This window comes from Pogona vitticeps, chromosome W (assembly GCF_051106095.1).
Source record: "Pogona vitticeps strain Pit_001003342236 chromosome W, PviZW2.1, whole genome shotgun sequence".
Lineage (NCBI taxonomy): Eukaryota > Metazoa > Chordata > Lepidosauria > Squamata > Agamidae > Pogona > Pogona vitticeps.
The window spans coordinates 1,893,240-3,014,981 of NC_135798.1; the positions used below are offsets into that span (position 1 = coordinate 1,893,240).

At 44.4% G+C, this 1,121,742-nt stretch overlaps 19 protein-coding genes, 10 long non-coding RNA genes and 1 other non-coding gene across 64 annotated transcripts in view; 18 read left to right on the forward strand and 12 right to left on the reverse strand.

Annotated features, from left to right (window-relative positions):
- LOC140704269 (uncharacterized) overlaps positions 1-26,399 on the forward strand; it is a 44,161-nt gene extending 17,762 nt beyond the window's left edge. For 2 of the 11 annotated variants that reach the window (XM_078382352.1, XM_078382353.1), the window contains exons 3-5: positions 2,402-2,494; positions 18,917-19,017; positions 22,759-26,399. In XM_078382352.1, coding sequence (XP_078238478.1) covers positions 22,852-25,311 — 2,460 coding nt within the window. In that variant the 5' untranslated portion in view covers positions 2,402-2,494; positions 18,917-19,017; positions 22,759-22,851 and the 3' untranslated portion in view covers positions 25,312-26,399. Of the gene's footprint in view, positions 1-2,401; positions 2,495-18,842; positions 19,018-22,124; positions 22,230-22,758 lie in introns of all 11 variants that reach the window. The other 9 variants (XM_078382359.1, XM_078382361.1, XM_078382360.1 and 6 more) reach the window with 7 other exon arrangements.
- Positions 26,400-69,553: 43,154 nt separating this feature from the next.
- LOC140702920 (uncharacterized) lies at positions 69,554-107,667 on the reverse strand. 6 transcript variants are annotated; one of them, XM_078382420.1, is made up of 3 exons: positions 107,603-107,660; positions 96,356-96,866; positions 69,554-72,997 (listed from the first exon to the last, which is right to left on the reverse strand). In XM_078382420.1, the coding sequence occupies exon 3, from the start codon at positions 72,791-72,793 to the stop codon at positions 71,777-71,779; it is 1,017 nt and encodes a 338-aa protein (XP_078238546.1). In that variant the 5' UTR covers positions 72,794-72,997; positions 96,356-96,866; positions 107,603-107,660; the 3' UTR covers positions 69,554-71,776. The 6 variants fall into 6 exon arrangements, 5 of the variants coding, with proteins under 5 accessions (XP_078238546.1, XP_078238547.1, XP_078238545.1 ...); XM_078382421.1 differs by lacking the exon at positions 96,356-96,866 and adding an exon at positions 105,588-105,676; XM_078382419.1 differs by lacking the exon at positions 96,356-96,866 and adding an exon at positions 105,588-105,681.
- Positions 107,668-118,209: 10,542 nt separating this feature from the next.
- On the reverse strand, positions 118,210-146,032 carry LOC144585004 (uncharacterized). Its single transcript, XR_013539511.1, has 3 exons — positions 143,603-146,032; positions 133,639-133,759; positions 118,210-118,562 (listed from the first exon to the last, which is right to left on the reverse strand). It is a non-coding gene; the product is annotated as an uncharacterized LOC144585004 (long non-coding RNA).
- On the reverse strand, positions 140,776-605,377 carry LOC144584981 (uncharacterized). The gene is given in 4 exon segments (XM_078382381.1): positions 140,776-141,579; positions 141,581-143,545; positions 166,846-166,966; positions 605,292-605,377. Coding segments are annotated over 2 exon segments (1,839 nt in total). The 5' UTR covers positions 143,207-143,545; positions 166,846-166,966; positions 605,292-605,377; the 3' UTR covers positions 140,776-141,366.
- On the reverse strand, positions 195,965-199,801 carry LOC144585036 (uncharacterized). The gene is made up of 2 exons (XM_078382475.1): positions 199,613-199,801; positions 195,965-197,041 (listed from the first exon to the last, which is right to left on the reverse strand). Exons 1-2 carry the CDS (start codon positions 199,799-199,801, stop codon positions 195,965-195,967), a joined length of 1,266 nt encoding a protein of 421 aa, XP_078238601.1.
- LOC144585037 (uncharacterized) lies at positions 244,293-258,107 on the reverse strand. Its single transcript, XM_078382477.1, is given in 3 exon segments — positions 244,293-245,501; positions 256,985-257,085; positions 257,088-258,107. Coding segments are annotated over 3 exon segments (2,055 nt in total). The 5' UTR covers positions 258,007-258,107; the 3' UTR covers positions 244,293-244,466.
- LOC144585003 (uncharacterized) lies at positions 275,105-285,036 on the forward strand. 2 transcript variants are annotated; one of them, XR_013539510.1, is made up of 3 exons: positions 275,399-275,875; positions 277,952-278,063; positions 284,546-285,036. It is a non-coding gene; the product is annotated as an uncharacterized LOC144585003 (long non-coding RNA). The 2 variants fall into 2 exon arrangements; XR_013539509.1 differs by lacking the exon at positions 284,546-285,036 and having other exon boundaries at positions 275,105-275,875; positions 277,952-278,565.
- Positions 314,322-314,528, forward strand: LOC140702996 (small nucleolar RNA SNORA73 family). The gene has a single exon (XR_012082280.1). It is a non-coding gene; the product is annotated as a small nucleolar RNA SNORA73 family (small nucleolar RNA).
- Positions 321,238-341,452, forward strand: LOC144582994 (regulator of chromosome condensation-like). Its single transcript, XM_078382434.1, has 10 exons — positions 321,238-321,575; positions 326,613-326,682; positions 328,509-328,696; positions 330,626-330,805; positions 331,498-331,621; positions 332,934-333,056; positions 334,832-334,987; positions 336,131-336,250; positions 337,566-337,718; positions 338,959-341,452. Exons 2-10 carry the CDS (start codon positions 326,625-326,627, stop codon positions 339,129-339,131), a joined length of 1,275 nt encoding a protein of 424 aa, XP_078238560.1. The 5' UTR covers positions 321,238-321,575; positions 326,613-326,624; the 3' UTR covers positions 339,132-341,452.
- On the reverse strand, positions 353,398-369,580 carry LOC144584987 (delta-type opioid receptor). Its single transcript, XM_078382415.1, has 3 exons — positions 369,079-369,580; positions 355,863-356,212; positions 353,398-354,576 (listed from the first exon to the last, which is right to left on the reverse strand). The coding sequence occupies exons 1-3, from the start codon at positions 369,303-369,305 to the stop codon at positions 354,044-354,046; spliced, it is 1,110 nt and encodes a 369-aa protein (XP_078238541.1). The 5' UTR covers positions 369,306-369,580; the 3' UTR covers positions 353,398-354,043.
- On the forward strand, positions 392,750-399,848 carry LOC110070716 (uncharacterized). The gene is made up of 3 exons (XR_012082209.2): positions 392,750-396,109; positions 397,373-397,420; positions 397,828-399,848. It is a non-coding gene; the product is annotated as an uncharacterized LOC110070716 (long non-coding RNA).
- Positions 427,302-605,346, reverse strand: LOC144584976 (uncharacterized). 4 transcript variants are annotated; one of them, XM_078382369.1, is made up of 3 exons: positions 605,292-605,346; positions 455,660-455,763; positions 427,302-449,255 (listed from the first exon to the last, which is right to left on the reverse strand). In XM_078382369.1, exon 3 carries the CDS (start codon positions 448,993-448,995, stop codon positions 446,887-446,889), a length of 2,109 nt encoding a protein of 702 aa, XP_078238495.1. In that variant the 5' UTR covers positions 448,996-449,255; positions 455,660-455,763; positions 605,292-605,346; the 3' UTR covers positions 427,302-446,886. The 4 variants fall into 4 exon arrangements, with proteins under 4 accessions (XP_078238495.1, XP_078238497.1, XP_078238496.1 ...); XM_078382371.1 differs by lacking the exon at positions 605,292-605,346 and adding an exon at positions 458,319-458,448; XM_078382370.1 differs by lacking the exon at positions 605,292-605,346 and adding an exon at positions 458,078-458,096.
- On the forward strand, positions 463,745-482,101 carry LOC140702912 (uncharacterized). Of its 2 annotated transcripts, XM_078382379.1 has the most exons (3): positions 463,745-464,234; positions 465,250-465,338; positions 479,092-482,101. In XM_078382379.1, the coding sequence occupies exon 3, from the start codon at positions 479,095-479,097 to the stop codon at positions 480,976-480,978; it is 1,884 nt and encodes a 627-aa protein (XP_078238505.1). In that variant the 5' UTR covers positions 463,745-464,234; positions 465,250-465,338; positions 479,092-479,094; the 3' UTR covers positions 480,979-482,101. The 2 variants fall into 2 exon arrangements, with proteins under 2 accessions (XP_078238505.1, XP_078238506.1); XM_078382380.1 differs by lacking the exon at positions 465,250-465,338.
- On the forward strand, positions 570,158-584,197 carry LOC140702921 (uncharacterized). Its single transcript, XM_078382377.1, has 2 exons — positions 570,158-577,780; positions 578,688-584,197. Exon 2 carries the CDS (start codon positions 578,779-578,781, stop codon positions 580,816-580,818), a length of 2,040 nt encoding a protein of 679 aa, XP_078238503.1. The 5' UTR covers positions 570,158-577,780; positions 578,688-578,778; the 3' UTR covers positions 580,819-584,197.
- On the forward strand, positions 592,909-611,851 carry LOC140702938 (uncharacterized). 2 transcript variants are annotated; one of them, XR_013539500.1, is made up of 3 exons: positions 592,909-597,904; positions 601,280-601,398; positions 611,503-611,851. It is a non-coding gene; the product is annotated as an uncharacterized LOC140702938 (long non-coding RNA). The 2 variants fall into 2 exon arrangements; XR_013539501.1 differs by lacking the exon at positions 592,909-597,904 and adding an exon at positions 598,778-598,904.
- A 14,812-nt stretch (positions 611,852-626,663) lies between these two features.
- On the forward strand, positions 626,664-886,141 carry LOC144584997 (uncharacterized). Its single transcript, XR_013539502.1, has 3 exons — positions 626,664-626,984; positions 880,762-880,843; positions 885,819-886,141. It is a non-coding gene; the product is annotated as an uncharacterized LOC144584997 (long non-coding RNA).
- On the forward strand, positions 628,392-675,406 carry LOC110070899 (uncharacterized). Of its 10 annotated transcripts, XR_013539473.1 has the most exons (6): positions 628,400-628,494; positions 631,676-631,721; positions 640,408-640,517; positions 654,932-655,552; positions 656,857-656,989; positions 657,445-660,330. XR_013539473.1 is itself a non-coding variant. In XM_078382406.1 (4 exons), exon 4 carries the CDS (start codon positions 670,438-670,440, stop codon positions 671,719-671,721), a length of 1,284 nt encoding a protein of 427 aa, XP_078238532.1. In that variant the 5' UTR covers positions 628,400-628,494; positions 631,676-631,721; positions 640,408-640,517; positions 670,325-670,437; the 3' UTR covers positions 671,722-675,406. The 10 variants fall into 10 exon arrangements, 5 of the variants coding, with proteins under 5 accessions (XP_078238530.1, XP_078238532.1, XP_078238531.1 ...); XR_013539472.1 differs by lacking the exon at positions 654,932-655,552; XR_013539475.1 differs by lacking the exons at positions 654,932-655,552; positions 656,857-656,989.
- On the reverse strand, positions 634,713-639,047 carry LOC144585002 (uncharacterized). The gene is made up of 2 exons (XR_013539508.1): positions 636,780-639,047; positions 634,713-636,260 (listed from the first exon to the last, which is right to left on the reverse strand). It is a non-coding gene; the product is annotated as an uncharacterized LOC144585002 (long non-coding RNA).
- LOC144584994 (uncharacterized) lies at positions 661,910-663,823 on the forward strand (the record flags this gene model as incomplete). The annotated part of the gene is given in 2 exon segments (XM_078382429.1): positions 661,910-662,532; positions 662,534-663,823. Coding segments are annotated over 2 exon segments (1,002 nt in total), but the record flags the coding sequence as incomplete, so codon positions are not given.
- Positions 715,411-732,814, forward strand: LOC144583015 (uncharacterized). The gene has a single exon (XM_078382389.1). It carries the CDS (start codon positions 729,887-729,889, stop codon positions 731,522-731,524), a length of 1,638 nt encoding a protein of 545 aa, XP_078238515.1. The 5' UTR covers positions 715,411-729,886; the 3' UTR covers positions 731,525-732,814.
- On the forward strand, positions 754,750-765,582 carry LOC144585001 (uncharacterized). Its single transcript, XR_013539507.1, has 2 exons — positions 754,750-754,805; positions 755,888-765,582. It is a non-coding gene; the product is annotated as an uncharacterized LOC144585001 (long non-coding RNA).
- LOC144585007 (uncharacterized) lies at positions 782,475-821,775 on the forward strand. The gene is made up of 2 exons (XR_013539514.1): positions 782,475-794,004; positions 803,199-821,775. It is a non-coding gene; the product is annotated as an uncharacterized LOC144585007 (long non-coding RNA).
- Positions 790,106-803,205, reverse strand: LOC144584989 (uncharacterized). The gene is made up of 2 exons (XM_078382417.1): positions 799,770-803,205; positions 790,106-798,428 (listed from the first exon to the last, which is right to left on the reverse strand). The coding sequence occupies exon 2, from the start codon at positions 798,222-798,224 to the stop codon at positions 797,124-797,126; it is 1,101 nt and encodes a 366-aa protein (XP_078238543.1). The 5' UTR covers positions 798,225-798,428; positions 799,770-803,205; the 3' UTR covers positions 790,106-797,123.
- Positions 830,752-871,997, reverse strand: LOC144584974 (uncharacterized). The gene is given in 3 exon segments (XM_078382363.1): positions 830,752-835,281; positions 854,522-854,613; positions 867,230-871,997. A coding segment is annotated over 1 exon segment (2,460 nt). The 5' UTR covers positions 835,189-835,281; positions 854,522-854,613; positions 867,230-871,997; the 3' UTR covers positions 830,752-832,728.
- A 5,070-nt stretch (positions 886,142-891,211) lies between the features above and the next one.
- On the forward strand, positions 891,212-896,483 carry LOC144583052 (uncharacterized). The gene has a single exon (XM_078382390.1). The coding sequence runs from the start codon at positions 891,281-891,283 to the stop codon at positions 892,874-892,876; it is 1,596 nt and encodes a 531-aa protein (XP_078238516.1). The 5' UTR covers positions 891,212-891,280; the 3' UTR covers positions 892,877-896,483.
- A 10,582-nt stretch (positions 896,484-907,065) lies between these two features.
- LOC144585038 (uncharacterized) lies at positions 907,066-919,218 on the forward strand. The gene is given in 2 exon segments (XM_078382478.1): positions 907,066-908,154; positions 918,348-919,218. Coding segments are annotated over 2 exon segments (1,932 nt in total). The 5' UTR covers positions 907,066-907,093.
- Positions 919,219-961,952: 42,734 nt separating this feature from the next.
- On the reverse strand, positions 961,953-972,181 carry LOC144584959 (uncharacterized). Its single transcript, XR_013539459.1, has 2 exons — positions 970,641-972,181; positions 961,953-965,637 (listed from the first exon to the last, which is right to left on the reverse strand). It is a non-coding gene; the product is annotated as an uncharacterized LOC144584959 (long non-coding RNA).
- Positions 972,182-975,315: 3,134 nt separating this feature from the next.
- Positions 975,316-1,010,815, forward strand: LOC110070444 (uncharacterized). Its single transcript, XM_078382386.1, is given in 4 exon segments — positions 975,316-975,427; positions 979,219-979,340; positions 1,004,742-1,006,614; positions 1,006,616-1,010,815. Coding segments are annotated over 2 exon segments (1,758 nt in total). The 5' UTR covers positions 975,316-975,427; positions 979,219-979,340; positions 1,004,742-1,005,072; the 3' UTR covers positions 1,006,832-1,010,815.
- Positions 1,010,816-1,069,483: 58,668 nt separating this feature from the next.
- On the forward strand, positions 1,069,484-1,099,716 carry LOC144584988 (uncharacterized). Of its 5 annotated transcripts, none has more exons than XR_013539477.1 (2): positions 1,069,484-1,069,539; positions 1,072,470-1,075,357. XR_013539477.1 is itself a non-coding variant. In XM_078382416.1 (2 exons), the coding sequence occupies exon 2, from the start codon at positions 1,094,148-1,094,150 to the stop codon at positions 1,095,246-1,095,248; it is 1,101 nt and encodes a 366-aa protein (XP_078238542.1). In that variant the 5' UTR covers positions 1,069,484-1,069,539; positions 1,093,944-1,094,147; the 3' UTR covers positions 1,095,249-1,099,716. The 5 variants fall into 5 exon arrangements, 1 of the variants encoding a protein (XP_078238542.1); XR_013539479.1 differs by lacking the exon at positions 1,072,470-1,075,357 and adding an exon at positions 1,071,562-1,071,727; XR_013539478.1 differs by lacking the exon at positions 1,072,470-1,075,357 and adding an exon at positions 1,071,567-1,071,727.
- Positions 1,091,400-1,098,514, reverse strand: LOC144585009 (uncharacterized). The gene is made up of 2 exons (XR_013539516.1): positions 1,098,375-1,098,514; positions 1,091,400-1,091,790 (listed from the first exon to the last, which is right to left on the reverse strand). It is a non-coding gene; the product is annotated as an uncharacterized LOC144585009 (long non-coding RNA).
- Positions 1,099,717-1,121,742: the final 22,026 nt, after the last annotated feature.

A 1,121,742-nucleotide genomic window follows, 5' to 3' on the forward strand; every position in this document is an offset into this window, starting at 1 on the left:
CATCGGTATGCGGATTCGTCGTTCTACGGTGTGCTCGTTAAGCGAGGCACCACTGTATTATTGTAAATAGATATTCTTGTTTTGCACAGAATTATTCAACAATCTCATTTATACATTTTTGTGCTCCATTAATAAAGTTTTTTCAATTATCAATGACTCTATGGCGTAAAAGGTAATTAGACATATTATCAGCATTTGAAAGATTTAGCAAAAATGCAAAATCAACAATAAAATTATCGCCACTATGAGAATAAAGAAGTTGACCATGACTCGTTAGCCCTTGCAAAACTCCAGCTTCTTATTCAAAATGGTAAAATATGCAGCCGTGCCCAGTTTGCCAGCCTATTCCGTGCCCAAAACAGCGTTGGGCCAGGCAAAATCCAAGTAGGTCATATGTAAGTGACCCCCCTCTGCTGGTTTCTGGTGTCACATTTGTGGCCCAAGGCTAATTAACCCTTGCAACACTCCAGCTTCTTATTCAAAATGGTAAAATATGCAGCCGTGCCCACTTTACCAGCCTATTCCGTGCCCAAAACAGTGTTGGGCCAGGCAAAATACTATTGTAATTTGTGTTAGAGTTATGATTTATTTATTTATTTATTTATTTATTTATTTATTTATTTTATTTATATCCCGCCTATCTGGTCGTGTGAGGACCAGATTAATACACTGATATTTGAGTGATCCAACTTGGTTTAATAGTTGAAATACAACATGTTCTGAATAAGAAGCTGGGACACGAATAAGAAGTGAATAAGAAGCTGGCCGAATAAGAAGCTAACTTCAGCCTCGTCCCCCCCCTGAGTATTTTTCTCCCTTTCCGTGGGGGGGAATATCTTTCTAGGGACACCCCTCCCTGTCCCTCTCTTCCCCCCCCCAAAAAAGGCCCCAAATCCTCTCAGGCAGGAAAGAGGTTGGGAGGGGGAGGGGTGAGAGAGAGGGAAAAAGGGGGAGGGAAGGGGGGGATGCAGCGCCGGAAGCAGCCCCCTCCTCCTCCTCCTCCCCGGTCCTCTCACACTTTCGTAGCTCTATGTTCTCTCCCCGCCCTCCTTCCCAACCAATCGCCACTGAGGAGGGGGGAGGGTTTTTTGTCTCTGTGTCCAAGGGGGAGGGGCATCCTGGGGAGGGAAGGGAGGGGGGAGAACGTAGAGCTATGAAAGCTGTAGAGGAGAGGGAGGAGGGGTGCTTCCGGGGGGGGGTGCGTCCCCCCCACAGGAAGTGGATGCTGTGCTCCCTCCCTCCCCCCTTTTTTCCTCTCTCTTGCTGTTTCTTTCCGGCCTCTTTTCCCGCTTCAGGATCAGGACGGAGGTGGGGGCGATTTGGGGCTTTTATTTGGGGGGGAGAGAGGGAAGGGGGAGGCAGGAGAACAGTGGGGGTAGGGGCTCCTTAGAAGGTTTTCCCCCCCACCAAAAGGAGAAAAATACCTGCCCGCTCCCCCCCCCACTCGATTGGGGGGGTTATTTTGGGGGGGGAGAGAGCAGTGGGGTGGGGGGGTCCCTAGAAAGAGGTTCCCACTCGCTGCCCCCCCCACTGACACTCCTCCGGGGGAAGGGGGGAGAATCTCCGGCAGGGCTTGTGTGTGTGTGTGTTGTTGTGTCTCTGTGTGTTTGTGTGGGGGGGGAGAGAGGCGGGAAGTCAGGGCGCGGGGGGCGAGATCCCGGTACCCCGAAGGGGCAGGAGGGCCGCCCCCCCAGCAAGGCCCCCTCTTTGTGTGTTTCTCACAGAGTCCCTTCACCCTTTGTGTGTGTGTGTGTGTGTCTGAGCAGGATCCCCCCCAGGAAAACCCTTTTGTTGTTGGAAAGCTTTGGGGAAAGGGGGTCCTGGAGAGCCCCAAGTGAGAAAATGGGGGGGGCTTTTTGTGGTGGGGGAGAGAAATGGGGCTTGGAGGAGGGAGAAGACAGGGGGTCCAGCTGGGAAGGAGGGGTGTGGATGATGAGGATGATTCTTCATTTCTATGGCACCCAGGGCGGCTGCTGATGCTGCCCCTGCAAGGGAGGGAAGTTCCTGGCCCTTGAACCAGGCCCTGACCTGAACCCAGACCCTCCATCCCCCCCATGCTTTTCCCACCCAGAGCTCTGTGTCTCTCCGTATGTGGAGTCTTGTGTGAGATTGGCTGCTGCTGATTTGGATCGGAAACAATATTCTCCGGGATCTTCTCTCTCCTCCCTCCCCCCCCTTCTCAGGGGCGCTTGGTTGGGAGGGAGGGGCGGCGTTGTCCCCCCCCCCGAACTTCTCCTTCCACTTTCTTCTCTCGTGACCCTCCATCGATGTGAGAAAGAGGGGAGGGAGCCCCCCCTTCGATAGGAGCACGAGGAAGGCAAAATCTCCCGAAAGGAAAGATTTTTTTCCATTTGCTCTATGCATAAAAGCCTCCAGGATGATCTTTTCTCTTTCCTCCTAGGAAGGGGGCGAGACTGAATTCCCTTTGCCTTTTTTTGGGGGGGGGGGACCGAAAACAAAGAACCACATCCCAGATCCCTCCAACATTTGCAAGGTAAGTGAGATTTCAAGAGGTGGCTGAAGTAGCCTTGCCCCCCCCCCCACACTATCTCTCTCCTCTCAGTTTCCCTGGCCTGGCAGGGATTTGAATCCAGGTCTCCTGGTTTCCAGTCCGGTACTCCATCCACAGCACCACACTGCCTCTCTGAACATGTGCAAAGTGCTGGTTTGGGGGGATATGGTTTTCTTTGCATCTTATTTTAAAGTTTTTATTTAAAGATCTCAATCCTGCTCACCCCTCAACCCCATCCTCGGTCCTCTTGACAAGAGGCAAACCTTGGTTGTCCTGATTTGGGGTGTGTGTGGTTCCTTCCCCTTCCTGCCTCTTCTTTTGGTATCATCATCCTCTCCCACATAGGAATCCATGCGTTCTCCATCCCTTCTAGCCATTGTAAACAGCCCCGCATCTCCAAAGAGATTTATGGGGGTGCCGGAAATCGGGCGAGTTAGAAAACTAGACAAACCTCTAACTGCTGAGCAGAGCCAATTGAAACCCAGCCAGGTTCTGCCTAAATTTTCTTCCTCAGAGGCCAATCTCCTTATTAAGAAAGCAACACAGACATAACCATGAGATATATTCAGAATGATTTGGCTCTGAAAGTTTGGTAGCAAACCCACGTGGCCAATTAGACATTCAGCTGGTCCGTTCAAGAAACAAAGCTTCTACATAGAAATCAATCATTACTGTTTTATTAAAAAGAATTACTTTGGAAAAGATTTCAGTTGATAGTACAATAAGTCAGTAGGTACATTTTCATTCAAGACTAACGGAACACACCACTCCCCCACTCCAGCTAAAAAAATAAAGAAATGAAACTATGCTAACTAACAAAAAGCATAAATCATCCATCTCACGTGTCTTGGGTCTTCAAAGGCTGATGCTAGATGAAAACCAGTCCATTATGGGAAAAACACGTGTCTGCCCCTTTCTCAGGCAAACTCCATCTTTTTTCTCCTTTCTCTTCACTTCTTCTTCCCAGAATGCCTCCTGGGTCTTGTTGTTCCGCCTAACTTTCTCAGGGAGCTTCAGTTGTTATCATTCTTTGTGGCAGAATTATTTTGACTACGAAACTCTCTGCTCTCTGCTCATCTTAGCAACGAGATAACCAGAGAGCGAAGTTTCTCTGGAACAGCATGTAAAACTTTCCTACTACAGAACAGACTTTAAATCAAAATGGATGCTATTGGGACAATCTTAGGACTACATATCCCATTCTAATACACATAAAAACACAAATCATCACATGCCCCCCCTGATTATCGTTAAAATTCAGAGCAGTTAATCTGATCTAATTTTAAGAAATCAAGCAAAAGTAACTAAAAAGTAATTCAAAGTAATTAACTGGCTACATCTCAAAATTCAACTACAGATTAACTATTACAATACTGAAACATAGCACACTGTTGAATACAGTGTTTCAACGTTCAGGTTCATAAGAATCTTCACAGTACATTCTAGAAAGACCATCTGCCACTACATTCAATTTTCCAGGAATGTGTTGAACTTCAAAATCAAAATCTTGCAATGCTAGACTCCATCTCAACAATTTTTGGTTGTGAGATTTCATCTTCTGCAACCAAACTAAAGCTCTGTGATCTGTTTGGAGTGTAAACTTACGACCCCATAGGTAAGGTCGAAGTAAATTGAGAGACCAAAATATAGAAAGAGCTTCTTTTTCAGGTACTGCGTAACTTCTCTCTCTATCCAAGAGTTTTCTAGAGAAGTATGAGATAGGGTAAAGGTTCCCATCTTCTCCTTGCTGTAACAAAACAGCTCCCAGTCCTAATTCAGAAGCATCAGTTTGTAAAATGAATGGTTTGTCAAAATCAGGGGATTTCAGTATAGGCGCATCCATAATCTTAGCTTTTAAAGCTTCAAAGGCACCTTGACGCTCTGGTGTCTACTTTACCTTGACAGGCTGTCTCTTCCTAGTGAGCTCTGTCAGAGGTGAAGCCAAATGACTGAAATCAGGAATGAATTTTCTGTAGTAGCCAACTAGGCCCAAAAATGAGCGTACCTGTTTCTTAGTTTTAGGGATAGGCCAATCATTAATAGATTGTACTTTAGCTTGCAAAGTCTGAATTTCTCCTTGCCCAATCAAATGACCTAAGTACATGACTTTTCCTTGCATCCACTGACACTTGCTGGCTTTGACTGTCAGTCCTGCTTGCTGAAGTCTGGACAAAACAGTTTCAATGTGAGACATGTGAGAATCAAAATTAGAACTGAAAATGGCAACATCATCAAGATAAGCACTTGCAAAAGGTAAACCCTGTAAAAGTTTGTCTATCATCCTTTGAAATGACGCACCTGCATTCTTCAAACCAAATGGCAATCTGCGGAAACGGAAAGTTCCCACGTGCGTGATGAAAGCGGTCTTATCTCGTGAATCTTCAGCCAAATCTAGCTGCCAATAAGCATTCTTTAGATCGAGAATGCTGATAAACTTAGCCTTTGAAAGATGTTCAATTAAATCATCCATTCTAGGCAATGGGTATGGATCTGGAACAGTAACACTGTTTAACTTTCTGTAATCAACACAAAATCTTACTTCCTCGAGAATTTCACCCAAAGCGTTACGTTTTGGCACCAGAACCACCGGAGAAGCCCAAGGGGAGAATGACGGTTCAATCACCCCCAAAGATAACATCTTTTGTATCTCTTGTTCAATTTGGATAGCATGATTACCAATTGCTCTATATGGGCTAGACCGTATGGGCTGGGCGTTGTTCTCAGTAGTTATCACATGACTGATCAATTTGGTGTAACCTGGTTTATCTGAAAACACATCTTGGTATTGTTCTAAAATTTGAAACAACCTTTCTTTCTGATCAACGGTACCCATTAAAACAAGATTATCAGACCAGGTACCTGCATCTCGCAATTCAGACAACATATCAATAGGTTCATTTGCAGCATGAAAATATTCAGCATGACATTGGAAAACCATTGCAGATCTATCTTTGTACAGTTTCAAACTATTGACATGGTAAAGAACAGGTTTCTTATTAGAATCCAACATTTTGACAAGATAATTGACATTTCCCAGTTTTTGCACAATTTCACCTGGACCTTCCCAGACAACTTCTAGCTTAGAAGGTCTGAGTGGGTTCAGAACAAGTACCAAATCACCCACAGAAAATTCCCTGTGTCTGGATCTCTTGTCATGGAAGAACTTCTGACTTGCTTGAGCGTCCAACAAATTGTCTCTGGCTAACTCCTGGACAGCCAAGAGTTTCTCTTGAAGTTTTCTAACAAAATCAGCAACTGGAACAGTACTACTTTTAACCACACCTTCCCAATTGGATTTCAGGAAGTCCAATGGTCCTTGTAGATTTCTTCCAAACACCACCTCACTTGGAGAAAAGCCACCTAGTGAAGAATGAGCTGAGCTACGGTAAGCAAACAAAGCAAAAGGCAAAAGCTCATCCCAAATGTTTCCATATTCTTGGGTCAAAGTTTTAATCATCCTAAGCAAAGTTTGTTGACCTCTTTCCACCATACCGTGAGATTGAGGATGATGGGCCGTGGAAAAACTGATGGTTATTCCACTTATCTCGCAGATCTTACGCATAAGTTCACTTGTAAAGGCTCCTGCTTGATCACAAATTATTTTGGATGGTACTCCAATACGCGAGCACAAGTCCACGATGATTCTAGCTATGGTAGTAGCTGTCAGGTTGCTAATAGCGTAAGCCTCGATCCACCTACTGGCAGAACAGATGAAAGAAATGATGTATTTCTTCTTAGATTTAGTAGGAACAAAAGGTCCTAGCACATCCATTTGCAAACACTGGAACACTTGGTCAGGAATTTCCATAATCTGCATTTCGGCCTTTACCTTGTCAGTTTGATGGCCTGTGCGTTGGCAATAGTCACAAGAACTGACATAGTCCTTTACAGTTTTTGAAATACCAGGCCAGTAAAAATGTTGAGAAATCCTCTTTAGGGTTTTTTGTATTCCCTGGTGCCCACTACTTGGATGGTCATGAGCCATTTCTAGTATTCTCAGTCTATATTCAGTAGGCACGACTAACTGTTGAACAGGTTGGGCGTCCAAGTTGGATTTGGGGAAATATTCTCTGTACAAAAGTCCATTTTCTCCCCACAGGAAACTAACTTGCTGATGCGCAGGGCGTTCAGCATAATTGTCTGCTTGTGACCTCAAAGAAGCTAGAGAGGGATCATTAAGTTGCTTCAGTCTAAAGTCCTCTGATCCCTTAGGTATCACCTCCTCCATTTTAGTTTCTGTTGTAGCTGCATTATCAGGTTCGGTCACAAGAGGCTGCTGTTGGGTAAGGTCTCCATCTGAGCTATCCTCAGTGGATTCCTGCTCCCGTTCAGGATCATGCATCTCCCTACTTTGAGAACGCGTAACTACCGACATTGAAGTTGCATTTTGACTCTGCATGTGATCCAAAAAAGCAAGATCATTTCCAAGAAGAAAATCAGGTTTTCCCTCATGGGTTAAAATATGTTTTGCCCCTGACCAGCTCTTATACGAAATTTTGACATAAGCTAAAGGAATAAAACGCTGATCAGTCTCTATAGATCCATAAGTTTTTACTGGACACCTCAGGTTGTTCAAGATTAAGGTGGGGTCTAGAAAACGTTTGCTTATCGAAGAAATGTCGGCACCCGAGTCACGAAAAGCACTTAAAGCCATATCACCTCCAGGTGTGTGAAGAAAAACCACCTCAGAAAATGTGCGGGTTGCCCAGTCCCTTTGCGCAGTTGGTACTATGCAATCAGGATCCATAACAGAAAACCTCTCTCCTGATGCAGTCTCTTTTACAATTTCTGAGGAAATTGAAGCAATTTGTAAGTCCAAAATTCTAGGCACATATTGGTTTACTGCTGCCTGCATTCCACTGGCTTGCGAAGGGGTTACAGTTAGGTTAACTCCTTCCTGACTCTGTGAAGGCACAATGCTTGACTGGTGAGGCACAGAAACTGCATTACTGGCAGCTGGCACTTGCTGAGTTCCTGCTGGCACAGAACTTACATACGCCATCTTGGGTGTGCCTGCTTTAGATCTGCGTGGAGCTGGCACAGGTGTTTTCCTATCTGGCTCCTTAACTTGGCTAGCTGGCACATTCAACCTTGGGCAATCTCGTCGCAGATGAGAGCCACCACATTCAAAACATTTAAGAGGCGTTTTACTCTGGCTAGGAGCTAGACTCCTGCGTTGCTCAAATGAACTTTGCCTGGGCTCTTGAGGAAAAGACTTTCTAAATTCAGGCTGACTCTGTCTCTTAGGCGCTACTGGTGCAGTCTTTGGCCTAACAGCAGGTTCATGCGTTTTAAAGGAGAGAATTTCATCAGTCTTTAAAGCAAGGGTTTGCAAGTCTTTGTATCCTCTCTCCAACAAAGTACTCCTTATTTCTGAAGGCACTAAATTAAGAAAATGCTCCATGTACAACACAGTTCTTAAATCCGCAAAAGTACTGGCGCCCAAGGAGCTCAACCACTGATCACCTAGATGTTCTATTTTGTCAGCTAGTGCAGAATAACACTCATTAGGCTGCTTTTTCAGTTTTCTAAAGTTCTGCCTCAGTATTTCCGAAGTGAAACCAAATTTTCTCTTTACCACCTCTTTAAAAGTAGGCCAGTCAGGGTCCTCATCAGATAATTTGGCTACCAAGTTGGCAAGTTGCCCAGAACACTGAGTACGCAGTAGCTTAAGGTGCCAGGCCTCCGGAATCTTAAGATCTCGACACGCCTGTTCAAATATCGATAAAAATGCCAAGATATCATCGCCATCATGGTAGTAAGGTAGATTGCTTCTATCAACACTGGCTATCGAGTTCTTAAACTCCTCTTTTTCCTTCAGCTCATTAACCAAACGCTCCACCTTTGCCTCTCTGTACTGCTTCAATAACTCATCAGCCATGCTCTGATTACGAATAGTTTGAGTGTGACAAGCAACAAAATCAGCAAACACCATTGTTAACTTATCCACTGGTGATAGACTCTTGTTAGGATCAGGACCCACAGCACCGGCTGCTGCTGCTGCTGCTGCTCCTGCTGTCCCATCAGAAATGCCTCTGCCTGGCACTCCCCTCCCTACTGGAGTGCTGGCACCCGCCATTTCCTCTGCCTGATCCATCTGTTGTAACTTAGTCCAAGTCTGATCTGAATCAGATCTAAGTAGATCCTGGACGTCCTGTGCTGGGAGTTTAGCCATTATATTTCCCTTTTGTAATTCCCTTCTCAGTTGTGAAGAATCATAAGTAATCCTTTGCTTAGCACCACTTGGAGTCAAGACGTCCTGTTCAAGAGCCTCCAAAAGCTCTTGGTGCCAGGGCTTCGTATCTGTCTTAACCAAAGACAACTTAGCAGATGCACTACCAATTTTAGCTTTTCTCTGAGTCACAAACAGCTCTCCAGGCAATTCCAAAAATTCTTCTCCTGCTAAGTGTTGATCCATATAAGCTTCAACCAACGCAAACACCGAGCTGACCCAAAAAGTAAAATCTCTCTCTGCCCATATAGCCGAAACTGTAGGGCGAGAGCAAAGCCATAAAACACTCTGGCAGGAACAGCCCTAAACTGGAGCTTCAGAAGGGCGACCGTTTACTTGCATGAAAATGCCCACTCATTAAACAGCCCAATTAAACAGATTTTAATGTCTGTTAAAACCTAAGCGTTGTTGCTTATCAGACCTCACTGCAGCTAAGTCTTTCCGTAAGATCCTTAGCTGGAAAGAGAAAAGCAATTTGGCTAATCTACAGCCTGTCAGCATGCACGCACTCCCTCAGCCAAGGCTTCCGGAAGAATGCCTGCAGCTTCACTTACAAAGCAAGCACCATAAATCCATAAATCACACTAAAGCACGTGTTTCATCCCACCGCTGCCACCATGTAAACAGCCCCGCATCTCCAAAGAGATTTATGGGGGTGCCGGAAATCGGGCGAGTTAGAACACTAGACAAACCTCTAACTGCTGAGCAGAGCCAATTGAAACCCAGCCAGGTTCTGCCTAAATTTTCTTCCTCAGAGGCCAATCTCCTTATTAAGAAAGCAACACAGACATAACCATGAGATATATTCAGAATGATTTGGCTCTGAAAGTTTGGTAGCAAACCCACGTGGCCAATTAGACATTCAGCTGGTCCGTTCAAGAAACAAAGCTTCTACATAGAAATCAATCATTACTGTTTTATTAAAAAGAATTACTTTGGAAAAGATTTCAGTTGATAGTACAATAAGTCAGTAGGTACATTTTCATTCAAGACTAACGGAACACACCACTCCCCCACTCCAGCTAAAAAAATAAAGAAATGAAACTATGCTAACTAACAAAAAGCATAAATCATCCATCTCACGTGTCTTGGGTCTTCAAAGGCTGATGCTAGATGAAAACCAGTCCATTATGGGAAAAACACGTGTCTGCCCCTTTCTCAGGCAAACTCCATCTTTTTTCTCCTTTCTCTTCACTTCTTCTTCCCAGAATGCCTCCTGGGTCTTGTTGTTCCGCCTAACTTTCTCAGGGAGCTTCAGTTGTTATCATTCTTTGTGGCAGAATTATTTTGACTACGAAACTCTCTGCTCTCTGCTCATCTTAGCAACGAGATAACCAGAGAGCGAAGTTTCTCTGGAACAGCATGTAAAACTTTCCTACTACAGAACAGACTTTAAATCAAAATGGATGCTATTGGGACAATCTTAGGACTACATATCCCATTCTAATACACATAAAAACACAAATCATCACAGCCATAACTTTCCTACTTTGTCCCTGTGGCGATTTCCTCTGAAGCCCCTGTTCTCCCCCCCCCCAGGCCTTCACGAGGTTCTCGCCCTTCTTTCTTCTTCGCTGCCACCAGATATTAATTCTTTAATACCAAATATGTTTAGAGACAAGTGTGCTGTTTAAAACTTAAGGCTCTTATTTGATTAGGGAAGTTATTAGGTGATAAATATTCATTAGATCAATCACAGGTTGCCAATCACTTGTATTGGAATCAAATCTGATATAACTTTAAAACTCTTTTCACCCTCTGTTTCAATCTAGGCTCTTACAGATCTCTAACTCACTCTCTAGTCACTTTCAAGATACACACAGCCTCTCTTTCTCAGCATCTTCTCCGTCAGACCCCATCCACCAGCCTTTATATATCCAGCTCCCTCCCGCCTTGGCTCCGCCTTCCGCCCACTCATAGGCTCCTGCTATAAGGTTCTGCGGTGACGGAGAGGTGAGGACAGGGCTGTTCGCTACCATCCCCTTTCCCCTCTTCCCTGGCTTGGGCTCCCTCCACTTTCTTTGGGTGGAGGGTAGGACCCTTCCCCCCCCCTTTCTGTCATGGGGCTCTTGTGAGTCTCTTCTTTCTCCTTTTGGGATCTTGAAGATTGAACTAAAGAAGCCACTTCTGCTTTGGGGAACTTTGAAATGGGAAAAGCAAATGAAAGATCCAATTATTAATCTCAACGTGTGGAGGGCTCTTTAATCCATGCATCGACCTCGGAGTTGCCTTGACAAACTCCCACAGGCTGGCTGGCGGGTCTCCTCCATTTAGAAAGAGCAAGGGAGTGATTCCAAATTAAGGAATTAAAAATGATGTAAGAAATAGCTGGAGAGTTAAAAATACTCCTTCACTTTGACCTGGGCCAGTATTCTTCTGCTTTCTTCTCCTCCTGTTGCTGCTCCTGCTTTATTGGGTTAGCAGGGCTTTGATCAGACCTAAATCGACTTTCCGGGAAGAAAGGAGTTGTTGGGCATTTGTATCTTTTGATGTAAAAACAAAACAAATGAAAAAACCCTGCTAACTCTCTGGAGAATGAAGCAAGTGCTCGTAATGACTAGAGTGGTCGTAATGACCAGATAGACGGGGAATAAATGAAATAAATAAAATAAAAATAAAATAAATAAGCAAAGAAGGAAAGTGAATAAGTGGCCCATCGGCCCGCCCCACAAAGAATGGGGCAAGTATTTTTTTCTTTTGCTTTTAGGGCTATGGCGCCCAGATGTGTTAAAAATACATCTTTCTTCAGAAAAGGCATCACACACCAGCTTCTTCCCTCTTCCTTGCCTTCGATGGTGAGGGATGTCAAAGCCTGAGAAAGAGCATCGGTCAGCTCTTGGTCTCTCCCTCCGTAGGCTTCGTGGTGCCATCAGAGCCTTAACCCATATCATCTCTTCTTTAGGGTGGAGAGCCCTTATGGATCAGGCCAAAGGCCCATCTAGTCCAGCCTCCTATATCTCACAGTGGCCCCAACAGAAGCCCCTGGGAGCGCATGAGACCACGAGATCCCTGTCTCCTGATCCCCCTCTCTTGCATCTGGTCTTTTGAGGTCCCTCCCTTCAAAGCCTGGAGATTATACATCCCCATCATGGCTTGTCACCTCCGATTGACTTTTCTTCCAGAAATCTCTCCAGTCCCCCCTTTTCAAGGCATCTAGGCTAGATGTCACCAGCACATTCTGTGGCATGGAGTTCCACAGACTAATAAAATGCTCTGTTCTCACTTTCCCAACACTCCATTGGGGTGGACGTCCCCTGAGAGTTCTGGTATTGTGTGAGAGGGAAAAGACCCCCCGTCTAGGCACTTGATCCATCCCCTGCAGACTTTTATACGTCTCCATCATGTAACCATCATCTGGCACCTTTTCTCTAGACTCAAGAGCCTCAAACGCTGTAGCCTTTCCTCATCAGGGAGGGCAGCCGTCCCCAGTCATTCTTTGAGTTGCTCTCTAGTGCACCTTTTCCAGTTCCACTCTGTCTTTTTTGAGGTGCATTGACCAGAACTGTCCGCAGTACTCCAGGTGTGGCCTTACCAGCCTGTTGTATAATGTTGGCTGCTTTGTTTTCAGTCCCCTTTTTAATTATCCCCAGCATGGAATTGGCCTTCTTCAGTGCCGCCGCACACTGGGTGGACCCTTTCATCGAGCTGTCCGCCAGCACACCAAGCTCTTCTTCCTGATCCGTCACGGACAGCTGAGAACTCATTCGCTCATGAAAAAAAGATTCAGTTTTATGTCCCACTGTGCAGTACTTTACATTTTTTTCATACTGAACCGTATTTGCCATTTTCCACCCATTCTCCCAGTTTGGAGAGATCCTTCTGCAGCTCTTCACAATCCCTTCGGGTCTTCACCACCCGGAAAAAGTTTCATGTCATCTGCAAACTTGGCCACCTCACTGCTTATCCCTGTCTCCAGGTCATTGATGAACCGGTTGAAAAGCACCGATGGCAGGACCGATCCCTGGGGCACATCGCTCTTCCCCTCTCTCTATGGGGAAAATTGCACATTGACATTTCCTCTCTTGTTTCCAATGCAAAGTCATTTGGAACTTCTCTTAAGCAGAGAATACCCCCAAAATACAGTGTACAGGGACTTCATACCATAACAGAGTCTTAGATTTCTACAAACCCATTGGCTAAAATCTACTTAATATTGAGATCCTACATCTAATTGGTACACACATGTGCAAAACAAACACATGGGTCCCCTATAGATACTTGGGGTGTGCCCACCTCCCCTTAATGACCTTCTTTTAGAACATGCCACACTGTCCCAACTTCCTTATCTTATATCACCTGGTAGATCTGCTTTGACTGTATTCCTGCATTGAGCAGGGGGGGGGATTTGATGGCCTTGTCGGCCCCTTCCAATTTCACTTTTCCCTGATTCTATGATTCTATCTGTGTTTAGCCTCTGGGCAGCATTCCTAAATCGGCCATCTGCTAGTTCACTGGTTCTGAACCTTGGGTTACTCAGGAGATTTGAACTGCAACTCCCAGAAGCCTTCACCACCAACTGTGCTGGCTGGGGTTTCTGGGGGTTGCAGTTCAAAAACATCCGAGTAACAAAGGTTAAGAACCTAGGCACTAGTTGAAAGGTGAGGAAGGTGTGAAATACAGGCATTTGATTTGATACAAAGGTCAAGAGAGATGTAATGCTGAAAACATAATACGTAGAATAAAATGTTCTACTCCAAGACCAAGAATAAAACTAATTTTGGCCATATCCAGGTATCACTCCCCCCTTTTTAAATTCTGACAATAGAAACAATGCTGAATTTAAATCTTCTCATTTTTGTTTAGCCTTTCCTGGGCTTTGAGTTGAACAAAAAGCAACACAGAGAGGCAAAAGTCTAGATACAACACATACAAATAATCCCAATATAATAACCACAGTTGGAATTACAAGATATATAGTAGGGTGGAGAAGTCCAGCATCTATGAAGTTATCCAAGACCAATCCCATGAACCTGAATTCAGCTCTTCAAAAGTTCTCTCCCTATCATCACGATTCCTGCCAATCAAGTCTGCTAACAGACAGACAGACAAACCTTTATTGGCATAAAAGAGAATAAAACATAACCAAGCTGGTTCATTAAGTGCCCCATGCATACAAAATCCTGGAGGGAGGAAAGCAGAAGACCAATCCCTAAAAAGATTTAATTGAAAGCGAAACTTCACTTTCTGACAATTGAGCTGATGAAATCTGCAATTCTTTCCAGAATGTCAGGCACCTCCACAGATAACATAAAATGGACTTTGTCCACATCAGATTTTCTCTCCAATTTTATCAGGATCAGTGCCACAAATTTGGAACGACCTCTTTGGTGGTGTGGACAGCGCAGACACATGTGGGCAAGGGTTTCCAATGCACCCTGCTGGCATGAGCAATGTCTTTTGAGGGACGGGAATCCTTTGAACCTACTGTATAGTAAGGTTGCAGGCATGACATTGCATCTGGCTAGGGAGAATGGCCCTGCGTTTTTGTGGACATTTAAGCAGGGAAAGGAAAGCAGCTGGTTTTCCAATCATTTGGAAGGCTTTCCCTTGATTTAGTGAGCCCAAGGAGTCACTACCTAAGCCAATATATATCAGTTTTTTAAAAAGGGCAGTAGTCCCAAAGGGAGGTTTAGAGTCCAGAAATAGTTGATATAATAAACTATCTGGGTCAGAGTTTTAAAAAAGCCAGAATTGAATTGAAATGATCTCAGCCAAGCCATCGTTTCCAAAGAGGAAAATCCGGTCTTTAGACAAAACACCGAATAGGGAAGATAATTTGGTAGCACCAGCACTTTATGTAAGTATAGAGATGACACCCGTTCAATTGACCTATCCATGGCATTTAACCAGAGTGGGATGCCATGCATAATTTGTGGGATAATTTAGGATTTAAAAACCTGTAAAGCCACCAGAACATAACAATTGCCAGGATTATAGTAGAAACAAGGTATTGCCTGACCAGTGAGCCTAGCTCCATATATAACCATTTTCTGATGGGGAGACCAGGAATGTTTGTAATGGAATAGGATGCCTAGGTCTTTATACTCTTTCACCTGTTCGATTTTCAGCCCATTCAGATTCGATTGCAATAGCTTCCACGACTTTGAGAAAACCAAAATTTTGGATTCATCATAATTTAGTTGCATTTCTCTTTGTCCAGGTATTCCACAGTTGTCTTAATTAAACATTTCAAACCTGGATGGAAGTGCAAGATGATAGCAATAACATCCGCATAAAGCAATAACGGGACACAATGTGTCCCCAGTTTTGGTGGATGGCCCTCCACACTGGCTAGAAAGGGGGCTAGATCATTCGTAAATAGGTTGAATAGGGAGGGAGCAAGAATAAAGACCTCCTTCACTCCCTTGTTGGTTGGAAATTGATTAGTTAACTCCACTTTCCAAGAGACACAAACTTGGCATGTTGTGCTAGAGTATAACATTCTTATGAGGGAAAGGAGTCTTTTATCTATGCCCATATTTTCAAGTTTTTCCAAGAGAAGCTCTCGGTCTACCGAATCGAAAGCTGCCTTTAAGTCAAGGAAAGCCACATCCAATTTAGAATTTTCATGCTTAATTGTTTTGTTAATAAGATGCGAAAGTATTTAGCAGTTCATTTACTGTGGCCTTAGCTTTCCTGAAAACAGCTTGCTCAGGGCCAAGCGATGCCTGATTATTCCTCCAGGAATTAAGTTTAATTAGGAGATGTTTTGCATAGAGTTCCCAATAAATGGATTGGTCTCAAGTTTTCTGGAGGCAAGGTTCCTGTTTTTTTATAAACAGGGGCAAGAATTGCATTGGTCCAGAATTTTGGCAAGATCCCATATTATCTGTAGGTGTGAAAAGGGAAGCCCACCAGTCCGGTTTGCATTTCAATAGGTCCAGTGGGATAGCATCATGGCCAGCTGCTTTTCCAGCTTTTAATTGAGTGATTAGATCTTTGGTCTCTTCTATGTTTCTTTGTTGTTTAGTCATGAAGTCGTGTCCAATTCTTTGTGACCCCATGGACCAGAGCACTCCAGGCCCTCCTCTCTTTCACTTCCCCCTGGAGTTCTGTCAATTTCATGTTGGTAGCTTCGGTGATACTGTCCGACCATCTCGGCCTCTGTCATCCCCTTCTCCTCTTGTGTTCACATTTTCCCAACATCAGGGTCTTTTCCAGGGAGTCTTCTCTTCTCATGAGATGGCCAAAGTACTGGAGCCTCAGCTTCGTGACCTGTCCTTCCAGTGAACACCCAGGGTTGATTTCCTTCAGAATTGATAGGTTTGTTCTCCTTGCAGTCCAGGGGAGTCTCAAGAGTCTCCTCCAGCACCACAATTCAAAAGCATCATTTCTTCAGCAGTCTGCTTTCTTTATGGTCCAGCTCTCACATCCATACATCACGACAGGAAAAACCATAGCTTTGACTATTCGGACTTTTGTTGGCAAGGTGATGTCTCTGCTTTTTAAGATGCTGTCAAGGTTTGTCATCGCTCTCCTCCCCAGAAGCAGGCGTCCTTTAATTTCGTAGTTCCCAGGAGGTGATGAGGCCAGTGGCCATGATCTTAGTTTTTTTGATGTTGAGTTTCAGGCCGTTTTTTGCACTCTCCTCTTTCACCCTCATTACAAGGTTCTTTAATTCCTCCTCACTTTCTGCCATCAGAGTGGCATCATATACATATCTGAGATTGTTGATATTTCTTCCGGCAATCTTAATTCCAGCTTGGGATTCTTCCAGTCCAGCCTTCCGCATGATGTATTCTGCATATAAGTTAAATAAGTCGGGGGACAATATACAGCCTTGTCGTACTCCTTTCCCAATTTTGAAGCAATCAGTTGTTCCATATCCAGTTCTAACCGTTGCTTCCTGTCCCACATATAGGTTTCTCAGGAGATAGACAAGGTGGACAGGCACTCCTATTTCTTTAAGGACTTGCCATAGTTTGCTGTGGTCCACACAGTCAAAGGCTTTTGCATAGTCAATGAAGCAGAAGTAGATATTTCTCTGGAACTCTCCGGCTTTCTCCATAATCCAGCGCATGTTAGCAATTTGGTCTCGAGTTCCTCTGCCCCGTCGGAATCCAGCTTGTACTTCTGGGAGTTTTCACTCCACATACTGCTGAAGCCTATCTTGGAGGATTTTGAGCATAACCTTGCTAGCGTGCGAAATGAGTGCAATTGTACGGTAGTTGGAGCATTCTTTGGCACTGCCTTTCTTTGGGATTGGGATGTAGACTGATCTTTTCCAATCCTCTGGCCACTGTTGAGTTTTCCAAACTTGCTGGCATATTGAATGTAGCACCTTAACAGCATTATCTTTCAAGATTTTAAATAGTTCAACTGGAATGCCATCGCCTCCACTGGCCTTGTTGTTAGCCAGCCTTTCTAAGGCCCACTTGACTTCACTCTCCAGGATGTCTGGCTCAAGGTCAGCAACTACATTGTCTGGGTTGTCCGGGATATCTAACTCTTTCTGATATAATTCCAGTGTGTATTCTTGCCACCTCTTCTTGATGTCTTCTGTGAGGTCCCTCCCATTTTTGCCTTTTATCATGTTCATCTTTGCACAAAATGTTCCTCTAATATCTCCAATTTCCCTGAACAGATCTCTGGTTTTTCCTTTTCTGTTCTTTTCCTCTATTTCTTTGCACTGTTCATTTAAGAAGGCCCTCTTGTCTCTCCTTGCTATTCTTTTGAAATCAGCATTCAATTTTCTGTAACTTTCCCTATCTCCCTTGCATTTTGTTTCCCTTCTCTTCTCTGCTATTTGTAAGACCTCGTTGGACAGCCACTTTGCTTGCCTGTATTTCCTTTTCTTTGGGATGGTTTTTGTTGCTGCCTCCTATACAATGTTACAAGCCTGTAGTCAAAGTTCTTCAGGCACTCTGTGTACCAAATCTAGTTCCTTAAATCTATTCTTCGCTTCCACTGTGTATTCATAAGAGATTTGGTTTAGATTACAACTGACTAACCCAGTGGTTTTTCCTACTCTCTTCAGTTTAAGCTTGAATTTTGCTATGAGAAGCTGATGATCAAAGCCACAATCAGCTCCAGGTCTTGTTTTTGCTGGCTGTATAGAGCTTCTCCATCTTTGGCTGCAGAGAATATAATCAATCTGATTTCGATATTGCCCATCTGGTGATTTCCATGTATAGAGTTGCCGCTTGATAAATAAATAAATAAATAAATAATAAAACTCTCCACTATGACTTGTCCATCTTGGGTGGCCCTACACGGCATAGCCCATAGCTTCTATGAATTACTCCAGCCCCTTCACCACAACAAGGCAACAATCCATAAAGGGTCTAACAGCTCTATCTTTGTCAAAAAGAAGGTATAAAAAATATTGACCCATATTTGTGGAGATATTATGGCAGTGTCTTGCACTTCTAGCCTGGAGGAGCCAGCCACAATTGCATCAAATGTTTGTTTTTCTGGGTCACTTCCTGTTGGAGCTTGCTCTATTATTCGCAAATAAATGTCTGCCTTTTGTTCTTTTACACCAGTGGTTCTTAACCTTTGTTACTCAGATGTTTTTGAACTGCAACTCCCAGAAACCCCAGCCAGCACAGTTGGTGGTGAAGGCTTCTGGGAGTTGCAGTCCAAAACTCCTGAGTAACCCAAGGTTAAGAACCAGTGTTTTACGCAACTCTTTAATTGAGTTTTTAGGAAGAGATATTTGTGCCAGCTTTGGACAGAGCCAGTCCTCCTATATTCCCTATATGAATGGTGGATTTGTACTTTCACTATAATTAGGATCAAACCCAAGTTCTTTGTTTTGAGGGATTGCAGTGCTTTCGGGCGGAAGGAGTTTGTCCTAATTCCCAGTGGAGATGTTCCATTAATCCATCAAATGCTTTATTTTTATCAAGTGGTTCGATGGAATTTGTGATGGAAATCTGAAGGTCCTAACACTTGTCCCTTAATCGCAGACTGCTAGCGCCTTATGATCCCATGCTAGTCCTTTTGAGGCTTCATGGTACATACGACGTGTTTGATTTATATACGCACACAGGCCGCCATGATGCAGGAGCATCCTACGAGTGGCTAACCTCTTCTGCAAAACCATATTCTTCAGGGAAACTACTTAAGCCTTTAATTTTGCTTGTATTTTCCTAGTGACATTCCCCAAGAGATCTATGGCTCCTGAAGTCTTATATACAAATTCAACCAAGGTGTGAATCTCTTTATAGGCTTCTGCCACCTCTACTGCTGAAAAAAGGCTCTTTCCCATTTGAGTCCCAATTGACCATTTCCAGGCCTCCAGAGAAGACCTCCTGGTGACACGTGTGGCGTGAGTAGAATAACTTGTATCTGATTTAATTCATTATTCAAGATGGGCCGTTCAGGAAGCAGAATCTGCCCAAAGTCTGTCATAGAGACAGTTGCAAAAAAAACCTCACTTAATTTCTCTGCAATTTTCATGTACCCCTTTCCCTCCCCTTTCCCTCTCTCACCATCCAGACAGATAGCCGCTTCTCTGGCAAGTTTCCTACTTCTAACATATTTAAAATATCTTTTATTATTCCCCCTCATATTGCTGCCCATATGTTCCACAAAGTCTTTCTTTGCGTTTTTATCATCTTCTTACATTTCTTTTGCCAGAATTTATGTTCCTTTTTATTTTCCTCATCTGGGAAAGATTTCCATTTACGGAAGGACCCCTCCTTTCCCATTAAGGCCTCTGTAACTTTGCTTGTTAACTATTCCAACACTTTCTTGGACTTAGTTGAGCCCCCCCTTTCCTTTTTTGCGGTATACACTTCCTGTGGGCCTCTACTACCGTTGTTTTAAAAATACTAGGCACTCTTGAGATATTTTTTGTAAACTTCCCTTTCAACTTCTTTCTTACTTGCTTCCTTGTCTGAGGGAAGTCCACACTTCAGAAATTAAGGCTTTTTGTGTCAGATTTCCATGACACTCTCCCCCCAACATGCACGGCAAAAGAGATGGCAGCGTAGTCGCTATTCCCTAGTGACTCAGCGACATTCCCACCCCTAACCAGATCCTGAGCATCACATGATATTCGATCCAGAGTCACCTGTCCTCTTTTGGGCTCCATGAGAAATTGCTCTAAGATGTATCATTTAGCTTGTCAAGAAACCCGGTCTCTCTTTCTTGACCTGAGCATGCCTTGGCCCAGTGGATGTGAGGATGATTGATGTTCCTCGTGTTTACAATCCTGTCCATTTTGGACACCTCCCTGATTTCTCTCCACTCCATTTTCCCCCTCAAATTTTTCCCAACATTTCCCCCTCAGGTTTTTGATCTGGAGGATGATAGCAAGCCCCCCCCAACTATCACATTACTCCTTGGGGCTGGCAGTTTAACCCACAGTGATTCTATGATGGAGTCAGACCCGCCGTCCATCTCCATTTCTGCTGGATTCTACCCCTTCTTTGACCTTGACGGCCACCCCGCCTCCCACACACTCCTCCCTGTCCCTCCTCTAGAGTTTATCGTCTTGGATTGCAGTATCCCACTGGTTCTCCGAATCCCACCAGGTTTCTGTTATGGCCACTCTCAATCTTCTATCTATCCTCCCAATGTTCCAATTCTCTCATCTTTGCTTCGAGCATTTGCCTAAAAGCACCTGCCTCTGGGGTCCCCGAAGAAGGGCGGCTTGTTTGCTTCTCCTTCCAGTGGAACAACAATCCCATCCCATCATGCTCCCAGGCCTAATTCCTACACTATCATCACTTTGTTTTTTTCTATCCTCTCCACCCTCATTCCACAGGGATGAGGAGTCCCAAAATGAACGCCTCTTGGCTCCTGTCTGCTTTCCCCCGGGATTCAGTTTAAAAGCTGCTCTGCCACCTTTTTAATGTTACGTGACAACAGTTCAGTTCCGTGTGCATTCAAGTGAAGCCCCTCCCTCTTGTACAAGCCTGGCTTGTCCCAAAAAATTCCTGAGTGCCAAATGAATCTAAACCCCTCCTCTTGACACCATCGTCTCAACCAGATGTGGAGACCCTTGAGCTCCACCTGTCTGAGGACACCCAGCTCTACATCTCCTTTTCTCCAACCACAATGGATCCCGTTCCTTCCCTTCAGCGCTGCCTGGAGGCTGTACTGCAATGGATGCAGAAGAATGGACTGAGGCTGAACCTAGATAAGACGGAGCTCCTGAGGGTGGTCGTCCCCTCCATCGGTGGTTTGGGAAACTCCCTCTCTTTTGGGGGAGTGACTCTCACCATCATTAGTGAGGTTCACAGCTTGGGGGTCCATCTGGATCCAGCGCTCACCATGGAAACCCAGGTGGCGTCTGTGATCCGCTCCGCCTATTTCCATCTGTGGCGGATTGCCCAGCTGCGTTCCTATCTTGATGTTGGGGTGCTCACCACTCTGGTCCATGTGCTTTGAGTCTCGAAATTAGACTACTGCAATGCACTCTAACGTGGGGCTACCTTTGATATTGACGCAGAAGCTTCAAATGGTGCATAATGAGGTGGCCAGACTTCTCAGTGGGATGAGAAAATATCAGCATATTTTCCCCACTCTGGCTGCCTTGCATTGGCTGCCTGTTCATTTCCACACTGATTTCAAAGTGTTAATGATGACATAAAGCACTAAATGGTTCAGGACCTCGATATCTAGCAGAATGCCTCCTCCCACCTAGATATATCCGAATCACTTGTTCTAGCCAGGAAGGATGATTGTGGGGCCTAACACAGAGGGAGGTCCAGAAAGAAAGAACAAGAAACCGGGTCTTCTCAGCAGTGGCCCCTCGGCTTTGGAACAGTCTCCCCTCCGAGATCTGTCTGGCTCCCTCGCTGGGTGTTTTTAAGAGCAAATGTAAGACCTGGCTATTTAGGCAGGCCTTCCCTGTTGTCATCACTTGAATTTCTTCCCCTCCATCTTGAACTATATTACTATTGTTGTTTTTTATTTTATTATATTCTTTTTATTCCTTTTTTAGTGTTAGCTGCCAGAGTAGACTTTGGTCTAGATGGGCGCGGAATAAAATCAATCAATCAATCAATCAATCAATCAATCAATCAATCAATCAATAGCTGGCCCTGTGCGATTAACAGGTAGCACTTCCAAGAACAATACCTTTGAGGTACAGTAGTATGTCATTTTATGTACACCTTGGCTTACATAATTTCTGGGTTATGAACAGAAATCAGTTCAAAAGAATGTCTTGGTTTAAATGTCTTTCCCCCCCATTACTTTCACTTTGTGATGGAAGTTTCCCTGTGCCTGGAGGCTTGTAGCGCCACGACCATCCCTATGACAACCTATGTTCCAGTTTTTTGTTTTTTTGTTTTGCATAACGTAATGTCCTGGAGGTACAACTTTAATATGTAGCCTCTAGATTTTGTAATATTTACAGTATTTTAGCTGGGGTCAAATACCTTCTGAATTTCAATGTTTAAATTTTTGCTTTTATTCTCACAGATGTGATTTATCAAATTCTTCGCTCCCCTCTTTCCATACACATTGGTTTAAGTACCTAACTCTGGAGCCAGATGTTCGGAGTTGACTTCCCTTCTAGCTCTCCAGGTCTAAGATTATACTAACTATTTCCTTTACCATCTCTGCTTCCTATCCTGTTTTCAGAAGTTCCTGATGATTCTCTACACATAATAGCATTTTATAAATTCTACATCTCATCCCTTTCTTGGACCTGTCCTTTCTCTTCACCTTTTGAATAATAATCTCTGCAGACGTTGTCAGTTCCTGGCATTTGCCACTAATTTCTCTTTACCAGTTCTCGAGTCTAATAATCTAACTACATTCATCAACTTTTATACTTCCTTTCTAACTGTCCTTCTCCCGTTATTCTTTTTTTCTTATAAAATTCCCTTAATTCAATTACTTGTTTTGTCTGTAATCAACTTTGAGAAATTCCTTTCTAATTTTCTGGAAACTTAAGTACAATCATTGGGGAGAATTTGAGAAGGGAAAAAATTAAAATACTTTGAATTTGATGTACTTACTTGGGTGTGGAAATGATCCTACCTGAACACCTCATTCTTGATTCCTCCAGATTTTGGAAGTGATTGTTTCTCTTCTTTTTCGAATCTACCAGATGATGGCCAAGAGAAGAATTGCCCAGTAACATCTGGGGCAACCTGGGCAGGAACTCGCAATCAAGCAAGAAAACAGAGAACTGAAAATAGGAATGACCAGGCATGGACTTCACATGAAAGGAGTAACGCAGGGGAGAAACCACGTAAATGCATGTCACCTCAGTAGATGTCAAAGATCACATGAAGGGGAGAAAGTATATCCATGTACGGAATGTGGAAAGAGCTATAGTCACAGTGGTAATCTTAGGTTACATCAAAGGACCCACACTGGGGAGAAACCACATAAATGCTTAGAATGTGGAAAAAGCTTTAGTCGCAGTGGTATTCTTAGGTTACATCAAAGTGTTCACACTGGGGAGAAACCACATAAATGCATGGAATGTGGAAAGAGCTATAGTCACAGTGGTAATCTTAGGTTACATCAAAGGACCCACACTGGGGAGAAACCACATAAATGCTTAGAATGTGGAAAAAGCTTTAGTTGCAGTGGTATTCTTAGGTTACATCAAAGGACCCACACTGGGGAGAAACCACATAAATGCATGGAATGTGGAAAGAGCTTTAGTCGCAGGGATGCCCTTAGGTTACATCAAAGGACCCACACTGGGGAGAAACCACATAAATGCATGGAATGTGGAAAGAGCTTTAGTCAGAGTGGTGAACTTAGGTTACATCAAAGTGTTCACACTGGGGAGAAACCACATAAATGCATGGAATGTGGAAAGAGCTTTGGTAAGAGTAGTCATCTTAAGTCACATCAAAGGACTCACACTGGGGAGAAACCATATAAATGCTTTGAATGTGGAAAAAGCTTTAGTCGCAGTGATCACTTTAGGTCACATCAAAGAACTCACACTGGGGAAAAACCACATAAATGCATGGAATGTGGAAAGAGCTTTAGTCAAAGCAGTACCCTGAGATCACATGAAAGAACTCACACTGGGGAGAAAACACATAAATGCATGGAATGTGGAAAGAGCTTTAGTTGCAGTGCTGTTCTTAGGTTACATCAAAGGACTCACACTGGGGAGAAACCTCATAAATGCATAGAATGTGGAAAGAGCTTTAGTCGGAGTAGCACCCTTAGGTTACATCAAAGGATTCACACTGGGGAGAAACCTCATAAATGCTTGGAATGTGGAAAGAGCTTTAGTCGAAGCAGTACCCTGAGGTATCATCAAAGGACTCACACTGGGGAGAAATCACATAAATGCTTGGAATGTGGAAAGAGCTTTAGTCGCAGTGATCACCTCAGGTCACATCAAAGGACTCACACTGGAGAGAAACCTCATAAATGCATAGAATGTGGAAAGAGCTTTAGTTGGAGGAGCACCCTTAGGTTACATCAAAGGACTCACACTGGAGAGAAAGCTCATAAATGCTTGGAATGTGGAGAGAGCTTTATTTCAAGTTCTGAACTTAGGTTACATCAAAGGACTCACACTGGGGAGAAACCTCATAAATGCATAGAATGCGGAAAGAGCTTTAGTCGGAGCAGCACCCTTAGGTTCCATCAAAGAACTCACACTGGGGAGAAACCACATAAATGCTTGGAATGTGGAAAGAGCTTTAGTTGCAGTGATCACCTTAGGTTACATCAAAGAACTCACACTGGGGAGAAACCATATAAATGCATGGAATGTGGAAAGAGCTTTATTTCAAATGGTGAACTTAGGTTACATCAAAGGACTCACACTGGGGAGAAACCTTATAAATGCATAGACTGTACAAAGAGCTTTGTTTCAAGTAGTGCACTTAGGTCACATCAAAGGACTCACACTGGGGAAAGACCTCATAAATGCATGGAATGTGGAAAGAGCTTTGGTAAGAGTAGTCATCTTAAGTCACATCAAAGGACTCACACTGGGGAGAAACCACATAAATGCTTTGAATGTGGAAAGAGTTTTATTTCAAGTGGTGAACTTAGGTCACATCAAAGAACTCACACTGGGGAGAAACCTCATAAATGCATGGAATGTGGAAAGAGCTTTAGTTGGAGTAGCACCCTTAGGTTACATCAAAGGACTCACACTGGGGAGAAACCACATAAATGCATGGAATGTGGAAAGAGCTTTAGTCACAGTGGTGACCTTAAGGTACATCAAAGGACTCACACTGGGGAGAAACCACATAAATGCATGGAATGTGGAAAGAGCTTTGGTAAGAGTAGTCATCTTAAGTCACATCAAAGGACTCACACTGGGGAGAAACCACATAAATGCTTGGAATGTGGAAAGAGCTTTAGTTGGAGTAGCACCCTTAGGTTACATCAAAGGACTCACACTGGGGAGAAACCTCATAAATGCTTGGAATGTGGAAAGAGCTTTAGTCGAAGCAGTACCCTGAGGTATCATCAAAGGATTCACACTGGGGAGAAATCACATAAATGCTTGGAATGTGGAAAGAGCTTTAGTCAGAATGGTCAGCTTAGGTCACATCAAAGGACTCACACTGGGGAAAGACCTCATAAATGCATGGAATGTGGTGGGAGCTTTAGTTGCAGTAGTAACCTTAGGAAACATGAAAGAACTCACACTTGGCGGAAACTATAGAAATGCACAGAATGTGGAAAGAGTTCCTGATAAGTTGAGTACGCAGTAGGAGGTCATTCTGTTTTCTTCTGGTTTCCTTTGAAAATACTAAGCAACCAAATGCTGACATAATGCAAAACTGAAAGAAAATAGAAAAAAGGAGTGTATTTTGAAGTACCACTTGTGATTCATTTTACTTCTATCGTTAGTTGACAGAGATATCACAAAATACACTTGAGCCTTGTGATAAAAAATGAAAATAAGCATATATTGTGCCATGGAAACTTTTACAAAATTAGTGTAAAAAGAAAAAGGTGGATATTCTAATGCTAACTTGATAAAAGAAAAGCAAGTAATGAAGAGAGAAAAGCTGTCATTTGTTTTATAAGGCTTTACCTTCATAAATAATAACAGGAATTGAGTTTTTAAAAGGGTACCATTTAATATGTATTCTGTATTGTTTATGAAGAACTAGGCATTTCTATGCTATTGTAGTGAGAGTTTTCTGCTTTGTATTGGCAAGGATTGTTGGAGTGGAAATTTTGGTTTTTCAAGCTCTGGTCTCTTTGGGCCCTGGACTGCACTGGGTCGGAGGTGACCAAATCCTTTGATCTTTAACGTCTGAGCTTCTCAGAGGCTGGGAAACCCAAGCCTTGGGAAGATTTGGTTTTGCTGACTTAATGGAGGAATATTAGCATTGGGAGATATCTCACAAAAACTGTTATTAGAATGGAACAGAGTACCGTAGATGTTTGTTTTCAAGGAGTACAAGAAAATGGAACTGATGCTGGATGATAACCATGAGGCACTGACAGCCAGCAATGGATTTTACTCATACCTGGGAGAGAAGAACAACCTAGAGGCAAGCAGTGCTTTTTTTTTTACTTTGTACATATTTATTTTAGAAATTTTAATACTTTTGCATGTCTTTTATTGAAAATTATAAGTTTTTTTCCTTTTTATTATTGTATTCTTAGGAAGTTTGAAGTGTTCTGAAGAGGGCAGTATTCACAAAGGGAGGTTTAGAGTCCAGAAATAGTTGATATAATAAACTATCTAGGTCAGAGTTTTGAATTTTGTTTAGCCAGAATTAAAATGATCTCAGCCAAGCCATTGTTTCCGAAGAGGAAAATCCGGTCTCCAGACAAAGCACCTAATAGGGAACACATTTTGGTAGCCCTAGCACTTTATGAAAGAATTGAGATTGTATCCATTCAATTGACCTATTCATGGCATTTAACCAGATTGGGATGGCATATAAAATTTGTGGGACAATTTTGGGTTTTAAATCTGTAAAACCACTAGATTGATTATGTTCTCTGCAGGCAAAGATAGAGAAATTCTATACAGTCAGCAAAAACAAGACCTGGAGCTGATTGTGGCTCTGATCATCAGCTTCTCATAGCAAAATTCAAGCTTAAACTGAAGAGAGTAGGAAAAACCACTGGGCCACTCAGGTATAATCTAAACCAAATCCCTTATGAATATACAGTGGAAGTAAAGAACAGATTTAAGGAACTAGATTTGGTGGACAACTGAACTGGGCCTCACACAAAAAATCGGTCATTTCCACATCAACATCCCAGCTCAATGCAATTTCTAAATTCCATTACTTCTCGGGCAACCAGTTTGTCCCAGCAGCCTTGCATATTTTCCAGTGCAAACTCCTATCCTACCTTCTTTATGGGGTCCCCATATGGATAGAGGCTGTAAACCACGACATTGACTCCATTGCCGCTGTCTTCTTTAGAAAGATCTTAGGTGTTCCCAATATGATTCGCCTCTCCACCATGGTACTTGAATTGGGAACCCACCTTCCTTCTACTCTTGCCTGGGTCTCCACTTTCAAATACTGGCTCCGTATTCATCTCCACTCTAATTCCAATTCTCTTCTCTTTGACCTTCTTAGTGACTCCTACACTTCGAATTGGTTTAAACTGATTGACTCCAAACTTCTATCCCTAGGACTGAACTTAGAATCCCTTTTCGACCTGGGATTACAACAGGCCCATTCCTTGATCAAACACAAACTTTGGCAGCTTGAGTTTGAGTCACTTTCAGCTGACTTAAACCCCACTTGTTCTCCCCTTTTTTTCAGTCTTCCTCCTTCCCTAGGACACCCTTCTAACTATTTCTCTTCACTGACCAACCCTGGTCAGAGAAGAGCATTTATGTTAGCTCGCCTCAATATCTTCCCTTCGGTGGTTCATGCAGGCCGATTCGCTAAGATCCCCCGTGCAAATAGTCTCTGCTTTTTCTGCCATACCCTCCCAGATTCCCTGGACCATATTTTATTTCATTGCCCGGCGCATTCATCTCTGAGAAAGCTGTTTCTCGAACCATGGCTTTCTCTTTTGCCCAACTCCTTATCCTTTTTCCTGAAGGATTCCTGCCCGCGGATTACATCTGCCGTTGCAAGATATCTTTTGGAAATTTCCAATTTAACCCATTACCTATGATACTATTTGTTGAGTGTATCTCCTATTTTACATTTACTCTGATCATCGCTTGGCTTGTACCTATGTTTTGTTGTTGTCCGTTTATATGCCAATAAAGGTTTCGAAATCGAAATCGATTTGGTGGACAGAGTGCCTGAAGAACTTTGGATAGAGGCTCGTAACATTGTACAGGAGGCAGCAACAAAAACCATCCCAAAGAAAAGGAAATGCAAGAAAGCAAAGTGGCTGTCCAACGAGGCTTTACAAATAGCAGAGAAGAGAAGGGAAACAAAATGCAAGGGAGATAGGGAAAGTTACAGAAAATTGAATGAAGAGTTCCAAAGAATAGCAAGGAGAAACAAGAGGGCCTTCTTAAATGAACAATGCAAAGAAATAGAGGAAAATAACAGAAAAGGAAAAATCAGAGATCTGTTCAGGAAAATTGGCTATATAAAAGGAATGTTTTATGCAAAGATGGACAAGATAAAGGATAAAAATGGGAGAGACCTAAGAGAAGCAGAAGACATCAAGAAGAGGTGGCAAGAATACAAACTTGGTGTAAAAAGGGGAAATGATTGACTTTTTTAAAAAATAAACATTTTATTAGTTTTTCAACCTATCTACATTAGTTTGCGCTTGTCAAACATCGTGTTACATCTTTGCTTACAGTTATTTGTTTTTAACATCTCAGTGTCTTCCCAATTATCCCCCAAATTCCAAACATCTTTCAAACATTCAAACCATTCACATACATATTTTGATATATAGTATGGCTATTATCATAACGCTACTTTCATAATATACAATATTCTCAAGTCTTCTAATAGCATTCTTATTAAAGGTAGTTCCAGGTCCATACTCCAGCTTTATATCTAGTTTAGTTTACCTAAAATGAAAGACCACCATATTACATCTTTATCCTGATTAGGGCTCCCTTGTTTCAATTTAGTTCTACTTTTTAATATAAAGAATACAGTATACCCTTTTACAATTCTTAGTGTTAAATATATACATGTTTTCCAACATTAAAGGGCCCCTTTTCGTTTTTCCCTTTCATCTTTCTAAGTAATTCCCTCTCTCATTTCCCTATTTTCACTTTGTGTTCTTGTATCTCTAAGCATTATGCCATCTTTCATGCCCTCTGAAACTATTTTGTGCATCTGGTTTATGTCCACTAGCTCTTTAAGCACTTGGTCTATCTTCGATGGTTTTTCCAGGCTTTTTTAGGTTAATTTTACTATGTTTGTCCCCTTGTCTTCCCTTAGTACTCTCCTCTGGTCCAAAATTGAGGTTTCTTTTAGGTTAGTTTCCTCCGGCTCCTCTTTTGATTGGTATACATCGTCTGGCACATTTCCTTCTTTGTTGTTCCCAATTGCTTGTTGACTATAATTTTCCCGATGTTGATTGGATAATTTTGCCTCTTGATAGTGGGATCTCACTTTCTCTAGTATTGTTTGAAGAGCAGATTTTGTTTCCTCCCAAAATTGTCCTTGTGCCATTCTGTTCCAGATGCCCACCAGCTTAAGCCAAAGTTCAAGGCCCCCAAGTCTCACAGTCCAATTCAATGTAGAATGCATTAGTTGTATCCGCGGCCAGATGGCCTAATTTCCACGGGTTTATGCCAGCTAGTCAGTTTGGCTAAATAGGCCTGGACCAAAATTCAGAAGCACCAAGTCTTACAGTTCAATTCTGTGTTTGTAGCCATGTCCTGGTAGCCTAATTTCCACATTTCTGCATCGACAAAAACTGAGATTCCAAGTCTCTGGAGATAGTTCCAAAAGGTTTACTTTGGGCCAAGGTGCAGTTTAAAGAAAAAACCACTTTAGGGTTAATTTTATCCAGCCGGGCATAAAAAAAATCAAAGAGAGATGAACAGGAATGTTCAAGGTCAGTGTTTCTAGGCGTTATGCCAAAAGAGTTCAGGTAACAAAACAAGAGTCGGAACATGAATCAAAACTTGTCTAGTAATAACTTATGAGAAAATTCCCAAATTATAATGTTCTTAAAGTATTTAAATGTATTTGAATGATTACAGTAGTTAATTTCAATTAATCTTCATAATATTTTTCCATATCAACTATCCTCTCTCCAGATTATCTGCCGCTAATAATTCATGAGAGCGATAGAAGGTTCTTTTTCCTATATATAGGAATTGTATTGTCCAGGGGTAATCAGAAGCAATTAGTTATCTCACCCGTAGTAACGTTGATGTTGTATCGCTTGATTATTGTTCTTATTAGTCGGCTGCCGACGACTCGCAAGCAAAGATTGCTTGTTTCTGCCCGTTGGCTGATTAGGGAGTTTCCTGGATCGAACGGGGTGGCCGCTGCCCCCCCCATGAGCAACAGGCTTTCCCCCCCCCCAGTTCACCACCCCTCCAGGGTGGTTCCGACCCCGTATGGTGTCCCAAGCAGGTCAGAATTTCAGCCCAGGGGACAGAGCTCTGTCCTCCTGTTGCTGTCACGTCGCAGCATCGAGACGGAAGTCCTCATGATTGACGTTTTTAAGGCCAACTGATGAAAGAAAAACAAGTCGTGAAGAGAGAAAAACTAATTTATTTTATCCTCCTAAATAATAATAGTAATTGAATTTTAAAGAGGGTACCAATGAATTTGTATTACTTATTTTTTATGAACCAAATTTTATATATTTTGTATTATTTATGAAGAACTAGGCTCTTTTATGCTATTACAGTGGTGCCTCACACGACAAATGCCTCGCGGGATGAGAAAAATTGCAAGATGAACAGGTCTTGTGAGTTTTTTGGTGGCTCGCAAGACGGGCCGTCTTGCAATATTTTTTGTCTTGCGACGTGGGTATCCCATAGGAACGTATTGAAATTTAATTAATGCATTTCTATGGGGGGGGAAGTCAGAAAAAAATCACCTGGTAGTAAGACTGAGTAGACCCGGAACAGTTGGACTTTAGCGCTGAACAGCTGACAGTCAGGAACCAGCAGAGAGGCGGCAGCCAGTTTGGAGAGGCGGTAGCCATTTTGAGATGGTCACGATCCGCCTCCTCTAACGGAATCCTTGACCGGTCGGACCGAGAGTAATTGGAAGTCTGTGCACCCTCATGCAGCTGGGTTGAGTCCTAGGTGACCTCAGCCAAGGCATGCAACAAACGTCTTACAAGTCTGCCCTAAAAAGATACTTGCTCAACCATAAGAAAAACAAGAAGAAATTACCGATGAGCTTTGTATTTCTCAGACCCACTTTGCTCAATAAAGTAGGACTCAGTAGCTTAATGTGGCCTTGCTTCCCCCTCAGGGTATTGCTAAGACAGCTTCACTGTTCAAGCAGAAGACATAAAGCCCCCCTTCCTCTCTTTCCTGTCTTCCTACATCTCCCTCAGTCCTTTACCTGCGCCGGGCAGCAGGCAACCAGACCTAGAAAAACCATGATGGAAAAAGCAGACCAAAAATTGTAAAACAAAGAAGAGATCTCTGCACATAGTAAAAGTTCATTTTTCAAGCTTCTTTGGAGCCACCCTTCTCCGTCTTTCAAGCTGTCATCCAATCACAGCATGAGGTAATGGAAACAGTCCCTCCTTCTCATGAGAAACAGGTGTTGTTTTTCTCAGTCCATCTCCTTCTACGCCACAACAAGAGTCTGGTCTTCTTATCTTGTAATGGCTTATCCTGGCCTAAAGGAAAACATTCCCACAGCCCTCTGGAAATACACTCCCAGCATGCAAAATCACTTCTACAGAGAACCAATATGGAATCCATTTTACATTGTTCACAACTACACCTGCATTTGCAAAAGTGCTTTTTAATAAAGGAGAGCTGCTTGAATTTGTGGTTGTCTGATGGCAGTTTGTTGAGCAGGACTGTGAGCGTTCCTCACACCCTGTTCCCTTAGAAATGCAATGTGAGGATGCTACCGCTGAAACGGTCTCTCTCTCTGTGTAGCCTGCATTTTGCTGCATCTCTCAAGGCTGGAACTTGGAATTTTTGGATGAGCTGAATCACTGAATTCCCCAAGGATTCAAGGGGCCTCCTCGAGTGTACAGTGGGGTCTTGACTTACGAACGGCCCGAGTTGCATACTTTTCGATTTATGAACTGCTCTGAGAGGAAAATATTTCCTCGACCCACTAACTTTATTTCAAGTTACACACCCCTGCCAAGCTTTGCCTCTGCTCTGGCTGCCGCTTTTCCGTGCTCAGGCAGTCCCTCCCCACACAGCCACACCCCACCCCTGCCGTCTACTCTCTCCCCCTGACCTGCTCCTGCGGTGGCAGTGGGGCAGAAGCCCTCCACAGGGGGCTCCGCTCCCTCCGCTCCCACGTGCTTTGCCTCTCTGCTCCCGGCAAGGAATCTGGCCGCCCACGGTTGCAGGGAGCCCCTTTCGCTCCATGGCCACCCATGCCTTGCCTGACTTCCCTCCCCGGCCGTCTCTTCTCTCTCCTCTCCCCTCACCTGCACCCAGCAAGGAATCTGGCCGCCACCGGGAGCTGGAGCAAAGTCCCCCCCCCCCGGCAGCCAGGTCCAAACGGAGGCAAGAGACCAGCTCAAAGGTAGGAGAGACTGGCACGGGGGAGTGGGAAGGAAGGACCGAGACTGGGAGGACTTCTCTAGGCAGAGAGCGATGTGGTGTTTGTTCTGGAAGGCAGGCATTTTTGTGCTGGAGGAATGGTTGCTGGATTCTGTGCCTTGCTGTGTGTGTGCGTGGGGGGTTAAGGCTTGGCTTGGCTGAAACGTGTTTTCCAAACTGTTCTGTTGTCTGAAAAGTGCTTGCTTTAAAAGGTGTTCCCTCCCTCCTTTGCTTGCCCCAAACGGGCTTGGCTTGGCTGAGATGTGTTTTGCAAACTCTTCTGCAAACTGCTTCCCCCCTATTGACGTAAGAAAAAGAAAAAAGAAACAAAATATCCCCCTCTAATGGCAGAAGGCGGAATAGCAGCTTCCCATTAGTTTCTATGGACGGAAAAGAGCAGATACGGATTAAATGGTTTTCAATGCATTCTTATGGGAAATGCAGATTTGACATAAGAACTTTTCAACCTAAGAACCACCTTCTAATATGGATTAAGTTCTTAAGTCAAGACCCCACTGTACCTTAAAACACTAAGGGACAGGATTTTGGCCTGGGAGTGCAACCACACGCCCGCCCACCGTTCTGATGGGCTTCCTGTTGGGGCTGGTGGCTGATCCCTGCCTGGACCAAATGCTAAGGTCAGTGTGAAGGAGTGGTAGGAATAGAGGAAAAAGGAGTGAGTGAGCCATCCCCTCAGACCACAAAGACTGAAAAGAAAGAGGAGACAGCAGAGGGTGGAACAGAAGGGGGAAAAGACCTGAACCTTAAGGAAGAGAGAGAGGTGGGGTCAAAGAGGGAAGAAAGGGGAGGGTAGAGGTTTTCCTAACTGGGGAGGAGAAAAAAGGTGCAGGGAAGGTGGAGCAACTGTCAGTTTGGGAAGAGGAAGAGGAAGGAGAAAGAAAGGGATCCCAAGTGTATGGAGCACCAATAAAACAGAGATTAGAAAAAGAGGTTAATAATGAGACAAGAAAAGAGAGAGAGGAAACTTATGTGAAGACTCCAGAGTGGCTAGAAGATTTTCCTAATTTCAAGGTGGGGAGAACAATTGCCGGACCCCCCCTAAGGTGAAGGCTGAAGAGTTTTTGCCAGATCCACTGGAATGGACAGTGGTAGTCTCTCCACATGGCCACAGTCCTTGGAGGAATGGGGTTCTGCCGGGACCCATTCATACCAACATCAAGCCGGAAGGCGACAGGGCCCGCCACCCATGCTGCAGGATGATTTGTGCAATCCAAAGCATTCCCTTGGGGAAGCCTGCTGACCAGGAGCAGTTTGGACCAGCTCCCCCCCCGGGTCCCCCCCCCAGGTAAATGAAAAGTTAAACAAAGATGTTGGCATAATTGATCCTATTGAAGTTGTTGTGGACTCTCCTGATGTTAAGCTGAATAAAAAGTTAAGCAGACATGAAGAGACTCCATTATTTATTCCTGCCAAAAAAAGAGGCACTTCTCAAACTGTTTACTGAACAGTAAACAAAGAAGGGAGGCTGCCTGGATTACTCTTGTTTGCAACTAAGTAGTTTAGCTGAGAATGTGTCCTTGGTCAGTGATCAGGAAAGTGGGAGTCCAACCGCCCGGATCTGGGAGGGGTGACGTCTGCAAAACCTCCTTTCTCTCCTCCCCCGCTCCCCATCCTTTGCTTCCCCTTACTCATCGCTGAGGAAACCTACTGATCAAGAAGGCTTTGGACCAGCCCCAAAATGAATGAAGGGAAGTTAAGGAAGAACTGATGTTATCTTGGACTGAGTCCCCTTTAAATGTTAAACCAACGGACCCTGTTGAAGTTATTGTAGATTCTCCTGATGTTAAGTTAAATAAAGAGTTAAACATGCATGAAGAGACTCCGTTGTTCGTTCCTGCCGAAAAGGAGGAACTGCTCAAATTGTTTATTGAACCCAATCACAGCCAGAAAGATGACCTGATCCTCTTTCAGGGCCTTTCCTGTGTTCCCATCCATGGAGCCATCCTGAATGTTCTAGCCCAGGATCCCATTCCATTTACTTCAGACAGGTAATCATTTTCTCCGTTCAGGAAGGTGTTTGTCTGTTGCATGGCTGATGGCACATCCAGTTCTGCAACCAGGTGTACACCAGACACACACACCCTGAGATACTGGCCTTCAACTGGCCTTCCTCCTCGTCCCTTCCAGGTTCTTTCCAGGCTTCTCCACAGCTGGGTCAGGATCCCTGAGCAGGCTTCCATGCTCGCAGTGCAATGATACTGGTCCCTCTCCTCCAGGTCAATCTCAGTACTGAGCCAGGTGTGGAAGGTCCCGTCTGAGTTAGGAACCACGTCCCTGTGGAGAGTCTCAGCATCCAAGCCCCCTCCGTTCTTCCTCTACGTGGCATGAGTCGCTTTGTGGTAGAAACCTCGAATGTGGCCAATGAGGGTCTCGACACCATAAATGGCCATTTTTGTGAACTACTTTCACTCCTGGAGCCACTGCAAAAACAGCAACCTCTTAACCTGGACTCCTAAACCAACACAACATCAAAAACTGTTTTGACCCCTTCCCCATCCTGACAAGACAATCAATCAATCAATCAATCAATCAAAATACAAACAAAACGTGCAGTGGGCCCAATTTGGTTTTTTCTCAAGGAATCACACAGCTGTCTTGCCTTATTTCCTCCCCTCCAAGGGCAAATCCCTCACCTTAAAAAGAAATCAGAAGCAGAAGGAGATGTTTTGGAGCCTCGTGACGCAGTGGTTAAACCGCTGTCCTGCAGCCAAAACTGTGCTCATGACCTGGAGGTTCAAATCTCAGGTAGCTGGCTCAAGGTTGACTCAGCCTTCTATCCTTCCGAGGTCAGTAAAATGAGTACCCAGCTCGCTGGGGGGCAGCGGGGGCAATGTGTAGCCTGCATAATTAATTTGTAAACCGCCCAGAGAGTGCTTGAAGCGCTATGGGGCGGTATATAAGCAGCAAGCTTTGCTTTTTTTGCTTTGCCACCACTTTTTTTGGCTATTTCCAGATGTAGCGAAAATCTGACTCTCTTTCTGACCAAAGTTGCCCGGCCTTTGCAACAGGAAGTAACATATATCGCTGTTGGCTTTTATTTGTGCCACGAGTTCAGTTCGTATTTTCTCAGCGCTTGGACCGTGACAAGCTTTGGAACAAAAGGGGTTTTGGGGGGGCATACACAGACTTTGGATGGAGAAGGTGGGGGGAGACAAACAACCACAAGCCTGAATGGACGCACCAAGAAAAATACACAAACACACGTGCACACAGAGGGCCCAGGTGCCTTTCTTGGGGGGTCCCTCCTGCCCCTTCAGAGTATCAGGATCTCGCCCCCACCCTGACTTCCCATCTCTCTTTTCCAACACAAACACACAACACACATAAACACAAACAAGCCCCACTAAAGATCCCCCTCCGCCCCAGGAGGAAATGAGGAATGGAGAGCCCCCCCGCCCCCTGGAGGAGTGGGGGGGTATATTTCTCCCCTTTGGGGAATATCTAGGGACATCCCCCACTGCTCTCTCCTCTCTCTCCCCCCGAGGCCATTGCCCACCTCAATCTGGGTCCTCAGGCAAAGTTCCTGTGTAGGGGGTGGGGGCATACGAGGGGCCCCAGAGAAGTGGGGCTTGGAGGTGGGGAGAAGATAAGGGGTCAACTGGGAACGAGGGAGGCTAGATCCAGGCCCCTTAGTCTGCCCTCCGGCCAGGTGGCCTCTGCCTCTTTCTCCCTCAACCCCCTCCAGCCAGCACTGGAGGGGTAGATCCTGCCGGCCAGTTCCTCTGGTTCCCCCAAGAAAGGGGATCTCTGCTGGAAAGTTTTCTCCTGGCTGCCAGGAAGAGCCCTTTCCGGGGGTCGGGTCCCAAAGGCCCCCTCCAGGGCCAGCCCGTTTCCCAAAGGCCGGCTCCTTGTTTCCATAGACGATCCACCTCTCCTGCGGCCTCTGATTTTGGAGGCTCCTCTTGATGGACGGAGGGGGCTTTGGGAAGGGTCAGAAGAAGACTCGTCCCTCCTATATGGAGGGCTGGAGAAAATAAACAGAGAAATGCAACCCAGAAAGAGTCCCTCCTCACAGGGATCATTTCAGCCTTTGCATCTGGGGGTGGGTGAGAGGCAGGTCTTTTGTAAAGCCAATGGCTCTGAAGCGTCCATTCCAAAACAACCCAGGCATCACGATAGGAGGGGGGGAGCCAGCCACAAGACCCCACCACCTGCATCCCTCCCAGCTCCTGCCAGGGTTGTGAGTGAAGTCAGAGGGAAGAGCAGGAGTGGGTAGGTTGGATGATAGCTGGGAATGTTGTTGATGATGGATACTTCATTTCTATGCCACCCATTTGGCAGCCAAGGCAGCTGCTGATGCCCCTGCAACGGAGGGAAGTTCCCTGCACAGGAACCAGGCCCTGACCTGAATCCTGACCCTCCATTCCCCCCCATAGCAATGGGGGCAGGAGAGCCCCTTGGGAGAGGGGCTGCCCATTTCCTACACTAGGAAAACTGTGTGGGTGGGTGGGTGGAGTCTTGTGTGAGGTTTGGTAGTGATGATTTTGGGTTAAAAAATATTCTCAGGAAATTGTCTGAATCTCCTCTTGGTTTCCCCTTTGCCTGTATATCTCATACTGTATATATTGTTGTTGTAAGCGATCAGCTCCCCTAGAGCAGTGGTTCTTAACCTGGGCGATAATGCCCCCCCAGGGGGCGATTTCATTTTTCAGGGGGGCGGTAGAACGAAAAGGTGCGGCATGGGGGCACTGGAGCAGAAGGGGGGCGGTAGGGGGTCGCTGGAGCATGCCAAACCTGTGAAGATGGCTGCAGCCTTTTTACAATGTGCATGAATATGTATTTTCCTCCAATCTTAATTTAGTTTCAGAGTTTTCGTCTTGAAATTTTTAGTTCCTGCATTGCGGTTTGTTTGTGTGCCCTTTTTATATTTCTTTTTGAGTCTTAAAATTCCCTTGCAACTAAATCATTAAATGTTACTTTTTGGGGGCATTTCATTTTCTTGGAATTGAATTTTGTTTTCAGGGGTCATTGGATTTAAGTGTCTTAAATGAATGAATGAATAAATAAATAAATAAATAAATAAATACTGTAAATAAATAAATAAATAAATAAATAAATAAATAAATAAATAAATAAATAAATAAATAAATAAATAAGATATCATCACCACGGGGAGGGGGCGATGATAACTTCCTCAATGGCTCAAGGGGGCGTTTCTTTCAAAAAGGTTAAAAACCACTGCCCTAGAGGATGCTAGATCGTTTGGACAGAGAGTAATTAGGAGTTTGCACACCCTTAAGTTGCTGGGTTGAGTCCTGGTAACTCAGCAAAGGCCTGTGCCAAACACCCGCTTACAAGTCTGCCCTAATAAGAACACCTCTGTACCTTAGGAAAATTCAAAAAGCCAAACATATGAGCTTTGTAGTCCTTAGACTCAATATGCTCAACAGGTTAGGACTCAGTAGCATGAAGTGGCCTAAGTTTCCCCCTCAGGGTGACACTAGGACAGCTTTACTGTTCAAGAGACCAATTGATTTTTATAATTATTATTTTATTAAAGAAAATAGAAAATTCCATAAAGAAGAGTAAATTTATGCATAAGCAAGCAAAAGATCATTTTCCAGGTTGATTACAAAATACTGTAGAAATGAAGCAATTAATCCATTAAAATACAAAAACACTGAAAATCCCCCAAATCCCCCAAAATTATAAAAAGCTACCTAAGGGAAGGCAAAAAAGCAAAAGCCCCCCTCCTTCTAAAATTCCCTACATTTTGCACTGTCCTTTTACTTGCACTGAGTAGCAAGCAACCAGACCTAGAAAAACTACATAGTCCAAAAAGATAATCCACAGGAAAGAATCCATGAATGAGTCAAAGTATGTCCCAAAGAATGTCCATAGTAAAAGGAATAAATCCAAGTGAGAAAAAGAATGAATAATGAATCCTGAACCCCGAATCAATGAATCCCCCTGTCCATAGTAAAAAATAAAAAAAAATTCCTTTTTCAACCTTCGCTGGCACATCCCTGATTTCCCATCTCTCACACTGTCATCCAATCACGGCATGAAATTAAGTAAACAGTCCCCCTTTATCTTCTTTCTTCTATGCTCTGTCTTCTTCCCAAGGGTAACAGGTGTGGTTTGTCCTGGCCGCATGCAATTGCCACAACAAGGTCCATCCTTCTTATCTAGGAATGTTCTTCTCAGGCCTACAGAAAAACATTCCCCCCTCTTTCTGGAAAAATACACTGTCAGCATTGCAGATATCATTTATACAGAGAAACAAAATGCCATCCATTTTATATTGTACACTACTACAAATCCCATCTTCAGTACAAGATCTAAACCACATAAACCATCATCATGACAGTTGTTGTTTAGCCGCCAAGTCGTTTCCGACTCTTCGTGACCCCATGGACCAGAGCACGCCAGGCCCTCCTGTCTTCCACTGCCTCCCGGAGTTGTGTCAGATTCATGTTGGTAGTTGTTGTGGGTTTTTCGGGCTCTCTGGCCCTGTTCTGAAGGTTGTTCTTCCTAACGTTTCACCAGTCTCTGTGGCCGGCATCTTCAGAGGACAGGAGTCAGAACTGCACCAGAGCAAAGAGTTCTGAATCCTGTCCTCTGAAGATGCCGGCCACAGAGACTGGCGAAGGAAGAGCAACCTTCAGAACAGGGCCAAAGAGCCTGAAAAATGCACAACAAATATGCAAAAGTATTTAAACTTTACAAATATATATATAGAAAGTTTAAAAGCACTATTTGGCTGTGTGTTAACACAGAGAAAATTTTGTTCTCACCCAGCCATGTGTAAAATCCATTGCCGGCTGTCACCTCCACATGGTTATCTTTCCGCTCTTCCAAGGACTTTCACCCGGCATCAGTTCCATCATCTGTTGTACTCCATGAAACCAAAAATCTACGGTTCTCAGTTCCTTTCTAAGAACAGTTTGTGGGAGGTCTCTCCCAATTTTTATATCTCTTTGTTCTGCATCAGTCAGCAAAACCAAATCTTCCCAAGGCTTTGGTTTCCCAGCCTCCAAGAAGCTCAGATGTTAAGGATCAAAGGATTTGGTCACCTCTGACCCAGTGCAGTCCAGGGCCCGAAGAGATCAGAGCTTGAAAAACCAAAATTTCCACTCCTTCCAACAATCCCTACCATTACAAAGCAGCATACAGTTGTGCCTCGCTATACGATTGCCTCGTATAACGACAAAACTGTATTACGATGATCTTTTTGCGATCACAAAAGCGATCGCAAAACGATGGTCAAAATGTTTTGTTTGTTTGTTTGTTTTTGTTTTTGCTTTGCGAAGATCAGTTCCCTGCTTTGGGAACCAATTCTTCACAAAACAACAATCGCTGAACAGCAGATTGGTGGTTCCAAAATGGCCATCAAAAAATGGCTCCCTGCTGTTCCTGTGACGGATTCCTCACAAGACAGGCAGCGAAAATGGTTGCCGTATGGAGGATCTTCGCTGGACAGTGAGTTTTGACCCCATTGAAATGCATTGAAGGGGTTTCAATGCGTTTCAATGGGGCTTTTCTTTTCGCTTTATGGTGTTTTCGCTTAACAGCGATTTTCCTGGCATGGTTTAACATCGTTAAGCAAGGCACCACTGTACTGTCAATACGATATATTTTTTAAAAATAGAGAATACAGATTCATTGGTACCCTCTTCATGAATATTTTATTCATGAAGAACCAGGTATTTCTATATTTTAAAAATAGAGAATACAAATTCATTAGTATCCTCTTTAAAACTCAATTACTATTATTATTTTTGAGGAGCTTAAAAAGATGGCGCTGTGAGCAGACACATTTCTGTACAGCTCCGGCATAATCTCTATTACTTGGTAGATTACCAAGCCAAACAGAAGTTTCTTCCCTGTTTTTCTGCTTCTGTTTCTCCTTTTGGATAACGTTCTTTGAAACTATGGGGAAGAAGAGAAGATCCAAACACCCTCTCAGGCAAGAGAACTTGCCAATAAAGACATCAAAACAGAGGCGGCTGGAAGACTGCCCGGCATGGTCAGACGCTGCAGACCCAGAGGGTGAGTTTGTTAGACCTGGCTCTCCTGGTTCCCTAATCAGAGATTTCGCAGAAGACCAGTTGTCACCCTCCTTGACTTCACAAGATAACCAGTCCGCACAGAGTGAGAATTCTTTTAGCAATTACTTTTTAACTCTGCTTGGCGAACACTGCACAATTACTGGAAAGACAATTTTATATATATGTCAACAGCTTAACTCTATCATAGTTCAGCTGGACAAGCTTAACAAGGCTATTCTGCCCATATCTTTATGCCCCGGACAAGACACAGGACCTCACTCCAATTGCCCAGAAAGAACCAGAAAATTAACTGTACCTGATACTCGGATGTGTGCAGAGGTTTCCAAGGAGACAAGCCGCTCCCTAATGAGAAATCAAACTGTGTTAGAGGTCTGGGACACTCCGCTAAACAAGGGTAGATGGACAGACAAACAACATGTGCTCAATTCACTGGGCAGCCTTTTATGCTTGGATAGTCGTAAAATTGATTTATTAGAAATGACACATCTCCCGTGGTGCTTCCAGTGGCCGCGCTGCTTCCGTGTGCTGCTGAAGTTCAAAAGTCTCAGAATTCCCCATTTACTTCATGAGAAAAAAATATCTTCTTGAATTTTACAATATATTCTTGCATAGAGTGTTCAGCGACATGTCTATTAAATCACTGATACCAAAGAACATGCTGAAATGCTCCTTATCAGCTTCCTCTGAAACTCCAAGGCCAAGTCTTGTACAGCTGCCCAGCCTGCAGCTAAGAGACAACGGCCGTCAGAATACAAGCATCAGAGCTGACTCTCCATCTGCTAAGAGCCCAGGTGTTCCTTCTCTATTATCTGAACTAAAAGCAGCAACTAACAATATCGGAAGCTCCTTAGTTAAGCTAAAATCATCTCATCCTGAGCCTTGCGTGGAAACACACCCGCCCCGTCCCAGTTCAAGCAGTGCCCAGGACATCGAAAAAGGCAAAGGGAAGAGGAAAAGTAAGGAATTATGCAGTGATTCTCCTCTTGACCCTTCAGTATCCATGTCTACAGCTGATGCATTGGGAAATACACTCCCTGGGCCAAAGCCACCAAGCCTCTCGTCCGAACAAAAGACCGCCACTAAGGACCTGACCATTCCTGATCCAGACACATCAGTAGATCTGATGTCACTAGTATCGCCAGCCAGACCCTCAATCGAAACACCGGGACAACCGGAAACAATTGGCATTTCCTCAAAAAAAGTTGCATCGAGGGAGAGACTGCCTATGATGAAGCCCAAACCATTCCGACCTTGGAGCACCTCTCTTGGAAGTCCATTGACGTGTGTCCTCAGAATGAGCCACTGTCCACCTTATCACTCATACGGTCCAGCTCCAGCTCCACCAACGGTCCCGACCTAGGAGAACTTCTACTGCAGCGTGATATTGATATAGACAGCGAGACTTTGCCTAACAAGGCCATTGATGGGTTCAAAGTGCTGCCACGGGAAAACCAGAACCTGGTGCTCAAGAAGATAGAGGCACTAAGGCAGGAGATGAGGACCCTGGTCGAATCCTCCCAGCCTAAGAGCACCCTTGAAGGACCCTTATCCCCTCAGGGGATGAACGTCTCTATCATGAGCCTACAATTAGGTTAAAAGCCTGCAAGGGCAGGTCCTCCCCATATAAGGAATATATCCAGGCAGAGTTGCCTACAACTACCTACACACCAGTGGGCCCCATGTCGTTAACCACCAGAGCAGCACAGAGACTGCAGGATGACCAGCCAGGACATGACACCAGGGACCACAGTAATTCCTCTCAGTCCTCAACTCTCCCTCAACTACTTAATATCCAAGAGTCTAGGCAGAGCGAGGAACTACTGACACCACTGCAAGTGCCCTGCTCCTCATCTAATCCAGCTAAGGTGAGTGTGGACATTCACAACCACAAGAAGCTCAGTGACTGCCCTATGGTCCTACTGGTTCTGCTAGAACCTTCGGCTACCTTGGCTGCAGACAACCTATCCAGGGTGGTCCCCTACGCAGACAGCCTGCCGCTGAATACGATGATGTGTGCCCCACTGCTGTCTGCAAACTGACATACAGCCAACTTGCTCTCCGTTGGCCCCTCTGCTGACCTTAGATTGATTTCCTGGAATGTGGCGGGGTGGTACAGGAAACTGCAGGACCCTGAGTTCCGTGATTTTCTCCGAGGCTTCAGCATTATCCAACTCCAAGAAATTGGCAGTTCATTCTATACTACTAACAGGAAATGCCTCATACTCCCTTCCCCCACCCATCTGGGGGCCTAGCAATATTAGTTGCTGACTCCCTATCTTCAGATTCCGTTCCCACAGTTGATGGTAGCTGTAAAATCCAGGGTATAAAACTTAAAACCAGGAACCAAGAAATCTTGATAGCCAATGACTACATGCCCCCAGACTCTTCCAAGTCTCACAGGGCCTGTCAATGGGAAGCCTTGAGCCACGCCTTAGACAATCTTGATCTTAGGTTTCCAGGGATCCCTTTGCTGTTAGCAGGAGACTAGAGTAGGCCAGGGTGAGGTAGTATTCAACTGTGTCCTGGATACATTTCGTGATGCTTCCCTCTTACATCCTTATGTTTCAGAGAGGCAGTCTAAAGACCACCAAATTAATGACGCGGGGATTCATTGGCAAATCTCTGTCTACTTAGAGGTTTAATCTGGCTAAATGGCCTTACAGAGTCCGACAGCGAGGGTGAGTTCACGTACATCTCCCCCTACGGATCCAGAACAATAGACTATATTCTGATCCCTGTTTCCCTTTTATCATGCGTGGCTGAGTTCCGGGTGGGTGAGCCCTTAGCTAGTGACTATTGTGACAAACCCAGACCTACCGGGATCTGCCACAGTTTCACTAAGCTGCCACCAACCATTCCCTATAAGAAGTCACACAGACCAGGGATGGATTTTCAACAAATAAAAGAATAAGGTTTATTTAAATACAACACACAGGGAAAATAAAATGATCCGGTGAATAAGATATAGTAACGTGGCTTAGTCTCATTCATACAGGCACACAGTTTGGTTCACACAGAACACTTAACTTGAAGCACAGACCCTGAACCTATCAGTTCTGGCTAACCAACAGACACCTGAACCTATCAGGTTGGCACTGACTGACACACAGTAGTACCCTGTCTGACACACAGACTCCCACACCAGCTTCTTCTTCCCAGCTGCTGCTTCTTCCCCTCAGCTTCTCACATATATATACAGTACAGCCCCTCCTCCTGATGTCCCGCCTTCCACTCCCCATAGGATGGAACTTTCCCTCCAAACCCATGACAGACAGGTAACATCAGTGCTGTATGTAACACCTCCCCTCTTTATAAGTTGTTTTGTAGGGGGAAAGCTAAGGTGCTTTTCACCAAAAAAACAACCTGGATAAAACACACAAAAACAGTTATACATACAATATCATACTTACTTATACTTACATTCTAAGTTAACCATATCAGTTAGGCATTTAAACATTTACCATATACATTACATCAATTTACCTTTATTCATACAAACCAAATTCAAAAAAACAGGTACATTTAACTTTTTGTCATCAATTTATATACATAGTCCATGTTTCTTTCGCCGTCTTCAATCTTCAGGTCTTCTTGACAAGGCGTCAGCAACACAGTTCACTGACCCTCTGACCACCTTCACTTCAAAGTCATAGTCTTGCAAGTTTAAAGCCCACCTCATAAGTTTACTATTGTGGGTTTTCATTGTCTTTAACCATTGCAGTGGTGAATGGTCAGTGCACAGAACAAAATGTCTTCCCCAGATGTAAGGCTTGGCCTTCTGGATCGCGTAGACTATCGCCAGACACTCCTTCTCCACAGTTGCCAAATGTCTCTCACCTTTCTGGAGTTTCCTACTCAGGTAGGACACTGGATGCTGGTCACCATTCTCATCCTCCTGGCAAAGAACTGCTCCTACCCCGCTGTTAGACGCATCGGTGTAGATGATGAACTCCCGGTCGAAGTCTGGAGCACGCAGCACTGGATACTGGACGAGCGCCTCCTTCAACCTCTGGAACGCCGCCTCACAGTCGCTGGTCCACGGGATGTGGTCATCAGTCTTCTTCCTCGTCAGATCGGTCAGCGGAGCCGCAATCTCGCTAAACCTCGGGATGAACTTTCTGTAGTAGCCCACCAACCCAAGAAATGATTTGACTTTTTTCTTGGTGTTGGGTCTAGGCCAATCACGAACTGCTTCTATTTTGGCCTCCAGGGGTTTTATCACTCCTCCCCCTACCATGTGACCCAAGTATTTTATTTCTGGGCTACCCAGCTGACACTTGCTCTCTTTACAGAGCCTAGGCCAAAGCACTTCCTCCCCTGGGTCAAAGCGCCTCTCCCCGGCTCTCTGGACACACCAGGCTTTCTTTCTGACCTTTTGAGCTTGCAGGGTCTCTGTTGCTAGCTCTAGGTTTCTCTTTAGGTCATTCCTCAAGGTGTCTATGTATGTCACAACGTCTTGTGGGTCATCCTGGGTGATCTGCTCCCAATTTTGTTTGATCAAATCAAGGGGCCCTTTCACCCTTCTCCCAAATAAAAGTTCAAACGGACTGAACCCGGTACTGGCTTGTGGCACTGATCGATAAGCAAACAAAAGGGGTTGCAGCTTCTGGTCCCAATTGTTTGGATTCTCTGCCAAGTAAGCCCTAATCATGCGCATTAGAGTCCCATCGAACTTCTCAGTTAACCCATTACTTTCAGGATGATAGGCAGTGGTTTCCTTGGGCTTAATTCCACAGATTTGCCATAAGCGTTTCATGAGCTTCGATGTGAACGATGCTCCCAAATCTGTGATTATTTCTGAGGCAAATCCCATCCTGGACATATACCCCACCAAGGCATCTGCCACTGTGTTAGTTTCAATGTTAGTCAAGGGTATGGCTTCAGGGTACCTCGTGGCATGGTCCACAATGGTGAGAATGAACCTGTTCCCCCTCTTTGTGGCCTTGGGCAAAGGTCCCACAATATCCACCCCTATGCATTTGAACGGAGTGTCAATCACAGGCAAAGGGCACAACTTTGCTTTGGTCCTGTCATGGCTATTCCCCTGCCTTTGACACACATCACATTGTTTACAGAACTCCCTGATCTGCTTCCCTATGTCAGGCCAGTAAAAATTCTGTGTGATTCTCTGCTGTGTTTTGTTCACTCCTAAGTGCGCAGCAAACATGTCAGAGTGCCCCCTTTGTAAGATCATGGGGCGATACTTTTCAGGTACCACTAGCTGACTTCTGATCCCATCTCCCCCTTTTGAGATATTCCTCAGGGTCTCTCTATACAAAATCCCCTTTTTCTCTAGAAATCTCACTGGGGTTTCAGGTGTTGGCTGGGCGTCAGTCACCTGTTCAAAACACTTTTGGAGAGTGGCGTCTGCCTTTTGCTCTTGGCCAAATCTGCTGTCTGTGGTTAAGGTTTCCACCACAGCTTCGGCACTCCCCTCTGCTTCCGTCTCGGGCTCATCAGTACCCCCCTGAACTGTCCCCGTGGTGGCTTGTGAGCGTGTAATCACTAGCACCCGTTTCACATGTTCAGCCAGGTCATTTCCCACGAGCACGGCTGCTGGCAGAGTCGATGAAATTGCTAGCCGCCAAACTCCCCTCCAGCCTTGAAAGTTCACAGGTACCTCTGCTACTGGCAGTGAGATCACCTGCCCCTCAATCCCTGCCACCTTCATGCTCTCATTTGGGATTACATACTCCCTAGGAATAATATCTGGATGGCACAGGGTCACCTGAGAACAAGTGTCCCGCAGCCCCCGATACTGATGGTCAAGTATTCCTACGTCCACCCCTGCTGTCTCAAACAACTGAGAATCTGTTCTCACCAGTAGGCAGCGCCTGACCTCTACAAGAGAACCATTTTCCTCAGCCTGATCAGCAGATGTAGCTGTTCCAGATTGAGTAGCCATGGCAACAGGCTCCCTCAATGACAATGAGCCTTGCTCTTTCTGGACACAGAACACAGCTTTTGGCTTGGTTCCACTCGAATCCTGAGGCACAATTCCTTTTAGCTGCTTTAATTTCTCACACTCTGAGATTAGATGGCCCTTTCCCTGACAGAAATAACATTTTCTGCTGTATTTTGAGTCTTTCTCATCGTGTTTTGGTTTTCCCTCCAAAATCTGAGGTCTTGGTTTCATGTCTGAGGGCTTCCCTTCACCATGGGCCCCTCCCCCTTGCTGGCTTTTCCCTGGTCCCTGATAGTACTTGCTGTAGGTTTCTTTGGGTTTTCCTACAGATTTCTCCTCACCTAAGGGCTTTCTTATCTGGTAAATAAAATCTGTGATCTCGGCTGCTTCTGCCACAGATTTCAGTTTCCTTTCCCTCACCTGGAATTTCAGTTCCCCATGCAGGACTGAATAGAACTGTTCCAGCGCTATCAAGTCTTTGAGCTGCTGAAAGGTCTCTGTTCCCTCCTGAGATAGCCATTTCTCTAGCAGCCTCACCAATTGGGCCCCCACTTGGGTAAAAGTTTGCTCTGGTTTCTTGGTGATTGACCTGAATCTTTGCCTCAGCTGTTCCGCATTTATCCCATGTCTTGCAAACACCAGTTTTTTAAACTCTGCAAAATCTTTCATCAGTTCCTGTGGCATCTCTGCATAGACTTCTGCCAGGCTGCCACTGATTAAAGATCGCATGATGGTCATCTTCTCAGTTTCCCTTACTGAGAAGTCCACAAACGCTCTTTCCACTAGGGAAAAGAACACCTCAGGACAATCTCCCTTGTGGTACACAGGGAATTTCTTCAGGTCAGCTTTAGACAATTGGCCTCCCTCTGAATCCCTATTGTTATTATTGTTCTGATTCATCAGTTCCAATTTTCTTAATTCAAACGCCATTTTCTCTCTCTGCAATTCCAATTCAATTCTCTGTCTCTCTAATCTTTCTTCTTTTTCCATTCTCTCTCTCTCTAATCTTTCCTCCATTTCCCTCACCCTCAGTTCATGCTGTTGGGCTAGGAGCAATTTCCTGAGTTCTGGGTTCTGTTCTCCCGTGCTGTCACCCTGCAGTGAGCCAAATTCATCCTCAGAACCTTGGTCAACCTGGGGGTCTTTCACTTCACCCATTTCTGCCATTTGGCTTTGAGTCAAGGGCATACTCCCCCCCAGAACAGGCTGCTTTAAAAAGTCAAGCCTCAAAATAAAACGACTTTTTTTTTCTTTTGCCTCAGAACCAGCTTTCCCTATAGATTGCTGCTGTCCTTCAGCACTACTTGCAACAGTTGCGAGCTAGAGTCTACCCCCCTCTGCTGGGCCTCTCAGCAGACAACTGCTATTTCACAGTTTTGCCTCCGCTTTTTTCCCGCCAAAAACAGGTTGCCTCAGAGCTCCCTAATCTAGCCCCCAATCTGAGGTTACACGTTCTTCTACTAGTGCACCTCCCCGTGAGGCACACCTAGAAGATTACCTACGCGCTCTCAGATTGTCCCTGACTAGACCCCCCTTGCTCTGGGCACACTTGCCAAGGCTTTGCTGGACCCCTGGACAACTGGACCAGTCGTATCCCACACGCTGGACACCAATCAATGTGACAAACCCAGACCTACCGGGATCTGCCACAGTTTCACTAAGCTGCCACCAACCATTCCCTATAAGAAGTCACACAGACCAGGGATGGATTTTCAACAAATAAAAGAATAAGGTTTATTTAAATACAACACACAGGGAAAATAAAATGATCCGGTGAATAAGATATAGTAACGTGGCTTAGTCTCATTCATACAGGCACACAGTTTGGTTCACACAGAACACTTAACTTGAAGCACAGACCCTGAACCTATCAGTTCTGGCTAACCAACAGACACCTGAACCTATCAGGTTGGCACTGACTGACACACAGTAGTACCCTCTTTTTCTCTTTCTCCAAACCTTTATTGGCATAAATACAGCTGGGATTACTAACAATAAACACAACGGGTTATAATTTGGAAGTTAATTTAAGAATCTCAAGCAGAAAAATAGAAACAGCTTCAGTGATACGGGAGGAAGAATCATTCAGAAAAATCTCAGGGGTGTTCGGCAGGGAAGATAACCAGGGTTCTAGTAGTGCCTTACGAATGGAAAAATGAACTGAGCAGAAAAACAATATATGGTCAAGTGTATCCGGAACCAAATGGCAGAACAGGCATAATCGATCCTCTTTAGGAATATTTGCAAATCGACCGGTATGGTTCGCTGAGGGAAAAATGTTAAATCGGGCTAACATAAATGCTCTTCTTAACCTGGGGTTGATAAGTGAGGAAAAATAATTTGAATGATAACCAAGTGAAGGGAAAAGACCAAAAGAAAGCGGGGAACAGGTAGGATTCAGTTTGGCTGCAAGAACCTCAAACTCATGCTGCCAGAGTTTAGATTTAATAAGAGCATGGGCCTGTTGAATTCCTAAATCATTTAGGGATTCTAGATTCAAATCAAGGGATTGAAGTTTAATCTCAATCAACTTCAGCCACTTGGAAAGGAAATTGTCTCTGAGTAGATCGTATAGTAAGGAATTGGGCTTAGAGTTTAAATGTAAACAAAGCCAATATTTAAATGTGGTGGACCAAGCAAGGGTAGAAGGGAGATGGGTACCCAATTCCAAAACTAAAGTTGAAAGACGAATCATGTTGGGGACTCCTAAGATTTTCCTGAAGAAGGCGGCTGCCAAAGTGTCAACATCGTGATCTATGGCCTCAATCCAAATAGGAGCTCCATATAGTAAGTGGGAAAGCAATTTAGTCCGAAAAATAAGCAATGCTGCAGGCACAAATTGATTGCCAGATGAGTAGTGAAATTTTGAGATGGCATTAAGATGGAGGCTAGAGGAAGATAGAACCAATTTTTTGTGGGGACGCCAACTGAGTTTATGATGCAGAGTGATACCTAGATATTTAAAGGATAAAACCTGCTGAAAGGTTTGTGCTCCGATTGTCCAGGGAGATAGTGATACAGAGTTGGAAAAGTTAATTATTTTAGTCTTGTCAGCATTTATAACCAGGTCGTTAGCTGAACAAAAAGTTTGAAATTTGGATAGGGTACGACGGAGACCAGCTTTTGTTAGAGATAATAGGACTGCGTCGTCCGCGTACAAAAGCACAGAAATTGGGGAACCATTAAGAGAGGGTGCAGCATTAGTAGAAGCAGAAAGAGAGGAAGGCAGGTCCGCTAAAAATAAATTAAAAAGTAGTGGGGCTAAGACACATCCCTGCCGAACACCTTTGTCAACTAATAATTTGTCAGAGAGCTCATAGGAATTTGGCAGCCGAATCTGACATATATTGGAGGAGTGGAGACGCCTAAGCAAAAAAAGCAGTCGGGGTTCAATACCCCAGTTGTTAAGTTTATCCCACAGTAAATTCCTATTAACTGAATCAAAGGCTCCTCGTAGATCGACGAAGGCGGCAAAAAGTCTAGCTTTGTGATAAATTGAGTATTTTTCGGCAAGGTGATACAAAAGCAGAATATGATCCAGAGTCGAGGCTTCAGAGCGGAAGCCTATCTGTTCCTTCCCAGGGAGGTTTTTAGAAGAGGCCCAAGCTGATAGTTTTGATAAGAGAAATTTAGAATAAAGTTTGCCTATATGAGACAATAGGCTGATTGGGCGATAGTTACTAGGAAGAGAAGGGTCGCCCTTTTTGAAGATTGGTATCAGAATAGAAGATAGCCAAGAGTCCGGAAATACACCGGAGTGATTTACTATGGTAAATAATTTGGCAAGCAGATGGGACCACCAAAGAGGATTGTTAGACAGAATCTCTGAGATAACATGATCAGGCCCTGGGGATTTGCCAGGTTTAAGGGTGGAAATTAACTCTAGTACCTCATCGGAGGTAACCGGGGGCCAATCTGGGAAGTTTTGAGAGGGATTGATAGAATAATGGGGAGAGCACGAGGAGGAGAAGATTTTTGAAAAATGGGTAACCCAAGAATCAGAGGGTATTGGAGAGTACGGAGAGAGAGCATAAGATAAGTTTGTACGAGAAACAAGGGACCAAAAAACCTTAAAATTCCGAGAAAGAATGGCTTGCAGCAGATTGGTCCATTTGCGTTGGGCGTGTAGATGTTGTTTCATATCCAGAAGGGTGGTACAAGACCTTCTGGCTTCGAAGTAAATTTTAAGAGCATTAGGGGAAGGGTAGGCTCGAATAGAATGAAAAAGGGATCTGACCTGTTTCTTTGCCAGCCAACAATCGGAGTCGAACCAAGAATTAGCTCGATTGTGGGAAGAAGACCGATAAGGCCTACTAAGAGCTTGAACCAAGGAGGCCAAGAGACAGTCGTAAGTGTCTATAGCCTGGGGGGTAGAGTTGGTTGAACCTATAGTATTAATAAGGTCAATAGTCTCTGGCAATTGTGACCATGATAAAAAGTCAGTGTCAGTTTGAGGGGACCATTTAAGGCGTGGTGTGGGGCTGAGAGGGGGGGGAGTAATAGGAGGGGGACGGACTGGGAGATTTAAGGATAGTCGAAGAGGCAGGTGGTCACTGTCAGTTCGTGTTTCAACAAAGAAATCAGATATAAATGGAAGGAGAATAGGGGAGGCAAGGGCATAATCGATTACACTGGGGCCCTTGACAGAAAAATGAGTATAACCCCCAGGAATGTCTCTCCCCACAGTTCCATTTAATATAACAACTTGGAGACTGAGACTAAGGTTGGCTAACAAAGCAGCATAAGCATTGATAGAATGGTCTTTAGAGGATCTTGCAAGGTTGAACCAAGGAGGGGTTGATGTTTCAAGATCCCACTTCAAATGGCTAGCCAGTTTGATGTTATTAGGTCCTATTCTGGTATTTAGATCACCCATAAGAAGAACAGAAGCTGTGGAGTGAGTCCTTAAATGGAGATTTGCAAGATTCTCAATCTCGGTCCAGTAATTATTTGGGGAAGGAGCAGAAGGTGGTATGTATAAATTGAAAAGTAAAATAGTAAATTTGTTACACTGCAATAACAGAATCTGAATATAATTGGAATGGGAAGGGATAGAAGATAGTGTAAACAAGGAAGAGGATTGAAAAAGACAACATAGTCCAGCTGCAGGGCGACCCTTAGGGTTAAGTTTAATAGCGGGTATATGAAACGTAGAGAAACCCGGAATAAACGGAGGTGTTAATGACCAGGTTTCTTGAAGAATAATAATATCATAGCCGGATAGAAAACTGGTTAAATCCTTATCTAAGGCTTTTCTCTGCCACCCAGAAATATTCCAGGAGAGGAATTTAATATGAAAAGGGGAATTAGGGGGCAACTGAGAAGTATCATCCAGTCATGAAGAGGCTGGAAATCTAGGATTAGGGGTGGATGGAATGGGAAAGGGGGGGGAACAAGCAGATTGGAGGCGAGGGGAAGTTATCTGGGGTGGGCTGGGGCTAGATTGTGGTAAGGAAATTAGGGGCATAGTATGACAAATACCTAAAGAGGAAGAACAATTTGAATCCCTACAGGGTTTTGTGCTATTAAATGTAAGTTTGGGATTGACTAAATCAAACTTTAAAGGGGGAGGGTCTTGAGTAAGAGCATCAACCAGGAGAAAAGCGTCGGGTGTTACACTACGTTTGATTAAACAAATTGGGGATAGCGGGATAACGGAAGAGGGCTTGGAAGAGTTGGTAGCTATAAAATTACAATCGGAAATGTCCAGTTGTTTGGGAAGGTCAACATCAGGTTGTGGATCCTGGGAGGTTCCTGAGAATGTCGTGGGTAGATTCATGATGTTATCAGAGGGAAAATTTTGGAGAGGCAATGATTGTATTTTAGGCGAATTAGGAAGTACTCCTGTAGTCTTCTGGAAGGGAGTTGGGATCAGGATGGAGTTCTGCAGGGGGTCCAGGGGCAAATCAAGAGGATTGGTAGAACTCTTGCAACATGAGGTCCGGGCAACTGAAGAAACTTGCAAAGAGGCATGCAAAGGCAATGTAGATATAAGAGGTCTGATTGGAATAACATCTTTAAAAAAACGATGGGGAGTAACTCCCCAAGTGCGTAAAAACTGTGCAGATGCAAACAAAAGTCCCGGGACAAGATGAGAGTCAAACTTCAAAAGTACTCTACTCTCAACATGAGACTTAGATAATAATTCAATGTTGACCAGATCAATCTTCCGAATAGGCATTCTGAGAAGAGCAGCGAGGTGTCTCTTGGCCAATATAATTCTGTTCCAGCATAGGTAGCTTGCAGAATTGCCAGAAGGACGCACTGTGATGACAGCCACGTGTGGATCGTAGACTAATTGAGTGGCTGGCTGCATGGAAGTCCGTTGAGTAGCATTATCTGGCGAAGGATGATGAAAAGCAAATTGATGAGAGTCAAAAGGAATATCTTTCAGGCTTTTAGGAGGATTAACCGATGTCTGGGGGTGTGTGTGGCAGAGCTCCCTCACAGCAGCCGTGAGGCAAGTAAGCTGCGTAAAAATGCGAGAAACCGTCTGGTAAGTCAACAGTGAATGATGTTTCAAAAGTTCAAGGGTATCACAGTCCAAGGATTCATCCGCACAGGAATTCTCATTAGGCTTCTGCGTTGGGGGCTTAATTGGAGAAGAGGAATGTTCTGGAAACGCCCCGTCCGAGGAACACTCATTCACAGGCAAGGGTGGTTTATTAGACACTGGGGGCTGAGATGAAAAATAGGACTCCAGCCTCGACTGTTTGAACAAAGGCAGCAATCTTGCAGAATTAGGGCTAGGTGGCGAAAGAAGTCTCTTGGATTTCCCCATGGCAGTAGGCAGTTGGATAAGGGGGCAGGGTGAGAATAACACACACTCTCTTCTCAGAGGAGCAATGGCGTCAGGAGAAGTCCTTTCAGCTGGGAGCTGTATCAACAACGCCGTAGGAGCAGATACATTGGCAGGCCACCAAACAAAATAACCAGAACAACAAATGACTCCCCAGCTGATAAATAGAATTTGCAGGGAGAGAAAGTAGCAACTCAAGGAGAGAGGAAAAAGCAAAAGGATTACCGGAGCTCCGATTCCAGCTGCAGTCGGCTCGGACTCTCCTGAGCAGTTGCACAGTAGTACCCTGTCTGACACACAGACTCCCACACCAGCTTCTTCTTCCCAGCTGCTGCTTCTTCCCCTCAGCTTCTCACATATATATACAGTACAGCCCCTCCTCCTGATGTCCCGCCTTCCACTCCCCATAGGATGGAACTTTCCCTCCAAACCCATGACAGACAGGTAACATCAGTGCTGTATGTAACAACTATCTCCCCTTATGTTGTAGCCTTGCTCTCAACACAGACTCTACTGTTATGACCAACTTGGCCCTTGAGGAGTGCACATTGATCCTGCCCAGAATCAAATGGAACCATAGAGCAAAACATCTCTTTGAAAAAGTAATTAATCTAGAGATGACATCGCAAGGCTTCCTCAACTGGTGATCTTCATCAAAGCCCGAAGATCACATCAAAGGTTTTGAGAACCTAATAGACACCATATTAGTTAGCCTTGGCCAGCTTCCTCAACAACCTCAGAAAAGACAGGCCCCCGCCACATGTCCTAGGTTAGACAAGGATTGTCTTGCCTTGAAGCAGGATATGAGGAGGATCTATAATAACTATAGATCCTCAAAGGCCTTCAAGCTCCCCTCTCAGTATTTCGAGTTGAAAAACCACCTCAGAATAGCCATTAAGAAGCTCCATCATCGCTCTATAATGGACTGTTGGTCTCATTTAGCTCAGGTTATCAACTCAGGTAACAAAAATGTTGGGAGTGGTTTCAGGTTCTTTCATTTTTCATAAGAACTCACAGGACCTCCCCTATATACCAGCTGAGATGTGGGAACAGCACTTCTTGGCCACAATGCCAACCGACTCGCTCCCACCCAGCGATCTTCCGGACTGGGCCCCAGTTACAACTAGTGAAATAACAAAACTTATAGGACACCTTAGAACTGGAAAGGCTCTGGGTCCAGATGCCCTTCCTCCGGAACTGCTTAAGGCTTACCCCGATTGGTGGGCGCCTGTGCTTGCTGCTTTATTTACCACCATTAATTGATCTGGTATCATGCCTAGAGCATGGACACAGGCCATAGTTATTCCCATTTATAAGAAGGGCGATAAGAAATCCTCTGCAAATTATAGACCAATAAGCCTTCTCGCTATCATTGGGAAGATGTACGCCAGTCATTTACTCCACAAACTACAAGACTGGCTATTAAATCAAGATATTCTGGGACCTGAACAAGCGGGTTTTAAGGCAGGGAACTCTACATTAGACCATTGCTTGATTTTATCCCATCTGATTTCTAAATACACTTCACAGCATAATACTTGCTTTTATGCAGCCTTCCTAGATCTAAAAGGGGCCTTTGATTCCATCGATAGAGATATCCTATGGCTAAAGCTCACCAGGCTGGGTATTGACAGGAGGCTCCTTTTCTTAATCCAAAAACTCCATGAGGGCTCCACATGTCGCATAAAAAAGTCGACGCAGGGGGCACTTTCCAATCAGATTTTCGCCAACAGAGGAGTGAAGCAAGGCTGTGTTCTGGCTCCAGCTCTGTTCAATTTATTTATTAATGACCTCACCCCACTCCTACTTAATATCAATGGTCATAGCCCCAAATTAGGCCATTTACAGATTCCAATTCTATTATATGCGGACGACATGGTTCTCCTCTCCCGCACAAGGGTTGGCCTAAAGCGGCTGGTTACCGGTTGCTATGACTATTTGATGCACAATAATCTCCAGATAAACTTTGAGAAATCTAAAATTATAGCTTTTGGCAAAGCTTGGAAATCCTTCTCGTGGTCCTTCAGTGGCAATTATATCCAGCAGGTAGAGAGTTTAAGTACTTGGGTGTCTTTTTTCATTACCGACACTGCTGGACAACTCACCAACGGGCAGCGATTAAGTCTTCAAACCTCTCAGCACAGGCTATCTTACGTTTCCATCATACGTGGGGCCACTTTTACATCCCTGCCGCACTGCAGATTTTTAATGTGAAATCAGCATCACAGCTTCTATATGGTGTCCCCATTTAGATGTCTGCATTACACAGCTCTGTGGAAAGAGTCCAATCTACATTTCTATATAAAATCTTTGGCCTCCCCCACTGTGTGCCTTATGCTGCTCTATGCCTTGATGGTGGTCAACACAGGATCAAGACCCAGGCCTGGCTCAGATTCCTGAAATATTGGATCAAAATCTGTTTCTTCTCACCCAAGGACACCTTATGCCAAGTGCTACTTGCCGACAGTCTGTTTCCAAAAGGTCTGGCTCTATTTATTAAGAAAATCAAGACCCTGGGGCTGTCACCAGATTTACTGGGCTCAAGACCCCCCCATCCAGGGTGCTTCAAACAATTAAAAAAGGGTTTTGGATATAGAAGGGCAAACTTTGCATAGGGCTGCCCAAAGAGTTTGTTCTCCACTTCACTTTGCCCCTCACCTATGGCTGTAGACCAAGCTATCTTTATCACTTAGAACAGCCACAAGATCAATGGGCATTTACCCTTGCCAGATGCAATATAGTACCATCGAGCTTAGCGCAGGGCAGGTATAAGGGCTGACCAATAGAACTGAGAGTCTGCCTGTGTGGTCATGGAGAGGTTGAATCCCTGCAGCATATGCTATTTTATTGCACTCTGTACTAGGATATTCGCCTGTCTCATCTGAGTGCTTTTCTCTCCTCTCATTCTGGATGGGATGATTTGAGGAAAATGCAACATCTTTTAAGTGGCAATATTAAGGAACTTACCCTGTCAACTGCTAGATACGTATATGCCATTATGCAGAGACATCATAGTGTGCTCTCGCAGAATAAAGAGCCCTAAATAGGCTGGAGGAGTGAAGGTTTTCTCAGAGTCATTGCCAAGTGCCATAGAAGTTGATGGTGGAGCGGTTTTGCAGCATGGACTTTCACATTGTTTCAATAGTACAAGTGAATGTGGGGCTAATTCTGTAAGCTTGCTTAAAGATAAGAAATTGCATTTAAACCTGTCGGGTTGTGGGACTGTTTCTAACACAACCAATGAAGGGGGAAGCGCTAACTTTTTGGGATTACAAAGTATTGATGTTTCTCCAGAGACTGAAATCATGTCTGGAAACTTTGGCCCAGTACCACAGTTAATCTTCTCAGAAAGATCTTTAGAAAGAAAAGCAGAGGTTTGGGACCATACTTATTTTCAACAGCCTATTTTCCAAGGAAGTGGTGAGAATGCTGATACTGTTTCTGAGGCTATGCAGAGTACTCCCGAGGGAACTTTGATGCAACAGCGGCCTCTTGTGACCAAACCTGATAGCACAGCTAATTCAGCAATACAGGTATTCAGGGGTGTGGCATTTCTGGACCAAGGCATTCCCAATATTGTACCTGTGGTTGCAGAGGTAGACCAAGAGAATAATGAGCAAGGTGGAGGAAGTGATATGGAGGTAGATACTGGCGTGGAAGGCTTTGATCAATTTAGCCCAGGACAGATATTGGAGTCTGTGTTAGCTAATCACCAAAACGTGTTCTCGACTTCACCGGGAGAAACTCATGTGGTGAAACATTTTATTACAGTCAAGGATGGTTTGACTGCTGTTTCTGTTCTTATGGACCTAGAAGGGACTAAGGGCAATTTAATGTCTGGAACTGTTGAAAGTCTTATTTCACAAGGAGTGATTGAACCATGTAGAATAGCTGTATTCAATACTATTTCAGTGTGTCAAGGCAAACAGGATGGTCTCAAAGTGGAATTAGATTTTAGCCAGTTAAATAAGTTCACGGAGACTGAGACAATTCCTACAATCAATGTTGAGACATTGGTAGAAATTGTTGCAAACACTGAATACATTTCTGTGGTTGGAATAAAAGGAGGTCTTTATCAGATTTTAATTAAAAAGGAACATCGCCCTTATACGTCATTTACTTGCCCTCAGGGGATTTACCAACTCAGAAAACTATCACCTGGAATTAAAAATACCTATGTTACTTTTCAGAAAATGGTTGATGAATTGTTTGGTGATTTATATTACGTGATTGGCTATGTAGACAACCTTGTAATTTACAGCCCTGATCCAATTCAAGCAGACAAAAATGCTTTGACATTCTTAGAGAAGCAGAGACATCGAAGCCCAAGATTAATGCAGTGGTATTTCAGATTGCAAAAATATAATTTTGATGTTGAACATCTACCTGGAAAGGAGGCTTTAATTGCCCACTGTTTATCTAGAATGTTCAGTGCAGATGCAAGGGGAGAAACTGGCTAGAATTGTTAAAGCTCTGATGTTTAATTTTCTTGATATTCTGTATGACAATGTTCCTGAGCATACATAGAGTGTTTTATCCATTATTACTTCATATCAGTATATTGGTTTGTCACGTTATTATGATGTTAACCCTGGTTTCACTATTTTACTGTTGGATGACTAGAGTATTATCTGAGCATATGCAGAGTGATGTATTTGATTAATTATACTAACATGTTTGTTCTTCTGTTTTTCAGACTAGTAGAAGTGTCTAATGCAATTTTCTCTCATGTATGGTAAATGCTATAATTATAATAGTTCTCATGTAACAATTGTTTTGCTGTTTTAGAATCATATTTGAAATGTATTACCTTAGGTTCAAGTTAATATCTTTCTCTATTTTGTTACTGCTTAATTATGGCATCTCATCTTATTCAGTTATCAAAATTAAAACTTAAATTGTTTGAGAATTTTGTTAATCTTCCGGGGGCTTGTGATGAGATGGGATTTTGAGTAAATATCTTTTAAGGCATATGGGTTTTGTAATTAAGAAATGAGCCAGAGAGGTTCCATCTGTTACATACAGCACTGATGCTACCTGTCTGTCATGGGTTTGGAGGGAAAGTTCCATCCTATGGGGAGTGGAAGGCGGGACATCAGGAGGAGGGGCTGTACTGTATAAATATGTGATGCCTGTGTGGTGAGAGAGAGACACTGTGAGACACTGGGAGACACTGGGATGTGACGAAGCAGCAGCTGGGAAGAAGAAGCTGTTGTGGGAGCCTGTGTGTCAGACAGGGTACTACTGTGTGTCAGAGTACCAACCTGATAGGTTCAGGTGTCTGTTGGTTAGCCAGAACTGATAGGTTCAGGGTCTGTGCTTCAAGTTAAGGGTTCTGGGTGAACCAAACTGTATGCTTGTATGAGTGAAACTAAGCCACGTTACTTTATGTTATTCACCTGATCGTTTTATTTTTCCCTGTGTGTATTTAAATAAACCTTATTCTTTTTATTGTTTAAAAATCCATCCCTGGTCTGTGTGACTTCTTAAAGGGAATGGTTGGTGGCAGCTTAGTGAACGTGTGGCAGATCCCAGTAGGTCTGGGTTTGTCACATTGATTGGTGTCCAGCGTGTGGGATACGACTGGTCCAGTTGTCCAGTGGTCCAGCAAAGCCTTGGCAAGTGTGCCCAGAGCAAGGGGGGTCTAGTCAGGGACAGTCTGAGGCGCGTAGGTAATCTTCTAGGTGTACCTCACGGGGAGGTGCGCTAGTAGAAGAACGTGCCAACTGGGGAGACTTAGATTAAGGTGCTCTGAGGCAGCCTAGTTTTGGCGGGAAAAAGCTGAGGCAAAACTGCGTAGTAACAGTGATCTAGCTTGCCAGCTGAGAGGCCCAGCAGAGGGGGGTAGGCTCTGACTCGATACTGTTGCAAGTTTAGTGCTGAAGAACAGCAGCAATCTCTATAGGAAAGCTGGTTCTGAGGCAAGAAGGAAAAAAGTGGTCGTTTTATTTTGAGGCTTGACTTTTAAAGCAGCCTGTTCTGAGGGGGGATTATGCCCTTGACTCGAAGCCAGATCGCCGAAATGAGTGAAGTGAAAGACCCCCAGATTGACCAAGGTTCTGAGGATGAATTTGGCTCAGTGCAAGGTGACAGCACAGGAGAGCAGAACCCAGAACTCAGAAAATTGCTCATAGCCCAACAGCATGAACTGAGGATGAGGCAATTTGAAGTGGAGGAAAGATTAGAGAGAGAAAGAAGGGAGGAAAGGGAAAGGCAAATTGAAATGGAGGAAAGGGAAAGAGAGAAACAAAGGCAATTTGAATTAGAGAGAGAGAGAATGGAGAGGGAAGAAAGAATGGAGAGAGAGAAAATTGCTCTGGAAAAAGAAAGAATGGCGTTTGAATTAAGAAAATTGGAAATGATGAACCAGAACAATAATAACAATAGGGATTCTGAGGGAGGCCAACTGTCTAAAGCTGACCTGAAGAAATTCCCTGTGTACCACAAGGGAGATTGTCCTGAAGTGTTCTTTTCCTTAGTGGAAAGAGCGTTTGTGGACTTCTCAGTGAGGGAAACTGAGAAGATGACCATCATGCGATCTTTAATCAGTGGTAGCCTGGCTGAGGTTTATGCCGAGATGCCTGAGGAACTGATGAAAGATTTTGCAGAGTTTAAGAAACTGGTGTTTGCAAGACATGGGATAAATGCGGAACAGCTGAGACAAAGATTCAGGTCCCTCACCAAGAAACCAGAACAGACTTTTACCCAAGTGGGGGCCCAATTGGTGAGGCTGCTTGAGAAATGGCTATCGCAGGAAGGGACAGAGACCTATGAGCAGCTTAAAGACTTGATAGCACTGGAACAGTTCTATTCAGTCCTGCATGGGGAATTGAAATTCCAGGTGAGGGAAAGGAAACCGAAATCTGTGGCAGCAGCCGCAGAGATCGCAGATTTTATTTCCCAAATAAGAAAGCCCTTGGGTGAGGGGAAATCTGTAGGTAAACCCAAAGAAACCTACAGCAAGTACTCTCAGGGACCAGGGAAAAACCAGCAAGGGGGAGGGGCCCATGGTGAAGGGAAGCCCTCAGACATGAAACCAAGACCTCAGATTTTGGAGGGAAAACCAAAACAAGATGAGAGAGAATCAAAATACACCAGAAAATGTTATTTCTGTCAGGGAAAGGGTCATCTAATCTCAGAGTGTGAGAAATTAAAGCAGCTAAAAGGAATGGTGCCTCAGAATTCTAGTGGGACCAAGCCAAAAGCTGTGTTCTGTGTCCAGAAAGAGCAAGGCTCAGTGTCACTGAGGGAGCCTGTTGCCATGGCTACTCAGTCTGGAACAGCTACCGCTGCTGATCAGGCTGAGGAAAATGGTCCTCTTATAGAGGTAAAGCGCTGCTTGCTGGTGAAAACAGATTCTCAGTTGTTTGAGACAGCCGGGGTGGACGTAGGAATACTTGACCGTCAGTATAGGGGGCTGCGGGACACTTGTTCCCAGGTAACCCTGTGCCATCCAGATATTATTCCTAGGGAGTTTATAATCCAAATGAGAGCATGAAGGTGGCAGGGATTGAGGGGCAGGTAATCTCTCTGCCAGTAGCAGAGGTACCTGTCAACTTTCAAGGCTGGAGGGGAGCTTGGCCGCTAGCGATTTCATCGACTCTGCCAGCAGCCGTGCTCGTGGGAAATGACCTGGCTGAACATGTGAAACGGGTGCTAGTGATTACACGCTCACAAGCCACCACGGGGACAGTTCAGGGGGGTAATGATGAGCCAGAGACGGAAGCAGAGGGGAGTTCAGAAGCTGTGGTGGAAACCTTAACCACAGACAGCAGATTTGGACAGGAGCAAAAGGCAGACGCCACTCTCCAAAAGTGTTTTGAACAGGTGACTGACGCCCAGCTAACACCTGAAACCCCAGTGAGATTTCTGGAGAAAAAGGGGATTTTATATAGAGAGACCCTGAGGAATATCTCAAAAGGGGGAGATGGGATCAGAAGTCAGCTGGTGGTACCTGAAAAGTATCGCCCCATGATCTTACAAAGGGGTCACTCTGACATGTTTGCTGCACACTTAGGAGTGAACAAAACACAGCAGAGAATCACACAGAATTTCTACTGGCCTGACATATGGAAGCAGATCAGGGAGTTCTGTAAACAATGTGATGTGTGTCAAAGGCAGGGGAATAACCGCGACAGGACCAAAGCAAAGTTGTGCCCTTTGCCTGTGATTGACACTCCGTTCAAATGCATAGGGGTGGATATTGTGGGACCTTTGCCCAAGGCCACAAAGAGGGGGAACAGGTTCATTCTAACCATTGTGGACCATGCCACAAGGTATCCTGAAGCCATACCCTTGACTAACATTGAAACTAACACAGTGGCCGATGCTTTGGTAGGGTATATGTCCAGGATGGGATTTGCCTCAGAGATAATCACAGATTTGGGAGCATCGTTCACATCTAAGCTCATGAAACGCTTATGGCAAATCTGTGGAATTAAGCACAAGGAAACCACTGCCTATCATCCTGAAAGTAATGGGTTAACTGAGAAGTTCAATGGGACTCTAATGCGCATGATTAGGGCTTACTTGGCAGAGAACCCAAACAATTGGGACCAGAAGTTGCAATCCCTTTTGTTTGCTTATCGATCAGTGCCACAAGCCAGTACCGGGTTCAGTCCGTTTGAACTTTTATTTGGGAGAAGGGTGAAAGGGCCCCTTGATTTGATCAAACAAAATTGGGAGCAGATCACCCAGGATGACCCACAAGACGTTGTGACTTACATAGACACCTTGATGAATGACCTAAGGAGAAATCTAGAGCTGGCAGCAGAAAACCTGCAAGCTCAGAAGGTCAGAAAGAAAACATGGTATGACCACAAAGCTAGAGAGAGGCACTTTGACCCAGGGGAGGAAGTGCTTTGGCTTAGGCCCTGCAGAGAGAATAAACTGCAGCTCAAATGGGCAGGACCATATAGGGTCATTTCCAAGATGTCAGACCTGAACTACCTTATAGAGCAGGAGGAGAACCAGGCAAGGAGGGTGGTTCATGTGAATGCCCTAAAACCCTACTACAGAGGGGAACAGAGGGTTTTATTCGCGATAAAAGCAGCTGAGAGTGAGGAAGCGGAATTACCCTTCTGGGAGGGTAGAGGGGAAGTAAAATACAACCCAGAGGAGGTAAAGATCAGTCCTGCACTCACCCAAGACCAGCAGCAAGAACTAAAAATGCTGCTTAGTAAATATCAACAGGTGTTTTCCAACAAGCCGGGGATAGTGAAGGGAGTGATGCATCGGATCCACACAGGGGATGCACCCCCGCAGGCAGTATCCCCATACCGAGTAACGGGACCCTATAGGGACAAGGTGCGGAAGGAGCTGGACGAGATGCTGAGGGAGAACATAATCGTCCCCTCTTCTAGTCCTTGGTCCTCTCCGATAGTCCTTGTGGACAAGCCTGATGGGAGCATTAGGTTTTGTGTCGATTACAGGAAATTAAACCGTGTAACCACTCCTGATGCCTACCCAATGCCCAGGCTAGACAACCTGATTGAAACCATAGGGGGTTGTCGGTTCATCTCATCATTGGACCTGGTAAAGGGATATTGGCAATTAAGAATTGATCCCAGGGATCAAGAAAAGACTGCCTTTTGCAGCCCTTTTGGTCTCTATGAGTTTCGAGTCCTGAGCTTTGGTCTCAGAAATGCACCAGCCACATTCCAAAGGCTGATGGACCAGACCTTGGCAGGGCTCAGTGACTTTACAGTGGCCTACATTGACGACATAGGGATCTTCAGTAATACCTGGGAAGATCACCTGATACACCTGGAGTTAGTGCTGCAGAGGTTAAGTGCAGCAGGGCTAACAGTAAAGGCCAGCAAGTGTCAGCTGGGTAGCCCAGAAATAAAATACTTGGGTCACATGGTAGGGGGAGGAATGATAAAACCCCTGAAGGCCAAAATAGAAGCTGTTCGTGATTGGCCTAGACCCAACACCAAGAAAAAAGTCAAATCATTTCTTGGGTTGGTGGGCTACTACAGAAAGTTCATCCCGAGGTTTAGCGAGATTGCGGCTCCGCTGACCGATCTGACGAGGAAGAAGGCTGATGACCGCATCCCGTGGACCAGCGACTGTGAGGCGGCGTTCCAGAGGTTGAAGCAGGCGCTCATCAACTATCCAGTCCTGCGTGCTCCAGACTTCGACCGGGAGTTCATCATCTACACCGATGCGTCTAACAGCGGGGTAGGAGCAGTTCTGTGCCAGGAGGATGAGAATGGTGACCAGCATCCAGTGTCCTACCTGAGTAGGAAACTTCAAAAAGGTGAGAGACATTTGGCAACCGTGGAGAAGGAGTGTTTGGCAATAGTCTACGCGATCCAGAAGGCCAAGCCTTACATCTGGGGAAGACATTTTATTCTGTGTACTGACCATTCACCATTGCAATGGTTAAAGACAATGAAAACCCACAATAGCAAACTCATGAGGTGGGCTTTAAACCTACAGGACTATGACTTTGAAGTGAAGGTGGTCAGAGGGTCAGTGAACTGTGTTGCTGACGCCTTATCAAGAAGACCTGAAGAATGAAGACGGCGAAAGAAACATGGACTATGTGTATATAATGATGACAAAAGTTAAATGTACCTGTTTTTTGAACTTGGTTTGTATGAATAAAGGTAAATTGATGTAATGTTAATGGTAAATGTTTAAATGCATAATTGCTATGGTTAACTTAGAGTGTAAGGATAAGTAAGTATAATATGGTATGTATAACTGTTGTTGTGTATTTTACCTAGGTTGTTTTTTTGGTGAAAAGCACTTTTAGCTTTCCCCCTACAAAACAACTTATAAAGAGGGGAGGTGTTACATACAGCACTGATGCTACCTGTCTGTCATGGGTTTGGAGGGAAAGTTCCATCCTATGGGGAGTGGAAGGCGGGACATCAGGAGGAGGGGCTGTACTGTATATATATGTGAAGCGTGTGTGGAGAGTTTATGAGATGCTGAGAGACACTGGGATGTGACGAAGCAGCAGCTGGGAAGAAGAAGCTGTTGTGGGAGTCTGTGTGTCAGACAGGGTACTACTGTGTGTCAGAGTACCAACCTGATAGGTTCAGGTGTCTGTTGGTTAGCCAGAACTGATAGGTTCAGGGTCTGTGCTTCAAGTTAAGGGTTCTGTGTGAACCAAACTGTGTGTATGTATGAGTGAGAATAAGCCACGTTACTTTATCTTATTCACCTGATTGTTTTATTTTTCCCTGTGTGTATTTAAATAAACCTTATTCTTTTTATTGTTTAAAAATCCATCCCTGGTCTGTGTGACTTCTTACAGGGAATGGTTGGTGGCAGCTTAGTTAATGTGTGGCAGATCCCAGTAGGTCTGGGTTTGTCACATTGATTGGAATCCTGCCGACTACTAGCACCCGTTTCACATGTTCAGCCAGGTCATTTCCCACGAGCACGGCTGCTGGCAGAGTCGATGAAATCGCTAGCCTCCAAACTCCCCTCCAGCCTTGAAAGTTGACAGGTACCTCTGCTACTGGCAGAGAGATTACCTGCCCCTCAATCCCTGCCACCTTTATGCTCTCATTTGGGATTATAAACTCCCTAGGAATAATATCTGGATGGCACAGGGTTACCTGGGAACAAGTGTCCCGCAGCCCCCTATACTGACGGTCAAGTATTCCTACGTCCACCCCTGCTGTCTCAAACAACTGAGAATCTGTTTTTATCAGCAAGCAGCGCTTTACCTCTATAAGAGGACCATTTTCCTCAGCCTGATCAGCAGAGGAAGCTGTTCCAGACTGAGTAGCCATGGCAACAGGCTCCCTCAGTGACACTGAGCCTTGCTCTTTCTGGACACAGAACACAGCTTTTGGCTTGGTCCCACTAGAATTCTGAGGCACCATTCCTTTTAGCTGCTTTAATTTCTCACACTCTGAGATTAGATGGCCCTTTCCCTGACAGAAATAACATTTTCTGGTGTATTTTGATTCTCTCTCATCTTGTTTTGGTTTTCCCTCCAAAATCTGAGGTCTTAGTTTCATGTCTGAGGGCTTCCCTTCACCATGGGCCCCTCCCCCTTGCTGGCTTTTCCCTGGTCCCTGAGAGTACTTGCTGTAGGTTTCTTTGGGTTTACCTACAGATTTCCCCTCACCCAAGGGCTTTCTTATTTGGGAAATAAAATCTGCGATCTCTGCGGCTGCTGCCACAGATTTCGGTTTCCTTTCCCTCACCTGGAATTTCAATTCCCCATGCAGGACTGAATAGAACTGTTCCAGCGCTATCAAGTCTTTAAGTTGCTCATAGGTCTCTGTCCCCTCCTGCGATAGCCATTTCTCAAGCAGCCTCACCAATTGGGCCCCCACTTGGGTAAAAGTCTGTTCTGGTTTCTTGGTGAGGGACCTGAATCTTTGTCTCAGCTGCTCTGCATTTATCCCATGTCTGGCAAACACCAGTTTTTTAAACTCTGCAAAATCTTTCATCAGTTCCTCAGGCATCTCGGCATAAACCTCAGCCAGGCTACCACTGATTAAAGACCGCATGATGGTCATCTTCTCAGTTTCCCTCACTGAGAAGTCCACAAACGCTCTTTCCACTAAGGAAAAGAACACCTCAGGACAATCTCCCTTGTGGTACACAGGGAATTTCTTCAGGTCAGCTTTAGACAGTTGGCCTCCCTCAGAATCCCTATTATTATTATTGTTCTGATTCATCAGTTCCAATTTTTTTAATTCAAACGCCATTTTCTCTCTCTGCAATTCCAATTCAATTCTCTGTCTCTCTAATCTTTCTTCCTTTTCCATTCTCTCTATTTCAAATTGCCGCTGTTTCTCTCTTTCCCTTTCTTCTCTTTCCCTTTCCTCCATTTCAAATTGCCTCATCCTCAGTTCATGCTGTTGGGCTATGAGCAATTTTCTAAGTTCTGGGTTCTGCTCTCCTGTGCTGTCCCCTTGCACTGAGCCAAATTCATCCTCAGAACCTTGGTCAATCTGGGGGTCTTTCACTTCACTCATTTCGGCCATCTGGCTTCGAGTCAAGGGCATAATCCCCCCTCAGAACAGGCTGCCTTAAAAAGTCAAGCCTCAAAATAAAACGACCACTTTTTTCCTTCTTGCCTCAGAACCAGCTTTCCCTAGAGATTGCTGCGCACTTAGGAGTGAACAAAACACAGCAGAGAATCACACACTTTCTTTGTATACAGTAACTTTGCTATGCTGACAGGTTGTTTTCTAGGCGAGCAGAGAGAATGTTATTCTGAAAGCCTGAGAAAGGACTCGGTGTGATTAGATAGATGGGAATTGTTGTGACTCTTTGATAAACCACCGTAACCCAAATAACATCTGGTGCGTATGGGAAAGAAGTCATGGGGTGCAACAGGACTGTTTGCCTAGTAACGAACTCTGATTGGATGACATCGTGGGAAGGTGCGATAAGCCCTTGCCAGTTACTCTTGGAAAAGGAACTTTTTGCCTATGGACATTGTCTTTCAAGACCGACCCTTCATTCATTCGTGACACATGGGACTAACCTTTACTATGCTGGATTATCCTTGGACTTATGGGATTTTTCCCTAAGGACTATGCATGGACTATTTTCTATGGACTGTTCTATGGAATATTCTTTATGGACTTCTTTTCTTGGAATACTCCATATGGACTATGCTCTTGTAATTTTGTAAGGACTATGGTACATTTACTGGATTTGACTTTTCTAAGGATAATGGGACTTTTACTGAATTTTTCTTTTGAGTACAGGATTCTTGTTCTACAGGATCACTGAGGACTATAGCCTTTTTATAACCTACTTGGATTATTTTGTTTTTACTGATGATTTCCTGGACTGGAACTGTTTTTATTCTTTTTAATGGCTTTTTGTGTTTTTGTAAGGTTTTTGAACACTCTTCTATTTTTCATGTTTTCTTTGCCTCACTACATCTTTGTAACTAACCAGCACAATGCTAGTTTATTCGCTTTGGTTTAATTTGGCTTTGATACTTAGTAACATGCTTATTCTTTAATAAAATAAAGATTATAAAACCCATTTGGTTTCCTGAACAGTACACTTGTCATAGGGTCATCTGAGAGTGCTGCCTCGGCCTAGCTTACTTAGAGTCCTGTCAGTGGTGCAAGTTAAGTCTAAGGACTACAAAGCCCACTTGACCTTTTCAAAATAATAACTGAGAGTACCAGGGTGTTCTTATGTGGGCAGATCTGTGAGAAGGAGTGATGTATCTTGGCTAGCTGAGTTTGGACTCACTCAGCCCATTTTAGCATGTGCAAACTCCTGATTGCTCTCTGTCCAGGCTTACACGTGTTTTTGGACCCGTGTTTGCTGACACATGTGATTATAAAGAAGCTAGGAGGTGGAGGTTACATACAGGAATTTTATGTCAATATATTAATATAAATCAGATCACTGAGAAATACAGTAAATTAAAGTCTTCAACATACATAGGAAAATTGCATGTAGGTCAGCCAAACCCCTGAAGTTGATTCACTGGGAAAGTTTGAGGCTGCCGTAGCCACGGGAAGGTGCCTGGGATTGTAGGGGCTGAAGTTGGTATAAAAGAAGCTCAGGTAGGAGCATTCGTTGCTGCCCCTTTGCTTAAGGGCGGTCAGGCTGAGAGTGGGATCGTGAGCAAAAAAGTCATTATATGCTCTGTACATGCTTTTATAGTGAAGTTAAGCTATTTAAGTTAAACGTTTAAATACAAAGTATTTTTATAATTATGTTTGCCTGTCACAAGTTTTTGCATCCAGAGAGAAAGACAAAGCATGGAGTTTCTGTCAGGTCTCTCTCATTCCCTCTAGAGGTGCAACATCTACGTTTCCACCAAGGACACTGTTTGTCTCCACGTATCAAAAGTTTCTTGATATTTTACAACATAAACATAAACTACTGATGGAAATAGAAAAAAGAATTGACAGAAATATGGAGGATAATTTGTAAGAGAGGTTATTAAGCAAAGCCTAGTTTAATGCACTATGAAATGTGTAACAAAGGCTTAGTGCCTAATTTTTTTTTCTTTAGGTTGAAACCAGTAAAGGAAGATTTGAAAGACTGGCAAAATATAATTAACAAATTTTGAAATGGTGATGAAAAAGCAAGAATTAATAAAAAGTACTGGTATTAATATCAGAAACTAGAAGGATTAGGTTTACCAAGAATGGAACTAGCACCTCATGGGATTTGGAGACTCTCCTCTTTTAATGCAGCCTAAATAGCATTTGTGATAATATGTGATTTTGATGTGCTATAGTGGGTCTAGTAGATGGATTATGTAGTCATGTAACTGTATTCAAGGAATCCATTTTGAATCAATGCAAGCGTCTGTGCTAGAAGTTCAAGATGCTGTTTTTGTCCACTAGCTCTCAGCCCTTATCTCGTTGCTAGGAGGCTGAAGAGAAGAGTTTTTGCAGTCAAAACATTCCTGAGAGATGTGTAAAGAGGCACCTGGCAGTTCATGGGAACCGGAGGCGGGAAGTAACATTTTTCCTTTCGTCCTGATTGGTTCTTAGCTAGAAGAAGGACAAGGGGGGTTAAGAGCCATGGGCTGTAAAATGGAGTTTGGGAAGACAGAGAAAGAAGGAGAAAGAAGAGAGAGAAGCAGGGCCTATTTTCCTTCTATGAATTAAGATGGCGATTCATCATCATGGACTATAATGGACCTTACAATTCCTGATGGACTATGAGATTCCTGGATACGTAAGAATGTAGTTTTTTTTAATTAAAATAGAAGGAAGGCCTAGCCTTTCATATAGACTAGTGTGAATTTTATTTTTCTTTTATTTTTCTAGCTGGAGTTTGTCAAGTATTCCAATGACTTATTTGGAAATGTTCTTTAATGCTGTGCTTTTGCAATAAACTGAATTCTTTCTAGAACTTTATTTTTCTAATAAAGACAATAATGGTTAAGATCTTAAGTTTGGTCTCTTGAACAGAAAAACTTGATTATACCGCTACCTATTTCTTGGCCACGTACTTATTGAGCCCAGTATTTTCCTTGAGTGGTTTATGGTGTGGTTCTTTGTGATCCTCAATAGGGGATAGACTTGAGGAAAGGGGGGTCAGTGTGGCTGCCTGGCTGATATTGGGCTCACATCAGCTAAATTGGAGGGCGCTGGACAGTGGAATCTCTCTATTCCCGGCTTGTCTATTTCTCCTTGGAGATGGGCAAAGCTCACAGCATTGGCCTTTTCTGCAGCCAAATCACACTGCTGGCTTGTGACCTAAGTTGATTCCAAGGTCCTTCTCGCTCCTAGCAGTGCTGAGCCAGGTATCCCCTGTCTTGTAACAGTGTGACCAAGAGGTCAAAGGGTAGAGCAGGCGTCCCCCAGCACCACTACCGTTCACAGAGCGACATCCCACAAGGGGAAATCCCAGAAGCTAACAGTCGGACAGTCCTCTGCTTCTCTCCCAAACCCAAGTCAAAGGTCAGGGCTGTTTTTCAACAAGTGTGGATGGCAGTGAGCAGAAGAGAGAACCAAAGCTAGAAATAATGAGTTTTAAAGTCTGTCAAGACAAACAAAACTCACGGTAGTAATGGACTCAAGTAGCATCTCTGTGGGCTATCACTTAATACTTGCAGATTTGCTGTCCAAGAGACCAAACTTAGGATTTTAAGTATTATTGTTTTATTAGAAAAACAAAGAATTCAGAGATATTCAGTTTGTTGCAAAAGCATAGCATTCCAGTACATTTCCATGAATAATACAGTTAGAATCTTAGCAAATTCCAGCTACAAAAATAAAATAAAAACCCTCTAAAAATAGCTTAGAAGGTAGGCTAGGCATAGCCCCCTTTTCTGTATGCTTTCTCTGAACTACATCCTAGCATAACAGTAAAAACTAGCATTTGGAACTCAAAACTCCATCCTAAAATCAATACTAAAAATCATTCTAAAAATCCAAGCTCTCTCGGTCTCCATTCTCCATTTTTCTTTCATGCTGGGACCACCCTTCTTCTCCACTGTTCTGTGATGTTAACTAATCCGCATAAAGGGCTGTCTCTTCACACTTCACCTTCATTTCCCACGGGATATGCAGGTGTTGTTGTCCTTTGTCCTGATGATGTGTCTTGGCTCCTTATTGTCTCTGGCCAAGGCAGCTTCATGGAAAATTCCAGTTAGCTCTAGGAGAAACAGCTTCTCAAAGCATCCACTTATGCTAACACAGACCAATATGGATTCCTTCTACAAAATTCCACAACTACAAATCCCATTAGTAAATTATATTTTAGTCTTAATAACCTAAACCATGACATGCCACCTCTGGGAATTCCAAAAATATGAAACAGGAAATCTAGTTTCCATTTTTGGCTACTAGTTACAATAATAAGCAGTAATTAGCTGATTTCATAGTGCAAATACTAATGATTAACACATTCAAAATTGCATTTAATCTAGCAAAGCACTGAGGTAGAAAAACATTCTGACAGCAGCATGTAAATACATTCTTTAGGTTAAGCACTTCTACTTTCTAAACAATAGAAAAACAGTCATGTTAGTAATACTCAATACAGTACGCACTCTACATGTGCTCAGGAACATATCAGTAGTGAAACAGTGAAACATTAACAGTGTTTCAACAGTCTGTCATATCTTGATCTCATTTTATTTATTTATTTATTTATTGGACTTATAAACCGCCCCATAGCGCTACAAGCACTCTCTGGGCGGTTTACAATTTTAATTATAAAGGCTACACATTGCCCCCCCAGCAAACTGGGTACTCATTTTACCGACCTCGGAAGGATGGAAAGCTGAGTCAACCTTGAGCCGGCTACCTGGGATTTGAACCCCAGGTCGTGAGCACAGTTTTAGCTGCAGTACAGCGTTTTAACCACTGCGCCACGAGGCTCTTCACAATACATTCTGGAAAGACCATCTGCCAGAACATTAAACTTTCCAGCAATGTGCTGAACTTCAAAATCAAAATCTTGTAATGCCAAATGTCATCTCAGCAATTCTGATTGTGAGATTTCATCTTCTGCAACCAAACCAAAGCTCTATGATTTGTCTGCAGAGTGAATTTACATACCCACAGATAAGGCCTAAGAAGATTAAGAGACCAGATAATAGATAAGGCCTCTTTTTCTAGAACTGAGTAATTTCTCTTTCTAAGCGTTTTCTGGAGAAATATGAGATTGGATTAGGAATCCCATCTTCCCCTTTCTGTAACAGTACAGCTCCAAGACCCAAATGTGAAGAATCTGTTTGTAGAATGAATGGTTTGTCAAAGTCAGGTGATTTTAGTACAGGTGCAGCACTAATCTCTGCGTTTAAGGCTTCAAAAGCACCTTGACACTCAGGTGTCCATTTTACCATGACAGGCTGTCTTTTCTTCGTTAGCTCCATCAAAGGCATTGCCAAATGACTGAAATCAGGAATGAATTTTCTTTAATAGCCAACTAGGCCCAAAAAGGATTGAACTTGCTTTTTAGTTGTAGGAATAGGCCAATCATTTATGGCTTGCAAAGGCTGAATTTCTCCGTGTCCAATTAAATGACCCAAGTACATGACTTTTCCCTGCATCCACTGACACTTAGTCACTTTGACTGTCAATCCTGCTTGCTGGATTCTAGACAAGACAGTTTCAATGTGACATGTGAAATTCAACATCAAAATTGAAAATTGTAATATCATCAAGATACACACTAGCAAATGTGTGTAAGACCATGCAAAAGATTGACTATCTTCCTCTGAAATAAAGAACCACTGTTCTTTAACCCAAATGGTAACCATGACAAAGCTCTCTCCACATTTCATGCATTTATGTGGTTTCTCTCCAGTGCGGGTTCTTTGATGTAACCTAAGGGCATCACTGCGACTAAAGCTCAATCCATGCATTTATGTGGTTTCTCCCCAGTATGAGACCTTTGATGTAACCTAAGATGACCACTCTGACTAAAGCTCTTTCCACATTCCATACATTTATATGGTTTCTCTCCAGTGTGGGTCCTTTGATGCACTCTAAGATGACCACTCTGATTAAAGCTCTTTCCACATTCCATGCATTTATGTGGTTTCTCCCCAGTGTGGGTCCTTTGATGTAACCTAAGCTGACCCCTGCCACTAAAGCTCTTTCCACATTCCATGCATTTATGTGGTTTCTCCCCAGTGTGAGACATTTGATGTATCCTAAGGTTGCTACTGCAACTAAAGCTCTTTCCACATTCCATGCATTTATGTGGTTTTTCCCCAGTATGCGTTCTTTCATGTATCCTAAGGCCACCAGTGTCACTAAAACTCTTTCCACATTCCATGCATTTATGTGGTTTCTCCCCAGTGTGGGTCCTTTGATGTGCTGTAAGGGCATCACTGCGACTAAAGCTCTTTCCACATTCCATACATTTATGTGGTTTCTCCCCAGTGTGGGTCCTTCGATGTGACGTAAGGGCATCACTGCTTCTAAAGCTCTTTCCACATTCCATGCATTTATGTGGTTTCTCCCCAGTGTGGGTCCTTTGATGTAACCTAAAATGACCACTCTGACTAAAGCTCTTTCCACATTCCATGCATTTATATGGTTTCTCCCCAGTGTGAGTCCTTTGATGTGTCGTCAGCTCACCACTGCGACTAAAGCTCTTTCCACATTCCATGCATTTATGTGTTTTCTCCTCAGTGTGCGTCCTTTGATGTAACCTAAGGACACAACTGAGACTAAAGCTCTTTCCACATTCAATGCATTTATATGGTGTCTCCCCAGTGTGAGTTCTTTGATGTGAACTGAGGCTATTGCTCTGACTGAAGCTCTTTCCACATTCCATGCATTTACATGGTTTCTCCCCAGTGTGAGTTCTTTGATGTGAACGCAGATTTCTTCTCCTGCTGAAACTCTTTTCACATTCCATGTTTTTGTATGATTTCTCCCCAGGGTGAGTTCTTTAAACTAAACTAGTGGCACTGGTCTGAAGCTGTCTTCACACTTCAGGTGTTTAAGCCATTTCTCCTTTAGCTGATGGGTTTTTCTAAGCTTTTCTTCCTGGCTTCACCCTTGTCTCTTTTCAGGGCCAGAAGAAGTGGCTCTGTATAATTCTGGCCAACGTCTTTGGTACCTGATAGAGAAAAAAGAAGGCATATGTCTCCTGAAGGCTTTACTGGCAACATTTGAAAATTTCCCGTATTGTGAAAATAGCATGGACACACCTTGCCTGAATGGATACTTCCAAAGGGACAGTGATGGGAAAATATATTTCATTAATATTAACCACTATCTGAAATAATATTAAACATGGGCCATCAAGTCAATTCTGACTGATGGCAACACTTTTTTGGGGGGTTTCTAGGTAGAGAATACTCAAAAGTCGTTCCCCATTCCCTGTTTCTGGGACCCCGCAGTTTCCCAAGGCCCACACAAGCTGACCTTATCTGTGGGAGACACAGCAAGGAACCTCGGGTTCTGCAACCAGATATTTAAACCACAGAGCTATCCAGCCAGCTTACTCAGAAATACAAGGAGAGGGTTTGATTAGAATTGAGGTTTTACTGGAAAAGTTCCATGGTTTACTTGCAAATTTACTCCACTGTACAGTACTTAATTTAAAGGCATTGCAAATCCATAAATATATTGAAAATGGTGAACCCATGAAAGGAGAAAGGGAAGGAAGAGCTGGAGAACCTGGATCAATAAAAAGCCACTGTTGGCCCACATTTAGCTTGCGATCTACAACAATTCCAACATTCCTCTCACTCGAACTTTTGCTGAGCAATGTATCCCCCATCTTGTAACTGTGCAATTGGTTTCTTTTTCCAAGGTGCAGGAATTTGCACTTGACCGTGGCCAGGTAGAATCTTGCAGAAAAGGGGGAAAATATTATTAAATATAGCTGTGAGGGTTTATGGGTTAGAGTTCTTTTTTACAAAAATATCTGAAGTTTGAGGATTTCTTACAATTGGGTTTTGCTTTTCTGGGGTATGTCATCAGTGTATGGTGCCAAATGGAGATGTGATGCTAAAATGGATTGGTTTAATGTCTTGATAAATAAAGATAAATGTTAATGGATGAAGAGGAAGAGAAGTTAAATCCTACCAAGGATGTAAGAAGGTATAATATTGCCATATGAAATAAACTGATAAATAGAACTGACATGCAAGATGTTTGGAAAGAAGTGAAAGGAGATGTAAATAAATTTAATTTTTATTCATCAGCATATAAAATTTATTGTAGGATAGATTATATATATTTGCATCTAGTGATTGTGATTTAGAGTTTGTAAGACAGACATAGGGTTAATAAAAGTAGCAGATCACACATTGGTAAATATGGATTTTAAGGATACATGTGATTATGAAGAAACTAGGAGGTGGAGTTACGTACAGGAATTTTATGTCAAAATGTTCGTATATATCAGGTCACTGAGAAATTCAGTAAATTTAATTCTTCTACATACTCACATAGGAAAGCCGGAGAAACAAACTGCTTGTAGGTCAGCCAAACCCCTGAAGCTGATTCACTGGGAAATTCTGATGCTGCCGTAGCCACGGGCAGGCACCTGGGATTGTAGGGGCTGAAGTTGGTATAAAAGCAGGTCAGGCAGAGCATTCGTTGCTGCCCCTTTGCTTAAGGGCGGTCAGGCTGACAGTGGGATTGTGAGTAAACAGTCATTATATGTTCTGTACACTCCAGTGGCCAAGAGGTGGAGCAGGAGTCCCCAAGTACCACTACCGTTCACTGAGCGACATCCCACAAGGGGAAATCCCAGAAGCTAACAGTTTGACAGTCCACCGCTTCTCTCCCAAACCCAAGTTCAAAGGTCAGGGCTGTTTTTCAGCAAGTTTGGATGGCAGGGAGCAGAAGAGAGGGTGTCCTGGGTAGACCATCTTCACTGCTGCCAATCTTGCTGTCAATATTCAGGCTGCCCTTTCCTATGAGAACCTTTGCAACTTTTTCTCCTGCTAGCAACACAGGCATGACATTGTGCAGTAATTCTGGATGATTTTTTTAAATCGCATCTACAGAGGCACAATATCCCACATTCAGACTGTCAGTTTATATAAAATAAGCCAAATAAAACAGAACCTGAATTTTCCAGCCATGAACATTCGGTACAGAGACCATGTACACAGTGTCAGCAGGTGTGCCCGACAAGGACACGGGAATACACAACCTGTGATGATGACGTCAGGTCTCTGACCACTGACTGGACAGTGTGGGATAGTCTATATGGACACTGGGTAATAACTTCTTTCTCTTGGCCCATGCAGATGATTGTGGACTGTTATGCTGTTGCTGCTGTACATAAACGTCAATAGACTTAGTTGCTAGAAGTCTACTGTCTCTGCCTGATTTTCTTGACTGCTGGGACTGCAACAAGGGGCTTCGGCAACAGTCGCTGCTAAAAACTGTGCCACTCTGACATAAGCACTACTGAGGCTGATGAAGAGTTCTGGAGGTCTCCAAAGCTTACACACCAGGCTGGAATGAAGGAAAGCTTACCCGACCAACCACCAACACCCTGTCCATGGAACAGACCTTTTTTATTTTCTTCCCAAGCACACTTGGGTAAAGATTACTTGGAAATTACAAGATGAAATTAAAATTAAATCAGATAGGTTGAGGAACAAGATAAGTCAAAAGATAAAGGAATATAAAACATTTTGTGGTTTGGCAGAAGTCCATTATTTAAAATGAAATTGATCCCTAAATTATATTTCCTTACTGGGTGTTACCAATAAAGATTTCGGGTAAGTAGTTAAAATAATGGCGAGTGATGATTAATATAAACTGCCATAACAGTAAGAAAGCTAGGAGTAATAAGAAATGTTGGTAGACATTAGAAAAAGAAGGTTGTCAGATAACCGATATTAAATGTTATTATATAGCAAATCAATTAAGATGTATTTCAGGTATTATAACCAACAATAAATATTTAATATGAAAACAATTGAAAATGCATGGAAGGGAAAGAATTTTGGATTACATTTTTTAAAAGAAAACATGGGGGAAGAGGATAAAAAGATTGAAAAACCTGTATTTTGTATTTATAGTATACCTTTATTTATAAGACCCACACAGACTCTTTTCTAACCCCAAAATTAAGAAAACTTAGCTTTGAGTATTTAGCCTCTGGGTTCAGAATGCTCGGACATTCGTAGTCCCTGTTGCTTCTGAGCCTGCAGTCTCCACCTCCAATGAGGTGTGTCCCAATTGATTTGAAGAGCATCAGCTGACATCAGTTCCACAAGACTCATAATTGGAGCAAGCTAAGTCTCCTGACTGTAGGAAGCAAAGCCTCGTGATTGAAGGAAACCTGTTTACACAGGCCACATACGGGCCCTTTTTTTGTTCTCTCCGTGCTCTCAGTTTACTTCTGTGTAACCAGTGAGCTGTGGAAAAAGTACCATCTTATACATGGAAAACTACAGCTTGTTAGGAAGTTGGTAATGTTACAGGGGAGTATTAAGTCCACCAATCTCCCCTCTGACCAAAGTGGTTGAGAAATTCTCCAGAAAATTTTAAATGGGTTTTTTAAAAATTGGATGAAACAGATACAAGATAGCAAGCAAACAGGAAAGACAGTGGGAGAAAAGAAGATGACATGACTAAACATAGTTCAATTAGAAAAATGGGCAAAAGAATAGGAAAGAAAGGAAAGAGAAGGTAAAAAAATTAGGAAAATTGAGGAGACTATTGAAAAAAGACTGAAGCTAGAGGCAATGAAAAACAGAAAGGGGATCATAAATGAAATGACTTGCATCCTATTTTATTTTCCTTCTCTCATTTTTCCCCTCAATAATGAAGTGGTCCATCGGATCCTATACTCTCTGTCTCCATGTATCTTTCACCCCTTCATCTGATGCTGGGACTCAAAATGGAAACTTTTTCTTTTGATATCCTCTTCTTATGACCAAAGATCATCATCCTCAAACTTTATTTCAATGACGTTTCTGCAACAGATTCAGTAAGTTTTGGGGAAATGGTGGACAAAGATCTTGACAAATTTTTTTAAAAAACTCTTTGGGAACCTTAGGGAAGAAATCCTCAATCCACATTTATGTACGCATGCATGTACGTGTGTATATATATGTGTGTGTGTGTGTGTGTGTGTGTGTGTGTGCATGCACTCCATCACTTGCTTAAAGAAAGTGGCACCTTCTCTAAAATCCATGCCTGGGGCCTGATAAATGCACAAACGCCCACCAACTCAGTCTCCTTTGCACTGTCACGCCCATCTCGGAGGCAACTCTTGCCCTCACCAGGCACCACGGAGGGTCTGGTAGAAGGCGCCCTTCAAACGCTTCTCAAAAAAACAAAAAAAAACACCCTCCGGTTTATGAATGTGGGGGAGGGGAGATTGTGTGCTTCTATACCCACGATGCCAAAAGCCAGGAAATAGCCCAAAAATGCTGCATAATCTTGTGCCCGCCTTGCCAGCAGGAAAAAGGAGGCCGAGCCTGACAGAGCAAAGGGCAGCTGAAGGTTGACAACCACCCAAGGCAGCCATCCAGGGGGTCTACATCAGGGGGTCCCCCCCAACCTTGGGCCTCCGGATGTTCTTGGTACTTCTGCTCCCAGAAATCCTGGTCAGTAAAAGGGGTGATGAAGGCTTCTGGGAGTTGCAGTCCAAGAACCTCTGGAGGCCCAAAGTTGGGGACCCCTGGACTCTGCGGGAGACCCTCTTCTGCTCTTTGCCCTTCACAGCCCTGACCATGGCTTTGTGTCCGGGGGAGGAGTGGTCAATTGACAATAAGGGGAGTCAGCTTCTGGGATGTTCCCTTGCGTGGTGTCGCTCTGTGAACGGCAGGGGTGCTGGGGGGGAGACTCCTGTTCAACCCCCCAACCCTCAGCCTGTGGAGTGTTTCAGTTTTCCATTAATTCCCCGTACTATTTCACAGAGGCATGAAAAACCGGAAAGAGGCTATGGAGAAGAATGTGGTGGTCCGGCACCTCCCCCCCCGCGTGTGATGATGACACTCGACGTCCTCCTGCTTTCTAAGACCTTCCAGGAGGCCCTTCGCTCAGCCTCTCCAGCCCCCAAGGTCAGGCCATCCAGCCGACCTCCGTCCCCTGCGCCATCGAAAACAGCAAGACATAAACAAGCAAAGAGGAGGAAAGTAATTTTGAATGAATGATTTCAAAGCTAATTAAGAATCTAATGACTGAATTTCCTGCTTCTAAGAAAATCTCTTCCTGGAAACCAAGAGGAGATTCAGACAATTTCCTGAGAATATTTTTATAAACCTAAAATCATCATCAGCAAACCTCACACCAGACTCCACACAGACACACACACAGACACACACATAGTTTTCCCAGTGTAGGAAACGGGCAGCCCCTCCCCCTAGGGGCTCTCCTGCCCCCCCATTGCTGTAGGAGGGAAGAAGGGGGTGGGGGTGGGATGGAGGGTCTGGGTTCAGATCAAGGCCTTGCAGGGGTTTCAGCAGCTGCCTTGGCTGCCATAGAAATGAAAAATCATCATCATCCACATCCCTCCCTCCCAGGTGACCCCCAATCTTCTCACCCAGCCCGATTTCTGTGTGACCCCCGTCCTCCTCCCCCCACCCCCTACTCCCACGACCTTGCACCCACCACCACAAAAAAGGCCCCCATTTCCCACTTGGGGCTTTCTAGGAAATTCACGTTTTCCTGACTTTGGCTGGAGAAGGTCGTGGGTGGGGGAAGGAGGAGGAGGGGGAAACAAGCACAACAACGGTGCAGGGGGGGGAGAGGAGAGCCTCCTGAGGGGACTCTGCGAGAAGCGCACAGACACACAAAGGGGGCCCGGGGAGGCCTTGCTGGGGGGGGAGATGGCCCTCCTGCCCCGCCCTGACTTCCCACCTCTCTTTCCCCACAAGCACACAAAGAGACAAACACACACAAAAGACACGCCTTAGATTTTCACCCTGCAGGAGATGAGGAACGGAGTGTGAGGAGGGGGGGGCAGAGAGTGGGAACCTCTTTCTGGGGAACCCCACACTGCTCTCTCTCTCCTCCTGAAAAAGGCCCCAAATCAAGTGTGGGAGGGAAGCGGGCAGGTATTTTTCTCCTTTTGGTGCTGGTGGGGAAATATCCTTCTAGGGACCCCCACCCACCCCACTGTTCTCTTGCCTCCCCCCCAAAAAAGGCCCCAAATTGCCCCACCTCCCTCCAGATCCTGAAGTGGGAAAGAAACAAAGATGGTGGTGTTGAGGAGGGTTTTAGATTCATTTGGCACTCAGGAATTTTTGGGGACAAGCCGGGACGGGCTTCACTTGAATGAACTTGGAACTGAACTGCTGTCGCGTAACTTTTAAAAGGTGGCAGAGCAGCTTTTAAACTGAATCCTGGGGGAAAGCCGACAGGAGCCGAGAGGCGTTCATTTCGGGACTCCTCATCCCTGTGGAATGAGGGTGGAGAAGATAGAGAAACACAGAGTGATGACAGTGTAGGAATTAGGACTGGGAGCGTGATGGGATGGGATTGCTGATAGACTGGAAGGAAAATGGTGCCTGATGCCCTTTTTCTTTCCCTTTCCTATCGTTTTTCCCATCTTGTTTAATGTTTCTGTTATGTAAAAATCATTTTATATATATGTATTGTACTATTTTATGTTATTAGCCACCTAGAGTGGTCCTAATCCGACCAGATAGGCGGCATATAAATAAAATAAATAAATAAAAGCAAACAAGCCGACCTTCTATTAGCCTTCGCCCTGCTTCATTTTGAACTCCAAGACCAAACTTACCTGTTGTTCCATTCATCTCTTGACGCCCCTCCTTGTCCGCCCTCTAGAATTTATTGTCTGGGATTGCGGTATCCCTCTGCTTCTCTGAATCTCACCAGATTTCTGTTATGGCCACTCTATCAATCTTATATCTACCCTCCAAATAAAAGTTAAGTAAATAAAAAAGCTAAATAAAGAAAATGTTCCAGTTCTCTCATCTTTGCTGAGATGCTTCGGGCATTTGCCTAAAAGCACCTGCTTACACCTTTCAACATCACAGTAGTCCAAGTTATGCATCAACCACCCATGCTGAAGAGGCTGAAATTGACCAATTCTATGAAGACTTACACCTTCTAGAACTGACACCAAAGAAAGATGTTCTTCTCATTATAGGGGACTGGAATGCTAAAGTAGGGAGTCAAGAGATAAAAGGAACAACAAGAAAGTTTGGCCTTGGAGTTCAAAACGAAACAGGGCAAAGGCTAATAGCGTTTTGTCAAGAGAACAAGCAGGTCATCACAAACACTTTTTTCCAACAACACAAGAGGCACATGGAAATCACCAGATGGGAAATACTGAAATCAGATTATGTTCTCAGCAGCCAAAGATGGAGAAGCTCTATACAGTCAGCAAAAACAAGACCTGGAGCTGATTGTGGCTCTGATCATCAGCTTCTTATAGCAAAAGCTTAAACGGGAGATTGTAGGGAAAACTACTGGGATAGTCAGTTGTAATCTAAACCAAATCTCTTATGAATACACAGTGGAAGCGAAGAATAGATTTAAGGAACTAGATTTGGTACACAGAGTGCCTGAAGAACTATGGGTAGAGACTTGTAACACTGTACAGTACGCAGCAACAGAAACCATCCCAAAGAAAAGGAAATACAGGCAAGCAAAGTGGCTGTCCAACGAGGTCTTACAAATAGCAGAGAAGAGAAGGGAAACAAAATGCAAGGGAGATAGGGAAAGTTACAGAAAATTGAATGCTGATTTCAAAAGAATAGAAAGGAGAGACAAGATCTGTTCAAGAAAATTGGAGATATTAAAGGAATATTCTGTGCAAAGATAGACATGATAAAGGACGAAAATTGTAGGGACCTAACAGAAGCAGAGGAACGAGAGACCAAATTGCTAACATGCACTGGATTATGGAGAAAGCTAGAGAATTCCAGAAAAAATATCTACTTCTGCTTCATTGACTATGCAAAGGCCTCTGACTGTGTGGACCACAGCAAACTATGGCAAGTTCTTAAAGAAGTAGGAGTGACTGATAACCTTATCTACCTCCTGAGAAACCTATACATGAGACAGGAAACAACAGTTAAAACTGGATATGGAAAAACTGATTGGTTCAAAATTGGGAAAACAGTACAACAGGGCTGTATATTGTCCCTCTGCTTATTTAACATATATGCAGAATACATCATGCGAAAGGTCGGACTGGAGGAATGTCAAGCTGGAATTAAGATTGCTGGAAGAAATATCAACAACCTCCGATATGCAGATGATACCACTCTGATGGCAGAAAGTGAGGAGGAATTAAGCTTCCTTGTAATGAGGGTGAAAGAGGATAGCACAAAAAATGGTCTGAAGCTCAACATAAAAAAACTAAGAACATTTTTATTTATTTATTTTATTTATTTTATTTTATTTATATCCCGCCTATCTAGTCAACTCAGGACCACTCTAGGCGGCTAACAATCGGCAAATAAGAAAAATAAACATATATAAAACAGCATAAATAATAAGAACCTTATAAAGATAGAAAACCAGTGGAGAGGGAAAGAAGAGGAACATCAGGAATTGTCTGGTGGGAAGGCCTGCCGGAACATCCATGTCTTTAATTGATTCTTAAAGATACCCAGCGAGGGAGCTCCGCGAATCCAAGGAGGTACAGTGGTGCCCCGCACAGCGAGGTTCATCCGTTCCGGATGAACCTTCGCTGTGGGAAACATCGCACTACGGAACACAAAAAGACATTGGAATGCATTAAACAGTGTTTAATTCGTTCCAATGCCATAGAATACTCACCGTAGTGCGATGCTTCCCAGGGGCCGGCAGCCATTTTCGTGCCCTCCCCTCGCACAACGAGGGTGCCAAAATGGCTGCCATCAGCTGTCCGGCGGGTCCAAAATGGCCGCCGGAACAGCCAAAAGGGGCCGGGGCGCAGCGTTTTCGCGCCCTTGGTGAGCAAGGGGAGCACACGAAAACGCTGCCGGAAGCCCCGAAATGGTTGCACGCAGCCATTTTGGGGCTTCCGCAGCGTTTTCGCGCACTCCCCTTGCTTACCAAGGGCGCGAAAACGCTGCACCCCGGCCCCTTTCAGGCAGCCATTTTGGAACCGCCGGACAGCTGATTGGCGGGTCGCAAAGCGAAGGTCGGTAAGCAAGCAGCTTACCGACCTTCGCTCTGTGAATTACCGCCTATACGGGCATCGTTTTGCGATCGCATTTGCAATCGCAAAAACGGCCTCGTAGAGCGAATTCATCGCTCTACGAGGCACTCGTTGTGCGAGGCACCACTGTAGATTGTTCCAGAGGCGAAGAGCCACCGCCGAGAAGGCCCTGTCATGAATTTGATTATGAAATTAGAATAGAATTGTATTTCATAGGATTTATTTCAGAGCTGCAACGAAAAAAACTAGAAATCTGCTTATGCCCAGGTGCTAATTAGAGAGAAAATGTACAAGGTCAGTTCTTCTCCAGCTAAAAAAAAAAAGTTAAGAAGAGCAAGCTGACCTTATCTTATCTCAACTCCTCGATGGACAAGGACATAGCTTCTTAATTTAAGGAAGATGGGCAAAGAAGAAAGAAGAGGACGGAGAAGATATGGAAGGGAGTGAGACGACACCGAGCGAAATGCAGCCGACAGAACTTTAATCAAAAGGATTGCGTAAGAAAGCTTATTTAAGATCTAGTTAGTCATTTTATTGTTTTCACTTTATAGAGGAAATGTCTGGTGGCTAAGGCTGGGGGTTATTTTATAAATGACGTCAAACTAAGCTTGTTGAAATGATATCTTTTGTAATAAAATATAAAAAGACAAATTGTCTGTAAGCTGTCTCCTTGTTTAGACCAAGCTACTGTAGTAAATTGGATATTTTAGAACTAAGATTGTTTTGATCTGGCTACATTACGCTACCAAAAGAGGGTCCTGAAGTAATAAAAGAGGAAGAGTAGACCTTCCAGATTGTTTATTTAAAATCGAGACAGACTTGGGTGAAGGAGTGTGAAGTCGCCTAGAGCAAAATTATAGGACCCGATTTTGCTGGCATTAGGGACTAATCATTCTGAATCCCTCTCTGTCTCGTGTAAAGGCAGTTCTAAGGAACGCTTTTACCACATGGTGGCAGCGGTGGGATCTGAGCCTTACGTGCTGTGTTTACAGTATAGTGGCAGATGGGATTTGGTTTGCGCTTTGCTCAAGGGCTGAATTAGCGCCGGTAATTGTTTTATGAAGGCAGATGTGTGAGCAAGCAGATACACACTGCTAAATAAAGGACAAGAGAAACTTCTCTGGCGTGAGCTTCAGAGCAAAGCAGGGAAGGTTGTAAATTATTGTGACTGGAGAAGACTCCTATGCAGAAAGCTCAGGCTAAAGTAATGCAAGGAGAGATTCTGCCAGTGGCTTAAGAGTTCTAAGGAACAAGCATTGTGCTGTTTAAAAAGTGCCAGCTCATTTCACTCAGGTGACAGAGTGGCAAAATTGTTTTGAGTGTAGCAGGAGTCTATAAGGAGCAGCCAGGATAATAAAAGTAATTTAAAAGTGATTAAATAAAGTTAAAAAAGGGAAAATTTCCTACCCCAAGCCAGAGCCAAAAGGATTTCCTGGAGGGAAAGTAGTATCAGTCAAAGCTGACAGTTTAATTGTTTTATTGCTCCTCCCGTGCTTCGGCCAAGGCTGCAGGGAGGGAGAGAAAGAAAAAAAAAGAAAAATGGCTTTTAGCAGTCGGTTTTCACTGCCTGAGGTATCAGTGGATAAGGAGATTTTGGAAGCAGTGGAACACTGGGAAGTAGATAACCCAGAGGATGAAGAACATGACCAAAGATTAATAGAAGCAAATCCTGAAGTTGTTAAACCAAAAGTGAAGCCAAGAAGGATACAGCAGTACACTGGGGCGGAACAAGTTCCAACTCAGCAGGACCTGCTAACAGGAGAAATAACCATGCAGATGGGAACAGCTGGAGCAGAGGCCAGCAGCAGTCCAGTAGATGCAAAGGATATAAGTCTCAAGTTGCAAGAACAGCTTACCCTGATGATGGCAGACTTCATAGAGAGCCAGAAACAATGGGTGAATGCACACATAGCTAGTGAACTTGAAGCAAGAAGATACCATGAATTGAAACTACAAATTTTACAGAGCAAAACTGCTGAGAGAGAGCAGGCCAGAGGTTCCTTAGGGAACATGGATAGTGGAAACCTGACTTGTGAACAGGAAGATGAGGGATTTATTTCCTTCAAGCAAAGTGAACCTACCACCACAATAAGGCCTATTCCAGAAGTGCCTAGAAGGCGGAACCAATATGAAGCCAAGAAAACAGTGGTTCCAGAACCAGGACAGTCAATAGCGGAAGAGCGCAGAAGCATGGGCCCTAGCCAGACTAGGTCACCCTTGACTTGCTTTCAATGCGGAGGAGCCCATTTAAAAAGGGATTGTCCACGACTGGCGGGATCAACTAGTCAAGAGGAGAAGCCAGTTGGCAAAACCCCGTTTCCTGCCCCACGGAGATTTCAGCAGACACCCTTACCAGCACCAAGGAGATTCGAGAAGGCACCCATACCGGCTCAACGGAAATACAAATCAACAACCCCGAAGGTCAACTATCTCAGTGCAACATCGCTAGAAATACCAGAACAACCAACAGAACCACATGAAGTTAATCAACTAAGGAATGTGCCACCCCAGAGACAAGGAGGATTCAAGCCAAATTTTTCTGAAACCAGTGAAATGCAAGCAACGGAGCCAAGGATTGTGCCAAGGATAATGGGCTTACAAGTAGCTCAAATCTTTACAACAGTAAACCAGCAGACATCCTCAGGGGAGAAATTTTCAGTTATAGAGCCCAGTAGCATCCTACCGGAAGAACAGTTATATTGGTCACTAAAAAGTTTCTCAGAACCGGTAACCCTACATTTTTCTACGGGAGATTTGACCATAAATGCCTCTAGGGATACCGCTGCCGATATCTCATCAATTAACAAACAGTTTGTGGATCCGGCACTAATCTTGAACAACCTGAGATGTCCAGTGAAAACATATGGATCAGGAGAAATAATCGAGCGATTTGTACCACTCGTGTATGTGCAAATTAGCTACAAGAATTGGAAAGGTGCAAAATATTTATTAGTGCATGAAGGTAAACCTGATTTTTTATTGGGAAACGATCTAGCATTTCTTAACCACCAACACACTTTAAAATCAGCTTCCATACAAGCAGTGACACGTGCGCGAAGCAAGGCAATAGAGCAAGTCCCAACTGAAGATAACTCTGAGGAGCAATCAGATGGACATGTAACGCAACATCAACCCCTTGCAGATGAAACGGATAGTACAACTGAGCTAAAAACTGAACCAGAGGATTTACTAGTACCAATGGGATCAGAGGAATTCAAACGAAAACAGATGGAAGACCCTACATTGGATTCTTTGAGGTCTCAAGCCGACAGTTACGCAGTACAACCGGTACAACAAAAAGTAACCTTTTTGTGGGGACAAAATGGACTATTATACCGAGAATATTTTCCCAAATCAAATGATCAGGCGGAACCAGTACAACAACTAGTCATTCCAAGAGAGTACAGGGGAAAAATTCTACAAATGGCTCACGATAATCCAAGTAGCGGACATCTGGGAATCCAAAAAACGTTAAGCCGGATTTCACAACATTTTTATTGGCCCGGAATTTCTAAAACCGTCAAGGACTGTGTTAGTACCTGTGATTACTGTCAAAGAACAGGGAAACAGACTGATTGTACAAAAGCTAATATGCAACTAACTGAAATTCCCGATCAAGTGTTCCAAATTCTTCAAATGGACGTACTAGGACCTTTTGTACCCACGAAGTTGAAGAAAAAATACATAATATCGTTCATCTGTCAAGCCAGCAGATGGATCGAGGCATACGCCATCAGCAATCTTTCGGCCCAAACTATTGCTAGAGTTGTAGTGGATTTATGCTCTAGAATAGGGATACCAACTCAAATTGTTTGCGATCAAGCCGGTGCTTTTAAAAGCGAATTGATGAGCCGAATTTGTGAGATCAGCGGAATTAAATTAAACTTTAGCATTCCTTATCATCCAGAATCTCACGGAATGGTGGAAAGAGGACAACAAACCTTGTTGAGGATGATTAAAACCCTAGTCCAAGAATATGGGAATATTTGGGACGAACTATTACCTTTTGTTTTGTTTGCGTACAGAAGTGCACCTCATGTTTCTCTGGGAGGTTTTTCGCCGAGTGAGGTAGTGTTTGGGAAAAACCTACAAGGACCATTAGATCTACTACGATCAGACTGGGAAGGTGTGGTCAGAAGTAGCACGGTTCCAGTCGCGGATTTCGTCCGGAAACTACAAGAAAAACTTCTAGCAGTGCAAGAATTGGCAAGAGACAATTTGTTGAAATCCCAAATAAAACAAAAATACTATCATGACAAGAAGGCCCGTCACCGAGAGTTTGAAGTGGGTGATATGGTACTTGTACTAAACCCGCTCAGACCTTCAAAATTGGAAGTAGTTTGGGAAGGTCCAGGGGAAATCATACAAAAAATGGGAAATGTGAATTATCTGGTGAAAATGTTAAATTCATCCAAGAAACCAGTTATGTATCATGTAAATAGTTTAAAAATGTATAGAGACAGATCGGCTATGGTGTATCAGTGTCATGTGGCGTGTTTTAATCCAGATAATGAACCTACTGACATGGTAACTAAATGGGGTAAAAGTCAAAAGATTATTCCTAATAATTCTAATTGTAACAATGTGGGGAGAAAAATCGAACATAATGTAACAGATCGTTGAAAATGCTATGCTGATGTAATATGGTTACCTTGAATTTCTGTTTAAAATTAATTAACTTATTTTCTTTTTCTGTATTTTTCATAGAGATGTATTTAGCCATAAGAAAAGATATATTACTGTTATGAATTTAATACTTGGTTAAGATAATCGTAAGTACACATGTAGTCTTGTTAACCTTTCATAATCAAATGTTAAGTTAGTAACAAAATAAGAACTGTAATAGTCCTATATTTTGTATCTTTAAGGGGGGGCGTGTCATGAATTTGATTATGAAATTAGAATAGAATTGTATTTCATAGGATTTATTTCAGAGCTGCAACGAAAAAACTAGAAATCTGCTTATGCCCAGGTGCTAATTAGAGAGAAAATGTACAAGGTCAGTTCTTCTCCAGCTAAAAAAAAAAAAGTTAAGAAGAGCAAGCTGACCTTATCTTATCTCAACTCCTCGATGGACAAGGACATAGCTTCTTAATTTAAGGAAGATGGGCAAAGAAGAAAGAAGAGGACGGAGAAGATATGGAAGGGAGTGAGACGACACCAAGCGAAATGCAGCCGACAGAACTTTAATCAAAAGGATTGCGTAAGAAAGCTTATTTAAGATCTAGTTAGTCATTTTATTGTTTTCACTTTATAGAGGAAATGTCTGGTGGCTAAGGCTGGGGGTTATTTTATAAATGACGTTAAACTAAGCTTGTTGAAATGATATCTTTTGTAATAAAATATAAAAAGACAAATTGTCTGTAAGCTGTCTCCTTGTTTAGACCAAGCTACTGTAGTAAATTGGATATTTTAGAACTAAGATTGTTTTGATCTGGCTACATTACGCTACCAAAAGAGGGTCCTGAAGTAATAAAAGAGGAAGAGTAGACCTTCCAGATTGTTTATTTAAAATCGAGACAGACTTGGGTGAAGGAGTGTGAAGTCGCCTAGAGCAAAATTATAGGACCCGATTTTGCTGGCATTAGGGACTAATCATTCTGAATCCCTCTCTGTCTCGTGTAAAGGCAGTTCTAAGGAACGCTTTTACCACAGGCCCGATTACTTGTCTTCTCCTTTCAGGCCTCGCTCGGCGTTAGGCTCCGCAGCCTCACCTCCTGGTTTGCCCGAGTGACACGGGTAGATCTTGGTGGGAGTAGGCGTTCCACCAGATATCGAGGCCCTAAACGGTTTAGGGCTTTATATGTAAGCATCAACACTTTGAAATCGATGAGGAATCGGATGGGCAGCCAATGCAATGCAGCCAGAGTGGGCGAAATATGTTGGAATTTTTTCACTCATGGCCACTGGTCTGATCAGCTCCTGGCAAATAGAAGGCGAAGATATGGACGCAGTGACAGTTGGCGGTGAAGGCTTCTGGGAGTTGGAGTCCAAAACTCCTGAGTAACCCAAGGTTAAGAACCAGTGAACTAGCAGATGGCCCATTTAGGAATGCTGCCCAGAGGCTAAACACAGATAGAATCATAGAATCAGGGAAAAGTGAAATTGGAAGGGGCCTACAAGGCCATCAAATCCACCCCCCTGCTCAATGCAGGAATACAGTCAAAGCAGATCTGCCAGGTGATATAAGATAAGGAAGTTGGGACAGTGTGGCATGTTCTAAAAGAAGGTCATTAAGGGGAGGTGGGCACACCCCAAGTATCTATAGGGGACCCATGTGTTTGTTTTCCACATGTGTGTACCAATTAGATGTAGGATCTAAATATTAAGTAGATTTTAGCCAATGTGTTTGTAGAAATCTAAGACTCTGTTATTGTATAAAGTCCCTGTACACTGTATTTTGGGGGTATTCTCTGCTTAAGAGAAGTTCCAAATGACTTTGCATTGGAAACAAGAGAGGAAATGTCAATGTGCAATTTTCCCCATAGAGAGAGGGGAAGAGCGATGTGCCCCAGGGATCGGTCCTGCCATCGGTGTTTTTCAACCGGTTCATCAATGACCTGGAGACAGGGATAAGCAGTGAGGTGGCCAAGTTTGCAGAGGACATGAAACTTTTTCCGGGTGGTGAAGACCCGAAGGGATTGTGAAGAGCTGCAGAAGGATCTCTCCAAACTGGGAGAATGGGTGGAAAATGTCAAATACGGTTCAGTATGAAAAAATGTAAAGTACTGCACAGTGGGACATAAAACTGAATCTTTTTTTCAGGAGCGAATGGGTTCTGAGCTGTCCGTGACGGATCAGGAAGAAGAGATTGGTGTGCTGGCGGACAGCTCGATGAAAGGGTCCACCCGGTGTGCGGCGGCACTGAAGAAGGCCAATTCCATGCTGGGGATAATTAAAAAGGGGACTGAAAACAAAGCAGCCAACATTATACAAATGGCTGGTAAGGCCACACCTGGAGAACTGCGGACAGTTCTGGTCGACGCACCTCAAAAAAGACAGAGTGGAACTGGAAAAGGTGCATTAGGGAGCGACTCGAATGATGACTGGGGACGGAGGCCCTCCCTGATGAGGAAAGGCTACAGCGTTTGAGGCTCTTGAGTCTAGAGAAAAGGTGCCAGAGGATGGTTACATGATGGAGACATAAAAGTCTGCAGGGGATGGATCAAGTGCCTAGACGGGGGCTCTTTTCCCTCTCACACAATACCAGAACCCTCAGGGGACGTCCACTCCAAAGGAGTGTTGGTAGAGTGAGAACAGAGGAAAGAAAATATTTCTTTACCCAGCGTTTTATTAGTCTGTGGAACTCCACGCCACAGAATGTGCTGGTGACATCTAGCCTAGATGCCTTGAAAAGGGGGGACTGGAGAGATTTCTGGAAGAAAAGTCAATCGGAGGTGACAAGCCATGATGGGGATGTATAATCTCTAGGCTTCGAAGGGAGGAACCTCAAAAGGCCAGATGCAGGGAAGGGGTATCGGGAGACAGGTCTCTCGTTGTCTCGTGTGGTCCCACAGGCACCTGCTAGAGCCAATGTGAGATATAGGAGGCTGGACTAGATGGGCCTTTGGCCTGATCCATAAGGGCTCTTAATTACGTTGCATTTTATCTCCAGAGACAACAACCTGAGAACAGGAAAAGCTGCCAGCTTCCCCTCCACACTAAAGAAGAGATGATACGGGTAAGGGCTCTGATGGCACCACGAAGCCTATGGAGGGAGAGACAGCGGGGAGCTGAACGATGCTCTTTCTCAGGCTTTGACATCCCTCACCATCGAAGGCAAGGAAGGGGGAAGAAGCTGGTGTGTGATGCCTTTTCTGAAGAAAGGCGTATTTTTAACACATCTGGGCGCCACAGCCCTAAAAGGAAAAAAAAAACTTGCCCCATTCTTTGTGGGGTGGGCCAATGGGCCACTTATACACTTTCCTTCTTTGCTTCATTTTCCAGAGGGTTAGCAGGGTTTTTTCATTTTTTTTGTTTGGGTACAAATTCCCAACAGCCTCTTTCAAGACGATCAGAGGGACTTTCTTCCTGGAAAGTCGATTTGGGATTGCCACCTAAAGGTGGGGTCCTTCCCCTAGTCATGCTTAAAAGAATGAAGGGAGTGTTTTTTTTTAATTTCGTTTATTTCAACGGGTCTGATCAAAGCCCTGCTAACCCAATAAAGCAGCAGCAGCAACAGGAGGAGAAGGAGAAAGCAGAATACTTCAAAGTGAAGGAGTATTTTTAACTCTGCAGCTATTTCTGGGTACTTACATCTCAGAGGACCTCTCATGGACTATAAATGCCAACATGCTAATAAAGAAGGCACAGAAGAGGCTGTATTTCCTGAGAATGCTCGGGAAGTTAAATTTATCACAGCATTTACTTCTGTCCTACTACCGTAGCACCATTGAGAGTGTCCTAACTTATGGCATTCTGGCATGGTTTGGGAGTAGCTCTGTAGCGGACAAAAAAGCTCTACAGAGAACCATTAAAATTGCCCAGAATATCATCGGGCTCCAGCTACCAACCCTGGATGACATCTTCACATCCCGCTGTCTGAGGAAGTCACACAGCATCCTGAGAGACTCTTCCCATCCTGCTTATAACTTTTTTGAACTGTTACCGTCTGGCAGAAGATATAGAATAATTAAGACTCAGACCACACGTTTTCTAAATAGTTTTTATCCTAGAGCTATAATTGCAATTAATAATGAGCTTAAAGACCACCAGTAGTGAATAATTAGTTGGACTGTGTTACTTGGCCTGAGGTGTGGATGTTTGTATTTTTAGTGGGGGACTTCTAGTGGGTGGGGAGTGTTTGGGGAATGTTATGTGTGTGCATGTGTCTGGTCTCTGGGTGTCTGTGAATTTCGTTGTATGGTATACTGTGTATATACTTACAATGACAATAAATTATATTATTATTATTATTATTATTATTATTATTATTATTATTATTATTATTATTATTATTATTATTATTATTATTATTATTATTATTATTATTATTATTATTATTATTATTTCTTACATCATTTTTAATTCCTTAATTTGGAATCACTCCCTTGCTCTTTCTAAATGGAGGAGACCCTCCACCCAGCCTGTGGGAGTCTGTCAACACAACTCCGAGGTCGATGCATGGATTAAAGAGCCCTGCACTTGGTGAGATTAATAATCAGATCTTTCATTTGCTTTCCCCTTTTAAAAGTTCCTCAAAGCAGAAGCGGCTTCTTCAGATCAATCTTCAAGATCCGAAAAAGGGGAAAGAAGAGACTCACAAGAGCCCCATGAGAGAAAGGGGAGGGAGCTTAAGTCAGCAAAGAAAGTGGAGGGAGCTTAAGTCAGCAAAGAGGGGGAGAGGATGTGGGGGAAGGAAAGATTGCTCAGCCAGGAAACCTTTCTACTGGGCCAATCGGGAGAGTAGAGGATGGAGCCAGAAGTTAAGAGTGGAGGCAAATGGAGAAAAGAGAGAACGCAGAACGCAGAACGGAAGATCCATCGCCCACGCAGAATTGTGGAATCGCCTTCCCAGAGGAGACGACCGGAGGGGGAGAGCGGTGGACTGAGGAGATGCTGCCCCTCTTGCATCGGCTGGTGTCAGTCTCAAGGGAAGCCCCACAGAAAGAGGATTACGGTAGTCTATTCTTGAAACTATCTGAGTGTGGACCCATCTGGGGAATGATAATTACATCCAGGCAGGGGCCCAGCTGCAACACCCGTTTAAGAGGGAAGTAGGCGGATCAGACCATGGGCGCCACCTGGTTCTCCACTGACAGTGATGGCTCCGGAAGGACGCCCAGCGTGCCTTGGGAACCACCCAAATCACAGACATCAGGGGCACCCAGTTGGAGGACCCCCGTCTTCTTTGGGTTCAGCCTTAGTCTACTGTCCCTTTTATGCTCCCAGTGAAAGAAAAGGTGGGAATAGAAATGTTGTTCCCTGTTAATCAATTATCATCAGAGTCCGAAGTACAGTGGTGCGCCGCTTCACGATTACATCGTTAAATGATGAATCCGCTTCACAACAATGTTTTTGCGATTGCTTTTGCAATTGCAAAATGTTTAAATAGTAAAAATTCACTTTACAACGATCGGTTCCCTGCTTCGGAACCAATTCTTCACTAAACGACAATTGTAAAACAGCTGATTGGCGGCTCTCAAAATGGCCGCCCGCTGTGCAAACCCCGCTGTTTTTAGGAGGGATTCCTCACTTAACAGGCACCGGAAAATGGCCGCCTATGGAGGATCTTCGCTGGATGAGCAGGTATTTTGCCCATTGGAATGCATTGAACTGGTTTTCAATGCATTTCAATTGGATTTTTTATTTCACTTGATGATGATATCGCTTAACAGCGATTTTGCTGGAACAGATTATTGTCGTCAAGCAAGGCACCACTGCACAGGTGGAGGGTGTGATGAGATGGGATTTTGAGTTAAAATCTTTTAAGCCATATGGGTTTTGTAATTAAGAAATGAGCCAGAGAGGTTCCATCTTGTTTCTTTGTATACAGTAACTTTGCTATGCTGACAAGTTGTTTTCTAGGCGAGCAGAGAGAATGTTATTCTGAGAGCCTGAGAAAGGACTCGGTGTGATTAGATAGATGGGAATTGTTGTGACTCTTTGATAAACTACAGTAACCCAAATAACATCTGCTGTGTATGGGAAAGAAGTCATGTGGTGCAACAGGACTGTTTGCCTAGTAACGAACTCTGATTGGATGACATCGTGGGAAGGTGCGATGAGCCCTTGCCAGTTACTCTTGAAAAAGGAACTTTTTGCCTATGGACATTGTCTTTCAAGACCGATCCTTCAGTCATTCGTGACACATGGGACTAACCTTTACTATACTGGATTACCTATGGACTTATGGGTTTTTCCCTAAGGACTATGCATGGACTATTTTCTATGGACTGTTCTATGTAATATTCTTTATGGACTTCTTTTCTTGGAATACTCCATATGGACTATGCTCTTGTAATTTTGTAAGGACTATGGTACATTTACTGGATTTGACTTTTCTAAGGATAATGGGACTTTTACTGATTTTTTCTTTTTAGTACAGGATTCTTGTTCTACAGGATCACTGAGGACTATAGCCTTTTTACAATCTACTTGGATTATTTTGTTTTTACTAATGATTTCCTGGACTGGAACTGTTTTTATTCTTTTTAATGGCTTTTTGTTTTTGTAAGGTTTTTGAACACTCTTCTGTTTTTCATGTTTTCTTTGCCTCACTACATCTTTATAACTAAACAGCACAATGCTAGTTTATTTGTTTTGGTTTAATTTGGCTTTGATACTTAGTAACATGCTTATTCTTTAATAAAATAAAGATTATAAAACTCAATTGGTTTCCTGAAGAGTACACTTGTCATAGGGTCATCTGAGAGTGCTGCCTCGGCCTAGCTTACTTAGAGTCCTGTCAGTGGTGCAAGTTAAGTCTAAGGACTACAAAGCCCACTTGACCTTTTCAAAATAATATCTGAGAGTACTAGGGTGTTCTTATGTGGGCAGACCTGTGAAAAGGAGTGTTGTATCATGGCTAGCTGAATTTGGACTCATTCAGCCCATTTTAGCATGTGCAAACTCCTGATTGCTCTCTGTCCAGGCTTACACATGTTTTTGGACTCGTGTTTGCTCGCAAAATCCCCTAGTGTGGCTTGTCTGAGAGGGAAGTGAACAGATCAGACCACTGGCACCATCTGGTTCAACACTGACTGCGTTGGGTCCAGAAGAATGTCCAGCGAGTGTTGGGAACCCTGCAAATCACAGACATCAGGTGCACCCAGATAGAAGACCCCTGCGTCTTGCTTGGATTCAGCCTCCGTCTACCGTCCCTTTTATCCTCCCATTGAAGGAGAAGGTGGGGACAGAACTGAGGTTCCCTGTTGATCTATTATCATAAGAGTTTTAAGTAAAAGTTGATGGTGCAAATCAAAATCCCCCACTCTGGCTGGTCTGTTCAGGGGGAAGAAGGAGGGAGCCTTGAAGGGAACCCCCCCATGCCCCAAATCAGGATGACCAAGGTTTGCCTCTTGCCAAGAGGACCTGACCTTGGTGAGCATGGGGTTGGGGTGAGCAGGATCGAGATCTTTTTTTTAAAAAAAATACACCTAAATAAGATACAAAGAAAACCGTACACCCAAATACCACTGCTGGGCACATGCTCAAAGAAGAACTGTGGTGTCATGGATGGAGTACCAGACTGGAAACCAGGAGACCTGGATTCAAATCCCTGCCAGGCCAGGGAAACTGAGAGGAGGGGGGGCAAGGCTACTTAAGCCACTTCTTGAAATCTCACTGACCTTGCAAACGTTGGAGGGATCTGAGATTTGGTTCTTTGTTTTTGGTCCCCCCCAAAAAAGCAAATGGAATTCAGCTCAGTCTTGCCCCTTCTTAGGAGAAAAGAAAAACATAAAAGATCATCATGGAGGCTTTATGGATAAAGCAAATCAAAAACATTTCCTTCCGGGATGTGCCTGGGAGGGAGGGAGGGAGGGAAGGAAGGAAGGAAGGAAGGAAGGAAGGAAGGAAGGAAGGAAGGAAGGAAGGAAGGAAGGAAGGAAGGAAGGAAGGAAGGAAGGAAGGAAGGAAGGAAGGAAGGAGCATCTCATGCCAGGATCCAAGATAAAACCTCCACCAACCCAGGGAGGAGGGGGGGCAACATCAGGGAACCAGAGAGCAACAGGAACCATGCTTCCCACGGACACCTGCGATGAAAGCATCATCATGCAAGAGGGTATTTCTCCCACAATTTATTTAAAATATTTTTACCCCACCTTTCTCCTTAAAAAAAGGTCACAAGGCAGCTTATATAAAACTTTAAAACACAAGATTTAAAAGTTAAAAACAGCAAGTCTATAAACCTTAAGGAGAATCAAACCAAAGCTACACTAAAAACGGTAAACAAAATCAACATCTAGAAAAGTCCAGAGCCCGTGTGATGTGGTGGATTTCTGTTCTCAGGGGACCCTTTGTTATTTCTTGTCATTTCAGGGATCCTAACGCAGAGTGTGTCTCCAAAGGCGCCCCTCGGCCTCCGCACCCCCTCTGTGGGCCAAGGGCCCCGTGTGTCGTGGGGTTGTTGACCCAAGGCGGGCAGAGTTCAGGTCTCAGGACTTTTCTCGCTGTCTCTCTTCCAACCCCCAACCTTGCTTAACTTCCCTTTGAGCTCACTGCCAACCTCGCAGGACTGGGAAAGGCTTGGCGTGGGCTGCCCCTGCTGGAAAGCAAAGCGTTTTGTGATCACTTGGTCTGGAAAGGACCCTTCAGAGCCATTCACTCCACAAAAGACCCGCCCAGAAAGGGAGATGCCCCAGAAGGAGAGGCTGGGTTGCCTTTTCTGGTCCTTTTTTCCTCCTGCCCTCCATGTGGAAGGACCGGAGCCTCTTCCGGCCTCTTTCCAAACCCCCTTTTTTTGCTCCACCCCACGGAGAGCCCCGAATGGGAGGCAGGAGGGCGAATTCCTTGGAAGGAGGAGCAAGGGGGCAGGTCTTTTGCAGAGCTGATGGCCCTGAATGGTGCCTTCGGGACCCAAAGACCAGAACCATTTTGGCAGTGGGGGGGGAGAACGATTTCCAAGAAAAGACTGTTCCTGGGGAGATGGATGTCCTTTTCAGCCTCCACTCCAGAAAGATTCCGTGGAGGAAAGTTCACCCCCTTCTCTCTCTCTCTCCTGATTCTCTCCTGCCTGCCTTTTGGGGAAAGGGGGGTCTGTGTTCACACAAACAACACAACAACGAAGCCGCCCCCCCTTGCAGTTTATCCTCAGCTCAGGATCTGGTCTTGAGAGGGATCCAATCAGCCCTCCTCTCTGCCGGATCATCCAGGAAAATACAAACACAAACACACACAACACACGCAGAGAAACAAACACACTGTGTGTGTGTGTGTGTGTGTGTGTGCAAAAGAGTAAGAGGTCCAGCAGACGTTCCCCCCTCGCAGGGAAGGGGCAGGGAGGACCCCCTCTCTCGCCAGCCCCACTTCTCCCACCCCCCATGTTGCCGGGGATGGGGCCTCCTCCCTCCTGCCCCCCCAGTGCTGCTTCCCCTTTTCCTGTCCAGCCCTTTAAGAAAGGCCTTCAAGCCCTTTAAGGGAGGGAGGAGGCACCCCACATCCTTAGCGGGAGGCATGCTTGGGGGGGCAAGATGAAGCCCTCCTGCTAGGGCCTTGCAGGGGCAGGGGGGTCTCCCTACCCGTGGGGGGGGTCTCGGATCTGGACCCCAGAGATACTCTCTTTCTCCCCCCCCCTTTGAATCACCTTCCCCCTCGAGGAGACCCAGAAAGGAAAAAATGACCTTGCAACCCCAGGAGGGAACCTCGGCCACTTCTCACTCCCCCCCCGTGCAGATCCCATCCCCCACCCGACCAGCCCCTCCATCTCCCCACCTCCGTCCGGGTCCCGATCCGGGAGGCGCCCCCCTGAGAAAGAGCCCCACTTCTTCTCTCCAGGGGACCAAGGGGGGGGAAGAGGAGGAGGAGGAGGAGGAAGGCAGGCGCTGCAGGTCCCGCTTCCGGCTCCCATTCGAAGGGGCCTCCTGGGGGGGAGCTCTTCTCCCTCAACTTCATAGCTCTAGGTTCCCTCCCCCCTTCCCCCCCGCATGAACGGTGTGTGGGGGGAGGGCAGAAAGGACCGGCGGGGGGGAGCGGTTGGAGGGCAGGAAGGCTCCAAAGGGGGGGAAGGGGCTCCCCAAGGTCTCCGTCCCCCCCAAAGTCTGTCCACAAAGAGGCAGAAAAAAGGAGAGAGAAAAGGAGACCTGAGGGACGGGCAGAGCCAAGGAGAGGAAGGGGGGGTTCCATCAGCTTCTTCCATCATCTCCCTCCACAACAGCCGGACTCTTCACTGGGTTTCTTCTTCCCAAGCTGCAGGACTTTGCACTTCACCGTGGCCAGGCAGGATCTGGCCCAAAAAGAGGGGGGTGGAAATATTATTAAATGTAGCGGTGAGGGTTTATGGATTAGGGTTTTTCTTAGGAAAATAGTTAACGTTTGAGGATTTGTTACTATTGGGTGTTGCTTTGCTGGGGTATGTCGTCAGAGTATGGGACCAAATGGAAATGTGATGCTAAAATGGAATGGTTTAAAGTCTTGATAAATAAAGAAAAATGTTAATGGATGAAGAGGAAGAGAAGTTAAACCCTACCAAGGATGAAAGAAGGCATAATATTACAATATGGATGTGAAGGTGTAGAAAGAGAGAGTGTGCCGTCCGCAGAGAAGAAAGAGGAAAAAGATAATGGAAAGAAAGAACAGCTGAATAGCAGCGAAAGTAATAAAGAAGAGAGGAAAGAGTTAACAAATAAAGAAGGGGAGGTAAAGGTGGAAGTGTGTTTGGCTGAAGGGGAGTGGGAGGAGTCAGGAGTGACAGTTGGAAGTGGAGAGAAGGAGAAGGGGGGAGTAGTGTGGTTTAGTGCGGTGGTGGAGGAATATGAGAGAACTAAGAGAGATGAAAAAAGACAAGCATTTGAGAAAGTTCGCACCCAAGGTTTAATAAGAGATTTCCCAAACCTGCGAGTGGGCGGACTCTTGCCAGATCCCTCACCTCACCAATATCCACCAGTGCGTACACCAACCCAAGAGTGGAAAGTAACCGTGGCTCCGTGGAAAGAAGAAGAGCAGCGAGAGCGCAGTGGGAAGAGAGGGGAGTTCGAGGAGGGTCTGGATGAGAGGGGGTGGATTCGGCACAAATGCTGTGGGACAATCTGTGCCAAGAGGAGTCCCCCACCCCCTCATTGGGGTTACAAGAAACCCTTTGGGGACCATCGCCGTTAACCCCTTGGGACTATGTTCAATGTTTGGAGCACGTTGATGAGGCTTTGTTACCAAGTTGTAAACCGTTGGAACCGTTAAAGGAAGTGCTGGAGAGTGGAGGTGGCAATAAAAGTTCTGTTGTTAAAGTTATAAGGACTCAACCTTTATTATTTCCTGCTGACATGGAGGGGCCGCCTGAAGGGAAAGGCGAACCTTTTGACAGTGACGCCCAACGTGGGGCGGCCCCTATGGCAGGAAATGAAGAGATGAAAGAGTTGCGACAAACGATTCAACGCCAAGCGAAATTGATCGAAAATTTAGCGGAACAACAAACGTTGTTAACACGTCAATTGTTACAATTGAATGTAGGAGAAGAAAAGGCCAAAAGTGAACAGAAAGATGTGAAGAACCCATGGGTAGCCGGTCCCACACCAATACGTATGCAGAAGATGAGTGCCTCAGATGACCCAGAAGCTTATCTGCATACCTTTGAGAGGGTAGCCACCGCAGCTGGGTGGCCAAAAGAACAATGGACATTGATTTTAATACCCTGCTTAACCGGAGTGTTACAAGAAGTAGTGGATACGTTGTCCACCCAAGAGGCAACTCAGTATGAAACAGTCAAAGGTGCCATCTTACAAACTTTAAATTTGACAGAAGAAGCCTATCGCAAAAAGTTCCGAGAGCTCAAATTCAAAATGGGGATGCATCCGCGCCCAATAAGCCAGCGTATGAAAGCCAATGTAATCAGATGGTTAAAACCAGAAGAAAAGACGAAGGACGAAATAATAGAAATTTTTGTTATGGAACATTTAATATCCACTTTATCTGTGAACATGCGCAGTTCGGTACAAAGAAACAGACCGAAGCGGTTAGAGGAAGCCATCAGCCTAATTGAGAATTACTGCGCGGCTGAGGAAGGAGCGAAAGAACATACCGGAACTACTTTTGAGAAGACACGCCCGCAAGACAAGATGGCGACCGGGAACAGCCACGCGCCACGCAGTCCGTCTTCTTTTTCAGTTATTGGCAGAGGAAGGCCTCATAATTTCGAACCGATGCGCCCAAAACCAACGCGCCCTATCACGTATGACCAACGGCTGTTCGAACCGGGCACCGGGTTGAAGGAAGGAAAGGACGGCAAGCCTGTGTGTTTCGATTGCGGCCGTGTCGGCCACGTGAAGAGGCAATGCCCCGGACTGGACTGTTCTTGGGTAGGACAGAACAACGAACGAATTAAGATATTGGGATCAGAACAAGAGGGTTGGGAAGTGATGGCTACAGTAAACGGACATGAAAAAAGGGCTTTGATTGATACGGGGTGTAGCAAGACATTGGTTCGGCAGTTGGAGGGAGTGGTAATACCGGATGATTTAACTGTAAGATGTATACATGGAGATTCTAAGAAATACGCCACTACTTGGGTAGATGTACAAATTGGTAAAGATTGTAGGAGAATGAAAGTGGGGATTGTGCCAGGGCTTTCGAGAGAAATGTTATTGGGATGCGATTGGGAGGGGGCGAGTGAATTGCTTAAGAGTAAAGAAGGGCTAGCCGGGGATTGCGACATTAGTGAATCTGAAACTGACTTTTTAAAGGGAGCCTCACGGGAACAAATGAGGCTATGGTAACAAGACGACCCAACATTACAAAAATTATTATATGAAGCTCAACCTATGGGATCTATTATATCTGGGAATACGGGATTTGAAATAGATGAAGGCTTATTATATCGAGTAAACCGAGAAGGGGAGAAACAGTTAGTGGTGCCCATGAAATGGAGAAAAGATATATCAAGAATAGCCCATGATATACCCACTGCCGGTCATTTAGCTATGGATAAAATGATTGCTCGCATAACTCAAAGATTCTGGTGGCCAGCGTGCAATAGTGATATACAACAATTTTGTAAAACATGTAAAGAATGTCAAATGACTCAAACAAAACCTAGGCCAGGTGCTCCGTTGATGCCAATGCCTCTAATAGACCGCCCCTTCGACAGGAGTTGACATTGTAGGACCTTTAACGAAATCAACGGGCGGACACACTCATATCTTGGTCTTAATTGATTATGCAACAAGGTATCCGGAGGCAATACCACTACGATCCACGAGTGCTAAAATAATTGCAAGAGAGTTGATGCAGGTTTTCACTAGGTTAGGGTTTCCCAAAGAAATATTAACATATCAGGGCAGCAATTTTATGAGTTTAACGTTGAAAGAAATGTGGAAACTCTTAGATGTAGAACTGATACATGCCTCAGTTTACCATCGCAAACAAACGGATTAGTGGAACGGTTTAACAAAATGTTGAAGGGCATGTTACGTAAATTGGTGATAGAGAAACCCCGAAAGTGGCACTTGCTGGTGGCACCGCTTATGTTCGCAATCAGAGAAGTACCACAAGCCTCCACGGGATTTTCTCCGTTCGAAATGATGTACGGTTGGAACCCTCGAGGAATTTTAGATCTAATTAAGGAAAAATGGGAAAGCGGAGCAGATAATTCTCAGATGACGGTACAGCATGTATTAGAAATGAGAGACCATTTAAAGAAAGTAGCAGAAATGGCTAAAGGTCATTTAGAGCAAGCTCAAGCCGGGCAAAAGAAAAGATATGACGCAAAAATATCACCAAGGTCATTCGTAGCAGGCCAGAAGGTCCTATTATTGCTGCCTGCTGACAATGCTAAATTGTTTGCACGGTGGCAAGGACCTTATGAAGTCATCACACAGATAGGTAAAGTAGATTATGAGATAAAAACACCTGACAAGAAAAAGAAGACCGGTATTTACCATGTTAATCTATTGAAGGAATGGCATGAAAGAGAAGCTTTATGGGGTGAAAGTATAGAAGAAGATTTAGGGCCAGAATCATCCCTATATCAAGGGGAACAAGTGGAGATTCCTTTGGGAGAAAATTTAGACGTATCACAGAAAACACAAATAAAAGAGATAGAGAAGGAATTCCAAGATGTTTTTTCCACCAAACCGGGCCATACCCAAATGGCAGAACATTGTATTAATACCAAAGAAGGAATGGTGGTACGTAGCGGAAGTCGAAATTGGCCTTTCCACTTAAAAGATGTTACCAACAAAGAAGTAGAAGAAATGTTAAAATTAGGAATAATCGAACCCTCGAATAGTCCGTGGAGAAGTTATCCAGTAGTAGTCCCGAAACCTGATGGGAAAGTGAGATTATGTATTGATTTTAGGAAACTCAATGAAGTATCAAAATTTGATGCATATCCAAGGCCACGCATTGAAGATTTATTGGAAAAGCTAGGGGGCACTAAATACCTCAGTTTGTTAGATCTTACGAAAGGTTACTGGCAAATTCCCGTGAAGGCTGAAGATAAAGAAAAGACAGCCTTTGTCACCCCAAAAGGGTTATACCAATTTATGAAAATGCCATTTGGGTTACATGGGGCAGGAGCCACATTCCAACGCTTAATGGATAGAGTTCTAGAGCCTGTTAGCACCTTTGCGGGAGCTTATATTGATGTTATACTTATTTTTAGTAAGAGCTGGGAAGAACACATAATTCATATTAGACGAGTACTAGAAGAACTCAAGAAGGCAGGATTAACTGTTAATCCTTCTAAGTGTAAGGTCGCCCAAGAGAAGGTAAAGTTTCTAGGTCATGTTGTAAGTAAAGGGGAGATACGCCCATCAGAAGAAAAAATTGACAAGCTATCTGATTGGCATGCTCCCAAAACAAAGAAAGAAGTACAACAATTTTTAGGTTTGGCCGGGTATTACCGACAATTCGTACCTAACTTTTCTGGTATTGCAGCCCCACTAACTGATCTTACTAAAAAGAAAGTGAATAAATATATTAAATGGGGTAAATTAGAACAAGAGGCTTTCGATAAGTTAAAGATTATTTTGAATGAGTTACCTAAGAGATACGCTCTAGATTTCTCTCTTCCTTTCATTGTACAAACAGATGCATCAGATAGAGGTATTGGGGCAGTGTTGGCTCAAGAAAAGTCAGGAATAGAGTACCCAATTATGTATCTTAGCAAAAAATTAAGTCCTCGCGAACAAAAATATGCAACTATTGAAAAGGAAGCATTAGCAGTAAAATGGGCCATAATATTTGTTGGGAGCACCTTTTACGTTAGTAACTGATCATGCACCCCTTCAATGGCTAAATAGAATGAAAGATGCTAATCCGCGACTGACACGATGGTACTTGAGTTTACAGCCATATGCATTTCAGGTGAAATATTAAAAAGGGACCAACCATGTTAATGCTGATTATTTTTCGCGACAGGGAGAAGGAAATATGCATGGTGATGAAGAGCGGATGGCCCACTCCTCCGGGGGGGGCGTGTGAAGGTGTAGAAAGAGAGAGTGTGCCGTCCGCAGAGAAGAGGAAAAAGATGATGGAAAGAAAGAACAGCTGAATAGCAGCGAAAGTAATAAAGAAGAGAGGAAAGGGTTAACAAATAAAGAAGGGGAGGTAAAGGTGGAAGTGTGTTTGGCTGAAGGGGAGTGGGAGGAGTCAGGAGTGACAGTTGGAAGTGGAGAGAAGGAGAAGGGGGGAGTAGTGTGGTTTAGTGCAGTGGTGGAGGAATATGAGAGAAAGAAGAGAGATGAAAAAAGACAAGCATTTGAGAAAGTTCGCACCCAAGGTTTAATAAGAGATTTCCCAAACCTGCGAGTGGGCGTACTCTTGCCAGATCCCTCACCTCACCAATATCCACCAGTGCGTACACCAACCCAAGAGTGGAAAGTAACCGTGGCTCCGTGGAAAGAAGAAGAGCAGCGAGAGCGCGGTGGGAAGAGAGGGGAGTTCGAGGAGGGTCCGGATGAGAGGGGGTGGATTTGGCACAAATGCTGTGGGACAATCTGTGCCAAGAGGAGTCCCCCACCCCCTCATTGGGGTTACAAGAAACCCTTTGGGGACCATCGCCGTTAACCCCTTGGGACTATGTTCAATGTTTGGAGCACGTTGATGAGGCTTTGTTACCAAGTTGTAAACCGTTGGAACCGTTAAAGGAAGTGCTGGAGAGTGGAGGTGGCAATAAAAGTTCTGTTGTTAAAGTTATAAGGACTCAACCTTTATTATTTCCTGCTGACATGGAGGGGCCGCCTGAAGGGAAAGGCGAACCTTTTGACAATGGAATAAACTGATAAATAGAACTGACATGCAAGATGTTAGGAGAGAATGAAAGGAGATGTAAAGAAGTTTACTTTTTATTCATCAGCATATAAAAGTTATTTTAGGATAGATTATATATATTTGCATCTCGTGATTGTGATTTAGTTTGCAAAACAGATGTAGGGTTAATAAATGTAGCAGATCACACATTGGTAAATATGAATTTTAAGGGTACATGTGATTATAAAGAAGCTGGGAGGTGGAGGTTACGTACAGGAATTTTATGTCAAAATGTTCGTATAGATCAGGTCACTGAGAAATACAGTAAATCAAAGTCTTCAACATACATAGGAAAACCGGAGAAACAAATTGCATGTAGGTCAGTCAAGCCCCTAAAGCTGATTCACTGGGAAAGTTTGAGGCTGCCGTAGCCATGGGCAGGCGCCTGGGATTGTAGGGGATGAAGTTTGTATAAAAGAAGCTCAGGTAGGAGCATTTGTTGCTGCGCCTTTGCTTAAGGGCGGTCAGGCTGACAGTGGGATTGTGAGTCACCAGTCATTATATATGTTCTGTACACACTGTTATGCTGAAGCTAAGCTATTTAAGTTAAATGTTTAAATACAAAGTGTTTTTCTAATTACATTTGCCTGTCATAGGTTTTTGCATCCGGAGAGAAAGACAAAGCACGGAGTTTCTGTCAGCTCTCTTCTCATTCCCTCCAGAGGGGCAACATCTACGCTTCCACCAAGGCCACTGTTTGTGTCCACATATCAAAAGTTTTCTTGACATTTTACAACATAAACATATATTAGAGAAAACGGAGAAAGAATTGACGGAAATATGGAGGATAAGAGAGGATAGTAATTTGATATACTATGAAATGTGTAACAAAGGGTTACACATTTCTTTAAAATGAAACCAATAAAGAAAGATTTGAAAAACAGGCAAAACATAATTAACAGATTTTGGTGATGAATAAGCAAGGATTAATAAAAAGTACTGGTATTAATATCAGAAACTAGGAGGAATAGGTTTACCAAGGAGAAGGGAACTAGCACCTCATGGGATGTGGAGACTCTCCCTCTCTTAATGCAGCCTAAATAGCATTAGCCTTTTCTGCAGCCACATCACACTGTTGGCTCATCTTCGGCTTCTGCCAAGGGACCCAAAGCGGCTCACAACATTAACACTCACACAGTTAAAAACACAATATGTTAGATATTAAAAGATAAATTAAACAATGTATGATTTAAAACACAATTAAAAGATTAAAACAGGAAAAAATTAAAATTATCTGCCAAAATGGGGTTCAGGGATTCTATTATAACTTTTAAAAGCCTGCCTGAAGAGATGGGTGCTTAGCTCTTTCCAAAAGGATAAATGGGAAGGGACCATCCTGATCGCCCGAGGGAGAGCGTGCCACGGCCTGAGGGCTGCCACCGAGAAGGCCCTCCTTTCCCCGTGTCCTTATAAGCTGGGCTTGCACTTGCAGTGGGAGCAAGAGGAGGGTCTCCTCTGCTGATCTGAATCACCAAGAAGGTGTCTATAGGGAGAGACGGTCCTTCAGGGAGCCTGGACCCAAGCTGTAGAGGGCTTTCTAGGTAACAACCAGCGCTTTGAATTGGGCCCGGAAACGGAGCAGTAACCAGGGGCGTTCTATGCTCTTCATAGCTGCCCCCAGTCAGTAGTCCCATTGCAGAGTTTTGCACCAGCTGAAGTTTCCGCTGCCCCAACACAGAGCGCGTTGCAGTCATCCAAACAGGGTGGAACTACGGCATGAGTCACTGTAGCCAAAACCGACATCTCACGGAACGGGCGCAGCTGGCGCACCAGCTTCATCTGTGCAAATGCACTCCTTGACACCGCCGAGTCCTGGGCATCCAAGCTTAGGGATGAATCCAGGGGGACACCCAGTGTACCACCACGATGATGATGAGGGGGCTGGAACCCAACCCTTCGGAGGAAAAACGGAAAGAACTGGGCATATTTAGCCTTGAGAAAAGAAGGCGGAGGGGAGATAGGATTGCACTCTTCAGAGACTTGAAAGATTGTCATACAGGGGAGGGGCAGGATCTGTTCTTGATCATCCCAGAGTGGAGGACATGCAACGATGAACTCAAGTTAAAGGAAACCAGATTTAGGTTGAATATCAGGAAAAACTTCTTAAGTGTTCAATGAATTGAAGAACTTTTTGAGAAGCAGCCAAGCCAATTCCTGGAGGGTGGGCTGTCGGCGCACAGGGTCCCACCTCTCAGCTGAGCCACATGCACAGAGGCAGCCGCTCAAATTTTTTAAAATTTATTTTAAATTCATTTCCTTTGGAGAAAGACTCACTGTGCATGCGTGAGTCCCCCTCTTAGCAGAAGGGCAGGCACATGCACACAGGCAGCCCAGCCTCCGGAAGCAGCTGCTAGCCTTCCTCTCAAGATTGCAGCCTTAATGTTTATTAAGGAGGCCAGAGGGGTTGTGGGAACAGAGGGGAGCGGGGGAGCCTGTTGGGGCAGGAGGGAGGCAATGGACCAGAAAGGTCAAGAAGATGCTAAAAATTGTGTGATGCCAATCCGTTTGGGTTCTCCGGTTCAGAAGCAACCCAAACCAAGGAACCAGCTCTTTTGCACACATTTCCTGGTGGTTGTTTTTTGGTTTGTGCCCATATCTCACTAGTTCCCCTCCATCTGTCACCTCGCCCTGAGTCCTCTCTCTAATTCTGAAGATGATCTTTTAAGGATGGCGAGAAAGATGAGGCTGGAAAAAAAAAACCCACCTGAGGCCACCATCTGTTAACTTGGGTTTTGATCCTCTCCCTGAGCAAAGGGTTGAATCCGACGGCCGAATCGGCCCCTTTTCATTCTGCTGTTCTAGAAAACAGAGACATCCGTCAGAGGAATCCGGAATCTCCTTCACAATCTCTGCTCGGGAGGCCAGAAGACCCTTCCTTGAGGTGACCTTCTTTCCCCAAAGCCTCCAGGAGACGGTCTTTGCCCACAGCTCTCCAGCCTGGATCCTGAGGGTCCCTCTTTCCACTGAGGAAATATTCAGCCACCCCCTCAGGGAACACCAATTGATGGGAGCCACCTTGGGTCCTCTTGTAAGGCAGAAGGCAAGGTAAAAATGATATTAAATGAATATATTGAGCAGAACTCACCCAAAATATGATATATCTACGCTTTCCGCCCTTATTGCCTTCTGCCCATAGTATGGTCGTGCTTCTGACTCAGAGAAATGAAGGTTTCACCTGCCTTAATGTTGTAGGGAAGGATCCCCCCCCCCCCCACGGGAGCGGCTTCTTCCGTTCACCCTCCTGGATCCCAAAAGAAGGAAGGGGGAATTCAGGAAAGCGCCCCAACGAGGTGTCTCATCCTCAGCAGTTAACGAGAGCAGCTACGGGATTCTTGGGGGTGGTGGCCCCCTCCCGAAGAGGCTTCTGGGGCTGCCGGCGATGGGGCTCAAATGCTCGGACCTCCTTATCCGAGCAGCACAAGGAAGGGCATTCTGCTGACAAGAGAGTAGCTGGCTAGAGAGCTCTGGGGCTCCGGATCAGTTGGGAGTTCGATTCTCCCCCCCCCCCATTGGATCGCCTCCCGCGAGAAGAACCAGCCGGGGCGGCCTTGGGCCAGCTCCACCGTCCCTGGAGAAGGAAGATGATTAATGTTTGAATAGGATGGAGGTGCCTCTGATGGCAATTAGAAAGAGCTCACCTGCCTGGCAAAGGCTGGAGGGATCTGGCGTGTGATCCCTTCTCTTTCGATCCTGGGAGGAATCTCTCCTCCCCCTCCCTGGGAGAAGAGAAGAAGCCGAAGGATCCCTCTGGAGAGATCCCGGGGGGGGGGGAAGGAAGAGCAAAAGGCTTTCCCTTTGGAGGGCTGCCTTTCTCCTTCTTCCATCCAGTGGGGCAGAGAAAGCAGGGAGGGAGGGAGGGAGGGAGGGGCCTTTTGCAAAGGGGGGGGGAGCCCAGGAGAAGCCCCCCCCCTTGCAGCCGGGAGAGCCGGCCAGGGGATCCTCTCCTTGAAGGGGGGGCAGGTATATGGGGGGGAGGAGGGGAGCCCCATCGCCCCCAGCTGACCCCCACTCTTCACCCCGAAAGGCCCCAGTTCTGGGACCCCCCCTCGTGTCCTCCCTTTGCAGCCCCCCTCCCTCTCTCCTCCCCCCATATCTCGCTTCCGACCTGGAGGGGTGGAGTTTGGGGAGGGGTTTCCTGGAGGAAGGAGAAATTGGGGGAGAGAGAAAGAGCACCGGGGGGGACGCTCCCCACTTCCCCCCCCTCTGCCACCCCCCCAAAAAGGCTGCCTGCAAGATCCGGGGAAAGAAGGGGGTCGAGAAAAGGGCCCGGTGTCTCACTGGGGGTGGGAGGACGCGATCGAGGCCCCTCCCAGATTTCCCATTCGGCCCCCCTCCCAATTTAGCCCCCCCCCCAATGCGAGGAGGAAGAGGAAGAGGAGGAGGAGGAAGGCAGGGAGAAAAACAAAGAGACCCCCCCTCCCCCCTCCCTCAAACCGGGCAAGGCCTTCCTGCATTGTAGGTTGTGGGGGGGGTCTCTGCGGTTGGCGGGGGGGGAGAGAAGAAGCGTGCTTTTCTCCATCTCTGCAATTCGTGAGCCCCCCCCCCCCAAAAGCGGTCCTGCACCAACCCCCCCCCCCACCGAATATGGCTCCCCTCCTTGCCGGTCCTCTGGAGGGAAACTCGAGAGGAATCCCCTCCCCTCCCCCCTTGCAAAGCGGCCTCTTCTTCCCGGGGGGGGGGATCCTAGAGGGTGGGGGGGCAGAGAGCGGGGCTTCCCACCTCCGGTTCCCCTTCGACGCCGCTCCTGCTTCTTCTTCTTCTACCCCGTTTTTTCCCCCTGAATGGAAAGGGGGGGCGATGGGGGGAGGGGAGGGGGAGGACAAAGGGAGGGAGAGGCTTCTGCCTGGACACAGGTGATGCGGAAGGAGCAGGAGGAGGAGCAGAGCTCTCATTGGGTCTCCCTTGTCTTCTGGGCGGAGCCAGAACCTCTCCCCTGCCCGTCGCCGGGTTGCCAGGCAACCCCCTCATAGACGCCATAAAAACCGGCAGGGGGAGGCCCTAGCCTAGAGGTATTCCTCCCAGCAACGGGTGACGCGCAAGAGGAGCGAGCTCTCATTGGGTCTCCATTGTTCTTCCCTGGGCGGAGGCAGAGGATGCAGCCTCCCCCCCCTTCAGCCTTGTCCTCTTGAGACCCCAGGAGTCCGGGCGGGGGGGGGGGGGGAGGGGGGGCGTCTGGGTCGGTCCGCCGTTGAGGAAGAGGAGGAGGAGCGCCCCCCCACAGGCCATTAAAGGGGGCGAAGGGCTGGAGGGAGAGGAGCGAGTGGGGGGGGACTCCAAGGCAGGGGGGGGGGTCGGGCTCCCTTGTCCAGCACTGGCTCCCCTCAGCCACCAAAGGCCCCCTCCTGCAGAAAAGGGACGAAAGGGGGAACAAGCTGGATCAGGACAGAGGAAGGAAGCTCCCACCCCCCCAAAAAAGATACAAAAAAGGGGATCAAGAGTGGGACCATGGGGGTCTCTCAGCAGGAAGGATGGGGGGGCAAAAGAGAAATCTGGGCCGCAAGGTCACCTCCCAATTGACTCTGGGCAACCACCATCACCCGCTCCAGTCTCTCCCAGTTTGGTTGCATGGCGTGACCCCCCCCCCCAACGGGTGGTTTTGATTCGTCTCGTTATGGCCTGTTGCCAGAATTGAGCATCTTTGATCCTCTGAGTAATGGGCTGGAAGAGATTGGTGATAATAAAAGAGACCGTTTAAAGGTTATTAAGACGTCTCCCGTTTTATTTCCCGCCAAAAATGAGGATTTGCCCAAAGAGAACTCTGAACCCAATCACACTTCAGAACTCACAACAGCTCAGTAAGGTAGGACTTCTCTAGGGCAGCCAGTTAGTGACCTTTCCACTCCACGGGATTTAAGTCGAACCCTGCTGTTCCAAGAGACTAGTCCTCATTTAAGATTTTATAATTATTTTTTATTAAGAAAATATAGATTAATAGAAACACTTTGCTTGCAAAAGCATAGCATGAAACATATCCAAAGATTCCAATAGTTAAATAAAGCTGCTATTTCTCATTAAAATATGAAAAACTAAATTCTGTGCTAAGTAGCTTCTAAGAAGGGCTATTCACCCCTCCTCTTTCTGTCTCTACCTTCTGTAAGCATTCTCTCACATAGCACTTTCTGTTCCAAAACTCCCCTCTCCAAGCTTCCTTTACAACCCAACCCATCTTCCATCTTTTTCTACATCACTTAGCCCTCCTTCTTCTTGACACTTCATAGCTGTAAACCAATTAACTTCAAAGAGGCTTAAGACCATTCTCCAGTCCTGAATTCCCATGCTGGGGCCAGCTGTGTCATCTCCTTCCCAATTGGGATGGTGTTCTTGTTTGGTCTCCTGGGCCTCTTGCTTCCTCCTTCTCGGAGTTCTCTCTGTACCAGCCTAGCTGTAAATGAGGAAAAAAAGTCCGGGAACGACCTGGGTAGGCGGCGCGGAGAGGCTTCAAGCTCCCCGGTCCACCCCCCAGCCTGTTCTCCGATGCCTGTAGCCTCCCCCGCCGCCTACCCAGCCCGTTCTCGGACACCTAGGTGTCCGAGAAAGGGCTGGGTAGGCGGTGCAACGAGGCTTTAAGCGGCGGGGACAGGCTGGGGGGTGGATCGGGAAGCTTGAAGCCTCTCCGCGCCGCCTACCCAGGTTGTTCCCGGACTTCCAGAAGTCCGGGAACGACCTGGGTAGGCGGCGTGGAGAGGCTTCAAGCTCCCCGGTCCACCCCCCAGCCTGTCCTCGATGCCGGTAGCCTCCCCCACCGCCTACCCAGCCCATTCTCGGACACCTAGGTGTCCGAGAACGGGCTAGGTAGGCGGCGCAAGGACGCTTTAAGCGGCGGGGACAGGCTGGGGGGTGAATCGGGAAGCTTGAAGCCTTCCCACGCTGCTTACCCAGGCTGTTCCCGGACTTCCAGAAGTCCGGGAACGGCTGGGGTAGGCGGCGCGGAGAGGCTTCAAGCTTCCCGGTCCACCCCCCAGCCTGTCCCCGGAGCTCGGAAGGGAATTGTCGGCAGGGGACGGTGGCTTCGGGGTCCTTCCGAGGCCGCAGCCCACTGCCGACATTTTCCCCCAGGTGAGCAGCGGGGCTTCAAAGCTTCCGCCGCTCAGCTGGGGGAAAATGGTGCCTATGGGGAAAAATCGCAAAGCGATTTTTCCCCATAGGCAAGATCGTTGTGCGATCGCAAAAGCGATGGCAACGAAGCCATCGTTATGAGATTTTTTCATTAAACGGGGCACTCGTTAAGCGAGGCACCACTGTATACCCTACCAGTAAAAATTTTTTTTCCAGAATTGGTTCGACTTAACAATAGTAGTAATTTCAAAAGCAGAAAAAAACAAATATATATAATGGCAAGCATACATTATGGCATGTTCTAATATTGTACTAATATCGTGTGTCCTCTGGTGAGATAATCCAGTCAGAAGGTCTGGCTTCTTTGATCTTCTAGCAGCTTTCTGGAGCAGTTGGAAAATGGGTTATGCTCTCAGGTACAGGACTTTTAGTTTGATTAACCTGTCGCTGCTTGATTTAAACCCAGAGGTAAACATGCAAATACAAGCACAAAACAGGCGAGCCCTCAGTTACTTTGGAGTACTTGAGTAGTAATAGGGCATAGCATTCATCAAATCACAATTTTGATAGCTACAACAGTCCTGGAAGGTGGGACTTCTGGTCAAGAATCGACCCAGGCCCCTTCCGGTGGAAGGGGCGGGTTTTGGGGTGACGTCAGGGGTTGTGGAGGTCATCATGCACCTATAGGTTTACCTAGAGTCTGGGGTCCCCCGTGACCTGGGGGAGGCCTGAGGATTGGCTCCCGAAGGGTAGGGCTGGCCTGCGTCCCTGTAGACCAATGGAATTGGTTGGAGGGGTTTGGTAGAAAAGGGGATGGGCCTAAGGGCATGGCTTGGCATGCCCAGAGGCCTCCTGGGTCTGAAACCCCACAGCGGCGATTTCGGGGCCCTTCTGCACGCGCTTGCCACTCTTTACAGAGACCGGACGGTTTAGAGACAATGGCCATCAAGGAAAACCTGGAATAAGTTCAAGTGTACAGAAAATAAAAACCCACATTTGTAGTAAAACTATTTTAAGAACTGTCCAGAGTAAAATATTTCCCACATTTTTATACTCATGGTCTTTTCCTAGAACCTGTGTGTGTGTTTGTGTTTTAAAAAAATTCTTTTTATTATATAAAATCCATGTATGATGATTTAACATTGTGCCACCTGGGTACAGCTAATAATCATTTGTTAAAACAACTACCATACACATTACGCTCCTAATCTATACAACATCTTTCTAACCATTGATAGAACAAGTCCCATGTTTGATAATATTTTGTATCTTCTTTTCCTTTGATGTTCAGTGTTAGTCTATCCATTTTGGCACAGTCCAATATCTTTTTAGTTACTGTATTTCTTAATCTGTAGGTGTTTCTTCATTTTTCCAGTACTGTACATATATAATCCTTGCAGCTGTTAAAATATGCAGTATTACATATATATTTTGTTTATCAACACTTTCTGGTATTATACCTAACAGAAAGAGCTCTGGCCTAAAATCTACATGCTTTTTGATTATTTTAACAAGCCATGTATGTATTTTCCTTAGGAGGCTTAGGCCTGGATGAAGCTCAGGTGCGTTCTCTTTGGATGTCTTGCTGAAGCCTTTTGTTCTGTGGGGGGGGGCCTGCTTGTTCTCTCTCTTATCACATGGGCCAAGAGGGAGGGCCTACTTTTTTTTTTAACTGGGAAGTTTCCGGACCTTGCCTTCATTTCCTTAGGAGGCTTAGTCCTGGATGAAGCTCAGGTGCGTTCTCTTTGGATGTCTTGCTGAAGCCTTTTGTTCTGGGGGGGGGGGCTGCTTGTTCTCTCTCTTATCACATGGGCCAAGAGGGAGGGCCTACTTTTTTTTTTTTAACTGGGAAGTTTCCGGACCTTGCCTTCATTTCCTTAGGAGGCTTAGTCCTGGATGAAGCTCAGGTGCGTTCTCTTTGGATGTCTTGCTGAAGCCTTTTGTTCTGTGGGGGGGGCTGCTTGTTCTCTCTCTTATCACATGGGCCAAGAGGGAGGGCCTACTTTTTTTTTAACTGGGAAGTTTCCGGACCTTGCCTTCATTTCCTTAGGAGGCTTAGTCCTGGATGAAGCTCAGGTGCGTTCTCTTTGGATGTCTTGCTGAAGCCTTTTGTTCTGTGGGGGGGCGGCTGCTTGTTCTCTCTCTTATCACATGGGCCAAGAGGGAGGGCCTACTTTTTTTTTAACTGGGAAGTTTCCGGACCTTGCCTTCATTTCCTTAGGAGGCTTAGTCCTGGATGAAGCTCAGGTGCGTTCTCTTTGGATGTCTTGCTGAAGCCTTTTGTTCTGTGGGGGGGGGGCTGCTTGTTCTCTCTCTTATCACATGGGCCAAGAGGGAGGGCCTACTTTTTTTTTAACTGGGAAGTTTCCGGACCTTGCCTTCATTTCCTTAGGAGGCTTAGTCCTGGATGAAGCTCAGGTGCGTTCTCTTTGGATGTCTTGCTGAAGCCTTTTGTTCTGTGGGGGGGGGCTGCTTGTTCTCTCTCTTATCACATGGGCCAAGAGGGAGGGCCTACTTCTTTTTTAACTGGGAAGTTTCCGGACCTTGCCTTCATTTCCTTAGGAGGCTTAGTCCTGGATGAAGCTCAGGTGCGTTCTCTTTGGATGTCTTGCTGAAGCCTTTTGTTCTGTGGGGGGGGCTGCTTGTTCTCTCTCTTATCACATGGGCCAAGAGGGAGGGCCTACTTTTTTTTTAACTGGGAAGTTTCCGGACCTTGCCTTCATTTCCTTAGGAGGCTTAGTCCTGGATGAAGCTCAGGTGCGTTCTCTTTGGATGTCTTGCTGAAGCCTTTTGTTCTGTGGGGGGGGGGCTGCTTGTTCTCTCTCTTATCACATGGGCCAAGAGGGAGGGCCTACTTTTTTTTTAACTGGGAAGTTTCCGGACCTTGCCTTCATTTCCTTAGGAGGCTTAGTCCTGGATGAAGCTCAGGTGCGTTCTCTTTGGATGTCTTGCTGAAGCCTTTTGTTCTGTGGGGGGGGGGCTGCTTGTTCTCTCTCTTATCACATGGGCCAAGAGGGAGGGCCTACTTTTTTTTTAACTGGGAAGTTTCCGGACCTTGCCTTCATTTCCTTAGGAGGCTTAGTCCTGGATGAAGCTCAGGTGCGTTCTCTTTGGATGTCTTGCTGAAGCCTTTTGTTCTGTGGGGGGGGGGCTGCTTGTTCTCTCTCTTATCACATGGGCCAAGAGGGAGGGCCTACTTTTTTTTTAACTGGGAAGTTTCCGGACCTTGCCTTCATTTCCTTAGGAGGCTTAGTCCTGGATGAAGCTCAGGTGCGTTCTCTTTGGATGTCTTGCTGAAGCCTTTTGTTCTGTGGGGGGGGCTGCTTGTTCTCTCTCTTATCACATGGGCCAAGAGGGAGGGCCTACTTTTTTTTTAACTGGGAAGTTTCCGGACCTTGCCTTCATTTCCTTAGGAGGCTTAGTCCTGGATGAAGCTCAGGTGCGTTCTCTTTGGATGTCTTGCTGAAGCCTTTTGTTCTGTGGGGGGGGGGCTGCTTGTTCTCTCTCTTATCACATGGGCCAAGAGGGAGGGCCTACTTTTTTTTTAACTGGGAAGTTTCCGGACCTTGCCTTCATTTCCTTAGGAGGCTTAGTCCTGGATGAAGCTCAGGTGCATTCTCTTTGGATGTCTTGCTGAAGCCTTTTGTTCTGTGTGGGGGGGGGGCTGCTTGTTCTCTCTCTTATCACATGGGCCAAGAGGGAGGGCCTACTTTTTTTTTAACTGGGAAGTTTCCGGACCTTGCCTTCATTTCCTTAGGAGGCTTAGTCCTGGATGAAGCTCAGGTGCGTTCTCTTTGGATGTCTTGCTGAAGCCTTTTGTTCTGTGGGGGGGGGGCTGCTTGTTCTCTCTCTTATCACATGGGCCAAGAGGGAGGGCCTACTTTTTTTTAACTGGGAAGTTTCCGGACCTTGCCTTCATTTCCTTAGGAGGCTTAGGCCTGGATGAAGCTCAGGTGCGTTCTCTTTGGATGTCTTGCTGAAGCCTTTTGTTCTGTGGGGGGGGCTGCTTGTTCTCTCTCTTATCACATGGGCCAAGAGGGAGGGCCTACTTTTTTTTAACTGGGAAGTTTCCGGACCTTGCCTTCATTTCCTTAGGAGGCTTAGGCCTGGATGAAGCTCAGGTGCGTTCTCTTTGGATGTCTTGCTGAATCCTTTGTTTCCTGGACTGCGCGCCTAAAGGCGCGCGAAATTCTCAAATACTCTCTCTATCTCCAATCCTAATATGGTAAATAGAAATCACCTGAGCAAAGGCAGAGTCTCAGCTGTAAAGGACGATGAGCAGGAGAGTGTGTCTAACGGCATGTGAAACTCTCTAATCCTACTTTTTACCCAAATTTGGTAAATAGGAAAACCAACTAACATCTCGTACACCTGGGGGGAGTATACTTTTAAAGGTCAGATCATACTTCCATACTATTAGAGATAAGGCCGGGTAGGTGGGGCTCGTCAGCCCTGGAAGGCAGCCCATCTAGGAGAAGGACCACTCCGAATTTAAACCTCCACTGCCTTGTGGCTATATCCACTTATGGAAAGGGCTTCAGGAGATAACCTCGAGGCAAAATCTGGAGCCGGAGTCCCGGAGGCATTTTCTTTCATTCTGCCAACTCCTGCGACGTTGCTGGAACCAGTTGTATTGGCTCTTGCCTTTCCACTGGACCATTTCAGCGATGTGGAGAGGGGGGATTTGCTGCTTGGGTAACAGCCTATCCTCCATACTATTTTACCCAGGCTTCGTGCTCTGGAGAGGACACTCCAGCTTCGCATACAGCGTCGAAACAACACGGGAAGTAGCAGTTACCGGTTATAAGTCTCTGCTCAATTGGCGTAGAGCAGGACGCCAGGGGCTACTTCTGACGGTGGGAGAGGTCATTGCACCTCACTAGGTAGATACCGCCCGCCTTAAGCTGGGCAGCCCCCAGCCAGTAAGGTGCTACCTCGCCACGGTCTGTTAACCTCACGGGGTGCGTGGGGTTTAGGGTGAAACCTGACAAGCAGATCGACAACCGTGCACCATGCAACAATCATAAGAAAACTTCTGCCCTAAAGCTGGGCACCTGGAATGTACGGACAATGACCCCTGGCTTTCCTGACTACGGCTTTCCTAACGACCTGCAAGAAATAGACGATGTGCGCAAGACAGCTGTCATTGACATGGAACTGAGTAGACTGCAGATGGACATTGTTGCCCTGCAAGAGACAAGACTGCCAGACTTGGGATCTGTCAAAGAAAAAAACTTCTCATTCTTCTGGCAGGGAAAACCATCGAATGAGACCAGGGAATATGGTGTTGGCTTTGCAGTCAGAAACACTCTCCTGAGATGCATTGTTCCACCCACTGTGGGGAGTGAAAGAATCCTGTCTCTGCAGCTCCACTCATCAGCAGGACCAGTAACCCTCATTAGTGCATATGCACCAACACTGTCATCCACTCCAGAAGTGAAAGACAAATTCTACGACGATCTGGCAGCTACTATCAAAAATGTCCCTGAAAGAGAGTCACTGTTCATTCTTGGAGACTTTAATGCTAGAGTTGGTGCTGATCACAATTCTTGGCCCACTTGTCTAGGCCGTTTTGGCATTGGAAAGATGAACGAAAATGGCCAACACTTACTGGAGTTTTGCTGTTACTATGGTCTCTGTGTCAGCAACACATTCTTTAATACGAAGCTGCAACACAGAGTTTCCTGGAGACATCCAAGATCCAAGCATTGGCATCAGCTGGATTTGATCCTCACTAGACGTTCTAGCCTTCCTAGTGTTACGATCACACGCAGCTACCAGAGTGCTGACTGCGATACTGATCACTCCCTGGTGTGTAGTAGAGTAAAACTGCGAACAAAGAAATTGTATCACATGAAAAAGGAAGGAAGACCACGTATTGACATCAACAAGACTCGCGATCAAAGAAAAGTGAAGGAATTTGCCCAAGCACTCGAGGAAACCCTTCCAGGTCCAGCTAATGTAAATGCACCTGAACGATGGGAACACTTCAAGAACACTGTCTACAACACCGCCTTGTCCACCTTCGGCAAGAAGACCAGAAAGATGGCTGACTGGTTCGAAGCCCATTCGGAGGAGTTAATGCCAGCCATTGAGGATAAGAGAAGAGCTCTAGCAGCATACAAAGCCTGTCCTAGCGAGTACAACCTGCAAGCTCTTCGAGCCGCTCGTAGCCAAGTCCAACAGGCTGCCAGGAGATGCTCCAATGACTACTGGCTTCAGCTTTGCTCTCAGATACAGATAGCAGCGGACACAGGTAACATCAAAGGAATGTATGATGGTATCAAGCAGGCCTTAGGTCCATTACAGAAGAAATCTGCTCCCTTGAAGTCTACTACAGGTGTGATCATCCAGGACCGAGCACAGCAGATGGAACGCTGGGTGCAGCACTACTCCGAGCTATATTCCAGAAAGAATGTAGTAACCAAAGAAGCATTAAATAACATTGAGTGCCTGCCTGTCTTGGAAGAGCTGGACAGCGAACCAACCCTAGCAGAAATAAATGCGGCCTTGGATTCCCTCACCTCTGGCAAGGCACCTGGAAGGGACAACATCCCTGTTGAAGTGCTGAAATGCGGTAAGGAGATCATCATCACCGAACTGTATGAAATCTTTTGTCTCTGCTGGAGGGAAGGTGGAGTACCACAGGACATGAAGGATGCAAACATTGTCACGTTGTACAAGAACAAAGGTGACAGGGGTGACTGCAATAACTACCGTGGTATCTCTCTTCTTAGCGTTGTAGGGAAGCTGCTTGCCCGTGTTGTGCTGAAGAGGCTCCAGGTGCTTGCAGACAGAGTCTATCCGGAATCACAGTGTGGATTTCGACCAAATAGATCCACCACTGACATGGTATTCTCCCTCCGACAGTTGCAGGAGAAATGCAGGGAACAACAACAGCCACTCTTAGTGGCCTTCATAGACCTTACAAAAGCATTTGACTTGGTTAGCAGGGATGGCCTTTTCAAAATACTTCCCAAGATTGGATGTCCACCTCGTCTCCTTAACATCATCAGGTCCTTCCACGATGGAATGAAAGGCACTGTAGTTTTTGACGGCTCAACATCAGACCCCTTTGACATCCGAAGCGGAGTGAAACAGGGCTGTGTCCTCGCACCAACACTTTTTGGGATCTTTTTTGCTGTCATGCTGAAGCATGCCTTTGGAACTGCAACAGAAGGTGTCTATCTCCGGACTAGATCAGATGGAAAGCTCTTTAATCTCTCTAGATTGAGAGCAAAGACCAAAGTCCAGCTGAAATGCATGAGGGACTTCCTCTTTGCAGATGATGCAGCCATTGTTGCCCACTCTGCTGAAGACCTCCAACAACTCATGAACCGTTTCAGCAAGGCCTGCCAAGACTTTGGACTAACAATCAGCCTGAAGAAAACACAAGTCATGGGCCAGGGTGTGGACTCACCTCCCTCTATTACCATCTCCACACAAGAATTGGAGGTTGTTCATGACTTTGTGTACCTTGGCTCAACCATCTCTGACACCCTCTCTCTAGATGTCGAGCTGGATAAACGCATTGGGAAAGCAGCCACCATGTTCTCTAGACTCACAAAGAGAGTATGGCTCAATAAGAAACTGACAACACATACCAAGATCCAGGTCTATAGAGCCTGTGTCCTGAGCACACTCCTGTACTGCAGCGAGTCCTGGACCCTTTGTGCCCGGCAGGAGAGGAAGCTGAACACCTTCCATATGCGTTGCCTACGACGGATCTTTGGTATCACCTGGCAGGACAGAGTTCCAAATAGAGTAGTCCTAGAACGAGCTGGAATTTTCAGCATGCATACATTACTGAAACAGCGACGTCTACGCTGGCTTGGGCACGTTGTGAGAATGGCTGATGGTCGGATTCCAAAGGATCTCCTATATGGAGAATTAGTGCAGGGAAATCGCCCCAGAGGGAGACCACAGCTGCGATACAAGGATATCTGCAAGCGGGATCTGAAGGCCTTAGGAATAGACCTCAACAGATGGGAAACTCTGACATCTGATCGTTCAGCCTGGAGGCAGGCGTTGCATCACGGCCTCTCCCAATTTGAAGAGACCCTTGTCCAGCAGGCTGAGGCAAAGAGGAAGTCACAAAGGAAGCAAAACCAGGGAGCTGGACAGGGGACAGATTGGATTTGTCTCCAGTGTGGAAGGGATTGTCACTCTCGAATTGGCCTCCTCAGCCACACTAGACGCTGTTCCAAGTCCTCCATACAGAGCACGATACCATAGTCTTTCGAGACTGAAGGATGCCTACTAGAGTATGTATTTTGTTCCAAGTGTGTGTTTGTATTAAAACCCCATTTTAATTGTCTAGGAACCATCCCATATTTTTAAGCCATAGGATTCAGATAGAAGTTGATCAGCCATTAATAAGACACAAAATAGACAGCTCTCATAAGGCCTATAGACTTTTGAATAAAAGCTTGCAACTTAAAGACAAGGTGTAACTTTGAACATCAGGCAGCCCTGTAGACCAAAGGGATTGGTTGAAGGAGTTGTGTGGGCCTAAGGCTGCCTGTCTTGGAAAGGCCCCAGCAGGGTTTTTGGAGAGTTCTGCGCGCTTGCCGTTCTTTGCAGAGACCTGGACGGTTTGGAGACGATGGCCGACAAGGAAAACCTGCAATAAGTTGAAGAGTACAAAAAATAAAAACCCACATTTATTAAAACTGATTTAAGACTATCCAAAGTGAAACATTTTTCACATAACAAGACACAAAATGGACACCTCTCACAAGCCTAGAGACTTTTGAAAAAAGCTTGCAACTTAAAGACAATGTGTAACTATAAAAAACATCAGGCGGCCCCCATAGTCCAATGGGAAGTGATTGGTGGGTTGGGGTGGGGTGGGGTGGGGAGGAGTGGTTTGGTTAGAAAGGGGGTGGGCCGTAGGGCATGCACTTAGGCTGCCTGGGTTTGAAAGTCCACAGTGGTTGCTGAAACGCCACAGTGGTGATTTCGAGGCCATTCTGTGTAGCCTGTACCTCTTTGCAGAGATCGGTGTGTCTTGGAGGAGATGGCTGACAAAGAAAACCTGATCCCTGGAACAAGCCAAAAGGATACAGGGAAACCCAAAAGGCGTTTGTGACTCCTTGGTTACTACTATGGGGCTCTGTTTTTTTTTCAGCCCTTGTGCCCCTTAGGCCCCCCTCCAAGGCTCAGGGGAAGGCTGCCTGAAGACAGAGATGCCTTGAAATCAGCAGAGGATATGGATGGCTGTGTGCTAGCGAAACCAGATTTTGTGGCAGATGCCTATGGTTCTGAGGACCTGACCGTGGAAGAGGTTTCATATGAGGGCTTTGAGAGTGATGCCAAAGGCTGCCCGGTAAGCACAAATTTCTAAACGGCATATAAGGGCTTTAAAACCCATAGTTAGGGTTTTATGCTAGGGTTGGGGGTTTAAGATCTTTTTAAAAATTATTAAAAGCTTGTTTCATTATCAATCACAGGAGAGAATGTTTCAAGCTGAAACACAGGAGAACCCTGGACATGAGGGTGATATGATGATGATGACGGGCTTGAGTGCGACTGTGGATATGGGGCACAAAGAAATGACCTGAAAGCGGCAGAAAACAATGTTTCAAACACATCCACCGGAGAGGGGTGAGGCTGTTGATGATGAGAAATCACCCTGCAGGAATATACAGACTGTAAATCTGTCCTGTATTTCATGTGTTTATACAACCCCTGAGGTTTAGATGTATGTTTTACAATACCCTTGTAATATACTGTTTTTAATAAAAAAAAATTATTCTACCATACCTAGTGCATATTTGTATATATTTATAAAAGGTTAAAACAAAATTAAGCTAATCTGAATGTCATGTGCTTCTACTATCCCTGAGGTTTGCTTTACGATACCCTTGTAATATGTCTTCTAATAAACAGGTTTTATTGTACCATAACTTGTGTATACAGTGGTGCCTCGCACAACTATGTTAATTGGTTCAAAAAAAAATTCTGTGAAAACATCGTTCTGTGAAACACCATTTCCCATAGAGATGCATTGAAAACTGGATAATCGTTCCAATTAGAATGGATTGCCGTCCTTAAGCGAAAATCCCCATAGGAAACATCGTTGTGTGAAACAATGTATCCACCATTCAAATGCATTGAGTAGGCTTCAAGGCATCTCAATGGGGGAGAAAAAAATTCACCAAAAATTAACAAAGACTCAGAACAAAGCCAGATTAAGTTTGCAAAGGTTTCACAAGCTGCACTAACGAGTCCAAGCATTTAAAACAGTTTCTGAGTCTTCATTAATTTTTGGTAAAAAAATTTATGCCCCATTGAGATGCATAGACCCCCCCCCACCAAGAAGCAGCATGGCAGCAGTTAAAAAAATTTTAAAATCAGATTTGAACTTGGGCATCCAAATCCCACAGGCAGGCATGGCCACAAGAGAACAGCAACCATTTCCTTGCAGAATTCCACACACACAAAGCATAACGCCCCCAACCAAGAAGCAGCATGCAGGAAAAAAAATTTAAAATCAGGTTTGAACTTGGGCATCCAAATCCCACACAAATCCACAGAAACCCCCAGCCAAAAACCCCCCTGCAATTTCCCCAATGAAAAAAACCCCATAACCAAAGCCAGACAGACCCAAATTCCCCCTTGCAAAAATCATCAGAGTTTTACAATACAGTAGAGTACAGATACACTGTAAAACCCACCACCCACCCAGGAGAAGAAATGCAAGCTTACCTTTGAAAGTTCTCCAGCACAGAAAGCACCCACAAGACAGAGCAAAGAGGCAAAGCCAACCTTTGAACTTCATGTGGGAAAGGAAACCCAGGATGCATGGGGAAGGTTTTTTATTCCTTCCCTGCACAGGTGCAATGCATCCTGGGTACAGGCAGATAGAAGAACAAATTAGCATTGCCAAACAGCCACCTTTCCTGCTCTTTTTTGAAAACATCGTTAAGTGAAACAGGGGACCCAAAATGCAATCGTTCTGTAAAGCATGGTCCCAAAATCGTTGTGCGAAAATTCCCCATAGGAAACATCGTTGTGTGAGGCGGCAAATTTTTCAGAAAAAGCCATCGTTGTGTGAATTTATCGTTGTGTGAGGCACTCGTTGTGCGAGGCACCACTGTATTTGTAAACATTTAGAACAGGTTAAAACATTTATTGTAAGGTTTTAGAAGATTGACAGTAGGGGGAAAACAAAATAAGTCATTTCTGTTTCCCTGTGAAAATTGAGGTTTCAGACATTTGAACCCACATCAGAAGCAGGTCAGCTTTTGAAACACCCCCTTGAGCCATTGAAGAAGTTATCATTGCCCCCCTCACCATGGCGATTTATTTATTTATTTATTTAGTTAGTTAGTTATTTAAGACACTTAAATCCAATGACCCTGAAAATAAAATTCAATTGCAAGAAAATGAAATGCCTGAAAAAAACAGTAACATTTAATGATTTAGTTATAAGTGTATTTTAAGAGGCAAAAAGAAATATAACAAGGGCATAAAAACAAACCGCAATGCAGGATCTAAAAATTTCAAGACAAAAACTCTAAAATTAAATTAAGATTCGAGGAAAATACATATTCATTCACACTATAAAAAGGGTTAAAAAGACACAAAGAAAAATTTTACAGAAGTAAAGCAACAAAAATCAGAGAGACAAATTATATATATATATATATCTCCACACAAAAAGTTTACATGAAGAGCACAAAAAAAAGAAACCATAAAACTGAGAAATCAAAATATAATATCGAACTGGAGTGTACGTTAAAAAAGTACAATACAAAGAGACACACAAAATGTTTCACAGAGCACAAGAATAATTCAAAGATGAAGCAAACATCGTCACACTGTATAAGAACAAAGGAGACAGTGGCGACTGCAATAACTACCCTGGCATCTCTCTTCTCAGCGTTGCTTGCCTGTGTTGTGCTGAAGAGACTCCAGGTCCTTCCAGAATCACAGTCTGGATTCCGAGCTAATAGATCCACCACTGACATGGTATTCTCCCTCAGACAGTTGCAGGAGAAATGCAGGGAACAACAACAGCCACTCTTTGTGGCCTTCATAGATCTCACAAAGGCCTTTGACTTGGTTAGCAGGGACGGACTTTTTAAAATACTTCCCAAGATTGGATGTCCACCTCAACTCCTTAACATCATCAGGTCCTTTCATGAGGAAATGAAGGGCACTGTAGTTTTTGATGGCTCAACATCAGATCCCTTTGACATCCGAAGCGGAGTAAAACAAGGCTGTGTCCTTGCGCCGACCCTTGTTTGGGATCTTCTTTGCTGTCATGCTGAAGCAGGCCTTTGGAACTGTAACAGAAGGTGTCTATCTCCGGACTAGATCAGATGGAAAGCTCTTTAATCTCACTAGATTGAGAGCGAAGACCAAAGTCCAACTGAAATGCATGCGGGACTTCCTCTTTGCTGATGATGCAGCCATTGTTGCCCACTCTGCTGAAGACCTCCAACAACTCATAAATCATTTTAGCAAGGTCTGCCAAGACTTTGGACTATCAGCCTGAAGAAAACACAAGTCATGTGCCAGGGCATGGACTCACCTCCCTCTATTACTATCTCCATGCAAAAACTGGAGGTTGTTTATGAATTTGTGTACCTTGGCTCAACAATCTCTGACAATCTCTCCCTAGATGTCGAGCTGGATAAACACATTGGGAAAGCAGCTACCATATTCTCTAGACACACAGAGAGTATGGCTTAATAAGAAGTTGACGGCATGCACCAAAATCCAGGTCTATAGAGCCTGTGTCCTGAGCACACTCCTATACTGCAGCGAGTCCTGGACCCTTTGTGCACGGCAGGAGAGGAAACTGAACACCTTCTATATGCGTTGTCTCCGACGCATTTTTGGTATCACCTGGCAGGACAAAGTTCCAAATAGAGTAGTCCTAGAACGAGCTGGAATTTTCAGCATGTATACAATATTGAAACAGCGCCGTCTACGTTGGCTTGGGCACGTCGTGAGAATGGCTGATGGTCGGATTCCAAAAGATCTCCTGTATGGAGAATTAGTGCAGGGAAGCCGCCCCAGAGGGAAGCCACAGCTGCGTTACAAGGACATCTGCAAGTGGGATCTCAAGGCCTTAGGAATGGACCTCAACAGATGGGAAACCTTGACGTCTGAGCGATCAGCCTGGAGGCAGGTGGTGCATCATGGCCTCTCCCAATTTGAAGAGACACTTGTACAGCAGACCGAGGCAAAGAGGCAGTCCCAAAACAAGCAAAACCAGGGAGTTGGACAGGGGACAGATTGGATTTGTCTCCAGTGTGGAAGGGATTGTCACTCTTGAATTGGCCTTCTCAGCCACACAAGACACTGTTCCAAGACCTCCATACAGAGCACGATACCATAGTCTCTCGAGACTGAAGGATGCCTACAGAATAATGTTACCCAGACCCTTAGATTTGATTGGGGTTTGGGAAGTCGGTCTAGCTGAGATACAGTATCCTCGGAGCTGGTACACAATCCTTAAAAATGCCCCGTTTACCCTTTCTGAGGGTACAAATAAATGGTCCTTTCAGTTACACAGGGGCTATTACAAGGACATCCCTGATCTTCTGAACAACATGAATGATACTATCAAACAAGCTATAGATCTACAAGAAGTGTGGCTGACCTACGACACGTTCATGGGCAAAGTTAGATTCACGGGTCCTGAAAGTTACTTCTTCGCAGCTGGTGCTGAGTTAGCCCGGATTTTGGGTGTCCCTCCAGATGAACCTGTCAGAGAAATACATCATGCTGCAGATCTTGCCGGAGGTTTCAGCTCTTTGTACGTCTATACTGATATTATAGAGCATCAGATAGTGGGAGACCACTCTGTACCTCTGTTACGCTGTATCCCTGTTAGGGGAGAAACCTACGAATGTATCACAATTATCTACGACAAACCGCATTACGTGCTGATGAGTAAGAATCACATCAACACGATAACCATTGAAATAAAGACCGATCAGAACCAAAATGTGCCATTCACTTTGGGGAAAGTTGTTGTGAGGTTGCATATTCGCCCCAGAAAAGGTTGTGCTTAGGAAGAGAAAAGAAGAACGTGAAAATGGTGGTGTTAAAAGACTACAGAGATATAGAGCTTACTATAATGCACAGGCCGGTCGTGGACTTTCATGGGGCTGTAAATATGTACGGTGCAGGGCTGGGGGGGATTTTTCGTGGGCTGTTCCGAAAGGCCATCCTCCTCTTGAGGAGAGGCTTTGAGTTTATTAAACCCCACATTAAGACGGCTGTGCATAATATAGCGGGAGACGTCGTGGGGCATGTCATGAAAAAAGCAAGACCCCAAGAAGGCACAGGACTCACGTACCTTAAAAGGGGCGGAGTTAAACGAAAAGAGGGCCATCTACGCCTAGGTCCTCCTAAACGGTCTAACAGCGGCTTGCCACCCTAACTCTTGACTCCCTACTTTAGCATTCCAATTCCTTAGAATGAGAAAAACATCTTTCTTTGGTGTCAGTTCTAGGAGGCGTTGTAAGTCTTTATAGAATTGGTCAATTTCAGTCTCCTCAGCATTGGTGGTTAGTGCATAAACTTGGATTATTGTGATGTTGAAACATCTGCCTTGGGTTCGTATTTGTATGAATCCAAGACTCTCTACTTGCAGAATAGCGAAACAATATTGGATAGGAGTGCATTCTGTGTTACAACAAATATTGCTTTGTAAGGTTAAATTAACCCCAGAACTGTTTTTATTGAATATGATACCAGATAATATAGAGAAACCAAAGAAGTGTATAGTTTTATATATATAGTCACCACAGCCAGAATTCTCTATGCCAAAAATTGGAAAAGTCCAGTGGTACCGAAGCAAGAAGAACTTACAGAGAAGATAGGGGAAATGGCAGAAATGGACATTCAATCAGAAGTGATGAAGGACTGTCCTTTACAAAAGGCAACTGAAAGACGGGACCTATTCTACAAATGGCTAGAATCACCAGACAGTGGTTGAATAACATAGATTAAAACGTGTACTAAAATCTGGAAGGCAGAAAATAGTAGAAAAGCGGAGTTTGAATTTTGATATTGCAATATGAATGGAAAGGATGTTAGTATATTTTTGATTCTCCTCCCCCCCTCAACCCCAACCCTTTTTTCCCCTCTTACCTTCTGTATCCCACACCCTAACCCAAGTTATCAAAACAATTTAAAAATGTAAACAATGCAGTAAGAACCGAAAGGCAACATAGAGAGACTGGGGAAAAATTCTTCCAGCAGAAAACAGACTCATCTAGTACCTGTCCGTCTCGCTAAGGGCAAAATGAGCCCTAGCTAGCATATGGAATCTCAGGGGCTGGGTGTATATATGTATATGCATATATACATGTATATATCTAGAGGATTACGGCACAATTTCTCACCTGCAAGCTAGTGCTGCTGCACAGAATCCGGCCCCTTTAATCGTTACTGATGGACACTGGTCTGCCAGCAGATAACTCGTATAAATGCTGTAAGCCGCCCAGAGACCTTTGGGAAGTGTGGGCAGCATATAAATTAATTAATTAATTAATTAATTAATTAATTAATTAATTAATTAATTAATTAATTAATTAATTAATTAATTAATTAATTAATTAAATAAATAAATAAATAAATAAATAAATAAATAGTACTCTCATCATCTCCTCCAGGGATGCTTTGCAAAATTGGAGGAATACAAGTGTCACAGAGACCCGTGTAGAAAGAACAATACAACAGAACATGGCCAACCGTCTCCCCCACACCAGCCTCACAAGGACGTAAGCGCTCTTCGTAGGGAATGTTCTTGTGTCTGCCTTCCAGCCAGGACAGAAGGAAGTACATTAAACTCTGCTCATGTAAAAGCTTTTCTCTATTTTGGGTCAGAATATTCAGATAGCTTGCAGGTAAAAATGCTTGACCATCATCTCTAAAGCCAGGATGGGCCGTAGCTGTGCTGACAGGGTGTTGCAGCTCACAATCTGTGATGCGCTGGGGTTGGTCCTGTTTTGCTTTGGTATAGCCCATTAACAATATAGCATTTCCCGAGAGGCCCAAATTATTTAATTTCTCATCCATAGATCTTTCCCATCTGGATTGAAACTTGTCAGTTAGCACAAAGGGAACCCAACCCCACAGGGGTGAAGAACATTTTTAACCAAAAATGTAACTTAAGTATCCATGCCCAAGACTCTATCAACATCTGGCCTGTTTCTAATCGTAAACGTACATTTGGCACACAACTCGGGACTCCAAGAACGGTTCTCAGAAATTTCGTTTGAACGGACTCCACTGCAGTAAAATTTCTGTATCTACACCACTGTGCACCATAGAACATCTGTGCCAACACCTTGGCATTGAAGACCTATATGGCCGATGGTATATACTGACCTCCTTTTGCAAAGAAAAAATGTATGAGTGACTCAATACTTCTCTGAGCATTTGCAATAGTGTTGGATAATTGAGTCTTCCAAGATCCTGAGGACTGAAAGATTACAAGATTTGACTTGCTCAATTGGATGGTCATTTATTTGCCATTTATGTGCGATCCATAGAGTTTTGGGTTTTTTATTTGCCCCAATGTGCATTACTTTACATTTTTTTTAGATTGAAACATATTTGTCATTTATTTGCCGAGTCTGTTGTAAGCCACCCAGAGTATTCAACGACTAGATGGGCAGGATATTATTATTATTATTATTATTATTATTATTATTATTATTATTATTATTATTATTATTATTATTATTATTATTATTAATAATAATAATAATAATAATAATAATAATAATAATAATAATAATAATAATAATAATAATAATAATAATAATAATAATAATAGCAATAGCAATAGCAACAGCAACAACAACAACAACAGCAACAGCAACACAAAACGCAGCATCCACACTAAAATTAAAGAACATGAGAGACACTGCAGACTAAAAGAACTGGAAAAATTGGCAGTAGCTGAACATGCCCTAAAACAATCTGAACATGAAATTCTATTTCAAAGCACAGCAGTACTGGATAACACCAGCAACCATTTTGTTAGACTACACAGGGAAGCCTTTGAAATCCCCAAACATCAGCACAGTTTGAACAAAAAAAGAAGACAGTCTAAAACTCAATAAAGCCTGGCTCCCAGTACTAAAAATACAGCCTGCAAAAAGGTAAACAAACTCTACCCAGCCACAAGGACGGGTGATCACTGCACACTGAAGATTAGCTAATGACACCCATCAATGACAGTGACAGATCATCTCTGCTCCTTATCACAACAATATGCTCATAACAAAAAAAACCTGATCACCATAATCAACAAAGCTCCTGAAAAGGACGAAAGGTATCCCACAGCTACAAATAACCAACCATCCCATGAGCTACACCAGAACACAGACAGAGTTTTAACTCTTGTCCTCTGAAGATGCCAACCACAGAGACCGGTGAAACGTTAGGAAGAAAAACCTCCAGAACACGGCCAAAAAGCCTGAAAAACCTACAACAAAGGATGATATTGTAATAACAACTGAAACGATTAAGGGGCAAGGAAAGGCTGTGAAAAACTGGAGTGCACCTGGTTGAGAGGAGCTGCATGGAGTTTGGTTAAAGCATCAAACACGTCTCCATCAACATATAGCAGTGCCGTTTAACCACTTCAAAATTTGACAACTGAAGACTAGATGACAACATGCCACACATTTCTGGTAATAAAAAGGGCAACGAACCCAGTAATTATCGACTAATTACATGCCTTCCAACAATGTTCAAGCTCCTCACACGATTGCTGGCAAGATCAATATCTAAGCATTTAACTGAAAACTCCCTCTACCCAACTGAAGAGAAAGGGAACTTTAAAAAAGTCAAGAGGCACAAAAGATCAGCTGCTTATTGATAAAATGATACTAAAGAATACAAAAAGGTGAAAAACAAACCTTAGCATGCCCTGGACAGACAATAAAAAGTCATCTGACTCATTGTCACACAGCTGAATTAACACCTGCCTAAATTTATAAAAACATGGGATTAATAAAAACATGGTCAAGAAATTGAGGAAGTTAACATCAAATGAGGAATATTTCAAGGGAATTCTTTGTCACTACTGCTGTTTGACATCTCACTAATCCTTGTGTCAATAATTTTAATTAAACCTGGATTGGACTACCATATTTCACAACAAGCAGGAAAAAAATCAATCATCTGTTATAAATGGATGACCTAAAACTAAATGCAAAAAGTTCCACAGAGATAAAATCACGGGTAAACAGTGCAAATATTTAGTTAAAATATCCAGAGGAAATTTGGAATGGACAAAAGTGTCACTCTGTCTATTCACCGTGGCAGGATTAAAAAAACCTAGATGGAATATAGAGTTTTTAAAAATGGCAATATTCTAAAATCACTTTCAAGTGGTGACAATTCTAAATACCTTGGAATACTAGAAGCAGACAACATCATGCAGACAAAAATTAAAGAACTGACAGAAAGAGAAACTACCAAAAGAGTTTTTTCCCTTTCTTTTCCCCATCTTGTGCCACATTACAATTGTTGTTTTTTACTTTATTATATTGTTTTTATTCCATTTTTCATTGTTAGCCGCCCAGAGTAGACTTCAATCTAGATGGGCAGGGTATAAATCTAATAAATCAATAAATAAAAATACTGTGGAAAACCTTAAAATCAAAATTAAATGGGGGAAATGCAATCAAAGCCATAAACACATGAGCTGTTCCAGTAATTAGATACCCAGCTAGAATAATAGAATGGAATCAAAACAAATTAGAAGAACTGAATCAAAAAAGGAGACTATTTTGAAAACCACAGAAACCAAGGCTCAATAAAAGAAACAAGAACTTGAAAAGAAACAGTTAGAAAAATAAACCACTACATGGACAACACCTGAGAAATACCGATGGAAAACGTGATCCTAATTCAACGTGGGCATGGCTAAAACTGGGGACCCTTAGGAAAGAAACCGAAGGCTTGATTTTTCCTGCACAAGAACAAGCACTCCAAAGCAACGTGATGGAAGCTAAGATCCAAGGGGTTAGTGCTAACAGCACATGTCGACTCTGCCAAGACAAAGATGAAACCTTATCACACCTCATCGGTGAATGTCCAAAGATTTCACAAACAGATTACAAGGCTAGTGCACTGGTCATTATGCAAAAAATAGAACTTGCCAGACTTCAAAAACCTGTGGGAACATCAGGTAGAGAAAGTGTCAGAAAACGAGGAAGTCAAGATCTTGTGGGATTTCTGGATCCAAACGGATAGACACCTTGACCAGAGATGGTAGGAACAGAAAAAAGAAATGCCCGGATTATTGACATTGCCATTCCACGGGAGGCCAGAGTTGAAAATAAAGAATGGGAAAAACTAACAAAGTACAGAGACCTGGCCATCGAAACATCTTGCCTCTGGGTGCTGCCAGTTTGGCCATACTAAAAAATACTGAGGACAAGAGAAAGACTTGGAGATCAGGGTCATCCCAGGATTAGGAGGAGAGATGTCCTTGGGGAGAGACTGGCTTCAAATAGGAGACCTGGCTGAAACAGCAGCAGAAGGACAAACTGGGGAGGTGGAGGAAACGACACCAGAAGAAGAGGTGTTGCACGTTTCGCACAAACACACTTTTCCCAGTGTAGGAAATGGGCAGCCCCTCCCCCCAGGGGCTCTCCTGCCCCCTTTGCTGTGGGTGGGAAGAGCCCAGGGGAGGGGGGGGTGTTGAGGGTTTGGGTTCAGGTCAGGGCCTGGTTTGCGAGGCCAGGAAACTCCCTCCCTCGCAGGGGCATCAACTGCCTTGGCTGCCAGATGGGCGATATAGAAATGAAATATCATCCTCATCATCCACATCCCTCCGTCCCAGCCAGTCCCGTCTTCTCCCCCCTTCCAAGCCTCCTTCCCGAGGGGGGGAGTATTGGGGGGAGGGGGGACCGCCGCGGCTTTCCCACCCTCCAGACCAGGAGCGATGCCAGCGAAGGGGCCACGATCCGCAACCCCCCCAGAAGCCTTCTCGGAAGGGAGGTCAAGGGGGGGTGCAAGGGGGGCAGTCCCAAACCTCCCTGCAAACACAAACACGCTCACTCAGAAGCAGAAGCTAGGCAGTCCCAAGCTGCCTCCTACCGCACACTCTCTTAACTCAGTGGTCAGGGAACAGGGTTAAATTACCCCAAAAGGGGGTAAAAAATGAAAATCCTGGGGGTAATTTTGGACGTGACCCTAACCTGTGGGGAAAATATATGCTGTTATGCTGTTACAATGTATATATCTGTGGCAATGGCAGGCCTCATGCTAAAACTGACTAGTTTCCAGTAAGGATAATCATCAACCTGCTGTCTATTGTCTCTGGGTAATGTAGTTAAAGTGTCTCCCTCAGGAATGTTTACATTGTCTGTATATTTGGAGTTATCTATGCCTGTTTACTATTAACTGTCTGTTTACCAGCCTGTCTGTTTACCAACCACTCTGTTTACTGATGCCTGTGTATTCAAGGAAATTAGCTGTCTCTGTTTACCAGCACTCTGGTTATTCTGGCTGTGTATTCAGGAAATTAAATGCCTCTGGTTAAAATAGTATTGATTAACTAGAGCAAATGTAGTAGGGGATACAATAAAAGAAGAGGAGGCGGGGGAACAGGAGATTCCGCCTCTGAACAGCTGCCATACACTCGAGTGTCCCGTCTTTTCTTTTCCCCCTTGCTGGGCGAGGGGGAGGCTTCATCTACAAATTCCTGTACTGAGACTTCATCTGCAAGACCCCTACTTCCCCTCATCTTGCAGATCCCGACACTAACCCCCTTCCCTCCTCCTCCTCTTCTGCCCAGAGGGGAGGTCCCCAGCTCCCCGATCGTCCCCTTCCCGCCCCCTTCATCGACCTGGCTGGGAAACTTTGAAGTACACAAAACCTTTCATAGTTAAAGATCACCTCCTGAGGCTTATTTCCTAAACTGCTAGGCTTTGGTGAGGGTGGATACCAAGAACAACTGGGTAAAGAAGGGGACTTCTGACAGCTAATTCTCACCTAAAAGAGCTGGCCTTCCGTTGTGCATTTTATTGGAATGTAAGCAAGTGCCCAGAACTCTCAATAGAGAGTTGCAGAAAGATATTTTTTAAAATACCCAGAAAAAGAGCCTGGCCCCCAAAGCCCAGAGACCATATAAAATTCAGATTGGGCCCCTCCTCCCACTTGGTCTGCAATGCATGGAGGCCTTGCAAGTGGAGGGAAGTGGGGGCATCTATTTTTCTCTTGTGCTTCCTCGTCTTCCTCCTTGAGGGGGGAAATTTGGAGGGGGGCAGATGGGACGTCTGGGAGGGGTCTCGATCTCCCCTCCCACCTGAGCAAGACACCAGGGCTCTTTCTCCGTGCATGTCCTGGGTCCTCCTTGGCTTTCATGCGAGGAGACCCCCTTCTTTCCCCAGATCCTGCAGGCACCATTTTGGGGGATGACAAAGGCGGAAAGGAGGGAGCGTCGCTTGGAGCTCTTTCCCTCCCCCCCATTTCTCCTTCCTCAAGGTAACCCCCCCTCCAGCTTCACTCCCAGGTGGGAAGCGGGCTATGCAGTGCAGGGGGAAGGAGGGAGGGAGGGGGAGAGGGGGGCTGCAAACGGGGGACAAGAGGGGGTCCCAGAATTGGGGCTTTGGGGCAGAAGAGGGGGTCAGCTGGGCGCGACGGGGATCCCTTCCTCTCCACCCATGCCTGGCCTCCCATCTTGAGCCTCCTCAGGAATCCCCTCCACTTGTCTCCCCTCTGGATGCCTATATAATGTATGTAATTACTTCACAAACCACTGTAACTATGTCCAATGTTTACTTCTGCCAATAAAGGATCTATCTATCTATCTATCTATCTATCTATCTATCTATCTATCTATCTATCTATCTATCTATCTATCTATCTATCTATCTATCTATCTATCTATCTATCATAACTCCTATGAGGCTGGATGGAGAAAGGACTCTTAGATCTGCCCATTATTTAAAGAAAAACTGTTCTTCTCCTAAAAAGATTTCTTTAACACAAAATATAAGGACAATATACTCGTGCCTGGTGGATTTAGAAACAGGCCTCCCTGTAAGGACAGACTGGGTGTGGTGAGGGAACACAAATGGGGCGTTGAGATCTGGAAGCGGGACCGGTCCAACAGGGTTCAAAAGGCTCCATTGAAGGGTCAACCAGGCAGAAATGAAAGAACCTGCCCGGGAAATAAAGTGCTGGAGAGCGAACGGAGCCTCCATGACACGGGGCTGGAGTCGATGATCCAGAGGGTCCCTTCCTGCTCAGCAGTTCTAAGAGGATGGGCAGACTCCAGAAGTGGCATCTCGCACCAGTGAAGTTATGATTTCTAACGCACCTCTCTAGTGGAAAAAGAGGTTAGTTTCAGGATTTCTGAGGGCTCTGGAAGAAACCTGAGGCATTTTGAGAGATTTAATGAAACCGGAATGATTCCTAGGCAATCCGTAATCAAATCTCCAGAGTTAGCCTTACAAATCACTTTATGGAAGGGCTCAGCAAATCTACTTTATACACCTTTTATAAGCTACGTGTTAGATGGCCAGTGTGATGAAATGTATTTTTCTAATTAGAGATGGGTTATGTAGTCATGTCTTAACCATAGAGGAATCCATTTTGAGTCTGACACAGGCTAAGTTCTGGAAAATTACTAGTAGTTATTTTCAGCTTTTCTTATCGCTGCAGCTGGAGAGAAAAACACGGCAGAGTCAAAATATCTCTAACCTGAATGATAAACAATTCTTTGGTGTTGGTGGAAAAGTAGTGCGTACCCTATGCTAATTCTTGCCTTCGTGATTGGTTGAATATGTCAGGAGGGGGCAGGTTGGAGAAATTTACTGGAGGTTGGAAAAAGTAACTCAGAGAGGGAGAAGAGAGTTTTGGGATTCTGAAAACATGGCGTCGCATTTCTTTGATCCAAGCGAAGGAACCTAATTCCACAATATGGACTGCGTAAGAATATCGTTTGTTTACCTTAGTTTATAGTTTAGTTTTTGTTTTGTTTAATAGTTAATTTTTATAGAAGGTGCTGAACCGTTATGCTGTTGCTTAGAAATGAAACTGTAGAGAAATGCTTTCTTTGTTCACTTAAATAAACTTATGTTGTTTAATAATTGGCCTTTCTAGTCCTTTGAACAGAACAGTTTCCCTATAGCTAATTAATTTGGCTTACGTTACCAAAATTGAGTCATTAAACAGTAAAGATGCGGCATTAAGTGGTTTCTTTTTAGTAAAATCGAAACAGACTTTAAATGCAGGCTGCCAAGAGTTCATGTCCCGGGAACTGTGTTGACTCAAGCAGTTAACTTCAAATGGGAGTGAATGGAGCCTGGATTTTCCTGTTTCGTGGTTTTTGATCTCATTTATGGGACCAATAACTCACAGCCAGAATATCACACTAGAGGAAAAATTAACAAAAAACCCTTCAGGCAGCCAAAGGAATGAAAACTCTTCAGCTCCCCCCCCCTTTAATTTATTTATTGAGGAGGGGGAACCTTTCATAGATATTGAGGAGAAGCAAAGCTAAAATCAGTCTCTGAGGCTCTTACATTTGGGGGGATCATGAGCCAGGATGAAATGTGAACATTTTAAGAGCATGTTTTGAACCTCTTATATCCCACATCTGCAATGGGACAAAGAGTGGGGTGGGAGGAGGGAGTAAGTAGTGGGAATGGCTATTGCATTGTGTATGTACTAGACATTTTTTTAAAAAATAAAGTTACCTGGAGAGATGTCGTTCCCAGAAATCTCCAGCAGGAGGTCCTCGTACAAAGATCTCGAGCCTCGATCCAGAAGATCCCACGCTCTGTTGGGGTCAATATGGGGTCACCTCCTCAAAGGCCACTGGAAGCGGGAAGGAGAAAAGAGTCTTACTAGGTGGAAAAGATCCCACAAAGTCCCAACTCTGTTTAAAAGGTTTAAAAATAACAGGCATGCTCTGAAGTTCAGCTTCAGTAACGTGAGTCACACATCCAGTTTTCTGACAAAGAGGACAGCTGGGACAATTACATCTGACTGATTTTGAAACACTGGGCCAGTAGAAACAAGGAGTAATTCTATGCAACGTCCTTTGGAGACGAAGGTGGCCAGAAAAAGCAGCATCACTGGGGAGGAAGGCAAACCAGAGTCAGCCGCGTCCCTTTATGACGTCAGAAAGGGATCACTTTTCTGCTCCAAACAGAAACATCTGGGGAAAATGACCTGACTCAGAGGCAGAAACCTCTGCCTGAGCAGACAGCACTCCCTCCCCCACTTTCGGAGTTTACAACCTCAGGGTTAATTAATTGTTCATCAGGCTCCGGCTGCCCATCAGTCCCTTCAGCATGTTTTGAAGGCAACGAACTCCACTTCCCCAGCTCAGCAATTTCTCTGTTTTTAAGCATTCTGTGCAGCCATGGGGCCTTGATTTCTTTGTCGTGCCTAATCAACCGGGCAAAGCAAACATACCCGTTTCTCTCTTCAGGATTTAGGAATTCTCATTCGTAGCCCCCTTTCCTCCTGGTCAGAGGGCCTCAGGCCACCCAGAATGTTAAAAACAGTCCTATGGGTTTTAAAAGGCAAATGGGCAGAGTGTGTGGAAATGCTGGTTTAAAAAGGAGAAAACAGCATCTCCCGCACGACACGGCGGTCGTGGCAAAAGAGCCACAGAGCAGACGGGCGTTGGAGAAATCAGCTTTCCCGAGGATGACCTCCCTTTCCTTCATCCTTTCCTTCATCCGGCCTAAAGGCTGACAGAAACAGGCAGCGACTCGGGTTCAGCAATGAATGACGGCGGCTTCCCTTTAGCTACAGAAATCATCCTGTCAGAATGCAAAATGAACAACTCTGGTGACATGGAGTGGTATCTCTTCACCAGAATAGCCTCATTCTGTCATTTCTCCCCCCAAAAAACGTGCTAGCCGGTTGCAGAAAGAGTCGCCACCTGAAACGCACCGACTCTCACAGGCGCCGAAGCCTTGCAGACCCTGAGGGAGGTTGAAAGAACTCTTTACCCCCTCACACGAAAACACGAAAAGGCTTGTTTCAAAGAGCCTTTCCTGACACGTCTCAACCGCCCGGTTCCTCTTATGTCCTGTCATGATCTCCCCCTGCCCCAGGCTGGACACTGCCCGGGCCCCCCCCCCCCCGCCACCCATCGGACATGTTTGGGGTGAGATTTGTCATCTGGCTTCCTTTTCTCTTTTCTTTAAGGGAAATGACTTGGAGGAGAAGAAGGAGAAGGCGGGAAGACGCCTTTTTGGCCTTCCTGGCAGGCAGAGCGGGAGGGAGGCCCTGTTGTGTGTGTCTTTTGTGGATATGTGTGTGTGTGTGTGTGTGTCCCTTGCACAAACTGACCGGGGGGCCCCCACCACTCCTTTTTGCAAGCAGGAAGGCTCGTCGCCATCTTTCAACTTGCCCAGAGAGAGAGCCGGAGCTTCCTTCCTTCCTTCCTTCCTTCCTTCCTTCCGAGAGAGCCGGGCGTGTGAGTCGGAAGGCCCAGCCGGGGCTCCTGCCTCCCCCTTCTTGGCCCCCCCAAGAGACCCCCTTCTCCCCTTTGAATCCCCCCTCCGCCTCCCTCTCGAGGAGACCCAGAGGGGGAAAAGCATTGCCTTGGCTTCCACTGGATAAACAGGGCTCTCTCAGCCTGGAGGCGCTCAGCCAGGGAGAGTCCGTGCCCCGGGGGGGGGGGCACCCACAACCTGGGGGGGGTCCCCTCCTCCTCCTCCTCCTCCTGCTCCTCCCTCTGACAGGCTCTACTTTGAAGGGACGTTTTAAGCCTCCCGCTCCTCCTAGAAAAACCCCTTGCCCGCGATTCTGAAACCTGTTGGGGAAAACTCAGCCCCCCCCCACCCCCAACTCTCCCAGGGACGGGGGGGGGGATGTTTCTAAAACTGCCTCTAAAACCCGCCCAACGGCCTTCCTGAGGGGAGACGTTCTGGCCGCCTTCTCCACTGCGCAGGCGCTACAGGTCCCCCCACCTCATGCCCCCTCTGTGGCCAAGAGGAGCGCATGCGCAGTAGGGAGGGCGAGCCGAGCAGCCAGGGAGGGGATATCGCGCGTGCGCAGAGACGAGCAGTGGGTGGGCTTGGAGAGCAGCCCGTCAGTCACTCGAGAGGAAAGAAAGGGGGGTTCTTGCCCAGCCAGCCTTCCAGAGGGAGGCGCTTCTGCCCGGAGACAGGTGACGCGTAAGGAGCAGGAGGAGGAGCAAGCTCTCATTGCGTCTCCATTGTCTTCTGGATGGAGCCAAAACCTCTCACCTGAGCGTCACCGGGTTGCCAGGCAACCCCCTCATAGACGCCATTATTAGACGCCCTGGAGGGCTTCTGCCCAGCAACGGGTGACCCGTGAGAGGAGCGAGTTCTCATTGGATCTCCATTGTTCTTCGGGGAAAGGCCACTTTGCAAGGGGAGGGAGCGGATTCCGCTTTTTTTGGGGGGGCTAAGGACTTGCGGAGATGGAGGAAAAACGATCTCTTCTCCTCCCCCCATACCTGGCCTCTTCAGGATCCCCCCCTCCCAGTCTATGGGGTTTGAAGGGGACTCTTCAGAGGCTCTGGATGGAGGAGAGGGGAGGGCCGACAAGATCCCAGGCTGCAGGAAAGGGGATGGGTGGACGGATTGCCTCCCTCCTTGTGCCTGTCTGTTGGGGGTGTTTCTCTGTGTGTGTGTTGGGGGGACTTCTTTGTTGCATTGCAGGAAAAGCCTTCTCCCCCCCCCCCCCAGGAAAGCAGGGCAGAAAGAGAGAGAGGCCCAGGAAGGCCACGGGTTTGGGGGCAGAGGCGGAAAGGAGATCTCCCCCCCTCCCCAAGATTGCTTGCCGTTCAGAGGCTGGGATCCAGAGACAAGACTTCAAAGTTGGGCTTAGGGCCAGGAAATCCGTCTCAAAGCAAAAAAGGAGCACATCTGGAAAAAGAGGCACAAAAGGCACCCCCCCGCACACCATCACTTTCTCCTTTTCTTCAAGGTTTCTCCATGTTTGATTTTTCCCTTTTTTCCTGCAATGGGATTCCTCCAACATTGGCTTCTGTGACAAATCCAAAGTGCCAGGGTCCCGTTAGCAAGCCCGCCACGATTTGGCCCCTCCTGCCCTTTGCAAGGGGGGGCACCCCAAGAGAGGCCTGGAAAACCACCCCCCAGGAGCCAGGCTTTCTCCGTGATGGCCTCCAAGCACTGGAAGTGGATTTCCTGGGGATCAACCTGCCTGCCGACCTTCAGGAAAAAGGAGAAGGAAGGCTGAGCTTCTCAAAGAAAGCCTTTGGAACACAAGGGTTTTTTAAAATGTATATATCAATGGTGGGTCTCTCTCTTATCTCATATCCCCTCCTTTCTCCTCAGAAAGGCCAGAGGTGGCTTACATCATAAGAAGGTAATATTTAAAGCTAAAAACAGGAAATAGACAAATAAGGAAAAAAAAGAATCAAACAAAATAATAATAATAATAATAATAATAATAATAATAATAATAATAATAATAATAATAATAATAATAATAATAATAATTTATTGTCATTGTAAGTATATACACAGTATACGCATACAACGAAATTTACAGACACCTAGAGACCAGACACATGCACACACATAAAATTCCCCAAACACTCCTCACCCACTAAAAGTCCCCCACTAAAAATACAAACATCCGCAGGCCAAGTAACACAGTCCAACTAATTATTCACTACTGGTGGTCTTTAAGCTCATTATTAATTACAATTATAGCTCTGGGATAAAAACTATTCAGAAAACATGTGGTCCAAGTCTTAATTGTTCTATATCTTCTGCCAGATGGTAACAGTTCAAAAAAGTTATAAGCATGATGGTAAGAGTCTCTCAGGATGCTATGTGATTTCCTTAGACAGCGGGATGTGAAGATGTCATCCAGGGTTGGTAGCTGGAGCCCGATGATATTCTGGGCAATTTTAATGGTTCTCTGTAGAGCTTTTTTGTCCACTACAGAGCTACTCCCAAACCATGCCAGAATGCCATAGGTTAGGACACTCTCAATAGTGCTACGATAGTATGACAGTAAATGCTGTGATAAATTTAACTTCCCGAACATTCTCAGGAAATACAGCCTCTTCTGTGCCTTCTTCATTAGCATGTCGGCATTTATAGTCCATGAGAGGTCCTCTGAGATGTAAGTACCCAGAAATTTAAAACTACCAACTCTCTCCACTTCCTTGCCATTTATGTACAGTGGTAAATGTACATTTCTCTTCCTCCTAAAATCAATTATGAATTCTTTAGTTTTTTTGATGTTAAGTGTGAGATGATTTTCTTTACACCAAAGTAGACTCATTGTTCTTATTTATGAGCCCCACCACTGTCGTATCATCTGCAAATTTGATAACTGCATTGGTGTTTTACAGTGGGGTGCAATCATGTGTGTACAGGGAATAGAGGAAGGGACTTAGCACACAGCCCTGGGGAGCTCCTGTACTTAGTACCAGGGTAGAAGAATGGTGACATCCCATCCTTACTGACTGTGGCCTATCTGTCAGAAAGTCCTTTATCCACACGCAGATCTCTTGAGGTAATCCCAGGTTGATCATTTTAAAAAACAACCTATTTGTTAGAATGGTATTAAAAGCAGAGCTATAATCCACAAACAACAGCCTCGCATAAGTTCCCTGTTGTTCTAAGTGGCTCAATACAGTATGGAGTACAATGGACAAAGCATCATCAGTAGATCTATTTCTCCTGTATGCAAATTGCCATGGATCCAAAGAAGGTGGAAGACTAGCCTTAATGTAATCCAGCACCAATCTCTCAAAACATTTCATAATAACAGATGTTAAAGCTACTGGTCTATAATCATTGAGAGATACCACAGCTGACTGCTTGGGGACTGGCACTATAATAGATGTCTTCAGGCAAGTGGGGACAGAACACTGCAACAAGGATAGATTGAAAATATCCATAAAAACTCCAGCTAATTCTGCAGCACAGCCCTTAACAACTCGTCCCATGATTCCATCTGGTCCAGCTGCCTTTCAAATATTAATATTCCGGAAAGCGCATCTCACATCTGAAATCTGCAGTACTAGTGGTTGTCTGTCGATGGTAGATTCTAGTGATGTATTATAGACAGTAGGTGCTGGAATAATGGTTGTTCCTGTTTCCACCTCAAAACGGCTGAAAAATTGATTTAACTGCTCAGCCAAAAAATCACTGCTGCTGCACAGACTTTTTGTCACTCTGCCCTGTGATTTGTCATAGGCCATGCCATACTCGACGAGTGTCAGAACTCTCAAGATGTTGCTCAATTCTCTGGCTGTACATAGCTTTGGCATCCCTAATGCTCCCTTTCAGTTTAGCTCTGGCCTCTCTATACTGTAGTTCATCACCAGAATGAAAAGCAGCATTTCTGGCTTTTAATAAAAGGCGTACTTCTCTATTTAGCCAAAGCTTGTTATTAGAAAACACTCGTACTTGCCACACTAAAAACAGTATAAAAATGAAGCAACAACCAAGAAAGCACAATAAACCTTTTTAAAAACCCTATTGAAATCATTCATAAGGGGCAAAAGAGATCCCTGAGGAATGTCACAGGTCAAAGGCCAGGTTGTCCAACTGGACTCCCCCAGCATCAGCTGCTGAGTTCTCCCCTCCAGGAAGGACCGGAGTCACCTTTAAAAAGATCCCCCAAGTCCCATCTGAGAGAAAAAGACCCCGAAGGAGACCGTGGACAATGTTATCGAAAGCTCAGGAGAGGGTCCAACAGAACCCAAAGGGGACACACACCCTCCCCTGGTCCAGATCCCAGTCGAGGTCATCCCCCAAAGGGGACCAAAGCTATCTCTGTCTTGGAGGGGTTTCATTCAGGGTTTCACAGTGGTTGCGAATTCAGGTAATTTCCCAGAGGTGCCTCCTGGATGCCATGGATCCGGAAGGTCACATTCCGCTCTGATGCTCTTAAGATGATTATTATATTATTGCACTAAAACCTCTGTGTGGATGGCTCTAAGTGTGGGTGGCTTTCACTGGGCCTTGAACAGCTGGGGTCAGGAGGGGAAGCCCTCTGGAAAAGGCAGACCTCTTTCCCGTCCTTCATGCCAATCAGTCAGCTGCCCATCATCCATGTGCCTTGCATGTCACTATCCTTGCTCTGTGATTGGTTGCTGAGAGGTAAGATCAGGCATCCTTCAGTCTCGAGAGACTATTATAACATGCTCTGAATGGAGGACTTGGAACAGCATCTAGTGTGGCTGAGAAGGCCAATTCGAGAGTGACACAATCCCTTCCACACTGAAGGCAAATACAATCTGTCCCCTGTCCAGCTCCCCGATTTGGCTGCTTTCGGGACTGCCTCTTTGCCTCAGCCTGCCGGACAAGGGTCTCTTCAAATTGGGAGAGGCCGTGATGCACTGCCTGCCTCCAGGCTGAACGCTCAGAGGTCAGGGTTTCCCATCTGTTGAGGTCCATTCCTAAGGCCTTCAGATCCCACTTGCAGATGTCCTTATATCGCAGCTGTGGTCTCCCTCTGGGGCGATTTCCCTGCACTAATTCTCCATACAGGAGATCTTTCAGAATCCGACCATCAGCCATTCTCATGACATGCCCAAGACAACATAGACATTGCTATTTCAGTAGCGTATACCTGCTAACTATTCCACCTCATTCTAGGACTACTCTATTTGAAACTTTCTCCTGCCAGGTGATAGACTCTGTCTGCAAGCACCTGGAGACTCTTCAGCACAACATGGGCAAGCAGCTTCCCTACAATGCTGAGGAGATGCCACGGTAGTTATTGCAGTCGCCCCGTCTCCTTTGTTCTTATACAATGTGACAATGAGGAGGCTAGGTAGGACCTCTCTATAGAGTAGCATTTAGTGATCTTTCCAATCTCCACTGGATTTAGTTGCAATCCTGCTGTTCAATCCCTTTGTTGAAGAATAATTGGTTTATTAAGAAAATAATATAGTTCCACTAAAATACAGTCGCAGCATTAAAGCATAAAGCATAATTATATCCAAGCAATTACCATGATTACAATAAACTTATTATACCTTGGTTAAAATAAGAACAACTAAACTAAGCTAAATAATCATCATGACTAACAGTCTATATCTTAGCATTCTAGAGCAGCTGGGCTAATTTCTCCTCCTTCTTGTTTTAAAAACACAAAACACTTTCTTCTCTCACTCTATCATCATCAACGACCATCTGTCACATATATGAAACAACAATTTTTCTATACGTCTCTGGACCACCTTCGTTGTGACACTTCTGAGCTGTCAACCAATTAGGATTAGGCGAGTGTAAGACAGTTCTCCAACCCTATTTCGCATGAGATCTGCAGGTGTCTTATCCCAATTAAGACGAATGTGGTGTTCGGTCTCCCTTTTGATCTTCTTAACCTTGCTTCTTATCTTGGTGCCAGGCAGAGCAAAGTTGGAACAACACTCTCTTGAAACATTCAGGGATTTCAATCCAAACTATAGAGTAAACCTAACAGACTCCATTTTTGTATGACTACACATGCCAGTTGCCTTCTAATTCTTTACGCTCCCCAGTGTGAGTTCTTTGATGTAAACTCAGGGAACTGCTGTGACTTAAGCCCTTTCCACATTCCATGCATTTATGTTTTTCTCCCTGTATGAGTTTTTTATGTGAACTCAGGTGACTGCTTTGACTGCTATTTCCACATTCCATGCATTTATATGGTTTCTCCTCAGTGTGAGTTCTTTTGATGTGAACTTAGGCTACTGTTCTTACTGAAGTTCTTTCCACATTCCATGCATTTATATGGTTTCTCCCCAGTGTGAGTTCTTTGATGCGAACTTAGGCTACTGTTCTGACTGAAGTTCTTTCCACATTCCAAACACTGATATGGTTTCTCCCCAGTGTGAATTCTTTTATGTGTACTCAGGTGACTGCTGTGACTAAAACTCTTTCCACATTCCATGCATTTATATGGTTTCTCCCCAGTGTGAGTTCTTTGATGTAACTTCAGGGAAATGCTGTGAGTGAAGCTCTTTCCACATTCCATGCATTTATGTGGTTTCTCCCCTGTGTGAATTCTTTGATGTGATCTAAGGTTACTGCTATAATTGAAATTCTTTCCACATTCCATGCATTTATATGGTTTCTCCCCAGTGTGAATTCTCTGATGTGATCTCAAGGAACTGCTTTGACTGAAGCACTTCCCACATTTCATGCATTTATATGGTCTCTCCCCGGTGTTAGTTCTTTGGTGTGAACTCAGGACACCTCTCAGACGGAAACTCTTTCCACATTTCATGCATTCATATGGTTTCTCCCCAGTGTGAGTTCTTTGATGGGAACTGAGGCTGCTGCTCTGACTAAAGGTCTTTCCACATTCCATGCATTTATACGGTTTCTGCCCTGTGTGAATTCTTTGATGTGAACTAAGGTGACTGCTGCAACTGAAGTTCTTTCCACATTCCATGCATTTATATGGTTTCTCCCCAGTGTGAGTTCTTTGATGGGAACTCAGGAGACCTCTCAGACGGAAACTCTTTCCACATTTCATGCATTTATATGGTTTCTCCCCAGTGTGAGTTCTTTGGTGGGAACTGAGGCTACTGCTCTGACTAAAGGTCTTTCCACATTCCATGCATTTATATGGTTTCTCCCCTGTGTGAATTCTTTGATGTGAACTAAGGTGACTGCTGCAATTGAAGTTCTTTCCACATTCCATGCATTTATAAGGTTTCTCCCCAGTGTGAGTTCTTTGATGGGAACTCAGGTTACCACTCTGGCTGAAGCTCTTTCCACATTCCATGCATTGATATGGTTTCTCCCCAGTGTGAGTTTTTTGATGTGAACTCAGGTGAGATCTGTTACAGAAGCACTTCTCACATTCCATGCATTTATATGTTTTCTCCCCAGTGTGAGTTTTTTGATGTGAACTCAGGTTACCTCTATGACTGAAGTTCTTTCCACATTCCATGCATTGATATGGTTTCTCCCCAGTGTGAGTTTTTTGATGTGAACTCAGGTTACCTCTGTGACTGAAGTTCTTTCCACATTCCATGCACTTATATGGTTTCTCCCCAGTGTGAGTTCTTTGATGTGAACTGAGGCTATTGCTCTGACTGAAGCGCTTTCCACATTCCATGCATTTATATGGTTTCTCCCCAGTGTGAGTTCTTTGATGTGAACTGAGGCTATTGCTCTGACTGAAGCTCTTTCCACATTCCATACATTTATATGGTTTCTCAACAATGCGAGTTCTTTGATGGGAAAAAAGGCTACTGCTCTGACTGAAGCTCTTTCCACACTGTAGGCATTTGTACTCTCTCTCACCTCTCAGAGGGTTTTCACGGAAAGTACAATCACTGTGCATCATGACACTCTTTCTTTTTTCTATGTATTGACTTTGTTTCTCCTCTGGGTGGACTTTGTCAAGTCTATTGTCATCTGAGGCACCCTTGAATGTTTATCTGCCCAGGGAACCTTTTCTCCTTCCTTTTCCCTGTTGATTTTTTCAGGTGATCAGAAATGCATCAACATCAACAGCAAGAGAAGATGGATATGTCTTTTTTTCTCTTTTTCTCTTTTTCCCTTGCTTCTCTTCTTCCCTTTTCCTCCTTTTAAGTGGCTTGAATTTTTTAAACCGCTATATACATGGGTTTTTTCACTGAAAGAACAACTGGCTCCACAGAATTCCCATTGTCCTGTTCATCACCTGATGGAGAGAAAAAAGGAGATGAAATAGGAGTGCAACGTAAATGAAAAACCTTACTTGTCTCGATGAGTTCAAATCCCCAGGGCCAGATGAACTGAAGAAATTGCAGAAGCACTGTCTAATATTCTCGTGTCATGGGAGATGGGTGAAGAGCCAGACAGGTGGAGAAGAGATGACATTGTCTTTATCTTCAAAAAGGTGAACCAGGGAACTGCAGACCAGTCAGCCAGACATCCACCTCAGGGGAAATTCTAGAGCAGATTACAAAGCAGACACTCTGCAAGCAGATTGAAAACAATCCAGTAAGAACCAAAAGCCAACATAGAAAGAAGGAAAGAACTGGGCATGTTTGGCTTTGAAAAAAGAAGCCTGAGGGGAGATATGCATTTTTTCTGTCTTTATTTTTTCAACATTGTGGACGGTTTATATTTTGTATTGGTTCTGGTCCATTTGTGGTTTGTTATTTGTTTTCTTTTGTTAAATTATGTCTAATTATTTTTTTACCTTACTTGATCCTGATTTCAACCAGTCTTATATAACTGCAGAACTCATCTTCACCCTCTTATGGAACAGCTTCTAGCAGAAATTAGCCTGAGCTAATCCTATGGTCTTGTTACCTAGTTAGGGAATGAATAACACCAGGAGAGACCTGATAGCACTCTTTTATAAAAATGGGCCTGAATTAATTTCAGCCCAACTGACAAAATTCATGGGTACAGAATCACAGGTGCAGCACATATCCTCTCCACACCCCTGCCATGCCTCCTCCTGCAGTCAACCAATCATTAGCTCAGTGGGGATAATCCTTGTCTCGCTTCCTCATTGGAGCTGTCAGCTGCTAGAGGAGGCAGGGAAGGGCTGAACCACTTCCCAGACTGGAGCACCAACAGAGAAGACCCTGGTAGTGCATGATGAAATTTTGAGTGGCTGAGTCAGCCCAGGGGCTGGGGAGAAGTTATGAATTTTATTGGGGAGGTTGGAATTAATTTGAGTTCATCTCTACTTTTCTGATATATCATTGAGCAAGGGGTGGGACTTGATGGCCTGATAAATCAAATGATTCTATCATTCGACACCATGACTGGGAGACTTGTAGGTGCATGAAGGGAGATGTCAGGAATATTCTCTTCATTCCTAATCATCTTTGCTGCCCCATCTGGCTAAGCAAAATAACAAACGGGGGAAGTTTCCACTGTGCTCATTAACCTTAAGAATAGCAGTCTTCCAAAATGCAGTTACAGCCTCTTCCATGTGCCACCTCAGATGCAAACTGTGGCAAGTTCTAAAAACTTCAAACAAACACGTGCGCACACACAGAAAGAGTAAAACACAACAAGACTGAGGGGAAAAATGATTCCAACACTGCCACCATGTCAGGATTGCCCCTCCTTAAAGGTGCTATTCCACTAGGGGAAGGGGCCAACTTGAGTTTCCAGTTTCACCAGCCTTTGAACCCTAGGCTGAGTGAAACCTAGAAGGTGCGGAAATGGACAAATGTGGGCAAGCTTCTAACCCTAGATTCCCACTTATCTCCTGATTTGGGGACATTATACTGTTGACTGTGTACTTTAAGCTTTGCACACAAGCCTGACCAGGTACGACTCCCGAAGAGCAAAAATAGCCCACATTGCTCTGTGGCTAAAGCAATATCTTTAGACACTTAAACTCTTGTTCCCCTAAGCATCACACCTGGGTAAAATATACGATGAAATTAATTTAAAAGATTAAAAAGTTGTAATGCGTTAGATATTCAAAAGAGGTACCATATTTTTTGCTCCATAAGATGCACTTCCCCCCTCCAAAAAAAGTGGTGGGAAAAGTGTGTGCATCTTATGGAGCAAATACTGTTCCCACCGCCGGCAACAAAAGCTCGCCTCCCGTCTTCCACGCCACCGCCTCCAGCTTCCCCCTCTCATGCCTGCTGCCGATATTGCTTTGTTCACCATCTATCATCAGTTTATCATCGTACGCCTGATCCAACATGGTGCAGCGCAGGCCATGCTTCAGTTTTCTATCTGTGCCAGTGAAGGCCGAGAGGGGGGAAATAGCTGTGTGGACTTTGTGGGTGTGCATGCAGGGGGGGAGAGGAGTGGTCCTCTCAGTGAGGCTTCCTATGCGGTCGTGAAACGTCAGGTGGGCACCCTCTCTGGAACGGGCTCAGTCTCCTCCTACTCCTCCATGTGCAGCTGCAGAGTGTCATCCTCAGGCTTACCATCTGATCCCGTAGCTTGTTGTCCGTTTAATTTTTTGCTGCTTTATTTCTGCAATGCTGAGGGACAACTGACGAGATGATGAGCTGGCTGGGGTGGTAATGGAGCTGGTGGCTGCCTACCCCTGATGCCTTAGCATTTTTTTCCTGTTTTCCTTCCTGCATCTTATAGTGAGATGTGTCTTATGGAGCAAAAATACGGTACAAGGTATTATTAAAATGCCAAGCTTCCAAAGATTAGCTGAGGTTTTGGAAGCCGTTCCTCCCATAAAACAATAAAGGCTAGCTAATAACCAAGAGTATCTGGGTATAGAATTAATTATAGCATTAAATACAGTATAGCATTAATTATAACACTAAATACAATGCTATGCTATGCTACCATTGCTACATCTTCCAGTCAATGAAAAGGCTGGAAAACCTATCACTCCTCCTCCTCCTTTGATACATACTTAGTCCCCCTTCGTATAACTTAAATCAAAGTGTCTGCATTGTGATGGTATCCATGCCCAAAGTCCAGTTCCTCGTTTCCAGACTTTTTAGCAATTATAATAGAACCCAGCGGTTCTCACTCTTACACTGCAACCCTGAAGAGGACTTTGGGCAGATGAAACAAAGTTACTCTCCAGGCAGAGATACACCACCTGTAGAAACTCTGAAAAACAAGTACTTTTGTTGTAGTACAAAATCAAGTATTACAAAATCCATTTCCTCACAAAGACCAATCAGCCTAACATCAATTCCAGGGAAAATTCTTGAGCACATTATAAAGCGGATCCAATGGTGCCTTGACTTATGAATGTCCTGACTTGTGACCAATTCAAGTTATGACCAGCTCTGGTCGCAAAAAATTTTCTTTGACGTGCGACGGCGCTTTGAGTTATGAACGGGGCAAAAAAGGTGGGAAGGCGGGGAATTTGAACTGCTTTCAGTTAACCACGGGTCAGGGAAGAGGTTGCTTCTCTGTAGCTCCTTCACCCCAGTGGTTAGAGAGTGTGGGTTCGGAGAGAGACTTTGGACTGCCTGGTCCAGTACTGCATGGTCCTGTACTGAAGTGTTTGTTTTTTCTTTTGTATTTTTGTTTTTTAAAATTTTTTGCTTTTTGGATTTTTGTTTTTTGACTTCCTTTTTAAAAACAGAGACACTGCCTGTTCTGGGTCAGTACTGTGCAGGGTTTTATAACGTGGGTTTGTTCTGGTTGGGTGGGTGGGGGATATGTTTCTGTGCTCTGATGGGTCTTGCAGTGTGTAATTTTAGCATTTTTTAGTCCCTGCTGGAATTGATTTTTTTTAATTCTGTGGCTCCTCGGGTTTGTGTACTGTGATCTCTCTTTTGTTTTAAAATGTGTTTTGTTTGAAAGGTGTTTTAGACTCCAAACCCTCCCCCATTGTCTTCTCTCTCTCTCTCTCCTTTCTTTTTGTGCCTAAAAGCACAAACCGTTGTCTGAGGGGTCTGTGTACCCCAGTGATGACCTTCTTTCTTTTCTCTTTCCCCCATGGTTCCCTCCCTCCCTCCCTCCTTTCCAGCCCTTTTTTAAACCTAAGTAATCTTAGGTTCTAAAAAAAAAAGTCTCCCCCAGTGGATGGATTAACCGCTTTTGCATTAGTTCCTATGGGAACTAATGCTTTGAGATACAACCAGCACCCTGAGATACAACCAAAAAAGGGCTGGAACAGATTAATCTTTTTTTAATTTTAATTTTTTTATTTTCACAGAAGAAGAGAAAAAAGAGGGAAAAAGCAAAGGAAAAGAAAAAAAAACAAACTAACTAATCCCTCAAATTAAACTAAACCCTCCCCCCTTTGGAGTCAGAGACTCCAGCCTCATTAACCCCTCTGCTCTCCCCAATTTGATTTCCAGTATATACTAAGTAAATATACATGTATCATAAACTCTGCCCCACACTCCTGTCTTCTTCTGGGCCCAAGAATATATTAGTTTCCAGCTTTGTTTTACATAGTCTCTTGGTTGTTCCCGTAGTGCTTCTGATAAGAGTGTCCAGTTCTGCTGTATCCCATAGCTTCTTTAACAACTCTTCTATCGTTGGAACCTCTTCGGTTTTCCATTTTTGGGCCCAGAGTAATCTGGCTGCTGTGAGTATATACATAAGACAATGCTTCAATTTATTATCATTAATTCCTGGTATGACATTCCATAATGCCATTTCAGGTTTTATATCTAATTTCTGCTGGGTAATTTCTTTTGCTAAAACCCATACCTGTGTCCAATAATTTTTGACCTTTTCGCATGTCCACCACATATGATGATAAGTTCCTGCATTTTTTTACACCTCCAACATATATTGCTGTTACCCTGACATTTTTGCTAGTCTTACAGGTGTGTAATGCTATTACTCAAGCCCCTTCATGGATTACTGCCTTGTTGTGGCAAAGGGCTTGAGTAATTCAGAGAAGCTATGGGCTATGCTGTGCAGGGACACCCATAACGGACAGGTCATAGTGGAGAATTCTTCCTGGAGAAGGAACTGGCAAGCCACTCCAGTATCTTTGCCAAGAATGCCCCATGATCAGAAACAAAAGGCTAAAATATATGACGCTAGAAGATGGAACCCTCAGGTCGGAAGGAGTCCAACATGCTACTGAGGAAGAGCAGAGAACAGGTAGCTCCAGACTTAATGAAGTGGTAGGGCCGAAAGGACGCTCAGCTGTGGACGTGCCTGGAAGTGAAAGGAAAGTCCGATGCTGTAAAGAAAAATACTGCATGGGAACCTGGAATGTAAGATCTATGAACCTTGGGAAGCTGGATATGGTCAAACAGGAGAAGGCAAGAATAAACATTGACATCCTGGGCAACAGTGAACTAAAATGGACAGGAATGGGCGAATTCAATTCAGATGATTATCATATATCACTCACTAATTAAAGGTAACAAGCTGAATGAAAGTGAGGAGGAGGTAGACACAGCTGCGAACATTCATCCTGGGAAGCGTTGTTTTTCCTGTGGCTCGAGACAACATCTAATAAAAAGTTGTAAATTTAAGAAAGGAAAAAGAAAACAACCAAGACACGAGAGAGATGCATTAAACCTGACTGAGGCTATTTATAACTCTGACCACCAAGAAGAATGGATTGTTGATTCAGGAGCAACTGCCAACATGAGTAAGGACAAAAAGCTAATATTTAATTTTCAGCCAGTATTTAATCAGCAAGTATGTTTAGCTGATGGTATAAATGCTAAAATTTTGGGAAGAGGTAAAGTTAAATTGCCGTGTTTAACTCAACCAATAGATGTTATATACGTGCCAAAACTCAAACATAATTTACTGTCTGTTAGCTCTTTAGCTAAGAATGGCTTCATCTGCACTTTCTATGAAAAACAAATGTATAATAACTGGTAAAAACAATGAAAAATTGAATTGCTATGTTAGAAATAACCTATATAGACTGAACTGTACAAAAGCTAACAATGTATATGAGAATATATGTCCACATAGGGATTGCATTCATTTGTGGCATCTGAGATTAGGGCATGCAAATTATAAAACTCTGCGCAAAACAATAGAAAACTCAGTGGGAGTAAATTTAAAGCAGTGTGATAAATATGTGAACTGCCAAGCATGTCAGTTAGCTAAGAGTAACAGTGCTCCTATAAGGAAATATAGTAATATACAAGTTAAAAATATTTTGGATATCACAAAACTGGGTGGACTAGACAATAAAGTGGAAGACAGAAAATATTCAAAATGATCTCAATAGGCTGGAGCCCTGGACTGAAAACAACAGAATGGAATTTAACAAGGAGAAGAACAAAGTATGCACCTTGAAAAAAGAAACCAAACACACAATTACAAGATGGGGTATCCCTGGCTCAGCAATGCTATAAGCAAAAAAAGATTTTGGAATCGTCATAGTTCACAAACTTAATATGAGCTAGCAGTGTGATGTGGCCACAAAAAAGGCAAACACTATTTTAGGCGGGATTAACAGGAAGAGTCTCCAAATCCTGCAAGGTCCTGGTTCCCCCCTATTCAGCACTGGTTAGGTCTCATCTAGAGTACTGTGTCCTGTTCTGGACACCGCACTTCAAGAAGGATACTAACAAACTGGAAAGAGTTCAGAGGAGGCCAAGAGTGTTCCACCAATGGAGGCATTCAAGAGAACATAAGAACATAAGAGCCCTACTGGGTCAGGCCAAGGGCCCCTCTAGTACAGCTTCCTGTGTCTCCTAGGGGCCCCTCCAGATGCCTCTGGGAACACTCGAGACAACAAGATCCCTGCCTCCTGATACCATTCCCCTGCACCTGGGATTTTGAAGTACGTTTGTTTTAAACTTTGAGATGGTACATCTCCATCATGGATTGTCACCTGCGATGGACTTTTCCTCCAGGAATTGGTCCAATCCCCTTTTCAAGGCATCTAGGCCAGATGCCATCACATCTGGTGGCAAGGAGTTCCACGGACTAACAACATGCTAAGAAATATTTTCTTTTCTCTGTTCTTACTCTAGCAACACTCCATTGGAGTGGATGTCCCCTGGTTCTGGTATTGTGTGAGAGGGAAAAGAGCTACCCCCTATCCACTTTATCCCTCCCCTGCATAATTTTATATGTCCTAATCATGTCCCCCACTCAGGCGCCTTTTTTCTGCACTAAAGAGCCCCAAAACCTGTTGCCTTTCCTTATCAAGGAGGTGACCCAGCCCAGCCATCATTTGAGATGCTCTTTTCTGCACCTTTTCTACTTCCACTCTGTCTTTTTTGAAGTGCGACAACCAGAACTGTACGCAATACTCCAGGTGAGGGCTTGACATTTTTTTGGTACAATGGCATTATAATGTTGGTTGTTTTATTTTTAATCCTCTTTTTAGTGATCCCTAGCATGGAATTAGCCTTCTTCACAGCCGCCACACACTGGGTTGACCCTTTCATTGATCTGTCCACCAGCACACCAAGCTCTCTTTCCTGATCCATCACAGACAGCTCAGAACCCATGGGTTGATCACTAAAGTTTTGAATTTTTGCCCCAACGTGTATTACTTTACATTTTCTTAGACTGAAACACATTTACCATTTTTCCATCCATTCTCCCAGTTTGGAGAGATCCTTCTGGAGCTCTTCACAATCCCTTCTGGTCTTCACCACCCACAAAAGTTGTGTATCATCTGCAAACTTGGGCACTTTGTTGCTTATCCCTGCCTCCAGGTCATTGATGAACAGGTTGAAAAGCACCGGTCTCAGGACAGATCCCTGGGGCACACCGCTCTTCACCTTCCTCCATGGTGAAAATTTGCCCATTCCTCTCTGTTTCTTGGTTCTCCACCAATTCTCCATCCATAAGAGGACCTGCCCTTTTATCCCGTGACTGTGGAGTTTTGTCAGCAGCCTTTGGTGAGGGACCATGTCAAAAGCCTTCTGAAAATCTAGAGACCATATCCACTGGTTCTCCCACATCCACATGCCTGTTGACCTTTCCAAAGAACACTTAAATGCTTGTGAGGCAAGACTTGCCCTTACAGAAGCCATGATTTCCCCTCAGCAAGGCTTGTTTTGTCAGGATTTGTTCCTAACCTATGAACAAAGGGTTAAATTTAATATTATAGAGGAAATGTAAAATAGATGACATATGCAAAGTCATCCCTGTAAAAGTCAAAGTGAAATGGTTGACTGATCACATGCAGCCGAAACAAGCTTAGGCAGTGCTTGTTAACCACATTCAGCTGCATGGTCTACAATGGTAGGCTGCTCTCACTATATAAGCAGAGGAGTGAGAACGGCATATTGCCACTCAGTTGTGAGTCTGGTGGTCTTTACTTCACTTCTTTGAATGTCTGTGTTGCTCTAAGTGATTTATGCACAAGCTATATTGTGACGGACAGCTCACACGTCACTCCTGTCTGTCAGGTTAGAGCTCTTGTGTGGAAGCCTATGACAGGACAGGAGAGGTGGAACCAACGGAACTAGAGGAGAAAAAAGACAGTTTGGGACAGTTAGAGCAGTTAGGGCAGTTAGAGAGTTAGAGAGAAGAAGAGACAGAGATATAGAGAGAGATTGAAAGAGTTAAAAGGGTTAGTTAAGGAACGATTGAAAACAAGAACTAGGAAACTTAGTGTGGTCAAGAATGGAAAGAGTTAAAAGTGCTAAGAAATAAATAGTTGAAAATAGTAATACCATGATTAAAGTGAATCTACATAAGCCAACATAAATGTAATTAAAGCAACGTTTATTGAATGAATAATAAAAGACCATCCATGATTTTCTTTATGTGATTTACCTACAAACCCATAAATAAACATTGTTATGGTTGTTGTGGGTTTTTCAGGCTCTTTGGCCATGTTCTGAAGGTTGTTCTTCCTGACGTTTCACCAGTCTCTGTGGCCGGCATCTTCAGAGGACTGGAGTAGAAACTCTGTCCATGCTCTGTTGCTCTTTGTTGGATAGTGGAGTATTTTTAGCTGTGGGAACAGTTTTTGTCCTTTTCAGGAGATAGGGTGATCAGCGTGTTTTTGTTGTGGATCGAAGAAAAGTGGAGGAATTTGCCCAAGCGCTTGAGGAAACCCTTCCGGGCCCAGCTGATAAAAATGCACCTGAACAATGGGACCATTGCAAGAATGCTGTTTATGACACCACCTTATCCAAATTTGGCAAGAAGACCAAAAAGATGGCAGGCTGGTTTGAAGCCCCTTCGGAGGAATTGATGCCAGCCATCGAGGAAAAGAGGAGAGCTCTAGCTGCTCGTAGCCAAGTCCAACAGGCTGCCAGGAGATGTTCCAACGATTATTGGCTTCAGCTCTGCTCTTAGCAACAGAACAGGTAACATCAAGGGAATGTATGATGGGATCAAGCAGGCTTTAGGTCCAATACAGAAGAAATCTGCTTCCTTGAAGGCTGCTACAGGTGTGATCATCCAGGACCAAGCACAGCAGATGGAATGCTGGGTGCAGCACTATTCTGAGCTATATGCCAGAGAGAATGTAGTAACTGAAGAAGCATTGAATAACATTGAGTGCCCACCTGTCTTGGAAGAGTTGGACAGTGAACCAACTTTAGCAGAAATAAAAGCAGCCTTGGATTCCCTCGCCTCTGGCAAAGCACCTGGGAAGGACAGCATCCCTGTTGAAGTGCTGAAGTGTTCTAAAGAGATCATCACCACTGAGCTGTATGAAGTCTTTTGTCTTTCCCGGAGGGAAGGTGGAGTACCACAGGACATGAAAGATGCAAACATGGTCACACTGTATAAGAACAAAACAGACAGGGGCAACTACAATAACTACCATGGCATCTCTCTTCTCAGCATTGTAGGGAAGCTGCTTGACCGTGTTGTGCTGAAGAGGATCCAGGTGCTTGCAGACAGAGTCTATCCAGAATCACAGTGGGGATTTTGAGCTAATAGATCCACCACTGACATGGTATTCTCCCTCAGACAGTTGCAGGAGAAATGTAGGGAACAAAAACAGCCACTCTTTGTTGCCTTCATAGATCTCACAAAGACCTTTCATTTGATTAGCAGGGATGGCCTTTTAAAAATACTTCCCAAGACGGGATGTCCATCTCGACTTCTTAACATCATCAGCCGCCTAGAGTGGTCATCTGACCAGATATGCGGGGTAAAAATACAACAAACAAACAAACAAATAAATCAGGTGATTTCATGAGGGAATGAAGGCCACTGTCATTTTTGATGGCTCAACATCAGATCCCTTTGACATCCGAAGCGGAGTGAAACAGGGCTGTGTCCTTGCACCGACCCTGTTTGGGATCTTTTTTTGCTGCAATAAAGGACATCTGCAAGCGGGATCTGAAGGCCTTAGGAATGGACCTCAAAATGGGAAACCCTGACATCTGAGCGTTCAGCCTGCAGGCAGGTGGTGCATCATGGCCTCTCCCTTGTCCAGAAGGCTGAAGCAAAGAGACAGTCCCGAAAGCAGCACAACCAGGGAGCTGGACAGGGGATAGAATGTATTTGTCTTCAGTGTGGAAGGGATTGTCACTCTTGAATTGGCCTTATCAGCCACACTAGACGCTGTTCCAAGACTTCCATACAGAGCATGTTACCATAGTCTCTCGAGACTGAAGGATGCCTACTACTACTACTATACGTATGATCTGAAGTCTGAATGTATCTTGCCGTAAGTTTCTTATCAAACTCTCTCTGTGTTTTTCCTAAACTTTCCATGTCTTTATTCTGCTTATTAAAGGGGAGGATTTGAAGCTGCCTGATAAGAGCCTCTGTTTAATTTGTTATCTTGGGCTCCAAGGTTTCTTTTCACTAACAGAGTGCTCTTGTAGCTTCAATATCCAAACGCTGACTCCAAGCTTCTGGAGAGGCAAATGCCACATCTGTGTTTGGAGTTGGCGCCCCGACAACATGTTCTTCTCGGTGTTTTAAGATTTTCTCTTGGACGAGGCTTTCCATCACCTTCCCTGGAACAGACATTAGGGTAACTGGCCTGTGGCTTCCCAGGTCCCTGCTCCTTCAACTTTTTAATAAATTAGACAACCACACTGTGTTGGGTGTTGGGGCAGGAGGGGGGCAAAAAATGACAAAGTTCAGGAAAATGCTAAAAAATTGTATGATGCCAGTCACTTTGGGTTCGCTGGTTCAGAATCAACCCAAACCAATGAACCAGCAATTTCCCACATATTTCCTGGTTATTGTGTTTCATTCATGCCCATATTTAACTAGTTCTGCTCTATTTGTCACTGGACAGGCCTCACCTTGAGTCTGGAAGATGAGGCTGGAAACCCCATCAGAGGCCAGTCTGTGTGGGCGGGTTTTGATCATGCAATTTTTTTCCTTAAGTGTCATGGTCATATGCAAACCTGACCTCCTACTGGGACACAAGGTCTACAGAAAATCCACCCACACAGACCAGTACTTACATGAAAACTCCAATCACCACCCATGATAAAAAAGAGGCATAATCAAAACACTGGTACACCATGGAAATCAGAACTGTGAAGCTCAATTTTTCAGCAATGAACTCAATCATGTGAATTGGGCCCTACAGGCAAATGGCTGTTCCAAGAATGAAATCACAACAGCCACCAAACTGAGAAAACAACACTGAAATGAAGAAAAATAACAGCCACCCACAAATAAAGTATTTCTGCCGTACATCAATGGAGTCATGGACCGTGTGTGGAAACTTTTGAAAAAACACAACCTACAAACAGTATTCACGACCACCACAAAAATACAACAAATGTTACGGTCAGCAAAGGACAAAAGGAACCCCCTCACCACTGCAGGAGCATACCGGATACCTTGCAATTGTGGCCAGGTATATATTTGGACCACAAAATTCAGCATCCACACCACAATCAAAGAACATGAAAGATACTGCAAACTGAAACAACCAGAAAAATCAGCAGGAGCTGAACATGTCCTGAAACAAGCTGAACATGAAATCCTATTTCAAAACACGGCAGAACTGGACACCACCACTAATCCTTATGTTAGACTATACAGGGAAGCCACTGCAATCCACAAAAAGCAGCAGTTTCAACAAAAAAGAAGAAAGTCTAAAACTCAACAAAGCTTGCCTCCCAGCACTGAAAAATACAGCCTGCAAAAAGGTCAATGAACTCTACCCAGCCACAAGGACTGGTTAAACGTTTTAAAAGAAAAACCTCCAGAACACGGCCAAAGAGCCCGGAAAACCTGCAACAATGGATGATACTGTAATAACAATTGAAACGATTAAGAGGCAAGGAAAGGCTGTGAAAAACTGGAGTGCACCTGGTTGAGAGGAGCTACACGGAGTTTTGTTAAAGCATCAAACACGTCTCCATCAACATACAGCAGTGCCGTTTAACCATTTCAAAATTCGACATCTGAAGACTAGATGACAACATGCCACACATTTCTGGTAATAAAAAGGGCAACGAACCCAGTAATTATTAACCAGTTACATGCCTTCCAACAATGTTCAAGCTCCTCACAGGAGTGCTAGCAAGATCAATATCTAAACACTTACCTGAAAACTCCTTGTACCCAACTGAAAAGAAAGGGAACTTTAAAAAAGTCAAGAGGCACAAAAGATCAGCTGCTTATTGATAAGCAGCTGTCTAAGTGACTCAGTACAGTATGGAGTACCATGGACATAATCAGTAGATCTATTTCTCCTGTATGCAAATTGCCATGGATCCAAAGAAGATGGAAGACTAGCCTTAATGTAATCCAGCACCAATCTCTCAAAACATTTCATAATAACAGATGTTAAAGCTACTGATCTATAATCATTGAGAGATACCACAGTTGACTGCTTGGGGACTGGCACTATGATAGATGTCTTCAGACAACTGGGGACAGAACACTGCAACAAGGATAGATTGAAAATATCCATAAAAACTCCAGCTAATTCTGCAGCGCAGCCCCTAACAACCCCTCCCATGATTCCATCTGGTCCAGCTGCTTTTCTAATGTTAATATTCTGGAAAGCGCGTCTCACATCTGAAATCTGCGGTAGTAGTGGTTGTCTGTTGATGGTAGATTATAATGATATACTATAGATAGTAGGTGCTGGAATAATGGTTGTTCCCGTTTCCACCTCAAAACGGCTGAATAATTGATTTAACTGCTCAGCCAAAAATTCACTGCTGCTACACAGACTGTTTTTGTTACTCTGCCCCATGATTTGTCGCAGGCCGTGCCATACCCGGCGAGTGTCAGAGTTCTCAAGATGTGGCTCAGTCCTCCGGCTGTACATAGCTTTGGCATCCCTAATACCCTTTTTCAATTTAGCTCTGGCCTCTCTACAGTGGTGCCTTGCTTAGCGAGCGCTCTGTTTAGCGATGAAACCGCATAGCGACAAATTTTTTGCAATTGCTTTTGCAATTGCTTTGCGATGTTCCCTATGGGGGAATTTCGCTTTGCAATGATCGGTTCCCCTGATCATCGCAAAGCAATGATTTTTAAACAGCTGATTGGTGGTTTCAAAATGTCCACCAGGTAAACAAAATGGCCCTTTTTCAATTTAGCTCTGGCCTCTCTATACTGTAGCACATTAACAGAATGAAAAGCAGCATTTCTGGCTTTTAGTAAAAAGCACACTTCTCTATTTAGCCAAGGCTTGTTGTTAGAAAACTGGTGGTAGCAACAACATTGATGCAGCTTTTGATATAAAACAGTACTGTCGGGGTATTTGTATCAGCATTGTCCTCCTCAAACAGTGCCCATTCAGTGCTCCTAAAGCAATCTTCAAGTTGCTCAGATGCACCCACTGACCACACTTGTATTTCTCTAGTTGGTCTGATTCTGTTAACAAGAGGTCTGTTTGATGGAATCAAAAAGAGAGAGATATGATCTGACTGTCCCAAACTAGGCAAAGGCTTTGTCTTATATCCATGCATGATATTACTATATACCTGATCCAAGGTATTTTTCCCTGTAGTGGGACAATCCACATACTGATGAATCTTAGGGAGGACAATCTTTAAATTGGCTTGATTGAAATCACCTGCTACCACCAGCACTCCATCTGGGTAGGCCTGCTGCTGCTTGCTGATAGCAGTTAACAAAAAACTCATAGCTGTGATTATGCTAGCATCAGGAGATATATATATTGCAGTTATTATAACAACATTAAACTCACGAGGCAGGTAAAAGGGGCGGCATTTCACTGCTAAATACTCCAAATCAGGAGAACAGTGAATGTCCATTATTTTAACATCTGTGCTCCAGTTATTGTTTGTGTAAACACAAACCCTCCACCTCTGCTCTTTCCTGTCTGCTCGATGTACTCTGTGTAAAGATCATAATGCCACAGTCCCGAATATTTTTCTGCAGGGAGATAGTGTGATAAATGAGATGAGAGCATAGAGGCTCTCGTCGGAATGCTGTCCTCCATTAGAACCTCCAGAGAGGTACAGACTACTCCGCCGCCAACGCCCCCCAAAAGAATACACCAGGGGACTGACACAAGCCTGCGGGGTCTAATTGTAGTTACCCAGATCAAAGGAGAATTGGTGGGAAGAGGAGAAAGGGGGAGGTCCATGGCGGAGGCGGGAATGGGGATTATAAATAGGGAGGACGAGAACATCCCAGGTGGCTGGGAACTTATTTGGATAGAAGACCCGTGGACTGGGAAATGGGAGCGGGTAAAGGTATCCAGAGAGGAGGCAGACTATCGCCGAAGAGAGGACTTCCCCAGTGCCCATCTTACTGGGGAGAGTCTGAGGCAAAGGAGTGGAGGAGACATCTGAGAGAAGAAAGGGAAGCGGTGGCGAGAGAAGCAGAGGAACGCAGAGCATGGCGAGCTGAGGAGGCGAGGAGAATGATGAGCCTCCGGGACCGTGGGGAGAGAGACCCAGTATGGCGAGGGGACGAAGACGATGAGACCTCCCCATTACTGAGAGACAAAGGGGTCGAGAATGAAGGGGCGGATGAGGATCCCTTTCTAGCAGGACCTTGGGACTTTAAATCTTTGAATCCGTTTGAGTCAGAGTTATGGTTACCCCGGCACGCCCCACTGGCGCCACAGAAGTTAAGACCAGCATCGTTTAAAGAAGTTCTTCCTTTACAAAAAGAAATGAACACCAATCTGGGTTTTGAATTAAAATAGTCTTCTGGTTTATTTGAGCAAACGGGAGGGAGGAATACCGAACCTTCACAGATAGTACGTTCCGACTCCTCAGTCTTGTTGGGTAGAGATCTAACATTTGAAACAAAGACTTGGCAATGCAGGCTTGTGAGAATTTCTGCCTAGCCCCACTCATATTCTGGCCCAGCAACCTCTTTTCTGCTTGCGTTTTCTCCGTGTTCTTTTCTTCCTGACAGGGAGAGCAGGGGGAGTAAGCCATCTAAAGAGCTCAGCTGGAATGTTGTACGTTGAGAGCCTCAGTCCAAAGTTGCAGCCTTCTCTGCCCATAGCTAATCATTCTTGTCGTCAGTAAATTACTTGTGCCTGAGCATGCAGAGTCCCTAATAACAAGTACACAATTAAAATATTAATTAAACGATACCGATCTCTGGAGTGCCTAGCCATTGCAAATGCTTGTGTCGCCATCTTCCAAAAATTACTAAAAGGAGTGGAAATGAAAATATTTTGAAAACAACAGAATCCAAGGCTCAATATAAGAAGCAAGAATTTGAAAAGAAATTAAGCAGCTGAAAAAATAAACCACTACATGGACAACACCTGAGAAATAGCGATGGAAAGCATGATGCTTATTCAACATGGGCATGGCTAAAACTGGGGACCCTTAGGAAAGAAACCGAAGGCTTGATTTTTGCTGCACAAGAACAAGCACTCCAAAGCAACGTGATGAAAGCTAAGATCCAAGGGGTTAGTGCTAACAGCACATGTCGACTCTGCCAAGAAAAAGATGAAACTTTATCACACCGCATCGGTGAATGTCCAAAGATTGCACAAACAGATTACAGTACAAAGTTAGACATGAGAGAGTGGCAAAGTTAGTGGACTGGTCACTATGCAAAAAATATAACTTGCCATCGTCTAAAAACCCGTGGGAACATAAGGTAGAGAAGGTGTCAGAAAAAAGGAAATCAAGATCTTGTGGGATTTCTGTATCCAAACAGACAGACACCTTGAACATAACACACCAGACATGGTAGTAATAGAATGAAGAAATGTCCCGATCATTGAAATTGCCATTCCAGGTGAGGCCAGAGTTCAAAATAAAGTATTGGAAAAACTAACAAAGTACAGAGACCTGGCCATCGAAACATCTTTCCTCTGGGTGCCACCAGTTCAGCCATATTAAAAATTATCAGGGACAAGAGAAAGACTTGGAGAACAGGGTAGTCCCAGGATTAGAAGGAGAATTGTTCTTGGGAGAGACTGGCTGGGAAGAGAAGACGTGGCTAAAACTGCAGCAGAAGGACGAACTGGGGAGGTGGAGGAAATGAAACCAGAAGAAGAGGTGTTGCACATTTCATGAGAACAATTACGAAACTGGCAGCGAGAGGATTCAGAACTGGAGGATATCAGAGGCAAAGTGGGACCCAAAGGGACTACGTAAACAGAGCAAAATATTGAGGGATTGGCTCCTATACAGGGTAGTAAAGTCAGAATGTGTGTGCAGAAGAAGGACAAATGGTTTTACCCCATAGGTTACAGAGGGTGGTGCTTCAATTGGCTCATCATCTACCCCGAGCAGGACCCACCTGTACAGAAAACCCTGGCCAGAGGAAAACGGCGGTTCTTTTGGCCAAACAAGGAGGAAGGAGGTGGAGGAAGGCTGCCAATCACGTCCCCAAGGCCGGTTCGCTCCAGTGAAGGCCACCCCCAGCAGGGCCATGAACACCGAGGCCCCTCCTGGACAGGCTTTTCTACAGAATAGGGAGATTTTTGAGAACAGGTTTCCCTCAAGAGGTCTTCCCTGACCAAGGATCTCACTTTATGCATCTTTGAACCGATGTGGAAATTGTAAGGGGTGAAGCAACCAAAGGATTCCATTTATCATCCCCAAGCAAATGGGCAAGTGGAATGGTTTAATCGGATACTGAAGGGAACATTGAAAAAGTTAACTCAGGACAAACCCAGATATTTGCATACACTGAGAGTCCCCCCGCCCCCCGAGCCTTCCACCAAACTAGCAAATTGGAGGAAAGGTTTTGATTGTGGGGTATTTCTTCAAAGTCGCAACTTGGTGGGAGGCCCTTTTCCAGACCGGGGATGGGGCACCAGAGGCCCTCCCAGTAAACTCCACCTCTGGAACCTGGGATTTGTAGGGTCTGGGGAACTAAAAGATGGCCAGAACGCAGGACTCAGGAAAACCCCTTGGATGCTCCATTTCCTCTTGAATGCCTGGAGACAACCCCACCTGGGGTCGCCTCCAGGCTGGTTGGGAAAAAGGATCTCTCCCACCTTTCGCTCTCCAGAAGAACCCTGCATGCAGGAATGGTTTCTTCAGTTCACCCTCCTGGATCCCAAAAGAAGGAAGGAAACATTCGGGAGAGGCCCCATGCCAAGCAGCGTCTAACACACAGCAGTTAACGCAGGGTGGAGCCCAGCAGGATTGGGCTAAAACAATAAGAACACTCTGCACATGTTCAGAGAGGCAGTGTTAGATAACTGTGACGTTTACTCACGTGGCCCCTGCTTGTTTCACCCAACACAGAGCTCACACGTCCTTTATCTCGCTGCCACCCGCTGACCTCTGTCAACGCCCTTTAATTAGAAAGATTGAGGTCCAAGCTGAGTATAAAGTTGAACAACAGAGGTTTATGGATTACAGTTGGCTTAAACGGGTTCTTCACAGACTTTAATGTATTCATTAGATTATTAATAACTTGTTTCACTCTTAACTCTTTTAGCTCTCTATAAGTTCCACACTCTTAACCCCTAACTTTGCCACACTCTCTGAGGACCACAGACTGACCTCCCCTTTTGACTCACTCACTCTGCTCCCGATCTGACTCCTCCTCCTCCCGCCAATCCTCAGGTAGCTGCAGATGCCACCTCTCCAGCCCTCTCATAAAGGTAAAGGTTCCCCTTGACATTTTTAGTCCAGTCGTGTCCAACTCCAGGGGGTGGTGCTCATCCCATTTTTCAAGCCATAGAGCCAGCTTGTCCGAAGACAGTTTCCATTGTCACGTGGCCAGGTTTACCTTCCTACCAAGGTGGTACAGTGGGAACGTTTCAACTTACGAACCGCTCTCATAGGAATATATGGACTCGACTTGCGAACTTAGATTCAAGTTACGAACTCTTTTTTTCCCTTTTTTTAAAGCTAAGTCATCTTAGGTTAAAAGGAAAAAAAGAAAAAAAATATCCCCTTCTAGTGGCAGAAGGCGGAATAGCAGCTTCCCATTAGTTTCTATGGATGAAAAAAGCAGATACAGATTAAATGGTTTTCAATGCATTCCTATGGGAAATGAAGATTCGATTTACGAACTTTTCAACCTGAGAACTGCCTTCCAATACGGATTAAGTACGTAAGTCAAGCCCCCACTGTACCTATTTATCTACTTGCATTTACATGCTTTCGAACTGCTAGGTTAGCAAGGAGCTGGGACAAAGTGACAGGAGCTCACTCCGTCACGTGGATTCGATCTTATGACTGCTGGTCTTCTGACCCTGCAGCACAGAGGCTTCGGCGGTTCATGCAAATCAGCTAATGAATATGAATGTGATGAGTGACATGGATGATAGCCAATTCTCCCTCCCCATAAGAAAAACCCATCCCAGACTTCCTGATGGCCCGCCTCCCAATTTAACCCCCATGCAAGGAGGAAGAGGAGGGCAGGGACAAAAACAAAGAGGCGCCTCCCCCCCACAAGATCTTTGTGCAGAGCAGACTGAGCTGATTCTAAGATCTCTGGGGTTGGCGGGGGGGAGGCTGTTTTTTTAAAAAATGTATCTCTCTGCAACCCCTTTTTACCCCTTAATCCACCACCTTGCAAAAAAAAAACACCCTTCAACAACGCATCTCGTCTTCGCCCTTTAATAGTTCTACATTTTGCTGTTTTTCCGGAAAGGAAGGAGGGGCGGGGGAGGCCCCACAAGAAAGCGGGGGGGAGTAAGGAGGAGCAGAAGGGGCAGAACCTCGAAGGGGGGCAGAAAAAGGAGAGAAACACGTGTGTCTTTATCTCTTCCACCACCACCCCCGTTCTGCCAAATCCTTCCACACTCTCCTCCTGGGGGGGGGAAATATATATATAACCCGACGGGTGTCCTTTGCTTTCTGTTGGCTGGATCTGGAGGGGCCAAAGGAGGAGGTCTGGGCAAGGGCTGCCCCTCTGGGCAGCCTTCTTGGAGGAGGAGGAGACCCTTCCCTCCCTCGGAGGACAGAAGGGCCAGGAAGCCTTTCTGGCCTGAATCTGACCCACGTCCCCCCTCCCGAGAGAGGAAGAGGAGGAGGAGGAGGCCGCGAATAGCCATGAACTCCTCTTATTAAATCTGACATATGGGTTAAAACAATTGTGTTTTCCTGCAATCAAGACCTGCTAGTCCAAGGAGGGGGAGAAGGAAGGGGGGAGGAGACGAGAAAGCCTCCCCACTGAAGGAAGGGAGGGAGGCACCCCCCAAGACTCTCTCTGCACGTTTAAGCCTTGCAGAAGGGCTGGCTGTGTTACTCTGTGCAAGTGACACACGCGTGCGTGCATGCGCACAAACACTCTTCCCAGTGTAAGAATCAGGCAGCCCCTCTTGCCAAGGGCTCTCCTGTCACCATTGCTCTGGTTGGGAAGAGCGGGGGGGATCAACGGTCAGGGTTCAGGTCAGGGCCTGTTTCGCGTGCCGGGAACTTCCCTCCCTTGCAGGGGCAGCAGCAGCAGCCTTGGCTGTCATAGAAATGAAATATCATCATCATCATCATCCACATCCCTCCCTCCTGGCCGATCCTCTATCTTCTCCCTACTCCAAGCCCCATTTCTCTGTGGACCCCTCCTATCCCCCCCACCTCCCAACCAAGCGCCACTAAGCTACCCCCGTCTCCAAGGAGATTTAGGGCAGCCGGAGATAGAGAGATTCCAGAAATTCAGTCAGTCCTTATGTGGCTAAGATAAGCCCAAATTCCAGCCAGGCCCTGCACTGAATCTCTTTCCTCAAGTCCATCCCCTTTGTTAAGAAAAAGCAAGAAACACAGACAATCCATGAGTTAACATTCAAGTAAAATCTGGGCTCTATGTGGAAGCAAAATATTCGTGGCCAATTAGTTAGGCTAGTTTGTACAAGAGACCAATGCATGCCATCTTAAACATTATTGCTTTTATTAAGAAATATAGTTCTAAACAGAATTCAGATTATAGCAAAGTAATTCAGTAAGTAACATTTCCATCTCAAGTCAGATAGACCACCCCACAAACTCCAGCTAAGAAAAATAACACAAGAAAAACATACTAAGCTAGAATAATGCATAGGCGTTGTCTTTCTTACGTATCCAGTGTCTCCATAGTCCATCAGGAAAGGTTAGATCCAGTTGTATCCAAAAGTCCATGTTGGCCAATAGGCTCCATTCAAAAGTTATAATCCATTTTGGGAAAACTGCATGTCTCTCTCTTCTCCTCCTGTCTTTCTCAGTCAAACTCCATTTTACAACTCTTCCCCCTCCTTCTTCCTCCTCAGGATGACCAATTAGGAACAAGCAACAAGTATCTTGTCCCGCCTAACTTTCCCATGGGAGTTTTGCAGGTGCAAGGGTTTGTTATGACTACAAATTCCTCAGCTCTCCAGCAACTCTTAGCAACTAGATAAGACGGAGAACTATGCAGTTGAAAACAGCATGTAAAATTTCCTTACTACAGACACAGACCTAAAATCAATATGGACGCTATAAAGACAATCTTATGACTACAAAACCCATTCTAACAAACACAGAAATAGCTTTAAAAACACATATTACAGGGGGTTCTTCTCTCTCTCTCTCTCTCATTGTGTCCGGGCAGAATCAATAAATTTTAGTCTCCATCCTGGAGGGAAGGGAGGGGGAGAGAACGTAGAGCTATGAAAGTGGTAGAGGAGTGGAAAAGGAGGGGCTGCTCCCAGCGTTGTCACAGCATTGTCATGCAATGCCATGCCTACTGCTATATTATATGGCAGATCTAATGCAGTTCCCTATTCTGAAAGGCACCAGCCATATGAACCGGGGGTGCTGGAAACCCTTGTTTTTTGCACTGCCCACTTCACTCAATCAGCCGACCAAGGTTAATAGCCCCAATTTTATTAAAGCTGGAAAGGAGGTCAGATCTGGATACAATTCACTCTATGCTGACGGCCGAAATGACTGACACAGTAGAAAGAGTCGCAGACTTCCTTGATTCTATTGTTAGAAGACGAACCGTTGTCCTTCTAAGGATGTCTAACACTTTCCTCCCCTCTTGATGCCTACATATGTAGTCACCGAATGAACCACCATGACTATGTCCAATTTTTACTTGTGCCAATAAAGGTTTTAGCTATCTACAGTGGTGTCTAACTTAGCGATGTTAATTCGTTCCAAAAAATCGCTGCTAAACGAAAACATCGCTAAGCGAAATAAAAAAGCCCATAGAAACGCATTAAAACATGATTAATGCGTTCCTATGAGCTTAAAACTCACCTTTAAGCGAAGATCCTCCATAGCGCTGCCATATCTGGTGCCTCTAAAGCGAGGAATCCATCCCAAAAAACAGCAGGTGGCCATTTTGTTTACCCAGTGGCCATTTTGAAACCGCTGATCAGCTGTGTGAAAATGGGGGCTTTGCGATGATCGCTTCCCTGCGATCATCGCAAAGCGAAAATACCCCATAGGGACCATCGCAAAGCGATCGCTTTTGTGATTGCAAAAAATACGCCACAAAGTGATTTCATCGCTAAAGCGAGCGATCGCTATGTGAGGCACCACTGTATCTTATTATTTATTAATTATTATTTATTCCTTAAATTTATACCCCACCCATCTAGACCCAAGTTTACTCTATCTATCTATCATACCTTCTTTGAGGCCGGATGGAGACAGGACTCTTAGCTCTGTCCACTATGTAAACAAAAACTATTGTTCTCCTAGAAAAAATTCATTAACAAAATATATAAGGACAGTATACTCTTGCCTAGTGGATTTAGAAACAGGCCTCTGTGAAGGTGTAAAAAGTAGAAGTGTGCCGTCCACAGAAATCAGAATGAAAGACAATGACAACGAAAAGAAACAACGAGCTAGCAATGAAAACAGGAAAGAAGAGGGAAAGGAGGAGACAGGAGAGCAGGGGGAAGGGAAGTTAGAGGTGTGCTTAGCTGAAGGGGAGTGGGAGGAGTCAGAAGTGACAGTTGGGGAGGAATATAGAGATGAGGAGGGGGTCGTATGGTTCAGTTCAGTAGTGAAGGCTTATGAGGAGAGAAAAAGAGAGGAAAGAAGGAGAGCATTCGAGAAAGTCAGATTTCAAGGATTAGTGAGAGACTTTCCGAATCTAAAAGTGGGCGGTTTATTGCCCAACCCTCCTGATCCTCGAGGAGTACCTCAGAAAATAACGGTGAGAGAGTGGGATGTGATCGTGGCCCCTAGGGAAAGTGAATTACAAAGGGCAAGGGAGAACACAACATCATCATTCCCAGAAGGCCCTGATGAAAAAGGCTGGGTCCGCCACAGATGTTGTGGGACGATTTGTGCAGTGAGGAGTCTCCCAAGCCCTCAACTGGCGCCCAAGGAACCGTATGGGGAGCCACATCACTAAACCAATGGGACATTAACCAAAGTTTAAATCTTGTTAAAGAACGCACGTTGTTGTTGTTGGAACCTTTGTTATCATTTGAAGATGTCCTGGTGGAAGTTGGAGAAAGTAAAAGTTCTGATGTTAAGTTTTTGAAAACGCGTCCGTTGTCATTTAGTGCCAAAATGGAGGGATCGCCTGAGGGAAATAACAAGCCTTTCCACAGCCTCCCTGTAAGGACAGACCGGGTGTGGTGAGGGAACACAAATGGGGCGTTGAGATCTGGAAGTGGGACCGGGCCATCATGGTTCAAAAGGCTCCATTGAAGGGAGTCTCGACCAGGTGGAAATGAAAGAACCTGCCCGGGAAATAAAGTGCTGGAGAGAGTTAATGGAGCCTCCATGACACGGGGCTGGAGTCGATGATCCAGAGGGTCCCTTCCTGCTCAGCAGTTCTAAGAGGACAGGTAGACGCCAGAAGCGGCATCTCGCACCAGTGAAGTTATGATTTCTAACGCACCTCTCTAGTGGAAAACGAGGTTAGTTTCAGGATTTCTGAGGGCTCTGGAAGAAACCTGAGGCATTTTGGGATATTTAATGAAACCGGAATGATTGCTAGGTAATCCGTAATCAAATCTCCAGAGTTAGCCTTACAAATCACTTTACGGAAGGGCTCAGGGAAATCTACTTTATACACCTTTTACAAGCTATGTGTTAGACGGCCAGAATATCACACTAGAGGAAAAATTACCAAAAAAACCTTCAGGCAGCCAAAGGAACAAAAGCTCCATTAATGTATTTATTGAGGAGGGAGAACCTTTCATAGATATTGAGGAGAAGCAAAGCTAATATCAGCCTCTGAGGCTCTTACATTTGGGGGCATCGAGAGCCAGGATGAAATGTGAACATTTTAAGAGCATGTTTTGAACCTCTTATATCCCACGTCTGCAATGGGACAGAGAGTGGGGTGAGAGGAGGGAGTAAGTAGTGGGAATGGCTATTGCATTGTGTATGTACTAGACATTTTTTTAAAAAATAAAGTTACCTGGAGAGATGTTGTTCCCAGAAATCTCCAGCAGGAGGTCCTCGCACAGAGATCTCAAGCCTCGATCCAGAAGATCCCACGCTCTGTTGGGGTCAATACGGGGTCACCTCCTCAAAGGCCACTGGAAGCGGGAAGGAGAAAAGAGTCTTACTAGGTGGAAAAGGTCCCACAACGTCCCACCTTTGTTTAAAAGGTTTGAAAATAACAGGCATACTCCGAAGTTCAGCTTCAGTAACGTGAATCACCTGTCCAATTTTCTGACAAAGAGGACAGCTGCGACAATTACGTCTGGCTGATTTTGACACACTGGGCCAGTAGAAAGGAGTAGTAATTCTATTCAAGGTCCTTTGGAGGCGAAGGTGGCCAGAAAAAGCAGCAGCGTGGGCTAAAGCGAAAAACCTTTTCTCGGTAAGGCTTTGGCACTGTGTCCAGGGAGGCAGGAGCTCCTCGTAAGAAAGTCCCTGACCAACCTTGACATACCCACCCACAAATACCCACACTGATGGGGTGGGGCATCGCCGCCGCCGCCTCCTGGATGCCCCCCTCCCACCTGAAAGGGAATCCAAAAGGCTTCCCAGCCAAGCATTGGCAAAGGAAGGCCTGGGGGAGTCACCCGGAGACTTGCTGCCTCTCGTTCCCTTTGGAACCCCCCCCCCCAAGGAAAGAAGGAAAGCAAAAAAGGAAAAGGGAGGTCTCTATGAACAGGAGAAACAGATTCCCTGCACGCTCACACACACACATGCATGGAGGAGAACCTTGCGAAGCTTCCTGCCTCCAAGGTTGGTATTTTGACCCTCCCTCTCTCTCCCTCCCCATAAATCATCCCTGTAAAAACTACATATGAAGAAAGACGTGCTCTGTTTAAATGTCTTTATCATTACAGGGGCATGGTCGATTTTCATTCGGTAACATCCCTCTAAAACTGCAGATGGAAGGCAGTTAAATCTAGCTCCTGAAAAGGCCTGCCGGTATTTTGGGATGGTTAGGTTTTCCAGGTAGTTCGCTCTTTGGTGGAATTTGACATTTAGACCAAAGTTCACGGGTGAAATGTTTTTCCGGACATTGTAAACACCTTTTCTTGGTAAGGCTTTGGGACGACAAGCTGATGCTTTTGTTCCAAATCCAAACGGGATTCCTGGGCAAATGCCCTGAACGAAAGTCCCTTTGCAGCCCGAGACGACCTGAGAGGTTTCACTGGGGAGGAAGGCAAACCAGGTCCCTTTGAGTCTGCAGAAAGGGATCACTTTTCTGCGCCCAACAGAAACATCTGAGGAAAATGACCTGACTCAGAGGCAGAAACCTCTGCCTGAGCAGACAGCACTCCCTCCCCCCACCCCACCCCCACTTTCCGAGTTTACAACCTCAGGGTTAATTAATTTTTCATCAGGCTCCGGCTGCCCATCAGTCCCTTCACCATGTTTTGAAGGCAAGGAGCTCAACTTCTCCAGCTCAACAATTTTCCTGTTTTTAAACTTTCTGTGCAGCCTTTAGGCCTTTGATTTCTTTGTCATGCCGAGGCAACCAGGCTAAGCAAACATACCTGTTTCTTCCTTCAGAATTTAGGAATTCTCATTGGTAGCCCCCTTTTCTCCTGGTCAGAGGTCCTAAGGCTGCCCAGAATGTTAAAAACAGTTGTATGGGTTTTAAAAGGCAAACGGACAGAGTGTGTGGAAACGCTGGTTTAAAAAAGAAGAAATAGCACCTCCCACACAAAAGGGCCACAGAGCAGACGGGCGTTGGAGAAATCAGCTTTCCGGAGGTTGGCCTCCCTTTCCTTCATCCGGCCTAAAGGCTGACAGAATCAGGCAGCGACTCGGGTTCAGAAATGAATGACCATGGCTTCCTTTTAGCTACAGAAATCGTCCCATCAGAATGCAGAAGGAACAACTCTGGTGACATGGAGTGGTATCTCTTCCCCAGAATAGCCTCGTTCTCTCATTTCTCCCCCCCAAACGTGCTAGCCGGTTGCAGAAAGAGTCACCCCCTGAAACGCATCAACTCTCACAGGCGCCGAAGCCTGGCAGACCCCGAGGGAGGTGGAAAGAACTCCCCCCCCCCAACACGAAAAGGCTTGTTTCAAAGAGCCTTTCCTGCCACGTCTCGCCCGCCCGGTTCCTCATCTGTCCAGTCATGATCTCAACTCCTTCCCATCTCCCAGGCTGGACACTGCCTTGGCCCCCCCACCGGATGCTGAGCCTCTCCACCCACCGCCTGGGATCGGGGCCCCAGAGGCCCTTCCTTCCTTCGTTCGCCTTGGCTTCTTTGTGCCTTTGTTGGAGGGGACCCAGAAGAAGGGAAAGGCCAGCCTTGACCGAAGGGAGGGAGGGTGTGTGGGTGTGTTTGGGGGGGGGGGGGAGATTTGCCATCTGGGTTCCCTTTCCCTTTTTTTGGGAAATGACTCCCTCTCTGTCTCTGCCCCCCCTCCACATATGCAACGTCCTGGTCTCCCTCCCTCCCTCCCTCTCTCCTCCCCCCAGGAGATCAGCCCCCTAACCTGCAAACCTCATTTCTGGTACCCCACCATCACCCCCTTGCTCCCCGCCTTTTGCAGCCCCCCTTTGTCCTCCTCCTCCTTCCAACCTCATCAGGCTCGCTTCCCCCCCAAAGACTTGCAGGCTTAAAAATAACTTTTCAATCGGAGGGGGGGAATGTTCAGGTCGGGTTTCCCCCCCTTCCCTTGGGGGTCCCTTGAGGTTTCGGCTGGAGTTGGGGGTGGGGAGAGAGCCAGGCCCCTTTCTCACCTTCCCCTTTGAAACCCACCGGGAGAAGGTGTGATTTTTTGGTGGGGGGGGGTATTGACATGCAGGAAAACCTGGGACTGACCCCCACCCCCATAGCTGCCTTGCTCGGAGGGGGATCTGGACTCCTCTTCCCCCCCAAAGCAGCCCTCCTCCCTCCCCTCAAGACAGACACCCCCCTCCCGCCACGCAGAAGAAGCAAAAGGCCTCGAGGGGGGGGGTTGGTCACTATTTCCCCTCAGGAGGGGAACTGAGGCGAGCGGGGGGGGGGGGAGAGGCTCTCCCTCCCCTTTGAAGGCTCCCCGTTTGAAGCCTCCTCTGAAAAGGCGCTTTCTTTGCCAAGGGAGGGATTTTTCTGCCCTCACCTTTAACGTTTGATTTTTCTATATATAATAATATATGGGCTGAAAGGAGGGGCGTCGAACTAACTCCGCCCCAAATATATACAGTATAGAGAGAGCGGGGGGGGGGGATATTCTGCCCAGAGAGAGAAGCCCATAAGCATGTGGTGGAGGTGGGGGGGGGAGACGGGGGGGGGGAAAGACGGGGGGGGGGGAAGAGCGCGCCTTTTTGGCCTTCCTGGCAGAGCCGGAGGGATGCCCTTTCGGTAAAACGGAGCGGAGCCATTAATTCACACTGAGGTTGTAAACTCGGAAAGAGAGACGGGTGGAGGGTGGGGGGGGGCCGTTCTCGTTACTCCTCAAACCTTCTCTCGCACACAGGCCAACCCCCCCACCATTTTGCCCAGAGAGAGCTTCTTTCTTTCTGAGTGGAAGCGCTGGTTTAAAAAAAAAACGGGGGGGTTTGAGGGGGGTGAGACCCGGGCCCCAGAGGTCCCCCTCCTCCCCTCTGAATCCCCCCTCCGCCTCCCTCTCGAGGAGACCCAGAGGGGGGGAAAGCATTGCCTTGGCTTCCACTGGATAAACAGGGCTCTCTCAGCCTGGAGGCGCTCAGCCAGGGAGAGTCCCTGCCCCCCGGGAGGGGGGGCACCCACAACCTGGGGGTGGGGGTGGGGTCCCCTCCTCCTCCGCCGCCTCCTCCTCCTCCTCCTCCTCCGCCTGACAGGCTCTACCTTGAAGGGTCGTTTTAAGCCTCCCGCTCCTCCTAGAAAAAACCCCTTGCCCGCGATCCTGAAACCTGTTGGGGAAAGCTCAGCCCCCCCCCACCCCCATCCTCTCGTGGACCGGGGGGGGGCTGCTTACCATAAAGGCCACTAAAACTCCCCCAACCGCCTTCCTGAGGGGAGACGTTCTGGCCGCCTTCTCTACTGCGCACGCGCCACGGCGCCCCTCCCACTGGCTAACCCACGCCCCCTTTGTGGGGGGAAGAGGAGCGCATGCGCGGGAGGGATTGTGAGCCGAGCAGCCAGGGAGGGGATATCGCGCGTGCGCAGAGACGAGCGGTGGGTGGGGGGCTTGGAGGGCAGCCTGTCAGTCACTCGACGGGGAAGAAAGGGGGTGAGGGGGAAATGGTTTTTTTTTGCCCAGCCAGCCCTCCAGGCTTCTGCCTTCCAGAGGGAGGGGCTTCCGCTCGGAGACAGGTGACGCGAAAGGAGCAGGAGGAGGAGCGAGCTCTCATTGGGCCTCCATTGTACTCTGGGCGGAGCCAGAATCTCTCCCCTGACCGTCGCTGGGTTGCCGGGCAACCCCCTTCATGGACGGCATAATAACGCAGGGGGACGCTGAATTGCTTGAGCCCAGCAACGGGTGACACGCAGGAGGACCGCGTTCTCATTGGGTCCCCATTGTTCTTCCCTGGGCGGAGCCAGAGGCTGCAGACGGACTCGGAGTGGGGCGGGGGAGGGGCTGTGGCGCCTGCGCAGTGGAGAAGGCGGCCAGAACGTCTCGCCTCAGGAAGGCGGTTGGGCGAGTTTTAGTAACCGCTCATTTTTGAAAAATTCCTCCCTCAGGGGAGAGAGAGAGAAAGAGAAAGAAACGGGGGGGGGGGGAATGCGCTGTTGTTCTCCGTGGGGTTCAGGGGTTCACTCGTGCCCGCCTCTTACCTGTGTGTCCTCCTGTCCACACCCTGCCCTTCTAAAGGCTTCCGTGACAGGCAGAAGTTCAACAGGGCGGGGCTTTTCCTCCGGTCCCAACCGTCTCCTCTTTCCCCACACGTTTGAATGGGGCAAGAGAACAAATCCCTCTCCCCCAGGGACGAGGCTGGGTGGAAGAGTTGTGGTACGAAGGAGACGTGGGCCAGCCCTGGGCTTTGGGGGGGGGCATTGACATCTCGGAGTTTGGGGGAAAAGCCCCCCCCCAGAAAGGAGGCCAGGAGTGGAGAGGGAACTCACTGTGGAGAAGGACCAGTGACTCCAGTCAAACTGGACCAGGTTTTTTGGGGGGGGGTGGGGGTTCTTTCCCAATGACTTGGGGTCAACTACCCACCCAAACCTCTCCCCTTTTTCTGAGGGAAAAAAAAGCTTATTTTTAAATAGGGACTCCAAACTCTGTACCAAAGATTCAGACTTGAACTTTAGCCAACGTCCTTGGAGGAGGCCTTTCCTCCCATAAAAAGGGGGCCCCTTCCCCCCCCCGATCTCTGCAAAGAGGCCAGGAATTCTGGCAAGGGGTCTTCGGTGGGGAAGAAGAGAAGGTGGTGGGATTGACGGCAAGGAAAGGTGCAGGAGGTGAGAAATAACAGGTGACCATTAGCCACTCAATTCTTTTTTTTCAATTCTTTGGGAAAGAGAGGAAAGAGGAGCAGAAAGGCATGGCAAGCATTTGCAAATTAACAGACTCTTTTTAAAAATTAAATCTTATTTTATACAAAAAACACAGGAAAAAAACAAATACATAACATCAAAAATACAAAAACATACATGTAATAGTGCTTATTATAAACTAAATTCTAACGTGCACCCCATACCCACGGGACTCTATTTACTATAATTATTTTTTTAATTTTTTTTTACATATTACCTCTCCAAAATTGTATTGAGTATTCTTTAGAGGCTTTCCCCCTTCCTGTCACTAACACAAATTCCACAAATTTACCCCAAATATCATATAAATTGTTACAACTTATTTCCCCTCTTTTTATTTTAATTTCCATAGTCAATTTATCATTTAATGCTATGTCCCATACTTCACAATACCAGTCTTCAATTTTAATATCATTCTTGTCTTCCAAAATCTAGCTATTAATATTCTAGCACCTGTCATAAAATTAGTGGTTAATTCTTTCGACTGATGGTCCAAATCTGTGTTATCAAAAATTGACAATAAAGCAATTTTGGCATTAAAATCAATATCTTTACCAAATATATCACACATTTCTTTAAAAATCAATTCCCAAAATTTCTTAACCATTTTACATTCCCACCACATATGAAAATATGTATCAATTTCCTCATCACATTTCCAACATGCTTTGGGGTATGTTGGATTTATTATATTCAATTTTACAGGAGTCAAATACCACCTTAGACAATTTTTTTAAAAAAATTCCTTTATTCTTGTTGACATTAATCTTAACGCTCTCATCCTCCACATTTTTGTCCAATCCTCTATTTTAATTTCTGTTTTTAAATCATTTTCCCAAATTAATTTTAAACCTTCTATTTCCCATTCTTTTTCCTCTTGTTCCAAAATTATATTATATATTTTACTTACTATTCCTTTCAACATTGTATCTTGCATATCTTCATGTGATGACAGAAATCGTTCGTACTTAGTAAGTTCTCTACATTTACCATTAGTTTTCAACCAATCCTTTATAATAATGCAAATTAACAGACTCAGGAGCTTTCTAGGAAAATATTCTGCTCCATTCAAAATGGTGCCACTCATGCCAAGCTCAGGCCATGAGAGGAAAGGACACGGGCACTTCCTGGTGAGTGACGCCCAGCATTGTTTAGTCCTCCATTTCAGCCACATCGAATTAGGAGACAAACTGGAATCTGCATCTGCTTTTCCAAAGATTAGTCACATGCTGCCACTGTATGCAATTCAAATATTGAAAGTCCTTGCTCATTAGAAGATTCACAATGTAAGAACATTATGGCAATTAACAAAATGATCACCTATCATTAGGGACTTCTGTATGGGTTCCCCAGTATTGATTTTCAAGAGCTTCCTCAGATCAATTTCACTTCCACCTACAGCATTTTTAGCAAAATGGTGCTGGATTCCCATTTGGGCAGCTAGGTTTTCTTTCTGTCCTTGTTGCTTAGGGTAGCTAAAGAAAGAAAAAAAGCAACGGATGGTGACCTCGTGATTCCAGACAGCCCTTTTCACCCTCTTCCTAAACTTGATCTCCTACCTTTACCTGGACTACAAGTGTTTCCTGTGGGAAAATCCCTGAAATGAGGTTCCTGGTACGTTGCAAGCCCTTGGCAAATCCATTCATGCATGTGTTGATCATGTGCAACTTTTAGGTCAAAAGGGTACCCTGGGGAAAAGGTCCCTGGACAGGTGGACTGAACTGGCCTAGATGTAAGGCCTGTGAACTAGATTCCTGACCAGCCTGTGGAATGGCGCTTTGTCTTGTTTCATACACAGCACAATTGACTGTTTCCTGTTGGCAAAAAGGGCTGAGGATTCCGTCCAGTCTAGACGTTTTAATGATGGAACAAGCAAAAACAAAACATCACTGCTGGGGGTGGAGAACCCAGCCCACCTGTGGCTCCCAAATCTTTTTGCCCGGATTCTGCCTCAATCTCAGTCGGAAGGGACTGGCCCCACAGGGTCTCCCAAGTTTCTCTGTACATCTCTGTCGTTCTCTCCTTTGAGACTCTCTTAGGTGGCTTTCTATATGTTTGTCTTTTCACCCCTTCTCTGAACAAATTCTTGGTACTTTGAATTCCACCCATTCCTCCATCCAGGGCCGTCTTCTATTATTTCCACTAAACCCTCTTCCTTTTCGATTCTTTCCTCCTGCACCCAACAAACTTCTTCCTCCTCCACCTTTGAACTAACTTCCCTCCTCCTTTCATTTCCTTCATATCTGTTTCCTTTCCCACCAAAAGGATGCACTCCGGTGTTTGTGACTCTAAATGCAGCTCCTGGAACTCTCCCACAAGATTTGTCCATTCTTTCTCAGTCTTTCTGCTGTTAGAGACAGACAGTAAACACTGTGGAGTGCCTTTGGAGGTACTCCCAGCCTCACACACCTCTCTAGTGGAAAAAGATTTGAGTTTCAGGATTTCTGAGGCCTCTGGAAGAAACCTGAGGCATTTTGGGATATTTAATGAAACCGGAATGATTGCTAGGCAATCCATAATCAAATCTCCAGAGTTAGCCTTACAAATCACTTTATGGAAGGGCTCAGGCAAATCTACTTTATACACCTGTGAGTAGAAAATTGCTGAGAGTTTGACTTCTTCACCAAAGGGAAAAAGGGAGTAAGGGGCCATTTGTGCATAGCTTGTAAATTAATTTCCAGAGCTGAGTGATGAGAGTTTAACTCCTTCGCTAAGGAGTGTGTGTGTTATAATTAAATTCCTGAGTAGCCTGAGCCGATAAGATATAGCTGACTTAGGGTAAAAAGAAAATGCAGACTCCGTAAAAGCGAGGCTGTTCAGTAGAAATAGAATGTTTTGCAACTTAATGAAATTGTAGTAAGTTTGTGAGCCGTAACGGACTGCCCGGACGGACAGCCTATATAATGTGTACTCTTCCTTTGTTCCCCAGAGAAACCAACGCCCTGCATGGCTTGGCTTGCTTTCTCTCCGCTTTCTGCAGCAGCGAATAATAAATAGCCTCCACTTTGTAGCCTTCGTGTCTCTGTCCATTTCTGTTGGGGGGAATTCATAAGGGTCTTGAATTCCGATTAACAGATTGGTGTCAGAAGTGGGATAATAGAAGCCCCTTTTGGGGTCAGGCTCAAGTCCGTTGAGGCTGTGGACAACGGCGGCAGCCTTGCGGAGAACCGGAGGGCCCCCGTCTTGTTTTCGACGGCCGTTTCCCACCTGGCGTCCCGGCTACACAGTCTCAAGAACTCACAGTGAGACACGAACGTGAGGAGGACGGGTGAGACAGCGCCTGGGTAATCGTGGTATTGAAATATTGAACTGTGGTTATTGGGGCGGGCGTTGTCAGAGTGATTATGAATGAGTGATTGAGCCTGCAGTTCTTCGTGGTGACCGTTGGAAGTTCCGGCGCCCGGAGTCAGGCTGCGTGTTTGAAGTCTGAAACCTTTTTTTGTGTGTCTGTGTTGAAAGGACCCCTTACCTTTCACAAACCTCCCTGATCCCTTTGTGTTTTGTCTTCCCGCAGGATGGGCAATCAGACGTCTAAGGGTAAGAAACGGTCCAGTGGGGGCCAAAAGGAAAAGGGGGATTCCATTGGGGACGCCCAGACTTGTCGAGGGAAAGATGAGTTAGGAATCCCGGGGAACAGTCCGTTGGTGAGACTGCTCCTCCATTGGGAACAGGTAAAGGTGCAAGATTTTGAAACCCCGGGTGAGATGGTTAGGATGTGCACAGAGGTTTGGCCACAGCTTGACATCGACCCAAGGTGGCCAAAATTCGGGTCATGCATGTTTGAAGATATTAAAAGAGTGGATGATGAGTATGTAAAACATCCCCCGCGTTCCGCGTATGTGGATTCGTCGATGTGGTTTGTCATAAAAACTTGTGGTGGGGTTCGATTGGCCGTAAGAAGAACCCTAGTAGAAGAAAAGCTTCAGGGCAGCGAGATGTCGAAGTTCAACCCCCTTGAGTTTTTGAGTCAGCCTCCACTGACCGCCCCACCCTTAGCGCCAGCCCAAGGTCCTTTAGATCCCCCTCCAAGATACGAGGATCAGGATGATGGGACGGTTGGTGAACGTCGGGAGGGTGGAGAGAGAGGGTTAGGCGATGAAGAAGAACGACTATCCGAGGCCAGTACAGTCGCTTACCCGAGTCCCTCAAGGGCACTTGCACCCTCTTTCAAAGGGGTAGAAGATAGGATAGATAGGCCGAATAAAGAGCTAAGAGAATTACTCAAAGATCAGGAAAGGTGGGGATCGGCCAGCACTCAAAAGAAAAATCCTGAAGCTGAAGGGGGAGGGGGTGCTACTAAAATGTTACCCCTTCGACAGGTCCCTATGGGGGACGGAATTGGCTACGTGGAGGTTCCCCTGACTAGCACGGACCTAAGAATAATTAAACAACAGCTACCCCAATTGAGTGAGGACCCCTTGGGATTTGTTCAAGGAATGGGAGATGCCTTAGGGCTGTCTGTTTATACCCCGTCGGAATTCTTGCATATTTCCCAACAATTGGCTGGGGTAACATATACCAACCAAGCCTTGATCAAGGCTCGGCAACTGTGGAAGGACGGAAATGGGCAGCGGACAGACGCTGAAGCAACAGCCGCGTTCCATGAGCGGACCCCTGTGGATTGGAATATCCAGACGCTAGAAGGAAGGGAAAAATGTGACGAATTTAGGAAATATATGTTATTGGCATTTGAGAATATAATTCCTAAAAATATAAGCGTCACCAAAGCATTTGGGCAACCTCAGGGCAAAGATGAGAGCCCTGTATATTTGGAAAGGTTACGGAAAAACATGCGACAATATACCGGGCTAGACCCAGACCAACCCACCAATGAACAAATCTTAAAGCTCCAGTTTGTAGCTGGAAGTTGCCCTGACATTAAAATAAAGCTACAAAAGTTTGATGGTATGCTGGTAAAGCCCATAGGGGAACTATTAACGGAAGCTCAGAGAGTGATGCTGAGGCGAAAGGATGAGAAAGAGAAAAAGAAGGTGAAATTGATGGTCCAAACGGTCAACCAAGTGTTGACCCAGAAGGAACAGGGAAGGAATTCCTCCAGACCACCATGGTCTGGACAAGGACAAGGTGGCTGGAGAGGCAGTAGGGCTAGAGGAAGAGGAGGATATGGAAATCAGGGAGACAGGCAGGCAAACTGGGGAGCTCAGGGAAGAGGGGCAAGCCAACAGGGGCAGAGGAGACCCTGCCCCGGGATGTCTGCGCGGCCTGTGGCCAGTCCGGCCACTGGAAGAGAGAATGCCCACAGAGGAAAGGGAAGGAAACTGAGGAACTTGTACGCATGGCAGCATGGACAACTGATGCATGATTTTTTGTGGACCCCCGAGTCAGGAATAAATTTGTTAGGACGGGACTTAATGGGAAAAATGGGCCTAGTGATCACTTTAAAGGACCAAGTGTGTAAGGTTACCTTAGCAGCTCTCCGGGAGGCAGATGAACGAGAAGTAAATTCAATAGTGTGGGCCAAGCCAGGTAATCCAGGTAATCCACCCCGTGAAAATGAATTTAAAAACCGAAGTGCCCGTGTATCGTCCTCAGTATCCCATCCGGCCCGAAGCTGAGGAAGGTCTTAGGCCAGTAGTGAAAGAGTTATTGGATGACGGTCTAATAGAACCCAGTGATTCCCCTTATTGCACCCCCATCCTGCCAGTAAGAAAACCAAACGGGACTTGGAGAATGGTGCAGGATTTGAGGGAAGTGAACAAAGTGGTTATCCCCAGGGCCCCCATTGTCCCAGATCCACATACCATATTGAAAAGGATCCCTGATTCGCACACCTGGTATACTGTAATTGATTTAAAATCAGCGTCCTTTTGTGTGCCGGTTGATCCAGTATCCCGGCCGATATTTGCATTCCAATGGCCACACCCAGATACAGGAAAACTCATGAGGTGGCAGTGGCGAGTCCTCGCGCAAGGTTATGTAGAATCTCCAACGATTTTTGGGGAAATCCTGGAAGAAATACTCCAAAACTGGGCACCACCTCCTGGAGTGTTGCTTACCCAATATGTGGATGATCTGTTATTGAGCGCATCAGAAGGAAAGTTGGTAAGGAAAGCTAGCGTTGGTTTGCTCAATTTCCTAGGGCAACAAGGCCTTAGAGTGTCAAAGGAGAAACTTCAGTTTTGTGAGGCAGAAGTAAAGTATCTGTGATTGATATTGAAAGGAGGGAAGAAGTACATTAACCCCAAGAGAACTGAAGGCATCCAAGCCCTGGAAATGCCCAAAACCAAGAGACAACTGCGAAGCCTATTGGGGACACTAAATTTCTGTAGACAATGGATAGAGGGATTTTCAGAGTTAGTTCAACCATTCTTGAAGAAATTAACAGGGGATCAACCGGAGGTGTTGGTCCTAGAAAGGCCTGATAATCAGCTATTGGAAAAACTGAAGAGAATTTTGGCCTCAGCCCCAGCACTAGGTCTATCAGACCCCAAGAAGCCGAGTCACCTGTTTGTCACCATAGGAAGTGGTGTGGCGAAGGGGGTATTGGCCCAAAAGAAGGCTGGGAGATACCAAGCGATTGGGTATTTTTCTAAGCATCTGGACCCGGTGGTCCTGGGGTGGCCAGCTTGCTTGCAAGCCTGTGCCACTGCCGCCTCAATGGTAAAGGTGGTGCGCAAATTATACCCCTTTGAGGTAATCATACTCCATTCACCACACCAGCTTAGGACAATCTTGACTCATACAGCAAGGCGGTGGATGACCGACAGTAGACTTATGCAGATAGAAGCTATTTTGTTAGAAAAACCAGATCTACTGTTGACCACCACCGATCATTGCAGTCCGGCCAAGGGCCTTTCAGAAAAAGTTTGTTTGGAATTCAAAGGAGAACATGACTGCGTGGCAGTTACAGACCTCCAAACCAAGTACAGAGAAGACTTACAGGAAGAACCTATTGAGGGAGGTAGAAACCTGTATACGGATGGGTCCTCCAGGGTGATGGATGGAAAAAGGAAAACTGGGTATGCAATAGTGGAGGACGGAGGGTTGGAAGTGGAATTGGGCCCCCTCCCTCCCGGTATGTCAGCACAGACAGCTGAGCTATATGCAGTAAAAAGGGCCCTAGAGATTTCAAAAGATGAGACGGTAAATATTTGGATGGATTCAAAATATACTAGCGGAGTGGCACATGTATATGGAAAACTGTGGTGTGAAAGAGGATTGTTAACTTCACAAGGGAAGAACCTAGCCCATCATAAGCTTATAGCGGAAACTTTAGAGGCTCTCAGTCTTCCCGCCCAGGTGGCCATAATACATGTGGCGGGCCATCAGAAGGGAAACAGCCCTGAAGCAGTAGGGAATAGGTTGGCAGATGAACTGGCAAAAAAGGCAGCCGATAAAGAACTGCAAACAGCTTTACAGGCAGTACTAATTCCGCTAGGGCAAGAACCGGCACCCCCTTATAGATACAACCAGAAGGAGTTGGAACTAGTGGAGCAGCAAGGAGCAGTAATGAAAAACGGAGTGTTAACTTTGAAGGATGGCAGACAGTGGCTCCCCAAAGGGGTTGTAAGAGAAGTGTTGAAAGCCCTACATGAGGGGGGGCATTGGGGAACTAAAGCCATGACTAGTGCATTCTCACAGCGATATGTGGGGAAGAAAGTCTGGTCTCACGCAAACACCATCTTAGCACACTGCATTCCATGTCAACGAGTTAACAAGAATAACCCAAGAAACAGCGAGGGGGGGGAAACCTTTGGCAGTTCACCCATTCGAAAACATTCAGTGTGATTTTATCGACATGCCAAGAATGGGAACCTTGAAACACTGTTTGGTCATTACGGACCAACTTACAGGATGGGTAGAGGCATACCCTACTTCTAGAGCAACAGCAAATGTTGTCTGCAAGTTAATATTGGAACAAATTATCCCTAGATATGGGATTATAGGGTCCATAGATAGCGATAGGGGGTCCCACTTCACCCAAAAGGTACTGCAACAGGTGATGGAGACATTGGGGATCAAGTGGAAATTACATACCCCCTGGCACCTGCAAAGTTCAGGAAAAACGGAAAGAATGAATCAAAGTCTAAAGAATCAGGTTATAAAACTAATGCAGCAAACTCAGTTGTCCTGGACGAGGGTGTTGCCTCTGGCCTTGTATTCTCTCAGAACTAAGCCTAGCCAAGTAACTGGGTTATCTCCCTTCGAAAGTTTGTATGGGATGAGCATATGGGATGTAAGTCCTAGGAGAATAGACCCTAATTTGGATATGTTCAAAGATGCTTTTATTAGAAAACACTTGCTGGCACTATTCTCCATTTTATTAACCAACAGAGAGAAAGGCATTTCTACCCAAAGGACACCCCTGGAGACCCCGGTGCATTCATTCCAACCCGGTGACTGGGCCTACATTAAAGCATGGAAAACTGAACCGTTAACTCCCAAGTGGTCTGGACCATATCAGATACTGTTGACAACAGAGACTGCCATCCGAACTGAGGAAGCTGGTTGGACGCACCACACTAGGGCAAAACACTCTGCAAATCCCGAAGGACAGTGGGAAGTTGTGGCATCGGGAGAGAGACTAAAATTGGTGTTAAAAAGAAAAGTGTAACCTATTATGCCTTTGAGAAAAATCTGTGACAAACCATGTCCTTTCTTTGAGATCCAGCTGACACGTAGATCATTAAGCAGGGACGTGGATGAGTGGGATGTGGGTTTAGATGTTGACACTAATATAGGTTGGGTTGTGTTTTTGGGATTTTCCATCAAGAACGAGGCTGTGCTGGTAGAAACAGGACCTAAAGGAGCTGTAAAGGGGTTTGTTCACAAGGAGGTGGAGAGCTTGTGGGACCCCCGCTGGTGGCACACTAAATTTTGCAGAGGCTGCCCATTAACCACAAAACGAGTCCCTGAGTATTTGGAACCTGAATTAGAGGAAGGGGAAGAAACTGATTCCCACCGTGGTAAGAGCAATAGTGGATTCGACTCAGATAGTGAGGACCCCGAAGAATACTTTGAAAACCCTAATCCTTTCTACCCCTGGTGGCACCCTAAACAGTGGGAATGATATAAGAAACTTGAGAGATCCCCTGCTTGGACTAGACCCATTTGAACCCCTTGTCTATTGTACTGTCATTTTTGCCCTTTCAACTGGTGTGCCCGACTTAGCAAATTTGACGAGGACCCTGACACTAGGTGGTACGTATAATACACGGGATATCAAACTGGACTGTGGGTGGAGAGCTTGTGGGCTGTAGACGCCGAGGCAGCAAGTTATTGGTGGAAACCGTGCGAAACAGAACCTGCAGGAGCAGTGACCATCCCCAGAGGATGGATCCGCAACGCATCTTCGGTGCACCACGAGACGTGCTGGAAGTGTCGGAAGGTAAGCCCTTGCTGTCCACCCGAGCCCGATCCAGCCGAAGAGGATTGGAATCCTCTGTACCATTACCTGTGAGGGCCGTGCCCCTAGTGTCATGGAGAGGTATCATTGGAAGACTGGTCGGGAGAACCAAGGGAAAGGGTAAACTAATCCCCATCATAATCACATTGTTAGGTGTTATTACCCAGGTTAGTGGAGCTACCTGCCCGTGCATCACACAAACCCGGCAAGGAAGAAAGGAGACACAGACTCTTGAGTATAAATCAGCCTACCAGTGTCTCGGGAATATCAAAGAGTGCAGCTTTAACAATATAAATTACAAGGTGTGCTACGAAAAGGACAAACCTCCTATTTGCTATGACCCCACAAAAGAGCCAGAAAGGATATGGATAGAGATGAGGGCAGGGAAATCAGGATATGGAAGCATCATTGACAGGCAAATGCGCAAGTCTAATGGCCCGGTTTCTCTAACATTTGATGCCTGCAAACTGTTGTCCTATGATTATTGGGGAAATTGTGGGAACCTGGGCTGGGAAAGAACCTACCAAAATAATGATAAGTACATTGGGTATGGAGTCCCACAACAGAGGGTAAGGGCTTGGAGTTGTAACAAGGAACAATATTACTTGTCCCATTGGTCATGTGTAGTGTGGGCTACTTGGCCTGGAAAGTTTGACCCCTCAGCTGTACTTAAAAGGGGGAAAGGGTCTAATTCTTGTAAACAAGGGGAGTGTAATCCGGTTAACTTCACCATATTGAAACCAAAGGAATGGGATACAAAGGATCTATGGTCTAAAGTTTTTGGATTGCGGATCAATGGGAAAGGAAAGGACCCAGGGGGATATTTTATATTAAAACAAGTCAGAGAAGGCATAGTAGGAGAGGATATGAGAACTTATACGACATTTTGGAAAGAGTTGGAATCTGATCCCTGGGAACAATCCGTCACCACAAAAAGAATAAATTTGTTCGTAGAGTTGGCCCAGACAGTAGCCACTACCATGAACGTCTCTAATTGTTACATCTGTGGGGGGACTCTGACAGGGGACCAATGGCCTTGGGAGGTCATAGGATGGAATCAGACAGCCCCCTATAACACATCAACATATCCAACTCATAAAGTATCCTATAGATGGGAGTTAGCAAGTGAGTTGATAGGAGAAAGCTGTGTTCAACGAACAGAACAAGATATGGAATACCCTTCGTTTCTCGGGGATTCTACATGTAAATTCATCAAAGTATTTAATGGGAGTAGGGTTAGTACATGGGGAAACTCTACTCTGGGGTTTGATTTAAGGAACCCCTGGGAAAATTTAACTGAGGTGGCAAAGATCATTTGGCACAATGGTACAGTTCTAGATGGCGGGGTTGCACCTGCCGGTTTGTATTGGGTTTGTGGGACCATGGCCTACTCTCATTTGAGGACAGATTGGACAGGGACTTGTTACTTGGGACATCTGCGACCCTCATTTTTCATGATTCCCCTGTCCAGGGGAATGAGACTAGGACAACCTGCTCAAAACCAAAGGAAGAAGAGAGAGTTGAAAATAGGCTCATGGAAAGATGATGAATGGCCGCCTGAAAGAATCATAGCATATTATGACCCAGCATCCTGGGCCCAGGATGGTTCCTATGGATATAGGACCCCTATCTATTTACTAAATAGGCTCATTAGACTGCAAGCCGTGGTAGAACTCCTCACTCGAGAGAATGAATTGGCTCTGGAGGTGTTAGCCAAACAAAACATAAAGATTAAAAATGCTATCTATCAAAATCGACTGGCACTCGATTACCTTCTGGTGACAGATGGCGGGGTTTGTGGAAAGTTCAATCTTACCAACTGTTGTTACCTGTCTGTCATGGGTTTGGAGGGAAAGTTCCATCCTATGGGGAGTGGAAGGCGGGACATCAGGAGGAGGGGCTGTACTGTATATATATGTGAAGCCTGTGTGGTGAAGGGAGACGCTGGGATGTGAAGAAGCAGCAGCTGGGAAGAAGAAGCTGGTGTGGGAGTCTGTGTGTCAGACAGGGTACTACTGTGTGTCAGAGTACCAACCTGATAGGTTCAGGTGTCTGTTGGTTAGCCAGAACTGATAGGTTCAGGGTCTGTGCTTCAAGTTAAGGGTTCTGTGTGAACCAAACTGTATGCATGTATGAATGAGAATAAGCCACGTTACTTTATCTTATTCACCTGATTATTTTATTTTGCCTGTGTGTTGTTTTAAATAAACCTTATTCTTTTATTTGTTTGAAAATCCATCCCTGGTCTGTGTGACTTCTTACAGGGAATGGTTGGTGGCAGCTTAGTTAACGTGTGGCAGATCCCAGTAGGTCTGGGTTTGTCACACTTACCAACTGTTGCCTTGAGATAGGAGATACTCAAGAGGTGATTGCAGAGATTACTGGCCGAATGAGAGAACTAGCCAATGTACCAGTCCAAACTTGGACTGGGATATTAGATTCAACAGGCTGGCTGGGGGGGGATCTTTAACAATTGGAAACAAGCCTTATTCTTTCTCTGCATGATACTGCTTGGCATGATGCTCCTACCTTGTCTCATTCCTCTAGTCCGCAATATGATAAACTCTGTGGTGCAGGCAGCTATGCCTAAAACTGTGCCAATGATGGTGATTAGAGCCCCGGAAGTACAATACAAGATACTCCCCATCCAGGAGGGAGAGTCAGGTGAATAAGTCAAAATTAGTAAGAAAAGAAAAAGGGGGAATTGTGAGTAGAAAATTGCTGAGAGTTTGACTTCTTCACTAAAGGGAAAAAGGGAGTAAGGGGCCATTTGTGCATAGCTTGTAAATTAATTTCCAGAGCTGAGTGATGAGAGTTTAACTCCTTCGCTAAGGAGTGTGTGTGTTATAATTAAATTCCTGAGTAGCCTGAGCCGATAAGATATAGCTGACTTAGGGTAAAAAGAAAATGCAGACTCCGTAAAAGCGAGGCTGTTCAGTAGAAATAGAATGTTTTGCAACTTAATGAAATTGTAGTAAGTTTGTGAGCCGTAACAGACCGCCTGGACGGACAGCCTATATAATGTGTACTCTTCCTTTGTTCCCCAGAGAAACCAACGCCTTGCATGGCTTGGCTTGCTTTCTCTCCGCTTTCTGCAGCAGCGAATAATAAATAGCCTCCACTTTGTAGCCTTCGTGTCTCTGTCCATTTCTGTTGGGGGGAATTCATAAGGGTCTTGAATTCCGATTAACACACCTTTTATAGGCTATGTGTTAGATGGCCAGAGGAAAAATTAACAAAAATTAACAAAAATACAAACACACACAGCTTATGAGACGTCCTGGTCTCCCTCCCTCCTCGCCCCCCCGCCGTAGCCCACCTCCTGCCCAGATCCGATGGGGGAAGATCCTCGGAGCCCCATAGAGGTGGGTGGGAAGGAGAGGGAGAGAGGAGTGGGGCAACCTTTGGGGCTTCTGCTTCCTGTTAGAGCAGCGCCTCTTTTGCCTTCATAGCTCTAGGTTCCTCTCTTTCCCCCCACCTGCTTTCTCCCCCCCAAAAAAAGAGAGAGAGAGAGAGAAGGGGGATGTTCTCTTCCTTTTACATTCCTTCCTGACAGGGAAAAGTTCAACAGGGGATGATGAAAACAAAGGAGAACACCACCACCATTTCTTTCTCTAGGATGATCAAAGTCTTAATTTAGCTCGTGACTCCTCATGAGGGATTTTTCTCACACTTTCTTTGAAGCTCAGAGGACAGAAGCTCTCCTCAAAAGGGATGTGTTTTGGCGAAGGAAAGGGAGAATTCTTCCATTCTTCCTACTTGAAAGAATTTATCTCATAGATCTGAACAAAAGTTCAACTTCTGTGTCTTCAAATTCAATTTTCCCCCCCACTGGGACTCCTTGGTCTCTGTGGCAAAATGGCATTACATGCAGGCCGTTTGAAGCCTCTGAGGGGATTTGCCCGAGGTTTCCCTTCAGGAGCGAGAGGGGCTTCTTTGCCAAGGGAGGGATTTTTCTGCCCTCACCGTTAATGTTTGATTTTGCATATACTTGTACTGAAAGGAGAGAGAGAGAGAGAGAGAGAGAGAGAGAGAGAGAGAGAGAAGGGGGATGTTCTCTACATTCCTTCCTGACAGGGAAAAGTTCAACAGGGATAATGAAAAGGACACCACCACCACCATCTCCTCTTTCCCTAGGAAAGAACAAGGTCTTAATTAAGATCATTACTCCTCAAACCTTCTCTCACACTTTCTTCCAAGCTTAGAGGACAGAAGTTCCCCTCAAAATGGATGGGTTTTCAGGATTATCTCATAAATCTGAGCAACAGTTCAACTTCTGTGTCTTTGAATTCATTGGGGCTCCTTGGTCCCTGGCAATTTCTTCCAGCCCTCCTTAGAATATCCTACAGAGTTCACTTTCCAGCTTTTAGATTTCTTTAAAGTGAGCTTTGTGACTTCTTGGTGTCTGTGTGCGGTGGACACATGGGCAAGGCCTTCCAGGCCACCCTGTTTAGACACCCACCATGCTTCAGGTGAAAAGCCAGAGGAGTCTTGGAAAGAGAGCTGGATTCTGGCACAGAAAAAATGGCTCCTGCTTGTGGGTTTTTCAACTTGCTTTTCCCCCTGCAGTCAGGTGGGAGAAGAGCTCAGAGGCGGGTTCTTGTGTGATTATTCATTCCTTGGATTCATTCTTTGTAAAACAGCCTCTCCTCGAAGAACAGGGAAAAACAATGAAGACCCAATGAGAACTCACTCCTCTGGCGCGTCACCCGTTGCTGGGTGGAAGCCATCCAGGGCTGGTCTCCTTGGACCTCCCCCTGCCGTTTTATGGCATCTATGAGGGGGTTGCCTGGCAACCCAGCGACGCACAGGGGAGAGGGTCTGTTTCTGCCCAGAAGACAATGGAGACCCAATGAGAGCTCGCTCCTCCTCCTGCTCCTTAGGCGTCACTTGTCTCCGGGCAGAAGCCCATCCCTTTGGAAGGCTGGCTGGGCAAGAACCCCCATTTCCCCCACCCCCTTTCTTCCCCCTTGAGTGACAGACAGGCTGCCTTCCAAGCCCACCCACTGCTCGTCTCTGCGCACGTGCGAGATCCCCTCACTGGCTGCTCAGCTCACTCTCCCTCCTGTGCATGTGCTCCTCTTCCCCACAGAGGGGGGATGGTTTAGCCAGTGGGAGGGGGTCTGTGGCCCATGCACAGTGGAGAAGGTGACCAGAAGGTCTCCCCTCAGGAAGGCGGTTGGGTGAGTTTTAGTGGCCTTCTGGTAAGCAGCCCCCGTCCATGAGAGAGTGGGGTGGGGGTGCGTGAGGAGGAGTATAAAGAAACAGCAAGTAGTGAGCCGTCCCCTCAAGTAATTGTTATAGAATCAGAGATATCAGTGAAACCTGAGGCAAAGAAACAACCTGAAGAGATAGAGAAAGGGTCGCGTGAGCAGAATAGAAAGAGCTTGTGAGGAAGGAATGCACGAGGGAGAGAGGCAGTTGGGGCCGTTAGAAAGAGCTGAGGCAGGAGCGAGAAGGAAGGTGTACCGAGAGAGAGAGCAATTAGATATATTCCTGACAACTAAAGAGGGAGCGATCTCTAGAGAAACTGAGAAAGTGACCGTATTTAAAGAAAGTGCGTCGGGAGGATCAGTTAGAAATGCCCAAGCCTTTTCGGTTCCCATGAAGATGTTTGCTCACGATCCGATAGAAGGAGAAGCTGAAGACCGCGGAGCCAGAAAAGTGAGACCCATAATCCCCGGTCTAAGTCCTGAAGAATGGACCGTGCTGGAGAAAACAACAACTTACTATTAAAGGGTTTAAATGAAGAAAAATCCTGTTGTGGTTTTGGGAGAACTCCCCTCCCTAGTTATCTGTTCATGGTTCCAATGTTAAAAGCAAAGAAGTTATAGTTTTGTCAATAAAAATTCTTTATTGAACACTTCAGAATCTTCTCTTGTGTCTCCGAGTAAGGAAATGCCCATTGGTAACAGAGAACACACTCACATTGGCACCCAGCGCAGGGCAGTTCCAGAGACACCAACGGAGAAAGATGGGGACGTAAAACAGACGATCGTGAGACAAGAAAGGATAATTAATCTATTAGTAGAACAACAGAATCTAATATTATCTCAACTAGCAAAAAGTATAGACAGGAAAGAATTAAAGGAAGAAATCGCGAAAAAGAGTACATGGGTGGCAGGTCCAGCTCCTATCAGGTTACAGAAAATGACAACCGATGATGACCCTGAGGTGTACTTAAATACATTTGAGAGAGTAGCACTCGCTGCTGGATGGCCTGAAGAGCAATGGACCTTAATTTTAACACCTTGTTTGTCCAGTAACCTACAAGAAATAGTTGACACCTTACTTCCTAGCGAAGCGTTGCAATATAATAAAGTAAAATTAACCATTTTGCAAATGCTTAACTTAACAGAAGAAGCTTATCGCAAGAAATTTTGCGGTTTGAAATGGAAAAATGAACTACACCCCCGCACCTTAGTCCAAAAATTAAAAGCTAACCTGATGAGATGAATCAGACCTGAAGGAAAAAGTAAGGAGCAAATACTGGATGAAATCATCTTGGAACAATTGGTAACCAAGTTACCCACGAGTATGAGAGCTTGGGTGCAAAGAAACCACCCTTGTGACTTGGAAGCAGCGATACGATTGGTTGAAGACTTTTGCATTCCTGAAGAGGGATCATGCGATAACAACTGGGCATACACCGAGAAGGCAAGGGTTAGAGAGAAAATGGCATCTGGGAGCAACGTGGGTGCTTCACAGTGTCCTGCACAAGATATGAAAGTGGAAATCAGCAAACTGGGAGGCTCAAAACACAAGATTATGGAAGCCTATCCAAATTGGAGAGAGCCCAGAGAATTCAAATGGGCTTGTTTCCATTGTTGGTCCATAGAACATCAGAAGAAAAATTGCCCAGGAGTAGATTGTTCCTGGATTAAAGATTGGAGTCAGGTGACTGGGGGTAATGGGGAACGGAAAAATGGATGGAAAGTTACTGCTTATGTGAATGGTGAACTTAAAAAGGCTCTAATTGACTCTGGAAGTGGGAAAACTTTGGTGAAAGACTTGAAGGGGATTGTGGAAAAGGGGGAGGTAACTGCTAGATGTATACATGGTGATATAAAAACATATCAAACTGCTATTGCGATGGTTGAAATTAACAATGTGAAAGGGGAATTGGAAATTGGTATTGTACCTGGTTTGGTTAGAGAAATGATTTTAGGAAGAGATTGGTTAGAAATGAAAGAATTAATGACTTCTACGGAAGTTATGCAAGGAGAATGCGGTAAAGAAAATATAAATGAAATGTTTGAAGGTGTATCCAGACAAACTACCCGACTTCGGCAACAAGATGATGATTCCTTGGTTAAATTTATGGAAAAAGCAAGAGAAGAAGGGGCGGTGATAAATGGAGAAGTAGGCTTCGAGTTACGTGATGGTTTATTGTATAGGATATCAATTGATGGTATACCACAACTAGTGGTGCCTAAAAACTGGAGAGGAAATATCCTACAATTAGCTCATGATGTACCCCTGGCTGGGCACTTGGCAGTCCAAAAAATGAGTGCTAGAATCTTACAGAGGTTTTGGTGGCCCAATATTTGGGCGGATATAGAAAAATATTGTAAAACATGCAAGCAATGTCAAATAACTCAATCAAAACCAGAACCTGGAGCTGAATTGATACCAATGCCTTTGGTTGATGTACCTTTTGAACGGATTGGTTTAGACATAATAGGACCTTTGACTAAATTGAATGCAGGTTACAATTAGATTTTGGTATTGGTGGACTATGCGACAAGATATCCTGAGGCAATTCCCTTAACCACTTCTGCTAAAGTCTTAGCTAAAGAATTAATGCAGATTTTTTTCAAGATTGGGATTTCCTAAAGAAGTAATCACTGACCAGGGGTCAAATTTTATGAGTCAAACCTTTAAAGAAATGTGGAAGTTATTAGATGTAAGACCTTTAAAAACTACCATATATCACCCTCAAACTAATGGTCTTGTTGAAAGGTTTAATAAAACTTTAAAAAGCATGTTGAGGAAATTAGTTATAGATAAACCAAAGAATTGGCACTTACTAGTTGCCCCATTATTGTTTGCCATTAGAGAAGTGCCACAAGCTTCTACAGGGTTTTCTCCATTTGAATTATTATATGGAAGGAACCGTAGGGGAGTTCTAGATTTGGTAAAAGAAAGTTGGGAATTTGGCAAGGATGTGTCTCAGTTACAAATTAAGCAAATTACTGAGATGAGGGAACATCTGAACCATGTGGCTAAAGAAACTAAGGAGCAGTTAAAAAGGACTCAAATGGGGCAAAAACAAAGATATCATAGGAAGGTGAGAAAGAGAGTCTTTGAAGCCGGTGATAAAATTTTGTTGTTACTACCAACTGAACAGTCAAAATTATTTGCAAGATGGCAGGGACCATACGTAGTAATTAGAAGATTGAATGAAATTAATTATGAAATAGCCACTCCAGATAAAAGAAAAAATTCCAGTATTTACTACGTAAACCTATTAAAGGAGTGGATGAAAAGAGATAGTTTTGTAGGGGAAATAGAGGATGAAGATTTTGGGCCAGCTGTTCAGATGTGAAAATTACCAGAAGAAGAGTTAAAATTGGAAGAAAATTTAGATGATCTGCAAAAAAAAATGGAAATTAGGAAATTGGAATCAAAATTTAAATATGTGTTTTATAATAAACCTGGATTTACCAATATGGGAGTACATTGTATTAATACAGAACCAGGAAAATTAGTAATATCTGGAGCACATAATTGGCCATATCATCTTTAAAAAAATTAATAAAGACGTGGATGAAATGTTCGCGTTAGCTGTCGTCGAGGCTTCTTATAGCCCTTGGAGAAGTTATCTGGTTATGGTACCTAAATCTGATGGGAATATTAGATTGTGTATATATTTTAGAAAGTTAAATGATATATCTAAATTTGAGGCATTCCCAATGCCTAAGATTGAGGATCAGTTAGAAAGAATAGGAGGAGCTACTGTACTAAGCTCTCTAGATCTAGTGAAAGGATACTGGCAAATTCCATTAAGAGATGAAGATAAAGAGAAGGCAGCTTTTGTCACTCTTAAAGGCTTTTAACTGAGCCTCATGGCGCAGTGGTTAAAACGCTGTACTGCAGCTAAAACTATGCTCACGACCTGGGGTTCAAATCCCAGGTAGCCGGCTCAAGGTTGACTCAGCCTTCCATCCTTCCGAGGTCGGTAAAATGAGTACCCAGCTTGCTGGGGGGGCAATGTGTAGCCTGTATAATTAAATTGTAAACCGCCTGGAGAGTGCTTGTAGCGCTATGGGGCGGTATATAAGTCCAATAAATAAATAAATAAATAAATAAATAAATAAATAAATAAATTTTATCAATTTTCAAGAATGCTGTTCAGATTGCATGGAGCCTCTGCTACCTTCCAGAGGGTAATGGATAAAGTTTTAGAACCCGTGAAAGAATTTGCAGCCGCCTATATTGATGATATATTAATATATAGTAAAACCTTCGGAGAACATGTGATACATTTAGAAAAGGTATTAACCGAGTTAAGGCAAGCTAATCTGAGAGTTAGTCCTTCTAAATGTAAAATAGCTCGTCGAGGAATAAAATATTTAGGATTTTTGATAGAAGAAGGGAAAATTTGACCAGTGTCAGAAAAGGTAGACAAGAAAGAAGTGCAACAATTTCTGGGGTTAGCGGGGTATTATAGACAATTCATACCAAACTGTTCAGAATTGACAGCTCCCTTGACAGATTTAACTAAGAAAAAGAAATGTAAAAACATAATATGGGGGCAATCAGAACAAATTGCTTTTGAGAAAGTAAAGAATATATTAAGTGGATTGCCTCATCGATATGCCTCAGATTTTCAGAAAACTTTTATTGTACAGACTGATGCTTCTGACAGAGAAATTGGAGCTGTCCTTTCTCAGAATGAAGGTCAAAAGGAATAACCAATTATGTATATTAGTAAGAAATTAAGCGAGAGAAAGACGATATGCTACCATTGAAAAGGAAGCATTAGCTGTAAAATGTGCTATTCAATCTTTTAAATATTACTTGTTAGGCGCTCCTTTTATTTTGATGATTGATCATGCGCCATTACAATGGTTAAACAAGATGAAGGATTCTAATGCAAGATTAACTCGGTGGTATTAATCGTTCGAGTAAGGAAATGCCCACTGGTAACAGAGAACCCACTCACAGGGGGGCTGAGTTTTCCTGAAGAGGTTTCAGGATCATGGGCAAGGCGTCTTTTTTAGGTGGAACGGGAGGCTTAAAACGTCCCTTCAAGGTAGAGCCTGGCAGGAAGGGGGAGAGGAGGAAGAGGGGACCCCCCTCCCAGTTGTGGAAGACACCCGGGGCAGGGACTCTCCCTGGCTCAGCACCTCGTTTAAAGCTTTAGAGAAAGGTTTGTTTTCCCACTGGAAATGAAGGCAATTTTTTCCTCTGGGTCTCCTCCAGAGGGAGGCGGAGGGGGAATTCAAATGGGAGAGGGGATCTCTGGGGCCTGGATCCCACTCCCCTCTTTTTTAAAACCAGCACTTCCACTCAGATTTCTGGGGCCTGATGAAGGGGGAAGGAAGAGCCCCGCTCTCTCGGAAGGAAGGCTCTCTCTGGGCAAGTTGAAAGATGGCAAGAAGCTTGCAAAAGGGGGGTGACCTGTGTGAGAGAAGGTCTGAGGAGTAATGAGAACTCCCCCACCCATCTCACTTTCCGAGTTTAAAACCTCAGTGTTAATTAATGGTTCAGCTCCGTTTTACACACACACACACACACACACACACACACATAAAAGGGCATCCCTGCAGCTCTGCCAGGAAGGCCAAAAAGGCACACTCTTTCCCCCCCCCTTTTTTCCACACCTCCATCACATGCTCACGGGCTTCTCTCTGGGCAGAATATTCCCCTTCTCTCTCTCTCTCTCTCTCTCTCTCTCTCTCTCTCTCTCTCTCTCTCTCTGAAGCCCGACTGAAATGGGCCCAGAACGTTGGTTTCGTCCAGAAGCGCCTGAAGCTGATCTGCCACCACCCTCTCAACCACTTTGCTGAGGAAGGAAACATTGGCGACAGGCCTATAATTTCCAATGTCGTCCGCCACCAAATTTGATTTATACCTAATAGGCCTAATAAGTGTCTCCTTGAGGGAGAGGGGAACCTTGCCCTCCTGGAGAGACCCATTAATTATTGTCGTGGCCCATTCAGTTGTTACCGGCCTGGCAGCTTTGATTAGCCAGGCCAGGCAAGGGTTGAGAGAAGACGTGGTGGCCCGACAGCGATCAAGCGCTTTATCCACCAAATCTGGTGTTACAGGCTAAAAAGGAGTCAAGAATTACCGGGCAAGGCGGAGCGCTGGACATCTCTGCTCAATCCATTGTATTTAAAAAAGGAGAAAGGTCACGGTGGATGGCCTCCACTTTTGATTTTAAAAATGCTGCAAATTGGTGAGGTGAGATGCTAGTGGGAGGCCCTTCACCCAGACCAATTCCGGATAGAGTGTGAACTATACGGAAGAGTTCCGCCTGCTGATTGGAAGCTTCGCTTATCCAGTCAGTGAAGTGAGATCTTCTAGCAGCCAGGTAACGGTTAGTTGCGATCCTGACAGCTATCTTATTATAACCCATCAGGTCAAACCCGGGGCCACCAGAATTCCCGTGTAAGTGCAGAGTTTTTTACTGAACAAAGTGTCCTGCAGGAGGGGAATCATGGGTCAGATAGAGCACGTTGGTTCGGAGGGGCATCTGGCTGGTGCTCCTGTCGAGGCTCTGGTCCACGGCTGGTTTACCGCCATGACTAGCGCCGTAGACACGATCACTCCTAAACGCCCTCTCCACCACAGAGACCGCCCGGCGCCCTGGTATAACCAGGATCTCCAGCGTCGAAGCGGGTCAGGAGACGGCTAGAGCGCAAATGGAGAAAGAGCCCGACGGATTTCAATTGTATAGCTGTCAAGGTCGCTACTAACCTTTACCTGGCGAAGGTAAAGGCTGCTAGTCGAACATATCTCGCTAACCGGATAAGCGAAGCCTCTAATCAGCAGGCGGAATTATTCCGTAGAATGCGCGAACTATCTGGAATTGGTCCGAGTGATGGGCCTCCCCCTAGTTTTTCACTGGACCAATTTGCAGCCTTTTTTAAATCGAAAGTGGAGGCCATCTGCCGGGACCGCTCTCCTTTTTTGAATACAGTGAGTCAAGCTGAGATGTCCAGCGCTCCGTCTTGCCCGGTGATACTTGATTCCTTTCAGCCTGTCACGCCCGATACTGTGGCCAGGGTGCTTGATCGCTGTCGTGCCACCACCTCCTCCTTGGACCCTTGCCCGGCCTGGCTAATTAAGGCAGCCAGGTCCTTAACAATGGAATGGGCCACTGTAATAATTAATGGGTCATTCCTTGAGGGCAGATTCCCTTCTGCCCTCAAGGAGACACTCATTAGGCCCATTAGAAAGAAACCTAGTTTGGTGGCGGACGAAATTGGCAACTACAGGCCCGTCGCCAACGTTTCTTTCTTAAGCAAGGTAGTCGAGAGGGTGGTGGCCGATCAGCTTCAGGCGCTTCTGGACGAAACATATGCCCTGGATCCATTCCAGTCGGGCTTCAGGCTGCGCCATGGTACAGAAACGGCATTGGTCGCCCTGTGTCATGACCTATTGAGGGAGGCCAAGAGGGGCAAAATGTCTCTGCTGGTTCTCCTAGATACGTATCTCAGTGGCCTTTGATACCATTGACCACGGTATCCTCCTGGGGAGGCTCTCCGAGTTGGGAATAGGTGCCCTGGCTTTGGCCTGGCTCCGTTCCTTCTTGGAGGACCGTCCCCAGAGAGTACAGCTTGGGGAGAGTGTCTCGGCCCCGTGGATCCTCAATTGTGGGGTCCCACAGGGGTCGATCATCTTCCCAATGCTGTTTAATATCTATATGAGGCCGCTGGGTGGGGTCATCAGGGGGTGTGGAGCATTGTGTCATCAGTATGCGGATGACACACAGCTCCACAGCTCCTTTTTACCAACCACAGGAAATGTCCTCCTGTCCCTTCAGCGCTGCCTGGAGACCGTACTGGAATGGATGCAGGAGAACGGGCTGAGGCTGAACCCGGACAAGATGGAGGTGCTAAGGGTGGGCGCCCCCACATCAGGGGATCTGGGAAACTCCCTCACTTATGGGGGGTTGACCCTGCCCGTCAGGGATGGGGTCCGCAGTCTGGGGATCCATCTGGACCCGGCGCTCACTATGGAACCTCAGGTGGTGTCTGTGGTCCGTACTGCCTTCTTTCATCTTAGGTGGATAGCCCAGCTGCGATCCTACCTTGATGTTGGGGCGCTCACTACCTTGGTGCATGCGCTCGTAATCTCAAGATTAGATCACTGCAATGCGCTGTACGTGGGGTTGCCTTTGAGGCTGCTGCGGAAACTACAGGTGGTGCAGAACGCGGCAGCCAGATTACTCAGTGGGGTGAGAAGATACCAACATATTTCACCCACTCTGGCCGCACTGCATTGGCTGCCCATCCGTTTCCGCATCGACTTCAAAGTGTTGATGCTTACATATAAAGCCCTAAACGGTTTAGGACCTCGATACCTGGCGGAACGCCTTCTCCCACCAAGGTCTACCCGTGTCACTCGTGCGAGCCAGGAGGTGAGACTGAGGAGCCTAACGCCGTGGGAGGCCCAGAAGGAAAAGACCAGAAATTGGGCCTGCTCGGCGGTGGCTCCTCGTCTCTGGAACAACCTTCCCCCTGAGATTCGCACGGCTCCCTCGCTGGGTATTTTCAAGAAACAATTAAAAACATGGATGTTTGGGCAGGCCTTCCCAACAGATAACTCCTGACGATTTTTTTCTTTTCCTATAGCTCCCCATTTTGTTTAGTATATATATATTTTTTTTTTGTTGCATAAAATGGCTTTGTGTATATTATTGTATTTTTTTTTATGTTGTTAGCCGCCTAGAGTGGTCCTCATACGACCAGATAGGCGGGATATAAATAAAATAAATAAATAAATAAATATTTACACTAATTTTGTAAAAGCTTCCATTGCACAATATATGCTTATTTTAATTTTTTAGCACAAGGTTCCACATCTATTTTGTGATATCTCTCTGTTAATTAACAATGGAAGTAAAACACATCACAAGAGGCACTTCAAAATGTACTCCATTTATTCTCTTTTTTCTCTGTTTTGCATTACTTCAGCATTTTGTAGTTTATTCTTTCCAGTGGAAACCAGCACAAAATTGAATGAGCTCCTTATGCCTTCTTAACTTATCAGGAGCTCTGTGGTTTTCATGTGGTTTCTCCCCAGTGCAGGTTCCTTGATGTAACCTAAGGGCATCACCCCGACTAAAGCTCATTCCATTCATTTACGTGGTTTCTCCCGAGTGTGAGACCTTTGATGTACCCTAAGGTGACCACTCTGACTAAAGCTCTTTCCACATTCCATGCATTTATGTGGTTTCTCCCCAGTGTGGGCCCTTAGATGCGGCGTAAGGTCACCACTGCGACTAAAGCTCTTTCCACATTCCATGCATTTATATGGTTTCTCCCCAGTGTGGGTCCTTTGATGTACCCTAAGCTGACCACTCTGAAAAAAGCTCTTTCCACATTCCATGCACTTATGTGGTTTCTCCCCAGTGTGGGTCCTTTGATGTATCTTAAGCTGACCCCTGTCATTAAAGCTCTTTGCACATTCCATGCATTTATGTGGTTTCTCCCCAGTGTGAGACCTTTGATGTGACGTAAGGGCATCACTGCGACTAAAGCTCTTTCCACATTCCATGCATATATGTGGTTTCTCCCCAGTGTGGGTCCTTTGATGTGACGTAAGGTAACCACTGAGACTAAAGCACTTTCCACATTCCATGCATTTATATGGTTTCTCTCCAGTGTGGGTCCTTTGATGTAACCTAAGATTAGCACTGTGACTAAAGCTCTTTCCACATTCCATGCATTTATGTAGTTTCTCCCCAGTGTGGGTCCTTAGATGTGGCGTAAGGTCACCACTGCGACTAAAGCTCTTTCCACATTCCATGCATTTATATGGTTTCTCCCCAGTGTGGGTCCTTTGATGTACCCTAAGCTGACCGCTCTGACAAAAGGTCTTTCCACATTCTGTGCATTTATGTGGTTTCTCCCCAGTGTGGGTTCTTTCATGTATCCTAAGATGACCACTGTGAGTAAAGGTCTCTCCACATTCCATGCATTTATATGGTTTCTCTCCAGTGCGGGTCCTTTGATGTAACCTAAGATTAGCACTTTGACTAAAGCTCTTTCCACATTCCATGCATTTATGTAGTTTCTCCCCAGTGTGGGTCCTTAGATGTGGCGTAAGGTCACCACTGCGACTAAAGCTCTTTCCACATTCCATGCATTTATATGGTTTCTCCCCAGTGTGGGTCCTTTGATGTACCCTAAGCTGACCGCTCTGACAAAAGGTCTTTCCACATTCCGTGAATTTATGTGGTTTCTCCCCAGTATGGGAACTTTGATATGAACGCAGATTTCTTCTCCCGCTGAAACTTTTTTCACATTTCATGTTTTTGTATCATTTCTCCTCAGGGTGAGTTCTTTAAACTGAACTAGTGGCACTGGTCTGAATCTTTCTCCACACTTCAGGCATTTAAGCCATTTCTCCTTTAGCTCATGGGTTTTTCCAAGCTTTTCTTCCCAGCCTGACACTTGACTGTTTTCGGGGCCAGAAGAAGTATAATTCTGGCCATCGTGTGTTACCTGATAGAGAAAAAAGGAGATGTCTTGAGAATATAGCAGAGAGCAGAATCTAACTGGAGGTCAAACCAAAAATTTGCTCTGTCTTTGACTCCTTTGAAAGGCATATGTCTCCTGAAATCTTGACTGGCAACATTTGAAAAATTTGCCGTATTGTGCAAACAACATTGGACTCCCCTTGCCTGAATTGATACTTCCCAAAGGGCCAGTGACGGGAAAATATAGTTGATTAATATTAACCACTATCCAAAATACTATTAAACATGGGCCATCAAGTCAATTCTGACTGATGGCAACCCTTTTTTGGGGGGTTTCTAGTTAGAGAATACTCAAAAGCCGTTCCCCATTCCCTGGTTCTGGGACCTTGCAGTTTCCAAAGGCCACACAAGCTGACCTTATCCGTGGGAGACACAGCAAGGAACCTCTGGTTCTGCAACCAGATATTTAAACCACAGAGCTATCCAGCCAGCTTACTCAGAAATACAAGGAGAGGGTTTGATTAGAATTGAGGTTTTACTGGAAAAGTTCCATGGTTTACTTGCAAATTTCTTCCACTGTACAGTACTTTATTTAAAGGCATTGCAAATCCATAAATATATTGAAAATGGTGAACCCATGAAAAGAGAAAGGGAAGGAAGAGCTGGAGAACCTGGATTAATAAAAAGCCATTGTTGGCTCATATTTAGCTTGAGATCTACAACAATTCCAACATCCCTCTCGCTCGTAGTTTTTCTGAGCCAAGTATCCCCCATCTTGTAAGTGTGCAAGTGGTTTCTTTTTCCAAGGTGCAGGACTTTGCACTTGACCGTGGCCAGGTAGGATCTTGCCAAAAGAGAGGGGAAATATTATTAAATGTTGCGGTGAGGGTTTATGGATTAGGGTTTTTTTAAAGGAAAATTGGGTGTTGCTTTGCTGGGGTATGTCATCAGAGTATGGGACCAAATGGAGATAGGATGCTAAAATGGAATGGTTTAAAGTCTTGATAAATAAAGATAAATGTTAATGGATGAAGAGGAAGATAAATTAAACCCTACCAAGAATGAAACAAGGTATAATATTATCATATGAAATAAACTGATAAATAGAACTGACATGCAGGATTTTTGGAGAGAAGTGAAAGGAGATGTAAATTAGTTTACTTTTTATTCATCAGCATCTATGTTATTTTAGGATAGATTATATATATTTGCATCTAATGATTGTGATTTAGAGTTTGTAAGACAGACGTAGGGTTAATAAAAGTAGCAGATCACATATTGGTAAATATGAATTTTAAGGGTACGTGTGATTATAAAGAAGCTAGGAGGTGGAGGTTACGTACAGGAATTTTATGTCAAAATGTTCGTATAGATCAGGTCACTGAGAAATTCAGTAAATTTAATTCTTCAACGTACTCACATAGGAAAGCCAGAGAAACAACTGCGTGTAAGTCAGCCAAAACCCTGAAGCTGATTCACCGGGAAAGTTTGAGGCTGCTGTAGCCACGGGCAGGCGCCTGGGATTGTAGGGGCTGAAGTTGGCATAAAAGCAGGTCAGGCAGAGCATTCGTTGCTGCCCCTTTGCTTAAGGGTGGTCAGGCTGAGAGTGGACTCGTGAGCAAACACTCATATGTTCTGTACACTCCAGTGGCCAAGAGGTGGAGCAGGAGTCCTCCAGCACCACTACCGTTCACAGAGCGACATCCCACAAGGGGAAATCCCAGAAGCTGACAGTCCGACAGTCCACCGCTTCTCTCCCAAACCCAAGGCAAAGGTCAGGGCTGTCTTTCAGGTAGTGTGGATGGCAGGGAGCAGAAGAGAGGGTGTCCTTTGCAGACCATCTTCACTGCTGCCAGTCCTGCTGTCAATATTCAGGCTGCCCTCTCCTATGGGAAGCTTGGCAACTTTTTCTCCTGCTGGCAACACAGGCACAACATTGTGCAGCAATACTGGAAGTTTTTTTTTTTTTGAATCCCGGCTACGGAAGCAAATATCCCACATTCATGCTGTAAAGTTATATAAAATAAGCCAAAGAAAACAGAACCTGAATTTTACAGCCATGAACACTCAGCATAGAGATCATGTCCAAAGTGTTCAGCAGGTGTGCCCGACAAGGACACGGGAGCACGCAACTTAAGGGTGAAGATGACATCACAAGAGGCACTTCAAAATGTACTCCATTTATTCTCTTTTTTCTCTGTTTTGCATTACTTCAGCATTTTGTTGTTTATTCTTTCCAGTGGAAACCAGCACAAAATTGAATGAGCTCCTTATGCCTTCTTAACTTATCAGGAGCTCTGACTAAAGCTCTTTCCACATTCCATGCATTTATGTGGTTTCTCCCCAGTGTGGGTCCTTTGATGTGATGTAAGGTTACCACTGCAACTAAAGCTCTTTCCACATTCCATGCATTTATGTGGTTTCTCCCCAGTATGGGTCCTTTGATGTGAACGCAGATTTCTTCTCCCGCTGAAACTCTTTTCACATTTCATGTTTTTGTATCAATTCGATTTCGATTTCGATACCTTTATTGGCATATGAACAGACGACAGGAAAACATAGGTACAAACAAACAATAATCAAAGGGAAAAGTAAGGTGAAAAATACTCTCAAAGCAACGGGGAATATCATAGTTTATGGGTTAAAATAGAAATTTCCAATAGATATCCAGCAACGGCAGATGTAATCAAAGGATAAGAATCGCTCAGGAAAAAAACTAGGGAGTTGGGAAAAAGAGAAAGCCACGGTTCAAGACAGAGCTTTCTCAAAGAAGAATGAGCCGGGCAGTGAAATAAAATATGATCCAGGGAATCTGGTAAAGTATGACAGAAGAAACAGAGCCTATTTGCACGGGGAATCTTGGAGAAATGGCCTACATGGACCGCCGATGGGAACATATTCAGACGAGCTTGCATAAATGCTCTTCTCTGGTCAGGATTAGTCAGTAAAGAGAAGTAGTTGGAAGGACGTCCTAGGGAAGGAGGAAGACTGAAAAAAAGGGGAGAACAGGAGGGGTTCAAATCGGCTGAAAGTGTCTCATACTCGAGCTGCCAAAGTTTGTGCTTGATCAAGGAATGGGCCTGTTGTAATCCAAGATCGAAAAGGGATTCTAGATTCAGTCCTAAAGAGAGAAGTTTAGAATCGATCAGTTGGAACCATTTTGATGTGTAAGAATCACTAAGAAGATCAAAAAGGAGAGAGTTAGAGTTAGAGTGGAGATGGATGCGGAGCCAGTATTTGAAGGTGGTAACCCAGGCAAGGGTAGACGGAAGGTGGGTTCCCAATTCGAGTACCATGGTGGAGAGGCGGATCATATTGGGAACACCTAAGATCTTTCTGAAAAAAGCAGCAGCAATGGAATCAATGTCATGGTTTACGGCCTCTATCCAGATGGGCACCCCATAAAAAAGGTGGGATAGGAACTTACACTGAAAAATATGCATGGCTGCTGGGATAAATTGGTTGCCCGAAAGATAATGAAATTTTGAAATTGCATTGAGTTGGGTAGTTGATGTGGAAATAACCATTTTTTATGTGGAGTCCAGTTTAGTTTGTGGTGAAAAGTGAGCCCAAGGTATTTAAATGTTGGCACTTGCTGGTAGGAGTGTGTACCGACTGACCAAAAGGACAAAGGACTAGATTTAGAAAAAACAACTATTTTTGTTTTGGAGGAATTTATACAAAGATCATTAACGGAACAGTAATCTTGAAATTTGGCTAAAAGGAGACGCAGGCCGGCTTTGGAAAGGGAGAGCAGGACTGCATCATCTGCGTAAAGGAGGACTGAAAGAGGGGCACCATTAAGAGAAGGGGAAGAGTTGGCAGCTTTAGATAAGAAAGGGGGAAGATCTGCTAAGAACAAGTTAAACAGTAAGGGGGCTAATATGCACCCTTGACGGACACCCCTGTTGACTTGAAACCTATCAGATAGAATATTGGAGTTTGGAAGACGGATCTGGCATGAGTTTGAAGAATGAAGGCGCCTAAGCAGAAAGAGTAGTCGAGGGTCAATGCCCCATTGGGATAGTTTGTCCCATAAAAGAGATCTGTTAACGGAGTCAAAGGCACCTTGAAGATCTACAAAAGCGGCGAACAATCTAGATTTATGGTGGATGGAGTATTTTTCTGCTAGATGAGACAAAAGAAGAGCGTGATCAAGGGTGGAGGCTCCAGAGCGAAAGCCTATTTGCTCTTTCCCCGGAAGATTGATGGAAGAGGCCCAAGCAGAAAGTTTGGAAAGAAGAAGTTTTGAATAGAGTTTGCCAATATAGGATAAAAGACTGATTGGATGGTAGTTACTGGGTAGGGAGGGATCACCTTTTTAAAATATTGGGATCAGGGTGGAAATTAACCAGGAGTTGGGAAAGATACCAGAGTGGTTAACTAAAGTGAAGAGATTGGCCAAGGAGTGAGACCACCAGTGAGGGTTACTGGTCAGAATCTCAGTGAGGATTTGATCTGGGCCTGGAGCCTTACCAGATTTCAATGAGCTGATTAAATCCAATATTTCATCAGAGGTAACGGGAGGCCAATCAGAGAGGGCCTGCAGTGAGGAATCGGGAGAGGGGTTAGAATTCGGGGAGAAAAAAATTGTAGAGAAGTGGGCTATCCATACCTCCAAAGAGATAGAGGAGGAAGGATCGGGAGAAAAGGAAGTAGTGGAGGAAGAAACCAGAGACCAGAAGGCCTTGTAATTATGTGATAGAATTGCTTGAAGCAGGTCAGACCACTTGCGTTGGGCGGAAAGATGTTTTTTTTGAGTCTAGGAATAATAAGCAGGATCTTCTGGCAATAAGGTAGAGATGTAAAGAGGCTGGGGTAGGGTTAAGGCGGAAAGAGTGAAAGAGGGACCTAACTTGCTTCTTAGCCTGCCAACAGTCAGAATCAAACCAAGAGGTAGCTCGGTTATGAGAAGGGAGGTTAGTTGGACTGCTAAGAGAGATAACTAAGGAGTCAAGAAGAGTGTTGTAGGAGGTAATAGCTGTACAGATAGAGTCAGTTGTGTGGTAAAAGCGTTCCTAAGAACTGCCTTTACACGAGACAGAGAGGGATTCAGAATGATTAGTCCCTAATGCTAGCAAAACCGGGTCCTGTAATTTAGCTCTAGGCGACTTCTCACTCCTTCACCCAAGTCTGTCTCGATTTTAAATAAACAATCTGGAAGGTCTGCTCTTCCTCTTTTATTACTCTAGGACCCTCATTTGGTAGTGTAATGTGGCCAGATCAAAACAATCTTAGTTCAAAAATATCCAATTTACTTCAGCAGCTTGGTCTAAACAAGGAGGCAGCTTACAGACAATTTGTCTTTTTATATTTTATTTACAAAAGATATTATTTCAACAAGCTCATTTTAACGTCCTTCAGTATTTCCAAAATAACCCCCAGCCTTAGCCACCAGTCATTTCCTCTATAAAGTGAAAATAATAAAACAGTCTAACTATATCTTAAATAAGCATTCTTACGCAGTCTTCTGATTAAAGTTCTGCCAGACGCATCTCTCTCCATGTGTCGTCTCTGGCTGTCGTGAAAGCAAACTCTTCCCCCATCTCTCTTCTCCGTCCTTCTCCTTCGTCCATCTTCCTTAAATTAAGAAGTTATGTCCTTGTCCATCGGAGCTGAGATAAGATAAGGGTCAACTTGCTCTTCTTAACTCTTTTTTTTTCTTTAGCTGGAGAAGAACTGACCTTGTACATTTTCTCTCTAATTAGCACCTGGGCATAAGCAGATTTCTAGCTTTTTCGTTGCAGCTCTGAACTAAATCCTATGAAATACAACATTATTTTCATAATCAAATTCATGACACGCCCCCCCTTAAAGATACAAAATATAGGACTATTAAAGTTCTTATTTTGTTACTAACTTAACATTTGATTATGCAAGGTTAACAAAACTATATGTGAACTTACAATTATCTTAATCAAGTATTAAATTCATAACAGTAATGCCTATCTCTATCAATATACAGACAAGTAAACAAGTTGATTAATAGTAACCAGTAACACATTTGTTCTTATAGCTAAATATCTCTATGAGTATACAGAAAAATAAGTTAATTCATTTTAAACAGAGATTCAAGGTAACCATATCATATCAGCATACAACTTTTCAACGATCTGTTACATTATGTTCGATTTTTCTCCCCACATTGTTACAATTAGAATTATTAGGAACAATCTTTTGACTTTTACCCCATTTAGTTACCATGTCAGTAGGTTCATTATCTGGTTTAAAACACGCCACATGACACTGATACACCATTGCCGATCTGTCTCTATACATTTTTAAACTATTTACATGATACGTTATTGGTTTCTTGGATGAATTTAACATTTTCACAAGATAATTCACATTTCCCACTTTTTGTATGATTTCCCCTGGACCTTCCCAAACTACTTCCAATTTTGAAGGTCTGAGCGGGTTTAGTACCAATACCATATCACCCACTGCAAACTCTCGGTGACGGGCCTTCTTGTCATGATAGTATTTTTGTTTTATTTGGGATTTCAACAAATTGTCTCTTGCCAATTCTTGCACTGCTAGGAGTTTTTCTTGTAGTTTCCAGACGAAATCCGCAACTGGAACCGTGCTACTTCTGACCACACCTTCCCAGTCTGATCATAGTAGATCTAATGGTCCTTGTAGGTTTTTCCCAAACACTACCTCACTCGGCGAAAAACCTCCCAGAGAAACATGAGGTGCACTTCTGTACGCAAACAAAACAAAAGGTAATAGTTCGTCCCAAATGTTTCCATATTCTTGGACTAGGGTTTTAATCATCCTCAACAAGGTTTGTTGTCCTCTTTCCACCATTCCGTGAGATTCTGGATGATAAGGAATGCTAAAGTTTAATTTAATTCCGCTGATCTCACAAATTCGGCTCATCAATTCGCTTTTAAAAGCACCAGCTTGATCGCAAATAATTTGAGTTGGTATCCCTATTCTAGAGCATAAATCCACTACCACTCTAGCAATAGTTTGGGCCGAAAGATTGCTGATGGCGTATGCCTCGATCCATCTGCTGGCTTGACAGATGAACGATATGATGTATTTTTTCTTTGACTTCGTGGGTACAAAAGGTCCTAGTACATCCATTTGAAGAAATTGGAACACTTGATCGGGAATTTCAGTTAGTTGCATATTAGCTTTTGTACTGTCGGTCTGTTTCCCCGTTCTCTGATAATAATTGCAGGAATTAACATAGTCCTTGACATTTTTGGAAATGCCGGGCCAATAAAAATGCTGCGAAATCCTACTTAAAGTTTTTTGAATTCCAAGATGTCCGCTACTTGGACTATCATGGGCAAGTTGCAGAATTCTTTCTCTGTACTCTCTTGGAATGACTAGTTGTTGTACTGGTTCTGCCTGATCATTTGATTTGGGAAAATATTCTCGGTATAATAGTCCATTTTGTCCCCACAAAAAGGTTACTTTTTGTTGTACCGGTTGTACCGCGTAACTGTCGGCTTGAGACCTCAAAGAATCCAATGTAGGGTCTTCCATCTGTTTTCGTTTGAATTCCTCTGATCCCATTGGTACTAGTAAATCCTCTGGTTCAGTTTTTATCTCAGTTGTACTATCCGTTTCATCTGCAAGGGGTTGATGTTGCGTTACATGTCCATCTGATTTCTCCTCAGAGTTATCTTCAGTTGGGATTTGCTGTATTGCTTTGCTTCGTGCACGTGTCACTGCTTGTATGGAAGCTGATTTTAAAGTGTGTTGGTGGTTAAGAAATGCTAGATCGTTTCCCAATAAAAAAATCAGGTTTACCTTCATGCACTAATAAATATTTTGCACCTTTCCAATTCTTGTAGCTAATTTGCACATACACGAGTGGTACAAATCGCTCGATTATTTCTCCTGATCCATATGTTTTCACTGGACATCTCAGGTTATTCAAGATTAGTGCCGGATCCACAAACTGTTTGTTAATTGATGAGATATCTGCAGCGGTATCCCTAGAGGCGTTTATGGTTAAATCTCCTGTAGAAAAATGTAGGGCTACTGGTTCCGAAAAACTTTTCAGTGACCAACATAACTGTTCTTCCGGTAGGATGCTACTGGGATCTATAACTGAAAATTTCTCCCCTGAGGATGTCTGCTGGTTTACTGTTGTAGAGACTTGAGCTACTTGTAAGCCCATTATCCTTGGCACAATCCTTGGCTCTGTTGCTTGTATTTCACTGGTTTCAGAAAAATTTGGCTTGACTCCTTCTTGTCGCTGGAGTGACACATTCGTTAGTTGATTAACTTCATGTGGTTCTGTTGTTTGTTCTTCTGGTATTTCTAGTGGTGTTGCACTGAGATAGTTGACCTTTGGGGTAGTTGATTTGTATTTCCGTTGAGCCGGTATGGGCGCCTTCTCGAATCTCCTTGGTGCTGGTAAGGGTGTCTGCTGAAATCTCCGTGGGGCAGGTAACGGGGTTTTGCCAACTGGCTTCTCCTCTTGACTAGTTGATCCCGTCAGTCGTGGACAATCCCTTTTTAAATGGGCTCCTCCGCATTGAAAGCAAGTCAAGGGTGACCTAGTCTGGCTAGGGCCCATGCTTCTTCGCTCTCCAGCAAAAGACTGTCTTGGTTCAGGAACCACTGTCTTCTTGGATTCATATTGACTCTGCCTTCTAAGCACTTCTGGAATAGGCCTTCCTCTGGTAATAGGTTCACTCTTCTTGAAGGAAATTAATTCATCGGTTTTGAGCGCCAACGTTTGGAGGTCTGTGCAATTTTTCTCCAATAAGCTACTCTTCAACTCTGGTGGTACTAAATTTAGAAAATGTTCTATATACAGTAGCATTCTTAAGTCCTTGAATGTATTGACTTTGGCAGCCTCTAACCAACAGTCGCCTAACACCTCTATTTGATCAGCAAGGGCAGAATAACTCATTTGAGGGGTCTTCCTCAATTTTCTAAACTGTTGTCTTAGCAATTCCGGTGTAAAACCTTCTCTTTGGTAAACCAAAATTTTAAACTGTTCCCAAGTTAAATTTTGGCTGGAACTTCTTGCTAAAATGGTGGCTAACTCCCCGGAAACTTGTGATCGTAGAAGTTTTAAATATAATTGTGTTGGCACGTTCAGATCAGCACACGAAGATTCAAAAAGTGATAAAAATGAAAAAATGTCATCGCCCTCTTGGTAATATGGTAGGTTTCTCCTGTCAATGTTAGATATTGAGTCTCTGGCTTGTTGTTTCTCAGCAATTTGCTTCTCTAAAATCTGTAGTTTCATTTCGTGGTATCTTCTTGTTTGAAGTTCATTAGCTGTGTGTGCATTCACCTATTGTTTCTGGCAAGCTAATAAATCAGCCATCACTTCAGCTAACTTATTCTCTAGAGTTGACCGGTCTGCAGCATTGCCACTAATGTCAGCCTCTGCCCCAGCTGTTCCCCTCTGTGTGGTTATTTCTTCATTAGGAATTTTTTCTTGGGCAGGCAGGCCCGTTTGAACTGCTTCTACTATTTCTTCTTCCTCCTCTGGAAGTCCTGCTTCCCGTAATTTGGACCATGTGTCATCTGGATCATTTGCCAAAACTCTCAGGACAGCGTCTTCTCTTTGGTGACTCAACAATCTGTCAGTTTGCAATCCACCTGGTAACTGGAAAGAAGCAGCTCTTTCAGCCCGAAATTGATCATCTGTGTGTTTTAAAATTCCTCTTCCTATGACTGACTTCTGGACATCCACAAGAATCTTCTCTGTTAGCAGGTCCTGCTGTATAGGAACTTGTTCTGCCCCAGTGTACTGCTGTGCCCTTCTTGGCATTACTTTAGATTTAACTACTTCTTGATTTGCTTCCATTAACCTTTGGGCATCTTCTTCAGTAAATCTTGTGACAGCACTCCTCATATGAAATTCTTTGGGTATCTGTAGCGATCTACTAATAGTTGTTGATCTTGCTCCACTCTGCAGTAAAGAACTATGCTCCATTGCTGACAAAATCTCCTTATCCACTGATACTTCAGGCAGTGAAAACCGACTGCTAAAAGCCATTTTTCCCTTTTTTTCCCCTCTCCCTCCCTGCAGCCTTGGCCGAAGCACGGGAGGAGCAATAAAACAATTAAACTGTCAGCTTTGACTGATCCTACTTTCCCTCCAGGAAATCCTTTTGGCTCTGGCTTGGGGTAGGAATTTTTCCCTTTTTAAATTTTATTTAATTACTTTTAAATTACTTTTATTATCCTGGCTGCTCCTTATAGACTCCTGCTCCACTCAAAACAATTTTGCCACTCTTCACCTGAGTGAAACGAGCTGGCACTTTTTAAACAGCACAATGCTTGTTCCTTAGAACTCTTAAGAATCTCTCCTTGCATTACTTTAGCCTGAGCTTTCTGCATAGGAGTCTTCTCCAGTCTCTTCGGAGGCGTGGGTTCGAATCCCACCGCTGCCACCATGTGGTAAAAGCGTTCCTAAGAACTGCCTTTACACGAGACAGAGAGGGATTCAGAATGATTAGTCCCTAATGCTAGCAAAACCGGGTCCTGTAATTTAGCTCTAGGCGACTTCTCACTCCTTCACCCAAGTCTGTCTCGATTTTAAATAAACAATCTGGAAGGTCTGCTCTTCCTCTTTTATTACTCTAGGACCCTCATTTGGTAGTGTAATGTGGCCAGATCAAAACAATCTTAGTTCAAAAATATCCAATTTACTTCAGCAGCTTGGTCTAAACAAGGAGGCAGCTTACAGACAATTTGTCTTTTTATATTTTATTTACAAAAGATATTATTTCAACAAGCTCATTTTAACGTCCTTCAGTATTTCCAAAATAACCCCCAGCCTTAGCCACCAGTCATTTCCTCTATAAAGTGAAAATAATAAAACAGTCTAACTATATCTTAAATAAGCATTCTTACGCAGTCTTCTGATTAAAGTTCTGCCAGACGCATCTCTCTCCATGTGTCATCTCTGGCTGTCGTGAAAGCAAACTCTTCCCCCATCTCTCTTCTCCGTCCTTCTCCTTCGTCCATCTTCCTTAAATTAAGAAGTTATGTCCTTGTCCATCGGAGCTGAGATAAGATAAGGGTCAACTTGCTCTTCTTAACTCTTTTTTTTTCTTTAGCTGGAGAAGAACTGACCTTGTACATTTTCTCTCTAATTTGCACCTGGGCATAAGCAGATTTCTAGCTTTTTCGTTGCAGCTCTGAACTAAATCCTATGATATACAACATTATTCTATTTTCATAATCAAATTCATGACAAGTTGTAGCAATGGTACGGTTAAGATTGGAAATCTCTGGTAGTAGAGTCCAAGAAAAGAAGTCAGTTTCTGTTTGAGGAGACCATTTAAGACGGGAGGAAAGTTGTGAAGGGGGGGTTAGAGGGGAGGGAAGCGAAGAGGGAAAGGTTAGGGACAAAAGAAGAGGCAAGTGATCAATGTCGGCACGGGCTCCAACAGAGAAATCAGAGAGAAAAGGGAGGAAGGCTGGAGAAGCAATGGCGTAATCAATTACGCTTGGTCCCCTAATAGAAAGATGGGTATATTAAAAAGGTAGCATGAGGAGTGATAATCTTGTCTCTGGAAGTCCTTGGGCAATTGAGCCAGGGGGGAAACGACTCATCAAACTCCAAATTTATTTGTTTGGCTAGAGCAGAATTATTGGGTCCTAACCGGGTATTAAAGTCCCCCAAGATCAAAATATGGGCAGATGGATTAGCTTCCAGATTAAGATTGACAAGATTCTCTACCTCCATCCAGGTGCTATTCAGAGAAGAGGATGGAGGCGGGAAATAAAGGTAAGTAGAAAAACCCGGGATAGATGGAGGGGCTAATAACCAGGTCTCCTGTAGGAGAATAATATCAAAGCTAGAGAGAAACTTAAGCAGATCTTTATCCGAGGCTTTATTTCTCCAGCCACCTATATTCCAAGAGATCAGTTGGAGGGAGGGTTGGAGAGATGGGGGGGCCAGGGGGGGAACAGTCAGTCAGCAGGAGGCAGTGTTAGAGTCTAGAAGAGGGGAGGAATTCACAGAAGGCAGAATGGGGTCAGGGACTAGAGGACGGGCAGGGTCAGAGGGTGAGGCTGGAGCATCTAGTGCAGGAATAAGGTTGGTAAAATCAAAATTAAGTGGAGGGGGTTTCTGGGACATCGCGTCGACCAATGCGAAAGAGCTGGTTGAGGCACCCCGGTTGACAATACATGCGGGAGATAGGGGAATATGGGGAGGAGAAGCAGCAGGAGGATTGGAGCATGCAGGAAGGCAGTCACAAGCTTCCAGTTGGATTGAGGCAGACACAGTGTCCGGCTGGAGATCTGAGATGAGGTCTTGAGGCTTCTCCTGAGAAATAGAGGAGTGTTGCAGGATGGAGGAAGAGGGGATCAAGGGAGATGTCAGGTGGTCCATCAGCCTAGGGGCATGGGGTGCTTCATCACTCGTTGGAGATGGAGGGATCGGCGAAGTAAAGGCAAGCAGCAAGGAATCCGAGGGAGGGTGAATAGATCTGAGAGTTCGAGACGAGTTTGTCCTCTTGGGCGAGGGAGAGGCGCCAATGGAAGGAGATTGCAGGGAAGCTTTCGTTGAAATAAGCTTGGCAGTGATGGTATTCTTGAAGAAGCGGTGAGGGGTAACACCCCAACGTCGTAATAGGTTCACAGATGAGAACAGCATCCCAGGAACATAATTCGAATGAAAGGTCAGCAGTAGTCTAGTTGAGTGATAGGATGTTGACAAAGTCTCAATCCTGGAGAGATCGATGTTCCGGGTATTCACTTTTAAAAGGAAGGCGAGATGTCTCTTCGCCAGGAAGGTTCTAGACCAGCGTGGACAGCTTGTGAAACCGCTAGGGGGACAGACTGTAATAACAGCAGCGTAAGGAACATAGACCAAGTGCATTGTGGATTTAGGAGGAGCTTGAGGAAGACATCCATCAGGAAGGAGGCAAGGAGGAATTGCCTTGCAAACGTCAGAGTTAGGTTTGTCCGATGTTCTATGGAGGCAAGATGGAGACTGTGGAAAACTAGGGCGTGGGCCCTTTAAGAAATCTGTAAGAAAAGTAAGCTGAGAAAAAATCTGGGAAACCCTTCTTGCAGTTAATGTAGAGTAATGTTTCACAAGTTCTATAACATCACAGTCCAGGAGAGAATTCTCACTAGGCAGCTGCTTGGTACAGGATTGTTTGGGAGGAAGAGTAGATGAAAGGATATGGTCCTTCTGGGCCATGTTGGTAGAAGGAGCTCTTCGTGACGACGGTGTTGTAGTCGGTGTTGAAGGACGGGGTGAAAAATATGAGTCCAACCGCAGCTGTTTGGATGAAGGTAAAATCTGTGACAAATCGGGACTGTTTTTGTATCATTTCTCCCCAGGGTGAGTTCTTTAAACTGAACTAGTGGCACTGGTCTGAATCTTTCTCCACACTTCAGGCGTTTAAGCCATTTCTCCTTTAGCTCATGGGTTTTTCCAAGCTTTTCTTCCCAGCTTCACCCTTGACTGTTTTCGGGGCCAGAAGAACTATAATTCTGGCCATCGTGTGTTACCTGATAGAGAAAAAAGGAGATGTCTTGAGAATATAGCAGAGAGCAGAATCTAACTGGAGGTCAAACCAAAAATTTGCTCTGTCTTTGACTCCTCTGAAAGGCATATGTCTCCTGAAAGCTTGACTGGCAACATTTGAAAAATTTGCCGTATTGTGCAAACAACATTGGACTCCCCTTGCCTGAATTGATACTTCCCAAAGGGCCAGTGACGGGAAAATATAGTTGATTAATATTAACCACTATCCAAAATACTATTAAACATGGGCCATCAAGTCAATTCTGACTGATGGCAACCCTTTTTTCGGGGGTTTCTAGGTAGAGAATACTCAAAAGCCGTTCCCCATTCCCTGGTTCTGGGACCTTGCAGTTTCCAAAGGCCACACAAGCTGACCTTATCCGTGGGAGACACAGCAAGGAACCTCTGGTTCTGCAACCAGATAGTTAAACCACAGAGCTATCCAGCCAGCTTACTCAGAAATACAAGGAGAGGGTTTGATTAGAATTGAGGTTTTACTGGAAAAGTTCCATGGTTTACTTGCAAATTTCTTCCACTGTACAGTACTTTATTTAAAGGCATTGCAAATCCATAAATATATTGAAAATGGTGAACCAGTGAAAAGAGAAAGGGAAGGAAGAGCTGGAGAACCTGGATTAAGAAAAAGCCATTGTTGGCTCATATTTAGCTTGAGATCTACAACAATTCCAACATCCCTCTCGCTCATAGTTTTTCTGAGCCAAGTATCCCCCATCTTGTAAGGGTGCAAGTGGTTTCTTTTTCCAAGGTGCAGGACTTTGCACTTGACCGTGACCAGGTAGGATCGTGCCAAAAAGAGAGGGGAAATAGTATTATTAAATATAGCGGTGAGGGTTTATGGATTAGGGTTTTTTTAAAGGAAAGTTGGGTGTTGCTTTGCTGGGGTATGTCATCAGAGTATGGGACCAAATGGAGATAGGATGCTAAAATGGAATGGTTTAAAGTCTTGATAAATAAAGATAAATGTTAATGGATGAAGAGGAAGATAAATTAAACCCTACCAAGAATGAAACAAGGTATAATATTATCATATGAAATAAACTGATAAATAGAACTGACATGCAGGATTTTTGGAGAGAAGTGAAAGGAGATGTAAATTAGTTTACTTTTTATTCATCAGCATCTATGTTATTTTAGGATAGATTATATATATTTGCATCTAATGATTGTGATTCAGAGTTTGTAAGACAGACGTAGGGTTAATAAAAGTAGCAGATCACATATTGGTAAATATGAATTTTAAGGGTACATGTGATTATAAAGAAGCTAGGAGGTGGAGCAATCATGGATTGCTGCCTTGTCGTGGCGAAGGGGCTTGAGTAACTCAGAGAAGCTATGGGCTATGCCGTGCAGGGACACCCAAGACGGACAGGACATAGTGGAGAGTTCCGACTAAACGCAATTCACCTGGAGTAGGAAATGGCAAGCCACTCCAGTATCTTTGCCAAGAACGCCCCATGATCAGAAACAAAAGGCTAAAAGATATGACGCTGGAAGATGGGCCCCTCAGGTCGGAAGGCGTCCAACATGCTACTGAGGAAGAGTGGAGGACAAGTACAAGTAGCTCCAGAGCTAATGAAATGGTTGGGCCAAAGCCGAAAGGACGCTCAGCTGTGGACGTGCCTGGAAGTGAAAGGAAAATCCAATGCTGCAAAGAAAAATACTGCATAGGAACCTGGAATGTAAGATCTATGAACCTTGGGAAGATGGAGGTGGTCAAACAGGAGATGGCAAGAATAAACATCGACATCCTGGGCATCAGTGAACTAAAATGGACAGGAATGGGCGAATTCAGCTCAGATGATTATCATATCTACTATTGTGGGCAAGAATCCCGTAGAAGGAATGGAGTAGCCCTCAGTCAACAAAAGAGTGGGAAAAGCTGTAATGGGATACAATCTCAAAAATGATAGAATGATGTCAATACGAATCCAAGGCAGACCATTCAACATCACAATAATCCAAGTTTATGCACCAACCAGCATTGCTGAGGAGACTGAAATTGAACAATTCTATGAAGATCTACAACACCTTCTAGAACTGACACCAAAGAAAGATGTTCTTCTCATTCTAGGGGACTGGAATGCTAAAGTAGGGAGCCAAGAGATAAAAGGAACAACAGGGAAGTTTGGCCTTGGAGTTCAGAACGAAGCAGGACAAAGGCTAATAGAGTTTTGTCAAGAGAATAAGCTGGTCATCACAAACACTCTTTTCCAACAACACAAGAGGCGACTCTATACATGGAAATCACCAGATGGGCAATATCGAAATCAGATTGATTATATTCTCTGCAGCCAAAGATGGAGAAGCTCTATACAGTCAGCAAAAACAAGACCTGGAGCTGACTGCGGTTCTGATCATCAGCTTCTCATAGCAAAATTCAAGCTTAGACTGAAGAGATTAGGAAAAACCACTGGGCCACTCAGGTATAATCTAAACCAAATCCCTTATGAATACACAGTGGAAGTAAAGAACAGATTTAAGGAACTAGATTTGGTGGACAGAGTGCCTGAAGAACTTTGGATAGAGGCTCGTAACATTGTCCAGGAGGCAGCAACGAAAACCATCCCAAACAAAAGGAAATGCAAGAAAGCAAAGTGGCTGTCCAACGAGGCCTTAGAAATAGCAGAGAGGAGAAGGGAAGCAAAATGCAAGGGAGATAGGGAAAGTTACAGAAACTTGAATGCAGACTTCCAAAGAATAGCAAGGAGAGACAAGAGGGCCTTCTTAAATGAACAATGCAAAGAAATAGAGGAAGATAACAGAAAAGGAAAGACCAGAGATCTGTTCAGAAAAATTGGAGATATTAGAGGAACATTTTGCGCAAAGATGAACATGATAAAAGACAAAAATGGAAGGGACCTAACAGAAGCAGAAGACGTCAAGAAGAGGTGGCAAGAATACACAGAGGAATTATATCAGAAAGATTTGGATATCCCGGACAACCCAGACAATGTAGTTGCTGACCTTGAGCCAGACATCCTGGAGAGCGAAGTCAAGTGGGCCTTAGAAAGCCTGGCTAACAACAAGGCCAGTGGAGGTGATGGCATTCCAGTTGAACTATTTAAAATCTTGAAAGATGATGCTGTTAAGGTGCTACATTCAATATGCCAGCAAGTTTGGAAAACTCAACAGTGGCCAGAGGATTGGAAAAGATCAGTCTACATCCCAATCCCAAAGAAAGGCAGTGCCAAAGAATGCTCCAACTACCGTACAATTGCACTCATTTCGCACGCTAGCAAGGTTATGCTCAAAATCCTACAAGGTAGGCTTCAGCAGTATGTGGACTGAGAACTCCCAGAAATACAAGCTGGATTCCGAAGAGGCAGAGGAACTCGAGACCAAATTGCTAACTTGCGCTGGATTATGGAGAAAGCCAGAGAGTTCCAGAAAAATATCTACTTCTGCTTCATCGACTATGCGAAAGCCTTTGACTGTGTGGACCACAGCAAACTATGGCAAGTTCTTAAAGAATTGGGAGTGCCTGACCACTTTATCTGTCTCCTGAGAAACCTATATGTGGGACAGGAAGCAACAGTTAGAACTGGTCATGGAACAACTGAGTGGTTCAAAATTGGGAAAGGAGTACGGCAAGGCTGTATATTGTCCCCCAGCTTATTTAACTTATATGCAGAATACATCATGCGGAAGGCTGGACTGGAAGAAACCCAAGCCGGAATTAAGATTGCCGGAAGAAATATCAACAACCTCCGATATGCAGATGATACCACTCTGATGGCAGAAAGTGAGGAGGAATTAAAGAACCTTGTAATGAGAGTGAAAGAGGAGAGTGCAAAAAACGGTCTGAAACTCAACATCAAAAAAACTAAGATCATGGCCACTGGTCCCATCACCTCCTGGGAAATAGAAGGGGAAGATATGGAGGCAGTGTCAAATTTTATCTTCCTGGGCTCCATGATCACTGCAGACGGAGACAGCAGCCCTGAAATTAAAAGGCGCCTTCTTCTTGGGAGGAAAGCGATGACAAATCTTGACAGCATCTTGAAAAGCAGAGACATCACCTTGCCAACAAAAGTCCGAATAGTCAAAGCTATGTTTTTTCCTGTCGTGATGTATGGAAGTGAGAGCTGGACCATAAAGAAAGCAGACCGCCGAAGAATTGATGCCTTTGAATTGTGGTGCTGGAGGAGACTCTTGAGAATCCCCTGGACTGCAAGGAGAACAAACCTATCAGTTCTAAAGGAAATCAACCCTGAATGCTCACTTGAAGGACAGATCCTGAAGCTGAGGCTCCAGTACTTTGGCCATCTCATGAGAAGAAAAGAGTCCTTGGAAAAAACCTTGATGTTAGGAAGGTGTGATGGCACGAGGAGAAGGGGACGACCGAGGATGAGATGGCTGGACAGGGTCTGCGAAGCAACCAACATGAACCTGACACAACTCCGGAAGGCAGTAGAAGACAGGAGGGCCTGGCCTGCTCTGGTCCATGGGGTCACGATGAGTCGGACACGACTAAACGACTAAACAAACAAGGAGGTGGAGGTTACGTACAGGAATTTTATGTCAAAATGTTCGTATAGATCAGGTCACTGAGAAATTCAGTAAATTTAATTCTTCAACGTACTCACATAGGAAAGCCAGAGAAAGAAACTGTGTGTAAGTCAGCCAAAACCCTGAAGCTGATTCACTGGGAAAGTTTGAGGCTGCTGTAGCCACGGGCAGGCGCCTGGGATTGTAGAGGCTGAAGTTGGTATAAAAGCAGGTCAGGCAGAGCATTCGTTGCTGCCCCTTTGCTTAAGGGTGGTCAGGCTGAGAGTGGACTCGTGAGAAAACACTCATATGTTCTGTACACTCCAGTGGCCAAGAGGTGGAGCAGGAGTCCTCCAGCACCACTACCGTTCACAGAGCGACATCCCACAAGGGGAAATCCCAGAAGCTGACAGTCTGACAGTCCACCGCTTCTCTCCCAAACCCAAGGCAAAGGTCAGGGCTGTTTTCAGCAAGTGTGGATGGCAGGGAGCAGAAGAGAGGGTGTCCTCTGCAGACCATCTTCACTGCTGCCAGCCCTGCTGTCAATATTCAGGCTGCCCTCTCCTATGGGAAGCTTGGCAACTTTTTCTCCCGCTGGCAACACAGGCACAACATTGTGCAGCAATACTGGAACTTTTTTTTTTTTGAATCCCGGCTACAGAAGCAAATATCCCACATTCATGCTGTAAAGTTATATAAAATAAGCCAAAGAAAACAGAACCTGAATTTTACAGCCATGAACACTCAGCATAGAGATCATGTCCAAAGTGTTCAGCAGGTGTGCCCGACAAGGACACGGGAACACGCAACTTAAGGGTGAAGATGACATCACAAGAGGCACTTCAAAATGTACTCCATTTATTCTCTTTTTTCTCTGTTTTGCATTACTTCAGCATTTTGTTGTTTATTCTTTCCAGTGGAAACCAGCACAAAATTGAATGAGCTCCTTATGCCTTCTTAACTTATCAGGAGCTCTGACTAAAGCTCTTTCCACATTCCATGCATTTATGTGGTTTCGCCCCAATGCGGGTTCTTGGATGTTGTAAGCTTCAACAGTCCTCCTAAGAGAATCTGAAAGCCGGAATAGAGAGGTTATAAGTCCAATGTACCCCTATTTGGATTGAGATGAGTCCTTGTCTCACCCAGGGTGTCCCACTGGCACTCATACACCAAGTCTATTCCCAATTTAAAATCATTGAGAAACCAAAATATAATCATGAGTCTTAGAGTCATTCAGAACTCCGAGAACTCAAGAAAATGCTGGACTCAAAGCACCATAGTTTGTGGCCTGTTAGAAAATCAAATTAAGTATGGTAACTACTGTGACTAAAGCTCTTTCCACATTCCATGCACTTATGTGGTTTCTCCCCAGTGTGGGTCCTTTGCTGTGATGTAAGGTTACCACTGCAACTAAAGCTCTTTCCACATTCCATGCATTTATGTGGTTTCTCCCCAGTATGGGTCCTTTGATGTGAACGCAGATTTCTTCTCCCGCTGAAACTCTTTTCACATTTCATGTTTTTGTATCGATTCGATTTCGATTTCGATACCTTTATTGGCATATGAACAGACGACAGGAAAACATAGGTACAAACAAACAATAATCAAAGGGAAAAGTAAGGTGAAAAATACTCTCAAAGCAACGGGGAATATCATAGATTATGGGTTAAAATAGAAATTTCCAATAGATATCCAGCAACGGCAGATGTAATCAAAGGACAAGAATCGCTCAGGAAAAAAACTAGGGAGTTGGGGAAAAGAGAAAGCCACGGTTCAAGACAGAGCTTTCTCAAAGAAGAATGAGCCGGGCAGTGAAATAAAATATGATCCAGGGAATCTGGTAAAGTATGACAGAAGAAACAGAGCCTATTTGCACGGGGAATCTTGGAGAAATGGCCTACATGGACCGCCGATGGGAAGATATTCAGACGAGCTTGCATAAATGCTCTTCTCTGGTCAGGATTAGTCAGTAAAGAGAAGTAGTTGGAAGGACGTCCTAGGGAAGGAGGAAGACTGAAAAAAAGGGGAGAACAGGAGGGGTTCAAATCGGCTGAAAGTGTCTCATACTCGAGCTGCCAAAGTTTGTGCTTGATCAAGGAATGGGCCTGTTGTAATCCAAGATCGAAAAGGGATTCTAGATTCAGTCCTAAAGAGAGAAGTTTAGAATCGATCAGTTGGAACCATTTTGATGTGTAAGAATCACTAAGAAGATCAAAAAGGAGAGAGTTAGAGTTAGAGTGGAGATGGATGCGGAGCCAGTATTTGAAGGTGGTAACCCAGGCAAGGGTAGACGGAAGGTGGGTTCCCAATTCGAGTACCATGGTGGAGAGGCGGATCATATTGGGAACACCTAAGATCTTTCTGAAAAAAGCAGCAGCAATGGAATCAATGTCATGGTTTACGGCCTCTATCCAGATGGGCACCCCATAAAAAAGGTGGGATAGGAGCTTACACTGAAAAATATGCATGGCTGCTGGGATAAATTGGTTGCCCGAAAGATAATGAAATTTTGAAATTGCATTGAGTTGGGTAGTTGATGTGGAAATAACCATTTTTTTATGTGGAGTCCAGTTTAGTTTGTGGTGAAAAGTCAGCCCAAGGTATTTAAATGTTGGCACTTGCTGGTAGGAGTGTGTACCGACTGACCAAAAGGACAAAGGACTAGATTTAGAAAAAAACAACTATTTTTGTTTTGGAGGAATTTATACAAAGATCATTAACGGAACAGTAATCTTGAAATTTGGCTAAAAGGAGACGCAGGCCGGCTTTGGAAAGGGAGAGCAGGACTGCATCATCTGCGTAAAGGAGGACTGAAAGAGGGGCACCATTAAGAGAAGGGGAAGAGTTGGCAGCTTTAGATAAGAAAGGGGGAAGATCTGCTAAGAACAAGTTAAACAGTAAGGGGGCTAATATGCACCCTTGACGGACACCCCTGTTGACTTGAAACCTATCAGATAGAATATTGGAGTTTGGAAGACGGATCTGGCATGAGTTTGAAGAATGAAGGCGCCTAAGCAGAAAGAGTAGTCGAGGGTCAATGCCCCATTGGGATAGTTTGTCCCATAAAAGAGATCTGTTAACGGAGTCAAAGGCACCTTGAAGATCTACAAAAGCGGCGAACAGTCTAGATTTATGGTGGATGGAGCATTTTTCTGCTAGATGAGACAAAAGAAGAGCGTGATCAAGGGTGGAGGCTCCAGAGCGAAAGCCTATTTGCTCTTTCCCCGGAAGATTGATGGAAGAGGCCCAAGCAGAAAGTTTGGAAAGAAGAAGTTTTGAATAGAGTTTGCCAATATAGGATAAAAGACTGATTGGATGGTAGTTACTGGGTAGGGAGGGATCACCTTTTTTAAATATTGGGATCAGGGTGGAAATTAACCAAGAGTTGGGAAAGATACCAGAGTGGTTAACTAAAGTGAAGAGATTGGCCAAGGAGTGAGACCACCAGTGAGGGTTACTGGTCAGAATCTCAGTGAGGATTTGATCTGGGCCTGGAGCCTTACCAGATTTCAATGAGCTGATTAAATCCAATATTTCATCAGAGGTAACGGGAGGCCAATCAGAGAGGGCCTGCAGTGAGGAATCGGGAGAGGGGTTAGAATTCGGGGAGAAAAAAATTGTAGAGAAGTGGGCTATCCATACCTCCAAAGAGATAGAGGAGGAAGGATCGGGAGAAAAGGAAGTAGTGGAGGAAGAAACCAGAGACCAGAAGGCCTTGTAATTATGTGATAGAATTGCTTGAAGCAGGTCAGACCACTTGTGTTGGGCGGTAAGATTTTTTTTGAGTCTAGGAATAATAAGCAGGATCTTCTGGCAATAAGGTAGAGATGTAAAGAGGCTGGGGTAGGGTTAAGGCGGAAAGAGTGAAAGAGGGACCTAACTTGCTTCTTAGCCTGCCAACAGTCAGAATCAAACCAAGAGGTAGCTCGGTTATGAGAAGGGAGGTTAGTTGGACTGCTAAGAGAGATAACTAAGGAGTCAAGAAGAGTGTTGTAGGAGGTAATAGCTGTAGAGATAGAGTCAGTTGTAGCAATGGTAAGGTTAAGATTGGAAATCTCTGGTAGTAGAGTCCAAGAAAAGAAGTCAGTTTCTGTTTGAGGAGACCATTTAAGACGGGAGGAAAGTTGTGAAGGGGGGGGTTAGATGGGAGGGAATCGAAGAGGGAAAAGTTAGGGACAAAAGAAGAGGCAAGTGATCACTGTCGGCACGGGCTCCAACAGAGAAATCAGAGAGAAAAGGGAGGAGGGCTGGAGAAGCAATGGCGTAATCAATTACGCTTGGTCCCCTAATAGAAAGATGGGTATATTCCCCAGGAATGTCCTTACCCCATGTGCCATTGAGGATGGCAATATGAAGGTTGAGGCAGAGATTGATTAAAAAGGTAGCATGAGGAGTGATAATCTTGTCTCTGGAAGTCCTTGGGCAATTGAGCCAGGGGGGAAACGACTCATCAAACTCCAAATTTATTTGTTTGGCTAGAGCAGAATTATTGGGTCCTAACCGGGTATTAAAGTCCCCCAAGATCAAAATATGGGCAGATGGATTAGCTTCCAGATTAAGATTGACAAGATTCTCTACCTCCATCCAGGTGCTATTCAGAGAAGAGGATGGAGGCGGGAAATAAAGGTTAAGAAGTAGAATTTTAAATTCGCCGTACTGAAGGAGGAAAATTTGAATATAGGATGAGGGGGAAGGGATGGAAATGAGGTTAAATAGGGAGGAGGGTTTAAAAAAGCAACAAAGACCCGCGGAGGGGCGCCCACTTGATTTAGATTTAACAGCCGGGAGATGGTAAGTAGAAAAACCCGGGATAGATGGAGGGGCTAATAACCAGGTCTCCTGTAGGAGAATAATATCAAAGCTAGAGAGAAACTTAAGCAGATCTTTATCCGAGGCTTTTTTTCTCCAGCCACCTATATTCCAAGAGATCAGTTGGAGGGAGGGTTGGGGAGATGGGGGGGCCAGGGGGGGAACAGTCAGTCAGCAGGAGGCAGTGTTAGAGTCTAGAAGAGGGGAGGAATTCACAGAAGGCAGAATGGGGTCAGGGACTAGAGGACGGGCAGGGTCAGAGGGTGAGGCTGGAGCATCTAGTGCAGGAATAAGGTTGGTAAAATCAAAATTAAGTGGAGGGGGTTTCTGGGACATCGCGTCGACCAATGCGAAAGAGCTGGTTGAGGCACCCCGGTTGACAATACATGCGGGAGATAGGGGAATATGGGGAGGAGAAGCAGCAGGAGGATTGGAGCATGCAGGAAGGCAGTCACAAGCTTCCAGTTGGATTGAGGCAGACACAGTGTCCGGCTGGAGATCTGAGATGAGGTCTTGAGGCTTCTCCTGAGAAATAGAGGAGTGTTGCAGGATGGAGGAAGAGGGGATCAAGGGAGATGTCAGGTGGTCCATCAGCCTAGGGGCATGGGGTGCTTCATCACTCGTTGGAGATGGAGGGATCGGCGAAGTAAAGGCAAGCAGCAAGGAATCCGAGGGAGGGTGAATAGATGTCCCGCCTTCCACTCCCCATAGGATGGAACTTTCCCTCCAAACCCATGACAGACAGGTAACATCAGTGCTGTATGTAACACCTCCCCTCTTTATAAGTTGTTTTGTAGGGGGAAAGCTAACGTGCTTTTCACCAAAAAACAACCTGAATAAAATACACAAAACCAGTTATACATACCATATAATACTTACTTATCCTTACACTCTAAGTTAAACCATAGCAAATAGGCATTTAAACATTTACCATCTACATTACATCAATTTACCTTTATTCATACAAACCAAATTCAAAACCAGGTACATTTTACTTTTGTCATCAATATATACACATAGTCCATGTTTCTTTCGCCGTCTTCATTCTTCAGGTCTTCTTGATAAGGCGTCAGCAACACAGTTCACTGACCCTCTGACCACCTTCACTTCAAAGTCATAGTCCTGTAGGTTTAAAGCCCACCTCATAAGTTTGCTATTGTGGGTTTTCATAGTCTTTAACCATTGCAATGGTGAATGGTCAGTACACAGAATAAAATGTCTTCCCCAGATGTAAGGCTTGGCCTTCTGGATCGCGTAGACTATGGCCAAACACTCCTTCTCCACGGTTGCCAAATGTCTCTCACCTTTTTGAAGTTTCCTACTCAGGTAGGACACTGGATGCTGGTCACCATTCTCATCCTCCTGGCACAGAACTGCTCCTACCCCGCTGTTAGACGCATCGGTGTAGATGATGAACTCCCGGTCGAAGTCTGGAGCACGCAGGACAGGATAGTTGATTAACGCCTACTTCAACCTCTGGAACGCCGCCTCACAGTCGCTGGTCCACGGGATGCGGTCATCAGCCGTCTTCCTCGTCAGATCGGTCAGCGGAGCCGCAATCTCGCTAAACCTCGGGATGAACTTTCTGTAGTAGCCCACCAATCCAAGAAATGATTTGACTTTTTTCTTGGTGTTGGGTCTAGGCCAATCACGAACAGCTTCTATTTTGGCCTCCAGGGGTTTTATCACTCCTCCCCCTACCATGTGACCCAAGTATTTTATTTCTGGGCTACCCAGCTGACACTTGCTGGCCTTTACTGTTAGCCCTGCTGCACTTAACCTCTGCAGCACTAACTCCAGGTGTATCAGGTGATCTTCCCAGGTATTACTGAAGATCCCTATGTCGTCAATGTAGGCCACTGTAAAGTCACTGAGCCCTGCCAAGGTCTGGTCCATCAGCCTTTGGAATGTGGCTGGTGCATTTCTGAGACCAAAGCTCAGGACTCGAAACTCATAGAGACCAAAAGGGCTGCAAAAGGCAGTCTTTTCTTGATCCCTGGGATCAATTCTTAATTGCCAATATCCCTTTACCAGGTCCAATGATGAGATGAACCGACAACCCCCTATGGTTTCAATCAGGTTGTCTAGCCTGGGCATTGGGTAGGCATCAGGAGTGGTTACACGGTTTAATTTCCTGTAATCGACACAAAACCTAATGCTCCCATCAGGCTTGTCCACAAGGACTATCGGAGAGGACCAAGGACTAGAAGAGGGGACGATTATGTTCTCCCTCAGCATCTCGTCCAGCTCCTTCCGCACCTTGTCCCTATAGGGTCCCGTTACTCGGTATGGGGATACTGCCTGCGGGGGTGCATCCCCTGTGTGGATCCGATGCATCACTCCCTTCACTATCCCCGGCTTGTTGGAAAACACCTGCTGATATTTACTAAGCAGCATTTTTAGTCCTTGCTGCTGGTCTTGGGTGAGTGCAGGACTGATCTTTACCTCCTCTGGGTTGTATTTTACTTCCCCTCCACCCTCCCAGAAGGGTAATTCAGCTTCCTCACTCTCAGCTGCTTTTATCGCGAATAAAACCCTCTGTTCCCCTTGGTAGTAGGGTTTTAGGGCATTCACATGAACCACCCTCCTTGCTTGGTTCTCCTCCTGCTCTATAAGGTAGTTCAGGTCTGACATCTTGGAAATGACCCTATATGGTCCTGCCCATTTGAGCTGCAGTTTATTCTCTCTGCAGGGCCTAAGCCAAAGCACTTCCTCCCCTGGGTCAAAGTGCCTCTCTCTAGCTTTGTGGTCATACCATGTTTTCTGTCTGACCTTCTGAGCTTGCAGGTTTTCTGCTGCCAGCTCTAGATTTCTCCTTAGGTCATTCATCAAGGTGTCTATGTAAGTCACAACGTCTTGTGGGTCATCCTGGGTGATCTGCTCCCAATCTTGCTTGATCAACTCAAGGGGCCCTTTCACCCCTAAGTGTGCAGCAAACATGTCAGAGTGACCCCTTTGTAAGATCATGGGGCGATACTTTTCAGGTACCACCAGCTGACTTCTGATCCCATCTCCCCCTTTTGAGATATTCCTCAGGGTTTCTCTATATAAAATCCCCTTTTCCTCCAGAAATCTCACTGGGGTTTCAGGTGTTAGCTGGGCGTCAGTCACCTGTTCAAAACACTTTTGGAGAGTGGCGTCTGCCTTTTGCTCCTGTCCAAATCTGCTGTCTGTGGTTAAGGTTTCCACCACAGCTTCTGAACTCCCCTCTGCTTCCGTCTCTGGCTCATCATTACCCCCCTGAACTGTCCCTGTGGTGGCTTGTGAGCGTGTAATCACTAGCACCCGTTTCACATGTTCAGCCAGGTCATTTCCCACGAGCACGGCTGCTGGCAGAGTCGATGAAATCGCTAGCCGCCAATCTCCCCTCCAGCCTTGAAAGTTGACAGGTACCTCTGCTACTGGCAGAGAGATTACCTGCCCCTCAATCCCTGCCACCTTCATGCTCTCATTTGGGATTATAAACTCCCTAGGAATAATATCTGGATGGCACAGGGTTACCTGGGAACAAGTGTCCCGCAGCCCCCTATACTGACGGTCAAGTATTCCTACGTCCACCCCTGCTGTCTCAAACAACTGAGAATCTGTTTTTATCAGCAAGCAGCGCTTTACCTCTATAAGAGGACCATTTTCCTCAGCCTGATCAGCAGAGGTAGCTGTTCCAGACTGAGTAGTCATGGCAACAGGCTCCCTCAGTGACACTGAGCCTTGCTCTTTCTGGACACAGAACACAGCTTTTGGCTTGGTCCCACTAGAATTCTGAGGCACCATTCCTTTTAGCTGCTTTAATTTCTCACACTCTGAGATTAGATGACCCTTTCCCTGACAGAAATAACATTTTCTGGTGTATTTTGATTCTCTCTCATCTTGTTTTGGTTTTCCCTCCAAAATCTGAGGTCTTAGTTTCATGTCTGAGGGCTTCCCTTCACCATGGGCCCCTCCCCCTTGCTGGCTTTTCCCTGGTCCCTGAGAGTACTTGCTGTAGGTTTCTTTGGGTTTACCTACAGATTTCCCCTCACCCAAGGGCTTTCTTATTTGGGAAATAAAATCTGCGATCTCTGCGGCTGCTGCCACAGATTTCGGTTTCCTTTCCCTCACCTGGAATTTCAATTCCCCATGCAGGACTGAATAGAACTGTTCCAGTGCTATCAAATCTTTAAGCTGCTCATAGGTCTCTGTTCCCTCCTGCGATAGCCATTTCTCAAGCAGCCTCACCAATTGGGCCCCCACTTGGGTAAAAGTCTGTTCTGGTTTTTTTGTGAGGGACCTGAATCTTTGTCTCAGCTGCTCTGCATTTATCCCATGTCTGGCAAACACCAGTTTTTTAAACTCTGCAAAATCTTTCATCAGTTCCTCAGGCATCTCGGCATAAACCTCAGCCAGGCTACCACTGATTAAAGACCGCATGATGGTCATCTTCTCAGTTTCCCTCACTGAGAAGTCCACAAACGCTCTTTCCACTAAGGAAAAGAACACCTCAGGACAATCTCCCTTGTGGTACACAGGGAATTTCTTCAGGTCAGCCTTAGACAATTGGCCTCCCTCAGAATCCCTATTGTTATTATTGTTCTGGTTCATCAGTTCCAGTTTTCTTAATTCAAACGCCATTTTCTCTCTCTCCAATGCCAATTCAAATTGCCTTTGTTTCTCTCTTTCCCTTTCCTCCATTTCAATTTGCCTTTCCCTTTCCTCCCTTCTTTCTCTCTCTAATCTTTCCTCCACTTCAAATTGCCTCATCCTCAGTTCATGCTGTTGGACTATGAGCAATTTTCTGAGTTCTGGGTTCTGCTCTCCTGTGCTGTCACTGCTTCCGTCTCTGGCTCATCATTACCCCCCTGAACTGTCCCTGTGGTGGCTTGTGAGCGTGTAATCACTAGCACCCGTTTCACATGTTCAGCCAGGTCATTTCCCACGAGCACGGCTGCTGGCAGAGTCGATGAAATCGCTAGCCTCCAAACTCCCCTCCAGCCTTGAAAGTTGACAGGTACCTCTGCTACTGGCAGAGAGATTACCTGCCCCTCAATTCCTGCCACCTTCATGCTCTCATTTGGGATTATAAACTCCCTAGGAATAATATCTGGATGGCACAGGGTTACCTGGGAACAAGTGTCCCGCAGCCCCCTATACTGACGGTCAAGTATTCCTACGTCCACCCCGGCTGTCTCAAACAACTGAGAATCTGTTTTCACCAGCAAGCAGCGCTTTACCTCCACAAGAGGACCATTTTCCTCAGCCTGATCAGCAGAGGTAGCTGTTCCAGACTGAGTAGCCATTGCAACAGGCTCCCTCAGTGACACTGAGCCTTGCTCTTTCTGGACACAGAACACAGCTTTTGGCTTGGTCCCACTAGCACTCTGAGGCACCATTCCTTTTAGCTGCTTTAATTTCTCACACTCTGAGATTAGATGACCCTTTCCCTGACAGAAATAACATTTTCTGGTGTATTTTGATTCTCTCTCATCTTGTTTTGGTTTTCCCTCCAAAATCTGAGGTCTTAGTTTCATGTCTGAGGGCTTCACTTCACCATGGGCCCCTCCCCCTTGCTGGCTTTTCCCTGGTCCCTGAGAGTACTTGCTGTAGGTTTCTTTGGGTTTACCTACAGATTTCCCCTCACCCAAGGGCTTTCTTATTTGGGAAATAAAATCTGCGATCTCTGCGGCCGCTGCCACAGATTTCGGTTTCCTTTCCCTCACCTGGAATTTCCATTCCCCATGCAGGACTGAATAGAACTGTTCCAGTGCTATCAAGTCTTTAAGCTGCTCATAGGTCTGGGTTTGTGGAAAGAGCGTTTGTGGACTTCTCAGTGAGGGAAACTGAGAAGATGACCATCATGCGGTCTTTAATCAGTGGTAGCCTGGCTGAGGTCTATGCCGAGATGCCTGAGGAACTGATGAAAGATTTTGCAGAGTTTAAAAAACTGGTGTTTGCCAGACATGGGATAAATGCGGAGCAGCTGAGACAGAGATTCAGGTCCCTCACCAAGAAACCAGAACAGACTTTTACCCAAGTGGGGGCCCAATTGGTGAGGCTGCTTGAGAAATGGCTATCGCAGGAGGGAATAGAGACCTATGAGCAGCTTAAAGACTTGATAGCGCTGGAACAGTTCTATTCAGTCCTGCATGGGGAATTGAAATTCCAGGTGAGGGAAAGGAAACCTAAATATGTCACACAGTTACTAAGCTGCCACCAACCATTCCCTTTAAGAAGTCACACAGACCAGGGATGGATTTTTAAACAATAAAAAGAATAAGGTTTATTTTAAATACACACAGGGAAAAATAAACAATCAGGTGAATAATATAAAGTAACGTGGCTTATTCTCACTCATACAAGCATACAGTTTGGTTCACACAGAACCCTTAACTTGAAGCACAGACCCTGAACCTATCAGTTCTGGCTAACCAACAGACACCTGAACCTATCAGGTTGGTACTCTGACACACAGTAGTACCCTGTCTGACACACAGACTCCCACAACAGCTTCTTCTTCCCAGCTGCTGCTTCGTCACATCCCAGTGTCTCTCAGCATCTCCCTCTCACCACACAGGCTTCACATTTATATACAGTACAGCCCCTCCTCCTGATGTCCCGCCTTCCACTCCCCATAGGATGGAACTTTCCCTCCAAACCCATGACAGACAGGTAACATCAGTGCTGTATGTAACACCTCCCCTCTTTATAAGTTGTTTTGTAGGGGGAAAGCTAACGTGCTTTTCACCAAAAAACAACCTGTATAAAATACACAACAACAGTTATACATACCATATTATACTTACTTATACTTACACTCTAAGTTAACCATAGCAATTAGGCATTTAAACATTTACCATATACAATACATCCATTTACCTTTATTCATACAAACCAACTTCAAAAAACAGGTACATTTAACTTTTTTTTCATCATTATATACACATAGTCCATGTTCTTTCGCCGTCTTCAATCTTCAGGTCTTCTTGATAAGGCGTCAGCAACACAGTTCACTGACCCTCTGACCACCTTCACTTCAAAGTCATAGTCCTGTAGGTTTAAAGCCCACCTCATAAGTTTGCTATTGTGGGTTTTCATTGTCTTTAACCATTGCAATGGTGAATGGTCAGTACACAGAATAAAATGTCTTCCCCAGATGTAAGGCTTGGCCTTCTGGATCGCGTAGACTATGGCCAAACACTCCTTCTCCACGGTTGCCAAATGTCTCTCACCTTTTTGAAGTTTCCTACTCAGGTAGGACACTGGATGCTGGTCACCATTCTCATCCTCCTGGCACAGAACTGCTCCTACCCCGCTGTTAGACGCATCGGTGTAGATGATGAACTCCCGGTCGAAGTCTGGAGCCCGCAGGACTGGATAGTTGATTAACGCCTCTTTCAACCTCTGGAACGCCGCCTCACAGTCGCTGGTCCATGGGATGCGGTCATCAGCCTTCTTCCTCGTCAGATCGGTCAGCGGAGCCGCAATCTCGCTAAACCTCGGGATGAACTTTCTGTAGTAGCCCACCAACCCAAGAAATGATTTGACTTTTTTCTTGGTGTTGGGTCTAGGCCAATCACGAACAGCTTCTATTTTGGCCTCCAGGGGTTTTATCATTCCTCCCCCTACCATGTGACCCAAGTATTTTATTTCTGGGCTACCCAGCTGACACTTGCTGGCCTTTACTGTTAGCCCTGCTGCACTTAACCTCTGCAGCACTAACTCCAGGTGTCTCAGGTGATCTTCCCAGGTATTACTGAAGATCCCTATGTCGTCAATGTAAGCCACTGTAAAGTCACTGAGCCCTGCCAAGGTCTGGTCCATCAGCCTTTGGAATGTGGCTGGTGCATTTCTGAGACCAAAGCTCAGGACTCGAAACTCATAGAGACCAAAAGGGCTGCAAAAGGCAGTCTTTTCTTGATCCCTGGGATCAATTCTTAATTGCCAATATCCCTTTACCAGGTCCAATGATGAGATGAACCGACAACCCCCTATGGTTTCAATCAGGTTGTCTAGCCTGGGCATTGGGTAGGCATCAGGAGTGGTTACACGGTTTAATTTCCTGTAATCGACACAAAACCTAATGCTCCCATCAGGCTTGTCCACAAGGACTATCGGAGAGGACCAAGGACTAGAAGAGGGGACGATTATGTTCTCCCTAAGCATCTCGTCCAGCTCCTTCCGCACCTTGTCCCTATAGGGTCCCGTTACTCGGTATGGGGATACTGCCTGCGGGGGTGCATCCCCTGTGTGGATCCGATGCATCACTCCCTTCACTATCCCCGGCTTGTTGGAAAACACCTGCTGATATTTACTAAGCAGCATTTTTAGTTCTTGCTGCTGGTCTTGGGTGAGTGCAGGACTGATCTTTACCTCCTCTGGGTTGTATTTTACTTCCCCTCTACCCTCCCAGAAGGGTAATTCAGCTTCCTCACTCTCAGCTGCTTTTATCGCGAATAAAACCCTCTGTTCCCCTCGGTAGTAGGGTTTTAGGGCATTCACATGAACCACCCTCCTTGCTTGGTTCTCCTCCTGCTCTATAAGGTAGTTCAGATCTGACATCTTGGAAATGACCCTATATGGTCCTGCCCATTTGAGCTGCAGTTTATTCTCTCTGCAGGGCCTAAGCCAAAGCACTTCCTCCCCTGGGTCAAAGTGCCTCTCTCTAGCTTTGTGGTCATACCATGTTTTCTGTCTGACCTTCTGAGCTTGCAGGTTTTCTGCTGCCAGCTCTAGATTTCTCCTTAGGTCATTCATCAAGGTGTCTATGTATGTCACAACGTCTTGTGGGTCATCCTGGGTGATCTGCTCCCAATTTTGTTTGATCAAATCAAGGGGCCCTTTCACCCTTCTCCCAAATAAAAGTTCAAACGGACTGAACCCGGTACTGGCTTGTGGCACTGATCGATAAGCAAACAAAAGGGATTGCAGCTTCTGGTCCCAATTGTTTGGATTCTCTGCCAAGTAAGCCCTAATCATGCGCATTAGAGTCCCATTGAACTTCTCAGTTAACCCATTGCTTTCAAGATGATAAGCAGTGGTTTCCTTGTGCTTAATTCCACAGATCTGCCATAAGCGTTTCATGAGCTTTGATGTGAACGATGCGCCCAAATCTGTGATTATCTCTGAGGCAAATCCCATCCTGGACATATACCCTACCAAAGCATCGGCCACTGTGTTAGTTTCAATGTTAGTCAAGGGTATGGCTTCAGGATACCTTGTGGCATGGTCCACAATTGTTAGAATGAACCTGTTCCCCCTCTTTGTGGCCTTGGGCAAAGGTCCCACAATATCCACCCCTATACATTTGAACGGAGTGTCAATCACAGGCAAAGGGCACAACTTTGCTTTGGTCCTGTCGCGGCTATTCCCCTGCCTTTGACACACATCACATTGTTTACAGAACTCCCTGATCTGCTTCCCTATGTCAGGCCAGTAGAAATTCTGTGTGATTCTCTGCTGTGTTTTGTTCACCCCTAAGTGTGCAGCAAACATGTCAGAGTGACCCCTTTGTAAAATCATGGGGCGATACTTTTCAGGTACCACCAGCTGACTTCTGATCCCATCTCCCCCTTTTGAGATATTCCTCAGGGTTTCTCTATATAAAATCCCCTTTTTCTCCAGAAATCTCACTGGGGTTTCAGGTGTTAGCTGGGCGTCAGTCACCTGTTCAAAACACTTTTGGAGAGTGGCGTCTGCCTTTTGCTCCTGTCCAAATCTGCTGTCTGTGGTTAAGGTTTCCACCACAGCTTCTGAACTCCCCTCTGCTTCCGTCTCTGGCTCATCATTACCCCCCTGAACTGTCCCCGTGGTGGCTTGTGAGCGTGTAATCACTAGCACCCGTTTCACATGTTCAGCCAGGTCATTTCCCACGAGCACGGCTGCTGGCAGAGTCGATGAAATCGCTAGCCGCCAAACTCCCCTCCAGCCTTGAAAGTTGACAGGTACCTCTGCTACTGGCAGAGAGATTACCTGCCCCTCAATCCCTGCCACCTTTATGCTCTCATTTGGGATTATAAACTCCCTAGGAATAATATCTGGATGGCACAGGGTTACCTGGGAACAAGTGTCCCGCAGCCCCCTATACTGACGGTCAAATATTCCTACGTCCACCCCGGCTGTCTCAAACAACTGAGAATCTGTTTTCACCAGCAAGCAGCGCTTTACCTCCACAAGAGGACCATTTTCCTCAGCCTGATCAGCAGAGGTAGCTGTTCCAGACTGAGTAGCCATGGCAACAGGCTCCCTCAGTGACACTGAGCCTTGCTCTTTCTGGACACAGAACACAGCTTTTGGCTTGGTCCCACTAGCATTCTGAGGCACCATTCCTTTTAGCTGCTTTAATTTCTCACACTCTGAGATTAGATGACCCTTTCCCTGACAGAAATAACATTTTCTGGGGTATTTTGATTCTCTCTCATCTTGTTTTGGTTTTCCCTCCAAAATCTGAGGTCTTAGTTTCATGTCTGAGGGCTTCCCTTCACCATGGGCCCCTCCCCCTTGCTGGCTTTTCCCTGGTCCCTGAGAGTACTTGCTGTAGGTTTCTTTGGGTTTACCCACAGATTTCCCCTCACCCAAGGGCTTTCTTATTTGGGAAATAAAATCTGCGATCTCTGCGGCTGCTGCCACAGATTTCGGTTTCCTTTCCCTCACCTGGAATTTCAATTCCCCATGCAGGACTGAATAGAACTGTTCCAGTGCTATCAAGTCTTTAAGCTGCTCATAGGTCTCTGTTCCTTCCTGCGATAGCCATTTCTCAAGCAGCCTCACCAATTGGGCCCCCACTTGGGTAAAAGTCTGTTCTGGTTTCTTGGTGAGGGACCTGAATCTTTGTCTCAGCTGCTCCGCATTTATCCCATGTCTTGCAAACACCAGTTTCTTAAACTCTGCAAAATCTTTCATCAGTTCCTCAGGCATCTCGGCATAAACCTCAGCCAGGCTACCACTGATTAAAGATCGCATGATGGTCATCTTCTCAGTTTCCCTCACTGAGAAGTCCACAAACGCTCTTTCCACTAAGGAAAAGAACACCTCGGGACAATCTCCCTTGTGGTACACAGGGAATTTCTTCAGGTCAGCCTTAGACAATTGGCCTCCCTCAGAATCCCTATTGTTATTATTGTTCTGGTTCATCAGTTCCAGTTTTCTTAATTCAAACGCCATTTTTTCTTTCTCCAGAGCAATTTTCTCTCTCTCCCTCTCCATTTCCATTCTCTCTCTCTCCAATCTTTCCTCCCTCTCCCTTTCCTCCATTTCAAATTGCCTCATCCTCAGTTCATGCTGTTGGACTATGAGCAATTTTCTGAGTTCTGGGTTCTGCTCTCCTGTGCTGTCACCTTGCACTGAGCCAAATTCATCCTCAGAACCTTGGTCAATCTGGGGGTCTTTCACTTCACTCATTTCTGCCATCTGGCTTCGAGTCAAGGGCATAATCCCCCCTCAGAACAGGCTGCTTTAAAAAGTCAAGCCTCAAAATAAAACGACCACTTTTTTCCTCTTGCCTCAGAACCAGCTTTCCCTAGAGATTGCTGCTGTTCTTCAGCACTAAACTTGCAACAGTATCGAGTCAGAGCCTACCCCCCTCTGCTGGGCCTCTCAGCTGGCAAGCTAGCTCACTGTTACTATGCAGTTTTGCCTCAGCTTTTCCCGCCAAAACTAGGCTGCCTCAGAGCACCTTAATCTAAGTCTCCCCAGTTGGCACGTTCTTCTACTAGCGCACCTCCCCGTGAGGTACACCTAGAAGATTACCTACGCGCCTCAGACTGTCCCTGACTAGACCCCCCTTGCTCTGGGCACACTTGCCAAGGCTTTGCTGGACCACTGGACAACTGGACCAGTCGTATCCCACACGCTGGACACCAATCAATGTGACAAACCCAGACCTACTGGGATCTGCCACACGTTCACTAAGCTGCCACCAACCATTCCCTTTAAGAAGTCACACAGACCAGGGATGGATTTTTAAACAATAAAAAGAATAAGGTTTATTTAAATACACACAGGGAAAAATAAAACGATCAGGTGAATAACATAAAGTAACGTGGCTTATTCTCACTCATACAAGCATACAGTTTGGTTCACACAGAACCCTTAACTTGAAGCACAGACCCTGAACCTATCAGTTCTGGCTAACCAACAGACACCTGAACCTATCAGGTTGGTACTCTGACACACAGTAGTACCCTGTCTGACACACAGACTCCCACAACAGCTTCTTCTTCCCAGCTGCTGCTTCGTCACATCCCAGTGTCTCTCAGCATCTCCCTCTCACCACACAGCTTCACATTTATATACAGTACAGCCCCTCCTCCTGATGTCCCGCCTTCCACTCCCCATAGGATGGAACTTTCCCTCCAAACCCATGACAGACAGGTAACATCAGTGCTGTATGTAACAGGGATCAAGGGAGATGTCAGGTGGTCCATCAGCCTAGGGGCATGGGGTGCTTCATCACTCGTTGGAGATGGAGGGATCGGCGAAGTAAAGGCAAGCAGCAAGGAATCCGAGGGAGGGTGAATAGATCTGAGAGTTCGAGACGAGTTTGTCCTCTTGGGCGAGGGAGAGGCGCCAATGGAAGGAGATTGCAGGGAAGCTTTCGTTGAAATAAGCTTGGCAGTGATGGTATTCTTGAAGAAGCGGTGAGGGGTAACACCCCAACGTCGTAATAGGTTCACAGATGAGAACAGCATCCCAGGAACATAATTCGAATGAAAGGTCAGCAGTAGTCTAGTTGAGTGATAGGATGTTGACAAAGTCTCAATCCTGGAGAGATCGATGTTCCGGGTATTCACTTTTAAAAGGAAGGCGAGATGTCTCTTCGCCAGGAAGGTTCTAGACCAGCGTGGACAGCTTGTGAAACCGCTAGGGGGACAGACTGTAATAACAGCAGCGTAAGGAACATAGACCAAGTGCATTGTGGATTTAGGAGGAGCTTGAGGAAGACATCCATCAGGAAGGAGGCAAGGAGGAATTGCCTTGCAAACGTCAGAGTTAGGTTTGTCCGATGTTCTATGGAGGCAAGATGGAGACTGTGGAAAACTAGGGCGTGGGCCCTTTAAGAAATCTGTAAGAAAAGTAAGCTGAGAAAAAATCTGGGAAACCCTTCTTGCAGTTAATGTAGAGTAATGTTTCACAAGTTCTATAACATCACAGTCCAGGAGAGAATTCTCACTAGGCAGCTGCTTGGTACAGGATTGTTTGGGAGGAAGAGTAGATGAAAGGATATGGTCCTTCTGGGCCATGTTGGTAGAAGGAGCTCTTCGTGACGACGGTGTTGTAGTCGGTGTTGAAGGACGGGGTGAAAAATATGAGTCCAACCGCAGCTGTTTGGATGAAGGTAAAATCTGTGACAAATCGGGACTGTTTTTGTATCATTTCTCCCCAGGGTGAGTTCTTTAAACTGAACTAGTGGCACTGGTCTGAATCTTTCTCCACACTTCAGGCGTTTAAGCCATTTCTCCTTTAGCTCATGGGTTTTTCCAAGCTTTTCTTCCCAGCTTCACCCTTGACTGTTTTCGGGGCCAGAAGAACTATAATTCTGGCCATCGTGTGTTACCTGATAGAGAAAAAAGGAGATGTCTTGAGAATATAGCAGAGAGCAGAATCTAACTGGAGGTCAAACCAAAAATTTGCTCTGTCTTTGACTCCTCTGAAAGGCATATGTCTCCTGAAAGCTTGACTGGCAACATTTGAAAAATTTGCCGTATTGTGCAAACAACATTGGACTCCCCTTGCCTGAATTGATACTTCCCAAAGGGCCAGTGACGGGAAAATATAGTTGATTAATATTAACCACTATCCAAAATACTATTAAACATGGGCCATCAAGTCAATTCTGACTGATGGCAACCCTTTTTTGGGGGGTTTCTAGTTAGAGAATACTCAAAAGTCGTTCCCCATTCCCTGGTTCTGGGACCTTGCAGTTTCCAAAGGCCACACAAGCTGACCTTATCCGTGGGAGACACAGCAAGGAACCTCTGGTTCTGCAACCAGATATTTAAACCACAGAGCTATCCAGCCAGCTTACTCAGAAATACAAGGAGAGGGTTTGATTAGAATTGAGGTTTTACTGGAAAAGTTCCATGGTTTACTTGCAAATTTCTTCCACTGTACAGTACTTTATTTAAAGGCATTGCAAGTCCATAAATATATTGAAAATGGTGAACCCATGAAAAGAGAAAGGGAAGGAAGAGCTGGAGAACCTGGATTAAGAAAAAGCCATTGTTGGCTCATATTTAACTTGAGATCTACAACAATTCCAACATCCCTCTCGCTCCTAGTTTTTCTGAGCCAAGTATCCCCCATCTTGTAAGTGTGCAAGTGGTTACTTTTTCCAAGGTGCAGGACTTTGCACTTGACCGTGGCCAGGTAGGATCCTGCCAAAAAGAGAGGGGAAATATTATTAAATGTTGCGGTGAGGGTTTATGGATTAGGGTTTTTTTAAAGGAAAATTGGGTGTTGCTTTGCTGGGGTATGTCATCAGAGTATGGGACCAAATGGAGATAGGATGCTAAAATGGAATGGTTTAAAGTCTTGATAAATAAAGATAAATGTTAATGGATGAAGAGGAAGATAAATTAAACCCTACCAAGAATGAAACAAGGTATAATATTATCATATGAAATAAACTGATAAATAGAACTGACATGCAGGATTTTTGGAGAGAAGTGAAAGGAGATGTATATTAGTTTACTTTTTATTCATCAGCATCTATGTTATTTTAGGATAGATTATATATATTTGCATCTAATGATTGTGATTTAGAGTTTGTAAGACAGACGTAGGGTTAATAAAAGTAGCAGATCACATATTGGTAAATATGAATTTTAAGGGTACATGTGATTATAAAGAAGCTAGGAGGTGGAGGTTACGTACAGGAATTTTATGTCAAAATGTTCGTATAGATCAGGTCACTGAGAAATTCAGTAAATTTAATTCTTCAACGTACTCACATAGGAAAGCCAGAGAAACAAACTGCGTGTAAGTCAGCCAAAACCCTGAAGCTGATTCACTGGGAAAGTTTGAGGCTGCTGTAGTCACGGGCAGGCCCCCGGGATTGTAGAGGCTGAAGTTGGTATAAAAGCAGGTCAGGCAGAGCATTCGTTGCTGCCCCTTTGCTTAAGGGTGGTCAGGCTGAGAGTGGACTCGTGAGCAAACACTCATATGTTCTGTACACTCCAGTGGCCAAGAGGTGGAGCAGGAGTCCTCCAGCACCACTACCGTTCACAGAGCGACATCCCACAAGGGGAAATCCCAGAAGCTGACAGTCTGACAGTCCACCGCTTCTCTCCCAAACTCAAGGCAAAGGTGAGGGCTGTTTTTCAGCAAGTGTGGGTGGCAGTGAACAGAAGAGAGGTTGTCCCGGGTAGACCATCTTCACTGCTCCCAGTCCTGCTGTCAATATTCAGGCTGCCCTCTCCTATGGGAAGCTTGGCAACTTTTTCTCCTGCTGGCAACACAGGCACAACATTGTGCAGCAATACTGGAACTCTTTTTTTTTTTTTTTGAATCCCGGCTACAGAAGCAAATATCCCACATTCATGCTGTAAAGTTATATAAAATAAGCCAAAGAAAACAGAACCTGAATTTTACAGCCATGAACACTCAGCATAGAGATCATGTCCAAAGTGTTCAGCAGGTGTGCCCGACAAGGACACGGGAACACGCAACTTAAGGGTGAAGATGACATCACAAGAGGCACTTCAAAATGTACTCCATTTATTCTCTTTTCTCTCTGTTTTGCATTACTTCAGCATTTTGTTGTTTATTCTTTCCAGTGGAAACCAGCACAAAATTGAATGAGCTCCTTATGCCTTCTTAACTTATCAGGAGCTCTGACTAAAGCTCTTTCCGCATTCCATGCATTTATGTGGTTTCGCCCCAATGCGGGTTCTTTGATGTTGTAAGCTTCAACAGTCCTCCTAAGAGAATCTGAAAGCCAGAATAGAGAGGTTATAAGTCCAATGTACCCCTATTTGGATTGAGATGAGTCCTTGTCTCACCCAGGGTGTCCCACTGGCACTCATACACCAAGTCTATTCCCAATTTAAAATCATTGAGAAACCAAAATATAATCATGAGTCTTAGAGTCATTCAGAACTCCGAGAACTCAAGAAAATACTGGACTCAAAGCACCATAGTTTGTGGCCTGTTAGAAAATCAAATTAAGTATGGTAACAGGTTGTCTGTTCAAGACACCAAACAAAAGTTCTTAAGTATAATTGTTTTATTAGAAAAATAAAGATTTAGTTGAATTCAGTTTATTGCAAAGCATAGCATTCAAAATCATTTCCATAACTAAGGCGATTAGAAACTTAGCAAACTCCAGCTACAAAAATAAAATAATAAAATCACTAAGAAAAATACTCACTAGATAAGGAATAGGTAAGGCAGAGCCCTCCTTTCCATTCTCCTACTAAGAACTACATCCTAGCAAAATACTGGAAACTCCCATAAGAAACCCCCCTTCTTCTCTCTTCACTCTGTTCACCAATCAGGACAAAGGACTGCTCGTCTCTCTCTCCGCCTTCCTTTCGCATGGGACTGCAGGTGCTGTTTCCATTTTCCCTACGTTTTGGCTCTTTCTTCGGCCTTGGCCAAGCTAACTGCAAGATAACATTGCTAGCTGGCTGTGAAGAAAAACAGCATCTCGATGCTTCTAGTAAAAATGACACAGACCGAAAATGGATTCCTTCTACATCATTCCATGACTGCAAATCCCATTTAGAAATTACATTCTAGCTTCAATAACCTACTGTACATCATGACAGATGTAACCTAAGCTTACCACTCTGACTAAAGTTTGCGAGCAACCAGGGGCTTCTAAAAGAACACCTGATGCTTGAACAGAGAGGTTCCAGGTGTAAGTGTACTCCTAAAACATTTGAGCAGAGTCCAGGCAACCCAGCCAGGCAGTACCACTTACCCTTTTCCCAAGTCTGTTCTAATGAGCAATTAATTGAGAACAACCAAAGCTAGAAATCATGAGTTTCAAAGTCTGTCAAGACAAACAAAACTCACGGTAGTAATGGACTCAAGTAGCATCTCTGTGGCCTGTCACTTAGTATTTCAGATTTGCTGTTCAAGAGACCAAATTTAGGATTTTAAGAATTATTGTTTTATTAGAAAAATAAAGAATTTAGAGATATTCAGTTTGTTGCAAAAGCATAGCATTCCAGTAGATTTCCATGAATAACAGCAGTTAGAATCTTAGCAAATTCCAGCTACAAAAATAAAATAAAAAACTCTAAAAATAGCTTAGAAAGTAAGCTAGGCATAGTCCCCTTTTTTGTATGCTTTCTCTGAACTACATCCTAGCATAACAGCAAAAACTAGCATTTGGAACTCAAAACTCCATCCTAAAATCAATACTAAAATCATTCCAAAAATCCAAGCTCTCTCGGTCTCCATTCTCCATTTTTCTTTCATGCTGGGACCACCCTTCTTCTCCACTGTTCTGTGATGTTAAGCAATCAGCATAAAGGGCTGTCTCTTCACACTCCACCTTCATTTCCCACGGGATGTGCAGGTGTTGTTGTCCTTTGTCCTGATGATGTGTCTTGGCTCCTTATTGTCTCTGGCCAAGGCAGCTTCATGGAAAATTCCAGTTAGCTCTAGGAGAAACATCTTCTCGAAACATCCAGTTATGCTAACACAGACCAATATGGATTCCTTCTACAAAATTCCATGACTTCAAATCCCATTAGTAAATCACATTTTAGTCTTCATAACCTAAACCATGACATGCCACCTCTGGGAGTTCCAAAAATCTGAAACAGGAAATCTAGTTTCCATTTTTGGCTACTAATTACAATAATAAGCTGTAATTAGCTGGTTACATAGTGCAAATACTAATGATGAACTTTAACACATTCAAAATAGCATTTAATCTAGCAAAGCATTGAGGTAGAAAAACATTCTAACAGCAACATGTAAATACATTCTTTAGGTTAAGCACTTCTACTATCTGAAAAATAGAAAAACAGTCATGTTAGTAATACTCAATACAGTACGCACTCTACATGTGCTCAGGAACATATCAGTAGTGAAACAGTGAAACATTAACAGTGTTTCAACGGTCTGTCACATCTTGATCTTCACAATACATTCTGGAAAGACCATCTGCCACAACATTCAACTTTCCAAGAATGTGCTGAACTTCAAAATCAAAATCTTGTAATGCCAAATGCCATCTCAGCAATTTCTGATTGTGAGATTTCATCTTCTGCAACCAAACCAAAGCTCTATGATCTGTCTGCAGAGTGAATTTACATCCCCACAGATAAGGCCTAAGAAGATTAAGAGACCAGATAATAGATAAGGCCTCTTTTTCTGGAACTGAGTAATTTCTTTCTCTTTCTAAGAGTTTTCTGGAGAAATATGAGATTGGATTAGGAATCCCATCTTCCCCTTTCTGTAACAGTACAGCTCCAAGACTCAAATCGGAAGCATCTGTTTGTAGAATGAATGGTATGTCAAAGTCAGGTGATTTTAGTATAGGTGCAGCACTAATCTTTGCCTTTAAGGCTTCAAAAGCACCTTGACACTCACGTGTCCATTTTACCTTGACAGGCTGTCTTTTCTTAGTTAGCTCCGTCAAAGGCGTTGCCAAGTAACTGAAATCAGGAATCAATTTTCTTTAATAGCCAAATAGGCCCAAAAAGGATTGAACTTGCTTTTTAGTTGTAGGAATAGGCCAATCATTTATGGCTTGCAAAGGCTGGATTTCTCCTTGTCCAATTAAATGACCCAAGTACATGACTTTTCCCTGCATCCACTGACATTTAGTCGCTTTGACTGTCAATCCTGCTTGCTGGATTCTAGACAACACACTTTCAAAGTGTGACATGTGAGATTCAAAATCAGAACTGAAAACTGCAATATCATCAAGATAAGCACTAGCAAATGTAAGACCATGCAAAAGCTTGTCTATCCTCTGAAATGAAGCACCGGCGTTTTTTAAAACAAATGGTGAACCATGACAAAGCTCTTTCCACATTCCATGCATTCATGTGGTTTCTCCCCAGTGCAGGTTCCTTGATGTAACCTAAGGGCATCACCGCGACTAAAGCTCATTCCATTCATTTATGTGGTTTCTCCCGAGTGTGAGACCTTTGATGTATCCTAAGGTGACCACTGAGACTAAAGCTCTTTCCACATTCCATGCATTTATGTGGTTTCTCCCCAGTGTGGGTCCTTTGATGTACCCTATGCTGACCACTTTGAGAAAAGCTCTTTCCACATTCCATGCATTTATGTGGTTTCTCCTCAGTGTGGGTCCTTTGATGTATCCTAAGCTGACCCCTGTCACTAAAGCTCTTTCCACATTCTATGCATTTATGTGGTTTCTCCCCAGTGTGAGACCTTTGATGTGACGTAAGGGCATTGTGACAACCCCAGACCTACTGGGATATGCCACAGTTTCACTAAGCTGCCACCAACCATTCCCTGTAAGGAGTCACACAGACCAGGAATGGATTTTTAACAAATAAAAGAATAAGGTTTATTTAAACAACACACAGGGAAAATAAAATGATCAAGTGAATAAGATACAGTAACGTGGCTTAGTCTCAATCATACATACACACAGTTTGGTTCACACAGAACTCCTTTAAATAAAGCACAGACCCTGAACCTATCAGTTCTGGCTAACCATACAGACACCTGAACCTATCAGGTTGGTGCTGACTGACACACAGTAGTACCCTGTCTGACACACAGACTCCCACACCAGCTTCTTCTCTCAGCTCTCCTCCAGCTTCCCACACAAGCTCCACATATATATACAGTAGAGCCCCTCCTCCTGATGTACCGCCTTCCACTCCCCATAGGATGGAACTTTCCCTCCAAACCCATGACAGACAGGTAACATCAGTGCTGTATGTAACACCTCCCCTCTTTATAAGATGTTTTGTAGGGGGAAAGCTAAGGTGCTTTTCACCAAAAAACAACCTGGACCCAAAACATACAAAAACAGTCATATAATAACATACAATACCATACTTACTTATACTTACACTCTATTAGGCATTTAAACATTTACCATTTACAATACATCAAGTTACCTTTATTCATACAAACCAACATGTTTAATAAACAGACACATTTGACTTTTTGTCATCAAAATATATACATAGTCCATGTTTCTTTCGCCATCTTCATTCTTCAGGTCTTCTTGACAAGGCGTCAGCAACACAGTTCACTGACCCTCTGACCACCTTCACTTCAAAGTCATAGTCTTGCAGATTTAAAGCCCACCTCATAAGTTTACTATTGTGGGTTTTCATTGTCTTTAACCATTGCAGTGGTGAATGGTCAGTGCACAGAATAAAATGTCTTCCCCAGATGTAAGGCTTGGCCTTCTGAATCGCGTAGACTATGGCCAGGCACTCCTTTTCCACGGTTGCCAAATGTCTCTCACCTTTCTGGAGTTTCCTACTCAGGTAGGACACTGGATGCTGGTCACCATTTTCATCCTCCTGGCAAAGAACTGCTCCCACCCCGCTGTTAGACGCATCGGTGTAGATGATGAACTCCCGGTCGAAGTCTGGAGCACGCAGCACTGGATAATGGACGAGCGCCTCCTTCAACCTCTGGAACGCCTCCTCACAGTCGCTGGTCCACGGGATGCGGTCATCAGTCTTCTTCCGCGTCAGATCGGTCAGCGGAGTCGCTATCTCGCTAAACCTCGGGATGAACTTTCTGTAGTAGCCCACCAACCCAAGAAATGATTTGACCTTTTTCTTGGTGTTGGGTCTAGGCCAATCACGAACTGCTTCTATCTTGGCCTCTAGGGGTTTTATCACTCCACCCCCTACCATGTGACCCAAGTATTTTATTTCTGGGCTACCCAGCTGCAGTTTGTTCTCTTTGCTGGGCCTAGGCCAAAGCACTTCCTCCCCTCGCTTAAAGTGCCTCTCTCTGGCTTTCTGGTCATCCCAAGTTTTCTGCTGCTAGCTCTAGGTTTCTCTTTAGATCATTCATCAAGGTGTCTATATATGTCACAACGTCTTGTGGGTCATCCTGGGTGATCTGCTCCCAATTTTGTTTGATTAAATCAAGGGGCCCTTTCACCCTTCTCCCAAATAAAAGTTCAAACGGACTGAACCCGGTACTGGCTTGTGGCACTGATCGATAAGCAAACAAAAGGGATTGCAGCTTCTGGTCCCAATTGTTTGGATTCTCTGCCAAGTAAGCCCTAATCATGCGCATTAGAGTCCCATTGAACTTCTCAGTTAACCCATTACTTTCAGGGTGATAGGCAGTGGTTTCCTTGTGCTTAATTCCACAGATTTGCCATAAGCATTTCATGAGCTTCGATGTGAACGATGCTCCCAAATCTGTGATTATTTCTGAGGCAAATCCCATCCTGGACATATACCCCACCAAGGCATCTGCCACTGTGTTAGTTTCAATGTTAGTCAAGGGTATGGCTTCAGGGTACCTCGTGGCATGGTCCATAATGGTGAGAATGAACCTGTTCCCCCTCTTTGTGGCCTTGGGCAAAGGTCCCACAATATCCACCCCTATGCATTTGAACGGAGTGTCAATCACAGGCAAAGGGCACAACTTTGCTTTGGTCCTGTCACGATTATTCCCCTGCCGCTGACACACATCACATTTTTTACAGAACTCCCTGATCTGCTTCCCTATGTCAGGCCAGTAAAAATTCTGTGTGATTCTCTGCTGTGTTTTGTTCACCCCTAAGTGCGCAGCAAACATTTCAGAGTGCCCCCTTTGTAAGATCATGGGGCGATACTTTTCAGGTACCACTAGCTGACTTCTGATCCCATCTCCCCCTTTTGAGATATTCCTCAGGGTCTCTCTATATAAAATCCCCTTTTTCTCTAGAAATCTCACTGGGGTTTCAGGTGTTAGCTGGGCGTCTGTCACCTGTTCAAAACACTTTTGGAGAGTGGCGTCTGCCTTTTGCTCTTGGCCAAATTTGCTGTTTGTGGTTAAGGTTTCCACCACAGCTTCTGAACCCCCCCCCCACCTGCTTCCATCACGGGCTCATCATTACCCCCCTGAACTGTCCCCGTGGTGGCTTGTGAACGTGTAATCACTAGCACCCGTTTCACATGTTCAGCCAGGTCATTTCCCACGAGCACGGCTGCTGGCAGAGTCGATGAAATCGCTAGCCGCCAAACTCCCCTCCAGCCTTGAAAGTTCACAGGTACCTCAGCTACTGGCAGCGAGATCACCTGTCCCTCAATCCCTGCCACCTTTATGCTCTCATTTGGGATGATATACTCCCTAGGAATAATATCTGGATGGCACAGGGTCACCTGGGAACAAGTATCCCGTAGCCCCCTATACTGATGGTCAAGTATTCCTACGTCCACCCCTGCGGTTTCAAACAACTGTGAATCTGTTCTCACAAGTAAGCAGCGCTTGACCTCCACAAGAGGACCACTTTCCCCAGCCTGATCAGCAGATGTAACTGTTCCAGATTGAGTAGCCATGGCAACAGGCTCCCTCAGTGACAAGGAGCTTTGCTCTTTCTGGACACAGAACACAGCTTTTGGCTTGGTTCCACTCAAATCATGAGGCACATTTCCTTTTAGCTGCTTTAATTTCTCACACTCTGAGATTAGATGGCCCTTTCCTTGACATAAATAACATTTTCTGGTGTATTTTGAGTCTTTCTCCTCTTGTTTTGGTTTTCCCTCCAAAATCTGAGGTCTTGGTTTCGTGTCTGAGGGCTTCCCTTCACCATGGGCCCCTCCCCCTTGCTGGTTTCTTCCTGGTCCCTGAGAGTACTTGCTGTAGCTTTCTTTCGGTTTACCTATCGATTTCCCCTCACCTAAGGGCTTTCTTATCTGGGAAATAAAATCTGCGATCTCGGCTGCTTCTGCCACAGATCTAGGTTTCCTTTCCCTCACCTGGAACTTCAGTTCCCCATGCAGGACTGAATAAAACTGTTCCAGCGCTATCAAGTCTTTGAGCTGCTGGAAGGTCTCTGTTCCCTCCTGAGATAGCCATTTCTCTAGCAGCCTCACCAGTTGGGCCCCCACTTGGGTAAAAGTCTGCTCTGGTTTCTTGGTGAGTGACCTGAATCTTTGCCTCAGCTGTTCCGCATTTATCCCATGTCTGGCAAACACCAGTTTTTTAAACTCTGCGAAATCTTTCAGCAATTCCTCTGGCATCTCTGCATAGACTTCTGCCAGGCTGCCACTGATTAAAGATCGCATAATGGTCATCTTCTCAGTTTCCCTCACTGAGAAGTCCACAAACGCTCTTTCCACTAAGGAAAAGAACACCTCAGGGCAATCTCCCTTGTGGTACACAGGGAATTTCTTCAGGTCAGCTTTAGACAATTGGCCTCCCTCAGAATCCCTATTGTTATTATTGTTCTGATTCATCAGTTCCAATTTTCTTAATTCAAACGCCATTTTCTCTCTCTCCAATCTTCCATTCTCTCTATCTCAAATTGCCTTTGTTTCTCTCTTTCCCTTTGCTCCATTTCAAATTGCCTTTCCCTTTCCTCCCTTCTTTCTCTCTCTAATCTTTCCTCCATTTCCCTCACCCTCAGTTCATGCTGTTGGGCTAGGAGTATTTTTCTGAGTTCTGGGTTCTGTTCTCCCGTGCTGTCACCCTGCACTGAGCCAAATTCATCCTCAGAACCTTGGTCTACCTGGGGGTCTTTCACTTCACCCATTTCTGCCATTTGGCTTCGAGTCAAGGGCATAATCCCCCCCCAGAACAGGCTGCTTTCAAAAGTCAAGCCTCAAAATAAAGCGACCACTTTTTTTTCTCTTTTGCCTCAGAACCAGCTTTCTATAGATTGCTGCTGTTCTTCAGCACTAACTTGCAACAGTTGCGAGCCAGAGTCTACCCCCCTCAGCTAGGCCTCTCAGCAGGCAGGCTAGATCACTGCTACTACACAGTTTTGCCTCAGCTTTTTTCCCGCCAAAACAGGTTGCCTCAGAGCTCCCTAATCTAGTCCCCAATCTGAGGTTACACGTTCTTCTACTAGCACACCTCCCCGTGAGGTACACCTAGAAGATTACCTACGTGCTCTCAGATTGTCCCTGACTAGACCCCCCTTGCTCTGGGCACACTTGCCAAGGCTTTGCTGTACCACTGGACAACTGGACCAGTCGTATCCCACACGCTGGACACCAATCAATGTGACAACCCCAGACCTACTGGGATATGCCACAGTTTCACTAAGCTGCCACCAACCATTCCCTGTAAGGAGTCACACAGACCAGGAATGGATTTTTAACAAATAAAAGAATAAGGTTTATTTAAACAACACACAGGGAAAATAAAATGATCAAGTGAATAAGATACAGTAACGTGGCTTAGTCTCAATCATACATACACACAGTTTGGTTCACACAGAACTCCTTTAAATAAAGCACAGACCCTGAACCTATCAGTTCTGGCTAACCATACAGACACCTGAACCTATCAGGTTGGTACTGACTGACACACAGTAGTACCCTGTCTGACACACAGACTCCCACACCAGCTTCTTCTCTCAGCTCTCCTCCAGCTTCCCACACAAGCTCCACATATATGTACAGTACAGCTCCTCCCCCCTGATGTCCCGCCTTCCACTCCCCATAGGATGGAACTTTCCCTCCAAACCCATGACAGACAGGTAACATCAGTGCTGTATGCTGACCACTCTGAGAAAAGCTCTTTCCACATTCCATGCATTTATGTGGTTTCTCCCCAGTGTGGGTCCTTTGATGTATCCTAAGCTGACCCCTGTCACTAAAGCTCTTTCCACATTCCATGCATTTATGTGGTTTCTCCCCAGTGTGAGACTTTTGATGTGACGTAAGGGCATCACTGTGACTAAAGCTCTTTCCACATTCCATGCATATATGTGGTTTCTCCCCAGTGTGGGTCCTTTGATGTGACGTAAGGTAACCACTGAGACTAAAGCTCTTTCCACATTCCATGCATTTATATGGTTTCTCTCCAGTGTGGGTCCTTTGATGCACCTTAAGGTCACTACTGTGACTAAAGCTCTTTCCACATTCCTTGCACTTATGTGGTTTCTCCCCAGTGTGCTTCCTTAGATGTGACGTAAGGTCACCACTGCGACAAAAGCTCTTTCCACATTCCATGCATTTATGTGGTTTCTCCCCAGTGTGGATTCTTTCATGTATCCTAAGATGACCACTGTGAGTAAAGGTCTTTCCACATTCCGTGCATTTATGTGGTTTCTCCCAAGTATGAGTCCTTTGATGTGACGTAAGGTAACCACTGAGACTAAAGCTCTTTCCACATTCCATGCATTTATATGGTTTCTCCCCAGTGTGGGTCCTTTGATGTAACCTAAGATTACCACTGTGACTAAATCTCTTTCCACATTCCATGCATTTATGTGGTTTCTCCCAAGTATGAGTCCTTTGATGTGAACGCAGATTTCTTCTCCCGCTGAAACTCTTTTCACATTTCATGTTTTTGTTTCATTTCTCCCCAGGGTGAGTTCTTTAAACTGAACTAGTGGCACTGGTCTGAATCTTTCTCCACACTTCAGGCATTTAAGCCATTTCTCCTTTAGCTCATGGGTTTTTCCAAGCTTTTCTTCCCAGCTTCACCCTTGACTGTTTTCGGGGCCAGAAGAAGTATAATTCTGGCCATCGTGTGTTACCTGATAGAGAAAAAAGGAGATGTCTTGAGAATATAGCAGATAGCAGAATCTAACTGGAGGTCAAACCAAAAATTTGCTCTGTCTTTGACTCCTTTGAAAGGCATATGTCTCCTGAAGGCTTGACTGGCAACATTTGAAAAATTTGCCGTATTGAGCAAACAACATTGGACTCCCCTTGCCTGAATTGATATTCCCAAAGGGCCAGTGACGGGAAAATATAGTTGATTAATATTAACCACTATCCAAAATACTATTAAACATGGGCCATCAAGTCAATTCTGACTGATGGCAACCCTTTTTTCGGGGGTTTCTAGGTAGAGAATACTCAAAAGTCGTCCCCCATTCCCTGGTTCTGGGACCTTGCAGTTTTCCAAAGGCCACACAAGCTGACCTTATCCGTGGGAGACACAGCAAGGAACCTCGGGTTCTGCAACCAGATATTTAAACCACAGAGCTATCCAGCCAGCTTACTCAGAAATACAAGGAGAGGGTTTGATTAGAATTGAGGTTTTACTGGAAAAGTTCCATGGTTTACTTGCAAATTTCTTCCACTGTACAGTACTTTATTTAAAGGCATTGCAAATCCATAAATATATTGAAAATGGTGAGCCCATGAAAAGAGAAAGGGAAGGAAGAGCTGGAGAACCTGGATTAATAAAAAGCCACTGTTGGCTCATATTTAGCTTGAGATCTACAACAATTCCAACATCCCTCTCGCTCATAGTTTTTGTGAGCCAAGTGTGCAAGTGGTTTCTTTTTCCAAGGTGCAGGACTTTGCACTTGACCGTGGCCAGGTAGGATCTTGCCAAAAAGAGAGGGGAAATATTATTAAATGTTGCAGTGAGGGTTTATGGATTAGGGTTTTTTTAAAGGAAAATTGGGTGTTGCTTTGCTGGGGTATGTCATCAGAGTATGGGACCAAATGGAGATAGGATGCTAAAATGGAATGGTTTAAAGTCTTGATAAATAAAGATAAATGTTAATGGATGAAGAGGAAGATAAATTAAACCCTACCAAGAATGAAACAAGGTATAATATTATCATATGAAATAAACTGATAAATAGAACTGACATGCAGGATTTTTGGAGAGAAGTGAAAGGAGATGTAAATTAGTTTACTTTTTATTCATCAGCATCTATGTTATTTTAGGATAGATTATATATATTTGCATCTAGTGATTGTGATTTAGAGTTTGTAAGACAGACGTAGGGTTAATAAAAGTAGCAGATCACATATTGGTAAATATGAATTTTAAGGGTACATGTGATTATAAAGAAGCTAGGAGGTGGAGGTTACGTACAGGAATTTTATGTCAAAATGTTCGTATAGATCAGGTCACAGAGAAATTCAGTAAATTTAATTCTTCAACGTACTCACATAGGAAAGCCAGAGAAAGAAACTGCGTGTAGGTCAGCCAAAACCCTGAAGCTGATTCACTGGGAAAGTTTGAGGCTGCTGTAGCCACGGGCAGGCGCCTGGGATTGTAGGGGCTGAAGTTGGTATAAAAGCAGGTCAGGCAGAGCATTCGTTGCTGCCCCTTTGCTTAAGGGTGGTCAGGCTGAGAGTGGACTCGTGAGCAAACACTCATATGTTCTGTACACTCCAGTGGCCAAGAGGTGGAGCAGGAGTCCTCCAGCACCACTACCGTTCACAGAGTGACATCCCACAAGGGGAAATCCCAGAAGCTGACAATCTGACAGTCCACCGCTTCTCTCCCAAACCCAAGGCAAAGGTCAGGGCTGTTTTTCAGCAAGTGTGGGTGGCAGTGAACAGAAGAGAGAGTGTCCTGGGTAGACCATCTTCACTGCTCCCAGTCCTGCTGTCAATATTCAGGCTGCCCTCTCCTATGGGAAGCTTGGCAACTTTTTCTCCTGCTGGCAACACAGGCACAACATTGTGCAGCAATACTGGAACTTTTTTTTTTTGAATCCCGGCTACAGAAGCCAATATCCCACATTCATGCTGTAAAGTTATATAAAATAAGCCAAAGAAAATAGAACCTGAATTTTACAGCCATGAACACTCAGCATAGAGATCATGTCCAGCAGGTGTGCCCGACAAGGACACGGGAACACGCAACTTAAGGGTGAAGATGACATCACAAGAGGTACTTCAAAATGTACTCCATTTATTCTCTTTTTTCTCTGTTTTGCATTACTTCAGCATTTTGTTGTTTATTCTTTCCAGTGGAAACCAGCACAAAATTGAATGAGCTCCTTATGGCTTCTTAACTTATCAGGAGCTCTGACTAAAGCTCTTTCCACATTCCATGCATTTATGTGGTTTTGCCCCAATGCGGGTTCTTGGATGTTGTAAGCTTCTACAGTCCTCCTAAGAGAATCTGAAAGCCGGAATAGAGAGGTTATAAGTCCAATGTACCCCTATTTGGATTGAGATGAGTCCTTGTCTCACCCAGGGTGTCCCACTGGCACTCATACACCAAGTCTATTCTGTGGTAAAAGCGTTCCTTAGAACTGCCTTTACACGAGACAGAGAGGGATTCAGAATGATCAGTCCCTATTGCCTGCAAAATCGGGTCCTGTAATTTTGCTCTAGGCGACTTCTCACTCCTTCACCCAAGTCTGTCTCGATTTTAATTAAACAATCTGGAAGGTCTGCTCTTCCTCTTTTATTACTTTAGGACCCTCATTTGGTAGCGTAATGTGGCCAGATCAAAACAATCCTAGTTCTAAAATATCCAATTTACTACAGTAGCTTGGTCTAAACAAGGAGACAGCTTACAGACAATTTGTCTTTTTATATTTTATTACAAAAGGTATCATTTCAACAAGCTCATTTTAACGTCATTCAGTATTTCCAAATTATTTCCAAAATAACCCCCAGCCTTAGCCACCAGTCATTTCCTCTATAAAGTGAAAATAATAAACAGTCTAGCTATATCTTAAATAAACATTCTTACACAGTCTTCTGTTTAAAGTTCTGCCAGACACGTCTCTCTCCGTGTGTCGTCTCTGGCTGTCGTGAAAGCAAACTCTCCCCCATCTCTCTTCTCCATCCTCTCCTTCTCAGTCCTTCTTCGCCCATCTTTCTTAAATTAAGCCTTTGTGTCCTTGTTAGTTGGAGTTTTGATAAGATAACGGTCATCTTGACTTTTTTTTTCTTTAGCTGGAGAAGAACTGACCTTGTACATTTTTTCTCTAATTAGCACCTGGACACAAGCAGATTTCTAGCTTTTTCGTTGCAGCTCTGAAATAAATCCTATGAAATACAACTCTATTCTATTTTCATAATCAAATTCATGACACGCCCCCCCTTAAATATAGAAAATACAGAACTATTAGAGTTCTTATTTTGTTACTAACTTAACATTTGATTATGAAAGGTTAACAAGACTACATGTGAACTTAAATCTATCTTAACAAAGTATTAAATTCATAACAGTAATGCCTATCTCTATCAATATATAGACAAGTAAATAAGTTGATTAATAGTAACCAGTAACACATTTGTTCTCTATGAGTATACAGAAAAATAAGCAAGTTAGTTAATTTTAACCATAGATTCCAGGTAACCATATAACAGCATACCATTTTTCAACGATCTGTTACATTATGTTCGATTTTTCTCCCCACATTGTTACAATTAGAATTATTAGGAACAATCTTTTGACTTTTACCCCATTTAGTTACCATGTCCGTAGGTTCATTATCTGGTTTAAAACACGCCACCTGACACTGATACACCATTGCTGATCTGTCTCTATACATTTTTAAACTATTTACATGATACATAATTGGTTTCTTGGATGAATTTAACATTTTCACAAGATAATTCACATTTCCCACTTTTTGTATGATTTCCCCTGGACCTTCCCAAACTACTTCCAATTTTGAAGGTCTGAGCGGGTTTAGTATCAATACCAAATCACCCACTGCAAACTCTCGGTGACGGGCCTTCTTGTCATGATAGTATTTTTGTTTTGTTTGGGCTTTCAACAAATTGTCTCTTGCTAATTCTTGCACTGCTAGGAGTTTTTCTTGTAGTTTCCGGACGAAATCCGCAACTGGAACCGTGCTACTTCTGACCACACCTTCCCAGTCTGATCGCAGTAGATCTAATGGTCCTTGTAGGTTTTTCCCAAACACTACCTCACTCGGCGAAAAACCTCCCAGAGAAACATGAGGTGCACTTCTGTACGCAAACAAAACAAAAGGTAATAGTTCGTCCCAAATGTTCCCATATTCTTGGACTAGGGTTTTAATCATCCTCAACAAGGTTTGTTGTCCTCTTTCCACCATTCCGTGAGATTCTGGATGATAAGGAATGCTAAAGTTTAATTTAATTCCGCTGATCTCACAAATTCGGCTCATCAATTCGCTTTTAAAAGCACCGGCTTGATCGCAAATAATTTGAGTTGGTATCCCTATTCTAGAGCATAAATCCACTACAACTCTAGCAATAGTTTGGGCCGAAAGATTGCTGATGGCGTATGCCTCGATCCATCTGCTGGCTTGACAGATGAACGATATTATGTATTTTTTCTTCGACTTCGTGGGTACAAAAGGTCCTAGTACGTCCATTTGAAGAATTTGGAACACTTGATCGGGAATTTCAGTTAGTTGCATATTAGCTTTTGTACAATCAGTCTGTTTCCATGTTCTTTGACAGTAATCACAGATACTAACATAGTCCTTGACAGTTTTAGAAATTCCGGGCCAATAAAAATGTTGTGAAATCCGGCTTAACGTTTTTTGGATTCCCAGATGTCCGCTACTTGGATTATCGTGAGCCATTTGTAGAATTTTTCCCCTGTACTCTCTTGGAATGACTAGTTGTTGTACTGGTTCCGCCTGTTCGTTCGATTTTGGGGAATATTCCCGGTATAACAATCCATTTTCCCCCCACAAAAAGGATACTTTTTGTTGTACCGGTTGTCTGGCATAATCGTCAGCTTGTGACCTCAAAGAATCCAACATAGGGTCTACCATCTGCTTCTGTTTGAATACGTCGGATCCCATTGTTACAGGTAGATCCTCTGGTTCTGTTATTGTTTTGGTTGTACTATCTAGTTCGTTCTCAAGGTGCTGCTGCAGCTGTGTTAATTGTTCCTCTGAGTCATCCTCCGAGTCTTCTTCAGTTGGTACATGTTGCATTGTTTTGCTTTGAGACCTTGTTACAGCTTGTATTGATGTGGATTTTTCAGTATGTTGGTGATTAAGAAACCCCAAGTCGTTGCCTATCAAGAAATCGGGTTTACCTTCATGCACTAATCGATATTTTGCGCCTTTCCAATTTTTGTAGCTAATTTGCACGTAGACTAATGGTGCGAATCTCTCGATTATTTCTACGGATCCATAAGTTTTTACTGGACATCTCAGGTTATTTAAGATTAGTTCCGAATCTACAAACGGTTTGTTGATTGATGAGATATCTGCGGTGGTGTGACGTGTGCCATGACGTCACCTGCCTGTCTTGGCTAAGGCTGGAGTTTCCTAGCCTATGGCAGGGCAGGAGGTGGGTCTTAAAGGGGTGGAGTTTTTGTATATAAGGGGGGAGTGCAAAGAGGGGAAAGTTAGTTGGGAGAGTTGGAGAGTTAGAGAGAGAGAGAGAGAGAGGGCTTGAAAGAAGATCTGTAGACAGGGTTAGATATAGGTTAGGTAATTGAGTAATAGAGTGTTAAGTAACCAAGAACTGTGCAGGGTTAAGGTCTGAGAAATATAGTGTGACAAGTGATTCTTTTACTCAGTGATTTCCATTTTATTTTTGTATTCAATAAATCATCATTTTTATTTTGAAATCCATACTAAGTCTGAAGTGTCAGGTTTATGTGTGGTTGGTGGCAGCGAAGTTGTGTGTGTGTGTGTGAAGGATCGTGACCTGTCATCTCTTGTGGTGACGTAGGAGGAGGTGGCAGTCGCAACAGGCGGTATCCCTAGAGGCGATTATGGTCAAATCTCCTGTAGAAAAATGTAGGGTTACCGGTTCCGAAAAACTTTTCAGTGACCAATATAACTGTTCTTCCGGTAGGATGCTACTGGGCTCTATAACTGAAAATTTCTCCCCTGAGGATGTCTGTTGGTTTACTGTTGTAGAGACTTGAGCTACTCGTAATCCCATTATCCTTGGCACAAACCTTGGCTCTGTTGCTTGCATTTCACTGGTTTCAGAAAAATTTGGATCGACTCCTTGTCTCTGGGGTGGCACATTACATAGTTGATTAATTACATGTGGTTCTGCTGGTTGTTCTTCTGGTATTTCTAGAGATGTTGCACTGAGATAAATCACTTTAGGGGTCGTTGGCTTGAATTTCCATGGAGTGGGTATGGGTGCCTTCTTGAATTTTCTTGGTGTGGGTAAGGGTGTCTGTCGGAATTTTCGTGGGGCAGGTAAGGGTGGTTTACCAACTTGCTTCCCGTCTTGGTTATCTGATATGGACAGTCTTGGACAATCTTTCTTTAAATGGGCTCCTCCACAATGGAAACAAGCCAAGGGTAAACTAATCTGGCTAGTGTCCATGCTTCTTTGCTCTCCAGCAAAAGACTGTCTTGGTTCAGGAACCACTGTTTTCTTAGCTTCATATAGGCTCTGCCTCCTAGGCACTTCTGGAATAGGCCTTCCTCTGGTAATAGGTTCACTCTTCTTGAAGGAAATTAATTCATCGATTTTGAGCGCCAACGTTTGGAGGTCTGTGCAATTTTTCTCCAATAAGCTACTCTTTAACTCTGGTGGTACTAAATTTAGAAAATGTTCTATATACAGTAGCATTCTTAAGTCCTTGAATGTATTGACCTTGGCAGCCTCTAACCAACGGTCGCCTAACACCTCTATTTGATCAGCAAGGGCAGAATAACTCATTTGAGGGGTCTTCCTCAATTTTCTAAACTGTTGCCTTAGCAGTTCTGGTGTAAAACCTTCTCTTTGGTAAACCAAAATTTTAAACTGTTCCCAAGTTAAATTTTGGCTGGAACCTCTTGCTAAAATGGTGGCTAACTCCCCGGAAACTTGAGATCGTAGAAGTTTTAAATATAATTGTGTTGGCACATTCAGATCAGCACACAAAAATTCAAAAAGTGATAAAAATGAAAAAATGTCATCGCCCTCTTGGTAATATGGTAGGTTTCTCCTGTCAATGTTAGATATTGAGTCTCTGGCTTGTTGTTTCTCAGCAATTTCCGTCTTTAAAATCTGTAGTTTCATTTCGTGGTATCTTCTTGCTTGAAGTTCACTAGCTGTGTGTGCATTCACCCATTGTTTCTGGCAACCCAGGAAGTCTGCCATCATCAGGGTAAGCTATTCTTGCAACCTGAGACTTATATCCTTTGCATCTACTGGACTGCTGCTGGCCTCTGCTCCAGCTGTTCCTCTCTGCATGGTTATTTCTCCTGTTAGCAGGTCCTACTGAGTTGGAACTTGTTCCGCCCCAGTGTACTGCTGTGCCTTTCTTGGCTTCACTTTAGGTTTAACAACTTCTGGATTTGCTTCTATTATTCTTTGGGCATCTTCTTCATCCTCTGGGTTATCTACTTCCCAGTGTTCCACTGCTTCCAACATCTCCTTATCCACCAAAGCACGGGAGGAGCAATAAAACAATTAAACTGTCAGCTTTGACTAATCCTACTTTCCCTTCAGGAAATCCTTTTGGCTCTGGCTTGGGGTAGGAAATTTTCCTTTTTAAACTTTATTTAATCACTTTTAAATTACTTTTATTATCCTGGCTGCTCCTTATAGACTCCTGCTACACTCAAAACAATTTTGCCACTCTGTCACCTGAGTGAAACGAGCTGGCACTTTTTAAACAGCACAATGCTTGTTCCTTAGAACTCTTAAGCCACTGGCAGAATCTCTCCTTGCATCACTTTAGCCTGAGCTTTCTGCATAGGAGTCTTCTCCAGTCACAATAATTTACAACCTTCCCTGCTTTGCTCTGAAGCTCACGCCAGAGAAGTTTCTCTTGTCCTTTATTTAGCAGTGTGTATCTGCTTGCTCACACATCTGCCTTCATAAAACAATTACCAGCGCTAATTCAGCCCTTGAGCAAAGCGCAACCCAAGCTGCAAATATTTAAGCTGCCAGCATGGCATAAACACAGCACATGGATTTGTATCCAAACACAGCCATGATGGCTTGTAAATCAAATCCCATCTGCCACTATACTGTAAACACGACACGTGAGACTCAGATCCCAAGATGCCACCATGTGGTAAAAGCGTTCCTTAGAACTGCCTTTACACGAGACAGAGAGGGATTCAGAATGATCAGTCCCTATTGCCTGCAAAATCGGGTCCTGTAATTTTGCTCTAGGCGACTTCTCACTCCTTCACCCAAGTCTGTCTCGATTTTAATTAAACAATCTGGAAGGTCTGCTCTTCCTCTTTTATTACTTTAGGACCCTCATTTGGTAGCGTAATGTGGCCAGATCAAAACAATCCTAGTTCTAAAATATCCAGTTTACTACAGTAGCTTGGTCTAAACAAGGAGACAGCTTACAGACAATTTGTCTTTTTATATTTTATTACAAAAGGTATCATTTCAACAAGCTCATTTTAACGTCATTCAGTATTTCCAAATTATTTCCAAAATAACCCCCAGCCTTAGCCACCAGTCATTTCCTCTATAAAGTGAAAATAATAAACAGTCTAGCTATATCTTAAATAAACATTCTTACACAGTCTTCTGTTTAAAGTTCTGCCAGACACGTCTCTCTCCGTGTGTCGTCTCTGGCTGTCGTGAAAGCAAACTCTCCCCCATCTCTCTTCTCCATCCTCTCCTTCTCAGTCCTTCTTCGCCCATCTTTCTTAAATTAAGCCTTTGTGTCCTTGTTAGTTGGAGTTTTGATAAGATAACGGTCATCTTGACTTTTTTTTTCTTTAGCTGGAGAAGAACTGACCTTGTACATTTTTTCTCTAATTAGCACCTGGACACAAGCAGATTTCTAGCTTTTTCGTTGCAGCTCTGAAATAAATCCTATGAAATACAACTCTATTCTATTTTCATAATCAAATTCATTACATATTCCCAATTTAAAATCATTGAGAAACCAAAATATCATTCTACATCATTCCATGACTACAAATCCCATTTAGAAATTACATTCTAGCTTCAATAACCTACATCATGACAGATGTAACCTAATCTTACCACTCTGACTAAAGTTTGCGAGCACCCAGGGGCTTCTAAAAGAACACCTGATGCTTGAACAGAGAGGTTCCAGGTGTAAGTGTACTCCTAAAACATTTGAGCAGAGTCCAGGCAACCCAGCCAGGCAGTACCACTTACCCTTTTCCCAAGTCTGTTCTAATGAGCAATTAATTGAGAACAACCAAAGCTAGAAATCATGAGTTTCAAAGTCTGTCAAGACAAACAAAACTCACGGTAGTAATGGACTCAAGTAGCATCTCTGTGGCCTGTCACTTAGTATTTCAGATTTGCTGTTCAAGAGACCAAATTTAGGATTTTAAGAATTATTGTTTTATTAGAAAAATAAAGAATTTAGAGATATTCAGTTTGTTGCAAAAGCATAGCATTCCAGTAGATTTCCATGAATAACAGCAGTTAGAATCTTAGCAAATTCCAGCTACAAAAATAAAATAAAAAACTCTAAAAATAGCTTAGAAAGTAAGCTAGGCATAGTCCCCTTTTTTGTATGCTTTCTCTGAACTACATCCTAGCATAACAGCAAAAACTAGCATTTGGAACTCAAAACTCCATCCTAAAATCAATACTAAAATCATTCCAAAAATCCAAGCTCTCTCGGTCTCCATTCTCCATTTTTCTTTCATGCTGGGACCACCCTTCTTCTCCACTGTTCTGTGATGTTAAGCAATCAGCATAAAGGGCTGTCTCTTCACACTCCACCTTCATTTCCCACGGGATGTGCAGGTGTTGTTGTCCTTTGTCCTGATGATGTGTCTTGGCTCCTTATTGTCTCTGGCCAAGGCAGCTTCATGGAAAATTCCAGTTAGCTCTAGGAGAAACAGCTTCGCGAAGCATCCAGTTATGCTAACACAGACCAATATGGATTCCTTCTACAAAATTCCATGACTTCAAATCCCATTAGTAAATCACATTTTAGTCTTCATAACCTAAACCATGACATGCCACCTCTGGGAGTTCCAAAAATCTGAAACAGGAAATCTAGTTTCAATTTTTGGCTACTAATTAAAATAATAAGCAGTAATTAGCTGGTTACATAGTGCAAATACTAATGATGAACTTTAACACATTCAAAATAGCATTTAATCTAGCAAAGCATTGAGGTAGAAAAACATTCTAACAGCAACATGTAAATACATTCTTTAGGTTAAGCACTTCTACTATCTGAAAAATAGAAAAACAGTCATGTTAGTAATACTCAATACAGTACGCACTCTACATGTGCTCAGGAACATATCAGTAGTGAAACAGTGAAACATTAACAGTGTTTCAACGGTCTGTCACATCTTGATCTTCACAATACATTCTGGAAAGACCATCTGCCACAACATTCAACTTTCCAAGAATGTGCTGAACTTCAAAATCAAAATCTTGTAATGCCAAATGCCATCTCAGCAATTTCTGATTGTGAGATTTCATCTTCTGCAACCAAACCAAAGCTCTATGATCTGTCTGCAGAGTGAATTTACATCCCCACAGATAAGGCCTAAGAAGATTAAGAGACCAGATAATAGATAAGGCCTCTTTTTCTGGAACTGAGTAATTTCTTTCTCTTTCTAAGAGTTTTCTGGAGAAATATGAGATTGGATTAGGAATCCCATCTTCCCCTTTCTGTAACAGTACAGCTCCAAGACTCAAATCTGAAGCATCTGTTTGTAGAATGAATGGTATGTCAAAGTCAGGTGATTTTAGTATAGGTGCAGCACTAATCTTTGCCTTTAAGGCTTCAAAAGCACCTTGACACTCAGGTGTCCATTTTACCTTGACAGGCTGTCTTTTCTTAGTTAGCTCCGTCAAAGGCGTTGCCAAATAACTGAAATCAGGAATGAATTTTCTTTAATAGCTAAATAGGCCCAAAAAGGATTGAACTTGCTTTTTAGTTGTAGGAATAGGCCAATCATTTATGGCTTGCAAAGGCTGGATTTCTCCTTGTCCAATTAAATGACACAAGCACATGACTTTTCCCTGCATCCACTGACATTTAGTCGCTTTGACTGTCAATCCTGCTTGCTGGATTCTAGACAACACACTTTCAATGTGTGACATGTGAGATTCAAAATCAGAACTGAAAACTGCAATATCATCAAGATAAACACGAGCAAATGTAAGACCATGCAAAAGCTTGTCTATCCTCTGAAATGAAGCACCGGCATTTTTTAAAACAAATGGTAAACCATGACAAAGCTCTTTCCACTTTCCATGCATTCATGGGGTTTTTCCCCAGTGCAGATTCCTTGATGTAACCTAAGGGCATCACTGCGACTAAAGCTCATTCCATTCATTTATGTGGTTTCTCCCGAATGTGAGACCTTTGATGTACCCTAAGGTGACCACTGAGACTAAAGCTCTTTCCACATTCCATGCATTTATGTGGTTTCTCCCCAGTATGGGTCCTTTGATGTACCCTAAGGTTACCACTGTGACTAAAGCTCTTTCCACATTCCATGCATTTATGTGGTTTCTCCCCAGTGTGGGTCCTTTGATGTAACCTAAGCTGACCACTGCAACTAAAGCTCTTTCCACATTCCATGCATTTATGTGGTTTCTCCCCATTGTGAGACCTTTGATGTGACGTAAGGGCATCACTGCGACTAAAGCTCTTTCCACATTCCATGCATTTATGTGGTTTCTCCCCAGTGTGAGTCCTTTGATGTGACCTAAGATGACCACTGTGAATAAAGCTCTTTCCACATTCCGTGCATTTATGTGGTTTCTCCCCAGTGTGGGTCCTTAGATGTGACGTAAGGTCACCACTGCGACTAAAGCTCTTTCCACATTCCATGCATTTATGTGGTTTCTCCCCAGTGTGGGTCCTTTGATGTACCCTAAGGTTACCACTCTGACTAAAGCTCTTTCCACATTCTGTGCATTTATGTGGTTTCTCCCCAGTGTGGGTCCTTAGATGCGGCGTAAGGTCACCACTGCGACTAAAGCTCTTTCCACATTCCATGCATTTATATGGTTTCTCCCCAGTGTGGGTCCTTAGATGTAACGTAAGGTCACCACTGCGACAAAAGCTCTTTCCACATTCCATGCATTTATGTGGTTTCTCCCCAGTGTGGATTCTTTCATGTATCCTAAGATGACCACTGTGAGTAAAGGTCTTTCCACATTCCGTGCATTTATGTGGTTTCTCCCCAGTATGGGTCCTTTGATGTGAACGCAGATTTCTTCTCCCGCTGAAACTCTTTTCACATTTCATGTTTTTGTATCATTTCTCCCCAGGGTGAGTTCTTTAAACTGAACTAGTGGCACTGGTCTGAAGCTTTCTCCACACTTCAGGCGTTTAAGCCATTTCTCCTTTAGCTCATGGGTTTTTCCAAGCTTTTCTGCCCACCTTCACACTTGACTGTTTTCGGGGCCAGAAGAAGTATAATTCTGGCCATCGTGTGTTACCTGATAGAGAAAAAAGGAGATGTCTTGAGAATATAGCAGAGAGCAGAATCTAACTGGAGGTCAAACCAAAAATTTGCTCTGTCTTTGACTCCTTTGAAAGGCATATGTCTCCTGGCAACATTTGACTGGCAACATTTGAAAAATTTGCCGTATTGTGCAAACAACATTGGACTCCACTTGCCTGAATTGATACTTCCCAAAGGGCCAGTGACGGGAAAATATAGTTGATTAATATTGACCACTATCCAAAATACTATTAAACATGGGCCATCAAGTCAATTCTGACTGATGGCAACCCTTTTTTCGGGGGTTTCTAGGTAGAGAATACTCAAAAGTCGTTCCCCATTCCCTGTTTCTGAGACCCTGCAGTTTTCCAAAGGCCATACAGGCTGACCTTATCCGTGGGAGAAACAGCAGGCATCCTCTGGTTCTGCAACCAGATATTTAAACCACAGAGCTATCCAGCCAGCTTACTCAGAAATACAAGGAGAGGGTTTGATTAGAATTGAGGTTTTACTGGAAAAGTTCCATGGTTTACTTGCAAATTTCTTCCACTGTACAGTACTTTATTTAAAGGCATTGCAAGTCCATAAATATATTGAAAATGGTGAACCCATGAAAAGAGAAAGGGAAGGAAGAGCTGGAGAACCTGGATTAAGAAAAAGCCATTGTTGGCTCATATTTAGCTTGAGATCTACAACAATTCCAACATCCCTCTCGCTCATAGTTTTTCTGAGCCAAGTATCCCCCATCTTGTAAGTGTGCAAGTGGTTTCTTTTTCCAAGGTGCAGGACTTTGCACTTGACCGTGGCCAGGTAGGATCTTGCCAAAAAGAGAGGGGAAATATTATTAAATGTTGCAGTGAGGGTTTATGGATTAGGGTTTTTTTAAAGGAAAATTGGGTGTTGCTTTGCTGGGGTATGTCTTCAGAGTATGGGACCAAATGGAGATAGGATGCTAAAATGGAATGGGTTAAAGTCTTGATAAATAAAGATAAATGTTAATGGATGAAGAGGAAGATAAATTAAACCCTACCAAGAATGAAACAAGGTATAATATTATCATATGAAATAAACTGATAAATAGAACTGACATGCAGGATTTTTGGAGAGAAGTGAAAGGAGATGTAAATAAGTTTACTTTTTATTCATCAGCATCTATGTTATTTTAGGATAGATTATATATATTTGCATCTAGTGATTGTGATTTAGAGTTTGTAAGACAGACGTAGGGTTAATAAAAGTAGCAGATCACATATTGGTAAATATGAATTTTAAGGGTACGTGTGATTATAAAGAAGCTAGGAGGTGGAGGTTACGTACAGGAATTTTATGTCAAAATGTTCGTATAGTGGCCAAGAGGTGGAGCAGGAGTCCTCCAGCACCACTACCGTTCACAGAGTGACATCCCACAAGGGGAAATCCCAGAAGCTGACAGTCTGACAGTCCACCGCTTCTCTCCCAAACCCAAGTTCAAAGGTCATGGCTGTTTTTCAGCAAGTGTGGGTGGCAGTGAACAGAAGAGAGGGTGTCCCGGGTAGACCATCTTCACTGCTGCCAGTCCTGCTGTCAATATTCAGGCTGCCCTCTCCTATGGGAAGCTTGGCAACTTTTTCTCCTGCTGGCAACACAGGCACAACATTGTGCAGCAATACTGGAACTTTTTTTTTTTTGAATCCCGGCTACAGAAGCAAATATCCCACATTCATGCTGTAAAGTTATATAAAATAAGCCAAAGAAAACAGAACCTGAATTTTACAGCCATGAACACTCAGCATAGAGATCATGTCCAGCAGGTGTGCCCGACAAGGACACGGGAACACGCAACTTAAGGGTGAAGATGACGTCAGGTCTTTGACCACAGACTGGACAGTGTGATAGTCTATATGGACACTGGGTAATAACTTCTTTCTCTTGGCTAATGCAGATGATTGTGGACTGTTATGCTGTTGCTGCTGTACATAAATGTCAATAGACTTAGTTGCTAGAAGTATAGTGTCTCTGGGACTGCAACAAGGGGCTTCGGCAACAGTCACTGCTAAAAACTGCGCCACTCTGACATAAGCACTACTGAGGCTGATGAAGAGTTCTGGAGGTCTCCAAAGCTTGCACACCAGGCTGGAATGAAGAAAAGCTTACCCGACCAACCACCAACACTCTGTCCATGGAACAGACCTTTTTTATTTATTTTCTTCCCTAGCACACTTGGGTAAAGATTACTTGGAAATTACAAGGTGAAATTAAAATCAATTCGGATAGGTTGAAGAACAAGATAAGTAAAAAGATAACGGAATATAAAACATAAAACATTTTGTGGTTTGGCAGAAATGCATTACTTAAAATGAAATAGATCCCTAAATTATATTTCCTATTCTGGATGCTACCAATAAAGATTATGGGTAAGTACCGTATTTTTTGCTCCATAAGACGCACTCCCCCCCAAAATGTGGGGAGGAAAGTCCATTAGTCTTATGGAGCGAAGGCAGCAATTCGGTCCCAGCTGGCCCCATGGAGGGGAGCGTCGCAAGGGTCCAGGTGAGCCTTCCAGGACCCATACGATGCTCCCCCCACCCCACGGGGCCAGCGTGGGCAAAATCACCAGCTTCCAGGTGGGGGGAGCGTCGCAAAGGTCCTGGAAGGCTCACCCGGTCCCTTGCGATGGTACCCCCACCCCCGCACAGGGCCAGTGCCGGTGAAATCGCCAGATTCTGGGCATCTTTTGAGGCTTGGGAAGCCTCAAAAGACTCCCAGAACCTGGCAGTTTCACCCCCCTGGCCCCGTGGGGGATGTGGCGGGAGCGTCCCAAGGATCCGGGTGAGCCTTTCAGGACCCTTGTGACGCTACCCCCACCCCTGCACGGGGTCAGCGCTGGTGAAATTGCCACCTTTTGGGGCTCTTCTGAAGTCTCACAACTCTCAAAAGAGCCCCAAATGGTGGTGATTTTGCCCCCTTTGGACCCCGGGGGGCAGGGCGAGTCTCCAAGGGACCCTGGAACACACCCTAGGACCCTTTGGAGACTCCCTCTGCCCCCTGGGGGCCAGAGGGGGCAAAATCACCACCTTCTGGGGCTCTTCTGAGGCTTGGGAAGCTTCAGAAGAGCCCCAAAAGGTGGCGATTTTGCCCCCTCTGACCTGTGGGGGGACAAGGTTAGTCTCTAAAGGGTCCTGGAACACACCCTAGGACCCTTTGGAGACTCACCCTTGCCCCCCCCCGGGGACCAGAGGGGGCAAAATTGCCACCTTCTGCGGCTCTTCTGAGGCTTGGAAAGCTTCAGAAGTGTCCCAGAAGGTGGCAATTTCACCCCCTCTGGTCCCTGGGGGGGCAGGGTGAGTCTCCAAAGGGTCCTGGAACACACCCTAGGACCCTAGGGTGTGTTCCATAAGATGGACCTCTCCATAAGGCTCACCAAATTTTAGGAGAAGAAAGCAGATTGTTTTCTTCCTGTTTTCTTCTCCTAAAAATTTGGTGCGTCTTATGGAAAGGTGTGTCTTATGGAGCGAAAAATACAGTAGTTAAAATAATGGCGAGTGATGAATAATACATATTGCAATAATAGTAAGAAAGCTAGGATTAATATGTCGGTAAATATTACAAAAAGAAGGTTGTCAGATATCAAATATAGCAAATCAAATAGGATGTATTTCAGGTATTATTTATTTATTTATTTATTTATTTATTTATTTTTATTTATTTATTTATTTATTTATTTATTTATTTTAGTTATACCCTGCCTATCTGGTCAAAACGACCACTCTAGGCTTATAACTAACAATAAATATTTAATATGAAAACAATTAGAAACGCATGGAAGGGAGGGAATTTTGGATAACATTTTTTTTCAAAGAAAACATTGGGGAATTGGTTAAAAAGACTGATAATCCTGTTCTTACAAAATACTGTAATTTTCCATTTATAAGACACCTTTGTTCATAAGACCCACACAGACTCTTTTCTAACCCCAAAATTAAGAAAATGTAGCTTTGAGTATTCAGCCTCTGGGTTCAGAATACTCGGACATTAGTAGTCCCTGTTGCTTCTGAGCCTGCAGTCTCCACCTCCAATGAGGTGTGTCCCAATCGGTTTGTAGAGCATCAGCTGACGTCAGTTCCATAAGACTCGTGATTGGATCAAGCTAAGTTTACTGACTGTAGGAAGTTAAGTTTCATGATTGAAGGAAGCCTGTTTACAGAGGCAACATACGTGCCCTTTTTTGTTTTCTCCATCCTCTCAGCTTACTTCTGTGTAACCAGTGAGATGTGGAAAAAATACCATCTTATACATGGAAAACTACAGCATGTTAGGAAGTTGGTAGGGAAGTATTAAGTCCACCAATCTCCCCTCTGACCAAAGTGGTTGAGAAATTATCCAGAAAATTTTTAATGGGTTTATAAAAATTTGGATGAAACAGATACAAGATAGCAAGCAAATAGGAAAGACAGTGGGAGAAGAGAGAATGTCATGACTAAACATAGTTCAATTAGAAAAATGGGCAAAAGAATAGTAAAGAAAGGAAGGAGAAGGTAAAAAATTTGGAAAAATGAGGAGACCATTGAAAAAAGACTGAAGCTAGAGGCAATGAAAAACAGAAAGGGGATCATAAATGAAATGACTTGCATCCTATTTTATTTTCCTTCTCTCATTTTTTTCCTCAATAATGAAGAGGTCCATCGGATCCTATACTCTCTGTCTCCATTTATATTTCACCCCTTCATCTGATGTTGGGATTCAAAATGGAAACATTTTCTTTTGATGTCCTCTTATGACCAAAGATCATCTGCAAACTTTATTTCAATGACGTTTCTGCCACAGATTCAGTAAGTTTTGGGGAAATGGTGGACAAAGATCTTGACAATTTTTTAAAAAAACTCTTTGGGAACCTTAGGGGAGAATTCCTCAACCCACATTTATGTACGTATGCATGTACGTGTGTGTGTGTGTGTTTCTGTGTGTGCATGTGCTCCATCTACCACTTGCTTAAAGTGGCACCTTCTCTAAAATCCATGCCTGGGGCCCGATAAATGCACAAACACCCACCAACTCAGTCTCCTTTGCACTGTCACGCCCACCTCGGTGGCAACTCTTGCACTCACCAGGCACCATGGAAGGTCTGGTAGAAGGCGCCCTCCAAACGCTCCTGATGCTTTCTGTGATTGGGCTAAAATTCTCTGAAATACTGATGTAATTCAGGATTAGCATCCTGTTAATCATAGGGTTATCATTTAATAAATAAACAAACACAGTGGTGCTTCTAGTCCCAAAGAATGAAAGAGATCTCACCTGCTATTCAAGTTTTTTGGGGGCTTTGGAGTTTGATTCTTGTCTTTTCATCCAGAGAAAAGCCGGAGAGCATCAGCTGAGTCTCACCTCGTCCTTGGGAGAGAAAAATAAAAATAAATCATTCTGGGGCCTTCTCGGATGGACAAAACCAAAAGCCTTCCCTTAGCATAAAAGCCTTTGTCTTTTTGACAATCTGGAGAATTCAATTCTTCAAAAAATACCCTTTAGTTTATGAATGTGTATGTGAGGGGGGATGTGTGCTTCTATAACCAAGACGCCAAAAGCCAGGAAATAGCCCAAAACTGCTGCACAATCCCGTGCCCGCCTTGCCAGCAGGAAAAAGGAGGCCGAGCCTAACAGAGTAAAGGGAGGCTGAAGGGTGGCCACACCCAAGGCAGCCGCCCAGAAGGTCTACAGCAGGGGGTCCCCCCAACCTTGGGCCTCCGGATGTTCTTGGAATTCCACTCCCAGAAATCCTGTCCAATAAAGGGGGTGGTGGAGGCTTCTGGGAGTTGCAGTCCAAGAACCTCTGGAGGCCTGAGGTTGGGGACCCCCTGGACTCTGCGGGAGACCCTCTTCTGCTCTTTGCCCTTCACAGCCCTGACCATGCCTTTGTGCCTGGGGGAGGAGTGGTCACTTGATGAAAAGGGGAGCCAGTTTCTGGGATGTTCCCTTGCATGGTATTGCTCTGGGAACGGCGGGGGTGCTGGGGGGGGACTCCTGTTCACCCCTCCACCCTCAGCCTGTGGAGTGTTTCAGGTTTCCATTAATTCCCCGTACTATTTCACAGAGGCATGAAAAACCGGAAAGAGGCTATGGAGAAGAATGTGGTGGTCCGGCACCCCCCGTGTGATGATGATACACAACCTCCGCCTGCTTTCTAAGACCTTCCAGGAGGACCTTTGCTCAGCCCCTCAAGCCCCAAGGTCCGGCCATCCAGCCGACCACCATCCCTTGCGCCAACGAAAACAGTTAAGACATAAAGAAGCAAAGAGGGGAAAGGCAGGATAAAAGTAATTTTGAATAAATAAATGACTTCTAAGCTAATTAAGAATCTAATGACTGAATTTCCTGCCTCTAAGAAAGTCTCTTCCTGGAAACCAAGAGGAGATTCAGACAATTTCCTGAGAATATTTTTATAAACCCAAAATCATCATCAGCAAACCTCACACAAGACTCCACGCACGCACACATACACACACACTTTTCCCAGTGTAGGAATCGTGCTGCCCCTCCCCCCCAGGGGCTCTCCTGCCCCCATTCCTGTGGGTGGGAAAAGCATGGAAGGGGGGTGGAGGGTCTGGGTTCAGGTCAGGGCCTGGTTCTCGTGACAGGAACTTCCCTCCTTTGCAGGGGTTCAGCAGCCCCCTTGGCTGCCATAGAAATATCATCCTCATCATCCACACCCCTCCCTCCCAGCTGACCCCCTGTCTTCTCCCTCCTCCAAGCCCCATTTCTCTGTGCCCCCTCCTCCCCCCACCCCCTCCTCCCACTCCCTTGCACGGCCTCGGCTTCCGGAAACAGCCCCTCCTCTACAGCTTTTGTAGCTCTACGTTCTCCCCCCTCCCTTTCCTCTCAACGAATCACCGTTGAGAAGAGGAGGGGGGAGCAGGAGTGGGAGGGGCATAGATTCGGTAACTTTTAGTCTCCATCCTCCGGAAGGACGTAGAGCTACGAAAGTTTTAGAGGAGGGGGAGGAGGGGCTGCTTCCGGCGCTGCGTTCCCCCAATAGAACCGGAAGTGGGGGACCGTGCCCCCTCCCTGCCCCCACTTTTCCTCTCTCGCTCCGTCCCCTCCCCGACCTCTTTCCCCGCCTGAGGATCCCAATGGAGGGGGGGCGATTTGGGGGCCTTTTTGGGGGGGAAGAGGGAGGGGGAAGGGGTGTCCCTAGAAATACATTCCCCCTGAAGGGGAGAAAAATACTCGGTGGGGGTGCAGGAGGGGGGCCTTTCTGTGGAATCTTCGGCGGGAGGGGGGATCTTTAATGGGGCTTCCTTTGTGTGTGTGGTGTGTGTGTGTTTGTGTGGGGAAAGAGGGGCGGGAAGTCAGGGTGGGGTCCGAGATCCCAATACTCCAAAGGGACAGGAGGGACTCCCCCCCCCGAGCAAGGCCTCCCCCCCTCCGGGGGCCCCCTTTGCGTGTGTTTCTCACGGAGTCCCCTCAGGCTCGCCTCTCCCTCCTCCCTGCCCCTCCCCGCACCTTCTCCAGCCTGAGGCGACTCAGTCTTTGAGGACTTTCTTTTCTTTCTTTTCTTTCTTTCATGTCTACTCTTGTGGGCAAGAATCCCGTAGAAGGAATGGAGTAGCCCTCATAGTCAACAAAAGAGTGGGAAAAGCCGTAATGGGATATAATCTCAAAAATGATAGAATGATGTCAATATGAATCCAAGGCAGACCTTTCAACATCACAATAATCCAAGTTTATGCACCAACCAGCATTGCTGAGGAGACTGAAATTGAACAGTTTTATGAAGATTTACAACACCTTCTAGAACTGACACCGAAGAAAGATGTTCTTCTCATCACAGGGCATTGGAATGCCAAAGTAGGGAGCCAAGAGATAAAAGGAACAACAGGGAAGTTTGGCCTTGGAGTTCAGAACGAAGCAGGACAAAGGCTAATAGAGTTTTGTCAAGAGAATAAGCTGGTCATCACAAACACTCTTTTCCAACAACACAAGAGGCGACTCTATACATGGAAACCACCAGATGGGCAATATCGAAATCAGATTGATTGTATTCTCTGCAGCCAAAGATGGAGAAGCTCTATACAGTCAGCAAAAACAACTCCTGGCTCTGATCATCAACTTCTTATAGCAAAACTCAAGCTTAAACTGAAGAAAGTAGGAAAAAACCACTGGGCCACTCAGGTATAATCTAAACCAAATCCCTTATATATACACAGTGGAAGTGAAGAACAGATTTAAGGAACTAGATTAGGTGGACAGAGTGCCTGAAGAACTTTGGATAGAGGCTCATAACATTGTACAGGAGTCAGCAACAAAAACCATCCCAAAGAAAAGGAAATGCAAGAAAGCAAAGTGGCTGTCCAACGAGGCCTTACAAATAGCAGAAAAGAGAAGGGAAACAAAATGCAGGGGAGATAAGGAAAGTTACAGAAAATTGAATGCAGACTTCCAAAGAATAGCAAGGAGAGACAAGAGGGCCTTCTTAAATGAACAATGCAAAGAAATAGAGGAAAATAACAGAAAAGGAAAACAACAAGGCCAGTGGAGGTGATGGCATTCCAGTTGAACTATTTAAAATCTTAAAGGATGATGCTGTTAAGGTGCTACATTCAATATGCCAACAAGTTTGGAAAACTCAACAGTGGCCAGAGGACTGGAAAAGATCAGTCTACATCCCAATACCAAAGAAGGGCAGTGCCAAAGAATGCTCCAACTACCGGACAATTGCACTCATCTCACCCTGCTTATTTAACTTATATGCAGAATACATCATGCGGAAGGCTGGACTGGAGGAATCCCAAACTGGAATTAAGATTGCAGGAAGAAATATCAACAACCTCCAATATGCAGATGATACCACTCTGATGGCGGAAAGTGAGGAGGAACTAAAGAACCTTGTAATGAGGGTGAAAGACAAGAGTGCAAAAAACGGTCTGAAACTCAACATCAAAAAAACCACAATGATGGCCACTGGTCCCATCACCTCCTGGGAAATAGAAGGGGAAGATATGGAGGCAGTGACAGATTTTACTTTCTTGGGCTCCATGATCACTGCAGATGGAGACAGCAGCCACGAAATTAAAAGACGCCTGCTTCTTGGGAGGAAAGCTATGACAAACCTTGACAGCATCTTAAAAAGCAGAGACATCACCTTGCCAACAAAAGTCCGAATAGTCAAAGCTATGGTTTTTCCTGTAGTGTTGTATGGAAGTGAGAGCTGGACCATAAAGAAAGCTGACCGCCGAAGAATTGATGCCTTTGAATTGTGGTGCTGGAGGAGACTCTTGAGAGTTCCCTGGACTGCAAAGAGAACAAACTTATCAATTCTAAAGGAAATCAACCCCGAGTGCTCATTGGAAGGACAGATGCTGAAGCTGAGGCTCCAGTACTTTGGCCATCTCATAAGAAGAGAAGACTCCTTGGAAAAGACTTTGATGCTGGGCAAGTGTGAAGGCAAGAGGAGAAGGGGACGACCGAGGATGAGATGGTTGGACAGTGTCATCGAAGCAACCAATATGAATTTGACACAACTCCGGGAGGCGGTGGAAGATAGGAGGGCCTGGCGTGCTCTGGTCCATGGGGTCACGAAGAGTCGGACACGACTAAACGACTGAACACTCTTTCTGGTTCCTCACAAAGAAGCCAGCTGCTTCCTCCTCCTCCTCCTCCTCCTCCTCCTCCAAAGGCCACCAGATGTTTTAAATTAAACACCAATCAATTCAGGGACACACCAGTGAACAAATGTATTCAGTTCATTCATCAGGGCGGGCTTAAATGATTGGTTGGGAATAAAAGGAGTCCATCACAGGAAACAAATCCCATTGAGATAAACCGTTTATGTATTTAAATAACGCTTCAAATCCTGACATTTCACACCAACTCAGTCTCCTTTGCACTGTCGCGCCCATCTCGGTGGCCCCTCTTGCCTTCACCAGGCGCCACGGAAGGTCTGGTGGAAGGCGCCCTCCAAACGCTCCCGATGCCTCCTGCGATTGGGCTAAAATTCTCTGAAATACTGATGTCAGCTTTACAACATCTCACGTCCTGCTAATCATAGGGTTATAATTTAATGAATAAACAAACACAGCGTCGCATCTGATCTCAAAGAATGAAAGAGATCTTACCTGCTTTAAAGGGGGGGCTTTGGGTTTCTCTTTTTTGTCCAGAGAAAAGTTGGGAGAGCATCAGCTGAACCTCACCCCGTCCCTGGGAGAAAAGGGGAAAAATAATCATTCTGGAGGCTTCTCGGATGGACAAAACTAAAAGCTTTCCCTTAGCACAGAAGCTAACAATCTGGCAATCTGGAGAATACAATTCTTTTAAATAATATCCTCTGGTTTATGAATGTGGGGGGGGGGATTGTGTGCTTCTATACCTATGATTCCAAAAGCCAGGAAATAGCCCAAAACTGCTGCACAATCTCGTGCCCGCCTTGCCAGCAGGAGAAAGGAGGCCGAGCCTGACAGAGCAAAGGGTGGCTGAGGGGTGGCCACACCCAAGGCAGCCGCCCAGAAGGTCTAAAGCAGGGGGTCCCCCAAACCTTGGGCCTCCGGATGTTCTTGGACTTCAACTCCCAGAGATCCTGGCCAGTAGAGGTGGTGGTGAAGGCTTCTGGGAGTTGTAGTCCAAGAACATCTGGAGGCCCAAGGTTGGGGATCACTGATGTATTTAACTCCTTCTATTACTTCAATATATTTCCCAGTCTCTGATCTCTCATCTACCTCAATCAGTCCCCCTTTGAACCTCTGATCTCAATCTCTTTTCAATCCTCTCACTCTCCTCTCTCTCTCTCCTCACCCTCACACCTCCTTTTCTCTCTCTCTCTCCCCCCCCCCGGACCCCTCCTTTTGTGCCCCCCTTCTTCTCTCCTGCTCCCGCCTTCCTTCCTCCTCATTGGCTCTCCTGCCAAGGTTCCCTGGTGACGGACAGGTGCTGACTGGGGCACGAGTTACACCCCCTTTTTGTGTGTGTGTGTGCTTCTTGCGGAGTCCCCTCAGGCTCGCCTCTGCCCCTCCCCCCCCCCAACCTTCTCCAACCAAAGTCTGGACACAACCCCCCCTCCTGAAATCACTTTTGTTGGAAAGCTTTGGGGAAGGGGTCCTTTTTGTGGGGGGGGGAGGAGAAGGGGGAGAGGGGGGCTGCAAGGGGTGGGTGTAGGGGGTGGGGTGGGGAACCGGATGGGTCCCAGAGAAATGGGGCTTTGAGAAGGGAGAAGATAGTGGGTCGGCTGGGAGGGAGGGATGTGGATGATAAGGGTGATGCTTCATTTCTATGGCAGCCTGCAAGGGAGGGAAGTTTCTGGAACGGGAACCAGGCCCTGACCTGAACCCAGAACCTCAACACCCCCCTGTTTTTCCCACTCAGGGAGGAGTGGTCACTTGATGAAAAGGGGAGTCAGCTTCTGGGATGTTCCCTCGCGTGGTGTCGCTCTGTGAACGGCAGGGGTGCTGGGGGGGCAGATTCCTATTCAACCCCCCCCAACCCTCAGCCTGTGGAGGGTTTCAGGTTTCCATTAATTCCCCGTACTATTGCACAGAAGTATGAAAAACTGGAAAGAGGCTATGGAGAAGAATGTGGTGGTCCGGCAGCCCCCCCATGTGATGATGACACACAACTTCCGCCTGCTTTCTAAGACCTTCCAGGAGGACCTTTGCTCAGCCCCTCAAGCCCCAAGGTCCGGCCATCCAGGCGACCACCATCCCTTGCGCCAACGAAAACAGTTAAGACATAAAGAAGCAAAGAGGGGAAAGGCAGGATAAAAGTAATTTTGAATGAATGAATGACTTCTAAGCTAATTAAGAATCTAATGACTGAATTTCCTGCCTCTAAGAAAGTCTCTTCCTGGAAACCAAGAGGAAGATTCAGACAATTTCCTGAGTGGGAAGAGCGGGGGTGTGTGTGTGTTGAGGGTCTGGGTTCAGGTCAGGGCCCGGATCTTCCCTCCTTTGCAGGGGCATCAACTGCCTTGGCTGCCAGATGGGCCGCATAGAAATGAATCACCATCATCAGCATCCCTCCCTCCAAGCCCCGTTTCTTTGGGCTTCCTCCTATCCCCCCACCCCCTTGCAGCCCCCCCCCTTTCCCCTTCTCTTCCCCCCCCCAGAAAAGGCCCCCAATTCCCACTTGGGACTTTCCAGGAACTTCCCCCCCCCAAGCTTTCCAACAAAAGAGGGTTCCGGGGGGGGGGGGGCTCAAGTTCAGACTTCGGCTGGAGAAGGTCCGAGGGGGGGGGAAGGAGAGGCGAGCCTGAGGGGACTCCGGGGGGGGGGGGAAACCAAACGCACACACACACACACACACACACACGCACACACAAAGAGGGCCCAGGTGCCTTGCTGGGAGGGGGGGGCTCGGATTATCTGGATCTCGGCCCCCCGCCCTGACTTCCCATCTCTCTTTCCAGATACACACACACAGAGAGAGAAGGAACGGAAAGGCCCCTCCTGCCTGCCAGCCCCCCCCCCGAGGAGTGGGGGGGGAGCGGGGGTCTATTTTTCTACTTTTGGTGGGGAATATCTTGCTACGGCGCCCCAACCTCGCCCCACTGCTCTCCCCCCTCCCTCCCTCCCTCCTTCTGCCCCCCCTCCCAAATAAAGCCCCCCCCAATTCACCCCCACCTGCGTCCGGATCCTCGGGCGGGAAAGAGGGCGGAAGGAACATCGAGGGGGGGGAAGAGGGGAGGGAGGGGGCACGGCCCCCACTTCCGGTTCCGGTGGGGGGGAAGGACACAGCGCCGGAAGCAGCCCCTCCTTCTCCTCCTCGCCCCCTTTCGTAGCTCCTCCTCCTGCCCGTCCATCCCCCGTTTAGTCCACGAGGGGGGGCGCCGGGAGAGGGGGGCCCCCCAGGAGATGGTGTGTCTGTGTGTGTGTGTGTGATAGAGAGAGAGAGAGAGAGAGAGAGAGAAGAGCCCATGGACAGCCCTCCCCTCCCCCCCCTGAATCCTCTCCCGGCTTCTCAGGATGATGGGAAGAGAGCCCCCCCGCCCCCCTTCCTCCTCTCCAAGCCCTCCCCCCCCCCCCGCCGAGAGAACCCCCCCCAAAGAGGGCTCGGAAACCCTCCCCCCCCCCGTCCTGCGCCTTCTCTTGCACTTCTCCTGGTCCAATTTCCTTCTGTTGCTTTCGGCCCAGGGCTCCAGCCTTTCAAGTTCATTTTGAATTTCTTCTGTCGTCCAGTGTATTAGCTACTCCACCCAATTTTGTCATACAGCATTTGCAAGTTTGATTAGCATCCCCTGCATCCCCAATCCACATCATTAATAAAAATGTTGAAAGGCACCGGGCCAAGGACTGAGGCTTGGGTAACCCACTTGTGACCTCCTCCCAATTAGTGAAGGAGCCATTAATCATCATCCTCTGAGTACGATTATGTAGCCAACTGTGTATTAATTAGAAGATTGTGGACCACTTGGTCAAAAGCTTTACTGAAGATAACAAAGAATATGTCTACAGCATATAGCAGGGAGGTGACCATCTTCTACCATCTCCACACAAGAATTGGAGGTTCTTCGTGGCTTTGTGTCCCTCGGCTCAATGATCTTTGACACCCTCTCCCTAGATGTCGAGCTGGATAAACACATTGGCAAAGCAGCCACCATGTTCTCAAGACTCACAAAGAGAGTATGGCTCAATAAGCTGACGGCATGTACCAAGATCCAGGTGTATAGAACCTGTGTCCCGAGTACACTCCTGTACTGCAGTGAGTCCTGGACCCTTTGGGCTCGGCAGGAGAGGAAGCTGAACATGTTCCATATGTGTCGTCTCCGACGGATTTTTGGTATCACCTGGCAGGACAAAGTTCCAAATAGAGAAGTCCTAGATCGAGCTGGAATTTTCAGCATCTATACATTACTGAAACAACAACGTCTATGTTGGCTTGGGCATGTTGTAAGAATGGCTGCTGGTCGGATTCCAAAAAATCTCCTGTACAGAGAATACAGAAATACACTTTCTCTGTGTCCCAGTCAGTGGGAATTCCTAGGCTTTCCCGTGATGAAACCCCCTCTTTCCTGAGATTCTGCAGGCACCCTTTTGTGGGGGGGGGGGCAGAGGGGGAAAGGAAGGAGCGTCGCTCAGAGCCCTTTATCCAAATCAGTTTCTTCTTCCTTTAGGAAACCCCCCAAACCTCACCCCCAAGTGGGAAGCGGACTATGAGATGTAGGGGGAAGGAGGCAGGGGGTGGGGGGTTGCAAAGGGGGGAGTCCCAGAAATGGAGCTTTGGGGGATAAGGGGGGCAGCTGGGGGCAATGAGGCTCCCTTCCTGCCCATCATGCCTGGCCTGCCATCCTGAGCCTCTTCTGGATCCCCCTCCCTCTCTGGTATTTGAAGGAGACTCTTCAGAAGCACTTGGTTCAGTGGTTCTGGATTGGGAAGAGGGAAGAGGGAAGGGCCGACCGGATCCCTCTCCCGACCAGATCCCAGGCTGGGGATCCCCTGCAGGAAGGAGGTGGGGTGGTTGAATAGAGGGATTTCCTGCCTCCCTCCCTTCCTGTGTGTGTGTTTGTGTGTATGTGTGTGTGTTTTGGATAAACGCATTGGGAAAGTAGATACCATATTCTCTAGACTCACAAAGAGAGTATGGCTTAATAAGAGGATGACGGCATATACCAAGATCAAAGTCTATAGAGCCCATGTCCTGAGCACACTCCTGTACTGCAGCGAGTCCTGGGCCCTTTGTGCATGGCAGGAGAGGAAGCTGAACACGCTCCATATGCGTTGCCTCCAATACATTTTTGGTATCACCTGGCAGGACAAAGTTCCAAATAGAGTAGTCCTAGAACGAGCTGGATTATTCAGCATGAATACATTACTGAAACAGCGATGTCTACGTTGGCTTGGGCATGTTGTGAGAATGGTTGACGGTCAGATTCCAAAGGATCTCCTGTACAGAGAATTAGTGCAGGGAAATTGCCCCAGAGGAAGACCACAGCTGCGATACAAGGATATCTGCAAGTGGGATCTGAATGGACCTCAACAGATGGGAAACCCTGACCTCTGAGCGTTCACCCTGGAGGCAGGCGGTGCATCATGGCCTCTCCCAATTGTTCAGCAGGCCGAGGCAAAGAGGCAGTCCCGAAAGCAGCCAAATCAGGAAGCTTTTCAGGGAACAAATTGGATTTGTCTTCAGTGTGGAAGAGATTGTCACTCTCGAATTGGCCTTCTCAGCCAGACTAGATGCTGTTCCAAGTCCTCCATACAGAGCACGTTACTGTAGTCTCTCGAGACTGAAGGATGCCTAATCGAAAGGTGACAAATCCACCCCAAGTCATCCCTGGGTAGAAGCAATAGCTCCTCTCTTTACACACCTCCAATACAGGAGAGAAAATCCCAGTCTGTTCCACTATAGGAGGGCCCCAGTGCTGATTAAATGGGTTGCCTCTCCCAGATCCCTGCTGAGGGAACGGGAAAAAAATGGAGAGAGAGAGAGAGAGAGAGAGAGAGAGAAGGGGGCAGGGGGTCATGAGGGGCCGGCGACCTCTTCACCCCCCCAGTGGGCGAGAAGCCAAGTTGGCCACACCTGTAATTGATTTGTGAGGACATGGAGGGTGGGATGTGGAAGCATTATGTCCACAACCCCTGAGTAGAGTGTAAGATCACCCGTGGACTGGAAGCTGAGGCACACAAGTGGCAACCCTAAAGGCCTGCATGTTGGTGTAATGCCATTTTGATCCTGAATCTCCTTGGTGGGTGAGCAGGTGAGCCTTGGGATGGGGTGGGATTCAAGGACCACTTGGAAGAATGGCATGAATACAAAGAATGAATATTCACACACAAAAACCGCCTCCGAGCTCTTCTCCCACCTGACTGCAGGGAGGAAAGCAAGCGGAAAAACACACAACCAGGAGCCATTTTTTTCTGTGGCAGAATCCAGCTCTCTTTCCAGGACTCCTCTGGCTTTCCACCTGAGGCACGGTGGGTGTCTAAACAGGGTGGCATGGAAGGCCTGCCCGTGTGTACACCACACGCGGACACCAAGAAGTCACAAAGCCCACTTTAAAAAAATCTAAAAGCTGGAAAGTGAGCTCCGTAGGATACCCTAAGGAGGGCTGGAAGAAATTGCCACAGAGACCAAGGAGCCCCAGTGGGGAAAAATTGAATTCAAAGACATAGAAGCTGAACTTTTGCTCAGATTTATGAGATAATCCTGAGGGAAGAAGAGCCTCCCTCACGGGGGGAATTTAAAAAATTCTCTCAAGAGGAAAGAATGGAAGAAATCCCCCTTTCCTCCTTCCAAAAACACGTCCCTTTTGAGGAGAGCTTCTGTCCTCTGAGCCTGGAAGAAAGTGTGAGAGAAGGTTTGAGGAGTAATGAGCTTAATTAAGACCTTGGTCATTCTAGGGCAGGGGTCAGGGAACTTTTTCACCTTTTACCCCCTAAAAAATGTATATATGCCGACATTACCCCCTTGATTTGAAAGGAAGGATCTCGGTCACGCGCGGCCAGTCAAGCACCGCCGCTGAAGCCTCGCCACCCACGCCCAGGCCTCCGTTGCTGCCGCCTGGCGGGGCGCACTCAGTCCTTGGCCCCATGGGGGCGGCTCCCCTTCTCCGCCCGCGGGTGGCTCCTGGGCGGACGTTGAAGAGCAGCAGGTGGCTCGCCCTCCGGGGCCACCTCCCGCTCTCGCACTGGCTCTGGCAGCTGCTCGCCGCGGTGGCCGTGTTGGGCCTCGGCGTCAGGGCTCCCGCAGGCCTTGCCATCGAAGCGCTGCGACAGCTGCCGCATGGAGGGGAAGAGGCTCCACCAGGCCTGGCCGGCGCGGAGGCACTGCCGAAGGAAGCCACGCAACCGGGCAAGCGCTGCCGCTGGCGCCCAACAGACTCCTACAGGGCCCGTCGCCGGCCGCCATCTGCCGTGGCTTGGTTGCAGCTGGGCTGGAGAAGGGGGCGGGAAGGGGGAAACCGGGGACCCCCCTCCAGGCAGAGGAGGAGCGAAGGGGGTTATGGTCGCGTCCTCATTACCCCCAGGATTTTCATTTTTACTCTATTTGGGGTAATTTACCCCTGTTCCCTGACCACTGTTCTAGGGAAAGAGATGGTGGTGGTGATGGTCTCCTTTGTTTTCAAACAAAGTTCCTGTGGAACTTTTCCCAGTCAGAAAGGAATGTAAAGGGAAGAGAATATCCCGCTTCTCTCTCTCTTTCTATATATATATGTTGTGTAGTTAGTTCTACGCTCTCCGTTCACCATATATATATACAAAAACGAAACGTTGACGGTGAGGGCAGAAAAAACCCCTCCCTTGGCAAAGGAAGCGCCTCCTCCTTTCGCTCCTGAAGGGAAACCACCTCGAGCGAATCCCCTCAGAGAAGGAGGCTCCGAACGGGGAGAGCCTTCCAAGGGGAGGGAAGGGAGAACCACCCCTCCACCCCCGCTCGCCTCAGTATCCCCTCCTGAGGGGGGGAAATAGTGACCGAACCCCCCCTCAGAGGCCCCGCCCCCTTCTCTCCCCCCCCCCCACTAGAGGACGGTTGGTCCCTGACGCGCCTGCGCCCTTTGGGGGCTTTCTCTTCCTTCCCGCCCTTTTTCTCCTCCCCTCCCCCCCTCAAGGCCGGCGGTTGAAGAGAAGCCCGGAAGGAAGGAAGGAAGGCAGGCGGGGGGGGGGGCATTCTGGAGAGAGAAAAGAGGAGAGGCGCCTCACCCTCCCCCCCCTCGGAAGTTCCTGCCCCCCCTCCCTCAGCGACGATACCCACCCGGTCTCTCCTCCTTCTTGGCCTCAGGTATGCACAAATTGGGGGGGGGTGTGAAGAGGCCGCTGGCCCCTCATGACCCTCTGCCTCCTTCTCTCTCTCTCTCTCTCTCTCTCTCTCCATTCTTGGGGGGGAGAAAGCGGGGGGGGGGGGAAGAGAGAGGAACCTAGAGCTATGAAGGGGGAAGAGGCGCTGCTCTAACAGGAAGCGGAAGCCCCCCCCCGGAGATCACCCCCCCCTCCTGCCTCCCTCTCCCCCCCCACCTCTATGGGTCTCCGAGGATCTTCCCCCCCCCCATCGGGTCTGGGCAGGAGGTGGGCAAAGGCGGGGGGGGGCGAGGAGGGAGGGAGGGAAGAACGGGACGTGGCATAAGCTGTCTGTGGGGTGGGGGAAGCAGAGACAGAGGGGGGGGTCATTTCCAAAAACAGTGGAAAGGAACCCAAATGGCAAACCTGACCCCCAAAACACCCCCCCCCCCCACACACACACCCTCCCTCCCTTCGGTCGAGGCTGGCCTTTCCCTTCTTCTGGGTCCCCTCCAACAAAGGCACAAACAAGCCAAGCCCAAGGAGGGAGGGCAGGGCCTCTCTGGGGCCCCGATCCCAGGCTGTGGGTGGAGAGGATCAGCGTCCAGTGGGTGGGTGGGGGGCCAGGCAGTGTCCAGCCTGGGGGGGGGGGAAGGAGTTGAGATCATGACAGGACATAGGCGGGCAAGACATGGCAGGAAAGGCTCTTTGAAACAAGCCTTTTCGTGTTTTCGTGTGAGGGGGTAAAGAGTTCTTTCCACCTCCCTCGGGGTCTGCCAGGCTTCGGCGCCTGTGAGAGTCGGTGCGTTTCGGGGGGGGGCGACTCTTTCTGCAACCGGCTTGCACGTTTGGGGGGGGGGGGAGAAATGAGAGAACGAAGGTATTTCTGGTGAAGAGATACCCTTCCAGGTCACCAGAGTTGTTCGTTCTGCATTCTGACAGGATGATTTCTGTAGCTCAAGGGAAGCCGTGGTCATTCATTGCTGAACCCGAGTCGCTGCCTGTTTCTGTCAGCCTTTAGGCCGGATGAAGGAAAGGATGAAGGAAAGGGAGGTCGACCTCGGGAAAGCTGATTTCTCCAACGCCCGTCTGCTCTGTGGCCCTTTTGCGCGGGAGGTGCTCTTTCTCCTTTTTTAAACCAGCGTTTCCACACACTCTGCCCGTTTGCCTTTTAAAACCCATAGGACTGTTTTTAACATTCTGGGCGGCCTGAGGCCCTCCGACCAGGAGAAAAAGGGGGCTACCAATGAGAATTCCTAAATCCTGAAGGAAGAAACGGGTGTCTTTGCTTAGCCCGGTTGATTAGGCACGAGAAAGAAATCAAGGGCCTAAAGGCTGCACAGAGTGTTTAAAAACAGGAAAATTGCTGAGTTGGAGAAGTTGAGCTCCTTGCCTTCAAAACATGCTGAAGGGACTGATGGGCAGCTGGAGCCTCATGAAAAATTAATTAATTAACACTGAGGTTGTAATCTCTGACAGTGGGGTGGGGTGGGGGAAGGGAGAGCTGCCTGCTCAGGCAGAGGTTTCTGCCTCTGAGCTAGGTTATTTCCCCCCCCCCCGGATGTCTCTGTTGGGAGCCTCAAGGTGGGTGTGGCATCTCTCTTTTGCTCCACCTCTTCTTCCTTCCCTTCTCCGACTCACCCACCCCACGTCCTTCTCTCCTTGCACTGAGGCTGGGGATCCCCTCCAAGCACTGTCCCCCCATAGGTGTGGGTGGCTGTGTCAGGGTTGGTCTGGGACTTTCTTACGAGGAGCTCTTGCCTCCCTGGACACAGTGCCAAAGCCTTACCGAGAAAAGGTTTTTCGCTTTAGCCCACGCTGCTGCTTTTTCTGGCCACCTTCGCCTCCAAAGGACCTTGAATAGAATTACTACTCCTTTCTACTGGCCCAGTGTTTCAAAATCAGCCAGACGTAATTGTCGCAGCTGACCTGTTTGTCAGAAAACTGGAGATGCGACTCAGGTTACTGAAGCTGAACTTCAGAGGATGCCTGTTATTTCCAAACCTTTAAAAAAAAACATCTGGATGTTGTGGGGCCTTTTCCACCCAGTAAGACTGTGTTTTCTCCTTCCCGCTTCCAGTGGCCTTTGAGGAGGTGACCCCGTATTGCCCCCAACAAGAGCGAGGGATCTTCTGGATCGAGGTTCGAGATCTCTGCACCAGGATCTCCTACTGGAAACGAGGTCTCTCCAGGTAAGGATCCCGTTGTCTCCTGGGCTGAGACTGTGAAGGATGATGGTTGGCAGCCCCCCCCCCCAGAGATGCCTCAGTCAATGGAAGCACCCCGAGCGTGTGTGTCGGGAGCCCAAAGCTCCAGTGCCACAGTCAAAAACAGGACCGGATATTTAAGAAAGCATTTTGTTCTGCTGCTCCACACAACTGAAGAGTTGGGATCCGGTGCAGGTTTTGGATTTAACTTCATTTTTTAATAGTCAATTGTCTATTAGAAATTGTCATTTAGAAACGCAATAGCCGTTCTCATTACTTACTCCCCCCTCTCACCCCACTCTCTGTCCCATTGCAGACGTGGGATACGAGAGCTTCGAAACATGCCCTTAAAATGTTCACATTTCAACCTGGCTCACGACACCCCCAAATGCAAGAGCCTCAGAGGCTGATACTAGCTTTGCTACTCCTCAGTATCTATGATGAAAGGTTCTCCCTCCTCAATAAATTCTTTTTATTGAAGATAAAGGAGATTCTTTGACTGCCTGAAGCCTCTTTATTCATTTTTCCTGTACTGCCGTCTGCCCTCTTTCACTGTGTCCGGTTGTAGCCAAAACCCCTCGAGGATTCGTCCCAAATTGATCAGTGGCTATTCTGGCCATCTAACATGTGGCTTATAAAAGGATTGTAAACCACATTTTCCTGATCCTCCCACACACACACACAGACACACACGCACACATGTGATGTGTTGTGTGTGTGTGTGTTTAGTCGTTTAGTCGTGTCCGACTCTTCGTGACCCCATGGACCAGAGCACGCCATGCCCTCCTGTCTTCTACTGCCTCCCGGAGTTGTGTCAGGTTCATGTTGGTTGCTTCGCAGACACTGTCCAGCCATCTCATCCTCGGTCGTCCCCTTCTCCTCTTGCCATCACACCTTCCTAACATCAAGGTTTTTTCCAAGGACTCTTTTCTTCTCATGAGATGGCCAAAGTACTGGAGCCTCAGCTTCAGGATCTGTCCTTCAAGTGAGCATTCAGGGTTGATTTCCTTTAGAACTGATAGGTTTGTTCTCCTTGCAGTCCAGGGGGTTCTCAAGAGCCTCCTCCAGCACCACAATTCAAAGGCATCAATTCTTCGGCGGTCTGCTTTCTTTATGGTCCAGCTCTCACTTCCATACATCACGACAGGAAAAACCATAGCTTTGACTATTCGGACTTTTGTTGGCAAGGTGATGTCTCTGCTTTTCAAGATGCTGTCCAGATTTGTCATCGCTTTCCTCCCAAGAAGAAGGCGCCTTTTAATTTCAGGGCTGCTGTCTCCATCTGCAGTGATCATGGAGCCCAGGAAGATAAAATTTGACACTGCCTCCATATCTTCCCCTTCTATTTCCCAGGAGGTGATGGGACCAGTGGCCATGATCTTACTTTTTTTGATGTTGAGTTTCAGACCGTTTTTTGCACTCTCCTCTTTCACTCTCATTACAAGGTTCTTTAATTCCTCCTCACTTTCTGCCATCAGAGTGGTATCATCTGCATATCGGAGGTTGTTGATATTTCTTCCGGCAATCTTAATTCCGGCTTGGGTTTCTTCCAGTCCAGCCTTCCGCATGATGTATTCTGCATATAAGTTAAATAAGCTGGGGGACAATATACAGCCTTGCCGTACTCCTTTCCCAAGTTTGAACCACTCAGTTGTTCCATGACCAGTTCTAACTGTTGCTTCCTGTCCCACATATAGGTTTCTCAGGAGATGGATAAGGTGGTCAGGCACTCCCATTTCTTTAAGAACTTGCCATAGTTTGCTGTGGTCCACACAGTCAAAGGCTTTCGCATAGTCAATGAAGCAGAAGTAGATATTTTTCTGGAACTCTCTGGCTTTCTCCATAATCCAGCGCAAGTTAGCAATTTGGTCTCGAGTTCCTCTGCCTCTTCGGAATCCAGCTTGTACTTCTGGGAGTTCTCGGTCCACATACTGCTGAAGCCTTCCTTGCAGGATTTTGAGCATAACCTTGCTAGCGTGTGAAATGAGTGCAATTGTACGATGTGTTGTATAGAATGACATTTCCAAGGAGTGAGCTATGGATCCCCAGAGGATTGGAAAAGGTGTGAAAGGGAGGCAGAGAGGTGTGGAGGAGGAGAGGGAGAAGGGAGGTTGGGCCCATCAGCTGCCCCACCCTTTGACCCTTTCCTGGCTGGCTGGCCCCATCTCCATGGGTCTCTGCACATGCAGAGGTCCCTTGAGGCACATCTCATCTGTGTGTGTGTGTGTGTGCATGCAAACCTCCCTTCGTCTCGGGGGAGGGCTTCCCCCAGGCACTCCCCCTTCTCTCCCTCTCCCCTCTGAATGCTGAGCAAAAAGTGGGGAAAGGCCTGGGGGGGTCACTGTGCCTGTGCAGTTGGGAGGGGCAATGGGGGGCTCACTTGGAAGCCATTTCTCCCCCCCCCCTTAAGGAGAGGAAAAGAGGCTCCTCCGGGCAAACGGTGACACTTCGGGTGGTTCTCCTTCTGGGGGGGGGGGAATCCCTCAGGTTTTCTCTCTAAGTGCAGTCAAGGAGAGCCCTGCCCTCTGCTCCTCCCCTCCCCAGGAGGGAGAAGAGGGAGAGCTTTTTCTGCCTTTTTCAAGGCTTTGTGGCAGGTAGAATTTTGCTTTTTTCTTTACTTTTCTCCTCCTCCCTCTCCTTTCCTTTTTAGCATTTTTTTCATTCTCCCTGTTTCTTTCTCTCTCCTTCACCCTCCTGAGGGGGAGATTAGACACTGAGGAAGGCAGCAGGAACACTTCCACCCCAATGGCAAAAAGTAAAATACGGGGTAGGAAAAAAGCTTTTCTCAGGGCAGTCGGCCATTCCAGCCGCAGGAGCCACTTTCTTGATCAAGCAAGGTTTTGGGAGTGTCGGAAGGAGGGAGGGGGGGAGAATAGATAGACAAGGGGATGGAAGGGAGGAAGGAAGACGCTGATGATGGAAGTGTGACAAATGCCCACCCCTTGCTACTTAAATGCAGTAACCGGACGACCACGAATACAAGCAGCTCTCCTTTATTAAAAAGCACTTTTGCAAAAGCGGGCGTCCTAGCTGGGTAGACACACCCATCATTACATGTCCTATGATATTTAATCGCCTACTTCCGGCTGCAGGGGCCCTCCCTTGCTTCCCCATTGGTCTGGGCAATCCAAGGTGTACAGCCTATCCAGTGCGCCTAAACTGATCACAGGAAGCCCCGCCGCTGTTTACATCTCCCACTCCCCTCTTTTCCTAGACCCCAGACCCTTATTTAGGTTCACTCACTTCATCCTTTTGTCAGGACCATGGGGCACCTCCCGTATCTGCACATTCTCTGTTGGCTTCCCGGATCTCCCCTAAACTTCCTAATGTCAGCTACATAATTAACAAATGCATGTACTAATTGGTTACAGAAGCAATCTACTTAATCATTATGTCTCTACAAGATCCTGCCAAAGCAGCCCTGATTCCTCTATTTCTCACACTCCCTCCTTTTCTTATTTCAGAATTTGCTGCCTTTTGCGTTACTTTTCTTTGCCGTTAGCAGCCTCAAAGGGTTTTAATGTTCCCTCTCTTTCAATCATAGTTTCCTTCCCAATTTCTGGTAGCCCATAGGTCATTTCCCTGATTGCCATCATTGGAATAAACACCCCCCGATGTGTCTCTTTTATGCATCCACAAAGCATGGGACCACAGTGTAAAATGCAACAACATACTAACCCTCTTACTATCATCATTACTGCTCCCAGAAAAGCTGTCTTTAAACACCCTAAATTTGGTAGTCAGCTCCTTAACCAGGATAATGGGTTCCACCCTTCTTCCACCCTTCTTCCACCCTCAGCTACTTCCTCTATATGATTTATATGTTCCTCAATATTGTTTCCCATAATCGGGAACATACACACAACACTCCTTTCCAATACATTTACACGTTCCTTCTTGTAACAGCCAAGATTATGTCCAAGGCCTTCCTGTTCTGCAAAGATAACTGTCTCAAGTGGCTCAGTTCTATTTTTATTAGCTCCAAGGTTCCCCCTGTCTCGTTTGCTAATATTTCCACCACCGCTTGTATGCGGTACATGGCATGGTTGAGGGACCTTAGACCCTCAAAATGCGACAATGGACTGTAATCCTTGACATACTGACGGGACTGGACAAGATCTCTTTTCTTTCTTGCACATATTTCTGGCAAGTTTGTCAGAATTCGCAGGGCAGGCATAACTGTAGCTACGTAACAATTTCTGCTCCATTTACTCGGCAGTATCGTGTATGCTCTTTTCCCACAAATAAAGTAATGCCCCCGTGGTACGGGAAAGACCTTGCTACACTCTTGTCTCATAATCCATTGTAAACAGTATCCTGCAATATTTAGTGCCATGATATTGTGTGGCCTGTGGCCCAAGTTCCATTTGACATTCTTGCACCACTCATTTTGAGATCTATCCTGCAACTACTCTATCCTATTGCTGGGCCGGTTCCGTTACACCCCCAACACCAGGTACCAGCACCAGGTTTTACCACTTTAAGAAAGCCTCTCGCTGAAGGTTATTTTATATCCCAGGTGGCATCATCTGGAAGATCAGTTGCTATAGGGTTTAGTTAATTCTGTTGAATTTGCATGTTAAACATAAAAAGGCCAGCCTGTCTGAGAATCCTTTGGCAGGTGGTGGGCACATGTAACAATTGGAGAGATTCCACGAGTCTGCCCGCAGCTGTGTCGCTTCAATTACCACATTAGCAGAAGGGGCTCTTGGTGACAACTGTCCTTCTGTTAGGCTAATAACCCAACAAAATATTGCCAACATGGCCATAGGGTTCCCTGGGGAAGTACAGTTGATGTAACCTATACGCCCTAACTACTCTCCTTTCCTGTGAGATTATGGAAGGGTGTACTAACAAATTGTATTCCAGCCGGTGACACACACGACTGTGTGAAATGTGTGACCCACTCGTAGTGTGTGTGTGTGCTCTTTTGTATTGAACTAGTCCCCAACCTTCTCCCTCTTCTGCCCACAGTGGTGTGGTCCCTGAGTACCAAACACGATACCAACTCCAAGTACAAAGATTACCCTGATCAGTTATATCAGGCCCATCAGGTGTCACCGGGGGATCCAGAAATTCCTGCCCAAACACCTCCCACCGTTCAGTTATTGTCCAGTAGTGGGATACACTTTGTCTTGGTTGGAGCATGCATCCATACGATTTTGCTTCATTCTGTGTTTTTGGGTGGATTGACTGGTCCTTTTACTCTGGTATGATGAGTCCACCCTTTTCCCGCTATTCGGACCATGATCTCAGTGACCAAGAGTGCTCGGAGTGGGCCGTCCCAATCAGGTTTTAGTTTCTGGTCTCTCCAGCACTTTATCCACACCCACCGTCCGGGCTGGTCCTTGTGTACAGCAGATTCCAGTGGTGGAGTTTGAGCCAAAAGCCCTTTTGATCGGAGAAAAGAAAAAGAGGTGGACAGGCCAAGTGTCTATTGTTTAAGAAACTTGTCATTGGTTTCCAACTGTGGGTATTCTACCTCCCCCCATGCATGGTAAGCCAAACAACATCTCCTAGGGTGATAAACCGATATCCTTCCGGGGGGCAGTCCTGATTCTCAATAATGCAGTTGGCAAACATCTGCTCCATGGCAGCTTTGTTTCCAGTACTGCTTTTTCAGCGTTTGATTCATCCACTCCACACGCTCAGAGGAAGGACGGTGCCCTGGAGTATGAAATTCCCATGTTATTCCCACACCATCCATTATTCCCTGTAGTAATACTTTAGAAGTGAAATGACTTCCTTGATCTGACCCCACTGTTTCTACTAACCCATGTCGAGGTATTATCTTTTCTAATATGATTTTTGCTACACCTGCGGTCGTTGCTGATGCCATTGGATATGCTTCCACCCATCCTGTCAGGTGATCTACTAAACCCAGTAAATACTTCAGTCTCCCCAATGGCAATAATTCTGTGAAATCTATCTGCATAGTCTGGAAGGGACATGATCCTGGATATCTGCCTCCTTGTGGCAGTCTTCTCAAAATCTTATTTATTTTCTTGTGCACCACCACCTCTTCTTCCCCCTCGAGTGACTGACAGGCTGCCCTCCAAGCCCACCCACAGTTCGTCTCTGCACACGTGTGAGATCCCCTCACTGGCTCGCTCTCCCTCCCGTGCATGCGCTCCTCTTCCCCACACAGGGGGCTGGGGTTAGCCAGCAGAGTGGGGGGTTTGTAGCACCTGCGCAGTTGAGAAGGCGGGCAGAACATTTTGCCTCAGGAAGGTGGTTGGGCGAGTTTTAGTAGCCGTTCATTTTTTAAAAAAATTCCTCCCTCAGGAGAGAAAAAACGGGAGGGGGGATGTGCTGCTTTTTCAGGGTTCAGGGGTTCACTGGTGCTCGCCTCTTATCTGTGTGTCGTCACATCCACACCCTGCCCTTCTAAAGGCTTCCGTGACAGGCAGAAGTTCAACAGGGTGGGGCTTTTCCTCCGGTCCCAACCGTCTCCTCCTTCCCCACAGGTTTGAATGGGGCAAGAGAAGAAATCCCTCCCTCCCCCCCCCGGACGAGGCTGGGCGGGCCAGTTGTGGTACAAAGGAGACGTGGGCCAGCCCTGGACTTTGGGGTGTGTGTGTCACATCTCGGAGCTTGGGGGGAAAGCCCCCCCCCAAATGGAGGCCAACACGATCTCTCCCCACCTCTGCAAAGACTCTCTACAATGCTTTTTGTCAATAGTGGTTGTGCGAACATCTGAGAGAAACCCCACCACCACCTTTAGCTGTGAAAGTGCTAAATAACTCAATCCAAATCTTCCAATTTCCCTGCTTGGTAGAGGTCATCTTTCAAGCAAATCATCAAACATCCTGCCTTTAATAGCAGAATGACCGAGTTCCACCACTGAGGTGCTTGGTAATACTTGATGTTTTGGAATTTATGCACATTGTGGCTCTTCATATCCATAGGTTTCAGTTTATTTCATTAACCATAGACTTCAGTAATGCTGAATGTATTTTAGGGCTCTTTTATTTATTTGTTTGTTTATTTATTTATTTATTTATTTAGGAAACGTGTCACAAAACATCTTGTTTTCCTTGTATGTGCTGTATAATCATTTCCCCCTTCTCTTTTTTCCATTTTGTGGTTGGATCTAACACTAACTGGATTGTTTTATGACATCAATAAAATGGAGGAGGATAACAAAGTGCTCTCTGTACAGATGACAGCTAATGCCCAGTCTCTGCAATGCATTTTGTCAGAAGTAGTTGTGCGATTGTCTGATGTTCGCCAATGAAACCTTGGGTTCCTAGAGGCCTATTGAGCAGCAGTATAGAGTGGTGTGATCCATCCTTCTAACATGTTCCTGCTCATCCTGCAAAATCTGAAGAATTCCCAGTATCTTCTTGTTCCTGGTGGCTCAGAAGTAAGCTCCACTGAGTTTGGCAGCCATTAATTCCAGGTTAATGCCTTTGGGAATGCAGACTTCATCGGAGAGGACTGCGGACGGAAAACATAGGCCTCTCTCTGGAAGCAGGATTGCAGCCTGCTTGGATGGCATGAAACCCCCAGATCTTTCTTTCTTTGGGCCAGAGGCAACACAGAACAACTAAGAGATTTGTCAGATCGTCTCTCCCCCCCCCCATTAACAGGCAACATCAAGAAGATCTGAGGCAGCCAGCATTAAATCTTTCCTAAATACACGTTGAGGGGCCTCGAGGACACTGACCGAGGTGTGAAGGGGCCGCCAATTCCCCTGTGAATGTGGGTGCAAAAGCCCTCTTTTCTTAGATTCACTCGGTTTCTTCTTCCCACTCCGTTCCGTAGCCGGCTCTAAGTGACTTCCAGGTAACCCAGTTCTCCGTGTGGCTGAGGGCTAGAGGTTTCCCCGAGGTTCTACCCATTTTAAGGGTTGAATTGTTCTTTCCTTCCACATTATAGTCCTGGCATCCTCTGCTATTTCTACAAGAGTCACCAAGGTCGTGAAAAACGTTTCCTCAATTTTAATCGGGGAGGGGAAGGGGAAGAGCCAAAAAGTGGAGGCACCTTTTGAGGCAGAGGCTTTTCGGTATTTTGTTCTTAGCTGCCACCTCCCTCAATAGGTCCCTCTGAGGCAACGCCTGCTAGGTAAGAGATTTTATCTATAGGGGTTGGTTTCAGGGATCCTGCAATGATTCTGTAGCTTTAATAGCAGAAAAACTTGCTATGTAACTGCACCAGCACAACCCTGATCACCCCTTCATGGATTGCTGCCTTGTCGTGGTGAAGGGGCTTGAGCAACTCAGAGAAGCTATGGGCTATGCCGTGCAGGGCCACCCAAGACGGAGAGGTCATAGTGGAGAGTTCCGACTAAACGCAATCCACCTGGAGTAGGAAGCAGCAATTCCACTCCAGTATCTTTGCCAGGAACGCCCCATGATCAGAAACAAAAGGCTAAAAGATATGACGCTGGAAGATGGGCCCCTCAGGTCGGAAGGCGTCCAACATACTACTGAGGAAGAGCGGAGGACAAGTACAAGTAGCCCCAGAGCTAATGAAGTGGTTGGGCCAAAGCCGAAAGGACGCTCAGCTGTGGACGTGCCTGCAAGTGAAAGGAAAGTCTGATGCTGCAAAGAAAAATATCGCATAGGAACCTGGAATGTAAGATCTATGAACCTTGGGAAGCTGGACGTGGTCAAACAGGAGATGGCAAGAATAAACATTGACATCCTGGGCGTCAGTGAACTAAAATGGACAGGAATGGGTGAATTCAAATCAGATGATTACCATGTCTACTATTGTGGGCACGAATCCCATAGAAAGAATGGAGTAGCCCTCATAGTCAACAAAAGAGTGGGAAAAGCTGTAATGGGATACAATCTCAAAAATGATAGAATGATGTCAATACGAATCCAAGGCAGACCTTTCAACATCACAATAATCCAAGTTTATGCACCAACCTCCATTGCTGAGGAGACTGAAATTGAACAATTTTTTGAAGATTTACAACACCTTCTAGAACTGACCCCAAAGAAAGATGTTCTTCTCACTCTAGAGGACTGGAATGCTAAGGTAGGGAGCCAAGAGATAAAAGGAACAACAGGGAAGTTTGGCCTGGGAGTTCAAAACGAAGCAGGGCAAAGGCTAATAGAGTTTTGCCAAGAGAACAAGCTGGTCATCAAAAACACTCTCTTCCAACAACACAAGAGGTGACTCTACACATGGAAATCACCAGATGGGCAATATCGAAATGAGATTGATTATATTCTCTGCAGCCAAAGATGGAGAAGCTCTATACAGTCAGCAAAAACAAGACCTGGAGCTGATTGTGGCTCTGATCATCAGCTTCTCATAGCAAAATTCAAGCTTAAACTGAAGAGAGTAGGAAAAACCACTGGGCTACTCAGGTATAATCTAAATCAAATCCCTTATGAATACACAGTGGAAGTGAAGAACAGATTTAAGGAACTCGATTTGGTGGACAGAGTACCTGAAGAACTTTGGACAGAGGCTCGTAACATTGTACAGGAGGCAGCAACAAAAACCATCCCAAAGAAAAGGAAATGCAAGAAAGCAAAGTGGCTGTCCAACGAGGCCTTACAAATAGCAGAGAGGAGAAGGGAAACAAAATGCAGGGGAGATAGGGAAAGTTACAGAAAATTGAATGCAGACTTCCAAAGAATAGCAAGGAGAGACAAGAGGGCCTTCTTAAATGAACAATGCAAAGAAATAGAGGAAAATAACAGAAAAAGAAAAAACAGAGATCTCTTCAGGAAAATTGGAGATATTAGAGGACCCTTTGGTGCAAGGATGGACATGATAAAGGACAAAAATGGAAGGGACCTCACAGAAGCAGAAGACATCAAGAAGAGGTGGCAAGAATACACAGAGGAATTATATCAGAAAGATTTGGATATCCCCAGACAACCCAGACAATGTAGTTGCTGACCTAGAGCCAGACATCCTGGAGAGTGAAGTCAAGTGGGCCTTAGAAAGCATGGCTAACAACAAGGCCAGTGTAGGTGATGACATTCCAGTTGAACTATTTAAAATCTTAAAAGATGATGCTGTTAAGGTGCTACATTCAATATGCCAGCAAGTTTGGAAAACTCAACAGTGGCCAGAGGACTGGAAAAGATCAGTCTACATCCCAATACCAAAGAAGGGAAGTGCGAAAGAATGCTCCAACTACCGCACAATTGCACTCATTTCACACGCTAGCAAGGTTATGCTCAAAATCCTACAAGGTAGGCTTCAGCAGTATGTGGACCGAGAACTCCCAGAAGTACAAGCTGGATTTCGAAGGGGCAGAGGAACTCGAGACCAAATTGCTAACATGCACTGGATTATGGAGAAAGCCAGAGAGTTCCAGAAAAAGATCTACTTCTGCTTCATTGATTATGCAAAAGCCTTTGACTGTGTGGACCACAGCAAACTATGGCAAGTTCTTAAAGAAATGGGAGTGCCTGACCACTTTATCTGTCTCCTGATAAACCTATATGTGGGACAGGAAGCAACAGTTAGAACTGGTCATGGAACAACTGATTGGTTCAAAATTGGGAAAGGAGTACAACAAGGCTGTATATTGTCTCCCTGCTTATTTAACTTATATGCAGAATACATTATGCGAAAGGCCGGACTGGAGGAATCCCAAGCTGGAATCAAAATTGCCGGAAGAAATATCAACAACCTCCGATATGCAGATGATACCACTCTGATGGCAGAAAGTGAGGAGGAATTAAAGAACCTTGTAATGAGGGTGAAAGAGGAGAGTGCAAAAAACGGTCTGAAGTTCAACATCAAAAAAACTAAGATCATGGCCACTGGCCCCATCACATCCTGGCAAATAGAAGAGGAAGATATGGAGGCAGTGACAGATTTTACCTTCTTGGGCTCCATAATCACTGCAGATGGAGACAGCAGCCATGAAATTAAAAGACGCCTTCTTCTTGGGAGGAAAGCAATGACAAACCTTGACAGCATCTTAAAAAGCAGAGGCATCACCTTGCCAACAAAAGTCCGAATAGTCAAAGCTATGGTTTTTCCTGTTGTGATGTACGGAAGTGAGAGCTGGACGATAAAGAAAGCTGACCGCCAAAGAATTGATGCCTCTGAATTGTGGTGCTGGAGGAGGCTCTTGAGAGTCCCCTGGACTGCAAAGAGAAGAAACCTATCAATTCTAAAGGAAATCAACCCTGAGTGCTCACTGGAAGGACAGATCCTGACACTGAGGCTCCAATGCTTTGGCCATCTCATGAGAAGAGAGGACTCCCTGGAAAAGACCCTGATGTTGGGAAAGTGTGAAGGCAAGAGGAGAAGGGGACGACAGAGGATTAGATGGATGGACAGTGTCACCGAAGCAACCAACATGAATCTGACCCAACTCCGAGAGGCAGTGGAAGACAGGAGGGCCTGGCGTGCTCTGGTCCATGGGGTCACGAAGAGTTGGACACGACTAAACGACTAAACGAAACGAAACCCTGATCAGGCCCCCAAAGCATTTAATTCAAAACAATTAAAAGCTTATATCCTCTCCTTTCAGGTTTTGAGGATTCCTAAACCATTGGAATCCTCAAAACCCTTCATGGATTGCTGCCTTGTCGTGGCGAAGGGGCTTGAGTAACTCAGAGAAGCTATGGGCTATGCCGTGCAGGGACACCCAAGACGGACAGGTCATAGTGGAGAGTTCCGACTAAACCCGATCCCCCTGGAGTAGGAACCGGCAATTCCACTCCAGTATCTTTGCCAAGAATGCCCCATGATCAGAAACAAAAGGCTAAAAGATATGACGCTGGAGGATGGGCCCCTCAGGTCGGAAGGCGTCCAACATGCTCTGAGAGCCTGGGACAAACCGCTCCGCTCGCCAGCATCCACAGCAAACGCGCAGAGAGCCACGGGAAACCCAGTGATTTCCGGCTCCAGACTCCAGTCTCAGGGAGACTCCTAGGTCTCTCCCCAGCCAAGGTGGGACGATGTCCTCCGGGGGGTCGAGCGAGGAGCTTCCGAGCTCTGCTGAAAGCCACCGCAAACTTCACAGGCTTCACGTTCTGAGCTCCGGCTCCAACGTTCTCCACACCGCCTGGTCTGCAGCTCTTCTTTTCAGGGGAAAGGACCCAAACCACTCGCAGGTTGCTCCCCAGTGAGCTGTGTCAGGCAGAAGATCTTCCGCTCCCCCCAATGCAGGAATGCTGGTCTGGTAGGGCCATGAAAACACCTTCCGCTTCAAAAGTCCTCTCTCCCGTGAGCCAGGTGGCTGATGTTGGGAGGGGGTGAGGCAATCTGGAGTAGCAGGGCTCAGTCCTGAAAAACAGAGGGAGATTGAGCCAAACTCCGGATGGTAGTTGGTAACAGCCCAGCCACAGTTCTTATTTGTTGGGACGTGTTCCCTTGTTTGGTAGTCAATCATGACACTGCAAGTATACAGATGGATTTTTCAATGGCTTGTGGGGAGGGGGAGGAAGTTTCACCTTGCCCCCACCCTGAGGGCACCCATGCGTTTCCTTCAGGCTCTGTGGAACAGCAGCCGAGCAATCCCTTGGCCACTCATCAAGCCCGACCCCCTGCTCAATGCAAGAATACAAATCAAAGGATATCTGCCAGGTAGGAGTCTAAATTTCTCTTGACTGCCTCCAGTGTTGGAGCGCTCGCCAGCTCTCGAGGTCATTGGTTCCACTGTCTTACTGCTCTAACAGTTAGGACGTTTCCCCTGCCTTTCTACCAAAATCTGGCTTCCTGTAACACGGTTGCATGTCCTGCACTTTGAGTTGATCGGGAACAGGTCCTGCTCCTCCTCTGAATGAAAGCCTTTCCAGTCTTTGAAAAGTGCTCTCAGATATTCCCTCAGTGCTCTTTTCTCAAGGCTAAGCAAGCTCGGTTTATTTCAGTGTTTCCTCCTACGGATTGGTTTCCAGTCCCCTAATCATCCTAGTTTACCCTCCTCTGAATTTGTTTCATTTTTGTCAGCATCCTTCTCGAAGTGCAGTGTCCAGAAGTGGACACAGTCCTCTAGATGAGCCCCAACTCTGGCCCGAACACACGGGGAACTAGTACATTGAGGATTTGGAGACTATACTTCCATTAACGCACCCCAAAATAGCATTGGCCTTTTTCGTAACCACATCACACTGTTGATTCATGTTTAGCCAGTGATCTATTTCTTGCTCCTGAAGTATCCCCCATTTTGTAACTGTGTGTTTGGCTTCTAACTCACCCTGAGTTAGGGTGCTTTGTCACTCCTATTTCTAACATGGCTTCTATCTCCTCTTCCATGAGCCTGGCCTGCTGGCCTACATCTCTCTCTAAGGAGCAAACTGAACAGGTGGATGCTCTCCAGTTTCTACAGAACGTGTAATCCATGAAGTTCTACCTGGTTAACTAGAAAAGAGAGACTAAAATTGCTGCATGAAAGCTAGCAGCTTTTCCTCTTCAGAAGCTGATGGCCCTGGAGACTTGAACAGCTCCTCCGCTCCTCCTGCCTCTTGAAAATTAGTCAAAAATCAAGCAACTCCTGCTTTGCCTGCCTTTGAGCCAGATACATGAACATCCCATGTTGCCCGGCTATCCTGAGGCCCACAGGGAACACTGGCTAGAAGGAAGGGAGATATGAGGGGACCAGGGAGGAAGCACCCCCTCCTGCCGACACCCCGCTCCTCTTAAACAACCATCAAGGAAAGGGGTGAGGGAGCAAGGAAGGGACTGGGGATCCCATCGTGTGCTTGCACAGAGAAAAGGGCAAAAAAGTGGAGGTTGTCAATCTGGGTGGCGCATGGAGTGGAGTACTCCTTGGCATCTAAGAGGGAAACAGTGCCCAGTATGGTGGACTGGGGAGAGTGACAAACTAGGACACTGGAAACTAGGGTTCAAATCCCCATTTCCCCAAATGGGAAACTCACTTGGAATTTGGTGATAAAGTCTACTGTAAATGTTGCCACAGAGGACAGAAAGCCAATAATCAGGCAAAAGCAAAAGAGGGGGGAAAGGAAGTTGGTAGGATCAATCTAAAACCCAAGTGGGTTGGTGAGGGAAGAAAATATAGGAATAAAAGTAAATGAAGACAGCAGAAGAACCATATGTGTTAGTAGAGGAAATATTTCATTTCCCCCCTCACGTGGTTGAAGAAGAGAGTGTGATCTGAAAACCTCAGTTTTGTCTGTTTTAGTTTTGTCTCATTTTGCATTGTTTTATTCCTCTGGATTTCACCCAGCGTGCTTGCAGAGACGAAGTCGGCTCTCTTCTCAAAGGACAAGGGTGGGTAGTGAGTGATTCGTCTTGCCTTCTGCTCTCCTCTGGAGGGAGTTGGGGAGCTTTCTCTGACCTTTGAAGTCGGTGGTAGTGGCGGTGGTGGTTGTAAATATCAGGCACACTCAATCTCTTATAGTTGTTGCGGTTGTTTTACTGTGGTCGCTGTGCTAGACATAAGCTGGTTTGTTTCCTTTAAAGTGTTGTTTGGGATTGTTCTGTAAATATGGTAAATGAGGAAAGTGGGAAGCTCAAAAAAACTTGGCTCCCAGCTCTCGAAAATACAGCATGCAAAAGGTCAACTCTACCCAGCCACAAGGGCAGGGGATCACTACACACAAAAGACCAGGTAATGACACCCATCAACCACAGTGACAGATAATCTCTTCTTAGCACAACAATACACCCACAACAAGACACACTAATCACCCATCTACAGAAAAAGACAAAAGCCTATCTCACAGCCATAAATACTTCACTCCCAAGCTAACTACACCAGAGCACAGAGTGCTGTCCTCTGAAGATGCCGGCCACAGGGACTGGCGAAACGTTAGGAAAAACGACCTTCAGAACACGGCCAAAGAGCCCCCAAAACCCACAACAACCGTTAACTATTTAAAACAAAAAACAAAAAAAACCCACTAGCCCCTAAACCCTCACCGCTATATTTAATAATACTATTTCCCCTCTCCTTTTGGCACGATCCTACCTGGCCACGGTCAAGTGCAAAGTCCTGCACCTTGGAAAAAGAAACCAATTGCACAGTTACAAGATGGGGGATACTTGGCTCAGCAAAACTACGAGCGAGAGGGATCTGGGAATTGTTGTAGATCGCAAGCTAAATGTGGGCCAACAATGGCTTTTTCTTAATCCAGGTTCTCCAGCTCTTCCTTCCCTTTCTCTTTTCATGGGTTCACCATTTTCAATATATTTATGGATTTGCAATGCCTTTAAATAAAGTACTGTACAGTGGAAGAAATTTGCAAGTAAACCATGGAACTTTTCCAGTAAAACCTCAATTCTAATCAAACCCTCTCCTTGTATTTCTGAGTAAGCTGGCTGGAAAGGTCAGTGGTTTAAATATCTGGTTGCAGAACCAGAAGTTCCCTGCTGTGTCTCCCACGGGTAAGGTCAGCCTGTGTAGCGTTTGGGAAACTGCAAGGTCCCAGAACCAGGGAATGGGGACCGACTCTGAGAGGTTAGTCCACCTCTCCCTTTCTCACTTCAGCTAGCGTGCCTCTCTTCTCCCTGATCTTTCTCCTTCATGTTCTAACCTCTTTCTCTCCCCAATAGGAGGGTTTCTCTGGTTTTCTATCCATCTCCTATCTTCCCCTCATGACGTATCATCAGGTTCTCCCACTGTTTGGTCCAGGGTTTCTCCATTCATATCCACTCCCAGCCTTTGCAGTTTATCTTCTTCTTTCTTTGTGGTTTATCTTCCATTTTTTCTTGCCCATCTTGAAGTTTTGACTACTTAATATAATAACTCTTCTTCTTCTTCTTCTTCTTCTTCTTCTTCTTCTTCTTCTTCTTCTTCTTCTTCTTCTTCTTCTTCTTCTTCTTCTTCTTCTTCTTCTTCTTCTTCTTCTTCTTGTTGTTGTTGTTATTGTTATTGTTATTGTTATTGTTATTGTTATTACTATTGTTATTGTTATTGTTATTGTTACGACTCTGTAAGCTGCCTAGAGTGGTCATAACGACCAGATAGGTGGGATATAAATAGAATAAATAAATAAATTAAATAGATACCCCTGAAAAAAGGGTTGCCATCAGTCAGAATTGACTTGATGACCCCATGGACCAGAGCATGCCAGGCCCTCCTGTCTACCACTGCCTCCTGGAATTGGGTCCAATTCATGTTGGTGGCTTCGGTGACACTGTCCAACCATCTCATCCTCTGTCGTCTCCTCTTGCCTTCACACTTTCCCAACATCAGGGTCTTTTCCAGTGAGTCTTCTCTTCTCATGAGATGGCCAAAGGATTGGATCCTCAGCTTCAGGATCTGTCCTTCCAGTGAGCACTCAGGGTTGATTTCTTTCAGAATGGATAGGTTTGTTCTCCTTTCAGTCCAGGGAACTCTCAAGAGCCTCCTCCAGCACCACAATTCAAAAGCATCCATTCTTCAGCGGTCAGCTTTCTTTATGGTCCAGCTCTCACGTCCATACATCACTACAGGAAAAACCATAACTTTGACTATGTAGACTTTTGTATTGTGATGTCTCTGTTTTTTAAGATGCTGCCAATGTTTGTCATTGCTTTCCTCCCAAGAAGCAGGCATCTTTTAATTTCGTAGCTGCTGTTACCATCTGCAGTGATCATGGAGCCCAAGAAAGTAAAATTTGTCACTGCCTCCATGTCTTCCCCTTCTATTTCCCAGGAGGTGATGGAACCATTGGCCATGATCTCAGTTTTTTTTGATGTTGAGCTTCGGTCGGTATTTTGCACTCTCCTCTTTCACCCTTATTGCATGGTTCCTCACTTTCTGCCATCAGAGTGGTATCATCTGCATATCGGAGGTTGTTGATATTTCTTCCAGAAATCTTAAGTCCAGTTTAGGATTCCTACAGTCCGGCCTTTCTAATGATGTATTCTGCGTATAAGTTAAATAAGCAGATTGAAAGAGTTGGTAGTGTGCCAGGTGGTGCTAACAAGTAGAATTTCCCAGATTGATGAAGTCACCAAGCAAAAAGACATTATTGATAGCAGAAAATTATATTAAATCAAGTTTGTTGCAGGATAGATACATACAGCTTTGTCCTCATTCAGTCCAATGGTCATTCACAGTAATAGCAACAGAGTTTAGGCATAAATCAGTTCACAGTCCTTGTAAATCAGTCCAGCAGTAGGAGAGACAGTGTGCTGTCCTCCATGGAACAGAGGAGAGCTACGGTTGCATGGAGGGCATACTAGTAGAAATAGAACAGGGAGTAGAGGAAAGGAAAGAGTCACTTGAGGTGTGCGTAGCTGATGAGAAAGGGGAGGAGCTGAATTGGATTGTGTGGGAGGAGGGTATAAAAGGGGAAGAAAATGCGCGAAGTTTTACTATTCTAACAGGCAAATCACCGCCCATGAGAGATCAGGCAATCCAGACAGAGTGGAGCGCGGGACAAGAAGGATTTGCCACACTGATGAAAGAGTTCCTGAACCTGCAGCTGGGAGGAGGTCTGCTGCCTGAGCCCAAGGACGCGAGCGCGAAGTGGGAAGCCTTAGAGCTGCTAGAATGGACAGTGGTAGTATACCCTCGCAACGAGCGTGGGGAGAGGAGGGTGATCCATCCCAGTCCCTCTTTACTCCAGCCACAATGCGAGGGGGACTGGGCTAGACACCCATGTTGGAGGATTTTGAGCATGACCTTGCTAGCGTGTGAAATGAGTGCAATTGCACGGTAGTTGCAGCATTCTTTGGCACTGCCCTTCTTTGGGATTGGGATGTAGACTGATCTTTTCCAATCCTCAGGCCACTGCTGAGTTTTCCAGACTTGCTGGCATATGGAGTGTAGCACCTTAACAGCATGAGAGCTGGACCATAAAGATATCCTGTGGGCTGGATAGATCAAGGGTCAAAGCGGATACACAGTTGGCTACAGAATCGTACTCAGAGAGTGATGAGAGATACTCTCTTCCTGTTAATCCTGCCTAAAATAGTGTTTGCCTTTTTTGTAGCCACATCACACTGCTGGCTCATATTAATCTTTTTTGCTTATAGTATTGCTGAGCCAGGGATATCTTGAATTCTGTATATTTTCAGCAAAGGTTTTGACAAATGGCAATATGGTATCCTGATTAGCAAGCCAATTAGGTGTGGAATGGATAGATCAAGTGTCAGGTGGATACACAGATGGCTACAGAATCATACTCAGACAGTTATGATTAATGGGTTCTTCTCTAACTGGGAGGAGATCACAAGTGGGGTACCCCAAGGCTCAGTCCTGGGTCCTGTGCTCTTCAATATTTTTTATTAATGATGTGGATTAGGGATGCAGGGAAGTTTGTCAATGTTGCAGATAATACCAAATTGGGCTGAATATTCATTTATTTATTTTATATCCCGCCCATCTAGACTGAGGTGGCTAACAATAGAGAAGAAGAATAAAATAAAATAAACAACATTTAAACCATAAGGATAACAATAAATCAAGTATTGACAGGAGGGAAGGCCTGCTGAAAGAGCCACGAGTTGGCTCTTAAAAACACCCAGCAAGGGAGCCAGACAGATCTCTGGGGGGAGACGGTTCCAAAGGCGAGGGGCCACTGCTCAGAAGCCCCGGTTTCTTGTTCTTTCTCTTCGAGCCCCCATCGCCATTAGGCCCCTCAGCTGCCCATCTTGACTAAAGCAAGTGATTCGGGTAGATCTAGGTGGGAGAAGGAGGTGTTCCATCAGATATTGAAGTCCTAAATTCGTTTGGAGATTTATATGTCATCATTGGTACTTTGAATTCAATGTGGAAATGAATGGACAGCCAATGCAGGGCAGGCGGAGTAGGGGAGATATGTTGGTGTTTTCTCACTCCAGTAAGAAGTCCGGCTGCCGTGTTCTCCAACATTTGAAATTTCTGCATCAGTCTCAGATGTAGCCCCACGTAGAGCGCATTACAGTAGTCTAATCATGAGACGACAAGCACATGGACCAGAGACAGGGACGCAACTGGGCAATCTGCCAAATACCAAAATAGGTGATACGGACCACTGACACTATCTGGGTCTCCATAGTGAGCTCCAGGTCAAGATGGATCCCCAGACTGCGAACTGAGTTCTGGGAAGAGCTAATACCCTAGAAGACAAACAAAATTTACAATGACCTTGATAGGATGGAGCCCTGGGCCGAAAGCCACAAAATAAAATTCATCAGGGATAAGTGTAAAGTCCTGCACCTCAGAAAAAGAAACCAATGGCACAGTTACAAGATGGGGGAGACCTGGCTCAGCAAAACTGCAACTGAGAAGGATCTTGAAATTGTTGCAGATCAGAATCTGAATATGAGCCAACAGCTTGATGTGGCTACAAAAAAGGCAAATGTTATTTTAGGCTGCATTAATAGAAGTAGAGTTTCCAAATCCCGCGAGGTGCTAGCCTCCCTCTATTCAGAACTGGTGAGGCCTCACCTTGAAGATTGTGTCCAGTTCTGGACACTGCACTTCACGAAGGATACTATCAAATTATAAAAATTTCAGAGGAGGGTGAAAAGGTTAATCAGGGGCTGCAAACCAAGTCTTATGAGGAAAGGCTGAAAGACTTGAGCATGTTTAGCCTTGAGAGGAGAAGACAGAGGGATGACATGATAGCATTTTTCAAATGTTTGAAAGCCTATCATACAAAGGAGGGGCAGGATCTCTTCTCGATCTTCCCAGAGGGCAGGACATGCAACCATGGGCCCAAGTGAAAGGAAGCCAGATTTCATTTGAATATCCAAAAAAAAACTGTTTGGAGCAGTATGACAATGGGATCAGTTACCTCAGGAGTTGGTGAGTGCTCCAACACTGGAGGCATTTGAATAGAATAGAATTTAATTATTGTGGTCAGGTGACCAGCCCACGAAACATATCCATGGCTAAAATATACAAAATACAGTTAAAAATATATATCCAAACAATTCCCAAAACATGCCATGTGGCCAGAATATACTAAATACAGTTCAAAAGTGTATAGCCAATCCGTAAAACACACTACATGGTCAAAACACACAAAATGCAATTTTAAAAAGTGCACAACAGGTAATCAACCGTGCACTGATTGTAAAATGGGGGGAGAATAAAACATAGCACCTCTACATTCAAGAAAAAAATTAGATCATCACCTTGCCAATATGCTTTGACTGAATTCCTGCATTGAGCAGGGAGTTGGACTTGATTGCCTTCTAGGCCCGTTCCAACTTCATTTTTCCATAATTCTATGATTCATTTTATACTTTACCCACAACAACCCCTCATGCAGTTCCAACCCACTTTGTCCCCTTACTATAGTTCCTGCAGGCTTAGCCTTCTGTCGATGTTCTTGTAGAGAGGGGTCAACTTGCTGCCACACCCTCATATGCTCCCGTGACGCGTCCTGTAAAAAAATCCGTCTTATCTTCAATAACTCTGCAATCGCCTTGCAAACCTTCTTTAAGAGTCTCTACCGAAATTAAAATACCCCTGTTTCTTGGGAGGAAAGTGATGACAATCCTAGAAGCATCTCTACCGTGCGGTCTCCAACCCAATCCCTTCCCAATAGCATTTCCCTCATCAGGCCAGGCACTCCCCCAATGTTCATCCATCGTTCATCTCTCCCCACCTTCACATCAGCCCACACAGTCTGATACTTCTTAGCATCTCCATGTATACACTTCACCAACAGCCCCTCCTCCTTCTTTTCCCCCTTAAGATTTCTCACAAGCGTTTTACCACACCCAGTGTCTATCAGAGCCCGTTTCTTCTCCCCATCCACCCACACATCCAGCTCCCAATGTCCTGCCATCGTTGTTTTCGGCAGAGTCTCCAGCACTTGCTGCCCCACCCAAGAACAATCCGTCCCCGGGCAGTTTTTTCTTACATGGCCGGCGACCCCACATCCATAACAAATGGGTCACCCATCTTTCCCTTCACGCCACCCTATGCGGGGAGACTGTTCCAAAAGCGAGGGTCCACTGCCGAGAAGGCCCTATTTCTTGTTCTTTCTGTTTGGGCTTCCCTCAGCATTTGGCCCCTCTCTATCCTTCTCCTACTCCTTAGAGCTGTGAAATGGGTAACAAAGCATCCACCCACAAAGGAATGCATGAGACTGTACTGGAGTCCATGGTTCAAATTTTTATGACATTTCAGGGCAAGAAACCCCAATTTAAAGGACAGCGGGCGCATTTTTGTGAAACAGGACAGCCGTTGGATTATGCTATAAATACTTGATACTGGGAACAAATTCCTTTGTTTAAAGACAGGGTTAAGCCTTTTAGCCAAGCGACCCGGAGGGTTAACATCTGCACCAGAGCGACTTTGTACAGTCATGATGACAAGATCCCAGGGAAAGACACTCTCCCCATTCAACCCGTATTCTGATGAAAGAATACTGGTCTCATCAGAATCTAACCAGAACCCTGACGAGAGGGAACGAGGACTGACAGGATGTCACCAGCAAGAGAAAACCCCTCGGCCATAAGTCTTACCAGAGATACCACAACCCAGCAGAGGACGGAGCAGCTTCTGAGCAAAAGTCCAGGATTGGGATCCCCAGAGGAAAACCTCCCCAAGGTGACCAAAACTACACCAACCCCTGGGGACACAACCATCATGGGCTCAAAGCCGGACTTTGGTTTATATATATCTGGAAAATCTTCGTAACTGTTTGAGCAGTACGGCAACGGAATCACTGACTTCCCCTCATGAAAAGGCCTTGGATGTGACAGGAACCCAGTTCTGACTTGGGTGACCCTTTTTCCAAGGTTTCCCAGGTAATGAGTCCTCAGAAGTGGTTTCCCCTTTCCTTCTCCTGGAATGGTGGAGCTGGCCGAAGAAGACAAATATGTCACCCCCGCCCAGTCCTCTGAGAGGGGCGGAGAAGAACCAGTCGGATCAAGCCCATTTCTGTGGCCTCCTGGTCCCTCAAGAGTGGCTACAGGAGACCTGGGGGTGGCGCCCCCCCTCCCCAAAGGCTCCTGTGACTGCTGGCGATGGGGCTCAAATGCTCCGACATCCTTATCCAAGCAGCACAAAAAAGGGTGTTCTGCTGACGGGAGTGTAGGTGGCTGGTAAGCTCTGGGGTTCAGGATCAGTGCCTGCAGAGCTGGAGGTTGGGAGTTTGATTCCTCCCCCCCCCCCCATGGGTTGCCTCCTGTGGGAAGATCCAGCCAGGGCGGCCTTGGGCCAGCTCCACCGTCCCAGGAGAAGGAAAGGAGAAACCCCTTCTGAGGACTCTCTCCCTGGGAAACCTTGGAAAAAGGGTCACCCAAGTCAGAACGAGCTTGATGATGATGATGACTGTCTTAATCGTATGGTGATGCCTCAGATGGCAATAAAAAGAGCTCACCTGCCTTGCAAAGGTTGGAGGGATCTGGCGTTTGATTTCTTCTCTTTCAGTCCTGGGAAGAACCGGGAGAGATCAGCTCCGTCTCCCCCCCTCCCTGGGAGAAGAGAAGAAGCCAAAGGATCCCTCTGGAGAGATCCCGGGAGGAAGGAAGAGCAAAAGGCTTTCCCTTTGGACAGCTGTCTTTCACCTTCTTCCATCTGGTGGGGCACAGAAAGGAGCAGCCCATGTTAAAAAAAAAAGCTGGGAGGGAGGGGCCTTTTGCAAACAGGACGGCTCTGAATGGTGCCTCCAGGAGAAAGGCCCCCACCCGGAGAAGCCTCTTCCTTGCAGCCAGGAGAGCAGGCCTGAGGATCCTGTCCTTTGGGGGGGGGGGAGATCTCCTTTCTGCCTCGGCCGAAACCAGTGGCCTTCCTGTATTTCTTTCTCTTCCCTCTCAGGAAAAAAAGGCTTTTGCCTCAATGGCACCAGGAAGCTCCCCACTACTATCACATATATAAACACAGAGGGAGGGAGGAAATCCCTCCACCCCCCTTCCTGCAGGGATTCCCCAGCCTGGGATTTGGTCAGGGAGGGGGATATGGTCGGCCCTTCCTTCTCCTCCATTCAGAGCCACTGAACCAAGTGCTTCTTAAGAGTCCCCTCCATACACCACAGGCTGGGAGGGAGGGGGATCCAGAAGAGGCTTGGGATGGCAGGGCAGCCATTGGGGGAGGGAGCCCCGTCGCCCACAGCTCACCCCCTCTTCTGCCCCGAAGCCCCATATCTGGGAGCCCCTCATGTCCCGCCCCCTTTACAGCCCTTTCCCTCCCTCCTCCCCGCTGCACCCTATAGCTCGCTTCCCACCTGGGGTTGAGGTTCGGGGGTGTGTACAATGCCTGGAGGAAGAAGTTGGGGGAGAATTCAGGTAATGCTCCCTCCTATCCCCCCCCCAAAAAAGGTGCCTGCAGGATCTGGGGAAAGAAGGGAGGTTTGCTCGAAGGAAAGCTGAGGAAGACCCACAACACTCTCAGAGAAAGGACCTGGGTGTCTTGCTTGAGTGGGATTGGGACCCCTTCCAGACTCCCCTGCCCTCCAAATCCCCCCCCCCCACAGAAGAGGAGGTGGCACAAGAAAAAGAAAAGATGCCTCCCCCTCCCCTTGCAAGGCCTTCGTGCATTGCAGAGCAAGCGGGAGGAGGGGCCGATCCGGAGTGCAAGATCTTTTTTTTTAAGATTATTTTAAAATTTCCATAACAAAAACAAATGCAAGATAACAGAATATTTACTACTACAATCTAAACCACAGTGCACCCCCATACCCATGGGACCTTTTGGAACAATACATTTAATACGAACCTCTTTTCCAAAATAGTATTGTTTGTTGTTTAGAGGCTTTCCCCTTTCCTTTCACTAATACAAATTCAATAAATCAACCCCAAATAGCATAAAAAAAATAATTGAACTTATTTCCCTTCTTTTCATCTTAAGTTCAGTAGTCAATTGATCATTTAGCTCAATGTCCCATAATTCATTGTACCAATCTTCTAATTTAATATCATTTTTATCTTTCCAGAATCTAGCTATTAATATTCTAGCAATCAATTCCTTTGAGCAATAATGAAGTTCTATCTTATCAAAATTTGGTCTACGTCTTGGAGCCTCAGCTTCAGGATCTGTCCTTCCAATGAGCACTCAGGGTTGATTTCCTTTAGAATTGATAGGTTTGTTCTCCTTGCAGTCCAAGGGACTCTCGAGAGTCTCCTCCAGCACCACAATTTAATGGAGCAACAATTCTTTGGCGGTCAGCCTTCTTTATGGTCCAGCTGTCACTTCCGTATATCACTATAGGGAAAACCATAGCTTTGACTATTTGGACTTTTGTTGGCAAGGTGATGTCTCTGCTTTTTAAGATGCTGTCAAGGTTTGTCATCGCTTTCCTCCCAAGAAGCAGGCGTCTTTTAATTTCGTGGCTGCTGTCTCCATCTGCAGTGATCATGGAGCCCAAGAAAGTAAAATCTGTCACTGCCTCCATATCTTCCCCTTCTATTTCCCAGGAGGTGATGGGACCAGTGGCCATGATCTTAGTTTTTTTGATGTTGAGTTTCAGGCCGTTTTTTGCAATCTCCTCTTTCACCCTCACTTTCTGCCATCAGAGACGTATCATCTGCATATCGGAGGTTGTTGATATTTCTTCTGGCAAACTTAATTTAAAATCTTAATTTTTTCATATGACAATACGTGCCAATCTTTAATTTTACATAAGATGATATGTGCCAATTTCTTCATCACATTTCCAGCAGGCCTTAGAATAGTCTGAGTTTATTATATTCAGTGTCCCTGGTGTCGTGTACCATCTTAAACTAATTATAATTTTTTTTTCTTTTATTCCTACTGACATTAATCTTAAAACTCTCATGTTCTAATTTTTTTGCAGTTTCAGCCGGGTCTCCTTTTGTCGGGAGGGGGCGGGGTGAGAGGGAAAAGTGGGGGAGGGAGGGGCACGGTTCCCTCCTCCTTTTCCTACTCCTCTACCCCTTTCGTAGCTCTACGTTCTCCCCCCTCCCTTCCCTCCCCAGAGAGAGAGAGAGAGAGAGAGAGAGAGAGAAGAATCGCCCCTCCCACCTCCCTCTTCTCAGCGGCGATTGGTTGGGAGGGAAGGGACGGGTAGAACGTAGAGCTACGAAAGCTATAGAGGCAGTGGGAGGGGGAGGCAGCTTCTCCCCCCGGAACCGGAAGTGGAGGCCGTGCCCTCTCCCTCACCCCTTTTCCCCCCCTCTCGCTGTTTCTTCCGACCTCTTTCCCCGCCTGGGAGTTTTTTCCGCTTTGAGGATCCGGACGGAGGTGGGGGGGGGGAGAGGGAGGGAGGGGGGAGAGAGCAGTGGGGTTTTTTGGGGGGGGCGTCCCTCGGAAGATGCTCCCACTCGCTCCCCACCCACTCCTCGGGGATTCCCAGAGGACCAGCCAAGGGTTTGCAAGACTGAGTGGGTGGATTAAGGGGTAAAAAGGGGCTGCAGAGAGATGCGTGTTTTTTTTGGGGGGGGGTAAGACCGTCTCTCTCCCCCCCCCACCAACCCCAGAGACCCTCACAATCCGCTCGGTCTCCTCTGCACGAAGGCCTGGGGGGGGTCTCTTTGTTTTGGTCCCTGCCCCCCCTCCTTCCTCCTCCTCGCATGGGGGGGGACTAAATTGGGAGGGGGCCCCCCGAATGGGAAGTCTGGGAGGGGTCTCGTTCCCCTCCCCCCCGAGCAAGGCACCCGGGCCCTTTTCTCTGTGCGGGTCGGTGGGGGTCCTCCTCGACCCCCTTCTTTCTCCGGATCCTTCAGGCTGCCTTTGAGGGGGGTGGCAGAGGGGGGGGGAAGAGGGGGAGCGTCCCCCCTCCCGGTGCTCTTTCTCTCCCCCCTCCAATTTCTCCTTCCTGCAGAGAAACACCCCCCAAACCTCACACCCCAGGTTGCAAGTGGGGCATGGGCTTTGGGGGAGAAGGGGGTTCCACTCCTTCAGGCTGCCCCCCCCCGATGCCTGGCCTGCCATCCTGAGCCTCTTCAGGATCCCCCTCCCCCCCTCCCAGTCTATGGGGTTTGAAGGGGGCTCTTCAGAAGCATCTCTTGGTTCAGTGGATCTGGATGGAGGAGAGGGAGGGGCCGACCAGATCCCAGGCTGCAGGAAAGGGGTTGTGGGGGTGGGTGGACGGGTTGCCCCCCTCCCTCCCTGTGCTTGTGTGTTGGGGGTGTTTGTGTGTGTGTGTGTGTGTGTGTTCAGGGGGGCTTCCTGGTGGCATTGCAGGAAAACCCTTTTTTTAATCCAGAAAGGAAAGCAGGGCAGAAAGAGAAAGAGGGCCCAGGGAGGCCATGGGTTTTGGGCAGAGGCAGAAAGGACATCTCTTCCCCCCCCCCCCCCCATGAAACAAACTTTTTCTTGGGGGGTGGTGGAGGAATGTGGCGATCATCCAAGTCACTCATCCCATTCATATTTATGACCTGGTGTGCATGAACCTATCAAAGGGCTGCAGAGGCTTGGCAGGAGGAGGAGGAGGAGTCAGATGGGGAGCAGAGAGAGAGTGAGCCTGAAGGGGTTAAGAGTGTGGAACTTATAGAGATCGAAAAGACTTTATTGTTGTTGTTGTTGTTTTGTTGTTGTTATTTTTATTTTTATTTATTTATTTAATTATTTAATTTATACCCCGCCTATCTGGCCCACCGGACCACTCTAGGTGGCTTCCAAATATAAAATCAAATAATAAAACATAGACAAATATATAATAATCAGACAAGAACAGCAGTAAAGATAAAAAGGAAAAGTAAGAAAAAAATCAAGAGTTGGCTGGAGGGAAGGCCTGAATAAACAGCCATGTTTTTAATTGGGTTTTAAAGGTGCCCAACGTGGGGGCCGCACGAATCGCCGGAGGGAGATTGTTCCAGAGGCGAGGAGCCACCGCCGAGAAGGCCCGGTTTCGTGTCTTCTCCTTCCGGGCCTCTCTCGGCGTCAGGCTCCTCAGCCTCACCTCCTGACTCGCGCGGGTGATCCGGGTAGACCTTGGTGGGAGGAGGCGTTCCGCCAGATATCGAGGTCCTTGTGACGAACACGGGTTCGAAAACACACGTGTACGCTTGGACAGAGAGCAATCAGGAGTTTGCACATGCTAAAATGAGCTGAAGAGTCCAATTCAGCCAGCTATGCTACAATACTCCTTCTCACAAGTCTGCCCACATAAGAACACCCTAGTACTCTCAGATATTATTGTGAAAAGGTCAAGTGGGCTTTGTAGTCCTTAGACTTAACTTGCACCACTGACAGGACTCTAAGTAAGCTAGGCCGAGGCAGCACTCTCAGATGACCCTATGACAAGTGTACTGTTCAGGAAACCAAATGAGTTTTATAATCTTTATTTTATTAAAGAAAAAGCATGTTACTAAATATTCAAAGCCAAATTAAACCAAAACAAATAAACTAGCATTGTGCTGTTTAGTTACAAAGATGTAGTGAGGCAAAGAAAACATGAAAAATAGAAAAGTATTCAAAAACCCAAAAAGCCATTAAGATGAATAAAAACAATTCCAGTCCAGGAAATCATTAGTAAAAACAAGTTAATCCAAGTTGGTTATGAAAAGGCTATAGTCCTCAGTGATCCTATAGAATAAAAATCCCTAAACAAAAGTAAAAATCCATTATATGTCCCATAGTCCTTAGAAAAGTAAAATCCAGTAAATATACCATAGTCCTTACAAAATTACAAGAGCATAGTCCATATGGAGTATTCCAAGAAAAGAAGTCCATAAAGAATATTCCATAGGTAACAGTCCATAGAGAATAGTCCATGCATAGTCCTTAGGTAAAATCCCATAAGTCTCAAAGTAATCCAGCAAAGCATAGAAACCAGTCCATGTAGGTAGGCCACCACACTCTCTCTCAAGACATCAGGGTAAGTCCCATATGGCTGAAATGTAGGTCACGAATGACTGAAAGGTCGGTCTTGGAAAGACAAAGTCCATAGGTAAAAAGTTCCTTTTTCAAGAGTAACTGGCAAGGGCCTAATGCACCTTCCCACGATGTCATCCAATCAGAGTTCGTTACTAGGCAAACAGTCCTGTTACATCATATGAATTCTTTCTCATCCCAGCAGATGTTATTTGGGTTACGGTGGTTTCTCAAAGAGTCACAACATTTCCACCTATCTAATCACACAGAGTCCTTCTCAGGCCTTCAGAATAACACTGTCTCTGCTCGCCTGGAAAACAACTTGTCAGCATAGCACAGATACTATATACAAAGAAACAAAATGGAACCTCTCTGGCTCACTTCATAATTACAAAACCCATATGCCTTTAAAAGATTTTAACTTAAAAACCCATCTCATCACAAGCCCCCTGAAGATTAACAAAATTCCTAAACAATGTAAGTTTAAATTTTGATAACTGAATAAGATGAGATGTCATAATGAAGCATTAACAAAACAGAGAAAGATATTAACATGAGCATAACGTAATACATTTCAAATATGATTCTAAAATAGCAAAACAACTGATACATGAGAATTATTATAATCACAGTATTTACCATACATGAGAGAAAATTGCGTTAGACACTTCTACTAGTCTGAAAAACAGAAGAACAAACATGTTAGTATACTTAATCAAATACATCACTCTGCATATGCTCAGATAATACTCTAGTCATCAAACAGTAAAATAGTGAAACCAGGGTTAACATCATAATAACTTGACAATCCAATATACTGATATGTAGTAATAATAGTGAAAACACTCTATGTATGCTCAGGAACATAGTCATACAGAATACCAAGAAAATTAAACATCAGAGCTTTAACAATTCTAGCCATTTTCTCCCCTTGCATCTGCACTAAACACTCGAGATAAGCAATGGGGAATTAAAGCCTCTTTTACTGGTAGATGTTTAACATCAAAATCATATGTTTGCAATCTGAAATACCACTGCATTAATCTTGGGCTTCGATGCCTCTGCTTCTGTAAGAATGACAAAGCATTTTGGTCTGCTTGAATTGGATCAGGGCTGCAAATTACAAGGTTGTCTACATAGCCAATCACATAATAATATAAATCACCAAAGAATTCATCAACCAATTTCTGAAAAGTAACATAGGTATTTTCCATTCCAGGTGCTAGTTTTCTGAGTTGGTAAATTCCCTGAGGGCAATTAAATGATGTATAAGGGCGATGTTCCCCTTTAATTAAAATCTGATAAAGCCTTTCAACAGTTCCAGACACTAATTTGCCCTTAGACCCTTCTAGATCTATAGGAACAGAAACATCAGTAAATCCTTCATTGACTGTAATAAAAAGTTTCACCACATCAGTTTCTCCCGGTGAATTCGAGAAGACGTTTTGGGGTTTAGCTAACACAGGCTCCAATATCTGTCCTGGGTTGAATTGATCAATGCCTTCCACGCCTTGGTCCAGAAATGTCACACCTCTGGACACCTGTATTGCTGAATTAGCTGTGCTATCAGGTTTGGTCACAAGAGGCCGCTGTTGCAACAAAGTTCCCTCGGGAGTACTCTGCATAGCCTCAGAAACAGTACCAGCATTCTCACCACTTCCTTGGAAAATAGGCTGTTGAAAATAAGTATTGTCCCAAACCTCTGCTTTTCTTTCTAAAGATCTTTCTGAGAAGATTAACTGTGGTACTGGGCCAAATTTTTCAGATATGATTTCCGTCTCTGGAGAAACATCAGTACATTGTGATCCCAAAAAGTTAGCGCTTCCCCCTTCATTGGTTGTGTTAGGAACAGTCTCACAATGTGAAAGTTCATGCTGCAAGGTCTCTGTACAAATAACTCCTATGGCACTGGGCAAAGACTCTGAGAAAACCTTCACTCCTCCAGCTTCCTCAGCTGACTTTTCCGGTACCTTGAGTAGGCCACCCCCTTGGTCTTTTTCTTTACTTCCGAACTGCCATGAATTACATGGGGTCTTTGCCAACCTAACAGGGTCTGCTTTCGCTGTTCCCTCTGGGCTAAGAGAAGGGGGGTTGTTTGAGATCTGACATGCATCAAGATCTGCTGACACAAGTCCTGTTGCTTCTAAGCTCTCAGTCCCAGCAATTGCTTTATTACTTTGGAAAATCCCTTGCTCTCCTTCTTCTAGCAAACCCATAGTCTCCTCCCGAATTATTTCAGAACTTCTCACCTGTCCTGTGCTTTGAAAAGGAGCTGTAGATGGTTCTGAGCCGATTTCCAATGCACTGCAATTCTCTGAAGCACTGCAGTTTTCCCTTGGGTCGCTCGATGTTAATTTCCTCAAGGACACCGCTTCTCGGGAAATTTTTTCCTGCATTCCTCTCTCTGCGCGCGTCTCCAGGGCCTGTAAATCCTCTGTTTGGACGGACGATGAATCGCTGTCTTCTCTGGAATGCTCCTTAGCATTCCACTGGGCCTCGTTAACTCTTTCCACACAAACATCTTGCATCTCAGGGTTGCTTCCAATTGTATGAAGCGTCTCAGTGCAGTAATCCCCAAAGGAACCCTGCCGAACTTGGAAAAACCTTTGCATCAAGCCAGGTTCTGTGCTAAGAAAACGTTTTAAAAGGATGTTTTCCTGATAAAGCTCACGTATCAGGAAATCTCTTTCCCTAATTTTCTGCTTGGCTTGCTCGAAAAATCTCGAAGCCATTTCTAAGAGTATATCTACGGTTTCTGACTGTTTTTTCTCCTCCATATCTGCTGGCCCTCTAGCCTTGGCTAGGTCAGCGAAAACAAACAAAAAGGAGAGAAAAAAAATTTAAAAATCTCCTCTGCACTTCTGACCAACTGCTGTCCCTTCTGCTATCCTAAGATAGGCGAGAGAACAAACAGCTGCCAAACCAAAATAAAATTAAAAATCTCTTCTGCACTTCTGACCAACTGCTGTCCCTTCTGCTATCCTAAGATAGGCGAGAGAACAAACAGCTGCCAAACCAAAATAAAATTAAAAATCTCTTCTGCACTTTCGACCAACTGCTGTCCCTGTGACCCTAAGGTCTGTGAGAGGCCAGACAGCTGCCAAAACCAAAATACTGAAAAATCCAAAAGGAAGAGAAAAGAAAAACTGTGATGACTCTGTGAACCCTAAAGTTACAGAGATGATCAATGACTGAACTGGGTGCAGATAGATACCTCTAGGGCCAGGTCATCCCGACAGATGCTGAGATCATAGGGCATGACTCTAGGCCAAGCCAGATGCAACTAGGTACTCCTGCCAGATCCTAAGATCGTAGTGGGGAGACCCAGAGCTAGTCTGGAACACGGCCAGGTGCTCCGGCAAATCCTAAGATTATAGGAGTACACTTAGGCCAAAAACAAAAACAAAATACTTGGATGCAAGTTCCAAAACAACATAGCCAGAACAAAGTGGCCAGAGTCATTTATGCAATCCTAAGATTGTGAAATGACCTGCTCAACTAGGGTGCAATTACAGAGTGCAAGCACTCTAAAAATAAAGGACATGCATCTTGGAATTTCTTCACTACAACGTTGTAACAACCTGCACATGCCTACTGATTAAATCAAATTGTTTCCTAACAGTTTGCTTGTCCCACTGGGAATCTCTTTCCTAAAAGAGCACCCCAGATTCTAACACACATTACCACAGCCTGAAGATTTAACACCTCTCACCACAGCCTTTAGATCTAACTGCTGGCAAACAGCGTTTCCTAGGAAGCAACTGTTTACACCCAGGGAAGCACCTAGCTCCTTGAAGCCTCAGTGTCCCACTGCAATCAAAACTTAGCTTGTGGATCAGAGTCACTCAAGCTGTTAGATAGAACAAAAATTGGTCATCCTGAGGTACTACAAAACCCAGCACGTGGTTCATCGCGCAGCTGCCACCATGTGACGAACACGGGTTCGAAAACACACGTGTACGCTTGGACAGAGAGCAATCAGGAGTTTGCACATGCTAAAATGAGCTGAAGAGTCCAATTCAGCCAGCTATGCTACAATACTCCTTCTCACAAGTCTGCCCACATAAGAACACCCTAGTACTCTCAGATATTATTGTGAAAAGGTCAAGTGGGCTTTGTAGTCCTTAGACTTAACTTGCACCACTGACAGGACTCTAAGTAAGCTAGGCCGAGGCAGCACTCTCAGATGACCCTATGACAAGTGTACTGTTCAGGAAACCAAATGAGTTTTATAATCTTTATTTTATTAAAGAAAAAGCATGTTACTAAATATTCAAAGCCAAATTAAACCAAAACAAATAAACTAGCATTGTGCTGTTTAGTTACAAAGATGTAGTGAGGCAAAGAAAACATGAAAAATAGAAAAGTATTCAAAAACCCAAAAAGCCATTAAGATGAATAAAAACAATTCCAGTCCAGGAAATCATTAGTAAAAACAAGTTAATCCAAGTTGGTTATGAAAAGGCTATAGTCCTCAGTGATCCTATAGAATAAAAATCCCTAAACAAAAGTAAAAATCCATTATATGTCCCATAGTCCTTAGAAAAGTAAAATCCAGTAAATATACCATAGTCCTTACAAAATTACAAGAGCATAGTCCATATGGAGTATTCCAAGAAAAGAAGTCCATAAAGAATATTCCATAGGTAACAGTCCATAGAGAATAGTCCATGCATAGTCCTTAGGTAAAATCCCATAAGTCTCAAAGTAATCCAGCAAAGCATAGAAACCAGTCCATGTAGGTAGGCCACCACACTCTCTCTCAAGACATCAGGGTAAGTCCCATATGGCTGAAATGTAGGTCACGAATGACTGAAAGGTCGGTCTTGGAAAGACAAAGTCCATAGGTAAAAAGTTCCTTTTTCAAGAGTAACTGGCAAGGGCCTAATGCACCTTCCCACGATGTCATCCAATCAGAGTTCGTTACTAGGCAAACAGTCCTGTTACATCATATGAATTCTTTCTCATCCCAGCAGATGTTATTTGGGTTACGGTGGTTTCTCAAAGAGTCACAACATTTCCACCTATCTAATCACACAGAGTCCTTCTCAGGCCTTCAGAATAACACTGTCTCTGCTCGCCTGGAAAACAACTTGTCAGCATAGCACAGATACTATATACAAAGAAACAAAATGGAACCTCTCTGGCTCACTTCATAATTACAAAACCCATATGCCTTTAAAAGATTTTAACTTAAAAACCCATCTCATCACAGTCCTAAACCGTTTAGGGCCTTATAAGTAAGCATTAAAACTTTGAAGTTGACACGGAAACAGATGGGCAGCCAATGCAATGTGACCAGCGTTGGAGAGATGTGAAACATGTTATTAATAATCTAATAAAGTCTGTGAAGAACCCGTTTAAGCCAACTGTAATCCATAAACCTCTGTTGTTCAATTTTATCCTCAGCTTGGACCTCAATCTTTCTAATTAAAGGTTGTTGACAGAGGTCAGCAGGTGGCAGCGAGATGAAGGACGTGTGAGCTGGGTGAAACGAGCAGGGGCCACGTGAGTAAACGTCACAGTTATCTAACACACTGCCTCTCTGAACATGTGCAGAGCGTTCTTATTGTTTTAGCTCCCAATCCTGCTGGGCTCCACCCTGCGTTAACTGCTGTGGGTTAGATGCTGCTTGGCGTGGGGCCTCTCCCGAATGTTTCCTTCCTTCTTTTGGGATCCAGGAGGGTGAACTGAAGAAGCCGCTCCTGCGTGGGGGGTTCTTTTGGAGAGATCCTTTTTCCCGACCAGCCTTGAGTCAACCCCAGGTGGGGTTATCTCCAGGCATCCAAGGTGAAGTTGAGCATCCAAGGGGTTTTCCTGAGTCCTGCGTTCTGGCCATCCTTTAGGTCCCCAGACCCTACGAATCCCAGGTTCCAGAGGTGGATTTTACTGGGAGAGTCCCTGGTGCCCCATCCCGGTCTGGAAAAGGGCCTCCCACCAAGTGGCTACTTTGGAGAAAGACTCCACGATCAAAACCTTCCCCCCAAAAAACCCTTGATGTGTGCCAATATCTGGGTTTGTCCTGAGTTAACTTTCTCAATGTGCCCTTCAGTGTCCGAGTAAACCTTTCCTCTTGCCCATTTTGCTTGGGGATGATAAATGCAAACCTTTGGTGGCTTCACCCCTTACAGTTTCCACATTGGTTCCAAGGTCCAACTCATAAAGTGAGATCCTTGGCCAGGGAAGACCTCTTGAGAGGGAAACCTATTCTCGAAAATATCCCTATTCTTTCAAAAGGCCCGTCCAGGAGCGGCCTCGGTATTCATGGCCCTGCTAGGGGTGGCCTTCACTGGGGCGAATGGGCCTTGGGGATGTGATGGGCAGCCTTCGTCCACCTCCTTCCTCCTTGTTTGACCAGAAGAACTGTTTTCCTCTGGCCGGGGTTTTCTGCACCCCCAGGTGGGTCCTTCTTGGGGTAGGTCACGAGCCAATTGAAGCACCACCCTCTGTAACCTATGGGGTAAAACCATTTGTCCTTCTTCTGCACACACATTCTGACTTTACTACCCTGTATAGGATCCCATCCCTCAATTCAATCTTTTGCTCTGTTTACGTAGTCCCTTTGGGTCCCACTTTGCCTCTAATATCCTCCAGTTCTGAATCCTCTCGCTGTCATTTTCGTAATTGTTCTCTTGAAACGTGCAACTCCTCTTCTTCTGATGACATTTCCTCCACCTCCCCTGTTTCAGCCAGGATTTCTATCCCTGGCCAGTTTCTCCCCAAGAACATCTCTCCTCCTAATCCTGGGACAACCCCGATCTCCAAGTCTTTCTCTTGTCCTTAGTATTTTTTAATATGGCCAAACTGGCGGCACCCAAAGGCAAGATGTTTCAATGGCCAGGTCTCTGCACTTTGTTAGTTTTTCCAATTCTTTATTTTCAACTCTGACCTCCCCTGGAATTGCAATGTCAATGATCCGGACATTTCTTCGTTCTGTTACTACTAATTTCTTCTGCTCTGCATGTTCTCCTAGTGACCTATAGAATTGTGTTATATGATTTGCTTACAGTTATTTGTTTTTTACATCTGTGTCTTCCCAGTTGTCCCCCCAAATTCCAGACATCTTTCAAACATTCAAACCATTCATGTACGTATTTTAGTATATAATATTGGCTACTATCATAATATTACTTTCACAGTGTACAATATTCTCAAGATCTTCTAATAACATATTTAATAAAAGTAGTTCCAGATCCATGCCCTAACCTTATATCTAGTTTAATTTACCTAAAAAGAAAACCCACCATATTAACGTCTTTACCCTGGTTAGTGTTCCCTTATTTCAATTTAATTCTCCTTTTTAATATAAAGGATATGATCCTTTACAATTCCCAAAGTTAGATATATACATGCTTTTTAACATTAAGGGCCCCCTTTCTATTTTTCCCATTTTCATCTTTCTAAGTAATTCCCTCTCTTATTTCTCTTTTTTCACTTTTTGATTCTGTCTCCCTAAGCATCCTGCCATCTTTCATGCCCTCTGAAACCATTTTGTGCATCTGATTTATCTCCACTAGATCTTTATGCACTTGCTCTAACTTCAATAGATCTTCTGGGCTTTTTAAAATTAATTTTGCTGATTTTCTCCTCTTGTCTTCCTTTAATACTCTCCCCATTAATTTCCTCCAGCTCCTTTTTTGATTGGCATACATAATCCAGCACACTCTCATTTCGTTTTTCGTTATTCCCTGTCTCTTGTTGACTATAATTCTTCTTCAGATGTTCGTTGAATAATTTTGCCTCTTGGTAGTGGGATCTCACTATTTCTAGGATTGTTTGAAGGGTAGATTTTGTTTCATCCCAAAATTGTCCTTGTTGTGCCATTCTGTCCCAGCTGCCCAAGAGCTTAAGCCAAGATTCGAAAACCCCAAGTCTCACAGTCCAGTTCGATTATTGTATCTGTGTCCTAGTTGATCCCTGGTAAATTGATGCCAGCCAAACAGATATTCCAAGTCTCCAGAGTCAGTTCAAAGAGTCCGCTTTGGCTAAATAGACCTGAACCCAAATTTAAACCCCCTAAGTACCAAGGTACAATGCAATGGTTGTATCCATGGCCTGATGGCCTAATTCCCACAGGTTTATGCCAGCTAGTCAAACACAAAAACTTCCAGCTCCCAGGGTAGTTTCAGAGGATCAACTTTGGCCAAATAGGCCTAAACTGAAGTTCAAAACCCCCAAATTTCACAATCCAATTCAGTGTTTGTATCCATGTCCTGGTAGCTTAGTTCCCGCAATTCTGCATCGTCCAAAACTGAAATTCCAAGTCCCTGGAGGTGGTTCCAAAAAGTTCACTTTGGCCCAATATACTGATTCCCAAAGTACAGTTTTAAAAGATCCACTTTAGGGTTAATTTGTCTATGTTCGAGCCAGTCTATGCTGTATAGATCCCTTCCACACTGATCCCTTCCAAAGATCTTTAGAACTTTGGATTGCAGCTGAACAGATAAGCCATGGGAGTGTGTGTGTATTTTTAACTAATTAATCTTCATTCTGTGAATAGTTGATGAATGTCACAATGCCAGCTGGGTTCCTGCATTCCTAAAGTTTTGAAAGTGTCTGATGCATGGTTGGATTGATTGTTATTGACACGAGTGAATAAGATATTTAAAAGTTTAAAGTTTTTATTCTTCTACTATTATTTCTTCCTTTTCTTCTTTTTTTGCTTTACATATAGTGATGGCTGATCAACATAAATTCACCCAATGGGGATACCTGGAGAGGTTGCGCTCTCTCAGCTCTGTCCATGTGGCGTGTGGGAGTGTAGGCCTTTGCGCTCTGTGACATACAGTCCCCTTCCACACCATTGGAGAGAAAGCCGGGCCCTGAGGTCTGCAGCCTGCATATTCCTAATTCTTCTCCAAGTCCTTGGGCTGTGATGGAGGAGATAAACCATGCAGGAGACATTCAGCTAAGAGATCTTTTAATGGCACCTTGTTGCATACACTTTTCAAACTGATCTCAGTTGGTAGTTGTTGGTATCATAGTATCCCTTATAGATCACAGCTAAACTTTATGTTGTCCAGGGGTGGAGAGTCTCAGTTCTCTGGAGCTCTTAATACAGCCTGCTAGGCTTCCCCAGACTGCTGTGTCTCCTTCCTTGTGATACTACTGCTGGGTCACTTTAAAGCTTTTGTTTTCATTTTTCCATTCTGAAATGTCTCTTTAAGGCTTTGCTAAGAGCTTTAAGTTAGTATAGTTTTGGATTTGGATGCAAGAAATGTGAATATGAATAACACAACTTAAAATGTTCTAACTTTTGAATATGATCCAGAGAAACATAACTATTAGGCTACAAGTAAGTGACATGTACAAAACACCTTAATAAAATCTACATTAACAAAAAGCATTAACTTTAATCTAAAGCAGTGGTTCTTAACCTTTTTGAAAGAAACACCCCCTTGAGCCACTGAGGAAGTTATCATCGCCCCCTCTTATTTCTTATTATATCTTGTTTGTTTGTTTGTTTGTTTGTTTATTTATTTATTTATTTATTTATTTATTTATTTAAGACACTTAAATCCAATGACCCCTGAAAACAAAATTCAATTCCAAGAAAATGAAATGGCCCCAAAAAGTAACATTTAATGATTTAGTTGCAAGCGAATTTTAAGACTCAAAAAGAAATATAAAAAGGGCATAAAATGCAGGAACTAAAAATTTCAAGACGAAAACTCTGAAACTAAATTAGGATAGGAGGAAAATATATATTCATGCACATTGTAAAAAGGCTGTAGCCATCTTCACAGGTTTGGCTTGCTCCAGCGCCCCCTACCGCCCCCTTCTGCTCCAGCGCCCCCACACCGCCCCTTTTTGTTCTACTGCCCCCTTGAAAAATGAAATCGCCCCCTGGGGGGCATTATCGCCCAGGTTAAGAACCACTGATCTAAAGCATGTTAATAAAATATTACAATTTTTGCCCTGTCCAGAATGCTTTTCTCCCCTCTAATGATGCTTGTCAAGTAATATAATTGCTGCTTAAGCTAACTAGCTGCTTCAGTTTTATTTATCCTTCATTAATTGCTGCCATTTCTTTATCATAAACAAAGCTCACCACCTGACTCAAGCCTTTATTACAGAGAAATTTCTGGACATGCAGCAACAGTGAAATTCTAATTACTTGTCTCCTCGTTATCTTAGATTTGAAACTAAATTCTTATCTTATTTTTGACTAACATTAGATACAAGAAAACGCCATGGACAAAAACAAAAGGCTAAAGGATTTGCTGGAAGATGAACCCCTCAGGTTGGAAGGCATCCAACATGCTACTGAGAAAGAATGGAGGACAAGTAGCTGCAGAGCTAATGAAGTGGTTGAGCCCAAGAGAAAAGAAATCTCAGCTGTGGACATGCATGGAAGTGAAACAAAAATCCGATGCTGCAAAGAAATATACTGCATAGGAACCTGGAATGTAAGATCTATGAACCCTAGTAAGCTGGAGGTGGTCAAACAGGAGATGGCAAGAATAAACATTGACATCCTGGGCATCAGTGAACTAAACTGGACGGGAATGGGAAAAATCAATTCAGATGATTATAATATCTACTATTGTGGACAAGAATCCCATAGAAGAAATGGAGTAGCCCTCATAGTCAACAAAAGAGTGGGAAAAGCAGTAGTGGGACACAATCTCAAAAATGATAGAATGATTTCAATACGAATCCAAGGCAGACCTTTGAACATCACAGTAATCCAAGTTTATGCACCAACCTCTGATGCTGAAGAGGGTGAAATTGACCAATTCTATGAAGACTTGCAACACCTTCTAGAACTGACACCAAAGAAAGATGTTCCTCTCATTATAGGAGACTGGAATGCTATAGTAGGGAGTCAAGAGATAAAAGGAACAACAGGGAAGTTTGGCCTTGGAATTCAAAACGAAGCAGGGCAAAGGCTAATACGGTTTTGTCAAGAGAACAAGCTGGTTATTGCAAACACTCTTTTCGAACAACACAAGAGGCGACTCTACACATGGAAATCACCAGATGGGCAACACCGAAATCAGATTGATTATGTTCTCTGTAGCCAACGATGGAGAAGTTCTATACGGACAGCAAAAACAAGACCTGGAGCTGACTGTGGCTCTGATCATAACCTCCTTATAGCAAAATTCAAGCTTAAACTGAAGAAAATGGGGAAAGCCACTGGGCCAGTCAGGTACCATCTAAACCAAATCTCCCATGAATGCACAATGGAAGTGAAGAACAAATTTAAAGAACTCAATTTGGTCGACAGAGTGCCTGAAGAACTATGGATGGAGGCTCGTAACGTACAGGAGGCAGCAACAAAAACCATCCCAAAGAAAAGGAAATGCAAGAAAGCAGAGTGGCTGTCCAATGAGGCCTTAAAAATAGCAGAGAAGAGAAGGGAAGCTAAAGGCAAGGGAGATAGGGAAGGTTTCAGAAAATTGAATGCAGACTTCCAAAGAATCGCAAGGAGAGACAAGAGGGCATTCTTAAATGAACAGTGCAAAGAAATAGAGGAAAAGAATATAAAGGGAAAAACCAGAGAGTGTTTGTATAGACCAGTTGGGCGGGATATAAATCAAATAAATAAAATTCAAGAAAATTTGAGATATTAAAGGAATATTTTATGCAGAGATGGACATGATAAAGGACAAAATAATAGGAACCTAACAGAAGCAGAAGACATCAAGAAGAGGTGGCAGAAATAAACAATTATACCAGAAAGATGTGGATGTCCCAGACAACCCAGATAGTATGGTTGCTGACCTTGAGTCAGACATCCTGGAGAATGAAGTGGGCCTTAGAAAACACGGCTAACAAGGCCAGTGGAGGTGATGGCATTCCAGGTGAATTATTTAAATCTTAAAAGATTATGCTGTTTAGGCTCTACACTCAATATGCCAGCAACTTTGGAAAACTCAGAAGTGTCCAAAGGATTGGAAAAGCAGTCTACATACCAATCCAAAAGAAGGGCAATGCCAAAGAATGCTCCAACTATCGTACAATTTCACTCATTTCACACACTAGCAAGGTTATGCTCAAAATCCTCCAAGGTAGGCTTCAACAGTATGTGGGCCGAGAACTCCCACAAGTACAAGCTGGATTTCGAAGGGGCAGAGGAACTAGAGACCAAATTGCTAACATGCACTGGATTATGCAAAAAGCCAGAGAGTTTCAGAAAAAATATCTACTTCTGCTTCATTGACTATGCAAAAGCCTTTGACTGTGTGGACCATAGCAAACTATGGCAAGTCCTTAAAGAAATGGGAGTGCCTGACCACCTTATCTATCTCCTGAGAAATCTATATGTGGGAGAGGAAGCAACAGTTAGAAGTGGATATGGAACAGCTGATTGGTTCAAAACTGGGAAAGGAGTACGACAAGGCTGTATATTGTCCCCTGATTTATTAAATTTATATGCAGAATACATCATGCAAAAGGCTGGACTGGAGGAATCCCAAGGAAAAATTAAGATTGCCAGAAGAAATATCAACAACCTCAGATACGCGATGCCAACTGGCCTGGCAGCATACTGACTCCATTCTAAAGTGTATCATACTGATGCTAAACTAACTTGTTCTCTCCGGCAATTATACTGTATTTCAATTTAAATGATAATTCTAATCTAATTACAATGATAGTTGCATATATTAATGTAAATTAGTACTGTATATACAAACTTAATGCAGACTTTTTTGAGTAAATAATTTCTTTGGTAACCAAGCAGTGGCCAGCCTAAAAGTCGATCAGGAAATTGCTTGCAAAGATCTAGTGCCATTAGTCTGTTCCATTGTGTTGACCAAATTTAATATTGTGGGGGAGAAATAAACAGCAAAATGTTGTGATACCCTAAAAAAGTAGCAGATGTCTTTGTGATTTGTGGTGGATCAAAATCACATCCTCAGTTATATGGAATATTGGGAAACGTCAGTCCCTGCTCACACTTCAGTGGCTGCTTAGAAATGTTGCTGCCATGCTTTCTTAAGTGCACTTCTTTGGATTATAACACTATTTCTCCAGTGCTAAAAGTGAGTAGTACTCCTGAGCAGTAGTTAAACAGTACCCACACAAGTCTGGTGGCAGGGGATTTGTGAAGAAACATCATTACAGCCCTCCTTGTATTGTGGTCCCACTGGAGAAGAAGCGGGACTCTTCGTTTCTCCAATGCACATAGAAGCATGTACTCTTGCTTCCCTAATAGAAAAACTCCATTACGATTTCCTATTAATATAGTTCTTCTATGCCTCTCTGTTGACTTACTGACACATGAGAAGCACCGCTATCAGAGGGAGAAGCTAGAGTATGTCGCTTGTCAGCAAAGCTTTACACTTTGTGGTAGTAGTGGGCATGAGTATTTAGCATGACTGTTTGCACTAGCGGAACTTGATGAAGGGACTGGAAGGGGTCATTAGCATCCCTGATGGCCAGGGTAAGATGGCTAGTGCCTTCCTGCTCCTCAGTGGGAAGTGGAGTAGCCCAAGGTTTTCACCTCATTTCTGACACCATCTGATGGCTTACAAACAAACCTGGGAGATCTTTTCGAGATATGTGGCAGTCAAGTCTGAAGTTCAGTACCATTCTGGCATCTGACAGGTCACTAACTGAAATTGTAATTTTTTAAGTGTACAACATGGTTTTCCCAGCAAAGTTACTGACAACATCTTGGACTCCTGTAGGGAGTTCACTACTATAGTAGCATTCAACTTTCCTAGAGGGCCTTCTTTCTATATTGCCAAAGAGAGGGCTTAACTCCTTCATGCGCCAGAACTAGGAATGATGGGATACCATGCACTGTCTTGTGTTATGAGAGATCAATTTAAACACTGCCCTAAGGTGTGGTTCTTTATACCCAGAAAACAGGTTCAGCTGCCTTCGAAATCAGAGAACACGCCCTGAGATTTGCAGGGCTGGTGCCTCAAAGTTCCCCTCCTTCAGGCATTACCCAGTACATGATTTTGCTTCTATCAAAGCATTTTGACAGGAGGGTTTTGCAGGTGGTAGCAGAACTGTGACAACATTTTTTCACAAATGGTTGATTTTGTTTTGATAGGAATGAGCAGCACAGGCCCACTTGAGAGTACTAACTTTGGTATGTCTCACTGTTGCTTCTGCTACAAAAGACCATTGGTATTTGCTGCGATAAGCATATATTCTGTACTGAGAGGAGATACATTCTTCCTGCTCAATGGACCTTTGTACTGCTGGATAAGGGAGGAAATGTTTTTTTTTCTCCTCCCATTTTTATTATGGTTGATTTTGTCTCTTAGGATTTCTTCTACCCTCTGTTCTTTCTGGCAGCATGGAGATGATTGGTTGCTTTGCATCATTGTTCAAACAGATGTAGAGCATAGTAGACCAAAGGTTGAGTTATTTAAGAAAAAACACTTAAGTATAGAAATATTAAAAAGGAACAAATAACACTCCGAAATGGTAAAGAAGCAATACTAAAAACAGTCAAAGCGGTAATGCATAACAGTCAATCTAAAATCCCAGCCAGTCACTGATAGGCAGCCTGCCTGAAAAGAAGGGTGTGCTTGTTTGCAGAAGGACAGCTTAGCTTCCTGTGGGAGGGAGTTCCAGAGTCTGGGAGGAGCAACAGAGAAGTCCCTCTCCTGTGCCCCCACCAAACGCACTTGTGACGGTGGTGGAACTGAGAAAGGCTTGAAGCCAGATTGAAATTGATCTAGATCAGGGATCTCCAAACTACTGCCCCTGGGGCCACATGCAGCCTGCTTTGCCTTTTTATCTGGCCCAGGCATAGGAAGGGGGACCCAAGCAATCCCCACCCCTCCTGTCTGCAAACCAAGCCAGTTTGAATCAGAAGAATCCATGTCCTTTGCTGTGGTTACATGACACATTCCCTGGTATGTGTGGTGTGGCAATATGTGGAGTTGCATGGATATGCCTTTGTTCTGTGCCAAACAGACTGACAGCAACCCTAATACAACTTTTGTGGTAAGTAAGATACTGAAGGTGTGGTTTTACCAGTTCCATTATCAAGATAATACGGTAGAAAAGATTTGTCTGCTTTTCCATGTCAGTTTCTCTGGAATAGCAGCAAGGCAGAGTTTCTGCAGTGGGCGATTTCCAGTGGAAAGTGGCCCAGGACATGTTTCGGTGTTTCTATTATTTTGGAACAGAAAAGAACCTTTTCAGCCTGGAAGTGTCAGCTGAGCAACTGTTTGGCCTCATCCAGCCCTTTCTACTTTGGGCAGTCTGGTCACAGCTGAAGTATCACTAACTGGGACAAAGTTGGGAGGAACAAAGACTGTCTGGAGAGGCCCCCAAAGATGAGGAATGTTGGCAGGTTACTTTTGCATGGCCTTGAACTCACTAAGAGAAGTTCCTGCAATTTTCCTACCACTGCATTAGTGTGGTGTAGTGGGAGTGGCTAGAGGGTGGAGAACAAGGGTTCGAATCCCCACTTGGCCAGGGAAACTCCCTGGGGGAACAGAGCGGGTAAAGCCACTCCTTAAATTTAAATATCTCCTTTACCTCGAAAGCCCTCTTCGGGTGGCTCTAAGTCAGTTCCGCCGTGACGGCACAGAACCCAACCATACACAAAAGGGGCTACTTCGCCTTGCGGTCCAGCAAGAAGCACCACCCCGAGGGTAAGCAAACCTGTAGTATTAGCCTTCGGTCTAGATGGGCGAGGGATAAATTTAATAAAATAAACATTCAGTTGCCTCGGAATATCCCCAAAGGGCGTCAGCGGGCTTTCCTTCCGGGCAGAAACGTTGCAACCTGCTCAGCAAACCCCAAAGGCTGGCGCGGCGCCTTCCAGACCGGCGGCGTCCTCCTCTTCCTCACGTTCCCTCCGGCATAAATTCCCGCGCGTTCGCTGAGAGAGAGCGGAAAAGGGCGCGCGCCCCACCCCGCCAGGGAACTGGTCTGCGGTGGCACCGCCAACAGGCGCCAGGCCGAGCGCAGCAGGGCTCCCCCTCCCGCGAGAAAGCCTTTCCCGGGTCAGCGAAGAGGCGAGTTTGGAGGTGAGTGCCTGAGGCGGCGAGGGGGGGAACCAGCCCGACGCGCATAGCCGGCCGGGAGGGGGGGGGGAAGGGAGAAGGTGCCCCCTCAAGAAGGGGCACCCCAGCGTGTCCGGCCCGCCGCGGGCAGCCCTCAACTTTCCGGGAGGTGGAAGTGGCGGGAGAGCCCGGCCGGGGCTCCTTCCACGTGGGGCCTGGAAGGCGCGGGGCGCCCCCCCCCCCCGACAGCCGCGGCCGTGGGTCGAGGGAGGCCTTCTTCTGAGGAGGGAAAAAAAGGGGGGGGGGGGAAGGCAAGGCAAAGGAAGGCGGCGCGGGAAATTCAAACCCGGCCTCTTTCCTGCCCAGCCGGGAAGCTAGGAGCAAACTGGGCGGGGGGGGGGGAGAGGGGGGGTTCGTTGTCGGGACAGGAAGATCCCGTGTTTGGAAGCGGGATCTTGTGGAGAGAGAGCTGGCGGCCTTGGGTTTGTTTTGTTTCCGTTTTTAAATCCTGCCCCAGTTGGGAGAGGGTGGGAGCTCTTGCGGGGGGGGGGGTTGTCTTGGCATGCTTGAAGGGTAGACGGTGGGAGGCCCCGGTTTTTAAAGGAGGTCATTTTAGTCCCGAATCTCGAGGGCTTGGGTTTGATTCAGTGAAGAACTGAAGCCGGTTTGTTTCTCACAGGGTGAGGTTTTTCCTCCTAAGAAATCCTTTGAAAAGTAAAGCTGGGGGGGGGGGAGTTTAAAAATCGTTATCAGCAGGCTTGGCAAATGTTCAGGAATTGTAGAGATTGCCTTCTAAAACATGGAGATCCGAAGGCTTGCCACTTAGGATCTAGAGACCACTGGTTCTCAACTTGAAGTCACCGAGGTGTTTTTTTGGACTGCAACTCCCAGAAACCCCAGCAAGCACAGCTGGCGGTGAAGCCTTATGGGAATTGCAGTCCAGGAACACCCAGGTTACCAGAGGTTGAGAGCCACTGGTCTATTTATTTCTTTGTTTTTAACAAATATACCACCCTATTAGTGTAAGGCGCTATTCTGTTTACAGAACATGATAAATAAAACCAAACAAGAATGATAGTGAAGGAGGCCCAACGTCTTGTGAATCATTTTCTGGCTTCCTTCAGAGGAGCATGGCCAGGGAGTAACTGGTGGAGTGGGTAGATGACCTTATGGGAAAACGGTCCAACAAGTACCTCAGTCCCAAACCATGGAGGGCTTTATAAGTGAGAATTAAAATCCTGGCCCGGAACACTGTGGGTAGCCAGTGCAGGTGAGCAAGAACTTGGAAGATAGGATCAAACTTGCTGGCGCCAGCCATCAGTCTGGCCGCTGCATTCTGGATCTACTGTAATCTCCAGATTAGCCTCAATGGAAATCCCACCTAGAGAGGACTGGAGTCGTTGATCTGGGAAATGACCCGTGCGGGCACCAACATCCTGAGGGCTCCCTCATCTAGATAGGGGCGGAATTGGGTGATGAGCCTTAGCTGGTTAAAGGCTGCTGTGGATGCAGCTGCAGTTTGGGAGTCCCAACACAGACCCAGCTCCAGAAGCACACCCAGGTTACAGATTTGATCTCTAAACAGGAGGCCCATGCCATCCAGTCTAGGGTTAATTCCACACAAACACACCTATCTGACGGCCTCCCCAGGAGCAAAATCTCTGTCTTGTCTAGGTTCACGTTCGTGCCTGTTAGTGCTTGTCCATTGCAAGACCAACGCCAGATATCGCTCAAGTGTCTGGATAGCATTCACTGCCGAGGTGGTAAAGTAGAGAGTTGTGTATCATCAGGGAACTGATGACGCCTTATTCATCATGATCTCTCCCAGCAGCTTTGCATGGATGTTAAAGAGCATTGGGGGTATAGATGACCCCAAGGTGCCCCACCCCAAGCTGAACTGGCTCAACCTGGCCATTAAGGAAGGATCAGAGCCAGCTCACCACCAATCCCCATCTCCGAGATCCAGCCTAGCAGGATATTATGGTTGATGATATTAAAAGCTGCTGAGAGATCCAGGGCCACTAAGAGGATACATAGATCTTCCTCTGTTGGCCTCCCTTTTGGTTATTGTACAGCATGATCAGTGCTGTTTCAATAGCTCGCCACGGCCTGAATCCAGACTGGAATGGGTCAAGGCAGTTCTCCAGGTAACCACCCATTGGATCACCTTGGCCATAAAGGGTATGTGGGTGATTGGTCTAAGTTATTGAGTTTGTCCCTCATTAAATGTCCCAGGGAATGGTTAACCATTTCTCAGTATTCAATTCCTAGCAAAGTCTGGACAGGGTCACTGTGAGTCTTACTCAGATTGACAGCATACCCTTATCAATTTTGATTTTCTCCTATTTTGCCTAAATCATCTTGGCATGTTGCTTAGCTCTACATCTCTGCCTCATGATCATTAAGAATAAGGATTATTTTGCAAAAGGAGGGCTCTTACGGTAAGAGTAAAGTGGAGAATGCCTGGACTTTTTAATTCTATTGCTTTTATGTGACAACTTATTATCACCCTAGGAGTGTTTTCATGTTATTATGTGAGATATTCAAGGAGGGGGTTGTCATTTCCCCACCACAGTGAGTTTCCGTGACTGAGGGGAGATTTGAACCCAGATCTCCAAAATCCTAGTCTGACACTCTGTTCATTCTCTAACAGAAAGAAATTTGAATTAGGAAGTGGGCAGGAGGCTTAGCCACTTAGAGACAGCCTTGCCGTCTTCCATAATCAACTTCTGTACAGTCCCCTCTTTGTTTCCTAACAGAGTTCTTATGCTTTCAACAGGTGCAGAACATCGCACAGTTGTGTCTTTGTCACAGAGGTCTGATATTGCTGGACCTTCACAACAATTTACTGAATTTTTTGGTGACACAATGAGTCACATTATTTATTGAATGAAGACTAGCTACTGTCAGCCCCGTAAAGGTGCTTCTGCCCATCTGCATCAGAATGGTGTGGAGTACTGTATATCTTTTTTTACATTGACTGGGACAAAAGATGAGCAAAAAAAGATCTGTTGAAATACCTTTTCTTCCTGCAGTGTTCTGTTTGTTAAAAGGAAAAAAAACATTCAGCAGGTGGTTAAACCTTGGTTTTGTTGACAGCTGCTCAGATGGCAATGCTATAAAGTGCCTAGTTGTGTCTAGTTGTGTTGATCTTGCTTCCTCTAATCCAGTTATTTGTGCGGTGTTCCTGATCATTAGGTTTGAAACTGAAATTAGTTCAAGCAACTCTGTGTGATGTGTCAAATCCTGTTCTCATACTCCTTGCTTTAAGAACATTGCAGTTGTCTTCTCGGATTGTGTCTGATACTTCTCAGGGTATAAGTTACTGAACAGGTGGCCCTGTGGTTAGCAGTGTACTGTGTACACTATTGTTCACGTTCTTTCTGGCCAGGAACCATGTCAAACGGTCCTGGGCAAACATGAACAAAGGGAGTGCTTTGCTTTTTGAAATGTCCTCAGTTAAACCAGAGGTGGTAACTGTTCTCCAGATGTTGCATGGTATCTCCCAGCATAGACAGCAGCGAGAGATTATAGGGACTTCAATCTGAAAACACTGGAGCACAGAGTGGATAAAATGCAATGATTTTTAAAACTCAAAATGATTAAAATTACAATTTCAATTTTTAAAAAAGATGTATTTACATTTAAATTCCAAAAAATATGATTTTTAATATTTACAAATTCAAACTCCACCCTACCAGACCAGAGATTCCACTTCTGACTTAGGCTCAAGTTTGCTCAACACTTGGGGAGCAAGAACTTTATTTAACGTACTGTGCCAAATGCAGTGTCACAAAGATTTGCATTCATGTAAAGCCAGCTGTCAGTCAGTTGGTTAGTGTCAACTGTCCTTTGGCCAAATTCTTCAGCAGTGGGGACTTAGGTTGTTCCTGTAAGTAGCCAAAATACTTGTATCAAGCCTGGAGAAGTGAGTAGAAGCTTCTGCTCAGCTTTTGTGTTCATCATTAGCTGTTCTTACCATGATCAAGCACTTATGTACCTTCTTAGGGTCCGGGGGCCTCAGAAGAACATAAGAAAAATAAACTGCATTTGATTTAATTAAATAGGCTCCTGGTTGTGGAGGCCAAGGTTGGGAGTTTGATTCTCTGGCTCGGTAGAGAATCTCTCGAGGTACACACTTTGAAATAGTGCTCTCACTTGTGTCTTCATGGAGAAGAACTAGTCTGTGTAGCCTTGGGCAAGCTATACAGTCTCAGAATACTCCCCCGGAATAAACAGTTTCTGAGCACTTTTTACCTAGAAAACTTTGGGAGGGGCCACCATAAGTCAGAATTGAATTGACATTATGTAATTATTATTGTGTTTTCATTGAAAATTCAAAGAGGTATTCCAAGAGGCTAACAATGCCCAAAGTCCTTCTAGCCCAAAATTTGGATTTATATCTGGAGCATGAGGGGCTAAGTTGTCCCCAACAGTTGCTCCTTGTTCCCTAAGTAAGTGATGGGGAATCTTTGTCCAGTCAAATGTTATAAATCAACTCTCAGATGCTACGGGTAACCAAACCACGAACCAGAAAAACCATCAAATCAGGCTGGTTTGGTTTGCAACCCAGTTTGGAGATCCTGTTTTGCTGAAGCAAAATGAAGCGGTGAACGTCCTTCTCCACCCACTTTCCCCATGTCATTGCTTCATCTTGTTTTGGCAAAACAGATGCCAGCCTACCTCCTTCTGCCTGCATTGCCGTGGAAGGGAAGCTGGCCCCACTGTTTCTGACCAGTGATGGCGGTGATGGTAGAGAAGGTGGCAGGACCAAGTAGGGACGCAACGGGGGGGGGGGGCAGCGGGAAGGGGGCTGGTGGGTGATCCTGCCTGGCACAAACCTGAAAAAGGAACGGTTGAACCAGTCCAGTTTTTAGGGAATTTGCAACAGTTCATGGATAGCCACAAACCATCGGTTGTGAGGTTCAAGTGCATCTCTAGTATGGGTATATATAGTTTCATCCGAGGGCCTCTGTCCTATGTTTTAACCAGAGCAAGTGTTTTTAAAGGGGACATACTCATCTATTGCTTTCTTCCTCTTCCTTCTCCCCCCCCCCCCAGCTTTAAAGAAACATGCCAAGAAAACGGGCTTTGGAAAAAGAAGATGCTCTCAAAGTGAAGCGGACTAAAGGTGAGATGTTGCTCTCAGTCCTTCATGTAAACCTCTTCCAACGCAAGAACTTTCTCCATTTCTTTGTTCATTCAGTCCTTTTTCAGATTCTAGTTTTCAGAGTGTCCCAACCAGCATGCTTTTGTCTATCACTGGCTTGAAGAGATAATCACTAATCACTGGGGTTTGTCTCCTAAGTATGTTAGGGTTTTAGTAAAGGTGTATGTAGTTTGAAAAAACATTTATTTAGAAAAAGCTGGGAAGTTTATATTTGTTGCTTATAGTGGACCCTCGGCTTACAGACTTTTCAAGTTACAGACTTCTCTGGCTGCAAAATTTAGGTTCGACTTGCAGCCAGAGAATCGACCGACAGACCAGAAAAAGAACCAAAATGGAACAAAAAAGGACCGGTTACGGGATTAATCGGTTTTCAATACATTGTAGGTCAATGGAGACTCGACCTACAAACTTTTCAATCTACAGCCACCGTTCCAATACGGATTAATTCCGTAAGTCGAGGGTCCACTGTATTTAATCATCCTAGGGTGTGCAATAGTTCAGTCTTTATTATTTTATTTCTGACCATGCAGTTCATGACAGGGGAATGGCACCCTTTGTGTGCCCTCCTTTAAAGTTGTCCACACCAAATCTTTCTTTCCTGTAATACAGTAGGACCCTGTATCCATGGGATCGGCATCCGCAGTTTCACTTATCTGCTGCCTGAAATGATGAAAATGGATGTAGGAGGAAGTAGAAGTCTGGGCGTCAAAAGGACAGACAAGTCTCTGGGTTGCCTACTCTCAAATTCCTCTTGGGGGTCCTCTGGGCTGGATGGGTGCTAAGAGGTGATACGTGGAATATGGGACGCCAGCACTTCCTCCTTCAATCAATGGCTGACTTGTTCCTTTCTCTCTCCATCCATTCACTCTGTCCTCTTCTACTTCCTCTGGTGTTGCACCAGAGAGACAGATGTCATTAAACTGAGCTTTAGACTTTGGGGAAGGACGTTGAATAACACTGGATTGGTTGTGAAATGTGGTAGGCTATAGAGCAAGCTGTTGCAAGTGAGGGCCCTCTCATCTCTGATGCAGTGAGCGCAAGCGCAACAGCACAGAGTAAACTTTTAGCAGCAGAGGCAAACATCACACAGAGAATTCGGATGTTTCTTGATAAAAGTGTGTGGAAATAAAGAGTGTCTTTTCTTAATAACATAAGGACTGACTTCCCTACAGGAAGCATTTAAAGGCCACTTGAGTCATTTAGGTAAAGAGGGAGCTACTGTGCCCAGTTCTGGACACCGCACTTCAAGAAGGATGCCAACAAACTGGAGCAAGTTCTTGTTGCCCTCGGAGGATCATGGGACTGGGAATCCAGCCCCATGAGGAAAGACTGGAAGAACTGGCCATGTTTAGCTTTAAGAAAAGAATACTGAGAGGAGAGATGATAGCACTTTTCAGAGACTTGAAAGGTAGTCATACGGAGTAGAGGCAGGATCTCTTCTCAATCATCCCAGAGTGGAGGATATGTAATAATGGGCTCAAGCTAGAGGAAGCCAGTTGACCGTTAGGCAGTACAACAATGGAACCAATTACCTCAGGAGGTGGTGAGCTTTAGTGCTGGAGGCAGTCAGTAGAAAATTGGACCACTCTCTGTCAGGACAGCTTTGATTTGAATTCCTGCCTTGAGCAGGAGGTTGGGCTTGATGGCCTTATAGCCCCCTTTCAACTCAGTTATTCTCCGATTCTGACTTGGGTTTGCAACAACTGCTCTTCTGCTTTTTTCTTCTGCAACATGTATTGAAGATTGCCTTTTCTTTCTTTCACTCGTGCCTTATTCCCCTTATCTAGTCAGTCATCCATCACACCAATCAAAGCCTGGGCTGGTACTGACCTTGGGACAAGGGGACCTTGGACAGCTCGGCCTTGGGCCGGATGTGCTTGCCCGGAAGAGGCCCGCCGTGGTGAAGCTCCCTGAGAAAATCATCCAGGCCGAAGCAGGTGGTGTTCACACCGTGTGCCTCAGCGAGACAAGCAAGGTGAATCTGAAACAACTTTCTCCACCCACTTTCGGATGATTCGTGGCTTTGGTAGTGTGTGTTTAGATGGCCAGCTGCTCTAGTATGGGAGCCAGTAACTTCCTTGGGTGCATGGGCTGATTTGGCCCACATTCCCTTGCAATTTGCTCTGCTTTTAAACAAAGCAGACACACAAAGCTGTACCCTGTGCTTTAGAAAAGAATTGCAATGGGAATCTCAAATAGCCTGTAAAATAAGACAGATGGATACAGTAAGACAGTGGTGCCTCACTTGATGATGTTAATTCGTTCCAGCGAAATCGCTGTAGATAGAAAACGTAGTCAAACAAAATTTAAAAAACCATTGAAACGCATTGAAAACCGTTCAGTGTGTTCCAATGGGTTGAATACCTGCTCGTCCAGCGAAGATCCTCCATATGGGAGCCATTTTTGGTGCCTGTAAAGCAAGGAATCCGTCCTAGAAAACAGCAGGGGCCCATTTTCTTCAGCCAACGCCATTTTGAAACTCAACAATCAGCTGTTTGCTGATCATCGTAAAGTGAAAATCAGTTCCCGAAGCAGGGAACCGATCATCGCACAGTGAAAAAAAACCCATTTAAAACATTGTTTTGCGATTGCAAAAGCGATTGCAAAAACGTCAACGTAGAGCAGGGTAATTGTCCAGCGGGGCACGACTGTATTTGCTGGGGAATGGTTCCAAGCCTCCTGTCCATACTGGAAATAATGGATAATAGTGAATTATAGTGTGGTAGAAGAGAAAGAAAACACCAGAAAAATTATTTTCAGCTGCATTACCAGAACTTGCCACTAAAGCTAATCTCTTTCTCCCATGTTGACCTAACTCATACCGTTGTTGTCAAGCTAGACTAGACCATATGAGTTATGCATAATGTCCATACCTTGAGCTCATTCATAAAACAGATGATACAGATGTAGTTAATAGCATAAATAAGCAATAAGTACACTGCCGTCTCATTCTCCTGATTGCTTTCTTCCGGCCTTTTACTGGTGCAACACAGTTCTTGTCAGATTCCTCCACATACATTGTCCTTCCCTCTGAAAGTGGCTGCTGCTAACCTGCTCCTTTTGTATTTCTGCACTCCATTTTTCATACACACTGAGTGTGATGTGCATATATATCTTTCTTTGCATCTGCTAGTAGCTCAGAACACTTATTTAATTGAATCACCGTTTTTTCATGTATCCTTTGTTTAAACCCATTGGTTTAAACAAGGGTACAGAATGGTTTTTTGGATATTGTTGGAATGGAAAAGGAAGAATAGAGAGGAAAAGCTCTGAAGTGGAGAAGGCAGTTTGTTGTTTGTGATGAGCGGGTGGGTGGGAGCTGCCATCCATCAATCAACACATGGTCTTCACCATCCCTCCGAACATTTTGTAGTAATAATACGGGTGCCACGCATGGGTGGGCCCGAGTTCACCAGCTGAAGGCCAGTGGCTTAAGCTACAGGAGGACCCCCTTATCTGCAGGATCACTATCTGCTGATTCACTTATCCACAGTTTTGGAAATATTAAAAATATTAAAAGAAAAATCCTAGAAATACTGTATGTATGTCTAAAGGTGAAGTTACCAGAACTAGCCACTAGAGGTAGCCAGAGACCATGCTATTAAACAGTGTGTTCTCTAATTTGGGTTTTTTAGCATCTGTGATGAGGGGCTTGGAATTGATACCCTGCAGATAAGAAGGTCCTATACTGTAGTTCGAAGATGTGGAAGAGTTCCCTCTTCTTTTTCAAAACTCTTCTCGGGCTGCCGTCCTGGTCTCAGTTCTGCGGAGTTTAGCAAAGCTATGTTTTTATTTTACAGGGGCTGTGCTGGCTGTGGGTTTCTGAGTAGTTTTTCAGCTATTGAAAAAGTGGCAATATATTCTCTGGCTTTCTCCTTCGCTTCATAGACATTTTTGTTCACAGATTTACACCTTTGGCTGCAACGATGAGGGTGCCTTGGGCAGAGACACTTCAGAGGAAGGTTCTGACTCCGTCCCGGGGCTGGTTGATTTGAAGGAGAAGGTGGTGCAGGTGTCTGCGGGGGACAGCCATACGGCAGCGTTGACAGAAGATGGCCGTGTTTTCATCTGGGGTGCTTTCCGGGTATGTTAGCCATTTGAGTTTTGAACTAGGTTGGGTAATCTGCCCCCCCCCCCAATTATTAGACTCCCTTTGTCATCAGCCTTGACTGTTGTCAATAGGAATGGTAGTTAACAGACCTTAAAATGGAGTACTGTGGAGGTTTTCGCCCTCCAGAGTAAGATTTCCAGATTGGTAGTATCTCAGATAGTGAGGTATGGAAGTGAGAGCTGGACCATAAAGAAAGCTGACCGCTGAAGAATTGATCCCTTTCAATTGTGGCGCTGGAGGAGGCTCTTGAGAGTCCCCTGGACTGCAAGGAGAACAAACCTATCAATTTTGAAGGAAATCAACCCTGAGTGCTCACTGGAAGGACAGATCCTGAAGCTGAAGCTCCAATACTTTGGCCATCTCATGAGAAGAGAAGACTCCCTGGAAAAGACCCTGATGTTGGGAAAGTGTGAAGGCAAGAGGAGAAGGGAACGTCAGAGGATGAGATGGCTGGACTGTGTCATTGAAGCAACCAACATGAATTTGACCCAACTCCGGGAGTCAGTGGAAGACAGAAGGGCCTGGTGTGGTCTGGTCCATGGGGTCACGAAGAGTCGGACACGACTTAATGACTAAACAACAACAAAACTATCTCAGAGGTGACCCATGCTGCTGAGGAGCAGATTACTCATTGAATCTTTCTTTTCCTCATTCTTCTCTTTCAGGATGAGAATGGAGTCATTGGCTTACTGGCTCCTCTGAAGGGGGAGGAGGATATAGAGTCGGCAACTGGTAGCCCTATTCCTGTGGAGCTGCAGCTGGAGGTCCCTATTGTTAGAGTAGCCTCAGGTTTGTGATAGGAAGTGATGCCTAGCAACATGTGCCATTCACCGTGCTTGCCTTCCCATAAATAGCAGCCACAGAAAGCTTGGCTCTTCATTTGCTTTCACTCTCTTTAGGCCAGGGCTGTTGTCAAACTGCATCTCCCCTTAGCCTTACTCAACATAATATTGGTAAGAAAATTGGTGGAACTTGCATTTCACCCTCATGCGGGTGAGGGGGCACTTTGACTGTTTGGCCATCTTTCTTTGAGAATAACTGAGTTGGAAAGGGGCTATCAGGCTGTTGAGTCCAATCCCCTGCTCAGTGCAGGAACCCAATAAACTGACCTGGCAGATGGTTGTCTAATTTTCTCTTAAATGTCTCCAGCGTTGGAGCACTCACCACATCCCAAGGTATTTGGTTCCACTGTCATACTGCTCTAACTGTTGAGAAGTTTTTCCTGATATTCAGCCTAAATCTGGCTTCCTGTAGCTTGATCCCATTATTATGTGTCCTGCACTCTGGGATAACAGATCCTTCCCCTCCTCTGTAGGACAGCCTTTCAAGCATTTGAAAAGTACTATCCTATCTCCCCTCAGTCTTCTTTTCTCAAGGCTAAACATGCCCAATTCTTTCAGTCTTTCCTCCTAGGGCTTCGTTTCCAGTCCCTCATCCATCCTTGTTGCCCTCCTCTGAACTTGTTCCAATTTGTCAGCATCCGTCTTGAAGTGTGGTGTCCAGAATTGGTCTAGATGAGGCCTAACCAGTGCTGAACAGAGGGGAACTAATACCTCGTGTAGCTTGGAGGCCATGCTTCTGTTAATGCATCCCAAAATAGCATTTGTCTTTATTTGCAACCATATCACACTGTTGGATCATATTCAGCTTTTGATCCACAGTAATTCCAAGATCTTTCTCACTCATAGTATCCATGTAGTACATGGGCAACCTTCATAAGAAGCATCCAAACGGCTTAAATACCTAAGTCTTGAAATAAGGGGAAATCTGTTCTTCTTTGCCCTTATTAACTTTATTTATGTATTATTTTATATGCGGTTCTTCTATATAAGAACACTTAGAATGGTATATTCCATATAGCAAATACAGTATTTCATATGCCAAGTATAGAATTATAGGTGTCTCTCTTGTAAGCTTCTGACTGTCTTTGAAGCACAAATAACTCTTGAGAGAGCTTAAGTGCTCCAACTAAAATTACCAGCAGTCACGTTTACCACAGCATTGAATCTAACAGAATATTGCGGAAGGATCTGGAGAATAAACCCTCCAGAAAGGGGAACCCGGCTTTCTACCTCCACTCCTTTTTTCTTTCCTTTTCCAGGAAGCCATCATTTGGCATTGGTGTCCACGACAGGGAACTTGTACACGTGCGGTTGTGGAGACAATGGCCAGCTTGGCCGAGTGCCCAAAATCTTCGCCATGCGAGGGGGAAGAAGAGGTTTGGGTAAGTTGCTTGCCTTGAGCTTTGCAGTGTTGCTTTGAGATAGGAATAGGAAGAAACCTTGCTTTTGCTGAGTGTGTAGCTCATACAGTGGCTCTTGGCAGCGGGTTTTCAAGGATTCTCAACTCCCCTGAGAGATCTTGACTCTCAAAGACCAAATGTGTACTTGGTTTTTGCAGTTTGCATAAAATATGTTACTTGGCCTGAGGTGTAGATGTTTGTATTTTTAGTGGGGGATTTCTAGTGGGTGGGGAGTGTTTGGGGAATGTTATGTGTGTGCATGTGTCTGGTCTCTGGGTGTCTGTGAATTTCGTTATATACTGTGTATATACTTACAATGACAATAAATTATATTATTATTATATAGTTTTTCTAATGCTCCTGTCTCTGCACAAAACTAGTTTGTTTTTTTAAAACAAAGCATGCACAGAGAGCCAGCACAACAAGATGAGCAATGGATGACAAAGACATCATCAGTCTGTCTAGTGCTATTGCTTTTACTAGCTCATGCAACAATCAATGCATTTTCCAGTAGGGTACATTTTACAGTAACACTTGCAAAACATGCGGATTTTCTCTGACTCTTTTCAGAAGAAATACTTGTCTCTTGTTGTACCTTGCATTGAGGAGAAAGATTTATTTATCTTTCTTGTACTTACGTTGCATATAGAAAGGAACAAATAAGATCCAGGTGTCCACAAACCAACAGAAAGACACACAACAAATCATCAGAGGCAAAACCCAGGCATAAGATTCAATGAAAGCTGACCCAGAAGTTTAGGTTTAATAACCATACATATTGTCTGCATGTATGAATGAATGTGGGAAGACATGAGGTCTCTGAGTCCATGTAAGTAGAGGGTGGGCATTTAGGGTTCCCATCTGTTGTTTACAACCTGGCTGAAACAGTTAATAGTATTGAATGAGACAGAATTGATGGCCAGAGAAAAGATGGAATTGGCTTTGCTACATTCATTCTTTTATTGGTTCTCAGGGCCATGCATCTGTTGTTCTTAACAAAATAAAAAAGAGCTTTGCTGTATCAGTTCAAGGGGTCACATGGTTCATTTCCAGCATTGTCAAAGGTGGGGTCCAAGGGTAGCTGAAGTATACATTTGGAGGCTCTTTTTCCTAGTTTGTCAGCAGCTTTCAAGAGCGACCCCTGAATTTTTCAATATTATTATTTATTTATTTTTTCAAAAGTTTTTAAAATCCCCAAAGGGTGGGCTTACCCTACAAAAGAGAAGTGACTGAACAGGTACAGTATTCGTGTCGTGCTGTGGGGTGGAAAAATAGGAAAGCAAGTTGCAGAGGATAAGATTGTAAGGAACCCACCCCCTGGCCCTCTTTCCTCTTGTGGCACTGTCAAACAGGTGTGGTTGTCTACATTCTGTTGAAGACTCTTTTTTATAGTATATTTGAAGCCACCTAGAGTGGTCTTATAGGCCAGATGGGCGGGGTATAAATCAAATAAATAAATAAATAAATTTCCCCCTCACGCTTGCTCAGCCTTGACAGGGCCTAGATCATAGGGTTGCTTCCTTGGAAGGAATTCAGGTGGAAGAAGCTTTCTGGAAGACACAGCTATTCGTGGAGAGAGAGCGAGAGACAGAGACTCTCTCTCTCTCTGTCTCTCTCTCTGTCTCTCTCTCTGTCTGTCTCTCTGTGTGTGTGTGTGTGTGTGTGTGTGTGGTGTGTGTGTGAAAACCTTTATTCCCTCCCTCCTATTCCCTCCTATTGACTTGATCCCCTTCTAAACCTCTTCTCACGTGTCCCAGAGCGGCTGCTGCTCCCACAAGCCGTCACCATCAAACAGAGAGGCTACAAGACGAAGGGACACATTCGGGACGTCTTCTGTGGTTCCTATTTAACAATTGCCATCACCGAAGAGGGCCACGTCATTGGGTTTGGCCTTTCCAATTACTACCAGCTGGGTGAGTTGCTTCCAGAACCAGCGGGTGAGACTTGGGGTGCACTGAGTGACCTAACATCGGATCTGGTCCTTTAACAATCCCAGATCTGTGCAACAGGAAGGCGAGATTGGTGGGTGGGCTTGGTTGCTCTTGCCCTGGGGAGATGCCCCACAAGACAGATCTTGGACCTGCTGGCTGGGCGATTCTGGCACCCGTCAGCCAAACCAATTTTTACCCCTAGACTGTGACGGAGAATAGAAATGCAACAGCCTTTCCCCAACAACCGTTCCAACAGTGGGGAAAAAAAGGCCCAGCCCAGCCTTTCCTAACTTGGTCCCCACCAGGTGGTTGAATGACAGCTTCTGTCAGGCTCCACGGCATTGTGGGACCATCCTTCGTTTCTTAAAGTTCAAGTGTACAAATTGCGTTGAAGTACTTTGAACACTTGAAAGCATTGTAAAAATGGGACTTCAGCCTTGTGCATCAACCCACAAAATTTACTTACCTAAGATCGTCCCCACACGCACACATTCCTCCACCACCACTGACTTGTTTGGGACTGGCAGAGGAAGATTATTCTTCCCTTACCTGTTCTGAATACAGTCGTGCCCTGCTTAACGATTACCCCATATAACGATGAATTCGCTTCACGGCCATGTTTTTGCGGGATTTAATGGGATTTTTTTGCTTTGTGATGATCGGTTCCCTGCTTCGGGAGCCGATTCTTCGCATTACGACGATCAAAACAGCTGATCATTGGGGTTTCAAAATGGCCGCCAGCTGCTCAAAATGGCTCCCCGCTGTTTTTAGGACCCATTTTTCACAAGACAAGCACCCCAAAATGGCCGCTGTATGGAGGATCTTCGCTGGACGAGCAGGTATTTCGCCCATTGGAACGCATTAACCAGTTTTTAATGCGTTTCAATGAGGTTTTTAAATTTCGTTTGACGATGTTTTTGCTCTACAGCGATTTCGCTGGAACAAATCAACATCATCAAGCGAGGCACGACTGTACATTGATGGATCTCTGCAGACATCGCTCTTAGCCAGCCCACTCTTCCCGTGTGTAGAATTCTCTCTCTCCTTTGGTGGCCAAGTGCTTCATCTGTACTAGTTTCTTTCTCATTCAGCATTAACCTTCCTGTATTTCCTTGCTAATCTCAGGTTCTCAAGGAATTGACACCTTTTATTCCCCGAAGATTCTGACAGCATTCAAGAACTCCACCAAATCCTGGGTTGGGTTCTCAGCTGGGCAACATCACACGGTGTGCCTTGATTCTGAAGGTAAGGTGCTCAAAGGGCTTTGGTGGCATTTGGCAATATTTGTTGCAGGGTCTTGAATTTGTGGTTCAATTCCTCCAGCTGCACAGCAGATGTGCAGGGATTCAGAGAGCAGGTTTTCCCCAGAGTAGTCCACCCTTTTTTTTACCCGTCATCAACTGGCACTTACAGTCTCAATAGCCCCCTCTGAGACATTATTAGGAGAAAGAGTAAAAATGTCTCGTGTATGTACAGGGAACAGATAACAGCAAGCTAAAGCAAAAAGATCTCAACAGACTCACTGCTTTCAACAGACTTTAGAGCGGGAAAGAACTCAGAGCAGAGAGAAAGGGCTCTCCTTGAATTCAGAGGCAGGGAAGAAACTATTGATTACTGCTGTTGGTGATTGTCACCCCAACCTGGAAAGGTCCCTCCCAGCCACACCTACTAGAGGAAACCTGGGAGGTTGCAAAAATCCCTACATTCTGGAGAAACGGAGTTGTAAGATAGCTGGTAAAAGTGGGTGGAGATGTTTTGCCTTGGTGGAATTGGGGTTTTGAAGTATGGGCTTCTCATCTGTATAGTTCAGTTGTTTATGTATCTGGCCTTGAAGCCAGAGGTTGCGAGATCAGCTCCCCACTGTGCTAGACTTGATGATCCATAGGGGTCTTTTCCAGCTTTGCAGTTCTAAGATTGTGATTATGATCTCATCGTTGGGAACGGGATTATTTCTTTACGATCTCAAACAGAGTTCAGAAAAGTTGCTTTCTCAGAACATAACTATCTGGAGGGATTCTGGAAGCTATAGTCCAAAAATGTGACTTTCCCAATCTCCAGTGGCTTTTAGGCATGGCGGGGGTTCACTACAGCTAGCAGGACTCAGCAGGAGTACCTAAAGTTAAAATTCTGGAAGTTTAAGCCAGAAAAGCAAAGTTCTCAAAGCAATTTCAGAGTCCTCGCTTGTTCCTTGCTGTCTTTCTTCAGACAGTCATTAAAGCACGGATGTGGCTAGAGTTTTTGAAACTCCATGGGGACAGCTAAACATGATAAGAGCACTGGTAGTTTTTAGAGTGGCACCCTCTACAGGACCTAATGAATCACCAGTGAGGATTTTGAAATTTGATTTGATTTTTTTTAAGTAAAATTGCTAGAATTCTAACTGGGGTAATTCCTGCTCAATTCTGGCAGTTATATAATGAATTGGGGGAGTGGAATCAGAAAATCCCACACATGGGCTTCTGCTGTATCCCTGCTGTTTCTGATTTTCCATCAGACCTTACTGTCCTTCTCCTAATGGAGTGATCTGCGGGTTGTCTCTTTTTCTTCTGCCTTTGAACAGGAACGGTATATAGTCTGGGCAGGGCAGATTATGGCATGTTAGGCCTGGGAGAGGGAGTTTCGGAGAAGAGCACCCCGACCATCATCCCGGGACTGCCAAAATCCTCTTCTGTAGCCTGCGGAGAACGAGTCGGCTATGCGGTCACCGAAGACGGTGAGTCTGAAACAAGCATTGGGTTATTTGGGCATGTTGGTTAGAGTGCTAGACTGGGACTTGGGAAATCTAGGTTCTTAGTATTCCTGGTCATCTCTGGCCAGTCGCATTCTTCCTCCTTCAACATGAGCTTCCTCGCTAGGCTGTTGTAAGAATAAAAGTAGGAAGGCAAGAAGCCGTGTGCACCACCTTGAGCTCATTGGAAAGGAGGTAGAAGATAAATGAAGACTGTGAATATGTGAAATGTTAATGTGGTTTCCATCTGATATTGATTAGAATCCTCAGCGTCAATACACTAGGAACCTCCCCATCCATGGGATCAGTATCCACTGCCTGAAAATACTAAATACAGTGGTGCCTCGCTTGACGACGTTAATTTGTTCCAACGAAATCACTGTAGAGCGAAAATGTCAAACGAAACCAAAAATCCATTGAAATGCATTGAAAACCGTTCAATGCGTTCCAGTGGACTGAATACCTGCTCGTCCAGCGAAGATCTTCCATATGGTGGACATTTTCTGGTGCCTGTTAAGCGAAAAAGCCTTCCTAAAAACAGCGGGGAGGCATTTTGTACAGCGGCAGCCATTTTGAAACCCGACAATCAGCTGTTTGCTGATCATGTAAAGTGGAAGAACCCCATTTAAACCATCATTTTGTGATTGCAAAAGCGATTTCAAAAACCTAATTGTACAGCGATTTCCTCGTTAAGCGAGGCACCACAGTAAATCCCCCCAGAAATATGTGTTTATATGCATTTCCAGGGTGTAGTTACCAGAACTTGGCCAACAGAGGGAGCCAGAGACCATGTAAAATTTAAATTAGATACTTCTGTGTTTTTCAGCATCTGCAGGGAGGGGCTTAAAGCAGATACCCCGAGGATACCACAGTCCTACAGTACAATCCCCAGTGTATTTATGCAGATTAAAAGAGGGGTGTGGGAATAAAAACGTAGACACCGGTCTTACTTTTTTTAAAAAAATAAATACTGATTCAGGCGCTGGATATGCAAAATCTGAGACAGGAGGTTCCCCCCCCCCCCCAGCTTCACTCTGAGATGTCAGGGCTTAATCCAGGGACCCTCTGCAAGAAAAGCAGCAATTATTACTTTATCGGTGGTAGTAAATATCACTTCCTTAAGAATCATGATATGAAAACAAAAAATCAACAATAAAACCAAATTTAAAGCAGTGAAGAGACCTTTCTAATTGTCATCCTGTTTCTGTCCTTCCTCCCTCTGAAGGCCGAGCCTTTGCGTGGGGCATGGGGTCTAACCTCCAACTTGCCACAGGAGACGAAGAGGATGCCTGGAGCCCCGTCCAGATGTCTGGCCAGCAGCTGGAGAATCGTACCGTCCTCTCTGTGACCGGCGGAGGACAGCACACGGTCTTGCTTGTCAAGGACCAGCAAAGTTGACGAACATGCAGTCCCACCAAGCACCATCCAAGGGATACCGGCTGCGGGTCTTCAGGGATAAGGGTCTCAGAAAACTGGCTTTCCTGGCCTCCTACGGGCAGAAAAAGGCCACGGATATTTCTGTGGAGGAGAATATTAGCTGATATAAAACATCTGAGATGCTGCGATTTGTTCAACTATAAAATGACTTTTGTCCTCACTCCTGAAGTACTAGTGGTTGGAACATAGCCTTCTATAGATAGATATTTTTTGTAAACAAATTTAAGAGACTAATTTCTCCTCTAGGAATACATGCTTTTCCATCCTGTCATTTTTCGTGCATCTCCTTGCCATGTATTTAAAAATCTCCAGAACCTGTTTTGGTTTTCTTGTTTGCCTACTAGATTTTTCCTTCCTTCATTCTTTCCTTATTTTAAATACTTGTTTCCCCCCCTAAATACAGAAAGTTAGCATTTCTGTGGTTTTAATATTCATTGTCTGTTTCTTCTTGCTGAGAGAGTAACCATGGGACTCCTTCACCCTTCTAATTTAGGTATATTTTAGGCTGTGTTCACTTCTCTTGGGTCTGATCAAATAATGTAAGGAGCTAACGCAACATTGACGCAGAACCATTAGGGAGTTGGACCCGATGGCTTCTTGAGTAAGATGCAAACGTTTGCATGGGTCCGTGCTGATGGAGACACCTTAAAGTCTGACTGAGAGCTTGGAAAAATGATGGTGTGGGATGTAACCTCTGCTTGTGGCCGAACAGGGAAGTGATTTTTGCAATGTCCATAGAGAGGGAAAACTCAAGTGGATAGGGCAGATATTTGGAAAAGGGGTGCTATTTCTGCCCTTTGAAAGACCTGGAATACCTCAAGCCCACCTTTCCTGATCTGATGCTGCAGTGGTGGTTGGGGAAAACCACTTCCGTTTGTGACAAACCCAGACCTACTGGGATATGCCACAGTTTAACTAAGCTGCCACCAACCATTCCCTATAAGGAGTCACACAGACCAGGAATGGATTTTTAACAAATAAAAGAACAAGGTTTATTTAAATAACACACAGTGAAAATAAAATGATCAAGTGAATAAGATACAGTAACGTGGCTTAGTCTCAATCATACATGCACCAGTTTGGTTCACACAGAACACCTTTAAATAAAGCACAGACCCTGAACCTATCAGTTCTGGCTACCCATACAGACACCTGAACCTATCAGGTTGGTGCTGACTGACACACAGTAGTACCCTGTCTGACACACAGACTCCCACTCAAGCTTCTTCTCTCAGCTCTTCTCCCAGCTTCTCCACACAAACTCCACATATATATATACAGTACAGCCCCTCCTCCTGATGTCCCGCCTTCCACTCCCCATAGGATGGAACTTTCCCTCCAAACCCATGACAGACAGGTAACATCAGTGCTGTATGTAACACCGTTGTCTTTCAGAATTTTTGAGAGAAGTATGCAGGACGACTTCTCTTTTAAAGAGTAGTATAGTGATTTTTTTTAAAAAATGGGTCCTATTCCTAAGACTCTTTACGATCTCCAGGATCTGATTCATAATTTGAATCTATCAGCTATGGAGAGAATAGGCTAGGGTAAATGCAAACTCATACCAACTCTTAACTTACTGTTGCTCTCGGGTTGTCCTTGAACCTGTTTACAGTTTCTGAAAAGTATATTGGATGGGAAAATGAGCATCTTGGCCTCTAGCAAACCTCTTGAGCTTCTGTGTTCTGGTAGACATCTGCAGACTTTAAAATCTGAGTGACCGCATGTCGGTGAGGCTCTACTGGATCCGAGTGGGACTAGGAGCACTTTATATAACATCCTGATTTTACAGAACGCCATATTACTGGTTGGTTGGGTCTTCTCCATCTTTATCTGTTTAGCTTTCTTAACTAGATGTAGATGAGAGTCAACAAATAAAGATCTAGAGAACCCATCCAACCAGTGTATGTGTATATAATATATATAATTTGAGGAAATACATTAGGTGACTTAGTTCACTTCTGCACTTGCTGCTCTTCCTGTTTTTTAAAGATTTGGCCTTATCATGACTGAAAAATACGTTGTCCTGTTGAAAGCAGCAAAGCCAAATTCCCTCCGAAAACTGGGTACTGTGACCTGGTTGAGAAAAAAGGCTTGTTTCCCTTCTTATGTGTTCCATCAATTCTGCCCACTCTTTGTGTCATCTCTTGCAGTCATTTTCTGAAAATCTGGACGGGTCGACAAAAGGCTGGGTTGTCAGCTTTCTGGGGAGTGATGGACTCTTTTCCCGTATAGATACCTCTGTCAACTTCTGGTGTTTTGAAATAAATTTAATTTTGTTAGCTCAGTGTCTGCTTCTGAAGAAGAGGATTGGAATCCACAAAAGCTCAGATTAAAGACTGCTAGTCATACAACATTCTATTTTGTTATATGTGCTGAATTAGACTATCTCTTTGATAACAATTTACAGTGGTGCCTCGCTTAATGATGTTGATTCGTTCCAGCAAAATCGCTGTAGAGCAAAAACATCGTAAAGCGAAAATTAAAAACCCATTGAAACGCATTAAAACCCGGTTAATGCGTTCCAATGGGCTAAAAACTCACCGTCCAGCGAAGATCCTCCATACGGCGGCCATTTTCGGTGCCTGTCTAGCGAGGAATCCGTCCTAGAAAACAGCAGGGGGCCATTTTCTTCAGCCGGCGGCCATTTTGAAACCTGACGATCAGCTGTTCGTTGATCATCGTAATACGAAAAATCAGTTCCCGAAGCAGGGAACCGATCATCGCACAGTGGATTTTGCCCATAGGAAGCATCATTTTGTGATTGCAAAAAAGGCATTGTGAAGCAGATTCGTCGTTATACGGGGCAATCGTAAAGCGAGGCACGACTGTACATTTCCTTCATTAGCTAAACCAGGGATTATGGGCTTCCAGATGTTGATCACATCTCCCTTCACTGACTACCAGAATGGATGGGAGTCAGAGCTTGCCATAGCCACAAAGCAAATCAGAAAGCAACATGTTCATTTATATACTGTTCTTTAAAGCTTAAAGCACTCCTTAATGATGCAAGCTAAACAACTTCACACTCTAAAGTGTTCTTGTTACTTTTTTGCAGTTTACAAATGATGCAAAAGTGGAATACTTAATGATGAGTCAGATTATGGGATAACTTTCTCCATCAAGATCAGTTTAGGGAGATGGCAACAAATAACACCTAGGTATTAAGAGTTTTTTTTTAAAAAAATCACACACAAACTGATAATTCACTTTATTTTGCATGCACTTTTCTAATACCATGTTTCCCTGAAAATAAGACAGAGTCTTATATTAATTTTTGCTTCCAGTAGGAGTTAAAGCTAATCTTGTGTCTTGGAATATTCTTACAAATGCATTTTAGATGTTTGGCTCCACTATCAGATACCTAACTCACTGAGATATCAAACCAGGTAATTTTTCTAGGTGTATCTAAAAATGTTATGTGAGCTGGTTAATATTTGAATTCATCTTTGGTATGCATGACAGTTTGATACTTCATATGGTATATCGCATGGTATCTTGAGATTTGTAGTTTGGTGAAATACGAATTCTGTCAGATAGAACACTTCCCAGAGCGTAGGATTCCAGTGTAGGATTCTAAGTATTCCACCAAACCCCCAGTCTTATATTGGCAGGGACATTGATAACACATGGATAACATTGGCAGAACCTCTTGTCAATACTGCTATTCTATGGTTTCAGACCCAACACATTATTTAGTTACTCAGGAAATTCGGAGTGTTTCTAGGTCCCTGTTGTAAAAAGATTCTGGATACTGTAGTAGCACATCCTGTGGCAAATAACAGTCCAACTACGTTGTTGCTATTTTCCTTCCAGGAAGAGCAGCAGTCATTCCTCAAGACATATGTCACCAGCTTTTAGATCTCCGATATCAAGAGAGTAATGAACATCATAATTGACACAACCTGAAACTCAGTGCACTAGTCAACCTTGATTACAGCCCATAATGTCAGTCCATTGATATAACCATCAATGCTTGTCTCCTTTTTTTTAAGCTGGATAAAATGCAGCCCAAAAACTTTTAACTGATTTACATTCCTTTATAAATTTCCTACAGTATTTTAATTGGGTTTTTATGTGTTCATTTATATTGGTACCAACCTTGACACTGCTAACCCAATTTGGGAATATATATGTTCATACTTATTTGGAGCAGGTCCATGAAATGTTTTTTAAATCGGGCAGAATCTCAACATCAGTTTTTGTTACTGTTTTCATTTCTGGCATATTTGGCCCAGCAGTTGTGGACTGGGCTGTGCTACCTGGATTGCAAAGGATATACCTCTATCCAAACCAGGAGGAGACGGTCTTATTCCAACACCCATATCCATTAGAAATACTGAAAAATAAAGAAAGCCCAAGTTCCATTCTATTCCTATTGACAAAGACGGAAAGAAGCTAAATCCTCATAAGCCATTGCTTTTATTCTACTGCCTCTTTAGCCGCTAGGGTTAATGGGGCATTTATCCCAGGGGTCACTTCCCTTCTTACTGATCTTTACCCTAATAGGTGCAACTCTGGTACCCCTGCTTTAATTGTGCAAACACTTCTTAGTGCCACTAGTATAGATAGCCTAAAAGAACCAGCGCTGCCCCCAAACTGCTATCAAGTGTTCGGTTTGTCCTTTTTACTGTGCCCTAGCCAGAGTCTCCTTTTTTACCCCAAGTTCTGGTGTCTATTTATATTGAAATACTGAGTTAAAAGATTTCTCGCATTTCGTTAAATCTTTTCTGTTTTCTCTGGTATTAGACAGCCTTGTGTGACATGGGTGTGATGCTTTCTTATTGTAGACTGCTTAATGTCGCAAGTTACTCAAATTGCACTCAAACTGAGTGTTGGAAGAATGAGAACAGACAAAAGAAGATATTTCTTTTACCCAGCATATTAGACTGTGGAACTCCTTGTCACAGGGTGTAGTGATGGCAACTGGCCTAGATGACTTTAAAAGGGGATTGGACCGATTCCTGGAGGAAAAGTCCATCACAGGTTACAATCCATGATGGGGATGTATAATCTCCAGCCTTAAAAAGAAGGGACCTCAAAATGCCAGATGCAGGGGAGGGGTATCAGGCGTCAGTCTCATGTGCTCCCAGAGCCTCTGGTGGGGCCACTGTGAGATACAGGAAGCTGGACTAGATGGACCCTTTGCTTGATCCAGCAGGGCTCTTATGTACTCATAAAATTAAATTTATTTAAAATATTTTTATCCCACCTTTCTCCTTACAAAGGACCCAGGGTGGCTTACATAATTAAAATTTAAAGTGTGAGTATTCTGCCTCTCTAGACATCTCAGACTGATCCTCTCTCAACTGCCACTTCCAAAACATTCTAGTTAAACCAACAAATCGACATTCAGCCTTGCAACGCAATCTCATTCTTCTGCCTCTGGGGAAAAATATATTTCCTTTGCTTCTGAATACTGTATTTCATTTTCACAATTCTCCAGATCCTTTGAGTTCTCTAGAACAAATGCCACTGCTGTCATCTTCAGGTAGCCGTCTCTGGTTGCGAGGACACACGAGTGATCATCCTTGACAATGTCAATGTTGTTTCATGGTGCCAAAGACAAAAGGCGTGGGTTGACTGCTTGTTGACCTTGGAGGGTCAACAAGAGTGAAGAATTTTCATGCAGTCATCCATCCTTCTGCTGCTTTGTCAGGGAGACTATTAGGCGGAAATAGACTTGAGGAATGTGTGTTTTCACATCGCCGAAGTGTTTCAACATGGTAGGTTTCCAAGGTTTGTGATAAAATAGCATGTTTTAATTCAATAGACCATTTAGTCTGCCTACAGCGCCATGAAGTGTTTAGCACCAGAAGAGCTGTTCTTAAAGACTTGTGAAACTTCTCTCTCTGGAAGGAGGCATGCCGGTCAAATTTTTGTCTCGGAGACCACTCCACAGACTGTTCTGGCTCTGAAAATAACAGAGAGCCAAAGTCTCAGGATGTAGAAAATAGAATCAAGATCTTTATTTTGTTTTCTTTGAGTAGGTAGTTAAAAAGCTTTGGCTCAATGCATTTCGGCAAAGCCTTCTTCAGGAGCTAAGCATACAGTGGTGCCCCGCTTAATGATTACCCCGCTTCACGACGAATCTGCTTCACGATGATGTTTTTGCTATTGCTATTGCTATCGCAAAACAATGTTTTAATGGGCAAAATCAGCATTAGGACGATCAAAACAGCTGATCGTCGGGTTTTCAAAATGGCCACTGGCTGTTCAAAATGGCTCCCCGCTGTGTTCAGGACGGATTTTTCGCTGCACAGGCATTGGAAAATGGCCGTCCTATGGAGGATCTTCGCTGGACGCTGAGGTATTTCGCCCATTGGTATGCATTGAACCGGTTTTCAATGCATTTCAATGGGCTTTTTTATTTCGCTTGATGAGGATTTCGCTCTACAGCAATTTCACTGGAACGGATTATCTTCGTCAAGTGAGGTACCAGTGTAATTGAAAACCACAGGTTAGATATCGAATCATTCACATACTCTTGAAAAAAATATACATGCCTGTTTTGGGACCATCTTCCCCCCAGTCTATCACGCCATCTTCTTTTCACTGGGGGAACTGAGAAGGATGGCCTTTAGATATGCAGACATACACAGTGGAAGGGGAGGAGTGTTTTAATAACCCTTTAAAAATCTAAAATGTTTGCCATTCGCAGATGACCACTCAACAACAGTTATGTATAAGTAATCTGTCCTACCAACAGGAGTCTCTTAAGGAGATGTGTCATATTCTGGGGAAATAGAGCATGTCTGGGTTCCCATGGCTGGCTCCAGTATCGGAAACATAAGACTATTTCTAATCTTCCCAGAGGAAGAAACTAAAATTCTCAGGTTGAGCAGATGTTATACAGCAAATTTGGTTTCGTGTGTCTGATTGCACTGACCCACAACTAACATCAACCAAAGTTTCTGAAAGAAACAAAATAGTTGAATAGGTCCTATGAGAACATTAGGTTCCTCTGTGGATTTACCTCTCACATTCAACGTACACATACGTTCCTGGACAAATTCACAACCGTCTTCTCCCTGACTCCCAAACACGGGGTCAAGATAGAATGTCCTGGACCATTAAGGACTGCCACTGATCAAAGCAATTGAAATTGTGCTAGAAGTATTATGTTAACAGCAAATTGTTCATCGTTTGATCTATATGAACATTTGTGAATGGGAAATCCACATCTAAAGAGAAGAATTGCAAGAGAGCCACTCAATCTGGCCTGCCGCACTTACGTGATAATATTTTTTCAACAGCTATCTGTAAAGTGTGCTCAATTTTTCATTAGCGCAAACCTTTAGAAGGTTTTGCATTATTTAAATTTTACCCTCAACCTGTCACATAATATTTTCTGCCCATTTTCTGCCCTAGTTAAAGGCATCGTCATGAAGAGTGTGTTCATCTGCTCTACTGGTGAGGGAGGTAAAGGAGGGCTTGGAGAATGCAGAGAAATTCAATGAATTCTTTGCATCTGTCTTCACGACAAAAGACCTTGGGCAGATTCTGCTGCCCGAATGGCCCCTCCTGACTAATGAATTAAATCAGTTACAGGTTAAAAGAGAGGATGCTTTAGACCTAATCGATAAATTGAAGATCAATAAGTCTCCAGGCCCAGATGGCATCCCCCAAGGATTAAGGAACTGAGGAATGAAGTTGCTGAACTCTTAATCAAAATAGACAATTTATCCCTTAAAACGGCCTCAGTGCCAGATGATTGGAGGATAGCACATGTCACGCCAATTTTTAAAAAGGGAAAGAAGGGGGACCCGGAAAACTACAGGTCGGTTAACCTAATGTCTGTTCCAGGGAAGGTGGTGGAAAGCCCCATCCAAAATAAAATCTTAAAACACATTAAAAAAATAATAATAACAAACCTTGCTGAGGGAAAACCAGCATGGCTTCTGTAAGGATAAGTCTTGCCTCACAAACCTTTTAGAATTCTTTGGAAAGGTCAACAGGCTCGTGGAAGCGGGCGAACCAGTGGCTATGATCTATCTGGATTTTCAGAAGGTGTTTGACACCGTCGCTCACCAAAGGCTGCTGAGAAAACTCCACAGATGGGGGATAAGACGGCAGGTTCTCTTATGGACTGAAAATTGGTTGAGATCCAGGAAACAGTAGGTGTCAATGGGCAATTTTCACAATGGAGAAAGGTGAAAAGCGGTGGGCCCCAGGGATTTCTGTCCTGGGACCGGTGCTTTCCAACTCATTCATAAAATGATTAAAACTAAAACAACTAAAATGATTACTGGGCTGGGGCACCTCCCTTATGAGGAAAGGCTACAGGGTTTGGGGCTCTTTAGTCTAGAGAAAAGGTGCCTGAGAGGGGACATAATTGAGACCTACAAAATTATGCAGGGGATGGATAAAGTGGATAGAGGGAAGCTCTTTCCCATCTTAGGCAATACTAGAACCAGGGGACATCCACTCCAATTGAATGTTGGGAGAGTGAGAACAGACCAAAGAAAAGATTTCTTTACCCAGCAGGTTGTTAGCCTATGGAACTCCTTGCCACAGGATGTGGTGATCTCATCTGACTTAGATGCTTTTAAAAGGGGATTGGACAGATTTCTGGAGGAAAAGTCCATCGCAATTTACAAGCCATGATGGGGAAGAACAATCTCCAGACTTAGAAGGAAGGTACCTCAAAAAGTACCAAAAAGATGCAGGGGAGGGGTATCAGGAGACAGCTATCTAGTTGTCTTGTGTGTTACCAGAGGCCTCTGGTGGGGCCAGTGTGAGATACAGGATGCTGGACTAGATGGACCCTTGGCCTGATCCAGCAGGGCTCTTCTTATGTTCTTATGTACTAATATGAGGAAATTGTGGCATACCACAAATAGACATAAACATATAAAGTCAGTCCTATAAATCTTTGCTCAACTCTTTGGAATTTAGTCAGTGTCACTAGTAGCAAGTACAGCATTAAGAATCTTCTTGTACAGGTTAATTCACTGTTGTGCAGCCAGGTATACTTAAATATTGACTACAATCCTGTTGCTTAGCATGCTGAATCACAACTACAGTAGGCCCATCGAATCAGGAGGGATTTGGTGAGATCCTGTGATTCACCAGTCTTACTCTAGTTGAAACTTGCTACACTAAGCAACAGGATCCCAGCCATTGTCTGTGAATTTTGGCAGGGCTTTTATCAGGTCAAATGAAATGCCCATCCTCTCCCACTGCCTCTAAAATGAATTTAAAATGTGGATGTGTGTGTGTGTGTGTGTGTCAAGTTGGAACCGACTTATAAGAACCCAAATAGGGCTTCAAAGTGAGCTGAAGATGAAGCAGGGTTGTTTTCAATAGATCCAGAATGTAAAGACTGAAAGTCAATGATTCAAACTGCAAAGAAAGGAGATATCATCTTTATTAGGAAGAACATATTTGACATGTTTGATATTGGAATGGTCTGCCTTGGTAGGTGTTGGGCTCACCTGCATTTCAGGTTTGCAAATGGCAGCTAGATAACCCCCTATCAGGGATGTTTTAGCTGTGGAGTACAGTGGTGCCTCGCTTAACGATTTCCTCTTTAAACGACAAAACCGCTTGAGGATGAAGTTTTTGCAATCGCAAAACGATGTTCTTATGGGGAAAATTTGCTTAATGATGATCGGTTCCTTGCTTTGGGAACCGATTTTTTGCTAAACGATGATTCTGAAACAGCTGATCGGCAGTTCTAAAATGGCCGCCCGCTGTGCAAAATGGCTCCCCACTGTGTTTCCAGGATGGATTCCCCGCTTTACAGGCACCGAAAATGGCCGCCCCTATGGAGGATCTTTGCTGGACAGTGAGTTTTCAGCCCATTGGAACGCATTGAACCGGTTTCAATGCACCTCAATGAGCTTTTTCATTTCGCTTGACAAGGATTTCACTTAACAGCGATTTCAACGGAATGAATTATCCTCTTCAAGCAAGGCACCACTGTACCTTCTTTGGAAGGCAATTGGATTTAGTGATCCTTGGGAAGCCTTCCATGTATGAAATTCTCAGAGTTTTTGAGACTCTGTATTTGAATTCTCCAGACATCTGGTGTCGGAATGGCTAGGGAAAGAAAAAATGGAATGGGAGATTTTGCAGGATCCCCAGGACCTCTTACTCTGAGCCTTTTCCCCATGGAATCTTCAGAGCCCAGGGCTTACCTTTCAAGGTGGGGCGAGCCCTTCGAAAGAGACCTGGACTTGAACATAACCCAACCTAGGTTCCAGAGTAGAGGTTGCTTTTTTTGCCACCATAATCCCAGAAATCAGAAGGTCAAAAAGCCTTCCCAGTGGTCACGGTCGTTCCTATGCTAGGCACAAGACTGAGTTAACCTGAGTTTCTCTTAAAAGCATTTCCAGACCAGGGGGGGCTGCTAGAAGTTTTATTATAAAAAGGAATAGTTTAAAAAGGAAGGTTAAAAACAAAATGGAACCTGGCAATCAGCCAGAAGTAGAATGGTGGCAGAATTAAGAAAAACAGTTACCAAAAGCAAAAAACAACAACACAAAAACAAAACAAACTTCTGAAAAAAACGAACAAGGTTAATGTAAAACGAAAAACAAACGTTAGGTCTTGGGCAGAAGGATAACAGACAATACACATAGGTAAATTTCAGCACACCAGAAAACAAGACATCACTCTTCTGCAATGGAGACGGAGATGCTCTGTTTCTCTTTCCTCCATCTCAAGATGGCTTTGCTGCTTCTTTAGTTCTCCCAAATCCGTTCTGATGGTGAGCATAGTTAGCACGACTGCCCTTTTCTTATAAAGATCTTTTGTCTCTGTCTCTCTCTGAGGTGGTCCCCCTCTCTTTGTCTCCTGAGAGTCATCTTAGTGTTTTTCTAAAGCTTTTCATTCTGTACTTATAGGCCTTCGGGATGTCAATTCTAGAGGCACCATTTTGCGATTGGTGTATGCCGTCATACACCAATTGGACTTTGGCATACACCAAAATCCAGGTCTATAGAGCCTGTGTCCTGAGCACACTCCTATACTGCAGCGAATCCTGGACCCTTCATGCACGGCAGGAGAGGAAGCTGAACATGTTCCATATGCGTTGCCTCCGACGGATTTTTGGTATCACCTGGCAGGACAAAGTTCCAAATAGAGAAGTCCTAGATCGAGCTGGAATTTTCAGCATCTATACATTACTGAAACAACAACGTCTATGTTGGCTTGGGCATGTTGTGAGAATGGATGATGGTCGGATTCCAGCAGGCCGAGGCAAAGAGGCAGTCCCGAAACCAGAAAAATCAGGGAGCTGGACAGGGGACAAGATATATACTTGTCCTCAGTGTGGAAGGGATTGTCACTCTCGAATTGTCCTTCTCAGCCACACTGGACACTGTTCCAAGTCATCCATACAGAGCACGATACCATAGTCTCTCTAGACTGAAGGATGCCTACACAATTTTGCGATACCTTCCTTGAATTATTCAGGTGTCAAATGTTTCCCCATTATAACCTGCTTATCATTTCCAATGGTCCTCCTGGCCATTTGGCATGTCCCAGTTCACATATCACAGGGTCTTATTTCCCAGACAGCCTGCCTGTACTCCCTTCGGCAGGTAATTTTTTTTCCTGATTTCTTTTCCCATGGGAACTAAGCTAACAAAGACACAACATTTGTACAAAGAATCAAAATCACATCAAGGTTCATTCACTCATTTCTCCACAGGAGTATTCTCATTCACAAGGCCTTGGATTGTAATCAGATAGTAACCAGGCTTCAGAATATATGTACAGTAGTTTTGTTACAGCTACATACATTGTTATATATATATATATGCAAAGTGTTCATTTCCTGCTCCTTGCTTCTGACTCTGGAATACATAGGGTGCTTACTCAGAGTTAGAAAGGCAACTCATTGTAGAAGTAAAAAAAAAAAGGCTGTGTGGTACATAATACAAAGATAAGGGCACTAAAAAATTAAAGAAATAGTTTTAGTTCAATTCTAAACCAATCTTCATCAGGCTGTACAACAATATATTGTGAATATTGCAGAATATTCCAGAGCTGGAGTCCCAGAGGCAGTTCGTGTCATTCTTTCAACTCCTGCGACGTTGCTGGAACCAGTTGTATTGGCTCTTGCCTTTCCATTGGACTATTTCAGTAACGTGGAGAGGGGGGATTTGCTACTTGGATAACAGACTCTCCTCCATATTATTTCACCAAGGCTTCGTGGTCTGGAGAGGACACTCCAGCTTCGCCTACAGCGTCAAAACACTAGACGCTGTTCCAAGTCCTCCATACAGAGCATGCTACCATATTCTCTTGAGACTGAAGGATGCTTATGATGATTACAGAATATATATATATCATAGGCATCCTCCTAAAACAAAGGGCTGCAATTGATCTGCATTTACTTCCCCAAATGCCTTATTTTGAAACTCAAACGTTTTTATTTGATGGGAGTGTGGGGAAAGGTAATACAGAAATGGTGGCAAACCGCCATCAGAGAACTGGGAATAAAATGGGCCAAATACTCACCGTTCAGCGAAGCTTCGTAATGGCCGGCAGCCATTTTTGCGCCCTCGCCTCGCTTAACGAGGGCGCGAAAACGCTGCGCGTGGCCATTTTTGGCCATTTCCGGGCTGATCGTCGGGCTTCGTTTTGCGAAGATCAGTAAGCGAAACGCTTACCAGTCTTTGCAAAGCGAATTTAGCCCTATTTAAAAAACGTTAAGCGATCGCATTAGCGATCCGAAAAACGGATCGCTATGCGATTTCGTCGTTATGCGATGCACTCATTAAGCGAGGCACCACTGTATTAGCTGGAAGGACATGTTATCTTCAGTTGACTTTTACCTGTTTTCTTATAAAGCACAAATTATAGCTAGAGATGGGGACCATCTTGGTTCGTGGGTCATCAAACGTGATGACCCACAATCCATGAATGACCCCACCCCTGTGGCATGACGAAGCACGAATCTTAAAAAAAGAAGAAGCCACGGCCTCCACAGTCTGCCCCCAACCCTCTTCCCACTGCCACTTACCTTCCCAGGTGCCTCCTCCTGCTCCGTGGCGACTTCCACGGAAACAGAAGCTAGACTGCTGGAACCGCGGTTTCAGTTCCAGCAGCCTAGCTTTCGCAAGGAGGAGCGGGGAGGGCTTCCCTTCCAGCAAGACTGAGGCGATCCCCCCCCCGCCACTGTCGTTCCACAAACAGCAGGGGTGGGGGGTTGCTTCAGTCAGGCTCCCCTCATCCTTCTGTGCCCCAGCGGGCATAGAAAGACAAATGAAATGGGACCCAAGCAATTCCCCACCCTTTGGTCATGTTTACCCTGTCTATGCTGCAGGTGCATAAAAAGACAGGGGGAAACTGAGCAAAGCAATACCCCCTGTCTTTGTAAACAGGGGGGTGGGATTCCCTTTGGGCAGGCATTAGAAAGTTACCCAAAGGAAAAACCCTTCTCTGTTTATGCCGCTGAGGAACAGTTGATCTCTGGGGGCATAAGCAGATAGGGATAGACGAAGGGACTAATATAAAAGGGTCATATTCGTTGCTTTGTGAGTTTCTGGACCTCAAGGGTACGAAGCAACAAACATCTGATGAATCAGGGTTATTCACTGAATATTCCAATTCGTTCTGGTATTCGTCCCCATGTCTAGTTATTATAACACAACTGAGGCAGGCACAGAAACCCACAAGATTCCTGCCCCTATTGTAATACACTTTGATTAAAATGTTATAAAGTGGTTGACCTGGGCTCCACTTAGGACGACAGCTTCTGTTTATGTCCCGTAGAACTGAAATTCCATAGTTACAAACTGAATTCTAATATTTGTTTCTCCAGCTGAAGTGAATTTAATTTTGTAGCCTTTAGAAAGTTCATTTTAAAAGAACTTCATGTTTTTATGCAATGAATGGTATCTAGTTATCAGTATGCTTATCTTGGCCATTTAGTGTACCTACATTTCTTTAAGGGTTGTTGTTGTTTATTCATTTAGTTGTGTCCGACTCTTTGTGACCCCATGGACCAGAGCACACCCTCCTGTCTTCCACTACCTCCCGGAATTGGGTCAAATTCATGTTGGTCGCTTTGATGACACTGTCCAACCATCTTTTCCTTTGTTGTCCCCTTCTCCTCCTGCCTTCATACTTTCCCAACATCAGGATCTTTTCCAGGGAGTCTTCTCTTCTCATGAGATGGCCAAAGTATTGGAGCCTCAGCTTCAGGATCTGTCCTTCCAGTGAGCACACAGTTATTTAACTTATAATATAAATTATAAATTTATATAAGTGGTTCCAGTGAACACTCAGGTATTTAATTTATAATATAATTTAAGGGTAATTACAGTACAGTATATGCAAAAAGCAAAAAAGATCATTTAAACAGAACAATCAACTAAGGACATTTTTGATAATTTAATTAAAAATAAAAAAGTTCTAGTTTTTTAAAAAAGCACAAGCACTGAAAGGGATTTGCAGCTGGCATTTCCTTCTTAATATTCAGATCTGCAATATATCATAGAATCACAATGGAACAGGAAGGGGCCTATAAGGTCATCTAGTCCAACCCCCTGCTCAGTGCAGGAATCCAAATCAAAGCAGAGCTGATTGCCCAGTTTTCTCTTGAAAGCCTGTAGGAATCTCCTATCATTCTGGCATTCACACTCTTAAGAAGTACAAAATATTTGTGATCAGGCTTTTCTTTCACATGCCTCTTCCTATGGGCCCTCATAAAATTCGTCATGGTGAGCTGGGCTATTTCTGAATGTAGGTCATAAAATGTTTATTTTACTTCTTCATCTTTTATTATTTGTTGCTGATTTTAGTCAGCCGCCCAGATTAGTGCATTGTACTCATGGGGTGGTATATACATGAAATAAATAAACGATCAATCTTCATTGCATCCTCAAGAGGCTCTTTTGGGGGCTGTCAGTGTCCAGTCAGGCTGACTTATTGAGGACTTCTGAAGGTGTGCATGTAGAGATACGTTCTCGGGTGGTATTACGGGCCCTGCTGAAGCTGTTATGTTCCATCTTGGACTGAAACGGGAGGCAGAATTCTCGGAAACACCTCTTGAAATTTTCATCCAGGAAAGCATAGAGTATTGGATTGAGGCTGCTGTTGGTGTACCCCAAGGCAATGCAGAAATGAAGGCTGGCCACCACATAGGGATTCTTCTTGTCAATGCCCACCAGGGTCCAAACAATGACAAAAATATGGATGGGTGTCCAACAGATGATGAAAGCGGCCACCACCACCAGCACCATGTGTGTGATACGGCGCAGGTTGCGGTCTTTCTCCTTGGAGCCCGAGAGGAGGCGGACACTCTTCAGGCGGAGAATCATCAGCCCATAGCAGATGGTGATGACCAAGATGGGGATCAAGAAGGCAAAGATGAAAACACAGATCTTGGTCACTGTATCCCAGTAAATCTGAGGTTCTGGAAACTGGAGGAGACACATCACCATGTCATCTGAATGGAAAACAGAGGAAGTGTGTCAGGAGAGAAAAAATGGAGAGAGAGAGAGAGAGAGAGAGCTAAATTGTCAAGAAAATAGCAATTCTCTTGAGGAGGGGTTATAAATCAATAGCAGAGCATGTGCTTCACATATAAAATGCCCATGGTAAAGCAGTGGAATCTTTGGGAAAATCTAATTAGTTTTATTTTGTTTCGACATCTTTCTATGTCACGTTCTTTCTGTCCCAAACATGCAGTCGGTAGAAGCTTGAATCCTCTTTACATTGTGATGACATTCATAGCCCATAGGTTGTTAAATGCATTGAGGTTTTGAGGATGTATTTGAGGAGCAAGGCTGCAGACAACAAAAGGAGATGGAATAGCTCAGGGTTACCTCATGTGAAATCTAGTACCTCATGGCAACAATATTTTGGTCTGTAGCCTGCCTCTTTCATTACATCCAGGATTCCATGATGAAAAAGGATAGTCATCGTGAAAGTTTGCACATTCTTTCAAACCCCCTTTTTTCAACTCAGTAAAAGTATCAACCCTGTCTGGATTTTGAAAGCTGAAGAAAACAGAGATTGTGATCCTAGATAAACACAAACATCTTTACACAGCTGAAAGTCCATTGGTCAGAGATCTGAAAGTGAGACACCAGAAACTCTGAGTATAAGTGACAGATCTGTCACTTCTGATTCCTGCCTCCATGTATATACTGTAGAGTATATAAAAATAGAAGCAGAATGTAATACATTGAAAGGATCTGTCTATTGATCAATTCTTTCAACGTATGGCATCCTGCTTCCATTTTAACAAACAAACCAAACAGCATGCTTTAAGACATACATTAATTAACATTCTTATATAAAAGTATGTGAGTTAACATTCTTATTTAAAAAATCAAATCAAAATATATTCTTCACTCCTCCAATTTTTGGATGTAATTGTTTAACAATAAAATGGAAGGGGCAGCATCCAGAATCTAATGGGTCAATGCAGCTGGGAAGTGTTGGAATCAGGCAAGTTTTCCCTGAGTTACTGGCAGCCTGAGTGGGTTTTTAAAATAGATTGTTGTACTTCACTGCTTTGGATGTGTTTTGGTGTTGCTTTGGTTTACCATTTTTTTAGTGTTGTATCTGATCCTTTTTAGTATTTGTATATACTTGCTATTGTTAGCTTTAAAGACTGCTTTTTAATGATGTGAGCCACTTTGGGTCCTTTTTAAGGAGAAAGGCAGAATAATTTTTTTTAAAAAAATAAATATAATAAATAAAAATTTCCAAACCATACATACTTACCGTGAGATCTGGTGACTGCCATGATCATGATTGGCACTCCAATGGCAGAGGAAAGAAGCCAGATGCAAATGTTGATTAGTTTTGCTTTTGCCGGAGTTCGGAAATCTAGGGCTTTAACTGGATGGCAGACAGCTATGTACCGATCCACACTCATCATGGTGAGCGTAAAGATGCTCGTGAACATGTTGTAGTAGTCGATGGAGAGAACAGCCTTGCAGAGGAGCTCCCCAAAAGGCCAGGTCTCCATCAGATACTTTGCACTCTGGAAAGGCAATGTACTGGTGGCCAAAGCATCAGCCAGGGCCAGGTTAAAGATGTAGATATTGGTAGCTGTTTTCATTTTGGTGTATCTGGAAGGATGAGAAAAAGAGAGAGGAATGTGAAAGGCAGCTTGAACTGTACAGGAAAAAGACACAGATGGAAAGAGATGTAATGCAATGGCATCCTTCAGTCTCAAGAGACTAGGGTCACGTGCTCTGAATGGAGGACGTGGAACAGCCTCTAGTGTGGCTGAGGAGGCCAATTCGAGAGTGACAATCCCTTCCACACTGAAGACAAATACAATCTGTCCCCTGTCCAGCTCCTTGATTTTGCTGCTTCCGGGACTGCCTCTCTGCCTCGGCCTGCTGGACAAGAGTCTCTTCAAATTGGGAGAGGCCATGATGCACCGCCTGCCTCCAGGCTGAATCCTCAGAGGTCAACATTTCCCATCTGTTGAGGTTCATTCCTAAGGCCTTCAGATCCGGCTTGCAGATCTCCTTGTATCGCAGCTGTGGTCTCCCTCTGGGGCAGTTTCCTTGCACTAATCTTAATGAAGTGCTTAATGAAGTGCTCAATCTTAATGAAGTGCTTTGAGCAGTTAGTTCGGAAATATATTATCTCCTGCCTTCCTGATTCCTTTGATGGGCTTCAGTTTGCTTATAAAGAAAATAGATCAACCGAGGATGCGATCAATACTGTGCTTTATATGGCTTTATCCCACTTGGAAACACAAGGGAATTATGTAAGAATGCTGTTTGCGGACTTTAGCTCTGCTTTTAATACCATTATACCCCACAGATTAATAGTCAAACTGAAAGATCTAGATTTTCCAGATTCTATCTGTCTGTGGATTTTGGATTTTTAAACAAATCGTCCACAAAGGGTTAAACTGAATGATTACATCTCTACTGACAAGATACTCAGCACTGGCACTCCACAAGGCTGTGTCCTTAGTCCACTACTGTTCTCCATTTATTCATCGGATTGCACCAATAACCATCCCAGTAATAGGATTATCAAATTTGCAGACGATACTACACTAGTAGGACTTATCTCTGGGGATGATGAGTCTGCGTATCGGGATGAGGTATTACAGTTATCCCGCAGGTGCAGAAAAAACAATCTTCTATTTAACATCCTAAAAACCAAGGAATTTATAGTGGACTATAGGAAAAAAAGAGCAGACATTCAGCCACTGTATATAGATGGAGTTTGTGTGGAACAGGTGGTTGAATGTAAGTTTCTTGGGACCATCATAACAAATGACCTGACTTGGAGTGCAAACACCGCTGTGTTAATCAGGAAGGCGCAACAACGGTTGTATTTTCTAAGGATTCTTAGAAAACAACAATTGACTGAGAGTTTGTTAACCACCTTCTATCGGAGTTCGATTGAGAGCATATTATCCTACTGTCTCTGTGTATGGTTCACGAGCTGCACAGTGGCAGAGAAAAAGGCAATTCAAAGGGTGATTAAGACGGCCCAAAACATCATTGGCTGTTCACTCCCCTCTTTGGAAGAATTGTATAAGAACAGATGTAAGAGGAAGATATCTAACATACTGAAAGACTCCTCTCATCCGGGACATCAGCTCTTTAAATTATTACCATCGGGAAGGAGATTCAGGGTATTGAAAGCAAGGACAAGCAGATTCAAGAACAGCTTTTACCCAAGTGCAGTATTGAGTTTAAATGCGGGGTCATAAGTTTTTGGTGGAATTTTAATTGCTGGGAGAAACAGGGTATCTATATTTGTATGGTGAGTGTTGTGTATATTTTTAACTTTTTTTTTGGTAGTGGTGTTGTCCAGTTTTACCTTGGGGAAGAGCACCTCATTTCGTTGCACCCACTTGTGTGTGCAATGACAAATAAATTTCTTATGTCTTATGTCTTAATTCTCCATACAGAAAATCTTTTGGAATCCGACCGTCAGACATTCTCACGACATGCCCGAGCCAACACAGTCATTGCTGTTTCATTAATGTACACATGCTAAAATTTCCAGCTCATTCTAGGACTACTCTATGCTTCCTCAGTATCCAGAAAGGATATTCTGGCTTGAGAGATCAAAAATCCAGATTCTAACAATTTTCTGAGCTTTAATACGCCACCCTTGTTCTGTTGGTATGTTAGGTGTCATCACATTGGAACTAACTAACAGGTAAATTAGAAATTTAAAGAGCAGTTTTGACAGTTCCACTCTCCAGTGGGGATTCCAACCCAGAACGCCTGCACCTTAGTCCATAATTGTATTCACTACACCACATCAAAAATCTTTTAAAAAACCCTTTAAAAACCCCACTTTCTCAGACAAACTGTCCATGAAAGCTCACATTAAAATATAGCAGTTAGTCTTTAAGGTACCACAACGTTTTGGACTCCTTTATTTTTTAATTTTTTCTTTTCTTTTTGCCTGATATGACAGCAGAGACTAACTTGGCTACATCTTGGAAATGTTACTTTTTTTGTACTGTAACTGCCAAACTACCATCCAGGATCGTCACATTTCAAAGTTCATTGACAGGCCTTCAAGCTAAGAATGTAAGAAGAGTGGAAATAACATTTATGGCTGCTAAACTATGATCATTGCTATTCGAGGCTGATTATGGCCCTCTCTTATCTTTGCCTCTTTGACTCAGAACCATATTTTAAAACAAAGGACCTGCAACATAAAGCTATAGATTTTTCTGCTTGCCAACTTAGATTAATCACTTCAGTTGCAGTGATGGGTAAACTAAGTAAGATGTATGGGATGTGACATTTGCCCCTCTGCCATATGATGGAAGTCAATCTATATATTAATCAAACAGGGGAATGGAAGCTGGAAGAGAATGTGCTGAAAAAGTTAATTTTGGGGCTACAGCCAGAATCAACAGCCAGTATAGTCAACACTGTACCTGTGGATTCTGGGAGTTTAGGTTTGACCACACAGAAGAATGTCCTTGGTTGCTCTCAACCTCTCTCTAATGCATCCTGGCATTTAAATTGCTGTTTCCATACAATTTTAATTATCCTCAGAAGGTGCATTTCAAGTGTCCCGGCAAGGACACTTGAAATACACCATTATCAGTTGCCTCTTTCATCAGTTTTCAAATCCTTTCTTTTCAGCTGTGTTCAGAGGTAACTTCTAACACTTCATACTTCCTCAAATCCTGCCCCCTCGTGTAACAGAGCAGACCTTGTTTGGAAAAGTCTTAGTGCACATGGAAGCGCTTGATCTGCATGGAATTCAGCCTTTGTACAGCACCTAAAAATAGTGAAACGTCTAGATGTCTTTGAATAAGTGTTCTAGCCCACCTCTGGGCAGAAAATTGGGTTACTTAAAGCTCCTGATGGAATCCTTCTCTCTTACTCATGTACTTTTATTCCCATTTCTGAGGAGGGAAAAAAATGAATCAAGTAGACGCATCTCCCCCTGTGAGCCTGACCAGGCATTCAGATCATCAAGGGAGGACTTTGCTTCAATCTCACCACCCTCACGGTGGCACTTGATGGGGACACAGGAGAGAGCGTTCTCTGTGGCCGCTCCCAGACTCTGGAACTCCCTCCCACAAGAAGCTAGGCTGGCCCCATCTTTGCTTTCCTTCCGCAAGCAGCCAAAGACCTTTCTCTTCAGGAAGGCTTTTCCTGAGTGATTGGCAGCAATTTTTTAGAATGGATTGTTGTGCTCTTTTAAATGGGCTTTTAGCATTGTTTTGTTTACCCTTTTTAATATAATACTTGTTCAATTCTTTTAAAATGTTTGTATAGTTACTGTTTTTAGCTTTTAAATATTGTCCTTTTAGTGAGGTAAGTTTACTTGGGTCCTTTCAAGGAGAAAGGCAGGGGGAAAAAATTTAAATGAATGAATGAATGAATGAATGAATGAATGAATGAATGAATGAATAAAAGAATAAATGAATCAATCAATCAATCAATCAATCAATCAATCAAGAATCAAAACAGTAGAAAAATCTACACACAAACAAAAAAAATCTTGTTACAATGCCAAAAGTCATTATTTCAAAGTAATATAACTAATAGCCTTAAGCAATTCCAAAATTGGCACACATCAGAAACATAGTTCCGAAATGCATTGTAGTTCCTTACTCGTGTGAGCAGAAAGCCATCAGACCCACACTGAACCATCCTTGTATCATCATTGAAGTCGACTAAACGTCCCTTCAATGGCGCCAAAGGACTGACCAAGGCAATCACAGCACATGGCTTAAAACACAGCCATGAGTGCGGAAGCGTCTACAGATATGCTAGTGTTATCTGACACTGTTGTTTCACTCTACAACGAGACACTGAAGTGCAAGATGACACAATCACATGGCTAAAACAAAGCTGTGAAAAAAGCAAGATGCATAGCTGGGAGTACATTTACAATGAAATGTTCTGATATCTACCAGAACATTTCTTTCTACGTACCGTACAGAATAAGGGTAATGGCCTTAGACTGGACTCTCAGATTTGACTATTCAGTCCTAGCTGAGGCTTTCAGGGGTCCAGACTTAAGCATGGAGACTTAATCTCTTCAACATACCAACTCCTGCAACGTCCGCTGGAACCATTTGTATTGGCTCTTGCCTTTCCATTGGACTATTTCTGCGACGTGGAGAGGGGGGATTTGTTGCTTGGGTAACAGCCTATCCTCCATATTATTTTACCCAGGCTTCGTGCTCTGGAGAGGACATCTCCAAATCCTCCATACAGAGCATGTTACCATAGTCTCTCAAGACTGAAGGATGCCTAAGGTTAAGGTTATAGTGAACAACCAAGAGAAGGTGCAACACAGAGCAATTAAAAATATTTTCAGAAAAGACTCTTCTTTAGGATATGGTTTAGAATCTAAATATAGTAATATGGATACATGTTCAGGTGAATAAATATTCAGTTTTTGAATGATTTTATCAATATTCATGAATTTCTTCATGACACAAGTGAAACTGCCTGATTTTTTTTCCCATTTCTAAATAAAACTTCAAGCTTGAGGTACTTGCTAAAACCCAAATACAACTGTATATACCAGTGTGGTGTAGTTGATAGAGTGCTAGGAGACCCGGATTCAATTCCTCTGCTCTGCCATGGAAACTCCTGGGAGAGGTGAGGGAATGGAACTGCCAAAATCACTCCTTAAATACCTCCCTTATCCTGAAAACCCTATTAGGGTTGATATAAGTCAGATCTGATCGTACATAACAACAATCACTCCAGTACCATATACTTTATTTTATTTATTTATTCAATTTTTACCCCACCCCTCTATACAATGTCTACTCATACAACAATATAGGTAAAGGTAAAGGTTCCCCTTGACAATTTTTGTCCAGTCATGTTCGACTCTAGGGGGCGCTGCTCATCCCCGTTTCCAAGCCATAGACCCAGCGTTTTTGTCCGAAGACAATCTTCCATGGTCACATGGCCAGTGCGACTTAGACACGGAACGCTGTTACTTTCCCACCAAGGTGGTCCCTATTCATCTATTTGCATTTGCATGCTTTCGAACCGCTAGGTTGGCGGAAGCTGGGACAAGCGACGGGCGCTCACTCCGTCGTGTGGATTCGATCTTACGACTGCTTGGTCTTCTGACCCTGCAGCACAGGCTTCTGCGGTTTAGCCCGCAGCGCCACCACATCCCTATACAACAATATACTGTACAACAAATCCAGAGAGGGGAAAATGGTAGCCAGAATCAAAATGTCTTCTTGGGCTCCATATGAGGGTGTTGGGTCTCTTTTAAGTGCTCTGTCATACAGTGAGGTTATGAATTCCTTTAACCTGGGGCTAGCAATAATGTTATAATAAAATAAATAAAATGTGTCCTTTCTTTCTAAAACGGTCAGACAGCAGAATCCCAGGATTCATCGATATTGTTGAGAAACGACGAGAGCTGAATCCAAAAACGAGCCTACCTCAAAACTACGCTTTCCTTTAAACTCATAACTGGAAGCTACATTTTAAATAACTGTGAAATCAATTTTTTCCTCAGTTTTATGTAAAGACAGGTAGCATGATTATAGTTGAGCACCCAGGCAAATAACTCCCTGTTACCATATTGTGGCATTAACACCATCCTCTCCAGATAAATTGAGACAAAAGGCAATTATTTGTTCAGAGGACTTCCGACCTGCTCCCTATCTGCTATCCTTGCCTCATTGTCTCTTGGCAAAAATTCCGTCTGACGTTACAGAACCAGTCGGTTATCTATTTAAAATACACGGTTCTTTTCTTTCTTTTTTCCCCCCTTTCTTTTTCCTTTTTTTGTCTTCTCTTTTAAATCTAATTTCCCATTGTAACATAATGATTATCTTTTGGTTATTTTCTGTCAGGTTTGCTTTCAGAAATTTCTCTGGTTACCATGGCAAGCTGATCTTCTGAAATTTCATGATTAGCAATAATTGTTTGAAGTTGTGCAGTTCTCTGGAAAGAAATTACAAGCTTTACATAACAAAGCCCACACCAATGACAACTCTGTCCTTTATTTTATTTTTATTTTTTTTGCTGGGAAAGAAGTGGCACAATAACCAGGAAGTCTGTGATTATGAATCATCCTTACAATCTGTTAAAATGTTTAGTAGTGTTCCTGGTGCGGTCAGAAGAAAAAAAAAGGTATGAGAGACTTTGAGAATGGAAGATGAGGAAAGCTGTAGTTGCCTATTATGATTCCAGTCCCCTCACCAGATACCACATCCGATAATTTCCCTGAGTTTCCCTATCTGACAGTGTGGCCTAGGACAAAATAAAGATTCTGTTGGTGCATTACACAACAGCTTCCCTTGCAAAGCTAACCAAGATGGCTTTGAGGGTAGCAATAAAGTTCCCACCGTTTGCTGTACTGAGGAACTTCAACATTGATGAGACCACGTTCTCCATGACAACAATGGGTGTGACAAAATGACATATGGCTCTATTTATGCTGCAGGGCACATTCCAAAACTCTCTCTCCCTTCCCCTTGTATGTTAAGCAAGGTGAGTGTCATCTGGATGCAGAAGAACTTGTTACAGTTTCATTGTCATCGAATAATCATAACTCATTAGAAGCTTATGCAGGGTGGGAGGATGATTAAGATGATCCACCCTAGGAGTCTGATGGATCTAAATGACTTCCTGATGGCTTTTGAGGAGGTTTTTGTCACATTGGCAGAAGTCCCAGTCAGCTTCTGGAACGGGGAAATGGAGCCAGGCAGTGAACTTGGGAGGTCCTAAACATCCTCGTACATGGAGTGGAGCTGTACCAATTTACTATGAACCATGGCAGAGGCAGTGTTGTGTACTACTACTCAGACATCGGTACAAATCTCTGCTTGGGGTAGTAGACTCACCCTTGAAACATTAGCAGGTTTGAGATGCTGGAGTTAGATTACTGACTGAACCTGGTAACACTAGCTATTGGTTCATTGCTGGCTTCAAGCTACTATGGTGCTTTGCAAGACGGCTTCTTCTATGGCTGTGCTTCACAAGACGTCCCCCCCCCCGAGATCGATGCCTCACAAGATGAAAAAAATTTCATTCATCTTGCAAGGTTCCCATAGGAATGCATTGCAATGCATTCCTATGGGAAACTGCTTTTCGCAAGACGATTTTTTTTCGCAAGACAGCGCTTCTCGTGGAATGAATTACGTTCATCTTGTGAGGCACCACTGTATCTCCTCTCTTTTAAAATCTTTGGTAGTAGAAACTCTAATAGGTACTCCTATGGATGAGAAGTTCCTTCTTGGTAGCTTCTTTCAAATTTTGGAACTACCTTCCATCGGTGCTCAGGCTGGTCCTCTGCCTACTGCCATTCCACTCGAAGGCAGCAGCCTTTATCTTTCAGGCAGAATTTTATTAAATATTTGTCTGCTAAGGAAGGTTTTTTTTTTTTTACTCTTGTCTTTCTTCAATATCCTTTAAAATTGTTTTTTTAGTGTTTTAATTCAATAGTTTTAATAGGCAATGGTCCAATAACTAATTCCAGACAGAGCAGCCCTGCTTAGTTAACAGGATGTACATGTTTTGACCTAACATTAATCAATTCAGGACTTCTTTTGCATGTTATAAATCCCATGATTAACAACAAATCTTCTGGAACTGAACAACAAATTAACAAAAAATCTCTTGGTACTGAATGCTCCTCTTAATAAACCATCCAGTGTGGTGGAGTGGTGACAGACTAGGGACAAAATCACCATGCAACCATTAAAACTCATTGGGGTTATGAAACTGATAAAACCATAAATACTGTATTTACTTTGAAAGTCCTGTTAGGGTTGCTATAAGCCAGTTCCAACTTGATGATACATATTAAGTTCAACAAGAACTTAATAAACCATGGGTCCAGTCAGAAACCCAAATCAAAGGTAGAACAAAATGCAGATTCATTTTCCCACAACAAGAGTTGACAAACAGCTGGTAGATCTGCCTAAAACAAATCGTACAGAACTTTGTTAAGAACTTAACAGAATGAGATAAACGGTAGGTTGGAGAAAATTGAGAATATATTAACCTTTTTGTGCTTCTGTCTTGATTATGAATCTTTCTTCTAAAAGACATTTTAGATAAAATGCTTCCAACCTGATATAAACACAATATGTTTATCTTCTTTGATCCAGAATGGTAAATCTACCTTACATGCTGGTTTCTCTACTTATGAAATGGATCTGTATCATCCAGTTGAAGAAACACATTCTACTTTTCCAACAAGTGCTGAAGAGTTGTAAGGATCAGCAGAATGTAATCGTCATGCCATTTTGACAGGGCAAAAAAACCACCATCACCATTGGCACACAGTAACAAAGTCTATTTCCTGGTCCAGACCCCTTCTCACAGAAACAAACAAAATAGTTCGGACAAAAGCCAGCAAAATATACACCTTTAACAGAAAAAATACAGAATAAATCTTTAAAAAAACCCATCGAAGAAGTAGCCAAACACCCATACAAGGAACTGAAGCAAAACGAGGAAAGAAACACAACTCATTCTTCCACAAAATCCAGAAAAGCAAGCAAGCAAATAGACATAAAAGTAAAAATCAAAGCCTCCCCCACAAAACCAAAACACTCAAATATGAATTATCTCTCTCCTCCCTACTAGGTGATACATTCACTGAGTCCTCACGAGGAGACTAACTGTAGTTCTTTCTATTTACTTGAATTTTGCAATCTTTTTCTTTCATTTTCTTTGTAACCAAATGAAAACGATATTTTTAAAAAATACGAGAAAGCAAAACTGAATTTTTTTGAATCGGTGATCTCACCGCATCTGGGTTAAACTGCAGCTGTTTCTGATTTGTTGTAGCTAAAGAGATAAGGGATCAGCAGCTGTATTTAAAGTCAGCTACAGCATCTGAGCTGCATGCAAGGGAACCCCGATTATGCTGTATTGTAATAACGAGCCAAAGTCTCTAGAACAGGTGTAACTTTGGCCAAGCTGGCCTGATAATAAGACCCCTTGAAGGAATTTAGACACTGAATTTAGGCACTTACAGGGGAAACAGCACGAAACACACCCTGGGCCTTGGTTTCTTGGGATGTACTGTGTTTGTCCCATTGACTGGCAGTCAGTATAAAGATTCTGTATCAGGTAGATGTGGCACAGATTCTGGGAGTCTGCATCTATAGACCCTCAGTTTTCCAGTTATAGACCTCTAGAATGCATGTCCTAGCCATCCCTGGTAGAGAAGAAATATAGGATCACAATACACTAGGACCCCAGTATCCACGGGATCGCTATCCACTGATTCACTTATCCATGGTATGAAAATATTAAAAATATTAAAATAAAAAACCCATATATATATATTTCCATGATATAACTACCAGAACTGGCCACTAGAGTGAGAAAGAGACCAAGCTATGTAAAGCCTTTGCTAGCACAAAAAGTGTTTGCTATTATCCACTTTTTTCAGAATCCATGGTGGTGGGGGGACTTGAAACCAATCCCCCATGGATATGGAGCTCTTAATATACTTATTATTCCAATGTATACTTACCATGTTGTAGTAGCGCATGCTATGTGCCCAGATAATGCTCTATAGTATGCTAGCATTCTCCTGAAAAATTTTGTGATCAGTGCAGGGAAAGATTGAAGGAGACTTGCCCTCCCCTGAAAAATACTGGTTCACAGCACAAAAGGCACAGCAGCTTAGCCAGGAGTGATGAGCAGAGCTACGTGTAAAAGCAGAACACGCAGAAGCAGACAGCTGTACATTCAGTTCTCACTCCTATCCCATTTATTCACTCTTCAACCCTGCTACTTATTGGGAATCCTGCTACTACTTCCCTCAGTTGTGGGGGAAGTTGGCTAGTGGCTGCTTGAGTCCTATTCATTTTTTAATTTTCTAGCTACTCATTTTTGTTGTTGTTTAGTCGTCTAGTCGTGTCCAACTCTTCGTGACCCCATGGACCAGAGCATGGCAGGCCCTCCTGTCCACTGCCTCCTGGAGAGTTGGATCAAAGTCATGTTGGTCACTTTGCTGACACTGTCCAACCATCTCATCCTCTGCCATCCCCCTTCTCCTCTTGCCTTCACTCTTTCCCAACATCAGGTTCTTTTCCAGGGAAGCTACTCATTTACTCACAAGCACAACACAGAAGTTTTCCATGTCCTTTGTTCAAACTAGCAATTTGAACTTAATTCATACATTCGTTCTTCACTTAATTAGGATGAGCTAGGTGAGAAATGTTGTGATTATTTTGTTCCTACAAGCATCATATGGCTACATTTCAAACCAATCAACTTCTGGCACTGTATTGACATTAAGAAAATGGGTTTGTGTAGCACAAAAAGGAAAGCCTGGAGCTGCAGTCTTAACTGGTTTGGGCTACAACACCATTCCCTGAAGTGATATCTCTCTCTCTCTCTCTCTCTCTCTCTCTCTCTCTCTCTCTCCATCCATCCATCCATCCATCCATCCATCCATCCATCCATCCATCCATCCATCCATCCATCCATCCATCCATCCACCGATCAGTTTTTGGAAGCAGTCCTCATATATTATGCAGAGAAAAGGCTAAATGCATGCACTGTATATTTTATTCCAAAAGAAGAATTTGGCATTTCCAAACACAGAATTTACATCGTTATGCAAAATTCTGTATAACTCTGATCTCACCAGAGCGAACACAAATAGGATTTGAATTTGATTGTGACTTTCTGAGTGTACTTCACAGTTCTTTGCCCACAAACGTAGATGTTTTACACTGAGACAACAAAAGTTCTGATCCCAACAGTATTCTTTATATGTTTTCTTTTTCATATAAATGTGTGATCGGCGATTCAAAGCCTCCAAGTGATGTGCATAACACAGGGTTCTGTACAAGTTGTATTTTCAAAATATCTGATAGAAACCAAAAGCAAATGCAGGCAGCTTTTGGTTGAGGAAAGACCTGAGGAAGACATTCGGAGCTTTAGGAGGAGCTTTTGATAGCCAACAGCTACCATAAGATCGCTGCAGGTGGTCCTGATCCCAGCAGTAGCTCTCCAGCCATATAGATATTTATTTATTTATTTATATGCCGCCCACACTACCCAAAGGTCTCTGGGCAGCTATATGTTATGGTATTTAAAAGTTATATGTTATGGTATATACTGAGGTTCCCAAAGGCTTCCCCAGGGCAAAAGGGGGGGGGGTCCTTAGGAACTTCAGAACGTACAAAAGGGAACACAGGAAGCATTAAATTATATTCACTTCTTTAAAAAAAACCCTCTGGTTTAGGAATGTGAGATATTAAGCTTCATGATTAAAAAACACAGGAAATGGCCCAATATTGCTGCAATGATATTGGGCTCATGTTGGCAGCAGGAAAAAGAATGTTAAACATTATATAGCAAAGGGCAGCCTGGATGTTGACAACACCAATGGCAGCTGTCAAGATGATCTACAGGATTGTGACACTACGCAAGGGAAAATCCCAGAAGCGGATGCCTTTTTTCATCAGTTCACCACTTCCCACCCAAATACAAAGCAATGGTCAGGGCTGTTTTTCAACAAGTGTGAACGGCAGTGAACAGAAGAGGTTAGCCTGTAGACCATCTTGACTGCTGCCATGGGTGTTGTCAGCACAATATATTGGTGCCCGCCGAGGCACCAATAATTATATTGAACAAAAGAAGTCCAACAGTTAATAAAGGAACAGATCATACTCATGCGTATGCTTTCATACTGAATTCTTGTCTATTTTGCACACTGACTCTCACTTGCCTGTATAAAAATATGTGTCTTCTATGAGTCACTCTTCCCTTTACGACTGTTATAGAAGATGGATTTAAACAGAATTCTTTTCATTCTTTGTGAACACAGAAATGAATATATCTAATTCTCATTATCCAGCTGGCCTCTCTCATAGAAACTACATCACTAAGAAGATAATTTTTTAAAAAACTCATATACAGCTACATGTAGTATCTACATAACAGACAGAACTGCAGAACCAGGAACCCATACATGCAATACTGTAACAATAATACTATAATAATGATAGTAGCAGTAGTAGCAACCATCTTCAACACCACCATTATTTTGCAATTCCAACTGCACACATTTTCAGGAGGCAGAAACATATTTGAACATTTTAATAGACTTATGCTATGTTCCCTTTCAAATACCAATGCACTGCTCAATTCACACACAAAGTTAAAAAAAATTACCTTACTCTCCAAAATTACCAGTCTTTTAAAAAACACAATGCTTCACGTCAGACACTTGCCTGCTCAGTGTATATTCTGTCTTTAACAAAAAAGATTTTTTTTGGAATTTTGTATCCAAACACTCTGATTATTGTGTTGCATATAATAATAAAGCTGACATGTGTGTGATCTTGTGTGTGTGTGTACACACACACACACACACACACACACAGAGTTTGTAAGAGTGCATTATAAGCACAAATTGATGCTCACAGTCCTTGTGGCATTCAGCAAGGGAGGCATGCATAGAATTCTCCTACATCTAGACAAGAAGGAAGCTGGATTTACACAATCAGTGTCCTTACCTGACAATCCCATACATTACCAGGATATTCCCCAACAGTCCCACTACGCAGACTACAGAATACAGGGCAGTGATTGCAATGGCTATGATGATTGAAGTGGTGTTCTTCATTGGAGATTGATTCATGGTGTTGGACAGCGTGAAAAAACTCAAACTGAAGTCTTGCAAGGTGCTGTTAGAGAAAAAATTGGGGAAGGTTTCAGCACCTGGGTGCGTGGACAGCTCCATCGTGTTAAGGAGCTTCTTGATTCCACCCCGAGGTCTGACAACCCCCACCCGATTAGGCTTCGAAGATGGTGCTGAGCAAAATTAAGTCTTTCTCTTTCTGTCACCAAATAAGCCCAAATAAAACTGAAAGGGGACAGGGAATTGTCTAGCTGGGTAAAGGCAGGAATTTTCAGTAGCAGCTGTATTTCCAGAGCTGCATCTGGCATTGATGCCAAACCTTCTGCATCCAGTGCTACAGAGACAACACTGCAGTCCCTTGGCTACTTGGTGCTGAGCATCTGAGCACAGGAAACTGAATTTCCAGGCTCCCCTACTGGTTGCGATGTCTTGTTTTTAAATGGGGTGGGGGAGGCTTTCTCACAGAACGTCAGAAACGGAGTAGAGGCTGCAGATTAAAGGTAGGGGATGAGTCAAACCCCTTAAGAAAATTTATTCTACATTTTCCTTCCAGCTGCTTTAGTTAATAGGTTCTTAAGGAGCTGTTGATTCTACCACACGAAACTCTCTCACTCCACGAGCAATGGAGACAATATATATGAGCAGTGGTAGAGGGAGCACAGAGGAAAGGTATCCATTCGATTAACTGCAGAAAATACAGTGGTGCCTCGCTAGATGATGATAATCCGTTCCACTGAAATCGCTGTTTAGCGAAACCATTGCTTAGCGAAAAGTATTTCCCTATTGGAATGCATTGAAACCTGTTTAATGCATTCCAATGTGGAAGAATCGTCATTGTCTAGCGAAGATCGGCCATAGGAAAGCTGCTTTGCGAACCGCCGATCAGCTGTTTAAATAGCTGTCCTGCGAAGCTTAGGTCCCAAAAACACCCGTTTTGCAAGCGCGGAGGGAGCTGTCAAAATTGTCGTCTAGCAAAAATCGGTTTGCGAAGCAGGGACCAAACATTGTCCAGTGAAATTCCCCCATAGGAATCACCGTTTTGCGAAGCGCTATAGCGATCACAAAAAGTCAATGTCTAGCGAAAAAACTGTCATATAGGTTAACTGTCTAGCGAGGCACCACTGTATAAGCAGTGTAGCAGCTGCTTTTTCTTCTTCTTTGGCATCTACCTTTCCACATGGCCTTCCTTTGAAACAACAGGTTTCTATGCAGCTGAGGAACAAGGGAACAACAACAGCAAAAACACACCCTTCATCTGTGAATTGGAGTGAAAATGTATTAAACCCACTGGATAGAGCCAACTGGAATCAAATTAAAGTAAAATAAATGAAATAGAAGCAGGCATTTCCTTCAGTTTGCCATCCTGGTCAGCTGATGCCTTGTTGGTGTGGTGGAGCTGGGGAACAGTAGTTATTCCCTGTGTCTTCATTGTTCAGTTGAAATTGAAGAGAGTTACCAGAATAGGTGATCCCTTCAATACAATGCTTCAACATAACACAACCACTTAAAATTTGTGCAGTCTGCTAGCTTTCATGAGAGTAAGTTTGCCAATTAAGATGCTCCTTGTCAAGAAGGTGATTCTTGTCCAAAGAAGAATCTATACATGGCTATCCTGTATGATGACCCACGGATCTGCAAATAGCCATCTTCTCAGCCAAAGAACCATGTGGAATGATTCAATCTGGACACTGGACTGGAAGATAATAAATATCTTCTTATTTGAACACATCTGTGCTTGCCCTGAATAGGCACCCTGGTTCTCAAAATGCTCTGTCTTGTGAATACCCAGACTGACCTGATTGGTAAAAGGAGACAGTTTTGACTACGAAAGAGTCTTCAGATCAGCTATAGAGGATGTGATCAAATTCCAGGGGTAGGCAGAAGCAATGATGGTCAATGAAAAACTCTGCATGGGAATAGACACACTACTGCTTTTAAAATTTTTGGATTAAGAAAATGTTAATCAGGATTGGTTTGATGCGAATGATGAGAAAATTGCAAAATTTCTTGAAAAAACTCACATACTCTACTGAGTTACGTGCCATTAATTTGGAACCAACTTGTAGTGACCCTAATAGGGCTTTCAAGGTAAGTGAGATATTTAAGGAGTAATTTTACCAGTTCCATTCCCCCAGTGAGTTTCAGTGGCTGAGCAGGAATTCATCCGAACCCTGTTGGCCAGAATCAAAGTCCTTCAATCTACTACACCACACTGGGAATCTACAAAATCTAAACAAAGTATATACATTCAGTAAATCACTTACCAATAAAGGCTTATTTGAAGAAAACATTGCAAGGTGCAACTTAAACTACAGGAGATGAGGAATTCATTGCTTACTTTAGGATGTTGCAGCAGTTAGTGGTTGCCTTTCCTCTTGTAAAAGCAGACAATTATTGCATTTTTGTAAAGTCCAAGATTTTGCCTTGTGTCTACATTACTCCAAATTGGTGTGTCAAATGCTGGAGAAGATTATTGTCGTATTTTAAAATAACTATCCGCTGGAATTGTATCTGTTGCTGGATATTTTCTTTGGAATGGTATATAGTTGCTTCTCCCACAGACGTGGTGTGTGTATGTGTGTATTATGTGCCATCAAGTCGGAACCGATTTATAGCAGAGCTAATTGAGCTTTCAAGGTAAACAAGATATTTAAGGAACAGGGATGTTGGCATGACTTTGGGTCCAAATCCCAAGCCCCAATCTCTGATAGCAAGTCCTGAGTCGAAGCCCAAAGTCTAGGTAAAGGTTCCCCTTGACATTTAATCCACTCGTGTCCGACTCTAGGGGGCGGTACTCATCCACATCTCCAAGCTGTAGAGCCAGCGTTTGTCCGTAGACAGTTTCCAGGGTCACATGGCCAACGCGACTAGACACGGAATGCCGTGACCTTCCTACTGAGATGGTACCTATTTATATACTTGCATTTACATGCTTTCGAACTGCTAGGTTGGCAGGAGCTGGGACAAGCAACGGGAGCTCCCTCTGTCGCGTGGAGTCGATCTTATGACGGCTGGTCTTCCGACCTTGCAGCACAAAGGCTTCTGCAGTTTAACCTGCAGCACCACCATGTCGCTATGAAAAACAAGTCTTTTTCCCCAGAAAAGGAGGGGTGAATGGCTTCTGAGTTGTGAATTGAACCTGAGTCATTGAAAGAAAGAAAACATCTGAGTAGAGTCACCACTGGGACTTCAGTCTGACTTGACAGCAAGTCCTCTAACTCAAGTCCCCATCCCTGTGAAGAAGTGGTTTAGCCACTTTGACTCCCCCAGTGAATTTCCATGGCCAAGTGGGGATTCAAACCCTGTTCTCCAGAATCCTGGTCTGTCACTTCAGAATCCTGGTCTGTCACTCCGAAATCCTGGTTTGTCTCACACCATACCACACTGGAAATGTGTTAGGTCCGTGGAACTGCAGCTTGTCACCTTTGACACAGCTTTCTCAGTTTCATTGTATTTTGAAAAAGCTCAGCCTATCTCTGCAAAACCTGTGACTTCTCGGGAAGCAGTACTGATCTGTTAGTATTGAGGAAGGTTGACACACCCGAAGGTTGGGGAAAAGAAAATATTGTTAATAATTTTTACAATAATCAACAAATATCTGGAAGTGGTTTCCTAATTAAGCCACTTTACAGTATTGGAAAATTGACTCTGGAGTGAACGAGGCAATCACCCAAAAAACTTTCTAAAAATGCAATATGTGAAATTAAAAAATTATACCGGGTATTAAAACATTTAACTGTTCAAAACACCTTTAAAACACATTAAAAAGATGCATAAAATATTAATACCCAGCTCACATAAGAAATTAATTATTAAGTGTCTTTTTTAAGAAGTTGAAGAAGGTAGCCCCGTTTAGTCTCCTGAAGGAAGGCATTTCACATCCTGAGAATAGAGAAGGCTTTTGTTCCCATGGATAAGCATGGGAAGGCAATGAGACCTGGAATCTGCATAGAAATATACGAGAAAGGTTGGGTAAGAATGAAACAGTTTGGCACCTTGAATTCAAAGTACTCTGGATCCAGTTTGAAATGGATGAGAAGTCTGAACTGTAAATCCAGAACTGCACAATCTGGTTGTGAATCTACTCATTTAAAGACTCTGAGAAGAGTCTTTCTCCTTCAAAAATTCTATGTAGCTATTTAAAAATGGGCTCGCTCTACCACTGCATTTAATCTAAACACACTTATTTTCTTTAATGATAAAAGCTTAATCAGAACAAAAGAATAAGGATTATAAAGATTTGTCTTATGTTTTAGAGTGTTAGATTTCATAGAATTAGAATAACAATACTTCTGTTTCATCTAAAGAAGAATGTTCTTCAAGAGGGCAAAGCTTCAAAACAAAGCATCTTTAACTAGAATATTATTCTAAGAACTTATTTCCAATAGTAAGTCATACTTTGTTGCATCTGCAGGTGAAGTTAACACGATCAAGACTGTCATTTGAACCTATGGTATTTGCAATCTGTGATCACATAATGGGCTGTAGATTGATTTGAACTGCTGTGTGCTGTATAAATATCCCTTTAGCAGAACAAAAAGAAATTGAGACAATGTCTAGCTTAGACATTTGTTAATCTAGTTTTAGATTCTGAGGAATCTGACCATAAAGGAGAACATGGAGAAATGAGCTAGTTTAAATTTATAATTATTAGGTAGACTTGTGATAGTAAAACACATATATTACCAAAAACTATTTTTATGTATTTACAATATGCTTTTACAAACAAATGTAACCCTAATAAAATTGTGGTAAAACATTTTGGGAAGGTTTTTTAGAAGGGAATGGGAGAACATTAAGATTTAGAAATTGTGTACAATATAGACTAGCCACAAGCTGGATTGTCTATACTGCATTGAATAAAATATTATAGCCCATCAGATATCTCAGAATGTCAAATTTGTTTTAACTGAGTAAGACCCACAAACTGAATCAAATACAGGAAGCTAGGGATACATGTGTTGTCAATACATACCTAAATTGTCAAGAAACAGGGTTAGAATACCATTTTAGAAGTTAATATGGTAACATTTTAGAGACTGAGATTTCCCTACTGCGTATCCCAGCCTGTGGTTTTGGACCAGCTGCACAGTCCCAGGATGTTCCTAGAAGAAGGGGATGATAAACCACTTCTGAATACTCTCTACCTAGAAAACTCTGAAAGGGTCGCCATATGCCAGAATTGATTTGATGGCACACAGTTATTATTGCTCCACCCGTATATCACAAGTATGCCCCTTTTTTTGAACATCCTAATTTTAACATTCAAGATAGATGCACAATTTAAACAATGGAAATAAAACAGAATTTACTGTCCCCCTCAGTGAACAACAAATGCTCACATCTTAACACATTGAGGGCCCATGGGGCCTGGTCTGCTGTTCTTGGTTGAGTCTTCAGTTCAGCCTCCTTTCAGTCCATTGTCTTGGACTGGAGAGTCAAATAATTCCAATGCTCAGGAATGAAAAAATCAAAAGGAAAAAAAACAGGTTCCCAAGCTTTAAACAGCAGTAGAGTGCTCAAGGTCACTGTTCTGAGCATTCTGCCAAAAGACTTCAGGTAGCCAAAACATAAGATAACTCCAAACTTGCTGCTTAACTGATAATAGCTTACAAGAAAAGTTTCTTATGATTTATAATATTCTTAATATATATTTTGAATGTATTTAAATGAGTAGTTAATGTCCCATTAATCTTTAAATTATTTTCTTTGCAAAAACTGTCCCTCTCTCCAGATTTTCTGCTGCTCTATAAATGACAAGATTGATAGAAGGTTCTTTTTTCTGTATATAGGAATTGTCTTCTCCAGGGGTAATCACAAGCAATTAGTTGTAAAAATATATCTCACCCGATAATAACACTGATGTTGAATAGCTGATTGTTGCTTTTCTTATTGCCGGCTGCCGACGACTTGCAAGCAAGCTTCCTAGTTGCTTGTTTCTGCCCACTGGCTGATTGGGGAGTTTCCTGGATGAAACAGGGATGACCGCTGCCTGCCCCCCCCCCCCCGTGATCAACAGGCTTCCCCCCCAGTTCACCACCTCTTCGGAGTGGTTTTGACACCCTGGGGTGTCCCAAAAAGGTCAGAATTCAGCCCAGGGGACAGAGCTCCATCCTCCTCCTGCTGTCTCGTTGCGGCATCAAGCCAGTCTCCATTGTTGTTTATTTTTGAAACTGCTTGGTTTCTCTACATTGTGTGACTGTAAATCTTTTAGTTTTCTTTCCTGAAGAGGTGGGGGAGCTCTCCCAAGAAGTCTTTTGCAAAGTCAGTGGCCCAGAAGGGCCCTTTCCAGACCAAAGCATTGTGAAAGACTCTGCATGACACCAAGGGCAGCTAGCATTTGGCTTTTCTTGGGAGCAAAATAAAAGAATCAATGTTCAGATCCCTCCCTACACCGTTAAGGCAGGTGAAACCTTCATTTCTCTGAGTCAGAAGCGCCACCATACTATGGGCAGAAGGCAATAAGGGCGGAAAGTGTAGATATATCATATTTTGGGTGAGTTCTGCTCAATATATTCATTTAATATCATTTTTACCTTGCCTTCTGCCTTACAAGAGGACCCAAGGTGGCTCCCATCAATTAAAGGACAAGAGCAGTTCCTTCTACCTGGGAGTGCGGGTGGATGCCGGGAGATGATCCTTGCAGGGTTTTTTTTTGGGGGGGGAGAATCTATTTAGAGGAATTCTCTTTGTGGTTTTGAGCTGCTGGTGTTCCCTGAGGGGGTGGCTGAATATTTCCTCAGTGGAAAGAGGGACCCTCTGGATCCAGGCTGGAGAGCTGTGGGCAAAGACCGTCTCCTGGAGGCTTTGGGGAAAGAAGGTCACCTCAAGGAAGGGTCTTCTGGCCTCCCGAGCAGAGATTTTGAAGGAGATTCCGGATTCCTCTGACGGATGTCTCTGTTTTCTAGAACAGCAGAATGAAAAGGGGCCGATTCGGCCGTCGGATTCAACCCTTTGCTCAGGGTGAGGATCAAAAACCAAGTTAACAGATGGTGGCCTCAGGTGGGGTTTTTTTCCAGCCTCATCTTTCTAGCCATCCTTAAAAGGTCATCTTCAGAATTAGAGAGGACTCAGGGCGAGGTGACAGATGGAGGGGAACTAGTGAGATATGGGCACAAACCAAAAAACAACCACCAGGAAATGTGTGGAAAAGAGCTGGTTCCTTGGTTTGGGTTGTTTCTGAACCGGAGAACCCAAACGGATTGGCATCACACAATTTTTAGGATCTTCTTGACCTTTCTGGTTCATTGCCTCCCTCCTGCCCCAACAGGCTCCCCCCCCCCTCTGTTCCCACAACCCCTCTGGCCTCCTTAATGTTTGCTGCTCCCACCATGGCTGCCATTGTGAGGAAGGCTAGCAGCTGCTTCCGGAGGCTGGGCTGCCTGTGTGCATGTGCCTGCCCTTCCGCTAAGAGGGGGACTCACGCATGCACAGTGAGTCTTTCTCCAAAGGAAATGAATTTAAAATAAATTTTAAAAAATTTGAGCGGCTGCCTCTGTGCATGTGGCTCAGCTGAGAGGTGGGACCCTGTGCGCCGACAGCCCACCCTCCAGGAATTGGCTTGGCTGCTTCTCAAAAAGTTCTTCAATTCATTGAACACTTAAGAAGTTTCTCCTGATATTCAATCTAAATCTTGAGTTCATCGTTGCATGTCCTCCACTCTGGGATGATCAAGAACAGATCCTGCCCCTCCCCTGTATGACAATCTTTCAAGTCTCTGAAGAGTGCAATCCTATCTCCCCTCCGTCTTCTTTTCTCAAGGCTAAATATTTCCGTCTTTCCTCCGAATGTCTCTGCCTCGTTTCCCATGAGTAAGGCCAGGTGTTATTTATGATACTGGTGGAATGTTTTGACTTCGAAAGTTCTTCTCTCCAGTCTCTTAGTAACCAGATAAGAGTCCGAGAGCTAGTGGAAAAACTGCATCTTGAAACTTCTAGCACAGACACAGACATTGATTCAAAATGGATTCCTTAAAGACAATTACATGACTACATAATCCATCTAAGAAACACACTATAGCTTCAAAAAATACATATTATCACATGCCACCAGCGAAATTCCTTAAAATTCAGAACCTCGGCCGACAGACCAATGAGCCATGCTGGCTAAATTCAGCTCAGTGGCTGGATTCCAAAACTCCTTTCAGCTCTCCTGTTGCCGCTGCCGAAGCGTTGGTACAGGGAAAGCCATAAAACTGCCAGGATTAACCTGACACAAAACAGACTTACTCTGGAGTGTTGTTAATTTTCTCTCTGCTCAGTATTTGGAAATGCAACTGAATTCACACATATATAGAAATGTCTCTGAACAGAATTTGCCTGAAAGCTAAAGCCTTATCCGAAAAGACCTCTAGCTGAAAAGAAAAAAATCCACTCTGACGTGTTTGCGATCAGAGCTTTAAGTAAAACAACAGCCACGCTACCATAAATCAAAGAAAAACTCAGCTTGTGGATTTTCTTACACTGTAGCCGAAGCTCAAACACATAGAAATCCTCAGCTGTAAAGCAAAGTAAAATAGCATGTGTATCGTAACACACTGCTGCTTACTAATTAAGCCAAACTAAAACCACCGCGTGTATCGTGACACTGCTGCCAACCATGTAAGCTTTGCCTTTCTCCTAAGAGAACAGACAAGGCCGGAATAGAGAGGTTCCAGAATTCAGGTACTCCTATTTGAGATGAGACAAGCCCTTTTCTCATCCAGGACGTCCCCTGACATTCCTTTCCCAAAGTCTATTCCCATTAAAGAACCAGTAAGAACCACACAATAAACCATGAGTCAGTACTCAGGGAAAATAATGGGCTTCAGGTAGTAAACACGTGGCCAAAAGTAGGTAGCGGAATATTCAAGTTATTCTGTTCAAGAGACCAAACATGAGATCTTAAGCATTATTTTCTTTATTATCAAAATATACATATCTAGAATGATCAGCTCCCCTAGAGCAGTGGTCCCCAATCATGGGCCTCCAGCTGCCTTTGGACTACAAATCCCAGAAGCCTTCACCACCACCTCTGCGGGCCAGGATTTCTGGGAGTTGAAGTCCAAGAACATCTGGGGACCCAAGGTTAGGGACCACTGCCCTAGAGGACGCTTAATCGGTCGGACAGAGAGTAATTAGGAATTTGCACACCCTTTAATTAACTGAGTAGAGTCCTGGTTACTCAGTCAAGGCCTGTGCCAAAGTCCTGCTTACAAGTCTGCCTTAATAAGAACACCTCTGTACCTTAGAAAAACTAAAAAAGTCAAACACATGAGCTTTGTAGTCCTTGGACTCAATATGCTCAAAATGTCAGGACTCAGTAGCAAATGTGGCATAAATTCCCCTTCAGGTGATACTAGGACAGTTTTACTGTTCAAGAGACCAATTGATTTTTGTAAATATTATTTTATTAAAGAAAACAGAAAATTCCATGAATAAAAGTCAGTTTATGCATAAGCATGCAAAAGAATCATTTCCAAGGCTGGTTACAAAATAGAAACGAAGGAATAAATCCATAAAAACAGTAAAAATATCAAAAAAACCAAAAATCCATAAAAATAAGTAAAAAAAAAACTATTAAAGGGAAGGCAAAAAGGTAAAAGCCCCTCTTCTAAAATTCCCTACATCTTGCATAATCCTTCTTCAGCAAGCAAGCAGGTCTGGAAAAATTCCATTTTCAAAATAGTCCAAAAAGTAATCCACATAAAAAAGGTAAAAGGTAATCCATAGGAAAGAATCCAAGAACGTCCATGGTAAAAAGAATAATAATCCTCAATAAAGAACGAAGACCAAACACCCAAAGGCCACTGTCCATAGTAAGAGTTCCTTTTTCAAGCTTTGCTGGCACATCCCTTATCTCTCCTCTCTCACGCTGCCATCCAATCACAGCATAAAGCCAGGTAAACAGTCCCTCTTTATCATCTCTCTTCCAAGCTCTGTTCTCTTCCCATGGGTAACAGGTATTATTTACATAGTCCGTCTGCAACCACGCCACAACAAGGTCTATCTTCCTTATCTAGTAATGTTCTTCTCAGGCCTACAGAAAAACATTCCCCAACCTTCTAGAAAAATACTGTCAGCATTGCAGAAATCATTTATACAGAGAATCAAAATGGAATCCATATTAAGTTGTTCACTACTACATATCCCATCTTAAGAACACACTTTAAGCTCAATAACACATATCATTACAGGCTTGGGTTCCAGCCCCCTCATCATCGCGGTGGTACACTGGGTGTCCTCCTGGATTCATCCCTAAGCTCGGATGCCCAGGTCTCGGCAGTGGCAAGGAGTGCATTTGCAAAGATGAAGCTGGTGCGCCAGCTGCGCCCATTCCGGGAGATGTCGGTCTTGGCTACAGTGACTCATGCCGTAGTTCCACCCTGTTTGGATGACTGCAACACGCTCTGTGTTGGGGCAGCGGAAACTTCAGCTGGTGCAAAACTCTGCAATGGGACTACTGACTGGGGCCAGCTATGAAGAGCATAGAACGCCCCGGGTTACTGCTCCGTTTCCGGGCCCAATTCAAAGCGCTGGTTGTTACCTAGAAAGCCCTCTACAGCTTGGGTCCAGGCTCCCTGAAGGACCGTCTCTCCCTATAGACACCTTCTTGGTGATTCAGATCAGCAGAGGAGACCCTCCTCTTGCTCCCACTGCAAGTGCAAGCCCAGCTTATAGGGACATGGGGAAAGGAGGGCCTTCTTGGTGGCAGCCCTCAGGCCGTAGCATGCTCTCCCTCGGGTGATCAGGACGGCCCCTTCCCATTTACCCTTTTAGAAAGAGCTAAAACCCCATCTCTTCAGGCAGGCTTTTAAAACTTATAACGGAATCCTTGAACCCCATTTTGGCAGATAATTTTAATTTTTTCCTGTTTTAATCTTTTAATTGTATTTTAAATCATACATTGTTTAATTTATCTTTTAAGATCTAACGTATTGTGTTTTTAACTGTGTGAATTTTAATGTTGTGAGCCGCTTTGCGTCTCTTGGCAGAAGCCAAAGATGAGCCAACAGTGTGACGTGGCTGCAGAAAAGGCCAATGCTATTTAGGCTGCATTAAGAGAGGGAGAGTCTCCAAATCCCATGAGGTGCTAGTTCCCTTCTCCTTGGTAAACCTAATCCTCCTAGTTTCTGAAAGTAATACTAGTACTTTTTATTTATTTATTTATTTATTTATTTATTTATTTATTTATTTATTTATTTATTTATCTATTTATTTATTTATTTATCTATTTTTTTTATTTATTTATTCGATTTTTACCCCGCCCCTCTAGACAACGTCTACTCGGGGCTGCTTACATCAGTTAAAACAAGTTAAAAAAAACATATAAAATGCATTTATACTAAATTATTACTAAACAAAAACAATCCTTCCTTATTGATCACCACTTCAAAATCTGTTAATTATGTTTTGCCAGTTTTTCAATTTTTTTATTTATTGGTTTCATTCTAAAGAAAAAAAAAATTTTAGATACTAACCCTTTGTTACACATTTCATAGTACATCAAATTGCTACCCTCTCTCATGAATTATCCTCCATATTTCCGTCAATTCTTTCTCCGTTTTCTCTAATATATGTTTACGTTGTAAAATGTCAAGAAAACTTTTGATACGTGGAGACAAACAGTGTCCTTTGTGGAAGGGTAGATGTTGCCCCTCTGGAGGGAATGAGAGAGACCTGACAGAAACTCCGTGCTTTGGCTTCTCTCAGGATGCAAAAACCTATGACAGGCAAATGTAATTAGGAAAAAAATTGTATTTAAATATTTAACTTAAATAGCTTAACGTCGACATAACAGCATGGACACAACATATAATGACTGGTGACTCATGATCCCACTGTCAGCCTGACCGCCCTTAAGCAAAGGTGCAGCAACGAATGCTCCTACCTGACCTGCTTTTATACCAACTTCAGCCCCTACAATCCCAGGCGCCTGCCCGTGGCTACGGCAGCCTCAAACTTTCCCAGTGAATCAGCTTCAGGGGTTTGGCTGACCTACATGCAGTTGGTTTCTCCGGTTTTCCTATGTATGTTGAAGACTTTAATTTACTGTATTTCTCAGTGACCTGATCTATACGAACATTTTGACATAAAATTCCTGTACGTAACCTCCACCTCCCAGCTTCTTTATAATCACATATACCCATAAAATCCATATTCACCAATGTGTGATCTGCTACATTTATTAACCCTACGTCTGTCTTACAAACTCTAAATCACAATCACTAGATGCAAATATATATAATCTATCCTAAACTAACTTTTATATGCTGATGAATAAAAAGTAAACTTCTTTATATCTCCTTTCAATTATCTCCAAACATCTTGCATGTCAGTTCTATTTATCAGTTTATTTCATATGGTAATATTATACCTTCTCTCATCCTTGGTAGGGTTCAACTTATCTTCCTCTTCATCCCTTAACATTTATCTTTATTTATCAAGACTTTAAACCATTCCATTTTAGCATCACATCTCCATTTGGTCCCATACTGCAGCAAAGCAACACCCAATAGTAACAAATCCTCAGACTTTAACAATTTTCCTTAAAAAAAACAACAACAACCTAACCCATAAACCCTCACCACTACATTTAATAATATTCCCCCCCCCTTTTTGGCCTACCTGGCCAAGGTTAAGTGCAAAATCCTGCACCTTGGAAAAAGACACCAATTGCACAGTTACAAGATGGGAGATAGTTGGCTCAGCAAAACTACGAGCGAGAGGGATGTTGGAATTGTTGTAGATTGCAAGCTAAATGTGGACCAACAGTGGCTTTTTATTAATACAGGTTCATCAACTCTTCTTTCCTTTTCTCCTTTCATGTGTTCACCATTTTCAATACATTTATGGACTTTCAATATCTTTAAATTAAGTACTGTACAGTGGAGGAAATTTGCAAGTAAACCATAGAACTTTCCAGTAAAACCTCAATTCTAATCAAACCCTCTCCTTGTATTTCTGAGTAAGCTGGCTGGATACGTCAGTGGTTTAAATATCTGGTTGTAGAACCAGAGGTTCCCAGCTGTGTCTCCCACGGATAAGGTCAGCCTGTGTGGCCTTTGGGAAACTGCAGGGTCCCAGAAGCAAGGAATGGGGAATGACTTTTGAGTATTCTCTACCTAGAAACCCCTGAAAAAAGGGTTGCCATCAGACAGAATTGACTTGATGGCCCATGTTTAATATTATTTTGGATAGTGGTTAACATGAATCAATTATATTTTCCCATCCCTGTCCCTTTGGAAGTATCAATTCAGGCAAGGGGAGTCCATGCTGTTTGCACAATATGGCTAATTTTTCAAGTGTGGCCAGTAAAGCCTTCAGGAGACATATGCCTTTCAAAGGAATCAAAGACAGAGCAAACTCTTTGGTTTGACCTCCAGTTAGATTCTGCTCTGTGCTACATTCTCAAGATATCTTCTTTTTTCTCTATCAGGTAACAAAGACGATAGCCAGAATTATACAGAGCCACTTCTTCTGGCCCTGAAAAGAGTCAAGTGTGAAGCTGGAAAGAAAAGCTTAGAAAAACCCATGAGCTAAAGGAGAAATGGCTTAAATGCCTGAAGTGTGGAGACAGCTTCAGACCAGTGCCGCCAGTTCAGATTAAAGAATCGCCCTGGGGAGAAATCATACAAAAATGAAGGAATGTAAAAAGAGTTTCAGCAGGAGAAGAAATCTGCATTCACATCGAAGAACTCACATAGGGAAGAAACTGTACAAATGCATGGAATGTGGAAAAAGCTTCAGTGATAATGGTCATCTTTGGTCACATGGAAGCACCCACACTGGGGAGAAACCACATAAATGCATGGAATGTGGAAAGAGCTTTAGTTGCAGTGGTCATCGTAGGTCACATCAAAGGACTCACACCGGGGAGAAACCACATAAATGCATGGAATGTGGAAAGAGCTTTAGTTGCAGTGGTCATCTTAGGTCACATCAAAGGATTCACACTGGGGAGAAACCACATACATGCATGGAATGTGGAAAGAGCTTTAGTTGCAGTGGTCAGCTTAGGTTACATCAAAGGACCCACACCGGGGAGAAACCACATAAATGCATGGAATGTGGAAAGAGCTTTAGTCACAGTGGTCAGCTTAGAGTACATGAAAGGACGCACACTGGGGAGAAACCACATAAATGCATGGAATGTGGAAAGAGCTTTAGTCGCAGTGGTGACCTCAGATTACATCAAAGAACTCACACTAGGGAGAAACCATAGAAATGCATGGAATGTGGAAAGAGCTTTATTCAGAGCTCCTGATATATCTGTCATGGATCAGATTATGTGGTTTAAATCATGTACTGATGATGGGATATATAGTTGTGAACCATGTAAAATGGATTCCATATTGGTTCTGTGTATGAAATATTTTTATTTTGGTAATGTATTTCCAGAGGGCTGTGGGAATATTTTTACTTTAGGCCAGGGCAAGCCAATACAAGAGAAGAGCAGACTTTTTTGTGGTGTAGAAGGCAATGGACTGAGAAAAACAACACCTGTTTCTCACGAGAACAGAAGGAGGGATTTCTTCTATAACCTTATGCCGTGATTGGATGACAGCGTGAGAGATGAATGAGAAGGGAGGTTCCAAGAAGATTGAAAAAGGAACATTTACTGTGTGCTATTTGCTATGCTTTTGCATCAAACTGACTTTATTCTGTAAATCTATATTTTTTTCATTAACAACAATAATTTTAAAATCTTTTGGTTTCTTGAGAAATGAAGCTGTCATAGCTATACCCTGAGGGGAAAGCAAGGCCACATTAAGCTACTGAGTCCTGCCTTATTGAGCCAAGTAGATCTTAGGACTACAAAGCTCATGTGTAACTTCCTAATGAACTTTTTAAAGGGTCAGCAAGTACCTTTTTAGGGCAGACTTGTAAAAAGTTTGTTGTATACCCTGGCTGAGGTCATTCAGGACTCAACCCAGTTCTCCTACACAGGAAACTGGGTCATGACATGGTGGCAGCGGTGGGATGAATCTACGTGCTGTTAGCTCCTTGTACTGACATTGTTGGCATTATACGTACAGTACTGTTTTGTTTTAGTAACGAGGCAGGAAGGTATTCCATGTGCTTTGCTACTTTTTTCTTTTCTGATACTTTTTCCTTTTCTGGTTCAGCAGCTTAACAGAGACTATGTGTCTTGCTGTTTGATCCTAGGCTTACGAAATAGCAGGGAACATGGACACTAAGGAAAGTGACTCACATGCCTCGTGCTTGTCAGTTTAGGATTGCCTAGAGACAAAGTGAAGTGGATAAAACACTTAGGAGCTCCTGTATTCTGTCGACAGACACTGTAAGCAGTAAGCTTTTAAAGAAAGCACTGCTTTTTTGTTTTGGTTGTTAAGTAAAACCTGGAGTGTGCTCTTTGAAAAAGAGACCTCATGGGGATGGCTGTAAACTGTCAATAGCCAAATTAAGAGTTCAGTTTGATGTTTTCAAGGTTTGCAGAACAGAGTGACAGATTCCAGATGAGAAATGGCTAAGGTAAACTCATCAAATTGAGGAAGGTTCACACAAAGCTATTTCTGTGTTCCTTTTTCTTTTTGCATTGTTCTTGTTTCTGCTAAATTCAGGTTCTCCAAGTGTCACTAGAGTGACCAAGTATCTTAACCTACCTGCTTTGCTCTCAAAGAGTAGCAAAGGTGTAGGGAAAGATTTTTTTCCTTTGGGCTAACAACTTTTTGTACAAAGTGACAGGCCAAGAGATTAATGAGGGAGCTAGAGAGAGAGGAAAGATTCTAGGAAGACAAATTTTTATCTCGTTATGACAGAGAGGAGTCTTCTCCAGAATCAGAGCAAGACTGGGAGAAAACATTTATGGATGATTTTTACTTTGAGGAAGATGAGGAAGAGATGTCACAACTTTCAGGATGTCATTCATTAATGACAGAAGCCTCTGAGAATAATCAATGTCAGTGGACTTTTGATAAAACAGGGATGTCTGTGAAAGGTGCACAAGACAGTCCCAGAGACATTCCAAATATGCAAGGAATTTCAGCTAAACCTGATAACTCTTTCACACATGTGCTGAAAGGCTTTTTTCCTGTACAGCATGGAGCCAGAGGAAATGGCGCTGCATGAAGAGAACTTTTTCCCATGCTGGACAACATTCCAGATTGTGGAGCTAAACCAAGGAAAGCCGAGTTGGACACCTGCAGAGAGCAAGTGGATCTACGTCCGGAAGACACTTACTCCAGCTGAAAGGTGAGAAACCGTGGGTGTACTAGTCGGGAAGAAATCCTAACAGAAGATAGAGGGGAGGATTCTTTTCCCCAGGGCCCTAAAAACTCTCAGATGCCCAGGGAACCGCAGAAATTATGTCCAGCTGACTGCAGGGGAGCTCAGAACCCAGCAATTAGTGATCCAATAGAGGAACTGAGTACATTAAAAACAGTGGCCTCTGTGTGGAGTTACTTTCCTACTGAATGTTGCCAGTTTAACAATCAACAGAGGGCTGAAGAGAGAAATTTAGCAGAGGAGATGTTGCTGACAGAATTTCCAAAATGAGAATTTTGCCAGAAAGATGTTACTTTGGGGCAAGTTTCACTTAAACCCATTGCGTCTCAAATCCCTGACCAAAAAGAACTGATTAACAATGACTCAATAAAGTTAAAAGGGATTCCTATAGAAAAAGATCAGTGAAGGGTTAAGCAGATGCTGAATGCTGCAGGAGCTGAAGGAGGCAGGGGACGAGAGGGCAAGCCTGCCATCTCACATTCCTTTCAGCGAAGGGACAGCGTTTGCAAATGAAGCAGACTCATCCAATTTAACTGTTATGAAGATGCAGATTTAGTAGCCATGACGCATGAGAGAAAATTGCAGATGAAGTATAAGTCTGGAGATGAATGTTTGTTTAAGACAGTGCATTTATCGGAAAGGAAGGAATTGCGGTCAGAGTTGGAAGCTCAGAAGCAAAATTTTAAAGATGAGGATGATGTGATGAGGATGATGTGATGAATTTGGTTATGAAAGCTAGAAAGTGGTATACTGATGGGACATGTAGTTATGAAGTTAGCCTAAAAGAATCCATTGTGGTCTCTGTGTGCTTGAAAGTGGAAAATTCCAAAAGGCAGTTTTGCTTCACAGCTTTGCTTCACAGAAACTGGTCAGGCTGACCGTTATCTAGTTGCCTAGGTAACTGAGGCCTAGTCAGGTAGAGAAAGACATAACATTCCAGGAGCTTGTAATAATAACATCTGGAGTTTCATGAGAAGATGGGGCGGGACAAGTTACTTTTTTCCTTACCCCTGATTGGTTGTTAGCTGTGAAGAAGAAGGCAGGAGAAGTTCCAGCAGAGAGAAGGGAGAGTTAAGATGGAAGACGGCTGAAAGACACAGAAGGGACCTTTTTCCTTTTATTGGATTTTAAAAGAGGACTTTACCTAATGGACTGATGGATTTTGGATTTTCCAGAAGATTGGTATGTTTTTGATTGAACTATGGACAATGGGATTTACAGTATTATTTTAAGATGTAGATTTTTGCTTAAGTTAGAGGGGAAGCTTGCCTTTCCCCAATTTCATTAGTTAGTAAGTTTGTTATGTTTGTTTGTTCTAGGAGGAGTCCAGTTTCTTGTCTAACTGGATGGGATGGAAATGTGTACATATATGCCTTGCTTTGCATAAACTTTATTCTTTCAGTGATGAGGGATCCTAGCCCAGGATCCAGCAATCAAGACACGGAGACAAGTGTCATGAACCAAAAGCCCTCTCTCACCCATGTGAGAGGTTTATTTTATAGTACAGAGTAAACAATACTACAGCTAGTAAGCTTCATAGTGATGGATTACATCCGCGCGCTAATGAGTAATGCTAACAAGCAGGTGTGTTATCAATGTTTTGTCTTCATGCAAGGCCTTGGCTCCAGATAAAGGCAAGATGATCTAATTGTTTTCTGGCTACTGAATCAGGATCAACATGACCTTTCCAGACGTGGTTTGCCAGCGATCTTAGACGAGGTCACATCTCCCCCTTTTCTTTAGCCGTTGATAATAAACCTGTCGAGGTGATAATGGTTTTGTTTTGGAGCATGAAGACATGAAAAGATTGAGTAAATTTGGCAGGCATTGCAAGAAGCAGCAAAAGGCAATTAAAATGAACCCAGACATGATTAGCCATTGCACTACCTTTCGAATCCAGCCCACAGGTAACCAGCTCCAGAGAGCATCCCACCATGCTGGACCGATTTGCTCTTTGATAGAGGCTGCATAACTTTTTAGAGTGTTGATCTGCTGTTGAATTCTATTACTGTTGTCTGTTAGATTAAAGCGACACATTTCTTTTATGGCTTCACAGCCCAAATGCTATTGTCCAAAATGGCTTGTCGTAGTTCTTGCTGTTCAGTTGCCAATAAACTGATAGCAATTGAAGTAGTGTTAATGGTTTTTGCTAATAAGCAGGCAAGTCGTGCAGTGTTGCGAGCATTTACTTTTACCATAGCTGGTAAGCCTACAAAACTTAAAATAAGAGCAGAATATTCAGCTTTTGAGTATAAAGTTATATTGTAATATGAGTGATGTTTCTGGTACAATTCCATTGGGGATTGCCAGGGTTCAGAACCCCCCAAAACCTTTGAGTGGGTACAGTTTATTATGCGGGCACATGTGTTATTGACTGTGTTAGCAACATGAGGTGTAAGTACCTGAAATGCTTCTGCAGGCAGCTGTTGTTGAGTAGGTCCCCAATTCGGTAGAGAGGAATATTGTATCTGTGACTCATTCATGAATTTACTTAAGCCTGAGTCAGTACCAATGTTACCAGGGGCTTTACAAATTGGTACAAGACAAGTACTTATTGCAAGCGATTGTACAAAAGCAGTGTATACAGTGTAAGCAGAAAGATACAAATAATACATATTAAAAATGGTTACATAGTAATTAAAATTCAATGCAGTGACAACGGCCGCCATGTAATTCTCAGGTGATGGTTCTGCCTGAATGGATTCTAAAAGTCCTGCGGCCTGTGCTGATAAGTTCTTAAGAGTCCCCCATGTCATAGGTGGCGGCTGAGGCTCCTGCTGTTGCCATCTCTGTTCCCTTGGTGTCATCCTGGGACTGTTCTGGCGTGAGCTGAAGTCTGGGATTGGAGTGGTCAGATGTCAAGGCCACAACATGATGTGGTCGCACTGAGCTGGCACCCTCAAAGGACCGTCTGGAGTGTCAACCGTCACGTAATCAGCCAACCTGGACCTGGAGGCTTCCGATAGCGAACTAAGGGTTGGACACCTAGAGTGTCTATGAACACAAGTGGTTAGTTTGGAAGAAAAAGAAACAAAGGATTTAATAAAAAGATAAAGGACAAAGTATTGATGAACGTTAAACGAACGTGGGAGCCTTTATTGGACTTTGTAGGTCTTTAACTGTAATAAAGAATGATGATACAGTATATAGATAAGGAGACCTTTAAAACTTTGAGTATGAACAATTATTATTGAAATGATTCTTAGAAGGAAGTGAAGAGAATTGATGCAAGAGTGTATTCTTTATACATGAGACCATGGATTCTTTATTCATGAGACCCATCCTTGAGACCCAGGCCTAGGGATAGTCCAGGGATAATCCCCCTTTTCTTTTAATTGTGCTAAGGCTGACTTAATACCAAAAGTATCCATGGGCCATAAGTGATTTGGCTCTAAACCATGTGGATTGGGATAGATACGTAAGTTCAACTTGATTAGCAATATTAAAAACTATTTACAATGAGACTGAATTCTTGTCTAGTGAATTAAGAAAGACTAAGATAGCAGCAGCCAACTTTGCTCTTTGAGTTGTTGTTTGCAGTCTTGTAAACTTGGATCTTTCAGAAACATGTGAACACAGATAAAACCTGATCTTGTAATTGTACAGTTAGCTGGCATGAAAAGAAAATTTAGATAGATCTCTCCCAATGTGGAATGTTCTAATTAGGGAGGTATTCAAACATTGTCACATATAGTATAGCTTTAAACACAAAAACGTGAGTGTGGTTTGGGAACAGCTATGTATAAACACTACAGCATTTCTTCAACCTATCTACTGGGCTTAGCTTATATACCCCTATAGGACCTAAATATGGAAAGATACATAACCAGAATTAGCTAATAAGCTCTATGTTTTACCATCAGCAGAACCATTGCAAAATCCATCTCTGCGCAATCAGTGAGTCATAAGCATCACCTTGTTTCCATTGCTAGGAGTGCATGAACACAGCAGACTGCTACAAGGAAAAAGGCAGAAAATGTTAAGGTACACAGAACTGTTGCATAGAAATATTTGGAGAATTAAATGTTAAATGTGCGCTTTCCACAATTTCTTGCCCTGTAGACTTAAAAAGAAATCCTATGCTTCAGGGTGATTCCTTATTGAGCACACAAGATATTCAAATACAGTGTTGGATCACATGTCTTAAAGCAAGTAACAATTAAAGTCATAGAAAAAAATTCAAAAGCTGTCACGTAACAAAACCTCGAGAAGATGAACTGTCTGTGAAGAGAATACAAGATGCTGGGAAGAAAACAAATGGTTAATTGACAGAAAACACAGAGAAGCAGGCGCTTGTCCTTTGGAGAATTCAACATTACCTGCAGACAACAACAAAAAATTAGCAAAAGTTGATTACGGCACTATCTGGAACAAGCTTTGGCAACACAAATCTGTAACTGCTTTAACGCGGGAGTACAAGTTCAAAGGAGTGTATGATAAGTGCATCTTTCACTAATTGTGATCCTATCCTTCTAGTTAGGGATGAAGAAGAGAACTGTAATTGACAGCCGTGGTATAGCTAAGATTGGCAAACCATCCACAGCTTGCAGATGCAGTTGTTGATAGATCATGTGTATACAATGCTAAAACTGACATGCAATAGATGTGTTAAAGATGCAAAATTTTTATGCTCAGTCTGTTTATTCCCTCTGAGGTTGCACAAGCATATTTACAGGAGTTAAGTGTTAACAAATGATTCTCTCTTAGACTGTCCGAGATGAATAGCATTCTCTTGCAAAACGCCCAGAATCGCTGATAAGAAGTCTGGGCTTTCCGCCAGGCTATGACCTAGAGTTTTCTACTTCACAGAGCAGGGAAAACAATGCAGACTTTATGTCCTAGCAAGCTGCACTGTATCCGTGGATGGGATTAGACCCATCATGCTGAGATATTTAGGAAACTACTAAGCAATGCAAGGTATGATAGAAATTGTACAAATAGCTGGAGAGGAACAATGCTTTCATGTCATAATAAATATGAAGTCAATACTAGCTTCCATACATGTCCCAGTATTTTTACTGCTGGGTCACTAATTAAATTACCTGTTGATGAATGACTGGCCTCATAATAAGAAATTACCTGTAAAAATGCTTAGGTGTCATCATGGAGCTGTGACCATAACACAGTCCTACAGTATACAGACTTGAACAGCCATAGACTCAGAGCAAATTTAACCCTATGCAATAATGACTCTTTGACAGTAATCTCAAAAAAACTTTTACATCTGTTGAATTTATTTTGCCTCTTATTACTGTAAGAAATGGGGACAAAGCTTTCGGATTTTCTGAGCTTTAAACTAAGAATTGTTTCTCTGAAATTCAATACTTACTACCCTTTAAACCTATTACCCTTTAATATCTGACCAGCTGATAAGACAGAAGAAAGCGCTTAACGACAGCATTCCACAGAAAAGAACATAAACAGTTCCTGACACAAGCAATCATTTACTTGGAGATACAGCAAACTGCATTTAGCAACCATGAGATCAACTCACTCGGAGACGTAGCAAACTACCTGCACAGAAGACACACAGCAAGCTTCCCTTGCAAACATGACCTGAAATAACTCTCGCAAATCCCCTGGGGGCTGCCCTGAATCCCATTTCTCTCTGCTGTAATGTGACCTCATCAGCAATGTGGCTGATGCGTCCCGACCTGCCCAGAAAGGAGGCAAGCAGTCAGCTTTTTTCCCTGTTTTGGCTATCTCTGGTCTTTGAAGACCATCAGTGGCTGATGCAAGATTAATTTTCCTTTGCTTAGGGCAAATGAGTCCTTCCTCTTGTGGCAGGAGACCCCTGCTCCAGTCACTAGGGACTGGCTGTTGGACAGATGAACATTTGGGAAGAGCCTCTGTCCCTTTGTCTGTAAGACTGAGTTGCAGTTCACAGACCCCTTGAGATGGGAGCAAGTCACAGCAAGCAGAAACAGCTGCCTCATCTCTCTGAGCTAAAATCACACAGGCAGGGTCCAACACAGGAGGACTGCGAGGCATCCCAGGCGGTTCCACAATTAGCAGGGAGGCCGAAGGGAGGGGAAGAAGAATTTGAGGGAGTTGTTTAAACAAATTACTTTCACCTTCTGGAGCAAGAAGAATGTTACGTTGACTCACTGGGGTCTCTCGTATGCCAGATACTATACAACCCTCTCGAGAACTCTCACTTAAAGTTTCAGTTTTTTCCTCTACAGGAGCAGACGGTAAAGGATCTAAATTTGGTGAAGGCACTGCTGAAGAAGCAGCAGCAAGGGGGGCCGGTGGAGGCAGCGCTGTAGAAGCAGCGGGGGGGGCTAACACAAACTGCGGAGATGAAAGTTTTTCCTCTGCTCCTTTTAAAAGCAAATTGTAGTTTCCATGAAATACAGAGAGTGCCTCATAAATAACTTTCCAAGTTAACAAACATGTAATACTTGCTCTTGGCTCTGACTGCAATTCTTTCCCTATCCTTTGCCAAACTTCTAACTTCAAACTTCCATGCAGAGGATACCAAGCACAACTCTGATCTATCTCACTTAACAATTCCAATATTTCTTTATCTGACACTTGTCTCTTGCAATTCTGCTGAACGAGCCTACTTAGCTCTCGAGCGTGTTGCTCCTGTTCCATTAATTCTTTGCCTGATACTTGCCATCCGTCATTTTGCCTCACAATTAACTCTTCAGCATTCTGATGCTGCTCTTTAGTAGATAAGCAACCCATACTTACCCGGGGAGCCCGTGGGCTGGGTGCACGAAGACTATTCCAGTCGAGGGAAGCAGGGTGATGGGAGCTGAACCTACATCAGAAGACTGTCGGCTCAGCTGATGGGAGCTGGATGATCACGTCGGGGTCACCAACTGATGAGGGATCCTAGCCCAGGATCCAGCAATCAAGACACGGAGACAAGTGTCATGAACCAAAAGCCCTCTCTCACCCAAGTGAGAGGTTTATTTTATAGTACAGAGTAAACAATACTACAGCTAGTAAGCTTCATAGTGATGGATTACATCCGCGCGCTAATGAGTAATGCTAACAAGCAGGTGTGTTATCAATGTTTTGTCTTCATGCAAGGCCTTGGCTCCAGATAAAGGCAAGATGATCTAATTGTTTTCTGGCTACTGAATCAGGATCAACATGACCTTTCCAGACGTGGTTTGCCAGCGATCTTAGACGAGGTCACATTTCAGAACTTTATTTTTCTAATAAAACAAAATATTCTTAAGATCTGGAGTTTGGCTTCTTGAATAGAACAAATGCTACAATTATCTTTCCTAATTGGTTATTCTTTACAAGGCCACGGAAAAGTAACGCTACCAAGGGTCCAGTATATTCCTGAATGCTAGGAGAATTTTATATCTCTAGAGCTCATGTGTATATCTTGGTTCTCAAAGAAATCGGGCCAGACCCGGTGAATGAGTGAAGGTACTGCCTTGGGGAAAACACATGGACCCGGTTTTGTCTATTTAAGGAGTTTCCTCACTCAGAATCCTCTCTGTCCCGTAGCAAACAGTTTCTTGGGAAACTGGCATTGCAACGGACAGTGAGACAGGGCTTTCTATGGCAGAGGAGCCTTCCATCTTAAAAAACCCTTTGCAGCAGCAGAGTCATGTTTTTCCTAAAGCGGAAGGGTCTGGTGTGATTCATGGATTGCTGCCTTGTTGTGGCGAAGGGGATTGAGTAATTCAGAGAAACTATGGGCTATGCCCTGCAGGGACACCCAAGACGGACATAGTGGAGAGTTCCAACTAAATGCAATCCACCTGGAGCAGGAACTGGCAAGCCACTCTAGTATCTTTGCCAAGAAAACCCCATGATCAGAAACAAAAGGCGAAAAGGTATGATGCTGGAAGATGGGCCCCTCAGGTTGGAAGGCATCCAACATGCTACTGAGGAAGAGCGGAGGACAAGTACAAGTAGCTCCAGAGCTAATGAAGTGGTTGGGCCAAAGCCGAAAGGACGCTCAGCTGTGGACGTGTCTGGAAGTGAAAGGAAAGTCCGATGCTGCAAAGAAGAATACTGCATAGGAACCTGGAATGTAAGATCTATGAACCTCGGTAAGCTGGATGTGATCAAACAGGAGATGGCAAGAATAAACATTGACATCCTGGGCGTCAGTGAACTAAAATGGACAGGTATGGGTGAATTCAATTCAGATGATTATCATATCTACTACTGTGGGCAAGAATCCCATAGAAGGAATGGAGTAGCCCTCATAGTCAACAAAAGAGTAGGAAAAGCTGTAATGGGGTATAATCTCAAAAATGATAGAATGGTGTCAATACGAATCCAAGGCAGACCTTTCAACATCACAATAATCCAAGTTTATGCACCAACCACCAATGCTGAGGAGACTGAAACTGACCAATTCTATGAAGACTTAGAACACATTCTAGAACTCACCCCAAAGAAAGATGTTCTTCTCATTCTAGGGGATTGGAATGCTAAAGTAGGGAGTCGAGAGATAAAAGGAACAACAGGGAAGTTTGGCCTTGGAGTTCAAAATGAAGCAGGGCAAAAGCTAATAGAGTTTTGTCAAGAGAACAAGCTGGTCATTGTCAGCTATCAGCTCCCCAAGAGGATGCTTGACCGGTCGGACAGAGAGTAATTAGGAGATTATACACCCTAAAATGTGCTGAGAGAGTTCTAGAGCTCAGCTAGGCGTGTCAATCCTCCCTCTTACAAGTCTGCCCTAATAAGAACACTCTTGTACCTTTGAATATTACTGATAGAAAACCATGTGGGCGTTGTAGTCCTTAGACATATTATGCACCACAGGCAGGACTCCTTAAGTATGCAAGGCCGAGGCAAGCACCATCAGTTGACCTATGACAAGTTTACTGTTCAGGAAACCAATTGATTTTTATAATCATTATTTTATTAAAGAAAAAGTAAGCTCCTTAAAGAAAAAGTCAAATTATGCAAAAGCAAACAAATAAACATTATGCTGGTTAATTACAAATCAGTAGTGAAATAAAGAAACAATGAAAAAGACATGTGTCCAAAAACATTAAAATAATTCAAAAAGACAAGAAAAAGAATAAAAACAGTTCCAATAAGGTAATCCATCAGGAAAAAAGAGAGGTTACTTACCTGTAAATATGGTTCTTCAAGTGATACTCTGTGAATTCACACATTTGGGTTAGATCCGTGCCTGCGTGGAACCTTCAGAATCTTCTCGAGCTTTTGATCTGAAAGACAGATAATACAGATTGCCCCCTACGTGCATGTGTCACCTCTCTTTCCCACTCAGTTCCACATGTCCGCCATTGCCAAAGCTAGAGCTAGAGCTCACCATAAGCCAGGCAGTGACGGACAGTGGGGAGGACGGGAGGGTATGCGTGAATTCACAGAGTATCACTTGAAGAACCATATTTACAGGTAAGTAACCTCTCTTTCTTCAAAGTGAACTCTGTGAATCACACATTTGGGTGACTGGCAAGCTAACTTACCGGAAGGTGGGCCGTCACTGTAAGACTGATGTCAAAACGGCCCTTCCAAAGGATGTTTCTCTCTTGGCCCAAAGGTCGAGTCTGTAGCGGGTGATGAATGTCGACGCCCTGGGCCACGTCGATACCCTACAAATGTCGAGGATGTCCACACCCCGAAGTAAGGCAATAGAAGTTGAAACCGACCTGGTGGAATGTCCCCTAAGACCGTCAGGCACATCCTTATTAGCTAGGCGATAAGCTAAAGAGATGGTTGAAACAATCCATCTCGACAACGTGGGCGATGATGCAGCAAAACCCTTGTGTGAACCGTAGTAACACAGGAAAAGCCTATTCGACTTCCTAAAGTCTTTAGTTCTGGAGATATAATAAGACAATGCCCTCTTAACATCTAGTGAATGTAGCATCCTCTCAATGTCAGTAGAAGGATCAGGAAATAGTATAGGTAATGAAATGGGCTGGTTCAGATGAAAATCTGTAACAACTTTAGGTAAGAACGAAACATCTGGAAACAGTAGAACTTTATCTTTGAAGAACTGTATATACGGGGCATCAGAACGCAATGCTGCCAGCTCACACGCTCTCCTAGCAGAAGTAATAGCTACCAGAAACAAGGTTTTCAGGGATAAAAACTTGAGATCACAGGAAGAGAGAGGTTCAAACGGATGCCTCATGAGTGCATTCAGAACTTGAGTCAAGGACCATTGTGGGATTGGTGGCTTGACAGGTGGATGAGTATTGATGAGCCCTTTCAGAAAGGCTTTGAAGGTTGGGTGGGAGAATAGACGTGAAGCATCAGAATCTTTTGTCTGGAAAGCAATTATTGCAGCCGCATAAACTTTTAAAGTTGACACCGAAAGACCAATGTCAAACAAGTGTCTCAGATAAACCAGCAAGGTTCGTAATGAAACTGGAGAGGCCTGTAGGCCATTGGAAGAGGCAAAATGAAGAAAATTGTTCCACTTATAATTGTATAGTGTTTTAGTAGAGGGTTTCCTGGATCTATCTAATATTTCTTTAATCTTCGGCAGATCCTCCAAGCGGTCAGATGGAGGGACTCCAAGTCTGGGTGAAGAATCGTGCCTGCATCCCTCGAGAGCAAGTCCGGTACCAACGGAAGCCTGAGTACATCCATCGCCATCTCTCTCAGGGCTGAGAACCACGGCTGACATGGCCAATACGGAGCTACAAGAATAGCTGAGGATCTGTGCTGAGTCAGCCTGACTATTGACCGCTGGATCAGAGGGATCAGTGGGAAAAGGTAAATTAGATGTTTTCTCCAGGGAACCATGAACGCATCCCCCAGGGAGGATGGTCCCTTCCCTGCTCGGGAGGCGTAAACAGGACATTTATTGTTTTCGTGTGAGGCGAACATGTCGATGGATGGTCGCCCCCACCTGGTGCACAACATCTGGAACACTTTGTCGTTCAGTTCCCACTCATGAGACTGTCCTTTCATACGACTCAGAATGTCCGCTAGGTAATTTTCAGAGGTCGATATATGAATTGCCATCGGGAAAATGTGATGGACACAGCACCATTCCCAGAGGTGCACAGCGAGATAAAGAAGGGATAGAGACTTTGTTCCCCCTTGCTTGTTGATATAATACAGGGTCGTGATGTTGTCTGTTACAACCTGTACACCACGACCCTGTATCAATGGTAAGAAAGCCTTGAAGGCTTTGATTACTGCTAACATCTCCAGGTGGTTTATGTGGAGACCCTTCTGACGTGGTGACCAAAGGGCGTTTATGGTATGCCCGTTGCAATGAGCCCCCCAACCCATGGGGCTCGCATCCGTCGTAACCTGCGCAGACAGCTGAAGAGGTTGGAAAGGTCGGCCCAGAAGGAGGTGAGCGCAAAAACCCCACCAGATCAACTGCTTTGCCAGTTCTGGAGAGACTTCTAGCTGTTTGGTCGGATGGTTGAGCAAGGGATTGAAGTGATGCATTAGCCATGCTTGTAAGGACCTCATCTTCAGCCTGGCATGTGGTAAGGCGGCCATTGTTGAGGCCATAAGGCCTAGCAGATGTTGAGCCTGATGAGCTGACACTAGTGCATGAGGCCGGAAACCTTGTAGGGCCAACTGTAACTTTCGAATGCAGTCCGAAGGTAAGAAGAGCCTTGCTCTTTTTTAATCCAGTGTTGCCCCTATGTAGGACATCACCCGAGAAGGTTTGAGGGTGGACTTCTCCCAATTTACAGAGAGACCTAGGTTCTGGAGTGTGTGTAGAGTAAGGTCTGTATCCTGTGTGGCTTTTCGTTTGGATGGCGACACTATGAGCCAATCGTCGATGTAGGGGAATATCTTTACTCCCTGAAGATGGAGAAATGCGGCAACCGGAGCCATGCACTTTGTAAAAGTATGTGGCGCCGTCGCTAAACTGAAGGGTAAGGCCGTATACTGGAATGCCGTGTTGTTGACGATAAACCTCAGGTATTTTCTGTGATGCTGGTGGATCGTAATATGAAAATATGCATCCTTGAGGTCTATGACTGTAAACCAGTCTCCTTTCCTTAACAGGTGGACGATGGACTCCAACGTGACCATCCGGAACCATTGAGGATGAAGGTAAGTGTTGAGGTTTTTCAAGTCCAGGATGGGCCGCAACCCTCTGTCCTTTTTGGGAACGGTGAAATAACGGGAGTAGAACCCCCTTGGAAGATCCTGAGGGGAGACCACCTGTACAGCATTCTTTTGAAGTAGAGCGAGGACCTCCTCCTCTAGGATGGGGTTGGAAGTTGTTATCTTGACAAATCCCAGAGGAGGAAGTTCTAGAAACTCTAGGCGGTATCCGAATTGTATGATGCTCAAGACCCAAGCGTCTTGTGTGATGGTTTGCCAGTTTTTGAGAAATGGAGAAAGACGAGTCCGATAATCGAGGCACTGATTTGGGACAGAGTCAAAGAAACTGTTTGGATTTCTTAGCAGAAGGGCGAAAGGTTTGCGTTTGTGTGATGATTGTTGTTTATATGCAGGTACTACGGCAGATTGCTGAGAAGACCTGTTACTAGGTGCCCTGAAAGTCCGGTAAGCCTGAGAACTTTGTGGATGATACTGCGACTGAGGAACCTGCCGTTGCCACTGCTGCTTCTGGAACCGAGGTTGCTGGTGTATAGTGTATGATTTCGCTGTCTTCTTACTTTCATGTATTGTTTTCAATGATTCATCTGTTTTTTCATGAAATAAACCTTTAGTGTCAAAGGCTTGCTCTTCAATTTGTTTCCTTACATCCTCAATAATTCCAGAAGCCCTAAGCCAAGCGTGCCTACGCAATGTAATGGCAGAGTTAAGAGACTTAGTTGCGACATCTGTGGCATGTCTAGCTGCCAAGGTTTGATGCTTCGATAAAGTCATGGCTTCAGCATGGGCGTTCAGACATTCCTGCCTAATCTCCTGAGGTGCTGCCTGAAGTGCCGGGAGTACCTTGTTCCACAGGTGCTTTTGGTATGCTCCCATTATGGCTTGATAATTACAAATCTTCAGAAGGAACGATTGAAAAGAATAAAGTTTTCTGCCCAGTACGTCTATTTTCCTACCTTCTTTGTTGGTAGGGGTGACATGAGGTCTACCAGAGGCCTTAGACGCGTTGGCATGCACTATAACAGAATTAGGGGCAGGATGTTTAGAAAGAAAGTTGATCTCATCCCCATGAACTCTATACATATTCTCAATCCTGCGTGAGACAGCGAGAGGAGTGGCAGGCTGGGAACAAGCGTCCATGATCAGATTATACAACTTGGAAACGTAATTAAGGCTCATGGGTTGTGAAGATTCTTTATCAATCTCCCCAAAGATTGGGTCGTCTGTGGGAGGGGGTGGCACCTGAGTCTGCATATTCAAAGCCTGAGCCATCCTAGCAATCATCTGAGAATATGATGAAAAATCCTCAGTAGGGGAAGCAGGGTGTGGGTTCCCCGTATCCGACTCAAATGAGTCATGGTTGTTGTGGGTTTTTCGGGCTTCTTGGTCGTGTTCTGAAAGTGGTTCTTCCTAACGTTTCGCCAGTCTCTGTGGCCGGCATCTTCAGAGGACAGCAAACTGTGCTCTGGGAGGCTGAGAGTGGGTGGAGTATTTATGGTTGTGAGAAGGCTAGTTGGTGAGGTAGGCTATTGTCCTAATCAGGAGATGGTTGATTGTGTTTTGTTATGGCTGCATTGTTTTGATCAAGAGGGGGGATTATCTGTCCCTGTGGCTGATGGGTGTCGTTAGCTGGTTTTTTGTGTGCAGTAATCCCTTGACCTTGTGGCTGGGTGGAGTTCATTGACCTTTTGCACTCTGTGTTTTTGAGAGCTGGGAGCTGAGATGAGATGAATTTGGCCCAGCTCCGGGAGGCAATGGAAGACAGGAGGGCCTGGTGTGCTCTGGTCCATGGGGTCATGAAGAGTCAGACACAACTAAACGACTAAACAACAACAACTGGTGTGATTTCAAAGGGAGTAAAAGTGATTTGCAGCTCAGAGACTGGACCCAGTAATGTTTTGCCAAGCTCAGAAATTGTTCCAGCCATTCAAAAGTTTCATGGTACAAGGCCGAAATTGTCAGCAAAGCATAAAGCTGATTTATTGAAGCAAACGGAGGGGAAGTTTTCACGTGTTACTGTTCCTGAAAAGTTTGTTTGCATAATGATGTTACATATGCCCTGTATATGATTATGATTTTGATTATTTTTTGATTATTTTTTGATCTGTTTATATTAAGTTACACAGGTTTTTTCTCCCCCCCTTTTTTCTTTTTTCCTCTCCCTTTTTGCTTTTTTCTCTTCCCCTTCTCCTTCCTTTCCTTTTCTCCACCCAGTCATGGAATGGAAGGCCTGCCTTCCCAGCGTGGGGCCCCAAAACATCTCTGTGGTCACGGGTAGGGGAAGATATGGCGTTGGCGCCATCCCTGCACGTGTTAGAAGAACGACGGACAGATGCTTAAAACCTGTTCATTGTTCTGAGACGGTGTCCAACCCCCAGTATCGAGGTAGCCAGCCCAGTCGTCCATCCACTCTGCGCCTGGTGTTGTTGAATGCCGGGTCTGTATCCAACAAGGCCCAAGTAATTTGCGATCTTATCTTGGAGCAGGATGCAGACCTGGCATGCATAACCGAAACATGGATTGGCGGAGAGGGGGGTCCCCCCTAGCTCTCATCTGCCCGCCCGGTTATGCTGTCCAACACCAGGGTAAACTGGAGGGTCGGGGGGGAGTTGCCATTGTCTATAAATCCAACCTGGAGGTTGCTAGGCGCTCCTCGGTGGTAAAGCCGGGTCTTGAGGCTCTCCACGTGTCGATTGGGGCCAGGGATGGTATTGGGATCTTGCTGGGCTACCGTGCTCCCCGCGACCCAGCAATTTCCTACCGGAGCTGGTGGACTTTGTCTCCGTGGCACTGTTGGACTCCCCGAAGCTATTGGTTTTGGGGGATTTCAACGTGCATGCGGGGGCAGAGATTTCCGGGCCAGCTCTTGAGTTTCTGGAGACCATGGCCTTCTTGAACATGTCCCAACATGTCAACGGCCCCACCCACGTGGGTGACCACACACTTGACCTGGTCTTTTCCACTAATGGGAGCGAGAGTGGTCCGATGGTGACTGACCTTGAGTCAGTACCCTTGTCATGGTTGGACCATCACCTAATAAAATGCACCCTCAAAATGGCTCTCCCCCCTCGCAGGGAGCAGGGACCTATTGTTATGGTCCGCTCTCAAAGGCTACTGGATCCGGTTGGATTCCAGGATGCCATGAGAGGTGTCACAGCTGACCTGGCTGGCGCTCTTGTCGATGCTCTGGTTGATGGTTGGTTCTCAGCTGCAGCTAGGGCTGTAGACATGATCGCTCCTAAGCACCCTCTCCGCCGTAGAGACCGCCCGGTGCCCTCGTTTAACCAGGACCTCCGGGCGTTGAAGCGGGTCAGGAGACGGCAAGAGCGCAAATGGAGAAAGGACCCGACGGATTTTAATTGGATAGCTGTTAAGGTCGCTACTAACCTTTACCTGGCCAAGGTAAAGGCTGCCACTCGAGCATACTTCGCTAACCGGATAAGCGAATCGTCCAACCAGCAGGCGGAATTATTCCGTATAGTACACAACCTATCCGGAGTTGGTCTGAGTGATGGGCCTCCCTCTAGTTTCTCGCCGGACCAATTTGCAGCATTTTTTAAATCAAAAGTGGAGGCCATCCGCCGGGATCTCTCTCCTTTTTTGAATACAGTGAGTCGAGCAGAGATGTCCAACGCTCCATCTTGCCCGGTGATGCCATCCTGTCCCTCCAGCGCTGCCTGGGGACTATACTGCAATGGATGCAGGAGAATGGGCTGAGGCTGAACCCGGACAAGACGGAGGTACTGAGGGTGGGCGCCCCCACAGCTGGGGGTTTGGGAAACCCCCTCACTTTTGGGGGGGTGACTCTTCCCGCCAAGGATGGGGTCCGCAGCTTGGAGATCCATCTGGACCCGGCACTCACTATGGAATCCCAGGTGACTTCGGTGGTCCGCACCGCCTTTTTTCATCTCAGGCATCTAGCCCAGCTGCGGTCCTACCTTGATGTGGAGGCGCCCGCTGTGATGAGATGGGATTTTGAATTAAAATCTTTTAAAGGCATATGGGTTTTGTAATTAAGAAATAAGCCAGAGAGGTTCCATCTTGTTTCTTTGTATGAAGTATCTTTGCTATGCTGACAAGTTGTTTTCCAGGCGAGCAGAGAGAATGTTATTCTGAGAGCCTGAGAAAGGACTCTGTGTGATTAGATAGATGGGAATTGTTGTGACTCTTTGAGAAACCACCGTAACCCAAATAACATCTGGTGTGGTATGGGAAAGAAGTCATGTGATGCAACAGGACTGTTTGCCTAGTAACGAACTCTGATTGGATGACATCGTGGGAAGGTGCATTAAGCCCTTGCCAGTTACTCTTGAAAAAGGAACTTTTTGCCTATGGACATTGTCTTTCCAAGACCGACCTTTCAGTGATTCGTGACCTACTATTCAGCCATTTAGGACTCACCCTAATGTCTTTCGAGACGGACTGGTGGCCTACCTACATGGACTGGTTTCTATGCTTTGCTGGATTACTTTTAGACTTATGGGATTTTTCCTAAGGACTGTGCATGAACTATTTTCTATGGACTGTTCTATGGAATATTCTTTATGGACTTCTTTTCTTGGAATACTCCATATGGACTATGCTCTTGTAATTTTGTAAGGACTATGGTATATTTACTGGATTTTACTTTTCTAAGGACTATGGGACATATAATGGATTTTTACTTTTGTTAAGGGATTTTTATTCTACAGTATCACTGAGGACTATAGCCTTTTTATAACCTACTTGGATTATTTTGTTTTTACTAATGATTTCTTGGACTGAAACTGTTTTTATTCTTTTTAATGGCTTTTTGGGTTTTTGAATACTTTTCTATTTTTCATGTTTTCTTTGCCTCACTACATCTTTGTAACTAAACAGCACAATGCTAGTTTATTTGTTTTGGTTTAATTTGGCTTTGATACCTAGTAACATGCTTTTTCTTTAATAAAATAAAGATTATAAAACTCAATTGGTTTTCTGAACAGTACACTTGTCATAGGGTCATCTGAGAGTGCTGCCTTGGCCTAGCTTACTTAGAGTCCTGTCAGTGGTGCAAGTTAAGTCTAAGGACTACAAAGCCCACTTGACCTTTTCATAATAATATCTGAGAGTACCAGGGTGTTCTTATGTAGGGAGACCTGCGAGAAGGAGTGTTGTATCAAGGCTAGCTGAATTTGGACTCATTCAGCCCATTTTAGCATGTGCAAACTCCTGATTGCTCTCTGCTCAAGCTTACACGCGTGTTTTCGAACCCGTGTTAGCGACACCCGCTACCTTGGTGCATGCGCTCGTAATCTCGAGATTAGACCACTGCAATGCGCTCTACGTGGGGCTACCTTTGAGGCTGCTGCAGAAATTACAGGTGGTGCAGAATGCGGCGGCCAGATTACTTAGTGGTGTGAAAAAATACCAACATATTTCATCCTCTCTGGCCGCATTCCATTGGCTGCCCATCCGATTCCGCATCGACTTCAAAGTGTTGATGCTTACCTATAAAGCCCTAAACGGTTTAGGGCCTCGATACTTGGTGGAATGCCTACTCCCACCAAGATCTACCCGTGTCACTCGTGTGAGCCAGGAGGTGAGGCTGAGGAGCCTAACGCCGAGGGAGGCCCGGAAGGAAAAGACACGAAATCGGGCCTTCTCGGCTTCTCGCCTCTGGAACAACTTACCTCCTAAGATTCGCAGGGCTCCCTCGCTGGGTACCTTTAAGAAGCAATTAAAAACTTGGATGTTTCGGCAGGCCTTCCCATTACATAATTCATGACCTCTTTCTTTCTCCCTTACTGTTTTATGTTTTGTGTTTTCGCACTGTATTGTAGTGTTTTATGATTTAGAACTGTTATTTACATTTTTATTGTACTATTTTAAGATTGTTAGCCGCCTAGAGTGGTCCTTGTTTGACCAGATAGGCGGGATATAAATAAAATAAATAAATAAATAAATAATAAATTTGAGTGCAGCTCGAGAAAGGGCAGAACAGCCAGATGATTTGCCTCAACCTGTGTGTTTTTACTGGAATAAGGATGGCTTGCTTTGTCGTAAGGTCCAAACACACTCACTGAGGGGTTCAAATCCTTTAGTGCAGGTAGCTGTTCCTCAATTTTTCAGGTTACAGGTTTTAAATCTCATTCATGAGGGTAAACGTCAACATTTATAGTTTTAAGAAGACCTTGCAAATGGTAAATGTGTATTTTTATGGGCCTAAAATGAGAAGAAGTGTCAAGAAGTATGTACAGTCATGTTCAACTTGCAGGGATGTAAGGAGCACAGAATTTTCTATTGGGGACCATGTTTTTGTAGCAAAACTTTCAGAAGCTGCAGAATCAGAATCCAGTTGGGAAGGCCCAGGCAGAATTTTGCAAAGACTAGGGGTGACCAATTATCTTGTCCAGATGAAATGTCCTGGTAATAAATCTTCAATTTGTCATGTTAACAGGATGAAATTGTATCTGCCTGCAATAGCCAAAATGTAAATGTGTAAAACAATTTTGGATCAAGCCGGTCAAAGAGATCTTGCCTATTTTTGGAAATGTTGAAAATGCTTTGGTTAATGATGGTTTGGGGGAAACTGAAGATCCAGAAGGGGATGCACAAGAGTGTCTTTAATCTATTCTTGTCTATTACAGTGAAGTGTTTACTGATGAACCTGGTAATTGTGAAATAGTGAAACATGTGATTACTACTGGTGATCATAGACCTGTTACCTGTGATCCTATGTATGTTGAAGGAAATAATGTCAGACATGTGGAGAGAATGGTTAATGAATTGTTGGCCTCCGGAGTTATTGAGCCTAGCCAGTCAGAATGGAATAATCCTATATGGACAGTACCCAGAGAAAATTCAGATCGTGTTATTTTAAGAAGTGGATTTCAGTCAATTGAACCAGATAACTGAACAAGATTGTGTTTCTTTACCCAGTGTAGAGACTATAACAGAGAGGGTGTCTAATTCTGAATTTATGTCTGTACTTAGAGTGGAAGGAGGTCTCTTTCAAATGGTAATAGATGAGGAGTCGAGGGATAAAACCAGTTTTGTCAGCCACGTTGGGAGATTCCGTTTAAAAAATTAGCACATGGTTTGAAGAACACTGTCACATACAGCACTGATGGTACCTGTCTGTCATGGGTTTGGAGGGAAAGTTCCATCCTATGGGGAGTGGAAGGCGGGACATCAGGGGGGAGGAGCTGTACTGTATATGTATTTGGAGCTGATGTGGAGAAGGAGTGGGAGTCTGTGTGTCAGACTGAGTACAACTGTTTGTCAGTTAGTACATACCTGATAGGTTCAGGTTTCTATCTAGGTAGCCAGAACTGATAGGTTCAGGGTCTGTGCGTTACCTTAAAGTGTTCCGTGGGAACCAATTTGTTGTATGTGTATGATTTGGACTATGCCATGTTCCAGTATCCTATTTACCTGATTTTTTTTATTTACCCTGTTTGTTATTTGAATAAACCTTGTTCTTTTGTTTATTAAAATCCATTCCTGGTCTGTGTGACTCCTTATAGGGAATGGTTGGTGGCAGCATAACTAAAGGGTGGTATACTCCAGTAGGTCTGGGGTTGTCACATTGATTGGTGTCCAGCGTGTGGGATACGACTGGTCCAGTTGTCCAATGGTACAGCAAAGCCTTGGCAAGTGTGCCCAGAGCAAGGGGGGTCTAGTCAGGGAAAATCTGAGGGCGCGTAGGTAATCTTCTAGGCTTACCTCACGGGGAGGTAGGCTAGTGGAAGAACGTGCACACTCAGATTGGGGGGACTAGATTAGGGAGCTCTGAGGCAACCCGTTTTGGCGGGAAAGGGCTGAGGCAAAGCTGCATGAAGTAACAGGGATCTAGCCTGTCTGCTGAGAGGCCTAGCAGAGGGGGTGAATTCTGTCTGGCAACAGTTGCAAGTGGGTGCTGGAGGGACAGCAGCAGTCTATAGAAGGCTGTTTCTGAGGCAAAAGGAAAAAAGTCGTCATTTTATTTTGAGGCGTGACTTTTGAAGGCAACCTGTTCTGGGGGGGGATTATGCCCTTGACTCGAAGCCAAATGGCAGAAATGGGGGAAGTGAGAGAACCACAGGGAGACCAAGGTTCTGAGGAGGAATTTGGCTCAGTGCAGGATGAGAGCACGGGAGAACTGACCTCAGAACTCAGAAAAATGCTCCTAGCCCAACAGCATGAATTTAGGATGAAACAATTAGAAATGGAAAGGGAAGAGAAACAGGAAAGGGAAAGGGAGAAACAAAGACAATTCGAATTAGAGAGAGAGAGGGAGAGGATGGCGTTTGAGTTAAGAAAATTGGAAATGATGAACCAGAACAATAATAACAATAGAGATTCTGAGGTGGGCCAATTGTCTAAAACTGACTTGAAGAAATTCCCTGTGTACAACAAGGGAGATTGCCCTGAGGTGTTCTTTTCCCTCGTGGAAAGAGCGTTTGTGGACTTCTCAGTAAGGGAAACTGAGAAGATGACCATTATGCGATCTTTAATCAGTGGCAGCCTGGCAGAAGTCTATGCAGAGATGCCAGTGGAACTGCTGAAGGACTTCGCTGAGTTTAAAAAACTGGTGTTTGCCCGGCATGGGATAAATGCTGAACAGCTGAGGCAAAAATTCAGGTCACTCACAAAAAAACCAGAGCAGACTTTTACCCAAGTGGGGGCCCAACTGGTGAGGTTGCTAGACAAATGGCTGTCTCAGGAGGGGACAGAGACCTTCTAGCAGCTCAAAGACCTGATAGCACTGGAACAATTTTATTCAGTCCTGCATGGGGAACTGAAGTTCCAGGTGAGGGAGAGGAAACCGAAATCGGTGACAGAAGCGGCAGAGATCGCGAATTGGAAGCCCTTAGGTGCTGAGGGGAAATCTGTGGGTAAACCCAAAGAAACCTACAGCAGGTACTCTCAGGGACCAGGGAAAAACCAGCAAGGTGGAGGGGCCCATGTTGAAGGGAAGCCCTCAGACATGAAACCACCAAGACCTCAGATTTTGGAGGGAAAACCAAAACCAGATGAGAAAGACTCCAAGTACAGCAGAAAATGTTATTTCTGTCAAGGAAAGGGCCATCTAATCTCAGAGTGTGAGAAATTAAAGCAGCTAAAGGGAAATTTGCCTCATGATTTGAGTGGAACCAAGCCAAAAGCTGTGTTCTGTGTCTAGACAGAGCAAAGCTCCTTGCCATTGAGGGAGCCTGTTACCATGGCTACTCAATCTGGACCAGTTACATCTGCTGATCAGGCTGGGGAAAATGGTCCTCTTGTGGAGGTCAAGCGCTGCTTACTAGTGAGGACAGATTCGCAATTGTTTGAGACCGCAGGGGTGGACGTAGGAATACTTGACCATCAGTATAGGGGGCTAAGGGATACTTGTTCCCAGGTGACCCTGTGCCATCCAGACATTATTCCTAAGAAGTATATAATCCCAAATGAGAGCATGAAGGTGGCAGGGATTGAGGGGCAGGTGATCTCACTGCCAGTAGCTGAGGTACCTGTGAGCTTTCAAGGCTGGAGGGGAGTTTGGCGGCTAGCGATTTCATCGACTCTGCCAGCAGCCGTGCTCGTGGGAAATGACCTGGCTGAACATGTGAAACGGGTGCTAGTGATTACACGCTCACAAGCCACCACGGGGACAGTTCAGGGGGGTACTGAAGAGCCCGAGGCTGAAGCAGATGAGGGTAGTCCCGAAGCTGTGGCAGAAGCCTTAACCACAGACAGCAAATTTGACCAAGAGCAAAAGGCAGACGCCACTCTCCGAAAGTGTTTTGAAAAGGTGGCAGACACCCAGCTAACACCTGAAACCCCAGCGAGATTTCGCGAGAAAAAGGGAATTTTATATAGAGAGACCCTGATGAATATCTCAAAAGGGGGAGATGGGATCAGAAGTCAGCTAGTGGTACCTGAAAAGTATCGCCCCATGATCTTACAAAGGGGGCACTCTGACATGTTTGCTGCACACTTAGGGGTGAACAAAACACAGCAGAGAATCACACAAAATTTTTACTGGCCTGAAATAGGGAAGCAGATCAAGGAGTTTTGTAAACAATGTGATGTGTGTTAGAGGCAGGGGAATAACCGTGACAGGACCAAAGCGAAGTTGTGCCCTTTGCCTGTGATTGACACCCCGTTCAAATGTATAGGAGTGGATATTGTGGGACCTTTGCCCAAGGCCACAAAGAGGGGGAACCGGTTCATTCTCACCATTGTGGACCATGCCACGAGGTACCCCGAAGCCATTCCCTTGACTAACATCGAAACTAACACAGTGGCAGATGCCTTGGTGGGGTATATGTCCAGGATGGGATTTGCCTCAGAAATAATCACAGATTTGGGCACATCGTTTACATCAAAGCTCATGAAACGGTTATGGCAAATCTGTGGAATTAAACACAAGGAAACCACTGCCTATCACCCTGAAAGTAATGGGTTAACTGAGAAGTTCAATGGGACTCTGATGCGCATGATTAGGGCTTACTTGGCAGAGAATCCAAACAATTGGGACCAGAAGCTGCAATCCCTTTTGTTTGCTTATCGATCAGTGCCCCAAGCCAGTACCGGGTTCAGTCCATTTGAACTTTTGTTTGGGAGAAAAGTAAAAGGTCCACTTGATTTAATCAAACAAAATTGGGAGCAGATCACCCAGGATGACCCACAAGATGTTGTGACGTATATAGACACTTTAATGAATGACCTGAAGAGAAACCTAGAGCTAGCAGCAGAAAACCTGCAAGCTCAGAAGGTCAGACAGAAAACCTGGTATGACCAGAAAGCCAGGGAGAGGCACTTTAACCCAGGGGAGGAAGTGCTTTGGCCTAGGCCCTGCAAAGAGAACAAACTGCAGCTCAAATGGGCAGGACCATATAGGGTCATTTCCAAGATGTCGGACCTGAACTACCTTATAGAGCAGGAGGAACACCAAGCACGGAGGGTGGTACATGTGAATGCCCTGAAACCCTACTACCGAGGGGAACAGAGGGTTTTATTTGCCATAAAAGCAGCTGAGAGTGAGGAAGCTGAATTACCCTTCTGGGAGGGTAGAGGGGAAGTGAAATACAACCCAGATGAGGTGAAGATCAGTCCTGCACTCACCCAAGACCAGCAGCAAGAACTAAAAGTGCTGCTCACTAAATACCATAAGGTTTTTTCAAATAAGCCGGGGATAGTGAAGGGAGTGATGCATCGGATCCACACAGGGGATGCAACCCCGCAAGCAGTATCCCCGTACCGAGTGACGGGACCCTATAGGGACAAGGTGCGGAAGGAGCTGGACGAGATGCTTAGGGAGAACATAATCGTCCCCTCTTCTAGTCCTTGGTCCTCTCCGATAGTCCTGGTGGACAAGCCTGATGGGAGCATTAGATTTTGTGTAGATTACCGGAAATTAAACTGCGTAACCACTCCTGATGCCTACCCAATGCCCAGGCTAGACAACCTGATTGAGACCATAGGGGGTCGGTTCATTTCATCGTTGGACCTAGTAAAGGGTTACTGGCAATTAAGGATTGATCCCAGGGATCAGGAAAAGACCGCATTTTGCAGCCCTTTCGGTCTATATGAGTTTAGAGTCCTTAGTTTTGGTCTCAGAAATGCACCAGCCACATTCCAAAGGCTGATGGACCAGACCTTAGCAGGGCTCAGTGACTTTACTGTGGCCTACATTGACGATATAGGGATCTTCAGCAATACCTGGGAAGATCACCTGAAACACCTGGAGATAGTGCTGCAGAGGTTAAGTGCAGCAGGGCTAACAGTAAAGGCAAGCAAGTGTCAGCTGGGTAGCCCAGAAATAAAATACTTGGGTCACATAGTAGGGGGAGGAGTGATCAAACCCCTAGAGACCAAGATAGAAGCCGTTCGTGATTGGCCCAGACCCAACACCGAGAAAAAAGTCAAATCATTTCTTGGGTTGGTGGGCTACTACAGAAAGTTCATCCCGAGGTTTAGCGAGATGGCGACTCCGCTGACCGATCTGACGCGGAAGAAGACTGATGACCGCATCCCGTGGACCAGCGACTGTGAGGAGGCGTTCCGGAGGTTGAAGGAGGCGCTCATCCATTATCCAGTGCTGCGTGCTCCCGACTTCGACCGGGAGTTCATCATCTACACCGATGCGTCTAACAGCGGGGTAGGAGCAGTTCTTTGCCAGGAGGATGAAAATGGTGACCAGCATCCAGTGTCCTACCTGAGTAGGAAACTCCAGAAAGGTGAGAGACATTTGGCAACCGTGGAAAAGGAGTGCCTGGCCATAGTATACGCGATTCAGAAGGCCAAACCTTACATCTGGGGAAGACATTTTGTTCTGTGCACTGACCACTCACCACTGCAGTGGTTAAAGACAATGAAAACCCATAATAGTAAACTTATGAGGTGGGCTTTAAACCTGCAAGATTTTGACTTTGAAGTGAAGGTGGTCAGAGGGTCAATGAACTGTGTTGCTGACGCCTTGTCAAGAAGACCCGACGAGTGAAGACGGTGAAGAAACCATGGACTGTGTATATTTTGGTGACCAAAAGTTAAATGTACCTGTTTATTGAACAGGCTTGGTTTGTATTAATAAAGGTAACTTAATGTATTGCAAATATTAATGTTTAAATGCATAAGTGATATGTTTGACCTAGAGTGAGTAAGTATGGTATTGTGTTATAATGTATAACTGTTATGTGTTTTGATCCTGGTTGTTTTTTGGAGAAAAGCACTTTAGCTTTTTCCCCGCAAAACAACTTATAAAGAGGGGAGGTGTCACATACAGCACTGATGGTACCTGTCTGTCATGGGTTTGGAGGGAAAGTTCCATCCTATGGGGAGTGGAAGGCGGGACATCAGGGGGGAGGAGCTGTACTGTATATGTATTTGGAGCTGATGTGGAGAAGGAGTGGGAGTCTGTGTGTCAGACTGAGTACAACTGTTTGTCAGTTAGTACATACCTGATAGGTTCAGGTTTCTATCTAGGTAGCCAGAACTGATAGGTTCAGGGTCTGTGCGTTACCTTAAAGTGTTCCGTGGGAACCAATTTGTTGTATGTGTATGATTTGGACTATGCCACGTTCCAGTATCCTATTTACCTGATTTTTTTTATTTACCCTGTTTGTTATTTCAATAAACCTTGTTCTTTTGTTTATTAAAATCCATTCCTGGTCTGTGTGGCTCCTTATAGGGAATGGTTGGTGGCAGCATAACTAAAGGGTGGTATACTCCAGTAGGTCTGGGGTTGTCACAAACACAACTCTTACTTTTCAGAGAATTGCTAATGAAATATTGAAAGATTTGCCTTTCTCAGTCCTGCTATTGCTTCTCAGATGCAACATGTTGAAATTGTATTGTGCAGATTGCAAAACGTTGGTTTAAAGGTACAAGCTGATAGATGCCGATGGCTCAAGGGGAGAATTCCTTATCTGGGTTATTGGATTGGACCAGGATACTGCCAACCCTCAGATATTCTAGTGTTTGCTATAAAGAATTGGTCAACACCTACTGAGAGAGAACAAGTTTTGGCATTTCTCAAGTTGAGTGATCATTTCAAAGAGTTCATTTCTGATTATAGCAAATTGGTTTTGCCGATCCAGAAGCTAGTAAGGAAACAGGAATCTGTTAAAATCAATTGGATACAAGCTTGTGAAAATTATTTTCCTGTTTTGCAAAAACAGCTTACTTTGAACCCTATTCTGAAATTACCTGACATTGACAAATCTTTTATGATGCAAACTATGGCAACAGGTTAGGGCGTAGGTGCTGTGTTGTTACAGAAAGGTGAAGATGAAATCTTACACCCAGTTGCTTATGTCCGCAGAGAGCTTAATTCTCAGGAGGAAAATAACTGCAGACATGAGAGAGCAGCCTATGCAATTTTATGGACAGCCCGTCATTTAAAACTATACCTACATGCTCATAAAGTTGTTTTGCAGACAGACAAATGTGCTTTAACATGGCTGAGCCGACAGAAAATGCATTACCCAAAATTGTTGTACTGGAGTATTGTGTTGCAAGAGTATCATTTTGTTATTCAACACATGCCTGGCAGAAAGGCAGTGATTGCTAATGGTTTGTCCAGAATATATTGTGCAGATTTAGAAGTAGCAGATGGTTAAAGTGGTGAAATTCTGATTTCTTCATGTTTTTCTGAAATTGTGTCTCAAAGAGTTCTTGAGCATACACAGAGTGGTTTTTCCTATTTTACTGTTCAATAGTGTTTTAGCATACTGAATCAATGCTATATTATCCATTGTCTCATGATTTTACTGTCTTACTATTGATATGCTATTGGAGCATATATAGAGTGCATTTTGTTGATGATCACTAACATAATTGTTTTTCTATTTTTCAGATTAATGAAAGCGCTTAACTGAATTTTTATGTATAGTAGTGCCTCACAAGACGATTGCCTTGCGGGATGATTAATCTGCAAGACGATTGGTTTTTGCGATTGCTGTTGCACTTCGGAATATGGTTTTTCCTATGGATGATTTTCACGAGACGATATTTGGGTCCATGACTCGCAAGATGATTTTTTAAGAAACGCTTTTCGCAAGACGATGTTTTTGACAGTTGGGTCCACGACTCGCAAGATAATTTTTTAATGGGCGCTTTTTTGCAAGACAAATGTTTTTCGATATTTATAAAGTTTTTTAATTTGACTTTCTTCTGACTTTTTTTGCCCTTAGGAATGCATTAATTAGATTTCAATGCATTTCTATGGGAAAACGCATTTCGCAAGACTTTTCCCCCTCAAAACGACGATTCCCCCCAATTGGAATGCATTAATTAGATTTCAATGCATTCCTATGTGGGACTGCGTTTCGCAAGACAATGTTTTCACAAGACGATGTTTTTGCGGAACGAATTAACATCATCTTGCGAGGCACCACTGTATTTACATGCTGCTGTTAGAATGTTTTTCTGCTTCAGTTGCTTTGCTAGATTAAATGCATAACTGAATGTAATGATGTAGTGTGTTTTAACACAGAGTTAATAGTCATTACAGTAGTGCCTCGCATAGTGATCGCTCCATTTAGCGGCGAAATCTGAAGCGGTTTGGCGACAGGAAAATGCGCAGAGTTAATTGAAGACACTGACACGTTCTTCTTCTTTAGCAAGACGGGTGTATTTTACAATATATACAAATATATACAGGCTGGCATCAATTCAGCATGGCAGGAAATCATTATACAAACCGGCATAGAGGACAGCAGCAAGTGATAGAGAGAGAAGAGAAAGCTATGAACACACAGTTCTCTTATATACATTTGCAATATTTCTTCAGTCCAATCACAGGACACATTGTATCATCTTCTGCACCTTTCATCATCTTTTCACCAGTCACAGTGAGTAGTCACATCTCTTCATAATGGCAGTTCATTAATAACACATTTGATACAGATTCAGGCCTATAAAAATTACAATATTCTGACACCCCTCCTAATTTTTTATGCCTGAACAAAACACATTCCCAACTCTTGTACACATTTTTCATGCTTCTGAGTATTCAAAGGTTTAATCAAAATGTCTGCTATATTTTCTTCTGTCTGGCAATACTCTAATTCAATTAATTTTTCTTTTATTGCCTCCCTCACATTATGGTATTTAATATCCACATGTTTACTTCTGTTTTTCACTCTTTCTGTTATAGCCATGTGTATGCATGTAGTGTTGTCCTCCGTTACTTTTATTGCATCACTTGTTTCAATTTTTAAATCTTTTGCTAATTGTTTGTACCAGGTTAACTCAGAACACAACTCTGACAGAGCGGCAAATTCTGCTTCTGCAGTCGAAGTGGCTACAGAACTCTGTTTCCTGGACTTCCATCCAATTACATTGTTACGTAGCTTTATTACAAATCCAGACATGGATTTTCTATCTGTTTCATCATAATGCACATATTTTCTTTGAGTAAAGCTTTGTGCTATTAATCTTGCCTTATATCTGTAACTTCCATCATTTTGTAACTTCCTTTTAAATACCCACTTGCTACCAATAACCTTATGTTCTGCAGGTAGCCTAGTTTCTATAAACACTTTGTGCTCTTCCATGGATTTCATCTCCTCATCCATGGCATCTTGCCATTTCCTTTTTTCAAACTCAGGAAGTTGCATTACTTCTTCATAATTTCTACGTTCTACATATACATGACAGACTCTTACTCCACCCACTCCAAATCTCTTGGATGGTACACCCTTGTTTACTCTTTCAGACCTCCTAGGACCCTGTGTTTCTGTTTCTCTGACTCACTGACGTGTTTTTTTTCTTCTTCATTTTCTTCTTCATCTTCTTCAACAGAGGACTTTGTGTCTTCTTCATGTGTTCCTGACTTCCTAATCTGACTCTTCCTTGTGTCATTTAATGGGATAAATATCTGTGAATTAGCGTGCACTTTATCCCAATTCTCACTTTCATTGAAACTGGCAGACCTGGATATTACTATATTTCTATTTGCATCAACAAACTTATACAATGCGATTTTCGGCCATTGGGACCGTTGGTATGCCTTCGCATTAGCGATTCCAAAAAAGGGATCGCTATGCGAATTCGTCGCTATACAGTGCGCTCGTTAAGCGAGGCACCACTGTATTAGAAAGGAACTGAGAACCATAGATTTTTGGTTTCATGGAGTACAACAGACGATGGAACTGATGCTGGGTGAAAGTCCTTGGAAGAGCGGAAATATACCCATGTGGCAGTGACAGCCGGCAATCGATTTTACACACAGCTGGGTGAGAACAAAATCTTCTCTGTGTTAACAACACATAGCCAAATAGTGCTTTTTTACTTTGTATATATTTATTTTAAAAGTTTAAATACTTTTGCATGTTTGTTGTGCATTTTTCAGGCTCTTTGGCCCTGTTCTGAACTCTTTGCTCTGTGCAGTTCTGACTCCTGTCCTCTGAAGATACCGGCCACAGAGACTGGTGAAATGTTAGGAAGAACAACCTTCAGAACACGGCCCAAGAGCCCGAAAAACCCACAACTACCAACATGAATTTGATCAAACTCCGGGAGGCCATGGAAGGCAGGGCGGCCTGGTGTGCTCTGGTCCATGGGGTCACAAAGAGTCGGACACAACTAAGCGACTAAACAACAATAATACCCACAGTATGAGATATTCAAGAAAAGGGGAAACCAAGAGGAGATTCAGGCAATTTCCTGAGAATATTTTTAACCCAAAACCATCAGCAGCAAACCTCACACAAGACTACACACACACACACACACACACACACACACATACACACACACTTTTCCTAGTATAGGAAATGGGCAGCCCCTCTCCCAAGGGATTCTCCTGCCCCCATTGCTATGGGGGGGAATGGAGCATCAGGATTCAGGTCAGGGACTGGTTCCTGTGCAGGGAACTTCCCTCTGTTGCAGGGGCATCAGCAGCCACCTTGGCTGCCAGATGGGAGGCATAGAAATGAAGCATCATCATCATCATTCCCAGCTATCTTTCAACCTACCCACTCCTACTCTTCCCTCTGACTTCACTCACAACCCTCGCAGGACCTGGGAGGGACACAGGTGGTGGGGTCTTGTGGCTGGCTCCCCCCTCCTTTTGTGTTGCCCGGGTTGGTCTGGAATGAAGAAAACCATGTGGGGGGGAGGCGTGAGCCTCCTTATCACCCCCATCTGCCAAGCCCTTCCACACTCTCCTCCCGGGTGTGTGTTTGTGTGTATATATATAATCCAATATATATATTCCTTCGCCTTCTCTGGGCTCGGTCTTGGGAGGAGGTCTGGGTTTGAAGGGGGTCTAGGAGGACCCACTGACAGACACAGACAAAGAAAGGGCCCGGGTTTCTTGCTCAGAGGGGGGAAGGGCGGAATCCGCCCCTCCCAATTTACCCTCCCCCTCCGTGTGAGGAGGAAGAGAAGAGCGGGGACCAAAATAAAGAGACGCCTCCCCCCTCCCGGGCAAGGCCTTCGTGCAGAGCAGACCCACCTGTGGGGTTAGCGGGGTGTGTGTGGAAGAGCTGTTTTTCCCCCCCGGGTTTTGTCTCTCTGCAACCCCTTTTTACCCCTTAATCCCCCCGTCTTGCAACCCCCCCCCGAATTGCTCACCTCCAGGCAGGAAACTCACGAGGAAGCATAGCGGAGCAGCTCCTCTTCTAATTCTTCTTCCCCCTTTGATAAGGAAGGAGGGGTGGGGGGAGGGGAAGGCCCCACAAGAAAGCGGATGTTTGTTGGGGAGGGTGGAAGGGGTGGAGCCTCAAAGGGAGGGAGCAGAAACAGGAAAGACCACATGGGGGTGCGAGAGCCTCCTTATTCCTACCCCCCCGCTGCATCTGCCAAACCCTTGGCTTTGTCTCTGCTTGGTCTTGAGGGGGCGAAGGAGGAGGTCTGGGTGAGCCCCCCGGCAGCCTTTTTGGAGGAGGAGGACGGGGAGACCCTTCCCTCCATCGGAGGAGGACAGAAGGCTGGGAAAGCTTTTCTGGCCTGAATCTGACCATCATCCCACCCCCACCCCCAAGACAGAGAGGAGGAGGAGACCCCAAATAGCTGTGAAGTCCTCTTATTCAATCTGACCCAGAGATTAAAACAAAGGTGTTTTCCTGCAATGTCCGGGGAGGGGAAGAAGAAGAAGGAAGGGGGGACACCCCCCAAAAGGCCCGCCTCCGTTCGGATCCTCAGGCGGGAAGGAGGTCATGGGGGGTCCTTTTCCCATTCCTCTACAACTTTCGTAGCTCTACGTTCTCCCCCTCCCCCCCACACACAAAGAGAAAGGGAGAAGAACTCCCTCCTCTTCTCAGAGGCACTTGGTTGGGAGGGGTGGGGGGAAAGGAGGGGTCCACAGAGAAACGGGGCTTGGAGGAGGGAGAAGATGAGGGGGTCGGCTGGAAAGGAGGGATGTGGATGATGAGGTTCAGGTCAGGGCCGGGTTCCTCGGCCGGGAACATCAGCAGCCACCTTGGCTGTCATAGAAATGAAATATCATCCTCATCATCCACACCCCTCCTTCCCAGCTGGTCCCATATCTTCTCCCTCCTCCAAGCCCCATTTCTTTGGGCCCCCTCCTATCCCCCCACCCCTACACTCCCACCCCTGGGAGGGTCACGTCCAGACTTCGGCTAGAGAAGGTTGTCTGTGTGTGTGGGGGGGAAACAACCCCAACGGGGTGGGGGTGGGAGATACGAGCCTGAGGGGACTCCGTGAGAAAAACCGTGTTAAGGTATATAATTTTTATATAGCCTGAACATAATATGTGTGTGTGCAGAACAAGATTAAGATGACGTCATTCCTTCATCCCTGGCTGATGCAATTCTCTGCAATATGAAGATTGCCACACCTGTGTGCATGAAGTCACCTTAGACGGGATTGGACCAGACTGATGCCAGAATTGTATTTAAGAAATGAACTCTGTACAGTCTTTCTCTTCTCCTGTGTACTGATGTCTGCATGTCATGCTGCTGGTTTGAATACTGAGCTACTGAAGTGCTGTATGTATGTATATCCTGTATATATTTTGTAAATACACTGCTGAAAAGAAGAAGCTGTTGTGTGCGTTTATCTGCGCTTTCCTCTGCGAGAGACAAGATAAAGTCACAGACGCACACTCCCTTAACAGAGGTTATGCGCCCAGCAACGTTCCGCTGCGCTGCAAACGTGAGTAAATGAGTAAATGAAAGAGGAGGAGAGCCTAAGCAGCAGTGATAGTGAAACCAGTTCGTCTGTAAACCCAGGGAAGGGAAGGATACAGAGAGCTGCAAGGATGGCATACAGCACGGGAGGAAATATAGGTGGCCTGGCCATAAATAGACTGAATGAAAATAATTATAGAACGTGGGCAATTAAAGCGGAGATGTTGTTGAGAAAGGAGTCTCTGTGGCACTACGTTAGAGCCCCCCCAGCGCAGCCCAGTGAGGAGGAAGAGGCAGAGCATGAGAGAGCTCTAGCCACGATCATTTTGGCCATTGAAGATTCGCTTCTGACCCACATTCAAGGACTGACAACAGCAAAAGCAGTTTGGGATAAACTAAAAGGCATTTATCAGAGGGAGACGACAGGCACAAAGATTTCTCTTTCCAGGAGGTTGTTCCAATGCAGGATGAAACTGGATGAGTGTGCTTCGGAACACTTAAAGAATATGAAGGACATGTTTAATCAACTGCAATTAATGAATGTTGTCTTCCCTCAGGAACAGCGCGTGTATATTTTGCTAAGTTCTCTGAATGATGATTACTCCATGCTAGTAACAAGTTTGGAAAGCATGCCGGAAACAGAGCTTTCAGAAGAATATGTGACAAACAGAATTCTGCAGGAGGAACAGCATTTAAAACAGAGAATGCTGAACAATAAGGCAAGCCACGTGTGTGCTGACCACGAGAGACAGAGATACTCTGATGGCAGCGTGCCCAGGAGGAGGGCGGACGGAGAACAAAGAGGAAGAGTGATGATGACGAAAGCCTGTTTCCTCTGCGGATCCACCAATCACCTGCAACGGAACTGTGACAAAAGCGGAAGTCCTCCAAGCAACAGAGAAGGCAGAAAGAAGGTCTCCAAACGGTTTCAACAAAGAAACGACATGAGGCCGGTCTCCTTGGTTACCAGAGGAACGAGGGACAAGGTTCCCGGCAGCCACACAGTGGGGTGGCTCATTGACTTGGGGGCTGTAGGGCATTTGACTAATAATAGAGATCTATTTTGTCTTTTAGATGAAACCAGCCTCAGAAGTGTGATGATGGCGAATTCACAAGAGACGGCCGTCGAAGGACAAGGAACTGTTTACATTCCTTCGTTGAATACTGAGATAAGTGGGGTATTTTACGCTCCTGAATTGTCGTTTAATATAATAAGTGTATCAGCGTTGGCTGAGCAAGGGTTCACTGTCACTTTTGAGAAACAGGAGTGTATAATTAAGAAAAATGGTAAAATAGTTGCAAAAGTGAAGCAAGAAAATAATTTGTACATGTTAAAGAGCCAGACACATGAAAGTGCACATGTGATACATACAAACAAATCACAACATGATAACTGTATACATTTACTGCATAGGAGGCTGGGTCATGTAAATTTTAGATCATTACAGAAAATGGAACATTTTGCCAGGGATATAAACATAAAGGAATGCAAAAATTACTTGGACTGTGATGTCTGTAAAAGAAGCAAGACAAATGTGGCCCCAAAAGGGAGGAAAAGTGACAGAGTCACAACCAGGCCATTTGAATTAGTTCATGCAGATTTAATGGGACCATTTCCTCCATCATTAGGAGGAGCGAAATATGCAATGGTTCTAGTGGATGATTTTACAAGGTTTTCTTATTGTTATACACTAAAATCTAAAACAGAAGTGTTTGAAACATTTAGAAAATGGTTATTTTCAGTAGAGAGGAGATTTGGCCACAAGGTGGCGCAGTTGCAAACGGATCGAGGTACAGAGTTTACAAACACTAGGTTTCAAAGATGGTTAGAAAGTCTGGGAATTAGACATAGAAAAACGAGCCCATATAGCCCATTTCAGAATGGTGTCGCTGAGAGACGCAACAGAGTGTTACAAGAGATGAAAAATGCATTGTTGGCAGACTCTGGGTTGCGTCACGGTCTGTGGAGTGAAGCGATACTAACCTCTAACTTTTTGGTTAACAGAATTTATTCTTCCTCGATAGATGACACACCATATTTCATGTTATACGGTAAGAAACCATGTTTAAAATATTTGAGGGTGTTTGGATGCACAGCTTGGGTGCATATCCCGAAACAACTCAGAAGAAAAGGTAAAAATAAAACAAGAAAAATGACATTTGTAGGGTATGAACCCAATTCAAAGGCATACCGGTTTTTTGATGGGGATAGAAGTGTGATAATCTCTAGGTCAGCCAGTTTTAATGAAGGGGAAAACTGGGACCAAGTACATGCAAACTCACAGTTATACATCCCTCTACACGAAAGAAAAGGTCAATTAAGACAGACAGGAACACATAAGCAAGGCGTGAAGTGACTGGGCTAACGATGAAAAAGACAGAAAATCTATGACTGGATTTGTCATAAAATTTGGAAGTAATATAGTTGGTTGGAAATCACGAAAACAAAATTCTGTAGCAATCTCAACTTCTGAAGCAGAGTTTGCTGCTTTGTCAGATTTATGCTCTGAATTAATTTGGTACAAACAATTAACAAAAGACTTAAAGTGTAAAACAGATAATGCAATAAAAGTAATGGAAGATAATACCACTTGTATACAAATGGCCAAAACAGATAGAGTAAAAAACAGAAGCAAACATGTTGATATTAAATATCATAACGTAAGGGAAGCTGTAAAAGGAAAACTAATTGAATTAGAATATTGTAAGACTGAAGAAAATATTGCAGACATATTGACTAAACCGTTGTGTGCTCAAAAGCATAAAATGTGTATAGATGCATTGGGAATGTGTAATGGGTTCAGGCAATTTAAAAATTAGGAGGAGTGTTAAGGTATATAATTTTTATATAGCCTGAACATAATATGTGTGTGTGCAGAACAAGATTAAGATGACATCATTCCTTCATCCCTGGCTGATGCAATTCTTTGCAATATGAAGATTGCCACACCTGTGTGCATGAAGTCACCTTAGACGGGATTGGACCAGACTGATGCCAGAATTGTATTTAAGAAATGAACTCTGTACAGTCTTTCTCTTCTCCTGTGTACTGATGTCTGCATGTCATGCTGCTGGTTTGAATACTGAGCTACTGAAGTGCTGTATGTATGTATATCCTGTATATATTTTGTAAATACACTGCTGAAAAGAAGAAGCTGTTGTGTGCGTTTATCTGTGCTTTACTCTGCGAGAGACAAGATAAAGTCACAGACGCACACTCCCTTAACATCATCATCCACACCCCTCCTTCCCAGCTGGTCCCATATCTTCTCCCTCCTCCAAGCCCCATTTCTTTGGGCCCCCTCCTATCCCCCCACCCCTACACTCCCACCCCTGGGAGGGTCACGTCCAGACTTCGGCTAGAGAAGGTTGTCTGTGTGTGTGGGGGGGAAACAACCCCAACGGGGTGGGGGTGGGAGATACGAGCCTGAGGGGACACCGTGAGAAAAACACACACACACACACACAAAGATGGCCCAGGTGCCTGGTTTGCGGGGGGGGTCCCCTCCTGCCCCTTCGGAGTACCAGCATCTCAGCCCTGCCCTGACTTTCCCCACAAATACACAAACACACACGAATGCCACTAAAGATTCTTCGCGCGCACGCACGCACGCACGCACGCACGCACGCACGCACACACACACACACACACACACACACACACAGAGAAGACAAGGAACAGAAATGCCCCTCCTGCCCCCCTGAGGAGTGTGGGGGGAGCAAGTGGGGGTATTTTTCTCCCCTTTGGGGGAAAATGTCTTTCTAGGGACCCCCACCCCACCCCACTGCCCCCTCTCATCCCACCTCATGGATCCTCAGGCGGGAAAGAGGCCGGAAGGGGATGGGGCGAAGAAAGGGGAAAGGGAACTTCTGGTTCCGGTGGGGGGGACGCAGCACCAGAAGCAGCCCCTCCTTCGTCCCTCCTCTTGTTGCCTCTTCCCAGGACAGGGAATCTGAAGGGAGCCCCGAAGCCCCAGAGAGGCTCTTCTGCCCCCCCGGTCCAGCGCCCCCGTCATGGATCAAAAGGGTAAATGGGCAGGAGGAGTGGATCCCCTGGGGAGGGGGGACCACTGCTGCTTTCCTGCCCCCCTGGCCAAGAGCGACACCCGTGAAGGGGCCACAATCCGCCCCCCCTCGGCCTGGCTTCTCTGAAGGGAGGAAAGGGGGTGAGGAGGGAGCCCCGAGGCGGGGGGGTGCAAGGTTGGCCTTGCTCCCTGGCTCTCCAGGAGACCTCTCTGGACCCAGAGAAGAGATAAGAGCTCCCAGAGGCAAACCTCACTGAGGGTGAACTGAAGAAGCCACTCCTGCATGTGTGGTTCTTTTGGGGAAGGAAAGGTGGAAGGGAGCCTTTTCCCCTCTTGCCTTTCTCTTAGAGGAACTTATGTAAGAACCTGTGGTGGATCAGGACCAGGAGCCCTCTTAGTCCCCCTTCCTGTCTCTCCCAGTATCCCCACCTTGGGAGCCCACGAGATGAGTCATTTCCAAAACCCTAATTAAGCTTTTTGGAAAATCTAAGGCGTTCTGTGTCTTCAAATGCCAGGAGGGAGCAGCCTGCGTAGGTGGGGCTCACTAGCCTGGGAAGGCAGCCCTTCTAGGAGAAGGAAAACTCTGATCCCAAACCTCCACTGCCTTGTGGTTATATCCACTGATGGAAAAGGCTTCAGGAGTTAATCTTGAGGCAAAATCTGGAGCCGGAGTGCTGGAGACAGTTCATGTCATTCTGTCAACTCCTGCCACGTCGCTGGAACCAGTTGTATTGGCTCTTGCCTTTCCATTGGACTATTTCAGCGATGTGGAGAGGGGGGATATGCTGCTTGGGTAACAGCCTATCCTCCATATTACTTTACCCAGGCTTAAATTTCTTATGTCTTATGTCTTATGTCTTTGTGCTCTGGAGAGAACATTCCAGCTTGGCATACAGCGTCAAAGTTCTCCATACAGAGCACGTCACCATAGTCTCTTGAGACTGAAGGATGCCATGAGGTTAAGGAGTTCAGGAAGTGGTTAGGCCTCCGATGTCCTTTTCTAGCAGTACTCCGTCTCCCATTGTAGGGTTTTAGAATTTGGGTGAGTCTTTGGATGACAAGCTCGTTATTACCTTCCCACCAGTGAATTCCCAGGACAAATGAGTCTTCGTCTGACACTCTATCCATTGTGAACCTTCACTTGGCTCTCTTGGGTCCCACAGACAAGTAGGGGGCTCTCTCAGGGAGCCAATTCCTCATCTCTTCAGAGGACGCCTGTGGAATGCCATCATCACTTTGAGAGCCCAAGAACAATGTCACTCATCCTCTTCTATCTTGCTTGGTCCCTATCCCACAACCAGGTTTTCAATCTATATAAACCCATGGGACCCACTAAGGTTCTCGGATCATCTGAAAAAGTGGACTTTAACCCATTGACTGTGCCATGGGAGGGGGGGGAATCATGATGTGTATGCCAAGTGATGTCAACATTCACTTTTGGATGTTAAACATGTATGTGGTGACAAATCCACCCCGAGTCATCCCTGGGTAGAAGCAATAGCTCCTCTTTTTACACACCTCCAGTATAGGAGAGAAAATCCCAGTCTGTTCCACTGTGGGAGGGCCCCAGTGCTGATTAGATGGGTTGCCTCTCCCAGATCCCTGCTGAGGGAACGGAAAAAATATGCCTCCCTCCAGGTGGGCGAGAAGCCAAGATGGCCACACCTGCAGTTGATTTATGAGGACATGGATGGTGGGATGTGGAAGCATTATGTTCCACAACCCCTGAGTACAGTGTAAGATCACCCGTGGACTGGAAGCCGAGTGAGGCACACAAGTGGCAACCCTAAAGGCCTGCATGTTGGTGTAATGCCATTTTGAACCTGAATCTCCTTGGTGGGTGAGCGGGGTGACCCTTGGGATGGGGTGGGATTCAAGGGCCACTTGGAAGAATGGCATGAATGCAAATAATGAATATTCACACAAACAAAAAACGCCTCTAAGCTCTTCTCCCACCTGATTGCAGGGGGAAAAGCAAGTGGAAAAACACACAACAAGGAGCCATTTTTTTTCTGTGCCAGAATCCAGCTCTCTTGCCAAGATTTTTCTGGCTTTTCACCTGAAGCACAGTGGGTGTCTAAACAGGGTGGCATGGAAGGCCTGCCCATGTGTCCACCACACACAGACACCAAGAAGTCACAAAACCCACTTTAAAGAAATTTAAAAGATGGAAAGTGAGCTCCGTAGGATACCCTAAGGAGGGCTGGAAGAAATTGCCACAGAGACCAAAGGTGTCCCAGTGGGGTTAAAAATTGAATTCGAAGACATAGACGTTTAACGTTTGTTCAGATCTATGAGATAATCCTGAGGGAAGGAGAGCCTCCCTCAGGGGGGGAGAATTTAGAAAATTCCCTCAAGAGGAAAGAATGGAAGAACCTGTCCCTTTTGAGGAGAACCTGTCCTCTGAGCCTCGAAGAAAGTGTGAGAGAAGGTTTGAGGAGTAATGAGCTTAATTAAGACCTTGATCATTCCTAGGGAAAGAGGAGATGGTGGTGGTGGTTTTCATTACCCCCTGTTGAACTTTTCCCTGTCAGGAAGGAATGTAAAGGGAAGACAATAATCCCCCCTCTCTCTATGTATATATATATTTGTGGTGTAGTCAGCTCAACGCCCCTCCTTTCAGCCCATGTATTATTATATATACAAAAATGAAACGTTAACGGTGAGGGCAGAAAAGTCCCTCCCTTGGCAAAGAAACACCTCCAGTTCCTGAAGGGGAACCTCGGACAAATCCCCTCAGAGGAGGCTTCAAATGGGGAGCCTTCAAAGGGAAGGGAGAGCCCACCCCTCACCTCATTTCCGCTCCTGATGGGAAAAGCGATCAACCCCCCTTGAGGCCCCTCCCCCTGCCCCCCATGGGTGGTTGTTCCCTGGCGTGCCTGGGTGTTCTCTTCCTTTCCTCCCTTTTTCTCCTCCCCCCCAATAGGGGGCAAATATGATTTATTACTATTTCCTTACTATAATGATATAGTCAATGTATTTTTGTATCCTCATTTCATCTCAAAGTATTGAATCTCCTGGCCTCCTTTCGCTCCTGGAGGGAAACTTCGGGTGAATCCCCTCAGATGAGGCTTCAAACAGAGCCCTCCCCGCTCGCCTCAGTTGCCCTTCTGAGGGGGAAAAGTGACCAAACCTCCTAGAGGCCCCCCCCGGGCCTTTGGTCCCTGGTGCGCCAGCGCCCTTGGGGTGTTCTCTTCCTTCCCGCCCTTATCTCCTCCCCTCCCCCTCCCCTCCTCAAGGCCGGTGATTGGAGAGAAGCCGGGAAGGAAGGGGGGGTTCTGGAGAGAGGAAAGAGGGGACACCCCTCCCCCTCAGAAGCCCCTCTGGCCCCCCTCCCTCGGCGACGATACCCTCTTCCCACCCATCTCTCTTCCTTCTTGGCCCCAGGTACGCACAAAATGGGGGAAGAGGTCGCTGGCCCACATGACCTCCCCTCCCCCTCTACCTCTCTCTCCCCCCAAGCTCTGTGGGCAGGGGGGCAGAGACCATCATTTCCTGGAAAATAGAAAAGGAACCCAGATGGCAAATCTCCCCCAAGGCTGGTCTTTTGCTTCTTCTGGGTCTCCCCCCTCTGTGTGGGGGGAGGGGGTGTCTGTCTCTAGGGGAGGGAGGGGGGCTGCTTTGGGGGGGAAGAGGAGTCCAGATCCCTCTCCGAGCAAGGCACCGTGGGGGTGGGGGTCCGTCCCGTGTTTTCCTGCATGGCAACACCCCCCACACACACCAAAAAAAATCATACCTTCTACAGGTGCATTTCAAAGGGGAAGGATAGAAAGGGGGCTGGCTCTCTCCCCCACACTCCAGTCAAAACCTCAAGGGAGTATGCCATTATGCTTAAGCGAAGCAGTTGCATACACCAGCAAGCTAGGAAACTTATGTTATATGCCATATATGGTAATGTTGTATTACCCTGAGCATGCTCAGTAAGAAGGTATGTTCTGTAAGTTTGTATACTGTATGGTGATTGGCTGTGTAACCTCTGTATTGGAGGACATTTTGTTGATGAATAAAAAAGGGCTATGGGTGTGCAGGGCAGAATTTTTTCTTCCCTCAAGCCAAAATACACCACGGCTGACCGTGTCGCTCCAGAACCCATTTGGCCCTGATCTTTGTGTCCTGTGTGATTCTTCCACACCTGTGTGGCGGCCGAACCACTACATCTGGTGCCCCGTGTGAGGCCTACTCCAGTGTGAGGCCTACTTCACTCTGTGAGGCCTACTCCACAGCGTGAGGCCTATTTCACAGTTTGAGGCTTACTTCACCGTGTGAGGCAATTTTGGACCGGCTGTTCAGATAGAAGGCCATCTCTCCCCTACTCACCACGCCCGGCAAGGGTTTCTGCGCGCATTCGTCTTCGGATCCCGGTGAGTAGGACGGTGAAAATTAGAACACACAGATCATGGGTTCCTCTTTGTCATCAGCCCAAAAGGCCTATGTGGGGGACTTGCAACAACTCCTTTCCTCAAAAGGTCAGAAAGCTACTAAAGAAGACATAATTGAATTAGTTCAGGCTCTCGCCCGTTTTTGCCCTTGGTTACCGGAAACAGGCACGTTGGACTTGGAAAAATGGATAAAAGTTGGAACTACTTTTCAGAATCATCCACAGCTCCCTTTCCGGGTTCTTTTTACCTGGTGCAAAATTTGAGCTTGCTTGGCGGATGTCACTCCTAGAAATATTCTCTTCAATAGTCAATGGGAAAATGGCACGATCGGTGGTGATTTAATTTTGCATCAGATTTTACCGCCAGCACCGACTCCCTCAGCACCTCCTCCGATTTATGAACCACCATTGGAGAAGATTCGTCCTAAACCACCAGATCAGAGATTGGAAAAATGGGCTAATAACGACTCGGACGACCTTAATTTGTTCCCTGGGGATGAACATGACAAGCCTCTCCATGAAAGGCCACTTCCTAAGCTGTTTCAACCTTCCCTTATTGCTTGTTCCATTGCTGCAGCTCTGGTAGAGATGGGAAACTCTCACCATTCTACTGTTGCCACTGCCACTGCATTTCCTACTATTCGGGGAAATCCGGCTATTCCGGGGCAGCCTGGGGATGATCAAAACCCAGGTGTCGCGGGCATTCCTGCTACTCCTTTCCCCTTTTTTGAATACAGTGAGTCGAGCTGAGATGTCCAGCGCTCCGCCTTGCCCGGTAATTTTTGACTCCTTTCAGCCTGTCACGCCTGACACTGTCGCCAGGGCACTTGACCGCTGTCGTGCCACCACCTCCTCCCTTGACCCCTGTCCGGCCTGGCTAATCAAAGCAGCCAGGCCTACAACAACGGAATGGGCCACTGCAATAACCAATGGGTCTTTCCTTGAGGGCAGATTTCCATCTGCCCTCAAGGAGACACTCATTAGGCCCATCAGGAAGAAACCAAGTTTGGCGGCGGACGAGATTGGCAACTATAGGCCCGTCGCCAACATTTCTTTCCTAAGTAAGGTGGTGGAGAGGGTGGTGGCTGACCAGCTCCAGGCGCACCTGGATGAAACAGATGCCCTGATCCATTTCAGTCGGGCTTCAGGCTGCGCCACGGTACAGAAATGGCATTGGTCGCCCTGTGTGATGACCTATTGAGGGAGTCTGACAGGGGCAAAGTGTCCCTGCTGGTCCTCCTTGACATTTCAGCGGCCTTTGATACCATCGATCATGGTATCCTCCTGGGGAGGCTCTCCGAGCTGGGAATAGGGGGCCTTGCATCGCCTGGCTCCGCTCCTTCTTGGAGGACCGCCCCCAGAGAGCGCAGCTTGGGGAGAGCATCTCAGCCCCGTGGAATCTCAATTGTGGCGTCCCACAGGGGTCGATCATCTCCCCAATGCTGTTTAACATCTATATGAGGCCTCTGGGTGGGGTCATCAGGGGGTGTGGAGCCCGGTGTCATCAGTACACTGATGATACCCAGCTCTACATCTCCTTTCCACCGACCGCAGGTGATGCCATTCTGTCCCTTCAGCGCTGCCTGGGGACCGTACTGCAATGGATGCAGGAGAACGGGCTGAGGCTGAACCCGGACAAGACGGAGGTACTAAGGGTGGGCGCCCCCGCAGTCGGGGGCTTGGTCCCATAAATGAGATCAAAAACCACGAAACAGGAAAATCCAGGCTCCCTTCACCCCCGTTCGGAGTTATCTGCTTGAGTCAACACAGTTCCCGGGACATGAACTCTTGGCAGCCTGCATTTAAAGTCTGTTTCGATTTTATTAAAAAGAAACCACTTAATACCGCATCTTTACTGTTTAATGACTCAATTTTGGTCACGTAAGCCAAATTAATTATCTATAGGGAAACTGTTCTGTTCAAAGGACTAGAAAGGCCAATTATTAAACAACATAAGTTTATTTAAGTGAACAAAGAAAACATTTCTCTACAGTTTCATTTCTAAGCAACAGCATAACGGTTCAGCACCTTCTATAAAAATTAACTAGTAAACAAAACAAAATCTAAACTATAAACTAAGGTAAACAAACGATATTCTTACGCAGTCCATATTGTTGAATTAGGTTCCTTCGCTTGGATCAAAAAAACGCAACGCCATGTTTTCAGAATCCCAAAACTCTCTTCTCCCTCCCCGAGTTACTTTTTCCAACCTCTTGTAAATTTCTCCAACCTGCCCCCTCCTGACATATTCAACCAATCACGAAGGCAAGAATTAGCATAGGGCACGCCTTACTTTCCCACCAACACCAAAGAATTGTTTATCATTCAGGTTAGAGATATTTTGACTCTGCCGTGTTTTCCTCTCCAGCTGCAGCGATAAGAAAAGCTGAAAATAACTACTAGTAACTTAGCCTGTGTCAGAGTCAAAATGGATTCCTCTATGGTTAAGACATGACTACATAACCCATCTCTAATTAGAAAAATACACTTCATCACAGGAAACTCCCTCTCCTTTGGGGGGTGACCCTCCCTGCCAAGGATGGGGTCCGCAGCTTGGGGATCCATCTCGACCCAGCGCTCACTATGGAATCCCAGGTGACGTTGGTGGTCCGAACCGCCTTTTACCATCTCAGGTGGGTAGCCCAGCTGCGGCCCTATCTTGATGTTGGGGTGCTCACCACTTTGGTGCATGTGCTCATAATCTCAAGATTAGACTACTGTAATGCGCTCTACGTGGGGCTGCCTTTGAGGTTGCTGCAGAAACTTCAGATGGTGCAGAACGCGGCGGCCAGACTCCTTAGTGGGGTGAAGAAATTCCAACACATCTCACCCACTCTGGCCGCTTTGCACTGGCTGCCCATCCGATTCCGCATCGACTTCAAAGTGTTGATGCTCACATACAAAGCCCTAAACGGTTTAGAGCCTCGATATTTGGTGGAACGCCTTCTGCCACCAAGATCTACCCGTATCACTCGCGCGAGCCAGGAGGTGAGGCTGAGGAGCCTAACGCCGAGGGAGGCCCGGAAGGAAAAGACAAGAAATCGGGCCTTCTCGGTGGTGGCTCCTCGCCTCTGGAACAACCTTCCTCCTGATATTCGTGCGGCTCCCTCGCTGGGTATTTTCAAAAAACAACTAAAAACATTGATGTTCCGGCAGGCCTTCCTTCCCCCAGCCAATTTCTGATTCCTCTTTTTTCCCCTTGTGTTCGATCTAATTGTTGAATGTGTTTTTATATAAGTTGCCTTAGTTACTGTTTTATCCTTGTTGTAAGCCGCCTAGAGTGGTCTACTGATCAGATAGGCGGGATATAAATAAATAAATAAATAAATAAATAAATAAATAAATAAATAAATAAATACTCCAGATCGCTACTCCCCACTTCAATTGAAGTTGGTGAAAGACTTTATGCAGGCTGTTCGAGATTATGGTCCTCACTGTTATTTCGTTAAGGCACTGCTCGCTAACATAGCTGCCTTAAGCTTGACACCTGGTGACTGGAAATTGCTTGTTAGGTCTGCCCGACCCCCTGCTCAGGCTCCCATTGTCCTTGATGAATTCAAGTTTTTAGCAGAAGGGCAGGCTGCCCGAAATGCACAATCAAATATTGCCGCCGTATGGCTTATCACTGAGGGTCAGCTTAATGGCACTGGTAATTTTGCGATGGTCACTCAGCAACTCACTCTAACAGATGTGGCAATTCAGCAAATTGCACAACTTATTCAGAAAGCTTGGTCGAAGATTCCCAGCCCCCGCAAGGGTGGCGGATCCCTTGGCTTTGCCCATATTCAACAGGGAGCCACTGAATCATATTCAGACTTTGTTAGTCAGCTCATGACTGCCACCAAACATCAAGTGGAAAACAAAGAGGCTCGGGCAAGAGGGGGCCAGCCCCAGGCCCCGTAAAATCCCAGGGGTTTCACTCTCCAGATGAGAGACACACTGGCGTGTTGCCTGTGCTATTTTTCCGCCTTCATCTCCTACAGCATTACCAACAGGAATTATCTACTCTCCCGGTCAGAGTCAAGCCTATATAGTAGAATGGCTTCATCTTCCACACACTCCACCGAAGATCTACAGCTTGATTGAAGTGACTTCAGACCTACTTGCCAAGGCTCGCTCCTGTGTTCTTCAACTTACTGGGACACACCGTGTCACTTTACTTACCTTTCTCCTTGTGAGAAGCAGAAAGACTCTTACAAACCTCTGTTCCTTTTCAGGTGGCTTTCGCAGGCTTCTCTGGTGCTGTGCTTGCCAATCCTACTAAGGATAGACGGCTTACCTTTCTTTCTTATGTCTCTTATACTCTTAGTTCCTTTTTTGCAGATTGTCCGATTCCGCGAGGTCGTTACTTGGAAAGATCAAGAAGGCAAATGGCAGTCTCGCTACACTACTTCTTGCTCCTCTGCTCAACGTTCTGAACTAACTGCTGTTATTCTTGCTTTTAACACCTTCTGCATAAAGCCGTTTAATCTTGTTGTTGATACTCAATATGTTTATCATCTTTTGCGTCATCTTCCTCACTCTTACTTAACTCCTACTATGGACCGAGAACTTTATAATCTCTTTGACTCTCTGCAGGCCCTTCTCCATGCTCGCACTGCCTCTGTCTTTGTCACTCATATACATTCTCACTCTGGACTCCCTGGTGTTCTGGCTGAAGGTAATGCAATGGCTGACTCGCTTCTCCATTGCCCTGTATCTGTCGTTTTTTCTCTATTTGATGACCCTCTCCTTTCTCACTCATTTTTTCATCAATCAGCTAAGACCCTTCACAAGCAATTCGCCATTCCTATGTCTCAAGCACGTGATATTGTCTCTACCTGTTCTTCCTGTGCTACCTCTCCCCTAAATCTTCCTTTTGATTCTGTCAATCCACGCGGAACTGGTCCTAATGAAATTTGGCAGATGGATGTTACCCATGCTCCATTGCTTACTCCCTTTTCTAAGGTCCATTTCACTGTGGACACCTTCTCTGGTTTTATTTGGGCCACTCCACTTAAAGGAGAAACTATTCGTCATGTGATACAACATACCATCCATTGTTTCACCGTTATGGGATGACCACTTTCCCTCAAAACTGACAATGGACCTGCATATGTTTCATCTGCCTTTTTAACATTCTGTAAAGACTGGGGAATTAAGCTTACTCATGGGATTCCCTTTAATTCTACTGGTCAAGCTATAGTAGAACGTGCTCATTTAACTTTCAAATCTTTGCTTTCTAAACAGTTGGATAGCAAACATGTTCCTGTCGCCGATATACTTTTTTGTGTTGCTAAAGTATTATATGCTCTTAAGCATCTTTTAATCCTCATAATAGGAATCTGACTCCTGTTGAGGTTCATTTTAGAACACAGGAGCAGCTTCCACGTCCTTTGGTCCCCTACCGTATCCTGCCGGACCCTCAGTGGCACGGTCCCGCCCAGCTCATTACGTGGGGACGCGGATACGCAACAGTAGAAGTGGACGGAACACCTTGTTGGATTGCTGTCCTGCATCAGGCAATGGTGATCCGAGATGAAATAATAGTACTCTGTTTCGTAGTTGTTATTAGTGTTTCCTGTTACTCACCCTCATGGAGGGACAATTATTTCATGAAAGAGATTGCAAAAGTTTCGGTTATTAACTGTTATATATGTGTTCATTTACCCAGTAATTCCTTTTCTGATGGATCTTTTATTAGTGTACCCCTACCTGCATGGACGTCTACTGTCATCAAACCCACGTTCTCATTTAACACTTTTTACTCTCTCCTGCTAAGGGGGGGGGAGAGTGAAACTATAATAACCTTTTACAACTTTCAAACTTTATAGAAGTTATGTTTAATGACACAATACGTGCCTTTAAATTTGTTAATGTTAAACTTAAAAAAAGAACTTCGCACTGTAACCTTACAAAACTGATAAGCTCTCGATTTTATCTTAGCTAGTAAAAGTGGTGTTTGTGTCTTGATTGGTGATGCTTGTTACATCTATGTTCCTGATCATTCTTGATATTTCTTAAACACTTTCTGACATGGAACATCACATTACTCAATTCAATTCGGTGTCAGGTTTTTCCTTTTGGGCCTTCTTTTAGTCATGGCTACCATCATTCGGTTTTGGATGGCTCCGACAATTACTTATGTACTTCGTTATTGTTGTTTGTGTTCTCGTATTGAGTTGTTGCTGCATACAGTGTATTCCAAGCTTGATTCACACATTTTGTAATTGCCTTGCTCGTGCTACTCCTACCTCCTCCTTAGCCCTGTAGCAATTATATCAAATCCGTTACCATGTGCTTAATACTGAACCCCCTACTCCAGATAAAAAACCGTTTCTTAGTTCTTCATGCCTTTGTCATAATTCATTGGACTCAGAATATGTACGAGTATTTAATTGGCAATGGCTTCTAAACAAACTAAAATAAAAACGGAGATGTGGGAGTACGCCATTGTGCTTAAGCGAAGCAGTTACGTACACCAGCAAGATAGGAATCTTATGTTCTTTACCCATATATGGTAATGTTGTATAACCATTTACATGTGCAGTAAGATATGTTATGTAAGATACGTTATGTAAGTCCACGTACTTTATTGTGATTGGCTGTGTAACCTCTGAATTGCATTATGGGAGAAATAAAAAAAGGGCTACGGGCGAGCGGAAAAACTCTCTTTTCCCTCAAGCCATAATACACCACGGCTGACCATATCGCTCCGGAACCCAATCAACCCTAATTTTTGCATACTGTGTGATTCTTCCACACCTGTATGGCGGCCGGACCGCTACATCATCTCTTGATTTAAATTTCGGATAATCCAACATAAGGCATAGAGGGAATTATAGGCGGAGCAAATAATCTCATGTATTTACACATTTTTAATGTCTCACAAGTATAAGGATTTGTACTTGCTCCTTCTTTCTAATTAGTTCTATTGTGTAAATATAAGTGTTAACTACACCAATATCCTTATCTCTTTCTATTTCAACCCAATCTGGGATTTCATCTGTCTGTATAAACTTTAGTGCTTAAGTAATTTGAAAGGCTTCATAATACTCCCTAGCCCTCCCTTCATGCTTTGACCATATTTGACACTGCTTAAGAATTTTAGTTTCCCCCCCTTTCTCCCCGATAAACTTTTCCAGGGTTTGTTTTTTTGGCCATAATTTTATTTTTTAAATTTCAGGTTGTAATGGTATGTTTTGAAATAAAAATAAAAATGTTGGTAATATATGTACTTTAACTAATGCTCTAATGCTTTTAATGCTGCCCTTTCCTTGGAAGTAAACCATTTAAAAATTTTCAGTGCTATTTATTATTCCTGCTTTCATTTTACTTTTAGAGTGACCCTGGTCAGTGGAAAAGCAGATCACAGAAGAAGGTGGCAGCCTGTGCAGGATGGGGAGCGAGATCTTCTGGATCCAGGCTAGAGAGGTCTCCACAAGGACAAAGAGTTCTGGAGATTTCTGGAAACGAAGTATCTTCTGGTAAGGATCCCTCGGCCACCTGGGCACAGATTTGTCCTGCCAGGATGCCTCGATTCTAACATGCCACTGTTGATAGAAGTGGCCCAACCTTCAAAGGTTCAATGAAGGTCACAACCAATTAATCTCAAATAATCCAAGAACCACCAGTCAACCTCAGAGCTGTTCTGCAATGCGGGCTATTTACTGGAGAAAATGATCATGAATAGAATAGAAACACTCTATTCTATTCTATTCTATTCTATTCTAATGACCGTGGACTGGCACAATTCCCCTCAAAGGCCAATCTGGCCAAAGTCACCATCTGGCCCGAACAGTGGCCTCTTCTACTCTGGCCATCCCGGGTGTCCATCGCAGGCATCCTTTCGTTTCCTCATTATCAATTCCAACACTGGATTTTCCAATCTAAATCACGACACATTTTAAATAGTCCATTTTTAGGTCTGGGCTTGATTTCTGGTTAAGTTTTTCTTTTTTTTATCATCATCATCATCATTAGTCATACATACAAAACAAAAAACTAAAACCTGACAAAAAACCACACCAATAACATAAAAACATCAAAAGTAAACATCCATATTGCACCTATAGATCAGAGATTTCGCCATTGCCTGGTCATCTAAATATCATCAAAAGATTGTAGTGAACACTGATTCACCATAAACTGTTTCTTCCCCAAAGTTCCTGTCTTTTCCTAGGCCCAATTATATATAAGCTTTCCAGCTTTCCTTTACAAAGTGTCTCGGCTGATCCCGTAGCAACTCTAAAAGCATGTCTAGTTCTGCAATACCCAGTAGCTTCGTTAAGAGCTCGTCCACCGTTGATATTTCTCTGTTCTTCCATTTTTGTGCCCAGAGTAACCTAGCTGCAGTAAATATATACAAGAGACAATATTTTATTTCCTTACCAATAATTTCTGGCATTATATTCAAAATTTCAGATTTAAAACTTAATTTTCCCAAACCTGCAACCATTTTTATTTTGCTTTTTTGCATGACCACCATACATGATAATAAGTCCCCGCATTATTTTTTTTACATTTCCAACAAACATTACTAATCCCTTCTTACATTTGTGCCAATCTTACTGGAGTAAAATGCCATCTGTGCAACATTTTAAGGATGTTTTCTCTAAGATTAACTGGTTTAATCATCTTATAGTTATCTTTCTACATTTTTGTCCATTCAGCAATATCAATATTATAGCCAAAGTTTTGTGGCCATTTTTCATGCCCTCCTTCAATCTCTCATCCTCTAGATCATACTCTGATAGATATGTACAGTGGTGCCTCGCATAGTGATCACTTGGTTTTACAGCGAAATTGCTTTGCGATTTTTTTTTTTGCGATTGCAAAAGCGATCGCTTTACAATGGTCCCTATGGGCTATTTTCACTTTGCGATGATCGCAGGGAAGCAATCATCGCAAAGTGCCCATTTTCACACAGCTGATTGGTGGTATCAAAATGGCCACCGGGTAAAAAAATGGCTGCCCACTGTTTTCAGGCACGGATTCCTTGCTTTAGAAGCACAGAAAATGGCGGCGCTATGGAGGATCTTCGCTTAAAGGTGAGTTTTAACCCCATTGAAGGGGTTTCAATGCATTTCTATTTGGCTTTTTAATATCGCATAGCGATGTTATCGCTTAGCAGCAATTTTTTGGCACAAATTAACATCGCTATGCAAGGCACCACTGTATACATTTTTTGGATTATTTTCTTTTGTGTAAATCCATTAATTCAGCCACCTGAACTTTCCCCTCAGAAAGCCCATGTTTTTGTCCTTTTTATAGCTTAATTCTAGTTTCAGCACTGAGCACCAATCTGTTGCTAGACCCAGTTTCTCGAGATCTTGTTTATCTTTCATAGCTTAATCTTTATATGTGAGTAAAACTCCTTTCCGATTCAGTACTTTCAATATAAATGCCTCTATTGGTGCCACCCATATTGGGACTTTCTTATAAGTTTCCATTTGAAAATTTTGCCATACCGGACTTAATCCTTTCCTCACAATGTGTTCTGAGCAATATGTCTGTTCTTTGAATTTTCCATACCACACATATGCATGCCAACCCAATTTTAAATCATGGCCTTCCAATTTCAGCAGTTTTTGATTTCCTAATGTTATCCATTCTTTTATCCAGACCATGGCACATGCCTTGTAATATAATACCTATTCAGCAGTCCTAAACCACCTTTCTCTTTTAAATCTTGCAGTTGTAAGTTTTATTCTTTGATTTTTGGCCTTCCATGCAAATTTCGAGATCAGGCTGTCATGATCTAGGTTATTGAAGCTAAAATGTAATTTCTAAATGGGATTTGTAGTCATGGAATGATGTAGAAAGGAAATCATATCAGCCTGTGTCATTTTTCTAGAAGCTTGGAGAAGTTGTTTTCTTTACAGTTAGCTAGGAATGTTATTGTGTAGATAGCGTAGCCAAGGCCAAGCTAGGCGAAGGCAAAGGCGAAGACAAGAAGTCATAACATCGATAAAAGAATGTCAACAACATCTGCAGTTCTCATGAGAAAAGGAGGTTGTTATGGAAAAGGAGAGGCCCAGTAATGAACAAATTTTACTGATAATCAATAAAGGTTTATGACTAACAAAGGGCTAAGCAAAACTGCTTATGGTCGCAGCTGCTGTTGCAAAAATTATTTTAGGATATTGCTTGACTAACACAGAAAGAGGATGTGAACTTAGACACAGATGCCTGGTTCAGCAGAAATGTTCTAGACAAAGTTGAAAACAGGAAGTTAAGTAAACAATGCTACTAACTGTTGACCCAGTGTAACCGATGTACCACAATTATGTGGTTTGGAAATAGCTTTTGCTGAATGTTGAAATTGATACTAACAGTTATTATGAGAAATAATAAAAAGGAGGCTGGATGATCAAGAGGGAGGGCTTTGATTTGGGTGGGAAAGGGGTGGAAATAAGGGATATTAATTAGTTAGATTGTGAACCCATTGGCCAACTGGTCATTGGGGCAGGGAGATTATTTTGGTATATAAATCAATGCTGCTACCTCATTTATTCAGAAGTTCTTGGGGGGGATTTCCAACTTGAACTTCCCCACTGCTGCAGTGAAATATAAATAAAGCTGCTTCCTGCTTTTACCCCAGAACTTGTCTAAGAGTTTTATTTGCTCTTAGAAATTTTACTTGTAACAATTTTCTGGTGTCAGAAGTGGGATAAGAGTTTCTCACTTGTGGGTGGTAGTGGGTTCGGACGCCTGTGTCCTGGGGGCGCCTGGTTGATTTCAACTGCCAGGAGACATTTCTGGGCCTACTCCCACCGCAAGGGGATCTCAGACGGACCACCTGAGGTGAATGCAGGAACAAGCTTTCATCGGCCAGCCGGACAACTAAATTGGTGAGTATTAAATTTCTGGGTTGGTTGGTGTGGGGAGTGAGCGGCTTGGATGTGAGTGTTTGTGATCCCTTTATTGTTCCCGGGGTAGCCCAGGGTTCCTCTGTTTCTGGTATCAGAGAGTGGTGACACGTCCGCACTGCAAGGCCCACCGGCCGCTATAACCCATGTAGGTACGGAATCAGCGCTCCGATTCTCAGGGCAGATACCTCTAACCGCAGCGTATGTGCATGATTGTTGCGAAAGCCGCCTTGATAGTTTAGGTTAGACGTGGTACCATGGGGAACAGTGCTAGCATTATTAAGGATAGGAAGGAGTCAAAAGGGAGACATCCCTCTCCTAAGGTTGTTGTTGTTGTTGTTTTTTAGTCGTTTAGCCATGTCCGACTCTTCGTGACCCCATGGACCAGAGCACGCCAGGCCCTCCTATCTTCCACTGCCTCCCGGAGATCTGTCAATTTCATGTTGGTTGCTTCGCAGACACTGTCCAGCCATCTCATCCTCGGTCGTCCCCTTCTCCTCTTGCCGTCACACTTTTCTAACATCAAGGTCTTTTCCAAGGAGTCTTCTCTTCTCATCAGATGGCCAAAGTTACTGGAGCCTCAGCTTCAGGATCTGTCCTTCCAGTGAGCACTCAGGGTTGATTTCCTTTAGAATTGATAGGTTTGTTCTCCTTGCAGTCCAGGGGACTCTCAAGAGCCTCCTCCAGCACCATAATTCAAAGGCATCAATTCTTCGGCAGTCTGCTTTCTTTATGGTCCAGCTCTCACATCCATACATCACTACAGGAAAAACCATAGCTTTGACTATTCGGACTTTTGTTGGCAAGGTGATGTCTCTGCTTTTTAAGATGCTGTCAAGGTTTGTCATCGCTTTCCTCCCCAGAAGCAGGCGTCTTTTAATTTTGGGGCTGCTGTCTCCATCTGCAGTGATCATGGAGCCCAAGAAAGTAAAATCTGTCACTGCCTCCATATCTTCCCCTTCTATTTGCCAGGATGTGATGGGGCCAGTGGCCATGATCTTAGTTTTTTGATGTTGATTTTCAGGCCGTTTTTTGCACTCTCCTCTTTCACCCTCATTACAAGGTTCTTTAATTCCTCCTCACTTTCTGCCAGGAGAGTGGTATCATCTGCATATCTGAGATTGTTGATATTTCTTCCAGCAATCTTAATTCCGGTTTGGGATTCCTCCAGTCCAGCCTTCCGCATAATGTATTCTGCATATAAGTTAAATAAGCTGGGGGACAATATACAGCCTTGTCGTACTCCTTTCCCAAGTTTGAACCAATCAGTTGTTCCATATCCAGTTCTAACTGTTGCTTCCTGTCCTACATATAGGTTTCTCAGGAGATAGATAAGGTGGTCAGGCACTCCCATTTCTTTAAGGACTTGCCATAGTTTGCTGTGATCCACACAGTCAAAGGCTTTTGCATAGTCAATGAAGCAGAAGTAGATATTTTTCCGGAACTCTCTGGCTTTCTCCATAATCCAGCACATGTTGGCAATTTGGTCTCTAGTTCCTCTGCCTTGTCGGAATCCCACTTGTACTTCTGGGAGTTCTCGGTCCACATATTGCTGAAGCCTATCTTGGAGGATTTTGAGCATAACCTTGCTAGCGTTTGAAATCAGTGGAATTGTACGGTAGTTGGAGCATTCTTTAGCACTGCCTTTCTTTGGGATTGGGATGTAGACTGATCTTTTCCAATCCTCTGGCCACTGTTGCGTTTTCCAAACTTGCTGGCATATTGAATGTAGCACCTTAAGAGCATCATCTTTTAAGATTTTAAATAGTTCAACTGGAATGTCATCACCTACACTGGCCTTATTGTTCGCCAGGCTTTCTAAGGCCCACTTGACTTCACTCTCCAGGATGTCTGGCTCAAGGTCAGCAACTACATTGTCTGGGTTGTCCGGGATGTCCAACTCTTTCTGATACAGTGGGGTCTTGACTTAAGAACGGCTCGAGTTAAGAACATTTTGACTTAAGAACCACTCTCATAGGAAAATATTGACTTGACTTACATACTCATTTCGTTGCACCCACTTGTGAGCGCAATGACAAATAAATTTCTTATGTCTTATGTCTTATGTGTTATACTTAGATTTGAGTTAAGAACTGAAAAAAACCACGTGGGAGGCAGGGAAAGTGCAAAATGTGAACTTTCAGTTAACTGTTGGCCAGTGAAAAGGGTGCCTGTCTGCTTCCTCACTCCTCCCAGCGTTTAGAGAGTGGATTGGGAGTCTTCAGACTGCCTGGTACTGCCTGGACTGTATTTTCCCTGCCTTCCCTGAACCTTTCTTGACCTAAGAAAAAAGAGAAACAAAATATCCCCCTCTAGTGGTCGAAGGCAGAATAGCAGCTTCCCATTAGTTTCTATGGATGGAAAAGAGCAGATACGGATCAAATGGTTTTCAATGCATTCCTATGGGATATGCAGATTTGACCTGAGAACTTTTTGACTTGAGAACCGCCTTCCAATACGGATTAAGTTCTCAAGTCAAGACCCCACTGTATAATTCCTCTGTGTATTCTTGCCACCTCTTCTTGATGTCTTCTGCTTCTGTTAGGTCCCTCCCATTTTTGTCCTTTATCATGTTCATCTTTGTACGAAATGTTCCTCTAATATCTCCAATTTTCCTGAACAGATCTCTGGCTTTTCCTTTTCTGTTATTTTCCTCTATTTCTTTGCATTGTTCATTTAATAAGGCCCTCTTTTCTCTCCTTGCTATTCTTTGGAAGTCTGCATTTAATTTTCTGTAACTTTCCCTATCTCCCTTGCATTTTGTTTCCCTTCTCTTCTCTGCTATTTGTAAAGCCTCATTGGACAGCCACTTTGCTTTCTTGCATTTCCTTTTCTTTGGGATGGTTTTTGTTGCTGCCTCCTGTACAATGTTACGAGCCTCTATCCAAAGTTCTTCAGGCACTCTGTCCACCAAATCGAGTTCCTTAAATCTGTTCTTTACTTCCACTGTGTATTCATAAGGGATTTGGTTTACATTATACCTGAGGAGCCTAGTGGTTTTTCCTACTCTCTTCAGTTTAAGCTTGAATTTTGCTATGAGGTAGAGGCAACTAATGTGGAGGTATCGGTTCCAAAAAGTACCCCTTTGGGTAGGTTAATGGATAGGTGGGATGAATTTAAAGCACCCCACACAAAATTGAGTGAAATGGTGGATCTTTGTACATCCGTTTGGCCTCGATTTGAATTGCTGGACATTCCGTATCAGAAGTGGCCGACAATAGGAAGCTGCGAGAATGAGATTTGCTACTATATGAGGACATATCTTATCAATAATCCTGATACCACTCAAGGACAATGGCCCTATTGGCAGATATGGAAGAAGTTTTCAGGATCAGGACATTGCGGGCTGGAGTCATAGGGACTACGGCTTGCTAAAATAGGATCGGACGCTGTCAGTGGGACAAGCGTTCCGAAAGGGGAGCTAGAGGAGCTTCCTACGGCCCCACAGTGGGATGTCCTGGATAATCTTCCTCCATATTCTCAATATGACTGGCTCAAATGGGCAACCACTCCCGAGGGCCAGAGAGCATTAAATGAAAGAGATGAAAAACTAAAAAGAAAAGAGCAGGAGCGAGAACGTCCTGCCGGGTGCCTAGAGGGCACTTCTAAAGAAAGGTCAGAGGTGAAGAGGGTGAAGAAATCTACTGGAGTAAGGAGGAAAGAGTTGGAAGAAATACAGGAGGGAAATGAGAGATATGGGGATGGGAGAACTTTTAAGAATAAAGGAGAAGAAGTAGACGAAACTGCTATCATGCCCCTGAGACAGGTTCCTATAGCGACGGGGGTGTATGGGTTTGTGGAACAACCCCTCACGGCTTCAGAACTGAGAGCCTTTATGTTGAATATGCCTAAATGGGAGGACGGACCTATAGCATTTGTTGAAGCATTAAATGCCTACTTAGGAATCTCTGTCTATACACCGGCTGAATTAAGTTCAATTTTAAAACATGTTGTAGGACATGAGAGATTCTTAGGGGCAGTCAAGAGGGGGAGAGAATTGTATGTAGCCGAAGGGAATGTGAGGGCTGACCAAGCAGAGAAAGTACTACCTCTTGCTCCGGAAGAAGTTAAATTTGACCCCGAAACAGATATTAATGATGCAAAGATATTTCGGAAATATATCCTTAAAGGACTAGCGAGCTTCGCTCCAATCCCCCTTAATGTAGACAAAGCCTTCAAGCACCAAAGAAAGGACGAAGGAGCAGATGAATATTTAGAGAAGCTGAAGAAATGGACGAAACAATATACAGGGCTAGACCCAGAGAAAGAGGAAAACCAGAATACCTTAAAATTGCAATTCATCCAGGGTGCAGCTCCGGATGTAAAGAAAAAGCTATAGAAGATAGAATATTTGGCAGATGTGTCCCTGGAAGATCTAGTAAAGAAAGCTAGGAAAGTTATTGCTATGAGGGAGGAAGAGCAAACTAGGAAACAAGTCAAAATGTTGGCGCAGGCAGCAAAGGAAGTACAAAGGGAGAATGAGTTTGTGAAAAAGACAGGAGGATGGCAAAATAGGAGCAGAGGAGGATACAAAGGGGGTGAACGTAGGGGTCCGCCCCTGCCCCCTGATGTTTGCGCTTTCTGTAAGAAAAAAGGACACTGGAAGCGGGAATGCCCAGAGAATCCCCAAAATAAAGAAGGGGAGCAAGATGGGGCAGAAAAGAGAAGGAATGAGGTTAAGGAACAAAGAAGGCAAAGAGATAGAAGAAGAACGGAGGGAAGAGAATTGTATCAACAGGTGATGCAGCTAGAGGAGGATTCAGACTAGGGGTGTCAGGGGCTGTTACATCAAGGACCCACATTTAAAGAGCCCTTGATAAATTTATTAATGGGTCCAGAAAAGGAGAAAATAACATTTCTAGTAGATACTGGAGCTACACGCTCTACATTGTGTTGGAAGAATCCTGATTGGCAATTCACAAAAGGAAGGGTGAAAATTTTAGGAGCAACTGGACAATCAGAGGAAGTTCCGGTACTGCAACCCCTTACAGTCAGAATAGCGGGCGAGGTGGGACCAGGAGAATGGCATGATTTTCTGTGGGTGCCTGGGGCAGGAACGAATCTGTTAGGTAGAGACATAATGGGAAAATTGGGTTTGCAAATAACTTGCCGGGAACAAAGGTGTCTTGTAACAGTAGCTATGTTGAGAGAAGAAGATGAAATGCAAATTGATCCTAAAGTTTGGGCCTGTCCTGGGAATCCAGGACTTTTGAATATCAAACCAGTAGAAATAGAGTTGAAATCAACTAAAGTGGTACAGCAAAGGCAGTACCCTGTATCAAAGGAAGCTGAGGAAGGGTTGAAGCCAGTAATAAAAGAGCTGTTAGATGATGGGCTCATTGAAATTTCTAATTCATCATACTGTACTCCGATCTTGCCGGTCAAGAAGCCAGATGGGAGTTACAGGATGGTACAGGATTTAAGGAAAATAAATACAATTGTGAAACCTAGAGCCCCAGTCGTTCCAGACCCCTATACTATCATGAACGGGATACCAGGTGAACATGAATAGTATACCGTGATTGATTTGAAATCGGCATTTTTCACTGTCCCAATAGCAAAGTCTAGTGGTGAAGTATTTGCATTCCAATGGCCACACCCAGAAACTGGACAAATGACCAGGTTCCAGTGGTGTGTGTTACCACAAGGTTATGTCGAAAGTCCGACTATTTTTGGGGAAATTCTTGCTCAAATCCTTTTGGAATGGCAGCCGGAACATGGCTGTCATCTCATTCAATACGTGGATGACCTCCTGCTGAGTGGGAGGCTGGGAAAAGAGGTCAGAAAGGATTCAATCAGATTGTTAAATTTCCTAGGGGATAAAGGGTTGAGGGTTAGTAAGAAGAAGGTTCAATTTGTTGAGAAAACAGTGAAATACCTAGGACATATACTAACTAGTGGAAAGAAATGTTTAGGGGAACATAGGATCCAAGCATTGATGGAAACGCCAAAACCAAGAACAAAGAGACAATTGCGAGGGTTTTTGGGCATGGTAGGATTCTGTCGTGCTTGGATCCCTGAAATGTCAAAATTGGTTAGTCCGCTGGTAAAGATGTTAGGGCAAACGGAACCAGATCCCCTAATTTGGAACAAAGAGGGCAACTGAACCTTTGAGGAGATAAAGAAGAGGCTAACAGAGGCCCCAGCTTTGGGCCTGCCGGATATACAGAAACCTATACATCTGTTTGTCTCGAATCAGGGAATGTTTGCAGCGGCTGTGGCAGCACAGAAAAGAGCAGGGACAATGCAGCCTGTAGCCTATTTGTCTAGAACCATGGATCCGGTAATAGAGACATGGCCGACATGTGTACAAGCTTGCGAAGCAGTAGCTACTATGGTGAAGGTGGCTTGCAATTTGTTTCCTTTGTATGCTTTGGAGGTACACTCTCCCCATCAAATTAGAACCATACTGACAAGCAGATGGATGAGCAATCAAAGGCTCATGCAAGCTGAAGCATTATTGATAGAGGGAAATGACCTACTGATAGTGGTAGATGAAGTAGAGCCGGGAAGAGGCCTCCAACCATTAGAGGGATACAAAGTAGAATCGCCTGACCATGATTGTAGGCAAATAGTGAATTTTCAGACAAAATGGAGGATTGATTTACGGGAGGAACCATTGGAGAACCCAGAGGCTATTGAATGGTTCATCGATGGTTCCTCCAAAGTAGTAAATGGGGAACAGAAAAGCAGGTATGGAATTGTAACTGAGTCTGGGGAAGTGGTGGAACAGGGACAACTCCCTCCATCGATTTCAGCACAAACAGCTGAGGTGTGGGCATTGAAAAGAGCTTTGGAACTGGGAGAAAATTTGGATTTGACTATCTACACTGACTCTCGGTATGCCTGGGGAATAGCTCATGCCTTTGGAAAGATTTGGAAGGAGCGGGGATTATTAAATTTCAGGGGAAAGACAATAGCTCATGAGAGGATCATTGAAGAAACTCTTGAAGCTCTTTTCAAACCTTGCACTCTGGCTATAGTACATATTTCAGCACATCAAAAGGGGAACGCTAAAGAAGCAACAGGGAACCGAGCAGCCGATAAAGCTGCCAAGGAAGGAGCAATTAGTGGACCTCTAGTTCAAATTGCTGTGGCTCGAATTCCCCAATATGGAGTAAATCCAAAGGAAAAATGGGTGTTTACACAAAACGAATTAGAATGGATGAGTGCAAATGGAGTCAAAGAGGAATCAGGCACATGGATTAACCCAGATGGGAGGGAATGGGTTCCTAAGTCTGCAGCAAATTGCATAATGCAAGCGTTACATTCGGGAGGGCATTGGGGTACTGAGGCACTGGTGAATGCTTTCTTAAAGGATTACTTAACCAGAAGTGTGTGGACAATTGCTAAAGGAATAACTCAGAGTTGTGAGATATGTCAGAAGGTGAACAAATCAGGAAGACGAAAGGTAGAGAAGGGAGGCCGAGAGTTGGTGACTAGGCCTTTCGCTGGAGTACAGTTGGATTTCATTGAAATGCCACGAGTGGGAAGATTCAAATACTGTCTTGTCTTAGTGGATCACCTTACTGGATGGGTGGAAGCTGTACCTGTAGTGAAGGCCACAGCCTCGGCAGTAGCTAAGGTGTTGCTAGAGGTGGTTTTGCCTCGCTTCGGATTACCTAACACCCTGGATTCAGATTGCGGAAGTCACTTTACCGGTAATGTGGTGCAAAAGGTGGCAGAGGCATTAGGTATAGAATGGGAACTTCATACACCTTGGCATCCTCAGTCTAGTGGAAGGGTAGAGAGAGTAAATGCTTTCTTAAAGCAAACTTTGCGAAAATTTGTGGTGGAACATCGTCTGCCTTAGACTAAAGTTCTTCCTATAGCCCTTTTCTCCATGAGAATAAAACCCCGAACTGACATAGGTCTATCACCCTTTGAAATGCTGTATGGACATAATGTTCTTGGGAGGGGAAAGTTCACAGGAGCAGTGCATGAGTTGGGTGAAGCTGCTCTGAAAAGATATGTTCTGGCCCTGTCTTCTGTGTTGTCGTCTAACAGGATCCAAGGAATACAGCACCATACCATACCACTGGAGGCTGCCGTGCATCCCTTTCAACCCGGACAATACGTGTATGTGAAGAGGTGGAACCACAGTCCGTTGGAGGCTAAGTGGGAAGGACCGTATCTAGTCTTGCTGACCACCGAGACAGCAGTCCGGACAAAAGAAGCCGGTTGGACTCATCACACCCGAACAAAGCAGGCCGTGATCCTGAACAGCGGAACCAAAGAAGAGCCATGGGTTTGCCAGATCCCCGATCCACAGGAGCCACTCAAGATGAAAATAAAAAGGAGGGGCAGAAGTGGGTCAGGGGCAGAGGAATAAAAATATTGGTGTTGTGGATTCTGTTCTTAAGCTGTTGGGATGGGACTGAAGGTGTGATTAGAGGAGAATTTAATGACATACAGGCTAGAATGAAAGAAAACCTGTGGGTAAAATTAGCAAAAATTGCAAAAGTTTCAGACTTTTGTCTAGGTCCTGATGATACCGTACATGGGATGTTGGGAACTTGCCTTATTCCAGTTTGTAAGGAGCCCCAAAGTATTGCAAATCACACAGATTCAGGCCAATGGTTTGACGAATCCATTGTAAAGTATACTAACTCACATCAATGGGGATACATCACCAGGCGACTGCTGGCTGATGCTTTCTTTTTACACACACCCATAGTGGCAGCTGGTGAAAGCACAACCTGTGCTAGAGTGGTCGGTTGTTTTTCAAATAGATGTGTGAAGACCCCGAGGGCCACATGGAATTGTTCCCAGCCAGTAAACATCTCATACAATTGGGCTCATGTGATTCTGCCCCCTGGTTGGTTTTTCACATGTGGGCAGCAAACGTTCAATTACATTCCAGCAAATTTAAGTGACACTCTTTGTTGTTTAAGTCGTTTGGTACTTAATTTACCAAGAAAGGAGGAATTGTCATTAGGATATTCTGGGAAAAAACCTAGAATAAAGAGAGACCCCCACGACTTGAGCCCAGATTGTAATAGTCATGTACACATTTTAGTGATGCAGAATTCTTGTCCTTAGGAGTATCTTTAGTAGGTGTTCCAGCTTTGGCTGTGTATAACGCAAAGCAGGTATCAGCTTTGGCATGTGCGTTAGTCAAATCTATCAATGAAACCTCTACAGCTATTAGTCTTTTAAACCAAGAGCAGCAACAGTTGCGGGGAGCTATACTTGACAACAGAGCTGCTCTCGATTATCTGATGCTTAAGGATGGACGAGGCTGTGAGAGCTTTCATAACCTATGTTGTTTTAATCTGACCGACAACAGTAAGTCAATTCACCATCAAGTAGCTGGTCTTAGGGAGATTGTAAAGAACATCAAGGAAGACGCAAATCCTGCATGGTGGGATTGGCTTACTGGGTGGTTGTCATTTGGGTGGCTAAAATCATTGTTTGTGGCCGTATTAGGATTTATAGTGATCAGCCTAATTGTGTGTTGTGGCCTACAGTTCTTAACCAAGTGTTTTCCGAAAGCCATTCCCTCACCCTGGGGAAAACAAGGTATGATTACTATTAGATTGGTAAGAACTACCGCATTGGTTGAAAATCCACCTGTGGAGGAGCCAGATGTTTCTAGTGATTATGCGTCAATGGAAATGGATAAGGTCTCCTGCAATTATGAGGAGATTCCAAGAGAGTAAAATTTGTTCAAGTGTTTGGGGCTGGATTGTTATGGAAAAGGAGAGGCCCAGTAATGAACAAATTTTACTGATAATCAATAAGGGTTTATGACTAACAAAGGGCTAAGCAAAACTGCTTATGGTCGCAGCTGCTGTTGCAAAAATTATTTTAGGATATTGCTTGACTAACACAGAAAGAGGATGTGAACTTAGACACAGATGCCTGGTTCAGCAGAAATGTTCCAGACAAAGTTGAAAACAGGAAGTTAAGTAAACAATGCTACTAACTGTTGACCCAGTGTAACCGATGTACCACAATTATGTGGTTTGGAAATAGCTTTTGCTGAATGTTGAAATTGATACTAACGGTTATTATCAATTTTTCAAAGTCTTATTTATTCAGGTTTTTGGTCAAGAATTTCGTATTTTCGTAGTTTATTTTAAGATATAAGAAGGCTCCAGATTCTTCTATATTTCCCAATAATTAATTCTTCCATACTATCCATGGGATTTTCTATTATAAATACTAAATGATCAGCATATGGTTGTAGCTTAAACTCTTCTCCCGATTCTAGGGTCTCTAATTCCAGTATTTCCTCTTACTGTATTTGTCTATTCAAAATCTTTAATGTTAGAATAAAGGGCAACGGAGAAATGGGGCAAACCTGTCTTGTGCCTTGTTCAATTTAGATATCTTCTGTTATTTGGCTGTTGACTTTGATTTTGGCCTTTTATTTAGTATATATTGCTTTAATTCCTTTTAGAAAAGTTCCTACTCCCATCTTCTTCAATTGCAGCAACATAAACTTCCAGTTAAGTTGTTTTTTTTCAACATCATGGTTAATTTCAGTAATTTCCTGATTGCTGAAATAGTTTCTTCTTATTCTGAAGATAAAACAGCATTCTAGGATAAAGAAGTCCCAACTGCTTGTTCTAAATACATTTTTTTATCAATAAGACTATTTAAAAATGACCTTTTCTACACTGCATCCATTTATATGATTTCTCATCAGAGTGAGTCCACTGTGAGTTCTCTAATGTAAACTAACTCTATGGTTATGACTGAAACTCTTTCCATATTCCATGCATTTATATTGTTTCTCCCCTGTATGAGTTCTTTGATAGGAAATGAGGGAACTGTTCAGATTGAAGCTCCTTCCACATTCCATGCATTTATATGGTTTCTCCCCCGTGTGAGTTCTTTGATGTGAATTCAGGTTACTGCTGCGACTGAAGCTCTTTCCACATTCCATGCATTTATATGGTTTGTTTCCAGTGTGGGTTATTTGATGTAAAATCAGGGCACCACTGTGACTGAAGCTCTTTCCACATTCCATGCATTTATATGATATCTCCCCGATGTGAGTTCTTTGATGGGAACTAAGGTGACTGCTGCGACTGAAGTTCTTTCCACATTCCATGCATTTATATGGCTTCTCCCCTGTGTGAGTTCTTTGATGTAGATGCAGGGAACTGCTGCAACTGAAGCTCTTTCCACATTCCATGCATTTATATGGCTTCTCCCCTGTGTGAGTTCTTTGATGTAGATGCAGGGAACTGCTGCAACTGAAGCTCTTTCCACATTCCATGCATTTATATGGCTTCTCCCCTGTGTGAGTTCTTTGATGTAGATGCAGGGAACTGCTGCAACTGAAGCTCTTTCCACATTCCATGCATTTATATGGCTTGTCCCCTGTGTGAGTTCTTTGATGTAGATGCAGGGAACTGCTGCAACTGAAGCTCTTCCCACATTCCATGCATTTATATGGCTTCTCCCCAGTGTGAGTTCGTTGATGTGAACTCAGGTGACTGCTTTGACTGAAGCTATTTCCACATTCTATGCATTTATATGGTTTCTCCCCAGTGTGAGTTCTTAGATGTAGACGCAGGGAACTGCTGTTAATAAAGCTCTTTCCACATTCCATGCATTTATATGGTTTCTCCCCTGTGTGAGTTCTTAGATGTACACGCAGGGAACTGCTGTTAATAAAGCTCTTTCCACATTCCATGCATTTATATGGTTTGTCTCCAGTATGGGTTATTTGATGTAAAATCAGGGCACCACTGTGACTGAAGCTCTTTCCACATTCCATGCATTTATATGATATCTCCACGGTGTGAGTTCTTTGATGGGAACTAAGATGACTGCTGCGACTGAAGTTCTTTCCACATTCCATGCATTTATATGGCTTCTCCCCTGTGTGAGTTCTTTGATGTAGATGCAGGGAACTGCTGTAACTGAAGCTCTTTCCACATTCCATGCATTTATATGGCTTCTTCCCTGTGTTAGTTCTTTGATGTAGACGGAGGGAATTGCTGCAACTGAAGCTCTTTCCACATTCCATGCATTTATATGGCTTCTCCCCTGTGTGAGTTCTTTGATGTAGATGCAGGGAACTGCTGTTACCAAAGCTCTTTCCACATTCCATGCATTTATATGGTTTGTCTCCAGTGTGGGTTATTTGATGTAAAATCAGGGCACCACTCTGACTGAAGGTCTTTCCACATTCCATGCATTTATATATCTCCCCAGTGTGAGTTCTTTGATGGGAACGAAGGTTACCCTTCTGATTGAAGCGCTTTCCACATTCCATGCATTTATATGGCTTGTCCCCCGTGTGAGTTCTTTGATGTAGACGCAGGGAAGTGCTGTTACCAAAGCTCTTTCCACATTCCATGCATTTATATGGTTTGTCTCCAGTGTGGGTTATTTTATGTAAAATCAGGGCACCACTCTGACTGAAGGTCTTTCCACATTCCATGCATTTATATATCTCCCCAGTGTGAGTTCTTTGATGGGAACGAAGGTTACCCTTCTGATTGAAGTTCTTTCCACATTCCATACATTTATATGGTTTCTCTCCAGTGTGAGTTCTTTGATGTGAACTCAGGTGAGCTCCTTGACTGAAACTCTTTCCACATTCCATGCATTTATATGGTTTCTCCCCAGTGTGAGTTCTTTGATGTGTACTCAGGTGAGTGCTGTTACTGAAGCTCTTTGAACATTGTAGGCATTGGTATGGTCTCTCACCTCTCAGAGGGTTTTCATGTGAAATAGTCACTGTGCATTTTGATGCTCTTTCCTTCTTATATGCATTGACTTCGTTTCTCCTGTGGGTGGACTGTGTCACGTCTATTGTCATCTGAGGCACCCTTGAATCTTTATCTGCCCAGAGAACCTTTTCTCTTTCCTTTTCCCTGTTGATTTTTTCAGGTGATCAGAAGTGCATCTTCATCAGCAGCAAAATCTGTAGATTTATTTTTTTTCCTCCTGTTTTCTGGCTTCTCCTCCTCCCTTTTCCCTTTTTTCAGTTTGTAGAAGTTTTTTCATGCTTCATACTTGGATTTTTTTCCACTGAAAGAGTGACTCACTACATAGAACTCCAGTTGTCCTCTTCATCACCTAATGGAGAGAGAAAAAGAGATGAAAGAGGAGTCCTATCTTCAAAAAGTGGAACCAGGGAACTACAGACCTGTCAGCCTGAAATCTCAGGCAAAAAATTGTGCTGATTACAAAGCAGACGCTCTGCAAGCAGATTGAAAACATTTCAGTATGAACTGAAAGCCTATAGAGAAAGTCTGAAGGGATTGGGCATGTTTAGCGAGACCTGAGAGCACTCTTTTCTAAAGATAGGCCTGAATTCATTTGGGCAACACCGACAAAATTCAATGGTGCAGAATCACTGATGCAGCACATAACATCTCCACATCCCACCGGTGAGCTGGGACAGTCAACTTTTTCTTGTGTACTGCTGAGGTCCTTTTCTCCAGCTGTGTGCCAATCCAGAACAGAGCTCAGCTGGCCCTTCCCTGCCTCCTCTTGCAGTCAACCAATCATTAGGTCAGTGGGGGGAATCCTTGTCTGACTTCCTCACCAGAGTGGTCAGCTGCAGGAAGAGGCAGGAAGGGCTGATCCACTTCCCAGACTGGAGCATCAACAGAGAAGAAGGACCCTGGTAGTGCATGACAAAATGTGAGTGGCCTGGCTGGCTCAGGGGCTGGGAAGAGGTTGTGAAGTTTGTTGTACAGTCAGAATTAATTTGGGTCCATCTCTACTTTCTTGATATGATAGCATCAAGCAGGGGATGGGACTTGATGGCCTGACATCCCCCTTCAAAGTTTAATTATTCTATCATTCGACACCACTGCTGGGGGACTCGCAGTTGCATGACGGGGGATGTGAGGAACGTTGTCTTTGCTGCCCTGTCTGGTTAAGCAAAATAACATAGGGGGAAGTTTCCACTGTGCTCATTAACCTTAAGAACAGCACTCTTCCAAAATACCATTATAGTCTCTTCCATGTGCCACCTCAGATGCAAACTGTGGCAAGTTCTAATAACTAAACAAACAACCCCCTCCCCAAAGATTGAGTGCTAAAATGAGTCCACTACTGCCACCACGTCAGGAATGCCCCCTCCTTAAAAGTGCTATCCCATTAGGGGAAGGGGCCAACTTGAATTCCCCGTTTCACCAGCTTTTGAACCCTAGATTGAGTAAAACTAGAAGATGCGGAAATGGAAAAATATGGGCAAGCTTCTAACTGTACATTTTCACTTATACCCTTATTTGGGGACAAAATGCTGTTGGCTGTGTATTTTAATCCTTGCACATCAGGCTGACCAGGTAGGACACCCAAAGAGGAAAAAATAGCCCACGTTGCTCTTTGGCTAAGGCAGTTCATTTAGCACTCAAACTCTTATTCCCCGAGGATCACACTTGGGTAAAATATAATATGAAGTTTATTTAAAAGATTAAAAAATTATGATACGTAAGATATTCAAAAGAGATACAAGATGTAGTATTAAATTGCCAAGCTGCCAAAGATTAGCTGAACTTTTGGAAGAAGTTCCTTCCCTAAAACAATAAAAGCTAGCTACCTAGAGTATCTGGGTATAGCATTAATTATAGCATTAGTTATAGCACTAAATACAATGCTATGCTATGTTACCATTGCTACATCTCCCAGTCAATAGAAAGGCTGGAAAACCTGTCACACCCTCCTCCTCCTATGACACACACTTAATCCCCCTTTGTATAATTTAAATCAAAATCTCTGTGTTGTGATGGTATCCATGCCCAAGGTCCAGTCCCTCATTCCCAGACTGTTAAGCAATTAAGATGGTCTCAAGTATTTCTCACTCTTAGACTGCAACCTAGAAGAGGACTTTGGCAGATGAAACAAAGCTATTTCCCAGGCAGAGACACACCACCTGTGGAAACTCTGAAAAGCAAATACTACAAAATCCATTTCCTCACATAAACCAATCAGCCTATCGCCAATACCAGGAAAAATCTCAAACACATTACAAAGCAGACGTTGTGCAGGCACCTAGAAAACAATGCAGTAATAAATAGAACAAATCCTACCAGACTAACCTTGCATGCTCCAACCAACACCGAGTGTATCCAACTACTGGACAATAACTGAAAGGTGGGAGGTGTTAGGGCAGGAATTTTTGGATCCCCTGGTGACACCTTATTAGGCCTGATATAACTGATCAGGGTAATCTTTGTACTTGGAGTTGGTATCGTGTTTGGTACTCAGGGACCACACCACTGTGGGCAGAAGTGGGAGAAGGTTGGGGACTAGTTCAATACAAAAGAGAGTGTGCATGCGTGCGTGTATGCACACGCATACACACTACGAGTGGGTCACACATTTCTATTTCCAGCACAGGAGAGGGTTACCAGAGTGTTTTTGGAGATATAGAGCACACACACACCCCAGGAGAGTGTATCACTGGCTGGAATACAATTTGTTAGTATTTATTTATTTATTTATTTTATTTAATTTAATTTAATTTATATCTCGCCTATCTGGTCGGTTAAGACCACTCTAGGTGGCTAGAGTCGCCGGAAGGGAGAGTAGTTAGGCCATATAGGTTACATCAACTGTACTGCCCCAGTGAACCCTACGACCATGTTGGCATCATTTTGTTGGGTTATTAGCCTAACACAAGGACAGTTGTCACCAAGAGCCCCTTCCGCTAATGTGGTAATTGAAGTGACACAGCTGATGGCAGACTCATGGAATCCAGTTGTTACATATGCCCTCACCTGCCAAAGGATTCTCAGACAGGCTGGCCTTTTTATGTTCAACATCTAAATTCAACAGAATTAACTAAACCCTATAGAAACTGATCTTCCATGCGATGCCACCTGGGATATAAAAGAACCCTCAGTGAGACACTTTCTTAAAGTGGTAAAACCTGCTGCTGGTACCTGGTGTTGAGGGTGTAACGGGACCAGCCCAGCAATAGGATAGAGTAGCTGCCAGATAGATATCCAAATGGGTGGTGCAAGAATGTCAAATGAAACTTGGGCTACTGGCCACACGATATCATGGTACTAAATATTACAGGGTACTACAGTGGTGCCTCACAAGACAAATGCCTCTCAGGAGAAAAAACGCACAAGACAAAAGGTTTTGGCAATGGGGGTTGATGACTCGCAAGACAAATGTTCCTATGGCCGTGCTTCGCAAGAAGAATGTTTTCCTTTTTTCGTTCCTGCCTCATGTTTGCTGATTTTTAAAAGTTTTTCTATGATGTTTAAAAAGTTAGTTTTTTTATTGAAATTTTTAAAATCATCTGCACAATATGTACGCCTTCAAAGAGCACTTAATAAACCCTTTGTAAACCAAATCTGACTTTGTTCTGACTTTTTTTGTCCATAAAGGTAAAGGTAAGGGTAAAGGTTCCCCTTGACAATTTTTGTCCAGTCGTGTTCGACTCTAGGGGGTGGTGCTCATCCCCGTTTCCAAGCCGTAGAGCCAGTGTTTTGTCCGAATACAATCTTCCGTGGTCACATGGCCAGTGCAACTTAGACACAGAACGCTGTTACCTTCCCACCGAGGTGGTCCCTATTTATCTACTTGCATTTGCATGCTTTCGAACCGCTAGGTTGGCAGGAGCTGGGACAAGCAACGGGCACTCACTCCATTGTGCAGATTCGATCTTACGACTGCTGGTCTTCTGACCCTGCAGCACAGGCTTCTGTGGTTTCGCCCACAGCGCCACCACGTCCATAGGAACACATTAATTAGATTTCAATGCATTCATATGGGAAAATGCGTTTTGCAAGATGAATTTTTCGCAAGACAACTTTAACCGCGGAACGAATTAAATTCTTCTTGCGAGGCACCACTGTATTTACAATGGATTATGAGATAGCAGTGTAGCAAGTTGTTTCCTGCTTTATGGGGGCATTACTTTATTTGCTGAAAAAGAGCATACACAATACTGCGGCGCAAACAGAGTGGAAATTGTTACGTAGCTACAGTCATGCCTGCTCTGCGAATTCTGACAAACTTGGTAGAAATATGTGCAAGAAAGAAAAGAGATCTTGCCCAGTCATGTCAGTATGTCAAGGATTACAGTCCATTGTCGCATTTTGGCGGTCTAAGGTCCCTCAACCATGCCATGTACTACATACAAGCAGTGGTGGAAATATTAGCGAGACAGGGGGAACTTTGGAGCTAATAGAACTGAGCAACTTGAGACAGTTATCTTTGCAGAACAGGGAGGCCTTGGACATAATCTTGGCTGTTACAAGAAGGAACGTGTAAACGTATTGGAAAGGAGTGTTGTGTGTATGTCCCCGATTATGGGAAACAAAATTGAGGAACATATAAATCATACGGAGGAAGTAGCAGAGTATCCCATATGGAAGAAAGATGGAACCCATTATCCTGGTCACCAAGCTGGCTACCCAATTTAGGGTGGTGAAAAACAGCTTCTCTGGGAGCAGTAATGATGATAGTAATAGGGCTAGTATGTTGTTGTGTTTTACAGTGTGGCCCCATGCTTTGTGGATGCATAAAAGAGACACATCGTGGTGTGTTTATTCCAATGATGGCAATCAGGGAAATGACCTATGGGTTACCAGAAATTGGGAAGGAAACTATGATTGAAAGAGAGGGAACATTAAAATGCTTTGAGGCTGCCAATGGTAAAGAAAAGTAATGCAAAAGGCAGCAAATTCTGAAATAAGAAAAGAAGAGAGTGTGAGAAATAGAGGAATCAGGGCTGCTTTGGCAGGATCTTGTAGAGACGAAGTAGAAAGCTTCTGTAACCAATTAGTACATGCATTTGTTAATTATGTTGCCGACATTAGGAATTTTAAGGGAGGTCTGGGAAGCCAAGAAGAGAACAAGCAGATGCGGGAGGTGCCCCAGGGTCCTGACAAAAGGATGAAGTGAGTGAACCTGGTTAATAATGAAGAGACTTAATGGGTCAGTTAGAATAACCACAGGGAGGTTAGGAAATGGGGACATATACCAAATAAGAAGCCGATAAGGGTCTGGGGTCCAGGTAAAGAGGAGAGTGGGAGATGGAAACAAAGGTGGGACTTCCTGTGATCAGTTATCGGATAGGCTGCACACCTTGGATGGGGAAACAAGGGAGGGACCCTGCGGCCGGGAAAAGGGGATTAAATATCATGCTACCTGTAATGACGGGTGTACCTACCCAGCTAGGACAGCCGCTTTTGCAAAAGTGTTTTTTTAATAAAGGAGTGCTGTTTGAATTTGTGGTTGTCCGGTTAATGCATTTAAATAACAAGGGGTGAACATTTCTCAGACTTCCATCCTCAGTACCTACCTACCGACTTTCCTTCCTTCCTTCTTTCCTTCCTTACTCCCTCCCTCCCTTCCGACACTCTCAAAACCTTGCTTGATCAAGAAAGTGGCTTCTGTTGCTGGAATGGCCCATTGCCCTGAGAAAAGCTTTTTTTGTACTCCGTATTTTGCTTTTTTGCAAAATGGGTGGAGGTGTTCCTGCTGCCTTCTTTGGTGTCTAATCTCTCCCTCAAGAGGGTGAAGGAGAGAGAGAAAAAATAGGAGAATGAAAAAATGCTAAAAAGGAAAGGAAAGGGGAAGAAAGAGGAGGAGAGAAGAAAAAAGTGAACTTCTGCCTGCCCCAAAGCCTTGAAAAAGGCAGAAAAAGCTCTTCTTCTCCCTCCTGGGGAGGGAAAGAGCAGAAGGCAGGGCTCTTTTTTCCAAGAAAACTTGAGGGACACCCTCCCCCAGAGGGAGGAGAACCACCTCAGATGCCTCCATTTGCCCAGAGGAGCCTCTTTTCCTCTCCTTAAGAAGGGGGGGATGGCTTCCAAGTGAGGAACCCCATTCGCCCCTCCCAGCTGCGCAGGCACAGTGACCCCCCCAGGCCTTTCCCCCGTTTTTTGCTCAGCACTCGGAGGGGAGAGGGAGGGAAACAGGAGCGCCTCCAACCCAGTTGCTTGAGAGGGAGGGAAGCCCCCCCCCCAAGATGAAGGCAGGTGCACACGTGCACACACACAAAGACGAGATGTGCCTCAAGGGACCTGGGCATCTGCAGAGACCCACGGAGATAGGGCCAGATAGCCAGCCAGAAAAGGGGTAGATGATGGGCCTGACCTACCTTCTCTCCGGCCGGCTCTTCTCCTCCACTCCTCTCTGTCTCCCTTTCACACCTTTTTTTCTTGGAAATGTCATTCTATACAATACATCACATGTGTGCGTGTGTCTGTGAGGGGTGGGCGCGAGATCAGGAAAATGTGGCTTACGATCCTTTTATAAGCCACATGTTAGATGGCCAGAATAGCCACTGATCAATTTTGGAGGAATCCTCAAGGGGTTTCAGCTACAACCGGACACAGTGAAAGAGGGCAGACAGCAGTACAGGAAAAATTAACAAAGAAGCTTCAGGCAGCCAAAGGAATAAAATCTCTCTCCCCTCCCATTAATTTATTTGTTGAGGAGGGAGAACCATTGGGGCAACCAACCATCATCCTTCACAGTCTCAGCCCAGGGGACAACGGGATCCTTACCTGAAGAGACCTCGTTGCCAGTAGGAGATTCTGGCGCAGAGATCTCGAGCCTTGATCCAGAGGATCTTGTTGGGGGCAATACGGGGTCACCTCCTCAAAGGCCACTGGAAGCGGGAGGGAGAAAACAGAGTCTTACTGGGTGGAAAAGGCCCCACAACGTCCCAACTTTGTTTGTTTAAAAGGTTTGGAAATTACAGGCGTACTCTGAAGTTCAGCTTCAGTAACTTGAGTCGTATGTCCTATTTTCTGACAAAGAGGACAGCTGGGACAATTACATCTGACTGATTTTGAAACACTGGGCCAGTAGAAATGAGTAGTAATTCTATTCAAGGTCCTTTGGAGGCGAAGGTGGCCAGAAAAAGCAGAAGCGTGGGCTAATGCAAAAAACCTTTTCTCGGTAAGGCTTTGGCACTGTGTCGGGGGAGGCAGGATCTCCTTGTAAGAAAGTCCCAGACCAACCCTGACACAGCCACCCACACCTATGGGGGGACTGTGCTTGGAGGGGCTCCCCAGCCTCAGTGCAAGGAGAGAAGGATGTGGGGGGATGGGCAGGAGAAGGGAAGGAAGAAGAGGCGGAGCAAAAGAGAGGTAGATGCCCCACCCACCCCGAGGCTCCCAACCGAAACATCCGGGGAAATGGCTGGGCTCGGAGGCAGAAACCTCTGCGTGAGCAGACAGCACTCCCTCCCCCCACCCCACCCCACTTTCCGAGTTTACAACCTCAGGGCTAATTAATTGTTCATCAGGCTCCGGCTGCCCATCAGTCCCTTCAGCATGTTTTGAAGGCAAGGAGCTCAACTTCCCCAGCTCAGCAATTTTCTTGTTTTTAAACATTCTGTGCAGCCTTTAGGCCCTTGATTTCTTTCTCATGCCTAATCAACCGGGCTCAGCGAACATACCTGTTTCTTTCTTCAAAATTAAGGAATTCTCATTCGTAGCCCCCTTTTCTCCTGGTCAGAGGGCCTCAGGCCTCCCACAATGTTAGAAACAGTCCTATGGGTTTTAAAAGGCAAATGGGCTGAAGTGTGTGGAAGTGCTAGTTTAAAAAAGGAGAAAACAACACCTCCCGCACAAAAGAGCCACAGAGCAGACGGGCGTTGGAGAAATCAGCTTTCCCGAGGATGACCTCCCTTTCCTTCATCCTTTCCTTCATCCGGCCTAAAGGCCGACAGAAACAGGCAGCGTCTCGGGTTCAGCAATGAATGGCTGTGGCTTCCCTTGAGCTACAGAAAACGTTCTGTCAGAATGCAGAAGGAACAACTCTGGTGACCTGGAAGGGTATCTCTTCACCAGAATAGCCTCGTTCTGTCATTTCTCCCCCCAAACATTCTGGCCGGTTGCAGAAAGAGTCGCCACCCGAAACGCACCAACTCTCACAGGCGCCGAAGCCTGGCAGACCCCGAGGGAGGTGGAAAGAACTTCCCCCCCAACACGGAAAGGCTTGTTTCAAAGAGCCTTTCCTGCCACGTCTCGCCCGCCTGGTTCCTCGTATGTCCCCTCATGATCTCAACTCCTTCCCCCCCCCCAGGCTGGACACTGCCTGCCCCCCCCACCGGACGCTGAGCCTCTTCACCCACAGCCTGGGGATCGGGGCCCCAGAGAGGCCCTGCCCTCCCTCCTTGGCCTTGGCTTGTTTGTGCGTTTGTTGGAGGAGACCCAGAAGAAGGGAAAGGCCAGCCTTGACCGAAGGGAGGGAGGGTGTGTGTGTGGGGGGGTGTGTGTTTTGGGGGTCAGGTTTGCCATCTGGGTTCCTTTCCACTTTTTTTTACTGGGAAATGATCCCCTCTCTGTCTCTGCCCCCCATATGGAACATCCTGGTCTCCCTCCCTCCCCCTCAGGAGCCTAGATCAGCCCCATAACCTGTGAATTGCATTTCTTGGTAGCCCACCATCACCCCCTTGCTTCACCCCCTTTTGCAGCCCCCCTTTGTCCTCCTCCTCCTTCCAACCTCATCAGGCTCATTCCCCCCCCCCCCCGAAGGCTTGCAGGCTTAAAAATAACTTTTCCAAGTTTTGACAGAATGGGGGGGATGTTCAGGTCGGGTTTTCCCCCCTCCCCTTGGGGGTCCCTTGAGGTTTTGACTGGAGTGGGGGGGAGAGAGAGCCCGGCCCCTTTCTCTCTTTCCCCTTTGAAACCCACCCACTCCCCACCCTGAAGGGGGATCTGGACTCTTTCCCCCCCAAAGCAGCCCCCTCCCTCTCCTGAAGACAGACACCCCCCTCCCCCCCACGCAGAGGGGGGGGAGACCCAGAAGAAGCAAAAAGCCAGCCTTGGGGGAGATTTGCCATCTGGGTTCCTCTTCCCTTTTTTCGGGGAAATGACCCCCCCTCTCCGTCTCTGCCCCCCCCAACAGAGCTTATGCGAGGTCCTGGTCTCAATACCTCCCTCCCTCCTCGCCCCCCCCCGACCGTTTCCCACCTCCTGCCCAGACCCGATTGGGGGGGGAGATCCTCGGAGCCCCATAGAGGTGGGGGAGGGGAAGGAGAGGGAGGGAGAGAGGAGGGGGGCGACCTCCGGGGGGGCTTCCGCTTCCTGTGAGAGCAGCGCCTCTTCCCCCTTCATAGCTCTAGGGTCCTCTGGTTTCCCCCCCACAGCAAAGAATGGAGAGAGAAGAAGAAGAGGGTCATGAGGGTCCCTCCCCCCCCCAGTTCGTGCATACCTGAGGCCAAGGAGGAGGAAAGAGGGGGGGGGGTATCGTCGCCAAGGGAGGGGGGCAGAGGGTGAGGCGCCTCTCCTCTTTTCTCTCTCCAGAATCCCCCCCCCCCTCCCGCCTTCCTTCCTTCCTTCCGGGCTTCCCTCCAACCTTGAGGCCTTGAGGGGGGGAGGGGAGGAGAAAAAGGGCGGGAAGGAAGAGAAAGCCCCCAAAGGGCGCAGGCGCGTCAGGGACCAACCGTCCTCTGGTGGGGGAGGGAGAGAAGGGGGCGGGGCCTCTGAGGGGGGGGTCGGTCACTATTTCCCCCCCTCAGGAGGGGATACTGAGGCGAGCGGGGGTGGAGGGGTGGTTCTCCCTTCCCTTCCCTTGGAAGGCTCTCCCCGTTCGGAGCCTCCTTCTCTGAGGGGATTCGCCCGAGGTGGTTTCCCTTCAGGAGCGAAAGGAGGAGGCGCTTCCTTTGCCAAGGGAGGGGGTTTCTCTGCCCTCACCGTCAACGTTTCGTTTTGTGAAGACCGGAATTGGGGATTGTGACGAAGGATCTCTCCAAACTGGGAGAATCGTGGCAAAATGGCAAGTATATATGGAGAGAATTGAAGATTTAATAATATTTCCGCACACCCCCTCTTTTTGGGCCAGATCCTGCCTGGCCACAGTGAAGTGCAAAGTCCTGCAGCTTGGAAGAAGAAACCCAGTGAAGAGTAGTCCGGCTGTTGTGGAGGGAGATGATGGAAGAAGATGATGGAACCCCCCCTTCCTCTCCTCGGCTCTGCCCGTCCCTCGGGTCTCCTTTTCTCTTTCTCTCCCTCCCTTTTTTCTGCCTCTTTGTGGGGAGACCTGGGGGGGCCCTTTCCCCCCTCCCCTTTGGAGCCTTCCTGCCCTTCAATCTCCCCCCCCATTGTTTTTGCCCTTCCTCCCCCCCACAGCGTTCGTGCGGGGAGGGGGAAGCGGGAGGGAACCTAGAGCTACGAAGGGGACGGAGAAGAGCTCCTCCCCGGGAGAACCTTCGAAGGGGAGCCGGAAGCAGCAGGACCTGCAGCGCCTGCCTGCCTTCCTCCTCCTCTTCCTCCTCTTCCCCCCTCTTTGGCCGGAGGGGGGGGGAACGCCTGGAGAGAAGAAGAAGCGGGGGCTCTTGCGGGGGAGGGGTTGGCACCTCCCAGATCGGGACCTGGACGGAGGTTGGGCGACGGAGGGGCAGATCGGGTGGGGGGGGGCTAAGATTTGCGCGGGGGGGGGAGGTTTGAGGTGGCCACTCTCGGGGTAGGGGGGCGGCTTCACCGGACACGGCCGACTTTGCCTCCTGCTGTTGCAAGGCCGTTTTTCCCTCTGGGTCTCCTCGAGAGAGAGAAGGGGATTGAAAGGGGGGCAGGAGCAGTGGGGCTGACGAGGGAGGGGGGTCCTCCCTGCATCTTTCCTGCGAGGGAGGGGGAAACGTTTGCAGGTCCTCTTGCTCTTTTGCACACACACACTATGTGTGTCTGTTTCTCTCTGTGTGACTCTCTGTGTGTTGTGTGTGTGTTTTCCCGGATGATCCGGCAGAGAGGAGGGTTAGCTGGATCCCTCGCAAGACCAGGTCCTGAGCTGAGGATCAACTGCAAGAGGGGGAGGTGGATTCCCTGTTGTGTTGTTTATGTGAACACAGACCCTCTTTTCCCTAAAGGCAGGCAGGAGAGAAGCTGGAGAGAGAGAGAAGGGGGTGGACTTTCCTCCACGGGATCTTTCTGGAGCAGAGGCTGGAAGGGGGATCCATCTCTCCAGGAACGGTCTTTTCTTGGAAGTCGTTCTCTTTCCCTCCCTCCACTGCCAAAACGGTTCTGGTCTTTGGGTCCCAAAGGCACAATTCAGGGCCATCAGCTCTGCAAAAGACCTGCCCCCTCGCTCCTCCTTCCAAGGGATTCGCCCTCCTGCCTCCAGTTTGTGGCTCTCCATGGGGTAGAACAAAAAATGGGCTTTGGAAAGACTCCGGAAGAGGCTCCGGTCCTTCCACGTGGAGGGCAGGAGGAAAGAAGGACCAGAAAAGGCAACCCCAGCCTCTCCTTCTGGGGTGTCTCTCCCAGCGGGTCTTTTGTGGAGTGAATGTCTCTGAAGGCTCCGTTCCAGACAAAGTGATCTTGAAAGGCTTCTACTGCAGGGGCAGCCCACACCAAGACTCCCCACCCCCACCCTTGGTGGCCGCCTTTCTAAAATCCTGCGAGGTTGGCAGTGAGCTCGAAGGGAAGAGCAAAGCAAAGTTAGGGGTTGGAAGAGAGCCAGCGAGAAAAGTCCTGAGACCTAAACTCTGCCCACCTTGGGTCGGCAACCCCACGACACACAGGGCCCTTGGCCCACGGAAGGCATGGAGGCCGAGGAGCGCCTTTGGAGACACGCTCTGCGTAAGAATCCCTGAAATGACAAGAAATAACAAAGGGTCCCATGAGAACAGAGGTTCACTACATCACACGGGCTCTGGTGTTTTCTAGATGTTGATTTTGTTTACTGTTTTTAGTGTAGCTTTGGTTTGATTCTTTGAAAGGTTTGTAGACTTCTTGTTTTTAGCTTAAATCTTTCTCCCAGCTCCTCGCCAACCTAGCAGTTCGAAAGCATGTAAATGCGAGTAGACTTTTGGTACTGGGAGCCCTCAACCTCCATGCCAAGGCCACTTTATCAGGGGCAGCTCAGGACTTCATGGCTGCCATGACAACCATGGGGCTGTCTCAACATGTCATCGGCCCGACTCATGAGAAAGGCCATACACTTGACCTAGTATTCTCAACGGGACAGGGTGGTGGTGGTCCAGATGTGGTGGATTTATCTTTGACCCTGTTGTCATGGTTGGACCATTTCCTGGTAAAGTTTAGACTCTGCCACTACTACCCTCTGCAGGGGTGGGGGATCAATTAAAATGATCCACCCCCAGAGACTTATGGATCCTGAAGGATTCCTGAATGCTCTAGGGGAGTTTCCAGCTGATAAAGTCGGTGCTCCTGTCGAAGCCCAGGTCGCCTTGTGGTACAAGGAGATGGCCTGGGCGGTTGACACGATCGCACCTAGGCGCCCTCTCCCTGCCCGCAGAGCCTATATGGCTCCATGGTATACAGAGGAGCTTTTGGCTATGAAACGGTTGGGGAGACGGCTTGAGCGCAGATGGAGGAAATATCGCTGCGACTATGACCAAACACAGCTTAGAGCCCATTATTGGGCCTACTCTGTGGCAATACGGCTAGCGAAATGCCAGTATTTCTCCAGCTGTATCGCTTCCTCGGTGTGTCGTCCAGCAGAGCTATTTCAAGTGGTCCGGGACCTCCTTCAACCTAATGGTTCAGTGGAGGTCCTGGACTCCTCAGTGGCTCACTGTAATGAATTTGCTACACACTTTGAGGGAAAAATTGCTCAGATTCGCAAAGATTTGGACTCCACTGTTGATGCAGAGCCTATGGTTGTGTCCAGTGCTCCGGACTTATGTCATAATTTATTGGACGAGTTCCAGTTGTTGCGACCTGGGAATGTGGACAGGCTGCTTGGATCGGTTCGTGCCACCACTACACAACTCGACCCTTGCCCATCATGGCTAATAAAAAAATCTGCCGGGGGGGTTGCACCTGGGTCCTGGAGTTCATCAACTCCTCGTTAAGAGAGGGAGTGGTCCCTGCCCCATTAAAGGAGGCAGTGATCCGCCCACTCCTAAAAAAAACTAATCTGGACCCAGGTCTAGTGATCAACTATCGACCAATAGCAAACCTCCCTTTTCTGGCCAAGGTGTTGGAACGTGTGTTGGCTGAGGAGCTCCAAACTCTCCTGGATGAAACGGATTATCTAGATCCATTTCAATCGGGTTTCAGGCCGGATTATGGGATGAAACCTGCCTTGGTCGCCCTGTTTGATGACCTTTGCCGGGAGAAAGACAGGGGCAATGCATCCCTGTTGATTCTCCTGGACCTCTCAGCGGCTTTCGACACCATTGACCATGGTGTCCTTCTGGACAGACTGGCTGGGATGGGAATCAGAGGCACTGTTTTACAGTGGTTCCACTCCTACCTGGATGATCGAGTCCAGAAGGTGGTGCTGGGGGACAGTAGCTTTGATCCATGGCCGTTGCGTCATGGGGTTACTCAGGGCTCTATACTGTCCCCCATGCTGTTCAATATCTACATGAAACCACTGAGGGTGGTCGTTGGGAGGTTTGGGCTGAGGAGTCAGCAATATGCTGATGATACCCAGCTCTACCTATCATTCTCTACCAATCCAGGTGTGGCAGTCACCATTCTGAACTCGTGCCTGGACTCAATAATGGTCTGGATCACTGGTTCTTAACCTTGGGTTACTCAGGAGTTTTGGACTGCAACTCCCAGAAGCCTTCACCACCAACTGTGCTGGCTGGGGTTTCTGGGAGTTGCAGTTCAAAAACATCCGAGTAACAAAGGTTAAGAACCACTGGTCTGGATGAGGATCAATAAACTGAGGCTCAATCCAGACAAGTCTGAAGTGCTGCTGGTTAGGTTAGGCCCTTTAACCAGATAGGTTAAAGGGCCATTTCCCTGCCTTAGACGGGATTACACTCCCCCTAAAGGACAGGATCCGCAGCTTGAGGGTGCTTCTTGACCCCGGTCTGACCTTGGAAGCCCAGGTGGACTCGGTGTCCAGGGGTGCCTTCTTACAGCTGCAGAGAATATATCAACTTCGCCCTTACCTGGATGAGCAGAGCCTGGCAGCAGTCACTCATGCACTGGTAACAACCAGACTGAACTATTGCAATGCGCTATACGTGGGGCAGCCTTTGAAGACGGTCCGGCGAGTGCAACTGGCACAGAACCGGGCTGTGCGGCTGGTAAGTGGTGCCGCCGCACAGACTCATATCACGCTGGTTCTGAAAAATTCACACTGGCTGCCGGTTGCTGCTTGGGCCCAATTCAAAGTGCTTACTTTGACATACAAAGTCCTAAACGGCTTAGGACCTGGTTACCTAAAGGACTGCCTTCTTCTATATGAGCCTGCCCGTCCTCTAAGATCAGGCCAGGAGGCCCTTCTGAAGGGGCCATTCCTGAAAGAGGTGAGCGGGATGGCATGTGGAAATAGGGCCTTCTCAGCTGTTGCCCCCCAACTTTGGAATGCCCTCCCTTTAGAGATCCGCCTGGCTCCAACACTCTTGGCTTTTCGGCGCCAGGCAAAAACCTTTCTGTTTGGCCAGCATTTTAATTAAACAATATTCCTTAGCTGGCCATATGAGCAGCAGGACTTATTAATTTTAATGTTTTAAGAATTATTTTAATATATGCTATTTTATATTGTCTTTTAAAATGTTTTTAAGTTTTGATGTTGTACACCACCCAGGGGCCACTGTTGATGGTGCGGCTAAAAAATATTGTAAATAAATAAATAAATAAATAATAGATACCACCTCAGTAGGAAGGTAAAACATTGTTCCCTAGTCGCGCTGGCCACATGACAATGGAAACTGTCTTCGGACAAGCGCTGGCTCTACGGCTTGAAAAACGGGATGAGCACCGCCCCCTAGAGTCGGACATGACTGGACTCAATGTGAAGGGGAACCTGGTGGGGTAAAAGTATTTTAAATAAATAGTGGAAGAAATACCCTCTTGGAGGCTGCTGCTTTCATCACAGGTGACAGCGGGAAGCATGGTTTCTGTTGCTCTCTGGTTCTCTGCTGTTGCCCCCCTCCTCCCTGGGTTGGTGGAGGTTTTATCTCAGAGCCTGGCATGAGGTGCTCCTTCCTTCCTTCCCTTCTTTCTTGTTTCTTTCTTTCCATCCAATAGAAACATGAGGAAGGCACATCTCAGAAGGAAACATTTTTGATTTGCTTTGTCTGTAGGATGATCTTTTCTGTTTTTCTTTTCTCCTAGGAAGGGGCGAGACTGAGCTGAATTCCCTTTGCTTTTTTTGGGACCAAAAACAAAGAATCAAATCCCAGATTCCTCCAACATTTGCAAGGTCAGTGAGGTTTCAAGAGGTGGCTTGGCAACCCAGCCTCTCCTTCTGGGGCGTCTCCGTCTCTTGGCGGATCTTTTGTGGAGTGAATGGCTCTGAAGGGTCCATTCCAGACCAAGTGATCACAAAACGCTTTGCTTTCCAGCAGGGGCAGCCCACACCAAGCCTTTCCCAGCCCTGCGAGGTTGGCAGTGAGCTCAAAGGGAAGAGCAAAGCCTAAGCAAGGTTGGGGGTTGGAAGAGAGACAGCGAGAAAAGTCCTGAGACCTGAACTCTGCCCGCCTTGGGTCAACAACCCCACGACACACGGGGCCCTTGGCCCACGGAGGGGGCGCGGAGGCCGAGGGGCGCCTTTGGAGACACGCTCTGCGTTAGGATCCCTAAAATGACAAGAAATAACAAAGGGTCCCATGAGAACAGAGGTCCACTACATCACACGGGCTCTGGTGTTTTCTAGATGTTGATTTCCTTTGCCATTTTTAGTGTAGCTTTGGTTTGATTCTTTTTAAGATTTGTAGATTTGCTGTTTTTAACTTTTAAATCTTGTGTTTTAAAGATTTACATGAGCTGCCTTGTGACCTTTTTTTAAGGAGAAAGGTGGGGTAAAAATATTTTAAATAAATAGTGGGAGAAATACCATCTTGTATGCTGATGCTTTCATCACAGGTGTCAGTGGGAAGCATGGTTCCTGTTGCTCTCTGGTTCCCGGATGTTGCCCCCCCTCCTCCCTGGTTTGGTGGAGGTTTCATCTCGGAGCCCGGCGTGAGATGCTCCTTCCTTCCTTCCTTCCTTCCTTCCTTCCTTCCTTCCTTCCTTCCTTCCTTCCTTCCTTCCTTCCTTCCTTCCTTCCTTCCTTCCTTCCTTCCTTCCTTCCTTCCTTCCTTCCTTCCTTCCTTCCTTCCTTCCTCCCAATAGAAAAATAGAAACAAGAGGAAGGCACATCTCGGAAGGAAACTTTTTGATTTGCTTTATCCATAAAGCCTCCCGGCTGATCTTTTCTGTTTTTCTTTTTCTCCAAGGAAGGGGCGAGACTGAGCTGAATTCCCTTTGCTTTTTTTTGGGACCGAAAACAAAGAACCACATCCCAGATCCCTCCAACGTTTGCAAGGTCAGTGAGATTCCAAGAGGTGGCTTAAGTAGCCTTGCCCCACGCACACATTCTCTCTCCTCTCAGTTTTCCTGGCCTGGCAGGGATTTGAATCCAGGTCTCCTGGTTTCCAGTCTGGTACTCCATCCATGGCACCACAGTTCTTCTTTCAACATGTGCAAAGTGCTGGTGTTTGGGGGTACGGTTTTCTTTGTATCGTATTTTGGTGTATTTTTAAAATAAAACCTCAGTCCTGCTCACCCCATCCAGATGCTCACCAAGGGCAGGTCCTCTTGGCAAGAGGAAAACCTTGGTCGTCCTGATTTGGGGTGTGTGTGTGGGGGGTTTCCCCTTCAAGGCTCCCTCCTCCTTCCCCCTGAACAGACAAGCCAGACTGGGGGATTTTGATTTGCACCATCAACTTTTACTTAAAACTCTTATGATGATCGATTAACAGGGAACCTCAGTTCTGTCCCCACCTTCTCCTTCAATGGGAGGATAAAAAGGACAGTAGACGGAGGCTGACTCCAAACAAGACGGGGGGGGGGGCTTCCAACTGGGTGCCCCCGAGATCTGTGATTTGGAGGGTTCCCAACACTCAATGAGCGTCCTTCTGGACCTAACTCCGTCAGTGTTGAACCAGATGGTGCCGGTGGTCGGATCCGCTCACTTCTCTCAGACAAATTGCGCAGCTGTGTCCCTGCCTGGATGCCCTGTCGCTCCCCGGATGGGTCCACACACAGAGTGTCTATAAAGAAACAAGAAAGGTTGACTAAAGAACTTTCTACTCAGCTAAGTATAAAAAAATATACATGAAAAAAAAGACCCAAAGGATTATTGCCCCGTCAGTCTGACATCAATTTCTGGAAAGACTCTAGAATTGATCATTAAGCAGACAATTTGCATTTACTTAGAAAGCAATGCTGTCATTACTAGAAGTCAACATGGGTTTCCCAAAAAACAATTCATGCCAGACAAATTCGATCTCCTTTTTTAATAGAGTTACAGGCCTGGAGGATGAAGGGAACACTGTGGATGTAGGATAACTTGAGTTCATTTTTTAATTTTTTTTATTATTTTCCAAATCAAATGCAACAATACAAAATACTTCCTAACAATCTAAAACCCAGTGCACCCCCATACCCACAGGACCTTTTGGAGTAATTCTTTTATTACTTTCTCTTCACTAATTCAAATTCAAGAAATCTACCCCAAATAGCATTAAAAATATTCAAACTTATTTCCCCTGTTTTCATCTTAAGTTCAGTAGTCAATTTGTCATTTAATGAAATGTCCCACACTTCATTATACCAATTTTCTACTTTGATATCATGTTTGTCTTTCCCGTATCTAGCTATTAATAATTAAGCACTTGTCATAAAATTCAATTCCATTGGGTAATAATCAAGCTCTAATTTATCAAAAATTAACAACTAAGCAATTTTTGAGTTAAGGTCAGTCTCTTTTCCAAATATATCACATATTTCCTTAAAAATCAATTTTCAAAATTTCTGAATCAATTTACACTCTCACCACATATGATAATACGTGCCAATTTCTTCATCACATTTCCAACAGGCCTTAGAATAGTCTGAATTTTTCTGTTCAATTTCACTGGAGTCATGTACCACCCTAAACTATTTTTTTTAAATCTCCTTTATTCTTACCGACATTAATCTTAGATCTCTTGTCTTCCAGATTTTTTCCAATCTTCTATTCTGAGATCAAAATCATGTTCCCAAATTGATTTTGATCCTTCTGTTTTAATCTCATTTTCCTCCTGATCCAAAATTAGGTTATAAATTTTACTTACTACTCCCTTCTTCAAAGCATCCTTCTCCTTGTGTTGATATGATGATAGAAATTGTTCATAGTACATTCTCTACATTTGCCATTAATCCTCAACCATTCATTAGTCCATCTGCCTCACTGGATATAATTGTACGTTGATGATTTATTAGTTTCAAGTTTAGCTATAATCTGATCCCTTGAGCTCATTTTAATCATCCAATCCTTCAATCTAGCAATGTTTTTATCCTTAAACAAATCAACAAGTCCCTTCAAGTTTGCTGGGAAATTTTCTATTTCAGTCACTAATTTTATTGGTGAAGTAAAAGGACAAAATTCTTTTGCATAGAAAAAATGATTTAGAAATGAGCGTTATGGTAGGAAATTGTCTCATTAGAAGCATAGCCCTAAAAGCTTACCAGACTCAAAAACAAAAGTAGTGTCCAACTCTAAACCAACACAGTCTTAAAAGAATTTAGCGACATGTACACACTCCTTATCTTTCGCTCCAAAGGTTTATAAAGAAAAAATCCATCTTCAAAAGGAAGAAATGCATTTTAAAAGTTGTTTTACATACCGGCGACATAGAAAATTAGTTCTTAGCTGCTCATCCCTCCCGAGCGGAAGTGACGTCCTAGCATATCTTGATTTTAATAAGGCCTTCGACAAGGTTCCTTACAATATTCTTGCAAAGAAGCTGTACAGTGTGTGATGGACAGTGCTACTGTTAGGTGGATTTGTAGTTGGTTGACTGACCATACTCAAAGGGTGATCACAAACGGCTCCCCTTCATGCTGGAAAGAGGTGACTAGTGGGGTGCCCCAGGGTTCTGTTCTGGGTCCCATGTTATTCAACCTCTTTATCAATACCTAGGATGAAGGAATAGAGAGCAGGCCGATTAAATTTGCAGATGATATCAAATTGGCAGAGGTTGCTAATTCCCCAGAGGACAGGATTAAAATTCAGAATGAGCTTGACAGATTAGAGTTATGGGCCAAAACTAACAAAATGAATTTCGACAGGGAGAAATGTAAGGTCCTACAGCGAGGCAGAAAAAAATGATCTGCAGAGATATAGGATGGAAGACACCTAGCTAGACAACAGGACCCGTAAAAAGGATCCAGGAGTCTTGATGGACCACAAGCCGAACATGAGTCAGCATTGTGATGCGGCTGCCAAGAAAGCCAAGGCAATTCTTCGTTGCATACATAGGTGTATATTGACTAGATCAAGGGAAGGGATAGTACCACTCTATTCTGCTTTGGTCAGACCTCACCTGGAATCTTGTGTCCAGTTCTGGGCACCTCAATTCCAAAAGGATGTTGACAACCTGGAACGTGTCCAGAGGAGGGCGACCAAAATGGATAAAGGTCTGGAAGCCATGTCGTATGAGGAGTGGCTTAGGAAGCCGGGAATATTTAGCCTTTCAAAAAGAAGGTTGAGAGGGGACATGATAGCTGTGTTTATATATTTGAAAGGGTGTCATGTTGAAGAGGGGGACAGGTTTGTTTTCCAGGGCTCCAGAGACTAGGACATGGAGCAATGGTTTCAAACTACAGGAAAAGAGATTCCATTTGAACATTAGGAAGAACTCCCTGACAATCAGAGCTGTCCAGCCGTGGAAGAGGCTGCCTCGAAGGGTGGTGGAGTCTCCTTCTTTGGAGGTTTTTATGCAGAGGCTGGATGGCCATCTGTTGGGAGTAATTTGATGGATGTTCCCGCATGGCAGGGGGTTGGACTGGATGGCCTCCGTGGTCTCTTCCAACTCTATGACTCTGTGTCTCTAAGAATAGACTACAGTAACTCTCTTTAGGTGGGGCTTCCCTTGAGGCGGACACGAGGAGATGCAAGAGGGGCAGCGTCTCCTCAGGCCACCGCTCTCGCCCTCCATTCGTCTCCTCTGGGAAGGCATTTCCATACCCCCGTGTGGGTGATGGTTCTTCCGTTCTACATTCTCTCTTTTCTCCTTTGCTATTTGCATCCACGCTTCCCTTTCAAGTCCATCCTGTACTCTCCCGTTTGCCCCAGTAGAAAGTTTTTCTGGCTGAGTGATCATTCCTTCACCTTTCTACCTCTTCTCTTTATATAATCATCCTCTCCCAGATATAAATCCATGCTTTCTCCATCCAGAAACCTTCCCACCCTTCTAGCAATACCTTACTCTCTTCACCTCCACCGTACCGGCCTCCACTTCTCTCTAACTCTCTGCTCCTGGTCCTTCTTATTTCTGGTCTCCTTCCTTCTCTCTTCCCTTCACATCCTACGTGGGGGGGATGGCGTTTCCCCTTTTCTCTTTTGGCCCATTTCCTCTTTTTGCTGGCTGGACGCTCCTCGCGGATACAATGGAATCGTGGATCAAGACTCCACACTCACTTTGTGTCCAAGACACATCTAACACACTCTGTCAATCAGTCCCTATCCCAACCACCAAGGCAATACTTAACAGTCCACTCTTCTTACCTTGTTCTGTGCACGGAGTTGCCTGGTTGTTAGATTTGTGCCCAACAAAATTTCCCTGTCTCCTTCACTGTGGTGTCATACGTCTCGGGTTGTCCCATCTGCGCAACCAAGGTGTTGCCTTTTCCTAATCTCCCCGTGGTCATTCTAACTGTAGAATATTTACAGTTCTATGTGTAGAATAAAGAGAGAATTGTATTTTAAGATATGTATAAGTATTAGTAAGATATTGTATTTGCATGTACGTAGCTGTTTGTTTATGAAGTCAAACGGCTAGATTTCCCCTCATAAAACAAACTTATTAAGGGGGGAGGACTGTGGTGCTGAGAGAGGTCGACTGGTGGCCAGCCTAAAGGAGAGAACATGTCGTTAGCCTCAGGCTAGTGAAATAATCTGGAGACACGTAGAGGCACGTCACATTTAATTTAAATTTTAATCAATTAATTAATTTTACTTATTAATTTAATATTTGACCAATTACTCAATCAACCTGTCCTTGCATGGACTTGCAAAAGCAGCCTTTACTTTCCTCCATTTATCTTGCCAGATTGGTCCATTCACAGATTATATGTGAAGGTTTGAGTTGTGGCAGATGGTTAGGTTGCCTAGGTATTTATACTCTTTTACCTGTTCTATCTTGTGCCCATTCAGATTCCATTGAAGTTGCTTCCACGACTTTGAAAAAACCAAAATCTTGGATTCATCATAATTTAGTTGCATTTTGTTTTTGTCCAGGTATTCCACAGTTCTGTTGATTAAACATTTCAAACCTAGACGGGAGCGCAAGATGATAACAGCCTCATCCACATAAATAAAATAAAATAAAATAAATAAATAAATATAAATAATGGGACACGATGCATCCCCAATTTTGGTGGATGACCCTCCACACTGGCTAGAAAGGGGGCTAGATCATTCGTAAATAGGTTGAATAGGGAGGGAGCAAGAATGCGGCCTTGTTTCACTCCCTTTTTGGTTGGAAATTGATTAGTTAACTCCACTTTCCAAGATACACAAACTTGGCATGTTGTGCCGAGTCTTTTATTTATGCCCATGTTTTCAAGTTTTTCCCAGAGAAACTCTCTGTCTACTGAATTGAAAGCTGCCTTTCAAGGAAAGCCACATACCATTTAGAATTTTCATGCTCAACTGTTTTGTTAATGAGATGCGAAAGTATTTAGCAGTTATCTCCAGTGGCCTTACCTTTCCCGAAAACAGCTTGCTCAGGGCCTAGCAATGTCTGGATATTGATGCAGGAATTAAGTTTAATTAGTTGCTGCTTTGCATAGAGTTTCCTAATTACTGATAATAAACTGATAGTTCTGAATTTTTCTGGGAGGTGCAGGTTCCCCTTTTTTTATAAATGGGGCAAGGATTGCAGTGGTCCAGAATTTTGGCAAGATCCCAGTATTATCTATAGCCTTGAAAAGTGAAGCAAAGAGTAAAGCCCACCAGTCCGGTTCGGGTTTCAATAAGTCCGGTGGGATGGTGTTGAGGCCGGCTGCTTTTCTGGCTTGTAACTGAGTGATTAAATCTTTGGTCTCTTCTATAATTACTGGTGGCCAAACAGGAAGATCAGAGAGAGCAAAGAGTGTAGAAGGTTTAACAGCTCTATCTTTGTCAAAAAGAAGGTCTGAAAAATTTTGGACCCATCTTGGTGGAGATATTATGGCAAGGTCTCGTACTTCCAGCCTGGAGGAGCCGGCCACAATGGCCCAAAATAGTTTATTGTTTTTCTGGGTCACTGCCTGTTGGAGCTTGCTCCGTTGCTCCCAAATAAATGTCTGCCTTTTTTCTTTTATAAATTTCCTTAATTGAGTTTTTAGGGAGCGATATTTGTGTCAATTCTCCAAGAGATCTATGGCTCCTGAAGTCTTCCATAGAAATTCAGCCAAGGTGTGAATCTCTTTTTCTGCCACCTCTACTGCTGGAAAAAGGCTCCTTCCCATTTGAGTCCCTGTTGACCCTTTCCAGGCCTCCGGAGAAGACCTTCTGGTGACACCTGTGGCTCGAGTAGAATAACTTGTATCTGATTTAATTCCTTATTCAAGAAGGGCCATTCGGGCAGCAGAATTTGGCCAAAATCGTCTGTTGTGGAGACAGTTGCAAAAAAACAAAAACAAAAAAAAAAGCTCATTTAATTTCTCTGCCATCTCCAAGTCCCCCTTTCCCTCCCCTACCATCTAGAGGGCCAACCCTATGACAGGCTTCCTACTTCTAACATATTTAAAGAAGCTTTTATTATTCCCCCTTATATTGCTGGTCTTATGTTCCACAAAGTCTCAAATTGGCCGTCTGTCTCATCTTCTTACCTTTCTTAATTCAGAGTTTGTGTTCCTTCTTGTTTTCCTTATTTGGGAAGGATTTCCATTTAGGGAAGGACCCCTCCTTGCCCTTTAAAAACTCCCTAACTCTGCTTCTTATCTATGCCGGCACCTTTTGGGACTTAGTTTTTTGCATTATACTACTGTTGGGCCTCTACTACTGTTGTTTTCAAAAGACTCTATGCACTCTGGAAAGATTTTTTTAACCTTCCCTTTCAACTTCCTTCTAACTAGCTTCCTCATCTGATGGAAGTTCACTCTTCATAAATCAAGGTTTATTGTGTCTGGAGACAGCATGGTCACTATTCCCTAGCGACTCAGTGACATTCCTGTCTCTAACCAGGTCCTGAGCACCACACGACATTAGATCCAGAGTCACCTGTCCTCTGTTGGGCTCCACGAGAAATTGCTCCAAGATGTACAGTGGACCTTCGACTTACAGATGGCTTGACTTACAGACATTTTGAGTTACAGACTTCTCTGGCTGCAAAATTTAGATTTGACTTGCAGCCGGAGAATCGACCAACAGACCACTAAAAAAGCAAAATGAAACAAAAACGGAACAACAACGGGCAGTTACAGATTAATTGGTTTTCAATGCATTCAGTGGAGACTCAACCTACAGACTTTTCGACCTGCAGCCACCGTTCCAATACAGATTAATTCTGTAAGTAGAGGGTCCACTGTAGTCATTTAGCGTGTCAAGAAACCCGGTCTCTCTTTCTTGATCCGAGCACGGGTCGATGTGAGGATAATTGAAGTTCCTAATGTTTACGATCTTGTGCCTTTTGGACACCTCCCTGATTTCTATCCACTTATCAAATTTTCCCGCTCAAGTTTTTCCCAACATTTCCCCCTCAAGTTTTTGATCTGGAGGATGATAGCAAGCCCCCCAACCTACTATCACATTGCTCCTTGGGGCTGGCAGTTTAACCCACAGTGATTCTATGATGGAGTCAGACCCACTGTCTATCGCCATTCTGCTGGATTCTACCCCTTCTTTGACCTAGACGGCCACCCCGCCTCCCACACGGCCCTCCCTGTCCCTCCTCTAGAGTTTATCATCTGGGATTGTGGAATCCCATTGGTTCTCCAAATCCCACCAGGTTTCTGCTATGGCCACTCTATCAATCTTATATCTACCCTCCAAATAAAAGTTAGGTAAATAAAGTTAAATAAATAAAATGTTCCAGTTCTCTCATCTTTGCTCAGACACTTCGGGCATTTGCCTAAAAGCACCTGCCTATCGGGTCTCCCAAGAAGGGCGGCTTGTTTGCTTCTCCTTCTGGCTTGACATCGCGACGAGACAGCAGCAGGAGGACAGAGCTCTGTCCCCCGGGCTGAATTCTGACCTTGTCTGGGACACCATAGGGTGTCGGAACCACCCTGGAGGGGTGGTGAACTGGGGGGGGGAAGCCTGTTGATCACGGGGGAGCAGCCACCCCCGTTCGATCCAGGAAACTCCTAATCAGCCAACGGGCAGAAACAAGCAGCCTTGGCTCGCTTGCAAGTCATTGGCAGCTGGCTAAGAAGCAACAATCAACATCTGGCATCGTTGTTTACCATCTGGTGAGATTTTTATAACTAATTGCTTATACCCCTGGAGGAAATAATTCCTATATATGGGAAAAAAGAATTGATATCTCATCTCAGAAACTATAAAGCAGCAAAAAATCTGGTGAGAGGGATAGCTGATGGAAAGGAAATAACTTTTAAAAATACACTTTAAGAATATTACAGTTTGGCGTTGTGAAGCTTGAGAAACTTTCCTGTGAGTTATACTTGATAAATCTGGACTCTGTTTTGACTACCTGAAATCTTTTGGCATGGAGCTAGTGTAAGCAGCCCCTTATCTCCAAAGAGATTTATGGGGGGTGCCGGAGACTGGGATGAGTACGAAATCCAGACAAACCTCTAACTGCTGAGCAGAGCCACTTAGTTCCCAGCCAGGTCTTGTCTAAATTTCTTCCTCAAAAGCCAATCCCCTTAAGAAAGCAACACAGACATAACCATGAGATATACTCAGATTAATCTGGGCTCTAGAAATCTTTGGTAGCGAACATATAAGGCCAATTAATATTCCTCAGCTAGTCTGAACAAGAAACAATACTTCTAGATAGAAATCAATCATTACTGTTTTATTAAAAAGAATTGCTTTAGAAAAGGTTTCAGTTGATAGTATAAAATAGTTCAGTAGGTACATTTTCATTCAAGACCAACGGAACACTCCACTCCCCCCACTCCAGCTAAAAAAATAAAGAAATGAAACTATGCTAACTAATATAAAGGGTAACATAGTCCATCTCACGTGTCTTGGGTCTTCAAAGGCTGATGCTAGATGAAAACCAGTCCATGGTAGGAAAAATAGTCCATTAAGGGAAAAGCACGTGTCTGCCCCTTTCTCAGGCAAACTCCATCTTTTTCTCCTCCTCACTCACCCTTCTTCTTCCCAGAATGCCTCCTGGGTCTTGTTGTCCCGCCTAACTTTCTCATGGAGCTTCAGTTGTTATCATTCTTTGTGGCAGAATTATTTTGACTACGAAAGTCTCTGCTCTCTACTCAGCTTAGCAACGAGATAACCAGAGAGCGAAGCTTCTCTGAAACAGCATGTAAAACTTTCCTACTACAGAACAGACTTTAAATCAAAATGGATGCTATTGGGACAATCTTAGGACTACATATCCCATTCTAATACACATAAAAACACAAATCATCACAGCTAGGAGCGGTGACCTTGAGCACTCTGCTGTTATTTCCTTTTGACTTTCTTTGAGCCTGGCTGGAAAATTGACCCTAAAGTGGACCTTTAAGGCCATCAGGCCACGGATGCAAATATTGCACCCTACCGTGGTATTTTGAGGGTTCAAATTTGGTTCAGGCCTATTTAGCCAAAGCGGACTTTTTGAAATGACTCTGGAAACTTTGAATATCTGTTTATAACCATTTGGGCAGCTGAAACAGAATGGCACAACAAGGACAATTTTGGAATGAAATAAAATCTACCCTTCGAACAATATTAGAAACAGTGAGATCTCATTATCAAGAGGCAAAATTATCTAATCAACATCAGAAGAACTATAGTCCGCAAGCAACAGGGAACAACAAAGAAGGAAATGGGAGTATCTCAGATGATGTATGCCAATCAAAGCAGCAGCTGGAGGACGTTAATCTAAGAGAAACATTAGTCTTGGACCAGAGGAGAGTACCAGGGGAAGACAAAGGGAAAAACCAGCAAAATTAACCAAAAAAAGCCTGGAAGACTCATTGAAGATAGACCAAGTACATAAAGAGTTAGTGGACATAAATCAGATCTACAAAATGGTTTCAGAGGATATGAAAGATGACAGAATGCTTAGAGACACAGAAATGTTAAATGAGAAAAGGGAAATTAGAGAGGGAATTACCTAGAAAGATGAAAAAAGGGAAAACAAGGAAGGGCCCCTTAATATTGAAAACAAGTTTATATTTATCATCTGGAACTGTAAAAGGGTATATTCTGTATATTAAAAAGGAGAACTAAATTGAAATAAGAGAGCCCTAATCAGGGTAAAGATGTAATATGGTGTTTTTTTTTTATTTTAGGTAAACTAAACTAGATATAAAGCTGGGTCATGGATCTGGAACCACTTTCAATAAGAATGTTATTAGAAGACCTTGAGAATTTTATATAATATGAGAGTAATATGATAGTAGCCATATTGTATACTAAAATTAGTATATGAATGGTTTGAATGTTTAAAAGATGTTTGGAATTTGGGGGGATAACCGGGAAGACACTGAGATGTAAAAACAAATAATTGTAAGCAAAACATGTAACACGATGTTTGACAAGCACAAAACAAAGTAGATAGATTGAAAAACTAATAAAATGTTTATTTAAAAAAATGTTAAATAAGTAAAATGTTCCAATTCTCTCATCTTTACTCAGATGCTTTGGGCATTTGCCTAAAAGCACCTGCCTATGGGGTCCCCCAAGAAGGGTGGCTTGTTTGCTTCTCCTTCCAGTGGAACAACAATCCCATCCCATCACGCTCCCATGCCTAATTCCTACTCTGTCAGCACTTTGTTGTTCTCTATCCTCTCCACCCTCATTCCACAGGGATGAGGAGTCCCGAAATGAGTGCCTCTCAGCTCTAGTCAGCTTTCCCCCTGGGATTCAGTTTAAAAGCTGCTCTGCCACCTTTTTAATATTATGTGATAGCAGTTCAATTCCAAGTTCATTCAAGTGAAGCCCGGCTTCTCCCAAAACATTCCCAAGTGCCAAATGAATCTAAACCCCTCCTCTTGACACCACTGTCTCATCCACGTATGGAGACCCCTGAGCTCCACCTACCTGATGACACCCAGCTCTACATCTCCTTTTCTCCAACCACAGTGGATGCCGTTACGTCCCTTCAACGCTGCCTGGAGGCTGTACTGCAATGGATGCAGGAGAATGGACTGAGGCTGAACCCAGACAAGACGGAGCTCCTCAGGGTGGTCGTCCCCTCCATCGGTGGTTTGGGAAACTCCCTCTCTTTTAGGGGAGTGACTCTCACCACGAAGAATGAGGTTTGCTGCTTGGGGGTCCATCTGGATCCGGCACTCACCATGGAAACCCAGTAATCCTCTCCATCTATTTCCATCTGTGGCGGATTGCCCAGATGCATCCCTATCTTGATGTTGGGGTGCTCACCACTCTGGTCCATGCACTTGTAGTCTCGAGATTAGACTACTGCAATGCGCTCTCAGTGGGGCTACCTTTGAGATTGATGTGCAAGCTTCAAATGGTGCATAATACAGTGGCCAGACTTCTTAGTCGGACAAGAAAATATCAGCATATTTCCTCCACTTTGGCTGCCTTGCATTGGATACTCATTCAATACAAGAAACCGGCAGTGGCCGCTCGCCTTTGGAACAGTCTCCCCTCTGAGATCTGTCTGGCTCCCTTGCTGGGTGTTTTTAAGAGCAAATGTAAGACCTGACTCTTTAGGCAGGCTTTCCCTTCTGTCATCACTTGAATTTTTTCCCCTCCATCTTGACCTATATTACTATTGTTAATTTTTATTTTATTTTATTTTTAATCCTTTTTTAATTGTTAGCTGCCAGAGTAGACTTTGGTCTAGATGGGTGGGGTATAAATTTAATAGATAAACAAACAAATAAATAAATAGTTGGCCCTGTGCGTTTAACAGGTAGCACTTCCAAGAACAATACATTTGAGGTACAGTAGTATCTCATTTTATGTACACCTTGGTTTACGTAATTTCTGGTTTACGAATGGAAATCAGTTTGAAATAATGCCTCAGTTTAAATGGCTTTCCCCCCGTTTCTTTCGCTTTGTGAAGGAAGTTTCCCTGTGCCTGGCAACCTGCATTCTGGCTTATGTATTTTTCACATGACGCAAAGTCTTGGAGGACACATTGATTTTGTAAACCGAGGTACTCCTGTAATGTGCAGCATTTAGAATTTCTAAAATTTAATTTAGCTGGGGTCAAATACCTTCTGTATTTCAATGTTTAAATTTTTGCTTTTATTCCCACAGATGTTTATCAAATTTTTCCCTTCTCCCTTTCCATACACATTGGTTTAGAGATCTAACTCTGGAGCCAGAAGTTGGGAGTTCACTTTGCTGATAGTTCTCCAGTTCTAAGACTATAGTAACTGAGTACCTGTTTCCCTGACCATCTCTGCTTCCGTTTCCATAAAATCCTGTCGATTCCCTACTTGTATTGGCATTTTATAAATTCTACACCCTTTTGTGGACCTGTCCTTTCTCTTCGCCCCCTGAATAATAAGACGGAAGTGCTGTTAGTGGGTGCTTCACCGGACAGGTTGGAGGGCCATTTCCCTGCCCTGAATGGGGTTACACTCCCCCTAAGGGACAGGGTCCGCAGCCTGGGGGTGCTCCTGGACCCCAGTCTAACTTTGGAAGCCCAGGTGGACTCAGTGGCCAGAGCCGCCTTCCGTCAGCTATGGAAATTATACCAGCTGCGGCCCTACCTGGACGAGCGGAGTCTCATGACAGATACACACGCACTGGTAACATCTCGTATAGATTATTGCAATGCGCTCTATGTGGGGCTGCCTTTGAAGATGGTCCAGCGACTGCAACTGGTCCAGAATCGAGCTGCGCAGCTGGTGAGTGGTGGAGCTGCTAGAGATCACATCAAGCCGATTCTGTTTAATTTACATTGGTTACCAGTTGCTGCCTGGGCCCAATTCAAAGTGCTTGTTTTGACATATAAAGCCCTAAACGCCTTGGGCCCTGGATACCTGAAGGACCTCCTCTTTCCATATGAACCTACCCGGCAATTAAGATCTAACCAGGGGGCCCTTTTGAAAGAGCCATCCCTTAAGGAGATAAGAGGGAGGGCTTGTAGAGAACGGGCCTTTTCGGCAGCTGCCCCAGACTATGGAATGCCCTCCCGACTGAGAGTCGTCTGGCACCAACGTTGATGACATTTCGGCACCAGGTCAAAACCTTCCTGTTCCAAATGGCTTTTAACTGAAATAATATCAGCTGTAGGTCTGATGGCAATTTTTAGAATATATATTTTAATTGCATTTTAATTATTTTGCCCTTTTATTTTGCCTTTTTATGGTATTTAAAATGCTGTAAGCCGCCCAGAGACCTTCAGGTAGTGTGGGCGGCATATAAGTTAAATAAATTAAATAAATAAATAAATAAATAATCTCTGCTGACTTTGTCAGTTCCCAGCATTTACCACTAACTTCTCTTTACCAGTTCTTGAGTCTAATAATGTAGCTACATTCATCCACTTTTATACTTCCTTTCTAACACTGTCCTCCCCCCCTTGTTATTCATTTTTTATTAAAAATCCTTTAATTCAATTATTTCTTTCCTCTTTAATCAACTTTGAGAAATTCCTTTCTAATTTTCTGGAAACTTAAGTATAATCATTGGGGAAAATTTGAGAATGAAAAAAAGTTAATATACTTTGAATTTGATGTATTTACTTGGGTGAGGAAATGATCCTCCCTTCATGACTCCTCCCTCCAAAAGATCCCAGTGAAGAGCCCTTCCAACTTCAAGCCCAAAGGAACATCCTCCAGTCTGGCATCATCCTCTCCCTGTTTCTCTTTCTTCACCTTTTTGGCTGTTTTTCCTTCCTCATCCATGACACAGGCGGAGTGGGAATATATAGTTCGCTATTTCTGCAGATTTTGGAAGTGATTGTATCTCTTCTTTTTTAATCTACCAGAGAATGATGAACACGAAAAGGAGAATTGCCCAGCAACATCTAGGGGAACCTGGGCAGGAACTCGCAATCAAGCAAGAAAACAGAAAGCTGAAAAAAGGAATGGCCGTACGTGGACTTCACATGAAAGAACTGACGCAGGGGAGAAAACACATGAATGCAAGTCACCTCAGTACACATCAAAGAACACATGCAGGGGAGAAAATGTATCCATGTATGGAATGTGGAAAGAGCTTCAGTCAGAGTAGTAACCTTAGGTCACATCAAAGAACTCACACTGGGGAGAAACCACATAAATGCATGGAATGTGGAAAGAGTTTTAGTGAGAGTGGTGACCTTAGGAAACATGAAAGAACGCACACTGGGGAGAAACCACATAAATGCATAGAATGTGGAAAGAGCTTTAGTAACAATGGAAGCCTTAGAACACATCAAAGAACTCATACTGGGGATAAACCGTACAAATGCTTGGAATGTGGAAAGTGCTTTAGTCAGAGTGGTGACCTAAGTAGACATCAAAGAACACACACTGGGGAGAAACCACATAAATGCTTGGAATGTGGAAAGAGCTTAAGTAACATTGGTAGCCTTAGAACACATCAAAGAACTCATACTGGGGAGAAACCGTACAAATGCATGGAATGTGGAAAGAGCTTTAGTCATAGCAGTACCCTGAGGTCACATGAAAGAATTCACACTGGGGAGAAACCACATAAATGCTTGGAATGTGGAAAGAGCTTTAGTCACAGTGATGTCCTTAGATTACATCAAAGAACACATACTGGGGAGAAACCACATAAATGCCTGGAATGTGGAAAGAGTTTTAGTATGAGTGGTCACCTTAGGTCACATCAAAGAACTCATACTGGGGAAAAACCACATAAATGCTTTGAATGTGGAAAGAGCTTTAGTCGCAGTGATGCCCTTAGGTCACATCAAAGGTCTCACACTGGGGAGAAACCACATAAATGCATGGAATGTGGAAAGAGCTTTAGTAATAGTAGTCATCTTAAGTCACATGAAAGGACTCACACTGGGGAGAAACCGTATAAATGTATAGAATGTGGAAAAAGCTTTAGTCACAGTGGTCAACTTAGGTTACATCAAAGAATTCACACTGGAGAGAAACCACATAAATCCATGGAATGTGGAAAGAGTTTTAGTGACAGTGGTGACCTTAGGAAACATGAAAGAACGCACACTCGGGAGAAACCACATAAATGCATAGAATGTGGAAAGAGTTTTCGTGACAGTGGTGACCTTAGGAAACATGAAAGAACGCACACTGGGGAGAAACCATATAAATGCATGGAATGTGGAAAGAGCTTTAGTAATAGTAGTCATCTTAAATCACATAATAGGACTCACACTGGAGAGAAACCACATAAATGCATGGAATGTGGAAAGAGATTTAATAAGAGTAGTCATCTTAAGTCACATCAAAGGACTCACACTGGGGAGAAACCACATATATGCATAGAATGTGGAAAGAGCTTCAGTCAGAGTGGTAACCTTAGGTCACATGAAAGAACTCACACTGGGGAGAAACCATATAAATGCATGGAATGTGGAAAGAGCTTTAGTAATAGTAGTCATCTTAAGTCACATGAAAGGACCCACACTGGGGAGAAACCATATAAATGCATGGAATGTGGAAAGAGCTTTAGTCAGAATGGTGACCTTAGGTTACATCAAAGGACCCACACTGGGGAGAAACCATATAAATGCATAGAATGTGGAAAGAGCTTTAGTTGCAGTGGTAATCTTAGATTACATCAAAGGACCCACACTGGGGAGAAACCACATAAATGCATGGAATGTGGAAAGAGCTTTAGTCAGAGTGGTAACCTTAGGTTACATCAAAGGACTCACACTGGGGAGAAGCCATAGAAATGCATGGAATGTGGAAAGAGGGTTATTCAGAGCTCCTGATAATTAAAAGAACGCATAAGCTCATTCAGTTTTATGCTGTTTTCCAGTGGAAAGATTAAGCAACTAAAAGCTGACTCAATGCAAAGCAGAGAGAAAAAGAGAAAAAATGGAGTGCATTTTGAAGTGACACTTGTTAAGTGTTTTACTTCTATCATTAATTAACAGAGAGATACTATAAAATAGACGTGGAACTTTCTGCTAAAAAATGAGAATAAGCGTATATTGTACAGTGGAAGCTTTTACAAAATTAGTGTAAAAAGAGAAACGGATCAATGTTCTATGGCTAACTGATGAAAGAAAAGCAAGTAGTGAAGGGAGAGAAGCTGTCATTTGTTTTGTAAGTCTTTATCCTCCTAAATAATAACAGTAATTGAATTTTAAAGAGGGCGCCAATGCATTTGTATTACTTATTTTTTTATAAACAAAAATATTGGGATTGTTGGAAGAAGTGTAAAGTTTGTTTTTTCAAGCTTTGGTCTCTTCGGGTGCTGGACTGCACTGGGTGAGAGGTGACCAAATCCTTTGCTCCTTAACATCTGAGCTTCTCAGAGTCTGGGAAATCTAAGCCTTGGGAAAATTTCTTTTGCTGATTGATGCAGAACAAAGAGATAAAAATATTGGGAGAGATCTCACACATTGTTATTAGAAAGGAATAGAGAAACATAAATGTTTGGTTTCATGATGCCGGGTGAAATTCCTTGGAAGAGCGAAAAGATAACAGTGTGGCAGTGACAGCCACCAATGGATATTACAAATGGCTGGGTGAGAACCAAATTTTCTGTTTCTTAATAATACATTGTATTAGGATGTTTGAAGTGTTCTGAAGATGTATTCTGTCTTTCTAGATTATGAGCACCAGTGTTTTATTATGTAAATTTAAGTTGCTGCATCTTTTTACATGGTGCAAGGATTATTTTAAATAAGCCTGCAGTTTTTACATAAATGTATGATGTTTGGGTTTAAAGATCTCTACCTACAGTTTTTTCCTCATGCCTGTAACAGTGCCTTACATATTCTTTTGGATTTAGTATGTTTAAGTGTGGAATCTAGAAATGATGTAAATAAATGAACTTGTACCGAATTAACAAGTTTTGGAATTGCCTGGAATCACCGCAACAATGAAAAGACTTCCTATGAGATACCCAGATGAGCTTCAAACACCTTGTCACTGGCTGTCTATCTGATGGAGAAAGTCGGGCTGAACCCATCCTGACCGAAGTGCCGTCCTTTCCTGAGAGGAGGAGGGAGAAGCCCATGGAGCCCCAGAGACAGAATATATGACCTGTCAGAGAAGTGACACCTCCATGGGGAGAATGGAAAGATAGAGATTTGAGAAGGGTCACAGAGAAGACCAGGAGGATAGAGATAATTCTGGGTGAGGAATCAAAGGTTTAGGCCAGGCTTGTCCGACATGCGGCCCAGGTCGGCTCATAATGCAGCCCAGTGCAATTTTTTATTTTTAAAGAAATTCCAAAGTTTCGAGTTATACTGCTGGAGCTTGCAGCCAGAATGTGGAGAGAGGGAAGGAGGGGAGGGGAGAGGGGGGCTCCGTGACTGCTTTGCGCCATCCCCGTCAATAGGTGGACCCCCTCCCGGCCCCATAACGCCACCGGAGTTGAAGCTGGCAGCCTCTGCTGTCTGAGATCACACCTGCCGGTAAGCGTGCTTGGAGTGGGGCTGTGGAGGACGGCTAGGGCTACCCCCCATGCGGCCCAAACAAAATTTGTGTGCGGCCCAAACCAAATTTTCATCTTCTAATGTGGCCCAGGGAAGGTGAAAGGTTGGAAACCCCGGTTTAGGCCATTGAAGGGATGGGAGAGTCGAAATAAAGTGTCTGGGGTGTCTAATGTGGACATTCCAGTGAGAAAACAGAAGGTTCATCAGAGGAAAGGATCGACTGGGTAAAGGAACATTAGGGTAGCAGCAGAGGTGCAGGAGAAAAAGAAAGGAATAAGACAGGAGGAGGGAAAAGAAATATATCTTGGGGATCCATCAATGTGCGAGGCCAGCTTGAGAATGTGAGGGTGCTGTAAAAATAAATGACTCAAGACACAGAAAACTTTTGCTTTAGCTCTTTCTGCATGCTGGAATCCACTCTCTGCCTCCCAGCTTCTCAGCTTCCCTTATCAGTTCTCTCCGCAGTTTCTGTTTCCAGCATCCTGTCAGAGCTTTATTACCTCCATAAAAACGCCTCTGCAGCAAAACTCTGCCTATAATACAGTTCCTAAGCATTACAACTCCGGGAGGCAGTGGATTGCTTCATGGATTGCTGCCTTGTCGTGGCGAAGGGGCTTGAGTAACTCAGAGAAGCTATGGGCTATGCCGTGCAGGGACACCCAAGACGGACAGGACATAGTGGAGAGTTCCGACTAAACGCAATCCACCTGGAGTAGGAAATGGCAAGCCACTCCAGTATCTTTGCCAAGAACGCCCCATGATCAGAAACAAAAGGCTAAAAGATATGACGCTGGAAGATGGGCCCCTCAGGTCGGAAGGCGTCCAACATGCTACTGAGGAAGAGTGGAGGACAAGTACAAGTAGCTCCAGAGCTAATGAAGTGGTTGGGCCAAAGCCGAAAGGACGCTCAGCTGTGGACGTGCCTGGAAGTGAAAGGAAAATCCAATGCTGCAAAGAAAAATACTGCGTAGGAACCTGGAATGTAAGATCTATGAACGTTGGGAAGCTGGAGGTGGTCAAACAGGAGATGGCAAGAATAAACATCGACATCCTGGGCATCAGTGAACTAAAATGGACAGGAATGGGCGAATTCAGCTCAGATGATTATCCTATCTACTATTGTGGGCAAGAATCCCGTAGAAGGAATGGAGTAGCCCTCATAGTCAACAAAAGAGTGGGAAAAGCTGTAATGGGATACAATCTCAAAAATGATAGAATGATGTTGATACGAATCCAAGGCAGACCATTCAACATCACAATAATCCAAGTTTATGCACCAACCAGGATTGCTGAGGAGACTGAAATTGAACAATTCTATGAAGATTTACAACACCTTCTAGAACTGACACCAAAGAAAGATGTTCTTCTCATTCTAGGGGACTGGAATGCTAAAGTAGGGAGCCAAGAGATAAAAGGAACAACAGGGAAGTTTGGCCTTGGACTTCAGAATCAAGCAGGACAAAGGCTAATAGAGTTTTGTCAAGAGAATAAGCTGGTCATCACAAACACTCTTTTCCAACAACACAAGAGGCGACTCTATACATGGAAATCACCAGATGGGCAATATCGAAATCAGATTGATTATATTCTCTGCAGCCAAAGATGGAGAAGCTCTATACAGTCAGCAAAAACAAGACCTGGAGCTGACTGCGGTTCTGATCATCAGCTTCTCATAGCAAAATTCAAGCTTAGACTGAAGAGATTAGGAAAAACCACTGGGCCACTCAGGTATAATCTAAACCAAATCCCTTATGAATACACAGTGGAAGTAAAGAACAGATTTAAGGAACTAGATTTGGTGGACAGAGTGCCTGAAGAACTTTGGATAGAGGCTCGTAACATTGTCCAGGAGGCAGCAACGAAAACCATCCCAAAGAAAAGGAAATGCAAGAAAGCAAAGTGGCTGTCCAACGAGGCCTTAGAAATAGCAGAGAGGAGAAGGGAAGCAAAATGCAAGGGAGATAGGGAAAGTTACAGAAACTTGAATGCAGACTTCCAAAGAATAGCAAGGAGAGACAAGAGGGCCTTCTTAAATGAACAATGCAAAGAAATAGAGGAAGATAACAGAAAAGGAAAGACCAGAGATCTGTTCAGGAAAATTGGACATATTAGAGGAACATTTTGCGCAAAGATGAACATGATAAAAGACAAAAATGGGAGGGACCTAACAGAAGCAGAAGACATCAAGAAGAGGTGGCAAGAATACACAGAGGAATTATATCAGAAAGATTTGGATATCCCGGACAACCCAGACAATGTAGTTGCTGACCTTGAGCCAGACATCCTGGAGAGTGAAGTCAAGTGGGCCTTAGAAAGCCTGGCTAACAACAAGGCCAGTGGAGGTGATGGCATTCCAGTTGAACTATTTAAAATCTTGAAAGATGATGCTGTTAAGGTACTACATTCAATATGCCAGCAAGTTTGGAAAACTCAACAGTGGCCAGAGGATTGGAAAAGATCAGTCTACATCCCAATCCCAAAGAAAGGCAGTGCCAAAGAATGCTCCAACTACCGTACAATTGCACTCATTTCACACGCTAGCAAGGTTATGCTCAAAATCCTACAAGGTAGGCTTCAGCAGTATGTGGACCGAGAACTCCCAGAAGTACAAGCTGGATTCCGAAGAGGCAGAGGAACTCGAGACCAAATTGCTAACTTGCGCTGGATTATGGAGAAAGCCAGAGAGTTCCAGAAAAATATCTACTTCTGCTTCATTGACTATGCGAAAGCCTTTGACTGTGTGGACCACAGCAAACTATGGCAAGTTCTTAAAGAAATGGGAGTGCCTGACCACTTTATCTGTCTCCTGAGAAACCTATATGTGGGACAGGAAGCAACAGTTAGAACTGGATATGGAACAACTGAGTGGTTCAAAATTGGGAAAGGAGTACGGCAAGGCTGTATATTGTCCCCCAGCTTATTTAACTTATATGCAGAATACATCATGCGGAAGGCTGGACTGGAAGAAACCCAAGCCGGAATTAAGATTGCCGGAAGAAATATCAACAACCTCCGATATGCAGATGATACCACTCTGATGGCAGAAAGTGAGGAGGAATTAAAGAACCTTGTAATGAGAGTGAAAGAGGAGAGTGCAAAAAACGGTCTGAAACTCAACATCAAAAAAACTAAGATCATGGCCACTGGTCCCATCACCTCCTGGGAAATAGAAGGGGAAGATATGGAGGCAGTGTCAAATTTTATCTTCCTGGGCTCCATGATCACTGCAGATGGAGACAGCAGCCCTGAAATTAAAAGGCGCCTTCTTCTTGGGAGGAAAGCGATGACAAATCTTGACAGCATCTTGAAAAGCAGAGACATCACCTTGCCAACAAAAGTCCGAATAGTCAAAGCTATGGTTTTTCCTGTCATGATGTATGGAAGTGAGAGCTGGACCATAAAGAAAGCAGACCGCCGAAGAATTGATGCCTTTGAATTGTGGTGCTGGAGGAGGCTCTTGAGAATCCCCTGGACTGCAAGGAGAACAAACCTATCAGTTCTAAAGGAAATCAACCCTGAATGCTCACTTGAAGGACAGATCCTGAAGCTGAGGCTCCAGTACTTTGGCCATCTCATGAGAAGAAAAGAGTCCTTGGAAAAAACCTTGATGTTAGGAAGGTGTGATGGCAAGAGGAGAAGGGGACGACCGAGGATGAGATGGCTGGACAGTGTCTGCGAAGCAACCAACATGAACTTGACACAACTCCGGGAGGCAGTAGAAGACAGGAGGGCCTGGCGTGCTCTGGTCCATGGGGTCACGAAGAGTCGGACACGACTAAACAACTAAACACACACACACAAGCATTACAACTCCGGGAGGCAGTGGAAGATAGGAGGGCCTGGTGTGCTCTGGTCCATGGGGTCACGAAGAGTCAGACACGACTAAACGACTTAACGAACGAAGCGTTACGTATAAACACTACAGCATTTCTTCATTCTATAAGATTTCTACTGGGCTTAACTCATACACCACTATTGTACATAGATATAGAAAGATACATAGACTGCATAGAAAAATACCAGACATAGCAGGCAAACATTGAATAAAGCAACATAAAATAACTAAAACTACAATTATAATAATGATATACATAACAAGGGCACGCAATCAGGTCCAGGAAAATGATGGCAGCCATGACCACAATGACTCCCATAATGAGAAAGACGTAGGAGCATATTGGTCACTAATTAGCTGTTCCATGGCCAGGAGTCTATGAGTAATATTAGGTGAACGATCAGACACATAAACACAGCAGGTAGCTCCAATCAAAGCACAAACACCACCTCTGGACGCTAACAGGATATCTAACGCCTGGCGATTCTGCAAAGCAACTGAACGTAGTTCGCTGAGCTCTGAATTTACAAGCCTTAAAGTACGGCTAGTATCATTAAACATGGCTTCTGTGAAATTAGATAACTTTAATAAACTGCGATAGTTCCAGGTAGCGTCAAGGGAAGGAGCAAATAGCGTTTATTTATTTTATTTATTTATTTATTTGATTTGTATCCCGCCCATCTGGTAGGTCAGTACCACTCTGAGCGGCTAACATAAAATATACAAATTATAACAGCATAAACCAAAAGTATCAAATGTCAATTAGCAAAACATAATGAATCATAAATTCATAGCGTTAGAAGCCCTCGGGTAGCAACAGGAAAGGAATTCAGGTCGCGCCGATTACAAACACGGCCCAAAACAGCACACGAAGCATGTTTAGTAACAGCAGGAAGCACGAAACCCACAGAGCAAGTTCCGTGCCAGTAAGCAGGAATAGACTTATAGGTAAAACGGCCACAAAGAAACCAATATCCTTCAGGTAGGAAGGACGGGATAGAATTATCAAAAGCACGTTGAACACACAATGTAAGGAATGTTTTCCAGAGTAGACTGAGCTTCCCACTTTTAGAAGTGGTAGCTGTACCACCACAAGATGACAAGGAAGTGGTACCATTAATTTGCAGGGTTAAATTACAACCTATGTAGTCATAGCCAGACAGCAGTGATTCTTGAATCATGAAGGTACGGTTGCACGAAGGGAACCTACCAACCTTCACAGTGGCACTGGAAGAGGAAAGGTTACCTGTACGAAAACACCAAGAAACAGCAATACTAGCTTCTACACCTAAAGGTATAGTGTGGGACACATTAAGGGTGTGACGAGGAATAGTAACATTAGATGTCCAATCCTGCATTGGAACGCCTATATATGTACCATCAGAAAAAGCATTGCTAGGAATGTGAGCACAAATATAACAGTTAGTCCAATTCAGAATATCAGACACCTTGCTTATCTCTTTAAAATAATAATTGTCCTGCCATGGTCCTAAAGAAATACTCTGACTGCGGGAAAGGATCAATAATAACACTGAGCACATTATGAGTCAATATCCTTTGGAAGCGTAGCGCACCATGGGCGAACACATCGTGCAGGAATCCACACAGCTCCTTTGTCCAAGGCAATTGCCGCATATCCATGTCCCCAGGTGATCAGTTCAGCCAGGCCTTTCCAGTTAGGGTCCGGTGGCTGACGATATGACACCAAGGGTTGCGGCAGTTGCTCCTGGGACCTGAAATGAAGCTCAACAGGAGTGTGGTTCCTATTGTGAGGAAACAGCAAAAAGTTTAGTGTGTACAATACACGAGCAACAGCTATAGGGATGTCAGCTACAGGAACATTCTTGCCAGAGGTCTGTTTCTGAAGACGGGATTTAAAGGTTAAATGAGCACGCTCGACAATTGCTTGACCTGTAGAGTTAAAAGGAATCCCATGTTTAAGCCTAATTCCCCATTGTTTACAAAATTGAGAAAAGGCATCTGAGGCATAAGCCGGCCCATTGTCAGTTTTGATCAAGTCTGGTCGACCCATGACAGCAAACATGCGGATACAATGCTGGATGACGTGTCGAGTAGTTTCTCCTTTCATAGGTGTCACCTAAATAAAACCTGAATAAGTATCAACAGTGAGATGAAGCTTAGAGAAAGGGGACAACAATGGCGTATGAGTTACGTCCATTTGCCAAATCTGCACGGCATAGCCCATCGTTTCTTTGAATTACTCAAGCCCCTTCGCCACAACAAGGCAGCAATCCATGAAGGGGGTGTGGTAGGCAGACCCATTCAAAATGGCGGGTTGGTTGAGAGTTATTATAGACAGGCACAGTGAAAGCAAATTTTTCACAATCTTGTGGGTGCAAGGGGATGGAGAAGAAGCAGTCCTTTAAGTCAATGACTCGCAGGTCATGATCCTGAGGTATCAAGTTTGGATTAGGCATTCCACATTGAAGGGGACCCATTACCTGCATGAGTTCATTGACTTTTCTAAGGTCTTAAAGCAATCTCCATTTTCCTGATTTCGTTTTAATGACAAAAATAAGAGTGTTCCAAGGGCTACTACTAGGTCTAATATGTCCAAGAGTAAGTTGCACCCCTATCAAGGCCTCCACCGCCTGGAGCTTCTGAATAGGCATAGGCCACTGCTCAACCCAAACTGGTGTCAAATCTGTCCATTTAATAGGAAGATCATGTAGTGGCGCGCACGGGGAGGCCCTTACGATAAATTTGTATGTATGACAGCTCCCAACTGGGACAATAAGTCTCTGCCTCACAATGTGATAGGAATTTCCATGACCAATGGCTTCAGTTGCATAGCTTTATCCTCTGATTGAAAAATGATATTATGGGCACTTTGCTTTGCCTCAGTAAACCCACCTACTCCATATACTGCGGCCGCCTGCTGCAAGAGCAAAGACCCTGGCCAGTCCTTTTTTGCTATGACAGTTACATCAGTGCCAGAATCTAGCAAGCCACGAATGGCTTGGCCTGCCATATTAATAGTTAACAATGGCCTCTGATCTGACAAAGCAACAGTACCCATAAGCACGTTTTCAGGCACTTTCTTGGGGGAAGCAGACTGTCCATTAGATACATCTGGAAGAAGAAACAGTTTACCAATTCCCATTCCAGCAGAGAGGTGTAGGGGAATGTTGGACCGGACATGAATCATGAATGTACTGAGGTCAGAGGGAAAAACATCCCAGGGACGATGTCCAGATTGGGGTTAGGGGCAAATGGCAACAAAAGTCCCATGAATCCCTGTGGAATGGATACAGGAATGCTAACTGGGACTGGCGATGGTAGTCCTGGAAGATTCAGAAAGACAGACTCAGCTACTTTGACTATGATGCCTTTTTGTTCAGCTGTCTGCTCAGCATCCATAGCCCAACCCCAATTGGCTGCTTCTTTACGATTGCATATTTCTAGCCAGTCCTTTGCAAGTGGCGGGATATAATCTAAGCGGTCAGTGTCCTCCATATCAGAAGTACTATCTGATTGCTGCACCCCTAATTCTTTGCCTGGGCCTGGGGCTGGCCCATCCTGGCGTTTCCCTGATTCATCTGGCATGACTGGTCACTAGAATGATTATTCTGTTGTTGATTCTCAGGGTGAGAGCGGCATTGGTTAGCCCAATGATAGCCTTTCTGACAGATGGGATACTTTTTGGAGGGTCTATTGACTTGTTTCGGCTTGGAACAGCATTGGCTTTTAAAATGTCTCTCTTTCCCACAGGCGAAACACCATTTACCTTGCGCTGGGTTTGATTGAATGGCTTGTTGCCCTGCAACATACATAGCCGGCTTATAAGAAATAGACCCCACATTTTGACAGACTCTTAACATATCCTGTATAGTGGTTTCTGGATTGCTATAAATGGGAGTCAGTGCCTTGCGGGAGTCATCATTAGCATTTTCAAAGGCCAGCTGTTTTTGGAGCATAGAACGTGCCTTATGGTTATCAATTTGCCTTTCTATTGCTGTAATCAGACAACTAACAAAGTCAGAGAATGATTCTGTGGGGCCTTGTTGAATGGTGGTAAACCCAGGTGATGGCCCCTCAGTAGACACTGGCAACTTGGCCCATGCTTTTTTCATAATTTTGGCAAGCTGTTCTATGGCAAGGTCCGAAAGGCCAAGTTGTTGGGCCATTGTTTGAAACTGCCCATCACCAATAAGTTGATCCCTGGTAACCCTGTTTATGGCTGCTTGGTTTGACTGGGCATTTTGTTCAGCTTGCTCCGTTACCAAGTGCCGCATTTCATCCAAAATTAACAGCGACTGAGCTAGAGGCAACAATGAATGAACAACCAGTTTCCAATCATTTGGTGTCAGCTTCTGTTCTGATAAATTTTCCAGTAAGGCTTTGGTGTAGGGTGCATGAGGGCCATATTCTTTAACAGCCTGCAACAAGTCCTTAATCAGTTTTATTGGGATGGGTTCATATCTTTCCGGGACCGCGGCCACACCAGGAATGGCAGCATTGGTTCCAGCTGCAGCAACTGGAGCGACAGCAGGGGTGCCTCGGATGATAGGAAATGCAGAAATCATTGGGTGCGCTGTATCCCCAGAGTCAATTAGTGCAGTGGACAGAGAAACTGCAATGGGCGTGACTACGTGGGTTGTTCTTAAAGGAGCATTGTGGTCATCTAGTGGAAATAGATCAGGGCTGCCAGAGTCATCATTGTCCAGTCTATCAGGTGGCTTCTTCCTACTGTGGTAGGAATCATATTGAGGAAGTAATTGAGGTGCAGAAGGCAATAGTGGGGCACTAGGTGCTGGAGGTAGTATCTGTGGCAAAGGAGGGTACATGGACACGGCCCACATTCCAATTGTTAATTTAAAAGGATGTTGTGCGGCATGAGAGGTTTAAGAGAAGCACGCACTTTGCACCAAGTAAAAAGAATGTGTGAAGTAATTTTTTGGTTGTTTTGAAACATGCTCCCAACTTTCATCCATTGTTCCAATTCAAGGGTTTCACTTTCTGGGACCCATGGACAGCATGCATCTATTGCTAGAACTAATTCTTCTGCCTCTTTCCTTGTTACTGGGTGGCCATTGCTTGTAATTAAATTAAAAAGTTTATCTGCAAGAGCCTTCTGATCACTGGGCAACGATGAGCCCATTATGTGAAGCTTATTTAGACCAATTCTACTCACCCTTGGGATCCTTAAATGGATGAGGTGCGCGCTTAGCTCTTGCAGAGCGAGATGAGCAGATCAGAACATGGCTTTCCTACTGTTGTTGCGTGGTCATTAGCTGAAGATTTATGGCTCTTTATCACGTTCGAATCACACGGGAGCACCACATGTGCGACGCCAGCTCGAGAATGTGAAGGTGCTATAAAAATAAATGACTCAAGACACAGAAAACGTTTGCTTTAGCTCTTTCTGCATGCTGGAATCCACTGTCTTTCTCTGCCTCCCAGCTTCTCAGCTTCCCTTATCAGTTCTCTCCACAGTTTCTGTTTCCAGCATCCTGTTATTACATCCATAAAAAACACCTCTGCGGCAAAACTCTGCCTATAATACAGCTCCTAAGCATTACGTATAAACACTACAGCATTTCTTCATCCTATAAGATTTCTACTGGGCTTAACTTATACACCCCCATTGTACATAGATATAGAAAGATACATAGACTGTATAGAAAAATACCAGACATAGCTAATAAGCTCTCTGTTCTGTCCCATCAGCAGAATCATTTCCCAACACATCAACAAGGGAGAGGTAGGAGGGCAAAAGAAGGAGAGGATATTACCACAAGGCTGGGAGTGGATATGAATGGAGAATCCCTGGACCAAACAGTGGCAGAACTTGATGATACCTCATGAAGAGGCAGAAACGAGACGGAGAGAGAACCGGAAAAACCCTCATATTGGGGAGAGAAAGAGGAGAAAGTGGAGGAGAAAGATCAGGGAGGAGAGAGGCACGCTAGCTGAAGAGAAAAAGGGAGAGATGGACCAACCTCTTAGAGAGGGCTTTTGGCAGAACCCCAGTGGGTCTGTGATCTTCCAGTGGTGACAACATTGAGGAATTGTAGAATCTCCTTGCCTTGGAGGTCTGTAAATTTCTGTAGGATTCCTGTGGAGTCAGGTATCCTAATGAAGTTCTAACCTTTAGATATCAAAGACGTCATAAAGGGGAGAGGCTGTAGAAATACACGGAATGTAGGAGGACTTTCCATGAAAGCAGTCATCTTTCTATTCATCCAAGAACTCATAAAAGAGGAAACCTTTGAAAAGCAAAAAATGTGGGAACAGTTTCCATCTGAGCTGACAGGCCTAGAATAGCCCTGTAAGAATAGTGACTCCTTGGGCTCACTAAATCAAAGGCAAGCCTTCCAAATGATCAGAAGAAGAATTTTGGACATTGAATCCCAGAACTATGGAAGGCAGCCAATAGGGCCTCTTCACTCCTGTTTTCCCACATCCCCTTTAAGATTGGAAAACCAGCCGCTTTCATTTCCCTGCTTAAGTGTCCACAAAAATGGAGGGCATTTTCTCTAGCCACATTCAATGACATGCCTGCAACCTTACTACTCTTAGGTAATGCACTCTGTATGAGTGTCTGAAATTTCTGCATGTTATGCACACAATCTCTGTCTCTCTGTTCTATGTACACCAGTTCCCTGCACATCGGTATTATGCACATTGGGGCTTAGGCTTAGGGAAGAGAGAGAGGGAGGGGGTCAGGATCCCAGAGGGGGGACAAGGAAGCTCGCCAGGATCCTGCCCCATGCCATGTATTTGAGTTTGTGTGCATGCAGGGAATCATCCTGGAGGGGTTGTTTTCTCTCCCCCACCCCCACCCCATGGCTAGAGACCCCTGCCCTTTCCTTCCTTCCTTCCTTCCTTCCTTCCTTCCTTCCTTCCTTCCTTCCTTCCTTCCTTCCTTCCTTCCTTCCTTCCTTCCTTCCTTCCTTCCTTCCTTCCTTCCTCCCTCCCTCCCTCCCTCCCTCCCTTCCATCCTTCCATCCTTCCTTCCATCCATCCTTCCTTCCTTCCTTCCTTCCTTCCTTCCTTCCTTCCTTCCTTCCTTCCTTCCTTCCTTCCTTCCTTCCTTCCTTCCTTCCTTCCTTCCTTCCTTCCTTCCTGGGGGGGTTGCAAAGGGAAGAAGTGGCCACTTGGTATCTTCCCCTCCCTTTATTCTCTTCCTCCCCCCTTGCCTTCCGAAGACAAAGGGCCCCCCAAGGGTCCCTGTGTGTGTTGTGGTGTGGGCGGGTGGGATTTCCAAGCATAAACACAAGGGCTTCCCCACTCCCCAGGGAGGGTCCCCTCCAGGCAATCCAGTGGGAGGGGAAAGCGCAGAAAGTCCCCCCCACATTGCTCCACATGAAGGAAAAAAGGATCCTCTTTTCCTCCTCCTCCCCCTCTTTCTTTCTTCATGGGGGGGTCATGATCCCACCCTGAGGGGGAACAAGGAAGCTCGCTGGGATCCCCTCCATGCCGTGTGCCTGTGCTTGGGGGGGGAGGGTGGTGGTTGGTTTTTTCCCTCCTTCATAGATACCCCCCTTTTCCTTTTTTGCTTTCCTTCCTTCCTTCCTTCCTTGGGGGGGTCCAAAGGAAAGGAGAGGCGGTGACTGGGTCTCATCCCCCCTTTATTCTCTTCCCCTTCCATCTTCCCTGCCCATTCCCTCTTTTCTTCCTCCTCCAGAAAAAGCGCAATTATAAGTGAATCCCCGAACCCCATTTTAACAGACAGTTTTGATCTTTTCCACGTATTCATGTTTTCCCCTTTTTAATTGTATTTTAAATCTATATTGTTTAATTTGTATTTCATATTTTAACTCATTGTGCCCTAATGGCTCCACTTTCCCGAAGAAGACTCTTAATAATTATTATTACCCCTCCCTTAAGGGAGGAGGACAAGGAGGGACCATAGAGCCAGGAAGAAGGTAGAGGTGCGCCTCTCCCAGGGGGAACCAGAAACGAAAGCCGGGCACCTGCTGTCCTCTCTCTCTCTCCCACCTCTATGGTCTTCCTCACCTGATTCCCACCAGAGGACTTGGAAGGAGGTGTGGAAGTCGGTAGGTGTGTGTATGTGTGTTTGCGAGAATTGTTCTTCAGCGTGGCCTCTGTGAATACACACGTTTGAGTTAAACAGAGCCTGCGCTGGAACTTCGGAGTCTTCTAGAGCTTTTCTGAAAAGATACAAAGTTCAGATTGCCCTTTGCATGCATGTTCCATTCCCCCCAGCTTCCAGTTCCAATTTCTCCACCAGTCTGCTAGGAACGTTTCGGTTAGAGCTCTTTGTGATTTCAATTTTCGGCTTGATTTTTGGACTGTTTTTGACAACGAATTCTTTCTATTGCCCCTTGATCTCGGACTGCTTTCGACTATTCCTTTGCCTGACGGACTTGACCTTTTTGTGACCTTTTCCCATGCGGTTGGGAACCGGTTGATTGACTCTTGTTGATCGGTGCTGCGGGGAGCGCCATTATCTGATTAACCTAAATTGCCTCAAGACTTTTTCTATTATTGCCGTGAGTACCAAGGCTCTCACAGCCTTACTGTTTTATGTCCCCGTCAGGACCCTTTAGTAAATGCAGGGCATGCTCAAGAAAACTGCCCTTTTATGACAAACACGATCTCTGTTTATTTTGTCTTGGAGACACTCATATTCCTTCCTCTTGCCACTACTATAAAAAGGTTTTATAGGCAGCAGAGGCTTAAAATCTATTTGTGGGATAAAACTTTGTCTGCTTCCCACCCGTCTGAAATGGAGACTTCTTCGAACCCATTGATGACTCCCCGCTCTGAAGTGAATGTGTCTACCCTATCCACTTCTGCCTCTAAGTCTGCAGTCAAAACGCCTAAAAAGACTGTTTCTACTTCTTCAAAAAAGTCTTCTACTCCAGCCCCCAAAGTAGCAGTTTCCAAAGACGTTGCAAAATCTAAGAAGCCATCTGGCCAGCCCAAGAAGGGCAAAAGTAGGGATTTTACATCTATCCCTCCAGTGACACCCTCATTGCCTTCACCTATTCTGGAGGACTCCTCAAGAGACCAGGAGTCTTTCTCAGAGGCTACTCCATCTTTGCCTCCTCATCAACAACCTGATGTTCAACCTGAGCCTCGGCATTCTCCTAGCCCTGACAGGCTTGAGACTGTTCCATCTAGCCCCCATTCTGCCCTTCCTAGCTCTGCAAATGCCGGGCGGGCGACAGAGGCTCCTCAATCGCCTTCTTCCTCTCCAAGGTGACACTATCCTCCTCACAAGAGACTGTCGAAGCACAGACGATCTTCTGTTCAACGTCGAGACTCTGATAAGTACTCTTCTCGATGTCGAAAAAAGCACAGACGGGACCGCTCCAGCTATTCCCGCTCTGATAAGAGATGCTTGAGGCATCGACATCGACACTTTGACACTGAGTCTACATATTTCTCTTCCTCGACATCAGGTGAATACCGTAGACATAGGAAGAGGCGCTATTCCTCTTCTCCATCCTCTTCCACTTTGTCTTCATCCTCCCCGCTTCGACCTCGACATTCTCACGGCGTCGAACCAGTAAAGGTTCCAAAGAAGACTCCTGCCAAGCCTGTTTCGACCTCGACGTCAATGTCCAAAGATACCCAACGGATCACTCATGTTTCCCAGGAACATACTGTCGTTCAGAGGATACCTTCAGAAGAGGAGGATGCCACTGGTGATCTGTCTTCTGATCAAGGACATGACTTTTTCCCCCGCACCAGGAGCAATACCCTATAGAGGCTAACTCTTTTGAATCAGACACTGGGGATCCCCATCCATCTTCCCCTTCAAAGGATTTTCCTCATATGTGCAAATGGTGGCCAGGATGGCCAAGTCTAAAGATGCAGACTCAGCTTCCTCCTCCTCCATCTGATGACCCCATCTTAGGGGATATATCAGGAAAGATCTCAACCTCTCAGTTTGAACTTCATTTCTCAGCTAGTAAACCTAATAAAGGAAGCCTGGTCTGACCCGTCCACTCCTCCTATACTCAGGAGAACAGAAAATTTGTATCGAGTTCACGGAGAGGACACCACATTTCTCTCCAAGCATCCTGCTCCTAATTCTGTTATTATTCATGCCAATTCCTCAAAAGCATCTGGACATAAGCATGTTACTCCTACTAACAGGGAGGGTAGGAAGCTAGATGTTCTGGGATGAAAGATTTACAATTTTCAATCTTATTTGCTGAGAATCTGTAATTACCAAGCAGCAATGGGAGCATACCAGAAACAACTTTGGACTAAGATACTCCCTCCATTGCAAGCAGCTCCTGATGACACTAGACAAGACTTCCTCAATGCCTATGCCAAGGCGATGACACTATCTAAGCATCAATGTTTAGCTGCTAGACATGTTTCTGCTAAAACGTTAACCTTTGCCATAGCTCTGGGCTGTCATGCTTGGCTTAGGGTGTCTGGCATAGTCAAAGATGTGAAGAAACAGATAGAAGAACAAGCCTTTGATGCTAAAGGTTTATTTAATGAAAAAACTGATGAATCTCTGAAAAGTTTACATGAGAGTAAAAAGACAGTGAAATCATACACAATACATCAACAGCCTAGGTTCCAGCAACAACAATGGCAGAGGCAATTCCCGCAACAGCAATTTCATCAGTAATCCTCTCATGGATACAAGCAATTCAGAGGTCCTCAAGGGCGGTCATCTCAGGCATCTTCTGCTGCTCCATCCTACAAACAGCAAACATCACATAAGCGCCAGTCCTACCGACCTAGTAAAAAGTCCAAGCAGTACCTTTGACTTTCACACCGTATTGCTTCAAGATCAACCCACACACCTTGCTCCGTTTTACCACACTTGGCAAAAGATCGCAAAGGGCAATTGGGTTCTGAACATCATTCAATTCGGTTACAGGCTAGAGTTTGTAGAGCTTCTCCCTCTAGAACATCTAAAGGTGACAACATCCAACCCTACCCTGGAGGAGGACGTTCTCACTCTCCTCCAAAAACATGCCATACAACAGGTCCCTCATCGAGACATCAAAAAGGGGTTTTACTCCTGATACTTCACAGTACTAAAAAAGGACAGAGGTCTCAGACCCATCCTAGATTTGAGGGACCTCAACACTTACCTTCATCCACATCGGTTCCGGATGGTCATGCTAGAGTCCATTGACCGCCTGTTCAAAAAGGGAGATTGGTTTGTTGTCATAGACCTCAAAGGTGCATACTTCCATATCACAATACACCATCATCACAGGAAGTATCTTCGTTTTGTAATCAACAACAAAATCTTCCAATATGCAGCCTTACCATTCGGCTTAGCAATGGCTCCACGCACATTTACAAAGTGCATGGCACCAGTGGCCGTGTTTCTGCACCTACAAGGAGTAAAAGTGTTCCCTTACATAGACAATTGGCTCATAGTGTCACCATCCAAGAAAAAAACCATCCAAGACACCAAGTTCACTCTGCTTACTCTGCAGAGTCTAGGCCTCACTATAAACTTCGAGAAGTCCACTTTAAGGCCGTCTCGAATCATCAGTTATATAGGAGCAACTTTGAACTCCATAGATGCAAGGATTTTTCTTCCCTCAGAACATACTCAAAAGCTGAAGACAGCTATCTGTACAAGTGACAACAGATGTGAGCCCCATAGGCTGGGGCGCACATTGCGACGGTCACAAGATACATGCTCTCTGGTCTCAATGACAGAAGGGACTCCACATCAATCATTTGGAGATGTTGGCAGTAATCAGGGCATTCAGAGCCTTCCTTCCGCTAATACAGGGTCGTGGTGTTCAATTTTATTTATTTATCTATTTATTTATCTATTTATTTATTTGATTTGATTTATACCCCGCCTATCTAGACCACTGGACCATTCTAGGTGGCTTCCAATATAAAATTAAACAATAAAACACAACAAATACGTGGATAATACAAAACCACTACAATAAAGTAAAAAAAAAGAAGAAGAAAATCAAGAATTGTTTTTAATTGGATTTTAAAGATGCCCAGCATAGGGGCTGCGCAAATCTCCGGAGAGAGATTGTTCCAAAGGTTAGGAGCCACCGCCGAGAAGGCCCGGTTTCGTGTCTTCTCCTTCCGGGCCTCTCTCGGCGTCAGGCTCCTCAGCCTCGCCTCCTGACTCATGCGGGTGATCCGGGTAGACCTTGGTGGAAGTAGGCGTTCCGCCAAGTATCGAGGTCCTAAACTGTTTAGGGCCTTATAAGTAAGCATTAAAACTTTGAAGTTGACGCGGAAACAGATGGGCAGCCAATGCAGTGCGGCCAGTGTTGGAGAAATGTGATGGTGTTTTTTCACTCAGGTAAGGAGTCTGGCCACCGCATTCTGCACCACCTGAGGTTTCCGCATCAGTCTCAAAGGCAGCCCCACGTAGAGTGTGTTACAGTGGTCTAATCTTAAGATTACAAGTGCATGTACCAAGGTGGTGAATGGACAACACCATGACCATGTACTACATCAACAAACAGGGAGGGACAAGATCTATGTCACTCCTCTACCTATCTGTGCACCTGTGGGAATGGTGCTATCACTGTCACGTTTACCCAGTGGCAATCCACATATCGACGACAATCACTTAGCAGACGAACTGAGTTGCCTGACGAGCCAATCCCACTAGTGGGAGCTGGACAACAACATGTTCCAAATGTTATGCAGAAGGTGGGGCCAACCGTCCATAGACACGTTTGCTTCTCACATGAACTAGAAGTGCGTCAGGTATGCATCTCAAGCGGGCAGGGGTCCCAGCTCTCTGGGGGATGTGTTCATGATTCCTTGGCAACAACACCTGCTTTACCCGTTTCCACCGATTCCTCTGATCCAGCGCTCCCTGGTCAAGCTCAAACAGGAGCGAGAGCAAGCCATCATCATAGCTCCTTGCTGGCCATGTCAACTGTGGTTCTCTACTCTGAGGGAGTTGGCCATCGACATGCTGCGGCTCCCATCAGTTCCACATCTACTGACTCAGGATTTGGGGAGCATCCTACATCCAGACTTGAAGTCCCTCCACCTTGCAGCGTGGAAGATCTGCCTGAAATCAAAGAGGTTTTAGATAAGTCTAGAAAGCCTTTTACAATTCTTTTGTACAAATTCAAATGGAACAATTTCTTTGGGTTTACCACTACCAGGAATCTTGCGGCTTCACCAGTGTCTCTACAAATGTTACTGCTGTACCTTTGGTATCTTTTTGATTCCGGCCTTACCTTATCTACTCTAAAGGTATACATCTCAGCGATAGTTTCTTTTCAACCCAGAGACTGAGAATCGGCACGTCTCTTTTCAAATCCATCTGTAAAGGCATTCTTAAAGGTACTTGTTAATATTCGCCCTCCTACTAGACCTCCAGTACCTCAGTGGTCCCTCACATTGGTACTACAATCACTCATGAAGCATCCCTTTGAATCTATGGCTTCATATGATGTTAAATTTCTCTCTTTCAAGACTCTGTTTCTAGTTGCAGTTACGTCCGCTAGAAGAGCAAGTGAGTTAGCAGCCCTGAGGTCTGATGCTCCTTACCTGCAATTCTATGCGGACAAAGTTATGTTGTTTCCAAATGTTTCATTCTTACCTAAAGTTGTTACAGACTTTCACCTCAATCAACCTCTTTCGTTACATACCCTGTTTCCTGATCCTTCGTCTGACGTCGAGAAGATGCTCCATTCCCTAGATGTCAGGAGGGCATTAGCATACTTCCAGGACAAAGGACTTTTGTAAATCTGAAAGACTCTTCCTGTGTTTCTACAGACCACACAAGGGTTCTCCAGCGTCATCTTCTATCTTATCAAGGTGGCTTGTCTCCACTATTACTCTTGCCTATGAACTTGCAGGTAAGACTGTGCCTGAAGGTCTCAAAGGACATTCCACAAGGTCTATGGCAGCGTCAACTGCCTTACTGCGTGGTGTGGACATTCCAGACATCTGCAAGGCAGCAACATGGTCCAGAGTGCCCACGTTTGTCACCCATTACAGACTTGACCTTCAGGCAAAGAAGGAGATGAATTTCGGAAGAGCTATCTTGACATCTGTTTTACAGTGACGGCCCTCCTTCTGGTAAGTGAGCTTGCCAGTCACCCAAATGTGTGTATTCACAGAGGCCATGCTGAAGAAAGAGAGGTTACTTACCCATAACGATGGTTCTTCAAGTGGACCTCTGTGAATTCACACATCCCACCCGGCCTCCCCACTATCCATCACTGTTTGTGTCAATGCTGAGCTCATGCTCTTACGGTGGCGAATAATTGGAACTGGAGGCTGGGGGGAATGGAGCATGCATGCAAGGGGCAATCTAAACTGTATCTTTTCAGAAAAGCTGTGAATTCACAGAGGTCCACTTGAAGAACCAGGGTTACAGGTAAGTAACCTCTCTATTTGTGGTTTGGGGGGATTTCTGAAAATGAACATTAGGGCTCCCCAGAGACCTCATGGGGGGAGTCAGAGGGCGGGAGGCTATCAGGTGGAAAAAGCCAAGCCTGGCTGGAGGGAAAGAAGGACCCTCGTGTTGCCCCATCTTTTTTATACCTCCTCCCCTTTCTGGGGGGGAGGTTGCTTCAGGGGGATGGGACAAGGGGGAAGAGACCCTAATCCTCCCTGCCCAGAGCTCAACATGGTCTCCTCCCCTCTCCTTGCCTCCCCAAGGGAGGAACCTCCCTCCCCCCTAAGCTCAGCACCCTCTCCTCTCCCTTTGGCCCAAAGGCTTCTGGGATCGAGGTCCCTCCAGGTAGGGATCCTGGGAGTGTGTGTCGGGAGCCCAAAGCTCAAAAACAGGGCCAGACATTTGAGAAAGAATTTTGTTCTGCTGCTGCACCCGACTTGAGAGATGGGATCCAGTGCAGGTTTTGGATTTAACTTCATTTTTAAAATATCAATTGTCTAGTACATATTCAATGCAATAGCCATTCTCATTACTTACTCCCACCCCACTCTCTGTCCCATTGCAAATGTGGGATATGAGAGCTTCGAAACATCCCCTTATAATTTTAACATTTCAACCTGGATCTCGATGCCTCCAAATGCAAGGGCCTCGGGGGCTGATTTTAGCTTTGCTACTCCTCAATATCTATGATGAAAAGTTCTCCCTCCTCAATAAATACATTAATGAGGTTTGATGGAGAGGTTTTTATTCCTTTGGCTGCCTGAAGTTTCTTTGTTAATTTTTCCTGTACTACCATCTGCCCTCTTTCACTGGGTCCAGTTGTAGCTGAAACCCCTTAAGGATTCGTGGAAAATTGATCAGTGGCTATTCTGGCCATCTAACATGTGGCTAGTAAACCAAATTTTCCTCTTTTTTCCATTTTTAAGTATTTATTTAAGAACAGGGATGGAGAATACAGAAAATAAGGGGGGAATAGGGAAAAGGAAGAAAGGGTTTGGGGGATAGGAGAACATAAAATATACCATAATCCGATTAATTTATATTACAAATACATATCAACTTTTTGCTTTTTCACCATTTGATTACCCTCCTGCTTTTATCTTATCGTTTAATTTTAGTTTTATTCTATGTTACTCCAAAACTATCTGATAACTGCTGCCATTTATACCATACATCCCATCGTTCAGTTTCCTTTGAATTAAACAGTCTTTCAGCCCATCTGACAGAATATCCATTTTTTTCCACTTCCCATATTTTCACCATAAGATTCTCTGATTTCAGTATCTCTGCTTCCTTGAGATTTTTGACATAATGTTTTTAATTTTGGAAGCTGCATCGGTCACTGGGTAACTCTCTATCCCATTTATGTTACCTGGAGTCATGCCTAATACAGACGGTTCTAAAGTTTGTACAGCTTCATTTAAGTTTTATTTGGCAACTACTGTCCCCTCTTTCATCCCTTTCATCAAATCTTCTATTTTGCTAAGATTTTCATTCACTTGCTGAAACTCTATTATTATTATCCTATGCATATTAATCTGCCATTCCTTTTCTATTTCTTGTACCACTGTTCCAAAACTTTGGGATTGAACAGAGCCAGTCTCCATTTGTTCTCTTGAATTTCTGGAGTCCATCTCAGGCTTTGGGGTTTGTATAGACAGTATTATACCCTTAACTGCAATAATGACCCCTTAAATATCCTTCCACCGTTTCCACAATTTTATCAACAATCCAAACCCCTCATCATAAACCTCCCCTTAGATCTCCCTCCAATCTTTTATCCAAATATTATAATGTAAGATTAACTTTTAACCCAGCAAATACAGAGTCAAATAGAACCGTGGCACAATTTTTTTCTTCTTCTCCTGAGTTCAGCAAGCTCTATTATCAGACTCTCATGTAGTCCACAATCCGACAGACAAATCAACAATCACCAAGTCTCAAACTGTCTAGTAGTTGTCTTTGAAGCCTGTATTGCAACCAAATTTTCCTGATCTCCCTCCCTCTCTGGATTAGAAAAGGTGTGAAAGGAAGGCAGAGAGGCGTGGAGGAGAAGAGCCGGCTGGGGAGAAGGGAAGTCGGGCCCATCACCTGCCCCCCCCTTGACCCTATTCTGGCTGGCTGGCTGGTCTCTGTGGGTCCACTGCAAATATCTTGACACCCCTCTTAAATAAAGTTTTGAACATTCCCGTTCTACTTGACAAAACGACATGTCTTCCTTCTGAAAGAGGTTTTGTGAAGAGGTGAGCAATATGGTCTTTACCAGGGCAAAATTCAACTTTGACTTTTCCCTATTTTACAGCCTGCCTTCCATCATAGCATTTTGTACATATGCATTTGCTTCTACTTTTTACACTTGTATTCACAAACTGATACATGTCATGTTATCCATAAAAATAGACAAAGGCTCAGTTACATTAACATTTAAATCTTTAAGTTACTGTTTGAGCCACACTTTGTTGTTGTTTAGTCATTGTCGTGTTTATATATGATATGGCTAGTCCTCTGAAGTATGCTTTAGCTGTGTCCCAAATTGTTTGCAGGGATGTTTCCTCTTTTTTATTTCTTTGAAGAAGAATTCCATTTCTTTTTTAGTTCTTTCCACAAATTCTTTATCCTTCAATATTCCCTGGTTTAAAATCCATCTTTTCTTTTCTTTTCTCTCTCCTTTCCACTGCATTTTCATTGGGGTATGATCTGCCCAAATATTGGTTTCTATTTCTCCTTCCTGTATTTCAGTTTTTAATTCTGAGGATAGCCAGATCATATCTATTCTCGACCAGGATTTATGCCTATTTGAATTGAGAGCTTTTGGTATTTGTTTCTCTCCATATATATTGTAGTCCTAGTTCTTCTGCCATCTGAAAGAAAACGTTTGGCAGTCTTTTCCCATTTCCCCTTTTTAACCATTTTTGTAATAAAGTCTCTCATCTACAATTGCATTACAGTCACCTAATATGCAAATATTTTGGTATTCTTTTTCCAATATTGTTTTATATAGCTTACGATAGAATTTTTCTTGGTTACTATTAGGTGCATATATTGCTATCATCAAAATCTTTTTTTGGTTTATTGTTATTTCTACCACTAAGATTTTCCCTTCTTCATCTAAATAGATATGTTTAGAGTTTAACTTTTCTTTCACATATAAAGCTACCCCTCTTTTCTTTTGTTGTGCAGTTGAGTAGTAAAGTTTCCCAATCTTCAGGTAAATCAGATATTTGTAATGCTGCTGTTTAATGTGTGTTTCTTGAAGACAGATTATATCTGCTGCAGTTTTTTATAGTTTTGGAAAAACACTTTTTTTTTTCTTGGTGCATTCAAACTGTTAATATTCACTGAGAAGATCCCAATTTCATTCTCCATCTTGTTTACTTATATTTAGGTTTTATTGCCCTAGTATTCCTTTTTTCTCTTTGTGTTTTGTTCAAATCTTGTTCAGTATCTTTTTTCTGACTCTCTTCTTCACTTAGGTCACTCTCCTCTTCTGGTGTTTTCTCTCTGTGTTTTCTACTTTTTTCTTCATTTATATCTTGTCCCTGTGCTTCTTCTTCAAAGAAGGATATATGTCTTTCAAGGAATTCTCTTGCTTTTTGGATGGAGTCAAGTCTATGTCTTCTTGAGTTCCAATTGACCAGGATCCCTTCAGGTACCAGCCATTTAAAATTCACTCCTTTTCTAATCAGTTTAGTGGTCAAAAATTGATATTGTTTCCTCCCCTCTCTTATTCTCCAAGGTATCTGTTTCAATACCGCAATTTCCTTTTGTCAGTATTGTATTTGTTCTTCACTGGCCCTTCACAGTATTTCATCTCTTATCCATCTTTTCACAAACTTTACATGTACTTCACATGGTATTCTATTCTTTCTCGCATAGCTTGAATTTAATCTATATGTTTGGTCTATCTCACTTTCCAACTCTTCTTTTTCAATTCCAGTACCTCTGCCAAAATGGTTGCCATCAGTTCTGGTGAAGTCCTCCTGTTTATCTTCTGGTATGTTTTGGAATCTAAGAATGTTTGAGGCTCTTTCCATCTCCATCACTGCAAATGAGTCTTGTAGATTTTTACTAGACTGGACAAGTTCGTGGTTTTCTCTTTTCAGTTCATCCAATCTCTTCTCTGTTTGTTCTGTGTTATTTTCCAATTTTCCAATTCTTTATTGGTTCTTTATAGTATTTTGCTGAATATCTTGGAGTTGCGTATTCATCATGCCGATCTGTTCATTGATTTTATCCATTTTCTCTTCCAGTTTCTGTTGATTAAGCTTGGCTTCTTCATGGTTTCATCTTGATTCTTCTTGATTTTTCTTTGTCTCCTCTTTGTGTGACACAACTGTATTTTGAATCTTCTGGAGTGTTGCTTGTAGATCTTTCTGAAATTTTTCTTGAAACAGCATCGTATCAATAGACCTTTGCTGTACTGGACTGGGAGCCCCAGAGGATGGTGCAGAGGCTGTTTTTTGGCATTATGTGTACTTTCCCCCAAATATCAAATCAGCCCTCCAAAGTTCTGTTGATCTACTAAACTGCCTTTTCCACCCTTTAGTTATTCAATTATAGTCAGTATATAATATATCAGCAATACCTTGTCCTCAATGGTCATCAATAATAACTGATCATCACAGCTCTAAATTCTAAGCAAACTATTCATTTTACAATTTTACAATTTGATATAACAAAGTTTCAAGGGTTATTCCCACTGTTTGCTGGCTGGAATTCATACAGTTCTCAATGTATATCCAAATCTGACCAGATGGTCTAGAGTCTTTAATTGTAAATTCAGCTCGATCAAGTGCCGTCAAGTTTATTATTTATAATCTCTGTTTGAAATTCCATTTGCCTTTTGTCTTGCTCAGGTTTTTCTCTAGCCCTTTCCTTTTCCAATCCTAATTGGTTTTTCATAGCTAACTCCTCTAATTGGGTTTTCAGACCTAGCTCCTTCAATTTAAATTCTTGTTGTAATTTCCATTTTTCAAAATCCTGGGAGCCTAGATCCCTTTGTCTCTCTGAGGCACCCTCATCAGTCTCCTCCTATTCCATTGAAGTTAAAGGGTCTCCATAGTCATGGTTTAGGTTATTGAAGCTAGAATGTAATTTCTAAATGGGATTTGTAGTCATAGAATGGTGTAGAAAGAATCCATCTTGGTCTGTGTCATTTTACTAGAAACATCGAGAAGCTGTTTTCCTCTTGCAGCTAGTAGGAATGTTGTCGTGTGGGTAGTGTGGCTGAGATGAAGATGAAGAGCTGAGCCATAACATCCATGGAGGAATGTCAACAACACCTGCGAGTCTCATGAGAAAAGGAGGTGGAGAGAGACGAGCATGCCTTCGTCCTGATTGGTTTACATCAGTGGAGAGTGAAGAAGGGGGGTGTTCCAGCGTGAGAAGAAAATGGAGGAATGCTGGCACAGAGAGAGACTTTTTGTGCTTTATTTATTTTTTGACTTTACCTTGGATTTTGGATTTTTGAATGGACATTGTTGTTACCATTGATTTGCTAGGATGTAGTTCAAAGTAGGAGAATAGAAAGGGAGGCTCAGCCTTACCTATTTTTTAGGCTAGTTTTATTTTATTTTTGGTAGCTGGGATTTGCTAGATTTCTAACTACCTTAGTAATGGAAATATTTTAAATACTATGCTTTGCAACAAACTGAATTTATCTAAATCTTTATTTTTCTAATAAAACAATAATACTTAAAACTTATGCTTGGTCTCTTGAACAGATAACCTGCTACCATACCTATTTTGTTTTTCTTAAAGGCCACAAATTAAGCTACTTTGAGTCCAGTATTTTCCTGAGCTTTGGGAGTGCTAGATGACTCTAAGACTCATGATTTTAACTTGGTTTCTCAGTAGTTTTTAAGTGGGAATAGACTTGGCAGAAGGGTGCTAGTTAGACAGCCTGGTTGAGACAAGGACTCATCTCAACTTAAATAGGGGTCAACTGGACTTGGAACCTCTGTATTCCAACTTTCAGCATTCTCTTAGGAGAGCTGATTGTTACATGGTCACAGCAGTGGCACGCCCTATATGCTGGGTTTTGTAGTATTTACATGGTAGTGAAGTGGCTATTTTGCTTAAAGCTCTGATCACTAGAGGTGGCAGAGTGGAAGTATTGCTCTCTGCATTTTAAATGTAGCACTCTAAGCTATGTGACTACCTGAACAATAGCTAGAGGTCTTGTAACAAGACTTTAGCTCAGGTTAAATCTGTTAAGGGACCAATCTAAATGAAATTCAGTTTGCATTTCCATGCTTGGTAGAGAAAAGTAGCAAGATTCCTGTGTGTGTCTGCTCTGCTTCATTTCAGAGACAGACAGTTTTAATGTTGCCTTCCCTTCCTGTGCTAATCACTTTGGCAAAAACAACAGGCAAAGTGAGGTGAGAGACGGGATGTATCATAACAGAAGCTCATCCCTCACTGAACTAGATTTAACAAGCATGGCTCAGCAAACTTTAGACAGAGAGATATTGCAGGCAATGGAAGAACGATTTGTGACTCAGAGGGGAGCAAGGCCGAAGATTACTGGCAGATCCAGTGTTACTTTTCAACTACCCAGTGGATTACAAAGGGTGTCAAGGAAAATTGCAGGCCTGAGCAGAAGTAGAGTGGATTAATGAGAATCCATATTGAACAGATGTGATAAAACTGAGTCAGGATGACTCAGCAGTGCTGATGCAACCCATGGCTGATGCAACCCAGGGGTGAGGTAATGTGTAACCTGATTGGTTCTATATGTATATATAAGTGTGAATTGTACAGTTAGTTGTATCTTCCTGCTTGAAGATCACTGCTACACATTATGCTGCCAGACTGCTATAAATACTGCTGTAAATACATGTTGCTGAAGGAAATGCTGCTGGACTGCATGTGAGTTATTTCTGGACTGCCTGGACTGAAATTTAATCTGCTATAACCATTATTTCTGCTAGAAACGTGGACAGAAGGTTATGGGCCCAGCGCTACACCCTACGATACCTGCGTCGCGTCAAGGAAACCGGTGAGTGTGATGATTTGTGTTTTTATGAGATGCTAGAATGGGTTTTGTAGTCATAATATTGTCTTGACAGCATCCATCTTGATTTAAAGTCTGCTCTGTAGTAGGAAAGTTTTTCATGCTGTTTCAGAGAAGCTTCGCTCTCTGGTTATCTCGTTGCTAAGATGAGTAGAGAGCAGAGACTTTCGTAGTCAAAATAATTCTGCCACAAAACATGATAACAACTCTCAAGCTCTCATGAGAAAGTTAGGTGGGACAACAAGACCCAGGAGGGGGTGTTCCTTATGAAGAATTCTGGGAAGAAGAAGGAAGTGGGTAAGAAGTTGGAAAAAGATGGAGTTGGACTGAGAAAGGTCAGACACGTGCTTTTTCCCATAATGGATTATAACTTTGCTATGGACTATTTTTCCTACCATGGACTGATGGAAGTCAACTGGATTTCATCTAGCGTCAGCCTGTGAAGATCCAAGACACGTGAGATGGACTGTGTTATGCTTTTTATTAGTTAGCATAATTCCATTTCTTTATTTTTATAGCTGGAGTGGGGAGGGGAGTGTTCCGTTTGTCTTGATATGAAAATGTACCTACTGAACTATTTTACCATCAACTGAAACCTTTTCTAAAGCAATTCTTTTCAATAAAGCAGTAATGATTTGATCTGCATGCATTGGTTCTTGTACAGACTAGCTGAATGTCTAATTGGCCATGTGTGTTTGCTACCAAAGATTTAGAGCCAGATTATTCTGAGTATAACTCATGGATTTGTCTGTGTGTGTTGCTTTCTTAATAAAGGAGATTGGCTTTTGAGGAAGAAGTGTTAGACAGGACCTTGCTGAGACCTAAGGGCTCTGCTCAGCAGTCAGAGGTTTGTCTGGACTTCGGACTCATCCCAGTCTCCGGCACCCCCGTAAATCTCTTTGGAGATAAGGGGCTGCTTACAGTGAGTACCAGTGGGTACCGGAGAGGCAAGAAGGAGTCCAGGGAAGTGAGAGTTCTGCCGTTTAGAGCCCAGGAGGGGAAGAAAAATGCAGGACCAAGAGAAAAGCAGCAAAATGCAGGCGTTTGGCAGTATGGGAGGTTTTCCTGTAACAAGACTGAATGAAAATAACTACCAGACGTGGTCAGTGAAAGCTGAGATGTTCCTGAGATGGGAGGATTTGTGGGAAATAGTACGCAATCCCCCTGCTGCCCCAGATGAGGAGGAACAAAAGAAAAATGAGAAAGCTTTGTCTGCGATAATTCTTTGCTTAGAAGAGAGCCAGCTGACTCACGTAAGTGGACTGACTTCAGCTAAAGAGTGCTGGGACACGCTGAAACGAATTTACGTTCGTGATTCAGCTGGAACCAAAGTATCCTTAACCAGAAAACTGCATAAAGCTGTGCTAGAAGAAGGTGAAAGCATGTCCCATCACTTACAAAAGATGACAAATCTGTTCAATGAGCTTCAGCGAAACATGAACTTTACAGAATCACATAAGGCATATATTATTCTGAGCAGTCTTCCGGAGAGCTTTGACGTGCTAGTCACGAGCCTTGAATCTATGCCAGAGAGGGACTTAACTCTTAACTACCTTACATGCAGGCTTCTTGAGGAGGCTAGAAAACGCATTGAAAGGTCAGAAGATAAAATGAGACAAGCCAGCCCACAACGAAGGAAACGTGACAGCCCAGAGAGAAGAAGACATGACAGCCCACAGTGGAGGAGAACTGCTTCCAGAAAGGGAAAACAAGAAAACAAAACATTTGCAGTGAAACGCTGTTTCATCTGTAACTCTGAGAAGCATCTTCAGAGGGACTGCTCAGAAGCCTCCAGCCGGAGCAATAAAGCTGACAGAAAAGGGAGGATTTTTCTTGTACAGGCAGCTGCTGATAAGAGCAAGGTCACCACCTGGATCCTGGATAGTGGATCTGTCATTTAACAAAAGAAAAAAGGTTGTTTACTTTTCTAGGAACTTCAGAACACAGCTTTGTGACCTTGGCAAATGGAGAACGAGCTCCGGTGGCTGGAGAAGGGACAATATTTGTACCAGGTTTGAGAAAAGAAATTAAGAATGTTCTGTTAGTTCCGACATTAGACTGTAACATTCTAAGCGTTTGTAAACTAGACAAAGAAGGCTATACAGTGATGTTTGCTGAAAGCACATGCACTCTATAGAAAGGAAATGAGATTTGTGCCACAGCAAAAATAGAAAACAATTTATATGTATTAAAAGAGAACAAAATGGCACAAAATTTAGTTAGAAATGTACCATTTCATAATCAATGTGCTCATCTGTTGCATAGAAGGCTGGGGCATGCAAATTTTAGAGTGGTACAGAAAATGGAAAGTTTTGCTAAGGGTGTGAAAGTAAAATCATGTAAAAACTACCTGGATTGTAACATTTGTAAACTTGCTAATTCACAGATAAGTCCAAAGCCAAAGGAACGCATTAATCAGACACAGAGGCCTTTTCAGCTGGTTCATGCAGACATAATTGGACCTTTTGCGCCATCTATGGGTGGAGCAAAATATGTGTTAGTTATTGTGGACGATTTTACAAGATATGGATTTTGTTACTTGATGAAAAACAAATCAGAAGTGTTCAATCATTTCAGAAATTGGTTAGTTTATGTGGAAAAATGTTTTAACAAAAAATTGGCACAAATTCAGATGGATAGAGGGCCTGAATTTATGTCAGAAAGGTTTCAAACTTGGCTAAGAAACAATGGCATTTTTCATAGAAAAACCAGCCCATATTCACCTTTTCAAAATGGGGTTGCAGAGCGTAGGAATGGAGTCCTACAGACAATGAAGGATGCTCTATTAGCTGATGCTGGTATGAGCCATGCCTTTTGGGGAGAAGCTCTGGTTACTTCTTGTTATATTATTAACCATTTGTATTCTTCTGCTATAGAGCAAACCCCATACTATATGCTCTATGGGAGGGAGCCTTCCATACAGCATATGAGAGTATTTGGTTGCAGTGCTTGGGTACATGTACCAAAGGAAACCAGAAGAAAAGGAAAACCAAAAGCAAAGAAAATGAGTTTTTTGGGCTATGAAAGAGGGTCAAAGGCATATCGTTTCCTGGATGGAAACAAAAATGTAGTAATTTCCAGATCTGCAAATTTTTGTGAACATGAGAACTGGGATAAGGTGCATGCAAACTCTCAAGTGTACATTCCCTTTACAGAAAGACAGAAAAGACAGGGAAATCAGATAGAGCCAAAGCAAGAGGCTGAAGAAAGCACTGGTCACAGCACCTCAGAAGAAGAGGATGATGGAGAGTGTAGTCAGGCAGAAAGTGAGCCTGAAGTTAAAGAAGAAAGACAAATCCCAAGAAGGTCAGAAAGGGCTAATAAGGGAATCCCTCCAGAAAGGTTTGGTGTGGGAGAAATAAGAGTGTGTCACATATACCAAGAGCCAAAGAATTTTGAGGAGGTAATGCTTCTTCCAGAGATTGAAAGGAAGAAATGGGAACAAGCCATGAAAGATGAACTGAAATCAATGGATGAACATGAGGTGTTCATAGAAACAAGGTTGCCACAAGGGCAAAAGGTGATAGGTAGTAAGTGGGTTTACAAGAGAAAATTGCAAAACAATGGAGATTACAGATACAAAGCAAGATTGGTACACACAGAAGAAACACGTACATTACGATGAAGTTTTTTCACCCACGGTGAAAACTGAGACAGTAAGATTGGCCTTAGCCTTAGCTGCATCAAGAAATTATATTGTAAATCACTTTGATATTACAACAGCTTATTTAAATGCAGAGTTGCAAGAAGAATTATACATGGCACAGGCACCTGGTTTTGAAAGTCACAAACCAGAAGTGGTGTATAAATTGAACAAAGCAATTTATGGCTTACACCAGTCAGCTAGGAATTGGAACCAGTGTCTGCATTCGGTTTTGGAGAAATTGAATTATAAGAATAGTTTGGGAGATCCTTGTTTATATGTGAAAGAATATGGAAAAGAACTAAACATTTTGATGGCCTATGTTGATGATATTTGTTTTATGTCAAAAGAACAAAACCAGATAGATATGTTTGAGAGGCAATTAAAAAAGGAGTTTAAATTAAAGAACTTGGGCCCAATACAGAGCTACTTGGGAGTACAAATACAGAAGCAAGAGAAAGGGTTTGTATTGAGTCGAATGAAAATAGAACAAATGTTGTTAAAGTATAATATGCAGGATTGTAAAATAGCAAAGACTCCAATGACAGTGGACTTTCAAAAGTCAGAAACTGAAAGTAAGGATTTTGAAAACCAAGAAATATACCAGTCGGCAATAGGTAGCTTAATGTACCTTGCAAATTGGCCCAGACCAGATATCGCTGCAGTAGTAAATATTCTGAGCAGACACGTATCAAAACCTAAACAGAATCATTGGCAAAGGGAAAAAGAGTATTCAGGTATCTAAAAGGAACACTCGACACGTGTCTGGTTATAAAACCCTCAAATGAATTAAATTTAAAAGCTTTTGTGGATAGTGATTGGGCAGGAGACGTAACAAATAGGAAGTCAATTTCAGGATTTGCGATATTGTTTGCTGATGTCTTAGTAGGATGGAAATCGAGAAAGCAAAATTCCATCGCTACATCAACTAGTGAAGCTGAGTTTGTAGCTTTGTCTGAGTTATGCTCAGAGATTGTTTGGTATAAACAATTGGTTAAAGATTTGAAAATTGAAGTAAACAAAGCAATTAAGGTATTTGAAGACAATACAACTTGTATCCAGATGGTGAAAACAGAAAAAATGAGAAGTAGAAGCAAACATGTAGATATAAAATATCATAATGTGAGAGAATCAGTAAAGGAAAATAATAGAGTTACAGTATTGTGAGTCAGAGAGGAACATAGCAGATATATTCACAAAACCACTGAACATACAGAAGCATGTGGAATCAACAGAGAAACTGGGAGTATGTTCTGCTCAGACCTTAAATTTGGAGGGGTGTCAAGGAAAATTGCAGGCCTAAGCAGAAGTAGAGTGGATTAATGAGAATCCATATTGAACAGATGTGATAAAACTGAGTCAGGATGACTTAGCAGTGCTGATGCAACCCATGGCTGATGCAACCCAAGGGTGAGGTAATGTGTAACCTGATTGGTTCTATATGTATATATAAGTGTGAATTGTACAGTTAGTTGTATCTTCCTGCTTGAAGATCACTGCTACACGTTATGCTGCCAGACTGCTGTAAATACTGCTGTAAATACACGTTGCTGAAGGAAATGCTGCTAGACTGCGTGTGAGTTATTTCTGGACTGCCTGGACTGCAATTTAATCTGCTATAACCGTTATTTCCGCTAGAAACGCGGACAAAGGGGCAGCTTGATGTCCCATTTTTCTGATGATGTCGTGCAAAGGATGCTTGCAGAGTATCTGGACTGGACCTGGACCAGACTGAGGGAAATGGAGACTCAAGAGGAGCAACAGGAGGCCGGTGGGGAGAAGAAAGTTCCAGTCCAGATGGGCCTGCCTGCTGGGGTAATTCCTGATGCTGTCCAGACGCCTGCAGGAGATGCTTCGGCAGATGCCAGCAGGAATGCTGCAGATCAAATGAGCCCAAGTTTACAAGGCAGTGAACAGCTAACGCTCACGATGGCCGACTTCATGGCTTGTCAGCGACAGTGGATGAACACTCAGCGTGCTGGTGAGTTGTTGCAAGAATACAGAAAATAAAAACTTGATTTGTCGCGTAGAGAGACTTTAGAAAGAGAATTTGTCAAGGACTCTTTAGAGAGCATTGACAGAAAGAATTTGCCTTATTACCAGGAGGGTGAGGATGTTTTATCTTTTTTGACGAACTTTGAAATGTAGGGATTTGAAGGTGCCAATTCATCTGTATGTTAAATTGCTTCATACACAAGTCTTGGGACAGTTGTCCACAATTCTAGCAAGACAAGGGGACCGAGAAATCTCCTGGAATGATTTTAAAACTTTGGTTCAACAGAGATTTGGATTTACTCCTGAAATTTTACATCATAGATTTAGAAAACTTAGAAAGGGTTATAAAAAAAGCTATTCTACCTTGGCAGACAGAATTGAGCAGATGGGCGATCAGTGGCTTGAGTCCACGGGAGTTAGAACATTTGCTGAGTTAAAGAGGTTATTTTATATGGAACATTTTATGAACTTGGTGCCATCAGAAATAAAAAGTACTTTGATGGAGAGAAATTATCAAGATTTGCAAACTTTGGCTTTGAAAACTGATGAGATACTGACTTTTAAGAGAACTGAACCTGGTACTAAGCCTAAGCCTATTTCAGAAATGCCTAGAAAGCAAAGTCAGTATGAGTTTAAGAAGCCTGCAAAGCCTGCTTTTCAGGAACCCAGGCAAACTTCATTTGGTGAGCATAGAGGCAAGGCTCCTAGCCAGAATAAGCCACCTCTCCAATGTTTTGAATGTGGGGGAGGTCGTTTAAGAAAAGACTGTCCAAAACTGTATGCACCAGCTAGCCAAGTTAAAAAACCAGCTAGCAAAACCCCTACTCCTGCTCCATGCAAGGTGAAGCAAAATACTCCTAAGGTGACTTATCTAAGCTCTACCGCACTGGAGAGTCAGCAAGTGCAAGCAGAAAGCAGTGCAGTTCATGTTGTTAACCAGTCAAGCCTTTTGCCTACACAAGGTTAAGAAGGAGTTAACCTAACAGAATCTCCTTCGACAGCCAGCGGAATGCAGGCAGCTGTAAATCAACTGTTCCTAGAATTTTGGGGTTGGAAATTGCTGAAATAATAACTGAGCCTGTTAAGCAGGCTGAAAGAGAAACTAAGTTCACAGTGGTGGACCCTTGTTCTATAGTATCTGAGGCACAGCGTGTTTGGAGTACCGAGACATTTTCAGAGGTGATAATTTTGCAAACTTCTGATGGTGTTGTTACCTTGAGTGCCTCACGTGACAGCACAGCTAACATCAGTTTTATCTCTAAGAAATTTCTGGATCCTGGATTGATTTTGAATAATTTAAGGTGTCGTGTAAGAACTCATGATCCTGAAGGAGCTGGGGAGAAATTTGAACCTCTAGCCTATGTCAACTTATCTTATAAGCGTTGGAATGGTTACAAGTATATTTTAACTCATGAAGGAAAACCTGATTTCTTGCTGGGTAATGATTTGGCTTATCTAGATTATCAAGAGAGTTTAAAAACTCCGACTGTTCAAGTGGTAACACGTTCCCAAATCAAACGAATTCAGGATGCTAAGTCTGACTTGTCCTCAGAGAACAACTCAGATGGAAACCTAAAGCAACAGCAGCCTCTTGTGACCAAACCTGGTAGTGCAGCTACTAATGTAATTAAGCCTGAGGATTTGATTAATACAGGATCAGCTGAATTTAGAGCAACTGAATGATCCTAACTTAAAAGCTTTAAGGTCACAAGCTGACAATTATGCAGTTCCACCAGTGCAACAGCAAGTTAATAGGGGTCAACTGGACTTGGAACCTCTCTATTCCAGCTTTCAGCATTCTCTTAGGAGAGCTGATTGTTACCTCCATTTCTTAAGGTAAATTTCTGCCTCAGGACTCCCTTTTTGGGTACATTTGGGTGGCATGTTTACATCTGAGTTAATTAGTATTGAGTGTAATTACTGATTTTTAAATAGGACCTGTCTTTCTGCTTTAAAATCCAGTAAGTATGTTGTTGCTTCACTCAACACAGTGGGGTCTTGACTTGAGAACTTAATCCGTATTGGAAGGCGGTTCTCAAGTCAAAAAGTTCTCAGGTCAAATCTGCATTTCCCGTAGGAATGCATTGAAAACCATTTGATCCGTATCTGCTCTTTTCTGTCCATAGAAACTAATGGGAAGCTGCTATTCTGCCTTCGACCACTAGAGGGGGAATATATTGTTTCTTTTTTTCTTAGGTCAAGAAAGGTTCAGGGAAGGCAGGGAAAATACAGTCCAGGTAGTACAGTACCAGACAGTCCGAAGACTGACTCCCAATCCACTCTCTAAACGCTGGGAGGAGTGAGGAAGCAGACAGGCACCCTTTTCACTGGCCAACAGTTGACTGAAAGTTCAAATTTTGCACTTTCCCTGCATCCCACGTAGTATTTTTTTCAGTTCTTAACTCAAATCTAAGTATGTAAGTCAAGTCAATATTTTTCTATGAGAGTGGTTCTTAAGTCAAAATGTTCTTAACTCGAGCTGTTCTTAAGTCAAGACCCCACTGTAGCTCTCTCTGGCTCTTCTCCAACTAACAACCTTTTAGTTACTGTGTCTCTCTGAGCTATTCTTGCTCTCAGTCACTGAAATAATTTTATTTCTCAAGCCTCGGCTTTGATTTTTCTATCTCCTCAGATCTGCTCTGACCTCTGGCTTCCACTTTTCCACCAGCGCTCCCTTCTCTCAGAGCCTTGGATCTTAAGCTAACCACTTGGTCTCTCAAAGATAAAGGTAAAGGTTCTCCTTGACAACTTTTTTGTCCAGTCGTGTTCAACTCTAGGGGGCGGTGCTCATCCCCGTTTCCAAGCCATAGAGCCAGCATTTTGTCCGAAGACAATCTTCCGTGGTCACATGGCCAGTGCGACTTAGACACGGAACGCTGTTACCTTCCCACCGAGGTGGTCCCTATTAATCTACTCGCATTTGCATGCTTTCGAACCGCTAGGTTGGCGGGAGCTGAGACAAGTGACGGGCGCTCACTCCGTAATGTGAATTCGATCTTATGACTGCTTGGTCTTCTGACCCTGCAGCACAGGCTTCTGCGGTTTAGCCCACAGCGCCACCATGTCCCTGTAACAGCCACCTTCAAACCTCAGAGAGTGGTTGCTACTTCTCTTTAAAACTCTGCTGCCACCAACTTATCCTTAAAAATCAAGAGAAGGACAAGTGTATCTTTTCAAAAACAAAAACTGGTTTATTGATTACAAAAAAAAATAAAGATAGTAAATCACTGGTAAAGAATTAAGTTGTCAATCACTGTTAATAAACACTGGCTCACACAGACTAATTCTCACTGACAGGCTCTCTCACTCACTATATCTAACAATCACTTTCCACTCTCAGCTCTATCTCAAAATCTCATCTCCAATACTCTCTCTCAAAACCCCATACACCCCTTTATATCCCAGCTCCTCCCCCTTTAGCACCACCTTCTGTCCCCTCATTGGCTGCTGTTCCACTACCCAGCTGTGACGGACAGGTGAGGGCAGGGCTGAACGTTACATACCTCCCCCCTTAACAAGTTGTTTCATGGGGGAAACGCTATACTGCTTTACCCTCATGAATGAGGAGCTTTATAATATTACATTTACCCAACATTACACTCATACTTACCACAACATTTACATAAACGATAATTCAACATCCTAATACATTAAATTTGCAATCCAATTACTAGTTTCATAGCATATCTCAACACTTACATTGTCTATACAGGTGCAAACTTAATAACATACCATAACCTTTAAAATGTTTACATATAATTGCCTTTGAATACACAGCATATAACATTTATTAATGTGTACATTAACATTTTATTACTTTCACCATTATACCATAGTCCTTTTCTTTCTTATTTAGTCTTCGGGTCTTCTTGAGAGTGCATCTGCAGCACCGTTATGAGTCTCTTTCGCCTGCACTTTCATCTTTCACAGTCCAGGTTGTAAGGCATAAGAGTTCTCTCACCACCACATTCTAGTCCTCTTCGAGAGTCCAAAACTGCAATTATGGTGGAGTACTAGTGTCCATAAAGGAAATGTCCTACCCTCCAGCGCACCTGGAGGTGTGGTAAAGTCCAACTCCCTCTGCACCTTCACAAAACTTACTACTTGCCAATAGCTGGAGTCCCTTACCAACCTGCAGCTTTCCTCTCAGGAACCACCTCAGATGAAGAATCTTGCAGTCATCTGCCTGGCTCGGCACGACTCCCGACCCGAATCCGGACCTCTCCATGAGGGCAACGCCTCTCTGGCACTCGAGCCCCCTCTGGACGTGGTCTGCCACCGGCACGGTCTTCCATCTCTCCTTCCGTCTTGAAATTTTACCTGCTCTACAGAGTTTCACCTCTGGGGCTGCTAACGTGCTGCTCTTGGTTAAACCCTTTAAGCAGGGCACCTCCAGAGCTAGCCTATCTCTCACTTCCCTTGCTCTCAGCACCACTGGCTGGATTAGGCTGCGTTTCACCCTATTTATCCTATGATAGGTCACCCCTCTGCCTTCCCAATATGGCCATGCATGTTTTTGCAGGGTCTTTTCCCTTGTCTTGTTTTGAACAAACCTTGCTTTCCAACCCCAAATTTTGGCTAGATAAGTCTGACCTCTATCATGTGTAATCCCATGTGGGCGTGCATCCCCGGTGTCAAAACTATGCACTACATCCCGGGCTACTTTAAGCTTGTTTAAATTCACTTCTTGTGGTAAAACTTCTCTATTTTCTCTGTTTTTACCACACTGGGATGCAATATGACCTTTTTCATTACATTTAAAACAAGTTCTAACATTCCATTGATCATTTGCAGCCCCTTTTACTACTTTTCCCTCCAAATTTTGCCCTCTGGTTTGGCTCTGTTCTGAGGCCTTTCCCACAAAATGGCCGCCAACCCTCTGCTGGTCTTTAAACTGTCATCTAGGAGATTTATTAAAATCCTCCCAAGTTTTCCTCATACTTTGCCCCCCAGAAAAACTAGTTTTTCGTATCTGGGAAATGAAATCAGCAACCTCTCCTGCTTCTTTCAAATTCTTGGGTCCCTTGTCCTTGACCAAATATTTTAGTTCACCATGTAAGAGGGAATAAAACTGTTCTAATCCCATAATATCCTTCAGCTGCTGAATTGTCTGAACCCCCTCTTGTGACAGCCATTTTTCCAGACATCTGGACAAGTTTGCCCCAATTGTGAGTAGGATTCATCAGGTTTCTTAGTTAATGATCTGAATTTTTGCCTCAGATGTTCTGTGTTTATGCCATACCTGGCAAACACTAACTTTTTAATTCAGGGTAGTCTTTGATTAATTCAATTGCCATCTCCGCGTATATCTCAGCGAGGCCTCCACTAATTTGGGATCTCAATATAATCATTTTTTCAGATTCCCTCACTTGGAAATCTTCACACTCTCGTTCAAACAACACAAGGAATGATTCTGGTTCATCTCCTTTTCTAAAAGTTGGGAACTTCTTTAGGTCTGCTTTAGATAACTGACTCCCCTCAGAGTTGGCATCCCTATTATTATTGTTGTTTTGATTTGCCAATTCTAGCCTCCTGAGTTCAAAAGACATACGTTCTTTCTCTAGGGCAATCTCCATTTCCCTCTGCCCCATTCTTTCCTCCCTCTCCATTTTCTCTTTCTCCATCTCAGCCTCCATTTCCCTCTGCCTCAGTCACCAAATCTTAACCGCACACACAGCTTCCCCTTTGTGATGAAATGTATTTTTCTAATTAGAGATGTGTTATGTAGTCATGTCTTAACCATAGAGGAATCCATTTTGAGTCTGACACAGGCTAAGTTCTGGAAAATTACTAGTAGTTATTTTCAGCTTTTCTTATCGCCGCAGCTGGAGAGGAAAACACGGCAGAGTCAAAATATCTCTAACCTGAATGATAAACAATTCTTTGGTGTTGGTGGGAAAGTAGGGCGTACCCTATGCTAATTCTTGCCTTCGTGATTGGTTGAGTATGTCAGGAGGGGGCAGGTTGGAGAAATTTACAGGAGGTTGGAAAAAGTAACTTGAGAGAGAGAAGAGAGTTTTGGGGTTTCTGAAAACATGGCGTCGCATTTCTTTGATCCAAGCGAAGGAACCTAATTCAACAATATGGACTGCGTAAGAATATCGTTTGCTTATCTTAGTTTATAGTTTAGTTTTTGTTTTGTTTAATAGTCAATTTTTATAGAAGGTGCTGAACTGTTATGCTGTTGCTTAGAAATGAAACTGTAGAGAAATGTTTTCTTTGTTCACTTAAATAAACTTATGTTGTTTAATAATTGGCCTTTCTAGTCCTTTGAACAGAACAGTTTCCCTATAGATAATTAATTTGGCTTACGTTACCAAAATTGAGTCATTAAACAGTAAAGATACGGTATTAAGTGGTTCCTTTTTAATAAAATCGAAACAGACTTTAAATGCAGGCTGCCAAGAGTTCATGTCCCAGGAACTGTGTTGACTCAAGCAGTTTAATTTCAAATGGGAGTGAATGGGGCCTGGATTTTCCTGTTTCGTGGTTTTTGATCTCATTTATGGGACCAATAACTCACATGGTGGCAGCGGTGGGATGATCCACGGGCCTGATTTGCAACCTGATTTCAGTAGTGTTACACCCGGGCTTTCTCTTTACACACAGTTTGCTTTGGATTTATCCAGATGCTGTGGTAAATTGAAGCTGAGGGTCAGGCACGGACTGCTTTCAGTTTGAAACAAGGCAGCGACACAGCGTGGGTTGTCCTGCTAACTGTTTAAATATTTTTTTTCCTTTTCTCTGCTCTATTTCTTTTCAACTGAAGCCCTGGTTGAAAAGGGTCAGTTGTGAGGGCGGATTCTGTTAAAGGACTAGGTGTAAATTTCTAAAGTAAGCTTTTTCGTTGCTAGGCACAGCTAAGGCACAGCACCTTATCAGGGTTTTCAGGGCAGTTTTATGGCTGGCGGTAATTTATTGCCGAAACAGTGGGAGTTTTACAGCTTAGCGGCTGCAAGCAGTCAGCATGGCTCAGCATGTTACTGAGAGGAGAACTGGCCGCAGGAAAACATCCACCGAATTGAGGTTGTTGATGGATGAATCGGAGGGGGAACAATCAATTGTGGAAGATTCGGTTGAAGAAGACCAATTGGATTTACAAATGGCTGGGTACCCCCAGGAGTTTGACCCATTGCCTATTCCAAGCCGGAGAGATTCCAGAGGGCGAGCGGAGGAGCAACATCCCCGACCGACAGAGGAAGCCGTTGGTGAGAATCCGTCTGGTGCGGGGGGGCGGAATCCACCCACACCGATGCCAGCGTCTGAGGAACTGACCCAGCTGGTTGCAGATCTAGTGAGGACCCAAAAGGAGTTTGTTAACACTTTGAATCAGGCTGAGAAAGTGAAGAATAAGTGCAGGGAGCAAAAAGTGCAAGAGCTGCAGGAAAAGAGAAAGGCCAAACAGGCAATTAAGGACTCTATAGCCAGTGTGGATAGGGGAAGTCTACCTAGATACCAGGAGGGCGATTGTGTGTTGAGCTTCCTTAAGAATTTCGAGCAATCTTGCCAAGATTTGGAGATACCTAGAGAGTGGTTTCCGAAACTCCTTCGTTCCCAAATTTCCGGTCAACTCGCCACAATCGTGGCCAAAGTGGCTGAGGAAGATTATGATTGGTCTGAATTAGTTTGGGTTATTAAACAGCGCTATGGTTATACAAAAGAGCTATTGAGGCAGAATTTTAGGAAAATCAAAAAACTGCCTAATGAGAGTTATGCAGCTTTAGCTGACCGGCTGGAATTTTTAGGAGACCAATGGCTGGACTCTTTGAAAATCAGATCTGTAGCAGATATGAGAAAGGCATTATTCATGGAGCAATTTATGAACTTGGTCCCTTTAGAGTTGAGGAGTTCTTTACTAGAGAGAGAATTTAAAGACCTCCAATCCCTTGCGCTGAGGACTGACGAATTGTTATCGTTTAGAAAGCCTGAACCAGCGCCTAGAGCCAGAGCAGAGGCGCCTAGAGCAGAGGCACCTAAGAGACAAAGCCAGCCTGACTTTAAAAAGCCTTACCATCAAGAGTATAGGCAGACTTCAACTGATCAGCGCAGGAGTTTAGCTCCAAATCAAAGCAGACCCACTTTTGCTTGTTTCAAATGCGGTGGCCCTCATCTACAAAAGGACTGTGCACTATCTCAAGGACCCCCTAGTCAAGCTAGGAAGTCAGATGTTAGGACACCGGTACCAGCGCCACGCAAATCCAAGGGAGGCACACCCAAAGTATCTCTGGTAAGCCCTAACACCCCAGAGAGTCAACAAGTACCAACTCAAGGCCAGACTGTCATGGGCACAGTGCCTAGACAGAATCAACCCAGTGGGAGTACTACCGCTTCACTAGCCAGTGATAGACAGGCAGCGGTAAATTACTATGTGCCTCAAATATTAGACGTTCGTGGAGGAGAACAAGCAGGAGTTATAAGACAGTCTCCACAGGGGAAAAAGTATACCCTAATGGACCCGGGTTGCGTAATCCCTGAGTCTCAGAAAGTATGGGCTATGAAGACTTATTCTGAAGAAGTGATTTTGTATACTGATAAGGAACAGGTGGTTCTGAATGCTTACAGTGATTCGGGTGCTGAACTTTCTTCCATATCCCGAAAATTTTTGCACCCAGAACTGATTTTGGACAATTTAAGGTTACCCATTAGGACCTATGGGTCAGGAGAGGCGGGAGAACAACATATTCCTCTCGCGTTTGTGGAATTATCGTTCAAGAATTGGCGTGGTACTAAACTTTGCCTCACTCATGAGGGGAAACCTGACTTCTTGCTGGGAAATGACCTCACCTATTTGAATTTTAAGCAGAGTCAGGAAGGTCCTGCTGTTAACGTGGTTACCCGTTCCCAAACCCAAAAAGCAGAGACTGGGAGTGTTTCTGATGAAGCTGTCCCTACTACAAACTTAGACCAGCAGCAACATCTAGTGGCAGAACAAGATAATGCAGCTAATACAGAAGTGGAAATAGAGGAATCAGTGCCTATGGGGTCAGCTGAGTTTAAAGTGAAGCAAATGACTGATCCCTCACTAGCTTCCTTGAGAGCACAAGCAGATGACTATGCTCAAAACCCAATAACACAGCAAGTTAACTTTGTGTGGGGCCAGAATGGACTTTTGTATAGAGAATATCATCCCAAATCACACTTGAACATGCAACCCACACAGCAGCTAGTAGTACCACAGGAATACAGACTGAGGATTCTTGAATTAGCTCATGACAATCCATCTAGTGGTCACCAAGGTGTGCAAAAAACTTTAAAAAGAATTTCTCAGCATTTTTATTGGCCTGGTATTAACAAAAATGTGAAGGACTATGTCAGTTCATGTGACTATTGCCAAAAAACAGGTTATCAGACCGATAAAACGAAGTCGGAAATGCTCTTAATGGACATACCTGATCAAGTTTTCCAATGTTTGCAAATGGATGTCATGGGACCTTTTGTTCCAACTAAGTCTAAGAAGAAATACATCATCTCTTTCATCTGCCAAGCTAGTCGTTGGATCGAGGCCTATGCGTTGAGTAATCTAAGAGCTTCCACCATCGCACGCATCATCATAGACTTGTGCTCACGTATTGGAGTACCATCTCAGATAATTTGTGATCAGGCGGGGGCGTTTCGTAGCTCCTTAATGGACAAAATTTGTGAACTTAGTGGAATAGAAATAAAATTTAGCTCCGCCTATCATCCTGAAAGTCATGGGTTAATTGAGAGAGGTCAACAAACCTTACTGAGGATGATCAAGACCATGGTACAGGTGTATGGTAACATTTGGGACGATCTGTTACCATTTGTTTTATTTGCTTATCGAAGTTCTGCTCACACTTCTCTTGGTGGTTTCTCTCCAAGTGAAGTGGTATTTGGGAGGAATCTACAAGGACCTTTGGATTTCCTGAAATCTGATTGGGAAGGTGTGGTGAAAAGCAGCACAGTTCCAGTTGCTGATTTTGTCAGAAATCTGCAAGAAAAACTGTTAGCTGTGCAAGAATTGGCTAAAGACAATTTGCTAAATGCTCAATCAAGCCAGAAACTCTACCATGACAGACATTCCAGACACAGGGAATTTGATGTGGGAGATTTGGTTCTTGTTTTAAACCCCCTTAGACCTTCTAAATTAGAGGTTGGCTGGGAAGGTCCAGGGGAAGTGGTACAGAAACTGGGGAATAACAATTATTTGGTAAAAATGTTGAATTCTGAGAAAAAGCCTGTAAGTTACCATGTCAATAGGTTGAAATTGTATAAAGACAGAACTGCAATGGTTTTGCAATATAAGGTTGCTTGTTATCAGTCTGAATATGAGCCTGTAGATATGCTAGCTGAATTAGAAGATGCTGGTGATTGGTCTGACAACCTTGTTTTGACAGGTACCTCACTCCAGAAGGGAAAGCTGTACCAAATCTTAGAAAAATATCAAGATGTTTTTTCAGATAAGCCAGGTTACACAAATTTGGTCAGTCATGAAATTATCACTACCGATAGTCAGCCAATTCGATCTAGTCCATACAGAGCAGTTGGTGATCATGCTCTACGGATTGAACAAGAGATACAAAAGATGTTATCTCTGGATGTGATTGAGGAGTCATCATCCCCATACTCATCTCCAGTGGTTCTGGTTTCGAAAAAAGATTCTACTGGCAAGATTCTTGATGAGATAAGGTTCTGTGTGGATTACAGAAAGTTAAACAGTGTTACTGTTTCAGATCCTTATCCATTGCCAAGAATGGATCATTTAATTGAAAAATTGGCCAAGGCAAATTTTATCAGCATAATTGACTTAAAGAATGCTTACTGGCAGCTGGATTTAGCCGAAAATTCACGAGATAAGACCGCTTTTATCACTCATGTAGGCACTTTTAGATTCAAAAGGCTACCATTTGGATTGAAAAACGCAGGAGCATCATTTCAGAGAATGATAGATAAAGTTTTAAAAGGTCTACCTTTTGCTAGTGCTTATCTTGATGATGTTGCTATTTTCAGTTCTGATTTTGACTCTCATATGTCTCATGTTGAAACTGTATTGTCTAGAATTCATCAAGCTGGCCTTACTGTCAAAGCTAGTAAATGTCAATGGATGAAAGGGAAGGTCACATATTTGGGTCATTTGGTTGGTCAAGGTGAAATTCATACTCTGCAAGCCAAAGTTCAAGCTATCAATGATTGGCCTATTCCAAAAACCAAGAAACAAGTGCGTTCATTTTTAGGTGTAGTTGGCTATTACAGGAAATTCATCCCTGATTTCAGTGAATTGGCTACACCTCTGACAGAGCTAACTAAGAAGAGACAGCCTGTCAAAGTTAATTGGACCCCCGAGTGCCAAGGGGCTTTTGAGGCCTTAAAAGCGAAGATTATTCATGCCCCTATACTGAAATCACCTGATTTTGATAAGCCTTTCATTTTGCAAACCGATGCTTCAGAATTTGGATTAGGAGCTATTTTGTTACAGCAAGGGGAGGATGGGAATCTATATCCTATCTCATACTTCTCTAGAAAGCTCTTGGAGAGAGAGAGACATTATGCAATCCTTGAAAAAGAAGCTCTTTCTATATATTGGTCTCTTAATCTTCTAAGACCTTATCTATGGGGGCGTAAATTTACACTCCAAACTGATCATAGAGCCTTGGTTTGGTTACAAAAGATGAAGTCTCAGAACCAAAAATTGTTAAGATGGAGTTTAGCATTGCAGGATTTTGATTTTGAAGTTCAACATATACCTGGAAAGCTAAATGTGGTGGCAGATGGACTTTCCAGGATGTACTGTGAAGATCCAGATGTTCCTGACCGCTAAAGAAGATGGAAGACGGTTGGAGTAGTTACTGTGGCTAATGAACTAACATGCTTGTTTCCTTTTTGTATAACTGAATGGTGTGCCAAAAGATTGTATTGCTATATTGTTTGTTATAATCCATATATAGTCATTTACTTTTAGTTGTTTTATCAATTTACTTCAAATTAGCTCAGAATAACTGTTCTGAATTTAGAAGAAATTTAGCGGGGGTGTGTGATGAAATGTATTTTTCTAATTAGAGATGTGTTATGTAGTCATGTCTTAACCATAGAGGAATCCATTTTGAGTCTGACACAGGCTAAGTTCTGGAAAATTACTAGTAGTTATTTTCAGCTTTTCTTATCGCCGCAGCTGGAGAGGAAAACACGGCAGAGTCAAAATATCTCTAACCTGAATGATAAACAATTCTTTGGTGTTGGTGGGAAAGTAGGGCGTACCCTATGCTAATTCTTGCCTTCGTGATTGGTTGAGTATGTCAGGAGGGGGCAGGTTGGAGAAATTTACAGGAGGTTGGAAAAAGTAACTTGAGAGAGAGAAGAGAGTTTTGGGGTTTCTGAAAACATGGCGTCGCATTTCTTTGATCCAAGCGAAGGAACCTAATTCAACAATATGGACTGCGTAAGAATATCGTTTGCTTATCTTAGTTTATAGTTTAGTTTTTGTTTTGTTTAATAGTCAATTTTTATAGAAGGTGCTGAACTGTTATGCTGTTGCTTAGAAATGAAACTGTAGAGAAATGTTTTCTTTGTTCACTTAAATAAACTTATGTTGTTTAATAATTGGCCTTTCTAGTCCTTTGAACAGAACAGTTTCCCTATAGATAATTAATTTGGCTTACGTTACCAAAATTGAGTCATTAAACAGTAAAGATACGGTATTAAGTGGTTCCTTTTTAATAAAATCGAAACAGACTTTAAATGCAGGCTGCCAAGAGTTCATGTCCCAGGAACTGTGTTGACTCAAGCAGTTTAATTTCAAATGGGAGTGAATGGGGCCTGGATTTTCCTGTTTCGTGGTTTTTGATCTCATTTATGGGACCAATAACTCACACCCTTGTCTCCGGTTCAGCTGCCTTTGAGTTCCCTCAGCTTCACTGCCCTTGGCTCTGCTTTGTCCTCTCAGAGTTTTCCCCAAACTCAGGACAAGCCAGCCAATCTGCCACAGCTTTTGCTTTGGGCAACTCTCAACAGAAATGGTCACCTCAGAGCTTCCCTGTCTTTGCCCCAATCTGAAGCTTCTGTGCCCTCCTACTAGACTTTCTCCCCTGTGAGAAAAGTCCTAGGAAGTTACCCACGCTTCCGCTCAGACATCCCTGACTAAAGACCCCTGCTCTGGGTACCTTTCCACACAAGGCTTCACTGGATCACACCTATCCCACACGCTGGACACCAATTTATTGTAACAGCCACCTTCAAACCTCAGAGAGTGGTTGCTACTTCTCTTTAAAACTCTGCTGCCACCAACTTATCCTTAAAAATCAAGAGAAGGACAAGTGTATCTTTTCAAAAACAAAAACTGGTTTATTGATTAAAAAAAAAATAAAGATAGTAAATCACTGGTAAAGAATTAAGTTGTCAATCACTGCTAATAAACACTGGCTCACACAGACTAATTCTCACTGACAGGCTCTCTCACTCACTCACTATATCTAACAATCACTTTCCACTCTCAGCTCTATCTCAAAATCTCATCTCCAATACTCTCTCTCAAAACCCCATACACCCCTTTATATCCCAGCTCCTCCCCCTTTAGCACCACCTTCCGTCCCCTCATTGGCTGCTGTTCCACTACCCAGCTGTGACGGACAGGTGAGGGCAGGGCTGAATGTTACAGTCCCTAATCCTGAGGTAAATAAACAGGAATTTTTCCTTTAGAGTCGTTACCTATCTTTAGTCCCCCCCCAGATCTGGGATCAGAAGCACCGCCACAAAGCTTTTCCAGAAAAGTTCTAGCAGGTCATCCACTTCTTCACCACAGACTTCTGACTAAAAAGGTACTCACAACTCCGAACATTCACTTTCAAACTCTGGCTTTACTGGATTGTTTTGTATCCCACTGCTGGACACCAATTGTGACATTCGCTCTCATGGCCCCTGCTTGTTTCCCCAAACACAGAGCTCACAAGGTACCTCAGCACCCTCTGATATGCTGCCACCAGTTGATCTCTTATCAACCTAGTTTACTAAGAAAAGACGAAGGTTCATCCAGTACAGATGTTTCAACAAAACAAGTTTATTAATTACAGATGGTTGCTGGAATAATTCATAAGCATCTTCTTCAAGATTCATCAATCATCAATATTAGCCTTCTGTATTAATTATCATAGGTTACACTCTAACCAATCTTTCCTCAGACCCCTAAACAATCTTTTTCTCTCTAATTCCAGACTCAGAATGACTCACTCCCCACTCAGGCTCTGCCTTTTTAGCACCTCCTTTGGCCCCACCTCTTAACCACATTAACATATAACATGAATAATAGTGGAGATTTAGCCGAACTTTATTCTCAAATGCCTCTGGAGCAGGCTAGAGATTTTGAGGCCTATAGAAAAATGGTATAATCTAGATTTGGCATAAATGAAGAACAAGTTAGAAGAAATTTTCATTCCCTTGCCAAAAAGCTTGAAGAATATTATGCCCAAGTGGGGGTTAAATTGATTCAATGTTTGGAGAAATGGATGGAATGTGAGAAAGTCATTTCCTTAAACCAAATGAAAAATGTAATAGGTCTAGAACAATTTTATTCAGTGCTGCCTAGGGAATTGCGTTATTTGGTCAAGGACAAAAATTCTAAAAATGTATTGGAAGCATCTGAATAAGCTGATTGCATCAGTGAGATGCAAGGTCCTCAATTTTCTGAGGTAAAATTGGTAGAAAAGTGTGGGACAACAGGAGGAGAGGACCCGCACCCAGTAGAGATTACCTCAGAGGTACCCAAGCTACTTGAAGCCATTTTGGAAGCAGGCCCTCATCTCCAGAGCACAATTATCTGAAACCTAATAGTCCTGAGGGAAAATAAGGCCCTTTGTTTTTAACCCAAGGCCAGTAAACAGTGTTATATGTGTGGAGAGAAAGGTCATTTTTGGGCTCAGTGTGAGACTCAAAAGACTAGGGATTGTAATCAGCATAAAGGTGAGATTCTAGTCCCCCTAAAAAGGTGTTTTGTGTACAGCATGATAAAACAACTAATATAGCAGTTGAAGCTAGCTGTGGAGCTGTTGCCATAGCAACACAAGTAACAGAAGGGTCAGAGACCCAAGATCTCCCAGAGGCCAGGGTTGTCCAGTGCTTTCTTATAAAGGCAGAACCCTGGTGAGAAAATTCTTATTAATGGGGAGTCTTATGTGGGGGTTGTTAATACCTTTTCCCACATAACCCTGTGTCACCCTGATGTGGTTCCTAAAGAGCAAATACTTCTAAACCAAACTGTTACAATCAAAGGAATAAGTTCTACTCCAGTGATTTTAGCTGAACTAAAGTAAACTATAGAGACTGGGTTGGAATTTGGGATGTGGCAGTTTCTGATCAAATTCCAGCACTTTGTTTGATTGGATTAGATCTCACTAAGCATGTGCAGAGTGCTGTATCAAAATGTTCCCAGGGAGAGCTATTAACAATCCCTGAGGGGAAAATGGAATCCCTAACCTTTGAATCAAACCAGGGATGCCCCAGTTTAGAGGAAAACCTTAGTGATAAACCATAGCGGAAATGGCTGAGGAAGTCATATTGAACAACCCTAATAATACTTCCTGAATTGAGGAGCAGAAGGAAGATATTACTTTAAATGATTGTAATAGAACACCTAATGAGAATCCCATTCCACTGACCCCTGAACATCAGGAGAGGTTCGTAGCTGATAAAAACTTGACATATAGAGAGATTTTATTAACACCTCATAGAAGTGATGGACTTCTCAAACAGCTAATTGTCCCTGGAAAAATAGGGAGGAGTCCTTAGAAGTAAGAGAGCCAAGCTTGAGGGGTACTCATGGAAAGGAGAAAGCTTGTATGCGGCCCAGGAAAAAGCACTCTGTCCTGAGGACAAAGTAGTGGGGCTGAGACCCATAGAGGGGAGTAAATTGCTTTTGGCAGGGTCAGAACCTGTGGATTTGTTGCAGCAGCACTGGAGGGCAAAGGAGTCTAGCTGCTCTGCAGCTGCTAAATCACTTCAAACCTTGCAAGGCAAACCCCTACCTAACAAACCAAAGAATAAAGAAATAGGACCAAATGAAAAGCTCAGTGCATCTAAAATAAACCAAGTGATTGAGATTGCACTTAAAAGAAACTCACCTGAGAATCTTGAAGTGACCTATGATAATGGTCCCCCACATATGGAAAACTTTGCAATAAAAGTACCTGTGGGTGAATTTGTGGGTGAGGAGGAAGGTGTAAGCACTAAGATCTCAAAGAAGGACACATCCAGAGATGTTCTGGAGGAGAAGAAGGAACTGCCTACCCTTTCTCCACTGAGAAAGTGAAACCACAAGCCAGAAAGAAAGCAGGCTTCACCAGGAAATGGCAAGCAGAGGATGTCCAGTGGACGTCAGAGTGTCCAGTGACTGCCAATCGACAGAAAACAGTGCGGAGTTCAATATCTGCCTTTGCTATGCCAGACTACAACCGGAAGTTCATTTTGCACATCAAGGTGTCAAGTGTGGGTCTGGGAGCCATGCTGTGCCAGGCAGATGACAGAGGAAGTCTACACTCAGTGACATGAAGTCTACACTCAGTGACATGTGGGCGTGCCTATCAATTGTTTGGACGCTGCAAAGACTGAAACCCTACATTAGGGGAAGGAGGTTCATCCTTTGCACCCACCCTTTCCCTCTGGTGTGGCTACAAACTGTGGAATCCACTAACAGTAATCTTGCAAGATGGTCACGGAACCTGCAAGACTTTGACTTTGTAACCCACAGCATAAAAGGGACCTAGAGTGTGGATGCTGATACCTTGCCTTGACGACCGAATGACTAATGAGTGGATAAGCAAAGTTTGTAATGTTGTATTAAATGTTCTGTTTGTGTATAGTTATGAAAAATGATTAAAATGCAAAGTTTGGATGGTGATGAACTGAGAGGTGTAGAATGAAGGTAAAAATAATGGTGAGTAGCCTTATTGATGTGGAGGTAATGTAATGTAAATTGTGTTGATGTAAGTCAGGGGTCTCAAACATGCGGCCTGGGGCCATTTGCGGCCCGGCGGATAATAGTTTGCAGCCCCCACCTTGCCTGCCTCCCCTGAAGCGCCCATGCATCCTCTGCTGTTAAGAGTAAAAAAAAAGCCTTGCCTTACTTGATGGCTCTCTCCCAAGACAGCGGCTCTTGCACCCTCCATCTGGAACTGCAGCCTGCTAGCCAGGTCGCCTGTCTGCCAGCTGGCAGGCTGCAGTTCTGGATGGAGGGTACAAGAGGCACTGTCTTGGGGGAGAGCTGGCAAGCGAGCACGCTGCCAGCCCTTTTCACCGAGTGTGCGAGCCGCCACGGCGTGATGCCTGAGAGTGGAGCTCGCTCCCGGCCTGTCCTGAAAGAGCGCCTCCAAGCCGCCAACAACAGCTGCCACGCCTCTTCCAGGGAAGTGGCTCTCTGGCTCTCTTTCTCTCTCAGCACCCCCAGCACCAGCCCGGCTAGTGGCCGCCTCAGCACCTGGTGGTGCTTCCTCCTCCTCCTCCTCCTTTTCATCCTGCTTCAGCTGTCTCATCTCTGGAGGCTGCCTAGGCTCACCTCACAAAGTTTGCTCCCCTCTCGTGGTGGGGATAGCTGCTGCTGCTGAGTGCACCTTTTTTGAGGGGGGCCCTCAGAGGAAGGCTGCTGGACCTCACTGTGCATGTGTTTGTGTGCGTGCGCACACACCTGTGGGGGGACCGCCCCTGTTCTGTTTAAATTTTTCAGGTACCAATGGGGGCTTTTCTTCTTTGGCAAGGTGATTCTGTGAGGTTTTTTTTTTAAAAAATTGTTGTGCCCTCCCCCCTGGCTAGGTGGTTGCTGGCACTCCCTTCCTTCTCCACTTCTTTGTCCTCCTGCTGCTGGTGGTGGTGGTGGTAGTGAAGAAGGAGCTGGAGGGGGTCGTGGCCGACGACAAGGGCTCACGTGCCCCTTCTCCTCCTCCTCGGAGCCCCAGCTGGGCTAAGGAAACTCCTGGGCGGCTTCCTTGGGTTCTTGCTCCGCTTGGCGGAAAATTTGTTGCAGCCCAGCCTCACCCAGCCTCTGCCTCTGGCCCCTGGGTAAACTGAGTTTCAGACCCCTGATGTAAGTAATGCAAAAGGTTGGTATGTCTTTATTAATGCAAAGGTGATGCAATGCAATTGATATTAATGTGGTTAAAGCAAATGTTTATAATTGTATGGATTATTTTAAATGTTTAAAGTAATACGTTTGCTCTAGTAAACATAGTAATAAAGAGAAGACTAGTATAAGGTATGTATAATTATATGGTAAATATGATGTGTTATATTTTGAAATATGGTATATGATTTAGGACATAACTGGTAAGCATATTATTATGGTGTTTTGTATGTAATTGTAGCGGGCACACTGAAGCCTCTAATAACTCAGGCCTCCAGAATGTGCTCACTCCTCTTTCCAGGTAGCTGCCACCAGGCATTGCTGCTTCAATACCAATTATTCACTGAGACTTGTATTTTCTTTGAAACTTAAACTTGTTTATTTGATTAATAGAAAGTAAAAGGTAAATCACAAGTTGATAATCACTTTCTTTCACTCACTGAACTCTCTAATACACAGAACCCTGCTCTCACTGACTCATTAACACACTGCCTTCTCACTCAGATCTCTCAATCTCACTAATCTGTCCCTCATACTCCATACACCCCCCTTTATATACAAGCCACTCTCCCTTTAGCATCACCTTCCGTTCACTCATTGGCTCCTTTTACACTGCTCAGCTATGACGGACAGGTGAGGGTAGGGCTGATCGCTACATACCTCCCCCTTAACAAGTTGTTTCATGGGGAAAAAGCTATAGTGCTTTACCCTCATGAACAACGAAGAGCTTACCTTTATTAAATCATCCCAATATTACACTCACACTTACCACAACATTTACACAACATTACACTTACCACATTTGGACATCTACAATAAATCAACATCTTACCTGTAAGCTATACATTAACTTTGCAATCCACTTATTAATTTCATTACATACTTCAACACTTCAATTGTTTATACAGATGCATACTTAATAACATACCATAACACTTAAAATGCTTACATATAGGTAATTTCTTTTGAATACACAGCATATAACATTAAACAATGTGTACATGAACATTTTATTGCTTTCACCATTATACTAGAGTCCTTTTCCTTCTTCTTCAGCCTTTGGCATTCTGCTACCACATTTTGAGTCTCTTTTGTCGCAATTTTAAATGTTTTCAGACCAACATTCATTACGCATGAGTTCAGTCAAACCACCAAGTTCTTGTCCTCTTACAAAGTCCAAAACTGTAGTTATGGTGGAGTAGTAGTGTCCATAAAGGAAATGTCCTACCCTCCTGCGCACCTGGGGGTGTGGTGAAGTCCAACTCCCTCTGCAGCTTCACAAAACTCACAACTTGCAGATAGCTGGGGTCCCTCGCCAACCTGCAGCTTCCCTCTCCGGAACAACCTTGGATGAAGGATCTTGCAGTCATCTGCCTGGCTCGGTGTGGCTCCTGTCTGGAATCTGGACCTCTCCATGACAGTGACGCTTCTCTGGCCCTCGGGACTTCTCCACAAGCGGTCTGCCTCTGGCGCTGTCTTCTCTCTTTCCGCCTTGCAATTTTAGCTGCTCTACAGAGTTTAACCTCACCCTCTGGAGCTGCTAACATGCTGCTCTTGGTTAAACCCTTTAAGCAGGGCCTAGCCAGAACTAACCTAACTTTCAGTTCTTATCCTCTCAGCACCCCCGACTGGGTCAGGCTGGGTCTCACCCTATTTATCTTTCGATGGGTCACCCCTCTGCCTTCCCAATATGGTCATGCATGTTTTCGCAGGGTCTTTTCCCTTCTCTCATTTTGGACAAACCTTGCTTTCCAGCCCCACAGTTTGGCTATATAGGTTCGACCTCTATTAGGTGTAAGCACATGTGGGCATGCATCCCCGGTGTCAAACCTGTGCACTACACCCTTGGCTACTTTGGGCTTGTTGGAGAAAACATGCTTGACCCTCTGAAGCACAGCTCTAGCTCCTTTTTGGTTTTCAGGGGAAACTGAGGGACTGATTTGGTCCTCCTCTGAGGTGTATTTGAGTTCACACCTCCCTCCCCACCAGGTAACTTGAGTCTTTCCTTGTCTGCCCCTTTCAATGCTAGCAAGACCAGGTCTTCTTTCACATAGAAGGGCTTGCTTATTTTCCCCTGGTCCCCTGTTTGGCTTGTCTTTCCCACTAACATATCAATATAATCTCCCTCGTTCACTTGGGAGGTTACTTGCATCCTCTTGTAAGGGGAATAGGTTCCCAAAAACTTGAAAAGCTCAGTCGCCTAGAGTGGTCGAAATGACTAGATAGGCGGGGTATAAATACAATAAATAAATAAATAGATAGGCGGGGTATAAATACAATAAATAAATAAATAAAAATAAAATAGAAGTAAACCTATTGCTACCCAACTGCCTCAGCAGAGCATCTTCAATGTTCTGAGCCTGAATATTATTCAGGGGAACTGCTTCGGGAGAATGTGCTGCACCCTCAGTTATGTTTAGACTGAATTTGTTTCCCCTCAGGGTAACTCTGGGTAACAATCTACCTATGTCCAAAACACTGCGTTAGACTGAGTTCGAAATGGCAGGTAAAGGACATAGCCTGGCATCAGTTTTGTCACTGTCCTCCCCTTGCCTCTGACCTCCTTCACCCCTCTGGCCAAATTCTTTTAACTGCTCCTCCCTTTTAAGGCAGTCACAGCTTTGTACTAATCTTTGGTTAGTATTTGTCATGTCCATCTGGGATACAAGGGTACCAGCATGCCCCTGCTCCTCTATCCCCACTGGATCTTTGAGAGGCACTACCAGCTGCTGGTGATGATTCTCCCCTCCCCCACTGGGATCCACAAAGGCCTCCCTGTCCAAATGGTCTTTTCCTAGTCGTGAGCACAGTTTTGGCTGCAGTACAGCAGTTTAACCACTGTGCCACGAGGCTCTTTCTAAGCATAAATTCCTCGGCAGTCAGCTTTATGGTCCATACATCACTACAGGAAAAACCATAGCTTTGACTATGCAGACCTTTGTTGGCAAGGTGATGGCTCTGCTTTTTAAGATGCTGTTGAGGTTTGTCATCACTTAAACATTTTTAATTCTGCATACAAATTATAGAGGTATAGTACATGCAATGATATGTCATATGAAACAATATTTAGGTTTTGTTTTCAAAGTCCCCATGGACCAGAGCATGCCAGACCATCCTGTCTTCCACTGCCTCCTGGAAATGGGCCGAATTCATGTTGGTCGCTTTGATGACACTGTCCAACCATCTCGTCCTCTGTCGTCCCCTTCTCCTCTTGCCCTCACACTTTCCTAACATCAGGGTCTCTTCCAGGGAGTCTTCTCTTCTCATGAGATGGCCAAAGTACTGGACCCTCAGCTTCAGGATCTGTCCTTCCAGTGAGCACACAGGGTTGATTTCCTTCAAAATGGATAGGTTTGTTCTCCTTGCAGTCCAGGGGACTCTCAAGTGTCTCCTCCAGCACCACAGTTCGAAAGCATCAGTTCTTCGGTGGTCAGCTTTCTTTATGGTCCAGCTCTCACTTCCGTACATCACTCCAGGAAAAAATAGCTTTGACTATTCAGACTTTTGTTGGCAAGGTGATGTCTCTGCTTTTTAAGATGCTGTCGAGGTTTGTCATCGCTTTCCTCCTCTTTTAATTTTGGGGCTCCTGTCACCATCTGCAGTGATCATGGAGCCCAAGAAAGTAAAATCCGTCACTACCTCCATATCTTCCCCTTCTATTTCCCAGGAGGTGATGGGACCAGTGGCCATGATCTAAGTTTTTTTGATGTTGAGCTTCAGACCGTTTTTTGCACTCTCCTCTTTCACTCTCATTACAAGGTTCTTTAATTCCTCCTCACTTTCTGCCATCAGAGTGGTATCATCTGCATATCTGAGGTTGTTGATATTTCTTCCGGCAATCTTAATTCCATTTTGGGATTCCTCCAGTCCAACCTTTTGCATGATGAATTCTGCATATGTTAATTAAGCAGAGGGACAATATACATTCTTGTCGTACTCCTTTCCCAATTTTGAACCAACCAGTGTTTCCGTATCCAGTTCTAACTGTTGCTTCCTGTCCCACATATAGGTTTCTCAGGAGATAGATAAGGTGGTCAGGCACTCCCATTTCTTTAAGGACTTGCCATAGTTTGTTGTGGTCAACACAGTCAAAGGGTTTTGCATAGTCAATGAAGCAGAAGTAGATGTTTTTCTGGAACTCTCTGGCTTTCTCCATGATCCAGCGCATGTTAGCAATTTGGTCTCGAGATCCTCTGCCCCTTCGAAATCCGGCTACTGGGAGTTTTCACTCCACATACTGCTGTAGGCTACCTTGGAGGATTTTTAGCATAACCTTGCTAGCATGTGAAATGAGTGCAATTGTATGGTAGTTGGAGCATTCTTTGGCACTGCCCTTCTTTGGGATTGGTATGTAGACTGATCTTTTCCAGTCCTCTGGCCACTGTTGAGTTTTCCAAACTTGCTGGCATATTGAATGTAGCACCTTAACAGCATCATCTTTTAAGATTTTAAATAGCTCCACTGGAATGCCATCACCTGCACTGGCCTTGTTGTTAGACAAGCTTTCTAAGGCCCACTTGACTTTACTCTCCAGGATGTGTGGCTGGAGAGAATATAATCAATCTGATTACGGTCCAGTCCCCTAGAATGAGAAGAACATCTTTCTTTGGTGTCAGTTCTAGAAGGTGTTGTAAGTCTTCATAGAATTGGTCAATTTCAGTCTCCTCAGCATTGGTAAGGTATATAATGCTACAATTTGTTGAAACTGATCAATAGATTTCTGCGAATGCAGAATAGCTATTACAAACATCATTAAATACACATTTATTTGCTCGTGTGCAGCAGCTGAATAAAACACCATTTTAAAATTATATTATGTGCTACCATAGAAGTGACATAGAAGGAGCCTCCTGAAAGAGTGAAAAGTAATTGTGAGCATATTTAGGCATTCCCTGGGTCAAGGTGTGCTGCCAGCCAATGATGCATTGCACTGTAAACTTGCTGACAAGCAAAATGACCCAGTGGCCCATTTAAGGAGAGTAAATGACAATAATTTCTATAAATTCATTTAAATAGGTGCTTCTGGTTAAAAATATATAGAAGTCTCAGCTTCTACTAGACTAGGCTGACACACTTAATAGATTCATTTTCCAGTGTTGGTTCCTAGTATGGAACAACCTTGGAAGAGTCGCATACGGGTTAATGCAGAACATTAGTTTCCAAACTGCAGGGATTTGCACCGCCTGGGATGGAGCAAGCCTGAAAGTTTTAATTTTTTGTTTTGAGTTTCAAGAAAGCTTTTCAAATCAAAACAAGGAACTAATATCTGCTAAGCAGATGACCTCTATGTACAGGGCAGAAAAATATATTTAGGCTGTGATTATATAGCAATGTTGAGCCCTAAACAGCAGCCTCTGATCAGAGAATTCAATATATCCTGCTTTTGCATTTTTCCTTAAGGGAGTAGTCACTGCAACAAAGGGAAATGGAAGACAAAGGGGAAAAATGTATGGAGGCAGCATCAACAAGTGTAGGTGAGTGATGAATGTCATGAGCATGAGATGTGTAGTCAGAGAAATGTAAGATGGAGTCAGACCGGTTCTGTGTGAAGATGATTTGAGAGACACTGGAATGTGTTTTTCTAAGTGCTTTGAGAATGTTTTTCTGAAGACCGTTACAGCCTGGTTCAAGACAGCAATGAAGGCTGAATCAAGGGGCCTGAGCTAATTGGAGAAGAGATAAAACACCTGGACTTTCATGGGAATTAAGGGAGGAGGAAGGTGTTACAGCCCCTTGAGGCTAATTGGTTAACAGCCAGAATTGTCAAGAAGAAGGGAGGAGTTAGAGAGGGTAGAAAATGGACAATGGGTTATGTGAAAGAAGGATTTGGTGGTTGTTCTTCTGTTCTGGATTTTGATTCCATGATGATGGGAGAGAAAGGACCTTGATTGAGAGGGGATGTAATTAAAGAGAAAGAAGGAGATGGGGCTAGCCCACTGTAGCCCACCTTAGTAGTGTTTCTTATTTTAATTTATTGTGTTTACATAACAGTATTTTGTCCTATGAAAGCTAAAGGATCACTACCAGATCCCTGAAACCAACCCCTATGGATATAATCTCTTACCTAGCAGGTGTTGCATCAGAGTGACCTATTGAGGGAGGTGGCAGCTGAGAACAAAAGACTCGAAGCCTCTACCTCAAAAGGTGCTTCCACTTTTTGGCTCTTCCCCTTCCCCTCCCTGATTAAAATTGAGGAAACGTTCTTCACGACCTCGGTGACTTCTGTAGAAATAGCAGAGGATGCCAGGACTATAATGTGGAAGGAAAGAACAATGCTTAAAATGGGTAGAACCTTGGGGAAACGTCTAGCCCTCAGTCACACAGAGAACTGGGTTACCTGGAAGTCACATAGCCGGCTACAGAACGGAGTGGGAAGAAGAAACCGAGTGAATCTAAGAAAAGAGAGCTTTTGCACCCACATTTATAGAGGAACCGGCCTCTTCACACCTTGGTCAGCATCCTCAAGGCCCCTCAACGTGTATTTATGAAAGAATAAATGCTAGCTGCCTCAGATCTTCTTGATGTTGCCTGTTAATGGCGGGGGGGGAGAGAGAGACGATCTGACAAATCTCTTAGTTGTTCTGTGTTGCCTCTGGCCCAAAGAAAGAAAGATCTGGGGGTTTCATGCCATCCAAGCAGGCTTCAGTCCTGCTTCCAGAGAGAGGCCGGTACTGTAATGCTTTCAGTCCGCAGTCCTCTCCGATGAAGTCTGCATTCCCAAAGGCATTAACCTGGAATTAAAGGCTGCCAAACTCAGTGGAGCTTACTTCTGAGCCACCAAGAACAAGAAGATACTGGGAATTCTTCAGATTTTGCAGGATGAGCAGGAACATGTTAGAATGATGGATCACACAACTCTATACTGCTGCTCAATAGGCCTCTAGCAACCCAAGATTTCAGTGGCGAACGTCAGACGATCACACAACCAATTCTGACAAAATGCACTGCAGAGACTGAACATTAGCTGTCATCTGTAAAGATAGCAGTTTGTTGCAGGGCTGGTCCTCCTCCATTTTACTGATGTCATAAAACAATACAGTTAGTGTTAGATCCAACCACAAAATGGAAAAAAGAGAAGGGGAGAATGATTATACAGCGCATACAAGGAAAATAAGATGTTTTGTGACATGTTTCCTAAATAAATAAATAAATAATCCTGAAACACATTCAGCATTACTGAAGTCTATGGTTAATGAAACAAACTGAAACCTATGGATATTAAGAGCCACAATGTGCATAAAATCCAAAACATCAAGTATTACCAAGCAACTCAGGGGTGGAACTCGGTCATTCTGCTATTAAGGCAGGATGTTTGACGATTTGCTTGAATAATCACCTCTACCAAGCAGGGAAATTGGAAGATTTGGACTGAGTTATTTAGCACTTTCACAGCTAAAGGTGTGTGTGTGGGGGGGTTCTCTCAGATGTTCGCACAACCACTATTGACAAAAAGCATTGTAGAGAGTCTTTGTAGAGGTGGGGAGAGATCCTCTTGGCCTCCGTTTGAGGGGGGCCTCCCCCCCCAAGCTCCAAGACGTGACACACACACCCCAAAGTCCAGGGGTGGCCCATGTCTCCTTCCTACAACTCTCCCGCCCAGCCTCATCGGGGGAGGGGATTTCTTCTCTTGTCCCATTCAAACGTGAGGGGAAGGAGGAGATGGTCGGGACCAGAGGAAAAGCCCCGTCCTGTTGAACTTCTGCCTGTCACGGAAACCTTTAGAAGGGCAGGGTGTGGACGTGATGACACACAGATAAGAGGTGGGTACGAGTGAACCCCTGAACCCTAAAAAAAAAGCGCATCCCCCTCCTGTTTTTTTCTCTCTCCAGAGGGAGGAATTTTTTAAAAAATTAACGGCTACTAAAACTCGCCCAACCACCTTCCTGAGGCAAAACGTTCTGGCCGCCTTCTCCACTGCGCAGGCGCTACAGACCCTCCCCCCCCCCGCTGGCTAACCCCAGCCCCCTCTGTGGGGAAGAGGAGCACATGCGCAGGAGGGAGAGCGAGCCAGTGAGGAGATATCGCGCGAGCCATGGGTGGGGCTTGGAGGGCAACCTATCAGTCACTCTGAGGGGGAGGAAAGGGGCGTTGGGGGAAACAGGGGTTCTTGCCCAGCCAGCCCTCCAGAGGGAGGGGCTTCTGCCCGGAGACAGGTGACGCGCAAGGAGCAGGAGGAGGAGCGAGCTCTCATTGGGTCTCCGTTTTTCTTCCCTGGGGACTGACTCCTAGTCTCCCCACTTCAGCTTTCTTCTCTTGAGACCCCAGAACTCCGTTTGTGTGTGTGTGTGTGTGTGTGTGTGTGTGTGTGTGTCTGGGTCGGTCCGCTGTTGTGGAGAAAGAGAAGGAGGATGACGGCCGGGGCGACCCCTCAGAAAAGAGGGTCAAGGGCTGGAGGGAGAGGGGAGAGTGGGAGGGGGAGAAGGCAAGCAGAGCCTCCCCCCCTTTATGCCCTGCATGGACCCCAAGGCAGGAAGGGGGGTGGGCTCCGGAGAAAAAGTGGGGCTGAGGACCAACGGGGTTCCCTTGAAAGGCTGAAGGGGGGGAGACACCCCCAGCGTACCCTCCCCTTCTGGGGAAATTGGCCTTAAACCACCAGAAAACCAAGGTCATCGACTTCGGGGCTCCACAGGGCTCCTGGTCAGTTTATCCCAGAGGGATTTCACAGGATGCTGCATTCGTGCCCCCCCCGGAAATGAAAATCTCCCCCTTGAGGAAACTTCCCTCTTTCTCCAGACTCAACCGGGACTACCCGTTAGGCTCACGCCATGCAACCCAACTGGGAGAGACTGGAGCAGGCCATGGTGGTTGCCTAGAGTCAATTGGGAGGTGACCTTGCACCCCAGATTTCAGTTTTGCCCCCCCTTCCTACCAATAACACACCATCCCACTCTTGATCCCCCTTTTGGTATTTTTTGGGGGGCCTTCCTCTGTGCTGATCCAGCTTGTTCCCCCTTTCGTCCCTTTTCTACAGGATGGGGCCGTAGTGGCTGAGAAGGAAACCTTATCTCACCAATGCTGTTTAATATCTACATGAGGCCACTGGGTGGGGTCATTGGGGGTGTGGGGCTTTGTGCCATCAGTACGCGGATGACACCCAGCTCTACATCTCCTTTTCTCCAACCACGGTGGACGCCATTCCGTCCCTCCAGCGCTGCCTGAAGGCTGTACTGCAATGGATGCAGGAGAATGGGCTGAGGCTGAACCCGGACAAGGTGGAGCTCCTGAGGGTGATTGGCCCCTCCATTGGTGGTTTGGAAAACTCCCTCTCTTTTGGGGGAGTGACTCTCACCATGAAGAGTGAGGTTCGCAGCTTGGGGGTCCATCTGGATCTGGCACTCACCATAGAAACCCAGGTGGCGTCTGTGGTCCGCTCTGCCTATTTCCATCTGTGGCGGATTGCCCAGCTGCATCCCTATCTTGATGTTGGAGTGCTCACCACACTGCTCCATGCGCTTGTAGTCTTGAGATTAGACTACTGCAATGCGCTCTATGTGGGGCTACCTTTGAGATTGATGCAGAAGCTTCAACTTGTGCAGAACATGGCAGCCAGACTTCTCAGTGGGACGAGAAAATGTCAGCATATTCCTCCCACTCTGGCTGCTTTGCACTGGCTGCCCGTTCCTTTCTGCATTGACTTCAAAGTGTTAATGATGACATATAAAGCCCTAAACAGTTTGGGACCTCGATATCTGGCAGAACACCTCCTCCCACCTAGATCTACCTGAATCACTCATTCTAGACAGGAAGGGCGGCTGAGGGGCCTCACGCCGAGGGAGGCCCGGAGAGAAAGAAGAAGAAATCGGGCCTTCTCGACAGTGGCCCCTCGCCTTTGGAAAAGTCTGCCCCCAGAGATCTGTCTGGCTCCCTTGCCGGGTGTTTTCAAGAGCAAACGTAAGACCTGGCTCTTTAGGCAGGCTTTCCCTCCTGTCATCACTTGAATATTTTTTTCCATCTTGAGCTACATTACTACTGTTGTTTTTTATTTTATCTATTATTGTTAGCTGCCCAGAGTAGACTTCGGTCTAGATGGGCGGGGTAGAAATTGAATAAATAATAAATAAATAATCATCCTTTCCTCAACAAATTCACACGCAACTCAGTCTTTATTCTTACAGTTGTAAAATCTAGCATGGAAAAACTCTCTCAAAAGTCATTCATAGTGCAGGATGTTTCCAAATGTAAACCCTCCTTTCAGGGGGACAAATTCCCAAAACAAACAAACAAACAAAACCACTAACCCTCAAGGTTTCATATAGGCTTTAGGTCAATTTCAGTCCACTTTCAGTCTTTTTCTCATAATATGCTAAAGAAATCACCATATTTACTGATTACTAAAGCATTTCATTGTGAACTATATTGAATTGCATGGCAGCATAAAGTAAAAGAAGAAATCTAAGCAAGTATCAAAACGACTCACTGCAACAGCAATTATGAAAAAAATTAAGTGGATGTCAACTGCTGGAAAAGACTTTGATTGGAACAGGCACCTAAATACTGCATTAAACCTCTCTAACATGAAAAGACTCATGCTGCAATTTAACGATACTTCCGATTCAGGGAAGACATAAATCAATTTTTTAATGGGTCAACACCCCCCTCTTGTAACAGAGAATTTCAGTTCATATAAAAACTTCCTGCTCTAGTGCCATCTTCCTTTTTCCAGTTTCACCTCAAGCCGCATTGATAAGTAACATTTCTGATTATTTTAAAATACCTTTTCCTGCATTTTAGGACAGTCATGAAATCCGAGGGGAACCTAGGCTAATCACAGCCACACCCGAAGCCATCCCACTGTGCTCTTGTGAAGACAAGAGAGTCGGGTTCATGCGTGTCTCCAAGAAAACGTGATGTTCTCACAAACTCTGTTTTAGGTCCTCCGGTCCTTTAGCTGTGGTTACAGGGAGAGACCTTCACATCCTAAATGGTTCTTCAATAACTTCTCCACACCGTGGTTTATAAGTCCCGCTGTTTTAACACACAAGGACCTGGTGTTTTTTTCCTCCCAAAAGGTAGTTGTGAGGTGGATAACTCAGGTATATATATATAAAAAAAGCACATAATCTTTAGAGCATTGTAAAGTTTTAGTGTCAAATTCAGGGGGTGTCTCCATCTTCAGATCATTCTGGCTTTGAATATTTCCTTCCTTCTCCTGTCCCCCACATCTTGTAAGGCAACTGGAGTGGCATGGTGTCATCTAACAAGATGGGCATTATATAAAAGAAAAGAAAGGAATCATTTTTCCACACTTTGCGATTCACCCTCCAGGCCTCGTCTTCTTCTTCTTCGGAGATCAGCCTCCATGCCCAACTAAGTCCGGCCCTTCCAGCCGAGTCCTTCCAAATCCCCCCTCCCAATTTTTCATATCTCCTGCTTTCCAGGCTGGACTCTTCTCCTGATGAGCTGGATTGGGAGCCAATAAAAGAGAAAAGCACTCTGAACATGTTTAGAGAAGCAGTCTGGTGGACTTCTAAAGGGTGACTCGAGGAATCATCAAAGCCCCACGTGGCCTGGAAAATTCCTGGGGCATGTGTTTGTGCAAATCCAGCTGAATCCCCTCTTCGGAGGTATCACCTTATGTTGGTGTTTCTGGGGCTTGCTCTGAGGAACCTCCACAGGTAACCACCTTCCCCAAAGGAACTGGCTAGGGGCACCCAAGTGCAGTACAAACATTCTTGGCCCTTATGCTGCTCAGCAGGCGATGGACGACCCCCACCTAGGGCAGGCCATGCGACCGAGGCCTGGCACTCCAGGAGAGCTGTGGAGTTCTTCCGGCAGCCCTGGAGCTGACCCCGAATGCTTAGGGAGGATGGCCTGGTGGGCGTTGAACCCGCCGACATGCCGAGAGAGCAGTGAAGAAGGAAAGACTCGGAGCCTCTCCTTCAAAGACACACTCATGGTTTGGCTCTCCTTCCATTCCTCCCCAATTAAAAAGAAGGAAAGAAACAAAGAAGAAAAGTGTGCTTTGGGAGTGTGAAGAAGAACAGAAAAACATCACACCCATCTCAGGGTTTGTCTATGTGGTCCCGACAGGTTGTCAAGGAAGATGGATGGATTGATGGATTAGACATTTAGAGGGTTGGACCCCCAGGAAGAGAGTCAGCCTGGGTGCCAGAGGGTCTTCTGGGCTCCCTCGCCGCTTCCTGTCACTGCCTCACCCCACCCCTCTCCTCTCCCTTTCCTCTCCTTCCCTTCTGGACTTTCTCTCCCCCTCCTACCGCCCCTCCGGGTGCTGCTGGAGGAGGATTTTGGGGTCAGGTCGGTTTTGCCCTCTCACAACCCACATTCTGGAAGGAGACAGAACAGAAATCTCTCTCCAGCAACACAAGAAAAGATTGCCCCAAGCAAAGCAGGGAGGAAATCCTCTTTCCCTTTCCGCAGTTGATCTCCAAACTGAGATCTCCAGGGGAGAGGGATCTGGTCTGCCCTCCTCCCTCATGGATCTCTCCACCCCCACAAGAGCCTGCCTCCTCTTCTCCCCCCATCTCGTGGGTCCTGGGGAATCCCCTTTGCGAAGAGGGTCTCCTTGGAAGTTTCTGGCAAAACCTTTTGTCCATCCCGTGTATTGGGCGGGGAGCAGATCTCAATGCATTTCGGACGGGGGAAAGAAGGCTTCTCTGTACAAAAGGTTTTCCAAGGCAGGCTCTGCCGCCCCGGGGGATCTTCAGGGGAGAGATGGGGTCCTGGGTGGGGGAGGGGATCCTAGGTGAGACTCTCCCCCCCATGTCTCCTCCAAGCAAAGCACCAGGGGGTTGGGATTGTCCCTCCTAATAAGAGACCTACCCCCCAAACAAACACACAGTAGTAGGCATCCTTCAGTCTCAAGAGACTATGGTAATGTGCTCTGTACGGAGGACTTAGAACAACGTCTAGTGTGGCTGAGAAGGCCAATTCGAAAGTGACAATCCCTTCCACACTGAAGACAAATACAATCTGTCCCCTGTCCAGCTCCCTGGTTTTGCTGATTTCAGGACTGCCTCTTTGCCTCGGCCTGCTGGGCAAGGGTCTCTTCAAATTGGGAGAGGCCGTGATGCACCGCCTGCCTCTAGACTGAACACTCAGATGTCAGGGTTTCCCATCTGTTGAGGTCCATTCCTAAGGCCTTCAGAGCCCACTTGCAGATATCCTTATATCCGCATGCATTTCAGCTGGATTTTGGTCTTTGCACTCAATCTAGACAGATTAAAGAGCTTTCCATCTGATCTAGTCTGGAGATAGACACCTTCGGTTGCAGTTCCAAAGGTGTGCTTCAGCATGACAGCAAAAAAGATCCCAAACAGGGTTAGCACGAGGACACAGCCCTGTTTCACTCTGCTTCGGATGTCAATGGGATCTCATGTTGAGCCATCAAAAACTATGGTGCCCTTCATTCCCTCGTGAAAGGACCTGATGATGTTAAGTAGTCGAGGTGGACATCCAATCTTGGAAATGATTTTAAAAAGGACATCCCTGATAACCAAGTCAAAGGCCTTTGTGATATGTATGAAGGCCACAAAGAGTGACTATTGTTGTTCCCTGCTTTTTTCCTGCAACTGTCAGAGAGAATACCATGTCGGAGGTGGATCTATTAGATCGGAATCCACACTGTGATTCTGGATAGACTCTGTCTGCAAGCACCTGGAGTCTCTTCAGCACAACACGGGCAAGCAGCTTCCCTACAATGATGAGAAGAGAGATGCCACGGTAGTTATTGCAGTTGACCCATCTCCTTTGTTCCTATACAATGTGATGATGTTTGCATCCTTCATGTCCTGTGGTATACCACCTTCCCTCTAGCAAAGACAAAAGTCTTCATACAGTTCGGTGGTGATGATCTCTTTACAACACTTCAGCAGGGATGTTATCCTTTCCATGTGCCTTGCCAGAGATGAGGGAATCCATGGCTGCTTTTATTTCTGCTGAAGTTGATTCCCTCTCCAACTCTTCCAAGACAGGCAGACATTTGATGTTATTTAATGCTTCTTCAGTTCCTACATTCTCTCTGGAATATAGCTCAGAGTAGTGCTGCACCCAGCGTTCCATCAGCCGGGCCTGAAAGGGTGGGAGTAGGCGTTCCACCAAGTATTGAGGCCCTAAACCGTTTAGGGCTTTATATGTAAGCATCAACACTTTGAAGTCGATGCGGAAGCAAATGGGCAGCCAATGCAATGTGGCCAGAGTCGGTGAGATATGTTGGTATTTTTTCACACCACTGAGAAGTCTGGCCACTGTATTCTGCACCACCTGAAGTTTCCGCAGCAGCCTCAAAAGCAGCCCCACGTAGAGCACATTGCAGTGGTCTAATATTGAGATTACGAGTGCATGCACCAAAGTGGTGAGCACCCCCACGTCGAGATAGGGCCGCAGCTGAGCTATCCGCCTAAGATGGTAAAAGGCAGTTCGGACCACTGACGCCACCTGGGTTTCCATAGTGAGTGCCGGGTCCAGATGGATCCCCAAGCTGCGGACCCCATCCTTGGCAGGGTCACCCCCCCCAAAAGAGAGGGAGTTTCCCAAGCCCCCAGCTGTGGGGGCGCCCACCCTCAGTACCTCCGTCTTGTCCGGGTTCAGCCTCAGCCCATTCTCCTGCATCCATTGCAGTACGGTCCCCAGGCAGCACTGAAGGGACAGAACGGCATCACCTGCGGTCGGTGGAAAGAAGATGTAGAGCTGGGTATCATCAGCGTACTGATGACACTGGGCTCCACACCCCCTGATGACCCCACCCAGCGGCCTCATAAAGATGTTGAACAGCATTGGGGAAATAATCGACCCCTGTGGAACCCCACAATTGAGGCTCCACGGGGCCGAGACGCTCTCCCCAAGCTGTACTCTCTGGGGACGGTCCTCCAAGAAGGAATGGAGCCAGGCCAGAGCAAGGCCGCCGATTCCCAACTCAGAGAGCCTCCCCAGGAGGATACCATGGTCAATGGTATCAAAGGCCGCTGAGATGTCGAGGAGGACCAGCAGGGACACTTTCCCCCTGTCGGCCTCCCTCAGTAGGTCATCGCACAGGGTGACCAATGCCGTTTCTGTACCATGGCGCAGCCTGAAGCCTGACTGAAATGGATCCAGGGCATCTGTTTTGTCCAGGTGCGCCTGTAGCTGGTCAGCCACCACCCTCTCAACCACCTTGCTTAGGAAAGAAACATTGGCGATGGGCCTATAATTACCAATTTCGTCTGTGATGATTTGTGTTTTTATGTGTATTAGAATGGGATATGTAGTCCTAAGATTGTCCCAATAGCATCCATTTTGATTTAAAGTCTGTTCTGTAGTAGGAAAGTTTTATGTGCTGTTTCAGAGAAGCTTCGCTCTCTGGTTATCTCGTTGCTAAGATGAGCAGAGAGCAGAGAGTTTCGTAGTCAAAATAATTCTGCCACAAAGAATGATAACAACTGAAGCTCCCTGAGAAAGTTAGGCGGAACAACAAGACCCAGGAGGCATTCTGGGAAGAAGAAGGAAGACTGAAGAGTGAGGAAGAGAGAAGAAAGATGGAGATTGCCTGAGAAAGGGGGCAGACACGTGCTTTTCCCATAATGGACTGGTTTTCATCTAGCATCAGCCTTTGAAGACCCAAGACACGTGAGATGGATGATTTATGCTTTTTGTTAGTTAGCATAGTTTCATTTCTTTATTTTTTTAGATGGAGTGGGGGAGTGGTGTGTTCCGTTGGTCTTGAATGAAAATGTACCTACTGACTTATGTTACTATCAACTGAAACCTTTTCTAAAGTAATTCTTTTTAATAAAACAGTAATGATTGATTTCTATGTAGAAGCTTTGTTTCTTGAACAGACCAGCTGAATGTCTAATTGGCCACGTGGGTTTGCTACCAAACTTTCAGAGCCAAATCATTCTGAGTATATCTCATGGTTATGTCGGTGTTGCTTTCTTAATAAGGAGATTGGCCTCTGAGTAAGAAAATTTAGACAGAACTTGGCTGAGTTCAATTGGCTCTGCTCAGCAGTTAGAAGTTTGTCTGGTTTTCTTACTCGTCCCGATTTCCTGCACCCCCATAAATCTCTTTGGAGACACGGGGCTGTTTACATGGTTGGCAGCGGTCGGACGAAACACGTGCTTTAGTGTGATTTATGGATTTATGGTGCTTGCTTTGTAAGTGAAGCTGCAGGCATTCTTCCGGAAGCCTTGGCTGAGGGAGTGCGTGCATGCTGACAGGCTGTAAATTAGCCAAATTGCTTTTCTCTTTCCAGCTAAGGATCTTACGGAAAGACTTAGCTGCAGTGAGGTCTGATAAGAAACAACGCTTAAGTTTTAACAGACATTAAAATCTGTTTAATTGGGCTGTTTAATGAGTGGGCATTTTCATGCAAGTAAACGGTCGCCCTTCTGAAGCTCCAGTTTAGGGCTGTTCCTGCCAGAGTGTTTTATGGCTTTGCTCTCGCCCTACAGTTTCGGCCACATGGGCAGAGAGAGATTTTACTTTTTGGGTCAGCTCGGTGTTTGCGTTGGTTGAAGCTTATATGGATCAACACTTAGCAGGAGAAGAATTTTTGGAATTGCCTGGAGAGCTGTTTGTGACTCAGAGAAAAGTTAAGATTGGTAGTGCAGATACGAAGCCCTGGCACCAAGAGCTTTTGGAGGCTCTTGAACACGACGTCTTGACTCCAAGTGGAGCTAAGCAAAGGATTACTTATGATTCTTCACAACTGAGAAGGGAATTACAAAAGGGAGATATAATGGCTAAACTCCCAGCACAGGACGTCCAGGATCTACTTAGATCTGATTCAGATCAGACTTGGACTAAGTTGCAACAGATGGATCAGGCAGAGGAAATGGCGGGTGCCAGCACTCCAGTAGGGAGGGGAGTGCCAGGCAGAGGCATTTCTGATGGGACAGCAGGAGCAGCAGCAGCAACAGCAGCCGGTGCTGTGGGTCCTGATCCTAACAAGAGTCTATCACCAGTGGATAAGTTAGCAATGGTGTTTGCTGATATTGTTGCTTGTCACACTCAAACTATTCGTAATCAGAGCATGGCTGATGAGTTATTGAAGCAGTACAGAGAGGCAAAGGTGGAGCGTTTGGTTAATGAGCTGAAGGAAAAAGAGGAGTTTAAGAACTCGATAGCCAGTGTTGATAGAAGCAATCTACCTTACTACCATGATGGCGATGATATCTTAGCATTTTTATCGATATTTGAACAGGCGTGTCGAGACCTTAAGATACCGGAGGCCTGGCACCTTAAGCTATTGCGTACTCAGTGTTCTGGGCAACTTGCCAACTTGGTAGCCAAATTATCTGATGAGGACCCTGACTGGCCTACTTTTAAAGAGGTGGTAAAGAGAAAATTTGGTTTCACTTCGGAAATACTGAGGCAGAACTTTAGAAAACTGAAAAAGCAGCCTAATGAGTGTTATTCTGCACTAGCTGACAAAATAGAACATCTAGGTGATCAGTGGTTGAGCTCCTTGGGCGCCAGTACTTTTGCGGATTTAAGAACTGTGTTGTACATGGAGCATTTTCTTAATTTAGTGCCTTCAGAAATAAGGAGTACTTTGTTGGAGAGAGGATACAAAGACTTGCAAACCCTTGCTTTAAAGACTGATGAAATTCTCTCCTTTAAAACGCATGAACCTGCTGTTAGGCCAAAGACTGCACCAGTAGCGCCTAAGAGACAGAGTCAGCCTGAATTTAGAAAGTCTTTTCCTCAAGAGCCCAGGCAAAGTTCATTTGAGCAACGCAGGAGTCTAGCTCCTAGCCAGAGTAAAACGCCTCTTAAATGTTTTGAATGTGGTGGCTCTCATCTGCGACGAGATTGCCCAAGGTTGAATGTGCCAGCTAGCCAAGTTAAGGAGCCAGCTAGGAAAACACCTGTGCCAGCTCCACGCAGATCTAAAGCAGGCACACCCAAGATGGCGTATGTAAGTTCTGTGCCAGCAGGAACTCAGCAAGTGTCAGCTGCCAGTAATGCAGTTTCTGTGCCTCACCAGTCAAGCATTGTGCCTTCACAGAGTCAGGAAGGAGTTAACCTAACTGTAACCCCTTCGCAAGCCAGTGGAATGCAGGCAGCAGTAAACCAATATGTGCCTAGAGTTTTGGACTTACAAATTGCTTCAATTTCCTCAGAAATTGTAAAAGAGACTGCATCAGGAGAGAGGTTTTCTGTTATGGATCCTGATTGCATAGTACCAACTGCGCAAAGGGACTGGGCAACCCGCACATTTTCTGAGGTGGTTTTTCTTCACACACCTGGAGGTGATATGGCTTTAAGTGCTTTTCGTGACTCGGGTGCCGACATTTCTTCGATAAGCAAACGTTTTCTAGACCCCACCTTAATCTTGAACAACCTGAGGTGTCCAGTAAAAACTTATGGATCTGTAGAGACTGATCAGCGTTTCAATCCTTTAGCTTATGTCAAAATTTCGTATAAGAGCTGGTCAGGGGCAAAACATATTTTAACCCATGAGGGAAAACCTGATTTTCTTCTTGGAAATGATCTTGCTTTTTTGGATCACATGCAGAGTCAAAATGCAACTTCAATGTCGGTAGTTACGCGTTCTCAAAGTAGGGAGATGCATGATCCTGAACGGGAGCAGGAATCCACTGAGGATAGCTCAGATGGAGACCTTACCCAACAGCAGCCTCTTGTGACCAAACCTGATAATGCAGCTACAACAGAAACTAAAATGGAGGAGGTGATACCTAAGGGATCAGAGGACTTTAGACTGAAGCAGCTTAATGATCCCTCTCTAGCTTCTTTGAGGTCACAAGCAGACAACTATGCTGAACGTCCTGCGCATCAGCAAGTTAGTTTCCTGTGGGGAGAAAATGGACTTTTGTACAGAGAATATTTCCCCAAATCCAACTTGGATGCCCAACCTGTTCAACAGTTAGTCGTGCCTACTGAATATAGACTGAGAATACTAGAAATGGCTCATGACCATCCGAGTAGTGGGCACCAGGGAATACAAAAAACCCTAAAGAGGATTTCTCAACATTTTTACTGGCCTGGTATTTCAAAAACTGTAAAGGACTATGTCAGATCTTGTGACTATTGCCAACGCACAGGCCATCAAACTGACAAGGTAAAGGCCGAAATGCAGATTATGGAAATTCCTGACCAAGTGTTCCAGTGTTTGCAAATGGATGTACTAGGACCTTTTGTTCCTACTAAATCTAAGAAGAAATACATCATTTCTTTCATCTGTTCTGCCAGTAGGTGGATCGAGGCTTACGCTATTAGCAACCTGACAGCTACCACCATAGCTAGAATCATCGTGGACTTGTGCTCGCGTATTGGAGTACCATCCAAAATAATTTGTGATCAAGCAGGAGCCTTTACAAGTGAACTTATGCGTAAGATCTGCGAGATAAGTGGAATAACCATCAGTTTTTCCACGGCCCATCATCCTTAATCTCACGGTATGGTGGAAAGAGGTCAACAAACTTTGCTTAGGATGATTAAAACTTTGACCCAAGAATATGGAAACATTTGGGATGAGCTTTTGCCTTTTGCTTTGTTTGCTTACCGTAGCTCAGCTCATTCTTCACTAGGTGGCTTTTCTCCAAGTGAGGTGGTGTTTGGAAGAAATCTACAAGGACCATTGGACTTCCTGAAATCCAATTGGGAAGGTGTGGTTAAAAGTAGTACTGTGCCAGTTGCTGATTTTGTTAGAAAACTTCAAGAGAAACTCTTGGCTGTCCAGGAGTTAGCCAGAGACAATTTGTTGGACGCTCAAGCAAGTCAGAAGTTCTTCCACGACAAGAGATCCAGACACAGGGAATTTTCTGTGGGTGATTTGGTACTTGTTCTGAACCCACTCAGACCTTCTAAGCTAGAAGTGGTCTGGGAAGGTCCAGGTGAAATTGTTCAAAAATTGGGAAATGTCAATTATCTTGTCAAAATGTTGGATTCCAATAAGAAACCTGTTCTTTACCATGTCAATAGTTTGAAACTGTACAAAGATAGATCTGCAATGGTTTTTCAATGTCATGCTGAATATTTTCATGCTGCAAATGAACCTATTGATATGTTGTCTGAATTGCAAGATGCAGGTACATGGTCTGATAATCTTGTTTTAACAGGTACCGTTGATCAGAAAGAAAGGTTGTTTCAAATTTTAGAACAATACCAAGATGTGTTTTCAGATAAACCAGGTTACACCAAATTGATCAGTCATGTGATAACTACTGAGAACAACGCCCAGCCCATACGGTCTAGCCCATATAGAGCAATTGGTAATCATGCTATCCAAATTGAACAAGAGATACAAAAGATGTTATCTTTGGGGGTGATTGAACCGTCATTCTCCCCTTGGGCTTCTCCGGTGGTTCTGGTGCCAAAACGTAATGCTTTGGGTGAAATTCTCGAGGAAGTAAGATTTTGTGTTGATTACAGAAAGTTAAACAGTGTTACTGTTCCAGATCCATACCCATTGCCTAGAATGGATGATTTAATTGAACATCTTTCAAAGGCTAAGTTTATCAGCATTCTCGATCTAAAGAATGCTTATTGGCAGTTAGATTTAGCTGAAGATTCACGAGATAAGACCGCTTTCATCACGCACGTAGGAACTTTCCGTTTCCGCAGATTGCCATTTGGTTTGAAGAATGCAGGTGCGTCATTTCAAAGGATGATAGACAAACTTTTACAAGGTTTACCTTTTGCAAGTGCTTATCTTGATGATGTTGCCATTTTCAGTTCTGATTTTGATTCTCACATGTCTCACATTGAAACTGTTTTGTCCAGACTTCAACAAGCAGGACTGACAGTCAAAGCCAGCAAGTGTCAGTGGATGCAAGGAAAAGTCATGTACTTAGGTCATTTGATTGGGCAAGGAGAAATTCAGACTTTGCAAGCTAAAGTACAATCTATTAATGATTGGCCTATTCCTAAAACTAAGAAACAGGTACGCTCGTTTTTGGGCCTAGTTGGCTACTACAGAAAATTCATTCCTGATTTCAGTCATTTGGCTTCACCTCTGACAGAGCTCACTAGGAAGAGACAGCCTGTCAAGGTAAAGTGGACACCAGAGTGTCAAGGTGCCTTTGAAGCTTTAAAAGCTAAGATTATGGATGCACCTATACTGAAATCCCCTGATTTTGACAAACCATTCATTTTACAAACTGATGCTTCTGAATTAGGACTGGGAGCTGTTTTGTTACAGCAAGGAGAAGATGGGAACCTTTACCCTATCTCATACTTCTCTAGAAAACTCTTGGATAGAGAGAGAAGTTACGCAGTACCTGAAAAAGAAGCTCTTTCTATATTTTGGTCTCTCAATTTACTTCGACCTTACCTATGGGGTCGTAAGTTTACACTCCAAACAGATCACAGAGCTTTAGTTTGGTTGCAGAAGATGAAATCTCACAACCAAAAATTGTTGAGATGGAGTCTAGCATTGCAAGATTTTGATTTTGAAGTTCAACACATTCCTGGAAAATTGAATGTAGTGGCAGATGGTCTTTCTAGAATGTACTGTGAAGATTCTTATGAACCTGAACGTTGAAACAATGTATTCAACAGTGTGCTATGTTTCAGTATTGTACTAGTTAATCTGTAGTTGAATTTTGAGATGTAACCAGTTAATTACTTTGAATTACTTTTTAGTTACTTTTACTTGATTTCTTAAAATTAGATCAGATTAACTGCTCTGAATTTTAACGATAATCAGGGGGGGCATGTGATGATTTGTGTTTTTATGTGTATTAGAATGGGATATGTAGTCCTAAGATTGTCCCAATAGCATCCATTTTGATTTAAAGTCTGTTCTGTAGTAGGAAAGTTTTATGTGCTGTTTCAGAGAAGCTTCGCTCTCTGGTTATCTCGTTGCTAAGATGAGCAGAGAGCAGAGAGTTTCGTAGTCAAAATAATTCTGCCACAAAGAATGATAACAACTGAAGCTCCCTGAGAAAGTTAGGCGGAACAACAAGACCCAGGAGGCATTCTGGGAAGAAGAAGGAAGACGGAAGAGTGAGGAAGAGAGAAGAAAGATGGAGATTGCCTGAGAAAGGGGGCAGACACGTGCTTTTCCCATAATGGACTGGTTTTCATCTAGCATCAGCCTTTGAAGACCCAAGACACGTGAGATGGATGATTTATGCTTTTTGTTAGTTAGCATAGTTTCATTTCTTTATTTTTTTAGATGGAGTGGGGGAGTGGTGTGTTCCGTTGGTCTTGAATGAAAATGTACCTACTGACTTATGTTACTATCAACTGAAACCTTTTCTAAAGTAATTCTTTTTAATAAAACAGTAATGATTGATTTCTATGTAGAAGCTTTGTTTCTTGAACAGACCAGCTGAATGTCTAATTGGCCACGTGGGTTTGCTACCAAACTTTCAGAGCCAAATCATTCTGAGTATATCTCATGGTTATGTCTGTGTTGCTTTCTTAATAAGGAGATTGGCCTCTGAGTAAGAAAATTTAGACAGAACTTGGCTGAGTTCAATTGGCTCTGCTCAGCAGTTAGAAGTTTGTCTGGTTTTCTTACTCGTCCCGATTTCCTGCACCCCCATAAATCTCTTTGGAGACACGGGGCTGTTTACATCGTCCGCCGCCAGACTTGGTTTCTTCCTAATGGTCCTAATGAGTGTCTCCTTGAGGGCAGATGGAAAACTGCCCTCAAAGAAAGACCCATTAATTATTACAGTGGCCCATTCTGTTGTTGTAGGCCTGGCTGCTTTGATTAGCCAGGCTGGGCGAGGATCAAGGGAGGAGGTGGTGGCATGACAGCGATCAAGCGCCCTGGCCACAGAATCAGGTGTGACAGGCTGAAAGGAGTCAAAATTTACCGGGCAAGATGGAGCGCTGGACATCTCTGCTTGACTCACTATATTCAAAAAAGGAGACAGGTCCCGACGGATGGCCTCCACTTTAGATTTAAAAAATGCTGCAAATTGGTCCGGTGAAAAACTAAGGGGAGGCCCATCACTCAGACCAATTCTGGATATGTGGCGCACTATACGGAATAATTCTGCCTGCTGGTTGGACGCTTCGCTTATCCGGTTAGTGAAGTAAGCTCGACTGGCAGCCTTTACCTGAGCCTGGTAAAGGTTAGTGGCGACCTTAACAGCTATCCAGTTATAATCTGTCTGGTCCTTTCTCCATTTGTGCTCTAGCTGTCTCCTAAACCGCTTCAACACCCGGAGGTCCTGGTTAAACCAGGGCGCCGGGTGGACTCTGTGTTGGAGAGGGCGTTTAGGTGTGATCGTGTCTACAGCTCTAGCCGCAGTGGCAAACCAGCTGTCGGTCAGAGCCTCGACAGGAGCGCCAGCCAGGTCAGCCGTAACACCTCTCATGGCATCCTGGAATCCAATCGGATCCAGTAGCCTTCGAGGGCAGACCATGACAATAGGTCCCTGCTCCCTGCGAGGGGGGAGGGCCATGTTGAGGCTACATTTAATTAGGTGGTGATCCAACTATGACAGAGGGACCAACTCAAGGTCAGTCACCATCAGACCACTCTTGCTCCCATTAGTGGAAAAGACCAGGTCGAGTGTGTGGCCGCCCATGTGGGTGGGGCCAGTGACATATTGGGACATGTTCAAGAACTCAAGAGCTGGTCCAGAGGTCTCTGCCCCCGCATGCACATTGAAATCCCCCAAAACCAACAGCTTCGGGGAACCCAGCAGTGCCGCGGAGACAAAGTCCACCAGCTCCGGTAGGGAAATGGCTGGGTCGTGGAAAGCACGGTAGCCCAGCAAGATCCCAATACCGTCCCTGGCCCGAATCGACACGTGGAGAGCCTCCAGACCTGGCTTTACCACTGAGGAGCGCCTAGTAACCTCTAAGATGGATTTATAAACAATGGCAACTCCCCCCTGTCCCCCAGTCTACCCTGGTGTTGGACAGCATAACCAGGTGGACAGATGAGTGCTAGGGGTGAGCCCCCCTCTCCGCCTATCCATGTTTCGGTTATGCATGCCAGGTCTGCATCCTCCTCCAGGATAAGGTCGTAAATTACTTGGGCCTTATTGGATACAGACCTGGCGTTCAACAACACCAAAGTGGAAGGCTGGCTGGTCTGGCTGCTTCAATACTGAGGGTTGGTCACAGTCTCAGAACAATGAACAGCTTTCAAGCATCTGTTCATCATTCTTCTTACACGAGTAGGGACCGCGCCAACGCTGTATCTCTCTCTACCCGTCATCACAGAGATATTTTGGGGTCCCTCGCTGGGAGGGCAGGCCTTCCATTCCATATCAGTGGAGGGGAAGAGGGGAGGGAAGGGAAGGGGAGGAGAGAGACAAGAAGAGAGGGAGGAAAGAAAAAAATAACCTAATACAAACAAATCAAATTACAAGGAGAGAGGAAATTAATCATATAGAGTATAACAGTGCATATAAATAATATACATAAAATAAGAAAATATAAATTAACTACAGTTAATAATAATAATAAAAAATTAATTATAAAACCACACAATAGATATCCCCCGCATGCAACCCACAGTTGACTTTCGCCAGGTGTTCTTGTCCTTAGTAATGTCAATGGCGGTGCTGATTTACAGTTTTCTTTACAGGAGTAGGGCTCACAGTTCTCAGTTCTTGGCTCGGGGTTCACGGTGTTAGACACAAGTAGGGTCAGAAACATCAAGAGCCAGGCTGGAAAAAGCTCAGACCCTGCCATTCTCTTCCCTTGAAGATTGAATTGAGGAATGTCCTTAGTAGAGAAAGGAGAACGCGCGGGAGGAGAGGGGACCGAAGGAAAAACCTCCAACATGGCATGCACCGGCGCTCCAGCAGTCCCTCCGGCTCTCGCTGCAGCCCTGCGCCTTTCCAGCTGGCTCTGATCCCGACGCTCCACTCGACCACCAGCCTCCGGAACGCCAAACCGCCTGTCCCCGCTGGAAAATCTCCACCAAGAAAGCCCCCAGGGCCAGCAGGAACCTCGAACCTCCCAAATCCACCGAGCTGAACAGGGAACCTCTGCGTGCGCTCGCCACCGTCTGCTCCGCACGCTCCGACTCCGTCTCGCACACCCCAGAGCCCACAGAGCAAGACCGGTGGCTCTCTCCAAGTTCGTCCTCCCCAGCGCCGGCTTCTTCAGGTCAACGCAACAGGCTCCCGGCTTCCAAGTTCCTGGACCCCCGCGATGAACCAGCTGCGACCCTCTGCAGCTCCGTGTATCGAGCCAACGGCAATTCCGCGGGTCGCGGTGGCTCCGCATTCCAGGGTCCTGCCCGGCACAGCCCGGCACTCTGCAATACATGGTCTTCCTTTCTTTTTCATGTGATACAATCTCTTTGTTCGCAGTTTTACTCTACTACACACCAAGGAGTGATCAGTACCACAATCAGCAATACTCTGGTAACTGCGTGTGACTGTAATACTGGGAAGGTTAATGTTCTAATCTAGTGAGGATCAAATCGAGCTGATGCCAATGCTTGGATATTGGATGTCTCTAGGAAACTCTGTGTTGAAGCTTTGTATTAAAGAACGTGTTGCTGACACAAAGACCATAATAACAGCAAAACTCCAACAAGCGTTGGCCATTTTCATTCATCTTCCCTATGCCAAAATGGCCTAGACAGGTGGGCCAAGAATTGTGATCAGCACCAACTCTAGGATTAAAGCTTCTGAGAATGAACAGTGGCTCTCTCTCAGGGACTTTTTTGACAGTAGCTGTCAGATCGTCCTAGAATTTATCTTTCACTTCTGTAGTGGATGACAGTGTTGGTGCATATGCACTTAATGAGGGTGACCGGTCCCACTGATGAGTGGATTCTTTCACTCCCCACAGTAGGTGGAACAATGGATCTCAGCAGAGTATTTCTGACTGCAAAGCCAACACCATATTCCCTGGTCTCATTCAATGGTTTTTCCTTGCCGTAAGAATGAGAAGTTTTTCTCTTTGACAGATCCCGAGTCTGGCAATCTTGTCTCTTGCAGAGCAACAATGTCCATCTGCAGTCTACTCAGTTCCATGTTGATGACAGCTGTCTGCAGGTCATCAGAAAAGCCAGGGGTCATTGTCCAAATATTCCAGGTGCTGAATTTTAGGGCAGACATTTTCTTATGATTGTTGCATTTTCTTATGATTGTTGCATGGTGCAGAGTTATCGATCTGCTTGTCGGCTTTCACCCTACCTAGTGAGGAGCAATGACCTCTCCCACCGTTGGAAGTAGCCCCTAGCATCATGCTGTATGCCAATCGAGCAAAGACTTATAAACAGTAATTGCTACTTCCTGTGTTATTTCGACACTGTATGCGAAGCTGGAGTGTGCTCGCCAGAGCTCAAAACCTGGATAAAATAATATGGAGGATACGTTGTTACCCAAACAGAAAATCCCTCCTCTCCACGTTGCTGAAATATTCCAATAGAAAGACAAGAGCCAATACAACTGGTTCCAGTGACATCACAGGAGTTGCCAGAACCACACGAACTGCCTTCAGGACTTCAGCTCCAGATTTTGCCTCGAGGTTAACTCCTGAAGCCTTTTCCATCAGTGGATATGGTCAGAAGACCATGGAGGCTTGAAATTGGAGTTTTCCTTCTCCTAGATGGGCTGCCTTCCAAGGCTGATAAGCCCCATCTACACCTACACAGAAATAGAAGGCTTGAAATAAATTTGGGAAGATGATTTCAAGACAGAAATTAAAACAGAGGATTGGAGAAAAATTTAGAAGATGAGGATTAATGTCGGTAAGAATAAAATTATAATTAGTTTAAGATGGTACACGACTCCAGTGAAATTGAATATAATACATTCAGCCTATTCTAAGGCCTGTTGGAAATGTGATGAAGAAATTGGCATGTATTATCATATGTGGTGGGACTGTAAATGCATTCAGAAATTTGTGAAACTAATTTTTAAGGAAATATGTGATATATTTGGAAAAGATATCGAATTCAATTCTAAAATCGCTTTGTTGTCAATTTTTGATATGATTTTGTTTAGTCGTTAAGTCGTGTCCGACTCTTCGTGACCCCATGGACCAGAGCATTTCAATGACATTTTGGGGAAATGATGGACAAAGACACTGGCAAAAAAAAAATATTAAACTCTGTGGAAACATTAGGGGAGAAATCCTCAACCCACATTTATGTAGCTATGTATGTTTGTATATGTTTGTGTGTGTGTGTATGTGCTCCATCTATCACTTGCTTAAAGCAAGTGGCACCTTCTCTAAAATCCATGCCTGGGGCCCGATAAATGCACAAACGCCTACACCCGCACCCTGCAATCTTCCCACCTCTAGTTTCCCTCTTCCCTGCGAGAACCTCCTGACAGGAGCCCTTCTTGAGGAAGAGACTGCATGCCTCCCTCCTTCTTGGGTCTCCGGCTTTCCCTTCCTTTCCTTTCAAGGGCAGCTGAGGCTCTGCGCCCGGCCAGGGGAGACCCTGCTTTGGTCACTGCAGGAAGAAGCCAAAGAAATACAGGAAGAAGGTTGGTGGGTGTTCTCCTAGGACAGCATCCATCCTGCAAAAACCATTCTCAGAACTTGGAAGAGGTCATCAAGGATCACTTTCCCTCTCAAAGGGGGAGAAATGGCATCCTTTGGGATATTAATCCCCTTAATTCTGCAGGAGAAACTCATGGTGGAGAATTAAGAGGTGTTTCTCTCTTAAAGGTGTTCCTGAGATGTCACATGGAAGGATAATGGATGCTCCCCAAATCAATCAAATCAACTGAAACCTATCAAAAAGATACTATGGATTGAAGTGAGAAGAAGAAGAAGGCTGTTTTCCATCTTTCCTTCCCCAAAAATCCCCACATGCAGGAGTGAATTCTTCACTTCATCCTCTTGGATTCCAGAAAAGGGAGAAATTCAGGGGAGGCCCCATGCTAGGCTGTCCAGGGTTGGAATCTCACCGACAGCACCTGCTCTTGGTGACCACAGGGTTGAGCCAAGCAGGACCGGGAACCAAAAGAAAAACACTCTGCACATGTTCAGAGAGGCACTGATGTAGACAGTAAAACTGGGACTCACACAACCCGGGTTCAAACCCCCACATAGCCAGGAAACTCACAGCGTGTGCTTGCTTTCACAAACGAGAGGCCTCCAAAACTGGGTTGGTTGGGAATTACTTAATAGACGACAGAATGAAGTAGACACAACAGTCTCACAGCATATGGGGATTTCATGTCACCATTTTGACTGCTTTTTTGGGGCGAAGAATGGCAGGGTCTGAGCCTCCTCTGGCTGGCCACCTGGTGCCTCTGACTCTGCTTAGCTATAACTTTACGACCAAAAAATCTATCGCTGAATATTGTGACTCCTGGCCCTTTAAAGAACATTGCAAATCAGCGCCACTATTAACATCGTCAAGGCCGATTACATCAGTAACAAGGCCAGGTGGAGGAGGAGGACAGTTCTGGGTGTTCTGTGGGGGCTAACCAGTTTGGGTCTTTGTAGTTAGATTTATTTATTATTATTGTTATCATTATTATTTTTAACTTTTACTTTGATATTATTATTAATTGTATTAAAGCTACGTTTACTTACTTTATGTATATTATTTTTATGCTCTGTTATATGATTAGTTTTTTTTCCTGTTATTTGATTTAGTTGCACTATTTTAATTTTTCCTCTACCCTCTTCCCTCCTTTCCTACTTCTTTCCTCCCCCTTCCTTCCTCTTTCCTTCCTTTCCCCCTTCTGACATGGAAATGATGGCCTTCCACCCCAGTGAGGGACCCCAAAATATCTCTGTGGTCACGGGTAGAGGGAAATATGGCGTGGCCACGATCCCTACTCGTGTAAGAAGAACGATGCACAGATGCCTGAAGGCTGTGCATTGTTCTGAGATCGTGACCAGCCCTCAGTATCGAGGCAGCCAGTCCAGCCAGCCTTCCACTCTACGCCTGGTGTTGTTGAATGCCAGGTCTGCATCCAATAAAGCCCAGGTAATTCACGACCTCATCCTGGAGGAGGATGCAGACCTGGCATGCATAACCGAAACATGGATAGGCGGAGAGGGGGGTCCCCCCCTAGCACTCATCTGTCCGCCCGGTTATGCTGTCCAACACCAGGGTAGACTGGAAGGACGGGGGGGGGAGTTGCCATTGTTTACAAATCCATCCTAGAGGTTACTAGGCGCTCCTCGGTGGTAAAGCCGGGTCTGGAGGCTCTCCACGTGTCGATAGGGGCCAGGGACGGTATTGGGATCTTGCTGGGTTACTGTGCTCCCCACGACCCAGCCATTTCCCTACCGGAGCTGGTGGACTTTGTCTCTGCGGCACTGTTGGTCTCCCCAAGGCTGTTGGTTTTGGGGGACTTCAACGTGCATGCGGAGGCAGAGATTTCCGGTCCAGCTCTTGAGTTCTTGGAGACCATGGCCTTCTTGAACATGTCCCAACATGTCAACGGCCCCACCCACGTGGGTGGCCACACACTTGATCTGTTTTTTTCTACCAGTGGGAGCGAGAGTGGTCCGATGGTGACTGACCTTGAGTCGGTCCATCTGTCATGGTCGGATCATCACCTAATAAAATGTAATCTCAACATGGCCCTCCCCCCTCGCAGGGAGCAGGGACCTATTGTCATGGTCCGCCCTCGAAGACTACTGGATCCGAATGGATTCCAGGATGCCATGAGAGGAGTTCCGACTGACCTGGCTGGCGCTCCTGTCGAGGCTCTGACCGTCAGCTGGTTCGCCGCTGCGGCTAGGGCTGTTGACACGATCGCACCTAAGCGCCCTCTCCAACGCAGAGCTCGCCCGGCTCCTTGGTTTAACCAGGACCTCCGGGCGCTGAAGCGGATAAGGAGAGGGCTAGAGCGCAAATGGAGAAAGGACCCGACGGATCACAATTGGATTGCTGTTAAAGTCGCCACTAACCTTTACCTGGCTAAGGTAAAGGCTGCCAGTCGAGCATACTTCGCTAACCGGATAAGCGAAGCGTCCAACCAGCAGGCGGAATTATTCCGTATAGTGCGCGACCTATCCGGAATTGGTCCGGGTGATGGGCCTCCCCCTAGTCTTACACCGGACCAATTTGCAGCATTTTTAAAATCTAAAGTGGAGGCCATCCGCCGGGACCTCTCTCCTCTCTCCTTATTTGAACACAGTGAGTCGAGCCGAGATGTCCAGCGCTCCGTCTTGCCCGGTAACTTTTGATTCTTTTCAGCCAGTCACGCCTGACACTGTGGCCAGGGTGCTTGATCGCTGTCGTGCCACCACCTCCTCCCTTGACCCTTGCCCGGCCTGGCTAACCAAAGCAGCCAGGCCGATAACAACGGAATGGGCCACTGTAATAATAAATGGGTCTCTCCTTGAGGGCAGATTTCCATCTGCCCTCAAGGAGACACTCATTAGGCCCATTAGGAAGAAACCAAGTTTGGCGGCGGACGAGATTGGCAACTATAGGCCCGTCGCCAATGTTTCTTTCCTAAGCAAGGTGGTTGAGAGGGTGGTCGCCGACCAGCTTCAGGCGCACCTGGATGAAACAGATGCCCTGGATCCATTTCAGTCGGGCTTCAGGCCGCGCCATGGTACAGAAACGGCATTGGTCACCCTGTGCAATGACCTTTTGAGGGAGGCCGACAGGGGCAACGTGTCCCTGCTGGTCCTCCTCGATATCTCAGCGGCCTTTGATACCATTGACCACGGTATCCTCCTGGGGAGGCTCTCCGAGTTGGAAATTGGTGGCCTGGCATTGGCCTGGCTCCGTTCCTTCTTGGGGGACCGCCCCCAGAGAGTACAGCTTGGGGAGAATGTCTCGGCCCCGTGGAGTCTCAACTGTGGGGTTCCACAGGGGTCGATTATCTCCCCAATGCTATTTAACATCTATATGAGGCCGCTGGGTGGGGTCATCAGGGGATGTGGAGCTCGGTGTCATCAGTATGCTGATGATACTCAGCTGTACATCTCCTTTCCACCTACCACAGGAGATGCCGTTCTGTCCCTTCAGCGCTGCCTGGGGACCGTACTGCAATGGATGCAGGAGAACGGGTTGAGGCTGAACCCGGACAAGACGGAGGTACTGAGGGTGGGCGCTCCCACAGTCGGGTGTTTGGGAAACTTCCTCACTTTTGGGGGGGCGACCCTCCCCGCCAAGGATGGGGTCCGCAGCTTGGGGATCCATCTGGACCCGGCGCTCACCATGGAATCCCAGGTGGCGTCGGTTGTCCGAACCGCCTTTTACCACCTTAGGTGGATAGCCCAGCTGCGGCCCTATCTCGAGGTGGGGGCGCTCACTACGTTGGTGCATGCGCTCGTAATCTCAAGATTAGACCACTGTAATGCGCTCTACGTGGGGCTGCCTTTGAGGCTGCTGCGGAAATTACAGGTGGTGCAGAATGCAGCGGCCAGACTACTCAGTGGTGTGAAAAGGTACCAACACATTTCTCCAGCGCTGGCCGCATTGCATTGGCTGCCCATCCGTTTCCGCATCGACTTCAAAGTGTTGATGCTTACTTATAAAGCCCTAAATGGCTTGGGGCCGCGATACTTGGCGGAACGCCTATTTCCACCAAGTTCTACCCGTGTCACTCGCGTGAGTCAGGAGGTGAGGCTGAGGAGCCTAACGCCGAGGGAGGCCCGGAAAGAAAATACAAGAAATCGGGCCTTCTCGGCAGTGGCTCCTCGCCTCTGGAATAACCTTCCCCCTGACATTCGCGCGGCTCCCTCACTGGGTACTTTTAAAAAACAACTAAAAACTTTGATGTACCGGCAGGCTTTCCCGTTTATTAACTCCTGATCACCCTTCCTTTTTCTTCCTTAGTTTTGTCCCATCTTGTCGTAACTTTTCCTTTGTATAATTTATTTTAACCGTATTGTTGTTGTTTATTGTTGTAAGCCGCCTAGAGTAATCTTAATTGATTAGATAGGCGGGATATAAAATAAATAAATAAATAAATAAATAAATAAATAAATAAATAAATAAATAAATAAATAAATAAATAAATAAATAAATAAATAAATAAATTTGATACTGTCATGGGGTCCAAACTTATTAACTCAAATAGCGTTAGCACGGCAGGTGCAACTAATCAGGAAAACTGGGAAGTCATCCTGTATCAGCAGATGATGGAAGGTGTAAGAGAATGATGTAATGTAATTTGTCGGGGGCTGATGTGGATATAAACGAGGAGGAAGACATGCACCATTTGGTTCAGTTTGAGAGCTTATGCTATCCTGAACTCAACTGCTCTGAGAGCTCCCATTGCCTCAGAGACAGAGAGGCTGCCAGTTGGTCTCTCTCTCTCTGTCTGTATGTTTGGAAACGGACGAATGAAAGGAACTATTTGTTTGAGACTTTTGTTCCACCAAGACTGAAGAACATGGGGGAGAACGCTTCAAATCCTGACAATTCACACCAATTCAGACTCCTTTGCACTGTCAGGCCCATCTCAGTGGCCCCTCTGGCCCTCACCAGGCACCATGGAAGGTCTGGTGGAAAGTGCCCTCCAAACGCTCCCGATGCTTCCTGAGATTGGGCTAAAATTCTCTGACTGATATCTGGCATACCATGAGATTACAGAGGAGGACAAGAAGAAGGCATTATTTGTGAGTTCATGCGGGGTGGAAGTCCTGGATCTAGTGAAAGATTTGATTCAGCCAAAGGAGTTAACAGAAGCCACCTGTCAGGAACTTTTACAGGCTTTGGCAGATTATTTTATGCCGCAGCCATCTCACTTGGTGTGCCGTTGGGACTTCTGTAAACACTTACAGAATGTTGGGGAGTCTGCAGTGGAATATCTGGCTGCATTGTGTCGCCTCGCCCAAAGGTGTAGGTTTGAGAAATTGAATGAGGTACTCCTAGATCAGTTTATTTTTGGCCTGCGGAGCAAGAAGCTTTGAAGTGAGATAATCGTACTTCCCCAATGTGATCTTGCTAAGGCAATGGATTTCGCTACCGGCTGGGAAAAGGGTCACCTTGGTGTTCACCAGCGACCATCCTGCCCCCTGGGGGTTAATCAGATTGCTCGAGAGAGGAGTACAAGTGACTCAGAGGGAGATGAAGTTTTACAAATGCACCAGGCCCCAAAAGGGAAGAGCAACCGCCCAACACGTGCTCGGAATTGCCGGTTTGAAGGCCCTGCCAGCTGTGCTAGTTGCGGGGAGGAGCACGATGTCATTTTTGCCATTTTTTGTGTGATGTTTCCTGCCATAAATATGGAAAAAGGGGCCACCCAGTGTCTGTCACTCCAAGCACCCCTCCTCCTCTTCGGAGCCCCAGCTGGGCTGAGGAAACTTCTGGGCAGCTTCCTTGGGCTCTTGGTCCACTTGGCGGAAAATCTGATGCGGCCCAGCCTCACCCAGACTCTGCCTCCAGGGGCCCACAGGTCAATTGAGTTTGAGACCCCTGCCCTAGAGAATCTTCATCCTACCTGACCAGGTGCCACGATCTCCCACACCTTACAGGTAAAAACCAACTTGAAAGCCCTTCTGCTTTCCCGTCCAAACCAGATCTTCTTTTAGAGGAATCCGGGATTGCGTCCTTCAGAGGTGAAAGAGAGACTCCCCCCTCCCTGGGTTTGGAGGGTCCCAAGACAATTTCCTGGCTTTTTGCCTGTCTCTAATGCATCAATCCATCAGCAAGAAGCAGGGAGCTCCAATAGATATTTGTTTATTTTCAGCTGAAAGAAAAGCAAATAGTTGCATACTTCACTCACAGAAAACATGCGAAGGAGCACACCACACTCATTACAGAATATGCTTTTATCACTGCCATTCCACAGGCTGGTCAGTAATCTAGTTCACAGGCCATACATCTAGGCCACTTCAGTCCACCTGTCCAGAGACCTTTTGCCCAGGGTACCCTTTGGACCTTAAAGTTGCACCCGATCAACACAGGCATGAATGGATTTGCGGCAAGGTATGAAGTGTTTACCTGCAACCTCATTTCAGGAATTTTCCCACAGGAAACACTTGTAGCCCAGGTAGGTAAGGTAGGAGATGAAGCTTAGCTAGAGGGTGAAAAGGGCTGTCTGTAATCATGGGGTCACCACTCGTTGCTTTTTCCCCCCTTTAAATCATTAGCTAGCCTGATCAACAAGGACAAAAAGAAAACCTAGCTGCCTAAATGGGAATCGAGCCCTTTTTTGATAAAATGTTGCAGGTGGAAGTGAACTTGATCTGAGGAAGCTCTTGAAAATCAATACTGCGGAGCCCATACAGAAGTCCCTAATGATAGGTGATCATTTTGTTAATTGCCATAATGTTCTTATGTTGTGAATGAGCAAACACTTCCAATATTTGATTAGCATACAGTGGCAGGATGTGACTAATCTTTGGAAAAGCAGATGCAGATTCCAGTTTGTCTCCCAATTTGATATGGCTGAAATGGAGGAATATACATCGCTGGGCGTCACTCGCCAGGAAGTGCCCGTGTCCTTCGCTCTAATGGCCTGAGCTTGGCATGAGTGGCACCATTTTGAATGGAGCAGAATATTTTCCTAGAAAACACCTGAATCTGTTCATTTGCAAGTGCTTGTCTCGCCTTTCTGCTCCTCTTTCCTCTCTTTCACAACTTTTTTCTGTTGAAAAAAAAGAATTGAGTGGCTAATGGTCACATGTGGGTTTTTTTCACCTCCTGCTCCTTTACCCCCAACCCCACCACCTTGTCTTCTGCCCCATCTTTCTCTTTCTCTCTCAACTGCGCAGGCGCCACAGCCCCCCCCTACTTCGAGTCAGTCTGGAGCCTCTAGCTCCGCACTGGGGAAGAACAATGGAGGCCCAATGAGAGCTCGCTCCTCCTGCGCGTCACCCGTTGCTGGGCGGAATCCCTACAGGGCTGGGTCTCCTTGGGCCTCCCCCTGCCGTTTTTTATGGCGTCTATGAGGGGGGTTGCCTGGCAACCCGGTGACGCTCATGGGGGAGAGGTTCAGGCTCCGCCCAGAAGACAAGGGAGGCCCAATGAGAGCTCGCCCCTCCTCCTCCTGGCTTTAGGAGCCGCTCATTTTTTGTAAAACTTCCTCCCTCAGGAGAGAAAAATATCTTTTCTGCCCCCCCTCCCGTTTCAGGCTCCGCCCCTTCTGCTCCCCCTCCCCTCCCCCCATCGCCCCTCCCTTTCCATTCAGGGAAAGGAAGAAGCAGGAGAGGCGTCGAAGGGGAACCGGAGGTGGGAAGCCCCGCTCTCTGCCCCCCCTATAGGATCTCCCCCCCCCAGGAAGAAGAGGCCGCTTTGCAAGGGGGGGAGGGGAGGGGATTCCTCGCGAGTTTCCCGCCAGAGGACCGGCAAGGAGGGGAGCCATATTCGGGGGGGGTGGGGGTTGCAGGACCGCTTTTTTGTGGGGGGGGGCTAAGGAGTGGCAGAAATGGAGAAAAACCCTTCTCTTCTCCCCCCCCCCGCCAACCCCAGAGACCCCCACAATCCTCTCGGTCTGCGAAGCACGAAAGGCCTTGAGGGGGGCGAGGGGGTCCCTTTGTTTCGGTCCCTGCCCTCCTCCTCCTCCTCTCCCTCCTCGCATGGGGGGGCTAAATTGGGAGGGGGTCCGAATGGAAAGTCTGGGAGGGGCCTCGATCTCGCCCTCCCCCTCCCCAGCAAGACTCCCTTTGTGCGTGTCGGTGGGTCCTCCTCGACCCCCCTCTTTCCCCAGATCTTGCAGGCACCCTTTTTTGGGGGGGGGAGAGGGGGGATCATCCCACCCGGTGCTCTTTCTCTCCCCCCCAATTTCTCCTTCCTCCAGGAACCCCCTCCCCAAAGTTCACCCCCCCAGATCGGAAGCCGGGTATGGGATGCAGGATATGGGGAGGAGAGAGGGAGGGAGGGGGGGTCTGCAAAGGGAGGACACGAGGGGGGTCCCAGAAATGGGGCCTTTGGGGTGAAGAGGGGGGGCCTGCTGGAGGGCAATGGGGCTCCCCTCCTTCCCCCCCATACCTGGCCTCCTGGGTTGGATCAAGTGGCTAGAGGGGAGCCCCCCACCCCAATCCTCTCCCGGCTTCTCAGGTGGTGGGGCGGGGGGGGTCTCTCTTTCCTCCCCTCCCCCGTCCATCCGTCCGGGCGCCGCTGGCTTCGCCCCCCCTTAAAGACTGTTTATCAACCGATCACACGAGGATGAGGATGATGAGCAGGACGCAAAAGTGAGCCATCGGTCGGGGGGGGGGGGTGCAGGACCGCTTGGGGGGGGCTAAGGAGTTGCAGAGATCGAGAAAACCCATCTCTTCCCCCCCCCCCCCGCCGACCCCAGAGACCCTCACAATCCGCTCGGTCTCCGAAGCACGAAAGGCCTTGCCCGGTTTGAGGGAGGGGGGGTCACTTTCTTTGGGTCCCCGCCCTCCTCCTCTTCCTCCTCGCATGGGGGAGTATAAATTGGGAGGGGAGCTGAATGGGAAGTCTGGGAGGGGTCTCGCCCTCCCCCCCAGCAAGATACGTGCCCCCTTTTCAGAAACCTCTTGCACCCCCCCTTCCCTCTCCTGTTTCTGCCATTCCTCTCCTCCCCCCCCCCCAGATGCCTGGCCTCCCATCCTGAGCCTCTTCAGGATCCCCCCTTCCCCCCCTCCCAGTCTATGGGGTTTGAAGAGGACTCTTCAGAAGCTCTAGATGGAGGAGAGGGAAGGGCCGACCAGATCCCAGGCTGCAGGAAAGGGGGTGTGGGGGTGGGTGGATGGATTGCCCCCCTCCCTCCCTGTCCCTGTGTGTTGGGGTTTTGCACCTCCCAGATCTGGGCCTGGACGGAGGTGGGGCAGGTCAGGGGTGAGATTTGCATGGGGGGGTGATATGGCTACTCTCTGCTTCTCCAGGCATGGCCAATGTTGCCTCCTGCAGTTTGAGCTGATCGACTTGCTTGCAAGGCCGTTTTTCCTTCTGGGTATTCTCGAGGGGGAAGGGGATTCAAAGGGGGGAAGAGGATCTCTGGGGTACAGATCCGAGATGCCCCCACGGGTAGGGAGACCCCCGCCCCTGCAAGGCCCTAGGAGGGCTTCATAATCCACGAAGAAGGCGGGGGGGGAGTTTCCTTCCTTGTGAGGAGAGCTCCTCCCCCCTGAATCCTGCCAGCAGCAGCCCCGTTGGGTGGGGGGGGAGGAACGGGAGGAAGTAACTTGCCTCCCATCTCTTTGGGGGCCCCCCACACGTGCCTCCCTCTAATAACGTGGGATGCCCCCTCCCTCCCTTAAAGGGCCGAAGTCCCAGGTGGGGATGGAGAGGAAAATGGGGGGGCAGCACTGGGGGGGCAGGAGGGAGGAGGCCACATCCCCAGCAACACGGGGGCACAGGAGAAGTGGGACTGGTGAGGGAGTGGGGTCATCCCTGCCCCTTCCCTGCGAGGGGGGGGGACGTCTGCCAGACCTCTTGCTCTTTTGCACACACACTTTCTGTGTGTTTGTTTTTCTGTGTGTTGTGTGAGTGTGTGTTTGTGTTGGTATTTTCCTGGATGATCCGGCAGAGAGGAGGGCTAACCGGATCCCTCTCAAGACCAGATCCTGAGCTGAGGATCAACTGCAAGGGGGGGGCGGCTTCCTTGTTGCCTCGCATGTGTGAACACAGACCCCCTTTTCCCGAAAGGCAGGCAGGAGAGAATCAGGAGAGAGAGAAGGGGGTGGACTTTCCTCCACGGGATCTTTCTGGAGCGGAGGCTGGAAGGGGGATCCATCTCCCCAGGAACAGCTCTTCTCCCCCCCACTGCCAAAATGGTTCTGGTCTTTGGGTCCTGAAGGCACCATTCAGGGCCATCGGCTCTGCAAAAGACCTGCCCCCTCAGTCATCCTTCCAGGGGATTCGCCCTCCTGCCTCCAGTTTGTGGCTCTCCGTGGGATGGAGCAAAAAGGGGGCTTTGGAAAGAGGCCGGAAGAGGCTCTGGTCCTTCCACGTGGAGGGCAGGAGGAAAGAAGGACCGGAAAAGGCAACCCAGCCTCTCCTTCTGGGGCATCTCCCTTCTGGGCGGGTCTTTTGTGGAGTGAATGGCTCTGAGGGGTCCTTTCCAGACCAAGTGATCGCAAAACGCTTTGCTTTCCAGCAGGGGCAGCCCACACCAAGCCTTTCCCAGCCCCTGCGAGGTTGGCCGTGAGCTCAAAGGGAAGAGCAAAGCAAGGTTGGGGGGTTGGAAGAGAGACAGCGAGAAAAGTCCTGAGACCTGAACTCTGCCCGCCTTGGGTCGGCAACCCCACGACACAAAGGGCCCTTGGCCCATGGAGGGGGCGCGGAGGCCGAGGGGCGCCTTTGGAGACACGCTCTGCGTTGGGATCCCTGAAATGACAAGAAATAACAAAGGGTCCCATGAGAACAGAGGTTCACTACATCACACGGGCTCTGGTGTTTTCTAGATGTTGATTTTGTTTACCGTTTTTAGTGTAGCTTTGGTTTGATTCTTTTCAAGGTTTGTAGACTTGCTGTTTTTAACTTTTAAGTCTTGTGTTTTAAAGATTTATATAAGCTGACTTGTGACCTTTTTTTAAGGGAAAAGGTGGGGTAAAAATATTTTAAATAAGCGGCGGCTTGTAGACAAAGGACCTTTTCGGCAGCTGCCCCCAGACTATGGAATGCCCTCCCGACTGAGATTCGTCTGGCACCGACACTGATGACATTTCGGCGCCAGGTCAAAACCTTCCTATTCCAGAAGGCTTTTAACTGAAATAATATTAGCTGTGGGTCCAATGGCAATTTTATATATTTTAATGGTATTTTAATTGTTACAAATTTTTATTGTATTTTAAATGTTGTAAGCCGCCCAGAGACCTTTGGGTAGTGTGGGCGGCATATAAATAAATTAAATTAAATTAAATTAAAATAAATAAATAAATAAATATATAAATATATATATATAAAATAGTGGGAGAAATACCCGCTTGTATCTGATGCTTTCATCGCAGGTGTCCATGGGAAGCATGGTTTCTGTTGCTCTCTGGTTCCCTGATGTTGCCCCCCTCCTCCCTGGGTTGGTGGAGGTTTTATCTTGGAGCCTGGCATGAGATGCTCCTTCCTACCTTCCTCCCTCCCTTCCTTCCTTACAGTTTGTAATTACTTAGAAAGCAATGCTGTCATTAATAGAAGTCAACATGGGTTTCTCAAAAACAAGTCATGCCAGTCGAATTTGATCTCTCTTTTTCATAGAGTTACAGGCCTAGTGGATGAAGGGAACGCTGTGGATGTAGGATATCTTGAGTTCAGTAAGGCCTTCGACAAGGTTCCTCACAATATTCTTGCAAAGAAGCTGGTACAGTTTGGGACGGACAGTGCTACTGTTAGGTGGATTTGTAATTGGTTGACTGACCAAGCCCAAAGGGTGATCACAAACGGATCCCCTTCGTCCTTGAAAGAGGTGACTTGTGGGGTGCCACAGGGTTCTGTTCTGGGTCCCGTGTTATTCAACATCTTTATCAATGCCTTGGATGAAGGAATAGAGAGTATGCCGATTAAATTTGCAGATGATACCAAATTGGCAGGGGTTGGTCATTCCGCAGAGGACAGGATTAAAATTCAGAATGACCTTGACAGATTAGAGTTATGGGCCAAAACTAACAAAATGAGTTTCAACAGGGAGAAATGTAAGGTCCTACAGCGAGGCAGAAAATAATGATCTGCACAGATCTAGGATCTAGGATGGAAGACACCTGGCTAGAAAAACAGGACCCATGAAAAGGATCCAGGAGTCTTGGTAAACCACAAGCCGAACACGAGTCAGCACTGTGATGCGGCTGCCGAGAAAGCCAATTCGATTCTTCGTTGCATACATAGGAGTATATTGACTAGATCAGTGGTGTCGAACTGTGGCCCTCCAGATGTTCTTGGACTTCAACTCCCAGAAGCCTTCACCACCACCTCTGCTGGCCAGGATTTCTGGGAGTTGAAGGCCAAGAACATCTGGAGGGCCACAGTTCGACACCACTGGACTAGATCAAGGGAAGTGATAGTACCACACTATTCTGCTTTGGTCAGACCTCACCTGGAGTCTTGTGTCCAGTTCTGGGCACCTCAATTCCAAAAGGATGTTGGCAACCTGGAACGTGTCCAGAGGAGGGCGACCAAAATGTTTAAAGGTCTGGAAGCCATGTCGTACGAGGAGTGGCTTAGGAAGCCGGGAATATTTAGCCTTTCAAAAAGAAGGTTGAGAGGGGACATGATAGCCGTGTTTAAATATTTGAAAGGGTGTCATGTTGAGGAGGGGGACAGGTTTGTTTTCCAAGGCTCCAGAGACTAGGACACGGAGCAGTGGTTTCAAACTACAGGAAAAGAGATTCCATTTGAACATTAGGAAGAACTTCCTGACAATCAGAGCTGTCCAGCCGTGGAAGAGGCTGCCTCGAAGGGTGGTGGAGTCTCCTTCTTTGGAAGTTTTAAAGCAGAGGCTGGATGGCCATCTGTTGGGAGTAATTTGATGGATGTTCCCGCATGGCAGGGGGTTGGACTGGATGGCCTCCGTGGTCTCTTCCAACTCTATGACTCTGTGTCTCTAAGAATAGACTACAGTAACTCTCTTTAGGTGGGGCTTCCCTTGAGGCGGACACGAGGAGATGCAAGAGGGGCAGTGTCTCCTCAGGCCATCGCTCTCCCCCTCCAGTCGTCTCCTCTGGGAAGGCATTTCCATGCCCCCGTGTGGGTGATGGTTCTTCTGTTTTACATTCTCTCTTTTCTCTTTTGCTATTTGCATCCACGCTTCCCTCTCAAGTCCATCCTGTATTCTCCCGTTTGCCCCAGTAAAAAAGTTTTTCTGGCTGAGTGATCATTCCTTCATCTTTCTACCTCTTCTCTTGATATAGTCATCGACTCTCACATATGAATCCATGATTTCTCCGTCCAGAAACCTTCCCACTCTTCTAGCAATACCTTACTCTCTTCACCTCCACCGTACTGGCCTCCACTTCTCTCTAACTCTCTGCTCCTGGTCCTTCTTATTTCTAATCTCCTTCCTTCTCTCTTCCCTTCACATCCTAAATGGGGGGATGGCATTTCCCCTTTTCTCTTTTGTCCCATTTCCTCTTTTTCCTGGCTGGACGCTCCTCATGGATACAGTGGAATCGTGGATCAAGACTCCACACTCACTTTGTGTCCAAGACACATCTAACACACTCTGTCAGTCAGTCCCGATCCCAACCACCAAGGCAATACTTAACAGTCCACTCTTCTTACCTTGTTCTGTGCACGGAGTTGCCTGGTTGTTAGATTTGTGCCCAACAAATTTTCCCTCTCTCCTTCACTGTGGTGTCATACGTCTCGGGTTGTCCCATCTGTGCAGCCAAGGTCCCTGCCAGAGAAAGGAGGCCGTTGAAATCAATGGGACGCATCTCCCTGTTTTCTCAGCAGGGGACCACGGCAGGAGACTTGGATCCTGGATGAGCCCCCAATTGAGAGAAATGCTCACACCATTGTTACTTAATACAGTAACCAGGCAACCACGAATACAAGCAGCTGTCCTTTATTGAAAAGCACTTTTTCAAAAGCGGGTGTCCTAACTGGGTAGGCACACCCATCAATACGGGTAGCGTAATATTTCTCCCCTACACCCGGCCGCAGAATCCCTCCTTTGTTTCCCCATTGGTCTGGGTACTCCAAGGTGTGCAGCCTATGCGGTGCACCTAAACCGATCACAGGAAGTCCCACCTCTGTTTACATCTCCCACTCCTCTTTTTACCTAGATCCCTCTTATTTATTTCTATCCTTATTTTTTGGATGTTGCCTTTTCCTAATCTCCCTGCGGTCATTCAAACTGTAGAATATTTACAGTTCTATGTGTAGAATAAAGAGAGAATTGTATTTTAAGATATGTATAAGTATTAGTAAGATATTGTATTTGCATGTACGTAGCTGTTTGTTTACGAAGGCAAACGGCCAGCTTTCCCCTCATAAAATAAACTTATTCGGGGGGAGGACTGTGGTGTTGACAGAGGTCAACTGGTGGCCAGCATAAAGGAGAGAAGGTGTCATGGGCCTCAGGCTAGTCAAATAATCTGGGGACATATAGGGGCATGTCACAATTAATATTTAATATTAATATTTAAATATTAATCAATCAATTAATGTTACTTATTAATTTAATATTTGACCAATTACTCAATCATCCTGTCCTTGCATGGACTTGCAAAAGCAGCCTTTACCTTCCTCCTTTTCTCTCGCCAGATTGGTCCATGCACAGATTATATGTGAAGGTTTGGGGTGTGGCAGATGGTTAGGTTGCCTAGGTATTTATACTCTTTTACCTCTTCTATCTTGTGCACATTCAGATTCCATTGAAGTTGCTTCCACGACTTTGAGAAAACCAAAATTTTTGATTCATCATAATTTATTTGCATTTTGTTTTTGTCCAGGTATTCCACAGTTCTGTTGATTAAACATTTCAAACCTGGACAGGAGCGTGAGATGATAACAGCATCATCCCACATAAAGCAATATCGGGACATGATGCATCCCCAGTTTTGGTGGATGCCCCTCCACACTGGCTAGAAAGGGGGATAGATCATTCGTAAATAGGTTGAATAGGGAGGGAGCAAGAATGCGGCCTTGTTTCACTCTCTTGTTGGTTGGAAATTGATCAGTTAACTCCACTTTCCAAGAGACATAAAGTTGGCATGTTGTGCCAGAGTATAAAATTCTTACGAGGGAAAAGTCTTTTATCTACGTCCATGCTTTCAAGTTTTTTTCCCAGAGAAGCTCTCTGTCTACTGAATTGAAAGCTGCCTTTAAGTCAAGGTAAGCCACATACAATTTAGAATTTTCATGCTCAACTGTTTTTTTAATGAGATGCGAAAGTATTTAGCAGTTATCTCCAGTGGCCTTACCTTTCCCGAAAACAGCTTGCTCAGGGCCTAGCAATGTCTGGTTATTGATGCAGGAATTAAGTTTAATTAGTTGCTGTTTTGCATAGAGTTTCCCAATTACTGATAATAAACGTGAAGTTTTCTGGGAGGTGTAGGTCCCCTTTTTAATAAATGGGGCAAGGAATGCAGTGGTCCAGAATTTTGGCAGGATCCCAGTATTATCTATAGCTGTGAAAAGGGAAGCAAAGAGTGAAGCCCACCAGTCCGGTTCACATTTCAATAAGTCCAGTGGAATGGCATCGAGGCCAGCTGCTTTTCTGCCTTGTAACTGAGTGATTAGATCTTTGGTCTATTCTATGGTTACTGGTGGCCAAAGAGGATGATCAGACAGAGCAAAGAGTGTAGAAGGTCTAACAGCTCTATCTTTGTCAAAAAGAATGTCTGAAAAATTTTGGAACCCATCTTGGTAGAGATATTATGGCAGGGTTTTGTACTTCCAGCCTGGAGGAGCCGGCTATAATGGCCCAAAATAGTTTATTGTTTTTCTGGGTCACTGCCTGTTGGAGCTTCCTCCGTTGCTCCCAAATAAACGTCTGCCTTTTTTCTTTTATAAACTTCCTTAACTGAGTTTTTAGGGAGCAATATTTGTGCCAATTCTCCAAGAGATCTATGGCTCCTGAAGTCTTCTATAGAAATTCAGCCAAGGTGTGAATCTCTTTATAGCTAGTTTTCTGCTGCCTCTACTGCTGGAAAAAGGCTCCTTCCCATTTGAGTCCCTGTTGACCCTTTCCAGGCCTCCGGAGAAGACCTCCTGGTGACATCTGTGGCATGAATAGAGTAACTTGTATCTGATTTAATTCATTATTCAAGAAGGGCCGTTCGGGCAGCAGAATCTGCCCAAAGTTGCCTGTCATGAAAAAAGATGCGAAGAACTTGTTTAATTTCTCTGCAATCTCCAAGTCCCCCTTTCCCTCCCTCACCATCCAGAGGGCCAGCCACTTCTCTGGCAGGTTTCCTACTTCTAACATATTTAAAGAAGCTTTTATTATTCCCCCTTATATTGCTGGTCATATGTTCCACAAAGTCACAAATTGGCCATCTGTCTCACCTTCTTACATTTCTTTTGCCAGAGTGTGTGTTTCTTTTTGTTTTCCTTATTTGGGAAGGATTTCCATTTAGGGAAGCACCCCTCCTTGCCCTTTAAAACCTACCTAACTCTGCTCCTTATCCATCCACCTTTTGGGACTTAGTTTTTTGCATTATACTGTTCCGCTGGACCTCTACTACTGTTGTTTTAAAAACTCTATGCACTCTGGAAACTTTTTTTTAACCTTCCCTTTCAACTTCCTTCTCACTAGCTTCCTCGTTTGATGGAAGTCCACCCTTCATAAATCAAGGGTTTTTGTGTCTGGAGACAACATGGTCACTATTCCCTAGCGACTCAGTGACATTCCCGTCCCTAACCAGGTCCTGAGCACCACACGACATTAGATCCAGAGTCACCTGTCCTCTGTTGGGCTCCATGAAAAATTGCTCCAAGACGTAGTCATTTAGCATGTCAAGAAACCCGGTCTCTCTTTCTTGACCCGAGCACGCCACAGCCCAGTCGATGTGAGGATAATTGACGTTCCCCATGAGTATGATCCTGTCCCTTTTGGACACCTCCCTGATTTCTCTCTGCATATCATTCCCCCCCCTCAAATTTTTCCCAACATTTCCCCCTCAAAGTTTTGATCTGGAGGATGATAGCAAGTCCCCCAACCCACTATCACATTGCTCCTTGGGGCTGGCAGTTTAACCCACAGTGATTCTATGATGGAGTCAGACCCACCGTCCATCTCCATTTCTGCTGGATTCCACCCCTTCTTTGACCAAGATAGCCACCCCGCCTCCCACACGGCCCTCCCTGTCCCTCCTCTAGAGTTTATCGGCTGGGATTGCGGTATCCTACTGGTTCTCCGAATCCCACCAGGTTTCTGTTATGGCCACACTATGAAACATATCTACCCTCCAAATAAAAGTTAAGTAAATAAAAAAGTTAAATAAATAAAATGTTCCAGTTCTCTCACCTTTACTCAGACGCTTTGAGCATTTGCATAAAAGCACCTGCCTATGGGGTCCCCCAAGAAGGGCAGCTTGTTTGCTTCTCCTTCCATCCCATCACACTCCCAGTCCTAATTACTACACTATCATCACTTTGTGGTTCTCTATCTTCTCCACCCTCATTCCACAGGGATGAGTTGTCCAGAAATGAACGCCTCTCGGCTCTTGTCAACTTTCCCCCGGGATTCAGTTTAAAAGCTGCTCTGCCACCTTTTTAATGTTACGCGACAGCAGTTCAGTTCTGTGTTCATTCAAGTGAAGCCCCTCCCTCTTGTACAAGCCCGGCTTGTCCCAAAAACTTCCCGAGTGCCAAATCAATCTAAACCCCTCCTCTTGACACCACCGTCTCATCCATGTGTGGAGACCCCTGAGCTCCACCTGCATGATGACACCCAGCTCAACATCTCCTTTTCTCCAACCAGAGTGGATGCCATTCCATCCCTTCAGCGCTGCCTGGAGGCTGTATTGCAATGGATGCAGGAGAATGGGCTGAGGCTGAATCCAGACAAGACGGAGGTCCTAAGGGTGGTTGGCCCCTCCATTGGTGGTTTGGGAAACTCCTCTCTTTAGGGGGAGTGACTCTTACCACAAAGAGTGAGGTTCGCAGCTTGGGGGGGTCCATCTGGATCCGGCACTCACCATGGAAACCCAGTGATCCACTCTGTCTATTTCCATCTGTGGCGGATTGCCCAGCTGCATCCTTATCTTGATGTTGGAGCGCTCACCACAGTGGTCCATGCGCTTGTAGTCACGAGATTAGACTACTGCAATGCGCTCTACTTGGGGCTACCTATGAGATTGATGCGGAAGCTTCAAATGGTGCATAATGGGGTGGCCAGACTTCTCAGTGGGACGAGAAAATATCAGCATATTTCCCCCACTCTGGCTGCTTTGCATTGGCTGCCCATTGATTTTTACTTTGATTTCAAAATGTTAATGATGACATAAAGCCCTAAACGGTTCAGGACTTTGATATCTAGCAGAACTCCTCCTCCAACCTAGATCTAACCGAATCGCTTGTTCTAGCCAGGAAGGATGACTGAGGGGCCTAACAAAGAGGGAGGTCCGGAAAGAAAGATCTGTCTGGCTCCCTCACTGGGTGTTTTTAAGTGCAAACGTAAGACCTGGCTCTATAGGCAGGCTTTCCCTCCTGTCATCACTTGAATTATTTTCCCCATCTTGACCTATATTACTACTGTTGTTTTTTATTTTATTATATTCTTTTAATTCCTTTTTTTAATGTTAGCTGCCAGAGTAGATGGGTGGGGTATAAATTAAATAAATAAATAAATATCTGGCCCTGTACGTTTAACAGGTAGTACTTCTAAGAATAATACCTTTGAGGTACAGTAGTATCTCGTTTTATGTACACATTGGTTTACACAATTTCTGGGTTATGAATGGAAAGCAGTTTGAAATAATGCCTCAGTTTTAAATGTCTTTCCTGGCTGTTTTTTCACTTTGTGAAGGAAATTTCCCTGTGCCTGGAGGTTTGTAGCGCCACCACCATTGCTATGGCAACCTGCGTTCCAGTTTCTGTATTTTTCGCATGACGTAATGTCCTGGAGGACACATCGATTTCGTAAACTGAGGTACAACTGTAATATGCAGCATTTAGAATTTGTAATATTTAATTTAGCTTCGGTCAAATACCTTCTGAATTTCAATGTTTAAATTTTTGTTTTTATTCTCACTGATGTGGTTTATCAAATTTTTCTCTTCCCCCTTTCCATACACATTGCTTTAAGTACCTAACTCTGGAGCTAGAAATTGGGAATTCACTTCCCTTCTACCTCTGCAGTTCTAAGATTCTATTACCTCTGTACCTATTTCCCTGACCATCTCTGCTTCCTATCCTGTTTTCAGAAATTCCTGATGATCCTCTACACATAATAGCATTTTATAAATTCTACATCCCATCCCTTTCGTGGACTTGTCCTTTCTCTTTGTCCTCTGAATAATAATCTCTGTAGACTTTGTCAGTTCCCGGCATTTACCAATAACTTCTCTTTACCAGTTCCCGAGTCTAATAATCTAGCTGCATTCATCCACTTTTACATATCCTTTCTAACACTGTCCTTTCCCACCCTTGTTATTCATTTTTTTGCTTTTAAAATCTTTAATTAAATTATTTGTTTCCTCTTTAATCAGCTTTGAGAAATTCCTTTCTAATTTTCTGCAAACTTAAGTACAATCATTGGGGAGAATTTGAGAAGGAAAAAAGTTAATGTACTTTGAATTTGATGTACTTACTTGGGTGAGGAAATGATCCTCCCTTCATGACTCCTCCCTCCAAAAGATTCCAGTGAAGAGCCCTTCCAACTTCAAGCCCAAAGGAACATCGTCCGGTCTGGCATCATCCCATCCCTGTTTCTCTTTCCTCACCTTTTTGGCTGCCTTTCCTTCCTCATCCATGACTCAGGCGGAGTGGGAATAGATAATTCCTTATTCCTGCAGATTTTAGAAGTTATTGTATCTCTTCTTTTTCTAATCGACCAGATGATGGACAGGAGAAAAAGAATTGCCCAGCAACATCTGGGGCAACCTGGGCAGAACTCATAAGCAAGAAAACAGAAAACTGAAAATAGAAATGGCCATGCATGGACTTCACATGAAAGAACTGACGCAGGGGAGAAACCACGTAAATGCATTTCACCTCAGTAGACATCAAAGAACACATGCAGGGGAGAAAATGTATCCATGTATGGAATGTGGAAAGAGCTTCAGTCAGAGTAGTAACCTTAGGTCACATCAAAGAACTCACACTGGGGAGAAACCACATAAATGCATGGAATGTGGAAAGAGTTTTAGTGAGAGTGGTGACCTTAGGAAACATGAAAGAACGCACACTGGGGAGAAACCACATAAATGCATGGAATGTGGAAAGAGCTTTAGTAACACTGGTGGCCTTAGAACACATCAAAGAACTCATACTGGGGAGAAACCGTACAAATGCATGAAATGTGGAAAGAGCTTTAGTCATAGCAGTACCCTGAGGGCACATGAAAAAATTCACACTGGGGAGAAGCCACATAAATGCATGGAATGTGGAAAGAGCTTTAGTCGCCATGGTCACCTTAGAACACATCAAAGAACTCATACTGGGGAGAAACCGTACAAATGCATGAAATGTGGACAGAGCTTTAGTCATAGCAGTACCCTGAGGGCACATCAAAGAACTCACACTGGGGAGAAACCACATAAATGCATGGAATGTGGAAAGAGTTTTAGTGAGAGTGGTGACCTTAGGAAACATGAAAGAACGCACACTGGGGAGAAACCACATAAATGCATGGAATGTGGAAAGAGCTTTAGTAACACTGGTGGCCTTAGAACACATCAAAGAACTCATACTGGGGAGAAACCGTACAAATGCATGAAATGTGGAAAGAGCTTTAGTCATAGCAGTACCCTGAGGGCACATGAAAAAATTCACACTGGGGAGAAGCCACATAAATGCATGGAATGTGGAAAGAGCTTTAGTCGCCGTGGTCACCTTAGAACACATCAAAGAACTCATACTGGGGAGAAACCGTACAAATGCATGAAATGTGGACAGAGCTTTAGTCATAGCAGTACCCTGAGGGCACATGAAAAAATTCACACTGGGGAGAAACCACATAAATGCATGGAATGTGGAAAGAGCTTTAGTCGCCGTGATCACCTTAGATCACATCAAAGAACTCACACTGGGGAGAAACCACATAAATGCATAGAATGTGGAAAGAGCTTTAGTATGAGTGGTCACCTTAGGTTACATCAAAGAACTCACACTGGGGAGAAACCACATAAATGCATGGAATGTGGAAAGAGCTTTAGTCGCAGTAGCACCCTTAGGTTACATCAAAGGACTCACACTGGGGAGAAACCATATAAATGTATAGAGTGTGGAAAAACCTTTAGTCACAGTGGTCATCTTAAGTTACATCAAATAATTCACACTGGAGAGAAACCACATAAATGCATGGAATGTGGAAAGAGTTTTAGTATGAGTGGTTGCCTTAGGTCACATCAAAAAACTCACACTGGGGAAAAACCGTACAATTGCATGAAATGTGGAAAGAGCTTTAGTCACAGTGGTGACCTTAAGAAACATGGAAGAACTCACACTGGGGAGAAACCACATAAATGCATGGAATGTGGAAAGAGCTTTAGTAACAGTAGTCACCTTAATTCACATCAAAGGACTCACACTGGGGAGAAACCACATATATGCATAGAATGTGGAAAGAGCTTCAGTCACAGTAGTAATCTTAGGGAACATGAAAGAACTCACACTGGGGAGAAACCACATAAATGCATGAAATGTGGAAAGAGCTTTAGTCACAGTAGCACCCTTAGGTTGCATCAAAGGACCCACACTGGGGAGAAACCACATAAATGCATGGAATGTGGAAAGAGCTTTAGTCAGAATTGTGACCTTAGGAAACATCAAAGAACTCATACTGGAGAGAAACCATACAAATGCATAGAATGTGGAAAGAGCTTTAGTCAGAGTGGTAACCTTAGGTTGCATCAAAGGACCCACACTGGGGAGAAGCCACAGAAATGCATAGAATGTGGAAAGAGCTTTAGTCAGAGTGGTAACCTTAGGTTACATCATAGAACTCACACTGGGGAGAAACCATAGAAATGCATGGAATGTGGAAAGGGTTATCCAGAGCTCCTGATAATGAAACAAGGCATAAGAAGCTCATTCAGATACCGAAGCAAGAAGATCTTATTGGAAAAATACAGGAAATAGCAGAAATGGACATTTTATCAGAAGTCATGAAGGATTATCCCCTACAAAAGGCAACAGAAAGATGGGACCTATTCAACAAATGGACTAAATTAACAGGCAACGTGAAATGAGAGCTTAATCTAAAAGGCAGAAAAGAGAAAACAGAATAATTTAAAACTATGATATGGCATTAAGTTTCGAATGGTTGTTAGCATGTTATGGTCTCTCCTCTTCCCCATAAATTCTTAAGTCCCCCTTTCCTTTTTGTCACCCCCTATGTAAAAAAAAAAAAAATTAAAAAAAAGAAGCTCATTCAGTTTTTTGCTGGTTTCCAGTGTAAAGATTAAGCAACTAAAAGCTGACTCAATGCAAAACAGAGAGAAAAAGAGACAAAATGGAGTGCATTTTGAAGTGCCACCTGTTAATTGTTTTACTTCTATCATTAATTAACAGAGAGATACCACAAAATAGACGTGGAACGTTTTGCTAAAAAAATGAGAACAAGCGTATATTGTACAGTGGAAGCTTTTACAAAATTAGTGTAAAAAGAGAAAAGGATTGATGTTCTAAGACTAACTGATGAAAGAAAAGCAAGTAGTGAAGAGAGAGGAGATGTCATTTGTTTTATATGTCTTTATCCTCCTAAATAATAACAGTAATTGAATTTTAAAGAGGGTGCCAATGAATTTGTATTAGTTATTTTTTATAAACTATATATATATAGTATTGTTTATGAAGAACTGGGAGCTTCTATGCTGTTATATTTAGAGTATACTGCTTTTTCATGGCAGGGAATGTTGGAAGGAGTGGAAAGGTTGGTTTTTCAAGCTCAGATCTCTTCAGGCGCTGGACTGCACTGGGTCAGAGGTGACCAAATCCTTTGCTCCTTAACATCTGACCTTCTCGGAGGCTGGGAAATCTAAGCCTTCAGAAAATTTGGTTTTGCTGATTGATGCATAACAAAGGGATAAAAATATTGGGAGAGATCTCACACAAAGTGTTATTAGAAAGGAATGGAGAAACATAGATGTTTGGTTTCATGATGCCGGGTGAAATTCCTTGGAAGAGCGGAAAGATAACAGTGTGGCAGTGACAGCCACCAATGGATTTTACAAGCAGCTGGGTGAGAACAAAATTTTCTGTTTCTTAACAACACACTTACAGCCAAATAGTGCTTTTTTACTTTGTATATATTTATTTTTAAAGTTTAAATACTTTTGCTTGTCTTTCATGGAAAATGATTAGGGTTTTTTTATTTTTATCATTTTATTCTTAGGATGTTTGAAGTGTTTTGAAGATGTATTCTGTCTTTCGAGATTATGAGCACCAGTGTTTTAATATTGTTTGCATTTTAAATTCAGTGTTTTATTATGTAAATTTAAGTTGCTGCATCTTTTTACATGGTGCAAGGATGTATTTTAAGTAAGCCTGCAGTTTTTGCATAACTGTATGATGTTTGTATTTAAAGATCTCTACCTACTGTTTTTTTCCTCATGCCTGTAAGAGTGCCTTACATATTTTTTGGATTTAGTATATTTCAGTATGAAATCTAGAAATGATGCAAATAAACGAACTTGTACAGAATTAACAAGTTTTGGAATTGTATATAATCATCAATTTCAGGAACTTCCCCTTGAGATAGATAGCAGGTAGGTGCTGTTTTTGCAAGATGATTGAATAATGCTGCTATTGCAAATAATGAGTATATAACCCTTAGTTAATGATCCTGCTGATGTGAGGGATTTTTGAGGAAGTCTCAAGAAACTAGGTAAGAGGAAACGGATAAGAGGATCCTATTGCAAGTAACTGCACCAAGCAGAAGAGGAGGAAACAATAAGAAAGAGGACCGGGGGGGGGGGGGGTTGGGAAAAGAGGAACACAGACCAAAAAAGGACGAAAATAAGTAAAGAGTCCGGAGTCTAGGTAAAGAAGGGAGTGGGAGATGAAAACGGGTGGGACTTAACATGATGGCTTTGGGCGGTTGTACACCTCGGAGTACCTACTACTGGGGAAACAAGGGAGGCACCATGCAGCCAGGAAGAGGGAAGAAATATTGAGCTCTCTGTCTTGATTGGTGTGCTTACCTGGTTAGGACACCCAATTTTCTCGGCCCCTCCGCACAGATGAAAGAACCCAGTGCTCCTTGTCAGCCACCACGGCCCCATCCTGCAGAAAAGGGACGAAAAGGGTGGGTGGGAGAGAAGCTGGATCAGAACAGAAGAAGGAAGCTCCCCCACCCCCCAAAAGAAACCAAAAGGAAGATCAAGAGTGAGAAGGTGGGGGTCTCTCAGTAGGAAGGAGGGGGGACAGAACAGAAATCTGGGGTGCAAGGTCACCTCCCAATTGACTGTGGGCAGCCACCATCACCCGCTCCAGTCTCTTCCAGTTGGGTTGCATGGCGTGAGCCCAACGGGTAGTCCCGGTTGAGTCTGGAGAAAGAGGGAAGTTTCTTCAAGGGGGAGATTTTCATTGCCATGGGGGTGGAGGTGGGAGTGTGCTAATGCAGCATCCTGTGAAGTCCCCCTGGGAGTAACTGACCAGGAGCCCTGTGGAGCCCCGAAGTTGAGGGCCTCGGTTTCCTTCTGGTTTCAGGCCAATTTCCCCAGAAGGGGAGGGTACGCTGGGGGTGTCTCCCCCCTTCAGCATTTCAAGGGGCCCCCTTGGTCCTCAGCCCCACTTTTTCTCAGGAGGGAGCCCACCCCCCTCCTTGCCTTGGAGTCCATGCAGGGTATAAGGGGGGGAGGAAGGCTCTGCTTGCCATCTCCTTCCCCCCCCACTCTCCCTTCTCCATCCAGCCCTTCGCTCCCTTTAGTAGTCTGGGGGCGCTCCTCCTAATACCTGAGGGGTCGCCTCCTCCTCCTCCTCTAGCTCCACCCAGGGAAGAACAATGGAGACCCAATGAGAACTTGCTCCTCCTGCGCGTCACCCGTTGGTGGGCAGAAGCCCTCCAGGGCGTCTATTATGGCGTCTATGAGGGGTTGCCCGGTGTGATGGCTGCGATGACGTCACCTGCCTATCAATGTTATGCTGGAGCTCATCTGCCTATGGCAGGGCAGGAGGTGGGACTCCAGGAGGTGGAGCTGTGTATATAAGGGGGGGAGTGAATGATGTGAGTCAGTTTTGGAGAGTTAGAGTTAGAGTGAGAGTTGAGTTAGGGCATGAAGTACTGTGTTAGTGAAGGTCTGAGTGTTAGTGTGGTTGAGCGGATACTTTATTTATGTAATGATTATAGTGATTAACTTATTTACTTGTTACAATAAACAAACATTTTCCTTTTAAAAATCCATACCTTTGTCTGAGGAGTCAGATATATGTGTGTGGTTGGTGGCAGCGTGTGTTGAGAAAGAGAGTGTGAACGACTCTTATTTACTTCATTCAGTTCCTAAGAAGCTGTAATAAAGTAATTAGAGAAGCACAAGTAGGGATTTGATAAACAAACAAAGCAATCCCCTCTCTCTACTGTCCGTCAGCCCAAATACAAACAGTTAGGAGCTTTACTCTTGTCTGCTTCAAAAAGCCCACTTGATTTTATGTAACACAACACAGACATATAAGATTTTAATTGGTTGGGCTGAATCATCCATTAATTAGGTAGCGTAAATTCAGTACTCAAAATGCATTCGGTTTGGTCAGGAAAGAACATAATTTTAAACTGTCAAATAGACAGAAGTATTTATTAAAGAATTAAATCAACATAACTCTAATATAATATAAATAGATATTTGTACAATTATTTTTACTCTAAGCAGTTTCCCTCCCCTTCATTGCATTTCTCTAGAAAAATACTTAAACACAATCTCTAAATAAAAAAAAAATTATTATCTCACGTCCTTGAATACAGCTGATAAAGCACAGAAGTTTTTTTTAGTTGTAGGGATATTTCAGCAACGACTATAAAATCAATCATGTAAATGTTTCTTCAGTCCATCATAAATCTCCATCTTGTCTTCTTCCTCTCAGCAGCAAAAAACGAACTCTCTCTTGCTGTTTTTTAAACTGTCTTTTTATCTAGGGAAACTCCCACTCCCTTTGGTCAGCTATATTTTTTTTTTCCCCAGTTACCAGATAAGCAATGTGCAGAAAAAACTAGGTGAAAGTTCTTGCTGCCTAACTTAATTCCTCACACGCCCCCCGAAATTACACAGAAATTCAGATTAGTCTACTTATCTAATTTATAGTAATTTGATACAAGGAATTAAGAAAATATAAAACATGTTATATATCAAAACTCTACTACAAAAGTATATATGAAATAATGAAACACTACATTCTATGAAATTACATCAGATATCTAAGTCAACGCTCAGTGTTGCATGAGTTTTCTTCTTCATACATTCTAGAAAGACTATCTGCTACTATATTCAATTTTCCTGGAATATGTTGGATATTAAAATCAAAATCTTGTAATGCTAAACTCCATCTTAACAATTTTTGGTTATGAGATTTCATACTTTGTAACCACACTAAAGCTCGGTGATCGGTTTGAAGCGTGAATTTGCGCCCCCATAAATACGGTCTCAAAAGATTCAATGCCCAAAAAACTGAAAGTGCCTCTTTTTCAGGAATAGCATAGTGTTTCTCGCGTTCCAAAAGTTTTCTAGAGAAATAGGATATTGGATAAAGGTTTCCATCTTCTCCTTGTTGCAATAAAACAGCTCCTAGACCTAATTCAGATGCATCAGTTTGTAATACGAAAGGTTTGTTGAAATCAGGAGATTTCAAAATAGGCGCATCAACAATTTTAGCTTTTAAGGCATCAAAAGCCTTTTGACATTCAGGAGTCCATTTTACTTTGACAGGTTCTCTTTTTCTAGTTAGCTCTGTCAAAGGTGCTGCCAAATTACTAAAATCCGGAATAAACGTTCTGTAGTAGCCAATTAGACCTAGAAACGAGCGTACTTGTTTCTTAGTTTTAGGAATAGGCCAATCATTGATAGCTTGAACTTTTGCTTGTATAGTTTGAATTTCTCCTTGCCCAATCAAATGTCCTAAATACATGACCTTTCCCTGCATCCATTGACATTTACTGGCTTTTACTGTCAGTCCTGCTTGTTGAAGTCTGGACAAAACAGTTTCAATGTGTGCCAAATGAGATTCAAAATCATTACTAAAAATCGCAACATCGTCAAGATAAGCATTAGCATAAGGTAAACCTTGCAAAAGTTTATCAATCATCCTTTGAAATGAAGCACCTGCATTTTTCAAACCAAATGGCATTCTGCGGAACCGGAAAGTTCCCACATGTGTGATGAAAGCGGTCTTATCTCGTGATTCTTCTGCCATATCTAATTGCCAATAAGCATTCTTTAGGTCAAGGATACTTATAAATTTAGCCTTAGCAAGGTGTTCAATCAAATCATCCATTCTAGGCAAAGGGTAAGGATCCGATTTGGTAACACTGTTCAACTTCCTATAATCAACACAAAATCTCACTTCTTGAATTTCACCTGTAGCAGTCTTTTTAGGGACTAGTACCACAGGTGAAGTCCAAGTAGGGCTGATTGCCTCTTCAATAACTCCTAGAGATAACATCTTTTGAATCTCTTGCTCAATTTGTTTAGCATGATTACCAATTGCTCTGTATGGGCTCGACCGTATAGGTTGCGCATCACTATCTGTAGTGATTTCATGACTGACTAAATTTGTGTAACCTGGTTTGTCTGAGAACACATCTTGATGTCGTTCTAGGACCTGGTACAACTGATCCTTCTGATCTTGATTACCTGTTAAGATAATATTATCAGACCAATCACCTGCATCTTGCAATTCTGACAACATATCAATTGGTTCATTGGAAGAATGGAAATACTCAGCATGATATTGAAAAACCATTGCAGACCTATCTTTGTAACGTTTCAGTCTATTGACATGATAAAGAACAGGTTTCTTTTTAGAATCCAGCATTTTAACAAGATAATTAACATCTCCAAATCTTTGAACAATTTCTCCTGGACCTTCCCAGACCACTTCTAACTTAGAAGGTCTGAGCGGGTTCAGTACTAACACCAAATCACCCACTGCAAATTCTCTGTGTCGGGATTTCTTGTCATGATAGTATTTCTGTTCAGCTTGAGCGTTCATCAAGTTGTCTCTAGCTAACTCTTGAACAGCTAAAAGTTTCTCTTGAAGTTGTCGGACGAATTCTGCAACTGGTGCTGAACTAGATTTGACCGCACCTTCCCATTCGGATTTCAGGATATCCAAAGGTCCTTGAAGATTTCTTCCAAATACCAACTCGCTCGGGGAAAATCCACCTAGTGAAGAATGAGCGGAACTTCTATAGGCAAATAAAGCAAAAGGCAAGAGTTCGTCCCAAATGTTCCCATACTCTTGGGTCATCGTCTTGATCATACGAAGTAAAGTCTGTTGACCTCTTTCCACCATTCCGTGTGATTGAGGATGATGAGAAGTACTGAAGCTAAGAGTGATACCACTTATTTCGCAGATTTTTTTCATGAGTTCACTAGTGAAAGCTCCTGCTTGATCGCAAATGATTTTGGATGGAACACCAATACGTGAGCATAAGTCCACGATGATTCTAGCTATGGTGGTAGCTGACAAGTTGCTGATTGCATAAGCTTCAATCCATCTGCTTGCAGAACAAATGAAAGTGATGATGTACTTCTTCTTGGTCTTAGTAGGGATGAATGGTCCTAATACATCCATTTGTAGATACTTGAACACTTGGTCGGGTATCTCCATAACTTGCACTTCAGCCTTGGTTTGGTCTGTTTGGTGTCCTACTCTTTGGCAAACATCACAGGAACCAACATATTCCTTTACGGCTTTGGAAAGACCAGGCCAGTAAAAATGTTGAGAAATTCTCTTGAGTGTCTTTCTCATACCTTGGTGTCCACTGGAAGGATGATCGTGTGCCATTTCAAGAATTCTCAGTCTATAATCTGAGGGCACTACTAACTGTCGCACGGGTTGAGCTGCCATAAAATCCTTGGGATAGTACTCACGGTATAACAGTCCATTTTCTCCCCATAGAAAGTATGCTGACTGTTGGACAGGCTGTTGAGCGTATTCGTTTGCACGGGTTCTTAAAGATGCTAAAGAGGGATCATTAATTTGCTTTTGTCTAAAGACCTCCGATCCTTTAGGAACGATTTCTTCTATTTCGGCCTCAATTGTAGTTGAGTCATCAGATTCGGTCTCAAAGAGCTGTTGCGGTGTAGACTCTTCTCCTTGAATATCATCAGGAGTAGGCTCTTCCTCTGGAATATCATCTGGAAATACTTGATCTTGTTCATATTCTGAATCTTGTTCCTCATCTGGCTCATAACTTTGATCTGGCTCCTCCTCTTCTAGTTCTAAGTCTAGTTCTTTTATTGGTTCAACTTCTCGCATCTTCTTGCTCTGGGATCGGGTAACTACTTGAATTACAGGTGGACCTTGGCTTTGTATTTCGTCCAACACAGCGAGATCATTTCCTAGAAGAAAGTCAGGTTTCCCCTCATGGGTCAAAATATGTTTTACTCCGGTCCAGGACTTGTATGTAATTTTCAGATACGCGACAGGAATATGTTTTAGCTCATCTCCTTCGCTTGCATAGGTTCTTATGGGGCATCTCAAGTTATACAAGACCAAAGCTGGATCAAGAAACTGACGGCTTATTGAAGAAAGTTCAGCTCCAGAATCTCTGAAAGCACATAAAGCTACATCTCCGGATGGTGTATGCAAAAAAACAGTCTCGGTGAACTTCCTTATAGTCCAGTTCCTTTGGTAATCTGGTATTATGGTGTCAGGATCTAAAATAGAGTATTTTTGTCCATCAGCAGTTTCTCCGATGTAGTCTGAGGTTACAGAATCCATTCGTAAGTTCAAAACACGAGGTACACCATAATTAATTTTGGCTTGAGCCCCATTAGCTTGAGTTGAGGTTCTAGTTGCTCTTCCACCCTCTTGACTATGTGAATGTCGAATGCTTGACTGGAAGGGTACTGATGATGTAGTACTGTGAATATGGTCTTGAACAGTTCCTATTGACTCTATACTTGTATAAGCCATCTTAGGAGCACTAGGTCTGCCTTTGGGTGGTACTGGAGCAGATGTTCTTCTCCCAGGCTCTTTCTCCTGTTTAACCGGCATGTTTAACTTAGGACAGTCTCTTCTCAAATGAGAACCACCACACTCGAAACATTTGAGAGGTGGTCTTGTCTGTCCCGGAGCTATACTCTTACGTGTATCTTCTATCCTTCGTCTGGGATCTTGCTCAAAAGACTCTCTAGTTTGAAATGAACTCTGTTTCCTGGGGAACGCTGGTGCAGTCTTCGGCCTAACCGTCGGGTCAGGTCGTTTGAAGGAAAGTAACTCATCGGTTCTTAAGGCCAATTCTTGCAGATCCTTGAACCTCTTCTGCATTAAGACACTTCTGATCTCTGCAGGTACTAAAGAAAGAAAATGTTCTTGGTACATCAGTGTTCTCATGTCTTGGAAAGTACTGGCGCCTACTGAGTCTAGCCATTGATCCCCAAGTTTTTCTAACCTATCAGCCATTGCAGAGTAGCACTCATTAGGTTGTTTTTTCAGTTTCCTGAAATTTTGTCTCAAAATTTCTGGAGTGTATCCAAATTTTCGTTTGATATATTCACGAAAAATCTCCCACTCGACGTCCTCATTAGGTACAGTTGCCACAATCTCAGCAAGAAGTCCACTACATTGTGTACGAATCAAAGGTATGTACCATTTCTGAGGGATCTTCAAATCTTGACAAACTTTCTCATACAAAGATAGGAATGATAAAACGTCCATACCCTCATGATAAAAAGGTAGGTTATTTCTGTTCACACTGGCAATCGATTTGTCATATTCCTCTTTTCGCTTCCTTTCCTTTTCCATTTGCTGGAGTTTTGCTTCTCTGTACTGTTTGGACAACCTTAACTCCAATTCTCTGATTCTCTTCTCTTGATTTTGGTTAGCAATAAAACTAGCAAACATCTTGGATAGTTTGTCAATTGGGTCTAATTCTTCATCCAGTTGGGATGCTGCTGCTGCTGCTGCTGCTGCTTCTTCATCATCTAACCTTACTTCTTCTCCTCTTTGGTCTTCAATAGCTTGATCTTCTTGAACTCCAGCCATCATCTCACTTAGTTGCAACCGTCTGCTTACTGGAGATAGATGAGCTGCACTTTCTGTATCAGCTTCGTAAGAATCTGAAATGTCATGCTGCAATAATGTCTGAAGACCACCAGGTGTCACTTCGACATCTCCTCGGAGCAATGTACCCCGTGGACCACGAGATGTCGCCCTTCTCCTTCTCTCTGATGCCAAAAAAGATGCAAAACTGTCCATGTGCTTTAAAAATGAAATTAGCACATAGGGAAAAAAAAATCACTGCAGAAATGCTTGTGAAGTTCAAGGAATTCACTCAGAGAAAAATGTACATTTAATAAGCCAATTTAACTTTAAAAACGTTCTTTCCTACCAAACTCCTGCATGGCTAATGTTTTTATCAAAGAAAACCCATTAGCTTTTCACTTACTCACACAGCTCTGCTTTAAGCAGACACTGCTTTTAATGCCATAAATCAAATATATAGTAGGCTAACGTCTTACTTTTACGATCGTTGCCTAGCTATAAATCTTCAAACTGTTGCCAGCAAAAATAGACAAAGCACGTGTTTCATCCCACCGCGGCCACCATATAACGACTCTTATTTACTTCATTCAGTTCCTAAGAAGCTGTAATAAAGTAATTAGAGAAGCACAAGTAGGGATTTGATAAACAAACAAAGCAATCCCCTCTCTCTACTGTCCGTCAGCCCAAATACAAACAGTTAGGAGCTTTACTCTTGTCTGCTTCAAAAAGCCCACTTGATTTTATGTAACACAACACAGACATATAAGATTTTAATTGGTTGGGCTGAATCATCCATTAATTAGGTAGCGTAAATTCAGTACTCAAAATGCATTCGGTTTGGTCAGGAAAGAACATAATTTTAAACTGTCAAATAGACAGAAGTATTTATTAAAGAATTAAATCAACATAACTCTAATATAATATAAATAGATATTTGTACAATTATTTTTACTCTAAGCAGTTTCCCTCCCCTTCATTGCATTTCTCTAGAAAAATACTTAAACACAATCTCTAAATAAAAAAAAAATTATTATCTCACGTCCTTGAATACAGCTGATAAAGCACAGAAGTTTTTTTTAGTTGTAGGGATATTTCAGCAACGACTATAAAATCAATCATGTAAATGTTTCTTCAGTCCATCATAAATCTCCATCTTGTCTTCTTCCTCTCAGCAGCAAAAAACGAACTCTCTCTTGCTGTTTTTTAAACTGTCTTTTTATCTAGGGAAACTCCCACTCCCTTTGGTCAGCTATATTTTTTTTTTCCCCAGTTACCAGATAAGCAATGTGCAGAAAAAACTAGGTGAAAGTTCTTGCTGCCTAACTTAATTCCTCACAGTGGCGTCCCCTCTGTGACGTATGAGGAGGCGGCCACAATAGAAATTGGTGCCAGCGTGTGGGATACGAGGTGTCCAGTTGTCCAGTTGTCCAGTAAAGCCTTGGCTAGAGTGACCAGAGCAAAAGGACTTCAGTTAGTGTCACCTGGAGTGGAAAGTGTGGGTAACTCTTTAGGATTTGACTCACGGGGAGCAAATCTAGTGGAGAGGCACTTAAGCTTCAGAGTGGATAACTGATTTATGAGCTCCGTAAGGTCAATTTTGTGAGGGAGATTAGCCCAAAAGCAGAGGCTGTGGCAAATTGGTCAGAGGGTCCTGAGTTAGGTGAACTCTGAGAGGACAGACCAAGCGCAGCAAAGCTGAGGGATCTCCATTTTGAACAGCTCTTGTGAGAGGGCAGAGCTGTGGTGAACATAAAAGCAGCCAAAGGCAGCAATATAAAATTTTCTGGATCCATTTCAATCGGGTTTCAGGCCAGGTTTTGGTACAGAGACTGCCTTGGTTGCCCTGTACGATGACCTTTGCCGGGAGAGAGAAAGGGGGAGTATGACCCTGTTGATACTCCTGGACCTCTCAGCGGCTTTCGACACCATCGACCATGGTGTCCTTCTGGATAGGTGTCCTTCTGGATAGGCTGGCTGGGTTGGGAGTTGGGGGCATCATTTTACGGTGGTTCCGCTCCTTTCTGGCTGACCGTGTCCAGAGGGTGGTGCTGGGGGACAGTTGCTCTGCCCCATGGCAGTTATGTCATGGGGTTCCTCAGGGCTCAATACTGTCCCCCATGCTGTTCAACATCTACATGAAACCACTGGGAGAGGTCATCAGGAGGTTTGGGCTGAGGAGTCAGCAATATGCTGACGATACTCAGCTCTACCTCTCGTTTTCCACCAATCCAGGTGAGGCGGTTTCTGTGCTGAACTCGTGTCTGGACCTGATAATGAACTGGATGAGGGTTAATAAATTGAAACTCAATCCAGACAAGACGGAAGTGCTGTTAGTGGGTGCTTCACCGGACAGGCTGGAGGGCCATTTCCCCACCCTGAATGGGGTTACACTCCCCCTAAGGGACAGGGTCCACAGCTTGGGGGTGCTCCTGGACCCCAGTCTAACACTGGAAGCCCAGGTGGACTCGGTGGCCAGGGGCGCCTTCCTTCAGCTGCGGAAATTATACCAGCTACGGCCCTACCTGTACGAGCGGAGTCTCATGACAGTCACACATGCACTGGTAACATCCCGCATAGATTACTGCAATGCGCTTTACGTGGGGCTGCCTTTGAAGACGGTCCGGTGACTGCAACTGGTCCAGAATCGAGCTGCGCAGCTGGTGAGTGGTGCAGCCACCAGGGAACATATCAAGCCGATTCTGTATAAGTTACATTGGCTACCAGTTGCTGCCGGGGCCCAATTCAAAGTGCTTGTTTTGACATATAAAGGCCTAAACGGCTTGGGCCCTGGATACCTGAAGGACCGCCTCCTTCCATATGAACCTACCCGGCAGTTAAGATCTAGCCAGGGGGCCCTTTTGAAAGAGCCATCCCTTAAGGAGATAAGAGGGACGGCTTGTAAACAAAGGACCTTTTCGGCAGCTGCCCCCAGACTATGGAATGCCCTCCCGACTGAGATTCGTCTGGCGCCGACGCTGATGACATTTCGGCGCCAGGTCAAAACCTTCCTGTTCCAGAAGGCTTTTAATTGAAATAATATTAGCTGTGGGTCTGATGGCAATTTTAATTGTATTTTAATTGTATTTTAATTATTTTATCTTTTACTGTATTGAATTTTAATTATTGTAAGCCAGCCAGAGACCTCTGGGTAGTGTGGGCGGCATATAAATTGAATAAATAATAATAAATAATAATAAAGTATCCTGAAATTGGCAAGAGGCCAGTGAAAGGGGAAAAGAAGATGCTAGAGAAGCTTGGTTACAGTTTCTAGTGTTAGATCAGTTGGAGCACACTGCTAATATATATATCAGACCTTAACACAGGAAAGGGAAAAAAGTATTTTAAACAGAGGCTTGGAAATAGTGAGGAGCCTTCTGTGCAAGAAACATGCCTTTGACACGCAGTAAAATGGCTGAAAGTGAGCCAAAGTCTCCAGAGATGTCTGAAAGAGCTGGAGAGGTGTTTTATGAAGAAGGGGACAGGTTTACCTCAGAGCAGGAGGAAGGAATTAATGGGGAACAGTTATCAGAACTGAGGAAAATTCGTTTAACCCAGGAACATGAATATAGAATGAGACAAATAGAAAAAGAGGAAAGATTGGAGAGAGAGAAAATGGAAATGGAAAAGGAGGAAAGAATAGAAAGGGAAAGGATTGCCCTAGAGAAGGAGGAAAGAGAGAGACAATTTGAACTGGAGAAACAGCGTATAGCATTGGAGATAAGAAGAATGGAATTACTGAACCAGAACAATAATAATAATAGGGAAAATGAGGAGAGCCAATTATCAAAAGCAGATTTAAAGAAATTTCCTTCCTATAAACAAGGGGATTTGGTTGAACCGTTCCTTACAAGTTTTGAGAGAACCGCCTCAGATTTTTCTCTCAGAGAAGCAGAGAAAATGATAATTTTAAGGTCTCTGATTAGTGGGAAAATGGCGGAAGTCTATGCTGATATGCCAATTGAACTCAGTAAAGATTATTCAGAGTTTAAAAAGTTGGTTTTTCTTAGATTTGGCATAAATTCAGAACACCAGAGACAGAAATTCAGAAAGCTTACTAAGAGATCAGATGAAACTTATACACAGCTTGGTTTTAACTTAGAGAGGTGTTTGGACAGGTGGCTAGAACAGGAGAATGTACGGACTTTTCAACAATTAAAAGCTATTGTAGGCTTGGAGCAGTTCTATTCCTTACTTCATGGTGAACTTAAATATTTAGTGCAGGAAAAGAAACCTTCTGACATTAGACAGGCTGCTCAGATTGCTGATTTTATTTCTCAAATAAGGGGGCCTGTAAATTATGGGGGAAGAGGCATGATGAAAACATGGGACCCAAAGCACTCCAAAGAGCTAGGTCAGGGTCAGCCTAAAATGGGCGGCCATTTTGTTGATAAAACTTCTGGGCAGAGCCAGTCCAGGAACCAGATTTTGGAGGGAAAAGAAAAATCAGAAAAATTCACTAACAAAAGCTCTTGGGGAGATAAAATTTGCTTTGCTTGTCAGGGAAGGGGACACATTGCTTCCCAGTGTTATAATACAAAACAAAATAAAGAAAATTCTCCTCAGAAAGTGAATTTAAAAGATGCCAAGTCTGTATATTGTATACAGAACAGCCAGATGACTCCCTCTAGAGGTAGCTCTGTAGCCATGGAAACGCAACCAGAGGCAGCAGCTAGCTCTTCTGAAATTGATACTTTGAGTGGGCAGAGTACAAGCGACTATGAAGATCTGCCTATAGCTGAAATTAGACAGTGCCTGTATATTCAGACAAATTCACAGTTACTGGAATCAGCTGGGGACAGAATAAAAGGTTTTGGACATAACTACACTGCCTTAAGAGACACTTGCTCTCAGGTTTCCCTCTGCCACTCAGATATTGTACCTCAGAATTGTATGATTCCTGATCAGAACTTGACTCTCAAAGGAATTGGGAAGGAGATAGTGATTTTGCCTGTAGCAGATGTTTTAATTGATTATCAAGGATGGCGGGGAGTTTGGCGAGTTGGGGGTTTCTTCTCAAATTCCTACACCTTTTCTTATTGGCACTGACTTAACAAAGCATGTCAAGAGTGCCTTTGTGATTACACAATCACTACCAGAACAAAATGAGGCAGCAGGAGATGTTACTGAATTTCAAGAGGGAGATAGAAATCTACCCCAAGCTGAGGCAATTTCTCTGGAAATACCTCAGGAAAATAAGTTTGTCCAAAAGCAGCTAGCAGATTCCACTTTAAAAGGCTGTTTTGGAAATGTGGCTGGGAAAGGATTATCCCCTAAACAAGGGTTGCTATACAGAGAGAAACAGATAAATATTTCAAAAGGGGAACTTGAGATTAGAAGCCTGTTAATGGTACCAGATAAATATTGTTCAATAATTGAAATAGAAAAACAGATTAGAAATTTCTGTCAGAAAGTTGATGTGTGCCAGAAACAGAGTTATACCAGTGATGAGACTGAAGTTAAGATGTGGCCTTTACCAAAAGTCTCAACACCTGTTAAAAACATTGAAGCAGACATTTTAGAACCGTCTTTTACATCCAGGCTTATAACTAGATTATGGCAAATTTGTGGAGTAAAACACTTAGAGAATACTCCCTATCATCTGGAAAGTGATGAGTTGGCAGAGAGATTCAATGGAACCCTCATGAGGATGATTAAAGCCTATGTACCTGAGAACCCTAATAACTGGGACCAAAACCCACCGTTACTTTTATATGCATACAGATCAGTTCCACAAGAGAGTACTGGGTTCAGCCCTTTTGAACTATTAGTTGAGAGACATGTGAGGGGTCCGCTGGATCTTATTATGCAAAATTGGGATCAGATGGTTAAAAGAAACCCCCAAAATGTGATCACATGTGTATACTTTGTGGTAAACAGCCTCAAAAGAAATTTAGATTTGGCTGCTGAGAATATAAAACCCCTAAAAGTCAAACAAAAACTGTGGTATGACCAAAAGGCTAGGGAACTTCAATTCATTCCTAGAGATGAGGTCTTTCTGTTGAGGCCCATCAAGGGGAACAAGCTACAACTGAGCTGGAGCAGTCCATATGGAGGTATTCATGAAATGAGTAACCTCAATAGCATTCTTGATGAACACCTAGACAAAATGGTTGTTCATGTAAATGCCCTTAAGCCTTCTTATAGTGAAGAAAAAATGTGCTGTGTGAAATGAAAACAGCTGATAAAAGAGAACAGGAGTTACTTTTCTGGGAATGGAGGGGACAGAAAAAGTTCATCTCAGCGGGGGTGCAGATCAGCCCTGCTCTATCTATAGAACAGCAGAGTTTAGTTAATAAGTATCAGCAGGTTTTCTACAGCAAACCTGATGTAGCCAAAGAAATGTTACATCAGATTGATCCAGAGCTGTTAAAGAAAAGGAGCAGTGACCTCGTTCCATGGTCCTATGATAGCAAGGTGGCTTTTGGAAAGCTAAAAGAAGCATCAACCAGCCGCCCTGTGTTGCATGCTCCAGACTTAAATAAGGAATTCATCGTCCACATCGATACTTCGAAGGCCGGGGTAGGAGCCGTGCTGTACCAAGGTGATGACTACGGAGACCAGCATCCTGTGTCCTACCTGATCCAGAAACTTCGAAAGAGAGAAGAGCACTTGTCGACCATCAGAAAGGAGTGTTGGACCATCGTTTACGTGATCCAGAGAGTGAGGGCCTACGTCTGGAAGAGACATTTCATTTGGTGCATGGACTACTCACCTTTTATATGGCTAAAGACTATGAAAGCCCAGAACTGTGATCTAATGAGATGGGCTCGCATTTTGCAGGACTATGACTTAGAGGGTAAGGTTGTCAAATGGACAATGAACTGTGTTACTGACGCCTTACCCCGAAGACCTGAAGACGACGGATGAGTAAACATGGACTCTTGGGAAAAATTTAACTAAGTGTAAAAAGTTGCAAACTGATACTGTGACTGTGCTATTACCTATGTGTATAATTTTGCAGATGGGTATTTGGAAAGTAAGTATATTTAAGAAAATATGTTCATGCTTAAAAATGTTATGTGGTTATATTATGGTTATATGTTTTCGTATGTTTCATGTGCAGTTGTTTTGGAATGAAAAGCATTTTAGCTTTTCATCGCAAAACAACTTTATAAAGGGGGAGGTATGTGACGGCTGCGATGACGGCTGCAATGACGTCACCTGCCTATCAATGTTATGCTGGAGCTCATCTGCCTATGGCAGGGCAGGAGGTGGGACTCCAGGAGGTGGAGCTGTGTATATAAGGGGGGGAGTGAATGATGTGAGTCAGTTTTGGAGAGTTAGAGTTAGAGTGAGAGTTGAGTTAGGGCATGAAGTACTGTGTTAGTGAAGGTCTGAGTGTTAGTGTGGTTGAGCGGATACTTTATGTATTGATTATAGTGATTAACTTATTTACTTGTTACAATAAACAATCATTTTCCTTTTAAAAATCCATACCTTTGTCTGAGGAGTCAGATATATGTGTGTGGTTGGTGGCAGCGTGTGTTGAGAAAGAGAGTGTGAAGTGGCGTCCCCTCTGTGACGTATGAGGAGGCGGCCACACGCGGCAACCCGGTTACTCACAGGGAGAGGTTCTGACTCTGCCCAGAAGAAATGGGAGACCCAATGAGAGCTCGCTCCTCGTGCTCCTTGCGCGTCACCTGTCTCTGGGCAGAAGCCCCTCCCTCTGGAGGGCTGTCTGGGCAAGAACCCCCCCCATTTCCCCCTCACCCGCCCTTTCTTCCCCCTCAGAGTGACTGACAGGCTGCCCTCCAAGCCCCCCCCACGCCTCATCTCTGCGCACGCGCGGGATCCCCTCCCTGGCTGCTGGGCTGCGCATGGGAGAGTGGGGTGGGGGCCCCTGAGTTTTCATGATCGCGGGCAAGGCATCTATTTAGGTGGAGCGGGAGTCCTCAAACGTCCCTTCAAGGTAGAGCCTGGCAGACGGAGGGGGGGGGGGGGAAGGAGAGGGAGGAGGAGGGGACCCCCCCATTTGTGGAAGCCTCCCGGGGCAGGGACTCTCCGTGGCTGAGCGCCTCCTTTAAAGCTTTAGAGAGAAAGGCCTGTTTTCCCAGTGGAAACGAAGGCAATGTTTTTTTCCTCTGGGTCTCCTCGAGAGGGAGGCGGGGGGGGGTTTCAAAGGGGAGAAGGGAATCTCTCAGGCCCCCAGAGAACCCCACCCCCACCCATCTCACTTTCCGAGTTTATAACCTCCGTGTTAATTAATGGCTCAGCTCCGTTTTACGCGCGCCCACACCCACCCCCCCCACCCACCCCCACATAGGGCATCCCTCTGGCTCTGCCAGGAAGGCCAAAAAGGCGCACTCTTCTCCCCCCCCCCGTCTTTCCCCCGCCTTTTTCACACACACACACACACCTCCATCACATGCTTACGGGCTTCTCTCTGGGCAGAATATCCCCCTTCGCTCTCGCTCTCTCTATATATTTGACGCAGTTAGATCTACGCCCTCCTTTTATTATTTATTATTTATTATTATATATACAAAAACGAAACGTTGACGGTGAGGGCAGAGAAACCCCCTCCCTTGGCAAAGGAAGCGCCTCTTTTCGCTCCTGAAGGGAAACCACCTCGGGCGAATCCCCTCAGAGAAGGAGGCTCCGAACGGGGAGAGCCTTCCAAGGGGAGGGAGAGCCTCTCCCCCCCGCCGCTCGCCTCAGTTCCCCTCCTGAGGGGAAAAGCGACCAACCCCCCCCCCGCGCCCCCCCCCGTTCTCTTCCTTCCCGCCCTTTTTCTCCTCCCCTCCCCCCCCTCAAGACCGGCGGTTGGAGGGAAGCCCGGAAGGAAGGAAGGCAGGCAGGCGGGGGGGGGGGGATTCTGGAGAGAGAAAAGAGGAGAGGCGCCTCACCCTCTGCCCCCCTCCCTTGGCGACGATACCCCCCCCCCCCTCTTTCCTCCTCCTTGGCCTCAGGTATGCACGAACTGGGGGGGGGAGGGACCCTCATGACCCTCTTCTTCTTCTCTCTCCATTCTTTGCTGTGGGGGGGAAACCAGAGGACCCTAGAGCTATGAAGGGGGAAGAGGCGCTGCTCTCACAGGAAGCGGAAGCCCCCCCGGAGGTCGCCCCCCTCCTCTCTCCCTCCCTCTCCTTCCCCTCCCCCACCTCTATGGGGCTCCCAGGATCTTCCCCCCCAATCGGGTCTGGGCAGGAGGTGGGAAACGGTCGGGGGGGGCGAGGAGGGAGGGAGGGAGAGCAGGACGTCTCATAAGCTCTGTTGGGGGGGGCAGGGACCATCATTTCCTGGAAAATAGAAAAGGAACCCAGATGGCAAATCTCCCCCAAGGCTGGCCTTTTGCTTCTTCTGGGTCTCCCCCTCATCTGCGTGGGGGGAGGGGTGTCTGTCTTCAGGAGAGGGAGGGGGGCTGCTTTGAGGGGGAACAGGAATCCAGATCCCCCTCCGAGCAAGGCACCCTTGGGGGCGGAGTGGGGTGGGGGTCTGTCCTGGCTTTTCCTGCATGGCAACACCCCCCCCACAAAAAATCACACCTTCTCCAGGTGGGTTTCAAAGGGGATGGATAGAAAGGGGCCTGGCTCTCTCTCCCACCCCCCACGCCAGTCAAAACCTCAAGGGACCCCCAAGGAGATGGGGGAAACCCGAAACTTTGGAAAAGTTAGTTTTAAGTCTTGGGGGGGAAGGGGAAGCGAGCCTGATGGGGTTTCAAAGAGGAGGAGGAGGAGGAAGGGGGGTTGCAAAAGGGGAAGCAAGAGGGTGATGGTGGGGTACCAGAAATGACATTTGCAGGTTAGGGGGCTGATCTAGGCTCCTAGAGGGAGTAAGGAGGGAGGGAGGGAGACCACGACATTCTATATGTTGGGGGGGGGGCAGTAACAGAGAGAGGGTCATTTCCCAGAAAAAAAGAGAAAAGGAACCCAGATGGCAAATCTGACCCCCAAACTCACACATACAGACACACACCTTCCCTTCGGTCAAGGCTGGCCTTTCCCTTCTTCTGGGTCTCCTCCAACAAACGCACAAACAAGCCAAGGCCAAGGAGGGAGGGCAGGGCCTCTCTGGGGCCCCGATCCCCAGGCTGTGGGTGAAGAGGCTCAGCGTCCGGTGGGGGGGGCAGGCAGTGTCCAGCCTGGGGGGGGGAGGAGTTGAGATCATGACAGGACAGATGAGGAACCAGGCAGGCGAGACGTGTCAGGAAAGGCTCTTTGAAACAAGACTTTTCGTGTTGGGGGGGGAGTTCTTTCCACCTCCCTCGGGGTCTGCCAGGCTTCGGCGCCTGTGAGAGTTGGTGCATTTCGGGTGGCGACTCTTTCTGCAACCGGCTAGCACGTTTGGGGGGGAGAAATGAGAGAACGAGGCTATTCTGGTCACTAGAGTTGTTCATTTTGCATTCTGACGGGACGATTTCTGTAGCTAAAAGGAAGCCATGGTCATTCATTTCTGAACCCGAGTCGCTGCCTGTTTCTGTCAGCCTTTAGGCCGGATGAAGGAAAAGGAGATCAACCTTGGGAAGGCTGATTTCTCCAGCGCCCGCCTGCTCTGTGGCCCTTTTGTGCGGGAAGTGCTGTTTCTCCTTTTTTAAACCAGCACTTCCACACACTTCGGCCCATTTGCATTTTAAAACCCATAGGACTGTTTTTAACATTCTGGGCGGACTTAGGCCCTCCGACCAGGAGAAAAGGGGGCTACCAATGAGAATTCCTAAATTCCAAAGAAAGAAACGGGTATGTTTGCTTTGTCCAGTTGATTAGGCAGGACAAAGAAATCAAAGGCCTAAAGGCTGCCCAGAATGTTTAAAAACAGGAAAATTGCTGAGCTGGAGAAGGTGAGTTCGTGGCCTTCAAAACATGCTGAAGTGACTGATGGGCAGCCGGAGCCTGATGAACAATTAATTAAGACTGAGGTTCTAAACTTGGAAAGTGGGGGAGGGAGCGCTGTCTGCTCAGGTAGAGGTTTCTGCCTCTGAGTCAGGTCATTTTCCCCCGGATGTTTCTGTTGGGCGCAGAAAAGTGATCCCTTTCTGACGTCATAAAGGGACGCGGCTGACTCTGGTTTGCCTTCCTCCCCAGTGATGCTGCTTTTTCTGGCCACCTTCACCTCCAAAGGACCTTGAATAGAATGCTACTCGTTTCTACTGGCCCAGGGTTTCAAAATCAATCAGATGTAATTGTGGCAGCTGTCCTGTTTGTCAGAAAATTGGACATGTGATTCAGGTTACTGAAGCTGAACTTCAGAGTATGCCTGTTATTTTCAAGCCTTTTAAACAAACGGAGATGGGACGTTGTGGGACCTTTTCCACCTAGTAAGACTGTTTTCTCCTTCCCGCTTCCAGTGGCCTTTGAGGAGGTGACCCCGTATTGACCCCAACAGCGTGGGATCTTCTGGATCGAGGCTTATGATCTCTGTGTGAGGACCTCCTGCTTGAGTTTTCTGGGAACGACTTCTCTCCAGGTAAAATTTTCCCTTAAATGTCTATAACTTATACAATGCAATAGTAATTCTCATTACTTACTTCCTCCTCCCACCCCACTCTCTGTCCCATTGCAGACGTGGGATATAAGAGCTTCGAAACATGCTCTTAAAATGTTCACATTTCAACCTGGCTCATGATCCCCCCCAAATGATAGAGCCTCAGAGGCTGATATTAGCTTTGCTACTCATCAATAACTATGAAAGGTTCTCCCTCCTCAATAAATAGATTAATGTGGGGGGGGGCATTTATTCCTTTGGCTGTCTGAAGTTTTTTTGTTAATTTTTCCTCTAGTGTGGTATTCTGGCCATCTAACACGTAGCTTATAAAAGGTGTATAGATTTGCCTGAGCCCTTCCGTAAAATGATTTGTAAGGCTAACTCTGGAGATTTGATTTTGGATTGCCTAGCAATCATTCCGGTTTCATTAAATATCCCAAAATGCCTCAAGTTTCTTCCAGAGCCCTCAGAAATCCTGAAATTAACCTCTTTTTCCACTAGAGACGTGCGTTAGAAATCATAACTTCACTCATGCGAGATGTCGCTTCTGGAGTCTACCCCGTCCTCTTAGAACTGCCGAGCGGGAAGGGACCCTCTGGATCATCGACTCCAGCCCCGTGTCATGGAGGCTCCATTAACTCTCTCCAGCACTTTATTTCCCGGGCAGGTTCTTTCATTTCCGCCTGGTTGACCCTTCAATGGAGCCTTTTGAACCCTGTTGGACCGGTCCCGCTTCCAGATCTCAACGCCCCATTTGTGTTCCCTCACCACACCCAGTCTGTCCTTACAGGGAGGCCTGTTTCTAAATCCACCAGGCACGAGTATATTGCACTTGTATATTTTGTGTTAAAGAAATATTTTTAGGAGAACAGTTTTTCTTTAAATAATGGGCAGATCTAAGAGGTATGATAGACAGACAGACAGACAGACAGACAGACAGACAGACAGACAGACAGACAGATAGATAGATAGATAGATAGATAGATAGATAGATAGACAGATAGATAGATAGATAGATAGATAGATAGATAGATAGATAGATCCTTTATTGGCAGAAGTAAACATTGGACATAGTTACAGTGGTTTGTGAAGTAACTACATACATTATATAGGCATCCAGAGGGGAGACAAGTGGAGGGGATTCCTGAGGAGGCTCAGGATGGGAGGCCAGGCATGGGTGGAGAGGAAGGAATCCCCATCGCACCCAGCTGACCCCCTCTTCTGCCCCAAAGCCCCAATTCTGAGACCCCCTCTTGTCCCCCGTTTGCAGCCCCCCTCTCCCCCTCCCTCCCTCCTTCCCCCTGCACTGCATAGCTCGCTTCCCACCTGGGGGTGAAGCTGGAGGGGGGGTTACCTTGAGGAAGGAGAAATGGGGGGGAGGGAAAGAGCTCCAAGCGACGCTCCCTCCTTTCCGCCTTTGTCATCCCCCCAAAATGGTGCCTGCAGGATCTGGGGAAAGAAGGGGGTCTCCTCGCATGAAAGCCAAGGAGGACCCAGGACATGCACAGAGAAAGGACCCTGGTGTCTTGCTCAGATGGGAGGGGAGATCGAGACCCCTCCCAGACGTCCCATCTGCCCCCCTCCAAATTTCCCCCCTCAAGGAGGAAGACGAGGAAGCACAAGAGAAAAATAGACGCCTCCACCTCCCTCCACTTGCAAGGCCTCCATGCATTGCAGACCAAGTGGGAGGAGGGGCCCAATCTGAATTTTATATGGTCTCTGGGCTTTGGGGGCCAGGCTCTTTTTCTGGGTATTTTAAAAAATATCTTTCTGCAACTCTCTGTTGAGAGTTCTGGGCACTTGCTTACATTCCAGTAAAATGCACAACGGAAGGCCAGCTCTTTTAGGTGAGAATTAGCTGTCAGAAGTCCCCTTCTTTACCCAGTTGTTCTTGGTATCCACCCTCACCAAAGCCTAGCAGTTTAGGAAATAAGCCTCAGGAGGTGATCTTTAACTATGAAAGGTTTTGTGTACTTCAAAGTTTCCCGGCCAGGTCAGAGAAGGGGGTGGGAAGGGGACGATCAGGGAGCTGGGGACCCCCCCTCTGGGCAGAAGAGGAGGAGGAGGAAAGGGGGTTAGGGTCACGTCCAAAATTACCCCCAGGATTTTCATTTTTTACCCCCTTTTGGGGTAATTTAACCCTGTTCCCTGACCACTGAGTTAAGAGAGTGTGCGATAGGAGGCGGCTTGGGACTGCCTGGCTTCTGCTTCTGAGTGAGCGTGTGTGTGTTTGCAGGGAGGTTTGGGACTGCCCCCCCTTGCACCCCCCCCCTCGACCTCCCTTCCGAGAAGGCTTCTGGGGGGGTTGCGGATCGTGGCGCCTTCGCGGGCATCGCTCCTGGTCTGGAGGGTGGGAAAGCCGCGGCGTTCCCCCCTCCCCCCGATACTCCCCCCCTCGGGAGGGAGGCTTGTTTTCCCCCCCTGGGATCGGCTCCTCCTGCCCGTTCCCCCCTTTGGTCCACAAGGGGGCGCTGGAAGAGGGGGGCAGAGGAGTCGGTCGGAGTGTGTGTGTGTGTGTGTGTGTTTGTGTGTGTGTGAGTAAGAGATGCCCATGGACAGCCTCCCCCCTCCCAGCTTCTCAGGACTGAAGGAAAGGATGGGAAGAGAAGACGAGCTGCGGGAGGGGGGGGTTGGGGGCCGCCCCCCTCTCTCTCCCCCCCCCGTCCTTCCATCCTTCTGCGGGTCGCTGGCCTCACCCTCTCCTCCTCTTAAAGACTGTTTATTAAGCGATCACCCGAGGGATGAGGATGAGGATGAGCAGGACGGGAAAGGCTGAGGGCGGGGGAGGGGAGGGAAGAGAGGGGGGTGAATGTAGAGCTACGAAAGTGCGAGAGGAGACAGGAGGGGGCTGCTTCCGGGGCTGTGTCTCCCCCCCACCGGAACCGGAAGTGGAGGCCGTGCCCCCCTCCCTCCCTTGCTCCCTCCTTCCCCCCCTTTCCTCCCTGTTTCTACCGGCCTCTTTTCCCACCTGAGGATCCGGATGGAGGTGGGGGCGATTTGGGGGCCTTTATTGGGGGAGAGAGGAGGGAGAGAGAGAGAGCAGTGGGGGGTGGGGTGGGGGGTCCATAGAAAGATGGTCCCACGTGCTTGGGGGGGCAGGAGGGGCCTTTCTCTCTCTCTCTCTCTCTCTCTCTGTGTGTGTGTATGTGTATCGGCCGAGATCCCGATACTCCGAAGAGGCAGGAGGGACACACACCCCCCCCGAGCAAGGCCCCCCCAGGCCCCCTTTTGTGTGTTTGTGCGCTTTCCCCTCTGAGCCCCCTCAGGCCCGCGTTTCCCTTCCTCTCCTCTCCCCGTTTTTGTGGTTGTTTTCCCCTCCTTCCCCCCACTTGACCTTCTCCAGCCGAAGTCTGAGCGTGACCCCCCCAGGAAACCCCTTTTGTTGGAAAGCTTGGGGGAAAGTTCCTGGAAAGCCCCAAGTGGGAAATGGGGGCCTTTTTGTGGGGGGGGGGAGGAAAAGGGATGCTTTCATCGCAGGTGTCAGCAGGAAGCATGGATCCTGTTGCTCTCTGGTTCCCGGATGTTGCCCCCCTTCCTCCCTGGTTTGGTGGAGGTTTTCTCTCGGAGCCTGGCATGAGGTGCTCCTTCCTTCCTTCTGAGATCCCCTCTTCTCCCCCCCCCCCCACCGGGCCAGGCTCTACCTTGAAGGGACGTTTTGAGCCTCCCGCTCCTCCTAGAAAGATGCCTCGCCCGCCATCCTGAAAACTCAGCACCTCCTCCCCTGCGCGGTCGCCGGGTTGCCAGGCAACCCCTTCATAGACGCCTCCCAGAAAGACGCCTTGCCTGCGATCCTGAAACCTGTTCGGGAAAACTCAGACCCCCCCACCCCCACCCCCACCTCTCCCAGGGACGCGGGGGGGGATTTTTCTAATTACCATAAAGGCCACTAAAACTCGCCCAACGGCCTTCCTGAGGGAAGACCTTCTGGCCGCCTTCTCCACTGCGCACGCGCCACAGACCCCCCATTTCACGCCCCCTCTGTGGGGAAGAGGAGCGCATGCGCGGGAGGGAGAGCGCGCCAGTGAGGGGATCTCTCGTGGAGCCCAACAGAGGACAGGTGACTCTGGATCTAATGTCATGTGGTGCTCAGGACCTGGTTAGGGACGGGAATGTCACTGAGTCAATAGCGAATAGTGACCATGTTGTCTCCAGACACAAAAACCCTTGATTTATGAAGGGTGGACTTCCATCAAATGAGGAAGCTAGTGAGAAGGAAGTTGAAAGGGAAGGTTAAAAAAAAGTTTCCAGAGTGCATAGAGTTTTTAAAACAACAGTAGTAGAGGTCCAGCGGAACAGTATAATGCAAAAAACTAAGTCCCAAAAGGTGGATGGATACGGAGCAGAGTTAGATAGGTTTTAAAGGGCAAGGAGGGGTGCTTCGCTCTCTGGTTATCTCGTTGCTAGGATGAGTAGAGAGCAGAGACTTTCGTAGTCAAAATAATTCTGCCACAAAACTTGATAACAACTCTCAAGCTCTCATGAGAAAGTTAGGCGGGACAACAAGACCCAGGAGGGGGTGTTCCTGATGAAGAATTCTGGGAAGAAGAAGGAAGTTGGTAAGGGGTTGAAAAAAGATGGAGTTAGACTGAGAAAGGTCAGACATGTGCTTTTTCCCATAATGGATTGTAGCTTTGCTATGGACTATTTTTCCTACCATGGACTGATGGAAGTCAACTGGTTTTCATCTAGCATCAGCCTATGAAGACCCAAGACACGTGAGATGGATTGTATTATGTTTTTTATTAGTTAGCATAATTCCATTTCTTTATTTTTCTAGCTGGAGTGGGGAGGGGAGTATTCTGTTTGTCTTGATATGAAAATGTACCTACTGAACTATTTTATTATCAACTGAAACCTTTTCTAAAGCAATTCTTTTCAATAAAGCAGTAATGATTTAATCTGCATGCATTGGTTCTTGTACAGACTAGCTGAATGTCTAATTGGCCATGTGTGTTTGCTACCAAAGATTTAGAGCCAGATTATTCTAACTCATGGATTTATCTGTGTGTGTTGCTTTCTTAATAAAGGGGATTGGCTTTTGAGGAAGAAGTTTAGACAGGACCTGGCTGAGACCTAAGTGGCTCTACTCAGCAGTGCAGAGGTTTGTCTGGATTTTGGACTCATCCCAGTCTCCGGCACCCCCGTAAATCTCTTTGGAGATAAGGGGCAGCTTACAACTGACACCAAAGAAAGATGTTCTTCTCATTCTAGGGGACTGGAATGCTAAAGTAGGGAGCCAAGAGATAAAAGGAACAACAGGGAAGTTTGGCCTTGGACTTCAGAATGAAGCAGGACAAAGGCTAATAGAGTTTTGTCAAGAGAATAAGCTGGTTATCACAAACACTCTTTTCCAACAACACAAGAGGCGACTCTATACATGGAAATCACCAGATGGGCAATATCGAAATCAGATTGACTATATTCTCTGCAGCCAAAGATGGAGAAGCTCTATACAGTCAGCAAAAACAAGACCTGGAGTTGATTGCGGCTCTGATCATCAGCTTCTTATAGCAAAATTCAAGCTTAGACTGAAGAAAGTAGGAAAAACCACTGGGCCACTCAGGTATAATCTAAACCAAATCCCTTATGAATACACAGTGGAAGTAAAGAACAGATTTAAGGAACTAGATTTGATGGACAGAGTGCCTGAAGAACTTTGGATAGAGGCTTCTAACATTGTCCAGGAGGCAGCAACAAAAACCATCCCAAAGAAAAGGAAATGCAAGAAAGCAAAGTGGCTGTCCAACGAGGCCTTAGAAATAGCAGAGAGGAGAAGGGAAGCAAAATGCAAGGGAGATAGGGAAAGCTACAGAAAACTGAATGCAGACTTCCAAAGAATAGCAAGGAAAGACAAGAGGGCCTTCTTAAATGAACAATGCAAAGAAATAGAGGAAAATAACAGAAAAGGAAAAACCAGAGATCTGTTCAGGAAAATTGGAAATATCAGAGGAACATTTTGTGCAAAGATGAACATGATAAAGGACAAAAATGGGAGGGACCTAACAGAAGCAGAAGACGTCAAGACGAGGTGGCAAGAATACACAGAGGAATTATATCAGAAAGATTTGGATATCCCGGACAACCCAGACAATGTAATTGCTGACCTAGAGCCAGACATCCTGGAGAGTGAAGTCAAGTGGGCCTTAGAAAGCCTGGCTAACAACAAGGCCAGTGGAGGTGATGGCATTCCAGTTGAACTATTTAAAATCTTGAAAGATGATGCTGTTAAGGTGCTACATTCAATATGCCAGCAAGTTTGGAAAACCCAACAGTGGCCAGAGGATTGGAAAAGATCAGTCTACATCCCAATCCCAAAGAAAGGCAGTGCCAAAGAATGCTCCAACTACCGTACAATTGCATTCATTTCACACGCTAGCAAGGTTATGCTCAAAATCCTACAAGGTAGGCTTCAGCAGTTTGTGGATCGAGAACTCCTAGAAGTAGAAGCTGGATTCCGACGGGGCAGAGGAACTCGAGACCAAATTGCTAACATGCCCTGGATTATGGAGAAAGCCGGAGAGTTCCAGAGAAATATCTACTTCTGCTTCATTGACTATACAAAAGCCTTTGACTGTGTGGACCACAGCAAACTATGGCAAGTCCTTAAAGAAAGGGGAGTGCCTGACCACCTTATCCATCTCCTGAGAAACCTATATGTGGGACAGGAAGCAACAGTTAGAACTGGATATGGAACAACTGATTGGTTCAAAATTGGGAAAGGAGTACGACAAGGCTGTATATTGTCACCCTGCCTATTTAACTTATATGCAGAATACATTATGCGGAAGGCTGGACTGGAGGAATCCCAAGCCGGAATTAAGATTGCTTGAAGAAATATCAACAACCTCTGATATTTTATTTATTTTATTTATTTTTGGACTTATATACTGCCCCACAGCGCTACAAGCACTCTCCGGGCGGTTTACAATTTTAATTATACAGGCTACACATTGCCCCCCCCAGCAGATGATACCACTCTGATGGCAGAAAGTGAGGAGGAATTAAAGAACCAATCTGGCGAGAGAAAAGGAGGAAGGTAAAGGCTGCTTTTGCAAGTCCCTGCAAAGACAGGATGATTGAGTAATTGGTCAAATATTAAATTAATAAGTAAAATTAATTGCTTGATTAATATTTAAATATTAATATTAAATATTAATTGTGCCGTGCCCCTACGTGTTCACTAGCCTAAGGCCCACGACATGTTCTCTCCTTTACGCTGGCCACCAGTTGACCTCTCTCTACACCACAGTCCTCCCCCCTTAATAAGTTTGTTTTATGAGCGGAAAGCTAGCCGTTTGCCTTCGTAAACAAACAGCTACGTACATGCAAATGCAATATCTTACTAAAACTTATACATATCTTAAAATACAATTCTCTCTTTATTCTACACATACAACTGTAAATACAGTTAGAATGACCGCAGGGAGATTAGGAAAAGGCAACATCCAAAAAATAAGGATAGAAATAAATAAGAGGGATCTAGGTAAAGAGAGGAGTGGGAGATGTAAACAGAGGCGGGACTTCCTGTGATCGGTTTAGGTGCACCGCATAGGCTGTACACCTTGGAGTACCCGGACCAATGGGGAAACAAGGGAGGGATCCTGCGGCCGGGTGTAGGGGAGAAATATTACGCTACCCGTATTGATGGGTGTGCCTACCCAGTTAGGACACCCGCTTTTGAAAAAGTGCTTTTCAATAAAGGACAGCTGCTTGTATTTGTGGTTGCCTGGTTACTGTATTAAGTAACAATGGTGTGAGCATTTCTCTCAATTGGGGGCTCATCCAGGATCTGGGTCTTCTGCTGTGGTCACCTGCTGAGAAAACAGGGAGATGTGTCCCATTGATTTCAATGGCCTACTTTCTCTGGTGGGGACCTCAGCTGTGCAGATGGGACAACTAGAGAGTATGACACCACGGTGAAGGAGAGAGGGAGAATTTGTTGGGCACAAATCTAACAACCTGGCAACTCCGTGCACGGAACAAGGTAAGAAGAGTGGACTGTTAAGTATTGCCTTGGTGGTTGGGATCGGGACTGATTGACAGAGTGTGTTAGATGTGTCTTGGACACAAAGTGAGTGTGGAGTCTTGATCCACGATTCCATTGTATCCATGAGGAGCGTCCAGCCAGGAAAAAGAGGAAATGGGACAAAAGAGAAAAGGGGAAATGCCATCCCCCCATTTAGGATGTGAAGGGAAGAGAGAAGGAAGGAGACCAGAAATAAGAAGGACCAGGAGCAGAGAGTTAGAGAGAAGTGGAGGCCAGTACGGTGGAGATGAAGAGAGTAAGGTATTGCTAGAAGGGTGGGAAAGTTTCTGGATGGAGAAATCATGGATTCATATGTGAGAGTCAATGATTATATCAAGAGAAGAGGTAGAAAGGTGAAGGAACCATCACTCAGCCAGAAAAACTTTCCACTGGGGCAAAGAGGAGAGTACGGTATGGACTTGAGAGGGAAGCGTGGATGCAAATAGCAAAGGAGAAAAGAGAGAATGTAGAACGGAAGAACCATCACCCACACGGGGGTATGGAAATGCCTTCCCAGAGGAGACGACTGGAGGGGGAGAGCGATGGCCTGAGGAGACACTGCCCCTCTTGCATCTCCTCGTGTCCGCCTCAAGGGAAGCCCCACCTAAAGAGAGTTACTGTAGTCTATTCTTAGAGACACAGAGTCATAGAGCTGGAAGAGACCACGGAGGCCATCCAGTCCAACCCCCTGCCATGCGGGAACATCCATCAAATTACTCCCAACAGATGGCCATCCAGCCTCTGCATAAAAACCTCCAAAGAAGGAGACTCCACCACCCTTCGAGGCAGCCTATTCCACGGCTGGACAGCTCTGATTGTTAGGAAGTTCTTCCTAATGTTCAGATGGAATCTCTTTTCCTGTAGTTTGAAACCACTGCTCCGTGTCCTAGTCTCTGGAGCCCTGGAAAACAAACCTGTCCCCCTCCTCAACATGACACCCTTTCAAATATTTAAACACGGCTATCATGTCCCCTCTCAACCTTCTTTTTGAAAGGCTAAATATTCCCGGCTTCCTAAGCCACTCCTCGTACAACATGGCTTCCAGACCTTTAAACATTTTGGTCGCCCTCCTCTGGACACGTTCCAGGTTGTCAACATCCTTTTGGAAGTGAGGTGCCCAGAACTGGACACAAGACTCCAGGTGAGGTCTGACCAAAGCAGAATAGAATGGTACTATCACTTCCCTTGATCTAGTCAATATACACCTATGTATGCAACGAAGAATCGAATTGGCTTTCTTGGCAGCCGCATCACAATGCTGACTCGTGTTCAGCTTGTGGTTTACCAAGACTCCTGGATCCTTTTCACGGGTCCTGTTTTTCTAGCCAGATGTCTTCCATCCTAGATCCTATATCTGTGCAGATCATTCTGCCTCGTTGTAGGACCTTACATTTCTCCCTGTTGAAACTTATTTTGTTAGTTTTGGCCCAGGACTCTAATCTGTCAAGGTCATTCTGAATTTTAATCCTGTCCTCTGGGGAATTAGCAACCCCTGCCAATTTGGTATCATCTGCAAATTTAATTGGCATACTCTCTCCTTCATCCAAGGTATTGATAAAGATGTTGAATAACACAGGACCCAGAACAGAATCCTGGGGAACCCACTAGTCACCTATTTCCAGGACGAAGGGGAGCCGTTTGTGATCATCCTTTGGGTTTGGTCAGTCAACCAATTACAAATCCACCTAACAGTAGCACTGTCCATCCCACACTGTACCAGCTTCTTTGCAAGAATATTGTGAGGAACCTTGTCGAAGGCCTTACTGAACTCAAGATATCCTACATCCACAGAGTTCCCTTCATCCACTAGGCCTGTAACTCCTATCAAAAAGAGAGATCAAATTCATCTGGCATGACTTGTTTTTGAGAAACCCGTGTTGACTTCTAGTAATGACAGCATTGCTTTCTAAGTAATTACAAACTGTCTGCTTAATGATCAATTCTAGAGCCTTTCCAGGAATTGATGTCAGACTGACGGGACGATAATCCTTTGGGTCTTTTTTTCTTGCACATTTTTTTACACTTGAAAGCTCTTTAGTCAACCCTTCTGGTTTCTTTAGAGACTCTCTGTGTGTGGACCCATCCGGGGAGCGACAGGGCGTCCAGGCAGGGACCCAGCTGCGCAAATCATCTGAGAGGGAAGTGAGCGGATCGGACCGCCGGCACCGTCTGGTTCAACACTGACAGCGTTGGATCCAGAAGGACGCCCAGCGAGTGTTGGGAACCATGCAAATCACAGACATCAGGGGCACCTGGTTGGAAGCCCCCCCTCCCCGTCCTGTTTGGATTCAGCCTCCGTCTACCGTCCCTTTTATCCTCCCATTGAAGGAGAAGGTGGGGACAGAACTGAGGTTCCCTGTTGATCGATTATCCTAAGAGTTTTAAGTAAAAGTTGATGGTGCAAAGCAACCCCCCCCCCCAGTCTGGCTTGTCTGTTCAGGGGAAAGAAGGAGGGAGACTTGAAGGGAAACCCCCCACACACACACACACCCCAAATCAGGATGACCAAGTTTTGCCTCTTGCCAAGAGGACCTGCCCTTGGTGAGCATTGGGGGCGGGGTGAGCAGGATTGAGATTTTATTTTAAAAAGACACCTAAATAAGATACAAAGAAAACCGTACTCCCAAACACCAGCACTTTGCACATGTTGAAGGAAGAACTGTGGTGTCATCGATGGAGTACCAGACAGGAAACCAGGAGACCTGGATTCGAATCCCTGCCGGGCCAGGGAAACTGAGAGGAGGGGGGGCAAAGCAACTTAAGCCACCTCTTGAAATCTCACTGACCTTGCAAATGTTGGAGGGATCTGGGATTTGATTCTTTGTTTTTGGTCCCAAAAAAGCAAAGGGAATTCAGCTCAGTCTGGCCCCTTCCTAGGAGAAAAGAAAAACAGAAAAGATCATCCTGGAGGCTTTACGGATAAAGCAAATCAAAAACATTTCCTTCCAGGATGTGCCTGGGAGGGAGGGAGGGAGGGAGGGAGGGAGGGAGGGAGGGAAGGAAGGAAGGAAGGAAGGAAGGCAGGAAGGAAGGAAGGAAGGAAGGAAGGAAGGAAGGAAGGAAGGAAGGAAGGAAGGAAGGAAGGAAGGAAGGAGGGAGGGAGGGAGGGAGGGAGGGAGGAAGGAAGGAAGGAAGGAAGGAAGGAAGGAGGGAGGGAGGGAGGGAGGGAGGGAGGGAGGGAGGGAGGAAGGAGGGAGGGAGGGAGGGAGGGAGGGAGGAAGGAAGGAAGGAAGGAAGGAAGGAAGGAAGGAAGGAAGGAAGGAAGGAGCATCTCATGCCAGGCTCCGAGATAAAACCTCCACCAACCCAGGGAGGGGGCAACAGCCGGGAACCAGAGAGCAACAGGAACCATGCTTCCCACTGACACCTGCGATGAAAGCATCTCCCACTATTTATTTAAAATATTTTTACCCCACCTTTCTCCTTAAAAAAAGGTCACAAGGCCGCTCATATAAATCTTTAAAACACAAGATTTAAAAGTTAAAAACAGCAAATCTACAAACCTTAAAGAGAATCAAATCAAAGCTACACTAAAAATGGAAACAAAATCAACATCTAGAAAACACCAGAGCCGAGTGACCTTTTCCGGTCCTTCTTTCCTCCTGCCCTCCACGTGGAAGGACCGGAGCCTCTTCTGGCCTTTTCCAAAGTCCCTTTTTTGTTCTACACCACAGAGAGCCCCGAACTGGACGCAGGAGGGCGAATCCCCTGGAAGGAGGAACGAGGGGGCAGGTCTTTTGCAGAGCTGATGGCCCTGAATTGTGCCTTCAGGACCCAAAGTCCAGAACCGTTTTGGCAGTGCGGGGGGGGGGAGAACAACCGTTCCTGGGGAGATGGATCCCCCTTCCAGCCTCCGCTCCAGAAAGATCCCAGGGAGGAAAGTTCACCCCCTTCTCTCTCTCTCTCTCCTGATTCTCTCCTGCCTGCCTTTCGGGAAAAGGGGGTCTGTGTTCACACATGCAAGGCAACAAGGAAGCCCCCCCCACTCTTGCAGTTGATCCTTAAGAGTCCCCTTCAAACCCCATAGACTGGGAGGGGGGAGGCGGATCCAGAAGAAGCTCAGGATGGGAGGCCAGGCATCTGGGGGGGAAGAGGAGGGGAGCCCCATCAGCCCAAACTGACCCCCCCTCTTCACCCCAAAGGCCCCATTTCTGGGACCCCCCTCATGTCCTCCCTTTGCAGCCCCCCCTCCCTCCCTCTCTCTCCTCCCCACTGAATCCCATACCCCGCTTTCTGATCTGGGGGGGTGAACTTTGGGGAGGGGGTTCCTGAAGGAAGGAGAAATTGGGGGGGAGAGAGAAAGAGCACCGGGTGGGATGCTCCCCCCTCTCCCCCCTCTGCCACCCCCCCAAAAAGGCTGCCTGCAAGATCTGGAGAAAGAAGGGGGTCGAGGAGGACCCACCGACACGCACAAAGGGTGTCTTGCTGGGGAGGGGGAGGGCGAGATCGAGGCCCCTCCCAGACTTTCCATTCGGACCCCCTCCTAATTTAGTCCCCCCTCCATCCGAGGAGAAAGAGGAGGAAGGCAGGGAGAAAAACAACCCCCCCTCGCCCCCTCCCTCAAACCGGGCAAGGCCTTTCCTGCATTGTAGATTGTGAGGGTCTCGGGGGTTGGCGGGGGGGGGAGAAGAGAAGGGTTTTTCTCCATCTCTGCAACTCCTCAGCCCCCCAAAGCGGTCCTGCACCCCCCCACCTGATGCCTCCCCTCCTTGCCGGTCCTCTGGCGGGAAACTCGCAAGGAATCCGCTCCCCCCTTGCAAAGCAGCCTCTCCCCGAAGAACAATGGAGACCCAATGAGGGCTCGCTCCTGCTGCGTACGTCACCCGTTGCTGGGCGGAAGCCCTCCAGGACTGGGTCTCCTTGGGCCTCCCCCTGCCGTATTATGGCGTCTATGCGGGGGTTGCCTGGCAGCCAAGCCACGCGCAGGGGAGAGGTTCTGGCTCCGCCCATAAGACAACGGAGACCCAATGAGAGCTCGGTCGTCCTCCTGCTCCTTCCGCGTCACCTGTCTCCGGGCAGAAGCCCCTCCCTCTGGAAGGCTGGCTGGGGAAAAAACCCCGTTTCCCTCCACCCCCCTTTCTTCCCCCTCAGAGTGACTGACAGGCTGCCCTCCAAGCCCCACCCATGGCTCGTCTCTGCGAACGCGCGAGATCCCCTCACTGGCGCGCTCTCCCTCCCGCGCATGCGCTCCTCTTCCCCACAGAGGGGGCGTGAAATGGGGGGTCTGTGGCGCGTGCGCAGTGGAGAAGGCGGCCAGAAGGTCTTCCCTCAGGAAGGCCGTTGGGCGAGTTTTAGTGGCCTTTATGGTAATTAGAAAAATCCCCCCCCCCGCGTCCCTGGGAGAGGTGGGGGTGGGGGTGGGCGGGTCTGAGTTTTCCCGAACAGGTTTCAGGATCGCAGGCAAGGCGTCTTTCTGGGAGGCGTCTATGAAGGGGTTGCCTGGCAACCCGGCGACCGCGCAGGGGAGGAGGTGCTGAGTTTTCAGGATGGCGGGCGAGGCGTCTTTCTAGGAGGAGCGGGAGGCTCAAAACGTCCCTTCAAGGTAGAGCCTGGCCCGGTGGGGGGGGGAGAAGAGAGGATCTCAGAAGGAAGGAAGGAGCACCTCATGCCAGGCTCCGAGAGAAAACCTCCACCAAACCAGGGAGGAAGGGGGGCAACATCCGGGAACCAGAGAGCAACAGGATCCATGCTTCCTGCTGACACCTGCGATGAAAGCATCAGCATACAAGAGGTTATTTCTCCCACTATTTATTTTAAATATTTTTACCCCACTTTTTTCCTTAAAAAAAGGTCACAAGGCAGCTTACAGTTGTGTTCAAAATTATTCAACCCCCACTGAAATTGAATGTTTTGGCCATTTTGACATTGATTTTGATCATTCACTTGTAGGTCAGAGAAATATAACCTTAAGTTTATAATGAAATAACCACAAATGTCTTTTCTGTGCTCACATCATTATTAGTTTTTATTCAACCCCCAAGTGACATTCAATCTTAGTACTTAGTACAACATCCTTTTACAGTTATAACAGCTTTTAAACGTGAAGCATAGCTTGACACAAGTGTCTTGCAGCGATCTACGGGTATCTTCGCCCATTCTTCATGGGCAAAAGCCTCCAGTTCAGTCAAATTCTTAGGCTTGCGCACTGCAACTGCTTTCTTTAAGTCCCACCAGAGGTTCTCAATCGGATTTAAGTCTGGTGACTGCAATGGCCACTCCAAAATGTTCCAGCCTTTCCTCTGCAACCATGCTCTAGTGGACTTGGAGGTATGCTTGGGATCATTGTCCTGTTGAAAGGTCCAACGTCTCCCAAGCCTCAGGTGTGTGACGGACTGCATCACATTTTCATCCAATATCTCCTGGTATTGAAGAGAATTCATGGTACCTTGTACACGCTGAAGCTTCCCTGTACCTGCAGAAGCAAAACAGCCCCAAAGCATTATTGACCCTCCGCCATGCTTCACAGTAGGCAAGGTGTTCTTTTCGTCATATGCCTTGTTCTTCCTCCTCCAAACATAGCGTTGATCCATGGGCCCAAACAGTTCTAATTTTGTTTCATCAGTCCACAGAACACTATCCCACAACTTTTGTGGTTTGCCCACATGACTTTTGGCATACTGCAGTCGACTCTTCTTATTCTTGGGAGACAGCAAGGGGGTGCGCCTGGGGGTTCTGGCATGGAGACCTTCATTACGCAGTGTGCGCCTTATTGTCTGAGCTGAAACTTCTATACCCACATCTGACAAATCTTTTTTCAGTTCCTCAGCAGTCACACGGGGACTTTTCACCACTCTACGCTTTAGGTAGCGCACAGCAGTCGAAGTCAGCATCTTCTTTCTTCCACGACCAGGTAGCATTTCGACAGTGCCCTTTGCCTTGAATTTGCGAATGATGCTTCCTATGGTGTCTCTTGGTATGTTTAACTTCTTTGCAATCTTCTTATAGCCATTGCCCTTCCTGTGAAGACAAATCACCTCTTCTCTTGTCTTCCTGGACCATTCTCTTGACTTCACCATGTTTGTAACCACACCAGTAAATGTCTAGAAGGAGCTGAGTATCACAGTCCTTTTAAAGCTGCCTAATTGGTGCTTATTATGCTTGATTGGTGCTCGGTGACATCCACAGGTGTTTTCAATACCTGATCGAAAACACCTGAATGAACCTCTCTTCTTCAGAGTGGTAGTCTTTAAGGGGTTGAATAATTGTGGCAATGAAGAAACCACAAAAGAAACATTTACTACTGTATTACATAAACAATTGATGTTATTTTAGTTGCATTTGGTTCTTTAAAACGTCCTTGTAGGATTTCATTCTGAATACAATTCCAAATGTACACTATAGTCCCTAAACCCCTTTACAGCATTGGGGGCTGAATAATTTTGAACACAACTGTATGTAAATCTTTAAAACACAAGATTTAAAAGTTAAAAACAGCAAGTCTACAAACCTTAAAAAGAATCAAACCAAAGCTACACTAAAAATGTTAAACAAAATCAACATCTAGAAAACACCAGAGCCCGTGTGATGTAGTGGACCTCTGTTCTCACGGGAGCCTTCATTGTTTTTTATCATTTTGGGGATCCTAACGCAGAGCGTGTCTCCAAAGGCGCCCCTCGGCCTCCGCACCCCCTCCGTGGGCCAAGGGCCCCGTGTGTCATGGGGTTGCCGACCCAAGGCGGGCAGAGTTCAGGTCTCAGGACTTTTCTCACCTGCTCTCTTCCAACCCCCCAACCTTGCTTTGCTCTTCCCTTTGAGCTCACGGCCAACCTCGCAGGGGCTGGGAAAGGCTTGGTGTGGGCTGCCCCTGCTGGAAAGCAAAGCATTTTCTGGTCACTTGGTCTGGAACGGACCCTTCAGAGCCATTCACTCCACAAAAGACCTGCCCAGAAAGGGAGATGCCCCAGAAGGAGAGGCTGGGTTGCCTTTTCTAGTCCTTCTTTCCTCCTGCCCTCCACGTGGAAGGACCGGAGCCTCTTCTGGCCTCTTTCCAAAGCCCCCTTTTTGCTCCACCTGTGAGGGTTCGTTCTTCACCTCCCCCAAACCAAATAAAACAGGAGACGTCTTTGAACCAAACAATTTGTCTTCATTTATTAACTGGGGTAGGGGAATGGAAATGTCTACAGTGGGGTCTTGACTTGAGAACTTAATCCGTATTGGAAGGCGGTTCTCAAGTCAAAAAGTTCTCAGGTCAAATCTGCATTTCCCATAGGAATGCATTGAAAACCATTTGATCCGTATCTGCTCTTTTCCGTCCATAGAAACTAATGGGAAGCTGCTATTCCGCCTTCGACCACTAGAGGGGGATATTTTGTTTCTTTTTTTCTTAGGTCAAGAAAGGTTCAGGGAAGGCAGGGAAAATACAGTCCAGGCAGTACCAGGCAGTCTGAAGACTCCCAATCCACTCTCTAAACGCTGGGAGGAGTGAGGAAGCAGACAGGCACCCTTTTCACTGGCCAACAGTTAACTGAAAGTTCAAATTTTGCACTTTCCCTGCCTCCCACATAGTTTTTTTCAGTTCTTAACTCAAATCTAAGTATGTAAGTCAAGTCAATATTTTCCTATGAGAGTGGTTCTTAAGTCAAAATGTTCTTAACTCAAGCCGTTCTTAAGTCAAGACCCCACTGTATTAACTTGGGAATAAACTTCTCCTGAGGGAACAACGGCTCGTACAGGGGCACCCAATCTTCATCAAACGGGTTACTTGACCTCGACGCCCATGGACCAGCCTGAATCTGGGAGGGTTCTTCGGGCTTGAAGTCATCGGGGTCCGTCATCAATAATGGGGTTGTCTCTTCATGCCCTGTATATCCCCAGGGTACATGGTTCTCAGCTCTGGTGAAGCTCAAGGGTCCTGGTAGCAACCCAGTTTCCTCAACTCCTCCAGATGCCATAGTCTCTTTTCCTCTCTCTCTTTCTCTACTCTCTTCTTCTCCTCAACCAACTTGTGTTGCCACTCTCAGGTCTCCCTTTCTCCCCAATATGAGGGACGTACTGTCATTTCCCTCCTTCTCTTCTCCTCCGCCTCCCGCTTAGTGAGTCGCACCTGTTCCCACTTGCCGGTCCAAGGGTCTTGGATGGACACCCATTCCCATCCACCCTCTTCCACATCTCTTCGACTACTGACTTCTCCCACAGCCCCCTCCTCTAGACCCCTCCATTCCTTTCCCGCCCAAACCTGAGGAGTCTGGGTAGAGATTGTTAACCCCTTCATGCCCCAGTCTAAGTCTAAGGTGTCCATTGCCTGATGAAGCATCCGGGGTGGGAAAGGCATGGGAGCTGTCTGGGTGCCCACAGTGGCCCTAGGGCGAGATGGCACTCCCAACATCACCTCACGACCCGGGGCACGGGTGTCACACATCCCCCCCTCCAAGAATGCCGTCCGCTCTTCCTCGCTGCGCCGAGAAAAATAGTCAACATTAGTATGTTCGTTACCTTTCCTATATCTTACTCGAAAAGAGAATGGTTGCAAGGCTAAGTACCAACGGGTTAAACGAGGATTGGTTTCCTTCATTCTCTCTAACCACTGTAAGGGTGCGTGATCGGTGACAAGATCAAAGGGAGCCCCCAATAAATAATATTTGAGACTATGGGTGGCCCATTTGATGGCTAGAGCTTCCCTCTCGATGACAGCATATTTTTGTTCTCGGGGAGATAACTTATGACTTAGATACAACACCGGGTATTCCACTCCTCCTTTAACCTGGGATAGGACTGCCCCTATACCCTGATCTGAGGCATCAGTAAAGAGGGTAAATGGTGTATTGAAATCTGGCGCAAACCTAACTGGCAGTTCGCAGATGATCTCCTTCAGGGTTTTAAACGCTCTTTCTTGGGAGGGACCCCATATTACTTTCACAGGGGCCTTCTTTCTAGTCAAATCAGTTAGTGGAGCTGCTATGGATGCAAAGTTCGGCACAAACTGCCGGTAGTATCCCACTAGGCCTAAAAATTGCTGAACTTCCTTTTTGGTTATAGGTCTATACCATTTAGATATTTTGGTCACTTTCTCTTCTTGGGGCTGGATTTCTCCTTGTCCCACTTTGTATCCTAAGTATTCTACTTTGGGCAACCCTATCTTACATTTCTTAGGGTTAACTGTCAGACCTGCTTCTTGTAGCCTCTCTAGCACCCACCTGAGGTGGGATAGATGTTCTTCTCAAGAGCTACTAAAAATTATGATGTCGTCAATGTAGGTGGCTGCGCAATCTTGTAGGGGTTCTAACACCCGGTCCATCAGTCGTTGAAACGTCGCAGCCGCCCCATGCAGCCCAAACGGCATTTTTTTGAATTGGAATAACTCTTTAGGGGTACAGAATGCCGTTTTCTCCTTATCTTGAGGCCTCAACGGAATCTGCCAATATCCCTTCATTAAATCGATTGAACTTAGGTATATGCCCCCCCAGCTTATCTAATAAGTCCCCCACCTTTGGCATAGGGTAGGCATCAAACCTTGATATGGCATTAACCTTTCTGAAGTCAATACAGAACCTTAGAGATTCATCAGGCTTAGGCACCATTACTGGGAAGGTTCGATCACCCCCAATTTAAGCATTTCCTCTACTTCTTGGTTAATAACCCCTGTTACATGTCTGGACCATGACCTTCCGCTAACTCTCACTACGTCTCCCGGGGGTGTTTCAATATTGTGCTCCACCAACTGGGTACACCCGGGTATTGGAGAGAATACTTGGGGAAAATCTTCCTTCAACTGCATAGCTTGTTTTTGTTCACCCGACAAAAGGTCTCCTACAACTACGTCACCTCCTGAGGTCAGGTCTTCTCTCACGGGACCCAATTCATCATCTACCTCAGTCCCGAACAACACTTCTCTATCCACCCATTCTTTTAACAGGTTCACATGAAACACTTGGGTCTTCTTTTTCCTATCAGGGGTCTCTACTTCGTAATCTACCTCATTTAACTTCCTTAGGACCGTGTAAGGCCCATGCCATTTAGCCAAGAACTTGGAAGTGTCGGTGGGTAACAGCACTAATACCTTCTGATGTGGTTCAAAACTCCGAGGTCTCACCCTCTTGTTGTATGACCCCTTCTGTCTAACCTGTGCTTGTCCTAGATTCTCTTTAGCCATTTCCCAAGCCAATTGTAAGCTATTTCTCATCTCTACAATTTGTTGTAGCACCCCCTTAGAATGATCTTCTCCTTCTTCCCATCTTTCTCTTATCAGATCCAGTACCCCCCGGGGTCTTCTGCCATATAACAACTCAAAAGGGGAAAAACCAGTGGAGGCCTGAGGAGCCTCTCTGATAGCAAACATCAACGGGGCTAGAAAGGTATGCCACATCTTGGGTTTCTCCATTGACAGTTTTCTAAGCATCCCCTTTAGGGTTCGATTAAACCTTTCCACCAGGCCATTGGCCTGCGGGTGATAGACCGATGTTCTCAAAGGTTTGACCCCTAACAACTGCCACATCTGTTTAAAGGTCAGGCTCATAAAATTAGAGCCTTGGTCGGTTAGCACCTCCTTTGGGAAACCCACTCTGGAAAACATTTCAATCAACTCTTTAGCCAACACTTTTGCTGTTGTGGACCTCAGGGGCACTGCCTCTGGGTAACGGGTGGCATAATCAATGACCACCACTATATACTGATGCCCCCCCGCCGATTTGGTTAGCGGTCCCACAATGTCCAGAGCAATCCTGTCGAAGGGTCTATCTACCAGAGGCATAGGTATGAGCTCTGTCCCCGGTCCTGCCTTAGGCTGGGTCATCTGGCACTTAGCACATGAACGACAGAACTCTTCCACATCTTGGGCCATCCCTGGCCAAAAGAACCGCTGTTTTACTCTAGCCAAGGTCTTTTGGGTAGCCAAATGCCCAGCCACTGGTAAGTCATGTGCCCAATGTATCACCCAAAACCGCAAGCCCTCTGGAATTACCTGCTGGGACTCTTCATCGCTGGATGCCTTGTTTACGTGATACAAGCCTCCCTTCAGTTCAAATCCTTTCGCCCCTTCTGGTGTAGTCCCTTCTGCCACCGCTTGTTGCCAACAGTTGTTAAGTTCTGCATCATCTTGTTGTAGGCTTCTTATCTGTTCTCTAGACAAATTCATGACTTCTAACTCCCTGGCCTCATTCTCTTCTTGAGCCCAGCCTATTTCCCCAGGCTCTTTAGCCAAATTGCTCAGTCCAGGCCAGTCTCTCCCTAGCAGCATTTCCCTGGTCATACCGGGAACTATCCCCACTTCCATGTCTCGTTTATGGCTGCCTATCTCAACCTCGGCCATTGTAGTCGCGTACTCCTTGGTATCCCCATGAATGCATCGGATAACAGTAATCTCAGGAAAAAGTTCTCCCTCTAGTTCCTTTACCAGCGTTCTACTGCACCCGGTGTCCACTAAAGACTTCTTCGTCTGTCCATTAAACTTCGCCTCTACTACCCACCCCGGGTGATTTTCTTCACCCACCTTGGTTGTCCCGGAACAAGCCTCTGCCCATTAAACTTCGCCTCTACTACCCACCCCGGGTGATTTTCTTCACCCACCTTGGTTGTCCCGGCACAAGCCTCTGCCCACGCACACTCCATTATGGGGCAGTACTTCCGGATATGGCCGAACTGACTGCAGCCAAAGCAAGCGGTCATCTTCTCCTTCCCCAGGTTCCACGTCGCTGCTTGTTTGGAGCCTGCGGGGTCGTTCGTGATCGTCGGCCTAGGCACCCGTGCTCCCACCGGATTTGTATACTCTATCCGGTCTGGATGCGCCTTTTTCATCAAGGCCGGGTTTGCTCCTTTCACTCATCCCCACCCACCTTCCTGCAGGGGATCCCCTGCCTGGGATCTGGTCAGGGAGGGGGAATCTGCCCTTCCCTCTCCTCCCTCCAGAGCCAGTGAACCAAGTGTTTCTGAAGAGTCCCTTCAAACCCCATAGACTGGGAGGGGGAAGGGTGATCCTGAAGAGGTTCAGGATGGCAAACCGGGTATGGGGGAAAGGAGGGGAGCCCCATCAGCCCAAACTGACCCCCTCTTCATCCCAAAAGCCCCATTTCTGGGGGCCCCTCATGTCCTCCCTTTGCAGACCCTCTTTCCCTCCCTCCCTCCTCCCCACTGCATCCCATACCCCGCTTCCGATCTGGGGGGGTGGAGTTTGGGGAGGAGGTTTGCTGGAGGAAAGAGAAATTGGAGGGGGGAGAGAAAAAGCAAGGGGGACCGCTTCCCTCCTTTCCCCCCCATCTGCCTTCAAGATCTGGGGAAAGACCCACTGACACGCACAGAGAACAAGGGCCTGGGTGTCTTGCTGGAGAGGGTGAGGGTGAGATTGAGGCCCCTCCCAGGCTTCCCATTCACCCCCCTCCCAATTTAGCCCCCCCAATGCGAGGAGGAAGAGGAGGAGGAAGGGCAGGGACCGAAACAAAGAGACCACCCCTCGCGTGTGTGTTTAGTCGTTTAGTCGTGTCCGACTCTTCGTGACCCCATGGACCAGAGCACGCCAGGCCCTCCTGTTTTCTACTGCCTCCCGGAGTTGTGTCAGGTTCATGTTGGTTGCTTCGCAGACACTGTCCAGCCATCTCATCCTCGGTCGTCCCCTTCTCCTCTTGCCATCACACCTTCCTAACATCAAGGTTTTTTCCAAGGACTCTTTTCTTCTCATGAGATGGCCAAAGTACTGGAGCCTCAGCTTCAGGATCTGTCCTTCAAGTGAGCATTCAGGGTTGATTTCCTTTAGAACTGATAGGTTTGTTCTCCTTGCAGTCCAGGGGATTCTCAAGAGCCTCCTCCAGCACCACAATTCAAAGGCATCAATTCTTCGGCGGTCTGCTTTCTTTATGGTCCAGCTCTCACTTCCATACATCACAACAGGAAAAACCATAGCTTTGACTATTCGGACTTTTGTTGGCAAGGTGATGTCTCTGCTTTTCAAGATGCTGTCAAGATTTGTCATCGCTTTCCTCCCAAGAAGAAGGCGCCTTTTAATTTCAGGGCTGCTGTCTCCATCTGCAGTGATCATGAAGCCCAGGAAGATAAAATTTGACACTGCCTCCATATCTTCCCCTTCTATTTCCCAGGAGGTGATGGGACCAGTGGCCATGATCTTAGTTTTTTTGATGTTGAGTTTCAGACCGTTTTTTGCACCCTCCTCTTTCACTCTCATTACAAGGTTCTTTAATTCCTCCTCACTTTCTGCCATCAGAGTGGTATCATCTGCATGTCGGAGGTTGTTGATATTTCTTCCGGCAATCTTAATTCCGGCTTGGGTTTCTTCCAGTCCAGCCTTCCGCATGATGTATTCTGCATATAAGTTAAATAAGCTGGGGGACAATATACAGCCTTGCCGTACTCCTTTCCCAATTTTGAACCACTCAGTTGTTCCATGACCAGTTCTAACTGTTGCTTCCTGTCCCACATATAGGTTTCTCAGGAGACAGATAAAGTGGTCAGGCACTCCCATTTCTTTAAGAACTTGCCATAGTTTGCTGTGGTCCACACAGTCAAAGGCTTTCACATAGTCAATGAAGCAGAAGTAGATATTTTTCTGGATCTCTCTGGCTTTCTCCATAATCCAGCGCAAGTTAGCAATTTGGTCTCGAGTTCCTCTGCCTCTTCGGAATCCAGCTTGTACTTCTGGGAGTTCTCAGTTCACATACTGCTGAAGCCTACCTTGTAGGATTTTGAGCATAACCTTGCTAGCGTGCGAAATGAGTGCAATTGTACGGTAGTTGAAGCATTCTTTGGCACTGCCTTTCTTTGGGATTGGGATGTAGACTGATCTTTTCCAATCCTCTGGCCACTGTTGAGTTTTCCAAACTTGCTGGCATATTGAATGTAGCACCTTAACAGCATCATCTTTCAAGATTTTAAATAGTTCAACTGGAATGCCATCACCTCCACTGGCCTTGTTGTTAGCCAGGCTTTCTAAGGCCCACTTGACTTCGCTGTCCAGGATGTCTGGCTCTAGGTCAGCAACTACATTGTCTGGGTTGTCCGGGATATCCAAATCTTTCTGATATAATTCCTCTGTGTATTCTTGCCACCTCGTCTTGACGTCTTCTGCTTCTGTTAGGTCCTTCCCATTTTTGTCTTTTATCATGTTCATCTTTGCGCAAAATGTTCCTCTAATATCTCCAATTTTCCTGAACAGATCTCTGGTCTTTCCTTTTCTGTTATCTTCCTCTATTTCTTTGCATTGTTCATTTAAGAAGGCCCTCTTGTCTCTCCTTGCTATTCTTTGGAAGTCTGCGTTCAAGTTTCTGTAACTTTCCCTATCTCCCTTGCATTTTGCTTCCCTTCTCCTCTCTGCTATTTCTAAGGCCTCGTTGGACAGCCACTTTGCTTTCTTGCATTTCCTTTTCTTTGGGATGGTTTTTGTTGCTGCCTCCTGGACAATGTTACGAGCCTCTATCCAAAGTTCTTCAGGCACTCTGTCCACCAAATCTAGTTCCTTAAATCTGTTCTTTACTTCCACTGTGTATTCATAAGGGATTTGGTTTAGATTATACCTGAGTGGCCCAGTGGTTTTTCCTACTTTCTTCAGTCTAAGCTTGAATTTTGTTATGAGAAGCTGATGATCAGAAGCGCAGTCAGCTCCAGGTCTTGTTTTTGCTGACTGTATAGAGCTTCTCCATCTTTGGCTGCAGAGAATATAATCAATCTGATTTCGATATTGCCCATCTGGTGATTTCCATGTATAGAGTCGCCTCTTGTGTTGTTGGAAAAGAGTGTTTGTGATGACCAGCTTATTCTCTTGACAAAACTCTATTAGCCTTTGTCCTGCTTGATTCTGAAGTCCAAGGCCAAACTTCCCTGTTGTTCCTTTTATCTCTTGGCTCCCTACTTTAGCATTCCAGTCCCCTAGAATGAGAAGAACATCTTTCTTTGGTGTCAGTTCTAGAAGGTGTTGTAAATCTTCATAGAATTGTTCAATTTCAGTCTCCTCAGCAATGCTGGTTGGTGCATAAACTTGGATTATTGTGATGTTGAATGGTCTGCCTTGGATTCGTATTGACATCATTCTATCATTTTTGAGATTGTATCCCATTACAGCTTTTCCCACTCTTTTGTTGATTATGACGGCTACTCCATTCCTTCTACGGGATTCTTGCCCACAATAGTAGATATGATAATCATCTGAGCTGAATTCGCCCATTCCTGTCCATTTTAGTTCACTGATGCCCAGGATGTCGATGTTTATTCTTGCCATCTCCTGTTTGACCACCTCCAGCTTCCCAACGTTCATAGATCTTACATTCCAGGTTCCTACGCAGTATTTTTCTTTGCAGCATTGGATTTTCCTTTCACTTCCAGGCACGTCCACAGCTGAGCGTCCTTTCGGCTTTGGCCCAACCACTTCATTAGCTCTGGAGCTACTTGTAGTTGTCCTCCACTCTTCCTCAGTAGCATGTTGGACGCCTTCCGACCGGAGGGGCCCATCTTCCAGCGTCATATCTTTTAGCCTTTTGTTTCTGATCATGGGGCGTTCTTGGCAAAGATACTGGGCTTGCCATTTCCTACTCCAGGTGGATTGCGTTTAGTCGGAACTCTCCACTATGTCCTGTCCGTCTTGGGTGTCCCTGCATGGCATAGCCCATAGCTTCTCTGAGTTACTCAAGCCCCTTCGCCACGACAAGGCAGCAATCCATGAAGGAGGACCACCCCTCGCCCCCTCCCTCAAACGGGTCGAGGCCTTCCTTCATTGTAGATTGTGGGGGTCTCTGGGATTGGCAGGAGGTGAGAGAAGAGAAGAGACGGGGGGTTTCTCCATCTCTGCTACTCCTTAGACTCCCCCCAAAAAAGCCGCCCTGCACCCCCCCGCACCGTTGCTCCCCTTCTTTGCCGGTCCCCTGGCGGGAAACTCGCAAGGAAGCCCCTCCCCTCCCCCACTTGCAAAGCAACCTCTCCCCGAAGAACAATCAAGGCCCAATGAGAACTCGCTCCTGTCGCGCGTCACTCGTTGCTGGGCGGAATCCCTCCAGGGCGTCTATTAGTATGGCGTCTATGAAGGGGTTGCCTGGAAACCCGGTGACTCAAAGGGGAGGAGGTGCTGAGTTTTCAGGATGGCGGGCGAGGCGTCTCTAGGAGGAGCGGGAGGCTTAAAACGTCCCTTCAAGGTAGAGCCTGGCAGACGGAGGGGGGGAGGGTGGAGGGGGTCTCTCTCCCGCCCCCCCAGGCAAGTCGAAAGAGAAGAGGAGGGGGGAGGGGAGGGGGTCATAGATTCCATCCTCGGGAAGGGAAGGGAAGGGAACATAGAGCTGCGAAAGTGGTAGAGGAGGAAGAGGGGCTGCTTCCGGCGCTGCGTCCCTCCCCACCGGAACCGGAAGTGGAGGCCGTGCCCCCTCCTCCCTCCCCCCATTTTCCTCTCGCCCCGCCCCCTCCCGACCTCTTTCCCGCCTGAGGATCCCGACGTAGGTGGGGGGGCGGTGGGCCTTTTGAGGGTGGGGGAAGGAGGGGAGAGCAGCGGGGGGGGCAGGGGTGTCCCTAGAAATGTATTCCCCCAAAGAGGAGAAAAATACTCACGGACGGCGGTGAGGAATGTTCGGCAGGGCTTTTGCGTGGGTGTTTGTGGGGAAAGAAAGACGGCACCCCCCTTTGTGTAAGTGTGTGCCTGTGTGTCTGGCAGAGTCCCTTCAGACTCCCGTCTGCTCCCCCTGTGGTGGTTGTTCCTCCTCCCCCCCAACCTTCTCCAACCGAAGTCTGGACGCGACACCCCCCCCCCCCGAAACCCCTTTTGTTGGAAAGCTTTGGGGAAGGAAGAGGGGGTTGCAAAGGGGTGGGGGTAGGGGTGGGGGAGGATAGGAGGGGCCCACAGAGAAATGGGGCTTGTCGGGGGGGGGGAGAAGATAGGGGATTAGCTGGGAGGGAGGGATGTGGATGATGGTGATTTTTCATTTCTATGGCAGCCAAGGCGTCTGCTGAAGCCCCTGCAAGGGACGGAAGTGTGTGTGTGTGTTTGTGGAGTCTTGTGTGAGATTTACTGCTGCTGATTTTTGGTTAAAAAAATATTCTCAGGAAATTGTCTGAATCTTCTCTTAGTTTCCAGGAAGAGACTTTCTTAGAGGCAGGAAATTCAGTCATTAGATTCTTAATTAGCTTAGAATTCATTCATTCATTCAAAATTACTTTCCTCCTCTTTGCTTGTTTATGTCTTTCTGCTTTTGTTGGTGCAGGGGACAGTGGTCGGCTGGATGGCCGGACCTTGGGGGCTGAGAGGCTGAGCGAAGGGCCTCCTGGAAGGTCTTAAAAGGCAGACGGAAGTTGTGTGTCATCATCACACGGGGGGTGCCGGACCACCACATTATTATGCATAACATCTTTCCATTTTTCATGCCTCTGTAAAATAGTACAGGGAATTAATGGAAACCTGAAACACTCTACAGGCTGAGGGTGGAGGGGGTTGAACAGGAGTCCCCCCCCCAATACCACTGCCATTCACAGAGTGACACCACGCGAGGGACCATCCCAGAATCTGACTCCCCTTTTTGTCAAGTGACCACTCCTCCCCCAGACACAAAGCTGTGTGGTCAGGGCTGTGAAGGGCAAAGAGCAGAAAAGGGTCTCCCGCAGAGTCCAGGGGTCCCCAATCTTGGGCCTCCAGATGTTCTTGGACTGCAACTCCCAGAGGCCTTCACTTCCGCCTCTACTGGCCAGGATTTCTGGGAGTGGAAGTCCAAGAACATCCGGAAGCCCAAGGTTGGGGGGACCCCCTGCTGTTAGACCCTCTGGACGGCTGCCTTGGGTGTGGCCACCCTTCAGACGCCCTTTGCTCTGTCTGGCTCGGCCTCCTTTTTCCAGCTGGCAAGGCGGGCACGAGATTGTTCAGCATTTTTGGGCTATTTCCTGGCTTTTGGAATCATGGGCATAGAAGCACACAATCCCCCCCCCCCACATTCATAAACCAGAGGATATTATTTAAAAGAATTGTATTCTCCAGATTGTTAGCTTCTGTGCTAAGGGAAAGCTTTTAGTTTTGTCCATCCGAGAAGCCTCCAGAATTATTTGGGTTTTTTTTTTTCTTTTCTCCCAAGGACGGGGTGAGGTTCAGCTGATGCTCTCCCAACTTTTCTCTGGACAAAAGGAGAAATCCAAAGCCTCCCTTAAAGCAGGTAAGTCTCTTTCATTCTTTGAGATCAGATGCGACACTGTGTTTGTTTATTTATTAAATGATAACTATGATTAGCAGGATGCGAAACATTGTAAAGTTTACATCAGTATTTCACAGAATTTTAGCCCAGTCGCAGGAACCATCAGGAGCGTTTGGACGGCGCCGTCTACCAAATCTTCTGTGGTGCCTGGTGAGGGCAAGAGGGGCCACCGAGGTGGGCGTGACAGTGCAAAGGAGACTGAGTTGGTGTGAATTGTCAGGATTTGAAGCGTTCTCCCCAAAGTTCTTCAGTCCTGGTGGAACAAAATTCTCAAACAAATAGTTCCTTTCACTCGTCCGTTTCCAAACATACAGATATAGACAGTGAGACCAATTAGCAGCCTCTCTGACTCTGAGGAAATGTGACCTCTCAGAGCAGTTGAGTTCAGGATAGCATAAGCTCTCAAACTGAACCAAATGGTGCATGTCTTCCTCCATGTTTATATCCACATCAGCCCCCGAAAAATTACATAACATCGTTCTCTTACACCTTCCATCGTCTGCTGATACAGGATGACTTCCCAGTTTACTTGATTAGTTGCACCTGCCGTGCTAACGCTATTTGAGTTAACAAATTTTGACCCCCTGACAGTATCAAAACGGTGACATGAAATCCCCATATGCTGTGAGACTGTTCTGTCAACTTCATTCTGTCGTCTATTAAGTAACTCCCAACCAGCCCAGTTTTGGAGGCCTCTGGTTTGTGAAAGGAAGCACGCACTCTGAGTTTCCTGGCTATGTGGGGGTTGTGTGAGTCCCAGTTTTACTGTCTACAGCAGAGCCTCTCTGAACATGTGCAGAGTGTTATTCTTTTCGTTCCTCATCCTGCTTGGCTCAACCCTGTGGTCACCAAGAGCAGGTGCTGTTGTTGAGATTCCAACCCTGGACAGCCTAGCATGGGGCCTCCCCTGAATTTCTCCTTTCCTCTTTTGGCATCCAAGAGAGTGAAGTGACTTCTCCATGAGGGGATTTTTGGAGAGGGAAAGATAGAAGAGAGCTTTCTTCTCACTTCTCTGCAAGAGTAGATCTTTATTCAATCCATGGAGTCTTTTTGGTAGGTTCCAGCTGATTAATTGATTCATTTGGGGAGCATCCGTTATCCTTCCGCATGACATCTCAGGAACACCTTTAAGAGAGAAACACCGCTTAATTCTCCACCGTGAATTTCTCCTGCAGAATTAAGGGGATTAATATCCCAAAGGATGCCGTTTCTCCCACTTTGAGAGGGAAAGTGATCCTTGATGACCTCTTCCAAGTTCTGAGAATGGTTTTTGCAGGACTGAAGCTGTCCCAGAAGAACACCCACCAACCTTCTTCCTGTCTCTCTTTGGCTTCTTCCTGCGACGACCAAGGCAGGGTCTCCCCTGGCCGGGCGCGGAGCCTCAGCTGCCCTTGAAAGGAAGGGAAGGGAAAGCTGGAGACCCAAGGAGGAGGAAGGGGTGCAGTCGCTTCCTCAAGAAGGGCTCCTGCCGGGAGGTTCTCACAGGGAAGAGGGAAGCTTTGCACAGCCTCTGGAAAGACACAAGAGGTGGGGAGATTGCAGGGTGCGGGTGTGGGCGTTTGTACATTTATCGGGCTACAGGCATGGATTTTAGAGAAGGTGCCACTTCCTTTAAGCAAGTGGTAGATGGAGCGCGCGTGCACACACACACACACACACACACACACACACACACAAATGTGGGTTGAGGACTTCTCCCCTAAGGTTCCCACAGAGTTTTTTTTTTAAAAAAATTTTTTGTCAAGATCTTTGTCCATCATTTCCCCAAAACTTACTGAATCTATTGCAGAAACGTCATTGAAATTAAGTTTGGGGTTGATGATATTTGGTCATAAGGAGAGGACATTGAGGGAAATGTTTCCATTTTGAATGCCAACGTCAGATCATGGGGTGAAAAATACATGGAGACAGAGAGTATAGGATCCGATGGACCTCTTCATTATTGAGGGGAAAAATGACAGAAGGAAAATAAACTAAGATGCAAATTATTTCATTTACGATCCCCTTTCTGATTTTCATTGCTTCTAACTTCAGTCTTTTTTCAACAGTCTCTTCAATTTTCCAAATTTTTTTACCTTCTCCTTCCTTTCTTTTCTATTCTTTTGCCCAGTTTTCTGATTGAACTATGTTTAGTCATGACATTTTTTTTCTTCCACTGTCTTTTCCATTTGCTTGTTATCTTGTATCTATTTCATCCGGTTTTTTATAAACCCATTTAAGATTTTCTGGAGAATTTCTCAACCACTTTGGTCAGAGGGGAGATTGGTGGACTTAATACTCCCTTGTAACATTACCAGCTTCCTAACAAGCTGTCGTTTTCCATGTATATGATGGCATTTTTTCCACAGCCCACTGGTTACACAGAAGTAAACTGAGAGCACGGAGAGAACAAAAAAGGGCCCGTACGTTGCCTCTGTAAACAGGCTTCCTTCAATCACGAGGCTTTGCTTCCTACAGTCAGGAGACTTATTTATTTATTTATTTATTTATTGGACTTATATACCGCCCCATAGCGCTACAAGCACTCTCTGGGCGGTTTACAATTTTTAATTATACAGGCTACACATTGCCCCCCCAGCAAGCTGGGTACTCATTTTACCGACCTCGGAAGGATGGAAGGCTGAGTCAACCTTGAGCCGGCTACCTGCGCCACGAGGCTCTTAGCTTGATCCAACCACGAGTCTTGTGGAACTGACGTCAGCTGATGCTCTACAAACCGATTGGGACACACCTCATTGGAGGTGGAGACTGCAGGCTCAGAAGCCACAGGGACTCCTAATGTCCGAGCATTCTGAGCCCAGAGGCTAAATACTCAAAGCTCAGTTTTCTTAATTTTGGGGTTAGAAAAGAGTCTGTGTGGGTCTTATAAACAAAGGTATCTCATCAATAGAAAAATACAGTATTTTTAGAACAGGTTTATCAATTTTTTTTAACTACTTCCCCAATGTTTTCTTTGCAAAAAAAATGTTATCCAAAATTCCCTCCCTTCCATGCATTTCTAATTATTTTTATATAAAATTTTTATTGTTGTCTATAATACCTGAAATACATCTTAATTGATTTGCTATATAATAACATTTAATACTGGTTATCTGACAACCTTCTTTTTGTAATATCTAAAAAAAATTCTTATTAATTCTAGCTTTCTTACTTCCTCGCGGGTTTCCCGCCAGAGGACCTGCAAGGAGGTGAGCAATTGGGGGGGAAATAAGGGGTAAAAAGGCATTGCAGATATATATATATATATATATTTTAAAAAATAAAAAAACCAGTCTCCCCCCCAACCCCAGAGACTGGACAATCCACTTGGTCTGCTCTGCACGAAGGCCTTGCATGGTTTGAGGGAGGGGGGAGTCATCTCTTTGTTTTGGTCCCTGCCTTCCTCCTCTCCCTCTTTGCATGGGGGGGCTAAATTGGGAAGGGGCCGAATGGGAAGTCTGGATCCTGCCCTCCCCCTGCCCCCAAGCAAGACACCCAGGCCCTTTCTCTGTGCGTGTTGACCACCTTTTCCCCCCAGGTCCTGCAGGCAGTCTTTTGGGGGGGTGACAGAGGGGGGAAAGTAGGGAGTGTCCCCCCGGTGCTCTCTCTGTCCCCTCCCAATTTCTCCTTCCTCCAGCACCCCCCCAAACCTCACACCCCAGGTCGGAAGTGGGATATGGGCTTTGGAGGAGAAGGGGGGTTCAGCTATGGGTGATGGGGCTCCCTCCCTCCGTGTCCCCCCCGAGATGTCTGCCCTGCCCTCCTGAGCATCTTCTGGATCCCCCTCCCCTTAATGGTGTTTGAAGGGGAGTCTTAAGGAGCACTTGGTTCAGTGGCTCTGGATGGAGGAGAGGGAAGGGCAATCCAGATCCCTCTCCCGACCAGATCCCAGGCTGGGGATCAACTGCAGAAAAGGGATGGTGCGTGTGTGGAGGGATTTCCTCCCTCCCTTTGTGGGGTTTTTTTTTTGGAGGGGGGGCTTCCTGGCAGCATTGCAGGAAAAGCCTTTTTCCCCCCAAGAGGAAAGCAGGGCAGAAAGAGAAAGATTCCCAGGAAGGCCACAGGGTTGGGGTAGAGGCGGAAAGGAGATCTCCCCCCCCTCAATGAAACAAACTTTTTCTTAGGTGGGAGGAATGTGGCGATCATTCACAGCACTCATGGTATTTATATTCATTATCTGATTTGCATGAACCTATGAGAGGGCTGGAGAGGCGGAGTCAGCAGCTACCCGAGACTTGGCAAGAGGAGGAGGGAGGAGTCAGATGGGAAGCAGAGAGAGTGAGCCTGAAGGGGGCGTCAGTCTGTGGTCCTTAAGAGAGGGTGGCAGAGTTAGGGGTTAAGAGTGTGGAACTTACAGAGAGCGAAAAAAATTAAGAGTGAAACAAATTATTAATAATCTAATGAATACATTAAAGTCTGTGAAGAACCCGTTTAAGCCAACTGTAATCCATAAACCTCTGTTGTTCAACTTTACCCTCAGCCTGGACCTCACTCTTTCTAATTAAAGGGTGTTGACAGAGGTCAGCGGGTGGCAGCGAGATAAAGGACATGTAAGCTCTGTGTTGGGTGAAACGAGCAGGGGCCACATGAGTAAACGTCACAGTTATCCTACACACTGCCTCTCTGAACATGTACAGAGTGTTCTTATTGTTTTAGCTCCCGATCCTGCTGGGCTCCACCCTGCGTTAACTGCTGTGGGTTAGGGACTGCTTGGTGTGGGGCCTCTCCCGAATGTTTCCTTCCCTGGGATCCAGGAGGGTGAACAGAAAAAGGCTGTACTTTTAGTACTGGGAGCCAGGCTTTTTTGAGTTTTAGACTTCTTTTTTTGTTGAAACTGTGCTGATGTTTGTGGATTTCAATGCCTTCCCTGTGTAGTCTAACAAAATGGTTGCTGGTGTTGTCCAGTACTGCTGTTTTGAAATAGAATTTCATGTCCAGATTGTTTTAGGGCATGTTAGGTAAAGGTAAAGGTAAAGGTAAAGGTTCCCCTTGACAATTTTTGTCCAGTCGTGTTCGACTCTAGGGGGGGTGCTCATCCCCGTTTCCAAGCCATAGAGCCAGCGCTTGTCCGAAGACAATCTTCCGTGGTCACATGGCCAGTGTGACTTAGACACAGAACGCTGTTACCTTCCCACCGAGGTGGTCCCTATTTATCTACTTGCGTTTGTATGCTTTCGAACCGCTAGGTTGGCGGGAGCTGGGACAAGCGATGGGCACTCACTCCGTCGCGTGGATTCGATCTTACGACTGCTTGGTCTTCTGACCCTGCAGCACAGGCTTCTGCGGTTTAGCCCGCAGCGCCACCATGTCCCTCTAGGGCATGTTAAGCTACTGCGAATTTTTCCAGTTGTTTAGTCTGCAGTTTTCTTTAATTTTAGTGTGGATGCTGCATTTTGTGGTCCTGTTGTTGTTGTTGTTGTTGTTATTGTTGTTGTTGTTGTTGTTATTATTATTATTATTATTATTAGTATTATTATTATTATTATTATTATTATTATTATTATTATTATTATTATTATTATAATCTCCCCATCTAGTCGTTGACTACTCTGGGTGGCTTACAACAGACTCAGCAAAGAAATGCCAAATATGTTTCAATCTAAAAAAAATGTAAAGTAATGCACATTGGGGCAAATAAAAAACCCAAAACTCTATGGATCACACATAAATGGCAAATAAATGACCATCCAATTGAGCAAGTCAAATCTTGTAATCTTTCAGTCCTCAGGATCTTGGAAGACTCAATTATCCAACACTATTGCAAATGCTCAGAGAAGTATTGAGTCACTCATACATTTTTTCTTTGCAAAAGGAGGTCAGTATATACCATCGGCCTCGACTGTTTGAACAAAGGCAGCAATCTTGCAGAATTAGGGCTAGGTGGCGAAAGAAGTCTCTTGGATTTCCCCATGGCTGGAGTCCTATTTTTCATCTCAGCCCCCAGTGTCTAATAAACCACCCTTGCCTGTGAATGAGTGTTCCTCGGACGGGGCGTTTCCAGAACATTCCTCTTCTCCAATTAAGCCCCCAACGCAGAAGCCTAATGAGAATTCCTGTGCGGATGAATCCTTGGACTGTGATACCCTTGAACTTTTGAAACATCATTCACTGTTGACTTACCAGACGGTTTCTCGCATTTTACGCAGCTTACTTGCCTCACGGCTGCTGTGAGGGAGCTCTGCCACACACACCCCCAGATATCGGTTAATCCTCCTAAAAGCCTGAAAGATATTCCTTTTGACTCTCATCAATTTGCTTTTCATCATCCTTCGCCAGATAATGCTACTCAACGGACTTCCATGCAGCCAGCCACTCAATTAGTCTACGATCCACACGTGGCTGTCATCACAGTGCGTCCTTCTGGCAATTCTGCAAGCTACCCATGCTGGAACAGAATTATATTGGCCAAGAGACACCTCGCTGCTCTTCTCAGAATGCCTATTCGGAAGATTGATCTGGTCAACATTGAATTATTATCTAAGTCTCATGTTGAGAGTAGAGTACTTTTGAAGTTTGACTCTCATCTTGTCCCGGGACTTTTGTTTGCATCTGCACAGTTTTTACGCACTTGGGGAGTTACTCCCCATCGTTTTTTTAAAGATGTTATTCCAATCAGACCTCTTATATCTACATTGCCTTTGCATGCCTCTTTGCAAGTTTCTTCAGTTGCCCGGACCTCATGTTGCAAGAGTTCTACCAATCCTCTTGATTTGCCCCTGGACCCCCTGCAGAACTCCATCCTGATCCCAACTCCCTTCCAGAAGACTACAGGAGTACTTCCTAATTCGCCTAAAATACAATCATTGCCTCTCCAAAATTTTCCCTCTGATAACATCATGAACCTACCCACGACATCCTCAGGAACCTCCCAGGATCCACAACCTGATGTTGACCTTCCCAAACAACTGGACATTTCCGATTGTAATTTTATAGCTACCAACTCTTCCAAGCCCTCTTCCATTATCCCGCTATCCCCAATTTGTTTAATCAAACGTAGTGTAACACCCGACGCTTTTCTCCTGGTTGATGCTCTTACTCAAGACCCTCCCCCTTTAAAGTTTGATTTAGTCAATCCCAAACTTACATTTAATAGCACAAAACCCTGTAGGGATTCAAATTGTTCTTCCTCTTTAGGTATTTGTCATACTATGCCCTTAATTTCCTTACCACAATCTAGCCCCAGCCCACCCCAGATAACTTCCCCTCGCCTCCAATCTGCTTGTTCCCCCCCCTTTCCCATTCCATCCACCCCTAATCCTAGATTTCCAGCCTCTTCATGACTGGATGATACTTCTCAGTTGCCCCCTAATTCCCCTTTTCATATTAAATTCCTCTCCTGGAATATTTCTGGGTGGCAGAGAAAAGCCTTAGATAAGGATTTAACCAGTTTTCTATCCGGCTATGATATTATTATTCTTCAAGAAACCTGGTCATTAACACCTCCGTTTATTCCGGGTTTCTCTACGTTTCATATACCCGCTATTAAACTTAACCCTAAGGGTCGCCCTGCAGCTGGACTATGTTGTCTTTTTCAATCCTCTTCCTTGTTTACACTATCTTCTATCCCTTCCCATTCCAATTATATTCAGATTCTGTTATTGCAGTGTAACAAATTTACTATTTTACTTTTCAATTTATACATACCACCTTCTGCCCCTTCCCCGAATAATTACTGGACCGAGATTGAGAATCTTGCAAATCTCCATTTAAGGACTCACTCCACAGCTTCTGTTCTTCTTATGGGTGATCTAAATACCAGAATAGGACCTAATAACATCAAACTGGCTAGCCATTTGAAGTGGGATCTTGAAACATCAACCCCTCCTTGGTTCAACCTTGCAAGATCCTCTAAAGACCATTCTATCAATGCTTATGCTGCTTTGTTAGCCAACCTTAGTCTCAGTCTCCAAGTTGTTATATTAAATGGAACTGTGGGGAGAGACATTCCTGGGGGTTATACTCATTTTTCTGTCAAGGGCCCCAGTGTAATCGATTATGCCCTTGCCTCCCCTATTCTCCTTCCATTTATATCTGATTTCTTTGTTGAAACACGAACTGACAGTGACCACCTGCCTCTTCGACTATCCTTAAATCTCCCAGTCCGTCCCCCTCCTATTACTCCCCCCCCTCTCAGCCCCACACCACGCCTTAAATGGTCCCCTCAAACTGACACTGACTTTTTATCATGGTCACAATTGCCAGAGACTATTGACCTTATTAATACGATAGGCTCAACCAACTCTACCCCCCAGGCTATAGACACTTACGACTGTCTCTTGGCCTCCTTGGTTCAAGCTCTTAGTAGGCCTTATCGGTCTTCTTCCCACAATCGAGCTAATTCTTGGTTCGACTCCGATTGTTGGCTGGCAAAGAAACAGGTCAGATCCCTTTTTCATTCTATTCGAGCCTACCCTTCCCCTAATGCTCTTAAAATTTACTTCGAAGCCAGAAGGTCTTGTACCACCCTTCTGGATATGAAACAACATCTACACGCCCAACGCAAATGGACCAATCTGCTGCAAGCCATTCTTTCTCGGAATTTTAAGGTTTTTTGGTCCCTTGTTTCTCGTACAAACCTATCTTATGCTCTTTCTCCGTACTCTCCAATACCCTCTGATTCTTGGGTTACCCATTTTTCAAAAATCTTCTCCTCCTCGTGCTCTCCCCATTATTCTATCAATCCCTCTCAAAACTTCCCAGATTGGCCCCCGGTTACCTCCGATGAGGTACTAGAGTTAATTTCCACCCTTAAACCTGGCAAATCCCCAGGGCCTGATCATGTTATCTCAGAGATTCTGTCTAACAATCCTCTTTGGTGGTCCCATCTGCTTGCCAAATTATTTACCATAGTAAATCACTCCGGTGTATTTCCGGACTCTTGGCTATCTTCTATTCTGATACCAATCTTCAAAAAGGGCGACCCTTCTCTTCCTAGTAACTATCGCCCAATCAGCCTATTGTCTCATATAGGCAAACTTTATTCTAAATTTCTCTTATCAAAACTATCAGCTTGGGCCTCTTCTAAAAACCTCCCTGGGAAGGAACAGATAGGCTTCCGCTCTGAAGCCTCGACTCTGGATCATGTTCTGCTTTTGTATCACCTTGCCGAAAAATACTCAATTTATCACAAAGCCAGACTTTTTGCCGCCTTCGTCGATCTACGAGGAGCCTTTGATTCAGTTAATAGGAATTTACTGTGGGATAAACTTAACAACTGGGGTATTGAACCCCGACTGCTTTTTTTGCTTAGGCGTCTCCACTCCTCCAATATATGTCAGATTCGGCTGCCAAATTCCTATGAGCTCTCTGACAAATTATTAGTTGACAAAGGTGTTCGGCAGGGATGTGTCTTAGCCCCACTACTTTTTAATTTATTTTTAGCGGACCTGCCTTCCTCTCTTTCTGCTTCTACTAATGCTGCACCCTCTCTTAATGGTTCCCCAATTTCTGTGCTTTTGTACGCGGACGACGCAGTCCTATTATCTCTAACAAAAGCTGGTCTCCGTCGTACCCTATCCAAATTTCAAACTTTTTGTTCAGCTAACGACCTGGTTATAAATGCTGACAAGACTAAAATAATTAACTTTTCCAACTCTGTATCACTATCTCCCTGGACAATCGGAGCACAAACCTTTCAGCAGGTTTTATCCTTTAAATATCTAGGTATCACTCTGCATCATAAACTCAGTTGGCGTCCCCACAAAAAATTGGTTCTATCTTCCTCTAGCCTCCATCTTAACGCCATCTCAAAATTTCACTACTCATCTGGCAATCAATTTGTGCCTGCAGCGTTGCTTATTTTTCGGACTAAATTGCTTTCCCACTTACTATATGGAGCTCCTATTTGGATTGAGGCCATAGATCACGATGTTGACACTTTGGCAGCCGCCTTCTTCAGGAAAATCTTAGGAGTCCCCAACATGATTCGTCTTTCAACTTTAGTTTTGGAATTGGGTACCCATCTCCCTTCTACCCTTGCTTGGTCCACCACATTTAAATATTGGCTTCGTTTACATTTAAACTCTAAGCCCAATTCCTTACTATACGATCTACTCAGAGACAATTTCCTTTCCAAGTGGCTGAAGTTGATTGAGATTAAACTTCAATCCCTTGATTTGAATCTAGAATCCCTAAATGATTTAGGAATTCAACAGGCCCATGCTCTTATTAAATCTAAACTCTGGCAGCATGAGTTTGAGGTTCTTGCAGCCAAACTGAATCCTACCTGTTCCCCGCTTTCTTTTGGTCTTTTCCCTTCACTTGGTTATCATCCAAATTATTTTTCCTCACTTATCAACCCCAGGTTAAGAAGAGCATTTATGTTAGCCCAATTTAACATTTTTCCCTCAGCGAACCATACCGGTCGATTTGCAAATATTCCTAAAGAGGATCGATTATGCCTGTTCTGCCATTTGGTTCCGGATACACTTGACCATATATTGTTTTTCTGCTCAGTTCATTTTTCCATTCGTAAGGCACTACTAGAACCCTGGTTATCTTCCCTGCCAAACACCCCTGAGATTTTTCTGAATGATTCTTCCCCCCGTATCACTGAAGCGGTCGCTATTTTTCTGCTTGAGATTCTTAAATTAACTTCCAAATTATAACCCGTTGTGTTTATTGTTAGTAATCCCAGCTGTATTTATGCCAATAAAGGTTTGGAGAAAGAAAGAAAGAAAGAATATACCATCGGCCATATAGGTCTTCAATGCCAAGGTGTTAGCACAGATGTTCTATGGTGCACAGTGGTGTAGATGCAGAAATGTTACTGCAATGGAGTCCTTTCAAACGAAATTTCTGAGGACCGTTCTTGGAGTCCCGAATTGTGTGCCAAATGTACTTTTATGATTAGAAACAGGCCAGATGTTGATAGAGTCTCGGGCATGGATACTAAAGTTACATTTTGGGTTAAAAAAGTTCTTCACCCCTGTGGGGTTGGGTTCCCTTAGTGCTAACTGATAAGTTTCAGTCCAGATGGGAAAGATCTATGGATGAGAAATTAAATAATTTGGGCCTCTCGAGAAGTGCTATTTTGTTAATGGGCTATACCAAAGCAAAACAGGACCAACCCCAGCGCATCACAGATTGTGAGTTGCAACACCCTGTCAGCACAGCTACGGCCCATCCTGGCTTTAGAGATGATGGTCAAGCATTTTTACCTGCAAGCTGTCTGAATACTCTGACCCTTCCAAAATAGAGAAAAGCTTTTTCATGAGCAGAGTTTGATGTACAGTGGTGCCTCGCGCAACGGTCACTCTGTGGAGCGACGAAATCATGCAACGGTGCCATTTTTGCGATCGCAAATGCGATCGCAAAACGGCACCTGAATGGGCACAATTCACAGAGCGAAGGTCGGTAAGCCGTTCGCTTACCGACCTTCGCTTTGCGACCTGCGATCAGCTGATCGGCAGGTCCAAAATGGCCACCGCGCGCCCCAAAATGGCCGTGCACAGCGTTTTCGCGCCCTTGGTAAGCGAGGGGAGGGCGCGAAAATGCTGCCGGAACAGCCGAAATAGCTGCGCCGTTTGGGGGCGCGCAGTGGACATTTTGGACCCGCCGATCAGCTGATCGCAGCCATTTTCGGCCCTCGTTCAGCGAGGGGAGGGCTCGAAAATGGCTGCCAGCATCGCACAACGGTGAGTAAATCTATCAATTGGAACGCATTAAACGCTGTTTCACACAGCGAGGGTTAATCCGGAATGGATTAACCCTCGCTGTGCGAGGCACCACTGTACTTCCTTCAGTCCTGGCTGGAAGGCAGACACAAGAACATTCCTTACGAAGAGCGCTTATGTCCTTGTGAGGCTGGTGTGGGGGAGACGGTTGCCATATTCTGTTGTATTGCTCCTTATACACTGGTCTCTGTGACACTTTTATTCTTCCAATTTTGCAAAGCATCCCTGGAGGAGATGGTGAGAGTACTATACGTGTTATCTGCTGGCAGACCAGTGTCCATCAGTAACGATTAAAGGGGCAGGATTCTGTGCAGCAGCACTAGCTTGCAGGTGAGAAACTGTGCCATAATCCTCTAGATATATACATGTATATATGTGTATGCGAATATGTCTGCTTTGGGGGTGGGGTTATGCTCCTAACAATTATTTAGGGAATTTGTCTCCCTAAGAGTCTGCCACACATAATGTATATTGTAGTTTATTGATTCTGTTAGTTCTTACACAGTTGTTCTGTGTTATTCACATCTGATCTGTTGATCGTACAAATAAACATTACTTATAAGCTGATGGGTTCTTACTCGTCCGTGAGAGATCAGGAAGGAGAGCTTGGTGTGTTGGCGGACAGCTCGATGAAAGGTCCACCCAGTGTGCAGCGGCAGTAAAGAAGGCCAGTTCCATGCAAATGCTATTTTAGGCTGCATTAATCAAAGTATAGTTTCCACATCCCACAAGGTGCTAGTCCCCTCCTATTTAGCACTGGTGAAGCCTCGAGGATTGTGTCCAGTTCTGGACACAGCACTTCAAGAAGGATGTTGATAAATTGGAACAAGTTCAGAGGAGGGCGACAAGGATGATCAGGGGGCTGGAAGTGAAGCCTTTATGAGGAAAGGCTGAAAGAATTGAGCATGTTTTGCTTTGGGAAAAGAAGACTGAGGGATGATATGGTGGCACTTTACAAATATTTGAAAGGCTGTCATACAGAGGAGGGGCAGGATCTGTTCTCAGAGATCAAGAGACACAACAATAGGCTCAAGTGAAAGGAAGCCTGATTTTGTTTGAATCTCAGAAAAACTTCCCTACTGTTAGAGCAGTACGCCAGTGGAACCAATTACCTCAGGAGTTGTTGAGTGCCAAGTGTTCAAGAGAAATTTAGACATGCTTTGATTGTATTCCTGCCTTGAGAAGGGGATTGGACTGGATGGTGTGATAGGCCCCTTCCAACTTCTCTTTTCTATGATTCCTAGAAGAACACCCAGCCCCTGAGATTCCATATGCCGGCTAGGGCTCGTTTTGCCCTTAGCGAGATGAACAGGTACTAGCTCAGTCTGTTTTCTGCTGGAAGAATTTTTCCCCAGTCTTTCTATGTTGCCTTTCAGTTCTTACTACATTGTTTTCATTTTTTTAATTGTTTTGATAACTTGGGTTAGGGTGTGGGATACAGAAGGTAAGAGGGGGGGAAAAAGGTTAGAGTTGAGGGGGAGAGGAGAAACAAAAATATACTAACATCCATTCCATTCATATTGCAATATCAAAATTCAAACTCCGCTTTTCTACTATTTTCTGCCTTCCAGATTTTAGTGCATGTTTTAATCTATGTCATTCAAGCACTGTCTGGTGACTCTAACCGTTTGTAGAATAGGTCCCATCTTTCAGTTGCCTTTTGTAAAGGACAGTCCTTCATCACTTTTGATAGAATGTCCATTACTGCCGTTTCCCTTATCTTCTCCGTAAGATCTTGCTTCGGTACTACCGGACTTTTCCAATTTTTGGCATAAAGAATTCTGGCTTCGGTGAATATATATATAACTATTCACTTCTTTAAATTAGTGCCAGCAGGAGCTCTAAGCCCCTTTCCTGAAGAGGAAGCGGAGGCAGGAGGGAGCTGTGCTTGGGGGCCATTTTAGTTGGTGTGATCTTTTCTGGTAGGCTGACCCTTTGACCGCATGGTCTGAGGGGGCGTGGCTTTGCCTTTAAATTAGTGCCAGCAGAAGCGTGCGCCTAACGGCGCGCGAAATCCTCTCATTCTATTTTTTACTCTAATCTGCTAAATGGGATAGCCAAATAGCATTTCACACACCTGGTGGCAGGAATGTTTCAGGAGTAGGGGCATACTTCCACACTATTAGGGAGCAGAGGTAGGTGGGACTCGTCAGCCATGTAAGGCAGCCCATCTAAGAGAAGGAAAACTCTGATTTCAAACCTCCACTGCCTTGTGGCTATATCCACTGATGGAAAAGGCTTCAGGAGATAACCTCGAGGCAAAATCCGGAGCCGGAGTCCCGTAGACAGTTCGTGTTGTTCTGCCAACTCCTGCGACGTCGCTGGAACCAGTTGTATTGGCTCTTGCCTCTCCATTGGACTATTTCAGTGAAGTGGAGAGGGGGGATTTGCTGCTTGGGTAACAGCCTATCCTCCATATTATTCTACCCAGGCTTCGTGCTCTGGAGAGGACACTCCAGCTTTGCATACAGTGTTGAAATAACACAGGAACTAGCAGTTACTGGTTATACGTTTTGCTCGATTGGCATAGAGCATGATGCCAGGGGCTACTTCTGATGGTGGGAGAGCCGAAAAACAGATCAATAACCCTGCACCATGCAACAATCAGAAGAAAACATCTGCCCTAAAGCTGGGAACCTGGAATGTTCGGACAATGACCCCTGGCTTTTCTGACAACCTGCATGAAATAGACGACATGCGCAAGACAGCTGTTATCGACATTGAACTGAGTAGACTGCGGATGGACATTGTTGCCCTGCAAGAGACGAGATTGCCAGACATGGGATCTGTCAAGGAAAAAAACTTCTCATTCTTCTGACAGGGAAAACCATTGAACGAGACCAGGGAATATGGTGTTGGCTTTGCGGTCAGAAATAGTCTGCTGAGATCCATTGTTCCACCTACTGTGGGGAGTGAAAGAATCCTGTCTCTGCAGCTCCAGTCATCAGCGGGACTGATCACCCTCATCAGTGCATATGCACCAACACTGTCATCCACAACAGAAGTCAAAGACAAATTCTATGATGATTTGGCAGCTGCTATCAAAAAAGTCCCTGAGAGAGAGCCGCTGTTCATTCTCGGAGACTTTAACGCTAGAGTTGGTGCTGATCACAACTCTTGGCCCACCTGCCTAGGCCGTTTTGGCATTGGGAAGATGAATGAAAATGGCCAACGCTTGCTGGAGTTTTGCTGTTATTATGGTCTTTGTGTCACCAACACGTTCTTTAATACAAAGCCTCAACACAAAGTTTCCTGGAGACATCCAAGATCGAAGCATTGGCATCAGCTTGATTTGATCCTCACTAGACGTTCTAGCCTATCTAGTATCACGATCACACGCAGTTACCAGAGTGCTGATTGTGATGCTGATCATTCCCTGGTATGTAGCAGAATAAAACTGCAAACAAAGAGATTGTATCACACTAAAAAGGAAGGAAGGCCACGTATAGATATCAACAAGATTCACAATAAAAGAAAAGTGGAGGAATTTGCCCAAGCGCTTCAGGAAACCCTTCCAGGCCCGGCTGATGTGAATGCACCTAACGATGGGAACACTTCAAGAACGCTGTTTATAACACTGCCCTGTCCACATTTGGCAAGAAGACCAAAAAGACGGCTGACTGGTTCGAAGCCCATTCGGAGGAGCTGATTCCAGCCATCGAGGATAAGAGGAGAGCTCTAGCAGCATACAAAGCCTGTCCTAGTGAGTACAACTTGCAGGCTCTTCGAGCTGCTCGTAGCCAAGTCCAACAGACTGCCAGGAGATGTTCAAATGATTATTGGCTTCAGCTCTGCTCTCAGATACAGATAGCAGCGGACACAGGTAACATCAAGGGAATGTATGACGGTATCAAGCAGGCTTTAGGTCCAATACAGAAGAAATCTGCTCCCTTGAAGTCTACTACAGGCGCGATCATCCAGGACCGAGCACAGCAGATGGAACGCTGGGTGCAGCACTACTCTGAGCTATATTCTAAAGAGAATGTAGTAACAGAAGAGGCACTAAATAACATTGAGTGCCTGCCTGTCTTGGAAGAGTTGGACAGTGAACCAACTTTAGGAGAAATAAAAGCGGCCTTGGATTCCCTTGCCTCTGGCAAGGCACCTGGAAAGGACAACATCCCCCTTGAAGTTTTGAAGTGCTGTAAGGAGATCATCACCACTGAGCTGTATGAACTCTTTTGTCTTTGCTGGAGAGAAGGTGGAGTGCCACAGGACATGAAGGACGCAAACATCGTCACATTGTATAAGAACAAAGGCGACAGGGGTGACTGCAATAACTACCGTGGTATCTCTCTTCTCAGCGTGGTAGGGAAGCTGCTGGCCCATGTTGTGCTGAAGAGACTTCAGGTGCTTGCAGACAGAGTGTATCCAGAATCACAGTGTGGTTTTCGAGCTAACAGATCCACCACTGACATGGTATTCTCCCTCCGACAGCTGCAGGAGAAATGCAGGGAACAACAACAGCCACTCTTTGTGGCCTTCATAGATCTCACAAAGGCCTTTGACTTGGTTAGCAGGGACGGACTTTTTAAAATACTTCCCAAGATTGGATGTCCACCTCAACTCCTTAATATCATCAGGTCCTTTCATGAGGAAATGAAGGGCACTGTAGTTTTTGATGGCTCAACATCAGATCCCTTTGACATCCGAAGCGGAGTAAAACAAGGCTGTGTCCTTGCGCCGACCCTGTTTGGGATCTTCTTTGCTGTCATGCTGAAGCAGGCCTTTGGAACTGCAACAGAAGGTGTCTATCTCCGGACTAGATCAGATGGAAAGCTCTTTAATCTCACTAGATTGAGAGCGAAGACCAAAGTCCAACTGAAATGCATGCGGGACTTCCTCTTTGCTGATGATGCAGCCATTGTTGCCCACTCTGCTGAAGACCTCCAACAACTCATAAATCATTTTAGCAAGGCCTGCCAAGACTTTGGACTAACTATCAGCCTGAAGAAAACACAAGTCATGTGCCAGGGCGTGGACTCACCTCCCTCTATTACTATCTCCATGCAAGAACTGGAGGTTGTTCATGAATTTGTGTACCTTGGCTCAACAATCTCTGACACTCTCTCCCTAGATGTCGAGCTGGATAAACGCATTGGGAAAGCAGCTACCATGTTCTCTAGACTCACAAAGAGAGTATGGCTTAATAAGAAGTTGACGGCATACACCAAAATACAGGTCTATAGAGCCTGTGTCCTGAGCACACTCCTATACTGCAGCGAGTCCTGGACCCTTTGTGCACGGCAGGAGAGAAAGCTGAACACCTTCCATATGCGTTGTCTCCGACACATTTTTGGTATCACCTGGCAGGACAAAGTTCCAAATAGAGTAGTCCTAGAACGAGCTGGAATTTTCAGCATGTATACAATATTGAAACAGCGCTGTCTACGTTGGCTTGGGCACGTCGTGAGAATGGCTGATGGTCGGATTCCAAAAGATCTCCTGTATGGAGAATTAGTGAAGGGAAGCCGCCCCCGAGGGAGACCACAGCTGCGTTACAAGGACATCTGCAAGCGGGATCTGAAGGCCTTAGGAATGGACCTCAACAGATGGGAAACCTTGACGTCTGAGCGTTCAGCCTGGAGGCAGGCGGTGCATCATGGCCTCTCCCAATTTGAAGAGACACTTGTACAGCAGACCGAGGCAAAGAGGCAGTCCCGAAACAAGCAAAACCAGGGAGCTGGACAGGGGACAGATTGGATTTGTCTCCAGTGTGGAAGGGATTGTCACTCTCGAATTGGCCTTCTCAGCCACACAAGACACTGTTCCAAGACCTCCATACAGAGCACGATACCATAGTCTCTCGAGACTGAAGGATGCCTACATTCACTTCTTTGCTTTATATTATCTGGTATCATACTCAATAAAAGCAGTTCTGAGGTTAATGGAACCTTACAAAGCAATATTTGTTGTAATACAGAATGCACTCCTATCCAATATTGTTTCGCTACTCTGCCCACGTGTGCTTCACATTTCCAACAGACATTTAATACATCTGTATACATCTTCAACAATTTTTCTGAAGTCATGTGCCACTTATAAAACATCTTATACACGTTCACCTTAAAATTAACCGATTTTGTAAGCTTTATATTATTTTGCCATATTTGCAACCATTGATCAATATCAATATTATGCCCTATACAGTGGTGCCCCACATAGCGAGGTTAATCCGTTCCGGATTAACCGTCGCTATGGGGAAACATCGCTATACGGAACGGAAAATGCCATAGAAACGCATTAAACTTTGTTTAATGCATTCCTAAGGCTCTTAAACTCACCGTTCTGTGAAGTTTCGCCATAGCGCCGCCATTTTCGCGCCCTCGGTAAGTGAGGGCAGGGCGCAAAAATGGTGTGGGCAGCCATTTTCTGCACCCGGCGGCCATTTTGGAACCGCCGATCAGCTGTTCCCAAAATGGCCGCCGGGTGCAGAAATGATCGCAATGCGATGTTTAGCCTATCTAAACATCGCAATGCGATCACATTAGCAACCCAAAAATGGGTCGCTATGCGGATTCTTGTTAAACAGTGTGCTCGTTAAGCGAGGCACTACTGTATTTTGTACCCACTTAAGCATACATTCTTTAAACCAGTGGTTCTCAACGTGGGCAATAATGCCCCCCAGGGGGCGATTTTGTTTTTCAGGGGGGCGGTAGAATGAAAAGGGGCGGTGTGGGGGCGGTGGAACAGAAGGGGGCGGTAGGGGGGCACTGGAGCAAGCCAAACCTGTGAAGGCGTCTGCAGCTGCAGTGCTGGCAGTGGATCCGGTGCCGGCACTGCCAGACAATCCAGCTCTTTCTGTCTGCCACGTCTCGCCTTCCTCACTTAGGGGAGCACCGAGTGTGGATTGGGTGGAAGGAAAGGGTCTCTCAGGTCCCCATCCTCGCCCAGTGAAGCGCTGCCTTGCACCTGGGTGGGGAGGGAGAGACGAGCCCGTTTGTCCATCCTGCCTTCCCGCCCACCTTCTCACCTGCTGCAAGGGAAGCGCGGAGAGAAATGGGTCAGTTTGGGGTGGCGTGGCAGGATTTCTAGGGATGGGGCTGGCTCGGGTCATCCTGGGTGGGTGGGAATTTGGCAGCTTTTCCAGTTTTTTCTTGTTGTCCTGTTGTGACTTGCTGGCTGTCAGGGGGGGAAGAAAGTTCATCTGGCCGACTTTAAATGGCTTTGAGGGACGTCAAACTTGAGATCTTCCGCTGTCTTCCATGTACACGGATGTGATGTGCCTCTATGTGTAAATCCTCTGGGAGAGAAAGCTCTCAAATTGAACTGAGAGCACTGAGGGCAAAATCCACAGGACTGTCATAGAGAGACAAGCAAACACACTGTGGAAAATCAGCCGCTCCTCTTTCTCCCTGAACCCTGAGGATCCGTTCAGTGAAGACGAAAAGGGCAGCATGTCAGTGGCTTGAGTATAACAGTTTGCTTGAAGAAGGGGGTGGCAGGGGCACTCCAAAAGGTTTAGACTACAACTCCCACAATCCCCTGCCCTTGGCCCACCTTCCCGCTCATTGCAACAGAAGCACGGAAAGAAACGGGTCGGTTTGGGGTGGCGTGTCATCTCTCATTGAGCTATTCAGCCGTTCAGTTGTTTATTGTTCTGTTAGGTACTTGGAAAGTTGTTTTTAAGGTAATTTGTTATGGATGTTGTTGTAACCCTCCTCCCCCAAAGTAATTTGTGTGAGTAAATGTTGCAAAGAGTGTTAGTTACTCTTTACTTTCTGACTACTGTAAAACCCTTGGGACTGTGAAGTGATTGGCATAAAACTTGAAAATTCTTCTCAAAATCTTCTGAAAAGATAATGTGAAAATGTTACATTAAACAAGTTTCATGTGTAGAAGGTTGCTTTGGTCAACAGACTTTTGCACTATTCTAACAATGCTCCTTGAATAAAAAAAAACAATTTAAAACTGCTACAAGGCAATATACAACCCTAATTTGCTTCTCTATTTCCTTAATACAAAGTCTACTATCTATAGAATTTCTCTCTAACTCTTTAGCTCTGCTTTTTCCAAAAAATTATTTTGAGACCCAAGTGGGTTGCTATCTTGAATTTAGGGTTCAGACAGCAGCAAAATCAATATTCCTTTCCTTTCAAACAAATACTCTATTATTCTAAGAGTCTTTGATTCTTAAAATTCTGTTAGGACTTGTAGCTGAAGTGACAAAACCAATTGCTAGTATATTATTGCCAGCTGACATATTATTGGTCAGTATGAAGACTAAGTCTTTTGGTGAAACTAGAATGCACCATTAATACATAGTCCTGGCTATGCTTTCATCAGGATGTGGCCAGAAGCCATTGAGACATATTCTTTTTAATTGCCACCCTTTAGTATCAGAGGTAGTTTGTGGAAGATAAAATAAAGCTTTTATCAAGCTGCATTTTTTGAGCTTTGGAATACACAGGCTTGTGTCCAGTAAGGATCATCTTGCTGGTGGAAGGAGAAATTAGGCTGCTTCCCTACCCCAATATTCTTTCTCCTGTGCTGTCCTCATTCTCCATTGCCACCACACCAAGCTCAGTTACCCAACTCACACTTGACAGCAGATCTGAAGTGGTCTGCAAGAGGGAGGGGCGTCACTGAAAACTGTCTCTTTCCCTCTTCTGAAAGGGGACAGTGCCTTCTATCAGTGGAGTGACTTCCACTGGATAAAGACCTCAGCACCCTTTTTTCATTTTCATGTCTTGTTTTGTGTTTTGCCCATGAGTGATTGATTGATTGATTGATTAGGCATCCTTCAGTCTTGAGAGAATATGGTAATGTGCTCTGTATCGAGGACTTGGAACAGCGTTTAGCGTGGCTGAGAAGGCCAATTCGAGAGTGACCATCCCTTCCACACTGAAGACAAATACAGTCTGTCCCCTGTCCAGCTCCTGATTTTGCTGCTTTCAGGACTGCCTCTTTGCCTCGGCCTGCTGGACAAGGGTCTCTTCAAATTGGGAGAGGCCATGATGCACCGCCTGCCTCTAGGCTGAACGCTCAGATGTCAAGGTTTGCATCTGTTGAGGTCCATTCCTAAGGCCTTCAGATCCCGCTTGCAGATATCCTTGTATCGCAGCTGTGGTCTCTCTCTGGGGCAATTTCGCTGCACTAATTCTCCATACAGGAGATATTTTGGAATCCAATGACAAAGGGATCTGATGTTGAGCCATCAAAAACTACGGTGCCCTTCATTCTCCCATGAAAGGACCTGATGATGTTAAGGAGTCGAGGTGGACATCCAATCTTGGGAAGGATTTTAAAAAGGCCCTCCCTGCTAACCAAATCAAAGGCCTTTGTGAGATCTATGAAGGCCACAAAGAGTGGCTGTTGTTGTTCCCTGCATTTTTCCTGCAACTGTCGGAGGGAGAATACCATGTCAGTGGTGGATCTATTAGCTTGAAATCCACACTGTGATTCTGGATACACTCTGTCTGCAAGCACTTGGAGTCTCTTCAGCATAACACGGGCAAGCAGCTTCCCTATAACGCTGAGAAGAGAGATGCCAGGGTAGTTATTGCATTCGCCCCTGTCTCCTTTGTTCTTATATAGTGTGACGATGTTTGCTTCGTTTTTGAATTTTTGTTGTGCTCTGTAAAACATTTTGTGTGTCTCTTTGTATTGTACTTTTTAAACATGCACTCCAGTTTGATATTATATTTTGGTTTCTCAGTTTTATGGCTTCAATTTTTTTGTGCTCTTCGCGTAAACTTTGTGTGTGTGTGTGTATGTATATATATATATATATATATATATAATTTTTCGCTCTGATTTTTGTTGCTTTCCTTCTGTAAAAATTTTCTTTGTGTCTTTTTAACCCTTTTTATAGTGTGCATGAATAAGTATTTTCCTCGAATCTTAATTTAATTTGAGAGTTTTCATCTTGAAATTTTTAGTTCCTGCATTGCAGTTTGTTTTTATGCCCTTTTTATATTTCTTTTTGCATCTTAAAATTCACTTGTAACTAAATCATTAAATGTTCCTGGTTTTTTTCGGGCATTTCATTTTCTTGCAATTGAATTTTATTTTAAGGGTCATTGGATTTAAGTGTCTTGAATGAATGAATGAATGAATGAGTGAGTGAGTGAGTGAGTGAGTGAGTGAGTGAGTGAGTGAGTGAGTGAGTGAGTGAGTGAGTGAATAAGATATTGCCGTGGGGAGGGGGCAATGATAACATCCTCAATGGCTCAAGGGGGTGTTTCTTTCAAAAAGGTTAAGAACCACTGCTTTAAACATCTCATCTTGCATTTTAATTTCTAGCAAATAATTATACATTTTCTTAATTATTTTATCTTTTGAGCCTAATAAAAATTTATCAAATGCCATTTGTTCTGAATAGAAACCCTCTATTTTGTCTTTCCTGTATCTAGATTCCAGCTGGGCTCTGCACCACCAGTCTATGTATATATTCTGTGTCTCTAACTCTTCTTTAGACCTTAGCTCACAGTCCTTTTTCAATAAATCTTGATATCTTAGGACCTTCGCTTCCGTCATAAGATTAGGTTGTGTAAAGGCTTCTATAGGTGATACCCATACTGGTGTTTTTTGGTAAATTTGTTGAATAATCTTTTTCCAAGTTCCTAATAAAGCTCTTCTTATCACATGTGAATTAAAATGTTTTTGCTCTTTATCTTTTTTATACCATAGAAAATCATGCCAGCCGAACTGCAGATCATGTCCTTCCAAATTGAGTAATCTATCATTTTTCAAAGTTATCCATTCTTTTATCCAATCTTATACACAGGATCTATAATACGGAACCCAATCTGGAAGACCAAAACCCACCCTCTGTTTGGCACCTTGCATTGCTTTAATTTTAATTCTTGTTTTTTGCCTTGCTATAGAAATCTCATAATTATCTTATTGAGTTCTTGAAAAAAGGACTGTTTTAATATTATAGGAATTGTCTGAAATAAAAATAATTTTTTTGACAGGACATTCATTTTGATAGTTGCAATTCTTCCCATCAATGATAACTGTAATTTGTCCCATCTCTCCAAGTTGGTCTGTATCTCTTTAATCAGTTTCATGTAATAATCTTTGAATAATGTGCTCGACATCTTTGTAATTTGAATCCCTAAATATTCCTCTTGGAAATTAGTCTTTTCTATTAACTTCTGTTGTTCTTGTTCTCTCATATTTTTAACAAGTATTTTTCTTTTGCTTTATTTTCGTTCCTGCCATGTCACCAAAGTTTTTCAGCATCTCCATCAAATCTTCTATTGAGTCAATTGGATCTTCCAGTATAATGACTAAATCATCTGCAAAGGCTTGGAGGTCATAAGTATGACCTTTTACTTTCAGTCCTTTTAATTGCTTTTTAGCTCTGATTTGTTCGGTTAATATTTCTAGAGTCAAGATAAATATTAATGGCGAGAGTAGACACCCCTGTCTAGTACCTTTCTGTATTTGTGTTTCTTTCAACAACTCTCCATTAATTCTCACTTTTGCCTTTTGCTGAGTATAAATTGCTTTGACTAGTTTCAAAAATCTTTCTCCAACTTGTAGCCCTTCCAGCTGATACAACATTCCAATCAAGATCATCAAAAGCTTTCTCCGCATTCAAGAATATCATAGCAACCTGTTTCTCCTGGTGTGCTTCATAGTACAGTGGTGCCTCATATAATGAGAGCCCCGTTTAACGATGAATCTGCGTAGCCCCATTTCCCCCCAGCTGACCGGCAGGCGTTTCAGAGCGACTGCGGGGGAGGCTTCCCCGATGGGTGCTCTGAAGCCAGCGCTGCCCAGCTGGGGGGGGAGAAGGTTTCGGAGTGACCGCAGGGGAGCTGGGGGAAAATGGCCGCCCACAGCGTTTTCAACGGAAATGGTGGCCGGATGGGGGATTCTTCGCTTACTGGTGAGGTTCCCCCCCGCATAGCGAAGAATCTGGATAGCGACATTAATCCTGGAACAGATTAACGTCGCTATGCGGGGCATCACTGTATTCCAGAGAATTTAGGATTATCCTCATATTATTTTTCATCTGCCTTTTTGGAAGAAACCCAGACTGATCTTGATGTATTAACTGTATTAACATTCTTTTCAGTCTAGTTGTCAACATGGTCACATATATTTTATAATCCATATTCAGCAATGAAATTGGTCTGTAGTTTTGGATTTCTTTACCCTCCGTGTTTTCCTTGTGAATAAGGGAAATTATCACTTCTGTCCATGTTGGTGGCAATTTTCCCTTTTCTTCAACACATTCCAAAAGCTTCTTATATGGGTTAAGTAATACAAGTTCCAATTCTTTATAATATTCCACTGGCAGACCCTCTGGGCCTGGTGCTTTCCCATTTTTTGTTTTTTGAGGGCTTCTATAATTTCTGCATACGTTAAAGGCTCGTTTAAGGACTGAATTTGTTCTTTAGTCAATTTCATTTTGTTTTGTTTCCATAAATATTCATTCTGAGCTTCGTTATCTACTTCCTTCTTGTATAAATTCTGATAGAAATCCTCAGTAATCAAAAAAAGTTTTGCTTTGCAAATGTAAGCTTCTTTGCAGTTTCTTCAGTAAGCAATATATTTATCTGGTCTTGTACAGACTTTATCCTCTCTTTCAATTCTGTATTTGTCGGGTTTTGTATTAACTGCATCTCATCTGAGGCTAATCTACTTTCCAAAGTCTCATATTTTTTCCATCTTTCTCTTTTTTTTGTTTTGCTGCAAATCTTATAGCTATTCCTCTAAAAATGCCTTGCTTGCCCCCCAGACCATTATCATTGAGGTTTCTGGCCTTATATTCTGTTTAAAGAAAAAATCCATTTCTTCTTTTGCTTGTTTCTTAAAATCCTCATTTTTAAAAAATGCACAATATTAAGCTTCCAATTAAATTATCTTGATTTGCTACCCAGTTGTAATGAGATCGGGATGTGGTCTGCAAACGTATTACGTAAAAATGTCTATTTGTTCCAATTCTTTCATTAAGCTTGCTGAGATCTAGCATGTATCAATTCTTGACCATGATTTATGTCTATTAGAATGAAAGGTATAGTCTCCTATCATTGGCTTACATGTTCTCCAAGCATCTATGATATTTACTTCTGCCAGTTATAAAAAGTTTCTTGAGATTCTACTTCTCTTGTTTAGTTATTTTATCTGATTTTGTGTCTAGTTCTTTGTCAATGACAGCGTTAAAATCTATCACAGTAATAATCATAATCTTTATTTGTCACTTCTAGTTGCAGTTGTTTAAATTTTTTTTCTTGATTTCCATTTGGAGTATAGATGTTAACAATTAGCAATTCCTTCAATTCTCTTTGGATTTCCACCATTAATATCCTTCCATTGTCTGAGGCAAAAATCAGTTTTGGTTCCAATTCTTTCTTAATGTACATAGCCACACCTTTCTTCTTTTTACTTACGTCTGAAGCTGCAAATAATTTTCCTAACCTTGGCCGTTCTAGCAGTCTCAGGTCTGCTCTTTTTATATGGGTTTCTAGAATACATATAATATCAGATTTCTGTTTCTGCAATTGTAGAAAGATCTTTTTTTCCATTTTTGAGGTGAGTTTAAGACATTTACATTGACTGAAAAAATCTTCATTTGTTTTCTAGTCATCTTGTTGTAGATTGGTACCTTTCTGTTTTTTCCTTGTCATGCTTCTGGTACATCTTGACTCGGCTACTTCATGTTCTCCTAGCTCTGTGTCTGATTCTGAATGTGATGACTGAGTTGGTTTCTCCTGGGATCATTCTTCTGGTTTCCTCTTCTCTCTTTTACCCTGTATTTTTAGATTCTTCTCATTTTTTTCATGAAATCTTGTGCTTTCATCGGGGAAGTTATGTTATATCTCTGTGTATCAATCCTAAAGAATAAATCTTCTGGTGTTAGCCATCTATATGAAATTCCATTTTGTTGAAGTAACAATACCAGGGAGGAATATTCCTTCCTTCTCTGTCTCATTTGCCAGGGGATTAGTTTTAAAACATTGATTTTCTTGTCTTCTATTATCAATTGTTTGTCTTGTGAGATTCTTAAACCTTACCTCTGATTGCCTTCTTCTTAAATCTCATGTGAATTTCTTTAGGTAGTTTGTTTTTTCTGATATATCCTGTATTCACCCTGGAAGTTGCTTCCAGACATTGATGAAGTTCCACTACATCAATCTCTATTTCTGGAGCCAAAGCTTCACTCATTAATGTTTCTAGGTGTGCCTGCCTTTTCTGGCACATTTTGAAATCTCAGCATTTTCGATGCTCTCTCCATCTCTAACATTATTAATTTGTCATCATTTTGTTTTTGATTCTTCTGTGCTGCCTGTATTGTTTCTTCAGTTTGGTTCAACCTGGCGTCAGTGCCTTTCACTTTTTCCTCAATATCTTGTGTTCTCATTTTCATTTCTGTTATCTGTTGCTTAGTTTCTGATAATTCCGTTTTCATATCCTTCATCTGATCTGTTAATTGAGTGAGACGTTCATTTATTTGTTGGAATCCTGTAGTTAATCGATTTTGCATAGTGGTTTGCCATTCTTTGATTTTTGTGCTACCAATTTTCCCAGGTCTTATGCCTGAGCAGGAGAGGTTCCAGGTGTCTGAGATTTTGATTTCCCCCCCGAGGCCATTTTGATTCCCTATTTAGCCAAGAATAAGAGCCCACTATCAACAACCTCACCTAAAACCTTCCTCCAGACTTTGCCCAATATTACAGTATATAAATCAGTTTTAACCCAGCAGATTAAACCACAACCATGATAAAAATATTCCTTCTTCTCGAAAGTCTTAGCAACATTGTTATATCTCCAACCTCTGCTCCTAGGTTACCCACGCAGTCGAACAAGAGAAATTCAAGCTTACTACAATCAGAGTCTCAAAGGTCAATATTCCAAAGTTTCCAGTGATGTTCCAGATGTCAAAGTGGAGCTAGGAAAGATCTCCTGTTTCCCCACCTCAATATTTTTGCAATTCCCTTCTTAATATGACGCTCCAGAATTCCAAAGGCTTTTCAAAAGTCATTTAAATATGATGGGGCTGATATTCTGCTTTCCTCCAGTAGGTGTCATTATCATCCAATGTACAGTACAGTGGGGCCTCGACTTACGAACGGCCCTAGTTACGAACGTTTCAGGTTACAAACCCAATCTCATAGAAAACAGCAGGCCCTACTTATGAACATGTGTTCAAGTTGCGAAGCCGATCTCATAGAAAACAGTGGGCCCTACTTACGAACGTGTGTCTGAGGTACGAACAAAAAAATGGCAGAAGAGGGTGCTTGTCTGCTTCCTCACTCTTCCCAGCATTTACAGAGTGGATAGAGAGACAGTCTTCAGACTGCCTGATACTGCCTGTACTCTATTTTTTTTTTTTTGGATTTTTTTAAAAAAATGGATTTTTTTATTTTTGACATTCTTTTTTTAAGGACAGAGACTGCCTGTTCTAGGTGAGTACACTATGTTTTTACTTTACTGTACATGTTTTTTTGCAGCTTGTTGGTGGGGGGTAGGGCTAGGTGGGGGTTTTCTGAGCTCTGATGGGTGTTGCTGGGTAGATTTTACACTTTGAAAATTTCTGCATGCTTGCTGGAATCTTTCTTTGCTGTGTGTGTCTGTGGGGTGTGTGTGTTCTGGATCTGTCTGGTTAAAATATGGACCCAGAGGGCATTTTTGCAATGGAGGCATGGATCTTCCTGGGATTTTACAGTTTTAAAATGTCTGAATGCTTGCTGGAATCTGGTAAAAATGGAGTTCAGAGCCATGTCTCTCTTTGTGCTGAGGAATTCTGTTGGGAAGAAAGCTTGCTTGCTAGCAGGGTAAAAATGGAGTTCAGAGCCATGTCTCTCTTTGTGCTGAATAGTGTTTTTCAAGGTGTTCTGTTGTCTGAAAGGTGCTTGTTCCCTCTCTCCTTTGCTGCCCCTTTCCCCCCCCCCCCAAAAGGTGCTTGTCTTGGCTGAAAATGTGCATTTCAAGGCATTCTGTTCCCTCCCTCTTTTCTTTCCTTTTTTTAAAACCTACATCATCTTAGGTTAAAAGGAAAAAAAGAAAAAAATTCTGCCTCTAGCAGTAGGAACGGATTAAGCAGTTTTGCATTAGTTCCTATGGGAACTAATGATTCAAGTTACAAACCACTGCTCGACTTAAGAACCGAAAATAACCAGAATGGATTATGGGAAAATTGGTTTTGACTTACGAACTTTTCAAGTTACGAATGGAGTTCCAGAATGGATCAAGTTCGTAAGTAGAGGGCCCGCTGTATGTTCTTTCCACTATAAATCCAGTCCACAACTCCAGTCCTTGTTTTCAATTACACAGTTCACTTTTAGAAACATAACTCTCCCAGCTGGTTTCAGACAGTTTATACTATTGTTTACAGCTGTAACCTCCGAGGGGGGGCTTCCTCCCCCTCAGGGGTAATATATAGTCCCGAAGATGCTCAATCTGCTATTAAGAAGTCTGTCCAATTCTTTATGGTAACAAGACAATCTCTGTCCGTGTTTGCTTATTTCATCAAATAGTTTTTCAGGGTCAGCTTTATTTTTCTTTTCTCTCACCGTCTGGCTACTGGCCTTAGCTGGTCTGCAAGGAGCTGGTTTTGGTTTTGAAATAGCATAGCAGCAGAGCCGGTAAACTAACTCCTCTACTCCTTTTGGCCCTTGTCACTTTACAGGATCATTTTTAGATTAAGGGCTTGACATTTATTTATTGTTGTCAGTTTTTAACTGTAATTCTCCATTCTCCTCTCCTCCAGGGTGGGTGGGTTACTCACAGCTGAGTGCCAAGATGGCTCCCGGACCCAGTCTGTACTCCGTGATCTCTTCAGAGGGAAAAAATGTCAGGTTGCAGCCTTGCATTCATTCCTCAGATGCTCGCTCACAGCTCAGGTAGGCTTCTCCTGGCCTCACCTGCGAACCCCGTTGTCATTAGGGACCCCAGGACTGGGAAGTTCCAGTTATCCCCAGGAACTTCCCCGAGATGACTGACTGTCCTGTGACAAGCCCCACCTCCTTACTGCATGGTTTTCAAAGTGCTTTCAGAGTGCCTGCTTTGTAATTTCCTCTAGAATTTTCCCTGGGATGGATTTCAGGCTGACAGGTCTGCAATTCCCTGGTTTCCCCTATTTGAAGACAGGGGCAGTGTCAGCTCTCCTGCACTTGTCTGGCTCTTCACCCATCTCCCCTGAAGACAATATTAGACAGTGGTTGTTCAGTTTCTTCAGCCATCTCCTTCAATGTCCTTGGATGCAGTTCATCTGGCCCTGGGGATTTCAACCCATCCAAACAAGTAAGCTATTTTTTTTACGTTGCACACCTCTTTCATATTTTTTCCTCTTCATCAGGTGATGAACAGGACAACTGGAATTCTATGGAGCCAGTCATTGTTTCAGTGAAAAAAAATCAAGTGTGAAGCACCAAAAAAATTCTACACACTTAAAAGGAGGAAAAAGGAAGACTAAAACCAGGGGAAAAAAGAGATATCAAGAAATCTCCAGCTTCCCTTGGTATTGATGCACTACTGATCACCCGAAAAAATCAACAAAGGAAGGAGAAAAGGTTCCCTGGGCAGATAAACATTCAAGGGAACCTCAGATGACAAAAGTTTTGACAAAGTCCACCCAGAGGAGAAACGAAGTCAATACATAGAACAAGGAACGAGCATCACAATGCACAGTGATTGTACTTCACATGAAAACCCTCTGAGAGATGAGAGACAATACCAATGCCTACAGTGTGAAATGAGCTTCAGTCACAGCAGTTACCTGAGATCTCATCAAAAAACTCACACTGGGGAGAAACCATATAAATGTGGAAAGAGCTTCAGGCAGAGCAGTTCCCTGAGATGTCATCAAAGAACTCGTTAGGCACCCTTCAGTCTCGAAAGACTATGGTAGCGTGCTCTGTATGGAGGACTTGGAACAGCGTCTAGTGTGGCTGAGGAGGCCAATTCGAGAGTGACAATCCCTTCCACACTGAAGACAAATCCAATCTGTCCCCTGTCCAGCTCCCTGGTTTTGCTGCTTTAGTGACTTCCTCTTTGCCTCGGCCTGCTGGGCAAGGGTCGCTTCAAATTGGGAGAGCCCGCGATGCAGTGCCTGCCTCCAGGCTGAACGCTCAGATGTCAGGGTTTCCCATCTGTTGAGGTCTATTCCTAAGGCCTTCAGATCCCGCTTGCAGATATCCTTGTATCGCAGCTGTGGTCTCCCTCTGGGGTGATTTCCCTGCACTAATTCTCCATACAGGAGGTCCTTTGGAATCCGACCATCAGCCATTCTCACGACGTGCCCAAGCCAACGTAGACGTCGCTGTTTCAGTAATGTATTCATGCTGAAAATTCCAGCTCGTTCTAGGACTACTCTGTTTGGGACTTTGTCCTGCCAGGTGATACCAAAAATCCGTCGGAGGCAACGCATATGGAACGTGTTCAGCTTCCTCTCCTGCCGTGCACAAAGGGTCCAGGACTCGCTGCAGTACAGGAGTGTGCTTAGGACACAGGCTCTATAGACTTGGATCTTTGTATGTGTCGTCAGCTTCTTATTGAGCCATACTCTCTTTGTGAGTCTAGAGAACATGGTGGCTGCTTTGCCAATGCGTTTATCCAGCTCGACATCCAGGGAGAGGGTGTCAGAGATGGTTGAGCCAAGGTACACAAAGTCATGAACAACCTCCAATTCTTGTGTAGAGATGGTAATGGAAGGAGGTGAGTCCACGCCCTGGCCCATGACTTGTCTTTTCTTCAGGCTGATAGTTAGTCCAAAGTCTTGGCAGGCCTTGCTGAAACGATTCATGAGTTGTTGGAGGTCTTCAGCGGAGTGGGCAACGATGGCTGCATCATCTGCGAAGAGGAAGTCCCGCATGCATTTCAGTTGGACTTTGGTCTTCGCTCTCAATCTAGAGAGATTAAAGAGCTTTCCGTCTGATCTAGTCCGGAGATAGACACCCTTGGTTGCAGTTCCAAAGGCATGCTTCAGCATGACAGCAAAAAAGATCCCAAAAAATGTTGGTGCTGTGACGAACACGGGTTCGAAAACACACGTGTAAGCTTGGACAGAGAGCAATCAGGAGTTTGCACATGCTAAAATGAGCTGAAAGAGTCCAATTCAGCCAGCCATGCTACAACACTCCTTCTCGCCGGTCTGCCCACATAAGAACACTCTGGTACTCTCAGATATTATTGTGAAAAGGTCAAGTGGGCTTTGTAGTCCTTAGACTTAACTTGCACCACTGACAGGACTCTAAGTAAGCTAGGCCGAGGCAGCACTCTCAGATGACCCTATGGCAAGTGTACTGTTCAGGAAACCAAATGAGTTTTATAATTTTTATTTTATTAAAGAAAAAGCATGTTACTAGATATTCAAAGCCAAATTAAACCAAAACAAATAAACTAGCATAGTGCTGTTTAGTTACAAAGATGTAGTGAGGCAAAGAAAACATGAAAAATAGAAAAGTATTCAAAAACCTTATTAAAAATACAAAAAGACCTTAAAAAGAATCAAAACAGTTCCAATACAAGAATTCATTAGTAAAAACCAAAATAATCCAAGTTGGTTATAAAAAGGCTATAGTCCTCAGTGATCCTATAGAATAAAAACCCCTAAACAAAAGTAAAAATCCATTATATGTCCCATAGTCCTTAGAAAAGAAAAATCCAGTAAATATACCATAGTCCTTACTAAATTACAAGAGCATAGTCCATATGGAGTATTCCAAGAAAAGAAGTCCATAAAGAATATTCCATAGGTAACAGTCCATAGAAAATAGTCCATGTACAGTCCTTAGGAAAATCCCATAAGTCCAAAAGTAATCCAGCAAAGCATAGAAACCAGTCCATGTAGGTAGGCCACCAAACTCTCTCTCAAGACATCAGGGTAAGTCCCATATGGCTGAAATGTAGGTCACGAATCACTGAAAGGTCGGTCTTGGAAAGACAATGTCCATAGGTAAAAAGTTCCTTTTTCAAGAGTAACTGGCAAGGGCCTAATGCACCTTCCCACGATGTCATCCAATCAGAGTTCGTTACTAGGCAAACAGTCCTGTTACATCACATGAATTCTTTCTCATACACAGCAGATGTTATTTGGGTTTACGGTGGTTTCTCAAAGAGTCACAACAATTCCCATCTATCTAATCACACAGTCCTTTCTCAGGCCTTCAGAATAACATTCTCTCTGATCGCCTAGAAAACAATTTGTCAGCATAGCACAGATACTATATACAAAGAAACAAAATGGAACCTCTCTGGCTCACTTCATAATTACAAAACCCATATGCCTTTAAAAGATTTTAACTTAAAAACCCATCTCATCACAGGTGCGAGGACACAGCCCTGTTTCACTCCGCTTCGGATGTCAAAGGGGTCTGATGTGCCGTCAAAAACTACAGTGCCTTTCATTCCCTCATGGAAAGATCTGATGATGTTAAGGAGACGAGGTGGACATCCAATCTTGGGAAGTATTTTAAAAAGCCCATCCCTGCTAACCAGATCAAATGCTTTTGTAAGGTCTATGAAGGCCACTAAGAGTGGCTGTTGTTGTTCCCTGCATTTCTCCTGCAGCTGTCGGAGGGAGAATACCATGTCAGTGGTGGATCTGTTAGCTCGAAATCCGCACTGTGATTCTGGATACACTCTGTCTGCAAGCACCTGGAGCCTCTTCAGAACAACACGGGCAAGCAGCTTCCCTACAACGCTAAGAAGAGAGATGCCACGGTAGTTATTGCAGTCACCCCTGTCTCCTTTGTTCTTGTACAATGTGACAATGTTTGCATCCTTCATGTCCTGTGGTACTCCACCTTCCCTCCAGCAGAGACAAAAGACTTCATACAGTTCGGTGGTGATGATCTCCTTACAGCATTTCAGCACTTCAGCAGGGATGTTATCCTTTCCAGGTGCCTTGCCGGAGGCGAGGGAGTCCAAGGCTGCTTTTATTTCTGCTAGGGTTGGTTCGCTGTCCAGCTCTTCCAAGACAGGTAGGCACTCGATGTTATTTAATGCTTCTTCGGTTACTACATTCTCTCTGGAATATAGCTCAGAGTAGTGCTGTACCCAGCGTTCCATCTGCTGTGCTCGGTCCTGGATGAGCACACCTGTAGCAGACTTCAAGGGAGCAGATTTCTTCTGTATTGGACCTAAGGCCTGCTTGATACCATCATACATTCCTTTAATGTTACCTGTGTCCGCTGCTAACTGTGTATGAGAGCAGAGCTGGAGCCAATAATCGTTGGAGCATCTCCTGGCAGCCTGTTGGACTTGGCTGTGAGCAGCTCGAAGAGCTTGCAAGTTGTACTCGCTAGGACAGGCTTTATATGCTGCTAGAGCTCTTCTCTTAACCTCGATGGCTGGCATTAACTCCTCTGAATGGGCTTCGAACCAGTCAGCCATCTTTTGGGTCTTCTTGCCAAAGGTGGACAAGGCGGTGTTATAGACAGTGTTCTTGAAGTGTTCCCATCGTTCAGGTGCATTTGCATTAGCCAGACCTGGAAGGGCTTCCTCAAGTGCTTGGGCAAATTCTTTCACTTTTCTTTGATCGCGAGTCTTGCTGATGTCAATACGTGGTCTTCCTTCCTTTTTCGTGTGATATACTCTCTTTGTTCACAGTTTTACTCTACTACACACCAGGGAGTGATCAGTATCACAATCAGCACTCTGGTAACTGCGTGTGATCGTAATACTAGGAAGGCTGGAACGTCTAGTAAGGATTAGATCGAGCTGATGCCAATGCTTGGATCTTGGATGTCTCCAGGAAACTCTGTGTTGCAGCTTCGTGTTAAAGAATGTGTTGCTGACACAAAGACCATAATGGCAGCTAAGCTCCAGCACGCGTTGGCCAAAGAACTCACACAGGGGAGAAACCATATGAATGTGTAGAATGTGGAATGAGCTTCTGTCTAAACAGTAGCCTTCATCTGCATCAGAGAAGTCACACTGGGGAAAAACCATATAAATGCATGGACTGTGGAAAGAGCTTCAGTCACAGCAATACCCTTAGTTCCCATCAAAGAACTCACACTGGGGAAAAGCCATATAAATGCATGGACAGTGGAAAGAGCTTCAGTCACAGCAATACCCTTAGTTCCCATCAAAGAACTCACACTGGGGAAAAGCCATATAAATGCATGGACAGTGGAAAGAGCTTCAGTCACAGCAATACCCTTAGTTTCCATCAAAGAACTCACACTGGGGAAAAGCCATATAAATGCATGGACTGTGGAAAGAGCTTCAGTCGCAGCAATACCCTTAGTTCCCATCAAAGAACTCACACTGGGGAAAAGCCATATAAATGCATGAAATGTGAGAAGAGTTTTAGTCTAAACCATAGTGTTAGTTTACATCAGAGAACTCACACAGGGGAGAAACCATACAAATGTAAAGAATGTGGAAAGAGCTTCAGTCTAAAGAATAGCCTTCGTTTACATCAGAGAACTCATACGGGAGAAACCATATAAATGCATGGAATGTGTAAAGACCTTCACTCACAGCAATAGCCTCAGTTCCCATCAAAGAACTCACACTGGGGAGAAGCCATATAAATGCATGGAATGTGGAAAGAGCTTCACTAACAGAAGTCACCTGAGTTTACATCAAAGAACTCACACTGGGGAAAAGCCATACAAATGTATGGAATGTGACAAGAGTTTCAGTCTAAAACATAACCTTAGTTTACATCAAAGAACTCACACAGGAGAGAAACTGCATAAATGCATGGAATGTGGGAAGTGCTTCAGTTGGAGTTTTGCCTTGAGTTCACATCATAGGACTCACACTGGAGAGAAACCATATAAATGCATGGAATGTGGAAAGAGCTTCAGTTAAAACCAGAGTCTTAGTTCACATCAGAGAACTTACAGAGAGGAAAAACAGTGAATGTGGAAAGTTCTGCCATGACAGCAGTTGCCTCCATTTACATCAAAGGACTCACTCTGATGAGAAACCATATAAATGCATGGAATGTGGAAAAAGTTCATTTTAATTAGTCCTATTAATCAAGAAATATGTTTAGAATAGGCAGATGGGACTTCTACTTTATCCTATCATGCAACATTTTATCTTCTGAGTAAAAAGATAAACTATTTCAGCACTTAGGAAATTAACCATGACATTGAGGGGAAAAAACTTAACCAGAAATGGACCCCAGGTCTAAAAATGCACTGGGTAAAATGTGTAGTGACTTAAATTTGAAAGGCCTGTCTTGGAATTGGTAATGGGGAAATGAAAGGATGCCTGTGATGGACACCAGAGGTGACCAGAGTAGAAAAGGCCACTGTTTGCAGGAGATGTTTACTTGGGCCAAATTGGCCTTGAGGGAAATTGTGCCATTCCATGATCATTGTCTCCAATAAATACCCCACATTGGAGAACAGTTCTGAAGTTGACTGGTGGGTCTTCGGTTATTTGAGATTAATTTGTTGTGACCAGCTTTGAAAGTTTGGCCACTTCTATCAATGGTGTCATGTTAGAAATCTCCTTCACATCAGGTGGCAAAGGGGTCCTTACTCTGAAGCAGGGTCATGAGACAGAAGAGTCTCTGTAGTAGTAGTAGGAGATTAGAGTTGGAGATGGAGATGGGAGTTTAGATTTGAGGATTTTGGAGTTTAGAGTGGAGAGAGAGTGCACAGTTGAGAGTGGATGAAGTGGGATGTTTTGTTAAATGTTAACAACACTGATTTACCTTCATCACCTTTCATAATAAACAACTACTATTTGGCTCTTTTTAAAATGACAAATTGCTTTGACTCTGATTAATGATACATGATGTTGTTGTAATCAGCTGGTGGCAGCGACACGACAAGTTTCTTGTGCCCTTTGATTGGTGAAACAACCAAGGGACAGGCAGAAAGGTGACAAATAGCTTTCAAGATTTTTAAATGGTTGGATTCCATGTAAACGGCAGCGTTAAAAGCACAGAGAGAAAAAATTTATACAGTGGGGTCTCGACTTACGAACTTAATCCATATTGGAAGTTGGTTCTTAGGTCGAAAAGTTTGTAGGTCGAATCTGCATTTCCCATAGGAATGCATTGAAAACCATTTAATCTGTATCTGCTCTTTTCCTCCATAGAAACTAATGGGAAGCTGCTATTCCGCCTTCTGCCACTAGAGGGGGATATTTTTTCTTTTTTTCCCCCTTAGGTTCAGGAAAGGAGGAGGAAGACAGGGAACAGTTTGCAAAGCACTTTAGTAATCTTTTTTTTTCAACGAAGCCAATTTTAAATCATGTTTTAAAGCATGTTGTGCTGATTTTTTCAGCACCAAGACACACAGGCAGGCTTTTTAGATGCTGAGCAAGCCTCCCCAAGCCTCTTCAGAGCCAGCAAATCAGCTGATAGGCGGGGAAAGGAGGGTGCAGGAGCGGGGGAAAAGCACAAAACGGCTGCCAGGCTCCCTTCTGGTGTGGGCTTTTAGGTGTTTCCTGCTCTTTTTCCTGCTGTTTGGGGGCTACCAAGGCCTGGTAAGTGACTTTCTTTTATTTATTTTTAAGTTTCTGACCCTTTTTTCCCTTCCAGAAGCCTCTAAGGGGAGGGAGGGGGCACTTTTTTCCTGTTCGTAACTCGAAGGAAGTTCGTATGTCAAGTCCTTATTTCCCCTGTAGGGCAGGTTCGTAAGTGGAATTGTTCGCAAGTAGGGTCGTTCGTAAGTCGAGTCCCCACTGTATCTGGCACAGTAGTAATATAGCTCAAGATGGGGAAAAACTATTCAAGTGGTGACAGGAAACCCTGCTTAAAGGGCCAGGTCTTCACTTTGCTCTTGAAAACCCAACAAGGGAGTCAGAGAGATCTGCAGGGGCAGACTGCTCCAAAGGCAAGGGCCCACTGCCGAGAAGGCCTGGGTTCTTTCTCTTTCTCTCAAGGCCTCTCTCGGCATGAGGCCCCTCAGCCGCCCTTCCTGGCTAGAACAAGTAATTCCAGTAGATCTAGGTGAGAGGAGGTGTTCCACTATTTATTTATTTATTTATTTATTTATTTATTTATTTATTTATTTATTTATTTATTTATTTATTTATTTATTTATTTATTTATTGGACTTATATACCGCCCCATAGCGCTACAAGCACTCTCCGGGCGGTTTACAATTTAATTATACAGGCTACACATTGCCCCCCCAGCAAGCTGGGGTCCTAAACTGTTTAGTGCTTTATATGTCATCATTAACACTTTAAAATCAATGCAGGAACGAACGGGCAGCCAATACAAGGCAGCCAGAGTGGGAGAAATATTTTTTCATCCTACTGAGAAGTCTGGCTGCCACATTCTGCACCAATTGAAGCTTCCACATAAATCTCAAAGGTAGCCCCAAGTAGAGGGCATTACAGTAGTCTAATCTCGAGACTACAAGCGCATGGACTAGAGTGGTGAGTGCCCCAACATCAAGATAGGGAGGCAGCTGGGCAATCCGCCACAGATGGAAATAGGCGGAGCGGATCACTGACGCCACCTGGGTTTCCATGGTGAGTGATGGAACCCCAAGCTGCGAACCTCACTCTTCGTGGTGAGAGTTATTCCCCCAAAAGAGAGGGAGTTTCCCAAACTGCTGATGAAGGAGCCACGCACCCTCAGGAGCTCCGTCTTGTCCAGGTTCAGCCTCAGCCGATTCTCCTGCATCCATTGCAGTACAGCCTCCAGGCAGTGCTGAAGCGACAGAATGGCATCCACTGTGGTTGGAGAAAAGGAGATGTAGAGCTGGGTGTAATCAGCATACTGAAGGCATGAAGCCCCACACCTCCTGATGACCCCACTCAGCAGCCTCATGTAGATATTAAACAGCATTGGGGAAATAATTGAGCCCTGCGGAACCCCACAATTGAGGCTCCACGGGGCCAAAACATTCCCCCCAAGCTGTACTCTCTGAGGATGGTCCTCCAAGAAGGATCAGAGTCAGGCTAGCGCCAGAATACCGATTCCCAGCTCGGAGATCCTCCCCAGGAGAATACCATGGCCGATGGTATTAAAGGCAGCTGAGATACTAAGGAGGACCAACAAAGATGTTTCGCCCCTGTCGGCCTCTCTCAGCAGCTGTTTCCCTACTGTGGCGCGGCCTGACGCCCGACTGGAATGGATCCAGGGCATTGGTTTCATCCAAAAGAGCCTGGAACTGGCCAGTCACCACCCTCTCTACAACTTTGCTGAGGAAAGAAACACTGGCGATGGGCCTATAATTGCCAGTGTTGTCCGCCACCAAACTTGGTTTCTTTCTTATGGGCCTAATGGGTCTCTCCTTGGAGAGACCCATTAATTATTGCTGTGGCCCATTTGGTTGTTTTAGGCCTGGCTGCTTTGATTAGCCAGTCTGAGAAAGGGTCAAGGGGGGAGGAGGTGGCACAACAGCAGTCAAGCGCTTTGTCCACCACATCTGGTGTTAAAGGCTGGAAGAGAGAGAGTCTCATCGGGCAAGGCAGAGCGCCGGATGTCTCTGCTTGACCTACTGTGTTCAAAAAAGGAGAGAGCTCCCAGCAGATGTCTTCCACTTTTAGATTTAAAAAATGCTGCAAATTGGTCAGGTGAGATACTAGTTGGAGGCCCCTCACTGGTATAACAACTGGTATAACCCCACTCACAAGGGCATTTGTCCATGACGATATATCTAACTCTGAGAGCCTGGATGTCTTTTCTCTTTTCTTAGCTAAAAGGACTAGAATTCTAGCTGCGGGGAGAAGATTCCTGCTGGATTCTGGTAACTAGTGAAAAAGATAGCAAAGCCCATGCTTAATGCTACCTTAAGGACTAGTGTACATCCTTAAGGCTTTGCAAACTCAGCCTTGCGTTAGGTCCTTCCTCTCTCTCTCCTGCCGTTGTTGATTTATATTTTTTGATTTAAATCTTGTGCCCAAAAAGGACAGTAGCCTCCATTTAGTGGTTCTTCATTTTCTCTGTGATTTCACACAAATGGGTTAATCCTGCACCTGTGCAGGATGTCCAGAAGATTCTAGAGCTTTGAAAAAGAAACAGTTGAGTTTCCCCCCCCAACATGGTATAGGCTTTGCCCCCTTAACCTTCCTTTCAGTTCCTCTTTCCTCCATTCCAGTAGGACATTAGGAAGAGCAGAGCGAATATTTTGCTAAGTATTCTAGCCTAGCTAGTTCTTTTGTCTCCCTTTTACTATACTTTATTTTGTTGCTTATTTGACAGAGCCTGCCCTTTTCGTTTACTTCTGTCATTTCCCCCTTCCTCCACCTCTATTCCCCTTTTGTTTTATGGCCCCTCGGGGCTTCGAGCAGTGTGCCCCCTGCTCCCGCAAAATTCCTTTTTCAGACCACCAGGACAAATGCTTGTTTTATTTGGGTGAACCCCACCTCCATCAGACTTGCACTGCCTGCAAGGGGTTTTTCTAAACAAGCCATTAAGCTCAGGCACCAACGCCTTAGATCTTTCCTCTACAAAAAGACTCTCCTTCTCACTGGAGGTTCCTTCCCTCCCTTCACCAACTCCTCTGGAAGTCTCTAAATTAGCGCCTTCCCCTGCTGAACAGGCAGCTCTTACCATCTCCTTGCCTGTGGTCCAAGGAAGCCTCTAAACTGCCCAAAGCCAAGGCACCTTCTCGTCCCGCCATTTCCACAAAAAAGAAAATCAGCGACAGACCTAAGAAACTGAAGAGTGGCATAAATTTCAAGCACAAACATACAAGAAAATTCCAATATGGGTAGCTCCTATAGAAGCTTTTGCGTTGAAAGTATTAAATCAGAAAGGAATGTTACTAATTTATAAAGAATTACTCAACAGAGAACAAAATATAAAAAATAAGCAAGAATTAGAGGAACTAGGGGTGGTGACAGATTCGTGGTCATTGAATAAACTAGAATCAAGATATAAAAAAGATAAAAACATGGGCTTTTTTGAGGGTGAAGTCCAGGTGGACAAACTATGGATCCATACTGATGAGAAAATAATAAAGAAAATGTATACAGTGGTGCCTCGAATAGCAATGTTAATGCATTCCACAAAAAACATCACTATTGGATTTCATCGCTATTCGAAATGCGGTTTCCCATTGAAATGCATTGAAAGCCGGCTAATCCGTTCCATTTGGAACAGGAACAGGAAACTTTAACTTTAAACCATTTAAAAAATAGCAAACATGGGGACGCTTAAACCATCGCTAATAAAAAACAGGCTACCTAAAACGTAATCACTATTCAAAGCATGGTCCCGACCATCGCTATTTGAAAATTGCTCATAGGAAACATGGCTAATCAAAGCGAAAAAATGCCCCCAAAACTCATCGCTATTCGATTTCATCGTTAATAGAAGCGTTAGCTATTCAAAGCACCACTGTACATACTTTTTGGAATATGAGCTGGAGGAGGAGAGGGTAAAGGAGACATGATAAAATGGGCAAGTAACCTCGGTTAGAATATTGATATTGATCACTGGACAATGATGTGGAAAGATTGTTATAAAATGATTAAGCCGTTAAACTAAAGAGAAAATATCCTCAAAATGTTTTACAGATAGCACCACACCCCTGCAAAACTGGCAAAAATGTCAGAGGGTAGCAGTCCCACCTCCGTCCAGGTCCCGAACAGGGAGGCGCCAAGCCCCTCTGTCCACCCACCCCATTCCTGCAGGGGATCCCCAGCCTGGGATCTGGTCGGGGAGGGGATCTGGTCGGCCCTTCCCTCTCCCTCATCCAGATCCACTGAACCAAGAGATGCTTCTGAAGAGTCCCCTTCGAACCCCATAGACTGGGAGGGGAGGGGGATCCTGAAGAGTCTCAGGATGGCAGGCCAGGTATGGGGGGGAAGGAGGGGAGCCCCATCACTCCCAGCAGAGCCCCTCTTCACCACAAAGGCCCCATTTCTGGCACCCCCTTTGTGTCTGCCCTATGCAGCCCCCCTCTCCCTTTCTCCTCCCCACTGCATCCCATACCCTGCTTCCGACCTGGGGGTGAAGTTTGGGGGGGGTTGCTGGAGGAAGGAGAAATTGGGGGAAGAGAAACAGCAAGGGGAACCGCTTCCCACCTTTCCCCTCATCTGCCACCCCCTCCCTGAAAGATCTGGGGGAAAGAAGGGTATCGAGGAGGACCCACCATCATGCACAGAGAAGAAGGCCCGGGTGTCTTGCTGGGAGGGAGGGTGAGATCGAGACCCCTCCCAGACTTCCCAATTGGCCCCCCTCCCAATTTAGCTCCCCCATGCGAGGAGGAAGAGGAGGAAGGCAGGGACCAAAACAAAGAGACTCCCTCCCCCCCAACCGGGCGAGGCTCGCAGACCAAGCGGATTGTGAGGGTCTCTGGGGCTGGCAGGGGGAAAGAGAAGAGACGGGTTTTCTCCATCGCTGCAACTCCTGAGCCCCCCCAAAAAGCGGTCCTGCACCCCCCTGACCAAGGGCTCACCTTGCTGGTCCCCTGGCAGGAAACTCATGAGGAATCCCCTCCCCCTTCCAAAGCAGCCTCTTCCCCCCCTCGGGGGATCCTAGAGGGTAGGGGGGCAGAGCTGGTCTTCCCACCTCCAGTTCCCCTTCACTACAGTTCCTCTTCTTCTTCCCTGCTTTTTCCCCGAATGGGGGAGGGGAGGTGGAGGACAAAGCGGGTGGGGGGAGGGAGGCAGAACAGAAGGGGCAGAGCCTGAAAGGGGGGGTGGAAAGGATATTTTCATCTCTCCTGAGGGAGGATTTTTTTAAAAAATGAGCAGCTACTAAAGCAGGTGGTTCTTGCCCAGCCAGCCTTCCAGAGGGAGGGGCTTCTGCCCGGAGACAGGTGATGCATTAAGGAGCAGGAGCAGGAGTGAGCTCTCATTGGGTCTCCATTGCTCTTCCCTGGCCGGAGCCAGAACCTCTCCCTTGCACGTCGCCGGGTTGCCAGGCAACCCCGTCATAGATGCCATAATAAGGCAGGGGGACACCCAAGACCAGCTCTTGAGGGCTTCCACCCAGCAACTTCATCAACTTTGAGGAATTCCTTTCCAATTTTCTGGAAACTTAAGTACAACCGTTGGGGAGAAATTGAGAAGGAAAAAGAGTTAATATACTTTGAATTTGATGTACTTACTTGGGTGTGGAAATGATCTTCCCTTCATGACTCCTCCCTCCAAAAGGTCCATCAATGGAGAGCCCTTCCAACCTCAACCCCAAAGGAACATCCAGTCTGGCATCATCCCCTCCTTGGTTCTCTCCCCTCGCCTTTTTGGCTGTCTTTCCTTCCTTCTCTGTGACTCAGGCGGAGCCCGAACACCTCATTCCTTAATCCTGCATATTTTGGAAGTGATTGTTTCTCTTCTTTTTTCTAATCTACCAGATGACGATGGACAGGAAAGGAACAACAGGAGAGGAAGAATTGCCGAGCAAAATCTGGGGCAACCTGGGGAGGAATTCGCAATCAAGTGAGAAAACAGAGAACTGAAAATAGGAATGGACAGGCATGGACTTCACATGAAAGGACTGATGCAGGGGAGAAACCACGTAAATGCATATCACCTCAGTAGACATCAAAGAACACATGAAGGCGAGAAACTGTATCCATGTTTGGAATGTGGAAAGAGCTTCAGTCAGAGTAGTAACTTGAGGAGACATAAAAGAACTCACACTGGGGAGAAAACGTACAAATGCATAGAATGTGGAGAGAGCTTTAGTAAGTGTAGTCATCTTAAGTCACATCAAAGGACTCACACTGGGGAGAAACCACATAAATGCACGGAATGTGGAAAGAGCTTTAGTTGCAACAGTGACCTTAGGAAACATGAAAGAACTCACACAGGGGAGAAACCACATGAATGCATGGAATGTGGAAAGAGCTTTAGTCAGAATGTTCACCTTAGGTCACATCAAATGACTCACACTGGGGAGAAACCACATGAATGCATGGAATGTGGAAAGAGCTTTAGTCGCAGTGATCAACTTAGGTCACATCAAAGAACTCACACTGGGGAGAAACCGTACAAATGCATGGAATGTGGAAAGAGCTTTAGTTTCAGTGGTGGCCTTAGGTCACATCAAAGGACTCACACTGGGGAGAAACCGTACAAATGCATGGAATGTGGAAAGAGCTTTAGTTTCAGTGGTGGCCTTAGGTTACATCAAAGGACACACACTGGGGAGAAACCACACGAATGCATGGAATGTGGAAAGAGCTTTAGTCTGAGTGGTCAGCTTAGGGTACATCAAAGGACCCACACTGGGGAGAAACCACATAAATGCATGGAATGTGGAAAGAGCTTTAGTTGCAGTGGTCAGCTTAGGGTACATCAAAGGATCCACACTGGGGAGAAACCACATAAATGCATGGAATGTGGAAAGAGCTTTAGTTGCAGTGGTGAGCTTAGGGTGCATCAAAGGACCCACACTGGGGAGAAACCACATAAATGCATGGAATGTGGAACGAGCTTTAGTCGCAGTGGTCAGCTTAGGGTACATCAAAGGACCCACACTGGGGAGAAACCACATAAATGCATGGAATGTGGAAACAGCTTTAGTCGCAGTGGTCAGCTTAGGGTACATCAAAGGACTCACACTGGGGAGAAACCACATAAATGCATGGAATGTGGAAAGAGCTTTAGTCGCAGTGATAATCTTAGGTCACATCAAAGGACACACACTGGGGAGAAACCATATAAATGCATGGAATGTGGAAAGTGCTTCAGTGAGAGCAGTCACCGGAGTAGACATCAAAGAACTCACACTGGGGAGAAACCATAGAAATGCATGGAACATGGAAAGAGCTTTATTCAGAACTCTTGATAATTAAACAAGGCATAAGAAACTCATTCAGTTTTATGCTGGTTTTCACTGGAAAGATTAAGCAATCAAAAGCTGACTCAATGCAAAACAGAGAGAAAAACAGAAGAAATGGAGTGCATTTTGAAGTGCCACTTGTTATTTGTTTTACTTCTATCGTTAATTAAAAGAGAGATGCCAGAAAATAGACGTGGAACTTTTTGCTTCAAAAAGTGAGAATAAGCATGTATTGTACAATGGAAGATTTTACAAAATTAGTGTAAAAAGAGAAAAGGATGGATGTTCTAAGGCTAACTGATGAAAGAAAAGCAAGTAGTGAAGAGAGAGAAGCTGTCATTTGTTTTATAAGTCTTTATCCTCCCAGGGGTTTCAAGCTCAATTTACCTGGGGGCCGCTGGAGGCAGAGTCTGGGTGAGGCTGGGCCGCAGATTTTCTGCCAAGCAGAGCAAGAGCCCGAGGAAGCCGCCCAGGAGTTTCCTTAGCCGGCAGACAGGTGGGCTGGCTGGCAGGCTGCAGTTCTGGATGGAGGGTGCAAGAGGTGCTGTCTTGGGAGAACGCAGCGAGGCTTTTTTTTTACTCTTGACAGCAGAGGATGTGTGAGTGCTTTGGGGGGCAGGCAAGGTGGGGGCCATAAGCTATCATCTGGCGGGCCGCAGATGGCCCACGGGCCGCATGTTTGAGACCCCTGTAAACCTAAATAATAGCAGTAATTGATTTTTAAAGAGGGTGCCAATGAATTTGTATTGCTCATTTTTTTATAAACAACTATATATATAGTTGTTTATAATAAACTATAGATATATTATATAGTATAATTTTTAAAAACTAAATGCTTCTCTGCTATTATATTTAGAGTATACTGCTTTGTAATGGCAGGGATTTTTGGAAGGAGTGGAAAGTTTGGTTTTTTCAAGCTCTGGACTCTTCGGGCACTGGACTGCACTGGGTTGGAGGTGATCAAATCCTTTGATCCTTAATATCTGAGCTTCTCAGAGGGTGGGAAATCCTAGCCTTAGGAAAATTTCATTTTGCTGATTGATGCAGAACAAAGGGATATAAATATTGGGAGTGATCTCAGACAACGTATTATTAGAAAGGAATGGATGGAGAAACATGGATGTTTGGTTTCATGATGCGGGGTGAAAGTCCTTGGAAGAGACGAAAGATAACTGTGAAGCAGTGACAGCCATCAATGGATTTTACACATGGCAGGGTGAGAACAAAATTTTCTCTGTGTTTAAAATCCGTTTGAGTCAAATAATGCTTTTTTACTTTGTATATATTTATTTTTAAAGTTTAAATACTTTTGCATGTCTTTCATTGAAAATTATATATTTTTTCCTTTTTATCTTTGTATTCTTAGGAAGTTTGAAGTCTTCTGAAGATGTATTCTGTCTTTCTAGATTATGAGAACCAGTGTTTTAATGTGTTTGTATTTTAGTTTCAAACATGCCTTAAATTTTCCCTATTATCTAAATTTAAGCTGCTACATCTTTTTACAAGATACAAGGATGTGTTTTAAGTAAGCCTGCAGTTTTTGCATAAGTGCATGATGTTTGGATTTAAAGATCTGTACCAACTTTTTTTCCTCACGCCTTAGATTCTTAGATTTAGTTTATTTAAGTATGGAATCTAGAGATGATGTAAATAAATGAACTTGTACAAAATTAACAAGTTTTGGAATTGCCTGGAATCACTGCAACAATGAAAAGACTTCCTATGAGATATCCAGATGAGCTTCAGACGCCTTGTCACTGGCTGGCTGTCTGACGGAGAAAGTCGGGCTGAACCCATCCTGACTGGAGTGCCGTCCTTTCCTGAGAAGTGGAGGGAGAAGCCCATGGAGCCCCAGAGACAGAACATATGACCCGTCAGAGAAGTGACACCACCATGGGGAGAATAGAAAGATAGATGAGAAGGGTCACAGAGAAGACCAGGAGGATAGAGATAGTTCCGGGTGAAGAATCAAAGGTTTAGGCCAAGGAAGGGATGGGAGAATCTGGAAATAAATAGCCTGGGGTGTCTAAGGTGGAAGTTCCAGTGAGGGGAGCAGAAGGTCCATCAGAGAAAAGGATCGACTGGGCAAAGGTACATTAGGATAGCAGCAGAGGTGCAGGAGAAAAAGAAAGGAATAAGACAGGAGGAGGGAAGAGAAATATACCTTGGGGAACCATCAACAAGGGAGACAGTGGAAGGTGGAGAGGTAGGAGGGCAAAAGAAGGAGAGGATATTCCCACAAGGCTGGGAATGGATATGAATGGAGAGTCCCTGGACCAAACAGTGGGAGAACTTGATGATACCTCATGAAGAGGCAGAAACAAGACGGAGAGAAGTAAGACCGGAGAAACCCTCCTACTGGGGAGAAAAAGAGTTTAGAAAGTAGAGGAGAAAGATCAGGGGGGAGAGAGGCATGCTAGTGGAAGAGCGAAAGGGAGAAATGGACCAACCTCTCAGAGAGGGCTTTTGGCAGGACCCCGTTGGGTCAGTTGTTCTCCACTGGTGACAACATTGAGGAATTGTAGAATCTCCTTGCCTGGGAGGTCTGTAAATTTCTGTAGGATTCCTGTGGAGTCAGGTACCCTAATGAAGTTCTGACCTGTAGATATCAAAGACGTCATACAGGGGAGAGGCCGTAGAAATACAAGGAATGTAGGAGGACTCATCTTTCTAATCATCCACGAACTCATACAAAGAGGAAACCTTTGAAAAGCAAAGAATGCGGGAACAGCTTCCATCTGAGCTGACAGGCCTAGAATAGCCCTTTAAGAATTGATAGTTTGTGAAAAGTTTTTAAGAAAGAGTCCAATTATTTCAGCTGTGCAAGTAACTAGCTGAACAGTTTGATTTAACCCACTTGTGGAAACAAAATACAGTGGGTTCTTGACGTACGAACGGCCCGAGTTACGAACATTTTGACTTACGAACTGCTCTCATAGGAAAATATTGACTTGACTTACGTACTTAGATTTGAGTTACAAACTTAAAAAAACACGTGGGAGGCAGGGAAAGTGCGAAATTTGAACTTTCAGTTAACTGTTGGCCAGTGAAAAGGGTGCCTGTCTGCTTCCTCACTCCTCCCAGCGTTCAGAGAGTGGATTGGGAGAGTCTTCAGACTGCCTGGTACTACCTGGACTGTATTTTCCCTGCCTTCCCTGAACCTTTCTTGACCTAAGAAAAAAGAAACAAAATATCCCCCTCTAGTGGTCGAAGGTGGAATAGCAGCTTCCCATTAGTTTCTATGGACGGAAAAGAGCAGATACGGATCAAATGGTTTTCAATGCATTCCTATGGGAAATGCAGATTTGACCTGCAAACTTTTTGCCTTGAGAACCGCCTTCCAATACGGATTAAGTTCTCAAGTCAAGACCCCACTGTACTGGAGAAGAAGCCTGGAGAAGCTAATCTCTGATTGGCCACTAGGGGCAATAAATTTAAGAGCCTCTGAGCACTTTTTTCGGGTTGAACAAGGAGAGACGAAGGTGCTACTCTGCAAGACTGATTTACAATGCTGGATATTGCTATAGACTCTGGATATGTGCTATGGGAAATGGACTGATATTGAATGCTTTATCGTGTATGACCAATGGACTGAACTAATACAACTCTGTATGACTACGGCTACAATATAATTTTTTCTTTACCTTAATGGAGTCTCTTTTCATTGCTTGTCTGCATATTGGTACCTGAATTGGATAAACCTCTGTTATGGCAAAGGAAAGATCCCAACATGGATAAAAGTTGACCAAATAAGTGACAGAGGAACCCATTACTTAGAGCATATAACAACATGGCTGAGAAATCAAAGCGTGGATTCCTGCTTTTCTCTCTTTCTCTGAGAGAGAAATCTCAGCAGGAATCTCTCCATCAATATCTTAGAGCTTGCTAATACATTTCTGCTATATTTGTTTCTCTGTTTGAAATATTTTCTTCTTGGAAAGGACCCATGGGTGGTTTACATCAGTGGTTCTTATCGTGGACAATAATGCCCCCCAGGGGGTGATTTCATTTTTCAGGGGGGCGGTAGAACGAAAAGGGGCGGGGTGGGGGCGCTGGAGCAGAAGGGGGGCGGTAGGGGGGCGCTGGAGCAAGCCAAACCTGTGAAGATGGCTGCAGCCTTTTTAGTGTGCATGAATATATATTTTCCTCCAATTTTAATTTAGTTTCAGAGTTTTTGTCTTGAAATTTGTAGTTCCTGCATTGCAGTTTGCTTTTATGCCCTTTTTATATTTCTTTTTGCGTCTTAAAATTCACTTGCAACTAAATCCTTAAATGTTACTTTTTTGGGGCATTTCATTTTCTTGGAACTGAATTTTGTTTTCAGGGGTCATTGGATTTAAGTGTCTTAAACAAACAAACAAACAAACAAACAAACAAACAAATAAATAAATAAATAAATAAATAAATAAATAAATAAATAAATAAATAAATAAATAAATAAAAAGTTATCAGCGCGGGGAGGGGGGCGATGATAACTTCCTCAATGGCTCAAGGGGGCGTTTCTTTCAAAAAGGTTAAGAACCACTGGTTTACATCATTAAAAGACAATAAGAGCTTTCAAGGGTAACTATAGAAATATTTTAAAAGATCAAAGTGTGTGGGGGTGGTCATGTGGTCCCTGTGACCAGACCAAGCCAACAATCTAGGTGCTTCATTTTGGACCCACTGAAGCTTCTTGACATTGTGTGTTGAAAAAGTGATATAGGTGTGTGAACCATGCTCTGCTCAGTATCCCACCATGAGAAGCTCGGGTGTGCAAACCTAAAATACAGACATGCTTGTTAGCAGCATTTGAGAAGCATGTCTGTTGTCTCCAGGATGTTTCTCTTCTCAAAAGCTGATAAGGGATGCCTTTCGTTCCATCTCCAAACTGAAGGAGATCAAAATGGAAAACAGACCAATTCCTCTACATTCTCGGACCAACACTCTCCAACATAAGGTATTTGTAAGGTGCTTGTTTTGAAAACAAGGGGGACAACTGAAGGAAAGCCACCCTAAAACTTAGTGAGATGTGGGAAAAGCTTCTTTGACAGGTGGATGAAAATCCATACAGATGGATTTTTGAAGGCTTGTGGGGAGGGGGAGGAGGTTTCACCTTGCCCCCACCCTGAGGGCACCCATGTGTTTCCTTCAGGCTCTGTGGAACAGCAGCTGGGTGATCCCTTGGCCACTCATCAAGCCCAACCTCCTGCTCAATGCAAGAATACAAATGAAAGGATATTTGCCAGGTAGCAGTCTAAATTTCTCTTGACTGCCTCCAGTGTTGGAGCGCTCACCAGCTCTTGAGGTCATTGGTTTCACTGTCTTACTGCTCTAACAGGATGTTTTCCCTGCTATTCAACCAAAACCTGTCTTCCTGTAACACGGTTCCATGTCCTGCACTAACTTAGGCTTGGGTAGATTAGCCTTTTGACCCCCTTCTCTGGCCTTAGCACATTGTGAAACGAAATGGCCTTTCTCTCCACAACCAAACCACGATCGGAAATTTCTCTATTCTGGGCTAAGTGTCTTATCTCCCTTCCCTTCCCAGTGCGTGTACTTTGGCTGGCTCTGTTCTGTGGGCTTGCCTGCAAAATGGCCGCCGCTTGCCTGCTGGTTCTTGAAGTAAACCTTGGGATCTTTTTTGCTGTCCTAGGTTTTTCTTCCCACTCTTACCTCAGAAAAATTTGGGTTTTGAATGTGTGAATTAAAATCTGCGACCCCTCCAGCTTCCTGAACATCTTTGGGCTTTTTATCTCTCACTAGGTACTTCAGTTCTCCAGGTAGAAGTGAATAGAACTGCTCTAGCCCCATGATATTCTTAATACCTTTTACAGTCCCAATTCCCTCCTGTTGGAGCCATCAGTCAAGATATTTGATCAAGTTGGCCTCTAATTGAGAGTAGGATTCTTCAGGTTTTTTTGTCGGAGCCCTGAACTTTCGTCTCAAATGCTCAGCATTGATGTCATACCGTGCGAATACCAACTTTTTAAATTCATCAAAATCTTTCACTAATTCCAATGACATTTCGGCGTATATATCCGCTAACTCGCCACTAATCTGAGACCTCATCACAATCATGCATTCAGATCCCCTCACTTCAAAGTCTTCACACGCACGCTGAAACAGAATAATAAAAGATTCAGGATCATCACCCTTTCTAAACACAGGGAATCTTTTAAGCTCTGCCTTGGACAATCGTTTTTCTTCTGAATTAGTCTGGCTATTGTTTATTATTATTATTATTATTATTATTATTATTATTATTATTATTATTATTATTATTATTATTATTATTATTATTATTATTATTATTATTATTATTATTATTATTATTATTATTATTATTATTAGCCTGAGCTGTCAGCTGCAATCTCCTTAGTTCAAATGATATTCTTTCCTTTTCCAGAGCAACCTTTTCCTTCTCTAGAGCTAACTTTTCCTTTTCCATTTCTAAATCTAGTTGTCTAAGCTTGAATTCCCTTTCTTGTTCCTTCTCCAATTTCCATTTTATGAATTCTATACAGTCTTCCCCCCTTGAGGTCTCCATTCCCCTCTATGAGGTAATTCCTTCTTTTTTTTTTTTTGAATTTTTTTTTTATTAACTATAACAAAAAAAAATCATATACATAAAACATATACGCTTACAACACAATAACAGTGTTCCCCACCACCATATACGGGACCTCTTGCCATATTCTTCTTTTTTTTCTTCTTCTTCTTCTTCTCATTCTTCTTCTTCTATTGTCCTCCTCTCCAGAACTGCATAGATTCTTGATTTGGAGCTCTCCCTTTTCCCCTTATTAACACATATTCCAAAAATTTGCCCCATATTACATAAAAATTATTCTTTTTCAACTCTCCTTTCTTCATCTTTAAATTACAAGTTAATTTATCATTTAATGCTATATTCCATATTTCTTTATACCATTCTTCAATTTGTAATTCAGTCTTTAATTTCCACTGTCTAGCAATAATCAATCTAGCTGCTGTTATTAGATTAGTTATCAATTCTTTAATCATTTTGTCATATTCCACATTCTCATATATTGATAACAAAGCAATCTCAGCCTTACATTCTATATCTTTTCCACAGATACAACTTAATTCTTTAAAAATTTGTCTCCAAAAACTTTGTACCTTTTCACATTCCCACCACATATGAAAGTATGTACCAACTTCTTTCTCACATTTCCAACAGACATTCGGATGACTGGTGTTGATTTTGTTTAATTTTACCGGTGTTAAATACCATCTTAAACTAAGTTTAAAAAAATTTTCCTTTATTCTTACTGACATCAGTCTTAAAATCCTCATTTTCCATATCCTCCTCCATTCTTCTTCATTTATTCTTTTCCCAATATCTTGTTCCCACACCAATTTCAATCCTTCTTTCTCACTTTCTTCTTCCTCTAAATTAAAAAGTGAATAAATTTTACTCACTGTACCTTTTACTGAGTCAGTCATCTGAATGTCCTCATATGAAAGTAAAAATTGTTCAAATTTTGTGTGCTCTCTACCTTTATTATATTTATTTGCCCATTCCTTAGTCCATCTTTCCAGTTGTGCATAGTTCAACCATGAAATAGTCTTGTTTTGAAATACTTGTTTCATTTGATCTATCGATCTCATTTTATACAGCCAATCTTTCAGTCTAATCACTTTTTCTTCTTTAAATAGATCCATATACACCTTCATATTGGTAGGAAAATCTTCTATTTCTGTCACTAATCTAAATGGAGAGTATGATGAACATAAATTCTTTTTATACTTATACCATATATTTAACAGTGTCTTTAAAAAGGGATTATTAACTTGACTTATTTTATCTTTCTTACCTTTAGCAAATAAATATTTTTCTATATTTCCTTGTAGTTCTGATGATTCTATTTCCCACCAAATTAACCTTTCCGGATTATATATAATTTCACCAATAAACCTCAGTTGGTTAGCTAAATAATAGTTTCTTATATTTGGCAAACCTATACCACCTTTTTTTGTTGTTTTATACCAATACTTTTTATTTATTCTAGATTTCTTCCCTTCATTACAATATTTGTTAACTATTCCTTGCCAATATTTCAACTCATCCTCTGTTAACTGCATTGGTAACATTCTGAATAGAAAATTAATTTTTGGTAAAATTTTCATTTTTACCAATGCAATCTTTCCAAACCAAGATAATTTGAACTTATCATATTCTTGTAGTTTCTTATTAATTACTTCCTTTAGTTTGTTATAATTATAATCCTTTATCTTTTGAATATTTTTCGCTAAATCTATTCCTAAGTATTTAATTGTTTTACATATTTTAAAATCATGTTTTTCAGTAAACTTTTCTTGTTCTATTCTACTATAATTAAACAACATTAAGTCAGATTTTTGCCAGTTTATGTTTAATCCGGTTATTTTTCCAAATTTTTCTAAGTGTGTTTTAATTTTATCTATACATTCTAACGGGTTTTTCACTGTCAATAAAGAATCATCCGCAAATAAATTAATCTTTGTCTTCTTTTCTCCTATACCTTCAATTAAATCGTCGTTCCTAATTACATTTGCTAACATTTCAATAACCAGGCAAAACAGAACTGGAGAGAGAGGACAACCTTGCCTAGTACCTCGGCCAAGAGCTATTTGATCTGTCATCCCATCATTAACTATTGCTACAGAGGTATTCTCTAAATATAATTGATCTATTATCCCCCTAAACTTTTTTCCAAAACCCCAACCCTTTAACAAAGTCTTTAATGTTGGCCATTCCACACAGTCAAATGCTTTAAATATATCTAATGATAAAATGCCTGCCTTCAGTTTATTTTTTTCTATATTGTGTATAATATTCAAAACCCTCCTTGTTAAGTTTTCCATTTGCCTACCTTTCAAGAAACCATTCTGATCCTCTTTGATATATTTTATAATAAATTTATTAATTCTATTTGCAAGTATTGCTGTAAATATCTTTGCATCCTGATTTAGTAAAGAAATAGGCCTATATGAACTTGGGTCTGTTAGATCTTTATTAGGTTTTGGGATAAGAGTTATCAATGAATGTTTCCATGAATCTGGTATCCTCTCTCCTTCCAAGATTTCATTATAAAGCACTTTTAATTTAGGGATCAATATTGATTTAAAGGTTTTATAGTATTCCGGACCTAGTCCATCAAAACCTGGGGTTTTACCATATTTTAGTTTATTAATTATCTCTATAATCTCTTCCTCTTTTATTTCTTTATCTAAGTCTTTTTTATCGTTCTCTGATATTTCACTCTTAACATTTTCTTTAATATAAGTTTCTATATCTTCTTTTGATGCGCTATTACTTTTATATAAATTTTGATAAAAATCTTGTATAATCTTTAATTTTTCTTTCATTAAACTGCAATTTTTTCCTGTTTTATCTTTAATCACACCAATGTTGTTTTTTGTTCTTTTGGTATGAACCATTCTAGCTAAAAGTTTTGAATTTTTATTACTATGTTCAAAAAAATTCCTTTTAGTGTATATCAGATCCCTCTGTACTTTTTCTAGTTCTAAGCTTTCCAATTCCTTTCTTTTAGCTTGTATCTCTAATAATTTTTTATTGTCTCTATCTATAAAATATTTAGTTTCTAAATCCTTTAACGATTCTTCAATCCTTTTTACATTTCCTTCTCTCAGTCTTTTTAATCTACAAGATTCTCTTATAGCAATTCCTCTCATAACAGCTTTCATGGTGTCCCATAACACGCCTATTTTATTCCCACCCGCTTCATTAAATGACCATATTTCCAACCATTCTTTCTTGACTTTGTCTATCACCTCTGTATGTTGAAGAATATTGGAGTCTATCCTCCATCTCCTAGCTTCTCTATAATCTTTCTTCACTTTTATTTCCATCACCATCAATGCATGGTCTGTTATCTTTATCACATTAATATTTGTGTCTATTACTTTTGAAATTAAATTTTGTGATATAAACATAAAATCTATTCTAGAGTAACTTTTATGTACCGCAGAATAATATGTAAACCTCCTTTCATCTCCCTTCAATTCTCTCCATATATCTTTCAAATCGGTAGTATTTATTATCTTACTTAGGGGGGTATCCCTTTTATGCAATTCATCTTTTTTATGTGTAATTCCTTCTTGAGTTCCTTCCCTCTCCTGATCTGAGTCATCTGCACCCTCAGGAGGCATCTCTGCCGCCTTCCCCCCCCCCCCCCCGTGTGGAAGGCATGTTTATTTATTTAGGATTCTGCTTCAATTTACAAGCCTCAGATTTAAAAGGTACACTTTTTTTCTTTCCAGTGAGTTAGAGTCTGTAATAAAGTTGCTTCCTCTGCCAACATTCACTGAGATACTGTGTTTAGACCTCTGGCTCCCAGCCAGGCCTTTTATTTATTTATTTATTTAGTTATTTAGTTATTTAGTTATTTATTTATTTATTTATTTATTTATTTATTTATTTATTTATTTATTTATTTATTTATTTAAACTTATATTTTGCCTGAGACAAAGTGTCCCTCCCTGCCTCTAGCCACCAAATAAACAGAAATATCAGCTTTAGCTCTTTCCAGTTTTTGCTGATTTGAGCCACCTCAGCTTCTTCTGATCTTGGCTTCCGCTTATTCTCCTCAGAACTCTATCCTTTGAGCTCAGGACAAACTAGCCAACTGACCCTTCTCTGCTTGAGGTAAACCCCTTCCAGAAATGGTTTCCTCAGTGCCCGTCCCTATCTTAGCCCCCCGATCTGAGCTTAGGAGCCTTCCTCCTAAGCTTTTCCCCCTGAAAAGCTCTAGGAAGTTACCCACTCCATTTGCTTCAGATCCCCTGACTAAAATAAATTTTTCTGTTCTGGGAACCTTTCTGTTTCTTAGATGTCACTGGATTAAATTCGATCCTGCTGCTGATCACCACTTTGTGGCAATTCCCTCTGAAGCCCCTATCCCCACAGGTCTTCATGAGGTTCTCGCCTTTCTTCCTTGGTCGCTGCCACCAGGTATTATGGCTCTAATGCCATTTAATCATGGAGACATTTGCTTTTAAAACTTAAGTCATTTATTATATCAGGGAAGTTAATATATGATTAATATTCAATAGGTAAATCACAGGTTGCTAATTACTTGTATTTGAATCAATTCTACTTTAACTTTAAAACTCTATTAACTCTCTGTTCCATTCAGCGTTCTTACAGATCTCTAGTTCACTTTTAAGTTTCACACAGTCTCTCTCTACCAGAATCTCTCTCCTCAGGCTCTACACACCACCCTTTATATCCAGAACCCTCCCCCCTTGGCTCTGCCTTCCATCCTCTCATTGGCTCCTTCTCCACTGTTCTTCTGTGACGAACAGCAGGGCTGTTTGCTACAAGCATGTTGTTTGGGATTGTTCCGATGACAACATTTGCATGATTGAGTAGATTTTTCTGCATGTGCACAGGTGCAGGGGTGCCCTGCCTTCCCCAACCACTCTGTGGGGTGAAAAAATTTAGGGATCCCTGCCATAAGCTGTTCCTTTATTGATACGTTTTCTTCCACTGTTGTGTCTACCTCTAGCCTCCATTTTCCTTCCCTGTTATCCTCATTGTCCTGTGTTGATTGTGCCACCTTTTCTAGTTCTTGCAGTCCTAGATCTGAAAACACTTTGCTCCGGATGATAGTCCTTCTCTGGTCCATTAATCATTGTTCAGTTATGTTATTACTTGGGTGTTGCCTTTTCCAAATTTCTGTATTTCTTTTTTGAAAACCACAGGCTGTTGGGTTTGCCTCATAATATTTTCATAATTTCTCAATTTTCAGCAAGAGTCCAAGTTTTGCATCTACGTTGTTCCAGTAGCTTTGCAGCAGCCATCCTGGACCCTCAACAGGGTCTGCTGAGCCCTATAGCTCATTTGTCTGTTGAGATTTTTGATCTAGAAATGTATTAAATATAATGTCTAGTAAAAAGGAGAATCATGTACAAAGTGGATTCCGGTGTGAACCGAGGTTAAAGACTTAATATTGTGCATCTGGAGAAAATGATGTAATCTTATGTAATGTCCAATGATGTAATGTACATTGTGATTGGTCATTCGATGTATAAAAGACATGTGTAAAGGGGACATGTTATCTACTGTAAGTCAGATAATTTATTTCTATATCATGTATTGTATCATGTCATGTCATGCTGCCAGTTCAATGTCTGAAATCTATGCTATCTTTATATTTGTAAATAGACTATGTTGAATTTTAGTGTCGCAGTGTTTTAGTATCTTTGCAACCTGATATTTCCTAACTCTGCTTACATCCAAAATGTTAAATTCTCAACATCGTCACCAGATGCCCAGGAGCTACAGCATCTGACACGTTCCTTGTTGACCTGGGTGATGACTGATCTGGTATGGATTTCTTTTTAATTTTCTTTTCATCATTGTTACAGTCAGCCATAGCATTACCTGTCCGTCACAGCTGGGAGGGAAAATCTCAGCCAATGAGAAGGTGGAGGGTGGTGCAGAGGTGGGAGGAGCTGTGATATATAAAGTGTGTGTGAGGTGTGAGTGGAAGAGAAATTGCTGACTGGAACTTAAGATGAGAGACTGAGCTGAGAGTAAAAGTGATCTTAGAGTCAGTGAGAGTCAGTGAGAAAGAGTCTGTGATAGCTAGTGCCTGAGAAACAGTGATTGCCTGATTATTTCTTTAATAGTGATTTACCATTCCTTTATGTTTGTACTCAATAAACCAAGTTTTTATTTGGAAAGTTATCCTGGCCTTATGTATGATTTATTTTATAAGGAATGGTTGGTGGCAGTAAAGTGGAGTAAAGAGTTTTAGAGTGATGCGCGACCCCCCTTTGTGAGTCTTGAGGAAGGCTGTCACAATAAATTGGTGGCAGCTCGTGGGATCCGAAGATCCAGTGAAGCCTTCACTGGGAAAGGCGCCCAGAGCAGGGGTCTTTAGTTAGGGGATCTGAAGTGGAGAGTGTGGGTAACCTTCTAGGATCTGGCTCATGGGGAGCAGGTCTAGTAGAGGGGCGCTGAAACTTCAGATTGGGCTAAGACAGGGAAGCTCTGTGGTGGCCATTTCTGTGTGGAGAGTTGCCCAAAGCAAAGGCTGTGGTGTTTTGGCTAGCTTGTCCTGAGTTAAGGGAAACTCTGAGGGGACAGAGCAGAGGCCAAAGGCAGTGAGGCTGAGGGAACTCTGTGTAAACAGCTAAACCTGGGTTAGGGTAGAGCTGTGTGTGTTTAAGATTTGTGCCTGAGGCAGAGAAAGCAAAAACTCTGTTTTGGAGGGAGGCCTAGCAAAGGGCTGGAAGCCTAGTTACAGTTGCTAGCATGCCAGTGCTGGTGGAGCAGCAACTTTATATCACAGACTTGCTGACAGAAAAAAGTGACTTTTAAATTGAGGCCTGAAAGTGGTTCAGTGGCCTGAAAGAAAGGAAATGCCCTTGGACCAGGGGAAAAATAGCTGAACAAAGGCAAGCTGAAATGGCAGCCGGCTCAGATGAGGAGATTAATGAGGTGGAAGAAAGATTTACCTCAGCTGAAGAGGGAGAGTCCTCAAGAGAAGATTTAGCAGACCTCAGAAGATTGGAGTTAGCGCAAGCACATGAATACAGAATGAAACAGCTAGAATTAGAAGAGAGAGAAAGGGAGGAAAGACTGAGGCAGAGGGAAATGGAGATTGTACTGTATTGAGCCACTTAGAACAACAGGGAACTTATGCGAGGCTGTTGTTTGTGGATTATAGCTCTGCTTTTAACACCATTCTACCAAATAGGTTGTTTTTAAAAATGATCAACCTGGGATTACCCCAGGAGATCTGCATGTGGATAAAGGATTTTCTGACAGATATGCCACAGTCAGTAAGGATGGGATCCCACCATTCTTCTACCCTGGTACTAAGTACAGGAGCTCCCCAGGGCTGCGTGCTAAGTCCCTTCCTCTATTCCCTGTACACACATGATTGCACCCCACTATATAACACCAATGCAATTATTAAATTTGCGGATGATACGACAGTGGTGGGACTCATAAATAAGAACAATGAGTCTGCTTATAGAAAGGAAGTACAAAGATTGATACTATGGTGTAAAGAAAATCATCTCACACTTAACATCAAAAAAACTAAAGAACTCATAATTGATTTTAGGAGGAAGAGAAATGTACATTTACCACTGTACATAAATGGTGAGGAAGTGGAGAGAGTTGGTAGTTTTAAATTTCTGGGTACTTACATCTCAGAGGACCTCTCATGGACTATAAATGCCAACATGCCAATAAAGAAGGCACAGAAGAGGCTGTATTTCCTGAGAATGCTTGGGAAGTTAAATTTATCACAGCATTTACTTCTGTCCTACTACCGTAGCACCATTGAGAGTGTCCTAACTTATGGCATTCTGGCATGGTTTGGGAGTAGCTCTGTAGCGGACAAAAAAGCTCTACAGAGAACCATTAAAATTTCCCAGAATATCATCGGGCTCCAGCTACCAACCCTGGATGACATCTTCACATCCCGCTGTCTGAGGAAGTCACACAGCATCCTGAGAGACTCTTCCCATCCTGCTTATAACTTTTTTGAACTGTTACCGTCTGGCAGAAGATATAGAACAATTAAGACTCAGACCACACGTTTTCTAAATAGTTTTTATCCTAGAGCTATAATTGCAATTAATAATGAGCTTAAAGACCACCAGTAGTGAATAATCAGTTGGACTGTGTTACTTGGCCTGAGGTGTAGATGTTTGTATTTTAGTGGGGGACTTCTAGTGGGTGGGGAGTGTTTGGGGAATGTTATGTGTGTGCATGTGTCCGGTCTCTGGGTGTCTGTGAATTTCGTTGTATGGTATACTGTGTATATACTTACAATGACAATAAATTATATTATTATTATTATTATTATTATATTTAACTTTATTTGAAAGAGCGTGTGCAGATTTTTCAGTTAGGGACTCTGAAAAGATGATCATTCTGAGATCCCAACTTAGTGGAAGCCTTGCTGAGATCTACAGTACGCAGAAATGCCAATTGAATTGATAAAAGATTATTCTGAATTTAAAAAGTTGGTGTTTGCCAGGTATGGCATCAATGCAGAACATCTGAGGCAAAAATTCAGACCACTAACAAAGAAACCTGATGAGTCTTACAGTTAGGAGCCAACTTGGCTAGGTATTTGGATAAATGGCTGGTACAGGAGAAAGTTCAGACAATTGAGGATCTGAAGAATATTATAGGATTGGAACAGTTTTATTCCCTTTTACATGGTGAATTAAAATACTTGGTCAGAGACAAGAAACCAGAGAATTTGAAACAAGCAGGGGAAATTGCTGATTTCATTTCCCAGATAAGAAAAACTAGTTATTCTGAGGGAAAAAATATGAGGAAAACTTGGGAGGACTATAATAGATATCCCAGGGGACAAGTTAAAAACCAGCAGAAGGTTGGCAACCATTATGTGGGAAAGCCCTCAGAACAGAGCCAAGCCAGAGGTCAGAATTTGGAGGGAAAAGTAAAAGGGGCTGAAAATGAACCGTGGAATGCTAGAATTTGCTTCAGATGCAATGAAAAGGGTCACATTGCGTCCCAATGTCGCAAAGGCAGAGAAAATAAAGAATTTTTACCACAGAAAGTGAATCTAAATAAGCCAAAATCTGTTTATTGTGTCCAGAAGGGACAAGTAACTCCACCAAGGGAGGAGTCAGTTGCCATAGCAACACCAGCAGAGCTCTCAACAGCAGCTGATAATAGTGAAGATAATCTTCCTGTGGCTGAGATCAGGCATTGCCTTTTGATTAGAACAGATCACCAATTATTTGAGACAGCTGGAGATAATATTGGAATTTTAGACAACTTTCTGGCGCTGAGAGATTCTTGTTCGCAGGTGACCTTGTGTCATCAGGATATTGTGCCACACAAGTACATAATACCAAATGAAAACATGGCAGTGAAAGGAATAGGACAAGAAACTATTATCTTGCCTGTGGCTGAAGTGCCAGTTTGTTATAGGGGATGGCAGGGATATTGGCGTGTAGGGATTTCCTCAACTGCCATCTGCCATTCTTATTGGGACAGACCTCTCTGAACATGTTGAGAGAGTTTTAGTTCTAACATGTTCACAACAAGAGCAAACTGAGACTGCTGAGGGAAATGATGATAGTCAGGGTGAACAAGTAACTGAAAATATACAACAAGCTGAGACATTCGCACTTGATATACCACAACGCAGTAGGTTTTCTCAAGAACAGCAAGCAGATCCCACTTTTAAAAGTTGCTTTGATAAAGTGTCTGGAATACAGTTAACCCCTGAAACACCTGAAAGATTCCACGTTAAGCAGGGATTACTGTACAGGGAAACTGGTAAACCTTTCAAAAGGGGGAGATGGGATTCAAAGACAGTTGGTGGTGCCTGTTAAATATCGCCAGATGATATTAGAGAGGGGATATTCTGATACATTTGCTGCACATTTAGGGATCAATAAAACCAAGCAAAGAATAACACAAAACTTCTATCGGCCAGAGATAGGAAAGCAAATTAAAAGTTTCTGCCAGAGCTGTGATATTTGCCAGAGACAGGGTAATAACCAGGACAGAACAAGGGCTAAGTTATGTCCATTACCTGTAATCTCTACACCATTTCGATGTATTGGTGTGGACATTATTGGGCCGTTGCCTAGGGTCACAAAGAGGGGAAACAGATTTATTCTCACTATTGTGGACCATGCCACACGATATCAAGAGGCTATTCCTCTAAGTAACATTGAGACTCAGACAGTGGCTGATGCCCTGTTGAGCTATATGAGTTGAATGGGCTTTGCTTCAGAGATTGTAACTGACTTGGGAACATCTTTCACTTCAAAACTCATGAAGAGACTATGGCAAATTTGTGGTATCAAACATTTAAGCACTTCCCCATATCATCCTCAGAGTAATGGGTTAACAGAAAAATTCAATAGTACCCTGATGCGCATGATTAGAGCTTATTCAGCTGAAAACCCAAATAACTGGGACCAGAAAATACAATGGCTGTTATATACATATAGATCAGTACCACAAGACAGTACCGGATTCAGTCCGTTTGAATTGCTGTTTAGGAGGAAAGTAAAAGGTCCACTTGATTTAATTAGACAGGATTGGGAACAAAGTATAGAAGATGATCCTCAGAATGTAGTCTCATATATAGACACCTTAATGAATACCCTGAGAAGAAATTTAGAATTAGCAGCTGAAAACCTACAAGCACAGAAAACCAAACAAAAAAATCTGGTATGACCGTAAGGCTAGGGAACGAAGTTTTAACCCTGGAGATGAGGTGCTAATGCTAAGGCCCATCAAGGGGAACAAATTACAATTGAACTGGGCAGGACCATACAGGATCATTACTAAAATGAATGATCTTAATTATATAATAGAAGATGATGAACATCCAGGCAGAAGGGTAGTTCATATGAATGCAATCAAACCATATTTTAGAGAAGAAAATAGGGTGTTGTTTGCAATGAAAGCGGCTGATAAGGAGGAACATGACTTGCCTTACTGGGAAGGGAGAGGTGAAGTTAAGTTCAACCCAGAGGAGGTTAAAATCAGCCCTGCACTCACCCAAGAACAGCAGAAGGAACTAAAATCCTTGGTTGCTAAGTACCAACATGTTTTTCAGGGCAAGCCTGGGTTAGTTAAGGGGTGGTGCACAGGTTGGACACCGGGGATGCACGCCCACCGGTAGTTGCTCCGTACAGAAGACGAACCCAGCTAGCCAAGCTTTGTGGCCAGAAAGCAAAGTTTGGTCAAGATAAGAGGAAGGGAAAACCCAGAAGAAAACATGCATGGCCATATTGGGAAGGCGGAGGTTTGACCTACCTAAAGCTAAATAGGTTAGGACGTTGCCTGATCCCGCCATTGATGCAAAGGGTAAAAGGATGGCGAGTTAGGTTTTGTCTTGCTATGCCCTTGCTAAAGGGTGTGGTCAAGAGCATCATGGTGGCAGCTCCAGAGGTAAAACTCTGTAGAGCAGCCAGGGTGACTCGGCAGAAGGAGAGATGGAAGACCGCGTCGGTGGCAGACCACGTCCAGAGGGGGCTCGAGTACCAGAGGGGCGTCGCCATCGTGGAGAGGACCGGATTTGGGTCGGGAGTCGTGCCGAGCCAGGCAGATGACTGCGAGATACTTCCTCTGAGGTGGTTCCGGAGAGGAAAGCTGCAGTTTGGTGAGGGACCCCAGCTATCGGCAAGGTGTAGGTTTCGTGAAGGTACCAAGGGAGTCGGACTTCACCACACCTCCAGGTGTGCTGGAGGGTAGAACATTTCATTTATGGACATTAGGACTCCACCATGGTTACAGTTTTGGACTCTCGAAAAGGACTAGAACGTGGTGGTGAGAGAGAACTCTTATGCCTGACAACCTGGACTGTGAAAGATGAAAGTGCAGGCGAAAGAGACTAAGAACTGTGCCTCAGATGCCCTATCCAGAAGACCCGACAACTGAGGAAAAATGGACTTTTAAAAGGGTTAATGTATTGAAAAGTTTGTTGTACATGTACTTGCTGATATGTTGTTTATTATATATGCCTATGTGTTTGAACGTAAGTATAATTTGCATGGTGTAGTATAATGTTAAGCTTATGCATGAATGATCCTGGTAAGTGTTGATGAAATGTTGGGGAATGTAATTGTTTATGAAGTGTTGGGGAATGTAATTGGTTATGAAAGCTCCTCGTTGTTTTGGGAGAAAAGCATGTTAGCTTTCCCCCACAAAACAACTTATTAAGGGGGAAGGTATTGTTACGGTCAGCCATAGCATTACCTGTCTGTCACAGCTGGGAGGGAAAATCTCAGCCAATGAGAGGGCGGAGGGTGGTGCAGAGGCGGGAGGAGCTGTGATATATAAAGTGTGTGTGAGGTGTGAGTGGAAGAGAAATTGCTGACTGGAACTTAAGATGAGAGACTGAGCTGAGAGTAAAAGTGATCTTAGAGTCAGTGAGAGTCAGTGAGAAAGAGTCTGTGATAGCTAGTGCCTGAGAAACAGTGATTGACTGATTATTTCTTTAATAGTGATTTACCATTCCTTTATGTTTGTACTCAATAAACCAAGTTTTTATTTGGAAAGTTATCCTGGCCTTATGTATGATTTATTTTATAAGGAATGGTTGGTGGCAGTAAAGTGGAGTAAAGAGTTTTAGAGTGATGTGGCGACCTCCCTTTGTGAGTCTTGAGGAAGGCTGTCACAATCATAATTGATGGTTGGTGGACCCAGTTGGTCTGACTTCTCAGCTGAGACCTCTCTGGCTTGGGAGACCCTTCAGCGTAGCTCTCAACCTCACTGAAGGATGCAGGTCCCTCCACCTCAACAAGGCCTGTGCCCATGGAGGGGATGATATTGATGATGATTCATGATGATGATGATAATTCAAAAACTCCAGACACAGTCAAAATTATAAAAATTATACTGACTGGTATTATATAACAGATACAAGTTTTAACAAAAAACTAGTAGGTCTCCTTCACTCTAGAGAGACTAAGGTAACGTGCTCCAGCAAGAGCACAGAGCCTTTGAAAGCATCCTTAGAATTCCTGTTGGATCAAAACATGGCACTGCCTTCGGGGTGGATTTATGTCCCACATTTACTCATTGGGGGCTGGAGGCCTCCTTTCTTGTCTGCATCCTGGAAAGGAGAAGCAGTTTCATCTCACGTCTCTCAGGTGGCTGTTTTTCGTCTTGATTAAGTGTAATTCCCTTTACGTGGTTTTTAGTCATTCCATTTATTTTATTGTACAGTGGTGCCTTGCAAGACAAATTTAATTCGTTCCGCGGTTAATGTCTTGGAAAAATTCGTCTTGCGAAATAGTTGTGTTTTTTTCCTCCTGTGCGTAGAGACCTCCCTTTTCCTTTTTTGCTTTCCTTCCTTCCTTTTGGGGGGGATTTCCAAAGGGAAGGAGAGGCAGTGACTCTCCAGGTGACCCCCCCATGCCTTCCTTCACCCACACTTGGCTGTGGGGCTTTTTGGATTCCCTTTCAGGGGGGAGGGGGGCATCCAGGAGGAAGATGAGGAGATGCCCCACCCTTCAGCAAGAGGAGCCTTGGGGTGAGTGGGGTATCTCTCTCTTTTGCTCCACCTCTTCTTCCTTCCCTTCTGTCCACCCACCCCACATCCTTCTCTCCTTGCACTGAGGCTGGGGAGCCCCTCTCACCACAGCCCCCCCTGTGTGTCAGGGTTGGTCTGGGACTTTCTTTCACAACAATATACTCATAACAAAAAAAACCTTGATCACCATATTCAACAAAGCTCCTGAAAAGGACGAAAGCTCTCCCACAGCTACAAATACCCATCTCATGAACTACACCAGAACACAGAGAGAGTTTTAACTCCTGTCCTCTGAAGAGGCCAACCACAGAGACTGGCGAAACGTTAGGAAGAAAAACCTCCAGAACACGGCCAAAGAGCCTGGAAAACCTACAACAATGGATGATACTATAATAACAACTGAAACGATTAAGGGGCAAGGAAAGGCTGTGAAAAACTGGAGTGCACCTTTTTGAGAGGAGCTGCATGGAGTTTGGTTAAAGCATCTAACACGTTCTCCATCCACGTATAGCAGAGCCGTTTAAACACTTCAAAATTCGACAACTGAAGACTAGATGACAACAGGCCACACATTTCTGATAATAAAAAAGGGCAACGAACCCAGTAATTATCGACTAATTACATGCCTTCCAACAATGTTCAAGCTCCTCACACGATTGCTGGCAAGATCAGTATCTAAGCATTTAACTGAAAACTCCCTCTACACAACTGAAGAGAAAGGGAACTTTAAAAAAGTCAAGAGGCACAAAAGATCAGCTGCTTATTGATAAAATGATACTAAAGAATATAAAAAGATGAAAAACAATCCTTAACATGCCCTGGACAGACAATAAAAAGTCATCTGACTCATTGTCACACAGCTGAATTAACACCAGCCTAAAAATTTTTGGGATTAGTAAAAACATGGTGAAGAAATCAAAGAAGTTAACATCAAATGAGGAATATTTCAGGAAGATTCTTTGTCGCCACTGCTGTTTGACATCTCACTAATCCCTGTGTCAATAGTTGTTGTGGGTTTTTCGGGCTCTTTGGCCGTGTTCTGAAGGTTGTTCTTCCTAACGTTTCGCCAGTCTCTGTTGCTGGCATCTTCAGAGGACAGCACTCTGTGTCAATAGTTTTAATTAAACCTGGATTGGGCTACCATATTTCAGAACAAGCAGAAAAAACCAATCATCTGTTATAAATGGATGACCTAAAACTAAATGCAAAAAGTTCCTCAGAGATAAAATCATGGCTGAACAGTGCAAATATTCAGTTAAAATATCCAGAGGAAATTTGGAATGGACAAAAGTGTCACTCTGTCTATACACCGTGACAAGATTTTAAAAAACTAGATGGAATATAGTTTTTAAAAATGGCAATATTCTAAAATCACTTTCAAGTGGTGACAATTCTAAATACCTTGGAATACTAGAAGCAGACAACATCATGCACACAAAAATTAAAGAACTGACAGAAAGAGAAGATACCAAAAGACTTTTTTTCATTGAAATTGCCATTCCAGGTGAGGCCAGAGTTGAAAATAAAGAACTGGAAAAACTAACAGAGTACAGAGACCTGGCCATCGAAACATCTTGCCTTGGGTTGCCGCCAGTTCGGCCATACTAAAAAATACTGAGGACAAGAGAAAGACCTGGAGATCGGGGTCATCCCAGGATTAGGAGGAGAGATGTTCTTGGGGAGAGACTGGCCAGGAATAGGAGACCTGGCTGAAACTGCAGCAGAAGGATGAACTGGGGAGGTGGAGGAAACGACACCAGAAGAAGAGGAATTGCACGTTTCAAGAGAACAATTACGAAACTGGCAGCGAGAGGATTCAGAACTGGAGGAAATTAGAGGCAAAGCGGGATCCGACGGGACTACGAAAACAGAGCATAAGATTGACTTGGGGGATGGGATCCTATACACAGTAGTAAAATCAGAAGGGAGGGGGGAGAAGGACAAATGGTTTTACCCCGTAGGTTACAGAGTGTGGTGCTTTGATTGGCTTGTGATCTACCCTGAGCAGGACCCGCCTGGGGGTGCAGAAAACCCCGGCCAGAGGAAAACAGCGGTTCTTTTGGCCAAAGAAAAGGAGGTGGACGAAGGCTCCCGATCACATTCGCTCCAGTGAAGCCACCTCCAGCAGGGCCATGAACATAGAGGTCCCTCCTGGACAGGCCTTTCGACAGAACAGGGATATTTTCAAGAACAGGTTTCCCTCAAGATGTCTTCCCTGACTAATTTTATGATCTGGATTTTGGAACCGATGTAAAAATTGTAAGGGGTGAAGACACCAAAGGTTTCCGTTTATCATCCCCAAGCAAAATGGGCAAGAGGAATGGTTTAATCAGACACTGAAGGGAACGTTGAGAAAGTTAACTCAGGACAAACCAAGATATTAGGATATTAGGTTGTCCCCCCCCCCAGCTTTCCATCAAACTAGCAAATTGGTGGGAAGGTTTTGATCATGTCTTTCTCCTAAGTAGCCACTTGGTGGGAGGCCCTTTTCCAGACCGGGAATGGAGTACCAAGGGCCCTCCCAGTAAAATCCACCTCTGGAACCAGGGATTCGTAGGGTCTGGGGACCTAAAGGATGGCCAGAACGCAGGACTCTGGAGAACCCCTTGGATGCTCCATTTCCTCTGGTTGCCTCCAGGCTGGTCGGGAAAAAGGATCTCTCCCACCTTTCCCTCTCCTAAAGAACCCTGCACGCAGGAACGGCTTCTTCTGTTCACCCTCCTGGATCCCAAAAGAAGGAAGGAAACATTTGGGAGAGGCCCCACACCAAGCAACATGTAACCCACAGCAGTTAACGCAGGGTGGAGCCCAGCAGGATCGGGAGCTAAAACAATAAGAACACTCTGTTTTTCCTGTTTTATCTTTAATCACACCAATGTTGTTTTTTGTTCTTTTGGTATGAACCATTCTAGCTAAAAGTTTTGAATTTTTATTACTATGTTCAAAAAAAATCCTTTTAGTGTATATCAGGTCCCTCTGTACTTTTTCTAATTCTAAGCTTTCCAATTCCTTTCTTTTAGCTTGTATCTCTAATAATTTTTTATTGTCTCTATCTATAAAATATTTAGTTTCTAAATCCTTTAATGATTCTTCTATCCTTTTTACATTTCCTTCTCTCAATCTTTTTAATCTACAAGATTCTCTTATAGCAATTCCTCTCATAACAGCTTTCATGGTGTCCCATAACACGCCTATTTTATTCCCACCCGCTTCATTAAATGACCATATTTCCAACCATTCTTTCTTGACTTTGTCTATCACCTCTGTATGTTGAAGAATATTGGAGTCTATCCTCCATCTCCTAGCTTCTCTATAATCTTTCTTCACTTTTATTTCCATCACCATCAATGCATGGTCTGTTATCTTTATCACATTAATATTTGTGTCTACTACTTTTGAAATTAAATTTTGTGATATAAACATAAAATCTATTCTAGAGTAACTTTTATGTACCGCAGAATAATATGTAAACCTCCTTTCATCTCCCTTCAATTCTCTCCATATATCTTTCAGATCGGTAGTATTTATTATCTTACTTAGGGGGGTATCCCTTTTATGCAATTCATCTTTTTTATGTGTAGATTTATCTTTCAACTTATCTAAGACCATGTTGAAATCTCCTGCCATAATCACATATCCTTTCCTAACTTTTTCCATTTCTTTAATGACATGTTTGTAAAATTCTCCTTGGTTCATATTCGGTGCATACACATTTACTAATGTGTATTCTTCTTCCCCCATTTGTCCTTGGATTATCAAATATCTGCCATTACTATCTTTTATTATTTCTTTTACTACAAATTCACAATGTTTAGATATTAATATTGCTACCCCTCTAGATTTGGATGTCCCAAATGTTTTTTCATATATATGTATATTTTGCAATTTCAATTCATTGACTCCATCCTTTAATTGATGTGTCTCTTGTAGATAGATAATGTCAACTCTACTTTTTTTAATAATAATTCTATTTTCCTTCTCTTTAATACAGCTCCTAGGCCTTTCACATTTAAAGTGGCTACTCTTATGTTTTTCCCCATATCTGTTCAATCTTTTGCTTCTTAGTTGGTCCCTTTGTGCAATTCCCAAAACATAAACAAAAACAACTAAAAAAATTAAATTCACCTCTTTCTAATTCTCTATCCCTACCCTTCCTCCCTACATATAAACATTTTTCCTCCCTCCAGGTTCCCCGCATCTCACTAATGTTAAACACGCGATCTGGGAGGGGGGGAGACGCCACTCCCACCAGTCTGGACCCCAGCCGAACCTCCACCTCCTTTTCACCCCACATCATATATTTATTCACATATATATATATCCAAATGCCTTCCCTTTTTTATTTGTTCAATCCCATCTTAATCGGACAATCCAGAGCAATAACAAAACAAAACAAACCAATAACAATAACCAAAACTTCCCCCCCTTTCTTTTTTTTCCTTCTTTTTTTAAACCCATATATGTGTGCACATACTTGTAAAACACATGCTTATAATTAGAAAAAGGGAAAAAAAAACCCCAAAACAAACACACAAGTTCTTTGTTTATTAAAAAAAAAGAAAATAAAAAAGGAAGAAAGATTAAACAAACAAGCAAACAAACAAACAAAAAAACCCAGAGTTTTCCCCAAAATTCCCCCCCTTACCAAAAAGAAAAAAGAAAAAAGAAAAAAAGAAAAAAAAGAAGGAAAGAGAGAGGAGAAGAGAAAAAAGAAGAAAAAAGGAGGGGAATTGGGGGGGAAAGGAAAAAAGGGGCAATGGGCAGGAGGGAAAAAAGTAGGGAGATTAGGGAAAGGAAAAAAAAACAGATTATTTCAGCATCCTATAATGTCTCTTAGTCTCTTCCAATAAAAAAATAATAATTCAAAAATAAAAAAAAATTCTATTGGTATCTTCTTTTTCAAATTAACTGTCTTAAAAAAAAAGGGAAAAGGGGACAATAGGCAGGGGAAAAAAGAAAAAAATAGGAGGGGGGAAAAAAGCCAGATTATATCAATATCCAATGTTTCCCTTAGTCTCTTCCAATCAAAATTTTTTTTCAAAAAAAAAAATCTTCTGAGGGTATCTTCCAAATCAGCAGTTTAATGAAAGAAAAATTAAAGATTATACAAGATTTTTATCAAAATTTATATAAAAGTAATAGTGCATCAAAAGAAGATATAGAAACTTATATTAAAGAAAATGTTAAGAGTGAAATATCAGAGAACGATAAAAAAGACTTAGATAAAGAAATAAAAGAGGAAGAGATTATAGAGATAATTAATAAACTAAAATATGGTAAAACCCCAGGTTTTGATGGATTAGGTTCGGAATACTATAAAACCTTTAAATCAATATTGATCCCTAAATTAAAAATGCTTTATAATGAAATCTTGGAAGGAGAGAGGATACCAGATTCATGGAAACATTCATTGATAACTCTTATCCCAAAACCTAATAAAGATCTAACAGACCCAAGTTCATATAGGCCTATTTCTTTACTAAATCAGGATGCAAAGATATTTACAGCAATACTTGCAAATAGAATTAATAAATTTATTATAAAATATATCAAAGAGGATCAGAATGGTTTCTTGAAAGGTAGGCAAATGGAAAACTTAACAAGGAGGGTCTTGAATACTATACACAATATAGAAAAAAATAAACTGAAGGCTGGCATTTTATCATTAGATATATTTAAAGCATTTGATTGTGTGGAATGGCCAACGTTAAAGACTTTGTTAAAGGGTTGGGGTTTTGGAAAAAAGTTTAGGGGGATAATAGATCAATTATATTTAGAGAATACCTCTGTAGCAATAGTTAATGATGGGATGACAGACCAAATAGCTCTTGGCCGAGGTACTAGGCAAGGTTGTCCTCTCTCTCCAGTTCTGTTTTGCCTGGTTATTGAAATGTTGGCAAATGTAATTAGGAACGATGATTTAATTGAAGGTATAGGAGAAAAGAAGATAAAGATTAATTTATTTGCGGATGACTCCTTATTGACAGTGAAAAACCCGTTAGAATGTATAGATAAAATTAAAACACACTTAGAAAAATTTGGAAAAATAACCGGATTAAACATAAACTGGCAAAAATCTGACTTAATATTGTTTAATTATAGTAGAATAGAACAAGAAAAGTTTACTGAAAAACATGATTTTAAAATATGTAAAACAATTAAATACTTAGGAATAGATTTAGCAAAAAATATTCAAAAGATAAAGGATTATAATTATAACAAACTAAAGGAAGTAATTAATAAGAAACTACAAGAATATGATAAGTTCAAATTATCTTGGTTTGGAAAGATTGCATTGGTAAAAATGAAAATTTTACCAAAAATTAATTTTCTATTCAGAATGTTACCAATGCAGTTAACAGAGGATGAGTTGAAATATTGGCAAGGAATAGTTAACAAATATTGTAATGGAGGGAAGAAATCTAGAATAAATAAAAAGTATTGGTATAAAACAACAAAAAAAGGTGGTATAGGTTTACCAAATATAAGAAACTATTATTTAGCTAATCAACTGAGGTTTATTGGTGAAATTATATATAATCCGGAAAGGTTAATTTGGTGGGAAATGGAATCATCAGAATTACAAGGAAATATAGAAAAATATTTATTTGCTAAAGGTAAGAAAGACAAAATAAGTCAAGTTAATAATCCTTTTTTAAAGACACTGTTAAATATATGGTATAAGTATAAAAAGAATTTATGTTCATCATACTCTCCATTTAGATTAGTGACAGAAATAGAAGATTTTCCTACCAATATGAAGGTGTATATAGATTTATTTAAAGAAGAAAAAGTGATTAGACTGAAAGATTGGCTGTATAAAATGAGATCGATAGATCAAATGAAACAAGTATTTCAAAACAAGACTATTTCATGGTTGAACTATGTACAACTGGAAAGATGGACTAAGGAATGGGCAAATAAATATAATAAAGGTAGAGAACACACAAAATTTGAGCAATTTTTATTCTCATATGAGGACATTCAGATGACTGACTCAGTAAAAGGTACAGTGAGTAAAATTTATTCACTTCTTAATTTAGAGGAAGAAGAAAGTGAGAAAGAAGGATTGAAATTGGTGTGGGAACAAGATATTGGGAAAAGAATAAATTAAGAAGAATGGAGGAGGATATGGAAAATGAGGATTTTAAGATTGATGTCAGTAAGAATAAAGGAAATTTTTTTAAAACTTAGTTTAAGATGGTATTTAACACCAGTAAAATTAAACAAAATCAACACCAGTCATCCGAATGTCTGTTGGAAATGTGAGAAAGAAGTTGGTACATACTTTCATATGTGGTGGGAATGTGAAAAGGTACAAAGTTTCTGGAGACAAATTTTTAAAGAATTAAGTTGTATCTGTGGAAAAGATATAGAATGTAAGGCTGAGATTGCTTTGTTATCAATATATGAGAATGTGGAATATGACAAAATGATTAAAGAATTGATAACTAATTTAATAACAGCAGCTAGATTGATTATTGCTAGACAGTGGAAATTAAAGACTGAATTACAAATTGAAGAATGGTATAAAGAAATATGGAATATAGCATTAAATGATAAATTAACTTGTAATTTAAAGATGAAGAAAGGAGAGTTGAAAAAGAATAATTTTTATGTAATATGGGGCAAATTTTTGGAATATGTGTTAATAAGGGGAAAAGGGAGAGCTCCAAATCAAGAATCTATGCAGTTCTGGAGAGGAGGACAATAGAAGAAGAAGAATGAGAAGAAGAAGAAAAAGAAGTATATGGTGGTGGGGAACACTGTTATTGTGTTGTAAGTGTATATGTTTTATGTATATGATTTTTTGTTATAGTTATAAATAAATAAAAAAAATATTTTAAAAAAAAAGAACACTCTGTACATGTTCAGAGAGGCAGTGTGTAGGATAACTGTGACGTTTACTCATGTGGCCCCTGCTCGTTTCACCCAACACAGAGCTTACATGTCCTTTATCTCGCTGCCACCCGCTGACCTCTGTCAACACCCTTTAATTAGAAAGATTGAGGTCCAGGCTGAGGGTAAAGTTGAACAACAGAGGTTTATGGATTACAGTTGGCTTAAACGGGTTCTTCACAGACTTTAATGTATTCATTAGATTATTAATAACTTGTTTCACTCTTAATTTTTTTCGCTCTCTGTAAGTTCCACACTCTTAACCCCTAACTCTGCCACCCTCTCTTAAGGACCACAGACTGATGCCCCCTTCAGGCTCACTCTCTCTGCTTCCCATCTGACTCCTCCCTCCTCCTCTTGCCAAGTCTCGGGTAGCTGCTGACTCCGCCTCTCCAGCCCTCTCATAGGTTCATGGAAATCAGATAATGAATATAAATACCATGAGTGCTGTGAATGATCGCCACATTCCTCCCACCTAAGAAAAAGTTTGTTTCATTGAGGGGGGGGGAGATCTCCTTTCCGCCTCTACCCCAACCCTGTGGCCTTCCTGGGAATCTTTCTCTTTCTGCCCTGCTTTCCTCTTGGGGGGAAAAAGGCTTTTCCTGCAATGCTGCCAGGAAGCCCCCCCTCCAAAAAAAAACCACAAAGGGAGGGAGGAAATCCCTCCACACATGCACCATCCCTTTTCTGCAGTTGATCCCCAGCCTGGGATCTGGTCGGGAGAGGGATCTGGATTGCCCTTCCCTCTCCTCCATCCAGAGCCACTGAACCAAGTGCTCCTTAAGACTCCCCTTCAAACACCATTAAGGGGAGGGGGATCCAGAAGATGCTCAGGAGGGCAGGGCAGACATCTCGGGGGGGACACGGAGGGAGGGAGCCCCATCACCCATAGCTGAACCCCCCTTCTCCTCCAAAGCCCATATCCCACTTCCGACCTGGGGTGTGAGGTTTGGGGGGGTGCTGGAGGAAGGAGAAATTGGGAGGGGACAGAGAGAGCACCGGGGGGACACTCCCTACTTTCCCCCCTCTGTCACCCCCCCAAAAGACTGCCTGCAGGACCTGGGGGGAAAAGGTGGTCGACACGCACAGAGAAAGGGCCTGGGTGTCTTGCTTGGGGGCAGGGGGAGGGCAGGATCCAGACTTCCCATTCGGCCCCTTCCCAATTTAGCCCCCCCCCATGCAAAGAGGGAGAGGAGGAAGGCAGGGACCAAAACAAAGAGATGACTCCCCCCTCCCTCAAACCATGCAAGGCCTTCGTGCAGAGCAGACCAAGTGGATTGTCCAGTCTCTGGGGTTGGGGGGGAGACTGGTTTTTTTATTTTTTAAAATATATATATATATATATATCTGCAATGCCTTTTTACCCCTTATTTCCCCCCCAATTGCTCACCTCCTTGCAGGTCCTCTGGCGGGAAACCCGCGAGGAAGTAAGAAAGCTAGAATTAATAAGAATTTTTTTTAGATATTACAAAAAGAAGGTTGTCAGATAACCAGTATTAAATGTTATTATATAGCAAATCAATTAAGATGTATTTCAGGTATTATAGACAACAATAAAAATTTTATATAAAAATAATTAGAAATGCATGGAAGGGAGGGAATTTTGGATAACATTTTTTTTGCAAAGAAAACATTGGGGAAGTAGTTAAAAAAATTGATAAACCTGTTCTAAAAATACTGTATTTTTCTATTGATGAGATACCTTTGTTTATAAGACCCACACAGACTCTTTTCTAACCCCAAAATTAAGAAAACTGAGCTTTGAGTATTTAGCCTCTGGGCTCAAAATGTTCGGACATTAGGAGTCCCTGTGGCTTCTGAGCCTGCAGTCTCCACCTCCAATGAGGTGTGTCCCAATCGGTTTGTAGAGCATCAGCTGACGTCAGTTCCACAAGACTCGTGGTTGGATCAAGCTAAGTCTCCTGACTGTAGGAAGGTAAGGCTCATGATTGAAGGAAGCCTGTTTACAGAGGCAACGTACGGGCCCTTTTTTGTTCTCTCCGTGCTCTCAGTTTACTTCTGTGTAACCAGTGGGCTGTGGAAAAAATGCCATCATATACATGGAAAACGACAGCTTGTTAGGAAGCTGGTAATGTTACAAGGGAGTATTAAGTCCACCAATCTCCCCTCTGACCAAAGTGGTTGAGAAATTCTCCAGAAAATCTTAAATGGGTTTATAAAAAACCGGATGAAATAGATACAAGATAACAAGCAAATGGAAAAGACAGTGGAAGAAAAAAAATGTCATGACTAAACATAGTTCAATCAGAAAACTGGGCAAAAGAATAGAAAAGAAAGGAAGGAGAAGGTAAAAAAATTAGGAAAATTGAAGAGACTGTTGAAAAAAGACTGAAGTTAGAAGCAATGAAAATCAGAAAGGGGATCGTAAATGAAATAATTTGCATCTTAGTTTATTTTCCTTCTGTCATTTTTCCCCTCAATAATGAAGAGGTCCATCGGATCCTATACTCTCTGTCTCCATGTATTTTTCACCCCATGATCTGACGTTGGCATTCAAAATGGAAACATTTCCCTCAATGTCCTCTCCTTATGACCAAATATCATCAACCCCAAACTTAATTTCAATGACGTTTCTGCAATAGATTCAGTAAGTTTTGGGGAAATGATGGACAAAGATCTTGACAAAAAATTTTTAAAAAAAAAAACTCTGTGGGAACCTTAGGGGAGAAGTCCTCAACCCACATTTGTGTGTGTGTGTGTGTGTGTGTGTGTGTGTGTGTGTGTGTGTGTGTGTGTGCACGCGCGCTCCATCTACCACTTGCTTAAAGGAAGTGGCACCTTCTCTAAAATCCGTACCTGGAGCCCGATAAATGCACAAATGCCCGCACCCACACCCTGCAATCTCCCCACCTCTTGTTTCTTTCCAGAGGCTCTGCAAAGCTTCCCTCTTCCCTGTGAGAACCTCCCGGCAGGAGCCCTTCTTGAGGAAGAAACTGCACGCCTCCTTCCTCTTTGGGTCTCCGGCTTTCCCTTCCCTTCCTTTCAAGGGCAGCTGAGGCTCCGCGCCCGGCCAGGGGAGACCCTGCCTTGGTCCTTGCAGGAAGAAGCCAAAGAGAGACAGGAAGAAGGTTGGTGGGTGTTCTTCTGGGACAGCTTCAGTCCTGCAAAAACCATTCTCAGAACTTGGAAGAGGTCATCAAGGATCGCTTTCCCTCTCAAAGTGGGAGAAAGGGCATCCTTTGGGATATTAATCCCCTTAATTCTGCAGGAGAAACTCATGGTGGAGAATTAAGAGAAGGTGTTTCTCTCTTAAAGGTGTTCCTGAGATGTCATGCGGAAGGATAACGGATGCTCCCCAAATGAATCAATTAATCAGCTGGAACCTACCAAAAAGACTCCATGGACTGAAAAAAGATCTACTCTTGCAGAGAAGTGAGAAGAAAGCTCTCTTCTATCTTTCCCTCTCCAAAAATCCCCTCATGGAGGAGTCACTTCACCCTCTTGGATCCCAAAAGAGGAAAGGAGAAATTCAGGGGAGGCCCCATGCTAGGCTGTCCAGGGTTGGAATCTCAACAACAGCACCTGCTCTTGGTGACCACAGGGTTGAGCCAAGCAGGACTGGGAGCCAAAAGGAAAACACTCTGTACATGTTCAGAGAGGCTCTGCTGCAGACAGTAAAACTGGGACTCACACAACCCGGATCGAAACCTCCACTCAGTCATAGAACTGACAGTGTGTGTTTGCTTTCACAAACCAGAGTTCTCCAGAATGGGGCGACAGAAGGAAGTTGACAGAAGAGACTCAAAGTGAACCTCAGGATATGGGGATTTCACACCAACTCAGTCTCCTTTGCACTGTCACGCCCCATCTCGGTGGCCCCTCTGGCCCTCACCAGGCACCATGGAAAGTCTGGTAGAAGGCGCCCTCCAAACGCTCCCGATGCTTCCTGCGAGTGGGCTAAAATTCTCTGAAATGCTGATGTAATTCAGGATTAGCGTCCTGCTAATCATAGGGTTGTGTTCAGTCATTTAGTCGTGTCCGACTCTTCGTGACCCCATGGACCAGAGCATGCCAGGCCCTCCTATCTTCCACCGCCTCCCGGAGTTGTGTCAAATTCATGTTGGTTGCTTCAATGACACTGTCCAACCATCTCATCCTCGGTCGTCCCCTTCTCCTCTTGCCTTCACACTTTCCCAACATCAAAGTCTTTTCCAAGGAGTCTTCTCTTCTCATGAGATGGCCAAATCATAGGGTTACTGTTTAATAAATAAACAAATACAGTGTCGCATCTGATCTCAAAGAATGAAAGAGACCTTACCTGCTTTAAGGGGCGGTTTGGGTTTCTCTTTTCGTCCAGAGAAAAGTCGGGAGAGCATCAGCTGAACCTCACCTTGTCCTTGGGAGAAAAGAAAAAAACACAAATCATTCTGGAGCCTCTCTCAGATGGACAAAACTAAAAGCTTTCCCTTAGCATAGAAGCCTTTGTCTTTTTGACAATCTGGAGAATTCAATTCTTTAAAAAATACCTCCAGTTTATGAATTGGGGGGGGGATTGTGTGCTCCTATACCTACTGTGACAACCCCAGACCTACTGGAGTATACCACCCTTTAGTTAAGCTGCCACCAACCATTCCCTATAAGGAGTCACACAGACCAGGAATGGATTTTAATAAACAAAAGAACAAGGTTTATTGAAATAACAAACAGGGTAAATAAAAGGATCAGGTAAATAGGATACTGTAACGTGGCAAAGTCCCAATCATATACATACAACAGATTGGTTTCCACAGAACACTTTAAAGTAACGCACAGACCCTGAACCTATCAGTTCTGGCTACCTAGATAGAGACCTGAACCTATCAGGTATGTACTAACTGACTAACAGTTGTACCCAGTCTGACACACAGACTCCAACTCCTAACTCTCCACATCAGCTCCAAATATATATACAGTCCAGCTCCTCCCCCTTGATGTCCCGCCTTCCACTCCCCATAGGATGGAACTTTCCCTCCAAACCCATGACAGACAGGTACCATCAGTGCTGTATGTGACACCTACGATTCCAAAAGCCAGGAAATAGCCCAAAAATGCTGCATAATCTCATGCCCACCTTGTCAGCAGGATAAAGGAGGCCAAGCCAGGCAGCGCAAAGGGCGGCTGAAGGTTGACAACCACCCAAGGCAGCCATCCAGAGGGTCTACAGCAGCCTCTCAGGCCCCAAGGTCTGGCCATCCAGCCGACCACCGTCTCCTGCGCCTACGAAAACAGTTAAGACATAAAGAATCAAAGAGGAGGAAAGTAATTTTGAATGAATGAACGAATGAATGAATGCATGAAAGAAAGAAAGAAAGAAAGAAAGAAGGAAAGAAAGAAAAGAAAGAAAAGAAAGAAAGAAAGAAAGAAAGAAAGAAAGAAAGAAAGAAAGAAAGAAAGAAAGAAAGAAAGAAAGAATTCTAAGCTAATTAAGAATCTAATGATTGAATTTCCTGCCTCGAAGAAAGTCTCTTCCTGGAAACCAAGAGGAGATTCAGACAGTTTTCCTGAGAATATTTTTTAACCCAAAATCATCATCAGCAAACTTCACACAACTGCACACACGGACACACACACACTTTTCCCAGTGCTGTGGGTGGGAAGAAAGGTGGTTGGGTGGGATGGAGGGTCGGGGTTCAGGTCCCATTTCTCTGCCCCCCCACAAAATCTCCCTTTCCCCAAAGCTTTCCTGCCCCTTTCTTTCCCCACAAACACACACAGGGAGACACACAAAGACACACAAAACCCACACGGAAGAAGGAAAGGCCCCTCCTGCCCCCCCGGACCGAGTATTTTTCTGCCCGTCGGAGGGAATATCATTTTAGGAAACCCCCCTCCCTGTTCTCCCCTCCCCCCCCCCACAAAAGGCCCCCAAATCACCCCCCCACCTCCTGTTGGGATCCTCAGGCGGGAAAGAGGGAGGGGAGGGGATGGGAGGGGGGCACGGCCTCCACTTCCTGTTGGAACGCAGCGCCGGAAGCAGCTCCTGTAACGGCCTTCTTCTACCTCACAAAGGAAGGTCGCTACGTCACTCCACTGTTACTCTTCTGGTAGTCTGCCACCTACCATTCCCTGCAATAAGTATCTTCAGGCCGGAATGGATTTTAAACAAAATAACTAAAGTTTATTGATTGGTACATTAAGATTGGTAAAACAAATAAATCAGGTAATCACATAAAGAAAGGCTCTAGCTCACACAGACTCATATCTCCACACAATCTGATCACTATCTCATCTCAACACTCACAGATCCTGATCTGACCCTCACACACATACACACCCCTATATATCCCAGCTCCTCCCCCTGATGTCCCGCCTTCCGACCACCATTGGATGTTAACACTCCAGCCTAAAACTTGAAGGACAGGTGACATCATAGCTGTTTGTAACATACCCCCCCTTTATAAGTTGTTTTGTGGGGGAAAGCTAGATTGCTTTTCTCCCAAAACAACTAGGAGTAGAGTCAACACATTTCCATAAAATTACATTACCCAAATACTTACCACATTAATCATCTTTTCACTCTAGAACATCACAACACATTACAGCATTTCTTCCATTTCAAATACTTATCATCAATATTCAACATACACTTAAATTGTTCTGTTCATCAAAAAAAAATACTTACACACACTAACTCATTTCCATATACATATACAGAACAACATTTCAACAAACCCATATTCATAAACAGTTAAACCACTTTAGCCAATTTACAAAGTCCATCTGGTCGTCTTCACTCTTCTGGTCTTCGGGATAAGGCGTCAGCCACACAGTTCATCGTCCCTTTGACTACCTTAACCTCGAAGTCAAAATCCTGTAACAGCAAGGCCCACCTCATCAGTTTACTATTGTGGGTTTTCATAGTCTTTAACCACCTCAGTGGGGAGTGGTCCGTACAAAGGATAAAATGTCTCCCCCAGATGTATGGCGATAACTTCTGAACCGCATAGACAATGGCAAGACACTCTTTCTTCACGGTAGCTAAGTGTCTCTCTCCTTTCTGAAGTTTTTTACTAAGGTAGGACACTGGATGCTGGTCTCCGTTGTCATCAGCTTGACACAAGACAGCTCCTACCCCGGCGTTGGATGCATCTGTGTACACGATAAACTCTCGGTCAAAGTCTGGGGCACGCAACACTGGATAGTGGATTAGCGCCTCCTTCAACTTCTGGAATGCCTCCTCGCAGTCACTGGTCCATGGGATGTGGTCATCAGTCTTCTTCCTCGTCAGCTCGGTCAGCGGCGCTGCCATCTCACTGAACCTAGGAATAAATTTCCTATAGTAGCCTATCAGACCAAGAAATGATCTTACTCTTTTCTTGGTATTGGGTCTAGGCCAATCACGTACTGCCTCTACCTTTGCTACTAGGGGCTTGATTACTCCTCCCCCTACAACATGACCCAAATACTTTATTTCTGGGCTACCCAGCTGGCATTTGCTTGCTTTCATGGTTAGCCCTACCGCACTTAACCTCTGCAGTACTACTTCTAGGTGTCTTAGGTGATCTTCCCAGGTGTTACTGAAGATACCTATGTCATCTATGTAGGCTACTGTAAAATCACTGAGCCCTTGTAAAGTCTGGTCCATCAGCCTTTGGAACGTGGCTGGCGAATTCCTTAGGCCGAAACTGAGGACTCGAAACTCAAATAAACCGAAAGGGCTACAAAAAGCGGTCTTCTCTTGATCTCTAGGATCAACCCTCATCTGCCAAAAACCCTTAACTAGGTCTAATGAAGAGATGTATCGACAACCCCCTATAGTTTCAATCAGGTTGTCCAGTCTGGGCATAGGGTAAGCATCAGGTTTGGTCACAAGGTTTAGTTTCCTATAGTCAACACAGAACCTAACACTTCCATCCGGCTTATCAACCAGAATTATCGGAGCGGACCAAGGGCTAGAAGATGGTACAATGATATTCTCCTTGAGCATTTCATCCAACTCCTTGCGCACCTTGTCCTTATATGGTCCTGTTACTCTGTATGGGGTTACTGCCTGCGGGGGTGCATCTCCAGTATGGATCCTATGCATCACTCCCTTAGCTAACCCAGGCTTGTTTGAAAAGACCTTATAATATTTGGTAACTAGCGATTTCAGTTCTCTCTGCTGATCTAGGGTGAGTGCAGGGCTGATTCTCACCTCCTCTGGGTTGTACCTAACTTCACCCCTACCTTCCCAATAAGGCAAGTCATGTTCCTCCCTATCAGCAGCTTTCATTGCGAATAAAACTCTCTCTTCCTCCCTATAGTAAAGTTTCAGAGCGTTAACATGAACTACCCTCCTGCCTTGGTGTTCTTCTTCCTCAATAATGTAGTTTAGGTCATTCATTTTTGAAATAATCCTATATGGTCCTGCCCAATTTAATTGTAGCTTGTTCCCTTTGAAAGGTTTTAACCAAAGTACCTCATCTCCAGGGCTAAACTGTCTTTCCCTCACCTTTTTATTGTACCAGGTTTTCTGTCTAGTTTTCTGTGCATGTAGATTTTCTGAAGCTAACTCTAAATTCCTTTTCAGGTCATTCATTAGTGTGTCTATGTAGGTAACTACATCTTGTGGATCATCTTCTGTGATCTGTTCCCAATTCTGCTTAATTAACTCAAGTGGTCCCTTCACTTGCCTCCCAAATAAAAGTTCAAATGGGCTAAAACCTGTACTGGCTTGTGGCACTGATCTATAAGCGAATAATAGTGATTGCAATTTCTGATCCCAGTTGTTTGGATTTTCTGCCAAGTAAGCTCTGATCATTCTCATTAGGGTCCCATTAAACTTTTCAGTTAACCCATTGCTCTGAGGATGATAGGCGGTAGTTTCTAAATGTTTAATCCCACAGATTTGCCATAATCGTTTCATGAGCTTAGAAGTAAAAGATGCTCCTAAATCTGTTATTATTTCTGAAGCAAAGCCCATCCGAGACATATAACTTACTAAGGCATCAGCTACTGTGTTGGTCTCTATGTTACTTAAGGGAATAGCCTCAGGATATCTAGTGGCATGGTCCACAATAGTGAGAATAAATCTGTTTCCCCTCTTTGTGACCTTAGGCAATGGCCCTACAATGTCCACACCTATGCATTTAAATGGAGTAGAGATCACGGGTAATGGGCATAACTTGGCTTTGGTTCTGTCATGGTTGTTACCCTGTCTCTGGCAAACATCGCATCTTTGGCAGAAGTTTTTAATTTGCTTCCCTGTGTGTGTGTTTAGTCGTTTAGTCGTGTCTGACTCTTCGTGACCCCATGGACCAGAGCACGCCAGGCCCTCCTGTCTTCCACCGCCTCCCGGAGTTGTGTCAGGTTCATGTTGGTTGCTTCGCAGACACTGTCCAGCCATCTCATCCTCGGTCGTCCCCTTCTCCTCTTGCCATCACACCTTCCTAACATCAAGGTTTTTTCCAAGGACTCTTTTCTTCTCATGAGATGGCCAAAGTACTGGAGCCTCAGCTTCAGAATCTGTCCTTCAAGTGAGCACTCGGGGTTGACTTCCTTTAGAACTGATAGGTTTGTTCTCCTTGCAGTCCAGGGGATTCTCAAGAGCCTCCTCCAGCACCACAATTCAAAGGCATCAATTCTTCCGCGGTCTGCTTTCTTTATGGTCCAGCTCTCACTTCCATACATCACGACAGGAAAAACCATAGCTTTGACTATTCGGACTTTTGTTGGCAAGGTGATGTCTCTGCTTTTCAAGATGCTGTCAAGATTTGTCATCGCTTTCCTCCCAAGAAGAAGGCGCCTTTTAATTTCAGGGCTGCTGTCTCCATCTGCAGTGATCATGGAGCCCAGGAAGATAAAATTTGACACTGCCTCCATATCTTCCCCTTCTATTTGCCAGGAGGTGATGGGACCAGTGGCCATGATCTTAGTTTTTTTGATGTTGAGTTTCAGACCGTTTTTTGCACTCTCCTCTTTCACCCTCATTACAAGGTTCTTTAATTCCTCCTCACTTTCTGCCATCAGAGTGGTATCATCTGCATATCGGAGGTTGTTGATATTTCTTCCGGCAATCTTAATTCCGGCTTGGGTTTCTTCCAGTCCTGCCTTCCGCATGATGTATTCTGCATATAAGTTAAATAAGCTGGGGGACAATATACAGCCTTGCCGTACTCCTTTCCCAATTTTGAACCACTCAGTTGTTCCATGACCAGTTCTAACTGTTGCTTCCTGTCCCACATATAGGTTTCTCAGGAGACAGATAAAGTGGTCAGGCACTCCCATTTCTTTAAGAACTTGCCATAGTTTGCTGTGGTCCACACAGTCAAAGGCTTTCGCATAGTCAATGAAGCAGAAGTAGATATTTTTCTGGAACTCTCTGGCTTTCTCCATAATCCAGCGCAAGTTAGCAATTTGGTCTCGAGTTCCTCTGCCTCTTCGGAATCCAGCTTGTACTTCTGGGAGTTCTCGGTCCACATACTGCTGAAGCCTACCTTGCAGGATTTTGAGCATAACCTTGCTAGCGTGCGAAATGAGTGCAATTGTACGGTAGTTGGAGCATTCTTTGGCACTGCCTTTCTTTGGGATTGGGATGTAGACTGATCTTTTCCAATCCTCTGGCCACTGTTGAGTTTTCCAAACTTGCTGGCATATTGAATGTAGCACCTTAACAGCATCATCTTTCAAGATTTTAAATAGTTCAACTGGAATGCCATCACCTCCACTGGCCTTGTTGTTAGCCAGGCTTTCTAAGGCCCACTTGACTTCGCTCTCCAGGATGTCTGGCTCAAGGTCAGCAACTACATTGTCTGGGTTGTCCGGGATATCCAAATCTTTCTGATATAATTCCTCTGTGTATTCTTGCCACCTCTTCTTGACGTCTTCTGCTTCTGTTAGGTCCTTCCCATTTTTGTCTTTTATCATGTTCATCTTTGCGCAAAATGTTCCTCTAATATGTCCAATTTTCCTGAACAGATCTCTGGTCTTTCCTTTTCTGTTATCTTCCTCTATTTCTTTGCATTGTTCATTTAAGAAGGCCCTCTTGTCTCTCCTTGCTATTCTTTGGAAGTCTGCATTCAAGTTTCTGTAACTTTCCCTATCTCCCTTGCATTTTGCTTCCCTTCTCCTCTCTGCTATTTCTAAGGCCTCGTTGGACAGCCACTTTGCTTTCTTGCATTTCCTTTTCTTTGGGATGGTTTTCGTTGCTGCCTCCTGGACAATGTTACGAGCCTCTATCCAAAGTTCTTCAGGCACTCTGTCCACCAAATCTAGTTCCTTAAATCTGTTCTTTACTTCCACTGTGTATTCATAAGGGATTTGGTTTAGATTATACCTGAGTGGCCCAGTGGTTTTCCCTAATCTCTTCAGTCTAAGCTTGAATTTTGCTATGAGAAGCTGATGATCAGAACCGCAGTCAGCTCCAGGTCTTGTTTTTGCTGACTGTATAGAGCTTCTCCATCTTTGGCTACAGAGAATATAATCAATCTGATTTCGATATTGCCCATCTGGTGATTTCCATGTATAGAGTCGCCTCTTGTGTTGTTGGAAAAGAGTGTTTGTGATGACCAGCTTATTCTCTTGACAAAACTCTATTAGCCTTTGTCCTGCTTCATTCTGAAGTCCAAGGCCAAACTTCCCTGTTGTTCCTTTTATCTCTTGGCTCCCTACTTTAGCATTCCAGTCCCCTAGAATGAGAAGAACATCTTTCTTTGGTGTCAGTTCTAGAAGGTGTTGTAAATCTTCATAGAATTGTTCAATTTCAGTCTCCTCAGCAATGCTGGTTGGTGCATAAACTTGCTTCCCTATCTCAGGCCAATAAAAGTTTTGTGTGATCCTTTGCTTGGTCTTGTTTACTCCTAAGTGTGCAGCAAATATGTCAGAGTGCCCCCTTTCTAAGATCATCTGGCGATATTTTACAGGCACCACTATCTGACTTCGAATCCCATCTCCCCCTTTTGAGATATTCGTCAGTGTCTCTCTGTATAATATTCCCTGCTTGATGTGGAACCTCTCTGGAGTTTCAGGGGTTAACTGCACTCCTGTCACTTTCTCAAAACAACTTTTTAAAGTAAGATCTTTTTGTTCTTGTGAAAATATACTGCTTTTAGGTAACTCAAGTGTAACTGCTTCTGCTTCTTGTCTACCCTCATTTTCTCTCACCTCCTGAACATCAGTAACTTCCTTAGCTGTCTCTGTTTGGTCTTGTGAACGTGTAAGAACTAACACCCTGTTAACATGTTCAGCCAAGTTTGTTCCCACAAGAACAGCGGCTGGCAGTTGCGAAGAAATCCCCACTCTCCAATTTCCCTGCCATCCTTTATAACGCACAAAAACTTCAGCTACTGGCAAAACAATTAACTCTTCCCCTATTCCTTTGATTGTCAGACTCTCCTGAGGTAATATATACTCCTGGGGTATGATATCAGGATGACACAATGTCACCTGTGAGCAAGTGTCCCTTAGGGCTAAATAGTTGTGATCAAAAATCCCAATATTATCTTCAGCTGCCTCAACAAGTTGAGAATTTGTTCTAACCAGAAGACAGTGTTTTATTTCAGCCAGAGGGATACTTTCATCACAGCACTCAGCTGTTGTATCAAGTTGTGCTGGTGTTGCTATGGCAACGGTCCCTTCCAGCGGGGGAGTTCTCTGTTCCTTCTGAACACAATAAACAGCTTTTGGCTTGTTTACACTCATATTCTGAGGTAAATTTCCTTCCTGTGTTTTAGTCCTTTTTCTTGGCAGTAATAAAAAATTTTGCTGTTCCAAGAGTATTTCTCATCAAATTTTCCCTTTCCCTCCAAATTTTGAGTTCTCTGTTGTTTCTGCTCTGAGGGCTTCCCTCCAAAATGGCTACCTCCACCCTGCTGGCTCCTAACGTGTCCCTGAGAGAATCTATTATAATTTTCCCCTGTCTTCCTCACATTTTTCCCCTCAGAATATATTGGTTTTCTGATCTGTGTTATAAAATCTGCAATCTCTGTGGCTTCTTTCAAGTTTTTAGGCTGCCTTTCCTTGACTTGAAATTTTAATTCCCCCTGTAGAAGAGAATAAAACTGCTCTAGCCCTATAATATCTTTCGATTCTTGAAATGTCTGCACTCCCTCCTGTGCCAACCATTTATCCAAATATCTAGCTAAATTTGCTCCTAACTGTGTGAATGTTTCATCTGGTTTTTTGGTGAGTGATCTGAATCTTTGCCTAAGCTGTTCAGCATTGATGCCATGACGGGCAAATACAAGCTTTTTATACTCAGAATAATCCTTTATTAACTCAATAGGCATTTCAGCGTACACCTCAGCTCTTATATCCCACGTCTGCAATGGGACAGGGAGTGGGGTGGGAGGAGGGAGTAAGTAATAAGAATTACTATTGCATTTTATATGTTCTAGACCTTTTTTCAAAAAATAGAGTTACCTGGAGAGAAATTGTTCCCAGAAATCTCCTGCAGGAGGTCTTTGTGCAGAGATCTCTAGCCTTGATCCAGAAGATCCCACGCTCTGTTGGGGTCAATATGGGGTCACCTCCTCAAAGGCCACTGGAAGCGGGAAGGAGAGAACAGTCTTACTAGGTGGAAAAGATCCCACAACGTCCCAACTTGGTTTGTTTAAAAGGTTTGAAAATAACAGGCATCCTCTGAAGTTCAGCTTCAGTAACCTGAGTAACATGTCCAATTTTCTGACAAACAGGACAGCTGCGACAATTACATCTGACTGATTTTGAAACACTGGGCCAGTAGAAACAAGTAGTAATTTTATTTAAGATCCTTTGGAGGCGAAGGTGGCCAGAAAAAGCAGCAGCGTGGGCTAACGTGAAAAACCTTTTCTCAGTAAGGCTGTGTCGGGGGAGGCAGGAGCTCAGAGCAACCTTGACATACCCACCCACACCTATGGGGGGGCTGTGGTGGAAGGGGCTCCTCAGCCCCATTGCAAGGAGAGAAGGATGTGGGGTGGGTGGAGAGAAGGGAAGGAAGAAGAGGTGGAGCAAAAGAGAGATGCCCCACCCTCCCCAAGGCTCCTCCTCCTGAGGGGTGGGGCATTTCATCTTCCTCCTGGATGCCCCCTCCCCCCTGAAAGGGAATCCAAAAGGCCCCATAGCCAAGTGTGGGCAAAGGAAGGCCAGGGTGGGGGGGGTAACCTGGAGAGTCACCGCCTCTCCTTCTCTTTGGAACCCCCCCAAGGAAGGCAGGAAAGCAAAACAGGAAAAGGGGGGTCTGTATGAACAGGAGAAACAAAAATTCCCTGTACGCTCACAAACACACATGCAAGGAAGAGATCCCTGTGAGCTTCCTGCCTCCCCCGGGTGGGATTGTGACCCTCCCTTTCTCTCCCCCCCCCTGTAAATCATCCCTGTAATAACTATATATGAAAAATACATGCTGTAATGTTTCAATTTCTTTATCATTGCAGGGGCATGGTCGATTTTTATACGGTAACATCCCTCTAAAACTGCAGATGGAAGGGAGTTAAATCTCGCTCCTGGGGGTGCGGGTCCCCCCTCCTTCCTCCTCCTCTTCCCCCCCTCCGCCTGACAGGCTCTGCCTTGAAGGGACCATTTTAGGACTCCCGCTCCTCCTCGAAAGACGCCTTGCCCGTGATCCTGAAACCTCTTGGGGAAAACTCGCCACCCCCACCCCCCACCCCCATTCTCCCGGGGGGGCTACTTACCAGAAGGGGTTTTTCCCCTCTCTTTTCTGAGGGAGTGCCGCCATGTGTCCCTCCTTCTACCCCCCTTAACCCCCCACCTCCCAACCAATCGCCGCTGAGAAGGGGAGGGGGAGGGAGGGCACAGATTCCATCATGGGGAGAGAAGGGAGGGGGGAGGGAACGTAGAGCTACGGAGGGGGTAGAGGAGCGGGAAAAAGGAGGAGGGAGCTGTTACAAACAGCTATGATGTCACCTGTCCTTCAAGGTTTAGGCTGGAGTGTTAACATCCAATGGTGGTCGGAAGGCGGGACATCAGGGGGAGGAGCTGGGATATATAGGGGTGTGTATGTGTGTGAGGGTCAGATCAGGATCTGTGAGTGTTGAGATGAGATAGTGATCAGATTGTGTGGAGATATGAGTCTGTGTGAGCTAGAGCCTTTCTTTATGTGATTACCTGATTTATTTGTTATACCAATCTTAATGTACCAATCAATAAACTTTAGTTATTTTGTTTGAAATCCATTCCGGCCTGAAGATACTTATTGCAGGGAATGGTTGGTGGCAGACTACCAGAAGAGTAACAGTGGAGTGACGTAGCGACCTTCCTTTGTGAGGTAGAAGAAGGCCGTTACAAAATTTTGGTGCCAGCTTGTGGGATATGAAGAGATCCAGTGAAGCCTTGGCTGAATCGCGCCTAGAGCAAGGGTATTTTAGTCAGGGACGTCCGAGTGGACCTGTGGGAACATCTTAAAATGTTCACATTTCAACCTGGCTCATGATCCCCCCAAATGTAAGGCTGATATTAGCTTTACTACTCCTCAATAATTATGAAAGGTTCTCCCTCCTCAATAAATAAATTAACCTGGTGGCGGCGGCTGGGGAGCTTTTATTCCTTTGGATGCCTGAAGTTTTTTTTGATAATTCTTCCTCTAGTGTAATATTCTGGCCATCTAACACATAGCCTATAAAAGGTGTATAAAGTAGATTTACCTCAGCCCTTCCGTAAAGTAATTTGTAAGGCTAACTCTGGAGATTTGATTACGGATTGCCTAGCAATCATTCCGGTTTCATTATATATCCCAAAATGCCTCAAGTTTCTTCCAGAGCCCTCAGAAATCCTGAAACTAACCTCTTTTTCCACTAGAGAGGTGCATTAGAAATAACTTCACTGGTGCGAGATGTCGCTTCTGGAGTCTACCCCGTCCTCTTAGAACTGCCAAGCGGGAAGGGACCCTCTGGATCATCGACTCCAGCCCCGTGTCATGGAGGCTCCGTTCGCTCTCCAGCACTTTATTTCCCGGGCAGGTTCTTTCATTTCCACCTGGTCGACCCTCCCTTCAAAGGACCCTGTCGCGACTGCCACCTCCTCCTATGTCACCACACGAGATGACAGGCCACGAACCTTCACACACACACCCACACAGTACTTCGCTGCCACCAACCACACATAAACCTGACACCTCAGACTATGTATGGGTTTTTTAATAAAAATAATGTTTTATTGATTACAAAAATAAAATGTAGATCAATGAATAAAAGAATCACTTATTAAAACTATATTTCTCAGACCTTAACCCTGCACAGTACTTTACTTATTAACACACAGTTACCTAACCTATACCAAACCCTCTCATACTCCCATTCCCCAACAACCTTCTTCCTCCTTGTACAACCCCCTTATATATACAAGCTCCACCCCTATAAGACCCACCTCCTGCCTTGCCATAGGCCAGGAAACTCCAGCCTTAGCCAAGACAGGCAGGTGACATCATGGTACATGTCACAGACCCTTTTGAACCATGTTGGCCCAGTCCCACTTCCAGATCTCAAAACCCCATTTGTGTTCCAGTAGTTTTTCTCTGCTTCTGCCAATGTAATCATTTCAGCTTCTTTTTTCTTTCTCTACTACCGGCTGCATTTGCAGTAATCCATGGTATCTAATTTTTCGTGATAAACATAATCTGTCCACATCATTTTTTGGATGTAGTATGTGATGCATGTTCATTAGTTTCCATGTTTTTCGATTCAACGCTTCTACTTCATTTTGAGTCCAATCTCTTATTCCAGCTGGGTAACGTGTGGGCTTTGAAACGCCCTAGAACTGCTAGTCCTCCAAACAAGGTCTTCCTCTGGCCAAAGTTGAGGTCATGGTAGCAGTTGAACATTAATTGCTGGAGAAATCAAAACACAAAATGGTGTGTGGTGTCCTCAAGCTCAGAATTCTAGAGTCTGGAAAGGTTGAAGGTGGCAAAAAGAGTCTGAATCCTAGAAAGCAAACTTCACCAAACTTACTGGGACCTCCTCCTGGATAACATGCACAGGATTGAACTGATTATGAGTTCTCTGGTTTTGTGATTGCTAGTAAACTTCTGAGAGGAATACTATCAATAACTGATATCAATAGTAATATTGATTGCAGTACTCTTTATTTGCATTATCTTTTTTGTCACTCTGTATTCCTAGTGGTAGTTTGTTGGCAAATGTTGCTTGCCAACAAACTACCACTAGGAATCAGTGGTTGGTGCATAAACTTGGATTACTGTGGTGTTGAAAGGTCTGCCTTGGATTCATATTGAAATCATTCTATCATTTTTGAGATTGTGTCCCAGTACAGCTTTTCCCACTCCTTTGTTCACTATGAGGGCTACTCCATTTCTTCTACTGGATTCTTGCCCACAATAGTATATATGATAATCGTCTGAATTGAATTCTCCCATTCCCTTCCTTTTAGTTCACTGACTCCCAGGATGTCAATGTTGATTCTTGCCATCTCCTGTTTGACCACATCCCAGCTTACCTAGGTTCATAGATCTTACATTCCAGGTTCCCATGCAGTATTTTTCTTTACAGCATCGGACTTTCCTTTCACTTCCAGGCGCATCCGCAGCTGAGCATCCTTTCGGCTTTGGCCCAACCACTTCATTAGCTCTGGAGCTATTTGTCCCCCGCTCTTCCTCAGTAGCATGTTGGACACCTTCCGACCTCAGCAGCTCATCTTCCAGCATCATATCTTGTAGCCTTTTATTTCTGTCCATGGAGTTTTCTTGGCAAAGATACTGGAGTGGCTCACCTGTTCCTGCTCCAGGTGGATCGCATTTTGTCACAACTCTCCACTATGACCTGTCCGTCTTGGGTGCCCCTTCGCCACAACAAGGCAGCAATCCATAAGGGGTCTAACAGCTCTTTGTCAAAAAGAAGGTCTGAAAAATATTGGACCCAACTTTGTGGAGATATTACGGCAGGGTCTTGTACTTCTAGCCTGGAGAAGCTGGCCACAATGGCCCCAAATGGTTCATTTTTTTCTTGGTCACTGCCTGTTGGAGCTTGCTCCATTGTTCCCAAATAAATGTCTGCCTTTTTTCTTTTACACAACTCCTTAATTGAGTTTTTAGGGAGAGATATTTGTGCCAATCTTGGGCAGAGTCAGTCTTCCTATATTCCCTATATGAATGCTGGATTTGTACTTTGACTACAATCAGGATCAAACCCAAGTTCTTTGTTTTGAGGGATTGCAGCACCTTTGGGCTGAAGGAGTTTGTCCTAATTGCCAGTGGAGATGTTCCATTAATCCATCAAATGCTTTATTTTTATCAAGTGGTTCAATGGACTTTGTGATGGAAATTTGAAGGTCCTAACACTTGTCCCTTAGTCACAGACTTTAGAACCTGCTAACACATTGTCTTTTGAACCACTGATTGGTTCAAAATTGGGAAAGGAGTATGACAAGGCTGTATATTGTCCCCCTGCTTATATGCATGTTACTGAAATATCCACCCAGAGTATATAAAGACTCTGTCAAATTCTGAGGTAAATGAAAGAAGAAGTTTTATTACGCAACTGCAGCAGCAGGGAGAACTCCAGGTAGGCAACGGGGTACCACACGCTGAAGACTCCAACGGATTCATTAGCAGCATAAGGTTATATAGTTTAGGACCCTCCCTGTCCTACCAGCCAATTAGCCAATAAGCTCACATTCTGGCTACGTCATCCCCCATTGTCCAACCCCGATTACCCACCCCCTTTTCCTGTATTCACTTATGATTGATAGATTAGATGATATGTCATCAGCAGCTTTATATCAGAATATATGTCATAGCATATTGGGTCAGCTCGACCTGGAAATCCCCCTCCCTTTTTCCTGTTTTGCACAGTTGACCATGAGTACAGCCTTTGTCCCACAGATGTTTCACTGTCTAAGGCCTTTGTGGTTATTGTTCCAGCAATCTTGCTAATGTCAGCAAAGCATTATCTTTTTTAAAAAACATTTTATTAGTTTTTCACTCTATCTACATTTGGTTTGTGCTTATCAAACATCGTGTTACATAATTTGCTTACAATTATTTGATTTTTACACCTCAGTGTCTTCCCAGTTGTCCCCCCAAATTCCAGACATCTTTCAAACATTCAAACCGTTCATGTACGTATTTTAGTATATAATATGGCTACTATCATAATACTACTTTCATAGTGTACAATATTCTCAACATCTTTTGAATAACATTCTTAATAAAAGTAGTTCCGGCTCCATGCCCCAACCTTATATCTAGTTTAATTAAGCTAAAATGAAAAGCCACCATATTACATTTTTACCCTGGTTAGAGGTCCCTTATTTCAATTTAATTCTCCTTTTTAATATAAAGGATATGCTTCTTTACAATTCCCGAAGTTAGATATATACATGTTTTTCAACATTAAGGGCCCCCTTCCTATTTTCCCCTTTTTCATCTTTCTAAGTAATTCCCTCTCTCATTTCTCCTTTTTCACTTTTTGTTTCTGTCTCTCTAAGCATTCTGCCATCTTTCATGCCCTCTGAAACCATTTTGTGCATCTCATTTATCTCCACTAGATCTTTATGCATTTGGTCTATCTTCAATAGATCTTCCAGGTTTTTTAAAATTAATTTTGCTGATTTTCTCCCCTTGTCTTCCCTTAATACTCTCGTCGGATCCAAGATTGATGTGGTTTCTCTTAGGTTTTCCCCATTAATTTCCTCCAGCTCCTCTTTTGATTGGCACACATCATCCGGTACACTCTCATTTCCTTCTTCGTTATTCCCTGTCTCTTGTTGACTATAATTCTTCAGATGTTCATTGAATATTTTTTCCTCTTGGTAGTGGGATCTCACTATTTATAGTATTGTTTGAAGGGTAGATTTTGTTTCATCCCAAAATTGTCCTTGTTGTGCCATTCTGTTCCAGCTGCCCAAGAACTTAAGCCAAGATTCGAAGCCCCCAAGTCTCACACTCCAGTTTGATGATTGTATCTGTGTCCTAGTTGATCCCTGGTAAATTGATGCCAGCTAAACAGATATTCCAAGTCTCCAGAGTCAATTCAAAGAGTCTGCTTTGGCTAAATAGGCCTGAACCAAAATTTAAACCCCCAGAGTACCAAGGTACAATGCAATGGTTGTATCCATGGCCTGATGGCCTAATTCCCACGGGTTTACGCCAGCTAGTCAAACACAAACACTTCCAGCTCCCAGAGCAGTTTTCAGAGGATCTACTTTGGCCAAATAGGCCTAAACTGTGGTTCAGCACCCCAAATATCACACTCCAATTCAGTGTTTCTATCCATGTCCTGGTAGCCTAGTTCCCGCATTTCTGCATCAGTAAAAACTGAAATTCCAGGTCCCTGGAGGTGGTTCCAAAAAGTTCACTTTGGCCCAATATACTAATTCCCAGAGTACAGTTTAAAAAGATCCACTTTAGGGTTAATTTGTCCAGCCAGGCATGAAAAAATCAAAAAGAAATAATAAAAAAAAACAGGATTCCAAGCTTTAAACAGCAGGAAAGTACTCAAGGTCACTATTCTGGGCATTATGCCAAAAAACTTCAAACAGTCAAAACATGAGATAAGTCCAGACTTAACTAGTAATAACTTACGAGAAAATTTCTTAAGATTTATAACGCCAAATTATAATACTCTTAAAGTATATTTTAAATGTATTTAAATGAGTGGTTAATGTCCCATTAATCTTTAAATTATATTCTTTGCAAAAACTATCCCTCTCTCCAGATTTTCTGCCACTCTATGATTGATGAGATTGATAGAAGGTCCTTTTTTTCCTGTATATAGGAATTGTCTTCTCCAGGGGTAATCATAAGCAATTAGTTGTAAAAAATATATCTCACCTGATAGTAACACTGATGTTGAATAGCTGATTGTTCCTTCTCTTATTGTCGGCTGCCGACGACTTGCAAGCAAAAAACCTGCCTGTTTCTGCCCGTTGGCTGATTAGGGAGTTTCCTGGATCAAACGGGGAAGACCGCCCCCCCCATGATCAACAGGCTTCCCCCCCAGTTCACCACCTCTCCGGGGTGGTTTCGACACCCTGGGGTGTCCCAAATAGGTCAGAATTCAGCCCAGGGGACAGAGCTCTGTCCTCCTGCTGCTGTCTCATTGTGGCATCAAGCCAGTCTCTGTGAGCAAAGCATTATTTTAAAATATCTCATATGACAGCAGACAGCGTCTGTTAACAGCTTCCCCAAACTATCTTGTTTTCTAAATGAAATTTGTTCATAAGTGGCCTTTATCCTCCATAACATGAAGAATACATCATGCAAAAGCCCGGACTGGAGGAGTCCCAAGCCGGAATTACGACAAGGCTGTATATTGTCCCTGCTTATTTAACATATATGCAGAATTCATCATGCAAAAGGCTGGACTGGAGGAATCCCAAGCCGGAATTAAGATTGCCAGAAGAAATATCAACAACCTCCAGTATGCAGATGATACCACTCTAATGGCAGAAAGTGAGGAGAAATTAATTAGGGTGAAACAGTGCAAAAGAGAGTCTGAAGCTCAACACCAAAAACACTAAGATCATGGCCACTGGTCCCATCACCTCCTGGGAAATAGAAGGGGAAGATATGGAGGCAGTGACAGATTTTACTTTCTTGGGCTCCCTGATCACTGCAGTTGGTGACAGCAGCCACGAAATTAAAAGACGCCTGCTACTGGGGAGGAAAGCGATGACAAACCTCAACAGCATCTTAAAAAGCAGAGACATCACCTTGCCAACAAAATTCCGCATAGTCAAAGCTATGATTTTTCCAGTAGTAATGTATGGGAGTGAGAGCTGGACCATAAAAAAAGCTGACCACCGAAGAATTGATGTTTTTGAATTGTGGTGCTGGAGGAGACTCTTGAGAGTTCCCTGGACTGCAAGGAGAACAAACCTATCCGTTATAAAGGAAATCAACCCCGAGTGCTCACTGGAAGGACAGATCCTGAAGCTGAGGCTCCAATACTTTGGCCATCTCATGAGAAGAGAAGACTCCCTCGAAAAGACCCTGATGTTGGGAAAGTGTGAAGGCAGGAGGAGAAGGGGACGACAGAGGACGAAATGGTTGGACAGTGTCATCGAAGCTACCAACATAAATTTGACCCAACTCTGGGAGGCAGTGGAAGACAGGAGGGCCTGGCGTGCTCTGGTCCATGGGGTCACAAAGAGTCAGACACAACTAAACGACTAAACAAACAAACAAACACATTATGATCCCATGCTAGTCCTTTTGAGGCATCATGGTATATACAACGTGTTTGATTTATATATGCACACAGGCCGCCATGATGCAGGAGCATCCTACAAGTGGCTAACCTCTTTTGCAAAACCATATTCTTCAGGGAAACTACTTCAGCCTTTAATTTTACTTGTATTTTCCTAGTGACATTCCCCAAGAGATCTATGGCTCTTGAAGTCTTATATACAAATTCTACCAAGGTGTGAATCTCTTTATAGGCTTCTGCCACATCTACTGCTGGAAAAAGGCTCCTTCCCATTTGAGTCCCTGTTGACCATTTCCAGGCCTCCAGAGAAGACCTCCTGGTGACACCTGTGGCTCGAGTAGAGTAACTTATATCTAATTTAATTCATTACTCAAGAAGGGCCGTTCGGGAAGCAGAATCTGCCTAAAGTCGTCTGTCGTGGAGACAGTTGCAAAAAAACTCATTTAATTTCTCTGCAATCTCTAAGTCCCCCTTTCGCTCCCCTTTCCCTCCTTGACCATCCAGCGGGCCAGCCGCTTCTCTGGCAAGTTTCCTACTCCTAAAATATTTAAAGAAGCTTCTATTATTCCCCCTTATATTGCTGGCCATATGTTCCACAAAGTCTTTCTTTGCCTTTTTTTAATCACTTTCTTTCATTTCTTTTGCCAGAATTTATGTTCCTTTTTATTTTCCTCATCTGGGAAGGATATCCATTTACGGAAGGATCCCTCCTTTCCCATTAAGTCCTCTGTAACTTTGATTGTTAAGTATTCTGGCACTTTCTTGGACTTAGTTGAGCCCCCCCTTTCCTTTTTTGCGGTATACACTTCCTGTGGGCCTCTACTACTGTTGTTTTAAAAAGACTATGCACTCTTGAGATTTTTTTTTTGAAAACTTCCCTTTCAACTTCTTTCTTGTTTCCTCGTCTGAGGGAGGTCCACCCTTCAGAAATCAAGGGTTTTTGTGCCAGATTTGCTTGACACTCTCCCCCCAACATGCACGGCAAAAACGATGGCAGCATGGTCACTATTCCCTAGTGACTCAGTGACATTCCTGTCCCTAACCAGGTCCTGAGCACCACAGGACATTAGATCCAGAGTCACCAGTCCTCTGGAGGGCTCCATGAGAAATTGCTCCAAGACATAGTCATTTAGCATGTAAAGAAACCCGGTCTCTCTTTCTTGACCCTAGCATGCCTTGGCCCAATTGATGTGAGGATAATTGAAGTTCCCCATGATTACAATCATGGACACCTCCCTGATTTCTATCCCCTTCTCAAATTTTCCCCCTCAAGTTTTTCCCAACATTTCCCCTTCATGTTTTTGAGCTGGAGGATGATAGCAAGACCCACCCTACTATCACATTGCTCCTTTGGGCTGGCAGTTTAACCCACAGTGATTCTGTGATGGAGTCATACCCACCATCCATCTCCATTTCTGCTGAATTCTACCCCTTTTTTGACCTAGATGGCCACCACACCTCCAATACACTCCCTCCCTGTCCCTGCTCTAGAGTTTATCATCTGGGATTGCAGTATCCCATTGGTTCTCCGAATCCCACCAGGTTTCTGTTATGGTCACTATTGTTAACCCCGATTTTCCTTCTTCCACAACGCAGCAATTGTATTTACTTTCAATACAACTTAATTATTGTAACGTCTTGCACACGCATACTTGTGTAACTTTATGTATCTTTTATCCATACATATGTATCTGAATGTATCTGTATCCGAATGGATCTGTATTAGAAACTGCTTTTACCGTAGACTGACCCTGACTTGGATCTCTTCTCCCGACCCTTGCCACAATCACACCAGGGTGCTAACTTTACAGACACATCCTTGCATATAAAAACACATAGTGCCTCAATGGCCTTCCATCTGCTAGCTGAGAGATATTGCCCCAAGGAACAGAACACAATACTTTCACTTCCCAAAACAACAGGCCTGTTCAGAGGGCAATTAAGGAGATAATTGGCACCCTTGGTATGCGTAGGGAGGAAGCTAAGGCACTTCCATTTTGACACCAAGGGAAGAGTTGTTACTTGAAGGCCATATACATGGAGCCCAGGAAACAAAAGAAATGTAACAATAAACAAAACGGCAGAGATAACTAATATCTGGGTACTGTCAAATCAGACACATAGTCGCCATTGGAGTAATTCATAACCTTAATGCCAAGGGGGCATGCGTATCATATGCACATTCAGGTATAGCCAATAAGTCAGACCCACAGAACATTTAGGGCCAATGGGCATAGAGATCCAAAGTTTCGGGTTCAGGACACCAATCAGAATCTAACTGTTTATGGCCCTTTGTGTGTATCCCTATAAAACATCTATGCACCCGTGCTTCGGGGCTCTTCTCTGCTTTTAAGAGATTGGGCCCTAGCTGTGTAATTTAATAAATAATTGGCATCTTATACAGCTGGTTGTCTCGTGTCTTAGTCTGCTGCCTCTACCAGAGAATTGCCTCGATTTTCAGGGTTAACACTATCAATCTTATATCTACCCTCCAAATAAAAGTTAAGTAAATAAAAAGTTAAAATGAATAAAATGTCCCAGTTCTCTCATCTTTGCTCAGACGCTTCGAGCATTTGCCTAAAAACACCTGCCTATGGGGTCCCTCAAGAAGGGCAGCTTGTTTGCTTCTCCTTGTCAGCACCCACGGTTCCCTAGAGAACTCGCAGATGGTTGGACAGAGAGTAATCAGGAGTTTGTACACCCTAAAGTGTGCTGAGAGAGTCCTATAGCTCAGCTAGGCGTGTTCAACCCTCCTTTTTACAAGTCTGCCCTAATAAGAACATCCTTGTACCTTTGAATATTTCTGATAGAAAACCATGTGGGCTTTGTAGTCATTAGACTTACTATGCACCACAGGCAGGACTCATTAAGTATGCAAGGCCGTGGCAGCACCATCAGATGATCTATGACAAGTTTACTGTTCAAGAAACCAATTAATATTTATAATCATTGTTTTATTAATAAAATAAGTAAATTCCATAAAGAAAAGTCAACTTATGCAAAAGCAAGCAAACAAACATTATGCTGGTTAATTACAAAATTGTAGTGAAGTAAAAAAATCATGAAAAATATACAAGTATTCAAAAATAGTAAAAAGAATTCAAAAATCCAATGAAACAAATAAAAACAAGTTCAGAAGGCAAATAAGAAAAAGCCTTCCCTCTGGTTCAATCAGATAATCCATCAGAAAAAAACAAAATAGTCCAATTAGGTAGGAAAAAGTCCAAAGTCCATCATTATCCTGTAAAAAGAAAAATACTGTACGAAAGAAAAATCCTGTAAAAGAAATATCCCATTCTGATGATTCAGTCATATTGTCCTAAGAATAATCCACGAGTGGTCCTAAGGGTAATCCATAAGAGTTCTTAGAATAGTCCATGAGGGTGTCGAGAATATTCCATGTTGTTAGGCAAACAGTGCTGCTGTACCACCCAACCTTCCTTCCCATGGCTAACAGATGTTATTTGGGTTTCTGAGGTTTTGCAATGAGTCACAACAAAACCCATCTATCTTATCACAGTATTTCCTTCTCATGCTCTCAGAAAAGCATTCTCCCAGTTCTCACTAGCAAACACACTGTCAGCATTGTAAAAATCATTTGTGCAGAGAAACAAGATGGAACCTCTCTTGCATTTTTCATTATTACATAACCCATCTTCAATACACAATCTTAACCATATATCCCATCTCATCACACTCCTTCCATCCCATCATGCTCCCAGTCCTAATTGTTAAAACCGGCAGTTTCCTGAGAAACTACTCAGCTGCGGGACAGAGAGGATTCTGAGTGAATAGCTCCTTTAACAGGCAAAAACAGGGTCCAGTAATTTTACCCTAGGGCAGCTACTTCACTCTTTCACCAAGTCTGACCCAATTTCATTGAGAACCAAGACACACACGTGAGTTCTAGGGAATCCAATTCTCCTAGCACTCAGGAATATGTTGGACCCAAAGGTAGCATTACTTCTACATGGCCTTATAAAGTACATCAATTTAGGTAAACCAAATGATTATTGTAGCATCTGTTCTATTCAAGAAGCCAAATTCGAGATCTTAAGCATATTTTGTTTTATTAGAAAAATAAAGTTCTGAAAGAATAAAGTTCATGCAAAGCAAGGCATATTTACATATTTCCATCCCATCCAGTTGATAAGAAACTGGACTCCTCTAGAATAAACAAAAATAACAAACTTAATAACTAAAGAATTTGGGAAAGGCAAGCTTCCCCTCTAACTTAAGCAAAAATGTACATCTTAAAATAATACTGTAAATCCAATTGTCCATAATGAAATCAACAACATACCAAGATCCATCAGTCTATTAGGCAAAGTCCTCATTTAAAATTCATTAAAAAGAAAAGAGTTCCATCTGTGTCTTTCTGCTGTCTTCCATCTTGACTCCCTTCTCTCCCTCTTTTTCTCTCTCTTGCTGCTGGAACTTACTTCCCCCCTCCTTCTTCTCATGAGAACTCCTGGAATGTTATGTCTTTCGCTAGCTGACCAGGCTTCAGTTACCCAGGTAACGAGATAAGAGGTCAGCCTGACCATTTCTGTGAAGCAGAGTTGTAAGGAGAAACTGTCTTTGGAAATTTTCCATTCTAAAGCACACAGAGACCAAAATGGATTCTTTTAGGCTAACTTTGTAACTACATGTTCCATCAGTAAATCACTTTCTAGCTTTCATAACCAAATTCATCATACTAATTCCTACACTATCATCACTTTGTTTTTCTCTATCCTCTCCACCCTCATTCCACAGGGATGAGGAGTCTCGAAATGAACACCTCTCGGCTCCTGTTGATTTTCTCCCGGGATTCAGTTTAAAAGCTGCTCTGCCACCTTTTTAATGTTACGCGACAGCAGTTCAGTTCTGTGTTCATTCAAGTGAAGCCCCTCCCTCTTGTACAAGCCCACTTCTCCCAAAAAATTCCCGAGTGCCAAATGAATCTAAGCCCCTCCTCTTGACACCACCATCTCATTCATGTGTGGAGACCCCTGAGCTCCACCTGCCTGATGACACCCAGCTCTACATCTCCTTTTCTCCAACCACAGTGGATTCCGTTCCGTCCATTCAGCGCTGCCGGGAGGCTGTACTGCAATGGATGCAAGAGAATAGACGGAGGCTGAACCCAGATAAGACGGAGCTCCTGAGGGTGGTTGGTGTGATGAGATGGGTTTTTGAGTTAAAATCTTTTAAGGCATATGGGTTTTTGTAATTAAGAAATAAGCCAGAGAGGTTCCATCTTGTTTCTTTGTATAAAGTATCTTTGCTATGCTGACAAGTTGTTTTCTAGGCGAGCAGAGAGAATGTTATTCTGAGAGCCTGAGAAAGGACTCTGTGTGATTAGATAGATGGGAATTGTTGTGACTCTTTGATAAACCACCGTAACCCAAATAACATCTGGTGCGTATGAGAAAGAAGTCATGTGGTGCAACAGGACTGTTTGCCTAGTAACGAACTCTGATTGGATGACATCGTGGGAAGGTGCGATGAGCCCTTGCCAGTTACTCTTGAAAAAGGAACTTTTTGCCTATGGACATTGTCTTTCAAGACCGACTCTTCATTCATTCGTGACACATGGGACTAACCTTTACTATACTGGATTATCCTTGGACTTATGGGATTTTTCCCTAAGGACTATGCATGGACTATTTTCTATGGACTGTTCTATGGAATATTCTTTAGGGACTTCTTTTCTTGGAATACTCCATATGGACTATGCTCTTTTAATTTTGTAAGGACTATGGTACATTTAATGGACTTGACTTTTCTAAGGATAAGGGGACTTTTACTGAATTTTTCTTTTTAGTACAGGATTCTTGTTCTACAGGATCACTGAGGACTATAGCCTTTTTATAACCTACTTGGATTATCTTGTTTTTACTAATGAATTATTGGACTGGAACTGTTTTTATTCTTTTTAATGTTTTTGTGTTTTTGTAAGGTTTTTGAACACTTTTCTATTTTTCATGTTTTCTTTGCCTCACTACATCTTTGTAACTAAACAGCACAATGCTAGTTTATTTGTTTTGGTTTAATTTGGCTTTGATACTTAGTAACATGCTTATTCTTTAATAAAATAAAGATTATAAAACTCAATTGGTTTTCCTGAACAGTACACTTGTCATGGGGTCATCTGAGAGTGCTGCCTCGGCCTAGCTTACTTAGAGTCCCGTCAGTGGTGCATGTTAAGTCTAAGGACTACATAGCCCACTTGACCTTTTCATAATAATATCTGAGAGTACAAGGGTGTTCTTATGTGGGCAGACCTGTGAGAAGGAGTGTTGTAGCATGGCTAGCTGAATTTGGACTCATTCAGCCCATTTTAGCATGTGCAAACTCCTGATTGCTCTCTGTCCAGGCTTACACGTGTTTTTGGACCCGTGTTTGCTCACAGTTGGCCCCTCCATTGGTGGTTTGGGAAACTCCATCTCTTTTGGGGGAGTGACTCTCACCACGAAGAGTGAGGTTTGCAGCTTGGAGGTCCATACAGATCGGCGCTCACCATGGAAACCCAGATGGTGTCAGTGGTCCACTCCGCTTATTTCCATCTTTGGTGGATTTCCCAACTGTGTCCTTATCTTGATGTCAGGGTGCTCACGACTCTGGTCCATGCGCTTGCAGTCTCGAGATTAGACTACTGCAATGCGCTCTACTTGGGACTACCTTTGAGATTGATGGAGAAGCTTCAAATGGTACAGAATGTGGTGGACAGACTTCTCAGTGGGATGGGAAAATATCAGCATATTTCCCCCACTCTGGCTGCCTTGCATTGGCTGCCCGTTCATTTCCACATTGATTTCAAAGTGTTGATGATGACATACAGCCCTAAACAGTTTAGGACCTCAATATCTAGCAGAATGCCTCCTCCTACCTAGATTTACCCGAACCACTTGTTCTAGCCAGGAAGGATGACTGAGGGGCCCAATGCAGAGCGAGGCCCACAGAGAAAGACAGTAGCCCCTCACCTTTGGAACAGTCTCCCCTCCGAGATCTGTCTGGTTCTCTTGCTGGGTGTTTTTAAGAGCAAACGTAAGACCTGGCTCTTTAGGAAGGCTTTCCCTCCTGCCATCATTTGATTTCCCCCCCTCCATCTTCAACTATATTACCATTGATATTTTTATTTTATTATCTTCTTTTTATTCCTCTTTTATTTTTAGTTGCCCTTGGTCTAGATGGGCAGGGTATAAATTTAATAAATAAATAGCTGGCCCTGTGCGTTTAACAAGTAGCACTTCCAAGAACAATACATTTGAGATACAGTAGTATCTTATTTTATGTACACCTTGGTTTACATAATTTCTGGTTTACGAACGGAAATCCATTCAAAATAATGCCTCGGTTTAATAGTCTTTCCCCTTGTTTCTTTTACTTTGTGAAGGAGGTTTCACTGTGCCTGGAGGTTTGTAGCGCTGCCATCGCTATGGCAACCCACATTCTGGTTTATGTATTTTTCGCATTACGTAATGTCCTGGAGGACACATTGATTTTGTAAACTGAGGTACTACTGTAATATGCAGTATTTAGAATGTGTAATATTTAATTTAGTTGGGGTCAAATACCTTCTGAATTTCAATGTTTAAATATTTGCTTTTATTCTCTCAGATGTGGTTTATCAAATTCTTCCCTCCCCTCTTTCCATACACATTGGTTTAAGTGCCTAACTCTGGAGGCAGAAGTTTGGAGTTGACTTCGCTTCTAGCTCTGCACTTCTAAGATTCTATTACCTCAGTACCTACTTCCCTGACCATCTCTGCTTTCTATCCTGTTTTCAGAAATTCCTGATGATTCTCTACCTGTAATAGCATTTTATGAATTCTACATCCCATCCCTTTCGTGGACCTGTCCTTTCTCTTCTCCCTCTGAATAATAATCTCTGCAGACTTTGTCAGTTCCCGGCATTGACCACTAACTTCTCTTTACCAGTTCTCGAGTCTAATAATGTATATGCATTCATCCACTTTTACACTTCCTTTCTAACACTGTCTTTCCCCCCCTTGTTACTCATGTTTGCTAAAAATGCTTTAATTCAATTATTTGTTTCCTCTTTAATCAACTTTGTGAAATTCTTTTTGAATTTTCTTGAAAAATAAGTACAATCATTGGGGAGAATGTGAGAAGGAAAAAAGTTAATATACTTTGAAATTGATGTACTTACTTGGGTGTAGAAATGATCCTCCCTTCATGACTCCTCCCTCCATATGGTCGCTCACTGAAGAGGCCTTCCAACCTCAAGCCCAAAGGAACATCTTGAGGTCTGGCATCTTCCCCTCCCTGGTTCTCTTCCCTCACATTTTTGGCTGTCTTTCCTTCCTACTCTGTGATTCAGGTGGAGCCCGAACACCTCATTCCTTTTTCCCGCAGATTTTGGAAGTGATTGTTTCTCTTCTTTTTCTAATCTACCAGATGATAATGGACAGGAGAAGAATTGCCCAGCAACATCTGGGGCAACCTGGGCAGGAACTCATAATCAAGCAAGAAAACAGAGAACTGAAAATTGGAATGGCCATGCATGGACTTCACATGAAAGGAATAATGCAGGAGAGAAATGACGTAAATGCATGTCACATCAGTAGACATCAAAGAACACATGCGGGGGAGAAAATGTATCCATGTATGGAATGTGGAAAGAGCTTCAGTCGTAGTTATCCCCTTAGGTTACATCAAAGGACTCACACTGGGGAGAAACCACATAAATTCATGGAATGTGGAAAGAGCTTTAGTCATAGTTATCCCCTTAGGTTACATCAAAGGACACACACTGGGGAGAAACCACATAAATGCATGGAATGTGGAAAGAGTTTTAGTCTGAGTGGCTACCTTAGGTCACATCAAAGATCTCACACTGGGGAAAAACCATACAAATGTATGGAATGTGGAAAGAACTTTAGTTTCACTGGTGGTCTCAGGTCACATCAAAGAAGTCACACTGGGGAGAAACCACATAAATGCATGGAATGTGGAAAGAGCTTTAGTCAGGGTGGTGACCTTAGATTACATCAAAGAACTCACACTGGGGAGAAACCACATAAATGTTTCGAATGTGGAAAGAGCTTTAATTACAGTGGTGTCCTTAGATTACATCAAAGAACTCACACTGGGGAGAAACCACATAAATGCATAGAATGTGGAAAGAACTTTAGTCGCAGTGATGCCCTTAGGTTACATCAAAGGACTCACACTGGGGAGAAACCACATAAATGCATGGAATGTGGAAAGAGCTTTAGTAAGAGTAGTCATCTTAAATCACATCAAAGGACTCACACTGGGGAGAAACCACATAAATGCATAGAATGTGGAAAGAGATTCAGTCAGAGTAGTAACCTTAGGAAACATAAAAGAACGCACACTGGGGAGAGACCACATAAATGCATAGAATGTGGAAAGAGCTTTAGTCAGAGTGGTGACCTTAAGTTACATCAAAGAATTCACACTGGAGAGAAACCACATAAATGCATGGAATGTGGAAAGAGCTTTAGCAAGAGTAGTCATCTTAAGTCACATCAATGGACTCACACTGGGGAGAAACCGTATAAATGCATGGAATGTGGAAAGAGCTTCTGTCAGAGTGGTCACCTTAGGTCACATCAAAGGACTCACACTGGGGAAAAACCACATAAATGCATGGAATGTGGAAAGAGCTTTAGGAAGAGTAGTCATCTTAAGTCACATCAAAGGACTCACACTGGGGAGAAACCACATAAATTCATGGAATGTGGAAAGAGCTTTAGTCACAGTGGTGAACTTAGGTTACATCAAAGGACTCACACTGGCGAGAAACCATAGAAAGGCATGGAATGTGGAAAGAGGGTTCTTCAGAGCTCCTAATAATTAAAAAAACGCATAAGAAGCTCATTCAGTTTTGTGCTTGTTTCCAGTGGAAAGATTAAGCAACCAAAAGCTGACTCAATGCAAAACAGAGAGAAAAAGTGAAACAATGGAGTGCATTTTGAAGTGCCACTTCTGATGTGTTTTATTTCTATCGTTAATTAACAGAGCGATACCACAAAATAAATGTGGAACGTTTTGCTAAAAAAAATGAGAACAAGCATATATTGTACAATGGAAGCTTTAACAAAATTAGTGTAAAAAGAGAAAAGGATGGATGTTATAAGGCTAACTGATGAAAGAAAAGCACGTAGTGAAGAGAGAAAAGCTGTCATTTGTTTTATGAGTCTTTATCCTCCTAATAATAGCAAATGAATTTTAAAGAGGGTGCCAATGAATTTTGTATTACTTATTTTTTTATGAACAAATATATTGGGATTGTTGGAAGGAGTGTAAAGTTTTGTTTTTCAAGCTCCGGTCTCTTTGGGCGCTGGACTGCATTGGGTCGGAGGTAACCAAATCCTTTGATCCTTAACATCTGAGCTTCTCGGAGTCTGGGAAATCTAAGCCTTGGGAAAACTTGGTTTTGCTGATTGATGCAGAACAAAGGGATATAAATATTGGGAGAGATCTCACACAAAGTGTCATTAGAAAGTAATGGAGAACTATAGATGTTTGGTTTCATGATGCCAGGTGAAAGTCCTTGGAAGAGCGAAAAGATAACAGTGTGGCATTGATAGCCACCAATGGATTTTACAGATGGCTGGGAGAGAACAAAATGTTCTGTTTCTTAACATACTTACAGCCAAATAGTGCTTTTTTACTTTGTATATATTTATTTTATTTTAAAATTTGGATACTTTCGCATGTCTTTCATGGAAAATAATAAGGTTTTTTTATTTTTTATCATTGTATTAAGAAGTTTGAATCATTCTGAAGATGTATTCTGTCTTTCTAGATTATGAGCACCAGTGTTTTAATATTGTTTGCATTTTAGATTGAAACACGTCTTAAATTTTCTCTATTATCTAAATTTAAGTTGTTGCATCTTTTTACATGGTGCAAGGATGTATTTTAAGTAAGCCTGCAGTTTTTGCATAACTGTATGATGTTTGGATTTAAAGATCTCTACTGGCAATTTTCCCCTCATGCCTGTAAGAGTGCCTTACAGATTTTTTTTGGATTTAGTATATTGAAGTATGGAGTCTAGAAATGATGCAAATAAATAAACTCGTACAGAATTAACAAGTTTTGGAATTGCCTTGAATCACTGCACAATGAAAAGACTTCCTGTGAGATGCCCAGATGAGCTTCAAACACCTTGTCACTTGCTGTCTATCTGACGGAGAAAGTCAGGCTGAACCCATCCTAACTGGAGTGTGTCCTTTCCTGAGAAGTGGAGGGAGAAGCCCATGGAGCCCCAGAGACAGAACATATGACTCGTCAGAGAAGTGACACCTCCATGGGGAGAATAGAAAGATAGAGAGATGAGAAGGGTTACAGAGAAGACCAGGAGGATAGAGATAGTTCCGGGTGAAGAACCAAAGGCTTAGGCCAATGAAGGGATGGGAAAGTCAGGAAATAAAAAGAGCCTGGGGTGTCTTAAGGTGGAAGTTCCAGTGAGGGAAGCAGAAGGTCCATCAGAGGAAAGGATCGACTGGGCAAAGGTACATTAGGGTAGCAGCAGAGGTGCAGGAGAAAAAGAAAGGAATAAGACAGGAGGAGGGAAGAGAAATATATCTTGGGGAACCATCAACAAGGGAGACAGTGGAAGGTGGAGAGGTAGGAGGGCAAAAGAAGGAGAGGATATTCCCACAAGGCTGGGAATGGATATGAATGGAGAATCCCTGGACCAAACAGTGGGAGAACTTGATGATACCTCATGAAGAGGCAGAAACAAGACAGAGAGAAGTAAGACCGGAGAAACCCTCCTATTGGGGAGAGAAAGAGGTTGGAAGGGGGAGGAGAAAGATCAGGGAGGAGAGAGGCACACTAGCTGAAGAGAGAAAGGTAGAGATGGACCAACCTCTCAGAGAGGGCTTTTGGCAGGGGGTCAGATGTCTTCCAGTGGTGACAAGATTGATGAATTGTAGAATCTCCTTGCCTGGGTGGTCTGTAAATTTCTGTAGGATTCCTGTGGAGTCGGGTATCCTAACGAAGTTCTGACCTGTAGATATCAAAGATGTCATAAAGGGGAGAGGCCATAGAACTATAAGGAATAATCTTTTATTCATCCAAGAACTCATACAAAGAGGAAACATTTCAAATGCAAAGAATGTGGAAACAGCTTCCGTCTGAGCTGACAGGCCTAGAATAGGCCTGTAAGAACTGATAAACAAAGTTTGTGAACAGTTTTTAAGAAAGAGTCCAATTAATTACTTCAGCTGTGCAAGTAGCTAGCTGACCAGTTTGATTTAACCCACCTGTGGAAACAAAATGCTGGAGTAGAAGCCTGGAGAAGCTAATCTCTGATTGGCCACTAAGGGCAATAAAATTAACAGCCTCTGAGCACTTTTTTCAGGTTGAAGGAGGAGAGATGAAGGTGCTACTCTGCAGGACTGATTTACGATGCTGGATATTGCTATGGACTCTGGATATATGCTACGGGAAAGGGACTGATATTGAATGCTTTATCGTGTATGACCAATGGACTGAACTAAGACAACTCTGTCATTATGACTATGGCTACAATATAATTTTTTCTTTACCTTAATGGACTCTCTTTTCATTGCTTGTCTGCATACTGAATTGGATAAACCTCTGCTAGGGCCAAGGAAAGATCCCAACAAAACAGCGGACAAACTCCATAGTTCCTTATGTGAATAAAAGTTGACCCAATGAGCAACAAAGGCACCTGTTACTTAGATCACAGAACAACATGGCTGAGAAATCAAAGTGTGAAGTCTGGATTCCAACTTTTATATTTTTTTACTATTTCCATCAATATGTTAGAGCTTGCTAATACATTTCTGCTATATTTGTTTCTCTGTTTGAAATATATTTTCCTTAGAAAGGACTCAAGGGTGGTTTAGATCCTAGATTCCCACCCTTTGTTACTCGGATGTTTTTGAACTGCAACTCCCAGAAACCCCAGCCAGCACAGTTGGTGGTGAAGGCTTCTGGGAGTTGCAGTCCAAAACTCCTGGATAACCCAAGGTTAAGAACCAGTGGTTTACATCTTTAAAAGACAATAAGAGCTTTCAAGGGTAACTATACAAATATTTAAAAGGATCAAAGTGGGGAGGGGTCATTGGTCCCTGTGACCAAGCCAACAATCTAGCTGAAGCATTTTGGAAACAAAGGAAGCTTCTTGACATTGTGGATTAAAAAAGTGATATAGGTGTGTGAACCATGCTCCGTTCAGTATCCCACCATGAGAAGCTTGGGTGTGCATGGCTAAAATAGAGACACACTTGTTAGCAGCTGTGACAACCCCAGACCTACTGGAGTATACCACCCTGTAATTATGCTGCCACCAACCATTCCCTATAAGGAGTCACACAGACCAGGAATGGATTTTAATAAACAAAAGAACAAGGTTTATTGAAACAACAAACAGGGTAAATAAAAGGATCAGGTAAATAGGATACTGTAACGTGGCATAGTCCCAATCATATACATACAACAGATTGGTTCCCACAGAACACTTTAAAGTAACGCACAGACCCTGAACCTATCAGTTCTGGCTACCTAGATAGAAACCTGAACCTATCAGGTATGTACTATCTGACAAACAGTTGTACTCAGTCTGACACACAGACTCCCACTCCACTTCTCCACACCAGCTCCAAATATATATACAGTACAGCTCATCCCCCCTGATGTCCTGCCTTCCACTCCCCATAGGATGGAACTTTCCCTCCAAACCCATGACAGACAGGTACCATCAGTGCTGTATGTGACACCTCCCCTCTTTATAAGTTGTTTTGCGGGGGAAAAGCTAAAGTGCTTTTCTCCAAAAAACAACCAGGATCAAAACACATAAACAGCTATACATTATCATACAATCCCATAACCCATACTTACTCACTCTAGGTCAAACATATCACTTATGCATTTAAACATTAATATTTGCAATACATTAAGTTACCTTTATTAATACAAACCAAGCCTGTTCAATAAACAGGTACATTTAACTTTTGGTCACCAAAATATACACAGTCCATGGTTTCTTCGCAGTCTTCACTCGTCGGGTCTTCTTGACAAGGCATCAGCAACACAGTTCATTGACCCTCTGACCACCTTCACTTCAAAGTCAAATCTTGCAGGTATAAAGCCCACCTCATAAGTTTACTATTATGGGTTTTCATTGTCTTTAACCACTGCAGTGGTGAGTGGTCAGTGCACAGAACAAAATGTCTTCCCCAGATGTAAGGTTTGGCCTTCTGAATCGCGTATACTATGGCCAGGCACTCCTTTTCCACGGTTGCCAAATGTCTCTCACCTTTCTGGAGTTTCCTACTCAGGTAGGACACTGGATGCTGGTCACCATTTTCATCCTCCTGGCAAAGAACTGCTCCTACCCCGCTGTTAGACGCATCGGTGTAGATGATGAACTCCCGGTCGAAGTCGGGAGCACGCAGCACTGGATAATGGATGAGCGCCTCCTTCAACCTCTGGAACGCCTCCTCACAGTCACTGGTCCACGGGATGCGGTCATCAGTCTTCTTCCGCGTCAGATCGGTCAGCGGAGTCGCCATCTCGCTAAGCCTCAGGATGAACTTTCTGTAGTAGCCCACCAACCCAAGAAATGATTTGACTTTTTTCTTGGTGTTGGGTCTGGGCCAATCACGAACAGCTTCTATCTTGGCCCCTAGGGGTTTGATCACTCCTCCCCCTACTATGTGACCCAAGTATTTTATTTCTGGGCTACCCACCCCTCTGTAGTAGGGTTTCAGGGCATTCACATGTACCACCCTCCGTGCTTGGTGTTCCTCCTGTTCTATAAGGTAGTTCAGATCCGACATCTTGGAAATGACCCTGTATGGTCCTGCCCATTTGAGCTGCAGTTTGTTCTCTTTGCAGGGCCTAAGCCAAAGCACTTCCTCCCCTGGGTTAAAGTGCCTCTCCCTGGCTTTCTGGTCATACCAGGTTTTCTGTCTGACCTTCTGAGCTTGCAGGTTTTCTGCTGCTAGCTCTAGGTTTCTCTTCAGGTCATTCATTAAAGTGTCTATATACGTCACAACATCTTGTGGGTCATCCTGGGTGATCTGCTCCCAATTTTGTTTGATTAAATCAAGTGGACCTTTTACTTTTCTCCCAAACAAAAGTTCAAACGGACTGAACCCGGTACTGGCTTGGGGCACTGATCGATAAGCAAACAAAAGGGATTGCAGCTTCTGGTCCCAATTGTTTGGATTCTCTGCCAAGTAAGCCCTAATCATGCGCATTAGAGTCCCATTGAACTTCTCCGTTAACCCATTACTTTCAGGGTGATAGGCAGTGGTTTCCTTGTGTTTAATTCCACAGATTTGCCATAACCGTTTCATGAGCTTTGATGTAAACGATGTGCCCAAATCTGTGATTATTTCTGAGGCAAATCCCATCCTGGACATATACCCCACCAAGGCATCTGCCACTGTGTTAGTTTCGATGTTAGTCAAGGGAATGGCTTCAGGGTACCTCGTGGCATGGTCCACAATGGTGAGAATGAACCGGTTCCCCCTCTTTGTGGCCTTGGGCAAAGGTCCCACAATATCCACCCCTATACATTTGAACGGAGTGTCAATCACAGGCAAAGGGCACAACTTCACTTTGGTCCTGTCACGGTTATTCCCCTGCCTCTGACACACATCACATTGTTTACGGAACTCCTTGATCTGCTCCCCTATTTCAGGCCAGTAAAAATTTTGTGTGATTCTCTGCTGTGTTTTGTTCACCCCTAAGTGCGCAGCAAAGATGTCAGCGTGCCCCCTTTGTAAGATCATGGGGCGATACTTTTCAGGTACCACTAGCTGACTTCTCATCCCATCTCCCCCTTTTGAGATATTCATCAGGGTCTCTCTGTGGCAACCCCAGACCTACTGGAGTGTGTCACACTATAACTAAGCTGCCACCAACCATTCCCTATAAGAAGTCACACAGACCAGGGATGGATTTTTAACAAACAAAAGAACAAGGTTTATTTAAATAACAAATAGGATGAATAAAAAGATCAAGTAAATAAGATACTGTAACGTGGCTTAGTCTCAATCATACATACAACAGTTTGGTTCACACAGAACACTTTAAATTAAAGCACAGACCCTGAACCTATCAGTTCTGGCTACCTTTAAAGAAACCTGAACCTATCAGGTAGGTACTGACTGACACACAGTTGTACCCTGTATGACACACAGACTCCCACTCCAACTTCTTCTTCTCAGCTTCGAACTTCTCCACACAAGCTCCACATATATATATACAGTACAGCACCTCCCCCTGATGTCCCGCCTTCCACTCCCCATAGGATGGAACTTTCCCTCCAAACCCATGACAGACAGGTAACATCAGTGCTGTATGTAACACCTCCCCTCTTTATAAGTTGTTTTGTAGGGGGAAAGCTAAAGTGCTTTTCTCCAAAAAACAACCAGGTTAAAACACACAAAAACAGTTATACATTAACATACAATACCATACTTACTTATACTTACACTCTAAGTTAAACATATCAATTAGGCATTTAAACAATAACATTTACAATACATTAAGTCACCTTTATTGATACAAACCAAGCATGTTTAATATACAAGTACATTCAACTTTTGGTCACCAAAATACACATAGTCCATATTTCTTCGCCGTCTTCATTCTTCGGGTCGTCTTGACAATGCGTCAGCAACACAGTTCATTGACCCTCTGACCAACTTCACTTCAAAGTCATAATCTTGCAGGTTTAAAGCCCACCTCATAAGTTTACTATTGTGGGTTTTCATTGTCTTTAACCACTGCAGTGGTGAGTGGTCAGTGCACAGAACAAAATGTCTTCCCCAGATGTAAGGTTTGGCCTTCTGGATCACGTAGACTATGGCCAGGCACTCCTTTTCCACGGTTGCCAAATGTCTCTCACCTTTCTGGAGTTTCCTACTCAGGTAGGACACTGGATGCTGGTCACCATTTTCATCCTCCTGGCAAAGAACTGCTCCTACCCCGCTGTTAGACGCATCGGTGTAGATGATGAACTCCCGGTCGAAGTCTGGAGCACGCAGCACTGGATAATTGATGAGCGCCTCCTTCAACCTCTGGAACGCCTCCTCACAGTCGCTGGTCCACGGCATGCGGTCATCAGTCTTCTTCCGCATCAGATCGGTCAGCGGAGTCGCTATCTCGCTAAACCTCGGGATGAACTTTCTGTAGTAGCCCACCAACCCAAGAAATGATTTGACTTTTTTCTTGGTGTTGGGTCTAGGCCAATCACGAACGGCTTCTATTTTGGCCTCTAGGGGTTTTATCACTCCTCCCCCTACTATGTGACCCAAGTATTTTATTTCTGGGCTACCCAGCTGACACTTGCTCGCCTTTACTGTTAGCCCTGCTGCACTTAACCTCTGCAGCACTATCTCCAGGTGTTTCAGGTGATCTTCCCATGTATTGCTGAAGATCCCTATATCGTCAATGTAGGCCACAGTAAAGTCACTGAGCCCTGCTAAGGTCTGGTCCATCAGCCTTTGGAATGTGGCTGGTGCATTTCTGAGACCAAAACTCAGGACTCTAAACTCATAGAGACCAAAAGGGCTGCAAAATGCGGTCTTTTTTTGATCCCTGGGATCAATCCTTAATTGCCAATATCCCTTTACTAGGTCCAATGATGAAATGAACCGACAACCCCCTATGGTTTCAATCAGGTTGTCTAGCCTGGGCATTGGGTGGGCATCAGGAGTGGTTACGCGGTTTAATTTCCGGTAATCTACACAAAACCTAATGCTCCCATCAGGCTTGTCCACTAGGACTATCGGAGAGGACCAAGGACTAGAAGAGGGGATGATTATGTTCTCCCTAAGCATCTCGTCCAGCTCCTTCCGCACCTTGTCCCTATAGGGTCCCGTCACTCGGTATGGGGATACTGCTTGCGGGGGTGCATCCCCTGTATGGATCCGATGCATCACTCCCTTCACTATCCCCGGCTTATTTGAAAACACCTGTTGATATTTGGTGAGCAGCATTTTAGTTCTTGCTGCTGGTCTTGGGTGAGTGCAGGACTGATCTTTACCTCATCTGGGTTGTATTTTACTTCCCCTCTACCCTCCCAGAAGGGTAATTCAGCTTCCTCACTCTCAGCTGCTTTTATTGCAAATAAAACCCTCTGTTCCCCTCTGTAGTAGGGTTTTAGGGCATTCACATGTACCACCCTCCTTACTCGGTGTTCCTCCTGCTCTATAAGGTAGTTCAGATCTGACATCTTGGAAATGACCCTGTATGGTCCTGCCCATTTGAGCTGCAGTTTGTTCTCTCTGCAGGGCCTAAGCCAAAGCACTTCCTCCCCTGGGTTAAAGTGCCTCTCCCTGGCTTTCTGGTCATACCAAGTTTTCTGTCTGACCTTCTGAGCTTGCAGATTCTCTGCTGCTAGCTCCAGGTTTCTCTTTAGGTCATTTATTAAGGTGTCTATATATGTCACAACGTCTTGTGGGTCATCCTGGGTGATCTGCTCCCAATTTTGTTTGATTAAATCGAGTGGCCCTTTCACCCTTCTCCCAAACAAAAGTTCAAACGGACTGAACCCGGTACTGGCTTGTGGCACTGACCGATAAGCAAACAAAAGGGATTGCAGCTTCTGGTCCCAATTGTTTGGATTCTCTGCCAAGTAAGCCCTAATCATGCGCATCAGAGTCCCATTGAACTTCTCCGTTAACCCATTACTTTCGGGGTGATAGGCAGTGGTTTCCTTGTGCTTAATTCCACAGATTTGCCATAACCGTTTCATGAGCTTCGATGTAAACGATGCACCCAAATCTGTGATTATTTCTGAGGCAAATCCCATCCTGGACATATACCCCACCAAGGCATCTGCCACTGTGTTAGTTTCAATATTAGTCAAGGGTATGGCTTCAGGGTACCTCGTGGCATGGTCCACAATGGTGAGAATGAACCTGTTCCCCCTCTTTGTGGCCTTGGGCAAAGGTCCCACAATATCCACCCCTATACATTTGAACGGAGTGTCAATCACAGGCAAAGGGCACAACTTCGCTTTGGTCCTGTCACGGTTATTCCCCTGCCTCTGACACACATCACATTGTTTACAGAACTCCTTGATCTGCTTCCCTATTTCAGGCCAGTAAAAATTCTGTGTGATTCTCTGCTGTGTTTTGTTCACCCCTAAGTGCACAGCAAACATGTCAGAGTGCCCCCTTTGTAAGATCATGGGGCGATACTTTTCAGGTACCACTAGCTGACTTCTGATCCCATCTCCCCCTTTTGAGATATTCCTCAGGGTCTCTCTATATAAAATTCCCTTTTCCTCACGAAATCTCACTTTGGTTTCAGGTGTTAACTGGGTGTCTGTCACCTTTTCAAAACACTTTTGGAGAGTGGCGTCTGCCTTTTGGTCTTGGCCAAATCTGCTGTCTGTGGTTAAGGTTTCCACCACAGCTTCGGGACTCCCCCCACCTGCTTCCGTCTCGGGCTCTCCAGTACCCCCCTGAACTGTCCCCGTGGTGGCTTGTGAACGTGTAATCACTAGCACCCGTTTCACATGTTCAGCCAGGTCATTTCCCACGAGCACGGCTGCTGGCAGAGTCAATGAAATCGCTAGCCGCCAAACTCCCCTCCAGCCTTGAAAGTTCACAGGTACCTCAGCTACTGGCAGTGAGATCACCTGTCCCTCAATCCCTGCCACCTTTAGGCTCTCATTCGGGATTATATACTCCCTAGGAATAATATCTGGATGGCACAGGGTCACCTGGGAACAAGTATCCCTTAGCCCCCTATACTGATGGTCAAGTATTTCTACGTCCACCCCTGCGGTTTCAAACAACTGTGAATCCGTTCTCACTAGTAAGCAGCGCTTGACCTCCACAAGAGGACCATTTTCCCCAGCCTGATCAGCAGATGTAACTGTTCCAGATTGAGTAGCAATGGTAACAGGCTCCCTCAGTGGCAAGGAGCTTTGCTCTGTCTGGACACAGAACACAGCTTTTGGCTTCGTTCCAATCAAATCATGAGGCAAATTTCCCTTTAGCTGCTTTAATTTCTCACACTCTGAGATTAGATGGCCCTTTCCTTGACAGAAATAACATTTTCTGCTGTACTTGGAGTCTTTCTCATCTGGTTTTGGTTTTCCCTCCAAAATCTGAGGTCTTTGTGGTTTCATGTCTGAGGGCTTCCCTTCAACATGGGCCCCTCCCCCTTGCTGGTTTTTCCCTGGTCCCTGAGAGTACTTGCTGTAGGTTTCTTTAGGTTTACCTATCGATTTCCCCTCACCTAAGGGCTTTCTTATTTGGGAAATAAAATCTGCGATCTCTGCCACTTCTGCCACAGAGTTCGGTTTCCTTTCCCTCACATGGAACTTTAGTTCCCCATGCAGGACTGAATAAAACTGTTCCAGCGCTATCAGGTCTTTGAGCTGCTGGAAGGTCTCTGTCCCCTCCTGAGACAGCCATTTCTCTAGCAACCTCACCAGTTGGGCCCCCACTTGGGTAAAAGTCTGCTCTGGTTTCTTTGTGAGTGACCTGAATCTTTGCCTCAGCTGTTCCGCATTTATCCCATGTCTGGCAAACACCAGTTTTTTAAACTCAGCGAAATCTTTCAGCAGTTCCTCTGGCATCTCTGCATAGACTTCTGCCAGGCTGCCACTGATTAAAGATCACATAATGGTCATCTTCTCAGTTTCCCTTACTGAGAAGTCCACAAACGCTCTTTCCACGAGGGAAAAGAACACCTCTGGGCAATCTCCCTTGTGGTACACAGGGAATTTCTTCAGGTCAGTTTTAGACAATTGGCCCACCTCAGAATCTCTATTGTTATTATTGTTCTGGTTCATCAGTTCCAATTTTCTTAACTCAAACGCCATCCTTTCTTTTTCCAGAGCGATTTTCTCTCTCTCCCTCTCCATTTCAAATTGCCTTGTTTCTCTCTCTAATCTTTCCTCCATTTCCCTCACCCTCAGCTCATGCTGTTGGGCTAGAAGCATTTTTCTGAGTTCTGGGTTCTGTTCTCCCGTGCTCTCATCCTGCACTGAGCCAAATTCCTCCTCAGAACCTTGGTCTACCTGTGGGTCTTTCACTTCACCCATTTCTGCCATTTGCTTCGAGTCAAGGGCATAATCCCCCCCCAGAACAGGCTGCCTTCAAAAGTCAAGCCTCAAAATAAAGCGACCACTTTTTTCCTTTGCCTCAGGAACAGCCTTCTATAGATTGCTGCTGTTCCTTCAGCACTAACTTGCAACTGTTGCCAGGCAGAATGCACCCCCTCTGCTAGGCCTCTCAGCAGACAGGCTAGATCACTGTTACTTCACACAGCTTTGCCTCAGCCTTTCCCGCCAAAACGGGTTGCCTCAGAGCTCCCTAATCTAGTTCCCAATCTAAATTGGCACGTTCTTCCACTAGCGTACCTCCCCGTGAGGTAAGCCTAGAAGATTACCTACGCGCCCTCAGATTGTCCCTGACTAGACCCCCCTTGCTCTGGGCACACTTGCCAAGGCTTTGCTGGACCACTGGACAACTGGACCAGTCGTATCCCACATGCTGGACACCAATCAATGTGGCAACCCCAGACCTACTGGAGTGTGTCACACTATAACTAAGCTGCCACCAACCATTCCCTGTAAGAAGTCACACAGACCAGGGATGGATTTTTAACAAACAAAAGAACAAGGTTTATTTAAATAACAAATAGGATGAATAAAAAGATCAAGTAAATAAGATACTGTAACGTGGCTTAGTCTCAATCATACATACAACAGTTTGGTTCACACAGAACACTTTAAATTAAAGCACAGACCCTGAACCTATCAGTTCTGGCTACCTTTAAAGAAACCTGAACCTATCAGGTAGGTACTGACTGACACACAGTTGTACCCTGTCTGACACACAGACTCCCACTCCAGCTTCTTCATCTCAGCTTCTAACTTCTCCACACAAGCTCCACATATATATATACAGTACAGCACCTCCCCCTGATGTCCCGCCTTCCACTCCCCATAGGATGGAACTTTCCCTCCAAACCCATGACAGACAGGTAACATCAGTGCTGTATGTAACACTCTCTATATAAAATTCCCTTTTTCTCGCGAAATCTCGCTGGGGTTTCAGGTGTTAGCTGGGTGTCTGTTACCTTTTCAAAACACTTTCGGAGAGTGGCGTCTGCCTTTTGCTCTTGGCCAAATTTACTGTCTGTGGTTAAGGTTTCTGCCACAGCTTCGGGACTACCCTCATCTGCTTCAGCCTCGGGCTCTTCAGTACCCCCCTGAACTGTCCCCGTGGTAGCTTGTGCGCGTGTAATCACTAGCACCCATTTCACATGTTCAGCCAGGTCATTTCCCACGAGCACGGCTGCTGGCAGAGTCGATGAAATCGCTAGCCGCCAAACTCCCCTCCAGCCTTGAAAGCTCACAGGTACCTCAGCTACTGGCAGTGAGATCACCTGCCCCTCAATCCCTGCCACCTTCAGGCTCTCATTTGGGATTATATACTTCCTAGGGATAATGTCTGGATGGCACAGGGTTACCTGGGAACAAGTATCCCTTAGCCCCCTATACTGATGGTCAAGTATTCCTACGTCCACCCCTGCGGTCTCAAACAATTGCGAATCTGTCCTAACTAGTAAGCAGCGCTTGACCTCCACAAGAGGACCATTTTCCCCAGCCTGATCAGCAGATGTAACTGGTCCAGAGTGAGTAGCCATGGCAACAGGCTCCTTCAGTGGCAAGGAGCTTTGCTCTGTCTGGACACAGAACACAGCTTTTGGCTTGGTTCCAATCAAATCATGAGGCAAATTTCCCTTTAGCTGCTTTAATTTCTCACACTCTGAGATTAGATGGCCCTTTCCTTGACAGAAATAACACTTTCTGCTGTACTTGGAGTCTTTCTCATCTGGTTTTGGTTTTCCCTCCAAAATCTGAGGTCTTGGTGGTTTCATATCCGAGGGCTTCCCTTCAACATGGGCCCCTCCCCCTTGCTGGTTTTTCCCTGGTCCCTGAGAGTACCTGCTGTAGGTTTCTTTGGGCCTACCCACAGTTTTCCCCTCAGCACCTAAGGGCTTCCTTATTTGGTAAATAAAATCTGCGATCTCTGCCGCTTCTGTCACCGATTTCGGTTTCTTCTCCCTCACCTGGAACTTTAGTTCCCCATGCAGGACTGAATAAAATTGTTCCAGCGCTATCAGGTCTTTGAGCTGCTGGAAGGTCTCTGTCCCCTCCTGAGACAGCCATTTCTCTAGCAACCTCACCAGTTGGGCCCCCACTTGGGTAAAAGTCTGCTCTGGTTTTTTTGTGAGTGACCTGAATTTTTGCCTCAGCTGTTCAGCATTTATCCCATGCCGGGCAAACACCAGTTTTTTAAACTCAGCGAAGTCCTTCAGCAGTTCCACTGGCATCTCTGCATAGACTTCTGCCAGGCTGCCACTGATTAAAGATCACATAATGGTCATCTTCTCAGTTTCCCTTACTGAGAAGTCCACAAACGCTCTTTCCACGAGGGAAAAGAACACCTCAGGGCAATCTCCCTTGTAGTACACAGGGAATTTCTTCAGGTCAGTTTTAGACAATTGGCCCACTTCAGAATCTCTATTGTTATTATTGTTCTGGTTCATCATTTCCAATTTTCTTAACTCAAACGCCATCCTCTCTCTCTCCAATCTTTCTTCTCTTTCTATTCTCTCTCTCTCTCTCTCTAATTCGAATTGTCTTTGTTTCTCCCTTTCCCTTTCCTCCATTTCCCTCACCCTCAGCTCATGCTGTTGGGCTAGGAGCATTCTTCTGAGTTCTGAGGTCAGTTCTCCCATGCTCTCATCCTGCACTGAGCCAAATTCCTCCTCAGAACCTTGGTCTCCCTGTGGTTCTCTTACTTTCCCCATGTCTGCCATTTGGCTTCGAGTCAAGGGCATAATCCCCCCAGAACAGGCTGCCTTTAAAAAGTCAAGCCTCAAAATAAAACGACCACTTTTTTCCTTTTGCCTCAGAAACAGCCTTCTATAGACTGCTGCTGTCCCTCCAGCACCAACTTGCAACTGTTGCCAGGGAGAATCCACCCCCTCTGCTAGGCCTCTCAGCAGACAGGCTAGATCACTGTTACTTCACGCAGCTTTGCCTCAGCCCTTTCCCACCAAAACGGGTTGCCTCAGAGCTCCCTAATCTAGTCCCCCAATCTGAGTTTGCACGTTCTTCCACTAGCCTACCTCCCCGTGAGGTAAGCCTAGAAGATTACCTACGTGCCCTCAGATTTTCCCTGACTAGACCCCCCTTGCTCTGGGCACACTTGCCAAGGCTTTGCTGGACCACTGGACAACTGGACCAGTCGTATCCCACACGCTGGACACCAATCAATGTGACAACCCCAGACCTACTGGAGTATACCACCCTGTAATTATGCTGCCACCAACCATTCCCTATAAGGAGTCACACAGACCAGGAATGGATTTTAATAAACAAAAGAACAAGGTTTATTGAAACAACAAACAGGGTAAATAAAAGGATCAGGTAAATAGGATACTGTAACGTGGCATAGTCCCAATCATATACATACAACAGATTGGTTCCCACAGAACACTTTAAAGTAACGCACAGACCCTGAACCTATCAGTTCTGGCTACCTAGATAGAAACCTGAACCTATCAGGTATGTACTATCTGACAAACAGTTGTACTCAGTCTGACACACAGACTCCCACTCCACTTCTCCACACCAGCTCCAAATATATATACAGTACAGCTCCTCCCCCCTGATGTCCCGCCTTCCACTCCCCATAGGATGGAACTTTCCCTCCAAACCCATGACAGACAGGTACCATCAGTGCTGTATGTGACAGCAGCATTTGAAAAGCACGTCTGTTGTCTCCACGATGTTTCTCTTCCCAAAAGCTGATGAGGGATGCCTGTCCATCTTTCGTTCCATCTCCAAACTGAAGGAGCTCAAAATGGAAAACAGACCAGCTCCTTTACATTCTCGGACCAACACACTCCAATGTAAGGTATTTGTAAGGTGCTTGTTTTGAAAACAAGGGGGACAACCAAAGGAAAGCCACCCTAGCCCTCTAATCGGCATCGTCCCGTCCAGGGATCTTCCAGCCAAATAAGTTCCCAACCACCGGGTATATTGTCCAGGTCCCTATTTATATCCCCAGCTCATGCCTCCACCACTTCCTGCAATCTTTCCTCTTTTCCCACCAACTCAGGTTCAGTTTGATTGGACAGTTAACCCCTTCATACCCGTTTCTAAGTCCTGGGTGTCTATACCCTGCTGTACCAGTGTAGGGGTTGGAGGAGTGGTCTGTATGCTTCTAGAAGTCCTCTTGAGGGACAGTACTCCAGCGAGAACCTCTTGGGTCTCTTCTCTGGCACTACACCTGGATATGCCAATAAGCTCCTCTTTCCTATTCCACGAGCCTGGCCTGCTGGCCCACAGCTCTCTAAGGAGCATACTCAACAAGTGGATGCTCTCCAATATCTACAGAACGTGTAGTCCATGAAGTTCTACCTGGCTAACTGGAAAAGAGACTAAAATTGCTGCATGAAAGCTAGCAGCTTTTCCTCTTCAGAGGCTGATGTCTCTGGTGACTTGAACAGCTCATCCACTCCTCCTGCCTCTTGAAAAGTAGCCAAAAATCAAGCAACTCCTGCTTTGCTTCTATTTGAGCCAGATATATGAACATCCCATGTTGCCCAGCCATCCTGAGGCACACAGGGAACACTGGCTAGAAGGACGGGAGATATGAGAGGACCAGGGAGGAAGCACCTGTGGCATTCAGCCCTACCCTCACCTGTCCGTCACAGCTGAGTAGTGTGAAAGGAGCCAATGAGTGAATGGGAGGTGGTTCTAAAGAGGGAGGGGCTGAGATAAAGGGTGTGTATGATGTGTGTGAGGGAGATTGCGAGATTGCAGTGAGATGAGAGAGAGGAGAGATCTGAGTGAGAAGGCAGTGTGTTAATGAGTCAGTGAGAGCAGGGTCTGTGTATTAGAGAGTTCAGTGATTGAAAGAAATTGATTAGCTATGTGTGATTTGCCTATTTCTTTTATCTAATCAAATAAACAAGTTTTAATTTTAAAGAAAATACAAGTCTAATTGAATCATTGGTATTGGAGCAACAGTACCTGGTGGCAGCTACTTGAGAAGAGGAGTGAGCACATCCTGGAGGCCTGAGTTATTAGAGACTTCAGGGTGCCCGCTACATAAACTGGTGTCCAGCGTGTGGGATACGTGCTTCGTCCAGTAAAGCCTTGGACTGGAAAGGTGCCCAGAGCAGAGAAGATCTTTAGTCAGGGAATCTGAGTGGACGAGTGGGTAACTTCCTAGGACTTGTCTCAAGGGGAGAAATGCTAGTGGGAAGGCTCTGAAACTCAGATTGGGGTGGCTACGATAGGGACTGGCTCTGTGGAAACCATTTCTGGAAAGAGTTACCCCAAGCAGAATCTGTGGCAGGTTGGCTAGCTTGTCCTGAGCTCAAGGGAGAAAGCTCTGAGGGGACAAAGCAGAGGCCAAGGGCAGATAAGCTGAGGGGGCTCAAGTCAGCTAAACCTGGGAAAGGGTGAAGCTGTTAATTTGGGTTATTTTGGTGCCTGAGGCAGGAAAAGAGGCTCTGTCTTTGGTGAAAGGCCTGGCTGGAAGACAGAGGCCTGGACACAGTAGCTTTCCAGTGGATGAGTGCTGGGGAAGCAACTATATAACAATGGCTCTCACTGACAGGAAAAAAAAGTGTGCTTTTTAAATTGAGGCTTGAAAACTGAATAAAAAGCCTGAGTAAAGAAACATGCCTTCCACCAGAGGAAAGAAAGCTGAAATGGTACCCATTGAAATGGCAGTTGGGTCAGATAAAGAAAATGGGGATTCTGAGGAAGGAATTACCTCAGATCAAGAATTGGAGGCCTCAAGGAGGGAGGACTCAATAGAATTCAGAAAGTGGAAAATGGAGACTAAATATTCCAACTTTCCTAGGTAAACATACATCAGATCCCATGAGAAAGAAAGGCGGGATGAGACTGTCTTTTGCTTACTCCTGATTGGTTGTCAACAGTGAAGGAGAAGGAGGGGTACATTCTAGCAAGGAGAGAAAATGGAGGATGGTTGACAGAGAAGAGGACCTTTTTTCGTATAATGGATTACTACAAGGAACTTTTCCATATGGACTAATGCAGTTTGGATTTCCTGGAAGTTTGGTATGTTTTTGAATGGACTATGAATGCTTAAATGGACTATGGACTATGGAGTTCATTAAATTCTTTTAAGATGTAGTTTTGTACTTAGATTGAGGGGAAGCCTGTCTTTCCTATTATGTAGTTAGTAAGTTTGTTATTTTTTTCTTTTTTTATAGCAGGAACTAGTTACTTTTCTAACTGGTTATGATGGAAATGTTTGGGTGTGCTTTCCTTTTGCATAAACTAAATTCTTTCAGAACTTTATTTTTCTAATAAAACAAAATATTCTCAATATCTGGAGTTTGGCCTCTTGAACATAATAATTGCTACAATTACTCAATTGAATTACTTAATTGGTTTATTTTACATGGCCACGGAAATATGCTACCTTGAGTCCAGTATTTTCCTGAGTGCTAGGAGATTTTAGTATCCCTGGAACTCACGATTATATTTTGGGTTCTTAATAAAATCGGGTCAGACTTGGTGAATGAGTGAAGAGTGCTGCCTTGGGTAAAACAATGGACTCATTTTGCCTAGTTTAGGAGTACACTCACTCAGAATCCTCTCTGTCCCAGGCAGACAGTTCTCTTAGGAGACTTGCTTTGCTTACATAGCTGGCAGTGGCGCGATTTGATCCGCATGCTGTTTTATTGCTTTACGACTGGGGAATTCCTATGCGTTCGGTTTCGGCCACAGCATAGAGAAATTCTTCCAGTTAGTGTTGATTGTAGCAAGTGGCTGTTCTAAATTGCAAGCTCTGATCATTAAGGTGACAGGGCAGAAAGATTTCATTCTGTTTGGATGACTAGAGGTCTTAGGATACAGATTAAGACTTTGGTCTTAAGCTGAAATCTGTTAAGGGGCCATACTAGGAAAAAGAAAGAATTAAATTGCATTTCCATACTATCCAGAGAAAGGGGCAAGCTCCTGAGGGGATCTGTTTTGTCTCAGTGAAGCAGTAAAGCTGACAGTTTTATTGCTTTCCCTGTGCTAAATGCTTCGGCAGCGCTTGTAGGCTGAGAGAGAAGAAAGATGACGCTTAGCAGGCGTTCATCGCTGGCTGAGCTGAACTTAGCCAGCACGGCTCAGAAAACTTTAGACAGAGAGATTTTCGAAGCCATGGAACACCGTGCTTTGGTGCAGAGTGGAGCTAAGCAGCAGATTGCCTATGGTTCTTCACAACTACCAAAGGAGTTCCAAAAGGGAAGTACAATTTCCAAATTTACAGAGGATGACGTTCACAGAATGCTTACAGAGAATCCTTGCTTACAGTCTTATTCTTAGTTTGGGGCAAATTGACCAGATATCTGGATAAATGGATCCAACAGGAGGGAGTTGAAACAGTACAAGATCTTAAAAACATCATTGGTCTTGAGCAGTTTTACTCACTGTTACCTGGTGAACTGAGGTATGTAGTAAGGGACAAGAAACCCAAAAATCTGCAAGAGGCGGGACAGGCCGGTGATTTTATTTCCTAAATTAGAAAACCAAGTATTTATGAGGGAAAAGTTGTGAGGAAAGTGTGGGAGGACACCAATAAATATCCCAGAGGGCAATTTAAGAACCAGCAGAAGGTTGGGGGCCATTTTGTGGGCAAGCCCTCAGATCAGAACCAGATCAGAAACCAAAATTTGGAGGGAAAAGGAGTTAAGAACTCTGGCTATGATCAAGTGAACTATAGGATCTGTTTTCGGTGTGGAGAAGAGGGTCACATTTCAACTCAGTGTGGTAAAAATAGAGAATTTGGGCCACAAAAAGTAAATTTGCCTAGGCCTAAATCTGTTTACTGTGTGCAGCAGGAACAGATTAACACTCAGAGGGAGGAGTTAGGCGTCATGGGAACACAAGCTGAGCTCCCTACACAAGCTGAAAACAGAGAACCTGATCTTCCTGTGGCAGAAATTAGGCATTGTTACCTAATTAAAACAAACCAGGAGCTGTTTAAAACTTCTGGAGACAGTATTTATGTCTTTAACAATAAAGGACTTGTGCTAACAAGTAACCTTATGTTATCCTGATATTGTCCCTCAGAAATACATTCTCCAATTCCCTTAACCACTGTTAAGGGAATTGGAGAAGCAGCTGTCATTCTGCCAGTGGCTGAAATACCTATCAGATATCAGGGGTGGGAAGGAAAATTGAGGATTGGGATTTCTTCGCAATTGCCATCAACTGTTTTGATTGGGACTGACCTCTCTGAGCATGTTAAGAGGGTTTTAGTTCTGACTTGTTCCCAAAAAGAGAATGTAGGGACAGCTGAGGAAGAAAATGAAAGTCATATGGAGATAATGACAGACATTAGTGACTCAGCTGAGATTATACATTTTAGTAATCCCCAAAGCAATACATTCACTCAGGAACAAAAGGCAGATTCCATGCTGAAACGCTGCTTTGAGAACATTTCTGAAGAACAGTTAACCCCTGATAGACCTGAAAGGTTCCTTATAGGAAAAGACCAGTTGGACAGGGAGGCCTTTGTGGATCCCAGTGGGGGAGGGGAGAATTACCACAAGCAGCTGGTAGTGCCTCTCAAAGATCCAGTGTTGACAGAGGAGCAGGGGCATGCTGGTACCATTGTAGCCCATATGGACATGACAATGACTGACCAGAAATTAGGACAAAACTTTTACTGCCTCGAAGTGGAGGAGCAGTTAAAAGAATTTGGCCAGAGGTGTAAAGGAGGTCAGGGGCAAGGAGATTGCATTGGCAAATCTGATGCCAAGCTGTGTCCTTTACCTGCTGTTTTGAACCCAGAACATTGTGTTGAGTTCGACATAGTTGAGCCATTGACCAGAGATATCCTGAGGGGAAACGGATTCAGTCTGAGCATAACTGAGGGTGCAGCATGTTCTCCCGAAGCAGTTCCCCTGAAAAATATTCAGGCTCAGAACATTGGAGATGCTCTGCTGAGGCATTTGGGTAGCAGCAGGTTTACTTCTGAGCTCATCAAGATTTTGGGAACTTATTCCCCTTACAACAGGATGCAAGTAACCTCCCAAGTGAATGAGGGAAATTATATCAATATGTTAGTAGGAAAGACAAGCCAGACAGGAGACCAGGGGAAAATAAGCAAGCCCTTCTATGTGAAAGAAAACTTTGTCTTACTAGCATTGGAAGGGGCAGACAAAGAAAGACTCGAATTACCTTGTGGGGAAGGGAGTTGTGAACTCAAATACACCTCAGAGGAGGACCAAATCAGTCCCTCAGTTTCCCCTGAAAACCAAAAAGGAGCTAGAGCAGTGCTTCTGAGGGGCAAGCATGTTTTCTCCAACAAGCCCAAAGTAGCCAAGGGTGTAGTGCACAGGTTTGACACCGGGGATGCACGCCCACATGTGCTTACACCTAATAGAGGTCGAACCTATATAGCCAAACTGTGGGGCTGGAAAGCAAGGTTTGTCCAAAATGAGAGAAGGGAAAAGACCCTGCGGGGGAGGTATGTGGCGTTCAGCCCTGCCCTCACCTGTCCGTCACAGCTGAATAGTGTGAAAGGAGCCAATGAGTGAACGGGAGATGGTTCTAAAGGGGGAGGGGCTGAGATAAAAAGGGGTGTGTATGATGTATGAGGAAGATTGAGTGGGAGATTAGATGAAGAAGAGAGAAAGAAAGAGTAGAGAGATCTGAGTGGGAAGGCAGTGTGTTAATGAGTCAGTGAGAGCAGGGTCTGTGTATTAGAGAGTTCAGTGATTGAAAGAAATTGATTATCTACTTGTGATTTACCTATTTCTTTTATGTAATCAAATAAACAAGTATTTAATTTTAAAGAAAATACAAGTCTAATTGAATCATTGGTATTGGAGCAACAATACCTGGTGGCAGCTACTTGAGAAGAGGAGTGAGCACATCCTGGAGGCCTGAGTTATTAGAGGCTTCAGGGTGCCCGCTACAGCACCCCCTCCTGCCGACATGCTCCTCTTAAACAGCCAATAAGGAAAGGGGTGAGGGAGCAAGGGAGGGATTGGGGATCCCATCGTGTGCCTTCACAGAGAAAAGGGGAAAAAAAGTGGAGGTTGTTGATCTGGGTGGCGCATGGAGTGGAGTTCTCCTTGGCATCTAAGAGGGAAACGGTGCCCAGTATGGTGGACTGGGGAGAGTGACAAACGAGGACACTGGAAACTAGGGTTCAAATCCCCATTTCCCCAAATGGGAAACTCACTTGGAATTTGGTGTTGGCTTTTATTCGTGCCTCGAGTTCTGAGATGATTTGAAGGAGAGTGGGGTTTGTAGTCAGAGGCAAATGGAATCTGTTAGGTTCAAAGTGAAATGATCTGAGGGCCTTGGAATTTAGTAAGGGCCCTGAGACTGTTTTTTCCTCATTTACAGCTAGGCTGGTACAGAGAGAACTCTGAGAAGGAGGAAGCAAGAGGCCCAGGAGACCAAACAAGAACGCCATCCCAATTGGGAAGGAGATGACACACCTGGCCCCAGCATGGGAGTTCGGGGGTGGAGAATGGTGTTAGCCCTCTTTGAAGTTAATTGGTTTACAGCTATGAAGTGTCAAGAAGAAGGAGGGCTAAGTGATGTAGAAAAAGATGGACGATGGGTTGGGTTGTAAAGGAAGCTTGGAGAGGGGAGTTTTGGAACAGAAAGTGCTATGTGAGAGAATGCTTACAGAAGGTAGAGACAGAAAGAGCAGGGGGTGAATAGCCCTTCTTAGAAGCTACTTAGCACAGAATTTAGTTTTTCATATTTTAATGAGAAATAGCAGCTTTATTTAACTATTGGAATCTTTGGATATGTTTCATGCTATGCTTTTGCAAGCAAAGTGTTTCTATTAATCTATATTTTCTTAATAAAAAATAATTATAAAATCTTAAATGAGGACTAGTCTCTTGGAACAGCAGGGTTCGACTTAAATCCCGTGGAGTGGAAAGGTCGCTAACTGGCTGCCCTAGAGAAGTCCTACCTTACTGAGCTGTTGTGAGTTCTGAAGTGTGATTGGGCTCAGAGTTAGCTTTGGGCAACTCCTCATTTTCCCTGGGAAATAAAACGGGAGACGTCTTAATAACCTTTAAATGGTCACTTTTATTATCACTAATCCCCTCCAGCACATTACTCAGAGGATCAAAGACGCTCGCCTCTGGCCACAGGCCATAACGAGACGAATCAAAACCACCCGTTGGGGGGGGGGTGTCACGCCATGCATCCCAACTGGGAGAGACTGGAGCGGGTGATGGTGGTTGCCCAGAGTCAATTGGGAGGTGACCTTGTGCCCCAGATTTCTGTTTTGCCCCCCATCCTTCCTACTGAGAGACCCCCATGGTCCCACTCTTGATCCCCTTTTTTGTATCTTTTTTTGGGGGGGTGGGAGCTTCCTTCCTCTGTCCTGATCCAGCTTGTTCCCCCTTTCGTCCCTTTTCTGCAGGAGGGGGCCTTTGGTGGCTGAGGGGAGCCAGTGCTGGACAAGGGAGCCCGACCCCCCCCCCTGCCTTGGAGTCCCCCCCCACTCGCTCCTCTCCCTCCAGCCCTTCGCCCCCTTTAATGGCCTGTGGGGGGGGGCGCTCCTCCTCCTCTTCCTCAACGGCGGACCGACCCAGACACCCCCCCCCCCCCGCCCGGACTCCTGGGGTCTCAAGAGGACAAGGCTGAAGGGGGGGGGGAGGCTGCATCCTCTGCCTCCGGCCAGGGAAGAACAATGGAGACCCAATGAGAGCTCGCTCCTCTTGCGCGTCACCCGTTGCTGGGCGGAATACCTCTAGGCTAGGGCCTCCCCCTGCCGGTTTTTATGGCGTCTATGAGGGGGTTGCCTGGCAACCCGGCGACGGCAGGGGAGAGGTTCTGGCTCCGCCCAGAAGACAAGGGAGACCCAATGAGAGCTCTGCTCCTCCTCCTGCTCCTTCCACGTCACCTGTCTCCAGGCAGAAGCCTCTCCCTCCCTTTGTCCTCCCCCTCCCCTCCCCCCATCGCCCCCCCTTTCCATTCAGGGGGAAAAAACGGGGTAGAAGAAGAAGAAGCAGGAGCGGCGTCGAAGGGGAACCGGAGGTGGGAAGCCCCGCTCTCTGCCCCCCCACCCTCTAGGATCCCCCCCCCGGGAAGAAGAGGCCGCTTTGCAAGGGGGGAGGGGAGGGGATTCCTCGCGAGTTTCCCGCCAGAGGACCGGCAAGGAGGGGAGCCATATTCGGTGGGGGGGGGGGGTTGGTGCAGGACCGCTTTTGGGGGGGGGGGCTCACGAATTGCAGAGATGGAGAAAAGCACGCTTCTTCTCTCCCCCCCCGCCAACCGCAGAGACCCCCCCCCACAACCTACAATGCAGGAAGGCCTTGCCCGGTTTGAGGGAGGGGGGAGGGGGGGTCTCTTTGTTTTTCTCCCTGCCTTCCTCCTCCTCTTCCTCTTCCTCCTCGCATTGGGGGGGGGCTAAATTGGGAGGGGGGCCGAATGGGAAGTCTGGGAGGGGCCTCGATCGCGCCCTCCCACCCCCCAGTGAGACACTGGGCCCTTTTCTCGACCCCCTTCTTTCCCCAGATCCTGCAGGCAGCCTTTTTTTTGGGGGGTGGCAGATGGGGGGCGATGGGGCTCCCCTCCTCCCCCCCATATACCTGCCCCCCCTTCAAGGAGAGGATCCCCTGGCCGGCTCTCCCGGCTGCAAGGGGGGGGGCTTCTCCTGGGCTCCCCCCCCCTTTGCAAAAGGCCCCTCCCTCCCTCCCTCCCTCCCTGCTTTCTCTGCCCCACTGGATGGAAGAAGGAGAAAGGCAGCCCTCCAAAGGGAAAGCCTTTCGCTCTTCCTTCCCCCCCCCCCGGGATCTCTCCAGAGGGATCCTTCGGCTTCTTCTCTTCTCCCAGGGAGGGGGAGGAGAGATTCCTCCCAGGATCGAAAGAGAAGGGATCACACGCCAGATCCCTCCAGCCTTTGCCAGGCAGGTGAGCTCTTTCTAATTGCCATCAGAGGCACCACCATCCTATTAAAACATTAATCATCTTCCTTCTCCAGGGACGGTTGAGCTGGCCCAAGGCCGCCCCGGCTGGTTCTTCTTACGGGAGGCGATCCAATGGGGGGGGGGGAGAATCGAACTCCCAACTGATCCGGAGCCCCAGAGCTCTCTAGCCAGCTACTCTCTTGTCAGCAGGAGGCCCTTCCTTGTGCTGCTCGGATAAGGAGGTCGGAGCATTTGAGCCCCATCGCCGGCAGCCCCAGAAGCCTCTTCGGGAGGGGGCCACCACCCCCAAGAATCCCGTAGCTGCTCTCGTTAACTGCTGAGGATGAGACACCTTGTCAGGGTCCTTCCTTGAATTCCCCCTTCCTTCTTTTGGGATCCAGGAGGGTGAACGGAAGAAGCCTCTCCCGTGGGGGGGGATCCTTCCCTACAACATTAAGGCAGGTGAAACCTTCATTTCTCTGAGTCAGAAGCACGACCATACTATGGGCAGAAGGCAATAAGGGCGGAAAGCGTAGATATATCATATTTTGGGTGAGTTCTGCTCAGTGTATTCATTTAATATCATTTTTACCTTGCCTTCTGCCTTACAAGAGGACCCAAGGTGGCTCCCATCAATTAAAGGACAAGAGCAGTTCCTTCTACCTGGGAGTGCGGGTGGATGCCGGGAGATGATCCTTGCAGGGTTTTTTTTTGGGGGGGGAGAATCTATTTAGAGGAATTCTCTTTGTGGTTTTGAGCTGCTGGTGTTCCCTGAGGGGGTGGCTGAATATTTCCTCAGTGGAAAGAGGGACCCTCTGGATCCAGGCTGGAGAGCTGTGGGCAAAGACCGTCTCCTGGAGGCTTTGGGGAAAGAAGGTCACCTCAAGGAAGGGTCTTCTGGCCTCCCGAGCAGAGATTTTGAAGGAGATTCCGGATTCCTCTGACGGATGTCTCTGTTTTCTAGAACAGCAGAATGAAAAGGGGCCGATTCGGCCGTCGGATTCAACCCTTTGCTCAGGGTGAGGATCAAAAACCAAGTTAACAGATGGTGGCCTCAGGTGGGGTTTTTTTCCAGCCTCATCTTTCTCGCCATCCTTAAAAGATCATCTTCAGAATTAGAGAGAGGACTCAGGGCGAGGTGACAGATGGAGGGGAACTAGTGAGATATGGGCACAAACCAAAAAACAACCACCAGGAAATGTGTGCAAAAGAGCTGGTTCCTTGGTTTGGGTTGTTTCTGAACCGGAGAACCCAAACGGATTGGCATCACACAATTTTTAGCATCTTCTTGACCTTTCTGGTCCATTGCCTCCCTCCTGCCCCAACAGGCTCCCCCGCTCCCCTCTGTTCCCACAACCCCTCTGGCCTCCTTAATAAACATTAAGGCTGCCATCTTGAGAGGAAGGCTAGCAGCTGCTTCCGGAGGCTGGGCTGCCTGTGTGCATGTGCCTGCCCTTCCGCTAAGAGGGGGACTCACGCATGCACAGTGAGTCTTTCTCCAAAGGAAATGAATTTAAAATAAATTTTAAAAAATTTGAGCGGCTGCCTCTGTGCATGTGGCTCAGCTGAGAGGTGGGACCCTGTGCGCCGACAGCCCACCCTCCAGGAATTGGCTTGGCTGCTTCTCAAAAAGTTCTTCAATTCATTGAACACTTAAGAAGTTTTTCCTGATATTCAACCTAAATCTGGTTTCCTTTAACTTGAGTTCATCGTTGCATGTCCTCCGATCTGGGATGATCAAGAACAGATCCTGCCCCTCCTCTGTATGACAATCTTTCAAGTCTCTGAAGAGTGCAATCCTATCTCCCCTCCGCCTTCTTTTCTCAAGGCTAAATATGCCCAGTTCTTTCCGTTTTTCCTCCGAAGGGTTGGGTTCCAGCCCCCTCATCATCATCGCGGTGGTACACTGGGTGTCCCCCTGGATTCATCCCTAAGCTCGGATGCCCAGGTCTCGGCGGTGTCAAGGAGTGCATTTGCAAAGATGAAGCTGGTGCGCCAGCTGCGCCCGTTCCGTGAGATGTCGGTCTTGGCTACAGTGACTCATGCCGTAGTTCCACCCTGTTTGGATGACTGCAACGCGCTCTGTGTTGGGGCAGCGGAAACTTCAGCTGGTGCAAAACTCTGCAATGGGACTACTGACTGGGGCCAGCTATGAAGAGCATAGAACGCCCCGGGTTACTGCTCCGTTTCCAGGCCCAATTCAAAGCGCTGGTTGTTACCTAGAAAGCCCTCTACAGCTTGGGTCCAGGCTCCCTGAAGGACCGTCTCTCCCTATAGACACCTTCTTGGTGATTCAGATCAGCAGAGGAGACCCTCCTCTTGCTCCCACTGCAAGTGCAAGCCCAGCTTATAAGGACACGGGGAAAGGAGGGCCTTCTCGGTGGCAGCCCTCAGGCCGTGGCACGCTCTCCCTCGGGCGATCAGGATGGTCCCTTCCCATTTATCCTTTTGGAAAGAGCTAAGCACCCATCTCTTCAGGCAGGCTTTTAAAAGTTATAATAGAATCCCTGAACCCCATTTTGGCAGATAATTTTAATTTTTTCCTGTTTTAATCTTTTAATTGTGTTTTAAATCATACATTGTTTAATTTATCTTTTAATATCTAACATATTGTGTTTTTAACTGTGTGAGTGTTAATGTTGTGAGCCGCTTTGGGTCCCTTGGCAGAAGCCGAAGATGAGCCAACAGTGTGATGTGGCTGCAGAAAAGGCCAATGCTATTTAGGCTGCATTAAGAGAGGGAGAGTCTCCACATCCCATGAGGTGCTAGTTCCCTTCTCCTTGGTAAACCTATTCCTCCTAGTTTCTGATATTAATACCAGTACTTTTTATTAATCCTTGCTTATTCATCACCAAAATCTGTTAATTATGTTTTGCCTGTTTTTCAAATCTTTCTTTATTGGTTTCATTTTAAAGAAATGTGTAACCCTTTGTTACACATTTCATAGTATATCAAATTACTATCCTCTCTTATCCTCCATATTTCCGTCAATTCTTTCTCCGTTTTCTCTAATATATGTTTATGTTGTAAAATGTCAAGAAAGCTTTTGATACATGGACACAAACAGTGGCCTTGGTGGAAGCGTAGATGTTGCCCCTCTGGAGGGAATGAGAAGAGAGCTGACAGAAACTCCGTGCTTTGTCTTTCTCTCTGGATGCAAAAACCTATGACAGGCAAATGTAATTAGAAAAACACTTTGTATTTAAACATTTAACTTAAATAGCTTAGCTTCAGCATAACAGTGTGTACAGAACATATATAATGACTGTTTACTCACAATCCCACTGTCAGCCTGACCGCCCTTAAGCAAAGGCGCAGCAACGAATGCTCCTACCTGAGCTTCTTTTATCCCAACTTCAGCCCCTACAATCCCAGGCGCCTGCCCGTGGCTACGACAGCCTCAAACTTTCCTAGTGAATCAGCTTTAGGGGCTTGACTGATCTACATGCAATTTGTTTCTCCGGTTTTCCTATGTATGTTGAAGACTTTGATTTACTGTATTTCTCAGTGACCTGATCTATACGAACATTTTGACATAAAATTCCTGTACGTAACCTCCACCTCCCAGCTTCTTTATAATCACATGTACCCTTAAAATTCATATTTACCAATGTGTGATTTGCTACATTTATTAACCCTACATCTGTTTTGCAAACTAAATCACAATCACGAGATGCAAATATATATAATCTATCCTAAAATAACTTTTATATGCTGATGAATAAAAAGTAAACTTCTTTACATCTCCTTTCATTCTCTCCTAACATTTTGCATGTCAGTTCTATTTATCAGTTTATTCCATTGTCAAAAGGTTCGCCTTTCCCTTCAGGCGGCCCCTCCATGTCAGCAGGAAATAATAAAGGTTGAGTCCTTATAACTTTAACAACAGAACTTTTATTGCCACCTCCACTCTCCAGCACTTCCTTTAATGGTTCCAACGGTTTAAAACTTGGTAACAAAGCCTCATCAACGTGCTCCAAACATTGAACATAGTCCCAAGGGGTTAACGGCGATGGTCCCCAAAGGGTTTCTTGTAACCCCAATGAGGGGGTGGGGGACTCCTCTTGGCACAGATTGTCCCACAGCATTTGTGCCGAATCCACCCCCTCTCATCCAGACCCTCCTCGAACTCCCCTCTCTTCCCACCGCGCTCTCGCTGCTCTTCTTCTTTCCACGGAGCCACGGTTACTTTCCACTCTTGGGTTGGTGTACGCACTGGTGGATATTGGTGAGGTGAGGGATCTGGCAAGAGTCCGCCCACTCGCAGGTTTGGGAAATCCCTTATTAAACCTTGGGTGCGAACTTTCTCAAATGCTTGTCTTTTTTCATCTCTCTTCTTTCTCTCATATTCATCCACCACCGCACTAAACCACACTACTCCCCCCTTCTCCTTCTCTCCACTTCCAACTGCCACTCCTGACTCCTCCCACTCCCCTTCAGCCAAACACACTTCCACCTTTACCTCCCCTTCTTTATTTGTTAACCCTTTCCTCTCTTCTTTATTACTTTCGCTGCTATTCAGCTGTTCTTTCTTTCCATCATCTTTTTCCTCTTTCTTCTCTGCGGACGGCACACTCTCTCTTTCTACACCTTCACACGCCCCCCCCGGAGGAGTGGGCCGTCTGCTCTTCATCACCGCGCATATTTCCTTCTCCCTGTCACGAAAAATAATCAGCATTAGCATGGTTGGTCCCTTTTTTATATTTCACCTGAAATGCATATGGCTGTAAACTCAAGTACCATCGTGTCAGTCGCGGATTAGCATCTTTCATTCTATTTAGCCATTGAAGGGGTGCATGATCAGTTACTAACGTAAAAGGTGCTCCCAACAAATAATATTTTAATGTCAAAATGGCCCATTTTACTGCTAATGCTTCCTTTTCAATAGTTGCATATTTTTGTTCACGAGGACTTAATTTTTTGCTAAGATACATAATTGGGTACTCTGTTCCTGACTTTTCTTGAGCCAACACTGCCCCGGTACCTCTATCTGATGCATCTGTTTGTACAATGAAAGGAAGAGAGAAATCTGGAGTGTATCTCTTAGGTAACTCATTCAAAATAATCTTTAACTTATCGAAAGCCTCTTGTTCTAATTTACCCCATTTAATATATTTATTCACTTTCTTTTTAGTAAGATCAGTTAGTGGGGCTGCAATACCAGAAAAGTTAGGTACGAATTGTCGGTAATACCCGGCCAAATCTAAAAATTGTTGTACTTCTTTCTTTGTTTTGGGAGCATGCCAATCAGATAGCTTGTCAATTTTTTCTTCTGATGGGCGTATCTCCCCTTTACTTACAACATGACCTAGAAACTTTACCTTCTCTTGGGCGACCTTACACTTAGAAGGATTAACAGTTAATCCTGCCTTCTTGAGTTCTTCTAGTACTCGTCTAATATGAATTATATATTCTTCCCAGCTCTTACTAAAAATATGTATATCATCAATATAAGCTCCCGCAAAGGTGCTAACAGGCTCTAGAACTCTATCCATTAAGCGTTGGAATGTGGCTTCTGCCCCATGTAACCCAAATGGCATTTTCATAAATTGGTATAACCCTTTTGGGGTGACAAAGGCTGTCTTTTCTTTATCTTCAGCCTTCACGGGAATTTGGCAGTAACCTTTCGTAAGATCTAACAAACTGAGGTATTTAGCGCCCCCTAGCTTTTCCAATAAATCTTCAATGCGTGGCCTTGGATATGCATCAAATTTTGATACTTCATTGAGTTTCCTAAAATCAATACATAATCTCACTTTCCCATCAGGTTTCGGGACTACTACTGGATAACTTCTCCACGGACTATTCGAGGGTTCGATTATTCCTAATTTAACATTTCTTCTACTTCTTTGTTGATAACATCTTTTAAGTGGAAAGGCCAATTTCGACTTCCGCTACGTACCACCATTCCTTCTTTGGTATTAATACAATGTTCTGCCATTTGGGTATGGCCCGGTTTGGTGGAAAAAACATCTTGGAATTCCTTCTCTATCTCTTTTATTTGTGTTTTCTGTGATACGTCTAAATTTTCTCCCAAAGGAATCTCCACTTGTTCCCCTTGATATAGGGATGATTCTGGCCCTAAATCTTCTTCTATACGTTCACCCCATAAAGCTTCTCTTTCATGCCATTCCTTCAATAGATTAACATGGTAAATACCGGTCTTCTTTTTCTTGTCAGGTGTTTTTATCTCATAATCTACTTTACCTATCTGTCTGATGACTTCATAAGGTCCTTGCCACCATGCAAACAATTTAGCATTGTCAGCAGGCAGCAATAATAGGACCTTCTGGCCTGCTACGAATGACCTTGGTGATATTTTTGCGTCATATCTTTTCTTTTGCCCGGCTTGAGCTTGCTCTAAATGACCTTTAGCCATTTCTGCTACTTTCTTTAAATGGTCTCTCATTTCTAATACATGCTGTACCGTCATCTGAGAATTATCTGCTCCGCTTTCCCATTTTTCCTTAATTAGATCTAAAATTCCTCGAGGGTTCCAACCGTACATCATTTCGAACGGAGAAAATCCCGTGGAGGCTTGTGGTACTTCTCTGATTGCGAACATAAGCGGTGCCACCAGCAAGTGCCACTTTCGGGGTTTCTCTATCACCAATTTACGTAACATGCCCTTCAACGTTTTGTTAAACCGTTCCACTAATCCGTTTGTTTGCGGATGGTAAACTGAGGCATGTATCGGTTCTACATCTAAGAGTTTCCACATTTCTTTCAACGTTAAACTCATAAAATTGCTGCCCTGATCTGTTAATATTTCTTTGGGAAACCCTAACCTAGTGAAAACCTGCATCAACTCTCTTGCAATTATTTTAGCACTCGTGGATCGTAGTGGTATTGCCTCCGGATACCTTGTTGCATAATCAATTAAGACCAAGATATGAGTGTGTCCGCCCGCTGATTTCGTTAAAGGTCCTACAATGTCAACTCCTATCCTGTCGAAGGGGCGGTCTATTAGAGGCATTGGCATCAACGGAGCACCTGGCCTAGGTTTTGTTTGAGTCATTTGACATTCTTTACATGTTTTACAAAATTGTTGTATATCACTATTGCATGCTGGCCACCAGAATCTTTTGAGTTATGCGAGCAATCATCCATAGCTAAATGACCGGCAGTGGGTATATCATGGGCTATTCTTAATATATCTTTTCTCCATTTCATGGGCACCACTAACTGTTTCTCCCCTTCTCGGTTTACTCGATATAATAAGCCTTCATCTATTTCAAATCCCGTATTCCCAGATATAATAGATCCCGTAGGTTGAGCTTCATATAATAATTTTTGTAATGTTGGGTCGTCTTGTTGCCATAGCCTCATTTGTTCCCGTGAGGCTCCCTTTAAAAAGTCAGTTTCAGATTCACTAATGTCGCAATCCCCGGCTAGCCCTTCTTTACTCTTAAGCAATTCACTCGCCCCCTCCCAATCGCATCCCAATAACATTTCTCTCGAAAGCCCTGGCACAATCCCCACTTTCATTCTCCTACAATCTTTACCAATTTGTACATCTACCCAAGTAGTGGCGTATTTCTTAGAATCTCCATGTATACATCTTACAGTTAAATCATCCGGTATTACCACTCCCTCCAACTGCCGAACCAATGTCTTGCTACACCCCGTATCAATCAAAGCCCTTTTTTCATGTCCATTTACTGTAGCCATCACTTCCCAACCCTCTTGTTTTGATCCCAATATCTTAATTCGTTCGTTGTTCTGTCCTACCCAAGAACAGTCCAGTCCGGGGCATTGCCTCTTCACGTGGCCGACACGGCCGCAATCAAAACACACAGGCTTGCCGTCCTTTCCTTCCTTCAACCCAGTGCCCGGTTCGAACAGCCGTTGGTCATACGTGATAGGGCGCGTTGGTTTCGGGCGCATCGGTTCGAAATTCTGAGGCCTTCCTCTGCCAATAACTGAAAAAGAAGACGGGGCGCGTGGCGCGTGGCGCGTGGCTGTTCCCGGTCGCCATCTTGTCTTGCGGGCGTGTCTTCTCAAAAGTAGTTCCGGTATGTTCTTTCGCTCCTTCCTCAGCCGCGCAGTAATTCTCAATTAGGCTGATGGCTTCCTCTAACCGCTTCGGTCTGTTTCTTTGTACCCAACTGCGCATGTTCATAGAAAAAGTGGATATTAAATGTTCCATAACAAAAATTTCTATTATTTCATCCTTCGTCTTTTCTTCTGGTTTTAACCATCTGATTACATTGGCTTTCATACGCTGGCTTATTGGGCGCGGATGCATCCCCATTTTGAATTTGAGCTCTCGGAACTTTTTGCGATAGGCTTCTTCTGTCAGATTTAAAGTTTGTAAGATGGCGCCTTTGACTGTTTCATACTGAGTTGCCTCTTGGGTGGACAACGTATCCACTACTTCTTGTAACACTCCGGTTAAGCAGGGTATTAAAATCAATGTCCATTGTTCTTTTGGCCACCCAGCTGCGGTGGCTACCCTCTCAAAGGTATGCAGATAAGCTTCTGGGTCATCTGAGGCACTCATCTTCTGCATACGTATTGGTGTGGGACCGGCTACCCATGGGTTCTTCACATCTTTCTGTTCACTTTTGGCCTTTTCTTCTCCTACATTCAATTGTAACAATTGACGTGTTAACGTTTGTTGTTCCGCTAAATTCTCGATCAATTTCGCTTGGCGTTGAATCGTTTGTCGCAACTCTTTCATCTCTTCATTTCCTGCCATAGGGGCTGCCCCACGTTGGGCGCCACTGTCAAAAGGTTCGCCTTTCCCTCCATGTCAGCAGGAAATAATAAAGGTTGAGTCCTTATAACTTTAACAACAGAACTTTTATTGCCACCTCCACTCTCCAGCACTTCCTTTAACGGTTCCAACGGTTTACAACTTGGTAACAAAGCCTCATCAACGTGCTCCAAACATTGAACATAGTCCCAAGGGGTTAACGGCGATGGTCCCCAAAGGGTTTCTTGTAACCCCAATGAGGGGGTGGGGGACTCCTCTTGGCACAGATTGTCCCACAGCATTTGTGCCGAATCCACCCCCTCTCATCCAGACCCTCCTCGAACTCCCCTCTCTTCCCACCGCGCTCTCGCTGCTCTTCTTTCCACGGAGCCACGGTTACTTTCCACTCTTGGGTTGGTGTACGCACTGGTGGATATTGGTGAGGTGAGGGATCTGGCAAGAGTCCGCCCACTCGCAGGTTTGGGAAATCCCTTATTAAACCTTGGATGCGAACTTTCTCAAATGCTTGTCTTTTTTCATCTCTCTTCTTTCTCTCATATTCATCCACCACCGCACTAAACCACACTACTCCCCCCTTCGCCTTCTCTCCACTTCCAACTGTCACTCCTGACTCCTCCCACTCCCCTTCAGCCAAACATACTTCCACCTTTACCTCCCCTTCTTTATTTGTTAACCCTTTCCTCTCTTCTTTATTACTTTCGCTGCTATTCAGCTGTTCTTTCTTTCCATCATCTTTTTCCTCTTTCTTCTCTGCGGACGGCACACTCTCTCTTTCTACACCTTCACATCCATATTGTAATATTATACCTTCTTTCATCCTTGGTAGGGTTTAACTTCTCTTCCTCTTCATCCATTAACATTTTTCTTTATTTATCAAGACTTTAAACCATTCCATTTTAGCTTCACATCTCCATTTGGTCCCATACTCTGACAACATACCCCAGCAAAGCAACACCCAATAGTAACAAATCCTCAAACGTTAACTATTTTCCTAAGAAAAACCCTAATCCATAAACCCTCACCGCTACATTTAATAATATTTCCACCCCCCTCTTTTTGGGCCAGATCCTGCCTGGCCACGGTGAAGTGCAAAGTCCTGCAGCTTGGAAGAAGAAACCCAGTGAAGAGTCCGGCTGTTGTGGAGGGAGATGATGGAAGAAGCTGATGGAACCCCCCCTTCCTCTCCTTGGCTCTGCCCGTCCCTCAGGTCTCCTTTTCTCTCTCCTTTTTTCTGCCACTTTGTGGACAGACTTTGGGGGGGACGGAGACCTTGGGGAGCCCCTTCCCCCCCTTTGGAGCCTTCCTGCCCTCCAACCGCTCCCCCCCGCCAGTCCTTTCTGCCCTCCCCCCACACACCGTTCATGCGGGGGGGGAAGGAGGGAGGGAACCTAGAGCTATGAAGATGAGGGAGAAGAGCTCCCCCCGGGAGGCCCCTTCGAATGGGAGCCGGAAGCGGGACCTGCAGCGCCTGCCTTCCTCCTCCTCCTCCTCCTCTTCCCCCCCTTGGTCCCCTGGAGAGAAGAAGTGGGGCTCTTTCTCAGGGGGGCGCCTCCCGGATCGGGACCCAGATGGAGGTGGGGAGATGGAGGGGCTGGTCGGGTGGGGGGGTGGGATCTGCACGGGGGGGAGTGAGGTGGCCACTCTCGGGGGAGGGGGGGCGGCTTCTCCAGGGATGGCCGAGGTTCCCTCCTGGGGTTGCAAGGTCATTTTTTCCTTTCTGGGTCTCCTCGAGGGGGAAGATGATTCAAAGGGGGGGAGAAAGAGAGGATCTCTGGGGTCCAGATCCGAGACCCCCCCATGGGTAGGGAGACCCCCCTGCCCCTGCAAGGCCCTAGCAGGAGGGCTTCATCTTGCCCCCCCACGCATGCCTCCCGCTAAGGATGTGGGGTGCCCCCTCCCTCCCTTAAAGGGCTTGAAGGCCTTCCTTAAAGGGCTGGAGAGGAAAAGGGGAAGCAGCACTGGGGGGGCAGGAGGGAGGAGGCCCCATCCCCGGCAACATGGGGGGTGGGAGAAGTGGGGCTGGCGAGAGAGGGGGTCCTCCCTGCCCCTTCCCTGCGAGGGGGGAACGTCTGCTGGACCTCTTACGCTTTTGCACACACACACACACACACACACACACACAGTGTGTTTGTTTCTCTGCGTGTGTTGTGTGTGTTTGTGTTTGTATTTTCCTGGATGATCCGGCAGAGAGGAGGGCTGATCGGATCCCTCTCAAGACCAGATCCTGAGCTGAGGATAAACTGCAAGGGGGCGGGCGGCTTCGTTGTTGTGTTGTTTGTGTGAACACAGACCCCCCTTTCCCCAAAAGGCAGGCAGGAGAGAATCAGGAGAGAGAGAGAGAAGGGGGTGAACTTTCCTCCACGGAATCTTTCTGGAGTGGAGGCTGAAAAGGACATCCATCTCCCCAGGAACGGTCTTTTCTTGGAAATCGTTCTCCCCCCCACTGCCAAAATGGTTCTGGTCTTTGGGTCCCGAAGGCACCATTCAGGGCCATCAGCTCTGCAAAAGACCTGCCCCCTCACTCCTCATTCCAAGGGATTCGCCCTCCTGCCTCCCGTCTGGGACTCTCCGTGGGGTGGAGCAAATAGAGGGCTTTGGAAAGAGGCCAGAAGAGGCTGCGGTCCTTCCACACGGAGGGCAGGAGGAAAGAAGAACCAGAAAAGGCAACCCAGCCTCTCCTTCTGGGGCATCTCCCTTTCTGGGCGGGTCTTTTGTGGAGTGAGTGGCTCTGAAGGGTCCTTTCCAGACCAAGTGATCACAAAACGCTTTGCTTTCCAGCAGGGGCAGCCCACGCCAAGCCTTTCCCAGTCCTGCGAGGTTGGCAGTGAGCTCAAAGGGAAGTTAAGCAAGGTTGGGGGTTGGAAGAGAGCAGGCGAGAAAAGTCCTGAGACCTGAACTCTGCCCGCCTTGGGTCAACAACCCCATGACACACGGGGCCCTTGGCCCACAGAGGGGGTGCGGAGGCCGAGGGGCACCTTTGGAGACACGCTCTGCGTTAGGATCCCTGAAATGACAAGAAATAACAAAGGGTCCCCTGAGAACAGAAATCCACCACATCACACGGGCTCTGGTCTTTTCTAGATGTTGATTTTGTTTACCGTTTTTAGTGTAGCTTTGGTTTGATTCTCCTTAAGGTTTATAGACTTGCTGTTTTTAACTTTTAAATCTTGTGTTTTAAAGTTTTATATAAGCTGCCTTGTGACCTTTTTTTAAGGAGAAAGGTGGGGTAAAAATATTTTAAATAAATTGTGGGAGAAATACCATCTTGTATGCTGATGCTTTCATCGCAGGTGTCAGTGGGAAGCATGGTTCCTGTTGCTCTCTGGTTCCCTGATGTTGCCCCCCCCTCCTCCCTGGGTTGGTGGAGGTTTTATCTTGGATCCTGGCATGAGATGCTCCTTCCTTCCTTCCTTCCTTCCTTCCTTCCTTCCTTCCTTCCTTCCTTCCTTCCTTCCTTCCTTCCTTCCGTCCTTCCTTCCTTCCTTCCTTCCTTCCTTCCCTCCCTCCCTCCCTCCCAGGCACATCCCGGAAGGAAATGTTTTTGATTTGCTTTATCCATAAAGCCTCCATGATGATCTTTTATGTTTTTCTTTTCTCCTAAGACTGAGCTGAATTCCATTTGCTTTTTTGGGGGGGACCAAAAACAAAGAACCAAATCTCAGATCCCTCCAACGTTTGCAAGGTCAGTGAGATTTCAAGAAGTGGCTTAAGTAGCCTTGCCCCCCCCTCCTCTCAGTTTCCCTGGCCTGGCAGGGATTTGAATCCAGGTCTCCTGGTTTCCAGTCTGGTACTCCATCCATGACACCACAGTTCTTCTTTGAGCATGTGCCCAGTGGTGGTATTTGGGTGTACGGTTTTCTTTGTATCTTATTTAGGTGTATTTTTTTTAAAAAAAGATCTCGATCCTGCTCACCCCAACCCCATGCTCACCAAGGTCAGGTCCTCTTGGCAAGAGGCAAACCTTGGTCATCCTGATTTGGGGTGTGTGTGTTGGGGGGGTTCCCTTCAAGGCTCCCTCCTTCTTCCCCCTGAACAGACAAGCCAGAGTGGGGGATTTTGATTTGCACCATCAACTTTTAATTAAAACTCTTATGATAATAGATCAACAGGGAACCTCAGTTCTGTCCCCACCTTCTCCTTCAATGGGAGGATAAAAGGGACGGTAGACGGAGGCTGAATCCAAGCAAGACGCAGGGGTCTTCTATCTGGGTGCACCTGATGTCTGTGATTTGCAGGGTTCCCAACACTCGCTGGACATTCTTCTGGACCCAACGCAGTCAGTGTTGAACCAGATGGTGCCAGTGGCCTGATCTGTTCACTTCCCTCTCAGACAAGCCAGACTAGGGGATTTTGCGAGCAAACACGAGTCCAAAAACATGTGTAAGCCTGGACAGAGAGCAATCAGGAGTTTGCACATGCTAAAATGGGCTGAATGAGTCCAAATTCAGCTAGCCATGATACAACACTCCTTCTCACAGGTCTGCCCACATAAGAACACCCTAGTACTCTCAGATATTATTTTGAAAAGGTCAAGTGGGCTTTGTAGTCCTTAGACTTAACTTGCACCACTGACAGGACTCTAAGTAAGCTAGGCCGAGGCAGCACTCTCAGATGACCCTATGACAAGTGTACTCTTCAGGAAACCAATTGAGTTTTATAATCTTTATTTTATTAAAGAATAAGCATGTTACTAAGTATCAAAGCCAAATTAAACCAAAACAAATAAACTAGCATTGTGCTGTTTAGTTATAAAGATGTAGTGAGGCAAAGAAAACATGAAAAATAGAAGAGTGTTCAAAAACCTTACAAAAACACAAAAAGCCATTAAAAAGAATCAAAACAGTTCCAGTCCAGGAAATCATTAGTAAAAACAAAATAATCCAAGTAGGTTATAAAAAGGCTATAGTCCTCAGTGATCCTGTAGAACAAGAATCCTGTACTAAAAAGAAAAATTCAGTAAAAGTCCCATTATCCTTAGAAAAGTCAAATCCAGTAAATGTACCATAGTCCTTACAAAATTACAAGAGCATAGTCCATATGGAGTATTCCAAGAAAAGAAGTCCATAAAGAATATTCCATAGAACAGTCCATAGAAAATAGTCCATGCATAGTCCTTAGGGAAAAACCCATAAGTCCATAGGTAATCCAGTATAGTAAAGGTTAGTCCCATGTGTCACGAATGACTGAAGGATCGGTCTTGAAAGACAATGTCCATAGGCAAAAAGTTCCTTTTTCAAGAGTAACTGGCAAGGGCTCATCGCACCTTCCCACGATGTCATCCAATCAGAGTTCGTTACTAGGCAAAAGTCCTGTTGCACCACATGACTTCTTTCTCATACACAGCAGATGTTATTTGGGTTACTGTAGTTTATCAAAGAGTCACAACAATTCCCATCTATCTAATCACACCGAGTCCTTTCTCAGGCTCTCAGAATAACATTCTCTCTGCTCGCCTAGAAAACAACTTGTCAGCATAGCAAAGTTACTGTATACAAAGAAGCAAGATGGAACCTCTCTGGCTCATTTCTTAATTACAAAACCCATATGGCTTAAAAGATTTTAACTCAAAATCCCATCTCATCACACCCTCCACCTGTGCAGTGGTGCCTTGCTTGACGACAATAATCTGTTCCAGCAAAATCGCTGTTAAGCGATATCATCATCAAGTGAAATAAAAAATCCAATTGAAATGCATTGAAAACCGGTTCAATGCATTCCAATGGGCAAAATACCTGCTCGTCCAGCGAAGATCCTCCATAGGCGGCCATTTTCCGGTGCCTGTTAAGTGAGGAATCCCTCCCAAAAACAGCGGGGTTTGCACAGCGGGCGGCCATTTTGAGAGCCACCAATCAGCTGTTTTACAATTGTCGTTTAGTGAAGAATTGGTTCCGAAGCAGGGAACCGATCGTTGTAAAGTGAATTTTTACTATTTAAACATTTTGCAATTGCAAAAGCAATCGCAAAAACATTGTTGTGAAGCGGATTCATCATTTAACGATGTAATCGTGAAGCGGCGCACCACTGTACTTCGGACTCTGATGATAATTGATTAACAGGGAACAACATTTCTATTCCCACCTTTTCTTTCACTGGGAGGATAAAAGGGACAGTAGACTAAGGCTGAACCCAAAGAAGACGGGGGTCCTCCAACTGGGTGCCCCTGATGTCTGTGATTTGGGTGGTTCCCAAGGCACGCTGGGCGTCCTTCCGGAGCCATCACTGTCAGTGGAGAACCAGGTGGCGCCCATGGTCTGATCCACCTACTTCCCTCTTAAACGGGTGTTGCAGCTGGGCCCCTGCCTGGATGTAATTATCATTCCCCAGATGGGTCCACACTCAGATAGTTTCAAGAATAGACTACCGTAATCCTCTTTCTGTGGGGCTTCCCTTGAGACTGACACCAGCTGATGCAAGAGGGGCAGCATCTCCTCAGTCCACCGCTCTCCCCCTCCGGTCGTCTCCTCTGGGAAGGCGATTCCACAATTCTGCGTGGGCGATGGATCTTCCGTTCTGCGTTCTGCATTCTCTCTTTTCTCCATTTGCCTCCACTCTTAACTTCTGGCTCCATCCTCTACTCTCCCGATTGGCCCAGTAGAAAGGTTTCCTGGCTGAGCAATCTTTCCTTCCCCCACATCCTCTCCCCCTCTTTGCTGACTTAAGCTCCCTCCACTTTCTTTGCTGACTTAAGCTCCCTCCCCTTTCTCTCATGGGGCTCTTGTGAGTCTCTTCTTTCCCCTTTTTTGGATCTTGAAGATTGATCTGAAGAAGCCGCTTCTGCTTTGAGGAACTTTTAAAAGGGGAAAGCAAATGAAAGATCTGATTATTAATCTCACCAAGTGCAGGGCTCTTTAATCCATGCATCGACCTCGGAGTTGTGTTGACAGACTCCCACAGGCTGGGTGGAGGGTCTCCTGCATTTAGAAAGAGCATGGGAGTGATTCCAAATTAAGGAATTAAAAATGATGTAAGAAATATAATAATAATAATAATAATAATAATAATAATAATAATAATAATAATAATAATAATAATAATAATAATAATAATAATAATAATAATAATAATAATAATAATAATAATAATAATATAATTTATTGTCATTGTAAGTATATACACAGTATACCATACAACGAAATTCACAGACACCCAGAGACCAGACACATGCACACACATAACATTCCCCAAACACTCCCCACCCACTAGAAGTCCCCCACTAAAAATACAAACATCTACACCTCAGGCCAAGTAACACAGTCCAACTAATTATTCACTACTGGTGGTCTTTAAGCTCATTATTAATTGCAATTATAGCTCTAGGATAAAAACTATTTAGAAAACGTGTGGTCCGAGTCTTAATTGTTCTATATCTTCTGCCAGACGGTAACAGTTCAAAAAAGTTATAAGCAGGATGGGAAGAGTCTCTCAGGATGCTGTGTGACTTCCTCAGACAGCGGGATGTGAAGATGTCATCCAGGGTTGGTAGCTGGAGCCCGATGATATTCTGGGCAATTTTAATGGTTCTCTGTAGAGCTTTTTTGTCCGCTACAGAGCTACTCCCAAACCATGCCAGAATGCCATAAGTTAGGACACTCTCAATGGTGCTACGGTAGTAGGACAGAAGTAAATGCTGTGATAAATTTAACTTCCCGAGCATTCTCAGGAAATACAGCCTCTTCTGTGCCTTCTTCATTAGCATGTTGGCATTTATAGTCCATGAGAGGTCCTCTGAGATGTAAGTACCCAGAAATAGCTGCAGAGTTAAAAATACTCCTTCACTTTGAAGTATTCTGCTTTCTCCTTCTCCTCCTGTTGCTGCTGCTTTATTGGGTTAGCAGGGCTTTGATCAGACCCGTTGAAATAAACGAAATGAAAAAAAAAACACTCCCTTCATTCTTTTAAGCATGACTAGGGGAAGGACCCCACCTTTAGGTGGCAATCCCAAATCGATTTTCCAGGAAGAAAGTCCCTCTGATCGTCTTGAAAGGGGTTGTTGGGCATTTGTACCCAAACAAAAAAAATGAAAAAACCCTGCTAACCCTCTGGAAAATGAAGCAAAGAAGGAAAGTGTATAAGTGGCCCATTGGCCCACCCCACAAAGAATGGGGCAAGTATTTTTTTTCCTTTTAGGGCTGTGGCACCCAGATGTGTTAAAAATACGTCTTTCTTCAGAAAAGGCATCACACACCAGCTTCTTCCCCCTTCCTTGCCTTCGATGGTGAGGGATGTCAAAGCCTGAGAAAGAGCATCGTTCAGCTCCCCGCTGTCTCTCCCTCCGTAGGCTTCGTGGTGCCATCAGAGCCCTTACCCGTATCATCTCTTCTTTAGGGTGGAGGGGAAGCTGGCAGCTTTTCCTGTTCTCAGGTTGTTGTCTCTGGAGATAAAATGCAACGTAATTAAGAGCCCTTATGGATCAGGCCAAAGGCCCATCTAGTCCAGCCTCCTATATCTCACATTGGCTCTAGCAGGTGCCTGTGGGACCACACGAGACGACGAGAGACCTGTCTCCCGATACCCCTTCCCTGCATCTGGCCTTTTGAGGTCCCTCCCTTCGAACCCTGGAGATTATACATCCCCATCATGGGTTGTAACCTCCGATTGACTTTTCTTCCAGAAATCTCTCCAGTTTCCCTTTTCAAGGCATCTAGGCTAGACGTCACCAGCACATTCTGTGGCATGGAGTTCCACAGACTAATAAAACGCTGGGTAAAGAAATATTTTCTTTCCTCTGATCTCACTCTACCAATACTCCATTGGAGTGGACGTTCCCTGAGGGTTCTGGTATTGTGTGAGAGGGAAAAGAGCCCCCGTCTAGGCATTTGAGCCATCCCCTGCAGACTTTTATACGTCTCCATCATGTAACCATCCTCTGGCACCTTTTCTCTAGACTCAAGAGCCTCAAACGCTGTAGCCTTTCCTCATCAGGGAGGGCCCCCGTCCCCAGTCATCATTCGAGTTGCTCTCTAGTGCACCTTTTCCAGTTCCACTCTGTCTTTTTTGAAGTACGTCGACCAGAACTGTCCGCAGTTCTCCAGGTGTGGCCTTACCAGCCTTTTGTATAATGTTGGCTGCTTTGTTTTCAATCCCCTTTTTAATTATCCCCAGCATGGAATTGGCCTTCTTCAGTGCCGCCGCACACTGGGTGGACTCTTTCATCGAGCTGTCCGCAAGCACACCAAGCTCTTCTTCCTGATCCGTCACGGACAGCTCAGAACCCATTCGCTCCTGAAAAAAAGATTCAATTTTATGTCCCACTGTGCAGTACTTTACATTTTTTCATACTGAACCGTATTTGCCATTTTTCCACCCAGTCTCCCAGTTTGGAGAGATCCTTCTACAGCTCTTCACAATCCCTTCGGGTCTTCACCACCCGGAAAAAGTTTCATGTCATCTGCAAACTTGGCCACCTCACTGCTTATCCCTGTCTCCAGGTCATTGATGAACTGGTTGAAAAACACCGATGGCAGGACCGATCCCTGGGGCACATCGCTCTTCCCCTCTCTCTATGGGGAAAATTGCACATTGACATTTCCTCTCTTGTTTCCAATGCAAAGTCATTTGGAACTTCTCTTAAGCAGAGAATACCCCCAAAATACAGTGTGCAGGGACTTGATACAATAACAGAGTCTTAGATTTCTACAAACACATTGGCTAAAATCTACTTAATATTTAGATCCTACATCTAATTGGTACACACATGTGCAAAACAAACACATGGGTCCCCTATAGATACTTGGGGTGTGCCCACCTCCCCTTAATGACCTTCTTTTAGAACATGCCACACTGTCCCAACTTCCTTATCTTATATCACCTGGCAGATCTGCTTTGACTGTATTCCTGCATTGAGCAGGGGGGTGGATTTGATGGCCTTGTCGGCCCCTTCCAATTTCACTTTTCCCTGATTCTATGATTCTATCTGTGTTTAGCCTCTGGGCAGCATTCCTAAATGGGCCATCTGCTAGTTCACTGGTTCTTAACCTTGGGTTACTCAGGAGTTTTGGACTCCAACTCCCAGAAGCCTTCACCGCCAACTGTCACTGCGTCCATATCTTCGCCTTCTATTTGCCAGGAGCTGATCAGACCAGTGGCCATGAGTGAAAAAATTCCAACATATTTCGCCCACTCTGGCTGCATTGCATTGGCTGTCCATCCGATTCCTCATCGACTTCAAAGTGTTGATGCTTACATATAAAGCCCTAAACCGTTTAGGGCCTCGATATCTGGTGGAACGCCTACTCCCACCAAGATCTACCCGTGTCACTCGTGCAAAACAGGAGGTGAGGCTGCGGAGCCTAACGCCGAGCGAGGCCTGGAAGGAGAAGACAAGTAATCGGGCCTTCTCGGCGGTGGCTCTTCGCCTCTGGAACAATCTACAGTGGTGCCTCGCACAACGGGTGCCTCGCAGAGCGATGAATTCGCTCTACGAGGCCGTTTTTGCGATCGCAAATGCGATCGCAAAACGATGCCCGTATAGGCGGTAATTCACAGAGCGAAGGTCGGTAAGCTGCTCGCTTACCGACCTTCGCTTTGCGACCCGCCAATCAGCTGTCCGGCGGGGCCAAAATGGCCGCCTGAAAGGGGCGGGGGTGCAGCGTTTTCGCGCCCTTGGTAAGCAAGGGGAGCGCGCGAAAACGCTGCGGAAGCCCCAAAATGGCTGCGTGCAACCATTTCGGGGCTTCCGGCAGCGTTTTCGCGCGCTCCCCTTGCTCACCAAGGGCGCGAAAACGCTGCGCCCCGGCCCCTTTTGGCTGTTCCGGCGGCCATTTTGTACCCGCCGGACAGCTGATGGCAGCCATTTTGGCGCCCTCGTTGTGCGAGGGAAGGGCACGAAAATGGCTGCCGGCCCCTGGGAAGCATCGCACTACGGTGAGTATTTTATGGCATTGGAACGAATTAAACGCTGTTTAATGCGTTCCAATGCCTTTTTGTGTTCCGTAGTGCGATGTTTCCCACAGTGAAGGTTAATCCGGAACGGATTAACCTCGCTGTGCGGGGCACCACTGTACCTCCTTGGATTCGCGGAGCTCCCTCGCTGGGTATCTTTAAGAATCAATTAAAGACATGGATGTTCCGGCAGGCCTTCCCACCAGACAATTCCTGATGTTCCTCTTCTTTCCCTCTCCACTGGTTTTCTATCTTTGTAAGGTTCTTATTATTTATGCTGTTTTATATATGTTTATTTTTCTTATTTGCCGATTGTTAGCCGCCTAGAGTGGTCCTGAGTTGACTAGATAGGCGGGATATAAATAAAATAAAATAAATAAAATAAATAAAAATGATCTTAGTTTTTTTATGTTGAGCTTCAGACCGTTTTTGTGCTATCCTCTTTCACCCTCATTACAAGGAAGCTTAATTCCTCCTCACTTTCTGCCATCAGAGTGGTATCATCTGCATATCGGAGGTTGTTGATATTTCTTCCAGCAATCTTAATTCCAGCTTGATATTCCTCCAGTCCAACCTTTCGCATGATGTATTCTGCATATATGTTAAATAAGCAGAGGGACAATATACAGCCTTGTCATACTCCTTTCCCAATTTTGAACCAATCAGTTTTTCCATATCCAGTTTTAACTGTTGTTTCCTGTCTCATGTATAGGTTTCTCAGGAGGTAGATAAGGTTATCAGTCACTCCTACTTCTTTAAGAACTTGCCATAGTTTGCTGTGGTCCACACAGTCAGAGGCCTTTGCATAGTCAATGAAGCAGAAGTAGATGTTTTTTCTGGAATTCTCTAGCATTCTCCATAATCCAGCGCATGTTAGCAATTTGGTCTCTCGTTCCTCTGCTTCTGTTAGGTCCCTACAATTTTTGTCCTTTATCATGTCTATCTTTGCACAGAATATTCCTTTAATATCTCCAATTTTCTTGAACAGATCTTGTCTCTCCTTTCTATTCTTTTGAAATCAGCATTCAATTTTCTGTAACTTTCCCTATCTCCCTTGCATTTTGTTTCCCTTCTCTTCTCTGCTATTTGTAAGACCTCGTTGGACAGCCACTTTGCTTGCCTGTATTTCCTTTTCTTTGGGATGGTTTCTGTTGCTGCGTACTGTACAATGATACAAGTCTCTACCCATAGTTCTTCAGGCACTCTGTGTACCAAATCTAGTTCCTTAAATCTATTCTTCGCTTCCACTGTGTATTCATAAGAGATTTGGTTTAGATTACAACTGACTAACCCAGTGGTTTTCCCTACAATCTTCCGTTTAAGCTTTTGCTATAAGAAGCTGATGATCAGAGCCACAATCAGCTCCAGGTCTTGTTTTTGCTGACTGTATAGAGCTTCTCCATCTTTGGCTGCTGAGAACATAATCTGATTTCAGTATTTCCCATCTGGTGATTTCCATGTGCCTCTTGTGTTGTTGGAAAAAAGTGTTTGTGATGACCTGCTTGTTCTCTTGACAAAACGCTATTAGCCTTTGCCCTGTTTCGTTTTGAACTCCAAGGCCAAACTTTCTTGTTGTTCCTTTTATCTCTTGACTCCCTACTTTAGCATTCCAGTCCCCTATAATGAGAAGAACATCTTTCTTTGGTGTCAGTTCTAGAAGGTGTAAGTCTTCATAGAATTGGTCAATTTCAGCCTTTTCAGCATGGGTGGTTGATGCATAACTTGGACTACTGTGATGTTGAAAGGTGTAAGCAGGTGCTTTTAGGCAAATGCCCGAAGCATCTCAGCAAAGATGAGAGAACTGGAACATTTTCTTTATTTAGCTTTTTTATTTACTTAACTTTTATTTGGAGGGTAGATATAAGATTGATAGAGTGGTCATAACAGAAATCTGCACAATTACTGGAAAGACAATTTTATATATATGTCAACAGCTTAACTCTATCATAGTTCAGCTGGACAAGCTTAACAAGACTATTCTGCTCATATCTTTATGCCCCGGACAAGACACAGGACCTCACTCTAATTGCCCAGAAAGAACCAGAAAATTAACTGTACCTGATACTCGGATGTGTGCAGAGGTTTTCAAGGAGACAAGCCACTCCCTAATGAGAAATCAAACTGTGTTGGAGGTCTGGGACACTCCGCTAAACAAGGGTAGATGGACAGACAAACAACATGTGCTCAATTCACTGGGCAGCCTTTTATGCTTGGATAGTCGTAAGATTGATTTATTAGAAATGACACGTCTCCCGTGGTGCTTCCGGTGGCCGCGCTGCTTCCGTGTGCTGCTGAAGTTCAAAAGTCTCAGAATTCCCCATTTACTTCATGAGAAAAAAATATCTTCTTGAATTTTACAATATATTCTTGCATAGAGTGTTCAGCGACATGTCTATTAAATCACTGATACCAAAGAACATGCTGAAATGCTCCTTATCAGCTTCCTCTGAAACTCCAAGGCCAAGTCTTGTACAGCTGCCCAGCCTGCAACTAAGAGACAACGGCCGTCAGAATACAAGCATCAGAGCTGACTCTCCATCTGCTAAGAGCCCAGGTGTTCCTTCTCTATCACCTGAACTAAAAGCAGCAACTAACAATATCGGAAGCTCCTTAGTTAAGCTAAAATCATCTCATCCTGAGCCTCGTGTGGAAACACACCCGCCCCGTCCCAGTTCAAGCAGTGCCCAGGACATTGAAAAAGGCAAAGGGAAGAGGAAAAGTAAGGAATTATGCAGTGATTCTCCTCTTGACCCTTCAGTATCCATGTCTACAGCTGATGCATTGGGAAATACACTCCCTGGGCCAAAGCCACCAAGCCTCTCATCCGAACAAAAGACCGCCACTAAGAACCTGATCATTCCTGATCCAGACACATCAGTAGATCTGATGTCACTAGTATCGCCAGCCAGACCCTCAATCGAAACACCGGGACAACCGGAAACAATTGGCATTTCCTCAAAAAAAGTTGCATCGAGGGAGAGACTGCCTATGATGAAGCCCAAACCATTCCGACCTTGGAATGTACAGAGACCTTGCAGCATGAACTTTCACATTGTTTCAATAGTACAAGTGACTGTGTAAACTTGATTAAAGATAGAAAGCTGCGTTTGAACTTGTCAGATTGTGAGACTGTCCCTAACACAACCAACGATGGGGGAAGCGCTAACTTTTTGGGATTACAAAGTACTGATGTTTCTCCAGAGACTGAAATCATATCTGAAACCTTTGGCCCAGTACCACAGTTAATCTTCTCAAAAAGATCTTCAGAAAGAAAGGCAGAGGTTTGGGACCATTCTTATTTTCAACAGCCTATTTTCCAAGGAAGTGGTGAGAAGACTGATACTGTTTCTGAGGCTATGCAGAGTACTCCCGAGGGAACTTTGTTGCAACAGCGGCCTCTTGTGACCAAACCTGATAGCACAGCTAATTCAGCAATACATGTGTCCAGAGGTGTGACATTTCTGGACCAAGGCGTGGAAGGCATTGATCAATTTAGCTCAGAACAGGTATTGGAGTCTGTGTTACCTAATCCTAAAGTGGACTTGGATTTTAGCCAGTTAAATGAGCTCACGAAGACTGAATCAATCCTTACAATTAATGTTGAGATGTTGGTAGAAATTGTTACAAATGCTGAATACATTTCTGTGACTAGAATAAAAGGAGGGCTTTATCAGATTTTAATTAAAGAGGAACATCGCCCTTATACATCATTTACTTGCCCTCAGGGATTTTACCAACTCAGAAAACTAGCACCTGGAATGGAAAATACCTATGTTACTTTTCAGCAATTGGTTGATGAATTGTTTGGTGATTTATATTATGTGATTGGCTATGTAGGCAACCTTGTAATTTACAGCCCTGATCCAATTCAAGCAGACCAAAATGCTTTGTCATTCTTAGAGAAGCAGAGACATCGAAGCCCAAGATTAATGCAGTGGTATTTCAGATTGCAAAAATATGATTTTGATGTAAAACATCTACTCAGAAAGGACACTTTAATTCCCCACTGCTTATCTCGAGTGTTTAGTGCAGATGCAAGGGGAGAAAATGGCTAGAATTGATAAAGCTCTGATGTTTGATTTTCTTGGTATTCTGTATGACAATGTTCCTGAGCATACATAGAGTGTTTTCACTATTATTACTACATATCAGTATATTGGATTGTCAAGTTATTATGATGTTAACCCTGGTTTCACTATTTTACTGTTTGATGACTAGAGTATTATCTGAGCATATGCAGAGTGATGTATTTGATTAAGTATACTAACATGTTTATTCTTCTGTTTTTCAGACTAGTAGGAGTGTCTAACGCAAATTTCTCTCGTGTATGGTAAATACTGTAATTATAATAGTTCTCATGTAACAATTGTTTTGCTATTTAGAATCATATTTGAAATGTATTACTTTATGTTCAAGTTAATATCTTTCTCTATTTTGTTAATGCTTCATTATGTCATCTCATCTTATTCAGTTATCAAAATTAAAACTTAAATTGTTTGAGAATTTTGTTAATCTTCAGGGGGCTTGTGATGAGATGGGTTTTTGAGTTAAAATCTTTTAAAGGCATATGGGTTTTGTAATTAAGAAATAAGCCAGAGAGGTTCCATTTTGTTTCTTTGTATATAGTATCTGTGCTATGCTGACAAATTGTTTTCTAGGCAAGCAGAGAGCATGTTATTCTGAAGGCCTGAGAAAGGACTGTGTGATTAGATAGATGGAAATTGTTGTGACTCTTTGAGAAACCACCGTAAACCCAAATAACATCTGCTGTGTATGAGAAAGAATTCATGTGATGTAACAGGACTGTTTGCCTAGTAACGAACTCTGATTGGATGACATCGTGGGAAGGTGCATTAGGCCCTTGCCAGTTACTCTTGAAAAAGGAACTTTTTACATATGGACTTTGTCTTTCCAAGACCGACCTTTCAGTGTTTCGTGACCTACACTTCAGCCATTTGGTGGCCTACCTACATGGACTGGTTTCTATGCTTTGCTGGATTACTTTTGGACTTATGGGATTTTTCCTAAGGACTATGCATGGACTATTTTCTATGGACTGTTCTATGGAATATTCTTTATGGACTTCTTTTCTTGGAATACTCCATGTGGACTATGCTCTTGTAATTTTGTAAGGACTATGGTATATTTACTGGATTTTACTTTTCTAAGGACTATGGGACATATAATGGATTTTTACTTTTGTTTAGGGATTTTTATTCTATAGGATCACTGAGGACTATAGCCTTTTCATAACCTACTTGGATTATTTTGGTTTTTACTAATGATTTCCTGTACTGGAACTGTTTTGATTCTTTTTAATGTCTTTTTGTATTTTTAATAAGGTTTTTGAACTCTTTTATATTTTTCATGTTTTCTTTGCCTCACTACAACTGTGTAACTAAACAGCACAATGCTAGTTTATTTGTTTTGGTTTAATTTGGCTCTGATACTTAGTAACATGCTTTTTCTTTAATAAAATAAAGATTATAAAACTCATTTGGTTTCCTGAACAGTACACTTGTCATAGGGTCATCTGAGAGTGCTGCCTCGGCCTAGCTTACTTAGAGTCCTGTCAGTGGTGCAAGTTAAGTCTAAGGACTACAAAGCCCACTTGACCTTTTCACAATAATATCTGAGAGTACCAGGGTGTTCTTATGTGGGCAGACCTGTGAGAAGGAGTGTTGTAGCATGGCTGGCTGAATTGGACTCTTCAGCCCATTTTAGCATGTGCAAACTCCTGATTGCTCTCTGTCCAAGCGTACACGTGTGTTTTCGAACCCGTGTTCGTCACAGCCAGGACATGACACCAGGGGCCACAGTAATTCCTCTCAGTCCTCAACTCTCCCTCAACTACTTAATATCCAAGAGTCTAGGCAGAGCGAGGAACTACTGACACCACTGCAAGTGCCCTGCTCCTCATCTAATCCAGCTAAGGTGAGTGTGGACATGCACAACCACAAGAAGCTCAGTGACTGCCCTATGGTCCTACTGGTTCTGCTAGAACCTTCGGCTACCTTGGCTGCAGACAACCTATCCAGGGTGGTCCCCTACGCAGACAGCCTGCCGCTGAATACGATGATGTGTGCCCCATTGCTGTCTGCAAACTGGCATACAGCCAACTTGCTCTCCGTTGGCTCCTCTGCTGACCTTAGATTGATTTCCTGGAATGTGGCGGGGTGGTACAGGAAACTGCAGGACCCTGAGTTCCGTGATTTTCTCCGAGTCTTTAGCATTATCCTACTCCAAGAAATTGGCAGTTCATTCTATACTACTAACAGGAAATGCCTCATACTCCCTTCCAGCACAAAGGCTCATAGCAAAGGGCCGCCCATCTGGGGGCCTAGCAATATTAGTTGCTGACTCCCTATCTTCAGATTCGGTTCCCACAGTTGATGGTAGCTGTAAAATCCAGGGTATAAAACTTAAAACCAGGAACCAAGAAATCTTGATAGCCAATGACTACATGCCCCCAGTCTCTTCCAAGTCTCACAGGGCCTGTCAATGGGAAGCCTTGAGCCACGCCTTAGACAATCTTGATCTTAAGTTTCCAGGGATCCCTTTGCTGTTAGCAGGAGACTAGAGTAGGCCAGGGTGAAGTAGTATTCAACTGTGTCCTGGATACATTTCGTGATGCTTCCCTCTTACATCCTTATGTTTCAGAGAGGCAGTCTAAAGACCACCAAATTAATGACGCGGGGATTCATTGGCAAATCTCTGTCTACTTAGAGGTTTAATCTGGCTAAATGGCCTTACAGAGTCCGACAGTGAGGGTGAGTTCACGTACATCTCCCCCTACGGATCCAGCACAATAGACTATATTCTGATCCCTGTTGCCCTTTTATCATGCGTGGCTGAGTTCCGGGTGGGTGAGCCCTTAGCTAGTGACTATCTCCCCTTATGTTGTAGCCTTGCTCTCAACACAGACTCTACTGTTATGACCAACTTGGCCCTTGAGGAGTGCACATTGATCCTGCCCAGAATCAAATGGAACCATAGAGCAAAACATCTCTTTGAAAAAGTAATTAATCTAGAGATGACATCGCAAGGCTTCCTCAACTGGTTATCTTCATCAAAGCCCGAAGATCACATCAAAGGTTTTGAGAACCTAATAGACACCATATTAGTTAGCCTTGGCCAGCTTCCTCAACAACCTCAGAAAAGACAGGCCCCCGCCACATGTCCTAGGTTAGACAAGCTCCCCTCTCAGTATTTCGAGTTGAAAAACCACCTCAGAATAGCCATTAAGAAGCTCCATCATCGCTCTATAATGGACTGTTGGTCTCATTTAGCTCAGGCTATCAGCTCAGGTCACAAAAATGTTGGGAGTGGTTTCAGGTTCTTTCATTTTTAATAAGAACTCACAGGACCTCCCCTATATACCAACTGAGACGTGGGAACAGCACTTCTTGGCCACAGTGCCAACCGACTCGCTCCCACCCAGCGATCTTCCGGACTGGGTCCCAGTTACAACTAGTGAAATAACAAAACTTATAGGACACCTTAGAACTGGAAAGGCTCTGGGTCCTGATGCCCTTCCTCCGGAACTGCTTAAGGCTTACCCCGATTGGTGGGCACCTGTGCTTGCTGCTTTATTTACCACCGTTAATTGATCTGGTATCATGCCTAAAGCATGGACACAGGCCATAGTTATTCCCATTTATAAGAAGGGCGATAAGAAATCCCCTGCAAATTATAGACCAATAAGCCTTCTCGCTATCATTGGGAAGATGTACACCAGTCATTTACTCCACAAACTACAAGACTGGCTATTAAATCAAGATATTCTGGGACCTGAACAAGCGGGTTTTAAGGCAGGGAACTCTACATTAGACCATTGCTTGATTTTATCCCATCTGATTTCTAAATACACTTCGCAGCATAATACTTGCTTTTATGCAGCCTTCCTAGATCTAAAAGGGGCCTTTGATTCCATTGATAGAGATATCCTATGGCTAAAGCTCACCAGGCTGGGTATTGACAGGAGTCTCCTTTTCTTAATCCAAAAACTCCATGAGGGCTCCACATGTCGCATAAAAATGTTGACGCAGGGGGCACTTTCCAATCAGATTTTCGCCAACAGAGGAGTGAAGCAAGGCTGTGTTCTGGCTCCAACTCTGTTCAATTTATTTATTAATGACCTCACCCCACTCCTACATAATATCAATGGTCATAGCCCCAAATTAGGCCATTTACAGATTCCAATTCTATTATATGCGGACGACATGGTTCTCCTCTCCCGCACAAGGATTGGCCTAAAGCGGCTGGTTACCGGTTGCTATGACTATTTGATGCACAATAATCTCCAGATAAACTTTGAGAAATCTAAAATTATAGCTTTTGGCAAAGCTTGGAAATCCTTCTCGTGGTCCTTCAGTGGCAATTATATCCAGCAGGTTAGAGAGTTTAAGTACTTGGGTGTCTTTTTTCATTACCGACACTGCTGGACAACTCACCAACGGGCAGCGATTAAGTCTTCAAACCTCTCAGCACAGGCTATCTTACGTTTCCATCATACGTGGGGCCACTTTTACATCCCTGCCGCACTGCAGATTTTTAATGTGAAATCAGCATCACAGCTTCTATATGGTGTTCCCATTTAGATGTCTGCATTACACAGCTCTGTGGAAAGAGTCCAATCTACATTTCTATATAAAATCTTTGGCCTCCCCCCCTGTGTGCCTTATGCTGCTCTATGCCTTGATGGTGGTCAACACAGGATCAAGACCCAGGCCTGGCTCAGATTCCTGAAATATTGGATCAAAGTCTGTTTCTTCTCACCCAAGGACACCTTATGCCAAGTGCTGCTTGCTGACAGTCTGTTTCCAAAAGGTCTGGCTCTATTTATTAAGAAAATCAAGACCCTGGGGCTGTCACCAGATTTACTGGGCTCAAGACCCCCCATCCAGGGTGCTTCAAACAATTAAAAAAGGGTTTTGGATATAGAAGGGCAAACTTTGCATAGGGCTGCCCAAAGAGTTTATTCTCCACTTCACTTTGCCCCTCACCTATGGCTGTAGACCAAGCTATCTTTATCACTTAGAACAGCCACAAGATCGATGGGCATTTACCCTTGCCAGATGCAATATAGTACCATCGAGCATAGTGCAGGGCAGGTATAAGGGCTGACCAATAGAACTGAGAGTCTGCCCGTGTGGTCATGGAGAGGTTGAATCCCTGCAGCATATGCTATTTTATTGCACTCTGTACTAGGATATTCGCCTGTCTCATCTGAGTGCTTTTCTCTCCTCTCATTCTGGATGGGATGATTTGAGGAAAATGCAACATCTTTTAAGTGGCAATATTAAGGAAGTTACCCTGTCAACTGCTAGATACGTATATGCCATTATGCAGAGACGTCATAGCGTGCTCTCGCAGAATGAAGAGCCCTAAATATGCTTTCCGCTGGTCCTTCCCACCTGTTAGCCGATGAACATTTTAGATGTATTTCATTGTATTTGTTTGTGTTTTATTTTATGCAGTATGCCAATAAAGATTCCTGAAATCTGAAATTATTTTTGAGGGTGGAGCCTTATAAAACAAATGACAGCTTCTCTCTTCACTACTTGCTTTTCTTTCATCAGTTAGCCTTAGAACATCCATTCTTTTCTCTATTTGCATTAATTTTTTAAAAGGTTCTATTGCACAATTTATGCTTATTTTCATTTTGTAAGCATAAGGTTCTATGTCTATTTTGTGATATTTCTCTGTTAATTAACGATGGAAGTAAAACACTTCACAAGAGGCACTTCAAAATGTACTCCATTTATTCTCTTTTCTCTCTGTTTTGCATTACTTCAGCATTTTGTTTATTCTTTCCAGTGGAAACCAGCACAAAATTGAATGAGCCCCTTATGCCTTCTTAACTTATCCCGACCTCTGACTGAAGCTCTTTCCACATTCCATGCATTTATATGGTTTCTCCCCATTGTGGGTCCTTTGATGTGACCTAAGCTGACCATTTTCACAGAAGCTTTTTCCACATTCCATGCATTTATATGTTTTCTTCCCTGTCTGAATTCTTCGATGTGAAGGCAGATTCCTTCTCCCGCTGACACTCTTTTCACATTCCATGTTTTTGTGTGATTTCTCCCCAGGGTGAGTTCTTTAAACTGAAGTAGAGGCACTGGTCTGAAGCTGTCTCCACACTACAGGCATTTAAGCTGTTTCTCCTTTAGCTCATGGGTTTTTCCAAGCTTTTCTTCCCTGCTTCACATTTGACTCTTTTCAGGGCCAGAAGAAGTGGTTCTGTATAATTCTGGCCATCGTGTTTGTTACCTGATAGAGAAAAAAGATGATGTCTTGAGAATGTAGCCCAGAACAGAATCTAACTGGAGGTCAAACCGAAGAGTTTGCTCTGTCTTTGATTCCTTTGAAAGGCATATGTCTCCTGAAGGCTTGACTGGCAACATTTGAAAAATTTGCCGTATTGTGCAAACAACATTGGACTCCCCTTGCCTGAATTGATACTTCCCAAAGGGCCAGTGATGGGAAAATATAGTTGATTAATATTAACCACTATCCAAAATACTATTAAACATGGGCCATCAAGTCAATTCTGACTGATGGCAACCCTTTTTGGGGGGGTTTCTAGGTAAAGAATACTCAAAAATCGTTCCCCATTCCCTGCTTCTGGGACCTTGCAGTTTCCCAAAGGCCACACAGGATGACCTTTTCCATGGGAGACGCAGCAAGGAACCTCTGGTTCTGCAACCAGATATTTAAACCACTGACCTATCCAGCCAGCTTACTCAGAAATACAAGGATGGAGTTTGATAGGAATTGAGGTTTTACTGGAAAATTTCCATGGTTTACTTGCAAATTTCCTCCACTGTATGTAATTTAAAGACATTGCAAGTCCATAAATGTATTGAAAATGGTGAACCCATGAAAGGAGAAAGGGAAGGAAGAGTTGGAGGTGTGGTAAAAGCGTTCCTTAGAACTGCCTTTACACGAGACAGAGAGGGATTCAGAATGATTAGTCCCTAATGCTAGCAAAACCGGGTCCTGTAATTTTGCCCTAGGCGACTTCTCACTCCTTCACCCAAGTCTGTCTCGATTTTATATAAACAATCTGGAAGGTCTGCTCTTCCTCTTTTATTACTTCAGGACCCTCTTTTGGTAATATGGTAATGTGGCCAGATCAAAACAATCTTAGTTCAAAATATCCAATTGACTACAGTAGCTTGGTCTAAACATGGAGACAGCTTACAGACAATTTGTCTTTTTATATTTTATTACAAAAGATACCATTTCAACAAGATTAGTTTAACGTCATTTAGTATTTTCAAAATAACCCCCAGCCTTAGCCACCAGTCATTTCCTCTATAAGGTGAAAACAATAAAATGTCTATCTAGATCTTAAATAAGCATTCTTACGCAGTCTTCTGATTAAAGTTCTGCCAGACGCATCTCTCTCCATGTGTCGTCTCTGGCTGTCGTGAAAGCAAACTCTTCCCCCATCTCTCTTCTCCGTCCTTCTCCTTCTCTTCCATCTTCCTTAAATTAAGAAGTTATGTCCTTGTCCATCGAGGAGTTGAGATAAGATAAGGGTCAGCTTGCTCTTCTTAACTTTTTTTTCTTTAGTTGGAGAAGAACTGACCTTGTACATTTTCTCTCTAATTAGCACCTGGGCATAAGCAGATTTCTAGCTTTTTCGTTGCAGCTCTGAACTAAATCCTATGAAATACAACTCTATTCCATTTTCATAATCAAATTCATGACACGCCCCCCCTTAAAGATACAAAATATAGGACTATTAAAGTTCTTATTTTGTTACTAACTTAACATTTGATTATGAAAGGTTAACAAGACTATATGTGAACTTAAATTTATCTTAACAAAGTATTAAATTCATAACAGTAATATATCTTTTCTTATGGCTAAATACATCTCTATGAAAAATACAGAAAAAGAAAACAAGTTAATTAATTTTAAACATAAATTCAAGGTAACCATATTACATCAGCATACAATTTTTCAACGATCTGTTACATTATGTTCGATTTTTCTCCCCACATTGTTACAATTAGAATTATTTGCAGATCTGTTTCTATACATTTTTAAACTATTTACATGATACATCACTGGTTTCTTGGATGAATTTAACATTTTCACAAGATAATTCACATTTCCCACTTTTTGTATGATTTCCCCTGGACCTTCCCAAACTACTTCCAATTTTGACGTTTTGAGCGGGTTTAGTACCAATACCATATCACCCACTGCAAACTCTCGGTGACGGGCCTTCTTGTCATGATAGTATTTTTGTTTTGTACAATCAGTCCGTTTCCCTGTTCTTTGACAGTAATCACAGGAATTAACATAGTCCTTGACTTTTTTGGAAATGCCAGGCCAATAAAAATGCTGCGAAATCCTACTTAAAGTTTTTTGAATTCCAAGATGTCCACTACTTGGACTATCATGGGCAAGTTGCAGAATTCTTTCTCTGTACTCTCTTGGAATGACTAGTTGTTGTACTGGTTCCGCCTGTTCATTTGATTTGGGAAAATATTCTCGGTACAATAGTCCATTTTGTCCCCACAAAAAGGTTACTTTTTGTTGTACCGGATGTACCGCGTAACTGTCGGCTTGAGACCTCAAAGAATCCAATGTAGGGTCTTCCATCTGTTTTTGTTTGAATTCCTCTGATCCCATTGGTACTGGTAGATCCTCTGGTTCAGTTTTTGTTTTGGTTGAACTATCTAGTTCGTCCTCAAGGTGCTGCTGCAGCTGTGCTAATTGTCCTTCTGAGTCATCCTCAGAGTTATCTTCAGTTGGGACTTGCTCTATTGCCTTGCTTCGCGCACGTGTCACTGCTTGTATGGAAGCTGATTTTAAAGTGTGTTGGTGGTTAAGAAATGCTAGATCGTTTCCCAATAAAAAATCAGGTTTACCTTCATGCACTAATAAATATTTTGCACCTTTCCAATTCTTGTAGCTAATTTGCACATACACGAGTGGTGCGAATCGCTCGATTATTTCTCCTGATACATATGTTTTCACTGGACATCTCAGGTTATTCAAGATTAGTCCTGGATCCACAAACTGTTTGTTAATTGATGAGATATCGGCAGCGGTATCCCTAGAGGCATTTATGGTCAAATCTCCCGTAGAAAAATGTAGGGTTACAGGTTCCGAAAAACTTTTCAGTGACCAAGATAACTGTTCTTCCGGTAGGATGCTACTAGGCTCTATAACTGAAAATTTCTCCCCTGAGGGTGTCTGCTGGTTTACTGTTGTAGAGATTTGAGCTACTTGTAAGCCCATTATCCTTGGCACAATCCTTGGCTCCGTTGCTTGCATTTCACTGGTTTCAGAAAAATTTGGCTTGACTCCTCCTTGTCTCTGGGGTGGCACATTACATAGTTGATTAACTTCATGTGGTTCTGCTGGTAACTCTTCTGGTATTTCTAGTGGTGTTGCACTGAGATAGTTGACCTTCGGGGTTGTTGATTTGTATTTCCGTTGAGCCGGTATGGGTGCCTTCTCGAATCTCCTTGGTGCTGGTAAGGGTGTCTGCTGAAATCTCCATGGGGCAGGTAACGGGATTTTGCCAACTGGCTTCTCCTCTTGACTAGTTGATCCCGCCAGTCGTGGACAATCCCTTTTTAAATGGGCTCCTCCGCATTGAAAGCAAGTCAAGGGTGACCTAGTCTGGTTAGGGCCCATGCTTCTTCTCTCTCCAGCAAAAGACTGTCTTGGTTCAGGAACCACTGTCTTCTTGGATTCGTATTGACTCTGCCTTCTAAGCACTTCTGGAATAGGCCTTCCTCTGGTAATAGGTTCACTCTTCTTGAAGGAAATTAATTCATCGGTTTTGAGCGCCAACGTTTGGAGGTCTGTGCAATTTTTCTCCAATAAGCTACTCTTTAACTCTGGTGGTACTAAATTTAGAAAATGTTCTATATACAGTAGCATTCTTAAGTCCTTGAATGTATTGACCTTGGCAGCCTCTAACCAACGGTCGCCTAACACCTCTATTTGATCAGCAAGGGAAGAATAACTCATTTGAGGAGTCTTCCTCAATTTTCTAAACTGTTGTCTTAGCCATTCCGGTGTAAAACCTTCTCTTTGGTAAACCAAAATTTTAAACTGTTCCCAAGTTAAATTTTGGCTGGAACTTCTTGCTAAAATGGTGGCTAACTCCCCGGAAACTTGTGATCGTAGAAGTTTTAAATATAATTGTGTTGGCACGTTCAGATCAGCACATGAAGATTCAAAAAGTGACAAAAATGAAAAAATGTCATCGCCCTCTTGGTAATATGGTAGGTTTCTCCTGTCAATGTTAGATATTGAGTCTCTGGCTTGTTGTTTCTCAGCAATTTGCTTCTCTAAAATCTGTAGTTTCATTTCGTGGTATCTTCTTATTTGAAGTTCATTTGCTGTGTGTGCATTCACCCATTGTTTCTGGCTCTCCATGAAGTCTGCCATCATCAGGGTAAGCTGTTCTTGCAACCTGAAACTTACATCCCTTTTATCTGCTGGACTGCTGCTGGCTTCTGCCACTGCTGCTCCCCTCTGCATGGTTATTTCTCCTGTTAGCAGGTCCTGCTGAGTTGGAACTTGTTCCGCCCCAGTGTACTGCTGTGCCTTTCTTGGCTTCACTTTAGGTTTAACAACTTCTGGATTTGCTTCCATTAACCTTTGGGCATCCTCTTCAGTAAATCTTGTGACAGCACTCCTCATATGAAATTCTTTGGGTATCTGTAGCGAACTACTAATAGTTGTTGATCTTGCTCCACTCTGCAGTAAGGAACTATGCTCCATTGCTGACAAAATCTACTTATCCACTGATAATTCAGGCAGTGAACACCGACTGCTAAAAGCCATTTTTCCTTTTTTTTTTTCCTTCTCTCCCTCCCTGCAGCCTTGGCCGAAGCACGGGAGGAGCAATAAAACAATTAAACTGTCAGCTTTGACTGATCCTACTTTCCCTCCAGGAAATCCTTTTGGCTCTGGCTTGGGGTAGGAAATTTTCCTTTTTTTAACTTTATTTAATTACTTTTAAATTACTTTTATTATCCTGGCTGCTCCTTATAGACTCCTGCTACACTCAAAACAATTTTGCCACTCTGTCACCTGAGTGAAACGAGCTGGCACTTTTTAAACAGCACAATGCTTGTTCCTTAGAACTCTTAAGCCACTGGCAGAATCTCTCCTTGCATCACTTTAGCCTGAGCTTTCTGCATAGGAGTCTTCTCCAGTCACAATAATTTACAACCTTCCCTGCTTTGCTCTGAAGCTCACGCCAGAGAAGTTTCTCTTGTCCTTTATTCAGCAGTGTGTATCTGCTTGCTCACACATCTGCCTTCATAAAACAATTACAAGCGCTAATTCAGCCCTTGAGCAAAGCGCAAACCAAATCCCATCTGCCACTATACTGTAAACACGGCACGTAAGGCTCAGATCCCAAGATGCCACCATGTGGTAAACACGGCACGTGAATAATATCCCACCGCTGCCACCATGTGGTAAAAGCGTTCCTTAGAACTGCCTTTACACGAGACAGAGAGGGATTCAGAATGATTAGTCCCTAATGCTAGCAAAACCGGGTCCTGTAATTTTGCCCTAGGCGACTTCTCACTCCTTCACCCAAGTCTGTCTCGATTTTATATAAACAATCTGGAAGGTCTGCTCTTCCTCTTTTATTACTTCAGGACCCTCTTTTGGTAATATGGTAATGTGGCCAGATCAAAACAATCTTAGTTCAAAATATCCAATTGACTACAGTAGCTTGGTCTAAACATGGAGACAGCTTACAGACAATTTGTCTTTTTATATTTTATTACAAAAGATACCATTTCAACAAGATTAGTTTAACGTCATTTAGTATTTTCAAAATAACCCCCAGCCTTAGCCACCAGTCATTTCCTCTATAAGGTGAAAACAATAAAATGTCTATCTAGATCTTAAATAAGCATTCTTACGCAGTCTTCTGATTAAAGTTCTGCCAGACGCATCTCTCTCCATGTGTCGTCTCTGGCTGTCGTGAAAGCAAACTCTTCCCCCATCTCTCTTCTCCGTCCTTCTCCTTCTTCTTCGCCCATCTTCCTTAAATTAAGAAGTTATGTCCTTGTCCATCGAGGAGTTGAGATAAGATAAGGTCAGCTTGCTCTTCTTAACTCTTTTTTTTTCTTTAGCTGGAGAAGAATTGACCTTGTACATTTTCTCTCTAATTAGCACCTGGGCATAAGCAGATTTCTAGCTTTTTCGTTGCAGCTCTGAACTAAATCCTATGAAATACAACTCTATTCCATTTTCATAATCAAATTCATGACAGGAGGACCTGAATTAATAAAAAGCCGCTGTTGGCTCACATTTAGCTTGCGATCTACAACAATTCCAACATCCCTCTCACTCGTAGTTTTGCTGAGTCAACTATCCCCCACCTTGTAACTGTGCAATTGGTTTCTTTTTCCAAGGTGCCGGACGTTGCACTTAACTGTGGCCAGGTAGGATATTGCCAAAAAAAGAGGGAAATATTATTAAATGTAGCAGTGAGGGTTTATGGGTTAGGTTTTTTTAAGGAAAATAGTAATATTTCAGGATTTGTTACTATTGGGTGTTGCTTTGCTGTGGTATGTCTTCAGAGTATAGGACCAAATGGAGATGTGATGCTAAAACGGAATGGTTTAAAGTCTTGATAAATAAAGATAAATGTTAATGGATGAAGAGGAAGATACAGTTGTGCCTCGCATTACGACATTAATTCGTTCCAGCGAAATCGCTGTAGAGTGAAAACATCGTAATGCGAAAATAAAAAAACCATTGAAACGCATTAAAATCCCGTTAATGCATTCCAATGGCCTTAAAACTCACCGTCCAGCGAAGATTCTCCATACGGCAGCCATTTTCAGCACCTGTATAGCGAGGAATCCATTCCTAAACACAGCGGGGAGCCATTTTAATTATCCGGTGGCCATTTTGAAACCACCGATCAGCTGTTAAAAAACACATTGTTTTGCGAAGAATCATTTCCCAAAGCAGGGAACCGATCATCTCAAAGCGAAAAAATCCTATTTAGACCATCGTTTTGCGATCTTTTGAAGTGGATTCGTCGTAATGCGGGGCAATTGTAAAGCGGGGCGTGACTGTAAATTAAACCCTACCAAGGATGAAAGAAGGTATAATATTACAATATGAAATAAACTGATAAATAGAACTGACATGCAAGATGTTTGGAGAGAAGTGAAAGGAGATGTAAAGAAGTACACGTTTTATTCATCAGCATATAAAAGTTATTTTAGGATAGATTATATATAGTTGCATCTAGTGATTGTGATTTAGAGTTGATAAGACAGACGTAGGGTTAATAAATGTAGCAAATCACACGTGGGTGAATATGGATTTTAAGGGCACATGTGATTATAAAGAAGCTAGGAGGTGGAGGTTACGTACAGGAATTTTATGTCAAAATATTAATATAAATCAGGTCACTGAGAAATTCAGTAAATTAAAGTCTTCAACATACATAGGAAAATTGCATGTAGGTCAGCCAAACCCCTGAAGCTGATTCACTGGGAAAGTTTGAGGCTGCCGTAGCCACAGGAAGGCACCTGGGATTGTAGGGGCTGAAGTTGGTATAAAAGCAGGTCAGGCAGAGCATTCCTTGCTGCCCCTTTGCTTAAGGGCGGTCAGGCTGAGAGTGGGATCGTGAGCAAAAAAGTCATTATATGCTCTGTACATGCTTTTATAGTGAAGTTAAGCTATTTATGTTAAACGTTTAAATACAAAGTATTTTGATAATTATGTTTGCCTGTCACAAGTTTATGCATCCAGAGAGAAAGACAAAGCACGGAGTTTCTGTCAGGTCTCTCTCATTCCCTCTAGAGGTGCAACATCTACGCTTCCACCAAGGACACTGTTTGTGTCCACGTATCAAAAGCTTTCTTGACATTTTACAACATAAACATAAACTACTGATGGAAATAGAAAAAAGAATTGACAGAAATATGGAGGATAATTTGTAAGAGAGTTTAACGCACTATGTTTAGTTTAACGCACTATGAAATGTGTAACAAAGGCTTAGTGCCTATTTTTTTTTTCTTTAGGTTGAAACCAGTAAAGGAAGATTTGAAAGACTGGCAAAATATAATTAACAAATTTTGAAATGGTGATGAAAAAGCAAGAATTAATAAAAAGTACTGGTATTAATATCAGAAACTAGAAGGATTAGGTTTACCAAGAATGGAACTAGCACCTCATGGGATTTGGAGACTCTCCTCTCTTAATGCAGCCTAAATAGCATTTGTGATAATATGTGATTTTGATGTGCTATAGTGGGTCTAGTAGATGGATTATGTAGTCATGTAACTGTATTCAGGGAATCCATTTTGAATCAATGCAAGCGTCTGTGCTAGAAGTTCAAGATGCTGTTTTTGTCCACTAGCTCTCAGCCCTTATCTCGTTGCTAGGAGGCTGAAGAGAAGAGTTTTTGCAGTCAAAACATTCCTGAGAGATGTGTAAAGAGGCACCTGGCAGTTCATGGGAACCGGAGGCGGGAAGTAACATTTTTCCTTTCATCCTGATTGGTTCTTAGCTAGAAGAAGGACAAGGGGGGTTAAGAGCCACGGTCTGTAAAATGGAGTTTGGGAAGACAGAGAAAGAAGGAGAAAGAAGAGAGAGAAGCAGGGCCTATTTTTTCCTTCTATGAATTAAGATGGCGATTCATCATCATGGACTATAATGGACCTTACAATTCCTGATGGACTATGAGATTCCTGGATACGTAAGAATGTAGTTTTTTTTTAAAATTAAAATAGAAGGAAGGCCTAGCCTTTCATATAGACTAGTGTGAATTTTATTTTTCTTTTATTTTTCTAGCTGGAGTTTGTCAAGTATTCCAATGACTTATTTGGAAATGTTCTTTAATGCTGTGCTTTTGCAATAAACTGAATTCTTTCTAGAACTTTATTTTTCTAATAAAGACAATAATGGTTAAGATCTTAAGTTTGGTCTCTTGAACAGAAAAGCTTGATTATACCGCTACCTATTTCTTGGCCACGTACTTATTGGGCCCAGTATTTTCCTTGAGTGGTTTATGGTGTGGTTCTTTGTGATCCTCAATAGGGGATAGACTTGAGGAAAAGGGGGTCAGTGTGGCTGCCTGACTGATATTGGGCTCACATCAGCTAAATTGGAGGGCGCTGGACAGTGGAATCTCTCTATTCCCGGCTTGTCTATTTCTCCTTGGAGATGGGCAAAGCTCACAGCATTGGCCTTTTCTGCAGCCAAATCACACTGCTGATTCCAAGGTCCTTCTCGCTCCTAGCAGTGCTGAGCCAGGTATCCCCTGTCTTGTAACGGTGTGACCAAGAGGTCAAGGGGTAGAGCAGGAGTCCCCCAGCACCACTACCGTTCACAGAGCGACATCCCACAAGGGGAAATCCCAGAAGCTAACAGTCGGACAGTCCTCCGCTTCTCTCCCAAACCCAAGTCAAAGGTCAGGGCTGTTTTTCAACAAGTGTGGATGGCAGTGAGCAGAAGAGAGAACCAAAGCTAGAAATAATGAGTTTTAAAGTCTGTCAAGACAAACAAAACTCACGGTAGTAATGGACTCAAGTAGCATCTCTGTGGCCTGTCACTTAATACTTGCAGATTTGCTGTCCAAGAGACCAAACTTAGGATTTTAAGTATTATTGTTTTATTAGAAAAACAAAGAATTCAGAGATATTCAGTTTGTTGCAAAAGCATAGCATTCCAGTACATTTCCATGAATAATACAGTTAGAATCTTAGCAAATTCCAGCTACAAAAATAAAATAAAAAACCCTCTAAAAATAGCTTAGAAGGTAGGCTAGGCATAGCCCCTTTTCTGTATGCTTTCTCTGAACTACATCCTAGCATAACAGTAAAAACTAGCATTTGGAACTCAAAACTCCATCCTAAAATCAATACTAAAAATCATTCTAAAAATCCAAGCTCTCTCGGTCTCCATTCTCCATTTTTCTTTCATGCTGGGACCACCCTTCTTCTCCACTGTTCTGTGATGTTAACTAATCCGCATAAAGGGCTGTCTCTTCACACTCCACCTTCATTTCCCACGGGATGTGTAGGTGTTGTTGTCCTTTGTCCTGATGATGTGTCTTGGCTCCTTACTGTCTCTGGCCAAGGCAGCTTCATGGAAAATTCCAGTTAGCTCTAGGAGAAACAGCTTCTCAAAGCATCCACTTATGCTAACACAGACCAATATGGATTCCTTCTACAAAATTCCACGACTACAAATCCCATTAGTAAATTATATTTTAGTCTTAATAATCTAAAACATGACATGCCACCTCTGGGAATTCCAAAAATATGAAACAGGAAATCTAGTTTCCATTTTTGGCTACTAGTTACAATAATCAGCAGTAATTAGCTGATTTCATAGTGCAAATACTAATGATTAACTTTAACACATTCAAAATTGCATTTAATCTAGCAAAGCACTGAGGTAGAAAAACATTCTGACAGCAGCATGTAAATACATTCTTTAGGTTAAGCACTTCTACTTTCTAAACAATAGAAAAACAGTCATGTTAGTAATACTCAATACAGTACGCACTCTACATGTGCTCAGGAACATATCAGTAGTGAAACAGTGAAACATTAACAGTGTTTCAACAGTCTGTCATATCTTGATCTTATTTTATTTATTTATTTATTTATTGGACTTATATACCGCCCCATAGCGCTACAAGCACTCTCTGGGCGGTTTACAATTTTAATTATAAAGGCTACACATTGCCCCCCCCCAGGAAGCTGGGTACTCATTTTACCGACCTCGGAAGGATGGAAGGCTGAGTCAACCTTGAGCCGGCTACCTGGGATTTGAACCCCAGGTCGTGAGCACAGTTTTAGCTGCAGTACAGCGTTTTAACCACTGCGCCACGAGGCTCTTCACAATACATTCTGGAAAGACCATCTGCCAGAACATTAAACTTTCCAGCAATGTGCTGAACATCAAAATCAAAATCTTGTAATGCCAAATGTCATCTCAGCAATTCTGATTGTGAGATTTCATCTTCTGCAACCAAACCAAAGCTCTATGATTTGTCTGCAGAGTGAATTTACATACCCATAGATAAGACCTAAGAAGATTAAGAGACCAGATAATAGATAAGGCCTCTTTTTCTAGAACTGAGTAATTTCTCTAAGAGTTTTCTGGAGAAATATGAGATTGGATTAGGAATCCCATCTTCCCCTTTCTGTAACAGTACAGCTCCAAGACCCAAATGTGAAGCATCTGTTTGTAGAATAAATGGTTTGTCAAAGTCAGGTGATTTTAGTATAGGTGCAACACTAATCTCTGCGTTTAAGGCTTCAAAAGCACCTTGACACTCAGGTGTCCATTTTACCATGACAGGCTGTCTTTTCTTCATTAGCTCCATCAAAGGCATTGCCAAATGACTGAAATCAGGAATGAATTTTCTTTAATAGCCAACTAGGCCCAAAAAGGATTGAACTTGCTTTTTAGTTGTAGGAATAGGCCAATCATTTATGGCTTGCAAAGGCTGAATTTCTCCGTGTCCAATTAAATGACCCAAGTACATGACTTTTCCCTGCATCCACTGACACTTAGTCACTTTGACTGTCAATCCTGCTTGCTGGATTCTAGACAAGACAGTTTCAATGTGACATGTGAAATTCAAAATCAGAATTGAAAATTGCAATATCATCAAGATACACACTAGCAAATGTGTGTAAGACCATGCAAAAGTTTGACTATCTTCCTCTGAAATAAAGAACCACTGTTCTTTAACCCAAATGGTAACCATGACAAAGCTCTCTCCACATTTCATGCATTTATGTGGTTTCTCTCCAGTGCAGGTTCTTTGATGTAACCTAAGGGCATCACTGCGACTAAAGCTCAATCCATGCATTTATGTGGTTTCTCCCTAGTATGAGACCTTTGATGTAACCTAAGATGACCACTCTGACTAAAGCTCTTTCCACATTCCATACATTTATATGGTTTCTCTCCAGTGTGGGTCCTTTGATGCACTCTAAGATGACCACTCTGATTAAAGCTCTTTCCACATTCCATGCATTTATGTGGTTTCTCCCCAGTGTGGGTCCTTTGATGTAACCTAAGCTGACCCCTGCCACTAAAGCTCTTTCCACATTCCATGCATTTATGTGGTTTCTCCCCAGTGTGAGACATTTGATGTATCCTAAGGTTGCTACTGCAACTAAAGCTCTTTCCACATTCCATGCATTTATGTGGTTTTTCCCCAGTATGCGTTCTTTCATGTATCCTAAGGCCACCAGTGTCACTAAAACTCTTTCCACATTCCATGCATTTATGTGGTTTCTCCCCAGTGTGGGTCTTTTGATGTAACCTAAGCCGACCACTCTGACTAAAGCTCTTTCCACATTCCATACATTTATGTGGTTTCTCCCCAGTATGGGTCCTTCGATGTGCTGTAAGGGCATCACTGCGACTAAAGCTCTTTCCACATTCCATACATTTATGTGGTTTCTCCCCAGTGTGAGTCCTTCGATGTGACGTAAGGGCATCACTGCTTCTAAAGCTCTTTCCACATTCCATGCATTTATGTGGTTTCTCCCCAGTGTGGGTCCTTTGATGTAACCTAAAATGACCACTCTGACTAAAGCTCTTTCCACATTCCATGCATTTATATGGTTTCTCCCCAGTGTGAGTCCTTTGATGTGTCGTCAGCTCACCACTGCGACTAAAGCTCTTTCCACATTCCATGCATTTATGTGGTTTCTCCCCAGTGTGGGTCCTTTGATGTAATCTAAGCTGACCACTGTGACTAAAGCTCTTTCCACATTCCATGCATTTATGTGTTTTCTCCTCAGTGTGCGTCCTTTGATGTAACCTAAGGACACAATTGAGACTAAAGCTCTTTCCACATTCCATGCATTTACATGGTTTCTCCCCAGTGTGAGTTCTTTGATGTGAACGCAGATTTCTTCTCCTGCTGAAACTCTTTTCACATTCCATGTTTTTGTATGATTTCTCCCCAGGGTGAGTTCTTTAAACTAAACTAGTGGCACTGGTCTGAAGCTGTCTCCACACTTCAGGTGTTTAAGCCATTTCTCCTTTAGCTGATGGGTTTTTCTAAGCTTTTCTTCCTGGCTTCACACTTGTCTCTTTTCAGGGCCAGAAGAAGTGGCTCTGTATAATTCTGGCCAACGTCTTTGGTACCTGATAGAGAAAAAAGAAGGCATATGTCTCCTGAAGGCTTTACTGACAACATTTGAGAATTTCCTGTATTGTGAAAATAGCATGGACACACCTTGCCTGAATGGATACTTCCAAAGGGACAGTGATGGGAAAATATAGTTGATTAATATTAACCACTATCCAAAATACTGTTAAACATGGGCCATCAAGTCAATTCTGACTGATGGCAACCCTTTTTTCGGGGGTTTCTAGGTAGAGAATACTCAAAAGTTGTTCCCCATTCCCTGGTTCTGGGACCTTGCAGTTTTCCAAAGGCCACACAAGCTGACCTTATCCGTGGGAGACACAGCGGGGGAACCTCGGGTTCTGCAACCAGATATTTAAACCACAGAGCTATCCAGCCAGCTTACTCAGAAATACAAGGAGAGGGTTTGATTAGAATTGAGGTTTTACTGGAAAAGTTCCATGGTTTACTTGCAAATTTACTCCACTGTACAGTACTTAATTTAAAGGCATTGCAAATCCATAAATATATTGAAAATGGTGAACCCATGAAAGGAGAAAGGGAAGGAAGAGCTGGAGAACCTGGATCAATAAAAAGCCACTGTTGGCCCACATTTAGCTTGCGATCTACAACAATTCCAACATTCCTCTCACTCGAACTTTTGCTGAGCAATGTATCCCCCATCTTGTAACTGTGCAATTGGTTTCTTTTTCCAAGGTGCAGGAATTTGCACTTGACCGTGGCCAGGTAGAATCTTGCAGAAAAGGGGGAAAATATTATTAAATATAGCTGTGAGGGTTTATGGGTTAGAGTTCTTTTTTTACAAAAATATCTGAAGTTTGAGGATTTCTTACTATTGGGTTTTGCTTTTCTGGGGTATGTCATCAGTGTATGGTGCCAAATGGAGATGTGATGCTAAAATGGATTGGTTTAAAGTCTTGATAAATAAAGATAAATGTTAATGGATGAAGAGGAAGAGAAGTTAAATCCTACCAAGGATGTAAGAAGGTATAATATTGCCGTATGAAATAAACTGATAAATAGAATTGACATGCAAGATGTTTGGAAAGAAGTGAAAGGAGATGTAAATAAATTTAATTTTTATTCATCAGCATATAAAATTTATTGTAGGATAGATTATATATATTTGCATCTAGTGATTGTGATTTAGAGTTTGTAAGACAGACATAGGGTTAATAAAAGTAGCAGATCACACATTGGTAAATATGGATTTTAAGGATACATGTGATTATGAAGAAACTAGGAGGTGGAGTTACGTACAGGAATTTTATGTCAAAATGTTCGTATAGATCAGGTCACTGAGAAATTCAGTAAATTTAATTCTTCTACATACTCACATAGGAAAGCCGGAGAAACAAACTGCTTGTAGGTCAGCCAAACCCCTGAAGCTGATTCACTGGGAAATTCTGAGGCTGCCGTAGCCACGGGCAGGCACCTGGGATTGTAGGGGCTGAAGTTGGTATAAAAGCAGGTCAGGCAGAGCATTCCTTGCTGCCCCTTTGCTTAAGGGCGGTCAGGCTGACAGTGGGATTGTGAGTAAACAGTCATTATATGTTCTGTACACTCCAGTGGCCAAGAGGTGGAGCAGGAGTCCCCAAGTACCACTACCGTTCACTGAGCGACATCCCACAAGGGGAAATCCCAGAAGCTAACAGTTTGACAGTCCACTGCTTCTCTCCCAAACCCAAGTTCAAAGGTCAGGGCTGTTTTTCAGCAAGTTTGGATGGCAGGGAGCAGAAGAGAGGGTGTCCTGGGTAGACCATCTTCACTGCTGCCAGTCTTGCTGTCAATATTCAGGCTGCCCTTTCCTATGAGAACCTTTGCAACTTTTTCTCCTGCTAGCAACACAGGCATGACATTGTGCAGTAATTCTGGATGATTTTTTAAAATCGCATCTACAGAAGCACAATATCCCACATTCAGACTGTCAGTTTATATAAAATAAGCCAAATAAAACAGAACCTGAATTTTCCAGCCATGAACATTCGGAACAGAGACCATGTACACAGTGTCAGCAGGTGTGCCCGACAAGGACACGGGAATACACAACCTAAGTGTGATGATGATGTCAGGTCTCTGACCACAGACTGGACAGTGTGATAGTCTATATGGACACTGGGTAATAACTTCTTTCTCTTGGCCCATGCAGATGATTGTGGACTGTTATGCTGTTGCTGCTGTACATAAACGTCAATAGACTTAGTTGCTAGAAGTCTACTGTCTCTGCCTGATTTTCTTGACTGCTGGGACTGCAACAAGGGGCTTCGGCAACAGTCGCTGCTAAAAACTGTGGCACTCTGACATAAGCACTACTGAGGCTGATGAAGAGTTCTGGAGGACTCCAAAGCTTACACACCAGGCTGGAATGAAGGAAAGCTTACCCGACCAACCACCAACACCCTGTCCATGGAACAGACCTTTTTTATTTTCTTCCCAAGCACACTTGGATAAAGATTACTTGGAAATTTCAAGATGAAATTAAAATTAAATCAGATAGGTTGAGGAACAAGATAAGTCAAAAGATAAAGGAATATAAAACATTTTGTGGTTTGGCAGAAGTCCATTATTTAAAATGAAATTGATCCCTAAATTATATTTCCTTACTGGGTGTTACCAATAAAGATTTCGGGTAAGTAGTTAAAATAATGGCGAGTGATGATTAATACAAACTGCCATAATAGTAAGAAAGCTAGGAGTAATAAGAAATGTTGGTAGACATTAGAAAAAGAAGGTTGTCAGATAACCAATATTAAATGTTATTATATAGCAAATCAATTAAGATGTATTTCAGGTATTATAACCAACAATAAATATTTAATATGAAAACAATTGAAAATGCATGGAAGGGAAAGAATTTTGGATAACATTTTTTAAAAGAAAACATAGGGGAAGAGGATAAAAAGATTGAAAAACCTGTATTTTGTATTTATAGTATACCTTTATTTATAAGACCCACACAGACTCTTTTCTAACCCAAAAATTAAGAAAACTTAGCTTTGAGTATTTAGCCTCTGGGTTCAGAATGCTCGGACATTAGTAGTCCCTGTTGCTTCTGAGCCTGCAGTCTCCACCTCCAATGAGGTGTGTCCCAATCGGTTTGTAGAGCATCAGCTGATGTCAGTTCCACAAGACTCGTGGTTGGATCAAGCTAAGTCTCCTGACTGTAGGAAGGTAAGGCTCATGATTGAAGGAAGCCTGTTTACAGAGGCAACGTACGGGCCCTTTTTTGTTCTCTCCGTGCTCTCAGCTTACTTCTGTGTAACCAGTGAGGTGTGGAAAAAGTACCATCTTATACATGGAAAACTACAGCTTGTTAGGAAGTTGGTAATGTTACAGGGGAGTATTAAGTCCACCAATCTCCCCTCTGACCAAAGTGGTTGAGAAATTCTCCAGAAAATTTTAAATGGGTTTTTAAAAAATTGGATGAAACAGATACAAGATAGCAAGCAAACAGGAAAGACAGTGGGAGAAAAGAAGATGACATGACTAAACATAGTTCAATTAGAAAAATGGGCAAAAGAATAGGAAAGAAAGGAAGAAGAAGGTAAAAAAATTAGGAAAATTGAGGAGACTATTGAAAAAAGACTGAAGCTAGAGGCAATGAAAAACAGAAAGGGGATCATAAATGAAATGACTTGCATCCTATTTTATTTTCCTTCTCTCATTTTTCCCCTCAATAATGAAGTGGTCCATCGGATCCTATACTCTCTGTCTCCATGTATCTTTCACCCCTTCATCTGATGCTGGGACTCAAAATGGAAACTTTTTCTTTTGATGTCCTCTTCTTATGACCAAAGATCATCATCCTCAAACTTTATTTCAATGACGTTTCTGCAACAGATTCAGTAAGTTTTGGGGAAATGGTGGACAAAGATCTTGACAAATTTTTAAAAAAAACTCTTTGGGAACCTTAGGGAAGAAATCCTCAATCCACATTTATGTACGTATGCATGTACGTGTGTATATGTGTGTGTGTGTGTGTGTGTGTGTGTGTGTGCATGCACTCCATCACTTGCTTAAAGCAAGTGGTACCTTCTCTAAAATCCATGCCTGGGGCCTGATAAATGCACAAACGCCCACCAACTCAGTCTCCTTTGCACTGTCACGCCCATCTCGGAGGCAACTCTTGCCCTCACCAGGCACCACGGAGGGTCTGGTAGAAGGCGCCCTTCAAACGCTTCTTAAAAAAAAACCCTCCGGTTTATGAATGTGGGGGAGGGGAGATTGTGTGCTTCTATACCCATGATGCCAAAAGCCAGGAAATAGCCCAAAAATGCTGCATAATCTTGTGCCCGCCTTGCCAGCAGGAAAAAGGAGGCCGAGCCTGACAGAGCAAAGGGCAGCTGAAGGTTGACAACCACCCAAGGCAGCCATCCAGGGCGTCTACATCAGGGGGTCCCCCCCAACCTTGGGCCTCCGGATGTTCTTGGTACTTCTGCTCCCAGAAATCCTGGTCAGTAAAAGGGGTGGTGAAGGCTTCTGGGAGTTGCAGTCCAAGAACCTCTGGAGGCCCAAAGTTGGGGACCCCTGGACTCTGCGGGAGACCCTCTTCTGCTCTTTGCCCTTCACAGCCCTGACCATGGCTTTGTGTCTGGGGGAGGAGTGGTCACTTGACAATAAGGGGAGTCAGCTTCTGGGATGTTCCCTTGCGTGGTGTCGCTCTGTGAACGGCAGGGGTGCTGGGGGGGAGACTCCTGTTCAACCCCCCCAACCCTCAGCCTGTGGAGTGTTTCAGTTTTCCATTAATTCCCCGTACTATTTCACAGAGGCATGAAAAACCGGAAAGAGACTATGGAGAAGAATGTGGTGGTCCGGCACCTCCCCCCCCGCGTGTGATGATGACACTCGACGTCCGCCTGCTTTCTAAGACCTTCCAGGAGGCCCTTCGCTCAGCCTCTCCAGCCCCCAAGGTCAGGCCATCCAGCCGACCTCCGTCCCCTGCGCCATCGAAAACAGCAAGACATAAACAAGCAAAGAGGAGGAAAGTAATTTTGAATGAATGATTTCAAAGCTAATTAAGAATCTAATGACTGAATTTCCTGCTTCTAAGAAAATCTCTTCCTGGAAACCAAGAGGAGATTCAGACAATTTCCTGAGAATATTTTTATAAACCTAAAATCATCATCAGCAAACCTCACACCAGACTCCACACAGACACACACACAGACACACACATAGTTTTCCCAGTGTAGAAAACGGGCAGCCCCTCCCCCTAGGGGCTCTCCTGCCCCCCCCATTGCTGTAGGAGGGAAGAAGGGGGTGGGGGTGGGATGGAGGGTCTGGGTTCAGATCAAGGCCTTGCAGGGGTTTCAGCAGCTGCCTTGGCTGCCATAGAAATGAAAAATCATCATCATCCACATCCCTCCCTCCCAGGTGACCCCCAATCTTCTCCCCCCAGCCCGATTTCTGTGTGACCCCGTCCTCCTCCCCCCACCCCCTACTCCCACGACCTTGCACCCACCACCACAAAAAAGGCCCCCATTTCCCACTTGGGGCTTTCTAGGAAATTCACGTTTTCCAGACTTTGGCTGGAGAAGGTCGTGGGTGGGGGAAGGAGGAGGAGGGGGAAACAAGCACAACAACGGTGCAGGGGGGGGAGAGGAGAGCCTCCTGAGGGGACTCTGCGAGAAGCACACAGACACACAAAGGGGGCCTGGGGAGGCCTTGCTGGGGGGGGAGATGGCCCTCCTGCCCCGCCCTGACTTCCCGCCTCTCTTTCCCCACAAGCACACAGAGAGACAAACACACACAAAAGACACGCCTTAGATTTTCACCCTGCAGGAGACAAGGAACGGAGTGTGAGGAGGGGGGGGCAGAGAGTGGGAACCTCTTTCTGGGGAACCCCACACTGCTCTCTCTCTCTCCTCCTGAAAAAGGCCCCAAATCAAGTGTGGGAGGGGAGCAGGCGGGTATTTTTCTCCTTTTGGTGCTGGTGGGGAAATATCCTTCTAGGGACCCCCACCCACCCCACTGTTCTCGTGCCTCCCCCCCCCACAAAGGCCCCAAATCGCCCCACCTCCCTCCAGATCCTGAAGCGGGAAAGAAACAAAGATGGTGGTGTTGAGGAGGGTTTTAGATTCATTTGGCACTCAGGAATTTTTGGGGACAAGCCGGGAGGGGCTTCACTTGAATGAACTTGGAACTGAACTGCTGTCGCGTAAATTTTAAAAGGTGGCAGAGCAGCTTTTAAACTGAATCCCGGGGGAAAGCTGACAGGAGCCGAGAGGCGTTCATTTCGGGACTCCTCATCCCTGTGGAATGAGGGTGGAGAAGATAGAGAAACACAAAGTGATGACAGTGTAATAATTAGGACTGGGAGCGTGATGGGATGGGATTGCTGATCCACTGGAAGGAAAATGGTGCCTGATGCCCTTTTTCTTTCCCTTTCCTATCGTTTTTCACATCTTGTTTAATGTTTCTGTTATGTAAAAATCATTTTATATATATGTATTGTACTATTTTATGTTATTAGCCACCTAGAGTGGTCCTAATCCGACCAGATAGGCGGCATATAAATTAAATAAATAAATAAAAGCAAACAAGCCGACCTTCTATTAGCCTTTGCCCTGCTTCATTTTGAACTCCAAGACCAAACTTACCTGTTGTTCCATTCATCTCTTGACGCCCCTCCTTGTCCGCCCTCTAGAATTTATTGTCTGGGATTGCGGTATCCCTCTGCTTCTCTGAATCTCACCAGATTTCTGTTATGGCCACTCTATCAATCTTATATCTACCCTCCAAATAAAAGTTAAGTAAATAAAAAAGCTAAATAAAGAAAATGTTCCAGTTCTCTCATCTTTGCTGAGATGCTTCGGGCATTTGCCTAAAAGCACCTGCTTACACCTTTCAACATCACAGTAGTCCAAGTTATGCATCAACCACCCATGCTGAAGAGACTGAAATTGACCAATTCTATGAAGACTTACACCTTCTAGAACTGACACCAAAGAAAGATGTTCTTCTCATTATAGGGGACTGGAATGCTAAAGTAGGGAGTCAAGAGATAAAAGGAACAACAAGAAAGTTTGGCCTTGGAGTTCAAAACGAAACAGGGCAAAGGCTAATAGCGTTTTGTCAAGAGAACAAGCAGGTCATCACAAACACTTTTTTCCAACAACACAAGAGGCACATGGAAATCACCAGATGGGAAATACTGAAATCAGATTATGTTCTCAGCAGCCAAAGATGGAGAAGCTCTATACAGTCAGCAAAAACAAGACCTGGAGCTGATTGTGGCTCTGATCATCAGCTTCTTATAGCAAAAGCTTAAACGGAAGATTGTAGGGAAAACCACTGGGTTAGTCAGTTGTAATCTAAACCAAATCTCTTATGAATACACAGTGGAAGCGAAGAATAGATTTAAGGAACTAGATTTGGTACACAGAGTGCCTGAAGAACTATGGGTAGAGACTTGTATCATTGTACAGTACGCAGCAACAGAAACCATCCCAAAGAAAAGGAAATACAGGCAAGCAAAGTGGCTGTCCAACGAGGTCTTACAAATAGCAGAGAAGAGAAGGGAAACAAAATGCAAGGGAGATAGGGAAAGTTACAGAAAATTGAATGCTGATTTCAAAAGAATAGAAAGGAGAGACAAGATCTGTTCAAGAAAATTGGAGATATTAAAGGAATATTCTGTGCAAAGATAGACATGATAAAGGACAAAAATTGTAGGGACCTAACAGAAGCAGAGGAACGAGAGACCAAATTGCTAACATGCGCTGGATTATGGAGAATGCTAGAGAATTCCAGAAAAAAACATCTACTTCTGCTTCATTGACTATGCAAAGGCCTCTGACTGTGTGGTCCACAGCAAACTATGGCAAGTTCTTAAAGAAGTAGGAGTGACTGATAACCTTATCTACCTCCTGAGAAACCTATACATGAGACAGGAAACAACAGTTAAAACTGGATATGGAAAAACTGATTGGTTAAAAATTGGGAAAGGAGTATGACAAGGCTGTATATTGTCCCTCTGCTTATTTAACATATATGCAGAATACATCATGCGAAAGGTTGGACTGGAGGAATATCAAGCTGGAATTAAGATTGCTGGAAGAAATATCAACAACCTCCGATATGCAGATGATACCACTCTGATGGCAGAAAGTGAGGAGGAATTAAGCTTCCTTGTAATGAGGGTGAAAGAGGATAGCACAAAAAATGGTCTGAAGCTCAACATAAAAAAACTAAGATCATTTTTATTTATTTTATTTTATTTATATCCCGCCTATCTAGTCAACTCAGGACCACTCTAGGCGGCTAACAATCGGCAAATAAGAAAAATAAACATATATAAAACAGCATAAATAATAAGAACCTTACAAAGATAGAAAACCAGTGGAGAGGGAAAGAAGAGGAACATCAGGAATTGTCTGGTGGGAAGGCCTGCCGGAACATCCATGTCTTTAATTGATTCTTAAAGCCAAATTAAACCAAAACAAATAAACTAGCATTGTGCTGTTTAGTTACACAGATGTAGTGAGGCAAAGAAAACATGAAAAATATAAAAGAGTTCAAAAACCTTATTAAAAACACAAAAAGACATTAAAAAGAATCAAAACAGTTCCAATACAGGAAATCATTAGTAAACAAAATAATCCATGTAGGTTATAAAAAGGCTATAGTCCTCAGTGATCCTATAGAATAAAAATCCCTTAACAAAAGTAAAAACCCCTTATATGTCCCATAGTCCTTAGAAAATAAAAATCCAGTAAATATACCATAGTCCTTACAAAATTACAAGAGCATAGTCCATATGGAATATTCCAAGAAAAGGAGTCCATAAAGAATATTCCATAGGTAACAGTCCATAGGAAATAGTTCATGCACAGTCCTTAGGGAAAATCCCATAAGTCTATAAATAATCCAGCAAAGCATAGAAACCAGTCCATGTAGGTAGGCCACCAAACTCTCTCTAAAGACATCAGGGTAAGTCCCAAATGGCTGAAGTGTAGGTCACGAATCACTGAAAGGTCGGTCTTGGAAAGACAATGTCTATAGGCAAAAAGTTCCTTTTTCAAGAGTAACTGGCAAGGGCTTAATGCACCTTCCCACGATGTCATCCAATCAGAGTTCGTTACTAGGCAAACAGTCCTGTTACATCACATGACTTCCTTTCCATACGCACCAGATGTTATTTGGGTTTTCTGTGGTTTATCAAAGAGTCACAGCAATTCCCATCTATCTAATCACAGCGAGTCCTTTCTCAGGCTTTCAGAATAACATTCTGTCGGCTCGTCTGGAAAACACTGGTCAGCATAGCAAAGATACTTTATACAAAGAAACAAGATGGAACCTCTCTGGCTTATTTCTTAATTACAAAACCCATATGCCTTTAAAAGATTTTAACTCAAAAACCCATCTCATCACAAGCCCCCTGAAGATTAACAAAATTCTCAAACAATTTAAGTTTTAATTTTGATAACTGAATAAGATGAGATGTCATAATTAAGCAGTAATAAAATAGAGAAAGATATTAACTTGAACATAAAGTAATACATTTCAAATATAATTCTAAAATAGCAAAACAATTGTTACATGAGAACTATTATAATTACAGTATTTACCATACATGAGAGAAATTTGCGTTAGACACCTCTACTAGTCTGAAAAACAGAAGAATAAACATGTTAGTATACTTAATCAAATACATCACTCTGCATATGCTCAGATAATACTCTAGTCATCAAACAGTAAAATAGTGAAACCAGTGTTAACATCATAATAACTTGTTAAACCAATATACTGATATGAAGTAATAATAGAGAAAACACTCTATGTATGCTCAGGAACATAGTCATACAGAGTACCAAGAAAATTAAACATCAGAGCTTTATCAATTCTAGCCATTTTCTCCCCTTGCATCTGCACTAAACGTTCGAGATAAGCAGTGGGGAATTAAAGCCTCCTTTCTAAGTAGATGTTTAACATCAAAATCATATTTTTGCAATCTGAAATACCACTGCATTAATCTTGGGCTTCGATGCCTCTGCTTCTCTAAGAATGACAAAGCATTTTGGTCTGCTTGAATTGGATCAGGGCTGTAAATTACAAGGTTGTCTACATAGCCAATCACATAATATAAATCACCAAACAATTCATCAACCAATTTCTGAAAAGTAACATAGGTATTTTCCATTCCAGGTGCTAGTTTTCTGAGTTGGTAAAATCCCTGAGGGCAAGTAAATGATGTATAAGGGCGATGTTCCTCTTTAATTAAAATCTGATAAAGCCCTCCTTTCATTCCAATCACAGAAATGTATTCAGTGTTTGCAACAATTTCTACCAACGTCTCAACATTGATTGTAGTAAAATGTTTCACATTAGTCTCTCCAGGTGAATTAGGGAAAACGTTTTGGTGATTAGCTATGCTATCAGGTTTGGTCACAAGAGGCCGCTGTTGCAACAAAGTTCCCTCGGAAGTACTCTGCATAGCCTCAGAAACAGTATCAGCATTCTCACCACTTCCTTGGAAAATAGGCTGTTGAAAATAAGAATGGTCCCAAACCTTTGCTTTTCTTTCTAAAGATCTTTCTGAGAAGATTAACTGTGGTACTGGGCCAAAGGTTTCAGATATGATTTCAGTCTCTGGAGAAACATCAGTACTTTGTAATCCCAAAAAGTTAGCGCTTCCCCCTTCATTGGTTGTGTTAGAAACAGTCTCACTATCTGACAGGTTCAAATGCAGTTTTCTATCTTTAATCAAGTTTACAGGATCAGTTCCATATTCACTTGTACTACTGAAACAATGTGAAAGTTCATGCTGCAAGGTCTCTGTACAAATAACTCCTCCTGTAACATTACTCAACGTCTCTGGTAAAGGTACTTTATCTCCTTCGATCTGCTTTGATGTGTTCTCTCCTGTCCTAATTAGTTCCCCCTTATGGAGCATTGCCTCCCTGCAAAGCTGCCAGGAAGACCAAGGAATGCCCTCCAACTTCACAGTATCTAATTTCACTGTTCTCTCTGGGCTGAGAGAAAGGGGGTTGTTTGAGATCTGACATGCATCAAAATCTGCTGACACAAGTCCTGGCAAACCCATAGTCTCATCCCGAATTATTTCAGAACTTCTCACCTGTCCTGTGCTCTGAAAAAGAGCTGAGGTTGGTGCTGAGCTGACTTCCAATGCACTGACCTTCTCTGGAGCACTGCAGTTTTCCCTTGGGTCGTCCGATGCTATTTCCCGGCGAACTTTCTCCTGCATTCCTTTCTCTGCGCGCGGCTCCAGGGCCTGTGAATCCTCTGTTTGGACGGGCGATGAATCGCTGTCTTCTCTGGAATGCTCCTTAGCATTCCACTGGGCCTCGTTAACTCTTTCCACACAAGCATCTTGCATCTTAGGGTCGCTCCCAATTGTTTGGAGCGTCTCATTGCAGTAATCCCCAAAGGAACCCTGCTGAGCTTGGAAAAACTTTTGCATCAAGCCAGGTTCTGTGCTAAGAAAACGTTTTAAAAGGATGTTTTCCTGATAAAGCTCACGTATCAGGAAATCTCTTTCCCTAATTTTCTTCTTGGCTTGCTCGAAAAATCAAGAAGCCACTGTAAGCAGCCCTTTATCTCCAAGAAGATTTATGGGGGTGCTGGAAATTGGGACGAGTACGAAAACCAGACAAACCTCTAACTGCTGAGCAGAGCCACTTGAAACTCAGCCGGGTTCTGTCTAAATTTTCTTCCTCAGAAGCCAATCTCCTTAGTAAGAAAGTAACACACACAGACACATACTCGGAACAATCTGGCTCTATAACTTAGGGTAGCAAACACATGTGGCCAATTAGACATTCAGCCCGTCTGTGCAAGGACTAACACCTGCAGTTTCAAACATTACTGCTTTATTAAAAAGATTTGCTTTAGTAAAGATTTCAGTTGATAGTAAAATAGTTTAGTAGGTACATTTTCATTCAAGACCAACAGAACACTCCACTCCCCCCACTCCAGCTGAAAAAATAAAGAAATGAAACTATGCTAACTAATATAAAGGATAACATAGTCCATCTCACGTGTCTTGGGTCTTCAAAGGTTGATGCTAGATGAAAACCAGTCCATGGTAGGAAAAATAGTCCATTTAGGGAAAAGCACGTGTCTGCCCCTTTCTCAGGCAAACTCCATCTTTCTTCCTCTCCTCACTCTTCCTTCTTCTTCCCAGAATGCCACCTGGGTCTTGTTGTCCCGCCTAACTTTCTCATGGAGCTTCAGTTGTTATCATTCTTTGTGGCAGAATTATTTTGACTACGAAAGTCTCTGCTCTCTACTCAGCTTAGCAACGAGATAACCAGAGAGCGAAGCTTCTCTGAAACAGCATGTAAAACTTTCCTACTACAGAACAGACTTTAAATCAAAATGGATGCTATTGGGACAATCTTAGGACTACATATCCCATTCTAATACACATAAAAACACAAATCATCACATGCCCCCCCTGATTATCGTTAAAATTCAGAGCAGTTAATCTGATCTAATTTTAAGAAATCAAGTAAAAGTAACTAAAAAGTAATTCAAAGTAATTAACTGGTTATATCCCAAAATTCAACTACAGATTAACTATTACAATACTGAAACATAGCACACTGTTGAATACATTGTTTCAACGTTCAGGTTCATAAGAATCTTCACAGTACATTCTAGAAAGACCATCTGCCACTACATTCAATTTTCCAGGAATGTGTTGAACTTCAAAATCAAAATCTTGCAATGCTAGACTCCATCTCAACAATTTTTGGTTGTGAGATTTCATCTTCTGTAACCAAACTAAAGCTCTGTGATCTGTTTGGAGTGTAAACTTACGACCCCATAGGTAAGGTCGAAGTAAATTGAGAGACCAAAATATAGAAAGAGCTTCTTTTTCAGGTACTGCGTAACTTCTCTCTCTATCCAAGAGTTTTCTAGAGAAGTATGAGATAGGGTAAAGGTTCCCATCTTCTCCTTGCTGTAACAAAACGGCTCCCAGTCCTAATTCAGAAGCATCTGTTTGTAAAATGAATGGTTTGTCAAAATCAGGGGATTTCAGTATAGGTGCATCCATAATCTTAGCTTTTAAAGCTTCAAAGGCACCTTGACACTCTGGTGTCCACTTTACCTTGACAGGCTGTCTCTTCCTAGTGAGCTCTGTCAGAGGTGAAGCCAAATGACTGAAATCAGGGATGAATTTTCTGTAGTAGCCAACTAGGCCCAAAAACGAGCGTACCTGTTTCTTAGTTTTAGGAATAGGCCAATCATTAATAGATTGTACTTTAGCTTGCAAAGTCTGAATTTCTCCTTGCCCAATCAAATGACCTAAGTACATGACTTTTCCTTGCATCCACTGACACTTGCTGGCTTTGACTGTCAGTCCTGCTTGTTGAAGTCTGGACAAAACAGTTTCAATGTGAGACATGTGAGAATCAAAATCAGAACTGAAAATGGCAACATCATCAAGATAAGCACTTGCAAAAGGTAAACCTTGTAAAAGTTTGTCTATCATCCTTTGAAATGACGCACCTGCATTCTTCAAACCAAATGGCAATCTGCGGAAATGGAAAGTTCCCACGTGCGTGATGAAAGCGGTCTTATCTCGTGAATCTTCAGCTAAATCTAGCTGCCAATAAGCATTCTTTAGATCGAGAATGCTGATAAACTTAGCCTTTGAAAGATGTTCAATTAAATCATCCATTCTAGGCAATGGGTATGGATCTGGAACAGTAACACTGTTTAACTTTCTGTAATCAACACAAAATCTTACTTCCTCGAGAATTTCACCCAAAGCGTTACGTTTTGGCACCAGAACCACCGGAGAAGCCCAAGGGGAGAATGACGGTTCAATCACCCCCAAAGATAACATCTTTTGTATCTCTTGTTCAATTTGGATAGCATGATTACCAATTGCTCTATATGGGCTAGACCGTATGGGCTGGGCGTTGTTCTCAGTAGTTATCACATGACTGATCAATTTGGTGTAACCTGGTTTATCTGAAAACACATCTTGGTATTGTTCTAAAATTTGAAACAACCTTTCTTTCTGATCAACGGTACCTGTTAAAACAAGATTATCAGACCATGTACCTGCATCTTGCAATTCAGACAACATATCAATAGGTTCATTTGCAGCATGAAAATATTCAGCATGACATTGAAAAACCATTGCAGATCTATCTTTGTACAGTTTCAAACTATTGACATGGTAAAGAACAGGTTTCTTATTGGAATCCAACATTTTGACAAGATAATTGACATTTCCCAATTTTTGAACAATTTCACCTGGACCTTCCCAGACAACTTCTAACTTAGAAGGTCTGAGTGGGTTCAGAACAAGTACCAAATCACCCACAGAAAATTCCCTGTGTCTGGATCTCTTGTCGTGGAAGAACTTCTCTGGCCAGAAAGAACTTGTCTCTGGCCAACTCCTGGACAGCCAAGAGTTTCTCTTGAAGTTTTCTAACAAAATCAGCAACTGGCTCAGTACTACTTTTAACCACACCTTCCCAATCGGATTTCAGGAAGTCCAATGGTCCTTGTAGATTTCTTCCAAACACCACCTCACTTGGAGAAAAGCCACCTAGTGAAGAATGAGCTGAGCTACGGTAAGCAAACAAAGCAAAAGGCAAAAGTTCATCCCAAATGTTTCCATATTCTTGGGTCAAAGTTTTAATCATCCTAAGCAAAGTTTGTTGACCTCTTTCCACCATACCATGAGATTGAGGATGATGAGCCGTGCTAAAACTGATGGTTATTCCACTTATCTCGCAGATCTTACGCATAAGTTCACTTGTAAAGGCTCCTGCTTGATCACAAATTATTTTGGATGGTACTCCAATACGCGAGCACAAGTCCACAATAATTCTAGCTATGGTGGTAGCTGTCAGGTTGCTAATAGCGTAAGCCTCGATCCACCTACTGGCAGAACAGATGAAAGAAATGATGTATTTCTTCTTAGATTTAGTAGGAACAAAAGGTCCTAGCACATCCATTTGCAAACACTGGAACACTTGGTCAGGAATTTCCATAATCTGCATTTCGGCCTTTACCTTGTCAGTTTGATGGCCTGTGCGTTGGCAGTAGTCACAAGAACTGACATAGTCCTTTACAGTTTTTGAAATACCAGGCCAGTAAAAATGTTGAGAAATCCTCTTTAGGGTTTTTTGTATTCCCTGGTGCCCACTACTCGGATGGTCATGAGCCATTTCTAGTATTCTCAGTCTATATTCAGTAGGCACGACTAACTGTTGAACAGGTTGGGCATCCAAGTTGGATTTGGGGAAATATTCTCTGTACAAAAGTCCATTTTCTCCCCACAGGAAACTAACTTGCTGATGTGCAGGACGTTCAGCATAGTTGTCTGCTTGTGACCTCAAAGAAGCTAGAGAGGGATCATTAAGTTGCTTCAGTCTAAAGTCCTCTGATCCCTTAGGTATCACCTCCTCCATTTTAGTTTCTGTTGTAGCTGCATTATCAGGTTCGGTCACAAGAGGCTGCTGTTGGGTAAGGTCTCCATCTGAGCTATCCTCAGTGGATTCCTGCTCCCGTTCAGGATCATGCATCTCCCTACTTTGAGAACGCGTAACTACCGACATTGAAGTTGCATTTTGACTCTGCATGTGATCCAAAAAAGCAAGATCATTTCCAAGAAGAAAATCAGGTTTTCCCTCATGGGTTAAAATATGTTTTGCACCTGACCAGCTCTTATAGGAAATTTTGACATAAGCTAGAGGACTGAAACGCTGATCAGTCTCTATAGATCCATAAGTTTTTACCGGACACCTCAGGTTGTTCAAGATTAAGGTGGGGTCTAGAAAACGTTTGGTTATCGAAGAAATGTCGGCACCCGAGTCACGAAAAGCACTTAAAGCCATATCACCTCCAGGTGTGTGAAGAAAAACCACCTCAGAAAATGTGCGGGTTGCCCAGTCCCTTTGCGCAGTTGGTACTATGCAATCAGGATCCATAACAGAAAACCTCTCTCCTGATGCAGTTTCTTTTACAATTTCCGAGGAAATTGAAGCAATTTGTAAGTCCCAAACTCTAGGCACATATTGGTTTACCACTGCCTGCATTCCACTGGCTTGCGAAGGGGTTACAGTTAGGTTAACTCCTTCCTGACTCTGTGAAGGCACAATGCTTGACTGGTGAGGCACAGAAACTGCATTACTGGCAGCTGGCACTTGCTGAGTTCCTGCTGGCACAGAACTTACATACGCCATCTTGGGTGTGCCTGCTTTAGATCTGCGTGGAGCTGGCACAGGTGTTTTCCTAGCTGGCTCCTTAACTTGGCTAGCTGGCACATTCAACCTTGGGCAATCTCGTTGCAGATGAGAGCCACCACATTCAAAACATTTAAGAGGCGTTTTACTCTGACTAGGAGCTAGGCTCCTGCGTTGCTCAAATGAACTTTGCCTGGGCTCTTGAGGAAAAGACTTTCTAAATTCAGGCTGACTCTGTCTCTTAGGCGCTACTGGTGCAGTCTTTGGCCTAACAGCAGGTTCATGCGTTTTAAAGGAGAGAATTTCATCAGTCTTTAAAGCAAGGGTTTGCAAGTCTTTGTATCCTCTCTCCAACAAAGTACTCCTTATTTCTGAAGGCACTAAATTAAGAAAATGCTCCATGTACAACACAGTTCTTAAATCCTCAAAAGTACTGGCGCCCAAGGAGCTCAACCACTGATCACCTAGATGTTCTATTTTGTCAGCTAGTGCAGAATAACACTCATTAGGCTGCTTTTTCAGTTTTCTAAAGTTCTGCCTCAGTATTTCCGAAGTGAAACCAAATTTTCTCTTTACTACCTCTTTAAAAGTAGGCCAGTCAGGGTCCTCATCAGATAACTTGGCTACCAAGTTGGCAAGTTGCCCAGAACACTGAGTACGCAGTAGCTTGAGGTGCCAGGCCTCCGGTATCTTAAGATCTCGACACGCTTGTTCAAATATCGATAAAAATGATAAGATATCATCGCCATCATGGTAGTAAGGTAGATTGCTTCTATCAACACTGGCTATTGAGTTCTTAATCTCCTCTTTTTCCTTCAGCTCATTAACCAAACGCTCCACCTTTGCCTCTCTGTACTGCTTCAATAACTCATCAGCCATGCTCTGATTACGAATAGTTTGAGTGTGACAAGCAACAAAATCAGCAAACATCATTGCTAACTTATCCACTGGTGATAGACTCTTGTTAGGATCAGGGTGCTCAGCACCGGCTGCTGCTGCTGCTGCTGCTCCTGCTGTCCCATCAGAAATGCCTCTGCCTGGCACTCCCCTCCCTACTGGAGTGCTGGCACCCGCCATTTCCTCTGCCTGATCCATCTGTTGCAACTTAGTCCAAGTCTGATCTGAATCAGATCTAAGTAGATCCTGGACGTCCTGTGCTGGGAGTTTAGCCATTATATTTCCCTTTTGTAATTCCCTTCTCAGTTGTGAAGGATCATAAGTAATCCTTTGCTTAGCTCCACTTGGAGTCAAGACGTCGTGCTCAAGAGCCTCCAAAAGCTCTTGGTGCCAGGGCTTCGTATCTGTACTAACCAAAGGCAGCTTAGCAGATGCACTACCAATCTTAACTTTTCTCTGAGTCACAAACAGCTCTCCAGGCAATTCCAAAAATTCTTCTCCTGCTAAGTGTTGCTCCATATAAGCTGCAACTAACGCAAACGCCAATCCGACCCAAAAGGAAAAATCTTCTCCCCACTCCTGCAGCCTAAACCGTAGGGTGTGGGCAAGCCATAAAACATTCTGGCAGGAAACAGCCCTAAACTGGAGCTTAAGAAGGGCGACCGTTTACTTGCATGAAAATGTCCACTCATTAAACAGCCCAATTACATAAACAAAGTATTAGTTCTTACAGACTTGGCTTAAAGCTAAGACTTTCCATTAAGACCCTTAGCTTAAAAGAAAAATGCAATTTGGCTAGTTTATAGCTCTTCAAAGTAAATAGCGTGGAAGAAACCCCTTTGCCAAAGCTTGGAAGTTTCTTCTGTGAAAAGCACATGCATCAAGATGCTTGCTGCTTTCAACTTAAGCCAAAGTAAACACAATAAATCAAAGCCCGTGTTTCGTGTCACCGCTGCCAAACATGTAAGCAGCCCTTTATCTCCAAGAAGATTTATGGGGGTGCCGGAAATTGGGACGAGTACGAAAACCAGACAAACCTCTAACTGCTGAGCAGAGCCACTTGAAACTCAGCCGGGTTCTGTCTAAATTTTCTTCCTCAGAAGCCAATCTCCTTAGTAAGAAAGTAACACACACAGACACATACTCAGAACAATCTGGCTCTATAACTTAGGGTAGCAAACACATGTGGCCAATTAGACATTCAGCCCGTCTGTGCAAGGACTAACACCTGCAGTTTCAAACATTACTGCTTTATTAAAAAGATTTGCTTTAGTAAAGATTTCAGTTGATAGTAAAATAGTTTAGTAGGTACATTTTCATTCAAGACCAACAGAACACTCCACTCCCCCCACTCCAGCTGAAAAAATAAAGAAATGAAACTATGCTAACTAATATAAAGGATAACATAGTCCATCTCACGTGTCTTGGGTCTTCAAAGGTTGATGCTAGATGAAAACCAGTCCATGGTAGGAAAAATAGTCCATTTAGGGAAAAGCACGTGTCTGCCCCTTTCTCAGGCAAACTCCATCTTTCTTCCTCTCCTCACTCTTCCTTCTTCTTCCCAGAATGCCACCTGGGTCTTGTTGTCCCGCCTAACTTTCTCATGGAGCTTCAGTTGTTATCATTCTTTGTGGCAGAATTATTTTGACTACGAAAGTCTCTGCTCTCTACTCAGCTTAGCAACGAGATAACCAGAGAGCGAAGCTTCTCTGAAACAGCATGTAAAACTTTCCTACTACAGAACAGACTTTAAATCAAAATGGATGCTATTGGGACAATCTTAGGACTACATATCCCATTCTAATACACATAAAAACACAAATCATCACAGCCACTTCCAAGAGTCTGTCCACATTTGCCGACGGTTCTTGCTCCTCCATCTTCTGCTGGCACTCTAGCCTAGGCTAGGTCAGCAATAACAACCAAAACTCCAAGAAAGAAACAAAAAACAATTTAAAAATCTCCTCTGCACCTCTGACCAACTGCTGTCCCTCTGTGACCCTAAGGTCTGTGAGAAGACAGAGAGCTGCCAAACCAGAATACTGAAAAATCCAAAAGGAAGAGAAAAGAAAAACTGTGATCACTCTGTGAACCCTAAAGTTACAGAGATGATCAATGACTGAACTGGGTGCAGATAGATACCTCTAAGATCATAGGGCATGACTCTAGGCCAAGCCAGATGCAACTAGGTACTCCTGACAGATCCTAAGATCGTAGTGGGGAGACCCAGAGCTAGGCTGGAACACGGCCAGGTGCTCCGGCAAATCCTAAGATTATAGGAGTACGCTTAGGCCAAAAACAAAAACAAAAAACCTGGATGCAAGTTCCAGAACAAGGTAGTCAGAGTCATTTATGCAATCCTAAGATTGTGAAATGACCTGCTCAACTTGGGCGCAAGCACTCCAAAAATAAAGAACATGCATCTTGGAATTTCTTCACTACAACGTTGTAACAACCTGCACATGCCTACTGATTAAATCCAATTGTTTCCTAACAGTTTGCTTGTCCCACTGGGAATCTCTTTCTTAAAAGAGCACCCCAGATTCTAACACACATTACCACAGCCTGAAGATTTAACACCTCTCACCACAGCCTTTAGATCTAACTGCTGGCAAACAGTGTTTCCTAGGAAGCTACTGTTTACACCCAGGGAAGCACCTAGCTCCTTGAAGCCTGTGTCCCACTGCAATCAAAACTTAGCTTGTGGATCAGAGTCACTCAAGCTGCCAGATAGAACAAAAATTGGTCATCCTGAGGTACTACAAAACCCAGCACGTGGTCCATCGTGCAGCTGCCACCATGTCGCAAACACGGGTTCGAAAACACACGTGTAAGCTTGGACAGAGAGCAATCAGGAGTTTGCACATGCTAAAATGGGCTGAAAGAGTCCAAATTCAGCTAGCCATGATACAACACTCCTTCTCGCAGGTCTGCCCACATAAGAACACCCTGGTACTCTCAGATATTATTGTGAAAAGGTCAAGTGGGCTTTGTAGTCCTTAGACTTAACTTGCACCACTGACAGGACTCTAAGTAAGCTAGGCCGAGGCAGCACTCTCAGATGACCCTATGACAAGTGTACTGTTCAGGAAACCAAATGAGTTTTATAATCTTTATTTTATTAAAGAAAAAGCATGTTACTAAGCCAAATTAAACCAAAACAAATAAACTAGCATTGTGCTGTTTAGTTACACAGATGTAGTGAGGCAAAGAAAACATGAAAAATATAAAAGAGTTCAAAAACCTTATTAAAAACACAAAAAGACATTAAAAAGAATCAAAACAGTTCCAATACAGGAAATCATTAGTAAACAAAATAATCCATGTAGGTTATAAAAAGGCTATAGTCCTCAGTGATCCTATAGAATAAAAATCCCTTAACAAAAGTAAAAACCCCTTATATGTCCCATAGTCCTTAGAAAATAAAAATCCAGTAAATATACCATAGTCCTTACAAAATTACAAGAGCATAGTCCATATGGAATATTCCAAGAAAAGGAGTCCATAAAGAATATTCCATAGGTAACAGTCCATAGGAAATAGTTCATGCACAGTCCTTAGGGAAAATCCCATAAGTCTATAAATAATCCAGCAAAGCATAGAAACCAGTCCATGTAGGTAGGCCACCAAACTCTCTCTAAAGACATCAGGGTAAGTCCCAAATGGCTGAAGTGTAGGTCACGAATCACTGAAAGGTCGGTCTTGGAAAGACAATGTCTATAGGCAAAAAGTTCCTTTTTCAAGAGTAACTGGCAAGGGCTTAATGCACCTTCCCACGATGTCATCCAATCAGAGTTCGTTACTAGGCAAACAGTCCTGTTACATCACATGACTTCCTTCCCATACGCACCAGATGTTATTTGGGTTTTCTGTGGTTTATCAATGAGTCACAACAATTCCCATCTATCTAATCACAGCGAGTCCTTTCTCAGGCTTTCAGAATAACATTCTGTCGGCTCGTCTGGAAAACACTGGTCAGCATAGCAAAGATACTTTATACAAAGAAACAAGATGGAACCTCTCTGGCTTATTTCTTAATTACAAAACCCATATGCCTTTAAAAGATTTTAACTCAAAAACCCATCTCATCACAAGCATGGCAGCCTGCTCAGGGATCCTGACCCAGCTGTGGAGAAGCCTGGAAAGAACCTGGAAGGGACGAGGAGGAAGGCCAGTTGAAGGCCAGTATCTCAGGGTGTGTGTGTCTGGTGTACACCTGGTTGCAGAACTGGATGTGCCATCAGCCATGCAACAGACAAACACCTTCCTGAACGGAGAAAATGATTACCTGTCTGAAGCAAATTGAACAGGATCCTGGGCTAGGATGTTCAGAACGGCTCAGTGGATGGGAACACAGGAAAGGCCCTGAAAGAGGATCAGGTCATCTTTCTGGCTGTGATTGGGTTCAATAAACAATTTGAGCAGTTCCTCCTTTTCGGCAGGAACGAACAACGGAGTCTCTTCATGCATGTTTAACTCTTTATTTACAATAACTTCAACAGGGTCCGTTGGTTTAACATTTAAAGGGGACTCAGTCCAAGATAACATCAGTTCTTCCTTTAACTTCCCTTCATTCATTTTGGGGCTGGTCCAAAGCCTTCTTGATCAGTAGGTTTCCTCAGTGATGAGTAAGGGGAAGCAAAGGATGGGGAGCGGGGGAGGAGAGAAAGGAGGTTTTGCAGACGTCACCCCTCCCAGATCCGGGCGGTTGGACTCCCACGTTCCTGATCACTGACCAAGGACACATTCTCAGCTAAACTACTTAGTTGCAAACAAGAGTAATCCAGGCAGCCTCCCTTCTTTGTTTACTGTTCAGTAAACAGTTTGAGAAGTGCCTCTTTTTTTGGCAGGAATAAATAATGGAGTCTCTTCATGTGTGCTTAACTTTTTATTCAGCTTAACATCAGGAGAGTCCACAACAACTTCAATAGGATCAATTGTGCCAACATCTTTGTTTAACTTTTCATTTACCTAGGGGGGGGACCCGGGGGGAGCTGGTCCAAACTGCTCCTGGTCAGCAGGCTTCCCCAAGGGAGTGCTTTGGATTGCACAAATCATCCTGCAGCATGGGTGGCGGGCCCTGTCACCTTCCGGCTTGATGTTGGTATGAATGGGTCCCGGCCGAACCCCATTCCTCCAAGGACTGTGGCCATGTGGAGAGACTACCACTGTCCATTCCAGTGGATCTGGCAAAAACTCTTCAGCCTTCACCTTAGGGGGGTCCGGCAATTGTTCTCCCCACCTTGAAATTAGGAAAATCTTCTAGCCACTCTGGAGTCTTCACATAAGTTTCCTCTCTCTCTTTTCTTGTCTCATTATTATACTCTTTTTCTAATCTCTGTTTTATTGGTGCTCCATACACTTGGGATCCCTTTCTTTCTCCTTCCTCTTCCTCTTCCCAAACTGACAGTTGCTCCACCTTCCCTGCACCTTTTTTCTCCTCCCCAGTTAGGAAAACCTCTACCCTCCCCTTTCTTCCCTCTTTGACCCCACCTCTCTCTCTTCCTTAAGGTTCAGGTCTTTCCCCCCTTCTGTTCCACCCTCTGCTGTCTCCTCTTTCTTTTCAGTCTTTGTGGTCTGAGGGGATGGCTCACTCACTCCTTTTTCCTCTATTCCTACCACTCCTTCACACTGACCTTAGCATTTGGTCCAGGCAGGGATCAGCCACCAGCCCCAACAGGAAGCCCATCAGAACGGTGGGCGGGCGTGTGGTTGCACTCCCAGGCCAAAATCCTGTCCCTTAGTGTTTTAAGGTACAGTGGGGTCTTGACTTAAGAACTTAATCCATATTAGAAGGTGGTTCTTAGGTTGAAAAGTTCTTATGTCAAATCTGCTTTTCCCATAAGAATGCATTGAAAACCATTTAATCCGTATCTGCTCTTTTCCGTCCATAGAAACTAATGGGAAGCTGCTATTCCGCCTTCTGCCATTAGAGGGGGATATTTTGTTTCTTTTTTCTTTTTCTTACGTCAATAGGGGGGAAGCAGTTTGCAGAAGAGTTTGCAAAACACATCTCAGCCAAGCCAAGCCCGTTTGGGGCAAGCAAAGGAGGGAGGGAACACCTTTTAAAGCAAGCACTTTTCAGACAACAGAACAGTTTGGAAAACACGTTTCAGCCAAGCCAAGCCTTAACCCCCCACGCACACACACAGCAAGGCACAGAATCCAGCAACCATTCCTCCAGCACAAAAATGCCTGCCTTCCAGAACAAACACCACATCGCTCTCTGCCTAGAGAAGTCCTCCCAGTCTCGGTCCTTCCTTCCCACTCCCCCGTGCCAGTCTCTCCTACCTTTGAGCTGGTCTCTTGCCTCCGTTTGGACCTGGCTGCCGGGGGGGGACTTTGCTCCAGCTCCCGGTGGCGGCGGCGGCCAGATTCCTTGCCGGGTGCAGGTGAGGGGAGAGGAGAGAGAAGAGACGGCCGGGGAGGGAAGTCAGGCAAGGCATGGGTGGCCATGGAGCGAAAGGGGCTCCCTGCAACCGTGGGCGGCCAGATTCCTTGCCGGGAGCAGAGAGGCAAAGCACGTGGGAGCGGAGGGAGTGGAGCCCCCTGTGGAGGGCTTCTGCCCCACTGCCACCGCAGGAGCAGGTCAGGGGGAGGGGTGGGGTGTGGCTGTGTGGGGAGGGCCTGCCCGAGCACGGAAAAGCGGCAGCCAGAGCAGAGGCAAAGCTTGGCAGGGGTGTGTAACTTGAAATAAAGTTAGTGGGTCGAGGAAATATTTTCCTCTCAGAGCAGTTCATAAATCGAAAAGTATGCAACTCGGGCCGTTCGTAAGTCAAGACCCCACTGTACACTCGAGGAGGCCCCTTGAATCCTTGGGGAATTCAGTGATTCAGCTCATCCAAAAATTCCAAGTTCCAGCCTTGAGAGATGCAGCAAAATGCAGGCTACACAGACAGAGAGACCGTTTCAGCGGCAGCATCCTCACATTGCATTTCTAAGGGAACAGGGTGTGAGGAACGCTCACAGTCCTGCTCAACAAACTGCCATCAGACAACCACAAATTCAAGCAGCTCTCCTTTATTAAAAAGCACTTTTGCAAATGCAGGTGTAGTTGTGAACAATGTAAAATGGATTCCATATTGGTTCTCTGTAGAAGTGATTTTGCATGCTGGGAGTGTATTTCCAGAGGGCTGTGGGAATGTTTTCCTTTAGGCCAGGATAAGCCATTACAAGATGAGAAGACCAGACTCTTGTTGTGGCGTAGAAGGAGATGGACTGAGAAAAACAACACCTGTTTCTCATGAGAAGGAGGGACTGTTTCCATTACCTCATGCTGTGATTGGATGACAGCTTGAAAGACGGAGAAGGGTGGCTCCAAAGAAGCTTGAAAAATGAACTTTTACTATGTGCAGAGATCTCTTCTTTGTTTTACAATTTTTGGTCTGCTTTTTCCATCGTAGTTTTTCTAGGTCTGGTTGCCTGCTGCCCAGTGCAGGTAAAGGACTGAGGGAGATGTAGGAAGACAGGAAAGAGAGGAAGGGGGGCTTTATGTCTTCTGCCTACCCTAAGAAAGCTTTTAGAGATTTTTAGGGATTTTTAGAGCTATTGTAATTGAAGGGAATTATTGCTTCATTTCTGTTTTGTAATAAGCCTTGAAAACGGTAATATGCTATGCTTTTGCATCAAACTGACTTTATTTTGTAAATCTATATTTTTTCAATAAAATAATAAATATAAAATCCTTTGGTGTCTTGAACAGTGAAGCTGTCTTAGCAATACCCTGAGGGGGAAGCAAGGCCACATTAAGCTACTGAGTCCTACTTTATTGAGCAAAGTGGGTCTGAGAAATACAAAGCTCATCGGTAATTTCTTCTTGTTTTTCTTATGGTTGAGCAAGTATCTTTTTAGGGCAGACTTGTAAGACGTTTGTTGCATGCCTTGGCTGAGGTCACCTAGGACTCAACCCAGCTGCATGAGGGTGCACAGACTTCCAATTACTCTCGGTCCGACCGGTCAAGGATTCCGTTAGAGGAGGCGGATCGTGACCATCTCAAAATGGCTACCGCCTCTCCAAACTGGCTGCCGCCTCTCTGCTGGTTCCTGACTGTCAGCTGTTCAGCGCTAAAGTCCAACTGTTCCGGGGCTACCAAGGAGGAGCGGGCCTCGGTCTACTCAGTCTTACTACCAGGTAAGTGATTTTTTTCTGACTTCCCCCCCCATAGAAATGCATTAATTAAATTTCAATGCGTTCCTATGGGATACCCACGTCGCAAGACAAAAAATATTGCAAGACGGCCCGTCTTGCGAGCCACCAAAAAACTCACAAGACCTGTTCATCTTGCAATTTTTCTCATCCCGCGAGGCATTTGTCGTGTGAGGCACCACTGTAATAGCATAAAAGAGCCTAGTTCTTCATAAATAATACAAAATATATAAAATTTGGTTCATAAAAAATAAGTAATACAAATTCATTGGTACCCTCTTTAAAATTCAATTACTATTATTATTTAGGAGGATAAAATAAATTAGTTTTTCTCTCTTCACGACTTGTTTTTCTTTCATCAGTTGGCCTTAAAAACGTCAATCATGAGGACTTCTGGCTCGATGCTGCGACGTGACAGCAACAGGAGGACAGAGCTCTGTCCCCTGGGCTGAAATTCTGACCTGCTTGGGACACCATACGGGTTCGGAACCACCCTGGAGGGGTGGTGAACTGGGGGGGGGAAGCCTGTTGCTCACGGGGGGGCGGCGGCCACCCCGTTCGATCCAGGAAACTCCCTAATCAGCCAACGGGCAGAAACAAGCAATCTTTGCTTGCGAGTCGTCGGCAGCCGACTAATAAGAACAACAATCAAGCGATACAACATCAACGTTACTACGGGTGAGATAACTAATTGCTTCTGATTACCCCTGGACAATACAATTCCTATATATAGGAAAAAGAACCTTCTATCGCTCTCATGAATTATTAGCGGCAGATAATCTGGAGAGAGGATAGTTGATATGGAAAAATATTATGAAGATTAATTGAAATTAACTACTGTACTCATTCAAATACATTTAAATACTTTAAGAACATTATAATTTGGGAATTTTCTCATAAGTTATTACTAGACAAGTTTTGATTCATGTTCCGACTCTTGTTTTGTCTACCTGAACTCTTTTGGCATAACGCCTAGAAACACTGACCTTGAACATTCCTGTTCATCTCTCTTTGATTTTTTTTATGCCCGGCTGGATAAAATTAACCCTAAAGTGGTTTTTTCTTTAAACTGCACTGTGGGAATATGTTTGCTATGCTTGCTTCTACACATTGCATTTGCTGGTCTTTAGTAAAACTATGTAACAGTTATGTTGTAGCACACATACATGCTAGCTTTTTGCTTCCTTATATGGAATGTATATAACTCACGCATGCGCCTAAAATTACACAGGTAATATGTTTAACGAACATAGTTGATTGGTTTAGAAATGCCGCAGTATGAGGTGTATCTAAGATAATAAAGAGAGGCACAGAAAGGGTTTTCAGATTCCTTTCGGACTCTGGACAAGATAAGAGTCCGGCTGAGCTGTTCCCTATGCTGCTTTGCCTATTAAACTCATGCGTTAGTCCTTGTGTCTTCATTCCTTCATCGACCTGTATGGCAGCTGGACTGCTATATCTGGTGCCCCGTGTGAGGCAAGAATAACACTTTTCGGCTGTCCAGTTCGGAGGCCAGGCTACTCATCACGCCCTGCGAGGGTTTCTGCGTGCATTCATCTTAAAGATCACATTCATCTTAAAGATCCCGGTGAGTAGGAAAAGTCAAGTTAGAACACCATCATGGGTGCCTCCCTGTCGTCTGCCCAAAGAGCCTATGTGGATACTTTGCAACAGCTTGCAGCATCAAAAAATCAAAAGGTTTCCAAAGATGAGCTTACTGAGCTTCTTCAGTGCATTGACAAGTGTTGTCCCTGGGTCCCAGAATCTGGCACACTAGACCTTGACAAATGGATAAAAATTGGTACAACATTCCAAAACCATGGCTCTGTACCTCCACGGACCCTGTTCACTTGGTGTAAAATCCACTCCTGCCTTCGGGATGTCTCCCCCAAGAACATTCTTTTTAATCACCAATGGGAGAGGTTCCAATGGCAAACTTTACCACAGGGTATGTCCAATTCGCCAACTTTATGCCAGCTGTACGTCCACGCCGCCTTACAGCCATTTCGAAATACTTTTCCACACCTCATGGTATTTCACTACATGGATGACATTCTTTTGGCTGGCAAGGACATCAATGACAATCATATATCTCTCCTTACACATCTTTTATCAGCTTATGGACTTGTGATTGCTCCAGAAAAGGTTCAGACTATGTCTCTATTTACATATCTTGGTCACAAGTTAACAGACTCTGCTTCAACTCCACTGCTTCCACAATTGAACATTCAAACTTCTTATACCCTTGTAGAGCTACAAAGTCTTTTAGGCAACATCAATTGGGTCCGTCCTTACTTAAAACTAACAACCCAGGAACTTTCTCCTTTGTTTTCTGCTCTTGCTGGACACACAAGCCCCACGGATGTCATCCCAGTTACTCAGGAAATGCGGGATGCCTTCTCCCTCGTCACTCAAGCTCTTCGGGACTGTGCCGTAGATCGCCGCCCTTCGGAAGACTGCCTTGTCTACGTGGCAATTTTTCCACCAGCTCAGCCTACTGCATTGCCCACGGGCATCATCTACTGCCCCTCTGATGACCACATCTTCATTCTTGAATGGCTTCACCTCGCACACACCCCACCATCCAGGGTCTACTCCCTTATCCAGTCAACATCGGATCTCCTTACTAGAGCCCGTGCGAGGGTCATCCAACTCACAGGATATGAACCTGATGCAGTCTACCTTCCTTTCACACCACAGGATGTTGATCACCTCCTTCAAACCTCCACTCCTTTCCAATTGGCTATGGCTGATTTCTTTGGCTGTATTTTGCCCAACCCTCCCAAGGACAAACGCCTCACCTTTCTTACTAATGTTCCTTTTTCCCTCTCTGTCATGTCCTCCCCTCGTCTGATTTCTAACGCTGTTACTCTCTTTACAGATGGATCACCCACAAGAGGAGTCGTCGCCTGGAAGGACCCCCAGTCGGGCTGGCAATCTCGTTTTACTTCTTCCTTTTCCTCCGCCCAGCGTGCGGAACTGGCTGCTGTTGTCCTAGCCTTTGACTTGTTTTCTTCTCAACCTTTTAATCTCATCGTAGACACTCAATATGTGTTTCGCCTTCTTCAGCATCTGCCTTTCTCTCACTTGTCTCCTACCATAGATGCCAAACTCTATGATTTGTTTGCAGCCTTGCAATCTGCTATTTCTCTCCGTTCCAAACCATTTTTTGCTGCACACATTCGGTCTCATTCTCACCTCCCGGGGATCCTCGCCGAGGGAAACGCAATGGCCGATTCGCTTGTAAAGTCTCCAAACGTAGCTTTTCACCTTTTTGATGATCCTATTCGTTCTCACTCCTTTTTTCACCAATCTGCTAAAACTCTGCATAAGCAATTTTCCATTCCCATGTCTCAGGCTCATGATATTATTTCCACTTGTCCCTCCTGTTCCTTGTCCCCGCTGAACCTTCCTTTTGATTCTGTGAACCCCCGCGGGGAAGGACCTAATGGGCTCTGGCAAATGGATGTCACCCACACACCACTGCTTGCCCCTTTTTCAAAAGTACATTTGACTGTTGATACTTTTTCAGGATTTATTTGGGCCACGCCGTTGAAAGGACAATCGACACGGTTGGTCATCCGTCATCTTTTTCATTGCTTTTCTGTCATGGGGCGACCTCTAGCGTTGAAAACGGACAATGGCCCTGCCTACACTTCCTCCAGCTTCAGCTTGTTTTGTAAAGACTGGGGAATTAAGCTATCTCATGGGATTCCATTTAACTCCACTGGACAGGCTATTGTGGAGAGGGCCCACCTGACATTTAAGAGTCTCTTAGCCAAACATGTAGAGAACAAACATGTGGCTACAAGTGACATCCAGAATGTAGTCGCCAGGGTTTTGTATGCATTAAACCATCTGTTTTATCCCCATAATAGGAACTTCACTCCTGTTCAGCTTCATTTTAGATCAGAGGAACAGCTTCCGCGACCACTGGTGTCATATAGGATTCCTCCTGATCCTGAGTGGAAAGGACCTGCTCAACTGATCACCTGGGGACGTGGTTACGCAGCGGTTGAAGTAGACGACCACGCCCGATGGATTCCAGCGCGATGCGTCCGCCCATGGCGATCAAAAGACAAGGACACTTCTTAATTGTTCTGTTCTGCCTCACAGTGCCTTGGGGTTGTTCTACTGCACAGCCCCTGCAGACGCCTGCCTCTCCGTGGAAAGATAACTATTTTTTTAAAGAAGTCTCTAAGGTCTCTCAAGCCTTAAATTGGACTAATTGCTATGTTTGTGCCCACATTCCTAGAAACTCATTTTCTGGTAGCTCCCATGTCGCTATTCCTCTATCTACGTGGACTTCTAATGTTAAGCCCCCTATCTCTGTCTCTGCAGCAGAAGCATCCACTATTCCGTTAGGGATTGGATTCTTCTCTCCCGCCTCTTGGTGTTTTCGGACTGCCAATCTGTCCACAGTAAATACCTCCTCTGTTGGCTCCTATACTCCGTGTAACAATACTTTTAAAATTAACAATACCTTCCTCGCAGCTACGAATGACCAGATAGGTTGCAACCTAACCATTGCCATTAATGGCACTACTTCTTTATCCTCTTGTGGGGGCTCCTCTACTTCTGCTTCCATTGGAAAATTGGGCCTTCGGTGGAAAAATATTTTAGAGCTGCTTATCTCTTCTGCAGTCAATCCCTCTAAAGCTATCCCTACACATCTCCCTCAAGGTTTCTGGTACCTTTGTGGTCGCTTTGCTTATAAAGAACTTCCCCTGTCTTGGCGTGGCAGATGTACTATCGGTTTTCTTTTGCCTGCCCTCAGCAAGCATGCCTCCCTTTCTGACATGGGACGTTTGCGCAATAGTAGATCTCCTGCTGAAAAATTTGTCTCTGTCATGCGTAACATTGTAACCTTTTTTGTTCCCTCTATCGGAGCCACCATGAATTACAATGAGTTGTTGAAACTTTCTAACTTTACAGAAGCTATGTTCAATGATACCATTAAAGCCTTAAAGCTTGTCAATGCGGAGCTGTCAGAGCTTCGACAATTCGCTATTCAGAATCGCTTTGCCTTAGATTATATACTGGCCTCGAAAGGAGGTGTTTGTGCGTTAATAGGAGATGCATGCTGTGTGTATATATCGGATTTCTCTCCAAACATTTCCCGTACCATTGAGGACATGGAGAGCCGAGTCTCTGATTTCCGATCCCTGACTGGATATTCCTTCTGGGACTCGTTCTGGCAATGGCTCCCTTCGTTTGGGATTGGATGGCTTAGGCAACTGTTTATTATTCTCATTTGCATTATTGTAATTCTCGTCGCTGTCTGCTGTTTTATTCAATGTATTCCTAATCTGCTTCAAATGTGTACTAATTGTTTCCAACGTTCCCTTCCCCAAATTGCATTGACTACCAAACAATTGTACCAGATTAAGTATCACGTCCTCAATACTGAGCCACCCACCCCAGAGGACGAACCAGACCTTCTTCCGTCTTTCCCACGACGGAACTCCCTGGAGTCTGAGTTCTCAGCGGTGTACAACCCGCATAGACTTCAACAAAAACTTAAATAAAACAGATGGGATGTGGGAATATGTTTGCTATGCTTGCTTCTACACATTGCATTTGCTGGTCTTTAGTAAAACTATGTAACAATTATGTTGTAGCACACATACATGCTAGCTTTTTACTTCCTTATATGGAATGTATATAACTCACGCATGCGCCTAAAATTACACAGGTAATATGTTTAACGAACATAGTTGATTGGTTTAGAAATGCCGCAGTATGAGGTGTATCTAAGATAATAAAGAGAGGCACAGAAAGGGTTTTCAGATTCCTTTCGGACTCTGGACAAGATAAGAGTCCGGCTGAGCTGTTCCCTATGCTGCTTTGCCTATTAAACTCATGCGTTAGTCCTTGTGTCTTCATTCCTTCATCGACCTGTATGGCAGCTGGACTGCTATACTGCACCTTGGCCCAAAGTAAACCTTTTGGAACTATCTCCAGAGACTTGGAATCTCAGTTTTTGTCGATGCAGAAATGTGGAAATTAGGCTACCAGGACATGGCTACAAACACAGAATTGAACTGTAAGACTTGGTGCTTCTGAATTTTGGTCCAGGCCTATTTAGCCAAACTGACTAGCTGGCATAAACCCGTGGAAATTAGGCCATCTGGCCATGGATACAACTAATGCATTCTACATTGAATTGGACTGTGAGACTTGGGGGCCTTGAACTTTGGCTTAAGCTGGTGGGCATCTGGAACAGAATGGCACAAGGACAATTTTGGGAGGAAACAAAATCTGCTCTTCAAACAATACTAGAGAAAGTGAGATCCCACTATCAAGAGGCAAAATTATCCAATCAACATCGGGAAAATTATAGTCAACAAGCAATTGGGAACAATGAAGAAGGAAATGTGCCAGATGATGTATACCAATCAAAAGAGGAGCCGGAGGAACTAACCTAAAAGAAACCTCAATTTTCGACCAGAGGAAAGTACTAAGGGAAGACAAGGGGACAAAAATAGTAAAATTAACCTAAAGAAGCCTGGAAAACCCATCGAAGATAGACCAAGTGCTTAAAGAGCTAGTGGACATAAACCAGATGCACAAAATAGTTTCAGAGGGCATGAAAGATGGCATAATGCTTAGAGATACAAGAACACAAAGTGAAAATAGGGAAATGAGAGGGAATTACTTAGAAAGATGAAAGGGAAAAACGAAAAGGGGCCCTTTAATGTTGGAAAACATGTATATATTTAACAGCAAGAATTGTAAAAGGGTATATTGTATTCTTTATATTAAAAAGTAGAACTAAATTGAAACAAGGGAGCCCTAATCAGGATAGATGTAATATGGTGGTCTTTCATTTTAGGTAAACTAAACTAGATATAAAGCTGGAGTATGGACCTGGAACTACCTTTAATAAGAATGCTATTAGAAGACTTGAGAATATTGTATATTATGAAAGTAGTGTTATGATAATAGCCATACTATATATCAAAATATGTATATGAATAGTTTGAATGTTTGAAAGATGTTTGGAATTTGGGGGATAATTGGGAAGACACTGAGATGTTAAAAACAAATAACTGTAAGCAAATATGTAACACGATGTTTGACAAGCACAAACTAATGTAGATAGGTTGAAAAACTAATAAAATGTTAATTTTTTTAAAAAGTCAATCATTTTCCCTTTTTACACCAATTTTGTATTCTTGCCACCTCTTCTTGATGTCTTCTGCTTCTGTTAGGTCTCTCCCATTTTTATCCTTTATCTTGTCCATCTTTGCATAAAACATTCCTTTTATATAGCCAATTTTCCTGAACAGATCTCTGGTTTTTCCTTTTCTGGTATTTTCCTCTATTTCTTTGCATTGTTCATTTAAGAAGGCCCTCTTGTTTCTCCTTGCTATTCTTTGGAACTCTTCATTCAATTTTCTGTAACTTTCCCTATCTCCCTTGCATTTTGTTTCCCTTCTCTTCTCTGCTATTTGTAAAGCCTCGTTGGACAGCCACTTTGCTTTCTTGCATTTCCTTTTCTTTGGGATGGTTTTTGTTGCTGCCTCCTGTACAATGTTACGAGCCTCTATCCAAAGTTCTTCAGGCACTCTGTCCACCAAATCTAGTTCCTTAAATCTGTTCTTTACTTCCACTGTGTATTCATAAGGGATTTGGTTTAGATTATACCTGAGTGGCCCAGTGGTTTTTCCTACTCTCTTCAGTTTAAGCTTGAATTTTGCTATGAGAAGCTGATGATCAGAGCCACAATCAGCTCCAGGTCTTGTTTTTGCTGACTGTATAGAATTTCTCTATCTTTGCCTGCAGAGAACATAATCAATCTAGTGGTTTTACAGGTTTTAAACGCAAAATTGTCCCACAAATTTTATATGCCATCCCAATCTGGTTAAATGCCATGAATAGGTCAATTGAATGGATACAATCTCAATTCTTTCATAAAGTGCTAGGGCTACCAAACTGTGTTCCCTATTAGGTGTTTTGTCTGGAGACCGGATTTTCCTCTTCGGAAACAATGGCTTGGCTGAGATCATTTTAATTCTGGCTAAACAAAATTCAAAACTCTGACCTAGATAGTTTATTATATCAACTATTTCTGGACTCTAAACCTCCCTTTGAGAATACTGCCCTCTTCAGAACACTTCAAACTTCCTAAGAATACAATAATAAAAAGGAAAAAACTTATAATTTTCAATAAAAGACATGCAAAAGTATTTAAATTTCTAAAATAAATATATACAAAGTAAAAAAAAAAGCACTGCTTGTCTCTAGGTTGTTCTTCTCTCCCAGGTATGAGTAAAATCCATTGCTGGCTGTCAGTGCCTCATGGTTATCATCCAGCATCAGTTCCATTTTCTTGTACTCCTTGAAAACAAACATCTACGGTACTCTGTTCCATTCTAATAACAGTTTTTGTGAGATATCTCCCAATGTTAATATTCCTCCATTAAGTCAGCAAAACCAAATCTTCCCAAGGCTTGGGTTTCCCAGCCTCTGAGAAGCTCAGACGTTAAAGATCAAAGGATTTGGTCACCTCCGACCCAGTGCAGTCCAGGGCCCAAAGAGACCAGAGCTTGAAAAACCAAAATTTCCACTCCAACAATCCTTGCCAATACAAAGCAGAAAACTCTCACTACAATAGCACAGAAATGCCTAGTTCTTCATAAACAATACAGAATACATATTAAATGGTACCCTTTTAAAAACTCAATTCCTGTTATTATTTATGAGGGTAAAGCCTTATAAAACAAATGACAGCTTTTCTCTCTTCATTACTTGCTTTTCTTTTATCAGTTAGCATTAGAATATCCACCTTTTTCTTTTTACACTAAATTTGTAAAAGTTTCCATGGCACAATATATGCTTATTTTCATTTATCACAAGGCTCAAGTGTATTTTGTGATATCTCTGTCAACTAATGATAGAAGTAAAATGAATCACAAGTGGTACTTCAAAATACACTCCTTTTTTCTATTTTCTTTCAGTTTTGCATTATGTCAGCATTTGGTTGCTTAGTATTTTCAAAGGAAACCAGAAGAAAACAGAATGAGCTCCTACTGCGTACTCAACTTATCAGGAACTCTTTCCACATTCTGTGCATTTCTATAGTTTCCGCCAAGTGTGAGTTCTTTCATGTTTCCTAAGGTTACTACTGCAACTAAAGCTCCCACCACATTCCATGCATTTATGAGGTCTCTCCCCAGTGTGAGTCCTTTGATGTGACCTTAGGGTACTGCTTTTACTAAAGCTCTTTCCACATTCCATTCATTTATGAGGTTTCTCCCCAGTGTGAGTCCTTTGATGTAACCTAAGTTCACCACTTGAAATAAAGCTGTTTCCACATTCCATGCATTTATATGGTTTCTCCCCATTGTGAGTTCTTTGATGTAACCTGAGGTGATCACTGCGACTAAAGCTCTTTCCACATTCCATGCATTTATGAGGTCTCTCCCCAGTGTGAGTCCTTTGATGATACTTCAGGGTACTGCTTCGACTAAAGCTCTTTCCACATTCCAGGCATTTATGTGGTTTCTCCCCAGTGTGAGTCCTTTGATGTAACCTAAGTGTGCTACTCCAACTAAAGCTATATCCACATTCTATGCATTTATGAGGTTTCTCCCCAGTGTGAGTTCTTTGATGTAACCTAAGTTCAGCACTTGAAATAAAGCTCTTTCCACATTCCAAGCATTTATGAGCTTTCTCTCCAGTGTGAGTCCTTTGATGCAACCTAAGGGTGCTACTCCAACTAAAGCTCTTTCCACATTCCAGGCATTCATGTGGTTTCTCCCCAGTGTGAGTCCTTTGATGTAACCTAAGGGTGCTACTCCAACTAAAGCTCTTTCCACATTCCATGCATTTATGAGGTTTCTCCCCAGTGTGAGTTCTTTAATGTGACCTAAGTTCACCACTTGAAATAAAGCTCTTTCCACATTCAAAGCATTTATTTGGTTTCTCCCCAGTGTGAGTCCTTTGATGTGACTTAAGATGACTACTCTTACCAAAGCTCTTTCCACATTCCATGCATTTATGTGGTTTCTCCCCAGTGTGGGTCCTTTGATGTAACTTAAGGTCACCACTCTGACTAAAGCTCTTTCCACATTCCATGCATTTATGTGGTTTCTCCCCAGTGTGGGTCCTTTGATGTAACCTAAGGGCATAATTGCTACTAAAGCTTTTTCCACATTCTAAGCATTTATGTGGTTTGTCCCCAGTGTGAGTCCTTTGATGTGACCTAAGTGCACTACTTGAAACAAAGCTCTTTGTACAGTCTATGCATTTATAAGGTTTCTCCCCAGTGTGAGTCCTTTGATGTAACCTAAGGGTGCTACTCAAACTAAAGCTCTTTCCACATTCCAAGCATTTATGTGGTTTCTCCCCAGTGTGAGTTCTTTGATGGAACCTAAGGGTGCTACTCCGACTAAAGCTCTTTCCGCATTCTATGCATTTATGAGGTTTCTCCCCAGTGTGAGTCCTTTGATGTAACCTAAGTTCAGCAGTTGAAATAAAGCTCTTTCCACATTCCAAGCATTTATGAGCTTTCTCTCCAGTGTGAGTCCTTTGATGTAACCTAAGGGTGCTACTCAAACTAAAGCTCTTTCCACATTCCAAGCATTTATGTGGTTTCTCTCCAGTGTGAGTCCTTTTATGTAACCTAAGGGTGCTACTCCAACTAAAGCTCTTTCCACATTCCATGCATTTATGAGGTTTCTCCCCAGTGTGAATCCTTTGATGTAACCTAAGGGTGCTACTCCGACTAAAGCTCTTTCCACATTCTATGCATTTATGAGGTTTCTCCCCAGTGTGAGTCCTTTGATGTAATCTAAGAACAGCACTGCGACTAAAGCTCTTTCCACATTCCATGCATTTATGTGTTTTCTCTCCAGTGTGAGTTCTTTCATGTGATCTCAGGGTACTGCTTTGACTAAATCTCTTTCCACATTCCATACATTTATGTGGCTTTTCCCCAGTGTGAGTTCTTTGATGTGATCTAAGGTGATCACTGCGACTAAAGCTTTTTCCACATTCAAAGCATTTATGTGGTTTCTCCCCAGTGTGAGTCCTTTGATGTGACTTAAGATGACTACTCTTACCAAAGCTCTTTCCACATTCCATGCATTTATGTGGTTTCTCCCCAGTGTGAACACTTTGATGTAACCTAAGTTCACCACTCTGACTAAAGCTCTTTCCACATTCCATGCATTTATGTGGTTTCTCCCCAGTGTGGGTCCTTTGATGTAACCTAAGGGCATCCCTGCGACTAAAGCTCTTTCCACATTCCATGCATTTATGTGGTTTCTCCCCAGTGTGGGTCCTTTGATGTAACCTAAGAGTACCACTGCGACTAAAGCTTTTTCCACATTCTAAGCATTTATGTGGCTTCTCCCCAGTGTGAGTCCTTTGATGTGACTTAAGGTGACTACTCTGACTGAAGCTCTTTCCACATTCCGTACATGGATATACTTTCTCCCCTTCATGTGATCTTTGACGTCTACTGAGGTGACATGCATTTACGTGGTTTCTCCCCTGCGTTACTCCTTTCATGTGAAGTCCATGCCTGGTCATTCCTATTTTCAGTTCTCTGTTTTCTTGCTTGATTGCGAGTTCCTGCCCAGGTTGCCCCAGATGTTACTGGGCAATTCTTCTCTTGGCCATCATCTGGTAGATTCGAAAAAGAAGAGAAACAATCACTTCCAAAATCTGGAGGAATCAAGAATGAGGTGTTCAGGTAGGATCATTTCCACACCCAAGTAAGTACATCAAATTCAAAGTATTTTAATTTTTTCCCTTCTCAAATTCTCCCCAATGATTGTACTTAAGTTTCCAGAAAATTAGAAAGGAATTTCTCAAAGTTGATTAAAAACAAAACAAGTAATTGAATTAAGGGAATTTTATAAGAAAAAAAGAATAACGGGAGAAGGACAGTTAGAAAGGAAGTATAAAAGTTGATGAATGTAGTTAGATTATTAGACTCGAGAACTGGTAAAGAGAAATTAGTGGCAAATGCCAGGAACTGACAACGTCTGCAGAGATTATTATTCAAAAGGTGAAGAGAAAGGACAGGTCCAAGAAAGGGATGGGATGTAGAATTTATAAAATGCTATTATGTGTAGAGAATCATCAGGAACTTCTGAAAACAGGATAGGAAGCAGAGATGGTAAAGGAAATAGTTAGTATAATCTTAGACCTGGACAGCTAGAAGGGAAGTCAACTCCGAACATCTGGCTCCAGAGTTAGGTACTTAAACCAATGTGTATGGAAAGAGGGGAGCGAAGAATTTGATAAATCACATCTGTGAGAATAAAAGCAAAAAATTTAAACATTGAAATTCAGAAGGTATTTGACCCCAGCTAAATTAAATATTACAAAATCTAGAGGCTACATATTAAAGTTGTACCTCCAGGACATTACATTATGCAAAACAAAAAAACAAAAACCTGGAACATAGGTTGTCATAGGGATGGTCGTGGCACTACAAGCCTCCAGGCACAGGGAAACTTCCATCACAAAGTGAAAGTAATGGGGGGGAAAGACATTTAAACCAAGACATTCTTTTGAACTGATTTCTGTTCATAACCCAGAAATTATGTAAGCCAAGGTGTACATAAAATGAGATACTACTGTACCTCAAAGGTATTGTTCTTGGAAGTGCTACCTGTTAATCGCACAGGGCCAGCTATTGATTGATTGATTGATTGATTGATTGATTGATTTGATTGATTGATTGATTTTATTCCGCGCCCATCTAGACCAAAGTCTACTCTGGCAGCTAACATTAAAAAAGGAATAAAAAGAATATAATAAAATAAAAAACAACAATAGTAATACAGTTCAAGATGGAGGGGAAGAAATTCAAGTGATGACAACAGGGAAGGCCTGCCTAAATAGCCAGGTCTTACATTTGCTCTTAAAAACACCCAGCGAGGGAGCCAGACAGATCTCGGAGGGGAGACTGTTCCAAAGCCGAGGGGCCACTGCCGAGAAGACCCAGTTTCTTGTTCTTTCTTTCTGGACCTCCCTCTGTGTTAGGCCCCACAATCATCCTTCCTGGCTAGAACAAGTGATTCGGATAGATCTAGGTGGGAGGAGGCGTTCTGCTAGATATCGAGGTTCTGAACCATTTAGTGCTTTATGTCATCATTAACACTTTGAAATCAGTGTGGAAATGAATGGGCAGCCAATGCAAGGCAGCCAGAGTGGGGAAAATATGCTGATATTTTCTCATCCCACTGAGAAGTCTGGCCACCTCATTATGCACCATTTGAAGCTTCTGCGTCAATATCAAAGGTAGCCCCACGTAGAGTGCATTGCAGTCGTCTAATCTCGAGACTCAAAGCACATGGACCAGAGTGGTGAGCACCCCAACATCAAGATAGGAACGCAGCTGGGCAATCCGCCACAGATGGAAATAGGCGGAGCGGAACATAGACGCCACCTGGGTTTCCATGGTGAGCGCTGGATCCAGATGGACCCCCAAGCTGTGAACCTCACTAATGATGGTGAGAGTCACTCCCCCAAAAGAGAGGGAGTTTCCCAAACCACTGATGGAGGGGATGACCACCCTCAGGAGCTCCGTCTTATCTAGGTTCAGCCTCAGTCCATTCTTCTGCATCCATTGCAGTACAGCCTCCAGGCAGCGCTGAAGGGAAGGAACGGGATCCATTGTGGTTGGAGAAAAGGAGATGTAGAGCTGGGTGTCCTCAGACAGGTGGAGCTCAAGGGTCTCCACATCTGGTTGAGACGATGGTGTCAAGAGGAGGGGTTTAGATTCATTTGGCACTCAGGAATTTTTTGGGACAAGCCAGGCTTGTACAAGAGGGAGGGGCTTCACTTGAATGAACACAGAACTGAACTGCTGTCACGTAACATTAAAAAGGTGGCAGAGCAGCTTTTCAACTGAATCCCGGGAGAAAGCCAACAGGAGCCGAGAGGTGTTCATTTCGAGACTCCTCATCCCTGTGGAATGAGGGTGGAGAGGATAGAGAAAAACAAAGTGATGATAGTGTAGGAATTAGGCCTGGGAGCGTGATGGGATGGGATTGTTGTTCCACTGGAAGGAGAAGCAAACAAGCCGCCCTTCTTCGGGGACCCCAGAGGCAGGTGCTTTTAGGCAAATGCTCGAAGCGTCTGACCAAAGATGAGAGAACTGGAACATTGGGAGGATAGATAGAAGATTGAGAGTGGCCATAACAGAAACCTGGTGGGATTCGGAGAACCAGTGGGATACTGCAATCCCAGACGATAAACTCTAGAGGAGGGACAGGGAGGGCCGTGTGGGAGGCGGGGTGGCCGTCAAGGTCAAAGAAGGGGTAGAATCCAGCAGAAATGGAGATGGACGGCGGGTCTGACTCCATCATAGAATCACTGTGGGTTAAACTGCCAGCCCCAAGGAGTAATGTGATAGTTGGGGGGGGCTTGCTATCATCCTCCAGATCAAAAACTTGAGGGGGAAATGTTGGGAAAAATTTGAGGGGGAAAATGGAGAGAAATCAGGGAGGTGTCCAAAATGGACAGGATTGTAAACATGAGGAACATCAATCATCCTCACATCCACTGGGCCACGGCATGCTCAGGTCAAGAAAGAGAGACCGGGTTTCTTGACATGCTAAATGATACATCTTAGAGCAATTTCTCATGGAGCCCAAAAGAGGACAGGGGCGGGAATGTCGCTGAGTCACTAGGGAATAGCGACTACGCTGCCATCTCTTTTGCCGTGCATGTTGGGGGGAGAGTGTCATGGAAATTTGACACAAAAAGCCTTAATTTCTGAAGTGTGGACTTCCCTCAGACGAGGAAGCAAGTAAGAAAGAAGTTGAAAGGGAAGTTTACAAAAAATATCTCAAGAGTGCCTAGTCTTTTTAAAACAACGGTAGTAGAGGCCCAGTGGAAGTTTATACTGCAAAAAAAAAGGGGGGGCTCAACTAAGTCCAAGAAAGTGCCGGAATAGTCAACAAGCAAAGTTACAGAGGCCTTAATGGGAAAGGAGGGGTCCTTCCGTAAATGGAAATCTTTCCCAGATGAGGAAAATAAAAAGGAACATAAATTCTGGCAAAAGAAATGTAAGAAGATGATAAAAAGGCAAAGAAAGACTTTGTGGAACATATGGCCAGCAATATAAGGGAGAATAACAAAAGCTTCTTTAAATATGTTAGAAGTAGGAAACTTGTCGGAGAAGTGGCTATCTGTCTGGATGGTGAGAGAGGGAAAGGGGAGGGAAAGGGGTACATGAAAATTGCAGAGAAATTAAGTGAGTTTTTTTGCAACTGTCTCTATGACAGACTTTGGGCAGATTCTGCTTCCCGAACGGCCCTTCTTGAATAATGAATTAAATCAGATACAAGTTATTCTACTCACGCCACACGTGTCACCAGGAGGTCTTCTCTGGAGGCCTGGAAATGGTTAACAGGGACTCAAATGGGAAGGAGCCTTTTTCCAGCAGTAGAGGTGGCAGAAGCCTATAAAGAGATTCACACCTTGGTAGAATTTGTATATAAGACTTCAGGAGCCATAGATCTCTTGGGGAATGTCACTATGGAAACACAAGCAAAATTAAAGGCTTAAGTAGTTTCCCTGAAGAATATGGTTTTGCAAAAGAGGTTAGCCACTCGTAGGATGCTCCTGCATCATGGCGGCCTGTGTGCGTATATAAATCAAACACGTCGTATGTACCATGAAGCCTCAAAAGGACTAGCATGGGATCATAAGGCGCTAGCAGTCTGCGATTAAGGGACAAGTGTTAGGACCTTCAGATTTCCATCACAAATTCCATCGAACCACTTGATAAAAATAAAGCATTTGATGGATTAATGGAACATCTCCACTGGCAATTAGGACAAACTCCTTCAGCCCAAAGGCACTGGAATCCCTCAAAACAAAGAACTTGGGTTTGATCCTAATTATAGTGAAAGTACAAATCCACCATTCATATAGGGAATATAGGAGGACTGGCTCTGTCCAAAGCTGGCACAAATATCTCTTCCTAAAAACACAATTAAAGAGTTGCGTAAAACACTGGTTCTTAACCTTGGGTTACTCAGGAGTTTTGGACTGCAACTCCCAGAAGCCTTCACCACCAACTGTGCTGGCTGGGGTTTCTGGGAGTTGCAGTTCAAAAACATCTGAGTAACAAAGGTTAATTCGGGACGTGGTGGTGCTGCGGGCTAAACCGCAGAAGCCTGTGCTGCAGGGTCAGAAGACCAAGCAGTCGTAAGATCGAATTCACGCGATGGAGTGAGCGCCCATCGCTTGTCCCAGCTCCCGCCAACCTAGCAGTTCGAAAGCATGCAAATGCAAGTAGATAAATAGGGACCACCTTGGTGGGAAGGTAACAGCGTTCCGTGTCTAAGTCCCACTGGCCATGTGACCACGGAAGATTGTCTTCGGACAAAATGCTGGCTCTATGGCTTGGAAACGGGGATGAGCACCACCCCCTAGAGTCGAACACGACTGGACAAAAATCGTCAAGGGGAACCTTTACCTTTACCTTTAACAAAGGTTAAGAACCACTGGTGTAAAAGAACAAAAGGCAGACATTTATTTGTGAACAATAGAACAAGCTCCAACAGGAAGTGACCCAGAAAAACAAACATTTGATGCAATTGTGGCTGGCTCCTCCAGGCTAGAAGTACAAGACCCTGCCATAATATCTCCACAAACATGGGTCAATATTTTTTATCCCTTCTTTTTGACAAAGATAGAGCTGTTAGACCCTTTATGGATTGTTGCCTTGTTGTGGTGAAGGGGCTTGAGTAATTCATAGAATCTATGGGCTATGCCGTGTAGGGCCACCCAAGATGGATAAGTCATAGTGGAGAGTTTTATTTATTTATTTATTTATTTATCAAGCGGCGACTCTATACATGGAAATCACCAGATGGGCAATATCGAAATCAGATTAATTATATTCTCTGTAGCCAAAGATGGAGAAGCTCTATACAGCCAGCAAAAACAAGACCTGGAGCTGATTGTGGCTTTGATCATCAGCTTCTCATAGCAAAATTCAAGTTTAAACTGAAGAGAGTAGGAAAAACCACTGGGCTAGTCAGGTATAATCTAAACCAAATCCCTTATGATTGCACAGTGGAAGTAAAGAACAGATGTAAGGAACTTGATTTGGTGGACAGAGTGCCTGAAGAACTATGGATGGAGGTTCGTAACATTGTACAGGAGGCGGCAACAAAAACCATCCCAAAGAAAAGGAAATGCAAGAAAGCAAGGTGGCTGTCCAACGAGGCCTTACAAATAGTAGAGGAGAGAAAGGAAACAAAATGCAAGGGAGATAGGGAAAGTTACAGAAAATTGAAAGCTGACTTTGAAAAAATAGCAAGGAGAGACAAGAGGGCCTTCTTAAATGAACAGTGCAAAGAAATAGAGGAAAATAACAGAAAAGGAAAAACCAGAGATCTGTTCAGGGAAATTGGAGATATTAGAGGAACATTTTGTGCAAAGATGAACATGATAAAAGGCAAAAATGGGAGGGACCTCACAGAAGACATCAAGAAGAGGTGGCAAGAATACACACTGGAATTATATCAGAAAGATTTGGATATCCCGGACAACCCAGACAATGTAGTTGCTGACCCTGAGCCAGACATCCTGGAGAGTGAAGTCAAGTGGGCCTTAGAAAGGCTGGCTAACAACAAGGCCAGTGGAGGTGATGACATTCCAGTTGAACTATTTAAAATCTTAAAAGATGATGCTGTTAAGGTGCTACATTCAATATGTAAGGAAGTTTGGAAAACTCAAGAGTGGAAAGAGGATTGGAAAAGATCAGTCTACATCCCAATCCCAAAGAAAGACAGTGCCAAAGAATGCTCCACCTACCGTACAATTGCACTCATTTCGCACGCTAGCAAGGTTATGCTCAAAATCCTCCAAGGTAGGCTTCAGCAGTATGTGGACCGAGAACTCCTAGAAGTACAAGCTGGATTCCGACGGGGCAGAGGAACTCGAGACCAAATTGCTAACATGCCCTGGATTATGGAGAAAGCCGGAGAGTTCCAGAAAAATATCTACTTCTGCTTCATTGACTATACAAAAGCCTTTGACTGTGTGGACCACAGCAAACTATGGCAAGTCCTTAAAGAAATAGGAGTGCCTGTCCACCTTGTCTATCTCCTGAAGAACCTGTATGTGGGACAGGAAGCAACAGTTAGAACTGGATATGGAACAACTGATTGCTTCAAAATTGGGAAAGGAGTACGACAAGGCTGTATATTGTCCCCCAACTTATTTAAATTATATGCAGAATACATCATGCGGAAGGCTGGACAGGAAGAATCCCAAGCCAGAATTAAGATTGCTGGGAGAAATATCAACAATCTCAGATATGCATATGATACCACTCTGATGGCAGAAAGTGAGGAGGGATTAAAGAACCTTGTAATGAGGGTGAAAGAGAAGAGTGCAAAAAACGGCCTGAAACTCAACATCAAAAAAACTAAGATTATGGCCACTGTTCCCATCACCTCCTGGCAAAAAGAAGGGGAAGATATGGAGGCAGTGACAGATTTTACTTTCCTGGGCTCCATGATCACTGCAGATGGTGACAGCAGCCACAAAATTAAAGGACGCCTGCTTCTGGGGAGGAAAGCGATGACAAATCTTGACAGCATCTTAAAAAGCAGAGACATCACCTTGCCAACAAAAGTCCGAATAGTCAAAGCTATGGTTTTTCCTGTAGTGTTGTATGGAAGTGAGAGCTGGACCATAAAGAAAGCAGACTGCTGAAGAAATGATGCTTTTGAATTGTGGTGCTGGAGGAGACTCTTGAGAGTCCCCTGGACTGCAAGGAGATCAAACCTATCCATTCTAAAGGAAATCAACCCCGAGTGCTCACTGGAAGGACAGATCACGAAGGTGAGGCTCCAGTACTTTGGCCATCTCATGAGAAGAGAAGACTCCCTGGAAAAGCCCCTGGTGTTGGGAAAATGTGAAGGCAAGAGCAGAAGGGGATGACAGAGGCCGAGATGGTCGGACAGTATCACCGAAGCTACCAACATGAAATTGACAGAACTCCAGGGGGAAGTGAAAGAGAGGAGGGCCTGGAGTGCTCTGGTCCATGGGGTCACAAAGAATTGGACACGACTTCATGACTAAACAACAAAGAAACATACTGTAGAAGAGACCAAAGATCTAATCACTCAATTAAAAGCTGGAAAAGCAGCTGGCGATGATGCTATCCCACTGGACCTATTGAAATGCATACCGGACTGGTGGGCTTCCCTTTTCACACCTACAGATAATACTGGGATCTTGCCAAAATTCTGGACCAATGCAATTCTTGCCCCTCTTTATAAAAAAACAGGAACCTCGCCTCCAGAAAACTTGAGACCAATCCGTTTATTGGGAACTCTATGCAAAACGTCTTCTAATTCAACTTAATTCCTGGAAGAATAACCAGGCATTGCTAGGCCCTGAACAAGCTGTTTTCAGGAAAGGTAAGGCCACAGTAAATGAACTGCTAAAAACTTTCGCATCTTATTAACAAAACAATTAAGCATGAAAATTCTAAATTGGATGTGGCTTTCCTTGACTTAAAGGCAGCTTTCGATTCGGTAGACAGAGAGCTTCTCTTGGAAAAACGTGAAAATATGGGAATAGATAAAAGACTCCTTTCCCTCATAAGAATGTTATACTCTGGCACAACATGCCAAGTTTGTGTCTCTTGGAAAGTGGAGTTAAGTAATCAGTTTCCAACCAACAAGGGAGTGAAGCAAGTCTTCATTCTTGCTCCCTCCCTATTCAACCTTTTTACGAATGACCTAGCCCCCTTTCTAGCCAGTGTGGAGGGCCATCCACCAAAATTGGGGATGCATCGTGTCCCGTTATTGCTTTATGCGGATGATGCTGTTATCATCTCGCGCTCCTGTCTGGGTTTGAAATGTTTAATTAAGAGAACTGTGGAATACCTGGACAAAAGGAAAGGCAACTAAATTATGATGGTTTCCTACTGCAATGGAATCCCGATGGGCTCAAAATCGAACAGGTGAAAAGGTATAAATTCCTAGGCATCCTGTTCCATTACAAACATTCCTGGTCTCCCCATCAGAAAATGGTTATATATGGAGCTAGACTCACTGGTCAGGCAATACCTTGTTTCTACTATAATCCTGGCAATTGTTATGTTCTGGTGGCTTTACAGGTTTTTAAATCCTAAATTATCCCACAAATTATGCATGGCATCCCACTCTGGTTAAATGCCATGGATAAGACAATTGAACGGATGCCATCTCTATACTTACATAAAGTGCTGGTGCTACCAAATTATCTTCCCTAGTCGGTGGATTTTCCTCTTTGGAAACGATGGCTTGGCTGAGATCATTTCAATTCAATTCTGGCTGAAACTTTTTTAAAACTCTGACCCAGATAGTTTATTATATCAACTATTTCTGGACTCTAAACCTCCCTTTGGGACTACTGCCCTTTTTAAAAAAATGATATATATTGGCTTAGGTAGTGACTCCTTGGGCTCACTAAATCAAGGGAAAGCTTTCCAAATGATTGGAAAACCAGCTGCTTTCCTTTCCCTGCTTAAATGTCCACAAAAACGCAGGGCCATTCTCCCTAGCCAGATGCAATGTCATGCCTGCAACCTTACTATACAGTAGGTTCAAAGGATTCCCGTCCCTCAAAAGACATTGCTCATGCCAGCAGGGTGCATTGGAAACCCTTGCCCACATGTGTCTGCGCTGTCCACACCACCAAAGAGGTCGTTCCAAATTTGTGGCACTGATCCTGATAAAATTGGAGAGAAAATCTGATGTGGACAAAGTCCATTTTATGTTATCTGTGGAGGTGCCTGACATTCTGGAAAGAATTGCAGATTTCATCAGCTCAATTGTCAGAAAGTGAAGTTTCGCTTTCAATTAAATCTTTTTAGGGATTGGTCTTCTGCTTTCCTCCCTCCAGGATTTTGTATGCATGGGGCACTTAATGAACCAGCTTGGTTATGTTTTATTCTCTTTTATGCCAATAAAGGTTTGTCTGTCTGTCTGTTAGCAGACTTGATTGGCAGGAATCGTGATGATAGGGAGAGAACTTATGAAGAGCTGAATTCAAGTTCATGGGATTGGTCTTGGATAACTTCATAGATGCTGGACTTCTCCACCCTACTCCCTTCTCCATCTTGTAATTCCAACTGTGGTTATTATATTGGGATTATTTGTATGTGTTGTATCTAGACTTTTGCCTCTCTGTGTTGCTTTTTGTTCAACTCAAAGCCCAGGAAAGGCTAAACAAAAATGAGAAGATTTAAATTCAGCATTGTTTCTATTGTCAGAATTTAAAAAGGGGGGAGTGATACCTGGATATGGCCAAAATTAGTTTTATTCTTGGTCTTGGAGTAGAACATTTTATTCTACGTATTATGTTTTCAGCATTACTTCTCTCTTGACCTTTGTATCAAATCAAATGCCTGTATTTCACACCTTCCTCACCTTTCAACTAGTGCCTAGGTTCTTAACCTTTGTTACTCGGATGTTTTTGAACTGCAACCCCCAGAAACCCCAGCCAGCACAGTTGGTGGTGAAGGCTTCTGGGAGTTGGAGTTCAAATCTCCTGAGTAACCCAAGGTTCAGAACCAGTGAACTAGCAGATGGCCCATTTAGGAATGCTGCCCAGAGGCTAAACACAGATAGAATCATAGAATCAGGGAAAAGTGAAATTGGAAGGGGCCGACAAGGCCATCAAATCCACCCCCCTGCTCAATGCAGGAATACAGTCAAAGCAGATCTGCCAGGTGATATAAGATAAGGAAGTTGGGACAGTGTGGCATGTTCTAAAAGAAGGTCATTAAGGGGAGGTGGGCACACCCCAAGTATCTATAGGGGACCCATGTGTTTGTTTTGCACATGTGTGTACCAATTAGATGTAGGATCTCAATATTAAGTAGATTTTAGCCAATGGGTTTGTAGAAATCTAAGACTCTGTTATGGTATAAAGTCCCTGTACACTGTATTTTGGGGGTATTCTCTGCTTAAGAGAAGTTCCAAATGACTTTGCATTGGAAACAAGAGAGGAAATGTCAATGTGCAATTTTCCCCATAGAGAGAGGGGAAGAGCGATGTGCCCCAGGGATCGGTCCTGCCATCGGTGCTTTTCAACCGGTTCATCAATGACCTGGAGACAGGGATAAGCAGTGAGGTGGCCAAGTTTGCAGAGGACATGAAACTTTTTTCCGGGTGGTGAAGACCCGAAGGGATTGTGAAGAGCTGCAGAAGGATCTCTCCAAACTGGGAGAATGGGTGGAAAATGGCAAATACGGTTCAGTATGAAAAAATGTAAAGTACTGCACAGTGGGACATAAAACTGAATCTTTTTTTCATGAGCGAATGAGTTCTCAGCTGTCCGTGATGGATCAGGAAGAAGAGCTTGGTGTGCTGGCGGACAGCTCGATGAAAGGGTCCACCCAGTGTGCGGCGGCACTGAAGAAGGCCAATTCCATGCTGGGGATAATTAAAAAGGGGACTGAAAACAAAGCAGCCAACATTATACAAAAGGCTGGTAAGGCCACACCTGGAGAACTGCGGACAGTTCTGGTCGACGCACCTCAAAAAAGACAGAGTGGAACTGGAAAAGGTGCATTAGGGAGCAACTCGAATGATGACTGGGGACGGAGGCCCTCCCTGATGAGGAAAGGCTACAGCGTTTGAGGCTCTTGAGTCTAGAGAAAAGGTGCCAGAGGATGGTTACATGATGGAGACGTATAAAAGTCTGCAGGGGATGGATCAAGTGCCTAGACGGGGGCTCTTTTCCCTCTCACACAATACCAGAACCCTCAGGGGACGTCCACTCCAATGGAGTGTTGGGAGAGTGAGAACAGAGGAAAGAAAATATTTCTTTACCCAGCGTTTTATTAGTCTGTGGAACTCCATGCCACAGAATGTGCTGGTGACATCTAGCCTAGATGCCTTGAAAAGGGGGGACTGGAGAGATTTCTGGAAGAAAAGTCAATCGGAGGTGACAAGCCATGATGGGGATGTATAATCTCCAGGCTTTGAAGGGAGGGACCTCAAAAGACCAGATGCAAGAGAGGGGGATCAGGAGACAGGGATCTCGTGGTCTCATGCGCTCCCAGGGGCTTCTGTTGGGGCCACTGTGAGATATAGGAGGCTCGACTAGATGGGCCTTTGGCCTGATCCATAAGGGCTCTCCACCCTAAAGAAGAGATGATATGGGTTAAGGCTCTGATGGCACCACGAAGCCTACGGAGGGAGAGACCAAGAGCTGACCGATGCTCTTTCTCAGGCTTTGACATCCCTCACCATCGAAGGCAAGGAAGAGGGAAGAAGCTGGTGTGTGATGCCTTTTCTGAAGAAAGATGTATTTTTAACACATCTGGGCGCCATAGCCCTAAAAGCAAAAGAAAAAAATACTTGCCCCATTCTTTGTGGGGCAGGCCAATGGGCCACTTATTCACTTTCCTTCTTTGCTTATTTATTTTATTTTTATTTTATTTATTTCATTTATTCCCCGTCTATCTGGTCATTACGACCACTCTAGTCATTACGAGCACTTGCTTCATTCTCCAGAGAGTTAGCAGGGTTTTTTCATTTGTTTTGTTTTTACATCAAAAGATACAAATGCCCAACAACTCCTTTCTTCCCGGAAAGTCGATTTAGGTCTGATCAAAGCCCTGCTAACCCAATAAAGCAGGAGCAGCAACAGGAGGAGAAGAAAGCAGAAGAATACTGGCCCAGGTCAAAGTGAAGGAGTATTTTTAACTCTCCAGCTATTTCTTACATCATTTTTAATTCCTTAATTTGGAATCACTCCCTTGCTCTTTCTAAATGGAGGAGACCCGCCAGCCAGCCTGTGGGAGTTTGTCAAGGCAACTCCGAGGTCGATGCATGGATTAAAGAGCCCTCCACACGTTGAGATTAATAATTGGATCTTTCATTTGCTTTTCCCTTTTCAAAGTTCCCCAAAGCAGAAGTGGCTTCTTTAGTTCAATCTTCAAGATCCCAAAAGGAGAAAGAAGAGACTCACAAGAGCCCCATGACAAAAAGGGTGGGAAGGGTCCTACCCTCTACCCAAAGAAAGTGGAGGGAGCCCAAGCCAGTGAAGAGGGGAAAGGGGACTGTAGTGAACAGCCCTGTCCTCACCTGTCCATAACCGCAGAACCTTATAGCAGGAGCCTATGAGTGGGCGGAAGGCGGAGCCAAGGGGGGAGGGAGCTGGATATATAAAGGCTGGTGGATGGGGTCTGATGGAGAAGATGCTGAGAAAGAGAGGCTGTGTGTATCTTGAAAGTGACTAGTGTGATGAGATGGGTTTTTAAGTTAAAATCTTTTAATGCATATGGGTTTTGTAATTAAGAAATAAGCCAGAGAGATTCCATTTTGTTTCTTTGTATATAGTATCTGTGCTATGCTGACAAATTGTTTTCTAGGCGAGCAGAGAGAATGTTATTCTGAAGGCCTGAGAAGGACTCTGTGTGATTAGATAGATGGGAATTGTTGTGACTCTTTGATAAACCACCGTAACCCAAATAACATCTGCTGTGTATGAGAAAGAATTCATGTGATGTAACAGGACTGTTTGCCTAGTAACGAACTCTGATTGGATGACATCGTGGGAAGGTGCATTAGGCCCTTGCCAGTTACTCCTGAAAAAGGAACTTTTTACCTATGGACATTGTCTTTCCAAGACCGACCTTTCAGTCATTCGTGACCTACACTTCAGCCATTTGGAACTTACCCTGATGTCTTTAGAGAGAGTTTGGTGGCCTACCTACATGGACTGGTTTCTATGCTTTGCTGGATTACTTTTGGACTTATAGGATTTTTCCTAAAAGGACTGTGCATGGACTATTTTCTATGGACTGTTCTATGGGATATACTTTATGAACTCTTTTTCTTGGAATACTCCATATGGACTATGCTCTTGTAATTTTGTAAGGACTATGGTATATTTACTGGATTTTTCTTTTCTAAGGACTATGGGACATATAAGGGATTTTTACTTTTGTTTAGGGGTTTTTATTCTATAGGATCACTGAGGACTATAGCCTTATTATAACCTACTTGGATTATTTGGTTTTACTAATGATTTCTTGTACTGGAACTGTTTTGATTCTTTTTAATGTCTTTTTGTATTTTTAATAAGGTTTTGGAATACTTTTCTATTTTTCATGTTTTCTTTGCCTCACTACATCTTTGTAACTAAACAGCACAATGCTAGTTTATTTGTTTTGGTTTAATTTGGCTTTGAATATCTAGTAACATGCTTTTACTTTAATAAAATAAAGATTATAAAACTCATTTGGTTTCCTGAACAGTACACTTGTCATAGGGTCATCTGAGAGTGCTGCCTCGGCCTAGCTTACTTAGAGTCCTGTCAGTGGTGCAAGTTAAGTCTAAGGACTACAAAGCCCACTTGACCTTTTAACAATAATATCTGAGAGTACCAGGGTGTTCTTATGTGGGCAGACCTGCGAGAAGGAGTGTTGTAGCATGGCTGGCTGAATTTGGACTCTTCAGCCCATTTTAGCATGTGCAAACTCCTGATTGCTCTCTGTCCAAGCTTACACGTGTGTTTTCGAACCCGTGTTCGTCACATGGTGGCAGCGGTGGGATGGACCACGTGCTGGGTTTTGTAGTACCTCAGGATGACCAATTTTTGTTCTATCTGGCAGCTTGAGTGTCTCTGATCCACAAGCTAAGTTTTGATTGCAGTGGGACACTGAGGCTTCAAGGAGCTAGGTGCTTCCCTGGGTGTAAACAGTAATTTCCTAGGAAATGCTGTTTGCCAGCAGTTAGATCTAAAGGCTGTGGTGAGAGGTGTTAAATCTTCAGGCTGTGGTAATGTGTGTTAGAATTTGGGGTGCTCTTTTAAGAAAGAGATTCCCAGTGGGACAAGCAAACTGTTAGGAAACAATTGGATTTAATCAGTAGGCATGTGCAGGTTGTTACAACGTTGTAGTGAAGAAATTCCAAGATGCATGTCCTTTATTTTTGGAGTGCTTGCACCCAAGTTGAGCAGGTCATTTCACAATCTTAGGATTGCATAAATGACTCTGGCTGCATTGTTTTGGAACTTGCATCCAGGGTTTTTTTTTGTTTTTGTTTTTGGCCTAAGTGTACTCCTATAATCTTAGGATTTGCCGGAGCACCTGGCCGTGTTCCAGACTAGCTCTGGGTCTCCCCACTACGATCTTAGGATCTGTCAGGAGTACCTAGTTGCATCTGGCTTGGCCTAGAGTCATGCCCTATGATCTTAGAGGTATCTATCTGCACCCAGTTCAGTCATTGATCATCTCTGTAACTTTAGGGTTCACAGAGTGATCACAGTTTTTCTTTTCTCTTCCTTTTGGATTTTTCAGTATTCTGGTTTGGCAGCTGTCTGTCTTCTCACAGACCTTAGGGTCACAGGGACAGCAGTTGGTCGAAAGTGCAGAAGAGATTTTTAATTTTATTTTGGTTTGGCAGCTGTTTGTTCTCTCGCCTATCTTAGGATAGCAGAAAGGACAGCAGTTGGTCAGAAGTGCAGAGGAGATTTTTAGATTTTCCTTTCTATTATTAGAGTTTTGTTATTGCTGACCTAGCCAAGGCTAGATTGCCAGCAGAAGATGGAGGAGAAAAACCAGTCAGATACCGTGGATATACTCTTAGAAGTGGCTTCGGGATTTTTCGAGCAAGCCAAGCAGAAAATTAGGGAAAGAGATTTCCTGATACGTGAGCTTTATCAGGAAAACATCCTTTTAAAACGTTTTCTTAGCACAGAACCTGGCTTGATGCAAAAGTTTTTCCAAGTTCAGCAGGGTTCCTTTGGGGATTACTGCAATGAGACGCTCCAAACAATTGGGAGCAACCCTGAGATGCAAGATGCTTGTGTGGAGTTAACGAGGCCCAGTGGAATGCTAAGGAGCATTCCAGAGAAGACAGCGATTCATCGCCCGTCCAAACAAAGGATTTACAGGCCCTGGAGCCGCGCGCAGAGAAAGGAATGCAGGAGAAAGTTTGCCGCGAAGGGAACTTGAGGAAATCAGCATCGAACGACGCAAGGGAAAACTGCAGTGCTCCAGAGAATTGCAGTGCATTGGAATTCAGCTCAGAACCATCTTCAGCTCCTTTTCAGAGCACAGGACAGGTGAGAAGTTCTGAAATAATTCGGGATGAGACTATGGGTTTGCCAGGACTTGTGTCAGCAGATCTTGATGCAAGTCAGATCTCAAACAACCCCCCTTCTCTTAGCCCAGAGGGAACAGCGAAAGCAGACCCTGTTAGGTTGGCAGAGACCTCGTGTACTTCATGGCAGTTCGGAAATAAAGAAATATACCAAGGGGGTGGCCTACTCAAGGTACCGGAAAAGTCAGCTGAGGAAACTGGAGGAGTGAAGGTTTTCTCAGAGTCTTTGCCAAGTGCCATAGGAGGTGATAGTGGAGCAGTTTTGCAGCATGGACTTTCACATTGTTGCGATAGTACAAATGACTCTGTAAACTTGATTAAAGATAGAAAGCTGCATTTGAACCTGTCAGATTGTGAGACTGTTCCTAACACAACCAACTATGAGGGAAGCGCTAACTTTTTGAGATTACAAAGAACTGATGTTTCTCCAGAGACTGAAATCATATCTGAAAGATTTGGCCCAGTACCACAGTTAATCTTCTCAGAAAGATCTTTAGAGAGAAAAACAGAGGTTTGGGACCATTCTTATTTTCAACAGCCTATTTTCCAAGGAAGTGGTGAGAATGCTGATACTGTTTCTGAGGCTATGCAGAGTACTCCCGAGGGAACTTTGTTGCAACAGCGGCCTCTTGTGACCAAACCTGATAGCACAGCTAATTCAGTGATACATGTGTCCAGAGGTGTGACATTTCTGGACCAAGGCGTGGAAGGCATTGATCAATTTGGCCCAGGACAGATATTGGAGCCTGTGTTAGCTAATCACCAAGACGTCTTCTCAATTTCACCGGGAGAAACTAATGAGGTGACACATTTTATTACAATCAATGTTGAGATGTTGGTAGAAATTGTTGCAAACGCTGAATATATTTCTGTGACTGGAATAAAAGGAGGGCTTTACCAGATTTTAATTAAAGAGGAACATCGCCCTTATACGTCATTTAATTGCCCTCAGGGAATTTACCAACTCAGAAAACTAGCACCTGGAATGGAAAATACCTATGTTACTTTTCAGAAATTGGTTGATGAGTTGTTTGGTGATTTATATTATGTGATTGGCTATGTAGGCAACCTTGTAATTTACAGCCCTGATCCAATTCAAGCAGACCAAAATGCTTTGTCATTCTTAGAGAAGCAGAGACATCGAAGCCCAAGATTAATGCAGTGGTATTTCAGATTGCAAAAATATGATTTTGATGTTAAACATCTACTTGCAAAGGAGACTTTAATTCCCCACTGCTTATCTCGAGTGTTCAGTGCAGATGCAAGGGGAGAAAATGGCTAGAATTGTTAAAGCTCTGATGTTTAATTTTCCTGGTATTCTGTATGACTATATTCCTGAGCATACATAGAGTGTTTTCACTATTATTACTTCATATCAGTATATTGGTTTAACAAGTTATTATGATGTTAACCCTGGTTTCACTATTTTACTGTTTGATGACTAGAGTATTATCTGAGCATATGCAGAGTGATATATTTGATTAATTATACTAACTTGTTTATTCTTCTGTTTTTCAGACTAGTAGAAGGTCTAACGCAAATTTCTCTCATGTATGGTAAATACTGTAATTATAATAGTTCTCATGTAACAATTGTTTTGCTATTTTAGAATCATATTTGAAATGTATTACTTTATGTTCAAGTTAATATCTTTCTCTATTTAGTTACTGCTTAATTATGGCATCTCATCTTATTGAGTTATCAAAATTAAAACTTAAATTGTTTAGGAATTTTGTTAATCTTCAGGGGGCTTGTGATGAGATGGGTTTTTAAGTTAAAATCTTTTAATGCATATGGGTTTTGTAATTAAGAAATAAGCCAGAGAGATTCCATTTTGTTTCTTTGTATATAGTATCTGTGCTATGCTGACAAATTGTTTTCTAGGCGAGCAGAGAGAATGCTATTCTGAAGGCCTGAGAAGGACTCTGTGTGATTAGATAGATGGGAATTGTTGTGACTCTTTGATAAACCACCGTAACCCAAATAACATCTGCTGTGTATGAGAAAGAATTCATGTGATGTAACAGGACTGTTTGCCTAGTAACGAACTCTGATTGGATGACATCGTGGGAAGGTGCATTAGGCCCTTGCCAGTTACTCTTGAAAAAGGAACTTTTTACCTATGGACATTGTCTTTCCAAGACCGACCTTTCAGTCATTCGTGACCTACACTTCAGCCATTTGGAACTTACCCTGATGTCTTTAGAGAGAGTTTGGTGGCCTACCTACATGGACTGGTTTCTATGCTTTGCTGGATTACTTTTGGACTTATAGGATTTTTCCTAAAAGGACTGTGCATGGACTATTTTCTACGGACTGTTCTATGGGATATACTTTATGAACTCTTTTTCTTGGAATACTCCATATGGACTATGCTCTTGTAATTTTGTAAGGACTATGGTATATTTACTGGATTTTTCTTTTCTAAGGACTATGGGACATATAAGGGATTTTTACTTTTGTTTAGGGGTTTTTATTCTATAGGATCACTGAGGACTATAGCCTTATTATAACCTACTTGGATTATTTGGTTTTACTAATGATTTCTTGTACTGGAACTGTTTTGATTCTTTTTAATGTCTTTTTGTATTTTTAATAAGGTTTTGGAATACTTTTCTATTTTTCATGTTTTCTTTGCCTCACTACATCTTTGTAACTAAACAGCACAATGCTAGTTTATTTGTTTTGGTTTAATTTGGCTTTGAATATCTAGTAACATGCTTTTACTTTAATAAAATAAAGATTATAAAACTCATTTGGTTTCCTGAACAGTACACTTGTCATAGGGTCATCTGAGAGTGCTGCCTCGGCCTAGCTTACTTAGAGTCCTGTCAGTGGTGCAAGTTAAGTCTAAGGACTACAAAGCCCACTTGACCTTTTAACAATAATATCTGAGAGTACCAGGGTGTTCTTATGTGGGCAGACCTGCGAGAAGGAGTGTTGTAGCATGGCAGGCTGAATTTGGACTCTTCAGCCCATTTTAGCATGTGCAAACTCCTGATTGCTCTCTGTCCAAGCTTACACGTGTGTTTTCGAACCCGTGTTCGTCACAACTAGAGAGTGAGTTAGAGATCTGTAAGAGCCTAGATTGAAACAGAGGGTGAAAAGAGTTTTAAAGTTATATCAGATTTGATTCCAATACAAGTGATTGGCAACCTGTGATTGATCTAATGAATATTTATCACCTAATAACTTCCCTAATCAAATAAGAGCCTTAAGTTTTAAACAGCACACTTGTCTCTAAACATATTTGGTATTAAAGAATTAATATCTGGTGGCAGCGAAGAAGAAAGAAGGGCGAGAACCTCGTGAAGGCCTGGGGGGGGGGAGAACAGGGGCTTCAGAGGAAATCGCCACAGGGACAAAGTAGGAAAGTTATGGCTAGAAGGGATGGAGAACGCATGGATTCCTATGTGGGAGAGGATGATGATACCAAAAGAAGAGGCAGGAAGGGGAAGGAACCACACACACCCCAAATCAGGACAACCAAGGTTTGCCTCTTGTCAAGAGGACCGAGGATGGGGTTGAGGGGTGAGCAGGATTGAGATCTTTAAATAAAAACTTTAAAATAAGATGCAAAGAAAACCATATCCCCCCAAACCAACACTTTGCACATGTTCAGAGAGGCAGTGTGGTGCTGTGGGTGGAGTACCGGACTGGAAACCAGGAGACCTGGATTCAAATCCCTGCCGGGCCAGGGAAACTGAGAGGAGAGATATAGTGTGGGGGGGGGCAAGGCTACTTCAGCCACCTCTTGAAATCTCACTTACCTTGCAAATGTTGGAGGGATCAGGGATGTGGTTCTTTGTTTTCGGTCCCCCCCCCAAAAAGCAAAGGGAAATCAACTCAGTCTCGCCCCTTCCTAGGAGAAAAGAAAAACAGGAAAGATCATCTGGGAGGCTTTTATGCATAAAGCAAATGGTAAAAAAATCTTTCCTTTCGGGAGATTTTGCCTTCCTCGTGCTCCTATCGAGGGGGGGGCTCCCTCCCCTCTTTCTCACATCGATGGAGGGTCACGAGAGGAGAAAGTGGAACGAGAAGTTCGGGGGGGGGACAACGCCTTTCCCTTCCCTCCCAACCAAGCGCCCCTGAGAAGGGGGGGAGGGAGGAGAGAGAAGATCCCGGAGAATATTGTTTCCGATCCAAATCAGCAGCAGCCAATCTCACACAAGACTCCACATACGGAGAGACACAGAGCTCTGGGTGGGAAGAGAAGGGGGGGTGGGGGTGGGAGTGGGATGGAGGGTCTGGGTTCAGGTCAGGGCCTGGTTCAAGGGCCAGGAACTTCCCTCCCTTGCAGGGGCAGCATCAGCACCCGCCCTGGGTGCCATAGAAATGAAGAATCATCCTCATCATCCACACCCCTCCTTCCCAGCTGGACCCCCTGTCTTCTCCCTCCTCCAAGCCCCATTTCTCTCCCCCACCACAAAAAGCCCCCCCCATTTTCTCACTTGGGGTTCTCCAGGACCCCCTTTCCCCAAAGCTTTCCAACAACAAAAGGGTTTTCCTGGGGGGGGATCCTGCTCAGACTTCGCCCCCCCTGGGGGGGGATCCTGCTCAGACACACACACACACACACAAAGGGTGAAGGGACTCTGTGAGAAACACACAAAGAGGGGGCCTTGCTGGGGGGGCGGCCCTCCTGCCCCTTCGGGGTATCGGGATCTCGCCCCCCCCCCCGCCCTGACTTCCCGCCTCTCTCCCCCCCCACACACAAACACACAGAGACACAACAACACACACACACAAAAGCCCTGCCGGAGATTCTCCCCCCTTCCCCCGGAGGAGTGTCAGGGGGGGGGCAGCGAGTGGGAACCTCTTTCTAGGGACCCCCCCACCCCACTGCTCTCTCTCCCCCCCAAAATAAAGCCCCAAATCAAGTGTGAGGGGGAGCCGGCAGGTATTTTTCTCCTTTTGGTGGGGGGGGAAACCTTCTAAGGAGCCCCCACCCCCACTGTTCTCATGCCTCCCCCTTCCCTCTCTCCCCCCCCAAATAAAAGCCCCAAATCGCCCCCACCTCCGTCCCGATCCTGAAGCGGGAAAAGAGGCCGGAAAGAAACAGCGAGAGGAAAAAAGGGGGGAGGGAGGGAGCACAGCATCCACTTCCTGTGGGGGGGACGCACCCCCCCGGAAGCACCCCTCCTCCATCTCCTCTACAGCTTTCATAGCTCTACGTTCTCCCCCCTCCCTTCCCTCCCCAGGATGCCCCTCCCCCTTGGACACAGAGACAAAAAACCCTCCCCCCTCCTCAGTGGCGATTGGTTGGGAAGGAGGGAGGGGAGAGAACATAGAGCTATGAAAGTGTGAGAGGACCGGGGAGGAGGAGGAGGAGGGGGCTGCTTCCGGCGCTGCATCCCCCCCTTCCCTCCCCCTTTTTCCCTCTCTCTCTCACCCCTCCCCCTCCCGACCTCTTTCCTGCCTGAGAGGATTTGGGGCCTTTTTTGGGGGGGAAGAGAGGGACAGGGAGGGGTGTCCCTAGAAAGATATTCCCCTCCCCAGAAGGGGAGAAAAATACTCGGGGGGGGACGAGGCTGAAGTTAGCTTCTTATTCGGCCAGCTTCTTATTCGTGTCCCAGCTTCTTATTCAGAACATGTTGTATTTAAACTATTAAACCAAGTTGGATCACTCAAATATCAGTGTATTATAAAATTCACCTTGTTTATTATTAGGTGTGTACATATTTACCAAAGTATATTCTTCCAACCCCATTTTACCTTGCATTATTATAAATCTACCATTACAATCCTTTACTACCTTTTCTACTTTAAATTCGCAGTTTTTGAAAATTATAATTGCTACACCCCTAGATTTAGAAGTTCCAAAATTTTTTTCATAAATGTCGATATTGTTCATCTTTAACTCATTGACTCCTTTTTCTGATTGATGAGTCTCTTGTAGAAAGACGATATCCAGCTTGTTTTTCCTCAACAATGCTTCTATTCTTCTTCTTTTCACTGTTGATCCGAGGCCTTTAACGTTTAAAGTTGCAAGTCTTATTTTTCTACCCATATGTGTTCAAAAGTTTTCTTTCCAATAGGTCCCGTGTGTAACCTTACCTCCCACCAACAACATAAAACAGACAAAACAACACCCCATAATTGATTTTCACCAATTTTGTGAACATATACATTCGTATCCTCTCCACCATGGTCCCATGCCATGACCACTGGCATGAGCAAAAGGTGGGGGGGAGACGCCACCATCGTCCGGCGGAACCATGACCGGAGCCTTGCCTCTGATGGAAAAGGTAAAGAAAGGTTATGTTATTATGGCAGGAGATTTCAATATGGTTATGGATAAGATAAAAGACAAAACTGCATACAGTCGGAATGATATTTATCATAGAAACACAATATTAAGTAAAAAGATAAAAAATAACCATTTGAAGGATATTTGGAGAGAAATGAAAGGTGATGAAAAAAGATATACTTATTTTTCAGTTGTGCACAATACTTACTCTAGAATAGATTATATATTTACATCTCAGGATTTAATTTCTAAGATTGTTGATACTGAAATAAACCCTATTAAAATAACAGATCATGCATTGATGTTAATAGAGATTGAAATAAAGAAAGATTATAAAGACTCCAAAAGATGGAGAATTGATAATAATATTCTGCAGCATCCAGAAATAATAGAAAAGATAAAGAAGGAATGGCTAGAATTATGGACAATAAATGAAACAGGAGGTGCTAAGCCAGGCCTGTTGTGGGACACAATGAAAGCAATCACAAGAGGAATAATGATAAGAGAATCGTGTAAATTAAAAAAAATTAAGGAGGGACATGTGAAAAAAATAGAAGAAGATTTGAAAAACTTAGAAAATAGATTTTTTACAGAAAGAGATAGAAGAATATTAATAGAAATTCAGGCTAAGAGAATGGAATTAGATAATATAGAAATAGAGAAAGTTCAAAGAGATTTGATGTATTTAAAGAGACATTTTTTTGAATTTAATAACAAAAACTCAAAATTGTTAGCTAAAATGTGTAAAAATAAAAGAGCAAAAAATTCAATAGGGATAATTAAAGATCAAACAGGTAAAAATTGTAATATAATGAAAGAAAAATTGAAGATTTTTCATGAATTTTTTCAGAAACTATACAAAGGAAATAACATAAAGAAAGAATGTATAGAAAAATATATAAACAATAATTTAAAAACTAAATTATCAGAAAATGATAAAAGAATATTAGAAGAAGAGATCAAGGAGCAAGAGATTGCTGAAGTCATAAATAAATTAAAAAATGGTAAAACACCAGGTCCTGACGGATTGGGTCCAGAATATTATAAACACTTTAGCACCATTTTAACACCTAAGTTAAAAATGATTTATAATAAGATAATGGAAGGAGAGACAATACCAGCTTCATGGAAGCATTCATTAACGATTCTCATTCTAAAACCCAATAAGGATCAAACAGATCCGGGATCCTATAGACCTATATCTTTAATAAACCAAGATGCTAAGATTTTTACCGCTATATTGGCAAATAGATTAAATAGATTTATAGCAAATTATATTAAAGAAGACCAATGTGGTTTCATTAAGGGTAGACAAATGGATAATTTAACTAGACGAGTTTTAAATATTATACATGAAATAGAAAAAGAAAAAATAAAAGCAATGATTTTATCATTGGATATATTTAAAGCCTTTGATTGTGTTGAATGGTCAACACTAAAACTTCTTATAAGAGGTTGGGGATTTGGTAAAAAGTTTAGAGGTGTTATAGATCAATTATACTTAGATAATACTTCAGAAATAATAGTTAATGATGGTATAACGGAAAAGATCTTTCTAGGCCGAGGTACTAGACAAGGCTGCCCACTTTCACCAATATTGTTTTGCATGGTTATAGAATTATTAGCTAACGCAATAAGAAATGATAAATTAATTAAAGGAACAGGTAAAAATGAAATGATTAAAATTAATTTGTTTGCTGATGATTCCTTACTGACTATTAAAAATCCATTAGAGAGTATGGAAAACATTAAAAACCATTTAGAAAAATTTGGGGAAATAACAGGTTTAAGGATTAATTGGCAAAAATCACAAATGATGATGTTTAACTATAATATACAAGAGCAAGACATGTTTGTGAATAAATATAGCGTTAAAATGTGTAATCTTATCAAATATTTAGGTATAAACATAATTAGAACAACTCAAAAATTAAAAGAGAAAAAATTTAATAAATTAAAAAATGAAATTAAAGATAAATTGCAAGAGTACGCCAAATTGAAACTATCATGGTTTGGGAGAATCGCTTTAATTAAGATGAAAATATTACCGAAGATCACTTTTTTATTTAGGATGCTCCCAATACGATTAGAAGAAGAGGATTTTAAATATTGGCAGGGATTAATTAATGGATTTTGTAATCAAGGCAAAAAATCTAGAATAAATAAAAGATATTGGTATAAGGCTCAAAAAAAAGGAGGTTTAGGTATGCCCAATGTTAAAAATTATTATATAGCAAATCAATTAAGAGTTATTGGAGATATTATATTCAATAAAGAAAAATTAATTTGGTGGGAGATGGAATCTTCAGAAATAAATGGAAATGCTGAAGGATACTTATTTAATATACTAAAGAGAAGTTCAATAAATCAGATTAAAAACCCCTTTTTAAGAAACCTGTTAAATATTTGGAATAAATATAAAGAGAAGTTTTGTCCCTTAACTTCACCATTAAAACTAGTGACTGAGACAGAAAACTTTCCTACAAATTTAAAGGATTTAGTAGAATTATTTAAGAATAAAAGGGTTGCAAGATTGAAGGACTGGATGGGTAACATGAGATCGAAGGAGTTGATTATGTCTAAACTGCAATCTAATAAACTATCATGGTATAATCTTATTCAGTTAGACACCTGGACAAAGGATTGGTTGAAAACTAATGGTAAATGTAGAGAACTTACTAAGTACGAACAATTTCTGTCATCACATGAAGATATGCAAGATACAACTTTGAAAGGAATAGTAAGTAAAATATATAATATAATTTTGGAACAAGAGGAAAAAGAATGGGGAATAGAAGGTTTAAAATTAATTTGGGAAAGCGATTTAAAAACAGATATTAAAATAGAGGATTGGACAAAAATGTGGAGGATGAGAGTGTTAAGATTAATGTCAACAAGAATAAAGGAAAATTTTTTTAAAATCTGTCTAAGGTGGTATTTGACTCCTGTAAAATTGAATATAATAAATCCAACATACTCCAAAGCATGTTGGAAATGTGATGAGGAAATTGGTACGTATTTTCATATGTGGTGGGAATGTAAAGTGGTTAAGAAATTTTGGGAATTGATTTTTAAGGAAATGTGTGATATATTTGGTAAAGATATTGATTTTAATGCCAAAATTGCTTTATTGTCAATTTTTGATAATACAGATCTGGACCATCACTCGAAAGAATTAATCACTAATTTTATGACAGGTGCTAGAATATTAATAGCTAGATTTTGGAAAGACAAGAATTATATTAAAATTGAAGACTGGTATTGTGAAGTATGGGACATTGCATTAAATGATAAATTGACTATGGAACTTAAAATAAAAAGAGGGGAAATAAGATGTAACAATTTCTATGATATTTGGGGTAAATTTGTGGAATTTGTGTTAGTGAAAGGAAGGGGGAAAGCCTCTAAAGAATACTCAATACAATTTTGGAGAGGTAATCTGTAAGAAAAAAATTATTATAGTAAATAGAGTCCCGTGGGTATGGGGTGCACATTAGAATTTAGTTTATAATAAGCACTATTACTTGTATTTTTTTGTATTTTTGTTATGTATGTGTTCTTTTGTGTATTTTTTTTTGTATAAAATAAAAAAAAATATCAGTGTATTAATAATAAATCATATCTCTAACACAAATTACAATAGTATTTTGCCTGGCCCAACACTGTTTTGGGCACGGAATAGGCTGGTAAAGTGGGCACGGCTGCATATTTTACCATTTTGAATAAGAAGCTGGAGTGTTGCAAGGGTTAATGTGTCTTGGGCCACAAATTTGACACCAGAAACCAGCAGAGGGGGGTTACTTACATATGACCCCATTGTATTTTGACTGGCCCAACGCTGTTTTGGGCACGGAATAGGCTGGCAAAGTGGGCACGGCTGCATATTTTACCATTTTGAATAAGAAGCTGGAGTTTTGCAAGGGCTAACGAGTCATGGTCAACTTCTTTATTCTCATAGTGGCGATAATTTTATTGTTGATTTTCCATTTTTGCTAAATCTTTCAAATGCTGATAATATGTCTAATTACCTTTTACGCCATAGAGTCATTGATAATTGAAAAAAACTTTATTAATGGAGCACAAAAATGTATAAATGAGATTGTTTAATAATTCTGTGCAAAACAAGAATATCTATTTACAATAATACAGTGGTGCCTCGCTTAACGAGCGCACCGTAGAACGACGAATCCGCATACCGATGAGGTATTTGAGATCTCAAATGCGATCGCATACCGATGGCACCTACGGGCAAAAATCGCTTTGTGATGATCGGTAAGCGATGCCCGGGAATCAGCTGTTCGGCGGTTCCAAAATGGCCGCCGGAAGCCCCAAAATGGCCACGCGCAGCATTTTTGCACCCTGCCCTCGCTTACTGAGGGCGCGAAAATGCCTGCGCTATGGAGCAAATTCGCTGAACGGTGAGTTTGGAGCCTATGTACAGTGTAGAGTGGTGTCCCGCATAGCGACGTTAATCCGTTCTGGATTAATCGTCACTATGTGGAAACATCGCTAAATGGAACGGAAAAATCCATAGGAACGCATTAAACTTTGTTTAATGCGTTCCTATGGGTGATAAACTCACCGTTCAGTGATGTTCCTCCATAGGGACGGCCATTTTCGGTGCCTCTAAAGCGAGGCAAGACAGCGGGCTGGCCATTTTGGAACCGCCGACCAGCTGACCGAAAATGGGGCCTTTGGCATTTCCTCCAGCTGAGCAGCGGGAGCTTCAAAGGCCCGCCGCTCAGCTGGGAGAAAATGTCTGCAGTCTTTCGGCAGTGGCTTTGGAAGGACCCCGAAGCCACCGCCGACCGCCCCAACATTTGCCTTCCGAGCTCTCAAGGGCTTTCCCCCCGACATTGGAGAAAGCCCTTTGAGAGCTCGGAAGGCTCTCAGCGGCGGCGGGGGCAGGGTAGGGGGTGTCCAGATGGCTTCCAGGTGAAGCACTGGACGCCATCCGGACCCACCTACCCGGCCCCTGCTGCCGGGAGACGTGCCTTGCCCACCTATCCCAGCCATGTTGGGACTCCCGGGAGTCCGGGCATGGCTGGGTAAGTGGGTGCAGCGTGGCTCCCGGAGGCAGGGGCAGGGTAGGGGGGTCCGGATGGCTTCCAGACGAAGAACTGGAAGCCATCCGGAACCCCCCCTGCCCCCGCCCCGCCGCTTGAAGCTGCCCCGTGCCCGGCCAGCGCGTCCGAGCAGCGGTGGAGAAGCCTTTCCCCCAGGCCTCTCGGAAGCGCTGGCCGCGAAAATGCCGGCCAGCGCTTCCGAGAGGCCTCGGGGGAAGGCTCCTCCACCCCTTAGGTGTGCTGGCCGCCATTTTCGTGGCCAGCGCTTTCAAGCAGTGGCGGAGAAGCCTTCCCCTGAGGTGTCTTGGAAGCGCTGGCCGCGAAAATGCCGGTCAGCATGTCTGAGCACCGGTGGCGGAGCCTTCCCCCTCCTCCCGGCTCTGCACGACCCACCCCTTACCCTCCGCTCCGCGGGAGCGGAGAAGGGGGTGAAGGGTTGGGAGGAGGGCGGCCGGGAACACCCGAGCCTTGCTCTCATCGACCCACCCCTCACCCCCTTCTCCAACGCTGCGGCTCGGCTTTGGAAGCGGCTTCCGAAACCCAGCGTCAGTGGCGGAGAAGGGGGTGAAGGATTGGGAGGAGGGTGGCTGGGAACGCCGGAGCCTTGCCCTCCTCGACCCACCCCTCACCCTCATCTCCGCCGCCGTCGCTGGGCTTTGGAAGCCACTTCCAAAGCCAAGCAGCGGCATCAGAGAAGGGTTGAGGGGTTGGGAGCAGGGCAAGGCTCTGGAATATGCAAGCCTTGCCCTCCTTGACCCACCGCTCACCCTCATCTCCGCCGCCGCTGCTGGGTTTCGGAAGCCGCTTCCAAAGCCCGGCGGCGGTGGCGAAGAAGGGGGTGAAGGGTTGGGAGGAGGGTGGCCGTGATCCGCATCGTGGCCGGCTACCCCATCCATGGATGGACTACCAAGAGTCTGACAATGGGGGAGGCAGCTGGCCGGGACCCGGATCCCAGCCACGGGAGCAGGGTGGGAGGGATCTGGATGCCTTTCAGGCATCCGAAGTGGAATCCCGGCGGTGGCCTCAGAAGGACCCTTCGGAAGGGTCCTTCCGAGGCTACCACTGGCATTTTCCCCCAGCTGACCGGCGGGGCTCCCACTCAGCTTGGGGAACATACCCCCTCCGAAGGGGAATCCCGGCGGTGGCCTCGGAAGGACCCTTCAGAAGGCTACTGCCTGCATTTCCCTCCAGTTGAGCGGTGGGAGTGGTCCTTCGGAGGCTCCCACCGCTCAGTTGGGAGAAAATGGTGCCAATGGGGAAAATCGCAAAGCGATTTTTCCCCATAGGCAACATCGTAATGCGATCGCAAAAGGGATAGCAAAAAGCCATCGCTATGCGGATTCATTGTTAAACGGGGCGCTCGTTATACGAGGCACCACTGTATATCAAAATTGAATATCAAACAATAATAATAATAATAATTTATTGTCATTGTAAATATATACACATACAACGAAATTCACAGACACCCAGAGACCAGACACATGCACACACATAAAATTCCCAAACACTCCCCACCCACTAAAAGTCCCCCACTAAAAATACAAACATCTACACCGCAGGCCAAGTTACACAGTCCAACTAATTATTCACTACTGGTGGTCTTTAAGCTCATTATTAATTGCAATTATAGCTCTGGGATAAAAACTATTGAGAAAACGTGTGGTCCGAGTCTTAATTGTTCTATATCTTCTGCCAGATGGTAACAGTTCAAAAAAGTTATAAGCAGGATGGGAAGAGTCTCTCAGGATGCTATGTGATTTCCTTAGACAGCGGGATGTGAAGATGTCATCCAGGGTTGGTAGCTGGAGCCCGATGATATTCTGGGCAATTTTAATGGTTCTCTGTAGAGCTTTTTTGTCCACTACAGAGCTACTCCCAAACCATGCCAGAATGCCATAGGTTAGGACACTCTCAATGGTGCTACGATAGTATGACAGAAGCAAATGCTGAGATAAATTTAACTTGCCGAGCATTCTCAGGAAATACAGCCTCTTCCGTGCCTTCTTCATTAGCATGTTGGCATTTATAGTCCATGAGAGGTCCTCTGAGATGTAAGTACCCAGAAATTTAAAACTACCAACTCTCTCCACTTCCTCACCGTTTATGTACAGTGGTAAATGTACATATCTCTTCCTCCTAAAATCAATTATGAGTTCTTTAGTTTTTTTGATGTTAAGTGTGAGATGATTTTCTTTACACCAAAGTATCAACCTTTGTACTTCCTTTCTATAAGCAGACTCATTGTTCTTATTTATGAGCCCCACCACTGTCGTATCATCCGCAAATTTAATAATTGCATTGGTGTTATACAGTGGGGTGCAATCATGTGTGTACAGGGAATAGAGGAAGGGACTTAGCACGCAGCCCTGGGGAGCTCCTGTACTTAGTACCAGGGTAGAAGAATGGTGAGATCCCATCCTTACTGACTGTGGCCTATCTGTCAGAAAATCCTTTATCCACATGCATATCTCCTGAGGTAATCCCAGGTTGATCATTTTAAAAAACAACCTATTTGGTAGAATGGTATTAAAAGCAGAGCTATAATCCACAAACAACAGCCTCGCATAAGTTCCCTGATGTTCTAAGTGGCTCAATACAGTATGGAGTACAATGGACACAGCATCATCAGTAGATCTATTTTTCCTGTATGCAAATTGCCATGGGTCCAAAGAAGGTGGAAGACTAGCCTTAATGTAATCCAGCACCAATCTCTCAAAACATTTCATAACAACAGATGTTAAAGCTACTGGTCTGTAATCATTGAGAGATACCACAGCTGACTGCTTGGGGACTGGCACTATAATAGATGTCTTCAGGCAAGTGGGGACTGAACACTGCAACAAGGATAGATTGAAAATATCCGTAAAAACTCCAGCTAATTCTGCAGCACAGCCCCTAATAACTCGTCCCATGATTCCATCTGGTCCAGCTGCCTTTCGAACATTAATATTCTGGAAAGCGCGTCTCACATCTGAAATCTGCAGTACTAGTGGTTGTCTGTTGATGGTAGATTCTAGTGATGTATTATAGACAGTAGGTGCTGGAATAATGGTTGTTCCTGTTTCCACCTCAAAACGGCTGAAAAATTGATTTAACTGCTCAGCCAAAAAATCACTGCTGCTACACAGACTGTTTTTGTTACTCTGACCAGTGATTTGTCGTAGGCCGTGCCACACTCGGCGAGTGTCAGAACTTTCAAGGTGTTGTTCAATTCTCTGGCTGTACATAGCTTTGGCATCCTTAATGCCCCTTTTCAGTTTAGCTCTAGCCTCTCTGTACTGTAGTTCATCACCAGAATGAAAAGCAGCATTTCTGGCTTTTAATAAAAGGCGCACTTCTCTATTTAGCCAAGGCTTGTTATTAGAAAACACTCGTACTTGTCTGGTAGTAGTAACAACATTGATGCAGCTTTTGATATAAAACAGTACTGTTGAGGCATAAGTATCAACATTGTCCTCCTCAAACAGTGCCCAATCAGTGCTCCTAAAGCAATCTTGAAGTTGCTCAGATGCATCCACTGGCCACACTTGTATTTCTCTAATTGATGGTCTGATTCTTTTAACAAGAGGTCTGTATGATGGAATCAAAAAAAGAGATATATGATCTGACTGTCCCAAGCTAGGCAATGGCTTCGTCTTATATCCATGTATGATGTTACTATATACCTGATCCAAGGTATTTTCCCCTCTAGTGGGACAGTCCACATACTGATAAAAGTTAGGGAGGACGGTCTTTAAATTGGCTTGATTGAAATCACCTGCTACCACCAGCACTCCATCTGGGTAGGCCTGCTGCTGTTTGCTGATAGCAGTTAACAAACAACTCAAAGCTGTGGTTGTGTTAGCATCAGGAGGTATATATACTGCTGTTATTATAATAACATTAAACTCACGAGGCAGGTAAAAGGGGCGGCATTTCACTGCCAAATACTCCAAATCAGGAGAACAGTGAATGTCCAGTATTTTAACATCTGTGCTCCAATTATCGTTTGTGTAAACACAAACCCCTCCACCTCTGCTCTTCCCAGATTCAACAGATCTGTCTGCTCGATGTACTCTGCGTCCTTGTAGTTCAATTACCTCCCCTGGGATGGAAGAGTCAAGCCATGTCTCTGTAAAGATCATAACGCAACAGTCTCGAATATTTTTCTGTAGGGAGATAGTAAGTTCCAGCTCCTCAATCTTGTTGGGTAGAGATCTAACATTTGAGACAAAAAGACTTGGCAATGCAGGCTTGTGAGGATTTTTGCCTAACCTCACTCGTAGACCGGCCCTGCAACCTCTTTTCTGCTTGCGTTTTCTCCGTGCTCTTTTCTTCCTGACAGGGAGAGCAGGGGGAGTAACCCCCGGATATGCAGGCTGTCTTAAAAGCTCAGCTGGGATGTTGTAAGTTGAGACCGTCGATTCAAAGTTGTAACCTTCTCTGCCAATAGATAATAATTCTTGTCGACTGTAAATTACTTGTGCCTGAGCATGTAGAGTCCGTAATAAGGGCCGATCTCTGGAATGCCTAGCCGCTGCAAGTGCTTGCGCCGCCATCTTGACCAACTGTCAACTGTCAGAATAATTTACTAAAACTTTGTTCACTCAAAACTATTCCGTTAGAACCAAATGCAGCCAGCTGCAGTTATCTGTGAATAATATCCTGTTTCTGGGGTGGATTGAGTATGTTAACACATGGATCTGTGATTTTATCCCTTATTACAGTGGTGCCCCGTATAGCGACGTTAATCCGTTCCAGGTTTCATTGGCGAACATCAGACAATTGCACAACCACTTCTGACAAAATGCATTGCAGAGACTGGGCATTAGCTGTCATCTGTACAGACAGCACTTTGTTGTCCTCCTCCATTTTATTGATGTCATAAAACAATCCAGTTAGTGTTAGATCCAACCACAAAATGGAAAAAAGAGAAGAAGGGGGAAATGATTATACAGCACATACAAGGAAAACAAGATGTTTTGTGACATGTTTCCTAATTAATTAATTAATTAATTAATTAATTAATTAATTAATTAAACAAACAAACAAACAAATAAAAGAGCCCTAAAATACATTCAGCATTACTGAAGTCTATGGTTAATGAAATAAACTGAAACCTATGGATATGAAGAGCCACAATGTGCATAAAATCCAAAACATCAAGTATTACCAAGCACCTCAGTGGTGGAACTCGGTCATTCTGCTATAAAGGCAGGATGTTTGATGATTTGCTTGAAAGATGACCTCTACCAAGCAGGGAAATTGGAAGATTTGGATTGAGTTATTTAGCACTTTCACAGCTAAAGGTGGTGGTGGGGTTTCTCTCAGATGTTCGCACAACCACTATTGACAAAAAGCATTGTAGAGAGTCTTTGCAGAGGTGGGGAGAGATCGTGTTGGCCTCCATTGGGGGGGGCTTTCCCCCCAAGCTCTGAGACGTGACACACACACCCCAAAGTCCAGGGCTGGCCCACGTCTCCTTTGTACCACAACTGGCCCGCCCAGCCTCATCCGGGGGGGGGGAGGGAGGGATTTCTTCTCTTGCCCCATTCAAACCTGTGGGGAAGGAGGAGACGGTTGGGACCGGAGGAAAAGCCCCACCCTGTTGAACTTCTGCCTGTCACGGAAGCCTTTAGAAGGGCAGGGTGTGGACGTGACGACACACAGATAAGAGGCGGGTACAAGTGAACCCCTGAACCCTGAAAAAACAGCACATCCCCCCTCCCGTTTTTTCTCTCCTGAGGGAGGAATTTTTTAAAAAATGAACGGCTACTAAAACTCGCCCAACCACCTTCCTGAGGCAAAATGTTCTGCCCGCCTTCTCAACTGCGCAGGTGTTACAAACCCCCCACCCCACTGGGTAACCCCAGCCCCCTCTGTGGGGAAGAGGAGCGCATGCACAAGAGGGAGAGCGAGCCAGTGAGGGGATCTCACACGTGTGCAGAGACGAGCTGTGGGTGGGCTTGGAGGGCAGCCTGTCAGTCACTCGAGGGGGAAGAAGAGGTGGTGGTGCACAAGAAAATAAATAAGATTTTGAGAAGACTGCCACAAGGAGGCAGATATCCAGGATCATGTCCCTTCCAGAGTATGCAGATAGATTTCACAGAATTATTGCCATTGGGGAGACTGAAGTATTTACTGGGTTTGGTAGATCACCTGACAGGATGGGTGGAAGCATATCCAATGGCATCAGCAACGACCGCAGGTGTAGCAAAAATCATATTAGAAAAGATAATACCTCGACACGGGTTAGTAGAAACAGTGGGGTCAGATCAAGGAAGTCATTTCACTTCTAAAGTATTACTACAGGGAATAATGGATGGTGTGGGAATAACATGGGAATTTTATACTCCAGGGCACCGTCCTTCCTCTGAGCGTGTGGAGTGGATGAATCAAACGCTGAAAAAGCAGTACTGGAAACAAAGCTGCCATGGAGCAGATGTTTGCCAACTGCATTATTGAGAATCAGGACTGCCCCCCGGAAGGATATCGGTTTATCACCCTAGGAGATGTTGTTTGGCTTACCATGCATGGGGGGAGGTAGAATACCCACAGTTGGAAACCAATGACAAGTTTCTTAAACAATAGACACTTGGCCTGTCCACCTCTTTTTCTTTTCTCCGATCAAAAGGGCTTTTGGCTCAAACTCCACCACTGGAATCTGCTGTACACAAGGACCAGCCCGGACGGTGGGTGTGGATAAAGTGCTGGAGAGACCAGAAACTAAAACATGATTGGGACGGCCCATTCCGAGCACTCTTGGTCACTGAGATCACGGTCCGAATAGCGGGAAAAGGGTGGACTCATCATACCAGAGTAAAAGGACCAGTCAATCTACCCAAAAACACAGAATGAAGCAAAATCATATGGATGCATGCTCCAACCAAGACAAAGTGTATCCCACTACTGGACAATAACTGAACGGTGGGAGGTGTTTGGGCAGGAATTTTTGGATCCCCCGGTGACACCTGATGGGCCTGATATAACTGATCAGGGTAATCTTTGTACTTGGAGTTGGTATTGTGTTTCGTACTCAGGGACCACACCACTGTGGGCAGAAGAGGGAGAAGGTTGGGGACTAGTTCAATACAAAAGAGCACACACACACACACTACGAGTGGGTCACACATTTCACACAATAGTGTGTGTCACCGGCTGGAATACAATTTGTTAGTACACCCTTCCATAATCTCACAGGAAAGGAGAGTAGTTAGGGCGTATAGGTCACATCAACTGTACTTCCGCAGGGAACCCTATGGCCATGTTGGCAATATTTTGTTGGGTTATTAGCCTAACAGAAGGACAGTTGTCACCAAGAGCCCCTTCCGCTAATGTGGTAATTGAAGTGACACAGCTGCGGGCAGACTCGTGGAATCTCTCCAATTGTTACATGCGCCTCGTGGCGCAGTGGTTAAAACGCTGTACTGCAGCTAAAACTGTGCTCACAACCTGGGGTTCAAATCCCAGGTAGCCGGCTCAAGGTTGACTCAGCCTTCCATCCTTCCGAGGTCGGTAAAATGAGTACCCAGCTTGCTGGGGGGGGGCAATGTGTAGCCTGTATAATTAAAAAATTGTAAACCACCCGGAGAGTGGTATATAAGTCCAATAAATAAAATAAAATGTGCCCACCACCTGCCAAAGGATTCTCAGACAGGCTGGCCTTTTTATGTTCAACATGCAAATTCAACAGAATTAACTAAACCCTATAGCAACTGATCTTCCAGATGATGCCACCTGGGATATAAAATAACCTTCAGCGAGAGGCTTTCTTAAAGTGGTAAAACCTGGTGCTGGTACCTGGTGTTGGGGGTGTAACGGAACCGGCCCAGCAATAGGATAGAGTAGTTGCAGGATAGATCTCAAAATGAGTGGTGTAAGAATGTCAAATGGAACTTGGGCCACAGGCCACACAATATCATGGCACTAAATATTGCAGGATACTGTTTACAATGGATTATGAGACAAGAGTGTAGCAAGGTCTTTCCCGCACCACGGGGGCATTACTTTATTTGTGGGAAAAGAGCATACACGATAGTGCCGAGTAAATGGAGCAGAAATTGTTACGTAGCTACAGTCATGCCTGCCCTGCGAATTCTGACAAACTTGCCAGAAATATGTAAAAGAAAGAAAAGAGATCTTGTCCAGTCCCGTCAGTATGTCAAGGATTACAGTCCATTGTCGCCTTTTGAGGGTCTAAGGTCCCTCAACCATGCCATGTACCGCATACAAGCGGTGGTGGAAATATTAGCAAACGAGACAGGGGGAACCTTGGAGCTAATAAAAATAGAACTGAGCGACTTGAGACAGTTATCTTTGCAGAACAGGGAGGCCTAGGACATAATCTTGGCTGTTACAAGAAGGAACGTGTAAATGTATTGGAAAGGAGTGTTGTGTGTATGTTCCCGATTATGGGAAACAATATTGAGGAACATATAAATCATATAGAGGAAGTAGCTGAGGGTGGAAGAAGGGTGGAAGAAGGGTGGAACCCATTATCCTGGTTAAGGAGCTGACTACCAAATTTAGGGTGGTTAAAGACAGCTTTTCTGGGAGCAGTAATGATGATAGTAAGAGGGTTAGTATGTTGTTGCATTTTACACTGTGGTCCCATGCTTTGTGGATGCATAAAAGAGACACATCGGGGTGTGTTTATTCCAATGATGGCAATCAGGGAAATGACCTATGGGTTACCAGAAATTGGGAAGGAAACTATGATTGAAAGAGAGGGAACATTAAAACCCTTTGAGGCTGCTAACGGCAAAGAAAAGTAACGCAAAAGGCAGCAAATTCTGAAATAAGAAAAGGAGCGAGTGTGAGAAATAGAGGAATCAGGGCTGCTTTGGCAGGATCTAGTAGAGACATAATGATTAAGTAGATTGCTTCTGTAACCAATTAGTACATGCATTTGTTAATTATGTAGCTGACATTAGGAAGTTTAGGGGAGATCCGGGAAGCCAACAGAGAATGTGCAGATACGGGAGGTGCCCCATGGTCCTGACAAAAGGATGAAGTGAGTGAACCTAAATAAGGGTCTGGGGTCTAGGAAAAGAGGGGAGTGGGAGATGGAAACAGCGGCGGGGCTTCCTGTGATCAGTTTAGGCGCACTGGATAGGCTGTACACCTTGGATTGCCCAGACCAATGGGGAAGCAAGGGAGGGCCCCTGCAGCCGGAAGCAGGCGATTAAATATCATAGGACATGTAATGATGGGTGTGTCTACCCAGCTAGGACGCCCGCTTTTGCAAAAGTGCTTTTTAATAAAGGAGAGCTGCTTGTATTCGTGGTCGTCCGTTTACTGCATTTAAGTAGCAAGGGGTGGGCATTTGTCACACTTCCATCATCAGCGTCTTCCTTCCTCCCTTCCATCCCCTTGTCTATCTATTCTCCCCCCCTCCCTCCTTCCCTCCTTCCGACACTCTCAAAACCTTGCTTGATCAAGAAAGTGGCTCCTGCGGCTGGAATGGCCGACTGCCCTGAGAAAAGCTTTTTTCCTACCCCGTATTTTACTTTTTGCCATTGGGGTGGAAGTGTTCCTGCTGCCTTCCTCAGTGTCTAATCTCTCCCCCAGGAGGGTGAAGGAGAGAGAAAGAAACAGGGAGAATGAAAAAAATGCTAAAAAGGAAAGGGGAGGAGGGAGGAGGAGAAAAGTAAAGAAAAAAGCAAAATTCTACCTGCCACAAAGCCTTGAAAAAGGCAGAAAAAGCTCTCCCTCTTCTCCCTCCTGGGGAGGGGAGGAGCAGAGGGCAGGGCTCTCCTTGACTGCACTTAGAGAGAAAACCTGAGGGATTTCCCCCCCCCCCCAAGAAGGAGAACCACCCGAAGTGTCACCGTTTGCCCAGAGGAGCCTCTTTTCCTCTCCTTAAGGGGGGGGGAAGAAATGGCTTCCAAGTGAGCCCCCCCATTGCCCCTCCCAACTGCACAGGCACAGTGACCCCCCCCAGGCCTTTCCCCACTTTTTGCTCAGCATTCAGAGGGGAGAGGGAGAGAAGGGGGAGTGCCTGCACCCCAGGTGCTTGAGAGGGATTGAAGCCCCCCCCGAGACGAAGGGAGGTTTGCATGCACACACACACACACACACAGATGAGATGTGCCTCAAGGGACCTCTGCATGTGCAGAGACCCATGGAGATGGGGCCAGCCAGCCAGGAAAGGGTCAAAGGGTGGGGCAGCTGATGGGCCCAACCTCCGTTCTCCCTCTCCTCCTCCACACCTCTCTGCCTCCCTTTCACACCTTTTCCAATCCTCTGGGGATCCATAGCTCACTCCTTGGAAATGTCATTCTATACAACACATCACATGTGTGCGTGTTTCTCTGTGTGTGTGGGGGGGGGAGGATCAGGAAAATGTGGTTTACAATCCTTTTATAAGCCACATGTTAGATGGCCAGAATAGCCACTGATCAATTTGGGACGAATCCTCGAGGGGTTTTGGCTACAACCGGACACAGTGAAAGACGGCAGACGGCAGTACAGGAAAAATGAATAAAGAGGCTTCGGGCAGTCAAAGAATCTCCTTTATCTTCAATAAAAAGAATTTATTGAGGAGGGAGAACCTTTCATCATAGATACTGAGGAGTAGCAAAGCTAGTATCAGCCTCTGAGGCTCTTGCATTTGGGGGTGTCGTGAGCCAGGTTGAAATGTGAACATTTTAAGGGCATGTTTCGAAGCTCTCGTATCCCACGTCTGCAATGGGACAGAGAGTGGGGTGAGAGGGGGGAGTAAGTAATGAGAACGGCTATTGCACTTCTAAATGACAATTTCTAATAGACAATTGACTATTAAAAAATGAAGTTAAATCCAAAACCTGCACTGGATCCCAACTCTTCAGTTGTGTGGAGCAGCAGAACAAAATGCTTTCTTAAATATCCGGTCCTGTTTTTGACTGTGGCACTGGAGCTTTGCGCTCCCGACACACACGCTCGGGGTGCTTCCATTGACCGAAGCATCTCTGGGGGGGGGGGCAGCCAACCATCATCCTTCACAGTCTCAGCCCAGGAGACAATGGGATCCTTACCTGGAGAGACCTCGTTTCCAGTAGGAGATCCTGGTGCAGAGATCTTGAACCTCGATCCAGAAGATCCCTCGCTCTTGTTGGGGGCAATACGGGGTCACCTCCTCAAAGGCCACTGGAAGCGGGAAGGAGAAAACACAGTCTTACTGGGTGGAAAAGGCCCCACAACATCCAGATGTTTTTTTTTAAAGGTTTGGAAATAACAGGCATCCTCTGAAGTTCAGCTTCAGTAACGTGAGTCGCATCTCCAGTTTTCTGACAAACAGGTCAGCTGCGACAATTACGTCTGGCTGATTTTGAAACACTGGGCCAGTAGAAAGGAGTAGTAATTCTATTCAAGGTCCTTTGGAGGCGAAGGTGGCCAGAAAAAGCAGCAGCGTGGGCTAAAGCGAAAACCTTTTCTCGGTAAGGCTTTGGCACTGTGTCCAGGGAGGCAGGAGCTCCTTGTAAGAAAGTCCCAGACCAACCCTGACACAGCTGCCCACACCTATGGGGGGACTGTGCTTGGAGGGGATCCCCAGCCTCAGTGCAAGGAGAGAAGGACGTGGGGGGTGGGGTGGGCAGGAGAAGCGAAGGAAGAAGAGGTGGAGCAAAAGAGATGCCACACCCACCTAGAGGCTCCCAACAGAGACATCCGGGGGGGGGGGGAATAACCTAGCTCAGAGGCAGAAACCTCTGCCTGAGCAGGCAGCTCTCCCTTCCCCCACCCCACCCCACTGTCAGAGATTACAACCTCAGTGTTAATTAATTAATTTTTCATGAGGCTCCAGCTGCCCATCAGTCCCTTCAGCATGTTTTGAAGGCAATGAACTCCACTTCCCCAGCTCAGCAATTTCTCTGTTTTTAAGCATTCTGTGCAGCCTTTAGGCCCTTGATTTCTTTCTCGTGCCTAATCAACCGGGCAAAGCAAACATACCTGTTTCTTCCTTCAGGATTTAGGAATTCTCATTGGTAGCCCCCTTTTTCTCCTGGTCGGAGGGCCTCAGGCCGCCCAGAATGTTAAAAACAGTCCTATGGGTTTTAAAAGGCAAATGGGCAGAAGTGTGTGGAAATGCTGGTTTAAAAAAGGAGAAATAGCACCTCCCACACAAAAGGGCCACAGAGCAGACGGGCGTTGGAGAAATCAGCTTTCCCGAGGATGACCTCCCTTTCCTTCATCCTTTCCTTCATCCGGCCTAAAGGCTGACAGAAACAGGCAGCGACTCGGGTTCAGCAATGAATGACCACGGCTTCCCTTGAGCTACAGAAATCATCCTGTCAGAATGCAGAACGAACAACTCTGGTGACCTGGAAGGGTATCTCTTCACCAGAAATACCTTCGTTCTCTCATTTCTCCCCCCAAAAACGTGCAAGCCGGTTGCAGAAATAGTCGCCACCCGAAACGCACCGACTCTGAAGTTTGGCAGACCCCGAGGGAGGTGAAAAGAACTCCCCCCCCCAACACAAAATGGCTTGTTTCAAAGAGCCTTTCCTGCCATGTCTTGCCCGCCCGGTTCCTCATCTGTCCTGTCATGATCTCAACTCCTTCCCCCTCCCCAGGCTGGACACTGCCTACCCCCCCACCGGACACTGAGCCTCTCCACCCACCGCCTGGGATCGGGGCCCCAGAGAGGCCCTTCCTTCCTTCGTTCGCCTTGGCTTCTTTGTGCGTTTGTTGGAGGGGACCCAGAAGAAGGGAAAGGCCAGCCTCGACCGAAGGGAGGGAGGGTGTGTGTGTGTGTGTGTGGGTGTGTTTTGGGGGTCAGGTTTGCCATCTGGGTTCCTTTCCACTGTTTTTGGAAATGACCCCCCCCCCCCCTCTGTCTCTGCTTCCCCCACCCCACAGACAGCTTATGCCACGTCCCGTTCTTCCCTCCCTCCGTCCACGCCCCCACCCGCCTTTGCCCACCTCCTGCCCAGACCCGATGGGGGGGGAAGATCCTCGGAGCCCCATAGAGGTGGGGGGGGAGAGGGAGGCAGGAGGGGGGTGATCTTCGGGGGGGGGGCTTCCGCTTCCTGTTAGAGCAGCGCCTCTTCCGCCTTCTAGGTTCCTCTCTCTTCCCCCCCCCGCTTTCTCCCCCCCCCCCAAGAATGGAGAGAGAGAGAGAGAGAGAGAGAAGGAGGCAGAGGGTCATGAGGGGCCAGCGACCTCTTCACCACCACCCCCAATTTGTGCATACCTGAGGCCAAGAAGGAGGAGAGACCGGGTGGGTATCGTCGCTGAGGGAGGGGGGGCAGGGACTTCCGAGGGGGGAGAGGGTGAGGCGCCTCTCCTCTTTTCTCTCTCCAGAATCCCCCCCCCCTCCCGCCTTCCTTCCTTCCTTCCGGGCTTCCCTCCAACCTTGAGGCCTTGAGGGGGGGAGGGGAGGAGAAAAAGGGCGGGAAGGAAGAGAAAGCCCCCAAAGGGCGCAGGCGCGTCAGGGACCAACCGTCCTCTAGTGGGGGGGGGAGAGAAGGGGGCGGGGCCTCTGAGGGGGGGTTCGGTCACTATTTCCCCCCCTCAGGAGGGGATACTGAGGCGAGCGGGGGTGGAGGGGTGGTTCTCCCTTCCCTCCCCTTGGAAGGCTCTCCCCGTTCGGAGCCTCCTTCTCTGAGGGGATTCGCTCGAGGTGGTTTCCCTTCAGGAGCGAAAGGAGGAGGCGCTTCCTTTGCCAAGGGAGGGGTTTTTTCTGCCCTCACCGTCAACGTTTCGTTTTTGTATATATATATGGTGAACGGAGAGCGTAGAACTAACTACACAACATATATATATATATATATATATAGAAAGAGAGAGAGAAGCGGGATATTCTCTTCCCTTTACATTCCTTTCTGACTGGGAAAAGTTCCACAGGAACTTTGTTTGAAAACAAAGGAGACCATCACCACCACCATCTCTTTCCCTAGAACAGTGGTCAGGGAACAGGGGTAAATTACCCCAAATAGAGTAAAAATGAAAATCCTGGGGGTAATGAGGACGCGACCATAACCCCCTTCGCTCCTCCTCTGCCTGGAGGGGGGTCCCCGGTTTCCCCCTTCCCGCCCCCTTCTCCAGCCCAGCTGCAACCAAGCCACGGCAGATGGCGGCCGGCGACGGGCCCTGTAGGAGTCTGTTGGGCGCCAGCGGCAGCGCTTGCCCGGTTGCGTGGCTTCCTTCGGCAGTGCCTCCGCGCCGGCCAGGCCTGGTGGAGCCTCTTCCCCTCCATGCGGCAGCTGTCGCAGCGCTTCGATGGCAAGGCCTGCGGGAGCCCTGACGCCGAGGCCCAACACGGCCACCGCGGCGAGCAGCTGCCAGAGCCAGTGCGAGAGCGGGAGGTGGCCCCGGAGGGCGAGCCACCTGCTGCTCTTCAACGTCCGCCCAGGAGCCACCCGCGGGCGGAGAAGGGGAGCCGCCCCCATGGGGCCAAGGACTGAGCGCGGCCCCGCCAGGCGGCAGCAACGGAGGCCTGGGCGTGGGTGGCGAGGCTTCAGCGGCGGTGCTTGACTGGCCGCGCGTGACCGAGATCCTTCCTTTCAAATCAAGGGGGTAATGTCGGTATATATAAATTTTTTAGGGGGTAAAAGGTGAAAAAGTTCCCTGACCCCTGCCCTAGAATGACCAAGGTCTTAATTAAGCTCATTACTCCTCAAACCTTCTCTCACACTTTCTTCCAGGCTCAGAGGACAGAAGCTCTCCTCAAAAGGGACGTGTTTTTGGAAGGAGGAAAGGGGGATTTCTTCCATTCTTTCCTCTTGAGAGAATTTTTTAAATTCCCCCCGTGAGGGAGGCTCTTCTTCCCTCAGGATTATCTCATAAATCTGAGCAAAAGTTCAGCTTCTATGTCTTCGAATTCAATTTTTCCCCACTGGGGCTCCTTGGTCTCTGTGGCAATTTCTTCCAGCCCTCCTTAGGGTATCCTACGGAGCTCACTTTCCATCTTTTAAATTTCTTTAAAGCGGGCTTTGTGACTTCTTGGTGTCCGCGTGTGGTGGACACCTGGGCAGGCCTTCCATGCCACCCTGTTTAGACACCCACCGTGCCTCAGGTGGAAAGCCAGAGGAGTCCTGGAAAGAGAGCTGGATTCTGGCACAGAAAAAATGGCTCCTGGTTGTGTGTTTTTCCGCTTGCTTTCCTCCCTGCATTCAGGTGGGAGAAGAGCTCAGAGGCGGTTTTTGTGTGTAATTATTCATTCTTTGCATTCATGCCATTCTTCCAAGTGGTCCTTGAATCCCACCCCATCCCAAGGCTCACCTGCTCACCCACCAAGGAGATTCAGGATCAAAATGGCATTACACCAACATGCAGGCCTTTAGGGTTGCCACTTGTGTGCCTCACTCGGCTTCCAGTCCACGGGTGATCTTACACTCTACTCAGGGGTTGTGGACATAATGCTTCCACATCCCACCCTCCATGTCCTCACAAATCAATTACAGGTGTGGCCAACTTGGCTTCTCACCCACTGGGGGGGTGAAGAGGTCACCGGCCCCTCATGACCCCCTGCCCCCTTCTCTCTCTCTCTCTCTCTCTCTCTCCATTTTTTTCCCGTTCCCTCAGCAGGGATCTGGGAGAGGCAACCCATTTAATCAGCACTGGGGCCCTCCTATAGTGGAACAGACTGGGATTTTCTCTCCTGTATTTGAGGTATGTAAAGAGAGGAGCTATTGCTTCTACCCAGGGATGACTTGGGGTGGATTTGTCACCTTTAGATTAGGCATCCTTCAGTCTCGAGAGACTACAGTAACGTGCTCTGTATGGAGGACTTGGAACAGCATCTAGTCTGGCTGAGAAGGCCAATTCGAGAGTGACAATCTCTTCCACAATGAAGACAAATCCAATTTGTCCCCTGAAAAGCTTCCTGATTTTGCTGCTTTCGGGACTGTCTCTTTGCCTTGGCCTGCTGAACAATTGGGAGAGGCCATGATGCACCGCCTGCCTCCAGGCTGAACGCTCAGAGGTCAGGGTCTCCCATCTGTTGAGGTCCATTCAGATCCCACTTGCAGATATCCTTGTATCGCAGCTGTGGTCTCCCTCTGGGGCAATTTCCCTGCACTAATTCTCTGTACAGGAGATCCTTTGGAATCCGACCATCAGCCATTCTCACAACATGCCCAAGCCAACGTAGATGTCGCTGTTTCAGTAATGTATGCATGCTGAAAATTCCAGCTCGTTCTAGGACTACTCTATTTGGAACTTTGTCCTGCCAGGTGATACCAAAAATGTATTGGAGGCAACGCATATGGAGCGTGTTCAGCTTCCTCTCCTGCCATGCACAAAGGGCCCAGGACTCACTGCAGTACAGGAGTGTGCTCAGGACATGGGCTCTATAGACTTTGATCTTGGTATATGCCGTCATCCTCTTGTTAAGCCATACTCTCTTTGTGAGTCTAGAGAATATGGTATCTACTTTCCCAATGCGTTTATCCAAAACACACACACATACACACAAACACACACACAGGAAGGGAGGGAGGCAGGAAATCCCTCTATTCAACCACCCCACCTCCTTCCTGCAGGGGATCCCCAGCCTGGGATCTGGTCGGGAGAGGGATCCGGTCGGCCCTTCCCTCTTCCCTCTTCCCAATCCAGAACCACTGAACCAAGTGCTTCTGAAGAGTCTCCTTCAAATACCAGAGAGGGAGGGGGATCCAGAAGAGGCTCAGGATGGCAGGCCAGGCATGATGGGCAGGAAGGGAGCCTCATTGCCCCCAGCTGCCCCCCTTATCCCCCAAAGCTCCATTTCTGGGACTCCCCCCTTTGCAACCCCCCACCCCCTGCCTCCTTCCCCCTACATCTCATAGTCCGCTTCCCACTTGGGGGTGAGGTTTGGGGGGTTTCCTAAAGGAAGAAGAAACTGATTTGGATAAAGGGCTCTGAGCGACGCTCCTTCCTTTCCCCCTCTGCCCCCCCCCACAAAAGGGTGCCTGCAGAATCTCAGGAAAGAGGGGGTTTCCTCACGGGAAAGCCTAGGAATTCCCACTGACTGGGACACAGAGAAAGTGTATTTCTGTATTCTCTGTACAGGAGATTTTTTGGAATCCGACCAGCAGCCATTCTTACAGCATGCCCAAGCCAACATAGACGTTGTTGTTTCAGTAATGTATAGATGCTGAAAATTCCAGCTCGATCTAGGACTTCTCTATTTGGAACTTTGTCCTGCCAGGTGATACCAAAAATCCGTCGGAGACGACACATATGGAACATGTTCAGCTTCCTCTCCTGCCGAGCCCAAAGGGTCCAGGACTCACTGCAGTACAGGAGTGTACTCGGGACACAGGTTCTATACACCTGGATCTTGGTACATGCCGTCAGCTTATTGAGCCATACTCTCTTTGTGAGTCTAGAGAACATGGTGGCTGCTTTGCCAATGCGTTTATCCAGCTCAACATCTAGGGAGAGGGTGTCAAAGATCATTGAGCCGAGGGACACAAAGTCACGAAGAACCTCCAATTCTTGTGTGGAGATGGTAGAAGATGGTCACCTCCCTGCTATATGCTGTAGACATATTCTTTGTTATCTTCAGTAAAGCTTTTGACCAAGTGGTCCACAATCTTCTAATTAATACACAGTTGGCTACATAATCGTACTCAGAGGATGATGATTAATGGCTCCTTCACTAATTGGGAGGAGGTCACAAGTGGGTTACCCAAGCCTCAGTCCTCGGCCCGGTGCTCTTCAACATTTTTATTAATGATGTGGATTGCACACACACACCCCCGCTCTTCGCACTCAGGAAATTGTCTGAATCTTCCTCTTGGTTTCCAGGAAGAGACTTTCTTAGAGGCAGGAAATTCAGTCATTAGATTCTTAATTAGCTTAGAAGTCATTTATTTATTCAAAATTACTTTTATCCTGCCTTTCCCCTCTTTGCTTCTTTATGTCTTAACTGTTTTCGTTGGCGCAAGGGATGGTGGTCGGCTGGATGGCCGGACCTTGGGGCTTGAGGGGCTGAGCAAAGGTCCTCCTGGAAGGTCTTAGAAAGCAGGCGGAAGTTGTGTGTCATCATCACATGGGGGGGCTGCCGGACCACCACATTCTTCTCCATAGCCTCTTTCCAGTTTTTCATACTTCTGTGCAATAGTACGGGGAATTAATGGAAACCTGAAACCCTCCACAGGCTGAGGGTCGAGGGGTTGAACAGGAGTCCCCCCCCAGCACCCCCGCCGTTCCCAGAGTGACACCACGCGAGGGACCATCCCAGAAGCTGACTCCTCTTTTCGTCAAGTGACCACTCCTCCCCCAGGCACAAAGCCACGGTCAGGGCTGTGAAGGGCAAAGAGCAGAAGAGGGTCTCCCGCAGAGTCCAGGGGTCCCCAACTTCATGCCTCCAGAGGTTCTCGGACTGCAACTCCCAGAAGCCCTCACCTCCGCCTCTCCTGGCCAGGATTTCTGGGAGCGGAAGTCCAAGAACATCCGGAGGCCCAAGGTTGGGGGGACCCCCTGCTTTAGACCCTCTGGGCGGCTGCCTTGGGTGTGGCCACCCTTCAGCTGCCCTTTGCTCTGTCTGGCTCGGCCTCCTTTTTCCTGCTGGCAAGGAGGGCACGAGATTCTGCAGCAGTTTTGGGCTATTTCCTGGCTTTTGGAATCGTGGGCATAGAAGCACACAATCTCCCCCCCCCCCACATTCATAAACCAGAGGATATTATTTAAAAGAATTGCATTCTCCAGATTGTCAGAAAGACAAAGGCTTCTGTGCTAAGGGAAAGCTTTTAGTTTTGTCTATCCGAGAAGCCTCCAGAATGATTATTTTTTCCTTTTCTCCCAGGGACGGGGTGAGGTTCAGCTGATGCTCTCCCAACTTTTCTCTGGACAAAAAAGAGAAACCCAAAGCCCCCCCTTTAAAGCAGGTAAGATCTCTTTCATTCTTTGAGATCAGATGCGACGCTGTGTTTGTTTATTCATTAAATTATAACCCTATGATTAGCAGGACGTGAGATGTTGTAAAGCTGACATCAGTATTTCAGAGAATTTTAGCCCAATCGCAGGAGGCATCGGGAGCGTTTGGAGGGCGCCTTCCACCAGACCTTCCGTGGCGCCTGGTGAAGGCAAGAGGGGCCACCGAGATGGGCGTGACAGTGCAAAGGAGACTGAGTTGGTGTGAAATGTCAGGATTTGAAGCGTTATTTAAATACATAAACGGTTGATCTCAATGGGATTTGCTTCCTGTGATGGACTCCGTTTATTCCCAACCAATCATTTAAGCCCGCCCTGATGAATGAACTGAATGCGTTTGTTCACTGGTCTGTCCCTGAATTGATTGGTGTTTAATTTAAAACATCTGGTGGCCTTTGGAGGAGGAGGAGGAGGAGGAAGCAGCTGGCATCTTTGTGAGGAACCAGAAAGAGTGTTCAGTCGTTTAGTCGTGTCCGACTCTTCGTGACCCCATGGATCAGAGCACGCCAGGCCCTCCTATCTTCCACCGCCTCCCAGAGTTTTGTCAAATTCATGTTGGTTGCTTCGATGACACTGTCCAACCATCTCATCCTCGGTCGTCCCCTTCTCCTCTTGCCTTCACACTTGCCCAGCATCAAAGTCTTTTCCAAGGAGTCTTCTCTTCTTATGAGATGGCCAAAGTACTGGAGCCTCAGCTTCAGCATCTGTCCTTCCAATGAGCACTCGGGGTTGATTTCCTTTAGAATTGATAGGTTTGTTCTCTTTGCAGTCCAGGGAACTCTCAAGAGTCTCCTCCAGCACCACAATTCAAAGGCATCAATTCTTCGGCGGTCAGCTTTCTTTATGGTCCAGCTCTCACTTCCATACAACACTACAGGAAAAACCATAGCTTTGACTATTCGGACTTTTGTTGGCAAGGTGATGTCTCTGCTTTTTAAGATGCTGTCAAGGTTTGTCATAGCTTTCCTCCCAAGAAGCAGGCGTCTTTTAATTTCGTGGCTGCTGCCTCCATCTGCAGTGATCATGGAGCCCAAGAAAGTAAAATCTGTCACTGCCTCCATATCTTCCCCTTCTATTTCCCAGGAGGTGATGGGACCAGTGGCCATGATCTTACTTTTTTTGATGTTGAGTTTCAGACCGTTTTTTGCACTCTCGTCTTTCACCCTCATTACAAGGTTCTTTAGTTCCTCCTCACTTTCTGCCATCAGAGTGGTATCATCTGCATATCGGAGGTTGTTGATATTTCTTCCTGCAATCTTAATTCCAGCTTGGGATTCCTTCAGTCCAGCTTTCCGCATGATGTATTCTGCATATAAGTTAAATAAGCAGGGTGAGATGAGTGCAATTGTCCGGTAGTTGGAGCATTCTTTGGCACTGCCCTTCTTTGGTATTGGGATGTAGACTGATCTTTTCCAGTCCTCTGGCCACTGTTGAGTTTTCCAAACTTGTTGGCATATTCAATGTAGCACCTTAACAGCATCATCCTTTAAGATTTTAAATAGTTCAACTGGAATGCCATCACCTCCACTGGCCTTGTTGTTAGCCAGGCTTTCTAAGGCCCACTTGACCTCACTCTCCAGGATGTCTGGCTCTAGGTCAGCAACTATATTGTCTGGGTTGTCCGGGATATCCAAAACTTTCTGATATAATTCCTCTGTGTATTCTTGCCACCTCTTCTTGATGTCTTCTGCTTCTGTTAGATCCCTTCCATTTTTGTCTTTTATCATGTCCATCTTTGCACAAAATTTTCCTCTAATATCTCCAATTTTCTTGAACAGATCTCTGGTTTTTCCTTTTCTGTTATTTTCCTCTATTTCTTTGCATTGTTCATTTAAGAAGGCCCTCTTTTCTCTCCTTGCTATTTTTTGGAAGTCTGCATTCAATTTTCTGTAACTTTCCTTATCTCCCCTGCATTTTGTTTCCCTTCTCTTTTCTGCTATTTGTAAGGCCTCGTTGGACAGCCACTTTGCTTTCTTGCATTTCCTTTTCTTTGGGATGGTTTTTGTTGCTTCCTCCTGTACAATGTTATGAGCCTCTATCCAAAGTTCTTCAGGCACTCTGTCCACCAAATGAAGTTCCTTAAATCTGTTCTTCACTTCTACTGTGTATTCGTAAGGGATTTGGTTTAGATTATACCTGAGTAGCCCAGTGGTTTTTCCTACTCTCTTCAGTTTATGCTTGAATTTTGCTATGAGAAGCTGATGATCAGAGCCACAATCAGCTCCAGGTCTTGTTTTTGATGACTGTATAGAGCTTCTCCTTCTTTGGCTGCAGAGAATACAATCAATCTGATTTCGATATTGCCCGTCTGGTGATTTCCATGTATAGAGTCGCCTCTTGTGTTGTTGGAAAAGAGTGTTTGTGATGACCTGCTTGTTCTCTTGACAAAACTCTATTAGCCTTTGTCCTGCTTCGTTCTGAACTCCAAGGCCAAACTTCCCTGTTGTTCCTTTTATCTCTTGGCTCCCTACTTTGGCATTCCAATGCCCTGTGATGAGTAGAACATCTTTCTTTGGTGTCAGTTCTAGAAGGTGTTGTAAATCTTCATAAAACTGTTCAATTTCAGTCTCCTCAGCAATGCTGGTTGGTGCATAAACTTGGATTATTGTGATGTTGAAAGGTCTGCCTTGGATTCATATTGACATCATTCTATCATTTTTGAGATTATATCCCATTACGGCTTTTCCCACTCTTTTGTTGACTATGAGGGCTACTCCATTCCTTCTACGGGATTCTTGCCCACAAGAGTAGACATGAAAGAAAGAAAAGAAAGAAAAGAAAGTCCTCAAAGACTGAGTCGCCTCAGGCTGGAGAAGGTGCGGGGAGGGGCAGGGAGGAGGGAGAGGCGAGCCTGAGGGGACTCCGTGAGAAACACACGCAAAGGGGGCCCCCGGAGGGGGGGAGGCCTTGCTCGGGGGGGGAGTCCCTCCTGTCCCTTTGGAGTATTGGGATCTCGGACCCCACCCTGACTTCCCGCCCCTCTTTCCCCACACAAACACACACACACCACACACACAAAGGAAGCCCCATTAAAGATCCCCCCTCCCGCCGAAGATTCCACAGAAAGGCCCCCCTCCTGCACCCCCACCGAGTATTTTTCTCCCCTTCAGGGGGAATGTATTTCTAGGGACACCCCTTCCCCCTCCCTCTTCCCCCCCAAAAAGGCCCCCAAATCGCCCCCCCTCCATTGGGATCCTCAGGCGGGGAAAGAGGTCGGGGAGGGGACGGAGCGAGAGAGGAAAAGTGGGGGCAGGGAGGGGGCACGGTCCCCCACTTCCGGTTCTATTGGGGGAACGCAGCGCCGGAAGCAGCCCCTCCTCCCCCTCCTCTAAAACTTTCGTAGCTCTACGTCCTTCCGGAGGATGGAGACTAAAAGTTACCGAATCTATGCCCCTCCCACTCCTGCTCCCCCCTCCTCTTCTCAACGGTGATTCGTTGAGAGGAAAGGGAGGGGGGAGAACGTAGAGCTACAAAAGCTGTAGAGGAGGGGCTGTTTCCGGAAGCCGAGGCCGTGCAAGGGAGTGGGAGGAGGGGGTGGGGGGAGGAGGGGGCACAGAGAAATGGGGCTTGGAGGAGGGAGAAGACAGGGGGTCAGCTGGGAGGGAGGGGTGTGGATGATGAGGATGATATTTCTATGGCAGCCAAGGCAGCTGCTGAAGCCCCTGCAAAGGAGGGAAGTTCCTGTCACGGGAACCAGGCCGTGACCTGAACCCAGACCCTCCACCCCCCCTTCCATGCTTTTCCCACCCACAGGAATGGGGGCAGGAGAGCCCCTGGGGGGAGGGGCAGCACGATTCCTACACTGGGAAAAGTGTGTGTGTATGTGTGCGTGCGTGGAGTCTTGTGTGAGGTTTGCTGATGATGATTTTGGGTTTATAAAAATATTCTCAGGAAATTGTCTGAATCTCCTCTTGGTTTCCAGGAAGAGACTTTCTTAGAGGCAGGAAATTCAGTCATTAGATTCTTAATTAGCTTAGAAGTCATTTATTTATTCAAAATTACTTTTATCCTGCCTTTCCCCTCTTTGCTTCTTTATGTCTTAACTGTTTTTGTTGGCGCAAGGGATGGTGGTCGGCTGGATGGCCGGACCTTGGGGCTTGAGGGGCTGAGCAAAGGTCCTCCTGGAAGGTCTTAGAAAGCAGGCGGAAGTTGTGTGTCATCATCACATGGGGGGGCTGCCGGACCACCACATTCTTCTCCATAGCCTCTTTCCAGTTTTTCATACTTCTGTGCAATAGTACGGGGAATTAATGGAAACCTGAAACCCTCCACAGGCTGAGGGTCGAGGGGTTGAACAGGAGTCTCCCCCCCCAGCACCCCCGCCGTTCCCAGAGCGACACCACGCAAGGGAACATCCCAGAATCTGATTCCCCTTTTCATCAAGTGACCACTCCTCCCCCAGACACAAAGCCACGGTCAGGGCTGTGAAGGGCAAAGAGCAGAAGAGGGTCTCCTGCAGAGTCCCAGGGGTCCCCAACCTCTGGCCTCCAGAGGTTCTTGGACTGCAACTCACAGAAGCCTCCACCACCCCCTTTATTGGACAGGATTTCTGGGAGCGGAAGTCCAAGAACATCCGGAGGCCCAAGGTTGGGGGGGGACCCCCTGATGTAGACCCCCTGGATGGCTGCCTTGGGTGTGGCCACTCTTCAGCCACCCTTTGCTCTGTTAGGCTTGGCCTCCTTTTTCCTGCTGGCAAGGTGGGCACGAGATTGTACAGCAGTTTTGGGCTATATCCTGGCTTTTGGAATCGTGGGTATACAAGCACACAACCCCCCTCACATACACATTCATAAACTAAAGGGTATTTTTGGAAGAATTGAATTCTCCAGATTGTCAAAAAGACAAAGGCTTTTATGCTAAGGGAAGGCTTTTGGTTTTGTCCATCCGAGAAGGCTCCAGAATGATTTATTTTTATTTTTCTCTCCCAAGGACGAGGTGAGACTCAGCTGATGCTCTCCGGCTTTTCTCTGGATGAAAAGACAAGAATCAAACTCCAAAGCCCCCAAAAAACTTGAATAGCAGGTGAGATCTCTTTCGTTCTTTGGGACTAGAAGCACCACTGTGTTTGTTTATTTATTAAATGATAACCCTATGATTAACAGGATGCTAATCCTGAATTACATCAGTATTTCAGAGAATTTTAGCCCAATCACAGAAAGCATCAGGAGCGTTTGGAGGGCGCCTTCTACCAGACCTTCCATGGTGCCTGGTGAGGGCAAGAGTTGCCACCGAGGTGGGTGTGACAGTGCAAAGGAGACTGAGTTGGTGGGTGTTTGTGCATTTATCGGGCCCCAGGCATGGATTTTAGAGAAGGTGCCACTTTAAGCAAGTGGTAGATGGAGCACATGCACACACAGAAACACACACACATACATGCATACGTACATAAATGTGGGTTGAGGATTTCTCCCCTAAGGTTCCCAAAGAGTTTTTTAAAAACATTGTCAAGATCTTTGTCCACCATTTCCCCAAAACTTACTGAATCTGTGGCAGAAACGTCATTGAAATAAAGTTTGCGGATGATCTTTGGTCATAAGAGGACATCAAAAGAAAAAGTTTCCATTTTGAGTCCCAGCATCAGATGAAGGGGTGAAAGATACATGGAGACAGAGAGTATAGGATCCGATGGACCTCTTCATTATTGAGGGAAAAAATGAGAGAAGGAAAATAAAATAGGATGCAAGTCATTTCATTTATGATCCCCTTTCTGTTTTTCATTGCCTCTAGCTTCAGTCTTTTTTCAATGGTCTCCTCATTTTTCCAAATTTTTTACCTTCTCCTTCCTTTCTTTACTATTCTTTTGCCCATTTTTCTAATTGAACTATGTTTAGTCATGACATTCTCTCTTCTCCCACTGTCTTTCCTATTTGCTTGCTATCTTGTATCTGTTTCATCCAAATTTTTATAAACCCATTAAAAATTTTCTGGATAATTTCTCAACCACTTTGGTCAGAGGGGAGATTGGTGGACTTAATACTTCCCTACCAACTTCCTAACATGCTGTAATTTTCCATGTATAAGATGGTATTTTTTCCACACCTCACTGGTTACACAGAAGTAAGCTGAGAGGATGGAGAAAACAAAAAAGGGCACGTATGTTGCCTCTGTAAACAGGCTTCCTTCAATCATGAGGCTTAACTTCCTACAGTCAGTAAACTTAGCTTGATCCAATCACGAGTCTTGTGGAACTAACGTCAGCTGATGCTCTATAAACCGATTGGGACACACCTCATTGGAGGTGGAGACTGCAGGCTCAGAAGCAACAGGGACTACTAATGTCCGAGTATTCTGAACCCAGAGGCTGAATACTCAAAGCTACATTTTTTTAATTTTGGGGTTAGAAAAGAGTCTGTGTGGGTCTTATGAACAAAGGTGTCTTATAAATGGAAAAATACAGTATTTTGTAAGAACAGGATTATCAGTCTTTTTAACCAATTCCCCAATGTTTTCTTTGAAAAAAAATATTATCCAAAATTCCCTCCCTTCCATGCGTTTCTAATTGTTTTCATATTAAATATTTATTGTTGGTTATAAGCCTAGAGTGGTCGTTTTGACCAGATAGGCGGGGTATAACTAAAATAAATAAATAAATAAATAAATAAATAAATAAATAAATAAATAAATAAATAAATAAATAAATAAATAATACCTGAAATATATCCTATTTGATTTGCCGAAGCCACCAGAGAAACATCAGAAACAAGATAAAGACAAAAGAGGGTGTGGAATCTCCTCAATTTCTGGATGCTTGCCAGTTCTCTCCCTCGCCCCCCCCCCATGCCATTCTTCAGAATAAAGTAAGCCCCAGTGGTTTCTGCTCTGAATTGACAAGGCATGGCTGTTCTGAATGAATGCTGCATCATGTACCCGAGGCAGCGCTAAACTAGTAACATTTTTTAGAAATTAAAAATTCTAAGTAGTGCCAACTCTAGGGGTACAAACCTGATGAAGTAATGGCAAACCATCAGAGCCCACTCCGATGAGACATTACCCTCAATGTGATCAGGGAACACCTTCCCACTGCTCCAAAGGACCACTAGGTACACTCACACAAATGGATAGAAGAACGCAAGTGAAAATGCTACCAAAAACATACAGAAGATCACTACCACAATGGAAGCTTTGCCAGCTGAAAAAAATATGGCAAATACCCATGGAAAAGATTGCAATTAAAGGTGTGATCAGTCGGGGAAATATCTCGCATTTTGGACCACTTGTGGCATAGTCTAATACAAGCTATTTTCCAGCGATTACACAACATACAGAAGCTTGAAAATACCCTTAAAGGTCATTTAAAGGGAGAATGCCCTCAGCAAACTTACTCTTTCTAGTGCAATCAGACACAATCTTTACTTACCATCTGATTGAACCCTACATTTATGTCATATAATAGATAATAATTATGTGCCAACAAGTCATGTAGTTGATGGGGAAAACCATCAGAATTAACAATGAGCCTCGTGGCGCAGTGGTTAAAACGCTGTACTGCAGCTAAAACTGTGCTCACGACCTGGGGTTCAAATCCCAGGTAGCCGGCTCAAGGTTGACTCAGCCTTCCATCCTTCCGAGGTCGGTAAAATGAGTACCCAGCTTGCTCGGGGGGCAATGTGTAGCCTTTATAATTAAAATTGTAAACCGCCCGGAGAGTGCTTGTAGCGCTATGGGGCGGTATATAAGTCCAATAAATAAATAAATAAATAATAAATATATTTGATATTGGTTATCTGACAACCTTCTTTTTGTAATATTTACCGACATATTAATCCTAGCTTTCTTACTATTATTGCAATATGTATTATTCATCACTCGCCATTATTTTAGCTACTGTATTTTTCGCTCCATAAGACACACCTTTCCATAAGACGCACCAAATTTTTAGGAGAAGAAAACAGGAAGAAAACAATCTGCTTTCTTCTCCTAAAATTTGGTGAGCCTTATGGAGAGGTCCATCTTATGGAACACCCCCTAGGGTCCTAGGGTGTGTTCCAGGACCCTTTGGAGACTCACCCTGCCCCCCCCCAGGGGCCAGAGGGGGTGAAATTGCCACCTTCTGGGACTCTTCTGAAGCTTTCCAAGCCTCAGAAGAGCCGCAGAAGGTGGCAATTTTGCCCCCTCTGGTCCCCGGGGGGGGCGAGGGTGAGTCTCCAAAGGGTCCTAGGGTGTGTTCCAGGACCCTTTAGAGACTAACCTTGTCCCCCCACAGGTCAGAGGGGGCAAAATCGCCACCTTTTGGGGCTCTTCTGAAGCTTCCCAAGCCTCAGAAGAGCCCCAGAAGGTGGTGATTTTGCCCCCTCTGCCCCCCAGGGGGCAGAGGGAGTATCCAAAGGGTCCTAGGGTGTGTTCCAGGGTCCCTTGGAGACTCGCCCTGCCCCCCGGGGTCCAAAGGGGGCAAAATCACCACCATTTGGGGCTCTTTTGAGAGTTGTGAGACTTCAGAAGAACCCCAAAAGGTGGCAATTTCACCAGCACTGACCCCGTGCAGGGGTGGGGGTAGCGTCGCAAGGGTCCTGAAAGGCTCACCCGGATCCTTGGGACGCTCCCGCCACATCCCCCACGGGGCCAGGGGGGTGAAACTGCCAGGTTCTGGGAGTCTTTGAGGCTTCCCAAGCCTCAAAAGATGGCCAGAATCTGGCGATTTCACTGGCACTGGCCCTGTGCGGGGGTGGGGGTACCGTCGCAAGGGACCGGGTGAGCCTTCCAGGACCCTTGCGACGCTCCCCCCACCTGGAAGCTGGTGATTTTGCCCACGCTGGCCCCGTGGGGTGGGGGGAGCATCGTATGGGTCCTGGAAGGCTCACCTGGACCCTTGCGACGCTCCCCTCCATGGGGCCAGCTGGGACCGAATTGCTGCCTTCGCTCCATAAGACTAATGGACTTTCCTACCCACATTTTGGGGGGGAGTGCGTCTTATGGAGCAAAAGATACGGTACTTACCCATAATCTTTATTGGTAGCATCCAGAATAGGAAATATAATTTAGGGATCTATTTCATTTTAAGTAATGCATTTCTGCCAAACCACAAAATGTTTCATGTTTTATATTCCTTTATCTTTTTACTTATCTTGTTCTTCAACCTATCCGAATTGATTTTAATTTCACCTTGTAATTTCCAAGTAATCTTTACCCAAGTGTGCTAGGGAAGAAAATAAATAAAAAAGGTCTGTTCCATGGACAGAGTGTTGGTGGTTGGTCGGGTAAGCTTTTCTTCATTCCAGCCTGGTGTGCAACCTTTGGAGTCCTCCAGAACTCTTCATCAGCTTCAGTAGTGCTTATGTCAGAGTGTCGCAGTTTTTAGCAGTGACTGTTGCCGAAGCCCCATGTTGCAGTCCCAGAGACACTAGACTTCTAGCAACTAAGTCTATTGACATTTATATACAGCAGCAACAGCATAACAGTCCACAATCATCTCCATTAGCCAAGAGAAAGAAGTTATTACCCAGTGTCCATATAGACTATCACACTGTCCAGTCTGTGGTCAGAGACCTGACGTTATCTTCACCCTTAAGTTGTGTGTTCCCGTGTCCTTGTCGGGCACACCTGCTGAACACTTTGGACATGATCTCTATGCTGAGTGTTCATGGCTATAAAATTCAGGTTCTGTTTTCTTTGGCTTATTTTATATAACTTTACAGCATGAATCTGGGATATTTGCTTCTGTAGCCGGGATTCAAAAAAAAAAGTTCCAGTATTGCTGCACAATGTTGTGCCTCTGTTGCCAGCAGGAGAAAAAGTTGCCAAGATTCCCATAGGTTTAAATATCTGGTTGCAGAACCAGAGGATGCCTGCTGTTTCTCCCACGGATAAGGTCAGCCTGTATGGCCTTTGGAAAACTGCAGGGTCTCAGAAACAGGGAATGGGGAACGACTTTTGAGTATTCTCTACCTAGAAACCCCCGAAAAAAGGGTTGCCATCAGTCAGAATTGACTTGATGGCCCATGTTTAATAGTATTTTGGATAGTGGTTAATATTAATCAACTATATTTTCCCGTCACTGGCCCTTTGGGAAGTATCAATTCAGGCAAGGGGAGTCCAATGTTGTTTGCACAATACGGCAAATTTTTCAAATGTTGCCAGTCAAGCCTTCAGGAGACATATGCCTTTCAAAGGAGTCAAAGACAGAGCAAATTTTTGGTTTGACCTCCAGTTAGATTCTGCTCTCTGCTATATTCTCAAGACATCTCCTTTTTTCTCTATCAGGTAACACACGATGGCCAGAATTATACTTCTTCTGGCCCCGAAAACAGTCAAGTGTGAAGCTAGGAAGAAAAGCTTGGAAAAACCCATGAGCTAAAGGAGAAATGGCTTAAACGCCTGAAGTGTGGAGAAAGCTTCAGACCAGTGCCACTAGTTCAGTTTAAAGAACTCACCCTGGGGAGAAATGATACAAAAACATGAAATGTGAAAAGAGTTTCAGCGGGAGAAGAAATCTGCGTTCACATCAAAGGACCCATACTGGGGAGAAACCACATAAATGCATCGAATGTGGAAAGAACTATAGTCACAGTGGTAATCTTAGGTTACATCAAAGGACCCACACTGGGGAGAAACCACATAAATGCATGGAATGTGGAAAGAGCTTTAGTCACAGCGGTCATTTTAGGATACATGAAAGAACCCACACTGGGGAGAAACCACATAAATGCATCGAATGTGGAAAGAGCTTTAGTCACAGTATTCCGCTTAGGTCACATCAAAGGACCCACACTGGGGAGAAACCACATAAATGCATGGAATGTGGAAAGAGCTTTTGTCGCAGTGGTGACCTTACGTTACATCTAAGGACCCACACTGGGGAGAAACCATATAAATGCATGGAATGTGGAAAGAGCTTTAGTCGCAGTGGTGACCTTACGCCGCATCTAAGGACCCACACTGGGGAGAAACCACATAAATGCACGGAATGTGGAAAGAGCTTTAGTCAGAGTGGTAACCTTAGGGTACATCAAAGGACCCACACTGGGGAGAAACCACATAAATGCATGGAATGTGGAAAGAGCTTTAGTCGCAGTGGTGACCTTACGTCACATCTAAGGACCCACACTGGGGAGAAACCACATAAATGCACGGAATGTGGAAAGAGCTTTATTCACAGTGGTCATCTTAGGTCACATCAAAGGACTCACACTGGGGAGAAACCACATAAATGCATGGAATGTGGAAAGAGCTTTAGTCGCAGTGATGCCCTTACGTCACATCAAAGGTCTCACAATGGGGAGAAACCACATAAATGCATGGAATGTGGAAAGAGCTTTAGTTGCAGTGGTCAGCTTAGGTTACATCAAAGGACCCACACTGGGGAGAAACCACATAAATGCATGGAATGTGGAAAGAGCTTTAGTCACAGTGGTAATCTTAGGTTACATCAAAGGACCCACACTGGAGAGAAACCACATAAATGCATGGAATGTGGAAAGAGCTTTAGTCTCAGTGGTTATCTTACATCACATCAAAGGACCCACACTGGAGAGAAACCACATATATGCATGGAATGTGGAAAGAGCTTTAGTCGCAGTGATGCCCTTACATCACATCAAAGGTCTCACACAGGGGAGAAACCACACAAATGCATGGAATGTGGAAAGAGCTTTAGTGACAGGGGTCAGCTTAGGATACATCAAAGGACCCACACTGGGGAGAAACCACATAAATGCATGGAATGTGGAAAGAGCTTTTGTCAGAGTGGTCAGCTTAGGGTACATCAAAGGACCCACACTGGGGAGAAACCATATAAATGCATGGAATGTGGAAAGAGCTTTAGTCGCAGTGGTGACCTTACGCCGCATCTAAGGACCCACACTGGGGAGAAACCACATAAATGCATGGAATGTGGAAAGAGCTTTAGTCAGAGTGGTAACCTTAGGGTACATCAAAGGACCCACACTGGGGAGAAACCACATAAATGCATGGAATGTGGAAAGAGCTTTAGTCTCAGTGGTCACCTTAGGGTACATCAAAGGTCTCACATTCGGGAGAAACCACATAAATGAATGGAATGAGCTTTAGTCGCGTTGATGCCCTTAGGTTACATCAAGGAATCTGCACTGGGGAGAAACCACATGAATGCATGGAATGTGGAAAGAGCTTTGTCATGGTTTACCATTTGTTTTAAAAAACGCCGGTGCTTCATTTCAGAGGATAGACAAGCTTTTGCATGGTCTTACATTTGCTAGTGTTTATCTTGATGATATTGCAGTTTTCAGTTCTGATTTTGAATCTCACATGTCACACTTTGAAAGTGTGTTGTCTAGAATCCAGCAAGCAGGATTGACAGTCAAAGCGACTAAATGTCAGTGGATGCAGGGAAAAGTCATGTACTTGGGTCATTTAATTGGACTAGGAGAAATCCAGCCTTTGCAAGCCATAAATGATTGGCCTATTCCTACAACTAAAAAGCAAGTTCAATCCTTTTTGGGCCTATTTGGCTATTAAAGAAAATTCATTCCTGATTTCAGTTATTTGGCAACGCCTTTGACGGAGCTAACTAAGAAAAGACAGTCTGTCAAGGTAAAATGGACACCTGAGTGTCAAGGTGCTTTTGAAGCCTTAAAGGCAAAGTTTAGTGCTGCACCTATACTAAAATCACCTGACTTTGACATACCATTCATTCTACAAACAGATGCTTCCGATTTGAGTCTTGGAGCTGTACTGTTACAGAAAGGGGAAGATGGGATTCCTAATCCAATCTCATATTTCTCCAGAAAACTCTTAGAAAGAGAAAGAAATTACTCAGTTCCAGAAAAAGAGGCCTTATCTATTATCTGGTCTCTTAATCTTCTTAGGCCTTATCTGTGGGGATGTAAATTCACTCTGCAGACAGATCATAGAGCTTTGGTTTGGTTGCAGAAGATGAAATCTCACAATCAGAAATTGCTGAGATGGCATTTGGCATTACAAGATTTTGATTTTGAAGTTCAGCACATTCTTGGAAAGTTGAATGTTGTGGCAGATGGTCTTTCCAGAATGTATTGTGAAGATCAAGATGTGACAGACCGTTGAAACACTGTTAATGTTTCACTGTTTCACTACTGATATGTTCCTGAGCACATGTAGAGTGCGTACTGTATTGAGTATTACTAACATGACTGTTTTTCTATTTTTCAGATAGTAGAAGTGCTTAACCTAAAGAATGTATTTACATGTTGCTGTTAGAATGTTTTTCTACCTCAATGCTTTGCTAGATTAAATGCTATTTTGAATGTGTTAAAGTTCATCATTAGTATTTGCACTATGTAACCAGCTAATTACTGCTTATTATTGTAATTAGTAGCCAAAAATGGAAACTAGATTTCCTGTTTCAGATTTTTGGAACTCCCAGAGGTGGCATGTCATGGTTTAGGTTATGAAGACTAAAATGTGATTTACTAATGGGATTTGAAGTCATGGAATTTTGTAGAAGGAATCCATATTGGTCTGTGTTAGCATAACTGGATGCTTCGAGAAGCTGTTTCTCCTAGAGCTAACTGGAATTTTCCATGAAGCTGCCTTGGCCAGAGACAATAAGGAGCCAAGACACATCATCAGGACAAAGGACAACAACACCTGCACATCCCGTGGGAAATGAAGGTGGAGTGTGAAGAGACAGCCCTTTATGCTGATTGGTTAACATCACAGAACAGTGGAGAAGAAGGGTGGTCCTAGCATGAAAGAAAAATGGTGAATGGAGACGGAGAGAGCTTGGATTTTTGGAATGATTTTAGTATTGATTTTAGGATGGAGTTTTGAGTTCCAAATGCTAGTTTTTGCTGTTATGCTAGGATGTAGTTCAGAGAAAGCATACAGAAAAGGGGACTATGCCTAGCTTACTTTCTAAGCTATTTTTAGAGTTTTTTATTTTATTTTTGTAGCTGGAATTTGCTAAGATTCTAACTGCTGTTATTCATGGAAATCTACTGGAATGCTATGCTTTTGCAACAAACTGAATATCTCTAAATTCTTTATTTTTCTAATAAAACAATAATTCTTAAAATCCTAAATTTGGTCTCTTGAACAGCAAATCTGAAATACTAAGTGACAGGCCACAGAGATGCTACTTGAGTCCATTACTACCGTGAGTTTTGTTTGTCTTGACAGACTTTAAAACTCATGATTTCTAGCTTTGGTTGTTCTCAATTAATTGCTCATTAGAACAGACTTGGGAAAAGGGTAAGTGGTACTGCCTGGCTGGGTTGCCTGGACTCTGCTCAAATGTTTTAGGAGTACACTTACACCTGGAACCTCTCTGTTCAAGCATCAGGTGTTCTTTTAGAAGCCCCTGGGTGCTCGCAAACTTGAGTCAGAGTGGTAAGCTTAGGTTACATCTGTCATGATGTACAGTAGGTTATTGAAGCTAGAATGTAATTTCTAAATGGGATTTGCAGTCATGGAATGATGTAGAAGGAATCCATTTTCGGTCTGTGTCATTTTTACTAGAAGCATCGAGATGCTGTTTTTCTTCACAGCCAGCTAGCAATGTTATCTTGCAGTTAGCTTGGCCAAGGCCGAAGAAAGAGCCAAAACGTAGGGAAAATGGAAACAGCACCTGCAGTCCCATGCGAAAGGAAGGAGGAGAGAGAGACGAGCAGTCCTTTGTCCTGATTGGTGAGCAGAGTGAAGAGAGAAGAAGGGGGGTTTCTTATGGGAGTTTCCAGTATTTTGCTAGGATGTAGTTTTTAGTAGGAGAATGGAAAGGAGGGCTCTGCCTTACCTATTCCTTATCTAGTGAGTATTTTTCTTAGATAGTGATTTTATTATTTTATTTTTGTAGCTGGAGTTTGCTAAGTTTCTAATTGCCTTAGTTATGGAAATGATTTTGAATGCTATGCTTTGCAATAAACTGAAATCAACTAAATCTTTATTTTTCTAATAAAACAATTATACTTAAGAACTTTTGTTTGGTGTCTTGAACAGACAACCTGTTACCATACTTAATTTGATTTTCTAACAGGCCACAAACTATGGTGCTTTGAGTCCAGTATTTTCTTGAGTTCTCGGAGTTCTGAATGACTCTAAGACTCATGATTATATTTTGGTTTCTCAATGATTTTAAATTGGGAATATGTAATGAATTTGATTATGAAAATAGAATAGAGTTGTATTTCATAGGATTTATTTCAGAGCTGCAACGAAAAAGCTAGAAATCTGCTTGTGTCCAGGTGCTAATTAGAGAAAAAGTTGCCATGCTTCCCATAGGAGAGGGCAGCCTGAATATTGACAGCAGGACTGGCAGTTCTTCTCCAGCTAAAGAAAAAAAAAGTCAAGATGACCGTTATCTTATCAAAACTCCAACTAACAAGGACACAAAGGCTTAATTTAAGAAAGATGGGCGAAGAAGGACTGAGAAGGAGAGGACGGAGAAGAGAGATGGGGGAGAGTTTGCTTTCACGACAGCCAGAGACGACACACGGAGAGAGACGCGTCTGGCAGAACTTTAAACAGAAGACTGTGTAAGAATGTTTATTTAAGATATAGCTAGACTGTTTATTATTTTCACTTTATAGAGGAAATGACTGGTGGCTAAGGCTGGGGGTTATTTTGGAAATAATTTGGAAATACTGAATGACGTTAAAATGAGCTTGTTGAAATGATACCTTTTGTAATAAAATATAAAAAGACAAATTGTCTGTAAGCTGTCTCCTTGTTTAGACCAAGCTACTGTAGTAAATTGGATATTTTAGAACTAGGATTGTTTTGATCTGGCCACATTACGCTACCAAATGAGGGTCCTAAAGTAATAAAAGAGGAAGAGCAGACCTTCCAGATTGTTTAATTAAAATCGAGACAGACTTGGGTGAAGGAGTGAGAAGTCGCCTAGAGCAAAATTACAGGACCCGATTTTGCAGGCAATAGGGACTGATCATTCTGAATCCCTCTCTGTCTCATGTAAAGGCAGTTCTAAGGAACGCTTTTACCACATGGTGGCATCTTGGGATCTGAGTCTCACGTGCTGTGTTTACAGTATAGTGGCAGATGGGATTTGATTTACAAGCCATCATGGCTGTGTTTGGATACAAATCCATGTGCTGTGTTTATGCCATGCTGACAGCTTAAATATTTGCAGCTTGGGTTGCGCTTTGCTCAAGGGCTGAATTAGCACTGGTAATTGTTTTATGAAGGCAGATGTGTGAGCAAGCAGATACACACTGCTAAATAAAGGACAAGAGAAACTTCTCTGGCGTGAGCTTCAGAGCAAAGCAGGGAAGGTTGTAAATTATTGTGACTGGAGAAGACTCCTATGCAGAAAGCTCAGGCTAAAGTGATGCAAGGAGAGATTCTGCCAGTGGCTTAAGAGTTCTAAGGAACAAGCATTGTGCTGTTTAAAAAGTGCCAGCTCGTTTCACTCAGGTGACAGAGTGGCAAAATTGTTTTGAGTGTAGCAGGAGTCTATAAGGAGCAGCCAGGATAATAAAAGTAATTTAAAAGTGATTAAATAAAGTTTAAAAAGGAAAATTTCCTACCCCAAGCCAGAGCCAAAAGGATTTCCTGAAGGGAAAGTAGGATTAGTCAAAGCTGACAGTTTAATTGTTTTGTTGCTCCTCCCGTGCTTTGGTGGATAAGGAGATGTTGGAAGCAGTGGAACACTGGGAAGTAGATAACCCAGAGGATGAAGAAGATGCCCAAAGAATAATAGAAGCAAATCCAGAAGTTGTTAAACCTAAAGTGAAGCCAAGAAAGGCACAGCAGTACACTGGGGCGGAACAAGTTCCAACTCAGTAGGACCTGCTAACAGGAGAAATAACCATGCAGAGGGGAACAGCTGGAGCAGAGGCCAGCAGCAGTCCAGTAGATGCAAAGGATATAAGTCTCAGGTTGCAAGAATAGCTTACCCTGATGATGGCAGACTTCCTGAGTTGCCAGAAACAATGGGTGAATGCACACACAGCTAGTGAACTTCAAGCAAGAAGATACCACGAAATGAAACTACAGATTTTAAAGACGGAAATTGCTGAGAAACAACAAGCCAGAGACTCAATATCTAACATTGACAGGAGAAACCTACCATATTACCAAGAGGGCGATGACATTTTTTCATTTTTATCACTTTTTGAATTTTTGTGTGCTGATCTGAATGTGCCAACACAATTATATTTAAAACTTCTACGATCTCAAGTTTCCGGGGAGTTAGCCACCATTTTAGCAAGAAGTTCCAGCCAAAATTTAACTTGGGAACAGTTTAAAATTTTGGTTTACCAAAGAGAAGGTTTTACACCAGAACTGCTAAGGCAACAGTTTAGAAAATTGAGGAAGACCCCTCAAATGAGTTATTCTGCCCTTGCTGATCAAATAGAGGTGTTAGGCGACCGTTGGTTAGAGGCTGCCAAGGTCAATACATTCAAGGACTTAAGAATGCTACTGTATATAGAACATTTTCTAAATTTAGTACCACCAGAGTTAAAGAGTAGCTTATTGGAGAAAAATAGCACAGACCTCCAAACGTTGGTGCTCAAAACCGATGAATTAATTTCCTTCAAGAAGAGTGAACCTATTACCAGAGTTAGGCCTATTCCAGAAGTGCCTAGGAGGCAGAGCCTATATGAAGCTAAGAAAACAGTGGTTCCTGAACCAAGACAGTCTTTTGCTGGAGAGCAAAGAAGCATGGACACTAGCCAGATTAGTTTACCCTTGGCTTGTTTCCATTGTGGAGGAGCCCATTTAAAGAAAGATTGTCCAAGACTGTCCATATCAGATAACCAAGACGGGAAGCAAGTTGGTAAACCACCCTTACCTGCCCCACGAAAATTCCGACAGACACCCTTACCCACACCAAGAAAATTCAAGAAGGCACCCATACCCACTCCACGGAAATTCAAGCCAACGACCCCTAAAGTGATTTATCTCAGTGCAACATCTCTAGAAATACCAGAAGAACAACCAGCAGAACCACATGTAATTAATCAACTATGTAATGTGCCACCCCAGAGACAAGGAGTCGATCCAAATTTTTCTGAAACCAGTGAAATGCAAGCAATGGAGCCAATGTTTGTGCCAAGGATAATGGGATTACGAGTAGCTCAAGTCTCTACAACAGTAAACGAACAGACATCCTCAGGGGAGAAATTTTCAGTTATAGAGCCCAGTAGCATCCTACCGGAAGAACAGTTATATTGGTCACTGAAAAGTTTTTCGGAACCGGTAACCCTACATTTTTCTACAGGAGATTTGAGCATAATCGCCTCTAGGGATACCGCCTGTCGCAACTGCCACCTCCTCCTACGTCACCACAAGAGATGACAGGTCACGATCCTTCACACACACACACACAACTTAGCTGCCACCAACCACACATAAACCTGACACTTCAGACTTAGTATGGATTTCAAAATAAAAATGATGATTTATTGAATACAAAAATAAAATGGAAATCACTGAGTAAAAGAATCACTTGTCACACTATATTTCTCAGACCTTAACCCTGCACAGTTCTTGGTTACTTAACACTCTATTACTCAATTACCTAACCTATATCTAACCCTGTCTACAGATCTTCTTTCAAGCCCTCTCTCAACCCTCTCTCTCTCTCTCTAACTCTCCAACTCTCCCAACTAACTTTCCCCTCTTTGCACTCCCCCCTTATATACAAAAACTCCACCCCTTTAAGACCCACCTCCTGCCCTGCCATAGGCTAGGAAACTCCAGCCTTAGCCAAGACAGGCAGGTGACGTCATGGCACACATCACATACCTTCCCCCTTTAATAAGTTGTTTTGTGGCGGAAAGCTAAGGTGCTTTTTCCCCAAAACAACTGCAACCAACATCAAGCATTACATTTATTAACACAGTTTAATATAACTACAGTATTCAAATATACTTACACTTCCGCCATACAGGTATATAAAAACATGCAATGCATAACATTTATCATAACACAACACATAACTGTCCAAACATTTTACATTGCCATATACCATGCACAGAGTCCATAAGTTCTTCAGATGTCATCTTCCGGTCTTCTGGATAAGGCGTCAGCCACACAGTTTATAGTCCCTCTGACCACCTTAACATCGAAATCATAGTCCTGCAAAAGAAGCGCCCACCTCATCGGTTTACTGTTCTGTGATTTCATAGTCCGCAACCACGACAGAGGTGAGCAGTGCACAAGGTAAAATGTCGACCCCAGACGTAAGCCTTCAACTTCCGGATCGTGAAGATGATCGCCAAACATTCTTTCTCGATGGTAGAAAGATTCTTCTCCCTGGGAAGCAACTTCTTGCTCAGGTACGCCACCGGATGTTGGTCTCCGCTGTCATTCTGTTGGCACAGTACCGCTCCCACACCGGCATTAGACGCATCCGTGTAGATGATGAACTCTCTGTTGAAGTCAGGAGCATGCAGCACTGGATGGTTGGTTAGAGCATCTTTCAGCTGTCCAAACGCCATCTCGCACTTTTCCGACCAGGAAACGCTGTTGCTGCTCTGCTTCTTTGTCAGGTCTGATAAAGGTGCCGCAATCTCACTGAAACCGGGTATAAACTTTCTGTAATACCCTGCCAGACCTAAAAAGGACCTCACTTTCTTTTTAGTGGTAGGTCTGGGCCAATTCAGGATTGCTTCTACCTTGGCCTCTAAAGGTTTGATTAGGCCTCCTCCCACTATGTGACCTAGGTACTTCATCTCTGAGTTACCTAGCTGACACTTACTAGCTTTAACAGGGTATACCAACAGATATGGCTAGGCTTGTTACTGTAATCTCTAATGGCTTCTGCCCCTTCACCGGGCCTCTTGCCAGATTTAGAGCTACTTTAATTTTCTGCCCTTGGCTCTACTTCCAAAATCCACCACAGCTTCACCTTCTCTCAGGTTCTGTAGTTCACTAGAGAAATCCCAAATCTTCGCTGCCCTTGGTCTGTCTGTCTCTTCCGAGTTCTCCCAACTCTGGACTCTCAGACCAAATCACAACAGCCTCCTCCTTTGGGCCAATCTCCCTCACAAAATGGACCTTCTAGAGCTCATAAGTCAGTTCCCTCACTCTGAAGTTTAGGTGCCTCTCTACTAGATCTGCTCCCCCCTGGAGACGAATCCTAGAGAGTTACCCACACCCCACTTCAGGTGCACCTAACTGAAATCCTTTTGCTCTGGTCACACTAGCCAAGGCTTTTCTGGGCAACTGGGCTACTGGACAACTCGTATCCCACACGCTGGCACCAGTTTTGTCGCGACTGCCACCTCCTCCTACGTCACCACAAGAGATGACAGGTCACGATCCTTCACACACACAACTTCGCTGCCACCAACCACACATAAACCTGACACATCAGACTTAGTATGGATTTCAAAATAAAAATGATGATTTATTGAATACAAAAATAAAATGGAAATCACTGAGTAAAAGAATCACTTGTCACACTATATTTCTCAGACCTTAACCCTGCACAGTTCTTGGTTACTTAACACTCTATTACTCAATTACCTAACCTATATCTAACCCTGTCTACAGATCTTCTTTCAAGCCCTCTCTCAACCCTCTCTCTCTCTCTCTAACTCTCCAACTCTCCCAACTAACTTTCCCCTCTTTGCACTCCCCCCTTATATACAAAAACTCCACCCCTTTAAGACCCACCTCCTGCCCTGCCATAGGCTAGGAAACTCCAGCCTTAGCGAAGACAGGCAGGTGACGTCATGGCACACGTCACACCACCGCAGATATCTCATCAATCAACAAACCGTTTGTAGATTCGGAACTAATCTTAAATAACCTGAGATGTCCAGTAAAAACTTATGGATCCGTAGAAATAATCGAGAGATTCGTACCATTAGTCTACGTGCAAATTAGCTACAAAAATTGGAAAGGCGCAAAATATCTATTAATGCATGAAGGTAAACCCGATTTCTTGATAGGCAACGACCTGGGGTTTCTTAATCACCAACATACTGAAAAATCCACATCAATACAAGCTGTAACAAGGTCTCAAAGCAAAACAATGCAACATGTACCAACTGAAGAAGACTCGGAGGATGACTCAGAGGAACAATTAACACAGCTGCAGCAGCACCTTGAGAACGAACTAGATAGTACAACCAAAACAATAACAGAACCAGAGGATCTACCTGTAACAATGGGATCCGAAGTATTCAAACAGAAGCAGATGGTAGACCCTACGTTGGATTCTTTGAGGTCACAAGCCGACGATTACGCCAGACAACCGGTACAACAAAAAGTATCCTTTTTGTGGGGGGAAAATGGATTGTTATACCGGGAATATTCCCCAAAATCGAACGAACAGGCGGAACCAGTACAACAACTAGTCATTCCAAGAGAGTACAGGGGAAAAATTCTACAAATGGCTCACGATAATCCAAGTAGCGGACATCTGGGAATCCAAAAAACGTTAAGCCGGATTTCACAACATTTTTATTGGCCCGGAATTTCTAAAACCGTCAAGGACTGTGTTAGTACCTGTGATTACTGTCAAAGAACAGGGAAACAGACTGATTGTACAAAAGCTAATATGCAACTAACTGAAATTCCCGATCAAGTGTTCCAAATTCTTCAAATGGACGTACTAGGACCTTTTGTACCCACGAAGTTGAAGAAAAAATACATAATATCGTTCATCTGTCAAGCCAGCAGATGGATCGAGGCATACGCCATCAGCAATCTTTCGGCCCAAACTATTGCTAGAGTTGTAGTGGATTTATGCTCTAGAATAGGGATACCAACTCAAATTGTTTGCGATCAAGCCGGTGCTTTTAAAAGCGAATTGATGAGCCGAATTTGTGAGATCAGCGGAATTAAATTAAACTTTAGCATTCCTTATCATCCAGAATCTCACGGAATGGTGGAAAGAGGACAACAAACCTTGTTGAGGATGATTAAAACCCTAGTCCAAGAATATGGGAACATTTGGGACGAACTATTACCTTTTGTTTTGTTTGCGTACAGAAGTGCACCTCAAGTTTCTCTGGGAGGTTTTTCGCCGAGTGAGGTAGTGTTTGGGAAAAACCTACAAGGACCACTAGATCTACTGCGATCAGACTGGGAAGGTGTGGTCAGAAGTAGCACGGTTCCAGTTGCGGATTTCGTCTGGAAACTACAAGAAAAACTCCTAGCAGTGCAAGAATTAGCAAGAGACAATTTGTTGAAAGCCCAAACAAAACAAAAATACTATCATGACAAGAAGGCCCGTCACCGAGAGTTTGCAGTGGGTGATTTGGTATTGGTACTAAACCCGCTCAGACCTTCAAAATTGGAAGTAGTTTGGGAAGGTCCAGGGGAAATCATACAAAAAGTGGGAAATGTGAATTATCTTGTGAAAATGTTAAATTCATCCAAGAAACCAATTATGTATCATGTAAATAGTTTAAAAATGTATAGAGACAGATCAGCAATGGTGTATCAGTGTCAGGTGGCGTGTTTTAAACCAGATAATGAACCTACGGACATGGTAACTAAATGGGGTAAAAGTCAAAAGATTGTTCCTAATAATTCTAATTGTAACAATGTGGGGAGAAAAATCGAACATAATGTAACAGATCGTTGAAAAATGGTATGCTGTTATATGGTTACCTTGAATCTATGGTTAAAATTAACTAACTTGCTTATTTTTCTGTATACTCATAGAGAACAAATGTGTTACTGGTTACTATTAATCAACTTATTTACTTGTCTATATATTGATAGAGATAGGCATTACTGTTATGAATTTAATACTTTGTTAAGATAGATTTAAGTTCACATGTAGTCTTGTTAACCTTTCATAATCAAATGTTAAGTTAGTAACAAAATAAGAACTCTAATAGTTCTGTATTTTCTATATTTAAGGGGGGGGCGTGTCATGAATTTGATTATGAAAATAGAATAGAGTTGTATTTCATAGGATTTATTTCAGAGCTGCAACGAAAAAGCTAGAAATCTGCTTGTGTCCAGGTGCTAATTAGAGAAAAAAATGTACAAGGTCAGTTCTTCTCCAGCTAAAGAAAAAAAAAAGTCAAGATGACCGTTATCTTATCAAAACTCCAACTAACAAGGACACAAAGGCTTAATTTAAGAAAGATGGGCGAAGAAGGACTGAGAAGGAGAGGACGGAGAAGAGAGATGGGGGAGAGTTTGCTTTCACGACAGCCAGAGACGACACACAGAGAGAGACGCGTCTGGCAGAACTTTAAACAGAAGACTGTGTAAGAATGTTTAAGATATAGCTAGACTGTTTATTATTTTCACTTTATAGAGGAAATGACTGGTGGCTAAGGCTGGGGGTTATTTTGGAAATAATTTGGAAATACTGAATGACGTTAAAATGAGCTTGTTGAAATGATACCTTTTGTAATAAAATATAAAAAGACAAATTGTCTGTAAGCTGTCTCCTTGTTTAGACCAAGCTACTGTAGTAAATTGGATATTTTAGAACTAGGATTGTTTTGATCTGGCCACATTACGCTACCAAATGAGGGTCCTAAAGTAATAAAAGAGGAAGAGCAGACCTTCCAGATTGTTTAATTAAAATCGAGACAGACTTGGGTGAAGGAGTGAGAAGTCGCCTAGAGCAAAATTACAAGACCCGATTTTGCAGGCAATAGGGACTGATCATTCTGAATCCCTCTCTGTCTCGTGTAAAGGCAGTTCTAACGAATGCTTTTACCACAGAATAGACTTGGTGTATGAGTGCCAGTGGGACACCCTGGGTGAGACAAGGACTCATCTCAATCCAAATAGGGGTACATTGGACTTATAACCTCTCTATTCCGGCTTTCAGATTCTCTTAGGAGGACTGTTGAAGCTTACAACATCCAAGAACCCGCATTGGGGCGAAACCACATAAATGCATGGAATGTGGAAAGAGCTTTAGTCAGAGCTCCTGATAAGTTAAGAAGCCATAAGGAGCTCATTCAATTTTGTGCTGGTTTCCACTGGAAAGAATAAACAACAAAATGCTGAAGTAATGCAAAACAGAGAAAAAAGAGAATAAATGGAGTACATTTTGAAGTGCCTCTTGTGATGTCATCTTCACTCTTAAGTTGCGTGTTCCCGTGTCCCTGTCGGACACACCTGCTGGACATGATCTCTATGCTGAGTGTTCATGGCTGTAAAATTCAGGTTCTGTTTGCTTTGGCTTATTTTATATAACTTTACAGCATGAATGTAGGATATTTGCTTCTGTAGCCGGGATTCAAAAAAAAAAAAGTTCCAGTATTGCTGCACAATGTTGTGCCTGTGTTGCCAGCAGGAGAAAAAGTTGCCAAGCTTCCCATAGGAGAGGGCAGCCTGAATATTGACAGCAGGACTGGCAGCAGTGAAGATGGTCTACCCAGGACACTCTCTCTTCTGTTCACTGCCACCCACACTTGCTGAAAAACAGCCATGACCTTTGAACTTGGGTTTGGGAGAGAAGCGGTGGACTGTCAAACTGTCAGCTTCTGGGATTTCCCCTTGTGGGATGTCACTCTGTGAACGGTAGTGGTGCTGGAGGACTCCTGCACCACCTCTTGGCCACTGGAGTGTACAGAACATATGAGTGTTTGCTCACGAGTCCACTCTCAGCCTGACCACCCTTAAGGAAAGGGGCAGCAACGAATGCTCTGCCTGACCTGCTTTTATACCAACTTCAGCCCCTACAATCCCAGGCGCCTGCCCGTGGCTACAGCAGCCTCAAACTTTCCCAGTGAATCAGCTTCAGGGTTTTGGCTGACCTACACGCAGTTTGTTTCTCTGGCTTTCCTATGTGAGTACGTTGAAGAATTAAATTTACTGAATTTCTCAGTGACCTGATCTATACGAACATTTTGACATAAAATTCCTGTACGTAACCTCCACCTCCTAGCTTCTTTATAATCACATGTACCCTTAAAATTCATATTTACCAATGTGTGATCTGCTACTTTTATTAACCCTACGTCTGTCTTACAAACTCTAAATCACAATCATTAGATGCAAATATATATAATCTATCCTAAAATAACATAGATGCTGATGAATAAAAAGTAAACTAATTTACATCTCCTTTCACTTCTCTCCAAAAATCCTGCATGTCAGTTCTATTTATCAGTTTATTTCATATGATAATATTATACCTTGTTTCATTCTTGGTAGGGTTTAATTTATCTTCCTCTTCATCCATTAACATTTATCTTTATTTATCAAGACTTTAAACCATTCCATTTTAGCATCCTATCTCCATTTGGTCCCATACTCTGATGACATACCCCAGCAAAGCAACACCCAATTTTCCTTTAAAAAAACCCTAATCCATAAACCCTCACTGCAACATTTAATAATATTTCACCTCTCTTTTTGGCAAGATCCTATCTGGCCACGGTCAAGTGCAAAGTCCTGCACCTTGGAAAAAGAAACCACTTGCACACTTGGCTCAGAAAAACTATGAGCGAGAGGGATGTTGGAATTGTTGTAGATCTCAAGCTAAATATGAGCCAACAGTGGCTTTTTATTAATCCAGGTTCTCCAGCTCTTCCTTCCCTTTCTCTTTTCATGGGTTCACCATTTTCAATATATTTATGGATTTGCAATGCCTTTAAATAAAGTACTGTACAGTGGAAGAAATTTGCAAGTAAACCATGGAACTTTTCCAGTAAAACCTCAATTCTAATCAAACCCTCTCCTTGTATTTCTGAGTAAGCTGGCTGGATAGCTCTGTGGTTTAAATATCTGGTTGCAGAACCAGAGGTTCCTTGCTGTGTCTCCCACGGATAAGGTCAGCTTGTGTGGCCTTTGGAAAACTGCAAGGTCCCAGAACCAGTGAATGGGGAACGACTTTTGAGTATTCTCTACCTAGAAACCCCCGAAACAAGGGTTGCCATCAGTCAGAATTGACTTGATGGCCCATGTTTAATAGTATTTTGGATAGTGGTTAATATTAATCAACTATATTTTCCCGTCACTGGCCCTTTGGGAAGTATCAATTCAGGCAAGGGGAGTCCAATGTTGTTTGCACAATACGGCAAATTTTTCAAATGTTGCCAGTCAAGCCTTCAGGAGACATATGCCTTTCAAAGGAGTCAAAGACAGAGCAAATTTTTGGTTTGACCTCCAGTTAGATTCTGCTCTCTGCTATATTCTCAAGACATCTCCTTTTTTCTCTATCAGGTAACACACGATGGCCAGAATTATAGTTCTTCTGGCCCCGAAAACAGTCAAGGGTGAAGCTGGGAAGAAAAGCTTGGAAAAACCCATGAGCTAAAGGAGAAATGGCTTAAATGCCTGAAGTGTGGAGAAAGCTTCAGACCAGTGCTACTACTTCAGTTTAAAGAACTCACCCTGGGGAGAAATGATACAAAAACATGAAATGTGAAAAGAGTTTCAGCGGGAGAAGAAATCTGCGTTCACATCAAAGGACTCATACTTGGGAGAAACCACATAAATGCATGGAATGTGGAAAGAGATTTAGTCACAGTGGTAATCTTAGGTTACATCAAAGGACCCACACTGGGGAGAAACCATATAAATGCATGGAATGTGGAAAGAGCTTTAGTCTCAGTAGTTATCTTACATCACATCAAAGGACCCACACGGGGGAGAAACCACTTAAATGCACGGAATGTGGAAAGACCTTTACTCACAGTGGTCACCTTAAGATACATGAAAGGACCCACACTGGGGAGAAACCACATAAATGCATGGAATGTGGAAAGAGCTTTTGTCGCAGTGGTGACCTTACGTCACATATAAGGAAGCACACTGGGGAGAAACCACATAAATGCATGGAATGTGGAAAGAGCTTTAGTCGCAGTGGTAATCTTAGGTTACATCAAAGGACCCACACTGGAGAGAAACCATATAAATGCATGGAATGTGGAAAGAGCTTTAGTCTCAGTGGTTACCTTACGTCACATCAAAGGACCCACACTGGGGAGAAACCACATATATGCATGGAATGTGGAAAGAGCTTTAGTCGCAGTGATGCCCTTACGTCACATCAAAGGTCTCACACTGGGGAGAAACCACATAAATGCATGGAATGTGGAAAGAGCTTTAGTGACAGGGGTCAGCTTAGGATACATCAAAGGACTCACACTGGGGAGAAACCACATAAATGCATGGAATGTGGAAAGAGCTTTTCTCAGAGTGGTCAGCATAGGGTACAACAAAGGACCCACAATGGGGAGAAACCATATAAATGCATGGAATGTGGAAAGAGCTTTAGTCGCAGTGGTGACCTTACGCCGCATCTAAGGACCCACACTGGGGAGAAACCACATAAATGCATGGAATGTGGAAAGAGCTTTAGTCAGAGTGGTAACCTTAGGGTACATCAAAGGACCCACACTGGGGAGAAACCACATAAATGCATGGAATGTGGAAAGAGCTTTAGTCTCAGTGGTCACCTTAGGGTACATCAAAGGTCTCACACTCGGGAGAAACCACATAAATGAATGGAATGAGCTTTAGTCGCGGTGATGCCCTTAGGTTACATCAAGGAACCTGCACTGGGGAGAAACCACATGAATGCATGGAATGTGGAAAGAGCTTTGTCATGGTTTACCATTTGTTTTAAAAAACGCCGGTGCTTCATTTCAGAGGATAGACAAGCTTTTGCATGGTCTTACATTTGCTAGTGTTTATCTTGATGATATTGCAGTTTTCAGTTCTGATTTTGAATCTCACATGTCACACTTTGAAAGTGTGTTGTCTAGAATCCAGCAAGCAGGATTGACAGTCAAAGCGACTAAATGTCAGTGGATGCGGGGAAAAGTCATGTACTTGGGTCATTTAATTGGACAAGGAGAAATCCAGCCTTTGCAAGCCATAAATGATTGGCCTATTCCTACAACTAAAAAGCAAGTTCAATCCTTTTTGGGCCTATTTGGCTATTAAAGAAAATTCATTCCTGATTTCAGTTATTTGGCAACGCCTTTGACGGAGCTAACTAAGAAAAGACAGCCTGTCGAGGTAAAATGGACACCTGAGTGTCAAGGTGCTTTTGAAGCCTTAAAGGCAAAGTTTAGTGCTGCACCTATACTAAAATCACCTGACTTTGACATACCATTCATTCTACAAACAGATGCTTCCGATTTGAGTCTTGGAGCTGTACTGTTACAGAAAGGGGAAGATGGGATTCCTAATCCAATCTCATATTTCTCCAGAAAACTCTTAGAAAGAGAAAGAAATTACTCAGTTCCAGAAAAAGAGGCCTTATCTATTATTTGGTCTCTTAATCTTCTTAGGCCTTATCTGTGGGGATGTAAATTCACTCTGCAGACAGATCATAGAGCTTTGGTTTGGTTGCAGAAGATGAAATCTCACAATCAGAAATTGCTGAGATGGCATTTGGCATTACAAGATTTTGATTTTGAAGTTCAGCACATTCTTGGAAAGTTGAATGTTGTGGCAGATGGTCTTTCCAGAATGTATTGTGAAGATCAAGATGTGACAGACCGTTGAAACACTGTTAATGTTTCACTGTTTCACTACTGATATGTTCCTGAGCACATGTAGAGTGCGTACTGTATTGAGTATTACTAACATGACTGTTTTTCTATTTTTCAGATAGTAGAAGTGCTTAACCTAAAGAATGTATTTACATGTTGCTGTTAGAATGTTTTTCTACCTCAATGCTTTGCTAGATTAAATGCTATTTTGAATGTGTTAAAGTTCATCATTAGTATTTGCACTATGTAACCAGCTAATTACTGCTTATTATTGTAATTAGTAGCCAAAAATGGAAACTAGATTTCCTGTTTCAGATTTTTGGAACTCCCAGAGGTGGCATGTCATGGTTTAGGTTATGAAGACTAAAATGTGATTTACTAATGGGATTTGAAGTCATGGAATTTTGTAGAAGGAATCCATATTGGTCTGTGTTAGCATAACTGGATGCTTCGAGAAGCTGTTTCTCCTAGAGCTAACTGGAATTTTCCATGAAGCTGCCTTGGCCAGAGACAATAAGGAGCCAAGACACATCATCAGGACAAAGGACAACAACACCTGCACATCCCGTGGGAAATGAAGGTGGAGTGTGAAGAGACAGCCCTTTATGCTGATTGGTTAACATCACAGAACAGTGGAGAAGAAGGGTGGTCCTAGCATGAAAGAAAAATGGTGAATGGAGACGGAGAGAGCTTGGATTTTTGGAATGATTTTAGTATTGATTTTAGGATGGAGTTTTGAGTTCCAAATGCTAGTTTTTGCTGTTATGCTAGGATGTAGTTCAGAGAAAGCATACAGAAAAGGGGACTATGCCTAGCTTACTTTCTAAGCTATTTTTAGAGTTTTTTATTTTATTTTTGTAGCTGGAATTTGCTAAGATTCTAACTGCTGTTATTCATGGAAATCTACTGGAATGCTATGCTTTTGCAACAAACTGAATATCTCTAAATTCTTTATTTTTCTAATAAAACAATAATTCTTAAAATCCTAAATTTGGTCTCTTGAACAGCAAATCTGAAATACTAAGTGACAGGCCACAGAGATGCTACTTGAGTCCATTACTAGCGTGAGTTTTGTTTGTCTTGACAGACTTTAAAACTCATGATTTCTAGCTTTGGTTGTTCTCAATTAATTGCTCATTAGAACAGACTTGGGAAAAGGGTAAGTGGTACTGCCTGGCTGGGTTGCCTGGACTCTGCTCAAATGTTTTAGGAGTACACTTACACCTGGAACCTCTCTGTTCAAGCATCAGGTGTTCTTTTAGAAGCCCCTGGGTGCTCGCAAACTTGAGTCAGAGTGGTAAGCTTAGGTTACATCTGTCATGATGTACAGTAGGTTATTGAAGCTAGAATGTAATTTCTAAATGGGATTTGCAGTCATGGAATGATGTAGAAGGAATCCATTTTCGGTCTGTGTCATTTTTACTAGAAGCATCGAGATGCTGTTTTTCTTCACAGCCAGCTAGCAATGTTATCTTGCAGTTAGCTTGGCCAAGGCCAAAGAAAGAGCCAAAACGTAGGGAAAATGGAAACAGCACCTGCAGTCCCATGCGAAAGGAAGGAGGAGAGAGAGACGAGCAGTCCTTTGTCCTGATTGGTGAGCAGAGTGAAGAGAGAAGAAGGGGGGTTTCTTATGGGAGTTTCCAGTATTTTGCTAGGATGTAGTTTTTAGTAGGAGAATGGAAAGGAGGGCTCTGCCTTACCTATTCCTTATCTAGTGAGTATTTTTCTTAGATAGTGATTTTATTATTTTATTTTTGTAGCTGGAGTTTGCTAAGTTTCTAATTGCCTTAGTTATGGAAATGATTTTGAATGCTATGCTTTGCAATAAACTGAAATCAACTAAATCTTTATTTTTCTAATAAAACAATTATACTTAAGAACTTTTGTTTGGTGTCTTGAACAGACAACCTGTTACCATACTTAATTTGATTTTCTAACAGGCCACAAACTATGGTGCTTTGAGTCCAGTATTTTCTTGAGTTCTCGGAGTTCTGAATGACTCTAAGACTCATGATTATATTTTGGTTTCTCAATGATTTTAAATTGGGAATAGACTTGGTGTATGAGTGCCAGTGGGACACCCTGGGTGAGACAAGGACTCATCTCAATCCAAATAGGGGTACATTGGACTTATAACCTCTCTATTCCGGCTTTCAGATTCTCTTAGGAGGACTGTTGAAGCTTACAACATCCAAGAACCCGCATTGGGGCGAAACCACATAAATGCATGGAATGTGGAAAGAGCTTTAGTCAGAGCTCCTGATAAGTTAAGAAGGCATAAGGAGCTCATTCAATTTTGTGCTGGTTTCCACTGGAAAGAATAAACAACAAAGTAATGCAAAACAGAGAAAAAAGAGAATAAATGGAGTACATTTTGAAGTGCCTCTTGTGATGTCATCTTCACCCTTAAGTTGCGTGTTCCCGTGTCCTTGTCGGGCACACCTGCTGAACACTTTGGACATGATCTCTATGCTGAGTGTTCATTTCTGTAAAATTCAGGTTCTGTTTTCTTTGGCTTATTTTATATAACTTTACAGCATGAATGTGGGATATTTGCTTCTGTAGCTGGGATTCAAAAAAAAAAAGTTCCAGTATTGCTGCACAATGTTGTGCCTGTGTTGCCAGCAGGAGAAAAAGTTGCCAAGTTTCCCATAGGAGAGGGCAGCCTGAATATTGACAGCAGGACTGGGAGCAGTGAAGATGGTCTACCCGGGACAACCTCTCTTCTGTTCACTGCCACCCACACTTGCTGAAAAACAGCCCTCACCTTTGCCTTGGGTTTGGGAGAGAAGCGGTGGACTGTCAAACTTTCAGCTTCTGGGATTTCCCCTTGTGGGATGTCACTCTGTGAACGGTAGTGGTGCTGGAGGACTCCTGCTCCACCTCTTGGCCACTGGAGTGTACAGAACATATGAGTGTTTGCTCACGAGTCCACTCTCAGCCTGACCACCCTTAAGCAAAGGGGCAGCAACGAATGCTCTGCCTGACCTGCTTTTATACCAACTTCAGCCCCTACAATCCCAGGCGCCTGCCCGTGGCTACAGCAGCCTCAAACTTTCCCAGTGAATCAGCTTCAGGGTTTTGGCTGACCTACACGCAGTTTGTTTCTCTGGCTTTCCTATGTGAGTACGTTGAAGAATTAAATTTACTGAATTTCTCAGTGACCTGATCTATACGAACATTTTGACATAAAATTCCTGTACGTAACCTCCACCTCCTAGCTTCTTTATAATCACTTGTACCCTTAAAATTCATATTTACCAATATGTGATCTGCTACTTTTATTAACCCTTCGTCTGTCTTACAAACTCTAAATCACAATCATTAGATGCAAATATATATAATCTATCCTAAAATAACATAGATGCTGATGAATAAAAAGTAAACTAATTTACATCTCCTTTCACTTCTCTCCAAAAATCCTGCATGTCAGTTCTATTTATCAGTTTATTTCATATGATAATATTATACCTTCTTTCATTCTTGGTAGGGTTTAATTTATCTTCCTCTTCATCCATTAACATTTATCTTTATTTATCAAGACTTTAAACCATTCCATTTTAGCATCCTATCTCCATTTGGTCCCATACTCTGATGACATACCCCAGCAAAGCAACACCCAATTTTCCTTTAAAAAAACCCTAATCCATAAACCCTCACTGCAACATTTAATAATATTTCCCCTCTCTTTTTGGCAGGATCCTACCTGGCCACGGTCAAGTGCAAAGTCCTGCACCTTGGAAAAAGAAACCACTTGCACACTTGGCTCAGAAAAACTATGAGCGAGAGGGATGTTGGAATTGTTGTAGATCTCAAGCTAAATATGAGCCAACAGTGGCTTTTTATTAATCCAGGTTCTCCAGCTCTTCCTTCCCTTTCTCTTTTCATGGGTTCACCATTTTCGATATATTTATGGATTTGCAATGCCTTTAAATAAAGTACTGTACAGTGGAAGAAATTTGCAAGTAAACCATGGAACTTTTCCAGTAAAACCTCAATTCTAATCAAACCCTCTCCTTGTATTTCTGAGTAAGCTGGCTGGATAGCTCTGTGGTTTAAATATCTGGTTGCAGAACCAGAGGTTCCTTGCTGTGTCTCCCACGGATAAGGTCAGCTTGTGTGGCCTTTGGAAACTGCAAGGTCCCAGAACCAGGGAATGGGGAACGGCTTTTGAGTATTCTCTACCTAGAAACCCCCGAAAAAAGGGTTGCCATCAGTCAGAATTGACTTGATGGCCCATGTTTAATAGTATTTTGGATAGTGGTTAATATTAATCAACTATATTTTCCCGTCACTGGTCCTTTGGGAAGTATCAATTCAGGCAAGGGGAGTCCAATGTTGTTTGCACAATATGGCAAATTTTTCAAATGTTGCCAGTCAAGCTTTCAGGAGACATATACCTTTCAAAGGAGTCAAAGACAGAGCAAATTTTTGGTTTGACCTCCAGTTAGATTCTGCTCTCTGCTATATTCTCAAGACATCTCCTTTTTTCTCTATCAGGTAACACATGATGGCCAGAATTATACTTCTTCTGGCCCCGAAAACAGTCAAGGGTGAAGCTGGGAAGAAAAGCTTGGAAAAACCCATGAGCTAAAGGAGAAATGGCTTAAACGCCTGAAGTGTGGAGAAAGATTCAGACCAGTGCCACTAGTTCAGTTTAAAGAACTCACCCTGGGGAGAAATGATACAGAAACAGTCCCGATTTGTCACAGATTTTACCTTCATCCAAACAGCTGCGGTTGGACTCATATTTTTCACCTCGTCCTTCAACACCGACTACAACACCGTCGTCACGAAGAGCTCCTTCTACCAACATGGCCCAGAAGGACCATATCCTTTCATCTACTCTTCCTCCCAAACAATCCTGTACCAAGCAGCTGCCTAGTGAGAATTCTCTCCTGGACTGTGATGTTATAGAACTTGTGAAACATTACTCTACATTAACTGAAAGAACGGTTTCCCAGATTTTTTCTCAGCTTACTTTTCTTACAGATTTCTTAAAGGGCCCACGCCCTAGTTTTCCACAGTCTCCATCTTGCCTCCATAGAACATCGGACAAACCTAACTCTGACGTTTGCAAGGCAATTCCTCCTTGCCTCCTTCCTGATGGATGTCTTCCTCAAGCTCCTCCTAAATCCACAATGCACTTGGTCTATGTTCCTTACGCTGCTGTTATTACAGTCTGTCCCCCTAGCGGTTTCACAAGCTGTCCATGCTGGTCTAGAACCTTCCTGGCGAAGAGACATCTCGCCTTCCTTTTAAAAGTGAATACCCGGAACATCGATCTCTCCAGGATTGAGACTTTGTCAACATCCTATCACTCAACTAGACTACTGCTGACCTTTCATTCGAATTATGTTCCTGGGATGCTGTTCTCGTCTGTGAACCTATTACGACGTTGGGGTGTTACCCCTCACCGCTTCTTCAAGAATACCATCACTGCCAAGCTTATTTCAACGAAAGCTTCCCTGCAATCTCCTTCCATTGGCGCCTCAGAAACCCCCTCCACTTAATTTTGATTTTACCAACCTTATTCCTGCACTAGATGCTCCAGCCTCACCCTCTGACCCTGCCCGTCCTCTAGTCCCTGACCCCATTCTGCCTTCTGTGAATTCCTCCCCTCTTCTAGACTCTAACACTGCCTCCTGCTGACTGACTGTTCCCCCCCTGGCCCCCCCATCTCCCCAACCCTCCCTCCAACTGATCTCTTGGAATATAGGTGGCTGGAGAAAAAAAGCCTCGGATAAAGATCTGCTTAAGTTTCTCTCTAGCTTTGATATTATTCTCCTACAGGAGACCTGGTTATTAGCCCCTCCATCTATCCCGGGTTTTTCTACTTACCATCTCCCGGCTGTTAAATCTAAATCAAGTGGGCGCCCCTCCGCGGGTCTTTGTTGCTTTTTTAAACCCTCCTCCCTATTTAACCTCATTTCCATCCCTTCCCCCTCATCCTATATTCAAATTTTCCTCCTTCAGTACGGCGAATTTAAAATTCTACTTCTTAACCTTTATTTCCCGCCTCCATCCTCTTCTCTGAATAGCACCTGGATGGAGGTAGAGAATCTTGTCAATCTTAATCTGGAAGCTAATCCATCTGCCCATATTTTGATCTTGGGGGACTTTAATACCCGGTTAGGACCCAATAATTCTGCTCTAGCCAAACAAATAAATTTGGAGTTTGATGAGTCGTTTCCCCCTGGCTCAATTGCCCAAGGATTTCCAGAGACAAGATTATCACTCCTCATGCTACCTTTTTAATCAATCTCTGCCTCAACCTTCATATTGACATCCTCAATGGCACATGGGGTAAGGACATTCCTGGGGAATATACCCATCTTTCTATTAGGCGACCAAGCGTAATTGATTACGCCATTGCTTCTCCAGCCCTCCTCCCTTTTCTCTCTGATTTCTCTGTTGGAGCCCGTGCCGACAGTGATCACTTGCCTCTTCTTTTGTCCCTAACTTTTCCCTCTTCGATTCCCTCCCATCTAACCCCCCCCTTCACAACTTTCCTCCCGTCTTAAATGGTCTCCTCAAACAGAAACTGACTTCTTTTCTTGGACTCTACTACCAGAGATTTCCAATCTTAACCGTACCATTGCTACAACTGACTCTATCTCCACAGCTATTACCTCCTACAACACTCTTCTTGACTCCTTAGTTATCTCTCTTAGCAGTCCAACTAACCTCCCTTCTCATAACCGAGCTACCTCTTGGTTTGATTCTGACTGTTGGCAGGCTAAGAAGCAAGTTAGGTCCCTCTTTCACTCTTTCCGCCTTAACCCTACCCCAGCCTCTTTACATCTCTACCTTATTGCCAGAAGATCCTGCTTATTATTGCTAGACTCAAAAAAAATATTTCCGCCCAACGCAAGTGGCCTGACCTGCTTCAAGCAATTCTATCACATAATTACAAGGCCTTCTGGTCTCTGGTTTCTTCCTCCACTACTTCCTTTTCTCCCGATCCTTCCTCCTCTATCTCTTTGGAGGTATGGATAGCCCACTTCTCTACAATTTTTTTCTCCCCGAATTCTAACCCCTCTCCCGATTCCTCACTGCAGGCCCTCTCTGATTGGCCTCCCGTTACCTCTGATGAAATATTGGATTTAATCAGCTCATTGAAATCTGGTAAGGCTCCAGGCCCAGATCAAATCCTCACTGAGATTCTGACCAGTAACCCTCACTGGTGGTCTCACTCCTTGGCCAATCTCTTCACTTTAGTTAACCACTCTGGTATCTTTCCCAACTCCTGGTTAATTTCCACCCTGATCCCAATATTTAAAAAACGTGATCCCTCCCTACCCAGTAACTACCGTCCAATCAGTCTTTTATCCTATATTGGCAAACTCTATTCAAAACTTCTTCTTTCCTAACTTTCTGCTTGGGCCTCTTCCATCAATCTTCCGGGGAAAGAGCAAATAGGCTTTCGCTCTGGAGCCTCCACCCTTGATCACGCTCTTCTTTTGTCTCATCTAGCAGAAAAATACTCCATCCACCATAAATCTAGACTGTTCGCCGCTTTTGTAGATCTTCAAGGTGCCTTTGACTCCGTTAACAGATCTCTTTTATGGGACAGACTATCCCAATGGGGCATTGACCCTCGACTACTCTTTCTGCTTAGGCGCCTTCATTCTTCAAACTCATGCCAGATCCGTCTTCCAAACTCCAATATTCTATCTGATAGGTTTCAAGTCAACAGGGGTGTCCGTCAAGGGTGCATATTAGCCCCCTTACTGTTTAACTTGTTCTTAGCAGATCTTCCCCCTTTCTTATCTAAAGCTGCCAACTCTTCCCCTTCTCTTAATGGTGCCCCTCTTTCAGTCCTCCTTTACGCAGATGATGCAGTCCTGCTCTCCCTTTCCAAAGCCGGCCTGCGTCTCCTTTTAGCCAAATTTCAAGATTACTGTTCCGTTAATGATCTTTGTATAAATTCCTCCAAAACAAAAATAGTTGTTTTTTCTAAATCTAGTCCTTTGTCCTTTTGGTCAGTCGGTACACACTCCTACCAGCAAGTGCCAACATTTAAATACCTTGGGCTCACTTTTCACCACAAACTAAACTGGACTCCACATAAAAAACTGGTTATTTCCACATCAACTACCCAACTCAATGCAATTTCAAAATTTCATTATCTTTCGGGCAACCAATTTATCCCAGCAGCCATGCATATTTTTCAGTGTAAGCTCCTATCCCACCTTTTTTATGGGGTGCCCATCTGGATAGAGGCCGTAAACCATGACATTGATTCCATTGCTGCTGCTTTTTTCAGAAAGATCTTAGGTGTTCCCAATATGATCCGCCTCTCCACCATGGTACTCGAATTGGGAACCCACCTTCCGTCTACCCTTGCCTGGGTTACCACCTTCAAATACTGGCTCCGCATCCATCTCCACTCTAACTCTAACTCTCTCCTTTTTGATCTTCTTAGTGATTCTTACACATCAAAATGGTTCCAACTGATCGATTCTAAACTTCTCTCTTTAGGACTGAATCTAGAATCCCTTTTCGATCTTGGATTACAACAGGCCCATTCCTTGATCAAACACAAACTTTGGCAGCTCGAGTATGAGACATTTTCAGCCGATTTGAACCCCACCTGTTCTCCCCTTTTTTTCAGTCTTCCTCCTTCCCTAGGACGTCCTTCCAACTACTTCTCTTTACTGACTAATCCTGACCAGAGAAGAGCATTTATGCAAGCTCGTCTGAATATCTTCCCATCGGCGGTCAATGTAGGCCGTTTCTCCAAGATTCCCCGTGCAAATAGGCTCTGTTTCTTCTGTCATACTTTACCAGATTCCCTGGATCATATTTTATTTCACTGCCCGGCTCATTCTTCTTTGAGAAAGCTCTGTCTTGAACCGTGGCTTTCTCTTTTCCCCAACCCCCTAGTTTTTTTCCTGAGCGATTCTTGTCCTTTGATTACATCTGCCATTGCTGGATATCTGTTGGAAATTTCTATTTTAACCCATAATCTATGATATTCCCCGTTGCTTTGAGAGTATTTTTCACCTTACTTTTCCCTTTGATTATTGTTTGTTTGTACCTATGTTTTCCTGTCGTCTGTTCATATGCCAATAAAGATATCGAAATCGAAATCGAATCGATACAAAAACATGAAATGTGAAAAGAGTTTCAGCGGGAGAAGAAATACGCGTTCACATCAAAGGACCCATACTGGAGAGAAACCACATAAATGCATGGAATGTGGAAAGAGCTTTAGTTGCAGTGGTAACCTTACATCACATCAAAGGACCCACACTGGGGAGAAACCACATAAGTGCAAGGAATGTGGAAAGAGCTTTAGTCACAGTAGTGACCTTAAGGTACATCAAAGGACCCACACTGGGGAGAAACCACATAAATGCATGGAATGTGGAAAGAGCTTTTGTCAGAGTGGTCAGCTTAGGGTTCATCAAAGGACCCACACTGGTGAGAAACCACATAAATGCATGGAATGTGGAAAGAGCTTTAGTCACAGTGGTAATCTTAGGTTACATCAAAGGACCCACACTGGGGAGAAACCACATAAATGCATCGAATGTGGAAAGAGCTTTAGTCGCAGTGGTGACCTTACGTCACATCAAAGGACCCACACGGGGGAGAAACCACATAAATGCACGGAATGTGGAAAGACCTTTACTCACAGTGGTCATCTTAGGATACATGAAAGAACCCACACTGGTGAGAAACCACATAAATGCATGGAATGTGGAAAGAGCTTTTGTCGCAGTGGTGACCTTACGTCACATCTAAGGAAGCACACTGGGGAGAAACCACATAAATGCATGGAATGTGGAAAGAGCTTTAGTCGCAGTGGTGACCTTACGCCGCATCTAAGGACCCACACTGGGGAGAAACCACATAAATGCATGGAATGTGGAAAGAGCTTTAGTCAGACTGGTAACCTTAGGGTACATCAAAGGCCCCACAATGGGGAGTAATCACATAAATGCATGGAATGTGGAAAGAGCTTTAGTCTCAGTGGTCACCTTAGGGTACATCAAAGGTCTCACACTCGGGAGAAACCACATAAATGAATGGAATGAGCTTTAGTCGCAGTGATGCCCTTAGGTTACATCAAGGAACCTGCACTGGGGAGAAACCACATGAATGCATGGAATGTGGAAAGAGCTTTGTCATGGTTTACCATTTGTTTTAAAAAACGCCGGTGCTTCATTTCAGAGGATAGACAAGCTTTTGCATGGTTTTACATTTGCTAGTGTTTATCTTGATGATATTGCAGTTTTCAGTTCTGATTTTGAATCTCACATGTCACACTTTGAAAGTGTGTTGTCTAGAATCCAGCAAGCAGGATTGACAGTCAAAGAGACTAAATGTCAGTGGATGTGGGGAAAAGTCATGTGCTTGGGTCATTTAATTGGACAAGGAGAAGTCCAGCCTTTACAAGCCATAAATGATTGGCCTATTCCTACAACTAAAAAACAAGTTCAATCCTTTTTGGGCCTATTTGGCTATTAAAGAAAATTCATTCCTGATTTCAGTTATTTGGCAACGCCTTTGACGGAGCTAACTAAGAAAAGACAGCCTGTCGAGGTAAAATGGACACCTGAGTGTCAAGGTGCTTTTGAAGCCTTAAAGGCAAAGATTAGTGCTGCACCTATACTAAAATCACCTGACTTTGACATACCATTCATTCTACAAACAGATGCTTCCGATTTGAGTCTTGGAGCTGTACTGTTACAGAAAGGGGAAGATGGGATTCCTAATCCAATCTCATATTTCTCCAGAAAACTCTTAGAAAGAGAAAGAAATTACTCAGTTCCAGAAAAAGAGGCCTTATCTATTATCTGGTCTCTTAATCTTCTTAGGCCTTATCTGTGGGGATGTAAATTCACTCTGCAGACAGATCATAGAGCTTTGGTTTGGTTGCAGAAGATGAAATCTCACAATCAGAAATTGCTGAGATGGCATTTGGCATTACAAGATTTTGATTTTGAAGTTCAGCACATTCTTGGAAAGTTGAATGTTGTGGCAGATGGTCTTTCCAGAATGTATTGTGAAGATCAAGATGTGACAGACCGTTGAAACACTGTTAATGTTTCACTGTTTCACTACTGATATGTTCCTGAGCACATGTAGAGTGCGTACTGTATTGAGTATTACTAACATGACTGTTTTTCTATTTTTCAGATAGTAGAAGTGCTTAACCTAAAAAATGTATTTACATGTTGCTGTTAGAATGTTTTTCTACCTCAATGCTTTGCTAGATTAAATGCTATTTTGAATGTGTTAAAGTTCATCATTAGTATTTGCACTATGTAACCAGCTAATTACTGCTTATTATTGTAATTAGTAGCCAAAAATGGAAACTAGATTTCCTGTTTCAGATTTTTGGAACTCCCAGAGGTGGCATGTCATGGTTTAGGTTATGAAGACTAAAATGTGATTTACTAATGGGATTTGAAGTCATGGAATTTTGTAGAAGGAATCCATATTGGTCTATGTTAGCATAACTGGATGCTTCGTGAAGCTGTTTCTCCTAGAGCTAACTGGAATTTTCCATGAAGCTGCCTTGGCCAGAGACAATAAGGAGCCAAGACACATCATCAGGACAAAGGACAACAACACCTGCACATCCCGTGGGAAATGAAGGTGGAGTGTGAAGAGACAGCCCTTTATGCTGATTGGTTAACATCACAGAACAGTGGAGAAGAAGGGTGGTCCAAGCATGAAAGAAAAATGGTGAATGGAGATGGAGAGAGCTTGGATTTTTGGAATGATTTTAGTATTGATTTTAGGATGGAGTTTTGAGTTCCAAATGCTAGTTTTTGCTGTTATGCTAGGATGTAGTTCAGAGAAAGCATACAGAAAAGGGGACTATGCCTAGCTTACTTTCTAAGCTATTTTTAGAGTTTTTTATTTTATTTTTGTAGCTGGAATTTGCTAAGATTCTAACTGCTGTTATTCATGGAAATCTACTGGAATGCTATGCTTTTGCAACAAACTGAATATCTCTAAATTCTTTATTTTTCTAATAAAACAATAATTCTTAAAATCCTAAATTTGGTCTCTTGAACAGCAAATCTGAAATACTAAGTGACAGGCCACAGAGATGCTACTTGAGTCCATTACTACCGTGAGTTTTGTTTGTCTTGACAGACTTTAAAACTCATGATTTCTAGCTTTGGTTGTTCTCAATTAATTGCTCATTAGAACAGACTTGGGAAAAGGGTAAGTGGTACTGCCTGGCTGGGTTGCCTGGACTCTGCTCAAATGTTTTAGGAGTACACTTACACCTGGAACCTCTCTGTTCAAGCATCAGGTGTTCTTTTAGAAGCCCCTGGGTGCTCGCAAACTTGAGTCAGAGTGGTAAGCTTAGGTTACATCTGTCATGATGTACAGTAGGTTATTGAAGCTAGAATGTAATTTCTAAATGGGATTTGCAGTCATGGAATGATGTAGAAGGAATCCATTTTCGGTCTGTGTCATTTTTACTAGAAGCATCGAGATGCTGTTTTTCTTCACAGCCAGCTAGCAATGTTATCTTGCAGTTAGCTTGGCCAAGGCCGAAGAAAGAGCCAAAACGTAGGGAAAATGGAAACAGCACCTGCAGTCCCATGCGAAAGGAAGGAGGAGAGAGAGACGAGCAGTCCTTTGTCCTGATTGGTGAAGTTTCCAGTATTTTGCTAGGATGTAGTTCTTAGTAGGAGAATGGAAAGGAGGGCTCTGCCTTACCTATTCCTTATCTAGTGAGTATTTTTCTTAGTGATTTTATTATTTTATTTTTGTAGCTGGAGTTTGCTAAGTTTCTAATCGCCTTAGTTATGGAAATGATTTTGAATGCTATGCTTTGCAATAAACTGAATTCAACTAAATCTTTATTTTTCTAATAAAACAATTATACTTAAGAACTTTTGTTTGGTGTCTTGAACAGACAACCTGTTACCATACTTAATTTGATTTTCTAACAGGCCACAAACTATGGTGCTTTGAGTCCAGTATTTTCTTGAGTTCTCGGAGTTCTGAATGACTCTAAGACTCATGATTATATTTTGGTTTCTCAATGATTTTAAATTGGGAATAGACTTGGTGTATGAGTGCCAGTGGGACACCCTGGGTGAGACAAGGACTCATCTCAATCCAAATAGGGGTACATTGGACTTATAACCTCTCTATTCCGGCTTTCAGATTCTCTTAGGAGGACTGTTGAAGCTTACAACATCCAAGAACCCGCATTGGGGCGAAACCACATAAATGCATGGAATGTGGAAAGAGCTTTGGTCAGAGCTCCTGATAAGTTAAGAAGGCATAAGGAGCTCATTCAATTTTGTGCTGGTTTCCACTGGAAAGAATAAACAACAAAATGCTGAAGTAATGCAAAACAGAGAAAAAAGAGAATAAATGGAGTACATTTTGAAGTGCCTCTTGTGATGTCATCTTCACCCTTAAGTTGCGTGTTCCCGTGTCCTTGTCGGGCACACCTGCTGAACACTTTGGACATGATCTCTATGCTGAGTGTTCATTTCTGTAAAATTCAGGTTCTGTTTTCTTTGGCTTATTTTATATAACTTTACAGCATGAATGTGGGATATTTGCTTCTGTAGCCGGGATTCAAAAAAAAAAAAAGTTCCAGTATTGCTGCACAATGTTGTGCCTGTGTTGCCAGCGGGAGAAAAAGTTGCCAAGCTTCCCATAGGAGAGGGCAGCCTGAATATTGACAGCAGGACTGGCAGCAGTGAAGATGGTCTACCCGGGACAACCTCTCTTCTGTTCACTGCCACCCACACTTGCTGAAAAACAGCCCTCACCTTTGCCTTGAGTTTGGGAGAGAAGCGGTGGACTGTCAGACTGTCAGCTTCTGGGATTTCCCCTTGTGGGATGTCGCTCTGTGAACGGTAGTGGTGCTGGAGGACTCCTGCTCCACCTCTTGGCCACTGGAGTGTACAGAACATATGAGTGTTTGCTCACGAGTCCACTCTCAGCCTGACCACCCTTAAGCAAAGGGGCAGCAACGAATGCTCTGCCTGACCTGCTTTTATACCAACTTCAGCCTCTACAATCCCGGGGGCCTGCCCGTGACTACAGCAGCCTCAAACTTTCCCAGTGAATCAGCTTCAGGGTTTTGGCTGACTTACACGCAGTTTGTTTCTCTGGCTTTCCTATGTGAGTACGTTGAAGAATTAAATTTACTGAATTTCTCAGTGACCTGATCTATACGAACATTTTGACATAAAATTCCTGTACGTAACCTCCACCTCCTAGCTTCTTTATAATCACATGTACCCTTAAAATTCATATTTACCAATATGTGATCTGCTACTTTTATTAACCCTACGTCTGTCTTACAAACTCTAAATCACAATCATTAGATGCAAATATATATAATCTATCCTAAAATAACATAGATGCTGATGAATAAAAAGTAAACTAATATACATCTCCTTTCACTTCTCTCCAAAAATCCTGCATGTCAGTTCTATTTATCAGTTTATTTCATATGATAATATTATACCTTGTTTCATTCTTGGTAGGGTTTAATTTATCTTCCTCTTCATCCATTAACATTTATCTTTATTTATCAAGACTTTAAACCATTCCATTTTAGCATCCTATCTCCATTTGGTCCCATACTCTGATGACATACCCCAGCAAAGCAACACCCAATTTTCCTTTAAAAAAACCCTAATCCATAAACCCTCACTGCAACATTTAATAATATTTCCCCTCTCTTTTTGGCAGGATCCTACCTGGCCACGGTCAAGTGCAAAGTCCTGCACCTTGGAAAAAGAAACCACTTGCACACTTGGCTCAGAAAAACTATGAGCGAGAGGGATGTTGGAATTGTTGTAGATCTCAAGCTAAATATGAGCCAACAGTGGCTTTTTCTTAATCCAGGTTCTCCAGCTCTTCCTTCCCTTTCTCTTTTCATGGGTTCACCATTTTCAATATATTTATGGATTTGCAATGCCTTTAAATAAAGTACTGTACAGTGGAAGAAATTTGCAAGTAAACCATGGAACTTTTCCAGTAAAACCTCAATTCTAATCAAACCCTCTCCTTGTATTTCTGAGTAAGCTGGCTGGATAGCTCTGTGGTTTAAATATCTGGTTGCAGAACCAGAGGTTCCTTGCTGTGTCTCCCACGGATAAGGTCAGCTTGTGTGGCCTTTGGAAAACTGCAAGGTCCCAGAACCAGGGAATGGGGAACGACTTTTGAGTATTCTCTAACTAGAAACCCCCGAAAAAAGGGTTGCCATCAGTCAGAATTGACTTGATGGCCCATGTTTAACAGTATTTTGGATAGTGGTTAATATTAATCAACTATATTTTCCCGTCACTGGCCCTTTGGGAAGTATCAATTCAGGCAAGGGGAGTCCAATGTTGTTTGCACAATACGGCAAATTTTTCAAATGTTGCCAGTCAAGCTTTCAGGAGACATATGCCTTTCAGAGGAGTCAAAGACAGAGCAAATTTTTGGTTTGACCTCCAGTTAGATTCTGCTCTCTGCTATATTCTCAAGACATCTCCTTTTTTCTCTATCAGGTAACACACGATGGCCAGAATTATAGTTCTTCTGGCCCCGAAAACAGTCAAGGGTGAAGCTGGGAAGAAAAGCTTGGAAAAACCCATGAGCTAAAGGAGAAATGGCTTAAACGCCTGAAGTGTGGAGAAAGATTCAGACCAGTGCCACTAGTTCAGTTTAAAGAACTCACCCTGGGGAGAAATGATACAAAAACAGTCCCGATTTGTCACAGATTTTACCTTCATCCAAACAGCTGCGGTTGGACTCATATTTTTCACCCCGTCCTTCAACACCGACTACAACACCGTCGTCACGAAGAGCTCCTTCTACCAACATGGCCCAGAAGGACCATATCCTTTCATCTACTCTTCCTCCCAAACAATCCTGTACCAAGCAGCTGCCTAGTGAGAATTCTCTCCTGGACTGTGATGTTATAGAACTTGTGAAACATTACTCTACATTAACTGCAAGAAGGGTTTCCCAGATTTTTTCTCAGCTTACTTTTCTTACAGATTTCTTAAAGGGCCCACGCCCTAGTTTTCCACAGTCTCCATCTTGCCTCCATAGAACATCGGACAAACCTAACTCTGACGTTTGCAAGGCAATTCCTCCTTGCCTCCTTCCTGATGGATGTCTTCCTCAAGCTCCTCCTAAATCCACAATGCACTTGGTCTATGTTCCTTACGCTGCTGTTATTACAGTCTGTCCCCCTAGCGGTTTCACAAGCTGTCCACGCTGGTCTAGAACCTTCCTGGCGAAGAGACATCTCGCCTTCCTTTTAAAAGTGAATACCCGGAACATCGATCTCTCCAGGATTGAGACTTTGTCAACATCCTATCACTCAACTAGACTACTGCTGACCTTTCATTCGAATTATGTTCCTGGGATGCTGTTCTCGTCTGTGAACCTATTACGACGTTGGGGTGTTACCCCTCACCGCTTCTTCAAGAATACCATCACTGCCAAGCTTATTTCAACGAAAGCTTCCCTGCAATCTCCTTCCATTGGCGCCTCTCCCTCGCCCAAGAGGACAAACTCGTCTCGAACTCTCAGATCTATTCACCCTCCCTCGGATTCCTTGCTGCTTGCCTTTACTTCGCCGATCCCTCCATCTCCAACGAGTGATGAAGCACCCCATGCCCCTAGGCTGATGGACCACCTGACATCTCCCTTGATCCCCTCTTCCTCCATCCTGCAACACTCCTCTATTTCTCAGGAGAAGCCTCAAGACCTCATCTCAGATCTCCAGCCGGACACTGTGTCTGCCTCAATCCAACTGGAAGCTTGTGACTGCCTTCCTGCATGCTCCAATCCTCCTGCTGCTTCTCCTCCCCATATTCCCCTATCTCCCGCATGTATTGTCAACCGGGGTGCCTCAACCAGCTCTTTCGCATTGGTCGACGCTATGTCCCAGAAACCCCCTCCACTTAATTTTGATTTTACCAACCTTATTCCTGCACTAGATGCTCCAGCCTCACCCTCTGACCCTGCCCGTCCTCTAGTCCCTGACCCCATTCTGCCTTCTGTGAATTCCTCCCCTCTTCTAGACTCTAACACTGCCTCCTGCTGACTGACTGTTCCCCCCCTGGCCCCCCCATCTCCCCAACCCTCCCTCCAACTGATCTCTTGGAATATAGGTGGCTGGAGAAAAAAAGCCTCGGATAAAGATCTGCTTAAGTTTCTCTCTAGCTTTGATATTATTCTCCTACAGGAGACCTGGTTATTAGCCCCTCCATCTATCCCGGGTTTTTCTACTTACCATCTCCCGGCTGTTAAATCTAAATCAAGTGGGCGCCCCTCCGCGGGTCTTTGTTGCTTTTTTAAACCCTCCTCCCTATTTAACCTCATTTCCATCCCTTCCCCCTCATCCTATATTCAAATTTTCCTCCTTCAGTACGGCGAATTTAAAATTCTACTTCTTAACCTTTATTTCCCGCCTCCATCCTCTTCTCTGAATAGCACCTGGATGGAGGTAGAGAATCTTGTCAATCTTAATCTGGAAGCTAATCCATCTGCCCATATTTTGATCTTGGGGGACTTTAATACCCGGTTAGGACCCAATAATTCTGCTCTAGCCAAACAAATAAATTTGGAGTTTGATGAGTCGTTTCCCCCCTGGCTCAATTGCCCAAGGACTTCCAGAGACAAGATTATCACTCCTCATGCTACCTTTTTAATCAATCTCTGCCTCAACCTTCATATTGCCATCCTCAATGGCACATGGGGTAAGGACATTCCTGGGGAATATACCCATCTTTCTATTAGGGGACCAAGCGTAATTGATTACGCCATTGCTTCTCCAGCCCTCCTCCCTTTTCTCTCTGATTTCTCTGTTGGAGCCCGTGCCGACAGTGATCACTTGCCTCTTCTTTTGTCCCTAACTTTTCCCTCTTCGATTCCCTCCCATCAAACCCCCCCCTTCACAACTTTCCTCCCGTCTTAAATGGTCTCCTCAAACAGAAACTGACTTCTTTTCTTGGACTCTACTACCAGAGATTTCCAATCTTAACCTTACCATTGCTACAACTGACTCTATCTCTACAGCTATTACCTCCTACAACACTCTTCTTGACTCCTTAGTTATCTCTCTTAGCAGTCCAACTAACCTCCCTTCTCATAACCGAGCTACCTCTTGGTTTGATTCTGACTGTTGGCAGGCTAAGAAGCAAGTTAGGTCCCTCTTTCACTCTTTCCGCCTTAACCCTACCCCAGCCTCTTTACATCTCTACCTTATTGCCAGAAGATCCTGCTTATTATTCCTAGACTCAAAAAAAATCTTACCGCCCAACGCAAGTGGTCTGACCTGCTTCAAGCAATTCTATCACATAATTACAAGGCCTTCTGGTCTCTGGTTTCTTCCTCCACTACTTCCTTTTCTCCCGATCCTTCCTCCTCTATCTCTTTGGAGGTATGGATAGCCCACTTCTCTACAATTTTTTTCTCCCCGAATTCTAACCCCTCTCCCGATTCCTCACTGCAGGCCCTCTCTGATTGGCCTCCCGTTACCTCTGATGAAATATTGGATTTAATCAGCTCATTGAAATCTGGTAAGGCTCCAGGCCCAGATCAAATCCTCACTGAGATTCTGACCAGTAACCCTCACTGGTGGTCTCACTCCTTGGCCAATCTCTTCACTTTAGTTAACCACTCTGGTATCTTTCCCAACTCTTGGTTAATTTCCACCCTGATCCCAATATTTAAAAAAGGTGATCCCTCCCTACCCAGTAACTACCATCCAATCAGTCTTTTATCCTATATTGGCAAACTCTATTCAAAACTTCTTCTTTCCAAACTTTCTGCTTGGGCCTCTTCCATCAATCTTCCAGGGAAAGAGCAAATAGGCTTTCGCTCTGGAGCCTCCACCCTTGATCACGCTCTTCTTTTGTCTCATCTAGCAGAAAAATACTCCATCCACCATAAATCTAGACTGTTCGCCGCTTTTGTAGATCTTCAAGGTGCCTTTGACTCCGTTAACAGATCTCTTTTATGGGACAAACTATCCCAATGGGGCATTGACCCTCGACTACTCTTTCTGCTTAGGCGCCTTCATTCTTCAAACTCATGCCAGATCCGTCTTCCAAACTCCAATATTCTATCTGATAGGTTTCAAGTCAACAGGGGTGTCCGTCAAGGGTGCATATTAGCCCCCTTACTGTTTAACTTGTTCTTAGCAGATCTTCCCCCTTTCTTATCTAAAGCTGCCAACTCTTCCCCTTCTCTTAATGGTGCCCCTCTTTCAGTCCTCCTTTACGCAGATGATGCAGTCCTGCTCTCCCTTTCCAAAGCCGGCCTGCGTCTCCTTTTAGCCAAATTTCAAGATTACTGTTCCGTTAATGATCTTTTTATAAATTCCTCCAAAACAAAAATAGTTGTTTTTTCTAAATCTAGTCCTTTTGGTCAGTCGGTACACACTCCTACCAGCAAGTGCCAACATTTAAATACCTTGGGCTGACTTTTCACCACAAACTAAACTGGACTCCACATAAAAAAATGGTTATTTCCACATCAACTACCCAACTCAATGCAATTTCAAAATTTCATTATCTTTCGGGCAACCAATTTATCCCAGCAGCCATGCATATTTTTCAGTGTAAGCTCCTATCCCACCTTTTTTATGGGGTGCCCATCTGGATAGAGGCCGTAAACCATGACATTGATTCCATTGCTGCTGCTTTTTTCAGAAAGATCTTAGGTGTTCCCAATATGATCCGCCTCTCCACCATGGTACTCGAATTGGGAACCCACCTTCCGTCTACCCTTGCCTGGGTTACCACCTTCAAATACTGGCTCCGCATCCATCTCCACTCTAACTCTAACTCTCTCCTTTTTGATCTTCTTAGTGATTCTTACACATCAAAATGGTTCCAACTGATCGATTCTAAACTTCTCTCTTTAGGACTGAATCTAGAATCCCTTTTCGATCTTGGATTACAACAGGCCCATTCCTTGATCAAGCACAAACTTTGGCAGCTCGAGTATGAGACACTTTCAGCCGATTTGAACCCCTCCTGTTCTCCCCTTTTTTTCAGTCTTCCTCCTTCCCTAGGACGTCCTTCCAACTACTTCTCTTTACTGACTAATCCTGACCAGAGAAGAGCATTTATGCAAGCTCGTCTGAATATCTTCCCATCGGCGGTCCATGTAGGCCATTTCTCCAAGATTCCCCGTGCAAATAGGCTCTGTTTCTTCTGTCATACTTTACCAGATTCCCTGGATCATATTTTATTTCACTGCCCGGCTCATTCTTCTTTGAAGAAAGCTCTGTCTTGAACCGTGGCTTTCTCTTTTTCCCAACTCCCTAGTTTTTTTCCTGAGCGATTCTTGTCCTTTGATTACATCTGCCGTTGCTGCATATCTATTGGAAATTTCTATTTTAACCCATAATCTATGATATTCCCCGTTGCTTTGAGAGTATTTTTCACCTTACTTTTCCCTTTGATTATTGTTTGTTTGTACCTATGTTTTCCTGTCGTCTGTTCATATGCCAATAAAGGTATCGAAATCGAAATCGAATCGATACAAAAACATGAAATGTGAAAAGAGTTTCAGCGGGAGAAGAAATCTGCGTTCACATCAAAGGACCCATACTGGGGAGAAACCACATAAATGCATGGAATGTGGAAAGAGCTTTAGTTGCAGTGGTAACCTTACATCACAGCAAAGGACCCACACTGGGGAGAAACCACATAAGTGCATGGAATGTGGAAAGAGCTTTAGTCACAGTAGTTACCATACTTAATTTGATTTTCTAACAGGCCACAAACTATGGTGCTTTGAGTCCAGTATTTTCTTGAGTTCTCGGAGTTCTGAATGACTCTAAGACTCATGATTATATTTTGGTTTCTCAATGATTTTAAATTGGGAATAGACTTGGTGTATGAGTGCCAGTGGGACACCCTGGGTGAGACAAGGACTCATCTCAATCCAAATAGGGGTACATTGGACTTATAACCTCTCTATTCCGGCTTTCAGATTCTCTTAGGAGGACTGTTGAAGCTTACAACATCCAAGAACCCGCATTGGGGCGAAACCACATAAATGCATGGAATGTGGAAAGAGCTTTAGTCAGAGCTCCTGATAAGTTAAGAAGGCATAAGGAGCTCATTCAATTTTGTGCTGGTTTCCACTGGAAAGAATAAACAACAAAATGCTGAAGTAATGCAAAACAGAGAAAAAAGAGAATAAATGGAGTACATTTTGAAGTGCCTCTTGTGATGTCATCTTCACCCTTAAGTTGCGTGTTCCCGTGTCCTTGTCGGGCACACCTGCTGAACACTTTGGACATGATCTCTATGCTGAGTGTTCATGGCTGTAAAATTCAGGTTCTGTTTTCTTTGGCTTATTTTATATAACTTTACAGCATGAATGTGGGATATTTGCTTCTGTAGCCGGGATTCAAAAAAAAAAAAAGTTCCAGTATTGCTGCACAATGTTGTGCCTGTGTTGCCAGCGGGAGAAAAAGTTGCCAAGCTTCCCATAGGAGAGGGCAGCCTGAATATTGACAGCAGGACTGGCAGCAGTGAAGATGGTCTGCAGAGGACACCCTCTCTTCTGCTCCCTGCCATCCACACTTGCTGAAAACAGCCCTGACCTTTGCCTTGGGTTTGGGAGAGAAGCGGTGGACTGTCAGACTGTCAGCTTCTGGGATTTCCCCTTGTGGGATGTCGCTCTGTGAACGGTAGTGGTGCTGGAGGACTCCTGCTCCACCTCTTGGCCACTGGAGTGTACAGAACATATGAGTGTTTGCTCACGAGTCCACTCTCAGCCTGACCACCCTTAAGCAAAGGGGCAGCAACGAATGCTCTGCCTGACCTGCTTTTATACCAACTTCAGCCTCCACAATCCCAGGCGCCTGCCCGTGGCTACAGCAGCCTCAAACTTTCCCAGTGAATCAGCTTCAGGGTTTTGGCTGACTTACACGCAGTTTGTTTCTCTGGCTTTCCTATGTGAGTACGTTGAAGAATTAAATTTACTGAATTTCTCAGTGACCTGATCTATACGAACATTTTGACATAAAATTCCTGTACGTAACCTCCACCTCCTTGTTTGTTTAGTCGTTTAGTCGTGTCCGACTCATCGTGACCCCATGGACCAGAGCAGGCCAGGCCCTCCTGTCTTCTACTGCCTCCCGGAGTTGTGTCAGGTTCATGTTGGTTGCTTCGCAGACCCTGTCCAGCCATCTCATCCTCGGTCGTCCCCTTCTCCTCGTGCCATCACACCTTCCTAACATCAAGTTTTTTTCCAAGGACTCTTTTCTTCTCATGAGATGGCCAAAGTACTGGAGCCTCAGCTTCAGGATCTGTTCTTCAAGTGAGCATTCAGGGTTGATTTCCTTTAGAACTGATAGGTTTGTTCTCCTTGCAGTCCAGGGGATTCTCAAGAGTCTCCTCCAGCACCACAATTCAAAGGCATCAATTCTTCGGCGGTCTGCTTTCTTTATGGTCCAGCTCTCACTTCCATACATCACGACAGGAAAAACCATAGCTTTGACTATTCGGACTTTTGTTGGCAAGGTGATGTCTCTGCTTTTCAAGATGCTGTCAAGATTTGTCATCGCTTTCCTCCCAAGAAGAAGGCGCCTTTTAATTTCAGGGCTGCTGTCTCCGTCTGCAGTGATCATGGAGCCCAGGAAGATAAAATTTGACACTGCCTCCATATCTTCCCCTTCTATTTCCCAGGAGGTGATGGGACCAGTGGCCATGATCTTAGTTTTTTTGATGTTGAGTTTCAGACCGTTTTTTGCACTCTCCTCTTTCACTCTCATTACAAGGTTCTTTAATTCCTCCTCACTTTCTGCCATCAGAGTGGTATCATCTGCATATCGGAGGTTGTTGATATTTCTTCCGGCAATCTTAATTCCGGCTTGGGTTTCTTCCAGTCCAGCCTTCCGCATGATGTATTCTGCATATAAGTTAAATAAGCTGGGGGACAATATACAGCCTTGGCGTACTCCTTTCCCAATTTTGAACCACTCAGTTGTTCCATGACCAGTTCTAACTGTTGCTTCCTGTCCCACATATAGGTTTCTCAGGAGACAGATAAAGTGGTCAGGCACTCCCATTTCTTTAAGAACTTGCCATAGTTTGCTGTGGTCCACACAGTCAAAGGCTTTAGCATAGTCGATGAAGCAGAAGTAGATATTTTTCTGGAACTCTCTGGCTTTCTCCATAATCCAGCGCAAGTTAGCAATTTGGTCTCGAGTTCCTCTGCCTCTTCGGAATCCAGCTTGTATTTCTGGGAGTTCTCAGTCCACATACTGCTGAAGCCTACCTTGTAGGATTTTGAGCATAACCTTGCTAGCATGCGAAATGAGTGCAATTGTACGGTAGTTGGAGCATTCTTTGGCACTGCCTTTCTTTGGGATTGGGATGTAGACTGATCTTTTCCAATCCTCTGGCCACTGTTGAGTTTTCCAAACTTGCTGGCATATTGAATGTAGCACCTTAACAGCATCATCTTTCAAGATTTTAAATAGTTCAACTGGAATGCCATCACCTCCACTGGCCTTGTTGTTAGCCAGGCTTTCTAAGGCCCACTTGACTTCGCTCTCCAGGATGTCTGGCTCAAGGTCAGCAACTACATTGTCTGGGTTGTCCGGGATATCCAAATCTTTCTGATATAATTCCTCTGTGTATTCTTGCCACCTCTTCTTGACGTCTTCTGCTTCTGTTAGGTCCCTTCCATTTTTGTCTTTTATCATGTTCATCTTTGCGCAAAATGTTCCTCTAATATCTCCAATTTTTCTGAACAGATCTCTGGTCTTTCCTTTTCTGTTATCTTCCTCTATTTCTTTGCATTGTTCATTTAAGAAGGCCCTCTTGTCTCTCCTTGCTATTCTTTGGAAGTCTGCATTCAAGTTTCTGTAACTTTCCCTATCTCCCTTGCATTTTGCTTCCCTTCTCCTCTCTGCTATTTCTAAGGCCTCGTTGGACAGCCACTTTGCTTTCTTGCATTTCCTTTTCTTTGGGATGGTTTTCGTTGCTGCCTCCTGGACAATGTTACGAGCCTCTATCCAAAGTTCTTCAGGCACTCTGTCCACCAAATCTAGTTCCTTAAATCTGTTCTTTACTTCCACTGTGTATTCATAAGGGATTTGGTTTAGATTATACCTGAGTGGCCCAGTGGTTTTTCCTAATCTCTTCAGTCTAAGCTTGAATTTTGCTATGAGAAGCTGATGATCAGAACCGCAGTCAGCTCCAGGTCTTGTTTTTGCTGACTGTATAGAGCTTCTCCATCTTTGGCTGCAGAGAATATAATCAATCTGATTTCGATATTGCCCATCTGGTGATTTCCATGTATAGAGTCGCCTCTTGTGTTGTTGGAAAAGAGTGTTTGTGATGACCAGCTTATTCTCTTGACAAAACTCTATTAGCCTTTGTCCTGCTTCGTTCTGAACTCCAAGGCCAAACTTCCCTGTTGTTCCTTTTATCTCTTGGCTCCCTACTTTAGCATTCCAGTCCCCTAGAATGAGAAGAACATCTTTCTTTGGTGTCAGTTCTAGAAGGTGTTGTAGATCTTCATAGAATTGTTCAATTTCAGTCTCCTCAGCAATGCTGGTTGGTGCATAAACTTGGATTATTGTGATGTTGAATGGTCTGCCTTGGATTCGTATTGACATCATTCTATCATTTTTGAGATTGTATCCCATTACAGCTTTTCCCACTCTTTTGTTGACTGAGGGCTACTCCATTCCTTCTACGGGATTCTTGCCCACAATAGTAGATATGATAGTCATCTGAGCTGAATTCGCCCATTCCTGTCCATTTTAGTTCACTGATGCCCAGGATGTCGATGTTTATTCTTGCCATCTCCTGTTTGACCACCTCCAGCTTCCCAAGGTTCATAGATCTTACATTCCAGGTTCCTATGCAGTATTTTTCTTTGCAGCATTGGATTTTCCTTTCACTTCCAGGCACGTCCACAGCTGAGCGTCCTTTCGGATTTGGACCAACCATTTCATTAGCTCTGGAGCTACTTGTACTTGTCCTCCACTCTTCCTCAGTAGCATGTTGGACGCCTTCCGACCTGAGGGGCCCATCTTCCAGCGTCATATCTTTTAGCCTTTTGTTTCTGATCATGGGGCGTTCTTGGCAAAGATACTGGAGTGGCTTGCCATTTCCTACTCCAGGTGAATTGCGTTTAGTCGGAACTCTCCACTATGTCCTGTCCGTCTTGGGTGTCCCTGCACGGCATAGCCCATAGCTTCTCTGAGTTACTCAAGCCCCTTCGCCACGACAAGGCAGCAATCCATGATTGCTCCACCTCCTAGCTTCTTTATAATCACATGTACCCTTAAAATTCATATTTACCAATATGTGATCTGCTACTTTTATTAACCCTACGTCTGTCTTACAAACTCTAAATCACAATCATTAGATGCAAATATATATAATCTATCCTAAAATAACATAGATGCTGATGAATAAAAAGTAAACTAATTTACATCTCCTTTCACTTCTCTCCAAAAATCCTGCATGTCAGTTCTATTTATCAGTTTATTTCATATGATAATATTATACCTTGTTTCATTCTTGGTAGGGTTTAATTTATCTTCCTCTTCATCCATTAACATTTATCTTTATTTATCAAGACTTTAAACCATTCATTTTAGCATCCTATCTCCATTTGGTCCCATACTCTGATGACATACCCCAGCAAAGCAACACCCAACTTTCCTTTAAAAAAACCCTAATCCATAAACCCTCACCGCAACATTTAATAATATTTCCCCTCTCTTTTTGGCACGATCCTACCTGGCCACGGTCAAGTGCAAAGTCCTGCACCTTGGAAAAAGAAACCACTTGCACCCTTACAAGATGGGGGATACTTGGCTCAGAAAAACTATGAGCGAGAGGGATGTTGGAATTGTTGTAGATCTCAAGCTAAATATGAGCCAACAATGGCTTTTTCTTAATCCAGGTTCTCCAGCTCTTCCTTCCCTTTCTCTTTTCATGGGTTCACCATTTTCAATATATTTATGGATTTGCAATGCCTTTAAATAAAGTACTGTACAGTGGAAGAAATTTGCAAGTAAACCATGGAACTTTTCCAGTAAAACCTCAATTCTAATCAAACCCTCTCCTTGTATTTCTGAGTAAGCTGGCTGGATAGCTCTGTGGTTTAAATATCTGGTTGCAGAACCAGAGGTTCCTTGCTGTGTCTCCCACGGATAAGGTCAGCTTGTGTGGCCTTTGGAAACTGCAAGGTCCCAGAACCAGGGAATGGGGAACGGCTTTTGAGTATTCTCTACCTAGAAACCCCCGAAAAAAAGGGTTGCCATCAGTCAGAATTGACTTGATGGCCCATGTTTAATAGTATTTTGGATAGTGGTTAATATTAATCAACTATATTTTCCCGTCACTGGCCCTTTGGGAAGTATCAATTCAGGGAAGGGGAGTCCAATGTTGTTTGCACAATACGGCAAATTTTTCAAATGTTGCCAGTCAAGCCTTCAGGAGACATATGCCTTTCAAAGGAGTCAAAGACAGAGCAAATTTTTGGTTTGACCTCCAGTTAGATTCTGCTCTCTGCTATATTCTCAAGACATCTCCTTTTTTCTCTATCAGGTAACACACGATGGCCAGAATTATAGTTCTTCTGGCCCCGAAAACAGTCAAGGGTGAAGCTGGGAAGAAAAGCTTGGAAAAACCCATGAGCTAAAGGAGAAATGGCTTAAACGCCTGAAGTGTGGAGAAAGATTCAGACCAGTGCCACTAGTTCAGTTTAAAGAACTCACCCTGGGGAGAAATGATACAAAAACAGTCCCGATTTGTCACAGATTTTACCTTCATCCAAACAGCTGCGGTTGGACTCATATTTTTCACCCCGTCCTTCAACACCGACTACAACACCGTCGTCACGAAGAGCTCCTTCTACCAACATGGCCCAGAAGGACCATATCCTTTCATCTACTCTTCCTCCCAAACAATCCTGTACCAAGCAGCTGCCTAGTGAGAATTCTCTCCTGGACTGTGATGTTATAGAACTTGTGAAACATTACTCTACATTAACTGCAAGAAGGGTTTCCCAGATTTTTTTCTCAGCTTACTTTTCTTACAGATTTCTTAAAGGGCCCACGCCCTAGTTTTCCACAGTCTCCATCTTGCCTCCATAGAACATCGGACAAACCTAACTCTGACGTTTGCAAGGCAATTCCTCCTTGCCTCCTTCCTGATGGATGTCTTCCTCAAGCTCCTCCTAAATCCACAATGCACTTGGTCTATGTTCCTTACGCTGCTGTTATTACAGTCTGTCCCCCTAGCGGTTTCACAAGCTGTCCACGCTGGTCTAGAACCTTCCTGGCGAAGAGACATCTCGCCTTCCTTTTAAAAGTGAATACCCGGAACATCGATCTCTCCAGGATTGAGACTTTGTCAACATCCTATCACTCAACTAGACTACTGCTGACCTTTCATTCGAATTATGTTCCTGGGATGCTGTTCTCGTCTGTGAACCTATTACGACGTTGGGGTGTTACCCCTCACCGCTTCTTCAAGAATACCATCACTGCCAAGCTTATTTCAACGAAAGCTTCCCTGCAATCTCCTTCCATTGGCGCCTCTCCCTCGCCCAAGAGGACAAACTCGTCTCGAACTCTCAGATCTATTCACCCTCCCTCGGATTCCTTGCTGCTTGCCTTTACTTCGCCGATCCCTCCATCTCCAACGAGTGATGAAGCACCCCATGCCCCTAGGCTGATGGACCACCTGACATCTCCCTTGATCCCCTCTTCCTCCATCCTGCAACACTCCTCTATTTCTCAGGAGAAGCCTCAAGACCTCATCTCAGATCTCCAGCCGGACACTGTGTCTGCCTCAATCCAACTGGAAGCTTGTGACTGCCTTCCTGCATGCTCCAATCCTCCTGCTGCTTCTCCTCCCCATATTCCCCTATCTCCCGCATGTATTGTCAACCGGGGTGCCTCAACCAGCTCTTTCGCATTGGTCGACGCTATGTCCCAGAAACCCCCTCCACTTAATTTTGATTTTACCAACCTTATTCCTGCACTAGATGCTCCAGCCTCACCCTCTGACCCTGCCCGTCCTCTAGTCCCTGACCCCATTCTGCCTTCTGTGAATTCCTCCCCTCTTCTAGACTCTAACACTGCCTCCTGCTGACTGACTGTTCCCCTCCTGGCCCCCCCATCTCCCCAACCCTCCCTCCAACTGATCTCTTGGAATATAGGTGGCTGGAGAAATAAAGCCTCGGATAAAGATCTGCTTAAGTTTCTCTCTAGCTTTGATATTATTCTCCTACAGGAGACCTGGTTATTAGCCCCTCCATCTATCCCGGGTTTTTCTACTTACCATCTCCTGGCTGTTAAATCTAAATCAAGTGGGCGCCCCTCCGTGGGTCTTTGTTGCTTTTTTAAACCCTCCTCCCTATTTAACCTCATTTCCATCCCTTCCCCCTCATCCTATATTCAAATTTTCCTCCTTCAGTACGGCGAATTTAAAATTCTACTTCTTAACCTTTATTTCCCGCCTCCATCCTCTTCTCTGAATAGCACCTGGATGGAGGTAGAGAATCTTGTCAATCTTAATCTGGAAGCTAATCCATCTGCCCATATTTTGATCTTGGGGGACTTTAATACCCGGTTAGGACCCAATAATTCTGCTCTAGCCAAACAAATAAATTTGGAGTTTGATGAGTCGTTTCCCCCCGGCTCAATTGCCCAAGGACTTCCAGAGACAAGATTATCACTCCTCATGCTACCTTTTTAATATACCCATCTTTCTATTAGGGGACCAAGCGTAATTGATTACGCCATTGCTTCTCCAGCCTTCCTCCCTTTTCTCTCTGATTTCTCTGTTGGAGCCCGTGCCGACATTGATCACTTGCCTCTTCTTTTGTCCCTAACCTTTCCCTCTTCGCTTCCCTCCCCTCTAACCCCCCCTTCACAACTTTCCTCCCGTCTTAAATGGTCTCCTCAAACAGAAACTGACTTCTTTTCTTGGACTCTACTACCAGAGATTTCCAATCTTAACCGTACCATTGCTACAACTTGTCATGAATTTGATTATGAAAATAGAACAATGTTGTATATCATAGGATTTAGTTCAGAGCTGCAACGAAAAAGCTAGAAATCTGCTTATGCCCAGGTGCAAATTAGAGAGAAAATGTACAAGGTCAGTTCTTCTCCAGCTAAAGAAAAAAAAAGAGTTAAGAAGAGCAAGTTGACCCTTATCTTATCTCAGCTCCGATGGACAAGGACATAACTTCTTAATTTAAGGAAGATGGACGAAGGAGAAGGACGGAGAAGAGAGATGGGGGAAGAGTTTGCTTTCACGACAGCCAGAGACGACACATGGAGAGAGATGCGTCTGGCAGAACTTTAATCAGAAGACTGCGTAAGAATGCTTATTTAAGATATAGTTAGACTGTTTTATTATTTTCACTTTATAGAGGAAATGACTGGTGGCTAAGGCTGGGGGTTATTTTGGAAATACTGAAGGACGTTAAAATGAGCTTGTTGAAATAATATCTTTTGTAAATAAAATATAAAAAGACAAATTGTCTGTAAGCTGCCTCCTTGTTTAGACCAAGCTGCTGAAGTAAATTGGATATTTTTGAACTAAGATTGTTTTGATCTGGCCACATTACACTACCAAATGAGGGTCCTAGAGTAATAAAAGAGGAAGAGCAGACCTTCCAGATTGTTTATTTAAAATCGAGACAGACTTGGGTGAAGGAGTGAGAAGTCGCCTAGAGCTAAATTACAGGACCCGGTTTTGCTAGCATTAGGGACTAATCATTCTGAATCCCTCTCTGTCTCGTGTAAAGGCAGTTCTTAGGAACGCTTTTACCACATGGTGGCAGCGGTGGGATTCGAACCCACGCCTCCGAAGAGACTGGAGAAGACTCCTATGCAGAAAGCTCAGGCTAAAGTAATGCAAGGAGAGATTCTGCCAGTGGCTTAAGAGTTCTAAGGAACAAGCATTGTGCTGTTTAAAAAGTGCCAGCTCGTTTCACTCAGGTGAAGAGTGGCAAAATTGTTTTGAGTGGAGCAGGAGTCTATAAGGAGCAGCCAGGATAATAAAAGTAATTTAAAAGTAATTAAATAAAATTAAAAAAGGGAAAAATTCCTACCCCAAGCCAGAGCCAAAAGGATTTCCTGGAGGGAAAGTAGGATCAGTCAAAGCTGACAGTTTAATTGTTTTATTGCTCCTCCCGTGCTTCGGCCAAGGCTGCAGGGAGGGAGAGGGGAAAAAAAGGGAAAAATGGCTTTTAGCAGTCGGTTTTCACTGCCTGAAGTATCAGTGGATAAGGAGATTTTGTCAGCAATGGAGCATAGTTCTTTACTGCAGAGTGGAGCAAGATCAACAACTATTAGTAGATCGCTACAGATACCCAAAGAATTTCATATGAGGAGTGCTGTCACAAGATTTACTGAAGAAGATGCCCAAAGGTTAATGGAAGCAAATCAAGAAGTAGTTAAATCTAAAGTAATGCCAAGAAGGGCACAGCAGTACACTGGGGCAGAACAAGTTCCTATACAGCAGGACCTGCTAACAGAGAAGATTCTTGTGGATGTCCAGAAGTCAGTCATAGGAAGAGGAATTTTAAAACACACAGATGATCAATTTCGGGCTGAAAGAGCTGCTTCTTTCCAGTTACCAGGTGGATTGCAAACTGACAGATTGTTGAGTCACCAAAGAGAAGACGCTGTCCTGAGAGTTTTGGCAAATGATCCAGATGACACATGGTCCAAATTACGGGAAGCAGGACTTCCAGAGGAGGAAGAAGAAATAGTAGAAGCAGTTCAAACGGGCCTGCCTGCCCAAGAAAAAATTCCTAATGAAGAAATAACCACACAGAGGGGAACAGCTGGGGCAGAGGCTGACATTAGTGGCAATGCTGCAGACCGGTCAACTCTAGAGAATAAGTTAGCTGAAGTGATGGCTGATTTATTAGCTTGCCAGAAACAATAGGTGAATGCACACACAGCTAATGAACTTCAAACAAGAAGATACCACGAAATGAAACTACAGATTTTAGAGAAGCAAATTGCTGAGAAACAACAAGCCAGAGACTCAATATCTAACATTGACAGGAGAAAACTACCATATTACCAAGAGGGCGATGACATTTTTTCATTTTTATCACTTTTTGAATCTTCGTGTGCTGATCTGAACGTGCCAACACAATTATATTTAAAACTTCTACGATCACAAGTTTCCGGGGAGTTAGCCACCATTTTAGCAAGAAGTTCCAGCCAAAATTTAACTTGGGAACAGTTTAAAATTTTGGTTTACCAAAGAGAAGGTTTTACACCGGAATTGCTAAGACAACAGTTTAGAAAATTGAGGAAGACCCCTCAAATGAGTTATTCTGCCCTTGCTGATCAAATAGAGGTGTTAGGCGACTGTTGGTTAGAGGCTGCCAAAGTCAATACATTCAAGGACTTAAGAATGCTACTGTATATAGAACATTTTCTAAATTTAGTACCACCAGAGTTGAAGAGTAGCTTATTGGAGAAAAATTGCACAGACCTCCAAACGTTGGCGCTCAAAACCGATGAATTAATTTCCTTCAAGAAGAGTGAACCTATTACCAGAGGAAGGCCTATTCCAGAAGTGCTTAGAAGGCAGAGTCAATATGAATCCAAGAAGACAGTGGTTCCTGAACCAAGACAGTCTTTTGCTGGAGAGCGAAGAAGCATGGGCCCTAGCCAGACTAGGTCACCCTTGACTTGCTTTCAATGCGGAGGAGCCCATTTAAAAAGGGATTGTCCACGACTGACGGGATCAACTAGTCAAGAGGAGAAGCCAGTTGGCAAAACCCCGTTACCTGCCCCACGGAGATTTCAGCAGACACCCTTACCAGCACCAAGGAGATTCGAGAAGGCGCCCATACCGGCTCAACGGAAATACAAATCAACTACCCCAAAGGTCAACTATCTCAGTGCAACACCACTAGAAATACCAGAAGAACAACCAACAGAACCACATGAAGTTAATCAACTAACGAATGTGTCACTCCAGCGACAAGAAGGAGTCAAGCCAAATTTTTCTGAAACCAGTGAAATACAAGCAACAGAGCCAAGGATTGTGCCAAGGATAATGGGCTTACAAGTAGCTCAAGTCTCTACAACAGTAAACCAGCAGACATCCTCAGGGGAGAAATTTTCAGTTATAGATCCCAGTAGCATCCTACCGGAAGAACAGTTATGTTGGTCACTGAAAAGTTTTTCGGAACCAGTAGCCCTACATTTTTCTACAGGAGATTTAACCATAAACGCCTCTAGGGATACCGCTGCAGATATCTCATCAATTAACAAACAGTTTGTGGATCCGGCACTAATCTTGAATAACCTGAGATGTCCAGTGAAAACATATGGATCAGGAGAAATAATCGAGCGATTCGCACCACTCGTGTATGTGCAAATTAGCTACAAGAATTGGAAAGGTGCAAAATATTTATTAGTGCATGAAGGTAAACCTGATTTTTTATTGGGAAACGATCTAGCATTTCTTAACCACCAACACACTTTAAAATCAGCTTCCATACAAGCAGTGACACGTGCACGAAGCAAAGCAATACAGCAAATCCCAACTGAAGATAACTCTGAGGAGAAATCAGATGGACATGTAACGCAACATCAACCCCTTGCAGATGAAACGGATAGTACAACTGAGATAAAAACTGAACCAGAGGATTTACTAGTACCAATGGGATCAGAGGAATTCAAACGAAAACAGATGGAAGACCCTACATTGGATTCTTTGAGGTCTCAAGCCGACAGTTACGCGGTACAACCGGTACAACAAAAAGTAACCTTTTTGTGGGGACAAAATGGACTATTATACCGAGAATATTTTCCCAAATCAAATGATCAGGCGGAACCAGTACAACAACTAGTCATTCCAAGAGAGTACAGAGAAAGAATTCTGCAACTTGCCCATGATAGTCCAAGTAGCGGACATCTTGGAATTCAAAAAACTTTAAGTAGGATTTCGCAGCATTTTTATTGGCCCGGCATTTCCAAAAACGTCAAGGACTATGTTAATTCCTGCAATTATTGTCAGAGAACGGGGAAACAGACCGACAGTACAAAAGCTAATATGCAACTAACTGAAATTCCCGATCAAGTGTTCCAATTTCTTCAAATGGATGTACTAGGACCTTTTGTACCCACGAAGTCAAAGAAAAAATACATCATATCGTTCATCTGTCAAACCAGCAGATGGATCGAGGCATACGCCATCAGCAATCTTTCGGCCCAAACTATTGCTAGAGTGGTAGTGGATTTATGCTCTAGAATAGGGATACCAACTCAAATTATTTGCGATCAAGCTGGTGCTTTTAAAAGCGAATTGATGAGCCGAATTTGTGAGATCAGCGGAATTAAATTAAACTTTAGCATTCCTTATCATCCAGAATCTCACGGAATGGTGGAAAGAGGACAACAAACCTTGTTGAGGATGATTAAAACCCTAGTCCAAGAATATGGGAACATTTGGGACGAACTATTACCTTTTGTTTTGTTTGCGTACAGAAGTGCACCTCATGTTTCTCTGGGAGGTTTTTCGCCGAGTGAGGTAGTGTTTGGGAAAAACCTACAAGGACCATTAGATCTACTATGATCAGACTGGGAAGGTGTGGTCAGAAGTAGCACGGTTCCAGTTGCGGATTTCGTCTGGAAACTACAAGAAAAACTCCTAGCAGTGCAAGAATTGGCAAGAGACAATTTGTTGAAATCCCAAATAAAACAAAAATACTATCATGACAAGAAGGCCCGTCACCGAGAGTTTGCAGTGGGTGATATGGTATTGGTACTAAACCCGCTCAGACCTTCAAAATTGGAAGTAGTTTGGGAAGGTCCAGTTGAAATCATACAAAAAGTGGGAAATGTGAATTATCTTGTGAAAATGTTAAATTCATCCAAGAAACCAATAACGTATCATGTAAATAGTTTAAAAATGTATAGAGACAGATCGGCAATGGTGTATCAGTGTCATGTGGCGTGTTTTAAACCAGATAATGAACCTACTGACATGGTAACTAAATGGGGTAAAAGTCAAAAGATTGTTCCTAATAATTCTAATTGTAACAATGTGGGGAGAAAAATCGAACATAATGTAACAGATCGTTGAAAAGTTGTATGCTGATATGATATGGTTACCTTGAATCTCTGTTTAAAATGAATTAACTTATTTTTCTGTATACTCATAGAGATATTTAGCTATAAGAACAAATGTGTTACTGGTTACTATTAATCAACTTGTTTACTTGTCTGTATATTGATAGAGATAGGCATTACTGTTATGAATTTAATACTTGATTAAGATAATTGTAAGTTCACATATAGTCTTGTTAACCTTGCATAATCAAATGTTAAGTTAGTAACAAAATAAGAACTTTAATAGTCCTATATTTTGTATCTTTAAGGGGGGGCGTGTCATGAATTTGATTATGAAAATAGAATAATGTTGTATTTCATAGGATTTAGTTCAGAGCTGCAACGAAAAAGCTAGAAATCTGCTTATGCCCAGGTGCTAATTAGAGAGAAAATGTACAAGGTCAGTTCTTCTCCAGCTAAAGAAAAAAAAAGAGTTAAGAAGAGCAAGTTGACCCTTATCTTATCTCAGCTCCGATGGACAAGGACATAACTTCTTAATTTAAGGAAGATGGACGAAGGAGAAGGACGGAGAAGAGAGATGGGGGAAGAGTTTGCTTTCACGACAGCCAGAGACGACACATGGAGAGAGATGCGTCTGGCAGAACTTTAATCAGAAGACTGCGTAAGAATGCTTATTTAAGATATAGTTAGACTGTTTTATTATTTTCACTTTATAGAGGAAATGACTGGTGGCTAAGGCTGGGGGTTATTTTGGAAATACTGAAGGACGTTAAAATGAGCTTGTTGAAATAATATCTTTTGTAAATAAAATATAAAAAGACAAATTGTCTGTAAGCTGCCTCCTTGTTTAGACCAAGCTGCTGAAGTAAATTGGATATTTTTGAACTAAGATTGTTTTGATCTGGCCACATTACACTACCAAATGAGGGTCCTAGAGTAATAAAAGAGGAAGAGCAGACCTTCCAGATTGTTTATTTAAAATCGAGACAGACTTGGGTGAAGGAGTGAGAAGTCGCCTAGGGCAAAATTACAGGACCCGGTTTTGCTAGCATTAGGGACTAATCATTCTGAATCCCTCTCTGTCTCGTGTAAAGGCAGTTCTTAGGAACGCTTTTACCACACAACTGACTCTATCTCTACAGCTATTACCTCCTACAACACTCTTCTTGACTCCTTAGTTATCTCTCTTAGCAGTCCAACTAACCTCCCTTCTCATAACCGAGCTACCTCTTGGTTTGATTCTGACTGTTGGCAGGCTAAGAAGCAAGTTAGGTCCCTCTTTCACTCCTTCCGCCTTAACCCTACCCCAGCCTCTTTACATCTCTACCTTATTGCCAGAAGATCCTGCTTATTATTCCTAGACTCAAAAAAAACATCTTTCCGCCCAACGCAAGTGGTCTGACCTGCTTCAAGCAATTCTATCACATAATTACAAGGCCTTCTGGTCTCTGGTTTCTTCCTCCACTACTTCCTTTTCTCCCGATCCTTCCTCCTCTATCTCTTTGGAGGTATGGATAGCCCACTTCTCTACAATTTTTTTCTCCCCGAATTCTAACCCCTCTCCCGATTCCTCACTGCAGGCCCTCTCTGATTGGCCTCCCGTTAGCTCTGATGAAATATTGCATTTAATCAGCTCATTGAAATCTGGTAAGGCTCCAGGCCCAGATCAAATCCTCACTGAGATTCTGACCAGTAACCCTCACTGGTGGTCTCACTCCTTGGCCAATCTCTTCACTTTAGTTAACCACTCTGGTATCTTTCCCAACTCCTGGTTAATTTCCACCCTGATCCCAATATTTTAAAAAGGTGATCCCTCCCTACCCAGTAACTACCATCCAATCAGTCTTTTATCCTATATTGGCAAACTCTATTCAAAACTTCTTCTTTCCAAACTTTCTGCTTGGGCCTCTTCCATCAATCTTCCGGGGAAAGAGCAAATAGGCTTTTGCTCTGGAGCCTCCACCCTTGATCACGCTCTTCTTTTGTCTCATCTAGCAGAAAAATACTCCATCCACCATAAATCTAGATTGTTCGCCGCTTTTGTAGATCTTCAAGGTGCCTTTGACTCCGTTAACAGATCTCTTTTATGGGACAAACTATCCCAATGGGGCATTGACCCTCGACTACTCTTTCTGCTTAGGCGCCTTCATTCTTCAAACTCATGCCAGATCCGTCTTCCAAACTCCAATATTCTATCTGATAGGTTTCAAGTCAACAGGGGTGTCCGTCAAGGGTGCATATTAGCCCCCTTACTGTTTAACTTGTTCTTAGCAGATCTTCCCCCTTTCTTATCTAAAGCTGCCAACTCTTCCCCTTCTCTTAATGGTGCCCCTCTTTCAGTCCTCCTTTACGCAGATGATGCAGTCCTGCTCTCCCTTTCCAAAGCCGGCCTGCGTCTCCTTTTAGCCAAATTTCAAGATTACTGTTCCGTTAATGATCTTTGTATAAATTCCTCCAAAACAAAAATAGTTGTTTTTTCTAAATCTAGTCCTTTGTCCTTTTGGTCAGTCGGTACACACTCCTACCAGCAAGTGCCAACATTTAAATACCTTGGGCTCACTTTTCACCACAAACTAAACTGGACTCCACATAAAAAATGGTTATTTCCACATCAACTACCCAACTCAATGCAATTTCAAAATTTCATTATCTTTCGGGCAACCAATTTATCCCAGCAGCCATGCATATTTTTCAGTGTAAGCTCCTATCCCACCTTTTTTATGGGGTGCCCATCTGGATAGAGGCCGTAAACCATGACATTGATTCCATTGCTGCTGCTTTTTTCAGAAAGATCTTAGGTGTTCCCAATATGATCCGCCTCTCCACCATGGTACTCGAATTGGGAACCCACCTTCCGTCTACCCTTGCCTGGGTTACCACCTTCAAATACTGGCTCCGCATCCATCTCCACTCTAACTCTAACTCTCTCCTTTTTGATCTTCTTAGTGATTCTTACACATCAAAATGGTTCCAACTGATCGATTCTAAACTTCTCTCTTTAGGACTGAATCTAGAATCCCTTTTCGATCTTGGATTACAACAGGCCCATTCCTTGATCAAGCACAAACTTTGGCAGCTCGAGTATGAGACACTTTCAGCCGATTTGAACCCCTCCTGTTCTCCCCTTTTTTTCAGTCTTCCTCCTTCCCTAGGACGTCCTTCCAACTACTTCTCTTTACTGACTAATCCTGACCAGAGAAGAGCATTTATGCAAGCTCGTCTGAATATCTTCCCATCGGCGGTCCATGTAGGCCATTTCTCCAAGATTCCCCGTGCAAATAGGCTCTGTTTCTTCTGTCATACTTTACCAGATTCCCTGAATCATATTTTATTTCACTGCCCGGCTCATTCTTCTTTGAGAAAGCTCTGTCTTGAACCGTGGCTTTCTCTTTTTCCCAACTCCCTAGTTTTTTTCCTGAGCGATTCTTGTCCTTTGATTACATCTGCCGTTGCTGGATATCTATTGGAAATTTCTATTTTAACCCATAAACTATGATATTCCCCGTTGCTTTGAGAGTATTTTTCACCTTACTTTTCCCTTTGATTATTGTTTGTTTGTACCTATGTTTTCCTGTCGTCTGTTCATATGCCAATAAAGGTATCGAAATCGAAATCGAATCGATACAAAAACATGAAATGTGAAAAGAGTTTCAGCGGGAGAAGAAATCTGCGTTCACATCAAAGGACCCATACTGGGGAGAAACCACATAAATGCATGGAATGTGGAAAGAGGTTTAGTTGCAGTGGTAACCTTACATCACATCAAAGGACCCACACTGGGGAGAAACCACATAAGTGCATGGAATGTGGAAAGAGCTTTAGTCACAGTAGTGACCTTAAGGTACATCAAAGGACCCACACTGGGGAGAAACCACATAAATGCATGGAATGTGGAAAGAGCTTTAGTCAGAGCTCCTGATAAGTTAAGAAGGCATAAGGAGCTCATTCAATTTTGTGCTGGTTTCCACTGGAAAGAATAAGCAACAAAATGCTGAAGTAATGCAAAACAGAGAAAAAAGAGAATAAATGGAGTACATTTTGAAGTGCCTCTTGTGATGTCATCTTCACCCTTAAGTTACGTGTTCCCGTGTCCTTGTCGGGCACACCTGCTGAACACTTTGGACATGATCTCTATGCTGAGTGTTCATGGCTGTAAAATTCAGGTTATGTTTTCTTTGGCTTATTTTATATAACTTTACAGCATGAATGTGGGATATTTGCTTCCGTAGCCGGGATTCAAAAAAAAAAAAAAACTTCCAGTATTGCTGCACAATGTTGTGCCTGTGTTGCCAGCAGGAGAAAAAGTTGCCAAGCTTCCCATAGGAGAGGGCAGCCTGAATATTGACAGCAGGACTGGGAGCAGTGAAGATGGTCTGCAAAGGACACCTTCTCTTCTGCTCCCTGCCATCCACACTACCTGAAAGACAGCCCTGACCTTTGCCTTGGGTTTGGGAGAGAAGCGGTGGACTGTCGGACTGTCAGCTTCTGGGATTTCCCCTTGTGGGATGTCGCTCTGTGAACGGTAGTGGTGCTGGAGGACTCCTGCTCCACCTCTTGGCCACTGGAGTGTACAGAACATATGAGTGTTTGCTCACGAGTCCACTCTCAGCCTGACCACCCTTAAGCAAAGGGGCAGCAACGAATGCTCTGCCTGACCTGCTTTTATGCCAACTTCAGCCCCTACAATCCCAGGCGCCTGCCCGTGGCTACAGCAGCCTCAAACTTTCCCGGTGAATCAGCTTCAGGGTTTTGGCTGACTTACACGCAGTTGTTTCTCTGGCTTTCCTATGTGAGTACGTTGAAGAATTAAATTTACTGAATTTCTCAGTGACCTGATCTATACGAACATTTTGACATAAAATTCCTGTACGTAACCTCCACCTCCTAGCTTCTTTATAATCACACGTACCCTTAAAATTCATATTTACCAATATGTGATCTGCTACTTTTATTAACCCTACGTCTGTCTTACAAACTCTAAATCACAATCATTAGATGCAAATATATATAATCTACAGTATCCTAAAATAACATAGATGCTGATGAATAAAAAGTAAACTAATTTACATCTCCTTTCACTTCTCTCCAAAAATCCTGCATGTCAGTTCTATTTATCAGTTTATTTCATATGATAATATTATACCTTCTTTCATTCTTGGTAGGGTTTAATTTATCTTCCTCTTCATCCATTAACATTTATCTTTATTTATCAAGACTTTAAACCATTCCATTTTAGCATCCTATCTCCATTTGGTCCCATACTCTGATGACATACCCCAGCAAAGCAACACCCAATTTTCCTTTAAAAAAACCCTAATCCATAAACCCTCACCGCAACATTTAATAATATTTCCCCTCTCTTTTTGGCAAGATCCTACCTGGCCACGGTCAAGTGCAAAGTCCTGCACCTTGGAAAAAGAAACCACTTGCACCCTTACAAGATGGGGGATACTTGGCTCAGAAAAACTATGAGCGAGAGGGATGTTGGAATTGTTGTAGATCTCAAGCTAAATATGAGCCAACAGTGGCTTTTTATTAATCCAGGTTCTCCAGCTCTTCCTTCCCTTTCTCTTTTCATGGGTTCACCATTTTCGATATATTTATGGATTTGCAATGCCTTTAAATAAAGTACTGTACAGTGGAAGAAATTTGCAAGTAAACCATGGAACTTTTCCAGTAAAACCTCAATTCTAATCAAACCCTCTCCTTGTATTTCTGAGTAAGCTGGCTGGATAGCTCTGTGGTTTAAATATCTGGTTGCAGAACCAGAGGTTCCTTGCTGTGTCTCCCACGGATAAGGTCAGCTTGTGTGGCCTTTGGAAACTGCAAGGTCCCAGAACCAGGGAATGGGGAACGGCTTTTGAGTATTCTCTACCTAGAAACCCCCGAAAAAAGGGTTGCCATCAGTCAGAATTGACTTGATGGCCCATGTTTAATAGTATTTTGGATAGTGGTTAATATTAATCAACTATATTTTCCCGTCACTGGCCCTTTGGGAAGTATCAATTCAGGCAAGGGGAGTCCAATGTTGTTTGCACAATACGGCAAATTTTTCAAATGTTGCCAGTCAAGATTTCAGGAGACATATGCCTTTCAAAGGAGTCAAAGACAGAGCAAATTTTTGGTTTGACCTCCAGTTAGATTCTGCTCTCTGCTATATTCTCAAGACATCTCCTTTTTTCTCTATCAGGTAACACACGATGGCCAGAATTATACTTCTTCTGGCCCCGAAAACAGTCAAGTGTCAGGCTTAGAAAAACCCATGAGCTAAAGGAGAAATGGCTTAAACGCCTGAAGTGTGGCGAAAGCTTCACACCAGTGCCACTAGTTCAGTTTAAAGAACTCACCCTGGGGAGAAATGATACAAAAACATGAAATGTGAAAAGAGTTTCAGCGGGAGAAGAAATCTGCGTTCATATCAAAGTTCCCATACTGGGGAGAAACCACATACATTCACGGAATGTGGAAAGACCTTTTGTCAGAGCGGTCAGCTTAGGGTACATCAAAGGACCCACACTGGGGAGAAACCATATAAATGCATGGAATGTGGAAAGAGCTTTAGTCGCAGTGGTGACCTTACGCCACATCTAAGGACCCACACTGGGGAGAAACTACATAAATGCATGGAATGTGGAAAGAGCTTTAGTCACAGTGCTAATCTTAGGTTACATCAAAGGACCCACACTGGAGAGAAACCATATAAATGCATGGAATGTGGAAAGACCTTTACTCACAGTGGTCATCTTAGGATACATGAAAGAACCCACACTGGGGAGAAACCACATAAATGCACAGAATGTGGAAAGACCTTTTGTCAGAGCGGTCAGCTTAGGGTACATCAAAGGACCCACACTGGGGAGAAACCATATAAATGCATGGAATGTGGAAAGAGCTTTAGTCGCAGTGGTGACCTTACGCCACATCTAAGGACCCACACTGGGGAGAAACTACATAAATGCATGGAATGTGGAAAGAGCTTTAGTCACAGTGCTAATCTTAGGTTACATCAAAGGACCCACACTGGAGAGAAACCATATAAGTGCATGGAATGTGGAAAGTGCTTTAGTCTCAGTGGTTACCTTACGTCACATCAAAGGACCCACACTGGGGAGAAACCACATATATGCATGGAATGTGGAAAGAGCTTTAGTCGCAGTGATGCCCTTACGTCACATCAAAGGTCTCACACTGGGGAGAAACCACATAAATGCATGGAATGTGCAAAGAGCTTTAATGACAGGGGTCAGCTTAAGATACATCAAAGGACCCACACTGGGGAGAAACCACATAAGTGCATGGAATGTGGAAAGAGCTTTTTTCAGAGTGGTCAGCTTAGGGTACATCAAAGGACCCACACTGGGGAGAAACCATATAAATGCATGGAATGTGGAAAGAGCTTTAGTCGCAGTGGTGAACTTACGCCGCATCTAAGGGCCCACACTGGGGAGAAACCACATAAATGCATGGAATGTGGAAAGAGCTTTAGTCAGAGTGGTCACCTTAGGGTACATCAAAGGTCTCACACTCGGGAGAAACCACGTAAATGAATGGAATGAGCTTTAGTCGGGGTGATGCCCTTAGGTTACATCAAGGAACCTGCACTGGGGAGAAACCACATGAAAACCACAGAGCTCCTGATAAGTTAAGAAGGCATAAGGAGCTCATTCAATTTTGTGCTGGTTTCCACTGGAAAGAATAAACTACAAAATGCTGAAGTAATGCAAAACAGAGAAAAAAGAGAATAAATGGAGTACATTTTGAAGTGCCTCTTGTGATGTGTTTTACTTCCATTGTTAATTAACAGAGAGATATCACAAAATAGATGTGGAACCTTGTGCTAAAAAATTAAAATAAGCATATATTGTGCAATGGAAGCTTTTACAAAATTAGTGTAAATATTTATTTATTTATTTATTTATTTTATATCCCGCCTATCTGGTCGTATGAGGACCACTCTAGGCGGCTAACAACATAAAAAAAAATACAATAATATACACAAAGCCATTTTATGCAACAAAAAAAAGAAAATATATATATACTAAACAAAATGGGGAGCTATAGGAAAAGAAAAAAATCGTCAGGAGTTATCTGTTGGGAAGGCCTGCCCAAACATCCATGTTTTTAATTGTTTCTTGAAAATACCCAGCGAGGGAGCCATGCGAATCTCAGGGGGAAGGTTGTTCCAGAGACGAGGAGCCACCGCCGAGCAGGCCCAATTTCTGGTCTTTTCCTTCTGGGCCTCCCACGGCGTTAGGCTCCTCAGTCTCACCTCCTGGCTCGCACGAGTGACACGGGTAGACCTTGGTGGGAGAAGGCGTTCCGCCAGGTATCGAGGTCCTAAACCGTTTAGGGCTTTATATGTAAGCATCAACACTTTGAAGTCGATGCGGAAACGGATGGGCAGCCAATGCAGTGCGGCCAGAGTGGGTGAAATATGTTGGTATCTTCTCACCCCACTGAGTAATCTGGCTGCCGCGTTCTGCACCACCTGTAGTTTCCGCAGCAGCCTCAAAGGCAACCCCACGTACAGCGCATTGCAGTGATCTAATCTTGAGATTACGAGCGCATGCACCAAGGTAGTGAGCGCCCCAACATCAAGGTAGGATCGCAGCTGGGCTATCCACCTAAGATGAAAGAAGGCGGTATGGACCACAGACACCACCTGAGGTTCCATAGTGAGCGCCGGGTCCAGATGGATCCCCAGACTGCGGACCCCATCCCTGACGGGCAGGGTCAACCCCCCATAAGTGAGGGAGTTTCCCAGATCCCCTGATGTGGGGGCGCCCACCCTTAGCACCTCCATCTTGTCCGGGTTCAGCCTCAGCCCGTTCTCCTGCATCCATTCCAGTACGGTCTCCAGGCAGCGCTGAAGGGACAGGAGGACATTTCCTGTGGTTGGTAAAAAGGAGCTGTGGAGCTGTGTGTCATCCGCATACTGATGACACAATGCTCCACACCCCCTGATGACCCCACCCAGCGGCCTCATATAGATATTAAACAGCATTGGGAAGATGATCGACCCCTGTGGGACCCCACAATTGAGGATCCACGGGGCCGAGACACTCTCCCCAAGCTGTACTCTCTGGGGACGGTCCTCCAAGAAGGAACGGAGCCAGGCCAAAGCCAGGGCACCTATTCCCAACTCGGAGAGCCTCCCCAGGAGGATACCGTGGTCAATGGTATCAAAGGCCACTGAGATACGTATCTAGGAGAACCAGCAGAGACATTTTGCCCCTCTTGGCCTCCCTCAATAGGTCATGACACAGGGCGACCAATGCCGTTTCTGTACCATGGCGCAGCCTGAAGCCCGACTGGAATGGATCCAGGGCATATGTTTCATCCAGAAGCGCCTGAAGCTGATCGGCCACCACCCTCTCGACTACCTTGCTTAAGAAAGAAACGTTGGCGACGGGCCTGTAGTTGCCAATTTCGTCCGCCACCAAACTAGGTTTCTTTCTAATGGGCCTAATGAGTGTCTCCTTGAGGGCAGAAGGGAATCTGCCCTCAAGGAATGACCCATTAATTATTACAGTGGCCCATTCCATTGTTAAGGACCTGGCTGCCTTAATTAGCCAGGCCGGGCAAGGGTCCAAGGAGGAGGTGGTGGCACGACAGCGATCAAGCACCCTGGCCACAGTATCGGGCGTGACAGGCTGAAAGGAATCAAGTATCACCGGGCAAGACGGAGCGCTGGACATCTCAGCTTGACTCACTGTATTCAAAAAAGGAGAGAGGTCCCGGCAGATGGCCTCCACTTTCGATTTAAAAAAGGCTGCAAATTGGTCCAGTGAAAAACTAGGGGGAGGCCCATCACTCGGACCAATTCCAGATAGTTCGCGCATTCTACGGAATAATTCCGCCTGCTGATTAGAGGCTTCGCTTATCCGGTTAGCGAGATATGTTCGACTAGCAGCCTTTACCTTCGCCAGGTAAAGGTTAGTAGCGACCTTGACAGCTATACAATTGAAATCCGTCGGGCTCTTTCTCCATTTGCGCTCTAGCCGTCTCCTGACCCGCTTCGACGCTGGAGATCCTGGTTATACCAGGGCGCCGGGCGGTCTCTGCGGTGGAGAGGGCGTTTAGGAGTGATCGTGTCTACGGCGCTAGTCATGGCGGTAAACCAGCCGTGGACCAGAGCCTCGACAGGAGCACCAGCCAGATGCCCCTCCGAACCAACGTGCTCTATCTGACCCATGATTCCCCTCCTGCAGGACACTTTGTTCAGTAAAAAACTCTGCACTTACACGGGAATTCTGGTGGCCCCGGGTTTGACCTGATGGGTTATAATAAGATAGCTGTCAGGATCGCAACTAACCGTTACCTGGCTGCTAGAAGATCTCACTTCACTGACTGGATAAGCGAAGCTTCCAATCAGCAGGCGGAACTCTTCCGTATAGTTCACACTCTATCCGGAATTGGTCTGGGTGAAGGGCCTCCCACTAGCATCTCACCTCACCAATTTGCAGCATTTTTAAAATCAAAAGTGGAGGCCATCCACCGTGACCTTTCTCCTTTTTTAAATACAATGGATTGAGCAGAGATGTCCAGCGCTCCGCCTTCCCCGGTAATTCTTGACTCCTTTTTAGCCTGTAACACCAGATTTGGTGGATAAAGCGCTTGATCGCTGTCGGGCCACCACGTCTTCTCTCAACCCTTGCCTGGCCTGGCTAATCAAAGCTGCCAGGCCGGTAACAACTGAATGGGCCACGACAATAATTAATGGGTCTCTCCAGGAGGGCAAGGTTCCCCTCTCCCTCAAGGAGACACTTATTAGGCCTATTAGGTATAAATCAAATTTGGTGGCGGACGACATTGGAAATTATAGGCCTGTCGCCAATGTTTCCTTCCTCAGCAAAGTGGTTGAGAGGGTGGTGGCAGATCAGCTTCAGGCGCTTCTGGACGAAACCAACGTTCTGGGCCCATTTCAGTCGGGCTTCAGAGAGAGAGAGAGAGAGAGAGAGAGAGAAGGGGAATATTCTGCCCAGAGAGAAGCCCGTGAGCATGTGATGGAGGTGTGGAAAAAAGGGGGGGGAAAGAGTGTGCCTTTTTGGCCTTCCTGGCAGAGCTGCAGGGATGCCCTTTTATGTGTGTGTGTGTGTGTGTGTGTGTGTGTGTGTGTGTAAAACGGAGCTGAACCATTAATTAACACTGAGGTTTTAAACTCGGAAAGTGAGATGGGTGGGGGAGTTCTCATTACTCCTCAGACCTTCTCTCACACAGGTCACCCCCCTTTTGCAAGCTTCTTGCCATCTTTCAACTTGCCCAGAGAGAGCCTTCCTTCCGAGAGAGCGGGGCTCTTCCTTCCCCCTTCATCAGGCCCCAGAAATCTGAGTGGAAGTGCTGGTTTTAAAAAAGAGGGGAGTGGGATCCAGGCCCCAGAGATCCCCTCTCCCATTTGAATTCCCCCTCCGCCTCCCTCTGGAGGAGACCCAGAGGAAAAAATTGCCTTCATTTCCAGTGGGAAAACAAACCTTTCTCTAAAGCTTTAAACGAGGTGCTGAGCCAGGGAGAGTCCCTGCCCCGGGTGTCTTCCACAACTGGGAGGGGGGTCCCCTCTTCCTCCTCTCCCCCTTCCTGCCAGGCTCTACCTTGAAGGGACGTTTTAAGCCTCCCGTTCCACCTAAAAAAGACGCCTTGCCCATGATCCTGAAACCTCTTCAGGAAAACTCAGCCCCCCTGTGAGTGGGTTCTCTGTTACCAGTGGGCATTTCCTTACTCGAACGATTAATACCACCGAGTTAATCTTGCATTAGAATCCTTCATCTTGTTTAACCATTGTAATGGCACATGATCAATCATCAAAATAAAAGGAGCGCCTAACAAGTAATATTTAAAAGATTGAATAGCACATTTTACAGCTAATGCTTCCTTTTCAATGGTAGCATATCGTCTTTCTCTCGCTTAATTTCTTACTAATATACATAATTGGTTATTCCTTTTGACCTTCATTCTGAGAAAGGACAGCTCCAATTTCTCTGTCAGAAGCATCAGTCTGTACAATAAAAGTTTTCTGAAAATCTGAGGCATATCGATGAGGCAATCCACTTAATATATTCTTTACTTTCTCAAAAGCAATTTGTTCTGATTGCCCCCATATTATGTTTTTACATTTCTTTTTCTTAGTTAAATCTGTCAAGGGAGCTGTCAATTCTGAACAGTTTGGTATGAATTGTCTATAATACCCCGCTAACCCCAGAAATTGTTGCACTTCTTTCTTGTCTACCTTTTCTGACACTGGTCAAATTTTCCCTTCTTCTATCAAAAATCCTAAATATTTTATTCCTCGACGAGCTATTTTACATTTAGAAGGACTAACTCTCAGATTAGCTTGCCTTAACTCGGTTAATACCTTTTCTAAATGTATCACATGTTCTCCGAAGGTTTTACTATATATTAATATATCATCAATATAGGCGGCTGCAAATTCTTTCACGGGTTCTAAAACTTTATCCATTACCCTCTGGAAGGTAGCAGAGGCTCCATGCAATCTGAACAGCATTCTTGAAAATTGATAAAATGTATTTATTTATTTATTTATTTATTTATTTATTTATTGGACTTATATACCGCCCCATAGCGCTACAAGCACTCTCCAGGCGGTTTACAATTTAATTATACAGGCTACACATTGCCCCCCCAGCAAGCTGGGTACTCATTTTACCGACCTCGGAAGGATGGAAGGCTGAGTCAACCTTGAGCCGGCTACCTGGGATTTGAACCCCAGGTCGTGAGCATAGTTTTAGCTGCAGTACAGCGTTTTAACCACTGCGCCATGAGGCTCAGTTAAAAGCCTTTAAGAGTGACAAAAGCTGCCTTCTCTTTATCTTCATCTCTTAATGGAATTTGCCAGTATCCTTTCACTAGATCTTGAGAGCTTAGTACAGTAGCTCCTCCTATTCTTTCTAACTGATCCTCAATCTTAGGCATTGGGAATGCCTCAAATTTAGATATATCATTTAACTTTCTAAAATATATACACAATCTAATATTCCCATCAGATTTAGGTACCATAACCAGATAACTTCTCCAAGGGCTATAAGAAGCCTCGACGACAGCTAACGCGAACATTTCATCCACGTCTTTATTAATTTTTTTAAAGATGATATGGCCAATTATGTGCTCCAGATATTACTAATTTTCCTGGTTCTGTATTAATACAATGTACTCCCATATTGGTAAATCCAGGTTTATTATAAAACACATATTTAAATTTTGATTCCAATTTCCTAATTTCCATTTTTTTTTGCAGATCATCTAAATTTTCTTCCAATTTTAACTCTTCTTCTGGTAATTTTCACATCTGAACAGCTGGCCCAAAATCTTCATCCTCTATTTCCCCTACAAAACTATCTCTTTTCATCCACTCCTTTAATAGGTTTACGTAGTAAATACTGGAATTTTTTCTTTTATCTGGAGTGGCTATTTCATAATTAATTTCATTCAATCTTCTAATTACTACGTATGGTCCCTGCCATCTTGCAAATAATTTTGACTGTTCAGTTGGTAGTAACAACAAAATTTTATCACCGGCTTCAAAGACTCTCTTTCTCACCTTCCTATGATATCTTTGTTTTTGCCCCATTTGAGTCCTTTTTAACTGCTCCTTAGTTTCTTTAGCCACATGGTTCAGATGTTCCCTCATCTCAGTAATTTGCTTAATTTGTAACTGAGACACATCCTTGTCAAATTCCCAACTTTCTTTTACCAAATCTAGAACTCCCCTACGGTTCCTTCCATATAATAATTCAAATGGAGAAAACCCTGTAGAAGCTTGTGGCACTTCTCTAATGGCAAACAATAATGGGGCAACTAGTAAGTGCCAATTCTTTGGTTTATCTATAACTAATTTCCTCAACATGCTTTTTAAAGTTTTATTAAACCTTTCAACAAGACCATTAGTTTGAGGGTGATATATGGTAGTTTTTAAAGGTCTTACATCTAATAACTTCCACATTTCTTTAAAGGTTTGACTCATAAAATTTGACCCCTGGTCAGTGATTACTTCTTTAGGAAATCCCAATCTTGAAAAAAATCTGCATTAATTCTTTAGCTAAGACTTTAGCAGAAGTGGTTAAGGGAATTGCCTCAGGATATCTTGTCGCATAGTCCACCAATACCAAAATCTAATTGTAACCTGCATTCAATTTAGTCAAAGGTCCTATTATGTCTAAACCAATCCGTTCAAAAGGTACATCAACCAAAGGCATTGGTATCAATTCAGCTCCAGGTTCTGGTTTTGATTGAGTTATTTGACATTGCTTGCATGTTTTACAATATTTTTCTATATCCGCCCAAATATTGGGCCACCAAAACCTCTGTAAGATTCTAGCACTCATTTTTTGGACTGCCAAGTGCCCAGCCAGGGGTACATCATGAGCTAATTGTAGGATATTTCCTCTCCAGTTTTTAGGCACCACTAGTTGTGGTATACCATCAATTGATATCCTATACAATAAACCATCACGTAACTCGAAGCCTACTTCTCCATTTATCACCGCCCCTTCTTCTCTTGCTTTTTCCATAAATTTAACCAAGGAATCATCATCTTGTTGCCGAAGTCGGGTAGTTTGTCTGGATACACCTTCAAACATGTCATTTATATTTTCTTTACCGCATTCTCCTTGCATAACTTCCGTAGAAGTCATTAATTCTTTCATTTCTAACCAATCTCTTCCTAAAATCATTTCTCTAACCAAACCAGGTACAATACCAATTTCCAATTCCCCTTTCACATTGTTAATTTCAACCATCGCAATAGCAGTTTGATATGTTTTTATATCACCATGTATACATCTAGCAGTTACCTCCCCCTTTTCCACAATCCCCTTCAAGTCTTTCACCAAAGTTTTCCCACTTCCAGAGTCAATTGGAGCCTTTTTAAGTTCACCATTCACATAAGCAGTAACTTTCCATCCATTTTTCCGTTCCCCATTACCCCCAGTCACCTGACTCCAATCTTTAATCCAGGAACAATCTACTCCTGGGCAATTTTTCTTCTGATGTTCTATGGACCAACAATGGAAACAAGCCCATTTGAATTCTCTGGGCTCTCTCCAATTTGGATAGGCTTCCATAATCTTGTGTTTTGAGCCTCCCAGTTTGCTGATTTCCACTTTCATATCTTGTGCAGGACACTGTGAAGCACCCACGTTGCTCCCAGATGCCATTTTCTCTCTAACCCTTGCCTTCTCGGTGTATGCCCAGTTGTTATCGCATGATCCCTCTTCAGGAATGCAAAAGTCTTCAACCAATCGTATCGCTGCTTCCAAGTCACAAGGGTGGTTTCTTTGCACCCAAGCTCTCATACTCGTGGGTAACTTGGTTACCAATTGTTCCAAGATGATTTCATCCAGTATTTGCTCCTTACTTTTTCCTTCAGGTCTGATTCATCTCATCAGGTTAGCTTTTAATTTTTGAACTAAGGTGCGGGGGTGTAGTTCATTTTTCCATTTCAAACCGCAAAATTTCTTGCGATAAGCTTCTTCTGTTAAGTTAAGCATTTGCAAAATGGTTAATTTTACTTTATTATATTGCAACGCTTCGCTAGGAAGTAAGGTGTCAACTATTTCTTGTAGGTTACTGGACAAACAAGGTGTTAAAATTAAGGTCCATTGCTCTTCAGGCCATCCAGCAGCGAGTGCTACTCTCTCAAATGTATTTAAGTACACCTCAGGGTCATCATCGGTTGTCATTTTCTGTAACCTGATAGGAGCTGGACCTGCCACCCATGTACTCTTTTTCGCGATTTCTTCCTTTAATTCTTTCCTGTCTATACTTTTTGCTAGTTGAGATAATATTAGATTCTGTTGTTCTACTAATAGATTAATTATCCTTTCTTGTCTCACGATCGTCTGTTTTACGTCCCCATCTTTCTCCGTTGGTGTCTCTGGAACTGCCCTGCGCTGGGTGCCAATGTGAGTGTGTTCTCTGTTACCAATGGGCATTTCCTTACTCGGAGACACAAGAGAAGATTCTGAAGTGTTCAATAAAGAATTTTTATTGACAAAACTATAACTTCTTTGCTTTTAACATTGGAACCATGAACAGATAACTAGGGAGGGGAGTTCTCCCAAAACCACAACAGGATTTTTCTTCATTTAAACCCTTTAATAGTAAGTTGTTGTTTTCTCCAGCACGGTCCATTCTTCAGGACTTAGACCGGGGATTATGGGTCTCACTTTTCTGGCTCCGCGGTCTTCAGCTTCTCCTTCTATCGGATCGTGAGCAAACATCTTCATGGGAACCGAAAAGGCTTGGGCATTTCTAACTGATCCTCCCGACGCACTTTCTTTAAATACGGTCACTTTCTCAGTTTCTCTAGAGATCGCTCCCTCTTTAGTTGTCAGGAATATATCTAATTGCTCTCTCTCTCGGTACACCTTCCTTCTCGCTCCTGCCTCAGCTCTTTCTAACGGCCCCAACTGCCTCTCTCCCTCGTGCATTCCTTCCTCACAAGCTCTTTCTATTCTGCTCACGCGACCTTTCTCTATCTCTTCAGGTTGTTTCTTTGCCTCAGGTTTCACTGATATCTCTGATTCTATAACAATTACTTGAGGGGACGGCTCACTACTTGCTGTTTCTTTATACTCCTCCTCACGCACCCCCACCCCACTCTCTCATGGACGGGGGCTGCTTACCAGAAGGCCACTAAAACTCACCCAACCGCCTTCCTGAGGGGAGACCTTCTGGTCACCTTCTCCACTGTGCATGGGCCACAGACCCCCTCCCACTGGCTAAACCATCCCCCCTCTGTGGGGAAGAGGAGCACATGCACAGGAGGGAGAGTGAGCTGAGCAGCCAGTGAGGGGATCTCGCACGTGCGCAGAGACGAGCAGTGGGTGGGCTTGGAAGGCAGCCTGTCTGTCACTCAAGGGGGAAGAAAGGGGGTGGGGGAAATGGGGGTTCTTGCCCAGCCAGCCTTCCAAAGGGATGGGCTTCTGCCCAGAGACAAGTGACGCCTAAGGAGCAGGAGGAGGAGCGAGCTCTCATTGGGTCTCCATTGTCTTCTGGGCAGAAACAGACCCTCTCCCCTGTGCGTCGCTGGGTTGCCAGGCAACCCCCTCATAGATGCCATAAAACGGCAGGGGGAGGTCCAAGGAGACCAGCCCTGGATGGCTTCCACCCAGCAACGGGTGACGCGCCAGAGGAGCGAGTTCTCATTGGGTCTTCATTGTTTTTCCCTGTTCTTCGAGGAGAGGCTGTTTTACAAAGAATGAATCCAAGGAATGAATAATCACACAAGAACCCGCCTCTGAGCTCTTCTCCCACCTGACTGCAGGGGGAAAAGCAAGTTGAAAAACCCACAAGCAGGAGCCATTTTTTCTGTGCCAGAATCCAGCTCTCTTTCCAAGACTCCTCTGGCTTTTCACCTGAAGCATGGTGGGTGTCTAAACAGGGTGGCCTGGAAGGCCTTGCCCATGTGTCCACCGCACACAGACACCAAGAAGTCACAAAGCTCACTTTAAAGAAATCTAAAAGCTGGAAAGTGAACTCTGTAGGATATTCTAAGGAGGGCTGGAAGAAATTGCCAGGGACCAAGGAGCCCCAATGAATTCAAAGACACAGAAGTTGAACTGTTGCTCAGATTTATGAGATAATCCTGAAAACCCATCCATTTTGAGGGGAACTTCTGTCCTCTAAGCTTGGAAGAAAGTGTGAGAGAAGGTTTGAGGAGTAATGATCTTAATTAAGACCTTGTTCTTTCCTAGGGAAAGAGGAGATGGTGGTGGTGGTGTCCTTTTCATTATCCCTGTTGAACTTTTCCCTGTCAGGAAGGAATGTAGAGAACATCCCCCTTCTCTCTCTCTCTCTCTCTCTCTCTCTCTCTCTCCTTTCAGTACAAGTATATGCAAAATCAAACATTAACGGTGAGGGCAGAAAAATCCCTCCCTTGGCAAAGAAGCCCCTCTCGCTCCTGAAGGGAAACCTCGGGCAAATCCCCTCAGAGGCTTCAAACGGCCTGCATGTAATGCCATTTTGCCACAGAGACCAAGGAGTCCCAGTGGGGGGGAAAATTGAATTTGAAGACACAGAAGTTGAACTTTTGTTCAGATCTATGAGATAAATTCTTTCAAGTAGGAAGAATGGAAGAATTCTCCCTTTCCTTCCCCAAAACACATCCCTTTTGAGGAGAGCTTCTGTCCTCTGAGCTTCAAAGAAAGTGTGAGAAAAATCCCTCATGAGGAGTCATGAGCTAAATTAAGACTTTGATCATCCTAGAGAAAGAAATGGTGGTGGTGTTCTCCTTTGTTTTCATCATCCCCTGTTGAACTTTTCCCTGTCAGGAAGGAATGTAAAAGGAAGAGAACATCCCCCTTCTCTCTCTCTCTCTCTTTTTTTGGGGGGGAGAAAGCAGGTGGGGGGAAAGAGAGGAACCTAGAGCTATGAAGGCAAAAGAGGCGCTGCTCTAACAGGAAGCAGAAGCCCCAAAGGTTGCCCCACTCCTCTCTCCCTCTCCTTCCCACCCACCTCTATGGGGCTCCGAGGATCTTCCCCCATCGGATCTGGGCAGGAGGTGGGCTACGGCGGGGGGGCGAGGAGGGAGGGAGACCAGGACGTCTCATAAGCTGTGTGTGTTTGTATTTTTGTTAATTTTTGTTAATTTTTCCTCTGGCCATCTAACACATAGCCTATAAAAGGTGCGTTAATCGGAATTCAAGACCCTTATGAATTCCCCCCAACAGAAATGGACAGAGACACGAAGGCTACAAAGTGGAGGCTATTTATTATTCGCTGCTGCAGAAAGCGGAGAGAAAGCAAGCCAAGCCATGCAGGGCGTTGGTTTCTCTGGGGAACAAAGGAAGAGTACACATTATATAGGCTGTCCGTCCAGGCGGTCTGTTACGGCTCACAAACTTACTACAATTTCATTAAGTTGCAAAACATTCTATTTCTACTGAACAGCCTCGCTTTTACGGAGTCTGCATTTTCTTTTTACCCTAAGTCAGCTATATCTTATCGGCTCAGGCTACTCAGGAATTTAATTATAACACACACACTCCTTAGCGAAGGAGTTAAACTCTCATCACTCAGCTCTGGAAATTAATTTACAAGCTATGCACAAATGGCCCCTTACTCCCTTTTTCCCTTTAGTGAAGAAGTCAAACTCTCAGCAATTTTCTACTCACAATTCCCCCTTTTTCTTTTCTTACTAATTTTGACTTATTCACCTGACTCTCCCTCCTGGATGGGGAGTATCTTGTATTGTACTTCCGGGGCTCTAATCACCATCATTGGCACAGTTTTAGGCATAGCTGCCTGCACCACAGAGTTTATCATATTGCGGACTAGAGGAATGAGACAAGGTAGGAGCATCATGCCAAGCAGTATCATGCAGAGAAAGAATAAGGCTTGTTTCCAATTGTTAAAGATCCCCCCCCAGCCAGCCTGTTGAATCTAATATCCCAGTCCAAGTTTGGACTGGTACATTGGCTAGTTCTCTCATTCGGCCAGTAATCTCTGCAATCACCTCTTGAGTATCTCCTATCTCAAGGCAACAGTTGGTAAGATTGAACTTTCCACAAACCCCGCCATCTGTCACCAGAAGGTAATCGAGTGCCAGTCGATTTTGATAGATAGCATTTTTAATCTTTATGTTTTGTTTGGCTAACACCTCCAGAGCCAATTCATTCTCTCGAGTGAGGAGTTCTACCACGGCTTGCAGTCTAATGAGCCTATTTAGTAAATAGATAGGGGTCCTATATCCATAGGAACCATCCTGGGCCCAGGATGCTGGGTCATAATATGCTATGATTCTTTCAGGCGGCCATTCATCATCTTTCCATGAGCCTATTTTCAACTCTCTCTTCTTCCTTTGGTTTTGAGCAGGTTGTCCTAGTCTCATTCCCCTGGACAGGGGAATCATGAAAAATGAGGGTCGCAGATGTCCCAAGTAACAAGTCCCTGTCCAATCTGTCCTCAAATGAGAGTAGGCCATGGTCCCACAAACCCAATACAAACCGGCAGGTGCAACCCCGCCATCTAGAACTGTACCATTGTGCCAAATGATCTTTGCCACCTCAGTTAAATTTTCCCAGGGGTTCCTTAAATCAAACCCCAGAGTAGAGTTTCCCCATGTACTAACCCTACTCCCATTAAATACTTTGATGAATTTACATGTAGAATCCCCGAGAAACGAAGGGTATTCCATATCTTGTTCTGTTCGTTGAACACAGCTTTCTCCTATCAACTCACTTGCTAACTCCCATCTAGAGGATACTTTATGAGTTGGATATGTTGATGTGTTATAGGGGGCTGTCTGATTCCATCCTATGACCTCCCAAGGCCATTGGTCCCCTGTCAGAGTCCCCCCACAGATGTAACAATTAGAGACGTTCATGGTAGTGGCTACTGTCTGGGCCAACTCTACGAACAAATTTATTCTTTTTGTGGTGACGGATTGTTCCCAGGGATCAGATTCCAACTCTTTCCAAAATGTCGTATAAGTTCTCATATCCTCTCCTACTATGCCTTCTCTGACTTGTTTTAATATAAAATATCCCCCTGGGTCCTTTCCTTTCCCATTGATCCGCAATCCAAAAACTTTAGACCATAGATCCTTTGTATCCCATTCCTTTGGTTTCAATATGGTGAAGTTAACCGGATTACACTCCCCTTGTTTACAAGAATTAGACCCTTTCCCCCTTTTAAGTACAGCTGAGGGGTCAAACTTTCCAGGCCAAGTAGCCCACACTACACATGACCAATGGGACAAGTAATATTGTTCCTTGTTACAACTCCAAGCCCTTACCCTCTGTTGTGGGACTCCATACCCAATGTACTTATCATTCTTTTGGTAGGTTCTTTCCCAGCCCAGGTTCCCACAATTTCCCCAATAATCATAGGACAACAGTTTGCAGGCATCAAATGTTAGAGAAACCGGGCCATTAGACTTGCGCATTTGCCTGTCAATGATGCTTCCATATCCTGATTTCCCTGCCCTCATCTCTATCCATATCCTTTCTGGCTCTTTTGTGGGGTCATAGCAAATAGGAGGTTTGTCCTTTTCGTAGCACACCTTGTAATTTATATTGTTAAAGCTGCACTCTTTGATATTCCCGAGACACTGGTAGGCTGATTTATACTCAAGAGTCTGTGTCTCCTTTCTTCCTTGCTGGGTTTGTGTGATGCACGGGCAGGTAGCTCCACTAACCTGGGTAATAACACCTAACAATGTGATTATGATGGGGATTAGTTTACCCTTTCCCTTGGTTCTCCCGACCAGTCTTCCAATGATACCTCTCCATGACACTAGGGGCACGGCCCTCACAGGTAATGGTACAGAGGATTCCAATCCTCTTCGGCTGGATCGGGCTCGGGTGGACAGCAAGGGCTTACCTTCCGACACTTCCAGCACGTCTCGTGGTGCACCGAAGATGCGTTGCGGATCCATCCTCTGGGGATGGTCACTGCTCCTGCAGGTTCTGTTTCGCACGGTTTCCACCAATAACTTGCTGCCTCGGCGTCTACAGCCCACAAGCTCTCCACCCACAGTCCAGTTTGATATCCCGTGTATTATACGTACCACCTAGTGTCAGGGTCCTCGTCAAATTTGCTAAGTCGGGCACACCAGTTGAAAGGGCAAAAATGACAGTACAATAGACAAGGGGTTCAAATGGGTCTAGTCCAAGCAGGGGATCTCTCAAGTTTCTTATATCATTCCCACTGTTTAGGGTGCCACCAGGGGTAGAAAGGATTAGGGTTTTCAAAGTATTCTTCGGGGTCCTCACTATCTGAGTCGAATCCACTATTGCTCTTACCACGGTGGGAATCAGTTTCTTCCCCTTCCTCTAATTCAGGTTCCAAATACTCAGGGACTCGTTTTGTGGTTAATGGGCAGCCTCTGCAAAATTTAGTGTGCCACCAGCGGGGGTCCCACAAGCTCTCCACCTCCTTGTGAACAAACCCCTTTACAGCTCCTTTAGGTCCTGTTTCTACCAGCACAGCCTCGTTCTTGATGGAAAATCCCAAAAACACAACCCAACCTATATTAGTGTCAACATCTAAACCCACATCCCACTTATCCACGTCCCTGCTTAATGATCTACGTGTCAGCTGGATCTCAAAGAAAGGACATGGTTTTTCACAGATTTTTCTCAAAGGCATAATAGGTTACACTTTTCTTTTTAACACCAATTTTAGTCTCTCTCCCGATGCCACAGCTTCCCACTGTCCTTCGGGATTTGCAGAGTGTTTTGCCCTAGTGTGGTGCGTCCAACCAGCTTCCTCAGTTCGGATGGCAGTCTCTGTTGTCAACAGTATCTGATATGGTCCAGACCACTTGGGAGTTAACGGTTCAGTTTTCCATGCTTTAATGTAGGCCCAGTCACCGGGTTGGAATGAATGCACCGGGGTCTCCAGGGGTGTCCTTTGGGTAGAAATGCCTTTCTCTCTGTTGGTTAATAAAATGGAGAATAGTGCCAGCAAGTGTTTTCTAATAAAAGCATCTTTGAACATATCCAAATTAGGGTCTATTCTCCTAGGACTTACATCCCATATGCTCATCCCATACAAACTTTCGAAGGGAGATAACCCAGTTACTTGGCTAGGCTTAGTTCTGAGAGAATACAAGGCCAGAGGCAACACCCTCGTCCAGGACAACTGAGTTTGCTGCATTAGTTTTATAACCTGATTCTTTAGACTTTGATTCATTCTTTCCGTTTTTCCTGAACTTTGCAGGTGCCAGGGGGTATGTAATTTCCACTTGATCCCCAATGTCTCCATCACCTGTTGCAGTACCTTTTGGGTGAAGTGGGACCCCCTATCGCTATCTATGGACCCTATAATCCCATATCTAGGGATAATTTGTTCCAATATTAACTTGCAGACAACATTTGCTGTTGCTCTAGAAGTAGGGTATGCCTCTACCCATCCTGTAAGTTGGTCCGTAATGACCAAACAGTGTTTCAAGGTTCCCATTCTTGGCATGTCGATAAAATCACACTGAATGTTTTCGAATGGGTGAACTGCCAAAGGTTTCCCCCCACCTCGCTGTTTCTTGGGTTATTCTTGTTAACTCGTTGACATGGAATGCAGTGTGCTAAGATGGTGTTTGCGTGAGACCAGACTTTCTTCCCCACATATCGCTGTGAGAATGCACTAGTCATGGCTTTAGTTCCCCAATGCCCCCCCTCATGTAGGGCTTTCAACACTTCTCTTACAACCCCTTTGGGGAGCCACTGTCTGCCATCCTTCAAAGTTAACACTCCGTTTTTCATTACTGCTCCTTGCTGCTCCACTAGTTCCAACTCCTTCTGGTTGTATCTATAAGGGGGTGCCGGTTCTTGCCCTAGCGGAATTAGTGCTGCCTGTAAAGCTGTTTGCAGTTCTTTATCGGCTGCCTTTTTTGCCAGTTCATCTGCCAACCTATTCCCTACTGCTTCAGGGCTGTTTCCCTTCTGATGGCCCGCCACATGTATTATGGCCACCTGGGCGGGAAGACTGAGAGCCTCTAAAGTTTCCGCTATAAGCTTATGATGGGCTAGGTTCTTCCCTTGTGAAGTTAACAATCCTCTTTCACACCACAGTTTTCCATATACATGTGCCACTCCGCTAGTATATTTTGAATCCATCCAAATATTTACCGTCTCATCTTTTGAAATCTCTAGGGCCCTTTTTACTGCATATAGCTCAGCTGTCTGTGCTGACATACCGGGAGGGAGGGGGCCCAATTCCACTTCCAACCCTCCGTCCTCCACTATTGCATACCCAGTTTTCCTTTTTCCATCCATCACCCTGGAGGACCCATCCGTATACAGGTTTCTACCTCCCTCAATAGGTTCTTCCTGTAAGTCTTCTCTGTACTTGGTTTGGAGGTCTGTAACTGCCACGCAGTCATGTTCTCCTTTGAATTCCAAACAAACTTTTTCTGAAAGGCCCTTGGCCGGACTGCAATGATCGGTGGTGGTCAACAGTAGATCTGGTTTTTCTAACAAAATAGCTTCTATCTGCATAAGTCTACTGTCGGTCATCCACCGCCTTGCTGTATGAGTCAAGATTGTCCTAAGCTGGTGTGGTGAATGGAGTATGATTACCTCAAAGGGGTATAATTTGCGCACCACCTTTACCATTGAGGCGGCAGTGGCACAGGCTTGCAAGCAAGCTGGCCACCCCAGGACCACCGGGTCCAGATGCTTAGAAAAATACCCAATCGCTTGGTATCTCCCAGCCTTCTTTTGGGCCAATACCCCCTTCGCCACACCACTTCCTATGGTGACAAACAGGTGACTCGGCTTCTTGGGGTCTGATAGACCTAGTGCTGGGGCTGAGGCCAAAATTCTCTTCAGTTTTTCCAATAGCTGATTATCAGGCCTTTCTAGGACCAACACCTCCGGTTGATCCCCTGTTAATTTCTTCAAGAATGGTTGAACTAACTCTGAAAATCCCTCTATCCATTGTCTACAGAAATTTAGTGTCCCCAATAGGCTTCGCAGTTGTCTCTTGGTTTTGGGCATTTCCAGGGCTTGGATGCCTTCAGTTCTCTTGGGGTTAATGTACTTCTTCCCTCCTTTCAATATCAATCACAGATACTTTACTTCTGCCTCACAAAACTGAAGTTTCTCCTTTGACACTCTAAGGCCTTGTTGCCCTAGGAAATTGAGCAAACCAACGCTAGCTTTCCTTACCAACTTTCCTTCTGATGCGCTCAATAACAGATCATCCACATATTGGGTAAGCAACACTCCAGGAGGTGGTGCCCAGTTTTGGAGTATTTCTTCCAGGATTTCCCCAAAAATCGTTGGAGATTCTACATAACCTTGCGCGAGGACTCGCCACTGCCACCTCATGAGTTTTCCTGTATCTGGGTGTGGCCATTGGAATGCAAATATCGGCCGGGATACTGGATCAACCGGCACACAAAAGGACGCTGATTTTAAATCAATTACAGTATACCAGGTGTGCGAATCAGGGATCCTTTTCAATATGGTATGTGGATCTGGGACAATGGGGGCCCTGGGGATAACCACTTTGTTCACTTCCCTCAAATCCTGCACCATTCTCCAAGTCCCGTTTGGTTTTCTTACTGGCAGGATGGGGGTGCAATAAGGGGAATCACTGGGTTCTATTAGACCGTCATCCAATAACTCTTTCACTACTGGCCTAAGACCTTCCTCAGCTTCGGGCCGGATGGGATACTGAGGACGATACACGGGCACTTCGGTTTTTAAATTCATTTTCACGGGGTGGATTACCTGGATTACCTGGCTTGGCCCACACTATTGAATTTACTTCTCGTTCATCTGCCTCCCGGAGAGCTGCTAAGGTAACCTTACACACTTGGTCCTTTAAAGTGATCACTAGGCCCATTTTTCCCATTAAGTCCCGTCCTAACAAATTTATTCCTGACTCGGGGGTCCACAAAAAATCATGCATCAGTTGTCCATGCTGCCATGCGTACAAGTTCCTCAGTTTCCTTCCCTTTCCTCTGTGGGCATTCTCTCTTCCAGTGGCCGGACTGGCCACAGGCCGCGCAGACATCCCGGGGCAGGGTCTCCTCTGCCCCTGTTGGCTTGCCCCTCTTCCCTGAGCTCCCCAGTTTGCCTGCCTGTCTCCCTGATTTCCATATCCTCCTCTTCCTCTAGCCCTACTGCCTCTCCAGCCACCTTGTCCTTGTCCAGACCATGGTGGTCTGGAGGAACTCCTTCCCTGTTCCTTCTGGGTCAACACTTGGTTGACCGTTTGGACCATCAATTTCACCTTCTTTTTCTCTTTCTCATCCTTTCACCTCAGCATCACTCTCTGAGCTTCCGTTAATAGTTCCCCTATGGGCTTTACCAGCATACCATCAAACTTTTGTAGCTTTATTTTAATGTCAGGGCAACTTCCAGCTACAAACTGGAGCTTTAAGATTTGTTCATTGGTGGGTTGGTCTGGGTCTAGCCCGGTATATTGTCGCATGTTTTTCCGTAACCTTTCCAAATATACAGGGCTCTCATCTTTGCCCTGAGGTTGCCCAAATGCTTTGGTGACGCTTATATTTTTAGGAATTATATTCTCAAATGCCAATAACATATATTTCCTAAATTCGTCACATTTTTCCCTTCCTTCTAGCGTCTGGATATTCCAATCCGCAGGGGTCCGCTCATGGAACGTGGCTGTTGCTTCAGCGTCTGTCCGCTGCCCATTTCCGTCCTTCCACAGTTGCCGAGCCTTGATCAAGGCTTGGTTGGTATATGTTACCCCAGCCAATTGTTGGGAAATATGCAAGAATTCCGACGGGGTATAAACAGACAGCCCTAAGGCATCTCCCATTCCTTGAACAAATCCCAAGGGGTCCTCACTCAATTGGGGTAGCTGTTGTTTAATTATTCTTAGGTCCGTGCTAGTCAGGGGAACCTCCACGTAGCCAATTCCGTCCCCCATAGGGACCTGTCGAAGGGGTAACATTTTAGTAGCACCCCCTCCCCCTTCAGCTTCAGGATTTTTCTTTTGAGTGCTGGCCGATCCCCACCTTTCCTGATCTTTGAGTAATTCTCTTAGCTCTTTATTCGGCCTATCTATCCTATCTTCTACCCCTTTGAAAGAGGGTGCAAGTGCCCTTGAGGGACTCGGGTAAGCGACTGTACTGGCCTCGGATAGTCGTTCTTCTTCATCGCCTAACCCTCTCTCTCCACCCTCCCGACGTTCACCAACCGTCCCATCATCCTGATCCTCGTATCTTGGAGGGGGATCTAAAGGACCTTGGGCTGGCGCTAAGGGTGGGGCGGTCAGTGGAGGCTGACTCAAAAACTCAAGGGGGTTGAACTTCGACATCTCGCTGCCCTGAAGCTTTTCTTCTACTAGGGTTCTTCTTACGGCCAATCGAACCCCACCACAAGTTTTTATGACAAACCACATCGACGAATCCACATACGCGGAACGCGGGGGATGTTTTACATACTCATCATCCACTCTTTTAATATCTTCAAACATGCATGACCCGAATTTTGGCCACCTTGGGTCGATGTCAAGCTGTGGCCAAACCTCTGTGCACATCCTAACCATCTCACCCGGGGTTTCAAAATCTTGCACCTTTACCTGTTCCCAATGGAGGAGCAGTCTCACCAACGGACTGTTCCCCGGGATTCCTAACTCATCTTTCCCTCGACAAGTCTGGGCGTCCCCAATGGAATCCCCCTTTTCCTTTTGGCCCCCACTGGACCGTTTCTTACCCTTAGACGTCTGATTGCCCATCCTGCGGGAAGACAAAACACAAAGGGATCAGGGAGGTTTGTGAAAGGTAAGGGGTCCTTTCAACACAGACACACAAAAAAAGGTTTCAGACTTCAAACACGCAGCCTGACTCCGGGCGCCGGAACTTCCAACGGTCACCACGAAGAACTGCAGGCTCAATCACTCATTCATAATCACTCTGACAACGCCCGCCCCAATAACCACAGTTCAATATTTCAATACCACGATTACCCAGGCGCTGTCTCACCCGTCCTCCTCACGTTCGTGTCTCACTGTGAGTTCTTGAGACTGTGTAGCCGGGACGCCAGGTGGGAAACGGCCGTCGAAAACAAGACGGGGGCCCTCCGGTTCTCCGCAAGGCTGCCGCCGTTGTCCACAGCCTCAACGGACTTGAGCCTGACCCCAAAAGGGGCTTCTATTATCCCACTTCTGACACCAATCTGTTAATCGGAATTCAAGACCCTTATGAATTCCCCCCAACAGAAATGGACAGAGACACGAAGGCTACAAAGTGGAGGCTATTTATTATTCGCTGCTGCAGAAAGCGGAGAGAAAGCAAGCCAAGCCATGCAGGGCGTTGGTTTCTCTGGGGAACAAAGGAAGAGTACACATTATATAGGCTGTCCGTCCGGGCAGTCCGTTACGGCTCACAAACTTACTACAATTTCATTAAGTTGCAAAACATTCTATTTCTACTGAACAGCCTCGCTTTTACGGAGTCTGCATTTTCTTTTTACCCTAAGTCAGCTATATCTTATCGGCTCAGGCTACTCAGGAATTTAATTATAACACACACACTCCTTAGCGAAGGAGTTAAACTCTCATCACTCAGCTCTGGAAATTAATTTACAAGCTATGCACAAATGGCCCCTTACTCCCTTTTTCCCTTTGGTGAAGAAGTCAAACTCTCAGCAATTTTCTACTCACAGGTGTATAAAGTAGATTTGCCTGAGCCCTTCCATAAAGTGATTTGTAAGGCTAACTCTGGAGATTTGATTATGGATTGCCTAGCAATCATTCCGGTTTCATTAAATATCCCAAAATGCCTCAGGTTTCTTCCAGAGGCCTCAGAAATCCTGAAACTCAAATCTTTTTCCACTAGAGAGGTGTGTGAGGCTGGGAGTACCTCCAAAGGCACTCCACAGTGTTTACTGTCTGTCTCTAACAGCAGAAAGACTGAGAAAGAATGGACAAATCTTGTGGGAGAGTTCCAGGAGCTGCATTTAGAGTCACAAACACCGGAGTGCATCCTTTTGGTGGGAAAGGAAACAGATATGAAGGAAATGAAAGGAGGAGGGAAGTTAGTTCAAAGGTGGAGGAGGAAGAAGTTTGTTGGGTGCAGGAGGAAAGAATCGAAAAGGAAGAGGGTTTAGTGGAAATAATAGAAGACGGCCCTGGATGGAGGAATGGGTGGAATTCAAAGTACCAAGAATTTGTTCAGAGAAGGAGTGAAAAGACAAACATATAGAAAGCCACCTAAGAGAGTCTCAAAGGAGAGAACGACAGAGATGTACAGAGAAACTTGGGAGACCCTGTGGGGCCAGTCCCTTCCGACTGAGATTGAGGCAGAATCCGGGCAAAAAGATTTGGGAGCCACAGGTGGGCTGGGTTCTCCACCCCCAGCAGTGATGTTTTGTTTTTGCTCGTTCCATCATTAAAACGTCTAGACTGGACGGAATCCTCAGCCCTTTTTGCCAACAGGAAACAGTCAATTGTGCTGTGTATGAAACAAGACAAAGCGCCATTCCACAGGCTGGTCAGGAATCTAGTTCACAGGCCTTACATCTAGGCCAGTTCAGTCCACCTGTCCAGGGACCTTTTCCCCAGGGTACCCTTTTGACCTAAAAGTTGCACATGATCAACACATGCATGAATGGATTTGCCAAGGGCTTGCAACGTACCAGGAACCTCATTTCAGGGATTTTCCCACAGGAAACACTTGTAGTCCAGGTAAAGGTAGGAGATCAAGTTTAGGAAGAGGGTGAAAAGGGCTGTCTGGAATCACGAGGTCACCATCCGTTGCTTTTTTTCTTTCTTTAGCTACCCTAAACAACAAGGACAGAAAGAAAACCTAGCTGCCCAAATGGGAATCCAGCACCATTTTGCTAAAAATGCTGTAGGTGGAAGTGAAATTGATCTGAGGAAGCTCTTGAAAATCAATACTGGGGAACCCATACAGAAGTCCCTAATGATAGGTGATCATTTTGTTAATTGCCATAATGTTCTTACATTGTGAATCTTCTAATGAGCAAGGACTTTCAATATTTGAATTGCATACAGTGGCAGCATGTGACTAATCTTTGGAAAAGCAGATGCAGATTCCAGTTTGTCTCCTAATTCGATGTGGCTGAAATGGAGGACTAAACAATGCTGGGCGTCACTCACCAGGAAGTGCCCGTGTCCTTTCCTCTCATGGCCTGAGCTTGGCATGAGTGGCACCATTTTGAATGGAGCAGAATATTTTCCTAGAAAGCTCCTGAGTCTGTTAATTTGCATTATTATAAAGGATTGGTTGAAAACTAATGGTAAATGTAGAGAACTTACTAAGTACGAACGATTTCTGTCATCACATGAAGATATGCAAGATACAATGTTGAAAGGAATAGTAAGTAAAATATATAATATAATTTTGGAACAAGAGGAAAAAGAATGGGAAATAGAAGGTTTAAAATTAATTTGGGAAAATGATTTAAAAACAGAAATTAAAATAGAGGATTGGACAAAAATGTGGAGGATGAGAGCGTTAAGATTAATGTCAACAAGAATAAAGGAATTTTTTTAAAAAAATTGTCTAAGGTGGTATTTGACTCCTGTAAAATTGAATATAATAAATCCAACATACCCCAAAGCATGTTGGAAATGTGATGAGGAAATTGATACATATTTTCATATGTGGTGGGAATGTAAAATGGTTAAGAAATTTTGGGAATTGATTTTTAAAGAAATGTGTGATATATTTGGTAAAGATATTGATTTTAATGCCAAAATTGCTTTATTGTCAATTTTTGATAACACAGATTTGGACCATCAGTCGAAAGAATTAACCACTAATTTTATGACAGGTGCTAGAATATTAATAGCTAGATTTTGGAAAGACAAGAATGATATTAAAATTGAAGACTGGTATTGTGAAGTATGGGACATAGCATTAAATGATAAATTGACTATGGAAATTAAAATAAAAAGAGGGGAAATAAGTTGTAACAATTTATATGATATTTGGGGTAAATTTGTGGAATTTGTGTTAGTGACAGGAAGGGGGAAAGCCTCTAAAGAATACTCAATACAATTTTGGAGAGGTAATATGTAAAAAAAAATTAAAAAAATAATTATAGTAAATAGGGTCCCGTGGGTATGGGGTGCACGTTAGAATTTAGTTTATAATAAGCACTATTACATGTATGTTTTTGTATTTTTGATGTTATGTATTTGTTTTTTTCCTGTGTTTTTTGTATAAAATAAGATTTAATTTTTAAAAAGAGTCTGTTAATTTGCAAATGCTTGCCATGCCTTTCTGCTCCTCTTTCCTCTCTTTCCCAAAGAATTGAAAAAAAAGAATTGAGTGGCTAATGGTCACCTGTTATTTCTCACCTCCTGCACCTTTCCTTGCCGTCAATCCCACCACCTTCTCTTCTTCCCCACCGAAGACCCCTTGCCAGAATTCCTGGCCTCTTTGCAGAGATCGGGGGGGGGGAGGGAAGGGACCCCCTTTTTATGGGAGGAAAGGCCTCCTCCAAGGACGTTGGCTAAAGTTCAAGTCTGAATCTTTGGTACAGTTTGGAGTCCCTATTTAAAAAGAAGCTTTTTTTCCCCTCAGAAAAAGGGGAGAGGTTTGGGTGGGTAGTTGACCCCAAGTCATTGGGAAAGAACCCCCACCCCCCCCAAAAAACCTGGTCCAGTTTGACTGGAGTCACTGGTCCTTCTCCACAGTGAGTTCCCTCTCCACTCCTGGCCTCCTTTCTGGGGGGGGCTTTCCCCCCCAAACTCCTAGATGTCAATGCCCCCCCCCCAAAGCCCAGGGCTGGCCCACGTCTCCTTCGTACCACAACTCTCCTGCCCAGCCTCGTCCCTGGGGGAGAGGGATTTGTTCTCTTGCCCCATTCAAACGTGTGGGGAAAGAGGAGACGGTTGGGACCGGAGGAAAAGCCCCGCCCTGTTGAACTTCTGCCTGTCACGGAAGCCTTTAGAAGGGCAGGGTGTGGACAGGAGGACACACAGGTAAGAGGCGGGCACGAGTGAACCCCTGAACCCCACGGAGAACAACAGCGCATCCCCCCCCCCGTTTCTTTCTCTTTCTCTCTCTCTCTTCTGAGGGAGGAATTTTTCAAAAATGAGCGGTTACTAAAACTCGCCCAACCGCCTTCCTGAGGCGAGACGTTCTGGCCGCCTTCTCCACTGCGCAGGCGCCACAGCCCCTCCCCCGCCCCACTCCGAGTCCGTCTGCAGCCTCTGGCTCCGCCCAGGGAAGAACAATGGGGACCCAATGAGAACGCGGTCCTCCTGCGTGTCACCCGTTGCTGGGCTCAAGCAATTCAGCGTCCCCCTGCGTTATTATGCCGTCCATGAAGGGGGTTGCCCGGCAACCCAGCGACGGTCAGGGGAGAGATTCTGGCTCCGCCCAGAGTACAATGGAGGCCCAATGAGAGCTCGCTCCTCCTCCTGCTCCTTTCGCGTCACCTGTCTCCGAGCAGAAGCCCCTCCCTCTGGAAGGCCTGGAGGGCTGGCTGGGCAAAAAAAAACCATTTCCCCCTCACCCCCTTTCTTCCCCGTCGAGTGACTGACAGGCTGCCCTCCAAGCCCCCCACCCACCGCTCGTCTCTGCGCACGCGCGATATCCCCTCCCTGGCTGCTCGGCTCACAATCCCTCCCGCGCATGCGCTCCTCTTCCCCCCACAAAGGGGGCGTGGGTTAGCCAGTGGGAGGGGCGCCGTGGCGCGTGCGCAGTAGAGAAGGCGGCCAGAACGTCTCCCCTCAGGAAGGCGGTTGGGGGAGTTTTAGTGGCCTTTATGGTAAGCAGCCCCCCCCCCCCGGTCCACGAGAGGATGGGGGTGGGGGGGGGCTGAGCTTTCCCCAACAGGTTTCAGGATCGCGGGCAAGGGGTTTTTCTAGGAGGAGCGGGAGGCTTAAAACGTCCCTTCGAGGTAGAGCCTGTCAGAGGGAGGAGGAGGAGGCGGAGGGGACCCCACCCCCACCCCCAGGTTGTGGGTGCCCCCCCCTCCCGGGGGGCAGGGACTCTCCCTGGCTGAGCGCCTCCAGGCTGAGAGAGCCCTGTTTATCCAGTGGAAGCCAAGGCAATGCTTTCCCCCCCTCTGGGTCTCCTCGAGAGGGAGGCGGAGGGGGGATTCAGAGGGGAGGAGGGGGACCTCTGGGGCCCGGGTCTCACCCCCCTCAACCCCCCCTTTTTTAAAAACCAGCGCTTCCACTCAGAAAGAAAGAAGCTCTCTCTGGGCAAAATGGTGGGGGGGGGGTGGCCTGTGTGTGAGAGAAGGTTTGAGGAGTAACGAGAACGGCCCCCCCACCCTCCACCCGTCTCTCTTTCCGAGTTTACAACCTCAGTGTGAATTAATGGCTCCGCTCCGTTTTACCGAAAGGGCATCCCTCCGGCTCTGCCAGGAAGGCCAAAAAGGCGCGCTCTTCCCCCCCCCCGTCTTTCCCCCCCCCCGTCTCCCCCCCCCACCTCCACCACATGCTTATGGGCTTCTCTCTCTGGGCAGAATATCCCCCCCCCCCGCTCTCTCTATACTGTATATATTTGGGGCGGAGTTAGTTCGACGCCCCTCCTTTCCGCCCATATATTATTATATATAGAAAAATCAAACGTTAAAGGTGAGGGCAGAAAAATCCCTCCCTTGGCAAAGAAAGCGCCTTTTCAGAGGAGGCTTCAAACGGGGAGCCTTCAAAGGGGAGGGAAAGCCTCTCCCCCCCCCCCGCTCGCCTCAGTTCCCCTCCTGAGGGGAAATAGTGACCAACCCCCCCCACGAGGCCTTTTGCTTCTTCTGCGTGGGGGGAGGGGGGTGTCTGTCTTCAGGGGAGGGAGGGGGGCTGCTTTGGGGGGGAAGAGGAGTCCAGATCCCCCTCTGAGCAAGGCAGCTATGGGGGTGGGGGTCAGTCCCGGGTTTTCCTGCATGTCAATACCCCCCCCCCACCAAAAAATCACACCTTCTCCCGGTGGGTTTCAAAGGGGAAGGTGAGAAAGGGGCCTGGCTCTCTCCCCACCCCCAACTCCAGCCGAAACCTCAAGGGACCCCCAAGGGAAGGGGGGGAAACCCGACCTGAACATTCCCCCCCTCCGATTGAAAAGTTATTTTTAAGCCTGCAAGTCTTTGGGGGGGGAAGCGAGCCTGATGAGGTTGGAAGGAGGAGGAGGACAAAGGGGGGCTGCAAAAGGCGGGGAGCAAGGGGGTGATGGTGGGGTACCAGAAATGAGGTTTGCAGGTTAGGGGGCTGATCTCCTGAGGGGAGGAGAGAGGGAGGGAGGGAGGGAGACACGGACGTTGCATATGTGGAGGGGGGGCAGAGACAGAGAGGGAGTCATTTCCCAAAAAAAGGGAAAGGGAACCCAGATGGCAAATCTCCCCCCCCCCAAACACACCCACACACCCTCCCTCCCTTCGGTCAAGGCTGGCCTTTCACTTCTTCTGGGTCCCCTCCAACAAAGGAACAAAGAAGCCAAGGTGAAGGAAGGAAGGAAGGGCCTCTGGGGCCCCGATCCCAGGCGGTGGGTGGAGAGGCTCAGCATCCGGTGGGGGGGGCAGGCAGTGTCCAGCCTGGGGGGGGGGAAGGAGTTGAGATCATGACTGGACAGATGAGGAACCGGGCGGGCGAGACGTGGCAGGAAAGGCTCTTTGAAACAAGCCTTTTCGTGTTGGGGGGGGGAGTTCTTTCCACCTCCCTCGGGGTCTGCCAGGCTTCGACGCCTGTGAGAGTTGATGCGTTTCGGGGGGGTGACTCTTTCTGCAACCGGCTAGCACGTTTGGGGGGGGGGAGAAATGACAGAATGAGGCTATTCTGGTGAAGAGATACCCTTCCAGGTCACCAGAGTTGTTCATTTTGCATTCTGACGGGACGATTTCTGTAGCTAAAAGGAAGCCGTGGTCATTCATTTCTGAACCCGAGTCGCTGCCTGTTTCTGTCAGCCTTTAGGCCGGATGAAGGAAAGGGAGGCCAACCTCCGGAAAGCTGATTTCTCCAACGCCCGTCTACTCTGTGGCCCTTTTGTGTGGGAGGTGCTATTTCTCCTTTTTTAAACCAGCGTTTCCACACACTCTGCCCGTTTGCCTTTTAAAACCCATAGGACTGTTTTTAACATTCTGGGCGGCCTGAGGCCCTCTGACCAGGAGAAAAAGGGGGCTACCAATGAGAATTCCTAAATTCTGAAGGAAGAAACAGGTATGTTTGCTTAGCCCGGTTGATTAGGCACGACAAAGAAATCAAGGCCCCATGGCTGCACAGAATGCTTAAAAACAGAGAAATTGCTGAGCTGGGGAAGTGGAGTTCGTTGCCTTCAAAACATGCTGAAGGGACTGATGGGCTGCTGGAGCCTGATGAACAATTAATTAACCCTGAGGTTGTAAACTCCAAAAGTGGGGGAGGGAGTGCTGTCTGCTCAGGCAGAGGTTTCTGCCTCTGAGTCAGGTCATTTTCCCCAGATGTTTCTGTTGGGCGCAGAAAAGTGACCCCTTTCTGCCATCTCAAAGGGACCTGGTTTGCCTTCCTCCCCAGTGAAACCTCTCAGGTCGTCTCGGGCTGCAAAGGGACTTTTGTACGGGGCATTTGCCCAGGAATCCCTTTTGGATTTGGAACAAAAGCATCAGCTTGTCGTCCCAAAGCCTTACCGAGAAAAGGTGTTTACAATGTCCGGAAAAACATTTCACCCGTGAACTTTGGTCTAAATGTCAAATTCCACCAAAGAGCTAACTACCTGGAAAACCTAACCATCCCAAAATACCGGCAGGCCTTTTCAGGAGCTAGATTTAACTGCCTTCCATCTGCAGTTTTAGAGGGATGTTACCGAATGAAAATCGACCATGCCCCTGTAATGATAAAGACATTTAAATAGAGCACGTCTTTTTTCATATGCAGTTTTACAGGGATGATTTATGGGGAGGGAGAGAGAGGGAGGGTCAAAATACCACCCTTGGAGGCAGGAAGCTTCACAAGGTTCTCCTCCATGCATGCGTGTGTGTGAGCGTGCAGGGAATTTTTGTTTCTCCTGTTCATAGAGACCTCCCTTTTCCTTTTTTGCTTTCCTTCCTTCCATTGGGAGGGTTTCCAAAGGGAAGGAGAGGCGGCGACTCTCCGGGTGACCCCCCAGGCCTTCCTTTGCCAATGCTTGGCTGGGAAGCCCTTTGGATTCCCTTTCAGGTGGGAGGGGGCATCCAGGAGGCGGAGGCGGCAATGCCCCACCCCATCGGTGTGGGTGTTTGTGGGTGGGTATGTCAAGGTTGGTCAGGGACTTTCTTACGAGGAGCTCCTGCCTCCCTGGACACAGTGCCAAAGCCTTACCGAGAAAAGGTTTTTCGCTTTAGCCCACGCTGCTGCTTTTTCTGGCCACCTTCGCCTCCAAAGGATCTTGAATAAAATTACTACTTGTTTCTACTGGCCCAGTGTTTCAAAATCAGTCAGACGTAATTGTCCCAGCTGTCCTCTTTGTCAGAAAATTGGACAGGTGATTCACGTTACTGAAGCTGAACTTCAGAGGATGCCTGTTATTTTCAAACCTTTTAAACAAACAAACAGAGGTGGGACGTTGTGGGACCTTTTCCACCTAGTAAGACTCTTTTCTCCTTCCCGCTTCCAGTGGCCTTTGAGGAGGTGACCCCGTATTGACCCCAACAAGAGCGTGGGATCTTCTGGATTGAGGCTTGAGATCTCTGCGCGAGGACCTCCTGCTGGAGATTTCTGGGAACGACATCTCTCCAGGTAACTTAATTTTTTAAAAAAATGTCTAGTACATACACAATGCAATAGCCATTCCCATTACTTACTCCCTCCTCCCACCCCACTCTCTGTCCCATTGCAGACGTGGGATATAAGAGGTTCAAAACATGCTCTTAAAATGTTCACATTTCAACCTGGCTCTCGATGCCCCCAAATGTAAGAGCCTCAGAGGCTGATACTAGCTTTGCTACTCCTCAATATCTATGAAAGGTTCTCCCTCCTCAATAAATACATTAATGGAGCTTTTGTTCCTTTGGCTGCCTGAAGGTTTTTTTGGTAATTTTTCCTCTAGTGTGATATTCTGGCCGTCTAACACATAGCTTGTAAAAGGTGTATAAAGTAGATTTCCCTGAGCCCTTCCGTAAAGTGATTTGTAAGGCTAACTCTGGAGATTTGATTACGGATTGCCTAGGAATCATTCCGGTTTCATTAAATCTCCCAAAATGCCTCAGGTTTCTTCCAGAGCCCTCAGAAATCCTGAAACTAACCTCTTTTTCCACTAGAGACGTGCGTTAGAAATCATACCTTCACTGGTGCGAGATGCCACTTCTGGCGTCTACCCGTCCTCTTAGAACTGCTGAGCGGGAAGGGACCCTCTGGATCATCGACTCCAGCCCCGTGTCATGGAGGCTCCATTAACTCTCTCCAGCACTTTATTTCCCGGGCATTTTCTTTTATTTCCACCTGGTCGAGACTCCCTTCAATGGAGCCTTTTGAACCCTGTTGGACCGGTCCCGCTTCCAGATCTCAACGCCCCATTTATGTTCCCTCACCACACCCGGTCTGTCCTTACAGGGAGGCTGTGGAAAGGCTTGTTATTTCCCTCAGGCGACCCCTCCATTTTGGCACTAAATGACAACGGACGCGTTTTCAAAAACTTAACATCAGAACTTTTACTTTCTCCAACTTCCACCAGCACATCTTCAAATGATAACAAAGGTTCCAACAACGACAACGTGCGTTCTTTAACAAGATTTAAACTTTGGTTAATGTCCCATTGGTTTAGTGATGTGGCTCCCCATACGGTTCCTTGGGCGCCAGTTGAGGGCTTGGGAGACTCCTCACTGCACAAATCGTCCCACAACATCTGTGGCGGACCCAGCCTTTTTCATCAGGGCCTTCTGGGAATGATGATGTTGTGTTCTCCCTTGCCCTTTGTAATTCACTTTCCCTAGGGGCCAGGATCACATCCCACTCTCTCACCGTTATTTTCTGAGGTACTCCTCGAGGATCAGGAGGGTTGGGCAATAAACCGCCCACTTTTAGATTCGGAAAGTCTCTCACTAATCCTTGAAATCTGACTTTCTCGAATGCTCTCCTTCTTTCCTCTCTTTTTCTCTCCTCATAAGCCTTCACTACTGAACTGAACCATACGACCCCCTCCTCATCTCTATATTCCTCCCCAACTGTCACTTCTGACTCCTCCCACTCCCCTTCAGCTAAGCACACCTCTAACTTCCCTTCCCCCTCCTCTCCTGTCTCCTCCTTTCCCTCTTCTTTCCTGTTTTCATTGCTAGCTCGTTGTTTCTTTTCGTTGTCATTGTCTTTCATTCTGATTTCTGTGGACGGCACACTTCTACTTTTTACACCTTCACAGAGGCCTGTTTCTTTTTTTTTTAATATATTTTTTTATTTATTTATAACTATAACAAAAAAATCATATACATAAAACATATACACTTACAACACAATAACAGTGTTCCCCACCACCATATATGGGACCTCTTGCCATATTCTTCTTTTTCTTCTTCTTCTCATTCTTCTTCTTCTATTGTCCTCCTCTCCAGAACTGCATAGATTCTTGATTTGGAGCTCTCCCTTTTCCCCTTATTAACACATATTCCAAAAATTTGCCCCATATTACATAAAAATTATTCTTTTTCAACTCTCCTTTCTTCATCTTTAAATTACAAGTTAGTTTATCATTTAATGCTATATTCCATATTTCTTTATACCATTCTTCAATTTGTAATTCATTCTTTAATTTCCACTGTCTAGCAATAATCAATCTAGCTGCTGTTATTAGATTAGTTATCAATTCTTTAATCATTTTGTCATATTCCACATTCTCATATATTGATAACAAAGCAATCTCAGCCTTACATTCTATATCTTTTCCACAGATACAACTTAATTCTTTAAAAATTTGTCTCCAAAAACTTTGTACCTTTTCACATTCCCACCACATATGAAAGTATGTACCAACTTCTTTCTCACATTTCCAACAGACATTCGGATGACTGGTGTTGATTTTATTTAATTTTACCGGTGTTAAATACCATCTTAAACTAAGTTTAAAAAATTTTCCTTTATTCTTACTGACATCAATCTTAAAATCCTCATTTTCCATATCCTCCTCCATTCTTCTTCATTTATTCTTTTCCCAATATCTTGTTCCCACACCAATTTCAATCCTTCTTTCTCACTTTCTTCTTCCTCTAAATTAAGAAGTGAATAAATTTTACTCACTGTACCTTTTACTGAGTCAGTCATCTGAATGTCCTCATATGAGAGTAAAAATTGCTCAAATTTTGTGTGTTCTCTACCTTTATTATATTTATTTGCCCATTCCTTAATCCATCTTTCCAGTTGTACATAGTTCAACCATGAAATAGTCTTGTTTTGAAATACTTGTTTCATTTGATCTATCGATCTCATTTTATACAGCCAATCTTTCAGTCTAATCACTTTTTCTTCTTTAAATAAATCCATATACACCTTCATATTGGTAGGAAAATCTTCTATTTCTGTCACTAATCTAAATGGAGAGTATGATGAACATAAATTCTTTTTATACTTATACCATATATTTAACAGTGTCTTTAAAAAAGGATTATTAACTTGACTTATTTTGTCTTTCTTACCTTTAGCAAATAAATATTTTTCTATATTTCCTTGTAATTCTGATGATTCCATTTCCCACCAAATTAACCTTTCCGGATTATATATAATTTCACCAATAAACCTCAGTTGGTTAGCTAAAAAATAGTTTCTTATATTTGGCAAACCTATACCACCTTTTTTTGTTGTTTTATACCAATACTTTTTATTTATTCTAGATTTCTTCCCTTCATTACAATATTTGTTAACTATTCCTTGCCAATATTTCAACTCATCCTCTGTTAACTGCATTGGTAACATTCTGAATAGAAAATTAATTTTTGGTAAAATTTTCATTTTTACCAATGCAATCTTTCCAAACCAAGATAATTTGAACTTATCATATTCTTGTAGTTTCTTATTAATTACTTCCTTTAGTTTGTTATAATTATAATCCTTTATCTTTTGAATATTTTTCGCTAAATCTATTCCTAAGTATTTAATTGTTTTACATATTTTAAAATCATGTTTTTCCGTAAACTTTTCTTGTTCTATTCTACTATAATTAAACAACATTAAGTCAGATTTTTGCCAGTTTATGTTTAATCCGGTTATTTTTCCAAATTTTTCTAAGTGTGTTTTAATTTTATCTATACATTCTAATGGGGTTTTCACTGTCAATAAGGAATCATCCGCAAATAAATTAATCTTTGTCTTCTTTTCTCCTATACCTTCAATTAAATCATCGTTCCTAATTACATTTGCCAACATTTCAATAACCAGGCAAAACAGAACTGGAGAGAGAGGACAACCTTGCCTAGTACCTCGGCCAAGAGCTATTTGATCTGTCATCCCACAGAGGCCTGTTTCTAAATCCACTAGGCAAGAGTATACTGTCCTTATATATTTTGTTAACGAATTTTTTCTAGGAGAACAATAGTTTTTGTTTACATAGTGGACAGAGCTAAGAGTCCTGTCTCCATCCGGCCTCAAAGAAGGTATGATAGATAGATAGAGTAAACTTGGGTCTAGATGGGTGGGATATAAATTTAAGGAATAAATAATAATTAATAAATAATAAGATACAGTGGTGCCTCACATAGCGATCGCTCGCTTTAGCGATGAAATCGCTTTGTGGCGTATTTTTTGCAATCACAAAAGCGATCGCTTTGCGATGGTCCCTATGGGGTATTTTCGCTTTGCGATGATCGCAGGGAAGCGATCATCGCAAAGCCCCCATTTTCACACAGCTGATCAGCGGTTTCAAAATGGCCACTGGGTAAACAAAATGGCCACCTGCTGTTTTTTGGGATGGATTCCTCGCTTTAGAGGCACCAGATATGGCAGCGCTATGGAGGATCTTCGCTTAAAGGTGAGTTTTAAGCTCATAGGAACGCATTAATCATGTTTTAATGCGTTTCTATGGGCTTTTTTATTTCGCTTAGCGATGTTTTCGTTTAGCAGCGATTTTTTGGAACGAATTAACATCGCTAAGTTAGACACCACTGTAGATAGCTAAAACCTTTATTGGCACAAGTAAAAATTGGACATAGTCATGGTGGTTCATTCGGTGACTACATATGTAGGCATCAAGAGGGGAGGAAAGTGTTAGACATCCTTAGAAGGACAACGGTTCGTCTTCTAACAATAGAATCAAGGAAGTCTGCGACTCTTTCTACTGTGTCAGTCATTTCGGCCGTCAGCATAGAGTGAATTGTATCCAGATCTGACCTCCTTTCCAGCTTTAATAAAATTGGGGCTATTAACCTTGGTCGGCTGATTGAGTGAAGTGGGCAGTGCAAAAAACAAGGGTTTCCAGCACCCCCGGTTCATATGGCTGGTGCCTTTCAGAATAGGGAACTGCATTAGATCTGCCATATAATATAGCAGTAGGCATGGCATTGCATGACAATGCTGTGACAACGCTGGGAGCAGCCCCTCCTTTTCCACTCCTCTACCACTTTCATAGCTCTACGTTCTCTCCCCCTCCCTTCCCTCCAGGATGGAGACTAAAATTTATTGATTCTGCCCGGACACAATGAGAGAGAGAGAGAGAGAAGAACCCCCTGTAATATGTGTTTTTAAAGCTATTTCTGTGTTTGTTAGAATGGGTTTTGTAGTCATAAGATTGTCTTTATAGCGTCCATATTGATTTTAGGTCTGTGTCTGTAGTAAGGAAATTTTACATGCTGTTTTCAACTGCATAGTTCTCCGTCTTATCTAGTTGCTAAGAGTTGCTGGAGAGCTGAGGAATTTGTAGTCATAACAAACCCTTGCACCTGCAAAACTCCCATGGGAAAGTTAGGCGGGACAAGATACTTGTTGCTTGTTCCTAATTGGTCACCCTGAGGAGGAAGAAGGAGGGGGAAGAGTTGTAAAATGGAGTTTGACTGAGAAAGACAGGAGGAGAAGAGAGAGACATGCAGTTTTCCCAAAATGGATTATAACTTTTGAATGGAGCCTATTGGCCAACATGGACTTTTGGATACAACTGGATCTAACCTTTCCTGATGGACTATGGAGACACTGGATACGTAAGAAAGACAACGCCTATGCATTATTCTAGCTTAGTATGTTTTTCTTGTGTTATTTTTCTTAGCTGGAGTTTGTGGGGTGGTCTATCTGACTTGAGATGGAAATGTTACTTACTGAATTACTTTGCTATAATCTGAATTCTGTTTAGAACTATATTTCTTAATAAAAGCAATAATGTTTAAGATGGCATGCATTGGTCTCTTGTACAAACTAGCCTAACTAATTGGCCACGAATATTTTGCTACCACATAGAGCCCAGATTTTACTTGAATGTTAACTCATGGATTGTCTGTGTTTCTTGCTTTTTCTTAACAAAGGGGATGGACTTGAGGAAAGAGATTCAGTGCAGGGCCTGGCTGGAATTTGGGCTTATCTTAGCCACATAAGGACTGACTGAATTTCTGGAATCTCTCTATCTCCGGCTCCCCTAAATCTCCTTGGAGACGGGGGTAGCTTAGTGGCGCTTGGTTGGGAGGTGGGGGGGGATAGGAGGGGTCCACAGAGAAATGGGGCTTGGAGTAGGGAGAAGATAGAGGATCGGCCAGGAGGGAGGGATGTGGATGATGATGATGATGATATTTCATTTCTATGACAGCCAAGGCTGCTGCTGCTGCCCCTGCAAGGGAGGGAAGTTCCCAGCACGCGAAACAGGCCCTGACCTGAACCCTGACCGTTGATCCCCCCCGCTCTTCCCAACCAGAGCAATGGTGACAGGAGAGCCCTTGGCAAGAGGGGCTGCCCGATTCTTACACTGGGAAAAGAGTGTTTGTGCGCATGCACGCACGCGTGTGTCACTTGCACAGAGTAACACAGCCAGCCCTTCTGCAAGGCTTAAACGTGCAGAGAGAGTCTTGGGGGGCGCCTCCCTTCCTTCCTTCAGCGGGGAGGCTTTCTCGTCTCCTCCCCCCTTCCTTCTCCCCCTCCTCGGACTAGCAGGTCTTGATTGCAGGAAAACACAATTGTTTTAACCCATAGGTCAGATTTAATAAGAGGAGTTCACGGCTATTCGCGGCCTCCTCCTCCTCCTCTTCCTCTCTCGGGAGGGGGGACGTGGCTCAGATTCAGGCCAGAAAAGCTTCCTGGCCCTTCTGTCCTCCGAGGGAGGGAAGGGTCTCCTCCTCCTCCAAGAAGGCTGCCCAGAGGGGCAGCCCTTGCCTAGACCTCCTCCTTTGGCCCCTCCAGATCCAGCCAACAGAAAGCAAAGGACACCCGTCGGGTTATATATATATTTCCCCCCCCCAGGAGGAGAGTGTGGAAGGATTTGGCAGAACGGGGGTGGTGGTGGAAGAGATAAAGACACACGTGTGTCCTTTTTCTGCCCCCCTTCAAGGTTCTGCCCCTTCTGCTCCTCCTTACTCTCCCCTGCTTTCTTGTGGGGCCTCCCCCCGCCCCTCCTTCCTTTCCGGAAAAAAAGCAAAATGCAGAGCTATTAAAGGGGGAAGACGAGATGCATTATTGAAGGGTGGGGTTTTTTTGCAAGGTGGTGGATTAAGGGGTAAAAAGGGGTTGCAGAGAGATACATTTTTTAAAAAAACAGCCTCCCCCCGCTAACCCCAGAGATCTTAGAATCAGCTCAGTCTGCTCTGCACAAAGATCTTGTGGGGGGGAGGCGCCTCTTTGTTTTTGTCCCTGCCCTCCTCTTCCTCCTTGCATGGGGGTTAAATTGGGAGACGGGCCATCAGGAAGTCAGGGATGGGTTTTTCTTATGGGGAGGGAGAATTGGCTATCATCCATGTCACTCATCACATTCATATTCGTCAGCTGATTTGCATGAACCGCCGAAGCCTCTGTGCTGCAGGGTCAGAAGACCAGCAGTCATAAGATCGAATCCACGTGACGGAGTGAGCTGCTGTCACTTTGTCCCAGCTCCTTGCCAACCTAGCAGTTCGAAAGCATGTAAATGCAAGTAGATAAATAGGTACAGTGGGGTCTTGACTTACGTACTTAATCCATATTGGAAGGCAGTTCTCAGGTCGAAAAGTTCATTAATCGAATCTTCATTTCCCATAGGAATGCATTGAAAACCATTTAATCCGTATCTGCTCTTTTCATCCATAGAAACTAATGGGTAGCTGCTATTCCACCTTCTGCCACTAGAGGGGGATATTTTTTTCTTTTTTTTCCTTTTAACCTAAGATGACTTAGCTTTAAAAAAAGGGAAAAAAGAGTTTGTAATTCGAATTTAAGTTCGCAAGTCGAGTCTATATATTCCTATGAGAGCGGTTCGTAAGTTGAAACGTTCGTATGTCAAGCCGTTCGTAAGTCGAGATCCCACTGTACCACCTTGGTAGGAAGGTAAACCTGGCCACGTGACAATGGAAACTGTCTTCGGACAAGCTGGCTCTATGGCTTGAAAAATGGGATGAGCACCACCCCCTGGAGTTGGACACGACTGGACTAAAAATGTCAAGGGGAACCTTTACCTTTATGAGAGGGCTGGAGAGGTGGCATCTGCAGCTACCTGAGGATTGGCGGGAGGAGGAGGAGTCAGATCGGGAGCAGAGTGAGTGAGTCAAAAGGGGAGGTCAGTCTGTGGTCCTTAGAGAGTGTGGCAAAGTTAGGGGTTAAGAGTGCGGAACTTATAGAGAGCTAAAAGAGTTAAGAGTGAAACAAATTATTAATAATCTAATGAATTCATTAAAGTCTGTGAAGAACCCGTTTAAGCCAACTGTAATCCATAAACCTCTGTTGTTCAACTTTATACTCAGCTTGGACCTCAATCTTTCTAATTAAAGGGTGTTGACAGAGGTCAGCGGGTGGCAGCGAGATCAAGGACGTGTGAGCTCTGTGTTGGGTGAAACAAGCAGGGGCCACGTGAGTAAACGTCACAGTTATCTAACACTGCCTCTCTGAACATGTGCAGAGTGTTCTTATTGTTTTAGCCCAATCCTGCTGGGCTCCACCCTGCGTTAACTGCTGTGGGTTAGACGCTGCTTGGCGTGGGGCCTCTCCCGAATGTTTCCTTCCTTCTTTTGGGATCCAGGAGGGTGAACTGAAGAAGCCGTTCCTGCGTGCAGGGTTCTTTCGGAGAGGGAAAGGTGGGAGAGATCCTTTTTCCCGACCAGCCTGGAGGCAACCCCAGGTGGGGTTGTCTCCAGGCATTCAAGAGGAAATGGAGCATCCAAGGGGTTTTCCTGAGTCCTGCGTTCTGGCCATCTTTTAGTTCCCCAGACCCTACAAATCCCAGGTTCCAGAGGTGGAGTTTACTGGGAGGGCCTCTGGTGCCCCATCCCCGGTCTGGAAAAGGGCCTCCCACCAAGTTGCGACTTTGAAGAAATACCCCACAATCAAAACCTTTCCTCCAATTTGCTAGTTTGGTGGAAGGCTCGGGGGGCGGGGGGACTCTCAGTGTATGCAAATATCTGGGTTTGTCCTGAGTTAACTTTTTCAATGTTCCCTTCAGTATCCGATTAAACCATTCCACTTGCCCATTTGCTTGGGGATGATAAATGGAATCCTTTGGTTGCTTCACCCCTTACAATTTCCACATCGGTTCAAAGATGCATAAAGTGAGATCCTTGGTCAGGGAAGACCTCTTGAGGGAAACCTGTTCTCAAAAATCTCCCTATTCTGTAGAAAAGCCTGTCCAGGAGGGGCCTCGGTGTTCATGGCCCTGCTGGGGGTGGCCTTCACTGGAGCGAACCGGCCTTGGGGACGTGATTGGCAGCCTTCCTCCACCTCCTTCCTCCTTGTTTGGCCAAAAGAACCGCCGTTTTCCTCTGGCCAGGGTTTTCTGTACAGGTGGGTCCTGCTCGGGGTAGATGATGAGCCAATTGAAGCACCACCCTCTGTAACCTATGGGGTAAAACCATTTGTCCTTCTTCTGCACACACACATTCTGACTTTACTACCCTGTATCGGATCTCATCCCTCAATTCAATCTTTTGCTCTATTTACGTAGTCCCTTTGGGTCCCACTTTGCCTCTGATATCCTCCAGTTCTGAATCCTCTCGCTGCCAGTTTCGTAATTGTTCTCATGAAATGTGCAACACCCCTTCTTCTGGTGTCGTTTCCTCCACCTCCCCAGTTCGTCCTTCTGCTGCAGTTTTAGCCACGTCTTCTCTTCCCGGCCAGTCTCTCCCCAAGAACAATTCTCCTTCTAATCCTGGGACTACCCTGTTCTCCAAGTCTTTCTCTTGTCCCTGATAATTTTTAATATGGCTGAACTGGTGGCACCCAGAGGAAAGATGTTTCGATGGCCAGGTCTCTGTACTTTGTTAGTTTTTCCAATACTTTATTTTGAACTCTGGCCTCACCTGGAATGGCAATTTCAATGATCGGGACATTTCTTCATTCTATTACTACCATGTCTGGTGTGTTATGTTCAAGGTGTCTGTCTGTTTGGATACAGAAATCCCACAAGATCTTGATTTCCTTTTTTCTGACACCTTCTCTACCTTATGTTCCCACGGGTTTTTAGACGATGGCAAGTTATATTTTTTGCATAGTGACCAGTCCACTAACTTTGCCACTCTCTCATGTCTAACTTTGTACTGTAATCTGTTTGTGCAATCTTTGGACATTCACAGATGAGGTGTGATAAAGTTTCATCTTTTTCTTGGCAGAGTCGACATGTGCTGTTAGCACTAACCCCTTGGATCTTAGCTTCCATCACGTTGCTTTGGAGTGCTTGTTCTTGTGCAGCAAAAATCAAGCCTTCGGTTTCTTTCCTAAGGGTCCCCAGTTTTAGCCATGCCCATGTTGAATAAGCATCATGCTTTCCATCGCTATTTCTCAGGTGTTGTCCATGTAGTGGTTTATTTTTCCAGCTGCTTAATTTCTTTTCAAATTCTTGCTTCTTATATTGAGCCTTGGATTCTGTTGTTTTCAAAATATTTTCATTTCCACTCCTTTTAGTAATTTTTGGAAGATGGCGACACAAGCATTTGCAATGGCTAGGCACTCCAGAGATCGGTATTGTTTAATTAATATTTTAATTGTGTACTTGTTATTAGGGACTCTGCATGCTCAGGCACAAGTAATTTACTGACGACAAGAATGATTAGCTATGGGCAGAGAAGGCTGCAACTTTGGAGTGAGGCTCTCAACGTACAACATTCCAGCTGAGCTCTTTAGATGGCTTACTCCCCCTGCTCTCCCTGTCAGGAAGAAAAGAACACGGAGAAAACGCAAGCAGAAAAGAGGTTGCTGGGCCAGAATATGAGTGGGGCTAGGCAAAAATTCTCACAAGCCTGCATTGCCAAGTCTTTGTTTGAAATGTTAGATCTCTACCCAACAAGACTGAGGAGTCGGAACTTACTATCTGTGAAGGTTCGGTATTCCTCCCTCCCGTTTGCTCAAATAAACCAGGAGACTATTTTAATTCAAAACCCAGATTGGTGTTCATTTCTTTTTGTAAAGGAAGAACTTCTTTAAACGATGCTGGTCTTAACTTCTGTGGCGCCAGTGGGGCGTGCCGGGGTAACCATAACTCTGACTCAAACGGATTCAAAGATTTAAAGTCCCAAGGTCCTGTTAGAAAGGGGTCCTCATCCGCCCCTTCATTCTCGACCCCTTTGTCTCTCAGTAATGGGGAGGTCTCATCGTCTTCGTCCCCTCGCCATACTGGGTCTCTCTCTCCCCACGGTCCCGGAGGCTCATCATTCTCCTCGCCTCCTCAGCTCGCCATGCTCGGCGTTCCTCTGCTTCTCTCGCCACCGCTTCCCTTTCTTCTCTCAGATGTCTCCTCCACTCCTTTGCCTCAGACTCTCCCCAGTAAGATGGGCACTAGGGAAGTCCTCTCTTCGGCGATAGTCTGCCTCCTCTCTGGATACCTTTACCCGCTCCCATTTCCCAGTCCACGGGTCTTCTATCCAAATAAGTTCCCAGCCACCTGGGATGTTCTCATCCTCCCTATTTATAATCCCCATTCCCGCCTCCGCCATGGACCTCCCCCTTTCTCCTCTTCCCACCAATTCTCCTTTGATCTGGGTAACTACAGTTAGACCCCACAGGCTTGTGTCAGTCCCCTGGTGTATTCTTTTGGGGGGCGTTGGCGGCGGAGTAGTCTGTACCTCTCTGGAGGTTCTAATGGAGGACAGCATTCCGACAAGAGCCTCTATGCTCTCATCTCATTTATCACACTATCTCCCTGCAGAAAAATATTCGGGACTGTGGCATTATGATCTTTACACAGAGTACATCGAGCAGACAGGAAAGAGCAGAGGTGGAGGGTTTGTGTTTACACAAACAATAACTGGAGCACAGATGTTAAAATAATGGACATTCACTGTTCTCCTGATTTGGAGTATTTAGCAGTGAAATGCCGCCCCTTTTACCTGCCTCGTGAGTTTAATGTTGTTATAATAACTGCAATATATATATCTCCTGATGCTAGCATAATCACAGCTATGAGTTTTTTGTTAACTGCTATCAGCAAGCAGCAGCAGGCCTACCCAGATGGAGTGCTGGTGGTAGCAGGTGATTTCAATCAAGCCAATTTAAAGATTGTCCTCCCTAAGATTCATCAGTATGTGGATTGCCCCACTACAGGGAAAAATACCTTGGATCAGGTATATAGTAATATCATGCATGGATATAAGACAAAGCCTTTGCCTAGTTTGGGACAGTCAGATCATCTCTCTCTCTTTTTGATTCCATCAAACAGACCTCTTGTTAACAGAATCAGACCAACTAGAGAAATACAAGTGTGGTCAGTGGGTGCATCTGAGCAACTTGAAGATTGCTTTCGGAGCACTGAATGGGCACTGTTTGAGGAGGACAATGCTGATACATATACCTCGACAGTACTGTTTTATATCAAAAGCTGCATCGATGTTGTTGCTACCACCAGTTTTCTAACAACAAGCCTTGGCTAAATAGAGAAGTGTGCTTTTTACTAAAAGCCAGAAATGCTGCTTTTCATTCTGTTAATGTGCTACAGTATAGAGAGGCCAGAACTAAATTGAAAAAGGGCCATTTTGTTTACCTGGCGGCCATTTTGAAACCACCAATCAGCTGTTAAAAAATCATTGCTTTGCCATGATCAGGGGAACCGATCATTGCAAAGCGAAATTCCCCCATAGGGAACATTGCAAAGCAATTGCAAAAGCAATTGCAAAAACTTTGTCGCTATGCGGTTTCATCGCTAAACAGAGCGCTCGCTAAGCAAGGCACCACTGTAGAGAGGCCAGAGCTAAATTGAAAAAGGGTATTAGGGATGCCAAAGCTATGTACAGCCGGAGGACTGAGCCACATCTTGAGAACTCTGACACTCGCCGGGTATGGCACGGCCTGCGACAAATCATGGGGCAGAGTAACAAAAACAGTCTGTGTAGCAGCAGTGAATTTTTGGCTGAGCAGTTAAATCAATTATTCAGCCGTTTTGAGGTGGAAACGGGAACAACCATTATTCCAGCACCTACTAATCTACCATCAACAGACAACCACTACTACCGCAGATTTCAGATGTGAGGCGCGCTTTCCAGAATATTAACATTAGAAAAGCAGCTGGACCAGATGGAATCATGGGAGGGGTTGTTAGGGGCTGCGCTGCAGAATTAGCTGGAGTTTTTATGGATATTTTCAATCTATCCTTGTTGCAGTGTTCTGTCCCCAGTTGTCTGAAGACATCTATCATAGTGCCAGTCCCCAAGCAGTCAACTGTGGTATCTCTCAATGATTATAGACCAGTAGCTTTAACATCTCTTATTATGAAATGTTTTGAGAGATTGGTGCTGGATTACAATAAGGCTAGTCTTCCATCTTCTTTGGATCCATGGCAATTTGCATACAGGAGAAATAGATCTACTGATTATGTCCATGGTACTCCATACTGTACTGAGTCACTTAGACAGCTGCTTATCAATAAGCAGCTGATCTTTTGTGCCTCTTGACTTTTTTAAAGTTCCCTTTCTTTTCAGTTGGGTACAAGGAGTTTTCAGGTAAGTGTTTAGATATTGATCTTGCCAGCACTCCTGTGAGGAGCTTGAACATTGTTGGAAGGCATGTAACTGGTTAATAATTACTGGGTTCGTTGCCCTTTTTATTACCAGAAATGTGTGGCATGTTGTCATCTAGTCTTCAGTTGTCGAATTTTGAAATGGTTAAACAGCACTGCTGTATGTTGATGGAGACGTGTTTGATGCTTTAACAAAACTCCGTGTAGCTCCTCTCAACCAGGTGCACTCCAGTTTTTCACAGCCTTTCCTTGCCTCTTAATCGTTTCAATTGTTATTACAGTATCATCCATTGTTGCAGGTTTTCCGGGCTCTTTGGCCGTGTTCTGGAGGTTTTTCTTTTAAAACGTTTAACCAGTCCTTGTGGCTGGGTAGAGTTCATTGACCTTTTTGCAGGCTGCATTTTTCAGTGCTGGGAGGCAAGCTTTGTTGAGTTTTAGACTTTCTTCTTTTTTGTTGAAACTGCTGCTTTTTGTGGATTTCAGTGGCTTCCCTGTATAGTCTAACATAAGGATTAGTGGTGTTGTCCAGTTCTCCCGTGTTTTGAAATAGGATTTCATGTTCAGCTTGTTTCAGGACATGTTCAGCTCCTGCTGATTTTTCTGGTTGTTTCAGTTTGCAGTATCTTTCATGTTCTTTGATTGTGGAGTGGATGCTGAATTTTGTGGTCCAAATATATACCTGGCCACAACTGCAAGGTATCCGGTATGCTCCTGCAGTGGTGAGAGGGTCCCTTTTGTCCTTTCCTGACCTTAACATTTCTTGTATTTTTGTGGTGGTCGTGAATACTGTTTGTAGGTTGTGTTTTTTCAAAAGTTTCCACACACGGTCCATGACTCCATTGATGTACGGCAGAAATACTTTATTTGTGGGTGGCTGTTATTTTTCTTCATTTCAGTGTTGTTTTCTCAGTTTGGTGGCTGTTGTGATTTCATTCTTGGAACAGCCATTTGCCTGTAGGGCCCAATTCACATGATTGAGTTCATTGCTGAAAAATTGAGCTTCACAGTTCTGATTTCCATGGTGTACCAGTGTTTTGATTATGCCTCTTTTTTATCATGGGTGGTGATTGGAGTTTTCATGTAAGTACTGGTCTGTGTGGGTGGATTTTCTGTAGACCTTGTGTCCCAGTAGGAGGTCAGGTTTGCATATGACCATGACACTTAAGGAAAAAAATTGCATGATCAAAACCCGCCCACACAGACTGGCCTCTGATGGGGTTTCCAGCCTCATCTTCCAGACTCAAGGTGAGGCCTGTCCAGTGACAAATAGAGCAGAACTAGTTAAATATGGGCATGAATGAAACACAATAACCAGGAAATATGTGGGAAATTGCTGGTTCATTGGTTTGGGTTGATTCTGAACCAGCGAACCCAAAGTGACTGGCATCATACAATTTTTTAGCATTTTCCTGAACTTTGTCATTTTTTGCCCCCCTCCTGCCCCAACACCCAACACAGTGTGGTTGTCTAATTTATTAAAAAGTTGAAGGAGCAGGGACCTGGGAAGCCACAGGCCAGTTACCCTAATGTCTGTTCCAGGGAAGGTGATGGAAAGCCTCGTCCAAGAGAAAATCTTAAAACACCGAGAAGAACATGTTGTCGGGGCGCCAACTCCAAACACAGATGTGGCATTTGCCTCTCCAGAAGCTTGGAGTCAGCGTTTGGATATTGAAGCTACAAGAGCACTCTGTTAGTGAAAAGAAACCTTGGAGCCCAAGATAACAAATTAAACAGAGGCTCTTATCAGGCAGCTTCAAATCCTCCCCTTTAATAAGCAGAATAAAGACATGGAAAGTTTAGGAAAAACACAGAGAGAGTTTGATAAGAAACTTACGGCAAGATACATTCAGACTTCAGATCATACGTATAGTAGTAGTAGTAGGCATCCTTCAGTCTCGAGAGACTATGGTAACATGCTCTGTATGGAAGTCTTGGAACAGTGTCTTGTGTGGCTGAGAAGGCCAATTCAAGAGTGACAATCCCTTCCACACTGAAGACAAATACATTCTATCCCCTGTCCAGCTCCCTGGTTGTGCTGCTTTCGGGACTGTCTCTTTGCTTCAGCCTTCTGGACAAGGGAGAGGCCATGATGCACCACCTGCCTGCAGGCTGAACGCTCAGATGTCAGGGTTTCCCATTTTGAGGTCCATTCCTAAGGCCTTCAGATCCCGCTTGCAGATGTCCTTTATCGCAGCAAAAAAAGTTCCCAAACAGGGTCGGTGCAAGGACACAGCCCTGTTTCACTCCGCTTCGGATGTCAAAGGGATCTGATGTTGAGCCATCAAAAATGACAGTGGCCTTCATTCCCTCATGAAATCACCTGATTTATTTGTTTGTTTGTTTGTTGTATTTTTACCCCGCCTATCTGGTCAGATGACCACTCTAGGCGGCTGATGATGTTAAGAAGTCGAGATGGACATCCCGTCTTGGGAAGTATTTTTAAAAGGCCATCCCTGCTAATCAAATGAAAGGTCTTTGTGAGATCTATGAAGGCAACAAAGAGTGGCTGTTTTTGTTCCCTACATTTCTCCTGCAACTGTCTGAGGGAGAATACCATGTCAGTGGTGGATCTATTAGCTCAAAATCCCCACTGTGATTCTGGATAGACTCTGTCTGCAAGCACCTGGATCCTCTTCAGCACAACACGGTCAAGCAGCTTCCCTACAATGCTGAGAAGAGAGATGCCATGGTAGTTATTGTAGTTGCCCCTGTCTGTTTTGTTCTTATACAGTGTGACCATGTTTGCATCTTTCATGTCCTGTGGTACTCCACCTTCCCTCCAGGAAAGACAAAAGACTTCATACAGCTCAGTGGTGATGATCTCTTTAGAACACTTCAGCACTTCAACAGGGATGCTGTCCTTCCCAGGTGCTTTGCCAGAGGCGAGGGAATCCAAGGCTGCTTTTATTTCTGCTAAAGTTGGTTCACTGTCCAACTCTTCCAAGACAGGTGGGCACTCAATGTTATTCAATGCTTCTTCAGTTACTACATTCTCTCTGGCATATAGCTCAGAATAGTGCTGCACCCAGCATTCCATCTGCTGTGCTTGGTCCTGGATGATCACACCTGTAGCAGCCTTCAAGGAAGCTGATTTCTTCTGTATTGGACCTAAAGCCTGCTTGATCCCATCATACATTCCCTTGATGTTACCTGTGTCTGTTGCTAAGAGCAGAGCTGAAGCCAATAATCGTTGGAACATCTCCTGGCAGCCTGTTGGACTTGGCTACGAGCAGCTAGAGCTCTCCTCTTTTCCTCGATGGCTGGCATCAATTCCTCCGAAGGGGCTTCAAACCAGCCTGCCATCTTTTTGGTCTTCTTGCCAAATTTGGATAAGGTGGTGTCATAAACAGCATTCTTGCAATGGTCCCATTGTTCAGGTGCATTGTTATCAGCTGGGCCCGGAAGGGTTTCCTCAAGCGCTTGGGCAAATTCCTCCACTTTTCTTTGATCCACAACAAAAACACGCTGATCACCCTATCTCCTGAAAAGGACAAAAGCTGTTCCCACAGCTAAAAATACTCCACTATCCAACAAAGAGCAACAGAGCATGGACAGAGTTTCTACTCCAGTCCTCTGAAGATGACGGCCACAGAGACTGGTGAAACGTCAGGAAGAACAACCTTCAGAACACGGCCAAAGAGCCTGAAAAACCCACAACAACCATAACAATGTTTATTTATGGGTTTGTAGGTAAATCACATAAAGAAAATCATGGATGGTCTTTTATTATTCATTCAATAAACGTTGCTTTGATTACATTTATGTTGGCTTATGTAGATTCACTTTAATCATGGTATTACTATTTTCAACTATTTATTTCTTAGCACTTTTAACTCTTTCCATTCTTGACCACACTAACTTTCCAAGTTCTTGTTTTCAATCGTTCCTTAACTAACCCTTTTAACTCTTTCAATCTCTCTCTATATCTCTGTCTCTTCTTCTCTCTAACTCTCTAACTGCCCTAACTGCTCTAACTGTCCCAAACTGTCTTTTTTCTCCTCTAGTTCCGTTGGTTCCACCTCTCCTGTCCTGTCATAGGCTTCCACACAAGAGCTCTAACCTGACGGACAGGAGTGACGTGTGAGCTGTCCGTCACAATATAGCTTGTGCATAAATCACTTAGAGCAACACAGACATTCAAAGAAGTGAAGTAAAGACCACCAGACTCACAACTGAGTGGCAATATGCCGTTCTCACTCCTCTGCTTATATAGTGAGAGCAGCCTACCATTGTAGACCATGCAGCTGAATGTGGTTAACAAGCACTGCCTAAGCTTGTTTCGGCTGCATGTGATCAGTCAACCATTTCACTTTGACTTTTACAGGGATGACTTTGCATATGTCATCTATTTTACATTTCCTCTACAATATTAAATTTAACCCTTTGTTCATAGGTTAGGAACAAATCCTGACAAAACAAGCCTTGCTGAGGGGAAATCATGGCTTCTGTAAGGGCAAGTCTTGCCTCACAAGCATTTAAGTGTTCTTTGGAAAGGTCAACAGGCATGTGGATGTGGGAGAACCAGTGGATATGGTCTCTAGATTTTCAGAAGGCTTTTGACATGGTCCCTCACCAAAGGCTGCTGACAAAACTCCACAGTCACGGGATAAAAGGGCAGGTCCTCTTATGGATGGAGAATTGGTGGAGAACCAAGAAACAGAGAGGAATGGGCAAATTTTCACCATGGAGGGAAGTGAAGAGCGGTGTGCCCCAGGGATCTGTCCTGAGACCGGTGCTTTTCAACCTGTTCATCAATGACCTGGAGGCAGGGATAAGCAACAAAGTGCCCAAGTTTGCAGATGATACACAACTTTTGTGGGTGGTGAAGACCAGAAGGGATTGTGAAGAGCTCCAGAAGGATCTCTCCAAACTGGGAGAATGGATGGAAAAATGGTAAATGTGTTTCAGTCTAAGAAAATGTAAAGTAATACACGTTGGGGCAAAAATTCAAAACTTTAGTGATCAACCCATGGGTTCTGAGCTGTCTGTGATGGATCAGGAAAGAGAGCTTGGTGTGCTGGTGGACAGATCAATGAAAGGGTCAACCCAGTGTGTGGCGGCTGTGAAGAAGGCTAATTCCATGCTAGGGATCACTAAAAAGAGGATTAAAAATAAAACAACCAACATTATAATGCCATTGTACCAAAAAAATGTCAAGCCCTCACCTGGAGTATTGCGTACAGTTCTGGTTGTCGCACTTCAAAAAAGACAGAGTGGAAGTAGAAAAGGTGCAGAAAAGAGCATCTCAAATGATGGCTGGGCTGGGTCACCTCCTTGATAAGGAAAGGCAACAGGTTTTGGGGCTCTTTAGTGCAGAAAAAAGGCGCCTGAGTGGGGGACATGATTAGGACATATAAAATTATGCAGGGGAGGGATAAAGTGGATAGAGGGTAGCTCTTTTCCCTCTCACACAATACCAGAACCAGGGGACATCCACTCCAATGGAGTGTTGCTAGAGTAAGAACAGAGAAAAGAAAATATTTCTTAGCATGTTGTTAGTCCGTGGAACTCCTTGCCACCAGATGTGATAGCATCTGGCCTAGATGCCTTGAAAAGGGGATTGGACCAATTCCTGGAGGAAAAGTCCATCGCAGGTGACAATCCATGATGGAGATGTACCATCTCAAAGTTTAAAAGAAACGTACTTCAAAATCCCAGGTGCAGGGGAATGGTATCAGGAGGCAGGGATCTTGTTGTCTCGAGTGTTCCCAGAGGCATCTGGAGGGGCCCCTAGGAGACACAGGAAGCTGTACTAGAGGGGCCCTTGGCCTGACCCAGTAGGGCTCTTATGTTCTTATGTTCTCTTGAATGCCTCCATTGGTGGAACACTCTTGGCCTCCTCTGAACTCTTTCCAGTTTGTTAGTATCCTTCTTGAAGTGCAGTGTCCAGAACAGGACACAGTACTCTAGATGAGACCTAACCAATGCTGAATAGAGGGGAACCAGGACCTTGCAGGATTTGGAGACTCTTCCTGTTAATCCCGCCTAAAATAGTGTTTGCCTTTTTTGTGGCCACATCACACTGCTAGCTCATTAAGTTTATGAACTATGACGATTCCAAAATCTTTTTTTGCTTATAGCATTGCTGAGCCAGGGATACCCCATCTTGTAATTGTGTGTTTGGTTTCTTTTTTCAAGGTGCATACTTTGTTCTTCTCCTTGTTAAATTCCATTCTGTTGTTTTCAGTCCAGGGCTCCAGCCTATTGAGATCATTTTGAATATTTTCTGTCTTCCACTTTATTGGCTAGTCCACCCAGTTTTGTGATATCCAAAATATTTTTAACTTGTATATTACTATATTTCCTTATAGGAGCACTGTTACTCTTAGCTAACTGACATGCTTGGCAGTTCACATATTTATCACACTGCTTTAAATTTACTCCCACTGAGTTTTCTATTGTTTTGCGCAGAGTTTTATAATTTGCATGCCCTAATCTCAGATGCCACAAATGAATGCAATCCTTATGTGGACATATATTCTCATATACATTGTTAGCTTTTGTACAGTTCAGTCTATATAGGTTATTTCTAACATAGCAATTCAATTTTTCATTGTTTTTACCAGTTATTATACATTTGTTTTTCATAGAAAGTGCAGATGAAGCCATTCTTAGCTAAAGAGCTAACAGACAGTAAATTATGTTTGAGTTTTGGCACGTATATAACACCTATTGGTTGAGTTAAACACGGCAATTTAACTTTACCTCTTCCCAAAATTTTAGCATTTATACCATCAGCTAAACATACTTGCTGATTAAATACTGGCTGAAAATTAAATATTAGCTTTTTGTCCTTACTCATGTTGGCAGTTGCTCCTGAATCAACAATCCATTCTTCTTGGTGGTCAGAGTTATAAATAGCCTCAGTCAGGTTTAATGCATCTCTCTCGTGTCTTGGTTGTTTTCTTTTTCCTTTCTTAAATTTACAACTTTTTATTAGATGTTGTCTCGAGCCACAGGAAAAACAACGCTTCCCAGGATGAATGTTCGCAGCTGTGTCTACCTCCTCCTCACTTTCATTCAGCTTGTTACCTTTAATTAGTGAGTGATATATGATAATCATCTGAATTGAATTCGCCCATTCCTGTCCATTTTAGTTCACTGTTGCCCAGGATGTCAATGTTTATTCTTGCCTTCTCCTGTTTGACCATATCCAGCTTCCCAAGGTTCATAGATCTTACATTCCAGGTTCCCATGCAGTATTTTTCTTTACAGCATCGGACTGTCCTTTCACTTCCAGGCACGTCCACAGCTGAGCGTCCTTTCGGCTTTGGCCCTACCACTTCATTAGGTCTGGAGCTACCTGTTCTCTGCTCTTCCTCAGTAGCATGTTGGACTCCTTCCGACCTGAGGGTTCCATCTTCTAGCATCATATATTTTAGCCTTTTGTTTCTGATCATGGGGCATTCTTGGCAAAGATACTGGAGTGGCTTGCCAGTTCCTTCTCCAGGAAGAATTCTCCACTATGACCTGTCCGTTATGGGTGTCCCTGCACAGCATAGCCCATAGCTTCTCTGAATTACTCAAGCCCTTTGCCACAACAAGACAGTAATCCATGAAGGGGCTTGAGTAATAGCATTACACACCTGTAAGACTAGCAAAAATGTCAGGGTAACAGCAATATATGTTGGAGGTGTAAAAAAATGCAGGAACTTATCATCATATGTGGTGGACATGCGAAAAGGTCAAAAATTATTGGACACAGGTATGGGTTTTAGCAAAAGAAATTACCCAGCAGAAATTAGATATAAAACCTGAAATGGCATTATGGAATGTCATACCAGGAATTAATGATAATAAATTGAAGCATTGTCTTATGTATATACTCACAGCAGCCAGATTACTCTGGGCCCAAAAATGGAAAACCGAAGAGGTTCCAACGATAGAAGAGTTGTTAAAGAAGCTATGGGATACAGCAGAACTGGACACTCTTATCAGAAGCACTACGGGAACAACCAAGAGACTATGTAAAACAAAGCTGGAAACTAATATATTCTTGGGCCCAGAAGAAGACAGGAGTGTGGGGCAGAGTTTATGATACATGTATATTTACTTAGTATATACTGGAAATCAAATTGGGGAGAGCAGAGGGGTTAATGAGGCTGGAGTCTCTGACTCCAAAGGGGGGAGGGTTTAGTTTAATTTGAGGAATTAGTTAGTTTGTTTTTTTCTTTTCCTTTGCTTTTTCCCTCTTTTTTCTCTTCTTCTGTGAAAATAAAAAAATTAAAATTAAAAAAAGATTAATCTGTTCCAGCCCTTTTTTGGTTGTATCTCAGGGTGCTGGTTGTATCTCAAAGCATTAGTTCCCATAGGAACTAATGCAAAAGCGGTTAATCCATCCACTGGGGGAGACTTTTTTTTTAGAACCTAAGATTACTTAGGTTTTAAAAAGGGCTGGAAAGGAGGAAGGGAGGGAGGGAACCATGGGGGAAAGAGAAAAGAAAGAAGGTCATCACTGGGGTACACAGACCCCTCAGACAACGGTTTGTGCTTTTAGGCACAAAAAGAAAGGAGAGAGAGAGAGAGAAGACAATGGGGGAGGGTTTGGAATCTAAAACACCTTTTAAACAAAACACATTTTAAAACAAAAGAGAGATCACAGTACACAAACCCGAGGAGCCACAGAATTAAAAAAAATCAATTCCAGCAGGGACTAAAAAATGCTAAAATTACACACTGCAAGACCCATCAGAGCACAGAAACATATCCCCCACCCACCCAACCAGAACAAACCCACGTTATAAAACCCTGCAAAGTACTGACCCAGAACAGGCAGTGTCTCTGTTTTTAAAAAGGAAGTCAAAAAACAAAAATCCAAAAAGCAAAAAATTTTAAAAAACAAAAATACAAAAGAAAAAACAAACACTTCAGTACAGGACCATGCAGTACTGGACCAGGCAGTCCAAAGTCTCTCTCCGAACCCACACTCTCTAACCACTGGGGTGAAGGAGCTACAGAGAAGCAACCTCTTCACTGACCCGTGGTTAACTGAAAGCAGTTCAAATTCCCCGCCTTCCCACCTTTTTTGCCCCGTTCATAACTCAAAGCGCCGTCGCACGTCAAAGAAAATTTTTTGCGACCAGAGCTGGTCATAACTTGAATTGGTCACAAGTCAGGACATTCGTAAGTCAAGGCACCATTGGATCCGCTTTATAATGTGCTCAAGAATTTTCCCTGGAATTGATGTTAGGCTGATTGGTCTTTGTGAGGAAATGGATTTTGTAATACTTGATTTTGTACTACAACAAAAGTACTTGTTTTTCAGAGTTTCTACAGGTGGTGTATCTCTGCCTGGAGAGTAACTTTGTTTCATCTGCCCAAAGTCCTCTTCAGGGTTGCAGTGTAAGAGTGAGAACCGCTGGGTTCTATTATAATTGCTAAAAAGTCTGGAAACGAGGAACTGGACTTTGGGCATGGATACCATCACAATGCAGACACTTTGATTTAAGTTATACGAAGGGGGACTAAGTATGTATCAAAGGAGGAGGAGGAGTGATAGGTTTTCCAGCCTTTTCATTGACTGGAAGATGTAGCAATGGTAGCATAGCATAGCATTGTATTTAGTGTTATAATTAATGCTATACTGTATTTAATGCTATAATTAATGCTATACCCAGATACTCTTGGTAGCTAGCCTTTATTGTTTTATGGGAGGAACGGCTTCCAAAACCTCAGCTAATCTTTGGAAGCTTGGCATTTTAATAATACCTTGTACCGTATTTTTGCTCCATAAGACACATCTCACTATAAGATGCAGGAAGGAAAACAGGAAAAAAATGCTAAGGCATCAGGGGTAGGCAGCCACCAGCTCCATTACCACCCCAGCCAGCTCATCATCTCGTCAGTTGTCCCTCAGCGTTGCAGAAATAAAGCAGCAAAAAATTAAACGGACAACAAGCTACGGGATCAGATGGTAAGCCTGAGGATGACACTCTGCAGCTGCACATGGAGGAGTAGGAGGAGACTGAGCCCGTTCCAGAGAGGGTGCCCACCTGACGTTTCACGACCGCATAGGAAGCCTCACTGAGAGGACCACTCCTCTCCCCCCCTGCATGCACATCCACAAAGTCCACACAGCTATTTCCCCCCTCTCGGCCTTCACTGGCACAGATAGAAAACTGAAGCATGGCCTGCGCTGCACCATGTTGGATCAGGCGTACGATGATAAACTGATGATAGATGGTGAACAAAGCAATATCGGCAGCAGGCATGAGAGGGGGAAGCTGGAGGCGGTGGCGTGGAAGACGGGAGGCGAGCTTTTGTTGCCGGCGGTGGGAACAGTATTTGCTCCATACTGTAAGATGCACACACTTTTCCCACCACTTTTTTTGGAGGGGGGAAGTGCATCTTATGGAGCAAAAAATACGGTACCTCTTTTGAATATCTAACGCATTACAACTTTTTAATCTTTTAAATTAATTTCATCGTATATTTTACCCAGGTGTGATGCTTAGGGGAACAAGAGTTTAAGTGTCTAAAGATATTGCTTTAGCCACAGAGCAATGTGGGCTATTTTTGCTCTTCGGGAGTCGTACCTGGTCAGGCTCGTGTGCAAAGCTTAAAGTACACAGTCAACAGTATAATGTCCCCAAATCAGGAGATAAGTGGGAATCTAGGGTTAGAAGCTTGCCCACATTTGTCCATTTCCGCACCTTCTAGGTTTCACTCAGCCTAGGGTTCAAAGGCTGGTGAAACTGGAAACTCAAGTTGGCCCCTTCCCCTAGTGGAATAGCACCTTTAAGGAGGGGCAATCCTGACATGGTGGCAGTGTTGGAATCATTTTTCCCCTCAGTCTTGTTGTGTTTTACTCTTTCTGTGTGTGCGCACGTGTTTGTTTGAAGTTTTTAGAACTTGCCACAGTTTGCATCTGAGGTGGCACATGGAAGAGGCTGTAACTGCATTTTGGAAGACTGCTATTCTTAAGGTTAATGAGCACAGTGGAAACTTCCCCCGTTTGTTATTTTGCTTAGCCAGATGGGGCAGCAAAGATGATTAGGAATGAAGAGAATATTCCTGACATCTCCCTTCATGCACCTACAAGTTTCCCAGTCATGGTGTCGAATGATAGAATCATTTGATTTATCAGGCCATCAAGTCCCACCCCTTGCTCAATGATATATCAGAAAAGTAGAGATGAACTCAAATTAATTCCAACCTCCCCAATAAAATTCATAACTTCTCCCCAGCCCCTGGGCTGACTCAGCCACTCAAAATTTCATCATGCACTACCAGGGTCTTCTCTGTTGGTGCTCCAGTCTGGGAAGTGGTTCAGCCCTTCCCTGCCTCCTCTAGCAGCTGACAGCTCCAATGAGGAAGCGAGACAAGGATTATCCCCACTGAGCTAATGATTGGTTGACTGCAGGAGGAGGCATGGCAGGGGTGTGGAGAGGATATGTGCTGCACCTGTGATTCTGTACCCATGAATTTTGTCAGTTGGGCTGAAATTAATTCAGGCCCATTTTTATGAAAGAGTGCTATCAGGTCTCTCCTGGTGTTATTCATTCCCTAACTAGGTAACAAGACCATAGGTTTAGCTCAGGCTAATTTCTGCTAGAAGCTGTTCCATAAGAGGGTGAAGATGAGTTCTGCAGTTATATAAGACTGGTTGAAATCAGGATCAAGTAAGGTAAAAAAATAATTAGACATAATTTAACAAAAGAAAACAAATAACAAACCACAAATGGACCAGAACCAATACAAAATATAAACCGTCCACAATGTTGAAAAAAGAAAGACAGAAAAAATGCATATCTCCCCTCAGGCTTCTTTTTTCAAAGCCAAACATGCCCAGTTCTTTCCTTCTTTCTATGTTGAATTTTGGTTCTTACTGGATTGTTTTCAATCTGCTTGCAGAGTCTGCTTTGTAATCTGCTCTAGAATTTCCCCTGAGGTGGATGTCTGGCTGACTGGTCTGCAGTTCCCTGGTTCACCTTTTTGAAGATAAAGACAATGTCATCTCTTCTCCACCTGTCTGGCTCTTCACCCATCTCCCATGACACGAGAATATTAGACAGTGCTTCTGCAATTTCTTCAGTTCATCTGGCCCTGGGGATTTGAACTCATCGAGACAAGTAAGGTTTTTCATTTACGTTGCACTCCTATTTCATCTCTTTTTTTCTCTCCATCAGGTGATGAACAGGACAATGGGAATTCTGTGGAGCCAGTTGTTCTTTCAGTGAAAAAACCCATGTATATAGCGGTTTAAAAAATTCAAGCCACTTAAAAGGAGAAAAAGGGAAGAAGAGAAGCAAGGGGAAAAGAGAAAAAAAGACATATCCATCTTCTCTTGCTGTTGATGTTGATGCATTTCTGATCACCTGAAAAAATCAACAGGGAAAAGGAAGGAGAAAAGGTTCCCTGGGCAGATAAACATTCAAGGGTGCCTCAGATGACAATAGACTTGACAAAGTCCACCCAGAGGAGAAACAAAGTCAATACATAGAAAAAAGAAAGAGTGTCATGATGCACAGTGATTGTACTTTCCGTGAAAACCCTCTGAGAGGTGAGAGAGAGTACAAATGCCTACAGTGTGGAAAGAGCTTCAGTCAGAGCAGTAGCCTTTTTTCCCATCAAAGAACTCGCATTGTTGAGAAACCATATAAATGTATGGAATGTGGAAAGAGCTTCAGTCAGAGCAATAGCCTCAGTTCACATCAAAGAACTCACACTGGGGAGAAACCATATAAATGCATGGAATGTGGAAAGCGCTTCAGTCAGAGCAATAGCCTCAGTTCACATCAAAGAACTCACACTGGGGAGAAACCATATAAGTGCATGGAATGTGGAAAGAACTTCAGTCATAGAGGTAACCTGAGTTCACATCAAAAAACTCACACTGGGGAGAAAACATATAAATGCATGGAATGTGGGAAGTGCTTCTGTAACAGATCTCACCTGAGTTCACATCAAAAAACTCACACTGGGGAGAAACCATATCAATGCATGGAATGTGGAAAGAGCTTCAGCCAGAGTGGTAACCTGAGTTCCCATCAAAGAACTCACACTGGGGAGAAACCTTATAAATGCATGGAATGTGGAAAGAACTTCAATTGCAGCAGTCACCTTAGTTCACATCAAAGAATTCACACAGGGGAGAAACCATATAAATGCATGGAATGTGGAAAGACCTTTAGTCAGAGCAGTAGCCTCAGTTCCCACCAAAGAACTCACACTGGGGAGAAACCATATAAATGCATGAAATGTGGAAAGAGTTTCCGTCTGAGAGGTCTCCTGAGTTCCCATCAAAGAACTCACACTGGGGAGAAACCATATAAATGCATGGAATGTGGAAAGAACTTCAGTTGCAGCAGTCACCTTAGTTCACATCAAAGAATTCACACAGGGCAGAAACCGTATAAATGCATGGAATGTGGAAAGACCTTTAGTCAGAGCAGCAGCCTCAGTTCCCATCAAAGAACTCACACTGGGGAGAAACCATATGAATGCATGAAATGTGGAAAGAGTTTCCGTCTGAGAGGTGTCTTGAGTTCACACCAAAGAACTCACACCGGGGAGAGACCATATAAATGCATGAAATGTGGGAAGTGCTTCAGTCAAAGCAGTTCCTTGAGATCACATCAGAGAATTCACACTGGGGAGAAACCATATAAATGCATGGAATGTGGAAAGAACTTCAATTATAGCAGTAACCTTAGATCACATCAAAGAATTCACACAGGGGAGAAACCACATAAATGCATGGAATGTGGAAAGAGCTTCACTCACAGCATTTCCCTGAAGTTACATCAAAGAACTCACACTGGGGAGAAACCATATAAATGCATGGAATGTGGAAAGAGTTTTAGTCACAGCAGTCACCTGAGTACACATAAAAGAATTCACACTGGGGAGAAACCATATCAGTGTTTGGAATGTGGAAAGAACTTCAGTCAGAACAGTAGCCTAAGTTCGCATCAAAGAACTCACACTGGGGAGAAACCATATAAATGCATGGAATGTGGAAAGAACTTCAGTAAGAACAGTAGCCTAAGTTCACATCAAAAGAACTCACACTGAGGAGAAACCATATAAATGCATGGAATGTGGAAATAGTTTCACTCAAAGCAGTCACCTGAGTTCAAATAAAAAACTCATACAGGGAGAAAAACATAAATGCATGGAATGTGGAAAGGGCTTAAGTCACAGCAGTTCCCTGAGTTTACATCAAAGAACTCACACTGGGGAGTGTAAAGAATTAGAAGGCAACTGGCATGTGTAGTCATACAAAAATGGAGTCTGTTAGGTTTACTCTATAGTTTGGATTGAAATCCCTGAATGTTTCAAGAGAGTGTTGTTCCAGCTTTGCTCTGCCTGGCACCAAGATAAGAAGCAAGGTTAAGAAGATCAAAAGGGAGACCGAACACCACATTCGTCTTAATTGGGATAAGACACCTGCAGATCTCATGCGAAATAGGGTTGGAGAACTGTCTTACACTCGCCTAATCCTAATTGGTTGACAGCTCAGAAGTGTCACAATGAAGGTGGTCCAGAGACGTATAGAAAAATTGTTTCATATATGTGACAGATGGTTGTTGATGATGATAGAGTGAGAGAAGAAAGTGTTTTGTGTTTTTAAAACAAGAAGGAGGAGAAATTAGCCCAGCTGCTCTAGAATGCTAAGATATAGACTGTTAGTCATGATGATTACTTAGCTTAGTTTAGTTGTTCTTATTTTAACCAAGGTATAATAAGTTTATTGTAATCATGGTAATTGCTTGGATATAATTATGCTTTATGCTTTAACGCTGCGACTGTATTTTAGTGGAACTATATTATTTTCTTAATAAACCAATTATTCTTCAACAAAGGGATTGAACAGCAGGATTGCAACTAAATCCAGTGGAGATTGGAAAGATCACTAAATGCTACTCTATAGAGAGGTCCTACCTAGCCTCCTCATCGTCACATTGTATAAGAACAAAGGAGACGGGGCGACTGCAATAACTACCGTGGCATCTCTCTTCTCAGCATTGTAGGGAAGCTGCTTGCCCATGTTGTGCTGAAGAGTCTCCAGGTGCTTGCAGACAGAGTCTATCACCTGGCAGGAGAAAGTTTCAAATAGAGTAGTCCTAGAACAAGGTGGAATAGTTAGCATGTATACGCTACTGAAATAGCAATGTCTATGTTGTCTTGGGCATGTCATGAGAATGGCTGATGGTCGGATTCTGAAAGATCTCCTGTATGGAGAATTAGTGCAGGGAAATCCCCAGAGGGAGACCACAGCTGCGATATAAGGACATCTGCAAGTGGGATCTGAAGGCCTTAGGAATGGACCTCAACAGATGGGAAACCCTGACCTCTGAGCGTTCAGCCTGGAGGCAGGCAGTGCATCACGGCCTCTCCCAATTTGAAGAGACCCTTGTCCGGCAGGCTGAGGCAAAGAGGCAGTCCCGAAAGCAGCCAAATCGGGGAGCTGGACAGGGGACAGATTGTATTTGCCTTCAGTGTGGAAGGGATTGTGTCACTCTCGAATTGGCCTTCTCAGCCACACTAGATGCTGTTCCAAGTCCTCCATTCAGAGCATGTTATAATAGTCTCTCGAGACTGAAGGATGCCTGATCTTACCTCTCAGCAACCAATCACAGAGCAAGGATAGTGACATGCAAGGCACATGGATGATGGGCAGCTGACTGATTGGCATGAAGGACGGGAAAGAGGTCTGCCTTTTCCAGAGGGCTTCCCCTCCTGACCCCAGCTGTTCAAGGCCCAGTGAAAGCCACCCACACTTAGAGCCATCCACACAGAGGTTTTAGTGCAATAATATAATAATCATCTTAAGAGCATCAGAGCGGAATGTGACCTTCCGGATCCATGGCATCCAGGAGGCGCCTCTGGGGAATTACCTGAATTCGCAACCACTGTGAAACCCTGAATGAAACCCCTCCAAGACAGAGATAGCTTTGGTCCCCTTTGGGGGATGACCTCGACTGGGATCTGGACCAGGGGAGGGTGTGTGTCCCCTTTGGGTTCTGTTGGACCCTCTCCTGAGCTTTCGATAACATCGTCCACGGTCTCCTTCGGGGTCTTTTTCTCTCAGATGGGACTTGGGGGATCTTTTTAAAGGTGGCTCCGGTCCTTCCTGGAGGGGAGAACTCAGCAGGTGATGCTGGGGGAGTCCAGTTGGACAACCTGGCCTTTGACCTGTGACATTCCTCAGGGATCTCTTTTGCCCCTTATGAATGATTTCAATAGGGTTTTTAAAAAGGTTTATTGTGCTTTCTTGGTTGTTGCTTCATTTTTATACTGTTTTTAGTGTGGCAAGTACGAGTGTTTTCTAATAACAAGCTTTGGCTAAATAGAGAAGTACGCCTTTTATTAAAAGCCAGAAATGCTGCTTTTCATTCTGGTGATGAACTACAGTATAGAGAGGCCAGAGCTAAACTGAAAAGGAGCATTAGGGATGCCAAAGCTATGTACAGCCAGAGAATTGAGCAACATCTTGAGAGTTCTGACACTCGTCGAGTATGGCATGGCCTATGACAAATCACAGGGCAGAGTGACAAAAAGTCTGTGTAGCAGCAGTGATTTTTTGGCTGAGCAGTTAAATCAATTTTTCAGCCGTTTTGAGGTGGAAACAGGAACAACCATTATTCCAGCACCTACTGTCTATAATACATCACTAGAATCTACCATCGACAGACAACCACTAGTACTGCAGATTTCAGATGTGAGACGCGCTTTCCGGAATATTAATATTTGAAAGGCAGCTGGACCAGATGGAATCATGGGACGAGTTGTTAAGGGCTGTGCTGCAGAATTAGCTGGAGTTTTTATGGATATTTTCAATCTATCCTTGTTGCAGTGTTCTGTCCCCACTTGCCTGAAGACATCTATTATAGTGCCAGTCCCCAAGCAGTCAGCTGTGGTATCTCTCAATGATTATAGACCAGTAGCTTTAACATCTGTTATTATGAAATGTTTTGAGAGATTGGTGCTGGATTACATTAAGGCTAGTCTTCCACCTTCTTTGGATCCATGGCAATTTGCATACAGGAGAAATAGATCTACTGATGATGCTTTGTCCATTGTACTCCATACTGTATTGAGCCACTTAGAACAACAGGGAACTTATGCGAGACTGTTGTTTGTGGATTATAGCTCTGCTTTTAATACCATTCTAACAAATAGGTTGTTTTTTAAAATGATCAACCTGGGATTACCTCAAGAGATCTGCGTGTGGATAAAGGACTTTCTGACAGATAGGCCACAGTCAGTAAGGATGGGATGTCACCATTCTTCTACCCTGGTACTAAGTACAGGAGCTCCCCAGGGCTGTGTGCTAAGTCCCTTCCTCTATTCCCTGTACACACATGATTGCACCCCACTGTAAAACACCAATGCAGTTATCAAATTTGCAGATGATACGACAGTGGTGGGGCTCATAAATAAGAACAATGAGTCTACTTTGGTGTAAAGAAAATCATCTCACACTTAACATCAAAAAAACTAAAGAATTCATAATTGATTTTAGGAGGAAGAGAAATGTACATTTACCACTGTACATAAATGGCAAGGAAGTGGAGAGAGTTGGTAGTTTTAAATTTCTGGGTACTTACATCTCAGAGGACCTCTCATGGACTATAAATGCCAACATGCTAATGAAGAAGGCACAGAAGAGGCTGTATTTCCTGAGAATGCTCGGGAAGTTAAATTTATCACAGCATTTACTGTCATACTATCGTAGCACTATTGAGAGTGTCCTAACCTATGGCATTCTGGCATGGTTTGGGAGTAGCTCTAGCGGACAAAAAAGCTCTACAGAGAACCATTAAAATTGCCCAGAATATCATCGGGCTCCAGCTACCAACCCTGGATGACATCTTCACATCCCGCTGTCTAAGGAAATCACATAGCATCCTGAGAGACTCTTACCATCATGCTTATAACTTTTTTGAACTGTTACCATCTGGCAGAAGATATAGAACAATTAAGACTTGGACCACATGTTTTCTGAATAGTTTTTATCCCAGAGCTATAATTGTAATTAATAATGAGCTTAAAGACCACCAGTAGTGAATAATTAGTTGGACTGTGTTACTTGGCCTGCGGATGTTTGTATTTTTAGTGGGGGACTTTTAGTGGGTGAGGAGTGTTTGGGGAATTTTATGTGTGTGCATGTGTCTGGTCTCTAGGTGTCTGTAAATTTCGTTGTATGCGTATACTGTGTATATACTTACAATGACAATAAATTTTATTATTATTATTATTATTATTATTATTATTATTATTATTATTATTATTATTATTATTATTATTACTATTACTATTACTATTACTATTATTACTATTATTACTATTATTATTATTATTAGTTTGATTCTTTTTTTTCCTTATTTGTCTATTTCCTGTTTTTAGCTTTAAATATTACCTTCTTATGATGTAAGCCACCTCTGGCCTTTCTGAGGAGAAAGGAGGGGATATGAGATAAGAGAGAGACCCACCATTGATATATACATTTTAAAAAACCCTTGTGTTCCAAAGGCTTTCTTTGAGAAGCTCAGCCTTCCTTCTCCTTTTTCCTGAAGGTCGGCAGGCAGGTTGATCCCCAGGAAATCCACTTCCAGTGCTTGGAGGCCATCACGGAGAAAGCCTGGCTCCTGGGGGGTGGTTTTCCAGGCCTCTCTTGGGGTGCCCCCCCTTGCAAAGGGCAGGAGGGGCCAAATCGTGGCGGGCTTGCTAACGGGACCCTGGCACTTTGGATTTGTCACAGAAGCCAATGTTGGAGGAATCCCATTGCAGGAAAAAAGGGAAAAATCAAACATGGAGAAACCTTGAAGAAAAGGAGAAAGTGATGGTGTGTGTGGGGGGGTGCCTTTTGTGCCTCTTTTTCCAGATGTGCTCCTTTTTTTGCTTTGAGACGGATTTCCTGGCCCTAAGCCCAACTTTGAAGTCTTGTCTCTAGATCCCAGCCTCTGAACGGCAAGCAATCTTGGGGGGGGGGAGATCTCCTTTCCGCCTCTGCCCCAAAACCCGTGGCCTTCCTGGGCCTCTCTCTTTCTGCCCTGCTTTCCTGGGGGGGGGGGAAGGCTTTTCCTGCAATGCAACAAAGAAGCCCCCCCAAACACACACACAGAGAAACACCCCCAACAGACAGGCACAAGGAGGGAGGGAGGGAGGGAGGCAATCCGTCCACCCACCCCCACAACCCCTTTCCTGCAGCCTGGGATCTTGTCGGCCCTCCCCTCTCCTCCATCCAGAGCCTCTGAAGAGTCCCCTTCAAACCCCATAGACTGGGAGGGGGGGATCCTGAAGAGGCCAGGTATGGGGGGAGGAGAAGAGATCGTTTTTCCTCCATCTCCGCAAGTCCTTAGCCCCCCCCCAAAAAAAGCGGAATCCGCTCCCTCCCCTTGCAAAGTGGCCTTTCCCCGAAGAACAATGGAGATCCAATGAGAACTCGCTCCTCTCGCGCGTCACCCGTTGCTGGGCAGAAGCCCTCCAGGGCATCTAATAATGGCGTCTATGAGGGGGTTGCCTGGCAACCCGGCGACGCTCAGGTGAGAGGTTTTGGCTCCATCCAGAAGACAATGGAGACCCAATGAGAGCTCGCTCCTCCTCCTGCTCCTTAACGCGTCACCTGTCTCCGGGCAGAAGCGCCTCCCTCTGGAAGGCTGGCTGGGCAAGAACCCCCCTTTCTTCCCTCTCGAGTGACTGACGGGCTGCCCTCCAAGCCCACCCACTGCTCGTCTCTGCGCACGCGCGAGATCCCCTCCCTGGCTGCTAGGCTCGCCCTCCCTACTGCGCATGCGCTCCTCTTGGCCACAGAGGGGGCATGAGGTGGGGGGACCTGTGGCGCCTGCGCAGTGGAGAAGGCGGCCAGAACGTCTCCCCTCAGAGAAGGCCGTTGGGCGGGTTTTAGAGGCAGTTTTAGAAACATCCCCCCCCCGTCCCTGGGAGAGTTGGGGGTGGGGTGGGGGCTGAGTTTTCCCCAACAGGTTTCAGAATCGCGGGCAAGGGGTTTTTCTAGGAGGAGCGGGAGGCTTAAAACGTCCCTTCAAGGTAGAGCCTGTCAGAGGGAGGAGGAGGAGGAGGAGGAGGAGGGGACCCCCCCCCAGGTTGTGGGTGCCCCCCCCCGGGGCAGGGACTCTCCCTGGCTGAGCGCCTCCAGGCTGAGAGAGCCCTGTTTATCCAGTGGAAGCCAAGGCAATGCTTTTCCCCCTCTGGGTCTCCTCGAGAGGGAGGCGGAGGGGGGATTCAAAGGGGAGAAGGGGGTCTCTTGGGGGGGCCAAGAAGGGGCAGGCAGGAGCCCCGGCTGGGCCTTCCGACTCACACGCCCGGCTCTCTCGGAAGGAAGGAAGGAAGGAAGGAAGGAAGGAAGCTCCGGCTCTCTCTCTGGGCAAGTTGAAAGATGGCGACGAGCCTTCCTGCTTGCAAAAAGGAGTGGTGGGGGCCCCCCGGTCAGTTTGTGCAAGGGACACACACACACACACACACATATCCACAAAAGACACACACAACAGGGCCTCCCTCCCGCTCTGCCTGCCAGGAAGGCCAAAAAGGCGAGTTTTCCCGCCTTCTCCTTCTTCTCCTCCAAGTCATTTCCCTTAAAGAAAAGAGAAAAGGAACCCAGATGACAAATCTCACCCCAAACATGTCCGATGGGTGGTGGTGGGGGGCCCGGGCAGTGTCCAGCCTGGGTCAGGGGGAGATCATGACAGGACATAAGAGGAACCGGGCGGTTGAGACGTGGCACGAAAGGGTCTTTGAAACAAGCCTTTTCTTCGTGTGTCTGTGTGTGGGGAGTTCTTTCAACCTCCCTCAGGGTCTGCAAGGCTTCGGCGCCTGTGAGAGTCGGTGCGTTTCGGGTGGCGACTCTTTCTGCAACCGGCTAGCACGTTTTTGGGGGGAGAAATGACAGAACGAGGCTATTCTGGGGAAGAGATACCACTCCATGTCACCAGAGTTGTTCATTTTGCATTCTGACAGGATGATTTCTGTAGCTCAAGGGAAGCCGCGGCCATTCATTTCTGAACCCGAGTCGCTGCCTGTTTCTGTCAGCCTTTAGGCCGGATGAAGGAAAGGATGAAGGAAAGGGAGGTCATCCTCGGGAAAGCTGATTTCTCCAACGCCCGTCTGCTCTGTGGCTCTTTTGCCACGACCGCCGTGTCGTGCGAGAGATGCTGTTTTCTCCTTTTTAAACCAGCATTTCCACACACTCTGCCCATTTGCCTTTTAAAACCCATAGGACTGTTTTTAACATTCTGGGCGGCCTGAGGCCCTCTGACCAGGAGAAAAAGGGGGCTACCAGTGAGAATTCCTAAATCCTGAAGAAAGAAACGGGTATCTTTGCTTTGCCTGGTTGATTAGGCACGACAAAGAAATCAAGGCCCCATGGCTGCACAGAATGCTTAAAAACAGAGAAATTGCTGAGCTGGGGAAGTGGAGTTCGTTGCCTTGAAAACATGCTGAAGGGACTGATGGGCAGCCGGAGCCTGATGAACAATTAATTAACCCTGAGGTTGTAAACTCCGAAAGTGGGGGAGGGAGTGCTGTCTGCTCAGGCAGAGGTTTCTGCCTCTGAGTCAGGTCATTTTCCCCAGATGTTTCTGTTTGGAGCAGAAAAGTGATCCCTTTCTGACGTCATAAAGGGACGCGGCTGACTCTGGTTTGCCTTCCTCCCCAGTGATGCTGCTTTTTCTGGCCACCTTCGTCTCCAAAGGACGTTGCATAGAATTACTCCTTGTTTCTACTGGCCCAGTGTTTCAAAATCAGTCAGATGTAATTGTCCCAGCTGTCCTCTTTGTCAGAAAACTGGATGTGTGACTCATGTTACTGAAGCTGAACTTCAGAGCATGCCTGTTATTTTTAAACCTTTTAAACAGAGTTGGGACTTTGTGGGACCTTTTCCACCTAGTAAGACTCTTTTCTCCTTCCCGCTTCCAGTGGCCTTTGAGGAGGTGACCCAGTATTGACCTCAACAGAGCGTGGGATCTTCTGGATCGAGGCTCGAGATCTCTGCATGAGGACCTCCTGCTGGAGATTTCTGGGAACAACATCTCTCCAGGTAACTTTATTTTTTAAAAAAATGTCTAGTACATACACAATGCAATAGCCATTCCCACTACTTACTCCCTCCTCCCACCCCACTCTTTGTCCCATTGCAGACGTGGGATATAAGAGGTTCAAAACATGCTCTTAAAATGTTCACATTTCATCCTGGCTCATGATCCCCCCAAATGTAAGAGCCTCAGAGACTGATTTTAGCTTTGCTTCTCCTCAATATCTATGAAAGATTCCCCCTCCTCAATAAATAAATTAAAGGGGGGGGGAGCTGAAGAGTTTTCATTCCTTTGGCTGCCTGAAGGGTTTTTTGTTAATTTTTCCTCTAGTGTGATATTCTGGCTGTGAGTTATTGGTCCCATAAATGAGATCAAAAACCACGAAACAGGAAAATCCAGGCTCCATTCACTCCCATTTGAAGTTAACTGCTTGAGTCAACACAGTTCCCGGGACATGAACTCTTGGCAGCCTGCATTTAAAGTCTGTTTCGATTTTACTAAAAAGAAACCACTTAATGCCGCATCTTTACTGTTTAATGACTCAATTTTGGTAACGTAAGCCAAATTAATTAGCTATAGGGAAACTGTTCTGTTCAAAGGACTAGAAAGGCCAATTATTAAACAACATAAGTTTATTTAAGTGAACAAAGAAAGCATTTCTCTACAGTTTCATTTCTAAGCAACAGCATAACGGTTCAGCACCTTCTATAAAAATTAACTATTAAACAAAACAAAAACTAAACTATAAACTAAGGTAAACAAACGATATTCTTACGCAGTCCATATTGTGGAATTAGGTTCCTTCGCTTGGATCAAAGAAATGCGACGCCATGTTTTCAGAATCCCAAAACTCTCTTCTCCCTCTCTGAGTTACTTTTTCCAACCTCCAGTAAATTTCTCCAACCTGCCCCCTCCTGACATATTCAACCAATCACGAAGGCAAGAATTAGCATAGGGTACGCCCTACTTTCCCACCAACACCAAAGAATTGTTTATCATTCAGGTTAGAGATATTTTGACTCTGCCGTGTTTTTCTCTCCAGCTGCAGCGATAAGAAAAGCTGAAAATAACTACTAGTAATTTTCCAGAACTTAGCCTGTGTCAGACTCAAAATGGATTCCTCTGTGGTTAAGACATGACTACATAACCCATCTCTAATTAGAAAAATACATTTCATCACACTGGCCATCTAACACGTAGCTTATAAAAGGTGTATAAAGTAGATTTGCTGAGCCCTTCCATAAAGTGATTTGTAAGGCTAACTCTGGAGATTTGATTACGGATTGCCTAGGAATCATTCCGGTTTCATTAAATCTCTCAAAATGCCTCAGGTTTCTTCCAGAGCCCTCAGAAATCCTGAAACTAACCTCTTTTTCCACTAGAGACGTGCGTTAGAAATCATAACTTCACTGGTGCGAGATGCCACTTCTGGAGTCTGCCCATCCTCTTAGAACTGCCGAGCAGGAAGGGACCCTCTGGATCATCGACTCCAGCCCCGTGTCATGGAGGCGCCGTTCACTCTCCAGCACTTTATTTCCCGGGCAGGTTCTTTCATTTCCACCATGCTGACCCACCCTTCAAAGGATCCTTTTGAACCCTGTTGGACCGGTCCCGCTTCCAGATCTCAACGCCCCATTTGTGTTCCCTCACCACGCCCAGTCTGTCCTTACAGGGAGGCCTGTTTCTAAATCCACCAGGCACGAGTATATTGTCCTTATATTTTGTGTTAAAGAAATCTTTTTAGGAGAAGAACAGTTTTTCTTTAAATAATGGGCAGATCTAAGAGTCCTTTCTCCATCCAGCCTCATAGGAGTTATGATAGATAGATAGATAGATAGATAGATAGATAGATAGATAGATAGATAGATAGATAGATAGATAGATAGATAGATAGATAGATAGATAGATAGATACATACATACATACATACATACATACATACATACATACATACATACATACATACATACATAGATAGATCCTTTATTGGCAGAAGTAAACATTGGACATAGTTACAGTGGTTTGTGAAGTAATTACATACATTATATAGGCATCCAGAGGGGAGACAAGTGGAGGGGATTCCTGAGGAGGCTCAAGATGGGAGGCCAGGCATGGGTGGAGAGGAAGGGATCCCCGTCGCGCCCAGCTGACCCCCTCTTCTGCCCCAAAGCCCCAATTCTGGGACCCCCTCTTGTCCCCCGTTTGCAGCCCCCCTCTCCCCCTCCCTCCCTCCTTCCCCCTGCACTGCATAGCCCGCTTCCCACCTGGGAGTGAAGCTGGAGGGGGGGTTACCTTGAGGAAGGAGAAATGGGGGGGAGGGAAAGAGCTCCAAGCGACGCTCCCTCCTTTCCGCCTTTGTCATCCCCCAAAATGGTGCCTGCAGGATCTGGGGAAAGAAGGGGGTCTCCTCGCATGAAAGCCAAGGAGGACCCAGGACATGCACGGAGAAAGAGCCCTGGTGTCTTGCTCAGGTGGGAGGGGAGATCGAGACCCCTCCCAGACGTCCCATCTGCCCCCCTCCAAATTTCCCCCCTCAAGGAGGAAGACGAGGAAGCACAAGAGAAAAATAGATGCCCCCACTTCCCTCCACTTGCAAGGCCTCCATGCATTGCAGACCAAGTGGGAGGAGGGGCCCAATCCGAATTTTATATGGTCTCTGGGCTTTGGGGGCCAGGCTCTTTTTCTGGGTATTTTAAAAAATATCTTTCTGCAACTCTCTATAGAGAGTTCTGGGCACTTGCTTACATTCCAATAAAATGCACAACGGAAGGCCAGCTCTTTTAGGTGAGAATTAGCTGTCAGAAGTCCCCTTCTTTACCCAGTTGTTCTTGGTATCCACCCTCACCAAAGCCTAGCAGTTTAGGAAATAAGCCTCAGGAGGTGATCTTTAACTATGAAAGGTTTTGTGTACTTCAAAGTTTCCCAGCCAGGTCGATGAAGGGGGTGGGAAGGGGACGATCGGGGAGCTGGGGACCCCCCCTCTGGGCAGAAGAGGAGGAGGAGGGAAGGGGGTTAGTGTCGGGATCTGCAAGATGAGGGGAAGTAGGGGTCTTGCAGATGAAGTCTCAGTACAGGAATTTGTAGATGAAGCCTCCCCCTCGCCCAGCAAGGGGGAAAAGAAAAGACGGGACACTCGAGTGTATGGCAGCTGTTCAGAGGCGGAATCTCCTTTTCCCCCGCCTCCTCTTCTTTTATTGTATCCCCTACTACATTTGCTCTAGTTAATCAATACTATTTTAACCAGAGGCATTTAATTTCCTGAATACACAGCCAGAATAACCAGAGTGCTGGTAAACAGAGACAGCTAATTTCCTTGAATTCACAGGCATCAGTAAACAGAGTGGTTGGTAAACAGACAGGCTGGTAAACAGACAGTTAATAGTAAACAGGCATAGATAACTCCAAATATACAGACAATGTAAACATTCCTGAGGGAGACACTTTAACTACATTACCCAGAGACAATAGACAGCAGGTTGATGATTATCCTTACTGGAAACTAGTCAGTTTTAGCATGAGGCCTGCCATTGCCACAGATATATACATTGTAACAGCATAACATCATATATTTTCCACACAGGTTAGGGTCACGTCCAAAATTACCCCCAGGATTTTCATTTTTTACCCCCTTTTGGGGTAATTTAACCCTGTTCCCTGACCACTGAGTTAAGAGAGTGTGCGGTAGGAGGCAGCTTGGGACTGCCTAGCTTCTGCTTCTGAGTGAGCGTGTGTGTGTTTGCAGGGAGGTTTGGGACTGCCCCCCTTGCACCCCCCCTTGATCTCCCTTCCGAGAAGGCTTCTGGGGGGGTTGCGGATCGTGGCCCCTTCGCTGGCATCGCTCCTGGTCTGGAGGGTGGGAAAGCCGCAGCGGTCCCCCCTCCCCCCGATACTCCCCCCCCCTCGGGAAGGAGGCTTGGAAGGGGGGAGAAGACGGGACTGGCTGGGACGGAGGGATGTGGATGATGAGGATGATATTTCATTTCTATATCGCCCATCTGGCAGCCAAGGCAGTTGATGCCCCTGCGAGGGAGGGAGTTTCCTGGCCTCGCAAATCAGGCCCTGACCTGAACCCAGACCCTCAACACCCCCCCTCCCCTGGGCTCTTCCCACCCACAGCAAAGGGGGCAGGAGAGCCCCTGGGGGGAGGGGCTGCCCATTTCCTACACTGGGAAAAGTGTGTTTGTGCGAAACGTGCAACACCTCTTCTTCTGGTGTCGTTTCCTCCACCTCCCCAGTTTGTCCTTCTGCTGCTGTTTCAGCCAGGTCTCCTATTTGAAGCCAGTCTCTCCCCAAGAACATCTCTCCTCCTAATCCTGGGATGACCCTGATCTCCAAGTCTTTCTCTTGTCCTCGATATTTTTTAGTATGGCCAAACTGGCAGCACCCAGAGGCAAGATGTTTCGATGGCCAGGTCTCTGTACTTTGTTAGTTTTTCCCATTCTTTATTTTCAACTCTGGCCTCCCCTGGAATGGCAATGTCAATAATCCGGGCATTTCTTTTTTCTGTTCCTACCATCTCTGGTCAAGGTGTCTATCCGTTTGGATCCAGAAATCCCACAAGATCTTGACTTCCTCGTTTTCTGACACTTTCTCTACCTGATGTTCCCACGGGTTTTTGAAGTCTGGCAAGTTCTATTTTTTGCATAATGACCAGTGCACTAGCCTTGTAATCTGTTTGTGAAATCTTTGGACATTCACCGATGCGGTGTGATAAGGTTTCATCTTTGTCTTGGCAGAGTCGACATGTGCTGTTAGCACTAACCCCTTGGATCTTAGCTTCCATCACGTTGCTTTGGAGTGCTTGTTCTTGTGCAGGAAAAATCAAGCCTTCGGTTTCTTTCCTAAGGGTCCCCAGTTTTAGCCATGCCCACGTTGAATTAGGATCACGTTTTCCATCGGTATTTCTCAGGTGTTGTCCATGTAGTGGTTTATTTTTCTAACTGTTTCTTTTCAAGTTCTTGTTTCTTTTATTGAGCCTTGGTTTCTGTGGTTTTCAAAATAGTCTCCTTTTTTGATTCAGTTCTTCTAATTTGTTTTGATTCCATTCTATTATTCTAGCTGGGTATCTAATTACTGGAACAGCTCATGTGTTTATGGCTTTGATTGCATTTCCCCCATTTAATTTTGATTTTAAGGTTTTCCACAGTATTTTTATTTATTGATTTATTAGATTTATACCCTGCCCATCTAGATTGAAGTCTACTCTGGGCGGCTAACAATGAAAAATGGAATAAAAACAATATAATAAAGTAAAAAACAACAATTGTAATGTGGCACAAGATGGGGAAAAGAAAGGGAAAAAACTCTTTTGGTAGTTTCTCTTTCTGTCAGTTCTTTAATTTTTGTCTGCATGATGTTGTCTGCTTCTAGTATTCCAAGGTATTTAGAATTGTCACCACTTGAAAGTGATTTTAGAATATTGCCATTTTTAAAAACTCTATATTCCATCTAGGTTTTTTTAATCCTGCCACGGTGAATAGACAGAGTGACACTTTTGTCCATTCCAAATTTCCTCTGGATATTTTAACTAAATATTTGCACTGTTTACCCGTGATTTTATCTCTGTGGAACTTTTTGCATTTAGTTTTAGGTCATCCATTTATAACAGATGATTGATTTTTTTCCTGCTTGTTGTGAAATATGGTAGTCCAATCCAGGTTTAATTAAAATTATTGACACAAGGATTAGTGAGATGTCAAACAGCAGTAGTGACAAAGAATTCCCTTGAAATATTCCTCATTTGATGTTAACTTCCTCAATTTCTTGACCATGTTTTTATTAATCCCATGTTTTTATAAATTAGGCAGGTGTCAATCCAGCTGTGTGACAATGAGTCAGATGACTTTTTATTGTCTGTCCAGGGCATGCTAAGGTTTGTTTTTCACCTTTTTGTATTCTTCAGTATCATTTTATCAATAAGCAGCTGATCTTTTGTGCCTCTTGACTTTTTTAAAGTTCCCTTTCTCTTCAGTTGGGTAGAGGGAGTTTTCAGTTAAATGCTTAGATATTGATCTTGCCAGCAATCGTGTGAGGAGCTTGAACATTGTTGGAAGGCATGTAATTAGTCGATAATTACTGGGTTCGTTGCCCTTTTTATTACCAGAAATGTGTGGCATGTTGTCATCTAGTCTTCAGTTGTCAAATTTTGAAGTGGTTAAACGGCACTGCTATATGTTGATGGAGACGTGTTTGATGCTTTAACCAAACTCCATGCAGCTCCTCTCAACCAGGTGCACTCCAGTTTTTCACAGCCTTTCCTTGCCCCTTAATCGTTTCAGTTGTTATTACAATATCATCCTTTGTTGTAAGTTTTTCAGGCTTTTTGGCCGTGTTCTGGAGGTTTTTCTTCCTAACGTTTCACCGGTCTCTGTGGTTGGCATCTTCAGAGGACAAGAGTTAAAACTCTGTCTGTGTTCTGGTGTAGCTCATGGGATGGTTGGTTATTTGTAGCTGTGGGATACCTTTCGTCCTTTTCAGGAGCTTTGTTGATTATGGTGATCAGGTTTTTTTTGTTATGAGCATATTGTTGTGATAAGGAGCAGAGATGATCTGTCACTGTCATTGATGGGTGTCATTAGCTAATCTTCAGTGTGCAGTGATCACCCGTCCTTGTGGCTGGGTAGAGTTTGTTTACCTTTTTGCAGGCTGTATTTTTAGTACTGGGAGCCAGGCTTTATTGAGTTTTAGACTGTCTTCTTTTTTTGTTCAAACTGTGCTGATGTTTGTGGATTTCAAAGGCTTCCCTGTGTAGTCTAACAAAATGGTTGCTGGTGTTATCCAGTACTGCTGTGCTTTGAAATAGAATTTCATGTTCAGATTGTTTTAGGGCATGTTCAGCTACTGCCAATTTTTCCAGTTCTTTTAGTCTGCAGTGTCTCTCATGTTCTTTAATTTTAGTGTGGATGCTGCGTTTTGTGTTGCTGTTGCTGTTGCTGTTGTTGTTGTTGTTGTTGCTGTTGCTGTTGTTGTTGTTGTTGTTGTTGTTGTTATTATTATTATTATTATTATTATTATTATTATTATTATTATTATTATTATTAATAATAATAATAATAATAATAATAATAATAATAATAATAATAATAATAATAATAATAATAATAATAATAATAATAATAATAATAATAATAATAATAATAATAATAAAAAATAAAGGAGGTCAGTATATACCATCGGCCATATAGGTCTTCAATGCCAAGGTGTTTGCACAGATGTTCTATGGTGCACAGTGGTGTAGATACAGAAATTTTACTGCAGTGGAGTCCGTTCAAACGAAATTTCTGAGAACCGTTCTTGGAGTCCCGAGTTGTGTGCCAAATGTACTTTTACGATTAGAAACAGGCCAGATGTTGATAGAGTCTTGGGCATGGATACTTAAGTTAAATTTTTGGTTAAAAATGTTCTTCACCCCTGTGGGGTTGGGTTCCCTTTGTGCTAACTGACAAGTTTCAATCCAGATGGGAAAGATCTATGGATGAGAAATTAAATAATTTGGGCCTCTCGGGAAGTGCTATATTGTTAATGGGCTATACCAAAGCAAAACAGGACCAACCCCAGCGCATCACAGATTGTGAGCTGCAACACCCTGTCAGCACAGCTACGGCCCATCCTGGCTTTAGAGATGATGGTCAAGCATTTTTACCTGCAAGCTATCTGAATATTCTGACCCAAAATAGAGAAAAGCTTTTACATGAGCAGAGTTTAATGTACTTCCTTCTGTCCTGGCTGGAAGGCAGACACAAGAACATTCCCTACGAAGAGCGCTTACGTCCTTGTGAGGCTGGTGTGGGGGAGACGGTTGGCCATGTTCTGTTGTATTGTTCTTTCTACACGGGTCTCTGTGACACTTGTATTCCTCCAATTTTGCAAAGCATCCCTGGAGGAGATGATGAGAGTACTATTTATTTATTTATTTATTTATTTATTTATTTATTTATTTATTTATTTATTTATTTATTTATTTATTTATTTATTTAATTTATATGCTGCCCACACTTCCCAAAGGTCTCTGGGCGGCTTACAGCATTTATACGAGTTATCTGCTGGCAGACCAGTGTCCATCAGTAACGATTAAAGGGGCCGGATTCTGTGCAGCAGCACTAGCTTGCAGGTGAGAAATTGTGCCGTAATCCTCTAGATATATACATGTATATATGCATATACATATATACACCCAGCCCCTGAGATTCCATATGCTAGCTAGGGCTCATTTTGCCCTTAGCGAGACGGACAGGTACTAGATGAGTCTGTTTTCTGCTGGAAGAATTTTTCCCCAGTCTCTCTATGTTGCCTTTCGGTTCTTACTGCATTGTTTACATTTTTAAATTGTTTTGATAACTTGGGTTAGGGTGTGGGATACAGAAGGTAAGAGGGGAAAAAAGGGTTGGGGTTGAGGGGGGGAGGAGAATCAAAAATATACTAACATCCTTTCCATTCATATTGCAATATCAAAATTCAAACTCCGCTTTTCTACTATTTTCTGCCTTCCAGATTTTAGTACACGTTTTAATCTATGTTATTCAACCACTGTCTGGTGATTCTAGCCATTTGTAGAATAGGTCCCGTCTTTCAGTTGCCTTTTGTAAAGGACAGTCCTTCATCACTTCTGATTGAATGTCCATTTCTGCCATTTCCCCTATCTTCTCTGTAAGTTCTTCTTGCTTCGGTACCACTGGACTTTTCCAATTTTTGGCATAGAGAATTCTGGCTGTGGTGACTATATATATATAAAACTATACACTTCTTTGGTTTCTCTATATTATCTGGTATCATATTCAATAAAAACAGTTCTGGGGTTAATGGAACCTTACAAAGCAATATTTGTTGTAACACAGAATGCACTCCTATCCAATATTGTTTCGCTATTCTGCAAGTAGAGAGTCTTGGATTCATACAAATACGAACCCAAGGCAGATGTTTCAACATCACAATAATCCAAGTTTATGCACTAACCACCAATGCTGAGGAGACTGAAATTGACCAATTCTATAAAGACTTACAACGCCTCCTAGAACTGACACCAAAGAAAGATGTTTTTCTCATTCTAAGGAATTGGAATGCTAAAGTAGGGAGTCAAGAGTTAGGGTGGCAAGCCGCTGTTAGACCGTTTAGGAGGACCTAGGCGTAGATGGCCCCCTTTTCGTTTAACTCCGCCCCTTTTAAGGTACGTGAGTCCTGAGCCTTCTTGGGGTCTTGCTTTTTTCATGACATGCCCCACGACGTCTCCCGCTATATTATGCACAGCCGTCTTAATGTGGGGTTTAATAAACTCAAAGCCTCTCCTCAAGAGGGGGATGGCCTTTTGGAACAGCCCACGAAAAATCCCCCCCAGCCTTGCACCGTACATATTTACAGCCCCATGAAAGTCCACGACCGGCCTGTGCATTATAGTAAGCTCTATAAACGTTGATATCTCTGTAGTCTTTTAACACCACCATTTTCACGTTCTTCTTTTCTCTTCCTAAGCACAACCTTTTCTGGGGCGAATATGCAACCTCACAACAACTTTCCCCAAAGTGAATGGCACATTTTGGTTCTGATCGGTCTTTATTTCAATGGTTATCGTGTTGATGTGATTCTTACTCATCAGCACGTAATGTGGTTTGTCGTAGGTAATTGTGATACATTCGTAGGTTTCTCCCCTAACAGGGATACAGCGTAACAGAGGTACAGAGTGGTCTCCCACTATCTGATGCTCTATAATATCAGTATAGACGTACAAAGAGCTGAAACCTCCGGCAAGATCTGCAGCATGATGTATTTCTCTGACAGGTTCATCTGGAGGGACACCCAAAATCCGGGCTAACTCAGCACCAGCTGCGAAGAAGTAACTTTCAGGACCCGTGAATCTAACTTTGCCCATGAACGTGTCGTAGGTCAGCCACACTTCTTGTAGATCTATAGCTTCTTTGATAGTATCATTCATGTTGTTCAGAAGATCAGGGATGTCCTTGTAATAGCCCCTGTGTAACTGAAAGGACCATTTATTTGTACCCTCAGAAAGGGTAAACGGGGCATTTTTAAGGATTGTGTACCAGCTCCGAGGATACTGTATCTCAGCTAGACCGACTTCCCAAACCCCAATCAAATCTAAGGGTCTGGGTAACATTATTCTGTAGGCATCCTTCAGTCTCGAGAGACTATGGTATCGTGCTCTGTATGGAGGTCTTGGAACAGTGTCTTGTGTGGCTGAGAAGGCCAATTCAAGAGTGACAATCCCTTCCACACTGGAGACAAATCCAATCTGTCCCCTGTCCAACTCCCTGGTTTTGCTTGTTTTGGGACTGCCTCTTTGCCTCGGTCTGCTGTACAAGTGTCTCTTCAAATTGGGAGAGGCCATGATGCACCACCTGCCTCCAGGCTGATCGCTCAGACGTCAAGGTTTCCCATCTGTTGAGGTCCATTCCTAAGGCCTTGAGATCCCACTTGCAGATGTCCTTGTAACGCAGCTGTGGCTTCCCTCTGGGGCGGCTTCCCTGCACTAATTCTCCATACAGGAGATCTTTTGGAATCCGACCATCAGCCATTCTCACGACGTGCCCAAGCCAACGTAGACTTCGCTGTTTCAATATTGTATACATGCTGAAAATTTCAGCTCGTTCTAGGACTACTCTATTTGGAACTTTGTCCTGCCAGGTGATACCAAAAATGCGTCGGAGACAACGCATATAGAAGGTGTTCAGTTTCCTCTCCTGCCGTGCACAAAGGGTCCAGGACTCGCTGCAGTATAGGAGTGTGCTCAGGACACAGGCTCTATAGACCTGGATTTTGGTGCATGCCGTCAACTTCTTATTAAGCCATACTCTCTGTGTGTCTAGAGAATATGGTAGCTGCTTTCCCAATGCGTTTATCCAGCTCGACATCTAGGGAGAGATTGTCAGAGATTGTTGAGCCAAGGTACACAAATTCATGAACAACCTCCAGTTTTTGCATGGAGATAGTAATAGAGGGAGGTGAGTCCATGCCCTGGCACATGACTTGTGTTTTCTTCAGGCTGATAGTCCAAAGTCTTGGCAGACCTTGCTAAAATGATTTATGAGTTGTTGGAGGTCTTCAGCAGAGTGGGCAACAATGGCTGCATTATCAGCAAAGAGGAAGTCCCGCATGCATTTCAGTTGGACTTTGGTCTTCGCTCTCAATCTAGTGAGATTAAAGAGCTTTCCATCTGATCTAGTCCGGAGATAGACACCTTCTGTTACAGTTCCAAAGGCCTGCTTCAGCATGACAGCAAAGAAGATCCCAAACAGGGTCGGCGCAAGGACACAGCCTTGTTTTACTCCGCTTCGGATGTCAAAGGGATCTGATGTTGAGCCATCAAAAACTACAGTGCCCTTCATTTCCTCATGAAAGGACCTGATGATATTAAGGAGTTGAGGTGGACATCCAATCTTGGGAAGTATTTTAAAAAGTCCGTCCCTGCTAACCAAGTCAAAGGTCTTTGTGAGATCTATGAAGGCCACAAAGAGTGGCTGTTGTTGTTCCCTGCATTTCTCCTGCAACTGTCTGAGGGAAATTTCGTTGTATGGTATACTGTGTATATACTTACAATGACAATAAATTATATTATTATTATTATAAAAAAAAAACCATGTCGGTGGTGGATCTATTAGCTCAAAGACCACACTGTGATTCTGGATAGACTCTGCAAGCACCTGAAGTCTCTTCAGCACAACACGGGCCAGAAGCTTCCCTACAAGGCTGAGAAGAGAGATACCACGGTTGTTATTGCAGTCGCCCCTGTCGCCTTTGTTCTTATACAATGTGACGATGTTTGCGTCCTTCATGTCCTGTGGTACTCCACCTTCTCTCCAGCAAAGACAAAAGACTTCATACAGCTCAGTGGTGATGATCTCTTTACAGCACTTCAAAACTTCAACGGGGATGTTGTCCTTTCCAGGTGCCTTGCCAGAGGCAAGGCCGCTTTTATTTCTGCTAAAGTTGGTTCACTGTCCAGCTCTTCCAAGAGAGGCAGGCACTCAATGTTATTTAGTGCCTCTTCCATTACTACATTCTCTTTAGAATATAGCTCAGAGTAGTGCTGGACCCAGCGTTCCATCTGCTGTGCTCGGTCCTGGATGATCACGCCTGTAGTAGACTTCAAGGGAGCAGATTTCTTCTGTATTGGACCTAAAGCCTGCTTGATACCGTCATACATTCCCTTGATGTTACCTGTGTCCGCTGCTATCTGTATCTGAGAGCAGAGCTGAAGCCAATAATCATTGGAACATCTCCTGGCAGTCTGTTGGACTTGGCTACGAGCAGCTTGAAGAGCCTGCAAGTTGTACTCACTAGGACAGGCTTTGTATGCTGCTAGAGCTCTCCTCTTATCCTCGATGGCTGGAATCAGCTCCTCCGAATGGGCTTTGAACCAGTCAGCCGTCGTTTTGGTCTTCTTGCCAAATGTGGACAAGGCAGTGTTATAAACAGCATTCTTGAAGTGTTCCCATCGTTCAGGTGCATTCACATCAGCCGGGCCTGGAAGGGTTTCCTGAAGCGCTTGGGCAAATTCCTCCACTTTTCTTTGATTGCGAATCTTGTTGGTATCTATACGTGGCCTTCCTTTTTAGTGTGATACAATCTCTTTGTTTGCAGTTTTATTCTGCTACACACCAGGGAATGATCAGTATCACAATCAGCACTCTGGTAACTGCGTGTGATCGTAATACTAGGCTAGAACGTCTAGTGAGGATCAAATCAAGCTGATGCCAATGCTTCGATCTTGGATGTCTCCAGGAAACTTTGTGTTGAGGCTTTGTATTAAAGAACCTGTTGGTGACACAAAGACCATAATAACAGCAAAACTCCAGCAAGCGTTGGCCATTTTCATTCATCTTCCCAATGCCAAAATGGCCTAGACAGGTGGGCCAAGAGTTGTGATCAGCACCAACTCTAGCGTTAAAGTCTCCCAGAATGAACAGCGGCTCTCTCTCAGGGACTTTTTTGATAGTAGCTGCCAAATCGTCATAGAATTTGTCTTTGACTTCTGTTGTGGATGACAGTGTTGGTGCATATGCACTGATGAGGGTGACCAGTCCCACTGATGAATGGAGCTGCAGAGACAGGATTCTTTCACTCCCCACAGTAGGTGGAACAATGGATCTCAGCAGAGTATTTCTGACCGCAAAGCCAACACCATATTCCCTGGTCTCGTTCAATGGTTTTCCCTGCCAGAAGAATGAGAAGTTTTTTTCTTTGACAGATCCCATGTCTGGCAATCTCGTCTCTTGCAGGGCAACAATGTCCATCGGCAGTTACTCAGTTCAATGTCGATAACAGCTGTCTTGCGAACGTCGTCTATTTCTTGCAGATTTTCAGAAAAGCCAGGGGTCATTGTCCGAACATTCCAGGTGCCCAACTTTAGAGCAGATGTTTTCTTCTGATTGTTGCATGGTGCAGGGTTATTGATCTGCTTTTCGGCTCTCCCACCATCAGAGGTAGCCCCTGGCATCATGCTCTATGCCAATCGAGCAAAACGTATAACCAGTAACTGCTAGTTCCTGTGTTATTTCGACACTGTATGCAAAGCTGGAGTGTCCTCTCCAGAGCACGAAGCCTGGGTAGAATAATATGGAGGATAGGCTTTTACCCAAGCAGCAAATTCCCCCCTCTCCACGTCACTGAAATAGTCCAATGGAGAGGCAAGAGCCAATACAACTGGTTCCAGCGACGTCGCAGGAGTTGGCAGAACAACATGAACTGTCTATGGGACTCCGGCTCCAGATTTTGCCTATCCTATTTAGCAGATTACAGTAAAAAAAATAGAATGAGAAGATGTGGTCAAAGGGTCAGCCTACCAGGAAGATCTCACCAGTTAAAATGTCCCCCAAACACAGCTCCCTCCTGCCTCTGCTTCCTCTTCAGGAAAGGGGCTTAGAGCTTCTGCAGGCACTAATTTAAAGCCAAAGCCCCACCCCTTCAGATCATGTGGTCAAAGGGTCAGCCTACCAGGAAGATCTCACCAATTAAAATGTCCCCCAAACACAGCTCCCTCCTGCCTCTCCTTCCTCTTCCTTTTACATTATTGTAAAACTGGCATTTGTATTTTGAGGAAAGATCTTCTTACAGGCATTGCTGGGTAGTATGATGTAAAAACCATGATCACCCATTTTGCTTCTCTGCCCTATACGATCTCAAAAACTTCAGAGGCAGACACCCAACTGTTGAACTTGGTAGGCCAGCCTAACCATTTCACTAAGTGAAACTTTCTTCGACTCCTGCCTTTTGTATTCAAAATCTTTTCAATTCTGTACACTCTGTCTTCCTGATCATTGATTTTCGGAAGTTCTTCAGGATAGAAAGAACCAATTATGGGTTCCCCATCATAATCTGTTAACTGATATACAGGTCACTCTGTGCCTTTGATAATCTGGTCCACTATAAAAATCTCAGTGGTAAAGTTCTGTTCATAACTATCAAATTTCCCCTTACTTTTAGAAACCCTCACACAGTCCCCTTTTCTGAGTTTTGGAACTTCTTTTTTTGTGCCAGTAGAGGGCCCATAGACCCTTTTCCAGATGGTCAGTTCATTGTGATGATTCACCTCTACAGGTCTACATTTAATAGTTCTATGAATGCTGTGGTTATAACTTTTAAGGAATTGTGGTAATACATCCACATAACTGTAGGTATTATTAGCCGTGAAATACCGCCACATTTTTGTTTTTAATGTTCTATTAAATCTCTCCACCACCCCAGCTTTGACCTCGTTACTGGTGACAAAATGATGTATTCCACATTTCTTGAATAAGCTATTTACAGCTCTGTTTAGAAATTCACCACCACGATCCGTCTGTATTTTGTCAGGTATTCTTTCATCTTGTTTGAAAATGGTGTCAAAGGCTTTGGCCACTTCTTTGCCTGTTTTGCCTTTGAGTGCTTTGACCCAGCCGTACTTAGAAAGGATGTCTATGCAGACCAGAATATATTTGTACCCCTTGTTGTACTGAGCAAATTGTTGCATATTGACCAGATCTGCCTGCCATTGAGCATCTATTTTGGAAATCCTTGTCTTATTTCTTTTAAAATGCAATCTAGCCGGTCTATGCAATGTGTAGGCTTCCTGATCAGAAAGCCATTGAGAAACATCCCTGACCTTCAATGTTCTGTCCTGTAAATAGAGGCTTCAGGCCCCCAAAACTGCCCTCTGTTGAGGGTGTATAATAGATATTGTGCAGTATTTTACCCTGTGCAGTCATCTCTGTCATTAGCACAATAATGAGCAGGTTATGATACAATAAACCCTCTTTATTAAAAGATAGTATATTACAACAATATTGTGAATCAAACATCTAAATCTAAGGTAAGTAGAATCACACAGCATACATTTTAGCTTTACAAACTGTATAGAGAATAACACAGGCAATACATTTTAGATTCAAATAGGACCGTCTCTCGGCCTCAACAACCAAAGTCTTCTCCACGGGGTAAGTTTGAAACATTGTCGTCTGCCGCTTTCAAGTCATTTCTGTGCGCCCAATATCAAGCCCCTCATCCTCATCATCACCCTCATATCCAGGGTTCTCCTGTGTTTGAGCTTGAAACATGCTCTCCTGTGATTGGAAATGAAACAAGCTTTTAGTACTTTTTATAAAGACCTTAAACCCAACCCTAACATGAAGCCCTAACTATGGCTTTTAAAACCCTTATAACAGACACTTAACTACGTCTTTTAGAAAATTGATCTTACCAGGCTGACTTCAGGCTCATTGACTTGATGCTCTGTATCACTCTCAAAACCTTCATCTTGATCCTCTTCCAACAGCTGCTCCTCAGGACCATCGTCATCCCCCACACCTCCCTGTGTAGCCAGCACACCGCCATCCACATCTTCTGCTGATTTCAGGGTCTCTCCGGGAAGTTTCTGCAAACCTGTTTTTAACCCTTGGTCACAAGCACTAGCGAGCTCATCATCAGATTCTTCAGCACCCCACATCAGGGTGCAGGACGGATTTCTTAGACTTCTCGGCTGCTGTTTTGTCTTTGCGGTAAACAGGTATAGGTCTTCTGCAGACTTGATTTTTCTTAGTTTTTCTGGGCATTCAGGCAGGCTCCCCCTGAGCCTTGTAGGGGTTCCTAAGGGACACAAGGGTTGGGATAGCCCCACCAGCCCCTGGTAGTACCCCCAGGGACACAAACGCCTTTTGGGTCTCCCCGTAAGCTTTTGGCTTGTCTCAGGAGTTTGGTTTTCTTTGTCAGCCATCGTCTCCAAGGCAAAAGAGCTACTGCAAAGAGCGGTCACCACGGAGAACTCTCCAAAAATGCGGCTGTGGGGTTTTCTGAGGCAGGTGGTCTAAGGCATGCTCAGGCACCCCTTTTCTACACAGACTCTCCAACGGCTCCTATTGGTCCACAAGGACACAGGCCTGCCCTACCCTTCAGGAGCCAATCCTCAGGGACTTTCTGAGTCAGGTGGCCTAAGGCATGCTCACACATGCCTTAGGACCACCCCCCTTTTCTACACAGACCCTCCAACGGTGCCTATTGGTCCACAAGGACACAGGCCTCCCCTACCCTTCAGGAACCAATCGTCAGGCCTCCCTAGGGTCACGGGGTCCCCCAACTCCAGGTAAACCTCCTATAGGTCCACGGGGGCCTCCACAACCTCTGACAACACCCCAAACCCCTCCCCTTCCGGCGGTAGGGGCCAGGGTTGCTCCTTGACCCTGGAAGTTGATCCTTGAGCCTTATGTCCCACCTTACAGGGCTGTTGTAGCTCTCAAATTTTGATTTGATGGATGCTATGCTATCTAACTACTCTTGTCCATCTTGGGTGGCCCTGCACGGCATAGCCCATAGCTTCTATGAATTACTCAAGCCCCTTCACCATGACAAGGCAACAATCCATAAAGGGTCTAACAGCTCTATCTTTGTCAAAAAGAAGGTCTGAAAAATATTGACCCATATTTGTGGAGACATTATGGCAGGGTCTTGTACTTCTAGCCTGGAGGAGCTGGGCACAATTGCTTCAAATGGTTCATTGTTTTTCTGGGTCACTTCCTGTTGGAGCTTGTTCTATTGTTCCCAAAGAAATGTGTGCCTTTTTTTCTTTTACACAACTCCTCAATTGAGTTTTTAGGAAGAGATATTTGTGCCAATTTTGGGCAGTCAGTCCTCCTATATTCCCTATATGAATGGTGGATTTGTACTTTCACTATAATCAGGATCAAACCCAAGTTCTTTGTTTTGAGGGATTGCAGCACCTTTGGGCTGAAGGAGTTTGTCCTAATTCCCAGTGGAGATGTTCCATTAATCCATCAAATGCTTTATTTTTTATCAAGTAGTTCAATGGATTTTGTGATGGAAATCTGAAGGTCCTAACACTTATCCCTTAATCGCATACTTTAGAACCTGCTAAAACCATACAATCCCATACTAATCCTTTTGAGGCATCATGGTATATACAACATGTTTGATTTATATATGCACACAGGCCGCCATGATGCAGGAGCATCCTATGAGTGGCTAACCTCTTTTGCAAAACCATATTCTTCAGGGAAACTACTTCAGCCTTTAATTTTGCTTGTATTTTCCTAGTGATATTCCCCAAGAGATCTATGGCTCCTGAAGTCTTATATACAAATTCTACCAAGGTGTGAATCTCTTTATAGGCTTCTGCCACCTCTACTGCTGGAAAAAGGCTCCTTCTCATTTCAGTCCTAGCTGACCATTTCCAGGCCTCCAGAGAAGACCTCCCGGTGACACGTGTGGCGTGAGTAGAGTAACTTGTATCTGATTCAATTCATTATTAAAGACGGGCTGTTCAGGAAGCAGAATCTCCCTAAAGTCTGTCGTAGAGACAGTTGCAAAAAAATCATTTAATTAAAATCTTTCCCTCCCCTTTCCCTCCCTTACCATCCAGACAGATAGCCGCTTCTCCGACAAGTTTCCTACTTCTAACATATTTAAAGAAGCTTTTGTTATTCTCCCTTATATTGCTGGCCATATGTTCCACAAAGTCTTTCTTTGCCTTTTTTATCATCTTCTTACATTTCTTTTGCCAGAATTTATGTTCCTTTTTATTTTCCTCATATGGGAAGGATTTCCATTTAGGGAAGGACCCCTCCTTTCCCATTAAGTCCTCTGTAACTTTGCTTGTTAAGTATTCCGGCACTTTCTTGGACTTAGTTGCGGTATACTTCCACTGGGCCTCTACTACCATTGTTTTAAAAAGACTATGCACCCTTGAGATTTTTTTTGTAAACTTCTTTCTTACTTGTTTCCTTGTCTGAGGGAGGTCCACCGCTCAGAAATCAAAGGGTTTTGTGTCAGATTTGCTTGACGCTTTCCCCCCCACATGCACGGCAAAAGAGATGGCAGCGTGGTCGCTATTCCCTAGCGACTCCGTGACATTCCCGCCCCTAACCAGCCCCTGAGCACCACATGATATTAGATCCAGAGTCACCTGTCCTCTTTTGGGCTCCATGAGAATTTGCTCCAGGAGGTAGTCATTTTGCATGTCAAGAAACCCGGTCTCTCTTTCTTGACCCGAGCATGCCTTGGCCCAGTCGATGTGAGGATAATTGATGTTCCCCATGATTACGATCCTGTCCGTTTTGGACACCTCCCTGATTTCTACCCACTCCATTTCCCCCTCTCAGGTTTTTCCCAACATTTCCCCCTCAAGTTTTTGATCTGGAGGATGATAGCAAGCCACCCATCCACTATCACATTACTCCTTGGGCCTGGCAGTTTAACCCACAGTGATTCTATGATGGAGTCAGACCCGCCGTCCATCTCCATTTCTGCTGGATTCTACCCCTTCTTTGACCTAGACGGCCACCCCGCCTCCCACACACTCCTCCCTGTCCCTCCTCTAGAGTTTATCATCTGGGATTGCGGTATCCTACTGGTTCTCCGAATCCCACCAGGTTTCTGTTATGGCCACTCTATCAATCTTGTATCTACCCTCCAAATAAAAGTTAAGTAAATAAAAAAGTTAAAATGAATAAAATGTTCCAGTTCTCTCATCTTTGCTCAGACGCTTTGGACATTTGCATAAAAGCACCTGCCCATTATGGGGTCCCCCAAGAAGGGCAGCTTGTTTGCTTTTCCTTCCAGTGGAACAACAATCCCATCCCATCACGCTCCCAGTCATAATTACTACACCAGGGGTCTCAAACATGCGGCCCGGGGGCCATTTGCGGCCCCCCAGATGATAGTTTGTGGCGCCTGCCTTGCCTGCCCCCCCAAAGCGCCCACACACCCTCTGCTGTCAAGAGTAAAAAAAAAGCCTTGCCTCGCTCACCGGCTCTCTCCCAAGACAGCACCTCTTGCACCCTCCATCCAGAACTGCAGCCTGCCAGCCAGCCCACCTGTCTGTTGGCTAAGGAAACTCCTGGGTGGCTTCCTCGAGAGCTTGCTCTGCTTGGCGGAAAATCTGGTGCATCCCAGCCTCACCCAGACTCTGCCTCCAGCGGCCCCCAGGTAAATTGAGTTTAAAACCCCTGTACTACACTATCATCACTTTGTGGTTCTCTCTCGTCTCCACCCTCATTCCACAGGAATGAGGACTCCCGAAATGAATGCCTCTCGGCTCCTGTTGGCTTTCCCCCAGGATTCAGTTTAAAAGCTGCTCTGCCACCTTTTTAATATTATGTGACAGCAATTCAGTTCCAAGTTTATTTAAGTGAAGCCCATCCCTCTTGTACAAGCCCAGCTTGTCCCAAAAAATTCCCAAGTGCCAAATGAATCTAAACCCCTCCTCTTGACACCACTGTCTCATCCACGTGTGGAGACCCCTGAGCTCCACCTATCTTGATGACACCCAGCTCTGCATCTCCTTTTCTCCAACCACAGTGGATGCCGTTCCATCCCTTCAGCGCTGCCTGGAGGCTGTACGGCAGTGGATGCAGGAGAACGGGCTGAGGCTGAACCCAGACAAGGCAGAGGTCCTGAGGGTGGTTGGCCCCTCCATTGGTGGTTTGGGAAACTCCCTCTCTTTTGGGGGAGTGACTCTCACCAGGAAGAGTGAGGTTCGCAGCTTGGAGGTGCATTTGGATCCGGCGCTCAACATAGAAACCCAGGTGGCATCTGTGGTCCGCTCTGCCTATTTCCATCTGTGGCGGATTGCCCAGCTGCATTCCTATCTTGATGTTGGAGCACTCACCACTCTGGTCCATGCGCTTGTAGTCTCGAGATTAGACTACAGCAATGCGCTCTACGTAGGGCTACCTTTGAGATTGATGCAGAAGCTTCAAATGGTGCATAATGCGGCAGCCAGTGGGATGAGAAAATATCAGCTTATTTCCCCCACTCTGGCTGCCCTGCATTGGCTGCCTGTTCGTTTCCACATTGATTTAAAATTGTTAATGATGATATAAAACCCTAAACGGTTCAGGACCTTGATATCTAGCAGAACGTCTCCTCCCACCTAGATCTACCCAAATCACTCCTAGCTTGTTCTAGCTAGGAAGGATGACTGAGGGGCCTAACAAAGAGGGAGGTCCGGAAAGAAAGATCTGTCTGGCTCCCTCGCTGGGTGTTTTTAAGAGCAAACGTAAGACCTGGCTCTTTAGGCAGGCTTTCCCTCATGTCATAACTTGAATTTTTTCCCTCCATCTTCACCTATATTACTATTGTTGTTTTTTATTTTATTATATTGTTTTTATTCCTTTTTTTATTGTTAGCCACCCAGAGTAGACTTTGGTCTAGGAGGCCGGGGTATAAATTTAATAAACAAACAAACAAACAAACAAACAAATAAACAAACAAACAAACAAACAAATAGCTGGCCCTGTGCGTTTAATGGGTAGCACTTCCAAGAACACTACCTTTGAGGTACAGTATGTCATGAATTTGATTATGAAAATAGAATAGAGTTGTATTTCATAGGATTTATTTCAGAGCTGCAACGAAAAAACTAGAAATCTGCTTATGTCCAGGTGCCAATTAGAGAGTAAATGTACAAGGTCAGTTCTTCTCCGGCTAAAGAAAAAAAGTTAAGAAGAGCAAGCTGACCCTTATCTTATCTCAACTCCGATGGACAAGGACATAACTTCTTAATTTAAGGAAGATGGGCGAAGAAGGAGAAGGACGGAGAAGATATGGAAGGGAGTGAGACGACACCGAGCGAAATGCAGCCGACAGAACTTTAATCAAAAGGACTGCGTAAGAAAGCTTATTTAAGATCTAGTTAGACATTTTATTGTTTTCACTTTATAGAGGAAATGTCTGGTGGCTAAGGCTGGGGGTTATTTTATAAATGACGTTAAACTAAGCTTGTTGAAATGGTATCTTTTCTAATAAAATATAAAAAGACAAATTGTCTGTAAGCTGTCTCCTTGTTTAGACCAAGCTACTGTGGTAAATTGGATATTTTTGAACTAAGATTGTTTTGATCTGGCCACATTACCATATTACCAAATGAGGGTCCTAAAGTAATACAAGAGGAAGAGCAGACCTTCCAGATTGTTTATTTAAAATCGAGACAGACTTGGGTGAAGGAGTGTGAAGTCGCCTAGAGCAAAATTACAGGACCCGATTTTGCTGGCATTAGGGACTAATCATTCTGAATCCCTCTCTGTCTCGTGTAAAGGCAGTTCTAAGGAACGCTTTTACCACATGGTGGCATCTTGGGATCTGAGCCTTACGTGCCGTGTTTACAGTATAGTGGCAGATGGGATTTGGTTTGCGCTTTGCTTAAGGGCTGAATTAGCGCTTGTAATTGTTTTATGAAGGCAGATGTGTGAGCAAGCAGATACACACTGCTAAATAAAGGACAAGAGAAACTTCTCTGACGTGAGCTTCAGAGCAAAGCAGGGAAGGTTGTAAATTATTGTGACTGGCGAAGACTCCTATGCAGAAAGCTCAGGCTAAAGTAATGCAAGGAGAGATTCTGCCAGTAGCTTAAGAGTTCTAAGGAACAAGCATTGTGTTGTTTAAAAAGTGCCAGCTCGTTTCACTCAGGTGAAGAGTGGCAAAATTGTTTGAGTGTAGCAGGAGTCTATAAGGAGCAGCCAGGATAATAAAAGTAATTTAAAAGTAATTAAATAAAGTTAAAAAAAGGAAAATTTCCTACCCCAAGCCAGAGCCAAAAGGATTTCCTGGAGGGAAAGTAGGATCAGTCAAAGCTGACAGTTTAATTGTTTTATTGCTCCTCCCGTGCTTCGGCCAAGGCTGCAGGGAAAGAAGGGGGAAAAAAAGGAAAAATGGCTTTTAGCAGTGGGTTTTCACTGCCTGAAGTATCAGTGGATAAGGAGATTTTGTCAGCAATGGAGCATAGTTCTTTACTGCAGAGTGGAGCAAGATTAAAAACTATTAGTAGATCGCTACAGATACCCAAAGAATTTCATATGAGGAGTGCTGTCACAAGATTTACTGAAGAGGATGCCCAAAGGTTAATGGAAGCAAATCCAGAAGTAGTTAAACCTAAAGTAATGCCAAGAAGGGCACAGCAGTACACTGGGGCGGAACAAGTTCCTATACAGCAGGACCTGCTAACAGAGAAGATTCTTGTGGATGGCCAGAAGTCAGTCATAGGAAGAGGAATTTTAAAACACACAGATGATCGATTTGGGGCTGAAAGAGCTGCTTCTTTCCAGTTACCAGGTGGATTGCAAACGGACAGATTGTTGACTCACCAAAGAGATGACGCTGTCCTGAGAGTTTTGGCAAATGATCCAGATGACACATGGTCCAAATTACGGGAAGCAGGACTTCCAGAGGAGGAAGAAGAAATAGTAGAAGCAGTTCAAACGGGCCTGCCTGCCCAAGAAAAAATTCCTAATGAAGAAATAACCACACAGAGGGGAACAGCTGGAGCAGAGGCTGACATTAGTGGCAATGCTGCAGACCGGTCAACTCTAGAGAATAAGTTAGCTGAAGTGATGGCTGATTTATTAGCTTGCCAGAAACAATGGGTGAATGCACACACAGCTAATGAACTTCAAACAAGAAGATACCACGAAATGAAATTACAGATTTTAGAGAAGGAAGTTGCTGAGAAACAACAAGCCAGAGACTCAATATCTAACATTGACAGGAGAAACCTACCATATTACCAAGAAGGCGATGACATTTTTTCATTTTTATCACTTTTTGAATCTTCGTGTGCTGATCTGAACGTGCCAACACAATTATATTTGAAACTTCTACGATCACAAGTTTCCGGGGAGTTAGCCACCATTTTAGCAAGAAGTTCCAGCCAAAATTTAACTTGGGAACAGTTTAAAATTTTGGTTTACCAAAGAGAAGGTTTTACACCAGAACTGCTAAGGCAACAATTTAGAAAATTGAGGAAGACCCCTCAAATGAGTTATTCTGCCCTTGCTGATCAAATAGAGGTGTTAGGCGACCGTTGGTTAGAGGCTGCCAAGGTCAATACATTCAAGGACTTAAGAATGCTATTGTATATAGAACATTTTCTAAATTTAGTACCACCAGAGTTAAAGAGTAGCTTATTGGAGAAAAATAGCACAGACCTCCAAACGTTGGCGCTCAAAACCGATGAATTAATTTCCTTCAAGAAGAGTGAACCTATTACCAGAGGAAGGCCTATTCCAGAAGTGCTTAGAAGGCAGAGTCAATACGAAGCTAAGAAGACAGTGGTTCCTGAACCAAGACAGTCTTTTGCTGGAGAGCGAAGAAGCATGGGCCCTAGCCAGACTAGGTCACCCTTGACTTGCTTTCAATGCGGAGGAGCCCATTTAAAAAGGGATTGTCCAAGACTGGCGGGATCAACTAGTCAAGAGGAGAAGCCAGTTGGCAAAACCCCGTTACCTGCCCCACGGAGATTTCAGCAAACACCCTTACCAGCACCAAGGAGATTCGAGAAGGTGCCCATACCGGCTCAACGGAAATACAAATCAACAACCCCGAAGGTCAACTATCTCAGTGCAACATCGCTAGAAATACCAGAACAACCAACAGAACCACATGAAGTTAATCAACTAAGGAATGTGCCACCCCAGCGACAAGGAGGAGTCAAGCCAAATTTTTCTGAAACCAGTGAAATGCAAGCAACGGAGCCAAGGATTGTGCCAAGGATAATGGGCTTACAAGTAGCTCAAGTCTCTACAACAGTAAACCAGCAGACATCCTCAGGGGAGAAATTTTCAGTTATAGAGCCTAGTAGCATCCTACCGGAAGAACAGTTATATTGGTCACTGAAAAGTTTCTCAGAACCGGTAACCCTACATTTTTCTACAGGAGATTTGACCATAAATGCCTCTAGGGATACCGCTGCCGATATCTCATCAATTAACAAACAGTTTGTGGATCCAGAACTAATTTTGAATAACCTGAGATGTCCAGTGAACATATGGATCAGGAGAAGTAATTGAGCGATTCGCACCATTAGTCTACGTGCAAATTAGTTACAAGAATTGGAAAGGTGCAAAATATCTATTAGTGCATGAAGGCAAACCTGATTTTTTATTGGGAAACGATCTAGCATTTCTTAACCACCAACACACTTTAAAATCAGCTTCCATACAAGCAGTGACACGTGCGCGAAGCAAAGCAATAGAGCAAGTCCCAACTGAAGATAACTCTGAGGAGCATTCAGATGGACATGTAACGCAACCTCAGCCCCTTGCAGATGAAACAGATAGTACAACTGAGATAAAAACTGAACCAGAGGATTTACTAGTACCAATGGGATCAGAGGAATTCAAACGAAAACAGATGGAAGACCCTACATTGGATTCTTTGAGGTCTCAAGCCAACAGTTACGCGGTACAACCGGTACAACAAAAAGTAACCTTTTTGTGGGGACAAAATGGACTATTGTACCGAGAATATTTTCCCAAATCAAATGAACAGGCGGAACCAGTACAACAACTAGTGATTCCACAGAGGTACAGAGAAAGAATTCTGCAACTTGCCCATGATAGTCCAAGTAGCGGACATCTTGGAATTCAAAAAACTTTAAGTAGGATTTCGCAGCATTTTTATTGGCCCGGCATTTCCAAAAACGTCAAGGACTATGTTAATTCCTGCAATTATTGTCAGAGAACGGGGAAACAGACCGACAGTACAAAGGCAGAAATGCAACTGACAGAAATCCCAGATCAAGTATTCCAATATCTTCAAATGGACTTACTAGGACCTTTTGTACCCACGAAGTCAAAGAAAAAATACATAATATTGTTCATCTGTCAAGCCAGCAGATGGATCGAGGCATACGCCATCAGCAATCTTTTGGCCCAAACTATTGCTAGAGTTGTAGTGGATTTATGCTCTAGAATAGGGATACCAACTCAAATTATTTGCGATCAAGCCGGTGCTTTTAAAAGCGAATTGATGAGCCAAATTTGTGAGATCAGCGGAATTAAATTAAACTTTAGCATTCCTTATCATCCAGAATCTCACGGAATGGTGGAAAGAGGACAACAAACCTTGTTGAGGATGATTAAAACCCTAGTCCAAGAATATGGGAACATTTGGGACGAACTATTACCTTTTGTTTTGTTTGCGTACAGAAGTGCACCTCATGTTTCTCTGGGAGGTTTTTCGCCGAGTGAGATAGTGTTTGGGAAAAACCTACAAGGACCATTAGATCTACTACGATCAGACTGGGAAGGTGTGGTCAGAAGTAGCACGGTTCCAGTCGCGGATTTCGTCCGGAAACTACAAGAAAAACTTCTAGCAGTGCAAGAATTGGCAAGAGACAATTTGTTGAAATCCCAAATAAAACAAAAATACTATCATGACAAGAAGGCCCGTCACCGAGAGTTTGCAGTGGGTGATATGGTACTTGTACTAAACCCGCTCAGACCTTCAAAATTGGAAGTAGTTTGGGAAGGTCCAGGGGAAATCATACAAAAAGTGGGAAATGTGAATTATCTTGTGAAAATGTTAAATTCATCCAAGAAACCAGTTATGTATCATGTAAATAGTTTAAAATTGTATAGAGACAGATCGGCAATGGTGTATTAGTGTCATGTGGCGTGTTTTAAACCAGATAATGAACCTACTGACATGGTAACTAAATGGGGTAAAAGTCAAAAGATTGTTCCTAATAATTCTAATTGTAACAATGTGGGGAGAAAAATCGAACATAATGTAACAGATCGTTGAAAAATTGTATGCTGATCTAATATGGTTACCTTGAATTTATGGTTAAAATTAACTTGCTTATTTTTCTGTATTTTTCATAGAGATGTACTTAGCTATGAGTAAAGAGATATTACTGTTATGAATTTAATACTTTGTTAAGATAATTGTAAGTTCACATGTAGTCTTGTTAACCTTTCATAATCAAATGTTAAGTAAGTATAAAAATAAGAACTCTAATAGTTTTGTATTTTGTATTTTTAAGGGGGTGTGTGTCATGAATTTGATTATGAAAATAGAATAGAGTTGTATTTCATAGGATTTATTTCAGAGCTGCAACGAAAAAACTAGAAATCTGCTTATGTCCAGGTGCCAATTAGAGAGTAAATGTACAAGGTCAGTTCTTCTCCGGCTAAAGAAAAAAAGTTAAGAAGAGCAAGCTGACCCTTATCTTATCTCAACTCCGATGGACAAGGACATAACTTCTTAATTTAAGGAAGATGGGCGAAGAAGGAGAAGGACGGAGAAGATATGGAAGGGAGTGAGACGACACCGAGCGAAATGCAGCCGACAGAACTTTAATCAAAAGGATTGCGTAAGAAAGCTTATTTAAGATCTAGTTAGACATTTTATTGTTTTCACTTTATAGAGGAAATGTCTGGTGGCTAAGGCTGGGGGTTATTTTATAAATGACGTTAAACTAAGCTTGTTGAAATGGTATCTTTTCTAATAAAATATAAAAAGACAAATTGTCTGTAAGCTGTCTCCTTGTTTAGACCAAGCTACTGTGGTAAATTGGATATTTTTGAACTAAGATTGTTTTGATCTGGCCACATTACCATATTACCAAATGAGGGTCCTAAAGTAATACAAGAGGAAGAGCAGACCTTCCAGATTGTTTATTTAAAATCGAGACAGACTTGGGTGAAGGAGTGTGAAGTCGCCTAGAGCAAAATTACAGGACCCGATTTTGCTGGCATTAGGGACTAATCATTCTGAATCCCTCTCTGTCTCGTGTAAAGGCAGTTCTAAGGAACGCTTTTACCACACAGTAGTATCTCCTTTAATGTACACCTTGGTTTACATAATTTCTGGGTTATGAACGGAAATCAATTCAAAATAATGCCTCGGTTTAAATGTCATTTTCTCCGTTTCTTTCACTTTGTGACGGAAGTTTCCCTGCACCTGGAGGTTTGTAGCACCACCACCATCGCTATGACAACCCATGTTCCAGTGTATGTATTTTTCACATGACGTAATGTCCTGGAGGACACATTGATTTCATAAACCAAGGTACTAGTGTAATATGCAGCATTTAGAATTTGTAACATTTAATTTAGCTGGGGTCAAATACCTTCTGAATTTCAATGCTTAAATTTTTGCTTTTATTCTCACAGATGTGGTTTAGCAAATTCTTCCCTCCCCCCTTTCCATACACATTGGTTTAGGTATCTAACTCTGGAGCCAGAAGTTCGGAGTTCACTTCCCTTCTAGCTCTCCGGTTCTAAGGTTCTATTACCCCAGTACCTATTTCCCTGGCCATCTCTGCTTTCTATCCTGTTTTCAGAAATTCCTGATGATTCTCTACCCGTAACAGCATTTTATAAATTCTACATCCCATCCCTTTCATGGACCTGTCCTTTCTCTTCACCCTCTGAATAATAATCTCTGCAGACTTTGTCAGTTCCCAGCATCTACCACTAACTTCTCTTTACCAGTTCTCGAGTCTAATAATCTAGCTCCATTCATCCACTTTTACACTTTGTTTCTAACACTGTCCTTCCCCCCCCCCATTATTCATTTTTGCTTTTAAAAATCCATTAATTCGATTATTTGTTTCCTCTTTAATCAACTTTGAGAAATTCCTTTCTAATTTTCTGGAAACTTAAGTACAATCATTGGGGAGAATTTGAGAAGGGAAAAAAGTTAATATACTTTGAATTTGATGTACTTACTTGGTGTGGAAATGATCCTCCCTTCATGACTCCTCTCTCCAAAAGGTCCCTCACTGTAGAGCCCTTCCAGCGTCAAGCCCAAAGGAATATCCTCCGGTCTGGCATCATCCATTCCTTGGTTCTCTTCCCTCACCTTTTTGGCTGTCTTTCCTTCCTCCTCCGTGACTCAGGCCAAGTGGGAATACATCACTCCTTATTCCTCCAGATTTTGGAAGTGATTGTTTCTCTTCTTTTTCTAATCTACCAGAGGATGATGAACAGGAAAATGAGAATTGCCCAGCAACATCTGGGGCAACCTGGGCAGGAATGCGCAATCAAGCAAGAAAACAGAGAATTGAAAATAGGAATGGCCATGCAAGGACTTCACATGAAAGGACTGATGCAGGAGAGAAACCACACAAATGCATTTATCCTCAGTAAACCTCAAACAAGACATGCAGGAGAGAAAATGTATCCACGTTTGGAATGTGGAAAGAGCTTTAGTCAGGGTGGTAACCTTAAGTCACATCAAAGGACTCAAACTGGTGAGAAACCACATAAATGCATGGAATGCGGAAAGAGCTTTAGTCAGGGTGGTAACCAAGTCACATCAAAGGACCCATGCTGGGGAGAAACAACATAAATGCATGGAATGTTCAAAGAGCTTTAGTCGCAGTGATGCCCTTAGGTCACATCAAAGAACTCACACTGGGGAGAAATCATACAAATGCATGGAATGTGGAAAGAGCTTTAGTCAGGGTGATAACCTTATATCGCATCAAAGGATTCACATTGGGGAGAAACCACATAAATGCATGGAATGTGGAAAGAGTTTTAGTAACAGTGGTGACCTTAGGAAACATGAAAGAACTCACACTGGGGAGAAACCACATAAATGCATGGAATGTGGAAAGACCTTTAGTCAGGGTGGTCACCTTACATCGCATCAAAGGACTCACACTGGGGAGAAACCACATGAATGCATGTAATGTGGAAAGAGTTTTAGTCAGGGTGATAACCTTACATCGCATCAAAGGACTCACACTGGGGAGAAACCACATAAATGCATAGAATGTGGAAAGAGTTTTAGTCTGAGTGGTCACCTTAGGTCACATCAAAGGACTCACACTGGTGAGAAACCACATAAATGCATGGAATGTGGAAAGAGTTTTAGTCAGGGTGGTCACCTTACATTGCATCAAAGGACTCACACTGGGGAGAAACCACACAAATGCATGGAATGTGGAAAGAGTTTTAGTCAGGGTGATAACCTTACATCGCATCAAAGGACTCACACTGGGGAGAAACCACATAAATGCATAGAATGTGGAAAAAGCTTTAGTCACAGTTGCACCCTTAGGTTACATCAAAGGACTCTTGGGAGAAACCATAGAAATGAATAGAATGTGGAATGAGCTTTATTCAGAGCTCCTTATAATTAAACAAGGCTTAAGGAATTTTGTGCTGGTTTCCAGTGGAAAGATTAAGCAACCAAAAGCTAACTCAATGCAAAACTGAGAGAAAAAGAGAAAAAATGGAGTGCATTTTGAAGTTCCACTTGTGATATATTTTACTTCTATCATTTTTTTTTCTTTTTTTTCTTTTTTTTTTCTTTTTTTTTTTTAATAATTTTATTTTATTTAGAAACAAGGATAGAGGGTACAGAAAGAAAGAGGGGGTAGGAAAGGAAAAATGGTTTTGGGGGATAGGAGAGCATAAAGTATAGCATCATCCAATCAATTCATATTACTAATACATATCAACTTTTTGCTTTTTCACAGTTTGATTACCCTCCTGCTTTTATCTTATCATTTAATTTTAATTTTATTCTATGTTATTCCAACATTGTCTGGTAGCTGCTGCCATTTATACAATACATCCCATCTTTCCGTTTCTTTTTGAATTGAACAGTCTTTCAGCCCATCTGACAGAATATCCATTTTTTTCACTTCCCATATTTTCACCATAAAATTATCTGGTTTCAGTATCTCTGCCTCCTTAAGATTTTTGTCATAATGCTTTTTAATTTTGGAAGCTGCATGGGTCACTGGATAACTCTCTACTGCATTCATATTACCTGGTGTCATGTCTAATACAGACGATTCTAAAGTCTGTACAACTTCATTTAAGTTTTGTTTGGCATCTACTGTCCCCTCTTTCGTCCCTTTCATCAAATTTTCTATTTTGCTAAGACCTGCATTCACTCGCTGGAACCCTGTTAATATTAGCCTTTGTATATTAATCTGCCATTCCTTTTCTATTTCTTGCACTACTATTCCAGAACTTTGGGATTGAACAGACCAAGTCTCCATTTGTTCTTTTGAATTTTTGGGGTCCATCTCAGGCTTTGGGGTTTGTATAAATACCACAATAATCACCCCCTAGAAATCCTTCCAGTTTCCACAATTTTATCAACAATTCAAACCCCTCATCATAAACCTCCCCTTAGATCTCCCTCCAATCTTTGTCCAAATATTGTAGTATAAAAATCAACTTTTAGCCCAGCAAATACAATATCAATTAGAACCGTGACGCAGTTATTTCTTCTTCTCCTGAGTTCAGCAAGCTTCTATTTTTAGACTCACACGTGGTCACAAACAAAACAACAGTCACAGAGTCTCAAACTGTCCAGTAGATTGTCCTTGGAGCTCGTCTTGTGATCTTCATTAACCCCTTAATGCTCCTTAGTCCAGTCGGCCACGTCAGCTCCTTCTCCCGAAAACCACCAGATTCTATTATTTATAGTTCACAAAGTCCAGAGAAGGCAGAGAGTAACGTATCCCAGCTACACTGCATCCACCAAAGTCTCTTAAATCCAGTCAGACGGTGTTGCTATCTGGGATTCTTCTCCAGAAACATAAGATTTATTTTTCCATCTCAGACTCTCGGCTTTAGAATCAGCCTGGCATTTTAATAGTTCACTTGGAGAAGCTTAGTTTCGCTTTTGAGTCAGACTGATAAGATAAACCCGCCGCTGCATTTATTCTTTCCGCCAAATATTTTCATTCTTATTTCAGCTTAATGAGGCTGTTTCATAAAACAGAGGCTGCGGCTTACTTACTTGTTATATATTTTTAGTTTATATTGATTGCTCTCCTCTCCCCCGGTAAAGGGTTCCTCGCGGCTCAGTGCCAAAAAATGGCGCCCGCTCCAGTCTGTGCACGGTGATTTCTTCAGAAGAAAAAAGTCCGGGTCTGCCTCCCTTTCTTCTCCTTCTGCTGCTCACCATCTGCTTCAGAGAGACTTCTTCTAGACTCTCCTTTGATCCCCATTACAAAAGGGGGATCCTAGACCGGAGGGTTCCAGCTTTCCCAGAGAGAGCTCCTCTCTGGAGTTGCTGGCAGCACCGCAACAAAGCCCCGCCCTTTTTTACTTCTATCATTAATTAACGGAGTGATACCACAAAATAGATGTGGAACCTTTTGCTTAAAAAATGACAATAAGTATCTATGTTTCTCCATTTCTTTCTAATAACACTTTGTGTGAGATCACTCCCAATATTTATACCCCTTTGCTGTGCATCAATCAGCAAAACCAAATCTTCCCAAGGCTTGGGTTTCCCAGCCTCCGAGAAGCTCAGATGTTAAGGATCAAAGGATTGGTCACCTCTGACCCAGTGCAGTCCAATGCCCGAAGAGACCGTACCTTGAAAAACCAAACTTTCCACTTCTCGAATACAATAGCATAGAAATGCCTGGTTCTTCATAAATAATACTATATAGTATTATTTGTGAAGAACCTGACATTTCTATGCTATTGTATTGAGAATATACTGCTTTGTAATGGCAGGGATTGTTCGAGAAGTGGAAAGTATAAATATTGGGAGAGATCTCACACAAAGTGTTATTAGAAAGAAATGGAGAAACATAGATGTTTGGTTTCATGATACCGAGTTAAAGTCCTTGGAAGAGTGGAAAGATAACTGTGGCAGTGACAGTGGCAATTTTGCAAATGGCTGGGTGAGAACAAAATTTTCTGTTTCTTAACGACACACAGCTAAATAGTGCTTTTTTTACTTTGTATATATTTTTTTAAAGTTTAAATACTTTTGCATGTCTTTCATTGAAAATTATATTTTTTTCCTTTTTATCTTTGTATTCTTAGGAAGTTTGAAGTCTTCTGAAGATGTATTCTGTCTTTCTAGATTATGAGAACCAGTGTTTTAATGTGTTTGTATTTTAGATTCAAACATGCCTTAAAATTTCCCTATTATCTAAATTTAAGTTGCTGCATCTTTTTACAAGATACAGGGATGTATTTTAAGTAAGCCTGCAGTTTTTGCATAAGTGCATGATGTTTGGATTTAAAGATCTGTACCGACTTTTTTTCCTCACGCCTGTAAGACTGCCTTACATATTTTCTTAGATTTTGTTTATTTAAGTATGGAATCTAGAGATGATGTAAATAAATGAACTTGTACAGAATTAACAAGTTATGGAATTCTCTGGTATCACTGCAACAATGAAAAGACTTCCTGTGAGATACCCAGATGAGCTTCAAACATATTGTCACTAGCTGTTTCTCAGAGAAAGTCATGCTATACCTATCCTGACTGGAGTGCTGTCCTTTCCTGAGAGGAGGAGGGAGAAGTCCATGGAGCCCCAGAGACAGAACATATGACCCATCAGAGAATTGAAACCTCCATGGGGAGAATGGAAAGATAGAGAGATGAGAAGGGTTACAGAGAAGACCAGGAGGATAGAGATAGTTCCGGGTGAAGAACCAAAGGCCTAGGCCAATGAAAGAATGGGAGGGTCTGGAAATAAAGAGCCTGGGGTGTTTAAGGTGGACATTCTAGTGAGGGAAGCAGAAGGTCCATCAGAGGAAAGGATCGACTGGGCAAAGGAACATGAGGGTAGCAGCAGAGGTGCAGGAGAAAAAGAAAGGAATGAGACAGGAGGAGGGAAGAGAAATATATCTTGGGGAACCATCAAGAAGGGAGAGAGTGAAAGGTGGAGAGGTAGGAGGGCAAAAGAAGGAGAGGATATTACCACAAGGCTGGGAGTGGATATGAATGGAGAATCCCTGGACCAAACAGTGGGAGAACTTGATGATACCTCATGAGAGGAAGAAAGGAGACAGAGAGAAGTAAGGCTGGAGAAACCCTCTTATTGGGGAGAGAAAGAGGTTAGAAAGTGGAGGAGAAAGATCAGGGAGGAGAGAGGCACGCTAGCTGAAGAGCGAAATTGAGAGATGGACCAGCCTCTCAGAGGGCTTTTGGCAGGACCCAGGTGGGTCAGTTGTCTTCCAGTGGTGACAACATTGATGAATTGTGGAATCTCCTTGCCTGGGAGGTCTGTAAATTTCTGTAGGATTCCTGTAGAGTCAGGTATCCCAATGCAGTTCTGACCTGCATATATCAAAGATGTCATACAGGGGAGAGGCCATAGAAATATAGTGGAACCTCTACTTGTGAACTTAATCAGTATTGGAATTACAGTGGACCCCTACTTATGGAATTAATCCGTATTGGAATGGTGGCTGCAGGTCAAAAAGTCTGTAGGTTGAGGCTCCATTGACCTACAATGCATTGAAAACCGATCAATCCGTAACCGGCCGTTTTTGTTCCGTTCTTGTTCCATTTTGGTTTTCTTCTGGTCTGTAAGTCGATTCTCTGGCTGCAAGTCGAACCTAAATTTTGTGGTCAAAAAAGTCTGTAACTCGAAAAGTCTGTAAGTCGAGCCGTCTGTAAGTCGAGGGTCCACTGTAATTAGTTCCCATAGGAACTAAAGCAAAGCCGGTTAATCCTTACTCTACCACTAGGAGAATTTTTTTCTTTTTTTCCTGTTTAACCTAAGATGATTTAGGTTTTAAAAAAGGCAGGGAGGGAGGGAGGGAGGGAGGGAACGAACACCTTTTAAACAAAACATCTTGAAAAGCAACTTTTCAACCAAACCAAGCCAAGCCAAGCACCTTTTAGGTAAAAAAGGTGAAGGAAAGGAGGGAGGGAGGGAACAATGGGGAAAAGAGGAAAGGAAGAAAGAAGGTCATCACTGGGGCGCACAGACCCCTCAGACAAAGGTTTGTGCTTTTAAGCACAAAAAGAGAAAAGACAGAGAGAAGAAGACAATGGGGGGGAAGAGTTTGGAGTTTAAAACACAGTTTAAGCAACATATTTTAACAACATTTTTAAACCCAGCAACTTTTAAACAAAACACATTTTAAGATGAACCAAGCAACTTTGAAACGCACCCACCAATACCTACCCACCTACCAACACCTTTTAGAACAAAAGGGAGGTGACTTAGCTTTCTGTGTCTTCTGGCTGAAGGATGGTGAGATGGCCATCCCTATGAGGCAGAGCTCCCCCCTCCTCTGGGTCATCTTCTCCAGGGGTTCCTTGTCACTGTCTCTTGGCTGCGGGCTCCGTCCTGGTGAAAAATCTGTCCAATTTTGTCTGTTTCATCCTGCGCTGAAGAATCTTTCTGAAATGGCTGACCACATTGTCATTCATCATGTCCAAAACTCTTCCTATCACAGTCCTGATTGGGTGGTGCCTCTCAAAGAATTCCTGGCACTTGGTCCAGCTCTTGGAGATGGATTTGATCTCCTCGCTCCTAACCTGCGGTGCCTCTTCCTCAGTGGAAAGGTCCTCCACAAAAGCCTTCTGCTGCTCAGTTTGCAGTTCTGCAAGTTCTTCTGTGCTGAACTCTTCTTTGTAGTCTTCAACCAGCTCCTCTACATCCTCTTCATCGACATCCAGACCCATGCCTTCACCCATGGAGACGATGTCCCTCACCACCTGTGAATCAGTCCCCTCAGTGCCACTGTCTGTGGCACATTCTGGCCACAGTTTCTTCCGGGCTGAGTTCAAGGTCCTAGTTGTGACATCTTGCCAGGCCTTGTCGATGAGTCTGATGCTGTGGAGGACATTGAAATGTGTCTTCCACAACTCTTTCAGGGTCAAGGAGGTCTCCTTGATGATACTGAAGCACCTGATGAAGAGTGCCTTTGTGTACAGCTTCTTGAAGTTGCTGATTACTTGCTGGTCCATGGGCTACAGAAGAGGTGTTATGTTGGGGGGGGACAGGAACTTGACCCTGATGAAATCCTTGTCAATATAATCCAGTGGTTCTTAACGTGGGGATAATGCCCCCCAGGGGGCAATTTCATTTTTCAGGGGGGGAGATAGAATGAAAAGGGGTGGTGTGGGGGCGGTGGAACAGAAGGGGGGCGGTAGGGGGGCACTGGAGCAAACCAGACCTGTGAAGGTGGCTGCAGCCATGGTGCTGGCAGTGGATCTGGTGCTGCCACCGCCAGACCAGCCAGCTCTTTCTGCCTGCCACATCTCACCTTCCTCCCTTAGGGGAGCACCAAGTGTGGATCGGGTCGAAGGAAAGGGTCTCTCGGGTCCCCATCCTCGCCCAGTAAAGCACTGCCTTGCACCTGGGTGGGGAGGGAGAGACAAGTCCCGTTTGTCCGTCCTGCCTTCCTGCCCACCTTCCCACCCATTGCAAGGGAAGCACAGAGAGAAACAGGTCGGTTTGGGGTGGCGTGGCAGGATTTCTAGGGATGGGGCTGGCTCGGGTCATCCTGGGTGGGTGGGAATTTGGCAGCTTTTTCGGCATTTCTTGTCCTGTGGTAGCTGGCTGGCTGTCAAGGGGGAAGAAAGTTCACCTGGCTAACTTGAAATGGCTTTGAGGGACGTCGAACTTGAGATCTTCCCCTGTCTTCTGTGTACACGGGTGTGATGTGCCTCTATGTGTAAATCCTCTGGGAGAGAAAGCTCTCAAATTGAACTGAGAGCGCTGAAGGCAAAATCCACGGGGCTGTCATAGAGAGAGTTAAGCAAATGCACTGCGGAAAGTCAGCCACTCCTCTTTCTCCCTGAACCCTGAGGATCTGTTCAGTGAAGGCGAAAAGGGCAGCATGTCAGTGGCTTGAGTATAACAGTTTGCTTCAAGAAGGGGGTGGCGGGGGCGCTCCAAAAGGTTTAGACTACAACTCCCACAATCCCCTGCCCTTGGCCCACCTTCCCACCCATTGCAACGGAAGCGCGGAAAGAAACGGGGTGGTTTGGGGTGGCGTGCCATCTCTCATTGAGCTATTCAGCAGTTCAGTTGTTTATTGTTCTATTGGGTACTTGGAAAGTTGTTTTTAAGGTAATTTGTTATGGATGTTGTTGTAATCCTCCTACCCCAAAGTAATTTGTGTGAATAAATATTGCAAGAATGTTAGTTACTCATTACTTTCTGACTGCTGTAAAACCCTTAGGACTGTGAAATGATTGGCATAAAATTTGAAAATTCTTCTCAAAATCTTCTGAAAAGATAATGTGAAATTGTTACATTAAACAAGTTTCGTGCGTAGAAGGTTGCTTTGGTCAACAGACTTTTGCATTATTCTAACAATGCTCCTTGAATAAAAAAAATTTAAAACTGCTACAAGGCAATATACAACCCTAATTTGCTTCTCTATTTCCTTAATACAAAGTCTACTATCTACAGAATTTCTCTCTAACTTTGCTCTGCTTTTTTTAAAAAAATATTTTGAGACCCAAGTGGGTTGTTATCTTGAATTTAGGGTTCAGACAGCAGCAAAATCAATATTCCTTTCCTTTCAGACAAATACTCTATTATTCTAAGATTCTCTGATTCTTAAAATTCTGTTAGGACTTGTAGCTGAAGTGACAAAACCAATTGCTAGCATATTATTGCCAGCTGACATATTATTGGTCAGTATGAAGACCAAGTCTTTGATGAAACTAGAATGCACCATTAATACATAGTCCTGGCTATGTTTTCATCAGGATGTGTCCAGAAGCCATGGAGACATATTGTTTTTAATTACCACCCTTTAGTATCAGAGGTAGTTTTTGGAAGATAAAGTGAAGCTTTTATCAAGCTGCATTTTTTGAGCTTTGGAATACACAGGCTTGTGTCCAGTAAGGATCATCTTGCTGGTGGAAGGAGAAATTAGGCTGCTCCCCTACCCCAATATTCTTTCTCCTGTGCTGCCCTCATTCTCCATTGCCACCACACCAAGCTCAGTTACCCAACTCACACTTGACAGCAGATCTGAAGTGGTCTGCAAGAGGGAGGGGCGTCACTGAAAACTGTCTCCTTCCCTCTTCTGAAAGGGGACAGTGCCTTCTATCAGTGGAGTGACTTCCACTGGATAAAAACCTCAGCACCCTTTTTTCATTTTCATGTCTTGTTTTGTGTTTTGCCCGTGGGTGATTGATTGATTAGGCATCCTTCAGTCTCGACAGACTATGGTAACATGCTCTGCATGGAGGACTTGGAACAGCATATCGTGTGGCTGAGAAGGCCAATTCGAGAGTGACCATCCCTTCCACACTGAAGATAAATACAGTCTGTCCCCTGTCCAGCTCCCTGGTTTTGCTGGTTTTGGGATTGCCTCTTAGCCTTGGCCTGCTGGACAAGGGTCTCTTCAAATTGGGAGAGGCCGTGATGCAACGCCTGCCTCCAGGCTGAACACTCAGATATCAAGCTTTCCCACCTCTTGAGGTCCATTCCTAAGGCCTTCAGATCCCGCTTGCAGATATCCTTGTATCGCAGCTGGGGTCTCCCTCTGGGGCGATTTCGCTGCACTAATTCTCCATGTGTTCATTCGTTTAGTCGTGTCCGATTCTTCGTGACCCCATGGACCAGAGCACGCCAGGCCCTCCTGTCTTCTACTGCCTCCCGGAGTTGTGTCAGGTTCATGTTGGTTGCTTCGCAGACACTGTCCAGCCATCTCATCCTCGGTCGTCCTCTTCTCCTCTTGCCATCACACCTTCCTAACATCAAGGTTTTTTCCAAGGACTCTTTTCTTCTCATGAGATGGCCAAAGTACTGGAGCCTCAGCTTCAGGATCTGTCCTTCCAGTGAGCACTCAGGGTTGATTTCCTTTAGAACTGATAGGTTTGTTCTCCTTGCAGTCCAGGGGATTCTCGAGAGCCTCCTCCAGCACCACAATTCAAAGGCATCAATTCTTCAGCGGTCTGCTTTCTTTATGGTCCAGCTCTCACTTCCATACATCACGACAGGAAAAACCATAGCTTTGACTATTCGGACTTTTGTTGGCAAGGTGATGTCTCTGCTTTTCAAGATGCTGTCAAGATTTGTCATCGCTTTCCTCCCAAGAAGAAGGCGTCTTTTAATTTCAGGGCTGCTGTCTCCATCTGCAGTGATCATGGAGCCCAGGAAGATAAAATTTCACACTGCCTCCATATCTTCCCCTTCTATTTCCCAAGAGGTGATGGGACCAGTGGCCATGATCTTAGTTTTTTTGATGTTGAGTTTCAGACCGTTTTTTGCACTCTCCTCTTTCACTCTCATTACAAGGTTCTTTAATTCCTCCTCACTTTCTGCCATCAGAGTGGTATCATCTGCATATCGGAGGTTGTTGATATTTCTTCCGGCAATCTTAATTCCGGCTTGGGTTTCTTCCAGTCCAGCCTTCTGCATGATGTATTCTGTATATAAGTTAAATAAGCAGGGAGACAATATACAGCCTTGCCGTACTCCTTTCCCAATTTTGAACCACTCAGTTGTTCCATGACCAGTTCTAACTGTTGCTTCCTGTCCCACATATAGTTTTCTCAGGAGACAGATAAAGTGGTCAGGCACTCCCATTTCTTTAAGAACTTGCCATAGTTTGCTGTGGTCCACACAGTCAAAGGCTTTTGCATAATCAATGAAGCAGAAGTAGATATTTTTCTGGAACTCTCTGGCTTTCTCCATAATCCAGCGCAAGTTAGCAATTTGGTCTTGAGTTCCTCTGCCTCTTCGGAATCCAGCTTGTACTTCTGGGAGTTCTCGGTCCACATACTGCTGAAGCCTACCTTGCAGGATTTTGAGCATAACCTTGCTAGCGTGTGAAATGAGTGCAATTGTACGGTAGATGGAGCATTCTTTCGCACTGCCTTTCTTTGGGATTGGGATGTAGACTGATCTTTTCCAATCCTGTGGCCACTGTTGAGTTTTCCAAACTTGCTGGCATATTGAATGTAGCACCTTAACAGCATCATCTTTCAAGATTGTAAATAGTTCAACTGGAATGCCATCACCTCCACTGGCCTTGTTGTTAGCCAGGCTTTCTAAGGCCCAGTTGACTTCGCTCTCCAGGATGTCTGGCTCAAGATCAGCAACTACATTGTCTGGGTTGTCCGGGATATCCAAATCTTTCTGATATAATTCCTCTGTGTATTCTTGCCACCTCTTCTTGACGTCTTCTGCTTCTGTTAGGTCCCTCCCATTTTTGTCTTTTATCATGTTCATCTTTGCGCAAAATGTTCCTCTAATATCTCCAGTTTTCCTGAACAGATCTCTGGTCTTTCCCTTTCTGTTATCTTCCTCTATTTCTTTGCATTGTTCATTTACGAAGGCCCTCTTGTCTCTCCTTGCTATTCTTTGGAAGTCTGCATTCAATTTTCTGTAACTTTCCCTATCTCCCTTGCATTTTGCTTCCCTTCCCCTCTCTGCTATTTCTAAGGCCTCGTTGGACAGCCACTTTGCTTTCTTGCATTTCCTTTTCTTTGGGATGGTTTTCGTTGCTGCCTCCTGGACAATGTTACGAGCCTCTATCCAAAGTTCTTCAGGCACTCTGTCCACCAAATCTAGTTCCTTAAATCTGTTCTTTACTTCCACTGTGTATTCATAAGGGATTTGGTTTAGATTATACCTGAGTGGCCCAGTGGTTTTTTCTACTCTCTTCAGTCTAAGCTTGAATTTTGCTATGAGAAGCTGATGATCAGAACCGCAGTCAGCTCCAGGTCTTGTTTTTGTGACTGTATAGAGCTTCTCCATCTTTGGCTACAGAGAATATAATCAATCTGATTTCGATATTGCCCATCTGGTGATTTCCATGTATAGAGTCGCCTCTTGTGTTGTTGGAAAAGAGTGTTTGTGATGACCAGCTTATTCTGTTGACAAAACTCTATTAGCCTTTGTCCTGCTTTGTTTTGAACTCCAAGGCCAAACTTCCCTGTTGTTCCTTTTATCTCTTGACTCCCTACTTTAGCATTCCAGTCCCCTAGAATGAGAAGAACATCTTTCTTTGGTGTCAGTTCTAGAAGGTGTTGTAAATCTTCATAGAATTGTTCAATTTCAGTCTCCTCAGCAATGCTGGTTGGTGCATAAACTTGGATTATTGTGATGTTGAATGGTCTGCCTTGGATTCGTATTGACATCATTCTATCATTTTTGAGATTGTATCCCGTTACAGCTTTTCCCACTCTTTTGTTGACTATGAGGGCTACTCCATTCCTTCTACGGGATTCTTGCCCACAGTAGTAGATATGATAATCATCTGAGCTGAATTCGCCCATTCCTGTCCCTTTTAGTTCACTGATGCCCAGGATGTCGATGTTTATTCTTGCCATCTCCTGTTTGACCACCTCCAGCTTCTCAAGGTTCATAGATCTTACACTAATTCTCCATACAGGAGATATTTTGGAATCCGATGTCAAAGGGATCTGATGTTGAGCCATCAAAAACTACAGTGGCCTTCATTCCCCCATGAAAGGACTTGATGATGTTAAGGAGTCGAGGTGGACATCCAATCTTGGGAAGTATTTTAAAAAAGTCCCTCCCTGCTAACCAAATCAAAGGCCTTTGTGAGATCTAAGAAGGTCACAAAGAGTGGCTGTTGTTGTTCCCTGCATTTCTCCTGCAACTGTCTGAGGGAGAATACCATGTCAGTGGTGGATCTATTAGCTCGGAATCCAGACTGTGATTCTGGAAGGACTCTGTCTGCAAGCACCTGGAGTCTCTTCAGCACAACACAGGCAAGCAACGCTGAGAAGAGAGATGCCAGGGTAGTTATTGCAGTCGCCGCTGTCTCCTTTGTTCTTATACAGTGTGACGATGTTTGCTTCATCTTTGAATTTTTGTTGTACTCTGTAAAAAATTTTGTGTGTCTCTTTGTATTGTACTTTTTAAACGTACACTCCAGTTCGATATTATATTTTGATTTCTCAGTTTTATGGTTTCTTTTTTTTTGTGCTCTTCATGTAAACTTTTTGTGTGGTGCCCCGCATAGCGACGTTAATCCGTTCCAGGATTAACGTCGCTATACGAAAACATCGCTGAACGGAATAAAAAACCCCATAGGAACAAATTAAACCCTGTTTAATTCGTTCCTAGGGGGCAAAAACTCACCGTTCAGCGAAGATCTTCCATAGGGCTGCCATTTTCGCTGCCTCGGTAAGCGAGGCACCAAACGGGCAGCCATTTTGGAACCGCCGATCAGCTGGGCGGCGGGCTCTTGGGGAGGACTGTGGGGACCTCCTCCACCCTCCTTCCCAAGAGCCGGCCGGCCTTTCCCCCCAGCTGGGCGGCGGGCTCAAGCAGCAGCGGCTGCAGGGTGTCTGGGGTGTCTGGAAGGCTTCGGGACACCCCCCCACCCTGCAGCCGCTGCCGCCGCTTGAAGCCACCCACCCCAGCCGTTCTCGGACTTCCAGGCGCCCGAGAACGGCTGGGGTAGGTGGCGCGGGGTGGCTGCCGGCGGCGGGGCCAGCACGTCCGAGTGGCACTTCCCCCAAGGCCTCTCGGAAGCGCTGGCTGGGAAAATGCCGGCCAGCACGTCCGAGCGCCGGTGGCGGAGCCTTCCCCCTCCTCCCAGCTCTGGACGATCCACCCCTCACTCTCATCTCCACCGGTGAGGGGAATACCCGAGCCTTTCCCTTCTCGACAAGGCTCGGGGAATACCCGAGCCTTTCCCTTCTCGACACACCCCTCACCCTCATCTCCGCCGCCGCCGCCGGGTTTCAGAAGCCCCTTCCGAGACCCAGCATCGGTGGTGGAGAAGGGAGTGAGGGGTTGAGAGGAGGGCAAGGCTCGGGGAATACCCGAGCCTGGCCCTTCTCGACACACCCCTCACCCTCATCTCCACCGCTGACGCTGGGCTTGGAAGCGGCTTCCAAAGTCCAGCAGCGGTGTCGGAGAAGGGGGTGAGGGGTTGGGAGGAGGGCGGCCGTGATCTGTGTCGCGGCCGGCTACCCCATCCATGGACGGACTCCAGAGAGTCTGTCCATGGATGGGGAAGCCGGCCGGGGGTGGATCCAAGCCCTGGATGCCTGAAAGGTATCCGGACCCCTCCCATCCTGCCGCCGCCGCTTGGATCAGTTCCTCCCTGGCGAGGGTAGGGATCCCGGCCGCGGGGGCAGGGTGGGAGGATCTGGATGCCTTTCAGGCATCCGCAGGCGAATCCTGGGGGTTGCCTCAGAAGGACCCTTCGGAAGGGTCCTTCCGAGGCTACTGCCTGCATTTCCCCCCAGCTGAGTGACGGGAGTGGTCCTTCGAAGGCTCCCGCCGCTCAGCTGTGGGAAAATGGTGCCTATGGGGAAAAATCGCAAAGCGATTTTTCCCCATAGGCAAAATCGTAATGTGATCTGAAAAGCGATGGCAAAAAAGCCATCGCTATACGGATCCATCGTTAAACGGGGCACTCGTTTGTCGCTCTGATTTTTGTTGCTTTACTTCTGTAAAATTTTTCTTTGTGTCTTTTTAACCCTTTTTATAGTGTGAATGAATATGTATTTTCCTCGAATCTTAATTTAATTTCAGAGTTTTCGTCTTGAAATTTTTAGTTCCTGCATTGCGGTTTGTTTTTATGTCCTTATTATATTTCTTTTTGCATCTTAAAATACACTTATAACTAAATCATTAAATGTTATTGTTTTTTTCAGGCATTTCATTTTCTTGCAATTGAATTTTATTTTCAGGATCATTGGATTTAAGTGTCTTAAATAACTAACTAACTAAATAAATAAATAAATCGCCATGGTGAGGTGGGCAATGAGAACTTCTTCAATGGCTCAAGGGGGTGTTTCAAAAGCTGACCTGCTTCTGATGTGGGTTCAAATGTTTGAAACCTCAATTTTCACAGGGAAACAGAAATGACTTATTTCGTTTTCCCCCTACTGTCAATCTTCTAAAACCTTACAATAAATGTTTTAACCTGTTCTAAATGTTTACAAATACAGTGGTGCCTCGCACAACGAGTGCTTCACACAACGATAAATTCACACAACGATGGCTTTTTCTGAAAAATTTGCTGCCTCACACAACGATGTTTCCTATGGGGAATTTTCGCACAATGATTTTGGGACCATGCTTTACAGAACGATTGCATTTTGGGTCCCCTGTTTCACTTAACAATGTTTTCAAAAAAGAGCAGGAAAGGTGGCTGTTTGGCAATGCTAATTTGTTCTTCTATCTGCCTGTACCCAGGATGCATTGCGCCTGTGCAGGGAAGGAATAAAAAACCTTCCCCATGCATCCTGGGTTTCCTTTCCCACATGAAGTTCAAAGGTTGGCTATGCCTCTTTGCTCTGTCTTGTGGGTGCTTTCTGTGCTGGAGAATTTTCAAAGGTAAGCTTGCATTTCTTCTCCTGGGTGGGTGGTGGGTTTTACAGTATATCTGTACTGTACTGTATTGCAAAACTCTGATGATTTTTGCAAGGGGGAATTTGGGTCTGTCTGGCTTTGGTTATGGGGTTTTTTCATTGGGGAAATTGCAGGGGGTTTTTTGGCTTGGGGTTTCTGTGGATTTGTGTGGGATTTGAATGCCCAAGTTCAAACTTGATTTTAATTTTTTTTTCCTGCATGCTGCTTCTTGCTTGGGGGGGTTATGCTTTGTGTGTGTGGAATTCTGCAAGGAAATGGTTGCTGTTCTCTTGTGGCCATGCCTGCCTCTGGGATTTGGATGCCCAAGTTCAAATCTGATTTTAAAAAATTTTTAACTGCTGCCATGCTGCTTCTTGGTGGGGGGGGGGGTCTATGCATCTCAATGGGGCATAAATTTTTTTACCAAAAATTAATGAAGACTCAGAAACTGTTTTAAATGCTTGGACTCGTTAGTGCAGCTTGTGAAACCTTTGCAAACTTAATCTGGCTTTGTTCTGAGTCTTCGTTAATTTTTGGTGAATTTTTTTCTCCCCCATTGAGATGCCTTGAAGCCTACTCAATGCATTTGAATGGTGGATACATTGTTTCACACAACGATGTTTCCTATGGGGATTTTCGCTTAAGGACGGCAATCCATTCTAATTGGAACGATTATCCAGTTTTCAATGCATCTCTATGGGAAATGGTGTTTCACAGAACGATGTTTTCACAGAATTTTTTTTTTAATCAATTAACATAGTTGTGCGAGGCACCACTGTATACACAAGTTATGGTACAATAAAACCTGTTTATTAGAAGACATATTACAAGGGTATCGTAAAGCAAACCTCAGGGATAGTAGAAGCACATGACATTCAGATTAGCTTAATTTTGTTTTAACCTTTTATAAATATATACAAATATGCACTAGGTATGGTAGAATAAATTTTTTTTATTAAAAACAGTATATTACAAGGGTATTGTAAAACATACATCTAAACCTCAGAGGTTGTATAAACACATGAAATACAGGACAGATTTACAGTCTGTATATTCCTGCAGGGTGATTTCTCATCATCAACAGCCTCACCCCTCTCCGGTGGATGTGTTTGAAACATTGTTTTCTGCCGCTTTCAGGTCATTTCTTTGTGCCCCATATCCACAGTCGCACTCAAGCCCATCATCATCATCATATCACCCTCATGTCCAGCGTTCTCCTGTGTTTGAGCTTGAAACATTCTCTCCTGTGATTGATAATGAAACAAGCTTTTAATAATTTTTAAAAAGATCTTAAACCCCCAACCCTAGCATAAAACCCTAACTATGGGTTTTAAAGCCCTTATAACAGACCCCATAACTATGCCGTTTAGAAATTTGTGCTTACCGGGCAGCCTTTGGCATCACTCTCAAAGCCCTCATATGAAACCTCTTCCACGGTCAGGTCCTCAGAACCATAGGCATCTGCCACAAAATCTGGTTTCGCTAGCACACAGCCATCCACATCCTCTGCTGATTTCAAGGCATCTCTGTCTTCAGGCAGCCTTCCCCTGAGCCTTGGAGGGGGGCCTAAGGGGCACAAGGGCTGGAAAAAACCCAGAGCCCCATAGTAGTAACCAAGGAGTCACAAACGCCTTTTGGGTTTCCCTGTATCCTTTTGGCTTGTTTCAGGGATCAGGTTTTCTTTGTCAGCCATCTCCTCCAAGACACACCGATCTCTGCAAAGAGGTACAGGCTACACAGAATGGCCTCGAAATCACCACTGTGGCGTTTCAGCAACCGCTGTGGACTTTCAAACCCAGGCAGCCTAAGTGCATGCCCTACGGCCCACCCCCTTTCTAACCAAACCACTCCTCCCCACCCCAACCCACCCCAACCCACCAATCACTTCCCATTGGACTATGGGGGCCGCCTGATGTTTTTTATAGTTACACATTGTCTTTAAGTTGCAAGCTTTTTTCAAAAGTCTCTAGGCTTGTGAGAGGTGTCTATTTTGTGTCTTGTTATGTGAAAAATGTTTTACTTTGGATAGTCTTAAATCAGTTTTAATAAATGTGGGTTGTTTTTTTTTGTACTCTTCAACTTATTGCAGGTTTTCCTTGTCGGCCATCATCTCCAAACCGTCCAGGTCTCTGCAAAGAACGGCAAGCGCGCAGAACTCTCCAAAAACCCTGCTGGGGCCTTTCCAAGACAGGCAGCCTTAGGCCCACACAACCCCTTCAACCAATCCCTTTGGTCTACAGGGCCGCCTGATGTTTTTGATAGTTACACCTTGTCTTTAAGTTGCAAGCTTTTATTCAAAAGTCTATAGGCCTTATGAGAGCTGTCTATTTTGCGTCTTATTAATGACTGATCAACTTCTATCTGAATCCTATGGCTTAAAAATATGGGATGGTTCCTAGACAATTAAAATGGGGTTTTAATACAAACACACACTTGGAACAAAATACATACATGGCTTGTTAAAATAATCAAAAAGCATGTAGATTTTAGGCCAGAGCTCTTTCTGTTAGGTATAATACCAGAAAGTGTTGATAAACAAAATATATATGTGTGACGTGTGCCATTACGTCACCTGCCTGTCTTGGCTAAGGCTGGAGTTTCCTGGCCTATGGCAAGGCAGGAGGTGGGTCTTATAGGGGTGGAGCTTGTGTATATAAGGGGGGTGTACAAGGAGGGAGGAGGTTGTTGGTTGTTGGGGGAGTTATAGAGTGACAGGGTTAGGTATAGGTTAGGTTACTGTGTGTTAAGAAATAAAGAACTGTGCAGGGTGAAGGTCTGATTAATATAGTATACCAAGTGATTCTTTTATTCATTGATTTACATTTTATTTCTGTAATCAATAAATCATTATTTTTATTTTAAATCCATACATAGTCTGAAGTGTCAGGTTTATGTGTGGTTGGTGGCAGCGAAGTACTGTGTGTGTGTGAAGGATCGTGGCCTGTCATCTCTTGTGGTGACGTAAGAGGAGGTGGCAGTCGCGACAAGACTGGTGCCAGCGTGTGGGATACGAGTTGTCCAGTTGCCCAGTTGCCCAGAAAAGCCTTGGCTAGTGTGACCAGAGCAAAAGGATTTCAGTTAGGAGCACCTGAAGTGGGGTGTGGGTAACTCTCTAGGATTTGTCTCCAGGGGGGAGCAGATCTAGTGGAGAGGCACCTAAAACTTCAGAGTGAGGGAACTGACTTATGAGCTCTAGAAGGTCCATTTTGTGAGGGAGATTGACCCAAAGTAGAAGGCTGTTGTGACTTGGTCTGAGAGTCCAGAGTTAGGAGAACTCAGAAGGGACAGACAGACCAAGGGCAGCAAAGATTTGGGATCTCTCTAGTGAACTGCAGAACCTGAGAGAGGGTGAAGCTGTGGTGGATTTGAAGTAGAGCCAAGGGCAGAAAATTAAAGTAGCTCTAAATCTGGCAAGAGGCCCAGTGAAGGGGCAGAAGCCATTAGAGACTACAGTAACAAGCCTAGCCATATCTGTTGGTATACCCTGTTGAAGAGTGTCAGACCTTAGCACAGAAAAAAAAAAGTGACGTTTTAAACAGAGGCTTGAAAATAGAAAAGAGCCTTCTGTGTGATTAAAATGCCTCTCACGCGCAGTCAAATGGCAGAAGTGAGTGAACAAAGAGACCAAGCAATGTCAGATTGGTCTGGGGATGAGTCAAATGGTGAGGGAAGAGTTGCCTCAGTGCAGGAAGAAGCTAATGGTGAACAGTTATCAGAAATTAAGAAAATTCAATTAGCCCAGGAACACGAATTTAGATTAAGGGCCCTAGAAAAAGAGGAAAGAGAAAAAGAGAGACAAATAGAAAAGGAGGAAAGAATAGAAAGGGAAAGAATTGCTCTGGAGAGAGAGCGTATGGCTTTTGAACTTAGGAAATTGAAACAACAACAACAGAGATGCTAGTACTGAACCAAGCCAGTTATCAAAATCAGATTTGAAGAAATTTCCTACATATAAACAGGGGGATTGTCCTGAAAACTTCCTTAAAATCTTTGAACGAAGTTGTGCTGATTTTTCTGTGAGGGAAACAGAGAAAATGATAATTCTGAGGTCTCTCCTGAGTGGAAAAATGGCTGATGTGTATGCTGATATGCCAGTTGAGCTCAGTAAAGATTATTCAGAGTTCAAAAAAATGGTTTATAATCGGTTTGGCATTAATTCAGAACATCTTAGGTTGAAGTTCAGAAAACTTACTAAAAAATCAGATGAATCTTATACCCAACTTGGTTTTAACCTAGAAAAGTGTTTGGATCGGTGGCTTGAACAGGAGAATGTAAAAACTTTTCAGGAATTGAAAAATGTTGTGGGCCTGGAGCAGTTTTATTCCTTACTCCATGGGGAACTTAAATTTTTAGTTCAAGAACGGAAACCAACTGATGTTAGAAATGCTGCACAAATAGCTGATTTTATTTCTCAAATAAGGGGTCCTAGTTGTTATGAGGGGAGAAGTGTGAGGAAAACATGGGACCCAAAGTTCTCTAAAGAACAAGCACAGAGACAGACTAAAGTGGGTGGCCATTTTAGTGAAAAGCCCTCAGAACAGGGCCAGCACAGTAAACAAGTTTTGGAGGGAAAAGAGAAACTTGAAAGATTTGATGGGAAAAGCTCATGGGGGAGAGAATCTGCTTCATTTGCAAAAAGAAAGGCCACATTGCTGCACAATGTTTTAATACAAGGCAAAATAAAGAAATTCCACCTCAGAAAATTAATGTAAAAGAAGCAAAGGCTGTATTTTGTGTTCAGAGTAAACCTCAAGCTTCTTCTAGTGATAGCTCTGTTGTCATGGAAACCCAGGCAGAGGCAGTTAGGAGCTCTGAATTGGATACATTGAAGGAGCTACCTCTCGCTGAAGTTGTCCATTGTTATTACATACAGACCAATGCTGCTTTACTGGAATCTGCTGGGGACAGGATAAAAGTTTTTGAAACTGACTATTCAGCTTTGAGAGACACCTGTTCTGAAATTTCTATATGCCACTCAGACATAGTACCACAAAGTTGTATGATTGCTGACCAGACTCTATCGGTGAAAGGGATTGGGTCAGAACTAGTTTCACTACCTGTAGCTGATTTGAAAATTGAATATCAAGGTTGGAAGGGATTGTGGAGAGTGGGGGTGTCTTCTGAGATCCCTACCCCTTTTCTTATTGGTAATGACTTAACAAAGCATGTCAAGAGTGCCCTAGTGGTAACACGTGCACAATCAGTACAAAGTGAAGCCAGTAGTGAGACTGACTCTCAAGAGCCAGAGAAATTTGTACCACAACCTGAGGCATTCTCAGTTGAAATACCTCAGAAAAGCCTCTTTGTCAAGGAACAAACAGCAGACCCCACCTTAAAAGACTGTTTTGCAAAGGTGACTGATAAAGATTTATCACCTGAGTGCCCTGAACATTTTATTATTAAGGGTGGTTTACTGTATAGGGAAAAACTGAATAATATTTCAAAAGGGGGGCCTGAAATTAAGAGACAGTTGGTGGTGCCTGAGAAATATCGCCCTATGATTCTGGAAAAGGGACATGCAGACATTTTCTCAGCTCATATGGGGATAAACAAAACCAAACAAAGAATAGCCCAAAACTTTTACTGGCCTGATATGGGTAAACATATTAAGAGTTTCTGTCAAAGATGCCATATTTGTCAGAGACGGGGCTCTAACTGTGATAAAACTAGAGCAAAGCTATGCCCATTACCAGTGATTTCAACTCCTTTTACACGTCTAGGGGTGGATATCATAGGTCCATTGCCCAATGCCACTAGGCAGGGGAACAGATTTATTTTAACTATAGTAGACCATGCCACAAGATATCCAGAAGCGATCCCATTACGTAATATAGAGACCCAGACTGTAGCAGAAGCCTTAGTGAATTACATGAGTAGGATGGGTTTTCCTTCTGAGATAATCACAGATTTAGGAACCTCTATTACATCCAAACTTATGAAAAGGTTAGGTAGGGGGATCATTCACATAAATGCCCTGAAGCCTTATTACAGAGAGACCATCCATATGCAGTTTGCAATAAAAGAGGATGATAAGGAGGAACATGGGTTGCCCTTCGGGGAAGGGAGGGGCCCACAAAAGTTCAATCCACAAGAGGTGCAGATCAGCCCTGTTTTATCCAGAGAACAGCAGAATAGTTGTAGAGCGCTGGTTACAAAACCTCAAGAAGTGTTCTCAAACAAACCTGGTGTTGACAAGGGAATGCTACCCAGGATTGACACAGGGAATGCTTCTCAGTCTGTAACACCATATGGAGTAAGAGGTTATTACTGTGACAATATTCGCAGAACGCTAGACGAAATGCTAAACGATCAAATTAGTGTACACTCATCTAGCGCTTGGTTAGCCCCTGTAGCTTTAATAGACAAGCCGGATGGCAGTGTCAGGTTCTGTGTGTACTACAGCAAGTTATATTCAGTAACTAAACCTGATGCTTATCCTAGGCCTAGGCTTGATGACATAAGTTAGATGATTGAAGGAAGAAGTGATCCTAAGGCCCAAGAGAAAAGCGCATTTGGTAGTCCATTTGGCCTGTTTGAGTTCCGGGTCCTCAGTTTTGGCCTGAGAAACTCACCAGCAACGTTTCAAAGACTCATGGACCATACTCTGAAAGGGCTTAGTGACTTCACAGTAGCTTATATCGATGACATAGGGGTCTTTAGCAACACCTGGTAAGATCACCTGCATCATCTAGAATTAGTGCTACAAAGATTGAAAGATGCTGGCTTAACTGTTAAAGCTAGTAAGTGTCAGCTAGGTAACTCAAAGATGAAGTAGCTAGGTCACATAGTGGGAGGAGGCCTAATCAAACCTTTAGAGGCCAAGGTAGAAGCAATCCTGAATTGGCCCAGACCTACCACTAAAAAGAAAGTGAGATCCTTTCTAGGTCTGGCAGGGTATTACAGAAGGTTTATACCCGGTTTCAGTGGGATTGCTGCACCTTTATCAGACCTGACAAAGAAGCAGAGCAGCAACAGCGTTTCCTGGTCGGAAGAGTGCGAGATGGCGTTTGGACGGCTGAAGGATGCTCTAACCAACCATCCAGTGCTGCATGCTCCTGACTTCAACAGAGAGTTCATCATCTACACAGATGCGTCTAATGCCGGTGTGGGAGCGGTACTGTGCCAACAGGATGACAGCGGAGACCAACATCCAGTGGCATACCTGAGCAAGAAGTTGCTTCCCAGGGAGAAGAATCTTTCTACCATCGAGAAAGAGTGTTTGGCGATCATCTTTGCGATCCAGAAGCTGAAGGCTTACGTCTGGGGTCGACATTTTACCTTGTGCACTGATCACTCACCTCTATCGTGGTTGCGGACTATGAAATCACAGAACAGTAAACTGATGAGGTGGGCGCTTCTTTTGCAGGACTATGATTTCAAAGTTAAGGTGGTCAGAGGGACTATAAACTGTGTGGCTGACGCCTTATCCAGAAGACTGGAAGACGACATCTAAAGGACTTATGAACTCTGTGTATGGTATATGGCAATGTAAAGTGTTTGAAAAGTTATGTATCGTGTTTGATAAATGTTTTACATTGCATGTTTTTATTTACCTGTTTGAAGGAAGTGTAAGTATATTGGTAATTGTGTTAACTTGTGGAAAAAAATGTAATACTTTATGTTTGTGGCAGTTGTTTTGGGGAAAAAGCACCTTAGCTTTCCCCCACAAAACAACTTATTAAAGGGGGAAGGTATGTGACGTGTGCCATGACGTCACCTGCCTGTCTTGGCTAAGGCTGGAGTTTCCTGACCTATGGCAAGGCAGGAGGTGGGTCTTATAGGGGTGGAGCTTGTGTATATAAGGGGGGTGTACAAGGAGGGAGGAGGTTGTTGGTTGTTGGGGGAGTTATAGAGTGACAGGGTTAGGTATAGGTTAGGTTACTGTGTGTTAAGAAATAAAGAACTGTGCAGGGTGAAGGTCTGATTAATATAGTATACCAAGTGATTCTTTTATTCATTGATTTACATTTTATTTCTGTAATCAATAAATCATTATTTTTATTTTAAATCCATACATAGTCTGAAGTGTCAGGTTTATGTGTGGTTGGTGGCAGCGAAGTACTGTGTGTGTGTGAAGGATCATGGCCTGTCATCTCTTGTGGTGACGTAAGAGGAGGTGGCAGTCGCGACAATATGTAATACTGCATATTTTAACAGCTGCAAGGATTATATATGTACAGTACTGGAAAAATGAAGAAACACCTACAGATCAAGAAATACAGTAACTAAAAAGATATTGGACTGTGCCAAAATGGATAGACTAACACTGAACATCAAAGGAAAAGAAGATACAAAATATTATCAAACATGGGACTTGTTCTATCAATGGTTAGAAAGATGTTGTATAGATTAGGAGTGTAATGTGTATGGTAGTTATTTTAACAAATGATTATTAGCTGTACCCAGGTGGCACAATGTTAAATCATCATAGATGGATTTTATCTAATAAAAAGAATTTTTTTAAAACACAAACACACACACAGGTTCTAGGAAAAGACCATGAGTATAAAAATGTGGGAAATGTTTTACTCTGGACAGTTCTTAAAATAGTTTTACTACAAATGTGGGTTTTTATTTTCTGTACACTTGAACTTATTCCAGGTTTTCCTTGATGGCCATTGTCTCTAAACCGTCCGGTCTCTGCAAAGAGTGGCAAGCGCGTGCAGAAGGGCCCCGAAATCGCCGCTGTGGGGTTTCAGACCCAGGAGGCCTCTGGGCATGCCAAGCCATGCCCTTAGGCCCATCCCCTTTTCTACCAAACCCCTCCAACCAATTCCATTGGTCCAGAAGGACGCAGGCCAGCCCTACCCTTCGGGAGCCAATCCTCAGGCCTCCCCCAGGTCACGGGGGACCCCAGACTCTAGGTAAACCTCCTATAGGTGCATGATGACCTCCACAACCCCTGACGTCACCCCAAAACCCGCCCCTTCCACCGGAAGGGGCCTGGGTCGATTCTTGACCAGAAGTCCCGCCTTCCAGGACTGTTGTAGCTATCAAAATTGTGATTTGATGAATGCTATGCCCTATTACTACTCAAGTACTCCAAAGTAACTGAGGGCTCGCCTGTTTTGTGCTTGTATTTGCATGTTTACCTCTGGGTTTAAATCAAGCAACGACAGGTTAATCAAACTAAAAGTCCTGTACCTGAGAGCATAACCCATTTTCCAACTGCTCCAGAAAGCTGCTAGAAGATCAAAGAAGCCAGACCTTCTGACTGGATAATCTCACCAGAGGACACACGATATTAGTACAATATTAGAACATGCCATAATGTATGCTTGCCATTATATATATTTGTTTTTTTCTGCTTTTGAAATTACTACTATTGTTAAGTCGAACCAATTCTGGAAAAAAAACTTTTACTGGTAGGGTATACAGTGGTGCCTCGCTTAACGAGTGCCCCGTTTAACGAAAAAATCGCATAACGATGGCTTCGTTGCCATTGCTTTTGCGATCGCACGACGATCTTGCCTATGGGGAAAAATCGCTTTGCGATTTTTCCCCATAGGCACCATTTTCCCCCAGCTGAGCAGCGGGAGCTTTGAAGCCCTGCTGCTCAACTGGGGGAAAATGTCGGCAGTGGGCTGCGGCCTCGGAAGGACCCCGAAGCCACCGTCCCCTGCCGACAATTCCCTTCCGAGCTCCGGGGACAGGCTGGGGGGTGAATCGGGAAGCTTGAAGCCTCTCCGCGCCGCCTACCCCAGCCGTTCCGGGACTTCTGGAAGTCCGGGAACAGCCTGGGTAAGCAGCGCGGGAAGGCTTCAAGCTTCCCGATTCACCCCCCAGCCTGTCCCCGCCGCTTAAAGCCTCCTTGCGCCGCCTACCCAGCCCTTTCTTGGACACCTAGGTGTCCGAGAACGGGCTGGGTAGGCAGCGGGGGAGGCTACCAGCATCGGAGAACAGGCTGGGGGGTGGACCGGGGAGCTTGAAGCCTCCCAGCACTGCTTACCCAGGTCGTTCCCGGACTTTTTTTCCTCATTTACAGCTAGGCTGGTACAGACAGAACTCGGAGAAGGAGGAAGCAAGAGGCCCAGGAGACCAAACAAGAACACCATCCCAATTGGGAAGGAGATGACACAGCTGGCCCCAGCATGGGAATTCAGGACTGGAGAATGGTGTTAAGCCTCTTTGAAGTTAATTGGTTTACAGCTATGAAGTGTCAAGAAGAAGGAGGGCTAAGTGATGTAGAAAAAGATGGAAGATGGGTTGGGTTGTAAAGGAAGCTTCTCTTAGCTTTGCAAGCTTGGAGAGGGGAGTTTCTGAAGGGAAAGTGCTATGTGAGAGAATGCTTACAGAAGGTAGAGACAGAAAGAGCAGGGGGTGAATAGCCCTTCTTAGAAGCTACTTAGCACAGAATTTAGTTTTTCATATTTTAATGAGAAATAGCAGCTTTATTTAACTATTGGAATCTTTGGATATGTTTCATGCTATGCTTTTGCAAACAAAGTGTTTCTATTAATCTATATTTTCTTAATAAAAAATAATTATAAAATCTTAAATGAGGACTAGTCTCTTGGAACAGCAGGGTTCAACTTAAATCCCGTGGAGTGGAAAGGTCGCTAACTGGCTGCCCTAGAGAAGTCCTACCTTACTGAGCTGTTGTGAGTTCTGAAGTGTGATTGGGCTCAGAGTTAGCTTTGGGCAACTCCTCATTTTCCCTGGGAAATAAAACGGGAGACGTCTTAATAACCTTTAAATGGTCACTTTTATTATCACTAATCCCCTCCAGCACATTACTCAGAGGATCAAAGACGCTCGCCTCTGGCCACAGGCCATAACGAGACGAATCAAAACCACCCGTTGGGGGGGGGGGGTGTCACGCCATGCATCCCAACTGGGAGAGACTGGAGCGGGTGATGGTGGTTGCCCAGAGTCAATTGGGAGGTGACCTTGCACCCCAGATTTCTCTTTTGCCCCCCATCCTTCCTACTGAGAGACCCCCATGGTCCCACTCTTGATCCCCTTTTTTGTATCTTTTTTGGGGGGGTGGGAGCTTCCTTCCTCTGTCCTGATCCAGCTTGTTCCCCCTTTCGTCCCTTTTCTGCAGGAGGGGGCCTTTGGTGGCTGAGGGGCGCCAGTGCTGGACAAGGGAGCCCGACCCCCCCTCCCTGCCTTGGAGTCCCCCCCCCACTCGCTCCTCTCCCTCCAGCCCTTCGCCCCCTTTAATGGCCTGTGGGGGGGCGCTCCTCCTCCTCTTCCTCAACGGCGGACCGACCCAGACGCCCCCCCTCCCCCCCCCCGCCCGGACTCCTGGGGTCTCAAGAGGACAAGGCTGAAGGGGGTGGGGAGGCTGCATCCTCTGCCTCCGCCCAGGGAAGAACAATGGAGACCCAATGAGAGCTCGCTCCTCTTGCGCGTCACCCGTTGCTGGGAGGAATACCTCTAGGCTAGGGCCTCCCCCTGCCGGTTTTTATGGCGTCTATGAGGGGGTTGCCTGGCAACCCGGCGACGGGCAGGGGAGAGGTTCTGGCTCCGCCCAGAAGACAAGGGAGACCCAATGAGAGCTCTGCTCCTCCTCCTGCTCCTTCCGCATCACCTGTGTCCAGGCAGAAGCCTCTCCCTCCCTTTGTCCTCCCCCTCCCCTCCCCCCATCGCCCCCCCTTTCCATTCAGGGGGAAAAAACGGGGTAGAAGAAGAAGAAGCAGGAGCGGCGTCGAAGGGGAACCGGAGGTGGGAAGCCCCGCTCTCTGCCCCCCCACCCTCTAGGATCCCCCCCCCCGGGAAGAAGAGGCCGCTTTGCAAGGGGGGAGGGGATTCCTCGCGAGTTTCCCTCCAGAGGACCGGCAAGGAGGGGAGCCATATTCGGTGGGGGGGGGGGGGTTGGTGCAGGACCGCTTTTGGGGGGGGGCTCACGAATTGCAGAGATGGAGAAAAGCACGCTTCTTCTCTCCCCCCCCCCGCCAACCCCAGAGACCCCCACAATCTACAATGCCGGAAGGCCTTGCCCGGTTTGAGGGAGGGGGGAGGGGGGGTCTCTTTGTTTTTCTCCCTGCCTTCCTCCTCCTCTTCCTCTTCCTCCTCGCATTGGGGGGGGGCTAAATTGGGAGGGGGGCCGAATGGGAAGTCTGGGAGGGGCCTCGATCGCGCCCTCCCACCCCCCCCAGTGAGACACTGGGCCCTTTTCTCGACCCCCTTCTTTCCCCAGATCCTGCAGGCAGCCTTTTTTTGGGGGGATGGCAGATGGGGGGGAAGGGGGGAGCATTTCCCCCAAAGCTCTTTCTCTCTCCCCCAATTTCTCCTTCCTCCAGGAAACCCCTCCCCAAACTTCACCCCTCCAGGTCGGAAGCGAGATATGGGGGGAGGAGAGACGGAGGGGGGCTGCAAAGGGAGGACACGAGGGGGGGTCCCAGAACTGGGGCCTTTCGGGGTGAAGCTGGGGGCTCCCCTCCCCCCCATATACCTGCCCCCCCTTCAAGGAGAGGATCCCCTGGCCGGCTCTCCCGGCTGCAAGGGGGGGGGGGCTTCTCCTGGGCTCCCCCCCATTTGCAAAAGGCCCCTCCCTCCCTCCCTCCCTCCCTGCTTTCTCTGCCCCACTGGATGGAAGAAGGAGAAAGGCAGCCCTCCAAAGGGAAAGCCTTTTTGCTCTTCCTTCCCCCCCCCCCCCCCGGGATCTCTCCAGAGGGATCCTTTGGCTTCTTCTCTTCTCCCAGGGAGGGGGAGGAGAGATTCCTCCCAGGATCGAAAGAGAAGGGATCACACGCCAGATCCCTCCAGCCTTTGCCAGGCAGGTGAGCTCTTTCTAATTGCCATCAGAGGCACCACCATCCTATTAAAACATTAATCATCTTCCTTCTCCAGGGACGGTGGAGCTGGCCCAAGGCCGCCCCGGCTGGTTCTTCTCGCGGGAGGCGATCCAATGGGGGGGGGGGAGAATCGAACTCCCAACTGATCCGGAGCCCCAGAGCTCTCTAGCCAGCTACTCTCTTGTCAGCAGAATGCCCTTCCTTGTGCTGCTCGGATAAGGAGGTAGAAGCATTTGAGCCCCATCGCCGGCAGCCCCAGAAGCCTCTTCGGGAGGGGGCCACCACCCCCAAGAATCCCGTAGCTGCTCTCGTTAACTGCTGAGGATGAGACACCTCGTTGGGGCGCTTTCCTGAATTCCCCCTTCCTTCTTTTGGGATCCAGGAGGGTGAACGGAAGAAGCCGCTCCCGTGGGGGGGGGGGGATCCTTCCCTACAACATTAAGGCAGGTGAAACCTTCATTTCTCTGAGTCAAAAGCACGACCATACTATGGGCAGAAGGCAATAAGGGCGGAAAGCGTAGATATATCATATTTTGGGTGAGTTCTGCTCAATATATTCATTTAATATCATTTTTACCTTGCCTTCTGCCTTACAAGAGGACCCAAGGTGGCTCCCATCAATTAAAGGACAAGAGCAGTTCCTTCTACCTGGGAGTGCGGGTGGATGCCGGGAGATGATCCTTGCAGGGTTTTTTTTTGGGGGGGGAGAATCTATTTAGAGGAATTCTCTTTGTGGTTTTGAGCTGCTGGTGTTCCCTGAGGAGGTGGCTGCAAATATCCTCAGTGGAAAGAGGGACCCTTTGGATCCAGGCTGGAGAGCTGTGGGCAAAGACCGTCTCCTGGAGGCTTTGGGGAAAGACGGTCACCTCAAGGAAGGGTCTTCTGGCCTCCCGAGCAGAGATTTTGAAGGAGATTCCGGATTCCTCTGACGGATGTCTCTGTTTTCTAGAACAGCAGAATGAAAAGGGGCCGATTCGGCCGTCGGATTCAACCCTTTGCTCAGGGAGAGGATCAAAAACCAAGTTAACAGATGGTGGCCTCAGGTGGGGTTTTTTTCCAGCCTCATCTTTCTAGCCATCCTTAAAAGGTCATCTTCAGAATTAGAGAGGACTCAGGGCGAGGTGACAGATGGAGGGGAACTAGTGAGATATGGGCACAAACCAAAAAACAACCACCAGGAAATGTGTGCAAAAGAGCTGGTTCCTTGGTTTGGGTTGTTTCTGAACCGGAGAACCCAAACGGATTGGCATCACACAATTTTTAGGATCTTCTTGACCTTTCTGGTTCATTGCCTCCCTCCTGCCCCAACAGGCTCCCCCCCCTCCCCTCTGTTCCCACAACCCCTCTGGCCTCCTTAATGTTTGCTGCTCCCACCATGGCTGCCATTGTGAGGAAGGCTAGCAGCTGCTTCCGGAGGCTGGGCTGCCTGTGTGCATGTGCCTGCCCTTCCGCTAAGAGGGGGACTCACGCATGCACAGTGAGTCTTTCTCCAAAGGAAATGAATTTAAAATAAATTTTAAAAAAATTGAGCGGCTGCCTCTGTGCATGTGGCTCAGCTGAGAGGTGGGACCCTGTGCGCCGACAGCCCACCCTCCAGGAATTGGCTTGGCTGCTTCTCAAAAAGTTCTTCATTTCATTGAACACTTAAGAAGTTTTTCCTGATATTCAACCTAAATCTGGTTTCCTTTAACTTGAGTTCATCGTTGCATGTCCTCCACTCTGGGATGATCAAGAACAGATCCTGCCCCTCTCCTGTATGACAATCTTTCAAGTCTCTGAAGAGTGCAATCCTATCTCCCCTCCGCCTTCTTTTCTCAAGGCTAAATATGCCCAGGTCTTTCCGTTTTTCCTCCGAAGGGTTGGGTTCCAGCCCCCTCATCATCATCGCGGTGGTACACTGGGTGTCCCCCTGGATTCATCCCTAAGCTCGGATGCCCAGGTCTCGGCAGTGGCAAGGAGTGCATTTGCACAGATGAAGCTGGTGCGCCAGCTGCGCCCGTTCCGTGAGATGTCGGTTTTGGCTACAGTGACTCATGCCATAGTTCCACCCTGTTTGGATGACTGCAACGCACTCTGTGTTGGGGCAGCGGAAACTTCAGCTGGTGCAAAACTCTGCAATGGGACTACTGACTGGGGGCAGCTATGAAGAGCATAGAACGCCCCGGGTTACTGCTCCGTTTCCGGGCCCAATTCAAAGCGCTGGTTGTTACCTAGAAAGCCCTCTACAGCTTGGGTCCAGGCTCCCTGAAGGACCATCTCTTTCTATAGACACTTTCTTGGTGATTCAGATCAGCAGAGGAGACCCTCCTCTTGCTCCCACTGCAAGTGCAAGCCCAGCTTATAAGGACACGGGGAAAGGAGGGCCTTCTCGGTGGCAGCCCTCAGGCCGTGGCACGCTCTCCCTCGGGCGATCAGGATGGTCCCTTCCCATTTATCCTTTTGGAAAGAGCTAAGCACCCATCTCTTCAGGCAGGCTTTTAAAAGTTATAATAGAATCCCTGAACCCCATTTTGGCAGATAATTTTAATTTTTTCCTGTTTTAATCTTTTAATTGTGTTTTAAATCATACATTGTTTAATTTATCTTTTAATATCTAACATATTGTGTTTTTTACTGTGTGAGTGTTAATGTTGTGAGCCGCTTTGGGTCCCTTGGCAGAAGCCGAAGATGAGCCAACAGTGTGATGTGGCTGGAGAAAAGGCCAATGCTATTTAGGCTGCATTAAGAGAGGGAGAGTCTCCAAATCCCCAAGAGGTGCTAGTTCCCTTCTCCTTGGTAAACCTATTCCTCCTAGTTTCTGATATTAATACCAGTACTTTTTATTAATCCTTGCTTATTCATCACCAAAATCTGTTAATTATGTTTTGCCTGTTTTTCAAATCTTTCTTTATTGGTTTCATTTTAAAGAAAAAAATAATTTTAGGTACTAACCCTTTGTTACACATTTCATAGTATATCAAATTACTATCCTCTCTTATCCTCCATATTTCCGTCAATTCTTTCTCCGTTTTCTCTAATATATGTTTATGTTGTAAAATGTCAAGAAAGCTTTTGATACGTGGACACAAACAGTGGCCTTGGTGGAAGCGTAGATGTTGCCCCTCTGGAGGGAATGAGAAGAGAGCTGACAGAAACTCCGTGCTTTGTCTTTCTCTCCGGATGCAAAAACCTATGACAGGCAAATGTAATTAGAAAAACACTTTGTATTTAAACATTTAACTTAAATAGCTTAACTTCAGCATAACAGTGTGTACAGAACATATATAATGACTGTTTACTCACAATCCCACTGTCAGCCTGACCGCCCTTAAGCAAAGGCGCAGCAACGAATGCTCCTACCTGAGCTTCTTTTATACAAACTTCATCCCCTACAATCCCAGGCGCCTGCCCGTGGCTACGACAGCCTCAAACTTTCCCAGTGAATCAGCTTTAGGGGCTTGACTGACCTACATGCAATTTGTTTCTCCGGTTTTCCTATGTATGTTGAAGACTTTGATTTACTGTATTTCTCAGTGACCTGATCTATACGAACATTTTGACATAAAATTCCTGTACGTAACCTCCACCTCCCAGCTTCTTTATAATCACATGTACCCTTAAAATTCATATTTACCAATGTGTGATTTGCTACATTTATTAACCCTACATCTGTTTTGCAAACTAAATCACAATCACGAGATGCAAATATATATAATCTATCCTAAAATAACTTTTATATGCTGATGAATAAAAAGTAAACTTCTTTACATCTCCTTTCATTCTCTCCTAACATCTTGCATGTCAGTTCTATTTATCAGTTTATTCCATTGTCAAAAGGTTCGCCTTTCCCTTCAGGCGGCCCCTCCATGTCAGCAGGAAATAATAAAGGTTGAGTCCTTATAACTTTAACAACAGAACTTTTATTGCCACCTCCACTCTCCAGCACTTCCTTTAACGGTTCCAACGGTTTACAATTTGGTAACAAAGCCTCATCAACGTGCTCCAAACATTGAACATAGTCCCAAGGGGTTAACGGCGATGGTCCCCAAAGGGTTTCTTGTAACCCCAATGAGGGGGTGGGGGACCCCTCTTGGCACAGATTGTCCCACAGCATTTGTGCCGAATCCACCCCCTCTCATCCAGACCCTCCTCGAACTCCCCTCTCTTCCCACCGCGCTCTCGCTGCTCTTCTTCTTTCCACGGAGCCACAGTTACTTTCCACTCTTGGGTTGGTGTACGCACTGGTGGATATTGGTGAGGTGAGGGATCTGGCAAGAGTCCGCCCACTCGCAGGTTTGGGAAATCCCTTATTAAACCTTGGATGCGAACTTTCTCAAATGCTTGTCTTTTTTCATCTCTCTTCTTTCTCTCATATTCCTCCACCACCGCACTAAACCACACTACTCCCCCCTTCGCCTTCTCTCCACTTCCAACTGTCACTCCTGACTCCTCCCACTCCCCTTCAGCCAAACACACTTCCACCTTTACCTCCCCTTCTTTATTTGTTAACCCTTTCCTCTCTTCTTTATTACTTTCGCTGCTATTCAGCTGTTCTTTCTTTCCATCATCTTTTTCCTCTTTCTTCTCTGCGGACGGCACACTCTCTCTTTCTACACCTTCACATCCATATTGTAATATTATACCTTCTTTCATCCTTGGTAGGGTTTAACTTCTCTTCCTCTTCATCCATTAACATTTTTCTTTATTTATCAAGACTTTAAACCATTCCATTTTAGCATCACATTTCCATTTGGTCCCATACTCTGACAACATACCCCAGCAAAGCAACACCCAATAGTAACAAATCCTCAAACGTTAACTATTTTCCTAAGAAAAACCCTAATCCATAAACCCTCACCGCTACATTTAATAATATTTCCACCCCCCTCTTTTTGGGCCAGATCCTGCCTGGCCACGGTGAAGTGCAAAGTCCTGCAGCTTGGAAGAAGAAACCCAGTGAAGAGTCTGGCTGTTGTGGAGGGAGATGATGGAAGAAGCTGATGGAACCCCCCCTTCCTCTCCTTGGCTCTGCCCGTCCCTCAGGTCTCCTTTTCTCTCTCCTTTTTTCTGCCTCTTTGTGGACAGACTTTGGGGGGGACGGAGACCTTGGGGAGCCCCTTCCCCCCCCTTTGGAGCCTTCCTGCCCTCCAACCGCTCCCCCCCGCCGGTCCTTTCTGCCCTCCCCCCCACACACCGTTCATGCGGGGGGGGGAAGGAGGGAGGGAACCTAGAGCTATGAAGTTGAGGGAGAAGAGCTCCCCCCGGGAGGCCCCTTCGAATGGGAGCCGGAAGCGGGACCTGCAGCGCCTGCCTTCCTCCTCCTCCTCCTCCTCTTCCCCCCCCTTGGTCCCCTGGAGAGAAGAAGTGGGGCTCTTTCTCAGGGGGGCGCCTCCCGGATCGGGACCCGGACGGAGGTGGGGAGATGGAGGGGCTGGTCGGGTGGGGGGTGGGATCTGCACGGGGGGGGAGTGAGAAGTGGCCACTCTCGGGGGAGGGGGGGCGGCTTCTCCAGGCATGGCCGAGGTTCCCTCCTGGGGTTGCAAGGTCATTTTTTCCTTTCTGGGTCTCCTCGAGGGGGAAGGTGATTCAAAGGGGGGGGGAGAAAGAGAGGATCTCTGGGGTCCAGATCCGAGACCCCCCCCCACGGGTAGGGAGACCCCCCTGCCCCTGCAAGGCCCTAGCAGGAGGGCTTCATCTTGCCCCCCCCAAGCATGCCTCCCGCTAAGGATGTGGGGTGCCCCCTCCCTCCCTTAAAGGGCTTGAAGGCCTTTCTTAAAGGGCTGGACAGGAAAAGGGGAAGCAGCACTGGGGGGGCAGGAGGGAGGAGGCCCCATCCCCGGCAACATGGGGGGTGGGAGAAGTGGGGCTAGCGAGAGAGGGGGTCCTCCCTGCCCCTTCCCTGCGAGGGGGGAACGTCTGCTGGACCTCTTACGCTTTTGCACACACACACACACACAGTGTGTTTGTTTCTCTGCGTGTGTTGTGTGTGTTTGTGTTTGTATTTTCCTGGATGATCCGGCAGAGAGGAGGGCTGACCGTATCCCTCTCAAGACCAGATCCTGAGCTGAGGATAAACTGCAAGGGGGGGGGGCGGCTTCCCTGTTGCCTTGCATGTGTGAACACAGACCCCCTTTTCCCTAAAGGCAGGCAGGAGAGAATCAGGAGAGAGAGAGAGAAGGGGGTGAACTTTCCTCCACGGAATCTTTCTGGAGTGGAGGCTGAAAAGGACATCCATCTCCCCAGGAACAGTCTTTTCTTGGAAATCGTTCTCCCCCCCCCCCCCACTGCCAAAATGGTTCTGGTCTTTGGGTCCCGAAGGCACCATTCAGGGCCATCAGCTCTGCAAAAGACCTGCCCCCTTGCTCCTCCTTCCAAGGAATTCGCCCTCCTGCCTCCCATTCGGGGCTCTCCGTGGGGTGGAGCAAAAAAAGGGGGTTTGGAAAGAGGCCGGAAGAGGCTCCGGTCCTTCCACACGGAGGGCAGGAGGAAAAAAGGACCAGAAAAGGCAACCCAGCCTCTCCTTCTGGGGCATCTCCCTTTCTGGGCGGGTCTTTTGTGGAGTGAGTGGCTCTGAAGGGTCCATTCCAGACCAAGTGATCACAAAACGCTTTGCTTTCCAGCAGGGGCAGCCCACGCCAAGCCTTTCCCAGTCCTGCGAGGTTGGCCGTGAGCTCAAAGGGAAGTTAAGCAAGGTTGGGGGTTGGAAGAGAGACAGCGAGAAAAGTCCTGAGACCTGAACTCTGCCCGCCTTGGGTCAACAACCCCACGACACACGGGGCCCTTGGCCCACAGAGGGGGTGCGGAGGCCGAGGGGCGCCTTTGGAGACACACTCTGCGTTAGGATCCCTGAAATGATAAGAAATAACAAAGGGTCCCGTGAGAACAGAAATCCACCACATCACACGGGCTCTGGTCTTTTCTAGATGTTGATTTTGTTTACCGTTTTTAGTGTGGCTTTGGTTTGATTCTCCTTAAGGTTTATAGACTTGCTGTTTTTAACTTTTAAATCTTGTGTTTTAAAGTTTTATATAAGCTGCCTTGTGACCTTTTTTTAAGGAGAAAGGTGGGGTAAAAATATTTTAAATAAATTGTGGGAGAAATACCCTCTTGCATGATGATGCTTTCATCGCAGGTGTCAGTGGGAAGCATGGTTCCTGTTGCTCTCTGGTTCCCTGATGTTGCCCCCCCCTCCTCCCTGGGTTGGTGGAGGTTTTATCTTGGATCCTGGCATGAGATGCTCCTTCCTTCCTTCCTTCCTTCCTTCCTTCCTTCCTTCCTTCCTTCCTTCCTTCCTTCCTTCCTTCCTTCCTTCCTTCCTTCCTTCCTTCCTTCCTTCCTTCCTTCCTTCCTTCCTTCCTTCCTTCCCTCCCTCCCTCCCTCCCAGGCACATCCCGGAAGGAAATGTTTTTGATTTGCTTTATCCATAAAGCCTCCATGATGATCTTTTATGTTTTTCTTTTCTCCTAAGAAGGGGCAAGACTGAGCTGAATTCCATTTGCTTTTTTGGGGGGGACCAAAAACAAAGAACCAAATCTCAGATCCCTCCAACGTTTGCAAGGTCAGTGAGATTTCAAGAAGTGGCTTAAGTAGCCTTGCCCCCCCTCCTCTCACTTTCCCTGGCCTGGCAGGGATTTGAATCCAGGTCTCCTGGTTTCCAGTCTGGTACTCCATCCATGACACCACAGTTCTTCTTTGAGCATGTGCCCAGCAGTGGTATTTGGGTGTACGGTTTTCTTTGTATCTTATTTAGGTGTATTTTTTTTAAAAAAAGATCTCGATCCTGCTCACCCCAACCCCATGCTCACCAAGGTCAGGTCCTCTTGGCAAGAGGCAAACCTTGGTCATCCTGATTTGGGGCATGGGGGGGTTCCCTTCAAGGCTCCCTCCTTCTTCCCCCTGAACAGACCAGCCAGAGTGGGGGATTTTGATTTGCACCATCAACTTTTACTTAAAACTCTTATGATAATAGATCAGCAGGGAACCTCAGTTCTGTCCCCACCTTCTCCTTCAATGGGAGGATAAAAGGGACGGTAGACGGAGGCTGAATCCAAGCAAGACGCAGGGGTCTTCTATCTGGGTGCACCTGATGTCTGTGATTTGCAGGGTTCCCAACACTCACTGGACATTCTTTATGGACCCAACGCAGTCAGTGTTGAACCAGATGGTGCCAGTGGTCTGATCTGTTCACTTCCCTCTCAGACAAGCCAGACTAGGGGATTTTGCGAGCAAACACGAGTCCAAAAACATGTGTAAGCCTGGACAGAGAGCAATCAGGAGTTTGCACATGCTAAAATGGGCTGAATGAGTCCAAATTCAGCTAGCCATGATACAACACTCCTTCTCACAGGTCTGCCCACATAAGAACACCCTAGTACTCTCAGATATTATTTTGAAAAGGTCAAGTGGGCTTTGTAGTCCTTAGACTTAACTTGCACCACTGACAGGACTCTAAGTAAGTTAGGCCGAGGCAGCACTCTCAGATGACCCTATGACAAGTGTACTCTTCAGGAAACCAATTGAGTTTTATAATCTTTATTTTATTAAAGAATAAGCATGTTACTAAGTATCAAAGCCAAATTAAACCAAAACAAATAAACTAGCATTGTGCTGTTTAGTTATAAAGATGTAGTGAGGCAAAGAAAACATGAAAAATAGAAGAGTGTTCAAAAACCTTACAAAAACAAAAAGCCATTAAAAAGAATAAAAACAGTTCCAGTCCAGGAAATCATTAGTAAAAACAAAATAATCCAAGTAGGTTATAAAAAGGCTATAGTCCTCAGTGATCCTGTAGAACAAGAATCCTGTACTAAAAAGAAAAAATCAGTAAAAGTCCCATTATCCTTAGAAAAGTCAAATCCAGTAAATGTACCATAGTCCTTACAAAATTACAAGAGCATAGTCCATATGGAGTATTCCAAGAAAAGAAGTCCATAAAGAATATTCCATAGAACAGTCCATAGAAAATAGTCCATGCATAGTCCTTAGGGAAAAACCCATAAGTCCATAGGTAATCCAGTATAGTAAAGGTTAGTCCCATGTGTCACGAATGACTGAAGGATCGGTCTTGAAAGACAATGTCCATAGGCAAAAAGTTCCTTTTTCAAGAGTAACTGGCAAGGGCTCATCGCACCTTCCCACGATGTCATCCAATCAGAGTTCGTTACTAGGCAAACAGTCCTGTTGCACCACATGACTTCTTTCCCATACACAGCAGATGTTATTTGGGTTACTGTAGTTTATCAAAGAGTCACAACAATTCCCATCTATCTAATCACACCGAGTCCTTTCTCAGGCTCTCAGAATAACATTCTCTCTGCTCGCCTAGAAAACAACTTGTCAGCATAGCAAAGTTACTGTATACAAAGAAACAAGATGGAACCTCTCTGGCTCATTTCTTAATTACAAAACCCATATGGCTTAAAAGATTTTAACTCAAAATCCCATCTCATCACACCCTCCACCTGTGCAGTGGTGCCTTGCTTGACGACAATAATCTGTTCCAGCAAAATCGCTGTTAAGCGATATCATCATCAAGTGAAATAAAAAATCCAATTGAAATGCATTGAAAACCGGTTCAATGCATTCCAATGGGCAAAATACCTGCTCGTCCAGCGAAGATCCTCCATAGGCGGCCATTTTCCGGTGCCTGTTAAGTGAGGAATCCCTCCTAAAAACAGCGGGGTTTGCACAGCGGGCGACCATTTTGAGAGCCGCCAATCAGCTGTTTTACAATTGTCGTTTAGTGAAGAATTGGTTCCGAAGCAGGGAACCGATCGTTGTAAAGTGAATTTTTACTATTTAAACATTTTGCAATTGCAAAAGCAATCGCAAAAACATTGTTGTGAAGCGGATTCATCATTTAACGATGTAATCGTGAAGCGGCGCACCACTGTACTTCGGACTCTGATGATAATTGATTAACAGGGAACAACATTTCTATTCCCATCTTTTCTTTCACTGGGAGGATAAAAGGGACAGTAGACTAAGGCTGAACCCAAAGAAGACGGGGGTCCTCCAACTGGGTGCCCCTGATGTCTGTGATTTGGGTGGTTCCCAAGGCACGCTGGGCGTCCTTCCGGAGCCATCACTGTCAGTGGAGAACCAGGTGGCGCCCATGGTCTGATCCGCCTACTTCCCTCTTAAACGGGTGTTGCAGCTGGGCCCCTGCCTGGATGTAATTATCATTCCCCAGATGGGTCCACACTCAGATAGTTTCAAGAATAGACTACCGTAATCCTCTTTCTGTGGGGCTTCCCTTGAGACTGACACCAGCCGATGCAAGAGGGGCAGCATCTCCTCAGTCCACCGCTCTCCCCCTCCGGTCGTCTCCTCTGGGAAGGCGATTCCACAATTCTGCGTGGGCGATGGATCTTCCGTTCTGCGTTCTGCGTTCTCTCTTTTCTCCATTTGCCTCCACTCTTAACTTCTGGCTCCATCCTCTACTCTCCCGATTGGCCCAGTAGAAAGGTTTCCTGGCTGAGCAATCTTTCCTTCCCCCACATCCTCTCCCCCTCTTTGCTGACTTAAGCTCCCTCCACTTTCTTTGCTGACTTAAGCTCCCTCCCCTTTCTCTCATGGGGCTCTTGTGAGTCTCTTCTTTCCCCTTTTTCGGATCTTGAAGATTGATCTGAAGAAGCCGCTTCTGCTTTGAGGAACTTTTAAAAGGGGAAAGCAAATGAAAGATCTGATTATTAATCTCACCAAGTGCAGGGCTCTTTAATCCATGCATCGACCTCGGAGTTGTGTTGACAGACTCCCACAGGCTGGGTGGAGGGTCTCCTCCATTTAGAAAGAGCAAGGGAGTGATTCCAAATTAAGGAATTAAAAATGATGTAAGAAATAATAATAATAATAATAATAATAATAATAATAATAATAATAATAATAATAATAATAATAATAATAATAATAATAATAATAATAATAATAATAATAATAATATAATTTATTGTCATTGTAAGTATATACACAGTATACCATACAACGAAATTCACAGACACCCAGAGACCAGACACATGCACACACATAACATTCCCCAAACACTCCCCACCCACTAGAAGTCCCCCACTAAAAATACAAACATCCACACCTCAGGCCAAGTAACACAGTCCAACTAATTATTCACTACTGGTGGTCTTTAAGATCATTATTAATTGCAATTATAGCTCTAGGATAAAAACTATTTAGAAAACGTGTGGTCCGAGTCTTAATTGTTCTATATCTTCTGCCAGACGGTAACAGTTCAAAAAAGTTATAAGCAGGATGGGAAGAGTCTCTCAGGATGCTGTGTGACTTCCTCAGACAGCGGGATGTGAAGATGTCATCCAGGGTTGGTAGCTGGAGCCCGATGATATTCTGGGAAATTTTAATGGTTCTCTGTAGAGCTTTTTTGTCCGCTACAGAGCTACTCCCAAACCATGCCAGAATGCCATAAGTTAGGACACTCTCAATGGTGCTACGGTAGTAGGACAGAAGTAAATGCTGTGATAAATTTAACTTCCCGAGCATTCTCAGGAAATACAGCCTCTTCTGTGCCTTCTTTATTAGCATGTTGGCATTTATAGTCCATGAGAGGTCCTCTGAGATGTAAGTACCCAGAAATAGCTGCAGAGTTAAAAATACTCCTTCACTTTGAAGTATTCTGCTTTCTCCTTCTCCTCCTGTTGCTGCTGCTGCTTTATTGGGTTAGCAGGGCTTTGATCAGACCCGTTGAAATAAACGAAATGAAAAAAAAAAACCCACTCCCTTCATTCTTTTAGGCATGACTAGGGGAAGGACCCCACCTTTAGGTGGCAATCCCAAATCGACTTTCCAGGAAGAAAGTCCCTCTGATCGTCTTGAAAGAGGCTGTTGGGAATTTGTACCCAAACAAAAAAAATGAAAAAACCCTGCTAACCCTCTGGAAAATGAAGCAAAGAAGGAAAGTGAATAAGTGGCCCATTGGCCCACCCCACAAAGAATGGGGCAAGTTTTTTTTTTCCTTTTAGGGCTGTGGCGCCCAGATGTGTTAAAAATACGCCTTTCTTCAGAAAAGGCATCACACACCAGCTTCTTCCCCCTTCCTTGCCTTCGATGGTGAGGGATGTCAAAGCCTGAGAAAGAGCATCGTTCAGCTCCCCGCTGTCTCTCCCTCTGTAGGCTTCGTGGTGCCATCAGAGCCCTTACCCGTATCATCTCTTCTTTAGTGTGGAGGGGAAGCTGGCAGCTTTTCCTGTTCTCAGGTTGTTGTCTCTGGAGATAAAATACAACGTAATTAAGAGCCCTTATGGATCAGGCCAAAGGCCCATCTAGTCCAGCCTCCTATATCTCACATTGGCTCTAGCAGGTGCCTGTGGGACCACACGAGACAACGAGAGACCTGTCTCCCGATACCCCTTCCCTGCATCTGGCCTTTTGAGCTTCCTCCCTTCGAAGCCTAGAGATTATACATCCCCATCATGGCTTGTCACCTCCGATTGACTTTTCTTCCAGAAATCTCTCCAGTCCCCCGTTTTCAAGGCATCTAGGCTAGATGTCACCAGCACATTCTGTGGCATGGAGTTCCACAGACTAATAAAACGCTGGGTAAAGAAATATTTTCTTTCCTCTGTTCTCACTCTACCAACACTCCATTGGAGTGGACGTCCCCTGAGGGTTCTGGTATTGTGTGAGAGGGAAAAGAGCCCCCGTCTAGGCACTTGATCCATCCCCTGCAGACTTTTATATGTCTCCATCATGTAACCATCCTCTGGCACCTTTTCTCTAGACTCAAGAGCCTCAAACGCTGTAGCCTTTCCTCATCAGGGAGGGCCTCCGTCCCCAGTCATCATTCGAGTCGCTCCCTAATGCACCTTTTCCAGTTCCACTCTGTCTTTTTTGAGGTACGTCGACCAGAACTGTCCGCAGTTCTCCAGCTGTGGCCTTACCAGCCTTTTGTATAATGTTGGCTGCTTTGTTTTCAGTCCCCTTTTTAATTATCCCCAGCATGGAATTGGCCTTCTTCAGTGCCGCCGCACACTGGGTGGACCCTTTCATCGAGCTGTCCGCCAGCACACCAAGCTCTTCTTCCTGATCCATCACGGACAGCTCAGAACCCATTCGCTCCTGAAAAAAAGATTCAATTTTATGTCCCACTGTGCAGTACTTTACATTTTTTCATACTGAACCGTATTTGCCATTTTTCCACCCAGTCTCCCAGTTTGGAGAGATCCTTCTGCAGCTCTTCACAATCCCTTCGGGTCTTCACCACCCGGAAAAAGTTTCATGTCATCTGCAAACTTGGCCACCTCACTGCTTATCCCTGTCTCCAGGTCACTGATGAACCGGTTGAAAAACACCGATGGCAGGACCGATCCCTGGGGCACACCGCTCTTCCCCTCTCTCTATGGGGAAAATTGCACATTGACATTTCCTCTCTTGTTTCCAATGCAAAGTCATTTGGAACTTCTCTTAAGCAGAGAATACCCCCAAAATACAGTGTACAGGGACTTTATACAATAACAGAGTCTTAGATTTCTACAAACACATTGGCTAAAATCTACTTAATATTTAGATCCTACATCTAATTGGTACACACATGTGCAAAACAAACACATGGGTCCCCTATAGATACTTGGGGTGTGCCCACCTCCCCTTAATGACCTTCTTTTAGAACATGCCACACTGTCCCAACTTCCTTATCTTATATCACCTGGCAGATCTGCTTTGACTGTATTCCAGCATTGAGCAGGGGGGTGGATTTGATGGCCTTGTAGGCCCCTTCCAATTTCACTTTTCCCTGATTCTATGATTCTATCTGTGTTTAGCCTCTGGGCAGCATTCCTAAATCGGCCATCTGCTAGTTCACTGGTTCTTAACCTTGGGTTACTCAGGAGTTTTGGACTCCAACTCCCAGAAGCCTTCACCGCCAACTGTCACTGCGTCCATATCTTCGCCTTCTATTTGCCAGGAGCTGATCAGACCAGTGGCCATGAGTGAAAAAATTCCAACATATTTCTCCCACTCTGGCTGCATTGCATTGGCTGCCCATCCGATTCCTCATCGATTTCAAAGTGTTGATGCTTACATATAAAGCCCTAAGCCGTTTAGGGCCTCGATATCTGGTGGAACGCCTACTCCCACCAAGATCTACCCGTGTCACTCGTGCAAACCAGGAGGTGAGGCTGCGGAGCCTAACGCCGAGCGAGGCCTGAAAGGAGAAGACAAGTAATCGGGCCTTCTTGGCGGTGGCTCTTCACCTCTGGAACAATCTACAGTGGTGCCTCGCACAACGGGTGCCTCGTAGAGCGATGAATTCGCTCTACGAGGCCGTTTTTGCGATTGCAAATGCGATCGCAAAACAATGCCCGTATAGGCGGTAATTCACAGAGCGAAGGTCGGTAAGCTGCTTGCTTACCGACCTTCGCTTTGCGACCCGCCAATCAGCTGTCCGGCGGGTCCAAAATGGCCGCCTGAAAGGGGCCGGGGTGCAGCGTTTTCGCCCCCTTGGTAAGCAAGGGGAGCGCGCGAAAACGCTGCGGAAGCCCCAAAATGGCTGCGTGCAACCATTTCGGGGCTTCCGGCAGCGTTTTCGTGCGCTCCCCTTGCTCACCAAGGGCGCGAAAACGCTGCGCCCCGGCCCCTTTTGGCTGTTCCGGCGGCCATTTTGGACCCGCCGGACAGCTGATGGCAGCCATTTTGGCGCCCTCGTTGTGCGAGGGGAGGGCACGAAAATGGCTGCCGGCCCCTGGGAAGCATCGCACTACGGTGAGTATTCTATGGCATTGGAACGAATTAAACACTGTTTAATGCATTCCAATGCCTTTTTGTGTTCCGTAGTGCGATGTTTCCCACAGCGAAGGTTAATCCGGAACGGATTAACCTCGCTGTGCGGGGCACCACTGTACCTCCTTGGATTCGCGGAGCTCCCTCGCTGGGTATCTTTAAGAATCAATTAAAGACATGGATGTTCCGGCAGGCCTTCCCACCAGACAATTCCTGATGTTCCTCTTCTTTCCCTCTCCACTGGTTTTCTATCTTTATAAGGTTCTTATTATTTATGCTGTTTTATATATGTTTATTTTTCTTATTTGCCGATTGTTAGCCGCCTAGAGTGGTCCTGAGTTGACTAGATAGGCGGGATATAAATAAAATAAAATAAATAAAATAAATAAATAAAAATGTTCTTAGTTTTTTTATGTTGAGCTTCAGACCATTTTTGTGCTATCCTCTTTCACCCTCATTACAAGGAAGCTTAATTCCTCCTCACTTTCTGCCATCAGAGTGGTATCATCTGCATATCGGAGGTTGTTGATATTTCTTCCAGCAATCTTAATTCCAGCTTGACATTCCTCCAGTCCGACCTTTCGCATGATGTATTCTGCATATATGTTAAATAAGCAGAGGGACAATATACAGCCCTGTTGTACTGTTTTCCCAATTTTGAACCAATCAGTTTTTCCATATCCAGTTTTAACTGTTGTTTCCTGTCTCATGTATAGGTTTCTCAGGAGGTAGATAAGGTTATCAGTCACTCCTACTTCTTTAAGAACTTGCCATAGTTTGCTGTGGTCCACACAATCAGAGGCCTTTGCATAGTCAATGAAGCAGAAGTAGATGTTTTTTCTGGAATTCTCTAGCTTTCTCCATAATCCAGCGCATGTTAGCAATTTGGTCTCTCATTCCTCTGCTTCTGTTAGGTCCCTACAATTTTTGTCCTTTATCATGTCTATCTTTGCACAGAATATTCCTTTAATATCTCCAATTTTCTTGAACAGATCTTGTCTCTCCTTTCTATTCTTTTGAAATCAGCATTCAATTTTCTGTAACTTTCCCTATCTCCCTTGCATTTTGTTTCCCTTCTCTTCTCTGCTATTTGTAAGACCTCGTTGGACAGCCACTTTGCTTGCCTGTATTTCCTTTTCTTTGGGATGGTTTCTGTTGCTGCGTACTGTACAGTGTTACAAGTCTCTACCCATAGTTCTTCAGGCACTCTGTGTACCAAATCTAGTTCCTTAAATCTATTCTTCGCTTCCACTGTGTATTCATAAGAGATTTGGTTTAGATTACAACTGACTAACCCAGTGGTTTTCCCTACAATCTCCCGTTTAAGCTTTTGCTATAAGAAGCTGATGATCAGAGCCACAATCAGTTCCAGGTCTTGTTTTTGCTGACTGTATAGAGCTTCTCCATCTTTGGCTGCTGAGAACATAATCTGATTTCAGTATTTCCCATCTGGTGATTTCCATGTGCCTCTTGTGTTGTTGGAAAAAAGTGTTTGTGATGACCTGCTTGTTCTCTTGACAAAACGCTATTAGCCTTTGCCCTGTTTCGTTTTGAACTCCAAGGCCAAACTTTCTTGTTGTTCCTTTTATCTCTTGACTCCCTACTTTAGCATTCCAGTCCCCTATAATGAGAAGAACATCTTTCTTTGGTGTCAGTTCTAGAAGGTGTAAGTCTTCATAGAATTGGTCAATTTCAGCCTCTTCAGCATGGGTGGTTGATGCATAACTTGGACTACTGTGATGTTGAAAGGTGTAAGCAGGTGCTTTTAGGCAAATGCCCGAAGCATCTCAGCAAAGATGAGAGAACTGGAACATTTTCTTTATTTAGCTTTTTTATTTACTTAACTTTTATTTGGAGGGTAGATATAAGATTGATAGAGTGGCCATAACAGAAATCTGGTGAGATTCAGAGAAGCAGAGGGATACCGCAATCCCAGACAATAAATTCTAGAGGGCGGACAAGGAGGGGCGTCAAGAGATGAATGGAACAACAGGTAAGTTTGGTCTTGGAGTTCAAAATGAAGCAGGGCAAAGGCTAATAGAAGGTCGGCTTGTTTGCTTTTATTTATTTATTTTATTTATATGCCGCCTATCTGGTCGGATTAGGACCACTCTAGGTGGCTAATAACATAAAATAGTACAATACATATATATAAAATGATTTTTACATAATAGAAACATTAAACAAGATGGGAAAAACAATAGGAAAGGGAAAGAAAAAGGGCATCAGGAACCATTTTCCTTCCAGTCTATCAGCAATCCCATCCCATCACGCTCCCAGTCCTAATTCCTACACTGTCATCACTTTGTGTTTCTCTATCTTCTCCACCCTCATTCCACAGGGATGAGGAGTCCCGAAATGAACGCCTCTCGGCTCCTGTCAGCTTTCCCCCAGGATTCAGTTTAAAAGCTGCTCTGCCACCTTTTAAAAGTTACGCGACAGCAGTTCAGTTCCAAGTTCATTCAAGTGAAGCCCGTCCCGGCTTGTCCCCAAAAATTCCTGAGTGCCAAATGAATCTAAAACCCTCCTCAACACCACCATCTTTGTTTCTTTCCCGCTTCAGGATCTGGAGGGAGGTGGGGCGATTTGGGGCCTTTTTTGGGGGGGAGGCAAGAGAACAGTGGGGTGGGTGGGGGTCCCTAGAAGGATATTTCCCCACCAGCACCAAAAGGAGAAAAATACCCGCCTGCTCCCCTCCCACACTTGATTTGGGGCCTTTTTCAGGAGGAGAGAGAGAGAGCAGTGTGGGGTTCCCCAGAAAGAGGTTCCCACTCTCTGCCCCCCCCTCCTCACACTCCGTTCCTCGTCTCCTGCAGGGTGAAAATCTAAGGCGTGTCTTTTGTGTGTGTTTGTCTCTCTCTGTGTGCTTGTGGGGAAAGAGAGGCGGGAAGTCAGGGCGGGGCAGGAGGGCCATCTCCCCCCCCCCAGCAAGGCCTCCCCGGGCCCCCTTTGTGTGTCTGTGTGCTTCTCGCAGAGTCCCCTCAGGAGGCTCTCCTCTCCCCCCCTGCACCGTTGTTGTGCTTGTTTCCCCCTCCTCCTCCTTCCCCCACCCACGACCTTCTCCAGCCAAAGTCTGGAAAACGTGAATTTCCTAGAAAGCCCCAAGTGGGAAATGGGGGCCTTTTTTGTGGTGGTGGGTGCAAGGTCGTGGGAGTAGGGGGTGGGGGGAGGAGGACGGGGGTCACACAGAAATCGGGCTGGGGGGAGAAGATTGGGGGTCACCTGGGAGGGAGGGATGTGGATGATGATGATTTTTCATTTCTATGGCAGCCAAGGCAGCTGCTGAAACCCCTGCAAGGCCTTGATCTGAACCCAGACCCTCCATCCCACCCCCACCCCCTTCTTCCCTCCTACAGCAATGGGGGGGGCAGGAGAGCCCCTAGGGGGAGGGGCTGCCCGTTTCCTACACTGGGAAAACTATGTGTGTGTCTGTGTGTGTGTCTGTGTGGAGTCTGGTGTGAGGTTTGCTGATGATGATTTTAGGTTTATAAAAATATTCTCAGGAAATTGTCTGAATCTCCTCTTGGTTTCCAGGAAGAGATTTTCTTAGAAGCAGGAAATTCAGTCATTAGATTCTTAATTAGCTTTGAAATCATTCATTCAAAATTACTTTCCTCCTCTTTGCTTGTTTATGTCTTGCTGTTTTCGATGGCGCAGGGGACGGAGGTCGGCTGGATGGCCTGACCTTGGGGGCTGGAGAGGCTGAGCGAAGGGCCTCCTGGAAGGTCTTAGAAAGCAGGCGGACATCGAGTGTCATCATCACACGCGGGGGGGAGGTGCCGGACCACCACATTCTTCTCCATAGCCTCTTTCCGGTTTTTCATGCCTCTGTGAAATAGTACGGGGAATTAATGGAAAACTGAAACACTCCACAGGCTGAGGGTTGGGGGGTTGAACAGGAGTCTCCCCCCCCAGCACCCCTGCCGTTCACAGAGCGACACCACGCAAGGGAACATCCCAGAAGCTGACTCCCCTTATTGTCAAGTGACCACTCCTCCCCCAGACACAAAGCCATGGTCAGGGCTGTGAAGGGCAAAGAGCAGAAGAGGGTCTCCCGCAGAGTCCAGGGGTCCCCAACTTTGGGCCTCCAGAGGTTCTTGGACTGCAACTCCCAGAAGCCTTCACCACCCCTTTTACTGACCAGGATTTCTGGGAGCAGAAGTACCAAGAACATCCGGAGGCCCAAGGTTGGGGGGGACCCCCTGATGTAGACCCCCTGGATGGCTGCCTTGGGTGGTTGTCAACCTTCAGCTGCCCTTTGCTCTGTCAGGCTCGGCCTCCTTTTTCCTGCTGGCAAGGCGGGCACAAGATTATGCAGCATTTTTGGGCTATTTCCTGGCTTTTGGCATCGTGGGTATAGAAGCACACAATCTCCCCTCCCCCACATTCATAAACCGGAGGGTGTTTTTTTTTTTTTTTAAAAAAAGTAGCGTTTGAAGGGCACCTTCTACCAGACCCTCCGTGGTGCCTGGTGAGGGCAAGAGTTGCCTCCGAGATGGGCGTGACAGTGCAAAGGAGACTGAGTTGGTGGGCGTTTGTGCATTTATCGGGCCCCAGGCATGGATTTTAGAGAAGGTGCCACTTGCTTTAAGCAAGTGATGGAGTGCATGCACACACACACACACACACACACACACATATATACACACGTACATGCATGCGTACACAAATGTGGATTGAGGATTTCTTCCCTAAGGTTCCCAAAGAGTTTTTTAAAAAAATTTGTCAAGATCTTTGTCCACCATTTCCCCAAAACTTACTGAATCTGTTGCAGAAACGTCATTGAAATAAAGTTTGAGGATGATGATCTTTGGTCATAAGAAGAGGATATCAAAAGAAAAAGTTTCCATTTTGAGTCCCAGCATCAGATGAAGGGGTGAAAGATACATGGAGACAGAGAGTATAGGATCCGATGGACCACTTCATTATTGAGGGGAAAAATGAGAGAAGGAAAATAAAATAGGATGCAAGTCATTTCATTTATGATCCCCTTTCTGTTTTTCATTGCCTCTAGCTTCAGTCTTTTTTCAATAGTCTCCTCAATTTTCCAAATTTTTTTACCTTCTCTTTCCTTTCTTTCCTATTCTTTTGCCCATTTTTCTAATTGAACTATGTTTAGTCATGTCATCTTCTTTTCTCCCACTGCCTTTCCTGTTTGCTTGCTATCTTGTATCTGTTTCATCCAATTTTTAAAAAACCCATTTAAAATTTTCTGGAGAATTTCTCAACCACTTTGGTCAGAGGGGAGATTGGTGGACTTAATACTCCCCTGTAACATTACCAACTTCCTAACAAGCTGTAGTTTTCCATGTATATGATGGTACTTTTTCCACAGCTCACTGGTTACACAGAAGTAAACTGAGAGCACGGAGAGAACAAAAAAAGGGCCCGTATGTGGCCTGTGTAAACAGGTTTCCTTCAATCACGAGGCTTTGCTTCCTACAGTCAGGAGACTTAGCTTGCTCCAATTATGAGTCTTGTGGAACTGATGTCAGCTGATGCTCTTCAAATCAATTGGGACACACCTCATTGGAGGTGGAGACTGCAGGCTCAGTAGCAACAGGGACTACTAATGTCCGAGCATTCTGAACCCAGAGGCTAAATACTCAAAGCTAAGTTTTCTTAATTTTTGGGTTAGAAAAGAGTCTGTGTGGGTCTTATAAATAAAGGTATACTATAAATACAAAATACAGGTTTTTCAATCTTTTTATCCTCTTCCCCCATGTTTTCTTTTAAAAAATGTAATCCAAAATTCTTTCCCTTCCATGCATTTTCAATTGTTTTCATATTAAATATTTATTGTTGGTTATAATACCTGAAATACATCTTAATTGATTTGCTATATAATAACATTTAATATCGGTTATCTGACAACCTTCTTTTTCTATTGTCTACCAACATTTCTTATTACTCCTAGCTTTCTTACTATTATGGCAGTTTATATTAATCATCACTCGCCATTATTTTAACTACTTACCCGAAATCTTTATTGGTAACACCCAGTAAGGAAATATAATTTAGGGATCAATTTCATTTTAAATAATGGACTTCTGCCAAACCACAAAATGTTTTATATTCCTTTATCTTTTGACTTATCTTGTTCCTCAACCTATCTGATTTAATTTTAATTTCATCTTGTAATTTCCAAGTAATCTTTACCCAAGTGTGCTTGGGAAGAAAATAAAAAAGGTCTGTTCCATGGACAGGGTGTTGGTGGTTGGTCGGGTAAGCTTTCCTTCATTCCAGCCTGGTGTGTAAGCTTTGGAGACCTCCAGAACTCTTCATCAGCCTCAGTAGTGCTTATGTCAGAGTGGCACAGTTTTTAGCAGCGACTGTTGCCGAAGCCCCTTGTTGCAGTCCCAGCAGTCAAGAAAATCAGGCAGAGACAGTAGACTTCTAGCAACTAAGTCTATTGACGTTTATGTACAGCAGCAACAGCATAACAGTCCACAATCATCTGCATGGGCCAAGAGAAAGAAGTTATTACCCAGTGTCCATATAGACTATCCCACACTGTCCAGTCAGTGGTCAGAGACCTGACGTCATCATCACACTTAGGTTGTGTATTCCCGTGTCCTTCTCGGGCACACCTGCTGACACTGTGTACATGGTCTCTGTACCGAATGTTCATGGCTGGAAAATTCAGGTTCTGTTTTATTTGGCTTATTTTATATAAACTGACAGTCTGAATGTGGGATATTGTGCCTCTGTAGATGCGATTTAAAAAAATCATCCAGAATTACTGCACAATGTCATGCCTGTGTTGCTAGCAGGAGAAAAAGTTGCAAAGGTTCTCATAGGAAAGGGCAGCCTGAATATTGACAGCAAGACTGGCAGCAGTGAAGATGGTCTACCCAGGACACCCTCTCTTCTGCTCCCTGCCATCCAAACTTGCTGAAAAACAGCCCTGACCTTTGAACTTGGGTTTGGGAGAGAAGCGGTGGACTGTCAAACTGTTAGCTTCTGGGATTTCCCCTTGTGGGATGTCGCTCAGTGAACGGTAGTGGTACTTGGGGACTCCTGCTCCACCTCTTGGCCACTGGAGTGTACAGAACATATAATGACTGTTTACTCACAATCCCACTGTCAGCCTGACCGCCCTTAAGCAAAGGGGCAGCAACGAATGCTCCGCCTGACCTGCTTTTATACCAACTTCAGACCCTACAATCCCAGGTGCCTGCCCATGGCTACGGCAGCATCAGAATTTCCCAGTGAATCAGCTTCAGGGGTTTGGCTGACCTACAAGCAGTTTGTTTCTCCGGCTTTCCTATGTGAGTATGTAGAAGAATTAAATTTACTGAATTTCTCAGTGACCTGATCTATACGAACATTTTGACATAAAATTCCTGTACGTAACTCCACCTCCTAGTTTCTTCATAATCACATGTATCCTTAAAATCCATATTTACCAATGTGTGATCTGCTACATTTATTAACCCTATGTCTGTCTTACAAACTCTAAATCACAATCACTAGATGCAAATATATATAATCTATCCTACAATAAATTTTATATGCTGATGAATAAAAATTAAATTTATTTACATCTCCTTTCACTTCTTTCCAAACATCTTGCATGTCAGTTCTATTTATCAGTTTATTTCATACGGCAATATTATACCTTCTTACATCCTTGGTAGGATTTAACTTCTCTTCCTCTTCATCCATTAACATTTATCTTTATTTATCAAGACATTAAACCAATCCATTTTAGCATCACATCTCCATTTGGCACCATACACTGATGACATACCCCAGAAAAGCAAAACCCAATAGTAAGAAATCCTCAAACTTCAGATATTTTTGTAAAAAAGAACTCTAACCCATAAACCCTCACAGCTATATTTAATAATATTTTCCCCCTTTTCTGCAAGATTCTACCTGGCCACGGTCAAGTGCAAATTCCTGCACCTTGGAAAAAGAAACCAATTGCACAGTTACAAGATGGGGGATACATTGCTCAGCAAAAGTTCGAGTGAGAGGAATGTTGGAATTGTTGTAGATCGCAAGCTAAATGTGGGCCAACAGTGGCTTTTTATTGATCCAGGTTCTCCAGCTCTTCCTTCCCTTTCTCCTTTCATGGGTTCACCATTTTCAATATATTTATGGATTTGCAATGCCTTTAAATTAAGTACTGTACAGTGGAGTAAATTTGCAAGTAAACCATGGAACTTTTCCAGTAAAACCTCAATTCTAATCAAACCCTCTCCTTGTATTTCTGAGTAAGCTGGCTGGATAGCTCTGTGGTTTAAATATCTGGTTGCAGAACCCGAGGTTCCTTGCTGTGTCTCCCACAGATAAGGTCAGCTTGTGTGGGCCTTGGGAAACTGCGGGGTCCCAGAAACAGGGAATGGGGAACGACTTTTGAGTATTCTCTACCTAGAAACCCCCCAAAAAAGTGTTGCCATCAGTCAGAATTGACTTGATGGCCCATGTTTAATATTATTTCAGATAGTGGTTAATATTAATGAAATATATTTTCCCATCACTGTCCCTTTGGAAGTATCCATTCAGGCAAGGTGTGTCCATGCTATTTTCACAATACGGGAAATTTTCAAATGTTGCCAGTAAAGCCTTCAGGAGACATATGCCTTCTTTTTTCTCTATCAGGTACCAAAGACGTTGGCCAGAATTATACAGAGCCACTTCTTCTGGGCCTGAAAAGAGACAAGTGTGAAGCCAGGAAGAAAAGCTTAGAAAAACCCATCAGCTAAAGGAGAAATGGCTTAAACACCTGAAGTGTGAAGACAGCTTCAGACCAGTGCCACTAGTTTAGTTTAAAGAACTCACCCTGGGGAGAAATCATACAAAAACATGGAATGTGAAAAGAGTTTCAGCAGGAGAAGAAATCTGCGTTCACATCAAAGAACTCACACTGGGGAGAAACCATGTAAATGCATGGAATGTGGAAAGAGCTTCAGTCAGAGCAATAGCCTCAGTTCACATCAAAGAACTCACACTGGGGAGACACCATATAAATGCATTGAATGTGGAAAGAGCTTTAGTCTCAGTTGTGTCCTTAGGTTACATCAAAGGACGCACACTGAGGAGAAAACACATAAATGCATGGAATGTGGAAAGAGCTTTAGTCGCAGTGGTGAGCTGACGACACATCAAAGGACTCACACTGGGGAGAAACCATATAAATGCATGGAATGTGGAAAGAGCTTTAGTCAGAGTGGTCATTTTAGGTTACATCAAAGGACCCACACTGGGGAGAAACCACATAAATGCATGGAATGTGGAAAGAGCTTTAGAAGCAGTGATGCCCTTACGTCACATCGAAGGACCCACACTGGGGAGAAACCACATAAATGTATGGAATGTGGAAAGAGCTTTAGTCGCAGTGATGCCCTTACAGCACATCGAAGGACCCACACTGGGGAGAAACCACATAAATGTATGGAATGTGGAAAGAGCTTTAGTCAGAGTGGTCGGCTCAGTTTACATCAAAGGACCCACACTGGGGAGAAACCACATAAATGCATGGAATGTGGAAAGAGTTTTAGTGACACTGGTGGCCTTAGGATACATGAAAGAACACATACTGGGGAAAAACCACATAAATGCATGGAATGTGGAAAGAGCTTTAGTTGCAGTAGCAACCTTAGGATACATCAAATGTCTCACACTGAGGAGAAACCACATAAATGCATGGAATGTGGAAAGAGCTTTAGTGGCAGGGGTCAGCTTAGGTTACATCAAAGGACCCACACTGGGGAGAAACCACATAAATGCATGGAATGTGGAAAGAGCTTTAATCAGAGTGGTCATCTTAGAGTGCATCAAAGGACCCACACTGGAGAGAAACCATATAAATGTATGGAATGTGGAAAGAGCTTTAGTCAGAGTGGTCATCTTAGGTTACATCAAAGGTCTCATACTGGGGAGAAACCACATAAATGCATGGATTGAGCTTTAGTCGCAGTGATGCCCTTAGGTTACATCAAAGAACCCACACTGGAGAGAAACCACATAAATGCATAAAATGTGGAGAGAGCTTTGTCATGGTTACCATTTGGGTTAAAGAACAGTGGTTCTTTATTTCAGAGGAAGATAGTCAAACTTTTGCATGGTCTTACACACATTTGCTAGTGTGTATCTTGATGATATTACAATTTTCAATTTTGATGTTGAATTTCACATGTCACATTGAAACTGTCTTGTCTAGAATCCAGCAAGCAGGATTGACAGTCAAAGTGACTAAGTGTCAGTGGATGCAGGGAAAAGTCATGTACTTGGGTCATTTAATTGGACATGGAGAAATTCAGCCTTTGCAAGCCATAAATGATTGGCCTATTCCTACAACTAAAAAGCAAGTTCAATCCTTTTTGGGCCTAGTTGGCTATTAAAGAAAATTCATTCCTGATTTCAGTCATTTGGCAATGCCTTTGATGGAGCTAACGAAGAAAAGACAGCCTGTCATGGTAAAATGGACACCTGAGTGTCAAGGTGCTTTTGAAGCCTTAAACGCAGAGATTAGTGCTGCACCTATACTAAAATCACCTGACTTTGACAAACCATTCATTCTACAAACAGATTCTTCACATTTGGGTCTTGGAGCTGTACTGTTACAGAAAGGGGAAGATGGGATTCCTAATCCAATTTCATATTTCTCCAGAAAACGCTTAGAAAGAGAAATTACTCAGTTCTAGAAAAAGAGGCCTTATCTATTATCTGGTCTCTTAATCTTCTTAGGCCTTATCTGTGGGTATGTAAATTCACTCTGCAGACAAATCATAGAGCTTTGGTTTGGTTGCAGAAGATGAAATCTCACAATCAGAATTGCTGAGATGACATTTGGCATTACAAGATTTTGATTTTGAAGTTCAGCACATTGCTGGAAAGTTTAATGTTCTGGCAGATGGTCTTTCCAGAATGTATTGTGAAGAGCCTCGTGGCGCAGTGGTTAAAACGCTGTACTGCAGCTAAAACTGTGCTCACGACCTGGGGTTCAAATCCCAGGTAGCCGGCTCAAGGTTGACTCAGCCTTCCATCCTTCCGAGGTCGGTAAAATGAGTACCCAGCTTGCTGGGGGGGCAATGTGTAGCCTTTATAATTAAAATTGTAAACCGCCCAGAGAGTGCTTGTAGCGCTATGGGGCGGTTTATAAGTCCAATAAATAAATAAATAAATAAAATGAGATCAAGATATGACAGACTGTTGAAACACTGTTAATGTTTCACTGTTTCACTACTGATATGTTCCTGAGCACATGTAGAGTGCGTACTGTATTGAGTATTACTAACATGACTGTTTTTCTATTGTTTAGAAAGTAGAAGTGCTTAACCTAAAGAATGTATTTACATGCTGCTGTCAGAATGTTTTTCTACCTCAGTGCTTTGCTAGATTAAATGCAATTTTGAATGTGTTAAAGTTAATCATTAGTATTTGCACTATGAAATCAGCTAATTACCGCTTATTATTGTAACTAGTAGCCAAAAATGGAAACTAGATTTCCTGTTTCATATTTTTGGAATTCCCAGAGGTGGCATGTCATGGTTTAGGTTATTAAGACTAAAATATAATTTACTAATGGGATTTGTAGTAGTGGAATTTTGTAGAAGGAATCCATATTGGTCTGTGTTAGCATAAGTGGATGCTTTGAGAAGCTGTTTCTCCTAGAGCTAACTGGAATTTTCCATGAAGCTGCCTTGGCCAGAGACAATAAGGAGCCAAGACACATCATCAGGACAAAGGACAACAACACCTGCACATCCCGTGGGAAATGAAGGTGAAGTGTGAAGAGACAGCCCTTTATGCGGATTAGTTAACATCACAGAACAGTGGAGAAGAAGGGTGGTCCCAGCATGAAAGAAAAATGGAGAATGGAGACCGAGAGAGCTTGGATTTTTAGAATGATTTTTAGTATTGATTTTAGGATGGAGTTTTGAGTTCCAAATGCTAGTTTTTACTGCTTTGCTAGGATGTAGTTCAGAGAAAGCATATAGAAAAGGGGGCTATGCCTAGCCTACCTTCTAAGCTATTTTTAGAGGGTTTTTTATTTTATTTTTGTAGCTGGAATTTGCTAAGATTCTAACTGTATTATTCATGGAAATGTACTGGAATGCTATGCTTTTGCAACAAACTGAATATCTCTGAATTCTTTGTTTTTCTAATAAAACAATAATACTTAAAATCCTAAGTTTGGTCTCTTGGACAGCAAATCTGCAAGTATTAAGTGATAGCCCACAGAGATGCTACTTGAGTCCATTACTACCGTGAGTTTTGTTTGTCTTGACAGACTTTAAAACTCATTATTTCTAGCTTTGGTTCTCTCTTCTGCTCACTGCCATCCACACTTGTTGAAAAACAGCCCTGACCTTTGACTTGGGTTTGGGAGAGAAGCGGAGGACTATCCGACTGTTAGCTTCTGGGATTTCCCCTTGTGGGATGTCGCTCTGTGAACGGTAGTGGTGCTGGGGGACTCCTGCTCTACCCTTTGACCTCTTGGTCACACCGTTACAAGACTGGCTCAGCACTGCTAGGAGCGAGAAGGACCTTGGAATCAACTTAGGTCACAAGCCAGCAGTGTGATTTGGCTGCAGAAAAGGCCAATGCTGTGAGCTTTGCCCATCTCCAAGGAGAAATAGACAAGCCGGGAATAGAGAGATTCCACTGTCCAGCGCCCTCCAATTTAGATGATGTGAGCCCAATATCAGCCAGGCAGCCACACTGACCCCCTTTTCCTCAAGTCTATCCCCTATTGAGGATCACAAAGAACCACACCATAAACCACTCAAGGAAAATACTGGGCTCAATAAGTACGTGGCCAAGAAATAGGTAGCGGTATAATCAAGTTTTTCTGTTCAAGAGACCAAACTTAAGATCTTAACCATTATTGTCTTTATTAGAAAAATAAAGTTCTAGAAAGAATTCAGTTTATTGCAAAAGCACAGCATTAAAGAACATTTCCAAATAAGTCATTGGAATACTTGACAAACTCCAGCTAGAAAAATAAAAGAAAAATAAAATTCACACTAGTCTATATGAAAGGCTAGGCCTTCCTTCTATTTTAATTAAAAAAAACTACATTCTTACGTATCCAGGAATCTCATAGTCCATCAGGAATTGTAAGGTCCATTATAGTCCATGATGATGAATCGCCATCTTAATTCATAGAAGGAAAATAGGCCCTGCTTCTCTCTCTTCTTTCTCCTTCTTTCTCTGTCTTCCCAAACTCCATTTTACAGCCCATGGCTCTTAACCCCCCTTGTCCTTCTTCTAGCTAAGAACCAATCAGGACGAAAGGAAAAATGTTACTTCCCGCCTCCGGTTCCCATGAACTGCCAGGTGCCTGTTTACACATCTCTCAGGAATGTTTTGACTGCAAAAACTCTTCTCTTCAGCCTCCTAGCAACGAGATAAGGGCTGAGAGCTAGTGGACAAAAACAGCATCTTGAACTTCTAGCACAGACGCTTGCATTGATTCAAAATGGATTCCTTGAATACAGTTACATGACTACATAATCCATCTACTAGACCCACTATAGCACATCAAAATCACATATTATCACAAATGCTATTTAGGCTGCATTAAGAGAGGAGAGTCTCCAAATCCCATGAGGTGCTAGTTCCATTCTTGGTAAACCTAATCCTTCTAGTTTCTGATATTAATACCAGTACTTTTTATTAATTCTTGCTTTTTCATCACCATTTCAAAATTTGTTAATTATATTTTGCCAGTCTTTCAAATCTTCCTTTACTGGTTTCAACCTAAAGAAAAAAAAATTAGGCACTAAGCCTTTGTTACACATTTCATAGTGCATTAAACTAGGCTTTGCTTAATAACCTCTCTTACAAATTATCCTCCATATTTCTGTCAATTCTTTTTTCTATTTCCGTCAGTAGTTTATGTTTATGTTGTAAAATGTCAAGAAACTTTTGATACGTGGAGACAAACAGTGTCCTTGGTGGAAGCGTAGATGTTGCACCTCTAGAGGGAATGAGAGAGACCTGACAGAAACTCCGTGCTTTGTCTTTCTCTCTGGATGCAAAAACTTGTGACAGGCAAACATAATTATAAAAATACTTTGTATTTAAACGTTTAACTTAAATAGCTTAACTTCACTATAAAAGCATGTACAGAGCATATAATGACTTTTTTGCTCACGATCCCACTCTCAGCCTGACCGCCCTTAAGCAAAGGGGCAGCAACGAATGCTCCTACCTGAGCTTCTTTTATACCAACTTCAGCCCCTACAATCCCAGGCACCTTCCCGTGGCTACGGCAGCCTCAAACTTTCCCAGTGAATCAGCTTCAGGGGTTTGGCTGACCTACATGCAATTTTCCTATGTATGTTGAAGACTTTAATTTACTGTATTTCTCAGTGATCTGATTTATATTAATATATTGACATAAAATTCCTGTATGTAACCTCCACCTCCTAGCTTCTTTATAATCACATGTGTCAGCAAACACGGGTCCAAAAACACGTGTAAGCCTGGACAGAGAGCAATCAGGAGTTTGCACATGCTAAAATGGGCTGAGTGAGTTCAAACTCAGCTAGCCAAGATACATCACTCCTTCTCACAGATCTGCCCACATAAGAACACCCTGGTACTCTCAGATATTATTTTGAAAAGGTCAAGTGGGCTTTGTAGTCCTTAGACTTAACTTGCACCACTGACAGGACTCTAAGTAAGCTAGGCCGAGGCAGCACTCTCAGATGACCCTATGGCAAGTGTACTGTTCAGGAAACCAAATGGGTTTTATAATCTTTATTTTATTAAAGAATAAGCATGTTACTAAGTATCAAAGCCAAATTAAACCAAAGCGAATAAACTAGCATTGTGCTGGTTAGTTACAAAGATGTAGTGAGGCAAAGAAAACATGAAAAATAGAAAAGTGTTCAAAAACCTTACAAAAACACAAAAAGCCATTAAAAAGAATAAAAACAGTTCCAGTCCAGGAAATCATCAGTAAAAACAAAATAATCCAAGTAGGTTATAAAAAGGCTATAGTCCTCAGTGATCCTGTAGATCAAGAATCCTGTACTAAAAGAAAAATTCAGTAAAAGTCCCATTATCCTTAGAAAAGTCAAATCCAGTAAATGTACCATAGTCCTTACAAAATTACAAGAGCATAGTCCATATGGAGTATTCCAAGAAAAGAAGTCCATAAAGAATATTCCATAGAACAGTCCATAGAAAATAGTCCATGCATAGTCCTTAGGGAAAAATCCCATAAGTCCAAGGATAATCCAGCATAGTAAAGGTTAGTCCCATGTGTCACGAATGACTGAAGGATCGGTCTTGAAAGACAATGTCCATAGGCAAAAAGTTCCGTTTCCAAGAGTAACTGGCAAGGGCTTATCGCACCTTCCCACGATGTCATCCAATCAGAGTTCGTTACTAGGCAAACAGTCCTGTTGCACCCCATGACTTCTTTCCCATACGCACCAGATGTTATTTGGGTTACGGTGGTTTATCAAAGAGTCACAACAATTCCCATCTATCTAATCACACCGAGTCCTTTCTCAGGCTTTCAGAATAACATTCTCTCTGCTCGCCTAGAAAACAACCTGTCAGCATAGCAAAGTTACTGTATACAAAGAAAGAAGATGGAACCTCTCTGGCTCATTTCTTAATTACAAAACCCATATGCCTTAAAAGATATTTACTCAAAATCCCATCTCATCACAAGCCCCCGGAAGATTAACAAAATTCTCAAACAATTTAAGTTTTAATTTTGATAACTGAATAAGATGAGATGCCATAATTAAGCAGTAACAAAATAGAGAAAGATATTAACTTGAACCTAAGGTAATACATTTCAAATATGATTCTAAAATAGCAAAACAATTGTTACATGAGAACTATTATAATTATAGCATTTACCATACATGAGAGAAAATTGCATTAGACACTTCTACTAGTCTGAAAAACAGAAGAACAAACATGTTCGTATAATTAATCAAATACATCACTCTGCATATGCTCAGATAATACTCTAGTCATCCAACAGTAAAATAGTGAAACCAGGGTTAACATCATAATAACGTGACAAACCAATATACTGATATGAAGTAATAATGGATAAAACACTCTATGTATGCTCAGGAACATTGTCATACAGAATATCAAGAAAATTAAACATCAGAGCTTTAACAATTCTAGCCAGTTTCTCCCCTTGCATCTGCACTGAACATTCTAGATAAACAGTGGGCAATTAAAGCCTCCTTTCCAGGTAGATGTTCAACATCAAAATTATATTTTTGCAATCTGAAATACCACTGCATTAATCTTGGGCTTCGATGTCTCTGCTTCTCTAAGAATGTCAAAGCATTTTTGTCTGCTTGAATTGGATCAGGGCTGTAAATTACAAGGTTGTCTACATAGCCAATCACATAATATAAATCACCAAACAATTCCTCAACCATTTTCTGAAAAGTAACATAGGTATTTTTCATTCCAGGTGATAGTTTTCTGAGTTGGTAAATCCCCTGAGGGCAAGTAAATGACGTATAAGGGCGATGTTCCTCTTTAATTAAAATCTGATAAAGACCTCCTTTTATTCCAACCACAGAAATGTATTCAGTGTTTGCAACAATTTCTACCAACGTCTCAACATTGATTGTAGGAATTGTCTCAGTCTCCGTGAACTTATTTAACTGGCTAAAATCTAATTCCACTTTGAGACCATCCTGTTTGCCTTGACACACTGAAATAGTATTGAATACAGCTATTCTACATGGTTCAATCACTCCTTGTGAAATAAGACTTTCAACAGTTCCAGACACTAAATTGCCCTTAGTCCCTTCTAGGTCCATAAGAACAGAAACAGCAGTCAAACCATCCTTGACTGTAATAAAATGTTTCACCACATGAGTTTCTCCCGGTGAAGTCGAGAAGACGTTTTGGTGATTAGCTAACACAGACTCCAATATCTGTCCTGGGCTAAATTGATCAAAGCCTTCCACGCCAGTATCTACCTCCATATCACTTCCTCCACCTTGCTCATTATTCTCTTGGTCTATCTCTGCAACCACAGGTACAATATTGGGAACGCCTTGGTCCAGAAATGCCACACCCCTGAATACCTGTATTGCTGAATTAGCTGTGCTATCAGGTTTGGTCACAAGAGGCCGCTGTTGCATCAAAGTTCCCTCGGGAGTACTCTGCATAGCCTCAGAAACAGTATCAGCATTCTCACCACTTCCTTGGAAAATAGGCTGTTGAAAATAAGTATGGTCCCAAACCTCTGCTTTTCTTTCTAAAGATCTTTCTGAGAAGATTAACTGTGGTACTGGGCCAAAGTTTCCAGATATGATTTCAGTCTCTGGAGAAACATCAATACTTTGTAATCCCAAAAAGTTAGCGCTTCACCCTTCATTGGTTGTGTTAGAAACAGTCCCACAACCCGACAGGTTTAAATGCAATTTCTTATCTTTAAGCAAGCTTACAGAATTAGCCCCACATTCACTTGTACTATTGAAACAATGTGAAAGTCCATGCTGCAAAACTGCTCCACCATCAACTTCTATGGCACTTGGCAATGACTCTGAGAAAACCTTCACTCCTCCAGCCTATTTAGGGCTCTTTATTCTGTGAGAGCACACTATGACGTCTCTGCATAATGGCATATACGTATCTAGCAGTTGACAGGGTAAGTTCCTTAATATTGCCACTTAAAAGATGCTGCATTTTCCTCAAATCATCCCATCCAGAATGAGAGGAGAAAAAAGCACTCAGATGAGACAGGCGAATATCCTAGTACAGAGTGCAATAAAATAGCATATGCTGCAGGGATTCAACCTCTCCATGACCACACGGGCAGACTCTCAGTTCTATTGGTCAGCCCTTATACCTGCCCTGCGCTAAGCTCGATGGTACTATATTGCATCTGGCAAGGGTAAATGCCCATTGATCTTGTGGCTGTTCTAAGTGATAAAGATAGCTTGGTCTACAGCCATAGGTGAGGGGCAAAGTGAAGTGGAGAACAAACTCTTTGGGCAGCCCTATGCAAAGTTTGCCCTTCTATATCCAAAACCCTTTTTTAATTGTTTGAAGCACCCTGGATGGGGGGTCTTGAGCCCAGTAAATCTGGTGACAGCCCCAGGGTCTTGATTTTCTTAATAAATAGAGCCAGACCTTTTGGAAACAGACTGTCGGCAAGTAGCACTTGGCATAAGGTGTCCTTGGGTGAGAAGAAACAGATTTTGATCCAATATTTCAGGAATCTGAGCCAGGCCTGGGTCTTGATCCTGTGTTGACCACCATCAAGGCATAGAGCAGCATAAGGCACACAGTGGGGGAGGCCAAAGATTTTATATAGAAATGTAGATTGGACTCTTTCCACAGAGCTGTGTAATGCAGACATCTAAATGGGGACACCATATAGAAGCTGTGATGCTGATTTCACATTAAAAATCTGCAGTGCGGCAGGGATGTAAAAGTGGCCCCACGTATGATGGAAACGTAAGATAGCCTGTGCTGAGAGGTTTGAAGACTTAATCGCTGCCCGTTGGTGAGTTGTCCAGCAGTGTCGGTAATGAAAAAAGACACCCAAGTACTTAAACTCTCTACCTGCTGGATATAATTGCCACTGAAGGACCACGAGAAGGATTTCCAAGCTTTGCCAAAAGCTATAATTTTAGATTTCTCAAAGTTTATCTGGAGATTATTGTGCATCAAATAGTCATAGCAACCGGTAACCAGCCGCTTTAGGCCAACCCTTGTGCGGGAGAGGAGAACCATGTCGTCCGCATATAATAGAATTGGAATCTGTAAATGGCCTAATTTGGGGCTATGACCATTGATATTAAGTAGGAGTGCGGTGAGGTCATTAATAAATAAATTGAACAGAGCTGGAGCCAGAACACAGCCTTGCTTCACTCCTCTGTTGGCGAAAATCTGATTGGAAAGTGCCCCCTGCGTCAACTTTTTTATGCGACATGTGGAGCCCTCATGGAGTTTTTGGATTAAGAAAAGGAGCCTCCTGTCAATACCCAGCCTGGTGAGCTTTAGCCATAGGATATCTCTATCGATGGAATCAAAGGCCCCTTTTAGATCTAGGAAGGCTGCATAAAAGCAAGTATTATGCTGTGAAGTGTATTTAGAAATCAGATGGGATAAAATCAAGCAATGGTCTAATGTAGAGTTCCCTGCCTTAAAACCCGCTTGTTCAGGTCCCAGAATATCTTGATTTAATAGCCAGTCTTGTAGTTTGTGGAGTAAATGACTGGTGTACATCTTCCCAATGATAGCGAGAAGGCTTATTGGTCTATAATTTGCAGGGGATTTCTTATCGCCCTTCTTATAAATGGGAATAACTATGGCCTGTGTCCATGCTCTAGGCATGATACCAGATCAATTAATGGTGGTAAATAAAGCAGCAAGCACAGGCGCCCACCAATCGGGGTAAGCCTTAAGCAGTTCCGGAGGAAGGGCATCTGGACCCAGAGCCTTTCCAGTTCTAAGGTGTCCTATAAGTTTTGTTATTTCACTAGTTGTAACTGGGGCCCAGTCCGGAAGATCGCTGGGTGGGAGCGAGTCGGTTGGCATTGTGGCCAAGAAGTGCTGTTCCCACGTCTCAGCTGGTATATAGGGGAGGTCCTGTGAGTTCTTATTAAAAATGAAAGAACCTGAAACCACTCCCAACATTTTTGTTACCTGAGTTGATAGCCTGAGCTAAATGAAACCAACAGTCCATTATAGAGCGATGATGGAGCTTCTTAATGGCTATTCTGAGGTGGTTTTTCAACTCGAAATACTGAGAGGGGAGCTTGAAGGCCTTTGAGGATCTATAGTTATTATAGATCCTCCTCATATCCTGCTTCAAGGCAAGACAATCCTTGTCTAACCTAGGACATGTGGCGGGGGCCTGTCTTTTCTGAGGTTGTTGAGGAAGCTGGCCAAGGCTAACTAATATGGTGTCTATTAGGTTCTCAAAACCTTTGATGTGATCTTCGGGCTTTGATGAAGATCACCAGTTGAGGAAGCCTTGCGATGTCATCTCTAGATTAATTACTTTTTCAAAGAGATGTTTTGCTCTATGGTTCCATTTGATTCTGGGCAGGATCAATGTGCACTCCTCAAGGGCCAAGTTGGTCATAACAGTAGAGTCTGTGTTGAGAGCAAGGCTACAACATAAGGGGAGATAGTCACTAGCTAAGGGCTCACCCACCCGGAACTCAGCCACGCATGATAAAAGGGAAACAGGGATCAGAATATAGTCTATTCTGCTGGATCCGTAGGGGGAGATGTACGTGAACTCACCCTCGCTGTCGGACTCTGTAAGGCCATTTAGCCAGATTAAACCTCTAAGTAGACAGAGATTTGCCAATGAATCCCCGCGTCATTAATTTGGTGGTCTTTAGACTGCCTCTCTGAAACATAAGGATGTAAGAGGGAAGCATCACGAAATGTATCCAGGACACAGTTGAATACTACCTCACCCTGGCCTACTCTAGTCTCCTGCTAACAGCAAAGGGATCCCTGGAAACCTAAGATCAAGATTGTCTAAGGCGTGGCTCAAGGCTTCCCATTGACAGGCCCTGTGAGACTTGGAAGAGACTGGGGGCATGTAGTCATTGGCTATCAAGATTTCTTGGTTCCTGGTTTTAAGTTTTATACCCTGGATTTTACAGCTACCATCAACTGTGGGAACGGAATCTGAAGATAGGGAGTCAGCAACTAATATTGCTAGGCCCCCAGATGGGTGGCCCTTTGCTATGAGCCTTTGTGCTGGAAGGGAGTATGAGGCATTTCCTGTTAGTAGTATAGAATGAACTGCCAATTTCTTGGAGTTGGATAATGCTAAAGCCTCGGAGAAAATCACGGAACTCAGGGTCCTGCAGTTTCCTGTACCACCCCGCCACATTCCAGGAAATCAATCTAAGGTCAGCAGAGGGGCCAAAGGAGAGCAAGTTGGCTGTATGCCAGTTTGCAGACAGCAGTGGGGCACACATCATCGTATTCAGCGGCAGGCTGTCTGCGTAGGGGACCACCCTGGATAGGTTGTCTGCAGCCAAGGTAGCCGAAGGTTCTAGCAGAACCAGTAGGACCATAGGGCAGTCACTGAGCTTCTTGTGGTTGTGAATGTCCACACTCACCTTAGCTGGATTAGATGAGGAGCAGGGCACTTGCAGTGGTGTCAGTAGTTCCTCGCTCTGCCTAGACTCTTGGATATTAAGTAGTTGAGGGAGAGTTGAGGACTGAGAGGAATTACTGTGGTCCCTGGTGTCATGTCCTGGCTGGTCATCCTGCAGTCTCTGTGCTGCTCTGGTGGTTAATGACATGGGGCCCACTGGTGTGTAGGTAGTTGTAGGCAACTCTGCCTGGATATATTCCTTATGTGGGGAGGACCTGCCCTTGCAGGCTTTTAACCTAATTGTAGGCTCATGATAGAGACGTTCATCCCCTGAGGGGATAAGGATCCTTCAAGGGTGCTCTTAGGCTGGGAGGATTCGACTAGGGTCCTCATCTCCTGCCTTAGTGCCTCTATCTTCTTGAGCACCAGGTTCTGGTTTTCCCGTGGCAGCACTTTGAACCCATCAATGGCCTTGTTAGGCAAAGTCTCACTGTCTATATCAATATCACGCTGCAGTAGAAGTTCTCCTAGGTCGGGACCGTTGGTGGAGCTGGAGCTGGACCGTATGAGTGATAAGGTGGACAGTGGCTCATTCTGAGGACACACGTCAATGGACTTCCAAGAGAGGTGCTCCAAGGTCGGAATGGTTTGGGCTTCATCATAGGCAGTCTCTCCCTCGATGCAACTTTTTTTGAGGAAATGCCAATTGTTTCCGGTTGTCCCGGTGTTTCGATTGAGGGTCTGGCTGGCGATACTAGTGACATCAGATCTACTGATGTGTCTGGATCAGGAATGATCAGGTCCTTAGTGGCGGTCTTTTGTTCGGACGAGAGGCTTGGTGGCTTTGGCCCAGGGAGTGTATTTCCCAATGCATCAGCTGTAGACATGGATACTGAAGGGTCAAGAGGAGAATCACTGCATAATTCCTTACTTTTCCTCTTCCCTTTGCCTTTTTCAATGTCCTGGGCACTGCTTGAACTGGGACGGGGCGGGTGTGTTTCCACGCAAGGCTCAGGATGAGATGATTTTAGCTTAACTAAGGAGCTTCCGATATTGTTAGTTGCTGCTTTTAGTTCAGATAATAGAGAAGGAACACCTGGGCTCTTAGCAGATGGAGAGTCAGCTCTGATGCTTGTATTCTGACGGCCGTTGTCTCTTAGCTGCAGGCTGGGCAGCTGTACAAGACTTGGCCTTGGAGTTTCAGAGGAAGCTGATAAGGAGCATTTCAGCATGTTCTTTGGTATCAGTGATTTAATAGACATGTCGCTGAACACTCTATGCAAGAATATATTGTAAAATTCAAGAAGATATTTTTTTCTCATGAAGTAAATGGGGAATTCTGAGACTTTTGAACTTCAGCAGCACACGGAAGCAGCGCGGCCACCGGAAGCACCACGGGAGACGTGTCATTTCTAATAAATCAATCTTACGACTATCCAAGCATAAAAGGCTGCCCAGTGAATTGAGCACATGTTGTTTGTCTGTCCATCTACCCTTGTTTAGCGGAGTGTCCCAGACCTCTAACACAGTTTGATTTCTCATTAGGGAGTGGCTTGTCTCCTTGGAAACCTCTGCACACATCCGAGTATCAGGTACAGTTAATTTTCTGGTTCTTTCTGGGCAATTAGAGTGAGGTCCTGTGTCTTGTCCGGGGCATAAAGATATGGGCAGAATAGTCTTGTTAAGCTTGTCCAGCTGAACTATGATAGAGTTAAGCTGTTGACATATATATAAAATTGTCTTTCCAGTAATTGTGCAGTGTTTGCCAAGCAGAGTTAAAAAGTAATTGCTAAAAGAATTCTCACTCTGTGAGGACTGGGTATCTTGTGAAGTCAAGGAGGGTGACAACTGGTCTTCTGCGAAATCTCTGATTAGGGAACCAGGAGAGCCAGGTCTAACAAACTCACCCTCTGGGTCTGCAGCGTCTGACCATGCCGGGCAGTCTTCCAGCCGCCTCTGTTTTGATGTCTTTATTGGCAAGTTCTCTTGCCTGAGAGGGTGTTTGGATCTTCTCGTCTTCCCCATAGTTTCAAAGAACGTTATCCAAAAGGAGAAACAGAAGCAGAAAAACAGGGAAGAAACTTCTGTTTGGCTTGGTAATCTACCAAGTAATAGAGATTATGCCGGAGCTGTACAGAAATGTGTCTGCTCACAGTGCCATCTTTTTAAGCTCCTCAAAAATAATAATAGTAATTGAGTTTTAAAGAGGGTACTAATGAATTTGTATTCTCTATTTTTAAAATATAGAAATACCTGGTTCTTCATGGATAAAATATTCATGAAGAGGGTACCAATGAATCTGTATTCTCTATTTTTAAAAAATATATCGTATTGAGAGTACAGTGGTGCCTCGCTTAACGATGTTAAACCATGCCAGGAAAATCGCTGTTAAGCGAAAACACCATAAAGCGAAAAGAAAAACCCCATTGAAACGCATTGAAACCCCTTCAATGCATTTCAATGGGGTCAAAACTCACTGTCCAGCGAAGATCCTCCATATGGCAACCATTTTCGCTGCCTGTCTTGTGAGGAATCCGTCACAGGAACAGCTGGGAGCCATTTTTTGGTGGCCATTTTGGAACCACCAATCTGCTGTTCAGCGATCGTTGTTTTGTGAAGAATTGGTTCCCAAAGCAGGGAACTGATCTTCGCAAAGCAAAAAAAAAAAAAACATTCTGACCATCGTTTTGCGATCGCTTTTGTGATCACAAAAAGATCATCGTAATACAGTTTTGTCGTTATACGAGGCAATCTTATAGCGAGGCACAACTGTATGCTGCTTTGTAATGGTAGGGATTGTTGGAAGGAGTGGAAATTTTGGTTTTTCAAGCTCTGATCTCTTCGGGCCCTGGACTGCACTGGGTCAGAGGTGACCAAATCCTTTGATCCTTAACATCTGAGCTTCTTGGAGGCTGGGAAACCAAAGCCTTAGGAAGATTTGGTTTTGCTGACTGATGCAGAACAAAGACATATAAAAATTGGGAGAGACCTCCCACAAACTGTTCTTAGAAAGGAACTGAGAACCGTAGATTTTTGGTTTCATGGAGTACAACAGATGATGGAACTGATGCCGGGTGAAAGTCCTTGGAAGAGCGGAAAGATAACCATGTGGAGGTGACAGCCGGCAATGGATTTTACACATGGCTGGGTGAGAACAAAATTTTCTGTGTTAACACACAGCCAAATAGTGCTTTTAAACTTTCTATATATATATTTGTAAAGTTTAAATACTTTTGCATATTTGTTGTGCATTTTTCAGGCTCTTTGGCCCTGTTCTGAAGGTTGCTCTTCCTTCGCCAGTCTCTGTGGCCGGCATCTTCAGAGGACAGGATTCAGAACTCTTTGCTCTGGTGCAGTTCTGAATCCTGTCCTCTGAAGATGCCGGCCACAGAGACTGGTGAAACGTTAGGAAGAACAACCTTCAGAACAGGGCCAGAGAGCCCGAAAAACCCACAACAACTACCAACATGAATCTGACACAACTCCGGGAGGCAGTGGAAGACAGGAGGGCCTGGCGTGCTCTGGTCTATGGGGTCACGAAGAGTCGGAAACGACTTGGCGGCTAAACAACAACTGTCATGATGATGGTTTATGTGGTTTAGATCTTGTACTGAAGATGGGATTTGTAGTAGTGTACAATATAAAATGGATGGCATTTTGTTTCTCTGTATAAATGATATCTGCAATGCTGACAGTGTATTTTTCCAGAAAGAGGGGGGAATGTTTTTCTGTAGGCCTGAGAAGAACATTCCTAGATAAGAAGGATGGACCTTGTTGTGGCAATTGCATACGGCCAGGACAAACCACACCTGTTACCCTTGGGAAGAAGACAGAGCATAGAAGAAAGAAGATAAAGGGGGACTGTTTACTTAATTTCATGCCGTGATTGGATGACAGCGTGAGAGATGGGAAATCAGGGATGTGCCAGCGAAGGTTGAAAAATGAATTTTTTTTTATTTTTTACTATGGACAGGGGGATTCATTGATTCGGGGTTCAGGATTCATTATTCATTCTTTTTCTCACTTGGATTTATTCCTTTTACTATGGACATTCTTTGGGACATACTTTGACTCATTCATGGATTCTTTCCTGTGGATTATCTTTTTGGACTATGTAGTTTTTCTAGGTCTGGTTGCTTGCTACTCAGTGCAAGTAAAAGGACAGTGCAAAATGTAGGGAATTTTAGAAGGAGGGGGGCTTTTGCTTTTTTGCCTTCCCTTAGGTAGCTTTTTATAATTTTGGGGGATTTGGGGGATTTTCAGTGTTTTTGTATTTTAATGGATTCATTGCTTCATTTCTACAGTATTTTGTAATCAACCTGGAAAATGATCTTTTGCTTGCTTATGCATAAATTTACTCTTCTTTATGGAATTTTCTATTTTCTTTAATAAAATAATAATTATAAAAATCAATTGGTCTCTTGAACAGTAAAGCTGTCCTAGTGTCACCCTGAGGGGGAAACTTAGGCCACTTCATGCTACTGAGTCCTAACCTGTTGAGCATATTGAGTCTAAGGACTACAAAGCTCATATGTTTGGCTTTTTGAATTTTCCTAAGGTACAGAGGTGTTCTTATTAGGGCAGACTTGTAAGCGGGTGTTTGGCACAGGCCTTTGCTGAGTTACCAGGACTCAACCCAGCAACTTAAGGGTGTGCAAACTCCTAATTACTCTCTGTCCAAACGATCTAGCATCCTCTAGGGCAGTGGTTTTTAACCTTTTTGAAAGAAACGCCCCCTTGAGCCATTGAGGAAGTTATCATCGCCCCCTCCCCGTGGTGATGATATCTTATTTATTTATTTATTTATTTATTTATTTATTTATTTATTTGTTTGTTTATTTATTTATTTATTTACAGTATTTATTTATTTATTTATTTATTCATTCATTCATTCATTTAAGACACTTAAATCCAATGACCCCTGAAAACAAAATTCAATTCCAAGAAAATGAAATGCCCCCAAAAAGTAACATTTAATGATTTAGTTGCAAGGGAATTTTAAGACTCAAAAAGAAATATAAAAAGGGCACACAAACAAACCGCAATGCAGGAACTAAAAATTTCAAGACGAAAACTCTGAAACTAAATTAAGATTGGAGGAAAATACATATTCATGCACATTGTAAAAAGGCTGCAGCCATCTTCACAGGTTTGGCATGCTCCAGCGCCCCCCTACCGCCCCCCTTCTGCTCCAGTGCCCCCATGCCGCACCTTTTCGTTCTACCGCCCCCCTGAAAAATGAAATCGCCCCCTGGGGGGGCATTATCGCCCAGGTTAAGAACCACTGCTCTAGGGGAGCTGATCGCTTACAACAACAATATATACAGTATGAGATATACAGGCAAAGGGGAAACCAAGAGGAGATTCAGACAATTTCCTGAGAATATTTTTTAACCCAAAATCATCACTACCAAACCTCACACAAGACTCCACCCACCCACCCACACAGTTTTCCTAGTGTAGGAAATGGGCAGCCCCTCTCCCAAGGGGCTCTCCTGCCCCCATTGCTATGGGGGGGAATGGAGGGTCAGGATTCAGGTCAGGGCCTGGTTCCTGTGCAGGGAACTTCCCTCCGTTGCAGGGGCATCAGCAGCTGCCTTGGCTGCCAAATGGGTGGCATAGAAATGAAGTATCCATCATCAACAACATTCCCAGCTATCTTCCAACCTACCCACTCGAACGTTTCCCTCCGACTTGACTCACAACTGTTGCACGAGCTGTGAGGGACGCAGGTGGTGGGGTCTTACAGCTGACTCCCCCCTCTATCGTGATGCCTGGGTTGGTCTGGAATGGATGCTTCACAGCCATTGGCTTTACAAAGACCTGCCTCCCACCTACAAAGGCTAAAATGATCCCTGTGAGGAGGGAGTCTTTCTGGATTGCATTTCTCTTTTTATTTTCTCCAGCCCTCCATATAGGAGGGACGAGTCTTCTTCTTCTGACCCTTCCCAAAGCCCCCTCCGTCCGTCTGTCAAGAGGAGCCTCCAAAATCAGAGGCCGCAGGAGAGGTGGTTTGTCTTTGGAAACGAGGAGCCAGACTTTGGGAAACGGGCTGGCCCTGGAGGGGGCCTTTGGGACCCGACCCCCGGAAAGGGCTCTTCCTGGCAGCCAGGAGAAAACTTTCCAGCAGAGATCCCCTTTCTTGGGGGAACCAGAGGAACTGGCCAACAGGATCTACCCCTCCAGTGCTGGCTGGAGGGGGTTGAGGGAGAAAGAGGCAGAGGCCACCTGGCCGGAGGGCAGACTAAGGGGCCTGGATCTAGCCTCCCTCGTTCCCAGTTGACCCCTTATCTTCTCTCCACCTCCAAGCCCCACTTCTCTGGGGCCCCTCGTATGCCCCCACCCCCTACACAGGAACTTTGCCTGAGGACCCAGATTGAGGTGGGCAATGGCCCCGGGGGGAGAGAGAGGAGAGAGCAGTGGGGGATGTCCCTAGATATTCCCCAAAGGGGAGAAATATACCCCCCCACTCCTCCAGGGGGCGGGGGGCTCTCCATTCCTCATTTCCTCCTGGGGCGGAGGGGGATCTTTAGTGGGGCTTGTTTGTGTTTATGTGTGTTGTGTGTTTGTGTTGGAAAAGAGAGATGGGAAGTCAGGGTGGGGGCGAGATCCTGATACTCTGAAGGGGCAGGAGGGACCCCCCAAGAAAGGCACCTGGGCCCTCTGTGTGCACGTGTGTTTGTGTATTTTTCTTGGTGTGTCCATTCAGGCTTGTGGTTGTTTGTCTCCCCCCACCTTCTCCATCCAAAGTCTGTGTATGCCCCCCCAAAACCCCTTTTGTTCCAAAGCTTGTCACGGTCCAAGCGCTGAGAAAATAAGAACTGAACTCGTGGCACAAATAAAAGCCAACAGCGATATATGTTACTTCCTGTTGCAAAGGCCGGGCAACTTTGGTCAGAAAGAGAGTCAGATTTTCGCTACATCTGGAAATAGCCAAAAAAAGTGGTGGCAAAGCAAAAAAAGCAAAGCTTGCTGCTTATATACCGCCCCATAGCGCTTCAAGCACTCTCTGGGCGGTTTACAAATTAATTATGCAGGCTACACATTGCCCCCCCCCCCCAGCGAGCTGGGTACTCATTTTACTGACCTCGGAAGGATAGAAGGCTGAGTCAACCTTGAGCCAGCTACCTGAGATTTGAACCTCCAGGTCATGAGCACAGTTTTGGCTGCAGGACAGCGGTTTAACCACTGCGTCACGAGGCTCCAAAACATCTCCTTCTGCTTCTGATTTCTTTTTAAGGTGAGGGATTTGCCCTTGGAGGGGAGGAAATAAGGCAAGACAGCTGTGTGATTCCTTGAGAAAAAACCAAATTGGGCCCACTGCACGTTTTGTTTGTATTTTGATTGATTGATTGATTGATTGATTGTCTTGTCAGGATGGGGAAGGGGTCAAAACAGTTTTTGATGTTGTGTTGGTTTAGGAGTCCAGGTTAAGAGGTTGCTGTTTTTGCACTGGCTCCAGGAGTGAAAGTAGTTCACAAAAATGGCCATTTATGGTGTCGAGACCCTCATTGGCCACATTCGAGGTTTCTACCACAAAGCGATTCATGCCACGTAGAGGAAGAACGGAGGCGGCTTGGATGCTGAGACTCTCCACAGGGACGTGGTTCCTAACTCAGACGGGACCTTCCACACCTGGCTCAGTACTGAGATTGACCTGGAGGAGAGGGACCAGTATCATTGCACTGCAAGCATGGCAGCCTGCTCAGGGATCCTGACCCAGCTGTGGAGAAGCCTGGAAAGAACCTGGAAGGGACGAGGAGGAAGGCCAGTTGAAGGCCAGTATCTCAGGGTGTGTGTGTCTGGTGTACACCTGGTTGCAGAACTGGATGTGCCATCAGCCATGCAACAGACAAACACCTTCCTGAACGGAGAAAATGATTACCTGTCTGAAGCAAATTGAACAGGATCCTGGGCTAGGATGTTCAGAACGGCTCAGTGGATGGGAACACAGGAAAGGCCCTGAAAGAGGATCAGGTCATCTTTCTGGCTGTGATTGGGTTCAATAAACAATTTGAGCAGTTCCTCCTTTTCGGCAGGAACGAACAACGGAGTCTCTTCATGCATGTTTAACTCTTTATTTAACTTAACATCAGGAGAATCTACAATAACTTCAACAGGGTCCGTTGGTTTAACATTTAAAGGGGACTCAGTCCAAGATAACATCAGTTCTTCCTTTAACTTCCCTTCATTCATTTTGGGGCTGGTCCAAAGCCTTCTTGATCAGTAGGTTTCCTCAGCGATGAGTAAGGGGAAGCAAAGGATGGGGAGCGGGGGAGGAGAGAAAGGAGGTTTTGCAGACGTCACCCCTCCCAGATCCGGGCGGTTGGACTCCCACGTTCCTGATCACTGACCAAGGACACATTCTCAGCTAAACTACTTAGTTGCAAACAAGAGTAATCCAGGCAGCCTCCCTTCTTTGTTTACTGTTCAGTAAACAGTTTGAGAAGTGCCTCTTTTTTTGGCAGGAATAAATAATGGAGTCTCTTCATGTGTGCTTAACTTTTTATTCAGCTTAACATCAGGAGAGTCCACAACAACTTCAATAGGATCAATTGTGCCAACATCTTTGTTTAACTTTTCATTTACCTGGGGGGGGGGGACCCGGGGGGGGAGCTGGTCCAAACTGCTCCTGGTCAGCAGGCTTCCCCAAGGGAATGCTTTGGATTGCACAAATCATCCTGCAGCATGGGTGGCGGGCCCTGTCGCCTTCCGGCTTGATGTTGGTATGAATGGGTCCCGGCCGAACCCCATTCCTCCAAGGACTGTGGCCATGTGGAGAGACTACCACTGTCCATTCCAGTGGATCTGGCAAAAACTCTTCAGCCTTCACCTTAGGGGGGTCCGGCAATTGTTCTCCCCACCTTGAAATTAGGAAAATCTTCTAGCCACTCTGGAGTCTTCACATAAGTTTCCTCTCTCTCTTTTCTTGTCTCATTATTATCCTCTTTTTCTAATCTCTGTTTTATTGGTGCTCCATACACTTGGGATCCCTTTCTTTCTCCTTCCTCTTCCTCTTCCCAAACTGACAGTTGCTCCACCTTCCCTGCACCTTTTTTCTCCTCCCCAGTTAGGAAAACCTCTACCCTCCCCTTTCTTCTCTCTTTGACCCCACCTCTCTCTCTTCCTTAAGGTTCAGGTCTTTCCCCCCTTCTGTTCCACCCTCTGCTGTCTCCTCTTTCTTTTCAGTCTTTGTGGTCTGAGGGGATGGCTCACTCACTCCTTTTTCCTCTATTCCTACCACTCCTTCACACTGACCTTAGCATTTGGTCCAGGCAGGGATCAGCCACCAGCCCCAACAGGAAGCCCATCAGAACGGTGGGCGGGCGTGTGGTTGCACTCCCAGGCCAAAATCCTGTCCCTTAGTGTTTTAAGGTACAGTGGGGTCTTGACTTAAGAACTTAATCCATATTAGAAGGTGGTTCTTAGGTTGAAAAGTTCTTATGTCAAATCTGCTTTTCCCATAAGAATGCATTGAAAACCATTTACAGTTGTGTTCAAAATTATTCAACCACCACTGAAATTGAATGTTTTGGCCATTTTGACATTGATTTTGATCATTCAGTCATCTTGCTTACATTTACATGAAAGAGGCACTTGTAGGTCAGAGAAATATAACCTTAATTTTATAATGAAATAACCACAAATGTCTTTTCTGTGCTCACATCATTATTAGTTTTTATTCAACCCCCAAGTGACATTCAATCTTAGTACTTAGTACAACATCCTTTTACAGTTATAACAGCTTTTAAACGTGAAGCATAGCTTGACACAAGTGTCTTGCAGCAATTTACGGGTATCTTCGCCCATTCTTCATGGGCAAAAGCCTCCAGTTCAGTCAAATTCTTAGGCTTGCGCACTGCAACTGCTTTCTTTAAGTCCCACCAGAGGTTCTCAATTGGATTTAAGTCTGGTGACTGCAATGGCCACTCCAAAATGTTCCAGCCTTTCCTCTGCAACTATGCTCTAGTGGACTTGGAGGTATGCTTGGGATCATTGTCCTGTTGAAAGGTCCAACGTCTCCCAAGCCTCAGGTGTGTGACGGACTGCATCACATTTTCATCCAATATCTCCTGGTACTGAAGAGAATTCATGGTACCTTGTACACGCTGAAGCTTCCCTGTACCTGCAGAAGCAAAACAGCCCCAACGCATTATTGACCCTCCGCCATGCTTCACAGTAGGCAAGGTGTTCTTTTCGTCATATACCTTGTTCTTCCTCCTCCAAACATAGCGTTGATCCATGGGCCCAAACAGTTCTAATTTTGTTTCATCAGTCCACAGAACACTATCCCACAACTTTTGTGGTTTGCCCACATGACTTTTGGCATACTGCAGTCGACTCTTCTTATTCTTGGGAGACAGCAAGGGGTGCGCCTGGGGGTTCTGGCATGGAGACCTTCATTACGCAGTGTGCGCCTTATTGTCTGAGCTGAAACTTCTATACCCACATCTGACAAATCTTTTTTCAGTTCCTCAGCAGTCACACGGGGACTTTTCACCACTCTACGCTTTAGGTAGCGCACAGCAGTCGAAGTCAGCATCTTCTTTCTTCCACGACCAGGTAGCATTTCAACAGTGCCCTTTGCCTTGAATTTGCGAATGATGCTTCCTATGGTGTCTCTTGGTATGTTTAACTTCTTTGCAATCTTCTTATAGCCATTGCCCTTCCTGTGAAGACAAATCACCTCTTCTCTTGTCTTCCTGGACCATTCTCTTGACTTCACCATGTTTGTAACCACACCAGTAAATGTCTAGAAGGAGCTGAGTATCACAGTCATTTTAAAGCTGCCTAATTGGTGCTCATTATGCTTGATTGGTGCTCGGTGACATCCACAGGTGTTTTCAATACCTGATCGAAAACACCTGAATGAACCTCTCTTCTTCAGAGTGGTAGTCTTTAAGGGGTTGAATAATTGTGGCAATGAAGAAACCACAAAAGAAACATTTACTACTGTATTACATAAACAATTGATGTTATTTTAGTTGCATTTGGTTCTTTAAAACGTCCTTGTAGGATTTGATTCTGAATACAATTCCAAATGTACACTATAGTCCCTAAACCCCTTTACAGCATTGGGGGTTGAATAATTTTGAACACAACTGTAATCCGTATCTGCTCTTTTCCGTCCATAGAAACTAATGGGAAGCTGCTATTCCGCCTTCTGCCATTAGAGGGGGATATTTTGTTTCTTTTTTCTTTTTCTTACGTCAATAGGGGGGAAGCAGTTTGCAGAAGAGTTTGCAAAACACATCTCAGCCAAGCCAAGCCCGTTTGGGGCAAGCACAGGAGGGAGGGAACACCTTTTAAAGCAAGCACTTTTCAGACAACAGAACAGTTTGGAAAACACGTTTCAGCCAAGCCAAGCCTTAAACCCCCACGCACACACACAGCAAGGCACAGAATCCAGCAACCATTCCTCCAGCACAAAAATGCCTGCCTTCCAGAAGAAACACCACATCGCTCTCTGCCTAGAGAAGTCCTCCCAGTCTCGGTCCTTCCTTCCCACTCCCCCGTGCCAGTCTCTCCTACCTTTGAGCTGGTCTCTTGCCTCCGTTTGGACCTGGCTGCCGGGGGGGGGGGGACTTTGCTCCAGCTCCCGGTGGCGGCGGCGGCCAGATTCCTTGCCGGGTGCAGGTGAGGGGAGAGGAGAGAGAAGAGACGGCCGGGGAGGGAAGTCAGGCAAGGCATGGGTGGCCATGGAGCGAAAGGGGCTCCCTGCAACCGTGGGCGGCCAGATTCCTTGCCGGGAGCAGAGAGGCAAAGCACGTGGGAGCGGAGGGAGTGGAGCCCCCTGTGGAGGGCTTCTGCCCCACTGCCACCGCAGGAGCAGGTCAGGGGGAGGGGTGGGGTGTGGCTGTGTGGGGAGGGCCTGCCCGAGCACGGAAAAGCGGCAGCCAGAGCAGAGGCAAAGCTTGGCAGGGGTGTGTAACTTGAAATAAAGTTAGTGGGTCGAGGAAATATTTTCCTCTCAGAGCAGTTCATAAATCGAAAAGTATGCAACTCGGGCCGTTCGTAAGTCAAGACCCCACTGTACACTCGAGGAGGCCCCTTGAATCCTTGGGGAATTCAGTGATTCAGCTCATCCAAAAATTCCAAGTTCCAGCCTTGAGAGATGCAGCAAAATGCAGGCTACACAGACAGAGAGACCGTTTCAGCGGCAGCATCCTCACATTGCATTTCTAAGGGAACAGGGTGTGAGGAACGCTCACAGTCCTGCTCAACAAACTGCCATCAGACAACCACAAATTCAAGCAGCTCTCCTTTATTAAAAAGCACTTTTGCAAATGCAGGTGTAGTTGTGAACAATGGAAAATGGATTCCATATTGGTTCTCTGTAGAAGTGATTTTGCATGCTGGGAGTGTATTTCCAGAGGGCTGTGGGAATGTTTTCCTTTAGGCCAGGATAAGCCATTACAAGATGAGAAGACCAGACTCTTGTTGTGGCGTAGAAGGAGATGGACTGAGAAAAACAACACCTGTTTCTCATGAGAAGGAGGGACTGTTTCCATTACCTCATGCTGTGATTGGATGACAGCTTGAAAGACGGAGAAGGGTGGCTCCAAAGAAGCTTGAAAAATGAACTTTTACTATGTGCAGAGATCTCTTCTTTGTTTTACAATTTTTGGTCTGCTTTTTCCATCGTAGTTTTTCTAGGTCTGGTTGCCTGCTGCCCAGCGCAGGTAAAGGACTGAGGGAGATGTAGGAAGACAGGAAAGAGAGGAAGGGGGGCTTTATGTCTTCTGCCTACCCTAAGAAAGCTTTTAGAGATTTTTAGGGATTTTTAGAGCTATTGTAATTGAAGGGAATTATTGCTTCATTTCTGTTTTGTAATAAGCCTTGAAAACGGTAATATGCTATGCTTTTGCATCAAACTGACTTTATTTTGTAAATCTATATTTTTTCAATAAAATAATAAATATAAAATCCTTTGGTGTCTTGAACAGTGAAGCTGTCTTAGCAATACCCTGAGGGGGAAGCAAGGCCACATTAAGCTACTGAGTCCTACTTTATTGAGCAAAGTGGGTCTGAGAAATACAAAGCTCATCGGTAATTTCTTCTTGTTTTTCTTATGGTTGAGCAAGTATCTTTTTAGGGCAGACTTGTAAGACGTTTGTTGCATGCCTTGGCTGAGGTCACCTGGGACTCAACCCAGCTGCATGAGGGCGCACAGACTTCCAATTACTCTCAGTCCGACCGGTCAAGGATTCCGTTAGAGGAGGCAGATCGTGACCATCTCAAAATGGCTACCGCCTCTCCAAACTGGCTGCCGCCTCTCTGCTGGTTCCTGACTGTCAACTGTTCAGCGCTAAAGTCCAACTGTTCCGGGGCTACCAAGGAGGAGCGGGCCTTGGTCTACTCAGTCTTACTACCAGGTAAGTGATTTTTTTCTGACTCCCCCCCATAGAAATGCATTAATTAAATTTCAATGCGTTCCTATGGGATACCCACGTCGCAAGACAAAAAATATTGCAAGACGGCCCGTCTTGCGAGCCACCAAAAAACTCACAAGACCTGTTCATCTTGCAATTTTTCTCATCCCGCGAGGCATTTGTCGTGTGAGGCACCACTGTAATAGCATAAAAGAGCCTAGTTCTTCATAAATAATACAAAATATATAAAATTTGGTTCATAAAAAATAAGTAATACAAATTCATTGGTACCCTCTTTAAAATTCAATTACTATTATTATTTAGGAGGATAAATTAGTTTTTCTCTCTTCACGACTTGTTTTTCTTTCATCAGTTGGCCTTAAAAACGTCAATCATGAGGACTTCCGTCTCGATGCTGCGACGTGACAGCAACAGGAGGACAGAGCTCTGTCCCCTGGGCTGAAATTCTGACCTGCTTGGGACACCATACGGGGTCGGAACCACCCTGGAGGGGTGGTGAACTGGGGGGGGGAAGCCTGTTGCTCACGGGGGGGCGGCGGCCACCCCGTTCGATCCAGGAAACTCCCTAATCAGCCAACGGGCAGAAACAAGCAATCTTTGCTTGCGAGTCGTCAGCAGCCGACTAATAAGAACAACAATCAAGCGATACAACATCAACGTTATTACGGGTGAGATAACTAATTGCTTCTGATTACCCCTGGACAATACAATTCCAATATATAGGAAAAAGAACCTTCTATCGCTCTCATGAATTATTAGCGGCAGATAATCTGGAGAGAGGATAGTTGATATGGAAAAATATTATGAAGATTAATTGAAATTAACTACTGTACTCATTCAAATACATTTAAATACTTTAAGAACATTATAATTTGGGAATTTTCTCATAAGTTATTACTAGACAAGTTTTGATTCATGTTCCGACTCTTGTTTTGTCTACCTGAACTCTTTTGGCATAACGCCTAGAAACACTGACCTTGAACATTCCTGTTCATCTCTCTTTGATTTTTTTTATGCCCGGCTGGATAAAATTAACCCTAAAGTGGTTTTTTCTTTAAACTGCACCTTGGCCCAAAGTAAACCTTTTGGAACTATCTCCAGAGACTTGGAATCTCAGTTTTTGTCGATGCAGAAATGTGGAAATTAGGCTACCAGGACATGGCTACAAACACAGAATTGAACTGTAAGACTTGGTGCTTCTGAATTTTGGTCCAGGCCTATTTAGCCAAACTGACTAGCTGGTATAAACCCGTGGAAATTAAGCCATCTGGCCGTGGATACAACTAATGCATTCTACATTGAATTGGACTGTGAGACTTGGGGGCCTTGAACTTTGGGTTAAGCTGGTGGGTATCTGGAACAGAATGGTACAAGGACAATTTTGGGAGGAAACAAAATCTGCTCTTCAAACAATACTAGAGAAAGTGAGATCCCACTATCAAGAGGCAAAATTATCCAATCAACATCGGGAAAATTATAGTCAACAAGCAATTGGGAACAACAAAGAAGGAAATGTGCCAGATGTATACCAATCAAAAGAGGAGCCGGAGGAAACTAACCTAAAAGAAACCTCAATTTTGGACCAGAGGAGAGTACTAAGGGAAGACAAGGGGACAAACATAGTAAAATTAACCTAAAAAAGCCTGGAAAAACCATCGAAGATAGACCAAGTGCTTAAAGAGCTAGTGGACATAAACCAGATGCACAAAATAGTTTCAGAGGGCATGAAAGATGGCATAATGCTTAGAGATACAAGAACACAAAGTGAAAATAGGGAAATGAGAGAGGGAATTACTTAGAAAGATGAAAGGGAAAAACGAAAAGGGGCCCTTTAATGTTGGAAAACATGTATATATTTAACACTAAGAATTGTAAAAGGGTATACTGTATTCTTTATATTAAAAAGTAGAACTAAATTGAAACAAGGGAGCCCTAATCAGGATAAAGATGTAATATGGTGGTCTTTCATTTTAGGTAAACT

Coding starts and splice junctions, on each gene's coding strand:
- LOC140702920 (XM_078382418.1), bottom strand. CDS start 72,793: ATGGAATGTGAAAAGAGTTTCAGCAGGAGAAGAAATCTGCGTTCACAT.
- LOC144585036 (XM_078382475.1), bottom strand. CDS start 199,801: ATGAAATGTGAAAAGAGTTTCAGCGGGAGAAGAAATCTGCGTTCACAT. Junction 197,042..199,612: donor TGGAATGTGGAAAGAGCTTT/AGTCAGAGCTCC, acceptor GAATGTGGAAAG/ACCTTTTGTCAGAGCGGTCA.
- LOC144582994 (XM_078382434.1), top strand. CDS start 326,625: ATGCCAAGAAAACGGGCTTTGGAAAAAGAAGATGCTCTCAAAGTGAAG. Junction 326,683..328,508: donor CAAAGTGAAGCGGACTAAAG/GTGAGATGTTGC, acceptor CCCCTTATCTAG/TCAGTCATCCATCACACCAA. Junction 331,622..332,933: donor TATTGTTAGAGTAGCCTCAG/GTTTGTGATAGG, acceptor TTCCTTTTCCAG/GAAGCCATCATTTGGCATTG.
- LOC144584987 (XM_078382415.1), bottom strand. CDS start 369,305: ATGGAGCTGTCCACGCACCCAGGTGCTGAAACCTTCCCCAATTTTTTC. Junction 356,213..369,078: donor GTAATGTATGGGATTGTCAG/GTAAGGACACTG, acceptor TCATCCTTCCAG/ATACACCAAAATGAAAACAG. Junction 354,577..355,862: donor GGCAGTCACCAGATCTCACG/GTAAGTATGTAT, acceptor TTTTCCATTCAG/ATGACATGGTGATGTGTCTC.
- LOC144584976 (XM_078382369.1), bottom strand. CDS start 448,995: ATGACAATAGACGTGACACAGTCCACCCACAGGAGAAACGAAGTCAAT.
- LOC140702912 (XM_078382379.1), top strand. CDS start 479,095: ATGATGAACACGAAAAGGAGAATTGCCCAGCAACATCTAGGGGAACCT.
- LOC140702921 (XM_078382377.1), top strand. CDS start 578,779: ATGGCCATGCATGGACTTCACATGAAAGAACTGACGCAGGGGAGAAAC.
- LOC110070899 (XM_078382404.1), top strand. CDS start 670,438: ATGGACAGGCATGGACTTCACATGAAAGGACTGATGCAGGGGAGAAAC.
- LOC144583015 (XM_078382389.1), top strand. CDS start 729,887: ATGTACTTACTTGGGTGTAGAAATGATCCTCCCTTCATGACTCCTCCC.
- LOC144584989 (XM_078382417.1), bottom strand. CDS start 798,224: ATGGAATGTGAAAAGAGTTTCAGCAGGAGAAGAAATCTGCGTTCACAT.
- LOC144583052 (XM_078382390.1), top strand. CDS start 891,281: ATGAAATGTGAAAAGAGTTTCAGCGGGAGAAGAAATCTGCGTTCACAT.
- LOC144584988 (XM_078382416.1), top strand. CDS start 1,094,148: ATGGAATGTGAAAAGAGTTTCAGCAGGAGAAGAAATCTGCGTTCACAT.